Source organism: Copidosoma floridanum, unplaced genomic scaffold (genome assembly GCF_036245765.1).
Source record: "Copidosoma floridanum isolate Cflo_tuat_1 unplaced genomic scaffold, Cflo_Japanese_pri ptg000024l, whole genome shotgun sequence".
Taxonomy (NCBI): Eukaryota; Metazoa; Arthropoda; class Insecta; order Hymenoptera; family Encyrtidae; genus Copidosoma; species Copidosoma floridanum.
Window position 1 is genome coordinate 11,518,278 of NW_028321901.1, and position 1,028,316 is coordinate 12,546,593.

The following is a 1,028,316-nucleotide window of genomic DNA, read 5'->3' on the forward strand; positions in this document are numbered from 1 at the left end:
CTCTGTGTCATGGCAGCTTTAGTTGGGATCATGTATGCATTTGTTAGATAGAGTTCGTGGAGTTGACGTGGCTTCTAGTGGGCATTTGGTGGTTGATTCTGGATTGCAGGAAAATACAGTGAATATGAGTACTCGCGGAGATGAGGGTTAATTGGTTGGATCCATTGCTTCTGGTGCCGATGTGCTGAGTCTACCGAGCATTGAATCTTAGGTTAATACAAGTTTAGATGAATTAAGTCGGCTGCGCAGTTCTGCGGTTGCTGTAATTGCAGAGACTCCTTTTAGATATGCTAAATAGGTGCCTGTTCCCTAACAGAAGGAAGGTAACTGCATCGGGGGTTAATGTGGGTGGGGCACGTGATAACAGCGGCGCAATAAGCTCATAGTATGGTACACCTTAATTAAATACAAGCCGTGAATACGTTTTGGAGGTATTTAAAAATTTTGGCAAGTTAAGATTCTCACAACTATAATATAACTACACTTGTACCAACGTTCTTAAATTATAAGAGCTTTTTCCATGTTTAATATACTCCCTCCCAGCAAAGGCTAAGTCTAGAGCAAAAAGTTTGAATTACAAACTTGTTTGGGCAACGAGGCTGCGAGGTGTACGTTCAGCAAAATAAAAAATCTGTGTGACAAATTATCTGCCCTAATGCCGACATGAAATTGTTGCGGTGATTATCGCGTGCTCTGGTACGTACAAGTGTTCGTTATCATCAATTTCTTCACGAGGATCCGTCAATTATGAATTATTTACATAAGCATTTACATGACACTTAGTACCTCATTAATTGCTTCGATATCGACGTGTTGGCTGTGTCTGAGATGTGGCTTATTCCAGGTCAGTATTCCTCTTCGTTGACCATACCACACTATAAATTTGTGCGCAACGATAGGAGCCTTCAAGACAGTGGGGGGGGGGGGGCGAGAGTACATGCCAGGTAGTGGAGTTTAGCGCTTTGTGCAAAAGGACATTGCTTGTCATGTAGTTGGAGCCCCAAAAATTTCAATGATAAATGATTCTGAATATTTTATATTACATCTTATGGGTCAAAGGGGTCGCTGTCTCCTTTTCGCCTCAATCTACCGTCGACCAAAGGGTGATACGCTTACAAACTTCTTCACACGACTATATACACTCCTTCAACCTGTCACTTACTACATTCGCTTATCCAGCACTTTGTAAAAGATTTGTCATTGTGCCTCTCTCTAAGGTGCCTCTTCCTTACGGTCCATCTGACACTCACTCACCTGTTACACATTTTGCTAATGTACTGGATGTCCTGGCTGCGCGAAGAGTGTTTAACTACTTGAAGAAGAACTCTTTCCTTCCATCATTGCAGTCGAGCTTTTGGGTGGGCTTTAGCACCTGGACAGTGTTGTTGAAGATTACTGAAGATATTTGTTAAGGTATAGAACATGGCATGGTGACAATTTTTGTATTCTTTGACTTTCGTAAAGCTTTTGATTCCATTAATGACGAGATTCTATCACAAATAATATGGGACATAGGATTCTTGCCGGCTACACTTGAATGATTTCATTCATACTTTACGGATCGCTCATATCAATATCAAACCCAGATGGGAGGCACACTGCTCTTTTGCCAGCTACTTTAGGAGTAACTCAAGGCATATCTATGGGACCTATCATTTTTCTAATCTTTGAAGATTCGATACTCTCCATTCTATACTACAGCACAGGCATGCTCTTTGCTAATGGCCTGCAGATCCACGGTCAATGCAAACCTTCCGACCTCCATCGGACAATTGGTTTATTTAATCATGATATTGCGCAAATTGTACCTTGGTCAATGCTTCACGATTTGGCTTTGCACTATGGTAAGATTGTTACGACTCCACTTGGTACACGCCAGCAGCTTATGCGTGCGGATAAGAGTTTTTTGCCCTCTACTATTCAATAAAACGTTTATGGGTTCCGTAGTAAAATCAAAAACCTTAGTGTGATGATCTCTAATGACCTCTTTTGGAATTCCCACGTGTCTACCATCTGTTCTCGAGTCCTCGGTATTTTGTATAGGTTGTGGTACAATGGTCGTTTTCTGTTCAGTTAGCTTATGCTAAGTAAGCTATGCTTGGTTTATATGGACCTCTCTGGTTACCTCGCCATTAAACTAGATCGCCTGTGCAATACGATAGTTAGGTATATATTTAATCTTCGTTGTGATGCTGCTATGTCGCGTTACTACTCAAGGCTGGGATGGTAATGCCCCAGTAAATAGCGGGACTACTTCCTGGGGGGTAGCAACTTACAAAATCTTAACCACATGGAGGCTCTAATATCTATTCAACCTGTTTTCAACACCTTCTCAGGAGCTCCATCAGTCAGCACCTCGAGCCCGAACTGATCTAGTGATTCCATGCGATACCTTTTCGTCCCATACCTAATCCTTCTTCCGATTGGCAAAGAAGTCTTAGGAAACTATTGCAGCGACTATTCGCTTACAGGAAACGATCACGACATTTGAGACGGCCTTAGATATGAATTTGATCTCATTACGTCCACACTGAAAATCGACCAGGAACGTACTGACAGTTATTGGAGACCCATGTAATTATAATTTGTCAATCAATCCTAATTTGACCTAATACATTTTTTTTTTATTTTAATACTATAGTATTCCGTGGTTTCTTTGTATGGGTTGGTTATGCTTACAGATAGCTTGGGGACTTATATGTAACATAACTTTCTGCCACCGTACATTGTAATAGTATCACACAACTTGTAGAGGAAATTAGGTTATTAATACTACAATTCATATATTATTAACCTAAGTATAATTGTTTAAGGAAATATGTAATATATAACCTTTTTGTAAATTTTACATGCTTTGTCATTCGGATATTTTATCCTTGGCACTGATAAACTGTGTTTTCCTTCAGGTCTCTCTCACTCTCTCTCTCTCTCTCTTTCTCTCTCTTTCTCTAAGCTTTAAACCCTTTTCTTATGGCTCTGTTATAGCTCATCATTCTCGTATTAATCGCTTTGGTCTTACTTTCCCTCGATATTACCTGCAGGGGTTTCATTGGCGGTGGTGATGCAGATCCCTAGTCAACTTGGGAGGGGGAGCGTCTCACGCTTAACTACTACTACTGCTCTCTTGTTGCTTTGGTAGAATGCCTTTCTGGTTCCGCACATCCCAACTCCTTGGATCTCTAAGCTTATTCTATCTGAATCAGCTGATGCTATTACGGCTGCGACTTCTACTGCTCAAGTCGTATACCTATGTGAAACGTACACATGCATTTACGTACCTTATTATTTTCTACATTTACATCTCTGTATTTGTCCTTTTCGATCTTACCATCTTCTTCCAAATTATTTTTTACCTCTAAGTGCTGGAATGCGTATTCTCGTAAATTGTCATAACTTCGGCGGCCCTCTCATAATTCTGCATTGAATAGCATTTTGTAAACTGACTGCTTGTCGTGGCATGTAACCTTGTTAAAATCTCCTATTAGTATGAGAAACATTTAATTATAATTCTAGGAAACAGTTTAAGAGCTATACGAGTAATTTAGTTCTATACATAAGAAAAATTACAAAACTACATGGAGTCTGTAATAAAAATAGTAGGTTGGCCAGCGTACAGTGCAAACCACAAAACAAGATAAAAAAATACACTAATCAAATATCTTTAAACAGAAGGGGTGAAGAAATCATCTCACAGGGTCCAATTAACAATAAAATAGCTTACATACGCAAGGATAAGGATATGAAAAAAGAAGTAGGAATGACAAGCACACCATATACAAAGTAATATGAGTAATAAGAAATAAGATGTAAGATCTGTGGGGCAACAAGGTATGTTACATAGACACTTATCGTCGTTGTATAGATACTTGCTGGCTCTTTTAGTAATGCCTCTAGCAGAAATTATGTTGAAAAAAGTAATCTTAGTGAATTATGATGTATCATAAGCAAAAAAGAATAATTTAAAAGGAGAATGAGTAACAAAAGACTACTCAGGCTGGCATCTAATACACGCAAGTCTGGTAATAAAATATACAAATCAAAATAAAGACCAGTTATCTGACTCAAGAATTAATACTTACAGTAATAAAATTGTGACAGAAAAAAATTTATTAAAGAATGGAATCAAAATTCATTATGATGGGATGGTTACGATAAGAAAAGGGAAATGCCAAGTTACAGCGTTCTTAGAGAAATAAAACCTTGACATACATCCCCTACCAAACGTTATGACGGCAGTTACTTAAATCAAGAACAAATAAATTCACTTCTATCGTCACCTCAAAATTTTATCTCTCCTACTATAGTAAATGAATGGATCAATGTAACAATGAACGAATTTATTGCAAATGGAAATCCCGTAAGAGCAAAATATTCAATTAAATCACGCAAAAATGGTCCCACCAAAAATAAATTACACAACTCTAATGATAAACTATACAGAAGAACTATATCATCTATTGAACAAAATAGTAGTAAAGAAAGAGACGACAACCTTAAAAATCAGGGAACATAGAAAATAAAACTAATTACGATACCAAGGATACTCCCAATCAAAATATTTTACTGCAAGCAAGGCATACAGCAGTGTTAGAACCCATACAGCAAAATTGCAACTCGGCATGTAGCAAAAAGGTAACAAGAAATATGAGCCCTGCTAAAAATCTATCTAATATAACTTATAAAGCAAATGAATTAACATTTTTAAGTACTTGCGAAAACTTAACTCACACCAAAGACAATTACATCCATATTATTTCTGAAACGGTAGATATAAAATCAATAAATAATAAACTACCATCAGATATAGGTGTTATATCGAAAAAAGAATCATCGAATGTTCAACAAAAATTAGGAGACGTAATAACTTAAAAAAACCCAAACTGTTATATATTTTCACTAGTCGTGAATAAAAACTTGACTGACGAAATAAAATCTAGCATTTTACGAACCTGCTTAAAAAATCTTACATATACTACATTAGTAAAATAAGTTAACACTGCTCGTATTTATAGAAAAGGTAAACTGACTAATAATGTTCCTAGAGAAGATATGCCATGAATTTTATAAAAAGAATTACGTCACCTTCCTCTTACAGTAAGAATTTGTTTCAGTGCATGTTCTTATCTAACCCTAGAAGACAAAAAGCAAAATGTAGTTTAAAGTTATACTAGCTTATTTGGAGGTCATAGAGAAGTAGTAAAAACTTATAAACGAATAAGAGAGAAACATTGTTGGAAGGGAATGCGAAACGACATTGCTGAATACATACAAAAATGTAAAATTTGCCAGGTACAAAAATGAGTCCACACAAAAAAAAGAAAACCTATGGTTTTTACAGACACACCATCAGAAGTATTTTACAAAGTCGCAATAGATACAGTTGGCCCTTTTTATAAAGTATATCTAGAAATAAGCACATTTTAACAATGCAATGCTTACTTACGAAATTTTGTATTACAGTTTCTGTTCCTAATATACAGGCAATAATTATTTTCGATGTTTTGTCAAGATATTTTATTTCAATTTCCGGTATTTCTAGAATTCTTCTCAGTGACAAATTTAAAAGTTTCATTAATTAAGTATTGACAGAATTATCAAAATCTTAACGATTCTGTTTAGCTCTTACTAGTGCATATCACCTACAATCAAATGGTTCGTTGGAGGGAAGCCACGCTATGTTAAACGATTTTTTGAGAACCAACGCTAAATACGAAAATGACTGGGATACAATGGTTCCCTTTGCAATGCATAAGTATAACACTTCAGTTCATTCAGCAACAGGCTTTACACTTTTTGAACTTGTCTTTGGTAGACAGTTGCGTTTCCCAAATCTACTTCCAGACAAATTCCAACTAGAAACATACAGCTCATATGCTAGTGACCTTGTCCACTGTTTACGTACAATCCAAGAAATAGCTCGTGATAGACTTAAAATATCAAAGCAAAATACAAAATCACGTTATGACAATAAGTCAAAGCCACAAAACTTGGAAGTTAGAATGACAGTATATGTGCTCAAAGAACCCTGGAAAGGAAAATCAGACAGATTTTATGACAGAAGTTTTTAAATTAAAGGAGAACACAGAAATAATAACGTCATATTATGATCAGTAAATAGAAGAATATTAAACAAACATACTGACAAAGTAAAACGCTGCTACCTTAAAAAAAAAAAAAATAAAGTTTCACTCACGTACTCAGTAATTATAATTTATATATATATTATATTTGATTTTTAGAACTTCTTTAAATGTTTGATTCTGAGATGAAAAGTCTACAAGGAAATCAGCAATAAAAAATTTAGTCACATCGCTCCTCGTCTCTTCCTTTACCTTCTCTCATGTTGTGCATGAACCACAATGCTACAGTATTAGAAAAAGTTATCACCGCTACATTCACTGCATGTCACAAAAAAAGATTCTTACTACACCATTGATTTAATATTAAACTATTTAACTATTATAATTCATATGAGTAATTCTGTCGTAACTTGCCCAAATCAACTTAAAAAACTGATCAAAAAGAAGTTGATTAAAAAAAAATTTTTCATGGTATTTCCACTGTACACAACATCAGTAACAAATATTTAAAAGGATGCAAATACAAGATTAACTAGTCAAAAGTTATACGAAAATTTATAAAAGTCAGTTTTCATCGATTTTTAAATAATTATTTCTCTTTCTAACACGTGTAGCTAAGCTCCTTTAACAGTTCAAGTGTTCTTACTAGACTTAAATAAAAACTGAGGGCAAGCCACATCGATTAAAAAAAAATTTTTTTCGATTTTTAGCCTCCATTCAAAAGTTACAGCTGTTTCAATTAGAGCTTAAATATCGCTAATAATGTGATTTTGGCTGAAATTCAGTATTTCTTATAAAATCACTATAACTTTTTATTCGGAGCATAAAATTCAAAGATTTATAATTAATCGTTATGACTATGTTTTCGCTTTTATTTAAACCCAGATAAAGCCACCTAATGGAGTGTACCACTTAGCTACCAACGTTGAAAGTAGCACCACCATTTTTGCATTTATGTAGCGAAAAGAAGCCAGTTGGACGAAACCCCGAGACATGTGTCTCGTCTTTTAGCCCAACAGTATAATAAAAAAAAAGTTTGGCTGGAATTGATTGCTCTCAAACGAAAGAAAACGGCACTTTGAGGTTAGGTACGGTTGGAATAGAAAAGTTTGGAATGGAATTTTCAAAGTTTACAGTGCTTGTATGACTCATAGGCGAATTACAATGACTTGTCCACCAATACTTAACTTACAAGCCTCAAATGCAATAAAAAAACTAGAGTTTGTGTACCTACACACGTACACCGAGTGGTTGTTCTATGGGGGGTTGTAATGGAATAAAATGTTTGTACGCACGAAACACGCAAATAGAAGAGCTTGGCTATTCGAGGCGTAAGAACTTCTGATACTACTATCGTGAGAATTTGTTAATTTCAGTCCTATACTTTAAAAAGTGACTATTGATAAGCATTTCTTATCCAAAAAGTTACTAGCTTGAACTGATTTGTGTTAAAACTATTATTATGGTGTAAATATGCGGACAAAATGTATGCAGTAAAAATCCACTTGTCTTTGTCAATTATTGGTGGGACTAAGGTACAAATCCTATCCCCAACAGCTAAAGTATATAATGCTTGAATATCCAAGCTGCAGATTAGCCTTATATTTTACCGGTAAAAGTTTTTAATAAAATTAAGTTGTGGACATGGGTCGAAATGAAAAATTCGACTCTAAATGATCAATTATCTCAATGAAGAAATTGATATATCGGTATTAAACAACATGTCAAGTGAAGTTGATGACATTTAACACGTTTTGACGTTTTTAAAGTTTTGGATTTCATTACGGCATGCGAGTGCGAGTACCGGACACAATCTGAGCTAGTTACGGAATAATCACCTATACATATATGTGTGTGTGTATATATGTGTAAAGTGACTTATGAGGACTCCACGTGCTTTCAGAATATGTACTAATAACATTGAAGAGTTATGTGGAATGTCCACATAAGTACTATTTTGTCCTCATAATAAGCTTATTTTACTTAATAAAGAATTATGCGGACATTATTGGATAAAAAAAGGTTATTGTGAGGACAAAATCGTACTTAGGCGGACGGTCCACATAACTTCTTACTGTTACTGGGATATATTTTACAGGCACATGATGTCCACATAAGTCACCTTACATTATATGTGTATATATATATATATATCTTTCTATATTATATAGTTAAATCAGTGGCGCATTCCACACAAACCCCCCATTTGCCTCCCACCGCCCCCCCCCCCACCAACCCCCCACAAAATAAGGTAAAAATCCGTTATTTTTTTGCTTATTTTGACATATCGTAGTTTTTCTCAAAACCCCCCACATCCCCCGACCGACCCCCCACAGCCCCCCACTGACCCCCACACATTTTTTCATGGCCCCCCACCGCCCACCCACAAAATATTATATGAATAGAATAGAAGTATGGTATAAGTCTTTATTCAAGCCAGGGGGTTCAACCACGTATGGCTTCATGGAATAATAACAATGTATGTTTTTATATTTAATTAAATAGTTACAGATTACTGCACAATACTACAATCAGCTAAACTTAAAAACAATCAATTGTATTTTGATTTACTGGATCCCTTGGTTTATTTGTAAGCATAAAGTTGTCGGGGAACTGACTTTTTTTGTTAGCATTTTGTAACGTTGCATTTTGCCAGCCATGTCAATGTGTTAAAGTCTATTACCACATTCCTACCAAATCACATGGAAATATTGTATAGTATTTTTTCTAAAAACATCCCACATTCCCCCACCTACCCCCTATGGCCCTCCCACTGACCCCCATGAATTTTTTCATGGCCCCCACCGCCTCCCCACACCACTTTTTTGAAACCTGACCGTGATCATACCGTTTTTACCTATCTTTGGACAAAACTGTCTTATTGCCATGGTTTATTTTATCGTGAAGAAGAAATTTAAAGTCGTAAATTGATTCATAGGGGGTTGTTGCCCAAAACATCATTATTTATACAACTAAGTACGTTGAAAAACCAATTTACATAGAGTTAACAATATTTTGAAACCAAATAATATATACACATATAAATGTGCGCATAATTACTATATTACCATCACTCACATAGTCCTTTGTTACACAATTCTTCTTTTTACGTACATAAACTTGAGTTAAATTAAGAGTATCATTAATATAAACAATGAAAGTTTCGCACCACTTTATGAGTCATCTTATAAAGCCTGATGAAACCACGAACACTTACGTCCATTTCTATTTTGTTTTAAATTGATGCTGAAATTGGTACAATAGATGAACACAATATATACATTTATGATATGTATTATTAAATAATAAATTTTACCTATACATAAAAAAAAATAATAATTAAATCATGTTATGAATATTAGATACATTATTATATTCGAAAATTTCTTTCCAAACTACATTTTCAATCTCTAAACTGTTTTCTCTATCGACTTGAACAAAAATTCTATTTTTATTTTTGCATCTTGATAAAGCCACGTATAATTGACCATAAGAAAATAAAGGTTTTTTTAACTAAAATCCCACATTATCAGAACTTTGACTTTAAGACTTATTTATAGTCATAGCAAACGCTACAACTAATGGGAATTGTTTTCTATATAAAATAAAAAGTAAATATGAAGTATTTCCAGTATTTAATGTAATTCTTGGAATGAAAACTTTATTACCAATTTTTTCTCCCGTTACTATTTCGCCTTCCACGTTATACTTCAGTAATTTGGTAATTCGCAATCGTGTACCGTTACATAATCCGTCTGATATACTCAAATTTCGAATTAACATTACTATTGTACCTATATTTAATTTAAGTTCATGGGGTGGCAAGCCTTCACGAATGTTGTTTAACATTTCTACGGGAAAATTTATATAAATATTATCATCTGATTTATCAACACCTTTATATGTTGCAGTATCGATGCTGTAATAAGTTGTCGTTTTCCCATGTAATTTACTTAAAATCTTATTGTTTAAAAAAAAAGTATATTTATTATGTGAAGTTAGTATCATGTTATTGTCAAAACAGTTGCTGTAATTACCAAATATTTTGGTACAGATATCATCTGTTATCCAGAATTTAGGAATGTTAAATGTTTTTATGTCCCCTTCTCCAATTCTTAACAATAATTTTGGAAATTCGTTATTACTAGAACGGATAATATTTTGTAATCTCAAAATTTTGAAGGAGATCCATAAAAATGATAATTTAATAGTTTCTTCTATTATTATAGTTCTATTACCGTTTTTTATAACTGGAAGCATTTGTCGGAAATCTCCTCCTAATACTATTAATTTATCACCAAAGCAAAGTTTTGTATTACACAAGTCTCTCAACGTTCTATCAACGATTTCTAAAGCTTTTTTCGGAATCATAGAAGCCTCGTCCGATATTATTAAATCAACTTCCCTTAATTTTTTTTCAGTTTCAAATTCTAAAAATACACTTTCAATATTATCTAAGTCTAGAGGTAAACGAAAAGTTCTATGACTGGTCATACCTTTTGGTAGTAATACAGATGCAATTCCTGTCCAAGCCATTGACAAAATATTTTTACCTCTAGAAATAAAGTAATAAATGAGTGTCTTATATAAGTAGGTTTTTCCGGATCCACCAGGACCCTCTATGAAACATACTTTTTCATCTTGTTCACAAATAGTTTTAAAAATTTTTCTTTGATCTTCATTTAAATTTATGTAAATTATATCTAACATTTTTTTACTGAAAGATATTTCCTCAATATTGCAATTATTTATATAGTTCCTAATGGTTGGTGTCGGTAAACTAAAAGACTCATATGATTTACCTTCCGATACCAAAATTTGATTAATATGTAGAAGAGCACAATTATTATTATTATTATCGAAGTCTTCCGTAAAATTTTTTTTATATTTGTTTCATATTTTATCTCCTTGAATGTTTTCTGAAATCAAAAACCAAGCAAAAAATTGTCCTTACTGGTATGTAAACATAATTGTTATGGCTTCTTTAAAAATATTGTCGATTTCAAAATCATGTTTTATTAAACCCATTGCAATTGTAGTATCCCTGAAATTTTTATATGTTATTTCATTATGTTTTTTAACGTCTTCAAACGTTTGTTTAAAATAAGTCTTAAAAAAAGCGTTCATGATCTTTTGGAGATGCTATGTTTAATCTACCTTAAATCTTACATATCTAGCATCCACGTAACTACTAATTTCATCTACTATTTCTTCATTTAGTTCGTTTGATTTTCTTATTTTAATGTATGTTTAATATCATTAATTAACATGAATAGAATATTGGATTTTATTAAAAAGTTTACATGTTTTTTTAATTCAGATAATAACTTGAATGTTTCAAGATAACTTAATGTATCAGGAATCACAAATTCCCACCAAAAATTTGACGTGGTGATGTCAAATTTATCATATTCCAACATATATTATTTTTCAACAATTACTTTACTGTGTTACTGAAAAAGTTAAGAATAAATAAGAATAAATACACAAAAATTGTAAAAATGTATTTCTTGTAAAATATTCGGAAGTTGGGGGGTTGGCGTGCAGTGCGCGCAGGGGGGCGTTAGCCCCACTAGTATATGTATATATATATATATACAAGTTCTACTGCATGTATCTATATAGAGAGAATAAGTCCCAGTAGTTGAGTGAACAGCAACTCAGGAGTGAACCAGACTTTTCGTTGCATATTTCCTGTTATGCGGCTGTTCACTGCCCACCATAAGATGTTCTACATCAAAAATTTGTCTAAATTTTCATTTTATTTGTACCAAGTTTATTAGTTTTAGCCTTTTTCAGCCACTGCCCGCTACTCCTAAGCTCAACGATATGATTTATTTAAAAGTGAATTATTTTACTGATTTAAAAGTTGGGGGGGTTGGAAAGTGCACAGAGGGGCAAAGCCCCACTATTATATATATATATATATATATATATATAAGTAGATTTTAAAGAATATATCACTAAATAATGAAAAAATTCTGTGAACCTTTTAAGTCAGTGGTTATAAATAAATTCTTCATCACACAGTAATTCATTTCTGAGAATACGCTAAGTAAGTACCGCTCACAGAGCCATTCATGGCATTCGCTATGTGCAGAAGCTGAAAAAGCGATCGCAGCAATACCTGTGCTAATATGTGAAACTAAACGATATGTTTGTCTTCTGCTAGCAGACTACTAAGCATTACTATCATCAGAAAGTTGTGTGTTTGTACATCGACAACCATTCTAAGGGTTAAATTTTTAATAAAATTATGAGTAGTATGTACATATTTTACTCATGCATGTTTATTTTAAAAATTCAATGATATACATCGTATACTGTGTATTTCTTAGAGTTTTAAGTTGGGGCCTGATCCTCTAAGCGTATCGTATGAACGTGTGTACATACTGTGTGAACACGCTGGTACAGGGCTAATGGAGCTCTCTGATTGGTCAGAGGAGGTCTGTGTTGACTACATTGCAAACTAATTAAACGTATCACGTATCACACAGTTTACGGACATTATTAAGTCACACAGTATTTATTCGTGGTATAATAAACACAGAACCTTTCGTGTATCTATCGAGGTGCTGTGTTCCTATAGGTATCAAGCACATATCGCGAATATTGCCTTCTGCTGTGCCCAACCAATAGTTCTTGTTTTTCCCTCGGTGGCGCTGCTTCAAAATTGTGCACGTAGCGAATACCATCACAGAGTACACGGTAAAAACTAGTAAAGTACAGCATAATCATGTGAAAAGTGTTATTTTGTTAAAGTATCTTGAGGCTTATAAACGTTTTTAACGATGAAATTAAGTATTCATTAAGTAGAAACAAGAGTATTTTGAAATAAATGTTATTTTATACAGCAGAAATCACTGTCTCACCTACTTTTACGGGCTTACACAGGCTATGCTTGGCCCTAGATTTCAGATTTATAAAGCAACATTACTTCTAAAATAGTGTTGGTTACACTTATTGAATACTCAATTTCGTTGTGACGAATACTTATGTGTCGTCAACTACCTGAAAACCATGAAAATCTTAAAAATAAAACTACACTTTTTTTATGGCTATGCCGTACCTTATAAACTTGTACCACCTAACTATTGAAATTTTTACTCGTGAGATGACATGACCACTCTGTGCCAGCGATACTTACGAAGCGTATGAAGCTAGATTTTTGTATAAAAGGTTGACGAAGCAAAAAGAACTTTTGTTAAACCTTTGTAGACACTGTTATCCAATTTGTTAGGTTACAGTATATTGTAACATTTGAGACTATCGAGCTAGATTTTAAAATTAATACAAAGCTAGGTAGATGACGATGAAATTGTGTAACTCTTTGTTGACCATAGTTTAAAGTTTCTTAAAATTTTGTAGGTACTGGATTGAAAATGTTGACCATACACTGTATCATTTTTAAGAATGGAGTAGGATTTCAATAGATTTAAACTTTTGTAGACACTTATTTCAGACTTGTTACTATGCAGTGCCCCAATCATAAAAATAAAGCTGAATCTCTACGTAAAAGGATTTAAAAATCACCAACAATTTCTGAAATTTTTATGGGCATTTTTTCAAAGGCTATCGTTTTAAACAATTTTTGTTAAAGCTTATGGATACTGGCTTGAACTTTGGTTCTATACGATGTAGTGTTTATGAAAGTATAGCTATACTTTAATATAAATGATTCATAAAATAAAAAATCTCTTTTTCTATCCTCCTAAAAAATTCGATCTAAATATGTAACTGGATAACGTGCCATTTATGAAAATTAAGATGGATATAAGTATCACAAGTATATAATAAATATGCCTTGTGAACCACTAAAAACACTGGTATCAAATATGTTAATAGACAGTTTACCATTCATAAAAATATACGCAAAATTTGAAACTATACAGTGTTCTATTTATAAAAAAGACACTTTTTAAAAGGAAAGGCCTATACAAACCTAAAGTTATTTTGCGAAATTTAATTCTACTTCAGTTGACGTAGTGTAATGCATTCTAAGTTACAAACACAATTTCAGTGGTAAATCGATGTTTACAAGGAAAAAGTGAGACTTTGATTTATTTTCTTATACCTAATTTCAAACGAAAAACTGTATGCCATGTTTTTGGAGTTGGATACTGTATGAGCCGATGTATGATAACATATGCTCAGTAAAATTTACGATGTACAACCATTACAACCAATAACAGTGGCTCATTGATTTTAACACAGGAAAAACTTTTAATATTAGTAATTTTGTTATTTTTGTCTTTTTCTGTGAAATTTTTGTAGTTTTAAAACAATACTTGAGTCACCTTTTATCTTTTATTTTATTAGTATCAATTAGGAATCTTACAAGTAAACTATTTTTTATATTAAAATAATTTTTTACTTAATTTTTATTGGGATCTAAAATTAAAAACTCTAGGTACATAATTTTGTTAATATGTAATTTTAACAGGATATTTATTTTAATAGCATTATTACTACTTATTTAGTGCCATCTTTGAGTGTTCAAAATTTTAAAAGAAAAAAAAATATATAAATATCTTTTTTTTTAATTAGTAAAAACAGTAAAAATTTTTTGTATGAGTCAATAAAAAATTTTTAAAACTGTGTGTATACAATTAGTAATCAATAAATAAAAATCTTTCCAGATCATGCACATTAGAAGTTAAGGTTTGAGAGGCTACGATCTAAATGCAAAATGCTAGTTAGTCCCCTAAGTAAGGTGGATGGCAAGTCTTAAATGTCTAAATAAAAATAAAAATACATTGAAAAACCTTTAGCCAACAGCTTTTTTAGCTTTAAAAAAAACCATCATGTATTACTTTTAAAACGAAAAAAGCGTGCATACAGCACGTATATACTTTTAATAGAAGAAGGATTGTTATGTTACCTGCCATATCTTCCATTATTGACTATTGATATTTTTTGATAAATTTAGAGACAGAGTAATACTTGATTTATGTCCATTCCTGTAGACTGCTTGTACTATGGCAAATATATCATCACATGTTAGAATAATTTCCTTACTATCAAATACTATAATTTAAGAGTCGATGAGAAATCTGATGAGTTTTGAATACAGTTAATTGTCAAAAGCTAAGCTTTTATTACATTGATTATTTGCTTTCCTTTGAGTACTTGAATTAATAAGCTTATCTTTATCAAGTAGACTATCAGAATACTTCTTATATTCATAGGCATTATTTACTACTTCAACTGAATATGATGATTTTGGTAATGCATGAGTTGTGCATTGGAGCTGAATCTAAAGAAATTTTTAGACAAGTTTGAAAATGTTTTTCTTTGTGTTATAGAAATAGCTTATACTGTACGATATTCCTAATACATGCATCATCTTGTAAGATAGATAAGCTAAAAATAGATGAGCTACTTACTTGAGATACATGATTTTGTACAACATGAGTTTCATTGACACTATAATATGATCCCTGACCATTTATTTCACAAGTTAGGCATTCACACTATGCATTATTCGTCTCAGAGTAATTTGAACTATAACTGTAGGTGATTTCATCTCCTATTTATATTTTTTTCATACATTTGACTATTACAGTATTATTTTGTGTACTATAATATGCTTCATTAAGATTACAATCATGATTAATCATGGCGATGGGACCTATAAGACATACGGAGCATTTGTGCTTTGGACTTTACATTACAAAAAAATCTTTTTTCTGTTTCTCGAGCAGCTGCTCATTTTCTTTGCTTAATCTTATACAGTCTCCTTTTAACAAGTCAAGAACTTGTAAATAAGTCTTGATTTGAGCCATTAAAACTTTTACGTCATTGATTGTGACATTAGTAATATGTGATAAATTCAAACAACTAATAAGCATCTTCAAGGCGTTTTCATAATCACTATACTTAAAAAAGTCATTAATTAAAGACAAAAATTTTTTGGAATTAACAATAAACTCCTTGGGGTCACAAAATAAATTTAACCTCGATATCTCAGATTTTAAATATGGTTCCTATAACTAAACACTTGCTCAAATTATCAATGATAGAAAATTGGAAAAAATCCATATTTTTAGACATCTTTTGGTTAATACTAAATCTAAATAATACCAAGGATTCAAAAACAACCTATTATATCTAAAGGCCTCTCAATAAATAAGTCAAATAGTGCAGTGCCTTATCATCCAGTAGCGGTGTGTTAAAAAGGTTACATAGCCAGTTTTCTTGTATTGCACTTATGCCTTCATTGTTGAACAATGCAGGGCACCAAACCGGGCCAGGGTCACTGACACTTGTAGCTGAAAGTGTATCGTATACACCTTCGCGCTCAGATTCTTCATGTGAGAAAAGGGCATTAAACTTTTTATCTAACTTATAACGATATTCGTGAAACATGCTATTCAATTTTAAGTCGTAATAATCAATAAATAAATTTATCATATAAGATTCACAGCCATGACTTGTAATTTAGACATAGCTAATTTATGTTTTATGTTCGATCGGAAACTAAAAAAGGTAACATAATTAAGTTTGTTAGTACATTGTGTGATATGTCTTGAAAAAGTGTCATAAATTTTACATTTAATTAAAAATTTGGTTTTCAATTCACCGCTCTTCAAATTCCTTCTCAACACAATTAAGCTTATAAAAACTAAAACTTACATTTCTACCGAAGCGTACACGTATGGAGTCAATCACCCTTGAAAGCGATTCAAACTTCCTACTGATAAGGATGGTTAGCAGTTGTTGCAATCTGGTGTTCTCCATAGCAGCACAGTGTAGATGCAGATGTAAATATGAAGGACATACAGCTATCACCAGCGTCCACAAATAATAAAATGAGACGTCCGATGACAGTTGGTTAATAATTAAAATAATGTTCAATGGTGGTACTGTCAAATTTTTTATTTATTAAAAAACAAATTGTTGCTATGTAACCTTTCTTACACAGCGCTACTAGATTGTGTCTCAAGCATATTAGAATTGGGCGATGAATTTAATTTAATTACTAATGTTAATAAATATGATTATTTTCATCTTTTTAAAAATATTGAACATTCATTAAAATATTCTGGAGAATTTGAGAATGTTAGAAAAGAACTAATTAACATTATTGGTAACAATAGACATAATGTATCTACTTGTCTTTTTTTAAGTGATGGAATTCTCCAAGACAATTTAAAGCGAACACGAGTCTCTTAAAAATAATGAATACATTTTAATTACTAAAGCAGTCACAGGTAATATCCCTGTTGCCATTGACAAAGAAACTTACATAATAAACTAGAAGACTTATTAAGTAATGATAAATATTATTTACAGCTAGAAAATAATCCTTTAAAGCAATAAATTAAAGATACAAAAAATTGTAAGAAAGTGGGATCAATACAGTATTTTTAATGAATTAAATAAGTTTGATAAGGATATTTAAAAAAAAACTTATCTAAATACTACGGACTAATAAAATACACAAAAAAGACTTACCTATCCGTATCATTGTCTCGACACTCAATTCACCTACTTATAGTTTTTCTAAATTTCTTTCTCATTTTTTGATTAGGAATATCCTGCTGGTGAAATCACACGTAAGAAATAGTTATAAATTAAAAAACAAGTTAAAATATATTATCATTTCACCTGGTTACACTCTTATTAGTCTAGATATAGTTAGTCTATTTACTAATACTAGTGGAGCCTTAATTATAAATGCAGTAAGACATTTTTTGAAAATTTTTGAATGGTAAAATCAATGTTTCTCTCAATGAATTTTGCACGGGCGTATCTTTGATTTTGAATTCAACTTTTTTCCATTTAAACAACAAATTTTATAAACAAGTTTATGGCTCTCAAAGGGGCAGTCCCTGCAGCCCAGTGCTGTGTGATCTTGTAATGCGTTTGCTTGAAATTTCATGCTTAGAGAAGTTATGTTTTGGTGTTCCACTGTATGTGCGGTATGTGAATGATATTCTTATATGTGTGCTTACTAAATATATTAACTATACTAAAAACATTTTTAATAGCTATTGTCCGCAATCACAATTCATTGTTGAGACATGCAATAACAACAGCATTAATTTGTTAGATTTAAAAATTATCATTCAACAAAATAACACAGTACAAACTAATTGGTACCAAAAACTCACACATTAAGGCTGATACTTGAATTTTCTCTCCCACCATTCAATACAACATAAAATAGGTATCAATTACACATTAGCCAACTTTCCCATTAAATTAGCAGACACTCAATTTTATAACGATAATTTACAATTAATGATCAATTAACTATCCTCAACAATTTTTTAATAAATTTTTAAACAAAAGAATAAATACCTTAAAAAACATGAACATAATTGACAGTTGCAATAGAAACAATAATAATTATGAACCAATCTTATCATTATCGTGTATTCCCTACTTCACGGTCCTATTAAATATTTTTGTAAGAAGCTGCAAATTAGTCTTGTATACAGTTTAAACAATAAATTGAATTCGATCTTTTCACTTGGAAAAGATGTAACCGAGCCACTCGATAAAAATAATGTTGTTTACCACATATCATGTGGGAACTGCAACTGCTGTTATGTTGGTCAAACATTGAGAACTGCAAAATTAAAAATGGCAGAACATAAAAGAGACATAGCGAAAAAAAAGATACATCTGTATTATCACGACATAGCATTGAATTTACACACAACTTTAATTTTAATAAAATAAAAGTTTTGGACACGGAACAAAATTACAAAAAGCGCCTTTTTTCCAAAATGTTAAATATACATTATCTCAATAATAATATTAATAGATAACAAGATACATAAAAATTGAAAAATTGTTATAAGTCTCTCGTTAAATCAATTAAAAATGGAGACTAACTTGATGTACATCATTTTAGGGCCCCTTTCATGTATAGCATTAGAAAAACATTATCTGTTTACATGTGTCTCACAAGGAACTACTTGCGATTCTTATTTGATCGTATATGAGTGTATACTGTGTCATTTGTGTATGTGCAGGGTATAAAAGCAACTAAACTTGAAACCTTATTACGATTTCATATGTGTGTATGTATATATATAATTATGCGGACGTCCGCATAATTCTACTTTCATCCTCATAATTTATCTTACATACATGTGATTGTCCGCATAAGTACTCTCTGCATGAACGTGTATATATATATTGTAATGGGGAGCCACCGATGCGAATTTAGCGAGGCAGAATTTGCAACCTCGACTGGGCTTGTGTTGCCCGCAAAACATAAAAGAGACATAAAGAAAAAAAAGGATACATTTATACTATCACGACGTCGCATTAAATTTACACACAACTTAAATTTTGATAGAATAAAAATTTTAGACACAGAACAAAATTATAAAAAGCGCCTGTTTTCCGAAACATTAAATATACATCATTTCAATAATAATATTAACAGACAACAAGATACAGAAAAATTGAGAAATCGTTATAAGTTTAATTTTCTTGCTGTTCTGTCTATTTAATAACATCCTTCTCCATACCCCTCCACCCCCATATATCCCCCATGCATGCCCCGCGCATGCCCTTCCAATCCCGTATCCCCACCTTACTTCTAAACAACTTAACAGTTCAGAAAATGATTGCGTTTTGTTGGGTAGTTGCGCAAATCAATTTAAGTACTGTACAAAAGACTCAGATATATTTTTAAGAAGTCTTAAACTTGTAGGGCAGTAAAAATTTTTTATAATAATATCCTGTAATAATGAAGAAAAATAAAATATTCGTGTACCAAAATAATAATTTATTTCGAAAACATGGTACATTATGAATTTATAAATTGTGAATCTTCATATGTCTTATTAAGTTTTCTTATCTTGAAAATCCTTTTTCACATTCTGTACAAATTTGTTTAATTTCACATTTACTGTAAATTTTCATGTGTCAATCTCTTGAATTTTTTACTACAATAAATGCATGTAAATATTTTTTCTAAACTGTGTTTCTTTTGATGTCTAACATAATTTTGTTTTAAAGTAAATACAATTTTACAAGTATCACAAACGTATAACAATTTTCGGTGTGTCTTCTAATGTTCTATTAACTTTTCAGGGTTCCAAAACTTCGTTTCGAATATATTGCAAATGAATAAATCTTTCAAACTGAAACATAAATTTCTTATTATAAGTTGTACTTAATTTTGTGCAAGTTCAATCATATATTTTTACCTTTATTTCATTGTGTAACCTAAAATAAGTAAAAAATTAAACTTTTCAATTGATGATGTGAATTCACTGTAATTTTTCTTGCATTAATTTTCATTACGTTATTGTTTATTAAATCAAGACCCTATGTTGGTGCGTTATTTTATTAAATTTAAAACATTTCTTGTTAAAAAGTTGCATTTAAAAGTTAAAGTTAAGTTGGCTTATGGCATCCCTAGTGGTAGAATAGCCTCCATTACCCCTGGACTATGTGTTTGTGCGACATCAGACTATTACATCTGAAAACATTGATTAGCAAGTTCAATGATTATACCGATAGATATAAATCTACTTTCTATCGTATCGAGATTAACCCTTATTTTGGACTTATAATATGTAATATCTTTTTTTTTCACTACGCAATTTTGGACTTTCTCCATTTTATTAAAAGAGAATTTAAACTGTGGATACTTTGAGTTTTATTTTACCATGGATTTCAATATGAATGCATTAGCTCAATATTAAAAAGGTGATGATCCACTTAAAAGTATTCATATCTAAAATTAAATCTGTTTTATAAGCCAGAAATTTTTTTTTATCTCTTCATTTTTTTTCAAGTGCAAATATTGCTACTTATTATTTTTAGAAGACGCACTAAAAATTCATGAAAAAAATCCAGTGAAAAGTTTTTGAGTTACTTCATACAAATCTCTGTGAATGGTAAGAAGACGAATAGGGCGCTAAGGCCAGCTTACAAAAAGTAGTTAATTTGTCATAAGTATTGATAATTTTTTCGTGTTTTCGATTATTTGACTAATTTTTAAATTATAAAAATTATCATATTTTAATATTTTATCTTGGCATTTAATGTGCAGATGTTTTTGATAAGGTTTTTTTTCGATGAAATATTGTAAAAAAAAAACGATAAATGAGAACCTTTTTCATTTCACTAGTTAATTTTAAGCTGGAATACGAGGGTTGGCTGGCGGAGCCCCGCTAGTATAGATGTGTGCATATGTGTGTGTGTGTGTGTGTGCGTGTGTGCGTGCGGAGGTGACTTATGCGGACAATCACACTGATGTTAGGGTAATCATGAGGACAAAAGTGGGATAATGCGGATGTTCACATAATTCCACTTTTGTCTTCATAACTCCCCTTACGAACATGTGATTGTCTGCATAAGTAACCTCTGGATAAACATATACATATGTGGGCTTCACCCTTCCTTGCACACTTCACGCTCCAACCCCACTAATTTTTAAGTCAGTTAAATATTTCATTTTTTTAGTTCGCTTTTTGAAGTTAAAAAAAAAGAAATTTCGTTAAGTAGTTAAAGAATCAAAACAGAAGTAGTGCGAATTTTATAAATTCCTTTTTATATGTGACTGAGGGGTGACGGAGGAGAGCGGAGCGTGAGTTGTGAGGAATGACGCTTTAAAATCACTATATAATATAGAAAGATATATGTATATACATTTATCTAACGCCTTTCTGCGCGCCTCACGCGCCAACCCCTCACCAACAGATTGGGTCGTAAGTAAAATATTTTTGGAACATGTTCTGATTTTCTATTTCACGAAGCTTTAAAAAGAAACATAATTAACTGTTCATTAATGATACTAAGTTAGTAAGAAGAAATCATTTATTTTCCAAGTCTGACTTGTAATTTCAAATTTTACATTTAAAATAAAAGATCTGCTGTTGCCACTCTCTGATTCTAGCTGGGTTTTACTGATATACGCAAGCAGACAAAAGTCATTGTGGTAATCAAATTCAATGAAACATTAGCATGAGCGTCAGCGCTACACGCGCCAATCCCTCACCCAATGAGGATGAAACGTAACTACATTTCCGTGTTACTCTGCGTATACATTCTTTCGGTTATACAGCATATACATTAACTATATAAAATTATAAATGGTCTCAATTTTTAAAACTCAATTGTTTTCCAAATATACCTACTGACAATTTTTTAAATGATATTTTTATTAACCTCCTTAAAAAAATTAGAAAATACTTTAACTTATGTAAACCTTTATTACAGATGGAATTAAGGTAAGAAAAATAATTACAATAAAGTTAATAATATGTACAATTTGTTATAATAAGTAAACATATCTTTTTCAGCAATGATGATTTATACCTTTACAACTTATGCAAAATAAAACTCTTAACTCATAAAAAATTAAGAACTTATAAACTGAAACATAGAAAGTTACAGTATTTTTATGAAGTTTGTAGAATCGTTTTTACGAGAGCAAAAAATTTAGTAAGGCATAAAAAAGAACATAGTGACGAAAGATTATTTCATTGTACAAAATGTGAATAAACGTTTAAAAGATCGTCACATTTAAACAGACACATATTTATTCATAAAAACAATGAAAATACGTGAAAATTATGAGAAGAGTTTTAAAAGAATGGATGGATTGAAGCGGCACATGAAATATCCCAACATTATTAACAGAATAAATTATTTTTTTAAAAGCTTGATTATGTTTATCCATTTAATTATTTCTTTTTTTAAATTCTGTTTTTTTGTAAATACAGTCCTTAGTAAATCAAGGATTTTATCATTGAAAAAAGTGGACATGGATCAGAAAAAGATTACGCAAACGTTATAGTTAAATCACGTTAAATAAATTACGTAATTTGAGAGACGTATAGTGAGTAAGCGTGAGAGAATAGAAGGGGGGGATCTACGATCAACGACTCGAAAAACTATAGAAACGAGGTGCATCTTGGTTAGTTACATACATTTTTTAATTTGAGGTATGACTCGGGTACTTAATTACATATTTTATTTAACATTTTAAGAGGGTAAAATACTCTATAAATATATATATATTTTTTTTTGGGGGGGGGGAGGTGAAAGGGAATAAATGTATTTTTACAAAAAAAATTACTTTTTTGAGTAAAAATTTCTTACTCATAATTTAACAGTTTGTTTCAGTACATTAACTGCGAAGTAAAAAACAAAGTTAACTTTGCTGAATTATTCATGTTGCCTTTTCGTAAAAAGTAGGACTAACGGCGAGAACCACGATTTAGATATGTAACTGGTTCATTGGTTGTATTACTGCATTATTATAATTTTATGATGTAGTAAAACTATACTTCTGAATAAAATTATTAATAAACTTATTAAAAACCAAATAAAAAAAATCAACGTGCCATTAGCAAATACTTCATAGGTGGTGTGGAAATTTGCTTTTCATGTGGAGGGGGCTGTGGGGGTCTGTGGGGGGTATTTCTAAAAGTTGGACGGTGGGGGTACGAGTGGAAATTTAAATGCAATTAAAATAATGAAGGAATATAACGAATTTTACATTATTGTGTGGGGAAACAGCGGGGGCTGTGAGGGTTGGTGGGCAAATATCGTGAGGGGGCTAATTCAAGGTGAAATTATTGGAGAAAATGGTCCAATCTCACCTTAAGTTGTGGGGGATCGATTGGGAAGTGTAGGGGGCATTGGGGTGGTGGTAGGGGGTCTTATCGCTTTATCCACTAAAATTACTATATATATATGTATATTACACAAAAGTATTAACCATGCCCCTAGGCACCAGTGAGAGAATTGGAAGGAAAAATTGAAAAGCTTTAAATGTTCAAAATTTTTGGCGTAAATAAACTAACGCGAAACATGCATCGAGATTGAAACAGTAGCTTAAAAATTAATAAATAAAGTATCTATTACATGAGGGATCAGATTTGTATTAAAATCCTGACAGTTATCACTTAAATCTTTTAAATTTTTGAATAGGTAAATAATGTGTATTCAGTGTAGCAATACAAAATGGAGAGATTAAGCTTAGTTGCTCTGGCAAAAAAATTGCAAAATTAAAATGAACAATTTTTAAATTGTGTATTCTCTTGTCAATTTTAAATATTTATAGTGTCAACTAATAGTTCTTTTCATCTATTACAACATAAAAAAGTGAAAATCAACGGCCCTTTAGGGCCAGCAATTATTTAATGTCATAAGGAACATACGGTACTTCTCAGCATGATTATATTTTTTTCACTTTTTACCGCTAATTATTTGACCAAATAAACTGCGTGGAATCCGAACAAATATGTTTTTGATGAGAAGATTTTTGTTTTGAGTAGTGTCAGGATTAGGTGTAAAATTTTTAACTGAAAGCGATTACGTTACGTGTTAACACGCTGCGGTGTTCTATTCAGTGAGTAATGTTTAAGCGAATTTCTAAAAAAAATTTTTTTACGTATAAAAAATAACCAACTATGTGTGTCTTTTCTAAATTTGTTGTTTTTTAGTACAAAATTTTTAAATGGCAAGTTTTATATTAAATTACACATCCCATATAAAGTATGAAATATTGGTAGATTTTTTTTTGAAAATTCTGAAGATGAAAAGACAACTATTTATGGTCTTTAAATTATTAAAGAATCTCAGACTAATCAATATTTTGTAATTTCTTATTTATTCTTAGATTTAATTTGAAGAAAAATATCACATGTACTTTTAAATTTTAAAAGGGCAACATACAATTATTCAATTAATTATATTTTAACTGCAAGTTAATTAATTGGGCTTTTAATTAATGATATATTTATCCATGAGAAAATAAAGGTTTCCTAAAATTTAATCATACAGACTTAAAACTTTTACTATGAGATTTGTTAAAAGTCATCGAAAAAGCCAATATAGAGGTCAATTATTTTCCATATAAAAAAAAAGGAAGCAATGATGAACTCCTTGTACATAATGTTATTTTTTGTTAAAAAACCTTACGTTTTTATTTGTTATCTGTAGTTATTTTTGTTTTTATGTCATATTAAAATAATTTTATTGTTTTCAACCTTATACTATTACGAAAAATATCGGAAAAACTTAAGTTTTTTATAAATATTACTATAATATTAATTTTTCAATTCTATTTATGTGGTGGAAGTCCTTTTCGTATATGGTTAAAAGTTTTATTGAAAAAGAACCCACCACCAATCACGTGGGATTTTAGGTCCTGGTTAAATGGCCTGAAGTTATTATATGTTGTAGATTATGCTCTTTTGAAAAAAAATTTTCAGAAGCATAAAACCTAAAAATGAACAGTTTTTAAGTGAATAGTTATTTAAATCGTGAATTCTATAAAGAATAGATTGACAGGCGACGCAGTACAGACAATAAATGTAGCTTGTTCGATGTACATAGAAATAATTGGAAATGTTTATGTCAAGTGCATCTACCATTATTGACTGTCGTGAAGCGCAATATAAAATTATTCTTGCTCAATCAATAGTAGCGTAGATTATTTGCACTATTGTCTTGTACGAGAAATTGATAGCCTTTAGTATGAGAAAGCACTTATCGTAGTTAACCATAAATAAATAGTTTTATAAATTTTTAACTACAAATAGCCAAAAAATACTCACTCAGGTTCATTAATACAAGCTGTCATACTTATTCTTGTACAAATAGTCATGCTGACCCTATTTCTTTCTATATCAATTCTTTAACGACTGTTAACAGCATTATTATAACCGAAATGTATTTTGTAGTTAATTATAACTAAATTAATCATTCACTAAAAATAAATAGTTTTCTCACTTTTTGTCCTAATTATTTTGTTTGCGCTATTGCTTACAGATATTGTGAGCTTGGATCTCAACTCTACCACCACTTCCTCGTCCAGTTTCCAAAACCTACTACTTGTAGATCCTGCAATATCCTAAATCTCTTTTTGTGGCAATGATTACTGATTCCCAGAACAAGTTTTCCCAAGACGAATAACAATCTCTTGCGATACATATAAGTACTTATGTCCATACAATTTATTTAAAAAAAAAAAAAAAAAAAAAACATATTTTTTCAAGGAATTATAGGGACTTTGTTGAAATGCAATATTGTTTAAATAAAACTGATGAATAAGGAAATAATTTGAACTTTATAATAATTCTAAAGACCAATAAAACTATCTTAATTTAGTTTCGTTGTTCATGACTCAATTTTATTTTATAACTGTTTTTCTATTGTAAGCATGTCAAATGATGCATAAAGCGTTATAAGTATGTGACTTAAAGTGTTAGCCCAAAGTGTATGCACGCATATATGGGAACTTTGTTGCGATGTGCCTGACCAAAGATCGAAAGCATTTTCACGTTTTTACGTGTACCTGCAGCTAGGATATACAAACTACGTATTTACAGAGCAAGGGCCAAAGGATGTAAAAATTAAATGGCGATACTGAATGTAAAGGACTTTTAACTCTGGCTTCATTATTAGAAATTTTTACATACATACGGACCATTCTATTACTCATTTCGACTGTGTTCGAGTATCTATCTGTACTCGAGACTTTGTCTAAGTCAATAAAGACGAAAACACCCATACTTCTACGTGCATCCTTATGAAACCAACTTTCATTATTCGCCTACAAAAATAAAGCTTCGCCTTTCATTTACAATACACAACTTTCAGTGCCTAATTACTTTTGTTAATTAGCAGGGAAAAATTGTCTTGGCTATTGAAAATATAATAATTGTATAATAATATATAATAATCGTATCGATATAACATACAGGTTAGCTGTGTTCGTAATCAGTACAAAAAAAAAATGACAGAGTTTGAAGTCCGAAGTCCAACATTGAGTTAAATGATCAACTTGCTACTATTAAAAAAATACAATTATTTTTCAAAAGCACTGTGTTCATTAAGTTTAACGAAAAGATAATACAGTTCTGTATATAAACTGTATGAGTCCAGAAATTTAGCCAGACAATAACCCAGTCATGTAGTCAGACATTTAGCCAAACTTTTAGCCATACTTTTAGCTATACATCTAGCTGTAAATTCAGACGCACTTTGATCAATACATTGAGTCATACTTTGGAGCCATACTTCAAGCTATATATTAAGCTATACTTTTCACCTTATTGTAAGCTATACTTGGAGCCATATATTCAGCCAGACATTGAGCCATACTTTAAGCTAAACATTTAGCCATATTTTAGCCGTATTGTAAGCTATAAATTTAGCCGTACTTTTAGCCATATTGTAAGCTATACTTAAAGCCATACTTTGAGCCATATCCTTAGCCATACATTTATCAATACTTTTAGCCATACTTTGACCTATACTTGGAGCCGTGCATTTAGCCAGACATTGTGCCATACTTAGAGCTGTACTTTTAGCCATTCTTTTAGCCTTGCTTTTACAGCCATATTTTGAGCCAATTTTTTAGCCATACTTTTAGCTATACATCTAGCTGTAAATTCAGACACACTTTGATCCATACATTGAGTCATACATTGAGCCATACTTCAAACTATACTTTTAGCCTTATTGTAAGCTATACTTGGAGCCATATATTCAGCCATACTTTGAGCCAAACTTTAAGCTAAACATTTAGCCATATTTTAGCCGTATTGTAAGCTATAAATTTAGCCATACTTTTAGCCATATTTTAAGCTATACTTGAAGCCATACTTTGAGCCATATCCTTAGCCATACATTTATCAATACTTTTAGCCATACTTTGACCTATACTTGGAGCCGTGCATTTAGCCAGACATTGTGCCATACTTAGAGCTGTACTTTTAGCCATTCTTTTAGCCTTACTTTTACAGCCATATTTTGAGCCAATTTTTTAGCCATACCTCTAGCCATACATTAGGCCACACTTCGAGGCTTTCTTTTACCCATGTATTCAGCTAGACTTTGAACCATACTTTCAACCAGATATTGAGCCATATATTCAGCCAGAATTGAGCAATACTGTGAGCCGTACTTTTAGCCATACTTTAAGCCATACCCTTAGCCATACATTTAGCCATACATTGTGTCATACTTCAAGACATACGTTTAGAGATACTTTGAGCTCTACTTGAATCTATACTTTAAGACATACCTTAAGCCATACTCTAAGCTATACTCTTATCCATACTTTTAATGATACTTCAAGCCATACTTCAAGCCATACGTACAGCCATACATCGTGCTGTACTTGGAGCTTTAATATTTGCCATTCATTTAGCCAAATATTCGGCAAAACTTTGAGCCAAATATTGAACCACAAAGGTGCCGCTAACTGAAATCTTTTATATAATAGTTGTACAATCTAATGTTATATGTTGCCAATAACCAACTTCATTAATGAAGGAGAAAAAGCGTGATTAGTTACGTGAATACAAACCATTTCATTACTGCATTTTAACTTTGTACGAGTATTTATGCGTACTTAGTCACGGTGGCACAACGGTAGAGTTGAAGTTCCGTCGATACCCGAGATTAAGCAGCATTTAGCGCGGTTGGTACTTGAGTGGATTACTGTTCAAGTCTCGCTGTTTTGCCTGTACTGTTGATACTCGGGAGTCGATTAACTGTCTCTCTGACGCTTTGATAACATGATTGTAGGTGTGACTGCGTTAGCCCTGGTGTTTACACGTTTTTATACGTATAAACATCAGGTAATAACTCAGGTGCACAGATGGCTGATAAACACCATTCTTGTGTAAAAGAAAGCCATGTCTGAGCCTACGGTTGATAATGAGTTATAAGAAAAAAAAAAAAAAAAATTCATACGTACTCAAATTCGCGTACCAGATTAGAAAATCGTTTTACATTTTTAATACATAGTTTAATGTGCCTTAAAACTTTTCTTAATTGGCAGAGCAAAATTACAAAAAACAATTGTATCGACACATTATACGGTTTCACTGTGATCGTAACCTGTACAAAAAAAACAAATGACAAAGTTTAAAGTCCAAGGTCCAAGGTAGCACAACGAGCACGACAAATTAATTTTTTAAATACTACAGTTTAACAACCGAAATATATGTAGTGCCATGAACCTTTTGTTTTGAGATGTAATTACTAAAACACTACTTTTTAATTAGATCCAAAGATTGACAAATCCCCAAGTTTTAACGTGTACTTGCAGTTGAAATATCCAGTCGCAGTTTTCGCTACATGAGGGCCAAATAATAAGACAATTAACAGGCAACACAAGTTGAAAACGGCTTTGAATTCTGGCTTCAATCATTCAAGGAGAAAGAGCGTCATCATTAACACAAATACGGACCATTTTATTGCTGCATAATAATTTTTTGTGAGTACCTATACGATCTCAAGGCATCGTCTAAGTCAGTTACGTTGGAATCACCCATATGCATATGGGCATACTTATGTGACCAACTCTGATCATTCACATACCAAATAAGAAAATCGTTTCACATTTCCAATACACATTTTTAAGTGCCTGAAAACTTATGTGAATCAGCACGGAAAGTTTTACTTGGCTGCGAATAATAATTATATTATTATTAGGTCTAATGTCACTGTATTCGTAACCTGTACAAAAAACCAAATGACAAAGTTTGAAGTCCGAGGTCCAGCAAACTGTTCGATGATACATTTCTTACCATTTAATAAACAAAATTATTTTTCAAACTCACCATGTGGATTAAAATAAGAGGAAAAATCATACAATTATGTGTATTAACTGTATAAGTCTAGACATTTAGCTTGATAATATGCCAGTCATGTAGCTAGACGTTTAGCCATATATTCAGCTGTAAATTCAGCCACACATTGAGCCGATATAAGCCACACTTTGTGCTATTCGCTGTGTGCAAGTTTATTGGCGCTATCTGATGGTGAAACGGTGAGTGATTTCATGGCTTTAGAGGATCCAATACATTATAAGTAGCAAATATCACAAGTTTAAAGATTTATCACGACAGAAAACATGAATGCAACAATAGTTTCAATAATTCTGAATATCCTAGTTTATGTACAATATTAAAGCAAAAAGATACTCTGACATCTGAATTATTAGAACAAAAATGTCACTAAAGCCAGTAACATAACCTCAAATTGTAATACCGAAGCAGAACAGACTCATCTCGATCGTAAAGTTAAGTGGGTATGACGTAAGTGACAGTAAGTGACATTTCCACTTGCTTTATTTTATTATTTACCATTCGTATGATTCAAGATTATATTTAATATCTTTTCAATAAAAAAGCTGTGAACCATGAGTTTATCATGATAATAATAATATTTACCTTCAGTGGTTCAAAATATTGAAAAACTCAATAACACGCAATCAATAATATTATGAGTCCTTAAGAGTCCTAAAATTTTGCACATTTCTCTCACCATGGGCTCTTAAATAGTTTTTTTTACCCCCTCTAAAAACTTGCACACAGCAAATACTTTAAGCCATACATACGTTTAGCCACACATCGTGCCGTAGATGGAGCTATACTTTTAGACATACTTTTAGTCATATATTTAGCCGTATATTAAGCCGGACATTGGGTCAGACTTTAAGGCATACTTTGAGCCATACTTTAAGTCATACATTTAGCCAGAAATCGTGACATACTTGGAGCTATTCTTTTAGCCATACTTCTATAGCCATATTTTGAGCCATACTTTTAGCCATACTTTGAGCTATACATTAAGCTATACATCGAGCTATACATCATGCCATATTTTTACCCATATAAAGTAAATTAAAGTAAATTAAGTAGAGCGGGATGTGAAGAGTTGAAAAAAAATATAACGATTTAAAAACATAAATAAATATATGTATAAATACTATGTGAATGGGACAATACATTTAACAACCTTACATTTAGATTAAAGTTTAGTTTAAGTTTCAACTCGGTCTACTGCTCGCAACACAGGCAGGTGGACCGATTGCACCTCACTAATTAATACTGTACTGCCACGCAAGAAAAGACATGTATACATATACAAAATGACCATTTGACTTTGCACTCTCCCCCACTCCCCAAATACTCTGTAAAAGTTTTCAGGCCAATTATCAGCGATTAAAATTATTAACCTTTAAAATAAGATGATTTTTTCAAACTGTTGTTCGGCAGCTACAAGGTATAAACATTAAAAAAAACAAATGACAAAGTATGAAGTCCGAGGTCCACTCTAACTCAACATATATTTATTTATAGAATCATACAAAAAATTCTATCAACAGAGCATTATTTCCTTGAGGAAAAAATGCCTACACTTTCTGCAATAAAGTTATAAACAACTAATTAGTTGTAATAATCGTTGAAAAAAGGGCATTACTTTATTTTTTATTCATCGTGATCTAAGTACGGCACCATATATGGCTAAACGCATGTCCTTAAGTATGGCTTAAAGTATAGCACAAAGTACGGCTCAAAGTATGGCTCAATGTGTGGCTGAATTTATGGCTCAATGTATGGCTTAATGTCTGGACTTATACAAAACTGTATGATCTTTTCTCTAAAGTTAATCGACACAGTGTACTCAAAAAAAATTGTATCTATTTAATACTGCAAAACATTTTATCGAAAATGATGTTGGACCTTGGACTTCAAACTTTGTCATTTGTTTTTTCTGTACAGGTTACGAACACAGTTAAATTGGACGTAATGGTGATACAATTGTTCTATGTAGTGAAGAAAATTTAGTCCTGCTAATCGACAAAAGTTTTAAGGTACTTAAAAGTGTGTATTGAAAATGTAAAACAATTTTCTAACCGAGTACGTGAATGATCAGAGTTAATCAATTAAGTATGCCCATATACATATTTGTAACTCCAACATAACTGTCTTAGACAATGCCTTCAAAACGTATCGGTACTCGTACATAGTCAAAATACAGTAACAGGATGATTTGTATTTACGTAAATAATAACGCTCTTTCTCCTTTAATGATGGAGTGGAATATTGTACCAAAATAAGGTTCGTTTGTTAAACTATAATGAACACGTAATCAGTAAGCGGCTCCCTTCTGGCTGGATATCTGGCTAAAAGTTTGGCCGAATGTTCGGCTAATATTATAGCTAAAAGTGAAGCTCCAAGTATAAAACGATGTGTGGCTAAGCGTATGGCTTAAAGTATGGTATAAAGTCTGGCTCAAAGTCTGGCTGAATGTATTGCTGTAAGTATAGCTGAATGTTTAATTAAAAGTATGGCTAAAGGTTTGGTTTCAAGTACTGCTCCAAGTATAGCTCAAAGTATGACTAAAAGTATATCTAAATGTATGGCTAAAAGATTGGCTTAAAGTATAGCTCAGAGTGTGGCTAATTGTTTGGCTTAAAGTATGGCCGTCCTCGTCGTCGTCGTCGTCATCGTCGTTGATCACCATCATCATTGTTATCATATGTATTATTATGAATATTATTATTATTACTATTATTATTATTATTATTATTATAATTATTATTATTATTGTAGTTATGACTATTATTATTATCTTTTTTTTTCTTTTTTCTGCTTGTGTATCTGAGTTAATCTAGAATGCTTTGATGCACGATAAAAGGGAGTACGATACCCGTCCCTGTGTTAGACTCGCAGTAAGCCTATAAATTTCCATTTCTCGCTACGGTGTTCTTCACGATAATGACTAAACACCCACTTAAGTGGCAAGACTTTTCTCCGGGGACACCTGACTCAAAATCTGCTTTCACATTAATACTTCGAGCCAGGGTCACACAGTGTTGACCATTGATGTGACCTTTAGTCGCAGTGTCGTTACCGTCATGATGTTGCCTTCTCTTTACTTCATCTAGTCGTCTGCTGTTTTGCGGAAACATTGATTTTTTCTGCTTTCCCTTGCTGATGGCTCGGGTAAGTCAGCGCAGCTTTGGTCTGCAATGGTCATCTAGCTTTTATCCTCTTCAACTCTATCTGCGTCTAGTAAGCACCTTACTTTTGGCCACTTCTAGTGCTTTTCTAAATCCTGGGCAGCTGTTGCTATCTTCTCCGTGTTCGGCATCTTCTGTTCCGCAAGCGAAACATTGGGCCTCCTTCTTGGAATCTTTCTTACGGTGATTGCAGCTGCCACATCGAAAAAATAGCTTCAACCGATCCTCCTTGTTGCAGTTCCTGGCTATTTGTCTATACCCCAGACACCGGTAGCGTCTGAAGACTTCAATCAGTCTCCTCACTTGGCAGCTTGTAAAGCCTATTAACGGCCTCTTAGTTTCTTCGATATATCTAGCATAAGTCTCTCCAGTATTTACCAAAGCTACCTTTTGCCCTTTATTATTCGCTTCTAGCAGCGTCAATATTTTTATTTGCGGCGAGCAACCAGGGATTCTACTTAATGCACGTTTGACATCAGCTTTCTCGGTAATCGGATCCAGATCCCGAATTTAGAGTGTTACCCTTTTTTTTGTCTATTTTAACGGATTCTAGCCCGTTAACAACCTTAGCTTTAGTGTAAGCTAAAGCCTCTCTGCCCTTTAACCTTAAGAAGAGGGTCTCCCTTTTTAGTTGTAGTGAATCGTTTGACTGTGATCTCGTCATCTTTCAGCTTAAAATCAGTCCTCATCCTCTTTAGGACCTTGGCAAAGCTCTGCCCTTCCACAACCTTAACGAAAATTTTCTTCTTTTTTCTAGTATAATCACGTTTGCCAGTGTCACTTTTTTCTGGAATAATCACGTTTGCCACTGGCTCTTTTTTTCTCGGCCTTTTTTTCTTTTTTTAAAAGGGAGGTTAAGGGTCTTCTTCGGAGCTTCTGGGCTCTTGTTCCACTTGCCTGTCAGCACGTTTTTCATGAATCTAGATTGGATAGAGTGTATGATTCTCTCCCTTTTATTTGATCCGTCTGTCTTTCGCATCAGGTTATCATTGGCGTGTTATAGGAGGTTTTTTATCTTCTTTCTAGTCTCTTCACGGCTAGGCTAGTGTTTTTGTAAGAAAAGCAGCATGAAATTTACGAAAGTGTATTAAAATGTAGTTTTAAGAATTCTTAATATGCTATTACTGTATCGTCATTTAACAAATTGCTCATAAACTGTGGTGAGTTTTTTTTTCTTTATTACCACTGTTAGGCGAATTTTTATGGCATTGAAACAAGAAATAAGACTTAAGAGGAACTTTTAATGAAACTTTTTCATCCAACATTACAATAAGGTTTTTTTTATTCTACAGTGGTTGAGGATGTTGTTTAAATTTTTTTTTATTTTTCCATTTCAATAAGCTAGTACTACAAGCTGGCGAATTTGAAGATTCTATTTTTTCAAAGCTACTAAAAACTAACAGCCCGAAACGCTAAGGAATGTCATATAACTGTTCTAAGCGCTCGGTTATTGACTCCAGAGGCCAATTTGTTATTGACTCTAGAGGAAAATTACTTTAATTAATAATTTTTCTGCTACAAAGACCGTCTTCTACAACTTGTTTTAAAAGCTACATCGATAGCTAGAATTAAACATTTCTAATAGTCTACTCATAAAACTTATTTTATGAGCTTAGCGTCACCCTATGCATAGGAGTACAATATAAATTTATATTGCACTACAAATCTGTGTCAAGTTATAAGATTACTTTTCATATCTTTTATACACACTAGTATGCTATAAATTTTCAAGCCTAAAGTATTTCAATATTCATGATCGAATCACCTGGTGTCATAAAAGCTTATACTAAAATACACCTCATGGTAATTTCAATTTTAAAAGCTCAAGTGAGAGCCTAGATGTCAAAGTATAAAGTACTTCTATGGCAGATAATGTATTAATAATGATATGTTTCCTATGAAAGAGTATTTTATGTAACACACTGCGATGTATTGAAGGTGGTGCAATCTCCGTTAAAATAAGGATTTTCAGTAGTTCAGTGTGTAGTTTAAGTAAATGTTTTAATATTCAATACATGAACAATTATAAATAATTTATTATATAAATAAGAAGAGTACTATAGTACCGCTTTGTCTTGAGTAGAGTAGTATTACATACTAATGAATGTAGCTTAACTGAAAAAATCACTTCACTCACGCATAGAAAGATTTAGAAAGACTAGGACAAAATAAAAATGTAATTATTCATAGATTTTAAAATGAAAATTAAATATGAAAACTAAGTAAACTTGTCTTAATGTGCGGAATAGCTGCTACTAAAGGAATATTTTTAAAGTTAAAAAAAATTATGTAATTTAATACATAGTTAAATAATGGATATAGTAATAAAACTAAATTAATAAACGAACAATAAACAAATATCCAAACTATAAAATGAGTTACGAGCTGTACTATAAAAATTGTATAAACGAGAAGAAAGAGCTTCCCCCATCGGAGTAGCTCATAGCAGAGTAGAAACGATGCCTATTTGATTTGATTCTCGTAAGAAATTTCTTTTTTGTTTTTAGGAGAATTAGTTTACGAATTGAAATTTAAAATTTACTTTCTTTATATATGTGGTTTGGCATCAAGGTAGGATGCAAAGGGAGGAAACAAAACTTACTTCCATTATACAATATTCTCAAGGTCACAATTGTAAAATCGTTGGTTGACTCTTACGCAGAACAAGCCTTTAGAAATTTTACTTTAAAAAGTTTTTAAAAATATAATAATTTATTTTTACTAAACACACAGTTCATTGAAAGATAAAGAGAATACATAAATTGACAACACCTTATACGACTTCAACTAGATAATTTAGCCTACCTGATGAAATCTTTTTTTCTATTTTTTCTATTTTCTTATTATTAATGAAAACATAAATTATAGTATTGCGATAGTGTACCACTAAAAATGTTTCTTCTTCCAACATAGGTTAAAACTTGGTATATCTGCTGTAACAGTTATAGAGGAGTGAAAAAATATGTAAGAACTGTGTAAAATTATTTATGATTACATAGTTACTGTTAAACATGTAAAAGAATACAATAATTTTGATTTTAGGCTTTGCCTATATTTAAAGTATTAACTTTTATATTTTTCAGTATCGGTAAATGATTTACAAATATTTCTTATTTTCAGTTTCAAGCATTAAAATCTTCTTAAAAATTTAATCCATGTTGTTTTGATGACGTAAGGAATTTATTCATCAAACAATTTGCTTCTTAGAACTTCTTTTCATAAGAAATTTGTTTATCTAACCTTCTGTCTTAGTAATTACATCTACTAAGTTAGCAGTTGTTACGTATATTTAATAGAAGTAGTTACTTTTTTAACTTTATTCGTTGGAAAAATTCGAACAAATGATTTCTGACAATAATGTTTCTTGAATATGTGACGATTCAGAATTTTTCTTGTTAGAGTCCTGTTCTATTAACATAATTTTTATAAGTACATTAATTATAACATGAAGTCAAAGAAAAATTATTCAAAACAATTGTAAACTTACCACTTGGCCTTAAAACTAAATAGTGCAGAAGATCTGATAATGAAATTATTCCAATGACTTTACCATCTTCATCTACAACCACTAATCTATGAACCTAAAAACAAAAGTATTTTTTAATTTTACCAGCAACCTACAGTTGTAGTTTTGAAACGATTATTTCTCATAAATTTTAAGAAATTTATTCGCATAACTGAATGACTGAAAGTCTAATAAATTTGAAATAGAATTTACCAGCAATCTTAATATTTACTAAATTTTATTTAGATGCTAATCTCTTATAATGGCCGGGACCTTAGTTTAAAATAAGTATTAGAACTAATGACAAATAAGTTCAGGCCATCTAATAAAAGATACTATAAGTGTAAAAAAAAATTTGCTTATTAACTGTACTTGTGTTCTGTTCATACAACGTTGATAATAAGAATTAAATAAAAAAAAGATCCCTCCACTTTCTCTTTCTCATCCAATTTAATTTTAAAAAGTTTTGTTTCCAAAGTGTTTCACGTAGAGCGGAAAAAAATGCTGCAAATTCAGTGGCATAAGATTTTCTTATTTGTGGTTTCAATTCCTCATTATGTTCGTTCTACTTTTGTACCAAATACAATAAAATTTCTGGATGACATCTATCATTTTTGTTTAAGACTATTAAATTGAAATTGGTCGAGCAAATTATTTGATATCCTTCGTTGTACAAGCATGTATGTATTTATGCATACCAGCATATAATACTCTTTTACATTTATATGTTAATGACAATTTTCGTATGACTGTGAGCCAAAACTTAAATTTTTTTCAGAAAATTAGTTTTTCTATACAAATAAAATCAAAAAAGAAAACGACTATTGGAGAAGATTTAAAATTTTTTTAGCGGCATCAAGCAATAAGGTAAGACTACACTAAAACTTTTAGTAATGAATAGAGTAAATCTTAAAATATAATTAACTATTGCAGTAAAAATGCTCGATTGGTTCTGGCTTCATTGGGGATGAGGAGACCATGTGGAGCAAAGAACGGATATGTTATTATTATTTTAATCTTTTTACCAGAAAAAACTTCTTCTCTCTCTCTATGCGCGTGATATAGGTACATGTTACTAGATGCATATAGAAGTTCAGATAAATGATGTAGATAAATTGAAAATTAGTCATGCTGCACACAAATAATAACGAGTTTTTCAACGTATCAGTAAATATTTAATTTACTTGCTACAACTAAAGTATGGATAGATGGAATAACAGATAACCTTCAGCGATTCAGATAAATACTAAAAGTTGTTACAACAGTTGCGTGTTAAAACACTCATGAAAATATTCTTGTATACTTTTAGTTAAAAACTTATTTTCCTTACCCTTTCTGTTCTTACGACTTCTTCTACTCGCATTGATTGTGACTATAGAAAAATATACACACTGAATTACATGTGTAGAAATCTAGCTGGATAACATACCTAGTGTTATGCTAATTCATACTTTAAGAAAAATTTTGTATGTAAATTTTTTTTTTTTAATGTAAACTTACTTTTCTTTTTATTTTTTTGTTCCCACTACTTTTACTATTATACAGTACAATGACCAAATAACAAACAGTGTAAGTTATTTGCATCCCAAAACAATTAAGTTGCATACCTAGTGTTATCCTAGCTTTCATACTTCCAAAATACCCCCACCCATTTCACCTTCTCTTAACGAAATAAGATACTTGGACGGTACATATAAATTTTCTAGTCCTACTTGCATATCTTTCTATCAGTATTCCTTCGCCTTCAAAACGGTTAAGAAGTCTTCCGTGAACAATGCAGAGTGGGTTTGTAAGCCTTAAGAGCAAGACGGCACATCCTAAATCAGGGCCACTGACTTCGGAGACATCGTGATCTTTTGCAGAAATAATTTCATTACCATTCTATAACAAGATTCTTTATCGTTTTTTAGTTCAATTTTTAGTTCATGGCAAAAATAAAAAACACAATATTTTATAGGTGTAAACGGTGCAGTAATTAATCTCTTGAGGTCTCGCGTCAAATAAAATAACAGAAAAAATTAAATAAAAATCACAACAATAAATCTTAAGCTTTTAAACTAGTACTGAAAGCATATACATACAAAACGCTCACGATTTTTTTATTTTTGTTTGAATAAATATTAAAAATAATGATAAATACTGGAAAATATAATCATTGATATACCTAGAACAATCACTTATTTCATTGTGACAGTAATTAACATATACTAAAATCAGTATTGAAATAACACAAAAAATAAAAGAAAATTTTCTTTATCAAACGCTTCGTTTATTTTCTAAACTGTTACATTTCAAATAACAAGAAAATTTAATAAATAAGTACAATTTCTTACATATTACTTCCATATCACAGTTACAAAAATACTATGATTAATACACATTTTTTGGTATGATTTTTAACTCTACTTAACTGTAATTTATTTAACACTTAAAATTTTCTCTTCATCCCATAAAATTGTAGACTGCTTCACTTTGACAGTTTAACTTTTGAATGGACTTAATTTTTTCATTTTTATTTATATATAAATATAAATATTTATATTATTCATATATAGAATAATCTTGTGTTGTTATTCTCTGAGTTCTTAATTTTTTTTCTTTGTTCTTGTTGAGACTTATATGGGGGCTTCTGTTTCATTTGTTTTTTCAAAGCAAATTGTTTTTTAAAGAATTCTTTTTTCATTGAATTTTTCTTCTTTAACTGTTCCATTTTCTTATTTTCTTTTATGTCTATTTTAGTCTTACTTTTTTAATTTATTTGATTTCATTTAATTCCTATGGAAAAGATGTTACAGCATATGTTTTTTCATCACTTATCTTCTTTCATTTACGTTAAGGACTTGGTGGAGATATTAAAAAATCACTTAATATTCTCGGACGACTGGCTGACAGATTACAAGATAAGTCTTAAATATCAGTGTCACCGACTTCTATTCTATTATCACAAGTCTGGGTATCTTTCAAATCACCTAAATTATTCAAAGTATCACAATTCACATCACCGCCAGATGCATAACTATATGACATATCGTCTGATAAAATAATCCGTTGCAAGGGGGCACTTCTATCATCTAGAATTTATAATACGCGCTTTACATTTATATTTATATTCTTCTATTTATTATATTTTCTTATAATAAAAAATCCGTTTAATAGACGATTCAATAATACACATTTTTTTTTGTACATACATATATTTCATTTTATAAAAAATTCCTATTTTTAAATTCAAATTTGAACGCCGCGCGCGAGGAATGTGCGTCTAGTACGTTAAGAAAACGCTAGAGCGCGGAAAAACCTACTACTCAAAAAGAAATAACGTTAGCATAAAAGGCACCAGTGCGCAATGCAAAAGGAGTTCCTCTTCCAGTGAGCCTGGGACGCGGTATATCCGTTGCTCACCCAGACCTGGAACTTTCCCGTGCACCGGTACAATACCGCGACGAGCACGAAGGGAGAGAAAGAGACGAAGTACGAAGGCCGATAGCTGAAAAGTAAGTGTGTACACCACCAACAAGGTAACACTTCCACTAACTGGTACCTACTTGGACTTTCGGTGCTCTACCGCTTTAAGCGTGGAGACGACGCATCCCCAAGTATTCGAGGCACTAGGGTTAGCGATCACGTTCTTAGGCGAAGTTCCTGGGTTGACGACTTGAGCAGTGCTCAAGACACCCAAGGGCCCTGAGAACGATCTAACCTTACGTGACTTGGTCGGATAGGTAGTTACCTAACACTAACTTTTCGTGGTTGTAATAAAAATTCGCATTAGTCTAACCTAACGTGTTCAAGCAGAGATATTAAGGAGGGAAAATTCAAATTGTCATTTATGTAAAATTCTCTATTAAAAGGGCGGATAAATTTTAAGTAAATTATCGAGTATATTATATATTTTTTTTATTATTAACGTAAATAGCGATTACTCAAATACAATTAATACATGTAAAAATTGAAGATATAAATTCCTTAGAATCATATGATTGAATAAATATAAGATAATTAAAAATAAATTGATTGCACTTATTTAAGCAAACCTTCCCCTCCACGTAAAATTGCGAGTTCCTTTTTATAGTTTAAGATAAAAACTAGAAAAATAGCCGTTAAGATTTGAAATCGTTTATATAAACTGAGAATATTATCTGGACTCCAAAAAGGGACAGGAATAAAAAAAAAAAAAGATATTAGATTAGAAAAATATTGAATAAGTTAAAAAAGATATTAAATTATTAAATTAATTAAATTAAGAGAATATTTAGGAGAATTCAATAAAGTAGTAATCAATAAACAATTGCTGTATATGGTGCAGGAATTAATTGATTATTCAACAGATAAATTTTGAAACTTAATAATAATTATTTTTTTTAGTATTGTATATAATCGGCAATCTGAGCAATTTCGCTCTTTTACACAGGGCAACGAACCCGCCCTCTGACATATAAACACAATCATTGTTTGTGTGTTGGTTCCTAATCTTAGAGTTTCCTCGGTACAGATAATATTCTTAGACGATTGTTACCACCACCAATTAACTGGGGTTATACTCAAAGAAAGGGAAGTCGTACGGTAAAGTATTTATAACAATATTTGAGAAAATCACAGATTGTTAAACCTCATTAGAGCATTCAAGTAACAGATTCAAATCATTTTCTCCATCCTGCAAATCATATTGTACAACAGTTTCAATTGCATCTATACCTATGCCTATCAAACAATCAATCTGAGTATGTGTATCTTCAGTGATTGGAGTATTATCTGCTTCTTGTAAAATAATATAGGCTCTTTGGGCAAATTCGCTAGCTTCTTGTGCATTTAAATTAACTTCCTGGACATTTATACCAGGTTCCGCACAAGTTTCTGATTTTTTTAGAAGGATTAGAATTTTTTTAAAACTGTAAATTCTTTGGATTTTTCTAACTGAGTTGCATCTGTCAAAGTGATCGATGACAGTTCTTTACACAACTCAGGTCCTACAGTTTCCATGAAAGTATCTAAAGTAAAAACATCTGATGCTACTGGATAGCTAACTTGTATTTAATCGACGTTTGAGGTGAAAGTCGTGGAAGAGCTAGTGGGTAGACATTTTTTGTAGTCTATAGCATCAGGATCCCATGGAAAAAGACCAGATGCCTTAAATACATTTTTCATTGCAGCATAATTGAAAGAAAACTTATCTACAGCATTTTTTAAAATACGTGACATATTTTCCAAATTTAAGATCGCAGTAGAATCTTGTGTCTCCACTCAAGCACACTTTTTTCCACATGTTTTTTAGTGGTTTAAATGCTGCAACATCAACTGTTTGGAGTATTCGTGTTGTATGAGGATAGAGAATAATGTTCAATTAAGAGCAAAGTTCACTAACGTTGAATGTTAAATCACTACCATGCCCATCCACAAAGAATATAATGGTTAGTTCAATATTATTTTTCAATCACTAGGGATGGAATATTTTTTCAAGATATTCGCAAAACAGCTCATCACTCATCCATCCACTTGGTGTAACACCAATTATACATTTATCTGGCACTGATCGTACAGCAGCTCTAGGTAAACGAGTATAGGAAAAATTCTAAATTGGGGAAGTAGTGCTACCGTCTACACCAAACGTAAGCAAAGCAGTAATATTCAGTTTTACATTACCTGGTCATTTTTGGACACACAGAGAAATAGGTTTGATCTGAGTTAAAAATATAATTAGGCTCCTTTAAAATAAATCCTCAATAAATTTTCTCTGGCTAAATACTTTATGAAACCAATTTCTCAAGTTTGTTTGAGAAATACAAGAACTCGGAGACGTCACTCTTTTAGGGGAACGCTCAGTTGTACATGGGTGTATTTTATGAAAGCTTTTATATCAACTGTCTCCTTGTACATTATTCTTAAAAGGATTTTCTGTAGGCTTTTCATCTAAAAACTGCTCAACACAAGCAAAAATATCTTCCTTTTTTCGAGAAAATTCTCTTTCCTGACATTTGATGATCCAATCTACCAAATCTTTCTCTGCTTAATTACTAAGTGCAGGTGCTGGACCAGGAGTTGTCTTGACATTTAATGAACATAAATAAATTAATACAAACCTTAGCACTTGCAGTCGTAAGCATCATGACAAAGACTAACTGCTGGTACATATAGTCCATAATCTAATGATTGACCTAGTCGTCAGTCATTGAGTTTTGAAGTGCTTGAGATGCAATTGTTGGCCACCTAATTATTTATTTATAAACTTAATTTTTTTTACCTATATGGACGTGAAAATATAGAATTTAAATGTTATAAATTATATTAGTACTAATACAAGTACTTTTAATCGATCGTATATTTCTATACAGTTTATATGAAATTGTGTATGCTTAACGTATTTTTTAAGAAGATGACAAAAATCTTGAAAATGACTTAGTTGGAGTAATCTCTTTTTTTCAAGCTACATATACTTCTATTCTAGAAAAAATGCGTTTTTTGAAAGAAGAAAGTACAAGGAAAATTTATAAATTTTGATTGAAGTCAAAAACCAAAATCCTTCGTTATTTTTATCAAATAATAGGAAAAACGTCAACCACTGTCAGGGGATCAAAAGCTATACCATTTACGCAGGGTTTGGTTTGTATACAATATATTTTTAAATGCAGTTTTAATTTCAGTGAAAATAAATTTCAATAGAAGGAAAATAAGAAAAGAGTTTTGAACTGTGTCCAATCATCATTAAATAATTTTCTTTACATTATTATTATAATAAATTTTCAGTGTTAAGTACAATCCATGTATATAACGATATAGAGAGTCCATATTTACATTCATAAGGTTAATTCTTTATTTAAATTTTATCAGTGCCCTCCGAAGAAATTGGAAATTCATGGTGATCAGTAATCCGTTGGGGGCAAGATGTGAGAAATAAATAAACACAACTAGAGTGTATTAAAATTTTTTCTCTTACTTTGTTTTATTAATGCGCAACGTTTCGCTGACATATGTATCAGCCTCATCAGGCGCATGCACGCGAGAATTCGTAAGTGTATTGACTTACTCGTCACCTGTCGAACTATTGACTGACATTGTCTGACTATTGACTGATATTGACTGACATGCGCCTGATGAGACTGACATATATGTCAGCGAAACATGGCGCATTAATAAAACAAAGTAAAAGAAAAAACTTAAATACACTCTAGTTGTGTTTATTTATTTCTCACATCTCACCCCCAACGGATCACTGATCACCTTGAATTTTCATAAGGTTAATGTACTTGAATGTGTATACATCTGTATACTGTTGTACTGACTACACTTTTTAAATGGAAAAAAATGTTTATACAGTTAATATTAAAAATATGTGGACATGCACAGCTGTGGTGGACATACATTTGCCATATGGAAGCCTTATAACACTATTACTACCATCACCCACATTATCTGTGTTAATATTATCACCATCACTGTCAAAATTCCCACACCTGTTTTAAAACCTACTCCAGAACTCACACAATTAATTATATAAATGAAATATGAATATGTCAAAAACAATATTTTTTTGCAAATAACAAATTTATTAAATGTGTAAATATTATAATAACAAATCACATGTCATGTGTTGGAAAAATGTATGAATAATTGAGATCTATTTTTGTGTTGGTGTTATAAAAGCTATAGGATTGTCGTAATTGAATTCAGATACATAAATTTGTGATTCAATATTTTATAAATATCTTGAAAAAACTTCATCATTGGTGATTCCATATCTAGTTGTAGATAATACTAGGTCATTGTTTAATATTAAATCAAATTTATCACATAAAAACATTTTTAAGCAATCTGATCTTGGTATTGTAAAATTGACATTGAAACCGCTAGCGAAAATGAGTGGTAGTAGATATAAATTTTTACAAAGTATTAGAGAGCCTTCTTTAGTATATTCTAGAAGTTCACAATAAATAATAAGTTCTATGTCTTCCAGTTGAATTCAGTGAAGTATAAATTGCTACCATGACTATTTTAACGTTATTTTCCATTTTACACTCGCATGCACATATATCTTCAATAAGTATGTCCAAGATTTATATCATTAATATTTGACATAGACATTTTCATAATGAGAGTAATAATATTTGTTGTATCACTTGGAACTTTTATAAATTGCTACTTCACTTGCTCAAACATCATTTCATTAAGATTGAACTATGCAGTTAAAATTAGGTATATCATTATTTTTATCATTAGTCATCCACGTCTCAGTAAGTAGTACACTAGTATTCAATAACTGTATCTGTTAAATCATATTTGTAGCAATTAATATTCTGGTAGTTAAAACTTAAAAACGAGAACCTTTTTTTATTATTAATTAAATTGGTAATAAGAGAGTATTTTCCTACTACATAAGTAATTTAATATGGTTAACCACCAGTATCAATGACAGATTTTTCATGTAACTTTATGTGACAATTAGCTTGTTGTTTATAACTGTTGTATCAAATGATCGTGTTATTTGCTGTAGAAATAACCTAATCCTTACATTGTCATAAAACAAAATTATTGTAGGTATCTACATCAGATTTTGTAAAAAAAAGCGAACTCCGTTCGAGCGCATTCTATCAACTGCTTGTCAAAGAATCGTGACTCCGTAAGTTGTAATTCATGCTGCTCCAGTGAAGCATCATTGCCTATCTTCATTAGAACTTGAGAAAAAACAAAATTACTTTGTCTCATAACTGTAGTAGGTTTATAAAATTTCATTTTCTTCATAAATGTGGCCCAACTAAACGGGTTTACTGTCTTGAAAATCGGTGTCGCTCTTACTGGTGGTAATTGTCGCAAATTACCTATCAAAATAACATCTATGTTTCTGAAATCTGCAGAGTGATTTCCCGTCATTTATTGTGATTGCAAATTAATATTACTTAAAAATTCACACTGCATTAATCATACTTATTTCATCAATGATGAGTACTTTGACAAACCTAAAAAGCGATGTATACAATTTTAATTTTTCGGATGGTAAAGGCAAAAATTTCGAAATATATATTCTAAGAGATGTAAAAATAGTTGTATTGTCAATAGCTTATGTAGTTCAACCAGTTAATGCACAGGTAATATAAGCATTGCAGCAGTCATCATTATCAGTGAATTTATTGTGAATGTCCGTTATAAGTTTAATAATGAAAGTCTTTCCAGTACCCGCTGCATTAGTAAAAAAAAATTTGAAAGGGTAGTTCATTTAGTGTTTGTAAATGACCAATTATAGTCATTAGCAAGACTTTTTATGTACCATTTGCCATTCACATTAATTTATGAAATTGTTGCCTATCCATTTAATTTTCTCTTGTTTGAGTTATAAAGCCAAGTTTGTTAAGTGATGCATTTTGTAAATCAGCATTGAAGTTCAGTTAAGGATCGCGCATTACCATTTTAAAAGGATTATTTTCAAACATAATATTGACTTGCCTTGGCATATCTTCATCTTCCTTTTCTTTCTCTACATTTTCTCTACATAACTGATTACAAATTTCCAATGTTTTGTCAATAACTAAATTATATTTAAATATTTTCCAACGTTTAAAACGAAATCTTTATTATCTTTGCATATTTGAATGAACTTATTTTCAGCAACAATTTCGTTTTCTTCATTTTTAAAAGGAATGAGCAGTAGCATCACCTCTTGTCTGTAATTATCGTAGTTTTCAGTCATGTTGTAGTTTCTGTATCTTACAACTAACGAATGTTTCCTTTTGACGTAATTTCCGCGTAAATTAATATAATATTAAGCAACGAATGGTGCTATATATAAAATATAACATCTTTGAGTTTATTAGGCTGCTTTTCATACTTATCAAAACAGTTATCTTTCCAAATATTCGTACAATCATTATTTAATGCATTTAATTCTTTTATACTTTTTCTTATCTTCTGATGTTCATTAGGAAATGTTGTAGGAATGTAAACTGTATTGACTAAAGACTTTGCCATAGGCTTTCGTACAGATACCAAGCAACTACTTGTGCTGGCATCTCAATAGAATGAAGAATATCAATACTCATTTTTTCGTTATATTTACAATGTCAAATTCTGGATTTTTATCTATAACATCGCTAAATTGTCTCAACAAATTACTGATGCGTCTGTTGTGTCTATTTACATACTCAACAACGTACACTGAACGTGCATATTCATGATCTAATATGAAAATCCATGTTAGACTGTAAATAATGGAATACAAATGGATTAAAAGGTTTGTTCCACTTTTTTTATGGTGCTCTTTTATAGAATAATCGTGGTCGGTGGATACTAACGCGTACAGTATTATAGTAATGTTCATCGAAAATAATTTTATTATTAGAATACAATTCATCAAAGTCTTCATAATCGACATTTTGTAGATTTACTTTAAGTAATTTAATATGTTTTTTGTATTAATTGAAAATTTTTCTGAGAAATTACGATCAATATCTTTCATAAACATTAAGGTAATTGTTTTTCTAGATGATATAAACGGTGCACTAAATCTGCAGTTGTAATTTTTATTCAGGTGCATTTTTTTGAAATAAGTGAATACGTGCTTGTGGGTTTGTAATTTAATGTTTCCAGATAGTTGTGACTTTGATTTAAAAACTAATTTATCACTTAAATAAATTATTTTGTCATCATTGTTTTGTAAACTTTTGGGTACATCATCCGACTATAAAAGAATATGAGCATGTAGGCTACCCCAATGCTACCCCGATGCTGGAATTTCATGCGTTTGCAATAGTAAATAACTATGTTGTCCAAACAAGTTCCTCTTTGTAGATTATAAGATTTTGAACAAACAATTTACTTATTTGTTGAAATAAATAGCACAAGTTACAGCATCTTCATTGACAAGTTCAGCTTTTTGTACGTAACTAATTTTTGCTAAAAATTCATCTATAATATGTGCTCTATTTTTCGTTTATTCATCAAATAGTTGTAATAGGACAGTCCATACAGTTTTGTTCGCACTTAGAGTCACATAAGCAGTTGGTGCTCGTTATTGCCGGATCGTTGCGTAAAGATCTTTTTTGCCGTCAGATCAGTACCAAACAGAGTTAAGTATACAGAACAGAAACGCAAGATTACTTTCTAAACAGGTATACACACATTTTTAGATTGAACTGCTTCTTTAGAAATTTTGTGTCGTAGCCAACATGCTTGAAAGAAACACTTCAGCATCGACTTACACAAAGCCTCATGATTTTAGTTGAAGCATATAAAAGATGTGTTTCGGTAGCTTGTCGATCTGTACATTGGATCTCACTTGTAGCTTGCATAAATGGTGTGGACATTGATACATTCTCGGTATGACCGGATGTAAACACCATCGCCTTAAATAAGTAATAAAGATAGCTCTTCGGCATATTCATCAAATAGTAAGCTTAGTGGCGTTATATTTTCTCCAAGTTCTATGTTGAAAAGTTGGTTCTCATTCCACAACAATACTTGTTGTTATTAGAATATAAGTAAATTTATATTAAATGAGTAATTAGTGACATCTATTATGCGACATAAACACTATGTGTGCAAGATGATATATATATTTACTTTTTACAGTGATACAGGGCAGAGAGAACATGGCTGTCGCCGTACATGCACGCTCTCGTCGGGTCTCGTGGTACAATGAAAGAGGAGATTTTGTAATCTTGATTAATCTTTATTTCTGTTATTCAATATATTAATTTCAATGTTAATGAGTGTAATATTATTGATCCACTACCTCTTAGTGTATTTATTTAACATGGTAGCAGAGCGTAGTTAGTATTGCTCTTTTTTTAACTTCACGTGTTCCTTCGGTGGCCCATGATAATATCAACTATTACGGGTCCAAGTAAAAGTGTCGACCCAACACTTATCAAAATGAAAAATAGTGTTAATCCAACAGCAATTAAGAATTAAAAAAAGAGTTTCGTGAAAATAACAAGAAAAGTATTGATAGTAAAGAAAATTCTAGAAAATTCAAACAAAAAAAAAGAAACCGAGATGGCGGATGAAGTAAAAATTCCGGTGTTTCATGGAATAGATTTTGAGTGTTGGAAAAGAAGAATCACGATGATTTTAAAGCTAAAAAAATGCGATGTAGAAGCAACGAGAGCCATGAAAAGGGTGGATGAAGAAAAATAGTGGATCAAAAAGGACTAAAAGGCGATCAATGTAATATACAGTAAGATTTCAAATGGTCAGTTACAGTTCATGAAGGACAAAAAAGCAATGTACAAAGTATTTGAAAAATTCAATGAAATGTATATAAAGGAGTCTACTACACTGTTAATTTGTATCTGAAACAAGTTGAAAATATTAGAATTAAAAGACTTAAACTTCAAGTGCATTTTTCATTAAGTCTGGAGTATTAACTAATGAATTTAAAAGTGCTGGTGCAAATGTGACTGAAAAAGAAGAATTAAGCTACATGATAAAAATGACTTAATCGATGTGATAAAAAAAAATCAAACAGTTGAATACGTAAAAAGTAAAATATAAATGTTTGAATTAAAAGAAAAAAAAAGGTGGAAGCAAAAACAGTTCAAATGCGTTTGAAGCTGAAAAAAAGATACAGAATGTTTCAAGTGCGGAATATATGGATACATCAAGGCATGTTGTACGAAAATGAGACAATGCGATAATTTATGGGAGCTAGGTAGTGTACAGCAGCACCAAAGCGGAGGCCAACAACAACAGCAGTGGCATAATCGTGGTGGCCGAAGCTAAGGTCGTGGAGCTGGTAGAGGCTCTTGTCAACATCGTTGAGGAGGCGATTGGCAGAAAAATAATTAAGGACATCAAAACAAAGGCAGTAATGTGAGTAGTTTTAATGTGAAATTCAAGGATAAACCTAATGAGTCGCATGTTGAAGTAAACAGCTGTGCTAGTAAGGTTGAATGGTTACTCGATAACGGTTGGTCTAATCATGTTACAAATAATGATGGATATTTTAATAAATCAGTTGAATTAAAACAGCTAATAAATGTAAAAATAGGAGAATAAAGGTTCTTGAAAGCATCAAAAGTTGGTAATATTAGGTACAAGTTTAATGTTTATGGTCGAAATAAAATAAATATAATGAAAAATGTCTTTTTTATTGAAGATATGAATAGAAATTACCGTATTACGGTAAAGTAAAAAAAGAAAATAGGATTGCATCAGTAGGAAATATGTCAAAGACTTTTTATCTAAATAGAAATTTAATTTTGTTGGCAATTTAAAATAATGATTTTTATTACATGTCAAATGAAATTATGTACAGTGAGACAAATTCAATGACAAAGAATTAGTAAACAGAAAAGAAAAAAATTACATAGAATACTAGGTCATGTAAATTTTAATCATTTGAAAACAATCAAGGGTTAAACATATTTTAGAAATTATTTATACCCATTTAAATGGATCTTATAATACTACTATTTGAATGGTGAAAAATATTGTTTGAGTTTTATCGATGATTATAGTAGAGTAGCTAAAGTTTATTATATTAAATCAAAAGATCAAGTATATAACTGTTTAGTTGATTATATTAATTTTATTGAAAGTAAGACAGAAAAAAAGATAAAAAGATAAGGATGTGACAATGGATAGGAATGTATAAAAAAGGATATAGGTAATTTTGCAAGTGAGAGAGGTATTTCGATTGGACCGTGTCCACCTTATGTACATGAATTGAATGGAACATCAAAAAAGTATAACAAGAATGTCATGGATATGTCTAGATTTTCATTAAAAGAAGCAAGGGTTCATAATATATTTTGGCCAGAAATAGTTCAAACAGCAGCGTATTTAGAAAATAAAATTATTACTAATACTGTTAAATAAAAGCCCTTTTAAAATTATTGTTGGTGAAAGGCCTAGTATAAAAAATTCAAAAATTCATGGAAGTTGAGTTTTTGTTAAAATTCTCAAACAAAAAAAATTCAAAATGGGACAAAAAACAAATTCAGAAATTTTGTTAAGTTATAAAAATGTTTGTTATAGAGTCTGATAAATAATAAAATAGTAGTAGCTTGACACGTTGATATAATCGAAGATGGCACAAATTTCGTTGGTTTAAAATCGGAAAATGACATAGTAAAAGCAAGTATAAGTGAAAACAAAGTTAAAAACAAAAATGACGTGACTTAAATCCAAACAGAAATAATGAAACTGAAAGTTTTAACTTAAGACGGTCAACTAAGAAATAAAGAGCCTGATAGAAACAGAGACGAGAGTCTCGTATATAGCCATATTATTTATGTCACTTATACAAATGCTGAGACACCTGTTTCTTATAATGATGCAATTTATACTCATAAGTCTGAAAAGCGGAAGACAGCAATGGATAAGGAAATGTATTGATTAAACGAAAATAAGACTTGGATTTCTGTAAATAAAGTAAATGATAAAAAAGCTTCGGATTTTAAATAGGTTTAAAATATTAAAAAGGCTAACGATATTTTTAAAGATAGATTAATTGTTAGAGGTTATCAACAAATTGATTTAATTAATAATATTCATTTACAAGTTGCAAGAATAAAAACTTTAAAAATTTTACTTTCTTATTATTGTCAAAACGGTTCAGTTATTGAATCGATGAATCTCAAAACAGCGTTCTGGAATGGAAAGGTAAGATCTGAAGTATATGTAAAACAGCCACAAGACTATGACGATGGCTCTAATAAGGTATTCAAATTAGATAAGGCGTTGTATGGGTTAAAAAAAAGCCCAATAGATTGGTATAAGTGTTTTGATACTTATAAAAAAAGTTTAAATTTCAAAGGAAGCGAAAATAATTATTGCTTATATATAAAAATGTTAAAAATAATGATGTATGTATTTTTTTTGTAAATGACTTATCTATTTGCTGTGAAAATTAAGAAAAGTTGAATTTTTTGAAAAATTTATTACTAAAAAGATTGAATATGAAAAATTTAAGAAAAATGAAAACTTATTTAGGTACTTGCATCGACTATGACTATGAAAGTGAAAAAGTTATTCTTGATCAGAAAAACTATATTGAAATACTAGCAAAGACATATGATACTATAAATTTTAAATTGTTTGTAACTTCTATGGAACAAAATTTAAAACTGGAAACTGCACAATCAGCATCTGATGAAGTTAAGCACAAAAATTCAATTAGAGCTCTTTTATACATCAGTTTAGGAATTAGACCTGATATTAGGTTTACTGTTAATAATTTAAGTAGATTTGAAATTTGTTATAAAAGTGTTTATAATAAATATACTTTGAGAATTTAAAAACATTTGTACTTAACAAAAAATTTTAAATTAATTTTTGGAAAGGAATTTTCTGATAATATTATAAATTGCTATGTTGATGCTGATTAGGCAGAAGATATTAATAATTAAAAGTCAACGAGAGGTAATGTTATACGAATGTATAAAAACATGATTTATTTGAAATCAAAGAAGCAAAATAGTCTTGCAAAATCCTCAACATCAGCTGAGTTAGTGGTGTTGTCTGAGTGTTTAAGTAAATTGAAAGTTGTCAGAAATTTGTAACTTGATTTTAATATTAATGTTTAGTATCCAATTAACGTATATGAAGATAGTTCTGGTGCGTTAAGTACAGATAAGTTTGGAAACTTTACTAAAAAGTTGAAGTACATTGAAACTCATTATCACTTTGTAAGCGAGAGTTGTGCAAAATACGAAATTGCTATTGTAAAAAATGATTCAGAAGAAAATATAGCAGATATTTATATTAAAGCTTTAGGCAAAAATAATTTTAAAGGATTTAGAAATATCTTGAATGCAAAGTAGTTTAAGATACGAAATTGAAATATGAATTTAAAGAGGCATGTTACAATATGAGTAAATTTATATTAAATATGTAACTAGTGACACCTATTATGCGTTATGAACACTATGAGTGCAAGATAATATGTATATGTACTTTGTACAATGATACAGGGCAGACAGCACATGGCCGTTGCCGCACACGCACTCTCTCGTCGGGTCTCTTGGTACAATGAGAGAGGAGATTTTGTAATCTTAATTAATATTTATTTCTGTTATTTAATGTACTAATTTAAGTGTAAAAAGGTATAATATGGTTGACAAACTACCTCCTAGTATATTAATTTAACAGTTGTTGTGCCGTTATATTATCTTCTGGGGATATATGTTTACTTATATCATCCAATGGAATTCTTCACCTTCTTGATGATTATTTATAAAAGAAGCGTTGATTTTAATACCATGATAAATGTAAAGAGACGCAGCTACTTAATATGAGACCCATTCATTAATATGGTGTTCGTTGATGCGCCCATGAGCATAACTGATTTTATGTATTAATTTTTTTTATGTATACACAGAAACAATAGTTATCTATAATATTCCGAAATAATAACTGTACCATTGTATTAACTTCAATTGATATAGTAATTAATTAATTGACTAAAGATTCCGTACTGACCATTCACATGTCTAAGTCTGTGAATCTACATAAAAGTGATTCTGGGTGATATTAATTGCTACTTGATCAGATGTTGTATCAGCTATATGAGCAAATAAAATAGGCAATTACCATCTTCTGAAATATTTATCTCATGACGTAAAGTAGCATCGAGCATTGGACATGCATATATCTGTTAAGAACCACAGTAGAGAGAGTGAGAGGCAAGAAAAGAGAGCGGTTGGCCGTATGACTATGCATCGTCTTTGTGTACATTCCATCTATATTTATCTTTATCTATATCTACGCTCATGCACATGTACGTACCTAGAAGGTGATTTACGCGACCCAATACATTATACCATTCAAGAACCGTGTACTTATTTTCAGCTGTGAGTGTGGCACTCTCTTTACAGATGTCCATTTCCTATCTTACATTGCGGCATACGCTATGCACTATACATATATCTATTTCTCGCTATCCTACTGTGGTTATGCTTACTCGTTGCCACATACTTAATTTTTTCCTTTCTTTGTCGTTACTTTTTTCTTAAATTTATTATTTTTTGTCTTATTTATTTATTTATTTTTTTTTTTTACATTTTCTCATTCTCTGTGGTGATTAAATAAGTATACCTTATCAATATATTTATTTATTATTACACTCTCAATGAGGGAAGTCTAGAAAGATTGTTAATTTCGTGGAAGAGGCTTAATTGGCTGATATTGGTTTAGTCCAAGTTCCTGTTCGTAAAATTCGTCTGCTCCCTTCCTTCCGTTCTTGTGTGTCATGCATGGAAAAGGAATTATGATGGAGCCTTATTGATTTTGATAATCTGAGGGTGCTGGAGCCCCTTCACTGCAATTGTTGTTTTCCACTTTCTTATCTTCCTGTTTGTTAGCTTGGGTTGCGACTCTTCATTGATTTGTATGCTTTATTTTGCTCGCCCCAAAGTCCACTCAATTTCAGTACTACAATTATTCGCTTCGCAATTTGCAAGATTTTGATTCTTATTATTAGTTACATTGTTATCTTAAATTGTACAAAATATGTCTTTGTTATTAATTTGATTTTCGCTATCGCTCCTACCGAAATTGGTACTGTTATCTTAATAATGTTGTTATTGCCAATGTTGATTCTGCCACTGTCGATATCCACCACGACCACGCTTTGCTCTACCATGGCCTCTGTTATTGTTGTAAAAATTTTGCTGCTGTTGGTTGCTAATCTGACGTCGTGAGCCTCCTTGCTGTTGATTACTTCTTCCTCCGTTTACATATGAAACACTAGTCCACGATCCTCTTGATGTGTTTTGTCCTTGATTATAGTTGTTATTATAACGTTGATTTTGAAAATGTCTCCGTTTACCTCACTTTTAACATTTTTTACTTCTTTTCTTTTTCCCTTTAAACACACTTGAATTCCTTCTCTTATATTTATTTTTGTATGTTTTATCTTTTGTCTCGTACATTTTAATTTTGTTTTCAACATGTTCAACTGTTTGTTCCTCTTCTTTCAAAACGTCTATTAAATAACCAGTATGTTCCAATGTGGGAGGTAATGTTCTTAGTAAATAATTAACCTTTTCCTTTTCATTAAACGTTGCTCCAGCACTTTTTCATTCAATTATTATCTCTTAAAATGCACTAAAAAATCACTAGATTTTTTAAAATCACTCTACTCGATTTTATCTAATTTGTTTCTCACACATATCTGCAGTGCTGTTGATTCTCTTAAGTATAAGTTATCTAATTTTTCAATAATCTTATACGAGTTCGTTTCCTTATGTATCAATTCAAATTAATCCACAGTTCATGCACTGCATATATAATTCATCGCTTTCAAATCTTTTTTTCCTCAAGCTTATTCTGTTTTGTTTTGATTTCTTGTTTCTTAATAAATTACATTTTCACATTTTCTCAACCTCAAATACATCGATATTCTCTTTCTCCACAAACTATAATTACTACCATCAAAAATTCGTAAAATAAATTTATCATCACCCACCATCTTGTTTTCTTTTTTTTCGCTTACGACTACTTTTAATGTACACAGCAAGTTTTTTTAAAATTTTCAAAACACTTCTTCTCACGTTCTTTTCTCGTTGGCGATCTGTTGAGTTTTTTCTTTTCCTTGTATATTTTTTATTTTTCTATACTCGAACATCGCATTTACACTTCTTTTCACTTAACACGTGCCGAACTTCCTTTCTCATAAGACTTTTTAATATTTTTGCATCTCAATAAGTTTTTTACTGAAACACATGTGGAACATGTCACTGCACACGTTTTACACTAATTTTTTAAATACTTAACTTATTTTTTTATTTATTTTTGATTATACACTCTCACTTACAAGTGATTGTCACTCGCCGCCGAAGAGACACGTGAAAAATCAAAAAAAGAACGAAACAGGCAACTCAAACCACGGACTGCTACCATGTTCAAAATAAATGAGCCTGGAAAAATAAATACTTTACAACACCTTCTATAATAGACTTGAATTTATTAATATTAATACTCCATGTATTACATGAGCCATCTTTTCTCAGCAACGGTTATCTATACACGGAACATACGTATCGTCATCAAACATGTATCAATCACGCGACTCGAGAGCTTTTACGCATGATTAATGCCTAGCGCCCCAGCGCCGTGCGCGTAATTTTAAATTTACTTATATTCTAACAACAATAAATATTGATTTAATAGCGAAAGCCTTAGATATTACTATGCTAATTAACATTAAGTGTATCTCCTTACTACCTACCTTAGCTTTTATCTTATCTGCAATTTATTTACCTCAAGCCTCACATATTGTTTACAATAGCACTGTTTTTTTATCTTCTTTTTTTTCTAAATGAACTCTGTCAAATATGCTAGTTATTTAACAGTACGTACTAACCAAGTTCTTACAGCGTTTAAACCAGTATGTTTTGTAAGCGTATACTTTCCTTTTTTGGATATTTAGATGTGTATTTTTTAATATCATTACTAGAATGATCTACCCTGAGACCACTTTCAAAGGTATTCATTTAAACACCATTCTGCTCATTCTTTAGCCAGTGTCCTTGCACTTAATGACACTGCTCTTGACGTTATTTCTTAACACAGATAACTCTCTAGAAATCTAGTATCCTTAGTTTGATTTTTCTGTTACGCAATATAGTCGTAGTTGGTTCTTTTTTATTTTTACTATATTAGGTTTAGGGTTTAACTTATGACTAGAAATGACACCATTTATTAAGGTTTATACAACTTTTGTTTTAATTTTATGAACACATTTGGTTGCTTTCCTCCCCAAACCAACAATATATTATTCCTAATTAATTGTCTGAGACTGCTTCTAAGTTGCGCTGCATTGGGTATGAATTTCAAATGCATAAAATAGAAATATTTAATGCGTAATAACGTGCCTCATTCGATTTAATCTACATAACCATATTTAGGCTAGTTAAATTTTTTGTTTTTTCAAATTTTTTAATTAGAAAACAAATAAATAATTTATCATTAATTGAATGTATTATCACTGAATGCATAGGAAAATGAAAAATAAGTTACGAACCACACGATAAGTACAAGAAACCAGAATTCTATAGATGGCAGCGCTCGTAGCAGAGTGGGTAAAGTACTTGACTCGTATGCAAGAGGTCGAGGGTTCAAATCTCTTAACTGGAAAGTGTTTTTTTTTTTTTTTTTTTTAATTGTAGAAGAAAAAATTTATAAGTTAAATAAAAATTATTGTGGAAAAATAAAATTAAAATTCATTTAAAAATTAATTGCTTGGGAGTGTAATGGGGAATGGTGGGCAAAGGTGTGAAGGAGAGTAGCACGGCTTGGTTTCGTGGACTAGTGTTTCAAATGTAAACGGAGGAAGAAGTAATCAACAGCAAGGAGGCGGACGACGTCAGATTAGCAACCAACAGCAGCAAAATTTTTACAACAATAACAGAGGCCATGGTAGAGCATAGCGTGGTCGTGGTGGATATCGACAGTGGCAGAATCAATATTGGCAATAACAACATTATTAAGATAACAGTACCAATTTCGGTAGGAGCGATAGCGAAAATCAAATTAATAACAAAGACATATTTTGTACAATTTAAGATAACAATGTAACTAATAATAAGAATCAAAATCTTGCAAATTGTGAGGCGAATAATTGTAGTACTGAAATTAAATGGACTTTGGATAGTAGTTGTACTGATCATATCATTAATAACTTGAATTATTTTTCTAAATATACAAATTCACAAAATCTAAGGATAGTAGGAAAAGAAAATTAATAAAAATCTAATGAGTGTTGGTAAAATAACGTATTATAGTAAAATTATTATGGAAAATAATAATGCAAAAGTATTTAATAGAAAGAATGAATTGCTTACAACAGCATATAAAATAAATGATGTTTGCAAGATTTTGAGCACAGTAAAAAAAAAACTGGCATATGATGTAACATGTAGTATGAGTAAAAAAAAAAAATCATAGAATGCTAGGCCATGTTAATTCTAATTATTTAAATATTTTGTGGAACGAAAAGTTAATTAAAGGTCTGCCTAATAATTAAGAGAATGATCATTTGAAATATGGCCCTTGTATTTAAAATAGAATGCACAATATTAAATTTCATAACGATAGACGTCGAGCAAATATTAACTTAGAAATCTTACATATGGATTTCATTGGGCCTTATGGAGATAGTTATAATAAAGATAAATATTTTTCAATGATTGTTGACGATTACAGTAAAATTGCTAGAGCATACACAATAAAGTTAGAGAATGAAACTTATGATTGTTTAGTAGATAATATAAATAAATTAGAAAACTTTAAAGGGAAAAGAGTAAAAAGGTTGGCATGTGATAATGGAAAAAAATTCTGAAACAAAAGTGTTAATGAATTTGCAAAGCATGAAGGTATTATAATAGATACATGTCTTTTATATGTGCATGAGTTAAATGGAATTACAGAAAGATACAATTGATCAGTAATGGATACATCGAGGTGTCTATTATCTGACGCAAAATAAGATAAAAAATTTTGGCCAGAAGTAGTGAAAACATCAGTTTACTTAAAAAAGAGAACGTTAGCTAATACTTTTGGAAGAAAAACTCCATATAAAATTATGATGGAAGTTAAACCAAACTTAAGTTTTATAAAATTGTAAGGAAGTAAAATATTTTTAAGAGTACCAGAGGTTAAACGAAATAAAAAATGGGATAAAAAGGCAGAAGTAGAAATATTAGTAGGGTATAAAAGTGTTGGTTATAGAGTACTTATTAACAATAAGATTATAATTGCTAGACATGTTGATATTGTAGAGGAGGATGTTAAATTAGTAGGTTTTAATAGTAAAGAAAACAAAAATTCTTAGAGTAAAGAAAATGATAATAATAATTGTAGCGATAATGATTTAGTTTTTGATGACAATATTAAAACTTAAAGGGTAATGAAACTACAAATAAAAATAATAGTCTAATAAGAAGGTCTAGTAGAATACGTAAAGAACTAGGAAGGTTTAAGCCAGAAAATTATGCTACATGTATTTACTTAAGTTATATTAGTGCAAACACTCTACAAAATTATAATGAAGCAATAAGCGATGAAGAGTGTGTCAATTGGAAAGAAGCTATGGGCAAGGAAATAAATTGCATTATCAAAAATAAGACTTATGAATTAGGATATGGACCAGAAAGTAAGAAAATTATCGATTTGAAATGGGCGTATACCAAGAAATCAAACAATAGATAAAAAGCTAGATTAGTTGTAAGAGGTTTTCAACAAAAAGAAAAAATTGATGACATATATTCACCTGTAGCAAAAATACAAACTCTTAGAATTTTGTTGGCTTATTGTTTACTAAATAATCTAATTATTAATCGAATAACTGAAGAATCAGCTTTTTTGAATGAGAATGTAAGATCTGGAGTGTATGTTAAACAATCAGAAGGTTATAATTATGGACTAGGCAGAGTATGCAGGTTAAAAAACGCATTATATGGTTAGACAGAGAGCCCTAGAGCGTGGTATGAGTATTCGGATACATATTTAAAAAATTAGAATTTTAGAAGAAGCAGGAATGATTATTGTTTGTATTATATACATGATGGATATAATTTAATTTGTAATGGAATTATTTTTGTGAATAATTTTTTCATATGTAGTAAGAGTTTAAATAAAATTAACGAAACTAAAAGGGTATTAACAAATAAATTTAAGATGAAAGACATAAGTAATGTTTATACATTTTTTGGTATAAATATTATTACGATCGTAAAAGTGGTATAATGACATTAGATCAGGAAAAATATTTAAAATCCTTAGCAGAAAAGTATGATGTTATGAACAAAAAATGATTTAAAACTCTAATGGAGCAAAACTTAAAATGTGAGCCCGCACGATCAGCATCTGAATTTAAAAACGACGGAAATTTGATAGGAGCACTTTTATATATAAGCTCAGGGACAAGATCAGATATTAGTTATAGCGTAAACTATTTCAGTAGATTTCAAAACTGTTCAAATCAAACTCATTACAAATATGCAGTAAGAATTTTAAAGTAATTGTAGTTAACCAAAGATATTAGGTTAACGTATGAAAGAAATTTTAAAGTAGATATCTTGAATTGTTCTGTGGATGCAGACTGCGCAGGTGATGCAGGTGATAGAAAATCAACTACTGGTTACGTTATAACGCTACTTTATAATGTAATATATTGGAAATCTAAGACACAACGAAGTGTAACAAAATATTTGACAGCAGCGGAGTATGTGGCGTTGTCTGAAAGCGTAAGCGAAATCTTATGGAAAAGAGAAATATTAAAAGATTTTTTAATTACTCATAATAAACCAATAAATGTTTTTGAAGATAACTCTGGTGCGATTAGTATTGCTTAATTTGGTAGTCATATGAAAAACTTGAAATATATCAAAACACATTTTCACATTGTAAACGAGAATTGTTCAAACGGTATAATTAATATAGTTAAAGGAAACTCAAAAAACAACGAAGCAGACATTTTTACTAAGGCACTAGGGAGAATTAAATTCGTTAAGTTTAAAAAGGATTTAAGATTGATTTAAAATGAAAACATAATTAATTAAAATTTGTAACATGATAAAATTTTAAATGTAAGGAGGCGTGTTAGAATTTAAGTAAATATGGAATTACACGCACGGTGCTGCGACGCTAGGCATTGAGCATGCGTAGAAGCTCTTGAGTCGTGTGATTGATACATGTTTGATGACGATACGTATATTCAGTGTATAGATAACCGTTGCTAAGTAAAGATGCCTTATGTAATACATGAAATATTAATATTAATAAATTTAAGCATATTATAGAAGATGTTGTTAAGTATTTATTTTCCCAGGCTCATTTATTTTCAACAATTGTACGCATAAGTAGATTTGTTTTTTACAAATAAATTCCTCTATTGATCTTAGCAGAACGGAACGACGCCTTCTAATTTAGTTGAGGATATCTTTAGTTTCTGATAACCTAATAATTATATTATTTGGCTGAGATTTACAGATACTTGTAGTTCTACTTTTATAATTTGTTTTCTACCTGTACGTTATGACAATAACTTCACTTCAATATTATTATTGTTTTGCAGTTAATGCCGAAAAGAAACAAATCTTAAAGTAACAATGTAATATAAGATGTTGTACGTTTAGTTAAGATTTTCAGCAAAGAAATGAGCGACAACATGCTTAAAGAGCTGTATACAAAATAGTTAAAGCTATAAAAGTGCTCTTATTTACTTCAAGATGATGCAGAGACTCTACCTTCTACAGTAAATATTGAAGGAAAATCGTTTCATGTAGGCAAATAGTTTAAAGCACACATACATGCATATATTTATGATAAGAGGACCGTATAAAACAAGTGGAAGTTCAGGTAGTTAAAAGTAATAATATTTAGTTTTCAAGATCATAGATTAATAGCTGCATATAACCCTCTGACCTTATTATTAAGTACACTTAAGGTTTCTCAGAGTTCCTTAGCACTTTCGTGGGCAGGCCCTTTATTTACCATCTCTTTCGTAACGAACTCTGGGAGATCTTGAAAACATTGAGTAACGTTAAAAAATATAATATACAATTGAGGCTTCAAGTACACATATACATGTATACATATGTATATCTATTTACATATCTTTCTAAATTATACAGTTATTTTGGTGGGTTTTTCCATACATCCCTTCATGGTCCCTTACAGCCACCCCTCAGCTCCCACCACAATAAAAGGGAAAATTCTTGATATTTCTCTGTAGATTTAACTCATCAAAAAATGTGTGAACCCCCCCCCCCTGGGCCCCACCCCAATGCAAATTCAGTGCCCCTTCCACATTCTTCGTACTACCCTCATAGAGACTTAAAATATTTTCAGAAAATGTTATAATCATCCGCATTACGCACCTCAACCAAATAAGAAAACATTATCTACATTTCGTCAAGATTTTTACTCAACATCAAATAAGTAAAACAACCTTTCCCTATGCATGCTCTCAAATTTAGGTATCTCTTTAGCAGCCCCCACACCGCTTACATCAATTAAAAATTTTTGTGAGATTACTTTATGAAAGGGTCAAGAAAGGCTGAAGTGAAAAGTTTCGATACTTTTTCCATGAGGCAAATAGACAGGCGTTGTTGTTGTAATTATTCGTATATCAGTATATAAATTTTTCTTTTTATACGTATAAGTATGCGACACGATGTACATATCTGTTTGATGATTCAAAATTCATAAACTGCTGTAATAATATCGACTGTGGGAATCATTACTACTCAGTCTTGAGCACAACTTTTAACGAGGCTATTTCAAGGAAAATACTAAAACATATGGCATTGACGTTCTTATATGTATTTCAGCTATACATAAAGGATGTATGTATGTATGTGGATGAAATTAATAAAAGTAAATAATGTTATTGTTCTAGTAAAAGATCTTATTTCTCTTATTATTATTAGTGAAACTGTCAATAAGGTCAATTTTTGTTGAAAAATTGTTAAAACAAATAAAAAAAAAAACTTTTCTACTTTTTTATCCATTTTCTATACTAAAAATAGGGGTTTGGCACGCAAAGGATGCAGAGGGGCGCGGCACATATATGCATGTGCATATATATATGCACATGTATATATATTATATAGTTATTTTGGTAGATCCGTCTACACATCCCCCCATACCATCGTGGTCAACCAACTGCCCCGACAGTCCTTCTACAAAATAAAAAACAATTCTTATTATTTCTCCGTGAATTAAACCCAGCAAAAATGTGTAAGCCCCTCACGGTCCTTCCTCACTACCCACCCATTGCCCCCTCATGAATCTAGAGATCCGCTTACTTCCATCTACGAAACGTAGAATGTTTCTAAAAAACGTTATGATAATCCTCTTTTCTGACGCTTTTCACACCCTCTATGGTCCCCACACTCCTCCCTTACCCATCTTTCCAAATGCTGCGTGTCTCTTTAAGAGCACATCCACAGAACTTTTTAAGAGATTACTTCATGATAGGGTCAAGAGGGGCTTATTCCTCACCCCCCTTCATCAAAGACTTAACATTTTTTTTAGATACCTAAAATTTTTCTATCTTCACCTCACCTCCACTGTTCAATAACTCTAATAAATGTTTTTTCTCTTTAATCAATTTCTGTCAAAATGACAATAAATTTAATTATAAATAAATGCTTTTTTAACAAATGTAGTTGATGAGGTGGAAAGTCTCGATTGTATATTCAGTTACATTACGTTTAATTTTTTTTATATTACATACTCATTTAAGTAGGTATGTCTACACCTCCCACGACAGCTTTTTCTATAAAAATAACTATACATTTATTTTTTTGTCACCTGCCATCGTTAATAATTAGATGGTCTCATGTACATTGCTACTTTGAACATCATAATTCATAGTTACCTTTATAAGATTAAAAAAAACTAATTCACTTCCTTATCTATTTTTTCTACGCCACCCATTAAGCAAATAAACAGGCAAGCTAACTTTTTTTGTTGTGACTATAAATGTATCAGTGTATAAGCTTTTTTTATTTAATACATATAAGTATTCGACATAGTATTCGCATATGTTGAATGATCAAAAATTTATACACTGATGTAATAATAATAACTGTTAAAGTCGTCGATCAATGGTCTTGTGCACAATCTTTACAAAGGGCGTTTAAAAAAAATACTAAAACGTATGGCATTTAGGTTCTTCTGTTTATTGTACTAATATATTTACTATTTATGTATATATGTGTACAAAATCAATAAGTACACATTTGCCTATTGTTATCGTTATTTAAAATAAATGTTCCCATTTCTCTCATAATTTTTAGTTGTATTTTCAATGATTTTTCGTTCAAGCATAATAAAAAAATAAAAAAAATAAATCAAAAAAACTTTTTTATTTTTCTAATAAATTGGGAATACTGAAAATAGAGGTATGCACGAAACGCACAGGTGCAGAGCCCCACTATTACGTACATATGTCATGCAATCTCTGGTATGAGACGTATTTTATTTCTGTATGGATATAAATTTAATTTTTATAATGATTAATGTAAATATTTAGGGTTTTAAGACAAAAAAATTTCAAATACACCAATAATTATTATACTTGTGGGCTTAGGCTGATTGTGATAAATATTGTGGGGGGATATTAGGAGGGAAGGCATTTTTGATTACGCTAAGAACAAAACATTTTTATCTCATTTATAGGGAGCATAGACAGGCTATAGGAGACTATAGAAGGCCAAACGCCTTATCCCTATCCTGAAACAACTTTGCAAATAGCCATTCAATGTATTTTTTAGTCAGCTTTCTGGTAGTGTGGTTAGTTTTTCGAATAAATTTTATTTTCACCGGAAAAAAAAATACAAAACATGCTATATCATGAAAAAGGCATTTTCAATATTTTTTCTTAGCCTAAATGGAAGGCTTAGATTTTTTCTTAGATTGAAAATACCTTTATGCACAATCTGCTCTAACTAAAATATTCGAGTAAACCGGTACCAAAGAGTAGACGCTCGGCCGTCTGAACTTGTGCCAGGGGCTGTTGGCTCCAATACCGTCACACACTCCCTTTCTATGAGCAGTAGCAAAAAAATGACATTCACAATAAATTTTAGAATCTTTTTTGTAGAAAAGTATGCTTCTAAAATTGCTCTTATTTTTAAAATGTCAACTGGCCCCATCAATTATGTAAACAATTTTTTTACTACAAACTTAGATTTCAAATAATTGATTAAAAATTTTTGATACTCATATACAGCGATTGTATCATGATTTAGGTTATCGGAAATAACAGCAATAGGGGTAAACGGTACAGTTGTTGACCCCCCGATAGTGATTGACTGCCACATGCATTTTTAAATGGAGCCTTTATATATAGATATACAAATTATACAGGGGTCAATCACTACCTTAAGGTGTCAATAACTGTACCGTTTACCCCTACTTATGTGTTCGAGCTTATCTTTTTCTTTATAATAAATTACAGCTGTAAAAATGAAAGCTTAATTGTTGTTTTATTAAAAAGGTTGGGTTAAATTATGGACAACAAATGCATAATAGTCCAAAAAATCACAAGATACGATAAACCCCCCACCTTGAAGTTTTTTTTTCAGTTGATCATTAAAAAGTGATTATTTCATAGTAAAATAATCATGAGTTTTGAGTTATAATAATTTTTCTCCAAGTCAACGAAATCATGAGAATTAAAAGTCTGTGTACCAATGCTACATTGGTCAGAAATATTATGTTTTACAAAACATTCAAGACGATGTGGAAGTAACGTAGACATATTCAGACAATATTAATATTCTGCACCTAAGAAACATTTTTCAATAGAGTTACTGCACACTACTGCTTTAATATAGCCGTGGTGATTTTTAAGAGGCAGTTTAATATCCTGCGTTAAATACCACTACTACTGTTGCTGTGGGTCTGCATGTATCCTATCTCCTTTCCTTGTGGTGACAACACTCTTAACTGCAGCATTGGCTTTGTCAAGGTCAAAGATTTCCTTCATTGACTTGAGCACATTAGCAAAGGTCTGCCCTTCAGCCATCCTTACTAGTACAATTGTCGTTGTGTCTACTCTCTTCTTATGGCCACTGTTGTCGTTCAGGAAAACTTTTTTTGTTTGCGTCTGCCTGTTTTTTTTTTCTTAGAAGACATGGCTTCTTGGCGTTTTTCAGGGCTGCGTGATAGGCGTCTGTTTTATTTAACTTGCTCTATTCTTTCAAGGAAAGTATTCAGGGTTTATTTATGAACATGGCGTTAGAAATTATCTCGCCTTTATTCCCTCCACTTCAGGGATTCAAATGACGCAAGCAGTTGTAAACACCTCTTCTTTGTGACGGAAGCTTCGTCTTATTGCCTCTGCTTTTTCAAGGTGTTTAAGCACCGCTTTAAAAACATTTTTAACAGCGTTCGCCGTGTTTCCGTACTTATCATTAATTGCTTTAAGCGTCTTTTAAACCTCTCTTGCTGCCGATTGAGCTTGCTTAATTACTTGCTGCCGCTTACTATAGGCTGAGCTCTATTGTCTTTTAAAAAAGTAAGCTCCTCCTGGGTCTGGTTGGTTAAAACTGTCGCGCTGCTGTCCTCGCTGACGTTCCTGCCTATGCTCGAAAGGCTCCCTGTTCGTCCTGTATCTATGAGAACAGGCCATAAACCATTTAACAGACCCTTTTGGCCATGAGACACGTCTTTATGCCCCCCCCCCCCCTCAGAATCCGTGGGGCCAGCGGCAGTCACCTGGGCTTGCACCGGATCGGAAGCGCCAGCGGATTCCTTCAAAAAGGTTACCGCCTGAGAAACTAGTTTTATATTGGCGTTCTTTATTTTAAGTTCTTCTTAAAATCATGTTGACCGGTGAAAGCCAACCCTTCCCTTTTAATCGAACATAAGTATCTGGAAAGGGTGAAAACCAGCGCAGCAGCGTACTTCGTTGCGGAAGAAAAAAGTCGTCGTACTAGTAGAAGCAGTAGTAGTAGTAAAAGTAGTAGTAGTAGTAGTTTTTTTTTTTTTTGTTTTTTTTTATAGAGGGAGGGGAAATGCATTGAGGCACACCACAGGGACAGCGGTAGTGTGGGACTCGGTGGATTTTTTTTATTAGACCACCCATACCCACTTTAACCCCCCCCCATGCCGCGTGGCTTTTGATCCACCCTGGAACCGCGTAAGCATTACTTCAGGGTGTATCTTACAGCATAAGCGAGCAAGCTCGCCACCATTTGCTAGAGATGCCAATCCTTCCAAGTCTTGAAGAGGACTCGGGGTCACTGAAGACTGGCACCTTTCTAGCGCTCTTTTGTAGGCTGCTGTCTATGCAAGCGCCACTAAATGCTTGGTGCTTTTCTTTTGCTGATAAGCATAACTACTCAGAGCAGCGTAAGTTCGCACAATTTCATCAGGGGATTACTTTCTGCTTCTTTTTTTCTCTCTGAGAACCGTCCAGGCGCACCCGTCAATAGCTTTCCAAGCATCGGCGCCACTTAACATAGCGCCGATGATATTTTCAAGCGTGATGGCCCCACCCTAACGGCTTTCTAGCTGCTACCGCTGCTTGCGCCACCACACACACTGGAAAAAAGTGTGCTGCATTGTATCATCCACCCCAAGGCAGTAATCACAACTAGGTATTGGTCTTAGCGCCATGCGGTGAAGATATGCATTAAACTGTTGATATCCTGAGAGGGGCTGGGCGAGATAATAATTAACTTCACCATGGCTACGCCTAAGCCATGGACGAAGGACCAGTGTGAGTCGATGTGTCCACCTACCCACAGTAGCCTCGTCCTACTCCTGTTTCCAGCGTCGCACGCTTTCCTCCCATCTGGCGTCGTCCAACTCTGTCCTACCTGCCATAAACCCAGCTCTGCGCTCCTGTGCCTAAAGAACGATGAGTACAGTTCTCGCGATCACCATCACTGCGGCCGAAGACACTGTGCGATACGCACAGGTGATCCGCAAGGCCCCGACCCACTGCACAGATGTGAGGAGGTCCCGAAGTCATGCCATCGATAGCGCATCCGCCCAGACCTCCGAACCGTAGAGCATAATGGAGTTCGCCACCGATGTGAGAAGCCTTCTTTTAGATTCTTGCGGCCCACCGATGTTTGGCATCAACCGCGGCAAAGCCCCTGTTACCTTAAGGACGTTCGGTAGAGATAGAATCCTGTGATGAATCTTTTTAAAATTTTAACCAGACGTTTTCATTGTTGTAACAATGGAGCTCTTAAAATTTCAAGAGGTTCGTCTGTTTCGTTTCTGAGATATTGAATTTCAAAGTTCAGTCATTTTAACACGGTCACTTATGGGGAAACTTATAAAAACTCAGTTTTAAAAAATTGGCATGATGAATGTCTCCAATTTTTTCATGTGTCACAGATAATGTTATTAACTATATGTACACAAAGTTTCGTGACGGTCATCCGATTAGTTTATAAATAAAAAAAATTAAATAATAGTTCGACAAAAACGCAACGGCAACGTCGCAAGAAGCGGGAAATTCAAAATGTTCCAAGACGTAATCAGTAAATATTTAAATATTCTGGTAGATATTTATGTATTTCTGTATAAAACATAAGCTTATATATGCGTGTGAATGTATGTGCATAGGTTTCACTCGTACCCATAACAAAACAATGTATTATAATAACACATATTTATTTTTCTTCATGAAATTTTTAATTTGTAATTTTTATAAAATACAATTTTTTTATACAAGATTACAAAATAACATGCTTGTAGTAACTTTTCAAGTCACATGAAAATTAAAGAATTTTATTTACATTAGCTACGAATACAATTGTATGTACAAGTATCTGTTACAAGTCTTTTTAATTATTTACTCTTTTTTATTACATTGTTGTAACGAATGAAAATCAAATACTTACATCTTTAGCACAAATACATTACAAATATACACATACGCTGCCGTAACCGACGCAGCGGACAGTGCAGACACTGCAGAGTGCACACCACCTGATGTGTGTACATAAACACTCACACATTGGAGACCCGCACAACGATGTCAAGTCTTCACTCATCGCTACTTCCCCCTTGACCCGCAAGTGGTTCCCCCCGCTATCTCTATCGAACGTCCTTAAGGACCTTTTCCTTGGTTCTCCTAATGTGTTCCCCGAACGTGAGTCGAGAATCAACCCACACTCTTATCCGTGGGGCTCTTGCAGAACCATATGGTAAAACCAGATGCAAAATCCATATGGTAAAACTATATTTAAAACTACACAGTTTTTGTTCCAAATATCCATTTGGTTTGTCACCGAAAACCATATGGTTTTGGATTAAAAACCATAATATAAAACCATATGGTTTTTGCACAAAATATGCACGTAGATTTAAGATACAAATACTATGGTTTTTCATTCTGTTTGAGATTTAAGACTATACATTCCCTTAGATGGAATGTTAAACAAACCAAATTTTTTCAAGTCCATACTAAAAAACGATTTGATTTACATATTTATTACATGATTGATGCTTTTATTCAAATAAAATACATTTGGTTCTTTCCAAGTTCCTTTTGTATTCATAAGCTTACAAACTACTTTTGTAGATTTCTGGACAACCATTTATCATCACTTGTACAGGTGACATCATTATTTCTTTTGAATAATCTGCTTTCACAAGTAACAAGCTTTTATTTAACATGTTTTTCTGTCTTTCTGTCTCAGACGAATCTTGTAATTAATTTTCTAACAGCTTCCCGTCATCCAATTGGGCTAAGGTTTTATACACACTTTTGATTATGAACATAATGACAATATGGTAAACACGATATTCTGGTAAATCCAATAGGGTAGTCGTAACAAAATGGTGAACTAACTTTCTTTTACAGTCTTCTTGACATGGATATTAAATAATAGGGCATAACAAGTAGAATATAATACGCTGTATTACGTCATTTAAAATTTAACAAGGCGGCCAACGCAAAGTGGCTAATTACATTTTTTACAACCCTATTGACATGCCTATCAACTTAAACGGCATGACGAGTAGATTGCAACAAGCTAAGTTACGTCATCTAAAATTTAAAATGGCGGTCAACACAAAACGGTGGGCTTCTTTTTCTTTTACAACCGTCTCCAAACGGGTATCATTTGTAAGATCACAATGAGTATAATACTAAATGCTGTTGACATTGCAAAAGTTAAAAATATGGCCTACAATACAAAAAATTATGATCTAGGAAAAAAAAAGAAATCTAATTTTTTTACACATTATCCTCTCACGATGGGTTTCAAATGACAAGGAATCCCAGGTTGAGTATGATAAGCTATCTACGAAGTGTCCCCACCAGTAAATATTTTTTAAGTACGTACGTAAGTTTTTACATTGGTGCAAACTCAAGTAATAACGTTGTCCTTACATCAGTTCTTACGTATTTTCAAGTATAAGTACTTTTACATGTACATACGTAAGTACTTGTGTATCGTGATCAGTTTATTTCAAACGTAAGTACTTACGTAAGTATGTAAATTAGATCTTGCGTATCATTTAATGATAAATGCACAGCTTGTAATTTGATTTCCATCGTAAATGTATATTATATACATTTAATTACAATGAACGTTACTACGAGCAGCAGTTCTATCGTCTTTTTCTTACATTCTTATTACTATGGTTAATATTTTTTGTTATAATGAACATGACTATGAGAATTAAAATTGGCTTTGCTTAAGTAGTAAGAAAAATTTTTTCTAAGTAAAATACTTGTAAGTAGTAAGAAAAAATTTATATAATCCGAGTATAGTTTTATGTATAGGTAAAGAACAATATTTATCAAACTTGTTACAAATGATGACTGTGTGCAAACATTTGGTAGGTGTATACACATAAATGGCTGCATAAATTTCTCGAAAATTATTTAATAAATTTTTTAATAAATCACGTTTTTTTTTGTAAAGTACATCAGCCGAAGGAGATGTTACCATCCGTATGATAACACCAAAACTAGGCGGTTAAAGTATTTTTAAAAAAGTATAAAAAAATACTTTAATCCACCAATGTGGGTGTAATCATACGGATAACATCTATTTAGGCTCATATAGCGTACAAAAAAAATTGACGAAATATATTAGAAAATCATAAAAATTGAATGAGCAAATGAAAAGCACGCAGTTCTACATTCTTTTAACCTCCAGAATTTTCTGCAGTTTTTACATAGAACACTGCAAAATCTTCTGCAAATTTTTTTGCATGTTTTCTGCATACATTCCTGCACAATTTTTTTATACGTGTGATTAAAAAGAAACATTCAAATAGTTAACTAGTAATATTTACTGTGTAATTTAAGTGCAAAATAAATACTTCAAACGTTATACTTAATCATCAATATAAAATTATTTTAAAGGAAAGCCTATAATCATAACAATATTTAATGAATATTAGTATGAGCACATCAATTTACACTTTCAAGAACATACAGCTCTTACAAGAAATTTTTGATCTAGTCTTGATAAGTAAGAACGATTATTAAATTGAATTTTATTTAGCTCTTAACAGCAAAAAAAAGTTTACCTCATGTCTGAGGTAAAATTCATCCAATCTCACTAGTAACTTAAACAAACTTTAAAACAATGAAGTAAAAGGATAGTGGATGCAGTTTGTAGTTAAAATAGTGAGCTGAAAAGATGAGAACTGTTAACGCACATATGGCCCCTCAGTTGTGTTGTACCGAAGCACAAAGTCCTGACGATAGTTGTACAGAACCCTCTTCAAGTACGCCAGTACGTCCAGTTCACACAGTGCCCTTCTTATGTCAGGCCATCTTGCCAAGTTAAAGACATTCTTATCGTCGCGGGTGATCAAGATACAAGTATTCCTTGTCTTGTGAGGAGCTTGCCATGTCCATTTCACACACTCCAGAACCTCGGCCAACGCGTTGAATGTTGATCTGCCAACCTTGAAACCGTGCTGGTTGTCGGCTAGTAGAAGTGTTAGTTTGTTTTTTTTTTCTTTTTTTGTAGAGAGAAGAAAAATGCGTTAAGGCACACTGCAGAGACAGTGGTAGTGTAGGACTCGGTGGATTTTTATTATTAGACCACCTATACCCACTAACCCCCCCCCCAATATCGCATGGCTTTAGTTCCACCCCAGAACTCCGTTAGCATTACTTCAGGGTGGAGCCACTAGGAAGACCACCGCGTCTTACAGCATTAACGAGCAAGCTCGCCACCATTTGCTAGAGGTGCCAATCCTCTCGAGTCCTGAAAGGACTTGGGGTCCCTGAAGACCAGCTCCCTGTCTAGTGCTCCATAGTAGGCTGCTAACTTAGCAAGCACCACTATAAGCTTGATGATTTCCCTTGCTGATAGGTACAAGTACTTAGCGCAGCCTGGGTTCACATTAGCCCACCTTTCTACTCAAGACCTTCCCGCTTTATTTGCATCCTGTTTGAGCCTTTTTTCTGGCCTCTTCTAGCACTTTCCTAAACAGTGGGCAGCTGCCACTACCGACTTAGATCTTGTTGTCCGACGGTAGACAGAGAAAACACCGTGCTGGGCCTGAACATTCTTTTTTCCGGTGGTTTGAGCTTCCACTCTGGAAGCGAAACATAGACCTATCTTCTTTTTTGCAGTCACCTAAGACATATCCTACGCATTTGAAGCACCTAAATACTTCAATTCTTCGTCAAATTTGGCAGCTTACGAAGCCGACTCTTAAGCTGCCTTCATTATCTGCTTGTTTAGCAGTTGCTTCATCTAGTGTTATCAACACCAGCTTCTGCCCTCTGATGTTTGTTTTTAAGAGAGCTACGTTAAGCTCCTGGTTATTCAGCCCAAAAATGTTAATATAACATTGCATTTTCTCTATCGATTTGAACAAACAGTCTATTTTTATTTTTTCATCACGATAAAGCCACGTACAATTCACCATGAAGAAATAAAGGTTTTTTTAAGTATAATCCTACATTATGAAAACTTCGACCTTGAGACTTGTTTACAGTCATAGAAAATGCTACAACTAATGAAAATTATTGTCTACATACAATAAAAGGTAATGATGAAGTATTTACAGTATTCAATGTAATTCTTGGAATAAAAACTTTATTACCAATTTTTTCTTCCGTAACGATTTCACCTTTTACGTTATACTTTAACAATTTAGTAATTCACAATCGTAAACCGTTACATAATCCGTCTGATATACTCGGAATTTGAATTAACATTACTATTGTACCTTTTTTTAATTTAAGTTCATTCCAAAAAAGGATATTTTATAGATGGCCCGGAAGAATCCGGAAAACCGTACTTAAATAAGACACTCATTTATTATTTTTAATAATAATATTTATTACTTTTAGTATTTTGTCAATGGCTTGGTCGGGAATTGCATTTGTGTTACCACTAAAAGGTACGACGAGTGATAAAACTTTCCGTTTAGCTCTAGACTCAAATAATATTGAGAGTGTTTTTTTAGAATTTGAAACTGAACAAAAAAAAATTAAGGGAAATTAATTTGATTATGTGAGACGAAGCTTCTTTGATTTCGAAAAAAGCTCTAGAAATCGTTAATAGTACGTTGTTTTATGCAAAACCTTGCTTTGGAAATAAGTTAACAGTATTAGGAGGAGATTTTCGACAAATCCTTCCAGTTGTAAAAAACGGTAATAGAACTATGATAATAGAAAAAACTATTAAATCATTATTTTTAAGAAACTACTTCCAAATTTTAAGTTTAAAAAGTAATATTCGTTCTAGTGATAAAAAGTTTTTAAAATTATTATTAAAAATTGGAGAAGGGGACATATAAACATTTAACATTCCTAAATCCTGGATAACAGATGATGCCTGTACCAAAATATTTGGTAGTTACAGCAACTGTCTTGGTAATAACGTAATACTAACTTCACATAATAAATATACTTTTTTTTTTTTTAAATAAGATTGTAAGTAAATTAAATGGAGAAACTAAAACTTATAACAGCATCGATACTGCAACCTATAAAGGTGTTGATAAATCAAATGATAATATTTATGTAAATTTTTTCATAGAAATGTCAAATATATTTACATTAAAATAATGTTTATAAGAGCACCCTGTAAACTGCAAATGTCAGGTAACAGTTACACATAGTGAAAGTAGCCAGAGTCAAAGCAGAAAAAACGGTCCCCTCACCTACATTTTAATTAAAATACATGTTCACGCTCTGACTTCCGTTACCGAGTTAAAAAGTAGCGTTGAGTAGTGTTGTGGTGTAATCCACAATGAGAGAAAATCAAAAAAATTGATCACCAGAGGGCAGTATGTGTTTTTGAAGTACTATATCATACCGCTGGCATATGTATATTTCATACAATGCCAAAAAACAACTTAAAATAAAATTAAAATTTTGCTTACTGAATGAAAGATTACACATCTGTTAGTTGTGTAAGTGATTTTTGTCTTAATTAAATCTGACGAGGTTGTTTACTATGCTAATGCCAATAGCATAAACGTGCATAGCAACTCAGCAATGCAGAGCAGTTATACGTACCCTTCGTCAAAAGGGTTGTAAGATATAAGAAAATATATCTTAACTTTTATTTTATTTCTACTCAGTCAATTAGCTTTAGCCTTCCTAAGCTACTGTCCGCTACTCCTAAGCTTCACAATATGATTTATTCAATAGAGAAGTATTTAACCAATTTAAAAGTTAGGTGGTTGGCGCGCAAAGCGGTAGCGGTTAGAGGGGCGAAGTCTTACACACCTATATATATATCCCTATATTATATAATTATTTGTGTGGGGCATTCCAAATATCCCCCACATCCCCCCACAGATCCCTCCACAGACCCCCCACAGCTCCCCACAAATAAGCTGAAATTCAACCATTTTCATCGCTAATTTGACATTTTCTAACTTTTTCCTTAGACCCCCCCAGCCTCCACAGACCCTTCACACACGGAAGATTGTTGTTACCAGAATAAGCTGTACCAAAAGTGATGAGCATAGAAAAATAACGTTCAGGTTTTGAGACTTCTGCAACCAGTCTCACATTTTTATATACTTATCTGGATCACCTAAAAACCTGTGACTAGTCAGTTTTATAACTATACTAGTACAAGTTTTTCAATAGCTTTGGTACAGGATTTTTCTGTACCACGGATAGTCTATTGAATTTGTATACCGCACATGGCTTTCTACTGTACCGCGCATAGTACGTGCACTTATATGTAGTGGAGATATGTTTGTATATATATATATATATGCATACATGTATGGGATTGTCATTGTTATTTCGGCTCAATATGTAAATTGTTCTTTGAGAGTGAAAACCAATTATTATACGCAACAGGAAAGTGACTACAAGTGCCTACTGCACTTATCATTATATCTTGTTACATTCGTATCAATGTATTGAACTTTATATTGTGTTGTGGTGGCTTTACTGAAATCCTAACCCCTTGAACTCTTACAGCTCCCAGACACATGATGGCTCTGTCCGTAGCGTGTCTGTCTACAGATCTTGATGGCCGGAAATCAAATCCCACTCTGGACAAAAATTATTTATTATCAAATGAGGTTTCTTTCTGGGTGGAATTTGAGCTTCATTAAACCTTCCCATTACCCTACCGTTTTACATACCGTAAATCAACCAACGTATGGCTAAATACACTATACAGTATCAAAATAGCCATGTCTGAGCCCCTTATATATAAGGGGCCATGACGAAAAAAAAAAAAAGTATACAGCTACGTATGTGAGTATATATATATATATATATATATATATATATATACACTGACATTCTGAATGGTCCCACTGGCCGAATAACTTTCTGTACTGGTACAGGAAAAACCCGTACCACGTATCGGATTTTGACGTACTAAGCACAAGGTTTAGCTATACTCAATAAGGTACTTTAAAGTATACTACCGTACCAAATATACCTGTACCAGTACACATTTTTTTTGTACAGAGTATCAAAAATACTTATACTAACACATAGAACCTGTTATTCTGGTAACAACAATCTTCCGTGCAAGCCCCCCACACTATTTTTCTTGCATTATGTAATGTATACTTGTTGAATGATGAAGCATTAATAAGTAACTTTCAATTTATTACCATAAATATTGCCGATAAATCAATAAAAATCATCAAGTGAATTCAATAAATTATGTAAAAATCTCTTTCCCAACAATATTTTTTATTTCTGTATTATTTTGCTTTTCTACTTGAATAAATAAATTATTTTTATTTTTGCATCTTGATAAAGCCACATAAAATTGACCATAAGAAAATAAGGGTTTTCTTAAATACAAACCAACATTATCAAAACTTTGACCTTGAGATTAGTTTATTGTCATAGCAAACGCCACAACGATTAGAAGTTGTTTACGATACAAAAGAAACGGTAATGTTGAGTTTCCTGGGTCTAAGGTTATTCTTGGAATAAGAACTCTATTTTCGATTTTCTCTTTAGTTATAACTTCTCCTTCTATATTATACTGTAAAAATTTTTGTTTCGTTTCGATTTGTAAACGTGTTCCGTTACAAAGTCCATCTGATATACTTAAATTTCTCAGTAACATCTTTATTGTATTAATTTTAAAATTTAATTTATGAGGTGTTAATCCTTCACGCATATTGTTCAACATTTCCACCAGAAAATTAAAATAAATATCATCGTCTGATTTATCATTATCTATACTATAGTAAGTTTAAATTTCTCCAGTTAATTTCTTAAGAATTTTATTATTTAAACAAGAGGTGTTATTGTTATTCTTTGTGAATATAACACTATTCATCGAACAATTGTCGATATTAGAAAATAATTTAGAACATACATCATTTAAGATGCAATTTTTAGGAATGTCAAGAGTTTTTATTTCCCCTTTCCCAATTTTAAATAATAATTTTAAAAATTCTTTATCGTCAGAACGAATATTGATTTCTAATTTTAAATTTTGGAATGGGTTCCATAAAAATGAAGATTTAATAGTTTGTTCAAGTATAATTTTTCTATTACTGTTTTTTATCACTGGGAGAATCAGACAAAAATAACCTCCTTAAATAATTAATTTATTTCCAAAACATTTTTCAGCATTACATAAATCTCTTAACGTTCTGTCTACAATTTTTATTGCTTTTTTTGGAATCATTAAAGCGACATCCTAAATAATTAAATCTACTTCTCTTAATTCTTTTTTATCTGCCTTGAACACTAAAAATGGACTCTGTATATTATTAAGATCTTAAGAAAGTCTTAAAGTTCTATGACTGGTCATCCTCTTTGGAAGAAAAATTGATGCTATGCCAGTCCATGCCATTGAAATGATTTTTCTACTTTGAGAAATAAGAAAATAAATCAACGTTTTATAACAATAAGTTTTTCCTGACCCTTCAGGACCACCGATAAAGAGAATGTTATTTTTTTGTTCGCAAATAATATAAAATATATTTTTCTGGTCATTATTCAAACTTTTATACATCGAGTTAAACATTTCCTTACTGAAACGTATTTCATCAAATATGTCTTCTTTTTTACTCGCCATTTTTTTTAGTGTAGGTAAATTAAAGCATCCACATGATGTATCTTCTGATTATAAAATTTGGTTAATATGTGAAAGAGCTGAATTATCTTTATCATTGGGCAAACTCTTCGTAAAGAATTCTTTGTATTTTTTCCATATTTTATCACCTTTAACGTTTTCTGAAATTGAAAACCAATCAAAAAATTGTCTTGATTGATATGAAAACATAACAGCAATTGCTTTTTTAAAAATATCATCGATTTTTTTATCATTGTCTATTAAACCCATTGCAATTGCAGTATCTTTAAAAGTTTCATAAGTTACTCCTTTATATGTTCTAATGTCTTGGGACGATGTCGAACCAGTGACTTTATTTAATACAAGTTAAAAGAAAATCTTTCATGATTTTTTGGAGATATAATGTTCAATCGACCAATTGCTATATATTTTATTATATTTTTTCTTCAAGATTAATTTTTAGTTTAAGATTACTATTGTAATTTCCATATGTTTAAATATCGTTGTTCGAGAAATTAACTATAACGTGAACATTAAATAGATCTGAGAAGCTTATTATTTCAATACTTGTACCGTAAATCACATTTTTGACATTGTGTTAATGTATTTATCACTATTTTTTACATTTTGGTACTATTAGTTTCCTACTATAAATTCATATTAATTTTGCCATTCATTTACAACATTATTGAGTACTAAAGAACGAGCTTTCATGTGAAAATTTTCGTCACTGTACAGAAAATAACAAAAAGTTCTGAATAAACAATTTCCATCTTCCTTTACGCTAAGTTTTATATTGTTTGTTTTAAAAAAATTTAAAAATATTTAGCTTGATTTTAAATGAAATTTTAATTGTATAAAGTACAAACGATTTTTTTAATTTACAGTGTGGAATACTATAAAAAAATTATTTCCATATTCGTCATTGAATCTAAAAATGAAAAATTTTTTCTAACCACTTATATTAATTGATAAAATATAGAATGCATAATAGTTACAAAAATAATATAAAGTATGTGTTGTATGAAATTTAAATAATTTGTATGTGATTAAAGTAATTCTAACTTTTCGTTGTTTGAAATGTAATCAATAAAAAAATAATGTATACCTTTTTTCTCTAAACATAACGGAGAGTTCTAAAAAAAACTCTCAACGTACCACAATAGTACCTTCTGGGTGGTGTGGAAATTTACTGATTAATATATAACTAATTTTTAACGATGTAAATTAAAAACTTTTCTTTCTCACGAAATTTAGGGAACCAACCTCTTCCCACTAACAGATGAAATTTAAAGAATCTCCTTTTCAGTTAGAACAGTAGGGGGTTGGCGTGCGGAGCGCGCAGGGGGGCGAGGCCCCACTAGTATATATATATATATATATATATATATATATATATATATATATATATGTTTATGAATGGTGACTTATGTAGACATTACTAAGTAAAAAAAAGGTATAATGAAGACAAAATCGTACTTATGCGGACGGTCCACATAACTTTTCAATGTTATTGGTATATATTTTTAAAGCACGTGATGTCCTCATAAATCACCTTACATATATAAATACATATATATATCAATGGGGATTTGCCCCCCTGCGCACTTCGCACCTCAACTCCCAGCGTAAAAAGTAATAAGTTTATTTTCGTAAATTTTAAATTACTTGAAATTTATTTATATTACTTTTATTTTATTTTGCTAGAGTATTGAAGAGCCGCAAATGTAAAAATTAATGTGTTCCTGTATTCCTTTTCGGTACCAAATAAAAATTTGAAATTTTTACGTACATACTATATTTTAATTCACATATTTACTAAAATACTATTAAATCTACTCATGGTATTATTTTTCTTTAAGATACAATTAAATTAACATTCTAAAATAAATTAAATGAACATAATTTAAAAAAATGGGATTAATAAAAGAACTATTAAAATATTCATAAATTTTGCAAAGGCTATGAGTTGATAGAGTACAACATTAACGGGATTTTGGGCAAGGGTTGCTCATGCATTTATACGAGAAGTCAATGGAAGTCAAGTATTGTCTGCGATATATTGTGCACGATAATAATCAAGGCGTACATAATACAAATAGCCACGCATGTGCAAAAAAAGCTGCGGTGTGCAACCTACTCGTGTTACATTATTTGTTTAAGACGGATGATACATATAAGATGTTTTGGCGTTCGAAATAATTAATGCTGACGAAACCTGCTTGGTACTTATCATTAGTCCGTTTATGGATTCGATGGGCCGTGCTCGGGAAACACTGTAGAAAAATGGATCTCGCAGTAGACAAAACTCTACCACCAACGCACAGTGGGGGATAAAGCACTTTTTTTCCATAAATAAAATTACTCTATTTTTACCCGACCGATTTAAGGAAATTTTCTTTTTAAACAACAGTAAGAGCATACGAATCACTGAAAAATTAGTCTAAACTGTAGATGACGCTGCTAGAATTCATTAAAAATGGCTGAATCGACCAAAATTAAGAAAACTTTAATAACAATTGTAGTGTAAACACGTTGGACACAGTTATTTTCACCAAAATGAATAAGAAACTATCAACTTTTTTTTTTAAATGAAGTTAACAGCATACAGATTACTAGAAAATTAGTCCGAACTGTACATGGCGCTGCAAGCAGTCTTAAAAAATGGCTGAATTGACGGAAATAAAAAAAACTTACGTGATGATTAAAGTGTAAACACTTTTGACGGACTTATTCTTACCCAATCTTACCCAAATGGATGAAAAATTATTCACTAAATTGCTAGTAATCATTACAAGTATTGTCAGTCCGTGTGATATTTGTAAATTCAATATGGCAGCCAAGAAGACTTAAAAAGTTTATAAAAAGGAACTTTTTTTCCACAAATAAAATAACTCTATTCCTACACAACCAATTTGAACAAATTTTTTTTTTAAATAAAGGTAAAAGCATGCGGATCACTAAAAAATTAGTCTGAACTGTAGATGGTGCTGCTAGAATTCATCAAAAATGGCTGAATCGACCAAATTTAAGAAAACTTTAATAACAATTGTAGTGTAAACACTTTAGACACAGTTATTCTCATAAAAATGAATAAGAAAATATCAACTTAATTGCCACGTAGAAATAAAATGCTTTGTGAGTCTACGTTATATTAGTAAATTCAATATGGCCGCCAATAAATGGCAAAAAAGGTAATTAAAAGGTACTTTTTTTCGATAAATAAAACAACTCCAGTTCTACCTAACCGATATCGACAATTTTTAAAAATACTTTGCTTGCCAATGTCCTGTGTGGCTGATTTGGAACAAGTCCATACCTGGGTTCCTTCATGACGCTGATATTCGTATTCCGAGATGCCAGCGCTTAGCACCGAAGTGCGGCACGAATAGATAACGCTGCTGGCGTCGCACAGTGGTAGAAAAAGCACTTTTATTCCATAAATAAAATAACTCTATTTCTACAGAATTTTTTATTCTCTAGAATTCGTAAAAATGGCTAATTTGACAATTATTTATAAATGTTGTACAAAATTTAAGATTATCCTTTAAATAATGTTATTATCTGTATGTATTATGAATTCGAATAAGTGTCAAAATGTAGCTGCATGCGATCTTTAAATGCTTTTGATATTACTTAACTTATAAGATAGTACAGTAACCTATGCTCTTATGGGCAACTAATTAAAGCTTTTATTTAATCTGATACAACGATATCATTAAACAATTGTGTTAATAAAAATAAGATTTGTATCAAACTACAATTGTTCATTAAATAATACTTCTGAGTGACATGATAAATAATTGACAACTCCGACGTGTATACAAAGCTAACTTATGATAAAGTTGATATTAATTTTTTAATTTTTTAGTTTATTATTATTATCAGAGGTTACTTTTATGGTATTACGAAAATAGTTAAATCGTTTTTTTTTCATATTCAATAGAGCAAGCAGGTTTCTTAGGGTAAAAAAACATAACTGCCCTACATTTTCTTTAAGGATTCGTGGTTCAAATTAAAAACATTTATTGACTGTATAACATTACTTTTTTATGGAGAAGTAAATAGTAGCTTAACAAATCCTGAGTAAAACATATAGTATTGTGAAATAAAATGTAGTCATTATAAAACAAAATTAACAATGTTTAATCATAGATTTTTATTATACATTACTTTATATTACATACTTCACAAGATAAACTAACAACAATATTAACCATCATCATTATCATTGTTTTCATAACTATCATTGCCTGATAAATTAAATCTCTCTTCTGTTTCAAAATCATCTGTATCAGTAATATTATCAATTTTGTCATCTGTTGTATCTTGTTTATCTTCATAGAGTTTTTCAGTTTCTCTAAAAGAATATAATTATGCTTTGATAAGTTTTATTGATTATTGTAGGTTATGTTTTTTTTTTTTTTTTTTTTTTTTTAATTTTAATTATCAAAAACAGTGATAAAAAAAAGTGGATCAAGTTCATTCTGCACAAACATGAAGCAAACCATCTTCTCTCTCTTTTTATTCAACTGCTCTGTGATTTGAATGTGAAACCGATCAACATAAGTAACACAAGGTATCTGTTATGCTTTTATCAGTCTCGCTAGAGCGCTCGTACCGAACGCACGCTTTCTGCGCACGCCCGTTACGCATCGCTCTTACTCAGACTTGAGTTCTTTCTAAACGGCCCTTTTCAGGGCTACCTATTTCTCTTTCCGTAAACGCGACTTAGTCGCGCCGCGCGACTGTGTTTCCACTAAATTCTACACCCGCGTACACGCCGCCCTCAGGGGTGGCCCAATTGGCTAGCCCTTCACTAGGGCACAGCCAAAAAATGAGCACTGTGGATAATCCACAATTTCAAGTCAGTGTGACTAACTCTTTTGACGCGCTGTTAGAAGAATCAGACTCATCTTCCGAGATGTTAGCACTTAACAGTGCAAGTGATCGTGCAAGTGCCAGTGCAAGTGCCAGTGCAAGTGACACAAGTGCACAGCTCCCCTCAATGTCAGCCCTGACACATAGCCGGCCAGTGGACCAGCAATCCCTCGAGCTTGGTAGCCAAGATCCCCGCGTCAACCGACGCAGCCTCCAGCGGGAGCGCAGCCCGCTCTCTCGGGCCACAACAATACCGCCCGAAATCGCCAAGGAACTCGCGAGCCAAAAAGAACGGGTCGAGTACTTGGAGAAAATAGTGAGTGAGTACTCAGTTCAGCTGGAAAATTCCATCCAGCTGATTAATTCTTTAAAACTCTCCAACGAGGAGAAAGACGCGACTATTGTAGCCCTCTCTGCAAAGTCACCCTGCACAGAGAAAACCCCACTACCAAAAGGCCTGGGTATTGTTGTATCGTCACCTCTAAATCGTGACCCCTTAAATCTCCTTAACTCTTCCTCTCTGGAAGCCCAGAAGTTCCCCGCGATACCAAATAAGGTAAAGAACAATTCGACCAATTCCCCGAATGTAAAGCCACCCCCAAAAAAACGGGGCACGCTCGACCTCAACGAGGACGATTCCGCAGCCAATTTCTCCGACATGGAGATAGAAACATCCCCAACCCACGTTTCACTACTCAGCTCTTCCCAGGCAGAGAAAAACGCCGTCGACGGTCATCTTGAGGACAAAGCTCAACATGACTCGGAGGAAACCAACAGCGCCCCCTAAAAGGCACCTCCACCGATCACAATCCTGGACCAAAAATTATGGCCGAGGATTAACAAAGCGCTCTTAGCGAAGAACATTCCTGTCCGCCGCGCCATTACGATCTCTGAAGGCACTCGCGTGTATCTGGAGAACGTCGACAGCTTTCGACGAATCGTCCACGACTTTGACGAGAAAAAGGTCGAGTTTACCACCCATCAACTTCACGAGGATCGTGAAATGATAGTTGTCATCCGTGGAGTCAACATCGGCTATACGGAAGCAGAAATCCTGGAGATGATCCAGGAAAAAGTACCATCCGCCCGTCGGGTCTATCGCATGACCTAGGGTGAACGGACCTGGTCCCTGGTTACCGTGTACCTGGATGCGTTGGATGCCAAATCCAACTACATCTATAACCTCAGGTCACTCGGGGGCACTTCTGTCAGAGTGGAACAGAAGCGCAAATCGAGTGATGTACCTCAATGCCATCGCTGCCAAAAGTTCGGCAGCCTACTGCCACGCCGCCTTCGTCTGTGGTCTCTGCAGTTTAAACCACGCTACCGGAACCTGTCCAAAAAAGGACAAGGACCAAGTCACTCCTCGCTGTGCTAACTGCCATGGTGAGCACCGTGCCTTCTACCATGGTTGTCCGAAAATCCCCCAAAAAGGAGTTCACGCTCCAAAGAAAAGCACTACCCCACCTCCTCCCCCTTTTGGGAAAGCCACCCCTCGGACAACAGCCCAAGGCTCGAACATCATTCGCCCGGGGATATCATACGCGAATGTGACATCCTCTCAACAACACCTAACAGGAGCTCCTCCCCCGACTCCTCTGCTCAACACACACCCGACCACCGAGACAATCCTCCACTCAATCATGACTCTGCTGACTCGCCTCAACCAAAGAGTGTCTGGTCTCGAGAGCAACAGATCAGCAGCACGCTAGACAGAGACTTTACGCTACTCAACTAGAACGCGAACAGCATCACACACAAAACGACTGAACTCACACACATACTCCAAACAAAAGATATCGACATTGCATGCATCACTGAAACACACTTAGACAACACAAAAACACTCTACATTCCAAACTACACGGTACACAGACGTGACAGACGCGAAAAATCCCATGGCGGAGTAGCTATCCTTGTACGCAAGGGCATCCGCCATCGAGTCATAAGTACGGATGCTGCCAACTGCGAAGCAGTCGGCATTGAAGTACACACCACCTCATCTGCCTCCATCAGGGTTATCTCCCTCTATTCTCCTCCAACGGATGATCCAAACCTCCAATGCATAATCCCACTGTTTGACTCCAACATTCCAACAATAGTTGCTGGTGATCTAAACGCCAAGCACAAATCGTGGGGATGCAAACACGAAAATCCTAAGGGTCGTTCCCTCCTCAAAAACTTGCGCCGAGTGAACCAACTCACTATCCCAGCTCACCAGACCTAGACCTAGACATCTTAGACATATTCCTGACGAAAAACTTGACCATCCCTACGGAACCACGAACATCCCCAGACCTCCCTTGCAACCACAACTCAGTCTACCTAGAAATCCCAAGATCCCTTCTCACCATACCCGTCACCACCAGCCGCATAGACTGGGTTCTACCTTGCGTATAACCTCGAATCCTCCCCATTTAAATGTCGTCCCATAAGGTCTCAAACGGAACTCGACATAGCAGTAGACGAATTCACTGATGAACTCAACAGATGCACATAAGAAGCCACCACAACAACCACAGCTCCTCAACATTTACTTAAACTCCCCCGCGACCTCCTGCGTTTCATCAAGGAGAAAAAAAAAGTCCAGAAACTCTGGAAAAAAATGAAAACCCCCGAACTTAAAGTCCACCTTAACTCCCTTGAAAGGGAAGTCAAATCCCAAGTCTTCAAATTCCGAAACAAGGAATTTAACATATTCATAGCCAAGGCAGAGTCCCTCCCAAGAAATGCTTGGAAGGTCGTTAAAAAACTCCACAACAAACGGCCTTCCCTCCCCCCCCCCTTCAACAAGGGAACAAACTCTACTCGCTAGATTCGGACAAAGCAGAGATCTTTGCAGAGTCGCTGCAAAATCAATGCTCCCTCAACCTTAGCGCTAAAGAACTAGCGCAGGAACACGCGAGGATCACCCACACGGTACAGCAACAGGTCCTTGACAATCCAGATTTCGAACACTGCACACCCTTCAAAACTAGAGGCATCATCCGCTCCCTAGAATTTCGAAAAGCCCCTGGCAGTGACGGCATCTCCAATAGCGTCCTGAAAATCCTCCCTCAAAAATTTATTACGGCGATTTGCAACATCACTAACGCCGTGATGCGCCTTCGTTATTTCCCAATTGCGTGGAAGGTGGCTATGGTCATCTGCCTCCCGAAGCTCGAAAAACCCCTCAGCAACCCCGCGAGCCACAGACCCATTAGCCTACTCTCATTACCCAGTAAAATCACTGAAAGCGTCATTCTTACCCGCCTAAACAAGCACGCTACGGAAAATAACATCCTTCCAGATGTGCAGTACGGTTTTAGAGCCAGACATTCGGTAGTTCACCAGCTTCTGAGAGTCACCAAAGACCTCTCCGATAGCCTCATCCACAAAAACTTTACCGCGATAGCTTTTCTAGATGTACAGCAGGCCTTAGACAGAGTTTGGCACGAAAGCCTCCTGTATAAGCTTATTCAGTTAGGTTTTCCGCACTACCTCATCGGCACCGTCAAATCTTACCTCTCGGACAGATTTATCCACGTAAAAGTAGGCGACTCCCTCTTCGACTCATGTCCAATAACCTCCGGAGTCCCCCAAGGCTCCAAACTTTCACCCACCCTTTTCAACATTTTTTGCCACGACCTACTCCAACGCGAAAACATCAACACGTACGTCTATGCAGACGACGTCGCGGTCAGCTGCACGTTAAAACAACACTCTCGGTGCACCACCTTTCTAAACGAACACATCATCACTCTCCATAACTGGTATAGTCTTTGGAAACTGGTCGTAAACGAGGCAAAGACTATAGCCATGCTCGTCTCCTGGAAAAATCCAAGGAAGAAACTGCAGAAGATAAAGGTCAACGGAGTAGAAATCGACTGGAGCTACTCCGCCAAGTACCTTGGCGTAACGCTAGACCGCCGACTCATCTACGTTCGGCACATCAACAACACCCGCGGTAAGGCATATTCTTCAACAACAAAGCAGTCTCCCAGAAGACCAAGCTGCGCACCTTCAACGCCATCATCAAGAGCATTAGCACCTTCGCGATACCAACGTGGGGCGCTGCAAAGAGAAACCGACTACAGGGCATCCAAGGCCTTTTCATGAAGATACTCAGGTCGGTCCTGGGTATTCCGTGGTACATCAGGAATATCCAGATTATCAAGGAGTTTAACATCGTCCCTCCAATACAAGCGGCCCCCGTCCTTGCGTCTAAAGTCCGCACCTCCATAACGGACCACCCAAACCCCACCATCGCCGCACTCGCGAACCTCCAACCCGGTCGCTTCGACCTTATAAGACGTCCCTGCGCTCTAGCACAGAACCCCGAGGACCCTCAATATACTCTAGGTCTTCAATCCCCCCTGCTTTCATCGGATGCATCATCTCCATCTCCATAATCTTGCCGAATAACCGCGACTTCAATTCGTACGCTCTCCTCAGGAGCACCCTTCTATCCGCCGTATCCTCTACGGCCTCAACCCTATACAACACTTACACTTATCACAAGTACGCTTCCAATTACACAATACCCAGCGGACTCACACATCTACACACACACATACAATAACACAAGATCCAAGCTTCTCTAACTCTATTCCGGCGCAAGCCAAGATTCGAGCTTCGCCCAGATGCGTAAGTGCCCCCTCCTCTCATCTCTTCGAGAGCGAGTCGGCCTCCAAAATTCTCCGTTATTTTCCTTCTTCTATCTTCTCCTATGCCCTTTTGTCTTCTAGGGGAGTGGTCCTCACGGACCTGTTCCATGCAAGGAGGTTAGTTTTTAGTCGGTAGGCACACCGGGTGAATTCGACACTACCACCGGATTAGCTAGGGTGTCTATGAAGATTTTCCCCACCCCGCACCATTAAAAAAAAAAAAAAAAAAAAAAAAAAAATGCATTTATCAAATAACTAAGATACTTAAAGGAGAAAAATGTTAATTGAGTGGTGCAAGCTTTCACAGATATCTTTTGCAATAAGCTGAATACAGGAGCGTAGGATAACTTTTGAAAGTTTCTCGAGAAATTTCATTAACGATAATTGTACTATTTACGAAGTAGTTTAAGATTAATTTAAGCATTACAAAATAAAATGTAAAACTGCCCCCCTATTATTTGTTTTTTCTATATAATTAATTTAATGTGTGGCAAAATACATTTGGTTGATATAAAGTTATAACTTTGTGTACATTGTTACTCTGTCATCTTAATCTGACATTAAAAAACCATTTTAATAATAAATAAAGAATCTAATTAAAAATGAAATAAAACCGCTTCTCACGAGCAAATTAATATTCATAATGGTAATTGACTTACCCCAGTTAAAGATATTTTTTTGCCTCTTCCAAGAGATCCATATACTTGTGCTGCTGTAGCCGCTTTTCTAGGAATACCATCAAAAACTTTGGATCACTCATGTATATAGCTCGCTTAAACGTATCTTCTAGCCTGGCTTTTTTCAGACTTTTTGGCGGACATATTAAATTTACTATTGTCACATGGGCTTACGATGCTTTTTATGATTACGAAGCAATTAAATGAATAATTTTTAATTTATTAATGTAAGAATAAGTCCGTCAAAAGTGTTTACACTTTAATTATTACGCAAGTATTTCAAATTTCGGTCAATTTAGCCATTTTTTGTAAATTCTAGCAGAGCCATCTACAGTTCGAACTAATTTTTCAGTGATCCGCATGCTCTTACCTTTATTTAAAAAAAAAATTTGTTCAAATTGGTTGGGTAGGAAGAAAGTTATTTCATTGATGTAAAAAAGTACCTTTTTAAAAACTTTTTTAGTCTTTTTGGCTGCCACATTAAATTTACAAATACCACACGGACTGACAATACTTGTAATTATGACTAGCAATTTAGTGAATAATTTTTTATCCATTTGGGTAAGAATAAGTCCGTCAAAAGTGCTTACACTTCAATCATCACGCAAGGTTTTTTTATTTCTGTCGATTCAGCCATTTTTACGAATGCTTGCAGCACCATCTACAGTTCGGACTAATTTTTTAGTAATCTGTATGCTCTTCCCTTCATTAAAAAAAAAATTGTCAAAATCGGTTGGGTAGAACTGGAGTTGTTTTATTTATGGAAGAAAAGGACCTTTCAATTACCATCTTAACCGTTTATTGGCGGCCATATTGAATTTACCAATATCATGTAGACTTACAATGGATTGTATTCTTACGTAGCAATATAGTTGATAGTTTCTTATTCATTTTGGTGAGAATAACTGTGTCCAAAGTGTTTACACTACAATTGTTATTAAAGTTTTCTTAATTTTGGTCGATTCAGCCATTTTTAATAAATTCTAGCAGCGCCATCTACAGTTCGGACTAATTTTTCAGTAATCCGTATGCTTTTACCCTTATGCAAAAAAAATTTGTTCAAATCGGTTGGGTAGAAATAGAGTTATTTTGTTTATGGAAAAAAAAGTGCTTTATCTCCCGCTGTGCGACGCCAGCGGCCTTATCTATTCGTGCCGCACTTTGGTGCTAAACGCTGGTATCTCGGAATACGAATATCAGCGTCATGAAGGGACCCAGGTATGGACTTTTGCCAAAACGACGTTTCGGCCGTTTGGACAATGTCCCGGCCCTCATAAGGTACAAAAATCTATGAGTAATAAAAAATCCTTTGCAATACAAATTTTGATAAGTACAATAAACGCAAATTAGGTAAAGTGTATAATATACCTCTGACTCTTACGAAGGGGATGTAAAATTGTAATGTAGTCAGAGTTTCAAGTCTTGTTGCTTCTATACTCTGCACGTATACAAATGACACAATATACGCACACAATACAATCAAATAAGAATCGCAAGCAGTTTCTTGTGAGACATACGTAAACATATCATGTTTTCCTAATACCATGAATAAGAAGGGCCCTTAAATCATGTACATCAAGTTAGCCTCCTTTTTTCATTGACTTAACGAGAGACTTGTAACAATCTTTTAATCATTCTGTATCTTGTTGTCTATTAATATTATTATTGAAATAATGTATATTTAACATTTCGGAAAACAGGCGCTTTTTATAATTTTGTTCCGTGTCTAAAATTTTTATTGTATCAAAATGAAAGTTGTGTGTAAATTCAATGCTATGTTGTAATAGTACAGATGTATCTTCATTTTTTTCTATGTCTCTTTTATGTTCTGCCATTCTCAATTTTTAAGCTCTCGATGTTTGACCGACATAACAGCAGTTGCAATTTGCACATGGTATGTGGTAAACGACATTATTTTTATTGAGTGGCTCTGTTACATCTTTTCTAAGTGGAAAGATCAAATCCAATATATTGTTTAAACTGTATACAAGACCAATGTGAAACTTCTTACAAAAATATTTAATAGGACTGTGCAAGTGGGGAATGTACAGTAATGATAAGATTACTTTATAATTATTATTGTTTCTATTGCAAATGTCAATCATGTTCATGTTTTTTAAGGTATTTATTCTTTTGTTTAAAAATTTATTAATAAATCTTTGAGGATGGTTGTTAGCTAGTAAAAATTTATTCAATAATGTTAAATTATCGTTATGAAATTGAGTGTCTGCTAACTCAATGGAAAAGTCTACTAATGTGTAAATGATACCTATTTTATGTTGTATTGGATGGTGGGAGAAAAAATTCAAGTATCAGCCTGAATGTGTGGGTTTTTGGTACCAATTAGTTAGCACTATGTTATTTTGTTGAGTAATAATTTTTAAATCTAAGAAACTAATGCTGTTGTTGCTGCATGTCTCAACCAAGTATTTTTAATTAATAGACAGTACGAGTTTCGTCCACCACGTCTCCCAAGCAACAGCCACGATCAAATTTGTCACTTCTGGCAAGAAGCCTTTAATAGTGACAGTTTTAGGGGGGGGGGAAACACAAGAGGCCACGCCTTCACATCGAGACCCATCGCTTCTGTATTTCTTCAATACCTTACAACTACTCCCTCTTTTTGTCAGTCCTTTCAATAAGCTGACAAAATGAATTAAAAGAAAAAAGGGAAACAAATGCAACCCATCCCCAAAGAGAATAAACGCTGGATACAAGAGGATCGCTTAACGCTTTACCACCAGCCTTACATACAATTACTTCGCAATACTAGGTTCAACAAAAACTTTTAAATGATAGCCCTCTGGGCACGCCTGTTTTACTTCTCAACAACTTAAACCTGAACAAATAAACTCTAATATTTTACTTATTGAAGCATTTAATACTAATATACTTTTACTTCGAATATCATCGCATTTATACTAACTTCTAGAAAAAATATATCGCTAACGATCGTAAGCTACTTACATAATTGGTTGAGATTTGCACGTTTGCAAAAATATACACTATAGTCCTAAACTACTGACATAATTCGTCGAGATTCGCATGTCCACAACATTGTACACTTTAGAGATTACTTATGCTTTGATCTATCATAAACTAAAACAAAGCTTCCCTAATCTATTCTAATTCGTTCACTGATCAAATTTTTTATCATTTATTGACTTTTTACAATATATACACACATTCAATTACACTGCATCTATATCTTGCTATTTATGTACAGTTAAGTAAAATTATATTTTACATTGTCATCAGTCACTACATAATACTTTCGAAGGTTCGCTCGGTTATAAATTCCAATTTCTTTATCTACCTCGTCCTTGTCTGTCAATAAATGTGTTTTTTCCAAGGACTTGGGAGAATTTACAGGGTCCTTCGAAGAGGTGGAAAAACTTTTGTGTCACCTTATCCAATGCATTTGATATAGCGATGCCTCCTACGGCGAGATCTATCGTTTCTCTATTCCTTCAATACGTTACAGTATTGAAATCAAAAACTTATCAGATTTATTTCATGTTCAGATTATAGTTAATTTCTTGAATAACGATATTTGAACAATTTAAAATTGAAATAGTAATCTTGAACTAAATTTATTTTTTTATAAAAATATTGATTCTTGTCATTATAATATATAACATTTTGAATATCTAACAGAAAATTTAATTAATGATAGCTTACGAAAAACATTCGGAAAACAAAAAGAAATCTGTTGTCATAATAATAAAAGTATCAATAAAAAAAGACACATCCAAGACACAAATTTAATTTAAAAAACGTCTGATCAATCATGTAATATAATAAATGATTATTTTTTTTTAAAAAATCTTTCTAAAAATAAAAAAATTCAAATCCTCAAGAAATAAAAATAATACTCGAACGGAAGTTGACAATTCGATAAGTAATACGTTAAACATAGAACAAAGAACAAAATCTTATGATAACTCAATAGTTAATCATACTAAACCTAATCAATTAATAAATTCATTAGACAAAAGTTTATATTAAAAAGATAGGAATGGATTATTTAAAATTTTTCTCTTTTATTGTACCATAAACAATGAAACTTTTATGCCGATTTCATTGTTAGGAATGAATATTTAAAAAACGTCAGAATTCTAAAAATTATTTTGAAATAAAGATTAACTCAGAAATTTATGGTACGTTAATTGAAGTACAAAGTTTTGTGGATATAATAAATCTACACAGTTTAATTGTTGTTCAAAATTCTATGCACGTGTTGTATTTTGGTAATTGTTCAAATGATTTTAAATTGAATATTTAATTCTGAGGAACTGTGGATTCAGGTACATTTAAGTTATTGTGTTATGAAAATAGATATAATAAAAGAAAACTACGAAATCTTAAATATATTATATCTAAAATAAGAAAAAAATCTAAGTAGAAAAAAAATGAATAATATATTCAATAATGAAAATATAAATCAAATTTTAAAAAGTACTCTAAATAAAAGTAATGATGTATTAGTAAATTCTGCGTCTTATAGTGAAATGAGTTATAAGTGTATGTATTATTCAGCAGTAGTTCTACCAGAAGAAAAAAAAAGTCAACGTGTTGTTATACAGGAAAAGTTCGTCTTAGTCTATTAGTAAATATAATTTAGAATTAAAAGAACTTTCACTTGATGATAAAAATTTTAGAATACTTATCAAGTACTACAATAATGTGTTAAGTTTCGCATCTTTGATAAGTAGAGAAGTAGAACGAAAAGGAAAAGGTATACAAAATAATAAAATTCAATGACAAGTTTTTCATCTTGTGCAAAACACATTTAATTCTGATCCTAATAAAAAACCAAGAAAAGTCAACTATATATGTACATATATATGATAATTGTAAAATTTGCTATTGATCTAAGGTTAAAATCTATGAATAATAGTCAATTTCTTAAAAAACATATCGAAACTTCGACAAAAATTATGAAGGAAAACCAAATAACAAAAAAAAAACAAATATTTACATTAAATCGCAAATGTAGAAAAACTACCAAATTATAAAATGATTTTTTTAAGAAAAACCGACCAGCAAAAACATACATACAATAAAACATTAACCACAGAATGCAGTGCTATTATCGCTGCAAATTCTGGACTTTCAGAAAGCTTCGACCTTTGTGTATACCCAAAAGAATTACCCAATAATTATCCTACAGAAATATTTTTAAATAAATTATCTCATTATATTGATTCCATGGTGTTTCTGTTATTTTTTCTTTTAGAACAATTAGAATGGAGTACTAGTTATTTTAAAAATTACTTAAATAAAAGTGAAGAACTAACTATTATATTATTCCTACAGACTTTCTTACAGACCAAACAAAATACATTTAAATCCATTTTTATACAGGGGACGGCTGACACAACGATTTCGTATTCATTCTTACATCGTGATTGATAACAACCGTATAAATTATTTGAGATATGATAAAAAATGTAAGAATTGAATGTTATTTAGGTTTATTTGACGCAATCATTAATAGTGCATCCAACATTTCTAAGAATTTAAAGATAAAAAAAAAATTTGAAATCTTTTTATACTTCCATCTACATACATTGGAAATCCAAGATATATACAGAAACATTATTAAGATGCAATGTCTATAATGAGAAAATGTAGTAGACCAGATTGGTTTGTAACAGTTACATGTAATCCTAAATGTAATAAAAAAAGTTATTTTACAAAAATTTTCTAAAAATACTATACCAAATGATATTCTAAACATAACTGTTAGACTATTTCACTTGAAATTAGTGTCAGTTTTCGATGACATCATTAAAAACAATATATTCGGAAAAAAATTAGCATACGTTTATGCGTCGAATTTCAAAAACATGGTCCATCTCATTGACACATTTTAATAACATTGCATCCTGATTCCCGATACAAAAATTATTACACCTGAAGAAATTGATGCAATTATTTCAGATGAAATTCCTTCTGGTAATACAAAACTTACAAAATTAGTGATTTAACACATGCTTTGTGGACCTCATACAGAACAAAGTCCTTGTATGATTGATAAAAAATGTACAAAAAATTTTTCAAAATCTTTTACAAACATTACTTCATTCCAAACGAAAGGTTATCCTGAATATATAATTAAAAAAATACTTTCGAACAACATGTTTATGAACTTTGGAGAAAAGATGAAATTTTAGTAGATAATTTAATGGTTGTACCATATAATAAATTTTTGTTGATGAAATGTATATGTCATATCAACTTCCAATTCTGTGCATCTATTTAAAACAAAAAATATGTTTATTATTTTATTATACGTTTATTATAAAAGTAGTGATAGAGCATACATCGAAATTCAAAAATTGAAAGACTAAGACGAAAAAATATTTTATGAAATTAATAGTTACGTTAACGAAAGATATGTAGGTCTAATGAAAGCAGCTTGAAGATTGCAAAAATTTTCAATTTGTGATAGAAGTCATACAGTTATTAATTGAGCTGTTCATCTTGAAAACAAACAAAAACTTGCACTCGAAGAAAATAATATTGAAACTGTTATATAAAACTATAAAACACAGTTAAAAGATGGGTTCAAATTAAATAAACATGATAAATTTGCAAAATCCATAAAGTGTGTGAACATTCCAGAATACCACATTTTTAATAGTAAATTAAAAATTTGGCAAAGAAGTGAAAATGTAATAAAAAATACTGCAGTAGGTAGATTAAACATTGTATCTTCAAAAGATTTTAAGAGATTTTTTTTAACTTGTATTAAATAACGTAACTGATTTAACATCGTTCAAAGGTATTAGAACATATAAAGAAATAACATATAAAACTTCTAAAGATACTGCAGTTGTATTGGGTTTAACAGGCAATAATGGAAAAAAGACATTTTCAAAGAAGCCTTTGCTGTTATGTTTTCATATCAATTAGGATAATTTTTTGCTTGGTTTTTAATTTCAGAAAACGTTCAAGCTGATAAAATATAAAATAATAACAAAGAATTTCTTACGGACAATTTGCCTGACAAAAAAGACAATTTAGCTCTTTCATATATTCAACAAATATTGTAAATTAGAAGATACATCATGTGAATTCTTTAATTTACCGACACCAAAAAAATTGAAAAAAAAGAAGATATGGGTAAAAAAAAAACGTTTCAGTAAAGATATGTTTAACTCGATGTATAAAAGTTTAAATAATGACCAGAAAAAAATATTTTATATTATTCATGAAAAAAAAAATACACTTTTTTTATAGATGATATAGGTGGGTTCAGGAAACCCTTTATAAAACGTTAATTTACTTTTTTATTTCTCAAAATCAAAAAAAATGTCCATGGCATCAACTGGCATAGCATAAATTTTGCTTTCAGGGGATAGCAAGTCATAGAACTTTTAGACTTCCTACAAATCTTAATAATATAGAGAGTGCCTTTTTAGAATTTAAATTAGATAAAAAAAATTAAGAGAAGTTAATTTTATTATTTGGGATAAAGTTTTAATGATTTCAAAAAAAGCATTTAAAATAGTTGACAGAATATTAAGAGATTTATGTAATACTGAAAAATGTTTTGGAAATAAATTAATTATCTTATACGGAGATTTTTGTCAGATGCTTCAAGTAATAAAAAACGGTAATAGAAAAATTATAATTGAACAAACTATTAAATCTTCATTTTTATAGAACTCATTCAAAATTTATAACTTAAAATCAATATTCATTCTAACGAATAAGGATTTTTAAAATGATTATTGGAACGGAAGAGGAAATAAAAACTCTTGACATTCGAAAAATAGGATATCAAATGATATATGTTTTTAAATATCTTTTAATATCGATAATTGTTCGATGAACAATGTTATACTAACATCACGTAAGTATACCCGTAAGTTAAATAATAAAATTCTCAAAAAATTAACTGGAGAAACTAAAACTTACTATAGTATATATAACGTCACTTATAAAGGAGTTGATAAATTGGACGATGATATTTATTTTAATTTTCTGGTGGAAATATTGAGCAATATTTGTGAAGGATTATCACCTCATGAACGAAATCTAAAAATTAGTACCATAGTGATGCTACTAAAAAAATTAAGTATATCAGATGGACTGTGTAATAGAACAGTGTATTTACAAATCACGAAATGTAAATAGGGGTGATTTATACTCAATAGAAAACGTTTTGAGAGGACAAGAAAAATGGTGTGAAAAGGCTGTAGGGGGACAAGAAAAATGGTGGGAGGGTCTGTGGGGAGACAAAGAAAGTGGTGTGGAGGGGCTGTGGAGGGTCTTAGGAAAAAGTGAGAAATGTCAATTCAACGGTTTAAACGGTCGAATTTAAACTTATTTATGGGGGGACTGTAGAGGCTCTGTAGGGGGGCTGTGGGGGGATGTGTGGAATGCCCCACACAAATAACTATATAATATAGGAATATATATATATATATATATATATATATATATATATATATATATGTATACATGTATATGTGTCTGTGTGTATTGTATATACCTATATAGATACAATTTACAGAATATATTTTCACAGAATTTTCTGAACTTTTCGGAATTTAAAGAAAACAGATAACACATATTGATTTAAGAAATTAAATAATTTGTTATGTAAAATATCTATATAAAATATATATATTAAAAAAACTTTAATAATCCTCATTTCCTCTAGTAATTGTCAAAGCACGATGTACTTACGCATTATTTTGAGCTGGTCCACTCATATTTTTGTAGCATGTGTTCTAATATCAAGTATTAAGAAATAACATGATGAAGAATCGCGTTTAACATGGGCTCTTATCAGATGGCTGCTAAATCAGCATTAAAAAATATTATGAAAATAATACATGTCAGCAAAACTTACGGAACTGATACAAAACTATTTAGGGAGTAATCAAGCAAAGTTTCAACCCATGTTATATTACTATTTACAGATTTAAACATTAAAATCATTCAAATCTCTTTTAAAACCACTCATTAGGTTAGTATTCTTCTACGCTTATTCATTTAATTTAAGTATCGGTAATGTAGTTCCCTATAAAAAAAAACATTAACTAAGTAGAGTCCTTAAGAACGTTGCCCTGTCTATGCAAACAATAAAAAAACTACTTTAAACTTGAAGGTATGGTAGATTTGATTTTGCAGTTATTTCTAGATAACGAATTTTGTTTTTTTTTAATTTGTAATTCCATGCGTTTTTCCATATGGCATCACCAATCCTAAACCCTTTTTGTTAAGCCATATGTTAAACCACATAGAATGCCGTATGATTTTTCCGAAGTAATTACATATGGAATTCTGTCACCCGTTTTTCAGATGGGTAGCCTTGTTGAAATTTCTGATCGGTAATATGTGTAAACGTGACGTTCCCAAATGCCACAAAAATCTGAAAGTATACAAAACAAGACGGGAAAAGTATGCACTATAAATTTGTATTAATATAAGATAATGATGAGCATTAATAAATTTTGCGTTTTTTTAATAAAATGATGTTAAATTGCCAAAAGTTACATATTTAAAAAAAATGAATTCTTTATAAGAACCTTATCCAAGCTTCGCATCTTCGATGTGTCCCACGACCCATTATTTTTTGATTGTTACATAAACTACTTAGCCACATTTTAACTGATTCTAGATTTTTTACTGTAACAAGTGTATTGTGATTAAGGGTTAGTAAAACCATACTTCACATAAAATCCGATGCATACAATTAGTGCTTTAGCTCAATGGAATGATCGCTGACTATTAAGTACAAGTTTTAATAGACACTTAAAGTTTGCACACACTATAAATAGTACACAGTTCATAGCTGTGTGTTTTCATACTTCGGTAAGTTTATTTAACATTTATCCACTTTAACGTACTTTACTGTGCTAATTTATAAATTTTTACTTGTTGTAAGGTGATGAAGACAGCAGACACTTAACTTATATATATTTTATGTTCATGTTTTGTTGAAAAACTTTTAATAATTTTATATAAATCTCTTATCTATACGTAGTTATAATGTTATCATTGTCATTACTGGCACTACTATTGTCACTATAGTTTTTTTCTAAATCTTATTTTTTTTCTACCACATTTTTATCAGTTGACTTAAAATTCAGAAAAAATACCATGTCTTGCGTTAATACTATTTATTTATTTATTAATTTTTTTGTTATTGTTTCTAACTATACCTGTAAATATTGTTATTGTCTACAAGCAGAAAATTCAAATACTTATTCTCTTTTTTTTACCTCAAAACGTATACATCATTCTGTTTTCTAAATTTTAGAATTTACTTAAGCTGGACTAGGAAGATGCTATCCTTAAAACAGTAACCGTTTGTATATTTGGTTTGTTAGTATATATCAGTGCCCTCCGGTGAATTTGGAAATTCAAAGTGATCAGTGATCCGTTGGGGGCGAAATGTGAGAAAATAAATAAATACTAGTATAGTGTATTTAAATTTTCTGTGTTGATTTATTAATGCGCAACGTTTCGCTGACAGTCGATAGCACGACAGGTGATGAGTAAGTCAACCAAACTTACGAATTCTCGCGTACCTGCGCCTGATAAGGCTGACACATATTGTCAGCGAAACGTTGCGCATTAATAAATAAACGCAAGAAAATTTAAATACACTTTACTAGTATTTATTTATTTTCTCACATTTCGCTCCCAACGGATCACTGATCACTTTGAATTTCCAAATTCACCGGAGGGCACTGATATATACTAACAAACCAAATACACAAACGGTTACTGTTTTAAGGATATCATCTTCCTAGTCCAGCTTAAGTAAATTCTAAAATTTAGAAAACAGAATGAAGTATACGTTTTGAGGTAAAAAAAAGAGAATAAGTATTTGAATTTACTGCTTGTAGACAAAAACAATATTGACAGGTATAGTTAGAAACAATAACAAAAAAATTAATAAATAAATAAATAGTATTAACGCAAGACATGGTATTTTTTCTGAATTTTAAGTCAACTGATAAAAATGTGGTAGAAAAAAAATGAGATTTAGAAAAAAACTATAGTGACAATAGTAGTGCTAGTAATGACAATGATAACATTATAACTACGTATAGATAAGAGATTTATATAAAATTATTAAAAGTTTTTCAACAAAACATGAACATAAAATATATATTAGTTAAGTGTCTGCTGTCTTCATCACCTTACAACAAGTAAAAATTTATAAATTAGCACAGTAAAGTACGTTAAAGTGGATTAATGTTAAATAAACTTACCGTAGTATGGTAGTTAGGTTTTAAAATCTAAAAACACACAGCTATGAACTGTGTACTATTTATAGTGTGTGCAAACTTTAAGTGTCTATTAAAACTTGTACTTAATAGTCAGCGATCATTCCATTGAGCTAAAGCACTAATTGAATGCATCGGATTTTATGTGAAGTATGGTTTTACTAACCCTTAATCACAATACACTTGTTACAGTAAAAAATCTAGAATCAGTTATAATGTGGCTAAGTAGTTTATGTAACAATCAAAAAATAATGGGTCGTGGGACACATCGAAGATGCGAAGCTTGGATAAGGTTCTTATAAAGAATCCATTTTTTTTAAATATGTAACTTTTGGCAATTTAACATCATTTTATTAAAAAAATGCAAAATTTATTAATGCTCATCATTATCTTATATTAATACAAATTTATAGTGCATACTTTTCCCGTCTTGTTTTGTATACTTTCAGATTTTTGTGGCATTTGGGAACGTCACGTTTACACATATTACTGATCAGAAATTCCAACAAGGCTACCCATCTGAAAAATGGATGACAGAATTCCATATGTAATTACTTCGGAAAAATCATACGGCATTCTATGTGGTTTAACATATGGCTTAACAAAAAGGGTTTAGGATTGGTGATGCCATATGGAAAAACGCATGGAATTACAAATTAAAAAAAAACAAAATTCGTTATCTAGAAATAACTGCAAAATCAAATCTACCATACCTTCAAGTTTAAAGTAGTTTTTTTATTGTTTGCATAGACAGGGCAACGTTCTTAAGGACTCTACTTAGTTAATGTTTTTTTTTTTTATAGGGAACTACATTACCGATACTTAAATTAAATGAATAAGCGTAGAAGAATACTAATCTAATGAGTGGTTTTAAAAGAGATTTGAATGATTTTAATGTTTAAATCTGTAAATAGTAATATAACATGGGTTGAACTATTACTTGTATTTATTGGATGAAGAGCTTATAAAATGGCCCATAAGAAGCATTGCCAATTTGCATACTGTTCACTCATACAAGACTTTCTGTTCTTGAAGACAGCAGAAAATTCTGTGTAGGTATAACCATTCATCGCATGGCACTTATTTACTTTTACTACTGAATTTAAAATTAATTGCAGTGTCCATTCCAAATCATGCTCCTAAAGTTCTTCTGTGGTTGTAAAAACAGGCTACTTGACATTTGTTTTAAATCATTTATGTAGTTCTGTCTTACGAAAAATGGATTCAGACTTGGTGTTAAAATGATTGACTTTAACAATTTCTGTATCGTTTTTTACGATTAAAACTCTTTTGCTAGAACTATGTTTACTCTTAAAACATTCTGTTTATAGAGATTTTTTCACGCACTTTCAAAATAAGTTTATTTTTCGCCGACTTCAGAAATTTCACTTCATTTGAATGTCCACTATAACAGCTGCTCTATCTTCGTTCAAAATTGTTTTACGTCAGACATATGATTTTCATTGTATCGTAACTGTTTGATATTAAGTAGACTGTATGCAAAATAAAGGTGGTGCCAGATAAGCAAAGACACTCATGTTAAGCCACAGATCAGGATGTATGGTAAATAGTGAGAATCGATTAGCTTTTTTAATAAGTACTAAGCAAAACTTAAATTAATATAAGCAATAAAACAAGTGCTTAGCAATGCGTCTTAACTCAATCATAGCAATAACATATGCAAGTACTGTAAGCAAAACTACAATATTTATGTATTAACAGGATAAGTAATACGTGTTCATCGCAAAATGATAATAAGAGTCAGATTAACTTGTGGGTATAGTATAAAGTAAAAAGTAAGATAGAAAGATAGAAATAAAGAAAACAGTAAATCTTTGCTCAGAAACGTTATCTTAAAGTAAATAAGAACTAAATATTTCTTGAACTCAACAACAAGAACTTCCATATTACTAAGCTCAGTACAGGAATTTAGACATGAAATAGAAATTAAACTATAAGAATTAAAAACACTGATTTACTAGCTAGATCGTTGTTTATTACTATATGCAAATTAAAACTAGATAAAATAAAACACTATGTACAATTAAAATTAGTTCAACCCTAAACAATAACAGGCACTTAATATGTCACAACTTTTTTTCCCACTTCTGATGTCATTTTTTCTGCCAGCCTATAATCTTACAAATATTTTTACTGTTTTCAATAAAATCTTGTGTATCAGTAATATTTTCACTTTTCAACAAGCGTTAATATTCTATTCAAAATATTTAACAAAAATTTTATAACGCTCCATAGCATGAACGTTAGCCAAATTCTAGTAGAGTTTCTCTGTAATGCTTGAAGCTTGCGTTAGCGTACTCAGATGAATCACACGCTGCTTTAAATTTTTTTTAAATATTGCTTTGTATTCACAAAAATGATATGAGTCATAACTAACAGTGACTGGCAGTGTTCGTCTTTCACCCTCTGTATTCTTGGGTATAGCTTTTGCCTAAGAACAAATTTAAAAATCGATGGTTAGGGTTTACTTACCATGGTCTCCGTAAGAGCTCACAGAATGATTCTTTCAAGGATTTACTAAAAAGTATGAATCAAATTAAAAAATTGCCAATTTAATTCATAATTCTGTGCTGTGAAGAATATCACAGCTTAAGACAAAAGTTGATTTTATCTTCAATCGTATAATAAATTAATTTATTATAAATCTATTATGACTTTCCTCTCTTGATCTTTTTATTATGGCATGGATTAAAATGACTTTATCGAATAAGCTATTTTTTTCCTGAGCTAGAAACGGCGTCGAACAAGAGTAAGCCTGTACTCGTTTGTCTAAGTAGATTTGCTCTCTGTAATCAAATAGCATACATTTTTTTCTAGCAACTCACATAGTGACACCTCTTTTATTAAGAGGAATTTAATAAAATGCTGGGGTACAGTTTACCAAAATAATAGGAGAAAAAATGTATCGACAGATGAGAAATACTTGTACATGCTTGATCATTTTTCCTTTGGTTCCACTATACGTTAAAGCGAGCTTAAAAGTATGCACAACCTACACCATAGACCTAGGGCCATCCTGACTCCAGAGTTGAATTTGCAGATGGAAAGAAAGGGAGCTATTTGAACATTGGAGAACGATATCATCTAATGTTACAGTTACCAACATCCAGAGCTAGGTTACAGCACGATACCATCTGGCTTCATAGCTATCATCATGAAAGCGTTAGAACATAAGATCCTCTGATTTCATAGCTCGATCATGCAATAGTACAAGCTTGAGTAACCCTATGGGATATGATGTGTATGTAGCCTATGAATCGGCTTGAGTTGGCAGTCCCATGGCTGCCGTGTCCAGGAGTTGAGGAGGAAGGTGAAGTAATTAAACGCTTGTTAACATTAACAAGAAAAGGTTTAATATTCACTGGTAAGAAAGGGCTTCTCAAGGAAGCTACAAAATGTGTGCTCGCAATGACGGTCGAGACTTCTCTGCTCGCGCAGCGGCCTGCACGGCGAGCAGAGACGCTGGAGAAAGAGAAGCGGAGGAAGGCTAAAGAGCCTACTCTTTTACCGACGGTTGCGCAGCAGGGTCGGGTCCCCACACTACTCCCCCCTGAGACAGAACAAGTAAAAAGAAAGTGGAAGGCTGTGGTCATCGCAAACTTATATGAGTTACAAGAATAATAAAAAAAAAATGTTTGAACGCAGCTTGACAAAAACATTACTGTTTAAATCGCAGTACAACACAAATTGGATTATTTTTACTTAGTTACAATTAACGTTGGAAACAATTTGTTTTAACGGAACAGAGTCTTGATACATAAGAGAAAAAAAAGGAAAAAAAAAAATAATTTACAGAGTGTGTGTAATTACGCTGTGGCCGAGCAGGTGTAGGCCATTATAAAGTTGTAAGACTCAAATGATAAATATAATTACAAAATGTGTTTAGACACTACTTAAAGTCTATGTAGATCTGACTAATGATAAATTAGACGTAAAACATAAACGTTGTTAGCGCAAGTTAAGAAGTTATTTAAAAGAAGTTTTACAGACTGTTTTCACAATCAACATTGACTTGGCAGTAACAGAGATATTAAAAACTATAAATTCGCAGCCTCTGAGTTACAATTGGCCAACGCAAGGCACTTTGGTGTGACTAAACATTAAATGTAACGCATTTTACAGTAATGGTATAACTGAGTAAATATAAAATCACAGTTGGCGTTAAGTAAGCTGAGACTATATTAATTAATTTTCCTTAATATTAGCAACCAGGTAACGAAGAGACCAGAAAACAAATTTACTTAGAACTATTAATGGATGTGCTGAAATGAACTTTTTTGTTGCATTGTTTATTGCACGGATAGGTTTTAAGTACAGGAATGGGCCTTGGAGGCAGAATGCAGGGTGTGGTGAGATCCACAGTGGGTGCCTCAAGGTCCTCCGGAACAAAGTGAGCTGGTTTGAGTTGTTCTGTTGAGAGAACTTTGAGTGTACCGTTTGTATCTATTTTATAATCGAGGTCGGAGATTCGCTCGATGATTTTGTAAGGGCCCGAGTAAGGACGTTCGAGTGATTTGGCAGCTAGGTTACGACGAAATACATGTGAGCAAGTGCGAAGATCCTTAAAAAAGAATGGGCAAGCCTTGTGACGGTGTTCAACGGGCACTGGTTTGAGTGTTCTCATGTGTTCCCTGTAGTCCTCAATAAAAATTTGAGGATTTGCAAAAAAATTGTCAGGGATGAAGAATTCACCGGGCAGGCGTAAGGTTGTACCGTATAAGAATTCGGCAGGGCAGGCTCCCGTGTCAGTCCGTACTGCGGTGCGGAGGCCAAGCAGAACTGTGGGAAGAAGTTTAACCCAATTAGGATCATTGTGACACATGAGTGCGGCCTTGAAACTGCGATGCCAGCGTTCTATGAGCCCGTTGACAGCCGGATGGTAGGCAACGGTTCTTTTGCGCTGGCAGCCAATGAAGGAAAGGTAGGCGTTAAATATGGTGGATTCAAATTGAAAACCCTGATCTGTGGTCAGAAATCGTGGGGCACCGAAGCGAGCGACCCAAGTCTCTTGGAAGGCACGAAGGACCGTGGAGGCTTGAATGTCCTTGAGAGGGACAGCCTCCACCCAACGAGAGAAACGGTCTATGATGGTTAAAAGATACGAGAAACCCTCACAGGTCTTGAGAGGACCAACGATGTCCATGTGAACATGACGAAATCTGTCGTCCGGAGCTATAAATTGACTGGGTTCGTTTTTAACATGACGAGAGACCTTAGATTGTTGGCAATTGAGACAGCCATGACACCAAGATTTTATATCTCGGTGCATGTTGGGCCAAACGTATCTTTGACGAATCAGTTGATCTGTAACTTTAGCGCCAGGGTGAGAAGAACTATGAAAAAGATCAAAAATTCGTTTACGTAAAGCTTTTGGAACGTAGGGACGAAGAATTTTGCCCGTGAGGTCGCCAAAGAGACGAAGATGCTCGTGACCTAGTTCGATGCTTTTAAGTTTTAATGAGCAGTCTGAAGACTCGAGGAGTGGCTTTAACTCGACGTCGTGCTGCTGATGCTGAACAAGTTCGGGCATCTCGATATCAGTAGGTAGGCGAATCATGTCGACGCGAGAGAGAGCGTCTGCTGCGACATTATCTGTGCCGGGTAAATGTTCGATCTCTGTGGAATATTGAGAGATGAAGCACAGCTGTCGACACTGACGAGGAGAGGCTTTGTCAGCCTTTTGCGCGAAAGCATAAATCAGGGGTTTATGGTCAGTGACGATTTTAAAGCACCTACCCTCAAGAAAATATTTAAAGTACTTTATGGACGTGTAAATGGCAGTGAGTTCTTTATCATAAGCGCTATATTTGCACTGAGCCGGAGAGAATTTTTGCGAGAAAAACGCTAAAGGGTGCCAAGTTCCATCAGTCAACTGCTCGAGGCCAACCAGGCCAATGGGTCGGGTCGTGGCTTGGGCATGAGTTTTGACAGCGGAGATATTTGTGTGTTCGGAGGCGAAGGAGTCACAGTACCTGTCTGCTGCCTCTGCTAAAGCTGTCAGGGATGTGATATTATGGATCGAAAGGGCTGCGCGACAACCAGGAGAAAGTTGCTCCAGGAACACGATCCTGAGGACCTCCTCCCCACATCCTGTCTCCAAGGCACGCATTCTGCTCAAAATCATGGACCGTTTGCTTTCTAGCGAAACCTGGTTGCGCAAAAGCTGACGGAGACGCTGTTCCGACGAGCCCTCAAAAGTAGAAATTATGCGTTTTTTAATTTGCTCGTAAAGATCTGGAGGCCTCGGATGCAAATTTAATAAATCAAGAATGGACATCATAGAATCCGCATCTAATTTTTCGGCAATGTAATCCGCTTTGGTCGCGGAGACCGTGATACCGCAATTTCTAAGCGTAATTTTGGCTTGAGCAAACCACGCCTGAGGGTGAGAACGCATAAAGTTCGCTATTTTGGGTTCTCTCGCAGCAGCCACTACCTGAGGTGTCGGATTTTCGCTGTCGTCACCTCTTGCGTTTAAATTGTTAGATCTACCCTGCACCTGTAGTTCGAGCTCTGCGATTTTGTCTATTGCTTGCTTGAGCGACGCTTGTAGTTCTTCGGCGGACATGATTAAAAATTTCAATATAACAAGCCAAGTGAACAAACAAAACAAAAAAATTTTAACGCAAAATGCACGACGAGAGTGTAGGACTGCAAGGGTTTAAAAAAAAAAAAAAATAGAGTATTTCAATTAAAAAGAAAAATAATAACGTTAAAAGTCTGAAAATACGCAGAGCCTCATGTTAAAATCGTGTTGAACGAGATAAAAATAAACAATAGCAAGCACGGCTTTAAGCGAAACACGAGGTGATTCCAAGAAAACGCTGAGAGTTGTGCGCGCGTGCGCGCGTCGAGACACGACATATAATACGCAAGTTCACGTGGGCCCGCGCAAAGGCTGTAATTGTAAACAACGCGAGAAAAAGTATATATGTATGTACAAGTAATCAAGCCGGTACGCAAAAAAAAAACAAAGGATGCAAACACTATTGAATCACCTAAATTTTAATTGCAAATGTTCGGCGAAATCGCACTTCGCAAGGTCACGCATAAGTACCTGCAGGAGCTGCGGCAAGACGATGAGCTGAGGGCCACTGCAAGCTGGAACTGGTATGATGAGCAGCATCGATGATGGGCTGCTGCTGGGCAATGCCGTTGGCCGGCGTAAACACGCAAGAATGCTCGACGGTCAAGATCACTGTACTGGAAGCGTCCGGAAGGGCTCGGATGGCTCGGTGATTTTGGCGTCGAGAGGCCGAGATGATATATTTCGGGAGAATCATCGATGAGATGTTAGCGTGCGCCCCAGGAAGCTGGCTTTCGATAGGCAACAATAATGGCTGCCTAAACACAAACTTGCTGCTTACATCTTCCGGGAAGTATGATAATACCTTTCTTCTTCCTCGAGACAGTCGGGGTCACCAATATGGGATATGATGTGTATGTAGCCTATGAATCGGCTTGAGTTGGCAGTCCCATGGCTGCCGTGTCCAGGAGTTGAGGAGGAAGGTGAAGTAATTAAACGCTTGTTAACATTAACAAGAAAAGGTTTAATATTCACTGGTAAGAAAGGGCTTCTCAAGGAAGCTACAAAATGTGTGCTCGCAATGACGGTCGAGACTTCTCTGCTCGCGCAGCGGCCTGCACGGCGAGCAGAGACGCTGGAGAAAGAGAATCGGAGGAAGGCTAAAGAGCCTACTCTTTTACCGACGGTTGCGCAGCAGGGTCGGGTCCCCACAACCCTCTCTCTTCACCACCACCTACCGCCTGATCATGTAGTAGTTTGAGCTCGAGTTAGCCTTACCCCCACCACCACTCTAGGGATTGGGGGTGAGCTAAAACCACCATAGCTTACTTACTCACTTTGAGTATGAGCCTGCTTGTTAACTTTACCGTTAGTTATATGAATATACTCATACAGGTTTATTAGGTAGATTAAAATTTACCGTTAAGGACTTGAAAGCTTGCACATCTAATTATTTTTCATACAACTATAAAGTATTGGCCCACAACCATATGCACATGTTATTTGTATGCACATGTACAAGTAATTATGTATTTCAATTAATTATACAATAGTAAGAAAAGTGAAACATAATCATTTAAGTACTTTTGATTTAAATATTTGCCAATAGATCACCATCTATATAAAATTAAGAAACATATACGTACTTATACAGCAATAATAACTTCATTGCTGAAGTTGTTGCCAGCTTCTTATCTAGATATTTGTATAATAGCACTAATATTTATTAAGTGACCCAAACGACTTTATGCAGTAAAACTCACTTTTATAGTTGGTTATTCATCAATGTCTTTATTTATTTACAATTATATAACTACAGCATAAACTAACTTTTTTTCACTTAACAAATCTGATAGAAAACAACTAGTTTATCAGGATAAGTCTCATAATGTCGCTCTCCCACCCCTCCAATACAAGCATTTAGATTCACCCCTGTATTATATGACAAGTATTTTCTGCTTAGTATCGATAAAAGACATTACAGTTTTCGTACAGCTGTCATTGACTTACGTTTGGATTTTAATTTTAATGATATTTATAAATTATAAACTCAATATTATAAAAAATGGCAAGCTTACCTCTGCCTTGACAATTTTCTCCATTACTGCAAAGAGAGTTTCGCTCAACTTGCAGCTTTGTACTCCTTCAAACCATTCATTTCTATGATCATTGGCTTCTTTTAGAGACACGTCCAAGTTATTATACGTTTTTTCAGCAGCTAAATTCTATAAATTTCATTATTTATATTTGAGTGCTAGCTGTAGTAAATATTACTCAAAGATTAACTACTTACAATGACATCAAACTTGGAGTATATATTGACTAGTTTGCCCTCCCTATCAATAACTGGTAATGCTGATACTCTTCTTTGTACAAATTTTTTCAAAGCTAAGATTATACTTGTGTCTTCAGTGGCAGTTTCAATATTTTCAAAAGTGCCGATATGAAGCTCATTAAGAGTCTTATTTGAAAAAGAAGGTTTAGGTAACTCATGTATCTGTAAAGATCCAAAATTTGTGAAAATGAGTAATTAGTAAGCGTAATAATAAAAGTTTCAATAGTTGTTAAGCCATATGCTTACTACAAAGTATAATAGTTTCCATAAGACAATTTTGTTATAATATAATTAAGTTTAGATTAAAGCAAAGATTCTTTGATAAAAAATTTGTCCATAAATAAATTCTACATGACTTTTATTTGCACAAAATCCAGCTGTCTCGCTATTAAAGCTTCACCAAGCTTATTAAAATGAGTCTTCAAAACTTGTAAGAACTTAAACTATCTTTAAAACTATTAGAAAAGACTTCCAGCATACACATACAGCCAAAGAATCATTAAACATGTGTTTATTATCAAAAATAATTGAATGGCCCATTAACTGTGCATGAACTTTCTGCCACTTTAGTGTAACTGCCAACCTGCCACTTACCCTGTTCTATATTGCTTCCTAGTGAAATCTTATGTTTTACTGAAAGCCTCTACAGTAAGGATTACTTTTAGTCCCACGTCTTCATCGTTAAGTCAATACACAATAAATAGAAATTACTAAGACAAAAAAAACATGCCAATCAATAGGCATACAGCTTGTTCTTCATCTTTTTTTTATAATCTTTTTTAAGCACCCTAAATCTCTTTTAAATATTATTTTTTATCACTTTAAAATAGTACTTAGCTTTTAACAACTTATTAATGAAATAACTTACTTACATAACTGAATTTTTTAATTTAATAACAATTTTTTTTTTTTTTTAAGATTATAAGATCTTGAATAGTTTCTTGCATAACAAATCGTAAATTAAAGAATCGATTCTGTAAGACTAATACAATTTGATTGAAAAAAGAAAAGCCCACTGAATAAATACGCGAACTTTTCCACAGTAGATGTGATGGCAGCACTGCAAGGCTCACGAATTACAAACGTGACTAACTTTCAATGTTTTCTAGTTGCGCGCTCTTTTCTAACACGCTGGCATATGCGATTGGCCTGCTTTTGTTGTTCGTGCGTTTTTCCATCACCTACCGTTATATATAATCATAAATTTCAGTTGACAACTAGATCTCAAACTCACTTCAGTTAGTATTTGAAGCAAGTTAATCATCATACCATATCAGTATCAATAACATACTGTTTGAGAGTGATATGCTCATAGAGTAAGTTTCATACAAAAAATCTGCTCATATAACACTAGTGTTATGAGATTAATATAACATATCAATCACAGAAGGACTTATAATACAGTCGATAAGGCTCACTGCAACTATTTATATTTTATTTGTGCTTTCACTGCAAAAGTGTTATAATCAAGTGTTGTATGGTTAATGCAGTTTTAAATTCAATGAAAACTCGTTTCATAACAATGCTTGGTTCAAACTCTATCACAAAGATACATTATCTACAGTTACATACACACACACGCACAGAGAGAGAGAGAGAGAGAGATATAGAGAGAGAGAGGGGAGAGAGAGACAATCAAGTGCACACAGACACTTTCACTATTATATTTGCCCAAGGGTATGAGGATATAAGGTAAAGGACGCAATACTCAACCACTCTACACAACTTTAATTGATTGACCAAGAAAATAAAACAATTAACTGAACTTAAAACTACTTAACTTTATAGTAATGCAAATAAAAAAGGATTACCTTCTAAAATTTAATCACCTTTAAGAATTTACAAACGTACCTTTCTTACCCCAATAGTCGATTACCTAATTTTTGATTTCTGCGCATGTGTAGATGACAAAATTATACTTTAGCACATGTGCAGATGACGTAAATACTGTGGTCAAGTATTGGGTTCTTTACCTTACTCAGTGCTTATAAACACAATAGTGATACTCAGTGATAATTGACTTTTCGTTACTCTATTGTTATTTTTTACTTCAAGTTCATTAAATATTATTGTTTTACACAAGTTAAGAAACTATTTATACTTCTTACCATTGTGCTAAAAAACTCAGTATAAATATATTGTTTAGAAAATTAAGACCTTTTTTGGTATTGTTAATGTACCTGTTGTAATTAAAGTTGATGATTATTATATTTATTTTCTTATTTATTGGTGTTCCATGTTTATACCCACCTAATCTGGCACCCCAAAAGTGCACTAACATCAGCACTTAATAATCAAACATAGTAGTTTTATCAAAATTAATCAACACAGCTCTAAAAAATGATGAATAGTATTCATATACCTACTTACCCATGCAAACTTAGGAAATTAACATTTTTTAAGTGATTTTCTTGATTTTTTGTTCTGCAAAGAGTTCAGAGATAAGAATTGAATTTTTTTCACTTGCTTATTTTAAACTAAAAAGAATTAATTGTTGAAGTCCAAGTCATATAAAATCAAATGGTATTATTTAAAAATACAAAAAATTCTAGAAGCTTTCAAAAAAATTAAAGATAGTTTTTAAAAAGGAGATGATAAAAAAGTTAAATTAAGTGAATAGGGGACACCCTGTTAAATAAATGTACTAGGAGGCAGTAGATCAATAAGATTACAGTTGTTAACACTTAAATGAATATGTATAACAACAAAAATAAGGATTTATTAAGATTAAAAGATCTCCTGTCTCATTGTTCTAGAGACTCTACGAGAGCATGGGTGCGCAGCAACAGCCATGTTCTGTGAGCTCTAACAATATCACTATACAAAGTACCTATACGTATCATCTTGCACTTACAGTGTTAGTGCCGCATAATGAATGTCACTAGTTAAATGTATCTAATATGAATTTACTCATATTCTAACACACCTCCTTAAATTTATATTACAATCTTAATTTTAGTATCTTAAATTACTTTACATTCAACATATTTTTAAATCTTTTGGAGTTTTTTCTATCTAAGGCTTGAGTAAAAATATCTGCTATATTTTGAATGTAGTTTTTCTGATCAAGTGTCATTTTTTCATTTTTATAGTCATAATTGATGCTAATATCTACATAACTTATTCTACCTAAATCTTCAATGTAAAACCTTTTACCCAATAATCTTTAACCAAAATTTAATTTTTTTTTATTTTTACAGCAAATTAATAAGTTATCCACAAAAAAAATCAAATGTATATTATTATATCTATCATTTGAGATATAGAAGCAACAATTATTTTCACTTCTTTTGAAATGTAAACTTTTTAAATAAGTATCAAAACATTCATACCAAACTCCTCGGCTTTGTCTAAATACATACAATGTTTTATCTAATGTTAATACCTCATAAGAGCCATCTTCATAGCCTTGAAGCTGTTTAACATATACTTAAGATTTGACTTTACCGTTAGAAAACGCTGTTTCGACATCCATTTGTTCGATGATTAAATTATTTTTAACAATAAGAAAGTAAAATTTTTAAACTTTGCATTCTTGTAACTGGTTAATAAATATCATAATTAAATCATTTTGCTAGTATCTTCTTACTACTAGTCTAGCTTTTAATGAATTGTTAGCCTTTTTAGTACAAACTCATTTTAAATCTAAAGTTTTTTTATCATTTGGTTTATTTACAGAAATTCAAGTCTTATTTTTAGTGTAACATTCTATTTTTTATTACAAGAAACAGATGTCTCAAGATTTATACAATTTACGTTAATAATACTATTATATACAAAATTTTCAGGTCGATATGTTGAAAAGGAAAACAGCAATCTGTTAGAGGTGAATGTGAAAAACAAATAAAACACAGTATTATACTTTACTTATTGATGTGTATTTGGTGACGTTTCGCTGGCCGGTGTGCCAACCTCATCAGGCTAAAGCTAAAAATACAAAAAACGCACTGTTGTGAGAAACACACAAACGATGTCACACGTACGAACGTTGACAACAAGGATTACCTATTTTAGACGAATATTAACATTTAAATTGACTAAATTCGCAAGTACAATACATTTAAAATTTATTTAGTTGTTTTGAGAACCACATGTTTTCTCGTCGGCGAATAAGTATAAACTGTCGATAGAGCTGTATGAACTCGCACGGAGAAAGATAAGCGCGATAAACAGTAACCGAGTAGGAAAAGAAGGTGATGAACTCGAGCTACAGGTGTTTAAGTTTCTTGAATAGTGGAAAGTATGTACGATTGAGCAAACATGTGTCTTCCTGTTTATTAGTACTATGTTTATCATGCTTTATGTATATCATCTCAGAGATCAGCCTTTTATGGTAGTTAGATTCTCTGTCTAAAATTTTTATATTGTCCCTATCAAACGTGTGATTATATTGAAGTTGGTGAGAATAAACTACTGATTCTATGTTTTTATTATTTTTGTGTTCGTTAGTCCGAAATTTTAAGGCTCGTTTTGTTTCGCCCGTATAAGAAGCTGCACATCCTGGATATTTACAATTAAATCTGTAGATGACGTTGGTTTCGTCCCATTTCTCGGTCTAATCTTTCCCTAATTTTACAATTTGGTTTAGTTTTTTTTTAATAATAGGATAAGTAAAAATATTGTAGTCTTTCAATGGTGTCGATATCTTGTTGTAGCTGTTTTTTGCATATGGTATGCCTATTTTACCAGAAGGTATTATATGTATTAAAACATTTTTATTCTTTATTTTTTTGCTGTATTTTTGTTTCTCTAATCTACATTTTATGTTTTTATTACTCAACTCTACGGGATAATGATTCTGTAATAGTAACTTTTTAACTTTTGTGATATTTGCTTTGTAACAGTCTCTACTAGATAGTCATACAGCTCGATTTAATAAATTAAAAACTATGTTTCTTTTTAAGTTTATTGGATGATCTGAAAAGTAATTTAGCATTTGTCTGGAAGAGGTAGATTTTTGGAACTAATCAAATTTAAGATGGTTGTTTTTTGTAATAACGGTTAAATCTAAAAAGTTGATTTTTCCGTCTATTTCTATTTCATGTGTAAATTTTAACGACTGATGATGTGAATTGAAAATATTTAGTACAGAATCTATGTAATCTTCTTTTCTACAGAGTATTATATCGTCAACATAGCGGAGGTAGAAAGTAGGACTGTGATTAAGTTATTCTTTTAATGAATTCAAACAATCAGTTTCCAAATCATCTATTACAAGATCGGCAAAAACGGGAGAAATTGGAGAGCCCATGGGCGTACCGAAGATTTGTTTATAAAAATAGTTATTAAATGAGAAGAAAGTATTGTCGCATAAAAACTGTGTGCAGTCTCTAATTTTTTCTATGGTTATTTTTTAGTTCTGTAAGATGAATTCTGTAAGTTCTTCTGTCTATACTTTTAAGTACAAGGTCAACAGAGATATTAGTGAATAAAGAGCTGACGTCCAATGAAACTAATCGATGTTTATGGCCAACTAAAGTATTTTTTAATTTTTTTTTTAGTTTAAGGCTGTTGTTAACGTGAGATTTTGGTATTGTAGTACAGTTTTTTAATTCTTTATAAATTATTTTTGCGAGGAAATATGTAGGACTAATAATGAGAGAAACTATTGGACGTAATGGAACGTTTTCTTTATAAATCTTCGGAAGCCCATAACATTTAGCTATTATTATGTCTGTGAGAGTCAAAGCATTGTTATGATATGTCTTGGAAAGAAAGCCATTGGTGTTCAAATCTTTTAAAATAGCACTCGTTCTCTTTTGCAGAGAAATTAGCGGATTCTTGGAAATCAATTTGTATGTATTGGTATGAGAGAGGAGATTTAACATTTTTGTAGAATAACCGGTTCAACAGAATTTCAAAATGCGACTCAATTATTCCGTTAGGTTGGACAGCCACAGAAGTATTTAACTAGCTTCATTAAAAAATAGTTGCAACAACATTAATAAACTAAATATTGCTCTAAAATAGTATGTACATACATCTGAGTTGGTATAACAAATTTTATATTACTGTACTTTGCTTTTAATTTAGTAAATTAATTTTTAAATGAAATGTATTCATTTATAAGAAAACTTTCAGTCCAGTACACAAAAATAAAAGCCTATTCAAATTACTTAATCCAAGAGAATCTTCAAGGAAGCATCATTCTTGATAAATATGCTAAAGATAGTAACATCAAGTTATACCGTAAAATTTTGACTCTAAATATACTACAGCATAAATTGAGTCTAACTTTGAGGTCTGATAGTCCATTTACGTAAGATTCTTACTGCTTTGATTACTATAGACAGCAACACATAAATATATAACATACAAAAATCAGAATACACTTACTATTTTTACAGACCTAATCGTGAGACATTTGTTGAGTTAGCAGATAGTATTGTGAATAATTTTCAAAAAGTAAATGCTTTAAGAGTATTATGTACTCAATATGGGATTATTCATGACCATGCTCAAAACATTGGTTTAAGTATTGGAAGGAAAGCAGACAAACGTTTTTGACCAGGTATTACTAATAAAATCGATTTTATGCATTATTTTTCAGTTATTGAAATATTTTCACGAAATTCTAAATTCTATATTTCGTGCAGAAAATTGTTTTCAACTATTATTATTTTGTATTTGAGTTGTTATTGATTTGCGTTTTATTTTTCATTCAACAGATAAAAATTCTACTAGTTTCGATTAACAATTTTAAGCGATGAAACTAACATAACTAATAAATCTGATGTGAATGATGCTTTGCTGACGTGGAAACAATCATTCAATCACCTCTGAAGTGCAGACTTTCATAAAAGCTAAATATATTGAACAAATAAAAAAAATTGAAAACTGATCCCGCGCCACAGTTGGTACATACAATTTCTCAAAAAACAAGAATACGTTTTTGAATAACTGTAGAAGCTCACTAAATATTTTAAAATAGTGGAATTTTATTTCAAAAAAAAATTTGGTGGGAAGGATAAAATAAATTTTAATTTAGTTTTTAATAAAAATAAGACTGCTACAAAACTATTAGACATTGCTAAAAAGACTGCAAAATCCAGCATAAAGCTGTGATTTTAAGTAATGATTGTGATGTTACTGGAGTTGAAATAAATACCAATTAACACAATAAAAACGAAGAAAATGTACTCGAGACATTTTAACCTATCAACTACTTAGATACTGGCAATATTTTCAGGAGTAGTACAAATATTAAAAGAGATGGTAAGTAATCTTATCAATTTTTTTAAGATAAACATTTTTTGAAGCTTATTAAATATTTACTTAATGTTTTAAAACACATCGAAGCTCTTGTATTTTTACTGGTACTATTAAAAAAGTATGTCTTTGAATAAAAAAATTTATTCATTTAGCAAAGTAAAGTAAACATTACTGCATTACTACAATAACGCTCTACTATAAATATACTAGGCTTATATTGCGTATGTTATTTAATTTCTTTAGAGTCATGCTTTACTTAATAGGATCGTTGAAGAAATTGAAGAACACAATTTCAATTAACAATTAGGAACTCAACCCTGTATAGTAATTTATGGTCCCTTAAGCTGTTATATTTTTTGTTATATGGTAGTGCAGGTAGCTGTACATAATTTTAAAAAAGTTAGGCCTGTAGAATTAGCAAAACCGCTAAATGAAATTCCTCACAGCATCTCACATGGTTTTTCTGAAGTCTTTATTGATGAGGAATATACTTGTGAATTTCCTCCACTTTTGAAGACCAGGAACAATTTTTTAATCAACATTTTTATGCATAAAAGTGAAAAACGACGCCTGTTTTGATTCTAGCTTCGAGCAGTTTTGTAATATTCTTATTCAATGTTTCACCTTTTGTAGGCGTTAAAAAAACGAAGAAGTTGCCACCCCAAAAATTAAAATCGGTTCATAATTGTTTAAATTAGTTGAAAAAAAACCACCGAAAAAATTGAAAATTTCATTATTTTTTTATTTGTATAGAAATCGTTCTACGGCCTTGAAACTTTAGTCGAATATGTCTTTTATATGCATAAAACTACCATAATTTTTTTATATGAAAATATTGCAAAGTTTTCGAGAAATTGCATTTGTTAATCAAAAAAGTCTCAAAAGTTTAATTCAATCTGACCCAGTTCCCGGTATCCTAGAGGGCCCTGCAGGAGCTCATTTTTGTTGTTGTAACGTCTAGTTGATGAAACTGTTAAGGACGTAATGATTTACATAAATTTTGATGGACAAAATGGCGTTTGAAAAAGTGCGACTTTTTCGGACATGGTTTTTTGCACTTATCTAATAAACAAATGCACCTAGCGGCATCAAACTTGTATATTATTGTAGCTGGCATTTTTTTACAAATTAAGAAGAAAAAAAGATTGTTATAAGATGTTTAAAAGCCGAGATAATTTTTTTAGTTGTTTATTACGCCACTCGTTTATTTATGAATATAAACACTTCAAAATTGCACAATACGTAGTTCAAGACTTGAACTACATTATTATAAGGACAAATGTGCGCAATTTATGTGACAAAAGTACATTATAATAGTTTTTCCGCAGTACCGTTTTAATCGATTTTTCGGTCAGGCCCTGAGCTGCTCAAGTTCCAGTTTTTGATTTTTTTTGAAAAATTTTTTTTTCCAATTTGTTTATAACAATGTTATTAACAATTAATCAACAACGTTGATACGGTCCTTGTTAATATTTCGTCACGCTACCCCAAGTTAAAAAAAAAATTGTTAAAATCGTGCCACAAATGACGGAGATACGACGTTTTTTTTCGGGCGCATGAATTTGAAGCCACCGCGTCAAAAACTGAAACTTGAGCAGCTCAGGGCCTGACCGAAAAATCGATTAAAACGGTACTGCGGAAAAACTATTATAATGTACTTTTGTCACATAAATTGCGCGCATTTGTCCTTATAATAATGTAGTTTAAGTCTTGAACTACGTATTATGCAATTTTGAAGTGCTTATATTCATAAATAAACGAGTGGCGTAATAAACAACAACAAAAATTATTTCGGCTTTTAAACATCTTGTAACAATCTTTTTTTCTTCTTAATTTGTAAAAAAATGCCAGCTACAATAATATACAAGTTTGATGCCGCTAGGTACATTTTTTTTATTAGATAAGTGCAAAAAACCATGTCCGAAAAAGTCGCACTTTTTCAAACGCCATTTTGTCCATGAAAATTTATGTAAATCGTTACGCCCTTAACGGTTTCATCAACTAGACGTTACAACAAAAAAAATGAGCTCCTGCTGGGCCCTCTAGGATACCGGGAACTGGGTCAGATTGAATTAAATTTTTGAGACCTTTTTGATAAACAAATGCAATTTCTCGAAAATTTTGCAATATTTTTATATGAAAAAATTATGGTAGTTTTATGCATATAAAAGACATATTCGACTAAAGTTTCAAGGCCGTAGAACGAATCCTAAACAAATAAAAAAATAATGAAATTTTCAATTTTTTCGGCGGTTTTTTTCAACTAATTTAAACAATTATGAACCGATTTTAATTTTCGGGGTGGCAACTTCTTCGTTTTTTTAACGCTTACAAAGGGTGCAACATTGAATAAGAGTATTATAAAACGGCTTGAAGCTAGATTCAAAAAAGGCGTCGTTTTTCACTTTTTTGTATAAAAATGTTGTTAAAAAAATTGTTCCCGGTCTCCAAAAGTGGAGGAAATTTACAGGTATATTCCTCATCAACAAATACTTCAGAAAAACCATGTGAGATACTGTAAGGAATTTCATCCCAGATCAGCTGTCTGATCAGCTAATTCTACAGGCCTAAGTGGAGAAAGCTGTGGATTTCTTTTTATTCTAAATATTAATTACTCTTTAGCTACAGCGTAAATTTAGTCATTGTTTCAAAAGTACTTTTCTAATATGGATAAGATTCGTAGACTTGTAGCAAATGAGATTATTGTAGATTTGATGAGCGATTGTGGCTTCTTACACTAAATAAAATTTATCGTATTATGAGTCTACGTTGTGTTAGTGCTCACTACATTTATAGTTTATATCTGTTGTTAAGTCAGCACGACGAATTATTCGACTCTAAGCTTGCACTTTATAACTCGGGACTCAGACTGGGCGCGTAGGTAGGACGCGGGGCTAGAGGATAGTTGAATTACGCGATAGAGTATTCGAAAATGGGGTACGACTGTTTTCAAGGGAAGGGAATCAAGTTGCAATAACTTGTAGCAGTTGTTGTGCAGATCCCGATACACTCGCTCGCGGCGCGCTTACGAGTTATTAATATTACGTGGAGCAGCGTACTGAAGGTGTTCCGTTTTCGGTCTAGAAACAACCAGCATCCTTACGAGTAAAGGTATTGTTCTAGAGTTTACGTAAAAGGGCAAATTAAGGTTTAATTCGCGATCGGTCTAGACTCCACCAATACCGTCACGAATAATGATGTTCGTTTTAGACTTTACGTGCAGATCAATCAATTCATTGTTTTTTTCCGGGGGTTTCCAAGGGTATCAATACCGTGACAAATAATGGTTTGAAAGTTTGACTTTATGCCCACGCCAGAAAGACAACAAGAAATTAGAAAAATTCAATAAACTTTCAACACTTACGTCTATTTCAAAAGAAAACACTTATACACGCGGCAAAACTAACTTTGTCCTCACCTCGTGGTAGACTGGGAGCTAGCAAAGGTAGACTCTAACTACTCAGTCTACGGTTCGAGGGGTGAAAATTATGTGAGAGAGTTTTCGGAGCCTCCGAGTCTTTTTCTAGGAAGTAGCGGACCTTGGTAATGCGCTGGTTCGAAAACAACTTGTCAGGGGAAAATCTTGGAAAAATGACAACAGCCGAAGATCTAATTTGTCTACAGCTGCTCTAGTTTAGCCACTCAGAAATTGACACTTTCCACATCTGGCTTAATCTCCCACATGCGTCAAGAGAAGTAAAGGTAATTCACTAACTCTTGCCCTACCTTTCTCTTTTACATCCAAATTTTACAGAATTTCATTATAAGTCAATATTAACATAAAGATATAATATTATTGATATTCACTAATGCTAAGCACTGTTTGCTTATTCCACCGAACTTGTTCCAAAAAAAACGATGAAGATAGCTTAATATTTCGTTTAAGTTTTGATTGAATAATCGTTCTGTGCGGTGTGGTATTAACAATAGTTTTAAAAGTAGGAACTTGTAGACAGTAATACCTATAGTAGTTCCTAGATTTGCAGTATTCATTAATAAGACAAATTAATAATTATAAAAGATCAATTATCAACAGCGGTGTCCCCGGTCAAAACACATGTATCTACAGTAACAGTAGTAGTGTGCTTGTCACGAGCTATAAATTATTACCTTAATTAGATTTACAGGTAGTTTTAATTCATTATTAGTTGCAAATGTACTTCGAAATGTTAGATGCGTTTGGCCAACTTATTTTTCGCTGCTAGTCGTTCGAGAGGAAGTCAGCTCGTGGTGCCCTGGGAAATCGGAGATTCCGTTACCCGTGTTGGAGGCAAGAGTGCAGACTCTCTCTCAATATCTCTTGAGTCAGAAAAAGGGGAAAGGGCTACGACTTTCCCATTATCCTTTACATTGGAAAAAGTGACGAATAACTAGACTAAAAATTTGGCTATTGCAGATAACTTATGAAATTGTTAATGCGATAACAAAGGGTTACTCCGTAAATCATATACTTGCGAACATGAACGGTAAAAATCGGATTATTCTTTAGAAGTTAATAAGGTTGCTCCGCTAGGTTTACCGTAGTTAATACTTCTATCGGTTATGTAATGTTGTTGCTTGCTAACGGTGCAGCATGTATGAGTTGTTTCTAACTATAAATAACAATTCTAGCTTTTAATGTTATTTTCATTTGATCTTAATCTATATGTATTAACTGTAAGTTATGCTAATACTTAGTATCATGTCATTTAACCTTAATCTGTATATATTAAAGTTATTCTAGCAATTAATATTACATCTCAGTGCAGCTGTTCCTAGTTAAACTTTTGCATCTATTGGTTTTAAATCAACATGGGAAATTCCGAAGTAATGAGCGGAAAAAAATATTAGTAATTGTAGTATTAGTAATAACCGACATGACACTGTATAAATAATTTTTTTGGTACAATGGATCTGCAAAATGGTGTGTTAAATTTAACAAGTGAATCATATGCTAATTTAAATTTACCTAGATCAAGTACTCAACATATTATTGAAAGTTTTACTAAATTTATTACTAACTTGATGCATTCTATGACTTTCAACAGAGGATAAGCGTATTTGGTTAAATAAAAAGGTTAGGTATGTACAGCGAACCTACAATCTAGAGCATTGGTAGGATCGAAAAGGTGAAAACTGCTTGGAAATAAAGTAATTGTCAGGCAAAAAGAAGTTCCGATACTACAAATCGATCTTAAGAATTTCCTTAAAACCTTACTAGAAACGCCCAAATTGTTAAACACAATGATGTCATGTGTTGATTTTTTACAAAACAAAAAAATGTTAAGATCAACTCTATTCAGGGTGAATTATGGGCAAAATAAATTGAACATTTGAAAGACGATGATATATCTATTTTGTTTAAATTATACTATGATGACATAGAAATTAGCAACCATTTGGATACTCACAGCAGCAAAAATACATTAGGTGCTATTTACAGCAAAATACTCGTTATGTCACTAACTTTAAAAGTCTTTAAAAATATTGTTGAAAGTTTAAACGAATAAAGAGAAAACGGTCTAATAATATCTGTTAATAAAAAAAATTACAAAACTTATATAATCACGTCACTTGTAGTTTAGGATAATTTAGGCTTAAATTCTATATTAGGTTTCACAGAATCTTTTATATTAACATATTATTGCAGAGTGTGTTATACAAATAATAATAAGGCAAAGACATTCACAGAAGAAAATTTATCGTGTCTTAGAACCGTTGATTACTATGAAATGTACTTCAGAAAAATTGAGAAGAAAACTGAAATAAAAGAAATATGTTATTTTAATTCCTTGCATGATTTTCACGTCATAGAAAATTAGGGTGCCAACATGATGCACGATGTACATAAGGGTATATGTAGCTATGTTTTATGTAATGTCATTCTAGCGTATGTAAAGAAAAATCGTTTTTTAATTAATTATTTTAACTGCTAGTTACAATTGTTCAATTATAAATTTGAATCTAAAAATTTACTACCTGAGATAAAAATGGATTATTTAAAAAAATTAAAAAAAGTTTAAAGTGTCTGTATCTGAGGGTATATTTTTAACAAGATACTTTGTAGTTATAGTTAGTGATAAAGTTCCAATGGAAAGTGAAGTCTGGGATTTGTACATTAAATTACGTAGAATCGTCAATATTTGATCAGCTCCTTCAATCACAGAATCTCATTTGTTGGAGCTAGAAATTGTAATCATCGAACATGATACGCTTTATACAAAGTTATTTGGTAGTTTGAAACCAAAGTTCTATTTCCTCCTTTATTACGTTCTTTTAATGGGTTTGATAGGCCCTCTTATCATTCAATCATGTTTAAGTGAAGAGTCCAAACACAGGATTATAAAGAAAATTGCCTTAATCTGCTCTTCACATAAAAATATACTTAAAAGTATTGGGGTAAGACACGAATTAAGTATGATAAGAAATTGATTAAACAAATACAAAGGTATATCCATTTCATTTGGAGACACAATCGTTTGATAATTCTTTTAAAAATTATTTTCTAACAAAAACTGAGCGTGTAAGCTACAATACAATTACAATTAACAAGATTACGTATAAAAAAAAGAGCCATCGTGCCTAAAATCTTAGAGGACGGCCCTAAATTTGGAAAAATAATAATATTTATAGAATTGATGTTAAAATATTTTTCATGTACACGCCTACTACTTTTATTGGCTTTAATGGTCACAATTTTGTGTATAGTGCCCATATTGAAGGACAACAGTTGGAAACTGTAAGTATTAATTTTTAAGTGATAAATATTCCATGCTTGTTATTTATAAAAGACGATACTAATTTTATCGCAACAAGACATACTTTATAAAAATAAGTTGTGATGGCTGAACTTGTTTGTAAATTAAGATGCAATTTTTCATCCCTTGCAATTTATTTATAAATCTAATATATACTTTAGTTATAAATTTAAATTATAAGCCATTCATCTATACTTCTAATGGAACATGTTAAATTAAATTACTTATGTTTTCAGAAAAAGTTACATGCATACATGAGGAAATCAAAGACAACTTGCTTATAATATTTTTTTTAATAAAAAATGATGCTTTATTGAGACCTGAAGGGCTTTTTATAGCTGAATTGTTTATAATACACGCCATCAAATAGATGTGCAACTATGATTCTCTCTCTCTCTCTCTCTCTCTCTCTCTTACACACAATTTGGGACGGTGCGGCTCGTTTACACTTCATATAGACGTGTACACGTACACGGCCAGGTCCAGTGTTTCTATACATGCTACAAGGCAGTGGAGAGGTACACCACTGGTGACTGTGTAGTGTAACATCCTCTACATTGCCAAGTACTTTTTACCGTGTTGGCAAGGAGTCAAAGCCGAAGATTCAAGTATGGAAGAAAATGCATGTTGCTCTAACTATTGCGTATACGATGAAGTTCAAAAGTGAATTGGGTATGGGTGTAAAAAGTAAAATAAGACCATGTACTGCCTTAAATACTGTTATTAAAGCTGCATCACGTAAAGTAAATAGCAAAAGCAAAGACTCACACGAGGCTGTTACTTCGGCTTTAAAAAAAGCACGTAGAGCAGTGAAAAAAGCAGGTGGTAATAAAAGTGTAAGAATACCAATTATCTTGCCTCTCACCGCTCAAACTGGTGGCGCTCTTCCACTAATATCCATATTTGTTGGCTTGAGTGCAATCGGTGCAATTATCGTTACTTAAATGCAAAGATGAAAATACAGCAATTACGAATACTGAGCTCGTAAACAATGTCACGTGCCACCTATTTTACTAAATTAGGTGTGAGATCAACGCTATTGAGATAGGTAAATATAAGAATGTGGTCAATGTGAAACACGAACTCATACTTAAAAGACCGAAAATTCAGTTTTTCAAGGTGCTTTTCGTGATGCTGCTGCAAACGCTAATAAACCACTGACTGGGAAAGAGTTCAAAATAGTCATATTAAACCTCGAATGGCTTACGCCCCATGTAGTGTTTTTGGATTTACATTAAATACGTCTGCTTTTTTATTTGCAAAAAGAAAAATTTATATCTATGAGTTCCCGTACTTAGGAGATTTATTAACATCTACTCTAACCCACAACATCAAAGCATATCTGGATAGCTAAGACATCCAATCAGTTCAAAAAGCCACGGTATATTATACTGGCTTTTCAAATAAACGGAAAAAATCAGAGAGCTGCTAATACTAGAAAGTTCGATCACTGTAACATAAAAAATGTGAGACTCTATTTAAATCCACAATATTATTCTTCTGATGATTTTATTCTCGATATTACGAACAATCAGTAAGTACTGTTGCATGACACGTATGCTAATTTTCAGAATCATATAATGGTAAAGACCTCGCACCTTTGGTAAATAGATATGATTTTCTAGGCATCATGCCTTTGATTTTGATGGATTGCTCCAAGTAAAATGAGTCATTAAAAAATGATCAAGTAAATGGGCATTTAGAATTAGAATCTGATACTAACTTTTCTACGAATACGTCAGCCTATAACTTGATTCTAAATTATCGTATTGTTCACCACAGTCCAAGGAGCGACGACGTTAAGAAACTCATGTAAAGTGGTAGAGATAAAGTTATTGAGGATGATGCGTAGCTTTCGCAAGACCATTTGTCTTTCGACCGTCATAAAGAAAGATCAGCAGAGCAAAGAAGAAGGTAATAAACAACAACAACAAGAGTGGGCGAAATTTGAGAAGAGATACGTAGAGAAATAGACACAAAAAAATCTTAGGAGAATCTATAAGATAAAAAGTAAGGATAACTTGAAAATTGATTTTTTAGATAAAATTTATTAACATGTTGCATTAGCCAACTATTAGCAAATTTACAAATGACGTGAAGTATAAAAAACTTTCTACTAAGGATGATGAGAAGAAATATTGGTTGAAGAATTTAACAGAAAAGTTTTCGACTAATAAATCATCATTCTCTACACTTACTACGCTACCATACATTTCAAAGTGCCGTTTCCATGTCAACGACTCCCAGGCACACAGAAGAGAAAATTTATAATTGGAAAGCTGATTCCATGAAATACTTTGGGAATCAGAAAATTTTCCGTACAATACTGAAGGAACAATTTTTCGTAAATACGTACACAATGCAAGAAAAGTGCATGTGTTCGGCTCATTAAAGAAACAGTAGTTGGGCAGAACTAAACTGAAAGTTCATGATATTACAAATTCAGGCTATACCCATACTGATAAAATAAAACTGACTACTATTTGCCCACACCGGAATGTGGCATAAAAAGCCAACCGTGCTCTTCATAACGTCAAACTTCACAACAAGTTCCTCCTAGATTTGTCTGAGTCCATGAATTGGGTGTAAACAATTTTCATGTGATTTTTTTACGTTTAATACGCTATTTGGTCAACAGCCCAACTAAAGTTATTTTGTTTAGCTACGCTTGTTTTGGAGACATAAAGATAAATGGTTGTACCTCACAGATACGAATGTTTGGTTGAGGCTCTTATCAAGCATGTCCCTAAATTAATATGATAAAGAACGTCAAAAAATTTTGTTCAACCACTTTACGAGTACAAATATAATAATGTCATGTTGGAGTTATTTTCAAGTTGTCTTTAAATTTACTTTGAGAAATCTCCAGTTTATTTATAAGATATTTTTAAGCCATTTTCAATAAATTTTCAAGTTATCTAAAGGAAATTTTGTGCAATACTCACTGTCAATAAGATTTCTAAATAAATTAGTAAAGGTACACGCTAACTCTCCGATAGCACAGTTAGTAGCGTACATGACTACCACCCTCGAGACAAAGGTTCAAATCCAAGTGAGAGAAAGGAAATTTATATTATTCTAAAATTTATTTCAATAGACTAAAAAAAAGTTTGAAATATGCACTTAATTAGATCTAATAAGAAATTAATTTGAAAAATACATTTCAAAGCATGGGCTTATTTAAGCAACCACTTTCCAAACATATTTGTGTTAGTACAGTTATGGAATTATTGAAGTTAGGTCAAAGAAGCACTAACAGGTGAGATGGTATCAGGTCCGTGAATAATAAGGCGTTGACTTATGAAAAACAGTAAGGGGTTTATAAGTGAGCAATAGTGTCAAGATATGTGGGGTGCACGAGAGCTAGAGTCATTCTGGAAAGCAGGCACGGCATCGTCAGTTCAGGTGGCGCACGATTGGCATAGCTTGCTTAGATGGAGGAGATATCTGGTATTCCTCTTGGTCTACTCGAGAGACGAGCTACTGCTTGCTGCGACGGCTGATCCACAAAGGTTCGGGTGTGGCTGGAGGTGCTACAGCTACCCTTCTTCTAGATCTACTTACGCGAGAAGAATGGAACGAAACGTGACGGAGCTTAGAGGACTGTAAGGTCATTGTCCTCAATTGATGTTGTTGAAGTGGAATCTGGGGCTGTTGTTGAGTTGGTAGTCCAGGTTTGCCGGCTTAGGAGCGAATGTGGAGATGGTCATGTGCCTTTTTGAAATATCAATGACAGAATTCTTATCATCAATGAGTCTGATCACCTGGTGCGGACCAGAGTAAGGTGGATCCAGAGATCGTCTAATTGTGTAGAACCTTCTGAAAACATGGAAGCAAGTCCTTGGGTCTTGATGGAAGAAAGGTTTCAGATCTCCTGAATGCCTTAATGTCAGTACCGGTTTTAAGGCTTTTATTAGGTTGCGCTTTCCAAAAAGGAAGTCCCCTAAGATCCAGAACAATGTTCTGTATATCATCTCAGCTGGAGACGCCTGGAGATCGTCGTTGAATGATGAGCAGAGGCCTGAGAGGTCAAGCGGTAGGACGATGGGCCACGGAGTATCTGGTATGCTTGTAACTGCAGCCATAAGCGTAGGGTGAAAGTATTGGATGGTGCCATGGGACTGCGAGTGGTACAGCACTGTCCTGACAGGTTGAGCTTCCAAGAACTTAAAGAGAGCGGAGAAAAGAGCTGATTTAACTTCAGCCCTCTGGTACATGGAAATGACAAGAGGAGTGCCGTAGTAGGCCACCCAACCATCCAGAAATGCCTTGGCTACCGTCTGCACATGTTGGTCTGGTATTGGGATGGCTGTGGGTCACCTTGTGTACAGGTTGATGATGGTGTGTAAATAGACGTTTCAGCGTTGATCTGCAGATTGGCTCACTGGAACATCTTGAAAAGCGTCTGTAGATTCCAGAAATTGAGGATACATCAAGTTGCCCGGTAAAAACACCAGGAAGTCATCGAGGTAAGTTTGAAAGAACGGAAGTTGGCGCAAAAGGCTTGTCCACTGTTCAGATTGAGCCACATTTCGTTGGTTAAAGGCCTTTCTCAGGTCAATGACCGAGAAGACCTTGCCAGCCACTTCTTGCAGGAGATGCTTTGTGATAGGCAAGGAATAGCAGAGCATGGTGATGGTGTTAACGTGGCGGTAGTTCTCTGTGATGTGCCAACCTCAGTTGGAATTCGGCACGAGTTGTAGTGGGATGGCCCACTGACTAAACGATGGCTTGATAGTTTTATTGTTCCAGCAGGGACTAGATCTCCTTCTTCGCTGTAACCCGCTTGTGTCCAAGAAGCCTACGGACTTTCTTGTGGACCAGTGCGCATTGGCCCAGTGGGCACAATATCGTATCACACTGAGAGGTCTGATGTAACAGCCAGGCCGCTATCAACGGAGGTAAGGCCCTTGAATGAGCAGAGGAGCTATTAGTACTCCTGCTGGAATGAGAACTGCGTGGAGTTCTACTTTATGTAGCACGCAAAGGGTGGAAAATTCAGTGAGTGGGTAAATATGTCTAATGTTCAGCAGCAGTTAAAACTAACTTAAAGAGAAAATCTACACGAATGATAGCCGATAAAACGTGAGCGACGATGAATGAACAGCTGAAGTTCCTGCTCCAAGTCAACTGATGCATGATACGTGCCGTAGGTGGCAATGAGTGAGAGGTTAGCAGCATGTAGCGTGAGTTTCTGCTGAGTTCTGGGATTATTATAGGTTGACTTGGACATAATAAAAACTTTCGAACCTGAGTTAACAAGGAGCAGGAGCTCCATTCGTTTGTCCCTGATGTACAGCCTCGTAGATGACGGGTTTGGTTGCTGACCCACCTCTGCTGTTATCAACAGAGGGGGTTTCACTAGTTTCCCTGGCTAAAAGAGAAAGGCTGGGTGCAGTGGATAGTATCGGAGCCAAACTTGCGATGGTATTAACAAAAGTCCTTGTTCTGTCCATATAAAGTACTGCTACGCTGCTTGGATTTGTTCCTAAATAAGGAATGTTTCCTGCTCCTCTTCTGCTGCTGGTTTTATAAAATTGCCGTCAGCTGACTGTCCTGAAGGGAGAGAGCAGCAGCTTGCTGAGTCGGAGAAGTGTCAACTGCGGAGATGGGAGAGAAAAAATAGTCCGATGAAGCTGGTGAGATGGATGGAGATGGGCTAGAAAAACTAGTATCCATCAGTTTGACGGCACTAAGATCTTCCAAAGAGAGTGTTTTCAACACCGTAAGCATGCGGGAGATGTGCGTAAGCCAAAGATAAAGACGTTTAACTTTAAGCACATCCTCTAAGACCTTTGTGCCAGCCAGGGTTTTCATTAAGCACAGTAGCTGGGATAGTTTAAAAGTGAAACTTCTTTAGGTATGCCTTATATGGGGAGTTAACTCGTGAAACGAGCGAGCGATCAAGCGAACGCTGCCGTACACATATGCCCAGACAAAAATATGTAGCTGTGAATATAGCTACTACTATCTATATTATAGCTTTAATCGGGTGTATGAATAAGGTGTACGTAAACATTTAATTATAGGTATAAGATAGATGTATGATACTCAGTCAAAAATGTATAACTATATATAATTATAACCAACTTTTATGTAAAATCTGAGCAAAATTGATAGCTATATAATTCATACCTATAGTAAATATACCTGTAAATAAACGTTTATGTACACCTTATTCATACACTCGATTATAGCTATGATGTAGGTAGTTATAGCTGTATGTACAGCTGTCAAAACAGCTGTTTGTAATAACTATATTAACAGCTATATATTTTTGTACGGGTGTATCTATATATATTATCTGTACGTACACCAGCTGCGCTACAGACAGAGGATCTTTTTTTGTATGTCTTCCTTCCTCTCTCTCCCTCCCGCTTGCATGCGCACAATAGTACGCCGTGATTACTCTATCTATATCTATACATATAATATAGCTTCTCTCTATCTCTATATATAAAGTAGACAGTCAATCGATCCGAAAAATCACCAGCACAAACGAACTGAATAATAGTCAAGCGGTCACCCATTCGACTACCAACTGTGGCCAACACTGCTTAACTTTCCGTATCGACGAGACTGCAACTCTAACGCTGCTCCACCGAGTCTATAGTAAGTATATTAACTGCTGCATGATAAAAGTCGTAATGTGGCTATAATACGGGCTAAGCTAGGCCTTTATTACAGCTAAGGTACTGTCAGGTAGATAATGTCTGACACAAAACATTGCTTGATCTCTTTGAAGTCTTCAAAAAACATAGTAAGAATCGCTTTTTTCTCCTGTTAATCTTTTTGTATGCATATATGTATGTAAAAAAACGTAAAATATTAAATATGTATAATACGACAACTTAATTTTTGAAAACAAGAAAAAACGGTGTATCCCAAAAGGGAAGCAGAATTGGCTAAAAATAAAAATTTCTACCGGTTTCCTAGAGGGAATCTACATGATCGAGGTGCACAAATAGAGAGCAGTTAGACTATGAACAAACATAACCTTAATTTTCTTATTTTTCGACGGTATCTTGAAAAGAACAAGTCAAAAAAATTTTTTCATTTAGTATGGTATGTTTGGAAAATTAATACGGACCTTGACAAAATCTTCGAATAATTTTTGTTACAAAATAACCTCTCAAAATCAGAAAAACATTCGTATCTTAAAAAGAAAGCCAGATAGGCCACACAAAATTCCGCGTATAGGAAATAATTATTGGAGTGCAAAAATATGTTACACAGATTTATACAAATAATCGTAATAATTCTGAAAATAATCGGTCGTATCTCATAGGCAAAGCGAAGACCTTCATATCCTACGTATGAATTGATTAATTTTTTATTCTCTGTAATGTATTATAAGAAAAATTATCATGTGACCAAAACCTATATTCTTTTTATTAATTTTGAAATCAGTAGAAATTAGTTAAGCACGGGTGAATTTTAACATTAAATTATAAGTTCTTATATAAACCAAAAAAAATTAAAAATTACAATTTTACAATGGAAAATAGGGTTATCTTTATTGTTTTCCTGAAGCTCAATACGATATAGTGGATTATTTTACTATTATGGTAGCCAAAATTAAAAAAAAAATGTTTATTTGACGGATACAAAGATTCCAACAATAATTTATTGTATACATACGATGTCATGTTAAATGCACGAATATTAATTTTAATTAAAAGGAATTTTTGTCTCACATAATGGGTGAAAAGTACCTTTTTTTGGCGCAGTATAGTAAAAATATTTGTTTCTTTCTGCATTATATCACCAACAATTCATACATGTATTACATATTTTATAGCAAACATGGAAGTACGTAGAATGCGTGAATCATAACATAAGTAGTATATTAAGGTGTATGTTTTCTATGCAAGCGCATGCTTGAATACTTAACAATATTGTAATTTTCACTATTTTAATACGGGATTCTTAAAGATCAATTGAAATTATGATTACTCTAATTTTTACAAACATATATGTGTTAGTGCAACTACCTTCGGACTCCCCAATAGTACAGTCAGTAGTGTATCTGACTATTACCCTGGAGACTAAGGTGTAAATCCGAAGAAGATTTGATACCGAAGAGTGGATATCGTAGCCACGGGCGCTACGGGCACAAAAGTTAGATGAGCACATAGGTGGATACAGCAGTTATGGGTATTACGAGCACAGACGTGGAAGGGGAGAGTCGTGGGCTAGTCTTCTAGCACAGATATGGGAGGGGAAATCTTCGGCTAGTTTACTAGCACAGCGCTATGCCAGCTCTCGTTCGGTGACTGGCACATAGGTGTGCTAGCTCCTACACAGAGACTGGCACAATTCCAGAATCCGCTCTGTTTACCTTCTAGTTGGTTGCTGACGTACAATAAATAAAATCATCCGTTAGTATAAAAATCTATTAGCTTCCTCTTGCAGTTTGCAGTTTAGGCGTAACTTTTACTAGTACTAGCATGGCAAAATATGTAGTAAAGTTAAGTTATTAATGGAATCTATTATCTGACTATTCCAGACAAAAGATCTCAATAATAAATATTGTAAGAATCGATACGAGAAATATTTATTTTAACACCAAGTGCATACAGTAATGACTTAACGAAGTGAAAATTAAAATGTACGGCTCTTGCAGATGATACAAAGACAAAAAAGAAATAATAGCCCAAGCTCCGAATAGTGCAAAAGCATTTTCTTTGATTTAAAAGGAATTCAAAACATTTCCTTATCTAAATATTTACTTCATTTTTATCTAGCACAACAAATTTTAAACTCAAATATCAATAAAAATTTAGTTCAGTGAAAAATGACGATGGATACAAAATAATTATCAAGTGTTATTTGAGATAAAACAAGGGGTATTTAGGACTTCAGTATTTAAATTAATAAGATTCTGGTTACCATGGATGCTGACAATTTAAACGTTGAGTCAGTGGATTTGCTATGTTACTTGAATGGTAAGTCTGGTTTGATTAGAAAAAGAAGTAACTCTGTAACATAGTTTGTTTTTACATTCTTTATCATCATGCTGTACTATAAGAAGAAACTTTTCTTCCACTGAGAAAAAGAAAATATCGTTCCTTGGATCAAAACTGATGAAAAACTGTGTATAATTCACAGAAAAAAGTAACAAAAGCTTAAGACAACAGACTCGGTACCCTTTGCTTCAACTTGGATGGTAAGTGCCTATGATCTAAAACTGTCATCATCATCAAAGCGGTCTGTTTGTACTGAATATTACTTTTTGAAGTACTCTAACACCGCTCGTGGAATATAACACGATCGATGTGAAAGGTAAGCCAAATCTACTAATCTATGGAAAAAGTGCCAGTTGGGTGTAAATTTAGCGACACACAATTACTTACCATGTATTTTGTCTTCAATTTTTAAAGTAAATTTGAGGTCTATAGTTGACAGATAATACAAAATTTGTCTTTCCTACAAGTATTTTGTCAGTTGTAAGAGCGTTCTCATTCACTTAACCAAGTTATCACTATGTGTTTAGTATATTCATTTACAATTTCTCCTTCTAACCATGTATTTTGTTCGATATAAGTTACCTATATACTTATAGATAATCTCTGTATAAAGTAGATGCACGGTGCTGATTTGGCTAACTAAATAACTCATAACTTGCAGAGTACTCTTACAAAATACTAACTTTTACTTCTACTTACCGATATTAAAGACGAGATATTAAAGTAAATGGGACCACACAACGCAGGTTATAAAAGGATTTATATCTTGTTTATATAGAATAATGTATTCCTACGCGTACGTGTCTACTAAATATCCATGTTTTATTCTAGTTCTTAAATAATCATAGACACATATTTTGTTTATTAACCATAATAATTACGAGGATCACAACCTAAAAATAAATCCTAAATGGCAGACTTAGCAAATCTTAAATCGCAGCTACAACCCATACATTTGCTTGGCAATCAAGCTGTTGATTAGACGATATTCCTAAAAAAAACTGACCTGCTTTTTCTGTAATCCAAAATTTTTAATACATTTGTCAAAAACATTTATACTGCTGTGTTAATTATAAGCAACATAACTTGCTAATGACACACTTTACTGTCTAGGTACAAATGAAAAAGAAATTTATTTTCTCTTCCTCGTAAAAAAAAATTTGTATTAACAAAAAAAAGTTTTCTCAAGAACTCGTAGTATATACTTTTTATGGTGCTTAAAAAAGTCTTTGATTTTAAAATCTCTCTCTCTTTCTCTCTCTCTCACTCTCTGTGTCTCTCTGTTACTATTCCTCGCTCTCTCTTACTCTTACTCTCTGTCTCTCTTACTCTTTGTCTCTCTCTCTCTCTCTCTCTCTCTCTCTTAGTATGTATGTATATGTACGAAATGGATCATATCTCTTCCTCCTTGCGTGCTCTGCGCGCCAACCCCCTATTTCAAGTATTTAAAATTAATTAGAAAAAAAAAATTTTCTTATTTTCTTTTTTTACAATCTTTTAACGAAAAGTAACTTCATCGAAAATTTTACTGTAAGACCGTTTACTAGAAACAACAATAACAGTTGTCAAACATGTACTACTGTTGATTTTATCTACGTATGTAGATTTTTACTAAATATACATATGCATATATAGATATATATATACTAGTGGCGCTTCGTGCGCCAACCCCCAAGAAATATTTAACACTTAAAAATTTAATGACTTCATATGATTTAAATTTAATATCTGCAAAGTAATAGACTTGCTAGATAAATAATCAATTGTTACTTAGTTTATTTACTTTTCTTAATGCTGTTTCTAATATTCAAATATACTTAAAATATACATACATTTTTGTAGAAGAAAAATGTATACATTTGTATAATCGTTTGAATTAAATTATAAGGTAATTGCTATTTAACATTATTATTACATAGCAGCAGTATAATATTTGGCACAAAAAATGAAAGTGTGAGACTTTTATGATTATGAAATCAGCGTTTGAAAATATACGACGATTTTTGTAATTATAAAATTTCTAGTATGAAATAAAAGGCTGTCCTGTTCTTCAAAGCTATAATATTAATTTTTTACCGAAATTTAAGATTTCCAAGATGAATGTCAAAGTTATAATATGCATGAAAAACTTTTTAATGCGAGCATTTCTCCCTAGTTCTATTTTTTTTAATGCAAGAATTTGGAAATACACTGCCTTAATATATGAGTTTCTTTTATGTTTTCACTTGTTAGAAGTCTAATTTTTAAGATGCACTCTATATTTATAAATAAATAAATTTCTTAGATAAAAATAAAAAAATTGTAAGGAATGAACTTTGAAAAACAAATAATAGAATTATTAACGATCAAAAATTTCTTGCCATACGATGTTTCTTATGTTTGCTTGGTTCTCCGAATCATTTTGTATAAATATATTCTCAGGATTTTCACATCATTATACCAATACACAACTATAGTTGTCCATGAAAACAAAGATCTTTTGAAGTAAAATCTTAATTTATCAAAACTTAAAGCTTGTGATTTATTGATTTTCATGGAGGAAGCTAGAGCTATTAGGAACTACTTTCTGTGTATAATAAACGGTAAAAATGAATTGTTATCCGTATTTACCGTTATTCTTGGAATGAAAACTTTTTTACCAAATTTTTCACCGGTTATTATTTCTGCTTTTTAATCATATTTGAATAATTTTTTCATACGTTTTTTTTTTCGTTATATGTTCCCATTGCACAACCCACTGAATTTACTCAAGTTTGTTATTAACATAACAATGGCATCTTCTTTTAAATTTATAACATGTAGCGGTAATCCTTCATGTATATTTTTTAGAGTTTCTATAGAAAAATTTATGTTTATATTATTAACAGTGTGATCACTACCTTCATATTTTCCTATCTATGGTGTAATAAGTATGTTTCTTTCCTTTAATATAATTCAAAATTCCTTTCTTTAAATATAATTCTTGTCCTTTAATATAAAACAAAATTTCATTATTTAAATTGTACGAAAGCTCGTTATGAGTTGTTAGAAATAATTTGTTTAGACAGCTATTTATACCATCTCCATCAATTTGTTTACAAATATCATCGGATTTCCATCCCTGTGGAATTTTGAAAGAGTTTATTGTTCCATCTCCAATATTCATTAACAATAATAAAAATTTTTAATCTGTACACCGCATATAATTTTTCAATTTCATAATTTTAAAGTGTTTCCATTGAAATGAATACTTTACAGTTTCACTAATTATAGAACTTTTACACGCATGCCTTATCACTGAAAGTATTTGTCTAAAACTGCTTCCTAAAATAAATAATTTTCCACCAAATGGAATATTATTATCACATACATCTTTAAAACTTTTATCCACTATTTTCAAAGTTTTTTTAAAGATCATTCAACCTTTGTCCCAAATAATTATATTTACTTGTCATACTTTTTTTTTAATCAGCTTCGTATTCTAAAAAAGAACTTTCAATATTATTTAAATCTAATAATCATCAAAATGTACTATTTTTCATTCTTTAAGGTAAAAAAGTTGAAGCAATTCTTGTCTGAGCCATGGATATAACCTTCTTCTTTTTAAACAAAAAATAAAAAATAAACGTTTTGTGTAAAAATATTTTACAGAACCTTCTGGACCATCAGTAAAATATAATTTTGTATCACTGTTAATTATTTCGTTGACAATTATTTTTTGATCACTGTTGATGTTAACACATAAATTCTTAAAGTTTGTTTCTAAATTAATTGCAGTTTGATTGTCCTCAATATTTTTGGATTTTACTGTTTCATTCGGTTCTGGTAGTCCATAATCTTTACATGATTTCTTTCCACATTTAAAGATTTAATTTCAACGTAGAAAACCATTGTTTTATTTATTGTCTTTTAAATCTTCAATAAAAAAATTTATTAGAGTGATTCCCAAATAGACTTACCACAAACCTCGTCAGATATTAAAAACCATGCAAAAAATTTTCTCAGTTGATATGGCAGCATAACGTTACAAGCTTCTTTAAATATTTTATATATTTGAGAGTCATGTTCAACTTAACCTACAACAATAGCAGTATCTTTAAAAGTACTGAAATGTATGTTATCAACTGTTTTTGAACTTTCGAATGATTCAGCTACACTCGTCCGAATTGAAATTAATAAAAAAAAAAAAAAAACACGCAGAGTCCGTAGGTGACACTATTTTCGGTCACCCTTTTGTTGAATTACGTTTAACTCTTTTTATTCTAACCCCAGTTGTTGAACCGTCGAATTGAAACTAATGTTCTGGAATATTCAAGTATCTAGTTTTTTTTCGAAATGATCTATTTTATTTAATTTAAACCAAGCTGTTAATGCTGTTTCGGAGTTTCCTATAGCTTCTTTTTGAAAAACGAAATTTTGCTTATTTTCAATATAACGGATAAATTAAATACAGAATGACTACGTCTACACAAAGGGAACTCTTGCGATTGCCATGCTGCTTCCACGGAGCTTAAATAGCGGCCATCTACATAATCTAATATTTCATCAAAAATTTATATATTGTCTTTCTTATCACTCGTATTTGTTTTCATTATTTAACGTGATAATTTACTTTCTCCTTTATAAATTTCATCAAAAATATACTTTTACTTTAAATAGATGCAAAATACTCAACATTAATGTGGCAATTATATTTGGTTAACAAAAATAAATTGTATTGTACTACCATGGAATTATCAACTTGAATTTTTTCATTACTATTTTTTATTCTATATAAGTAATTATCACATCTGCTGTCACTTTTTTTGTAATTTGAGTGTCCATTTTTGTAAAAACAGTATCATTAGTAAGTTTTTTTGGAAACTTTTTTTGTACAAATTTTTTGACCACTGGTAAGACATGGACTATCTTTACCATGAGGTCCATAAAGCATGTGTTTTGTAATTAATTTTTGTAATTGTGAATCAAGTGGAATTTCCGCTGAAACAATTTGATCCATGGCCATAGTAGTAAATAATTTATTGTTTATATGCAATGGTACAATAATATGAGAATGAGATAATTCACTTTTTTTAAATTTAATGGTATAAACGTAAGCGACATTCTTCCGAAAATATTGTGTTTAGTTATATCGTTTAAAATTAATTTTAATTTTGTATGAAATAATCTTACAGTTTTATTTTCGGTATATCATTTGAAGAGCTACCTATAAAAAAGTTTTCAAAAATTTGCTTCATTTCTAACCATTTAGGGATACGTGTTACGGCAATAAAAAATCAGGTCGTCCAAACTTTCGCATTATTACCATTGCATCTTGATAATGTTATTCTATTGTTTTCTATCAAAATATATGCACATGTACTCCATCCTACATCGTCTACTGGAAATAATAAATGAAATATCATAGGATCAACATGCTGTATCCAGTAAACAGCATCGATAATGTAACCTATAAAGGTATTGATAAATCAGTTGATAATTTTCATATAAATTTTTCCGTAAAAATGTTAAACAATATTCGCGAAGACTTGCCACCTCTTGAACTTAAATTAAAAATAGGTACAATACTAATGTTAATTAAAAATTTAAGTATATCAGACGGCTTATGTAACGGTACACGATTGCGAATTACTAAATTGTTGAAGTATAACGTAGAAGGCGAAAAAGGTACGGGAGAAGAAATTGGCAATAAAGTTTTTATTTCAAAAATTACATTAATTACCGGAACTACTTTATTACCTTTCATTTTATACACAAAACAATTTCCATTAGTTGTTGTATTTGTTATGACCATGAACAAGTCTCATAGTCAAAGTTTTGATAGTATGGGATTTAACTTTTATTGTCTCATGGTCAGTAGTACGTGGTTTTATCGAGATGCAAAAATAAAAATGGAATTTTGTTCAAATCAATAGAAAAAACATTTTAAATACTAAAAAATATAGTTTGGAAGAAAATACTTCATTATAAGAAATTTTAGTATTGTATACATTCAAAGTAAAAAAACCTTTTAAAAGGATTGAAAATATAAAATAGTGTTATTCCTATACTCAATAAATCAAAATAATTTTGAAAGATAAAACAAATGTTTTAAAAAACCGTGTCAACAATCGAAAACGTACAGCATCAGCCTTGATATGGTGCGAAACTATAATTTATTTATCGAGCCGGTAGAAAAATGCAAAAACAACAAGTTTAAGCCCGAAATTATTAAAATTGGACCAGAGGGCTCTGAGACACGACCGATCACATACATACACACATACATACATAAGCACACATGTACATACATTTTTTAATTATGAACTATCTTCATTTTTAATACTCTAAAAAACGTTGGTAACTGATTTCCAGTAAAATTTTTTTTGCCGATACAATAGAATTTCTTTAATGAGTTAGCAAAACTGGTGATTCATAGTACTTTCCTAATTTTTTCTTATATAAAGGTAATTTATGATCATTTGGTGCCAATTGTACTTAGAACAATGTTAATGCTCGAAAATAAATGTCTCCCACAACCCTGTTAAAAAATCTCAAGAAATTTCTAATGTTAAAATCTCATTTGAGAAATGTTTTCACAATTTCTATACCAGCAAAAACGTAAGAAATATGTTATTACAAGCAAAATAAGTCAAAACCATAGTTAAAACAGCTTGTGTCAATTATTGTCTCCCAAGAATTCTGCAAAATTCTGTAACAAGGAGGAGTGCATCGAATAAAAATAATTACGCACTCGATTGACCGTCAGATTTGTCCACTTCTTACACAAGAGTCTTGCGCACTTTCCCGCATGCAAATCTTGCGCAAATCTACCGCAAAGCGTTTTATGCACTCGACATGCATCAGAATTACACAAGATTCCGAAAGCAAAGCAGGTGCAGACTCACGCACTGCCAGTTTGTAAGATTGTGCTACTAGGGTATAGTTGTTGTAAATTATAGTAGGCTGTTTTTCACTACACAAAAGAATCAGCCCGACGGAGAATTAAATTTTTTTCCTTTTTTTACGGTGGGCATCAAAAAACAGTAGGATGTGACGTTTAAGAAAAAGGTGGAGGGGCTTAAGTTATAATTAATTTGATAAGTACATAATATAGAAAGATTTAAAAGTAATGTAATTCAATATACCACTGATACTTTCCATCTAATAAGCTACCTTTGTTCTAAAAGTTCTTACACATAATTAAATTTATTGTTATTTAGACAAAAAACGATGAAACAGATGAAACACAAATCAAAGGTATTAAATCAGTGGATGTGAGGTGTGGAAAAATATTAAAATAACAAATATTAAAGAAAAAATCTAAATTTTTTTTAAAGGAGGTGGAGAATTAGCCTTTCTTGACGCTCTGGTAAAGGAATTTTACAAAAACATTTTAGTTAATGTGGGAGAGCTGTGCAGGTAAGAAACTCATGTCTACCCTATAATAAAGTATCCTTACAATAAATTCTAACTTATTTTAGAAAGGTTGTAGGGGGCTGTGGGATGGGCAAATGACTTTATATATATATATATATATGCACCTCCGCTTGCGGCAGATTTGCGCAAGATTTGCGTGCAGGCAAGTGCGCAAGACTCTTGCATAGTGGACAAATCTGACGGTCAATCGAGTGCGTTATTATTTTTATTTGATACACTCCTCCTTGTTGCAGAATTTTGCAGAATTCTTGGGAGACAATAATTGACACAAGCTGTTTTAACTATGGTTTTGACTTATTTTGCTTGTAATAACATATTTCTTACGTTTTTGCTGGTGTAGAAATTGTGAAAACATTTTTTAAATGAGATTTTAACATTAGAAATTTCTTGAGATTTTTTAACAGAGTTGTGGGAGACATTTATTTTCGAGCATTAACATTGTTTTATGTACAATCGGCACGAAATGATCATAAATTACCTTTATACAAGAAAAAATTAGGAAAATACTATGAATCACCAGTTTTGCTAACTCATTAAAGAAATTCTATTGTATCGGCAAAAAAAATTTTACTGGAAATCAGTTACCAATGTTTTTTAGAGTATTAAAAATGAAGATAGTTCATAATTAAAAAATGTATATACATGTGTGCGTATGTATGTATCTGTGTATGTATGTGATTGTTCATGTCTCAGAGCCCTGTGGTCCAATTTTAATAATTTCGGGCTTAAACTTGTTGTTTTTGCATTTTTCTACCAACTCGATAAATGAATTTTAGTTTCGCACCATATCAAGGCTGATGCTGTTCGTTTTCGATTGTTGACACGGTTTTTAAAACATTTGTTTTTGCTTTTAAAATTATTTTTATTTATTGCGTATAGAATCAACACTATTTTATATTTTAAATCCTTTTAAAAGGTTTTTTTTTTTGCTTCGAATGCATACAATACTTAAACTTCAAGATTTGTTAATGTGTCAGAAAAACAACTACAGATAACAAAACAAACGTATTCGCACTTTCCTCTGTTAAAATTTGAATCAAAAGGATTGAAATAATAAAGAGGCACGGAAAAATAGATACATAAGATTTTAAACATAAATAAAATATATACTATAATAAAATCACTATTTAACAAATTGATCCAAATATAGTGCAAAATAAAATATTCAGCGGGTATCATGGCAGAAATGTGAGGTGCAAATATAAATATCTGGGATGGGAGTATATAACTGCTTTTCTCATAACGAATACACTACTACAAATTTATTGGAAAAAACAAGCAAATTATTCCTCCTTGGCAGTGTGGTTAGAAAGGCCAAGATATCATGAAAGGAGGGGGTTGAAATAACCAGCCAAGAAAACTGTATCATTGTATAGAGAAACAGATATACGTGTAAACAACGACAGTTACGAGGCTTAGGATTTTTAATAATTTACCAATACAAACAGTATATTTTTAATTAAGCACTAACATTATGTTTTATGCTAACAATTTCTTTTGATTTGTATAGGAAAAATTGATGTCAATAAAAATTATACCTGTGGATTATATTTTTTATAATGATATTGCTAATAAGTGTTAAGCTACAAAGTACAGAAAAGAATAGGAAGTCGAAAAATACTGTTATGTATTTTATAGAAAACAAGTACAAATCAACAATTTGTGCACTTCTTACGCAAGGATCTAGGGTTAAAAAGCCTTGGGTTATAGTTCCAAGCAGTCATTATTGAACATGCTACTTATTCTTGATAAAAATGACTGGAGTTTTAAATGCAGGTTATCCCCCAGGCTGTAACTGTTTTTACGTTCTTCTTTTTTTTTGATTAACTAATCACACTTTATATCTATAAACTCTACACTGGATTCACATAAATTTAAACTAATTTATATAAATTTAAACTTATTCATTACTTTATTTAATTTTGTTCTGTTTTTTCTGTTTTTTTTTGTTTTTGTATAACTTGTATTTAATTTTGTACCTTTATTTTTAATTCAACGTCTATTTTTCATACATTGTTACTATTCGTTAATGAATTTTTCTCTTAATTTCAAATGTAAATCTATTTTTGTCAACTAATTTGTAATTTTTGCGTATTTTATATTATACTCTGTAAAATTACAATTTGAGACCATACGTGGTTGTACCACATGGTCTTATAAACGTTACTTACTTACTTAATTATTTACTTGCACACTCACCTGCACGAAAATCTTGCGCAAATCTACCGCAATCAGGAGTGCGTCGAGTTGAGACAAAAAACGCACTCGACTGATCGTCAGATTTGTGCACTTCTTGCGCAAGGATTTTGTGCACTCGCCTGCACGCTAATCTTGGGAAAATCTGCTGCAAGCGGAACTGCGTCAAGTCGGAATGATAACGCACTTAACTGACCATCAGATTTGCGCACTTCTTACGCAAGAGTCTTTTGCACTCGCCTGCACCCAAATCATGCGTAAATCTGCGACAATCAGGAGTGCGTCAAATCAAGATAAATAACGCACTCGACTGATCGTCAAATTTGTGCACTTCTTACGCAAGAGTCTTGCTCACCTGTCGTGCATCAGAATTACATTAGATCTTGGAAGCAGACTAGATGCAGACTTACACAATTTCGCTGTCAATGTAAATCTTGTGCAAGAAGTGCGTTAGAATTGCCAAGACTGTGCTACCAGGGTATCTTTATTTTTGTTGTCGCCTGACTTCTTTCGATATTGTTTGGTCTCATATATATTATTCATGTATTAGTGTATCACTTTTTCCCATTAATGCACATAAGTACACGACATTATATACACATATGTACAATAATTCGAAACTTAAATGATGATATAATAGTAACAATCATGAAAGTCATTGCTCATTAGTCTTGTGAACACTCATCAAAAAAGCCGTTTAAAGAAAATTACAAAAATGTATGACAATTACATTTCTACATGTATTGTGTATGTATATATATATATCCCTATATTATATAGTTGTATTGACGAAAGTGAGTCTCAGCCCTCCCCCACTCCCCCCGCTCCCCCTTAATTCACGTAGTTATTTGCTTCTTTTTCCATCATTTTTGATCAAAGTATATTTGAGTGAGCTCCCCCCCACTCCCTCCCGCTCCCCCTCAGCTTCCACTCGCTCCCCCTCCACATTTCCGCCAAAAAATACTTATTTATAGAATGTTGTACCATCATGAATGTTAAAAAATATATGTAATTTAGTACCCAAGTCATAGCTCGATTTTAGGGTTTTTAAGTCACTGATCATAGGTCTTCCTCTGTCTTTTCACTCCCCCTTACTTACTATATATCTCTGAAGTACCATTATTTGTTTAACTTGTTTGAACTTTTACATTTCAAATCTCTTTCTGGTCCATGTTTACTTTACCCAAATATAAAATTCTTGATTACCTGAGGACTTTATTAACAAAAAAACAGAATTCAGGAAAAGGTATAATTGAATAGACAAACACAATTAAGCTTTTAAAACAACAATTCATTCTCTTGGCTTAATGTTGTGACATTTTATCTGTCGTTTTAACCCATCTGTTCTTTTAAAACCCTTCCCACATTTTTTACATGTTCGTTTTTCATGGTTTTTATAAATTAACATACGTCTGTTTAAGTGTGACGATCTTCAAAGTTACATTTTTTTGAATTACTGAGAAAATTCTGGATAAACAATATTTTTAATTTCTGATTTATTCTCGGATGTAATCTGAATAAAAAATTTTTTTGGATTCTTACATCTTAATAAAGCAACGTATAATTGTCCGTAAGAAAATAAAGGCTTTTTAATATACATTCCTAAGGAATCAAAACTCTATTTTTCTGATTTTTTGGTAAACATAGAACATGCTAATACAAAGGGAAACTGTTTCCTATAGAAGACAAAAGGTAATGATGATGAGGTGCCAGTATTTTATGTTATTCTAGGAATATAAACTTTGTTTTTTTTTCTCCCATTAATTATTCTGCTTCTATATAATACTTTAATAATTTTGTTATTTTTAATCTTGTGCCTCTACAGAGACCGTCTAATTTACTTAAAGTTCTTATTAACACTACTATAGCATTTATTTTTCATTTTAATTCATGTGATGGAAGACCTTCTCTGATATTATTTAAAAATTCTATTGAAAAATTAATACTTATGTTATCATATGTTTTATCAACTCCTTTGTGAGTCACGTATTCTGCTGTTGTGAACTAATTATCAGCCTGCATTGATAAATACACGAGTAATGTCGTTGTTTCGTCTACTCACTCTGCTAGTGGGGGTTGGCACGTGGAGCGCGCAGGGGGGCGTTAGCCCCACTAGTATCTACATGTATATAAATATACATGCAGGCTCATATGTAACGGTGGCATTTCTGAAGAACAGCGTCCAGAGCAATTTTTTGTGAAGTGAACCTCGTTAGAATTATATTTTTAGGGCTAATAGCTTTTAAATGGGAGGCGATTGAAAATACGTTCGAAACAACCCCAGAAGGGGTTGAAATGCTACGGCGCGGCTGTATGAACGCGCATCGTTGCCACATTGTTATTGTGCTGAGTTTGTAAGCAGTTAGGTACCGTCAGTATAGCTGTATACATGGGTATATCCACGCGTACGCAAGAGGGTCTGCTATTGTACTGCTGTGTGTAACGTAAAGGTTGGATGTAAATGCTGTTAAGTTGATATTCTCTGCTCCTTATGCAGTCATTTTTTCAAGCCGTCCGATTATCTCATGGACATTATAATAATTAGCTACAAAATTATGCAACAGCAAGAGTGTTATGAGAAAAACTTATCACCTATGAAAACGTTTATTATAATAATAATAGTTCTTTTTTAAATGTGGTCATTACTTGAATCGCAACTTTTTTATACATTTAAAAAAAAATTATTAATTTGTATTAAACTCTAGCTTATTTCTCCTTTATTGAGTTACGTCAGGGTAAAACGTAAAGTTTGACCTAAGCTTTCGCTTATTTTTACTAATTGCTCGGGATCTTTACTTCTTTTCCTGGTGTAGCGATCGGATTAATAAAAGTAGGCCACAATGCGAGGTGGTTAGGTAATTGAAGGAGGTTCAATCCCAGGCTAGCCACTCTCGCGAGACGGTGCAAAAGTACACGCGAGCAGACTAACTCACTTACTCCTTGACACAAAGACAAGTAGCCCAAGGCTTCTCTTGAGGATAGGTACGGCAGCAGAAAATTGAAAAGATTTTTATTTAGATTTCACTTACTTTTATTCGTTACTGAGTGCAACATCCACCCAAATTAACTTGTTATTATTAGTTGAGTGACGTATGGAAGGCAAATAAAGCCAGAGGACCTTGACTGAGGGTGTCGAGGACGGCGTTGGATAAGAGCCGCGAATTAAAAGCAACAGCGTATGGAAATTGACCAAAACGAGTCAAGCAAAGGACCTCAACCAAAAGAGAGAGTTGAGAATGGTGAGATTAATTAATTGATTGAGACTGACTAGTGTAGAATGCTTTGGGCCTTACACACGGTTTGCACAGTTCAATTCAGGGGCACCGTTGTTATTTACACGTAGAGTTGGGGTGTTGGGAAGAGGTCCCAAGTGCCAACCCGGAAAAGCGATCATTAAATGGGAAAGCGTGTTTTCTAGGTCACGCTCTCATACAATTTGGGGCCACCACTCGGGTTTCAGCACGTGATAGTTTGCAAAGTTTTAAAAATTCTCTTCTCAGTCGATGGCTCTCGAGAGAGGAGAGATAATTTAATATTTGTTCGTTATTGCTAAGATATTGCTAATTTACGAATAAATGATCGAAATAATAGTAAAAATAATAGTAATTATAATAATAATACTAATAGTAATAATAATAATAATCAAAATACTAAGAATAATAATGACAATGATAATAACAGTAGTTGCACTAGTAGTAGTACTAGTATTTATTTCAACGGCAGTAATAACAACAATAATAATAATAAAAATAACAATAATGATAATAATAATAGTTGCATTAGTAGCAGTTGTGGTAGTTATAATAACAAAAATATTAATAATAGTAATAATAATGATAAAAATAATAATAGTTGTAGTAGTAGCACCAGTGGTAGTTATAATATTTAAAATAATCATGATAGTAAAAATAGTAATCATACAAGTAATAATAATTAATAGTTGTTATGATAATAGTGAGGTTAAAGACATTAATATTCATGCAGAACTTATGATAATAATAAAACAAAATTTGTTTCAATATTAGTTGCAGTAATGTACATGTACAGTTGTTATAAGTATTACGTGAGCTTCGTCAATAATATTAAGAAAATTTTTATTGGAGCAAAAAATAAACGTTATGACAATTATATTTCTTCTTACCTTTTTACTTATTGTTACTCCTTTTTAAGTAGTAACTGACTTTTCAACGTATATATGAATAAATGTTACCAATAACAAATTTTGAGTTGGATATTTGCTCAATAATATTTATGAATAATTATGTCATCGACGTACCATTATAATTGTTGAGAACGGGAAGAATGGAGGAAGAGAGGCTGTTTTCAGAATTTTAGTTGTACATGGTGGTACTAGCGTGAGGCTGCTTGTTCAATTATGGAAATATATTTGACTAAAAATAATAGCTAGTGTTGTCGAACTTTAAAATTTTTTCATAAGTTGGAGTGTTTACAGCGTCTGGTTTCCTACTTGGAGATAATAAAGAAACGCCAAATGCCATTGGACGTGTTAGGCAGTAAAAAAAGTTGGAAACTCTCGGCTGCTGACATTACAATAGCTTGACTAATAGGTTCACTCACCACAGACCTTAGAGAGGATTAGTGATTCCTGGTTGAATGCTTGGATTCGAAAAGGTAATGCAGGGAAGTCAGTATCCAGAATTCCCAGCCTCGTGACAAACAACTCCGCTCGTGACGGCTGCATAAATGACTGATTTGGTTTAAAAGCGGCAGGATTGACGTAGTCTATTTGTGGACTAATAAGTGTCGGAAATACTTGTAAAAATATATTTTTTGGCAAGGTATTTGAACGTTAGATGGCCATAATAAGAACATATAAAATAGATCGTTAATTAGGGAACGTAATGACTTATAATAGCTTGGCTTTTGCCCTCAGAGTCTCTGTATACAGAGATCGTGCTACATGAAAGTATGCCACTGACCGAAGGATATTCTGTCTTTGGGCCATTCCTCGGATAACCAACTGGTCACCGCTACTCAGGAAAGTGAGCCTGGAGAATACCATCTCTGTAAGTATGCCGTTGGGACGAATCACTGGGCAGAGGACTGATGAAATTTTTGGCTGATGTAGTTGTATAAACTCCGCAGGATTGTTTTTCCTGGCTTACTAGTGTATTATAAGGTGTTCTAGTAACACCAAATTAGTTGAAAGAACGGCCACGAAACTACGAAATGTTAGAGCAGATTGGGCTCTGGCTTAACGTCTCCTGATATCACGCCGGAGATGTTGGAGTTAAGAAGGCCTATTTTTTCGTAGTACTCGGTAATCTTTGTGATTTATCGTGCAATTTGACGTCAGTAGCTTGTCCATTAGAAAATAATGTCGTCAGTAGCCAGGATATTCAGATGACAACTAACAACTCTATTCTTGATGTACTGCCAGTGAACTACTCTGGTAACCACGAATTTACTTAGGGATATTATAAAAAGACCTATTTAACTTGATTGCAGGTGGATTTGAATTTTTTTGAACGCCGCGCAGCAGGTCCTACTGAACTCAAATAAAAAGGTAGCGTATTTTTTTCAGATTTTTGCTAGTTATTGCTACTGTTATTAATTTTTTCAAGATAAAAACTGTACAAAAACCACCTATAGAAAGTGTGAAAAATCAGTATGCAATATATTATCAAAAATCAGTTGAGTAGCTTTCACGGTTAGCAATTACAACGGTTTTTGTGACTTTAAGTCAGGACGTCAGAGCAAAAACAATCAGCAAAAAAGGTAAAAGTCTTTCGTAACAATTAATATTAAGCTTAAAAGTTATAAAAATAAAAATACTTTTTTTTAGTTTTTATTAAATATCTCAGAAAGTTTTGGTTTTGGAGCAAAATGTTACAAAAAAAACTTGTTAACCTGATAATTTGAGATAAAGATTACGTGTCAAAAAATCAGAAAATTTGTTCTATTGTTTAAACATGCAAGAAAGTGGAAAAACGAAAAAAAAGTTTAAATGCTCGAAAATACATATTACAGTATTAAAAATAAAATAAAAATCGAGTATTTTATGGACATTAGTATGTTTTTCATTGTACACCTCGTCCGATCGCAGAGTTTCAAACTGGCGGCCTATTGGTGGTGAAAACTTTTAACTAAAAATTCCAATTGAGTCAAAAATAAGTCACGAGGATGACATTGTTATCTAATTTTTTTGAATTAGTATGGGTATATCATTATCCTTACTACCTCGAAAATTGAATATTTTAAATTACCAAAAAAAAACTTATAAACAGAAAACCGCAAACACAAGGCCATATTTTCTCTTACTTTAAACTTAAACAAAAACAACTAAGTGCAAGTCATTACGTCTACTTTTATACAAATTATTAAAAAAATTTGCTTTAGAACCACTAGAAGCCGAGATACAATAATTCCAGTTTTTTATGGATTCCAGCAGTTACATTGTATTTCTCAACTTCACACTGGCACGATCTTTTTGTTAAAGGTTTATTGTACTATAAAAAATGTTGTCCCTATTAATTTAGTTAATCTTTTTGCATATAATGACTAATAAAAAATAGTGAACAATAGCGCATGAACCACGGCACTTGTGTAGTGCAGCCAGCGGTGTGCCACGCATGCGCAGTTGCTGAAAAAGTGCTTTAGCAGAGCCTATCGGTATTGTGTCTAGAAATTTAAGTGCACAATTGATAACTCCAAGAACAACTGTCGTTGAACAGTGCAGCAAAATTCATTGCTATTAAATTATTTCGTCAGCTTTACGATTTTGCTATTTATTTTAAGGTACGTTCAGTATAACTTAGTATAAATAGCTTTTTTTTCAACAAATTTTCTGTGCCACCAAAAAATTGTGTATATTTCCATATATTTAAGTTGTTCATAGTTGAAAATGTCATTATCATGTTTCTACGATGTTTCACTTAACTACAACACTCGGTGAAATAATATTCAATTACATTTCGGAACTACCACACTAGATTTATCGACTGGTTAGTGTCTCTATCATAACGTACTGAATGTAAATTTATTTGCAAACGTTATTTTCTAGATTCCCTGTATAATTGTATGTAGGGTGCTGCTTTCGCATTTATTAATTTAAGCATAAAATTTTGTGTCGAAGTATCGTGGCTTTTACTACTTACATCATATTTTAAAATACCTTTACTTCACGTGCTGTAAGCATTCGAATACAACATGCATTGTCGGAAAATAGAACGTAAATAAGTTTTATAGGAAAAATAGTATTAAACACCCAATAATTTAAAACCCTATTGCTTCTCTTTAATGCTTTAGTAATTGCGATATGACATCAAGCTTTTATAACATCGCTTAAACTAGGTTTATTACGCCTTTGCTAGACAATGTTAAGCTTCCGAAAGAGCTGAAATGATACAATTATAAGGCCACATGTCATTCAGCATTATTAAAAGCAGAACCAAAGTATGTATGTACAGTTTATGATGGTAAAAATACAGTAAGCGCCCTGAATAGCATACAATACAAACTTTTTACAAATCTGTCAGTCCGTAATTCCTGTAACTTAATTGCTCTACCACCAACCAAACTAGCAATATCTCAGCATTGTCTTCATGTTTATTTACAAGTGAGATAGTGGACTATAAAAATCTTTATAAAAGCTACAGACATTGGTTGGAGAACTACTGCAAACAGTTTATTTTTAATATTAACAATAATTAGTGCTCTGCCCAAAAAATTTTTGAATACGATTTTTTGTAGTTGTGCTAAACGATGTCGCAGCAAGACATCTTCGTGTGAAAAAAATTAGAGTTCCGTACTCATTATTGTGTTAAAAATTCGAGGGAAGAACTGCACCAATATTGGAGAGACAGCCTTGAAAGGAAGAAAGGTAATAAAGATGACAATAGTTTAAAAGAGATACTTGAAACAGCAACATAAATAATCATCGAGACTTTTGCGTACAAAGATTCTGACTCTAATGACCAAAGTAAAGATAAAAGTAGCCATAGTGATGCGAAAAATAGAGTTAAAGTTTGCGTGAAGAATCTACATATAATTAAATAATCGCCATTGCACTAAAAAACGACTTTGTATTTTTCATGATAAAAAAAAACTCGTTTGTACTATTTTGCTTTGAAATAAAACAATTACAATCCTTAGTTATTACTATTTTCGGTGTATGATCCATATAATATATTATATCGAAATATACACGTTGTTTGGACGGAACAGAAAATTTGTTGAAAAAAGCGCTATTTACGGTAAGTTAAACTGCACGTACCTAAAAATAAATAGCACCATCGTAAGGATGATGAAAAATATCATAAAAATGCATTTAGCTGCACTGTTTAACGATACTTGTTCATGGAGTAATTAATTGTGCAACTAAGAATGCAGGCACAACAACAGAAGGCTCTGCTAGAGAATTTTTGAGGTACAGCACATGCATGATGCACCGCAGGCTACAGCTTTTCTAATACGGCGGTTTATGCGCTATTGTTCACTACTTTAATTAGTCGTTATATGCAAAAGAATTGACCAAATCGATAGAGACAAAATGTTGTATGAGACAATAAACCATTAACAAAAAGATCGTGTGAGTCCAAAGTTGATGAATCAAATATAACTGCCAGAATGCGAAAAAACTAAGAGTATTGCATCTTTACTTCTATTGGTCCTATAACAAACTTTCATATTTATAATTCATATAAGAATAAGCGTAATAAAGTTAAAAATTAAAGAAAATACGGCTTTGTATTTGCAGTGTTTCGTTAATAACCTTTTCATTTGTTTATTTAGAAAATCCAATTTTTAAGGTAGTATATATAATGTTACTTCTCACTTATTTCAAAAAATTATACATCGACACCATGCTCATGACACATTTCATACACAATCAAAAATTTTAATTAACAGTGTTACTATAGGCCACCATTTTGAAATTTTGGAATTGTATTTGGCGTACAATAAAAAACATACTAATTCATGTAGAATATTAGACTTTTATTCAACTCTGAATATTGCAACATGTACTTTCAAGCATTTTAATTTTTTTGCATTTATCAGCTTTCTTGCTTTTTTAAACAATAGAAAAAATTCTCTAACTTTTTTAAATTCCTAGTACTTATGTAAAATTATCTGGTTAAAAGCTTCGTTCGCAACATTTTGCTCCAAAACCAAAACTTCCTGAGATATTTAATAGAAACTAAAAAAAGCTTTTTTGCAATGAAAAACAATAAAAAGTATCTCCGTCGAAGTCAACGATTCAAGGTGTTATTCTTCGTTTTTTTAAAACATTTAAGCTCAATATCGTATTATTGATATAAATGACCTCTACCTTTTACTGCTCTGGCGCCCTGACTACTTGCTTTATATATTAGTCAGATATCTGTTACTAATCTTCGAGAAATTTCTCATCTTGCCGATAAAAAGTTTTTTTAACGGGAAAGAGAAAATAAATTGTCCTATTATTTGTATTTTGACATTAAAGTATACTGTTAGCCAAAGAAGTTACTTATAATCAACGCAGCAGTAAAAATGATTCTGACGAATTTATTAAAAAATGTGGATTACAGAAGAAGCAATGCATTTTTAGTTAGGAATATCGTCTATGAAAAAAGATTTCTTAAGAACCAGAATAAAACATTAATATTTAGCAGACACATGCTCATTAAAGTAGATGTTCCTTTATAAGGAACTATCTGTTTGGAATTATATACTGGTACCTTTGTATTTTTTTTACCTGTGTACGTGGTTATATTTAATGCTGTTTAATGTCAGCAAGTAGTTGTGGACATAGGATACAAAAAATTAAAATAAAGTAACGATAATGTCAAATAAAGTCACAATACTCTACCTTGAGTTATGACGTCATAAATGACATGACATTGACGTCAATATGACGTCATTGACGACGTCGCAAAAAACGTACTTTACGACGACTCAAAAGACGTCATTTACATTACATGGTAGCATTTGATGGCCCCATAGATGCTACCATCAGGATGATAAAACAAGGAGATTCGAAAAGTTTTTGCATTTAAAAATTTTTTTTCCCCAAAATTTTTTCTCATTATTATACAAAATATTTGAATCCCCCAGTTTTAGTGTTACCATCATAATAGTAGCACCTACAGAGCCAACAAATGCTTTTTTTGAAACCGCCCTTTGTTAAACAACAACCTATGTAAAAGACGTCTTTTGAGACGTTGTAAAGTACGTCTTTTTCGACGTCGTAAATGACGTCATACATGCCGTATTTTGCGATGTCACAAATGACGTCATAATTGACGTCATAACTTGAAATAGAGTAATGTTTTATTAGAGAAAACCAAGTTAAGAATTTTAAATTACAGCATATGATTGTGGATAAAAGTAAACACTAACATTATGTTAAGAGAGGCTCACTTTTTCTACATTTGATTAAAAATTTATAATAAGTATGTTCACGGCATGGCTCAATCACATAGCTTAAGAATCCTTACTTGTTATTTATTAGTAGTAGCTGCTGCTTGAGCTTGACTAGAATGATCAGGATCACGTTTGACGTAATATGTAGGTGCTGCAAAAAACCAAAGTAAACAACTAGTAGCAGATAGTCCTTACATTACCCACAACTGCAGCAAGAAAAAAGGATATTGTTTTTTTTTACAAATGCAGTTCTTAAATCTGCTCCATTTTTTCAATATTTCATTTATCCTCTTTCTGGGCCAGGAAGACAGCCACTGACATTGTGTATTTCAAAGAGTTCACCATGATTGACATGTAACTGTTTGATTTTTTTACTTCATAGGAGCCCCTCCACAGCTCTAATTTAGTTTGTAGTTTCTCAAATTCAGCCAATAATGCCTTAATTTCATAATACATGTACGTTATAATTCTTATAAATTTCCTAATTTGTCTAAAAATCTTTTAATATTTTACTTAAAAAGTAGACCGTACAACCAGATAATACAGAAACACATCCCTTCATGTATAGAAGGTCGGGCTAGTCCTAGACTTGTTTTCACTTTCAATGCCAGTACTGTACCCATGAGGGAGATGGCGTTAAGGTCGTACGTTTGCAGGGGCTTACCCCCACTCTATACTAGTCGTGCGGTGTAACCGCTTACTGACGACTTCAGTCCTTGCTGAGCTCGAGTCCGAGCCACACATGTAATAACAGTAAATAAAGCACACACTCATATACAAGGTCTCTCTGATCATTCCAGCACCTTCTCCCACGACGACATATATATATACCAGGGACTAAAACCCTAAATTGGTGACCCCGACGTGATTTTGTAGATCGTCTTCGTCGTCGTCGACTTGGCACTGGCATTGGTCGCCCGACATGCTCATCCTAGTTAACCTGGAGATTTCTTTGCTGAGGCATTTATTCTGGAAGTGTCAACCTCGGTGAGCCTTTTCTTTTGTTGCTACCGCTTTATCAGCTAAGCCCGAGCTTATTTCGCCCCCACGTGGGTCATATTGGCGCTTGATACGACGTCGTCGCCTGAGGCGATACCTCGTTGCCTGACCTGGCAGGTGCTCGTGGTGCTGTTTCTCCTTCCTTCATCGCCAAGATCTGCATTGTTGACCATATGTGTGTTGCTGTTGTGTGCGCGCCCATTTTCGAGCCTGTACATCGGCCACATGCTCCACCCTCATCATCCTACAGGTGTGACTTCACCAGGTGCAATTCCGCTGCGCTCGTCTTCGAGGTTTTTGTCTTCGCCCTTCTGCACATGTTAGGCAGATTCGTTGACACCTCGGCAGCCGTTTGGCCTCATTTTGTGCTTGGCCTCGTGCTGCGTGCCAAAGGAATGGCCATTTTTTTTTGGAGCCACGTGCTAGTCGCCGCAACATTGGCCATTTTGAAAGCCACGTGCTGTGTGAAGTAACATTGACCATGTTGCCGTCATGCCTCCTTGCCGCCCTCGCATGTTCAAGACCAGCGCGTGTATATTGCGTTACGTATGTGCAATTAATTGAGTGGCGTCACAAGGACCATAGTTTAATTATCAGTATTATTTTGAACTTAAATTGTGTCTTGTCTTGAATTTTATTTATATGGTTCGGAGCGCTGTGTCATTTTTAAGATAATTTTTTGACATCTGATAAGTTAGTTTTTAATTTTTGTGCATAATTTTTAGCCAAATTAATGTGATAGCTTTATTTCTAGTCCAATTTTTGTATTGTATAAAAGACTGATGTCCGTATAACCCAATTATAACAGCTCTCATTGTTATGGCTAAGCGTTGTAATTCCCTTTTATGGCTTTGGTTATACGATAAAATATTGACACGCGCGTAAACCGATGGCAAGCTTATAATTCGGGCCAAATTACTTTAAGCATTGTTACAAAAGCTCGTTATATTACCTCTATAAGGGAGGCGCTATTGCTCATGATTTTGTTTTTTTCCTAATGTTTGTATGTATTTTTGTAAAAAATAGTAGCAGCGCTTAATAATTTTTGTTTTATTGAATTAACATTGTTTTGTTACTGAAGTGTGTGCCGCAGCGTAAGCTGACTTTAAAAGTGTTCTGTTAATGTATTAATACAAAACTGTTTGTTTTAAAAATGATCTGAAGAGTTGTAAGACCGATCAGATATATTATGAAAATCCATTTGTCTGCGACATACAATGTATTTTCCCTCGTAAAATTTTTTTTGTACACGTTTTAAAATTGTAAATATTTTGGTACAAGACCGTTTGTAAGTTTTAACTACGTTCAAACTTGAGGGGAGTACTGTAGGGGCTTACCCCCACTCTATACTAGTCGTGCGGTGTAACCGCTTACTGACGACTTCAGTCCTTGCTGAGCTCGAGTCCGAGCCACACATGTAATAACAGTAAATAAAGCACACACTCATATACAAGGTCTCTCTGATCATTCCAGCACCTTCTCCCACGACGACATATACATATATATATATATATATGCCAGGGACTAAAACCCTACACGTTTACTTAAGACAGTCGACCCTAACGCCATCTCTCTCATGGGTACGGTACTAACGTTGAAAGTGAAAACAAGTCTAGACCTAGCCCGATCTTCTATACATGAAGGAATGTGTCTGTTTCTATATTCTCTGGTACAACTATTTACAATCTCAATTATTTGTTCTCAATTATAGATTGTAAATATGTAAAGTTTGTACAGTAAACTTTGTACGTTGATAGCTTGCACATCTGAATTGACTTCAATAACATTGTAAGCTGTACTAGTTCAGGTACTTTGCTAAACCAGTTGGGCTACTACGGTGAGGTTATAATCATACCTTGATGGATGTATCAATACTATCTATAGATATAATTTAACTTCTTTTGGATGAATGCAATATGTTTGATCAAGAACACACAAGTTTTCTCGATTAAAATAGTGCAAACTAATTTGAAAGATCATTCATTATCTATCTGTAAAGATTTCTATTTCAGTTCAAACTTTTTACAATAAACAAAACTTGTTGGGTTTAATTAAGCAGACAGGCTATTTTATTTTTCAAAATCAACAAATTTTTCAAATATCAATAATATATCTTGTTTGCATTTTGTTCACCACGATAGCCAGTATACTATTGTACTAGCTATTGAATCAGTACTTATCAATAATACAGATACTGTATGGATATATGAGAGCCACTGGATTCGTCCCGTCCAGACTTATCGAAAAACTTTTTAAACAGATAGTTGTAGCCCCATGTCACTTAGACATTATATGCAAGATAACTTCTCGATTACGGGAAAAATAGTAAAAACAGTGTACGTTTGTGAATATACGGCTCTTCGGTAGCTCAAGTGGTAGAGCAACTGTCTAGTAAACAGGAGGTTTTGTGTTCGATTCGCACCCAGGGAAGATATTTTTCTCATTCCTATTTATTTCTTACAAAAATTTCTTAAAAAAGAAATTATGTGGCTTAGTATTATGAATCTTTAGCACACTGGATATTGAGAAAGGGCATGTATGGAGGATACAAAGTGCTTGTATAAAAAGTGCCGCCATCTATACATGTACACCTCTTTACACAATAATGAATATGTATCAATGTTCGCTTGTACACCTATTGGTCGTATTAAATTTATAGGATACATTATTTACACTTTGATAAATTATCCATCAGAGGTTTTGCTGCAAATATCTCGTAAACCATAAATCATTGAGAAGAAACAAACATAACAGTGTGTCGTGCAAAAAATTTATTATTAATTCATCAGCCAATCAATGATTTCTATTGATAATTTGTGATTTTGCACGTATACAATAAACTTTAAACTACTTTAAATTTATCTTATTCACTTTTTATTCCGTTTTGAAAATATTATTGTTTAACAACTGCACATGACATAAGAATTATATTATTAGGAGTAACAAGTTAGACAATTGGATTGATAACTATGTCACTACAGATAGCTTTCTTTTCCAATTGTTTCCTTTTTGCTTAAAAATAGGCGGGTAAATGAAGCCTAAAAAAATGTTCAAGAAGGAATTTCCGGCGACTACAATAAAAATTGTTGGAATCGCTTCACATTGTGATCAAAATATAAAAAAAAATAGTTTTGGGTATAATCATGCCAGCTTTTCAAGTTATTAAGCAAATAATGAAAATTAACCTGATTTTTTAATGAAACTTCCTTAATAACTTTTTTTGGGCCATCGTATTGAAACAATATCCAAAAATTATTTGATCGTTACTTAATTACTTATTGATTGATGCCACGGCTGGATTATCTAAGACTATATTTCACGAAATTACTTAGCAAAAAGTACAAAATTAACTAAGATTCAAATTTTGTAACGTTATTGACTTTTACATTTTTAGTAAAAATTCTTAAAATTTTGAATTCGATATCTTTTAGGGGTTCCGTTATCACGCGCAAAGGTTTTAATCTTACATTAAAAATGACTTCACAAAACAATTATTAATTAAAAAATTAAATTAGCTACCATAAACTACACGGCTAGATAAAATTTTTAAAATGGATTTCGTTATGAATACTAAAAACTTCGATATGAAAGAAAAAAACAATTTTTTTTAAATTTTGATCCAGATTTTTTTATTTCGCAACATATACAAATCGATATAACTCTTACATTTTATAATTTATCGTGCTGCAACCATTTTTATTTTATAGAGTACATTTTCCACGAATAGATAGAAAAAGTTATCGCAATTTTTTTTTTTAAAAAGTTGCAACCGAATAAGAAATAAAAGACTGGATGAATAGAAAATTTTTTCTCCAACACGCTATTATTTTTATTTTTGCTCTATCTTCTAAACTTTACAAGGCATTTGCAACAAAATCTTTAAAGGCTATTTTATAAAAGTTTAAGCAAACTTACACTGTTTTTACTATTTTTCCGAGGAGTTATCTTGCATATAATATCTAAAAAGTAACATTGAGCTGCAACTATCTGTTCAAAAAGATTTTCGATCAGTTTATATCCTTTTGCAGCGACCTTTCTGCTTGACGGTACTTTATTACTATTCTATATAGCTATGTCACTGCTTATACAACGCTGCTCAAAACCAAACTGATTATACATCACAACTTATATTTGAAAATAACAAGGTTTTAATTATGATGCTAAAGTAAATAAAAGATAAAACACAAAAATTGGATACCAATTAGTTTTAGTTTGTACTTGTGTCAGAAATCCTTCAAGTCTGCATATTTTTTAATTTCTTTTTTTTAAAAAGCTGCTCATTGCACTTATAATAGAAGTAGCCACTTGCAATACTAAAAAAAATAGCTTTGCTAGCTTGGTATGAAATTGCGGATATTACACATATGTATGTACGGGTATACTATGTGACGTGTAAGATATTTGCTCTGTAAATTTAAACAATTAACTAAAGATCTAGTGTAAATTTAAGACAAAAAAATTGACACTGTAATTTTTAAGATGAGAACGACGTTAAAAATATAGAGGAAAAATACAAGGATACATCTAGAGCTTCATAGGCTTAGTGGTAAACGTGCTAGCCTTTTAGCCGAAGATACTTAAGGGGTCGTGGGTTCGAATCCCGTCGACAATTATCAAGATTTTTTCTCGGTCTTTTCCGATAGGATAAGTATGCGGGATACCGAAAACTTATACAAATTTTAAAACGAATAGTGGATTTTTTTCTGGTGATGTCTGTACCTCCAGTGGCCTCCTTCGCGAAGGATAGCCAACACCTGGTCAGCTCATCGGGTAAAGTCACTGTTGGTTATAAAAAGGTCGGTACAGCGAGTCAAAAGGTTTATTGGAAAATAACTTTCCATTAAACTTGATAATAGCTGAGGGTTGCTTGAGACAATCGTTGCACCCTGTAAATAGTACCCAGTAGGATAGATGACCGAGTCGTCTGAGGGGAACTTGGCAAGGGTTTCACACGAAAGACTTCCCTACTTGGGTAAGTTAATGGTATTTACGAAAAAAAGCATATAGCAGGTAAAGGATGGGGGACATAAAAACCCTAGAATGGGTATACGTTAAAATCATAATACTACTGCTGCTGCTGCTGCTGCTGCTGCTGCTGCTGCTACTGCTAGTCGAACTGAGGAACACTGCGCCTGAGTGCCACGATTCGTTTGCCCAGGCACTAAAGAGTGCCGTGGCGGACGCGAGCAGTGTAAAAACCCTGGCCCCGCGCCTGATCTAGGAGATGACGGACGTCGACCAAACGGTGAATTAGGAGGACGTTGAGGTGGCAGTAAGGGGCTGCTTTGACGAAGGCGCAGCCCCTAGTATGGCTGTGCGGCTATCCTCTGGAATTAACAGACGGAACCGCATAGCTTATGTCGAAGTACCTGCGGCGGCTACCCCAATTTTCGAAAAGAGGGACCACATGAGATTAGGCTGGGTGAACTGCAGCATGCGCCCAAGGCCTGATGATTGAGCGCTGATTCAGGTGCCTGGGCTTCAGACATACTGCGAGGCAGTGTCGCGGACCTGATAGGATCTTCAAGATCATAGCTGTGGAGAAACCGAACGTTTTGCTGGACATATTTAATGCGTGCCTGCGCGCTGGATTGTTTAGCGAGCGTTGGAAGATCCAAAGGCTTGTTCTTTTGGACGAGGGCAAACCTTCCCCCCCCCCTGATACCGTCGTCATTCCGACTCTTAGGAATGTTGAACAATTGTGGAATAATGCTCGAGAGGCTGATAAGAACTCGCTTAAGAGGAGAAGTCAGCCTCTCATAGAATCAGTATGGATTCCGAAAGGGGCGTTTGACGGTTATGGCTGTGGCTGAGGTTCTTAAGTCGGTTAAGGAGGCATGGAAACCCTCTGATAAGACGAGGAGCGTCTGTGTCCTGGCGACTCTCGAAATCAAGAGAGTCTTCAATTCGGCAAAATACTCTGACATAATGAGGGCCTTAAGGCACCAGAATATACTGGACTACCTGAGAAAGATCCTGGACAGTTATCTCCAGGACCAAGTATTCCGGTACGACACAAAATTCAGATCAAGAGAGAGGCGTCTGACGTCACGTCGGGGGTCGTGCAGGGATCTGCCCTTGGATCCGACCTCTGGAATCTGGTCTATGACGAACTTTTACGCCTTAAAATGGCTCCGGGGGTCAAGCTAAAGGGCTTTGCTGATGATATAGCACTGCACGTCACAGCAAGATCTCGAGAGGAGACCAAGCGCAAAATACGGTGGTGGGTCGCGATAGTGTTGGAGTGGCATCGGGGTCACGTTTTCGAGCTGGCAATTGAAAAGACGAAGATAGTCCTTCTCATCAGGCAGAGATGGTTGGCGGGGGGGGGGGCACTTCCACTTGAACATTAAGTGTAAGGTAATCTGCCCTAGTCCTGTGGTGCGTTATCTAGGAGTGTGGATCGATTCAGGGCTCACCTTCTGGGAGCACATCAGGAGAGCAGCTGACAAAGTCGCTAGGATTTTCGGGGCGCTTTCACGGTTAATGCCGAAAGTTGGGGGTCCACAGGAAGCCAAAAGACGGCTTCTTGCTTCGGTGTCCAACTCGATTCTGCTGTACGGCACGGAGGTGTGGATGGACGCGCTCACGAGAAGGAATATCAGGGAGCGCCTCACTTCAGTGTAGCACATCGGGTTGCTAAGGATCGCATGCGCCTATCGTACAGTATCCTTTGCTGTTGCTATGGTGATAGCACGAACGATTCTCGTTGTGTTGCTTGCGCTGGAGCGGCGAAAGCGATAGTGACATGAGGAAAAAAACGCTGACGACGCACAGTTTTTGACCTATTTGGATGATTTTTTTTTATCAAGGTTAGATAATTTACAAGACACCTGTCAAGGCTAATTTTTATTTTCTGACTTTACAATTGATTGACCTGACCTCAAATGTTCAAAATGAGTAAAAGCCCCTAAGAAACATAATTATTTCAATGGATAAGTCTCATTTTACGGAGTGAAATTGGGCAATGATGATTTTGTATTATACGCTAACATATTTTATGACAATTGGATTATCATAATAATTGAATTCAAGGTGGCGAACTAAATATGGTGAGCCGAAATCTGATCAAGTGCCCAAATCTAGACCAAAATCCCTACTCAGGGGTGTTCGAGGTCGCTGATTATGAATCTGGGATCACGACTTGCGAATTTAAGATGGCGGATCCAAAACGGTGGATAAAAATCTGATCAAGTGCTTAAATCTAGATCAAAATCTCTACTCAAGGGTATTCGACGTTGCTGATTATGAATCTGGGATCACGATTTGCGAATTCAAGATGGCGAATCCTATATGGAGAATTGACATATTACTAAGTATCCGAATCACGACAAACATTTATGCTCAGGGGTTATTGGGGTCTCTAATTGAGATGATGGATGCAATATTGCAGGCTACTATACTAAGTCTTTGTAAAATGAACACTTAGCATTATTATAAGTGTAGTAGTGATGAATTATGCATCAAATGTGTAAAAAAACAAATATAAAAATAAAAATATATTTTGAATAACAATGGGGCGATTTTGCAAAAATAGTTTGGTCTACAATGCAACAGTAATCTATACTTTACATAATTAATACGATTGTCGTTGGAACATTATTAGTAAAAAACACACATGAATAACTATATATTGTCTTTTTCATGTTAATTTTAGTAATTTCTTTGCAGTTGCATCGATATTAAATTTTTCTAGTCATTATTGCGTTGATATCGGATTATGTATGTTTGATATGTAAATAAAAGTAAGGTATCAATCATGTAAAAATTGAATTAATATTATGTGAATATCATTCAAATGGTAATTATCTAATTATCGTCAGCTAATAAGTATACGACGGCTAATAAGCATACACTAAATTTTTACCACAATTATTGAACTATTATAAATTAAAAGAAATAAAATCTTTCCATAGAAATACTATTAATATATATAATATAATATTAATACTACACCTGCGTCCATGACTGGGGAGAGGACACGAGGAGGTTAACAACTATCTCACTCAATTCCTCTCCGTGCATGGCCAGTTTAATGCATATCTCCATCGCATGGCGTTGATAGCATCACCCAGATGCACTTACTGTCCTGCGTTACATAATACCGTCGAATATACATTTTTCATGTGTAAGAGATGATATCATGAGCGCTAGCAGCTGATGGACGAACTTGGCGTGGCATCCTCTCCTGAAACCATCATCCCTGAGATGCTACGCACCGAAGAGAGATGGAGGGCGGTGGATGGCTTCGTCGGGTCGTCTGGCGTGGGGAAGAAGAAGGGCGAGCTGCAACGCAGGAAGCAGGGGTCCCTGAGTAGGCTGTCAGAGGTAATCAAGGCTAAAAGGCAAGGAAACAGCCTACAAAAAAGCGCTAGACAGAGGTGCCAGTTCTAGGGATCCCGAGTCCTTTTCAGGACTTGAGAGGATGTGCACCTCTATCAAATGGTGGCGAGTTTGCTCGTTAATGCTGTGAGATTCGATGGTCTCCCTGGTGGCCCCACCCTGAAGTAATGCTAACGCGATTTTAGGGTTGAACTAAAGCCACGAGGCATAGGAGGGGGTTAGTGGGTAAGGGTGCTCTTAAAAAAATCCACCGAGTCCCACACTACCGCAGTCCCTGCAACATACCTCAATGCATTTCCCCACCCTCCACAAAAAAAAACTACTACTACTACTACTACTACTACTACTACTACTACTACTACTACTACTACTACTACTACTACTACTTCATGCATACTAGATACATGCATCACACACTCTTACTAAACAAACATAGGGACACTTACGGATTGTTCTGGGTTGCGTGTGGCGGGTCCTTTTCCGGGCTTGCGTTGGGGGCCCGGCCACGGGTGAAGCCGGATGATGAGGCCCGGGTAAGTCTGGGTAACCACATCTGATATGGCTGTACGCCTCATGAACAAAAAAGACGTGGTGGGCCGACTAATCTAGGCTTACTACCACTGAGGAGGCTATATGGCGGCACCTTAGTGCCTTACGCCAGCCCGTTTTGTTGGGTTGTCTGCGTGGTCTCGGGACTGTACGCCTGCCGCTCGTCTCCCTGGGATGACCGTTGTGTACCAACAAATACATACATTACACACGAACACCCTTCTTACACTTGTTACTCAACGCCAGGGCAGTCTCCGCGGGTGGGACTGAGGGAGAGTGGCGACTCCCGGCCGGCCCGAGCAAGTAGCATCTCTCTCTGATAACAGAGAGGGCTGCTGCCCTGGTTTTAACCCTTTCCAAATGCTTATTTCTAGGAAAAAAAGGGTAGTGCTGGCCTTCGCGGGTCAGTACGAAACTAAAAAGATGCCAAAATGAAGAACGTCAATGTAAAACAGGTACCCCAGGCGGTAACCTCTCTGAGGGAATCCGCCGTCAGTTCCGATCCGGTGAAAGCCCGGGTGACTGACGCAGGCCCCACGGATTCTGGGGGGGGCCACAAAGACGTGTCTCATGGCCAACAGGGACTGCTAAATGTTCCATGGCCTTTTCTAACGGACAAAGGACGAAGAGGAAGCCTGTCGAGTATAGGCACTAACGACACCGAGGACAGCAACGTGTCAGTATTCAGCAACCAGACAAGGGAGGAGCTTGCCTCTTTTGAAGAAGATGGTGCTAAGCTAAGTGTTAAGCGACAGCAAGTGGCTGATAAAGTTCAATCAGCAACGAAAGATATAACAGAGACGCTACAATTAATTAACGATAAGTACGGCAACACAGCGAACGCTGTTAAGAACGGGCTAAAAGCCGCGCTAGAACACCTCCAAGAGGCAGAGGTGCTAAGAAAAGGCTTTCTTTACGAAGAAGAAACGTACGTTAACGCTTGGAAGTCGTCATTTGAATCGCTGCAGTGGAGGGAAAAAAGGCGAGATAATTTTCGACAGCATGTTCAGAAAAAGACCTTGAACACTGCCCTAAAACAAATAGAACGTAGTAAAAGAAACAGGAGCCCATCGGACAGCCCTGAGAAACGCCAGCATATTATGTCTTTAAAAAAAAAGAAAACAGTTAGTGGCAAACAAGAAGAAATTCCCCTGAATGACAAAACAAACCAGAAGAAAAAAGTAGACGCCACAACAACAGTAGTAGTGAAGATGGCTGGAGGACAAACCTTTGCAACGGTGCTGAAGACGATGAAGGCGAATTTTGACCCCGATAAGACTGACGTGTCAATCCAAAGTGTTGTCACTACAAAAAAAGGAGACATACTTATTAAGGCCAAAGGTGTAGAGAATGCTACTGCATTCTCACAGCAAATTGAAAAGTCGGTAGCCGGACAAGGTACTGTCAAAATAAGCAGCAGAAAAGTGACTTTAGAGGTCCGAGACCTGGATGCCATTGTTGAGGAAGACGAGGTCAACAAGGCTTTCGCTAAGACTTTTGGACTTAAGAGCCAGGAGCCAGAAGTTACTCTCTTAAAGCCAAATGCCAGAGGACAGAGGCTGGCTTTAATCAAGGTGGACGAAACAACTGCCAGACAAGTAGAAGAGGAAGGCAGGTTACGAGTTGGCTTCGTAAGCTGCCGAATACGAAGAAGAATTGAAGTAATAAGATGTTACAAATGCCTGGGATATGGACACGTCTCGGGCAACTGTGAGAACGAAAACAGATCCAAGCTGTGCTTTCGGTGTGGAAGCTCAAACCACCGGAAGAAAGAGTGTACAGGCCCAGCACGGTGCTTCCTTTGCCCAACAACGGACAACAAGCACGAAGCAGGCAGCGGAAGCTGCCCTTTATTCAGAAGAGCCCTGAAAGAGGCCAGGGATAAGGCCCAAGCAGGATCAAAATAAGGCAGAAAGGCCTTAAGTTGAAAGACAGGCTTATGTGGACCCACGCTGCACTGGGTACTTCTTACCTATCAGCAAGGGAAAGCATTAAGCTAATAGTGGTGCTGGCTGAGTAGGCGGCCTACTATGAAGCGCTAGACAAGGTGCTGGTCCTCAGGGACCCCGAGTCCTTTTCAGGACTCGAGAGCATCAGCACCTCTAGCAAATGGTGGCGAGTTAGCTCGTTAATGCTGTGAGACGCGATGGTCTCCCTGGTGGCTCCACCCCGAAGTAATGCTAACGCGGTTCCGGGGTGGATCAAAAGCCACGCGGCATGGGGGGGGTTTTAGTGGGTATGGGTGGTCTAATAAAAAAAATCCACCGAGTCCCACACTACCGCTGTCCCTGCGGTGTGCCTCAATGCATTTCCCCTCCCTCCACAAAAAAAAAAAAAAAAAAAAAAAAAAAAAAACTACTACTACTACTACTACTACTACTACTACTACTACTACTACTACTACTACTACTACTACTACTACTACTACTACTACTACTACTACTACTACTACTACTACTACTACTACTACAACTACTACTACTACTACTACTACTACTACTACTACTACTACTACTACTACTACTACTACTACTACTACTACTACTACTACTACTACTACTACTACTACTACTACTACTCCCAGGTGGGGTTTTCGCAAGTTTCTCCATACCGGGCGCTTCCCCGGGTGGCGGATAGGGGCATCCTCTTGAAATAAGAGGTGACGATGGGCAGCTGAGGTGGCTCTCTATGGTGGTGGTCGGGAGCGTGGATCGGGGGGCGTGTGTGGCGCTGGCGTGTGTATCTGCGGCGGTGTGGACGGGGGACTAGTGCCCCATGCCTCCATCGGTGTGGATGTATGGGCCGGCTCTGCTTGTGCTCCTTGTTCTTCGCTTTTTGCTGCTTCCGTAAGTGGCACTCCATTGCTTGATGCGGGCCAACAAAAACTAGCACCCGTCGTGTATAGAAGTAAGCGGCGGTTAAAACATTCTTCTCAGATACATGCATCACACACTCTTACTAAACAAACACAGGGACACTTACGGATTGTTCTGGGTTGCGTGTGGCGGGTCCTTTTCCGGGCTTGCGTTGGGGGCCCGGCCACGGGTGAAGCCGGATGATGAGGCCCGGGTAAGTCTGGGTAACCACATCTGATATGGCTGTACGCCTCATGAACAAAAAAGACGTGGTGGGCCGACTAATCTAGGCTTACTACCACTGAGGAGGCTATATGGCGGCACCTTAGTGCCTTACGCCAGCCCGTTTTGTTGGGTTGTCTGCGTGGTCTCGGGACTGTACGCCTGCCGCTCGTCTCGCTGGGATGATCGTTGTGTACCAACAAATACATACATTACACACGAACACCCTTCTTACACTGGTTACTCAACGCCAGGGCAGTCTCCGCGGGTGAGACTGAGGGAGAGTGGCGACTCCCGGCCGGCCCGAGCAAGTAGCATCTCTCTCTGGTAACAGAGAGGGCTGCTGCCCTGGTTTTAACCCTTTCCAAATGCTTATTTTTAGGAAAAAAAGGGTAGTGCTGGCCTTCGCGGGTCAGTACGAAACTAAAAAGATGCCAAAATGAAAAACGTCGATGTAAAACAGGTACCCCAGGCAGTAACCTCTCTGAGGGAATCCACCGTCAGTTCCGATCCGGTGAAAGCCCGGGTGACTGACGCAGGCCCCACGGATTCTGGGGGGGGCCACAAAGACGTGTCTCATGGCCAACAGGGACTGCTAAATGTTCCATGGCCTTTCTTTTCAGACAAAGGACGACGTGGAAGCCTGTCGAGTATAGGCACTAACGACACCGAGGTTAGCAAGGTGTCGGTATTTAGCAACCAGACCCAGGAAGAGCTTGCCTCTTTAGAAGAAAGTGCCACTAGGCTCGGAAAAAAGCGACAGCAAGTTGCTGATAAAGTCCAATCAGCAACGAATGACATTACAGAGACGCTAAAACTGATTAATGATAAGTACGGCAACACAGCGAACGCTGTTAAAAATGGGCTCAAAGCGGCGCTTAAGCATCTTCAAGAGGCAGAGGTGCTAAGAGAACGCTGTCTTACTGAAGAAGATTTGTACATGAACGCTTGGAAGTCGTCATTTAAATCCCTGCAGTAGAGGGAAAAAAGGCGAGATAATTTCCGTCGGCATGTACAGAAACGAACCCTGAACACTGCCTTAAAGGAAATAGAACGAAGTGAGAGAAACAGGAGCCCATCGGACAGCCCTGAAAAACGCCAGCATACTATGTCTTTAAAGAAAAAGAAGACAGGTAGTGGCAAACAAGAGGAAATTCCCCTGAATGACAAAACAAGCCAGAAGAAAAAAGTGGACCCCAGAACAACAGTAGTAGTAAAGATGGCTGAAGGGCAGACCTTTGCAACGGTGCTGAAGACTATGAAGGCGAACTTTGACCCCGATAAGGCTTAAGTGGCAGTCCAAAGTGTTGTCACTACAAAAAAAGGAGACATACTTATTAAAGCCAAAGGTGTAGAGAATGCTACTGCATTCTCACAGCAAATTGAAAAGTCGGTAGCCGGACAGGGTACCGTGAAAATGAGCGACAGAAAAGTGACATTAAAGGTTCGAGACCTGGATGCCATAGTAGAGGAAGATAAGGTCAAAGAGGCTTTCGCTAGGACTTTTGGACATCAGAGCCAGGAGCTAGAAGTTGCTCTCTTAAAGCCAAATGCCAAAGGACAGAGGCTGGCTTTAATCAAGGTGGACGAAACAACTGCCAGACAAGTAGAAAAGGAAGGCAGGTTACGAGTTGGCTTTGTAAGCTGCCGAATTCGAAGAAGAATCAAAGTAACAAGATGTTTTGAATGCCTGGGATATGGACACGTCTCGGGCAACTGTAGGGAAGAAAACAGATCCAAGCTTTGCTTCCGGTGTGGAAGCTCAAACCACCGGAAGAAAGAGTGCCTAGGTCCAGCACGGTGCTTCCTTTGCCCAACAACGGACAACAAGCACGAAGCAGGCAGCGGAAGCTGCCCTTTATTTAGAAGAGCCCTGAAAGAGGCCAGGGATAAGGCCCAAGCAGGGTCAAAATAAGGAAGAAAGGCCTTCAGTGGAAAGACAGGCTTATGTGGACCCACGCTGCGCTGGGTACTTTTTACCTATCAGCAAGGGAAAGCATTAAGCTAATAATGGTGCTGGCTGAGTAGGCGGCCTACTATGAAGCGCTAGACAGGGTGCTGGTCCTCAGGGACCCCGAGTCCTTTTCAGGACTCAAGAGCATCAGCACCTCTAGCAAATGGTGGCGAGTTAGCTCGTTAATGCTGTGAGACGCGATTGTCTCCCTGGTGGCTCCACCCCGAAGTAATGCTAACGCGGTTCCGGGGTGGATCAAAAGCCACGCGACATGGGGGGGGGGTTTTGGTGGGTATGGGTGGTCTAATAAAAAAAATCCACCGAGTCCCACACTACCGCTGTCCCTGCGGTGTGCCTCAATGCATTTCCCCTCCCTCCACAAAAAAAAAAAAAAAAAAAAAAAAAAAAAACTACTACTACTACTACTACTACTACTACTACTACTACTACTACTACTACTACTACTACTACTACTACTACTACTACTACTACTACTACTACTACTACTACTACTACTCCCGGGTGGGGTTTTCGCTAGTTTCTCCATACCGGGCGCTTCCCCGGGTGGCGGATAGGGGCATCCTCTTGAAATAAGAGGTGACGATGGGCAGCTGAGGTGGCTCTCTATGGTGGTGGTCGGGGGCGTGGATCGGGGGGCGTGTGTGGCGCTAGCGTGTGTATCTGCGGCGGTGTGGACGGGGGACTAGTGCGCCATGCCTCCATCGGTGTGGATGTATGGGCCGGCTCTGCTTGTGCTCCTTGTTCTTCGCTTTTTGCTGCTTCCGTGAGTGGCACTCCATTGCTTGATGCGGGCCAACAAAAACTAGCACCCGTCGTGTATAGAAGTAAGCGGCGGTTAAAACATTCTTCTCAGATACATGCATCACACACTCTTACTAAACAAACACAGGGACACTTACGAATTGTTCTGGGTTGCGTGTGGCGGGTCCTTTTCCGAGCTTGCGTTGGGGGCCCGGCCACGGGTGAAGCCGGATGATGAGGCCCCGGTAAGTCTGGGTAACCACATCTGATATGGCTGTACGCCTCATGAACAAAAAAGACGTGGTGGGCCGACTAATCTAGGCTTACTACCACTGAGGAGGCTATATGGCGGCACCTTAGTGCCTTACGCCAGCCCGTTTTGTTGGGTTGTCTGCGTGGTCATGGGACTGTACGCCTGCCGCTCGTCTCCCTGGGATGACCGTTGTGTACCAACAAATACATACATTACACACGAACACCCTTCTTACACTTGTTACTCAACGCCAGGGCAGTCTCCGCGGGTGGGACTGAGGGAGATTGGCGACTCCCGGCCGGCCCGAGCAAGTAGCATCTCTCTCTGGTAACAGAGAGGGCTGCCGCCCTGGTTTTAACCCTTTCCAAATGCTTATTTCTAGGAAAAAAAGGGTAGTGCTGGCCTTTGCGGGTCAGTACGAAACTAAAAAGATGCCAAAATGAAGAACGTCAATGTAAAACAGGTACCCCAGGCGGTAACCTCTCTGAGGAAATCCGCCGTCAGTTCCGATCCGGTGAAAGCCCGGGTGACTGACGCAGGCCCCACGGATTCTGGGGGGGGCCACAAAGACGTGTCTCATGGCCAACAGGGACTGCTAAATGTTCCATGGCCTTTTCTAACGGACAAAGGACGAAGAAGGAAGCCTGTCGAGTATAGGCACTAACGACACCGAGGACAGCAACGTGTCAGTATTCAGCAACCAGACAAGGGAGGAGCTTGCCTCTTTTGAAGAAGATGGTGCTAAGCTTAGAGTTAAGCGACAGCAATTTGCTGATAAAGTCCAATCAGCAACGAAAGATATAACAGAGACGCTACAATTAATTAACGATAAGTACGGCAACACAGCGAACGCTGTTAAGAACGGGCTAAAAGCCGCGCTAGAACACCTCCAAGAGGCAGAGGTGCTAAGAAAAGGCTTTCTTTACGAAGAAGAAACGTACGTAAACGCTTGGAAGTCGTCATTTGAATCGCTGCAGTGGAGGGAAAAAAGGCGAGATAATTTTCGACGGCATGTTCAGAAGAAGACCTTGAACACTGCCCTAAAACAAATAGAACGTAGTAAAAGAAACAGGAGCCCATCGGACAGCCCTGAGAAACGCCAGCATATTATGTCTTTAAAAAAAAAGAAAACAGTTAGTGGCAAACAAGAAGAAATTCCCCTGAATGACAAAACAAGCCAGAAGAAAAAAGTAGACGCCACAACAACAGTAGTAGTGAAGATGGCTGGAGGACAAACGTTTGCAACGGTGCTGAAGACGATGAAGGCGAATTTTGACCCCGATAAGACTGACGTGTCAATCCAAAGTGTTGTCACTACAAAAAAAGGAGACATACTTATTAAGGCCAAAGGTGTAGAGAATGCTACTGCATTCTCACAGCAAATTGAAAAGTCGGTAGCCGGACAAGGTACTGTCAAAATAAGCAGCAGAAAAGTGACTTCAGAGGTCCGAGACCTGGATGCCATTGTTGAGGAAGACGAGGTCAAAAAGGCTTTCGCTAAGACCTTTGGACTTAAAAGCCAGGAGCCAGAAGTTACTCTCTTAAAGCCAAATGCCAGAGGACAGAGGCTGGCTTTAATCAAGGTGGACGAAACAACTGCCAGACAAGTAGAAGAGGAAGGCAGATTACAAGTTGGCTTCGTAAGCTGCCGAATACGAAGAAGAATCGAAGTTACAAGATGTTTTAAATGCCTGGGATATGGACACGTCTCGGGCAACTGTGAGAACGAAAACAGATCCAAGCTGTGCTTTCGGTGTGAAAGCTCAAACCACTGGAAGAAAGAGTGTACAGGCCCAGCACGGTGCTTCCTTTGCCCAACAACGGACAACAAGCACGAAGCAGGCAGCGGAAGCTGCCCTTTATTCAGAAGAGCCCTGAAAGAGGCCAGGGATAAGGCCCAAGCAGGAATTAAATAAGGCAAAAAGACCTTGAGTTGAAAGACAGGCTTTGTGGACCCACGCTGCGCTCGGTACTTTTTACCTATCAGCAAGGGAAAGCATTAAGCTTGTAGTGGTGCTGGCTGAGTGGGCGGCCTGCTATGAAGCGCTAGACAAGGTGCTGGTCCTCAGGGACCCCGAGTCCTTTTTAGGACTCGAGAGCATCAGCACCTCTAGCAAATGGTGGCGAGTTAGCTCGTTAATGCTGTGAGACGCGATGGTCTCCCTGGTGGCTCCACCCTGAAGTAATGCTAACGCGGTTCCGGGGTGGATCAAAAGCCACGCGGCATGGGGGGGGTTTTAGTGGGTATGGGTGGTCTAATAAAAAAAATCCACCGAGTCCCACACTACCGCTGTCCCTGCGGTGTGCCTCAATGCATTTCCCCTCCCTCCACAAAAAAAAAAAAAAAAAAGAAAAAAAAAAAAAAAAAAACTACTACTACTACTACTACTACTACTATTACTACTACTACTACTCTTGGGTCCCGGGTGGGGTTTTCGCTAGTTTCTCCATACCGGGCGCTTCCCCGGGTGGCGGATAGGGGCATCCTCTTAAAATAAGAGGTGACGATGGGCAGCTGGGGTGACTCTCTGTGGTGGTGGTCCGGGGCGTGGATCGGGGGGCGTGTGTGGCGTTGGCGTGTGTATCTGCGGCGATGTGGACGGGGGACTAGTGCCCCATGCCTCCGTCGGTGTGGATGCATGGGCCGGCTCTGCTTGTGCTCCTTGGTCTTCGCTTTTTGCTGCTTCCGTGGGTGGCACTCTATTGCTTGATGCGGGCCAACAAAAACTAGCACCCGTCGTGTATAGAAGTAAGCGGCGGTTAGAACATTCTTCTCAGATACATGCATCACACACTCTTACTAAATAAACACAGGGACACTTACGGATTGTTCTGGGTTGCGTGTGGTGGGTCCTTTACCGGGCTTGCGTTCGGAGCCTGGCGACGGGTGAAGCCGGATGATGAGGCCCGGGTAAGTCTGGGTAACCACATCTGATATGGCTGTACGCCTCATGAACAAAAAAGACGTGGTGGGCCGACTAATCTAGGCTTACTACCACTGAGGAGGCTATATGGCGGCATATTAGTGCCTTACGCCAGCCCGTTTTGTTGAGTCGTCGGCGCGGTCTCGGGACTGTATTCCTGCCGCTCGTCTCGCTGGGATGACCGTTGTGTACCAACAAATACATACATTACACACGAACACCATTTTTACACTTGTTACTTAACGCCAGGGCAGTCTCCGTGGGTGGGACTGAGGGAGAGTGGCGACTCCCGGCCGGCCCGAGCAAGTAGCGGTCTTCTCTGGTGACAGAGAGGGCTGCTGCCCTGGTTTTAACCCTTTCCAAATACTTATTTCTAGAAAAAAGGGTAGTGCTGGCCTTCGCGGATCAGTAAGACACTAAAAAGATGCCACAATGAAAAACGTCGATGCAAAACAAGTACCCCAGGCGGTAACCTCTCTGAGGGAATCCGCCGGCAGTTCCGATCCGGTGAAAGCCCGGATGACTGACGCAGACCCACAGATTCTGGGGGGGGCCACAAAGACGTGTCTCATGGCCAACAGGGACTGCTAAATGTTCCATGGCCTTTCTTTACAGACAAAGGACGACGAGGAAGCCTGTCGAGTATAGGCACTAACGACACCGAGGTTAGCAAGGTGTCGGTATTCAGCAACCAGACCCAGGAAAAGATTGCCTCTTTAGAAGAAAGTGTAACTAGGCTCGGAGTAAAGCGACAGCAAGTTGCTGATAAAGTCCAATCAGCAACGAATGACATCACAGAGACGCTACAACTGATTAATGATAAGTACGGCAACACAGCGAACGCTGTTAAAAATGGGCTCAAAGCGGCGCTTAAGCATCTTTAAGAGGCAGAGGTGCTAAGAAAAGGCTTTCTTATTGAAGAAGATTTGTATACCAACGCTTGGAAGTCGTCATTTAAATCCCTGCAGTAGAGGGAAAAAAGGCGAGATAATTTCCGTCGGCATGTACAGAAACGAACCCTGAACACTGCCTTAAAGGAAATAGAACGAAGTGAGAGAAACAGGAGCCCATCGGACAGCCCTGAAAAACGCCAGCATACTATGTCTTTAAAGAAAAAGAAGACAGGTAGTGGCAAACAAGAGGAAATTCCCCTGAATGACAAAACAAGCCAGAAGAAAAAAGTGGACCCCAGAACAACAGTAGTAGTAAAGATGGCTGAAGGGCAGACCTTTGCAACGGTGATAAAGACTATGAAGGCGAACTTTGACCCCGATAAGGCTAAAGTGGCAGTCCAAAGTGTTGTCACTACAAAAAAAGGAGACATACTTATTAAAGCCAAAGGTGTAGAGAATGCTACTGCATTCTCACAGCAAATTGAAAAGTCGATAGCCGGACAGGGTACTGTTAGAATGAGCGACAGAAAAGTGACATTAGAGGTCCGAGACCTGGATGCCATTGTAGAGGAAGATGAGGTCAAAGAGGCTTTAGGTAGGACTTGTGGACATCAGAGCCAGGAGCCAGAAGTTGCTCTTTTAAAGCCAAATGCCAGAGGACAGAGGCTGGCTGTTATGCTAGGTAGCTAGGTAGCTCCCTGTCACCGCCTGTTAGCTACGTGAGCTGCTACCTCACCTTCTACCAAATTCGGAAGCCGAAACGTGTGGACGTGCCACCCGCTAGCGTGGCCCTTACTTTCTAACATCAGAGTACCGACAGAAAAAGTTTGTCTTGTGAGTAAGTTGAGACATCAGAAATAACGATAGCTACCAGTGACTTGTATAATTCTCATGCGTCCCTTTATTTCACTGTCTCACATGCCTGAACCCAGCGTGTTTAGCCCTAGCTAGCACCCCCTTGATCACCCTCAGCATAAAAAAGTGTAAAAGGAGAGCTCATAAATTATAATTAATCAGATTTACGTAAAAATTCAACAAAAATTAAGCTTATGACATCAAAAAATCACTTACATACAAGAACAGGAATCTGAGTATTCTTTTATGGGTTAGAATGTACAAAACATTTCCTGTATTAGGATCTATTACAGGTAAGCGATGAATTCTATTGTCAATTAATATTTTTATGGCATCAAACAGAGATGCATCAGGTCCAATGCTAACTAGTGGATTAACTTGTTCTTTCAGCACTTCTGAAATCAGAAATTTATTTGTTCAAGATTAGGGAAATATACTTAAAATAAATATGAGATTTGATCATTGTTAGTACATAAATTTTTATTTATTACACTTATTAACAAACCTATGTTTCTCAAAGGAAATATAAAAAGTTTAAAAAAGTCCAGTGTGTGTTAGTAGCAAGATTTTTCGTGAAACAAACACAAAAAGACTCCATTGCATATTGCACATAGTAAGTATTTATATGCAATGAAAGTACGACTCACTTTGATACATAAATAAATACACACATGAAGATAAACGTATGAAAAATAATAGATATACATACCTACTTACTTACACATACACGCGCACACACACATTTATGCACACATACGCGCGCGCGCGCGCGCACACACACACACACACACACACACACACACACACACACACACAAATACACTCACATTTTTTTATACAGTAGTTGAAGTAGGTTGTGCAACTCTCTCTTACTACTCTTCTCTCTCATAAATTTACAAATAAACTATAAAAAATATACGTAAAATACCCCCGTTAACTTAGCGCTTGAAATTTTCCAATGTACCCATAATCTGTTAACCTAACATAACCTCCACACTACCCCGCAACCTTTTTTCGCTGCTCTGTAGACCACACATAATATAAAAACATACAAAAATTAGTTTTTTTTTTCCATTTTCTTTATTAGACCGAAATTTTTGATTTTTTCTAAACCTTCTTACATTCTTAGAGATCCCTTATCTTCACAATGGTATCCTTGTGACTTTATGCAGTGTGTATCCATGTATCTATGCGTAAAAATTTACACACTAACTTTATTGTAAATACTTACACTGACAGGTAAAGCTTGATAAAAAAGTATAAAAATTTATATTTTATACTGTATATATTGAGACAGACGTGTAGGGAAGAACAAACGATCAATTGAGTGAATTGTAACTATTTATTTAGATGTTGTGAAATTGTATCTGAAACCTGTCCACTTTTTATTAATGCCAGTGCACAGCTGACTAGGCTGAGCTAGACACTCGAGGTTCAGGGCACACCCGACACCACGCTTGCTCACACTTAGTTTCGTACATGACGAAGTATAAAATAATAAGAATAAACGACGCTTAACAACTACTAAACATACACGAATATGCGATGTATGTGCATGCATTTCATTTCTTTTAGATTTAATTTAAGGTTTATATATTGTATGTATATATATAATTTTGTCAAATCAATTTGTAAACTTTTATTTACTTCACTTTACTCAGTCCTATTAATCTGGTCAAGTCAATCTAATCACTCAATCCTATTAAATATAATTTAGTCCTATTAATCTGCAAAACTCCTAGCAGTGAGTGGCACTTGTAGCTTTTGTTACAAAATCAGGGGCCATTTCAGACCCTGGTAGGTGTTCGACAACCAACTCCTTATTCTCGATCCTCTCTTTGATGGAATGATCCTTGACTGCGATATGCTTGGTTCTTAGGCTGTATGATGCATTTGTGGCTAGTTGGATGGCTCCTTTATTATCACAGTAGACCTTTACTGGTCCCGATTTTTTAATTTCCAATTCCTTAGCTAAACTCTGCAGCCATAGGGCCTCCTGAGTTTCGGCTGTAAGAGCCTGGTATTCTGTTTCGGCACTGGATATTGTAGTAGTTTGTTGTTTTTTCGAATTCTAGCTGATTGGTTCTTCTTGCAGAGTGAAAACATATCGAGTAACTCAGCGAGTATCTCCTAGATGAGGTGCCCAGCTCGTATCCCTGTAGCCTAGTAATTTTCCTTGCGCGGACTCGTAAAAAGTCAGACCGAGTGCAGATGTGCTTTTAAGATACCTCAGTGTGTGTTTGGTCGCTGTCCAGTACTCCTGCATGTAGCAGTGATTGTATCTGCTAAGCTGACTCACAGCGTATGCCAGATCAGGATGAGCGCACTGAGACAAATACAGAAGACTGCCATCAAGGCCTGGTATGGCATGTTATGCAATTTCTCAAGTTCTTCTTTCGGCACACTGAAGCATCTGGTGGCCCCAGATTAAAATTTGTAGGCAATGGTGCTGATGCCGGTGTGCAGTCTTTCATGTTAAAACTTTTAAGAAGACTCGCAACGTATTGGTCCTTATATATTTTGATTACTCCTGCCTCGTAATTTAAAGTAAACCTCATGCCCAAGAACTTCGTTACGAGTCCTAATAACTTGTGAAGTTCTTGGTTCCACACACGGTCTCCTTGTTTCAGACTGTAAAGAGCCTTATTCAGTTTACAGGAGGCGTTGGGGATATAGGGGTCAACTTAGCCTTGTGTTTGCTGGAGATATACCTCCTCGCTTAAATTTCCATGAAGAAGAGCCGATTCACTATCCAAATGTTGTACAGCAAGATCATGGTGTATAGCAAAAGCTATAACCAATTTAATAATAGATGGCCTGACTACTGGGGCATAAGTGTTTTCGTTGTCCTGGCCCTGAATCTGATTAAAACCTTTCGCCACGAGTTTCGCCTTGTACGTCAGATTACCTGCACTATCCTGTTTTCTTTTGTATACCCATTTGGTGCCAACAGCATTCCTGTTAGGTGGCAGATCGCAAAGGGCCTAGGTCTTGTTCAGATGGATTGACGCAATTTCTCTGTTCATAGCATCGATCTATTGTTTACTTTCCAGTCCACTGACAGCCTCTTCAAGGGTTGTGGATTCATTGAATTCTACCACAGCAGAGAAAGAAAAGACGCACTCGTAGTCCTTAGGTATTCCAAAGGTCTGGATTTTCGCTTGAGTCGCTCGTTTGGTACCGATTAAGATTGTTTTTCTGAAGCAGTGATTTCATCCATGTTCACTGCCTCGACTCGACTTTTACTTTCGGGATTAACCTTTTCGTGTTCCAGGAAAGGTTCGGTGCTTAAATACAAATGCATGAGGCTACTTGCTGGCTTATCCAGAACCTCAAAAAACTTGACATCTCTGGACACTTTAATGGTCTTGGTAGCGGGACACCAAAGCCTATAGCCAGTCTTATCTAATGGATAACCTACAAAAATCATCTTTTTGGTTTTGGGATCCAATTCATTTCCCTTTTGACTTGATATGAGTACATGGGATTTGCAGCCAAAGACTCGCAGATGCGCCAGGTTCGCCTTTCGGTTGGTCCAAATCTTATGCGGCGTTTTACCTGATAGCGCTCGTTTCGAAGAGTGATTGTGAAGATAAGCTGCGGTAGCCTTAGCCTCTACCCAAAAATATTCACTGAGTCCTGCTTCTGACAGCATACAGCGCGTCTTCTTGAGCAAGATCCTGTTTACACGCTCCGCTCTACCGTTCTGCTGAGGGTTGTATGGAATGGTGATCTCATGTTTAATTCCTGCGTTGGAAAAAAATCCTTTATTTCATCATTTACATACTTGCGACTATTGTCCGTGCGCAAAAACTTAAGTGTTTGACCAAATTGCTTCTCTGCAAATTTTACAAAAGTTTTAATAGGTTTTGGCACTTCAACCTTCGACTTCAGAAGGAATACGAAAGGCTAGCACTTGACAGAAATCACTGTGAAGCAAGGCTTATTTTTCTTTGGCCAAACTTAATTTAATTAGCAAAGGCCTGTTCACCAATTTATCCTCACAGCAACCAATACAATCTGCCAGATTGTCTGTTTTATTAAAATTCACTTGAGTGTTTGGGTCACTCCAAAAAATATTGTGATACTCCAGGTTTAGGTGTCCCAAACGATTGTGGCACAGGTTCACGTCGAGCATAGCCATACTATATTGTTTATTTCGTGTTGGTCTTTCTTCTTCACTCGTGCTAATAAAAGCGTTTAACTAGTAAACATTATTGATACAAGATTTTCGGCTATTATCGGAACATAAAGCACGTTTGTAAAACATACAGTTTGCTGGCGATCTTGGAGAGAAGACCGCATGTTTATATTTCCAATGCCTAGTGCTTGTATGGTGTGATTGTCCGCAGCTAGAATATCGCTTGATGTTGTTTTTTTCATATGATGCAAAAAAATTTCTGTCTTGGCACATGTGTGCTGGTGTAGTCGAGTCTATCAGCCACTCATTAACACCGAACATACCCACAGTATACGAGCACTTTACCATCTCGTTGCTGTCCGGGTCTGAGTTAGCCTTTCCTTCTACTTGAGTATGTAGAGCTCTTCTTGGATTTCTTTTAGCAGGCATAGCGCAGTCCCCCACGTAATGCCCGTATTAATTATAATTATAGCACTTAATGTCTGGGTGAAAGTTTGAACCTTGTTTTTGGCCGTGAGTGCAAAAAAAAATCTTTCTGTCCAGTTTTGTGCAAATATAGGGCTTTGTCAGAGAAATACTGTTCACCGGACGGCGTAACTTCTTGGAGCAATTTGGTTTTCACTAGGTTGCATGTAATAGCTTGGCCACAACTTTCTAGCACCATTGTCATTGGCCTACAGAGTTCAGGTAATCGTGCCAGCAGCATTATACTGATCCACTCCTCGATACTTTCATTCCTGCACCGTGAAGCTTATTTGCACACAAATAATTTTGTTTGTATAACTTTCGGTGGACTCGCAGTTCTCTAATTTTGTGGACGTAAATTCAATCAGTAGACTTATACGACGTAACAGGCCGCTTTCTACAAAGCCCTTTTCCAGCTTTATCTAAACCTCTGCCGTAGTAACCACACCACTTATTGCGTGTACAAGACATGATCTAGCACTAATATGAGGACTGAGTGTCCCTTTGTAATTTTTTCAACTTCTTGACTCAGCTGCCCTCCTTGGGGTGCTACCTTTACCATATCCCAAAGCTTCTCATGTTCGAGGTAGGCTTGCATGGCCACTGCCCACGTGAGATAATTTTCACGACCTTTTAATTTCTCGAGGGAATAAAACAATCCGTCAGCCATCTTACCCTTTTATCTTGTTTATACCACGTTCATCCAACTTCCTTAAATTTCCTTAACTGCGTTTCAACTGACTTAGACGCATGCACGCACACGCAATTCTTGCTTCTTCTTGAACTTTCTAAATTCAAAGACTTTACACATTAAATAGTATTTTTAAGAGGCGCCCTGGGCCCATAACCTGATATTGTATATTCTATATATTGAGATAGACGTGTAGAAAACAACAAAAGGTCAACTCTATGAATTGTAACTATTTATTTAGGTGTTGTGTAATTGTATCTGGAACATGCCCACTTTCTATTACTGCCAGGGTGCAACTGACTAAGCTCAGCTATACACTCGAGGGCCAGGGTAAACCCAACACCACGCTTGCACACACTCACACAAAGTATACATTGACTTACATCATAAACGAAAAATCATCTCATACTTCTCCATATACATCCTTTTTCATTCAATGGCGCCACCTAAAATAGGCGCATAGTGAACACGTTTAAGAAACGCTAAATGTAAAGTATCGGAAATGAAGATGATCAATACAACTAATAACTAAATTTATCTTCTTTTTTAAAACAATTATAGAAAAGCAGAAAGTTAAAGTTCATGACTTTTCATGATAAAAGTTGTAATAAATAAAGAGAAATAAGTTGTAAGGTTTATGAATACTAGCAAAATATCAACAATTTAAAGTATCATACAGTCAAAACCAAAAATCAAAACAAAATACGTTTGAGTCCTAAAGATACTAAGTACCATCTGCTGCCAAAGTCTACAAATACTATGCCATTGGGTATTCGTCCCTTATGCATTAAGATGATAACGTATAGTATTAAAAAGTTCTGGGGGGAGATAACAGTAGGAGAAGGATACAGAGAGCAACTTTCAGTGGAGGTGAAAGATCTTGCACAGATGGAAGCCTCTAGAAAGGCCTTTTTGCTCTTACACCTTATAGATTAATCGTGCCTTACATGAAAGACATAGTGTTTGACATAAATTTTAACTGCTTGTTTTTTGTGTTATTTAATTAATCTTGGTACATTGTACTACATAGCTAATAATACCTACCATTCAATTCGGAGATTATCAGAGTTACAGAAAAAGCAGAAATACACGGTAATTAGGCTCCAGAGGTTCACAAGCCATTTCAGATGTGAAATCTTCATCCCCATAAACGATTAATTCCAAGTCTTTCTTCCAAATCACGTTTTAAAAGTCTTGGAAAAAGGTCATGAAAAGTATGTGCATGTGGGTCTGTGTATTGTATAGCGTAGAAGTACCAAGGGTACCGGTCAAAAGTCACGAGAATGTAAAACGAGCAAACAGTAGTCAGTCTGTGTGTAACTGTCAACTAGTGACATATCTTACTTTAAGTATGGAATAAAAGAAAAATAAGATTACACACAAACAGTGGTTTCTCCTTTATTTCATTCCCAAGCAAATAACAGTAGAAATAAAAAGATTAAATTTATTGATTGATAAATATGTAGAGATCTTCTCGTTCTCTTTCACTTAACATTTTTCCTTCTTCTTTTTCTTTTTATTAAAATTTTATAAAACATCGAATTACTATATCTAAGCATCACAAAAGTTATTAAATCCTTATTGATGAACTTTAATTTAATAATCACATTTTTTATGGACTTTTTCAAAAAAATAAACATGGCTATATTGAGCTTTTAAAAACTCTTGTTTGTAAAAGTTGATAAATCTAAGTTGACTTTTCTTATACTTAGAATTGTAAAGATAATTAACTAATTTTTAATATTCTAGTAATTGTTAACAATCTTCATTGACCAACTAGATGTACAACGTCTCTTAAAAACAGTTTTTACTTTGCTTTTACGTACTTCTTCATGAAACCTAAAATTAAGATTACTCATTACAGATCTATTACCATGACCTTAGGTTTGATGGTGTTTTTAAACTTCAGCTCCCTTAGTCACTAAAATATCTTTTAGTATCACACCTAATATACAATGTGTTCTAAACATATTGGCCGGTATTAAATTCGTCAACAAATCAAGCCAATAAAAATACTGCTTGGACTACAACAAACACACGTTCTATTTTTTGATGGGCAATTGAATTGTTCACATATTTATGAGTTTACTGTATGCTAAGTAAAGTTAAATTTTACACCTCTTAATCAGATCTCGAAAACTTTTACAGTAAAACTTTAGTCCTCTATCAATATTTGATTTTTTTAATTATCATGCGTTAAACCTTGAGTATCATACCTTTTACATAGATAGTTATGACGAGTAAGTTAGCACAGTTCTTTCACAACTGTATTCTTCGTTTTATACGTTCTCTTTGAAAGCCAGTACGTAAATAAGATCCTGAGAACTTTTACAGCAAAACTTTAGTTCTCTATCAATATTTAATTTTTTTAATCCTCATGTGTTAAAACTTGAATATCATATTTTACACATAGATAGTTATGATGAGTAAGTTTTCACAGCTTTTCGGCAACTGTATTCTTTGTTTTATACGTTCTCTTTCAAAGCCAACATGTGAATAAGAGACTTAAAAATGGTGATTCTTGTTGGTATTTGAATTTACAACCTAAATACTTAGTTTGCTTAGCATTTTGTTATAGTTTGTTGCTCATTGATAAGAATTGATGTACTTTTTGAAAATAGAGATACTTATAGCATCTTAAGACTATAAGATGATGCCACATGGAATAATCTCCTATTATTTAGATCATACTATCTGCTATGGATTTCTCATTAGATATTTTAACTTGATTAATGAAATTGAATTTTCCTCAAAATGAATTGGTGCACACTAACAAACTTCTACATTTCATTTCGTTTTCGCACTCCATCAATCAAGTCTACAAATTATTTGGATTATGCATAATGATTCAAAAATCGGAATTTTTATAAATGTAACTATTATAAAATCTATTTTGTACAGTAATATCATAACTAAATTTCTTATATTTCTGTTGTATGACGGGCTTTTAGTCAATCGTATATGATTTATCAAAATAATGTGTTCCAGCAACAATTTTTTCTAAAAGATTTGCCATAAGATTGAAAGTTTTATGGAATTCTTTCATAATCTTATCTTTTTTAAAATTCAAATAGTACAAGTTAATTATCATCATAACAGTCAGATTACCTATCCCTCAAATTTTTGTAGGACATGTTAGAGGTTACATAACTGTCATGCTCATTCCTCGAATTAAAGTGATACAGTCACTAGCTGCTCCTGGGAAAATGAACCAACTTGCGAAATAACTTTGAAATGCAAAGAAGTAATTCCAATCGAAGTTCTTATTTATTATTTTACGAACTCTCTTTTAACAATACCTTGCGGTTACTGGCACCATCCAACATAACGCAACTCTTTGTCCCCAACCCACATACACTTAACCTCCAATTCAGTCCTCCCAGAAGACTCTCGCATACTACGCGACTCTCTCTCTCTTTCTGTCGCACCAAACCCTTACACAGACACACGACACTCTCTCTCTCTCTCTCTTTCTTGGTGACTTCCTCGCTACGGCGCGTTACAAACTCCCAGACACCTTCCCTAAGAATCACTCGGGTATGCTCTCTCTGGACCTTGGTCTCACAGTTCACTTTCTCTCTCTCTCGCTCTCTCACACAACCTGGGGCACTACTTACTACGCACTAAACGCTTCACGTCTTCACCTTGATACAGGCCATTTTCCTGTTACACTGGATCCTTCCTCGACTGCCTTCCTCACTACGTCCTTTCCTTCTCTCGGGTCAAACGGCGTCGTCGGATGATCTCGGACCCTGGAGTGGCTTTCTGAGAGGTAGATAGTAGGCTCGCGTAGATTTTCGCTAATTGCAACGGTCTTACTTACTCTCATTGACACGATCTAGCCTGCCGCTGATTCGTCCTTAATCCTAGTGTATTAACCATATTCGTCCACACCTTTGTACATTTCCCTGATACTTTCCAACGCTATACTTCAACGCTGGTTATATCGGCGCCTTTCTTTAACACCAAATACAATACAAGCCTGATATTATAACTTAACGTTAGTGGTAACAATCTCTTGGTTGTAACTTCTACGTTCCATATATCATATTTATATAAATTTGTTTAAATTCTATAATTCTTCCCACCTCTTTAAACTATATATTTTTTAGAACGCAGTTCTTTATGTGCCGTGCTTGGAGGGGGGGGGGGGCTGGAATTTTAAAAACGACAGATTTCCATGAAACGAAAGTCGCTTACTACAAGTTCCTTCCTCCTAAAAAAAAAAAAAAAAAAAAAAAAACAGCGACCGGGATTTCAACACATGACCTTTTTATTGACAGCCAAGCGTTTTAACCGCAGGGCTACAGAGGTGTTACGACTACTACTACTGAAACACAGTTACTACAAGAAACACTTCTTACTACTAGAAACAAAGTTTTAAATTATTAAATTGTTTAATTGACCTTACAAATGATAAATACATATTTTCTTAATAATAAGTAAAAAAAAACAAGGTTTAATTAGCATAAATATGCTATGCAGATAAAATCGGATAAGGCGCGTTATTGCGCGTTATTACGCATTAAATATTAGTATTTTATGCATTTGATGCATAAAATACCGACCAACTTTTTTTTTAATCTAAGCTTTTTTTGCAATAAAATAATGCTAATAATTACTGTTATGAATAAACTATTTGATAAATAAATAAATTATTAAAATAAACATATACAATAGAGCTGCAGAACGTATCAATATTTTTTAAGGGCGCTAATTTCGAATTGGTTGAACAAATTATCTTAAAATGTTACATGATTATATAAATATGATAATTTATTAAATTAATCATAAATAAATTATTTAAGATCATTATACATCTATACATCGCGTTACATATCATTTAAATGGTTTTTGAGGGCGCTTATTTCAAATTTGATGAACAAATTATTTGAAAATAATAAATGATTATACAATTAATTTCAAAAATTAATCAAATTACGTAGGATCATTTTGTATGTATACATCAAGTTACATATGATTTTAATGGTTTTTTAAGAGTGCTTATTTCGAATTGGGTAAGCCAATGATATCAAAATAATAAATAGTTAAACTATTAACAATCAATTAATTAATTTATAAATAAATTGTAAAGGACCATTATATATATATATATATATATATATATATATATATATATTTCGAGTTACATCTCGTTTTAATGGTTTTTGAGGCCAATTATCTTGAATTTGATAAAAAAATTATATCAAAATGTTGAATACTTATATAATTTAATTATTAAATTAATCAGTACCTGATAAAGGACCAATATATATATATATATATATATACATATGATTTTAATAGTTTTTGAGGGTGCTTATTTCAAATTTGATAAGCAATTTAGGGCAAAATGTCAATAAATAGTTATTTAAGTTAAGGAATACGGTAAGAACGAAGTTCTTTAAACATTAGATGAGTGCCGAAAAATAATAAAAAATGAGATGTGTGTTGAAAAACATCATAAAATAAAGAAATACAATTTTTCAGGTAACAAGGGGGTTGCGAGACCCATAGAAAGAATGAAGCTTAATAAAAATAAGTACTACATTCATGTAGTTCAGTGAAAGAAAAACTTGAAAAACGAGTAAATAAAAGAGAAAAAAAAAAGAAAAAAATCAGTCTAGTACTCACGATGGCTGGACATCTTGAGAACGTCGTGCATAAATAATGTACTCACAAAGTTTAACCATCGTAAGTACTCAACTAATTTTTTTATTTTTTATTTTTTATTCGTTCTTTAAGTTTTTCTTTTACTGAACTACATGAATGCAGTACTTATTTTAATAGAGCTTCGTTTTTCCTATGGGTCTTGCGACCCCCTTGTTATCTGAAAAATCGTGTTTCTTATTTTATGATGTTTTTCGACACACATCTCATTTTTTATTATTTTTCGGCTCTCATCTCATATTTAAAAAACTTCGTTCTTACTGTGGGTCCCATGACCTATTTATACCCCCTGGTTCGTTTTTGTATTTCTATTATCTTCTCTTCTGTCTTCTTGGTAACCAGCGTTATCTGATACCGAGCCGCTATCTTCTTCCCACTTGTGTGAACCCAAAAATCAGACCAAACACACAATGGCATTAGCAAAAAAAAAATGTCATCACATCTTGCGATGGACCCGAATTCTGGTGCTCTAAGCGCTGAGGAAAATAAGTGACTCCATCACAGAGTATTGGTATTGGTATTTAGTACTTTAATTTCTAAGGCTCTTTTTAGTTTTTGCCATATCCGAGACCTTTTTTTCTTTCAATTTTTTTTCTCCTCAACCAGGGTGTGCGACTCTTTCGTGCGGGCCCCTAGCAAAGTTCCCCTCAGACGACTCGGTCATTTATCTTACTGGATACTATTTATATGGCGCAGCGATTATCTTAAGCATACCTCAGCTATCATCAAGTTAAATGGAAAGATTTTTTCTAGTAAACCATCTTAACTCGCTGTACCGACCTTTTTACAACCGACAGTGACTTTTACCCGATGAGCTGGCCAGGTGTTGGCTTTCCTTCAAAAAAGAAACCGTATAAATGGCAGTGGCTAGGGCCTATTTTCAGCATTAAACAATACTAAACATTGACACTAAAATCAAGCTATGATATCTCTTACACTTACTCACTGTCCCCCACTATATGTCCATACACTCTGGCTCTAGTATTTATAAACCGAAAGTGTCAGACACCAAACACCCTGGATACCAGCTCATCTTACCTGCTGCATATGATCGCCCAGCCACCCTCCAGCAGCACTAGCTCCAGTAGAAGCTTGGAACTTAACGAAAGCACTGTCTCATTACGCCCAGAGCTTTCAGCACGGAATGTTTATCGTTGTTCAACCTCGACAGCCGATTCGACACCCCTAAAGGCAACTCACGCGACATCCACTCCCCCTCGCTGATCAAAGCCGCCTATCTCAACGGGCTGGTTTTATTAATTTAATACTTGAAGTGGGGCCTTCTGTAAAGGACTTCTTGATAGTAAAGGAAGGTAGTCACAAGCCACCAAGTTCATTGCCACTGCTGACTGACAGATGTCTAACCTGCAACGAACAAAATTTCTTCTAGGTGCGGAGAAACACCTAGTGGCGCTTGACACACCCAACCTACAGAACTCAAGAAAAAACACAAAAAGGGGAGTAAGGAAGAAAAATAGATTTTTAAGTGCCTTTTTTTTGGCTTTGAATCCATCTCCATAGGGATTGCCCGATTTGAATTGCTTGATCTTCAACTGTGCAGGAAAATTAAAACCAGAGTGTCGGAGTAACCGGTAACAGATACTCCAGAAGGACGCTGGCAATAAATGTCACCAGAATACCCCAAAAATCACTTCAGTAGATCGTGGTCGGGCTCGATAATCGCGAGAAGGGATCTCCAATTACTATCACTACTGGCTTGGAATAAACTCTGAGATAAAATGACACGTCAGAGACAAGTAGCCTGTGTACATATTATAAGCAGGCACTCACCCTTCACGGTACTATAAGGCCATACCGCCCTAGTCGTCTATAGAAGATCATGGCTTACAAAAATTATTAAGAATGAGGTTATCTCACGATAGAGATATCCTCATGAAATCCGTAAAGATAAGGGTCGCCAATTTATCAGCCAGAACTTGTAGGACACTTGCACCCGTTGGCAGGACTACTTCCGTTTACCATCCTAGAGAAAACCCAACAGAGTAACGGAACCAAGAAATCAAGAAGATCCTACCTATATCGATGGACAATCGCACCGCTAATGAAATTTGCCCAAGGTGTTGTATCAACTACATAATCACTGAAACACCACTACTAGAGTATCTCCAGCTAAACTGCTATTGGGTCATGCAACGTCTCGCCTAGGAGAATGAAGAACCCGTCAACTGGAAGATTAGCTTCCATCAAAGGGGCATTCCAGGACCATTATTAATCAGGCTCGGTACCAACAACACACTATATAGCTGGTCAACTCAGTTCAATCTACTTCTAGGCACTTTTGTCTACAAACGTAACTATTTACTCTCAAAAGCTTCAGAGTAATTTTGTGCCAGCTTTGCGCAAAAGTGGGACGGCCCTCAGTGAACTATTTTGATTCTTTTTTTTTAAACCTAATATCTCAAAAAAAAGGTAGGTTGATGAATTTTTGTTCAACTTAAAAGTTATTTGATTGAAAATTATGGAAAATAATTGAGAACACCAATACAGCCAATCGTTAATACTCTAGGTTATGCTACCATTTTTTTCTAGTCTTTATATTATATTTCGATGCACAAGCTTTTAAACTTATAAAATCTCCATGGATTTAGAACTAAAATAAAAGATAGAAATACAAGATGTTCTAATAATAATTTTTAAAAATAGTAGATCTAATACAATGCCAAGTGCCCTTTCAGAAATCCATTTTTTAAACCTCACATCTTGAAAAATAAATAAGATAGAAAAATGGACTTTTTTAAAATTTAGGTCTATTTGATTAGAAAAGAACAAAAACATTATAGAAAATCCTTAAAATCGAGGTTATGTTACTTTTGTTTTTTTAAACTTTTGATTCAAAATGAAATGAACTAAAAAATTATTATTTTGAATTCAATGTTACTTGAATGCGAATTTAAAGCAATGTATATATCACTAAATTCAGGTTCTCGTATACTAAATCCTATATTATCTTACTAGTTAGTATTATTTTACATTTGTAAAAGATTATCTTTGCTATAGACGAAAATTAATATACGAAGATGTGTTATTAATCTGTTTTCTGAGATTAAGTAACCAAGTAGAATACTCTGGTGAAAATTAGTGAAAAAACATTTTTCTTTGTGTGCCGTTTTTTCTGCCAGGACTAGAGATCACAGCTATCATCGTTATCGCCTCTCATAATTACTTTTGAACACAGTACAGGGGAAAGAAGGGTACGCTCGCGATATATATTTAAAATAAAATAAATATATATTCAAAAAATAGTAGAATGCAATGATTCCACTCACAGGAGCAGGTGCGTGTATCTGTATGTACACGTAGAGCATGGGAGCTCGACGAGATTGCGGCGTGAATCGTGATACGGGCAGACCTACATGGGCTAATCAAGGGCCACTACCATTTACAAATAAACTCACTTAATTACAGGTACTTCTAACATCCCTGCTGAAAAAGTCTGAAGGCCGCCTAAAGCAGCTCGTCGTCAGCACTGATCTTGAGTCGCTCGTGGTACTCGCATTCCTCAATCCTTACACTACGGTAGTGGACAGCCTAGTTTTTGGGAACTTACTATCACAACATCAAGAAAAAAATGGCGAACACGCCGATTTTTCGTACAAAACACTGTTTAGAATAAACCGGATAACCTAAATCAAACACAGGAAATAAGCAAAAAAAAATCGTTTCATGCGTGCTCGTAGCCCAAGCTATTATCCGCTCGGCTTTTTGGACTCTTCTCCACATTTCCCTTTTATCCCTTTCTGTCCTATGCCCTATATCCGTTTCCTTTCTTTCCCCTGGTTTTATCATAACAAGCTAAATCAACATTAAATTATAGGATAAATAAAAATACTAACAAGTTTTGCACATGTGTATGGGTGTATGTGTATAGCTAGTCGTATTTGAAATGTTTTGACAAAGTGAGACTTACTTAACTTATAAAAATATTTTAATAAAACAAGAAATTTTCAAATATTGATAAAAAGAACGGTACTAAAATGATGGTATGGTTTTAAGTCCAAATAAAAAAGCTGTTCTATAGTACATAACCTTTGTAATAGTCAAAATGTATTATGCTATTTTTTTTTATTGCAACTTTATAAAAACAGCACAACTATTAAAATGAATGTTATTTTGATAGAATCCGATGAAAAAATTATGAGTATTATTTGAAAAATGTTATTAAATAATAATATACATATATATTACTTTCTGAATCATACATTTTCATAGAACATATTTGATATGCACACAATCACCCCCTAATCTTACTGGAAATAAGGGATGTTAATTCAGAGAATCTAGAGAAAATCTTTTACAATACATCTTTAAGACTTCATTCCAAAATTCCTTAACCGGTAATTCAAACTGGTACTTACGAGCGGTTGAAGCTCAGTTAACTAAGGCGCAAGTTTCGGTTAGCAGATATACGGCTGCTCAAGTGGGGTAGAGGTTTAAATTCCAGTCAGTTGAATTTTTGGAAAAGTTTTTTCAAGTGTTATTTTCATGCAATATTCGTTCCCAAGCATCGTGGCTGATCCTACGCCACAGGACGACGCGGAGTTACACTTCACGGACGCCCTTGGAAGGTATGGAACCAGTTAGGTAAGTGAGAGGTCATAGGGATGGAAAGAGGAGAGGACCCTACTACACGACAACCCAGAGATAGGCTTTGTAGGCGTCTTGAATAAGTGTGGACCTGGCAAAAACTGTGGGGACTAGAAGTGGAAAAAGACGAATAAAATGGGTTAAATGATAAAAAAGGGGGTAAAGGTTACAGCATAGTTGGGTACAGTGGACTGAGGGCTCAAGACTTATGATTTACACCCTCTAAACTACGGTGATAGAGGGTGCCCGTTAAATTCAACTTTAGCAGTGTACAGATGAAAAAAAACAACAACTGGTACTTGAGAATCTGGACAAAATCTTACACATATCTTTTAGAAATACTGGAAAAAATAGTACTTTCTGAAAGATTTTTTAAAGATACTATTAAGATTTTTTTGTGCCCACTTGAAACTGAACACAATGAGCAATTACATATAAGTAACTGTTAAGAATTTTTTTCTCAATGTCGATAACTATCAGAGTCTACCGTTTCTGAGAGTTAGACCAAAATGCATTGTCCGTAAAAATTGTGCATGTCCTTTCCCGTGGATGCCAAAGTAGATTTTACATAAACTATAGTATATTATAAAGGAAAAAAGCTTCTTTGGTTACAGGCAACTTGGTTTATATCATTTATTTTATTCAATTTTTAATTCATACTCCACCTCTTTAGGGTTAGGAGGGCTTCCGTTACAATTCTTACAACTTTGCATCTTGTATATTATTACTACTATTTAATGTTCATCTTTTCTATTTTATCTTTCTACAAACAAAATAAAATGTAATCAATTCATAATTATATACAAACTTAAAATAAATTAAACAATTTAAATTCGTAGAGTATCATGAACAAAATTAAAAACACATTCTTTTTCTTTTTAAAAACAAGACTATGTTCAACTCTACTATTTATATTGTCTGTTTCAGTTATGTTTCTATCACCTTTTCCCACTTTTCACTTTCTTCTTCCTTCTTTTCTTGCTTTTTCTTCTCAATGTTCCAATAATTTTCTGGCGTCTTCTTTTAATTTACTTTATAACTTATCTCGGTCCTCTTTGGTATTCACATTTACAGCTTTAATCACCCAACCTTAGAATTACTTTTCTTACCCTAACCACACTTCTTAAAACTTCTATTTCTTTTGTATCTTGGCTTAGAACTTCTTCTATAACTTTTCCACTTTTTGTTTTTCCACATATCCTCAGTGTGTGTCTATGATCCTCTTCTTCCACTTGACATAGTCTACAGATCTTTTCTTTCTCTTCTTTCCAGTACTCTTTTCCTTTACATTGATTTCCGCATCTAAATCTTACCATCAGCCTCCTATCTTTGCTTGTCACATCCTTTTTTAGGTACTCTGGTTCTTCCTCTGTTTTGATGTATCTATATACCTTTTTGTATCTTGAATTTTTCTTCTCCATTTTTTTTTCTTTCAGTTTTTGCTGGCAACTATTTTTTCTCTTATTTTCTCTTTAAATTCTACTCCTTTCATGTATCTTGTTTCTTGTACCTTTTCTTCTTTTAGTATTTTTATTCTCCTCTTCCTATATTTATTCTTACCTTGTCTTTGTCTTTTTCTCTTATACCTTTTTTCACTATCTTAATATTCAAGTCCCTGATTTTTCCTTTAAACTTAAGCGGTTTTCTTAATGCTTTTATTTTTAGCTTTTCTATTTTACACTCCTCTTCCCCTATGGAATTTGGGGTATTACTGTCTAATCCTAGTATCCACTTTAGGTATCTTCTCTGCACACTTTCTAGCCTCTCATCTTCTTCCCACCCCCCCATCTCTGCTCCAAATAGTGCTACGCTCTTCACAAGTGCTGTAAAAAGTTTCTTCCTCCTGTTATAACCGTTCTTAAATATTCTCTTCCCTATACTCCATTCACTCTTCATAGCAATTATTGCTTTCCTCTTCCTCTTTTCCATGTGTCCTTCACTGGTGACATTCTTCTGTAGAATATATCCAAGATATCTTATCTTATCCACTTCTTCTAAATATTTTTCTCCCCATTTCTGTACTCTGTTTTTCTTCTTTCTTTTTTCAAATACTATGATTTTTGTTTTTGTATCACTCAAGATTATTTTCTTCTTTCCGATATACTTTTTAAATCTTTTTAACATATCCTTTGATTTCTCTTCCCTGTCCGCCATTAGCACAATGTCATCTGCATACGAAAGACACCACACTTGTTCATTTCCTTTACTAAATTCTCCTACTTGCCCTTTTCTCAGCTCTTTCTCCAGGTCTGCAAAGTATGCATTTAACAAGGTTGGGCTCAAGGGACATCCCTGCCTCACTCCTTTTTCAATCCAAAATTCCTCTGATACTCCTTTATCTAATTTAATAACGTTTCTTATTTCTTTATGAATAGTCATAATTCTATTTTTTAATCTTTTACTCACCTCTATTTCTACTAGACTTTCTTCTAGTACATCCCTATCCACACGATCAAAAGTTTCTTTAAGATCTATAAAGCAAGCAAAAACCTTTCCTTTTGGTTTGCTTAATCTTTCTTCTGCTGTATAATTTAACGTGTAAATTGCTTCTACAACTCCTCTCCCTTCTCCTTATTCAAACTGACTTTCTGGTAACTTTTTTTTGAATTTCTTTCTTCACTAACCCATTTAGTGTACTCGCGTATATCTTATATGCCGTGCAAGTAAGCGTTACTCCTCTATAATTATCCAGCTTACTCGTATCCCCTTTCTTACATATTGAATAAATTATTCCAGTTTCCCATTGATCTGGCATTTCTCCTTCTTCCCATACTTTTTTCATCAACTCCCATACTGCTGTCTCTAGCTCTTGTGGTATATATTTTCAAACCTCATTTTTCAGCTTATCTTCTCCTAGCGCGCTCCTCAAATTCAACTAGTTGATCTGTGTTCTAAATTATTCTTGGATAAAATCTTCTTGCTCTTTTGTACTTTGACTTGAAATCCCCTCTTTTTTTCTTGATTCTTCAAGAATCATTACTCCTTTATTCTTACTATACAACTTTTCTATAAAATGTTATCTCCCATCCTGCATTTTTTTGTTCTTATTTATTCCTTATTTTCTTTTCCTGAATCTGTTATATACTTCCACACTTCTCCTTTTGATGTTGCTTTTGTCCATTTTTTCTTTTCATTTTTTTGCAGGCTTATCCTTTTTGCTTCGCACCAATTTCTGTATTCTCTTTTTTTGCTCATGAAGTATGGTCTTTCCATTTTCTGTTTCCTCTATAGTTTCATCGACTTTCTTAACTCTTTTTTCTTAGCGTTCCATTCTTTATCATATCTACATCGATTTGTTAAAGAATTTCATAAACTTTTTCAACGATTGGCCGGCTTGGGTAAGGTTTATCTCCAACATCAAAATTTGCAGAGCGAAAACACAATTTTTTATGAGTCTGAGCTGAATCTTTTTCTTTTCAATAGTAAAAAAGCATAATATGACGAAAATGACTATCTGGAATCTCCATTCTTAAAGCATATTAACTTTTGCCTAAGTACAACAATGGTGCTTGTTTTATATATTTAATTTTCTATAGACTGTTACCTTTCAATTACAACAAAAACAGATCACTTTTGACTAACTTTTTTTAGTATGCGAATCATGGTAACGGTTATGTCGGCAATGTTGATGATAAATATCTACATTGTTTACTGCTTGTGTGTACTAACTCTTGATTAAATTTTTATATTGTAACTAAAAAAAAAGTTTTGACCAACTTTTTTCAGTAAGCACATCATGCTATTAATTATCTTAGAAATAATAATAATAAATATGTATATAGCACAATGTTTTCACGTATACTAATTTTTTTGTGACGTTATTAAATTGTAAGATAAACTTTTTTTGTCTTCTTTTGACTTACATTCATAGTAACAATTAATTATAACATTTTCATTTACTTGCGAACTAAGTGCAACGATATAATTTCCATAAGTACGATTTTGCATGAAAAATGCGCTACTAATTACGTAGCACGATTCTTTTGCAAAAATTGCTAACTGCACTGGAAAAAAGTTGGGCGCCCTGCGCCACCGAATACAGTCACGCCGTGCACTCATTTTTTTGGTCGCGCCGCATGCCTGTTTTGGGCGCGCGGCGCACCCAAAGTACCTGGCGCGCGGGACAACTAAAATTTAGATCTAGCAGCAGCGCATCTAAATTTTAGTTGTCCCGCGCGCCAGGTACTTTGGGTGCGCCGCGCGCCCAAAACAGGCATGCGGCGCTACCAAGAAAGTGAGTGCACGGCGTGACTGTATTCGGTGGCGCAGGGCGCCCAACTTTTTTCCAAAGTGTATATATTTTGTAGAGTGGATGCAATTTTGAAATTTGAAGTGGTTATTGTTTAAAAAGTAAAAAAGAAAAAATTAACTTATGTTTTTTCGCGAGTCAATTTTTAAGCTCATTTGAAGTTACTTTATATTTGTAATAAAAAATATATGATTACATGTAACAGTTGCATTACTTTTCTCAACACACAGCAATTTAATCTAGTAATTAAAACACGAAAAAATGATGAATAAGGAAATTTCTGCTACATGGAAAGACGTTGGTTTAACTGCCTAGAAATTTAGTCTTTATATTAAGAAAAATAGTTTTACCCAAACCAAGGCATCAGCTTCAACTGTTATAAGACAAGTTTTGAAAACTAATTAAATTTTCTTTACATTTTGGCTCATAACTTCTTTTCTGTTAGCTTGATTAAAAAAAATACAGAAGCCAAGTTGTTCGTAAAAAAATTTTCTATTGATTGAAGTCCTCCCAAATTAAAAAAAATTAGTTTCTTGTCAGTGTTATGTAGCGAAAAACCGCAAGATTTCTTGTTTTTAAAATCAATTTTCTTGTAGTGGTTTATTTTTATTAATAAAATTGTTTGTAAATTTGGGACAATGTGCCTATTATGAGAATCTTCGTTCGTGCACATACTTTTTTGTTCAGTGCGAAAAACGACAACACAATTCAATTGGTGATTTAAAAAGTAAGTTACTCCCACAAAATGTAAGAAAAAGTTAATTTTATTTATGGAATTTTGTAAAGAATACAAAGTACTTTAATAATATGGATAAAACTATTTTTTTTTAAATACAAGCAACTTTTTTACAATAGTTTACTTTTGCGATAAAATAAACGCCTATAACTCTGTAAATTTGTAGGTACGAGAAAAAAAACAGTTTTGTCATAAAAGTTACAGGAACAGACTACTACAGACTTGTTAAATAAATTACTAATTTATTTGGGTCCTTCCATTTGTAGCATAAGAAACAAAGCGAGTAATAATAAGCGTGAAGTGGACGACAAAGCTGCAGAACTATTAAAAATACTGCTTTGAAACTATCTACGATAGAATCGCAAAAAAATTTAAGTTCAATAATTTAAATACAACTAGTTGAGTTTTAAATACTACTTCAATTTAATTACGTTTTATTTATCATAAATTGCAACTTCTCTGTTTCTATGTAATACAAGCAGTAATAAACAAATACATTGGAAATAAGTCTGTAATATATCTTTTGTACATAAATAATAACTTATGAAAATTATAGTTTCTATAAATTTTTTAGCACCACACACAAATATTATTACTTATAACTGCTGCAAGCCTATCCACATCATCCTTTTTGTCTACCGTATAAGGTTTGCTATTTTGAATTTGCAAATGTGGATGATGAATTCATTATCAGCGACCCCAAAAACTCCCAAGTAGAGGTTTTTCTAGAGATTTAGGTATTTTTAAAATTTCGGGTGGCCATATTGAATCCGCGATTTCAAATTTGCGAATTCGGACGATGAATTCGTAATCAGAGACCCCAAAAACTTTCGAGTAGAGTTTTTTCTAGAGATTTGGGCATTTTTGAAATTTTGGGGAGCCATATTGAGGTTTGCTATTTTGAATTTGCAAATGTGGATTATGAATTCGTAATCGGCGACTCCAAAAACCCCCGAGTAGAGGTTTTTCTAGAGATTTAGGCATTTTTAAAATTTTGGGTGGCCATATTGAATCGGCTATTTTGAATTTGAGAATTTGGACGATGAATTCGTAATCAGCGACCCCAAAAATCCCCGAGTAGAGGTTTTTCTAGAGACTTAGGCATTTTTAAAATTTCGGGTGGCCATATTGAATCCGCGATTTCAAATTTGCGAGTTTGGACGATCAATTCATAATCAGAGACCCCGAGAACTTCCGAGTGGAGTTTTTTCTAGAGATTTAGGCATTTTTTAAGTTTTGGGGGGGCCATATTAAATCCGCCATTTTGAATTTTCAAATATGGACGATGAATTCGTAATCAGTGACCCCGAATACCCTTGAGTTGAGGTTTTTCTAGAGATTTGGGCATTTTAAAAATTTCGGGGGGCCATTATTGAATCCACTATTTGGAATTTTCAAATATGGACGATGAATTCGTAATCAGCAACCCCGAAAACCTCCGAGTAGAGTTTTTTCTAGAGATTTGGAAATTTTTTAAATTTTGGGTGGCCATATTGAATCCGCCATTTTGAATTTATTAATTATAATGTTGTATCCAGCAGAAGTAACCTTGAAATACATTTGGCTGTCATTTCTGCCTCATTTAAGCGCATAGATAAAAGCTTATTGTTGATAGTAAAGTGTTTTCTAGCACACATTAATTATTTTTGACATTTGAGGTTAAGTGCAACATATTTGGAAGGGAAAATTAAAATTTGGCTTTTACAGATATCTTACAAATCATTTTACCTTCAAAATAAAAAAAATTATCGAAATTGGTTTCAAATTGTGGTCACTAAAAACTTTTTAACCAAAAAAGTGCTTTCTGCCCCAGTGTGCGCCGCGTTTGCAGACTCTCGCCGCTCCCGTAGCTGACAAGAGCCACAAAAATACGCTGACATGCAGCCGACTTTCCGGGAGCTTCCTAGTGGTGACCCTGAGTATGTTAGCCCGCACCTTCCTCGTACCTGAACGAAGAGTATCGAGTGAAATGCAGTCTGGTAGGTGCTGCGTGCTTACGGTAATGAATGGAGCGATCAACGAGCAGTAGAGCATACCCTTTTCCGTAACGTTCTGTGAGAGCCACGCTAGTGCACAGTGAATAATACTTTAAGATTCTTCATCATGTTGTGTGCCGTATCGAAGAGAAAAGCCTAATTCGCGTGGTGTGCACGAAAAAGCGAAGCTGTACAGTGCAATAAAATTGATTAAAGACATTTTCATAATATTTTAGTGTTTGTTAAATAAAAATAGTTACACGTAAAAACAGTATGCAATGTATTTATTCATTATCAACATTGCTAATGTGCGTATGATTGACTGAGATAGAAGTAGTAAAAGATGTAGGTTGATGAATGAACCAAGTCAGTGAACATCGTAGATCCTTTTAAACTAGTAATTTAGTTATTTCTTTGCGTATGAATGTGTGTGCGTGTAAATTTTTTGTACCCAAACATCGGTACGATAATTTTCTATGTCAAGCAAGTTCAAACGCCTGTCAAAATTTACACTTGGCACCTCCATTATAGTCACAGACAAGCATGAACAACACTTGCACTGATACGTATTATTATAACGCTAGCAAATTTGACATAGCAGATTGAAAAATTCCACTGCCACGCTGGTAACTATATTCAGAATATTATCTATAATCCAATGCCAAATTTAATATAGGAATATTGCTCTTCCGAGCTGCTTAATAATGATGGAATAATTGTAACAAGATGTTTTCTTGACAGGGAAAGCCCTCAGGGGTGGCCTGTCAGAAAGTAAGCTACTTTCTTAAGGAGAAACAATCAACAGAACCTGTAAATGACAATTTTAGAAAGGCTACTTGAATATAAAGAGTAAAAGGCGAAATTACGTTGTCCAAAAATACACTTTATTTTACACAAAGGGAACACGTCACGATACGTGGTGACCACGCACTCTCTCTTTCTCTCTCTCTCTCTTTATATGACTCAGCTCTGCCTTGCAAACCATCTAGTGACTGATGATTAACTGGTGGCATTAAAATTGTAATTTATGCAAAAATTCATATTAAGTTTAGCTGCTATTTTAACGATGTTTTTGTTTGCGTTTTTTAACGACGTTTTGTATTGGTACTCTTAAGTTTGGTCTATGAAATGTAATACTGATTGTACTTTTTATGTATACCCTTGCCATTCGGACCCCTGAGTTTTTGGCATAATAAAATTCTGTTATCAATCAATCTCTTCCTCGATTCCAGGGGCCGTCGGTCTTAAATGGCTTTTCTTAGGCAAATGTGCGCTTTTCACTCACATACACATACTTGTCAATTTGTGTGTCAATATTTTCGTATGCGACTTCGAGACTATCTTGATCGTGACGCCTTCAGTTTTTCAGAACAAGAAAACCTCTCGTTACAATCATTCAATCATTAACAAGTAGCTTGGAAGAGCTATATTCCTATGTTAAATTTGGCGTTGGATCATAGTCTATATGCTGAACGTGGTTACTAGCGTGGCAGTGGAATTTTCCAACCTGCTATGTCAACTGTGCTAGCGTTATAATAATACGTATCAGTGTAAGTGTTGTTCATGTTCGTCTGTGACTATATCGCCAGTACGCCACACTGTTAAATTCCAGCTAGCGATCGAGGATAAAACGGTTCTTTTCCTTTTTTTTATTCCTAAGCATTTGTTTAAATGCACTTCATGCTCTATAATGGAGGTGCCAAGTATACATTTTTACAGAAGTTTGAACTTGCTTGGCATAGAGAAATAGGGTATGGACATGTTGGTGCAATACAATTTATTATTAGAGATAGAAGTTATCCACATTTTTGGATAACTTCATAGAAAAGACCTATTCTATAATTCTTTTTTTTCGCTTTATATGTCATTGATCATCCAATTCGAACATTTTTTAAATTTTACAACACAATAAAAGTTTAGGATTAGCAATATCATGTTTTGCTCTTTAAATTTTATGTCTGCACTATGGCTTTATTACAATTGATGAAGACTTTATAAGTACAATAACTTTTTACTCTAACCTCTAGCGTTCATTGCGCATGTTAACTGTCAAATGCATTTAGCTTGTAGGTTATGAATATAATTTGCTTACATACTACGTATCTTATCCTACCTATATACAATTAAGAGTACCTCACCTCTTATACCGTTATTTTTCGAATTGAGTGAAACTGGTACATTAGCAAAAAGAATCGTGGAAATATTAAAAAAGAAAAATTAATGCAACTACAGCAGCAGAACAGTAACTACAGAACAGTCAGAGACATAACACTATTGTTCTTGTAAAAGTCCTTAATTTTAGTCATTTGAAATCGGATTAGACATCCACATGATGCAATTAGATAAAAAAAACATTAGGAACTTTTTTTTTTCAAATATTTAAGTAAAGTTATCTTATGAAGTTCTGACGAATCTTTATTGGCATAGGAATACTATAGTAAAAAAAATTCTAAGCTGCTGCGAGGTGTTAATGAAAAATGACTTACGTGCGAACACGCCACTATATAGTGGAACTTCCAAAGTAAATATAACCAACAGGGATGTACCAGAAATTGACTGGGTACCATATAAAAAACAGAATTGGGACGTTACTAGTTTTTATGCATCCATCAATATAATGCTGTAATTAGAAGTTAAGATGGTCAATGTATCAAAAATTCAAAACTACAATTCCTACATCAGTGGTCTCTTATGCTTACACTTCCTGTCACATATACATGGAAAATCTGATACGCTGACTAACTTTGCCTGGCGAATCATGGAATTAATTTTGACGATGTAACGAAGAGAGTGTAGTAATCACTCCAAAATGATTCAAATTTAACTCAGTATACCAATATCGTGTAAGTACTAACTCCATGAATCGCCATATGAAAATAGAATTGTAGTTAGTAAAAATAGAACCGTTCTTATAAAATCTAATGCCCTCATGCTGGGAAATTTGGTACTGAACTTTGACATTCCACCTAAAATGAGCACGTAGTCAATACATAGAAGTTGAGCGAAAAAACTCTGTATACTACGTAGGAAAACGTACCTCAGACTGCTGTTTTTTTGCGCGCTCACATTGTTTTGCATTGCAAATAGCACCGCTATTTTGTGCAGTGCTACACTGACTATACTTGTCAATACATCTTTCTACATACCCCCTTCATATATTTTTACTCTTATCTTATTTCCATTATATCCTTTTAATTCATTTAAAAAATGTCAACCTTGGTCCTGATAATCTGTCTTAATCATTTTTGAGCAGTTGTTGGAATTGCATCCAAATTTATTGTCACAATTTTTGAAAAAATTATTCTATTAACCTGAAAAAAGCATACATTTCTATTCTTAACATAAAAAAGGTTGCAGGCAAATTGATCATTAGCACAGAACATGTATCAGACACCTTTATAAATAGTCGCTTATCAACATTAGTTTATTAAGAGCCTCTCTACGGCTACCCATCTTATGTTATTTTTGAATTTTGATTCTTCAGATCTTCAGTACAAATTTTAAGTGAACACATCAACTCTTCTCATGCTTTTGATTCTCTTAACAACGATCTAATAGTAGTCAAGCTGCGTGCTTTTGGTATTCAAGGAAGATTACTGAGTTAGCTGACACTTCTCATTTATTTGATCGCTGGTAGACGGTGCGGATTAATGGATTAATTTTAAAGTTTTAACTGCCATCTTCTAGAACTTTCCAATGTTTCCTTCTGAGCCCCTGGCTTTTCATTATAGTTATAAATAATATTGTAACTTTGTCTACGTTTGCAAAATTTTTTATTTATACTGATGACATCAATCTTTATGCCATGGTAAATATTAAGTCCAACGTAGTACAAATACAACATGATTTCAAGCAATTGTTTGGATGGTCAATTAATTACAAGTAACATGTAAATACCAATGAATGCCATCCCTTTTAAGTTTACCAAGGTTCTGCGATAACTCATCCACTCACCCAGTCCTTAGGTAACTCAGTTATTTTCTTGCTGGATGAGTCCGAGAGTTTAGGTATTTAATTTTCTAATCCCGTTTTTTTGCTTACCATACATCAATAATTATTAACAATACAACCAGCTGCTAGGCTTTATGAACATGTCTACCGTGATATTTGCAGGGCTGCTACTGATCGTCATATGTTGTTTATATTCGTGCTTCCTTATTTATCGAATAGCTTGGAGATACAGTTTCCATCTACTAATATTCATTGGTACATTGATAACGTCTTAAAAGTATGTAGCACAGACTTATAAAAATAATTTACCTAACGCAGAAAGCCCCAATAAGTTAATTAGATTATCATTGTGATGTCACATAACGTGATTTTAAAATACATGATTTACGTAAAATATTTTTCTAACATGACAGCTTGTTGATATGCAAAATTTATCACAAATACTTTTGTGGTCTGAAGCCTCATTTATATTTACACATGGAAGATTTTTCCTGTTCTGTTAGAAACCCTAGAGTAATTTCGGAACACTTAGGCCCTCGTTCTCTTTATTTCAATTCAGTGGTCACTAGGCTCTTACGCACGTTTAATTTTCTTCCCATATGTTGTTACTTTTAAGTCAGGTGTGAAACATCATACAAGCAATAATTAATAGAAACACATTGTCGGCGTGTATTTTTGTAACTCTGTGAAGCAGTAAGGTTTTGATTAAATTATTTCTATTTTAATAAGTTTTATTCAGAGTAAATTTCAAATTGTAAACACGAGAAAAGTCCATATTTATAAACTCACTCCATCGTACTATCGTATTATTTCATCTGAGTTTTGTACTTTTATTTTTTAAGATTTTTTGTTCGTTTAAGTAACAAAAAAAATACAAAACAGGTAGATAACATTAGAATAGATTTTCACATGTAAGACACTACTGTTTAATTTATCGTTCGAGCAAAATGTGTGAGTTTTAAGCTTTGCTCTTATGAAAGGTTCAATAATGACATTTTACCGACAGAGCTACAGGGTCTGTTTAACAGTGCTGACGGGTTGGTTTTGATTAAGACGTCTGCTTCTTTTATCTGCTTGTCTCCTTTAAATGAAAACTTGTGACTGATTTCTTGATACGCATGCCAATTTCCAAAATGCATTGTACGGTAAAAGTAATGCAATTTTTTAAAAACAAATATCAATATCTACATCATGTACATGTTAAACTTGTTTGATGTTCAATGCAAAATAAGTTGAAAGAAAAATGCTCTAGATACTGGACCTTCAAAATTCAAATATCATGAAAATTCTACCACCAATACATCAGACTATTGTTCTATTCAGCATGATTGCATCGTTAAGAAAAAAACCAATGAGTAGAGACATTATGATTCTCGTGTATAGGGGTGGTGGAGGTAAAACTGTAGAGGCTCAAACATAACTCCATTACAGAAAAAAATTAGTGGACAGTGGGTGCTTGGGTACCCAAGTATAAAGTTATACTTCTATAAAATTATATGGCAAACAATATAATTTTGAGTCGAAAAATACCTTCTATAAAACAATATTGTGTACAAAAATAGTGCAATTATCATCGGTATGAGAATATCTACGTTAGTTGGGTACAACCCAACTTACATTTAATAAGTCAGCAATTATAAACAATAAATGACGGCATAATGCAATAGAAATAATATGTAGGCTAGCCAGTACAAGACCACGCTTTTATCAAATCTTCCGATGGTTTCGAAACAAATTATTACTGCCTATACGCTAATGACATCTGTAATATCACGCTCATATCTATTACATATAGTTTCACACTTATTCCTAGTCAATATTTAATACACAAAATATAATTATACATAGAAAGTGAAAAAAAACCATCCTGTAGTATCACTTTCATCAAAAGAATAGTACTACATGCCGTTAACATCTACAGTTAATACAAATTATATAATAACTAAAACCTATCCGTCCAACAAATTCAGATAAGACGTAATGTAAATATAAAGCAGACTCTTTTGACAAAAGGAGCACATACGTCATTTATATGCGTGTGTGTAAAAGCTTTAACGTAGATGTTCAATAATATCCTGATATATGGTACAGCCAACCTCTTTTTAAAAATGCACTTATGTATTGAAATCGTATTATATGTATGAACGAATAAATCGTATTGTAGATATAAATGAATAAATAACTTGCGCATTGATCGTCCATTTTTAATAACACTGATTATAAATTTTGTAATCAACACACTATTTTATTATATTCAAAATTAAATGTAAAGTCCCCAGAAGAACTAATTTCGGAACTTGTAAGCTTACTGTCACAGTTAAACTTGTACTTGGCGTTTTTGTGTTGCTGATGCGAGCTTTCATCATCACTGACCCAAAAAACTCAATCGCACTGATCAGAACAATGCAATAAGAACTGTTGTATTGTAACTTCCTAATAAATAAAATCATAACATGTAACATCATCGTGCAAACTTACTGTTTTGCTGTCAACGCAGTCTGCAAGAACATCGATCATTGGTTGGTCTAATTCAACCAAAGGCCTCTTTTACTCGCTCTGATGCTATAAAAACGCACCATCTCAAGGAAAAAGCGCTCTCTTTACTTTTGTCACCTGTCCTCTAAAGTTTTAGTCAACTCTTGACTCTCGCGTCTCGTGAATACCTTACACACGTACGGCATAACATGTTAGCTGAGGCAACTTGAGTGCGTGTCGAGAACATCAATTGTATCAGACTACGCTAAGGAGCGAGGTACAGCAAAGGAGGCCCACCGAAAGTGGTTCTGGCGATAGCAGAAAAAGCAGAAATCGCAAAATCCTACTGGCCACAAACTCGTTCGTGTAGTTTAAGGAAATACTGACGGTTACAGCACGAAGCATTGAGGAACTTCGAAGCAGCAGTAAAAATAATCAGTGATAGATGTAAGTAAAATATCAGTAATTAAATTCACGCTGAACCTGGTTAAAGTGACCCAAGTAAATTGTATTTAAATGAACAAATGATTATTCAAGTGCTTTAATAAAAAAATACATCCATTGAAATTACCCATATTATTTAAATAAAGATTATTCTTTAATCAAAAAGAACAAATAAAGCTCACATGCTAAATCCTAAGAGACCCACAAGAGACACTTAAATAAAACAGTTTAAGACTATGCTCTAAACAAGTCCGGTCATAACAAATTAGCATCTCCTGTGTGTTCCTCAAATCTTAGCTTTGTTAGAAAAAATTTTAAAAAATTACTAATATTATTTAAATAAATCATATATAAATAAATAAGAAGAAAAAAAAAATTATTCAAATGCCCAAAAATAGTGGAAAAAACTCGTCAGTGGACGACTCTCTTATACAACAGTTTTTAAATGTTTCATAAGTATTAAGTACGACTAATTCATTAATGTACATAAATCAAGCATCTTAACACATACCTTTTTATGACGTGTACTCGACTCTCTTAAAAGACTTTCTACAAGATGTAGAAAATAGACGAACTCTAATAACAGCCACTTAAGAACCTATGTACCTTTGTACAGCTACTTTTATACTCAAAATCAAAGCTCGAGAGAATTTAGCAGGTTCCACTTTTGCATCAATTTATCAGTTAAAAAAACATCTAAAACAAGAATGTTCACCAACCAAATCTTATCATGAATACATGGCAGGACTTTTAAATACTACAGTAAAACAAAACAAAATAGTTTAAAATTTTTATCATAGAATAATTTCTCTTACAGAAACTACCTAAACAGCTATTTTGATTGAATTAAATGATGGCAAACTCATGACCACATAAAAACCACTACTTGAAAAGTAAGCGCTAAAAACGACTATTAACGGTTTACCTAAATCGTGGAAATTAACTATAGCTCTTTCGAAACCCAAAGATTTCCACGAAGCTTTGAAAGCTGCTTTACTTACTGAGCGCACTTGCCTATCATAAACAATCAGGCCAAGTACGTTTACAAGGCCATACCCATGACCCCTACTTTTACGACTCCTGAATCTTCAGTACCGAAAGTTACCGACATTCCTTTTCCTGTCTCTACTCAGTTCGACCACCAAAAAAAAGACGACAGTTTTAATGACCTATTGACCCACAATATAAATTCTTTCACAAATACCTACAACAAAAATAATGTCAAGATGACTCAACCAAAATTCGACAAGTATGGTTAAAAAACTGTACATCCTACATTTAGCTTTACACCTTAACAACGATCAAGTACTCCGCTGGCAAGCCGTACACCACCACAACCCAGGAATAATCAACCTAATCACTATTATTACCCTCAAAATTCCCGAAAATCTCCATATTTTCAACCCCCACCCTTTTATCCACCTTACTATCTACAAATATATTATCCTTATTCTCATACTCAAGGCTATACTTACCATCAACAAGCTCCATTTCAATACTACAACCAAGAACAATACCAAAATTATAATTAAGAACGATATCAAGACTCTCGCCCTAACTCTCCAAAAAACGAGAACAAGACTCGACGGTTAGATGCGACTGCGAGTTTGAATTCGATAACGCGTCCAAAATCTATCACAGCAATGAAATAGACAGAGCCTTCCAAGCAAGAACAATAGGAAATTCACCAGTAGTTAAGTTATTCTGCAAAACGTTTCGGAAAGATTCGGAAATTTTTATATTAGATTCCGGCGCACAAACAAATGTCATCAGTTGTAACGCATTAAGGAACGGCACAGAAATCAAATGTGATAATACAATTGCATAAGAAGAAATAGCTCCTCAATCACCAATTAATAAATAATGTATCAATTTTAGGAGATCCATTCTTTACACAAAAAAACGCTAGAATTGACTATGGATTAAATGCATTGATAGTAGAAAGGAGACTAATTAAACATATACCTTTCCTATAACCGAAATAATAAAACAAACTCTATAAAATTAATTAAAAAAACAAGAAAAACCCTCAAAATTAAGAACCAAACAAAATTTCGAATTAACTTTTAAAAAATGTATTTTTCCATTTCACGATAAAAATAAAATACCCACACCCCTAAGCGATACTATTTATTGTAATTTTCAAGTATTTAAAATAAATAAATACGGCAGTTATAATTCACTATCCAGAACAAAAGTAGCTATAAAATTACCGACTAGAAATAAGACCACCAGCCATGCTTATCTTCGTAAAATTACTACCGTACCCGGAGTGTCATAGGCAAGGTGGTAGTAAATTTTAAAGAAGGTCACTGTTATACAATAGCTATAAATAGAAAAGATGAGCCAACAAAAATAGAAATACCCGCGCAAAAACTTAAACCTTCCGATGTCATGAAATCTGAAGACTTTTTTGACACTAACTTTGAAGAAAACGATTTAAACGATATAAAAAATAGCATTAAATTTATAATGGATAAGGTAAAAAGACCTCATCACTCACATGCTAGTCTATCAGAAATGAGAAAAATTGTAGATTAATACGCTCACTTATTTCACATTCCAGCCGATTCGGCTACTCGTACTTCTATTATAACACATAAAATACCTACGTCAGACGACCGTCTGGGATATGTCAAACAATACCGCTACCTCTTATCGTTACACCAAGAAATTAAACACAAATAGAAAAATTGTTTAGCAGATGGTACAATCATTAAATCAAACAGCCCTTACAGTAGTTCTCTCTGGATAGTACCCAAAAAAAACGACTTGATGGAAAAAAAAAAGAAATTAGTAATAGATGACTGTAAACTAAACGAAAAAACAATTCCAGATGCTTATCCACTACCAAACATTACTAAAATATAAGCACATTGGAGGTTCAATTTATTTCTCTGTTTTTATTCTAGCCAGATGATTTCATCTAATAGTAGTTGACCCTGCCAATAGACATAACACTGCTCTTAGCACATCTAACGGTCATTATGGATAAGTAGAAATGCCATTTGGACTACGCAATAAACCTGCAACATTTCAACGACTAATGGACGTAATTTCATCGGGACTGCAAAAAATTAAGCTATTTCCATTAATTGATGAAATAATTATAAGTGCAAAAACTTTGGAAGATCACGTGACAAAAATTACTTATTTATTTAAGAAACTTTTGAAATTAAAAATAAAATTACAACTTGACAAATGTGAATTGTTAAGGCCCGGAGTAATTTATTAAGGACATAAAATAGAAAACCACAATGTTAAACTAGATTCAAAAAAACCAGAAGCTGTTGAAAAATTACCGAAACTAAAAAATCAAACGAATGTTTGACAATTTTTAGGATTAGCGAACTATTACCATCGTTTTGTCAAAAATTTTGCAGAAATTGCAGAGCCTTTAACGTCCTTGTTAAGAAAAAAAATTTGAGTGGACAGATACTCAGCAAAAAAGCTTGAAAGAGTTAAGGAGAATATTAAGCAAAGCGCCTGTGTTAGCTTGCAATGATCCGAATAAGCCTATTATATTAACAACGGACGCATCTAATATAGCTATTGGGAAAAAATCTAAATAAGGCTAAAAGAAATTATTCTACTGCTATGGCCTGACTTGTTCTGAGTTTTGTGTTAACTGTTTTATTTAAGTGCCATTTGTGGGGTTCTTAGATTTCAGCTCGTGAGCTTTATTCGTTTTATTTTTGTATTAAAAAATAATCTCTATTCAAATAATATAGGAAATAATTGTATTTCTTTATTAAAGCAATCTAATGATAATTTGTTCTTTTAAATACAACTTAATCGGGTTACTTTAACCAGGTTCAGCGTGAATTTAATTACTGATATTTTACTTACATCTATCACTGATTATTTTTACTGCTGCTTCGAAGTTCCTCAATGCTTCGTGCTGTAACCGTCAGTATTTCCTTAAACTACACGAACGAGTTTGTGGCCAGTAGGATTTTGCGATTTCTGCTTTCTCTGCTATCGCCAGAACCACTTTCGGTGGGCCTCCTTTGCTGTACCTCGCTCCTTAGCGTAGTCTGATACAATTGATGTTCTCGACACGCACTCAAGTTGCCTCAGCTAACATGTTATGCCGTACGTGTGTAAGGTATTCACGAGACGCGAGAGTCAAGAGTTGACTAAAACTTTAGAGGACAGGTGACAAAAGTAAAGAGAGCGCTTTTTCCTTGAGATGGTGCGTTTTTATAGCATCAGAGCGAGTAAAAGAGGCCTTTGGTTGAATTAGGTCTACCAATAAGCGATGTTCTTACTGAGTGCGTTGACAGTTACACGATGATGTTACATGTTATGATTTTACATATTAGGAAATAACAATACAACAGTACCATCGCATTTTCTGACAAGTGCGATTGAGTTGTTGGGTCAGTGATGATGAAAGCTCGTATCAGCAATATAAGAACACTAAATACAAGTTCAATTGTGACAGTAAGTTTACAATTTCGAAATTAATTCTTCTGAGGAATTTACAATCAATTTCGAATATAATGAAGTAAGGTGTGAATTACAAATTTTTAATTAGTGTACATTATCAGAATTGAGCAATTAATGAGCAAGTAACTATTCATTCATACATACATGCATTTTTACAATGAGGCTGGCCGTATTCTATGTCAGCATATTACGAACCATTAACCTTAAAGCTAATACATACACTTGCACACATAAACGACGTACAAGCTCCTCTTGTTATATAAGCTAGCTTTATATTCACAATACGCCTTATCTGAATTTTGATGGACAGATAGTTTTTAGTTATAATATAATTCGTATCAACTCGGGATGTAACACTACAACGAAAAAAAAATGCTTAGAAGTGGTTATAGCAGTCTTATATTTTTGACATAACTTATACAGCAGAAAATTTACGGTTCACGGAGATCATAAGCCACTATCCTGGATTGAGTCCACCAAAGATCTTATGGGTAGGCTAAATAGATGGAGAGCAAGACTTCAAGGTTATAGCTATACTTATGAGTACAAACCTGGTAGACTTAATAAAAACGCAGACGCCTTGTCAAAAAATCCAATAAAATAGAATGGAGACGGAAGTAAAAAAGATAATTCTTCGGACAAACAAATATCATTAAAAGCTCGATTCCTACCTATACAATCCAAACAAACTAAAACTTTAATAGCTCACCAAAATATGTCAAAAACCAGTCAATTTCAATCCGATACCATTGAAAGCATAAAATCATCACCTAAAGTAAGAAAAAATAAACCTAAAGATACACTATTAAAAGTACCTCGGGGTATGGAAGGCGGACAGTGTAAATTAAATGCACCTACAATAGCGGAAAGATTAAAAGCGAGACGAAGAAAAGAAACACCACGAGTTTAAATACAAGACTCGTCATCCAAACCCGACACCGCATCTACTTTACAGTTTAGTGACCCACCATCAGACGCGCAAATACCATTACAAAAACGATCCTTTATGACAAGCTTAATAAATGCACTTGTAGAAGAGACCCCTCAGAATATTATGGAAAACTGAAATGACGAAAATTCGGAAATCAGTGAAATTGAAAAAATATTCGAAAAAAAGTAGGTTTTTCACCAAGACAAACTAATATTCCAATCACACCCAGTACATCCCAAGCTCATGACGTAAATAAAAAATCAGTAATGTTTCAACAAGATGAAGACTCTACATTTCTGATGAAGACATTTGAAATTTAACTACAAGAAAACCAAAATTTCAATTTACTTTCCAACGCTCTGTTTGTAAAAATAAAAATAATTAACAAATTAAAAAAATAATACTCTCAGTAATAAAGATTGCAACAAAGACAGAATTATTAAGGAATTGAATCAAACCTTATCATGGTAGGATAGTTACGATAAAAAAAATGAAATACCAAGAAACAACTTTCTTGAAGGAATACAGTCTTTACCTACATCCTCTAACGAATGTCATGACGGCAGTTACTTGAATCAAGAACAAATAAGTTCACTTCTATCGTCATCTCAAAATTCAATTTCTCCTACTATGGTAAATAAAAAGATCGATGAAACAATGAACGAATTTATTACAAACGAAAGTCCCATAAGAGCAAAATTAAATCACACAGAAATGGTCTTACCAAATATAAATTACAAAACTCTAATGATGAACTATACGAAAGAAGTTTATCACCTTTAGAAAAAATAGTAATATAGGAAGAGACGACAACCCGTCTCAATCGGAAAACAGAGAAAATAAAACTGATCACGATACCAAAAAAACTTTTAATCAAAATATTTTACTGCAAGCAAGCCATACAGCCGCGTTAGAACCCATACAGCAAAATTGGAACCTGGCTCGTAGCAAAAAAGTAACAAGAAATATAAGTACCATTAAAAAGCCCTCTAATATAACTTAAAAAACAAATAAATTAACATTTTTAAGTACTTAAGATAATTTAACTTACACAAAGGACAACTATATCCATTTTGTTTCTGATACTGCAGATTTAAAATTAATAAACAATAAGCTACTATTACAAATAGTAGCTATATCAAAAGAAGAATTATTAGATGTCCAAGCAAAATAGAAAGACGTTATTACTACGGAAAACCAAAATCGCTAAATATTTTCATTAGTCCTGAACAAAAACTTTACTGATAAAATAAAACTTAGCACTTCACATACCTGCTTTAAGAATCTAGCATATGCAATATCAGTAAAGGAAGTTAGCACCGCTCGTTTTTTTAGGTAAGTGATTTCACCGCTAATCTTCCTAGAGGAGAAATGTCAACAATTTAATACGAAGAATTACGTCACTTTTCCCTTACAATAAGAATTTGTTTTGGTGCACATTCTTATCTAACTCTAGAAGATAGAAAGAAAAAATTAGTTGAATATCATACTAGCTTATGTGGAGGTCATAAAGAAATAGTAAGAATTTATAGACGAATAAAAGAAACATATTATTGTTAAGAAATGCGCAACGACATTGCTAAATACATAGAAAAATGTTAAATTTGCCAGGAACAAAAATGAGCTTACACAAAAAATAGAGAACCTGTGGTAATGACAGACACACCATCAAAAGTATTTAACTAGGTCGCAATAGATACAGTAGGCCCTTGCCCACAAAGTACATCTGGAAATAAGCACATTTTAACCACGCAATGCTTACTTACAAAATTTTTTATTGCAGTACTTGTTTCTTATACACAAGCAATTACGATTGCCTATATGTTATCAAGATATCTTATTTCAACTTCTGATTTTCCTAGAATTATCCTTCGTGACAGATCAAAAAGTTTCATTAATCAAGTATTGACAGAAGTATCAAAAATCTATGGATTTCGTTTAGCTCTAACGAGTGCATATCACCCACAATTAAATAGTTCATTAAAGAGAAGCCCCACTATGTTAAACGATTTCTTGAAAACTAACGCTAAAAACAAAAATGATTAGGATAAAATAGTTTCTTTTATAATGCATTAGTATAATACTTCAGTTGATTCAGCAATAGGCTTTACACCTTTCGAGCTTGTCTTCAAGTGACAGGCACGTACCTCCAATTTATTTCCGGACGAATTACAATTAGAAACAAACATTTCATATGCTAGTGACCTTGATCGCTGTTTACGTACAATACACAAAATAACAAGTGGCGGACTTAAAATATCAAAACAAAATACAAAACACGTTTTGACGATAAGTCAAAGCCACAGAACTTGGAAGTTGAAATGACAGTGAATGTGCTTGAAAAACCCCGAAAAAAAAAATTAGATAGATCTTATAACGGAATTTTTAAAATTTTACAAATACATTGTAATAACAATGTCTTATAGGATGAAGAAAATGAAAAAATAATTAACAAACACATTGACAAAGTATAACGTTACTACCTACGAAAAAAAAAATTTCATTTTATTGTTGCAGATTAATCCGATTAATATGTTGGCTAAAAACATTGCCTTTCTGCTTCTGCTAACACTAAGGTCTAGTATAATAAAAAGCAAAGAAGAAATATCTGTAGAACCTTATGATAACATGCTTTTGGTAAATAATTCAGGTATATATTATGAGTACTTTAACGAAGTCAGAATTATTCGTACCGAATGGCACGTTACTATTACGTTAGATTTTCGTAGCATTGAAGACCAAACTGAACTATACCATAAACAGCTAAATACCGTATTTGAACAGTGTACTAAAGTACTTGAAAATCAAGAATGCAAAAGTTTTATACCAAGATACACGTTAAATAGTATGATTCGTTTAACAAAATCAACATACGAAAATTTAAAACTATTTTTTGCACCTAAAATACAAATACGTAGTAAATAAACAAACTCCAACAATATAGTTAAAGTTATCCCTAGCCACATGATAATGATACGAGCACCACTAGAAATCATGGGGTGGATTTCGAAAAAATTATTTGGATCAATGGATGTGGATGATCAAGATAAAATAAATACAAGTATAAATAATCTTTAAAACTCTACACAAACTATACCTTATAAAGAAGCAAAACAAACTCATATTGTACGTTCAAATTTTTAAAAAATATACATAGAATCATACAAACGCAGTAATAGAAGAAGGTAGATTAGCAGTTAAACTTAGTTTCGTGTTAATAGGTAAAGAAAAATTCAGTAATTATGCCATGCACTCGATTCTAGTTCCAAGAAATTTACACTCAGATTGAAAAGAATATGTAAGCATTGAGCCCCGACATAGTAACCTTATCGTAAGTAATAATCTTCTAAATTATTTCCTTACCGACAAAAATTTTTAAATAACTGCATTAAAGATAAGGAAATTTCATATTGCCGACCAATTATGCCTATTCACAAATATAATATAAATAATCCTTGCAAATTATCTTGATTTATGAACCTAACAAAAGAAGCATTGAGAACTTGTTAAATAGCATTACAAAAAGTGACGTGTTTAAGTTGGACAGCCCATTGTAAGTTGAGTAAGCAATAATATCATAACAATAATGACACTTTCAAGTAATTTGAGGATGCACTTATTAATAGAATTCATAAAAATAATGTTAGGATCCTAGTTACAAAAATAGAAAAATTATTATCACGAATATTATCTAAATATTAAATTGGTTATGATTTTCGTGTTTTAACGCGGAATACACTTTATCGTAACTATTTAATTCAATAGGCTTTTGCAAGGAACTAATTTAGAAAATTTATTATCCCCCAACATCAAGTCATAATGACAGACCAGCTGCAGCCGTTCCATAACCAAATTATCGATCAATAGAGTATGCCGTACCTACACCTTACTTCATCATGCTTTGTAATGTGGCAGTACCGTCTTATAGGGTGCAGTAATTAATTTTTATTAGTTCAAAAGTCCATCTTAATGCAAAATGCAATTACAATACCAATCGATGAAAAATGAAGCAAATGAGGCGATTGCCGTTGCTCGAAATTTTATAAGGTCGCTAATCACGAATACCACGTTAGTGAGTGTCTCTGGATCACCTGGAGGCCAGGGTAGACAGTATCTACGCCATTACCTGAAGTTGCAGGACAATACCCAGCATGAGTACTTTTGAGGGGGTTCTTAAAGTAGCTGATCACAAATACCGCCACAAAGTGTCTCCGAGGTACCTGGAGCTTAGGTCGGACAGTATTTACGTAATGTATTGGAGTTGTAGAACAATGCCAGATATAGGTAATTTCTGGGAGGTTTTTGCAAACGCTGATCACCTGTAGCTTACACCCGGGTAGACAGTATCCACGTTATCTCCTGGAGTTGTAAAATAATGCTAGATATAGATAATTTCTTGCAGGGTTTGTACGGTAGCTCATCACGAATACCACGGCACAGAGTGCCTTCGGGGTACTTGGAGCCCAGGAAAGACAGTATCCATGCCATCTCCTGGAAATGCAGAATAATGGCCGATATAGGTACTTTTGTTTGGGGTTTTGAGTTTGCTGATCACGAATACCACACCAGTGAGTGCCCTTAATGTCAAATTTTAAGTATCTCTGTTGTTTCACTTTTTTCCGTCGTGCCATCGTTCGGAGGAGTTACTGTAATAACAGAAAGCAATTTACAGATATAGTTTATTGCACACATTACACCGGTGTTTATTTACGCCTGATATTTTGTTTAAGTAAGTTTTTACGTGGTATTTAGTCTTTTTTGCTGCTTAATCATTATGTGTGATTATTTTGTGATAGGATATTCTTATTAAAGTAAAGCTTTTTGTACATTGCTGCACTTATAATTCAATTTTGTGATTACTGTCTAGCCGAATGCATTTATTGCTAGAGACATATGTTATAATGGTAGAAGATAGTAAAACTTAACATTTCTAATTCTGCTCGTTTTTAAGAGTAGTAGTTTCGCTTACCTGCTCTTAACATTTCCCTGCATAACGTTATTTTTTTTACTTCTTTTACAGGATGGTTCTTCGTTGAGTGGCGTAGTTGTAACCTTTGATTACCTAATTTCAAGTTCTTCTTTCCTATCCCTATTTAAAAGTATATCATACTGCAATTTTTTGATAAACTTTGTTTTGTCGTATAATTACGTTAATTTATTTCTTACTCATTTTCAGATATAACTGTTGTCCATCATTGACAGCCACGTTTGTGTTAGCACAATAAAACGTCAAGACTTCTAAAAATGTATACATGTATAATTATCGATGTCTGATCCACCTATTTTTCCGAGTAATTACAAACGCCTCAAGTAATCAAAGGTTACTATTTACGGATTCCTTAGAAGGAAAACGTACCCAAATTTACACAAAAAATTAAATTTAGAATTGTTTTAACTTTCAGAGCTTTATAGTGTTTAAGTTTCATTTCATTTCAATTGTTAATTATCTGTTTCTGTAATAACAATACTATATTGAAAATTGTTCATAAGCTTCTCATGTTTTTAATCATTATCGTTAGTATCAAAAAATAAAAGCACAAAGCCACACGCTAAAAGTCCGTTTTAGTGCTGCTCAGAAGCAACTTGGGACTTGTCTAACATCTAATTGCGACTTAACAGAAACTAAGTTGGAATTTGAGTAGGACTTATGTAGGATTTACCTCGCACTTAAGGTAATTACAAGTACTTTAGGAGCGGGAACCAGCGTGTGAAGCTTATTCTGAGTCGAAGTCCGTTTAAAGAAGAATATTTTTACGATTATTGATTAAGTAAGTGGATTTCCAATACTGCTTAATGTCGGCATGTACTTGAGTGGCACTCAAAAAGCGGTACTATAGCGGTATTTGAAAAGTGGAACTTTAGCGGAACTTAGAAGGCACTTAAGCAAAGGTACTTACTTGGGACTTGGTCGTCACTAAGGAAACGGTACGTTAGTTTCACCTAAGTTGTACTTGTATCGCGTGACATTGGCAGTACTCGGGTATCACAGACGCAGTACTTGGGTAGTTATTTGACAGAATTAGGATGACACTCGTGTCACGTGACTTTGATGAAAGTTCGGTGGCACTTGGGCAGCATTTGAGCGGTACTTCGACGAGACTTGGGCAGCACTTGTGTCGTGGTACTACAGCTGTACTCAGGCAGTACTTGGGCAGTACTTTAGCGGTACTATAATAATGGCACTTCAGTAGCAATTGGATGGCACAGAAGCGGTGGTATCTCAGTGGTATTTAATCGGCACTGGATCTGCAGTACTATGGTGGTACTTAGGAAGTGGAACATCGGCGATACTTGGGCGTTACTTGGATGCCACTTGAGCGGTACTTTGACGGGACTTAAGAGGCACTTTGGTAGCAGGATTTTGGTGGCAAATTAGTTACACTTGGGCGGAACTTGTGTCAAGCGTAATTTTTCTGGTAGTTTGTCGGCACTTTGGCTGCACTTGAGAGGTACTTCGACGGGACTTGGGCAGTACTTGTGTGGTAGCACTTTGGCGATACTTAGAAGGTGGGACTTCAGTCGTACTAGGGTGGTGGTTGGGGGCACTTAGGCATACTCCGACAAGACTTGGGCGGCACTTGTGTGGAGGTACTTTAGTGGTACTTAAGCAGTCCTTGAGTTGTACTTAACCGGAAATTGAAAAACAGCACTTCAGGGTACTTTGGTGGCACAAAAGTGGCGGGACCTCAGTAGTACTTGATTGGCACTTAAGCAGCAGTACAAGGGTGGTACTTAGGACGTGGAAGTTCAATAATACTTAGGCGATAGTTAGGCAGCACTTGAGCGGTACTCCGACAGAATTTAGGCGGTACTTGCGTGGCAGGACTTTGGTGGTGAGAAATCCGTGGCACTTGGACGGTACTCGGCCGGCACTTGTGTTGCATGTAACTTTGTTGGTTGTTCGTTGGTACTTTGGCTGCACTTAAGCGGAACTTCGGCGGGACTTGGATGGCACTTGTAAGGCGGTACTTGGGTGATACTTAAATAACAATACTTCAGTGGCACAGAAGTGGCTGTACCTTGGTTGTACTTTATCAGTACTAGAGCAGCAGTACTATAGTGGTACTTAGGATGTGAATCTTTGGTTATACATGGGTGGTACTTGGGTGGCACTTAAGCAGTACTTCAACGAAACTTGGATGGCACTTGAGCGGCACTTCAACGAAACTTCAGCGCCACTGGTGCGGGGTATTTTAGCGGGACTTGAGTGGTATTTAAGCGGTACTGCAAGAACGGCACTTTAGTGGCACTTGGGTGGCACAAAAGCGTCGGTACCTCAGCGATACTTGATCGGCACTGGAGCAGCATAACTATGGTGGTACTACGGACGTAAATCTGTGGTGATACTTGAGCAGTACTTCGACGGTACCTAAGTGGCACTTGATTGGTACTTTGACGGGACTCAAGCGTCACTTGTGTGGCGATACTTTAGCGGTACTTGGGTGGTACTTAAGCGGTACCTGGAAGCTACAGGAGTGTTGGTATCTCGGCGGTACTTGATAAGCACTTGAGCTGTATTTCTACGGTACTTTGGTGGCACTTGCGCGGCGGTACTTGTGCGGTACTTAAGCGGTACTTTGGTGGTACCTGATTAGCACTGCATCCGCAGTACTATGGTGGTATTTGGGACGTGGAACTTAGGTGATACTTGGGTGCTACTTAGACGGCACTTGAGTGGTACTTCGACGTGACATCTGCGGCACTTTTATGTCGAGACTTTTGTGGCAGAAAATCAGTGGCACTTGGACGGAACTTGGGTGGTACTTACGTAGTGTAACTTTTCCGGTAGTTCGTCAGCACTTTGGCGGAACTTGAGTGCTTAAACTAATGGCACTTGGATGGCACAGAAGCAGAAGTACGTGGGCGATACTTTATCGGTACTTGAGCGGAACCTCGACGGGACTTGGGCGGCACTGCAGCAGTACTATGGTGATACTTAGGACGTGGAACTTTGGCGATACTTGGGTACTACTTGACTGGCTCTTGAGTTGTACTTTGACGAGAAATGGGCAGCACTTTTCTAGCGAAACTTTTGTGGCGGAAAGTCAGTGGCACTTGGACGGATCTTGGGCGGCACTCGTGTCGCATGTAACTTTGCTGGTAGTTCGTTGACTTTTTGGCAGCACTTGAGCGGTACTTTGACCGGATTTGGACGGTATTTGGGCGGCACATAGGTTGTTCTATAGTAACCTCACTTAAGCAGCAGTACTGTGGGGTAACTTAAGCGGTACTTTGGTGGGACTTTGTTGCCACTTATGTAATGGCACTTAGGTAGTATCTAAATGGCACTAGGGTTGTCTTTGAGCGGAACTGAATTTTGAAACAGGCAGTTTTTAGTTGAATTGAAGCAGTTTTTGGATGGTGTCCAGACGGGTCTTCGAATTGACATTTACACTGCATCACTGTAATTATTTCTCATGATTTTGCTGTTCAGGTACCGCAACTTAGTCTTGCCAAAGGTTTGCTACCCAGTTATTGCTCAAGTACCGGATACGTGTTTCCCATGTCTTCCCAAGTACCATCTAAGTACCGCCAAAGTTTCAGACTGGTAACACTGATGCACTACCCAAATTTTGCTATCAAGTGTTACCTAAGTGTCGCCAAAGTTAATTTGAAGTACCACTATGGAAGTGCCGACTAAGTACAGTCGAAGTATCACCAAAGTACTACCCAAGTACTGCTCAAGTACCTAAATATTCACGTTGCTTCGGCGTCACATAAAATATGTTGAAAAAAAACACTGTTTATGGTAAGTTATACTAAACGTACGTAAAAATAATCAGCAACGTCGTAAAGCTAAAAAAAAATTACATAGAAACGGATTTCACTGCGCTGTTAAACGACACTTGTTAATGGAGTAACTAATTGTAAGAATCCCGGCACAACGCCGAAAGGCTCTGCTGAAGCGCTTTTCAAGCTACTGCGCATGCACGGTGTACTGCCGGATGCAGCTGCTCAAGTGCCGCAGTTCATGCACTATTTATTATTTAAATTAGTCGCAAAAGGATTGACCAAATCAATAAGGGAAAATTTTTTTACCTTTTGTAAAAAGATCGTGCAGGTCCGAAGTCAAGAAATTAAATATAACGGCCGAAATGGATACAAAACTGAAATTATTGTAGTTTACCTCCTATTGGTCCTACAACAACTTTTTTTTTTTTAAACTCATATAAATATAAGCGTAATCACTTGCACTAAGTTGATTTCGGCTAAGTTTAAGATTTGAGAAAATACGACTTTGTATTTGCCGTTTTCTGTTTGTAACTTAATTGTTTATTTAATAAATCCAAATATTAAGGTAGTAACGATAACGTTATTTGTCCCTCATTTGAAAAAGTTAAATATCGATTCCATACCCGTGAAAAATTTTATACACAATTGAAATATTTAGTTAACAATCTTACAATAGGCCGCCAATTTCAAATTTTATGATCAGACTGGGCGTACGATAAAAACCATACTAATGTCTATAGAATATTCGATTTTCATTTAATTTTGAATACTACAACATATATTTTCATTCATTTTTACTTGTTTGCGTTTTTCTGATTTCTCGCTTGTTTAAACAATTGGAAATTTTTTTTTTTTTTTTAACACCATAGTCTTAAGTAAAATCATCAGATAAATAACTTCTGTATTGAACATTTAGATCGTAAATAAAAAATTTCCGAGATATTTAATAAAATCTTCAAAAAGTTGATTTTCAAGTGATTTTGCATTAAAAAAGAATGACGCGGATCTCCGTTAAAGTAGACAATTAAGGATGTTACTATACAAATTTTTCTTTAAATTTTAAGCTTAATATCGTAATGTTATAGAGGACCGCCGCTTTTCCCAGTTTTTTGCTCTGGCACCCTGACTAAATGTAATAAACTACGTCACCTTAAGTACGACTCAAATAATTTATACGATGGATAAGAAACAGTCGCATGAGTTCTATCAGGTTAAATATAGCCGTTTTTGAGCACGGCTTATGGGCTTTTACAATGGCGATTTAATATTCTGTACAGAGTCTGTTTTTACGTTGACATGTATTGTTTCAGCATCAGCTTTAGAGTTTGCGCATAAACCTTATAAAAAAGAACGATGGGGGTATAGGTACTCGTAGAGGGAATGGGAGAGCTCGTGAAGCAATACTTCCGCACGTATCTCGTGTCTATTTATCTGCATATCGAGAGCTAGCTCATCCCCAATACGAGGAGCAAGCCCGCACTGGCGGCTGTCAACACTTAAAAAAGAGCCATTCCAGGAATTTATAAACACGCTCCTGCACTAGCGTCGGGGATTAGAATCTATTGTAGACTTCCCTAAATTAAGCTGTTTACCTGCTCGGACGAAGTAGACATAAATACCAGCTTCTCACTTAACCATACGTGGTATACTCCGGTTCTTTGTTGATGGGTGGAAAAAGAGGCTTTCACGCGCTACACTCGTCAATTTCTATCAGACCATATCTTGCGTTTGCTTAATGAAGGGAAAACAATCTCATATTTTCATAGTATTCTATGGTGCAAGGTTATATTTATGTCGACTAAAGAGGAACTTGGGAAAAATTGCAAGATGCGTCTTATTTCGGTAATTTTACGACAGTATGGCATTTAGGCCAGAGTAAGGTGAAGTCAAGTGACAAGGTGAAAAAGCGCGGCCCACCCAGGGGAATATTCGCATAAATATGCAGATTCAATCCATTTCTCGGAGATAAGAAAATATGATTTCATCTTATGTTTTCCGGTTTGCGGCCATGGTAGACAATGATTTTGGCTGCAGTTCTTATGGCTCGAAAGCTTGGTAACACATGCTGACGAGTTGAATACTGGGCCTTTACTCACTTGGCTCGCACCCCTGGGAAGCTAGTTACTTAAATGCGTACTTCCAACTTAACTATGGTCCGATGGTTCGCAATGTAACATAAGATATCACCATTGCTTTGTTAGTGATTGATATCAGAACAAAATCTTAGGTGATTTTTAAAGTACCAATGATGAAAGTAGATACATGCAGAGTAACACAACAATGCAGAGCCTTTATACGCTCATCAGAATGGCTGTAAAATATTAAAAAAAAATTTTTTCCAGTGCAGAAAACATTGGTTATTTCTCTTCAGAATTTACCCAGAAATGTGGAAAATATAGTTTTGTCTAATTCAAAAGTCAGCTTCATTCATTGATTTAACAGTTTGTAAATAAATAACTCTATTTTTTTTGTTTCTTACTAATTTCTCTGCTTGTATTACTCGTGGAGCAATTTTACAACCGTCAATTCCTTTAACATAAAATTTCTTACAAAATAGACATTTATGCGAATCCATTATTTATTGTTCATAATACTCTAACTGTAAAAAAGGACAAAATAATTTTTTTTTACAGAACTTTTGAACAATGTATAAAAAAAATACGATGTCTTTTTCAAAGTTACCGTGAGAAAACATGGACATTACGTTGCATGTAAAAAAGCTGTTAGTAAAATTAAAAAACAAGTATTAGTTTTTTGTTATTTTTTTTTTTTTAATTAGATCTTTGAAGTGTTATTACAATCTTGATTGCCGGTTTATCGACATTTAGCTTTGGTAAAAACATTGTATTTGACGTTTATAATGATAATCAACAAAAAAATATTGATTTTCGCAATTTTACATGTTTTGCCACGAAATATTTAATTTTGCAACTTAAACAATTGCAAATATTTTATTCAATTAAACTTTTTTTTTTCTCATAAAATGGCATTGTATTCGTCATAAAAAAACACAAATTTAATAATAAAAGTATGCCCTCGCTTACTCTGAAGCCGAGATACAAGACATTGACGTTTTTTTTGTAATAACGGACTAATAACAACAAAATAATAATAACCTGACCGTTAATATAAAATTGTAATATCTAGATATATTAAATCATTCGTCGAATGTGTTATTTACCGCCTATAGAACCTTAAGGATATTAGAATAACACGGTCGTGTTGATCCACCACGACAGCCAAGACAAAGAAGGAACCGTGATGGACCTTTGAGAGAGCAAGTGGAAGCTGTCGTAAACGACCAGCCACGCTTAAGTATGCATGGCCTTGCGAGACACCTTCGTAAGTAATTCATAACACTAATTTATACTTATTTATTCAATAGAGCGGCACTGAGTCATGGCTTAAGTGGCATTTAAATGGATCTTAAATAGTTTGATATTCGTAATAACAAATACTTTTAGAAGCAAACACGGAAACAGTCATCTGATTGCCAAAGAAACGCGGCATCTGTATAAAATACGAAAGGTCCAGGCATTGCATGAAGGTGATCCTCAAATGCGAGTAGCTTTTGCATGGTGAATGACTCGCAAACTTGATCAAAATCCCGATTTTACCCAGCGAGTGTGCTTCACTGATGAAAGTATTTTTACTCAATGTGACACACTCAACCGGAAAAATACAAGAAATTGGTCAAGGAGAGGAGAGAATCCACATGATGTGCACGAAGTTGAAAATCAACGCAGGTGGAGACTAGTTGTTTGGGCAGGAATAGTTGGAGATAACATTGTTGGTCCACACTTATTCTCTAGAAAATTTAAATGGCCTGATGTACAGCAATTTCCTGCAAAATGATCTGCCTCAACTATTGGCAAATAATCCAGTTTCAATGCAAGAGATGTGGCGGCAGCAGGATGAAGCTCCAGCTCACAATCATCAGAGTAGGTTCTATAATCTATATTACACTCATTGTTTTGAGTGTAAAATATAAAGTGATTTAAGGAGAGCTTCAATGAGTTAGTGATTAGTGTGCTAGCCTCCTAGCCAAAGGTATTTTTAAGGGGTCGTGGGTTCGAATCCCATGGAAAGTTATCGAGATTTTTTTTTTCTGTGGCTTTTTAAATGGGAAGAGTACCCAGAATGCCGAAAAACCACTTATCCGATTTTTAAAACAAATAGTTGATTTTTCTGATGATGTCTGGTCTTCAAGGGGCTTCCTTTTCGAAGGAAAGCCAACACTTGGTCAGCTTATCGGGTAAAGTCACTGCCAATTTTAAAAAGTTCAGTACAGCAAGTTAAATGGTTTATTGGAAAAGATTCTTCTATTAATCTTGATAATAGCTAGGATGCGCTGAAGGCTATTGCTGTACTCTGTCAATAGTACCCAGTACGATAGATGATCAAGTCGTTTGAGGGGAACTTTGCAAGGGGCCTACGTGAAAAACTCGCATACTTAGAGAAATAGGGGGGTAATCACGGAAAAAAATTACAAAGATAGTGAAGATCAAAAACATTAGGATACCTAAAAATGGGGTATACTATTACTATGAAACAAAATACTTTTATAAAACCATTATAGGAGCTATTAAATGTTTGGACCAGTTTTTTCCTCGGAAATGGATTGGAACTCAAGGTCCAAGACGCTGGCCAGCAAGGTCACCAGACCTTACGCCAACCTTTGGAGTTATCTTAAGGATCATTACTACCGTGAGCCACCAACTACACCTGAAAACATTATGCAGAGGATACGGCAAGAATGTGTTGCAATAACGCCGCAGCATTTACGCAATGTTAGGTATTCTATTACTACAAAAATGTTGTGCGTTTTTCAACATAATGGTGGCACGATTAAACAGTTTTTGTAAAAACTTGTTTTTCTATCAAATTTAGTTTTTATAAACTAACTAATTCTGTAGTTGACCCAGTGTGTAAGTACCCTGCTTACTAAAAAAAGTGTATAATTAAAATATCGTTAATGAGTCATATAAGTCATTTATTTAAGTGTATCAACAATTTAAAAATAACCTGTATTAAGTTAATCCACTTTAATCCTGAATAAGTTTTGGTCTAGCCCCACTCAAATGAGTTGCAGTCAAGTTACACTTAAATCTCAAATAAGTTTTACTCTAGCCCTACTTATAATTGAACTTACTCCTACTCATATCACAATTAAGTGGCGGTAATTAAGTAGCAGTACTTCGGTGACCCTTGGACGGTACTTTTGTGGCATGTAAGCAGCGGTACTTAGGTAGAACTAGGATGTCACTTAAGCAGTGGTACTTCAGCGACACTTGGGCGGTACTTGGGTGGCACTTCAACAGCGGTTCTTCGGCAGTACTTGGGCGGTAACTGATCGGCATGTAAGCAGCGGTTCTTGGGCAGTACTTGGGTGGCACTTATGCTGAGGTACTTTGGTGTTACTTTGGCGTTACTTTACCGGTACTTCAGCGGCACTTGGGCAGTGGCACTTAAGCGGCAAATAAGGAAGGTACCTCAGTGGTACTTGGGCAGCACTTGGCAGCGGTTCTCCAGTGGCACTTGGAATGTGGTACCAAAACGGCACTTAAGCAGCAGTACTTTGTCGGTACTTGGGCAGCACTAGGACAATAATTGGGCAATGGTAGTTCGTTGGCACTTGGGTAGCACATGTGCAGTGGTACTTCAGCAGCACTTAGGTAGTGGTACTTTGACGATGCCTGGTCGGTATTTGGGTAGCATTTACGCAGCAGTACTTCGGCGGTACTAAGGCGGTATTTGGGCTGCAGTTGTGTAGCAGTAAATTAGTAGCACTTAAGCAGTGGTACTTAAACGGCACATTAAGAGGGTTATCGGTGGTATTTGAGCAGAACTTAGCAGTGGTACTTCGGTTTTTAGTCGTAAAACAACTATGATCAACGAAAAAAATTTAACAAACTGTGTATTCTGGGTTACGTTTTCGTAAACTTTTTCATTTGTAGCTCCCAATTGGCGGTCAGTAACTGTCAGGAAGTTATACTATTGGCGTTCATGTAGTTGGTACACAAAGATGTAATAGTATATGTACAATGGATGGATAAATAAACAACCCTAAAATCATTCGCTTATCGAACTTATAAGTGTTTCACGCTCTCATAGCCAGTGTACAGTGATGTGTTTCTTTTTATTAACCTAATGTATTGCCTAAGATTGGACCAGATGTATATGGGTGATTCTTCCGAAAATAACAAAGATCAATTTTGAAAATTAATTATAAAAAAATTGTTTAAACATGTTTTTCCTATAATGAAATATGATTTTGAAAAGATTACGTGTATTTCATCTAAATTAATCTAAATTTTTTTTTTACACCTCCATAAGTTTTGATTGGTATAGTACGAATTACAACTAAATTTTTTCAAATCAGTAGGTCTCCTAATCAGCTGTTATATGAGCCAAAACGGAATTTTTTTTTAAATTTCGTATAAGGATAGGCAAATGAAGGTAGAGAGCAAGTCTGTACAGCAGTTAGCTCCTTTGATCTAACGGTAGATATTTAAAGAGAAATTCGTAAATAAAGCTTTTATTTTTTGAAGAGTTAAAATTAAAGTAAGAAATTCAATGTAAGGGTAAGGCACAAATGACTTGAGAACACTTTTATTATACAAATAAAAAATAAATATATATGACAAAAGAAAAAATTCACATATTGCACCAATTAAAAAAAAAATCTGAAACAAGAGAAAAAATACATGAATATACCGGTAAAATTCTTATGAAAAAAGATGTAGCACTGTGGAGTATGTCATTTACCTGCGTGATGAGCGTATGATAAGACATTTTTGACAATGTTCTAATATATATATTTACGATGTAACTTGATGTTACACCGCATGAAAGGCGACGTAGTGTTACGGTTCAACTTACGTAGCATCACACGATAATGAAAGGCTGTTGTCTTGTGAAATGTTAAGCATTTAGTATCACCGCTGAACAACTGTGGAAATCTTTCAGTTTTTTCAATATTATTCATTGCTAATACCAATTCGTAACAGTTTTCTTAAGTAAAATTGGTAAAAATTCCAAGAAATATTTATTGCAATGAGAAAAAAGATATGACTAGTAAACAAACAGTAAAATTAAATACCATAGCAAATTATCATAGCTGTCTTTTTTAAATGATACCTACTTATGTTTGTATTTGAAGCTTTTGTGACGCTGATTTTTGCTATCTCTGCACACCTTAGAATGGTTGTTGTAGCTGCGGGATACCAAGAAATGTGGCTGCTTGATGAAGATTTCCTGCCAAGATATCTAGTAGAAGTGGCCTAGGAAAAAAAAGAGATCTCCTAATCCCTTGCGCTGCTTTTTAATTTCCTTGTACGCGCTATCTTCTTTTTTTTTGGCTCGCGTTAAGGTGTGCAGCACAAGTGTAAGTCGCGCACTTATTGATCGTACCTTTGTATGTGCACACATCGATACATATATGTGATGTATATTTATGCATGGTTATATGTGCAGACTGTTATATCATTTTCGACGGAATAAAGTAATTTTAAAAAAATTTTCATGATAATCCTACTTTAAATAAAGTCAATAACAAATATCCAAATGGCTCGCTCGGTGGTGTACATCTGCCCTGTCCAGAATCACCTTTTCCTACCTCTCTTCTTCCCTCCACCCCTTATTACAACTGGTTTCTCGGGTAAAAATTTTCTGTGTATGGGTCCTTGATTGTTTTTCTTCCTCACCGTGAAAAAAAAAAAATAAAAAGTGCCAAGTAGCTTCATCGCTATTTTCAAGAGTGTTAGATTTGTATAATGAAAAGCTGCGTGCACTATTTAGCTGCCACCGCGAGGCTGATGGATGCACGCCTGGTTTGATGCTGATTTAGGAGCCAAGAGAGAGAGTGGCTGTGCCAACTATCTGAACCACAGATGCTAGTACCAAAAGATGTAATTTTTAACGTACGATATGCGTGAGTACACCATGACGTGTATTAGGTAGAGTAAAGAGAGGCAAGGATAAACAGTGCAGTATATTGTGCAACATTAAGTCGCAACTCTCTCTCTCTGATCTAAGTCTCATGTTTTTGTAAACTTTTCAGTTAAAAGCACCCTCCAATTTTAATAATAATAGTTGATGGGATGAATGATCCGTAGGCGGTAGAGACAGAAAATAAAAGTACGGTAGTATTTTACATTTTCTATTATAAAACTCTTTTACTGCGTTTGTATTGGCTTCTCAAACGCAGCAGAGTGAAGAAAAAATAAAAAGAATTGTTGCAGCAGCTATCTTAATGTTACACAACAGTTTCTAACCATATCTAAGACTTGATTTTATGTTATGTATAGTTTGATTTAATGTTAAACAAGTAACACGTATTTAAATAGGATGTAACATCATATTCCATTTATGCAAGAAGTAAAAAGAGATAATTTATAAAAAATACGAAAGGATCGAATATTGTTGTTGTCATGGTTATATATATATATATATATATATGTTGATTTACATTCTTATAAAAATATAAGTCTGTTGACAGCACAAAAAGTGTGTTATCAGAAAAAATTAATATATAAATAAGAAATAAAAAGTACACAGTCAAAGATATTTTGGTTGTTGAATAAGAGTTTTGATTAGTAATTTTTTTTTAATAGACATAAGTAAATAAGGCAAGAAAAGAAAGGTAGTAACAAGATGTTTTCATTAGTAATGTGAGATGGCAAAAAAATTACGTGGAATGTGCTCAAGACCACGGATGTAAAAGTCGACCCAGCAGAGACAACTGAAAAATGGGGAAAACGATGGTATCCTGCAAAAGTGTTGACGACTAGTGGTAAATAATTATTGATTACAGTTAATATATCTTTACCGTTTTCTAACTTTAAGGTCTCACCTTCTGCACTTAATTTGTTCTGAGATAAAAAAATTTTATACATAACTTGTTATTTAACACTGCTTTTATACCTGAAAATAAAAAGGGGACTGCTGATGCAGCGTCGACAGTTGTCTCTGTCATACGTCTCTTTTGTGTTCCTCGTTCGTCTGGACGTCTGCTCCTAAAAAGGGGAAGTTGCGTAGAAGGTCTCTTATTCTACGGGAAAAACTAATAACTCACTAACAGGAGATCTCTTTGACTATGTTTTTTTTTATTTCAAACGCTTATCCCTAATATATAGTATCTTTCTTTAGTCTATACTATATACACTGCACTACGCTTCACGTCACTTCGACATCGCTACAATGTCTCCACCTTGCACCAAGCTCGCCACGAGCATGCGTCCACTACGTCCCACTCATCCTGGACCAGGAGAGGCTTCTGTTCCAACACGTACCGGTCCTCGTCGTACACCAATATGTGCACACTGTCATACATACTCTAACCATAATCCCACGCTACTCTGTTCACTTGTCCTGTCTCTCTCTCTCTCTCTTTCTCTCATCCGGGTCTTTGGTCCTTGACTTGATAAGTCTACGTTTTAAAACAATTAATCTCTCACACACTCTATTCTCTCTCTCTCTCTCTCTCATACACCCTACCTCAATCTGCTCATCAAGTCCCTATACAACTCTCTTGTTCTCGTTCTCTCTCTCTCTCTTCCTCTCTCTCTCTCTCTCTCTCTTTCTGACCGTGAAAAGGCCAAAGTACCTGTTTGATCTGTTTCCGCCGGTCTTTGATGAGTAGCGTAGACCAACGCGCCAAGCGTGGACTAGCTTGCGAATCTCGCATGCTAAGCTAACATCTCATGCCTCCTCGTTTTCACTAATGGCAATGAGATTGTGGGAGTCTATACCAGCTTCTATTAGACTGAAAGACACGGTCACTGCATTTAAAACCTCATTGTACAAGTATGTAACCCTGCAGCCACCCGAGTAGTACATAATTATCATAATTCTATTATTATTATTATTATTATTATTATTATTATTATTATTATTATTATTATTATAATTGTTTAAATTTATTGGCGGGATATTAAAATTGATGGATTATTAAAATTGTTCAAATGTAAGAGAGAGAATTTACAATTGTACCTGTGATATAGTGTTGCTTTGTTATTGTACAGCTATTAGTCTGATTTTAGTTACACTGCGTTTTATTGTTAATATTCATCACACTGGTACTCGAGTTATATTTTATATATTTTACACTAAAGTTTACTGTTTATGTTACCTTGTATTTTTATTGAATTTACATATGCATATTTTTACTTTTATTTTTATAGGTTAAAAATGTACAAAAATTGCTTTTGCCATACGGATCATATATGTCCTTGGCATAATAAACGTGTTTCAATCAATCAATCAATCTCTCTCGTGTAAGTCTCCTGGACCTGGAAATAAAGTGCTTAATCCATCCCGGTCAACCCTAACCTACAAGTGCTCGTGATCTGTCTGCCACCACTAGTTCCACCACCTGACTCGACCCATGGTTGGTGCCCGGCATTCTGGTGCCTCTGCCTTGACCAGGTGAGTGGATGAGGGTTGGGAGACGTGATGCTGGTGTTGTCGTGTCCTGGTGAACTTGCCTTCTGGTACAAATTTTTTCATACGTTGAGACGGAACGCCATCTAGTATTGTCGGACAGGACATTGAAGGAGTCCTCATTGCGCTCATTACCATACGTTGCACGACCTGACATACTGGCCTTAGCATTACTTACTTTGCTGTTCTCTCTCTCTCTCTGCGGCTTTTTCACCTGAGTCAACAGGTTTTGGCGCATTGATGACACCACTGCCCTAGGCTACTACACCAATTCAAATTATTGTCACTCGCTATCTCCTCCAACTCAAAAATTGTTCAACTCAACTCGCGTGTATGCGAGTATATGTAAAAGCTGCGGCCACTGCAGTAGAGTTGACTGATGAGGCATCCTACCAAAATTAAAGTGCTCAATTCGTTGCAAAAGCTTTCACGAGCTCTGTGCAAAGTCATCGTCACCTGCTTCAAATTTTTGGACTTATGCCTCGTGTGATCCACGCATTGGTGAGCTGTGCGCAGTTGACAGGCAAACATCTACCATGCTTTTAATGAACTCACCTGGTGGTGTTGATAACAAATTCAACTCTAACTTTTTGCCGCCAGCCAATCTCCATCCCGTTTCATTCACAGAAGCGCCCTTCTAAATCCTCCAGGTTCAACAAGTCGTTTGGCCATAGCCCGGAATGTGCTGTGCATCTGACTTGTGTGATACCATGCTGAATTCAACTTACAGCGATCTAACGCCCAGAGGCTCATCCCCAACAAACATACCGACAGCTGCGCCCTCGTGGTTCTCCGACTTCGTCAACCAATATAAGACTGACGTCACCTTCCTAAAGGATGGTATTAATGGCATCACACAATCCACGGACAATCTCAGTAGCCCTGTGGATAACCGGGATATCAAGCTTGCTGGTGTTTCTGATCGTTTTGAGGCAGTAGAGGCCACACCGTTAGCCCTAACCGACAAGTGCGAGGTACTGCTCTCGGGTATTTCACGATTGCTCACGACGACAGAGGGGAAGGTAGTCCAGCGGTTGCTTAACGCCCTTGGCCTAGACACCCTGCGGCCTCCCGTTTTGTTCACGTGCCTAAAAAGCAGCCTAGTGACCCGCGGTGAGGTGGATGAGCGATGCCTGCAGAGCTTGCGACTCGTTCAATCATGCTCAAGCTATTGTCAACCCAGGTGAGAGACGAAATCATGTCCTCTGCCTACAAGCTGGCTGACACCAGGCATAGAACCATCTTTGGAGACGTTCTGCGGTCTGTTACCCAGAGACATTCTTTCTTGAGCTCTCCAAGCATCTGCCACCCTATGCTCTTGCTGTCATCACTGTGAATTTTAATATAAATATGCTGAAGGACATTGCTGCATTAATTTACATAAAGAATATACTCGACTCACACGATTTAAGATTGATAAAATCATCAGCTACTCACCACGCTCGTACTAGAGAGGGCCAGAGTCTCACTTGGATCGACCTATTCATAACACAGGCCTGCAAGGAACGGGTTATTTTTTTTTCTTTTCAATTTAATAGTCGTATCCTAAGTATTTTTTCGCACTGAATCCGAATCCGTTGGCCAAATTGCTCTTTCACGTCAGGATTTTGAGCAATCTTAACCTAAAAGTGCCAAAAAGCGTGTTTTTTGCCCTTTTGCGCGTTGAATATCTCAAACTATAAAATGATAGGGCAAATCGGACAACGGGATCGTTTTCAGCATGCCAAAATCTACAGAAAACCATATCGAAAGCGTGAAATTTGAAATTTTTTTTTTGTCATACTGAAAAGAAAAAAATTCAGACATGACTGGACTGAGATTGCGCTCGCAATTCTAGCACCCAAATCACTCAAAAAATCTGTTCTTGCGCATTCTCTCTCCCATGTGAATAAAGCTGAACTACTTTCAGTATTTCAGCTGCGAATTTCTTGGCCATCCAGCCCAGCTCCCTCTGGCTGCGTGAATATGACTGCTGAGTCTTTCACTGATGTAATTCTCTGTGCTTACAGCAAACTAGCTCCACGTCATCGTATCAAGATCTCTTCTCAGTACAGAGACTAGGTTGATAAGAGCATACGAGTGCCATTTGGAAGAGAGACCGAGCCTACAAGACTTTCCGTCAGTCAGGCCTTGTCACACATTTTCATCGCTTTCGATTCCTTTAGTCATCTGTGCGAAACGCCATTGACAGAGCCAGAAACAAATTCTTTGCCACCAGTCTGAGCTCTTCACGAGATCCGCGTACACTGTAACAGACGTTGCATGGTATGGGTGCAGCAAGGAGAGACCCAGACTCTACTCTCGCGATCCTTGATTAGGAGATTCTCACCTGATACTACGCTGCTGTAACCGTGGGTTGATTGTCACTCTCCCCGGATGACCTGGAGAGAGCCTGTAGTATACCATTACCAGCAGACAAGCACGTATTCTCTTTTAGAATGCTGTGTCTGACCGGGAAGTTCGAGCGGCCCTATTGTGGACGACTTCAAGGTTAAGTAGAGTTGATGCCGTTTCTGACAGAATGATGAAGATGCTAGAGCCTAACATCATTCCCCTGCTCATCAAGATATCGTTTGAGAGGGGAGTGTTTCCACAAACATGGAAGCCATCTATAATCCGACCTTTTGCTCAAACGCCGAATGTAGTGGTCCATGCTGACACAAAACCGATCACTGGACTCCCTCAACTCTCTAAAGTTCTGGAGAGGATCGTGTATGATCAAATCACTGCTCATATGGACGTTGTTAAACGACACGACATACATTAGTATTGTTTTCGTGGGGGCCACAGCACGCAGACGGCTTTTATACAACTGCTTGATGATATACGTGGTGGCATAGATAGAAGACATGGCACAGTGATGGTATTTTCCGATCTTACCAAGGCGTTTGACTTGATCGATTATGCCACCCTGTTGACCAAGCTCAGACTCGTTGGATGTAACGAGCAAGCCCTACAATGGTTCAACTCGTACTTGTCTGATAGAAGACAACCCACGATTGACGATGAGCGAACTCGCTAGAGTTGATCGGCTGTGCCATGCGGAGTCCCACAGAACAGTGTCCTCACACCAAGATATAAAACAATATAAGACTGTTTTCAATCTTCGTTCGGGATCTGCCCCAAATCTTGAAATACTGCAGATATACGGTCTTCACGAATTATATTCAAATCTACTGCACAGCACCGTGTGGACATATCGCCGAGGCTATAGCGAGGATCAATTGTGATATTGTAATACGACTTTTATATTTATTTATAGATGATAAACGATACTTGCAACATCTGGTTGTCTTACCTGATGATGATGAAAATAATAATTACAATAATAATAACAACATCTATTAAGTAATAATAACTATTAAATTATAAATATTTGAAAATTTGATTACCACGATTTACGTTACAAATGCTCAAACGTCTGATAAGGATGTTTCTGTTGATACCTGTAGTGACGAAGTTATACAAAACAAGTAAGAATTTTTTATGATTAATAGATATAGTAGTGGTCACATGAGCCTCATCGCCACTGCGGCTGTTATGCGGCCCGAGTTACCTGAAAATCAGGGCTCGAGGGTACCTAACGTGACATGGTTGGATGGCATTTATATGGCGAGTCTTTCTTATTCTATCTAGGGCGTGGTCAACGTCCAAAGCTCTTGGAGAACGCCTTGGGGTAAAAAAGTCATTTTTCTAACTACTTCACCTGAAAAATCGATTTTTGACGGCTGCGTACAAAGACGATAGCCAAAATTCTTTTCCTATTGACATGACATCTAAATCATGTAGATGGCTTGGGGTAAGAAATTCATTGCTACCTCCTGCATTGGTTTAGTCGATTTGGATCGACATAGTATTATTAGTACCTTTAACCTAAGGTAATTTCCATCAAATAGCGAATTTTAAAATCAGCGAGAAAATACTCATGACTATAAGCACCATCAGTTTTACTTTAAACTGTCGTAAAACATAGAAAAAGCTTTATGTTACCAATCCCAATCTCAAGTAACAGGGTAAAAGACAGAGATTTATTAATTAAAAACGAATATATTTATGACAAGGATAAAACGCTTTAAAGAAACTTTTATAACACAAAAGAAAGAGAGAGAGAGAGAGAGAGAGAGAGAGAGAGAGAAAGAGAGAGAGAGAGAGAGAGAAAGAGAGAGAGAGAGAAAGAGAGAGAGAGAGAGATAGTAGAAACTATAGTGTTACCCAAAATGCATAATACTTTTGCTGCGTTTATAATTTTTTTTTTTTTTTAATAAGTACAGCTGTGAAGAAACATCTACATGGAAGAAGTGTCAGAGCTTATTTATTTTGCTTCTCGGTCCTGTTGTGATCCACTAACCAACAACCCTTGCTTCGCAAGGGTCATAAATGTTAGAAAATGTTACCATCCCTCTAGTTTAATCCTAAACATAACCTACCGTCAGCAACGATCGAATTGTTTTATGTTAATTCTGATAGCTAATCCGCCTGGAATTTTTGGCCGAAGCAATAAGAAATATAGTATACATTAAGTAATTATTGATCTACTCGTGGCCGTCTTTAACGACGGAAGTGGATCAGTGAGTTTTTTTTCTCCTAATGTAATGTACTATTGCATAATAGGTTAAACTGCTTCAAAATTGCTCAGTGGAAGTTGACAAGACAAATTTATTGAAAATTTCTTGAAAAATTCTTGAGGAATCAACAACAAAAGTCGAAGTCGCAAGAAAATTGATAATGTTAATAATTGGACCGAATGACCTAAGGAATATGACTCCCACTGGCAAGGGTGGATTTTAAAAGATATCCGAAAACATATACAATATAATAAACGTTTCTTTAAATATAAGATAAGTCTAAAAAAGTTTATAATAAACATATATTGCTCCTAAATATTTTATAAGAAATTAATTAAAAAAAATTAAAAATGTATTTATTGCTTTTACAAAAAATCTTTAAAAATATTCTAGTGACGCAATGTTAATGTCAAACCAAAAAACCTGCTGCCAAAGTAGCGCCAAACTTTCACCAAAGTCACGTGACACGAGTGCCATCCAAGTCCTGTCAAAGTACTGCCCAAGTACTGCGTCTGTGACACCCAAGTACTGCCAATGTCAAGCGATACAAGTACAACTTAAGTGCAACTAACGTACCGTTTTCTTAGTGACGCCCAAGTCCCAAATGAGTATCTTTGCTTAAGTGCCTTCTAAATTCCGCTAAAGTTCCAATTTCCAAATACCGCTATAGTACCGCTCTTTAAGTGCCACTCAAGTACATGTCAACATTAAGCAGTGTTAGACATCGACTTACTTAATCAATAATCATAAAAATTTTCTTCTTTAAACGGACTTCAACTCAGAATAAGCTTTACACGCTGATTCCCGCTCCTAAAGTACTTGTGAATGCCTTAAGTCCTAGGTAAATCCTAGATGAGTCCGACTCAAATTCTAACTAAGTTTCTGTTAAGTCGCAATCAGATATTAAACAAGTCCCAAGTTGCTTCTGAGCAGCACTGAAGCGTTGGTTTAGCGTGTGGTTCTGTACTTTTATGATTCGATACTTACGATAATAGTTACAACATAGGAAGTTTATAAATAATTTTCAATATAGTATTGTAATCATACAAACAGATGATTAACAAATAAAATATAACAAAATTTGAACACTATAAAGCTCTGAAAGTCAATATAATTAAAAATTCAATTTTTTGTGTATATTTGGGTACGTTTTCCTTCTTTGGAATCCGTAGATAGTAACCTTTGATTACTTGAGGCGTTTGATGATTATTCGGAAAAATAGGTGGTTTAGGTATCGATAATTATACATGTATACATTTTGAAATATCTTGACGTTTTATTGTGCTATCATATCGCAGGCGTGGCTGTCAACAATGGACAACGATTATATCTAAAGATAAACGAGAAATAAATTAACTTAATTATATGACAAAATAAAGTTTATCAAAAAATTGCAGTATGACATACTTTTAAATGGCACAAGACTTGAATTGGATCCAACATTTTGGATAGAAAGGAAAGACTTTAAAGTAGAGAATTGAAGTTTATAACAACGCCACTTAAAGAAACACCATCCTGTAAAAGAAGTAAAAAAATAATGTTATGCAGGAAAATGTTTAGAACAAGTATGCGAAATTACAACTCAAACTCAACTCATCAGAGGTGATTAAACACCGGTGTAATGTGTGCAATGAACTGTATCTGCAAATTGCTTTTCTGTTTTTATAGTAACTCTTCCGAACGATAGCACGACGGAAAAAAGTGAAACAACAGAGATACTTAAAATTTGACATTGAAGGCACTCACTGGTGTGGTATTCGTGATCAGCAAACTCAAAACCCCATACAAAAGTATCTATATCGGCCATTATTCTGCATTTGCAGGAGATGGCATGGATACTGTCTTTCCTGGGCTCCAGGTACCCCAAAGACACTCGGTGCCGTGGTATTCGTGATCAGCTACCGTACAAACCCCACGAGAAATAATCTATATCTGGCATTGTTCTGCAACTCCAGGAGATGACGTTGATACTGTCTACCCTGGTGTAAGCTACATGTGATCGGCGTTCCAAAAAACTCCCCAGAAATTACCTATATCTGGCATTGTTCTACAACTCCAGTACATTACGTAGATACTGTTTGATCTGAGCTCCAGGTGACCCAGAGACACTCGTTTACGTGATATTCGTGACTAGCGACCTTATAAAGTTTCGGGCAACAGCAATCGCCTCATTTGCTTCAGTATTCATCGATTGGTATTGTAATTGCATTTTGCTTTAAGATGAACTTTAAAACTTATGAAAATAAATTATTTTAAGACGGTACTGCCATCTTACAAAGCATGACGGAGAACGGCGCGGGCGTAGGTACGGCATACTCTATTGATCTATAATTTGTTTATGGGACGGCTGCAGCTGGTCTGTCATTATGACCTAATGTTTGTGTCATCATAAGTTTTTTCAATTAATTCCTTGCAAAAGCTTACTAATTTTAATAGTTACGATGAAGTGTATTCCGCGTTAAAACTCAACGTAAAACACAAAAATCATAACCAATTTAAAATTTAGACAATATTCATGAAAATTATTTTTAAAATTTTTTTAACTAGAATCCTCACATTATTTTAATTAATTCCAATAAAAAGAGCATCCTTAAATTACACTAAAGCAACATTTTTACTATGGTTTTATTGCTTACTCAACTTACAATAGGCTGTCCAGCTTAAACATGTCACTTTGTATAAGTTAACCGAAATTTATTGGATAAGACTAAAAACCACTCAACAATCGTTGAATTCTGCACATAATACTACTACAACACAAGAATTGTGTTGAAGTAATCTTTTAATCACACAACCAACTCAAATTAAAATAGAAGGTACGGAAAAACTAACGATTAACAGTAACTGTATTGCTCATGCTCCCGGCTATACACTATATGGAGTCACAACACTAGATTTGATGGAGACTTACTACTATAGATCAGAGCTCAACTAGAATGTGGGAAATCTTAAAGGATATAGCAATAAAAAACAAGTAAACTATCGAAATACAGCAATAATTTTTGGAAGCCTCATAGAAAATTTGATTGTTACATTAGTCGTTGCCTTAATAGCATTAAAATGCATTTTAAAATTAAAAAAGAAATTCACAAATTTACCACAATTTGTGTAAAGAGCTCAACCTAGTAGGTCAAATGAGCCTCAAATTTTTGTAACGCAATATAATACTTCGAAAATAGTACAAAAAATTGAGAAAAATCCAGCCCCACCAATTCCCGACAAAACGGCAGATGATTATAATCATACAATTATTCGCCGATACAAGGTCACTACTAGTTTATTAAGTACCTGATTAATAGAACAGTGTAAAAACACAAAAAAAAAAAAATAAATAAATAAATATAATAAATGAAAGCTAACCAATAAAGGCTTGATACTAGCCCCACATATATAAAAGTACAGGCTGATAATAACAAACTTGACCAATTCTTCTTACTTTTTTCTACAAATTTGATTACAAACCAATATAACATTCCAATTTATAAAGTAAAAATTCATTATCATACGCACGTATATAAAATAATCAATTTGTATTTTCAAATGAAAATTCTAATTCACCCGATTAAAACTGAAAACGGTGACATCCATTCATATAAAATGATCGCCACCCATATATATACTGTCCATGAAAATGAAAAACAGGACGGGTTGGAAAATAAATTATAAAATCGTCGAATAATAACCTTAAACTATACATATCAACTTTACTAGATAAAATTTTTCACATTAACCGTCGATATTCCTCTCGAAACAATATCGTACGTTCTTCAAAATTAAAAAAGTTTTTTTCTATAGAGTCATTAAAAACTCCTAAGCCCAACCATCGGAAGAAACTAGTAGTAACAATATCAGAGATCTGAAAAAAAAAATAAAAAGGAGGAAGAATAGAAATCATTAAACGAATAAATACATACATTTGTTTCAAATAATCACAACGCTACTTACACTGGCTCTAATAAATCTTCTAGAATTATATCAAACAGAAGTAACTAAGAAACTGATCCGTACCCTGTCTCTACAAAAAGGTCGTTTGCCAAGCAATTAAGTCGCTTTTTTTCTCTATTATATTCCACCACACTAATCCAAGCAAAAAAAAAAAAAAAAAAAACAGATAAATTAACAGGCACTGAAAAAAAAAAAAAAAAACTTACGTTCAATGACACCCATCTTCTTACCGTTTTAGTACTTTAACTTTTATTAACGTTTGAAACACCTCAACGAGCAAGAATCAACTGAGGTACAAAAATAATTATTCCTACTTAATAAAGAAAAAAATTAATAAATAACTAAATAAAATATTTTACTCACGAATTCAGTAATTATATATTATTGATATTATGTTTAATTTGCAGAAAAACTTTAACTGTTTGATCTCAAGCCAAGAAAGTCTACAAGGAAATTAGCAATAAAAATTTAATAACATCGCTCCTCTTCTCTTCCTTTACCTTGTCTTTGGTAATGCTAAACCACTATCCTACAGTATGAGCAAACTTTATTACCGTTATATTCACTGCATGTCATTAGAAAAGCTTCTAACTACACCATAAATAGAATACTTCAATCATTAAACTAACAAGACAAAAGTATATGGGAAAAATACACAGCATAATTGATACCTAACGCACGCATATTTATTTAACAACTTGATACCTAGACTGCTTGACAATGAAAGCGAGAGATTAATCAATCATTTCAAGAAAAAAAAATAAAGCAAAAGGAAAATTTACATCTATTGTAATAAGTCATCTTATCAGATTGTGTTAATTCTCTATTGATCTGTAGTTGCCGGGGGCGGCCACAATATAATGGGGGGGGGGTGTTACATCCCGAGTTGATACTAATTACATTATCACCAAAAGCTATCCATCCCTTGAATTCAGATAAGACGTATTGTGAATATAAAGCTAGCTCATATAAGAGGAAGAGCTTATACGTCATTTATAGGCGTATGTGTAATAGCTTTAAGGTGAATGTTCAATAATATGCTGACATGACGGTACAGCCAGCCACTTTGTAAGAATGCACGTATGTTTTGAAATCGTATTGTATGTATGAATGAATAAATTACTTGCGCATTGTTTGTCTGCTTTTAATAACACCGATTGTAAAATTTGTGATTAACACACTATTTCATTATATTCAAAATTGATTGTAAAATCCCCGGAAGGATTAATTTCGAAATTTGTAAACTTAATGTCACAATTGAACTTGTATTTGGCGTTTTTATGTTGCTGATGCGAGCTTTCTTTATCACTTACTTAAAAAACTCAATCGCACTTGTCAGAAAAATGCGATTGCTGCTGTTGTATTATTATTTTTTAACATATAAAATCATAACATGTAACATCATCGTACAAGCATACTTTTGTGCTCTCAACGCAGTCTGCAAGAACATCGCTCATTGGTAGACCTAATTCAACCAAAGGACTCTTTTACTCGTTCTGATGCTATAAAAACTCACCACCAAGAGGAAAAATTGCTCTCTTTACGTCTGTCACCTGACCTCTAATGTTTAAGTCAACTCTTGACTATCGCAACTCGTGAGTACCTTATATACATGTAAGGCGGACTCGATAGGAGGCAGCCACGGCGTACGGACGACAAGGCATTAAGTGTCCGTGCCGTTGTGCTTTTCTTGTTTCTGTTGACGGTTCATTGTTGTAAGTGCGTGCAGCAAGTGTGGCTGGGGAGCTAAGGAATGCGAACAGTATCAAAGTAAGGAGGTGAAGTAACTCTGCGGCTGGAAAAATGAGTGGAAAGCAGGTCGCAGAAAGTGAGGTTAGATTGGCGCACGCGTGGTGGTCTTCAGGCTGAGGAAATATTGTTGCCAAAAGGCAGAGTATTTCGTAAGTAGCATGTTTAACACAGCCAGCACAGCAAGCGGCCGTCGCTTGCTGAGAAACAGAGCATCGAACCTGACGACTGAGAAAAGGGATAAGCTGACAGAGAGAGAAAAAGAGATGGAGGGAGGTCTGTCGAAGTCTGGTAACAAGGAGGCGCTCAAGCAGTCAACTTTAGATGGCAAAATCAAACGTACAGCATTCGCGATAACTGTCAAGGAAAAAGAAAAAGAAAAAGTAAAGGATAGTAAGGGAAACGAGATGCTTTTGGCAGAAATGAAGGAAGAGATAAAAAAATGTAAAGCAGAAAGGTTGGAGTGTAAAAAGGTCAAGGAGTGCTGCAAGGAGGAAATTAACAAGATAAAGCAAGAATGGCTCAAAATAGAAAGGAAGGCATTGGATTTGGATGAAAAAGAGTTGCAGCTAAATACTCGCCTTGAGGAAATGGAAAGAAGGTTAGCAGCATGGAACCAGGAAGAGAAGGATGGCTACAGCTCGAGAGCAGAATCAGAGGCAACCAGCATCAGAGCAAAAAACAGAGGCTCTGCGTGGAGTCTGAACACTGGATGCAGCAACGTGAGCCTAACCGACAGAGAGGTGTTTAGGATGAAAAAGATGCTGATGGACAACGAGAGGGCAGCGAGACAGTACAACGTAGTCATCAAGGGAGCACGACAAAGTGAGGTTAACGCAACAAGCTTGAAAGAATGGGTAGAGCAATTTTTTATTGATAGGATGGATGTGAGCGTGAATGTTGCAAGCGTGCATATGAGTGGAGCAGTGATTGTTGCGAGACTGGGCTGCTGGGATGATAAAATGAAAATTCTAAAAAATAAGTATAAACTGAGAGGTACAGACATATATGTAGAAAACGATCTGTTTTTCGAAGAAAGAAAAAAGCAAGAGGCGATAGGTAAGTGGGTAAAAGAAAAGAAAGGGACTGGTTTTAACGTGAAAACAGGCCAGGGTAAAGTCAAGGTGGGTAAATTTTGGAGAAGACTGGAATAGGTGGAAAGCATGAGTGATAGTGAGTTAAATAAATTGTTTAGTGTGGGCACAAGTGAGGCAAGGGAGGCAGGCACAGTTGGAATTTTGAAAAATAAAGTTAGTCTGGTAACGAAAAACAGTGTAAATGAAGAAAATAATAAAGGGGGGGATATTAACGATGAAGGGGAGGAAGATATCCGTTAGATTTTTCAATGAGCCAGAGACGGAGGGAAGAACCGGGGAAACGAAAACCTGTGAATTGGCGAAGTAAAAGAAGAAAAATGTTGTTTTGGAATGTAGCGGGATTGTGGAATAAGGATTGTAATTTTTGGAGGTACCTGGAAGGCATGGACTTCGTGAGTCTGTCTGAAACATGGCTGGAGACGAAAGGCTGGGATTTAATCAAAAATAAATTATCAGGCAGTTTTGTATGGGAGGCTCTAGCCACTGTCAGAAAACATAAAAAGGGTAGGGCTAAAGGCGGGTTTTTAATTGCTGTTAAAAAAGACTGGATAGGAGTAGGAAGTAGATTGGTAGAAGTCTTAAAGGAAGGACTTATAAAAACTAAATTAGTAAATGGTGGCAACGAAATAATTATATTATCGATTTATAATTCAGGAGACTTAGGTCATATGATCAACGAGCTGGAAAGTATAGACTTTTTAGAAGAGGGAAAAATGATAATAGGTGGGGATTTTAATATAAGGATAGGAAGTTTGAGTTGTGGAGCAAGGTTGGAGTGGGAAAACTTAAATAATAAAAGGAATAGTAAAGATTCGGTGATAAGTAATGAGGGGCACAAGTTAGCTGAGCTCCTGGATAATAAAGGATGGTATGTACTCAATGGCAATTGGAGAGGGGATGAGCAAGGTGAATATACGTATATAGGGGCAAGGGGCAGTTCGGTTATAGATTATGTGATAGTAAATGAGTCAAGTGTGGAAATAAAAAACAACTTCTGGGTAGAATCTAGATGTGACTCAGATCACTTACCACTTAAGATAGAGGTGGATTATTATTCGGGAGTTGAAGAATCAGCTAAAAAAATAGTGAAGAAAAAAAACAGTTTATTCATGAATGGAGGAAAGTATCATAGGATATAAAAGTAATTTAGAGAAAATAGAAGCAAGGGTAGTGAATAAGGAAAGTGCTGAGGTACTATGGAAAAAGTTAAAAAAAGAGATTCTAGAAGCGATGGTAAAAAAAGAAATTAAAATAAAAGATCGGAAGTTAGGCTACAGGGCGTAGTGGGATGATTCTTGTACCAAAAAGAAGAGAGCAGTGAAGCTAGCTTTGAAAAAGTGGAGAGTAGGTAAAGGTCGAAAGAGCCAATATATAAGTCAGAGAAAGGAGTGGAGAAACTATTGTGCAGATAAAGAAAAAATATATAAGGATTATGAGGTAGAGACTCTAAAAAATATAAAAAATGAGAGCGAGGTTTGGAGGTTTCTAAATAAATTTAGGGAAAAAAGGGACATGATAGAAAATAACATAAGCTTGGATACATGGAGGGAACATTTCAGAGCGTTGCTAGGTGGTGAAGTGGCAAGAAAGGTTGGGAGCAGGGGAAAAATAGTAGACAGAGCGCCGGGCATAGAATTGCTGAGTAAAAAGGAGATTAGAATAGCAATAAACAAGTTAAAGAAAAAGAAGGCAGCGGGGTACGATGGAATACCAAGCGAAGCATGGATTTATGCAGGGGAGGAAATTACTGATAGACTGATAGAAATTATATTAAAGGTATGGGAGGGTGAAGAAATACCGGAGGATTGGAAGATCGCGGTTTTGGTTTCTCTTTTCAAAAAGAGGGACAGAAACGATCCTCATAATAACAGAGGTATTTCACTGCTACTAACGGCTTACAAAGTGTACACCGAGATACTTAGGGGGAGGCTAGAACGAGAAATAGATGAAAAAAAGATACTTCCGGAAGGACAAGCAGGTTTTAGGAAAGGGAGGGCCACGATGGATAATATATATATACTAAACCATGTAGTACAGAGAGCAAAAGTAAATAAGGAAAAGATATACGCGCTATTTGTTGATTTTACTGCGGCTTTTGATACCGTAGACAGGGACATAATGTGGGACGTGTTAGAAAAAGTAGGGATAAGTAAATATCTAATTGAAAGAATTCAAAGAATATATGAGGAAACTTAAGTCAGAGTGAGGGGTAGCGAAGGTACAGCCGATGAGTTTTGGGTAACTGAAGGGTTATTGGGTTATTGGTTAAAACTAAAATAGTAGTCCTTAATAGCAGGGTGGGAAACAAAAAAGCAGACTGGCATTGGTATAATGATAAAATAGAGGAAGTGGATAAGTTTGAATATTTAGGCTTTATTTTTAACAGTAAGGGAAATTTCAAGGACCATATGGATAAATTAAAGAAAAAGGGGGTAATAGCAGCAAAAGTAGCTTGGAGTCTGGGAGAAAGAAAATGTAAAGAGGACTTTAGTAGAAGAATGATGCTGTACAACTACCTGGTAAAAAGTGCTATGAGCTATGGGGTGGAACTTTTTGGGTGGATGGAGATTCAAGCACTGGAAAAAATTTAATATGATTACTTTGGATGGGTGTTGAAGTTAGAATTTTGTACGCCGCGATATTTGATTTTGAAAGAGACGGGGATTAATAAATTGAAAATTGATTTTGGATTGAGAGCTGTTAAGTTTGGAAATAAGGTATCGAGCCTTGAAGAGGACAGGTTCATGAAGTTGTGCTTCCAGGAAATATTTAAGGGAGAGTCTAGATTACAGTCGAGTGTGGACAGAAAAAGGTTTTTTCATAGTTTGGGATATAGCGAAGTTGAAATTGAAAATATGAAAAACAGAGATGAAAGTGTATGCGTTAAGTTACCTAAAAGGCTGAATGATATCGAAAAGCAAGAATGTGAGGCAAAAATAAATGTATCGAAGTACAATACGCGGTATCGTGATATAACGTTTTTTGATGTACCTGAATATTTAAGATTGTGTAAAAAAGGGGTAGATATAAGTTGTATTGCGAGGGCGAGGTGTAGTAATTTTGAAATGTTGGGTAAATATTGGTTGAAAGAGGAGGATAGGGTATGTATTTTGTGCGAAAAAGATTTTGGAACGCTAGAGCATACGTTAAGTAGTTGTGATGGATGGGAGAATGACTGTATGTTAAGCCCCAAATTCGCTGGGATAGAAACCGTAAATCTAATGTGTAATATAGGATATATAAGTTATACTGAATTTGTAACCAAGACGCTTAAACGTTTGGAATCTAAATTAAAGGAAAAGAAAAATGAAACGATGAGGAAAGATAGTCAAACTTAGTATTATTGTAATGCTCTAACGACAGCTAAATGCTAGTCCGTAGTTATTGTAAAAGGTAAATAGTACAGGGTGGTTAGAAAGCGTGAATTGATATATACTAACTCTTGTACGTGGTAATGATTATATGTAAGCTACTGTATATAAATGTGAAAAATGTATTTATAACATAATCGTTAAGTTTGGCGTAAATTAGCTTTTTTGTAAACAGAGTCCGTTTTCTGGGCCAACAGGCTGAAAACTAATAAATAATAAATAAATAAAAATAAAATATACACATAAGGCATAACGTGTAGGCTGAGGCAACTTGAGTGCGTATCGAGAACATAAATAGTATCGGACTACACTAAGAAGCAAGTTACAGCAAAGGAGGCCTGCCAAAAGTGGTTCCAGCGATAGAAGAGAAAGCAGAAATCGCAACATCTTACTGGCCACGAACTCATTCCTGTAGTTTAAGGAAACACTAAAGGTTACCGCACGAATCATTAGGGAACTCCGAAGCAGTAGTAACAACAATCAGTGATATATGTGAGTTATTTATAAGTAATATAATTAACGCTGAACCTTATTAAAGTTACCCGAGTAAGTTTTATTCAAAAGAACAAATTACTTTTAAATTGCTTCAATAAAAAAATGCATTAATTAAAATCACCCATATTATTCAAATAAAGTTTATTATTTTATTAAAAAGAACAAATAAAGCTCACGAGCTGAATCCTAATAGACCCACAAATGACACTTAAATAAAACAGTTAAGACCATACTCTTATCAAGTCCGGTCATAACATGCTTGTGAATGTCTCTTCAGGACTTTCATCACACATAGGTTTTTTAACAGATATTATTTAAATATCAAACGTATACTCAAATAACATAAAAGATACCTACAAAAATTTCAGCTCGTTGGACTGTACCATTATTTTATACAATTTTAATTTTTAAAAAATCCATATTTAACATGTAACCTTATAAAAAAATCATTTATATGATTTGTAGGAATTTCCAAATTTTTTGAGCACAAAAGATTACTTTTAGATGAACCTATCAAATTTTTCAATAGACCTACAAATTGGTTTTTAAATGAATTCAGAAAGAGGGAATTTATCGTTCATAAAAGCATGTATGTGAATAAATCCACATAAAAACACTTGCTAGCTTTACTGCACACATTAGCATTCCTCTCACTCCTCTGAACTTTTCCCCTGCTAACTATGTGAAGAACGTCTTTAAGTTAAAAAAAACACTTTAATCACAAATGAAAAAGTAATAAAAGAATAAAACACCATAATGACTAATAATTGTATTTGTGCAGTGCAAAAAGATTTTTTTTCAATGATTAAAAATTTTGAAAAAATATAAGAAATTGTATAAACAATTATTAATTAACTGTAAAAATATTTAGTTTATTATATAGAAATAAACATTCATTAATACGTTAGAAAGGTGCTTAGCTAAAATAAACTAATTTCCAAGTTCTCTAAAAAAACATTTAAAAAAAAAATAAATAAATTCTATCGAATAAATTCTTTATTAATTCAATTTATAATTCAACGAAATAAATTAATATTCATTAAATAAAAATTTACAAAAAAAACAAGTTACAAACCACACCATAGGATGCAGTAATTGAATTCTTAATATTGTTTTGTTTAGAATCACTTGAAAAAAAATAAAATAAAATTCGTGAAATTGAAAGTGTGTAGCGTAGAGTTGTGATGTGGCGTCATGTGATGTAGAGGGGACCGGAAGTACGGCACGCAGGACGAGGAGAAAGGGGGCGAACGAAGCAAAATTTACTTTCGTCACTTTTTTTCTCGGTCAAAATCTCAAATTGTTGATTATATTACGTCAAAAAAATTATATTACCTTTCAATAAAATTCTACAACTGACTCTCTACTTACACACTTTTATTGAGATGTCTCATTTTAACTTTAAGGGTCTTCTAAGCTTTATTGTGTATCCATGAGCTCTCAGCCCCTGCACTTCTAAATAATATTCCATCGATAGAACATATCGTACTGCATGAGTCTCACACTTTTTCACATCAAAAATATACAGAAACATTACGGTGATTGAGAAAAACTTGCAATTTTAAGCATAATTTAATAGAAAATCTTTTAAATCTTACATTGTTTAAGCAAGCTGATTATAAAAAATTAATTGATTTTCCTATTAAACAGTTCAAGGTATCTCAGACACACACAAAACTTAAAAAACACATTAACGGTGTTTTAAATCTATAAATATTCATTGAAAAAAGTTATAGTTTAATGTTTTGTCAGTTATTGTTTTCAACATTATAAAACGAGGTACTTAATGTTATGGTTTAAAATAATACATCAGGTAGTTTCAGATCTTATCTTTAAATTTTTCAATTACGTAGCTTTAAAATTTTTGAGAAACATTTCTAAAGGATGAACATTTTAGGAAGGAATAGAATCCATGCTTACTAATGGATTTTTAAAGTAATAAATAATCAATAACTTTTCTACTTGTTTATTCTATGGGGAGTAATCAAAAATAAGACAGCTCATTAAAAGACTAATTTTTAATATTTATATAAGAATACTTAACACTTACTCCGCCATGTCTCAAGTTCGTGTTCTTCTAATTCATCCATTGTAACTGATGGACTTGTGTAATACATTTGGAGAATTTTTATAAAGTCAGTGATAGTTAACATTCCAACGAACTGTTGCTGAGAATTATCCCAAAGTGGAGCAGCTCTAACACCTATGAATTAAAAATCCTTTAAAAGTTAAACATGAATGCTTGTTATTTATATTTTTAACATGTAATCATTTCGACTTATTTAATGCAGATCATAAAGTTGATACATCCTAAGTCAGTTTAATCTTGACTCAAGTAGTAGGAAGTAGTTTTTAACTTAAAAAAAATAGTTTTTTGTGATTTTCACAGTTTAAAAACCATACAAACATTACCTTACAACAAAATAAATGATTAGGTAAGTTAGATATATTGTATTAAAAATTTTCTTAGGAACTAGTAAAGCTGTTATGCGGTAGACATAAATGATATTCTTTTATTAATTATCACCCTTGCAGAAATGTAAAATAAAAGTCTAGAAAAAGTCAAGCTCTATTTTCCTAATAGCACAGCATACTTTTGGTATGACAAGTGTGGCAGTATATTGTCTAATATAAGTATCCCTAATATATAAAGTAAGGCCCCAAAAAACGTTGTAATCGCTATCCAAGAAAACTACTCTCCCGATTTTGGTACAATTTTGTACACTATTTCTTAATACTTCCTGGATGGTTTTGGAATAGTTTTTTCCTTGAAAAAGTAAATAACAATAGCAAAAAATGAGTTCAAAGTTTAAAAAAAAAAAATTCTAGCTTTATACTGTATTTCAGTAGGAACCAACTAGATGGCGTCGTCTACCTGTAATAGGAGTTGTTAAGTCTGGCGATAATAGTCCCAAAAAATTATGAATTACCACAGCCGTTAACTGCCAGACATCAAGAACGGAGCTATTTGTCACGAAACAAAGTTCTCTGGATACAAACGACTTTTAATATCTTTTCGACTCTGACTATCTCCAATGGGCAAGCAGTATACTTCAACCTTCACTTTGAATCACCAAAATAACTAAGTGAGACGAAAAAAAGGCATTCTAAACGACGTCCCCAGCGTAACACCAAGAGACGTTGGTCAAGAGCACAACCATTTCCAACGCTTCAGAGCGTCGCATCCATTCTTTCGACGAACCTAGTGCTGCCAAATAACCTCTTTCTGAAACAGCAGGCCAGGTAAAACTGCCCTAAGGAGTTTAGTCAGCTACATCTGCTAGAAATAACATCAGCTTCCTTCTCAGTAGCTCGTACCCACGAAAAAAGTATTCTCTAGGCCCACTTCTCCAACCAAAGGTGAGTGATGGATCTTCCAAAAAATCGCTGGAAGATAAATCATTTTATGACCAGTGGCGTACCTCTCTCCAGCCCGCTCTCCATACGCAGATAAGACTCAAGCTGTCTCAGATCTAAATACCCAAACTCCGCGATTCCAGTCAACTGAGCCCAGTCGAGCAGTATATCTGTGCCATTGACAGAATTCCAGCTACAGTTTATCACTTCAACGGCTCGTAGCCAGCTTTCCACTGTTGAAAATAATATATGGAGAACAACCCTTAGTATATCGGGCAGCCACATCTAGGAAAATATATTATCAGATTCTAACTGAAAGTATTACCACTGGCTTTTCCAAGGCCATCATAAGCCTTCACATTTTTTAAAACCAATTCCAACAGCAATTCGTTTACTAATAGACTACGTAAATCTGGACGAAAGATAAAACTTTTAAAATTAGATGAGTCGTTCACTGGCAATTGTCACGAGCCCAGTTGTTCATGTTGAAGGTGGGAATCCTTAACACCAGCTACTTTGTATTACCCTCTTGCCTCTAAGCATTCAACCTGGAATCATCTACCCTCTCCGAGGTCTGCACTTAGCGAATCTAATAGTGGAGCTATAAAGGGGAAATAAACTTGAGTAAACGGGACAGCCTCCAACAGGTAAGCGTCAAAAACCAATCTCTCGACCTTGAATCACCAAAACAATTGAGCTTTACGTAAATAGAAGGTGCTTTGGACGCCAACGGCTCTGGCATAACACCAGATGACGTTAAAAAAGAGCACTACAATTTGCTCCAACGCTTCAGCGCGTTGTGGTTTTCCTTTCGATCAGTCTGGTGCTATAATAACAGGCCAACGAGAAGAACACCCTGAGGTGTCCAAGCAGTTACGTTTGCTGGAAACTTCAGTCATGAAAGAGTGTAGCTCATCGGTTGTTATTAGGGGCATCTAACGTCAAACTACCTCGCTAACAAATATATGACAACTTTAAAACGTTTGTAGAAAACAACCCTCGAGACTTACAAAAGTTTAGACTGACATTGATTACTCAAATTTTCCAGCTATTTAAATAGGTGGAATAATTTGTATTTGTGTTTATTGTGGCACTGAAATTAAAAGATGAGACTCCATGACTCTGTTGCTTTGGTGGTAAAGTTTTGTAATTGAAAAAAAAAAAAATTTCAATTATATATTCTTCATCAATTTGGCAGCTTTGACAAACACACCTTTCCATAATTCATTAGGTGAGATAGTTATTAACGACTTTTTTTGTTAACAACTATTTTGTAGCTAAAGGAAGGTCCAGTACTTTTCATCATTAACTTTTATACTTTCTTCAAGCTTGTTGTTCAACCACAAGTGCATTTATTTCCAACAAAAAATTATTGTAAAAGCATTTTTCTTATTTTAAAAGGTGTAAAGAATGGATGCCGAATTTCGAAATACCAATAAACTGAAAATATTTTAAACACACTGTGTTGCCCAACCCAGTAAATTTTGGGTAAAGCTGAGACAGGGCCGCTAATGTATACATAAAATCTGATTAAATACTTATTACTTTAGACTATAAGAGTATACCTCACATAAAATACATTATCATATTGACCTAATAATTTTACATACTTATGACCCAACGTGTAATTATTACATTTAAAGAGGTTTGCAACTGGTACCAGTTAAACGGGTTAATAAATTATCACGTTGTTTAAAACTATGTGCAAATTTTTTAACAGAAAATTAATTATAAATGCTCGCTGTGAGAGAAGCGTTCTTAACAGCGTCCGTGAGCTGACTGACTGTTGCGCAGAACAGTTGAATTTGAATGGCATAAGCATTTTGGGCTTATACTTTGAAATAATAGAGTGAAAATAGCTAGTGGTTAAGAAAATATAAACATAAGCTTAATACAGGCAAAAGTTTTTGTTTTAATTTTGCACGTAAAGAGATAGTAGAGATAAGAAAAGCGTTACTACTGTAAGAAAAAGAATGTGGATGTAAATGTAGCACAATAAATATAACGTTCAAACTGAATACAAGTGTCATGCAGAAATTGCGCTGCTCGAAAGAAATTGACATTATATTAGCTTATATTTTATAACTTTGCAAGACTGATTACTTATTTAAATAAATTTGATTTATCGACAACATAGATAAACTTAAGAAATTGTTTAAAAAAAATTTAAGTAACCCTTGAATTTGCATAACCTTTCACTTTTGTTTTTATTTTTGTTATAAGGTACGTTTCACAGAGATCGCAACTTTTCAGCTTAGTAAAATTTCATTCGAAAGTATCATTAATCAAATAATGTCTTTTGCATGAGATAGTTACGTGACTAAAAAACCACTTATTTAATTTTGTAGACGAATAGCAGATACAAGGTCATGGATGTACTTTCAAGGAACCTCTTTACACCTCGCCACCTCATCGTTAAAGTCACTATCGGTTTCAAGAAGGTCAGTATAATGAGTAATGAGATGGTTTACTAGAATAAATATTTTTATTACACTTAGTAAATAATTGTTGTGTTATGTGAATAGTACCCAGTGAAATGGATGACCAGTTGTCTAAAGGAAACTTTATAAGGAGTATGAACAAAAAGCTCGCATGCTTGGGGAAAGAGGAGAGTAATTAGAGAAAAAGTAGCAAGGGCGGTAGTAAAGGATGAAGCATACGCAAAAACTTTGCAAATGAGTATTTGTAAAATGAAAGTATTATACTATAAACTATTTTAACCAGTACGGTATGATAAGTTTTAAAAAAGTATGATTTTCTTTTATCAATCACTTTCATAATTTTCTACAAATTCTAATTTTCTTTAAATAAATGCCTTGTAAAAATTCCAAATTTCTAAGATGCAGTGGCATAGTATTTAGGTACACGGTCTTTTTAAAAGCTATACAAAATTGCACATCGTGATTTTGATCTCAGCATGAAAATATGAGATCCTACTAAAAACTATAAAAAATTTCAGATCACTAATCTAAAGAAAACTGACTCTGAAACATATTTTGTACTAAATCGTGCAACGTTGAAAAGACGAGCCAAACATCAGATAAAGCTTACTTCACAAATATGTATATAGCATAAGAACATAAAATTATATTGCACAAACTTTACCTAGATGTAGTGGACCTACATTTAGTTGAAGGCATCTAGAATAGGATCTCCAGACAGTAACTACTAAGCTCCGAGGCATCTTCTTTTACTGGATCCTATGCAATCCTCTCTTTATTTTTTTAATATGCTAATTAGTATAACGAGTAACGTAACTCTGCTACTCTTTACTTATCTCTTGAAAGAACAACTACGTACACAAGGAAAAACTAGACTGCATTTATCAGTTAGATACGAACTTTAAGTATCTATAAACATCTTTCTATCATCTGTTACCACCAAATATATTGAATCCATGTTTTGAATATTTTTAAAATCAAAAACTAGTGAGTTAAAATTTTACTTAAGTAAGTTTTATACTTTCAGTTTTTTATTTTAAAATCTAGTAAGTTATGAGTTTCAAGAAATTATAACTACAAAACTCAGTAAGATGAATGATCGATGTATTTACAACATAAAAACTTAGTAATATAAAGGTTTTAATTAAGTATTTATAACTATAAAATCTTGTATGTAAGATACTTTAACCATTCATCAGTATAAAACTAAGGAAAATAGGCTTTAAGATCTTTAATTTGCAGCGTAGTGTGTGCTTTAAGCGATCAAATTCAAAACCCAGTCAGTTACGAGATTTATTTGTATATATTATAAAACTCTGTTTCTTGCATTCCTTGAACCATATCGGTAACAAAGTAAATTGAGAATAAAATAATCTTTAAATATTTAAAACATTCGGTTTTCAGGTTATATAAGCTTACAACATATATACTACTAGAAAATAAACTTAGACCATATAATTAAGTTACTCTTTACGGCATCTTACAAAATCTACTGCAATTTAAAATTGTCATTGACAGTAAAATGAACTTTTTAAGAATTTAAGATTTCAAGGTGATTATTTTACAAAAAAAACTTCCAAGGAGACCGCCGCCAATTTTTCTAAAATTTTAACATATTATAGAAGATAAAAAAATAAGAAATACTTATTTTGTATCAGTTTAATTCCCTGTTAAGATAGTCTTTGCAGCCTATAATAACAACTTCTAAAAACTTTTTTTCCTAAATAGCTTTGCTTTAACTTCATACTTTTTTTAAAAAACAAAATTATTATTATTTCTCGTGCATAGTGCAAGTTATCTATAGTGATTTCAGCATTAAAGGGTTGTGTTTCATGTTTCCTAAGAATGAGCACCACATTTTTTTTAATAATTATCAAATAGTTAATTGTAAATTGGTAAAAAAAACTACGCACATAAATAAATAATGAAGTTGATGTAACTCAGCGTTTTACTGTATTTTACGGTTTAAAAGAGAAAGTACCCTTCAATTAGTATCTTTATTTGCAGTTTTACTAACTACAACACCTTTACACAGTGAATGGACAGAAAGAGATTTTTATCCGCACGAGATCATCAAGATATCGTATTACTTGTACTAACATGTAGCAACGTCACATTAACATGTAGAATTGAGTGGACTTTTATATCCATTAGTCCTACGCTCGCAGAATCCAATACGCAACTAACTGTAATACGCAACTAACTGTAAGCCATGCAGGTATAAATTCTAAAACCTGCCACATTCTGCCAGCAGTTCGTTTGCAGGATCGCCTGATAGGCTTTACTCGATCATGCACATACATCACTCATACAAACATATTACCATATTTATGAGTGTAGGACCGCAGACAATGCTAGAATAGTATTAATAGTAATCCATTTCCATAAAATGTTTGTATACAAAAATTTTGGAAGAAAGTGATTACGAATCTATCATCAGATTTTGAAAATCAATTATGGTGGATACAATGTGGCGGACGAAAAAGTCTAATAAGTTTTAACTTTTATAAAAAAACCGTATTTTCAAAAGTTTTTAAGCTGCTAATTACGAATCTGACATAATCCTTACAAGGAAAAAAAAAAAAAATGATGAATCCAATATTTAAACCACGCTTTATAAATTGATCATTTTACAAAGATTCTCTTCATTAGGGTTTATCAAACCTCAGTATTAACCTTTTCTAAGCATATACCACTACCAAGCTTCCCAGTAGCTTTCTCTACCAGTTGTAGTCAGACTTTCTCGGCAGTATACATGAATTAACATCGAACACAGAGTCCCGGCTTCTGTGCTGGAAGTCACGAGTGCAAAAGATCTTGTGAACGAATCCTAAGATCACTGATGCACTCCTAAGCCTTTCTAAATGGATGAGGTAAATAGAAATAAATAGAAAAGATGTTACAGTTAAGTATACGGTTTTATTAGGATATTCGTGTACAGAATGGGAAGAAGCTGTAACGTCTGCGCGATTTCTTCGATGCACATTTTATGGTAACGAGATGAACTTTTAGCAAGCGTCCAGGGGTTTGTCTTCTATAGGTGTATGCTCAAAGTTCTTGGTGACTGTTAATGGGCAAACGTCCAAGGGCTTATCTTCTTAGATGAGCGTCCAGTCAAGAGTGTAGTCCCAAGTTTATTTCCAGTTAAAAACTGAGGATGTCGTTGAACAACGTCACTTCTTATATTTAAAAGAATGATTGACTGTCCATGATAACGTAATGTAGTTCAATAAAAAGTTTATGAATATATGAGCAATGGTCAAATTACGAACTCAAGTTGCCAAGCTTTATATCTTGGGCTATATCTTAGCCAATTCGGTAAAGCATTAAATGCTAATCTCTTTCATTTTGAGCTTCCCTGTATCACAGGGAAGGAAGCAAGAGTTAACACGCTCATCTCTTCCACCTTTCTTTACAACAATTTTTCATTGTATACATTTATCGGAGTAGGCGAGTGGGGTCCCAAAAAAATTCATGACATCATTCTAAAGCCTAGTTGGATCCCTGGCATTCTATCAGACTGCCAAGTTGAGTCCCTGTCATTAAATTGATCTCTGACCCATTAGTTTCTAATTGAGCTAGTTTATTAACACTACAGTTTTTTCGTTACACTTTATCCATACCTCGGATGATAGTAATTGTGTTGAACACACCTTATCTAGGCGTCAGATTTTTATATTTGTTTTGATTGAACACCTATGCACATATATGATAAAAGTAGGAGTAGAGAAAATTTCGTGGAATTTTGGGTACGAATGTTTGCTGTTTATATTGTTAGTTTTATGACTTTTTTGTCAGTCTTGGTCCTTACACTTTGCTTGTGACAGAATAATATAATATAATGCTGAAGTTTTGTGTCAGTGAAAAAAATAAAACGTTACTAAAATTGGAAAATTGTACATTTATATGCCATAAACCATAGAACAAGGAGAAATAAGAGGTTCCTTAAAATCAGTACCGCTCATGGCTAAGTACTGCGGGTTGCAGCTGGTAAAGCGCTCGGCTCGTGTGCGGTAGATTGCTCGTTAAATTCTTACGAAAATTGTTTGGATACAGAATGATAAAATGAAATAAAATTAAAATTTGCTTTCTTGAGATGTATGCACTTTGGTGGTGAGACTGGAGGTTGTTTAGCGTAGTGATTTTTTAAGTGTAGTGCGGCAGGATAGGGTGGTCAAAGCAGAGCACAGCACGACAGGGAAAGGGAGAAGTAGCATGCAAAATTCACTCCTATTATACGTTTTCTTAAGGTCACGAATCTCAAATCGTTGATTTACTCTACAGCACAAAACGCGCCAATACAAGTATAACTTCAAAAATTAAGTTTTTTTTTTCATAGTTTATCACTAATAATACCAAAAAGTCTTAGCACATCAAGAAGTTCATGCTTATACATAAATTAAAGTAGACTTGATTTAAACTTATTTGTAATCTTACCCTTAGTTACATACAATTAATTTTTAATTATTCGTGTGTAGACAGTCCATTTATTTGCGTCCTAGCCAGTATGAAAAAATTTATGAAAATATATATTTGAAAGTAAATGGGAAAGTAAAACACATAGTATTCATTATGAGTTAAGTTTGCACCTCGGCTTCTCAAATTTTTAAAGTTATACTTCTATAGGTGTAGTATGCGCAGGAGTAAAACAACGATTCTAGAATTCTGACCTTGAGAAATGACCTTGGCATGTTAATATTTATTTACTGCTAATTCATGAATTTGGTTTGATTTATACATGAATTGTTTATTTAATAAATTTATTTCCTTAGTTAAATAATTTTGTATTTAACCGTAGAAACTAGTACATTTTAGCAGAGCAGCTTTCCAACGTGTTAAGGAGTATTAATTTATTTATCATGAGTTTGTTACTTTAAATATGAATAAATAATTGTTTATATATTTTTCTTATCTTTTTTCAAAACTTTCAAAAACTTTTCGAATGTTTTTTTTGCATTATACTAAACGATAAATGATTTTTATTGCGTTTCATACTTTCACAATTGTTTTATTCGTGATTAAGGTTTTTTTTTTACCTAAAGATGTTGATGACAGTCAGTGGGGAAAAAGTTCAGCATGGTGAGAGGAGCGCAAAGATATGCAGTAACGGTGGCAATTATTTTTCTCATATGGATGTACTTACATATACGCTTTTACTCATACTCAAACCTTTTTTTTTTGTAATATAAAAAAAAAACAACTTGTAGATGTATTGAAAAATTGAATTGGTTTATTTAAAAGTAATCTTTTATATACTCTGATCTTTTATATATTCTATAACGTTACATATTAAATAGCTATTTTTTTAAATAATATATATAAAAAAGAGTACAGTTAAACGATCCACAATTTCTTTTTGATTTTTTTTAATGCTATTTCAAATAATATCTGTCAAAAAAACCAGTCTGTGATGAATATACCAAAAGGACATTTACTAGCATGTAATACTAGCCTATTGAAGAAAGTGGTACTATAGGATGGTTTTTCTTAACCTTTTAGATACAATTATACTTTGGATGTGAAATATGTACTAAGAATAAGTATTTGAGTGTATGTTAGAGATGTGAGCGTGACGTAAGAGAGATAATCAGCGTAGGCAGCAAGAAGTTGTTTTAAAATCATTGCAAAATTCGATGGAAGGGCACAGCCTAGAACTGGCCAACTTACGTATTGTTTGTATTGTATTGTGTTCCAATACGCAATTAATGTAGGCATACTCATTCCAATAATAATTGCACCACATTCGCAAGCAATATCGTTTCATAGAAATTATATTTATATGTATAATTATATTGTTTGTCATAGAATTTCATAGAAATATGCGACTTCATATTTGAGTACCTAAGCACCCACTCTCCACTGCTTTCTTGTTTGAGACTCGATTCTCGAAACTCAAAAGAAGAAGAAAAATGTTAAATGAATTTTTTAGACCCTCTGTAAGAGCCTAGATGTTAGGTTGAAAATTAAAAAAAGTTTACTATTGATTTTTTTTTTTTTTTTTTAAACTCAAAAGAGTTGTGACAAAATTATTAAAAGTACTTATTTCGACGTAAACTTTTCTCAATTTCTTAATAAAAATATTTCTAAACACTAAAAGCTCATTAAAATGTCAGAACTCAGTTTTCCAGCGAACAGCCGATTTTTAACAGCGTATCCCAAATTTTTATTAAAAATAGATGTCACCAATTGATTCCTTGTCAAACTTTACGTCAAAATATGTATTAAAATTTTAAAGAAAAATGGTCAGCTTTGTAATAAATTTAATAAAAACTTGAATATTCTTATTATCAAGTGAAAATCATCCTTCATTACTTCCTAATGTAAATATTTCGAACACGTTACTTTAATTGTCGTTTAAAATAAACATATGTAACAATTTATGTATGCACGTGTATTACGAGCAAAGTAATGATCATCATTTAAGAGCTACTCAGCGTTGGCTACGATGGTTAAAAATTTGATGCTAACCTGTGAACTCTACAAATTTAATTACAAAGCTTGGATTACAACAGATTGTTGTACTATGGTGGATTTGAAAAGTGACATCGATGATCTTGTAGATCTTTTTTTTTCAATATGGACAAGCTTATCTCGTATGATTTGCATCACAATAAAATTAATTTAATTTAGAACTAAAGAAAAACTTTAACCAAAGTGAATTTTTATTTCTCTTAGACTTCGCGAAAATTCACGCTTTTGTTGCACAAGATTCCGTTCAGGTTTTTCACTGAAACAACAAGCAAGCAACAGTATTTCTAGTAGTAGTATATTTCAACAAAAACAATGAAATGAAATAGCCTTGCTTTATTTTTATATCTGATTGTTTAAAATGTAATACGATTGTAGTTTATATGTATCAAAAGCATCTGATTGAGTATGTTAAAACGGAACACAACGAATTGTAAAAGATTCACTGCATGTCTGATGGAGCTCCTCAGCAATTCAAAAATAAAAAAATTTTCTCAATAGTCTTAAGTATTCAACAGATTTTGGAATAAAATGCCAATGGCATTTTTTTTCTACGTCACATGGCACAGGTCCTCGTAACGGAATCGTCAGCAATTAAAGTACAAAGTGTCTAGTTCATCGAGCCAGTCTTCAAGGTGGTTTTGTAAGTACAATTCTCATTCCTCACGAATTGTTTGAATGGGCTAATACGGCAATAAACAATGTTTTTTTCTTTTATATTGATAATAGTGTGTAAGATAAAACAAACAAGTTTTTAGAAGAAAGATTTTCAAAGGCTGTTAGGTGACGACTTGCGTAAATTAATAAATTTTTATTTTTATTCTATTTTATCCTGTTTTATTTCATTCCCAATGATAAAATTTTAAGACTCTTTACAGAGTCATACTCAACGAGAGTCGCCGCCTAACAAAGCTGACTGTGTACTTCGTGGCTCTTGGAAGCGTCAAGTGACAACCGAAGCGAGCCATGAAGCCTAAACACATGAAGTCAGCAAGTACCGGCCCCATAGCAAGTAAGACGAAGAGGTTTTAACTAAAACTTCGTGCAAGGTGCATTTCTTTGCGCGGCATTTTAGTTAGTAGCCCACTGCCGCTCATCAAGTGCAGACGTAATAACTAATTTTATAAGATTAACCAGACGTTCCGTCTATTTTTTTTCTTTTCTGTTTTATTTTATATGTATACTAGTAATATAAAATAAAGTGATATAAAACTAATTGGAAAAGGAATTGAAATTATTATAAAATAATGAATAAAAAATAACTAAATATAAAAATAAGTTATCATAAATCGACGGAAAGAGGAAGTGCAGGTCATCCGAATAATTAATTAGCGGAAAGAAAGGTAAGTTAATCTGGATATTATATTCAACACTGTACTTCTTCCTTCCTTTTTATTTTTCTTAAACAAACAAATAGTTGGACTATCTGCTGTCCCGCAGCCTGTGAAGGAGCGTGAGACTGTAGTCCACAGTTTTTAGTTTTTAAATTGAAGCTGAAAACAAACTTAAATGACATTAAACGTTATTTAACAAAATTGGTAGCAGAGCGTGGTTAATGGTCCCTAGCTATTTGTTTGTTTATTATATATTCTCTTATTACTATCTTTTTCTTAAGAAACACCAAACACCATTCAATGAAGCATGTTAATGAATGACGCGTAATACCCCTTATAGTACACTGTGCGCGGACGCGTATATGCTGTGCTTTTGCGGATAGCATGGTATATGCGATATTTCGTTATAACTAAAAACAAAAAATAAAAATAAATAAATAAAGTAATTAAAGAAAATAATTAATATAATACTACATTAATAAATAAACGGAAAAATAAATAAGAGTTAACTGTCGTTAAAATAACAAAAAAATAAATAAGTAATGATATAATAATGTATTTTAAATGATAATAAAAAAATAATAAAATAGTGACCTCTTATAATACACGCTTACAAGACAGAACAAATACACTGTTCCTACCCTAAATCTGCTAATCACAGCGGTTCATCCCTCTTGTCCTGCTGAAATGGCGGACATTCTACACCCAAGATCTGCTAACCAGAGCGGTCTTTCTCTTCCTACCCTGAATCTGCTAAACAGAGCGGTTCATCCCCATTAGTCCTGCTGAAAAAGCGGACACTCTTTACCCTAGATCTGCTACTTAAAGCAGTCTATAAAAATAACAAATACATATACACAGACATATTCGCACGTAATAGTGTTAGTAGAAGAAGAATTCTTAAAAAACGGAGTAAAGATTTAATATAATTAATGATTTCTCTTATATACCCACGATTGTTTATAAAATAATATTTCATGAAACCGCCAACGAATAATTTTGCGAGTAATAAAAAAGGTAAGAGAAGTGGTAGAAAATTGTTTATGCACGAGCCTATAAGAGAGAAAAACGTTCTAGAAAAAAAATTAGATTTTATTAATAATCAGTTACAGAATTACTATAACTGTGATACATTAAACAGTAATTTATCAAAAAACAATAAAATCGAAAAACAAGTAGTAAGTACGTTTTAGGAAAATAATTTTTATAATTCAGAAATTAACGTTCAGTGGAAACGCGATAATTTTAAAATTCGATCAAATACACAATTTGATGAATTAATTGCTTTCGCGAAAAAAGAGTTTCTTAAAGGCACTCAAGAACATATAAACGCATAGGCAGAAGATTATTCATATACATACGAATATATAAAAAAAATTATTAATACGGTATTTAAACCGTGACCGTCGAGCCCATTCTTGCTTAAAGAGGAAAAAGTGTTAAGTTAAGTCGGATACTCTCGTACAGAAAGAGCCCTTCAATATTACACCGCGCACTAGCTGATGCTCGCGTAGCAATTTGTGCATATAGCTACACATGCCACATTAGAAATCCCTGCACCATATACTCCTTGCTTAAAGCAGATGATATCATACAAGTCCGCTCGATTACACTCTCTCACTTTAGTTTTTGGGCATACACATTGTACACTTATCGTATACCTATAAAAATTAAAGCAAACTTATTGCACTAGCATGCGTTAAGCAAACGCTCACATTAAAGACATACACATCCACACACGAATAAATACACAGATAAATATATGTATATATATACATACAATTATTTCTTTATTACTTATGTCTTCTGCGATAACTGTCAAGGATTTAATAGAATATTTTTCCAAAACAAAAAAACAAAACAAAATAGTAGCATAATTTTTTTTTGTTAGTATTACACACATAAAGAATAAAGAAAAAAAAAATTAAAATAAAAAAGGTTTCAAAAAAAAAAAAAAAAAAAGGAGAAAAAAAAACCGCACGTAAGGTATTATACAACTTAAAAAATGGTTAATGAAAACGATGATGCCGATATCACAGTAGCCGAAGCGCTGATGGAGTCTCTCAATGCCAACTTCTCATTTCAGCATGCAATTAAATCCATCCCTATATTCGATGGGAAAAATATTCCACTGAAGGATTATATACAAAATGTTAGAAATAGAGGCAGCTGGGTCAGAGATGATCAAAAAGATTTATATAAAAGAGCAGTATTGCAAAATCTACGAGGTGCCGCTCGCATAAGCGTAAGTGGCCAAGATTTCAAAAACCTCGAAGCATTTATAACCCATTTAAAAAAAAGATATGCAACAGGAAAAACCGTTGCTTACTATGAAACTCAGCTACAGAAAGGGCGCCAACGACAAGGCCAATCGGTTGGTGAATATTATGATTATGTAAACCTACTGCTTAGCGGTGCTGAAAAAGCCTTGATGGAAGATAAAGGCAATACATGCAACGCACATATAATGATCCCTATAAAAGACATGGCGTTAGACATGTTCATAAAAGGACTAGCACCTATGATAAGCCAGCGGGTAGATGCAAAAGAATCTGCTTTTTTGGCCGACGCCTTCGATTACGCGTTGAGATTGGAGAGCCGAATGAGAGCAGGTATAATTCCGGATACTCGATATCAAGGACTACCTCGTAGTGACTTTAGAAATAATTTAAACAACTCATATCAACAGCAGAATAGGTATCCCGATCAGCCATTCTCATCACATCAAGTGGCACAAGTTAATGAACAACAGATCGACAATGAGTATAATCACGCTGATAGGCAGTATAATAATTATCAAAATTATAATAGACAATATCAACAACAAAATAATGGACAGAATTACTGTAAAAATTATCAGAATCAGGGAAGAAATTGGAATTTTCAACACCAATCGAGAAACTCTAATTATTATCAGAATAATTTTGGACGATATAATAACGAAAATCCTAATGATTATTACACTCAAAGGAATGCTAATTTTAATCCTAGTAATAATCAAGGATACCGAGGCAGAGGTCAGAATTACAATAAGTGTTCCCAAAATAATAATTATAATAGTTATAATCAACAAAGTTTTGATCCTAACTATCAGAATCAGAACTTTCAAAATCAATACCAACCAGGAGGCGACCGTTTGCCGCATCATTTAAACTCTCAGGTGGCTCACCCCAATCGTCGTTCGGAGGTGAGCCCCCAAAGACAGAATTCAACCCCTACACCGAATGTTTCAGCGCAGGTAATGAAAATAGCAACAGAATTGAAACCGTCCACATTGGTACCTGCCAGGGACTTGGCGTAGACGACGAGCCTACAAGCATAAGGTTATCAATCCCAGAAGGGAAAAATCACTTTATAACACTCATGCTTGATAATGGCGCCGCCACAAATCTGATGAAATTAGATCAGTTGCACCCATATTCACAAGTAGAGACTAGTGAAATTATTAACCTTACTGGAATCACACCTCACCCAGTTTTAACTAAAGGAACAACGTATATGACTATACAAGAAAAACCTACAATTTTTCATGTGATCCCTAACGATTTTCCAATCAAAGATGGCGGTTTATCTAGTCGAAACTTTTGTAAGGAACGACGAGCCATATTATCATATTATCATGATGCTGTAGTACTAAATCATGACGTAATGAACCCCATCCCTTTTTTAAAAACTCTTGAGGAAATAGAGCAATTAGAAAGAGATGGAAAAGAACAAAAAACCATAAAACTCAAAAAACAAGCACGGGAAAATCAAATTTTAGCTACAACCCTTGATACTAACAAAGAGATAGAATACCTTAAGGATAAAATTAACCAACAGAAATTTTATGATGAAAACATCGTAGGCCCACCCGAAAGGTCAAATATACCTGAATACGAAAAATTTGGAGACATAAAAGCTGATTTTCATTTTCAAGATGAGTTTGATACATTGATCTTATCAGAAAGAGGTGAAAATCTTATGAAGGCCACTGATAATAAAACTGATAAAAGTGGGATATACAGTGAAAATAATGAATTAGTCGACCAACCCCATGCCATCGAACAGAATAAAAATACTCTTAGTGTAGAACATTGCCCTAATGAGGAACAAAAAAATACCAGTAAAGCAACTAAATATACGATTAAGGCTCGAACACGACAAATAGTAAAAATTAATTTAATTAATACTAATTTAACTGAAAGATACTTACTGCGAATAGATGTAGGGTGTGATAACATATATTTAGGAGAAGGAATAGTAAAAATTGAGAACGGTCAATGTAATATTATGGCAATAAATACTATTAAGGATGATATTACGATTGAAATAGACCCAAGAGAAATCCTACCTTTCGAATATATTGCACCTGAATTTGATCCCGATACTAGCAGCGAGCATAAAAGACCAATTGTTAAAAATAATCAAATTAGAATAAACGACCTAAAAAGACTCGTGCGCACCAGTCATTTAAATTTGGAAGAACGAGACCAAATATATCAATTGATTTCTGAATTCTCAGAAATCTTCTTGTTACCAGGGGACACTTTACCTTGGACTAACCTCGTCGCACACGAAATCCCAACGGAAAATAACATCAATATCAACACTAAACAATATCGTCACCCACCAGTACATAGAAAAGTTTTAAAGGAACACGTAGCAAAAAAACTTAACGATGGAATAATTGAACCTTCGTCATCACCGTATAATTCACCTCTTTATATTTTCCCTAAGAAACCTGATAGCCAGGAAAACCTAAGATGGAGGGTAGTAATTGATTTCCGAGAACTTAATAAAAAGACCATTGGTGATGCATATCCATTGCCTAATATCGCAGATATTATGGACCATTTGGGAGTAGCCGTATATTTTTCAGTTTTCGATTTAGCAAGTGGATTCCAACAAATTCCTATGGATGAACATGATAAGTGTAAAACAGCATTTACGACACCCCATGGACATTACCAATATAGACGAATGCCCGAAGGCCTGAAAAACGCACCTGCCACGTTCCAACGACTAATGGATCTCATATTGAGAGGCTTATTGAATTTTGAAATGCTAGTGTATTTAGATGATATTATTATTTACGCAAAAGATCTAGTAGATCACGAGCGTGAAGTTAGGTTACTTTTCGATCGGTTAAGATCAGCGAACATGGTACTCCAACCAGATAAAGTTGAATTTTTGCGAAAAGAAGTATTATTTCTTGGGCATATAGTGAGTCAACGAGAGATTGAACCAGACCCTAAAAAGATACAAGCCGTTAGAGAATTTCCCCAACCAAAAACTATAAAAAATATTAGACAATTTTAAGGACTAGCAGGATACTATAGACGCTTTATTAAAGATTTTTCAAAAATAGCTAAACCATTATCAGATTTATTCAAAAAAGGGAGAAAAATTTGAATGGACTGAAGTGCAGGAAAAGAGTTTTCAAATACTAAAGGATCACCTATGCCAAGAGCCTATTTTACAATTCCCCGACTTTAGTAAATCATTCAAGTTAACAACAGATGCATCTGACTATGCAATTGGAGCGGTATTGAGTCAAAAAAAAGATGAGTTTGACCATCCTGTCGCTTACCTTTCAAGAACTTTAAATAAAGCCGAAATAAATTGATCCACGACTGAAAAGGAATGTCTAGCCGCACTATATGCAATGCATCACTTTCGTTCGTATTTATTAGGAAATAAATTCGTTCTCGTAGCCGATCATGAGCCATTAAATTGAATGCATACAAGAAAAGACCCAGGTTAGCGTTTGATGCGCTGGATAATTAAATTCACCGACTATGAATACACTTTTAAATACAAACCAGGAAGACTCAATACCAACGCTGATGCATTATCTAGAAACCCAGTAGGACCATTTCTTTATGCAGAAAATAATATAAACAATGGATTAATATTACTAAGAGTTATGATGATGGGTCGAAAGAAAATAGAGGAAAAGAAGAAAACAGAATAACAAAGTCAGAAGAAAGGAATAGTAAGAGCACCCAAATTAACGACGATCAAACCTAAAGCATTGCCAACAACCTCGAAGGAAATAATAGGAGTAACAAAACCAAGAAGCATGACCAAATCAGAACCAGATGTACCTAAGTTAATCAAGGGCCCTGGACGACTCCTTGGTTCAAAAACAAACAAAGAACGGCCGAAATTAAATCATAGTGTGATTGCTTAAAGAACCCGAACAAAAACATTTCCACAGCCACAGAAATCATCTACATCTCAACCGAATATATTAAGAAATGTCACTAAAAATACATAAAAAGATTCTAGCTCATTAAAAGTGAATTTTTCAGAATCAGTAGCCTTAACATCACACGCTAGCGATACGAATTTAGAAACTACAGAAATAAAACATAATAATTCCAGAAAAGAGAAAATGCCACAATTACCAGTTAGAGATATAATTAACCTTGGTGCATTGTCGAGGATAAGTATGTTCTCCGAAAATGACCCAAGCGATACTGAAGAATCGTCAAGAGAAGATACTCAAATACCAACATATGACCCTAGACGAAGTGGATTACGGCAAGAACTGACTGAAACAGAAATAGACTCAAATACGGATACTGATTCAGACTCAGACATGACAAATACTAAAATTTTCGTTACACCAATTTCACTTAGCAAAAGTTCAAATGATGACGTTTTTGAAGACCAACCTAAAACTACGACAAATAATACTGATGAAGTTATTTACCAAGAAATAGAAGAGTTAACAAAGAGATTTTAACAAAGCCTTCAAGAATATTTGGACAAGTCTAACAACGATGATGAGCCCGAACAAGCCGATTTTTTATCAGTAACTAGATTTTCTGATGGAGATAAACCGGACCCCGAAATTCGAGACATATTAACTGAAATGGACACCTACAATCCTGATAATTTTGATGATTCTGTATTAGATAAAAGGATTGCGGATATATCAAGACGTACAACAGGTCTTGAGCCCCTATTTGATGAAGAAGAAATTTTAAAAAAATTTAGGACAGGTGGAAAATTATCAATTACCCCACGTATTCAGGAAAATACACCCTTCAGTTCTAGCACACTGACGCAAACGAGTACTTTTGCTACTGCAAAAAACAGACGATCTAAAGCACCGGACTTGCAACAAATAACAGAAGAAACCCCGGATAACTTAAATAAAAACAACAAACAAATAAACTGCAATGAAAATAAATCAATGAATTGAACTATTGTACCTGATTTCATGTTACTATCGGACTTATACTCTTTTCAACCTATCAATTGATACAAACAACAGCACGGAAAAGTGTATGTAAGTCTTAGTAATAGTAGCAGTAGTACTGATAATTATAAGAACGAAAATGGAGCTAAGCTAGTAAATAATGTCATTACCACCAGATATTGCCTTATGTACAAAAGAGATAATATAGTATATTTTATTAGCAAAGATTGTCAACCAGTCACATCTGTCTCAAGGCTGTTGAGATCGATAGGTGCACTGGACTTTAGCTATTTGAAATCAAAGAAACCAAGAGTTGGCCAAATTTTAATAACACCTTATGGAAGACATAATATACTGTCAATCGTTATTAATGAAACGTCGACCGATTTAGTATCTTCAGAAAGTCTTACAAAAGCTTTTAAATTGCTTAAAAAAATTTTGTTGAGACGAAATCTTAAAACCTTCTGATTTTCAAGAAGGGGAGATCTTACAGACCGATTAGAACCTGGATTGATAACAGAAATGTTATTAACAGTTTTTGATAAAACACCCATACAAATTACTGTCTGTTACGGTAAGGTTGATTTTTCGAAAATCCAAGAACGTAATGAAATAATACAAACATTACATGACAGCCCTGTTAAAGGACATAAGGGAATAAACCAAACTTACCGGAAAATAAGAGAACGTTTTTATTGGCCCGGAATGAGAAATGATATTCTCAATTATGTACGTAAATGCAGCAAGTGTCAAGAGAAAAAAATTTAACGACTAAAAACAAGAGAACCCTTGGTACTTACAGATACACCTATTGAAGCTTTCGATAAGGTTTCCATCGATACCGTTGGTAAATTAAGAATAACACCAAATGGTAATTGCCATTTGCTGACCATACAGTGTAATTTGACTAAATATATCATATTAGTCCCTGTACCAGACCTAAGATCAAGCACTCTTGCCGATGCACTCGTACAAAATCTAATATTAGTTTATGGTGCGCCTAGAGCAATTCTATCAGATAGACATGCTACATTCATGTCTAATTTATTGGAACAACTCATGAGAACCCTCAAAACCAATCATCTAACTACATCAGCATACCACCCTCAAACAAACGGATCACTAGAGCGAAGTCATGCTGCCCTAGCTGACTTTATACAAACTTACTCTGAAACATATGATGACTGGGATAACTTAGCAAAATTTTCAGCTTTCACGTATGACACGAGTGTACATGCAGCTACAAATTTTACGCCTTATGAACTAGTATTTGGGAGAGTAGTGAGGTTGCCCTTAAAGATACCTGAGATTAAAAGTACAAGAAAAAACAAGATATGATAAAAAATTAAAGCCTCTAAATGTTAAACCAGGAGATTACGTTTGGGTAATAGAAGAAGTGCGTTCCTATAAATTTGATCGCTTTTATAATTAACCCCTAAAGGTTAGAACAGTTTTAGAAGGAAATAATTTGTTACTTGAAAAAACCAATGGTGAAATCATACGCAAACATACAGATAAATTAAAACTAGTTCCCCAATAATAATATCTTATAAGAAACATATTCTACATGTCTTCTAGAGAAAAAAAAACACAACGATGCAGATTATATTGGCCATCTTAATAACAATAGCGTTCGAAGGCCGCGCAGATTTAAACTATGCTAATCATGGCAACTATAGCATAGAACCACTTGAAACAAACCCTGGAATATACTACGAACGAATCGGTATGACAAAAATTAAGAGAGCCGATTGGAAGATTGTGATACGGCTGGATGTTAATAAATTCATATTGGAACAAACACCTACTCAAGAATTAAACGAAACTTTTCGATATTGTATTGTACAGTTTGGTTATTCTAATTGCACTCGCTATATGGAAATGGACCTCTTGAATTTAAAAATGAAGCGATTGACAAACCTCAAAGCAACACTATTGAACATAATAAATACTGTGGGAATCCATGCAGGAGATAACAGTATTCCGCCTCCCAGCATACGAGAAAAAGACTGACACCTTTTGGAATTATTGGGAGCATTGCTAAAGGACTTTACGGCTTAGTCACAGAAGATAATATTAACGTTATAAACACTAACATCAACAATTTGGATACCAATCAAAAAAAATATGTTAAATTGTACGAACAAAATAGCCAAATTTTTGCAGCCGCATTTAAAGAACTATACAATACCACGAGACGCCATGAGCATACTTTAAAACAAGTTGCTGATATATTGACTTCAGGACAGGTGTTTACTCTTGACAGATATCTGAGTTATTTGTCAGCATACCTTAGAAGAACTGAGGCTACCCTAGATCACATTATTCGTTCCCATAAAGATCTGATTGACATCTTGCATGATTTACAAAGAGGTCAAGCACATCCAAAGCTATTTTCTCCAAATATATTTAGAACAGTAGCCTGGGATGTATGCTGGCGAAATAAGTACCCTAAGCAAATTAGATGTTATACATCAAGAAAATAGAATCATGGTAATATTACATTTGCCACTCGTAGATTGAACCCCTTACAATCTTTATAGACTACATCCAGTCATGATACCCCAATCTGTACAAAATGGATCTGCCTACATAAAACCGTCGTACCCTTACCTAGCAGTAGCAGCAGACCATAATTAGTATTTACGACTAAACGAAGTTACATTTAACCAATGCGATAAGACGGTATATGGTTATATATGCTCGGCTATGGAACCACTAAAGGAACCCTATTCTATGAACAAATGTGAAATACTTATGTTATTACGACCTGGACCAGAAGTATTTGAATACTGTGAAATTATGTTTACGCTGAAAACCGAAAGCCAATGGATTTATTTACCAGCTGATAGTTCATGGTTATTCTCAACACCCAATGAAGAACAATTGAACATTATCTGTTCTAATAAAATGGATCAACAAAAAAGAGTAAAAGGTATAGGTCTTTTACGAATGAATGATGGATGTACAAGAAAAACTCACAGATTAACCTTAACCAGTGAACATAAGATTATCACTCAAATACAATATATCTATCATGTTGAGGTGAACTTAAACTTAACAGTACTACATGAACCCTTAAAAAACACTGATGACTTCCATGACGCTATTAAATCGATTCGAGAATTAAACTTTAATGAACAAGCATGGACAGATGAAGGATTAAATGTACAAAATATAATGAATCAAATGAAGAAAATACGGACCCGAAAGTTGGAGGAAAAACAAACTTCTCTTTTTTCTTTAATACGAAATGTCATTGAAGCTATTATTATTATGATTATAATAGCAATACTCATCAGCAAAGCAAGAGGCTGTTTCAAGAAGATTATGAAACGTAGTGTCTCGGAAAAATTTATAAAACGTACCATCAACCCACTGAACGCAGAACCCCGAGTAACCATAAAACAAGAACCAAATGAACACGAACCAACTGAACTGTATGTTGAAATTGAAGAAAAACGAAAAATACCTAAATCATCTAAAGCTAGACCTATAATGAAGATACGGAGTTTGATACTCCCACGCCATACACCCCAAAAACTGGAAATGGACTCATAAATCAATAGTAATTTGATACTATTTTCCTTCCAGGTAGAACAATAAACCCAGATTATAAAATAACAATAAAGACTAGAGTCAACATAAACCAACCTTTACATGAAGTTATCGAACAATTAGAAAATAAAAGAAATATTAAGGAAATTCACATACTTACGGATTTACATAGTTATGAACATCGAACTATAACCGCCAAGTAAAATAGTGATTCATTTACTAAAGTAACTGATGAAACACTAAATACAGGAGAAGAAGTTCAAACGCTTTCTCCTTTTAAGATAAAATCCACTAGTTGTCAAGCAGAAAAGATCTCTTCACCAACACCATCAAGAAACGACAATGATACACCAAACATTGATCCAAAAAGACTTATGTGTCTTCTACCATGAAATATAGAAGAAAAGAAAAGGGAAAGAGATTTCTTTAATCATTTCTCTCAATTTGGCACCCTAGAATTGTTATGCCGTTAGAGATCGGCGGGGAAGATTATCCCAAGGATATGTAAAATACATGGATCCTAAAAGCGCTATTTTAGCATTGCAGACCGATGAACCCGAATACCGCACGAAATACGCTGAATCAATTAAAAGGAGTACAAAATACAAAATAAACCGAAAATTGACTCACCAATTATGTCAACAACAAGTTGAGTTAATGACCTACCACAGACATGTGATTACATGCAGAAGACAACGCTGTACACAAACTACAAAAACGAAGTCAACCCTTACCAAAACCGTTGATCTACGAGAAAAGATCAAAAGTAGCAGAAAATAAACCCAATACTTGAACCCTACAATTCAACTAGCCGCCTTCTACGTCGAATACACATCACTTAGTTCTAAGATTTTAACTTTAAGCTTTGTAAAATCAATTTTTTTCTTTCACGTATTCCTTCTTCTTAACTTCATTTTATTTTTTAATTTTATCTATAGGATTTATATGAAGTACGTTTATTATTAGTAAAAAAAAAATATATACATATATATATGTATATATATATATAAACATAAGTAAATAAATATAATAATTATGAAAATAATAACAATTAGGCTTTAAATTTAAAAGCGCATGTTGTATTCTATTTTAGCTGCATGTTACTCTATTGTCAAAATTTTTTTTTTTTCCTCCTCTTTTGTAATATTAAGCTTTAGCATGTATTAAAACTGCTTATTCAATTGTATTACAAATACGCAAATATTTTGGCATAGTATGATAAGTAATAATTGTATCTATCCATGTATTTCCTACCCATTATCCAATAGTTTCATAAACCTAATTTTATTCTCATATCTGCATTTCATACATCACTTACGAACAATAACAACACGAAGTGCACTACAAGAACACTCACACATGTACAGTATTAAGTGATGATCCTCACAACATTCATCATATTTACGCTAGCAGAATTACACCCAAAATGGACAAACAAAACGCTAATATCATAGAAGCAATGGCTGATGGATCCCAGCTTAGCATACTGCTGCAGGGGGATTATAGTAGGCTAATGCTAAAAAAAATTCTGGAAATCTTCGGGATAGTGAGGTCCATCAAACGGGAACCCTGTGCTATGGGGTACTCAAGTTACAAAGTGGCATTCCTTTCACCACGGAAGGCAGCGTTAGCAGCTGATGATCTAAATGCAGCGCCAACGCTACAGGAGCTATTCGACTCATTGTCGAATGTATCAGACAAGAGGAATTGGGCAAAGTCAACGGCACCTGTCCCCTTGCCAAATAAAAGACAAGTCAAGGTCCACAATATATCGGAAAATTGACGTTGGTTAAACATAATGACCGAAGAACCAATTGATAAGCGCCAATTGGAAACATCGCTTAACAAATTTGGTCCGATGTTATCATTAGAAGAACAGCCATGTTCGGCCCCATACACCAGCTACGAGGCCGAATATTACCAACTATGTGATGCAGCAGTTGCTGCAACAACCTTAAATGATACAACAACCATTGAAATAGAAGACAAATCATCTTCACGAAACATCAAAGCACCAACTTAGAATGCAGAGTCAACGACGGAAGTCAAAACCCTTAAAAAAGTTAATGAAGAAGCGCTTAGTCCAATATTACGATTTGTAAGAATAAATCGTACCGGAACTAAAATAAGCGTCATTTTAAAAAACCTATTAACACAAACTATATTGTTGAATTTTTCGAAAACAAATATCCAATAGAAGATATTCATTTTTCAACCAAAAAACAAACTCGGGAAGATATTATTCCCGTTCATATAACGTATGGATCCGCTGAGTGGGCAGAAAACATGCGCCAGATAGTAGTGTATTGCATAACTCAGCAGCCAAAAAATGTAATTCAAAAAACTCAAAAACAGAAAACACGATCAAAATAAATAACGATCCAAAAGACAATGACTCACTTCCGCGAAAAGTAGTATCTAAGGTACCGGCTATTATGAATCCGGATGAATACACCCGGTTGTTAATGACCTTTGTCCCTTTGAGCCATTTGAACTACTACTCATTAGATGTCAAACGCGACGATGGCAGATAGTTATACCTAAGCTTCGCTACATACTGTAACGAAGAATCGACGGAAAGGGCCCTCAAAGGACTCAAAATGTATGGGGCGAATTACTGCCAAAAAGACTCGCAAAAAAGCCGTGAAATAATAACACATTCATCGTGTGGAAATTTAATATCCAAATGCCACCTTGAAGTGCACAGTCTTCTGTGAAAAACACAAATGAAATTTAAAAAGATCTGCCCATCATGCCAGGAAAATATCAACTTGGTAAAATACGACTGGCACTATAAGTTATGCCTTGAGATGGGAGTGTCAGCAAATCTTGATGCACTTAATAGACTAGTAATTAACAACACAAGATCAGGGGCCAAGGAGAAGAAGAAGACGTAATATTCACAAGTCCATTCCTTCCCTTACTCTTAGTCCCGAATAAACAAATGTAATAATTCTGTAAATTAATACCTTATTACATTACTATAAGGATTATTGTAAAGTGTTTATGTTATGTAACTCATAAATGTTTACTTATAAGCTAAAAATATAGCAAAAAAAAAAACAACAAAAAAAAACCCAATAAAATAATATAATATAATATATTCACCGAGGACGGTGATAGTTTTAAGAAGGGGAGGCTGTTAGGTGACGACTTGCATAAATTAATAAATTTTTATTTTTATTATATTTTATCCTGTTATATTTCATTCCCAATGATAAAATTTTAAGACTCTTTACAGAGTCATACTCAACGAGAGTCGTCGCTTAACAAAGCTGACTGTGTACTTCGTGGCTCTTGGAAGCGTCAAGTGACAACCAAAGCGAGCCATTAAGCTTAAACATATGAAGTCAGCAAGTACCGGCCCCATAGCAAGTAAGACGAAGAGGTTTTAACTAAAACTTCGTGCAAGGTGCACTTCTTTGCGCGGCGTTTTAGTTAGTAGCCCGCTGCCGCTCATCAAGTGCAGACGTAATAACTAATTTTATAAGATTAACCAGACGTTCCGTCTATTTTTTTTCTTTTCTGTTTTATTTTATATGTATACTAGTAATATAAAATAAAGTGATATAAAACTAATTGGAAAAGAAATTTAAATTATTATAAAATAATAAATAACAAGTAAATAAATATAAAAATAAATAATTATAAATCGACGGAAAGAGAAAGTGCAGGTCATCTGAATTAATAATTAGCGGAAAGAAAGGTAAGTTAATCTGGATATTATATTCAACACTGTACTTCTTCTTTCCTTTTAATTTTTCTTAAACAAACAAATAGTTGGACTATCTGCTGTCCCACAGCCTGTGAAGGAGCGTGAGACTGTAGTCCACAGTTTTTAGTTTTTGATTTGAAGCTGAAAACAAACTTAAATGACATTAAACGTTATTTAACAAAGGCTATTGTTATAAAAGGCAAACTCGATTTACATACATTTGTACCATTAAACGATAGGATTTGTTAAGCCAACATAACCAACTACTCCAGTTCTAATCAATATAACACTGTTAACATAATAAAATGATATCTATTCTGGTAAATCGCTGACACTGTTTGACTTTATCTGGTTAGTAGCGTGTATTACTTGTATTTTTTATCAAATACTGATGAAGGAGACAAAAGGAGAGGAAAATCGCTAACATTTGTCAAAAATTATCACATTGATACATTAGATCCTATTATTTACGAAGCCATATACCCACCCCCGGGTAGATGTAACTGAAAAGCATACGCAACACAAACAGAAACAGACAGAATGAATTTCGAATGGATTGGCCAAAGTATCACGCCTGCTAAATACAGCCTTTCAATTCCAACAAACATGTGGATTCAAAACTTTGAGCTCTACATTGCTGTATGTACTATTTATGCCTCTTCACCATACAAATATTTGTATAAATATTAACATCGGGAACTCATAAAAGTCGATTTTTACAGAAAAGCAAGAACATTTAAATTTTCATTAAATTTATCTTAAAGGTAACCATTTCTCCCACTAAATTTGGATACGTTTTTTCAAGTAAAATTAGACGATGAATCGATTGGTGACATTTATTTTCAATAAAAAGTTGAGATACAAAGTTAACCTCTTAATTAGTTTTTAGAGTTTTGAAAATATTTTTATCAAAAAGTTGAGAAAACTTCACGTTGAAATATGTACATTCAATTATTTTGTCACGTTTCGTACCTTTGAAAAGTAAATAAAAAATCAGTATTGATCTTTTAAAAATTTTCAACCTGACATCCAGGCTCTTATTCACTGTGTGCAAGTGTATTGGCACCATATGATGGTGAAACGGTGCGTAATTTCAGGACTTTAGAGGATCCAATACATTATTAATTGCAATTATCACAAGTTTACAGATTTATCTCGACAGCAAACGTGAAAGCAACAATAATTTCAACAATTCTGAATATCCTAGTTGTCTGTTATGTACAATGTTCAAGCAAAAAGTTACACTGACATCTGAATTATTAAAACTAATACGCCACTGGAGCCTGTAACATAACCTTAAATAATAGTATTGAAGCAGAACAGACTTATCTAGACCGTAAAGTTATGCGGGTATGACACAAGTGACAGTAAGTGACATCTCCACTAGCTTTATTTTATTAATCACCATTTGTATGATTAAAGATTATATTAGATATCTTTTCAATAAAAAAGCTGTGAACCATGTGTTTATCATGATAATAATTATATTTACCTTCGATGATTCAAAATATTGAGTTTCAAAATGATTAGATGAATTTATAACCAAAAGGGCTGTGTTACAAAACTTAATATAAATAATTAGAATCTATAAGCAAATCTTACAGAGACCACTTTTTTTGATAGCTTGAAAACAGATCAAAATAAATTTATTTTTTGAGAGATATATTGCATTGGCCTGGTGATAGGCTCCCGCTTTATAAAAATATAACATTCGATTTTGGCTCCAGGAACACTTTGCATAGTATTAAAAGATTTTCATGACTATTTCGTCGATGCTTTTCTCTTGAATAGTTATGTATTAAGTTATAAATATTTATAAGTTTGACATAAATAATCAAAGATAAATGTACACTTTCGAGACCAGATTTATATTTTTGTGTATCGACTGAAGGCTAAAAGTTTTAAAAATATTTGAAAAGTGGTACATCTGACCCACTTGTTTCTAGTAAATTATTTTTAAAACTGTCAAGAAGTAAAATCTTTGAAATATGATACTTACAAGCAAGAAAATTTTTCAGTAATTGCTTGAGAAAATTTTTAACTCCGTTCACATGACCCAAATTTGAAGCAGTAGTATTGCAACACAGAGCTACAACTTTGTTAGTCACGTTATACTCGTACAATGCCTTGAAGATTACATTTGCTTGAATAATTCCTCTACTATCTTCTATAGTGAGTACACTCATTATTTGACGGTTCTATTGCTGTAAATAATATTGGGTAGCTTATCAATGCGTTTAGAAGTTTGTTCAATCTAGTATCAATTTTTCGTCCCAACGCACAACAAAAACATTTGTTTTATGATCATTAAAAGTTTCACTTATTTTCCTGCAAACTGTACAAGTGTTTTTTCTGTACATTGAACAATGATGCATTTAAAAAAAAATTCCGAACTTTTATATGAAACTTTATAACTATCCAAGGCAGCTACAACCTTTTCGATCATAACATTTATTGTACCTACATATAATATTTCTCGTAATTGCAATCACTAATCTCCGTACATTCCACACCACTGGAATTACTGAAGGACTCGCTACTGAATAATAGTTCTGAAAAACGCTGTTGTAATGGTAAATCGCCTGGAATTTTTTTTCTATCATTGTTAAATTAATGGCATAAAAACAAAGTCTTAATAAAAAAATTTATTTAACATTAAGAAAATAGACAAAATAAATTATATAATTATTAGTTATGATTCCTTGTTGTATTAAAATTATTTTTAACCTATGAAAACTGTAATCAACCAGGTAATGTAACATCAAAAACAATGCAGCATGACAAGATGATGATACACATGCTCAAAAATTATTAGGAAACGACTTTTAAGGAAAGAAATACTAGTGCCTAAACGCTGAAATACTGTGGTACATAAAGAATCGTATAAGTTTATTATATCTTGTTACCACAGAGAGAGCCACCTGTAATTTTAAATTTTATTTTTCTTCAAGCTCACAAGTTCTGTTTATTAAGGCGTCAATCTGACGTCATAATATAATCTTTTGGATCACACATATGTATATAACGTAAATTTTCAAAAACTAGTAAAAAAAAAAAATTTGCTTGATTAAATTTTGTTAGATTTGATATAAAATTACTTGAAATTTCACACTTTGCATAATACTTTTTATAGGTAGAAAAGAAACGTATTTAACAGAGAATGAATACTAATAATAATATGGTTTATATTACCCTTTTTCCGTACTTTTCTTTTTATTAGTGAACAATTACTAATAAACTTTAAAAAATTTTAATCCTTACACCACTTGTGATGGCGATCCTCTCCTTGCGGTGGAATAAACCCTAATGCGATTAGAGTAACGAATGAAGAAGTAATGAGAACAAGAGAAATCTTAGTAAGCATAAGCAAAATAAGCAGAATAACAAAGTATAAATGTACTACACTTTTTTGAAAATAGCAGGCCAACAGCTCGATTAATGTTTTAAAAAAAGTATAGTAGATTAATACATTGATCTCCATCTGTTACTCATTGCTGCTGATATTCTTTTTATTCTCGTGACTTTCTTATTCCTTGCTCTTATCACATTTGCGTGTAAAAGCCTAATGTTTCTTAGTATGGGCTAGTCTGGGGCTCAATCGTGGTTAGCAACATATCGAGAAACCAAAATAATGACGTGGTAATGTGACGTTAACCTAACCCCTTTTTGATGTCAAAGGCAAACAATGTCTTGAGGACTACTATATTTTTTTAATACCACAATGTATTGCTTAGCTCAATTAAACCCCTGCTGTGTATCACAATATAGATATACAAACCAATGTTACAACCAAAATAAAATTAAATATAGTTAAAATGTAACATAGACATTAATTGATTAAAAAGTTGAGCTTTCTGAAATTACGTTTTAAAAAGTACAATGTTCAGAATTCTTTTTTTTTGTCTAAGTTTACATTTTGAAATAACAATTTACTACATTATGTCGTAAGTAAGTAGAAGAAATATCAAATATAATAAAATATAAGAAATACAATTTTCGGCTTGACTTTGATCACAAAATTACTTTTTATAAACCTTTGAAAAACTTCAAAAAATTTAAGAAATTATGTTGTTTTGTTTTTATAATACAAAACATATTGCACATTAAAATTTTAACATACTTAAATCATGTAAAATCAAATTAATTTTTACGAAAACTTTTATTTCAAAGATTCGTAATAGCTTTATGGACTTATTTGTTGAACAGTAACTATAATTTACAATAAAATTGATATGAATTCAAAAAATTAAAAATTACTCAATTTCTGTCACTTTTGAGAAGTTTAATCAAATAATAACTGAAAGTAGGTTGATAATTCTTTAAACTTAATCAATAAAAGCCATAGCTTTTAACTCATGCAATTTAAAAGCATACAAGCTTTGTAATTAATTAAGAAGCTGCGCACTGTTAAAAATCTGCCTACAGAATCTATAAGTTTAAAATCATAAAAAATCATCAGAAAATTATTGTCAGATTTTTAAAAATCCAAAGTGATTTTAGAATTAGTCTGAAATAGGTTTAATTTATTAAAACATAACAAGTCAGCACAAGTCATCGGGAGTCATAAGAAATTTCCGAAAGACTGAAACTTTTTATCAAGCTTTTGGAGTACAGTAATGTTAATAATAATGCACACTACGCCTACCTTGGAAGAAAGTTTATTAAAATTTTAACTGACATGTTACAATATAAATAAATGAAAATGTTGAGTCTAATGTATTAAATAAATTCGACAAACCAACTAGCAGAAAAAGTAGAAAAATTAGATTAGAAAAAATAGAGAAATCAGTTGACTTTTTTAATTTCAGGAAATTTATTCCATTAAAGCAGAAAGCAGTCACTTGAAGTGATTTACTAAATAAATAAATTTAAAAGTAATGAGACATGCTGTACAAGGTAAAGCAACCAAAAGTTTAGAAAAATCATTTTTTTGGGGTATCAGAATTTTTTTTGAGATTCTTAGTAGTACGTGACAGAAGAAAAGCTAGTAATAAAAAGTTTCCCAAACTGTAGAATGCTAAAAATAATTTTCATACCTACATTAGTATTTCATTACATTTCATCAACGTAAAATAGTGAGAACATAAAAAATCATTGAAATTCTTGGCTAAAACTAGAAAAAACGGTAAAAAGCCGAAAACTCCATTTCAAATGAATTTAAAGATTTCTGATCTCCAGTACCACACAAATTTAGAAGTGATCAACCATAGATATATTTATTAGCAACTTACTTTGTTGGTGTACGCTTGAAGCAAACATGGTAGCAAGATAAAAAAAAAGTAAGAAAATAACGGTTGCTCTAATATAAATGTTAGTGGGGCTCCACCTTCTGTGTGCTCCATGCGTTAGCCACCTCTTAAACATGATGCCTTATATTTTTAATTCTAATGATACCCTAGGTATTTTGAAGTTTCTCAATTAATTTGCTTAGTATTTACCTTCTGAGTAGATAAACTATTAAGATTCTAATACAGTAAGAATTCTAATCACATACGTGGAAGTCTCCTCATTACAGAATTAGAATCCTTACTGGATTAAAATCCTTTCAGGGGTTTCTGGGCCTGGTGGCCGAAAGAGCTACTGCATTAAAAGTTCTATTACCCTACTACCTCCACGTTTTACTGCGCACATTACTACACAGTAGCAGCAAACGGCACATAGGTGCTGTTGGGGCACAGTAGTTTCGCTACTGAACCTCTCGGGTGTCGAGATTGAAAGAAAAAGCTTACTAACTACTAAAAAAAAAGAAACCATGAATAACATTCTCTATTTAACATGATATTTTAAACAATGGAAGTAAATTATCTCAGTTATATAAATATCATTTACATCTATTCCATGGATTAGGAAAATCTAGGAAAAGCTTTTTGTACATTCTAATGTTATGATGTGTACAGTTAGCCTTGTACACCCCATTGTGATGCGGGCAAACACTGGAAAATTTTATTTAATTAGTTGAAGGATAGCCCAAATCAGTAATATTATGAACAATAAATTTGAATCTTTCCAACCGTTGTTTCCTCAATGAGCCAAATACATGCACTTTTCTAACATTATGTAAATGTTCTCAAAGAATTTTTCTTACAGTATTGTACAAGAAATTCCTCGACTCCCACAGTATACCATGGGTACAGCGTTCCAACCATAAGTTTTCTCTTCTGTCTTAGTCTGAGAGTCATTGCCATATAAACGGCTCTTTGAAGAGGAATACTACAAGCTTACTATAAACTACGTAATCCATTGGTCACAAGTGCGTAAAACCTTCAGATGACTATTTCTCACTATCATATATATATATATATATATATATATATAGTGTATTTGATGTTATTTTTTCTAGTGAATCACTATTTTTCATTAGTTTTTTCTGATTCTTTTTTCTTCTTCTGTTTAGTCCCCTTTACTTACCTCTCAATGAAGTTTTCACACTCTTCGTATTTTCTATCGTACATTTTTTCTGCACTCTGATTTTGTCTCATGACTGTTAATTGATGAATGATGTTAGTAGTTATGTATCAGTCTTAGTTGAAAGTTCTTAATACTACACGTAGGTGTAGTACATTTCTGTCCTGATTCTTTCTTCTCATGTCACTTTTCAAATTTTTTCTACTCTTCTTTCTTATGTTCGCTTATTCTCTTCTTCTTCTCTGCTCCATCTGCAGCTGTTGAGAACTTTCTCTCTGACGGTTGAAAAACAAATGATGTTAAGAGAACTAGGCGCAAGTCTTTATAGTTTTACCCCTATTACCATCATCTATCCCCGACACCAATTTATATAAGTTTCTTGACATCGCCACTCATCGGATTGTATTTTACAACTAATCGTGCAGAATTAAGCAATAGGCTGATGTGTTGTTGGGAAAATTACCGTGAAATTCACATTCTAAACGTACGTCAACTGGAGCATTTTTCAGTAACTCATTTTGCTTAGAGAGAACAATGCCAATGAGAGGTAGTTACATGGGACAGGAATTGGACTTTGCTGAACAGCAAGACATGATCTTTACCATAATATAAATTAAATACTAAATTAATTAAAATTAAAAATTAATTAAATATTAAATAATAAAAATTAGCATACATATTATACAACAATTTAAACTAATTTTTTTCTACATCGTGATTGAGATCATCATAGGGATAATATTGCAAATAAAAATAGAGTTTAGCATTCCTTGTGTTGCAATGAGCAAACACGTCAGCATCAACTCCTTTTTGATTCTTACGGTTTGCCTGAAAAGCTAAAATTGTATTGCGTGGTTTTTCTTACTGATTGATTGTTGTAACTATCCAAATATATTTGATGTTGTAGGCAAAGGTGGATACTTATAAAGCTCCCAAGTTCAGAAAGTCATAGATATCAGCATATTTTTCTGTAAATAATTGAGCAGTCGACTTCTATGAGAATCCGACATCACTTCATAGGGCATATGCCATTCAAGTTTTAATATTTCTATCTTGAACTCTTCCCAAATTCGTACTGCATTAGCATCGCCATTAGCCACTATCTGTAATTGCATGACTGCGTCCATGTTTTACGTTAGCAAAAATCTTGCAATAGTCTTCAGCAAAACTTAATAATATTATATTTAGAGGAATGAAGGTATCAAAGTAGCCGTTAATATTAGTTAGAGTTGTTTCATCCGAAATTCCAAACTAACCTGCATTTTCCGTCATTAGATCCTGACTAGGACTGAGTGTGAGCCAACTTTCCATGAGCGTCCACATTCTTAAATTTATCTATCTCTATAGCATTTATCTCATATCTGATTTCTTAAAACAGATGGCAGATAGCGTTGTTCAACAATCGAGTACTTGCTGTTGTCGTATTACTGTCTGATTTCACTAACCTCTCATGAACGAAAAGGGAACTGCGTGACGGTAGCACACACATAACTGAATGCATAGAATCTCTTCCATGCTTACTGAAACCAATCAAGAGTATACAAGTTAGGTTCCACCAGGGCCTTATTTTTAATCCTAGACTTTTTAGAAATTGAATGTTTTGATGCGTTAGCTTTTCACGTTACAGCTGTAATCTCCGTTGACGTATTGACAGTTTAGATGCTCATTGTCAACTGAGCGTTGAAGTGCATGTCAAGCTGCTTATATACCTTTTAGGGTTGTGTACGATTTGTATTACTGTGAGGTTCTTATGTGCAATTGTATCGTTACGACTTCTTTAGGAAAATTAACCAATTTTTCGTCCTGGTCAACTATACATAATTGTATGTGATCAGTAGTGCACACAACAATCAATAAATAACTTATCTCTGAAGGAACTTCAATAATTTAATATCCTAGTGTAACTGCTGTAAAAAATTCGGGAATTGTATGAACCCCTTTCCGTTCATAAAGCTTCAATAGTGATATTGCACTCAACTCGTAATGCGTTTACTTTGAAAATAGCCTCAGGTAAGCCTGAGTTATGGGTGACGTTATCATCTAAAACTCGTTTAGTAAAACCTAAAAATCTTCCTGTAGAATCTTTTGGTCTCAAATCGATAGTATGATTACACGTTTTGACACTACGAAGTATATTATTGTTGGGTTTAATATCAATAGTTATATCCTTAGGCCGTAATACGTCCACTAAAAATGACTCGATATTTCGAATTTCGTACCTACCTGTTGAAAAAACGACCACTTGATTACCTATGTGAAATTTATTATTACCTTCGTCAATATTTTGAATCAAATTAAATGTAAGGAGATCTACTTAGGCAAACACGTAGTTCCATTTTGGGAAGAATGTACTGCGCTTCTGATACAGAAGAAGTACCAGATAGACTAAGTGTTAATGTGTCTTCTATGATTGCTGAAGAGCAAATGAATGATTTCTAATTATGACACTACCTTATGTACTTTTTGACAATCTCTTCAATAAGAATTGTAAGCACAAATGATCAAAATAAAAAAATTAAGGTCTTGATATTTTTAATGGTTATACTTAACCTTGTCAACTCCCAAGTAGAGCACCAAATCTAAAGGTGGTTACACATCGCCAAAGCTGTCAAAGTAAGTAACATTATTTCCACATTTTAGATAAGTTACTCAATGAGTTCCAGGTCCACTCTTATCGTCAAAATTAACGCTGGCAGTTTCACGATATTGTGGCCCATTCAAAGGTAAGTTGTTTTGTATTAATACCTCACGAAAATTGGAAATTATTAGTTTTTTAGCATATTTAAGTAAATCAATATTGGTTAAAACTGAATCAGTAATTTTTGTTTCATTGATTTATTTTACTTTAACCTCTTCCAACATATGACTTCAAGTAGACACCCAATACAGTTTAATATGGTTCAAGTTTGAGACCTTTCCCAAGTACAATGGTCTCTATAGTTTTATTTTGGCTTTTTTTGCAGCTGCTGTTTAAAAGCCTTACTAGTACTTAAACTTTTTTAATATTGCAGCTGTACCATTAGCTAAAGTGCATCGGTTGCATTTAAGCCAACAAATATGGGTATTAGTGGACGAGCACTAACAGTCTGAGCAGGAAGAGGTGAGATACATGGTATATTTACGTTTTTTTACCACTTATTTTCTTAACTGAACTATGTCACCCTGTACAATCTTGTGTGCATCTTTGCTTTTGGTATTTATTTTCCATGATGCAGTCTAAATGACTGTACGCAAAATACTGCTCGGTTTCTTCTTACTTTCCACTCCCCTATCTAATTTGCTTTTAAGCCTCGTAGTACTCACAATAGCTAGAGTGGCTGCTTTTTCTCCAATACTTGAATCTCTGGCTTTGACTCTTTACTAAGCTTTCTCGGCTAAGACACAATCTGTTGAGTTTCAAGCTTCGATGTTTTTACGATTCAGAGAAAAAACTATATCATTCTCCTTGCAAGCTTCATCTAGCGGATTTATACCTGGATCACCTCTGGCAAGTCATTTTACAACTTTAGTACCTGGACTGCAGTACTGATAGCTTGGCATTTAAAGTTCACCGGGTAAAGTGATTACAACCTTATTTAGAAAACCCCATTTTCTCTTATGTATGACTATCACTTTTCGAAAGTTGGATCACAACTAAGCTCTGGAAAAGGAAATTATCGTATTTATACTGTGCGAGTCTGAAAATGTGCAACCATGAGAGTATATAAGCAGTGTTTTCATGGATTAAATGTCAGCCATAGTCGTACAGTGCAGAGATAAAATTTAAAGAGTAATCCGTAAAATTGTAGGTTCCTAACTTCGATGCTGTTTTAAAATAGGAAAAGCTCTTCAATCGACGTGGTGACTTACTATATGATAGTATTTGAGCTATTTTCTGCGGTCTATCTAATTGTAGAGGGGAAGAAGATATTTCTAAAAAAGACGGTAGTAGAGGGGCCCTGACTAATGCCCTTTTCTAAAAAATAACCTATCTTTAATTTCTTTTATTAATATATACATACATACATACACTAATGGAGCTTCGATCCCCTGTGTACGACAATTGCCAACCCCCCAAAACTTTATCTCAAAATATGAGTTGTGTGATTTTATATAACTGCTTCATTCTTAGTCTTAAATTATGAGTGATGTGGTCTTATACTTAAAAAAGTGACGTGTATTAAATCCTAATATTTTAATAAAAAGAAATGGTATTTTCTGAACAGACGTTAAATTAAAAAGTTTTGTTGAAATTTAATATGAAAGTTTAAACGTAGTATTGGAAATAATTAAAGTAATTCAAATTTTACACTTTTTTCTGGTTATAATGACAGCGGAAATTCTGATTTATTGTAACATAATAATGTAAAGATTAAGAAAAAACTAAAGGAAATTATAAGCCAAAATTATTATAATTTTATAAACAGAAAATTACAAGATAACATAAACATCACAAATTCTAAAAAACAACAAAAAATTTTTAGTGAAATAAGACCATAAATTATGGTTTGTAAAAAAAAATAAGTCAAGAAATAGCACGGATACAAATGAAAATGTTACCCACAAAAAATAAAAATTTATAAAAATACGCTTGTATGCGGAAAGTTTTTCTGTAGAAGTGAAGTCGTAACACATGTATACATATAAAAATCTGCAAAAAAGATTATTAGGACTGATTATAAGAGATTTAGGTTTCATGTGACAAGTTTAACATTGAATTTTTTAATTCTGAAAATTTTTTTTTATTACTTAAAACATTGCCACTATATCATGCAATAGAGAAAAAATTATTGTCATATCGAATAAAATATCTAGAATCATCATCGTTTCAAGAGTTGCTTTAATTTATTATTATTATATAGACTTGAAACAAGTAGGAATATTCTTTCACGTTTACAACAATAAAACTTTTGACATTCACTTTGCCAGAATATTGCACAATGAAATCCGCTGTGTTGATATTATAGAATACTACTGTTTTAATTCAGTGGCAAAAACTTGGATGAAACGAGAAAGAGCTCAAAAAAACTTAACAATAGATCGACTTAACATAGTGTCTTCTAAAAACGCAAAGCGTTTTTTATTTAAACTAATTTGAAACCGCATCAATATGGCAGAGATTTTTAAAATGTTACGAAGAGTTGATGGAATACTTTATAATACACTTAAAGATGATGCTATTTCTTTAGGTTTAGTGGAATACGATTTTCAAATTCAAAATATTGTTTAAGGAGCTGGGAACGTTGTGCTGCCATGTCAATTAAAAAAATTTTTTGCGTGGCTCTTAATGTCTTAAGATATTTGACGCAAAAATTTATGGAAAAAATCAATAATATTATGTAATATTAAATATTATATAATATTATATAATATAAAAAAAAATAATATTATATTAATGGTTTTAAGAAAGAAAAAGAAAATAATGCTTTATTGCAGCTAAATTGAATTTTCGAATTTAAAAAAACTCCAAATAATTCCCAAGAAAGGTTTTGATTGACGAACCATTTTCAAAATTATTATTAGACATTGGGGAGAGAAGAATTGAATTATTGCAAATCCTCAATAAATGGTAAGCAACTGACGTTTGTTCCGATATTTTTCGTAAAAATATCAACTTTTTAATAAGTAATCTTATACTCACTTCTCATAAAGAACATGCTTACTTTTTGAGCAATAAAAATCTTAATCGTGTACAAGAAAAAATGAAAACATGTCACAGACTAAATCATGCTACTTTCGGAGGTTTTAACAAATCTGATAGTGATATTGATAATACTTTTCCAATTACACATCCAAACAATACTAATTTTTTTATATAGATTAAAACTGTTTTATTCTTTAAGTGTCACATCTCATAAGAATTGTTTTAGGAACCAATTTAATTTAACTCCAGCAGGTTTTAAAAATAATAAAGAGAAAATTTTATGCATGGGGCGGGAAATCAAGAGAAATTAAACGAAAAACTTAAGATAACTGCTACTTCCAATTCTGATGTTGGCATGCGGACACGTCAAGCTGCACCTCTTCGTTTGAAAGAGAACGAGCAAGACTTGGTTGAGGCCACAAAAATGGTGGCTATCTAAGAAAGTGCAGCTCACAAATGCCGTCAAGTTTATAAAATTAAGTGTTCCAAAACATTCAGTGAGCTACAGTCTAAGGTTAAGAAGCTGGGCTTCATTATTTTATCGCTCTTTATACTAGACTCATTCCTAAAAATATTCGGACCAGGCAGGATTTACGCCATGTTCGTATAGTGCCCGTTCTTCTGGCCAAGCTGAGCAATGATTTGCACAAACAGCATTCTCACTGAAGATTCTACCAAGTAACTTAGATAAATTGGGAATCATATGCTTCAATGCTAGGACCAAAGCGATGTGCCTCTTTATTTAAAGATGACAAGGCTTGGGTGCCAATTGGGATTACCATTGCCAAAAATTAGCAGTCTTTTGCTATGCACATAAAATATAGAGCCCAGCTTCCAGGCCACGGCTTTATTTTCAGAGAAAGACATGAGATTTTACCGGTGAAATTTGTGTCAAGCTAAGCGGTATAGAAGATCCCAATGATGTTACGTGTAGTGGTCCAACATTAATCACGATTCAAAGTGAAAAGCACGCTTAGTCTACTGTGGCAACTCATTCTCGTGATTGTAACAGACTATTAGAGCAGCCTCTGGATTCTTACAAATACTGAAAACTGTCCAAAGCAAAGTTAAGTCAATAATAATTTTGACTGTTGATGGAGGTTATAATCAGAATCCAAGGATAGTTCCTGGAGAAATTTGACACGTATAAAAGAGAAACCAATTTATTATTTAATTTTGTAGATTTTCAAAAACTGTCGTAGTTGCTGTTCAAAATTTTTATATACAATTTAGATGCTATATTCATGGCGACAAACGCTTCAGGACGCAGTACTTTCAATAGTGTAGAGCACTGGCTAGCACTCAAGTGAGCAGCTAACAGGAGTTATTCTGTCACATGTTACTTACGAAAATCATTTAGATGTATGAGGAAAAAATCTAACCCAGAGCTTTAGGTGAAAAATTTTTAAGCTGCTGATGAGACTTGAGCAAATATTTGGATCGATACTTTACCTGTAACCACATGATACGAGGGTCCAGATACCGAAGCAGTAATACCTGAGCCTGTTGATGCATCCTTGTATTATATACATGTCACTGAGTCGCAATACTGCTTGAAAGTTAAGTGTTACGTCAGCGCAACGTACTATTCGAGCCTAAGCTTTCGCTTAATAGCTCGGGACTCACACTAGGCGCGTAGGTGGGACGCGGGGTTAAAGGGGTAGTTCAACTTAACGACGTGATACTCGAAAAGGGGCTACGACTGCTTTCACGCGACTAAGACCGACTGCTGTGCAATATTCCGATGCACTTGCTCGCGGCTCGCTTTTACCAGGAGCGGTGTATATCTTCACGATCTGAAACTGTTAGCACCGTCACGAGTAAGGGTATCGTACGTGGAAGAGGCGTGTTAACTCGCGATCTGACTTTGACACACTAATATCGTGGTGAGTATTTGCTTTAATCCGATCGGTCCTTGTTATTCTGATGGTATTACTACCGCGGAGAGCAATGGTATACGCGCGGCTAATTTAATATTCCTGGTGACCGACGGGTACCAATACTATGGCGAGTAATGGCGTTCACGAAAAATACTTTATATTTCCCGGTAATCCACTGATACCAATACTAGACGAGTAATGGCGTTCGCGCAAAAAAAACACTTTATATTTCCCGGTGATCCACGGGTACTAATACTAGACGAGTAATGGCGTTCGCACAAAAAATAAGCACTTGATAGGAAGAAAGAAACTTTAGAAATTAAGTAATTTGCCACTTACTTTTATTTAAAAGGGAAAACTTGGTACAGGCGTTGAACCAGCGTAGACAGAAACCGCGCTCAAAGAAGATCAAGTGGCAGTAGAGGCAGACTCTGGTTACCAGTTGATCGTTCGAGGGTGACAAACGAAATTCGACTGTGTCCTCGCTTCGTAGTAGACTAGGTTGTAGCAGAGGCGGACTCTCACTACTTAGTCTACTTTGAAGGGTATCGTCGAATGTCGCGTGCTGAACTGAACTGTGACTATACCTCGCTTCGCAGTAGACTGGGTTGTAGCAGAGGCGGACTCTTACTACTCAGTCCACTTTGAAGGGCTATCGTCGAGCCGAGTCGAGTAGAGTCGAACTCCGAACTACGAAATGCGAACTGATTTTCCTCTGGGCCTCCGGGCCTTTTTATTGCGAGAAGCGGACCTCTGTCACGCGCTGGCTCGAAAAACGTAGGAAAACTTGCCGGGGGAAAATTTTGAAGAAAAGACAACAGCCGAAAATCTAATTGGCTGAAACTGCTCTAGTTTAGCCACTCAGAAATCGGCACATCCCACATCCGGCTTGTTCTCCTCTATGCGTTAAGAGAAGGGAAGGTGATTCATTTACTCATGCCCTTCCTTTCTCTTTTACATCAAAAGTTACAAGATTTTATCATATTTTAATATTAACATTAAGATGAGGTATTATCATTATTAACAAATAGTAACCATTGTTCACCCACTCAATCGAGCCCAATGCAAAAAGAGCGGTGAAAATTGCTTAATATTTAGGTTTGATTGAATAGATGTTCAGCATCTCATGATATTAATAATAGTCTTAGTAGTAGTTAATTTTCGATATTAATAAATATAATAATTGCTAGATTTTCTGCTAGTTACGTCTGTACTCGTGAGCATTGATCGGACTAATAAATAATCAGGAATGATTAATTAGCAACAGCGGTTTCTATGGTTAAAATACGTATATCTATAGAAACAGTAGTGGGGTACTCGTTACAAACTATTATATTGTTAACTTACTTAGATTTACCGATAGTTTCCATTGATTGTTAGTTGTAAGTGGTTAATAGCATTTGGTCAACTATGATTTTTTCTGCTTGTCGTAGGAGAGGAAGTCAGCTCAGGGTGCCCTGGGGAATCGGGAATTCCGTTACCCGTGTTGGGGGCAAGAGTGCGGACTCTCTCTAGACATCTCTGCGTCAGGAAAAGGGGGAAGTGGCATGACTACCCCGTTATCCTTTACATTTGAAACAGTGACAGTTATTAACAAGATTACAATTTGGGCTATTGCAGTATGTTTATGAAATTGTTAACGTGACACAAAAGGATTGTACAGTAAACCATGAGCCTGCGAACATGAATGGTAAAAATCGGATAATTCTTTGAAAGTCAATAAGATTGCTTTCGTAGGTTTATGTAATATTGTTGCTGGCTAATGGTGTAGCGTGTACAGGTTGTATTAGCCATATGTAATAATTCTAATATTTGCTAATATTTTTGCGTAGTCTATGGGTCTTAACTCTAAATTATTCTAGTTTTTAACATCGCGTCTTTTAAACTCGATCTATATATATTAAACCTCAGCGCAGCTGCTCCCCGTTAACCTTTTGTATGCGATAGTAACTTTAAAATTATTTTAGTATTTTACGCTTTGAAAAGTATTTCATTTAATTTCTTTTTTGGTCAGCATGGGCCATTGTGCATGTATGTGAGTCATGCATGGGCGTAGTACCTTAGCTACGAGCAATCTTGTAGGTGATTCACCTCTTTTCAGATGCACATTGGCCCCTGCGTTTAGTATTCTAAAATCGGCACGGAAAGTTTTGAAGCAAGGAAAAAAAATTAATGTGGATACACCGATGTTACATAAGAAATGGATATTCCTAAGTAAATTTGTATTTTTCACACAGTTATTAAATAAATTTTAAGATATACATTCAAATTTCTTAAAGGTTGTAAAATGCTATGGTCTTGATTGTTGTAAAAAACAGCCCTGTAATTTCAAACTGATCCTTAAAAATAGTGTCTTTTCACCACCCGTACAATGATTTTACTTGTCCTACAGTAGAACGTGTAATGCAAAGCTTGGGTCTAGAGTATGCAATACACGCTTTATGTACTACAAAATTTGTTTTCAAGTTGAATTCCAATATGAGCATAAATTTTCTATTTCACATTTTATTATGTAATATACATGTAGCTTGATACAATTTATCATATTAGAAGTAGAACAATTTTATTTCATTACAGTGTAGAGCTTAAGATTATGTCATCGTATTTTAATTTTCTCACGTGCGATATTTATCATCTAATTGCTTGAGTTGTCGTATAATCATTAAGATAAATATGTATGTATGTAAGACTGAACTTAAGCCTTGAGGTATAACCACGTATGGCTTCGAAAATTATTACATAGGTTAATAGTACATAGTGTGTACAACATATATAAAGTACAGAAAACATAAAGTGTAATATAAGTACAGGAATATAAAACAAGCAAGAAGATATTCGATATAAAACTACGTATGATTACATAAGTTATCAATACAAAAGTTCATTTACAACATTTTAGTACTTAACAAGAAAATTTTAAGAATTGTATCTTAACATAGTTTGGCACATTATTGTATTCTATGCAAAAGTAAACATTATTATAAGGATGATTAATCGTAATTTTACAGTGTTCACTTAATACTTAAACTAAGTATTAAAGTAATACTTAAGATAAATGTATGAGGAATAAACGCGCGAGGAAAGATCGAAAAGACACTATAACTTAGGTGACAATTTGTCAAGAATGTTCTTGAATCATAAGGGATGTTAATAACAAGGTCTTAAAAGTATTTGCTTAAGATTGCTAAAAACTGGTTTGGCACAGTTTATTTATAAGGAGCGAGGATTAAATATCAAAAAAGCATCTCCTCGTCTCAGTTTTAAACAGAGAAATCAAAAGATAATAAGAGGGTTGTTTTTGGGAGCGTCATAATTTCAAGTGATCTGAAGCTAGGGTGTAAAGAGACATAAGGTAATCGGGGATGCCGTATAGTGTAAGCTGCAGACATATAATCAAATGATGAAAAAATTAGACTTTTAACCAATTGTTTTTTTAGTGGGTAAGAGAGAGCATGTTTGCAGTGTTTCAGGTTGTAAAGTGACTGAAAGACGCGGTTTGAGATGTATTGGGCGTGGTGTTCCTAATTTGTCGTAGAGGTAAGCCAAAGTCCAAGATTTTGTACAGCTGATGAAATTTGTATTTCAACTACAGTGACAACAACAGCAGGAATACCAGACAAAGCTATTAGGGCCAGCATTTGTATACTCCCAAGGATAATTACTTTAGTTTTAAGGAGCGGCGTTGGCTCAGTGGTAAGCGTGCTTGTTACTGATGCAACGCTGTTCTAGATATCATGGGTTCGATTCCCGGTGAATGCAGATTTTTTCAAAAAACTGTTTTTATCGGAAAGAGTTCCTATGTATCCCCGGCTGTTCTGGAGCGTGTTTTTCCATGGAATTTTCCTTCAGAGTAATTCCAGGGTTTTTTTCTTGCCCCACAAGTATTCGGACCCGGGTGAATGCGAAACAGTGTTAGGGCTATAGGTAGGGATTAGCGAATCCGACGCCAGGCAGAGATCGCCGGCTTTACCGGCGAGGAGTGGTCCCTGAATCATGGGGCTTCTCCGGGGATGCTAATTAACCTGGATCCAATGCTTCGGCAGAGAGCGTTGGCTTAACCAGCGTGGAGTGGACGTCCTGAAATATGGAGTCCTCTCCAGGGAAAGGGTACACTGTGGCAAAGTGGACCCGATGCACCATTGGTGCAGAGAGTCTCAGCTTAACTGGCAAGGCGTTTTACCGGCGATACTCACACTGTACCCATGGATTAGGTATGATATCAGTAAAAGGGTTGGAAATAGGTGCGGCAATGCACCCCCACACATAGGTAAGGAGTGGGTGGCCCCGGCGGCTAGGGCTAAGACCTGTCGCGGTAACCAGAAAAAAAAAACTTTAGTTTTCGGAATATTCAGTGTTAATCCGTTATCTACAGCCCAGTCTTTTAATGCACGAGAGTCCGAATTAACGTGTTTGATTTCCAATTTCATGTTTTGCGGATTACATGTGTAATACATTAGCGTGCCATCGGCGTAAATCATATATTTGCAGTGTTCAATAACTGATGGAAGATCATTCATGCAAATAAGAAATAGAAGAGGGCCAAAAACACTTTCTTGTGGAGTAAGGTGAATGTCCCTACTACAGAACGAATTTTGGTATCGATTTACCTTTATTACAGATAACAAATTTTTTTTAACGTTTAGTCATAAAATTTCGATCAATAATGGTGGGTTATCTATTTTTGAAAGTAGGTTGCTGTTTTATATCAAAATTTAAGCAGAATTAAAAAATTTATGTGATAAATTAGAAGGTGATCAAAATGTACATTAAGCGGAACGTCTGCAGTAGTTAGGCAGCACTGTTCCGCAGTCATTGTCCTTATCGCAAAACATGACTTGAAATCAATATACATAGAACTTTCAAATTATTTATATGTAACTTAAGGGTAATAATAAGTAAGAGGGGGTAAGCTAAGGTAAAATATGTATGATTTACTTTTTATTTTGTAAATTTCGTATTTATTTCTTTTTATTACTTAAAATTATTGTTTATTCTTATTACCTTTTTACATTAGTACAATTTTTTTTATTATAGTTTTTGATAAATATAAAACATTTTCAGTTCAAGTACATTTTAATTAAAAATCTTAGATTTAAGTAAATTATAATAAACTATCTACGGCTTTTCTCGTTTGATATTTAATAAAATAGCTTTAATTTGCAAGTCCAAATCTTCCTTTTTGTCATTCTAAGACTTTTTTTCTTCTTGCAATTTTTTTTTTTCTCATCACCTGTTTCTTGTAATATTTTGATTCCGATCTCCTTGATTTCTATATCAAACTTTTTTTTTCAGCTTCCTTATCTTCCTTTTGTTTATGGATAGATGCACCACAGATCAGATTTGCATGCAGCGACGAATTTTACTTTTCCTTTAATTTTTTCCTTTTTTTTGGCAAACACTCTTCAGGCAGTGTAAAAATTTTGTTAAACATTTCCAAAGGTTTATTGCTTTCGTGTATGTTGGATTGATTTGAAGTGTTTGAAACAAAGAGAAAGATATTTTTTGAAATTCTTGTGCGATTATTCAAAATAATTTGTAGGGGTATATAATACCAAGTTAAGGTGCCTTTTTATATGCAACTGTATATCAAGAGAGTTAAAATTTAAAGGCTCTACTTGTTTTTTATTTTTGTTTTTTTGGCACCCATTTTTGCCATTTTTGTATACTTAAATCTAACAGAAATAAGTGATACTTTTTGTTGAATAGAATTTTGAGGTTAAGTTTTATGTTTTCAAGTTATTGTGATTTCACTTTACTTACCAATCAATTTAAGATGAACAATGACAAATCTGATCTTATTAAACAAACAAATAGTACTTTAATCACTGCGAAATTGTTTAACACGTTATAATAACGACCAGTAAAGTGTGCTTCACGATGGGGACAAGATGTCTTTTTTACGCAGGTAATGAGGAACACGTTATTTTGGCTGTTCCTTCTAATGTACATTTTGACCAACAGTGAACATAAAACGGAACGCGCGTAAATTAATAAAAATATTCAGTTTTTCACTAAACTATACGTATAAATCTGAAGTATAGCTTCAACACATGCAAAAAAATTTGACTCTGGGTTCATATAATGCTATATAATTATTACAGCATGTGTAAAGAAATCCTCTCTCTTTATAGTAAGTGTCACTTATTCTCATAAATTTTAGATACAAAAAGTGCACGTTCTTAAATTATTTTTTATTTACTTCTCATATCAGTGTATTCAGATAAGACTTTTAAAAAAGTTTTAAAGATATTTTAAGCTATTTATTGCAATTTTTGTAAGCTTATAAATAAGCAATAAAAATTTTAGTACAAAAAATAAAAAATCGTTCCACCATAACGACAATATTCCTTGATAGGGAAATTTACCTTACCAGTTTTTAAATAAAGCCAGTCAGACTGTGCGTAACCATGACCTATCACTGCATGCTAACGTCCAGATGAAAAGGAAAAAAAATATTTTAAGGAAGAATCATCGCAATTTACATGACGTAATTTCTCGAGCAAGCGTGCATGAAAAATTGTATCAAATGCTTTTTGATAGTCAAAAAGCACCAGAATAGTTACCATGCCCTAATCAATTGCCACTCTAGTGTCATGAAGAATCAGAATAAGTGCAGTTTGAGTGCTGTGACCCACTGTGAAACCTGACTGATACTGATGTAGATAATTTTTACTGTTAAGATGGGTATAGAGTTTTATATGTATTAGACATTCACAAACTTCAGAGAGCTCTGGAATTCTTGAAATCGGGCGTATATCAGACTTTAATTGAATTTTTTTTTTTCAAAAGGGGTACTAAAAGAGCGCTTTTTCAGAACGATGGGAATTCACTTCAAAAAATGGACTAATTTATTATAGTCATTGTAAGTTGTTCAATGAAGGGACTAGATAATTTCATCATTTTTAAGAATATTTCGCCTGGCCCTGCCAAAGATGAAGAATATTGCAACAGGACACGCCTTATTTCAACTATTAAGACTGGCAAGATATAAAATATCGGTTTATTATCGTCTAGAGGCAGTGATTGCGCTCTGCGAAGATCTGTATCTGTAAGCTCCAAGCCACGGCATGTGACCTCTTAGTAAAAGCTGTTGAGTTTGTTTGGAAAAAAGTGAAGTAAGAAATAGTAACATTTACAGTCCTCTTAGTAATAAAAACCTGCTTGGCAATATATACTGTCACCCTAAAGCGTCCATCGTAATAAAAGAGAAGTTTGACATCAATGCGCTTTCTCTTATTTTCCATCGTTTTTCGAAGAAAGTAATATTAAATAGTTTGAAAACATTTTTCAAAATCATTCTTAGCCTTTTTCTCTCTTTGCTACTGAGAATTACCTATTCTCTAAGCCATGCACTTGTTTCACTCCGACTTAATACGAATTATATTATAACTAAAACCTATCCGTCCATTAAATTCGAATACGACGTATTGTGAGTATAAATCAAGCTCATACGTCATTTATATGCGTGTATGGCTTTAAGGTGAATGTTTAATAATATGCTGACATGAAGTACAGCCAGCCTCTTTGTAAGAATGCCCGTATGTATTAATATCGTATTTTATGTATGAATAAATAAATTACTTGCGCATTCATTGTCCACTTCTAATAACAACGATTATAAAATTTTTAATTTACACACTATTTTATTATATTCAAAATTGATTGTAAAATTCCCAGAAAAATTAATTTCGGAATTTGTAAGCTTACTGTCAAAATTAAACCTGTATTTGGCATTCTTATGTTGCTGATGCGAGCTTTCATCATCACTCACCCAAAAAACTGAATCGCACTTGTCAGAAAAATGCGACTAGTACTGTTGTATTATTACTTCCTAATATATAAAATCATAACATGTAACATCATCATGCAAGCCTACTGTTTTGCTGTCAACGCAGTATGCAAGAACATCGCTCATTGGTTGAACTAATTCAACCAAAGGCCTCTTTTACTCGCTCTGATGCTGTAAAAACGCACCATCAAGAGGAAAAATTGCTCTCTTTACGTCTGTCACTTGTCCTCTAAAGTTTTAGTCAACTCTTTACTCTCGCGACTCGTGAGTACCTTATAAACGTAAAGCATAACGTAATGGCTGAGGCAACTCGAGTGCGTATCGAAAACATCAATAGTATCGGACTACGCTTAGGAGCGAGGTACAGCAAAGGAGGCCCACCGAAAGTGGTTCCGGCGATAGCAGAGAAAGCAGAAATCGCAACATCCTGGCCACGAACTCATTCGTGTTGTTTGAGGAAACACTGAAGGTTACCGCACGAAGCATTAGGAAACTCCGAAGCAGCAGTAACAACAATCAGTGATATATGTAAGTTATTTATCAGTAATGTAATTAACACCAAACCTTGTTAAAGTGACCCAAGTAAATTGTATTTAAAAGACTAAATGATTGTTAAATTGCTTTAATAAAGAAATACATCAATTGGAATTACCCATATCATTTGAATTAAGATTATTATTTAAACAAAAGGAACAAATAAAGCTAACGAGCTGGATCCCAAAAGACCTACAAATAAAACTTAAATAAAACAGTCAAGACTATACTCCAAACAAGTCCGATCATAACAAATTAGCATCCCTTGTGTATTCCTTAAATTTTAGTTTTGTTAAAAAAAAAAAAATTACCATTATTAATTAAATAAATTGTGTATGAATAAATAAGATTAAAAAAAAAAAAAAAAAAAATGCCTGGAAATAGTGGAGAAAACTCGTCAGTGGACGACTTTCTCATACAATAGTTTTTAAATGTTTCACAAGGATTAAGCACGACTAGTTGATTAATGTGCATGAATCAAGCATCTCAACACATACCTTTTCATGACGGATACTCGACTCTCTAATAAGACTTTTTACAAGATGTAGAAAATGGACGAACTCCAGTAACAGCCGCTCAAGAACCTATGTACCTTCGCATAGTTATATCTAGACTCAAAAGCCAAGCTCGAGAGAGTTTAGTAGGTTCTACTTTTGCATCAATTAATTAGTTAAGAAAACATCTTAAACAAGAACTTTCGCCAACCAAATCGTATTATGAATACATGGCAGAACTTTTAAAAACTACAATAAAACAAAACAAAATAGTTTAAAATTATTATCATAGAATAATTTCTCTTACAGAAACTACCTAAACAGCCCTTTTGACTGAATTGAATAATGACGAACTCATAATAACACAAAAACCACAACTTAGAAAAGTAGCACTACAAATGTTTATTAATGGTTTACCTGACTCGTAAAAATTAATTACAGCACTTTCAAAACTCAAAGATATCCACGAACCTTTAGAAGCTGCTTTATTTACTAAACGCACTTGCCAACCAGTGTACAATCAGGCCAAGTACGTTTGCAAAGCCGTATCCACGACCTCTACTTCTACGACTGCTGAATCTTTGGTACCGAAAGTTACCGACATTCCTCTTTCTGTCTCTACTCAGTTTGACCACCAAAAAAAGATGTCAGTTTTAATGACCCATTGACCCACAATAGAAAGTCTTTCCCACATACCTGCGATAAAAATGATGTCAAGATGACTCAACCGAAATTCGACAAGTATGGTTATAAAAATTGTACATACCGCACTTAGCTACGCACCTCGACGACGATCAAGTACTCCGCCGGCAAGCCGTACACCACCACCACCCAGGAATAATCAACCTTATCACTATTATTACCCTCTAAATTCCCACGAATCTTCATATTTTCAACCACCACACTTTAATCCACCTTACTATTTACAAATATATTATCCTTATTCTCATACTCAAGGCTATACTTACCATCAACAAGCTCCATTTCAATACTACAACCAAGAACAATACCAAAATTATAATTAAGAACGATACCGAGACTCTCGCCCTAACTCTCCAAAAAACGAGAACAAGACTCGACGGTTAGATGCGACTGCGAGTTTCAATCCGATGACGCATCCGAAATCTATCATAGCAATGAAATCGACAGGGCCTTCCGAGTAAGAACAATAGGAAATACACCAGTAGTTAAGTTATTCTGCGAAACATTTCGGAAAGATTCGAGAATTTTTATATTAGATTCAAGCGCAGAAGTAAATGTCATCAGTTTTAACGCATTAAGGAACGGCACAGAAATTAAATGTGATAATACAATTGAATTAGAAAAAATAGCTTCAGAATTACCAATAAATAAATAATGTATGTATTTAAGAAGATCCGTTCTTTACACAAGAAAACGGTAGAATCGACTATGGATTAAATGCATTGATAGTAGGAAGGAGACTAATTGAACATATACCTTTTTTATAACCAAGATAATGAAACCAACTCTATAAAATTAATTAAAAAACAAGAAAAACCCTCAAAATTGAAAACTAAACAAAATTTCAAATCAACTTTCGAAAAATTTATTTTTCCATTTCACGATGAAGATAAAACACCCACACCCCTAAGCGATACTATTTATTGTAATTTTCAAGGATTTAAAATAAATACATACGAAAGTTATAATTTACCAGCTAGAACAAGAGTAGCTATAAAATTACTGACGAAAAACAAGATCACAAGCTATGCTTATCTTGGTAAAATTACGACCGTACCCGGAGTGTATATAGGCAAGGCGGTAGTAGATTTCAAAGAAGGTCACTGTTATACAATAGCTATAAACAGAAAAGATGAGCCGACAAAAATAGAAATACCCGCGCAAAAACTTAAGCCTTTTGATGTCATGGAATCTGAAGACTTTTTCGACACTGACTTAAAAGAAAACGATTTAAATGATATAAAAAATAGCATTGAATTTATAATGGATAAGGTAAAAAGACCTCATCACTCAAAAGCTAGTCTATCAGAAATAAGAAAAATTGTAATAAAATACGCTCACTTATTAAAATAAGTAAAATAATGTAAACATTCCAGGCGATCTGACTATTCGTATTTCTATTATAGCACGTAAAATACCTACGACAGACGACCATCCTGTATATGTCAAACAATACCGCTTCCCCCTATCGTTACACCGAAAAATTAAAACACAAACAGAAAAATTATTAGCAGATGGTACAATCATTAAATCAAACAGCCCTTACAGTAGTCCTCTCTGGATAGTACCTAAAAAACAAGGACTTGATGGAATAAAAAGATACAAATTAGTAAAAGATTACCATAAACTAAACGAAAAAACCGTTCCCAATGCTTATTCACTACCAAACATTACTAAAATATTAGAGCAAATCGGAGGTTCAAATTATTTCTCCGATTTTGTTTTAGCCAGTGGATTCCATCTAATAGAAGTTGATCCTGCAGATGGACATAAGACTGCTCTTAGCACACCTAACGGTCATTATGAATAAGTAGGAATGCCATTTGGACTATGCAATGCACCTGCAACAATTTAGCGACTCATGGACGTAATTTCATCAGGACTGCAAGGAATTAAGCTATTTATATTTATTAATGACATAATTATATGTGCAAAAACTTTCAAAGATCACGTGACAAAAACTACTCATGTATTTGAGAAACTTTCGAAATCAAAAATAAAATTACAACTTGACAAATGTGAATTGTTAACGCCCGGAGTAATTTATTAAGTACATAAAATAGTAAACTATGATGTCGAACTAGATTCAAAAAAACTAAAAGCTGATGAAAAATTTCCGAAACCAAAAAATCAAACGAATGTTAGACAATTTTTAGAATTTGCGAACTATTACCGTCGTTTTGTCAAAAATTTGGCAGAAATTGCGGAACCTTTAACGTTTTTGTTAAGAAAAGAAAAGAAATTTAAGTGGACAGATACTCAACAAAAAATCTTTAAAGAGTTAAGGAAAATGTTGAGCAAAGCACCTGTGTTAGCTTGTGTCGATTCAAATAAGCCATTTATAGTAACAACGGACGTATCTTATACAGATATTAGGGCAGTATTAAGCCAAGAAGAACCAGGAAAAGACCGCCTAATTGCGTAAATGTCAAAAACTCTAAATAAGGCTGTAAATAATTATTTTACAACGGAAAAATAATGCTCAGCAGTAGTTGTAGCAGAACATTTTCGACATTACTTATACGGCAGGAAATTTACGGTTTACGAAGATCATAAACTACTATCCTGGATTGAGTCTACCAAAGATCGTATGAGTCGGCTAAATAGATGGAGAGCAAGACTTCGAGGTTATAGCTATACTTATAAGTACAAACCTGGTAGACTTAATACAAACGCAGACGCCTTGTCAAGAAATCCAATAAAATGGAATGGAGACGAAAGTAAAAAAGATAGTTCTTCGGACGAACAAATATCATTAAAAGCTCGATTCCTACCTATACAATCAAAACAAACTAAAACTTTGATAGCTCACCAAAATATGTCAAAAACCAGTCAATCTCAATCCGAAACCATTGAAAGCATAAAATCATCACCTAAAGTAAGAAAAAATAAACCTAGATGTACACTATTAAAAGTACCTCAGAGTATGAAAGGCGGACAGTGTGAATTAAATGCACCTACAATAGCGGAAAGATTAAAACCGAGACGAAGAAAAGAAACACCACGAGTTTAAATACAAGACTCGTCATCCAAACCCAAAACCGCGTCTACTTTACAGTTTAGTGACCCACCATCCAACGCGCAAATACCATTACCAGAAAGATTACTCATGTCAACCTTAATGAGTGCACTAACAGAAGAGTGCACTCAGAATACGATGGAAAACTCAAGTGACAAAAATTTAGAAAAATTGAAGAAATAATCGAAAAAAATGTAGGTTTTTCACCAAGACAAATTAATATGCCATTTAAACCCAGTACATCTCGAGTCAATGACGTTAATCAAAAATCTGTAATGTATTAACAAGATAAAGACTCCACTTATTCTGATAAAGACAATTTAAGTTTAACTACAATAAAACCAAAATTTTAGTCTACTTTTCGACGCTCTGTACAAAATCAGGTGAACTTAAAAAATAAAAATATTTATCAAATTTAAAAAGTAATACTCTCAGTAATTAAGATTGCAACAAAGAAAGATTTAATAAACAATGGAATCAAACCTTATCATGGTGGGATAGTTACGATAAAAAAAATGAAATAATAAGAAACAGCTTTCTTGGAGGAATACAGTCTTTACCTACATCCTCTAACGAATGTCATGACGGCAGTTACTTGAATCAAGAACAAATAAGTTCACTTCTATCGTCATCTCAAAATTCAATTCCTCCTACTATGGTAAATAAAAAGATCGATGAAACAATGAACGAATTTATTACAAACGAAAGTCCCATAAGAGCAAAATTAAATCACACAGAAATGGTCCTACCAAATATAAATTACAAAACTCTAATGATGAACTATACAAAAGAAGTTTATCACCTTTAGAAAAAATAGTAATAAAGGAAGAGACGACAACCCGTCTCAATCGGAAAACAGAGAAAATAAAACTGATCACGATACCAAAAAAACTTTTAATCAAAATATTTTACTGCAAGCAAGCCATACAGCCGCGTTAAAACCTATACAGCAAAATTGGAACTTGGCTCGTTGCAAAAAAGTAACAAGAAATATAAGTACCATTGAAAATCCCTCTTATATAACTTAAAAAACAAATAAATTAACATTTTTAAGTACTTGTAATAATTTAACTTACACAAAGGATAACTACATCCATTTTGTTTATGACACTGCAGATTTAAAATTAATAAACAATAACACTTACGTTATTCGTTCGAGGCGCCCAACAGTCTGTAACGATCGTCTTAACGATATAGACGTGAGTAATTGTTTAATTTTAAAATTATTTATATTACGATTTTATTCGTAACTACTTACTTATAATTAATTGAGCATTAATGTAGATATTTGTAAACATTGGCCCTGCAATGTAATTTATGAAATTTGTTGTGTTTTTTCTGTTAATAAAGTGAGCCTAATAAGGTTGGCGTTAAGACCAACGAAACGTTGCTCAAACTAACACCTGACTTTGGAGTTTTTATTCTCACTCCTAAATTAGTTCTTACTAATCGTGTGCTTATGCACTAAACCTCGAGAAATCATGATAAACAATAAGCTACTGTTAGATATAGTAGCCATAACAAAAGAAGAATTATAAGATGTCCAAGCTAAATTGAGAGACGTATTTTACAAGGTCGCAGTAGATACAGTAGGCCCTTGCCCACAAAGTACATCTGGAAATAAGCACATTTTAACCATGCAATGCTTACTTACAACATTTTTTACTGCAATTCCTGTTTCTTATATACAAGCAATTACTATTGCCTATGTGTTATCAAGATATCTTATTTTAACTTTTGATATTCCTAGAATTATCCTTCGTGACAGATCAAAAAGTTTCATTAATCAAGTATTGATAGAAGAATCAAAAATCTATGGATTTCGTTTAGCTTTAACAAGTGCATATCATCCACAATCAAATAGTTCATTAAAGAGAAGCCATGCTATGTTAAACAATTTCTTGAAACCTAACGCTAAAAACAAAATTGATTGGGATAGAACGGTTCCTTTTACAATGCATTAGTATAATACTTCAGTTGATTCAGCAACAGGCCTTACACCTTTTGAGCTTGTCTTTAAGAGACAAGCACGTCCCTCCAATTTATTTTCAGACGAATATAAATTTTAAAAAAACAGCTCATATGCTAGTGATCTTGTTCGTTATTTACGTACAATACACAAAATAGCTCGTGACGGACTTAAAATATCAAAACAAAATACAAAACACGTTATGACAATAAGTCAAAGCCACAGAACTTGGAAGTAGGAATGACAGTCTATGTGCTCAAAGAGCCCCGAAAAAAAAAATTAGATAGATCTTACAACGGAATTTTCAAAATTAAACAAATACATTGTAATAATGATGTCTTATTAGATTAAGGAAATGAAAAAATAATTAACAAACACATTGACAAAGTGAAACGTTGCTACCTACGAAAAAAAAAAAAAAAAATTTATTTTATTGTTGCAGATTAATCCGACCAATATGTCGACTAAAAACATTGCCTTTCTGCTTCTGCTAACACTAAGGTCTGGTATAATAAAAAGCAAAATAGAAATACCTGCAGAACCTTACGACAACATGCTTTTGGTAAATGATTTAGGTATATATTATCAGTACACTAACGAAGTCAGACTTATTCCTACCGAATGGCACGTTACTATTACGTTAGATTTTCGTAGCATTGAAGACCAAACTAAACTATACCATACACAGCTAGATACTGTATTTGAACAGTGTACTATAGTACTTGAAAATCAAGAATGCAAAAGTTTCATACCAAGATACACATTAAATAGTATGATTTGTTTAACAAAATCAACATACGAAGATTTAAAACTATTTTTTGCACCTGAAATCCAAATACATAGTAAATAAACAAACTCCAACAATATAGTAAAAGTTGTTTTTAGCCACATTATAATGAGACGAACACCACTAGAAATCGTGGGGTGGATTTTGAAAAAATTATTTGGATCAATAGATGTGGATGATCAAGATGAAATAAATACAAATATAAATAATCTTTAAAACTCTACACAAACAATACCACATAAAGAAGCAAAACAAACTTATATTTTACGCTCAAATTTTGAAAAAATATACATAGAATCATACAAACGCAGTCATCAAAAAGGTTGATTAGCAGTTAAACTTAGTTTCGTGTTGATAGGTAAGGAAAAATTCAGTAATTATGCCATGCACTCGATTCCAGTTCCGAGAAATTTACACTCAGATTTAAAGAAATATGTAAGCATTGAGCCCCGACATAGTAACCTAATCGTGAGCAATGATCTTCAAAATTATTTTCTAACTGACGAAAAATTTTTATATAATTGCATTAAAGATAAGAAAATTTCATATTGCCGACCAGATATGCCTATTTACGAAGACAATATAAATAATCCTTGCAAATTCTCTTGATTTATAAACCTAACAAAAGAAGCATTAAGAACTTGTTAAAAAAAATTACAAAAAGTAACATGTTTAAGTTGGACAGCCCGTTGTAAGTTGAGTAAGCAATAATAACATAATAAAAACGTTGCTTTCGAGTAATTTAAGGATGCTTTTTTTAATAGAATTCATAAAGATAATGTTAGGATCCTAGTTACAAAAATAAAAAAATTATTATAACGAATATTATCTAAATATTTAATTTGTTATGATTTTCGTGTTTTAACGCGGAATATACTTTATCGTAACTATTTAAATGAATAGGCTTTTGCAAGGAAATAATTTAGAAAACCCATTATCCCCCAACATCGAATCATAATGACAGACCAGCTGCAGCCGTTCCATAACCAAATTATCGATCAATAGAGTATGCCGTACCTACGCCGTACTTCGTCATGCTTTGTAATATGGCAGTACCGTCTTATAGGATGCAGTAATTTATTTTTATTAGTTCTAAGGTCCATCTTAAAGAAAAATGCAATTACAGTACCAATCGATAAGAAATAAAGCAAATGAGGCGATTGCCGTTGCCCAAAATTTTTTAAGGTCACTTATCACGAATACAACGTTAGCGAGTGTCTCTGGGTCACCTGGAGGCCAGGTTAGACAGTATCTATGCCATTACCTGAAGTTGCAGGACTATACCCGGCATAAGTACTTTCGAGGGGGTTTTCGAGGTAGCTGATCACGAATACCACGCCACAAAGTGTCTCCGAGGTACCTGGAGCTCAGATCGGACAGTATCTACGTAATGTACTGGAGTTGTAGAACAATGCCAGATATAGGTAATTTCTGGGAGGTTTTTGGAAACGCCGATCACCTGTAGCTCACACCAGGGTAGACAGTGTCTACGTCATCTTCTGGAGTTGCCGAATAATGCCAGATATAGATAATTTCTTGCAGAGTTTGTACGGTAGCTGATCACGAATACCACGGCACAGAGTGTCTTCGGGGTACTTGGAGCCCAGGAAAGACAGTATCCATGCCATCTCTTAGAGATGCAAAACAATGGCCGATATAGGTATTTTGTATGGGGTTTTGAGTTTGCTGATCACGAATACCACACCAGTGAGTGCCTTCGATGTCAATTTTAAGTATCTTTGTTGTTTCACTATTTTCCATCGTGCCATCGTTCAAAGGAGTTATTATAAAAACAGAAAAGCAATTTACAGAGATATAGTTTATTGCACACATTACACTGGTGTTTATTCACCCCTGATATTTTGTTTAAGTAAGTTTTTACGTGATATTTAGTATTTTTTGCTGCTCAATCCTTATGTGTGATTATTTTGTGATAGGATATTTTTCTTATTAAAGTAAAGCTTTTTGTACATTACTGCACTTATAATTCAATCTCGTTATTACTGTCTAGTCGAACGCATTTACTGCAGGAGACATATGCTATAATGGTAGAAGATAGTAAAACTTAACATTTTAAATCCTGCTCGTTTTTAAGAGTAGTAGTTTCGCACACCTGTTCTAAACATTTCCCTGCATACCATTATTTTTTGTTACTTCTTTTACAGGATGGTGTTTATTTGAGTAGCGTTGTTGTAACCTTTGATTACCTATTTCGAAGTTCTTCCTTCCTATCCCTATTTAAAAGTATATCATACTGCAATTTTTTTGACAAACTTTGTTTTGTCGAATAATAAAGTTAATTTATTTCTCACTCATTTTTAGATTTAACTGTTGTCCATTATTGACAGCCACGCTTGTGTTAGCACAATAAAACGTGAAGATATTTAAAAATGCTTACGTGCATTATCAGTGATACCTGAACCACCTACTTCTCCAAATAATTATCAAATGCCTGAAATAATCAAAGTTTAATATTAATGGATTCCTTACAAGGAAAACGTACCCAAATTTAAACAAAAAATTAAATTCAGAATTGTATTAACTTTTAGAGCTTTAGAGTGTTCAAGTTTTATTTTATTTTAATTGTTAATCATCTGTTTTCGTAATTACAATACTATATTGAAAATTGTGTATAAGCTCTTCATGTTTCAACTATTATCGTTAGTATCATAAAATAAAAGCACAAAACCACACGCTAAAAGTTCGTTTTAGTGCTGCTCAGAAGCAACTTGGGACTTGTCTAACATCTAATTACGACTCAACAGAAACTTAGTTTGAATTCGAGTAGGACTTATCTAGGATTTACCTAGGACTTAACGTATTTACAAGTACTTCAGGAGCGGGAAACAGAGGGTAAAGCTTATTTTGAGTCGAAGTCCGTTTAAAGAAGAATATTTTTACGATTATTGATTAAGTAAGTGGATTTTCAATACTGCTTAATGTCGGCTTGTACTTAAGTGGCACTTTAAGAGCGGTACTATAGCGGTACTTGAAAAGTGGAACTTTAGCAGAACTCAGAAGGCACTTAAGCAAAGGTACTTACTTGGGACTTGGGCGTCACTTAGGAAACGGTACGTTAGTTGCACTTAAGTTGTACTTGTATCGCGTGACATTGGCAGTACTTGGGTGTCACAGACGTGGTACTTGGGTAGTACTTTGACAGGACTTGGATGGCACTCGTGTCACGTGACTTTGGTGAAAGTTCAGCGGCACTTGGGCAGCATTTGAGCGGTACTTCGACGGGACTTGGGCAGCACTTGTATCGTGGTACTACAGCTGTACTCAGGCACTACTTGGGCAGTACTTAAGCGGTACTAAAATAATGGCACTTCAGTAGCAATTGGGTGGCACAGAAGCAGTGGTATCTCGGTGGTTCTTAATCAGCACTGGATCTGCAGTACTATGGTGGTACTTAGGAAGTGGAGCATCGGCGATACTTGGGCGTTACTTGGATGCTACTTGAGCGGTACTTTGACGGGACTTAAGAGGCACTTTTGTAGCAGGACTTTGGTGGCAAATTAGTTATACTTGCGCGGAACTTGTTTCAAGCGTAATTTTGCTGGTAGTTTGTCGGCACTTTGGCTACACTTGAGAGGTACTTCGACGGGACTTGGGCAGTACTTGTGTGGTAGCACTTTGGCGATACTTAGAAGGTGGGACTTCAGTCGTACTAGGGTGGTGGTTGGGGGCACTTAGGCATACTCCGACAAGACTTGGGCGGCACTTGTGTGGAGGTACTTTAGTGGTACTTAAGCAGTACTTGAGTTGTACTTAACCGGGAATTGAAAAACAGCACTTCAGGGTACTTTGGTGGCACAAAAGTGGCGGGACCTCAGTAGTACTTGATTGGCACTTAAGCAGCAGTACAAGGGTTGTACTTAGGACGTGGAAGTTCAATAATACTTAGGCGATAGTTAGGCAGCACTTGAGCGGTACTTTGACAGGATTTAGGCGGTACTTGCGTGGTAGGACTTTGGTGGTGAGAAATCCGTGGCACTTGGACGGTACTCGGCCGGCACTTGTGTTGCATGTAACTTTGTCGGTTGTTCGTTGGTAATTTGGCTGCACTTGAGCGGAACTTCAGCGGGACTTGGATGGTACTTGTAAAGCGGTACTTGGGTGATACTTAAATAACAACACTTCAGTGGCACAGAATTGGCTGTACCTTGGTTGTACTTGATCAGCACTAGAGCAGCAGTACTATAGTGGTACTTAGGATGTGAATCTTTGGTTATACATGGGCGGTACTTGGGCGGCACTTAAGCAGTACTTCAACGAGACTTGGATGGCACTTGAGCGGTACTTCAACGGAACTTCAGCGGCACTGGTGTGGGGTACTTTAGCGGGACTTGAGCAATATTTAAGCGGTACTGCAAGAACGGCACTTTAGTGGCACAAAAGCGTCGGTACCTCAGCGATCATTTATAAGCTCATCAACAGAAGCATGAAAAACTTGACGAATAGCATTATATATAAGTCAACCGAAATTTATTAGATAAGACTGAAAACTACTTAATAATGGTTATATTTTGCACAAAATACTACTACGAGACAAGTATTGTGTGGAAATAATTCTTCAATCACACAACTAACCGAAATTAAAATACAAGGTACGGGAATACTAACGATCAATGGTAATTGTATTGCTCATGCTCCTGGCTACATCCTATATGGAGTCACAACACTAGAAATGACAGAGACTTACTACTATCGATCAAAACTTTCCTACAGTTTAGCAAGTTTATTTAACCTCCTTAATATCATAACAATCAAAATTGGCAATAATAACTTCTTTCTTGATCTACAAGAGGAAGAAAAAATCAAAATTAATAAATAGGCAGAACCAAATGACGCAATACCGTTAACTAAAATGGAGAAAACCTTAGAGGATATAGCATCAAAAAAACAAGTAAACTATCGAAATACAGCATCAATTTTTGGAAACCTCATAGTAAATTTGATTGCTAAATTAGTCATTGCCTCAATTTCATTAAGATGCATTTTAAAATTTAAAAAAAAAAAAATGCGCTAACTTATCACAATTTGTACATAAAGCTTAACCGAGTAGATCAAATGAGCCTCAAATTTTTATAATGGAACATGATACTCCAAAAATAGTACAAAAAATTGTAAAAAATCCAGCACTACCTATTCCCGATAGAGCAACAGATGATTACTTGCCGATACGAGGTCACTATTAATTTATCAAATATCTGACTAATAAGACGGTGTTAGAATACATAAACAAAACAAAAAAATTTTAATGAAAATAAAAAAATGAAAAAAAGAATATTACGAACGAAAGCTAAACAAAAAAAGGCTTGGTACGAGGCCTAGATATAGAAAAGTGAAGGCTAATAATAATAAACTTGACCAAGTCTTCTTACGTGTTTTTTACAAACTTTATTACAAACCACTACTATATTCTTATTTACAAAGTATAAATTTATCATTACATGCACATATATAAAGTAATATAATTTTTTTTTCGTATGAAAATTCTCATTCACCCGATTAAAACTGAAAACGGTGATATCCACCAATATAAAATGATCACCACCCATACTGTTCATCAATATGAAAAACGGGACAGGTTGGAAAATAAATAATAAAATCGTCGAATAACAACCTTAAACTATACATATCAACTTCACGAGATGAAATTTCTTGTATTAACCGTCGATATTTCTCTTGAAACAATATCTCGCGTTCTTCAAAATTGAAAAACGTTATCTCTATGAAGTCATTAAAAACTCTTAAGCCTGACCTTTGGAAAAACCTAGTAGTAACAGTATCCGAGATGTGAAAAAAAAAAAAAAAAAAAGAAAGAATAGAAATTATGAAACAAATAAATACATAATTATTCTTTTAAATAATCACAACATTACTTACACTGACTCTAATAAATCTCCTAGGATTGTATCAAACACGAGTAACTTGGAAATTAATCCGTATCCCAGTCTCTACAAAGAGATCGTTTGCCCGGCGATTAAGTTACCTTTCTTCTCTATAATACTCCACCACACGAATCTAAGAAAAACAAATTAACAAGCACTAGCAAAAAAAAAAAAAAAACTCACGTTCAACGATACGGATCCACAGTTCATTTTATTATTTTAATTTATATTAACGTTTTAGAACACCTCAACAAGCAAGAATTAACTGAGGTACAAAAAAATTATTTCTACCGGATCAAGAAAAAAAAAAAAAATCAATAAATAACTAAATAAAATATTTTACTCACGAATTCAGTAATTATATATTTTTAATATTATGTTTAATTTGCAGAAAAACTTTAACTGTTTGATCTCAAGCTAAGAAAGTCTACAAGGAAATTAGCAATAAAAATTTAATAACATCGCTCCTCTTCTCTTCCTTTACCTTGTCTTCGGTAGTGCTAAACCACTATCCTACAGTATGAGCAAACGTTATTACCACTGTATTCACTGCATGTCACTAGAAAATATTCTAACTACACCATAAATATAATACTTCAATCATTAAACTAACAAGACAAAAGTATATGGGAAAAATACACAGCATAATTGATACCTAACGCACGCATGTTTATTTAACAACTTGATACCTAGACTGCTTGATAATGAAAGCGACAGTGTTAAATGATAAATCAATCATTTCAAAAAATGAAAAATGAAGCAAAAGGGAAATTAACATGTATTGTAATAATTCGTCTTATCGGCTTGTGTTAATTCTCTATCGATCTGTAGTTTCCGGGGACGGTAACAATATAAGGGGGGGGGGGTGTTACATCCCGAGTTGATACTAATTACATTATCACTAAAAGCTATCCGTCCCTTAAATTCAGATAAGACGTATTGTGAATATAAAGCTAGCTCATATGAGAGGAAGAGCTTATACGTCATTTATAGGCGTATGTGTAATAGCTTTAAGGTGAATGTTCAATAATATGCTGACATATGGTACAGCCAGCTTCTTTGTAAGAATGCACGTATGTTTTCAAATCGTATTGTATGTATGAATGAATAAATTACTTGTGCATTGTTTGTCTGATTTTGATAACACCGATTGTAAAATTTGTAATTAACACACTATTTCATTATATTCAAAATTGATTGTAAAATCCCCAGAAGACTTAATTTCGAAATTTGTAAACTTAATGTTACAATTGAACTTGTATTTGGCGTTTTTATATTGCTGATGCGAGCTTTCTTTATCACTAACTTAGAAAACTCAATCGCACTTGTTAGAAAAAAGCAACTGGTACTGTTGTATTGTTATTTTCTAATACATGAAATTATAGCATGTAGCATCGTCGTGCAAGCCTACTGTTTTACTGTCAACGCAGTCTGCAAGAACACCGCTTATTGGTAGACCTAATTCAACCTACGACCTCTTTCACTCGCTCTGATGCTATAAAAACGCACCATTAAGAGGAAAAAGCGCTCTCTTTACGTCCATCACCTGTCCTCTAAAGTTTTAGTCAACTGTTGACTCTCGCGACTCGTGAGTACCTTATACACGTAAGGCATTACGTGTTGGCTGAGGCAACTTAAGTGCGTATCGAAAATATCAATAGTATCGGACTACGCTTAGGAGCGAGGTACAGCAAAGGAGGCCAGCCAAAAGTGGCTTCAGCGATAGCAGAGAAAGCAGAAATTGCAACATCCTACCTACCACAAACTCATTTGTGTAGTTGAAGGAAACACTAAAGGTTATCGCACGAAGCATTAGGAAACTCCGAAGCAACAGTAACAACAATCAGTGATAGATGTAAGTTATTTATCAGTAATATAATTAACGCCAAACCTTGTTTAAGTGACCGAGTAAATTGTATTTAAAAGTACAAATTATTATTAAATACTTTAATAAAGAAATACATTAATTAAATTTACCCACATTATTTAAATAAAGATTATTATTTAATTAAAAAGAACAAATAAAGCTCTCGAGCTGAATCCTAAGAGACACACGAATGACACTTGAATAAAACAGTTAAGACCATACTCTAAACAAGTCGGGTCATAAAACACTTGAACAAAATTTTGAGGCACGATTAATTTCTGTCAGACGTAATTCATGATTTATGGTTTGCTGAAAACCCAACTTTTTTAATGAAAAGCTTAAATGAGTTTTATCAAACGTTTTTGTTTCAACCAAAGTAGTATTTAGTTTTTATGCACCCATAATTTGTCTATGGTTACTGATTAAACTTTTTTTGTGATATTTACTTAGAGAGAGAGTCATGAAATACGGGCTGCTTTTAAAACGAAAAAACCCTGACACTATTTCTTTGCATCAGAATATTCAGAGTTTTATGTTAAAACAAGTGCTTAATTAAAGTCCATTCGTATCTTATGGTTTTAATGATTAAATAACTACTTTTTTTTAGTGATTAGAAAATAACATAGCTTTTTTAAATATGCTTACCATTGTACACCAATGCAAAAAAAGCTTTCTTTACGAGAAGGTGGGTGTCAAAAACGACCAACTTAGCACTTGTTGGTATTAGATCGTAACACTTATGAAATTTGAAGAATTTGACAAAAATTTGTGAATCATCCTCTTCTGAAAAAAAAATATATCAATTTTTTTATACTGTACTATACCGTAAATTAAAAACATACGTTATATATTATGCAAAATAAAAATATCACGCTTAATAATAACAGAGATATTTTCCGAATGTTACATACACTGAGTTACTTTTCACCTAGTTACTTATACTAGAAATTTTGTTTTTATATTATTCTGGAACCATTTGAAAAAATGAATAGGTGTACTATATAATAGCATTACTGGGAACTTTATTTTTGAGGAAGCTGCTTTAAACTAACGCTTATATTGTCACAGTATCCAGAGGTTAAAAATACTTATGTTAAAAATAAAACACCAAGTTTTTCTAGTTTGAAAATATATTCACTATTTTTCATGATCGTTTTATTAAAATTAAATATAAGAATAATAACAAATCTTCTTTTTCTTATCATTAATATTTAATAGTTCTTTTTTTTCAAGTCCATTTGAGCCTGTATAATTAGTATGTGAGTAGAACGCCAAATTGTGATGACGATGAGTAGCAAATCAATTGAATTATACAAATCTGACCTATGATCCTGCCACTTGTCACGACATTAAACGACGAAGCCACCTTCAGATGGTTTAGTACATTAGAAAAAACTTACACTAATTACAATACTATATTCGACTCACTAGTATGAAAAATCTAAAATAGTAACAAATTAGCTGTTCTTTCATCTCAAAAATAAATTAAGGTCGTTCATTAACAATCTTTTATTTAAAATAAACTTTTACTACTACTAAATATATTTATAACCTTAGTGTTATGAAAGTTCAGCCTGTTTTATGTAATATCACTATCCCTAAAACGAACTCTTTTTTTATGGAACAACAACGGTATGAAATTAACGATATATTTCTAGATCCATTTAAAAAAGTACTTAATTTGAACTTCAACAACCGAATTTTTATGATCATCTATCAGTTTGTCAAGCATAACTTAAAATCATCAATCGATGATTTATGTAGAAAATTTTGTTCATGGGAAGTAGTGTTAACATAATTCTACCTCTGCACTGTAGAAAAAAGTAAATGTGAAAAAAGGAGTGTATATAAAAACAAATATGTTGACGTAAGAGTGACAATGGTAAGCACAATAGCAAAGAGGCTTAGAAAATAGTGTCATTAGATTAGAATGGGAAGGATAAAATACAAAAGGGATAAAAGATGAAATATTCTTATTCAAGGAGCAAATATAATAAAAAAAAACTCGTTTGCATTTGTATTTATATAAGCCTTAACCTAATTCTGATACTCAAAACGAGCTTTACGTTAAAGAATAAAATTTCGAAATTTAATGCAACTGATGTTAGACTAAAAGCAAAAAAAATTTATTATTAGTGCAAAAAAAAATTCAGGATTAGAATTTTACCTTATATTATTATTGTAACAGAGAAAGATTTTGTTTATGTAACTCATGCCTTTCGACAAAATCTAAGATAATACGTTTTCAAGAGGGGGATGTTTTATGTTAAATTCTCTAGGAGATCATAAAAATACACAGGAATACTATCATCATTATGCTCAGCATGATCAAAGAAATTTATAAAAACATCTACTAAAAATGTTGAATTAATTAATTTTTTTATCATTTTATTGTAACATGCTACTTTTACTGATTCAGGTCAGTATTCATTACGACCTCACTTGTACGCTTTTGATTTCAGAAATGCTGAATTCTCTTGAAGAGAAATATCAAGTAGTAGAATTGTTACAAGTGGCATAAAAAAAGCATAAAAAGCAATAAGTTAGATTACATTTATTTTAATTCAAATTTTTAACTAAATTTTTTTTCAATTCTATAAAAAAAAAGTATCAGAAGTTAGTGTTAAAAAAAGAGTACACGCTAAAGGGAAAATAAAGTTCTTAAATGGTGATGAATTCAGGAGCTTCCATGGCTTAATAATGATTAGCGTGCTAGATACCTATCTGAAGATCCTCCAGAGGACAAGGGTTTAAATCTGATAAAAAAACATCAAGATATTTCTAATGATATTTTGATGGAATAAAAACCAGTACCAAAAGGCCACTTACTCGACTTCTTAATCTTAAATTTCTTAAATATTCAATATTCTCCCAATATAGCAGTTATTGATCTTTAAATCGGCAGAAATTACCATTTTTTCAGTGAATACATTCTTACTCTAACAAGAGATAATCAAAGCATTTTTTATTTTTAACACTCTTTAGTCATGAATAATTTTTGTCAAGTATTGATAAGTTTTACGGTTTTTGAGAAAACAGAATTAAAAATAGAAAACTAAATTTTTATTTAATAAAGGTAGCGTATTAGTATTTAGAAATCTAACATAAATAATACTTACGTACATTTTTATCATTAAAAAAAGGGTCAAAGAACTTTTAATTAATATATTAGAAGAAACAACTAAAACATATAATGCCACATTACGCTGCAGCAAGTAAATTTGCCTGTTTTTTTACATAATTATTTCTAATTCAAAACAAACGGCTAAATTTAGCAAAAACGCAGTTTTCATATTTAAGGTACAACCGATATAAGGGAGTATATTACTGTTACTATTTCACTGAGTTAGTATTTTTCAGTGCAGGGTCGGTGGAGAAATTTATACGCCCTACGAAGCGAAAAGAAGCAAGCCTTAGAATACAATGATTATCGCCCTCATCTCTGCCTCAAGTATCAATCGTATGTGTTCTGAACAAGCTATTATATTATCATTTTTTGCGATTTATAGCATTCATTTTTTTTTACATAAAAAAAGTCAAATACAAAAGAATTATATTTTTTAAAGATATATAATTTTAACATCAACTTTTTTATCTAAATGTAAAACGAGTGAGTTTAATGGAAAAAAACAACAATCTTGTTATTTTTGAAATTTTTTGTGATATAGAGCACGAATTTGATGTTGTAATTACGTATCTTAAACACAAAAAATTGTAGTTTAATGAGATTTACAACTCTTACCTTTAATTTCTTATCTCAAATGTAAGACAAAATAGTTGGGTAAGGAAAAACGACTTTTCATTCATTTTACGAGCATTTTTTGATTCATAGAACGTTTGAGTTACATTCTGGACAAAAACGGTAAATACAAAAATGTTATATTTCAATCATATCACGAAAAATCTAAAATATCATATTCGAAAAAAAACTTCGAAAATATCACGAAACAAACTTATAGCCAAAAAATAGTTTTTTTTCACTAAAATTAGTATCTTTAAATAACTGTCATTTTTTTTTTCTAAAACAGGACCTTGACAATTTCAAACCATTACGTTGGAAAAAAAACGAAGCTCTCTGTCAAATTTTGCCCTCATCTAACAAAACAGCATGAGTTAGTCAAAAAACTTACGCATGAACTCACGGTAACTCCTTTTATTTTAAAATTTTACCATTAAAGGATATGGTTAAGTTTTGACTAGTATCATATCACCAATAAAAACAAAAGACGAATGAATTATACGCATTAAGTACATGTACTTAGCCTAAATTTTTTATTTTTCAATATGATTATCTATCAATAGGATTGTAAATTTTTTGAATTCTTATAATTTAATGAAAAAAAAAAAAAATATTAGAAAAGGCGAAAAGATAACGCATGTCGAAGGCATCCCTGTAGTACAGCTATGGTACATTTTAAATTTTACTATAAAAGAATAAATATTTCAATTATTTCAACATAAATATCATACTAGAAATGACAACAAAAGACAGAAGATAATGTCTCATGTCGAGCGATTTCTTTAAGTGCAAATGTTTTATTTTTAAATTTAACGATGAAAGGGTAGGGCTCGAATTTTTAAAACTCAAATATTATATGAGAAGTGAAAAAAAGGTGAGAAGATTAAGCGCTTTCTGTGACTTTATTTAGGGCAACTCTTTTACTTTAAAAAACTTACTTTTAAACGATAGGATTTGCATGTGCAAGAATTTTATTTATATATCAGAAGCTGAAATAAAGTCATCTAAATTACATGGTTTTAGCACATTTATTCACCTCATCTTTTTTCATTACTCAGTTTTCCTGTAAATCTGATTTCTATATCACATGTTGTAAGAAAAGAAGAAAAAAAAAAAAAAAAAAAGATTACGCACGTCAAGAATATTTGTTCATTTATTTATTTTAGAAACAAACAAGAAAGTAGGCAAAAATTTTACGCACGTTTAGTGCGTTTATTCAGAGCAAATACTTTTTATGATACAAAATAACTCTTTTAATACTTCTATTAATAAAAATTGATTTTAAACATATTTTTTATGAATAAAAATGACATAAAAATTATATTGAGAGATATTCTTACATCTATTGTTTTAAGTAATTATAGTAAAATTTTATTACGTCAGAAAAGTTTATGTAAATAATTGTGGTTTAAAATTACCAATACTTTAACATTAATTCTAACTTATTGAAATATAACTATTCTTTCAATTATTCGTATGATTCTAATTTTTTAACAAAATTGTGTTATTGTTAGATAATAATACATCATTTTATATACTATTATTAGATGGTAAATGATCTGCTGATATAATGACTTAAATTGTATTGTTGTGTCAGTGCATTACTTAACAATCATTTGTTATCTAACAATAATAAATTTTAATTAAACTGTAGGGTGACGTCTTTTCTGCATAAATTTATTTGTCTTTTCCAAATGCTAAAATTTTTAGTCTCTTAAAAGAGTCATCTTTTACGAAACTCGTCAACTAACAAAGCCAACTGTGTACTTCGTCATTCTTCGAAGAGTCAAGTGACAATTAAAGCGAGCTGCTAAGTCTTAACATATAAAGTCAGCAAATGCTGACCTCATAATATGCAAAATAAGAAAAGTTTGACTAAAAGTTCGCGTAAGGTGCCTTCTTTCACGCGGCGTTTTAGTCAGTAGTTCGCCACCGCTCATCAAGTGTGGTTACTATTATTTTAGTTATTTTCTCTCTTGACTTTGTTGTTGATAAACCATCAATCAATGTAAAAATGAATGGAATCTAAAAGTAAGAGAACATAAGATCCATATTCAAAAGATAGAATTTCGAATAGTTATAGTAAGTAATACTACCTTATGAGAAAATAAAAAGAATATATTTTGTGTACATTCACAGAAATCTACATGTGTGTATAAACACACAGAAATTGATAAAAAAATTATAATAAGGAACAATAACACAAAAAAGAACTAAAGGTAATTAAGAATAAGAACTTATCCAAACTTACGGTGCGATTGAATGTACAGCTCCTCGGTAGCTAAAATGGTAGAGCAACTGTCTAGTGAACAGGAGGTTGTGTATTCGATCTGCACCCGGGGAGGATATTTTACTCATTCTTATTTATTTCTTGAAAAAAATTTTTTGGAAAAAAAAATTATGTGGTTTAGTATTAAGAATCTTTAGTATATTGGAAATTGAGAAAAGGGCATGTATGGAGGATATAGAGTGCTTGTTTAAAAAGTGCCGCCATCTATACATATGCACCTTATGATACAATGGTTAAGATGTATCAACATTCGCTTGTATACCTGTTGGTCATATCAAATTTCTAATTAAAGGTAATTATTGTAGTGTAAAATTAATTTACTCTTTCTCTCTCTCTCTCTAGCTTTCTTTCTCTCTCTCACTAGCTTTCTCTCTCTCTCTCTCTCTAGCTTTCTGTCTCTCTCACTAGCTTTCTCTCTCTCTCTCTCTCTCTCTCTCGTACTTAGTTTTCTATCTTTCTTTGAACAAATAATTATATAAGGTAGTTGACCCAACTGTCAATAACCTAAGGATTTGTTTATAGTGAGTTGCAACTAATAAAGTTTCTAATAATAAATAAGTACAAAGTCATGTTTAAATAGACTCATCATATAATATCTTTTTGAAAATGAAACAAATTTCAATTACAAATTTTGTTATTTTTTAAATAAAGGTAACTATTAAAAATGAGTGAATGATACCTAATTCCCAATGATGAATTTGCGATCTGATCTCACTACCGGTAACTGTGAGATACTGTAGGTGTACCGGTAGATCTGATATAATTACCCAATCGCCGATAACTTTAGAAATAAGGTTATGTGAACTCATTTAAACCCAACCCAACCCAACCCTCAAAAATACCCAAGGTAGGAAAAAGTAGTTTCTTATTAATAAAATAAGAAAAAATGGATGAAACAGTTTTTATTATTTTTAATCTAAGTACTTAAATACAAGTTAAGGTAACATTTTTTAATTTTTATCATGCTATTAAAGTAACACTTAAGAGCTAAGAGACGTCATATTCGCAAGCACACAATCTTACTGGCTTGACAGTTTCTTTAATTTGGTGTTTGATAATATTGTTGAGTAGAAATTATTAGTATCTTTAAAATAAATAACTTAACACTACTTATACGATTTCTTTTTTCTTATGTGTCACTTTCACAATCTTTTACCTTGCACACAGATGTCTTTAGCCCTTCTTAGAAATTTTTGAAGTGAAAACTTCTTATGGCGCGTTGGACACTTTTGTGGGTGAGCATTTTCAGCCATTCTCGCGACAGACGAGATTTTACACAGATATACTCCGCGTGTATTCTTATAATATATGTATACTATACGCGCTCTTTGCATGGGCATTCGTTCGTGCTCTCGCGACAGACGAGATTATATATCTATATGTATACTCAGAGTGTATAGGTATGTGAAAGCGCTGCATGCTATACGCAGCAGCGTTGGTCTGAGCATTATTCCATGCTCACAGTTCATGCTTGATCGCACATAGCGCCGCTGCCTGGATCTCACCGCGAACTACTTGGCGCGAGAATTCAAATTCAAAATCGTATGATTTTTTCAGCAGACAGTAGGCGCAGAAATTCAAATTCGAAAGAAATCTTTGTATGTATTGGCTAATTAATGCCTAAAAATATTGGATAATGTTGTACGATTACATCCATAAATAGTATAGCAAGAATTCTTTCGAATTTGAACTTCCGCGCCTACTGTCTGTTGAAAAAATCATACGATTTTGAATTCAAATTCTCGTGCGCAGTAGTTCTCGGTGGGATCCAGTCAGCAGCGCTATGTGCGATCAAGCATGAACTGTGATCGTGAAATAACGCTCAGACCAACACTGATACGTAGTCTTTGCAGGGGCATTCGTTCGTGCCCTCGCGACAGACGAGATTGAGAGTTTTTTATATTTATTTTATAAATGAATATTAAACGGAAAATTTGTTTATTTAAATATTTCATTTGACTTGTGTTGCTGCTATGGTATTGTGTTAAAAAAATTGATAAATTTTGTATTTACTATTTACTAATATTTACTCATTTAAATAAAACCACTTCCTTCGAATATAGTTTCTATATTATTATACTTCATGTCCATTCAAAAAGTGCCCACATTGCTTTGATAAACTTGATTTTTTATGTACAATTTCTCATGTCGCGAGCGCACCTAAAAATGTTCACCCAAAAAAATGCCCAACGCGCCATAAGTTCAAGTTTTCACTTCTGCCTGCACTCCCGGTTTTTCTTTAATATCTTTAATAATATTACAATGAATATTTTCAATACTCTTCTTCAACTCAACATTTCCAGAATGAGTGGTTTTTAAGTATAGTCTTACTTAAGTCTTTTATTTTGTAATCTCAAATTGATTTCTAATAATTTTTTAAGTAATAACTAATTTTTTTGTTTTATCTTATTGAAGCCATCCCCTTCTTCTTATTTGATCCTTAATTTCTCCTGTTGGCCTTTGCTAACGCTTTTATTTCTTTTAACTCTGTCCTTTCTTTAATTTTATTTTCGTGGTAAGTCCTCTATTCGGGGAATGTTGCTGTATACGGCAGCGATTTCTTCATGCATTGAGTCCTAATTTTTATTTTTTATTTCCCTACACTGAAATAAACTAGATAATCATTAAGGCTTGCGTTGTATGGAATGTCTGAAAAAATAATTAATTAGGAGATTGAATTAATTTTCTTACTACTACATGTCTTTTCAAAAAATTGTACACCGATTGTCAGATTTATTTTCTTTGCTTTGGTTTAGTCTAAAACTGGTTAAGGCCTAAGTCTTATCTTTGATTACTTCAGCCACTGCAGTAGGCATCGTTTCACTGACACTCTGATCTGATAAATTTGTGCTACTGACTTGTAGATTAAAAATAATCACATTTCTGTCAACATTTAAATCCATTGGAATTCAATGAATCAGAATAAAATATGATTATAAAATATTTATCCACAAATAACATGAAATATGGTAGTTTTCGTACCTGATGGCGCATGTCACCATAGCAAGCACCAAACCCAAGGAATCTGTAAAGCGGGATCCGAAGAGCTCCTTGTGCTTGCCCTGGTTAGATGCGCACCAGGTGCGAACCCTATTTTTCCTACCAAGGACACACCCACCCTTAAAAATGCCTAAGGTAGGAAAAAAAACGTTTTAACCAGAGGAAAAAAGTGCTGAAGAATTTTTTTGCTCTCCGTTCCAAAAAAAAATTTTCAACTCGGGCAGAAATATACAACAACGTTGTGTTTTCTGCCTTAGTGACGAAAAGATGCTGTACTATCGACTACAGCATTAACATGAAGATTAAATAATTTCAATTAAAAGTAATAAAAATTTAAAACACAGATTTTTAATCGTAGTATATTTTTAACAAAATTAATTAATTGATTACCTGTGTGGATAATTTAGATGTAGAATTTGTCTCTGGGACTTTAACGACTGCAGTTGGAACATAATGATAAATATTGATAAAATCAAGTGGAACTAGATTCATTTTACTAATATTGTAAGATAAATCATGATCAGTTACGTCAACAAAACCACATTCATCACAAATGAGCTTTTCAATGGCTACATATTCTTCATTTGGCATATTCACATGGGCATCATTAGATGTAGTAAAATAACTAGAAGCATCTTTCAAAAACATTAATCCGCCATCAATTTCTTAGACTGTATGTTTGCTTTATTATTTGTACTTAGATGAGTCGAGTTACTTGCAGGCTCTTCTGAATTTGTATTAGATGGATTTTTATCTGCAATTAAATAGATCAATAAAGAAAAATTTTGTACATTTGTGCCTTATTGTAGTTACACTAATTTAACTTAGATCTACGAAGTATGAAAGTAAATCGCTGGAATACTGATGTAGATTATAGTTACCTTTACAATGTAGCCAACATTTAAATAACTTTCAGAAGTATCAGTATTAGAGTATCAGTACTCTACGTCACCTTACCATTCCACTCTTAGTACAATCTTGAACATTTGTGATACGTTCACATGAATCATACACTCTATAAATTGCACATGATTACAGTTTTCTTGATTCAGAGTCAAAACTTGACAGATTTTCTCTTTTTCTGTAGGGCTGCTTGCATTGCTGATGTACTACAACAATTTGCTATAATCAATATCATCTGTAGAGAAGGGTGAAAGACGCATCTTACAAACCCATTTTTGAAAGTTTTTTTTAGATCTAATGAGTACAAAGATGTTCTTGTGACAGCAGCAAAATGTTCTTTCGTTAAATTTTTCCTGTCATTAATCATACACCAAGTTCGCACAACATCTCGGTTGGTAGACTTTAAGGTATGGAACAGTGCAACGTCCATAGGCTGCATTGGGTAATAATGCGATAATCTCGATACCGTTATTGGAGCAGAAGTCACTAAGGTCCTTAGTAAAGTGTGAGCTGTGTCCATCAACAAATAATAATACTAGAAAACTTACATTATTATTGACACACCTAGAATAAAATTGATCCTGTTTCACTTTTGCCAGTAATAAAATCATCAGGAAAATTTGCAGCTACGACAGATAAAATTCTTTGATTATTGAACACACAGTTTCTCAAAGTACTGGTCTTAAAAACAGTTGTTATTGCTTGAAAAAATTGTGATAAAAACTATTAAGAAATCTTACTTAGATTATAAAATTTATAAGCAAAAGTTTGTATACTATTATTCAGCTGTCTGCTATCAAGTCGAGTTTATCTGTCATTCAATAAAGTCAATATGTTTTTGTATAAAAAAAGTGAACTGCAATCTTAGCAGTTCATTTGTATTTATTACTTCAATATTATTTAAAAGTACTTTAGAGTTAACTTACACAAATCATCACATATTGATAATTTGCAATCAACAGCGTGTCACATTTTTGAGGATACATTTACATCTTCTTCCATACAAAAACTGATTTCTGAAGAAATTCAAAATAATTTGTTCAAAATGAAGCATGACTTTTGTTTGATTTTCATACAATGTATTTTCTTATATGTATGTATACACAAACTGTAAGGTGGTTGAGTTTCGTTAATTGAGGCCTACTAATCTCTGATTGAGGCAGCCTGCTTAGAGCCTACCAAACGTCCCCAGACGCTGCCAATGTAGGATCTCAATAGGCTAGAGAGGCAGCCCAAGTAGGCTCTACTAATGGCTTACTTACAATTTCTGCTACGGCAGAGTGTATCTGCTCACTTTACTGGAAGCATTGATGTCGGATAATGTTTCGATGCCGCACAAACGAAGCAGTTTCCCTTTTGTCGAGACCCCTCACGTGGTTTTTTAGTTTTGTTAATGTTTATCCACTTGTCATGTTTTTCCTATTGTTTCACTTAAAATGTTGAATAAAAAAGAAGAATTATATTGTACTTGAGAAAAACTACGTAAGATAAAATAAATGTATTATTATCAATAGTTTTCATATAAATATTAGGATACTGACGGTTGGGAATGGTTAAAATAACACCTAAAATTTTAGAAAAAAAATGTTTCTACAAAAGAATAAATAAGGCAAAAAAATTTCTTGCGTACACAGATTAAAAAAAAAGTATTTGTTATAATGTAAGTAAATTGGGACAGTTGAATCCGAGCGCACATACACATGTAAATGACAACCACGAATTGTACGCGTAAATTGAGTGAAAGTAAACAGATGTATGGTGTGTCAGAAAAATTAGAAAATATTGAAGTAAAATTCGCGAATTGTGTGAAAAGTAAAATAACAAACAAACCATTTAAAAACTATAAGAAAAAGGCCACAGACATTTGACATGACATTCATACTGACCAACTGGGCCACATAACACGATTGGTAATAATGGAGACAAATTTTATAACATTTACAGATAAATACAGCAAATGTGCAAAAATCTATTGTAGAAATAATAAATTCGGGATAGCGGGTTACTTTATTAATTATATAAATATAGTAGAGAATGAAAATAACAAAAGGATTAAAAGAGTTCAATGTGACAATGGAAAAGAGTACTTGAAACCAAGAAATTTTTAACTTTACTAAATTTGAAGGTATCCAACTATTGCCATACCCCCCTTATGTATATAAACTAGATGGTATTCCGCAAAGGTGCAACAGATCGGCATCAGATTGGGGTAGGTTTTTAATGAAAGACACAAATATAAATTTTTAATTTCAGCCTAAAGTTCTAAAAACAGTAGTTTATTTAAAAATAGAACAATAGCAAACACGATTTAAAATAAAACAGCATATGAAATATTTTTTGGTATTAAACCTAACGTAAAACGTTTAAAAATTAATGAAAGTAGGGTGTTTGTTTAAAATCAGAGGTCGAAAAAAGTAAATAGGACGATAAAGCCGAGTTAGAGATAATAGTTGGTTGTGCTGATTATGGTTATAAAATACTAGTTAATAATAAAGTAATAGTAGCTAGACCCATTAGAGTAATACAGGATAAAATAAAAGTAATTTGCTTGCGAGATAAATTAGAAACAAAGTCTAATCAATAATCGAAAGTGAATTTGATTGTAAAAAGAACGAAAGTATTAAAAACGAAAATTATGAGACTAATGATGAGAAAAATAAGATAATAAATGAAAATTAAAAAAAAATTATGATTAAAAATGAATCGCAAGCACTAATTTTAAACATATCAGAAAGAACAAAGAATCCTATTGAAAGATATGGCAATCCTGTTATGCATGTAATATAAGTTGATTTTGATTATATTAATGCAAATATACCAAATTAATTCGACAAAGCGTTAAATTTAAAGGAAAGCAAAAAACAGCAAGAAGCTAAGAATATTAAAATGAAAAATTTTGCCAAAAATAAAACGTGAAATATAGTGGAAAAGCCAAAAGATAAAGAAATTTTGGATATGAAATGGATATTTAAACGGAATGATAAAAATATATTTAAAGCGAGACAAGTAGTAAGAGGTTTTTAACAAACTTAGCACATAGAAAATATATAATCACCTAATACGAAAATGGAAAACATTAAAAACGTTGTTATCTTATTGTTGTCAAAATAAGTTGAGGCAACAAAAGTATGTATAGTCACAAGTGATAAAATGTAATATAGAAAATTTTGTATTCCATGATACCTTTATGGAAATGAGTTTAAAAATTAAAAAATCTGATAGTTGTGAGGAACAAATGAAGTATAGAAATTTAATTGGGGAACTGCTATATGGAAGAGGTAGATTTGGACTGGGCTGGTCTATACTATTAACAAAAAATTATAACAGGATATGTAATAACAATATACAACGGTTTAACTTTTCGGAAAACTCATAAACAAAAAATGTAACAAATTGTTCAACATTTGTGGAGTATACAACGTTGTCAGAAGCTGTTACTGAAATATTGTTTATAAAGACTTTGTTAAATGACAGTTTTCAAGTAGAATTTGCAAATCCAATCATTATCTATGAAGATAATTTAAAGACAGTTGCGATTGCTAAGTATGGAAACTTTACAAAAATTCTTCATTCATAGAAGTACTGTATCACGATGTAAATGCAAGTTATTAAAATGAAAATATGAATACAGTAAAAATTGATTAAAAAGAAAATATGGCTGATATATCAACTAAGAGTTCAAGTAAAGAAAAGTTCCAAATTAATAAGAGAGTGTTAAAATTAAAAAAATGTTGAGAAAAGTTAAAGGAAAAATTAAGTAAAATTTCAAAAGGATAAGGCTGTGAATGAAAAGAGGCATGTTGCTATGTAATTATATAGGTACAGTCTATCCAGAGTGCACATACACATGTAAATGACAACCACGAATCGTACGCACAAAGCCAAATCTCAGCTATTGCCGTAAGCAGTCGCTCTCTGGTCGTTAAGGTGACAACGTATAATAGGATTTTTTCTGGACAAAAAAATTTATTTGGTTTCAAAAACAATTATGGGAATATTGCATAATACTTAGATTTGTAAAAGTTATACTTTTTCATGTTTTGTTATTCATCATTATCTGATCTAATAAAAATCTAAAAATTTAACGAATTCACTGTTGAGATTACAAAGGCATGTTGCTTACAAAGATAAGAAATTTCAGTAACAATTTAACATTGTTACATAGGTCTTATAGGTCTGGAGAATTTCAAATTCGGTACTAAAAGTTGTGGCTTTTTTCAGCTTATTTCAGGCCACAGAAGATAAAAACAGAATATATAAAGTTAAAATATTTCACTTCCTAACGAAATCTTAAAAGTCTAAGGTTGCTTAGCAAAAAAATAAGATAAAAAACATATTGTGACTCTATGACTTACACAAGTAATATTGATACACTTATTATCATATAAATTGGCACCTTTATAGATGGTGGCACTTTTATGTAAGCATTTTTAAAACTACCTATGTCGTTTTTGATTATATATACATATACGCATACTCAAGATTAAAAATTGTAAATAACTTTGGTTTTTTTATTTCAAGAAATTTTGAAGAAATAAGTTAGGAAAAAATATCCTCCTCAGGTGTATATTAAATACATGACCTCCTGTTTACCAAACAGTTGATCGATACATTCACTTGCACCGCACTGTAGGTTTGGATAAGTTCTCACTCTTAATTAATTGCGCTGTTTTTACCTCAAGCTCGATTCAAATAGACATGTTGGAAAATGATATTAATGCTGCTTAATAAACTAAAAATCTAATCTGACTCTATGAGGTACAAAAGCAATATTGATATACTTATCATCGTATCGATTGGCACATATATAGATGGCGGCAATTATATGTAAGTACTCTGCTGAAAACTAGCAATATGACTTTACGAGGTACACATGCTTGAGGTAAAACAACTCAAACCATTGAGAGTGAGAACTTCCTTTAACTTACAGTGCGAGTAAATGCACGGCTCCTCAGTAGCTCAAGTGGTAGAGCAACTGCCTAGTAAATAAGAGGTTGTATGTTTATACGCACCCAAGAAGGACATTTTTCTCATTCTTACTTATTTCTTGAAAATTTCTTGATGCAGAAAATAAAAGTGAATTTTGATTTTCAATCTTGAGTATATATAATATCGAAAAGGACATGGGTGGTTTTAAGAGTGCTTACATATAAGTGCCATCATCTATATAATTGTGTGTTAATTGATACAATATCAAGTGTATCAATATTGCTAGTATTCTTCGTACAGTCACATTAGATTTTTATTCGTCAGCAAGCATAAGAATAATTTTTCATCATATCTATTAAGGACTTTAATTACAGTTAGAGAGGCAATGTAGAGAGTGCAGTGAGGGGGGAGCGAGCATGCGGCAGCGCCGGCAACTGTTTTGCATGCATTTGTATACATGTATATAGGCGTCTGACACTCTTTTTTTTATTTAATTGCAAAAATAATTTGTCGATCTCTCTAAAAATTGATTATAATACCAGTTTTATGGTATTGCGTCATGCAAAAAAAAGTTGGAATAACTCTACATACCGTTTTCTAATAAACTCGATTTGTATGTGATTCCTTCATAAGGTTACGTGTTAAATTAAAGTTTTTTTAACATTCAAAATTTTATTCATGAAAAGCAAGACATAATTCTAAGTTTGTAATGCACTTTTATTCTTAAATATCTCATAAATCTTAAATTCATGAAAATGTTCCATGGTTCAAGTTAACTAAGAGATAGTCTGTCTTAAGAAATAAGATATAAATATTAATAAGGTGTGTGTTAATTTATTGCTAAATTTGTATGATTACTAATCTAATTTGACGGAAGGACAAGGAAGATCTGACTTTTCATGGTTTGATAGAGCTCTGTAAGGTAGCTTACGAAAGTAAACTGCCTTAATGGAGGGATATTTACACGGCGTCTATTGTAACACAAGTAAGAATAAGATCAACTCATATTCGTATTACTATCATGTTATAAGTAGATTGCGGGGTCTTAGGGTACCTTTATCGTCCGTACGATGGTGTATGTGCCAAGTGAGCTACAGTGGGGTCCGTGGCTAGGTGCACGATGCCAAGAAGAACCAAGAAAACTATCAAGGACTAATAGTCAAGTAAGTGGGTAGCCAGTAGAGAGCAGAATTTAAATTATAAATAGACAGTATAGAATTGTCCCCAGTAAAATGAGGAACGAGATGGTTGAGATATTGTTCAGTGTCGTAGAGATAGCATGAGCAATGACCACGACGTGCACGGATTTTTTTTTAGCTCACCATCTTGTGAATTTACCTTTTTCTTCATCGTCTAAGTTCCTTGATTGAGCTCCTTAACCGTAGGAGGATGGTAAGAGGCCAAGAAAGTTTGTGTGAAGGATCTATGGGGATCAGTGGGGGGAGCTGGAGGCCAAGACAAAAAATGTATTGAGTCAAAATAACGTAGAAGAAAACTGAATTATTCATTATTTTATAGGGGGGGGGGGGCTGTAGAGCAGTTGTGTGTAATGCCCCACACAAATACATACTATAGGAATACATACATACTGTATGAAGATGTATTAATAGAAAACAAGTTAACAACATATACGAAAGTAAGATGAGTTATTAGTGTACTCCATATTCATTAAAGAAAAAGGGATGATGTGTGAGCACTCAAGGATCAAATAAAATTGTACCAGGTACTTAAGTATGATGTTTCGCTAAACAGTTTGTTAACCTTGTTAAATAGAACTTGTTGTATACACACAAAAGTTTACAAATAAGAGTCAGAGTAGAAAATTACCCTTAAATATCTTTTTTATAAATAATTCGAGTAAATAATTCGTTACCATAGACCCTTACATACAGAATGTATAGAAGTGTGTATAACACTTTTTTCAATTAGTCAGTGTGCCAAGTACGGTGGCAAAACAGTGTCTAAGCTCAGCTGACTTAAGACAAGTATTTAAAATCATGGGTCAAGCACCTCTTGATTTCATATGTGCAACTGTGTATGACATACAGTTATTATTAATATTATTTATTTGCAAAAGGTGCTATAGAGTTGAGTATGTTGTGCTGAGCGTATATACATCTTCCTTTTTATCAAGCATGTAGTTGTTGAGATTTATATGTATGATCTCTGATATTATGCACTTGTTATACACTATAATAACCACCTCTCTGTCAAAAATCTTGACGCTATTCCAATTAATGTTATAATTGTGGTTAATGATGTGTTTGGAAACTCCAGAGTCAATTTTACGTATTCTAGATAGTTTGCTTATGCAATGTTTCAAAGCCTCTTTTCATCTCACCAACATAAAAAGCAGGACAGTCATTGCAAGAAAATTTTCACACGACCTCGGTGTAATCAAGTTTTTTTTTGTTCAATCCTTGTCTGATTTTATAATACTTTTGAAAGTTTTGTAAACAAAAGATGAAACTTTTATGTGGAAGGACTCAAATATATTATCAAGTTAATTTGAATATTGATTAGTATATTAATTAATAAAAGGGATGGAGACGAAGAATTTTTCGTAGTAGAGACTATGTGCTGGGTAGTTGATGGGGAACTCTTAGATTTAGAAGAAATATACAAAATTTAAGCTGTTATTTTTTAATGACAGAGGTCAAGTAATCATTCTCCTGCAGCAACCATCGAAAAATCTTATAGTTATTATAGTAAAAACTGTGGTGTGATAGCAAAAACGCACGATCAATGAGATGGAACACAACATTGTCCAAGGTATGATTAGAACAAAAATTTGGTGTACGAGACGTGAATGTAGCTTTTCTATGCCAAATAGTGATGGTATCAGAGTTTTTACTGTTAAGGTAATGTCAAGGAAAATGATGCTATTTCTGTTTTGTAATCTACGAGTGAAAAGGAAATACTATGGTAACTATAAAAAGTTATTAAAACTACGTTAAAGTCATTTTTAGAAACGCAGATGAAGGTGCCATCAACGTATTTATAATAAAATAACAGGATAAAGTTGTATTTATTTCTGTATTACAATAGACAAGACTCTTTGCAATAGGTCATCATAAGGTCAGCGTGCACAGAGAAATAGGAGAGCCCATGAGCGTGTCAAAGATTTGTTAGTTAAAGGTCTCATTAAAAGTAAAAAAAAATATTTTGAAAAAAAAAATAATGTACACTCTGTAAGTGTATTAAAAGGGATTTGACATTTATTATAAATGTATGTACACCACTTATCTAGACTTTCTAAAACTAATTAGCACGGACTGTTTGTAAAATTTTGCTTGTGAGTTGAAAGCTATTATTCATGAGGGAGGCAGCTGTAGAGTAAATGCTCTTTAAAGCTATTATAATTGATTACAGACAAAAAGTGAGTGGGGCTGTAAACTGTAAAAATTATAGGCCTGAATAGAATGTTTTCTTTGGGGATCCTTGGCAGCCAATAAGTCTTTACCATAAATGTATTTGCTTGAGTTACTTCAATATTTTTTAACTTTTTGTAAAGCAGGTCATTACCACTAAGCTATTTTCATAATTCGCATGTGTTGCGTTGCAAAGAAGTAAGAGAACTATGCTTAACAATTTCGTAAGTTTTTGTATCACTAGAAAAATCTAACATTTTTTCGGTATGTGTTTCTTTGTTCATACAGATCGTGATGTCTATATATCTAGAAAAAACGTCAGTATGGTTTTTGAAAAAGTTAATTTTTTTTTAATTTTGATTTGAAAAGTATTTGTTGGCATGAAACAAAAGTATTAAATCTAAATGAATTAACTTTGCTATGGACCAATATTTTTCGTATCTTACTTTTGAGATTATTACCAGCACCGTATTTAATAAGGCAAAATTTCACGTTCTTGACGATATCAACAAAGTGCTCACGGATTTGTTTTCTGAAAAGTCAGAGAAATATATTAGTTGCCATTAACTTTGGAAAAAAAAAAGAAAAAAAATTCCTACATCTACGGCGGTAATCAGGAAAACTATAAATCAAGTTCAGTCGAACTGCTGAGCCGTTTGTACCTAACATAGTTTAATTTGTTAAGAGAAAGATTTGAATATTTAATTCTCCTTGACTGGTTCAACAACAACAACCTTAGGAGAATGCACTATCAAAACTAAATGTGCCAATTAAAAATTAAAACACGCATGAATTTTAGCTTACATACATACACAGAAGTGAACTTGACAAGGATCCTACGGTGTTACATTTTTGTCGATCAGCTATTGTTTGAAAAATTTTTTTTTGTAAGTAAGTACAGTGAGTCAACCATTTGCACGAACAAAAGAATAACAATGATGCAACAATATTTATGTTTTACTTCATGTACAAATATCGTTTAGTGTTGTGCTTCAATGTGTATTGACTCCATGCATACATTGTGTTGCCCTCATTTCATACCTCCAACCCATGTTAAATCTTATGGAAGCAAATAGTACCAATGGCAGCCACCAGCGACAACATACGCTCGTTTCTATAAAACTCTATGTTAAAGTGACAGCCAGCACCAGCCCTCCCCTCCAACTTCATGCACGCAGCCAATAGATAGTTGATTCACCACTTTCGCTAAAATAACAGTAATAGTGGCTCAGTGATTTATATTCTTATAAAATTTATGAAGTATAAAGTAAGACTAGAAATTTATTTACTCATTTATCAGGTGTTAATTTTTTCAAATGTATACATATACATTTTACAGATACATAATATTCTTTGTCATATTTGGCCAAAAACGTTGGTTAACCAATCCTATATTTATCGTGGATTTAGCGTTATAAAAACGATGACACTGCAAGCACCAACGCATTTTGCGGTGTATGCAAAAAAAAAAAAATTCGTACTTAGTAACATAGGTAAACGTGCACTCCTCTCTTATCAAAAAAGTGAAGATCATTCCATACATCATTATACAGCTCTTGAAGACGAAGCGACAAATCTGACGATAAACATTTTTGTTTCTAACAAATCTTTTTTTCTCCTGGAATTAATATCAGTAAAGCCGACAACCATAATTAAAGCAACTCAAGTAGTTTAGTTAACAATTTGAAGTAAAATCAATATTCATTACTAATAGTCATATTTTTAAGTCTGCAATAATTTTTTTTTTTTTACCGGACAACCATGAAAGCCTATTGGACTAGACATTACGGCCACCCACTCACCACCTATGTGTGGGGATGTACTGCCGCACCCATTGACCACTCCCTCAATTTATTTCAAATCTATGTTATACCATGGGCTCAGTGGGAATATCTCCAATGATACACCGTACCAGTTAAGCTGGCACTCTCTGCAGCAACGGTGCATCAGGTCCACTCACCATTGTGTTGCTTGTCCCTGGAGGGGACTCCGTATTTCAGGATGTTCACTCCTCGTTAGTTAAGATTGCACTCTCTGCCGAAGCATCAGATCCAGGTTAATTAGAATTTCCAGAAAAGCCCCATCTTTCAGGGATCAGTTCTCACCGGTTAGGCCGACGATCCTCTAATCCCTACCTATAGCTCCAACACTCTAACACTATTTCGCATTCACCAAGGCCCGAAAGGTCTGTGAGGCACGGAAAAAACCCTGGAATTACTCTGAAGGAAGATTCTACGGAAAAACGCGCCCCAAAACCGCCGGGGTTACATGGAAACTTTTTCCGGTGATAATGGTTTTTGAAAAATCTGCACTCACGGAGAATTGAACCCATAACCCCTAAAACAGCGTTGTATCAGTAACAAGCACGCTCACCACTGAGGCAGCGACACTCTTCTAAGTCTGAAAAATTACAAACAATTTATTATTTATACGTAAAAAGTCAATTTGTTTGCCATAAAGAAGGTGTAAGAAACTAAATGGAAAAAGTATGTATTTTAATGTCTCTAGGTGGAGACAGCGGGCCATTGTAAACTTAATCAGGGGTTTAGGAGAATCGTATAAAATTTATAGGAGGTTATGAAGGGGTGTCATAGGGGTTTTTTTGACAGAAAATAGTGTAGATTAAAATAACAAAAGAATAGATAAATTTCATCTTATTTGGGGGGGGGGTAATCGTAGTCCTGACTCTGGTAACTGTTTTGTTGGAAACGTAAGATCAGTCAACAAAAACTATTAACTTTTATGTAGTTTTCCCGCTGAATATGAATTTGTTCAGAAATCGAAAAAAATGGTACATTCCATTAAAAACATAATTTTTTTAAACAAATAGGAAAAAGTGCAAAATTCGATCTTGAAATTTTTTTCGTCTAATATAGTTTCACATAAGAAAAAAAGTATGTATATGTTTTGTACAAAAAATCAAGGCATCAGCCGTTATTAATTATTAAGATTTTAGAATGTGAGCCCATTTTTTAATGTTAATAACTGTGAAGTGAAGAACTTCGATGGCTTAGTGGTTAGTATGCTAGCCTTCTAGCCAGGGATACTTAAGGAGTCATGGGTTCGAATCCTGTCAAAAATTATTGAGACATTTTTCTCAGACTTTTTCGATGGAATGAGTACCCAGGATGCCGAAAAACCACTCATCTAGTTTTTATAACTAATGGCTGATTTTCCTAATGATGTCTAAAGCTACAGGGGCTTCCCTTTCGAAAGAAAGCCCACACCTGGCCAGCTCATCGGGTAAAAGTCACTGTTGGTTGTAAAAAAGTCGGTACAGTGAGTTTAGATGGTTTATTGGAAAATAATCTTTTCATTAAACTTGATAATAGCTGGGAAGAACTTGAGACAATCGCTGCGCCCTGTAAATAGTACTCAGTAAGATGGATGACCGAGTCGTCAGAGGGAAACTGTGCAAGGGGCCCGTACGAAAGACTCACACACCGTGTGGTACCAACAAAAAATTGAAACCATAAAAGGTCTCTGGTATGGCAAAAGCTGAAGAGAATCCTAGAAATTAAAATACCAATACCTATACCAATTACTAAGTGAATTAGTGTTTTTTTATTTTACAAAATGAAATATTCTCTTCGTACCTTTCATTATCAAATAGTACCACGACAAAATGTAAATTTATCTTTTAAAATTGTCTAATACGCTCATAAACAAATTGCGTTTTTGATCATTTTTCTAGTTATGTATAAGATAAGGTTGAAACACTTTCAAGGTAACCCCGGATTGCTTATACACGTATACCGAACACTGGTTTTCCTACTGACGGGCATACCCAACCCTAAAAAATGCTCAAGGTATGAAATGGTAATTTTCGTTCCTGGTGGCACGTGTTGCCAGGACAAGCACCAGTCCCGGAAAACTCCTAATGCTTACCCTGGTAAGATGCTCACCAGGTAAATAATCCCATTTTTCCTACTGAGATCACACCCAACCCACAAAAATACCTGAGGTAGGAAATGATAGTTGTCGTCACGAAAATGCCATCACCTCCAGAGCTATTTAGTGGCCCGACGGATCAGAAAGCAGCCTCGGATGGATAGCACTTGTATACCAAAATTGTTTTTTGTACCAAGGGTACACCTGACCCTCAAAATCTTCTGAGGTAGGAAAAATCAATTTGTTTTATTCAATATATTATCAGGTAGATACAAAACCAAAAAAATGTTTTAGAAATAATATGTGAAAATGTTAATAAATTTTTTTTGAATGGTTCTGGAGGAGCAGAAAAAACTTTTTTGTAAAAACATTCATTTATTACTTGGCATCACAAACAAAAAATATTCTGTCAATGGCCTAGACTAGCATTGTATCAGTAATAATACCAAAAGAAATGACTCGTCCTAGAACTTTCTATTTACCTTTGGATTTAAATAATTTGAAAGAGAATTTTTTGAATTTGAGCACAAAAAAAATTAATGTGGAGTGAATTTAATAACTTGAGGTGAGACTTCTGACTGAAAAAAAAGTTTAGAGGGAGTACACAGGACTTTGCGTGATTCATGCAATACACACATAAATTTTGGACATAAATTAATAATCTTTAAAAGAGATGTATGTCAAAGATTTTCTGTTAAAGTAAAAGAGTTTTTAAAGTATGGTTTTATCAGAAACTATGAAGTAATTAGTTCTTTGGATATGTTTTTTATCTTTTAAATTGAGTGCAAACATTCGTTTGGTTGATACAAATTTTTTAAAATTATTGTTAGAAATTAAAGAGGGAAAAAAAAATTACTAATATCCTTCAAAGATGGAAAGTCGATGATAAATGTTAAAAAATATTCAGTAAAAATAACATATTTTTATCAAATTTTGACTACTCATAATAAATACACTTTTTTTTAAAAAACAAAATTTTTAATGAAATAAAATAGAAATAAGACAGTTTATTGTAGTATGGACTATGTAATATGCTACACGCAAAGGTGCCGATAAATCATATAATAAAATTTGTATAAATTTTTTGTTTGACCCAGTAAACAATATTTGTGAAGAATTTAACTTTTCTTCACCTTCCATGTTTTTAATGTACATAATTATAAATTTGTTGATTTTCTAAGGCAAAAAATAAACACTCGGTTTTTTAACGACAGTTCATTCACTGGTGCTTCAACCTCTTCAGGCTTTTTTGAAAACTTTATAGGAACACTTTAACGTATCAAACAAATAACTCGCATGGAAGCCTTTGCCAGTTTGACTTGCATGCTTGTTACTTGGTCGATACGTTGAATTATTTCTTCACCTTTCCAAAAAAAGTCAACGCATGAATTGACGAAACGTCGCTAAATCACCTAGTATTTATTATTTGTCCTAGAAGATTAATAAATATTTGTCAAGGGTTGCTACCACATAAACAAAATTTAAAAGTCAAAGGAATAGTTGTAGAGTTAGAGAAAAAGGAAGGGGGGGTATTATGCGGATAAACCCATACCCAATTATCCTGCGGCATTACTTGCAGACTTTTCTGCAGAATCCCCTGCAGACATCCTGCAGGCTTTACTGCAAGTTCATTGCACCCAAATCCTGCAGACTGCTGCAGAATTTACTGCATGCTGATTGCACCCATATCTTGCAGACTGCTGCAGCCATTTTTGCGAAATCCACATCGGACTGTTCTCATTCAAATTTTCAAGAAAAAAGTTGTGTCCAGATCTAAAGCATCAATGTTATCTTAGAAATTATTAATGTTCTCAGCTGGATGATAACATGGAAAATGGGAAGTTGAAGTATTTTTGGATAATCTTTTTAAAAGTCCAAATTAGAAAAAAAATTTTTATTTCCAAAAAATTGTTTAAAAATTCTTCAAATCCTCAGTTTTGGGATTATTATCCGTATGATAGTACCATTGCTATTACACCACCAGTTAAATAGATTTTGACACAACTTTTTTTCTTGAAAATTTGAGACAATCCAGTCTGAAGGAAGTTCTGCAGAAAAGTCTGCAGCTCAGAATGTACGATAATTTGGTACGAGAAGAATTAGGAGTAATGGGAACGTTCTCATAACTTTACTATGTTATTAATATATGTCTTAAAAGCACGGGTCTATAGAATAGTAAGGATCCGCCTTCTGCGCGTTTCACACACCAACCCCTACAATTATGTGTCAATTCATGCTTTTTCAGATGATAGAATGTATGTTTCCATAAAAATGTATTTGTGCAATATGAGACACTTGCTTGGAATAAATGCAACAATAAAAAACTGTTTGCATGTATCTCCTTTTCTTATAACGTTTTAAAATTCTGATATATACCTTCCATGATATTACAAGGAGCATTCTTTGATTACATTCTTCTACCACAGATAATGATGTACTTGGTGTAAAGAATTCTCTCCCTCTTGATGAAATTATGATTTAAATTTTATCATACTCTATTAGGATGAAAAATAATTAAATTAATATCCTCATAAACATGTATACGTCTAACAACACAATAAATATTAATCAAATTACTTGAATGGTTCTGTAAGTTGACTAATAATGACGAGCCTCCTTAATGAAGCAATACTTTCGAGATTTGTACTATTGTTTAACTAAGTGTTATTTCAATTTATGTATATATGAGTATTATGCCATGTAAAGACAAATAAAAAATTAAAAGTTTTTACATAGTTCATCACCAATATTACCATAAAAAAGCTTAGCACACCAAGAACTAAATACTTACGTATAAACTAAAATATAATTAATATAAATTTATGCATGATCTCACTCTTAGTAATATAAATAAATTAATTATTCTGTATTTATATGTAGGACGTCTATTTGTTTGCGTCCAGGGTTTTGTGGAAAAATATATAAAAATAAATACTTAAAAGTAAATATTCAAGCATGTATAAGGTTGGTAGAGGGCGGTAGGGTGGCTTGATAAGAAATAATTTAAAAGAACAAAAACTTCACATGCATGCATCTACCATGTTATTATTATACATGTTACCAGTAAATAACTTCCACTAAGGAGTAAACATGTATGTATCAGTTTATTTTCACAGATTTTTGTCTCACCAAAGTTTGCTAATATGATAAATTGTAAAATAAAATATTATGTATACATGGTTGTATGAAAAGTGTAGAGATTTGTGAAGGTTAGTAGGAAGTCAGTAAGATTCAACAAAAATGGTGTGGAGGCAGTGGTAGTCCAGAAAAATTTTGCAAGTGATGGTGAAGAGCTGTGGTGGAGTTGTAGTGGTTGTGGAGGATTAGTGAGGAATGCCCCACACAAACAACTATACATTACAGGTGTATATATACATTCTCATAAATATATACAGCATGATATGTAACGGTGGAGTTTCCCGAAAACCGCCTGTAGAGCAATTTTTTCTGACGCGAACTCCGTTGGAATTAATTTTTTAGGGCGAATAGCTTTTAAATGAAAGCCGATTAAAAATACGTTCCAAACTACCCCTATATGGGGTTGAAAGGCTATAGCGCGCCCGCATAAACTTGCGACGTTGCCACATTGTTTTTGGAGCTTAGTCGGTAAGCAGTGAGAGCTATATCCATGTGCGCACGCAAGAGCGTCAGCTACTGCTGGTAACTTGAAGGTTGGATGTAAGAAGGTAAATATTGTCTGCTCCTTATGTTGTCAGTTGTTTATCCACGCGCTTACTGTCTTTCTCACTCTCATGTTGGACAAAAATGTCTTCAAATGTTTATACTTAAGTAATGTTACCTCAAATTAAAGTAAAATACCATATCAGTAGGGATTTTTCCACTGTACACGATAGTATCTTTGCAAAAATAGTCAACCTCTCGGTCAAAAATATTATTGTTAGGTATGTCTTGCTTGCTTTCCCAGGTATGACGTCTGAACACGATTAAGAATGAGTCCATTCATAAATTGCAATAATCAAAGTATAATACAATTGATATTGCTCATAAAAATCATTTATTTATCATCCAAATTTACATACTTTAAAATAATACGTTTAAAAATGCTCTAAACACTATCAAATTATAACTATAGAACATCTATTCAAAAAAATCATAAACTTTACAGTGTATTAAATATTAATTTAAAAATGTCACGGTAATGAAATGAATGGTTGATGTATATCTTTACTCAGTTAAAACTTAACCATCAATATGAACTGACACAGTGAGAATAAAAATGGTTTACAGAATACAGAAAATAATTTTGATCGAACTGAGTCCCCGCCAAGTGCCCGGGAAGTACCTACCAAGTACCTGGGAAGTGCCCGGGAAGTCCCCGCAAAATGCCTGGGAAGTGCCCGGCAAGTATCCAGAAAGTACCCGACAGTATTGTACTTGGCGGGTACTTCCCGGGCACTTGCCGAGTACTTGGCGGGTACTTCCCGGGTACTTTGCGGGTACTTGGCGGGTACTTGGTGGGCATTTGGCAGGGACTTCCGGGGCACTTGGCAGGTACTTCCCAGGCACTTAGTGGGTACTTCCCGGGCACTTGGTGGGTACTCCCCGGACACATGCCGGGCACTTCCCGGGTACTTGGCGGGTACTTCCCGGGCACTTAACAGGTACTTGGTGGATACTTTCCGGGCTTTTGCCAGGTACTTGGCGGGTACTTTCCGGTCACTTCCGGTCACTTCCCGTGTACTTGGCGGGTACTTTCCGGGTACTAGGCGGGTACTTGGTGGGTACTTTCCAGGCACTTGGCGGGGACTTCCCGGGTACTTGGCAGGCACTTCCCTGGCACTTTGCGGGGACTCAGTTCGATCAAATTTATTTTCTGTATTCTGTAAACCATTTTTATTCTCACTGTGTCAGTTCATATTGATGGTTAAGTTTTAACTGAGTAAAGATGTACATCAATCATTCATTTCATTACCGTGACATTTTTAAATTAATATTTAATACACTGTAAAGTTTACGATTTTTTTGAATAGATGTTTTATAGTTATAATTTGATAGTATTTAGAGCATTTTTAAACGTATTATTTCAAAGTATGTAAATTTGGATGATAAATAAATGATTTTTATGAGCAATATCAATTGTAATATACTTTGATTATTGCAATTTATGAATGGACTCATTCTTAATCGTGTTCAGACGTCATACCTGGGAAAGCAAGCAAGACATACCTAACAATAATATTTTTGACCGAGAGGTTGACTATTTTTGCAAAGATACCATCGTGTACAGTGGAAAATCTCTACTGATATGGTCTTTTACTTTAATTTGAGGTAACATTACTTAAGTATAAACATTTAAAGACATTTTTGTCCAACATGAGAGTGAGAAAGACAGTAAGCGCGTGGATAAACAACTGACAACATAAGGAGCAGACAATATTTACCTTCTTACATCCAACCTTCAAGTTACCAGCAGTAGCTGACGCTCTTGCGTGCGCACATGGATATAGTTCTCACTGCTTACCAACTAAGCTCCAAAAACAATGTGGCAACGTCGCGAGTTCATGCGGGCGCGCTATAGCCTTTTAACCCCATTTAGGGGTCGTTTGGAACGTATTTTCAATCGGCTCCCATTTAAAAGCTATTCGCCCTAATAAATTAATTCCAACGGGGTTCGCGTCAGAAAAAATCCCTTTAAGTCTCTCTTCACCTTCTCTTCTTGTCACTGCTCATACAATTTTATTGAAATACTGAATACTTTGTGTATATTTTTATTTATTTCAAGAGTTTTTTTGACTTTTACTTTGCCCTACCTGCCTTTACTCTCGTCACCCCTTACCATTTTATGTAGCCTTCCTTGCCTTTCCTCGCAGTTTGCTTCATAAAATTTTATTTGGTAACAACATGAGTGAATTGAAATTGAAAAGTAGGTAATTAAACGTGTATTGTGATTGTATAGTAGACAATTTATTGCTTATTAACAAATCTCCTGCTTCTTTAATTTTTTTTTTTTTTTTCTTAGACGATAATTCAAAAGTTGCGTTGTATAATGAGTTTTCAGTGACTTATTGTATAAGTACCATGTAAATGCTAAATGCTGTGCAATAATACAAAGTATAATTTACATTCATGATTACATTTATTAAGTATGTGATACAACATTTTTTAAATTTCGTAAAGAAAATCTAAATCAGAATATTCATCATAAAATTTCTAAGCACGTGGATGGTAAATGTCTATAGATATTTTAGTTCTATGGAAGCCGCATAAATATAACATAAGTTTTCAATATGCAATAGAACTCATAGATTTACTAACCTACTGGTCAATCTTGAAAACAAACAAAAAATTATTTTCAAAATAAAATCAATAGAAGTATTCATAAATAACTTGGAAGTTTTTTGGCTTGAATTAAATAGAGTCAAGGATATGGCAAAAAGTATTAACAAAATAAAAATAAAATAAATAAAAAGATGACAATGAGTAAGAAGAAATATAACCGTACGTAGATAAATTGTTGTGTCTCCAAAAGACCGGGAAGATTTTTTTAAAATTAATATTGAATAAAAAAAGTGCTTTAAGCGTCAGAGATTTGAAAATACATTAAAAAATTTTGCATAAAAACTTTAGAGAAGCTGCTAACAGTATAGGTTGAATAGAGTATGATTCTAAAATAAAAAAAAACTTTTAAGGAAGCAGTTACAATTACATTTTTGATCAAATATGTGAGAATGACCAAAAAATTATTTTTATTGACCGTCCAGGTGGTACAAGAAAGAAATTTTTGTATTAAAAATAGAATTTGTTGTTTTATTTCAAGAGAAAAATAACTGTTGTCTATTGCATGGGCTGGTATTTTGCCTTGATACTATCCCTTTAAGAATAATTACGTTTTTTTAATACGAGACACAGTTATGTCATAAAATTACATGAATCACGTAGTAGATTAGCACAAAACTAACATAATTTAGTTACGTGATAAAATCGCATCATGAAATAAAATGTATGTCTAACTTAGTAATGAAAATATTTGTATATTATGTGATAGAATTGGATTAACTATTATTTGCATTTTTATTTCAAAATGTAAACATTTTATTTTATAATGTAATTCCATCACGTTAGGAAATTATGTGAGTTTGGTCCAAATCTATCACTTAATTATTTTTTGGCAGGTACTTGCTAAGGTAAAGGCAAGTCATTAAACTTTTAAATTAGCATTAAAGTGAGACAATGTCGAAAGTTAATTCTTGAAGCCACAATCTGAAAAAAATCGCAGGAAATTAATTTAATAATTAGAAATTTTATAGCAAACAAAATTTTAGAAATCGTTGATCAAACTTCTAGGGACTTATGCCATCATAACAAATGTACATATTGTTGAAGGAGGTGATTGTCAACAGATTCTTTCTGTCGTTAAAAAAAGTTATAAAAGAAGAATAATATTAGAAACAATAAAACTTTTTATTTATAATGAAAAATATTTGAACCAAGCGATAATCTTCGTTCAAATGACGTCTTACTTTTGAAATTTTTTATATAAATAACAAATAAGAATGTAAAGTCATTTATCGTTATTAGAAAGTGTTTAAGAAATAATGTACGTTTTAAAGTATTCGGCATAGAGGCAGATCAAAATTCAAATAGTGTTATGCTAACTAGTTATAATAAATATACATATTTCTCAAAATGAAGAAAAAAAGGACTTCTCTTTGTAATGTAGTTTAAGCAACATTTAAAGATAATAATAAATCAGATAATAACATTTATGTAAATTTTCTAACAGAAATTTAAAACAATTTTTATGAAGGTCTTCCATCTCATGAATTGAATTTTACACTTAAAGTGGTAGTTATCTTAATCAGAAAATTATGTATTGTAGATAGATTGTGTAATGAAACAGGATTAAAAATTACAGAATTATTTAATTATTTAAATATAATGCTTAAACAGAAAATACAACTGGTAAAAAATCAAAAAAAGTATTAAACACGCGTTTAACCTTATGCACGAAAAATTAAACATTTTTACCATTTTCATCATATCAAAAATAACTCCCGCTTGTTTTAGCGATTTCTATGGCGTTGAATCGAAATGAAAAAACTTTCACAAAATCGCTTTGTACTATAAAAAGCCTTCATTTTCACATGGACATTGAATGTTGCTTTTTCTAGGTGTAAGAATCCAAATGATTTTTTTGTACAGCTAGAGTTAGAGTATGATTTGTGAATAGATAATGTAGTTCGGAAAGACATTTTTTGTAAATGACTTTTTTAATAAAAAATATAAGTAGAAGTCAATCTACGAAAACTGCACGTTTCATGGGCTGGAATAGCCAAACACTTAAAATAAGGTGGAAATTGTTGAAATATTTTTTTTGTATTGCTTATAACCAAAACAAGTTAATACTTTTTGGGCCCTACTGGATCTGGGCAAGAAAATTTTTACGACAACATTATTGTTTTTTTTTCTAATTAGAGTTATTCGGGCTCTCATAAAATGTTATTACAACCTAGATAACCGCACTGTCAATGATAATATGACTTTGTTGTTGTATTTATGTCATGTACTTATTATTACCATTTATACAATCCACTGTTACGTCGGCGTAACGTATAGGGTTTTGAGCTAAGCTTTCGCTTGTTGCTCAGGATTCTTTTTGCTTATGTCACCTGTTCAGGCAGTCAGATTGACGAAGATAGGCCGCGATGCGAAGAGGTAAAGTACGTGAGGAAGGTGCAACCCCACGCCAGCCACTCTCGCAAGACGGTACAAAGGTACCCGTGAGCAGATCAACTCGCTTGCTCCTTTGCACAAAGACAAGTAGCCCGAGAGGTTCGGGAAGGCTGCTCATGAGGATGGGTGCGTAGGTGGAAATTAAAAAAGATCTGTTTTGTTTTCTTTTTGACTTACTCTTTTTTTTTGTCTGCCAATACCAGAGACAACCCGAATTGACCGATATTTTGACTGAAGGAATCAAGGATGATTTGGAAGAGTGCCGCCAATTAAAAGCAGCAGTATATGGAACTTGACTAAGACGAGTCAAGCAAAAGACCTCGACCAAAAGAGAGTCGAGGATGGTAGGATCGATTGATGGAGACTGGGTAGTGTAAAATGCTTCGAGCCTTAGATACGGGTTCACATGGATCAATTCAGGGGCGCCGTTCTTGCGTACACGAAAAGTTGGGATGTTGGGAAGAAGTCCCGAGTGCGAACCGGGAAAGCAATCATCGAATGGGAAAGCTTGATTTCTAAGTTACGCCTTTGCATAATTCCGGGCCACCACTCAGGTTCAAGCACGTAATGGTTTGCAAATTTTAGAAAATCCTCTTCCCAGTTCAACACACTAGAGAGAGAGAGGGGAGACAATATCCCTTTTTTCTCCCGTCTCTCTTTACAGCTGGCATTTCTTATAACTAATGTTATTGCTAAAGTAGTACTAGTTATTAATAAAAGAGCGAGCACACTTAATTAATAAAGAAAATAATTAGAAGTGAATTTACTGGTAACGATGATAATAACGGTAGTAGTTAAAGTAATACAAATAGTGATAATAATAATGGTGATAATAAAAATGAAAAAAAAAAAAATAATAGCAAGTATAATAACAATAGTTCCAGTAGTGGTAGTAGTTGTAATAGTAATCGTACAAGTGACAATGATAATAATAATAATAATAATAATAATAATAATAATAATTGTCATTGTTATCATTATTCTTATTATTTTTATTATAAACGTAATAGTAATAATAACAACATTAGTATTGATGATAGTAATTTCGTGAGCCATGTTCGTTAACCTAAGTATAAATGTTAACAGTGATTATTCTTATGTTGTTTATTTATGTTTATGAATAATCATGTTTTTAACGTAATGTTAATATTATTGAGAGTGGGAAGGAAAGGAAAAAAAGAGGCTGTTTAGTTGGTGTAGTTGTAGACGGTGGTCGTGTCATGGGGTTGCTTGTTTCAGTAAGGGTGTAAGGAGAGCACCAATAGCCGATGAGGTGTGTAGCTACATTTTTATTTGACTAAAAACAACATTTGTTGTTAGTTACATCTTGGAATTTTTCTATAAGTTGGCGTGTTTGCAGTGTTCGGATTCTCACGGAAATTTTTATCTAGAGCAATAAAGGTGCACTGCATGAGGGTGTGACTTCTTCGAAACAGTTTTTTCTCGAAGGCGATAAGAAACGTCAAATGCCTTTCCCTTTTGGTGCTGTTTGTGCAGATAAATAGGAGTAGTAGAAAGCGAGGATGGAGCAAAAGAGTGGGTGTATTAGGCAATTTAAAAATTGTGAGCATTCAGCTGCTAACGTTACATCACTATCTGAGTTGATAATCCAACATTTAACTAAGATACGTTTTTTATCGTTACGGGATAGCGTTAGGGGCTCTTAGCAAAATATGGAGCTTCACGGGATCTTATTAAACGTTGAAAAATCGAGATTGTAGCACACCAAACGAGAATTAAACTTTGCCTTTGCACTTATTTCATCCTTTAGCGTTACAGGCTTTTAATGAAGGAGAGTTACAGATTCTAATAAATACGTTGATAAATCGAGTTTGCCATGCATCGAACGAAGATTGAACTTCGCCATTGCACTAATACAGTATAAAAAACAGATATATTGTAACCCACTACCTTGCAAGTTGATAATCTAACCCCTTGCAAACTTACATGACATTCTTAAGCGTTACAGGCTGTTAGTTTTTATTTTAAAAAGACAAAATTTACAAATCGGAAAAAGTTCCAAGCATCCTCGACCTTTATGAAATACAAAACGTTTACATTGGAGCGGCAAAGTTAAATTACGTATATTTGTCAGAACATTTTTGTTCGGCTATTAAATTTATTAGATTCCGGTCTCGTAACTGCAACACCATCCAAATCTTGGATAAAATTTTTTTTGGTACTCTAAAATGCGTGAAAACGTTTTTCGAATTAACAACTTTAAGATACCATGCCGTCAAAAAAATACTAAACTCCGTATTTTTGTTCCATGCATCGTCAAAACTGCAAGTTTTTGAGTAAGACACGAGCTTGTAACGGTAGTTCAGCTTCTTTCTTACATTTTAAACCAAAGGAACACTTTTTGTTCTGAATTCTGTTGTACCTTTAGCAATAAGCATTCCTTAAATATTCAAAAAAGTTTCCACATCGATATCTCTTAACGTTATAATCAACTGAGTGACAGAATATACCATTTTTGGTAGAATGACCTAATTGTTCTTATCATCAGCAATTAAAAGTGCAGTGGATTCGTTTCTATGGATCCTTGATGAGCAAGAAAAATTATTTACAAGAAACTATGAATGTGATTGTTTGTTTTCATTAAGGTTTGATTATGGTTAAATCTAAGGTGAGTTGGCTTGGGCTTTGCTCAGGACAGTAAGCTGGAAATTGAGAGGCATTTAATCAAGCAAAGCCGATCGATTGATGTCTGGACTAGTAATTCTGGAAAGGAAAGACAACTCTTAGGGCCACCGTACGATAAGTTTATTTCCCGGGTTTAAAGCCTTTGGGGCGTTAACCTTGAATAGTTTTCAAATTTGAATCACCTAGCATTTCGACGACATCGCAGATGTTGCGTTAGACAAGTGGAACTCAAATATTTTGGCTTTAGCTTGGTGTTTTGCGTAAGTACAATGCGAATGTAACATCATCATCAGTTCACATACTTTAGTAATTAATTAATTACAAGATCAAAATTGTTTTTACAAATCATGTAGTTGATTTATTATTTGATTACTTTTTTTATGTACTTTTATCTTGCATACATTTTTATCAATTTGTTTTTTAAATATTGCATTTTCTGAAATTACAGTGTTGTTTCACCAACAATACCACTTTAATGGTGCATGAACCCTAACCAGCATAGTCAGCCAAGATTTTTAATATTTTACGTAACGTTAGAGAGCAATAGATAGCCACCAATGAATTAAAATGCATACAAAATCTGAGCACTGACAGTAATACAAAAGTTAATGCCGTGAGATAGCTGTTGACGACGGCCAGAAAAGATAAACACATTGTGATACAACACGACAAAAAATATTACATGGGTGCCTCCAATCCGTGGAAAAATAATGCAGCATTCTATTTGAGGACATATACGCGTGGTGTCAGTATCGCAGAAACCGTGCGTTAAAAGTGCACTCTGCAATAATCGTAAAGTTTCTCGCATTCGTTCATACATTTTCGTAACTTCTTAAAATTTATTCTCGCTATTTACGGACACTTTTGTGTATTTTTATGTTTTTATTGTCATATTTCAGTAAATATTACAATAAGCAAGATGTACTCACAGAAATGATGCCAGCTCAATGTATGACAGAAAGTCCCCTCGAGACTATGAATTACAGTACAGAAATATGGTGTCTAATGCTGATAAGAATAAAGAAGAGTTGTGTGAAGAAAAAAATGTTGCAAATCTAGTAAAGGAACGCTTGTAGCACTCAGTGCGTGCATGCGGTATATAAATAAGTCCAATTCAGTGCGTCTCTTGGGATGCCAGGGGGTCGAAGAAATAACTTTTCAGGAAGAAAACCTAGCACGCCCTGGCAAAGCACTCTGGCCAGCAGACAAAGGCACAAATAAATGCGATGGTCCTCGTAGCTGAAAAAATTAAGCATCCTGTAGGCTGGGGTGATATGTTCGTATATCTTGATGCCCGAGACAAAACGCAGCGCAGTGTTTTTACAACGTCATAGCTTGGTTTTAAGTTCAAGGGACAGATCCAGAAACAAACCAGGATAGTAGACAAGGTACGGCAGTAATAAGGCTTTGACAAGCAGAAATCTTATCAATTAAGACAAAAAAATCACTGCACTTTCTTAGACGCATCAAGGCTGTGTAGTATCTCCTGATAGAAGCGCAAGTCTGCTAAGCATCTGAAAATGTGTTATCAATGGATACACCTAATATCTTTAGGCAGTCTTGGCTCTTGACAGCGAATTTCCCAGTGCGGACTGCTAGCAAAAGATCTGTCTGCATCCGACCAATAAAATTTCTGGTGGCAAACCAACACGCTTTGACTTAGTAACTTTTGTACAAACAATATGCTGAGACTAACGAACACGTTCTCTGCTATACATTAGTGCTCAGCTTGCATTCACTCTATCGTGAATGGATGTTAAAATATTGACATGACTCTTGAGATTGATAACTATTCAAAACGAAGAAACAAAATCTTTGACGCTCTGATCAAATTTTTTTATGATGCTGTAGTAACAGTAACTATGACATCACTTAAATATCAAACTGTTTTTGCCTCCAATATTCTATTCTATTCGCGACGTGAACCCGCCTGTAGCGCCGCTCTCGTGACAATCAATGAAACTGATATTGTAAAGTATAATATATATATGTATATATATATATACATATATATATATTGTTACGGGGTGCAGCCGATGTGGAATAGCGAGGCAGAACTGGCAACCTCGACCGGGCCTGTGTTGCCCGGGTACCCCCGGCGACACACTATGGGTCAAATGGGTTTTTTTTTTGTTTAAAACCTAATAACTTTAGAAGGAAAAAAGATTAATCAAATCTTTTTTTGGAGCTTCAAGCTGAGATAATAGAAAATAGTGGAAAACTATAGAGAATGTCTCGTCGTTGAAACCTAACCTCAAAATTAATGAGAAAACTCGAAAAAACAGTATTTTTAGCCGAAAAATCACTCAAATTACTCTATAACAACACTGTCACTTTTATTCTTCAAACAATTTTAACTTTTATCACTAGAGTTTGAGTTTTATACTTTCAACATAACCTTAAAATTCGAGATTGCAGGTAACAGTGTCAGAAACCTGATATTATGTTAAGAATAAGGAATACTTCGAAAATTCTATTTAGAGCTTTTAAATAAAGTAATAGAGAATAGAGAAGTAGTATGAAAAAATATCATATTGTTAAACCCTATCCTCTTATTTGATTAAAATACAAGAAAAAAATATTCTGAGCCAAAAAATCGTAAAAATGACTTCATTTTTACTTCATAACATTATTACTTTCATGGATAGTAAATACCATTACTAGAATTATATTTTTGTACTCCTAACATAACCTCAAAAGTCGAGATTACAGTTTACAGTGTAAGAAACTTAATATTATAATAAGAATGAGGAATAATTCGAGAACCCCATTTAGAGCTTCAAACTAAAGTAATAGAGAATAGAGGGATAGTATAAAAAATATCATATTGTTAAACCCTAACCACTAAATTGATTAGAAAACATAAAAAAAATTTCCTGAGCCGAAAAAACATTGAAATGACTTCATTTCCACTCTTTAACATTTCTATTTCACGTGATCCTAACTACTATCACTAGAATTCAATTTTTGTACTTCTAACGTAACTTAAAAATTGGAGATTATTGGCGTGTAGTGTCAGAAATTTGATGTAATGGATTTGATGGTGCCTCTGGTTACGCTAACCCTCAACAAAAATTTGACAACGATGATAATGATGATCGAAGCCCACAACAATCACTCTTTGTATCTGGTGCCCTAATTATACAACTTTTGAGTCAGTCTAATCCTAGATATTTTTGGAATAATCCATTGCCTCAGAGTTATAGATATTTTAGACCTCTGAGGATTTCACATGAAAAAGAGGATGAAGAAGTTTCTCTTAGAGAATACAACCGCTTGAGTGCCGAGATAAATCATCTCAAGTCGTTTAACTTCACCATGCACAATGGAAATGAGGTCAGCGTCAAATTTTCAGGTGCAAAAACTCTTTTTGACGGAAAAAGTGTTAATGCTATTTTAGGCAACAGAGCAACCCAAAGGTGCCCTGTATGTTTAGTAACAGCCCACAATTTCAACAACGAAAACTTAAGCTTCACTTCTATCGAAGGCTCGTTATCTCATGGATTGGGTCTCTTACGCTGCGAGATTAAAACGTTTGATCATTTACTACATATAGGTTACAAAATTGATAAAAGAAGATGGGATGTAACTAAAGATATAAAAGGTATCTTTCTATATTCATTACTTTTTTTCTCTTATTTCGTATATTTATTATAAAATGAACATATTTGGCTACTATTAATTTGGACTGTTTGGCTACTATTTGAAGTGTTAACTTATTCAGCCAGAAGGTTATTTAGTCCTTTGTTTACTGAGGTTTCAGGTTATGGAGGTATAAAACTATGTACCTTAAGTACTAATATCCGTATTACAAATTTCAGAATCAGTTGATTTACACACCAAGCACGTACAAAATCGAATATATGAAACGTTTAAAGTAAGACCAGATCAAATTATTCAGGAAAAAGGAACATCTAATACTGGTAATCTTGCTCGGAAATGTCTTCAGGAACCTGAGAAGTTTGCGAGGGCCTTAGGAATTGATGAAAATTTAGTTATCAATCTCGCAACTATTTTGAAAGTTTACAGATCCGGATTACAGCTTCAATTAGACGAACTTGAGCAGTTAAGTGAAAAAACGTACAAGCTCCATTATCAAAAGTACCCATGGGTACGTATGAATCCTTCAATGCACAAGCTTTTGAAGCACGGTCCTGCTATTGTACAACAATTCCCCCTTCCTATCGCTTACTATGCTGAAGACGCTCTAGAAAGCATGCACAAAATTCACAGAGAGACTGTTAGAGAGCATTCAAGGAGGAACAGTCGTGTAACACTATTCTAGATACTTTCAATAGAGCGGTCTATCTGTCAAATCCAGTACTGTCAACTGTTTATTTAGATAGAAGAATGGCGATGCACAAAAAATGAGAAATTGCTCCAGAAATTAAACGCTTTTTAAAGTCCGGGTTAGAAAAGAGCATTAGTTTTTTCAATTTATGTGTGATTCAACAATTAAAATTATTGTATATACTTTCAGAGAGTTAACAAAAACTGAAATTGGTGGTACACTGAGAAAGATTTGGCGCCGTCAGAGTACCACCGGTAGTACAGTGATAGTTCGGAAGTTTAGTGCATCAGCAATACCAGTTGAGACGAGAGCTGCACAAGACCTGTATATGCGATGCACCTAACCTATGATACATACGTCGAACCACACTATAGGTAACGCTACTATACTTGGGCTTGTACGTACGCTGTTCCAACTGGGATACCTGCTATCCCAGTAGTCAGAGACAGCAGACTAATAGTGATTTGGTATAGCTGCTGTAGGGGGAGGGACAACTGCAGCACCAAATCTTTCTCAGTGTAGTGATAAAGAATAGTGGCAAAATGAATGTTCAGAAAAATTCAACCATTTTTCATTAATTTATCGAACAAGAGTCATTTGTGATTACGTTGGTGAACCTATAAAATGTTTATCCTGCTTTTCAAACATTTTCATTAAGTTTTAGTACTAAACACACTCACTATAAGTTATTTCAATAACGTAAATTCAGATACATCAGTTACTTGTAATGAACATTATGTAAATGTAAATATATCTACATAAGCCCATAATTTATTGCACAACAAAGCCATAGGCAATCATAACGTGGTTTGCTAAGTATTTTTTTGTTGTTTAACAGAAGTAAAACAAACGAAATTGAACCATAGACTATTAAAAAAGCTTATTTGATTCATTCTTAGTTTTCAGTGAAATTTTATAGGATTTATTTTTTTAAATATTATTTGTGTTCCTTATTTTATCCCCCCCAGGTCAATACCTTGTTTAAATAATAATAACAATGTTTATTTATTAATTTTTGTTTTCTTTCGACCTTCTTCATCCAGTCTGAGAGTAAGATTTCCAACTTGAATTTTCGACACAGTTTTCCTCTATTTTCCATCATCTTAGCTTAATACGTATTTTACGTATTTTGGAATTATTTCTTTTCCTTCTTAAAATATTAGGTTTCTGAAATATCAAACCCAAAATCTTATAATATAAGATAATGTTAGGGGAATTCAATTGAACATTCCGTGGAAATAGCTATTAATGTTTGAAAAACAAAAAAAAGAGTTAATAAAGTCATTCTGAAAATTTTTTAGTACACGGAGAGAACTCTGACACTACGTTGGAATAGGACTCTGCGTACCGCGTTTGTATACAGCAGCGCATACTGTAGTAGGCTCATACTGTACTCATGTTGCATCTTGCCATGCTATGTTTGCTCGGGAGTCATACCAAATTGGTATGACTCCCAAGCAAACGCAGCACGGCAAGATGCTATAGTAGTACAGTACAAGTCTACTACAGTGCGCGCTGCTGCATACTCACGTAGTACACAGAGTTCTATACTATCGTAGTAGAGTTCTCTCCGTGTAAGAACGTTATTTAGATTTTTTTTTAAGGTTAGTACTTAACGATCTGAGATTCTCAATATTCTTCTCTATTCTTTATCGTCTCATCTCGGAGCTCGAAAAATAATTCTCCAATTATTCTTTTTCCTCCTCATAACGTCAGATTTCTGACACTACAAGCCTGTAATTTCCAATATTAAAGTTATATTAAAAGTACAAAAATTAAAATCTCATGATAGTAGTTACGATCATTCAAAGTAATAATGTAATGAAGTAAAAATTAAGTCATTTTTACGATTTTTTGGCTCAGAATATTTTTTTCTTATATTTTTATCAAATAAGAGGTTAGGGTTTAACAATATGATATTTTTTCATACTACTTCTCTATTCTCTATTACTTTATTTAAAAGCTCTAAATAGAATTTTCGAAGTATTCCTTATTCTTAACATAATATTAGGTTTCTGACACTGTTACCTGCAATCTCGAATTTTAAGGTTATGGTGGAAGTATAAAACTCAAACTCTAGTGATAAAAGTTAGAATTGTTTGAAGAATAAAAGTGACAGTGTTGTTATCAAGTAATTTGAGTGATTTTTCAGCTAAAAATACTGTTTTTTTGAGTTTTCTCATTAATTTTGAGGTTAGGTTTCAACGACGAGACAGTCTCTATAGTTTTCCTCTATTCTCTATTATCTCAGCTTGAAGCTCCAAAAAAAATTTTTGATTAATTTTTTTTCCTTCTAAAGTTATTAGGTTTTAAACAAAAAAAAAACCATATGACCCATAGTGCGACACCTCCAATAAACTTTATACGCGTATCTCGCTCTCCGAGACACCGCAGGGGCGAAATATCGCGACGACTTCAACACGACACAAAGAGGGATCGGGCACATACAGAAAGGAAGCACTCACGAGTAAATTTAAAATAAGGAATGTATTCAAGATAAATATAACGTTTATAAAATTAATCGTGGGTGTTTGGGTGTGTGTGTGTGTGTGTGTATGTGTGTACGCTCGTCGAGTGCGAATACTCAACGAGCACGCGGCGCAAACTCGCGAACCGGGCAGACAACGCGGGCTAATCTAGGGCCGCTGCCCTTTACAATAAACTGCCTGTTGGCAAGTACTTACGGCGATGCGGGGCCGCTCCCCGACGACGCCTCTCGCAGGCCAAGTCTACACGGGAGCAGTGGAGCGGCTACGCTGAGGTCAGTAGGCGTCCCTACTGGCAGCGTTCGAAGGCCGAGATCGACGGTATCGGCCTTGGTGACCCTGAGTCCGGCGTGGCCTGCTATCCTAGCAGGATCCGGACACTCAGCACCAAGCACTGTACCGGGGACAGCTAAAGCACAGCCGCCACGACAACAATCGCAGAAACGGAAACACCCCAGAGGACGCGTCTCACGTCCTCCAAAACAGAATTTGCTTCTCGCGGGGAAAATCGCCCTGAGGAAATTGCTTCTCGCAACCCCCAACAAAAACTCGCTTCACGCGCGTTCACTGGCCCAAGCTAATCTAAACCCTTTTCGGCTTTTTCTTCCTTTTCCCTCTTTTCCTAACTGTCTTCTCCGTTTTTCCCTTTTCCTTCTTTTCCTATCGGTCCTAACCTACCGATGATGGCTTGACGGTATCTCATTATCACAATATATATATATATATATATATATATATATATATATATACATTTGTACATAAAACAGTTTTAAATTTATTATTTGTTATAGCTGAACAATTTCATTCTCGAGCAACCCACTCAGTGTGAATACCAAGTATCGATGTATTTGCATCTTGAGCTTATTTCTCGAGTCTTCTATGACGTCTTGCATTAACATCTTCTTGGCTGTTACTGACTAAATCATCAATCACATAAAATATCATAATTTAAAGATGTTATTTGAAAATTTAAGCTTTCCGGACTGTCAGACTTTAGCAGTAATAGAACATTTATACATGGATGTGTTAGTTTATTTTTAAAGCTTATGTCTCATCGTAGTTTTTTAATAAAATAATATGTATATATGCATGTGTAAGTATAATATGTATATAAGTAGGTGTCGAGGTCCACAGAAGTTAGTAGGGTGTCAGTAAGATTCTACAAAAATGGTGTGGTAGGATGTGGGGTTGGGCGATGGGGGTTAGGAAAATTCGGTGTGGGGCGGTGGGGGGTACGTGGAGTAGAATAACAGAACAGGGATCCGAAGTAATCCAATAGCTCTGGAGAGGGAGGCAGTCTAATCCTCCAAACGTACCCCAAAATGACAAAAAAACTAAATTTTTCACAGACATCGTTATAATTTGTACAAAACACAAAAAATAAGCATGCTATGTACAATCAAAGTCACATTTCTCAATAAAAAGAACCATTCATAAAGATCCAAGATAGTGGTGGCAATGTGGCGGCCAAGATAAATAGAGTTATAAATAATTTTTATTGTTTTTGTTGGAATTTAATCTTATTCACATCAACTCATTCGTAATAATGACCAAACAAGCAGTCAACATGCATTTAATGTAATAAGGTGTAAGGTGCCATTTTTAATTTCAAATGGCGACTTACACAAAATGGTGAATCATCAGTTTTACTACAACTCCTGTAATATGGATATTAAATAAAAATGTTCGATAAGTAGAATACTTTTAAATGTATTGCATCAACTTACATTTAAAATTTTGATTTCTACAATTTAATACAAAATAAAAAAAGTGTGGTACGTACAATGGAGTGAAATGTATTAGACCATTTTACATTAAAAATAGCGGCTAAAGAAAAATTGTAGATCGTCTATTGTACTCTAAAACTCATAACATTAATAATAAAATTATAGCAATTACTACAGTACAGACCTAAGAAAATAGTTGAAAATCCGTTTGCTCGCAACTTCTTGAATATGAATATAATGTAAGAGCACAATTAGTAGAATACAAAAAGTTGCACACTGTTAATTCTAGTTCAGTGTAGTCGTGGCCAGAAAATTAATACTCCATAAAAAAAATCTTTCAAAAAAATTGCACTAATCCCTTGTCGGCTCAAATTCAAGGGCCATACGTAAATGTAAGAGCTAAATATATCTTCTTATTTATCCAAATTAAATAATTATACGACCATACAGGTAAACAGTGTTCAATGGCACATACATTAATTAATAAATTGTGAGATAATTGTATTGTGGTGAACGATGAAGGTATGTAGGTAATAAAAAAATTAAATCTTGACAATAGCACTTGAACACATCTTAACAATGATAATTTACTTTAAGTGATTGAGTTGTTATTATCAATCTGCTTAAAAAACTGTCATTTTTTTTATATTATAGAACTTTACGTTCAGCTCCTATAAAGGGCTCTACTCTGGGTAGTTAGCACTTGCGAGAAAGAAGGGAAAGAGGGACGGGAGGCCTCCCACTACTGGGAGGGGAGTAGGAGGAAATTAGGCCATTTTGCTGCGAAGAGGTCACCTATCCTTCCTCGAGGAGCACTGCATGGTGAAGAAGCACATGAGAAATTCACAGAGGCACTTGCCCAAAAAAGTCGCACTAGCTGGGAATCAAACCACGGTCTCCCACAAGCCATCCCACGACCTAGCCAATGGAGCCACCATGCGCTCCCCAAAAAAAAAAATTTCATTTATTTATCATGACATTTTAATACAAAAAACTATTTTTTTATTTCAACGTTTTTTTTTAAATATCTTTATCAATATACAAAACGAAAGAAGGGTTATTTATGCAAATTGAACGTGAAAATAATTCAAAAGTAGAAAACTTTTGTTTTGAAAAAAAATTTATAATCGATAGTAGATATATGTCCTTAAGAGAAAAAAAGTAAATAATCGAAAGAGACTATGTTAACTATTGCAGAATTATTGAATATTAGCACATCACATATGTTAATATTCTATTATGTTAGAATTTTGTTGAAAATTTTGTTGTTTTTTAATGATCCTGAAATTATTTAATAGTAGTCAAGTAAAAAGCAGAAAATTCTCACCAAGATCACACAGCGAAACCTTTTCCAAAAACGGATCCACGACAGGAAGCTGAAATCAATATGATCCTTATTGTATTTGACAAAAAAAATATGTAACTGTTGGATTGAATTTTTAGAAAAGCATGTACATTGTTACAAAATGTCAAATAACTTGTGAACTTATTAAAGTCTTTTTTTTCTTTAATTATAACTTGGTTCATTACCTTCCACACAAATTGTAACAAATTTTGGGTTCAACATAAAATAATGCTTAATATCAGATTTGAAAATTCGAATACTCCATAAGAACTAATTTTATCTCTATTTTTATATAAAAAAGTATTTGAATATTTTCTAAAATAATAGTGAACAATTTAATTGCTGCACTCTTATAAATACGGAAATAGACTATGGAAACATACTATGGTTCAAAATAAATGTAACTGAACAAAATTTGCTTTCATCTTAACTAAGAAATTTTTATTTACAATATTTATAGTAAGAAACAGAGTATTTTATGCTTCTGAAAATGCTACATTTTTCGTTTATAATAAAGAAATTTGCACTAAACTCGTGCTAACAAGTCAAACTTAAAAATTACTAAGCCACAATTTTTTGTTCCCAAAATACTTAGCTGTTTTAAAAAAAGTATCCTAGTAATTTTCAGTACTGTGATATTTTTCTTCCAATTCTTGACTTCAGAGCTATTAACTAGCATAATGTAAAAAAAATCATTTAATACTCAGTCTATACATCCAAAAGGAAAATATGGTTCACCAATGTAATTTACAATACTTAACTACTTATGCGATCCCACACTTCTCAACCTTATCTTATAAAATCACTTTACAAAATCCAACTTTTTCATACCAACATAAATTATATGCTGGACGTTGTGACTAAAAATATTTACTCCCACTACCAAATTAATACCAGTACTGTCAATTTTTAACAATCGTTATCATACTTTTTAAACAGTATCATTACTTTAATTATTTTTAACTCACTAGTTTAAAATATTGACAATAGTTAGTTTTATTCGTTTTCAGTTTTCATACAACTTTCACATTTTTTGCACCAATTTATAACATGTTGTAATGTTCTTAATGATTTTTTTTTATAACACGCAATGCGTATTTTCCACATTAAGCCAATATATATATCACACGCTTCAAATTTACCATATCTTATTTTTGCAATAGTACTAATATTACTATCTTTACTAAATATATATACTTAGTGAGGCACTTCGATTATTTTTTGGTCATGGTGCTTCCGTACTGAGCCGTATATTCGGAGTCCTTAATTTTACTGTCCATAGTCTGACTTTCTATGTACTTTATTTTTTAAATAATTTCTAGAATAATACTACTTTGAATCTAAATAACCATTTTATAACTACTTGACTAATACAAAACTCTTTTTTTTTCTAAGGTCTTTTAGGTTATCCTTAATACTAATATTCCTGTTAGTAAGAAAGAAATGTTTAAAAGATTTGACTTATTGATCTCCCTTTTTTTATACAGCCATTATTTATTTCCACAGTCTCCACTTTTATTAAACATTTTTTTTGTTTTGAATACTTTAGGGCTTAACCTTCTAACCTTAAGAAATCTTATTCATACTCCAAATACATTTCCAAACAACATTCAACATAACTACCCTATCTACAATTCATCATTTTATTCTAAGTCTGCTAAATAAATACAAAACAGAATCAGACTTAAAACATACCCTTACCTCACACCCTTCAATCTTTTTAGATTTCCTGAGCACTTTTTTTTCTTCTGTAATGATCTTTTTTAATAAAACTTCTTCAATTTTCGAAGTTATACGTTTACTTCTATAGGCGTGTACGCACGGGAGTAAATCAACGATTTCAGAATTTTCTATTTTTAAAAATATCTTACGAAAGTAAATTTTGACTCTCACGTCCAGTCCCGGGACTAAGAGATAAGTGACATAAGTAGATTTTTAATTTTCATCCATTAATTTTATAAGGTAAAGGTACCTATTATGAGCCACCGGCCATATTATGGGCCACCTATACGTTAATTGTTAAAAATAAAGGATTTAAGTCACTTTTGTTGACTTGAAAATCAGTGGACCTTAAAATTCAAGTCTCACTGTGTAAAATTACTTATTTACTTATATATTTTTGAAAAGTATTTTATTATAAAAAAAAGATAAAGCTAGTGACTATAAATTTGGGGCATCTGACAGGCGTTGCAAGACAGTAAGTGCATCATAGGCTCTCAACCACGTTTATTTTACTGCAATTTATTAAATAACAAGAAATTTGAAGGTAATGTTATGGTAACGTCGCAAGTAGCTTCACTTGATAATCTTAGTTTTTACTACAATCTTACGGTACTAGCAAGGTGGCCCACACATTTTCACAGTCCATCAGAGCATGTCTATATTATAGGCTATGGATAATATGCAACTTTATCATTGTTTTAAGCAATTCACTGATATAATTTTTATTTTTTACTCTTTTGTACACATTTATGAAGCTGAAGAAGACATTTATATACCTCAGAACACGAGTAACTTGTTAAAATCAAGAGTTGAAATAAGTTAACCTAAAACGACGATAAAACTGAATCTTTCTTTACTTTCAGTATACTTATATACCAATGCTGATGGGCCAATGTGGTGGTCCATAATAAGGACTCATGTAAAATCATACAAAGTACATATTATGGGATACAAGAATACATAAAAACTTTAAGCCAAGTAAAGTAATTCCGTTGTTCAAAATGAATTGAAATACATCTTACTTAAAAGCATTTATTCATTTAAACATCACAAGAAATAAAAAATAAGTGTGATTTATTTGTGTCTAATAACTTTTAAAGGTAGCCCATAATGTGGACAAAGATTATGGGCCAGAGTGACATAAATAAATTAGAGGCCCTTAATACATACAAAAAAGGATGTATACATTTCCTGAATTTTAATCTTTTGAACACTCTTTTTCACAGCTATTACTATTGGTACACATTTAATAAGTCTAGCGCTTCAAGAAGGTATCGAAAGTATTTAAAGAAAACGTATTATTGTTTTACAATGACCATGATTCCAAAAAGGTAGTGAGTAAGTGGCTCATAATAGGTACTTTTACTTTATTTAAAAAATAAAAAATAAATAAAACAATGTCCACCGGGCTCATGGCCATACATATATATATGAGTTCATACTCACAACCTCTCGTATACCAGCTGAGCATGATATCAACTCAAGCATAAGCTATTCCTGAAAGGAAGGTACCTTTTACTTCTTTTATAGTGTGCTGATGTTTAGTGCACTTGATAGTGGACTTCCATGTCTCCAACTGATTAGCCTAACCATAATTCCTCAAGACTGCTCGAGTGGCAGTGCTTGAGATTGTTGACGCAATAGTATCTGATGGCTTTCACTTATCGGCTGATGTTGGCCGCCAGCGAGATTCGAGATATCACGCAGCTGATTATTGGTGAATGACTAGTGACCACTTTGCCACCTGAAGTTATAGCACTTTCTTGGAGCACATTCTTCGACAGCATCGTCAACGCTATCAGTCAGCTTTTTCTAGCCAATACAGTGATCAGTATGCGTCTAAGAGAGCCGAGTCAGACCCACAAAATTCCACTTTTTGGACCCTCTTTTGTGGCCTGCCGTACAAGTTGATTGATTGTGATACATTTTAGTGATACATTATCTCGTAAGCACTTTATGAGATTCAGTGCTCGTCTGCGTAGCTTTAGAATTCGGAAAATTTTTGGTGTCAGTGGAACACAAGGTCTTTCTTTTTGTCCACTCTACAGTCTATAATTTGTCGTATAGACTTGTAGAGCACTTATGTCCACTGGTCTACCTAGCCCTATGACACAAAATGGTCTTGCAGATACAAGACTATCACGTGGGGCGTGACTTCAAATGATCTACACTAGGGATAGTATAAATCGATGCATAAGCGCGGAAGTGGAAGTAGATAAAGTACCTTACAATTGTAAGGCCATAACGGACACATTTTTAAAAGACTGCACCTTCGATAATATGTTATCATTCCCTGGATTCTCTCTTTAAAAAACGGCAGGTAGAGGAAAAATGACGGTAGAGTGGTCATTTATATATTCGTTTAGCATCAAATTTGGATCACTGCCAGATTTCATAAATGAGTCCAAATATTATGCTGTCAAGATCAGCCTGCTGATACATTAGCTCTTGCTAGTGTGACATCCCATATGATATACTTAATATATATTTCTCCAGAACACCCAGCTATAACAAGGCAAATTCAGTCCAGTCGACGCTTAGAGTGCTAAATACTGGGTTGTCCGGAATGCTTCACACTAAAGAAATTTTCACGTAAACACTGCTCGACGTTTGCCCTGCATTCTTTGCTGCCTGGCTTCTGAAACTCAATATAAGAAAGAATTTTGTCACAGGTTGCTGTCAGAAGGCAAGTGACTACTGGTGGAAACGGCCGAACGCTAATAATACCTCTCTAACCAGAAAAAGAAAACAACAAACAAACAACTGAAAACTTTAACTAAGTAACCCTGTGATTGTAAGTACCTCATTCTTACTGCCCCGAAAGCCTAAGTTTAATTTGTTGATAAATTTACTGTTTATTCATAAAAAATAAATAAGGTGTTTTATAAGAATGCCAGGAATTCCTATGATGTTCCTGTAGTTTTTGATAAGACATTTGGAAGCATCATAAGAGTTCTCAATTAAATCGTCATTGCTGAAGGTTTCTTAGGCAGTTTATTTCCACGACAAGGCTTTCTGTATATCGTATCTACAAACAAATACGTTTACACTGGGTGAATATACATGTACAGCACATGACTTAGCTCTCTGGTGTCTCCTATCACCCTTCACCCTACTTTCTTACTACTATCTGTACAGTTGTAAAACCGAGTGCCACGTATAAGTATATTGCTAAGCACTGCCAGGGATCCGTAAGAAAGCTTAAATCTGTCTGGGTCGTACCTGAAAACATAGAGACAAAATAGAGACAGTATGAGAAATCGTTTATCGGTGTGCTAAAATGGCAGTGTGCTAGCAGACCCACCGACGCGAATCCCTGAGCCAAATCTCGATTACCATAATCGTTCACTGACAGTACGTCATAACCTTAAGGCACATACTACTGGAGGAAGATAGTAATGCTTTACAGCGTGACGAAGCAAATGAAATTTTAGTAGTAGCTATTTCTTTTTAGCTGGAACGCAGTTGGTCGAGACATTTTATTTCATCAGCACCCATCAATCGATTTTCTACTAGAAAGAGAAGCCTCATCACGTTATGAAACATTGCTATGCTTCCTTCAGTAGTATAAACTCCAAGGTTATATAGAGCTGTGGGTCGTCCGATATCTTATTTTTCACTTTTTGCCTTGAATTCTCAATCAATTTTGCCAAGTGTAAGCTTGATTTATTCTTTGAAGTGTCAAAAGTGTGCTTCTTTTATTCTTTTTTTCAACAAAATAGCTACCTGTTAAATAAGTAATGTTATAAAGCTATACAATTAAAGTTACCATATCGATAAGGTAGGAAAATTTTTTTGTCTCTGGACTGCCCTGAACTAACACTGTCAATTCAATTTTATAGCTACATAACATTGTTAAGAGAACAATTAGCTATTTTATCGAAAAATGAAGAGTTGACAACAACTTTTTCATATTTTAAGAAACTAAAAAGCCCATAACTAAGTTCTTAATCAATCGACTCAAATTTTAGCTTGATGTTTACCTCGAATTACAGAAAGTCATCGGAAACTATTACTTATGTGTGTAAATAGCCATGTATACAATAATTAACGTTACAAATAAAGTATATATAAAATACATTCTTTTGTGAAATCAGCTGTTGACAAAAATTGTTTTGCATTGTAAAAGATAAGTCAAGCCCAAGTTTGAGTTGATCGACTGAAAACTTGCAGTGAAAAATAGAAAACACAATTATTTATCACTCATCTAAAACCATATATTTCATTTTTCTCTACAAGTATTAGTTTAATCAACTCGAATTAGATTTAATTTATTTTATATGATATAAAGAATCGTAATCAACTCCTCACTTTTTGATAAAATTCATTTTATAAACATTGTTACATAGCTGTAAATTTAAATCAACTGCGTCAATGAGGCAGAAAAGTTTAATTTTCTCTGGACTGCTTTAAAGTCATTCGATTCAAAATTGCTACATCTCCTAGAGATATTATGACTAGTTAGAAACTTACAAAACATGAGATGTAATATTTTAAATTGACTCAAATTAATTTCGTTAATTTTTTTTATTTTTAAGTGTAAAAGATAATATTTTATCTTTAAAAAAAAAAAAAATTACGTTTTGTCTTCATAAAGTATGAATTCTGAGATTAAGTTTTTAACAATGTATATCAAAGATATTCAATCATATCTTATAAACCTTAACTGGTATATAATCAGAGTTTCTTGAATATACAGTGAAAGTCTTTGCAGTGGACGATTCACACAGCTGAATTGCGCTAGAAACTCCTGCTTAATAAATATGCAAAAATATTTACACGAGAATATCGGTGTAATTATACATGAATTACCTTTGAAGCTTTTGGAGAGTTTATTTTTAAGACCTACAATACATAAAACATGTTTTCTATGTGCAAGGCCCATTTCTAATTAATGATATCAAATCATTGCTCGTTAGACGATTCTTAAGTGAAAATATATTCTCGCAATTTATGTGGTTATCAAACTTACAAAAAAAATTGAATTCTTTTTCGGAACAACGTAATACAGTAGATATAAGCGAAAAATAAGCTTCAAACTTAGTAGATTCTGTGTCCTTTGATTTGGCTAAAATTATAATTTAATCTTTAAAACTAAATACAGTTAATAGATAATTCCAAAAAATCGCACAGCAAAATCTTTGTTCTTGTAGGTTTGATTAGTGCTTGGATTTAACTTTGGGAAATATTATTCCAACTTTCTGTACTAAAATCATACATGGTAGTAACCTACTTATTTTTGATACTTGAATTTTCCATAGTAAGTTGCTGATTTATTCTCAGCTAGTGTATTACAAACAATTCAAATTTTTGATCTAAATGTAAAAACACGCCTCCAGTTGGAGAAAGATATTTTAAATCAAAATCATATATCCAAACTTAAAAAAAAGATAGAGTAAACTTATGGAAGCTTGCAGGTAAGTTAATATATAATGTAAAAAAACTAAGACAACTTAATCACATTATTTTCTAACCTTTAAAAAAAAACATTATTGATTTTTTCCCCCTACAGTTTAATATTTCTTGAAGTAGCTGTTTTGATTTGACTAACTGAACAAAGTCCCAAGTTTAGACTTTATCTAGTATTTTTTACTTTTTGAACACTTGTATTTCAGAAATCCGACCTAAAAGCTTGGAAATCGTGTTAACCACCAAAACTTACACTTTATTATGTTGAAAATAGTCAACTGCGATACCGAAATGAGATCGATGGATACATTTTTTGAGAACTTGTACATAATGTTATAAGGGATTAAAGATAATTATAGAAAACTCTATTTAATAACTCCCTAACCTTTAATGAAGAATAAAGCTATACTTATTTTATCTGTTACTTCTTACAATTGGTTCTTAGCAGACAAAATTAACTTTCATAGAAACTTGTGATGTACTTTTTTAAAACACTTGCCTTTTGAAAAAATAACCTTAAAATTTGAAAAATCGTGTTTAACCAAGAATACTGAGGTTACTGATTAGTATTGGTATGTTGTTTAATTAATAAAGATTAGCCTAATAAGGCTGGTAATGATGGCCAACGAAACGTCAATATTTAAATAAATTCTTATCTAGATATTTAGTTAGTCCTTAATTGATCGTTTATCAATCCTTACATATAACCAAGAATACTAAGAGTTGTACGCACTAGAAATCCTAAATGCCATGATCAATAAGATAAAGCAATACAACTTTCAGAAGATCGTAAGTAATTCAATGAAAGATGCAAATAACAACAAAGGAGTTGTAAGAAAAACATAGATTTTCGAAAAAGAACTGTAATGGTACCCTTTTCAAGAACAAAGCAGTAATCTTAAATAATCTTCCTAAGTTTAAATACATCTTTTTCTAGTTCACCTCCTTTCTTTATTGGATAATCTTACCTTAAATAAAAAATTTTTCCTGAAGATTTATACTTTTCTGAAAATAGTTTTCTCCAACTAAGAAGTCAGTTTCAGTTGTTGTAAAGCAAGTTGTAAAAATTGATTAATTTTTTTTACACCTCTTGCTTGTATCAATTTCTTTATTAGTATGATTTAAAAAAGGTATGGATGCAAAATTAATTAAAATAGAATTCTTCTTCATTTAGGCCTATCCAATAATAAAAAATTTTTGTTAAGCGGTGTTATGTTTAAAAAAACGCAAAATTGAAAGAACTATAATTATTTATTTAATAGCAACAGTCACCTACTGTTGAAAAAACTGAAGGAAGAGTTACAAAGAAAAGTTTTTTTTCACAACATTAAAGTTCTACGTACTCTTGACGAAATGCCAATGGAATTCCAGGTATAACTTTATTTTTACGCTTTGTACAGGCAAATGATTTTTAATTGAGAAATTTAACTGTGACGTCATTTTTTACAATAAACAAAAAGCTTCAGTATGTTTGAACTTACTTATTATAGGTACTTAATTTTTAATTTTTAATCAGTTAAAAAAAAAAAAAAAACAAAGGTTACGCCTTGGTTAGGCGAAACTATTTTTTTCAATAATTAGACTACATCCCTTAGAAAAATTCCCTTACTATATGCTTTAACTGGCGAGTATACATTGTATACACTTTAGTAAAACAGTGCTAATCATTATTTAAAGTTTGTATGTAATCCGAACTTTTAGTCTTATCCGCTCAGTAAGTGAGGAAAAGCTAACACACGCAAATGGCAAGTACCACCAGCACTAGCCCTTCCATTCACACAAACAAAAATCTATGTACATAACAATAAATATGTTATGTTACGCTATCCACCACCGAACAACACATTCACTTGAATATGCTTGATTTACTTCATTAGATGTCTTTTTTTAACAATTTTTCTACATCCTTAACTGAATGACCTATGACCCCCTAAGGCATGTGCTTATGAAACTTATTTCTATTTTGCAATTATAGTCTGAAACATGTTAAAGTTTAAGTTTTACAGGTTAAGCTCCATTAAAAAAATTTAGAGGTTATTTTATCAAAAGACTAGTATTTAACTGAGTAAGAGTTACCAGAAGTAGTGTAATACTTTAATTTGGACAAGTGATCTACAAAATATTAAAAGTTATACAGGTCTATCGTATTTAATATCGAGATTTACAATTTTTATGGAAAGAAGCCATTTTTCCCCACTCTACAACGAACATTTCCAAGACGATCTGAAACGGTCATCTGTTAAAGCTGTCATTGCGAGACTAGTTTAACCCTGTCAACGATCATCAGGTGAGATCCAATTGATAAAGATTTTGTTAATTTATATTTATTTTACTTTTCTTTTCTTCTCATTTAGCAAAAAATTTGGTTGAATTTGTGATTTTCTGTTAGATTTTAACCCAAAAATTTAGCTGACAATACCAGTTTAGTTATTTATTCGTTATAAATCAACACTATAAAAATTTTTTTTATAGTTTTAAGACGGTGAAAGAAACTTCTGTCCTGAAAAAGCTTGTTGTTTTATTTGTATTAAGTTAATATCAAATTACAATGTGTGTGTATATATATATATATATATATATATATATATATATATATATATATATAGATGCAAATACTTACACTAGATTCACATTAAAATACATATTAAATTAATATAAAGAAGTAAGTACTCGTCAAAACAACACTCTACTAAAGTATTAGCCCTTATCAATCACAGAAACGACTGTAACAAGTTATTAACGTAATGTGAAAAAAACATTGTTTTTTCAACTTGCGAGAAAATGGATGGACTGATTCGGGTCAACCACAACTTATTAATTTCTTACAATTTCACAGCTCTTATACACCTGATTTGAAAAGTAAAAACTTCTACAGGTGTGATGGGAAATTTGAGATAAGGTTAAACGATAGAGTTTTGTCACGTCAAGCTGTAAATTTAAATGTACAATAATGCCTAACTGTCTTCCTTTTTTTTGTACGGATCTTAATTATGGGGCCTTAACTAGACCCCTCTTACAGCTGAAGTACGCTTTTTAAGGGGTGTTTACTGTCTCGTTCACTTTCTCTCTCTCTCTCTCTCTCTCTCTATTGGTTAATGGTATTTATATGGCGGCATTGGCATTAAGATCCAATGTCAGGGTATCTCTTCTTACAAGTTATTAAGGTCTATACTTTTTTTGACTGAAAAGAACGCATATGAAAAAAAAAATGTTATTTCAATAAACGTACGTATTGCAATCAAAGAATAACTCGGAGTTAATATATAGTCATATCTACGAATCCAAAACGCATTAAGTTCAAACATTGGCCACAAGCCCTATGAAAAGGTCACAAGAAATCGTTGGATTTTGATTGTATCTTGTTATAAGCATATCCTTATAAAAGTGGTGTGAAAAATTTCAACAATATTGCACGTTTAAAACATTACTATAAACGTGCATGAAGTATTAAAAAGCTATATGATGAATTCAACTTTGGAATCCAGACATACCGCTTTATCACAAAAGTAAAGCAAAACAGACAAAAATAAACAATTTTACAGGTTTCGTCAAGGAGAATAGAAAAATCAAGGTACAAAATGGAAAATTGATCCTTATAGAAATAAGATATTCAAATTTTTTTTTCATCTAGGCTGCATTTTTCCAAAAGAGAGAGATAAAAATTAAAGAAAAAATTATAGCACGCTGGTGATAGTAATGCAATGGGGCAGGTTCATTTGAAAAAATGATATGGTAACATGAACTGAAAAAACATGAAATAAAAAGTTTATACATCAAAGGAAAACCAATATAAGTCGAAACAACAACTTTTGCAGGACTTATTAGGAAACATGATACCTCTGAGATTCAGGAACAAGTGGGGGATTGTAAGGAGTTTAAAAACGTGATCTTAATTTATTCTACTTTGACATATTTCGTATAAAATCGAGATCCAAAAATCTTTTTTAAATTATAGCGGGCTTAGAAAATGAGTAAACGTTTGAAAATTATTTGATGTTGATGACATGTTTGAGTAATTAGGTTTCTGGAATGAAACATGTACGAAACATTTTGGAAAACTTATGGTTCGAAAATTGTGATAAGTCAGTTATTTTTTTTTAATACAGAATGTTTGAGTATTTAATGAAAAAATCTTGCTACTTGCAATTTTTTTTTAATTATTGTTTTACTTAGATAAATCACTGTCAGTTATTTTTGAGATTTTTTCAGGACTCCAACTGGTACTTTTAGCCGTTTCAAATAACTACGATTAATTAACAATGATAAGAAAATGATTATTTAGAAACTTTTATGCTCATAGAATTTAAACATGTCGCTTAATATATTCACAAAAACAAGCAACACGCATAGCACAATAATGTGTTTCAACCACAGACATTAACTGCAACATAGATTAGACGAGGTTAGTTCGGCAACCAACAACAGCAAAACTCTCACAAATACAACAGAGGCCATGACAGAGCACAGCGTGGTAGTGGTGGATATCAATAGTGACAGAATCAACATTGGCAACAACAAAATTATCAAGATAACAGTGCCAATTATGGTAGAAGCGATAGTGAAAATCAAAGTAGTAACAAAGACTTATTTTGTACAATTTTAGATAACAATATAAGTATTAATAAGACCCAAAATCTTTCCAAGTGCGAAGTGAATAATTGTAGTAATGAAATTAAATGGATTTTGGATAGGGACTGATGATATCATTAATAACTTGAATTATTTTTCCAAATATATAAATTTACAAAATCCAATCAATGTTAAAAAAGGCGATGGAAAAACTTTGACTGTTACTCAGATAGGAAATATAAATCTATTATTTAAACTAAATGATAAGATTAAAGAAGTCTAAATGAAAAACGTTAACTATGTTAAAAAATGGATAAAAATCTAATGAGTGTTGGTATAATAACAAATGATAAAAAAATTACCATGGAAAATAATACTGCAAAAATATTTAATAAATAGAATAAATTGCTTACAACAGCATATAAAACGAATGATGTATACAAGATTTTCAGCATAGTAGATAAAAAATTGGTATACAATGTAACACGTAATTTTGATCATTTAAATATTTTCTGTAAAGAAAAAGTAGTTGAAGGGCTACCTAATAATTTAGAGAATGATTGTTTGAAATGTCGCGCTTGTATTCAAAATAAAATGTATAATATTAAATTTTATAACGATAGACGTAAAGAAAATTATATCTTAGAAATCTTATATATGGATTTGAATCAGCCTCATAGAGATAGTTACAATGGAGATAAATATTTTTTAATTATTGTTGATGATTACAGTAAAATTGCTAAAGTATACATAATTAAGTTTAAGAATGAAACTTGTAATTGTTTAGTAGATTATGTAAATAAATTAGAAAACTTGACAGGGAAAAGAGTAAAAAAGTTGAGATGTGATAATGGGAAAGAATTCCTAAACAAAAGTATTTATAAATTTACAAAACAGATAGGTATTATAATAGATCCATGCCCTCCATATGTGCATGAGTTAAATGGAACTGCAGAAAGATACAATCGATCAGTAATAGATATAGCAAGATGACTATTATCTGACGCAAAATTAGATGTAAAATTTTGGCCAGAAGTAGTAAAAACGGCAGTTTGCTTAAAAAACAGAACCTAAACAAATACTTTTGAAAGGAAAACTCCACATGAAATTATGATAGGAGTTAAGCCAAACTTGGATAATATTAAATTGTATGACAGTAAAATATTTGTAAGAGTGCCAGAGGTTAAACGAAATAATAAATGGGATAAAAAGGCAGAAGTAGGAATGTAAATAGGATACGAAAGTGTTGGTTATAGAGTACTCATTAATATTAAAATTATAATTGCTAGTTATGTTGTCATTGTAGAGGAGCATGTTCAATTAGTAGGTTTTAATGGTGAAAAAATGAAAATTTTGACAGTAAAGAAAATGATAGTAATGAGAGTAGCAATAATGATTCGGTTTTTGATAAATATATCAAAACTGTAAAGAGTAATGGAACTACAAATAAAAATAATAGTCCAATAAGAAGGTCTTGTAGAATAGATAAAGAATCAGAAAGGTATAAACCAGAAAATAATGCGTTACGTTATAAAACTGTTTAATAATGTAATTTATTGGAAACAAGAAAGTGTAACAAAATCTTTGACAGTAGCTGAGTATGTGGCGTTGTCTGAAAGCGTAAGCGAAATCTTATGGATAAGAAAAATATTGAAAGATTTTCTAATCACTTTGAATACACTATTAAATATTTTTTAAGATAACTCTGGTGCTATTAGTATTGCTAAATTTAGTAACTATATGAAAAACTTGAAATACATCGAAATACATTTTCACTTTGTAAACGAGAATTGCTCAAACGGTATAATTAATATAGTTTAAGTAAATTTAGAAGGTACTGAAGCAGACAATTTTACTAAAGCATTAGAAATAATTTAATTTCTTAGGTTTAGAAAGTATTTAAGATTAATTGAAAATGGAAACATGATTAATTAAAATTTGTTACATGATAAAATTTTTAAATTTAAAGGGGCATGTTAGATTATAAGTAAATTTGAAATTAGACGCGCAATACTGGGATGCGGGGCATTGAGCATGCGTACGAGCTCTTGATTCACGTTATTGATAAATGTTTGATGACGATACGTATATTCAGTGAATAGATAACTGTTGCTGAGGCAAGATGCCTTATGTTGGATATGAAATGTTAATTACAATAAATTCAAGTATTTTATAGAAGATATGTTTGAAGTATCTATTTTTTCAGGCTCATGTATTTTTAACAGTACTTTTTCTAGACATAATATCTGATGATCTATTCGCAAGAAACACTTATTTTTTGATGTAGTAGTTGATTTACATGCATTTTTATTTAGACTTTACACTAAAAAGTAAGAGTTTTCAAAAAAAAATTTTAATTAGAACAATCAGTATTACTCTGTCAAAATGTTACAGATTTTGGCACCAATAAGAACTAACGTCTACAAATTTGAAACTAAAGTTTTATCACTAAATAATAAAAACTGAAAATTTTATGACCACAATAACGTTACAAAAGTCATTACTTCTTCTGTACACTTTGACGGCTCCGTAAAAGACAAAGTCAACTCAAAAATGAGTGAAAAACAAGTCAGCTCAAATTTTGGTTGAAAAAACAATCAACTCAAATTCGGGTTGAAGAAGCAGCCAACTCAGGCGTAATTTTTCTTCATTAAGTTTTGTCTTGACAGCACTGACAATAACCATGTAGGTATACCTATCTCAACAGAGAATTTGTAATCATCCAATATTTTAGAAAAGTAACGCATTTTGTTGAATACAGAGCAAATTATTCTTATTTAATTTATCCTCTTCAACAAAGCCATTGACTCATTATATGATTGAAATAAATAAAAAATCACTTTTTTGTATGATTCTTTCACATGAATTTGGCGCATGATATTAAACATGTGTTTGAAAAATTAAGTTCTTATTCCTAATCAACGAAAATTTATACTTATTTCTTCTTTGGAAAGCTAAAGAACTTATCATGTGTAAATTTACCACAAATATGCTCAAAATACACTTGTCAATTGAAAGTCAGCCATTCTCGTACTATTTCATGAAACACAAAAACTGTAAACATAGTCTAGCAAAACTTAGTACTACGATTAGTACTTAAAAAAAACCATATTATAATATTTATTTTCTGATGTAAAAGCATTTACAGCCAGACAAAACAGTTAACAATTCAGAAAAAATTTTTTATTGAAGTAAACTTTTTATCAAACATATAAAAAAAAACTATTTAATTAACTATTTATATCATTCATGCTAAAATAACAAAATGTTTACCCCTCTTGCATCTCGAAAAAGTATTGCTGCATGTACTGGATCCAAACAAGCATCAGAAGCTCTATGTGGTGTTATTGTCGTTCCCAAGGATAATCGCCTAGTTAATGGGTCTAAAGAACCTCGTCGTAAAGTACCTAAAACATAAATTTTGTTTAAAAACAATTTCTGTATAGTTTGTAACACATACAAAGGCATTCACACCTATACAAACATTCTAAAAATGTAGTCTATAGTTCGGTAACTACTATTTGGTTTTTAACATTATTTAAGTGTAAAAATTTTTTTTAAACTTAGGCACTAACAAGTATATGCTTAATTATTTGAGAACACATGTATGTTAAATCATGGCCGAAGTTAACTTTTGTCAGTTTTTTTAACACAGCAAATACATTATGCGCAAAACGATGAAAAATAAGAATTTCAGACTTATACTTTAGAGAATCACAAATAAGTAAGTTACTATGGTATATTTAATTGTAATTCAAGTTCATAAGACGATCAACGTCATTATTATTTTCACTATGACGGTAATTACTTCCGTATTAACTTGAACTTCCTTTTTAATTATCATTTTAAAAAAGTAATCAGATAAATGAAGAAACACAGAACTAACCTAATAATATCATTTAACACATTTAATTCAGTGACTTAGGATATACACTCACTTATAACACTAATCCGTTTAGTCCAGTACCCAAGGATGGAATAATTTTTTTCTGAACTCTAGTAGAAAAATCTAAAAAAATTTAATCTTGCTTATAGTTTACTCGAAATATTGAGAAAAATAGTTTTTAACTGCATGTACATCAGCTTAATTTATTTCTTTGACAATTAACGAAAAAAAGCCATTTTCTCTTTAGTTTTTTGCGTTTAGCACTGTTCCTAGAAGCCTCAAAAAAATGATAATGCTTACTATGACACTAACTACACGATACGATATTTTTTATACACCACATTAATTGTTTATAACAATAAAATTACAAAAATGAGAAAAAAAAAATTTTTGCTATTTAAAAATTTCAACATCTGTAAAAACAAAAGATATAAATTTTGCCGTAGAAATGTTAAACAATATTCGTAAAGTTGATAATAAAACTACTGTCTTCTTGCTCCTTTGCCATAATTAAGGAAATTTAAATGAAAAAACGTTTTTTCATTTAAATTTCCTTAATATTCGTGAAGGCTTGCCACCTCATAAACTTAAATTAAAAATAGGTACAATGGTAATGGTAATTCGAAATATGAGTATATCAGTCGGATTATGTAACGGTACACGATTGCGAATTACTAAATTGTTAAAGTATGACATAGAAGGCTAAATAGTTACGGGAGAAATAATTGGTAATAAAGTTTTTATTCCTAAAATTACATTATATACTGGAAATACTTCATCATTACCCTTTATTTTATAAAGAAAACAATTCCCATCAGTTGTAGCATTTGCTATGACTATAAACAAGTCTCAAGGTCAAAGTTTTGATAAAGTAGGATTATACTTGAAAAAACCTGTATTTTCTCATGGTCAATTATACGTGGCTTTATCGAGATGCAAAAATAAAAATAGAATTTTTATTCAAATCGATAGAGAAAACATTTTAGATATTAAAAATATAGTTTGGAAAGACGTTTTTGATTATGAGTAATAATGTATCTAATAATAACAACATGATTTTGATATTCCTATATGTATGGACAAAATTTATTACTTAATATTACATCCCATAAATCGATATTATATTGTACCAATTGCACCAATTGTACCAATTTCAACATTGATTTAAAACTAAATGTAATTTAAATTTTTGTATGTATTGGTATTATTCATTCGTATACAAAGAAATGTAAAACATACACATAAAAATTTTATACATAGTTTATCATAAATGCTAACAAAAAAAAGCTTAAAGCACCAAGAACTTTATACTTACAAATAAATGGAAATACAATTGATATAGATTGATTTTTGGTCGAATTGAGTTTTATAAATGAAATGGTTATGAATTATTCGTTTGTATAAAGTCCATCTATTTATCTTCTGGGTGGTTTGGAAAAATAGATGAAAACAAAATATATTGAAAGAACCAAAACATGTTCTTATTAGTTAACATTCTTTACAAATAAACATTTTTACGATAAAAAAATATATATAAAATATTTTTTTTATGATGTATTAAATAATTCTTTTTTTAAAAAGACTCTGAGTAAAACATAAATGACAAAATAATCTTAAAACTCCCAATATAAATGGTTTTATATGGTGGAACTTAGCTTGGAATGCCCCAAACAGTTAACTATATAATATAAAAGTTAACTTTATAGTAATGATGCTTTGCGCAATGACCCCCTATAACTTAATTATGACTTTAAATTTATCTTGACGATAAGATAAATCGTGGCGCGAGATTAAAAATAACAAAATTATTTAAGTATCATATAGAAGCAGAAATAATAACAGGAAAACAAAAGAAAGCAAATTTTATATTCCTAGAATAATATTGAATACCGGCAACTCATCATCATTACCTTTTGTCTTTTTTAAAAAACAGTTTCCCTTTGTATTAGCATGTTCTATGTTTATCAACAAATCAGAAAAACAGAGTTTTAATTCCTTAGAATTGTATATTAAAAAACCTTTATTCTCTTACGGACAATTAAACGTTGCTTTATAAGGATGTAAGAATCCAAAATAAATTATTTTTCCGATTGAATCCAAGATTAAATCAGAAATTAAAAATATTGTTTAGCAAGAAATTTTTCAGTAATTCAAAAATATGTAACATTGAAAGTCGTCACATTTAAACAGACGTATGTTAATTCATAAAAACCATAAAAAATAAATACGTAAAAAATGTGAAAAGGGTTTTAAAAGAACAGATGGGTTAAAACGACACATGAAATGTCACAACATTGAGCTAACAGAATAAATGATTGTTTTAAAAGCTTAATTGTGTTTGCTTATTTAATTATTCCTCTTCCTGAATTCCGTCCTTTTGTAAATAAAGTCCTCAGATAATTAAGAATTTTATATTTGGGTAAAGTAAACATTGACCAGAAAGGGATTTAAAATGTAAAAGTTCAATCAAGTTAAACAAATAATAGTACTTCAGAGACATATAGTGAGTAAGAGGAAGCAAATAGACATAGGGAGATCGGTGATCAGTGACTTAAAAACCCTTAAAACGAGCTATGACTCGAGTACTAAATTACGTATATTTTTTAACATTTATGTCGGTAAAACATTCTATAAATAAGTATTTTTGGGGCAGGAGGTGAAAGAGGAGCAGGGGGAGCTAAGGGGAAGCGGGGGGAGCTCACTCAAATATAATTTGATCAAAAATAATGTAAAAACAAGCAAATAACTACGTAAATTAAAGGGGTGCTGAGAGGGAGCAGGGGGGGCTGAGACTCACTTTCGTCAATACAACTATATAATATAGGAATATATATATATATATGTATATGTATACACACACTAGAGGGGCTGACGACCCCCTGCGCGCTCCGCGCGCCAACCCCCAACTGGCAGATAGAGTAGATAAAGAACAACACTACTTGTGTAATTATCAATGCAGGCTGAGAATAAGTTCACATCAGCAGAATACGCAACTCACAAAGGGGTTGATAAAACCCATGATAATATAAATATTAAATTTCCAATATAATTTTTAATAATATCAGAAAAATTCTTCCACCATACGAATTGAAATTAAAAATAAATGCTGAAATAATGTTAATAATAAATTTAAGTATATCAGACGGTCTTTGTAATAGCACAAGATTAAAAATAACAAAATTAATTAAGTATAATGTAGAAGCGGAAATTATAACGGGAGAAAAAAAGGAAGAAAAGTTTATATTCCTGGAATAACATTTAATACTGGCACCTTATCATCATTACTTATTGTCTTGTATAGAAAACAGTTTCCCGTTGTATTAGCGTTTTCGATGACTATCAGAAAATCACAAGGCCGAGTTTTGATTCCTATGCATTGTATATTAAAGAACGTTTAATTTTTCACGGATAATTATACGTTGCTCAAACAAGGTGTAAAAATCTAAAAAGAGATTTTATTTAAATTGAATCCGAGGATAAATCAGAAATGAAAAATATTGTTTGAAAAGAAATATTTCAGTAAATCAAAAGTATGTAACTTCAAAGATCGTCACATTTAAACAGACGTATGTTAATTCATAAAAATCATGAAAAAAAAAAATATGTAAATAATGTGAAAAGGGTTTTAAAAGAACAGATGGGTTGAAACGACACACAAAATGTCACAATATTAGGCCAACAGAATAAATTATTGTTTTAAAAGCTTAATTATGTTTGTCTATTTAATTATACCTGCTCCTGAATTCTGTCTTTTTGTCAATAAAGTTCTCAGTTAATCAAGAATTTTTTATTTGGGTAAAGTACACATGGACCAGATAAAGATTTTTAATGTAAAATTTCAATCAAGTAAAACAAATAATAGTCCTCCAGAGACATATAGTGAGTAAGGGGAAAAAAATAGACAGAAGGGGACCTATGATCGGTGACTTGAAAAACCCTAACAACAAGGTATGACTTGGGTACTAAAGTACATATATTTTTAACATTTCAGATGGTAAAATTTTCTGTAAATAAGTATTTGGGGGGGTGGAGGGAGAGCGAGGGAGAGCTAAAAGCGAGCGGGTTACGCAAATATAGTTCGATCAAAAATGACATTAAACCAAGCAAATAACTATGTGAATCGAAGGGAGCCGAGGGGGAGCGGGGAGGAGCGGGGGGACTGAGACTCACTTTCGTCAGTACAACTATATAATATAGGAAGATATATACCTCCTTATATTATATAGTTATTTGAGTGGAGCATTCCACATATTCCCCCCACATCCCCCACAGCCTCCTTACAGACCCTTTCCATGTACCCCCCACAGCCCCCCATAAATAAGCTTAAATTCGACCGTTTTCATCGCTAATTTCACATTTTCTAACTTTTTCTTTGGACCCCCCTCAGCCCTCCACAGCCCCTTCACACAATTTTGCCTGTCCCTTCACAGACCCCCCATTGCCCCCCCCCCACACCATTTTTCATACATCATGTCATGTATGCTTGTTAAATGATGAAGCATTAATAAGTGACTTTCAATTTCTTACCATGAATATTGCCGATTTATCTATGAAAACTATTAAGTAAGGTCAATGAATAATGTAAAAATCTCTTTCTAAACAATATTTTCTATTTCTGTATTTTTTTGCCTTTCTACTTGAATGAATAAGTTATTTTTGTCTTTGCATCTTGATAAAGCCACATATAATTGACAATGAAAAAATAAATGTTTTTTTAAATAAAAACCTACATTATCGAAACTTTGACCTTAGGATTTGTTTATTGTCATAGCAAATGTCACAATGATTGGAAATTGTTTACGATACAAAATAAACGGTGATAATGAGGAGTTTTCTGTGTCTAAAGTTATTCTTGGAATGAAGACTCTATTTCCAATTTTTTCTCCAGTTATTATTTCTCCTTCTATATTATGCTGAAATAATTTTGTGATTCGTAAACGTGTTCCATTACAGAGTCCATCTAATATACTTAAATTTCTCAGTAACATCATTGTTGTACCAATTTTGAGATTTAGTTCATGAGGTGTTAATCCTTCACAAGCATTGTTTAACATTTCCACCGGAAAATTTAAATAAATATTATTGTCTGATTTATCAACCTTTCATTTTATACAAAAAACAATTCCCATAATTTGTAGCATTTGCTATGACTATAAACAAGTCTCACGGTCAAAGTTTTGTAACGTGGGATTACTTTTAAAAAAACATTTATTTTCTCATGGTCAACTGTACGTGACTTTATCGAGATGCAAAAATAAAAATGGAATTTTTATTTAAACAATAGAGAAAACATTTTAGATATTAAAAATATAATTCGGAAAAAAATTTTTGATTATAAGTTATAATGTATCTAATAATAACAACATGATTTAAATATTCTTATATGTATAGACGAAATTTATTATCTAATAATACATCCCATGAATGTATGTTGTGTTCTTCTATTGTACCGATTTTAACATTAATTTAAAACAAAGTAGGATTAGACCTAAGTGTTCGCGATTTAATAGGACTGAATAAGTTGACTCATAAATTAAGTTATCCTAATGCGAAACATCCACGGTTTGTTTTAATGATAAATTAAGTGTAATTTAAATTTATGTATGTATTGGTTTTATTAATACATATAAAAAATAATATAATACATACACATAAAAATTAACATTTTACACATAGTTTTTCATCAAAGCTAACAAAAAAAAACTTAGTGCATCAAGAACTTTACACTCACAAATTGAAATACAATTGATATGAATTCGTTTCTAATCGTACTCTTAGTTGTATAAATGGAAAGATTAGTAGTTATTTGTATAAATAAAGTCCATCTGTTTGCCATCTGAGCAGAGTGGAAAAATAGATAAGAAAAAAGTGTTTTGTAAAAAAAAAATATGTTCTTGTTAGTTAATATTCATCACAAATGAACATTTTTACAGTACAAAAATATATATGACATATTATTTTTATGATGTATTAAATTAAATTTTTTAAAAGACTGTGAGTAAAACATGAATGAATAAACAATCTTTTAACTACCAATATAAATGGTTCTATATGGTTGCTTTGAAAGCCCCACACAGTTAACTATATGATATAACACATAACTTTATAATTTAATATATAATTATAATGACGCTTTGCGCAACGACCCCCTATAAATCAATTATGACTTTCAATTTCTTTTTGACGATGAGATAAATCATAGTAATAAAAAAGTTTTGTCTTAAAGTAGTGTGATAACAAATCAGATGAAAAGTAATAGATTAATACTTATACGACAAGTACACATCTGTATACACATCAATGTTCGAGAAAGACAGTATGATCTCTGTTAGGTTCCCCAAAAGTAGTGTAGGGGGTGGTGGTAAGGCGGGGGCGGAGGCACAAAAAAATATGTGGGGGGCTGTGGGAGGTTTTGGGAAAAACTGGGATGCTTCTAAACAAGGGAAATATGGCAGGTTTTTACCTTATTTTGTGGAAGGGGGGGCAGTTGGGGGGTGGATGGTGGTCTGTGGAGGGCTGTAGGGGGTATGTGTGGAATGCCCTACTGAGATAACTATATAATACAGGAAGATACACACACACACACACACACACACACACACACACACACACATATATATATATATATATATATATATATATATATATATATATATATATCTAAGTTAGACCCATTCCATTCACCTAAACTGAGGGTAATACAAAAAGTAGTTGGCTCATATTCATCGATCATGCAATCTAAATTATTACGAGGTGTTTGCCAAAAAGTTTTAGTTCCTCGTAAAGAAGAAAAAATTAGATTTAAATTATATTTCGATTAAATTTTTCTGAGTGTTATATCAATTGACCAGCGGTGCATATAAATGTGCGTATAAATCGTGGATCATTAAAATCAAACTTATGAAATATTCCAGCATTAATCTGTCGAATATTATAATTGTGTAATAAATATAAAATATTTAGTACAACTAGTCCAAACTGCAAATGTTTTAAAGTTGAACTGCTTTTAATATAATTTTTTAGTTTTATAGTTCTATCAATATATTGACCATGCATTCCGAAAGAAAACAAATCTGGAAAACATTTTACATCTTATTCTTTAGCACGAACATCCCTAAGATTATCTTTACTTGTAACATTTAATATAAAGTTAAGTCAGACGCATTAATTTTTTATCATGTAAAGGATATATTAATATTGCTTATTAAAAGTATCAGACTGTGATTTTTGCTTTAAAAAACTAATTTTTTGATTATTTTCACAAAGCAGATTATTATTATTAATTATTAAAATATATATCATTATTACCTTTCTCGCAACTTTTATCATCTATTTTATTTTCAGATTCATCTTCATAGTGTAGAGGAATGTGATATAAGGTTTCCATAAGTGTTTCAGAATGATATAGTATAACGATTTCTGAATAAAGTGGATTTAAACACTTAAGTCAATGCTTAGCACACTTTTTTAATGCCAACTAAATCTTCCCAAAAGACTTTTTTTTGTAGGACGACCTCTAACCAAAATAAATAATTCTAGATCAGATTTTGGGCAAAATTTTCTTCAAAGTTTCTTCCAAAGGTAAAGGTAGATGGATAGTTCTGCGTTTCACTCGATCTTATTAAACTCGATGAGGTATATTTTTATTCATGACCGTGACCTTTTTCACAATACTTTAAAGTGCTTTTGCTTGTTGCAATTATATTTTTCAATAAGAGTTTAATGAACATTTTAGCAGGTAGATCTTTAATCGTGAGATTATTTAATTTACACATAGATGGAAGACATTATTTTTAAAATACGTTCACACAGTGATAAAAAATCAATGTACGGATATCCAATTAAATTCTTCAGGTGTATACAAATTCTTCGACTGTTATCAATAATTTACTTTTGTAGTTCAATACCTTATACTTCTGTAAGTAAATCTATGCTATCAAATTTACTGACGGGTATCATTACCGACGTCTTTAAAGCAGTCGTTCACAGAAGACTTACGATTATTTGGGGGGGGGGGCAGTGATATTATTTTTGAGTATACTGTAATTCCAATAGAAAATTTACCTTTAACTAATTCTCATTGAAATATATACAATTATTTATTGATATAAAAGAAATAGCTGATTATTTTGTATGTAAGGCAACAATTTGTAAAGAATTTATATAAATTGTTCTCAAACCTTTATCTATTTCATAATTTCTTTCATGTCCATTTTCTTATTTCATTTCAATATCGCATGATTGTTTTCAATCTCGGTCAATGGACAGACAAACTTTTCATTCTAAAAATTTTGCGTGATTTGCTTTCTTTGGGGGATGGGTTAGGGTGTTTGACCCTCCCACACGACACACCTTTATTTTTTACAAGGGAGTGAGTATGTAATTGAGGCCGGGAATATCAGATGCTTGAAAGAAATATTAATTGATTGCAAAATAATCTCGTATACAACGATATAAAGAATGTATCTTAATACAGTGGCAACGCTCTTAGCTTAGAGAAGATAAAACGCCATAATTCAATTTTGTTAGAACCCAATTAAATTGCAACTTAATCAGAAATTAAATAAACTTTGATATTATAACTCAGATCTCATTAAGGCCAGCTTACTCCAAACAATTTTGAAAAATCGAAATTTTTTTTTTCATACATTACTACTGTATACTCGTAGAAATAGTATAGAATTAGTCCCGAAGGTAAGCAAGACCGAGAAGCAGGTATAAAATAGTGGAGAGCGCTGCGGTAAATCCGGCCGCTCGAACGCCTTCGGTAGCGGCAGCTGCTGCGTGCCTTCGGATCGTCTTATTGTTTTGTTCCCTCCTATTTCTCGAAAATATTCTGTTCTTTACAGTTAGAGAGCGTCCTTTGTATATAATATACGGCAGTACAAGTGAAATTTCCGATGGTGATGGTTGTTCACTTCAGTCCTTGTACGCGTCGGTAAATTTTTCGTTTGCGTGCTCTCAAAATTTATCATGGACAAAAAAAGAAAAAGTGGTATCCCACATAGATCAGGAAGAAGGAATTTTTTGGGTAATCAACATACTTCAAATGATGATACAGAACAAACCAGTGTTGCTGCAAAAAAACTGAATCGAAGCAAGGCACTTTGCTGATAGGGCCAACAACAGACGTGTTGATCGAGCTGAGCTAGAAGCTACTGAAGCGTCTAAGGAATACAGAACTGCTTTAAGGAATGCAAGAATTCTTCAGAATGATGCTTACGAATACCAGGAAGGAGTTGAGTATGAAGCTGGTATTTTTCTCCGAACCACGTTTTTTCGCGTGGATGACACTCTCATTTCAAAACTATTGCACTTATCGATATGAACCAAACAGCATTTTACTTTTTAGATGTCTGGCTATGGCCTCAAGCAGAACTAGAAATATTCATAATTATTTAAAAAAGTTATAAACAATTAAAAGTGAAAAAAAGGGTCAAAATAATTTAAAAATCTGCCATTTTCTTTTTTTTTCATTGAAAATGTTTTATTCTGCTTGAGGCCATAGCCAATTCGATACAGAACATGAAACCGTTTTGTTTTTTGCTTTCAGATAATTCTTTTCCAAGAAATGATGTCATCCATCTACGAATCAGATGAGTTTCAGCAGCCATTTTCAGGACCGACATTAAAAAAAAAAAAAAAAAATTTTAAAGTAATTTCATACACGTGCTTTTGTTTTTGTACTATAAATAAAATGTATTGAAAAAAATTACGTTTTTTGGAGTAAGCTGGCCACAAATAATAGATAAGCGTCACTGCTTTACATATAACTTATTGAATTGGCGGTTTCAATGATAAGGAAATTCATATTCAAAACTTAGATAATAATCTCTTATTCTGTATCGATCAATATAGAAATCAGAATAAATGCCCATTCTCATTTAGGTTATTGGGATGGATACAGAAAGTCAACATGGTTTCGCATACAAATAAATCAAAATTTCAGTCAATTTAAAAAAATGTATTACAAGTTTTAGCACTATTTCCGTTTTAACCAGACTGAGTGCACAAAATAACAACCATAAATAATATATTTAAATGCATGATCTTTTCGTTCAATTGCCCCTGTCCGCTGACTAATAACGATTTGACATTTAAATTAAACCCGTTACCACCTATACTCTATTGGACTCATTAATCTCTTAAAAATAATATTTATAATACATTAAAAAAAAAGAAATACAAATATTAGCACTTCACAATATTAACGGGGTGTGTCAGCTAGATGGCACGGTACGGCGATCAAAAAAAAAACAAAAGTAAGGAAACTCATTAAAAAATAGGCAGATCAGTTAGCAAAGAAAGACTAGTACGTCTACGAAGCCACCATGATGGATTTACTGCTTCAGTGACGACAAATTATTACGGAGACAACTTACGAACTCGTTTCATTTGCTAATCAGACGGCCCCTTCTACATACGAATACCGGAGAAAAGAGACCAAGCAGAGGCGAGAGGCTTAAAAACAGGAGAGCCTTGTTTACTGCGGGAATCCAAAAGAGAGCCAACAGTTCGTGGAAGACACTCAGCCTTCCAAATTTCTGGGATCCGGTTCAAGAGAAACTTTTCGTCCGAATGCCTCTGCCATGATCGCTCTCTAGCCCCTGCCTGGTTTTCCCTTTCCCTTCGCCATGCCACCAAGACCGCTGCTTGCTTTCAGGCATTTTTGTGCTGCCTCACCCAAGGTCGTGGTCCTATGCGTCTAGTCCCTGCAATTTAAATTAACACAATAGTGATTGGGCATAACAAATCAAAGTGTGACCAACTTTGTGAATATTAGCAATCATAACAGGACAGTAATGAATAATTTTCAAGCAACCGTACGCAATTTATATCCTCAAGGTACTCAAAATCTCCAACAAAATTTTTTAATAGTACTAATACAGTAAGATCATTATTACATGCGTACATACGAATATATATATATATATATATATATATATATATATATATATATATATATATATATATATATATATATTTATAAATACATATATATCTCCCTATATCATTTAGTTATATTGACGAAAGTGAGTCTCAGCCCCCCCCCTGCTCCCCCTCACCCATCATCCCCCCTCGATTCACATAGTTATTTGCTTATTTTTATGTCATTTTTGATCAAATTACATTTAAGTAATCTTCCCCCCCACTCCCCCACTTGCTCACAGCTCCCCCTGGCTCCCCCACACAAAATACTTATTTATAGAAAATTTTACTATCCAAAATGTTCAAAAATATATGTAATTTAGTACCCAAGTCATACCTCACTTTTACGGTTTTTCAAATCACTGATCATAGGTCCCCCTCTGTCTATTCTCTCCCACTTGCTCACTATATGTCTCTGAAGGACCATTATTTGCTCAACTTGATTGAACTTTTACATCTGAATCTCTTTCTGGTCCATGTGTACTTTATCCAAGTATGAAATTCTTGATTAACTGAGGACTTTATTTACAAAAAGACAGAATTCAGGAGCAGGTATAATTAAATGGACAAACATAATCAAGCTTTTGAAACAATAATTCATTCTGTTAATTTAATGTTGTGACATTTCATATGTCGTTTTAACCCATCTGTCCTTTTAAAACCCTTTCCACACATTTTGCATATTTTTTTTCATGGTTTTTATGAATTAACATATGTCTGTTTAAATGTGACGATCTTTGAAGTAACATATTTTTGAATTACTGAAAAATTTCTTTCTAAACAATATTTTCAATTTCTGATTTATTCTCGGATTCAATTGGAATAAAAATTCTTTTTGGATTCTTACATCTTGTTCAAGCAACGTAGAATTATCCATGAGAGAATGAAGGTTTTTTAATATACAATGAATAGGAATCAAATCTCTGTCCTTGTGATTTGTTGATGGTCATAAAAAAAGCTAATACGACGGGCAACTGTTTTCTATGTAAGACAACAGGTTATGAGACAAATTTTCGCCTCTATTCCAATTGCAGACAATATCCAAGGAGATAAAGTTTAAAAAACATTTTGAATAATTTTATTGATTACATAGTGTTTCTGGAAAAAAGGTCTGATAGGTTTTTTTTTTTTACTTCACTTTAATATCCTCATATAGGATTCTAAATTCGCCTAATATTAAGTACAGATAAGAATATTTAAAGAAGTAATAAAAATAAAAAAATAATGTTTATACTCTCTGGCCGTAATGAATCTCGCTGATCGTAAATCACGATTTTCAAAATTATATGTGAACAATTAGGTAAAATTTTTTATATTAGCGGCCGAGTAGGTTCAGGAAAAACATTTCTGCATGAAATTTTAATTTATCACTTTATTTCTCGTGGAAAAAAAATTTTATCCATAGCATAGACTGGTATAGCTTTAATTTTATTTCTAAAAGAAATGACCAGTCTTAGAACATTTCGTTTACCATTAGACTTAAACATGTAGAAAGTTCGTTCTTGGAATTTGAATCTGGAAAAAAAAATTGTAAGTTGTAGATTTAATTATATGGGATGAGGCTTCTATGATTCCTAAAAAGCCTTAGTAATAATTGAAAAGAGCGCGCGGTGGCTCGGTCAGCTAGGTCGTGGATTGGTACGCGGGAGACTGTGGTTCGATTCCTGGCTAGTGCGACTTTCGGACAAGTACCTCTGTGAGTCTCACATGTGCTTTTTCACCACGCAATGCTCCTCGAGGAGGGTCTAGGCAACCTTTTGGCAGCAAAAATTGATTATTTTCCTCCTACCCCCCTCCCAGTAATGGGAGGCCTCCCATTCCTTTCCTTGTCCCTTTCCCAAGTGCTAAGTGCCCATAGTAGTGCCCTTATTAAAGGAGCCGGACGTAGAGCACTATAATATATAAAAAAAAAAAATAAAGTAATAATTGAAAGAACATTACGTGATTTATGTAATACAAATATTTATTTTAGTAATAAATTAATGGTTTTAGGAGGGAATTTTGGACAGATTTTGCTAGTATTAAAAAATAGTAATAGAAGCATGATTATACAAGAAAGTATTAAATCATCGTATTCTTGGTCGTTTCGTATTCTAAAACTAAATATTATTTATATGCATTCGATTTACAAAGCATTTTCAAAATTATTATTAGATATTGGAGAAGGAAAAGTTAACTCGTTTTAAGTACCGAATTAATGAAAACAACTGATGTGTGTCCCGATGTTTTTGGTAAAGATATTAACTTTACAATAAATAGCGTTATACTTACTTCTCAAGACCAATGTACTAACTTTTCGAATAATAAAATTCTAAATTATGTACAAAAAGAAATGAAAACATATAACAGCATAGATCATGCTACTTACAAGTATTGAAAAATCTGATAATAATTATTATATAAATTTTACAATGGAATTTCTAAACAATATTCGTGAAGGCTGACCACTGCATGAGCTTAATTTAAAAATTGGAGCAATTGTTATTAATGGCTTATGTAACGATCCAAGATTATAAATTACAAAATGACTTAAATAGAATATTAAAGCAGAAATTGTAACTGAAGAAAAAATTGGAAAGAAGGTTTTTATACCAAAAATAATTTTTAGTACAGGAAATTCATCATCATTACCTTTTATTTTACACAGAAAAAAATTTCCTTTATTTTTAGCGTTTTCCGTGACAATCAATAAATCTCAAGGTCAAAATTTCAGTAGTATTGGATTATATTTGGAAAAACCACTGTTTTTACGTGGTGAATTAGACGTCGCATTAAACAGAACGTATAATAATTTAGAAATAGAAAATATTGTTTGGAAAGAAATTTTTGACGTTAACTAATCTTAAGTAGATAAAAAAACTAAATCTTTTTACATTAGCAAAAGTATGGAATTGTGCAAAATATTCTTGCACAGTTTATTTAAATAATAAATTAATGTATTGAATCAATAAAATTATTATTTAAATATTGTTCCATGACGATGTGCATTATTTGACATACTTCAATATGTATGATTTCTATTTTTTTTTGGTGAATAGGGCTACGAACTTGGTCCATGGTTTAAATATTCTGTAAGTTTATTCGTTGTTATTGATTGAGTATCAAAATATGATGACTTGTTCTTATACTTATTCAATAATACAATTAATAAGCTTTTAGAAAATTAAAAAAAAAAACGAGCGCTCCATAGCACTACCTTAACGGTTGTGTGGAAATGTGCTTAGGTACTGGAGATTCGGAGCTTTCTTAAAACTGTAAGGAGAGCTGAGACAGAAGGTGCAAATAGTTATGTAACTAGAAATGACATAAAAACTGATGTAATTTTACCTTGTTAAGAGATGCGGCTGAAGGGTGACTGGAGGGAGTTAGTCAAAATTAGGTTGGATTATCTGGTTATTGGTTTACAAAGTTATAAGAGGGGGTGGAAAGAAATTCAAAATTAATTCAACCCAATGAAAATAGGTGAAAACTGACAGTATGGAAATGTGCTCACGAATAACACACAGCTTAAATAATTATTTCATTCAAATAAGAAATAGTAACGTAGAGCTAAGGAGTGTAGAAAAGTGTCTATTTCGAAATTGTAGAAAGGCGGAGCGATTTTTTTGAAAAGTGTCAGGAATTGCTGAGAGTGGAGGTGCAAATAAAAGTAATTAAACTAAAAATGAGATGATTACTGATAAAGGGGCTTAACAAAAATTAAAACCCTTTAAGAATATAGTTGAAACTGATTTATATTTACCTTATTTAGAGGGGGTGGAGGAGTGGCTAAGGGGGGCTCATAAAAATCGAGCGGGGCGAAGGGGGTTGAAGAGGGGTGGAAGGGGTTGTGTGGAATGACCCTCTAAAATTACTATATAATATATCAATTATAATAATCAGGTATGATTTGCAAGCTTGAATAAAGAATATAATGTTAAAATGTCATTACCGTAACCTATCTCGGATAAGAATTTGACATTGTCTACCTTTATTAAAAAAAAAATTTTGAAAATTTTAATTTTTCGTATCGAAGTATGAAATTCAGTAATACGTACTTAACGGCATGGGAAAAAAAATTCTTAAAAAATTTTATGCCGTACAGATTGTCTCTTGATTTGTGTCTCTCTGTTTTGTTAATTTCAAAATTTTCGCTCAAATTCTTGCACTACAATCGCTTTTTCTACTTCAGTAAAGTCGCCGATGACGTTATCTACCTTTATTTGTATGTACTATGTTTATAAACCAGGAAGGTGGTTAAAAAATTGAGAAACTCTTTTTTGCGATCGTCTTTTTTTTCGTGCGGTTGAAAAAATGATGAAATCTGTCATTACCGTTACCGGTGCTATCTTGTCGTCAAGGTATATGTACATATTTTAAGTGGTGAGAAATCGAATTAGATAGTAAGTACAAGTTACAAATGTGAGGAAAACATTTTTAAAATAATTTCTTAATGTAGAAATCCATTTTTTAAGACGATTCGTCACTATCGTAACTGTCATTACCGAAACCCTAAGAAATTAATTCTACTAATAACTACTATTTGAACAGATACATTTTTTAGTGTAGTACAGATTCAGGGATTAAGAATGGCTAAAGTTTTGAGAAAGATTATACGAAATTCCGTAAAATTTGAAAAATTTCAAAGTTAATGAAGAAATAAAAGCAAAAATAAAAAAAGTGAAACATTCAACTAATAGAGTAAATAAATAAAAAAAGTTCCACAGAAAAAATGTTAAATTAGCCAAAAATAAAGACGAAGTAAAAAAATAACGTTATGAGCTTGAAAAAAATTCTGAAAAACATTAAAATTATCTCAATTCTGAAAGATTGTGTTATTACCGTAACCACCAAAAATCTAAATCCATACGTATTTAGAGATGCTTACGTATGTAGGAGGTGCCACTACTTTTTTCTCTTAGTTCTTACCTTACTAATCATGATAGAGCGAAAAAAAATGATGATAAGACTAATTTCGTGTGGGATAAAAATGAGTCTGTTTTTACAGTGGCCCATATTTTAATTACAGATGGAATTAAGGTAAAGAAAATAATTACAATCAAGTTAATAATATGTATAATTTGTAATAATACGTAAACATATATTATATAGCAATGATGATTTACACCCTTGCAACTTCTGCAACATGAAAGTCTTAACACCTGAAAAGTTAAAAATTCATAAACTGAAACATAGAAAGTTAAAGTATTTTTATGAAGTTTGTGAAATTGTTTTTACAAAAGAAAAAAATTTAGTAAGGCATAAAAAAGAACATAGAGACGAAAGATTATTTCATTGTACAGAATGGGAACAAACGTTCAAAGATCGTCACATTTAAACAGACATATATTTATTCATAAAAACCGTGAAAAAAATCATGGAAAGGGTTTTAAAAGAATAGATGAGTTAAAACGATACATGAAATGTCAGAACATTAAATTAACAGAATAAATTATTGTTCCAAAAGCTTGATTGTGTTTGTCCGTTACAGTATCCCTTTTTTTAAATTTTGTTCTTTTGTAAGTAAAGTCCTCAGTAAACCAAAAATTTTATCTTTGGAAAAAGTAGACATGGATCAGAAAGAAATATAGTTAAATCACGTAATTTGCGATATTTAGTGAGTGAGCGGGGGAGGATAGACAGAGGGGGACCTATGATCAGCTACTCGAAAAACCATAGAAACGAGGTGCAACGTAAGTACTAAATTACATATGTTTTTCAATACGAGGTGCAACTTAGGACAGTTGCGAAGGTCTGACACTGACGATGAAAAATCGAAGCAGCATCAGATCCTTTGCAATTGCGAATGATCGTATTTCGTTGAAACGTAACCGTTTTTGATTAGATATTTTCATTCAAAACTGTGGGTCTCAACTAAGTTGTGTACACAAAACCAAGTGCTAATTCGAGCAATTGAATAAATGAAGCAATATTGAAAATTTGAATAGTCCAAATCAGCGTATAACAGTGCCACGGCTCCTCACTGGTTCGTATTGGGAATGTACCAGTACCATGTGACTCAGCTGATTATATATGACTACTAGAGGAAAAGCAGTACAGGCCTTATGAAAGGAATTAAGTTTCTATTTTTTTTTGTGGTGAAAAAGGTGTTGAACACAAAAAGTTATTAGAGTACATATTTTTAATACCATCAGAGCCAGGTTGTAATTTTTTTCATTCAATGAACTTATTTATTAAGGCCAATATCATATTTCCAAAGGTACGAAGTTTGACCTAACATTGAGCTTGTTGTTTACCTCTGAATAGGTGCAACAGCAGCAGCAGCAGCAGCAGCAGAAAAAAGTAGTTAAATGTAGGAATAACTGTACTTAGTACCTTCAAAACGCTGTTTTTGGCCTGAGTAAGCGATTTTATCACATAAATAAAACTAGAACTTGACTCTCATGATAATGAAAATACCTACTGAGCGCGCGGTGGCTCAGTCGGCTAGGTCGTGGATTGGCACGCGGGAGACCGTGGTTCGATTCCTGGCCAGTGCGACTGTTTCGGGCAAGTACCTCTGTGATTGTTCACATGTGCTTTTTCACCACGCAATGCTTCTTGAAGAGGGTTTAGGCGACCTCCTCGCAGAATAATTGCCTAATTTCCCCCTACCCCCTCCCAGTAATGAGAGGCCTCCCATCCCTCTTCCCTTCCTTCTCCCAAGTGCTAAGTGCCCTCAGTAACACCCTTTATAGGAGCCGGACGTAAAGCACTATGATATAAAAAAAAAAAAAAAAAAAAAAAAAAAAGAAAAAAGAAAATACGTACTCTACCAACTTGTGTTTAACAACTTTCCTACCACGAAAAAAAATGAAAACTCAGTTTCTCCCATGAGGCCTGTAGTATTTTTTCTCTAGTATATACATCACCGTGTCACGTGGTACAGGTACATTTCCAATAGTTATCCCATTCGTATGTTATTCTACTTGCTAGCGTGGCACTATCGCGCCACTTGATACTAAAGTTACATGCTACAAAACGTTTCAGCCATTTTAAACCGTCTTCTATTAATAACTGTATTAAAACAACACTGCCGATGAAATCGACCTATGTGAAAAAGTGTATTTATAAAATATAATTACAATTTTTGTGTAAAACATTCTATTCACAAATCTGACATACTAAAACTAGGTGGTGTAAGACAGTTTTTCATAATTTTAAATCATTTATTGCCGATTGAATAGTGAAGAAGGTACCTTAACGGAAAAAATCAGTTACATAGGTTATGAAAAAAAAAATTTGAAAAATCTTATTAAAAATTTATTGTGTTATAATTTGAGTAACAATACGGGTCCTGTCAAAAAATGAGAGGATTCTTGTGTCTTATACTAAAAATATTTTAATCCAATGTCCGTGTTTTCCTTCTTTGTCGTACATGGCGTCTTATGAAAAGGTAGGTTGTGTTCGTCACAGAACCCAGGGAAAAAAAACGAACTCTCGGTGGGGGTATGGCGAAAATTTAACTTTCTTGTACATTAGTTTGTTTATATCCATAAGGATAACTTATGTTATTAGTTATGAATATTCTTATTTCTTTAATACCTTTACAACTTTAATTTTGCTTGGTGTTACTAAATCGTAAAAATATTTCGTACAGTTGCAGTTTTTGAGAGCCTTATTTTGGTGGCCTGCATTGTTATAAGTTCATTGACAGTGTTAAAAGTATCCTTTCGACTATAACTATATAGTTTCACTTGTTAAATTTCGCCATTTTATGTATGAATGCAGTCTTCTTGATAAAAGTTCCTTTTACCGATGGAGATAATACTTTCGTCATGTATAATCTTTACAGTTAGTTAACTGCATGAGCTCTCGCAAAACTATCATCAACGACGGGTTTTCATCAGCATCAACTTAGCATTTAGCTGAAAAATATGAACCGCAACGTCGTCATGCATCAAGCTTAAAATTTCTTCTGATAGCAGTAAAGGTAAAAGTTGTAAATGACATGAATGTTGCAGCTATAGTACAGCAATCATCAGTAAAAGTTCAATGCATTCGCTGTCGCTATAGATTCAAGTTACATGCATAACTGTGATGGCAGTACTAACGATGAAAAGTGATTACAGTCGAACCAACAACAGTCGTATTGATGACAGCAATGATAGCGGTAATGGTAGAGTTTTATGCTCAAAGTTTGTACGAAAATTTGAGTTGAGTCGACATAACAGCATGCGGTAAGAGTAATAGTTATGCTAGCAATAATGGTTAACTACAGGTGCGGTGGTTATTTAAGTGTCTGGTGTAAAATGTTGTTATGTGCAAAGTAATTAAAATCCTTTTTTTAATCTCATACAATTATAAAAATAAGAAGTACAATTTAATTACAACGAAGTTAAAAACTTTTTGACGTACAGCTATATTAGAAAATTGTATACTTATATCAGTCATAACTATTTAGTTTCTATAGTTAATTTATATTAAGCTTTACTGCACCTGCTTTTTTAAATAACTTATAGGCGTACTAATGATTTTTAAATTTTTGACGTGAAACTTCTTTAGGCACGCCTTAATAAAGAGTTAACCCGTGAAACGAGCAAGAGTACGAACGCTGCTGTGCACATATCTATATATATTGTCTATATGCACTAGCCAGCGCTAACTGAAACGCAGAGGATCTGTTTTTCTGTCTCTCTTTCTCCCACTCACTCCCTTTCGCATGCGCACAATAATAAGCCGCAGTTAATACTCTATCTATGTATATAATACAGCCTCTCTCTGTAGTAGTCAATTTTCTGGGTGCATAGCAAACAGCGCTTCCAATACATCGTTGAAAAAGTGAAGCTTGGGTGCCAAAATGTGCAGATGACAGACTACAGCTGAGAGGAAGAGCTTGCCGGTGAGAACAGTTTCGATGTTACTTGACAAATATATGTATACTCACGTTAATGGCATCGTCTGCATACTTCAGCTCCCAAGTTGCTCTCAATTCTCACCATAGGCGCTTAGATCGTTTCGTCAATCTCCTCCAATCACCTGCACCGAGCGAATACTTACTGCTGCATGGTAAAAATCGTAACGTGACTTTAATACGGGCTAAGCTAGGCCTTTGTTATAGCTAAGGTACTATCAGGCAAATGATGTCTGACATAAAACGTCGTTTAATCTCTTCGAAGTCTTAAAAAAAACATAGTAAAAATCGTTGTCCTTTCCTATTTATCCTTTTATGTGTATACATTTACGTAAAAAAACGTGCATAAAGTATTGAATATGTATAATACGAGAACCTAACCTTTGAAAACAAGAAAAAACGCTGTATCTCAAAAGGGGAAAATAATTGGCTAAAAATAATATTTACGGGTTTCCTACAGGAAAACTACATGATCGTGGCGTACAAATGTAGAAGGATTGGACTATGCACGAACATAATCTTAATTATTTCTTTTTTTGAATGTATCTTGCAAAAAACAAGTAAACAAATTTTTTTTTGTATGCCATGTTAGAAAAATTAATATGGACATTTACAAAATCTTCGAAAAATGTTTGTCACAACATAACATCTGAAAATTCAAAAAACAGTCATATCTCGAAAGGAAGCTAGATAGACCCAAAATAACTATTTTTACGGATTTTCTAAAGAGAAACTACATGATCAACTTGCACAAATAGAGAGGATGTGTAGCATGCACAAACATAACCTTAATTTTTTTTTTCGATATTATCTTGAAAAGAACGAGTAAAAAAATTTTTTATTAAGTAGGGCATGTTTGAAAAATGAATACGGACGTTAATAAAATCTTCAACTAACACGTAACGGAACAAAAATACCTTCTTTCAGCGAAGTACGTCTGGTGAAAATTTTTTTTCGTTCTGCATTACATAACCAACAGTTCGTACTTGTATTAATACCTTTGTCATGGCAAACATTGAAGTAGGTACTTAGAATGTGCAAATCATTTGTAAAATAAGTTGTATTTATAAGTATATGTATTTAATGCACGCGCGTGCTTGAATACGTAATAATAATAAATTTTTTACTATTTTAATACCGGATTCTTTAAGACCTTTTGAAAGTAGGTGTACTCTAATTTTCTGAGTTTCTGTTATACCAAGTTTATTAATATTTGAGTTAGAAGTTTAACTTATGCCGGGGGTCCTGAGACCCACACCTGATTTCTTGTTTAAATTATTCTCTACTTTTTTAAGAAAAGTGTTAACTCGTCTTTTTGGTACGTTCTTGTACAAAAGAAAGTCACAAAATTTATTGTTATTTGAACTTCCAAACCTTATGCGGACCCAATGTTTATAAACAATTTTAATATGCTAAGGTCTAGTAGTTTATGATACTATAAGTTACAAAATTTGGGATTTCTATGTATCAAGAAATAAAAAATAAAAAATGGTGAGCGATGATTGTCACCAGGGTGATTAAAATTCTTATTCAAGCAAATTTCAAAAGCTAATTTTTATCGAATAGAACACCACTAACTGTAAGTGTATTACCGACAACGACTTAAAGATGGCTAGAACGACCAATTAGCTCATACCGTCAGCTTAAATCCCTACCAGGATGATTAAGTGGATAGCAGGAACAATAACTATAGTCATATTTATGATGGTGCTAAATTTAAAACATTTGTTGTAACGCTTTTAAGAATAGGCTGACATAAGTAAATCTGTGATTAAAAGTAAACGTTGGTAGTGAAGTCTGCGTGCTTTTGGCGAGCTAGTACGGAGAGGTGGTGTTATGACCGGACTTGTTTAGAGTATGGTCTTAACTGTTTCATTTTAGTGTCATTTGCGGGTCTTGTAGGATTCAGCTCGTGAGCTTTATTTGTTTTCTTTAATTGTGTAGAAATCTTTATTTAAATAATATAAATACTTTTATTTAGTACACCCGTTTATTAAAATACTTAAAAATAATTTGTTCTTTTAAATACAATTTACTCGGGTCACTTTAACAAAGTTGGATGTTAATTATATTACTGATAAATAACTAACATCTATCACTGATTGTTATAACTGCTGCTTCAGAGTTCCCTATTGCTTTGTGTACTAATTTCCAGTGGTTCCTTAAACTACACAAGTGAATTCGTGGCCAGTAAGATGTTGCGGTTTCTGCTTTCTCTGCTATCATCGGAACCACTTTCAGCGGGCCTCCTTCATTTGATTTCGCTCCTTAGCGTGGTTCGATACTATTGATGTTCTCGAAATGCACCCGAGTTGCCTCAGCCAACACGTTATGCCTTACGTGTATAAGGTACTCACGAGTCACTGGAGTCAAGAGAAGACTAAAACTTTACAGGACAGGTGATAAACGTAAAAAGAGCAATTTTTACTCTTGATGGTGAGTTTTTATAGCGTCAGAGCGAGTAAAAGAGGCCTTTGGTCAAATTAGGTCAACAAATGAGTGATGTTCTTGCAGACTGCGTTGACAGCAAAACAGTAGGCTTGCACGATGATGTTACATGTTATGATTTCATATATTAGGAAGTAACAATATAACAGTGCTAATCGCATTTTTCTGATAAGTGCGATTGAGTTTTTTGGATCAGTGATGATGAAAGCTCGCATCAGCAATAAAAAAACGTAAAATACAAGTTCATGTGTGACAGTAAGTTTACAAATTTTAAAATTAATCCTTTTGGGGATTTTACAATCAATTTTGATGATGAAATAATGTGTAATTACAATTTTTAAATTGGTATACATTATTAAAAATGGACAATCAATGCACAAGTAAGCTATTTATTTATACACACAATACGATTTATGCATAACGTACAATTTCAATACATACATGTATTCTTACAACGAGGCTGGCCGTATTATATGTCAGCATATTATGAAACATTTACCTCAAAGCTAATACACACACACACACGCATATAAGTGACGTATAAGCTCTACTTGTCATATGAGCTTACTGTATGTGCACAATACGTCTTGTATGAATTTTACGGATGAATTGCGTTTTTACTTATAATATGATTCGTCTGTATCAACTCGGGATGTAACAGTGGGTCACCTGACTGATCGGTCTATTTCGGCAACAAGCGAACCACTTCCGTGACCACAAGCATTTATGGAGAGCTAGCGAAATGGCATGGCAGCGGTTCGAACGACCAACCAGTTTCTTTTGAATTTTCATATACTGCTTACAAAACTGTGAGTGACTCCAGAGAGCTAACGCAAAGGAAATCCACGCGAAAAATAAAATTATTTATCACTGCAGTAAAAAAACTATGATCCATAGCAGTAGCCATGATTTTGTTGTTTGACGCGGGGCATATCGTACACTTTACTAGTGGAGCCACATCGTCACCGTACACTATCTTTATCCTATTGTTAGTATCTAATAAAAACTTTTTGAAAATTTTTTGTCGTTTTCTCGTCGGTTTTTGCACTTGGAAAACAACATAAAACATCGTAACGTTTCAAAGTTTTTTTTTTCATGTATGAATTTTTACCATCAGAAGACTAAACATAAGTAAATCTGATATATTAAGTCCTACCATTTGAGTGGGAACACTAAAACTGAATAGGTATAAAAACAGATAACAGAAAAATTACCTTTTTAACACTATTGTATTTTATGTGGTTTTCCCAATGCAAAAACTAACTAGAAACCAAAAAAAATGTACATAAGTTCTTATTGGACACTATCAATTAAGCTACTCTTACATAATTTGAACATGTGCCACGCATGTCTAAGTATGTGCAATTAACGAATGATAGTGAAGTTGATATGTTTTTACACGTGTAGTAGTTACCCCATGGTAACTTCTATCGAGCTATAGTTCTTTTTTGTTTTTTACTGCAGAAGATATTTCTAGTTTTTCATAGTATTAGCGCCTTACATTCATATGCAGTTGAAAACCTATTTAATTAATATTAAAACATTCTTTAATGTGTACTTTGAAAATTAAATTATGGCGGGGTATTCTACTGACTCCCATTGAGTAACCACGCACTTATTTTTCGTTCATTTCTTTTGACTATGATACATGTGATTATAATTCTTCACCTCCCAATCTAATCAGAGCGCATGTTCGAAATCCTACTGAGTTCTGGCAGAATAAAAAAGGCTTTTTTACCATATTCCAAAACTTATACGTGCGAAGTTCTACCTAAATATACCGAAAAGAAATTCATTCTTGAAAATCTATTCAAATCTATCAGCTGCAGCGGAGAAACTAGTTGCGACAGTACGAGATATGGTTGTCGAAACTATGGAATAAAATGCTCTATTTTATGTAGTAATTATTGCAACTCTGAAATTCAACTAATACAAGACCACATTGATCCGGAGGATATGAAAAAGATAAGATAAGGATAAGAATCAATGAAAAATATAGAAACTAATAATGAAAATGAAGATTGTGATGAGCTCTATGTTACTGTAATACGGACATTTTTTTATCCTTTCAAAACATTTTATTCTAATCTCGATTTATAAGTATAAATACATATTTGAACAAATATTTTTCCACACTGCAAACATAAAATTTTAACTTAAAGTTACGTATATTATATTACATTTAATGCATTGTTTTTACGACTTATAGACAATTTACACAAAGAACGAAAAAATACGTCAGGTTCACTGAAAAATCATTTATGCCTCGGCCGAGGCACAAAGCTGATAATTTCTTCCATTATTTATTAAGATACCGTTATTTCGGTAATTAAAAAAGTGAAATTACTTAATGTCATAGATAATAATATTCATTTGAAAAAAAAAATTTATATATACATACACTTAAATGACTATTCTATTTATTTTATTTATTTACGGAAAATAAGTGCCTTTGCACAAATATATAAAATGATACAAAGTGTAACAGTATACTAAAAAATGTATACAAACTTAATATTTAAATAAATTTTTGCATACATTTGATAATTCTAAGTAATTACGCGATAATTAGAAATATTGATTGCATAAGATACTAAATGAAATTATCAAAATAACTTAAGGTAATTCAGCATAATGAATAAAAATTTTTTTTATAAAAAAGTTCATATCATCTATAAACATTTTTTGGATAATTTTCTGGAAGAAACAAAATTTAGATTTAGATTTTGCGAGAAAAAATACACCATTAAAGTTGACATTTAGTTATATTGTATATAACTACTATTCATCAATTTTTTTATTACTAAAAAAATAGCAAATAAGTGCACAAGATTACCTTGTTCAGGCACTTTTGTTCATATTTACTCTTTAATTAATATATCACAAGACAAGTAAAATATTTAACGATGTTCATTTTTGTATTATTTTACTATCAATAAATTTGAAAGTAAGTTCACTGGATACTTTAGTAAAACATGCGTCTATTATTAATTAACAGTTTGATAATTATTATCAGAGATACGTGTAAAATTACCAAATTGCGTCACCAAAAGATATTATTTTAAACATAATAATGGTGTGTGAGGAAGAGAGCATGGTTTTTAATTACTTGTACTAGGTAGTTCATGTTCAGAAAAAAAATAATAATTGTCTGAAAGTGGTCAGTTCAGATAATGTTCGTAAAAATCTGGCAAGTTAGGCTTGTTTTCGTTTTCGGTACAGTCGAATTTTATCGTACAACATGCTACGCATGTACATGATTTTCTTATACCTAAAAATCGGAATGGTGGCAACAAGGACTTATAACTTCTGTCAGTACTGAGACTGTACAGAATCAAAGCTTTCTATTGCTCAGCTCTTCCAATTTCCGTATGGAAAAAAAGGTGTGGATCTCGGTACCCCCGGCAGATGTGAAACATAAAAGAATATGTTATTGAACTTAGTAGTGTTCAATGGTCTATGGTAAAAATAGTAGTTTTCGTCAGACAAGAGCCATCGTCTTCAGGACCATTTTGCGGCCCGAGGGACCTGCGAAACAGAATCTGAGGGACATAAAACAGCCACGGAGCAATGGTGCATATGTGGCGAATCCTATTTTTTCTACCAAGCGCACACTAGTCTCTTAAAAACGCGTGAGGTAGAAAAAGTATTTTTTTTTTTTTTTTACCCTAAATAATTTTGATTTTATATTTATTTATTAAAAAGACAGTTTATTTATGAATATTAGATTTTATTTTTATCAGTGAATATTAGAGATTAGGAAAAAGCAAATCATGTTTATATTTTTTGTTCATTAACATATACACAACGAGAACGAGAAAGAACAATAATACACGGCGAAAAGTAAATATACTCGTATATAAGAGTATATATACTACTACCTACCTACACATAGGCTTATACATTAGTTTAACAAACGTTCGTGGTGTATTACATTCTCTCTCTCATTTCAGATACCAGGTAACCGAGGACAGTTTTGCACGTTCGCGAATTTCGTTGGCTATTTAATAAAGACAGGTTAAGATGAAGTTTAAATTAACACAATTAAAGGACGCCAGGAAAACTTTGAATTATAGTCAAATATTTATATTGTAAAATAATCCTGTGAACAAAGAAATAGTTTTTTTCAAATAAAGAAAAACGTTACTAATTCTGTTATTAATTAATCAAATTCTGCAATCAATAAAATATAGAAAGAAGTAATAAAAAAAGCCTACCTGTAAGAGTTCAATACAGAGAGAGAGAGGGAGAAAAAGAGAGCGGCAAGTGCGGCAGCAGACGATCATTGGCTCTCTCTATTTCACTTACTCTTACAGGGGGACTGCCAAAATGCCTTCGTCATTTTTTTCCTCATTATTTTGCGCTTGTCGAAACAAAATAAAAAAGTGCTTATTATTTGAAAGTTTCTTTCCCTACAAGCTGGTATTTTTAATTTTTCTGTATATCAAACCGTTAAAAGATATAAGAAAAACGAACTTCAAAACACAATCTTGAACAATTTTGTCATTAATAGGCCACTTAAAAATAATTACAAATATTTCTTTTAAAATTGGTAGAATATACAACATAAAAAACACCCAATTATCGATCAATTTTCTAATTCAGAAGTTTCTCGGTTGGTATCTATATGTAATAAGAACAATAATCTGATTGGCGTGCTGCGTAGCACAATGAGTAAGGTTCCTGACTACCAATTCGAAGGATGTGGGTTCGATTCTCAGAGTTAGTAAAATTTAAAAATTTTATTTACACACATTATTTACGATATATACGTAGACACATGTGTATGCTACATATGTATATTGCACACACATACGTTACGTATAAATGTAAAAGAATACCATATATATACATCATATATATATATATATTATATTTCATACTCTTCTATATAGCTATTATACATACGGTTATTGTACTTTACAAACAAGAGAGGGGCAGCAGTAAGCGCACGTGGAGAAAGAGACAGAGAGCCGAGCCGAGCCGAGCCAACTCGAGTTATACCAGAGATCGAGCCATCGACACGGTCGCTTCATCGGGTCGGTCGAACCCCCAACCGCCCCGATAGATGTTTCACATCAAAAAATAAATAGGGCGTCAGGATGTATTAATTACACACTTAGGTACGGTGTAAGCATTTAATTATAAGGTTATAGGATGTGTAGAGGAATGCCTACACAAAAACAATTGACTCCTCGCACTGAGAGTTGCGTGTACATGCCTCCATTGAACGAATTGCAGGGTCCAATGCACTTGGCAAACTCCTGGCTTTTTCTTGGTAACTGTTATTTTTGTTTTGTATTTCATAGTCACTTTTTTAGTTACATTAAATTCTGTAGGAATTTTAACAAAATAACTGAAATTAAGTGAAACAAAAAGTCATGAATGTAGGCTATGTCAAGTCTTCGTACTAGCACTCTTATGTAAGCTAGTAATATGGACCGACAAAATAAAATGTTAAATAAAAATAACAGTTAATTAGACAGTAATATATCAAATGGTTTTTCATACATCAATTATAAATAAATTTTAATTCTTTGTTTATAATGTAAAGAAGTTTAAGATTTTTAAGATGTACTTATTCTCTGAAAAAAACGTTTGTCCATTTACCAATTAAATTTTTTAGTAGTTACACATAACTTAACTTTTAGTAATGCAGCGGGTAGATGTTTTCAGGCATTAGAGTCTGCAAATACCTGCCAATATTCTTCTGGAAGAGAATTTTTTTTTCATATTCATGAAGTTGAAACTAATGAAGTTGATTTAGATTATCAAATGGATTAGAATCAAAATAATAACATGAGAGAGATAATGACCCATCAAGTTAAGCAAACGGAAATGTATGCATACAATCCTAGTAAAAATGTACAAGTATAAAAAAAAAAGTTTCGAACAGAAAATTTCGTTTAGTTCCATGTGAACAGTGTACGAGATCTCTGGAGCGCTGGCTAAAATAACTTTAAAAGAATTAGCATCTTTCAAAAAAACTAGAAAAAATTTGAGACAGAAAAGTTTTGGATTAGAATAAAGTATTTATTCCAAAGAGCCCAAGTGAATAGAGACTGTTACAAATTTGATAAAAGACACGAGTTTCAGTGAGCTGTGGAAAACTTTGATATTAATGCAATGAAAACCAAAGAATAGACAAAAGTTCACACTTGACGAGTAAAATTTGTATACAATTATGTACTACCATTCTGCTGCTGAATAAAATCAATCAAATTAAAGATTAGATTTGCTGAGAAATCTACGATTAGAAGTTGGGTATTCCAATTAGATATCAAGCAAGAATTAAATAATGATGTTTTTTTAAAAATTGAACGAAATCTAAGTAAACTACCTATGAACAAGCGTATGTGGATACTAAAATTTGATGAGATAAATATCAAATGTGTGGAAGAATATTTTATAAAATATGATGGAATCAAAGGTCTTGAAGATATGCGTGGTAATTCCAAAAATTCAAGTATTGAAAAATATGCCTTTTTATTCTATTTAGATAATATTTATGCCTAAAATCCCGGGCGTCAACTTTTTATTTTGGATTTAACGAAAATGTAGCTGGTGCAGAACAATGGCATTAACTTATACGTAAAATATTTACAGGGTTGTTTAAAGTAAGGGCTATTATTAAAATTATTGTTTGTGACCAAAGACCTAATAATCAAACACTCTTTAATAAACTTTTTAAAGTAAGTATCAACAATTCGTTTTTTAAGCGTGAAAGAAAAAAGAATTTCAGCTGCTTTTGATTGGCCTCATCTCATCAAACGCTTTCTTTATCAGTTAAGGATTCACAGATATATTTCTGTACATAACAAAGTTATAATGTCTTACGGTGACTTTTTAAAAACTTATCAAGTGGATAATACTCATCATACGTCAAATTTATTAACATTTTTAAGCAATACTTACTTTAGTAACAGAAGCAGTATCAAATGTAACGTATTTATAAAGGCAAATAGAATTTTCATCAAAAAAATTTTTTGTCAGTTACAAGCATTTCAACATCATCACACGAGTATTTGGCATTGAAGAGAACAAATTGTTTGTTTCACTGATGTAGTAGAAAAAACTATGAGTAAATATTTTTATGAATGGTTTGATGGAAACAATGGATATTATAAACATCGGGTCGAAGCTTTAAAAATTCTCTTGAGATGGAAAGTATTGAAAACTCATAGAGATATAATGAAAAATGAAAAGCAAAAGGTATAAAAAAATCAAAACTTATAACCGTAAGATGCTGATCGTGAAAAACGTTCAAATTTTGTATTGCTATAAAAGATTTTGTACTTACGTTGTTTCCATAACATTAATTAAAATATTAATTTCCATAGTCTATCGTGTTGTGACATCCCATGTCATATACTTGATATATATTACTTCGAAACACACGAAATTCGTTTTTAAATTATAAAAAGCAAAAGCTCAGCGATCTCGAACAATCGAGCAGCATACCTGCTTCTACAATCGCGTGACATATAACTTACTTCTTTTGAAACAAGCTACCATCGAAAAACTCGAACTAAGCGTGCAACCTCTAACAAAAGCGCTCATCTTATAACATCATATCGCAGTGGTACATCCAAGAATGGGAATAATAAACAAATTCAACATTCTTTACTGCGCATATCCATAAGATTAAGATAAAATCTGAGAAATAAGCAGTTTAACTATCAATTACTGAGAAATTATTGCACCACGACTGTGCTCGTGTCAGTCAAAGGTAATTAGGTTGGGCTCTGATGGGTCGTTCGGATCCCCAACTTCATGCGTCCTCTTTCGATGAAAGAGTATAAAAACTCCTCGCACATAACAATATTCGCCTTTTTTTTTTCATCAAGTGCTCCAAAGTAAATATAGAGGTTGGAGAGTGAGTTCTGTTGCATCTTTTAAGAGGATGTAAGGCTTAGTTCGGTGATTAAGCTACGTGTTAGAAGCGTGCATTTCAAGCAAATGTTAGACTTAGTTTGGTGACTAAACTGTATAATTTTAGCTCGACCAAACCAGACCACTGTAGACTCGCCTAAAAAGTGAATCAAGGAGGAACAAGAAAGTAAGGACCGTCGACTTGTGTTCCGACGTTAAAAGCAGCAGCCTAATTATTGTCATCGCCACGAGTACTCTCGTGGAGGATTAGAATCATCATTGAGGTCAACCTTGTAAGATCTTGCGACTTCGTGCGCGCAAACAGCGGATAACCAACGATCATAGAAGTAAGTTAAATAAAGAAAAACTATAAATTGTATAATCATTGTAAATGCGAATCTGAAACCTTATTATTTATAATATTTGTAAAATCAACTATTTCCGGCTTTTGTAAATTTATTAAATTATCAGATAAGACATAGCTTGGTTGTTGATTGAATTACTTTTTTAATTCAAAAATATTGCAATATCTAAATTATATGAAACATTTCAAGATTTTATAATCTAATTGATTGACACATAATTTTTACCTTGATTAATTAATTGAATATCGAGGAAAAATTAAATAGACAACGTATGACAAAGACCTTTACAAAGACGTGAGATAAAAAGACGAATAAGATACACTACTACCGTATGACATAAGACATAAACTTAATTATTAGATCCACACCAGCTCAGCATACACCAATCCATACATATCTCTCGGTGAAACCTAACACCACAACGCCGGTCGACGATTTAAAAGAAAAGTATACGGTAAGTAAAAGCAAATAAGACCTTTGGGCCTTAAAATGTTGCACATTGCATGTTCCTCAAAACGAAAGAGAAACTATTAAGTCAAGTGCTTAATACCCTTTTGTTAAAATACATCGGCATACACTAGTTTTGAATGCAGTTCACAATATTTTGTAGGAACAATAATCTGATTTTAATTACAAATATATTAAGTACCATTTTGACCTGTTATATAACAAATTCAAACTAGTCTCAACATTTCAAGTAAGTTAAGTTTTAAATTAATAGGTGGTAGTACATTGAACTGATAGAAGCGCATTCTTTGTCTAAGTATGTGCATATGTAACGCAAAAAACGCCCTCGTAGCTGTTACTTATTGTGCAGAAGCTAGCCATTACGATATTTTAAGTTTTTTCATGCAGTGTCATTCAAACTTTTTTTCAGTTTTCATTACAAACTGATTTAAAAGCAATATTCCAAATCTGTTATCGCATATTTTCTTACAAGCATCTCTAAACCATAACATAATACTGGTCTTAAATTTTAGTTTTTTTTAAATCATTGCTCTGTATGTCTTGCAAACTATTATAACAATGAAATTTAGGTTTATACTGGGAGTGATGATAGCAGCTATAGACAGTATTGATGTAATATTTTACAGACAAGTTGACTCAGGGTTTAAAATTGTTTCACCAACTTGTGGTATCTAGGAAACAATGCACAGTGAACTTTATATGTTGCCAAGAAATTTTTTCAAGACCATTCACAACCTTAAAAATCACCAATTTAGTCAGTTTTTAGTATTTGCATTGCATAATTATCTACTGAATCCTCGTATAGCATTAAACTGGTTGCACCAGCAGCTTATTTAGCTTCTTTGATTAAATGGCAATTCTGCTATCCTTTAAGTATGCACTAACACAGGATTCTAAAAGATAATGCTAGAAAACATTAGTGCTATATAAGAATTCAGTAGATGATAATGCAATGCATGTACCCAAAACTGACTTACTCGGTGGTTTGTTAGGTAATGGATGGTCTTGATAAAATATATTGGCAGCATACAAAACCCACTGTATATAGCTGTCTAGATACCCCAAGTTAATTAAGTAATTTTAAATCCTCAGTCAACTTGTCTGTAAAATATTGCATCAACATTTTCTTTCCAGTAGCACATCGTAAGTTGTAAGAAGCAGACCCGTGCACTTATTACACAAAATGCACCTGTGTAAGAAGTGCAAAAGTCTGCTTCTTAAAACTTACCATGTGCTACTAGGTTATAGCTACTGTCATCACTTCCAGCGTAAATCTGAATTTGATCATTTTGACGGTTTATAAGACTCGCAGGCCAATGATTAAAAAAAAAAAAAACAAATTTAAGATCAGTTTTCATTTTACAGTAGAAGAGTTACAAAGAGCACAAGTGAGTGTGAACCTAAGAGCGAGTACAATGAAAACATACAGTAAAACAAGAAGCAAAATTCAAGTAGGTGAAAGGAAGTCACAGCCCTTTTGAACAACCAAAGGGCTGAGACAAGGATGCCCACTTAGTCCCACAATATTCTATATATACGTAAGAGGTCTAGAAAAACACTTAAGAAAAAACGTGACAGAAGAAGTAAAAGTCGGGAAAGACAAAATTTGGTCACTAGTATATGCAGACAATATAATTATAATCGCGGAGCACGGGAAAGACCTGAAAGAGTTGCTTAAAAGACTGAAAAGTTTCCTACAGAAGAAAAAAATTAAATTGATTGTAGATAAGACAAAAACATAAGTATTTAAAAGATGCAAGAAAGGCTCAAATAGAAGAAAATGGTACTGGGATAGGGAAAAGACAGAAAAGGTCAAGGAGATTAAATATTTAGGATACATCTTATAAAAAAATAGAAGAGCCAAAGCCCGCATAAGGGAGGGAAAAAGAAAGAAAACCATTGCAATAAAGAGCACGTGGAGCAGTGGGAAGAGGTTATGTAGATTTTACTATAGAAGAAGAAAGTTAATGTTAAGTCCCTTGGTGAGTATAGTGCTAAACGGAGCAGAAGTATGAGGATGAAAACTTGAAGAGGGCTGGAACAGTATAAAGAGAAGGTATGTGAAGTGGATCCTAAAACTGGTCAAGAATACTCCAAACTGTATACTACTGGAGGAAAAAAATAGCAGAAATACAAAGAAAGGCCCTAGAGAAGGCAGTCATCTATAAAGGGAAAGTAATGTAGTCTATGAAGGTGTTAGTAAAGGACTGTCTGGGAGAGAGAATTAGAGCATTAGTAGAAAGATAAGGAGAATTTTAAAAGAGCAACAGAAATGAAGCAATAGGAGTTAAAGTAGATAGAGATCTGGTATTAAGTTAAAAAAGTGACAAACAAATGTTGACGAAGATGCTAGAAAAGTGCAATTTAAGGAAATTGAGAAGACCAAGAAAAAGATAGTGGAATCTAAATACAATCTAATTAACAAAGAGATATGGATCAGAAAAAGCCAAGTTATCTGAAAGATCTGACATTGGAAGTTGAAAGGTCAACACTTGCAAAATCGAGATGTGGCAACATGACAACAGGCAAATAATACTGGAAGAAGAAAGAAGAGAAAGCATGCAAACTGTGCTACATGGAGTAAAAAACGCTAGAATATGTATTAAAATACTGCAAACTTGCGGGTAAAAGCTGCCAGATACTGGAAAAGATGGATGAGAATTGCAAAAAAGTAAAGAATCTCACGAGCATAAAGAAGAAACAAAAACAGCAGAGTTAGACTCATACAATGAAAAGAAATTCCAAAGCTACGGAATGAGTTACGTTAGTGTGGAAGGAACAGGAAGAACATCGATAAGCAGACAGACGACAAGATGAGAGAGTCAAGGGTAGCTCAATGATCGAAAGAGTACATCGGTTCCAAAGGAAAGAAGAACACCACTGGGAGGTTAGAAAAATAGCTATCGTACAGCACTTGCAGGTGAAGCAAAGAGGGTGTAAGCGAACCAGGAAGAGCCAGAAGAAAAGCGAGATTGAATAGTGAGTAAGCAAGGTCAGAGGTAAAGTAAAAACAATGGGGAGTAAAAGTTTAAACGAGAGGTGGCTGAAAGAGGTGTCGGAGAGGATGTTAGATAAGCATAAGAAGATTTTCTATATAAAAGACTCGCAGGGTGAAGTACTTGTCACTTGCACTGTAAATAAAAAAAGTGGTAGAAATGCAAACATGCTTGGATGAATTAAAGGCTAAAGACATGAGAAGAGAAGAGAAAAGGATAGAAATGAAAGATACAGTAGATAAAACAGGTGCTAGTATGAAAATTGACAATGAAAAAGAAAAAGAATAAAGAAGTGAAAAAAAAAATGAAAAAAATAGAAGTATTAGAGAAAAGCATAGAAGTGCTGAAAATTGAGATCAAGGAGTTGTACGAAGAAAAATCTATCTAGACTTTTGTACCTTAGTAGAAAAGAGAGAAAAAATAAGAGAGTTAGCAAGAAAAAAGAAGAAAGGTAGAAAAAGGATCAGGCACAGTAGATACAAAAATGGCAAAAACAGATCAAGAAAGAAAGAAAAAGTTAAAAGTGCCCGAAAAGTAAACCAATAATCTCAAAAGCATAGTAATTCTAATATTAAGTACAAGTTTAATATTTTTTAACTCAAAATGCCATGTTAATGCCTTAGTGTGTTCAGTAATTGAAGCAAAAAAAATTGGATTCTGTCGGTAATTAATGTAATCTCTTAGTGATTAAGGAATAACTTAATAAAATAATAATAAAAAATAACTAAGCGTATCACCATTGGCTTTTTTCAGGATCATCATAAGTCTTTACGTTCACTCAATCTCCATCAATCTCATCAGTTCTTTACAGGGCTATTTAACAATAAACTATTTTGCAAACAAATATATTTTTACAACTATTTCTAAAACGATTCATCCACTAAAAGACTATATGAATCCAGCCTTTATTAAATCAAGTCAGTCATTCACTGGCACACATCCAGAGCGGAGTTGTTCATTGCAAGGCTGGGAACCTCAGCCACTAACAACCCTGCATTACTCTCTCGGATCTAAGCAATTAATCAGGAATTACCGTTCCTCTCCGAGATCTGCGTTGGGAAAACCTAACAGTGAAACTATGAAAGAGAAATTAACTTGAGCAAACAGGATAGTTGCCAACAGACAAGCGCCATAAATCAATCTCCTCACCGAGGATCACTAAAACGACTGAATTCTGAAGAAAAAGGTGTTTTGGACACCATCATCTTCAGCGTCACACCAAGAGACGTTAGAAAAGTGTACTACAACTATCTCCAACGCTTTAAAGTATTATAATTTTCCTTCCAATCACTGTTGTGCTACAAAACCAGGCAAAAGAGAACCATCCTGAGGTATCCCGGCTGTAACGTTTGCAGAAAACTTCAGTCAAATGAGGAGTTTAGCTCACCAGTGCTTTTTAGAGCCGTCGAAACTCGATTTTTCTTGATAACAAATATATTACAACTAAACAAGAAAACAAAGCCCGTAGGGATAACAAAAAGTTTTAACAATGCCTACCATCGCGAAAGGGTAAATTCGAAAAAAAAAAAACTTCAAATACCCAAAAAGTATACAACTTCAGGCGCAGAACATATATGACGATTGAAACAGCAGCGTCAAAATTGACGAATACAAAATCTTTTAAGTGAGAATTCATCTTTTTATTACATCCATAACAGTAAACATTTAAATCTTAAAGCTTTTTTAATGGGTTGAAAAATATATATTTGTATTCATTGTGGCGCTGAAAATAGAGAGATAATAGAGGACTTTGTTTCTGTGGTAATAAAGTTTTAAGATCGAAAAAAAAATTTTTAATTATACATTTCTGTTAGTTTTAAACATTTTAAGTGTAAGCAAAAAGCCCTGTTAATTAATCATTGAAAAAAATGTGCAAATCAAAGGTCCTTAAGGGCTGACAACTATTTCATGAGGCAAGAAACAAATGGTACTTTTTAGCATTGTCTTATTTTTTTTAACTTTCTCACAGCTTATTATTTGACCACAACTGCCTGGATTCTAAACAGAATTTTTCGAATTTGAAATTACGTGACAACATACTATGGTGCTTTACTGAGTAGATCTCAAGCAAAACCAAGACAGCAGGCCACTAATTACTTAATTAAACGTTGATAGCCAATAACGGAGAACTCATGGAAATTGTCACGGCATTTTACGTATACTATTTCCCAGTTGCTAACTTAGTTCTAGAGAATAATAGTAATAAAAACAATAATAGTAGAAATAATAATAATAAAAATAATAATAATAATGATAATAAATGTATAATATTATTTAAAAACTTGCAAACAAAAATAATAATAATAATAATTATAATAATAATGCTGACGATAAAAATGATCATAGTAATAATAGTTATAATAATAATAATAAAGGTACAAGAAAAAGTAATGACGAAGAGTAACGTAAAATACCTAGGGGTGACGCTGGACAGAAAGTTCACGTTTTAGAGTCACCTTAGGCAAGCAGCAGACGAGGCAGCGGTAAGAGTAGCGGCATTAAGCCGAATCATGCCAAACGTTAGGGGTCCAAAACCTGCAAAGCGCAGGCTCCTCATGTCTACGGCCCAGTCCATTATTTTGTACGGGGCTAAGATATGGGGAGATAAAATGAACGTCAAAAAAAGAGAGTAAAAATCACCCAAGTTCAAAGAATAGAAGCATTGAGGATAGCCTGCACAATCTCACAGTCTCAGAGTCTGCAATAATGGTGCAAGCACCTCACACAGCAGGACTTAGAAAGAATGGAGGCCAAGAAAAACGCCCGGAAATAAACCTGGAAACGCTGGCAGCATAGATGGCAAAAAAAAATTAGAAGTAGATGGACGATTTTGTTGATGGTGACTTTGGATCTACAGAACCCTTTCAACTCAGCAAGGTGGAAAAACATGTTTCACGCTCTAAAACAAACGTTCAGAACAACAGACTATCTTTTGAGAGAATTGAGAGATTATCTTAAGGACCGATTCTTGACCTATACGACAACAGAAGGCGAAACAAAGAAGAAAATAACTGCAGGGGCATTTAAGGGATCCATACTTGGACTCCTGACTTACCTTTGTTTAGAGTCAGTGTGCTACCTACCGGCTTCTTTCTAGCAGCCACTTGCTGCTTGCGGTTCGCAAGTGCCTGCATTATTTTGTTTACGACTTCCCTCCACAGTTTGTCGTCGTCGTCGTCGTCGTTCTTGCTTTTTTTTAATACGCTCCAATCCTTGGTAGCGCCATCGTCTCTACCTCTCTTTTTCAAAGGCTGTATAATCACACGAGCTAGCAGAGATGTCCTCAACACTAATATCTCCCCCACAGTCTTCTGGCGGCGGCCTTTAAGGTCCTTTAAGATCCCACAGATTTCCTCCAGGTGAACTCTGGCTTCCTTGAGTATGCTGCTGACGTTTGGCTGCCTGTCAATTGCTTTTTTAATACTTTGTAAGACGTCTGTCATCCTACCTAGTACTTTTTCCTCCTCCTTTTTAATGACGTTCAAGGTTTTCTGTAGATAAGTGACTACCGTTGATTCAGCCAGTGTCAGCTGATGTTCATTCTGGCCTATATCCTGTGGTTCGTTGGTCCGATTGTTTAACCAACCACCAGTTGTCATTTGCTTTTAGATGCTAGAAAGCATAGCACTTTTGTGCTGGACGCCTTAGTGGCCTCTCCCAGAATTCGTGAGGCCAACACCAGTCACCCGGACTTTCACCAGGTCTGAACTGATGGCGGATTTCCTCTGAGAGGTTACTGCCTGGGGTACGTTGTTTTCATTAGCGTCACTCATGTTTGGTTTCATTCGGGAACCAACCCTAGATTTTTTTACGAGGTATTCTCTACAGCGTTTTGGTCCATGAGAACTATTTTATTTCGTTCTAATTACCCGCGGGTACAAGCTCCAACCGCCATAGCGCCTCGAAGCTATACGCCCGCGGAAAGCTTGTCCCCATCCGCCACCTGGAAAGCACGTAACCCATAGGCTGACTGCCTCAGCCCGGGGACTATTATTATTATTATTATTATTATTATTATTATCATTATTATTATTATAATTATTACTATTTTTATTATTATTACTATTAATATTATTATAATTATCAATATAATTATTATTATCATAATCATTCTTATTATCATTATTACTTTAGTATTATTTTTTCTATTATTATTATCATTATCGTCATCTTTAGTATGATTATAATAATAATAATAATAATTATAATAGTAAAAATAATAATCACAATAACAATAAATAATAATAATAATAATAATAATATCAATTACAGAAAACTCGAGACATATGCCATGGAGCGAGACCCCTCGTTCTTCTGGTGACTGTGGATGTAAAGAACGCTTTTAACTCAGCAAGATAGAAAATTGTGCTTCACGCTCTAAAATACACATTCAGAACACCAGACTATCTCTTAAAAGTATTGAGAGATTATCTCAAGGACCGCTTCTTGACCTATATGACAACAGAAGGCGAAACAAAGAAGAAAATAACTGCAGAGGCATTCCAGGGTTCCATACTTGGATCCAATCTCTGGAACATGTCATATGACGGACTGCTCCGCCAGGAAATGTCAGGTCAAACCAGCGGCCCCACCCTTAAGACTCCACTACCAGCCACTCCCTGAACCCCCCGGGTGCCGCAGAAAAAACGCAACCCCACGCAACCCCGATGGCACTGGATCCACACTCACACAACCTCCGCTTAGTCGTCCAGAAAACCATCCTTCTTTTTGGATCGGAGAACTGTATGTATGTAATGGGCTACTGCAGTCTACCTCTCTTCGTTGAGAAGCATTTTATCTATGATGTTGACGGGATTAAAAGTCCCGATCCTTTCCTGCAGCACGTTTCGTTCATATTGCCATTTGATGCAGTCAAAGAACGAATGTTCTGCGTCATCTTTGTCGCAGCCGCAGTACTTGGAAGCAGCCGTATGTGTTTTTTGCATCTTGTTGCAGTACGAGCGGAAATACCCATGATTTAAGAGGAATTGGGTAAAGTAGTAATGTACTTCCTCGTGTTTCCACTCTGTCCATTCCTTGACACCTTTTATCAGGCGTGCCGTCCATCTACCTCTAGATTCCTCTTGCCATCTTTGTTGCCAGCGTTCCCAGGTGATTTCCCAGGCATTTTTCTTGGCCTCTATTCTTCCTAGGTCCTGCTCCGTAAGGTGCTTTAATCATCTTTCCCTCGCAATGAGGTCGATGGAGATTACATCCGCTATCACCATTATCGCAGACTCTGAGACTGTGCAATAGGCGCAGGCTCTCCTCAACGCTCATATTCTTTGAACTTGACCAATATTCACTCACTTCTTTTCGACGTTCATCTCATCTCCCCATATCTCAGCTCGGTACAGAATAATAGACTGGGCCGTACACATCAGGAGCCTGCGTTTTATGCTTTAGTCGTCCAACGTTTAGCATGATTCGTATTAATACCACTACTCTTGCCGCCGCCTTGTCTGCTGCTTGCCTAAGGTGGCTCCAAAACGTAAGCATTCTATCCAGCGTCACCCCTAGGAATTTAACGGCGTCGTTTGTCATTACTTCTTCTTCTTGTACCTTAAGAGGGATGATGGTATCTATATCTTTTCTCGTCAATAGTACTATCTCCGTCTTCCCTGCTGCAACTTAGAGTCTGTGGTTCTCCATCCATGGAGCCACTCTCCACATAACCTGGTCAAATTGTATCTAGACATGTTCCATCGTGCATTCAACGATCACTACAGCAGCATTGTCCACGTATCCTACCAAGAACGTCCCCTCTAGCATTTCCTGGTGGAGTAGCCGTCGTATGACATGTTCCAGAGATCGGATCCAAGTATGGAACCCTGAAATGCCCCTGCAGTTATTTTCTTCTTTGTTTCGCCTTCTGTTGTCATATAGGTCAAGAAGCGGTCCTTGAGATAATCTCTCAATACTTTTAAGAGATAGTCTGGTGTTCTGAATGTGTATTTTAGAGCGTGAAGCACGTTTTTCTATCTTGCTGAGTTAAAAGCGTTCTTTACATCCACGGTCACCAGAAGAACGAGGGGTCTCGCTTCATGGCATATGTCTCGAGTTTTCTGTGATTAATATTATTGTTATTTTTATTATTATTATTATTATTATTATTATTATTATCATGCTCAAGATGACGATAATGATAATAATAATAGAGAAAATAATACTAATAGTAATAATGATAATAAAAATGATTATGATAATAATAATAATGTTGGTAATCACAATAATTTTAATAGTTATAATAATAATAATAATAATAATAATAATAAAAATAATAATAATAATATTCCCCGGGCTGAGGCAGTCAGCCTATGGGGCACGTGCTTTCTGGGTGGCGGATGAAGGCAAGCTTTCCGCGGGCGTATGGCTTCGAGGCGCTACGGCGGTTGGAGCTTGTACCCGCGGGTAATTAGAACGAAATAAAATAGTTCTCATGGACCAAAACGCTGTGGAGAATACCTCGTAAAAAAATCTAGGGTTGGTTCCCGAATAAAACCAAACATGGGTGACGCTAATGAAAACAACGTACCCCAGGCAGTAACCTCTCAGAGGAAATCCGCCATCAGTTCAGACCTGGTGAAAGTCCGGGTGACTGGTGTTGGTCTCACGAATTCTGGGAGAGGCCACAAAGGCGTCCAGCACGAAAGTGCTATGCTTTCTAGCATCTAAAAGCAAATGACAACTGGTGGTTGGTTAAACAATCGGACCAACGAACCACAGGATATAGGCCAGAATGAACATCAGCTGACACTGGCTGAATCAACGGTAGTCACTTATCTACAGAAAACCTTGAACGTCATTAAAAAGGAGGAGGAAAAAGTACTAGGTAGGATGACAGACGTCTTACAAAGTATTAAAAAAGCAATTGACAGGCAGCCAAACGTCAGCAGCATACTCAAGGAAGCCAGAGTTCACCTGGAGGAAATCTGTGGGATCTTAAAGGACCTTAAAGGCCGCCGCCAGAAGACTGTGGGGGAGATATTAGTGTTGAGGACATCTCTGCTAGCTCGTGTGATTATACAGCCTTCGAAAAAGAGAGGTAGAGACGATGGCGCTACTGAGGATTGGAGCATATGAAAAAAAAGCAAGAACGACGACTACGACGACGACGAACTGTGGAGGGAAGTCGTAAACAAAATAATGCAGACACTTGCGAACCGCAAGCAGCAAGTGGCTGCTAGAAAGAAGCCGGTAGGTAGCACACCGACTCTAAAAAAAGGTAAGCCAGGAAAGGAAATAAAGAAGCGGAGAAGGCAAAGAAAAGAAACGTGGCCATCCTCGTGAAACTAGCAGAAGGAAAGTCACACGTGGAAGTATTGGGAGCATTCCGTAACGCAGTCAACCCGAGAGACTGCGGCGCGGAAGTTACCAGAATACGCAGCACAAAGGCTGGTTGTTTTCTGGTGGAGCTTGCCAAAAGCACCAAAAATAAAGAGAAGTTGATGCAGGCCATCTCACTGGCTATCGGTACCGCAGGAAAGGTACAATCAAGGAAACCTAGAGTAACACTGGAGGTACTAGACTACAAGGCAGTCACCGATTAAAAAGAAGTTTAAGCTGCTATCCAATAGGTTGAAAAGTGGAGGCATTACGTATGTCAGCTGCTACTTTTTACTAAACACTAGTATCGAGGAATACCGGAGAAGAATAAATTACCTCGAAGATAGCATTAGGGATGGCATGGAAGGCAACCTATTGGTGGCTAGAGACTTCAATGCAAAAGCAGTAGAATGGGGAATGCTCACAACGATATTTAAGGGCCAGGCATTCCTAGATATGGCGGCAAGGCTAGGACTGGTCGTTGTAAATGAAGGAAGGACCACCACTTTCTGAAGGCCGGGATTTGGCGAATCAATACCAGACATTACACTGGCTTTGGAGAGCCTTGCGCCGAGAGTGAAGGAATGGCAGGTAATCGAGAACAAAAATGGTAGCAATCACTAATATATTGTCTTCCAAATCACCGATATAATCGACAGAAAAGGCATAGCACGCAAAACAGGATGGAATGTTAAAAAATTGGACACAGAACGACTAATGAAAAAAGTTGAGAATAGCATCTCTGCTATCCAAAGCAATGAACGAAATCTGAACACAGCAGAAGGAGTACAAAAGCTCACCAAGGCCACCATGCAACTCCTAAAAATCGCATGCGAGGCCTCCATGCCCAGGAAAAAAAGATGGAACGGCAAACACTCAACTTACTGGTGAAACAAGGAAATTGCGGAATTGAGCCGTCATTGTCTTAAACACAGACGCCTCTATCAAAGGGCCAGACACAGATCAGAGGCCGGACAAAGGTAGTCTGAGTATTAGCCTACAAGAAAGACGATGCGAGCTGCTATTAAGAACATCAAAAAGCAGTGCTGGCAGATTCTGTCCCAGGAAGTAAATAACGATCCTTGGGGCAGAGCATACCAAATAGTGATGGGAAAACTGAAAGACTTGCAACAACTGCAAACAAAGACGCGGATACCATGAGACATATCGTGGATACGCTGTTCCCGACGCATCCAGAATTCGAGGGTCAAGCAGACTTGGAGCTCACAGAAAATGTACCTTTATTTACCTAGAAGGAACTGGAGCTAGCAGCCGGATCGCTTAGGAACGGGAAAGCTCCTGGACCAGATGGTATACCGGCAGAAGTCATTAAGACAGTGGTGGAAAAACACCCACAGCTGCTCTTAAACCTATACGATGCATGTTTGTGGAAGGGGTTGTTCCCAAACCCCTGGGAAAACGCACAGCTAGTACTGATCGATAAAGGCAAGGGGGAGCCTAAATCTCCATCACCTTTCAGGCCGTTGTGCATGCTGGATACGCCTGGAAAGTTATACAAAAAGCTGCTTTAGGCCCATCTTCTACAGGCCATACAAAACGCGGGAGACTTATCCGACAGGCAGTACGGATTCAGAGAAGGAAGGTCTACCATAGGAGCAGTAGAAGAAGTAGTAAAAGCAGTTCAGAACACTCGAGACGTATGCCATGGAGCAAGGCCCCTCGTTCTTTTGGTGACCTTGGATGTGAAGAACGCTTTTAACTCAGCAAGATAAAAGGACATGCTTCACGCTCTGAAATACACTTTCAGAACACCAGACTATCTCTTAAAAGTATTGAGAGATAATCTCAAGGACCGCTTCTTGACCTTTATGACAACAGAAGGTGAAACAAAGAAGAAAATAACTGCAGGGGCATTCCAGGGTTCCATACTTGGACCCGATCTCTGGAACGTGTCATACGACGGCTACTCCACCAGGAAATGCTAGAGGGGACGTTCTTGGTAGGATACGCGGACAATGCTGCTGTAGTGATCGTCAAACGCACGATGGAACTTGTCCAGATACGACTTAACCAGTTTATGCAGAGAGTGGCTCCATGGATGGAGAATCACGGACTTCAAGTTGCAGCAGGGAAGACGGAGATGGTACTATTGACGAGAAAAGAGATGGATACCATCACCCCCCTCAAGGTACAAGAAGAAGAAGTAATGACGAAGGATGTCGTTAAATACCTAGGGGTGACGCTGGATAGAAAGCTCACGTTTTGGAGCCACCTTAGGCAAGCAGCAGACAAGGCAGCGGCAAGAGTAGCGGTACTAAGCTATATCATACCGAACGTTAGAGGTCCAAAACCTGCAAAGCGCAGGCTCCTTATGTCTACGTCCCAGTCTATTATTTTGTACGGGGCCGAGATACGGGAAAATGAAATTAGTATTATTTTTTCTATTATTATGATCATTGTCGTCATTATTAGTATGATGATAATAATAATAATAATAATAATAATAATAACAATAATAATAATAATTATAATAATGATAATTATAATAATAATTATAATAATAATAACAATTATAATAATAATTATAATAATGATAATTATAATAATAATTATAATAATAATAATAATAATAATAATAATAATAAAAAAGATAACGATACCCCGGTTGTAGGCAGTCAGCCTGTGGTGCGCATGCTGTCCGGGTGGCAGATGGAGGCCGGCTTTTTGCGGATGATTTTAAAACGCTTCGGCGGTCAGAGCTTATTTTTGCAGGTGGCTGAGACGAAATAAAATAGTTAACAATAGACCAAAACGCCAAGGAAGACACCTAGGAAAAAATTCTATGGTAAGTTACCGAATAAACCTACAATGGGCGACGCTAATGAAAACTAAGAACCCAGGTGGTAACCTCTCCGAGGGAGACAGCCGCCAGTTCTGGCCTAGCAAAAGCCTGGGTGACTGGTGTTGACTTTACGGATTCTAGGAAAGGCCAGAAAGACGTCACGAACGAAAGTGAGGAGACAACCTCTGATAAATAACACTAACAGAAGGGCTTCATATTCCTTCTTAGCCATGGACGAGACAGACTATTAGCACTGAAAGCGAAGCGAGTGACGTCAGTGCTGCCAGCTTCTTTAGCAATAACGCCGAGATGGATCTGAATATTCTAGGAACTTAAGGTCAGAATTTACTATGAAGCAGACAAAGAAGGACACTACATTTACACAACTCGAGCAAATAATCATCAATATGATGGAAGCAGAATCAACGACATACACAAAAACAGCAATCCCGATAAAAGGAGGTACTACAGTGGCGTTAATACTTTTGCATAAGTTTAATGATAGCGGTGAAGAGACTAGGAAGAAGATGGAAAACTTTCTAGAACAAGCCGATTATAATCTGATGCTTAAGATGAACAGATCAAAAAAAAAAAAGAAATCGCACGCTTTATAAAATCTAGATTCGATAAAACCGTGTTGACAGGCAAGCAGAACAGAAGTCTGAAAGCCTAAAAGGAGACCTTAAATTCCCTTCTTAAGAAATGAAATGAAACACAGGAAAATTAAAAGCTTATTCCCAAAATAAGAATAAATGGTAGTGATAGCTGCAAACGTGATAGTGCCTGATAAAAGGAGGCGAAAATTCTCGTGAAAATCGCCTAAGTGTAGAGTTCCACCGAGGTCCTAAAAGACATAAGGATTGATTTTAAGCTGAAAAAGGAGGAGATTACAATTGAAGGAGTCATGACGACTAAAAAAAAAGATCTTCTTCTTCAAGATATGGGAGTTAAAGACAGAGTGGCCCTAGTTAATAGTATAGCTAAGACCGACAAAGGGCTAGGATTCGTTAAAACAGACGACAAAAGAGTAACGCTCGAAATCTGGGATCTGGATCCGATTACAGAAAAGGCCGACGTTAAATGTGCAATGAGTAGAATTCCTGGTTGCTCGCTACAGATAAAATCAGTGATACTGATAGGAGCGAATAAAAGAGGGCAGAAGGTGGCTTTGGTTAGTGCTGGAGAGATTCGTGGTAGATATATAGAAGAAACGAAGACTTTGTTAATAGGCTTTACAAGCTGCCAAGTAAGATAGGTTGAAGTCCTTAGATGCTACCGGAGTCTGGGGTATGGACACAGCGCGGAACTGCAACAAAGAGGACCGGTCAAAGCTATACTTTCGATGTGGCAGCTGCTATCATCGTAAGAAAGATTTCAAGAAGGAGGCCTAATGTTTCACTTGCAGAAAAGAAGGTACCAAACACGAAGCAGGTTGCAGCAGCTGCCCAGCATTTATAGAAGATGCCAAAAGCAAGGTGCCTACTAGACGCAGATAGAGTTTAATAGGACGAAAGCTAGATGACCATTACAGACTCAAGCTACGCTGACTTACCCGAGCCATCAGCAAGGGAAAGCAATGAAAATCGATTTTTTCACAAAACAGCCGACGACTAGCGGGAATAAAAAGAAAGCAACATTACGACGGTTACGAAACTCCGATGGAAGGCCACGTCAATGGTCAATACTTTGTGACTCTGGCTCGGACGTATTAATGCGAAAGCGAATTCCAAGCCAGGTGTCGCAGGAGATAGGTCTTGCAAGTTTAGTGGGTATTTAGTCATCATTGCGAAGGACACCGTAGCAAGAAAAAAGTATTCATAGGCTTACTGCAAGTCCCACAAAGAGATGGGGTTTGTGCCCCTTTTTATCGTGCTTTAAAGCATTCTGGACAACCTCAGAAAAAAAAAAAAAAAATAAGTTGTAATAAAAATAAAAAGAACATTAATAATAACAATAATAAAGAAAAATAAAATAAAAAATGGTCATAATAGAAATTATAGTTACTACAGTTTTTCACTTGTCAATAAAAAAAATTTGATGAACCTATTAATTGCATTAAAAAAAAAAAAATTATTTAAGTGCTGATTTGGATCTAGAACGGCAAAAAAGCAAGAGTAGCCAACTCGACTATTGTGAGCGTACCCTACATCCTATGAAGGTAACATATGTTTGATGGAAACCTTCGGAGCTTAACCTATAACTGAAAATTTGTACTACGAGTACAAGTACACAAACTTAAGTAAGACTGAAGCGAGTTAACTAAATAAGGTATCCATGTACAATACAAAACGTTGAGCGGAAAAGACTCGTCAGTCGTCACTTTCTTTCGCTTTACCACATGCTGAGCTATAGTTATAGTCGATACATTTACATATTTCTCCTCTCCTTATAGGCGTAAATTTAGTGTACTCCTTCCACGTGTTTTCAAATTGTACGCCTATATGGACATTTCCACGTGTATCCACTACTCTTCTCGTATCAGCAATTCAGCAGTCTCTTCACTAATCTTTATTAGATGTTATAGTTTGAGCTCAGAGTGCCTCAGAAGACTTCATTAAGGACATATTTTAATACATATTTACTTTAGATAGGGTAAGATGTAACTTAAACAATCACGTGCTGCAATTTTTCAGCTTCAGTTCCCATTGAATTCTGATAAATGTAAGCTTGAATAACATTCCTTACAGTACTCACATTCTTCCTTTCCTTATCTTTTTGCATAAAATTAGCTAAAGAGTTATTGAGTAATAAAAGTTCATAGAGGTAAATCTGTCGGCAAGGTAGAAACCTTTTATCATTTATAAAGCGCCCTTGTTGACAGGAATTTTGTAAAAAGTCTGCTCTTGCGTTTTATTTCTTACCATTATGAAAATTGATTAAAAACTATTTTCTTTTAAATCCAAAATGATAGTCAGTTTTTTGAAGTATAATGCGATTCTATTGAGAAATGCAATCGCTAATGTTTGATCATCAGTTAGAATTTCATAGTTTAATATATATAGTTTAATCATTACTACGTAGTTCTAAAAGTAATAACGTGTTTCTATCACATAAGTCTTCACTAACGTGATTTTGAATAGTAAACTATACAATTATCCATCGATTTAAATATATAGGCTACAAAAAACTAATAATGGTGATGACGTGTTGAAATACTTACACAGTAACAGATCGGCTACTGTTGCTACTGGCTAATAATTTATTAATGCTAATTGTTATACTATAACCCACCAACCGTTTATTTACCTAAGTACTCAATCGAAATGTTAAGTGAGTTTCGCCAACTTTTTGTAATCAGTTTGATTGAATAAACGAAGAGTGTCTTGCATTAATAAATATTAGTAATATTTTATCTTCATGTTTGTAAAATTCAGTTGTTAAAGAGAAAAGAAGAGCATGAGTAACTAAATCACCTTCCCTTTCCTTGACGCATGTAGGAGATCAAGCTGAACATGGTAAGTGCCAATTTCTAAGTGGCTAGACAACAGCAGCTCAAGCCAATTATATGTTCGGTTATTGTCTGTTCTCCAAGATTTTTCCTCCGCAAGCTTTCCTGCATCATTTTCAAGCCAGCGCGTAACCAAGGTCTACTACTCCTAATAAAAGGGCCCAGAGGCCCTGAAAACAAACAGTTACCAATCACTCTTCGAACGGTCGACTAGGTAGTTAGAGTCCGCCTCTGCTACCTCACAGTCCACCTCGAGATAAGTTTACAGTTTTTACTTTTATCCTTGAATGGTCAACTGGGTAGTTGGAGTCCGCTTCTGCTACCATTCGGTGCTCCACAAGTGCAATCCAACTTTTGCTTCGGATACCTCGAGCAGGTTCTTCGCGTGTACGACTTTAATATTCAAAATAAAAGTAAGTTTATTTAAGAATTATTAGGTTTCTAACTTTTTTCCTTTCCAACGCGGATATATGTTCTAGGGCTTGAACCACTACTCATGACGGTATTGGTAGCTTCTAGACATCTTGGAAATTAATAACAAGTGGGTTTCTGCGAATACTCTAGGGCATGCACCACTACTCGAGACGATAGTGGTAGCCTCTAGATCAGTCGCAAGTTAAAATACACTTTGTTGTCTGCGTAAACTCCAGGGCATGCACCACTACTGGGGATGGTAGAGGTAGCCTCTAGATCGTAAAACGACGCACCCTCTGCTTTCTAGTAGAGATACACTGAAGGTAGTAGTAAATACTTCTAGCCAAATCGCGAATAGTTAAACACAATTATTAAGTGTGCAGTGCTGGTCACTATAGCAGCCACTCCCAACGGTTGAAAGTTGATCCCCCGCTCAGAAGTATTTGTGCCCCTTTGCTTGAATCGAGTCTAGATTCAAGTACTAGCTTTTAGTTCAGATATTTTGCCACGTACTCTTGACCATTCCTATAAAGCTAACAAGTTGGCAATTTAGGCAACTTAGCGAGCTCAAGTCAAAGGGTGCTAAAGATAGGAGCCTTCAACTAATGGGATTATAGCATGAGAACAAAAAGTATATCTGTGTATGCAGCGCAATACTTAGGAGAATTATATATATGTATATATATCCCTATATTATATAGTTCTATTGACGAAAGTGAATCCCTGCCCCACGCTCCCCCTCAGCTTCCCCTCGATTCACATAGTTTTCTGCTTATTTTTATGTCATTTTTGATCAAACTAAATTTGAGTAACCTCCCCCCCCCGCTGCCCACACTCCTCCTTAGCGCCCCCCAAAAAATACTTATTTATAGAATATTTTATCATCTAAAATATTTAAAAATATATGTAATTTAGTACCCAAGTCATACCTCGTTTTTAGGGTTTTTCAAGTCACTGATCATAGGTCCCCCTCTGTCTATTCTCTCCCCTTACTCACTTTACGTCTCTGAAAGACCATTATTTGTTTAACTTAATTAAACTTTTACATTTCAAATCGCTTTCTGGTCCATGTCTACTTTATCTAAATATAAAATTCTTAATTACCTGAGGAATTTATTAACAAAAAAACAGAATTCAGGAGGAGGTATAATTACATAGACAAACACAATTAAGCTTTTGAAACAATAATTTATTCTGTTAGCTTAATCTTGTGACATTTTATATGTCGTTTTAACCCATCTGTTCTTTTAAAACCCTGTTAACATTTTTTACATATTTCTTTTTCATGGTTCTTATGAATTAACATACGTCTGTTTAAATGTGAAGATCTTCAAAGTTACGTATTTTTGAATTACTGAAAAATTTCTAGCTAAACAATATTTTTAATTTCTGAATTATTCTCGGATGCAATTTGAACAAAAATTCTTTTTGGATTCTTACATCTTAAGGAAGCAACGTATAATTGTCCGTAAGAGAATAAAGGTTTTTTAATCCTGAAGAATCAAAACTCTGTTATTCTGATTTGTTAATAAATATAGAACATGCTAATACAAAGGGAAACTGTTTTCTATCGAAGACAAAAGGTAATGATAATAAGGTGCCAGAATTGAATGTTATTCTAGGAATATAAACTTTGCTTTTTTTTCTCTCCCAGAATTATTCCTGCTTCTGTACTATACTTAAATAATTTTGTTATTTTTAATCTTGTGCCTCTACAGAGACCGTCTGTTATTCTTAAAGTTCTTATTTACATTACTATAGCATTTATTTTTAATTTTAATTCGTGTGGTGGAAGACCCTTTCTAATATTATTTCAAAATACTATTGGAAAATTAATATTCATGGTAATTTAATTATGTTAAGTTAATCATATATTTTATCAACTCCTTTGTAAGTTAAGTGTTCTGCTGTTGTGAAATAATTTTCAGCCTGCATTGATAAATACACGAGTAATGTCGTTATTTTGTCTACTCAATCTGTTAGTGGGGGATTGGCGCGCGGAGTACGCAGGGAGGCGTTAGCCCCACTAATATATATATTCTATTGCAAACGGGAGGCTCTTCTCTAGCCCCCTCTGAGTGGAGCTTGTCAACTCTCTAGCTCTAAAACAACGTTCGTTTTCATCCTTGCATGATTTTTTGATGTATTTACACAACCAAACACCGTATGTATTCATTATTGCATTACTAGAAAATTTATGTTATTTTTTTATTCCTACATTATTTAAAAGTAACTCAAAAGTACCACACAAATCTTAGCATCCTTGCATTACTGGCTCTTCATTTTATAATTCAGCGTTCTATTGCAGCTTTTGCGTTGAAATTGCGCTTTAAATAGCTAGTCAGATGTATTTCATAAAGTTTTTGTGTCAAAAAAGTTTTAATTGTCTTTTTGCAAATCACATACTATTTAAAAACATACTTTGACTTTAAAGTACGATTATACTACAGTAAAAATAATAAATTATTTATTAGTATCATAAATCTAAAATATTATAGTATAAGGTATGTAGAATAAGTACTTCAAATATCGTTACAATCGGTATGGTAGTTTTTGCATGTAGTAACGAGCAAGTAAGGACATTTAAAAAATTTAGTTTAATGCCAGCGCTATAAATTTAATCCAATATTAGCTCTTTTTTTTATTTAGTCCAAGACTCTTATTATAATATGAAATAAAAAAAAATTTTTTTTTAATTTTCTTATCACCTTTTTTCGTCTTTTTTTCCAAATGGGAATAGCAAAATAAGAGATATCTAACAACGACGATAAAAATAATTTTAAAAAATTTTATTGAAAATTGTTTAAACGAATTTTTAACAACTTTATAAACTGCAGAGGAAAACTTTTTTTTTGTCATTTAGTGTGCTTTGATACGAAAATAAAACATTACTTATACAAATTTTGTTCTTAGTACCGAAAAATCTTAATTTACGCTGTTTTAAATAAATGTCTGACAGTTTTTTCAAAAGTACTTGCTCGAAAAAAATATATTGTAGGGAATTGAACAAAGCCAACCGATTGTTATAAAATCGAACAAAAAACATTTTCTGCTACGGCTTCCAAAAAAATGGCAAAAATGGTAAAACACGGTTTTTAGCGTCGGAAATGAACAACAAGCCCGAAAATAAGAAATAAAAAATATAGGAGTATACGTGGCAAAAAGACGAACAAAATGAGCTTCAATTGGTCCAGTGATTATTTCGCTAATTGCAAAAAACTCGATTTTTGAGCCAGTTATAAAAAATTAATAACTCTCTTTCGCATAAAATTAAGAACTGAAATTTTACAAAATTGTAGCTTTAGTAGTCTTTAACAATCACACCAAATTGTAGCACAATCGGATCGATAGTTTTTGCAAACCATAGCTAAATGAAAAAAAGGTACTTTGGCAAAAGGGCCTAAAAAAGGTTGTTTACAACGTTAGATGCAATTTTTTTGCGGTATGGTATTCTTGAATACTTACTCTACAATTTACAAAAGTATCAAATTTTTTTTCTATGTGGAAGTTGCTTAAAAAATGATAAACCTAATGGGTATTTTTTGCGCACGGCGGTACGGCGAGTGAGGGGTAATGAGCCGCCGTAGCCACCGATGCATAAATCATGTCTACTTTCTCAAGCTCGACTCCAGTGTTATCGACCAAGTATGGTTAAACTGTAAGTGCTCTTAAAAATGATATCTGGGGAACGATATAACCAACTTTCACACTGTAAAAAAACTTGATATTTTTGTAAATTTTTGATTAAGTATTAAACAATACAATCCCGCAAAAAATTGCATCTAACGTTGTACACAACTTTTTTTTAGGCCCTTTTGCAAAAGTACCTTTTTTGCATTGAGCTGCGGTTTGCAAAAACTATCAATCCGATTTTGCTAAAATTTGGTTTTGTTGTTGAAGATTGCTAAAGCTACAACTTTGCCAAATTTTAGCTTTCAATGTTCATGCAAAAGAGTTATGAATTTTTGATATTGGCTCAAAAATGAGATTTTTTGCATTTGGCAGGAAAACCGCTGGACCAATTGGGATCGACCAGAGCTCATTTTGTTCGTTTTTTTGCCACGCATCCTCGTATATTTTTTATTTTGCATTTAAAGGCTTGTTGTTCATTTCCGACGCTAAAAACCGTGTTTTACCATTTTTTTTGGAGCCTTAGCGGAAAATATTTTTTATTCAATTTTATTACAATCGATTTGCATTATTTAATTCTCTACAACATGTTTTTTTCGAGCTAGTCCGAACTTAATGAAAAATTATCTACCTTTCAGCTAATTCGATCCCACTAATAAATTATTTCTAATTTGTATGTGTATATATAGAAACTAGTGGGCTTCACCTCCTGAGCGCTTTGCGTGCCTCCAGAAGACTTTGATTTATTTTGGAAATGACATCAAACTAATTAAATTTATTAAAAACCGCTATTAGAGGGTAAAATATTGTTTCTCCAAAGATAATAAACGTTTTTGTTCAAAACTAATATCATAAAGTAAAAGAACTGACATCAGTTAAAGATTTAAGAACACGTAATGAAATTATTCATAAAAAGTTGAAACATATTACTATATCAACAGGATTGATGAAATATGGCACTTAAAATGATGATATATTTAAAGGAGCTACTACTATCATATTGCCTTATTGGTTGAGACAATTTTTTGCATGATTTTTACTTTCAGAAAATGATTTTGGTGAAAATATTTTGAATGGATATAAAACCCATTTTACAGAAGATTTAATTTTTAATCAAGAAACTCTAGCTATTTTGCACATGAATAAAATTTTTGTCATGAAAGACAAGTCTTCTGAATCGCTTAGTTTACGTACACATAAAAAAAATTGATTGTGTACAAAAAAATACATAACATAGAGAAAACTGGTTTTCGTAGAAAAATGTTTAAATAGCTCGAGGAAGGCGTAGAAAAAGAATAAGGAGGAGAGCAGGCGTATAAACAAATTGAGAGGCAGCGAAGAGAGGGTGATAGGGGGCCAAGAAAAGCGTGGCAAGAGAATGAGGGGGGGGGGGCAAACATTTATTATTATTTTTTAAACAATTTAGTTTTAAATAAGATGGAAGGTAAAAAGAAGATATTTTACAATATTGATAAAACAACATTTAAAGGAGTTAACAAATCCAACGATAATATCCATATCAATTTTCCGATGAAAATACTAATTAATCTTGGTGAAGATCAACCACCGCATAAACTTAATTAAAAAAGTTGAAGCAGTCGTTATGTTAGTAAAAAATTTCAGTGTATCGGACAGGAAGGCATTAAGACAGAAATAATAACGGGTAATAAATTCTATACAATAGTTCATCGTGTTCACGATGTTGTCAACTTTAATTGTAGTATAGACATGAGTACAAGAATTCACTTGTCGATCTATTTAGACAAATGAACAACGCTTCCTATGTGGGAGAAACAAAAAAATCAGTGTATACACGCATGAACGAACACAAAAACAAAATTAAAGAATCTGTAATAAATCAACACACGACTGAATGTAATCATAAATTTGAATTTGACAATTCAAAAATTTTACATAAAGAAAGTAACTGGTAAAAAAGACTGATCGTAGAAATGTTGTATATTTATATATTATGTATATTAATAAGTTTAAGAATACTGAAAATAAAAGGGAGGGCACTGTAGGCTTTAATTGTATGTATAAAGGTTTACTATCTAATTCTAAGCTGTAACTCCAGTCCTGTTGTTTTGATCGTATGTAAATATTTTATAAGTTGTTATCACCCAGCTCTCTTCTACCGCACATTTAAGTATTGTGTAATTCGCTTAGTCAAACTTTAAATCGTTTCTAGTTATATTTATTTGACTGTGCGTAGTTATGTATGTATATTGTGTATGTACCTTTTACTCATGAATCAAAATATATACGTTCAACGTGAACTGTATTCGACGATTCGCTCTCGCTCAGAAAACAGGTAAATAATTTTATGCTTCTCTTGTGTTATCGTGAGGTGTGATATTTGATGTAATACATATAGTTTTTACTCAAATTGTTAACTCCTTTTCAGCCTGATGAGGTCAGGAAACATACCTGAAAAAACGTTGCAATAACGATAATAAAAAACATATTCAACAACTTTTACTCATATTGATACAACGGGTAATAAAGTTAAACAAAGAGTTTTTATAATAAAAATCACTTTAAATACTAGATAAACAACTTTATTACGATTCATTTTAATAACAAGGTCAAACTTTCGGTATGGTGTGACCATATTTTTAAAAAACCATTGTTTTCACATGTGAACTAAATGAAACCTAATTAAAATAAACAACTGAAGATGATATTTTCGTGCAAAATTAAAATTAAAATGATGCTGAGGTTAAAAATATTGTAGGGAACGGAATTTTTTAATTATAAATACAGTGACTTAATTGTTAATTGTTTTAATTTTCTGCAGCTCTGACCCTCCGATATTCATAGGGCTGATTAGCTTTTTACGGAACCATAGAAAAGTTTCCGTTGTTATGACCGAACTTGTTTAGAGTATGGTCTTAGCTGTTTTATTTTAGCGTCATTCGTGGGTCTCTTAGGGCCCACCTAGTGATCTCTATTTGTTCCTTTCGGTTGGGTAAAAATCTTTTATTTAAAAGATATGAATAATTTTAGTTATTGTATTCTTTTATTTAAACAATGTAAAATAGTAATTATTTCAAATACAGTTTACTCGGATCACTTTAACAAGGTTTGTTATTTATTATATTACTGATAAATAACTTATATCTATCACTGGTTGTTGTTACTGCTGCTTCAGAGTTCCTTAATTCTTTGTGCAATAATTTTCAGTGATTCCTGAAACTACACGAATAAATTCGTGGACGGTAGAATATTGCAGTTTCTACTTTCTTTGCTATTGCCAGAGCCACTTTCAGTAGACCTCCTTCGTTGTAGGGGTGAACTTACCCATTACCGTACAGTTCTGCACTTACTTTTTTTTGTTTATTTTACTACATCATTGTTTACTGTCAAATATTCATTCAAAATGTTTTAAATTGGTGTTTTGGGTTCTTTGCACGTAAGAAAATTTTTATTTACCATACTACCGTACCAAAATAATTGTATAACTAATCAATCATTTAAAAATCGTGCTCCTAATTACCGTACAGCTGATCCTATTACAGCATCCCATCTACCGTACGTGTTCCTATTACTGTACACTAATTACCGCTTGATGACAAATACGAGTATAACCTCAATTCTAGTTTTTTTTACGTGTATATTTGATCTTATTTATTCTTATTTAACAGATTTATTTATTATTACTAAAGTAAAAAGCTATTTCACTTAACTGTTGTTTCTGTATTAATGATAAAAAATATTTAACATTCATACATTATTAAAGGCCTTTAATGAAACCTATGAAAGCACAAAACTTGGAAATAACTAACCCGAAGAAGTTATTTAACGCAACATGCAAAGAAGGTTTAAACTTCAGACTATACAAAAAATAATGTAAACAATAAAATTTCGTAATACTTTGAAATATCACTCGACAAAAATGATTAATACAATTAATTTAGAATCACAATTTTTTTATGAAGAATTTTTATTTTGTTTTAGTTTCAATTATTTTTGTTTCTACCAGGTGTATCATTAGGAAATGAATTTTTTTACCAAGATTTACACAAATGTTTTTGACAGTTTCAATCAACTCAAACTTATTAACAGAAAAACTTTTCTTGACTGCATCAAAAATCCAGTCTTTCAAATCATTTTCTTGTTATTGAGTGAGAACAGTAAAAACTCCGGGCTTATTGTCTAAATACGTATTCTTTATTTTGTCTCAAAGAGTCGTTGATGGAATGCCAAATTTTGCTGAAACTGTGTTAATAGTCCCTGCTCCTCACTTGATCTCATCTAAAGCTTTTGAGACAGATTCTTTACTGTAATTCATTCTGGTTTTTTTCTTCGTCACTTGAGAATCACACACTTGCGTCTACGATTTTTGTTTAGCCTTGGATTTTTTATTCTCCACTTTCTTTGATTCTTTCATAGTGATAGATACAACAACAGAAACGGTCAAGTATAAATGCCGTTATACGCTGGAATTGAGGTTATGCTCGTATTTATCATCAAGCGGTAATTGGTGTACGGTAATAGGAACACGTACGATAGATGGAATACAGTAATAGGATCAGCTGTACGGTAATTAGGAGCACTATTTTTAAATCATTGATTAGTTATAAAATTATTTTGGTACTGTAGTATGGTAAAAAAAAAATTTCTTACGTGCAAGGAACCCATATATATATAAAGTCCCGCGCACACAGTATAAACGTTAACATCACTTGTCGTCCTTTAATTACACATTTCTTCTTATTATTCTCACTTTTTCCGCTAGCACTCCTCTTTGCTCGTCTCATCGGTTATATATCTCCGTCGTCCTCTCCTCTTACCTCGCATGAAACATAACGAAAAACAAACATACGTACACATAGCATTAAAACGAGCCTAAAACATAAAATTTTACATCGGGTCGAGTTTTGGTGTTTTTCGGCTCAAAATGAAAAATGACCCCATCATAGAGTTTGTATATATACACAATACGTCTTGCATTAATTTCACGGAAGAATTGCATTTTCATTTATAATATGATTCGTCTGTATCAACTCAGGATGTAACACCCCCTGATTTTTGTCACCCTCGGCAATTATAGATCGACCGAGAATTCGCGCGAGTTGATAAGACGAATTATCACAATATCGTTTTAGATATGAATTCCCCCCCCCTTTTTTTGTGAAAAAATGATTGATCAACCATTTTACACTCCTGCTGCCATCGTAAAACAGTGTAGGTATCAAGTTGTTAAATAAAAATGCGTGCATTAGGTATTAATTACGTTGTATGTTTCTATATATACATTTTTGTTAGTTTAATGATTAAAGTTTCAAATTTATGGTGCAGTTAAAATCTTTTACAGTGACATGCAATGAGTTCAAAGGTGATAACTTTTGCTAATACTGCAGGATTGTGGTTTATGCACTACTAAAGAGAAGGTAAAGGAAGAGAAGAGGAGTGATATAATTAAGTTTTTTATCACCAATTTCCTTGTAGATTTTCTTGGCTTGGGATCAAACTTTTGAAATAGTTCTGGAAATTTAATGAAGTATTATTAGTATATGTAAGTACAGAATGTGTGAGTAAAATTTTTTTTTTTTTTTTTACGAATTTTTTTTTTTTTTTGTTATACTCTTGACGAGGGTATTGTTTTTTGTCAGATATTTGATGAATGAATAGTGACCTTGTACCGGAAAGTAGTCATCTGTTGATCCATCGGGAATTGATGGGGCTATATTTTTCACAATTTTTTGTACTCTTTTCAGAGTGTTATGTTCCGTTAAAAGAATTTGAGGCTCATTTGATCTACTCGCTTGAGCTCTATATACAAATTGTGGTAAGTTAGTGGATTTCTTTTTTAATTTTAAAATGCATCTTAATGAAATTGAGGCAATGACTAATGCAACAATTGAATTAAATATTGTGCTTCCAAAAATTATTGCTGTATTTCGATAGTTTACTTGTTTTTTTATTGCTATATCCTCTAAGGTTACCTCCATTCTAGTTAACGGTTATGCGTCATTTGATTCTGCCCATTAATCGATTTCGGTTTTTTTTTTCCTCTTGTAGATCAAGAGTAAAGTTATTATTGACGATTTTGATTGTTTTGATATCAAGGAGGTTCAACAAATTTGCTAAACTGCAGGGAAGTTCTGATCTATAGTAGTAAGTCTCTGTCAATTCCAGTGTTCTTCTCCAGGAGCATGAGCAATACCATTACTGTTGATCGTTAGTATTGCCATATCTTGTAATTTAATTTTAGTTGATTGTGTGGTTGAAGGGTCATTTTCGCACAATACTTGTATTGTGATAATATTTTGTGCGGAGTATAACCAATTTTCAGTGGTTTTTAATCTTATCCAATCAATTTCTGTTGACTTGTATAATACTATTTGACAAATTTTCAATGCTTCTGTTGATGGGCTTATAAATAAAGAGAATCTGCAAGAATTATTTAAATTACCTTAAAAAATAGACATTTCTGGTCGGCAATATGAAATCTTCTTGTCTTTAATGCAATCATTTCAAAATTTTCGTCAGTAAGGAAATAATTTCGAAGATTGTTGCTTACGATTAGGTTACTATATCGGGACTCAATACTGACATATCCTTTTAAATCTGAATGTAAATTTCTCGGAACTGGAATCGAGTACATGGCATGATTACTGAATTGATCTCTACCTATTAGCGGGAAACTAAGTTTAACTGCTAGTTTACCTTCTATTACCACTGCGTCCCAAGGTAGCGTATGCTATTTTTTGTATAAATTAATTTCATTACAAATTTTTGATAGTTGTTTGTTTTGTATCATTAGCGAATGTAGGTGTCCTTGTGATGTGCTTTCCAGTACACTGATAAGCATTTTATTCGAAAGAGTTAGTCCATTTTAATACTTATACGTTATATTCAATTTTTTTATTATCATTATCCAATCAGCATGCTATTTTAATTACACTTTCCAATTTTTTAATTACTTTTTCATTATGTATTTCTTTTTTTTCTAATTCTATATGTATTTTTTCGAGATTGAAGCATACAATATAAGTTGTAGAGATTATTCATATCCGTATTAATTTTGTCTCGATCATCCCCATTCATAGATTTGAATAATTTTTTCGAAATCCACCCCACGAATTCTAGTGGTGCTTGTCTCATTATTATGTGGCTAAGACTAACTCTTATTATATTGTTGGAATCTGTTTGTGCAACATCAGTAACATTATACTGATGTAAATAGAAAATTTAGTTTATGAGATTTGAAATCTCGCGCTTTAGGATATTCTCTTACCTATAACGGCCAATCATAAGCGTGCGCGCGTCTATTAATACGCCAATAGACTCTGTTTATACTTACCTTTGTCGAGCAGCTTGCTGCTGCTGCAGTTATCGTCAGTCAGCCTCGTACGCCCGTTTCGGTAAGTCGCTTTGCGCTCGTGTTTATATTTTTCACGTGTATCGTTTTTGTATAAGATTTCTGTAACGAAAAACGATTCACATTTTCGATTGACACGTAATTTCTCCGTCTGACTCATAAATTAGTTCTTCCTTTTTTTTATCTTGCAAGTAAGCAAGCATTACGACATGTTAAAGTAAAATTAAACAGAGAGATTGTTTTTTTTATAATAAACGGCTAAAGTGTTTAAAAGTGTGTTGTGTATTTATTATTGTGTCCTTTTTTTTACATCCTTTTCATGCTCTCCTAAACCCGGCGTGCGACATACATTATACAGTCCACTATCTTACTGAGTTCAATTTCGAACATGGTCCTTCGAGCCGGATGTGGGGAGGTGAAGTATAGGTGTAGGATATTTTCCTTTTGTGTAAGACACGTGGTCGTTTTATCGGCCATCTTGGCTTCTATTTGCGTTCTTCTCGGGCGACGAGGCTGATGCGGTCAGCGTGCCGGCGCGTAGTCCGTACGCACACACACACACACATGTAGCCATATTTCTTTCTCTCTTTTCTTTATTCGTTTGTCGTCGGGTGCGAGTGAGTCCATTGTTTATATAGGGGACTCACTGCTGCTCGTACTTTGGTCGTCGTCAGCGTGTGCTGATGCCTGCCTTTAGAGGCTATTGAGACAACACCGCTGCTGCTGCTGGCTCTACGGGTCCTTTCATCTTCAGCGTGTGCTGCTGCCTGCCTCTGAAGGTATTATGATAATAAACGTCGTCTCATTAATACGTATACAACAACTATTCTCAGTTGTCTAGCTATGAGAGGCAGTTCTTGCTCTGAAATGAAGCGCATATCTAAGGAGATGATAAGTTCTGTTGATTCCTTGATATCTTTAGAGAGAGCAGTAGGAGATGCTGACATATTTATCGCTCTTGTAGTTAGTAGATTTGATTTTCAAACGAACAAGGATTGGCAAAAGATGTTAGGTAGTAGCATTGATCCTCCTACTTTAGGTCAACTACGAGACTTCATTTAGGCACAAATCATTACAATGGAATCGTTTCCTTGTAAACCTGTAAATAAGATTGTAAATATTCGCGCAACTAATCCTTTTAAAAATATGGGATCTTCTAGTGGTAAGCCTATATCTGGTGTTACTGCACATCAGACAGTTGATTCAGATTCCATTGTTTGCCAATTCTGTAATCAAAAACATCATCTTGTTTCTTGTGATTTATTTAAATCACAGGATTGGAGCGATAAATGGAAATTTCTGAAGTCCCATCGTCTCTGTGTTAATTGTTTTGGTCCTCACCCTAGCCAGGAGTGCTCTGTTAATAACAAGTGTTCACACTGCAACCAAAAGCATCACACCATTATGCACAGAGGGGATAAGTCCAGCTCTACATCTGTCTCTGCTAAAAATAAGCAAACAAAATCTGTAAATTACTTGACAAACTCTTTTACTGTACAAAACCAAGCTCAGATTTCTTCAGAATCTAGTGTGAATGTACAGTCTTGTAGTAGTAATAAAATCGTCTCACCCAAGGTGCTTCTAGCTACTGCTCGTGTTTTCGTGTATGCCACTGATGGATCTCGCATGTTAGACCAGTTGGCGGAGATTTTTGCCTGTATTTTCCGGGCGGTAGCAATGTTTCGATTGATTCTCATGTATTTTTTACCGTAGAATATAATTATCGTTACCCGTACTTTGTAAAAGTTGTGCTTCATTTTTTAATTTAACAATTTGTGAAAAAAAATGATTTTTTTTTACATTTTCCTTTATATCTCCTTTCCTGTGCATTTTTAGCATCATGCATGTGTATAGTTTCTTGTTCCTTACTTAATTATCTACAAAATGAGATCTAGTGTGATATCCCAAGTGCCATTGTTGACCTGCAAATTGCGTTGTAAGTTGAAAAAGTGCGTTTTTTTAAACATTCAATATCTCAACAATTAAAATACCTAGGAGCTTGAAATTCTCAGAAAATGTTGCTATTACTAATATAAACAACTGCACCAAATTCCAAAACGATCCTTTTTTAACTTTTAGAGTTATTAACGATCAAAATTTTTTTCGAAGCTTAATTGCATAATGCGCCAAAGTTGCTGCGATCGTCTAATTTTTATCCAACTGGTCTCAAAAATTCAAAAAACTATTCAAATTTAATATCCCGTTTGAATTTTTAAAAAAAGTTAATTAAAACCTATTTTATAGCGATTTGTTTAACACTAGTAGTTTTAAACACACGTATAAAACTATATAACTTTTGCAAAAATCAATATTGATGATTCTCGTTTGCACAACTTTAAAGCTGGTATTTTTTTATAAATTAAAAAAAAAAAAAAGTTGTCCTAGCATGCATGGGGGCCGAGATAATTTTTTTTTTTCGAAAAATTCGTGTAGACGTATTATACGTCGTACAGCGGTCAGGTTTGGAAGGATTTAAGTTTAATACTTGTAATTTCAATAGAAAAATATATTGTACCTGCATATATCGTCAAGCTACCCCAAATCGATTCCAAAAGAATTTTTGTACGTGCAGAGGAAGCTGTGAAAATGATATTTTAACGAGAATGAATGATTTGAAACCACTTGCTCTCTTGTCGCCAAGCTGCGCTCGGAGAGCCGCCACCGCCGCAGTCGCTCCCCCCATATCTGCAGCACACGTCGGCCGGCACGCTCGGCTCTCGCACGGTCAACTTCAACAATTGTTATTTTATACTATTTGATGCGCTGCAGGTACAATATATTTTTTTATTGAAAGTACAAGTATTGAATTTAAATCCCTCCAAACCTGACCGCTGTACGACGTATAATACGTCCACACGAATTTTTCAAAAAAAAAAATTATCTCGGCTCCCGTGCATGCTAGGATAACTTTTCTTTTTTTTTAATTTATAAAAAAATACCAGCTTCAAAGTTGTGCAAACGAGAATCATCAATATTGATTTTTGCAAAAGTTATATAGTTTTATACGTGTGTTTAAAACTACTAGTGTTAAACAAATCGCTATAAAATAGGTTCTAATTAACTTTTTGTAAAAATTCAAACGGGATTTTAAATTTGAATAGTTTTTTGAATTTTTGAGACCAGTTAGATCAAAATTAGACGATCACAGCAACTTTGGCGCATTATGCAATTAAGCTTCGAAAAAAATTTTGATCGTTAATAACTCTAAAAGTTAAACAGGGATCGTTTTGGAATTTGTTGCAGTTGTTTATATTAGTGATAGCAACATTTTCTGAGAATTTCAAGCTCCTAGGTATTTTAATTGTTGAGATATTGAATGTTTAAAAAAACGCACTTTTTCAACTTACAACGCAATTTGCAGGTTAACAATGGCATTTGGGATATCACACTGGATCTCATTTTGTAGATAATTAAGTAAGGAACAAGAAACTATACACATGCATGATGCTAAAAATGCACAGGAAAGGAGATATAAAGGAAAATGTAAAAAAAATCATTTTTTTTCACAAATTGTTAAATTAAAAAATGAAGCACAACTTTTACAAAGTACGGGTAACGATAATCGTATTCTACGGCAAAAAATACATAAGAATCAATCGAAACATTGCTACCGCCCGGAAAATACACGTTTTCATATTATGTCGTCCCTGTCGTCTGGTCTACAAAGAACACCGGGACGAATCAAGCCTGAGGGGCCCTAGGGCTTAAAATTTTTGTTTTTGCTTGTATAAGCCAAAAATGACACATGCCATTTTCCCACGTACAACTTCTATGTGATTTGCAAGCCGTAAAAGGCTGTCAGACTTAAAAAATACTTAGTTTTCCGTCACTATGTATCACATGTAAACAATAGAATTAAAACCAAAATTTGTAATTTTCTTTAATTCTATTGAGCCACTTTGAAAACTAAATAGAAAACATTTCTTTCAGTCCAACACATGATTCCTGAGTTTTCTAATCCTGGAAAGCCAGCCAGGCATGCAAAATACTGAGTTTTCCATCGATACGTATACACGTGTATACAAAAAAACGGAAAAAAATTAATAACTTTTTTTAGAGCTCTTGTGACACAAAAAGGTTGCAAATGTATCCACAATCTTGCAAATGTGGAAAACTTGATAAATTTCACGATAATTGACAAAAGATTATAATAAACTTAACATTAATTGCAAAATAGAAAAGGTAAACCTCGCAAAAATAATTGGATAACATAAAGTATATTTATTTATAATTTTATAAATTTTTGTTTCCAACCTTAAAAACGTAAAAAACTTGATAAATTGTAAGATAATCGACGATAGATGCTGATAAACTGAATATTTAGTGCAAAATGGAGGGTTATACCCCCGCAAAAGCTGTTTAACAACATCAGATAAATCTAATTATAATTGTATATATTTATTACTTTTTGTTGCATAATAGAGACACTTATCATTGTAAAAGTTATTGGACATTATAGCGAACATCTTATTACAATTCTGTACATTTTTTTCGGCAATTATGTGGTTTCCAATCAAATTTTACGAAAATCTACGACAGATGCTGATAAACTAATTATTTATTGCAAAGAGAAGAGGTGAACCCTAGAAAAAATTGTTGAATAATATAAAGTACATGTAATTATAACTGTATAAACCTTTTTTTGTTAGGTATGTTACGTCGGCGCAACGTATTATTTGAGCCTAAGCTTTCGCTCAATAACTCGGGATTCACACTGGGCGCGTACACTGAGAAATGTTTGGGGAAGCCTCTCTACTGTCTGGAGATGCCATGCCACTGTTACAGGTGGCGCTACTGTCTGTATAGCAGGACTGCTTCTCTGCCGGACTGGAAGCTATTTTCCTCCAGTCAGGAGCGCTGAGCTACTGCTTCCAAAGAAAGGAATCTCCAGAGGACTGGGAGGGCCACTCTGCCACTTTTAGTTGCTATTTCATCGTGCATGTAGTTTATTGTTTGAAGAAAGATTATTGGATCAGTTTTTCTACTTAACTGCGTACTGATTACTTATCAAAGTTATTGTTTACAGCTAAAAGGTAATAATTTATGGTTTTGAGTATGCATGTGTATGAAAAAAGGGTATCGTTTGAAAAAGAAAAAAACGTTTGTGTGTAAATGTTGATTACATTATTGGCTGATGCATTTGTCATCTGACTAAGCCACTCATTAATGACATCGCCTTGGTATAAAAAGTTAAAAAGTAACATGCTTTTGAACATTCCACTTGTGTATGCATGCGCGTGATATCCTTTTCCCATTCACACTTAGTACAGGTTAGGTATGTTTGTTGACATTATTGGAGAACTTAGTATTTCATGTTTTTATCAATTAATATTTTTTAATTAGGATCTGAAGTTGATAAAAACTCTTTCATTTAATAGTAACCATCTGTTTGAGTTTCTCTCAAAATTTGAGTTCATGAAAAAAATCGATTTTTTATGAAAAGTTTTCTAACAATACAAGAGTATGAATGAGAATCCAGAAAATCCCTTTTATGCCCACCTTCAATCAATTCCACATGATGCAATTCCATTGCAAATAACAGTCAATAATTCCACTCCATTGTTAGAATCCAGCATGGAAATAAGTGAAATAAGTGATATTAATGAAGTCATTGGAGAAGAAAGTGCAGGTTTATTTACTATTCTGATGAAAAAACATGCAGTTGTGCATCTATAGAGATCATATTTTTTTTCATTATTGTTATAAGTTTCAAGCAAAACTCAAAATATTTTGATTAATTTTCGTTAGTTTCATTGTTATAAAAAATTGCAGATTTCATGTTTGTTGAAAATGAGTTGTATTTTATACTAAAGAACGATAAGAATAGTGGATCACTTGTATTAGACAAATATAAAAATACTAAAATATTAGATAGATCACGATTGAAAGATGTAGTACTTATGCACTACATGAATGAAGATGCTATTAACTATAATTAAGTTACGTGGTGATATAATAATGCATTTCATTTAACCGTTTTATTGATGCATTGTTTTGAACGCGTTTTATCTCATAAAATCTAAATTTGAAAATTAAATTTTTTTTTGTAGGATAAGTAGTGATACGTTTAAGAAAATTACGAAACAAATCCTCGAGTTATTTCCAAGTGAAAATAAAGCAGAACTCTACTACATTCCATATAAAGAAGCTGTCAATCATGAAAGTACGAACGCTAAAGGATTGCTTTACAATTATTATAAGGAATTAAGATTAGAGTACGTAGAGGCTGCAAGAATTAGTCATAATAAGAACGATAAACACAGCAGTCAATCTTCGGAAGGTAAGGAACAATTTTTTAATTCAGACAAGTTGATTGTTTTATTTCTAAGATTATGCAGTCAACTGTTATAGTGTGCCTATAATCCCGTTATACGTACACCAATTTAAACAAGTGAATTCGACTACAATTTAATTTAATATTCTAACATGTTTCCCGTGTTACTTACAGTAAGTTTGTTTGAGCACATAGACTGTTTATGTGATCAAAAACGTGATTACAATGCTATACTAGTCGGAAACACATGGAATGAATATTTCCCGAAAAGATTTAATTTATTAACTGTAAGTAATAAAAAAAAAGGAGAAAATACATCTGTTTCTTATTAAGCATACTTACAAACGTTTCCATGCTTGACCGACTCTGTAGTGACATCTTTGGTAAATACTTATTAATATGCAATTCAAGTGTATTTGTCATTTTTATATAATGAAACTAACTTTGTTTTTTAGCTAACGGAAGATTATGACAGGATCATAAAAAACTTGATAGATAATAAAGTTCTACCGTGTGCGTCAGATAGTCGTGAAAAAAATTTCTTAGAAAATACTTGGCCAGCTATAGCTGCAAAAATTGTAAAACTTTGTAAACAAAGCAAAATCAAAGAGTTACTGCACTTTAAAATCAAGCACAAAGATTTACTTTCTACTGGTACGTTTTTATTATACTTATTTGATGCCATTTAACTTTTTTATAGTTTTTATATTCTAAATTTATATTTTAAGAATCTTGAGAAAAGAAAAGTGAGAAATATTATTGCTTTTTTTTTACTCCCACTCTGCATGACTGTGCCAAAAAAAATCTCTATCAACGGAAAAGAAACTGCTATAAGCAAAAGTGACATCAACGAAGCATTTTGTTCCCATATTGAGGTTGGTCGTTAAATTTTGTTATATTTTTATTTGAATGAGCTTTTATCCAATGGGTATTTTTTAATTGTAGAATGAAAATGAACTTAGCGAGCTTGTTCAACGTCTTAAAGATCGTATGAAATCTTATAACCAAGTTGTTTACCCTTTTATATGCCTGTGTGGAAAATTGGACGAAGTTGAAAAAGTTTTTTTTATTATTCATGGAAATATAATTGTGTATACTGATCCCCTCAGAGCATTTGATATTTATTTTAAATGCTTGACAGCAATGCGAGCCTGGTATCCATATAGTGATTACGTATGGAGTTTCATACAACAATATACGTTTATAAAATACCAAACGATATTTCTCCCCTGCTTGTTAATAAATCCTATCAAGTAGTCACTAAATTTATGGACACATTGGATAGCACAAAATAAATCTACTTTTTTATTTAAGCTACTTTCTGTTTATAAAGTTTCCAATTATTCCTTTGTAAGGCGAAGCCTAGATACTAGAACTGTAAAATTTATTGTTCATATTTTGTTTCTTTATTTAGATATTTGATTATATGCTTTCATTAATTAGTAAGATTTAATATTAAATATGGATTTGCTCTTGATGTGTAATCAACTTCTAATTTTTATTTTGCATTTGTATGGGAAAGCTGGCTTAACAAGAAATATAGTTGACGAAATTTTTCAGTATTTTCAAAGTTTTATTTGTAAAATTTTTCTACCCTCATCAAAAAATGATATTTTAAATATTCTAAAGAAAGAAAAACATACTTCAAATGAGACTTTTGTAATGCTTGACAAAACTTTTCAGCAACACAGTATAGTATTTAACAACGTGATTATTGAGAATAAATGATTTGGACTCATAGAAATAATGTATGATTTTAATGTAAGAAATACCAAATTAGTCGAAATTGGAAGTTATTTTAAAAAAGTTCCATTAGAGTCAAAATTTATTTTAGATCGTCTGTACGCTTCTTGGGTGCCTTTACGTACAACATTAAAAATTTTTTTACAAATCCCTCAAATGTTAGACAATATTATTACTTATTTAAATCAGCTAAAAGAAGAGAAAACAATCATAACGAACATAGTACAGGCTAATCTTTGGAAAAAAAAATATGAACCAATATTTGCGGGAGTATTAGTTATACCATTATATTTATACTTTGATGATCTAGAGATTGGTAATGCACTCGGTAGCCATGCTGGAAATAATAAATTTGGAGTCGTATATGCTTCCATTGCATGTCTTCCACCTCAAATAGCATCGCGTCGAGATACAATTTTGTTTTGTTCTCTCTTTCACACAGCTGATAAAAAAGAATCCAATAATCAGTCGGTCTTTAAGAAGCTTATAAATAAACTAAATTTTTTATCAAGTGAAGGAATTTCAGTGTGTATTGGTCAAATCAAACGTGTTATAAAATTTCAATTAATCATGATCATAGGGGACAATCTTGGTTTAAATTCAATTTGTGGCGTCGAGAGTTTTAACACAAATTATTTTTGTAGGATGTGTAAGTGTTCAGCTGAAGATTCGAAAAAATTATGTGTGGCATTTAACAAAACAAAATTACAACAACGATGTAAAAAAAAAAAATGATTTTAAAAGCACAGGTATCAAGGAAGATTGTGTCTTTAATAAAGTGTCTAACTTTCACATTATTGATAATTTTTCGTTTGATATGATGCACGACATTTTAGAGGGAGTATGTTCTTATACGTTACGTGATGTATTAAATGTCTATGTTTATGAAAAAAAAAATTTCAACATTAGAAACGCTTAACTCTAGGATTCAAAATTTTGATTTTGGGAGCATTTATAATTCAAATAAGCCTCCACCAATAACAGCAAAACGTTTAAGAACATACTCCACTCTAAAAATGTCTGCATCAGAAAGTCTTTATTTAGCTCGATTTATTTAATTGATGATCGGAGATTTAATAAGTAAAGATGATGAGCATTGGGCTTTGTTAAAGCTTTTGCGAAAGATAATCGATATTGTTACGAGCAACCGAATCACTAAAGAAGAGGCAACGTTATTAGAATACTGTGTCACGGAATTTAACCAATCTTATCTAAAATTCTTTGATTATCTGAAACCCAAATTTCACCATCTTCTTCACTATGCCAAACTTTTAATAGAGTATGGACCTTGTACGTGCTACTCGACATCACGATTTGAATGACGACATCGTTCTATTAAAGCAACGGCTGTGTCATCCAGCAGCACTGTTAATCTTCTGCATACCATTACAGTCTAAGAAAAATTAAGATTTATCGAAGTGGCACATAGCATTGGATTTGAAAAATTGTGTTCTTTTGGTCCTCTTGATAATAATACGAATGATCATATAAATTATAAGTACGTTGAACTGAATGGTATGAAATACACAGTGGGTGCGTTTGTTATCACTGATATGTCTTAAGGAGAAATTTTAATTGGAAAAATAAATCGAATTATTTCAATTAAAAAAAAATTTTTTTTCTCTCTTTGTATGTATGAGGAAATAACGTTTGATTCACATTATCATGCGTACATTGTCAAGCAAATCAGTGAAGATGTTACTGTGAACAATGTTCTTCTCCCGAAAATTGAATTAGGTATATGTATAAGTAGAAAAAATTATATGTACGTCGCGTTTAAGTATGGATTATGATTCTGTAAAGTTCAATGAGTTTCCTATAAATGTAAATAATTATATTCAATAAATGCAAATACCAATGTATATTTTCAAAAAAATTTGATGTTTTATTGAGCCTGCCGTTTTATTATAGTTTCGTAATTTTTTTTTTCGTCCGAATAATGTTTTTAGTAGAAGGTAGTATTTTTTTGAGACACTTCAACCAAAGAAGAAATTTTATACCTACAAAAACAATTTTTTTTACGAAAAAAGCAGCTGTAAGCGAAAAAATTTCAATTATATTATTTAGCTAAATACTCACGTAAATATGCATACCTACATTTTGGTAAAAAATAGTCTGGGTAGTGTTTGCATAGCAAGTTACAATATTTGGAATAGAGAAACTTTTTTTTCTCATACCTAATGTCATATTTATAGTATTTACATATATATAAGATATAGTGTAAAGGAGCATACCAAGTAGAGTTAAATGTTTTTTTAAGAAGGCCAGCGTACGTATTAAAAGAAAATTTAATGCACCAAAAATAAACCAAAAACCATATCTCAAATAAAATTGTATAGCCACATACATCAATGGTACATTCAAATTCGTTCTAGTTAGCACTTACTGCAATTGTTCAGGCTTTTCATCAGAAAATTTGGACATTGTGTTTGTGTGTGTGTGTGTGTGTGTGTGTGCGTACGCGAAATTGCACAAATATATAGTCCGTTCAAATATGGACAAACCATACTATAGTAATACGTACACTTTTACGTACAGTTCAGTTGGTTTGTTTACCTATCATTTGGACTACAGAATCGAGGCACGAGGCTTCCACTACTGAGGGCTATTTCCCTCCAGTCAACTAGGAGAGATCTTCTTTGGTTTTCTTGAGCAGCCGCTGCGCTAAAGTAGCAAGTTTGCTGTACTAGGGCTATGGTGGGGCGACTCTCTTACTCCCAAAGGCGAGTCCCCTCCAAACATTTCTCAGTGTAGGTGGGACGCAGGGTTAAAAGGGTAATTCAGCTTTAAGACGCGTTACTCAAAAAGGGGTACAATTGCTTTCACGCGACTAAGACTGACTGCTGTGCAATATTCCGATGCACTTGCTCGCGGCTTTCTTTTGTCAAGAGCGGTGTATACCTCGTTCACGATCTAAAAACTGTTAACACCGTCACGAGTAAGGATATCGTATGTAATTTGACCTTGACACACTAATTTCACGGTAGGCATTTGCCTTAACCCGATCGTTCGTTGTTATTCTGATAGTATTATTACCATGGAGGGCAACGGATTGTCCGTGGCTAATTTGCTATTACCGGTGACCAAAGGGTGCCAATACTGTGGCGAGTAATAGCATTCACGAAAAACATTCTATACTGGAGATTAATTTGCTATTACCGGTGACCGAAGGGTGCCAATACTGTGGCGAGTAGTGGCGTTCGCGAAAAACACTTTATACTTCCCAGTGATCCGCGGGTATTAATATGGCATTCGCGCAAACAAAACACTTTATACTTCCCGGTGATCCGCGGGTATTAATATGGCATTCGCGCAAACAAAACACTTTATACTTCTCGGTGATCCGCGGGTATTAATATGGAATTCGCGCAAACAAAACACTTTATACTTCCCGGTGATCCACGGGTGCCAATACTATAGCGAGTAATGGCGTTCGCGCAAACAAAAACACTTTATACTTCCCGGTGATCCGCGGGTATTAATATGGCGTTCGCGCAAACAAAAACACTTTACACTTTCCGGTGATCCACGGGTACCAATACTATGGCAAGTAATGATATTCGCGCAAAAGGAAACACTTGATCAAAAGAAAGAATATGATATTTGGTCATTTACTTTTATTTAAACGTGAAAGTTGCTACAGACGTTGAACCAGCGTGGATGTAAGTCGCTCTCGAGGAAGATCAAGTGGCAGTAGAGACGGACTCTGGCAACCAGTTGATCGTTCGAGGGTGGTAGCAAAATTCGACTGTGTCCTCGCTTCGCAGAAGACTGGGTTGTAGCAGAGTCAGGCTCTCACTACTCAGTCTACTTCGAAGGGTATCGTCGAATTTCGCGTGCCGAACTGAATTGCTTTACCTCGCTTCGCAGTAGACTGGATTGTAGCAGAGGCGGGCTCTTACTACTCAGTCCACTTTGAAGGGCTATCGTCGAGCCGAGTCGAGTCGAGTCAAACTCTGAACTACGAACTGAAAAACTGATTTTCCTCTGGGCCTACGGGCCTCTTTATTGCGAGAAGCGGACCTCGGTCACGCACTGGCTCGAAAAACGCAGGAAAACTTGCCGGGGGAAAATTTTGAAGAAAAGACAATAGCCGAAAATCTAATTGGCTAGAACTGCTCTGGTTTAGCCACTCAGAAATCGGCACATCCCACATCCGGCTTGTTCTCCTCTGTGCGTCAAGAGGAGGGAAGGTGATTCACTTACTCATGCCCTTCCTTTCTCTTTTACATCAAAAGTTGACAGAATTTCAATATATTTTAATCCAAACATTACGACCAGGTATTGTTAATATTTACTAATGCTACACATTGGTTGTTCGTTCAGCTAAGTTCATTGCAAAAAGAGCGGTGAAAATCGCTTAACAATTCGGTTGATGCTAGGGTGAACAAACGATCGGTGAGTTGTTAGTAAATACTACTACTTAAGCGCCAAAACGGTGGCTGCAGCCGTACTAACTTATAATTAGCGGTGGTATTTATAATAATAGTAATAACAATAATAATAATAATAATAATAATAATAATAATAATAATAATTATAATCATAATAATGATAATAAGAATAGCAGTTGTTAGAATACTAGTGCTTTGCTTGTTGTAAGTTAACATAATTTGTTTTACCGGTAGTTTGAATGTTTATAATGTTACGAAAATAATGCGGAATTTTGGTATAATTTTGGTAAACATGTTTTTCTGCTGCTAGTAGTTGGAGAGAGAGTCGTCTTGTGGTACCCTGGGGAATCAGAACTCTGTTACCCCTATTGGAGGCAGGCATACGGACTCTCTTCCCGAGTCAAAAAAAAGGGAAGGGTTATTTTCCGTTTTTCCTTTACATTCGGGAAAAAGTGTTAGCAATCAACTAGATTACAAATTAGACTATTGCAGTATGTTTATGAAATTATTAATTCGATGAAAAAATGGTTACTCTGTAAATTATGAGTTTGCTAACTTGAATGGTAAAAATCGGATAGTTTTTTGAAGGTTACTAAAATTGTGTACCAAATTTGTTATAATTAATATGTAATGTAGTTGTTTGCTAGTGGTGTAGTACGTACTGGTTGTTTGTGACGATTCTGGCTTGTAATAATATTTTCGCTTATTTCTATGCATTAATTCTAAGCTATCCTAATGTTTAACCTTATGTTTATCTAACACTATATCAGCATTTAATATTTCAGTTTAACTGTTCCCAGTTAAACTTTTGTATCTATGGTTGTAGAAAAATATTTTATTTTGCATTTCCGGTCAGCGTGGGCCAGCGTGCATGTAAGTGAGTCATGCATGGTCGTAGTACCTTAGCTACGAGCATTCTTGTAGGTGATTCACCTCTTTGCAGATGCACATTGGCCCCTGCATTTTGTATTTTAAAATCGGCACGGAAAGATTCGAAGCAAGAGGAAAAAAAAATTAATGTGGATACACCGATGTTACAGGTATATGGTTTTCAATCTCGGAAACGTTAAAAACTTGATGAATTTCACGACAATCGTCAATAGATGCTGATAAACTAATTACTTAATACAAAATGGAGGAGTGTCTACTCGCAAAACTTGTTAAACAACATGAGGTACATCTAATTATAATCGTATCAATTTTGTTTTGGTACAAGTATCTGGTTGTCAATCTTAAAAACGTAAGAAACTTGATGAATTTTACGAAAACCTGCAATGGATAGTGATAAACTAATTATTTAATAAAAAATAGAGGGATCTACTCTCGCAAAAGTTGTTGGAGAACTCTATGTTCATCTCATTATAATTATATCAATTTTTTTTGGTACAGGTATCTAGTTTCTAATCTTGGAAACGTAAGAAACTTAATAAATTTTACGATATTCGACGATGGATGCTGATAAACTAATTATGCATTTCATAATAGAGGAATGTACCGTTGCAACAGTTGTTGGACAACATGAGATACATTTAATTATAATTCTGTGTATTTTTTTGGCAGTTATATGGTTTCCAATCTAGGAAATGTTAAGAACTTGATAAATTTTACGAAAATCTACTATGGATGCTGATAAGCTAACTATTTACTGCTAAATGGAGGGGTGTCTCAGTGCAAAAATTGTTGGACAACATTAGGTACATCTAATTATGATAGTATATGTTTTTTTGTCGCAGTAATATGATTTTGGTATCTTTGAATGCTAATTATGATAAATTCTACGAAACTAGCCTTTTTTGCAGAATAAGTAACGTTTATTGCAAAATAGCAATTTTGCGTTATTTTTACGTTGATTATATGACTCAGTACTGTATTGATAAATTGAACAGCTTTCAGTTGGCTTCAAACTACTTTGATAAATGTGCGGTATTGAGACTGTCACGTGTCTGGGAGAAGTAGCTAGATTTAGCTTCATACACCGGCGCCCAACGTAGGCAACTAGAGCGCCAAACCTAGGCAAAATCACTTCCTCTGTCCTCCCCCCTGGACCATGTCCTCAACTGCTCCCGCCAAGCCTCGACGAATTCCACGAACTTAACACGTGTCATCACGAAAGATAGAGAGACAAGTAAAACAATCGAGACTTACCCTTGGCCTCTTCACCAAACGCCTCCTCCAGTGTCAGCTTCCTAGATGACATCTAATGGCGCCCTGTCTGCCTCAACGTCCTCGCCACTCTGCGTATCTCCAGCCTGAGTGCTCATGACGTCCATCTCCAGGTCGCTTAGACTTTCTTCGTCATCAGCCATCTCGCTCATGACTTTAATTTCTTGCACCACGTGCAGTCGCGGTCTCATCAGTCACACTGGCATGGTCTCACGCGTAAAAAAACTTGTTCGTACTTAAATAACTACAGTTTGCGCAGTAGAAACTTGCCTGCGCCCATAACCTGATAAAAGATTTATTTATAGGCAGGAAGGTGATAGATCCTAGTACGAAGGATTTACAAAAAGAAAATTCATTAGAAAGACGTATGCTCAATACAAATCGTTAAACACTAGTTGTCGTAGCCATAGAGCTGATGAAGCAGCTGGCGACGTAAGGCAACGCCACCTACAATAAGTAGAAACAGGGCGAGTGCACAATTCAAATAATTTTAACTCCAACATCGTGCTATGAATTAAATTTTCGAGAGTACTTAAGAATATTAATTTGTTTTCTTTGTAAGTTTAATTGGATAAATTTCCAAAAGTCTCATATTTCTTGTTACCTTTTCGCTACGAGCCGAGTTCGAATTTTGCTGTATGGGTTCGAACGCTGCTGTATGGCTTGGCTGCAGTAAAATGTTTTGATTGGAAGTTTTCTTGGTCTCGTAATCAGTTTCATTTTCTATATTTTCTGATTAAGAAGGATTGTCGTCTCTTTCTACATTACTATTTTGTTCTATAGGTGATAAAGTTCTTCTGCACAGTTCATCATTAGAGTTTAGTAATCTTTTTTTATTAGGATCATTTCTGTGTGATTTAATTGGAGATTTTGCTCTTATGGGATTTCCGTTTGCAATAAATTCGTTCATTGTTTCATCAAACCATTCATTAACTATAGTAGGAGAGATTGAATTTTAAGGCGACGATGGAAGTGAATTCATTTGTTCTTGATTTAAGTAAATGCCGTCATGACGTTCGGTAGGGGATGTAGGTAAAGATTATATTTCTTCAAGAAAGCTGTTACTTGGTATTTCATTTTTCTTATCGTAACAATCCCACCATAATAAGTTTTGATTCCATTCTTCAATACATCTTTCTTTGTCACAATTTTTATTACTTTAAGTATTATTTTTCGAATCCGATAACTGCTCTTTATTTTTATTTTTAAAGTTTACCTGATCTTGTACAGAGCGTCGAAAAGTAGATTGAAATTTTGGTTTTATAGTAGTTAAATTTCAAGTTTCATCATCGGAAGAAGTAGAGTCTTCATCTGGTTGAAATATTACAGATTTTTAATTAACGTCATTGGATCGGGACGTACTGGGTTTGACTGAAATATTAGTTAGTCTTGGTGAAATTTCTACATTGTGGTCGATTATTTCTTTAATTTCACTGATTTTTTAATTTCCATCACTTGAGTTTTCCATTACAATCTGAGGGGTCTCTTCTGCAATTAAAGTTATTAAACTTGACATAAATAATCGTTCTTGTGATGATATTGTGCGTCGAATTGAGGACCACTAAACTATGAAGTAGACGCGGAGTCGGGTTTTGATGACTTTTATTTGAGTTCTTGGTGTTACTTTTTTTTGTCTCGCTTTTGATCTTTCCGATATTATAGGTGCATTGAATTCACCTTGGTCGCCTCCTATACCTTGAAGTAGTTCTTGGGTAGTTTATCTTTAAGTTTATTTTTTCTCACTCTAGGTGCTGACTGTATGCTTTCAATTATATTGGAATGAAATCGATTGATTTTCTATATATTTCAGTCAGCTATTGAAGTTTTAGTTTGATTAGGTTTTATAGGTAACAAGCGAGCTTTTATTGATGTTTCTCTGTCCAAAGAATTATCTTTACCACTTTCGTCTTCATTTAATTTTATTATATTTCTTGATGAGGCGTCTGCATTGGTATTTAGTCTACCAGGTTAGTATTTATAAGTATCGCTATAACCTCGAAATCTTGCTTTCCATCTATTTAGCCTACTCATAAGATCTTTGATAAATTCAATCCAAAATAGTGGCTCATGATCTCCGTTTCTGGTGATCTTCCTGGTTTTCGTTGGCTTAATACGGCTTCAACAGCTACATTAGATGCGTCTATTATTTATATGAATGGCTTATTTAAATCAACGCAAGCTAACACAGGTGCTTCGCATAATATTCTCCTCAACTCTTTAAAGCTTTTTTGCTGAGTATCTGTCCACTCAAACTTCTTTCGTTTTTTTAACAAAGACATTAAAGGTTCTGAAATTTCTGCAAAAATGTTGACAAAACAACGGTAATAGTTTGCTAGTCCTTAAAATTGTCTAACACTCATTTCACTCTATGGTTTCGAGATTCTTCCAACAGCCTCTAACTTTTTTTAATCTGATTTGACTCCATAATTACCTATTTTATGTCCTAAATAAATTACTTCGGCTATCAACAATTCAGATTTGTCGAGTTGAAATTTTAAATTTGATTTCGATTGCACATATGAGTGATTTTTGTCACATAATCATTTAAAGTTCTTTAACATAAAATGATGTCATCAAGAAATATAAATAACTTAATGCCTTGCAGTCCTGACAAAATTAAGCCCATCAATATGTGAAATGATGCAGGTGCATTGCATAGTCAAAATGGCATTCCTAAATATCCATAATGACCATTAGGTGTGCTAAAAGCAGTTTTATGTCAGGGTCAACGTTTATTTGATGGAATCCACTGGCTAGATCAAAAACGGAAAAGTAATTTGAGCCTTTGATTTGCTCTAATCTTTCAGTAATTTTTGGTAATGGATAAGCATCAGGGATGGTTTTCTCGTGAAGTTTACGGTAATCTATTACTAATCTGTATCTTTTTGTTCCATCATGTCTTTTTTTTGGGTACTATACTGAGAGGACTACTGTAAGGGCTGTTTGATTTTATAATTTTACCGTTAGCTAATAATTTTTCAATCTGAATTTTAATTTCTTGGTGTAGCGATAAGGGGTGGCGGTATTGTTTGACACAAACAGGATGTTCGTCTGTCGTGGGTATTTTTGTATCATAAAAGATGTACGAGGAGTCAGATCGCCTGGAATGGAAAATAAATGAGGCTTATTTCCTACAATTTTTCTAATTCCTGATGGACTAGCTTTTGAGTAATGAGGTATTTTCATCCTATCCATTATAAATTTAATGATGTTTTATGCCATTTAAATCGTTTTCTTCAAAGTAAGTGTCAAAAAAGTTTTTAGATTCCATGACATCAAAAGGCTTAAGTTCTTGTACAGGCATTTCTATTTTTGTCAGCTTGTCTCTTGTGTTTTATGATGGGTTGTGCCTTGCTCGCCTAGCCGTCAGCAGCAAGACACGGTACATCTAATATTTATTAACAATTATTCTTAAGGGCCATTAGGAGAGGTGGATAGCTGGCATTCAAACACATACAATTAAGGAAAACACATCTATTTATATATAAAGATAATGTGTTTATTCTGACAATGACTATGCATGACGTACAAAAGAATGTCAACGTCTAGCCATCCGACAAGACCTATCAACTAACAACTCGGCCCTGTGGGTCCGGCAGTTGCTGTTCGGCACAGTGCTTTCGCGGTAGGGACAGGATTAAGGGACACAGGCCTACCGTTAACACTCCCATGGCGAGGTACACCGCAACTTGACCACGGGCACTGGGAGATCCGTCTGGCAGGCGTCAGCACTTGGATGGCACGAGTCCCAGCAGAAGCCGCGTGTATACGCCAGCAACCGGTCGGGTCAGCAACAGGTAGCCGTGGCTGCGTCTCCTGTTGTCGCCTGATACGGAGCTCGCCTCACTCGCTTATTCAAAACGCAACCGACGTATATAAAAGTACGACTCTACGGCAAGCAGACAAGAGTGAGAGTGTCTCTCCTCCCGGCCCGCTGATCCGTGCTGCCTTGGCACCTCAGCCACTTACACAGGTGTGTGTTGCGTTGTTACACACACACACACACCAGGTGTTACCCACAGTCGGGAATCGGTTGTGTTGCCCATAGTAGGGATGGATACCTATGTATGGGTTTGGGATAGTGCGCACTGTACCGCCTCTCCTCCTGTCTGCTATCACAAAACCGGTATTTTGACTGTGACGGTGACTCGTCACGTCACAGTTTACAGCTACTGCATAACAAAGACCTTCTTTGCAATCTTCTACCACCTCACCTAAATAGACTCCGGGTTTGGTAATAATTCTACAAAGTTAAGCATGGCCGGTGATCTTGTTTTTACTCAGTAATTTAATAGCTTCTCTTGTTCTGGGTGGTCGTAACTTTTGTTTTTATTGACTAGAATTCCTTGAAAATTTTAATGAATAGTATGACAGGGGGGTGTGATTATTTGATCTCCGTCATAAATTGGAAAAATAAATTTTTCAAAAGTTGTTTCGAAATTTCGTTTGGTTTTCAATCTTAGAGTTTTTCGTGTTTTCTAATTATTTTTATAGAGTTGATTTAATTGTTTAGGTGCAGACACGGTATGGGTTCAATTGGTCTGCTTCCTACTATTAATGCAGTTAATCCGTAGTCGATTCTAGCATTTTCTTGCGTACAAAACGTATCTCCTAAAACATATACTTTGTTTATTGGCGATTCTGGACTCACAACGTGAAATTCGTGATCAGTATCAAATAAATTTACTGTAACAGTACCTAGAATGTATATTCGCTGTGAAGCTATTTCTTTTAATTAAGTTATATTATCACAATTAATTTCTGTGCCATTCTTTAATGTGTTATAAATAATGACGTTTACTTCTGCACCTGAATCTAATATAAAAATTTCCGAACCTTTCCGAAATGTTTCGCAACGTAACTTAACTGCTGGCAAAGTTCCTATTGTTCTTGCTTAGAAGGCTCTGTAGATTTTATTGTCATTATTAATTTTGGACACGTGATTGGGTTCAAACTCGCAGTCGCGTCTAAACGGCAAGTCTCGTCCCGTTTTTCGGAGAGTTAGGGCGAGAGTCTCGGTATCGTTCTTGATAATAACTTTGATATTATTTTTGGTTGTGGTATTGAAATGGGGCTTGTAGATGGTAAGAATAGCCTTCAGTATGAGGATACGGATACTACACTTGTAGGTAGTAAGGTGGATAAAAAGGTGGTGGTTGAAAATATGGAGATTTTTGGAAGTTTGGAGCGTAGTTATAGTGATTAGGTTGATTACTCCAGAGTAGTGGTGGTGTAAGGCTTGGTGGCAGAGTGCTTGATCGACGTTGAGATACGTAACTAAGTGCGGGGTGTAAAATTTTTTGACCATACTTGTCGAATTTTGGTTAAGTCATCTTGACATCATTTTTAACGTAGGTATGTCGGAAAGAATTTTTGTTATGAATCAATGGGTCTTTAAAACTGACATATTTTTTTTTGAGTCAAACTGAGTAGAGACTGGAACAGAAATTTCAGTATTGTTCAGTACCGAACATTTCTGAGTCATGGAAGTGGAGGTCGTGGGTACGGCCTTGTAAACGTACTTGAACTGATTGCATACTGGTGAGCAAGTAGTTCAGTAAGTAAAGCAGCTTTGAAGTTTTGTGAATATCTTTGGGTTTCGAAAGTGCTATGATTTACTTCCACGAGTCCCCGTTTATCTACAACCGTTTATAAACTTTTGTAGTGCTAATTTTTCCAGTTGTGGTTTATGTATTGTCTTGAGTTTGTTATCACTTAATACAGTCAATAGGGCTGTTAAAATAGTTTCTGTAAGAGAAATTATTCTATGATGAAAATTTCGAACAGTTTCGTTTTGTTTTATTGTAGTTCTGCCATGTATTCATAATACGATTTGGTTGGTAAAAATTTTTGTTTTAGATGTTTTTTTAACTGATCAATTGATGCAGAAGTAGAACCTATTAAACTCTCTCGAGCTTATCTCGTCTTGTAACAAGTCTTATAAGGAGGCTCCCTTGCCCTTGTGTCACCAAATGAGATATATGTCCTTAAATAGTTTCGATTACGCCAAATCTAACGGTTTCCTTATTTATACCCTTTATCGAATAAAATTCGGAGAAAAAAAAGCTTAAAGTTCGCTCTTTTAACAAGAGCGGTTATGGCAAACATAGCAAAAATAACGATTTGTAACATTAATCGAAAGTGTCAGGTATTACGAGTATATACATAGTGTGGATTTTAACTTCATCTTTCAAATGCCGTGGTGAGAAATATGGCTAAACGGACTAGAAATTGAAATAATTGCAAAAAAAGACATGGGTCAGCGTATGTTTTCTGCTATGAGAACATCAGTCAAGCCACCATATTGCTTAGCAGGAGCGGGCGCGTTCAAATTCAAATGGTGAAGAAAGTTGAATGACGGCCTACATTTTCAATTTTATTAACACCATTATAAAAACTTATTTCTGAAAATAAGAACGTGTAAGCTCTTATTCTGTTTTCGATACTTTATTATCAAAAGTGAACGGAAAAACGAAGGAACAGAAAACGTATGTGAGGTTCGAGTCTTCAGAAAGAAGTGAAGAGAGAGCTGCTTCTCCTTGACAATATAGTCACTTTGTTAATTTGCCTGGTAACCATGTGATTTGCTGTATAAAAACAATTGCCGCTATAGCCTTCTATCCGCAAGAAAGCCACCCCCCCCCCCTTCAACCCGGTGCTCCTTTCATTTTTAAAGAGGAAAATGCGGCTCCGGACATTCTAAATGAAAGCCTTGCACGCGGCTTTTCGAAACATCAACTTTACGATTAGCGGGCGCGGTTTATATAAACAATCGATAACACATAGTACTGTAAAATCGAGCTACTCTCTCTTTCTCTTCCATTCTTACATTCCTTACAACTATCGTATTGATATATTGTGAAAACATTTAGGAGATTCAATTCCTACGAAAATGAAATATAATTCTTAAGTTATTATTGTCAGCTTTATTCAATTGCACAAATTTTCACATTTTAAAATAGATATAACATATATATTTATGTTAGTATTCTTACCAACTACTCCAGTTTTTTGTCTATCTCAATTTAGGTTGGCACCTCTACACGAGGGAACCTCTTTAAGGGAGTCGAATATCCGTCATAAAAGGGTATGTGTTAAGATACTTAATTTATGCACTTGATTTATTGATTAATGCATTCGTCGCATTTAAGCCTTGTCAAACATTTAAAAACTGTTGTGTAATAGAGCCGTCCACTGACGAGTTTTTCCACTATTTACGGGCATTTTTATTAATTTTTTTTCTTATTTTTTCCTGTATAATTTATTTAAATAGTGTTTTTATTTTTTTTTAACAAAACTGAGACTTGAAGACCACACAAACAATGCTAAATTTTCATGACTGGGCTTATTTAAAGTAAGGTCTTAACAATTTTATTTCAGTATTATTCGTGGGTCTCTTAGGGTTTAGCTTGTGGGCTTTATTTGTTCCTTTTAGTTGGGTAAAAAATCTTGAATAATATCAAAAGATATGAATAATTTTAATTAATGTATTCTTTTATCAAAACAATTAAAAATAGTTATTCTTTCAAATACAGTTCACTCAGATCACTTTAACAAGGTTTGATATTAATTATGTTACTGATAAATAACTTACATTTATTACTAAATGTTGTTACTACTGCTTTGGACTTTCCTAATGCTTCGTGAAGTAATTTTCAGTGATTATTTGAACTCCCACCCAACGGAAAAAAAGGTATAAGTGACATAAGAGACAAACTGAGAAAATCAAGGAAAACTAGGTGTCTTCAAAAATCAATGATAATTTGAGTATTGGACCGTGGAAAAACTGTTTTTTGTATAAATATAATATAATTATTCTGTTTTCCACAAAAGAAAAACTATTTTTCGATGGGAACTACAAAAATCTGTACTTACCCTTCTCACTCGGCACAATATCCTCGTAAAAAAAAGGTAAGTGCAAAAATACAGCTTATTTCATGGGGCTTATCCTTTTTCTACTTTGGAATCCAAAACGGTACTCATCGACTTTACAACGTAAAAAAAAGGTAAGTGCACTTACGATGTCTGCCCAGCACGATTTCCACGTTTTGTGTCACTTACCCTTTTTTTTTTTTCGCTGACGAAAATTATTAGCAATTTTTTCAATTTTTGTTCAATTATTACTAAATTAATCATTAATTAATCACGTTATAAGATAACTAATTTGTTGATATACTATTAGACGCAGAATTTTCTGACGAATCAATTGGTATAAATAGCTCATTTTCGACAAAAATGTCACTTATACCTTTTTTTTTGTTGGACGGCAGTAAACTACACGAATAAATTCGTGGCCGGTAAAATGTTGCAGTTTCTACTTTCTCTGCTATCGCCAGAACCACTTTCGGCGGGCCTCCTTCGATGTACCTTGCTTCTTAGCGTAGGAGTAAAAGTAAAACTATTGTATACAGTTTGTATATAAAGGTCATAATTCATACAAAACGTGTTGTATATACACAAGCTCAAATGACAAGTGGATATGTGACATACGTCAATTGTGGGCGTTTTTGTGTATTAGCTTTTAGGTGAATGTTTCATAATATGCTGACATATAACACGGCCAGCCTCGTTGTAAAAATGCATGTATGTATTGAAATTGTACGTTACATGTATGAATGCATAAATTGTATTGTATGTATAAATGAATAGTTAACTTGCGCATTAATTGTCCTTTTTTAATAATATTTACCAATTTAAAAACTGTAATTAACACATTATTTCTTTACATTCAAAATTGATTGTAAATCATTGCGAAATTTTGAACTTATTCGTGACACTTTTACTTGTATTTAATGTTTCTTTTTATTGCTGATACGAGCTTTCATTATCACTGATCCAAAAAACTCAATCGCACTTGTCAGAAAAATGCGATTGGTACTGTTGTACTGTTATTTCCTGTTACATTAAATCATAACATGAAAACTTCATCGTGCAAGCCTACTGTTTTGCTGTTAACGCAGTCTGCAAGAACATCGCTCATTGGTTGACCTAATTCAACCAATAGCCTGTTTTACCCACTCTGACGCTATAAAAATGCACCATCAAGAGGAATAATTGCTTACTTTACATCTGTCACCTGTCCTTTAACGTTTTAGTTTACGCTTGACTCCTGCGACTCGTGAGTACCTTATTCACATAAGGCATAACGTGTTGGCTGAGGCTACTCGGGTGCATTTCGAGAATATCAATAGTATTGACCCAAGTAAAAGTATTGTATACAGTTTGTATATAAATGTTTATAAATAAACTTGATCAAGTTTTTCCCTAGAAATGATTCTATATAAATTGTATATAAATTGTATATAGTATTTTTAAAATACCAAAAAAATCAACAGATAAATTTATGAATTATTTATTTTTTTATAGTATTATATTAAATAAATAACTTACCATGCGTAATACTTTATAGCTTTTTATAAATAATTTTAAGAAATTGATTAATTCCATGCGAATACTGCTGTGATTTAGGATAATGAAATAATGTAAAAAAATTTAAAATTTTTTATCTATTAAATTTTTATTTTGCTTACATTTAACATTTTTTTTTTTTCGTTGTCGTTTGTTGGAAAACATACGTAGTCCTTAACATAGATTATTTTTTTCATATTTTCTAATGGAATAATATGAATACAGTGAGTCACTCTTACAGGTACAATGTAATTAGATAAATCGATTCCTAATTGTTAATTTACAAATCTGTTTGCATAATAATTACAACTAACACATTGACGGGTAAGTACATACATTTCATTATTTATAAATAAAAAGCATAATGTTTTACCGAAAAACGTTACATTTCTTTGAATAAAAAAGTTGCTTCTTTTTTTTTGACGATGATAAATTTCTGACGTAAAAACTTCTTTCCTAATTGTTATTTTATCATAAATTAAAACATTTCCCATTGAAACATTTTGAGTAGCACAGAAGCGTTCTATTGTTTCGGTTTCATTTTCATTATAAATTTTAATTACTGGTTTTCCAAACATTAAACCTTAGCTGTGATTAGTATGCATAAGGTCAAGGCATGATCTTAAAATTCTTTGTACATTAATTATATACATTGTATTGACTATTTCAATATCGATTATATTTTACTATCCTGCAATCTTTGTAGTCTTTGCCACCGTCGAATAGTAACTGCTGGAATCGCTATATGCTATTTTCGTTTAGAAATAATTTTTAAAATCAAAGCATGATATTAAACGCACAGTATAAAAAGGGTACCTCATCAGTCTATAAATTTTTGTAATTAGGCATTATTACGCTAAAATTACGTCTTCGAGTTAATCTGGATATGGCACTATTTTTGTTGTGAAGATAAGCGGTTAAGTAATGATAATAACAAACAAATTGAAATATTTGAAGATAACTTCATTGCGGTTCATTTGGTTTAAGAAAAAAAGTGTTACTTTTGTCAAACATTAACCTACTAATCATCGCTTGAATTTCCTCCTTGGTCGTGTGAAAAAAATGGGTGAAATGCAATATCTAGTTGAGTGTAAGGACTCATCATATTGCATAATATACAAGCGCTCGATCTTGTTTGACAATTTAAATAAAAGTGTGTCAGTCGGTGCAAACATTAGTTTTTTATGGCCGGAAGACGATGCCAAAGCCAAGATCTACGAAGGCCACGTTCTTAAAAAATCTCGTGAGTACTCATCTAAATCAATTAAAAAACTAAATTTCGAGAAATATATAGTGTCAAGCTTATAATACTCAAGAGAAAAATTACGTGAAAAGAAAGAGAAAAGCGTGTTGCTTGTCTTTTCATAGCTTGTCGCCTTTGCATAATCGGTACGGTATACGCCGCGCGACGCCACCACGTCGGCTTTTGGCAGTGCACCTGTATTTTTAGTTGGTCGGTGACGATGTTGAGAGCTCATCAACCCTTATACAGAAAAACCGGTTATTCGAGGGAATTTTACCATGATTGCCGAAATTTTCAACGTTAATATTGTAAGCTAGTCTGACAAGGTAAGGAGCAGCTCGCCCATATCGTTTTGCGCCCTGGCTTGTCTGTTGCGCTGCAAACTCCTTTGCAAAGCACTGGATGACCTTTGTCTTCTGCTGAATCTGTTGCAAATGCTACGAAGCCCTACCTCACAGTCTACACACACAGTGACACTGTCCTTTCGCTGGGTTTATATCTAAGTTTCGCGCTGCGGGCTGTTTATATCTGTAACTGTGAGAGGACTTTTTCCTAACAGTTGAAATGTTTTTAGATGAAAAATATAAATTTTCTGTCTGCATAGTTTTTCTCTTGATTATGAAATAACATATAACTATAATTTTTTTGTTTTTAAGAAATTAATATTTTTGGCAGTATGTCAGTAAACACACCAAAATTTTACATATGCATTTTTCAATAGCTGATGAGGCGCAATTGTTAAAAGAAATGATGTAAATGAAAAAAAAAAAATAGGAAGGGATAGAAAAATAAAAATCAAAAAGATGCAGTCGGCGAAAATGATGCTGTCAACGAGAATGGTTCTGCTTCCAGTGAAAGTTTATCTCACGCGGTAATAAAAAATTGCAAACTACACCTACTTAGCAAAAATTTTATACTTAAACATATTTTTTTGTTATATATGCAAACTTATAATCTTTTTCAAAATTAGGCTCCAAAAAGAAAAAATAAACGGTTGGATGAAATACATAAGCAAATTTTTCAAGAAATTGAAGATCGCAATGCTAGTAACCTTGAATTGACAAGCTGGTTAGTCGAAAAAATAAAAAAACTTCGTTTTGACATCGATTCGTTTCTTGCACAATTAACTATGATGATGGATAACCTCAATTCAATGTCATCGGTAATGATTTTTAATGGAAATTACAATTTTTTTTTATTAATTACCAGCATTAAATGATAATTTTAGACTCTTGAGAAAATTGATAGTGCAGTGACACCGATAGACTTGGAATCAAACAACCAAGAGAAAGATGCGTTGGCAGCGTTTGTGAAACAACTAATGAGAAACGTTGATCGCTTAACATGCCAATAACTGAGCTATTTAACGAAATACATTTGATGTAACATATGCATATCCATATTTATTTTTTCCAACTAACGAGGGTGTGTGCCTCTCTCTCTCGCTTTCGGGTGTAATGCCCTTGGCATAAATAAATTAGCTTTCAAATCAAAAAAATCAAAATCTCTCTTGCACCTAATATATTCTCTTGATACGCAAGAGAGACAAATCATCATTCAGTCGTCGCACTCGAGCTTTAACGTTATATATTATAGCATAGTATAAGCAGTACACTCTTATTATATGTGTACGATATATTCATTATTTAAGAGTATTAAAATTATTACATGAGTATTTTAGACTCAAGAAGAAATTGAAAACCCAGTGTCACCAATCAACTTGGGATCAGATAGACAAGACAAAGATGTGTATTTGGTAATGTCAACTAATGCGCATCGTCGTTCACTTAACATGCCAATAACTGAGGTATTTTGAGGTTTTTTTATAAATATATTTAATAAAGCTTGTTACTTATTAAAAAAAAATTTTTAGAGAAAAAATGAAAGTGTTGCGTCAGTGCCATCAACTTCAAGAGGTATAGACCAAAACCATACTGAGTATAAAAGATATAATTTAAGCAAAAAAATCGTGACAGAAAGACGCTCCATAAATATGCCCTCAGTTAATGACAAACCAAATGTAACTAGTGAACATGACCAAGTTGATGAACTAGACTTTGAAAACGGACTCGATATAGTAATTATATGAATTTTTATGCATATGCGTACATATATAAAGCAAACATCTTTTTTTAAGTTGTTAGTTTTTCACTTGCTTCAAGTCAAAATGTACTAAAAAAAAATTTAGAGAAATAACATTTATTTTATTGGCTACTTTTTATTTCAGTCTGGTTCTCTTGATAAATCCGAATCAAAAAAAAGGAGCATCTACATTACAGACTCAGAAAATGACGATGAACTCGAAGAAGTATGTAAAAAGTTATTTCATAGAATTTCAAAAAACGCTTTTGTTGACGCCATCTGTACAAAACTCAAATTTTTTTTCTTAATACACTATTATTTCATTGTTTTTTTAAGGTGGCTGAATCTAAGGGTACAAAAAAAAATGTTACGGTCTCGTTCAGTATTCAGATGACGAATCGTTTGATGAAGTAAGAATTTTTGAAGTTGAATTTCTGCTAGCTCTATTATTTATATAATTATTTTGTTACTATATAATTTTAAACGATTATCTAATGTTTTACTTCATTAATAGATGAACTCATCAAAGAATTCATCAGGTGTCATCGAGTTTGATCATACAAATAAAGTTCTCGAATCAAAAACTCCACAAAATATTGACCTTGAATCAGTCATGGACGAGCAGGGCTTATGGACTTTAAACTATACCGGACCAGATGAAAGAAAAGGAGTATTTTTTTTTTTTTCTTCTCGTTGTTAAATGAAATCTATATAAATATTTTAATCTAAGGTTGTAGAGCTTGTAGAAAAATCAGGAATCTACGTTAGAAGTTTCGCATTAAAGAACGTCACGAGCACGCAAACGAAACAAACTAATATGGCAAGGTGCTAAATGAAGTTAGTTTTTAAAGCTAAAGCCTTGTCAAGATGCTCATTGAAAGGAAAAAAAACGGGTGGAGGAGATTTTAGACCGGAACTATACGAAGATGGAATTTATGCTATATTAGGTAATATTATATTGATATACATAAACTAAGTAATATTAATTTAAAACACTAAGTTAAAACTATTTTATTTTTTTGGTTATAGTTTTTGTAAGAGCATGGGCAACACAACAGAAGTGGAGAAGCATGGATGACCAAACAGTAAAAAAGAGCTTGGCTCAATTTATGATTGAAAATAAAAATAAAATTAATCTTAATAAAGGAGATTGATAAAAAAGCTCAGTTAAATAAGTTTCTTAGAGGTTGTAATGATTACACATATACGAGTTATGAAAATTGTTGATATTTTATTTTATTAAAAGTTACAAAGATTACGCATATAAATGTATTTAAAATTGTGTACTTACCAAAGTATTGTAAAAGAATAAAAAATCCATATACTTTATCCATTGGAAATTATTTGAGTGTTATTTATGAACTATATAAAATATATGTATGATCATTTTCATCTATAAAATGATAAAATCTGTATTCCAAATTTTATATACTAATTGTATACAATACAAGTATTTTAAAAATACTATACACAATTTGTATACAGTTTATATACAATTTATATAGAATCATTTTTAGGGAAAAACTTGATCAAGTTTATTTATAAACAGTTATATACAAACTGTATACAATACTTTTACTTGGGTCAATACTATTGATATTCTCGAAATGCACCCGAGTAGCCTCAGCCAACACGTTATGCCTTACGTGAATAAGGTACTCACGAGTCGCAGGAGTCAAGCGTAAACTAAAACGTTAAAGGACAGGTGACAGATGTAAAGTAAGCGATTATTCCTCTTGATGGTGCATTTTTATAGCGTCAGAGTGGGTAAAACAGGCTATTGGTTGAATTAGGTCAACCAATGAGCGATGTTCTTGCAGACTGCGTTAACAGCAAAACAGTAGGCTTGCACGATGAAGTTTTCATGTTATGATTTAATGTAACAGGAAATAACAGTACAACAGTACCAATCGCATTTTTCTGACAAGTGCGATTGAGTTTTTTGGATCAGTGATAATGAAAGCTCGTATCAGCAATAAAAAGAAACATTAAATACAAGTAAAAGTGTCACGAATAAGTTCAAAATTTCGCAATGATTTACAATCAATTTTGAATGTAAAGAAATAATGTGTTAATTACAGTTTTTAAATTGGTAAATATTATTAAAAAAGGACAATGAATGCGCAAGTTAACTATTCATTTATACATACAATACAATTTATGCATTCATACATGTAACGTACAATTTCAATACATACATGCATTTTTACAACGAGGCTGGCCGTGTTATATGTCAGCATATTATGAAACATTCACCTAAAAGCTAATACACAAAAACACCCACAATTGACGTATGTCACATATCCACTTGTCATTTGAGCTTGTGTATATACAACACGTTTTGTATGAATTAGACGGATTAATTGAGTATTTACTTAGAATATGATTCGTCTGCATCAACTTGGGATATAACAGCCTATCCAATTATACTTTCACTTTCTGCATTCAGCATTCTACTTTCTGACAAATTTTTTCAATAGTTTCATCATATTATACCGGCAAAATGCTAACAAATTGCTATTTTTTTTTATGTAGCAATATTTTTTATGAATTACTTTTGATTTATATATTATATAATGAATGTCATTTTCTTTATGGCGATGGTTTCCACTGTTGTTAAGATATTACTATAGTATAAAATTTTATAAATACACGTACGTATATCATGTCATACACACATCTACATAATAACAAAAAAAAAGATCAACTCGCCTGTCTATTTGCCTTATGAAAAGTGTAGAAAAAATAGATAAAAATATAACAAATTGAATTAACATTACGAGGAACCATTTACCAAAATTGTATTTAGTAAATCTTACATGAAAATAAAAAATATTTTGACTCCTTATGAGAGGAGGCTAAGGGATGAGTCCAAGAAAAGCGTGGAGAGAAAATAAGAGGGTGCAAGCAGGCGCTAGAAAAAATTAAGGGGTGGTGAGGGGTCTAAGAAAAGCGTAGTTAAATAACAAAAAAGGCGAGCAGGCGTAAGAACAAATTGAGTGGTGGCGAGGGCGAAGGGGGTGATTAAAAACTTTATTAGAACTTCATGGCTTTGACATAGTTCTCAAACATGTTAAAATAAACTTGAGTATTTTTAATTGTAAGATTATTAAAGATAGTAAAGCATGCTCTAGTACACTATAATTTATTCAGCCTTGCTTACCTTACAACTCCAGTAAAGCCTGCGTGGATCGATTTTTATAGAAACAACCTCAAAAATTTGTGTTGCTTATTTGACGAATTATCTTTTAGAATAACTGTGCATACACACATCATCAGTGGAGTAACAACGTTAATTGTTGACACTGATGGTATAGTGCTACTGATAACACTGCAGGATACAAGTTTAACACCCAAAATGGTAAAATTATTCACGCAAATTTATTTAATAGTTAGGTACATGCTATAGCAAGTTCTTCGAGGGACGCATGTGTGTCAGTCGGATTTTAGGAATTTCCCCTTGCACCTATGGTGTATACAATTATTTAACACATCGTGTGCGGGGAGCACGATTAAAAGCTATAACAATGGAATTAACTTCCCGGAGTCGCTATAAAATTTGTGAATGTTTTACTCTTCACCCTTGTTACAAATATTTTTACTGATACTCATTCAGTCAAAGACACCACAAAGTGTGCTTGTACATTAGAATGTGCCCTGATTAAACAGTTTTTTTAGTGTAATCAATACAAGAAAAAAATGTGATTCATTTTTAAATGAACATCAAAATTTAAATTTCAATCGATGTCCTAAAGTTTTGTTGCATCAAATAAAAAATTATTTTAACAAGAATGAAAAAATCAAATTCAGCTTCTTTAAACATTTCATTCAAGGCAGGAGCAAGCACGTGAAAACAAAAAATTAGATACAAGCCTGTCGAGTGACGATTCAGTGATTTATTCAACACAACAATGTCTTTTAACATGAAGAAACGTACACGTTCCTTCAATGAGTATTCTCGGAGTAAAAAGTAACGGTTCTTAAAAAGATAGAAAGAAGAACTGGAGAGAGATGCAGAAAATACTTCGTCGACGAGTAGCTCAGGAAATGCACTCGACTGGTACGTCATAATTCCAAAACAAATTATTTTATTATTCAAATTTCTCTTAACCTGTCGATTTTGTTTACATTGTTTTCAGATAGCTCTGAAGTATTTCACAGTAATGAAGAGCGAATTGCTTGTCACCAAACATTTTAAAATCCAACATCAACAAGAAATAATTACTTAATGAATTTTTTCAGCGTTTAAAATCAAAGTAAATATTAATCATACTCAGTAGAATATCATCTCAAATTTTGCCTCAGTAAAAAGCATCAAAGTTACATAATATTAGTCAGATCTACTTTAATTATTTTGATTGACAGCATACTGCCTTTTTGTTTAAAAATTATAATTCTAACTTTGGTAGTGGATAAGTGCCATCATCTCCGGGGCTATCTTATGGCCCAAGGGAACTGCGAAGCAGAGTCCGAGAGACGTAACGTAGCCACGGAGCGATGGCGCTTATGTGGCGATCATATTTTTCTTACCGAGGGCACCCCTACCCTCAAAAACACCAGGTCGGAAAATTTATTTTTCCTACCTCGGGAATTTTGGACAGGCTGGTGTGCCCTCGATAGGAAAGGTAAGATTCGCCACATAAGCACCATCGCTTCGTGGTTACCTCACGTTCCTCGGGACCTGCCAAGCAACCGCAAAATAGTCCCATAGATAATGGCACTTATCCGACGAAAACTACCACTAAATATTTACGTTATTGTTGGCATACATAACAATGCATATACCGTGTCATGAGTGAAATATGACGATATTTTTTTAAAATGATGATTTTCACAATGTGAATATTGATGTAATAAAACACAGCAGATTAAGGCAACCTATTATTATTATTATTATTATTATTTTTTATTTTTTTATTTTTTTTTTTTTTTCAAGAAAAAGCTGAACATTTTCGGCCAGATATAACTTATACATTTTTCAACATATTTTAAGCCATGCTCACTCTAGATGTCACTGATAAATGCGCATCTGGCCAATAAATTTTTCGAAAAAAATATATGTTTACTGTAATAAAATTTTTTTAAATTCTCATCTGAAGAAATGTTAGAAATGAATTTCCCACCACAACAAGAATTAAATGAATCGATTAATGATCCTGGAACAGATTCATCGGAAGAATGATGGGATAGTAGTTCTTCTGAATATTCAACGGATAGTTAAAATGATCTAGAAAGTAACGATGACGAATTCAAAATTTACAATGAGCCAGCTTATGTTGGAGCTCTTTTTACCGTTGCCGAAAGTCTGATATCTACTTTTACTTTAGCCATTAGTTTTGACATTACGGGCTCACTTTTAGCTAGTATATTTTCCCTTGCTGGAATGCACTGTATTCAACCGAATAAGTGTATCAAAAGTGTTTATAAATTGAAACAATTTTTTTCAAGCATAGACTATCCTCTCATTCGTCATTATTACTGTGCAAATTTTTTCTTTAAACTTGAACAGAATTTAGAAACTTGTCCTGAATTTAATGCAAAAGAAAACAAGAATTATTTTTTAAAAATTCCAATCATAAGCCAGCTAGAGTTTATGTGTAAGCAGGAAAATTTTCGTCAAAATTTAAATTACAGGTTTACTAGAAGTAAAATCAATGAATTTAATTATAAAGACGTACATGACGGATCTGTCTATGAATCACTATCATCAGAATTCAAACAAAATCCAAATAATTTAACTTTTTCTTGGAACACAGACGGAGTACCTTTGTTTAAATCTTCTAAAATAAGCATTTCGCCATTTTATTTAATAGTAAATGAATTATCCTACAAATGAAGAATCAAAAAAGAAAATATGATCGTGGCTGGATCGGTAAAACAAAACCTTCTCCAAAATTATTTCTCTCAGTCTTTCAAAAAGACTTAAAAATTATACAAAGGTGTTAGTATTGAAATACCATCGTTGGAAAGTCGTGTACTTTTAAAAGGTATTACTTTAAGCGGTACGTGTGATTTGCCAGCTAAAGCTTTATTTCTGAATATTTCACAATACAATGGAAAAAACGGATGTCAAAATTGCAAAATTAAAAGCGTAAAAGTAAAAAACGTCTAAACTTACATTTTTAAAGAAAATTTAGAAATGCCAACTACAGAAGAGACAAATTATGCAAAACAGGCTATTGAAGCAAAGACAATGGTATGTGGGGTAAAAAGTCCTTCTCCTTTGGCTTTACTTGTGAAAGACTATACACAATTAACTCCAATAAATGAAATACACTGTGTATTTCAAGATGACATGAAAAAGCTGATGTGGTTTTAGTTCGACGAGGGTAATCGCATCCGACCATCTTCTCTACTTACCTTCACAAGTACGATCAATGAGAGAATAAAAAATTTAAGAATGCCATCATACATTCAAAAAGTTCCAAAAAACGTATCCGAATATTCATATTGGAAAGCTTCTGAGCAAAAAACATTTCTACTGGCTTACAGTTTACAGATTTTAAAAGACATAATAACGTCAGGATACTTTAAGTACTATATTTTACTATTTTATGGAGTATGTCTTTTAAATCATTCAAGTGTGAGTGAAGAAATGATTAAACAAGCAAGGAAATAATTGACAGAGTTTGTCAAGAATTTTGAAACTCTCTATGGAAAAAAATTCATGACTTGTAATATTTACCTTTTGTTGCACTAAGCTAATGAGGTTAAAAAATTTGGGCCACTGTGGAAGATGACTTGTTTTGCTTTTGAAAACTTGAATGGTGTATTTAAAAAAGACGTGAAAGGATCAAAAAGTCCAGAGCTACAGATATGTTCCTCAATAATAAGTTTCATAAATTTGACTGAATTAAAACATAAATTATTAAGACCACAAAGTAATGCATTTTATTTCTGTAAAATAGTAGGAGAACGAGGAACTCACAGACGCCAATTGAAGATTATTAATCAAAATGTATTTATTGTTGGAATGGTTACAAAAATAAAAGCAGAAAATCAAACTATATTTAATTTTATAACTAGAAAAAATATTCAGTACGATCAATATAAGTGTTTTTATCACACTTTTAACAGACTATTTAGTAACGAAATCAATTATAAAACTGATTTATACGCAGGAAAGAAGAAAACATTTTCGTCTTGTATTTAATTTAGTTTTGAAAATAACGTTTTTTATGGTTAATTAAACCATTTTCTACTCATTTACCAATGTCCATGTGATTATGCATGCTTAGAATGCACAAACGAATGTAAGAGCTATGCAGTTATAAGAAAAATGTAGTGTAATGAAAATTTTTCACTGTAGAAAAATAAATTCATGCATTCCACTTATTTTAAGTTGTTAAATAACAGGGAACATTATCGTGATTGACAACAACAAAATAATCAATGCATTAAATTACAGCGAAGTGGACGAAAAATTATACATTGCAGTTAGATTAAACAGCCAAAAATCCGAATAAAATAAACAATTTGATCAAAGCAAATGTAAATATATTATTTTGTTATAAGTGGAACAGTAAAAACTCAGTTTTAACTTTGAATTTAAAAAAACCTATGTTATTAAGCATTAATTCGTTTTTTTATGACCATCACATGAATTTGTTCAAAAATGATTGTACTTGACAAACAATGTTTACAAGCTCAAAAAAAATGATTTAAGTTAAATTGAAGTTTACTTTAAGTGTGGCAAAAGTTTTTTTTTAATTTTTAAATTGCAAAAGCTTAGTTTCCTAGAAGTTTGGGAATGTTGCATTGAAAAAGTTTGGGATAACTTTTTCCAAACTAAAAATAATAAAAAATCCTGTGTGAAACATTATAGAATATGTTATTGAACTCGGTAGTATTTAATTGTCTATGATAAAAATAGTAGTTTCCATCAGATAAGAAGCCATCGTCTCTGGGGCTATTTTACGGCCCAAGGGACGTGAGGCAGCCACGAAGCAATGGCGCTTATGTGGCGTATCCTATTTTTTCTACCAAGCGCACACCAGCCTCTCAAAAACGCGCGAGGTAGGAAAAGTAGTTATTTTTTTGACTCTAAATAATTTTCATTTCATATTTTTATATTAAAAAGACAGTTTGTTTATGAACATGTATTTTTATCAGTGAATGTTATAGATGAGGAAAAAGTAAATTATGTTTATATTTTTTTATGTTAATTAACATATCAACAACAAGAACTAAAAAGAACAACAATACACGACGAAGAGTATATATCCTACCTACCTACACAAAGGTTCATACACTACTTTAACAAACGTTCGTGTGTATTACTTTCTCTGTCTCTTTTTGTATACCTGTTTACTGTTCGTAGTTGCACACGTGCGCAAATTTCGTTGGTTTTCTTGTTTTCGAAGGTTAGATCGTCATATTATACTTATGTAATACATAATGCCCATTTATTTACGTACATATATATTATACTTATGTAATACATAATGCACATTTATTTACGTACATATACTCACATTAAAGGATAAATAGGAAAGGCAAACGATTTTTACAATGCATTTTTTAAGACTTCAAGGGGATTAAGCAACGTTTTGTGTTAAGCATTATTTACCTAATAGTACCTTAGCTGTAACACTGGCCCAGCTTAGCCCTTATTACAGCCACGTTACGACTTGCACCATGCAGCAGTAGGTATAGATAGAAGTTATATCATATACATAGATACAGTAACTGCGGCACACCATTTTGCGCATGCGAAAGAGAGAGAGAGAGATGGACTAATAGATCCTTTGCGCTGCAGTCAGCGCTGGCTGGTACGGAGATAATAGCTACAGATATTTACACGCTATACATACGTTGACTCGCTTGCTAGCTTGGTCGTTTCCGGGGTTCATTCCCCATGTAAGGCGCGTATTACTTCAAAAATACGTGCATGTTGTTTCATTGATGTCGGTCTTGCACCGAAGAAACGCACGTCGTTTCTTCTGACGTCCATGTTAAGTTAGCTTCTTTTGGAAGGCCTTTGAGCCAGTCATTAAGTGGAACTTAGGCTTCTGCTGTATATGTGGAACACAACACGTGTTGTAATTTATCATGCCAAGCGGGCAACGCAAGTCCGTTGTAGTGCTAGGCATAGGGTAAGTCTTTATAATCACATAAATTTTGGCTGCTGGTGACTGAAATCCATGTTTAAAAACTTGGTAATCTAAAGTTACCTTAGATTGTAGACTGTTAGAAAAACAGCATTTTTCCTTTTTCTCGGAATGTTTTAAACAGCTTCCCTAGATGGCAAAGGTGCTTGTTGTGCTTGTTGCCTGGCAAAGGGCATCTTCCCAAGGTAAGTACCCAGATAAAGAGTTGACAACAGAAGTCATAAAATATTTACATGAATACTTTACATATGCCATGGCGCAACATAAAGGCGATACCATTGAGATGGCAACTGCCATTAAAAATATCCCATATCATGTATCCAACATTCATGACAACTGTGGCGAATGGTGTGGCTGTCACAAATAAAAAGAATTATGAATGTAAAAGTATACCGGGTGAACTAAAAAATATTACTCTAATCAATTAATTACGCTCGATTTTTACACAGTTAGCTGATAAATCAGAATTATTTGTAGCTGTATGTTCGACTCAAAAAAATGAGAGCTTGAACAATTTTATTTCAAGAAAAGCCCCAAAAACATTATCTTATGCTGGCTCTGAATCCTATGATTTTCGAGTTGCATGTGCTGTTGCACAAAAAAACACTGGGGAGCAGTATGTAAAGAACGTGCTAACAACATTAAATCTTAGTCCTGGATCACATTTATCATGGCACGTTGAGCAAGTAGGAAAGTCTTTTTAAATACGTACTAAAAAAGCGAAAATGCCAACTTTTAAATTGCGTCTTATTCAACTGCAAAAAAAATTTTAACAGTTAAAAGATGAACATGAAGCAATAGAAGGCACTACTTATGAAACTAACATGGGATTGATAGCAATAGGTACCTCAAAATCCTGTGATGGATATCAAGATTGATACACACATGCTTTCTCAAGATGATACAAATTGTAATGCAATGATTTTTTTTGACATTCATACTGACGGCTTTAGTATGACTGATGATATTCTTCAATTGATGCAAAATATAAAAAATCAATTTTTAACAAACACATCAACCCTCCTTTCGGAAATCAGGTTATAAATCAGGTGATTTTTTTTTCTCTTTAAAACATTTTTTTTTTTACCATCCTTAGTCATTTTTTTTAATACAGGATTTTTTTTACCATTTTCCCTAAAAAATTTTTCCAAAAAAAAGTCCAATTGAAAAAAAAAAATTTAAGTTCAAAACTTTTGAAAAAACGCATAAAATAAATACTAACAAACCTGAAAAATTTTTAGTCTGGACTGATGAGATTTTGGCATGAAAATCACCTGATTAATCACCTGGTATCCGAAAGGAGGGAAACTTTCAAAACCCATTAATCCTAGGGCATCACATGTAAACGGATTGACAAATGAGGGTGGTAATTTTTTTTGTCAAGGAGTACAAGTGACAGCATTACCCATAAAAAATGTTTTGAGTTAATTCTTACAGTTCCTCAAAAATATAGGTAAAACTTGCATTCTAGTCGCTCAGAACTGCAACAGTTTTGATGCAACAAGGCTATTACTAAAATTATAACGAAACCGTTTAGTGGAATAGTTTAGGAAACTTGTTGTAGGATTAAGCGACACTCTGACACTGTTCAAAAAGCGATTTCCTGATCAGAAAACGAAGAGCTATTAGTTGACAACCCTTGCTGAAGATTTACTTTAAGTATATACGAAAAAAGCTCATCATGCTATTATGCATGTTGTACTGATACAAAAATTAGCTTGTTCTTACCTAACATATGAAGAGTTAATGGGTTGTTGTATCAGTTTTTATGAATTTTTTTAATCCATGGAAAAGGATAAACAATGTAAAATACATCTAAAAAGTTTGGATCCATTTAATAGAATAGTTTCTAATGTTATATTAAAAAGGATGGCATATGCTGGTATCACCTATGAACTGCTAATGAATGAGTACCTCAAAGGAGAACAAAATGTTATAGATTTGCTTCAGCAAAGAGTAATTGGCGCAGCTACTGTGATCAAAACTAAAGCAATGCTAGATGTAATTTTAGAATACTTGAAAGTCATCATTGGAATACTGTAATTAATTATATTTAAGAATTTATACTAAAAGTAAAAATGTATGTGACTTAAAATATTTAAAAATAACTTAGTTACAATTTTACAAGACTGCTTTGTATTATTATACAAACAATAAAATTGAAAATTGTTGCAATTGAGTAAAAATATATTCTTATATTAATATCAGTTTGAAATTACGATTTATACAAACACGTAGTAGTACATCATAAAAACAAATGCACTATTCTCTAGTATTTCACTCAAAAATCATACTAAGTACCTTTATTATAAGCTATTAAGTTAATTTAGAGCATTATCATTATTCACACATATGTGAGCTTTCCCAAAAGTTGTTGCGCTTCGTATATAATTAAAGTGTGTATATACACTGAGAAAAATAGTGTTAAAAAAAGTATTATAACTGTACTAAAAATTACTATATTTTTAGCAAAGCTGAGCTATACTCACCTGATGACGCAAAACTATTACATTTAATATAATTTTCATTGTATTTTTAATAATTTTTATTATGCAGTAACCCTACAAAAATTATTTTACGGCAAAATAAAAATTACTATGTCTCAAATAGTAAAAATTGTGACAGTACAATTTTTGCTACACAACATGGTAAATTTTGTTGTAATTGTTTTAAAAAGTACCACATTCTAAAGTAGAATTTGCTATGTGACATAGTAAAATTTCTCATTCCACTGCATTGCTTTTCAGTATAGTAAAAATTACTATGTTCGAAAATAATTTCTTACAATGTCTCTAGGTATGTACGCCTATTGAGATTCAAATTTGAGATTATATGAATGTAAATATTAAGAGAAACATGTTGTTTGATTTATCAGGGTTAAAAATTGATACGAGCCGATAATTAAGATTGAATCGACTATCATTTGTTAATACCGTGGTCCACAGAAAATCCTTTGATTTTTTAACTTTATTGTGTGTATGATAAATAGTCCACGATACCACATGTACTTTATCCATACTCGCGCGGACATCATGTTGCTTGGTCTAGTGGTTGCGGAGCCTGACTCGGAAGCTCAAGGATAAAGGTTTGAATCCCAGTCTCTGCAGATCTTTTTTTAAATGAAAATATGTTACAAATTCATCAGTATCTATGGACTATAAGAAAAAATAATCTATATTTATCTATATATATATATATATATATATATATATATATATATATGTATATATCTTCTGTTCAATATATATGTTCTCTGGGCAATATGTATGTATACATATTTTTTTTTCTCTTCCTTAATAATATAAAAATTCTTCCTGAGCAAAGTGACAATTACTATGTCGAGTAGAAAATTTTACTATAATCTGGTTTTACTATGTAGCATAGCAATTTTTATAATATGGCGAGTATGTCTCAGCTTTCCTATAAAATATAGTAATTTTTATTATAGTGGTGACACTTTTTCTAACACCACTTTTCTCAGTATACATCATGTGTGTATATATACACCATGTATCGAAAATGAGTGAGGAAAACTATACTACGCGATAAAGCTCGTCAAGACTGATAAAAAAGCTCTTTACAAAATTTTAATTTGATGCGCATTCTCCGAGATATTGACAAATTAAAATTAATAATTTCGGTCAATCACAGAGCGCTTAGCGTCGGGGGGCGGACTCGCAGTGGCGGTAGTGTAATCGACTCTTGATGGAGGGTGCGGTGGTGGGGAGGTTCCTAGGGGGAAAGAAGGTTAATACGCAGAGTGTAGCTTTATCAACTGCAGAGAATCAATGAATCGTCGAACTGGGGGGTAATGCAAACACTGCCAAAATGAATGAGGATGTAACAATAATAAAAGGGATGATAAAAGAATGCTCTTGGTAGTAATAATCTGAATAACCAATTCGCTTTTCTCCAAATTTTTAGCACATATCTAAAAATAAACTCTACAGAAAGAAAAAGGAGTCATAAAAGGACGCTGGCAAAGCGGTATAAACACTTTACTCAAATTGCCAGTCCTTGAGTAATGGAGAGCCAAAAGAATAATTTCTCACCTTTAAGCACACTCACTGGTGACAGCTCAGTAAACTCCAAAAATTAAGACTAACTGATCAGTTGGCTTATTGCAAATCTGAAAACCAATCAATGTATGGATTGGAACAAGCGCATAATTTTCAAGTGTCAGATGATGGTTCCACTAAGTAAGAGGAGCAGTCCATTTTATGACTTTCTTGACTCTCTGCATATAATTATGTTTTACGTTCTGTACAGATTACTTTTAGAAATGTTCTGTAAATTTAGAGAAAGTAGATTCGTCGACTAAGAGCACCAGTACCAAGAAGATCCTGTGGACTTGGAATTTATGTATGGATTGACTGGTCAGTTGGTCTCAGTTGAGTAATCTTACTTATTTTTCACCAGTGAGTATGCGAGGAAGTGGAAAGTAATAAAATGGACTGCTCCTCTAAGTGGAACCATCATCTGACACTTGAAAATTATGCGCTTGTTCCAATCCATACATTGATTGGTTTTCAGATTTGCAATAAGCCAACTGATCAGTTAGTCTTAATTTTTGGAGTTTACTGAGCTGTCACCAGTGAGTGTGCTCAAAGGTGAGAAATTATTCTTTTGGCTCTCCATACTCAAGGACTGGCAATTTAAGTAAAGTGTTTATACCACTTTGCCAGCGTCCTTTTATGACTCCTTTTTCTTTCTGTAGAGTTTATTTTCAGAGATGTGCTAAAAATTTGGAGAAAAGCGAATTGGTTATTCAGATTATTACTACCAAGAGCATTCTTTTATCATCCCTTTTATTATTGCTACATCCTCATTCATTTCGGCAGTGTTTGCATTACCCCCCAGTTCGACGACTCATTGATTCTCTGCAGTCGATAAAGCTACACTCTGCGTATTAACCTTCTTTCCCCCTAGGCACCTCCCCACCACCGCACCCTCCATCAAGAGTCGATTACACTACCGGCACTGAGAGTCCGCCCCCCGACGCTAAGCGCTCTGTGATTGGCCGAAATTATTAATGTTAATTTGTTAATACTTCGGAGAATGCGCATCAAATCAAAGTTTTGTAAAGACCTTTTTCATCAGTCTTGACGAACTTTATCGCGTAGTATAGTTTTCCTCACTAATTTTTGATACACGGTGTATATATATATATATATATATATATATATACATATCGAGTAAATCAGTTGTGCAGCGCTGCCACATTTCACATAATATACAGAGGCAGCTACAAAGGAACGTTAATTTGCTAACTGTATATTCAGTTATTGATAAAACTAAATTGTCAGTCTAAGACTATAGCTACCCCAATTGAAAGTGTCTAATAAGAAATGATAAAAGTTTTTTTGTCTGTTTCTAGTCAGTTGTTACACTTGGAAAACCACATAAAACACAAAAACGTTCAAAATTTGACGCTTCTTATATTTATTTTTTTACCAATACAAGATTAAACATAAGAAAATTGACTAATTAATACCAACCATCGGGATGGCAACACCAAAACAGGGGGTTCAAGTATTTTACGTGGATTTGTAATAATAAGTTTATTTTTCATTTTTTTTTATTCCATGTAAAGTACTTGAACCCCCCTGTTTTGGTTCTGACATCCAGATGGTAGTACTTATTAATACATTTTACTCATGTTTAATCTTGGGCTGGTATAGAAATAAATATAAGAAGCGTCAAATTTTGAACGTTGTAGTGTTTTATATTGTTTTCCAAGTGCAAAAACCGACTAGAAACAGACAAAAAAAATTTTCATCAGTTTTTATTAGACACCTTCAATTGGGACAAAATTACTAATTTTTTAGCTATTCTCAAAAAAATTTCTAATCAAATCTTGACATCGGTTATGCAGATATTGCAGGTTATGTATCAGAACAGTACTGATTCTCATAAGACTGCACGTTAAAAGTTTAATAATCAAAGTATCAATATCTCACTTTATAAGCCATAAAGGGACTTGAAATTCGAATCGAAGGTTTCTTATACACTAATTAAACTGTTCAAAGTATTATCAATATATTGACATATTGACGTTAATTCTCTTAGCGAGTGAACTCCCTCGATCCTAACTTAAAAGATTGATTGTTAGGCTACGCTTACATGCAATCTTATTTATTTAAGATTGGAAGACTCCAGCAAAGTTTGAATTTCCGTTGGTTTTAAAAGTTTCTAAATAATATTTTTAACTGAGAAAAAAAATATTACATTGACATTTTAGTATGAAACCATTTTAACAATGTATTGAGTTCGTAACATAATTTGTAAAATAACAATTTACAACTTTTAAACATCAAAGACAATGGTCAGTAAGTTGGATTACTCACATATTCTTACAAATGTCACAAGATTTAATACCGACAAAAAATTTTATCTCACCTTTTTTTTTTTTTTTTTTTTTTAATAAAAAATGCAAAAAATTATAACAATAAAATGATTTTTCTACAGATTAAATAACTATTTTCAGAAGCGAGTACTCAAACATAGTTCAAACTTTGCCAGAGTATTCTAATCTTAAGTAAATAAGGCTGCGGGCACATGGAACCGCGTAAAGCGTAAAGCGTATCGCGTAAAACTAAGGAAGGTTAGGTATATGTATATGCCACCCGATCAGAAATTCTAGTTCGGCGGATTGAAGGTCCGAATTCGCTTGCTAATGTTACGTCGGCGCAACGTATTATTCGAGTCTAAGCTTTCTCTTAATAACTCGTGACTCGCACTGGGCGCGTAGGTGGGACGTGGGGCTAAAAGGTAGTTATATTTCTTGTTTGAGTAATTAAAAGGGGGCGAGGACGGCCGTTTTGATTAAATCGACGCGGTTGTCGAGCAATAATGCGATGCACTCGTTCGCGGCGCGCCTCGGGTTTATTGAGAAAACCTGGTACAGTGTGTTGAATAATATTCCGTTCGCGATCTAGAGGTTACCAGTACCGTGACGAGCAAAGGTAGCTACACTCTAGAGGTTGCGAAAGGGGGTAAAAGGGTTTAAGTTCGCGACCGGTCTAGGATCCACCAGTACCATCCGGAGTAAATGTGATTGCCCTAGACTTTACGTGAGGAGTAATTTGTCTATTTAATTTCGTAACGTGGTATTTACCGATAGCGAATTTCGAACTCTAACAAAAACACGTCCACGTTCGAAACCGAGAGGAAAAAAAAAGGCTTGCCACTTTAGTATTTAAATTCGACTTACTTTTATTTTTGATGTACAACGTACAGCGGAGTGAACCAGCGCGAGGTGTCCGAGATCGAAGATGTAAAACCGCACTCGTGGAGGACCGTGAGATAGCAGAGGCGGACTCTAGCTACCTAGTCAACCGTTCGAGGGTGAAATTAAACTGTAACTGTGCCTCGCTTCGTAGTAGACTGGGTTGTAGCAGAGGCGGACTCTTACTACTCAGTCTACTTTGAAGGGCTATCGTGGAGCCGAGTCGAGTGCTTTTCTCGGGGCCTCTGGGCCTTTTTATAAGGAGTAGCGGACCTTGACCACGCGCTGGCTGGAAAACGACGCAGGAAAGCTTGCCGCCGACAATTTTGGGGGAAAAGACAATAGCCGAAGATCTAATAGGCTGGAGTTGCTCTAGTTTAGTCACTCAAAATTGGCACTTCCCACCTCTGGCTAGCTTTCCTACATGCGTCAAGAGAGGGGAAGGTGATTCACTCACTTGCACCCTTTCTTTCTCTTTTACATCAAGATTTTACAGATTTTCCATGTAATTTAATATTAACCTAAGGATAACATATTACTAGAATTTACGTAGACTAAGCATTGTTCGCTTATTCAATCAAATTTATTGCAACAAGAGCGGTGAAAATCGCCCAATATTTCATGTAGGTGTTGACTGAATAATTGTTCACTGCGTTGCTATATGAATAATAGGATTAGTAATAATAATTTTTACAGATTAATAACTATAATAGTTGTTAGAGTTGCCAGATGCATTAATCGAACAAGTTGATAGTCGGAAAGAGTAATTGTTAACAGCGGTCCAACCATTCATCTCTGAAGCAGCTGTAGTTGTGGTCAAAACACTAATCAGGTGTTTGTCGTGATCTATTGTTTGTTAACTTAACTAAGCTTGTCGGTCATTTTAATTTATTGTTAGCTACGAATATATTTTGAAATGTTAGTAGTGGGATCAATTCTCATTACCCTTTATGCTTACTCTTTGGAGAGGATGTCGGCACGTGGTGCCCTGGGGATTTGAAAATTCTCCGTTACTTATATTGGCTCGGTCGTGCAACCTCTCTCTCGACATATCTGAGTCAGGAAAAGCGGAAGGAACTATTGTTGACTGTTGACTCAACTTTCCCGCTTTCCTTTACATATTGAAAAGTAGCAACATTTGTCCGGATTACAAAAATTAGGTTTTTGCGACTGGTATAAAAATTCTATCGTACAAGAGGGTGGCTTGGCAACTCATGTATCGAAAACGAGTGAAACTAATAATGTCGCTTTGTTACGTTTACAGTAGTTAACATTATTATTTATACTGTGGTTGCTTATCAACTATACATTAACTCTATCTTAGTCTACTTGTCTTAGTTTTTATCTACCGGCGCAACTAGTCCTAGCTAGACTTTTGCATCTGTTAGTTCTTTAAAGTTATTTTATTATTTTACGCTTTAAAAAGTATTTCATTCGATTTCTTTTCCGGTCAGCATGGGCCAGCGTGCATGTATGTGAGTCATACATGGTCGTAGTACCTTAGCTACGAGCAGTCTTGTAGGTGATTCACCTCTTTGCAGATGCACATTGGCCCCTGCGTTTAGTGTTCTAAAATCGGCACGGAAAGTTTTGAAGAAAGGGGAAAAAAATGTATGTGGGTACACCGATATTACACCAAAGTATCGAAGGTGGGCTGACGGTGGCAACGTGAGGGGGCAAACGGTAGGTCCGAGGTTGGCTGCCGAAATAGTGAAGACTGGATTAGGTTTTTATACATACGTAAGAGTGAAAGAGCATATAGATATTGCAAATAGAATGTAATTTGAGTCTAAGCGGGAAATATTATTGACCAATCATCTATGTGTAATATTTTTAATAATCAGTTAATATTTCCTTTTGTATACAAATTTATACATACACCGTGACTTAGTTTGTCATTATAATGTAAGGGATAAAAACTGAATGCTGTATTACAGATATTTTTTTTTACTTTATCACGAACACTAACAAATACATAAAAAATTCATGTATTTGATATGCAAGCTACGAGAGCAGAGATAGCCATAAAAATTTTGTGCATTGTTTCCCAAAAAAGGAAAGCAAAAAGCACTTCTCTTCATGAGAGCTTGTGCTGCGACACACGACTTTATCAATTTGTTGATTAAAATATCATCCAGAAAATATTTTTATTTAATGTCTCCGATACTTAATAGTCTTATTAATTATTTAGTAATATTTTATGAGATCGTTATTTATGTTATGAAAAGTGTGATCCTTTTTGAAAGTGTTAATCATATTTAAACCGGCGTCAAATAACTTAGAGTTATTTTATTACCTTTGGGTAATTTTTAAATATACCAATAATAGTTGTATATCCGTCGTAACAAGGATGATATATTAATAAACATGTACCCTGTTATTAGCATTGTATTGTTACAAAAATTAATTTAAATCTAAAGAAATCCCCCAACTAATGAATTAACTAAGAGTATTTTTTACGCAATGTAAACATGAAAATAAAATAAAATTATTGAAAAAATTTTATTCTTAGTGTTGGATATTGACTGTAGTGGACTGTATTGCGGTTGGCGTGGCTGAGCTTGAAAAAGCTCATTACAGTGATCTGGGTAAGGTTTGTGAATAGATGCTCTTCGTGCACTCGGAAGCACACGAAGAAGCAGCAAAAATATGGAGGAAGACTGAGATGTAATAAAACTGTTGGAACTATTTATTTACAGACTATTTTACAGATTGGAAAACGCGGTCTTTATGTATATGCAAGGCGTCGAGTCTCGAGCCTCCTTACATATAGCAAGCGAGTACTGTGAGTTGCTTTAGCTGTACGCGCCGAAAGCAGACTGACTCATTAGGCTGCTTCGCAGAGCAGTGCGCGAACAGATATGTATTTGTTAGCATATATGTGTACTGCTACGCAGAGCAGTGGCTCGTGTGAAACTAAAATATTGGAAAATAATAGAAAGAGAAAGAGAACTTAAGAAAAATTAAAATTGTCTGTAACATGGGTGAAAGTCTTTGTTTACATTTGCAGTGTGACTGCTTGCAGAGAAATAAAGATGTACAAGTCAAGGTGAATTTCTAAGAATAGGTTTAATGTATAAACGCGGACTAAATTCACTTCAATCCTGAACACTTAGTAATATCAAACTAAAAAAACCGAATGTAAAAAAAAAAAATATGCCGTAACGGAGATTGGAACCCTGGAGTGATCAGTGCAAAAGTAAATGTAGCAACACTTAGCTGCCTCAACTACCGGCACACTTACCCTTCATGCAATCAAAGTGACATATGTTCATAATAAAGCTCCAAGGTTTAAGTTTAAGTTTTGGTTTTTTCTCTATTGTTAATTGATTTGAAGTTCAAGTATTTATATATTTCTGAATATTTTAATAATTATTTATTGGAAAGGTTACATGAAGGGACTCACGTTATCATTACTCGATTTGTCATTTTAAACGAGGAAAAATTCAGTATTTAGCGGTATTTAGCTGTACAAGTATCTAATACTTCCCTATTTAACAAGTAATATTTGACCGGACATAATAACATTCTTAACTGTCCAACATTCAAATCAAAATATTTTATGAGAGAATACAGCGCGTTGGGAACATATATAGGTATACATGCATGCGAGAGCTGCGAGCTACAGCGAGAGCCGAGAAGCGAGAGACCCGAGAGCTCAGTCAGGAGGCAGCCAAAACATATATAGCTATACCCATGTATACGCACATATTCCTTCCCCCACTATGAGGTACCTATCGTACGCACATTTTGGTCTTCCCCTCCGCTGCTGAAAACGTGCGTATAATTAGACTGGTCTGCCGCGACGGTGCGCTCGAATCAGTGAAAAAAAAGTGACACACTCTCTATCATAGGCACTGGCAATCTCCCTACTAATCTCTGGGACTTAGCGTTTGCCCCCTTACGCTGCCACTGGTGGCCCACCTTTGGTTGCCTACAGAAGGCCTTTCGAACTCGTTCGGTTGCCACCTTAAATTTCTGATCAGGCATATATAGGGTGCGCCAGTTTGTGGTCACGTAGAAAAGGCGTAAAAGCCTTGCGTATCGCGTAAGTTCGAAGTAGGGAAGAGTTAAGGAGATTTGGGAGTATCATTCAGAGAATTAAGGAACGGGGAGTTTCCCCTGTCCGCACAGATGTTCCCTCTTTGCCGCGCACCTCCTTTTGCCCTCTACAAACTTCAAACTGTACGACTGTAATTGATTTTTTTTCTTAAATGCCTGGCGAGTCGTAATTTTTTTTGTTCAGCATCTTCCTTTTTTACTAAAGTATCTATAAAAGTGTTTTTATTTAATTTATTACATTTATAATGTGCCTTAATTTTTAATTAAAAGGCAACTTAACCTTGTTCTCTCGTAAGAGACAGTGTTAAAATGTCAATATTCAATAACTTTTTTTTCGAAAATCTCCCCAGGTGAAAAATCTGAAAAAATTCATGAGCAGTCCTAATATGCTCAAATATAGCATACATTTTTTTGCACGATTCTACATTTTTAACTTCTCTCCCAAACCTCCTTAAGAGAGATCTGCTGTCTTGTCAACAAAATAAGCTTCCAAAGTTCTCAATGCAAGTGAATTCTAACCTGCACATGTCAGAAGAAAAAGTTTTTAAGTATTTGTAATTGCCCACACAATCCTTTTTTTCTTTTTATTTGAGAGCCGTAAATATAGTTTATAAGGTAAAGTACCCTGTATTCGGACAAAAGTGTTGTTCAGACCTATATCCGGACAGCAGCGATAATTACATGATTTTTTTACAATTTCTGAATAAAAAAAATTTATTTGTAATCTACAGTATCGAATTGATTTAGAATAGTTACAACATACGTCGAATTAATTTGATAATTCATTAAAAGAAATGTTTTTTATTGCAAATCGAGGTTTTTTGTGTTTGACTGCTGTCCGGAAATTAGATACTACGGTTCAAACTGTACCCCATATTCGGACACACATAATCCAGCAATTCACTTGCTTACAAGTGCAAAGAAATGGTTATACTATGTAGTAAAATACAATAATAATTTGTTTTTTGCATTTGCTTAACAAATTAAAGCCATTAAAGTAAAACATAACTGTATATAAAGATCTGCCATAACCTCATTTTCTCAATGTTCACGACTGTCCGGATTATGGTCCCTACGTCGTAACGGGACCTATATTCGGACTATTTAGAAATGCATTGTCCGAATACACGGGGTTTTGAGACTGAATCTTTATAATTATTTTAAACAATGATCACACGGTCACGAAGAACTTTTTTTTTTTTAAGTGACAGAAAAATTACTTTATTATCTATATGTCAACCGTCTTTTTCGCAAAAACAGCTAATTTCTTTGTGAATTTAGAAATAGTGGATTACCTAAAATTATGTGTCCGAATAGAGGGTACTTTACCTTACAAATTAATCAAAACACTTCTTACTTTTTTTTCGCGATATTGGGTCATTGTATAGGTTGTATAGACTTTCCACAATTGGCCCAAAGTTCTTAGGAGTTGTTCTTTATCTATGTCAAAAATCCAACTAATTTTATAATTGACACTTAAATTGTTATTGTTGACATTAAGTGCTGACTGCATTCACAGGTTGCGTGATTTATTTAGCGCTTTACGGGAAAAAATTCGTCATCGTGCACATGAGAGTAAAAAATACGCGCGTAATTTTATTTTGCCATTAGTGCGAGCGAGATAGCATGTGTTACACCAACGTAATACTAACTGTGATTGGTTTAAAAACACTTACGCGTATATTTTTTACTCCGATGTGCACGATGACGGATTTTTTCGCGTAAAGCGTACCTTACCCTACTTTTCCTGATCCTATAATTTAACACGATACTCGATACGCTTAACGCTTTACGCGGTTCCATGTGCCTGACAAGATTCACGAAGAGCGGGTGAATTCAAAAATAAATTTTAAAAAATGTAGTTTAAAAAGCTAATATTAAAAAAAATTAAAATTTCACAATGTGCGATACATAAATGATTGATATTTTTGGATTTAAATTGATCAAATAGTTTATTGGTAAAAATAATTTTTAGCATGAATTTCGTTAAATTTGAAGTAGTATTTAAAATAAAAAATGAGTCTGCGTTGTGGCAATTATCTGAAGTCAGATACTATTTGATTTTTTTGTACTCTTAAATTCAATTGCCATTTTGAGAGTTAGGATATAACTTGACGGAGCAAAGATCTTGAAGTATTTGTTATAGTATCTTAAATTAAAAAATTGTACATACAATAAGAAGTTTAAAGAAAGGTATTTTACTCGGTTTTATATTAAAATTGAATAACGAAATAAATAACTATTCATAAATGTGATACAAATTGAATAATTAAATAATCTAAGCGCACTAAGCGCATCTAACATAACTAGTAATATAAAAAGACGGTATGTATGAACATGCAAGGAGACATCTCTTGACATTTTTTACGTGATTAAGGTAATCATCATCTCATTTGGCTTAACACTAAAAGTACACTATCTCAAAAATAAGTAAAGATTTTATTTTTATCTGAATTATAAGACACGATTGAGACAAATTAGACTTTTTATATTGAACATATGTTTTATTTAGTAGGAATTTTAACTTTACCGTTCTAATATTAATAAATATTAATAACTAATTATATAAAAATGATTTTGCTTTTACCCCTGCGATAAGATTTGGATTTGTTTACCTACATCAAGTAATTTCCACAGGTAGCCACGAGGGTGGCAGCACAGGCGGTTACACTTTAGGGACACCACCTTTCGTGCAAGTGAAGTGGGGAGAGCGAAGAAGAGAGGCTATTCCAGACAGCCGTCGAGCAATCAGTCGTCCCACTTGAACTAAGCTATCAGCATAGAGATATAAGAATAGAAAGCGCTAAACCCACATAACCCTGTCCATCGATGTTTTCATTGGTGCGAGAGAGACTGGTGCAAAGATTCTCTGTCTGTCTCTTTTCAATCACAGAAGTTAGATACAGACACGAAAGGAATTTTTGCAGCGTTCTCTCTCACACCGTGGGATACAGCTTAGTACAGGGTTTTGGGAGTTTAGCGCACTCTATTCTTATATCTCTATAGCTATCAGTGACTCGATTAAGAATTGTCAAGTTTGTTGAATAAGAGCACTATTATTATTTTACTGAAATAGTTATTTGCCTATTCTCTACCCCAGCTGTTCCTACAACGGCTACAACACATAGCGATATATCTAACCATCAGGATGGTGCTAGTCCCTAAACATGAAATCCACCTCAAATCATAAAAGTTAAGAAACTGCAAGGCTTATAACCCTAATTTCTGACAAAAAAAAACAAAAAAATTCCTCACTATCTAAATCTGAATATTTCAATATGCAGAGGTTTCATTCGCTTAAGTGAGATTTGCGTCTGGTATTATATTTCACTACTTATTGACCTCCACTCTTAGTCGGGTTATTCCCTGGGACTACCTGATTTATATTGCACTGTCGGTACAGCTTGGCTTGCCTGTTTATTGGTATGGTAGAATTAGTTTTTCGGCCCAGAAAATTCTGACTAGCTCGAAAAAATAGGGTAGTAGTTTCAATGTATCATAAGTAATTGAAACAGAACTTAACAAGTAGAAATGTCGGCAGGATCCCAAAAAAATAGCCAAAATAGTCCAAACATGTTTTTCGTCTCTAGAAGAAAACCGAAGGATCGTACATAAAAAAGTGTTGCGTGAAAAAGATGTGCAATACTAAAACGAATAAAATGAGCCACATGGGTTCAGATCGATTCAGTCGTTTTTTCGCAAATCGCAAAAAAACTGCCATTCTAAACCATTTTTTCGAATTTCAATAACTCGCATTTTATACAATATTTAGAGCTAAAATTTTAACATAAGACATATATCATAGCTCTTATCATACACACAAAGTTTCAGCTTAAGGACGTTCGGTAGAGATATCGGGGGGAAACATTTGCGGAGCAAGGGAAAACGAGCGATGACCGAAGATTTGACAACGCCGTACGGGTCTTTAATGTGTGAGCGTTCATGTACACGCATTAGGTGTCTGCTCGTCTGCTCCGTCGGTTACGACAGTGTTATACGTGTATGTTCAATGTTTTTGAGATAAAACAGTAATTATTTGACTTTGATTCGTTATGAAAATGTAATGAAAATGAATAAATAGGTAATTGAAAAGACTTGTGACGATTGTATTTATTTCCGTGGATTTCATTCGTAAAAATGCCTAAAGCCAAACAGTATAACCTCGAAAGTACGACAAATAAGAAAGGAACAGAAATAATCATAAATTTGAAATTTTATAAGAAAAATAAATAACGTGTTATTAAAATATATTGTTATTTTTTTATGGGGAGGGGGGGCGTAATGTATATACGCTCATACACGTGTATAAGATTGTATTTTATACGAAAATGCGTAAAATCTACGGTAATTTTAAAACATTTACTGATTGACGTCCCAGAGCATTTTGAATTTCCCGCCACTTAAGACGTTGCCATTGCGTTTCTATCGAACTTTTATTAATTTTTTTATACATTACCGAATCAGACGATCGTCGCGAAACGCGGTATGCATTAAACTCATAACATATTATCTGTGACATATAAAAAAATTGGCGAAATTCACTGGGCCAATTTGCTTAAACCTGAGTTTTAATCAGTTTTCCCATAAGCGACCGTGTTAAAATGACTGAGCTTCGAAATTGAATATCTCAAAAACAAAACAGACGAATTTTTCAAAATTTTGACTGGTTTATTGCAACAACAACAAAAACGGCTGGTCAAAATTTCAGAAAAATTCACTGGAAAATTCTATCTCTACCGAGCGTCCTTCATTGGTTTTAAATTTTTTGCGGCAAAAACCAAATAAAGGTCCTCCTGAAAAATGGCCATGAAAAAGTTGTTAGCCAACATAGATACATGTTTCAAACGTATTTCGTTTCGTCTATATTTAATTTACAACAACCTAAAATGACATGCATTTTTACCATTTAGAAGTGTCTTAAAAATTGATTGGAAAAAAAACACATTTCGTTTTGAGGAAAATATGCAGAAAATGGGCGAGGCCTCCAGCGGCGGCTAGTCGAGCCGCCGATTTCACTGACCAAAGAGCAAAAAGCCGTTTTTTGTAATCAATTTTTAAGATACTTCTAACGGGTAAAAGTGAATGGTGCTTTAGGTTGTTGTAAAGTAAATATAGACGAAGCGAAATACGTTTGAAACATGTACCTATGTTGGCTTACAACTTTCTCATGGCCATTTATCGAGAGGACCTTTTTTCGGTTTTTGCTGCAAAAAGTTTAAAACCGATTAAGCTGAAATTTTGTGTGTATAATAGGGGCTATGATATCTGTCTTGTATTTAAGTTTCAGCTCTAAATATTGTATAGAATGGGAGTTATTGAATTTCTAAAAAATGGCTCGAAATAGCAGTTTTTGCGATTTGCAAAAAAACGGCGTAACCGATCTGAACCCAACGCGGTTTATTTTGTTTGTCTTAGAATTGCACATCTTTTTCACACGACTTTTTCTTATGTGTGATCCTTCGGTTTTCTACTAGACACGAAAAAAAATGTTTGGGCCATTTTTGCTATTTTTTTGGGCTCCTGCTGACATTTCTACTTCTTAAGTTCTATTTCAATTACTAATGATACATTAAAACTACTACTCTATTTTTTTCGAGCTAGTTAGAATTTTCGAAATATCGTTATGCTTTTTAGCTAATTCTTTCATACTGTACTGTGGAATGATCTGTCCATAACTCTCTGACATGATTACAATATCCTAAGTGGTGGATGGACAAAAATAGGGTTTAATAACCAAAATACCATATCCCCTTGAATCTATATAAGTAACACAAAGCTAGAATGTTGAGCAAGAAAACTGTATTTAGATTAATTGTCTAAGACATAAATCATTTTTGAACTACATTTTTGGGTAGTAAATTGCACATGAATTTATATAGTCAGCCTTGATTGTTCATGCTATTTTTTTTTTTTTTACAACAGGTATGTCCACATATGCACTCTATTTTTTTATTCATTCTAACTATACAGTCAATGCATGTACCTGTTTTAAATATTATAGTCACAAAATCGGAGAAAATGAAAGAAACAAAACAAGGATAGAAGGAATAACTAAGTTTAAGTAAAAAAACGCGTTATAAATTTTAATGAAGAAGTCTATATCAAATTAAATGTATTTAGAAATACTTAATATTACAGAAGTTTCATGTAAATGTGCTTCTACATAAAGTCAATACCTTGCCGTAAGATGCTTTCATAGATACGGTAGGTTGTTTCACAGTCAAAATCTAAGGAAATCGGTAATTGTTTTGCTACAGTTTGACTGTCTAGGCTCTGACTGCGACTACGGAAATCTTCATTAAAATTGTTTGAACTTTCCGGACATTCACTTTGACGTCTCATGTAGTTCAGCTTTTTACCTAATTGGCGAATCATGACGCTGTAGATGTCTACACTGCTAAGATCAATGATGTTGAGTATATTGAAGTCAATATGCATGAAAAACTTGATACCAACTTATATAATTAACTACAGTAATTTCTGAGTATGAAGAAAACTGTTTTCACTTATTTTTATATGAAATAGTGTTAAAAAAAAATAGGAAGCCTCATTTAAGGTTGGGCCATTAATGATCTGACAAATTAATAATCATGACAGTAACCACTTAAAGTACACATTAGGAGAATATACGAAAGATGCAAATTGAATAGACTAATTTGAATTTATTTGATAGTTGTCTGCTCTTTTATGACAAAATTACTCTTTGAAATTTTCTTGAACAGTAACTAACTGTCTAAATCATGTTGAAAAGTAATTTTTTACAAACGAATTCATGTTTCTAAAGCGTGGTTTAAGCAAACTATCTTGAAATTACACATAATAAATTGACTCAATAACTTTAAAATTAACGTTCAATATATTGTGGCATACTGGTTTTTAAATACTTGTTGGCAAATGGACACATCAAGTTAGTTGATTAATTTTCAATGTTATTGTTTCGCAATAAAAAGTTGTAATATATTTTATGTATCGTAAATTTCTGTAAATAAATAAGTAAAGGCTACAGAACACGGATATGTTTTCCGTGTTATCAGGCAACATCGTCCAATCATCGCCCATGACCCTACAGGTCTGCGCACTTAGTAAAGTAATGTACAAAATATTCGGGTGCGTTTACATGGTATCTTATATTTTTCAGAACCATGTCTTAAATCTTTCAGATTCGTGTCTTACGTGTATAAGTTTAATCATCTCATAACTGTCCGACATCCCGCGCGATTTTTAATTATAAACACAATGAGAGTTAGAGAGTATTTTAAAAGTCCAAAAGGCAGGGCGTACGTGCGCCTGGATCGATACTTTTAGAGCGTTTCAAAAGCTAGAAATCGCAGGCGCGCGTCTAAAGTGCAGATTTGTTATCGGCTGAGTAGATTTTAGGTGACTTGTGTGATGAGTCTGATATTATTAATGTGGAGAATCCTTTATAAAAAAAAACTTTAATTTAATTTAAATAACCTATGTATGTACAACACCTAATACAAATACAATATATACAATACATATGCATATTGGTTTTATAAATCTCCCTTCACAATGTGTATCCTCTTATAAGTTAGAGCAGTTCAGGCGCACGCAATTTTAGCTTTTGGAACGCTCCAAAAGTGTACGCCCGCGTGCGCGCGTGCACCCTGTCTTTTGGAATACCCTTAATACCGTGAAATAGGGAAAAACAATAAGTAATACTTTTAAATTAAAAGTCCAGCTTAAGCAAAGATCTTTGCTCCGTCACAGGCTGTGTTCGCATAAGGCTCCGTTAGTTAAGTCAGTTAAGGTCACGTGATCATTTATGATAAGTGCGAGTGAGACGGTGACATCATGTTATCTCCCTCGCACTTATGATAAATGTGACCTTAACTGACTTAACTAACGCAACCTTATGCGAACACAGCCACAATCATGATGAATTATCACATTATCAGTCAAATCAAATCGCGCGGGATGTCAGACAGTTTTAAGCATAGACATATAAGAAATAGACTGCTCGTTCTTATGTATAGCTTACCAGCTGATAAAACCTCCCCATAGTTGGCAACATGCAAGAGAGACAAATATGAACGTTCGATGTTCTGTCTCTTTCTATTTGTGCTTTAGCGCCGTATATAAGAACGAGCAGTCCATTTTTCATGTCTATGGCTCTATGGTTTTAAGATGATACAACTTATACACGTAAGACACAAATCAAGATTTACGACATGCTTCTGAAAAACATAAGGGCTTGGGCACATTAAACCGTGTAAAGCGTAAAGCGTATCGCGTAAAAGTAAGGAAGATTAGGTATACGCCAGTTTGTGGTAACGAAAAGGCGTAAAACTTAAAGTTCCTAACACTACATAAGTCACATAAAAAGTTTTTAAGTATTTGTAATTGCCCACATACTCGTTTTTTTATTTTTATTCGAAAACCGTAAATGCATTTCATACAGCCTAATAACACGTCTCACTTTTTCGTTGCAATATTGAGTCATTGCATAGGCATAGGTTGTATAGACCTTTCACAATTTGCCTAAAGTTCTTACGATTTGGTTTTTTATCCAAGTTGAAAACCCAATTAATTATACAATTGACACTTTAATTTATGTTATTGATATTCAGCTGCTGACTGTATTCACAGGTTGCGTACTTCATTTACGCTTTACGCGAAAAAATTTGTTATCGTGCACATGGGTACAAAAATACGGGCGTAACTTTATTTTGGCCAAGAGTGCGAGCGAGACAGCATGTGCAAAGCCAACGAAATACTCACTGTGATTGGTTTAAAAACACTTACGCGTGTATTTTTTACTCCCATGTGCGCGATAACAAATTTTTCGCGTAAAGCGTACTTTACCTAACTTTCCCTGATCCTATAATTTTACGCGATACGCGATACGCGATACGCTTTACGCTTTACGCGGTTTCATGTTCACACCCATAGAGATATTATAGATAGAGTGGGCAAGCCTGTGAGTGCAAGCGTTAACACGTTAAAAAGAGATGCAACATCGAGCCACTTTTTTATCTCTCTCTGTGGTCGCTACTGATTGCCTATGCCTACATATACGTAAAACATCTGTAGCCAATCAGCAGCGAGCACAGAGAGAGATAGAAAAGTGGCTCGATGTTGCATCTCTTTTTAACGTGTTAACGCTTCCACTTACAAAAAAATCGGTGGCTTGCCTACTCTACCTATAATATCTCTATGGTCACACCAATTGGATTGTTCAAATCAATATAGACCATCAGCTGAGGCGAGAGGGCCCGAGGGTAGTCGAATATCTAAACCAGCCTTCGGTGCCTGCCAGCATACGGAAACCTAATCATTCGTAGAAATTCAAAATATTTTTGTAATAATTCATTTTGATGAATAGTTACGTGGGCTGTGTTCACGAAAGGCTCTGTTCGTATGTCGGTTAAGGTCTTCAAGGTCAAGGTCACGATCATTACGAATAGACTGTTCGTTCTTATGTACTGCACTATAGACATGTAAGAAATATAGAATTCTCGTTCTTATGTACGGAGTTAAAAAACAAGTAGAAAGAAACACAGCTTTGAGTGTGGGTATCTGTCTCTCTCGCTCATTGCCAACGGGAGGGAGTCTGTAAACTAAGGCTGTATTCCGCAAATGTTGCCAGCAGTTACGTTACGTTGGTCATGGTAACGCTTCATGGTCGGGCAGCGCTACTGTCAACCTGTACTAACTGTCGGTGGGTTCCGCAGCGGATGTCCGCATATCAACAAACTCCGAAATATCGGTGTAGCGTGGGAGTCGAAACAGCAAAAAATATCGAAGTTTGTTGACATGCGGAACCAATCGACAGTTAGTACAGGTTGACAGTAGCGCCGCCCGACCATGCAGCGTTACCACGACCTTTGTAACTTAACTGCTGGCAGCATTTGCGGAATACAGCTCAAGTCTATTGGCATTGTGCGAGAGAGACCGATACCCACGCTGCCGATGGTCAGGGCACAGTGTGGCAAATGAGCCGCCATGTTCAGGACTTTGTTTAGAAACTGTATATCTATGTATATTACCTACACTACTTGTACCTATTGATGTACGTCACTCAAACATATAAAACACACAGATGTGAGGTTCCAAGCCAGTGATTGGTTAATTAGAATTGTGTGCGTTTTGGTCCTAAATATAGCAAAGTCAATCAGGAGAAGATCCCGCATCTGTTACACTGCATCCCGAGTAAAAATTGAAAGTGGGTGAAAACCGGGCCCAAGCTTGGCTACCACGCCACCCACCTTGGCTGCAGCTTGGCACCTGACTTGGCCTCCAGTGGGTTGTAATACGACGTTGACTTGGGCGCAGCTTGGCCTGACTTAGCATTACCTTCGCCCAGTAATCGCGCACTTTCGTCTACAGATCAGTATAATATAGAGACGTCTATTTATAAGTATACAAATATAGTACGATATGCGCGTGCGGCGCACGTAGCACACACATTAATACATGTACAAACTTATATGCTTGTATGTATCCAATATCAGTGCAGACGAAAGTAAGCGATTACTGAGCGAAAGTCATGCCAAGTCAGGCCGAGGTACGCCCAAGTAAAGGCCGTAGTACAAACCCAACCGCGGCCAGGCTTGGTTGCTTAATTTGGATCAAGCGTTTAAGCTGGGCTGCCCACTTTCATTTCAACGCGGGACTTGACCCTCTGTAACCCACGCTAAATGCAGCTTCTTTTTACACTTGTGCTTCAGCGCTATACATAAGAACGAGCAGTTAGTAAGTACATAAGTTTCTTATGTGGCTGTGTAGGGAGCTGAAGCACAAGTAGAAAGAGACATAACATTGAACGTGGGTATCTGCCTCACTCGCACATTGCCAACAAGGGTCAGTAAACTAAGTCTAGCTGATGCGACCTCCCCATCGTTGGCAATGTGCGGGACTGATAAAGACCCACGTTAAATGTTATGTCTCTTTCTACTTGTGCTTCAGCGCCGTACATGAAAACGAAGAGTAAATATTTCTTATGTCTATGATCACCGTCATTTATCACAAGTGCGAGAGAGACAACATGGTACCTTCTCACTTGCACACACGCAAAATGATCGAGTACTGAATATAGAGACATAAGAATAAACAGCGCTTAACCCACATAACCTTGTCCAGTAATGTTTTCATTGGTGCGAGAGAAAACGCTGCATAGTTACCAGTGTTACCACAGCCTGACAAGAATGTAATCCAAAGGTTAAGACCAGGACCTGGCCAGGCAAGCCTTACAACAATACCAGGGCTTGGACAGGCTTAAATGTAAAGTTTATCACACGGTGGGTGCGTTCCGTAAGCTCCAGCACTTAATCTTCAAGTATCTCTGTATCCTAGATGACATTTAAGTGCAAGGGGAAAATATTACATGTTATCTCTCTTACACTAACAAGTTATTTACACATTATCTAAACACTTCCATTTAACGGCCAGTGCTTACGGAACGCATCCAGTGTAATGAGTTTGATCACAGGCTATAAACAGGGCCTGGCCAAGGTAAATGTATGTGTGTGTGTAATAACATATATCTACTGTATAGTCAGAGATGAGTAGAGAGATTGCTAACGCCAATGCTACGGCGTGAGACAACTTTTTGCCACTGATCGGGGCGACCCGCCGCGGCCAGCCGTCGAACCAAGGCGCACATTTTTCGAGAGTGCAAGACTCGTATCGAAGAGCGTGCGCCTACAAGAAGAGAAGTGGATTCTGAGCGCACAGCCAAAGCAAGCGACGACATAAGTTTTTCTCTTTTGACTGCAACCGAGTATATGCTATGTATATTTAACTGACTCTTGCTCTCTCGCTCTTGCTTGAATGTTATCTATCAATCTTACATTCGATTAAATCGTGAAACTAAATGCTCATAAATATATGCACAGAATTTGATATCAAAACATTTTTTTTTTTCCGTACGTTAATACTTAATTTGAAATTGAGTATTATTTAGAAAAAATGTCCGCTAATTTTTTTAAGGATGGCAGTTCAGCTATAACCACTGGTTAATTATTTTTCCTCATCATAATTGTTATGACCTGTAGGACAAGCCCCGGAGGTGATCGATGAACATATGTGACTTTAAGATCTTCTTCCCTCGAAGTTTCGATAGCTAAGGTAGTAAGGGCTTATGCTACTACTGTTCTTGTTTTGCTATCGGAGGATCGATTCCAACTGTTGGCAAATTTTTTTTTTTAACGTGATTCATCATTCTAGTTTATTTACTTTTTATTTATGTTTTATTGAAATTGATAAATAATATTAACAAACCCTTTTTTCCCTATACATCGAAATACATTTTTTTAATACCAATTATATTAATAATTTCATAAGCTGATACTTATCGTTAGCATGGCCATTTCGGAATTTCATAATAATAAAATAATTTCTTAGGATATGAGTATGATTCTTACATTTAAAACTCCCAAGAAATTATTAACATCCAAAGTAAGAGAGAAAAAATCCTTATACATAATTTTCATTAATTTTTAGTTTTTTTTTCCAAGAAATGATTAAGCTGTTCTGATCGATATTTTTATCTATCTATACAATAATCATAATCTTCGAAGGCACAAGAAAACTTACATAAAACTCCCTAAACATTCATTTTCCGTCTATTGTTGTAAAAAAATTTTAGGTATAGCAGCTATATTTATTGTGTTGATTAAACATGTAATTTCAACATACTCATGCAATAATAGAGCTTATTGCGCATCTAATCAAAAAATATAATAATTACATTTTTGAAGAAATTTATTAATAATAATATAATGAATAATAATTTTTGATGATTTTACTTTTCTAAGCGAGTCTGAAAATTAGCGATGACAATATTAAGGTGGTTCTTTTATGAAATAATTATAAACAGAATTGCTGGAAATCTTAAAGAATCATTTATTGAGTTACAATACACTACCCCTCAAAATTTAAGAGTAGTCTGATAAATATTCATCATTCCTACGAATTTTTATATCGTATATTATCATCTAAAATTATAAGTCAGTACTAAGTTTGCCTAAATAAACAATATTAACAAATAATCGTTTAAAATTTAAGCAGCTTTAATAAATATCAACTTGGCAGTCGCACCTTTGACTCGAGAGCAGCGTTGTTTTACCAAGTGTATCATGCACTTAGTCTATGACTGAAGAACTGAAGCGCCGCGCAACGACGCGTCAGATTTAGCATAAAAACTTTATAAGTTACTACTGTAATGATAACGTAATAAGAAATTTATGATAAAAATTGCTTAAAAATTATGTTAATGTGATAAAAAAGTAATACATTTTTTTTTTAACCAATTATTTACATGAGTATTATGTATACACTGACGCTGCCGTTGCGCGGCGCTTCAGTTCTTCAGTCTTACTATGTGCGTAATACACTTGGTAAAACAATGCTGCTTGGGAGTCATAAAAGAACCACTTTAAGAGAGAAAATAAAAATGAAAGGAAAAATTCTGACTCTGCTTCATTTAATGTGAATAAAAAACAAAAAAAAATTACAGTATTATTTTCTGCAATTAAATGAAATATTACTTTATTTTTATTTATCTTTATGTACACGATAGTTGAATAAAAAAGTTACACATCCTGAATTTAATTTCTTTAATTGCAATATAATATCTGACATTAACAGTTTTACCTTTACTGATTACTATTATATTTTAGCATTTAACATGTAATGTTTTTTTTACTTTCGCAACATATATTAATCATAGGAATTTTTGAATAGAGTACGCCAGGAGTCCTGCAAGCCTGTAAGTGGATCTGATATGAGGAGCGAGAGAGAACTCTCTGAGAGAAGGCTGCCAGTGAGGTGAGCAGCGATGGGATATAGTTCCGGCCAGATTTGGGAATTCTCTAGGACCCAACCTCTCTGACGTGGGAAATCACTAGATCAAAAAAAAATTAGTACCAAAGGTGACGCGCGAGATTCAAATAAGGTCCAATAACACAAGCATCCATCACCTGATGACCCGGGGCGCTTACTGGCCACTCTTTTAAATAAATAATTATTAATAAATAACACAAGCGCCTATCACCTGATGACCCAGGGCGCTTACTGGCCACTTTTTTCAATAAACAATTATTAATAAATAACACAAGCGCCTATCAACTGATGACCCGGGGCGCTCACTGGCCACTCTTTTAAATAAATAATTATTAATAACACAAGCGCCTATCACCTAATGACCCGGGGCGCTTACTGGCAACTCTGTAACATAAATAATTATTAGTAAATAACACAAGCGCCTATCACCTATTGACCCGGGGCGCTTACTGGCAACTCTGTTAAATAAATAATTATTAGTAAATAACACAAGCGCCTATCACCTGATGACCCACGGCGCTTACTGGCCACTCTTTTAAATAAATAATTATTAATAACACAAGCGCCTATCACCTGATGACCCACGGCGCTTACTGGCCACTCTTTTAAATAAATAATTATTAATAACACAAGCGCCTATCACCTATTGACCCGGGGCGCTTACTGGCAACTCTGTTAAATAAATAATTATTAGTAAATAACACAAGCGCCTATCACCTGATGACCCACGGCGCTTACTGGCCACTCTTTTAAATAAATAATTATTAATAAATAACACAAGCGCCTATCACCTGATGACCCCGGGCGCTTACTGGCCACTCTTTTAAATAAATAATTATTAATAAATAACACAAGCGCCTATCACCGTATTACCTGGGGCGCTAATTGCAAATCTAGTGAATAAATAATTATTCATAAGTATGTCAAGCACCTTCTTCCTGATGATCCAGGACACTTGTTTGCAACACTATTAAATGATAAAAAGTTGATCGATAACATATTAAACATATCACAATTTATTTTGATTGCCTATCTAGTACAACAAAGATCTTTTTAATTGGCGCTCTTGTAATTACTTGATAACTTATTATTCAATAGTAGCCAGTAAGCGCCCCGGGTCATCAGGTGATAGGCGCTTGTGTTATTAATAATTATTTATTTAAAAGAGTGGCCAGTAAGCGCCGTGGGTCATCAGGTGATAGGCGCTTGTGTAATTTACTAATAATTATTTATTTAACAGAGTTGCCAGTAAGCGCCCCGGGTCAATAGGTGATAGGCGCTTGTGTTATTGATAATTATTAATTTAACAGAGTGGCCAGTAGGCGCCCCGGGTCAATAGATGATAGGCGCTTGTGTTATTAATAATTATTTATTTAACAGAGTGGCCAGTAGGCACCCCGGGTCAATAGGTGATAGGCGCTTGTGTTATTTGTTAATAATTATTTATTTAACAGAGTGGCCAGTAAGCGCCCCAGGTTATTGGGTGATAGGCGCTTGTGTTATAATTAATTATTTATTTAACAGAGTGGCCAGTAGGCGCCCCGGGTCAATAGGTGATAGGCGCTTGTGTTATTAATAATTATTTATTTAACAGAGTGGCCAGTAGGCGCCCCGGGTTATTGGGTGATAGGCGCTTGTGTTATTAATAATTATTTATTTAACAGAGTGGCCAGTAAGCGCCCCGGGTCATTAGGTGATAGGCGCTTGTGTTATTTATTAATAATTATTTATTTAACAGAGTGGCCAGTAAGCGCCCCGGGTTATTGGGTGATAGGCGCTTGTGTTATTAATAATTATTTATTTAACAGAGTTGCCAGTAAGCGCCCCGGGTCATTAGGTGATAGGCGCTTGTGTTATTTATTAATAATTATTTATTTAACAGAGTTGCCAGTAAGCGCCCCGGGTCATCAGGTGATGGATGCTTGTGTTATTGGACCTTATTTGAATCTCGCGCGTCACCTTCGGTACTATTTTTTTTTTGATCTAGTGATTTCCCACGTCAGAGAGGTTGGGTCCTAGAGAATTCCCAAATCTGGCCGGAACTATATCCCATCGCTGGAGGTGAGTGAGTTGACCTGTCTAATAAACGCATGCGCATTATTTCTTTTTATTCTGTACACTTGTTAGACAAGGACACAGGGGGACTCATTGCCTAAGTAGAAATGAAAATGAGCAGCCCAGCTCAAACGCATGGTCCAAATTAAGCAACCAAGCCTGGCCGCAGGTGGGTTTGCAATACGGCGCTGACTTGGGTCTAGTAATCACCCAATTTCGTCTGCTGATCAGTGTATAATACTTAGAGCATATTCAGCATATACATTTGGAGGAAGCTCGTAATGGGATAACGTGTAGGCAACTGAAGAGAGAGAGAAGAAAGCAATAGGTTTGGGTTACCCCACTTTTCAACCCTTTTGCCCTTTTCTCCTTGTTCGTTCGCGATTGGCTATCCGTTGACTATATGTATAGGTATAGTAGTATTTCACTTTTAGTAAGTGCCGTATACTCATAATATTTACATCAGTCGAGTCAAAAGTTTAATTATTGTGAGTATCACAGTGAATAGCTAATGTAAGCGTGATTTTTAATGATACTAGTCTAACATTTTTGCGAATCCCACAAGTATAAAAGTATTTTGGTTCAAAATGATGACTGCAAATAAAAGAGTTGTTCGTCATTTTTGTTTGACAACGAATAGCTAGACTATTTGCCCACTGCTCTCTTCTCTTTTCATCTTTGCCAGCACTTGAATATTATACATATAATATCACATATTTCATATGCAACTCTATTTTTCTATAAAGTATAATACTAATAAAACTTCTGAAGAAAGTGTACATAAGTATTTATCGGTGAAAGGTTATATTTTTAGCTGCTAAGTCGTAACTTTTGAGTTTACGCGTTGGCACGAAACACGTTTTCATGTTGTTTTTTTTTTTAACCAAAACTTTTGCAAAATCACGCTTACATTAGCTATTCACTGTGATACTTACAATAATTAAACTTTTGACTCGACTGATGTAAATATTATGAGCAGACGGCACTTACTCAAAGTGAAATACTACTATACCTATACATATAGTCAACGGATAGCTAATCACGAACGAATAAGGAGAAAAGAATTAAAAAGTGAGGTACCCCAAACCTATTGCTTTCTCTCTCTTCAGTTGCCTACACGTTATCCCATTACGTGCTTCCTCCATATGTATATGCTCTAAGGTATAATACAGTGACGTCTATATATAAGTAGACAAATAGTTTGACATGCGCGCAGGCGTGCTCGCGCTCGGACATACACACACACATGTATATCCAGTATCAGTGGAGACGAAAGTGGGCAGTTACTGGGCGAAAGTAATGCCAAGTCAGGCCAAGCTGCGCCCAAGTCAGCACCGTCACAGTTTACACAGTTGCGACACTCCATAGCTCATTACTTCCGCCAATGTGGCGTTGGTCGCCATATTCTCCGGAGCGCCACCCGCCGAAATTTGAATGAAATAATGTCTGGGATCGTATAAATGAGTTTTAATTTATGAATGTAGTAAAATGTTTATTGATTGCATTCTAATATACACGTGTATATATTTTATAATAATTTCATCGATCATGAAAAAATGAGGAATGTAAGTGTGTAAGAATCATGTAAAAATTTTACAAAAATATCATAAAAATTGTACTTACGTAGATAGTAAATAGCCTACGTGCTTAAAAAATAACTTTCAAAAAACTTTATAAAACTTAAATAATCATATAAAAATATTTCTAAAAAAAGTAAAATGTAAAAAATAATAAAGAGAATGATCGATACTCGATAAAAAAGATTCTTGTAAAAATTAGCAACGTGTTGTTAATTAAAAAAAAATATCATTCCATTAGATTTTGTTCCTGTATTCAAGTCCAATAGTTTGATAAGAAAAAGCTGCTTCTGGTGCTTTTCAAAACGTATCTGTCAAATATATTCAAAAGATCAAACGTAAACAAACATAGCAGACAACTGTTTGTGTGTTAGAGCGGCGGCCGCCATGTTCTGTAGAACGCCGAGAGACTGGAAATTCCGGACGCTCTTTTTTTATGGAGTGTCGCAACTGTATAAACTGTGGCACCGTATTACAAACCCACTGGAAGCCAAGTCAGGTGTCGAGCTGCGGTTAAGGTGAGCGGCAAGGCGGCCAAGCTTGGGCCCAGTTTTTTCTCACTTTTAATTTTTACTTGTGTTGTTAGTAAAGGCACATGGTATGGTACGCAGGTAAAGGCACGTAAAAATATGCGTTCTTAACATTTGTCTGCTAGCAGTAACACAAAAAACGAGTAGGCCCATACCAGATGTGTTGGACTAGACCACAGTGTAAGATATACAGGTGATACAGGTGGTCCCATGTAGCCATAATTTGTGTGAAATATTTGTGCTGTTTTATGTAAGTTCCAGCAGATGGTGAACGAGGGTCACATACCACAAACAGTATTACTACTAGTGCTGTTCGCTATCAGTGTTGGGTAAAGATGATTCCCACAGTGAAAAGTACGGTCAGTAAATAAAAGTTACTGTTACCAACATACCAATCTATATTGTGTTAAAGAAGCGAATAGGCCTAGGGAGGGGGCATTCCAGAGGTTCTCAATGAGGACTCCCAAACGTGACTGGTAAACTTAAGGGAAATTCAAATTGTCTATATAGGGCAAAACGAAAATCCCCAGATAACTCGACTAAATTTCATACACAATAACTTAATAAATTAATCCCAAGCTATTTAACCCAATAATCCAACGAGCCAATCAGCAGCCTCATGAGATTTAATAATTAGTAAAATACATTTAATAATAACGCAAGCGCCAATCCCCACACAACCCGAGACGCTTACTGGTCGCTTCAACTATTGTAATGAATAAATAATAACATGAGCGCCAATCACCACACAACCCGGGACCCTTACTGGTCGCTTACAAAATTTACATTAAATATAATAATAACGCAAGCGCCAATAACTGGGCGACCCGGGGTACTTACTGGTCGCTTACTTAATTTATAATAAATAAAATGATAAGGCAAGCGCCAATTTCCTGTTACCAAGCACCTTTTTGGTCGCATTATTTATCATTCAAAAGCATCAAATAATAATTCTTGTCTAGTCATTATATTTATTTTAGTTAAATAAAGGGAAGAGTAAGCGCTCCGGGTTGCGTAATGATTGGCGCTTGTGTTATTTAATTTATTTTGAATAAATAAAGGGACAAGTAAGCGCTCCGGGTTGTGTGGGAATTGGCGCTTGTCTAGTCATTATATTTATTTTAAATAAATGAATGGACCAGTAAGTGCTCCGGGTTGTGTGGGGATTGGCGCTTGTCTTATCATTATATTTATTTTAAATAAATGAATGGACCAGTAAGCGCTGAAGGTTATGTCGGGATTGGCGCTTGTCTTATCATTATATTTATTTTAAATAAATAAAGGGACCAGTAAGCGCTCCGGGTTGTGTGGGGATTGGCGCTTGTCTTATCATTATATTTATTTTAAATAAATGAATGGACCAGTAAGCGCTCCGGGTTGTGTGCGGATTGGCGCTTGTCTAATTATTACATTTATTTTAAATAAATAAAGGGACCAGTAAGCGCTCTGGGTTGTGTGATGATTGGCGCTTGTACTATTTTATTTATTTAATTAATAAACAAAGCGGCCAGTAAACGCTCTGTGTTGTGTGGGGATTGGCACTTGTGTTATTTCTCACATGTTTGCCAGTCACATGTGGGAGCACCGGTAAGAACCTCTGAAATTCCCCCTCCTTCTCTGCCTATTCGCTTCTCCAACACTCTATAGATTGGTATGTTAGTGACAGTAACTTTTATGTTACTGACCGTAATTTTCACTGCGGGAATCTTCTTAACCCAACGCTGGTTGTGTGGTGATTGGCGCTCATGTTATTATTTATTTATTACAAATAGTTAAAGCGACGAGGAAGCATCTTGGGTCGTGTGGGGATTGGCGCTTGTCGTATTATTGTGTTTATTATAAATAATTTAAACGACCAGTCATCGTCCTGGGTTGTGTGGTGATTGGCGCTTGCTTTATTTCTCGCATGTTTTCCAGTCACTTTTGGAAGCACTCATTATGATTTTCTGGAATTCCCCCTCCTTCTCTGTCCATTCGCTTTTCCAACACTATATAGATTGGTATGTTAGTGACAGTAACTTTCATGTTACTGGCCGTAATTTTTACTGCGGGAATTTTCTTCACCCAACACTGTTCGCTACGCGACTATGTCAGGTAGCGCCGTCGAATGAGAGAAATTTTTCCTGGATGAGATCGCCGGAATACACGGTGCTTTATAAGAAGCATTTTTAATAAATTTAAGAAAAACGTTGTTGAGAGCAAATTGACCTAATAAATCAGTGATTTAAGCGTGTGTTAGGTTAATGTACGGTAATGAATTTTGTTTGGTGTTTTCATGTGTATACTACTAGATTAGACAATCAAAAACATGGATTGGGATTGTTATAACACAACATATATGAGTACATATACATGCTTGCACTTGTGTGGGGATTGAAAAACTTAAGTACTGCATATATTTATCTATTTCTCACAACACAGCATTCAATAAACGTTAATTCCAACGACAGGTTAGGTTAACTTTTACACATTTAAATTACAATTCCGTGAATTACTTGTATTCTTTAAGCTTTACACAAGTGCAAGCATATATAAATGCACTTATACATGTTGTGTTAGCTCAGTCGTAATCCACGTTTTTATTTTTTTCAATCTTGTAGTACATATGACAACACCAAAGAAAATTTATTACTGTACACTAACACAATATTCAATTAAATTGCTGATTCATTTGGCCAATTCACTCTTAATAATCTTTTTTTTAATTTATTAAAAAAATTTTCTATAAGGCTCCATGCATTTTGGCGATCTTAGAGAGAAACAATTTTTCTCACTTGACAGCGCCACCTGATATGGGCGCATAGCGAATAGCGAACACCATAATATACATTTATTTTCTTATACATTGAAGCGTTCTGACTTTGAGGTATTTACACTTAACCATGTACAGTTTTTTCTTATTTAAAAAAAATTTTATTATAGAGTACTGATTCCATCTTAAGTATATACACAACCATATATAGTTGTGCTACTAGTGTTGACCAACGCTACCATCTATATTAATATTACTAGTGCTGGCAAACATTACTATATATCGTTATACTACCACGTCTCTTCGGTGTTCGTTTCCTATTTAACACTTGGCGCGAGAAAGCGAAAGTGACATAAAATGTTCACATGAATTTACTTTAGGCAACGGAGGCATTGGGACAATGGGACCACCTACATAACTATGATATAAAAATACAAGGTGTGGCGTTGCTCATCCATTTTGATTGACAAATCAGGAACGCTTCCATCGGACCACTATGTCTGTCTGCGAATTTCAAAAGCTTTCAGAATATAAAGCATATCAACATCAAGAAACTCATGAAACAATAAATGTTTTTCATGTCAATATGTTCATTCTAGTTGTTTCAGTGACCAAACATACAATTCGTGAATATTTACACAGAAAAAACTGACTAAATAGGTAATCACTACTAGGTTAACTAGACGAAGGACCAAGAACCACACTGATGTAACGAATCAATAGAACTATGGAACTTAACTGTATAGACGGCGCATGCGCAGCAATGCGTATTAATTATCATTGTGACGCAGCGACAGCGATGGGATATAGTTCCGGCCAGATTTGGGAATTCTCTAGGACCCAACCTCTCTGACGTGGGAAATCACTAGATCAAAAAAAAATTAGTACCGAAGGTGACGCGCGAGATTCAAATAAGGTCCAATAACACAAGCATCCATCATCTGATGACCCGGGGCGCTTACTGGCCACTCTTTTAAATAAATAATTATTAATAAATAATACTAGCGCCTATCACCTGATGACCCGGGGCGCTTACTGGCCACTCTTTTAAATAAACAATTATTAATAAATAACACAAGCGCCTATAACCCAATGACCCGGGGCGCTTACTGGACACTCTGTTAAATAATCAATTAATAATAACACAAGCGCCTATCACCTAATGACCCGGGACGCTTACTAGCTACTATTGAATAATAAATTATCAAGTAATTACAAGAGCGCTAATTAAAAAGATCTTTGTCGTACTAGATAGGCAATCAAAATTGTGATATAATTAATGTTATCGATCAACTTTTTATCATTTAATAGTGTTGCAAACAAGTTTCCTGGATCCTCAGGAAGAAGGTGCTTGACATACTTATGAATAATTATTTATTTACTAGATTTGCAATTAGCGCCCCAGGTAATACGGTGATAGGCGCTTGTGTTATTTATTAATAATTATTTATTTAACAGAGTGGCCAGTAAGCGCCCCGGGTATTTAGGTGATAAGCGCTTGTGTTATTAATAATTATTTATTTAAAAGAGTGGCCGGTAAGCGCCCCAGGTCATCAGGTGATAGGCGCTTATGTTATTTATTAATGATTGTTTATTTAAAAGAGTGGCCAGTAAGCGCCCCGGGTCATTAGGTGATAGGCGCTTGTGTTATTAATAATTATTTATTTAACAGTTTTGCCAGGAAGCGCCCTGGGTCATCAGGTGATAGGCGCTTGTGTTATTTATTAATGATTGTTTATTTAAAAGAGTGGCCAGTAAGCACCCCGGGTCATTAGGTGATAAGCGCTTGTGTTATTAATAATTATTTATTTAAAAGAGTGGCCAGTAAGCGCCCCGGGTCATCAGGTGATAGGCGCTTGTGTTATTTATTAATAATTGTTTATTTAAAAGAGTGGCCAGTAAGCGCCCCGGGTCATTAGGTGATAGGCGCTTGTGTTATTAATAATTATTTATTTAACGGTTTTGCCAGGAAGCGCCCTGGGTCATCAGGTGATAGGCGCTTGTGTTATTTATTAATAATTATTTATTTAACAGAGTGGCCAGTAAGCGCCCCGGGTATTTAGGTGATAAGCGCTTGTGTTATTAATAATTATTTATTTAAAAGAGTGGCCAGTAAGCGCCCCGGGTCATCAGGTGATAGAAGCTTATGTTATTTATTAATGATTGTTTATTTAAAAGAGTGGCCAGTAAGCGCCCCGGGTCATTAGGTGATAGGCACTTGTGTTATTAATAATTATTTATTTAAAAGAGTGGCCAGTAAGCGCCCCGGGTCATCAGGTGATAGGCGCTTGTGTTATTTATTAATAATTGTTTATTTAAAAGAGTGGCCAGTAAGCGCCCCGGGTCATTAGGTGATAGGCGCTTGTGTTATTAATAATTATTTATTTAACAGTTTTGCCAGGAAGCGCCCTGGGTCATCAGGTGATAGGCGCTTGTGTTATTTATTAATAATTATTTATTTAACAGAGTGGCCAGTAAGCACCCCGGGTATTTAGGTGATAAGCGCTTGTGTTATTAATAATTATTTATTTAAAAGAGTGGCCAGTAAGCGCCCCGGGTCATCAGGTGATAGGCGCTTATGTTATTTATTAATGATTGTTTATTTAAAAGAGTGGCCAGTAAGCGCCCCGGGTCATTAGGTGATAGGCGCTTGTGTTATTAATAATTATTTATTTAAAAGAGTGGCCAGTAAGCACCCCGGGTCATCAGGTGATAGGCGCTTGTGTTATTTATTAATAATTGTTTATTAAAAAGAGTGGCCAGTAAGCGCCCCGGGTCATCAGGTGATAGGCGCTTGTGTTATTTATTAATAATTGTTTATTTAAAAGAGTGGCCAGTAAGCGCCCTGGGTCATTAGGTGATAGGCGCTTGTGTTATTTACTAATAATTATTTATGTAACAGAGTTGCCAGTAAGCGCCCCGGGTATTTAGGTGATAAGCGCTTGTGTTATTAATAATTATTTATTTAACAGAGTGGACAGTAAGCGCCCCGGGTCATTAGGTGATAGGCGCTTGTGTTATTTATTAATAATTATTTATTTAAAAGAGTGGCCAGTAGGCGCCCCGGGTCAATAGGTGATAGGCGCTTGTGTTATTTATTAATAATTATTTATTTAAAAGAGTGGCCAGTAAGCGCCCCGGGTCATCAGGTGATGGATGCTTGTGTTATTGGACCTTATTTGAATCTCGCGCGTCACCTTTGGTACTAATTTTTTTTTGATCTAGTGATTTTCCACGTCAGAGAGTTTGGGTCCTAGAGAATTCCCAAATCTGGCCGGAACTATATCCCATCGCTGGACGAGACACAAAATCACACATTCTACAAAAATATTTATTTATTTTACCTGCTATACATAAAAATTTGACAATTTACAATTGTTTAACATAATTGACAATTAAATTGCAAACGATTAATACCAATATTGATAGCAGGCACACTACAAAGGGTGGAGGAGGATACTTTTCATGTCTCTCGCACGATAGCATCAATTTTTTTTTTTTGTAATAGTGATTGATACGACAGTTTTTTACAAAGCAGTTGCAAACGTTGCTAACGATTCCACATTTATGGGTCATTTTTTCAAGTCGAAATTAGCAAGTTGCTTATGGAGTTTGCAGAGCTCTTATCATGTCACGATCTCCTTTTATCCTGTCTGAGAGGATTTACGCGTACCCTCACCACTTCGGAACTTTCCGTTAGAAAAGTTCCAAAGCCAATCGGAGACGAGCTACAGTAGGAGCGCAGAGAAATACTTATTCGTCCTGCAGGCTGCGGACACGGTATAAAATATATACCTAGTTTGTCATGTTGCCTATATTGCCTATTGTTCATTTTGGTGAACATTTTGTGTCACTTCCGCTTTTTCGCACCAAATGTCACATAGAAAACGAACATCAAGCAGACTGAGCAGTCCAACTATAGATTGTGAGAGCGCGCAGTGGCTCAGTCGGCTAGATCGTAGATCGGCACGCGGGAGACCGTGGTTCGATTCCCGGCCAGTGCGACTTTTAGGGCAAGTACTTCTGTGAGATTTCACATGTGCTTTTCACCACGCTATGCTCTTCGAGGAGAGTTTCAGCGACCTTCTCGCAGCAATAATTGCCTTATTTCTCCCTACCCCTCTCACAGTAATGGAAGGCCTCCCATCCCTTTCCTTGTCCCTTTCTCAAGTGCTAAGAGCCCATAGTAGTGTCCTTATCAAAGGAGCCGGACGTAGAACACTATGATATAAAAAAAAAAGAAATTATAGATGATGGTGGTGTTCATTAACACTAGCAGTGTAACTATGTATGGTGGTTTGGCTAACACTAGAAGTATAACTATACACAATGATGTTTGCTAACGCGAACACTAGTAGTATAGCTATATATGGTATTAAACTATCATTCGCTATCTATTGGAACTTAAAAGAAGCAGCAGAAACATTTCACAAATAATATTCCTGCGTAGGACTACCTGTATTTTTTACACCGTGCCTACAGATAATCAAGTGCTAAGCATAGAGCACGGTGTAAGTTATACAGCCTATCCAGGTAGTCACATGTCTGCTGTGAGCACATTTTTTTTTTAAATATTTGTGCTGTTTTATTAAAGATTCAGCATATGGCGAAATGTAAAACGAGGACCGTATATATAGATGTGCTACTAGTGTTAAAAAACACCACTAAATACAGTTTTCCTATACATAGTTATGCTACTAGTATTGGGTACGTTCTGTACACGGTGTAAGATAAGACAGGTGGTACGAAGTACTACCTCTATGCTTTGTGCGGTTTGTTGCAATTTTGTAGCAGTACCAAAGTTGACCACTAGGAGGATCGGTGTCGAAAAGGCAAGAGCAGACGAGAAAACAGTTGTTACGTAAAAGGTGCACCAAAGTGTAAATACAAACTCTAACATTTCTCACACTATTGTTCACGATAAGTTGTATTACTTATTACGTCACTGGCTTTGCTTGTCGAAAACTACGAAAAAAATTTGAAAAATGCACCCCATGTCAAATTACTTTAAATAGTAATTCTGGAAACTCTGTTGAACCAGAAGCATTATTAAGTAACTTAAAAAATAGGGGAGGACTCATCCGTGCAAATACTCTTTTTTACAAACTCTTTGATAAAATAGAAAAATGTTTCAGGGAAGCCATAAATAATCAGTTTGTCAATGTTTACGAATGTGTTGTTCAAAATCTTTTGCACAATAAGTTTCAGTTTCCCTGTAAACTATATAAAGAGGATGCAATATCCAAATCTATCTATTATAACACTAGCATGAGAATAAGACAGTACTTTAACATACAAAATAAGGATGTTTTAAAAGAAAGTAGAGAGAAAAAAAAAATTATCGAAATTGGTTTCAACCTAATTTTTAATTCATGAATTTACTGCCTTTATTGTATCTTATTTTACGTATTAGTAGTAAATTGTAAAATTTGTAAATAAATAGAGTTACGATTATATGATATGGTTTTTATATCTATATATTGTGCCTTTCTTACTCACACGCTATCTGACAAGTGTGATCGATACTGCTACAAAACTGCAAACCGTTGGAGGTGGTACCATAGAGATATAAAGAATAGACTGCTTAATAGCAGCCGGGGCAGTGAAGCTCGCGTAGAAAGAGAGAGAAGACGAGGGCAGTCAGTCTTTCTCTCTCGCACACTCGGGGAGAGGGGGCCCGAGGCAGACGGACGGAGAAGGGGCACAGTTGCATATATATGTAAACATATATATGTATGCATGATGTTTGTTTACTTAGTAGCAGACGATGCAGTGCAGGTCATATAGGTTGATGCATGACAGCTGAGCAATTCTCAGGATAGTTTTAATTATAAATATTTTGGAAGCAAGTTAATTATTTATTACAATGGTAAAATTATGTGTAGTATGTGCAGCAGAGCAAAGTTCAGCTAATAGCAACCGATCTTTTCATAAGTAAGTTATTTGAAGTCTTCCGATGACTTAAAGAATTAGGTATTTTATAAGATGCAACTGAAAATAAAAATTTAATTTTCGAGGATTCCAAAAGATGAACAAAGGAAAAAAGAATGGTTACAAAGTATTGGTCGAGAATCTTGCTACAGTGGTGCTGTAATATGCAGCGACCATTTCTCTTCAGATGATTTTTTTAACACTGATGGAATTACAACTTTGAGGCGTTAACGACCTTCTGCTACTCCCAGTTTGAAAATCAAGTAATTTTGTACTAGTGCACTTATGTTGTGATCCATCTGTAATGTATTTAATGAAAATTATGAATGATTTCAGTTTAAACTTTGTAAGTGTCACCAGCCAAGTAGATTCTAGAACTGTCAGTCATGAAGAAGTTATCATCCCTGTGGCGTCTACGCTTGACAACTTCTCAAGTATTGCCAGCCAGACTGATGGAAAAACGAAAAACCCATATGAAGGAGTCAGCATGCCTGCTGAGTCAACGCTCGACGACATTTCTCATCATAGTCTTGATGGTGAAACGTATGTGGTAGTTTGAAAATTACTCTTGTGAAATATGCATTTTTTATGAGTGTATTACACTATATTTCAGAGAAGCTTCTAAAAAAGAAGTGACTTTAAATGTAAATAAAAGAAAGAGCGATTCTTCAGATCAAAATATTAATCAGAATAAAAGGTTTGTTTACAAAACAATGCAGAGTGCAAATAAAAAACAATTTTTACATGTGTTTCTGTTTTAGGATGAAATCAGATCATAGTGAGCTAAAGGTTGGTAACAGAATAGCAGTAAAAACATCTCGTTTTACAACTGAGTACTTAAAGAGAGAGGATTTCACTTCAGATGAGGCATGGATTAAATTTGTGAGACATACAATTTACAAAAGACAGGAATCGAGGCGCGTGAGGCAAAAAAGTCGTCGAAAAATCGTGACAATGAAAACTTTTAAAGATATGCTTAATAATTTGAAGTCCAAGTACTTCATATCTGATTCTGATTTGACAAATCTTCAAGTTAGTTAATTAGAAAGTTTTCTTTTAATGGAGCTCTAAAAAAATTGAACAAATTTTTTTATTTAACAGTATGATTTTTTTATATGTATTTCATAATTAATTACGCAGGATTACAAAAAAATTGTAGCACACAAATAAGCAGATATATATCTACATTTATATATTCTCTGTGTAATGTAAGGCGTTGAATTAGATTTCGTTGTTCACATTGCTTCATCAGGTCAAGATTTTTTTTTTAAATCAGGATGAAATAACATTAGATATCATAGTGTCACCGTGTAAGGTACGATATGCGTGGCACATCGATACGCTTTGACACCCCATGACTTTTAGATGAAAAAAATCTTGATGTGATGGAGCAATTTGGACAACATTCGGATTCTTTGCCTCAAATTATATTGGGAATATATCTTCGCTCATTTGTATGCTGAAATTTTTTTTGTGGTCCTGTGTTATCAGTTGCTGCAACAATATAAAAAATGCGATTTTGTACCATGTGTAGGAAAGCCAAAAATATTTACTTTATTTTTAATGATTTTCTTAACCTTATTTTATTGGGTAGTTTTTGAAGACCATCGATTTTAAAGTTATTTTATGATTTATACTTTTTTTCAAACATGCTTTGTTTTACTAATTGATTTATTTTTTAAAATAATTTATACTATTGTTTTGATTTTTCAAATAATTTGTATATTATACAAAAAATTATACCTACTCAATTTATACCTTCTTTGCAAAGTATTTAATGTGTTAGTTATCTGATCAGTTCAAGGTCCCATTGACTGTCCTTGTGGAGACTGTTTATTCTGGTTTAGTAATAGTTGTCGTGCTTTATCCTTATATCATACACGTTTATCCGAAAATATCTGATTCCACCGTAACATTATTTTTTATACGTTTACATGTATAATAAAAAAGATAATAAATACATACAATTGTTATAAAGAAAATGTTACATCGAATTTTTATTATTATTATTGCAGGATACCACCCCTGAGAATGTTCAACAGTTATTAAGAGCAATGTTCTTCAAAAAAAAAAGTCATCCTTTCCCTACACAGATCAAAACATTCGCAATGTCACTTCATTTTCATTCCCCGGCCGCCTATAATTATTTGAGAAGTTCACACTTAAAAGCCCATTCCCCACCCTTCGACCTTGAGGCGCTGGACGCACTCTTGTAATTTTAAACCCGGAATTTCTACAGAAATTTTGGAACAAATTTCTCAAAAAGTAAAAAAAGCTGCTGAGAATAACAAAAGATTGGTTTTTAATTTAACTCTAGATGAAATGTCAATTCGTAAGTATATTGAGTGGGACCGAAGTTGTCAGGAGTATCATGGACTTGTTGATATGGGAACTCAGGAAAAAAATGATAGTGATGAAAACGTTCAGCCCGCAACAATGGTGTTGGTTTTCATGCTAGTGTGCCTTAACGAAAATTTCAAGGAACCGGTGGCTTATTACTTGATAGACTCATTATCAGCTCAAGAAAAAGCTTATATTACCAAAAACATTTTGATCTCGACTCATGAAAAAGGTATAGACGTCGTTTCTATTGCCTTTGATGGAGCTAGTACAAACATTTCTATGGCTGAAAAATTAGGGTCAAAGTTAAAATCGTCAGAATTTGACGGGTTGAGACCTTTTTTTCAGCATCCATGTACGAAAAAACCGGTATATGTTTTGTTTGACGCTTGTCATATGATCAAACTAATAAGAAATGCTCTAGGTAGTTATGGACAATTTGAAGATAAAGATGGGAATACTATCAAATGGGATCATATTGTAAATCTAGTTAAATTGCAAGAGTCCGAGGGATTACATTTGGCAACAAAAGTCCGCAGAAGACACATAAACTATCAAGATGAAAAAATGAAAGTTAATTTGGCTGCCCAAACTTTCAGTAATTGCGTTGCAAGTGCTTTAACTTATTTGCAAGATCACTTAAAGTTGCAAGATTTTCAAAATTCTCGTGGAACTGCTAAACTATGTAAATTTGTTAATGACATATTTGATGTACTTAATTCTAAAAATATTTATGCAAAATCAGAGTCAAAACTTCCAATCAGTAAGACAAATTTAAATGAATTGAAGTATAAGGTTACACTTTACATAGACTACATAAGTACTTTGAAAATTGCTGGTGTGCCTGTTTTACAATCAAAGCGTCGCACAGGATTCATTGGATTAATAATTGATTTGAAGAATGTTTGTAAATTTGCAGAGCAGTTGATAGCAGAAGAAAAAATAAATTTTCTTCTCACTTATAAATTGTCACAAGACCACTTGGAAACTTTTTTTGAATATATACGTCGAATGAACGGATGGAACAACAATCCAACAGCCAAACAATTCAAGTCTGCGTATAAAAAGCTTCTCTTACATGTAAACATGTCTACATCTTTTAACTCAAACTGCATACCACAAGATGACACACTTTTATTAAAGATAGATCCCAGTGAAGTCAAAGGTCAAAATAAATCTGAAAGTGCTGACAGAAGTAAAGAACATCAAATTTTTGAAATATTCACTGACCATGATTATACGAAGTCTGCACCATGGTACATTTCTGATTATGTCAATGATGTTGTGGAATACATCTCGGGATTTGTTGTAAAAAATGTTCGGTCAAAAATTGATTGCACTACTTGTAAACTTAAATTACAAACAACTGAATTTTATTCTCCTTTAATTCAGTGTACAGATAGGGGTGGCCTGATTTTTCCGTCAAAAAGTGTTGTAACTATCTGTAAGACAGCAGAAAGGGTTCTAAGAATGTATAAGAATAATCTGTTTACAGAAAAAAAGATCATAGATTTTCTGATTAGTAAATGTTTCAGACAACTGCCAAGAACACTTTTTAATGATGATCACATATATGATCAGCTAGCAATGTTTGATCATAGAACACAACTTATTAAGATTATATTAAATGAATTCTTCAATTTACGTATCCACCACGAGTGCTCACGATACAAGGATGAAATGAAAAGAATCAGAATGAAAAATAATAAAATTACATTGTTTTCTGGTCAGTAGTGTACATTAATAAATTATACAAAACTTTAATTTTTAATTATTCTTTTAAATTATTTAGAAATCATTTATCATCTAGGCATTGGGGTAATTTGAGAAATATGATATGTTTATTTTGTTGACATAAATGAATTAAAGCACGTATAATACAGCTGTCGCCTGTGCACTGCATCGTCTGCTACTGAGTAAACAAACATCATGCATACATATATATGTTTACATATATATGCAACTGTGCCCCTTCTCCGTCCGTCTGCCTCGGGCCCCCTCTCCTCGAGTGTGCGAGAGAGAAAGACTGACTGCCCTCGTCTTCTCTCTCTTTCTACGCGAGCTTCACTGCCCCGGCTGCTAATAAGCAGTCTATTCTTTATATGTCTATGGGCTGCACACTTTCAATCAGTGGGTGTAATCCGCAATCGCCGCCAGCAGTTACATATGTATACGACGTGACAACGTTGCGTGGTTGGGGGCGCTACTGTCGATTTACTGGTGATGTGATCCGCAATCTCACCAGCAGTAAAGCAGACGACGTCGGTCTACTAGCTCTTTTTCGTGACATTTTCTGATTGTAAACAAAGCAAAGCAGACGAAAGAATGTCGGAAAATGTCACGAAAAAGAGCAAGTAGACGGACGTCGTCTGCTTTACTGCTGGTGAGATTGCGGATCACATCACCAGTAAATCGACAGTAGCGCCCCCAACCTTGAAACGTTGTCACGTCGTACATATGTAACTGCTGGCGGCGATTGCGGATTACACCCAGTGTTGGGATTTAGTTCCGGCCAGACTTGGGAATTTTGAAAAAATTAAATATACAAATTTATCCTATTATTCAAAATAAATTGGACAGTGTTATCATTCTTGGGAAAGACAAGATTGATAAGCTCGATCAAACCAACGTTGTGTATCATTTTGCATGTGATTCTTGCTCTGCATCATATGACCCATTATTCTTTAAATTTTGTTCAAAAATTTTGAAAAAATTAAATATACAAATTTACCCTATTATTCAAAATAAATTGGACAGTGTTATCATTCTTGGGAAAGACAAGATTGATAAGCTCGATCAAACCAATGTTGTGTATCATTTTGCATGTGATTCTTGCTCTGCATCATATGTAGGTGAAACAAAGAGAGCATTGAAAAAAACGCCTGTATGAACATAAAAGTACCAAGAAAGATGAACTTGTTGTCGCTTCACACATGAAAAAATTCAACCATAATTTTAATTTTTCTCAAACAAAGATTCTAGACCGTGAACCTAATAAACAAAAAAGATTAATATCTGAAATGCTATACATACACTTTACTAAGCACACTATTAATAAGAAAGAAGATACCTTATTTCTCAATAACATATATAAAGATTTTATAAGTAATCTTTCTAAATAATACAATGTAGTGATGTACTGCTGTTATCTACATTCGTAAGAAACGTACATTTACTGTTTATATGTATATGCGTAAATAAATACATGTTTGACATTTACGTTATTCGTTCGAGGCGCCCAACAGTCTGTAACGATCGTCTTAACGATATAGACGTGAGTAATTGTTCAATTTTAAAATTATTTATATTACTATTTTATTCGTGACTACTTACTTATAATTAATTTTGCATTAATGTAGATATTTGTAAACATTGGCCCTGCAATGTAATTTATGAAATTTGTTGTGTTTTTTCTGTTAATAAAGTGAGCCTGATGAGGTTGGCGTTAAGACCAACGAAACGTTGCTCAAACTAACACCTGACTTTGGAGTTTTTATTCTCACTCCTAAATTAGCTCTTACTGATCGTGTGCTTATGCACAAAACCTCAAGAAATCATGGAAACAATTGGGAGCAGAACGGCACGTTCAACAAACACCGTAATGAAATCCGCCCCCAGATCAGAAAGGGGTCAACTCCAGGAAGGATTCTTTACACGAGTGGAACACCTTCATGGATCATCGTTAGCTAAAAAGCTGAAGACCTTGCAAAAACTACACAGCAACTTGACTCATTGTATGGGCCAATTGTCCTTTCTAAGAAAATGTAGGACACACAACTATTTGCCTCAACACATAGAAAATCTGAAAAGGTACTTTAATAATTTCTTCTTTCACAACAAATCGTCGAAGACTTTCTTTCAAAAACGAATTTACTCTTTTACCTGCAGTTTGCTCAATATTGAGATTGACGATTGTTATGCACATGTGTCCGTTCTTAAGAGAAATATTTTTACTATTAGACAAATAATAAATAATCTACATCCTAACAATTCATTAGTTCAAAGTTTCATAAGTAGTATATATTTTAACAATAGACAAAAAAGGCAGAAACTCAATCGTACATATAATAAAAAATTTTTATCAATACAAAAGTCATGTAACCAGAACCCCTACAATAATAACAACAAAAAAGAAAAAATGTTCCGAAATCTAACAGATCTTGATGTACCGAAAAACGTAAAAAATTGCGTAGTTTTAGGACCGCAATTTGCGTTAAAAACACAATCTTTGTCAAATAGTGAAATTATTTAAACAATTAAGAATGTAGAATATAGCTTGCGGAAAATCAACGATCTTAATAGTGAATTAAAAAGTAAAATAAGAACAAAAATCACACAAGCCATGAAAATTTATAATAACAAAAAATTAAAACTTGACAAAGTTAAACATTCAAATACTTTCAATTTAAAATGTACAAAAGCGTTCCTTAGAGAGAACAAAAATATTATGTTTACTCGTTCTGATAAGGGAAATGTGACTGTTTGCCTTGACAGAAACGTATATGTGCAGAACATGAAGTTGATGTTGAGTGACAACACTACTTACATAATGATAAATAAGAATCCATTACACTATTTACAATCAGATGTCCACAAAATTTTAATGAAACTGAACGACAACGAATTTTTAAATTTTAAATATCATAACAATCAATTAACGCAAACCAATACAAATTTACCTAGATGTTATGGGTTGCCAAAAATACATAAACCTTCCCTTTCATTTAGACCAATTATTTTATCCATTAATTCTCCTACACACACACTCGCCTCAATTCTCTATAATTCTCTTTCTAAAGTATTTGAAAAACCTTCTTCACATTTGAATAATAGCGTTGAACTTATAAAACAAATTAAAAATCTTAAAATACCGGAAAATCATATTTTTATTTCTTTGGAAATTATTTCTCTATTTACCAATATTTCGTTAGAATCAGTCATAAATAGTTTGGAAAAAAAAGATACATGCAAATCCACAGATTATCAAAAATTCCTTTTCATGAAATTGTAGAATGCACAAAATTTTTGTTCAATACTGTTTACTTCACCTTTCATAAAAAATTTTATAAACAGATTTTTGGTAGCCCTATGGGCTCTCCTGTCTCTCCACTATTCGCTGACTTAGTTTTAGAAGATCTTGAGACGGAAGCCCTACGCGTGTTAAAAGAAAATCATAATTGCGTTCCCTTCATATATAAAAGATACGTCGACGACACTCTCATATGTGTACATAAAGATCAGGCACAATTATTTTTACAGATTTTTAACAAACAGGACAATCACTTAAAATTCACCTGCGAAGTAGAGAAAAACAATTGTATAAATTTCTTAGACATAACAATTACACATAAAAACTTAAAAATAATCACGAATTGGTACGTCAAGCCAATTTCATCGAATAGATTAATTAATTTCAATTCTAACCACCCCCGATCTTTAAAAGTCAATGCAGTGTACAGTTTGGTTGATCGAGCTATTCTTTTGTCTGATAAATTATGCCACAGGAAGAATATTCTCATGGCAAAAAGAATTTTACGTGATAATGATTATACTGAACTTTTCATACAAAAATATATCAAGAAAAGACTTCACCAAATAAAAAATACTAATAATGATAATAACAACCTACTAAATGACCATCTACGTGATAAAATAAAAATTTCTATTCCATATAACCCATTATTCTTTAAATTTTGTTCAAAAATTTTGAAAAAATTAAATATACAAATTTACCCTATTATTCAAAATAAATTGGACAGTGTTATCATTCTTGGAAAAGACAAGATTGATAAGCTCGATCAAACCAATGTTGTGTATCATTTTGCATGTGATTCTTGCTCTGCATCATATGTAGGTGAAACAAAGAGAGCATTGAAAAAAACGCCTGTATGAACATAAAAGTACCAAGAAAGATGAACTTGTTGTCGCTTCACACATGAAAAAATTCAACCATAATTTTAATTTTTCTCAAACAAAGATTCTAGACCGTGAACCTAATAAACAAAAAAGATTAATATCTGAAATGCTATACATACACTTTACTAAGCACACTATTAATAAGAAAGAAGATACCTTATTTCTCAATAACATATATAAAGATTTTATAAGTAATCTTTCTAAATAATACAATGTAGTGATGTACTGCTGTTATCTACATTCGTAAGAAACGTACATTTACTGTTTATATGTATATGCGTAAATAAATACATGTTTGACATTTACGTTATTCGTTCGAGGCGCCCAACAGTCTGTAACGATCGTCTTAACGATATAGACGTGAGTAATTGTTCAATTTTAAAATTATTTATATTCCTATTTTATTCGTGACTACTTACTTATAATTAATTTTGCATTAATGTAGATATTTGTAAACATCGGCCCTGCAATGTAATTTATGAAATTTGTTGTGTTTTTTCTGTTAATAAAGTGAGCCTGACGAGGTTGGCGTTAAGACCAACGAAACGTTGCTCAAACTAACACCTGACTTTGGAGTTTTTATTCTCACTCCTAAATTAGCTCTTACTGATCGTGTGCTTATGCACAAAACCTCAAGAAATCATGGAAACAATTGGGAGCAGAACGGCACGTTCAACAAACACCGTAATTTTATTAATCTATAGTGGCCAGTAAGCGCCCAGGGTCATTGGGTGATAGGAGCTTGTGTTATTAATGAACATTCTATTAATTTACAGAGTGGTTGATAAGCTCCTCCGGTGATAGCCGCTTGTGTTATCATTTAGGATTTTACTATTTATTAAAGTTGTCAGCAAGCGCCCCGAGTCATCAGATCATAGGCACTTGCATAATTTAAGATTTTATTAGTTATTTTAGTGGCCAGTAAGTGCCCTGGATTATTAGGTGATAGGCGCTTGTGTTGAGTTTTTTTTTTTTTAATGTGTCCAGTAAGCGCCTCAGGTCAGTTGCTGATAGGCCCTTAGGTTATTAATTAACATTTTATTAATTCATAGAGTGGCCAGTAAGCGCCTTGGGTCACTGTGTGATAGGCATTAGTGTTATGAGTTAACATATTATTTTATAATTTGGCCAGTAAGCGCCCCGGGTGATAGGCACTTGTGTTATGAGAGTTAATATATTATCATTTTGTAATGTGGCCAGTAAGTGCCCTGGGTTATTGGATGATATAAGCGTGTGTTTTAAGTTAACATTTTATTATTTTTTAATGTGTCCAGTAAGCACCCTGGGTCACTTGGTGATAGGCCTTTGGGTTATTAATTAACATTTTATTAATTCATAGAGTGGCCAGTAAGCGCCCCGGGTCACTGTGTGATAGACATTAGTGTTACGAGTTAACACATTATTTTATAATGTGTCCAGTAAGCGCCCTGGGTGATAGGCACTTGTGTTATGAGTTAACATTTTATTATTTTTTAATTTGTCCAGTAAGCGCCCTGGGTTACCAGGTGGTAGGCACTTATGTTATTAATTGACATCTTATTATTTCATAGAGTGGCCAGTAAGCGCCCCGGGTCCCGAGTCATCGGGTGATAGGCGATGGTATATATATACATCAAATGCATACATCAGCGATAGTTCACAGCTTGGCCGGCGGTGGTGCTGATAAAGAAGCGCTCTGAAGTTTGCGGTTGGCAGCAAACTTTTGACCATCGCGGCCAACGCTGAGGCGATCCTGGATAACACGATTACATAGCTTTGTAAATCGTTTTTTTGTATTTTTATTGCATCTTAGATACTTCAAGAATCGATTTCTAGTGTCAACAATTTATTCTAAACAGATAAAAACTATCACTTTGTAGTTAAACAAAATAAATAAATAAATAATCTATCGAAAAATTTTTTCCTGCTCCATACAAATTCTCAGCATTAAGAATCCAGACCTTAAGTATCAAAAATACATTAAAACTACAAAAAACAATCAACAAAGTTTGCAGCCCATAACAGGCTATGTAATCGTGTTATCCAGCATAGCTCCCTTCCTTACGTGCGTGCTGTTTAATATTACTGCACACAGCGAATACCTTAACAGTATGAAAGAAGTCATGCGTAAAACGCCTTGATTCACATAACAACATTTTGGGAATCACGTATAGAGACGGTATAAGATGTACTGCAACAAATACAGAATGGTCTGCTAGCTTATACACTGTGACACACTACCTACACTCCTGCCTGCAAAGTGTTGTGTATACGAAAATAAAAAATAAAGGGTCAAATATTTTCAATTGCTTCGACCACCTATGGATAAAGTTTTAATTGCTTCTGTTTCAAAATAGCAAAAAAGAAATATTTTTGAGAAGAAAAATTGGCTTATCTTTGACAGGTGATAACACAATAAAAACGGAACACTTCGAATTGCTTCTACCGCCAATGAACTGCTTTTGACCTCTTCTTAATTGCTTCGGTGAGTTTAATAACAGCTTCGTTGTTATAAATAATTTATTGATAGACATTGGATTTCCAGCAATAATCTAGGAAATAGTTGTGACGCGCACATGCGTGAATGTCAAGTACTTTATACATAATAACACAAAGTTTCAGCTTAAGGACGTTCGGTAGAGATAGCGGGGGGAAACATTTGCGGAGCAAGGGAAAACGAGCGATGACCGAAGATTTGACAACGCCGTACGGGTCTTTAATGTGTGAGCGTTCATGTACACGCATTAGGTGTCTGCTCGTCTGCTCCGTCGGTTACGACAGTGTTATACGTGTATGTTCAATGTTTTTGAGATAAAACAGTAAGTATTTGACTTTGATTCGTTATGAAAATGTAATGAAAATGAATAAATAAGTAATTAAAAAGACTTGTGACCATTGTATTTATTTCCGTGGTTTTCATTCGTAAAAATGCCTAAAGCCAAACAGTATAACCTCGAAAGTACGACAAATGAGAAAGGAACAGAAATAATCATAAATTTGAAATTTTATACGAAAAAATGAATAACGTGTTATTACAGTATATTGTTATTTTTTTTATGGGGAGGGGGGGACGTAATGTATATACGCTCATACACGTGTATAAGATTGTATTTTATACCAAAATGCGTAAAATCTACGGTAATTTTAAAACATTTACTGATTGACGTCCCAGAGCATTTTGAATTTCCCGCCACTTGCGACGTTGCCATTGCGTTTCTATCGAACTTTTATTAATTTTTTTATACATTACCGAATTCGTCGCGAAACGCGGTATGCATTAAACTCATAACATACTATCTGTGACATATAAAAAAAATTGGCGAAATTCACTGGGCAAATTTGCTCAAAACTGAGTTTTAATCAGTTTTCCCATAAGCGACCGTGTTAAAATGACTGAGCTTCGAAATTGAATATCTCAAAAACAAAACAGACGAATTTTTCAAAATTTTGACTGGTTTATTGCAACAACAACAAAAACAGCTGGTCAAAATTTCAGAAAAATTCCCTGGAAAATTCTATCTCTACCGAACGTCCTTAATTGGTTTTAAACTTTTTGCGGCAAAAATCAAATAAAGGTCCTCCTGAAAAATGGCCATGAAAAAGTTGTTAGCCAACGTAGGTACATGTTTCAAACGTATTTTGTTTCGTCTATATTTAATTTACAACAACCTAAAATGACACGCGTTTTTACCATTCAGAATTGTCTTAAAAATTGATTGAAAAAAAAGCACATTTCGATTTGAGGAAAACATGCGGAAAATGGGCGAGGCCTCCAGCGGCGGCTAGTCGTGCCGCCGATTTCACTGACCAAAGAGCAAAAAGCCGTTTTTTGTAATCAATTTTTAAGATTTTGCATTAATCCAATGGTTCAGAAAAACAATTTATGTTATTGTAATAGAGTGTACTACACTTATTAAATTATGTACTTTACAAGTCTGCTGCGATTAGACGTAATTCTATGATGAGACTATGGACGTAAATCATTTTAAATGTTCTTCAAAAAATTTTAAAATACTTTTTTATTTTCAAACATCGTGTTAAATAAAAAAAACTTGTGTTAACTATACAAATGTTTTTTTTTGTGAACTGTAGCATGAACAGTTATTGTAATCTTTAATTTTTCTCTACTATTAATACACTAAATGTATGTCAATGCGGTGCGCTACTTTATAATATTTTCATAAAAACTGTGATATTCTTGTGGAATGACACCACTCTGGCACATATCTCTAAGATTTTTTTTTTTCATTATTTAATTGAATTTTTGTATTGTATGCTTTGTTAAAATGAAATAAAGGATGACCATGGTATTATTAAATCAGATTTGAGAGGCAAACATAAGAACTGATAAAAAGCACATATTTTAATAAGTATAGTACACTCTATTACAATAACATAAATTATTTTTCTGAACCATTGGATTAATGGAAAATCTTTGTTCGTTTATATAGGTATACCTATTGTGAATTTCAGTGCTACCACAACAAAACTTGATAAAAAAAAATTACTCCCGAGTTGGCTTCTTCTTCAACCCGAACCTGAGTTGGCTCCTTTTTCAACCCAAATTTCGAGTTGGCTCCTTTTTCACCAAGTATCTGAGTTGGCTCTGTCTTTTACCCAACCGTCGAGGTGGATAGAGATGAAAAACGGGGAAAGAATCATACAACCTTTGAATACAGTAAAAGTTTATTTTAAGTCTGAAATACCTAAAAGTATAAACATCTACTTTGTATACTGCCCAGTTAGACTTTTCGTTCCAGCAGTGATTAGATGTTACAGATGCCAGAGGTTTGTACACGGTCATTTGGCCTGTAGAGGAGGGGTGAGATGTGAGAGATGTGCTGGGGATCACGAGACATCGTCGTGTAGGGCTGAGGGATTGAAACGCGCTAATTGTAGTGAAGCACATGAAGCATTAGTTATAAGGTGCATCTTGTTTAAATTTGCTGCCGGGCTAAATGCAGTTAAGGCAGAGCTCCACCTGGGGGGTGACGAAGCTACGGACATAGCGGTGAAATTTTTTGAGGAGCGATTTGGGGCGGAGGGAGCAAAGGAGCTTAGGCGTTTACTGGGAGGTGCACGGCGTGGAGGGGAGAGGAGCGAGGCGTGTGTGATGCGTAGTCAGACCGGAGACGGCGACCTCCTGGAGGAGTAGGTGTTAAAGAACGAGAGAGACACGCGAGGGAACAAAACGGGTAAAAAGACCATGATATACAAAAATCAGTTGGAAACGAATCACCGCGAGGGAGAGGGGAATGCTATGGGTCTGAAGAATGCCAGGGTTGTTGATACAGCGCTTTTAGAGGCATGGGGAGGGGAAACACAAGACGACAACAGAAAAAATCGGACGATATTTATTAGTGACGATCTTGTGTTGACAACGGAACAAATTGACAATATTGCTCAACGTAGGGCAATTGAAATGCTAAATAGAGGGGAGGGGACAGTTTGGAAAAGCCAAATAACTCAAAGCGAGGTCGAGGGATTAGACAGTGTAAATAAACACAACTAACGTTGCCTATCGGGGCCGTGGGTTGAGAGGTCGGTGTGCGGAGTGGGATGGAATGACGTGGTGGCTGGTGCGGTGCGAGGGGCAGGCCGGGCGGATGAGGAGGGTGGCGGAATAGAGGAGTGAGGCGGGTGGACGATGGAGATGGAAATCGGGAGGAGAGCGAATGTTGTAAGGAAAAGAGGGCGAAATGAATGAGAGGGTGAGATACTAACTACGAAAAAGAAATAGACTAGGTTAGAAAAGCAACAGTAGAAAAGGGGGATTAGGGAGAGGCAACAAGATTATGGAAATGGAGGGTGGGGAGGGGCGGAAAAAGCTTAATGCGAGCAATGAAAGTATAAACCCGGCAACCGGCTTTATAAGTAAACATACAACAGACGACTTGAGGGAAAAAAAACGTATGTAAGTAAATCCAAAGTAGAAAACGGTGTAAATAAAATAAAAGATTGTATATAACATTGAATTTAATACTACGATTAGATAGAGTTTTGTTTTTCTTTTATCTAATTATTTATTTATTTAGAGGAAAAAGGGGAAAAAGAGGAAAAAAAAAAAATTATTACAAGTACAAAGAGTAAAGTACCGTAAAGACTACGACGTGATTTGTTTATCAGAAACGCGGCTAAAGGAAAGTAGTAAATTTACAAGTATTACAAACTTCAACCACATCAGAAAGGAAAGAGAAAACAATGCTAAGGGAGGGGGTCTTATAATACTGATAAGAGATAATATACAATACGAGGAAATTGAAAGCCCAATCGAAACAAATCCTGCAGAGATGGTGTGTACAAAACTGGCAAAGGGCAATGAAAACATTACAGTCATAAATATTTATGTACCACCAAATGTAAACATATCCAAAGAGAAATTTAATAAAATATTTAACCACTCTATAAGCTTTCAAAGGGTAATAATTACTGGGGACTTAAATACTTAACATGAAAACTGGGAAAGCAAGAAAACTAACAGGAGAGGCCCCTTCTACTAGAGATTTTAAATGAACAAGTAGAATTTACATTGATCAATACCAGGAAGCCAACTAGAATACATAGTAAAAAAAGTGCCCCTGATGTCACGATTTGCTCGAATAACTTACTGGGACAAATTGAATAGGACACTCATTTAGATACAATTGGGGAGTAACCATAGACCTCAAATAATAAAAGTAACTACGCACGGGTTTTATTTAATGCCAAGTAGAAATTTCATGGGATTAAATAGAGTAGACTGAAAAATGTTTACAGTGACTATGCGAGAAAATATGGAAGGTATGCCTTAATAAAATAACGATGATTGGGCTCTTACGTACACTGCATTCATAGAAAAAATATACAATTGCCTAAAACGGTCAAACGCGAGACTTGACGCAAGTAATAAAAGGAAAGCGCCCCCGGCAGCTTTATGGTGGGATAAAGGCTGTCAAGAGGCTATAGAAGAGAGGATAAAAGCGATGAAAGATTATTTAAAAAATGCAAGTACCGAAAAATACAAAAAATATAGACAGGCGTGCATAAACGCTAAAAACTATACTAGCAAAATCAAAAGAAAAAAATTTAAAGAATTCTGCGGTAATCTAAATCCTCATCAGTCTATCAATAATAATTTTAAATTTTTTTAAAGATACAACAACCGCTTTACTAAAGAGGACCAAAAAAGTGCAAATAAATTTTTACTTGAGAATAATGAAAATATTGAAAATATCATTCAAAAGATATGTTATAAAAATAATTACAATTTTGAGGAAAGTGATGAAATTTCAGTACCCTCTAAAATGTCTATTCTGACACAAAATATATCAGAGCTAAAAGTCATGAATGCAATTAAAAGATCAAAAACAATTTCAGCACCAGGAAGTGATAGAATAAGTAACAAAATTCTAAGAGAACTACCAAAAGAAGCCAAGTTATGGCTGACAGAATTTCTAGACTTTGCTTATAGAAACAATGATATTCCTAAATCGTGGAAAAATTATATCGTAAGTTTATTACCGAAAAGGGAGGGGTCCTTCAGACCAACATAGCAACGAGCAACATAATTTTCAAAATCTTAGAGCGCGTAATTAGCGATAGACTGACGTGGGCTAGTAAAAATCTAAATTTAATACCGAATAACTTTTATGGATTTAGAAGAGAAAAGTCGTGCGAGGGGTGCTTTGCTATACTATATACAGATATAATGATTGCTAAACAAAAAAAGGAAAACGTAGGTGCAATATTTTTAGAAATTAAAGAAGCATACAACAGTGTAAATATAGAAATACTAGACAATATTTCGAGAAAGGCAGGATTTCCCCCACAAACCATAGAGTTTGTAAAAAATATTACGTTAAATAGAAAAATCCAATTTTTTTACCAAGGAGTAGAGGTGGGTAAGGGTACTGCCAACAAGGGCCTCCCTCAAGGATCCATCCTAAGTCTGATCCTATTTAATATATACTTAGCCGAAATAAATAGGGTACTGGACTATCGTATACAAATTTTGACACTTGTTAATGATGTGGTAATATACTATTCCAACAAAACTTTCCGGAAAGTCGTTGCAATGTAGTAAATAGCGCTAAATAAACTGAGCGATTGGTTGAGAAAAAAAGGTTCAACATTATCGGTGGATAAGACAAAGTTTATGTACTTTTCATTAAACAAGTCCAACTTAACCGAGGAATCCCAGCTAAAAATTTGTCATAAGTTCTTACACAAGTTCTTATGAAATTTCATACGTAATTTCTTACAAATGTTCTTATGTAAGTTCTCATATAAGTTCTTTAAATAGGACTTATGTCAGAACTTGTACACGATCTTATATTTGCTTATCAACCAAGAATTTACATAAGATCTTATGTAAGTTTTTATTTAAGTTCTTATAAGAGTTCGTGTAACAGTCGTTAAACGTATTTAATTACTATCTACATACATACACGGTGAATTTCAAAATTTTTCCTCCATAAAAGCTGTTAGAATAGTTAATATAAATTAGTAAACACAAAAAAAGCATCTTTTACCTCCACTAAGGGGATCTGAACCTGGTCCGCAGAATCTCCAGTCAAGTGTCTTACCCACATGGCCAGAGTGGATTTGAAACACAGGAAATAATTGACGTCTTCATAAGGTACTTCTTAAGCTAATGTTTATTTTTTTATATTGTGGAGAACATTTACCACCTTGGTTACCTCATTGGTTAATAAACATTTTATAAATGTACATACATATAACATTGTTTTGAGTCTGATAATGCGTTTCTCGACAATAAATCTAGCAGTTGATTTTACAACTTCTTTTTGTTCACGAATTTTATTTGAACTTTATTTATACTTTTTATTTTAAGGAAAAAATAATCAATTTTTAAAAGTGTAATAAATTTATTGTAATTGCTACAACAAAGTTGAAGATTAACTTTTTCTTTTCAAACATTAATGCCGGTATTGAAAACCAGCAGCAAAAATAATTTCTCTTTTACTCATACATTACTCAAAAAATTATATAAATTCTTTAAATATAAGTTTATACATAAAATAAAGTTTTTTAAAAAGTATTTGATATAAATAAGAAGTGGAATAATGTTTCTTAACTAGAAAAAAGCAATAACTTGAGGACTTAATAACATCGATGTTAGTATCAAATGTACCTGTTGGCATGTACGACTTTTCGATAGACAGTATATATAGTGTGTAAGACAGCGCCACAGGCAAGGGATACTTGCGGGCCCTAGAGTCAGTACAGTGTAAGCTACCGTGCCTTCTAAATCTCTCGTCAGCTCTCTTTATTGCTTTGTCCGTTTTGTCAGTAGTAAGTCTGTAAACTGTATCAAGTCGGTTGTGTTTTACGTCGGTCGGCAGTCTAATTAAATAAACTTTTTGTCTTACTTTAAAATACTCGTTTTTATTTCGCGCACCCCCTTTACTCACACCTCTTCAAGTTACGGGCCCCAGACTCGCATCACCGCGCGTGATCTCTTCTTTTTTTTTGTGTGGGTGAGTGTGACAAAAGGGAGGATGGCGGAAAGGGCTAAGACAGCAAAGGATGGACAAGAGAGTCCAATTGAGGAAGCGGCTGAGAGCGTGACCCCTGGTGACCAGGCCGAGTCCGTTGTCGACCAGGCGTTGTTGACGCCGGTCGAGGATAGGGGAGCAACTCTGGACGCCGGAACCGAGATCAGCGATAGGTCAACACTTTGTCCTTTCGAGTGATGCCTAGGTTGGACGCTACGACGTCAGGTAACAAAGGGGATTTCTTGTGCATTTCGAGAAATGCGCGGGATTCTAAGAAACACGTGGCGTCGGTAGCGCGACACGCACACGCAAGGATCGAGAGGGGGACAACAGATTGTGGCTGAGGAGAGAGTTCAGTCTGTCTCTCTCCCTCTCGTGATGACGCGAGGCTTGTTGACTGAAAATATATAACGAGGCCGTTTATGTTTTGTTTTCGTGTTCTTGTCGCCTCGACTGTTGCGTGCGCGTTACAATATAAATGTCTGAACTGGGAAAGTTTGAACGTGTGTCGGCAGAAAATTATATATGTCCTTTCCCGGTGCTTTTAATTAATTGAACTCTAGGCAATAACTATTCAAGGCGGTTTTCAGATTTAGTCAGAAAAGGCTGATATTTTCAAAGCTTACATTTTCTTTTAGACGAGCAAACTATCGATGCTCTGTCGAGAATATGTCGGGGAATTTCATCGCAAGTCAAGTCAGAGGGGCGACAACAAGATGCCATCTTGTTGGTGGATAAAAGGGGAATAATGGCATGTGTCGGGCAAAGGGATATTCCCGCCAAAGGTGTGTAGACAAAATTATTTTCCGTGTGACTCGCACAGTCACGTTAGACTTGTGATCGGTCGCGCGCGGCTGTGTGAGTGCCCAGCGTGCAATCGTGCTTTGTGTTCGAGCACGAGAACACGCTTCGGGCCACGTTGACTAGATTTGGCTTGCGTTTGGTCGATTTCTAGTTGACTCCCTAAAAACAATGTCCATCTTTTGTTTTGGATTACCTGATCGGTGACGATTACAAATACATCATTGAATTTATTTGTAAAAAGGGAGGCAAAGTGACGTTGCCAGAAAATCTATTCAGGGAAGACGGGGGAAGCGAGAAACCTGCTCGTGATAAACCCGGGTTATTTGAAAAGTCGGTCGATGTGTTTAAAATGTCAGATGAAAAAAAGTCCGAAATGTCAGAAGTCCGAAACTTTGATGAGATAAATGTAGACAGTGAAAATCTTTGGCAGAAATTAGGCGGAAATAAGTCTGTACACGAAGCAGCCCCCTCTTCCCCGTCACGCACACCGGAAAATACCCAACTTAAAGTAAAGAAAGTGCAAACCATTGAAAACAAATATAAATGGATAAACGTCAGCAAAACGAAGTTGCATATAGCAGATAAACAGAAAAATGAAAATTTTTCAGAAAACATCATGCTGGCTAGGTTCGACTCGATGATGGCCGCGATTAGTCAGATGATCGAAAGGCAGGAGAAAGCAAACGAGGAGGCAAAGAAGGCAGAGGAAGAATGGGCAAGGAAGGCAGAGGAAGAAAGGCAGGAGGTTCAAAGAACTTAAGAAGGGGGAGATGCCACTTACAACGGCCGCGATTCGTATAAAATTGCATGAAATTAAATTTTACAAAGGGAAAGAATCGGTTGCCAAATTCATAGAAAAATTTGAGGAACTGGTCAGAAATTATGAGACTATAAGTACGTCTGGTCCCTTTACTGAAGAAGAAAAGTGAGATGCCTTTTATACTGCCGTAATCGGAGCGGTACCTAGCGTGCAGGTGACAGACTTCACGCTTAAAATGTAAAGCAGAGATGGAAAGGGTATGACATATGAAAACCTTATGTCGTACATGTTAAAGGTCGAGTCAGAAGGCCTAGCAGAAGCCACTGGAGGTCGCCCCACGAGGGCAGCTTTGACTGCCTCTTGGCCCCAGGACCGCCTCCGCTGCTTCAACTGTGATGACTGGGACCATATGGCTGACAAGTGTCCGAAGACAGGTACCGGACTCAGGAAGTGCTACACGTGTGGCACGTTCGTGCATGATATCCCAGCTCACAAGAGATGCAGCCCGAGATGTGGTGAGCAAAATAAGTCTGATTCATGGGATTTCAAAAGGCAGGGGCGTGGAAGTCGAGGGAATCGTGGTGGCCATGGCAGTGGTCGAGGCTGCTCCAATTCCCGAAACTTTGGGCAGAAAAGGGACTCTAGCAACGTCAGGGACGAAAAAGATCCCAAAAGGCAGAAAGTTTCTGACCAGGGCCGGAAGAAAAAGGGAAAACGAGAAGCTTCAGGGTCAAATAAAGGTGAGTCTCTGACGTTGGTCGAGCCCCCCAATACTCTGTTTTCAAACTCTGTAGGTTGGATAAATAATTCAGAATCAGATGGAGAAAATAAGATTAAATTTGTCGCTGATTCGGGAGCGACTGATTACTTTGAAAAGTCAGAAAAATTCTTTACAAATATTGACAGAAACAAAATTGGTAAAATAAAATGTGCAAACTCAGACTCATCCGCAGACTTGAAAACGGAGGGAGTGGGAAATTTGCTGCTTAAAAATTGCAATAACGACGTTGAGTTGAAGGGAGTGGTGTGTGCTCGCGACTTGATCGGGAATTTATTGTCGCTACGGAAATTTGCTGATATGGGCTTGTCGATCTATTTAGATGACAAGGAGATTAGTATTTTCGATCCTAATACTGAAAATGTATGGATATCGGGAATATATGAAAAACCCTATTGGATGGTTGAATTTGTTAAGCCGGACAACAAAAGAATGAAAGTCTTGACGGCTGAGTCGAAAGCACACACTATTCCTGAAAATTCAACTGCAGATTTAAAATTAAATAATAAGTCGGAAAATTTAGAAAGCTCGGTCGGTAAGTTAAATAATGACAGTTTTGAAGATGTATTATTAATAAATGACAGAAAATTTCACGAAGTCGGAAAAGTCCTGACCGAAGAAATAAAAGACATTTAAAGTCCGTTTAGCGAAAATCATAAAAAATTTAAAGACAACAACGGGGCCATGCTGTGACATGTCAGACTGGGCCATGCTTCGTTCGGGTATCTAAGGGAACTGCAGAAAAACTATCCGGAATTAAAAAGTCTGAAAGAAGCCGTATTTAATGATGTGATTAAGACTTGTGATGTGTGTTTAAGAACAAAATCCCAAAAACTGCCTTTCCCTTCGGTACGCGAACGAGCATCCCAACCCCTGCAAATAATTCATTCAGATACAATGGGAATTATTAGTCCGCCCTCTTACCCAAAAAGATACAAATTTATTTCGGTATTTATTGATGATTATTCCAAGTTTGCAATTGCTTACCCGATGAAAAACAAAAGTGATACGGGTGAATGTTTAGATAATTTTGTTAAAGGCTGTAGAAATCTTCTCGGGTTTGAAGCTAAAGTGTGTTATCTAAGGTCTGGTCAGGGTACCGAGTACACGGGAGGCTCCATGCGAAAAATATTAAATGACCTTGGAGCTGAACTCCAAGTGAGTTGTCCGGATACCCCTGAACATAATGGTACGTCAGAAAGGCTGAACAAAACAATTCAAATGAAAGTCCGAGCTCTGATATGTGATTCGGGACTCCCGGAAAACATGTGGGACTTGGCACTAAACGCAGCTGTATTTGCGTACAATCGTACTCCGTATCGCTCAAATAACATGGAAATCCCTTTAATGAAGCTGGCTTCGAATAAAAAGATAGACCTAAGTCAGATGAAAAGATTCGGCTGCATCGCGTATTTGAGAGTTCAGAGAAACACCGAAACTAAATTCCGAGCAAAAGGGAAACTAGCGGTTATGGTAGGATACACGCTGACAGGGTATCGTCTGCTTTGTCCGGACGAAGGAAAGTTATATGAAAGTCGGGACGTCAGATTTAACGAGCGTTTTGTGAATGGGGACGTTTTTTGTAAAAACTCAATTAAAAACTGGGAAAATGTGACTGTAGATATTAAATTAGACGAGTGGTTTTTAAAATTCGAAAAGGAAAGAGAAGAGACAGTGTCATCGGAGAAAGCGCCCCCGGTGGTACAACGGAAAAGAGGAAGGCCGAAAAGACTGATAGAAACAATGGAGGCCAACTTGGTCCAAGAAAGTCGTGTAAAGGACGTCAGCTTTGCGGGCTCAGCTCTCGGGAAAGAAGTAACAAAAGACCTAATTTTTAAGAACAGTGATACTGAAACGTCAGGAAATAATACCATTTATGCGGAAGATCTAGTTTACCACTCTTTGCTGGCAGAAATAAATAAAGATCCAGCTTCATATAAAGAAGCAATGAAGGCTGTGAATAAAGAAGGCTGGAATCAAGCCATCCAAGAAGAACTTGACTCAATGGCAAAGAATCAAGTCTGGAAGTTGGTAAACAGACCTGCAGGACTGGTAAATGGTAAACGTCCGAATATCATCGATTCCCGATGGGTTCTTAAAAAAAAGGTTGATGCTCAAGGATGTGAGAAACACAAAGCACGGCCGGTAATACGGGGTTTTAAAGATAAAAATGAGTATGGTCTTACGGAGACTTACGCCCCGGTGTCAAGACTGACTTTAATAAGAACTGCTTTGGCTGTAATCAATAAATTAAATTTGCGGATACATGTCAGCTTGATGTTAAAACGGCATTTTTAAATGGTACTCTTGACGACGAGATATATATGGAGTTACCAGAAGGTTTGGTCTGTTCCGATCTGGAAAAACAGAGCAAGGTATGCAAGCTTCAGAGAGCCCTCTATGGCCTTAAAGTCAGTCCAAAAAAATGGCATGAAAGATTCTCGGAGGCAGCAACAAAAATAGATCTAAGATCTCACATCTTGGCACCTTGCCTGTTTACTTGGCATGAGGCAGATAAAATTCTGATGTTGGTTCTCTATGTTGATGACATGCTTATAGCAAGTAATGATACTGGCAAATGGAAGTCTGTGAAGAAAAGACTGCAAAGTGAGTTTGAAATGACTGACCTAGGAGAAGTTAAATCGTTTTTAGGCATTGAAGTCAGAAGAGACAGAGAAAACCAAGTTCTAACTTTAACTCAGACCAATAACATAAATAAGATACTTAAAAAGTTTGGATTTGATGATTCTAAGCCAGTGAAAACTTCTATGGTCACAGGTCACGTGTTAAATCAACAAAGAAAACAAAGAGAGCAATCAGAAAGGCAGATTGACGTCAGATGGCTGAATACTAAAGAACAGATGGCCGATACATTCACAAAACCTCTACCGATCGAGCTCCATGAAAAATTTGCTAGCAGAATCGCTAACAGCTTCTACGACTCTGACTGGTAACTAATAAGTTGTCTCTGTTTCAGATAAGCGATAAAGGAGCCATAGACCGCATGGACTGCTTGGGTGCATTCCCAGAGCCGTGGAGCCGAGTCAAGAACACACATTTATTTATCTATTTTACAAAAAAAAAAAAAAAAAAAAAAAAAACAATTGTTCTTTGTACCTATTTTAAATTATAATTTTTGTTTAATATACTTAGCTATCTTAAGTCGGGAGGAAGTGTTGGCATGTACGACTTTTCGATAGGCAGTATATATAGTGTGTAAGACAGCACCACAGGCAAGGTGATACTTGCGGGCTCTAGAGTCAGTACAGTGTAAGATACCGTGCCTTCTACATCTCTGGTCAGCTCTCTTTATTGTCTTTGTCCGTTTTGTCAGTGGTAAGTCTGTAAACTGTATCAAGTCGGTTGTGTTTTACGTCGGTCGGCAGTCTAATTAAATAAACTTTTTGTCTTACTTTAAAATACTCGTTTTTATTTCGCGCACCCCCTTTACTCACACTTCTTCAGTACCTTATAAGGACCTTAATTCTTTCCAATGTATCGAATCCACTCTGGCCAAGTGGGTAAGACACTTGACTAGAGATTCTCCGGACCAGGTTCAAATCCCCTCAGTGGAGGTAAGAGATGCTTTTTTTGTATTTACTAATTTATATTAGCTATTCTAACAGCGTTTAAGCAGAAAAAATTTTAAAATTCACCATGTATGTATCTAGATAGTAATTAAATACGTTTAAGGAGGCTTGGGCGTTTGGTGTCGTATCTATTGAGGGGCCTCTGTGGGGTACTTGTCATACAAATGATTCTTTGTAATATTTTTTTTATAATTATTTTGATTTTACACATGTGTGAACAAAATAGCAATAATACGCGGAAAAATCATTGGGAAAATCGATATTAAAAAATTTATTAGTTTTCCCGAGGTACCTTGTGTAAAGATGATGGCCCTGCCACGATAAAGCTGACAACACTGTACTCTCTTGCTCTCATCTGCTATTATATACCTATACTTGTGTTAGACTTAAATTTTCATGCTTGTATGTTTATGAATGTACAGCGCAGGCGCACTTACAGTACCTGAACAAAACAATTCTCATGTTCGATGTTTTCCTCGCTATTCTCTTAAAATTTAACGTGTTGATCCTATTTTTTTTTTTAAATAATAGATTCTTTATACTTTCAATTCCATGTACCAATTTAATGTGTGGGCCCACAGCTTTTTATTGCGGTACGGTAGTTTATTGAATTTCGGGTTCCGTAAGGTTGCGTGTTAAAATGACGAATTTTCACAAGCGATTTTCTCGAAAATAAGTGTGTTGACCTACCTTTTTTGTTTTCCTGAAAAAATCTAGCAAACTTTATCTATATAATTTCTGAATTTCAGGCCTAGCCAGCATTTAATTCAAAATCGCCCAAGCCTCCTTAAACGACTGATACACGAACTCTTATAAGAACTTACATAAGAAATAACATAAGATCTTATGTATGTTCTTGGTTGATAAGCAAATGTAAGATTGTGTACAAGTTCTGACATAAATTCTATTTAATGAACTTATATGAGAACTTACATAAGAACATATATAAGAAGTTACATAAGAAATTTTATAAAAACATGTGTAAGAACTTGTGACAAATTTTTAGCTGAGAAGGACTTGTAATAAAACTAGACTCTAACACTCTAAATAATAGTGAAGAAGTAAAGTACTTGGGGATGTATTGGAACTTATGGTTAAAATGAAAAACACACACAACTTAACCATTACTAAAGTTTTTGTGCATGATTTAATGCAAAAAAGATTGCAAAAATTATTGCAGAATTTTTTGCGAAAAATTCTGCATTACTTTATGCATTTAATACTGCATAATTATATGCACAATTTTCTGCATGTAGTCTTGCAAAAGTTTTGCGTTGCAAGAAAATTTGCAAGAATTTTTGCAAAAATATGACTAAAAAACCTATTTCAATCGACGCGTTATTCTGGGTATCTTTAGCAAATATTCGCACTGTTTTCTCTGATAGGTTTAAAGAGCTTATTTGGAATGACAGATCGCACGCAGGTATTTATCCATACATTGATTACCTAGATCAACTCTTATGATCGCCAGCTTCAGACCAATTAATTTTGTGTTTAATTTGTTAAATGCTCGCTACTACCATACAGTAAAGGGTTCCCTGTTAATTACTTTGGTCTTTTATTTAAGAATTTTTTTTTTATTATGGCATGAATATCTCGCAGGGATAACAACTTAGGATTAAAAATTTCTATTTTGACGTTATTTAATACAAACAAGTCAGCATACAGTTATAAACGGCTCTCACCACAAATAAAAAATGTATGCTTACAAATATTTGACGAACAGATAGTGGTTGCAAAACACAAAATACGCTGAATTCGTGAAGGTTATATTACAATAAAAAAAGCTAAACTGCGAATATGGCAGTTCCTATGCATTTTTTCACACAAAAAAATGCATGAATTCTTGCAAGAATCTCTGCACGGTTTTATGCGTTTTAATCGCATTATTTTATGCAATTAACCTCGAAAGTATTTTACTTTTCAAACAACACGTTATTTTGCGTCTCTTAAATGTATTCGTACTTTTTTTGTATAATAGTTTTACAAGTTCATTTCATTATTTTAACTTTCGCTACGATGTAGATTGAAACACACGACACAGTAGTTGCAAAACACAAAATATTCAAAATTTGTAAGAGTTCTAAAAGTATAAGAGCTTAGTTTCAAATATGGCAGTTCCTATAAATAATTTCATCCCAAAAAATGCATGAATTCTTGCACTTCTTAACAAATACATAAATTTTCATATTCCATAATTAAGGACATATTTTCCTATTAACATTTTACTTACGTTTCCTTCAGTCCAAATAAATACTGTGAATCGGACTGCTGGATGATGTTGGATAAATAGCTGTTTTCCACATACTATTACTGTAATCTTTCTTGTTTCAAACACTTTTAAACAATATTTTATGATGAGTAAATGAAACTAGAGCAATGTTGTAAGCAAAGGACCGACACCCTCACACTTTTGCAATGGTTTATGAAAAATTCAGTCAATAATAAATATATAGAAAATAATACGAGAAAATATGCTACTTTCTAGACAAAAAAAGGCGAAAATGAAAAAAAGCGTATACTTAGGTGTGCATTCCCACAGTAATTAATGTTTTATAATGACTAAGATACTTGACTTGACAGTTCGCATTTTTTACGCATTATTTTTAAAAAGCTTTTTTCGGAATAATTTTGGAATTCAAGACGTTTTGTGTTTTGCAGCAACTAAGTGTAAGTGATCGTTCTTTTTCCCTTGTTTTCCTTCCACAGCTAGTTTTAATCCCCAACTATTTGCGGTATTTGATATTGTTTTAAAAATTAGATAAGATACACAGCACTCCTAGCTTTTCGCAAGAGCTGTATAAATTATACACATACACACACACACACACACACACACACACATATATATATATATATATATATATATATTTATTTTTTTAACACACATTTACATTTTTTATTATAAGGTCTGTCAATGGTATCATGCTAGCTATCTCATATAGAATAACTTGATATCATCTCAATTTTCAATTTACATCATAGCAAATGTAAAAGTCATCGGATAAACTCGTAGAATTATTATACAAAATCAGTACGAAAGTACGAATACCTGTTAAGGACCCAAAAGAGCACGTTGTGGAAAAAGTGAAACTCTTGCAAGGTTAAATGCATAAAATATTGCATAAAATTATGCGACGAGAATGCATATATTATGCAATAAAAGCGCATAAAACCGTGCAGATATTGTGGCAAGAATTTATGCATTTTTTGGCATGAAATTATTCATAAGAACTGCCATATTTGAAACTAAGCTCTTCTACTATTAGAACTCTTACAAATTTTGAATATTTTGTGTTTTGCAACTACTGTGTCGTGTGTTTCAATCTACATCGTAGCGAAAGTTAAAATAATGAAATGAACTTGTAAAACTATTATACAAAAAAAGTACGAATACATTTAAGAGACGCAAAATAACGTGTTGTTTGAAAAGTAAAATACTTTCGAGGTTAATTGCATAAAATAATGCGCTTAAAACGCATAAAACCGTGCAGAGATTCTTGCAAGAATTCATGCATTTTTTTGTGTGAAAAAATGCATAGGAACTGCCATATTCGCAGTTTAGCTTTTTTTATTGTAATATATCCTTCACGAATTCAGCGTATTTTGTGTTTTGCAGCCACTATCTGTTCGTCAAATATTTGTAAGCATACATTTTTTATTTGTGGTGAGAGCCGTTTATAACTGTATGCTGACTTGTTTGTATTAAATTGCGTCAAAATAGAAATTTTTAATCCTAAGTTGTTATCCCTGCGAGATATTCATGCCATAATGAAAAAAAAATTCTTAAATAAAAGACTAAAGTAATTAACAGGGAACCCTTTACTGTATGGTAGTAGCGAGCATTTAACAAATTAAACACAAAATTAATTGGTCTGAAGCTGGCGATCATAAGAGTTGATCTAGGTAATCAATGTATGGATAAATACCTGCGTGCGATCTGTCATTCCAAATAAGCTCTTTAAACCTATCAGAGAAAACAGTGCGAATATTTGCTAAAGATACCCAGAATATCGCGTCGATTGAAATAGGTTTTTTAGATATATTTTTGCAAAAATTCTTGCAGATTTTCTTGCAACGCGAAACTTTTGCAAGACTACATGCAGAAAATTGTGCACATAATTATACAGTATTAAATGCATAAAGTAATGCAGAATTTTTCGCAAAAAATTCTGCAATAATTTTTGCAATTTTTTTTGCATAAAATCATGCACAAAAACTTCGGTAAGGGAATTCATAGCGTCATCTAAAAAATTGATGAATATGATGAAAAGCGTTGCAGGAGGGGTGTGGGAGTCCTATCCTAGTACCCTGCTTACCATATATAGATCTCTAATAAGACCTGTACTGGACTGGGGGGAGGGGTTTGTTTGCGGGGGCAAGCATTTCCAATTTAAGTAAAATTGACGTGGTGCAAAATGCGGCTCTGAAGGTTGCCCTGGGCCGCTTATGCTCGACACCAACAAACACACTACATCATTTAGCTTCAACCGAAACTTGGGTATTTAGAAGACAGGAACTGGCAGCTAGATATGTGTCAAAGGTGGCTAGCAATAAACGTAATATGCTCTTACCAAAATTCAAACTCATTCAATTAAAATATCATTACTCGATTAAAAGAAATCATTTAATACGTACAGAATAGAGTAAACTCCTATAATCTACTAATAATTTTATGAAAAGCAAGCAGCCTATCACCTTTTTGATACCATATCATGTTCAATTTTTGGGGGATGTGGTCGAGGAGGGTGGTGGGCGAGGAAGGGAGGGGAGGAAGGGAGTTTCCGACGAGGACAAAGAATACATAAGCATATACACTGCCCTATTTTGAGTTATGACGTCATTTGCGACATCGAAAAATGCGTCATTCATGACGTCATGAATGACATCACATTGACGTCAAGATAACATCATTTACGACGTCGCAAAAGACGTACTTCACGACATCTCGCAAGACGTGATTTACATTGGTTGTTATTTAACAAAGGGCTACTTGAAAGCATTTTATGGTCTCATAGAGACTACCATCAGGATGATAATACCAAAACAGAGTGATTCGAAAAAATTTCGATTTCAGAAAGTTTTTCCCTATTTGAAAAACAAAAAATTATTTTCTTTTTTATAAAAAATACTTGAACCCCCCGATTTTAGTGTTACCATTCTGATAGTAGCACCTACATAGCCGAAAAATGCTTTCAAACAGCCCTTTGTTAAATTATAACCTATGTAAATGACGTCTTTTGAGACGCCGTAAAATACATCTTTAGTGACGTCGTAAATGTTAAGATGATGTTAAGATTTAAAGCTCCCAAACAATATATATTAACTAAAAAATTTTTTTTCTCTTATCTCACAACTTTATTACCAGAGAAACGAAGTCCTGGAGCTTGATCTCTACATTTTTTAAAGCCACAAAAATACAAATACATTTTCTACTTATTTAAAAATCTGAAAGATTTAAGAGATTACTGTGAGGGTACGATGAAAAGCTGATCTCTCACGTAATGGATTCTTTATTTGTCGATTTTGATGCTGCTGTTCTAATCTCGGTAAATTTTTGGGTGAGTTTCTTGATGCCTAAAATTGTATTCATTAGATACATTTAAAGTTTTCCTTCCGATTTACCCTCTTGAGACTTTTGGCATGTTTAAAACTTTTGTGACCCCTAAAGGCTGTTTTCTGTCAACTTTGTTAAGTCTATTGGGGAAGAGTGTCGTCGGTAACCGGGATACCCAGCTGCACGACCATCACCTTCATTCTCGATGCAGTTCTATGTATTGCCAGTAGACGACTGCAGAAATTTTCAAGACGCTCCTGCCTGTTATAACCACACCTATTTAATTATGTTGCAGGTAGCTTCGATTTTACGTCGACGCCACCTAGCGGATCCTATATAAGCTGGCGTATTTTTACAAAACTTTGAGCTTATTTGTTGCTATTGTTGTCAAATTTTTCAAGATAAAAACTTTACTAAAACCATCTAGGAAGTGTCAAGAATCGGTATGCAAAATTTCAGCAAAATCGGTTCAGCAGTTTTCGCGGTTAGCGATTACAACGGTTTTAGCGATTTTGCTTAATATATTAGTAGGATATCTCTTATAAGTATAGAAGGCCAGGGCAGGCCTTTTCTTGTTTCCAACTTTTGAGACACATAAATTTAGTTAGATATCCCATGAGGCAGGTGGCGTTAGCGTTGAGGGAAGTGTACCGAAGCAAAAACTGTCGTTACTACGTGGGTCGGTGCTGTAGGAAACAGTTACAATGTGTTACAGACCAGCTGAATCTAGTTACCATATACTTCGTCGTAGTAAGTAAACCAACTAAAATGTCAAAAAAAAGCTCCTTTTGAACATTCTTAATTTTTTATTACCACACTTGATTTGCCTAAATAATAATTATGACTACCGATACTTCTACGTATGGATGCAGATTTTATGTATTATATTTATGTGCATATACATCATAATATGATGTATAATGTATAATGTGTTGCAGATCAAGACTGATGTAAATTCGATTTAATAAAAACTTATTTTTGTGATGTAACAAATTTACTTTTTTTCTTTTTTAATCCTTAATTAAGATTACACAACATTTTTATACCAAACTATTTTCAATAAAGCCTGCGCATCTGTATGCGTTTATAGATAGCAGACCGCTTGTTATATGATACATAAACATAATTGCATTTGTTTTTAAAGTCATAACCTGGATGTTAATCAAGATTAATGAGATTAAGGACTTTTAACTCACAGTATCAGATGCATTAATCATTTTCTTGATTATTTTTAGTGTCAAAAAAAAATCACCAATAGTTATTTTTTAATTTTTTAAATTTATTATTTGATGTTGAAAATCATTAATTACTGATCGGATGAAAAAAAACATCGTCAAAATGCCGAGGGTTAGTTCTTCGTACAGGGGGTGTGGCAACAGCACCATGAAAACGCCAGACTGGACATTTCATCGCTTTCCAATCAAAAATGAGATTCTGTAAGTAACAAATAGTTGTGTAAGGTACAACTAGCTTTTCTCTCGTTTTTCAGCATATACTAATATAATTTTTGACGCTACATGTCACCGCGATGTTAGCTAGTTGTCTTGCAAATTTATGCCATTTGTAAGGTTCTTATAGGATGACATGACAACAGCAATTTTTTTGTTTTTATCACTGTGCATGGTTACATACATTAGATGTTTATTGACTACATTATTTACCCATATACGTTTGACAGCTATATTTGGGTTTACATGGGTCATTCTACAAAAACCGATATATTTCACGAGTCGGAATAAACGAATCAGTACATAATTGTTAAACATTTTTTATATGGTCGTAACTAAAATAAATCAAATTTTCTTGAGCCCTGCTGGATCGGCACTGAAACAATAATTTTAGCGACTTTCTTATTTTATTTAAGAATAATAGTTGTGTTATTGGCTCATGTAAAATGTTATTATTATTGAGATAACGGCGCTCTCAACTCTCAATAAGTTACTATCTAAGTCAATTATTCGTGAAAGAAGATACAAAGCATCACCGGACGACGTTCGAGACTTAAAAAAAAAAGCTTACGTGCTCTTTCACAATGGTTAAAAAATCACACTGTTTTTGTAAAAATTCATGCAAAAAAAGGCAAGGACAGTGATTAGTGATATAGTATTAAGTTTTCGAAAAAAGATTTGCTATATATTTTCGAAGGATTCTTTTCTCTGTACGCATAGGAGAGACCGGGGAATGACGGACACCTTTTCTTCAACAGCTAATTACAGCTTTAATTTTAAAGTAAGATTAACCAAAAAAATCTCGATTTGTAAAGAAAAGAGAATGTAGTAATCACAACACAAGCAAATTATATAAAAATAATAAACTTTTTGTTTAAGAACAGCACAAACCAAAGCTCTGAAAACTGCTAATGGTGCCCCATAGTGAGGTACTTCTAGCAGGGGGTGGGGTACCACTAGCCTGATAAATGATAATCACTGGCACGATGATTTGTTGGAGTAACTCGGAAATAAAATTTTGAAAAAGAAGTTTTTTTTTATTGAGTACACATAAAATTGAAATAAAAAAATGACGAGAGCATGTATTGTATACATGTATACATATTACAAATATTTTAAATTACATTGAAGTTGTAACTTTGGAATTATAGTTTTGATTTTTGATTGATATTAAGTTCTCATCCCAGTTCCCTAGGTTACTTTTTTTTTGTGACGCACCATTAGTAAAATTTGCATTAACAATAAACATCTTAAAAACTAAATCACCTTGTGTATCATGGTGTATCACTGTACATCACAATGTTTACATGTTTGGATAAGGTTAGGAAATCTGTTTACGGTTGGAGATCACCGATAATATAGAGAACTCCCGTGCAAGTAGCGCCCCGCCCTAAGGTACCGGTCATTCCCCATATAGAACACGTTATTATTTTTTAAATAACTTTTTTTTCATGCCTCCTAGAGAAAATTTAAAAAAAGCATGTTGAAGCTCAAGGTTTAATCTACAAAAAAGACATCATTAGATAGTTTAAAACAGATTCGATTGTATCGAGTGTGTGCGATTAAAAATGTGAGAGCAGGAACTTAATGAGAAAAAATTTTACATGTTTTTCATTAAACTTAGGCTGCATTGTTTAGTGTTTTACTTGGAGAGGGAAAAAGTAATCGCATTAGGAATTGTTATTTACAAGGTTTGAATTGAAAATATTTTACTATTCGGGAAAAACTGAGGTGCTAGAGTTACCTAGTAAGCTTGTCATTTCCCGGTCTCCCCTATATTGTAATTTCTATCTTTCTTTCTCACTAGTACTGTCCCATTGTTTGGGAGTAAAATGCCTATAGCCGAATGAAAACAGTCAGAGTTATTTCTAAACCACTCCCCATATTATCTTCGAAGGTGGTTGGTTCTCCGCTCATGGACGATTAAATTACAATAACCGGGGGTTTCCTCATCACTCTTATTTAGTCCTTCTTTGAAAAGAATAGAGAGAATTTAGAAGATTGATAACTTATGAGAGGACGGAGAATGCAGCACCTCTAGATGACTAACACCTTCATTAACACATACAATTTAAGATAAGCCCCACCTACATTTTAGAAGATAAATACTAAAAATGCTCTTGTAGTGAATATGAGTATGGCGTAATAGTTTATAAATAATTGTATTCCTATGAAATAAAGTATTTGAAACTCTTAAGAATGCAGAAACTCCCCTCATTTTTATTGGAATATATAGAGAAGGAAATATAATAAACCAAAATTTTTTTAATTAAAAAATAACTAAATAAATTAAAAATGGTTTCTTCAATGATCCTTGTACACTTAATTCTCAAACTTTTCATGCAAACATTGTTCTGGGATGTTCGTATTTATTTGTGTAAGCTAAAGAAAATATTTCAAAATGTTGTAGAGTGACTTCTTATTTATACAGAAAGCCTATTGAAATGTAGGGTGACCCACTAAAATCTCATATGTAATCTACAAAATCTGTTTATTACAGAAAAAAAAGTCTTTAATATTATTCTAAAGTGCGATGATTATTAGAAGTTTGCAGCCGGAATATATAAGGCAATAGATTTTTTAGTTCAACTTATATAATCTCCAATGTTATTTAAAAAAAACAAAATTTGAGTTTTGTTTCACATTTTCAATCCGAAAATTGAAAATATGAACTGTATGGTTTTTTTGGAAGGTGATCTATGTGCTGGAGGATTTTGTCTATAATATGGGTGTGTACAGATACAGTGTCATAGTTGGAAAAATATTTTGATAAGAAAACATCTCCATTTGTACTTCTTTACAACTCTAAAAACTTTTAATTTAATATAAAAAAAATGAATTATGTGTCTGTGTGTGTACAGTAACACTCCGACATTTTTTATTTACGAAACGCATGGACCTTCTTAAGGGGGCTCCAGCGGGAGGAGTTAGGAGGTCACAGGTAGCTTAATTGATAGATAAAAACACGCTGATTCCAACGGTGTCCTGATTTACCCCTCTAACCCTGGAAAATTTTGAGATATTTGCTCTCAAAGTTCGTACATTATACATAGCCTCTCATGGAGCAACGTGAAAACATCGGTATTTTCTAACAATAATTGAGGAGTTACATGTCAGGACTGTAACTGTTTTATAGAAAAACATCTCAGCTTTCAGATGGTACCTTCAAAAATATAGGTAACCCTGGAAATATTTGAGATATTTTGTAAAGTATTGATCAAGTCATTGAATTAGCAGGGTCATGACGGGATGCCATCTTGTTGTTTGTAAGGCGCGCGCTTTTGAATATTTCAGAATTACACTGCAAGTACTTACATAAGTTTCATGTCATTTGTAACTCTTTTTTAATCGTGTTCTCCTATGGATTACTTACACATATTTTTTTTTTTAAATAAAATAGAACATTGAAAAATTTTAACTGCAATTATTTTTTATTTTATCAAAAATTGCGTCAATAATTTTTTTATTTGAAATAACTCTTACTTTATTATTTACACTCATAGATAATAATGAGGTGATACCATTTGTAGGATCTTTTTTATATGCATCTACTAATACTTCTATTGATATCGATTCTTTGGCCATTTTATAAATTATCTTATCATTAATAATACATTTTAATACAATTAATTTTTGTTTGTTATCATCAATTACTTTTTTATTTCTTTTTTGCTGTTGCAAAATCATTTCAGCATCCTGCAAGTCTTGATGACTCTTACAGTGATGTGTGATTTCTTTCATTTTTTATAACACAAAAAAACTAATTCTAAATAAAACGCTCTGTACGTGACAGAAGCTGCTGTTTGTTTACCATAGGTACGGACACATCATATATATAGATGATGGTGCTCGCTTATATATACACGCATATATAGATATATACTCACAGAAGTGATACCAACTAACCGAATAGTTTTCGGGTTGGTACCAGTGCTCGCTGGAGCCCCCTTAATTGTAATGTGGAGCCGATTTACGATTTTGTGTTTAGTATTTGAGATCGTTTTAACTTGATATTTGTAGTGATTTTTTGTATTGACTAGCGAAACAGAAAACTAATTTTTTTTCTCTTACGTTGTTTGCGTTTAAAAAGTTTGAATTTAAAAATATCTCCTGTTTTTAAAAATTAACTGGCACAAAAGAATGGTTTCGACTATCTGAAAATGAAAGCTTCATCGAAATGGATGAGATGACTTTGGAAAACAAACGCCTCTGCTCTGACCACTTTAAGCCGGTTGATTTTTGTATCCATGAAGTTGGTAAAAAGGTTTTACAAAATAATTCCGTACCGATTGGCATCAATTCTATTGTTGAAAGAGTGTTTACCGATGTTGGTGCACTTGAACTTCAACAAAATACAGTAAGAAACAATGATTTGGGTGTAACTCTTTCACAATGTAATGTTGATGTCAATTTTGGAGGTGTTGGTAGCTCTAGTGGAGCATTTGATAATTTGGGAGGTGTTGGTAGCTGTAGTGAAGCGCTTGATAATTTCGGAAATGGGGATGTTACTAATGACAATATGGCTGTACAGAACGACACAAATGATAACGAGAAGGAATGTCAGAAAAATGTAACCCGTAAAAAAAAATCTCGTGCTATTGTTTGAGTAAGTATGTATTACTTACAAAAACAAATAAATAAATTATTAACAAATTTGCAGCAAATGCGACTGAAAATGAAAGGTCTTTAAGTAAAATTGAACTGATTAACGTCAAAACCAATGAAACTGTTAACTAAAGACGAAAACGTTACGCAGGCGTCTAATTACTTGAACGGGAACTCTTTGACTTTATTAAAAATGCAATTGTATCATAGAAATCAGGTTCGCAAATACGACGAGAATGAGAAAAAGTTTGCTCTGGGATTGTAAAGTCGCCAAAAGCTTACAAATATCTTCGCTAAGAAAAAGAGATCGCGTTGCCTTGTATATCGCTAATGAAAGAGTGAGCGAATGAAGTAAGTTTGAGTCCGGGTATAAACAGCGATGTATTTCGATTATTAAATATAAAAGCCAAGACAATGTCAGAACTTGAACGGGAGTGTGTCTTTATGTGAGATGAGGTAGCTATTAGACCGTGTTTAGAGTACAATCGAAAAGAAAATTATATCGAAGGTTTCGCTGACTTAGGAAATTATGGGCGTAGCGATAAAATGGCTAATATTGCGTTAGTTGATATGGTATCGGGTTTATCGTATTCTTGGAAGCAAGCAATTTATTTTCCGTATTCTGCGGGTCCGGTATCTGGGGAATTTTTGAAGTTAATCATTCTGGATTTAACTGGTGTAGTTGAAAAAACGGGTTTAAGAATTCGAGCGATGGTTTGTGATCAGGGATCTTTGAATCAAAAAACAATCGGTCTTTTAAGAACTACAGATGAGAAGCCGTACAAAGAGTATAGTGGGTGAAAAATATTTTTTGTATACGATCCTCCACATGTGATGAAATGCCTTAGAAATAATTTGATCGGTCATAATTATATAATAAATTGCCAAAATATTTCATGGAGGTCTATTCGCGAATTGCGTAATCTCGAGCGTAATAAAAAATGCAGAGCAGCTCCTAAATTAACTGACAGGCATTTAAACCCAACGAAATTCAAAAGAATGAATGTTAGATTAACTGTTCACGTTCTTAGCGCCTCAGTAAGTAAAGCAATGTTAACAGGATGGAGTACGGGAGAGTTAAAAGATTCCTCATGTGTTGCGACTGCCAATTTTTTACTGATTATGAATAATATATTTGATTGTTTGAATTCCCGGCATCCACAAGATAATAATCTTTCGAGACGTGGCTTGAGTAAACATGATCCCAAAACCGAGGAAACTTTGCGTGATGCTCTTCCTTATATTGCTGAAATTGTAATGTTTACGGGCAAATCTTTTAAAGTCTTGGATTGTTTTGTAAATTTAATACTAACTATTAGAAATTTTTTTTGCCATAATAAGATCTTTACTTGGAAAGAATACCCATCCTACAGAATTGCAATTTAGAAAAATTTTCCAATATGCGATTGTCACGACTTTTCTGTTTCCTCCTAAAGGAACTAATTGTGAACATGATAGGACGGTAAATTTACTGAATGATTGCTCTGAAATTATTCATAAGAATAGGAAACAAGAAGTAACACTTAATGAAGTTGAATCGAATATCGAGACCTAGGCTAGTCAACAGTATTTTGATGTTGAAGAGAATAATTATGATGACCAAAAAGAAAATTTTGATTCACAGATAACTCCTCAACAAAACGTTACTTTGGAAAAATGTGCTATGAAGTATGTTGCTGGTTATCTTGTTTATAAGTGCACAAATAAATTTGATTGCGAATCTTATTTGAACGTGTTTGCCAGAGATAACAAAAGTTTTTGTGATGAAAGTGATTTTTTAATTTTTTTTAAAGCATACTTTATACCAGAGAATGAGCTTGGAAACTTAATTGTGCCATCTGATGAATTTTTTTCCTTTATTCAACTTGCTTATGAAATTTTTGATACTGAATTTTGAAATCACATTATAGAAAAGTTTATTGCTAAAAATTTAAAGTGCTGTATTGAAAAGATAGTTAAGCAAAGGTTCAGCTCTATTTGGTCGGAAGAAACGTGTAAAGAGCATTGGAATTACTTTATCGAACTCTTTGTAAGAATGCATATTTATTATTATTTGAAATGGACGTCCAGAGATGCATGAGATAACGAAAAAAATGAGCGACAACTTCATCAGCGTATCAACCTTGCGCCAAATCGCAAAAATTGCAGCGGTAACTTTAAACATTTTTGAATTAGTATTTAATCCAAAGAAATTAATTCTTACGTAGTAAAAATATTTTGAAGATGTCCTTTATGACGTAAACTAAGCAAGTAATTACTATTAATAAATAACAGTTATGATATCTTATTCTGAATTTCTTACAAACTAATCGCTTATTTAAGCGTAGAGAATGTTTATCTAAGTTTTTCACCAGAACACTATTTAAGTGGTATTTATTGTTCATTATACTTATTAATAATTAATGGACCAAACCTTCAACGGATTGGCTCATTGCTGTAATTTTAGTCAAGATTCATTAGATCATATTTATAGCTTTCTCCTCGTCATTTAATTATTGTAATTTTACTTGATTTTATTATTATTTTTTTGCATGCATTATTGTTCACACGGATTTAATATTTATATGCAATTGATATTAAACAGTTTCATAATAGTTGGCATGTTTAGCAAATAATAATTTTTGTTTCTAGAGAATATGTATTTGTGTTAAGTATGTATATAGTAATTGTTATAGTTTATAGTACATACATTGGAGTTGATTGTATTGGAGAAAAAACTCATTCCATTTTTTGATTGTGTATGATGTTAACTGCTTTTTGTTCTTAATTAATTGTTATTTTATTGCCACATAAAGTATCTTAATATCTTTAATTTGTAGGATAGTCATCTTACTAATATATAAAGCAAAGTCACTAAAACCGTTGTAATCGCTAACCGCGAAAACTAGTGAACCGATTTTGCTGAAATTTTGCACACTGATTCATGACACTTCCTAGATGGTTTTGGTATGGTTTTTATCTTGAGAAATTTAATAACAATAGCAATTAATAAGCTCAAAGTTTTTCAAAAATACGCCAGCTTTTCACTTTAGTAGGATCCGCTAGGTGGCGTCGACATAAAATCGATGCTACCTGCAACAGAATTAAATAAGTGTGGTTATAACAGGCCGGAGGGTCGTGGAAATTTATGCAATCGTCCACTAGCAGTTCATCGAGCTGCATCGTAAATGTAGATTATAGTCGTGCAGCTGGGTATCCCGGTTACCGATGGCGCTCTTCACCAATGAGTAAGTAATGAACGTCTACTATCACCCTGAACCTCCAAGATTGACGAGTGCCACCCATGAAAAATGTGTTGTAACCGATGACGTCTCCGGCGGAATACCCGGAGATGTCGAGACGTGTCTAGCCAGAGCATATCCTGCTCTTACCCTTCAGAGTTATATGGCTGTACCACAATCTGGCCTGGTGCCGTCAGAAAATTTTATACTACAAATGTAAGCCAGGGAAAACAGCCCTGAGGGGCATTGGCAGCCATAACGGCCTCCGTCTCAGTGGTCGTGTCCCCAACGGCATCCCCACTTTTTCCCGACTAACGATGAAGGGTTGGTGATCTGGGGAACAACCCGAAGACGAGATATTTTTTTATCAGCGGCGTACGTCCCTCATGTACGGTCTCCGTCCACAGAGACTCCGGGGGTAAGAGTTAAGCTACCCGCAGCTGGCCCTCCATCATCAAGAATAATAATAAGGAATGACTGGAAATTTTACCACTGGCCCTTTTCAGGGCCAATGTAAGCAATTACGTTCTCTACTTAACCATTAATCTCATCGGTGTCCTTTTAAGGGCCACCTAAGTTTAAATTACCTTGCCAACAAATACATCTTTACAACGATTCCTGGAGACTATTCGTCAACTCAAAGGCTATGTAAAGCCGGCTACTATTGAACAAAGTCAGTCATTCACTGGCAGACGTCACGAGCGGAGTTGTTCGTAGCAAGGCTGGGAACCCCGGTGATCAACGACCCCCTATATTACCCTCTCGACTCTAAGCATTCAACCAGTAATCACCGATCCTCTCCAAGGTCTGCGCTGGGCGAACCTAACAGCTATGAAGAAAAAAAAAACTTGAACCAACGAGAGTCTCCAACGGGCAAGCATTACGAACCAATCTGTACTAATCTCTCCACCTTAGATCATCATAACAACTGAGTCTGCAAAAAAACGGTGCTTTAGACATCAACGTCTTCGACATTATACCAGGAGACGTTAGGAAAGAGCACTGCAACTAGCCCCAAAGCTTCGGACTTTGTAATTTTTCTCCCAATCAGTCTAGGTCTTCAACAGCAGGCCAGAGAAGATCACCCTGAGGTATCCAGGCAGTCACAATTGCTGTAAACTTTAGTCAAGAAAGAGGTTCCTTATAAGAAGCTCACTGGTCTTTTTTAGGGCAATCGGACGTCGAACTACCTTGCCAACGAATATATTAGAAGGTAACAAAGTAATAGAAAATAGCCTTTAGGGGTCACAAAAGTCGCAAAAGGGTGAATTAAAAGGAAAACTTCAAATATATCTAATGAATACAATTTTAGGCGTCAAGAAACTGACGCAGAAAATTTATAGAGATTGGAACAGCAGCCTCAAAATCGACAAATAAAGAATCCATTACGTGAGAGATCAGCTTTTTATTTTACCCTCACAGTAATCTCTTAAATTTAAAAAAATCTAAATTCAGGTTTTTAAATAAGAAGAAAATATATTTGTAGCAATAAAAAATGTAAAGATTAAGCTCTAGGACTTTGTTGCTCTGGTAATAAAGTTGTGAGATAAGAGAAAAAAGTTTTTTTTAATATGTATTTTTGGGAGTTTAAAATCCTAATATTTTTAAAAAATGGCCTTTTTCGTAAATTACACGGGAGAAACTGCAAATCAACCGCTCCTTATTGCCAACGATTATTTTATGGCATATGAAACGCATGGTACTTTTCAGCATAATTATATGTTTTTTAATTTTTACAGCTTATTATTCAACCAAAAAAACTGTATGGATTGCGAACAAATGTGTTTTTAGTAAGAAGATTGTTGTTCTAAGAAGTGACAGGAATAAACGTAAAATTTCTGACTGAAAACGTTTCTCATTACATGTCAACACACTACGGTGTTCCATTTAGTAAGTCTCGGGCGAAGCCGAGACGGGGGGCTGCTAGTGTAATATATATATACATATTTATAAAACCATATAAAAATATAGATTTCAAGTTATCAAATTACGTATGAACTTGTGGGAATAAGACAGCTAATGTACCTCTTCTTATCATATCCTAATGGAGGAAACTGACACCTTCACATTGGCTTCCATTAGGTAATTCCAGTAATTCAGTCAAACAATTAGTGTAGATCTACATTTTTATAATTAAAATTGTCAAACACTTTTTTTACTACATTTATTACTGGAATTAGCTAAGAGCAGACAAACATTGCCGTCATATACAAATACAACACATAACATCTGTATCCATACGTAGCAGTATCGGTAGTCACAATTATTATTTAGGCAAATCAAGTGTGGTAATATACAATTGAGGACGTTCAAAAGGAGCTTTTTTTTGACATTTTAGTTGGTTTACCTACTACGACGAAGTATATGGTAACTAGATTCAGCTGGTCTGTAACACATGGTAACTGTTTCCTACAGCACCAACCCACATGGTAACGACAGTTTCTGCTTCAGTACACTTCCCTCAACGTTAACGCCACCAAAATCAAGTGCAAGATTTCATCTGAGATGCTTATGCTTTTAACCTTTACAACCTAAGTATAGACAAAGCAGTTCTCCAATGATAATTAATATTTTCATCCAGTGTTTCTTTCCCCTAAAATCAATGTTAAAATATTATTTATATCAATTTCATTACTCACGCTTAGCATTTTTGTTAACCAAAATTAAAAACATTTTGACATAATATGTAATAATTTCAGCAGTGCTCTTTGTCCAAGATGGCTAGAATTGATGAATCTATTTCAGAAGTGACTTTTGTTGAGTTGACCAGGGTAAAAGTTCTGCAACCAATGTACAGTGAATTAATAATTATTGGTTGTAAAACATTTCCTACATGAGTGTTAGTCAAGTGTTATGAATATACTCAGGTACATTTCTTATAGATTATAAAAGTTGTTTAATAACATTTACATACTCATTGTCAAGAAGATAAATTAGCTATGGTCTGATTTTTATTGTATTTAGTATGCATTTATGTTTTTACTGTAAAAACATGACATCCCCTGGTAGCACAGTTAATGCAATTCTTATGTAATTCCTACACAAAGTTTCGTTTAGTAAATAAATTGCATAAGACGATGCTCAGACTGCTTCCGCAGAATTACATGAATCTGCTGCTAGGTACAGGTGCAAGACACTTGCCCAAGAAGTGCACAAGATTTGCATTAAATTACTTACATTAATTTACGTTATTTGAATACACCCGCAAGTGCATCAGACGTGCACAAGAAGTGCACACAGACGCATGTGCACGACACTTGCGCAAGAAGTGCGTCAGACTTGCATAAAGTTGCTTGCATTAATTTTTTCATTTTAGTGCACTCGCAAGTGCATCAGACGTAGACAAGAAGTGCACAGAGGCACGTTGGCACAACGCATGCGCAAGAAGTGCTTCAAACGTGTGTTGAGTTACTTTCATTAATGTATTGTACTTTAACGTACTTGCAAGTGCATCAAACGTGCACAAAAAGTGCACAGAGGTGCATATGCATGATGCTTGCACAAAAAGTGCACAAGATGTGCATAAAGTTACTTGCAAATAATTTTTTTACTTTAACGCACTCACAAGTGCATCAAACGTGCACAAGAAGTGCAAAGGGGTGGGTACGCACGACTCTTATGCAAGAAGTGCGTCAGATTTGCAAAAAGTTACTTGCATTAATTTTTCCAGTTTGGTGCACTTACAAGTCAAATCTGCTGTTCAAATGAAAGATTTTTACTTTCTTTTGAACGAACAGAACTTTTTGTATACAGGAAAATAATATTCTACTTATATCTGTGATAATTGTGGCTTTGCGTGCCAAATGCAAGAGCTATTTTGTAGGCTGAAGATAACCTTTTCAAAGAACAAATATTCAAAACTTTATGAAACCCAAAAAAAATAAAAATAAAAATTTGGAAGTCCTGTAAATGATTATTTTTATAACCGAATAATTCACTTAACATAGTCAAAATACAAAAAAACCTTTAATTTGTTACAATTGACGAATACAATAACAAGATTTAATTCATTACATGCGTACTCGGTTAAGGTTATTTGCCAAAAAATACTAACCATTTGTTTTAAAAAATTTTAAAGCCCAGTTTAAGTTACTGGCAAATGAAATTTTTTACTTGATAAAAATTGGAAAATGAATTTTCAAAATACTCGACACATCCATAAAATATTATCAATATTTTTTGCAATGAATTATCTTTCGCACGTAACGAATGGCAACTTACAGAGTGCAACTTACTCAATATGCGTCTTACACAACTCTTGCACACGTGCCCCTTAGCACTTCTTGTGGACGTTTGATCCACTTGTGAGTGCGTTAAAGTGAAAAAATTAATGCAAGTAACTTTATGCAAGTCTTGTACACGTTTGATGCACTTGCGAGTGCATTAAAGTACTATACATTAGTGCAAATAACTGAACATACGTCTGACGAACTTCTTGCGCAAGCGTCATAAGCACGCGCCTCTGTGCATTTATTTTGCACATCTGATGCCCTTGCGAGTGCGCTAGAATGAAAAAATTAATGCAAGTTACTTTATGCAAGTCTTGTGCACTTCTTCTACAAGCATCTGACGCCCAAACCTTGCAGCAGATTGATGTAAATCTGCGGAAGCAGACCGAGCATCGTCTTATGCAATTTACTTATGCGTGTTTGTGCTACCAGGGATCTTTTTTTGTAGATGCTTTTGGATGATGTTGCATTGATTCTTGGTGTACGTACGCTTGTTAAGTTTCCATATGAAGAGATATAATTTGAACTTTAATTTGTTAAAAGAAATATTTGTAAAAAATCTCTGTATTATAAGAAAAGCTCTCTCATTTTCCTGTTTCTTTTTCTCTCTCTCTCCTTCTCTTTGACATTCAAAAATATGGTGACCTGATTGAAAATGAACATCCATTGATTATTTAAGCTTCACTTTCAAACTAATCAAAATGACTAGTTTAAATAGATATTTCATGTATATTAAATTTCGTTTATACATTCAAAAATAAAATATTAATATTGAATACTTAATTCATTTTAAAAAATGTCGAAATTATATACTTCCATTAAAAAAAAAAAAGACTACAAAATGTTTATTTATATAAGTTTATAGTATCCCAAGCGGAAATAGTATTGTTTGATAAGTTGGTAATAATTATTTTTTAAATTAGTAGGAAATATAAGAAAATAATAACAGTTTTTAATGTCTAAATTTAAGACAAGTAATGAGACTTATTATTTACAATTGTCTGTCACAAGTTATTCTTAAAACTTTTAAATACTTACTATGAGTTATTATTTCTTTTTGTTCCCCAGATCGAACGGTACAACCGTGCCCATAAAGATTATTATTTTTTATTATTTTTTTCTACCTGATATAAAATATAAAGCAATAAATATAATCTATTATTAACAATTATTAATAGCTATTAGTTTTTTTTTAATGTTAAAAGTCAAGTATTAAATAGTGATCATTAATCATAAAAGCTGTTTCTAGTTGCTACTTTTTTTGATGTTTCTATAATGAAATTCATAACGAAAAAAAAAAAACAATAATAAAAAATGATAAAAAATGATAACTCATAATACTACTTATTAAACTTTATTATAGTCTCAAATCTGGACTTTATAAAATATTACTATTAGTTATTTTTTTTTTTTCAGTACTTAATTACAAAAAAAATTTCCCCTTGGGGTTTACGCACCTAGTGAGCGAGGTTAAGAATGTCGCAGATATCACGTAAATAAACCATAGAGAAATTTAGGACATTTCTTAACCTCCAAACGTGGGCGTGGTGGGTATACTATTTTTCTGCATACCCTTGCCTAAAGAACTGTTTATCTGTTTTGGAGCAGGTCTGATATGAAGCACTTTTAGTGGGGATGTGCAGAAAAATAATTTTCTTATTATTTTCGAAATTCATGTTTAAGAATTTTTGTGACTAAATACCTTTAAAAAATCCAATATAAATTTCTTGCTATTTTTTTCATACTGAGTAATCAATTTGATACGGCTGTCGAGTAAAAGCACGAATATAAGTATACATAGAAGTACTGAGCATCGATAACTGTAATTGGATTCAGTTGCATAGTATGGGCAAAACATTTAAAAAATATTTTAGTGTTACAAAAAGAAAATATTGAAATACTATGTAAGTATTGGGAAAAACTATTTTTTGAAGTTAAATAGAAATAGCATTACACCATGGTTTAAGAAGCCTGAATCAGCGATAAACCCAATATTTTCGAGTGTAAAACAACAAAAAAATAACCCATGTTCAAGCAAGCATCAGTCGTCAATAAATAAACTAGAAAAACAACTGATACTCATTATTAACTAGCGGCCCCCCGTCTCGGCTTCACCTGAGACTCACTAAATGGAACACCGTAGTGTGTTGACATGTAATGTGAAACGTTTTTAGTTAAAATTTTACATTTATTCCTGACACTTTTTACAACAAAAATCTTCTTATAACAAAAATATTTGTTCTGAATCCATACAGTTTATTTGGTAAAGTAAAAAGCTGTAAAAAGCGAAAAAAATATAATTATGCTGAAAAATACCGTGCATTCCTTATGCCATAAAATAATCGTTGGCCCAAAGAGGCTGTTGATTTGCAGTTTTGCCCGTACATTCTATGAACAGGGCTATTCCTTGAAGCTGTATGATTTAAAACGCACAAATAATGTATAATTAAATAAAAATTTTTTTCTCTTATCTCACAACTTTATTACCACTGCAACTAAGTCCTGAAGCTTAATTTCTACATTTTTGTCGCCACAAAAATATAAATACATATTCTACCTATTTAAAAATCTGGAAGATTTAAGAGATTACTGTAAGGATATAATGAAAAGCTGATCTTTCACGCAATGGATATTTTATTTGTCAATTTTAAGCTGATGTTTCAATCTTGATAAATATTTTACGTCAGTTTTTTGAAGCCTAAAAATTTTATTCTTTAGATGCATTTGAAGTTTTCTTTCCAATTTTCCCTCTTACGACTTTTGGCATGGTTAACACTTTTGTGAACCCTAAAGGCTGTTTTTTATCAACTTTATTAAGTGCTAATATATTTGTTGGCAAGGTAGTTCGACATCCGATTATCCTAAAAGAGAACGGTGAGCTTCTTAAGTAAACGCTTCCTTGACTAAAGTTAACAGCAATTGTGACTACCTGGATACCGCAGGGTGATCTTCTCTGGCCTGTTATTGTAGCACCACACTGATCGGGAAGAAAACTACAACGTTTGAAGTTTTAGAGCTAGCTGTAGAGCTCTTTACCAATATCTCCTGGTATGACGCTGAAGACGTTAGTGTCTAAGGCACCTTCTTTTTTTGCAGATTTAGTTTTGGTGATCAAAGGTGGGGAGATTGGTTCGTGATACTTGATCGTTGGAAACTGTCCTGTTTGCTCAAGTTTATTTTTCCTTCATAGCTGTTCTGTTCGCCCTGTGCAGACCACGAAGAGTCTTGGTGATTCCTCGTTGAATGCTTAGAGTCAAAAGGGTAATGCAGGGTCGTCGGGTGCCGGGGTTTCCAGCCTTGCAACGAATAACTCCGATCGTGACGTCTGTCACTAAACACGTCTCCTATTATTTCGCTAGAGACGTTATCGCTTAGAACATTTTTTTATTGGCGGCACCCGTCAATCCTGGTGGTTCAAGATAGTATTAGACGTAGGACGTCCGTCACTTGTCCATCGCAAAAGAGTGTCGTCGGTAGCTAGGATACCCAGGTGCACGACCAACAACTCTATTCTTGATGTACTGCCAGTGGACGACCATGGAAATCGCTGAGACACTCGGGCCTACTATAATCACACTAATTTAATTCTATTGCGGGTAGCTTCAATTTTATCTTAACGCTACCCAACGGATCCTACTGAACTAACGTGAAAAGCTAGCGTATTTTTGCAAAACTTTGAGCTTATTTATTGGTACTGTTATTAATTTTTACAAGATAAGAACTATACTAAAACTATCTAAGAAGTGTCAAGAATTGGTATGCAAAATTTCAGCCAGATCGGTTAAGTAGTTTGCGTAGTTAGCGATTACAACAGTTTTAGCGACTTTGCTATATATATTTGTAAAATAATAGATGAAAAGGTGACCTGAAGTGAGCAGCGAGTATCAAGTCTTAGGAACCCAACTAATTTTTACAACACTGAGAAAAATGGTGTTCTAAAAAGTTGTTGAACTATAGTAAAAATTACTCTATTTTATAGGAAAGTTGAGACATACTTGTCATATTATAAAAATTACTATGTCATATATAGTAAAACCAGATTGTAACAAAACTTGCTATTCAACATAATATCATTTACATTGTTCAGAAATAATTTTTTCCACCCTCGGATGGTTTTAGGAGGCTGGTACTTCCTCGGGTACTTTCTCGCCTTCGACTCGGGCCGCAAACCTCTCGGTTCGCAAACAGAGACTTTTCAAACTCGTAGGAAAACTACTATTTCGCAAAAGTGTGCAGAAAATAGGTGTTTTCTGCACTGATATTAGTGTGGAAAATCGATTTTCCTACATAGTGTGCGGAAAAGGTGTGTGGCAAAGGTTTTCCCGCACAGTATGCGGAAAAGGTGTGCGACAAAAACCTTTTACACACACTTTTTCCGCACACTATGTGTGAAAATCGACTTTCCACACTAGTAACAGTGCGGAAAATACCTATTTTCCCCACACTATTTCGAAAAAACTTGTACGCAACTCGTGCGAAACGATTTCACGCACTCGTGTGATAGACTCGCACTCGTGGCCGGTGACGGTAACTCGTACCGTGCGATCACACTCGTGCTACGCACTCGTGTGCTCAACTGGCACTCGTGCAGGAAATCGTCTTTTCTGCGTTTGTTACGTAAATAACTATTACATGAACGTAGGAAAAAAAAATATCTATATGTAAAAATATAGATTACGCTGAAAATGTATGTACCAGGGGTGTTGGAGAGGTGGAGGATAAAAGTAATACTCCCCACGCAGTTTTGTTTTGGGTAGGAAAATCCTATGCAAAATTTATTTTTACACCTAATAACCTTATAGCCCAAAACGGCCGAAACAGTGCATAAAATCCAGGAGTTCCATACAAATACCTCTCAATTCCATGAAAGTTTAGTTTTGAAAAACCTTTAATGGTACACTATGCATTTGACCTCTTTAAACTAATAATTTTAAATTATAGGAATAAACAAGCAGTTGATAGATAATTAAACTAATTCATTTTTAGTATCTGTATGTAGATTTTTCTCTGCTCTACTTTTCCATCTGATTTCAAGGGTCTCCAATAAGATACATGCATTGTGTGTGATCGTATGCTGTGCAAAGCCCCCAAAAGTAGCATCCAAAGTGGCGTGAAATTCCAATTATCTATACAACGCAAGATGCAAAAACCCAAATAACTTGACGAAATTTCTTACATAATAAATTAATAAATAAATTCCAAATTATAGAACCCAATAATCCAATGCTATTTAACCTAACAACACAATACTAATTAGCCTAGTAACCCAGAGCATCTACTGGCTATTTTAAAATTTAATAATGCTTTAAATAACAACAAAAGCGCCACTCACTACAAAACCCTGGGTGCTTACTGGTCGCTTTGTTAATTATTAAAATAAGTAAATTAAAACAAGCACCAATCACCAGGCAACCCAGGGCACTTACTGATTGTTTTGTTAATTAATAAAATAAATAGAATAACACAGGCGCCAGTCACCATATAACCCAAGGCTCTTACTGGTCGCTTTGTTAATTAATAAAATAAATGAAATAACACAAGTGCTAATCACCACACAATCCGGGGCGCTTGCTGATCGCTTGATAATTTAATAAGGTTTCAATAATAATAATAAAAGCATCAATCATCAAAAGCACGGAGCGCGTTCTGGTCGCTTTAATTATTAACAAAGCAATAAAAAATAATACAAGCGCCAATCACCACATAACCCGGGGCGCTTGCTGGTTGCCTTATAATTTAATAAAGTTTTAAATCATAGCAAAAGCGCCAATCACCAAGCAACCCGGGGCTGTTACAGGTCGCTTTCAAAATCCATTGAGCTATAAATAACAGCTAAAACAATCGCGGTTACATGGGAAATTGCGCTCGCGTTACTAAGTGTTAATAACGTGGCAAATTTAATTAGTTAATATAGTGGTAAATCGGCGCCTCAGGTTGTCTGGTAATAAGCACTTATGTTATTTTTCAATGTTTTACTAATTAACAAAGCCACCAGTAAGCGCTTCGTATTGTGTGATGATTGGCGCTTGTGTTATTTTATTTATTTTATTAATTCACAAAACAACCAGTAAGCGCTCCAGGTTGCCTGGTGATTGGCGCTTGTGCTGTTTCACTTATTTTATTAATTAACAAAGCGATCAGTAAGTGCCCTGGGTGTGTAGTGATTGGCGCTTGTGTTACTTAATTTGTTTTATTAATCAACAAAGCGACCAGTAAGCACCCTGGGTTATGAGGTGATTGTCATTTTTGTTATTATATAAAGCATTATTCACTTTTAAAGTGGCCAGTAGGCGCTCCAGATTACTGGGTTGAATAGCATTGGGTCATTAGGTTAAATAGCTTGAGGTTTATTTATTAATTTATTAGGTATGGAAGTCTGTCGAGGTATCTGGGTTTTTGCATCTTGCTCCATATAGCGAATTTTAATTTCGCGGTACTTTGGATGCCCATTCCAAAAGTACTGGTGCTGTGTGACTTATTCTATTTTTTTATAGCTCAATCAACTTTATATATTCGTCTGTTTCTCACCTCGCACGACACACATATTGTCGAGGCCCTGTTGAGGTGACTCGAATGCTCTACGTATTAACATTCCATAAACACAATTAAGCTAAATTTATTACATTTTTTAAATCTTCATACATCCATTGGCAACAAAAATTTGAAGTCAACGTTGAAAATTTCAGTTAATCATCTTTACTAAATTATATTTTTTAATGCGCTAAATGAGAATACGTACCTAGCAGACCACATAATTTATTACTTAATGTCAATAAAAAATTCATAGTATATAAAAAAAATTTCAGCTAATTTATTTTCTACGTAGTTTACGATGAGATATAAGGCCCTGTGTTTACTCACGGTATTTACAAATATTAAATATTAACGTGTGTCAAATTGATAACTGTAAGTATAGAAAAAGCATATAAACGTCGTGAAGATGCTTGCTCATAAACAAATAAATATACGAAATTCGTGCTATGTATTTATCCCATACATATATATTGCACTAGAGCTACCTTGGCAGTCTTAACTCCAGTGACGTCATCTTTGCTGCTTACGATTGCCCTTTAAAATACATTTTGATACGAAATGCGTCTGCTCACTATCACAGCACTTGAATGAGTCAGTTACTGCAAAGAATATAGGCTGCGAGTCGCTTTTTTCTCGACGAGTTGCTTTTAGTAGATTTGCGTGGAAATGCGCATATAGGCGCATATCTTAAAGACGCGTGGAATGGGTGTACTGACTGTGTGCCTACGAGGAGAGGAGTGGAAATTTCGGCTATATAGCTGTATATATTAGCTATATGAGCACATAACAAGCAAGTTGCATTGACTGTGACGAGTCTTTCTCGCTACTTACACTTTAACTATATATAATAAGTATAATATGTTATTCGAAGGATTTGCTTTACGGAGGTCTGGGAGAAAAAGTCAAAATGTGGAATCGTACCAAAAAAATGTATGATATATTTGAGTATATCAGGACTGCACATGAATTTTTCAGATTTTTCACCACGGGAAATTTTCGAGAAAATAATTATTAAACATTGACAGTTTAACACGGTCTGTTATGAGAGAACAAAGTTAACTTGCATTTTAATTAAAAATTAGGGTACATTTATGTAAATGTGTTAGATTAAAAAAAACGTTTTTATAGATACTTTAGTAAAAACGGAAGATGCTCAACAAAAAAACACAACTTACCAGGCATTTAAAAAAAATATAATCATTTACAGTCGTGCAGTTTGAAATTTGTAGAGTGACAGAGAAGGTGCGCAGTAAAGGAGGTACATCTGCGCGGGCAGAGGGGAGTTTCCGTTTTTCACATCTCTGAATGACACTCCTAAACCTCCTTAATCTTATAATTCAACATTTTAGACATTAAGGGGGCATAAATAGTAAATAAAAAGTTTCGGCAGATGTTTATAAAAAAAAACATGTTCTTTCCTTTGAAGTTCGTAAAACACACGAAAATTTAAGAGAAGCTAACCACATGATTTCCCGAAAATTACATCGTGAAATTAAATACTTATAATTAAATGCAAAAGGTTTTGATTTCAAGACATTTATTTTTTAATTTTTTCTTACTTTTTAATATTCCGAAATCTAGTAATATTTTTTAAAAAATATTCAGCTTCAACTGTTTTTTAAGGTGGTCAAAACGGTTATAACCATAAGTTTATTACTTTTACTCATCTAAACTGTTGTAAACTGTATGACAAGCCCCGGAGGATATCTACGAACATATGTGACTTCGAAAGTAAGATGTTATGTCTTTCGGATAGCTAAAATAGTTAAAGCTTATGTTGCTTAGTGGATAATTTTGCATTCTTGAGGTTCGATTCCCCGTCTTAGCAGATTTTTTTTTTTTTAATAATACAATCTATTGTTTTGTTTTTATTTCTTTTACATATTTTATACATTTCCAATCTTCTAAAAAATTCTGAACATTCTATTTACGAATGGAAAAAGCTGGAGGCAGAAGAAAACTTATACTTTTATCACAATAATGTCAAATGTGATTATTTCTAGCAAAGTACAACCTAGATCCAATTATACGCAAATATTTGTTTACATGCATACATTATATTTTTTGGCTTCTATTTACATTCCCTATTAATACCTTGTAGTTATTACATTGACAACATACGTACTGCATACATGTACAAAAATGAACGTAGAGTCTGTAGTGTTTATAAATTATTTTTTATTTTTTTAATTAATCATTTCTTTCTTTATTCAATAATACTAGTTTCAACCTCTTGCCACTCAGAGTATAGGTTTTAAAAAAAAGTGTATTATGTATAAAAACTATAAACCTTTCTACCCACAATACTTTTTTACTGTAATTTTACAAAAATGATTATCAAAATCTTTTTACAGCATGTAAATTATATACAGTAGAAAATATTTTAAACAAATTATTGACGAATTCAAACATAATATTTATTAATGTACAGTTTTTTTTTTTTTTTTTTTCTAGACATGACTAAGCTGTTCCGAATAAGAATATTATTATTTTATCATACAGTTCTTAAAATTTTCTGATTCAAAAATACACTCTCGACTTATACACCAAAATCGTTTGAAATACTTATTAACAAAAAGACTACTCTCAATGATTCAGCACAGACCTTCCTGAACATTTATTTTTAGCCTTTTAATGTTAAACAATTTTGATGAGACAGCTATATATTTATATTATTACTTATTATATTATTACGACAACGACGATAGTAATAATAATAATCGTTTGGGCCTTTAATCGCTGATACTAATTTGGCTGACGGCACGATTTATTTATTATTAATACTAAAAATCTGATGAGTTTCTAATCACCAATGCTAGCTCACTTTGAGGCCTATTTATTCATAATATCAAAAAAGAGTAAAGTTGCTTATCACTGATGCTTGCACGCCTAAAGGCATATTTTATTAATAGCGGCCCCACTGTCTCGGCTTCGCCCAAAATTCACTAAATGGAACACCGCAGTGTATTGACGCATAATGAAAAAAGTTTTCATTTATAAATTTTGTATCTTATCCTGATACTTCTCAAATAAAAAATTTTTAATAAAAAACATTTTTGCTCAGAATTCATGCGCTAATAAGTTGTACGAAATGGAAAAAATATAATTTTGCTGAAAAGTACCGTGTATTCCTAAAAATAACTGTTGGCCCTACAGAGCAGTTGATTTGCACTTTTTAAAATTATGATAAATGAAAAAGGCCATTTGTTAAAACTATAAGGGCTTAAAACTGACAGAAATCAGATTGTTAAAAAAATTTTTTTCCGATCTTACAACTTTCTAGCCAGATTATGAAAGTCCTGGAGCTTAGTCTCTTCATTTTTCATCGCCACAATAAATACAAATACATATTATTCTACCTACTTGAAAATCTGAAAGATATAAGTAATTACTGTAAGGGTTATAATAAAAGCTGATCTCTTACTTAATGATTACTCCTTATATCTCAATTTTCATGCTGCTGTTTTAATCTCGATTAATTGAAGTTTTTCTTCTTAATCACCATCGTGCGACTAGAGGCATGATTAAAACTTTTGTGAGCCCTAGAGGCTGTTTTTTTGAAAACTTTGTCCAGTTGTAATATAATTATTGGCAAGGCAGTTCGACGTTCGATGGACCTAAAGACAACTGGTGAGCTAAACTCTTTCTTGACTAAAGTTTTCAGCAACTTGACTGCGTGGATACCTTAGGGTGATCTCTTCTGGCCTGCTGGTGTAGCACCGGACTGATCGAGAGAAAAACTACAACGTCTGAAGCGTGAGAGCTACTTGTAGAGCTCCTTCACCCAGAAACAGAGCTTCTCAGGTTCGCCCAGAGAGTAATGTAATGTAGGGTCGTCGATCCCCGGGGTTCCCAACCTTGCGACGAACAACTCCGCTTGTGACGTCTGCCAGTGAATGACTGACTTGGTTTAATAGTAGCTGGCTTTATATAGCCTTTTAGTCGACGAATCATTACCAAAAATGGTAGTAAACATCTATTTGTTGGCAAGGTAGTTAAAACTCAGGTGGCCCTTAAAAGAACCGATGAGATTGATGGTTAAGTAGGGAACGTGGATACTTACATTGGACCTGAAAAGGGCTAGTGGTAACACTTTCAGATATTCTTTATTATTATTCTTGATGTCTCTAAGTCTCTGTGTACGGAGACCGTGCTGGAGGGAGGTACAGCGCTGACCAAAAAGTATCTCGTCTTCGGGTCGTTCCCCGGACAAACCAACCGCTCATTGTTAGTCGGGAAAGTAGGCCTGGAGAATACTTTCTCTGTGGGCATACCGTTGGGAGGACCATTAATAAGAGGTTGTTGTGGCTGACCGTACTCCTTAAGGCTGTCTTCCATGGCTTGCATATGTAATAAGAAATTTTCTGACGGTATCAGGCCGGATGGTTGAACGGCCACAAAACTCTGAAGTGTTAGAGCAGGTTGTGCTCTGGCCAGACACGTCTCCTGGTATTCCACCAAAAGCGTTATCGTATAGAACACCTTTTTATTGGTGGCACTTGTCAATACCAGGAACCACCAGGTTAAGGGTGGAATTAGACGTAGGTCGCTTGCCTATTGGAGGAGTGCCGTTGGCAGCTGGGATACGAAGCTGCACGACTAACAACTCTATTCTTGATATAATTTCGTAATAATATATTCTCGAAGGACTATGGAAGTCAGTGAGATTCTTGGGCCTATTATAACACTTATTCAATCCTGTTGTAGGTAGATTCAATTTTACGTCCACGCCACCTAGCAGACCCTACTGAACTAACGTAAAAAGCTAGCGTATTTTTGTAAAACTTTGAGCTTATTTAATGCTATTCTCGATTATATTTTTAAGATAAAAATTATGCTAAAACCATCTAGGAAGTGTCAATTATCACCATGCAAAATTTCTGCCAGATTGGTTGAGTAGTTTTTGTGGTTAGCGACTACAACGGTTTAAGCGACTTTGCTTTATATATTAGTATGATTTAACTATACTTGATAAAGTTAGATTTCTTATCGCCAAGGCTTGTTCGCCAGAAAGCGAGGCTAATACATTGACAATAAGAATAATAATAATCAGCTGGGATTTTAATCACTGATGATTGCACGCTTAAGGGTACGATTTATTGATTATTTATTAATAGTAAAAATCAGTTGGGTTCCTATAATACTTGATACTCGTGCGCTTAAGGGCACGTTTTTGATTGCTTATTGATTGACAACTGATGCTTTCTTGACCATCGGTTATTTTTTTGTTGCTTTATACACGAAAATATTTAGTTCAGGCTTCTAAGGGGTCGTGCATATAAAACGTCACACGTTTTCAGCCTTCTTTTAACCCCCCTCCCCCTGTGTCACACGTTGTCACAAGGACTTGACCCCCCCCCTCTTGGAGATCACATCACACTCTTAGTTACTTGAAATTATAGGTGAATTTTTAAATATTTCTAATTATTTGGAAAAAATGTTAGTTTATGAATATATATTTATACTATGACAAATACATATATAAATACATCATGTGTATCTTATAAATTTTAAATCACAGGAAACGTTGAACATTACTTTTTGACATAGAAATCTGATTCGATTTTTCTCTCAAATCGGAGTCCATGGTGATTGATACAATTTTTTAAAGTTTTCAATCAAAGGAAATTCCTCAACGTCAGAACTGTCGAAGTTAGGAATGCAGTCGGAATAAATATCTTCTTTTTCCAACCATAATGCGTCCTCAGACTCTAATTCATTATTCATAATGCACAAGAACTGTTGCGCGTTGCGCAGCGATTCTTTTTGGTCGAAGTTTTACTTTATTGGTTGGCTTCTCTTTTTTGTGCAATGTCATGTGAGTTTTGGCTGACTTTATCAAAGTTCGGTATAATCCACATACCTTGCACACTCTAAAAAAATACACCGTATATTAATAATTTTTAGTGGAATTTATAGAATAGTTTTGCATTGACTAAATTAAATCTATTCAAAACAATAGTTTGATTAAATTGTGGAAGTAAAAAACATAATAAATTTTTTAACGTATGAAATTTTGTTATCATCAGTAAAATCCAATCTGATCGTATTTCCGTAATGTGTTATTGTATATTTTTTGTTAAAATAATGATACCACGGGACTTACCTTTTCGCAAGAGAAGATACCAAACTCGGGCAAAAATAGTCGTATGGTGAAAGCTGAAATTCGTCATTATGAAGGTGCAACTTCAAGGCTAGTTGAAGTAATAGAGGACTGAATTTTCCTTCATTTTTTGTACGGTCAACGACTGTATACCCCAAGTCTGTTTATTTTCGACTACAGCTTAAACTCTACTGTCTTGGCGCACGGCCGCGAGCAGCACAGGGAGCAGGGAAAAGGAGCGAGAGAGACGGAGCCAGCTCTACTAGCTCAAGTCCCTACATGAATACTTATCATCAACGCAGTACTGCTATCTTCTGACGAAACGATAGTGTTTGAACCACCAAAATTTGATTTACAACTGTCACAAGATGTAACTCTTTCCAAAAACCAGAAAAAACTATTAAATAAAATTTAAAAAAATTCGTGACGTAACACACGACTGACACCTCCCTCCCCTATGTCACATTTCATCAGAAATGTACGATCCCCCTCCCCCCTAAACGTGTGACGACCCCTAAGACCATGAATCAATAGATTTTTATTTAACTTAAAAAAATGCTTTTACCGATACTAACATAGTATTTAAATATTTTCTTTTAGTAACACTAAAATTTTTTCAAAACGTTTTGCCTATACACTATACAAATTAATCTAATAACAGTTATCGATGCTCAGTACTTATATGTACTTATATTAATAATACTTTTACATGACAGACGCATCAAATCGAGTAGTCAGTGTGAAGAAAAGCGAAGGCAAGGAATATGTATATTGGATACTTTAAGAGAAATTCAGTCATATTATCTCTCAAAAATTCTTAAACCTGAATTTTGAAAATAAAAAGTAAATTATTAAAGCTCATACCCAACTATTTTTTTTATTTTTTTTTATAGGTTCCACTGGAACGATAAATACTTTTGAATTTTGTATCTGAATTATTTATGCACTACTATGTGGACAATAACTGTGAATTAAACTATAAGTATATAAGTAGTTATTGAGACACAGTATATTGTTACAACTAACCCCCACCACCTGGTAAGAGTTTCCGAATGGAGCTACTGTGCTACCGCTTACTTACTAGGAAGTGGGAGGAATATCCTTCTCCCTCCACTGCCTATGATTACTTGAATCCAGAATAAAGGAGGTGGTACGGTGGGTAGGGAGAACATGTGAAGTCTTGGCGTAGTAGAGAGAGCAACGTGGTATAATATTATAGGTATCCTATTACATACGAAGTATGTTGCTTTGTCGGGGCCAAAGTGTTGCATGTTAGTGTATGTGAGATGGTATGACGGGTGAGAAAAGTATAGGGAGTAACTATACTAGATATACTAAGAAATGGAGAGAGAGATGTACATAAATTATGATGAACAACCCACTACTTAGGAGAGAAAAAGACAGAGATGCGAGCAGCGCTACTATAAGATGATTGTAGAGCGTATACAAGGAAAGTGTGACCGAAGACGCTATTTTTGGGGACTGTACGGGTGATACAAGTGGTATAGAGGAAACAGATTCACACATTTTTACTTGGCCTGTAATTTTCCTAGTTAGTCCCTGGAAATGGTGGAGCTACTCAGTAACTTTCGGATACTTCAGCCACACTTTTCTTATAACCACTTCATCAATTAAAAGAAACAGAGCGCTACCTAGCTCTCGACAGACACAGATGGCAGAGTTATGGCTGCTATGGCCCACAGTTTTTCGCTGCAGTAGCTAATCAACTTTATTTTTACGCGGATTGTCTTTGCGCTGACTCTCCAAAGCCATTCATGAATTTTTGAGCTTTTTGAGCAATGCACGGAGTGCTAAAGTATACTGATTAGTAGTAATACTCGCGACCACGCCGTTGTGCTAGCTGTTTTCGACGTATTTTTCGATGTCACGAATGATGTCATGATTTACGTCGTAACTTGAGATAGAGCGGTAGTTCGACCACGGACGTTCAGTTAAATGATTGAATTACCTCTAGTCAGCACATTCTTGAAAGTGTTACGATCGACTTATAGCAGCGATGATCATAACAAGGAGAAAGAGAGTTTCTATACTTCACACTTCTTGCAGATTTTTTTTACAGTATAATATTACATTTGCTTTCTAAGAAATGGATATCGAAAAATCTTCTCACACATTCCGCCTTTATTTATGCTGACCGTATTTTCGCTCAGTGTTCTGGAAAATTGAGAGTTAAAAATTATGGTCATAAATTTTGTCTACGAACTTAGGCTAATCGACTTCATTTTTTGCACGGATCGTCTTAGCGCTGACTCTCCAAAGCCACTAACGAATTTTTTAGCAATGCACGGAGTGCCAAAGTATACTGATTAGTTTTTTAAAGTGTAATGTAGGTAGAAAATCGATTCCTAAAAATTATAATCAACATATGTAAAAAAAATCAAATGCATTACAAGATATTTATAAAGTTGGCTTTTATAATTTTGACTGTAAAAACTTTTCAAACAAACAACAACGGCCTGTTATCTATGCTAATGCTGAATATTTATTTGAATTAGTTATAGAAGAAAGAGAACTAGAAAGAAATTGTACTGTCAGGGTTATGGCTGATTAAAGTCAAGATTTAAAAAAAATTAGTTTGACAATTCTTCCTGAAAATTACTCTCCACAGTTGAATCCTGAGAATACTGAAAACAGTGAGCTCAACTCAAATAATTTTTATGAATGTGAAAACAGATTGTGTTATATTGGAGAGGTGGAACTATTTCGTTCTGATTTGTAGCAGATTTTAAACTCTTACTAATTGTTAATGGACAACAAACTGCGCTACCGCCACTTATCCTTGTCATTTAAGAGGCAAATCTATTACTAAAGATAGTTCTGATTCTATTGCATCCAGGAGTTCAATAGATACAAAAACAGTGGAAAATTGTAGGCGATTAAAAACTTATGGAGATTTGCGAGCTCATTTTGAAAAATACTGTCTTACAGGTAAAGATAAAAAATATAGTAAAAAATGTCATAGTACAATTAATCTTCCTATTTTCTCGGAAGATGATAATGTTGATGTGTTGCAAAAATGTGTTATACCCGAGCTTCATGTTTTACAGGGATTTGTAAGCCACTTGTTCTGGCGAGGAATAGTTACTCTTGTAGGTAGAGAAAAAGCTTTACTGTGGCCGAAAAAGCTCAACCTTATTTCAAAAAACTATCACGGAAATGCGTTTGAGGGTAATGCATGTAGAAAGCTATTAAAAGAAGCTGATAAACTTTAAGATCCAGAAATATATGAAGAGGTAGGTATTTTCAAAATGATACCGTTGGTAATTGCTTATAACGCAATGAATGAAGTAGTTGATTGTTGTTTTACCTTTGGAAAAGTTGGACTCTCATTCGATGCTTACATAAACGAATGAGATAAGGCTTTAAAAAGTATTGACGAGCTTCCTGATACACTTAAGATTCACACAATTCTTGATCATGTAAAAGAAAGTTTGAATTACATAGAAAACAATAATGGATAAGAGTACTGGTCAGAGCAAAGCGGAGAATCGACACATCATGATTTTTTGAAATTCTGAGCACGTCACAAAGTATCAAGTATACATTACGTATTATATTCATCACAACTGTCGAAAGTAGTCATAGAATTTTCTTCCCTACATTTATAATTATGATTTATCTTTACTTACACTATATTTTTAAGTATGATTAAAAATCATAAATTGCTAAAATCTATTGTTTAATATATAGCTTATTGAGATAATTATATAAAAAATCAAAAAAACTATAGAAAACAATTAAAAAATACAAAAAAATGAAAAAAAATCATAGAATAAAGAATCATAAAAAAATAAAAAAAATGGGACCATTCAACCACTACGTCCTCGTCGTTGGTCTTGGGCTTGGTTAAAAGTGGTAACAAAGAGTATCAAATCCCAAAATGACGTGAGAAAATCTTTCACTCAGGCTCAATAACACATAGTTAATATGCCAAAATCCAAATGTGCTTAACCCATCGAAGGGACCAGCTAGAATTTTTAAATTAGCTGATTTTTCATGTACAAACAATATAGAAACTTTCTGCGTTTGCAGATTTTGGATCCATTTTATTCAAACTTTTGGAACCTTCAAGCACACCGTGGATATTCATACTTTATTGTTTCACAAAATGTATTCCAAAAAATTTCACATCAGCACTTTTTTTTACTTTGAAATAAATCATAATTTAAATGTGACTACAGGTATAGTTAAGGACTCCCTTCTTCCTAGGTTTACTGCTGGCGTTTCACTTGGTGCCGGATAAAAATTTTAAGGGGAGAGAGTGTATAGCATATGCGGTGACTTAATTTTTATTATTATTAGTCTTTTAAAAAAAACACCACGCTATCATATCCATTACAGCGCGCCACAAATATTTTTGTTGTCTTTACTTTATTTACGGCACGCTATTTGTCACTAAGGATGTACGTAAACGGGCGTTAACAAGCTGCAACCTTTTCGACCTTGCTGTCATAAGCATTACTTCGACCCTTTCGGTCGGTACCTTATAGCGTAGTTTATTTTGTTCATTTCTCGCGCTCTAGAACTTTCTAGCGTATGAGTAATTCGGGAGCGCCAACTAAACCTTTATGTTTACATTGTATCACCTTGTCCTTGTGTGTACATACTTGTTGAAATTTTGGCTTGCGTTTCTATACTTTAAGCTTAGTCTATTGGTTGTTGTAAGGGAAACACGCGCAACACATAATCCACATACATTTTTCGTTCTATTTTATCTGTAGCCATATTTTAATACTTACGAAAACATTTATTTTTATTTTCGACTTTAAAGGTTTTAAACTTATACTTCAAAGCTGCACATTTAACAATTTACATTTTCACACTGAATAATCGAATCTTCTTTCAATAATTATTTTAAGTACCTTTTAAGTCATTTTCCACCTAACAATATTTAATAGAATTGTTGTATGCTTTGTGTCCATGAATTTTCAATTGTTGCGTGTTTTCTAACTAGATTTTTAGCATTGTGGGGATTATTTTCAGAGTGATTTTTCCTGAGTTTTTCTTGAGCGTCAACTTGCCAGGAGCACTAACCACAAACAAAAAACTCCATATGACTGACCGCAACCCTGGCTTAGTATTTTTAGTAGATACCAGAGCTGAGGTCTTTTTATTACCAAAACGATCCCATGGTACGACCGATACTTAAAACCTACTCAGGGAGATGTTCTGTGAAGTTAAAAAAAAAAAAAAAAAAAAAAAAATGCGATTTTTACCAAGCAGCTGCCCAATAAGAGCTAAGTTGCAAATGTTTTATTTTTATTATTTTCAAAGTACTGTTTAGTGCCACAACCACTATGTAAATATTTTTGTAAACAAGCGATATCAATGTCCTGCGTCGATTATTCGATCTTACATGTTAACATTTGTGCAATTAAGCGATATTAACGCCTGGCATCGACCACTCAACTTTTATGTAAATCTTTTCGCATTTAAGCGGTATCATTATGCCGTATCGACTGCTCTTAAAAGTCATATTTATCAGATTATTTCCTTTCCCCTCTCTTCTTACTTAGCTTAAACAGCGCTAATATAAAAGTTAAACAACGTCACCACACATTTAATTGTTTCAAGTCTTAATGTCATTAAAACTTGAGGGGAGTAGTGTAGGGACCCCACTGTCCATGCGATCGGAGTGGGGAGAGCGAAGAGGAGAGAGCAGTCGAACGCCAGTCGTCCCGCTCGAGCTGAGCTATCAACCTCACTATCAGGCACTGTACATAGACATCTAATAAAGGCACTATTATCTTTAAACTTAAATAATTCTCTTCTGTCCAACTTACTCTCCACCCCTCATCGTACATACAATATCCTTACACTTATTGCTTGGACACGTCAATCGTCTTTTGGTTTAGTTCTTGTTGGTACGCTTAACCAGACATAAAACGCAATAGGCCTCGTAGTAGACATTTCGAGTGGAAAACTTTTTAAATTTGAAAAACTGATATTTTGACGGTTTTCAAAACTCGAAAAGTGTATCAATCCATGCAATTTTTATTGTAAAAAATGTTGTTACGCTTTTATTAACCTTGTACCGTCTGTCTGTCTGTCAGAATATTGAATAAAAGCGGGAGTAACATAAGTATGCAATCGTACGTAATAACATATTGCTGTCGACTTCCACTTTTATCCATTGTTCATAAAAAAAAATTTCTGATTTTCTCACCTCACTATTTTGATTACAAACTACAACCACTATCCTTTTACTTCATTGTCTTGAGGTTTGTTTAAGTTACTAGTGAGATTGGAAGGATTTTCCCACAGACATCAGGTAAATTTTGTTGTTGTTTTTTTTTTCTACCGGGTTACCACGACAGCCTACTGGCCTAGTCACGGAGATCACCCACTTACCACCTATGTGTGGAGATGTATTGCTAACACCCATTTCCAAACCTTTTTTCCTCATATCCTACCTGAATATATAAGCACAGTGTGAGTATCTCCGTTGGAACACCTTGCCAGTTAAGCTGACACTCTCTGTACCAATGGTGCATCGGGTCCACTCGCTACTGTGTAGCCCTTCCCCAAAGAAGACTCCATATTCCAGGACGTACATTCCTCGCCGGTTAAGCCGGCGCTCTCTGCCGAAGCATCGGATCCAGGCTAATTAGCATCCCTGGAGAAGCCCCGTGTTTCAGGGACCACTCCTCGCCGGTAAGGCCGGCGATCCCTGCCCGACACCTGGCATCGGGTCCACTAATCCCTACCTATAGCCCTAACACTGTTTCGCATTCACCCAGGCCCGAAAACCTGTGGGGCAAGGAAAAAGCCCTGGAATGACTCTGAAGGAAAATTCCACGGAAAAATCCGCCCCGAAACAGCCAGGGTTACATAGGAACTTTTCCCGATGAAAACAGTTTTTGAAAAAATCTGCATTCAGCGGGAATCGAACCCACGGCCCCTAAAACTGCGTTGTAGTAGTTACAAGCACGCTTACCACTGAGCCAACGCCGCTCTAATTTTGTTGTTGTCATGAAGTACTAAATGAAATTCAATTTAGTAATAGTTCTTACTTATTAAAAGAGTAGATCAAATGATACCTTCTAAAAGCTGTACGTTTCTAAAAGTGTAAATTTATGCGCTCATGTTATTATTCATTATATGTTAATGTTAAGATTATAGGCTTTCCTTACCCATTAAAATAATTTTTACATTGGACGATTAATTAAAACATTTCAAGTATTTATTTTTGTACTTACATTATACAGAAGAAATTGTTAGTTAGATATTTAATTGTTTGTTTTCAATTACACGTATCAACACATTATGCAGGAACCCAAGCGGAAATAATTTTGTTTGATAAGTTGGTAAGAATTATTTTTAAAAATGAGTAGGAAATATAAAAAAATAATAACAATTTTTAATGTCTAGATTTGAGATGAGTAATAAGACTTAGTATTTACAATTGTCTGTCACAAGTTTTTATTAAAACTTTTAAATACTTATTTATTGTAAGTTATAATTTTTTTTTATTCTCCAGATCGAACGGTACAACCGTGCGCACAAGGATTATTATTTTTTACAATTTTTTTCTACCTGATATAAAATATAAAACAATAAATATAATTTAATATTAACAATTATTAATAGCTATATTATTAATAGTTTTTTCAAAATGTTAAAAGTCAAGTTTTAAATAGTGATCATTAATCATAAAAGTTGTTTCTAGTTGCTACTTTTTTCGATGTTTCTATAATGACATTCATAACGAAAAAAAAAAACAATAATAAAAAATGATAAAAAATGATAACTCATAATAATACTTATAACACTTTATTATTATCTTAAATCTGGAATTTGTAAAATGTAACTATTAGTTATTTTTTTTTTTTCGTTACTTAATCACAAAAAAATTCCGCCTAGGAATGTATGCAGAAAACATGCAAGAAAATCTGCAGAAGATTTAGCTTTAATATTAAAACTGCAGAAAATTCTGCAGGTTAAAAGAAGGAAGAACTGCAGTCTTTTCGTTCGCACATTCAATTTTTATGATTTTTTAATAAATGTCGTCAAATCATGTTTTTTTTTCTATGGTATATTAACCCAAATAGGTGTTATCCGTATGATAATACCCACATTGAAGGGTTAAAGTATATTTTTATACTTGTTTAAAAATACTTTAACAGCCCAATTTTGGTGTTATCATATGGATGGTAATACCTACTATGGCTGATGTACCTTACAAAAAAAACGTAATTCGACGGTAATCATTCAAAAATTTTTGACAAATTTACGCAGCTGTTTATGTTTATACCCCCACCAAATGCTTGCATACAGTCATCGTTTCTAACGAGTTTGGTAAATATTACTTCATACCTATACATCAAACTATACTTAAATTATAAATAATTTTTTTTCACTACTTATAAGTATTTCATTTAGAAAATATTTTTTTTGTACCATTCTAGCAAAGCCAATTTTAATTCTCATAGGCATATTCATTATTCGCTACGTGCACAATTTTGAAGCAGCGCCATCCTAGGGAAAAACGAGAACTATTGGTCTGGCACAGCAGAAGGCAACATTCGCGATATGTTCTTGATACCTATAGGAACACAGTACCTCGATAGATACACGAAAGGTTCTGTGTTTATTATATCACGAACTAATACAATGTCTCAAGTGGTACAATCCTATGTGAATAACTAAGGACAAAATTTGTACTACAAGCACTATAAGCGCTTGAGTATTACTTCAACACAAGTCCGTGTAATGTGTGATACGTGACACGTTTTATTAGTTTGCAATGTAGTCAACACAGACCTCCTCTGACCAATCAGAGAGCTCCGTTAGCCCTATACCGGCGTGTTTACACAGTATGTACACTCGTTCATACGATACGCTTGGAGGATCAGATCCAGCTAAAAACTCTAAGAAATACACAGTATCCAATGTATTTCATTGCGTTTTTTAATGAACATGCCTGAGTAAAATATGTACATACTACTCATAATTTTATTAAAAATTTAATCCTTGGAATGGTTGTCGATGTATAAACACATAACTTTCTGATGATAGTAATGCTTAGCAGTCTGCTAGCAGAAGACAAACCTATCGATTAGTTTCACATATAATAGCACAGGTATTGCTGCGATCGCTTTTTCAGCTTGTGCACGTAGCGAATACCAAAAAATATTAAACATAGTAATAAGAATGTAAAAAAGAGACGATAGAACTGCTGCTCGTAGTAACGTTCATAATAATTAAGTAAATATAATATACAATTACGATGGAAATAAAATTACAAGCTATTCATTCATCATTAAATAATATGTAAGAACTGACGTAGGTACTAACTTATGTACTTAAGTTTGAAATAACCTGATTATCATACACAAGTACTTATGTTTGTACGTGTAAAAGTACTTATAATTGTAAATTCGTAAGAACTGACGTAAGGAGAACGTAAGTACTTGAGTTTGTAAGTACTTACGAAATATTCACTGGTGAGGACACTACATAGCTTGTTATACCTGGGATTCCTTGTCATTTGAAACCCATCGTGAGAGGATGATGTGTAAAAAAATTAGAATTCTTTTTTTTTCGTAGGTCATAATTTTTTATACTATAGGCCATATTTTTAATTTTTAGTAATGTCAACAGCATGTAGTGATATACTCGTCACGACCTTTCAAATGATACCCGTTTTGAGGGGGTTGTAAAAGAAAAAGAAATTGACCGTTTTGTGTTGACAGCATTTTAAATTTTAAACGAAGTAACTTAGCTTGTTGCAATCTATTCGTCATGCCTATTAAGTTGATACCCATGTCAATAGAGTTGTAAAAAAATGTAAGTAGCCATTTTGTATTGGCCGCCATTTTGAATTTTGAATGACGTAATACAGCTTATTGTATTCTACTCGTCATGCCTTATCATTTAATACCCATGTCAAGAAGATTGTAAAAAAATGTTAGTCCGCCATTTTGTTATGGCCACCCTATTTGAGTTACAAGAATATTGCGTCTACCATATTGCCATTGTCTTTATAATCAAGAGTGTGTGTAAAATTTTAGCCCAATTGGATGTCGAGAAGTGGTTGAAAAGTTAATTACAAGATTTGGCCCAGACAGACAGACAAGAAAAACATGTTAAATAAAAGCTTATAACTTGTCAAAGGCAGACTGTTCAGAAAAAATGATAACATCAACTGTACAAGTGATGATAAATGGTTATCTAGAAATTAATAAATGTAGTTTGTAAACTTATGAATACAAAGGAAACTTGAAAAGAACCAAATGTGTTTTATTTTAATAAAAGCATTAATCATCTAATAACTATGTTAATCAAATTGTTTTTTAGTATGGACTAGAAAATATTTGTGTTGTTCTACATTCCATCTGAGGAAATATAAAGTCTTCAATCACAAACAGAATGAAAAACCATAATTTTAATATTGAAAACCTACGTGCACATTTAGAGAAAAAACCATATGGTTTTCGGTGAAAAACCTTACGAATATTTAAAACAACAACCGTATATGGTTTTACCATATAGATTTTCCATATGGTTTTTCTATATGGTTATTTTCAAGAGAGAAGAAAAGAGACAGTCAGCATTTTTGTACTTTGGCGATCTTACTTGTTTTTTAAGTAATACCGTCCAAAATGCTTGATGGTGCAGTTTTGACAAGCTCAAAAGTGATTTACCACTTCAAAACGTCTTCCATACCTCCGCTCTGAGCATACATTCGTGCTTCAAAAAAAGCAGCTGTCAGTCTCTGGTAAATCATCTGACAGTTAATACATTATAACAAAGAGCAAATGGAGCCTGTGAAAAAGAGAGTCTTGAAGAAAGAAGCTTTGGATCTATCAGCCTCAAGGCAGCATTAACAATCATCGCTCCCTTAGATTATTTGAACAAATCGTTTGGTAAAAAAGTAATCGTTAGGCTTAAATACGCAAAATTGTTGGACAACAATTGCGAACCTATCGTTTGTCTGTTGGGCGTAGATTTCGAAGGAATTCCTTTCACAGTTTCTAGTTGTAACAAAGATAAATTAGCCTTCTCTGACATTGAAAAATACTCTACAACGGATGACAGTAACTTATCAAGATTTACGGGTCCAACTGGTCCTTGAAGTATACAATGAGGTATAAGAAAAAAACCATCGAAATTGAAGAAATGAGGCTACAAAATGAAGACGAGAGAGCTGCAAAAAAGTATCATCCAAGTTTAGCGTTGAAAAAAGTAACGTTCGATCATTTACACAAATTTATTGTACATTGCGTCGATTGTAATTTCACACATTTAGCGAAATATCAGATTATATGCCTATCATAGCGCAGGAATTCATAGACTTTATTTTAGAAGAAGATAGTAGTGTGCATGAAGCACAAATTGGTTATTACACATCAAACGACGTAAAAAGTATTGTGAGTGATTTGAATGATAACGCTGTACAGAGAATGTACGAAAAAATTGTAGCACGTGACATTGTAAAACAGGAGACTTTAACAACAGATCTTATGTGTGATATTGTGTACAATATTACGTCTTTTTATGTAAATGCCCTTGTTAATGGTATGAATTATAGAAATAAACGAAATAAACTTATTCATCTTGTTGTCATTTAACCGTAAACTTACTCCCTTTCTTTATAACGATGCAAACTGAAATATAAAATAAAAGTAAAAAGGCCGAATACCCTTCCGGTAAATTCGCTTATTAATAATTGATACCAGAAAACACATACACAAAGAGGGTTCAGGCAATCAGAGTAAACGAATTAGTACGAAAACATGAGGAGGGGGAATGTACGATGGCCGGCCCGGAAAGTCTCTCTCCAGTTCAGGTGTAGGAGGGGATATCCCCTCCTATAGTAAGTATACGGCGGCACAGTGGCTCCGTTCAGAAACTCTAACCAGGTGGTAGGAGTTTGTTGCGACGGGCTACTGAGTCGCAATAACTACTTATATTAATATTAAACTTACATAAACATTTTGTAGTTTTTTTTTTTTTTTTTTTTGAGGAGTATATAATTTCAACATTTTTTAAAATAAATTTAGTATTCAATATTAATATTTTATTTTTGAATTCATAAACGAAATTTAATATACATGAATTACCTATTTAAACTAGTCATTTTGATTAGTTTTAAAGTAAAGCTTAAATAATCAATGGATGTACATTTTCAACCAGATCACCATATTTTTGAATGTCAGAGAGAAAGGAACATGAAAATGAGAGAGATTTTCTTATAATACAGAGATTTCTTATAAAAATTTTTTTTAACAAATTAAGGTTCAAATTATTTCTCTTCATATGGAAACTTAACAGGTGTACGTACACCAAAAATCAATGCAACATCATCGAAAGGCATCTACAAAAAAAGATTTCATGTTTTTAGAGTAAAAACATAAATGCATACTAAATATAATAAAAACCAGACCATAGCTAATTTATCTTCTTGTCAAGAATTTATCGCCATGACAATGAGCATGTAAATGTTATTAAACAACTTTTATAATCTATAAGAAATGTACCTGAGTACATTCATAACACTCGACTAACACTCATGTAGGATATGTTTTGCAACAAATAATTCACTGTACATTGGTTGCAGAATTTTTACCCTGGTCAAAACAACAAAAATCACTCCTGAAATAGATTCATCAATTTTTGCCATCTTGGACAAAGAGCACTGCTGACATTATTATATATTATGTAAAAATGTTCTTAATCTTGGTTAACAAAAATGCTAAGTGTGAGTAAAGAAATTCATGTAAAGAATATTTTAACATTGATTTTAGTGGAAAGAAACACTGGATAAAAATAATTATTATTATTGGAGAACTGCTTTGTCTATACTTAGGTTGTAAAGGTTAAAAGCATAAGCATCTTAGATGAAATCTTGCACTTGATATTGTTCTATTTTTGTTTGGAGAAAGTATTAATCCTAGCCACTCTGTATACCGGAAATTGTAGTTAAACACAGAGTACCATGCTCAATTGTTGGAAAATACAAATACAAAGTTTGAACTGATCCATAAATGTAACTGGCAAAATTAAAGTCCGTAACTAATTAATAAATAATATCATTCCAAGTAAGTGATGTTTGAACCTAGAGTCTCAATAAATTAATTGTACTTGTCTGATCCACTGTTATGTTTGATGAGTTTGTCTGCTCAAAAGATGCTGCCAACTTTCAAGTAATAAACTTATAGTTATGCATATGAGTATACAGATATATTACTATGTATTTATTTTGATAAGACTAAAAAAAATCCGTTAATAAACTCATTATTTCAGGACTTATAATCATTTTAGGTACCTTTTATAGTTTTAAGTATAATAATTGACTGTGGAACAACCAAGTAGAATGCAATATTTAAGAATCTTTATGTGACTCACCTATTATAAAGTTAAAAAAAATGCGTATAAACGACTAAAAAATTATTATGTTCTAAGAAATGTCTATCTGAATCAAATATTTAAGAACCTTGAATCATTTATATTTGAATTTGGATTTTGACTCATTTTCAAAATTTTTCAAAGTTGCACCAGATCACCTGCCAATTTCTTGACACTTTAATATCCATAGGAGAAATAAGTCTTTTCTTGCTCTCCTACTGTAGCTCGTCTCTGATTGGCTTCGGAACTTTTCGTTAGGAAGTTGTGGGGATGTACGCAAATTCTGTTTGCCAACTCTGTCACCGTAGCATTTGCGTTAGCGATCTTTCTAGTTATCTCTATTAACTTACTGTGCAGTAGGGGGATGTTAAGTATATGTAAATCTTGATGAAAATAACGCTTTCAGATCTAAAGTAACGAAATTTAAGCAGATGTTTAGAAAAATCGTATACACAATTTGTTGCGGCTTTATCAAACTCTCTTTAGTATTACACAATGTTAAATTTTTAGGAACACGCAAGAAAATTATGACTAAATTTTTTAACACTAAGTTTTTCATTATTGCATTATTATAACTAGGTACAAACTGAGCAATACATACTTTTTTAACCATCGAACTATTCGTGATCCACTTAAAAATTTGTTTAATGTTGGTTAATTTGCTTTACTTGTATCCCTAAATAGTATTTACGGATCAAACGAACTTACCTGAAGGTGATGTTTGGTCCCAATTATACCAGAATGCCTCGCCCGAAAAGTTTACTAATTGTATTCCTCCCTTGTTCCCTTCTTCTCATTGCCGCGCACGACTGCCGCTGTTTACTGCTGCCTCGTCATTTAATTTAGCGTGTTTGAAATTGCTGATTTAAGAAGGAAGGGTGAGAAGATGTGAATCTGGGAGGGGATGTTATCTCTTTGGACAAGGTATCCTTGTATAATTGGGATCGAACATTACTTATAGTTAAGTTCGTTTGATTTGTAAATTGTACGACGAATAATTTAGTGGGAATAATAGTATAATGATCGTTTGGCATAAATATAATGCTCACTACTGGTTAGTATAATAACAACATAATTATAGTTGGGTTATTGGGTTATTGGGCCTAAGATTTGCATTCGGTGAGGCGTTGCCAGAGCCAGCAGTGTCACGGTTTCAAGTCACAAGGATTTAAGATCTTAATTTTCTAAACGGATCAAGCTTTTGATGTAACGCAAAACCAGATCAACGTTCCGGGTAGAGTCATTTGAACGTTTTACCCGCACACCATAGCAGAGAAAATTATTTTGATATACGAGGGATAGAAAACCACGTGCTTTCAGATGTTTATCTACATTTTTCATAACTTTGGTGAAGGTATAAGGCACTGTGCTGAGTCCAAAAGGTACGCAGTTAAACTCGAAGAGCTGGCCCTTTAATTAGAAGTGCAGAAATTTTTCATTCGACTCGCAAACCAGGATCATAAAAAAGGTGTCCTTGAGGTCAATATTATACATCCACAAAGTCTTGAGCAGCAGATTTTCAGCTAATCTCAGATCTTTGAGTTTAAAATGAGTTAAAAAGAAATTTAGTTACTTTAAATATAGAGACATTAGTTGATCATTACAAGGTGAGCATGCTCTGATAGTGTTTATGACCGGACTTGTTTAGAGTATGGTCTTAACTGTTTTATTTAAGTGTTATTCGTGAGTCTCTTAGGATTCAGCTAGTCAGCTTTATTTGTTCTTTTTAATTGAATAATAATTTCAGTATTTCTTTATTAGAGCAATTTAATAATAATTTGTTTTTTTTAATACAATTTAATCGGGTCACTTTAACAAGGTTCAGCGTTAATTATATTACTGTTAAATAACTTACATCTATCTTTGATTGTTACTGCTGCTTTGGAGTTCCCTAATGCTTCGTGAGGTAACCTTCAGTGTTTCCTTAAACTACATGAATGAGTTCGTGGCCAGTAGGATATTGCGATTTCTGCTTTGTCTGCTATCGCCAGAACCACTTTCGGCGGGCTTCCTTTGCTGTACCTCACTCCTTAGCGTAGTCCGATACAATTGATGTTCTCAATACGCACTCAAGTTGCCTCAGCCAACAGGTTATGCCTCACGTGTATAAGGTATTCACGAGTCGCGAGAGTCAAGAGTTGACTAAAACTTTAGAGGACAGGTAACATACGTAAAGGGAGCGATTTTTCCTCTTGATGATGCATTTTTATAGCATCAGAGCGAGTAAAAGAGGCCTTTGGTTGAATTAGGTCTACCAATGAGCGATGTTCTTACTGAGTGCGTTGACAGCAAAACAGTATGCTTGCACAATGATGTTACATGTTATGATTTCACATGTTAGGAAATAACAATACAACAATACCAATCGCATTTTTCTGACAAGTGCGATTGAGTTTTTGGGTCAGTGATGATCAAATCTCGCACCAGCAATATAAGAACGCCAAATACAAGTTCAATTGTGACAGTAAGCTTACAAATTCGAAATTAATCCTTCTGGGGATTTTATGATCAATTTTGAATGTAATAAAGTAATGTCTGAATTAAAAATTTTAAGTTAATATACATTATTAGAACTGAACAATTAATGAGCAAGTAACTATTCATTCATAAATACAATACGATTTATGCATTCATACATACATGAATTCTTACAACGAGGTTGGCTGTACCATATGTCACTCCATTATTGAACATTCACCTTAAAGCTATTACACACACACATATAAATTACGCATGAGCTCCTCTTGTGATATGAGCTTGCTTTATATTCACAATACGTCTTATCTGAATTCGACGGACGGATAGCTTTTAATTATAATGTAATTCGTATCAACTCGAATTGTAACAATAGCATCTTTCTCTAGTAACTCTATGATGCTTAGGTTAAGGGATTAAGGGATTCTAGCTCCCTGTGACTGATAACACAGATCTTGGGTTCAGAGGATTGTATGGACTTAGAACTAAAAGGTGTCTCATAGTCCGAGACGCAATCGATAGCAAACTTTGAAGATGTACGATGCTTCCATTTATTAATTATTAAAGAAAGCCGACCTGCAGTAGTACCTACTTTTATTGTCATCTGAACATTTGGCCCCTGTTCTTCTTGTAGGCACTTTATTTGACACTCCTGTTACGATTGTTTCTGTGGTCTCGTTGTTACGGTGGCTTTAATGATAGCTGTTGAGCTCCAAGGGATGCCGGCAGTTGGAGAGAGCTCTGCCCTTGCAGGTCATAGTAGTTTAAATGATTGTTAGTTGTTCCCGTCTGCTTGCATGGCTCTTTTTTTTTGGAAGGAAACGAGATTGTTGCAAGCCTTTTCGTTCTTGATTCTGTCAATCAGATCGACTCCAAACAAGAGCTTTGATGGTTTTGAGTCAGCCAGAGTCCTCCTGACATCCTTCAGCAGAGCGTATGTGATGGCTGCAGCGCGGCTCTTTGACTGGTTATGAAGAAGATTGGACAGTAGTATTATGGCATCCAGCAGGGACTTGAATAGTGCCTTGTCGAGTTCACCTTCGGCTAGCAGCGTTAAAGCAGCTGCTGCCACAGCACGTATAGCACCCCTGGTTATCTGCAGTCTGAAATTTTGATGTGCGTCTCTGGTTTTGACGTTTTTGGGAAGGTACTCTATAACAATACTGTTGATGCTGGGTGGCTTTAAGTTTGGCAGTCTGACGTAAGTCTCTAGTCGAGTTTTTCTGTCTGGCTTCTTGAGACTTTCCTTAAAATAATAAAGCTATCTCTTATGAATGTAAGCAGTTTTATTTCTTTCGTCTTGGCAGTTTAGAGGTCAATACCCAACACCTCCAAGAAAAGTGGGTTCAGAGGTGGCTCTTGAGTCGAAGGCTCTTCAACCTCAGAGGTTACACCTGCAAGTGTTGACCGTATATGTATCGATAACGCATATGTATGATAGGCTAGGTTAGCTAGCATGCGTGGCCGACTTTGGCGCCAAATAGTGAAATGCACTAAGTCTTCGATACACACGGTGGCAAGGCAACGCCATGTGGGTCAAGTTGACCATAAATGTGGTACACGCGAGGCAACTTTACTGAAATAACAAAGAGACAAGGAACTAATGATATAGTATACCTGGCTGCTCATCATCCTCCGTTTCGCTGTGTTCTGAATTCGACACCTCGCTTCACTCCGATTCTGAGAGTTATTGACTATTTGAAGACGAAGACTCCTGATCTGAGTCCAGCTGTTCTCCAGGTCTTAGTGTTTTGATGCCAAGTCTACCGCACAAATCTGCTTCTAGACCTACAGTGATCACGTTTTGTTTGGGTATGTTCTCTCCATGGTCTAACTTGTTCAGCACGAAAGGGAAGGATGACGAGGCAACAGGTAACAGCAGCAGTCATGCGTGGCGATGAGAACCTGCATGCGCGCGTGACTTTCTTTTTTCTCTCAACTATTGTAGTACTGTACAGGGGAAAAGAGGGGTATACAATTCGTAATATCTCTGGACGAGGCATTCGTAGCATAATTCATATTATTTCAAGCTTAATTTTATTCTTCTTAAAATTTTCGTAAGGTAAAATGGGGTATAGTGGGACAACGGAGAAATTGCAGGGTATAGTGGGACAGGAGGAGAAAATCATAACTAGTAAATTCATTTGTCAAAAAATATCCTTAAAAAAATTTCCTAATATTCCTTTACATTTTAGCTAGATAAGACTCCTAAAATTGATTGTGATAAACGTTCAAGGGAGAATGAAAAAAATATTTTATCAAGCTTCCCAAGCACTCATTTAATGAATACGTCTTAAACGAGGCATTTCGCCCATTTTAGATGTGACAATAAAGTTGGCTATCAAGATGATATACCGAAAATAAAATTTTTTTCGTACGTTCAAACTATTTATACGTAATAATATGACACTCTAGAACAAGTTTTATTATTTAGATCTTAAAAATAATAACTTCGTCATTATATATAGCCTGTCTTAGTCTACCCTTATTTTCAGCAAATACCATGTAGAAGTGAGACGAGGCTTATCATTGCTGTCCCACTACTGCATCCTTTTTTTTTTAAAACTAAGTAGTAGTGTGACAAGTACTTGACAAGACCAAATTCTATTTTTAACGACTGTGATTTCATGCTTTTTACCATAGTAATCGTGCGAGTGTCATCAGTCTAATCTTTAATAGTAAAATGAAACTCAAATATGGGGAGAATCACGTCAACTGTCCCAGCGCCGCGGTGGCCGGCCCGCGCGGTCGTCAAACACGACGTTTTCAACTCGTCGTTTCGGTGTCAAAACTTTGATAAAAAAATAATCTAAAAACATATTCTTACGTATTTTTTCCTCAGCTTTCCAGTGGTGGCATCAGTTTTTCAAAAATTTGTTCCCATAACCTCGAAAAATGCACTTGTTTGAAAAACACGTTTTATCTCCATGATCTTTAACTTTTGGAATTTTTTTGATAGTCTAGATCGAAAGATGAGACATTTTTACGTAGATATCGACACTAAAAAAGAGGGGTTTTTCGTTTTTATAACGTATTTAAACGACGAACGAGACGATGTGAGCCGCGGCGGCTGGGCCACGCTTGGCAGCAGCGCGTCCGCCGTGTGTCGTCTACTACGGTGAGTCTGTTTGGCTACATAATATATAATGTAGTAGTGGCGATGTAAACAACAATTAGTTAATCAGGGCTTACAAAGGATAAATAATAAATGTTTTGATAAAATTTATTCATATATACAACAATTTTATAATAAAGAAATAAATAATAATTAACATTGATTAAATATTAGATATTTACATAAATAAAGCAAAAAATAAAAACAAATTTGTTTTACTTCGTTGCCTTTTTCTTTTTAGGCATGGTAATCGAAGTGACACTTGTTTTACGTTCTTTCAGTTTCGGAAAAATTTTATACTGGTTACTCAAAGAAGTTTTCTTCAACATTAATTTATTATACTTAATGGGGATAAACGCATGATAATTCAGTGTGCCTGGAATCAGTTTCGCACTGGAAATTTCGTCTTTTAATCTCAAGGAAGTTTCTTCGTAGTCAGATTTGCTACTAAAAAAACCTTCGTTTCTTTGCAGTAAAACCTACGAAAACTTCGACTTACGATAGCACAACCTCAAGTCATAAAAATAACAAATACTAATATTTAATTAATCAATCGAAACTTGTTGCGAAGTGCAAATCGTCACGGTTAGGTGTATTTGTTTACATCCAGTCAGAGAGACGGTAGCAGACGGCGCGCTCCTGCCGCGCATGGCCCGGCCGCCGCGGCTCCCATCGTCTCGTTCGTCGTTTAAATACGTTATAAAAACGAAAAACCCCTCTTTTTTTATTGTTAATATCTACGTAAAAATGTCTCATCTTTCGATCTAGACTATCAAAAAAATTCCAAAAGTTGAAGATCATGGAGATAAAACGTGTTTTTCAAACAAGTGCATTTTTCGAGGTTATGGGAGCAAATTTTCGAAAAACTGATGCTACCACTGGAAAGCTGAGAAAAAAATACGTAAGAATATGTTTTTAGATTATTTTTTTATCAAAGTTTTGACACCATAACGACGAGTTAAAAACGTTGTGTTTGACGACCGCGCGGGCCGTCCACCGCGGCTCTGGGACAGTTGACGTGATTCTCCCCATATATTTGTAGGATTAGTAGTGAATGAGAGCATTGTTACCTGGTAAAGAGATATAATCTGAAACCTAACCTCAATGCAATCTGTATTAATCCATCCTACCCAATGTAAAGAAATCAACTTTGCAGAAAATGATATATATTTTCAATAATTAATTTTCATCATACTAATATTTAAAAAAAACTGAACAAAATCAATACCTCTAAAAATTGTCAACAGAAAAATACAGGTTTTAATTTACTCACATTATATTTTCGTTTGGTATTTCAGCCTTTAAAACTTGCTTCTTATTACGACAGAAGAATCAAATAATTCTCCTTTAAAAAATATATTTTCTGTAACCAATCTTAATTTTAAGATCAAGAAGGAAAAAAAAAAAATATTGAAAAAGCAGTAGGTTTTAGTTAATAACCAAGAAAAAGAAGAAATAAAAACGCTAAAGAGTACGAAAAAAAATTAAACGAAAAGTTTCAAGAGAGTAAAAAAACTTTCAGGAACAAAAATAGGAATTAACTTGAAAATTAAAAACTAAAAAAAAATTTTCAAATAAGAAAACTGGAATGCGAATAATGACTTAATAGTACAGGAAATAAAAAAAATTTATATCTAAACTAGAAGACAGTGGAAAAGCATAAAGTGTGTGTGAAGTTTATTTATTGCAGAGCTAAATAAAAAGAAAAAAAGGAAAATTTTAAGACCTTAGACACTAATATTTATTTTAAACTCGTGTTCATTATTATTTTCGTAGTTTGTATTATTATTAGTTATATTATTTAGTTTATGTTGTGTTAGACTTAATTTTTTCCTTTAATATTAACGGACATAGTAAGTAGGGATTTTGTGATATCGTTGAAAAAAATATAAATAAAAAAGAAATCCCTATTAATATATTATTTTTAATATTTATATACTCTCAAAAGTGATAATTCATCTCTTATAAATAAAAAATTGTGTACTTACATATGCAAATAATATTGTCATATATTGTCCCACTACTACCTCATACAGTGTCCTACTACTGCCGTGATCCTCAAAGACTATGTCTCACTACTGCAGATTTCACGACTTTTTTGAAAAATTATTTAATTAAACGGATAATGATGAGCACAGTCAATAAATATTGTTTCCTTAAGTAAAGACCTATATTTTCAATTTAAAAAAAAATTTGGGTGAATTAGCATTAGTGAAGCTTCAAAACTAAGAAATAAATATTTTTTGCTTAAAAAAGTGTCCCACTTTACCCCATTTTACCTTAGTCTCACAATTTTTTTTGTCATTCAACTTTACCTTGTCACCTTTCATAGTTCTTTCAATGGATACATAAAGAAACAATATTTATAACAATAAATAAAAAAAAGAGTAACGATAGCGTGTAAGTATATATACATATACAAGTGTGTGTATACATCGCACCTTTAAGGTGCATACCCAAGGTGTATTATACTATATACCCAAATAAGGGCCTGGTCATGCCCTTTCCATAAAGTCATTATAATACTGGTCACTCAGGCCACCTGGCCAGGCCTTGGTATCAAGCTACAGTCGTCTAGCAGTCACTTCTCGTCGGAAATATGCTTGTTTACTACTTTTTCCTTCCACTTTGAAAAGTCCTTTATTGATCTGCGTCAAAGCCACTAAAGAAAGCTACAGCAAGCAGTGGTAGCAACCCGGAAATAATTGGTATCCGTACTGTAAGTATTTCACACACACTTACACGCCTGCTCGCGACAATATCACCTCTAGAAAACATGTCTTGACGGTAAGCAGACAAGAGAGAGAGAGTGCTCCTCCTGCCGGCTCGCCAATTCGTGCTGCCTCGTTGCCCTAGCTACATGTGTGCGTTGGTACACACAAATACCAACTTCTGCGCATGGTCGAGTGTTGCCCATGCTGACCATAGTAAAGATAGATAAAGGGATATGGGCCTTGGATAAGGGAGAGTTAGTAAGCATCGCACAGCTTTTCTTATCATCTGCTAAGCATATACTTTTTCTGTGACATCAGTTTGCCACGTCACAACACGTGTATCACTGTATGTCAACACGACTTTACTGAATATCTCAAATTTTTCCAGGGTTACCTGTATTTTTCAAGGTACCATCTAAAAGCTAAGATTTTTGAATTTATACTTCTATAAGCGCGTTATGCGCTAGAATAAATCAACGATTTCAGAAATTCGGCCTTAAGCAAATAGTGGAGAAAGTTCATTTCTTTATTTTTCTCCCCTCCCTCTATGCCCCGTTTCACCACACCATCTCTGTCGGTCCCATCTACACCATACAACACCACACACCACACCACACCACTCCACCAGAGCACACATTTTGAATTTTATTTCATATTCTTTAACCAATTTTCCAAAAAAATACTTTCCTTGTGATTTGCACCGATAATCTCCTGCACACAAACCAAGTACCTTACCCACTATACTATGAACGATCCCGATTTGAGAAATTGGATTATTTCTTGTTATGGCGTGCTTCATCAATTATTTTTAATTTAAATATCCATTTACTGTTTATTGATTAATTTGGTTGATTAAAAATGATATTAATCAAAATGTTTATTAATTTATTTGTTTTCAATGTATAGAATTCAGATGTTCTTCTTACATATTTGAGTTACCTTACACGGTAATCTCATGTATTCTCGCTCGCATTAATCTAATTTTTTTATATAATTCTTTTAAGTTTCTTGGTCTCCTTCTATTTGTAGTCCCTTTTCTAGATTCTCTGCAAATGCACTTGTCCCTTCATTATTAAATAGGCTTTTGATCCCCATTCTAGTTCCAAGCTCTTCGGTGGTCTCTCCACTGATCTGAGCCACTCAGACTGCTTTAATTCCTGTTTCTGTGATTTTTCAAATTAAAATTTCCATATATACCCTGTCAAACGCTGTTATAAGGTCTATGAAGCAAAGTACATTCTTACCCCTGAATTATTTAGCTAATCGTTTATTATTGTATTAAGTATGAATATGTGGTCCCTAGTGCTCCTATTCTTTCTAAATCCTGACTGACTTTCTTTGAATTTTCTATTTGCTTCTTACTAATTTTTCAGTCTGAAAGCTAATATATTTGTGAGAATTTTGTGTCCTTTGTTTAATAAAACTATCCCTCCTCATTTTCTGAGATCTTTTTCTTCGTATGGGGAACACTCGTACCACTTCCCACCCCTTCACTAGTTCTGCTCTACTATATCTTCGTCTAAGACTCCCGCTAGTTCCCCAATTCAAGATGAACTTCACCCCTTTAAAAGTTCTACCGGTATCCCGTCCTCTCCTGCTGCCATGTTATGTTTCATTTTCTTGAGTATACTCAGCACTTTGTCTCCTGTAATATTTACATTCTGCGTCTCCTGCAACTCGTCTTCTTCTTCTTCTTCAAACGGCCTTTCAGTCTCATCTGTATTTTTTGTTTTCGTGTATGTTTTTTCTGAATTTAGCATGCCTTGAGCTTCTAAAAGATTTTTAAGGTGCCCTAGCCAATCTCCTTTGTTGATGCCTGTTTACTTTTTTTTTGACCTAATTAACCTATTGCCCTCTGAAATTCTGCCATTCCTTTGCTATTTTCTTCTACTACTCTTCTTCACCTTTTGTTTCATTCTTCTTCATGCCGTCTCCTCCTGCTAGCCCCAAGTTTTTTTCTCTCTGTTTATAGAACTTCCTTATCTTCATCCATCCTTGCTTTTGCCCAGTTTTTTAGTGCCACCTATACTTGCTTTTTTGTATTTTGATCTCTTCGTCGCATTTAACTGACTATTCTTTTCCTGCTTTTTAAACAATTTTGAGGTTTTTTGCCTACCTCCCAAATTTGTTATCTAAAAATCCATCTTTCTTATAAGTTCATGCCCACTAAGGCTGCTCCTATTTCTATATTCGTTATTTCATTATTCAGCTTAATATTCTTGCTTTCATCCTATTTTAAAGTCACCCTTCTATCTGATTCGTCCTTCATCTCAGTCCCATCTTTCTCTACATCATTTACACCTGCTATACTTATTTTTACTGAGAGGGAATCCGATTTAGTTCTCATAGTTACTTTTAATTCATTTACTATACTCTCTTAATCACTCTCTAGTTCGAGTGCTAGATCAAGAACCAAGCTACCGTTTTCCCCTATGAACGTATGCATTTTTTTTCAGCCCCCCTTTGTTGCTTTATTTTTAATAGTTAGACCTGTTTCTTCGAAAAAATTCAGAAGTCTTTCTCCCTCTCTATTTAATGTTTTGTCTGCAAAATTTTCGATCACTTCTCTTTCACATTTGCTATTAACTATAGAGATATAAGAATAGAGTGCGCTATTTTCACATAACCCTATACCCTGATGCTTCCATAAGTGCAAAAAAGAATGTTGACAAAAGGCCCCACTCATCACATGTTAACTGGTGAGCAGCATCTTCACCCAAGGTTTATATGGGGATAGCTGACTTGATTATTAAACCTCTGTGCTCTCAACCTGCTGCCCCCCCCTATTTTCGCGTGAAAATCTCTAATTATGAAGACTAAACTTCCTTCATTAATACACTCATCTACTACATCCTGTAATTTCTCAAGTATGAGTTTTATTTTTGTGTTATTGTACACCCCAATTATTCTAGCTTTTCTATTTTTTATTTTCGATCTTATGGTTAGCTCGTAATCCCATTTATCTACCTTAAATTCGATAAGATGCTCTTTAATGGCTTCTTTTTCTCTTTCTTTTCTCTTATTTGTATCGATCTTATTATTTATTTTTTCTTTCTGTAAGGTCGTTGTCTGATCGTAAGTCAAGACCTTTAAACTTTCCTTTGTTCCTTATAACATTTATTTTGGTTTCTAGTGTTCTTAGTTCGACTACTAGTCTACCCCCGATTGCCCTTACTTTAACTATTTGCGCCTCTATGCCTATCCTATGTAACAATTCTTTCAATTCTCTTATTATGCTTCTCCCAACCGTGCGTTTCTCCTAACAAAAATGCTATTCTTTCTTTCTTTCTTTTTCATATTTTAGTTCAGATGGCTTCAGATTCTTTTGTATTGTAACAATCTTTTATTAGGTTTTGGTCTTTTTCGCTCGCTATTATATTGATTATTTCAGGTTGCGATGCGCTGTCGATAAATTTACTCTCTGGCCTTAGCCCTGCCTCTGCTATGGTATCTACATTATTCCTTTGAATAAATGTTTTCCCGCCCTGTAAAATCCTGTAAAATATCTCAAGTTTGTTACTTTTTTTAAAAAGTCTTTTTTATGATTATCTCTAAGGGTTCCTGTCTTAGCTTTGTATTTTTTTGGACTGATCTTTCTGTAGTTTTTACTGCATATCTGTTATTTATTTCTAGCTTTTCTCTTTTTACTTTTTCTCTCTCTAGTTCAAGCTTCAATTCCTGTATCATTTCACATCTATCCTACTTTCGCTATAGAATGCATTGCTTATGTCACATTCAGATTTAGTGCACCTATCCGTACTTATTCTTACCCTTTGAGTCTCTTCATAATTTTTTTCGCGTTGACTGACTCAGCTATCTTTACCGGTGTCCGTGTCGTTTTGGCTCGCAGCACCGTTGAGTTTGTCACTACCATCCTTGTCTCCTGCTTCTTGCTATTTTCTTTACAACTCCTCTCCTTCTTCCCTCGGTCCATTCTTTTCTAAGTATGTATCAGTCTGCAACACCATCTGCTGAGCTGCAGCTGCTGATGCTTATGCCATTTCGCGCTCGTCGTCTATATTACTCGCATCAACTTTCATCCTTTTCGTACTTATCAACGGCTGCTCAATCCCTTAATCTCTCAAGCACCTTTTTTTTGACACGCTGCATATTTCTGGCTCTCAGATCCTGCCCTTGCCTCTCTCTTTCTTTTTTTTTTCTGAGTCCTCTACCTTACTTTGGTACCCTTTGTCTTCGATTTCTTGACGCGCCAGCTCTATTAGACTCCTGTTGTCCTGACTGACTTTAGTCAGTGCTTCTGCCATTGTGTCTACTGTACACAAAGCAATTATTAAACATTCTGCACTTGCTGGTGATAATAACTCTCTTCTGACAGAAGAGCTCCACTTGAGGTATCGCTCTAGGCTCCCTGCCTCTTTCTATCTTTCCTCTGACTTTTTGTTTCTTGTACTTTTAAGCCACCCTTTCTTTTTATTCTTGGTAACCTCTGCACCTTCTTCTTGGTTCACTTTGTCTTCGACGGCCGCTTTCCTATCCTCGTCTCGTTTGATGTCCACCATTCCTTCGTGAGTCAATCTAACCTCACTTGTGCCATTCTTATCACTCTTTCTTATTTCTTGTGAATTAATGTTGATTATATGTCAGTATCACTTTACTCTCTTCCTCATTTCACAGACGTTCTTTCTTGCTTCTTCTTTCAATTCCGAACTTCCAGTAAGTGCAAAATTTCCAACTTAAGCGTGGACCCATATGGCTTCATGTCCAACCGCTAAAGCGTCCCAAGCGGGAATCGATGTCAATTAATTTATTATTCATTTAATAAACTGAATTTTTTTGTAAGGTAATTTTTATTTCAAAGCTATTAAGATAATATATTTTGTTAGCAACTCTTTTATGTATTAATAAATATTTCTTTATTTATTAATAATTTAGTTTTATTATGAATGGATTATTGTATACACAATTTTCTCAATTTTTTTAAAATTAAAAAAATTTTCTAGCATTTTTACATTCAATTATCTTTTGTATTAATAGTTCATTTATCTAACGTTCTCTGAATACATTAATTGATTATTATTGCGATTTTATTCTTTCACAATTTTTCCATTCGTGATTACGGTGATTTTTTGACTTAAGGACGTTTATCACAGTTAGCAGGGTGAAAGTTAAGAAAGGTAAGAGGAGCGCAAATATGCAGCAACGCTGGAAATTATTTTCTTCATATGGATGTACTAACACACACGCTTTCATACGTGCTGGACCCCTTCTTTTTTGTTGACCTATTTGAAAATTAGATTGGTTCATGTAAAAATAACATATTATACAAGAAAATCAGATTATTACAGATCATTTTCTCGTAAATGCAATTTTCCGTGATTCTTCAATAAGTATACATCTTAAATTAAATTTTTTTCACGTAAACAAATAGAAAAACGGTACAGTTAAACGATCTGCAATTTTTTTGGTTATTTCTTATGTTTTTTCGAATATACGTTTGACGTTTGCATATGCCTGTCAATGAAGCCTGTGTGATAAACGTCCTGAAACGACATTCTCTGGCATGTAATCTTACCCAATTGAAGGTAAAGCGATACTACAGGATGGTTTTTCTTAGTCTTTTGACGATACAAATATACTGTGGATGTTAAACATGGATTAGGAATGAGTGTGTGGACAGATAATATAGAATATACTTTTCTCACATAGAAGGCCAGATCAGCTGTTTCTACGTCCACAGCTTCTTCTCTCGATATTTTAGTTATAACTCATATAGGCAGGCAGCGTTAGTATCAGAAGGCAACCGGGTAACTTACCCATCCATGCCGACAACTGTTACCTTCAGAATAGCATGGCAAAATACCTTTCCATCACTTGCCTATATATTACTAATTTTTGATGCAAAACTATTGTAATACACATTCTAATTATAATTAATTAATTAAATATCGATAATGAAACTATGAACAAATAATTTTACCTAAATTTTTCTCAAGATGCATATGCAGGAGCTTATGCAGGAGCACCTTAGTAAATTGCAAAATATCCCCCAATGAAGTTGTACAGTCGTTGGCTCTGACGCAAAATTCTTGCTTTTAAACCCAAAGCTCTTTGGTTCAATTTTTTTTATCAACTGATTTTTTTTTTTTTTATCAAGCGGTAAAAAATTCTTTGCTTCTTATGAATGTCAATACATGTTTGAAAATCACACACCAGTAAGACCATTAAAAGTATGAGACAAAAATTTGTTTAATAAACTGTTTTCTCCCTACATTCATATTATAAACGATATTGATTAGATTCAAATTATAAATTTCATTATAAACGAGTGAATTGAAACAGAATTTATATAGTACAATCAAAAAAACAACTTATGCATAGGACGTTTTTACATAAATACATAAAATATACTTCAAAAACTAGTCTGATGCAGGTCTATGTAAGGTCAAATTCAATAATTAATAGGTGACGTAATTAAACGATAAATGAGAAAAAAAATATATTCACGATATTTTTAGCACGTAAAAAAATATTCAATGGAGAAATTTAATTTAATTTTATTGTTACGTATTGTAACGTCCATCCACTGTTAGTAATAAATACAATGTGGCGTTCCTTGCCTAAAGGTTGCACACATGGATCAATACCAACGCTCGATCGATCGATTACTACTCACCAACAATTCACGCTCCCTAACTTCAACCCCACCAAATTCAACATCTGGCCTAAGCCTACAAGCTCCTATTGGCTCATTGACTCATATTAGCTGAATTGAACCTTATATTCCAGAAAAAAACAACCGACTTTATTAGAATCTTTGACTTACTTACAAATGAGACAAGAAACTTACGTAACATTACAAATCTCATAAAAATTTCGAAAATCAAGAAACTCGCTGCATCTTTATCTGAATTAATAGACACAGAAACCATCACAAGTATTTGCCAAAATGAATTAATACTTGAAATCTTAAAAGATTTATAAACTCATAACATAAATCCTTTCGAAATAATAATTACCATTCAGCAAAATAAAGCTATTGCCCACTTCAACCAAGAAATACATGAACTTTTGCAAATGACGTAGAAATAACCGAAGATTCTTTAAAATTAGATCTCATCATCCCATTTAACCAATACATAAGAGCATCACATTTTACCAATGCTAATAAAACAACTCACGAATCACAGTTTTAACAAGACAATAATATAACTAAATTAACTTAAAAAAAAAATCGCTAATACTTCAAGCATTGGTACAATACCAAGTACGAAAGACAGTATCAAAACACCTGAATATTACAACTTCAACAATGTTACACACTCTAACGCCCATTTTTATAGACAACCCAACCCCAGCACCCATTTTCAAACTATAAATAGCTTGTAAACAGTAAATAATTTAACTTTTGAACCCATTCGAAATCTTTGCTATAAAAGATGCAATTTAAATCTCACTCTCAACTTTTTAAGACAGCTGCAGAAAAGCATACCACGTAATTACAAAAGTCAACGAACCTGATTTAGCAAAATTAATTAAAATGAGACTTTCAGGAGAAGCATTACTCTATACCAAAAATAAAATCTTTGACAGCATCGATAAAATAGCAATATTATTCATAAACATTTTCGGATCCACAAATATATAGCATCAAATAATGAACGAAAACAAGAAGAAAGCATTGTCTTCTTTTCTAATAAAGTTAAGGGCACTGTCCAAGAATTAATTGAAGCAACTTTCCACGCCGGTCAAATACATCAGAAATTCTATACACAACTAGAACAGGACACAGTTGGATATTTCATCATAGGGCTACACTGAGTAATGAAAGCACAAATGGGCCTCGCAAACAACCTTGAAACAGCCACAACTTAAGCCATAGATATCGAAAAAGACTTTGCGTGCTACGCACCTGAATATTCACAAGAAACAGTAAAAATTATAACTAATACACAAAATCAAGATGCAGGAATAAACCTAATCCAAACACCAGAAAATGCCAAATTTGTGAAAGACGGAGGCACATCGCAGGCAATTCCTGGTATCACTACAATACTACTAAGCCGACACACGCCAAACCACGCCCAAACAACGCTACACCTTCCACAAACGAACGTCGTCTAAGCCACTCCCCTATACTATTATACATACAGTCATTAAAAAAGGGCGTGTTATGAAGTCAACCATCACATAATTATCTTGCCCCTACATATCAACCTAACAATTATGTACCGAACCAGCACACCCAGCAACAAACTTTCAACTTAATTATTGATGATCGAAAAAACCAAGAAGCATGCAGTTATTCAAAAAATTAGGTAACTGGAAAAGTGGAAACTTGAGAAAAACCAGCAATCTAATACTAGTATTTTTCTAAAACAGAAAATAGTTAACAAAACTATCATATTAAATATCAAAACACAAACACCTTCTGTCACAATGAAATTCAGTAAAATCAAACAACCTTAATCGTTCATTTCCGACACAGGTGCAGAGACTTTACTCGTTAAAGAATATGTTATTCCACCTAACATCGTAATTTTCTAAGATTCCATTCTGCATCTCAAAGGCATAACAAATAAGGAAATTACAACTCAAGGGTACTTCATCCTAAGCTTTCATGAATGCTTCTTCGAGTTTTACATCATAACAAATGATTTCCTTATAGAAACTAAAGAATTTAAAAGAAAATACAGCATTTTCAAAAACAGTATGAAAATTCCGTTGCATACACAAATATTTCATACAACTTTTTACGTTTTAAAGAAACAGAGCACTCTGACTCAAAACCGATCTTAAAAATATTTTAAACCTTAGGACCACGAATGGCTTCAAGTCTTTTACAAACAGATAAAAACATATACAAAAGAAAAAAATTCTCTAAAAATCGTACAAGCAAAATAAGGTGCTAAAAATTACAGTAAGAACCTTAAATTGCAAAGAATAGGAGAAAATACGATAAACATCAACAATACAAAAAATCTTAAACGCATGGATACACTCAAACGTAACACCATATGAACAATAGGTTTTAAATTCATTACTACTCGAAGACCTTCAGCATGAGAAACTAAGAACCATAAAATAAATAACAGTAGACTATGCTGACAGATTTTACCTTAAAGGTTAAAGCTTATGGTACCTGCTACGGATTTTATGGAGCTAAGCATCCCAACAATAACTAGTACCCAATTAAAATCAAGCCTCTCCAGCAACATCTTAAAGGAAAAAATAAACAAACAAGTCAAAGAAACGCTTAATAACAAAGTTATTGTGCTTTCCATTAGCGCTTACGCAGCACCTGTTTTCTGCGTACCTAAAAAGCCGGGTCTAACGAAGAAAAGAGATATAGAGTCGTAATAGACTTCAGAATACTCAATGATGTGATACCTGACTATAATCACCAGTACCCAACATAGCAGATATTCTAGACGAAACCGTCACATCTAAATATTTCACATGTTTCGATTTCAAAGCTGGTTGTCACCAAATCAAAATAAGAAAAGAAGACAGACATAAAGCCACCTTAATGTGCGATCTAGGGTTTTTTCATTCTAAAAGATGACTCTTCAGATTAAAAACAAGTACACCAATATTTTCAGCAGTTATAGCCACCTTAATTTTAAACATTAACGGAGTATTTTTTTTTCGACGATGTATACATTTACTTCCGAAAATTCGATAGACACTGAAATATATAATCATTTAATTTTTAGAGCAATTAAAAGAAGCCAATTTAAAATAACAACCAGAATAATGCGAATTTGTAAAACAAGAAATACATTATCGTGGCCACATAGTTAGGAAAGAATAACTGAAATTCAACCCAAAAAAGATAAAGGCAGTAAAAGAATTTCCTTGACCACAATATAAAAAAAATGTTAAGCAATTTCTAGTAGACTAGATTAGTAGGCTTCTACTACAGATTTATAGAAAACTTTGTGAAAAAAGCAAAACCCTTAAGTATGTTACGAGAAAAAGGGGTTTTTACGGAACAAAGAAACTCAAACAGCATTTAAAATCTTGAGAGATAAAAATGCTCACTACCCATTATAATCAACTCTGACTTCGAGAAAATATTTATACTTACAAGAGATACACTAGGCTACGCTATAGGAGGGGTACTCACAAGGAGAAGATGGAAAAGATATACCCATCGCTTTTATATCCCACACCTTGACCAAAAGTAAACTATTGTACGTTCTACAAGGAAGTTTTAGCTTTAAGACATTGTATAGAGAAATTGAGAGTAAACCTGTATGGAAGAAAATTTATATTAGTCACCGATCATCGGTCCTTCGTTTGGCTCAACTCGATGAAAGACTCATGCTCTCAAATTACACGCTGGCGATTTCAACTCGCCGATTTTTAAATGAATATAGTTATGGTATCAACTAGGTCTCTGAAACGTTAACGCAGATACGTTATCTAGAAATCCAATCGACATCCAGATACTGTCGCTCACCTACACAGACGAAAAGCTGCAGCAGCTGCCAAATGCAATATCTAAAGAAACTCAGTAATAAGGCATAACAACACGATAAAGGTCAGGAAAAAATATCAGCTACAAAGAAGCCTTATAAGCCTTAACTCTCAAAAAAAAGAAAACTTTATAGCAATAAAAACAAAGACCATGCACCCAACTCACCTATTTTCAGAACTAATAAAAGCCAATAGCAAGACCCTCTTAACGGCGATAAGAAATGTTTTTATAGTCTACCCTTACATGAACCATCGATTCTAGAAGACCACAAAAATATTGTACATCAAATAGCCCACCCACTCACATTATTCAAAAAAATTAAATAACTTTCTCAAGAAAAAAATGTACATAAGAAAATACAATTACGTTTACTTCACGGACAACCTTGCCCAACTACTATGTAATGGAGCACAAAACCTTCGTACAATAAACAAATTATCCCACTTGGAAAATTACTAATCGGCACACCTTAAATAATCAAACATAACACAAATTTTCACACAATTTTACCCATAAGAGGTCAAGATAGAGAAAGCACAACGAACATAACAACAGCACTAAACAAGTCAGTTATTAACTTGAGCTAAATACTAATAAAAACACACACACACATATATACATATATATAAATCCCTATATAATATAGTTATTTCTGTGGGGCATTCCACATATCCCCCCCCAGCGCCCCCTCCCCACATGGACCCCCAACAAATAAGCTGAAATTCGACCGTTTTCATCGCTAATTTGACATTTTCTAACTTTTTCCTTAGACCTTCCACAGCCCCCCCACAGACGCTCCACAGCCCTCCCCCCCGCAGCTCCCTCACACAATTTTTCCTGTCCCTCCATAGACCCCCCACAGCCCCCCCATAGGCCCCCATACCATTTTTCATACATCATGTCATGTATAATTGTTAAATGATAAAACATTAATAAGTGACTTTCAACATATTACACTAAATATTAAAGATTTGTCTATTAATATCATCAAGTAAAGTTAATAAATTATGTAAAAACTTCTTTCCAAACAATATTTTCTATTTCTGTATTTTTTTTCCTTTCTACTTAAATAAATAAATTAGTTTTATCTTTGCATCTTGATAAAGCCACGTATAATTGACCATAAAAAAATAAGGGTTTTTTAAAATACAAACCTACATTATCAAAACTTTGACCTTGGAATTTGTTTCTTGTCATAGCAATCCCACCACGATTGGAAATTGTTTACGACACAAAATAAAAGGCAATGTTCAGGAGTTTCCTGTGTCTAAAGTTATTCTTGGAATGAAGGCTCTATTATCAATTTTTTCTCCAGTTATTATTAATCCTTCTATATTATACTGTAATAATTTTGTGATTCGTAAGCGTGTTCTATTACAGAGTCCATCTGATATACTTAAATTTCTCAGTAACATCACTATAGTACCAATTTTTAGTTTTAGTTCATGAGGTGGTAATCCTTCACGAATATTTTTCAACATTTCCACCGCAAAATTTAAATAAATATTATCGTCTGATTTATCAACCCCTTTGAAAGATGCTTTATCTATACAAAAGTAAGTTTTAATTTCTCCAGTTAATTTTTTAAGAATTTTGTTATTCAAATAAGAGGTGTTCTCGTTATGCGATGTAAATATAACACTATTCATCGAACAATTGTAGATATTAGAAAATATTTGAGAGCATTCATCATTTAAGATCAAATTTTTAGGAATGTAAAAAGTTTTTATTTCCCCTTCCCCAATTTTTATTAATAATTTTGAAAATCCTTTATCGTTGAAACAAATATTGTATTCTAATTTTAAAATTTAGAATGAGTTCCATAGAAATGAAGATTTAATGGTTTGTTTAAATATAATTTTCCTATTACCGTTTCTTTTTACTGGGAGAATCTGACAAAAATCACCTCCTAAGATAATTAATTTACTTCCAAAATATTTTTCAGTATTACATGAATCTCTTAACGTTCTGTCTACTATTTCCAATGCTCTTTTTGGAATCATTAAAGCCTCATCCCAAATAATTAAATCAACTTCTCTTAATTTTTTTTTTATTTAACTCGAATTCTAAAAATGCACTCTCTATATTACTAAGATCTAAAGGAAGTCTAAAAGTTTTATGACTCGTCATCCCCTCTGGAAAAAAAATTGATGCTATGCCAGTCCATGCCATTGACATGATTTTTTTATTTTGAGAAATAAAGAAATAAATTAACGTTTAATAAAAATAAGTTTTTCCTGACCCTCCAGGACCATCTATAAAGAAAATATTATTTTTTGCTCGCAAAGAATATGAAATATATTTTTCTGGTCAGTATTAAAACTTTTATACATCGAGTTAAACATTTCCTTACTAAAACTTATTTCATCATCTATATCTTCTTTTTTACTCTCCATTTTTTTGGTGTAGGTAAATTAAAGCATTCACATGATTTATCTTCTGATTATAAAATTTAATTAATATATGAAAGAGCTAAATTATCTTTATTATTAGGGAAACCCTTCGTAAAGAATTTTTTGTATTTATTCCATATTTTATCACCTTAAACATTTTCTGAAAATAAAAACAAAGCAAAAAATTGTCCTAATTGATATGGAAACATGACAGCGATTGCTTCTTTAAAAATATCATCGATTTTTCGATCATTTTCTATTAAACCCATTGCGATTTCAGTTTCTTTAAAAGTTTTATAAGTTATTCCTGTATTTGTTCTTATGTCTTTAAACGATGTCGAACCAGTTACTTTATTTAATACAAGTTAAAAAAAAATTTTTTTTTTGATCTTTTGGAGATACAATGTTTAATTAACCAACTGCAATATTTTTTATTATATTTTTTCTTAAAGATTAATTTGAAGTTTTAGATTACTATTTAAATTTCCATATGTTTAAGTATCGTTGTTCGAGAAATTAACTATAACGTGAACATTAAATAAATCTGAGAAACTTTTAATTTTAATACTTGTACCATAAGTCCCATTTTTTGACATTATTTTAATATATTTATCACTACTTTTTACATTTTGATAGTGATTGTTTTCTACTATAAATTCATAATAATTTTGCTATTTATTTACAACATTATTGATTACTAAAGAACGAGCTCTCATGAGGAAATTTTCGTCCCTTCACAGAAAATAAAAAAAAGTTCTTAATAAATAATTTCCGTCCCCTTTTACGCTAACTTTTATATTGTTCATTTTTTTAAAATTCTAAAAATATTCAGTTTGATTTTAAATTAAATTTTAATACTACAAAGTACAAATGATTTTTCCAATTTACAGTGTGGAACACTGTGAAGAAATTATTTCCATACTTGTCATTGAATCTGGAAATGAAAAATTCTTTCTAACCACTTATATCAATTGATGAAATATAGAATGCATAATAGACAAAAATAATATAAAGTATGTGTTATATAAGATTTAAATAATTTATATGTGATTAAAATGATTAAAACATCTCGTTGTACAGAATTTACTTAATAAAAAAATAATGTATACCTTTTTTCTCTAAACATAACGGAGAGTTTAAAAAAAAACTTTTAACGTACAACAATAGTACCTTCTGGGTGGTGTGGAAATTTACTGATAAATATACAACTAATGCTTAACGATGTAGATCAAAAACTCTTCTTCCTCACGAAATTCTGGGCACCATCCTCTCCCCCCTAACAGTAGGGGTAGTATATATATTGGTGGGGCTTCGCCCATCTGCGCGCTCTGCGTGCTAACCCCCCGTTAACAGATTGAGTAGACAAAATAACGACATTACTCGTGTATTTATCAATGCAGGCTGATAATTAGTTCACAATAGCAGAATACGTGACTCAAAAAGGAGTTGATAAAACATATGATAACATAAATATTAATTTTTCTAGAGAATTTTGAAATAATATCAGAGAAGGTCTTTCATCACACGAATAAAAAAAAAAAAAATTAATGCTATAGTAATGTTAATAAGAACTCTAAGTATATCAGACGGTCTCTACACAAAACTAAAAATAACAAAATTATTTTAGTATAATATAAAAGCAGAAATAATAACGGGAAAAAAAAATAGAATGCAAAGTTTATATTCCTAGAATAACATTTAATACTGGCACCTCATCATCATTACCTTTAGTCTTCTATAGAAAACAGTTTTCCTTTGTATTAGCATGTTCTATGTTTATCAACAAATCACAAGGACAGAGTTTTGATTCCTTAGGATTGTATATTAAAAAACCTTTATTCTCTTACAGATAATTATACGTTGCTTTATCAAGACGTAAGAATCCAAAAAGAATTTTTATTCAAATTGAATCCGAGAATAAATCAGAAATTAAAAATATTGTTTAGCAAGAAAATTTTCAGTAATTCAAAAATATGTAACTTTGAAGATCGTCACATTTAAACAGACGTATGTTAATTCATAAAAACCATGAAAAAGAAATATGTGAAAAATGTGGAAAGAGTTTTAAAAGAACAGATGGGTTAAAACGACATATGAAATGTCACAACATTAAGCCAACAGAATGAATTATTGTTTTAAAAGCTTAATTGTGTTTTTCTATTTAATTATACCTTCTCCTGAATTCTGTCTTTTTGTAAATGAAGTCCTCGGGTAATCAAGAATTTTATATTTGGGTAGAGTACACATGGACCAGAAAGAGATTTGAAATGTAAAAGTTCAATTAAGTTAAACAAATATTGGTTCTTTAAAGACATATAGTAAGTAAGGGGGAGCAAATAGACAGAGGGAGACCTATGATCAGTTACTTGGAAAACCCTAAAAACGAGGTATGACTTGGGTACTAAATTACATATGTTTTTTAACATTTATGATGGTAAAACATTCAATAAACAAGTTTTTTTTAGGGCGGAGGTAAAGGGGGAGGTGGAGGGGGAGCGAGAGGAAGCTGAGGGGGAGTGGGGGGAGCTGAGACTTACTTTCGTTAATACAACTGTATAATATAGGAATATATATATATATATATATATATATATATATATATATATATATATATATATATATATATATATATATATATATCAACAGTCAGCATCGCTCAAACCACCAAAGTAGAAAATATTGAATTCTAAAAGATATTGCAGATGTTACAAAAACACATTACACAAAGAAAAGTAATAATAATTTTGGGAATAATGCAACACCCACCTTCGCATGAAAGATATAATATTATTGAAAAAATACATAACTTCGCTGCAGGAGAGCACAAAGAAATAAATAAAACTTACATCAAACTATAGCACAAATACTTTTGGAAATATCAAGAAGAAGGAATCGAATCATAAAAATAAAAATTTCTTTAGTGCTAATTAGAAGAACTAGTTCGTGCAAAAACCAAAAATTAAGTATCATTGACACACCCACCAAACCTTTTGCCAAACTCGCTCTAGATATGGTGGACTCGTTACCAGCAAAGCAACAAAATAATGAATATATTTTTAAAATGCAAAGATTATTCTTAAAATACGCTACTCCCGTACTACTAAAGAATCAAACCACCATATCGATAGCAGACGAATTTGTCAAGAAACTCATGTGTAAATGGGAAGAATCACGTCAACTGTCCCAGCGCCGCGGTGGACGGCCCGCGCGGTCGTCAAACACGACGTTTTCAACTCGTCGTTATGGTGACAAAACTTTGATAAAAAAATAATCCAAAAACATGTTCTTACGTATTTTTTCCTCAGCTTTCCAGTGGTGGCATCAGTTTTTCGAAAATTTGCTCTCATAACCTCGAAAAATGCACTTGTTTGAAAAACACGTTTTATCTCCATGATCTTCAACTTTTGGAATTTTTTTGATAGTCTAGATCGAAAGATGAGACATTTTTACGTAGATATCAATAATAAAAAAAGAGGGGTTTGTCGTTTTTATAACGTATTTAAACGACGAACGAGACGATGGGAGCCGTGGCGGCCGGGCCATGCGCGGCAGGAGCACGCCGTCTGCTACCGTCTCTTTGACTGGATGTAAACAAATACACCTAACCGTGACGGTTTGCACTTCGCAACAAGTTTCGATTAATTAATTAAACATTAGTATTTATTATTTTTATGACTTGAGGTTGTGCTATCGTAAGTCGAAGTTTTCGTAGGTTTTACTGCAAAGAAACGAAGGTTTTTTTAGTAGCAAATCTGACTACGAAGAAACTTCCTTGAGATTAAAAGACGAAATTTCTAGTGCGAAACTGATTCCAGGGACACTGAATTATCATGCGTTTATCCCCATTAAGGATAATAAATTAATGTTGAAGAAAACTTCTTTGAGTAACCAGTATGAAATTTTTCCGAAACTGTAAGAACGTAAAACAAGTGTCACTTCGATTACCATGCCTAAAAAGAAAAAGAGAACGAAGTAAAACAAATTTGTTTTCATTTTTTACTTTATTTATGTAAATATCTAATATTTAATCAGTATTAATTATTATTTATTTCTTTATTATAAAATTGTTGTGTATATGAATAAATTTTATCAAAACATTTATTATTTATCCATTGTAAGCCCTAGTTAACTAATTGTTGTTTACATCTCCACTACTACATTATATATTATATAGCCAAACAGACTCACCGTAGCAGACGACACACGGCGGACGCGCTGCTGCCGCGCGTGGCCCGGCCGCCGCGGCTCGCATCGTCTCGTTCGTCGTTTAAATACGTTATAAAAACGAGAAACCCCTTTTTTTTTATTGTCGATATCTACGTAAAAATGTCTCATCTTTCGATCTAGACTATCAAAAAAATTCCAAAAGTTGAAGATCATGGAGATAAAACGTGTTTTTCAAACAAGTGCATTTTTCGAGGTTATGAGAGCAAATTTTTGAAAAACTGATGCCACCACTAGAAAGCTAAGAAAAAAATACGTAAGAATATGTTTTTGGATTATTTTTTTATTAAAGTTTTGACACCGAAACGACGAGTTGAAAACGTCGTGTTTGACGACCGCGCAGGCCGTCCACCGCGGCGCTGGGACAGTTGACGTGATTCTCCCCATATGTGGAACTCCAGTAGCTATACTGATAGACCAAGGCTTTAACTTTCTTAGCAAACTTATTAAAAGAGTAGCTAGTCGATTCAAAATCAAACAATTTAAAACAATAGCCTTTTACCCCAAATCGAACGGCTCCCTTGAAAAATCACATCATGCACTTGTCGAATGACTTGAAATATTTATTACAAGAGAACAATAGTGGGACAAATAGGAAGAATTAGCAATATTTAATTTCAATACTTATAAACGCGGAAGCAAACAACACACAAACCTTTCGAATTAGTTTTTGTAAAATGGCACGGTTACCTAGTAGCTAACCCCTCGAAGTAGACGATTTATTACCCACATACGCACCGTACATGACAGATCTGGTTACTTAACTAAATGTCCTGCATGAGATCACTCAAGAAAAATTGATAACAGATCAAAACAAAGCAAAAAAATTTACGATAAGAAGTCAAATTTTGAATAAATCAAAATAGGAAACAACGTATGGCTTCTACAGCGCCCCAAAAGTTACAAAGTTAACGATCAATATTCAGGACCTTACTTAGTTTCGATACATGTGAAAACGGAAACGTAAAAATTAAGATCAATAAAACATACTGCAAAATAGTACACAGCGTACATATGCATGCACCACCCACAGAAAGTATAACCTTTTTGCTTGCTCTGCTCATTCAACGCTTGTGTGTATGCTCGTTATCGTTTTTGTTCTACGTTCTGCAAAATGATTACGCTAAAGCATGAAACCATAAAACAAACTACAGTAAACAAATTAATTTTTTTTTCTTTTAAAAAAATTTTTATAGAGGAAAACAATTGTATCGTTGATAATCTCCACCAAAATCTTCACTAAAGCTACAGCAATCATTGGACCTGATTAAGGATAATCCTTTGCTAATTCTAGATTGTTCTTTCTAGTCAATATAGAAGTATGCAATATTCTGGAACCAGTCATAAACTCCACCAGAGTACACGTGTCGATCATTGAGTTAAATGACTTCGCGTCCACACGTGTTGTATACTGCAAAATTAAGCTTAAAAAATAATACAACATTGCAGCATGTGGTCACATAATTCAGTAATAAAAAATGGAAAAATAGAATACCTAAGAGAAATAATGCGAGTCAAATGCAATAGAATGCATTTACACAAAAGCGTAAAAAAACTTTTTTCGTAAAATTAGCCAGCTCCGTAGGTGCCAACGGCGCCTGTCAAAACGCAGGAACATATTCAGACGCATACGGTAAATATTAAAGTATATTTGTACAAGGTTACGCTACTATCACTTTAGAAGGGCGTTACAACACTATAGATTATAGATTTATATAATAAAAAGATAAGATTTAAATCAGAAACATCATGTACCCTCAAAGACTATCACTGTTTTAACAGCGTTTCTGGATACGCATTTTGTAATGTAATCCCAATTTACTCATGCGATCGTAATCCCTACGCAAATCTTTTAATAGGATACCTTAATAGGATACTCGAAAGAGAAAAACAGTTTAAATATAAACGTAAACCAGACCATGTATCATACGTGTTCAAACACATGGGTACGGTAAAAACATGCTCACACTTGTTAAAACAGAACACCTAAAAGCATTCTTCTCACAAGACCCCGAAAAGCAGAATTTTCCAGCTGAGAAAAATATCGATTAACAATATGAATATTTTTACATACATAAATTCTAAAATTATCTTAACTGAAAAATACTTTACAAGACAAATAAAAGAATTATACAGAGATGTGTTGTTGTAACAATGTAAATTAGAAAAAAAAATAATCGGAAGCGAACTTAATATCGACACTATTTCACCCGATAATTTTGCTTATCAACTTATGACCAGCCTAGGTTAGATCAGCTTTTTAGCTAAGGAAGTTTCGCACATAATTAACTGGTACAAGTAGAAGTACGCATAAAAGAAGCCGATACATGCTATCAATAACTGCTAGTTTTTAAAACGAATAACCTTACTTTCTAGCACCACGCTCTCTCATACGATACAGTACTTCCCGTATAGTTAAACTTTGGTTCACGATAGTACAAAATGTTACCACAAATTACAACGCAAGATGACCAACAACTACTCAAGCCTGACACAAAATAATCTTAGAAATGCTTGAGCCCCTTGACTTAGCAAATAGCGGTATTCATTTATTTAATCATATACACAAATTTAAAAAAATCAGGTGCGGGTCTCGGGACCCCCGACAGATGTGAAACATTGGAGAATATGTTATTCAACTCAGTGGTATTTGATTGCCTATGATAGAAAAGTATTTATTTTTTTTTACCCTAAATAATTATTATTCCATATTTTTACATTAAAAAGATAGTTTATTTAGGAAAATGTACTTTTATCACTGAATATTATAGGTTAGGAAAAAGAAAATATGAAATTTTGTTCATATTCTTTTGTATAAATTAACATATAAACAATAAAAACGAGAAAGAACAACAATACATAGCGGAGAGTATCTATACTTACCTACTTACACATAGATACATACATATATGTTTAACAGTACGTCCGTGTGTTTGGCTTTCTCTATTTCTCTGTCCTTTTTCGGACATATAGGTGTTAGGTGACGACTTGCATAAATTAATAAATTTTTATTTTTATTCTATTTTATCCTGTTATATTTCATTCCCAATGATAAAATTTTAAGACTCTTTACAGAGTCATACTCAACGAGAGTCGTCACCTAACAAAGCTGACTGTGAACTTCGTAGCTCTTGGAAGTGTCAAGTGACAACCGAAGCGAGCCATGAAGCCTAAACACATGAAGTCAGCAAGTACCGGCCCCATAGAAAGTAAGACAAAGAAGTTTAACTAAAACTTCGTGCAAGGTGCATTTCTTTGCGCGGCGTTTTAGTCAGTAGCCCGCTGCCGCTCATCAAATGCAGACGTAATAATTAATTTTACAAGATTAACCAGACGTTCCGTCTATTTTTTCCTTTTCTGTTTTATTTTATATGTATACTAGTAATATCAAATAAAGTGATATAAAACTAATTGGAAAAGGAATTTAAATTATTATAAAATAATAAATAACAAATAAATAAATATAAAAATAAATAATCATAAATCGACGGAAAGAGAAAGTGCAGGTCGTCAGAACTGATAATTAGCGGATAGAAAGGTAAGTTAATCTGGATATTATATTCAACACTCTACTTCTTTCATCCTTTTAATTTTTCTTAAACAAAAAAATAGTTGGACTATCTGCTGTCCCGCAGCCTGTGAAGGAGCGTGAGACTGTAGCCCACAGTTTTTAATTTTTGATTTTAAGCTGAAAACAAACTTAAATGACATTAAACGTTATTTAACAAAATTGGTAGCAGAGCGTGGTTAATGGTCTCTAGCTATTTGTTTGTTTATTATATATATTCTTATCACTATCTTTCTCTTAAGAAACACCAAACACCATTCAATGAAGCATGTTAATGAATGACGCGTAATACCCCATATAGTACACTGTGCGCGGACGCGTATATGCTGTGCTTTTGCGGATAGCATGGTATATGCGATATTTTGTTATAACTAGAAAAAAAAAAAAAAAAAAAAAAAAAATAAATAAATAAATAAATAAAGTAAAAAAAAAAGAAAATAATAATTATAATACTACATTAATAAATAACCGGAAAAATAAATAAGAGTCAACTGTCGTTAACATAACAAAAAATAAATAAGTAATAATATAATAATGTGTTTTAAATGATAATAGAAAAATAAGAAAATAGTGACCTCTTATACTACACGCTTACAAGACAAAACAAATACACTGTTCCTACCCTGAATCTGCTAACCAGAGCGGTTCATCCCTCTTGTCCTGCTGAAATAGCGGACATTCTATACCCAAGATCTGCTAACCAGAGCGGTCTTTCTCTTCCTACCCTGAATCTGCTAACCAGAGCGGTTCATCCCTCTTGTCCTGCTGAAATAGCGGACATTCTGTACCCAAGATCTGCTAACCAGAGCGGTCTATCAAAATAACAAATACATACACACAGAGATATTTGCACGTAATAGTGTTAGTAGAAGAAGAATTCTACATAAACGGAGTAAAGATTTAATATAATTAATGATTTCACTTATATACCCACGATTGTTTATAGAATAATATTTCATGAAACCGCCAACGAATAATTTTGCGAGTAATAAAAAAGGTAAGAGAAGTGGTAGAAAATTGTTTATGCAGGAGCTTATAAGAGAGAAAAACGTTCTAGAAAAAAAATTAGATTTTATTAATAATCAGTTACAAAATTACTATAACTGAGATACATTAAACAGTAATTTATCAAAAAACAAAAAAATCGAAAAACAAGTAGTAAGTACGTTTCAGAAAAATAATTTTTATAATTCAGAAATTAATGTTCAGCGGAAATGCGGTAATTTTAAAATTCGATTAAATACACAATTTGATGAATTAATTGCTTTCGCGAAAAAAGAGTTTCTTAAAGGCACTCAAGATCATATAAACGCATAGGCAGAAGATTACTCATATACATACAAATATATAAAAAAAATTATTAATACGGTATTTAAACCGTGACCGTCGAGCCCATTTTTGCTTAAAGAGAAAAAAGTGTTTAGTTAAGTCGGATACTCTTGTACAGAAAGAGCCTTTCAATATTACACCGCGCACTAGCTGATGCTCGCGTAGCAATTTGTATGTATAGCTACACATGCCACATTAGAAATCCCTGCGCCGTATACTCCCTTGCTTAAAGCAGATGATATCATATAAGCGTGCTCGATTACACTCTCTCACTTTAGTTTTTGGGCATACACATAGTACACTTATCGTAAACCTATAAAAATTAAAGCAAACTTATTGCACTTGCATGCGTTAAGCAAACGCTCACACTAAAGACATACACATCAACACACGAATAAATACACAGATATATATATATATATATATATATATATATATATATATATATATATATATATATATATATATATATATGTAGATATACATACAATTATTTCTTTATTACTTATGTCTTCTGCGATAAATGTCAAGGATTTAATGGAATATTTTTCCAAAACAAAGAAACAAAACAAAATAGTAGTATAATTTTTTTTTGTTAGTATTACACACATAAAGAATAAAAAAAAAAATTAAAATAAAAAAGGTTAAAAAAAAAAAAATAAATAAAAAAAAAAAAAAGGAGAAGGAAAAAAACCGCACGTAAGGTATTATACAACTAAAAAAATGGTCAATGGAAACGATGATGCCGATATCACAGTAGCCGAAGCGCTGATGGAGTCTCTCAATGCCAACTTCTCATTTCACGCCGCACGCATAAGCGTAAGTGGCCAAGATTTCGAAAACCTTGAAGCATTTATAACCCATTTAAAAAAAAAATATGCAACAGGAAAAACCGTTGCTTACTATCAAACTCAGCTACAGAAAGGGCGCCAACGACAAGGCCAATCGGTTGGTGAATATTATGATTATGTAAACCTACTGCTTAGCGGTGCTGAAAAAGCCTTGATGGAAGATAAAGGCAATACATGCAACGCACATATAATGATCCCTATAAAAGACATGGCGTTGGACATGTTTATAAAAGGACTAGCACCTATGATAAGCCAGCAGGTAGATGCAAAAGAATCTGCTTCTCTGGCCGACGCCTTCGATTACGCGTTGAGATTGGAGAGCCGAATGAGAGCGGGTATAATTCCGGATACGCGATTTCAAGAACTACCTCGTAGTGACTTTAGAAATAATTTAAACAACTCATATCAACAGCAAAATAGGTATCCCGATCAGCCATTCTCATCACATCAAGTGGCACAAGTTAATGAACAACAGATCACTGTCTGTTGACAGAATTACTGTAGAAATTATCAGAATCAGGGAAGAAATTGGAATTTTTAAAATCAATCGAGAAACTATAATTATTATCAGAATAATTTCGGACGATATAATAACGAAAATCCTAATGATTATTACACTCAAAGGAATGCTAATTTTAATCCTGGTAATAATCATGGATACCGAGGCAGAGGTCAGAATTACAATAGGTATTCCCGAAATAATAATTATAATAGTTATAATCAACAAAGTTTTAATCCTAACTATCAGAATCAGAACTTTTAAAATCAATACCAACCAGGAGGCGATCGTTTGCCGCATCATTTAAACTCTCAGGCGGCTCACCCCAATCGTCGTTCGGAGGTGAGCCCCCAAAGACAGAATTCAACTCCTACACCGAATGTTTTAGCACAGGTAATGAAAATAGCAACAGAATTGAAACCGTCCACATTGGTACCTGCCAGGGACTTAACGTAGACGACGATCCTACAAGTATAAGGTTATCAATCCCAGAAGGGAAAAATCACTTTATAACACTCATGCTCGATAATGGCGCTGCCACAAATCTGATTAAATTAGATCAGATGCACCCATATTCACGAGTAGAGACTAGTGAAATTATTAACCTTACTGAAATCACACCTCACCCAGTTTTAACTAAAGGAACAACGTATATGACCATACAAGGAAAACCTACAATTTTTTATGTGATCCCTAACGATTTTCCGATCAAAGATGGCGGTTTATTGGGTCGAAACTTTTGTAAGGAACGACGAGCCACATTATCATATTATCATGATACTATAGTACTAGATGATGACGTAATGAACCCCATCCCTTTTTTAAAAACTCTTGAGGAAATAGAGCAATTGGAAAGAGATGAAAAAGAACAAAAAAACCATAAAACTCAAAAAACAAGCACAGGAAAATCAAATTTTAGCTACAACCCTTGATACTAACAAAGAGACGGAATGCTTTAAGGATAAAATTAACCAACAGAAATTTTATGACGAATACATCGTAGGCCCACCCAAAAGGTCAAATATACCTAAGTACGAAAAATTTGGAGACATAAAAGCTGATTTTAATTTTCGAGATGAGTTTGATAAATTAATCTTATCAGAAAGAGGTGAAAATCTTATGAAGGCCACTGATAATAAAACTGATAAAAGTGGGATATACAGTGAAAATAATGAATTAGTCAACCAACCCCATGCCATTGAACAGAATAAAAATACTCCTAGTGTAGAACATTGCCCTAATGAGGAACAAAAAAACACCAGTAAAGCAACTAAATATACGAATAAGGCTCGAACACGTCAAATAGTAAGAATTAATTTAATTAATACCAATTTAACTGAAGGATACTTACCGCGAATAGATGTAGGGTGTGATAACATATATTTAGGAGAAGGAATAGTAAAAAATGAGAACGGTCAATGTAATATTATGGCAATAAATACTAATAAGGATGATATTACGATTGAAATAGACCCAAGAGAGATCCTACCTTTCGAATGCATTACACCTGAATTTGATCCCGATACTAGCAGCGAACATGAAAGACCAATTGTTAAAAATAAACGAGATAGAATAAACGACCTAAAAGGACTCGTGCGCACCGGTCATTTAAACTTGGAAGAACGAGACCAAATATATCAATTGATTTCTGAATTCTCAGAAATCTTTTTGTTACCAGGAGACATTTTACCGTGTACTAACCTCGTCGCACACGAAATCCCGACGAAAAATAACATTCCTATCAACACTAAACAATATCGTCACCCACCAGTACATAGAAAAGTTTTAGAGGAACACGTAGCAAAGAAACTTAACGATGGAATAATTGAACCTTCGTCATCACCGTATACTTCACCTCTTTGGATTGTCCCTAAAAAACCTGATAGCCAGGGAAACCCAAGATGGAGGGTAGTAATTGATTTCCGAGAACTTAATAAAAAGACCATTGGTGATGCATATCCATTGCCTAATATCGCAGATATTATGGACCAGTTGGAAGGAGCCGTATATTTTTCAGTTTTCGATTTGGCAAGTGGATTCTAACAAATTCCCATGGATAAACATGATAAGTATAAAACAGCATTTACGACACCCCATGGACATTACCAATATAGACGAATGCCCGAAGGCCTGAAAAACGCACCTGCCACGTTCCAACGACTAATGGATCTCATATTGAGAGGCTTATTGAATGTTGAAATGCTAGTGTATTAAGATGATATTATTATTTACGCAAAAGATCTAGTAGATCACGAGCGTAAAGTTAGGTTACTTTTCGATCGGTTAAGATCAGCGAACATGGTACTCCAACCAGATAAAGTTGAATTTTTGCGAAAAGAAGTAATATTTCTTGGGCATATAGTGAGTCAACGAGGGATTGAACCAGACCCTAAAAAGATACAAGCCGTTAGAGAATTTCCCCAACCAAAAACTATGAAAAATATTAGACAATTTTTAGGACTAGCAGGATACTATAGACGCTTTATTAAAGATTTTTCAAAAATAGCTAAACCATTATCAGATTTATTAAAAAAGGGAGAAAAATTTGAATGGACTGAAGTGCAGGAAAAGAGTTTTCAAATACTAAAGGATCACCTATGCCAAGAGCCTATTTTACAATTCCCCGACTTTAGTAAATCATTCAAGTTAACAACAGATGCATCTGACTATGCAATTGGAGCGGTATTGAGTCAGGAAAAAGATGGGTTTGACCATCCTGTCGCTTACCTTTCAAGAACTTTAAATAAAGCCGAAATAAATTATTCCACGACTGAAAAGGAATGTCTAGCCACACTATACGCAATGCATCACTTTCGTTCGTATTTATTAGGAAATAAATTCGTTCTCGTAGCCGATCATGAGCCATTGAATTGGATGCATACAAGAAAAGACTCAGGTCAGCGTTTAATGCGCTGGATGTTTAAATTCACCGACTATGAATACACTTTTAAATACAAACCAGGAAGACTCAATACCAACGCTGATGCCTTATCTAGAAACCCAGTAGGACCATTTCTTTATGCAGAAAATAATATAAACAATAGATTACCATTACTAAGAGTTATGATGATGGGTCGAAAGAAAAAAGAGGAAAAGAAGAAAACAGAATTACAAAGTCAGAGGAAAGGAATACAAAGAGCACCCAAATTAACGACGATCAAACCTAAAGCATTGCCAACAACCTCGAAGGAAATAACAGGAGTAACAAAACTAAGAAGCATGACCAAATTAGAACCAGATGAACCTAAGTTGATCAAGGGTCCTGAACGACCCCTTAGTTCAAAAACAAACAAAGAACGGCCGAAATTAGATCATAGTGTGATTGCTCAAAGAACCCAAACAAAAACATTTCCACAGCCACAGAAATCATCTACATCTCAACCGAATATATTAGGAAATGTCACTAAAAATACATCAAAAGATTCTAGCTCATTAAAAGTGAATTTTTCAGAATCAGTAGCCTCAACATCACACGCTAGCGATACGAATTTAGAAACTACAGAAATAAAACATAATAGTTCCAAAAATGAGGAAATGACACAATTACCAGTTAGAGATATAATTGACCTTGGTGCATCGTCAAGAACAAGTATGTTCTCCGAAAATGACCCAAGCGATACTGAAGAATCGTCAAGAGAAGATACTCAAATACCAATATATGACCCTAGACGAAGTGGATTACGGCAAGAACTGACTGAAACAGAAATAGACTCAAATACGGATACTGATTCAGACTCAGACATGACAAATACTGAAATTTCCGTTACACCAATTTCACTTAGCGAAAGTTCAAATGATGACGTTTTTGAAGACCAACCTAAAACTACGACAAATAATACTAATAAAGTTACATATAAAGAAATAGAAGAGTTAACAAAGAGATTTAACCAAAGCCTTCAAGAATATTTGGACAAGTCTAACTACGATGATGAGCCCGAACAGGCCGATTTTTTATCAGTAACTAGATTTTTGATGAATATAAACCTAACGCCAAAATTCAAGACATATTAACCGAAATGGACACCTACGATCCTGATAATTTTGATGATTCTGTATTAGATGAAAGAATTGCGGATGTATCAAGACGTACAATGGGTCTTGAACCCCTATTCGATGAAGAAGAAATTTTAAGAAAATATAGGACAAGTGGAAAATTATCAGTTACCCCACGTATTCAGGAAAATACACCCTTAAGTTCTAGCACATCGACGCAAACGAGTACTTTTGCTACTACAAAAAACAGACGATCTAAAGCGCCGGACTTGCAACAAATAACAGAAGAAACCCCGGATAACTTAAACGAAAACAACAAACAAATAAACTGCAATGAAAATAAATCAATGAATTGAACTATTGCACCTGATTTCATGTTACTATCGGACTTATACTTTTTTCAACCCATCAATCGATACAAACAACAGCACGGAAAAGTGTATGTAAGTCTTAGTGATAGTGGCAGTAGTACTGATAATTATAAGAACGAAAATGGAGCTAAGCTAGTAAACAATGTCATTACCACCAGATATTGCCTTACATACAAAAGAGACAACATAGTTCATTTTATTATCAAGGATTGTCAACCAGTCACATCTGTCTTAAGGCTGTTGAGATCGATAGGTGCACTGGACTTTAGCTATTTGAAATCAAAGAAACCAAGAGTTGGCCAAATTTTAATAACACCTTATGGAGGACATAATGTACTGTCAATCGTTATTAATGAAACGTCGACTGATTTAGTATCTTCAGAAAGTCTTACAAAAGCTTTTAAATCGCTTAAAAAAATATTATTGAGACGAAATCTTAAAACCTTTCGAATTTCAAGTAGGGGAGATCTTACAGACAAATTAGAACCTGGATTGATAACAGAAATGTTATTAACAATTTTTGATAAAACACCCATACAAATTACTGTCTGTTACGGTAAGGTTGATTTTCCGAAAATCCAAGAACGTAATGAAATAATACAAACATTACATGACAGCCCTGTTGGAGGACATAAGGGAATATACCAAACTTACCGGAAAATAAAAGAACGGTTTTATTGGCCCGGAATAAGAAATGATATTCTCAATTATGTACGTAAATGCAGCAAGTGTCAAGAGAAAAAAATTTAACGACTGAAAACAAGAGAACCCTTGGTACTTACAGATACACCTATTGAAGCTTTCGATAAGGTTTCCATCGATACCGTTGGTAAATTAAGAATAACACCAAATGGTAATTGCCATTTGCTGACCATACAGTGTAATTTGACTAAATATATCATATTAGTCCCTGTACCAGACCTAAGATCAAGCACTCTTGCCGATGCACTCGTACAAAATCTAATATTAGTTTATGGTGCGCCTAGAGCAATTCTATCAGATAGACATGCTACATTTATGTCTAATTTATTGGAACAACTCATGAGAACCCTCAAAACCAATCATCTAACTACATCAGCATACCACCCTCAAACAAACGGATCACTAGAGCGAAGTCATGCTGCCCTAGCTGACTTTATACGAACTTACTCTGAAACATATGATGAGTGGGACAACTTAGCAAAATTTGCAGCTTTCACGTATAACACGAGTGTACATGCAGCTACAAATTTTACGCTTTATGAACTAGTATTTGGGAGAGTAGCGAGGTTGCTCTTGAAGATACCTAAAGATGAAAGATTACGAACATACCCACTATATTTACAAGATCTTATAAGGCGACTTCAAGAAATGCAAATTGCGGCAGGAAATCAACAAATAAAGATGAAAGTACAAGCAAAAACAAGATATGATAAAAAATTAAAGCCTCTAAATGTTAAACCAGGAGATTACGTTTGGGTAAAGAAAGAAGTGCGTTCCCATAAATTTGATCGCTTTTATAATGAACCCCTAAAGGTTAGAACAGTTTTAGAGGGAAATAATGTGTTACTTGGAAAAACCAATGGTGAAACCATACGCAAACATACAGATAAATTAAAACTAGTTCCTCGATAATAATATCTTGTAAGAAACATATTCTACATGTCTTCCAGAGAAAAAAACACAACGATGCAGATTATATTGGCCATCTTAATGACAATAGCGTTCGAAGGCCGCGCAGATTTAAACTATGCTAATCATGGCAACTATAGCATAGAACCACTTGAAACAAACCCTGGAATATACTACGAACGAATCGGTATATCAAAAATTAAGAGAGCCGATTGGAAGATTGTGATATGGCTGGATGTTAATAAATTCATATTGGAACAAACACCTACTCAAGGATTAAACGAAACTTTTCGATATTGTATTGTACAGTTTGGTTATTCTAATTGCACTCGCTATATGAAAATGGACCTCTTGAATTTAAAAATAAAGCGATTGACAAACCTCAAAGCAACACTATTGAACATAATAAATACTGTGGGAATCCATGGAGGAGATAACATTATTCCACCACCCAGCATACGAGCAAAAAGACTGACACCTTTTGGAATTATTGGGAGCATTGCTAAAGGACTTTACGGCTTAGTCACAGAAGATGATATTAACGTTATAAACACTAACATCAACAATTTGGATACCAATCAAAAAGAATATATTAAATTGTACGAACAAAATAGCCACATTTTTGCAGCCGCATTCAAAGAACTATACAATACCACGAAACGCCATGAGCATATTTTAAAAAAAGTTGCTGATATATTGATTTCAGGACAGGATTTTACTCTTGACAGATATCTGATTCATTTGTCAGCATACCTTAGAAGAACTGAGGCTACCCTAGATCACATTATTCGTTCCCATGAAGATCTGATTGACATCTTGCATGATTTACTGAGGTCAAGCACATCCAAAGCTATTTTCTCCAAATATATTTAGAACAGTAGCCCGGAATGTTAAGAACCTTGCGGGAAATCTAGAATTTGTAGCACCAATAGAAAACCTTTATGCTGGCGAAATAAGTACCCTAAGCAAATTAGATGTTGTACATCAAGAAAATAGAACCATGGTAATATTACATTTGCCACTCGTAGATCGAACCCCTTACAATCTTTATAGACTACATCCAGTCATGATACCCCAATCTGGACAAAATGGATCTGCCTACATAAAACCGTCGTACCCGTACCTAGCAGTAGCAGCAGACCATAATTCGTATTTACGACTAAACGAAGTTACATTTAACCACTGCGATAAGACGGTATATGGTTATATATGCTCGGCTATGGAACCGCTGAAGGAACCCTATTCTATGAACGAATGTGAAATTCTTATGTTATTACGACCTGGACCAGAAGTATTTAAATACTGTGAAATTATGTTTACGCCGAAAACCGAAAGCCAATGGATTTATTTACCAGCTGATAGTTCATGGTTATTCTCAACACCCAATGAAGAACAATTGAACATTATCTGTCCTAATAAAATGGATCAACAAGAAAGAGTAAAAGGTATAGGTCTTCTACGAATGAATGATGGATGTACGGGAAAAACTCACAGATTAACCTTAACCAGTGAACATAAGATTATCACTCAAATACAATATATCTATCAGGTAGAAGTGAACTTAAACTTAACAGTACTACATGAACCCTTAAAAGACACTGATGACTTCCATGACGCTATAAAATCGATTCGAGAATTAAACTTTAATGAACAAGCATGGACAGATGAAGAATTAAATGTACAAAATATAATAAATCAAATGGAAAAAATACGGACCCGAAAGTTGGAGGAAAAACAAACTTCTCTTTTTTCTTTAATACGAAATGTCATTGAAACTATTATTATTATGATTATAATAGCAATACTCATCAGCAAAGCAAGAAGCTGTTTCAAGAAGCTTATGAAACGTAGTGTCTCGGAATAATTTATTGAACGTACCATCAACCCACTGAACGCAGAACCCGAGTAACCATAAAACAAGAACCAAATGAACACGAACCAACTGAACTGTATGTTGAAATTGAAGAAAAACAAAAAATACCTAAATCATCTAAAGCTAGACCTATAATGAAGACACGGAGTTTGATACTCCCACGCCATACACCCCAAAAACTGGAAATGGACTCATAAATCAATAGTAATTTGATACTATTTTCCTTCCAGGTAGAACAATGAACCCCGAAGATGAAATAACAATAAAGACTAGAGTCAACATAAACCAACCTTTACATGAAGTTATCGAACAATTAGAAAATAAAGGAAACATTAAGGAAATGCACATATTTACGGATTTACATAGTTATGAACATCGAACTATAACCGCCAAATACAATAGTGATTCATTTACTAAAGTAACTGATGAAACACTAAATACAGGAGAAGAAGTTCAAACACTTTCTCCTTTTAAGATTATATCCACTATTTGTCAAGCAGAAAAGATCTCTTCACCAACACCATCAAGAAACGACAATGATACACCAAACATTGATCCAAAAAGACTTATGTGTCTTCTGCCATGGGATATAGAAGAAAAGAAAAGAGCAAGAGATTTCTTCAATCATTTCTCTCAATTTGGCACCCTAGAATATTGTTATGCCGTTAGAGATCGGCGGGGAAGATTATCCCAAGGATATGTAAAATACATGGATCCTAAAAGCGCTATTTTAGCATTGCAGAACGATGAACCTTAATATCGCGCAAAATACGCTGAACCAATTAAAAGGAGTACAAAATACAAAATAAACCGAAAATTGACTCACCAATTATGTCAACAACAAGTTGAGTTAATGACCTACCACAGACATGTGATTACATGCAGAAAACAACGCTGTACACAAACTACAGAAACGAAGTCAATCCTTACCGAAACCGTTGATCTACGAGAGAAGATCAAAAGTAGCAGAAAATGAACCCAATAATTGAACCCTACCATTTAACTAGCCACCTTCTACGTCGAATACACATCACTTAGTTCTAAGATTTTAACTTTAAGCTTTGTAAAATCAATTTTTTTCTTTCACGTATTCCTTCTTCTTAACTTCACTTTATTTTTTTATTTTATCCTTAGGATTTATATGAAGTACGTTTATTATTAGTTAAAAAAAAAAAAAAAAAAAAAAAAAATAAAAAAAAATAAATAAAATAAAAAAAAATAAAAAAAAATAAAAAAAAATAAAAAAATAAATAAAATAAAAAAATATGTATATATAAATATTCATATAAATAAATAAATATAATAATTATGAAAATAATAATAACTAGGCTTTAAATTTAAAAGCGCATGTTGTATTCTATTTTAGCTGCATGTTACTCTATTTTCAAAATTTTTTTTCTCCTCTTTTGTGATATTAAGCTTTAGCATGTATTAAAACTACTTATTCAATTGTATTAAAAATACGCAAATATTTCGGCATAGCATGATAAGTAATAATTGTATCTATCCATGTATTCCCTACCCATTATCCAATAGTTTCATAAACCTAATTTTATTCTCATATCTGCATTCCATACATCACTTACGAACAATAACAACACGAAGTACACTACAAGAACACTCATACATGTACAGTATCAAGTGAGGATCCTCACAGCATCCATCATATTTACGCTTGCAGAATTACACACACAATGGACAAACAAAACGCTAATATCATAGAAGCAATGGCTGATGGATCTCAGCTTAGCATACTGCTGCAGGGGGATTATAGTAGGCTAATGCTAAAAAAAAATTCTGGAAAACTTCGGGATAGTGAGGTCCATTGAACGGAAACCCTGTGCTATGGGGTACTCAAGTTACGAAGTCGCATTCCTTTCATCACGGGAGGCAGCGTTAGCGGCTGATAACCTAAGTGCAGCGCCAACGCTACAGGAGCTATTCGACTCATTGTCGAATGTATCGGACGAGAGGGATTGGGCAAAGTCAACGGCACCTGTCCCCTTGCCAAATAAAAGACAAGTCAAGGTCCACAATATATCGGAAAATGGATGTTGGTTAAACATAATGACCGAAGAACCAATTGACAAGCGCCAATTGGAAACATCGCTTAACAAATTTGGTCCGATGTTATCATTAGAAGAACAGCCATGTTCGGCCCCATACACCAGCTACGAGGTCGAATATTACCAACTATGTGATGCAGCAGTTGCTGCAGCAACCTTAAATGATACAACGACCATAGAAATAGAAGACAAATCATCTTCACGAAACATCGAAGCACCAGCTAAGAATGTAGAATCAACGACGGAAGTCAAAACCTTTAATAAAATTAATGAAGAAGAGCTTAGTCCAATATTACGATTTGTAAGAGTAAATCGTACCGGGACTAAAATAAGCGTCATTTTAAAAAAACCTATTAACACAAATTATATCATTGAATTTTTCAAAAACAAATATCCAATGAAAGATATTCATTTTTTAACCAAAAAACAAACACGGGAAGATATTGTTCCCGTTCATATAACGTATGGATCCGCTGAGTGGGCAGAAAACATGCGCCAGATAGTAGTGTATTGCATAACTCAGCAGCCAAAAGATGTATTCACAAAAAACCCAAAAACAGAAAACACGATCAAAATAAATAACGATCCAAAAGACAATGACTCACTTCCACGAAAAGTAGTATCTAAGGTACCGGCCATTATGAATCCGGATGAATACACCCGGTTGTTAATGACCTTTGGCCCTTTGAGCCATTTAAACTACTACCCATTAGATGTCAAACGCGACGATGGAAGACAGTTATACCTAAGCTTCGCTACATACTGTAACGAAGAATCGACGGAAAGGGCCCTCAAAGGACTCAAAATGTATGGGGCGAATTACTCCCAAAAAGACTCGCCAAAAAACCGTGAAATAATAACACATTCATCGTGTGGAAATTTAATATCCAAATGCCATCTTGAGGTGCACAGTCTTCTGTGCAAAACACAAATGAAATTAAAAAAGATCTGCCCATCATGCCAGGAAAATATCAACTTGGTAAAATACGACTGGCACTATAAACTATGCCTTGAGATGGGAGTGTCAGCCAATCTTGATGCACTTAATAGACTAGTAATTAATAACACAAAATCAGGGGCCAAGAAGAAAAAAAAGACGTAATATTCACGAATCCATTCCTTCCCTTTCTCTCAGTCCCGAATAAACAAATGTAATAATTCTGTAAATTAATACTTTATTACATTACTATAAGGATTACTGTAAATTGTTTATGTTATGTAACTCATAAATGTTTACTTATAAGATGAAAAAAAAAAAACAAAAAAAAAAAAAAAAAAAAAAACAACAAAATAATATAATAGAATATATTCACCGAGGACGGTGATAGTTTTAAAAAAGGGAGGCTGTTAGGTGACGACTTGCATAAATTAATAAATTTTTATTTTTATTCTATTTTATCCTGTTATATTTCATTCCCAATGATAAAATTTTAAGACTCTTTACAGAGTCATACTCAACGAGAGTCGTCACCTAACAAAGCTGACTGTGAACTTCGTAGCTCTTGGAAGTGTCAAGTGACAACCGAAGCGAGCCATGAAGCCTAAACACATGAAGTCAGCAAGTACCGGCCCCATAGAAAGTAAGACAAAGAAGTTTAACTAAAACTTCGTGCAAGGTGCATTTCTTTGCGCGGCGTTTTAGTCAGTAGCCCGCTGCCGCTCATCAAATGCAGACGTAATAATTAATTTTATAAGATTAACCAGACGTTCCGTCTATTTTTTCCTTTTCTGTTTTATTTTGTATGTATACTAGTAATATCAAATAAAGTGATATAAAACTAATTGGAAAAGGAATTTAAATTATTATAAAATAATAAATAACAAATAAATAAATATAAAAATAAATAATCATAAATCGATGGAAAGAGAAAGTGCAGGTCGTCAGAACTGATAATTAGCGGATAGAAAGGTAAGTTAATCTGGATATTATATTCAACACTCTACTTCTTTCATCCTTTTAATTTTTCTTAAACAAAAAAATAGTTAAACTATCTGCTGTCCCGCAGCCTGTGAAGGAGCGTGAGACTGTAGCCCACAGTTTTTAATTTTTGATTTGAAGCTGAAAACAAACTTAAATGACATTAAACGTTATTTAACAATGTGCATAGTTGCGCATGTGCCTGAACTTCTTGGGCTCTTTACTCAAGGTTGGCTTAAGGGTGTCTTAAAGTCTTAAGACTGTTAGCCAAACCTATGGCAGCTGATTCAATTCAAACTAACGTCAACTGAGTACTGATATAATTTGTTTTACACAAGATAATAGGCATCCTGTGCATAATAAAACTATGTTACGTGATTAAATTATAATATTAGAAAGATATGTAGCTACCAGAACTCAAAAAAATTCATTAACACTTAATCGTTAAAAGAGAGGTTATGTTGACAATAAAACTGTATAGACATGAATTAAATCATCCTCTATAGAAATAGCTCAAGGGCTTAAGACTTTAAAACGCTCATATACAGGCACCCTCAACAAAGAGTTTGACTAAACACAATTGGAAGATCCCGGGAAAATTTTGAATTATAATTAAATTATAATATTTTAAAATAGTCCTGTTAACAAAGACGAAATTTTTAAAATGATAAACAAATAATACTCATTATAATAATAGTTCATCATTTTGTACAAGCGCAAAATATTGAGCAAAGCAATAAAAAAGGCCTACCTGAATGAGTACAATAGAGAGAGTGAGCGCGACAGCAGACGATCAATGACTCTTTCTATCTTGCTTATTCTTACAGGTGCTGTCAAAATACCTTTTTCATTTTTTTCTCAATATTTTGAACTAGTCGAATCAAAAGTAAAAGTGCTTATTGATGGAAATCGTTTCACCCTAGACGCTTGTATTTTTATTTTTTTTCGTATTTCAAAACGTTAAAAGATGTAAGCAAAACGAACTTCAGAACACAATATTTTAATGTTATTCGACCACTTATAAATAATTGTAACTATTGTATTCGCAATTAGCGGGCTAAATTACATATCATTTAAAAAACGCCTAATTATCGATCAGTTTTCTAATTCAGAAGATTCTTGGTTGGTATCTGTAAGTAATAAGAACAGAGATCAGATCGGCGTTCTGCGTAGCACAATAGATAAGGTTTACACTTGAATTATTTTTACAATCCATTTACATGAATACCCTTTCTTCAGTTTTGCATCTTTTGGAAATACGTGTAATTTTTCATAAGAAAATAAAGGCTTGTATAAGAATAAATCTACTTTATAGAAATATCACCTTTGGAATTCAATATTTGTCATAGCAAATAGTAAAACTAAAAATAATTGCTTCGTTTATAATCCTGTGCCGTAGCGCAAACCGATAGCTATAATTGTATTCCATATTAATTTAACGAATGCTCCAACTCTAAAATTTAACTCATAGGATAGCAAACCCTTATAAACATTGTCCAAAACTTTAATCGAAACATATATATGAAGGTTATCACTTATTCTACTGTCACCCTTGTATAAAGCATGACATATGCTTCAATTATTTATCATGTTTTCTTTCATTTGAATTAAAATTTTCGCTTATTAACGGAGTACACAGCAAGATTTACAATATTGTTACTACTACAACAGCTTATTATTTAATTATAAGATTCAACCGTTGAAATAATAACATTTTTCAAATTTGTCGTTAAATTTATATGCAAGTAAACTAAATTTACTTAGGAATTCGCATAATACCTTTTTTTAATAAAAGTAGATGTATACGGTTCTGTAAAATTACATATTGCGCTTATTATTTGACATTTCATCAACCTTACTAGAGCGTTTTTAGTGTAAAAACAATGATTTACATTAACAAAATTGTCAAGTAGAAATAAATAGTGTTAGAAAAAAGACGACCTGCTTTGATCGGAAAGTTATTTTATTATCTTTAACGTCAGATGGAGAGACATTGGCGAGTAGAGTGCATAGGGTAGCGAAGCCACGCTTGCATACACATCTTATATCATATAGTTTTTCCGGTAGGACTGGCGATATGTCCTACCGAACAGCTCTCCACCGATCTTTCCTCTATAAAATTAGGTAAAATTCGTTTGATTTATTTATCAATTGATTAATAACTTAAACAAATATAAATGTTTCATTAGTCAAACGAATACTATTTGAGTTTTAACCTTTGAAGCTTTTACAACCAGCTACGGCCTACACATTTATTAAAGCCACACAGTTTATTTGTACCTCTGACTATCCCTTCTTTTGGTTATGAAATTGATAATTATTTTTCAACACCGCTCATAAGCAAATAAGAGATAAAAATTTTTTGTCTGAAAGATTATTTTATTCATTTATTTGTTTATTTTTTTTTTTTATAGTACTACGTATAATTTTATTAGTATAAACATATGTTGCGTTGAATTTCTTTTCTAATATTAATGACTTATTATTATAAATTTTTTGTTGAGTGTAAGTAATTATATGATACAATCTTTTTTATACATAAAGTCAAGTTTCAAAAACCGTTGTTATCGCTAACTGCGAAAACCACTCAACTGATTTTGATGAAATTTTGCATACTGATTCTTGATACTTCTTAGATGGTTTTTACATGGTTTTTTTCTTGAAAAAAATTCGTAACAATAGCAATAAGCAAACTTAAGACTCTGCAATGAAAACTACAGCTGTGCACTTTGGTTCAGTAGGATCCATAGACGGCGTCAAAGTAAAATTAAAGCCACCTACAATCAAAGTCAGTGAGTCTGGTTGTAATACTGCCGAACAAGATATAGAATATCAAGTACCTTGCAGTATGTTAAGAACAAAGCTCTTAGTTGTGCAGCTGGGTATCCCAGCTACCATCGATTCTCTGACAGTTTGAAATATAGGCTCGATTTCTGACCTGGATCGCGAAGATGACCGAGTGTCATGAAAACAAAGGCGTTGTAAGAGCTAACTACCGAAGCATAGTGCCAGGAGACGTCTGACTAGATAACAACTAGCTCGTAGTAGTTTTTCCAACCAATCTGAGGACGCCGAAGCACTTCTTGCATCAACAGTAAATTAATAACAACAGTCTTAAGTGGTTCAGGTAGTTACATCTGCTGAAAATTTTACTAGCCTCTGACTAAAGGTATCACCATCGGTCCTTATAACTATTTGTCAACAAATGTTTTAAAGCAAATTCTGATAACGATTCGTCCATTAATAGAATAGGTAAAAGTAGCCACTTTTAAACCAAGTCAGTCATTCACTGGCAGACGTCACGAGTAGAGTTTTTCGCCACACGGCTGGGTACCCCTGCCATCAAAGACCCTAAATTACCCTCTTGACTCTAAGAATTCAACCGGGTATTACCGATTCTTTCCGAAATATACTTCCGACTAATCTAATAGTGAAGCTATGAAAGACAAATAAACTTGAGCAAACGGGACAGCCATCAACAGTCAAGTGACACGAACAAATCTCTTCCTTGGATCACCAAAACTACTGAGCTTCACGATAAAAAGAAGATGCTTTGGATCCCAATGTCAACACCATAACATCAGGAGACATTAAAAAAGAGCACTGCAACTAGTTCCAATGCTTCAGAACTTTGTAGTTTTTTTCACAATCAATCTGGTGCTATAACAGCAGGCCAGAGAAGATCACCCCAGGGTATCCAGGCAGCCACATTAGCTGGAGACTTTAGTCAAAAAATTTTAGGTATGAAGAAACTGACTCAGAAATTCATCAAGATGAAAACAGCAGCGTCAAAATCGACAAATTAATAAGTCAGTAAGTAATAGACCAGCTGTCAATCATAACCCTGACATTGAATACTCAAATTTTGCCGCTATTCAAATAGGTGGAATAATGTATATTAGTATTCATTTTGGTGCTAAAAAATGCAGAGATCAGGCTCTAGAAAATTTTCGCTAAAGTAGTAAAATTTTTTAATAGCAAAAAAAGAAACTTTAATTAAAAATTTTTTTTTATCAATTTCAAATCCATATATTTTAACGTAAGAAAGTGTAAATCAATGGCCCTTTTTCAGGGTCAACAATTACGTTAGCGCGTAAGGAACGCACAATATTTTTTAACAGGTTGTTGTTTATAGGTTCCTGCCTACTAGCCACTTCGTACCACTATGAGCCACCTTGCAGAGATGTATGCCGATAAAGAAAAATGTATGCCCTATAGTAGGCAGGCATATTAAAAACGCCTGTGATACTTGGGTTCGATAAGCCCGGTAAGCCCGTTAGAAATACTAGATGTCTGATTATACCTGTGTTTAATTACTTTTGCAAGTCTATTAAAAAGCCCTAAGTAATAGCCATCAGACGTAGATCTAATATTTCTGCCAAGATATAATTGATTATCGAATTGGCTGTAAATGGCATTGAAAGCTTTAAATTGAATATTTTAAGTGTAAAAAAAACTGTTTTTTTTTTTTTAATTTAGCACACTGCATGTTCAGATACCGTTTATAAAAAAAATGACTCAATCAAATTTTTAAACTTCTTTCATAAAATTGCCGACGGTACCAGTGAAAATATTTAATATTAATAGTTTAGTAGTATTTCTATACATTTCAGACAATTTTGAATTCACAAAAGCATTCAACTTTTCCACTTTCTACAAAACTTACTTAGAAAAGATAATACTCTTAGCATAATCTGTTTATGCTATTTCGTTTCTCTAAAATTCGATTAAACATCAGCGAATAAGATTTTTTAAACTGGGCAACTATATTTCTGTGAAGATACAAAAAAGTTATAGTACACGAAACTCTTATTTAATCTACATCGTTTAATTTATCAGTAAATTTCCACACCACCCAGGAGTAACTACTGTGGCGCGTTCAGATCTTTTTTTTATTATGGAACTCTTCGCTACGTTTAGAGAAAAAAGGTATGTGAAACTTTCCTCATTTCGATGACTTCTAATTAATCTGAATATGATAAGAAAAACAGTTCTTTAAATTATAGATTGAATGTTAATACTGCCATATAATACCAAATAATTTTATCAATAAAAATTATCATATGTTACAATATTTTTTGATCGTATGAAAAACACTTATAACGCAATAAAGTTTTTAATGTATAACAGTTCTTTAAAAATAACTTTCTGTTTTTATGAAAAAACGGCCAGCGAATATATTTGTTTCTGTAATATGATCTTTCCATTTTTTAAATTTAACTAAAAAATTAGTATATAAATAAATATAATGATTTAATGCGATTCAGATTTAAAATAAAGGCTAAATTTATGATAATTTCTTTATAAATTAATTACAATATTTCTATTCAAACTACATATTGAATTTCAAATTTTTTATTTGATTCATATTGAATGAAAATATTTTTCGGATTTTAAACTCTTCTAAAAGCTACATATGCTTGACCGGGTCAAAAACATGATGTCAAATACATCCCAACATTATCAAAACTTTGACTCTGAGCCATGTTTATTGTCATTGAAAATGCAGGTATCAAAGGAAATTTTTTTCGGTAAAGTATAAACGGTAGTCAAGAAGAATTTCCTGTGTTTAAATAGTTGATTGATACGTAGTCTTGTACCATTACATAAACCATACATCTGATATACTTAAATTTCAGATTACCGTAACGATTGCTCCAATTTTCAACTTTAGTTCATGAGATAGAAGCTCTTCATTTATAATATCCAAAGTTTTCGCTGGAAAAATTAAATTTATATTATCGTATGTTTGATCTATACCTTTAAGAGCGCGCGGTGGCTCAGTCAGCTAGGTCGTGGATTGGCACGCGGGAGACCGTGGTTCAATTCCCGGCCAGTGCGACTTTACGGGCAAGTACCTCTATGATTTTTCACATGTGCTTTTTCACCACGCAATGTTCTTCGAGGAGGGTTTAGGCGACCTTCTCGCAGCAAAAATTACCTAATTTTCCCCTACCCCCCTCCCAGTAATGGGAGGCCTCCCATCCCTCATCCCTTCCTTCTCCCAAATGCTAAGTGCCCATAGTAGTGCCCTTAGTGCCCTTATTAAAGGAGCCGGACGTAGAGCACTATAATATAAAAAAAAAAAAAAATCTATATCTTTAAGAATAACATAATGTATACCATAATCCGTTACTGAAATACCAGGAATTTTAATTAAAATATTATTATTATGTAAATATAAAGTGTAGTCATTATCAGTTGTTAAAATAACACTACAAATAAAACTACTAATAACATCATACATTTTTGAATAAACATCGTTCTTTAACCAACTCTCAGGTATTTTAATTGTTTTAATTTTCCCTTCTCGAAATGCCAAATGTCGCCAAATGAGACAAATGTCATTAAGCAGATTACATTACGCCGAATTTAATGGTGCCTACATGTATATTTTTGAACGGATAAAAAGTTAAAAAATTCATGCTTAAAGTTTGCTTCTTCAACTAGAACGTTCATGGCAAATATATTCTGATTAAAGCTTTTCTCATATAGGTAAGCGGACTTAAAATTGAGAAAATTGTCGAAAAACGAAAAACAAATTCATGTAGTCAATAGTGTTACGTTATTTACACGTTAACTTGATTTATATGTATGTTGGTATGCCTGTCAAATTCTTCAGCTTTTTAACCTTAAAATTTAAGTTGTCACCACTACACGAGGAAGACTTTAAAGATTTTTAGATTCTAATTAATTATTAAGTTATTGGAATTCAAAATAACTAAGCAAGTTAGATAAATATTACTAGTAGAAGCTGAAGATGTAGTACAACACAAAAACTCTTGTCTACCCATGATATTTATTTTGACAATTCGGAGTCCAACCAACACACTAAAAGGATAAAATTTTAATATTTTTAACATATATTTATTAAAAATTTTTTAGATTCAAAGTATTTCCAACATGCATTTTTACATAGTTTTGTTAATAATTGTATTTATTAAAAACTTGATTAAGAAATAGTTTTTTTAAAGATAGTAAAAATCAACTCAAAGGTTCTCGTTCTTTATATTTTTAATATTTTTTTTAATTTATTTCATACTCCACCCCTTTCGGGTTTGGAGGGGTTCCGTTGCACTTTTACATTTTTTTTACATAATAATTTAATAATTTGATAATTTAATGATTTTTATTTTATCTTATATTATTTCTATTTGCACATATTTTAAATTCTACTTTAACTTTACATTATATAATGACTCATAAAAACAAACAATATCAATTTATACCTTTAAAAATTCAAAAATCGAAAAAACATAGATTAAAAAAAAAATTCAAAAAAGAAAAATTCAAAAATTCAAAAATTTTAATATTAATCTCCTTTCTTTAATTTGTCCTTTTAAATTCTTTCATTCTTCTTTCTTCACTGCAATCTTTTTTCTTCTCTTCTTCCTTGTCCTGCTATTCATCCATTTCTCTTTTCTACTAAAAAGTTTCTTCATTCTTGTTGTCTTTTATTTATTTTCTGCTTCCTTTCTTTTTCGGATAACGCGTCTTAGTGACTCTATCTCCTTTGCATCATGACTTAGTAATTTCTCTATTTCTTCCTCATTTCCCGTATCTCTACAATTCTTTAATACGTGTCTATAATCTTCTTCTTCTTCTTTGCATAATCTGCACTTCTTATCCTCCTCTCCTTTCCAATACTCTCTACCCTTGCATTCATTTCCGCACTTTAATCTTGTTACTAGTTTCCTATCTTTTAATGGCATATCTTTTTTCAAATATCCTGGTTCTTCCTCTGTTCTTATATCTTTATATACTTTGTTGCACCGAGAATTCTTTAACTTTTCGGTTCTCTTCTCTTTTTCTTTTCTTTCCTTGTTCTTTATTATTTTTTCTCTTACTTCTTCTTTAAATTCCACCCCTTTCATAAATCTTGTTTCTTTTATATTTTCTTCACGTAGCGATTCCGCTCTTTTTTTTCCTATTTTTCATCTTTCTTTGTCCTCATCCTTTTCTTTTATACATTCCTTAACTAATTTTATGTCTGAATCCCTAATTTTCTCTTCAAATTATTTTCTATTTACAGGTGTACCTCTTAAATCTTTTTAGCATCTCTTTTAATTCTTCTTCTCTATCTGCCATTAATACTATATCATCCGCGTAAGACACACTCCATATTTTTTCATTACCAACTCTGCATCCTCCCACTTGCCCTCTCTTTAATTCCTCCTCCAAGTCCATTAGATATATATTAAACAGCATTGGGCTTAGTGGACATCCTTGCCTTACACCTTTCTCTGTCCAGAATTCCTTTGATTCCTCCTCACCTACTTTAACTACATTCCTAGTTTCTTTATAGACATCCATAATCCTATTTCTTAGCTTTTCGCTCACCTTCATCTCTATTAATCTTTCCTTTAAACCCTGTCTATCTACTCTATCAAATGCTTCCTTTAAGTCTATGTAACAGGCAAATATTTTTCCTCTTGTTTTGCTTAATTTTTCATCTACAATGTGTTTCAGTGTGTATATCGCTTCTATTACTCCTCTCTTTTCTCTAAATTCAAACTGAATTTCTGCTAATTTACCTTTAATTTCCTTCTTTAACATCTCATTCAGCAAACTTACATAAATTTTGTATGCTGTGCACGTTAATGTAACTCCTCTATAATTTTCTAACTTATCTTTACCACCTTTTTTGTGAATCAGGCATATCACTCCTCGTTTCCATTTCTCTGTTAATTCTCCTTCTTACCATATTTTCTTAACCAGTTCCTAAAGGGCTGCATTTACTTTGCTAGGTATGTACTTCCATACTTCGTTTTCTAGCTTATCTTCTCCCGGTGCTTTTCCCATTTTTAACCTTGCAATCTGAATTCAAAGTCTTCCTTGCTCAACTCTTCCTGATCCTCTGTATTTTTCTTTTCTTCTTCTTTTCTTGTATCTTCTCTCCCGATTTCTTCTTTGTCCTTCACATCTAACTTTTCCATAAAATACCTTCTCTACTCTTCCACTGTAATCTTATCATCTATTTCATTCCTTCGTTTTTTTCTGAACCTATTTATGTACTTTCACACTTCATCTTCCGATGTTGTGTTTTTTAACTTTCCTTCTTCTAATCTTTCAAACCTTTTCCTTTTTGCTTCGCACCAGTTTCTGTACTCTCATTTTTAACTGTATAATAACTCCTTTCTATTTTCTTCTTTCTCCACATCTTTATTATTCTTCTTAAATCTCTCTTTTCCTCTTTCCATTCTTCATCGTACCATTTTTATCTCCCAATTTCCACACTTTAAACTGTTTTTCTACCTTAGGTACCGCACTCTCTATTCTTTCTTTCAGTTCCTTCCATCTTCCTTCCACCTCTTCTTCTTTCCACTTTCAGTCCTTACATTTTTCTCCATACTGATCGATCAGTTCTTGAGTCCAATCCCTCCTTGCTGTTATCCTCTCTTCTTTTTCTATATTTCCTACTTCTACTTCCTTTTCTAAATACACCTCCAACGGCACATGATCCGATTCCGTTCTTTGTCCTATCTTCATTTCTATTACCTGATCTAAGGCTTCTTGATTCCCAATTGCATAATCTATTACCGATTCCCCTCTGCTGCCAACGTATGTGAATTCTCCTTCTTCTCCTTTTTGCCCATTTATTATACACCATCCTTCTTCTGTTGTTTCTTTTATTAGTCTTCTCCCTTCCTCATTTATCTTCTCGTCTTTTAACTTTCTTACCTTTATTTCCTTGTCGTCATCCGTTTTATTAATCCATCCTCCTTCTCTCCCGGTTCTGGCGGTCCAATCTCCCAGTATTAGTACACTTTCTCTTTCCTTTGTTTTTACTTTCTCTTTTATAATTTTCATCGTCCCTTCTACGTTTTGACTGTATACTCCTATGATTTTTCACTCTTGATTTCCGTATTTTATCTTCTGCATTATTATGTTATCGCTCCATATTTCGTATTTTCTGCTTCCTATCTTTTTACTTATTCCTAATATTATTCCTCCTTTCGCTCTACCTTTTTAATGCTCTCTTGTCACTGCTATACACTTCCACTTAAAACTTTTTGACAACTCACTTTCTACACTAGTCCACTTGTCCTGCTCTAACCACGTTTCTACTAACAATATTATATCAAAACCACTTAAGTTCTTCTACACTTCACTGTCCTTATTTAATACTCCCGCAACATTCCACGCACAAGTACTGACATTTCTTCTTCTCACTCCCTTTTCCTCTCTATCTTCTTGTTCTCTTTATTCTTGCCTCCTGCTTCATTCTTCAGTGAACTCTTCTTTCCGTTCATCATATTCAAATCACTTACCGTCCACCATCATCTTCATATACCCAATTTTTGTATTATTTTCTTTACTCCTCTGCTCTTTTGACTTGTTTAAAATAGTTCTTTGAATCTCTCTTTCTTTCTCTGTTAAATCGCTATCTATGTAAACTCCTCTCTCCATATATTGCTTATTCCTCATTACTTTTTCTTTCATTTCTTTGTTTAGCAACCTTACTAAAACTATTTACCTCACATTTTGCCCAGTGTTCACACTTATTTCTGTAGCTTTCTCTACTGTTAATTTCACTTTGATCTTTTGTTCAATGAATTCTTCCACATTCTTTTCCAGATTCTCTCTTTCAATGTATGCTCCTTTGATCACAATGTTCGGTCTCCTTTTTTCTCTCTCATCTTTTTCTTTTTCCCATTCCAACTTCCTTATTCTTTCTCCTAGTGCCTTCTTTTCTTCTGTCTACTGATGTCTCTCTTTTATCTACATCTGTTTTTCCTCTTTCCAATCTTCATCTCTTCTTTCTAGAATACTAATCATACTGTTAAACTTATTTTCCAATCTACTTAACTTATCGTTTAAGTCCTTATTCTCTTGACTTTCTTTTGTGAAGTTTAGTAGACTGCGCCTTGGGTTTCACATTTGCATTACTTCTTGTGTTAACATTTACACCCGTCACTTTCCCGGCCATTTTCAGGTTCTTGTCAATATCACAGGTGTCTTCTGTACCGAATTTTCCACGTCGATCCATCAGGAATCCTATTTAACGACCTTAATTGGTACTGTAGGAATCTTTCTTATTGATCTCTTTATTAATCTATCCTTTTATCTAATTTAGGTCTTCCAGAAATCTTCCTTATCGCCCCCTAATTTTGTTAACCTTTTAATCTCTTTTTCTTTATTTACCGCTATTTTATTTGGCCATGGACCTTCCTTATATACCTTTCAGCTTGCCCCATTTTTATCGACCTCTTTTTCAAGTCGCCGCTTCCTCTTTCCTATATTTTAATAACCTCACTTTTCTCTTGCACTTCACTGTACTTTTTTACTTTTTCTCAACTCACCACCACTACTTTAACACTGTTTTCCTGTCTTTTTGTCACTCGTTTTTCCGTTCACTATCACCTTCTTTTATGATCTGCCTTCTTCTTTACTCGCTACTCTTTATCTTTCACGTGTACCATTTCCTTTTCACTGGCACGACCTCACTAATCTCACTTTATCCTTTTAATTTCTTATATTTGTTTACTTTACACTCTCTCTTCTGCTATTTTTCCACTTTCTACACTTATTTGTACTTTTATTTTCTTTTATGTTTGTTTTAATACCTTCTTCATGTTCTATTCTCCGGAGCACTCACTCGACACGTCCGCTCTCTCTCGCATCCACAACGGAACTCTTCTCGTTCTTTATATTTCATAATCATAAATCGTACAATGGGAAGGAGGCACGAAATAAAGCAAGCTAAGGATAGAGCCCTACTATTGTGCGCGCGCGTGTGTGTGTGTGTGTGTGTGTGCACCATATGTCTCGCAAGAAAACCCGCTACTGCTTTAAAATGTGTCAAAATTTTGTATAAAAATGATAGCAAACAAATTTAGATAACTATACGTACATTGCCTTATTTTTAAAAAACGTAATGAAAACTGTTAAGTTGATTACAATTACTAAAAAATAGACAAACAGATCTTAATACAGAAAATTTATTAAAACTATGTTATTCTAGAGTGCATCATTAGTGTATACAAATTAAATTATGTGATGGAAAATGATTTTCTGCTCACTATCGGTAGTGTTTTTAATAATTTCAAAGATTGGTAAAAATATGAGTAGCAAAGTTCTGATAAGGAACAATTCTCAAAAATAAAAAGTATTTACGGAGTACATAAGTATTAAAATTGTAATTTTGTACTAAGAAACATTAGATGTTTTACAAATCATTACATCAAGCGAGTCTTTTTGTTTCTACTAGCCTATGTACAATATTTCAGTGCACTGCATCAAGCTAAGAAAGTTTCAAAGCTGGGTATAGTAACAGCAAGTAAGTGAGATTAGCATTATTAATACTTGAAATTCTTTAAAATTTCATTCCCAAGAGCGTTTACTATATCGTTGCCTTTGTAAAAGTAAAAATATAAATAAATTATGTTATTTCGCACCTTATGCATCTTGAATGGTTGAAAAACTTAAAGGTTCTAAATGGCACGTCTATGATTTTTATAAATACCAACTAAACTTGATTTTGTAAAACATCCCAGTTTAAATTCTTACCCATACTTAAAAATATAAGTCAAAATACTATTAATCACTCAAATTTAAAAAAATCGTTGTATTTGTTTATTAAGTGTATTGTCATGGAAAAACTTTGAAATTCATGCAAATGTAAATTTGTTACGAGAATTCGTTTTACATATTTTTATATATTACTTTCTTTTGATTTTATTTAAAAACTTTACATCCTTGACGTACTTACTTTGTGCAGCATGTTGTGACTGATGTTGTATTATCGCTTTCTGAAAATAAAATTGAATATTATCTATTAAGAAAACTGGAAATTTACGTGATGCATATAAAAATAGCTTTTTTATTCATAAAAAAGGTCTTTTTATAATCTACGATACCGTAAAATTGGAAAAACAGCTCCAAATATGCTAGTACTAATGTGCATAACAGTAGGTTATCATTGCTTTGCTCTTGTAACTAACACATGTTTTACTCAAATGGGACTGCACGAGATAAAAAAACTCATGGTCTATAACTGTAGATAAAACGTAGTCATCAAAGTTATACCTATATACATAAACAGCACAAAGGAAACCATATATATATTGGTATATTTATAGGTATAGATTCTGGCGTGCCACGAATTTTCTATTCGAAACATTTGAATAAAAATTGCTTGCGTACCCGGGTACGCTCACCAGTTAATCATCCAAAAGAAGTCCTATATCTTTTTTTGTACATTGTTATTATTTAGTTGGTTATCCGTTCGCTTTATCTTTCTAATCATTCTGTGGCTCCCTTTTCAAATACATTTAATAAACTCTGGGTCAGTTCTAAAATTATGGCATTAATTTGAAGCAATCAGCCACATAATCGTTCCAAAAATTTTAAGCCAGTTCTATTGTTAGTTATTTTCTAAAATTAACAAGATGTCTTTTTGGAAAAGAACTTTCGAAATAAATCAACCCAATGAAAACGATGGATCCCCATATACATTATATGCACAAAGTGAATAAGGGGTATACTGCCTGGGAGTGAAAGCGATAAACGAAACAAAAGATATTTATTCCTGATAGTTTCTTCTGCCTCTCTCTAGCTCAGCACTGTGATTGGCTTGGTAATATGTCAGGTCCACAAGAGCCTATTAGTGTGCCACAGTGCCAAGTCTAGCTGATTCCAAGATAAGAAAAATGCTGAACTCGGTCCCCTATTGGTAACTGTTTTTGTATACCTGAAGGAATTGTTAATTCGAAATCTGCAAAGATGTGCGTCGGATTAAATACCAAATTAAGTTCGTCACATTCAGATTTTACAAATGAAAATGATTTTTCATAAGAGTTTGTTTTTTTATCGGAAAGAACAAAAAAGCCAGTGGTATGTAAATATTATTGTGCAAACCGTGAACCGTGAAAGCTTGACAAAAATGTTTAGGGTAACTGTAGAAAGTACTATCGACAAACAAGGATTATAGTTAAAACAGAAGCGTTAAGTTACTGGTTGTTGAAAATAAAACAATATGTAATTTGTCATTATTCACTAGTAAAAATATTTCTTATTTATTAGTAAGTATCTCTAAGTTGTCTAAAGTCTCATGGAACTCTAAAATAGATTGTGGTAATTTAAAAAATGTACCACGCCTGCAACTTCGATATTCTTTCTAATCATGGCAGTATCTTGAACCGTTAATGTAGGTACGTCACTATGTTTTAAAATATTATACAACAATTTCGATGGGCGAGTAGAAATATCGTCGAACGCTTTTTGTTTCAGAAAATTACTTACAAGCCACCTATTTATCATAGCTTCGTCAATATATGCATGATTATGTACCGTAGGATTTTGTACAATCTTTTGAGAGGTAATTTTTAAGTAACTATTACAGGATGACACTGAACACTTCCACCGTTCTATATCATCTTTTTAAATTTTTATGAAATCTAAATGTAAAATTTTCTAATTTTAATAACGTTTTTTTTTTTTCACTGACACAAAACTTAAGCAATATAATATTTAATTCTGTCGCAAGCATAGTGTAAAGACCAAAACTTGGGGTGTAACGGAAAAACTGTCGTGCTTATAAACTCTCAATTAGAAACTAATAAGTCAGAAGTCCACTTAAGAAGGCTCCATCACGGAATGTATAAGAACTTTGACAGATACATTATATAAGTTGAGATCGCGCTGAATCCAATGGTATCTTCATTTTTATGGGTTGGCGATCAAAATCCAGAGATAATTTAATACAAAGTCAGCACTTTTTGAGCTCGCTTAACACAGTCTCTTATGGCCGAAGGCCTGAAGCAAACTTTTGACTATCAATTAAACCACTAAAATGGAATGTACAAGCAAATAAAATATACTTACTGTAACCCTGACATTCTCATCTTTAAGAAACCGGGTGACTTTATAGGCGTTGGCGATGAAAAAATTGATAAAATAGCTAAAATACTATTTTGGCCTGCAGTTACGTTCGGTGAGTGCAGTGACAAACACTGCCAGCCATATTAGTTTAGGGAGCGCGCGCAATAAAAAAATTTGAATTTGTATAATAACATGAAACTTTTATGATTTTTCAATTTTCATTTGTTGGGTAATAACGCAGTAAATTATGGCAATCATTAATATTAAATTATTCGACAGCTGACTGTATAAATATGTAGTAAACTATATATAATAGCAGGTGGATTCAGTTGAAAATAAAACAAACTTCATTACAAACATACTACTAGTATAAAAGGAAGCTTTCGTCTAGTGACATCGCATCGATCGTCACTGAATTGACTACTGCAGTAGGCGATGGAGCATCTTTAAGAACCGAGACCCAACTCGGCTGTTTGATAAAACTCGGCTATAAAATGACGTCATAAATTATCCGGGACCCAACTCGGCTACTGCCCAAGTCTTCTGTCTGTACTCCCAAAGGTGGTATCCCACAACTTCACTCATCACATTAGCGTGTTGGATCTAAAAGTTGACGTCACGTAACAACGGATAAGAAAAAAGTTATTTTATTGCATTAAATCGATAGTTAATATAATTATTCCAGCACTTTATTGTGTAACGTCCATCTCAGACGCGATTTCATGACTTTTCAAATTTCATTAATTTTTTGCTCAAAAACAATGCACAGTAACAGAAAATTATGGGAGACATTTTTTTCTTATAATTCAACGTTGCATACAAAAAATGTTTTCGTAGCGAAATTCGTTGAATTTTGAATTGTGGCCCACCATATTGGATTCACTGCTAAAAAAAAATTTGATGTGTTAGAAAAAAGTGCTTAAATACGGTTATTTTCACCTTAACCGCCACTAGCACCGAAACTTGCATTATTTAGCAGAAAAATATACAAAATCATGTTCATATTGTATGTAGTGAAAATCTATCATGCTAAAAAATTTCACAAGCTTAGCCCTTAAATGAAAATTTAAATTTTTAAACCACCACTGATCCTAGTTGTATGACTCTAGGAGGCTTAAATTTAAGATGAGTTCTAGTACAATCGATTACCATTCTTTTTCACCAAACATTTTTGATACTGAATAGTTTGATATAAAATGCTTCATATATATCTTTATGTTAGGCGGCTTATGCAGACTCTACGTGCTTGTAGGATATGTAAAAATTATATAAAAAAGTTATGCAGATCGTCCGCATAAGTACAATTTCGTTTCTACGATGATTTTTGTTACCCAATAATGTCCGCATAAGTCACCTTTTATCAATACATATATATGCGCCGTGTGTTCTTCTTTACTCAACAGGTTATTGGCCCAGGTTCCAGGTCATGCTACCACAGCCCAAAGTTTTACGAAAAAAAAAAAAAAAAAAACTATTAAAATCTTAATTCGTGATTCGTGTTGTAATTTAATTTGTGTCGTGTGAGAAAGTCTAGATAACTAAGGACAAAGGTCTAGCAAAAAAGTTTGAGACAGCCAGGAACGAGGAGGATCAAATGGGTGAGTACTTAATTTGACAGAGTGCCTAGGAGAAGGTCAATGTAGCTAACAAAAACGTCATTCGAGGTTGGTGATATGAAGAAGTGAAGTGCGCAAGTCGTAAGCTGAAAAAAATCGCAATGATATTTACGCACCCTTGTCGAGTGAAAATTCATATGACCGATCAATTCGATGCTATGTACTTAAAATGCATGCACGTGCTTATTCGTACACTTGGATATTTGATTTTACAAAATTTGTGCATTTTTCTTTACTCTAAGTGGTAAATAAATAAGTTATATTCGTAATTGTAAGACTTTGATAGAATATGTTATACTATGAATTTGGATTCGGCAAATTGAATTTCATCCTTGCATTTGTTATATTTATTTTGATTCGTAAAAATCTATTGCGCATACATAAAAAAAAGAAGGAAGCAGTTGTAAATGTACTAATAACCAAATAACCAAACGCATTAAAAAATCCACCAAGCTCGACAATGTATTTTTTTATATTTATCATTATATTTATGTAGTATTAAGGGATAGAATTATTTCTCATTATGTACTAAATTTAACACAAGTGTTGACAAATATTACACAAATAAAAAATTTAGGTAATAAAAATACCTAATACTGATAATAAAGTTTGAATTTCGCAGTTTTTTTTTTAGTTAGTTGAGTGGTACCACTTTGCCGCGTAATGACTCAGTTAACATAGTTTAAAACCCGTACAAGACAGCCCATGACTGACATGACTGTCTCTTTGCAATGAAAGCCCGTTCTATTTAAAAATACTTGTCATCAGCTGACTATAATGGCTTTCGTTAAAAATTACACTTAGCTAGACAAAGAAGAAATGATAACTTTATAACATATGACTATTTTTTGATTCGATCCTCAGCGTCAGTCATTTTTTATTAAATCATTTAAAAAAGCAACTATTCATAAGTTTTACAACTCTTGTTTCATATTCAGAGAAAATGGATAAGTATGTTGTGAAGATAAAAAAAATACGTGAAAGTACTGGAATAATTCTCAAAGAAAAAAGAACAAAGCAGTCAGATGAATCTTTAACCTTAAGAACTCAGAGAGCTGTACTCTCAGAAAAGCTAAATGTCGATAATACTTCACAAAACATTCTTACAGCTCTAACAAAGAAAGTCACAAGTATTACTAGTAATTATTTATTTCGAAAATTGTATTTACTCTTTAATTGTTTATTTTAATTTACTATGTAAACATTTTTTTTCAGGATCGAAAACCTTCGAATTCGTTTTCTAAATGGAAAAGAGAAAGCTCTTGGCTTGATTCCAATGCAAAGAATAAGGCTATCTGCATTACATGCATCGAAGCGTGTGCTAAAAACTTGGTTTGTTTCACAGATATTAAAAGTGAAATATCCATATAATAAATATCCAGAAATATCCAGTAATAAAGTTAGTGTTGACCAAATTTTGTCCAATGCTACAAAAAATCATATGATGGACAATCGTACTGTATTAAGGAAAATATTCAGCACATTTAAGGTATTTGGTCAGAAAAGGTAAGCTTTACTTGGCCACAGAAACAATAAAAATTTAAGTTTCCTTTGTTTTCTAAGAGCACGAGCAGAAGATGTCTTAGAATTAGAAAAATGGCTGAAACGAGATGGTTACAAGAAACTACACCACGATTCGTAGAACAAAATCTTAGATCTTATGTCTTCCACAACAATCGCAACAATCATAAAAAATAAAAAATGCTAAGATTTTTTTTTCTATTTTACTAGATAAGACATCCAATTTGATAAGAATGGAGCACGTTTCTGTGTGAGTTGGAGTTGTATTTGAAAATATGTCCTCTTCAAAATTTTTTTTGGTTTTTACAAAACAATGAGCACAATAGCCAAAGCTTTACTTATTATCGACAGTAGTTATTGCATCACAGTAGCCTGTCACAAAAAATCCTTACTACCTGGAATAGTAAGAGTTTCCGAATTGTCCACTGTGCCGCCTCTCACTTACTGAAGACTACCCTAACCCCTCCACCGCTTATTCTGACCTGAATCCTGAATAAAGAAGATGGTACGATGGGTGTGGAGGATATGCGAAATTTTGGAGTCAAAGAGAAAGAATAACGTGGTGTAATTATGTATCCTGTTAAATACGAAGTATATTGCTTTGATGGGGCCAAAACGTTGCGTATTAGTGAACGTGAGATGGTACGACGCGTCGCGACGGGTGGGGAGAGTATAGGAAGTAACTATATCCGACATACTAAGAGAGAGAGGGGGGGAAGGAGAGAGACGGAGATTATGATAAACAACCTGCTAGGGAAAAGAGGGATAGCGGAAGAAAGAGATGCAAACGGCGCTACCGTTAGTTGATTGTAGAGTTAACATAAGAGGAAGTGTGACCGAAGACACTATTTCCGGGGACAACTCGGGTGATAAAAGCGGTAGAGAGGAAAACACAAACTCACATGCAAACATATAATACATATCACTGTTTGGCTTATAATTTTTCTATTTAGTCCCCAAAAATGGTGGAACAAATCAGTGACTTCCAAGCACTTCAGCCACACTCTCCTTGTAATTAGTTTATTGATTGAACGAACCAGAAGTTACCATTAATGATAATGAGAGGGAGAGTTTGAAGTTTTAGAGTTCATTTAATAATATGGTTAAGGATTCGGAGAGCAAAGTTCAGTGTTCCTACGTAACCTTAGCAGTATACAAGCCATATTACAACTTATGGTCAGCATAGCTATGACAGGGCTAAATATTGCGCACTCTTAAGCGATAAAAAACTTATTAGAATTTATATAATTGAGAAAAACAGAAAGAAAAAAATTAAAATAGTCATGATTTAGAACTAAATCGTTTGCAGTCAAACAACAACTACTTGCAGCTTTGCTACTTATTAGTGTATCGGACATATAGTGCCTGTTTAAAACACAGCAGCCTGTAAGTCTTCCGCACATTCAAAGGCAAGCCATTCCACGGCTTTACACTACCATAGTAAAGAGCACCTTGCAGATAATCAAGTCTGCCAGTAGGTAGCAAAAGATCGAGATCTAAGACGCGTTCGGTACCAGGTTTATCGCAAGGTCTAAATTGAAATCTGGTGCCAAGATAACCAGGTTCTCCAGACCTGAAAATAGACGCGAGAAAAGAAAGAGTTAGATACTCGATCCTGAATGGGCCCTTTAACACAAAATTAAAATTAACTTATTAAATAATCAAATAATCCCTGCAATATCCACAGCGATTTTTTTCAACATTACTTTCTGAATTTTTCTCTTTTTTTGCAAGATAACTTGTATTCTTTCTTTCATATTCTTTTTTTAATGACTTTCTATAGTTATTTTTTTTTCGTTCGAAAAAAATTAATTTATGTTTCTTTGGGCAAAGGTGAAAATCTTAAACATTCAAACTGAAACTTGTACATAAATCTATTTCTTAGATACTTGTAAACTAAAGATTAGATGAAGTAAAATGAATAAGTGGGTAAAGTAACATGTTACACCTCACGTAGTCACGAGTTATATGGTTGCGCTAATATGTGCCAGTTATAAAACGAACTGCAGCGTCCATGCTTCTACTAAGCTCCGTTTTGAGCTCATCAGGGAAAAAGAAGAATAAGCCAGGACAAAAATCAAAGTATCGAAGTGCCCAGGAAGAAAGAGAGTAGGAGAAAATGGGTTGCGATGAGCCAAAAGTAAGCACATAATTCACATTAACTAAATTTTGCGGGTTTTCTTTTCACCATACCTATGACGACAGCATACATACATATATATATATATAGTAACACTGAAAAAACATGATTTGGTAGAAGCTATTATATGTGTAAAAAAACATTCACTCCCCTACGATTAGTCAGTTGCACATACTTAGCCTTGAGTGGAACATGTTCACGTTTTGTAAGAGTGATTCTTGCCCACGGCAATTATACGGCGACACCAGTTAGAAAGCAAAATATGACATGCGCGGCACTACCTCTCGACCAGACACAGATGACAGAGTCATGGCTGTTGCTATGGGCCACAGTTTTCCGCTAAAGTGGCTAATCAACTTTATTTTTCGCGTGGATTGTCTTTGCACTGACTTTCCGGAGCCACTCACGAATTTAAGAGCAATGCACCAAGTGCCAAAGTATACTGATTAATCGTATAAATCACCACCACGTTGTTGCGCTAGCTTTTTTTGAAGATACTCACGGTCACGAGAGGAACGCGTGGATCGCCAAAACGAACCGATCAATCGTATGAGCTGCTTCTCTGTATACTACTTAGTTTGCTTAAAACAATCGTGATCTCACGAGCGATATGCGGGGACCCGACCACGGACGTTCAGTTGTAATATTGGATTACCTTGTTGCGATTGACTTGTAGCTGCGATAATGTAGTAGCGCACTGATAAAACTATGGCCTCGTAGCAGCTACCACATATAAAAACTCTGCTTCTCCACTCAATATAAATGACAGATTCATCGCTATTGCTGTGGCCTACAGTTTTCACTGCAGTGGCAAATCAACTTTATTTTTAGCGTGGATCGTCTTTGCGCTAGCTCTCCAAAGGCTCTCACAAATTAGGGAGCAATACACGAATTGCCAAAATATATTGATTGGTCTTACGATCTGCTGACATGCTCTTGCGTTAGTTCTTTTTGAAAGTGCTTGCGATTACGTGGGTGGCGCGCGTATCATTAAAACGAATCGTCCAATCGCACGATCCGCTTTTTTGTATACTAGCACACCCAAAATGATCATACGCTCGCTATGCGCGGGGACCTAACCGTGGCCGTTTAACTTCAATATTCAACCTTTGAATTACCTTGAAAAAATTTTGTTTCAACAGTAATTGCATCTGTGACTCGAAATGAAAAACTAAAAACAAATTCTTACCACTTCCTTACTTTCACAAATTCATAGTGGCGTATTGTGTGCATGCATTATAGTATCCCTGGTGGACCAAAGTTTTAGGCATTTTACGCGAAAATAAAAGAAAAAAATTTTATTGCAAAAAACAGTACGTGTGCAAGGTAAAGTAGATTTAATTACCAACAGTCATAAGATAAACTTTAACACAGTTCATGAATCGATTATATTAGATGTATCAGAAATTACTTTGTAAAATATACGGCAAATAGCCTTTCATGATGTGATAAGGCAACCTGAAACAAAAACTTGCAAACTTACAACTATTATCTTTGGTTCGATCATTTCTCTTTCAACGGTAAATGCTTGAACAACTAACCGATAGGATGGGTCCAAAACTAAGTAAATCAAACTTTATTGCAACTAGCTCAAAGAGTGATGATGGTGATTGTCGAATTCTACTTTTAGAAAAATAATATAAAAAAAATGAAAAATATGTTTCCAAAAACTTTTTCCCTGACCCCCAAAAAATAGATGTAAACTAATAAAAAATAAAAAATAGAAAAATGACGGCCCTTTTCAGGGCCAACATATTGCTCATTAAAAGTAGGGATTTAAAGCGAGAATATTCTACCATTTTAAGAATATAAATGTATCTCATTTCCACATGTCAACACATTCTTACAACAAAGCGTTACGCTGTATATTTTATAATCAGCGTCAGCATAAACATTGAAACAAGTGTTTATACTTTAATATTTAAAAAAACATAAAACATATTCCAAGAAATTTCACATTAGCACATTCTTTATCTATAAAAAACAAAATTGTTGTTGCTCATATAACTGTAGTTACGAAATTTTTTGGAAAGTTTATTCCACCAATACGGTGTGTTTGAAACTGTTTGTTCGTGGAAACCAACTTCAAGCAAGTCCTAACTGTACGTTTGTAGACCTTCTGATTGCGGCAATATCGTGTTTGTTGATACATTGACCGTACGAGTGATACTCTTTTTGAGCGGGTCATTTTTTGTTACGGTGAGTGGCAGTCTAGTTACCGAGATCTTGGAAGTAATATCGAATTCCACGAAGAATTGCCACAAAATAGCGAATGGGTGGGTGACCACAGACCAAAACTGGTCATTATTGATGATTTGATGCGCGAATCATCCAGTAGTGGCGGTATCGTCGACTTATTTACTAAAGGTAGTTATCATAACAATTTGAGCGCAATCTTTATCGCGCACAATTTATTTTATCAAAGTAAAGGCCAGCGCGATATATAGCTAAACTTGCAATACACCGTCATCTTAAAAAATTTACGAGATCGCACACAAACACAACATCTTCCGAGACAAGTGTGTCCAAGAAATCCTTGGTTCTTGCAAGAAGCGTATAGGAATGCTACTTCGTGACCATTTGGTTACTTTTTCTTGGACCTCAAGCAAAACACACTGGACAGCTGTCGATTATGAACTTGCAGTTTCCCTGATGATGAGTATCTGTACGTATACGTTGCTAAAAAACAGATTAAAGGAAGCAATACAGTGAACTAAGTTCTAATCGTATCGTTGTAATGGCGTCAAAGTCACGTTCTCCATTTGACTGAACACATACTGCCATTTTAAGAGCTCTTTATCATCTCGACACCGAACAACAGATGGCCCTGTTGCACAAAGCCGAAGCAGTGCTAATTAAGTATATTTGCGAGTGTGCGTTGAACATTCTCGAAGGAAACATTCCGCTAACTGTATTTCACAGAAAACGCATGCGTAGAAACGCCAACGATCTTAGAAAGCTTGGGAACGCGAAAATTCATTTGTCGTCGACGAAAAAAATCATCGTACAACAAGGAGGAAGTATCTTATCTGATTTGTTGGGTTCGCTCCTCAAAACGGCATTGTCGATGGTGTAACAAACATGGAGCTTGCAAAAAAAATCATTCTTTTGCCTTAAGAAAGCGTGAACCAATTGCAAAGCACATTCCGCAAGGATAGTCAAAAATTTGGGCCAATGCCGGGTATAACGATGAGTCTGCTCGATGCAGAAATAAATAACATCTTGAATATATTGTACACCAACGACCGAGAAAGTGTAATAAAGATCAAGAAATTTTACAACGGTATCAACACCTTAGAGAATTCGACAGCATAAAAAAGACATGCTGACACGATCACGGAGAACACCAAAGCATTACATGGTAACGATTTCTCTGACGACGACGTCAACGAGGACGAGGAGAAGCGTAAAGAGGAAAAAAGATACGATGCTGAGGTTATTGAGAGCGCACCAAAAAAGTTTCGTTAAAAAACCGACAGTTATCGTATGACAATCGCGCGCTACTGGGAACTTCAAGTGGACCAATGAACATATCTACATCATAGATGGCTTTACATACCACAGTCGAACATTGTCGATCTGGTAAACGATGCCTTAAGGGATAGGAAGAAACGCACACCGGTGGAGCGTGATCAGTTTGTAGTGTCACTTTATATGGCAAATATCCTACAAGAGTAGGTCGGAAGCGCCCAAATATTAAAATTACTAATTGACGACGACGACGATAACGACGGTGATGATAATAACAAACTAAATGAGAGTCCAAGGTCTACGTTGAATAGTGGAAGTTTTTTTAATAAAAATGTAACCAAACTAACGACATCACTGATGAATAAAAAAAATTTTCTTAAAGTTGTGCTTCCGTCAAAACAAGTACAAAAATGGGATCAGTTGAGCGGAAAAGTTACCAAAGCGAAGAAACATAAGTAAAACTCAAAAAAACGGTGTTCTCAATGCTTTAATCAACTTGCTGCCGTTAGAAATGCATGTACCTAAAAAAAATAAACACACATTTTATTGTCCTGAAACAAGTCTATCAAAGCGCATCAAGCATGGGCATGTGGGCTTAAACCCTTGGACGAATAATGTCGTGAGTACGATCTTGCCTACGCTACAGAGAAAAAGGGCGAACGACAATAAGCCTATCGGGCATTGGTTGAATTAGCTTCTTTGGGTATGCTTGCTAAAGAAATAATGCTGATTAAGCGAACAGTCGTTTTATAAATAGCATGCTGTATGTGTAGCAAGATTACATTTCAAAAGTTTATTTTTCGCATCAAGAGATCTATTGAATCTTAGTCTAAAAAAAAATTTTTTTTTAAAGAAACATGCATAATTTTCATGGTTCTTCTTTCTTTCTTCTCTCACTCTATGTATGTATCTTCAGTAAATGAAACAATTGAAAAGCCATGTGTGGAGTAAATGTTTTCATTTCAATAAAAGATAGTCGACGTTTCTTTCCTTAAGGAGGCCTCTTCACGATATATTAACAGCCCTGCCTACACAGATGCCTCAAACGTTCACTCTACACATGGCTTTTTAATTTTTTCATTTATTAAATAATGCATAATAACTTGGAAAAACTTTAGTATAAAGCGTCGCGAATAACTGCATAGAAGGGTAGTAATAAACTTACAAGTGTTGAAAGAAATAAATTTTTGAGATCGAACAAAATTGGTTAACTAAAGAGTAAAAAAGCCTATCAATTACATAGATCCATAAATAATCGTTTTTTCAGAAGAAGCTATAACATGCGTAACTTGGACGATGTGTAGGAAGCTGATTTAACGGACTTAAGAGCTTTAAAAAATTTTAATGACAGTTGCACTTACGTTCTCGTTGTCATTAATGTCATCAGCAAACATGCTTGAGTGGAACCAATCAACGATAAAACATCAAAATACGTCACCAAAACCAACATATTTCATCAAAAAGTAACGATCATACACCAATGTGTCTTCAAGTGGATGTAGGTAAAGAATTTTTAGGTTTCAAAATGCAGTCCGTTTTACGAGAAAATGAAATTGAATACAGGGTAGCACGTGTTACATAAAAACTTTTCTTTCTTTAAGTATATTTCCAGCAAGTTTGCGATACTCAAAAATGGATAAGAATTTTATCTGTATCGAAGAAACTCAAAGATCAGGAACCAACACACAATCAATGTCTGTGACCGTATGTTGTAGGGTGGGTTAAATGCCCAGTGTAAAGAAGCAAAGTCACTCGGGTTGCTAATTCTATAAATAAAAAATATCTTAAAGTAGCTTTTATCAAAATTTAAATAAACTTGTTGAGTAATCTATCAATCTATCTTTGTTAATTTTTCTTGTTTTTGATGGGTCACTTACATGGGAAAATTATATTATCTGTTTCACATCTTTTTCAACATAATTTTCCATAGTAATTCTTTCTTATTCTAAACAAATTTATTAATGTTTTTTTGGGCCAAGATAAAATTCTGTATATTAAAAATTATTTATATATTAAAACTTACATTTTGATATAAATCTATTTATTATGTACTTCTAAACTAAAGACTAGATACAGTTACATAAAAAATTTCCATTGATTAAATTGTAAACAAATTAATAAAATCAACTTATAAATAAATTCTCGAATAAACTTTAAATAATATTAGGGCTCACAATCAGCAAATAGACGTAGGTTTAAATAAAAAAGTACACTTAATTCTTTTATTTCTTAAATCTGTTCAATTTTATTTTAATAAGGAAATCGTGTCCCCAGTAAGATGGATGACCGAGTCATCTGAGAGGAACTTTGCGAGGGGCCCGCACGAAAGACTCGCAAATTGTGCGAGTAGGGCAAAAAGTTAAGAGAAAAAAAGTCTCTGATATGACACAAGCTGAAAAGAGTCCTAGAAATAAAAATACCAATGTTACATCCCGAGTTGATACGAATTATATTATAACTAAAAGCTATCCGTACGTCAAATTCAGATAAGACGTATTGTGAATATAAAGCAAGCTCATATGACAAGAGGAGCTTATACGTCATTTATATGCGTGTGTAGAATAGCTTTGGAGTGAATGTTCAAAAAAATGCTGACATGTGGTACAGCCAGCCCCTTTGTAAGAATGCACGTATAAATTGAAATCGTGTTATATGCATGAACGAATAAATCGTATTGTATGTATGAATAAATAAATTACTTGCGCATTGATTGTCCACTTTTAATAACACCGATTATAAAATTTGTTATTAACACACTATTTCATTCCATTCAAAATTGATTGTAAAATCCTCAGAAGAATTAATTTCAAAATTTGTCAACTTACTATCACAATTGAACTTGTATTTGGCGTTTTTACATTGCTAATGCGAGCTTTCTTTATCACTAACTTAAGAAACTCAATCGCACTTAATAGAAAAAAGCGATTGGTACTGTTGTATTGTTCTTTTCTAGTAAATGAAAATATAGCATGTGACATCATCGTGCAAGCCTACTGTTTTACTCTCAACGCAGTCTGCAAGAACATCGCTCATTGGTAGACTTAATTCAACCAAAGGCCTCTTTTACTCGCTCTGATGCTAAAAAAACGCACCATCAAGAGGAAAAATCTCTCTCTTTACGTCTGTCACCTGTCCTCTAAATTTGTAGTCAACTCTTGACTCTCGCGACTCGTAAATACCTTATACACGTAAGAAATAACGTGTTGGCTGAGGCAACTCGAGTGCGTATCGAGAACATCAATAGTATCGGACTATGTTAAGGAGCGAGGTACAGAAAAGAAGGCCCTCCGAAAGTGGTTCTGGCGATAGCAGAAAAAGCGGGAATCGCAACATCCTACTAGCCACGAACTCATTGGTGTAGTTTAAGAAAACAGTGAAGGTTACCGCACAAAGCATTGGGGAACTCTAAAACAGCAGTAATAACAATCAGTGATAGATGTTAATTATTTATCAGTAATATAGTTAACGCCAAACCTTGTTAAAATGACCCTAGTAAATTGTATTTAAAAGAACAAAATATTATTAAATTGCTTAAATAAAGAAACACTTTAATTGAAATTACCCATATTATTTAAATAAAAATTATTACTCAATTAAAAAGAATGAATAAAGCTCACGAGCTGAATCCTAAGAGACCCACGAATGACACTTGAATAAAACAGTTAAGACCATACTCTAAACAAGTCCGGTCATAACAAATTGGCATCCCCCGTGTGTTTTTCAAATCTTAGTTTTGTTCACAAAAAAAAAAAAAGAAAAAAAGAAAAAAAATTACTATTATTAATTAATTCAATAATATATGAATACATAAGAAAAAAAAAGTTAATAAAAATTCCCGGAAATAGTGTAGATAACTCGTCAGTGAACGACTCTCTTATACAACAGTTTTTAAATGTTTCACAAGGATTAAGTGCAACTAATTCATCAATGTGCATAAATCAAGCATCTCAACACATACCTTTTTATGATGGATACTCGACTTCCTTAAAGGACTTTTTACAAGATGTAGAAAATGGACAAACTCTAATAACAGCCGCTCAAGAACCTATGTACCTTCGCACAGTTATTTCTAGACTCAAAGGCAAAGTTCGCGAGAGTTTGGTAGGTTCTACTTTTGCATCAATTGATTAGTTAAAAAAAACATCTAAAAGAAGAATTTTCACCAACCAAATCGTATCATGAATACATGGCAGAACTTTTAAATCCTACAATGAAACAAAAAAAAACAGTTCGAAATTTTTGTCATAGAATAATTTCTCTTACAGAAACTACCTTAATAGCCCTTTTGACTGAAATAAATGATGACAAACTCAAGACAACACAAAAACCACAACTTGAAAAATTAGCACTACAAACGTTTAACAATAGTTTACCTGACTCGTAAAAATTATCCATAGCACTTTCAAAACCCAAAGATATCCACGAAAATTTAGAAGCTGCTTTACTTACTGAACGCACCTGACCACCAGTATACAATCAGGCCAAGTACGTTTACAAGGCCGTACCTAAAAATTTTAGAAAAATACGCTCACTTATTTTACATTCTAGGTTACTCGGCTCCTCATACTTCTATTATGACATATAAAATACCTACGACAGACAAGCGTCCTGTATATGTCAAATACCGCTACCCCTTATCGTTACACCAAGAAATTAAAACTCAGACAGAAAAATTATTAGCTAACGGTACAATTATAAAATCAAACAGCCCTTACAGTAGTCCTCTCAGTCTAGTACCCAAAAAAAAGACATGATGGAACAAAAAGATACAGATTAGTAATAGATTACCGTAAACTTCAGGAAAAAACCATCCCTGATGCTTATCTATTACCAAAAATTACCGAAAGATTAGAGCAAATCAAAGGCTCAAATTACTTTTCCGTTTTTGATGTAGCCAGTGGATTTCATCAAATAAAAGTTGAACCTGCAGATAGACATAAAACTGCTTTTAGCACACCTAATGTCATTATGAATATTTAGGAGTGCCATTTTGACTATGCAATGCACCTGCATCATTTCATATATTAATGGACTTAATTTTGTCAGGACTGCAAGGCATTAAGTTATTTATATTTCTTGATGACATCATTGTATGATAAAGAACTTTACAAGATCATGTGACAAAAATCACTTATATGTGTAATCGAAATCAAATTTAAAATTACAACTTGACAAATCTGAATTTTTGATAGCCGAAGTAATTTATTTAGGACATAAAATAGATAATTATGGAGTCAAACCAGAATTAAAGAAGTTAGAGGCTGTTGGAAGAATCTCGACACCATAGAGTGAAACGAATGTTAGACAACTTTAAGAATTAGCAAACTATTACCGTCGTTTTGTCAACATTTTTGCATAAATTTTAGAACCTTTAATGTATTTCTTAAAAAAACAAAAGAAGTTTGAGTGGACAGATACTCAGCAAAAAAGCTTTAAAGAGTTGAAGAGAATAGTATGCGAAGCACCTGTGTAAGCTTGCGCTGATTTAAATAAGCCATTTATATAAATAACAGACGCATTTAATGTAGCCGTTGAAGCCGTATTGAGCCAACGAAAACCAGGAAAGACCGTCCAATGTCATATATATCAGAAACGCTGAATAAAGCTGAAAAAAATTATTCTACAATGGAAAAAAAAAGCTTAGCTGCAGTTGCAGCAGTTCAGTATTTTCGACATTACTTATACGGCAGGAAATTTACGGTTTACGGAAATCATGAGCCACTATCTTGGATTGAATTTATCAAAGATCTTATGAGTAGGCCAAATAGATGGAAAGCAAGATTTCGAGGTTATAGCAATACTCATAAATACAAACCTGGTGAACTAAATACCAATGCAGATGCCTCTTTAAGAAATATAATAAAATTAAATGAAGACGAAAGTGATAAAGATAATTCTTTGGAAAAAGAAACATCAATGAAAGCTAGCTTGTTACCTATAAAAACCTAAACAAACTAAAACTTTAATAGCTGACCAAAATATATGGAAAATCAATCGATTTCATTTTAATACAATTGAAAGTATACAATCAGCACCTAGAGTGATGAAAAATACACTTAAAGATAAACTATTAAAAGTACTTTAGGGTATAGGAGGCGAACGGGTTGAATTAAATGCACCTATAATATCGGAAAGATCAAAAGCGAGACGAAAAAAAGTAACACCAAGAACTCAAATAAAAGAGTCGTCATCCAAACCCGACACCACGTCTACTTTATAGTTTAGTGGCCCTCAATCTGATGCACCAATATGATCATAAGAACGATTATTTATGCCAAGTTTATTAAATTTAATTGCAGAAGAGACACCTCAGAATTTAATGGAAAACTCAAGTGATGGAAATTAAAAAATGAGTGAAATTAAAGAAATAATGGACAACAATGTAGAAATTTTACCAATACTAACTAATATTTTAGTCAAACCAAGTACGTCCCGATCCAATGACGTTAATTAAAAATCTGTAATATTTCAACCAGATAAAGACTCTACTTCTTCTGTTTAAAAAAACTTGAAATTTAACTACAATAAAACCAAAATTTCAATCTACTTTTCGACACTCTGTACAAGATCAGGTAAACTTTAAAAAATCAAAATAAAGAGCAGTTATCGGATTCAAAAAATAATACTTAAAATAATAAGAATTGCGACAAAGAAAGATGTATTGAAGAATAGAATTAAAACTCATTATGGTGGGATTGTTACGATAAAAAAAATGAAATACCAAGAAACAGCGTTCTTGGAGAAATACAATTTTTACCTACATCCTATACCGAACGTCATGACGGCAGTTACTTAAATCAAGAACAAATAAGTTTACTTCTATCGTTATCTCAAAATTCAATCTCTCCTACTATAGTAAATGAAAGGATCGATGAAACAAAGAACGAATTTATTACAAACGAAAATCCCGTACGAGAAAAATCTTCAATTAAATCACACAGAAATGGTCCTACCAAAAATAGATTACAAAACTTTAATGATGAACTGTACAGAAAAACTTTATCACCTATAGAACAAAATAGTAATGAAGAAAGAGACGACAACTCTTCTTAATCGGAATACATAGAAAATAAAACTGATTACGATACCAAGAAAACTTCTAACCAAATATTTTACTGCAACCAAGCCATACAGCAGCGTTAAAACCCATACAGCAAAGTTGGAACTTGGCTTGTAGCGAAAAAGTAACAAGGAATATAAGTCCCGTTGAAAATCTCTCTAACATAACTCATGAAATAAATAAATAAACATTTTGAAGTACTTGGGAAAATTTAACTTACGCAAAGGATAACTACATCCGTTTTATCTCTGAGACTGTAGATTTAAAATCAATAAACAATAAACTACTATTAAATATAAGAGCTATATCAAAAGAAGAATTATCAGATGTTTAACAAAAATTGGAAGACGTTATTACTACGAAAAATTGAATTCGCTACATATTTTCACTAGTTGTGAACAAAAACTTTAATGATGAAATAAAATGCCATCAATTTTATACGAAAAATTACTTCACCTTTCCCTTACAGTAAAAAATTGTTTTGGCGCATGTTCTTATCTAATCCTAGAAGATAGAAAGAAAAAACTAGTTAAATGGCATACTAGCTTATTTGGAGGTCATAGAGGAGTAGTACAAACATATAAACGGATTAGAGAAAAATATAATTGGAAAGGAATGAGCAACGACATCGTTGAATGCATACAAAAATGTAAAATTTGCCAGGAACAAAAATGAAACCACACAAAACTAGAGAACGTATGGTAATTACAGACACACTATCAGAAGTATTTCACAAAGTCGCAATAGATACAGTAGGCCCTTTGCCACAAAGTATATCTGGAAATAAGCACGTTCGAACAATGCAATGCTTACTTACAAAATTTTTTATTACGGTTCCTGTTTCTAATATACAAGAAATAACTATTGCCAATAAGTTATCAAGATATTTTATTTCAACTTTCGATATTCCTAGAAATACTCTCAGTGACAGATCAAAAAGTTTTATTAACTAAGTGTTAACAAAAGTATCAAAAATTAACTGATTCTGTTTATCTCTCACTACTGCATATCACCCACAATCAAATGGTTCATTAGAGAAAAGCCACGCCATGTTAAACGATTTCTTGAGAACTAATGCTAAAAACAATAATGATCGGGATACAATGGTTTCTTTTGCAATCCATGAGTATAATACTTCAGTTTATTCAGAAACAGGCTTCATTGCTTCGAACTTGTCTTTGGTAAACAGGCACGCTCCCCAAATCCACTTCCAGACGAATTCAAACTAGAAACATACAGCTCATATGCTAGTGACCTTGCCTACTGTTTACCTACAATACAAGAAATAGCTAGTGACAGACTTAAAATATCAAAACAAAATACAAAAATACGTTATGACAATAAGTCAAAGCCACAGAACTTGGAAGATAGAATGACTATCTATGTGCTCAAAGAGCCCTGAAAAGGAAAACTAGATAGATTCTATAACGAAATTTTCAAAATTAAATAAACACATAGTAATAATAACATCATATTAAGATCAGGAAATAGAAGAATGATTAACAAACATATTGACAAAGTAAAACGTTGCTACCTACGAAAAAAAAAGAAAAAAAAAAGAATATAACAAATGAAAGCTAAATAAAAAAAAGGCCTGATACCAGGCCCAGATACATAAAAGTATAGGCTAATAATAATAAACGTGTTCAAGTCTTTTTACATTATTTTTACAAACTTTATTACAAACTAATATTACATTCCAATTTACAAAGTAAAAATTCATTATCATGTGCACATATATAAATTAATAAAAAAATTTTTTTTCGAATTAAAATTCTATCTCAACCGATTGAATCTGAAAACAATGATATTTACCAATATAAAGTAATCGCCACCCACACTCTCCATCAATATAATAAACAGGACAGGTTGAAAAATAAATAATAAAATCGTCGAATAATAACCTCAAACTATACATATTAACTTCACTAGGTGAAATTTCTCGCATTAACCGTCGATATTCCTCTCGAAACAACATCTCGCGTTCTTCAAATTTGAAAAAGGTTCTCTCTATGAAGTCATTAAAAACTCCTAAGCCCGACCTTCGAAAAAATGTAGTAGTAACAATATCAGAGATGTGAAAAAAAGGAGAAAGAAAAGACATTATTAAACAAATAAATACATACAATTTTTTTTAATCAATCATAACATTACTTATACTGACTCCAATAAATCTCTTAGGTTTGTATCTAACAGGAGTAACTTGGAAATTGATCCGTACCCTGAAAAGTTCGTTTGCCAGGCGATTAAGTCACCTTTCTTCTCTATAATACTCTACCACATTAATCTAAGAAAAAAAAAAAAAAAAAAAAAAAAAAAAAAAAAAAAAAAAAAAACAAATAAACAAGCACTGACAAAAAAAACTCACGTTCAACGATACGGATCCTCACACCGTTTTATTACTTTAATTTATATTAACGTTTGGAACATCTCAACGAGCAAGAATCAACTGAGGTACAAAAAATTGTTCCTACCGGATAAAGAAAAAAAAAAGAAAAGAAAAAAAAAACATAAAATCAATTATTAACGAAACATAACACTTCAGTAACTAGCCTACAAAAGTACTGACATAATGAAAACTTACCTTCGTTCCACCCAGATAAAAAGAACTTACGTGGCAGAAAAATTCGTGAAAAACAGAAAAATAATAAAATATTTTACTCACGAATTCAGTAATTATATATTATTAATATTATATTTGATTTTCAGAAAAACTTTAAATGTTTGATCTCAAGCCAAGATAGTTAACAAGGAAATTAGCAATGAAAATTTAGTAACATTACTTCTCTTCTCTTCCTTTACCTTCTTTTCGGTAATACTTAGCCACTATCCTACAGTATGAGCAAAGGTTATTACCACTATATTCATTGCATGTCACTAGAAAAGATTATAACTACACTATAAATATAATACTTCAATCATTAGACTAACAAGAAAAAAATATAGCTGCAAGGGCGATTGGACTATTAACTATATTGCTGTGTATAATATAAAGGATTTATTTAGATTTGGGTGATTTAAAAATCGTTGTGAAGGAATTCCTTTACACGATTAAAAGCCTGCGCATGTCTGTCTTCTAACTTTGATCTTTTCGGATTAATACCAGCAGTGGTTCCCTTTGTCTCTAAACACTATGTGAGAATTTCACTCAAAAAGAGACGATCCCATTGAAATCCTTTTACTTCTTTAGTATTTCTGGGGATTCGAAAGTTTTTTTTTTAAGTACTATTTTAAAACAGTATGTCCCTCTCTCATGTGAAAATGCCGTATACTTCCACAAATCTTTATGCAAAGGTATTTGCTAAAATTTGTCATCAGATCTATGCTCGTCATGACCCTAATGTTACTATATTTCTGGAATACTTCATTCGTTTTCTCAGCTCCGCCATGATTGCTCAATAATTGCTGGTTTAACTTTCATGCATCAAACCATATCCGTACCAAACCATTGGATTTTTAAACTACAGTCAATGGGTTGACATATACACTGTCTGACTGTTCGTGTATATTAAGCGTTCTTTCGATTTCGTTAAATTCCGTGGATATGGAGTATAGATATAAGAAGTAAAGTTTGTCGTTAGTTACTTTTAATTTATAGATATATGATCTACATTGTCTCGGTTTTTTACGAAAAATGTGTCTACAATTGATTATTAAATATGTAAGTTAGTCTTTTGGCACATTATTAACGTTTTTGAGCTTTTGCAATTTCTCAGATACCTCGTTATCAGATATTTGTGAATCTGCGATTAGAACCTCGTCATTGGCATTGCTAAGCTTTAATTTTTTTCCATACTTTGAATGAATTTCATTTTGTCTGATTCGTTTGTGCATGTGTTGGATTATGTTACTTTATACTCGTGTTGTTTGTAAAAAAAATAATTTAAAATAATATAAAAATAATAAAAAGGTGAATGTGTAAGTTAGTTAAAAAAAAAAAAAAATTAATTCCGAGTATACAATCACGGATAAGTTTTGGTATAACGAGAAAATCAATTTCAAAATTAGTACTACCTATTTTTACTTTAGCTCTGAATTTTTTCTTGACTTTCAGAAGATATATCAGGTAAAATTTTGGGTAAAATTACAACCAGTTAAATAGAATCTACTAAGTTCGTAATTTATTTTTGTGAGATTTATTTTCTAGACAGAATTTATTTATTAATTTCTCTGTTGATGTCATTAATGATCTGTTGTAAGAAGTGTATGTCTGGAATTTGTACGTCAAGTTCTTGCAATTTTTGTTTTTAGGTAGAGTTTTCTCTCTCGAGAGCCTCAATACGGTATGCGGCTGACTGATAATGGGGCCAGGGGTGTGCAGTTGATTTTTTATTCTTTTTTGGTTTTGGCACCTACAACCTACCGTAGAGTTGAGCTATAGAATTTTGTGTAAATTTATCTTGTGTACTCATTTAAATCTGCCCTCTTACTATTGCGAGTCATTTACGGCGTCAAAGTTCCTTTTAAACTATACAACCGGACTTTAAAACGGATAATTTATACGTAAATGCTTATCATACCTTGTTTTCGGGTACTAGTGTTGAGACGACGCTCTAACTTCAACTATTAAATGTATAGTGTATGCCGAGTGTGAGAATATTCTTGAAACAAAGTCGTGGGTTTTATTTCAGTAGCTATAATGTACAACTGCATGTACTGGATCACTTTAATCGCTTACGAAAAAATTGTAAGAAACTGCGCTGGAATGTTAAATAGCTACAAAGCCTATCTTCATATGTAAAGAAGCGGATCGTTTTGTCAATTTTATAAGGATGATTTTGAGTCAGATTCTCTAGTTAGAGATCAATATATATTTTTTTCATATACCTATAAATCAAGAAAAAATTATGGGTTCTCTAAAGGTTGCAGTCAATATTTCGCGAGAGAATAAGTGATGTATACGGCTTACACACGAGTTGATAAGATTTTGGCGTTTGTTACAAACTGTTTCCAGTACATGATACATAAATGAACAAAATTTTTTTGTACTAAAGCGACTAAAAAATTATGTACGATTTATAACTTTTTAAAAAAGGTTAAACAATTTTAAAATATAACACATATACCACGATGCAGTAAAACAGTTAATTATTGAATGATTTTATGAGACGCAATTCTAAAAGAACAACTGTGTTTGCATTGTCTTTCGATTAATAGTTATAATGACTGAAAATGCAATATTTACCAAAGAATTGTAATCAAACTGAGACTATAAACTTAATACAAATCCGTTATGCATTCCTTCTATTATTCATTATTTATCTCAAAAAATAAATTAGAACATGCAGGATTGTGTGGTTATAGCAGCTTGCTTGTAGTTATGATCCTCTGAAGTTGAGGTTTACAGCTTTTGGTCTGTTCATATGGTGAATTCCCTATATGACATGATTTTATGAAGGAAATATTTTCTATAGATCCCAGGTCAACCGCCACCCCTGAATTTACTATAATTCTCGTTCTCTCTGACCACTTTCACTTACGCGTACATACGCATATATAAATGTATATTTGGATATGCCACCTTACACCATATATACCTCGCGATGCAGACTATACTTATTTAAATATGACAATATAATAATAATAACAGTACTATAAGATATGAATATTGCACTTCTACAATCTGATTATAAAAAACAATTTTGATAATAAAAATAGTGGCTAAAATCTCATAAAAGTTATTGACGTATTAATTAAAGTTTATAATTTTCCAGACCAACATACTCTGTATTTCTAAAATTTGTCAATGAAACCATCCACATAGTAAAATTTCGTAATGAGGAGTATATGGGTATTCAAATTGGCGATAGAAAAAATTAAGATTTTGACAAAAAAGGTAGCCAGTACTCAGTCATGTAAGAATACATTGCTTTTCAGATTCCGATGATATGAAACATTTCAGATTTTTCTGGTATCCGATACAAAGTGCTCTAATATATACCATTATTAGGGCAGTGTTGTTGTGCTTTCAAAATCAATACCCAGCCCAGTGAAAAAATCAGAACTCTTTAATAAATAACACATCTATCACCAGATATTCTGAGGCGCCACTTTATTAGTCAATAAAATGAAGAAAACACAATCTTTCAGATAAGTCATAACTTCAAAGTTATTTCTTGAAGTAGTTAAATAAGCGATTTTCTCTACCAAATAAAGAATATTTATGTATATTTGTGTATATATGTGTGTATATATTATAACTGATATTTTACTGAAAGATTTCTACGAAACATAAATTTTTTTTTCAAATTTAATCTATTTTCCATTTTTTCGAGACACGATTATAATTTTCCTTCAAATCTTCTAAAATTTACAAACAAAATAAAAGTTAGAATAGAAATTTTTAAACTTTATATGAATATAATTACAATAAATACATTTTTATTTATTTTTATTTTATACAAAAATAGTTATTTACGTAACAAGGGCGGAAAAGACGATTTCCCGCACGAGTCGTGATTGACTCGCACGAGTGGCCGGAGATGACGGGAACAAGTGCCAGTTCAGCCAGCTGTACGAGTTACCGTCACCGGCCACGAGTGCTAGTCCATCACACGAGTGCGGGAAATCGTCCCGCACGAGTTGCGTACAAGTTTTTTCGCAATAAGTGTGAGGAAAATAGGTGTTTTCCGCACACTATTGCGAAAATAATTTTTTTAGAATTAGCCGTTCTTACAACTGTAACAAATCTTGAGTTACTGATATATTTTACAAAGAAGGTGAAAGGATTTCTGCCTTTACGTCGTAAATCGGGTTACTAGCGGGGTCCACTGTAAAATCATTCGTTCAGCTAATCTATTACTTTTTGACTAAGTATGATATTCTTTTTAACGTTCAATAACACAATTGATAAACTTATTAGGAACTTTAAAAAATTAGCGTTGTATAGCAATACTCAAATGTTAATTTGAAAATACGCTAACAAATTATACACACAATAATACATAAATTTTTACACTAAAATTAAATGAAATTGCACAAAAAAAATATTGTACTAATTATTATAATGTGAGGGAGAGAAACATGTTGTTTTAATACTTTGAAAATATTAGAAAGTATTAGTAACTAGCTGAACAAAACAATATAACGAAAGAACTTCTTCTTATGTTTATTAAAGTAGAATTCATAAAGGAGTTGCGGGTCTAAGAAGATTCATCAGAAAATTTAACCAAATAAAATAACAAGTCAATTGTAATACTTTCACCTTGTAATAAACGTAGCTAAAGCGGGGCTAAATAGGTGTCAGAAAGCCTTAGGAGGTATAAGTTGAAAAAAAAAAATCATCTGAATAAATGACCGACAAAATCAAATAGTTTTTACTAATATTAAAGGGCAGCTACGGGGCCTAAGTGAGTATTTAAAGAATGAGGGAGGGCTCAGGCCACGGATGGGTATAATAAAAATGAGGGGTGGGGGAAAACTAAGCGAATTTTACCTTTTACTAAGAAAGGGCCGAGAAGGGATCTAAAAATGATAAAGAAGGTTAAAGAAGGGTGGAAGGAGTTGAGGGAAAGACAATCAAATATTTAATCCAATTGAAATAACAGAGAAACTAAAAGAATTTTACCTTATTTACAGGGATTAAGGGAGGAGGCAACAGGGAAGTTAAGGAGTAAGTGTGGAAGAACCCTTCAAAATCATATTATACAGGAAGACATTTATATACTAGAAGTGCTTTGCTTCTGTGGGCTTTGAACGCCAACCCCCCACAATTCTTTTTTATTCAATGCTTTTCCGGATGATACAAAATATATTTACATAGAAAATTTAGATGTGCAATACAAGGAAGTTTTGGCTTATAAAACGTGCAATAATGAGGAACTTGCTTGTGTCTTCCACATTCATAAGTTTTCCAGATTCTGATATTTCCATTGTGAAATTATAAGGAGCGATTTTTCGATGTCACTCGTTTGTAAATATAGTGATATATTGTTGAACAAAGCATTACCATTTGACATTGTTCCACATTTAGTGATACGCCTAGAATAACGGATTCTCTTTCCCTTGATAAAGTTTCTATTCGACGGGAATCGGTAAACAGATTTTCAACAAACCTACTTCTTCAAGCTTTAAATTCATTTTTTTAATTTTTTAACCTACAAAAGACAATACTTTTTAATTTCTTTATACTCTGCTTAGAATACGAATCATTACAAAGCTTTCTTATGAATATTTATACACCTAACAACGCAATAAATATTTATCAAATTACTTGATTGGCTCTATAATTCAATTTATAATTATAAACCCCCTAGAAGGGCGATACTTTCACGGTTTCTATTATTGCATAACTAGGTGCAGTTTGAATTCATGTATGTATTAGAATCATATCATACGAAAACGTAAGAATTTTAAATTTTTTAAATAGTTTATTCCTACTAATAACTAAAAAAGTCTTACCGTGAAAAGAACTTTACATTTACATAGAAATTGAATTAAAATTGATAGAAATTAATTGATGAAGTCACTTGTAGCAATATAAATGCAATAACTATTAATTGTTCGTGAGTGTTAAGTACATGTACAATATAAATCGAAATGATGGACATGAAAACTGAATTTTGTCTAATTTTTTTTTATATTCCTTACTGTGTCAACTCTCTGCATACTTATTATTATACATACCATATTTTTTTATCTTACAAACAAGTAATGTCTACTAACATACATTCATTGATGTATCAATGTATGTCTAAAACACGAGTCTAACATTGTGAGCCTAAATTGAAGTACTGACAGTGGAGTAATGTCTTATCGTAGTTTGATAATAAAATGAATTTAAAAATGAAATAAAGTATATGCATTTGTGACTGTGTCTGTGTCTGTTGAGGTTCGTAAATGTTGGTAGGGTGTCAGTAAGGATTCAAAAAAATAGAGTAGGGGGCTATTACAGGGGTGGTGTTGAGTTAAGAAAATATTTGTAGAGGAAAGGAGGGATTGCGGATTTGGAAAAAAATAGGCTACTTTAAAATAACAGAGAAAAAGACAAAATTTTAACTTGTTTTGTGGAGGGAGGAGTGAAAGGTGAGTATGGAGATATTGGGGGGGGGGTTGTATGGAATGTCCTATACAAAGAAGTATATAATAAGGGAAGATATATATCCTTATGTAGTAGGGATCCGCCCACTGCTTACTCATCTCGCCAACTTCTGGACTCTGGTATATAGCTATTTTCTTTGCTACATTTTTATTGAGAAATGTATTTGTAGGATGAGTTTTAAACTTAATTTGAAATAACGTAGAATCCATGTTTCAATTATTTAAGATTATTTAATATTGCAAAAAAAATGTTTATCAATGAGCGCTCAGTGTTGAAATATTTTAAGAAGCTACTTAAATTAAAAAATTGTATTGTGAAAAAAAATTAAATCATTTTTTTAATAACTAACTGAATTTATATCCTTAGCCCTTTGGTATGATTTCTAAAAAAAGCTTTAGAAATAATAAACAACACTTTTAAAGATTAATGTAATCATTTAAAATTTTTTAAAAATTCGATAATATTAGGTAGTGATTTTCATCAAATCTTATCAATAGTAAAAAACTGTTGTATAAACATCAAGAATAGAAAAAGCAAGAAAATATTTATGGCAAGTTTTTACTATATTTAATTTGAAGAAACTTTACGTTGTGTTGATACAGATTTTTCATCAATGGTATTATATATAGGTGAAGAGAAAATTGACATATTTCTAATTCCCGTTGATTGGTTAATATATGATTTTTGTTGAATTGTAAATTTCGAAAACTTGTAACAATACAAATCATACTTTTTAAACAATGTAATTTTTACATTACATAAGGAATACACAACTTAATTAAATGATAAAAGTATTGAATAATATTAAAGGTTACATAATAATTTATTTACAGTATTGAACTTGCAACTCATAAAAATGTAGGTCGAACTGATAATGATATACATTTAAAACTTTCCTCCAAAATTTTACAATAAAATCAATAAAGGCCTTTAACCACATGAAATACGTTTGAAAATCAATTTGTTAGTAGTGTTAATAAGAAATAAAAGTTTATCTGATTGGTTACGTAATGGAACAAGATTCAAAATTTTTAAACCGTTTCAATACAACATCAAGGCAGAAATTATTTTAAATGAAAATGTAGGAACTGACGTATTTATTCTAGGAATCATTCTTAATACTGAATATTCTTCATGATAACTTTTTATTCTCTACAGAAAACAATTGCCATTCGTACCAACCTTTGAAATGATAATAAATAAATCACAAGGAAAATGTTTCGAAAAGGTTGGAGTATCATTAAGGAAGGAATTCTTTTCTCATGGACAATTGTAAGTTTTCTTTTCAAGAAGTAGAAATACAAAAAAAAAAATACATACAAATTGAGTCAAACTGTGAATTCGAGCTACAAAATATTGTTGGGACAGAAATACTTGACCACTAATTTTTTCAATAAAATTATATTGATTGAGAGGCCAGATGCGGACAAGGGTGGCTATGGGTAAATGTAGGATCTTACTTACTATTAAAATTCTTACAACTGTGTAATATAGAAATAAATTACAACTATATAATATAAGAAGAAATTATTAGTTAATAAAAGAAAAAATTTTTGTTCTGATAGTTGTTGGAGCGACATTATTATAAAAATCTCCGTTATGTCAATTGATGTTGTTTACATCATATTATACGTGATTGTTTAGTTTTTATATTATAATACTACACCATGATAATATTGCGATGGCTTTTACAATTTTATTCTAACTTTTCTAAAAAGCTAATGCGCCATGTTAATGCTTCAAAAATAAAGTGAATGGAGAAAATAGAATTGTAGTGTAACACAATTATACCATTATTGTTCCTATTTCATTGAAAGTGGTGAGGAAATCTACGAGTTTAATAAAGGGGGTGGTAAAAAGGCTGCAAAGAGGTGGTCAAAAGTGGATAGAGATGGCAAATGGTGCCTAAAAAATATGAATTTCATAACGTAAAAATGAGGTAAATAAGACAAATATGCCTGGAGCGGCAATGAGGCAGCAATGGATGGAAAGCAGCCAGAGACAGACAGGGGAAAACGGAGGTGGCCAGGAGTGGATAGGGGCGCTTGGCTACCATTGAAATCCTTACAACTGTATAATAAAGAAAGTAGATGTTGAGTAAAAGTGACTAATAAAAACATTCCGTGCTTCCAGCATATATATTAATAACATGGTGGAATCATGCGGACATCCACATAACTCTTTTTTGTCCTTGTAATATCCCCCCCTCCATCGCGGTCCTGAATGGCAGCGAGAAAGGGGTACAAGAAAAAATACCAGAAAGTTGCATTGCGTTAAAATAATGGACAAATCATTGAAATTTTTTCTCATTTAGCGGGAGGAGGGAGGGTATTAGGATATCGCGGAGGGGCTCACCGGGCTCTTTGTCGTATAACTTTAAAAGTATAACTTTATCGAGTTAAAATAATAGATGAATCGATTCAATTTTCTCTATCTTCCGAGAGGAGGGAAGGGTAAAGTTTGAGAGGGCAGGAGTCTCTTAGGGCAAATATAAAAAATCTTGCTTCAACAGTTAACTATATGATGTACGGATTTATAATATGCGGCCGTCTATCAGCTAGCTTATGGCCAAGTGACGTATACGATTTTTCGTCATCTCGTATAGGAAAGTTTGTTCAATTTCAATAGGTTGATATAGGTTGACGTAGGAAAAAATGAATCGTTCGGTGAACCGTTCATTCCTTAAGATTTCAACTTTCGATCTATAATTGGGACGGCCAGAGTACTCTGCAAAAACTTTGATACATGTATGATTCACTTCTATGTAACAAAAAATAAGGTATTTAATTTCTCTAGACATACCTCTATGTCACCTGTTTAAAAATAAGGATTTTGGCTATTCCTCTTTTGAAAATAAAATTTGGCGTTTTACTCTTTTAAGAAGAGGAAATTCAGGTTCCTTCTTTTTTCTATTTTTAAAAGAGGAAGTCTAAGTTTCCTCTTTTCAAAGTAGGGATTTCGGTTTTTTCTTATTTAAAAAAAAGTAGTCTTACGTTTTTATCATTTTTAAAATAGAAAATCCAAGCTTCCTTATTTAAAAATAAATATTTCAGGTTTTTACTCTTTTCAAAAGAAGAAACTCTCAAAACTACTATTCTTAAATAGTAATTTCGAGATTTCCCTATTTTCAGAATAGTAGTTTCGAGATATGCCTATTCCTAGCCTCAATTTTCACTTTTCAGGCTTAAGAGTGTACGCTCTAAAATAGTGTTTGACCCTAAAAAGTGGGCTCTTACTTTACACTCTTACATCTTATACTTTTGTACACACCCAACCTCATAATATAAAAAAACTAAGCGTGATGTACACATGAAATTACATAAACACACACACACACACACACCCACACAGACACATTTTTTCGTAATAAGCGTCCCCAAAACTTCGAAAGTCATATGTGGCTCGATTCTTTTTAAAAATGTGCGATATTTTATGACAGGGGTGGCTAATAAAGGGTGTAGGAGGTAAATTTTCGTAAATTTGACAATGTATTCATAATTAGAGACCCCAAAAACCCTCTAGTTGATGATTTAAAATACATTACTTGAATTTTCGACTTTTACTTATTTATTTATTTGAAAAATTAACGGGCAATAGCTTTATGCAATATATCACAAAATTTAGTGGTAACACAAGGTTACAATCTACTATCCACGCTTATAAATAACGATCACGTCTACCACCGCCCCTCACACTGCATCAGCCGCCTCCTAAAGGCAATAATATTACTCAAATATCCAATCTCAGCAGGAAGAGAGTTCCATACTCTCGTTAGGCGAGGCAATTCAGAGCTGCGCATATAATTGCTGTATTGGTTTTGAGCTAAGGTCTTACATTTCTTAAAGTGTAATTACAATCTCGAAGTACAAATAACAAAGTGACTGACTCACAATCAACATTTCCTGCAAGTAATCCAAACATAAAACAACTAACGTTATGGATATGAAGCTGATGAACATCTAATAGGCCAGTCTCTGACTGAATACTCGAATAATCGTAATCGATTGGCGACACGGTAAGCCCACTTTTGAACGACACAAATCTCAAAAATGTATGCTGTTTTTTTATCTCATATATCACTTGCTGCAAATAAGGTCTCCAGATCTGGAAGCAATACAATAGGTGAAGTAATACAAGGGTTTTATACAGATAAACTAGTGTGCACACATTAGTAAAATCCCTGCAGCTTCTCATCAAAAATCCCAAGGCCTTGTAGGCCGCTGATAAGGCAGAGCTAATTTGTTTGTCAAAAGTAAAAGAGTCCTCGAAGAGAACACCTAAATCAGTAATTTTAGTTAGTCTCGTCAGCGATGAGGGACCCAGAGCATAGTCATAAAGTACGACCTCCCTAGACCTAGAGAACAAAATCACAACACATTTCTTTACATTGGCTCTAAGACCGTTAGCCTCGCTTCAATCAACAATCGCATCAAGATCACGCTGCAATATCTGATTATCAGAAACTTTATATATACATTTATACAATTTGATGTCATCAGCAAACAAAAGAATTCAAGATCCAGATACAGCCCTATCCAAAACAACAACCTGCTTACGCTCAGTAAGGTATGAGATAAACCACTTAAGCAGAGATCCCTCAGACCAACTCTACGTAATTTTTGGACTAGTATCTTATAGTTTATGGAATCAAACGCGTTTTCACAATCGATATAAATCGAAGCAACCTGGGCATTCACATCCAAAGCCTCTCCATTACTATAACAATACATTAGCAGATTAGTAACAGTAGAACGCCTATGCCTGAACCCATGCTACTCATCAACCAATACATGTATTAATTTATTACTTACCCTTAGAAAAACAAGCTTATGAAACAACTTAACCACGTTGCCAAGGATATAAATAGAAATAGAAAATAAACAAAATTGAAACTTTTGACCAGTTTTTCCAGAATCAGCCTTACTGTGCGACGCCCTTAAGTATTGGAGCTTGTTATACTCTAGCCAAACGTCATCTAGTATTATGCCATAGGTGTTAGCGGTAACAACGCTTTTATTTTTGTGGTGCTTGGTGATCTTCGCGATTCAGGTTTCCAATCAGCACAGGTCGCCAGTTCATTGGAAACTGTCAGATTGTCGTCAGTAGACGGGCTGCACGACTAAAACTACTATTCTTAACGTAATTCCAGCAATCAGCAATGATATTCAATATTCTGTTTGAGATCATTATAACTAGACACACTGACTTTGATTGCAGATGGTCTTAATTTTACTCCGACGCTACCTAACAGACCCTATGAACTAAGGCGCAAAGCTATCGTTTTTATTGCAAAACTTAGAGCTTATTTATTGCTATTATTAATAATTTTTTTTGAAAAAAAAATCATGCAAACACCATCTAGGAATAATCAAGAATCAGTATACAAAATTTTATAAAAAACTGTTAATTAACTTTCGCGGTTAGCGATTGCAACGGTTTTTGAGACTTTGCTTCGTATATCAGTGAGGTAAGCTTTGACAAAGATATAAGGCACTCTCTTATATTGGTTGTGCTTATTTAATATTTAAATTATGCACATGCGTTTGGAGAAAATGTATCTTAATATGCACAATACAATCGCATAATTATAATCGATAGTTCATTTGTTTATTTGTTCCAGAACATAAATTAAAATTTTCATCAAAAAATACAACTTAAATGTATCTTTAATGTATTTTTGTATAGTATAAATTAAAACGAATCATACCAATAAGAAAGTCTTAACTAATAGAAACATGTTTATTTTTTTAAGTTACTTGGTACTAAAATTCCATGTAAAGCGGGGGCACTATAGAAAACTTTCATAAATTTGAAATTTTTGATATATTTAAAAATAAATATGCAGTAAGTGCTTAATATTACGTCTTGTTCTTTATGCATGAGTAAAAAGCCTTTAAGAACTAGGTCATAAATAAAATTTTCTCTTTACCTTCGTATCACTTAAATGCGATAAACATACAGCTTAGATATTGAACAACACAAGTCTACGAAAAAAAGTTTACGTATGTCCGTGATGCCAGACAGGACAGCATTCCTTTTAAAGCAGAATTTATTACTCTAGAGATTTGTAAGCTATAGGTTGGGGCAACTAGAGTACAGCCCGAAAGAGTCTCTATTCCAGTTACTCTACTCCAACTTTCCCTCTCCATGTGATATATGTATGATTAACCCAGCCCACTTCAGAACTTACATATTACGTCTACAACTGAGCAGCTAAAACCATTCCTATTTTTTCTGGTCATACATTTAAATCTTATACAGTGTTTTTTTCTTTTTCTCTATTTCTACTATTTTTAAATCTTCTTTTAAGTAAATTCTTATTTAAGCTTTATAAATCGTGACGAATAGCAATTTTTCTTTTTCTTTTAAGTCATAATATCAGTTGATAAACAAGCTTTTTTAATCAATGGACCAAGTGACTTTAACTGTTTTCGTTATAAATAAACAATAATAACAATTAATGCATTTTTAATGAAATAATCTAGTCTACTCTAATATTTTCATCTAGAACATATTAAACGTTAACTAATAAACACGCTCCTTTGACGGAATAATCCAATATCCTCTAGACTTTTCATCTTAAATTAATCAAGTTGTCAATATATAAAACAAGCACCTTTGACAAAATAATATGATACGTTCCAGTCTTCTCGATTTTAATTTTTTACTATGTTGATTAATAAACAAGTAAAAATAATAAATGACCCAGTACGATCTTGTTATTTCATTTCTTTAATCAAAGAAAATGTCAAATGATCAAGTACCTTAAACGGAATAATTCAATGCGCTTAAGTCTTTTCATCTTATATTAAACAAATTGTTAAATAATCAACAAGCACCTTTGACAGAGTAATCTAGTACGCCCAAGTCTTCTTAATTATAATTTATTATCATCCTAATAAATAAACAAGCACTTATTACTAAATGACCTAGTATGCTCCAGTCTACTTTTTGTAAAAGATTAAATGTTAATTAATATTTTAGCCCATTAATAGAATATACCAGTGTGCTGAAATCTTTTTACTTCGATTTAACTATGCATAACTGGTATGTTTTTTCATTTATATATAATGTTTTTATGTTGTATCGATACATTCTAACATAAATACTGTAGTTCATTTACAACTTAATAATTCAAAGAATATGATTACTTGACTATTTTCGTTGGTAATAAGTGCAATAAATAATTAATAAAGAAACAAAATCAGAGATTGGTAGGAAGATTGCCAGTGCCTGCGGTAGAGAGCGTGTCACTTTTTTCAACTGTATTGTTTTGATCACCCTAAACTTGAACCCTAGAGCTTCACTATTGGGTTAAGCTTCACTAGAGTTTGGGTGATATTTTTAAATTAAAATTTTTTTAATTGTTATTAGTAAGGAACTATACTAATAATGCTAACATTCCGTCCTTTTTTGGATGAATGTACAACTAATATTGATAAAGTTAAAAGTTAATAAAAAATAATTTAATAGTACTAAGTTATTTCACACCGTTTTTGCAAAGTGGTTGTGATCATTTTAGAACCTAATTAATAAATGTATAAGACTTAGTTTTATAAGAAATTTAGGCTATAAGAGACCACACAAATTTTTGAAAACATTTCTTTCTAAATGACTTTTTTTCAACAAAAAATTGATAAAGTTGGATGTTACAAAACAATCTCTCATGAAGAGCAGTGGTGTTTTCTGTGTTTCTTTTCGAAAAACAATACGTAAATAATACTGCAACATAGACAAAAAAAAATACTTGCGAAATTTTTTTTATTTTCAGTAGGTTTGCATGGTAAAAAATGTTAATTGCAGTGGAGAATTATAAGTCTTATGAAGTCCTATCATAAATTTTGAGTTTTATAAATGTATTTAAAGATTTATTCACGCACTCTTAGGTTGTAAACAAGTAATACATGTTGGAAAATTATAATTCATTTTCTTAAAAAGTTTAAGTGTTTATAGTATTACATTTAAACCTTAAGTACTTTCTTGAAGTACAAAATTGTGAATACGTACGCAAAGCAGCAATTTACGCACTTGGCATAAAAAACGTTGCATGCAACGCGGGCTCAAACGTATAATAAACATGCACTTTGGATATCTATAGTGTAAAAACTACTATTTTAATTCCTGGGAGAAATAATAATAAAAAAAATTTTTTAAATCTCTGCATCTCTGGTAAATAAGAACAAGGGAAAGGGGTACACAGACGTTTTACATGGTCAACAGGAAAGCTTAAATGTTTCTTGACCGTTTCTTGAAAAAGAACGAAGAAGAAGCCTTTCAGATGTAAGCAGTCACGTTAGTGAGGAAAGTAATGCAAGCATTTTCAGCAACCAGATATAAGAACAACTCACTTCTACCAAAAGTAATGGTGTAAAGCTAAGATCAAGGTGAAGTCGAGATATCAAGCAAGTTCAATCTGCTACAAAGGAGACTGAAACGGTGCTTGAAGCTATGAATCGAAAGTATGGAAACGCAGCAAACATAACCAAGGATGGCCTTAAAATTGCTCTTAAACATCTGAAATTAGCCGAAATTATAAAAGATGTACTTATTAAAGAAGAACACTACAGTAGATTCAGGAAGGAGTGTTCAAAATCCCTGCAAATCAGAGAACAGAGAATTTCTTTCAAAATGTTCAGCAAAAAACTTTTAACTGAGCCCTCAAGGAAACAGAACGAGTTAAAAGAAACAAGAGTCCCTCAGATAGCCTTAAGAAAAGCAAAAAGGCTGCATCCTCTAAGAAAAAGAGAACCAGAGTAGTAAGCAGGAAAAGGGCCTTCCTAGCGGTAAAAGAGATAATAAGAAAATTCCCAACACGATGAAAAAAGTTCGGGTGAAAATAGGTATAGAAGAAACCGTTACCAGGGCACTTAAGTCTATGATGGCTGACTTTAACCCTAGCGAGACAGGAGCTATTGTAGAGAGTGTTGTTGCAAGTAAAAAAGGAGACCTGCTCTTAGACGCTAGTAAAATCAAGAATGTTACATAGTTCTCCGAATATGTTGATTTCAGTATGAAAAGATGGTTACTACTGCAAGGAAATGATGCTCGAGGTCCAGGACGTTGCCAGTATTGTTGAACAAGAAGAAATTGAATAATCTTCTGAGAAATTCATCGGAAACTTTGATAAAAACTTAAAGATTCAACTAATGAAAGCGAACGCTCAAGGGCATTAGTAGCTCTCGACGAAACAGCTGCAAAGCATGTAGAGCATGTAGCTATAATCAAAGTTGGACTTGTTTTCTGTCTAATTAAAAAAAGGCTAATCGTAACCATTTGCTTCTGATACCTAGGGTATGGACATATTTTGTCAGAATGTAAAGAAGTAGATGTATCGAAGTTTTGCTTCCAGTACGGCAGCTGTAAGCATCAAAAGAAATATTGCTTGACCCCAGCGAGTTTTTTCTTCTGCAAGACAGAGAACATAAATTACGAAGCTGGTAGTGGAAGCTGCCCTACATTTAGAAGAGCGCTGGAAAAGACCCAAGCAAGGCACAAGTTAAGTGGCAAGTTTTCTAAGAAGAGTGTAGGCTAATGCGGACCCATGCTGCGCTAAGTACAATTACTTATTAGCTAGGAAAAGCATCAAGTATATAGTGGCACTTGCAAAGAATGCAGCGTACGAAGGAGTACTAGACACGGATGCCAGTTCTGAGGGACCCCAAGTCCTTTTCAGGAACTCGAAAGAATTGGCACCTCCAGCAAATGGTGGAAAGCTTATTCGTAAATGCTGCAAGATGCAATGGTTCTGGTAGCTCCACCCAGAAATAATACTAACGCGGTTTTGGGGTGGATCTAAAGTCACACGACAAAAGGGGATTTTTGTGGGTATTGGGTCTAATAAAAAAAAACTTCCGGAGTCCCATACTGCCACTGGGCTTGAACGCATTTTCCCTCACTCCACAAAAAAAAATGTAATCTGGCCTGACCATCTAATAAACTGCAAAGGAAACTATAAGCTTATGAAGGCAAAAATTTTGCCGTGTTTTAAGAAGAGATAATGAGATGTATGAGTTTTTGAATGAACCTGCATTATCATTATCTTGTGTCGGGGTTATTACACGTATGACCTCTGCTAGTTTTTTTATGGTGAAGTTTGGTAATTTGAGGCGTATGCGTGTAGTTTGGTGTTTATCATAAACTGCGCAACAACACAGAAATCTAACATTGAAACATTGGAAATTCAGTGTGTTCATGGTAGCATCTGTTTTATGATGCCAGCATTATAAACTTGTGTTATCGGTTTAAAACTTCAATAAGTAAATAAAACCAATACCTCTACTATATTGCGAATAACTAAAACTGGTTTTAAATTTTGAATAAAGATTAACGCTTACTACAACTTTCACTATTTCGTTATATTATTACAAAAAAATCTTATCTATTGTTACTTTTACCTATCACAATACAAAAAAATATGATAGTTCTATCAGTAGCGTGTGGTTTGCAGATAATGGCACAAATATTCTTATTGTAAGCTTACAATTAGATAATATTAGAACTAATACAAAATGTATTAATAAAAAATGAAACCTTGGGCGTCCAAATTATTTTAAAAAATAAAAGAATTATACGTTTGATAAAAAGCATCCACATAACCAATGAGATTTCAATGATAAATAAGCACGGTATACCAAACGCCACTGCCGCATCAAAATACGGAACGAGGGATTTATTATCTTTACGTCAAGGAGTCGTGAAAATGACACACTCACCTTCTCCGTTGTCTAAAATGTTACTTTCTCAGTATTCATGACTGACAACAAAAAATCTCGGCAACGATTAGCGTTCAACTCATCAAAACCTTATTAAACAGCCTTGTTCTACGAGATTAGAAGTCAGTCAATGATAAGGGCTAGATAGCGGAAATCGAAATGCTACTACTGCCTTTTGAGTTTCCGGGAAAATTGATTGATCCTTCCGATCACGACCTTTTCTGTGCTTACAGTCCCCTCTTTACAGCGAAAACCATCGATACAGTGACCTTTTTTTGTTAAGCCTCGCATTTTTTCTTTCCTGGTCACGGCTCTATACATCGGCAGCCATCTACCGATTTATACACCGACATCTGGCAAGTAAAAATATTTTTGTGCACTGTCCACTGGTTCCCTTCACTCTTTTAACTAATCTGCCCCTATATATTACTGTAAGTTATTTTTTAGTCTATTGTTCTTTTCTCATGGTATCGTTTTTCAAGATACTTGTCATTCAGAATGTTTTAACTATTTTACTATGACTAACACTACATTCTATTTTCACTTACCAGGAAACACGAACAAATCTAACTGTTCAACTTGTACTGAAATAAATGATTTGACTGATGCTTCTAACATACAAATATTTTAAATATTTATGTTAACACGTGAAACAAAAACTTACTGATTTTTTTTTGTCTTCGCTAGATATAGCACTACAACTTCTATATCTGATAAGGTCTATAACCTTACTCACAGGGTTTCTGGTACTGTCTGAGCCAGCCCGAGGTCGCATAGAATCTTTGACATCTTTGTAGTCTTTTTCTATACCAACATCAAGCGAAGAGCCACTGTACAAATGTAGTGAGTGCTGTAAAATTAAATAAAGAATATTATACCAGAAAATTGATATAACTCACTAAGTTATTAGGCACGATGTATTAAATGTATCAAAGTACCCCTATAGTATTGTGGAAAAAAAAATTGTAAATACTCATACATCATCTTTTTTTGATTTGAAACAAATTTCAAATCAAGTATAGTGGTCATTTGAGTTAAGGTAGTTGTTTCTTAAATCAAAGGTATCTAAAAAGGTACGAAATTTTTAGCAAAACTAATATAAGCGTCGAGAAATATGTGTAATAAATTTGAGACCGATTTACCTCGTCGTTATTAAAATTTCTTCATAAAAAAAATTACTTTTTTAACATTGGAGCAATGGTGCAAACACTGCATAGCCCCATTATTTTAAAAAGTGTAACTTACCGCATATCTATAAATAATTAAAAAACTACTGAAAAATACCTTAGACACTAAAGAAACACACACATTTTTTTGAGAATTCTTTAACACATAGTTTTAAAGTAATAGTAATCAAAAAAGTGCTTTTCTATTTATTTTGGAAGATAATCAAGTAAGTTTCGCGGCTGGGGTAACGTCACATTGTCACATGAGTACAAGTAGATACATGTATATGTTTATGTACGTATAAGTGTACGCAAAGGCATTCACATTTCTCTCTGATATTTTGAATACGGGATGATATTTGAACGTAACCTTAGTATTGTACATCTATAAATACGATTAACCTATATATTGGAAAACAACTACCTGAAGCATATGGTGCGTGTATGTATGTACGTCTGTACGTTTTTTGACAAACTCAAGTAATTATCTAAATAGGTTCAAATTGTGAGGGTAACTTTGTGTTTAATATCACAGCTCATATTGCATTTAGAGAGCTTTCATTGGAGAAAAAATTTTTAGCAACATTTTTACTACAGCACTGTAGGAAGAAAAAACCATTTTTTTCGCTCCAAGTTTCAACACATACATTTTACACTTTCACGCTAAGAAATATAGTTGTAGACCACTAAAAAATACAACTTTTTTTGTTTCATACATTTTGTTCTGTCATGCATTATTGGTGCTCTGTGATGCAAAATATTTGTAAATACAGTGAAAAAATCATTTTTTGCACACAAATAACGAAAATTCAAATTCAAAAACAAAGTTTCAATATAAACATTGTAGAACTCATTAAAATAGAACTTTTTTACTTAGAAAGTGTACTCCATGATGACGTTTGAATAAATGTTACAACTCGTTTTAAAAAAAAATCAAAAACTCGTTTGACAGCATCTTACTTTGTATATTACATATTTGGATGGATTGTCGATATGAATAGAACAAAAGTTGTAAGACTTATTAAATATACGCTTTTTTTATCAATCATGTTTGTTAATTTTATCGTCCAAATACTTCGGACAAAGAAACCGTTATAAAATACCTGAAAAATCGTTTTATATCATATCATTCTTTTTGTCATTTTCTGATCAAATATTTAATAAAAAACTTATAGATTTTATCATAATGGACTTATTAGTATGTAGAATTTATGTCTTTAGTGTCATCCTAACATGAAATGTATGATATTACTAGCGGACCCCCGTCTCGGCTTCGCCCAAGACTTACTAAATGGAACACCGTAGTGTGTTGACATGTAATGTGAAATGTTTTCAGTTAGAAATTTTACATCTATTCCTGACACTTCTCAGAACAAAAATCATCTTAATAAAAACATATTTTTTTGAAATCCATACAGTTTATTTGGACGAATATTAAGCTGTAAAAAGTAAAAAAAAAAAAAATTATGCTAAAACGTACCGTGCGTTCCTTATGCCATAAAATAATCGTTGGCCCTAAAGGACCGTTGGTTGGCAGTTTCTCTCGTATAATCTACGAAAAGGGCTATTTCTTAAAGCTAGTAAGATTTAAAACTCCCAAAAAATATACAAATATTAAAAAAAAAAATTTTCTCTCATATCACAACTTTATTATCAGAGCAACAAGTTCTTGGAGGTTCATCTCTACATTATTTATCACCAAAAAAATACAAATACATATTCTATCTGTTTCAAACTTTGAAAGATTTAAGAGATTACTGTAAGGGTACTGATTAAAAAGCTGATTTCTTATGCAATGGATTCTTTAGTTGTAAATTTTGAAGCTGCTGTTTTAATCTCGAGAAATGCTTTGTGTCAGTTTCTTGACGCCTAAAATTGTATTCATGGGATGCACAGAACGTTTTTCTTTTAATTCACCCTCTTGCAACTTTTGCCATGGTTAAGACTTTTGTGAGCCCTAAAGGCTGTTTTTTGTCAACTTTATTAAGTGCTAATATATTTGTTGGCAAGGTAGTTCGACGTCCGATTGCTCTAAAAAGGACCAGTGAGCTTCTTAAGTAAACTCTTTCTTGAATGAAGTTTTCATCAAACGTGACTGCCTGGATATCTTAGGGTGATCTTTTCTGGTCTGCTGCTGAAGCTCTACACTAATCGGAAGAAAAATTACAAAGTCTGAAGATTTGGAGCTAGTTGTAGAGATCTTTCCAAACGTCTCCTGGTATAACGTCAAAAACGTTAGTGTCTCAAGCACTATCTATTTTTTGCAGACTCAGTTATTTTGGTGATCTAAGGTGGGGATATTGGTTTGTGATGCTTGCCCGTTAGAGACTGTTCTTTCGTCTCAAGTTTTTTTTCCTTCATAACTGTTAGGTTCGCCCAGCACAGACGTTGGGAAGGATCGGTGATTCTTGGTTGAATGCTTAGAGTCGAGAGGGTAATATAGGGTCGTCGGTCATCAGAGTTCCCAGCTTTGCGACGAACAACTCCGCTCGTGACGACTGCCAGTGAATGACTGACTTGGTTTAATAGTGGCCATCTTTAGTTAACATAGTCTTTTAGTCGACCAATCGTTTCCGGAAATAGTAGTAAAAATGAATTTATTGGCAAGGTATTTTAAACTTAGGTGGCCCTAAAAAACCGAAGAGATTGATGGTTAAGTAGGGAACGTAAATACTTATGATGGCCCTGAAAAAGACCAGTAGTGATACTTCCAGCTATCCTTATTATTATTCTTGATGATGAAGAGCTGGCTGCAGGTAGCTTGACTCTTACCCTTGGAGTCTCTGCGTACGGAGACCATGCTTGAGGACGGTACGCCACTGACCAAAGAATCTCTCGTCTTCAGATCATTCCCCGGATAACCAACCGCTCATCGTTAGTCGGGAAAGTGGGCCAAGAGAATATCTTCTCTGTAGGTATGCCGTTAGGACGACCACTAAGAAAGAGGCCGTTGTGGCTGCCCGTACTCTTCAGGGCTGTCTTTCCTGGCTTGCATTTGTAGTAAAACATTCTCTGACGGCAACAGGCCGGATGGTGGAATGGCCACATTACTCTGAGTGACTGGAGCAGGTTGAGCTCTGGCTAGACACGTCTCCTGCTATTCTACTGAAGACGTTATCGATTACAAATTATTCTTATTAGTGGCACTCGTCAGTCTTGGAGATTCAGGGTGAAAGTATACCCAGGTCACTCACCCATTGGAGAAGAGCTTCATCGATAACCGGGATGTACCCAGCTGCACGACTAACATCTATATTCTCGATGGGGTCTTATGTACTGCTAGTAGACGACTACAGAATTATTCGAGACGCTCTGGCCTATTATAACCACAGTTATTTAATTTTGTTGCAGGTAGCTTCGATTTTATGTCGATGCCACCTAGCGGATTCTACTGAACTAACATGAAAAGCTAGCGTATTTTTGAAAAACTTTGAGCTTATTTTTTGCTATTGTTATCAACTTTTTCAAGATAAAAACTATACTAAAACCATCTAAGAAGCGTCAAGAATCGGTATGCAAAATTTCAGCTAGATCGGTTGAGTAGTATTCACGGTTAGCGATTACGACGGTTTTAGCGACTTTGCTTTATACATTAGTAAGATTTAATTATTTGATCTTTGTTCGACACTCTGTATAACATGAGGCTATAGTGTTACTTTAATTATAATAACTATTATCACATATTTTATTTATAAATGTTAAAATGTATTGATTTATTTAACTTTTGTAACACAATGTAATGTACGTTAGGTGTGGTTAACTTACATGCGTGTTAGTATTATACATCCAGCACACTACTCTGTGCTTAGTTTGATGAAGACAAGCGCTGCCACTTTAAAAAAAATAAGTAGTGCAGATAATTTCTTATTTTTCAGTCATTTTAATAATATTTCAAAATTTAATTGAAGTTCAATACAATAAATAAGTCAAACAAAGATATTTTCAATAATGTTTCACGCTTTAATTTTATATTTAGTTTTCTCTGGGCCACGTATTCTTCAGCCATTGTTAGCCCATGCATAGGCAATGTGGATTCAGTTTGTTACAAATTTTAATAAATCTAAAATTTATAGTTTACATTGCATGTAAAAATTTTTATTGTGTGCCAATCTAATATTTCTCACTATCTTCATTTTCCTCCAGTATCTTTATCTAAATATACAGTCCACTTTATTGAATGCTAAATCCAACCTTAAAAATAAACGTTAATGAAATGCAGCTCTTTTATTATTAACTCATCTGGAATCTAATTATTTAAATATTTTATTAATTTTTGTATTATTATTTTAATTTTTGTAGAGAAGTTTTTAAAAATCATTTATAATATTTTTCGGAATTTCCACTTTCTTAACAATATTCTAAAAAAGAAAAAACCAGAAATTTTTCCCCTACGTTAAGTATAATTTTTGAAAAAATGTATACATGAAATTTTCTAAAATATCTTTTCAACCTTCGAATAAAAATACGAGCGCGTATAATCATCATGTTTCTTATGAAAATTTCAGAAAACTTTATTAAAACCTTCCTCGGAATCTGTATTTTCTGAGAAATAACATGTTACGCAAAAAAAATAAAAAAATTATGTAAGTTTTGAATTTGGCAGAATATTAAGTACAGTTTCATAAAAAAAACTTTTTAATGTATACCAATAGTTACAAGTAAGCATAATGTAAATACAAAACTGTCTGTTACACACGTGTAATGCTAATCTAGTATCAGATAAAGTTAGTTTTATTCATACTTTTAAGTTTTTAATATTCTGTGACATACGATCATGCATACCTACAAAAATCACATTAAGTAATAAATGTAGTTAATTATTTACAAAAGTTTATTATCTTAACGACATATTGCTTTAGTGCATAAAAAATCAAAAAAATGTCACATAATATGCATTAACTTCTGTCACTAAAGCTGAATAAAATAACATCAATTAAGTTTTTTACATAATAATAATGTTTGTTACTTAATCGGTTTAGAATAAGTCTGAAAATAATAAATGAATTGAAAGTAGAAATATTCAAGAATGTGCTACAAATAACAATAAACTTAAACATAATAAAGACCATTAACATTAGTTTTTTACATTTGACGACACGTGAGACATAAAGGTCATTTGTTAACGTATTAGAGTAAAATGTTCAATATCTGGGCAGATTATGTGTAAAGTATTTCATCAACAAAAATTATAACATTGTATGCGTGATGAAAATTTGAGAAAGTGTATTATGAATAAGCTTCATATAAATAATTCATAATTTTTAGTAGCAATACTATTTTACCGTAACTCCTCTATCACAATATTTATCTAAACATTATTACATGAAGTGCAATATCTTACTATTATATAAAGGGACAGAGTTTGTTTGTATGTTCGCAAAAATCTCAAAAACTACTGAACCAATCAATCCCAAATGATGACAGAAGATCAATTACAACTTCTTATGTGACATAGGCTATTAAAATTAACGATAACTTTAATGGAGTCGTTTTTATGCTTCTTATAAAAACTAACTGTAAAACAGCTCTGTAAGAGAGTTTTAACTTTTTACCGCTACTTTACATTGACTAAGCCACTCCCGCAATCAATTTTACGGAATTACTTTAATAACTAAAAGTTCGTAGTAGGCTTCAATAATGTGTGACACGCACATCAGCACATAGTTGATGTTAAGTGATAACACATCTCATAAAATTTTTCATCTCATAAAAATTTAATCACTCCAGAGCGTATATGGTGTGAAAAAATCTTTAATTTTACTAGTATACGAAACAAAGACGCAAAAGCTGTTGTCATCGTAGAAGTAAAATCGAAGCTACTTGCAATAAAATTAAGTGAGTCTGGTTATAATATCCCCAAGCAAATTGTTAGATATCATAGTCGTTCACCGGCAGTGCATGAAGCATAAAGCTAGAAGTCGTGCAGCTGGGTATCCCAGCTATCGACGACACTGTTCTCTAACAGACAAATGACTGACATCGAACTCCATCCCAAACCACCAAGATTGATGGATGCCACCAATAAATAGGCTTACCGATGGCTAACATCTCCAGCTTAATACCAGGAGACGTCTAACCAGAGTAAAATCTGCTCTAGGGATTTGGGGTTTCATGGCCGTACAACAAAAAGCCAAGAAAAATAACCCTTGAGGAGTTTGAGCAACCTCCTCCTCAGTGATTAGTCCCAACAGCATACCTATAGAAAAGGTATTCCCCAGGCCTACTTTCCTGACTAACGCTGAGCCGTTGGTTAACCAAGGAACGACCCGAAGACAAAATATTCTTTGGCCAGCGGCGTACCTCCCTCCAGCACGGCCTCCGTACCCAGAGACTCCGAGGGTAAGAGACAAGCTACCCACAGCCAGCTCTCCATCATCAAGCATAATTATAAGAAATAGCTGAAAGTATTACCATTGGCTCTTTTTAGAGCCATTACAAGTATTTACGTTCCCTACTTAACCATTAATCTTATCGTTTGTTTTAAGGGCCACCTAACGTTAAACTGTCTTGCCAACAAATACATTTCAAGTATCATTTCCGGCAACTATTCGTAGACTAAAAGACTATATAAAGCTGGCCACTATTTAATCAAGTCAGTCATTCACTGGCAGATGTACGTAACAAGCAGAGTTGTTCGTCAAAAGGCTGGGAACCCTGGCCACTGACGACCCGGCATTACCCTTTTGACTAAAAGCATTCAACGAGGAATCACCAAGTTTCTCTGTGGTCTGCACTGGGCAAACCGAACAGCTATGAAAGAAAAATAAACTTGAGCTAACGGGACAGTTTCCAACGAGCAAGTATCGAGAACCAATCTCCCCACCTAAGATCAGCAAAACAACTGAGCTCTGCAAAAAAAGGTGCTCTAAACACCAACGTCCTTGGCGTAACATCAGGAGATGTTGGGAAAGAGCTATACAATTACTTCTGCCGCTTCAGACGTTGTAGGTTTCCTACCGACCAGTGTAATACTGCAACAGCAGGCCAGATAAGATCACCCCAAGGAATTCAGGCAGTCAGGTTTGCTGGAGACCTTAGCCAAGAAAAAGTTTAGCTCACCGGTCCTTTTTAGGGTCAGCAGACGTCGAACTCCCTTGCCAACAAATATATTACAACTCAACAAAATTGACAAAAAACAGCCTTTAGGGGTCACAAAAGTTTTAACGATGCCTATAGTCGCAAAAGGGCAAATGGGAAGAAAAACTTCAAATGCTGCAGATGTATACAATTTTAGGCGTCAAGAAACTGACGGAGAACATTTATGGAGATTTAAACAGCAGCGTCAAAATTGACAAATAAAAAATACATCACGTGAGGAATCAGATTTCCGTTATAACCCTTACAGTAATCATTTAAACTTTACAGATTTTTAAATAGCTAGAATAATATGTATGTGTATTCATTGTGGTAATAAAAAAAAGAGAGATTACGCTCCAGGACTTTGTTGCTCTGGTAACAAAGATGTAAGACTAAAAAATCAATTTTTTAATGATATTTTTTTGTTTGTTTTGTTTGCTGGGTTCTCTAAATCATTTTGTACAAATACATGTTTAGGATTTTTACATCTTGACACAATACGTTCAGTTCACCATGAAAAAATAGAGAACTTTTGTATTAAAGTCCTAATTTTTCATAACTTTGACCTTGCGATAAATTGATTGTCATGCAAAAAGCTAGAACTTATCGAAATTAGTTTCTGTATATAATAAACGGTAAAGATAAATTATGATCTGTATTCAACGTGATTCTTGGAATGGAAACTCTATTATCAGATTTTTTACCAGTTATTATTTTTGCTACTAAATTATATTTAAATAATTTTTTTATACGTAGTCTAGTGCCATTGCACAATTCATCAAATATACTCAAGTTTCTTATCAGCATAACAATAGCATCTACTTTTAAAGTTAAAACATATGGCGGTAATCCTTCATGTATATTATTTCGAGTTTCTATAAAAAAATTTATGTATATATTTTTATCAGTGCGATCACTATCTTTATATTTTGCATAATCTATGCTGTAATTTTATTATTTAAAATAAATGAAAGCTCGAATGAGTTGTTAGAATTACTTTGTTTAGGCAGCTATTTATACCATTTCCATAAATTTGTTTACTAACGTCATTAGTCTTCCATGCCTGTAGAATTTCAAAATATTTTATAGTTTCATTTTCAATGTCCATTAAGAATAATGAAAATTTTTAATCTATACACCGCATACTATTTTTTAATTTCATAATTTTTAAGCGTTTCCCTAGAAATAAATATTAATTTTTTAAGTGTATTTTAAAACTAAATAAATGCTAAATAAGATTTGTTAGACACAATTTATTGATTAAATTATAGTGTGGGGCCAGAATGTTTTCATAAAAATAAATACTTAATAGTTTTATTTATTATAAGATTTTTCGAAGGAAACACCTGGTGAGCTCATCGGGTAAAGTCACTTTCGGTAATAAAAAGATCAGTACAGCAAGTTAAATAGTTTATTGGAAAATTTTTTTAATAAACTTGATAATAGCTTGGATGTGCCTTAGACAATCACTGCGCCCTGTAAATAGTATCCAGCAGGATGGACTATATGGTAAAATCATTCATTTACGAACCAAAATTTTTTTATTACTATTTTTACTATATACTTGTAAGTATCACATATATTGTAACTAATTGAATATATAAATTAAATATTAGTTAAACTAAATGAATATAACTTAATATAAATGTAAGTTTGTTAGAAAAAAAGTTTTGGAAAAAAAAACTATTTTCATTGTGTTAAAGTGAGGGACAAATATTAGGATTTTTACCTTATTTTAAAGGAGGGTTTGAACGATATTTCAAAATTTTGAGAAGTGCAAGGGAGAGTAAAGAGAGGGGGGGGGGTAATGATATCTTTTTGTCAGTTAAAAATCTTTATAGTTGTAACAAATAGCCCTTTTCATTTATTGTAAAGTGACAAAGTGTAAATCAACGACTCTTTAGGGTCAACAACCATTTTATGGCGTACGGAATGCATGGTAATTTTCTACACAACTAAATTTTTTTTATTTTTGCAGCTTATTATTTGACCAAATAAACTTCATGGATTCCGAACAGAAATACTTTTAATATCTAGTTTTTTTGTTCTGAGAAGTGTCAGGAATAGATGTCAAATTTTTAACTGAAAACGTTTTATGTTACGTGTCAATGTTACTATCAAAATATGAAATTCAGGCATTCTATAGAATGCCTAGGCATTTTATAGAATACCGAGTTAATTTAGGCACCGCATTGAATACTTGAGGCTTTTAATTACTTACCTAGGCAATTCATAGAATGCCTAGGTATTCTATAGAATGTCTGATGCAAGTTAGGCAAAGTATAAAATATAATTTAACATATGAAATATTTTATGAAACTCGTAGGACACTGATGAAATTAATAACTTAGTTTTCCTTGTTGATAGAATACGAGATGAATTAAAACAAAAAATTAAAACAATATTATTTATTTTTGCACGAAGAACTCTGATGACACCGAAAATAACACAAACGATTATTTCTAAGACAAACAAATTTTCTTGTTGTACAGCGTGATTTACATGAGCATTTTTGCATACCTTAACCTGTTTCAATACTGAATTGTTGCTATCGCTCGCACCGAGATTCTACACGTGCGATTTCATCAAGTCTTATCAAATTTTCTTCGCAGATATAAATTGCGACCGAGCATACAATTGTTTAATTTTACCATCACGCGGACCTAATTTATAAAATTCATCGTCTGTTTTCTTTAAAATAACCGCTTATAAATTTCGAGCATCTACTTTTCCTTTGTCTACAACAGGTACTGAATTTCATACCGTCCGCGTCGTACTATCAGTATAGTATACTACAACTGCAACATTATAGTATACCACAGCTAGTATATATATGTGTGTGTGTATCTTTCAATCAATACGACGTGTTAGATAACAAATGAATATCTATTATATACTTTGCCCAATACCTCTTCGATATTATACAGAATACTTAGGCATGGTGTGAAATACAGTGCTATTCTATACTTTTACCTGGTCTCATCATACATTCTATGGAATGCCTCGGCACTCTATAGAATACCTTGTTTCATACTTTGCCGGTAACATAAACACACAGCGTCAAATGAATTCACCTTTTTTGGTACACTAATCGATTGATTACAAGTTCAATTAACTGAAGCGACTGGAATTTTCGTTCAATTTATATGTACACCAACCAACATTGAAAGTTCAGCATGCTTGAAGTAGCGTATGTTTTACGATGCTAGCATTATAAACTCGTGTCATCGATTTCAAAACTTCAATAAGCAAATAAAAACAATACCTTTACAATATTTCGAATGACTGAAGCTGATTTAAAATTTTTTATTAAGATTAATGCTTGCCAGAACTTTCACTATTTTGTTATACTTGTATTTATTGTGGTGATAAAAGATAGAGAGATTACACTCCAGGACCTTGTTGCTCTGGTAACAAAGTTGTAAGACTGGAAAAAAAAATTTTTTAATTGTATATTTTTGTCAGTTTTGAATCTTTACAGTTTTAACAAATTGCCCTTTTCATTTATTATAACGTGAAAAAGTGCAAATCAACGACCCATTAGGGCCAACAACCATTTTAATGCATTAGGAATGCATGGTACTATTCAGCATAGTTACTTTTTTTCATTTTTTACAGCTTATTATTTGACCAAACAGACTTCGTTCATTCCAAACAGAAATATTTTTAATAATTGAGTTAATTAAGTTTTGTATTTCTAAGAAGTGTCAGGAGTAGATGAAAAATTTTTAACTGAAAACATTTTATATTCCATGTCAACACACTGTAGTGTACCATTCAGTAAGTCTCGGGCGAAGCCGAGATGGGGGGGGGGCGCACTAGTAATGTATAAGTCACAACAGTATTAATAATAGTAGCAATAATAAACGAAAACAATCAAGCACACATCATCGAAGTAAATGATTCACTGGCTGAATCAAGTATAATATATTAATAATAACCGTCGTAATCTTTTCGAAAATAATTTTTGAAATAATGTATTTTATTTTATGAAGCTTAACTTTTTAGCAGTTTGAAACTGTTCCTAAAATTTTTTAGGAATATTTTCAAAATATTTTTTTGTTAAATATACATCACTTAGTCATTCTTACGCTAGGCATCGGTCCAATTGGTTTGATAAATCAGTATCTTTCGATTTGAATTATCCTATATTATGAAAAATCAAAATTGTTTATAACAAAGTAAAACAAAAATTTTCATCATCGAACAAAAAATTTCTTAGAAAAACAATTTCACTCAAAAAAATTGATAATTACCTTAAAATATTTTATCATAATAACTATACTAAATTGTTTATTAACAAGTACATTAAAATCAGACTTTCTCATATAAAAATAAAAATCATTCAACGTTAATACATTACTCATTTTTTAAGATTGAACAAGGATAATTTAATACCTAAGGCTTACATAGTAATATCGTACATAGAAGGTTGTGATTTGTGATTCAGAATTTAAGATATCTTACTAATATATAAAGCAAAGTCACTAAAGCCATTGTAATCGCTAACCACGAAAACTACTCAACCGATTTTGCTTAAATTTTGCGTACCGATTCTTGACACTTCCTTGATTCCTTGATGGTTTGAGTACAGTTGTTATCTTGAAAAAATTAATAGCAACAGTAATAAATAAGCTCAAAGTTTTGCAAAACTACGCTAGCTTTTACTTCAGTTCAGTAGGATCCGCTAGGTAGTGTCGAAGTAAAATCGAAACAACCTGCAATTGAATTAAATAAATGTGGTTATAATAGGCCCAATCAACGTACTATGAACACAATCGTTCACCAACAGTGCACAAAGCCTAGAGATGGGAGTCGTGCAGCTGGGTATCCCGGCTACCGACGACACTGTTCTCTAATGGACAAGCGACTTACGACGAACTCCATCCTGATTTACCATCATTGACGAGTGCCACCAATACAAAGACTTTCTAAACGCTAATGTCTCCAGTGAAATACCAGGAGACGTCTAGCCAGAGCACAATCTGCTCTAGCAATTTGGGATTTTATTGCCACCCTTCCGACGGACATGGAGCTGCTACCAGAGCAGATTATATTATAACAGCAAGCCAGGGAGAACAAACCTGAGTTCAGACAGCCACAACAGCCTCCTCAATGGATCGTAGCAACGGCATATCTACAGAAAAGGTATTCTCCAGGCCCACTGTCCCGATTACCGATGAGCGATTGGTTATCCGGGGAACGATCCGAAGACGAGAGATTCGCAGCCAGCTCTTCATCATCAAGAATAATAATAAGGATAGCTGGAAGTATCACTACTGGTCTTTTTCAGGGCCATCATAAGTATTTACGTTCCCTACTTAACCATCAATCTCATCGGTTTTTTAGGGCCACCTAAGTTTAAACTACCTTGCTGACAAATAATGCTTACTACCATTTCCGGCAACAATTTGTCGACTAAAAGACTATGTAAAGCCGGCTACTATTAAACCAAGTCAGTCATTCACTGGTTGACGTCACGAGCGAAGTTGTTCGTCATAAGGCTGGGAACTCCGGCGACCAATGACCTTATTTTACCCTCTCGACTCCAAGCATTCAACCAGGAATTACCGATGCTCTCCGAAGTTTGCGCTGGGCAAACCTAACAGCTATAAAGAAAAATCAAGCTTTAGCAAAGGGGACAGTCTCCAACGGGCAAGCATCATGAACCAATCTCCTCACCTTAGATTATTAAAACAGCTAAGTCTGCAAAAAAAGAAGGTGCTTTAGACACTAACGTCTCCAACGTAACACCAGGAGATGTTGGTAAAGAGCTCTACAACTAGCTCTAGCGCTTAAGACGTTGTAGTTTTCCTCGCGATCAGTCTAGTGCTACAACTGCAGGCCAGAGAAGATCACTATAAGGTATTTAGGCAGTCACGTTTGCTGGAAACTTAAGTTAAGAAAGAGTTTAGTTTGTCGGTCCTTTTTAGGGTCATTGGGAATGATTTTGTGGGTTAAACTAAAAGAACACTTTCTATTTGAATTAAAGAACATGATAAAGTTAAATCGGTAACTCTATGGTTTATTACAAATTGGTATTGCGTTTGTTACATATGTATATGTTTATTTTTTTCCATTTTTTGGCGTCACAGTTTTAGGATGATGGTTATTTTTACAACTTATAGTGCAAAATGTACGAGCGTAATGCTTTGTTTAATTACATAGGACCTCGATGTTGTTGAAGTCGTGTGGAATGTTTCTTATTAATTATTGAGTGCTCGGCCATTATCAGTTTTTCAGTTATGTTGTTGTTGTTGATTCTAAAATTTAAATATTCGTTTTCGACGTTGCACATCTCTACCAACATCCCAAAAAAAAAATTTTTTTAATTTAATGAGACGTTTACTTGAGATAAAAGTCCTATTTTTTAATACGCACAAATAACTGTAATCAAGGCCTGAAGATGATGTCATAAAAATACAAGTACTCTGACAACTGACTCTTGCTAATAATATTTATTCTTCTTATTCGATTATAAGATTGAAATTTTAATTGTACGGCAATTCTCTTATTCCATAAAATGTATATTAACTAATGAAACCTCGATTAGTTTCAAGTCACCATGATAATTTTAACAAAGAGTGGTGAAAAAACAGTCGTTGTTATATTTCAATTGTGGCCACCATATTAGACTAAGCGTAGAGCCACTTATTTATGTAACCTTGAAAGTTTTAAGCCCTATTATATGATATCCATATCATGGAAGTCACAAAAATATACGTAATCTGTCATTCTGTATAGACCACCATATTTAATGGGAAATGGAGTTTTGCTTATCAATACAATACATTATATTTGCTACGTGTAGTAATCTAAAACAGCGCCACCTACACGGGAAGACGGAGGCGATGCTGGATAACACAATTGCATAGTCTGTTGTGGGCTGCAAACTTTGTTAATTGTTTTTTGTATTTTTAATGTATTTTCTGTACTTGAAGTATCGAATTTCAGTGTCAACAATTTGTTTTAAATAGATAACAACTATCACTTTATAGTTAAAAAAAAAAAATAAATACATAAGATATCAAAAAACTTTTTACTGCTCAATGCGAATTCTTCATACTAGAAATTCAGACTGTAAGTATCAAAAATATATTAAAACTACAAAAAACATTAAACAAAGTTTGCAGCATACAACAGGCTATGTAATCGCGTTATTCAGCACGCCTCCTTCTTTCCGTGCTGGTGGCGCTGTTTCAGATTACTGCACATAGCGAATATAAAACTCTTCTATTTAACACATATTTTGAGGGTGTGTAAAAAAGAAGTTCATTTGCCACGTTCTGCCAACCGCCATACTGTATTTCCAAAGATATTAAATGCTTCATTTTAGGAATCAAGTAGCTCTAAGTAATATATATATATATATATATATATATATATATAAAGGGGTAGTTGTGATAAATTACATTCCTGTATATACAGCAAAACTAATTTATAGGTGACGATCATTTTTTCGAAAACTTTTCAAGTCTCAACGCATATTTAAACAGTTTTAAAAAAATTTTCTTCAGTCACATAGTTGTAACGACTAGAAATTGTTTAAAATAATGAAACAACAAGCTTCTAGAAAAACTTTTTCTAAAAATCTCAGCTGATTTTTTGGCTGAGTTTTGGGCATGAAATTTCACCTGAGAAATCAGCTGAGATCTCAAGTGAAATCCTATTAAATAATTGAAGGCAGATGATGGAACTACATATATGAATAATTTAAGTACAGTTTTCAAATATTTTATTAAAATTGTTTAAAAGTTTAAAAATAAAATGTGATCTATGAAACCTGTTAAATTAAAAAATTTATTTTTATTTGTTTGATTATCGAATACGAACTTACACTTAGTGTAATTTTTTAAGTATATGTGATTGCGTATTTACATGTTACTTTGCGCTTCTTGAAATCCAAACATACCTACGTGTAATTCATCACTACGAGCAAGAAAAGATGTTGACCAATATAACTGAACTTTTCTTCGTATAGCACAGTTTGTTCGTAAGTTATAAGATATATTTTTATTTGTTATTAGTGAATCCGTATAATAGCTGTTGTATAAGTATCTTTTTATTATTTTTATTACATTAATGACTGGAGTAAGTAATCTGGAGGTACAAAATCTTTTGTGCAAAACACAAATGAAGTTAAAAAAAAATTGTCCGTCATGCCAGAAAGATATTAATCTAGTGAAATACGACTGGCACTACAAGCTATGCCATGAAACGGGCGTTTTGGCAGATCTAGATGCCCTCAATAGATTGGTAATAAATGACAAAAGAACAAGGACAAAGGAGAATGGATAATATATATATATATATATATATATATATATATATATATATATATATATATATATATATATATATATATATATATATATATATATATATATATATTAGTTATGAATCATGGATGGTGTTTTAATTTAAATATATAAATTAAAATAATTCACAACTAATAAGCAAATAATGTCTAATAGTATTAAATCCTAGTATCCTTCCAAATTTCACGCTTTCCAGGAACTGTAATAATTCCGTAGAGTAATAGAGTAAATGACCATTTTAGTGTAATATGAAATAAAGTTAGAAAAAAAATCAACTTCTTTTTATACAATGATGTTAAGATTATTGCTCATAAATTTTTATTTCAAGGTTAGAATAATTTTAAGGAAAAAGGTGAAAAGGAGAAAATTTTTCTTTTATGTATTCAGTTTACCATAATCCACTTCTTAGCTTAAATCAGATTATTTTAATATATGTATATTCAACAAGGACGGTGATAGTTTTAAGTAGGGGAGGCTGTAAAGTGACGACTTGCGTAAATAAATAAATTTTAAATTTTTATTCCGTTTCATATTATATTTATTCCCATGATAAAATTTTAAACCTCTTAAAAGAGTCGTACTTAACGAAAGTCGTCGTCTAACAAAGCTGACTGTGTACTTCATGGCTCTCGGAAGTGTCAAGTGACAACCAAAGCGAGCCGCTAAGCCTAAATATTAGTTCAATATTTCAATCTAACTTGTTATATTGCTCAATAAACTCATAGTTATATTGCTTGAAAAATTCATAGTTATTATTGTAATTTATTGTGAAGGTAAATAAAATTGAAAGAAAAAACTTACCTGACTGTGCAGAACATTTTATTTGTTGAAATTGAATAAAGGTAATGATCTCAAAAGAAACAGAACTGAGGAATCATAAAATTAAATAAAACAAACAAGAAGAGGTATGTGGACATTTCTATTTTACAAAACATAACGCTCTCCATCTTTATTTATATTTTCTGCTTTCCCTTTCCCCAACATACAAACGAACAAATAGTTGGACTATCTGCTGTCCCACAGCCTGTGAAGGAGCGTGAGACAGTAGTTCACAATCTTTGGTTTCAAACCACAGGCAAAATCAAATGATATTAATTATCATTTAAAAAAAAATGGTAGCAGAGCGTGGTTTATGGTCTCTAGTTATTTTTTTGTTCACTACAAGTTCTCTTGGTGCTATTTTTAAAGAAACAATCAACACCATTCACAGAAGCATGTTTATGAATGATGCGTAACACCCCATATAGTGAAGTGTGTGTTAACGCGTATATGCTGTGCCTGTGCGAAGAGCTCGGTGTTTGCAATACTTGATTGTTATTTAAAAAACAGAAGTAAATAAAAAAAAAGAAAAATTATTAATAGTACATTAATAAATTAATGGTAAAATAAACAATAGAAGGTTACTGTTATAAAATAAAATAACATTGTGTTTTAAATAACAGTAGAAAAATAAAAGAAAAAAGGTGATCTCTTACACTACACACTTACGAGACAGAACAAATACACTATCTCTATCCTGAACCTGCTAACCAGAGTGGTTCATACCTTTAGTCCTGCTTGAGTAGGGGACATTCTATATACAAGATCTAACCAGAACGGTTCTTTATATTTATATCCTGAATCTGATAATCAGAGCGGTTCATCCCCATTAGTCCTGCTGAAATAGCGGACACTCTTTACCCTAGATCTGCTACTTAAAACGATCCATCAAAATAACAAATACATATACACAAACATATTCACACTTAGTATTGTTAGTTGTAGGAGAAAAATTCTCAAAAGTGGAGTAAGGATTTAATATAAGCTAATAATTTCACTTATATACATACAATTGTTCATAAAATAATATTTAATGAAACCTCTGCCACCTTATTTTGCGAGTAATAAGAAAAGTAAAAGAAGTGGTAAGAAATTGTTTGTGTAGGAGCTTAAGAGAGAGAAAGATGTTTTAGAAAAAATATTGGAATTAATTAATGATCAAATACATTTCCATAATTTACACAAAATAAATACTGAACGATCGGAAAGTAAAATTAATAATTTTGAAGCAGAAATCAATAAACGATTCGACAATTTGATTATCTTCACGGAAAGGGAACTCTTAAAACTATAAGAAGGAAAATAGTAAAAAGTCTAGAAATTTACTAATAATTTACTAAGAACTGGAGACTTTTTATAATTTCCCCTTGCTTTATTTATGATTCATAGGCACATAAATTGCGCGTTGCATATACAGAACACCTAATATTATCCTGTATTGGGTCGCAGTGCATTTATTTTAGTAATGTATAACCATAGTAAATAAAAAAAAACAGGACCCAACATCTCATATAAGCAAACATATCAGTACTGTATTAATACATACAGTACAATTGGCATTAAGGCGTTAGCGCCTGCATTGTCACATGCTCGCATAAATGTGTAGAAATATAAACACAGATCCATACACTATTAACAATACGTATACTAGTCAGTGGTCGAGAGTAGATATATTGATAGCATATTTAAGCGCGCTAGAAGACGAATACTTTCATTCAAAGCAAAGAGTTTTCAAATCACGCCCTACGTTACGGTGGCGTAGCAATTAGGATATATGGCTGCACAGGCCATATGAGAAATCCCTGCGCCGTATATTCCCTTACTTAAAGCAGATGATATCATACAAGCGCGCTTGATTACACTCTCTCACTTTAGTTTCCGGGCACACACATAGTACACTTATCGTTCCGTCAGCAGACGTATACCTATAAAAATTAAAGCAAACTCATTGCACATGCATGAGCCAAACAAACGCTCATATTAGAGACATATACACACACACACACACACCCCAACACATATATATATTTAATTATCTCTTTATTACTTATGTCTTCTGCGATAAATATCAAGGATATAATAGAATAATTTTCGGAAATAAATAAACAAAATGAAATAATAGTATAATTTTTTTTTATTATGCATCATTACACACACTTACAGAATATAGGATGAAAATAAGTAAATAAACGAAAAAAAAACGCATGTAAAGCAAATTATACAACAAAAAAAATGGCTAATGAAAACGATGACGCCGATATGACAGTAGCCAAGCGCCGATGGAGTCCCTCAATTCCAACTTCTCATTTCAGCAAGCGATTAAATCTATCCCTGTATTCGATGGGGAAAAAATTCCGCTAAAGGATTATAAACAAGATCTTAGAAACGGAGAAAGCTGGATCAGAGATGATCAAAAAGATTTGTATAAAATAGCAGTATTACAGAATCTACGAGGTGCCGCACGCATAAGCGTAAGTGGTCAAGATTTCGAAAACCTCGAAGCATTTATAACCTATTTAAAAAAAAGATATGCGACAGGAAAACCCGTTGCTTATTTCTAAACTCAGCTGCAGAAAGTGTGCCAACGACAAGGCCAATCAGTTGGTGAATATTATGATTGCGTAAGCCTACTGCTGAGCGGTGTTGAAAAGGCTTTGATGGAAGATAAAGGCAATACATACAACGTGCATATAATGATCCCTATAAAAGACATGGCATTAGATATGTTCATAAAAGGACTAGCACCTATGATAAGCTAGCAGGTAGATGCGAAAGAACCTGCTTCTCTAGCCAATGCCTTCGAGTATGCATTGAGATTGGAGAGCCGAATGAGAGCGGGTATAGTCCCGGACACACGATACCAAGTACTACCTCGCAGTGATTTTAGAAATGATCTTAGTAACCCATATTCACGACGGAATAGGACCCCTGACCAGCCATTTTCATCACATCAAATAACACAAGTTAATATACAACAGATCGACAATCAGAATCATCACGCTAATAGGCAGTATAATAATTATCAAAATAATAATAGACAATGTTAAAAATATAGTAATGGACAAAATTACTATGGAAATTATCAGAATCAAGGGAGAGATCGGAATTTGTAAAATTAGCCGAAAAACTCTAATTATTATCAAAATAATTTTAGACAATATAGTAACGAAAATTCTAACGATTATTACACTCAAAGAAATGCTAATTTTGACCCTAGGAATACTCAAGAATACCGAGGAAGAGGTCAGAATTATAATAGATACCCCCAAAATAATAATTTTAATGGTTATAACCAACGAAGTTTCAATCCTAATTATCAGAATCAGAATTTTCGTAATTAGTACTAATCAGGAGATGACCGTTTGCCGCATCATTTAATCTCCTAGGTGGCTCATCCCAATCGTCGTTTGGAGGTGAGCCCCCAAAGACAGAATTTAACCCCTACACCGAATGTTTCAGCACAAGTAATGAACATAGCAACATAATCGAAACCGTCCACATCGGTACGTGCCAGGGACTTGGCGTAGACGACGAGCCTACAAGTATGAGGTTGTCAATCCCAGAAGGGAAAAATCGCTTTATCACACTCATGCTCGATAATGGTGCCGCCACAAATCTGATTAAATTAGATCAGATGCACTCATATTCACGTCTAGAGACTAGTGAAATTGTTAATCTTACCGGAATTACACCCCACCCAGTTTTAACTAAAGAAACAATGTATATGACTATACCAGAAAAACCTACAATTTTCCATGTGGTCCCTAACGATTTTCCGATCAAAGATGGGAAATCGTTTATTGGGTCGAAACTTTTGTGAAGAAAGACGAGCCACACTATTGTATTATTACGATGCTATAGTATTAAATGATGATGTAATGAACCCCATTCCTTTTTTAAAAACTCTTAAAGAAATAGAGCGATTGGAAAGGGATGGAAAATAACAAAAAGCATTAAAACTTAAAAAACAAGCACAGGAAAATCGAATTTTAGCTAGCACTTTTACTACTAACAAAGAGACAGAGAGCCTTAGAGATAAAATTGACCAACCAAAATTCTATGATAAATACATCGCAGGTCCGCCCGAAAGGTTAAATATACCTAAATACGGAAAATTTAGTGACATAAAAGCTGATTTTTATTTTTGGGATGAATTTGATAGATTGATTTTATCGGAAATGAGTGATAATTTTATGAAGCCCACTAATAATAAAAGTGATGAGAAAAGGGTTACACAGTGAAAAAAATGAAGTAAACGACCAAGATACACTTTAATCCTATGCCATTAAGCAGAGTAAAAATGCACCTAGTGTAGAACAACTTTGCTTTAATAAGGAACAAAAATCACTAATAAACCGACTAAATATACGATTAAGGCTCGAGCACGTCAAGTAGTAAGAATAAATTTAATTATCACTAATTTAACTGAAGGATACTTACTACGAGACGACATAGGGCATGATGACGTATATTTAGGAGAAGAAATAGTAAAAAATGAAAATGGTCAATGTAATATTATGGCGATAAACACTAATGAAGATGATACTACGATTAAAACAGATCCAAGACAAATTCTACCCTTGGAACACATTGCACCTGAATTCTATCCCTAAACTAGTGGCGAACATGAGAGACCACTTATCGATAACAAACAAGATAGAATAAAAAACTCAAAAGAACTTGTGCGTACCGATTATTCAAACTTGTAAGAACAAGACCAAATTTATCGACTAATTTCCGAATTTTCAGAAATCTTTTTGTTAACAAGAGACCCTTTACCCTGTACTTATCTTGTTGCACATGAAATCCTGACGTGAAATAATATTCCTATTAACACTAAATAATATCGTCACCCACCGGTACATAGAAGAGTTTTAGAAGAGCACGTAGCAAAAAAACTTAATGATGGAATAATTGAGCCTTCGTCATCACCGTATAATTCACCCCTCTGGATTGTTCCAAAAAAATCAGATAGCCATGGAAATCCAAGATGGAAGGTAGTGATTGATTTCTGAGAACTTAATAAAAAGACCATTGGTGATGCATATCCATTTCCAAATATCGCAGATATTATGGACCAGTTCAGAGGATCCGTATTTTTTTCAGTTTTTAATTTAGCAAGTGGATTTCAACAAATTCCTATGGCTGAACATGATAAGTATAAAACAGCATTTACGACACCCCATGGACATTACCAATACGGACAGATGCACGAAGTTTTGAAAAATGCACCTGTCACGTTCCAACGACTAATGGATTTCATATTGATAGGTTTATTAAACGTTAAAATGTTAGTGTATTTAGATGATATTATTATTTGCGCAAAAGATCTAGTAAATTATGATCGTTAAGTTAGGTTACTTTTCAACTGGTTAAGATCAGCGAATATGGTACTCCAGTCAGATAAAGTTAAATTTTTACGGAAAAAAGTAATATTCTTGGGCATATAGTAAGTCAACGAGGAATTAAACCAGACCCTAAAAAAATACGGGCCGTTAGAGAACTTCCCCAACCAAAAACTATGAAAAATATTAGACAATTCTTAGAATTAGCAGGATACTATAGACGTTTTGTTGAAGATTTTTTAAAAATAGCTAAGCCATTATCAGATTCATTAAAAAAGGGAGAATAATTTGAATAGACTGAAGTACAAGAAAAGAGTTTTCAAGTACTAAAAGACCATCTATGCGAAGAGCCTATTTTACAATTTCCCGACTTTAGTAAATCATTTAAGTTAACAACAGATGCATCTGATTACGCTATGGGAGCGGTCTTAAGTCAAGAAAAAGATGGGTTTGACCATCCTGTCGCCTATCTTTCAAGAACTCTGAATAAAGCTGAAATAAATTATTCTACGACTCAAAAGGAATGCTTAGCTGTACCATACGCAATGCATCATTTTCGTTCGAATTTATTGGGAAATAGATTCGTTTTTGTAGCTGATCATGAGCCCTTAAATTCGAAGCATACAAGAAAAGATCCGGGTCAGCGTTTAATGCGCTAGACGTTTAAATTTACCGATTATGAATATACTTTCAAATACAAGCCAGGAAAACTCAATACCAATGCTGATGCACTATCTAGAAATCCAGCAGGACTGTCTCTTTATGCGGAAAACAATATAAACAATAGATTACTATTACTTAGAGTTATGATGATGTGTCGAAAGAAAATAGAGAAAAATAAGAAAACAAAATTACAAAATCAGAGGAAAGAAATAGTAAGAACATTAAATTTAACGATTATCAAATCTAAAATAATACCAACAACCTTGAAAGAGACAGTGAAAATGACAAAACTTGGGAGAGTGTCCAAATCAGAAACAGATGTACCTAAATTGGCCAGAGATGCTGCAAAACTCCTTGGTTAACAAATAAGCAAGGAACGGCCAAAGTTAGATCATAGTGTGATTGCTCAAAGGACCCGAACGAAAACATTTCCACAACGACAGAAATCATCTGCATCTCGACCGAGTATATTAAAAAATGCCACTAAAAATACATCAAAAGATTCTAGCTCATTAAAAGTGAATTTTTCGAAATCCATAGCCTCAACATCACACGCAAGCGATACGAATACAGAAACCACCAGAATGTATTTTAGTAGTTCCACAAATGAGGAAATGCCACAGTTACCAGTTAGAGATGTAATTAACCTTGGTGCATCGTCAAGGACAAGTAGGTTTTCCGAGAACGATCCAAGTGACACTAAAGAATCATCAGAGGAAGATACACAACCACTCGTATATGACCCTAGACAAAGTGAATTACGGCAAGAATTAATTGAAATGGAAGCAGACTCAAATACAGATACTGACTCAGACTCAGACGCGACAAATACTGAAATCTCCGTTACACCCATTTCACTCAGTGAAGGTTCAAATGACGACGTCTTTGAAGACCAACCTAAAACTACGACCACTAATATTGATAAGGTTACCTATCAAGAAATACAAAAGTTAACAAAAAAATTTAACCAAAGTCTTCAAGAATACTTAGACAAGTCTAATAACGATGATGAATTCGAGCGAGCTGATACGAATTTTTTATCATTAGCTATATTTTTGATGGAGATAAGCGGAATCCTAAAATTCAGGACGTATTAATTAAAATAGACACCTATAATGCCGATAATTTTGATGATTATGTATTAAATGAAAAAATTACAGATCTATCCAGACGTACAGCAGATTTTGAACCACTATTTGATGAAGATGAAATTTTAAGAAAATACATGACGAGTGGAAAATTATCAATCACCCCTCATATTCAAGAAAATATGCCCTTAAGTTTTAGCACACTAACGCACACAAGTACTTCTATTATTGCACAAAACAGACGGTCTAAAGAACCGGACTTAAAACGAATAACAGAAGAAACCCTAGATAACTTGAATGAAAACAACAAAAATAAACTGTAGTACAAACAAATCAATAAATCGAAGTATTGCGCCTGATTTCATGCTACTATCGGATTAATATCCTTTCTCGTCAATTAATCGATACAAACAACAGTACGGAAAGGTGTATATAAGTCTGAGTGATAGTAGCAGTAGTACTGACAACTATAAGAACGTCAATAGAGCCAAGCTGATAAACAACGTTATTACCACCAGGTATTGTCTTACGTACAAAAGGGACAATATAGTTCATTTTATTAGCAAAGATTGTCAACCAGTCACATCTGTCTCAAGACTGTTGAGATCGATAGGTGCACTGGACTTTAGATATTTGAAATCGAAGAAACCAAAAGTTGGCCAAATATTAATAACACCTTATAAAGGACATAATATATTGTCGATCGTTATCAATGAAACATCTACTGATTTAGTAACTTCAGAAAGTCTTACAAAAGCTTTTAAATCACTTAAAAAAATATTGTTGAGACGAAATCTTAAAAATTTCCGAATTTCAAGAAGGGGAGATTTTACAGACAAATTAGGACCTGGATTGGTAACAGAAATGTTATTAACAACTTTTGATAAAACACTTATACAAATTACTGTCTGTTACAGTAAAGTTGATTCTCCCAAAAATTCAAGAACGTAATGAAATAATACAAACCCTACATGACAGCCTTGTTGGAGGTCATAAGGGAATAAACCAAACTTATCGGAAAATAAGATAACGATTTTATTGGCCTGGAATGAGAAATGATATTCTCAATTATGTTGTTAAATGCAGCAAATAACAAGAGAAAAAAATTGAACGAATAAAAACAAGAGAACCCTTGGTGCTTACAGATACACCTATTGAAGCTTTTGATAAAGTTTCCATTGATACCGTCGGTAAATTAAGAATAACACCGAATGGTAATTACCATTTGCTAACCATACAGTGTAATTTGACTAAGTACATCATATTAGTCCCTGTACCAGATCTAAGATCTAGCACGCTTGCCGATGCACCCGTAAAAAATCTAATGATAGTTTACGGTGCGCCTAGAGCAATTCTGTCAGACAGACATGCTACATTTATGTCTAATTTATTGAAACAACTTATGAGAACTCTTAAGACCAATCATCTAAGTACATAAGCATATCATCCTCAAACAAACGGATCACTAGAGCGAAGTCATGCTGCTCTAGCTGACTTTATAAGGACTTACTCTGAAACTTCTGATGACTGAGACGGTTTAGCCAAATTTGCAGCCTTCACGTACAACATGAGTGTACATGCAGCAACAAATTTTACTCCCTATGAATTAGTATTTGGGAGACTAGCCAGGTTACCCTTGAAGATACCTAAAGACGAAAAGTTACGAACCTATCCATTGTATTTACAAGATCTTATTAAGCGACTTTAAGAAATGCAAATTGCGGCAGAAAATCAACAAATAAAAATGAAAATGCAAGCAAAGACAAGATACGATAAAAAATTAAAGCCTCTAAATGTTAAACCAGGTGATTACATTTGGACAAAGAAAGAAGTTCGTTCCCATAAATTTCATCGCTATTATAATGAACCCCTAAAAGTTAAAACAGTTTTAGAGGGAGATAATGTGTTACTTGAAAAAACCAATGGTGAAGTCATACGAAAACATACAGATAAATTGAAACTAGTTCTCCAATAACAGTATTCTAGTAAGAAGTATATTCTACATGTCTTCTAAAAAGAAAAGAACCCAACGATGCGGATTCTATTGGCCATCTTAATGGCAATAGTGCTTGATGGTTGCGCAGATCTAAACTATGCTAGCCATGGTAACTACAGCATAGAATCACTTGAAGTGAACCCTGGAATATACTATGAACGAATTGGTATTACAAAAATTAAAAGAGCTGGTTGGAAGATAGTGATATGGCTTGATATTAATAAATTTATGTGTGAACATACACCTACTCAAGGATTAAATGAAATCTTTCGATATTGTATTGCACAGTTTGGTTATCCTAATTGTACCCATTATATAGTAATGGACCTGTTGAATATAAAGATAAAGCGACTGACAAATCTTAAAGCAACATTATTGAACATAATAAATACTGTAGGAACTCATGCGGGAGATAGTATTATTCCACCACCCAGCATACGAACAAAAAGACTGACACCTTTTGGAATTATTGGAAGCATTGCTAAAGAACTTTTTGGCTTAGTCACAGAAGACGATATTGACGTTATGAACACTAACATCAACAATTTGCATACCGATCAAAAGGAATATATTAAATTGTACGAACAAAATAGCCATATTTTCGCAGCTGCATTCAAAGAACTATATAATACTACGGAACGCCATGAGCATATTCTAAAACAAGTTGCTGATATATTGACTTCAGGACAAGATTTTACTGTATAAATGCAAAATGCAAAATACAAAATCATCAAAAAATTGACTCACCCAATACGTCAACAATAAGTTGAGTGAATGACTTATTAAAGACATGTGATTACATGTAGAAGGCAACGCTGTACACAAACTTCAAAAACAAAGTCAACCCATGCCAAAATCAGCGATCTACGAGAAAGGATCAAAAGTAGCAGAAAATGAACCCAATAATTTAACCCTACCTTTCAACTAGCCACATTCTACGTTAAAAAAAACACGTCACTTAGTTTTAAGATTTTAATTTTAAGCTTTGTAAAATCAATGAGCGAATTACATTCAGTTAATTATTACCGTCTCATATGCAAACTATATTAGTAAGCGTAGATATCACGTAATCCTTTTTCTTAATTGCACTTTATTGTTTAGTTTTATCTTTAAGGTTTAAATGAAGTACGTTTGTTCTTAGTTTTTGCATAAAATTAAAAGAAAAAGCAAAAAAAAATTTATAAAAAAAAGGGGGGAATAAAAATAAATAAGTATGATAATAATAAAAATAATTGTTATTTGGCTTTAAATTTAAAAAAAGCGCATGGTATATTTTATTACAGTTGCATGTTACTCTATTGTAAACATTTTTTTCTCTCTAATATTAAGCTTTAGCATGTATTAAAACTACTTATTCCATTGCATTGTGAATACGCGAATATTTCGGTATAGCATGATAAGTAATGATTGTATATATCCATGTATTTCCTACCCATTATCCAATAGTTTTATAAACCTAATTTTGTTTTCATATTTACATTCCACATATAACCTACGAGTCCTTACAACTGATAACAGCACGAAATACACTACAGCAGTACTCATACATATAGTATCAATCAATAATCCTCATAACACCCATGATATTTACGCTTGCAGAATGACATACACGATGGACAGACAAAATACTAAAATCGTAGAAGCAACGGCCGATGGAACCCAACTTAACATACTGCTGCAGGGGGATGATAGCCGGCTTGTGCTAAAAAATATCCTGAAGAACTTCGGGATAGTGCTGTCCATAGAACGAGAACCCTGTGCTAAGGGTTATTCAAGCTATGTGGTGGTGTTTCGTTCACCACCGGAAGCAGAAATGGCGGCTGAACGATTAAATACAGCGCCAACGCTACAGGAGCTAGTTGATTTACCATCTAGTTCATCGGATAATGTAAAGAATCAGATAACGTCAAAGGCACCTGAGTCCCAGATAAGTAGAAAACAAATCAAAGTCCACAATATATCAATAAATGGACGTTGGTTAGATATAATGACGAAAGAACTGGTCAATAAATACCAAATGGAATTTCATTTAAATAAATTTGGTCCTGTGTTATCCTTTAAGAAACATCCATGTACCGCTCCATATATTAGATATGAGGTCAAATATTACCAGCTATGTGATGCAGCAGTTGCTGCAGCGACCCTAGATGAAACAACCCTCATCGAAACAGAAGGAACAAGCCAATCACCAATACAAAACGTCCAAGCGCTGGAAAAAAATATAAAATTAATCACAAAAGTGGAATCCCCTTCAAGAGATGATAAAAAGGAATCTGGTCCAATACTACAAGTTGTAAGAGTAAATTGTACTGGGACAAAAATACGCGTTCTTATTAAAAAACCGTTTCACACAAACTATATCATCGAATTTTTTGAAAGCAAATATCCAATAGAGGATATTTATTTTTCGACCAAGAGACAGACACGGGCAGATATTATTCGCGTGCAAATAACATATGGATCAGCTGAGTGGGCAGAAAAAATGCGCCAAACAGTATATTGTATAACGCAGCAGCTAAAAAGTGTAAGCACTAAAAAGGCAGAAACAGAAAAAACGGAAAGTAAAAATCATTCTCCTAAAGATTATGATCCACTATGGTGAAAAGTGGTATCTAAAGTGCCGGCCATCATGAAAACAGATGAGTACACCCAGTTGCTAATGACTTTTGGCCCCCTAAGACATTTGAAATATTATCCACTAGATATCATGCGCGATTACGGGATACAGCTCTACTTAAGCTTCGCTACGTACTGTAACGAAGAATCAACCAAAAGAGCCTTTGAAAGACTCAAGATGTATGGAGTGAGATATTCCCATAGAGATTGTCAAAAAAATCGCGAAAAAATCGTACATTCACCGGGTGGGAATTTAATATATAAAAATAATCTGGAGGTACAAAATCTTTTGTGCAAATCACAAATGAAGTTAAAAAAAAATTGTCCGTCATGCCAGAAAGATATTAATCCAGTGAAATACGACTGGCACTACAAGCTATGCCATGAAACGGGCGTTTTGGCAGATCTAGATGCCCTCAATAGATTGGTAATAAACGACAAAAGAACAAGGACAAAGGAGAATGGATAATATATATATATTAGTTATGAATCATGGATGGTGTTTTAATTTAAATATATAAATTAAAATAATTCACAACTAATAAGCAAATAATGTCTAATAGTATTAAATCCTAGTATCCTTCCAAATTTCACGCTTCCCAGGAACTGTAATAATTCCGTAGAGTAATAGAGTGAATGACCATTTTAGTGTAATATGAAATAAAGTTACAAAAAAAATCAACTTCTTTTTATACAATGATGTTAAGATTACTGCTCATAAATTTTTATTTCAAGGTTAGAATAATTTTAAGGAAAAAGGTGAAAAGGAGAAAATTTTTCTTTTATGTATTTAGTTTACCATAATCCACTTCTTAGCTTAAATCAGATTATTTTAATATATGTATATTCAACAAGGACGATGATAGTTTTAAGTAGGGGAGGCTGTAAAGTGACGACTTGCGTAAATAAATAAATTTTAAATTTTTATTCCGTTTCATATTATATTTATTCCCATGATAAAATTTTAAACCTCTTAAAAGAGTCGTACTTAACGAAAGTCGTCGTCTAACAAAGCTGACTGTGTACTTCATGGCTCTCGGAAGTGTCAAGTGACAACCGAAGCGAGCCGCTAAGCCTAAACAGATGAAGTCAGCAAGTACCGGCCCCATAGCAAGTAAGACAAAAATGTTTAAACTAAAACTTCGTGCAAGGTGCATTTCTTTGCGCGGCGTTTTAGTCAGTAGCTTTACACCGCTCATCGAGTGTGGTTCCTAAATATTAGTTCAATGTTTCAATCTAACTTGTTACATTGCTCAATAAACTCATAGTTATATTGCTTGACAAATTCATAGTTATTATTGTAATTTACTGTGAAGGTAAATAAAGTTAAAAGAAAAAGCATACCTGATGTGCAGAATATTTTATTTGTTAAAATTCAATAAAGTTAATAATCTCAAAAGAAACAGAACTGAGGAATCATAAAATTAAATAAAACAAACAAGAAAAGGTATGTGGATATTTCTATTTTACAAAACATAACGCTCTCTATCTTTATTTATATTTTCTGCTTTCCCTTTCCCCAACATACAAACGAACAAATAGTTGGAATATCTGTTGTCCTGCAGCCTGCGAAGGAGCGTGAGACAGTAGTCCACAATCTTTGGTTTTAAACCAAAAGTAAAATTAAATGATATTAATTATTATTTAACAAAGACTGTAAATGTGCAGTTGAATTGTCATCTAAGAAAAGAAAGGAACATAACTGTATTGCCCTTATAACTACTTATTTATTTATCATGTCCATCGCTGTTTTTGAAATCACCCATCAATTAATCTTCTAATTATCAATAGAGAATGTTGCTACTATAAATTTATTTACAATTATATATCTATATATATTGCGCGGAGTGTACGCATATTTTCAGTTTGCTACCGTCCAAGATACAGTACAGTCGTACTGCGTAGCCATCCTGCTCACACTTGTAATAATATATTAGTTTATACATTTAGTGCGTATATTATTTAACCCTACCTAATTATTACTATTCCTGTCACCTCCATTTAACGCATATTCCATTATTATACAACAGAGAAGAATATAACTCGTCAAAGGGATACAGTAACTGAATTAGCAGTCTTATTCTGATCCAGTTATTTGTAGGTTGTTGGAGTGTGTTCTCTTTCACATGTATGAAAGTCAATAAGTGCACGAACATAAATTTTAACTCATTTCAAACTCTTGTGGAATTCAAGGAAACTAAAAATTGATGCTTATACTAAATATGTTTAAACGGATACTTCTTGATAAACAGTGTCAAAAAGTATCGAAAATTAGACATGCTTGTAACGTTTATCGAACCGTAAGTATTTTAGTTTTTAAGGAGACGACTAGATTTGTTCAAAATGAGTCAAAGAAAAAACAAATCCGTCAGCTAATGATTCGTGCAAGTTCAAATCAAGCCAGTAAACGAAAGTATAGTACGTAACTAGTTAATATGGTTAAACAAAATATAACAACATAAACTGGATAAATTCAGAGAATTTAAGCGTTTCTGTAACAAAGTTTATTCTTATCATCTGTTGTGCCAATCCCTGTATAAACATGTTCTGTATTTTTGTTTAAAAGATCAATTACTTAATTTATTAATGTAACCAACGTTTACATTTAACACTAACAAAATCGTACATAAACTTATATCTCAGAATTTTTGTTATTAATTAATTATTTTGGGAATCTTTCATTATACCATCACCAACTGACAGCAAAAATTTGGCAAATTCCACTTCATTTGACAAAACTCTTATGTTAGTGATGAATCATATTGAGGAAGAAGTTTTTATAATCCACTATATGTAATAGGAAGACTTATGGTTTGTGGCTAACTTTCTTTCACTTTAATGAAAAGAATCTGTCCAAAGTTGCCACCTAAAACAACAATTTGGCCACTAAAAGGTCAATCATCATTTATAATACGTTGTAAGGTTATGTTTATAACTTCTAAAACATATTTAGAAGCCAATAGAACCTCATTCCGAATAAATACTTTGGTTTTTTTGTTGAAATAAAGACCCTCTTAAGATTGTACTTAAATATTTGATGCTGAACCGTAAAACATTTGAACTAGTAGCCAAACATTTTGTGCACTGTTTTACCACTTGGTATCAAATTAGTTGCGAATTGTTTTACAACAAATATTTTTGGTTTACAAATTATGTCTTTTCACTTGAATAAATGTATCATTCATATTTTTGCAACTTGGTTCAGCTACGTATAACTGGCCCTAAAAGGATACTGGTTTTCTTAAGTAGAAACCAACATTACTAAATTTGACCTTAAAATTTATTGATAGCCATAGCAAATGCCACAACTATTGAGAATTGCTTAAGACATAAAACAAAAGGTAGTAAAGAGGTGTTTCAAGTGTTCAAAGTTATTCTTGAGATAAAAAGTTATTCTTCCACGTTGTATTTCAATTATTTAGTAATTCCTAATCAAGTACCGTTACATAAACCGTTTGATATACTCAAATTTTTAATTAGCATTACTATAGTAGTTATTTATTAACTTAGTTCATGAAATAGTCAACACTTACAGATACTATTTAACATATTTGTTGGCGAATTAATGTAAATATTGTTGTCCCACTCATCAACCTCTTTTTATGTTGCATTATCTTTGCTGTACCAAGCTTCAGTTTCTCCTGTTAACTTTTAGAGAATTATTTTTTTTAAGAAACTTGTACACTCTTTACGTGATATTAGTATAACACTATCAACCAAACAACGATTCAAATCAAGAAATATTTTAGAAGATGCATTATTTGATATCTATTCTTCATTATAAGAACTAATACTAATTTTAAAACAAAAAATTTAAAGTATTCATAAATAAAAATAGTTTCTCAAATAATAATACTTTTATCACTGTTTCTTGTAAATAGAAGAATTTGACAAAAAGTTCCTCCAAAAATAATTAATTTATTTACGAAACATATTTCCGTGCAATATATATCTTTTAAATTTCTGTCAGTTATTTTTGAGGCTTTTTTTAAAAATCATGGAAGCTCCATTCCAAGTAATTAAATGATCTTCTCGTAATTTTTTGTTACATGACTCAAACATTTCTTTACTTAAAGACATTTCTTAATCCATAAGATTTTGTGTATCTTTAATTTGTTTCAGTAAAGGTGGATTAAAAAAATTAACGCGATTTATCTTCTAGTTCTAAAATTTAGTATAAGTATAAAAAAGCGCGATCCTTATAACTACGAACCAAAAAATCTTTTGTAGTGTTTTTTTATGTTGATTTTGTATTTTATTACTTAAAATGTTTTCCAGAATTAAAAACTACCTACAAAATTGTCTCAATTGATTAGAAAACTTCAAAGTATTTGTTTCATCGAAAGTATTATTAATTTGAGAATAATGATCGTTTGAACCCATTGTAGTTGCAGTATCTTTAAACGTCTGGTATTTAATTTCTTTCTATGTTTTTATGTCTTTGAAGGATGTTGCACCATTTATTCTATTTAAAATAAGTTTTAAGAACACCGTTAATTATTCGGAGATATTTTATTTAATCTACCTGTGGCAATGATTTTTATTACATTTTCTCTTTTTCCCGAAATTGTTAGTAAGTTATTGAAAATGTAATATTCTGAAATATTTACATACACCATTGATTTTGCATAATAATTATATTTATTTAATTACATCCAAGCTGTTAGTTGCGTTTAGTAATTTTATACTGTTTTTAAAATTATTTTTGTCGAATATAAGTTTTTGTTTGTTTTATAACAGGACAGCTAAATTTATAACTTTTTGACTTTTAGCACAAGTTGAAAATTCTTGTAGTCCAGAAGCTGCTTTCATTAGACTGACGTATCTATTATCAATATAACTACTTATTAAATAAAATTTTTCTGTTCCTTTATCTTACAATTTTTTAATTTTAATTTATACTCTGTCACTACTGCTATGAATGTAGTCATACATATACTTTATGCTTTGGATTGATGCACAATATTGAATGTTAATGAAAACATTTTCATTTTATCAATAAAAATTAATTATAAGGTACAACCATTCAGTTATCTACAAAAATTGTATCGTTTGTCCAAGTTTTGTAAATATGTTCATCAGATGTGTTATCTGATTTTTTATATTGCAGATAACCGTTTGTTTGCAATGTATTTTGAAATGTAGTAGGTTTAAAAAATTTTTTTTGTCTAATTAATTAGAATGAAACATACGAGGATTGTGTATTATACGAGGACAAGAAATATACGCGAGGATAACAAAAAATCATTTTACATTTTATTTAAAATCGAGAGTGATTTAATATGAAGTATTCTGACTACAATATTTAGAATATCATATAATGTCTCCTTTTGGAAATTTGGATAAAACTTACTTTAATTTTATTCCATTCATGATAACGTGTTACTATAATAAATAACTCTGGTCTACATTTTTTTATAACAGCGTTTGCATTCTGACAGTGCATCTGCATACATTTAGGCCTTTCAATAAATTTAGATAGCAGTATGAAGAAATATCCGATTTTTTTCCTTTGTTTTAAAATTTTTTAAATAAAAAAGTAGTTATTGCGTTTAAATTTTTTTCTATTGTACGTTGAGTATTATCTAGAATGAAGGCAAGAGCGTAAATTTTACTAATATATTTGACATATTTTAATAAAGAGAGAAAAACAATTTCTATCTTTTCGTGATAAATAGGGCTACGAGTGATGCCCACGGTTTCTATAAAATTATTTATTGTTTTTAATTAAGTATGGAAATATCGTGTTATGTTCTTATACATGTTTAATAATGCAATGAATAACTTATTGAGAATTTAAAAAAAAAAACAGCATGCCATAGCACTACTTTAAGGGTGGTGTGGAAATGTGCTAAAAAATTAAATAAATAAAATAACTATCAAGAGATTGGAGGAAAGTGGGTTGAAAAAGTTCAACCCAATAAAAATAAGCAAAAAACAAACAGAATCTTACCTTAGTTACAGGAGGGGCTGAGGGGTGGCTCTTTAAAATCAAGCTGGGTGCTGAAGGGGATTGGAGGGGGTTAAACAAAAATTGAATACAATAAAAATAACATAAAAACTGATAGAATTTTACCTTACTTAGAGGGGGGCTGAGGGGGGCTTAAAAGGTGGAGGGCACATGTGTAAAATGACCATCCAAAATTACTATATAATATAAAAAGATTTATACACTTATGCGAGTACAGCTCTATCCCCAGCGGGCTATCCCCGACAACTCCAACTGTACGGGGAGTTAGCACTTTTCATTGAGTTTTTAAATGAAAATATCTTGTTACTAAATAGACAATGAATTCATCATGTAAATATTTGTCCACTTTCTTTCATCCATTTTTTATAGATCTTATAACTATATCAGACGGAATAAAACAGTTTGTTTATATTCTGACAACAATAAGTTCTTGAAATATTAATAAAAAGCCAATAATTAAGCAACAATTACATAATTGTTATGAAAATAACATCTTAATTACTTGCATCTGTATTATGAAATAAATATAGAAAGCTCATATTTAAGTTCATTTAGTAGTGTTTACGCATTACAAAACTTTTGTGCTCATATTTCGAGTTTTGACGTATGATTCAGGGATTTTGCCATCACCTGTTGTAGAAAAAATGGCAGCTACTTCATTCATATGTTGAAATTATACTTTCGTCCATCAGTTCCCGGTTTTAATGGAAAAGTCAAATGTAAATCTGGTTTATTTTAAATGTTTTTACTGGGCAAGTAAATTTTGACTATGAATTTCTTCTTTTATCGTGTGACAAAAGTGAACAAACACATTATTATCTCTAATAATCCCATCCGATATAAGCATTTTGTTGTAATCCACTATAAGCATAATTTTGATAAATTCTATTATCAATGGATTCTTGTGCATCATAAAAAAATATCTGTTCGTATGTGAGTTGCCTATTTTCAGTTGCATACGTAACTGTATTTAATTTGATAGTATATTTTTCCATCAATTTTAAAACAATACGCTTCATTACGACTTGATTCAGATCTTCTTCCTAATATAAAAAGCAAAGTCGCTAAAACCCTTGTAATCGCTAACTGCGAAAACGACTGAGAGACAATGTGACTAAATTTCTGTTAAAGTATCAAAAAAATACATTTTTTGCCTTCGTTTTTTTCACACTGACTACTTGATTTGATACGTCTGTCATGTAAAAACCTTAATATAAGTACAAGTAAGTACTGAACATCGATAACTGTTACTAGATTCACTTGTATAGTACAGACAAAACATTTTTTTTTAATTTTAGTGTAACTAAAAGAAAATATTTAAATACTAAGTTAGTATCGGTAAAAACGTTTTTTTTAATTCAAATAAAAATACTATTAATTCATGGTCTGAAAAACCTGAAAGATTTTTGTGTGCAAAGCAACAAAAAAATAACCGATGGTCAAGAAAACATCAGTTGTCAATTAATAAGCTAGATAAGCACCCGATTATTATTATAAATAATCAATAAAGCGTGCCCTCAAGCGCACGAGTATCAAGTTTTAGGAACCCAACTGATTTTTACTATTAATAAGTAATAAATAAATCGTACCCTGAAGCGTAAAATCATCGGTGATTAAAATCCCAGCTGATTTTTATAATTATTATTATTATTGCCACTGTATGAGCCTCAATTTCCGGCAAACAAGCCTTGGTGATAAGAAATCTAACTTTATTAGGTACAGTTAAATCTTACTATTATGTAAAGCAAAGTCACTTAAACCGTTTTAATCGCTATCCACGAAAACTACTCAAACAATCTGGCAGAAATTTCGCATAGTGATTATTTATACTTCCTAGATAGTTTAAATACAATTTTTATATTGAAAAAGTCAGTAAAAATAGCAATAAATAAGCGCAAAGTTTTGGAAAAATACGCTAGCGTTTCACGTTAGTTCAGTAGGATCCGTTAGGTGGCGTGGATGTAAAATCAAAGCTACCTCCGATAAAATTAAATAAGTGTGGTTATAATGGGCCCGAGCAACGTACCAAATACGCAGTCGTTCACCGACACTGCATAAAGTCTAGAGAGAGGAGCTGTGCAGCTGGGTATCCCAGCTACTGACGACACTGTTTTCCAATGGGCAAGCAACCTACGCTTAATTCCACTCTGACCTTCCAGGATTAACGAGTGCCACAAATAAAAAAAATTTCTAAACGATAACGTCTCGTACGAAATATCAGAAGACGTGTCTAGCCAGAACGCAACCTCCTCCAACACTTCAGTTTCGTGGCCGTTCAATCATCCGGCCTGGTGCCGTTAGAGAATTTTTTTTTACAAATGCAAGCCAGGAAATACAGCCCTGAGGAGTACGGGCAGCCACAACGGCCTCCTTCTCAATGGTCGATGGTCGTCCCAATGGCATACCCACAGAGAAAGTATTCTCCAGGCTCACTTTCCCGACTAACGATGTGCGGTTGGTTATCCAGGGAACGATCGGAAGACGAGAGATTCTTTGATCAGTGGCGTACCGTCCTCAAGCATGATCTTCGTACGCAGAGACTCGAAGGGTAAACGTCAAGCTACCTGCAGCCAGCTCTATATTATCAAGCATAATAATAAGGAATAGCCGGAAGTTTTACAACTAGCCCTTTTCAGGGCCATTATAAGTATTTACATTCCCTACTTAACCATCAATCTTATCAGTTCTTTTAAGGGCCACCTAAGTTAAAACTACCATGCCAAAAAATACATAGTAACTTGTATTTCCGGAAACGATTCGTTGACTGAAAGACTATATAAAGCCAGCCACTATTAAACCAAGTCAGTCATTCACTGGCAGACGCCACGAGCAGAGTTGTTTGACACAAGGCTGGGAGCCCCAGCGACCGACGACCCTACATTTCATTAGTCTCTCGACTCTCCAAGCATTTAACGAGGAGTCCTCGATGCTTTTTGAGGTCTGCGCTCGGCGAACCTAAGAGCTATGAAGGAAAAACTCCATATTTTAAGTTCCAGGAGTAAGTTGCTCTGGTAATAAAGTTGTCAGATAAGAGAAAAAATTTTCTTTTAATTATATATTTTTTGTGAGTTTTAAATTTTTACAGCTGTAAAAAATATCCTACTTCTGTAGATTATACGGGAGAAACTGCAAATCAAGGGCCCTTAAGGGCCTACGATCATTTCACGACAAAAGAAATGCGCGGTACTTTTCAGCATAATATTATTTTTTTTACTTTTTACAGCTTGTTATTTGACCAAATAAACTGTATGGATTACGAATAAATATGTTTTCAAAAAGAAGATTGTTTTAAGAAGTGTCAGGAATAGATGTATAATTTTAAACTAAAAACGTTTTACAATACATGTGAACACACTACGGTGTTCCATGTAGTGAGTCTTGGGCAAAGCCGAGACGAGAAAGCGGCTAGTATTGAATATGGATTAAAAAATACAAATAAAATAGAATTGTTTTATTAACGAATATTTAAAAAAAAAAATAGTTCAAAACAAGTTTTATCAGGAAACTTAGGTGTAGCATTTAATGCAAGGGTACCGTGACTACAGAAATCATTAAAAGACTAACTTTTAGTAGAAACTTTTCTTAAAATAAAATGCTTAGCATTGCAGTGTATGCATAATATATACATGTTTCCTGAATAATTTTATAGGATTGCACTGGCTCTTTGACCATCAAAAACCCGATAACGAGCAACTTGCTGACAAAACCATGCGGCGTCTGGATTTCTCAACCGTCTTTTAACTCAATGGTTTACTTCTTTTTCTGAGATACGTTATATCTTCGTCGACATGTTTGTTGCACAATTAATAAAAACTAATACAACTTGAAAAAGAAAGTAGTTCAATTGTGAGAATTAATAATCAAATAAAAAGTGTCAGTTAGTATTTTAATTGAAGTATAAAAACTATCAGTCTTAATAATAAAGGCCATTGACGATTTAACATTTATCAGTTGAATAAAAATTAAGTTAATCTAGTTACAATTATCTGCTTTTCATAATTTATGAGGTTAAGATCTTAAATCTGGTCAGTAAATATGTATAGCTCAAGGTTGTTATGGATTATGAGTTTCATAAAGGTTATTGAATCGCTGAGAGTTATTTCTATCTTTTGGTGATTAGTTTCGTTAATGCTATTGGTTGTGGTTGCCTGATAACTACCCTTCTAGCACATCGTAAGTTTTGGAGAGTAGATCCATGAACTTCTTACGCAATTTTTACGCACTTGCGTAAGAAGTTGGTAAAAAGTGCATGGTTCCGCGTCTTACACGATGTGTTCCGAGGGAATATTGTACAAGGTTGAAGTTTGGTTAATGTAACAATTTTTATCTGCAAATAAAAATCACATTGATAAATCTAAGGTGCTTAAAAGACATTTCCTAATTATTTGCAAGTTTTATTGTTATATGCATTGTAATAGATAAATAATACATAAAAAATGTTTTATTTTCAACGGTTGCTCATAAAAATAATCCTGAAACAAAAATTTGGTATTAATTATCATAAAACATAATGAATACATAATTTTTGATTTTATTATAAGAAAGTAAAAGAGAATCTAACGTAATAAGTAATTAAATTCCTCCCTATGGTCAATCATAGAATTTTTTTAGTTAAAACTACGGAACGTTAGTAGATAGAAACTGAAACCTATAAAATATTTTCAGGAAGTTTTTTCAATTGGCCTTCTTAGGGTAGGGTTATCGTTCCTTTAGGTAATAAAATTGAAGCAATTCCTGTCAAGCCATAGATATAATCTTTTTCTTTTTAAGCAAAAAATTAAAAATAAATGTTTTGTATAAAAATGTTTTTACAGACCCTCCTGTACTATAAATAAAATATAATGTTATATTACACTTAATCATTTCATTCAAAACTACTTTTTGATCACTATTTAGGTTAACACATACATTATTAGGGTTTGTTTCTAAATTAATTACAGTTTTATTGTCCTCAATATTTTCAGATTTTCCTGTTTTATTTCGTTCTGGTAGTCCATAATCTTGACGTTGCCTCCTCCGCAAGGCTTGCCTTTCTTCAAATTTAAAGATTTCATTTAAATGTGGCAAACCATTGTTTTGTTTGTCGTCTTTCAAATCTTCAATAAAAAATTTGTTGGAGTGATTCCCAAATAGACTTACCCCAAACGTCTTCAGATATTAAAAAACCATGCGAAAAATTTTCTTAGTTAATATGGCCGCATAACGTTACAAGCTTCTTTAAATATTTTATACACTTGAGAGTCGTGCTCAACTTAACCTAAAGCAATAGCAGTATCTCTAAACGTACTGTAATGTATGTTATCAATTGTTTTTAAACTTTCGAAAAATTCAGCTCCACTCACGCGATTTAAAATTACTTTAAAATAAAAACGCTTAGAGTCCTTAGGTAACACTATTTTTAGTCACACTATTTTTAATTTACGTCTTACTCTTTCTCTTCTAACCCAAGTTTTTACCATTTAATTAAAACAGTAATATTCTGGAATATTCACGTATCTAACTTTTTTGTCAAACTATCTATTTTATTTTATTCAAACAAAACCGTTAACGCTCTTTCGGAGTTTTCTATAGCTTTAAACGGATTATTTTCTGGAATAACTATTTTTTGTTTATTTTCAATATAACTAGTGAATTAAATACAGAATGACTACGTCTACATAGAGGGAGCTCTTGCAATGGCCATGCTACTTACATGGGGCTTAAAGAGCGGCCATTTACATACTCTGATATTTCATAAAAAATTTCAAGGTGTTGATAAATCAGATGACAATATTTATATAAATTTTCCCGTAGGAATGTTAAACAATATTTGTAAGGGCTTGACACCTCATGAACTTCAATTAAAAATAGGTACAATAGTAATGTTAATTCAAAATTTGAGTATATCAGACGGCTTATGTAACGGTACACGATTGCGAGTTACTAAACTGTTGAAGTATAACGTACAAGGCGAAATAAGTGCGGACAAGGGAGAAAAGATTGGTAATAAAGGTGTTATTTCAAGAATTACATTCAATACCAGAAATACTGTATCATTATCTTTCATTTTATATAGAAAACAAATCTCATCAGTTGTAGCATTTGCTATGGATATGAACAAGTCTCAAGGTCAAAGTTTTAATAATGTAGGATTATACTTGAAAAAACCTTTATTTTCTCATGGTCAACTGTACGTGGCTTTATCGAGATGCAAAAATAAAAATGGAATTTGGAAAGAAATTTTTGATTATAAGTAATAATGTTTCTAATATTAACAACATGGTTTGAATATTCTCATATGTGTAGAAAAAATTTATTACCTACTGATACATCCCATAAATGTATATTGTGTTCATCTATTGTACCAATTTTAATATTAACTTAAAACAGAATATCAATAGACCTAAGTCTTCGTGGTTTGATAGGGCTTATAAGTTGACTGATAAAATGAGTCATCTCAATGCGAAACTTCCACGGTTAGTATTAATAATAAACTAAATGTAATATACACTTTGCACAACGACCCCCTATAAATCAATTATGACTCAAAATTTTTCTTGATGATAAGAGAAATAATAGCGATAAGAAAGTTTTGTCTAGTAATTTAATAATTTAGTAATGAAGCAAATTAAAAATAAAGATTAACATATATACGACACAAACACGTCTATAAACACATTAAGGTCCGAGAAAGACGGTATGATCCCTGCCAGATTCCCCAAAAGTAGTGGGGGGTGGTGGAGGTCACAAAAAATTCCGGGGAGGGGCTGCGGGGGGTCTGTGAAGGGTTTCGGAAAAACTTCGATGTGTCAATAGAAAGGAGAAAATGACGGGGTTTTATCTTATTTTGTGGGGGATGAATGGGGGTCTGTCGGGGGCGGGTCGTGTGGAATGCTTCACCGAGATAACTATATAATCTAGTAAGATATATATACACAAAAACAAGTGAGAATGAATAGTGTTATTTAATACATACACGTTCTGTCATAGATTACGTTTAAGCTCACGGAGACGTAGTATCAAAAATATGTCAGGTTACTTATTCATTACACAAACTAACGTGCTTTAACAAAATAAGTAAAAAAGATATTCTAAATATTATCTTATTATACAACTGTTATTCAAAATATTCATCCATTCAACAATGTACAAAGTAAATTTTCAAAAATATTATACTATATATAAGTGCTATATTTTTTAAGGCATAACTAATATTTAGAAGTAAATAGAATACATGGCTCAGACTTTGTAGTCAGATAACAGGCACTTTGTAAGCAGTTGGGTGATACATAGCACTTCCCGGTCGCTTAGCGAGCACTTCCTAGGACTTTGGCAAGAACGTAGCAGCCACTTGGATGATACTTCCTGAGTATTTGCCGAGTGTTTGGCAGACACTTGGTGGCGCGCACTGAGACAGCATTTGGGAACTTTTAGGTCACTTGGCAGGCTATTTTTGGGCTCTTAGAGGGTACTTGGTGATAACTTTTCAGATACTTGGTGGACACTGGCCAGGTACTTGGCAGGCACTTGTCGGGCACTGGTCAAGCACTTGGCGATTACTTGGCGGGCACTTACCAAGCACTTGGTGGGCACTTGGCGGGTACTTTGCGGAAACTAAGTGGATCTAAAGCGGGTACTAGGAAAATTTTATAAAAATTGCGAATACACTCGTCTACATTATTCCCATAAAATAAGAGATGCAAATCGATCCTGGAGAGTAATTTATTTGTACTGGTATAGTCACAGTTCTAGAAATTTCTGTAGTGTATCCGTAGGTGCGTTAAAAGCGCAGTGTTACCATTATGGATATAAAAACAACCAGGCGGGTGATGTACATCCGATGACAGAATGTTTTCATAAGCCTGAAACTTCCGTTATTTGGTTAATAGTGACAAGCTGTTCCAGCGCAAATAAAAGGTTCAGTAGGTACTAGCGGCCAGGGGTGAGCCAAAAGAGTTGCTGTAGATCTAGCGCACTGCAAGTGTAAAGTAGACGAGTAGCGGCATAGTGGTTATCTGGTAAAATGTAGCCTTCTGGGTCTAGTTGCACATGATGATTAGACCAAGAGAGGTAAGCCAGGTTGAGGTCACCACATACTACAAAGTAATTGGTAGGATAGTTATTAAATGTTACCTCAAAATGATCATACAACTCTATAGATGGCGACGAGTCTAAAGTCCAATTAGTTTAAGCCCAACTGAATGCAAACGGTAGCATTAAATATTCAGATTAAAGCGCTTATCCACAGCCACAATAACACCACTCATACGTCTTAGGGAAGCCTCAATAACCTGCCTATCTTGTTTTTAAATGCTGTAGTTGGAAAGAGGTTACTGAATTTGAAATATGAGGTTTAAGTGCAGTTTCTGCGAGAGTAATAATATCCGGTGAAGCTGTGAGTATTGGCAATATCGATTTCTGGATTGAAAGTTTACTGTATAAGGATCGCACGTTCTAGTAGAATATAAATACTCTACCTTGATGGTCGGAGTTATGCACTTGAGTTTGAGAGAAAAAATGTGGGTTGTTGAAAATCGACGATGGTTGGTTTTCCGCGGATGTTCTTGATTTTATCCATTCTGTTGCTGTCAAAACTAGAGCCAAGGTCTTTTGAGACAATATACGGAACAGCATTCGAGGACCTGCCAATTTTGTTCTTAATCTCTGCAATGAACCATCATCACCCTACATCCTATTCTGCACCACAGCAGCCTTAACAGTAAATAATCTATTTTTTAAGGCATTACATGTAGAGGATTAAGTTAGAGATTATTCAAGAGAGCCCATCCTACTGTTTAGGTCATGTATCAATGCAGACAATACTTCTAAATTCTTCATACCGTCACTGACCAGTTGTATCTTGGCAAAAAATAAGCTATTTGTGATGTCTATTGTTTTGATAAGTTGGGTAATTTGCCGAAGTGTAAAACCCGCAGTCTCACAAATCAAGAGCTTCATTTTTTTTGAAGTAATGTGATTGTCTGTGGTAGTATTTAACATAACTACTTAAGTAGCGGTCGATTGTGCTGAAGCAATGCCCCGGCGATGCTTTCTTGTTAGTTGGGTAACCGGTGGTGACACGTCAGGACTCTTAGGTGATGTTGCCGAAAGTGAAGGCAAATATTTGCAGCTCTTAAAGACCCCTGGGATAGCAGTGTCACAGTGGATTAAGCAAAAGTTGTGATAGAGCTGCAAATAGTTGGTGCAATGGATACCAAATCCAATGGATTTCTTGCAATGTATACAATTGTACGAACTTATGTGATAACAATAATTTTCTATTTAAGGTTAGAAGTATAGGCACTTGATAAGACTCACAAATGGTGGGAGATCAGTTACACCCGCAAGCAAGATAATTCAATTCACAGCAGCAAGCAACAACAACAGAGTATGCAAACAACTTTAACAGCTAGTTACGGAGATAATAATTAAATAAACAAGCGCTGAGCAAAATAACATGTGTTACATACCAAACTTAATCTTTTTTAAATAGTAATAATAAAGATAATAATAATAGTAATAATAATAATAATACTAATAGTAATAATAATAATAGTAATAATAATAATAATAATGATAATAATAATAATAATAATAAGGTATGCAAGACCTTAATGAACATTACACTGCTTTGCCGCTTGGTACGAGTGAGAGGACTTTGAACCAGGAAGCATACAACCCTGTTGTGTATAAGAGTAAGCAACGGTCACAACATTCCCTTCAGAGCATTCACTTCACATACACTACACTGACATAGGTCTTTTCACGAGCTGTTCTCTGGGGGCGATCTCGTGTATCGTCGCTTTACGGTGTGGTTTTGTAGAACCAGGCTACATCTGGTAGTACTGCACCCGAAATGCTAGAGGAGAAAACCTTGGATAAAAAATCCTCACAGAAGGGCTCCACATTCTTGTCTAGCCATGGACGCAATAGGCCACTTAGCATTGAAAGTGAAGTGAACCACATAAGTGCTGTCAGCTTTTCAGCAACAACACCAAAATAGATTTAGAATATACCAGCAACTTAAGATCAGAGCTAACTGCTGAGCAACTAAGGAGGATCTTGTAGTCACGGAACTCGAAACTAAGCACTCCGGGAGTGCAGGCAGAAGTGAAAATTTGAACTTATGGCGCGTTGGGCACTTTTTTGGGTGAGCATTTTTAGGTGCGCTCGCGACTTGAGAAATCGTGCTTAAAAAATCAAGTTTATCAAAGCAATGTGGGTACTTTTTGAATGGACATGAAGTATAATAATATAGAAACTATATTCGAAGGAGGTGGTTTTGTTTAAATGAGTAAATATAAGTAAATAGTAAATGCAAAATTTATCAATTTTTCAACACAATACCATAGCAGCAACACAAGTCAAATGAAATATTTAAATAAACAAATTTTCCGTTTAATATTCATTTATAAAATAAATATAAAAAACTCTCAATCTCGTCTGTCGCGGGGGCACGAACGAATGCCCATGCAAAGACTGCGTACCAGCGTTGGTCTGAGCATTATTCCACGCTCACAGTTCATGCTTGATCGCACGTAGCGCCGCTGACTGGATCCCACCGAGAACTACTTCACGCGAGAATCCAAATTCAAAATCGTATGATTTTTTTAACAGACATTCGGCGCGGAAATTCAAATTCGAAAGAATTCTTGGTATACTATTTATGTATGTAATCATACAACATTATCCAATATTTTTAGGCATTAATTAGCCAATACATACAAAGATTTCTTTCGAATTTGAATTTCTGCACCTACTGTCTGCTGAAAAAATCATACGATTTTGAATTTGAATTCTCGCGCCAAGTAGTTCGCGGTGAGATCCAGGCAGCGGCGCTATGTGCGATCAAGCATGAACTGTGAGCGTGGAATAATGCTCAGACCAACCCTGCTGCGTGTAGCATGCAGCGCTCTCTTATACCTATACACTCTGAGTATACATATAGGTATGTAATCTCATCTGTCGCGAGAGCACGAACGAATGCCCATGCAAAGAGCGCGTAAAGTATACATATATTATAAGAATGCACGCGGAGTATATCTGTGTAAAATCTCGTCTGTCGCGAGAACGGCTGAAAATGCTCACCCACAAAAGTGCCCAACGCGCCATAAGAAGTTTTCACTTCAAAAATGATTAAAAATATGGTGGAAAGAGCAACAACGACGTACACAAAAACAGCGATGCCAATAAACAAGGAGATATGAAAAAGGCGTTGAATCTACTGTACAAATTTAAGGATAGCTGTGAAGGGGTGAGGAATAAGATAAAAAAAAATAAAACAAAAAATAAAAAAAAAAAATAAAACAAGAAACAAAGAAAAAAATAAAACAAGAAATTAAAAAAAAAAAAAAAAAAAAAATAAGGAAAAAATTTTAAAGAAAATTAAAACAACAAAGCAGGGGGTATTAATCGGTCATGGAACCCATGGTAAGAACGAAGTTCTTTAAACATGAGATGAGTATAGACACAATTTCTCAGGTAACAAGGGGGTCGCCAGACCCACAGGAAGAACGAAGCTCTGTAAACGTTAGTACTGCATTCATGTTGTTAACTAAAACAAATACTTGAAAAACGAATAAAAAAAAAAAATAGTTTAGTACTCACGATGGTTGAACTTCGTGAGTACTGTATTTATGCACGACGTTCTCACGAAGTTCAACCATCGTGAGTAGTAAACTATTTTTTTTTTTTTTTCATTCGTTTTTCAAGTTTTTGTTTTAGTAAACAACATGAATGCAGTACTAACGTTTACAGAGCTTCGTTCTTCCTGTGGGTCTGGCGACCCCCTTGTTACCTGAGAAATTGTGTCTATACTCATCTCATGTTTAAAGAACTTCGTTCTTACCGTGGGTCCCATGACCCATTAATACCCCCTGGTTTTTTGTTTTAATTTCCTTTATAGTTTTTTCCTTTTTTTTTTTTTTAATTTCTTGTTTTATTTTTTTCTTTGTTTCTTGTTTCATTTTTTTCTTTGTTTCTTGTTTTATTTTTTTTTTTTATTTCTTGTTTTATTTTTTTTCATATTTAATTTTATTACATTTTTTTGTATTTCCTTTATTTAATTTTTTTTTTATTTTCATATTTAATCTTTTTTTTTTTCATTTCCTTTTTTATTTCATTTTTTTTCATTCCATTGTATTTATTTATGTCTTGTAATTTTATTTCATTTCATTTTCATATTTCATTTCATTAATTTTTTTTGAAATTTTTTTTTTTCACTTATTTTTTTGCGATTTTATAACTCATTAATGCAATTTTTGTTTTATTTTTGTATAATTACTTAATGATATTGTGCCATTATTTGTTTATCAAATTCAAAATAAGTGCCCTTAAAAACCATTAAAATGATATGAAACTCAAAATATATTTATATAATGATCTTACATAATTCATTTATAATTGATTTAATGAATCACTTTATTTATATAATTATGTGATAATGTACCATAATTTGTTTGTCGAATTCGAAATAAGTGCCTTTAAAAACCATTGATACGTTCTTCAGTTGATACGTTCTTCACCTCTATATAGAAAACAAATTTACATGTATTATTTAGAAAACAAATACATAATTGAATGTATTATCAGAGAATACATTTAAAAATGGAATGTTATAGTTACGAACCAAACCATCAGTACAAGAAACCGAGTTTCCATAGTCGGCAGCGCTCGTAGCAGAGTGGGTAAGGTACTGGACCTCATATGCAGGAGGTTGAGGATTTAAATCTCTTTATTGAAAATTTTTTTTTTTTTTTTTTTTTTTTTTTTTTAAGAATTGTAAAAGAAAAAAATTCAAAGTGAAATAAAAATTATTGTGGGAAAATAAAATTAATTTGGTAAAAAATTAATTGCTTGGGAGTGTGAGGGGGAATGGTGGGTAAAGGTGTGCAGAAGAGTAACACGGCACGGTTGGCAGATATACATATACAGTGGGGAGAGGGGAAGTGTATAGAAAACAGTAGGTGAGGGGGACGGGGTAAGGGGGGAAACTTGAGAGTAAGAGACTTTGGGTGAAACCACTTTCGTTTCAAAAAAAAAAAAATCTGTCGGTTTTAAAATTCCACCCCCCCGAGTAACGCGACATAAAGAACTTCGTTCTAAAAATCTCCTTAAACTAGCTGACGACAATCTGACAAGACAGACGTACATATCGGAAAAAAGGGAGAGAATCACACGTTGTTTTCAATCCAGATTCATAAAAAGTGTGCTGGCAAGCAAGCGGAACAGGAGTTTCAAAGGAGACCGCCTAACACCCCTCCTACAAAAGAGAAAACGTTCAGGAAGAACCTGGAGCTCATCCCTAAGTCAACAATCGATAGTAGTAACAGCAGCAAACGGGGTAATGTCAGAAAAAAGGAGGAGAAAATTTTTGTTGAGGTTCCGGGAGAGCAGAACTTTGCCAATATTCTCAAAAAGATGAGGACTGATTTTAAGCCGGAAGAGTTCAAGATCACAGTCAAAGGAGCCACTGCGACCGAAAAGGAAGATATTTTCCTTAAAGTTAGAGAGAAACATAGACTTCAGTAGCCAAATACATACACACAGTCCTTCAGGCCAGAAAGGGGGATGGTTTCTTAGATGAATAAGGAAAACCAATAGGTTCTGCAACGAGCGAGCGGGGCTGTTACTGTTGCGAGGACAGCGGGACGGCGGTCCTTCTGCAGTGATTGTGGATGCTCCACTGCTCTTGGCGATCACAGGCTCTACCGTTTGGGAGTGGCACTTTTCTTTATCGCACATAAATACGTTTCTGAGGCAGACGGGCCCAGAGCGTCAGGCATGAGAACTGCTGGGGCGTAGTAACGAGGTAAGAGGATAAGTGGGATGAAGTCCTACACTGGTACTTAAGCGTGGATAGGCTCCCGAGAACCGATTCACTCTTTCATCCTCCTGCCGACGGGCAGCGATGTCTGGCTGGAAGGACTCTGCTTTTAGCACCTTTTTGGCGCTGATCTTTAAACGTGGGCGTCACTTGAGTGTGGTCAAAGGGTGGACAAACGAAAGCCTACACTGAAACTTGTGCATGTGGGGGCTCCTAAAGGTCGTGTCACTTTCTCATCTTTGTTAAGGAACTGGCTCGCACAGTGTATATATATTATTGTTTTTTGTATCGCAAAATTATGAAAGTAACTTTTAATGTATGCCTCTTTTGCCCAAGTACTAGTTTTCTTATTACTTAACCCTCAAAAATAATTCAGCTCCTCACTGCTGATTCTTGCTTACCTAATTGTGAATTTGTTTACTGTGCAATACAGAAAGAAAGTTTGGTTTCTGAAATATTCGAATTAAAACTTACAAGTTTATTCATTTTGTATAGTTAAGTTTAGTACACGCAAGCTTGCGTATGGTAGGGAATGCAGAAGAAATCACAGATACATTCATTAGTATCACCGATTTTAAAATATTTTATCATTAACTTATCAACATCTGAAAACTTACTTACGATTCACTTTATTAAGTTGTATTGATTACTTGAACCTTTAGTTGAAGAGAAAAATAAGTACAAGAGCTCAATAACGTATACATTGAAAAATACAATCTTTAATGGGTGTTTTTAGTAAGCGTATTATTGAATGCCTTACCATAAAATAAATTTTTATTTAATTAAAGTCGTATTGCAAACGAAATTCATTTACATAAATTTTAATTTCTTATAATATGTATATAAATACAGAGTGAAAGATTAAGTGTATAAAAGCAGCAGCCAAATTTTTTAAATTTTTAGTTGACTGCAAATGTTTGACTTTTTTATTTTGATAATTATAACTTTACTTTATGAGTACAAAAATAATTATATGAAATACATTAAATAAATTTTAAGGTATGATCATAACAAAAAGCAATATAAACAGTATGAATGTTTTAATAGCAAAAAGTTAATAAATAAAAAACCAAGTATTTTATTGTGCTGCGCAGGGTTGACAGATTAAGAGATTTCTCGCAAAATGAGCCATTTTTTACTTTGTCTCGCGACGAAATTTTGTTAGTATCGACTGTCAATTTTTGTGCACTTATTTTAATTTTTAAAATCGCTATGGCGACTTGATGATTCTACTGTTTTGCTCCACGGTGACTTAAAACTACCGCATGATAATGTAAATTAACTGTAATGGTAGCAGACTCTTTACTGTGGCGACTTCTGTGTAACATGGTACCAGCGTATATAATTTTGTATATTATACAGTTAAATATGTGGAAAATTTCACATAATTCCCACTGCCCCCTAAGCAATCCCCCACTGTCTTCCTACTGCCTCCTACAAATTAAAGGAAAAAGTAATTTTATTTCTACGTTATTTTAATCTAAACAATATTGGATCGAGCCCCTCACTGACCCCCACCAAATTTTTCTAGTCCCCCACCACCACCACACAATTACTCTCGTATTTCAATGCACTTACTTTGTCTGCATAGAATCTTTTTTATAAACTATATAATACGACCTCAAGACCTACTTCTTTATTTAGAAAACATTTGTACGTACTTTTTAAAAAAAATTTGCTTTTTAAACTAAACTTTTTATTATAGGACGAAAAGTTCCTTTAGAGTTCAAAATTTGTTCATCTACTCTTTCACGATTTTCAGGGGATGTTTTGAATTTTTTTCCTAGTCATTTTAAAATTTAAAAAATTTTTGGGCTACATTTTTTTTTTTTTCTCAACAGTTAAGTATGTTTAATGTCAAAGCATAATTAAAACTTTTAAAATTCATCAGTTTCTAAAATTTTAGTATCATTATCTAAAATGGAGAAAGAGTAAGTATAATACCGTAATAGTAAGTTTATAAATTTATGTGAGAGTAATAAACTCATTTGTTTCTACAATAATAATTTACTTTTTTTTCAAAGTATTTTTAATGTGCTGTTAAATTTTTCTTAGATATAGTATGTAATACGTGCAAAAAACATAGTTTAAAAATGTTTGTGGAAAAAAATTCGAGAATCAAAAAAAGTATTAGAAATTTTTCAAGTGATTAATAAATTAAACAGAAAGCGCCTACTTTAGTTATTAAAAAGTAATTCAAATAGCTTTAGTTAGTCATCGTACCAACACCAATAAATTATTACTACAAGTTTCAATCGTAGGAGAGAATTCTTAATGTTTCAGATCCAGTTATAAGGTACAAGAAGATAAAAATGTCATGTGTTCATTATAAATCAACGTTTTATAATGGAAATCTACTAGATTTAGCTTCACTGTAAATTTATATTTACTTTTATGCTACTTCAGATAATTAAACTTTACAAATATATGAGTTTCAATTGGCTGAATGGGATCGTATCAAACTTTTTAGAATCAATTTAAATTGTAAAAAAGTAACAACAGAAATAAAATAATCAAACAAGAAAGTAATGTGGGGTATTGAAATAGTTCGTCATTAAATTTAGATAAGAAGCAAAAAATTAGTAGGATATTTTCTGACTTTAGTGCTACAAGGTGTGTTCAACTCATTTGATTGATTTAAGCATCCTGGTACGGCAAAGTGGCCAAAATAATGGCACATTTTTTTAGAAAAGTTTCATAATAGGAACTTAGTTGTAGAACAATAGATAGTATGTTTCATAATTATGCACATTTTTATCCTAAAATTATTTCGTTGTATAAAGTAACTATAGAATTAACGACTATATTTAAAAATTAAAATGATAATGGTATAGACACTAAAAAAAATCCAAAAATACTAGTTCACTAGAAAAAATCAACGTTTCCATTATTAAAACTCACAACTAAAGTAGAAAAATTCAAAGAATCTCTACTGTTTAATAAAATTCTAAATGATTTTAATTATTTATTGATCGAAAGGTTTTTTTTAATTATTTTTGTAGTCTAAAATAAAAACGTAGTTGTATACCTAATAGAGGATTTAAAACTACTAATCTTTGTCAGAGGCAATCATGTATACATATACTGTAGTACTTTATGGCACCAACATCTAAGATAAAAAGTAAAAACTGCTGTAGCAGTATGCGGACCTGGCTTATAAAACACTAACGCCATTTAATAATTAAAAAATGGTTAGTCCGTTAAAATCACCTACTACTTCGCTAATTTTTACCAACGTCAAGTTTTACATTATATTAGTCGTAGTACTAACATCTTTTTTTTTCTTCACACTAGATTCCTATACAGATAACTTCTGCGGTAAACTATTACTGGCTCTAGTGTCACCTACGAAATGGTCTCTAATTATTTTCTGTATCGATTCAAAGTAGTATAAAAAAGCACTAATAAATATTACATGTCGATTCACACAACAAAGTAAATTGGAGTGTAAAAATGGATAGTTATCAAGCATGTACTGAATATACATACTAAAGATATTTTTGGCAACAATACAGAGGCACTTTCTGTGATGAGATTGATTACTCAAAACATTTTCTTATACACTAAAATATTCAGCGAAAAAATTCAAAATTTCAGTTATTTGTTTAAAAATTTCAAGTAAATGAGTTTATTTAAGAGTGGATATTGCTCGTACGTTTTTGGAACTACAGAAAAATTAAAAAAAATTTTAAAAACAACAATTTTTAAAATGTAATTATACATTACAGTTATAATAAAAAAGATTATTACGTACGCCATGTAAGAGAGAATACGTGCAGTAAAATTATATGTTGTTTTATCGACGACCGTAAATTTACAAGAGCAACACATTTAAGTAGACATTTAGACGTATATAATCTGGTGTACAATGAAATTTGTAACCATAGGTAAAAAAAAAGCATTACAATACAATCTCTCTCAGAGTAAATAAGAAATTTGAATAGCATGTGAATAATTATCAACCATTATAGTAATGTTTCATGTATAATTTTTTCACTTCTTTCACAGTACATATTAAATTATTTCATACGAAAGATCAAATGTCTATGTGTACTTATCAATGTATTGGAATATTGATGTACATCGAAAAAAAAATTAAAACTGCTACGGAAAAAAGTCGAGTGGACCGTCTGCTTAATTTATGGTGAACAGAGCCCCCAACGGCTTAGTGCTGCTGCTCGCCCGCGTTGGGTGAACAATTCACCCAACTTGGGTGGACAGGAGCACCAAGAGCTTGATGGAGCAGTTCTCTCAACTTTTGGTTGGACTGCGTTACCATAATTTGTGCAGTTACTGAATTCAGAATTAATCTTACAATTAGGTAATTAACAGAATTAATAATATAAATATTGTATATTCTATATAGAAATAAGTATTCAAAAAGTTATATAAATAAGAAAAGTTATTTATCTACATTTTGCCAATTTTGAAAATAAATGTGAATAACGTGAGTTTTAAATTGCAAGGCGTACGAAGTAACAACATTGTGCGTGATACTTGATCGAATCGAAAATCAAGTGGCAACGTTTGGTACGTTTACGTAGTTAATGAATTGTTTTCAGTTACTTTTCCATTCTACAATATACGAATGAATGTGATCATCAAGTGTTATTTCTCTGAACAAATTGAGTTCAAAATAAATATTTTCATCAACTTTCATTATTTTTTCAATCCATCCAAAATCTTTTTCAATACCGATTATATCTGCTACGATAAATGTACAAATTTTATATAAAATACTATTAACTTCGATGCTATTATAATATTGAATTGATGTTGATATTTTAAAATTACTTATACCATTAACAAATGAGATTTCGTGATCACCTTTATATGGAAAACAGCATTTAATATTTTTTGTAATCTTAAGATTGTAAAATGTGTAACACATTAGCAGAACCTGTTTTTTAGCGATTGTTAACATTAAATTTTTATTCCCGCTAATTGACTGCGCAAAATCTTTCAGTTTTCGATGATACGTTTTATAACCGTGATTTAAGTTTGAAATACATTTAATAATCTTGAAATTACAAACAATATAAAGTACGGTTTTCCAGTTGAAAGTGATCACGAAGTAGCATGTATTCATTATTTAAATCTTTCAAAATCAATACCAATGAAATATTATATTAGTATCAAAATGAATGGTGTTTTATATAAAGTTGGTCTTGGTGTTTTATATGGTTGTCGTAGTGGATGTAGTTGGAATCGAAAAAGATTTCGGAGGGATTGAAAAAATAATGAAAGTTGATATTCATTTTGAATTCAACAGGTACAAGGAATCAACATTTGATGACCACTTTTATTCCTATATTGTAGAATGGAAAAGTAACCGAAAACTATCCATGAACTACGAAAATTTACTAAATGTAGCTACTTGTTCTATCTGATCGAATAATACTCATGATATTATTACTTCATACGCCTTGTAATTTATAGACTATACATACGAAAGTATTTACAAAATTATAGTATTCCTTAAATTTATGTATTTACATTTTTCCAATTTTAAAAACAATACGAATAACATAAATTTTAAATTATATGTATAAACATAAAATATTCAATTCCGGGTCTATTTTTAATGTGTTTAGTAATTGCACCAACTATGATGGTGCAGTCCACTCAAACATTGAGGGAACTGATCCACCAAGCTCTTGGTGCTATTGCTCGCCAGCGTTGGGTGAACTGTTCACCCAACTTGGGTGAGCGGGAGCACAAAGCAGTTAGGGGCGCTGTTCACCGTAAATCAAGCAGACGGTCCACCCAACTTTTTTCCAGTGTGATAAATAACAATATTTATTGTAGAAACATCTTAAATACTATGCTGAAATTTTTTTTCTGTTAAGTTGAATAATCATTTTTTATTTGCATTTGTTAAAAGCCTTTCTCTATTGTTTACCACAGACTAACTGAGGCTGTTTATTTATAACAACACTACTTATCTTACTTTAAAAGTATTTATTCTATCTTTTAATGTAACGATTACTATCAATTATACAAATTTTTTATTCTTAATTTGAAACTTTTTGCCTCTTACCTCAAAGCCTGTGTGAAAAATTATAACTCACTAATAAGAGGTAAGAGCACAAAGAGCACTAAGGGGCGAAGATTCAATAATATATATATACATCTTTATTTTTATAAGGCTGTCCACACATCTCCCCACATTTCCATGGTCCTTCTACAGCCCTCACAGCTCCCTTCAACTGTCTCCCTTTATTTCTCTGTAAATTTAACCCAACAAAATTTTTGTGACCACCCTTTCTGAAATTTTCCTTGTATTGCGGGAGGCATGAGGGGAGAGGGACTATGAGGGTGTAGGGGGGATGTGTAGACAGCCCCACCAAAATAATTGTATAATATAGGAAGAATGAAAGCTAATAAAAATAATGTAGAAATATTTGACGAAATATTCGAAAATGTAGCTAGTCGTTATTTCAGTCCTATGAAAGCAGCATGGCAGGAATTTCCTCTTGTAAATGGGATCATACAGTATTTAACTTATAAGTTTAAATTGCAAAAAAACAAAAAATATTATTTAAAGAAAATGATATATTCAAAGCTATAATAAACATAGACTGCTTTGACGGCTTGGTTCGAATAAAATAAAAAAAATAGTTTTGCAAGAAAAATTCGCCATGTTAATGTTCTAGAATACTAATGTCTTGATTCAGTAACAAAAACTTGGATATAACGGAAAAGAGTTCAAAATAATTTAATAATAGGTCTACTTAACGTAGTGTTATCTAAGGACTTAAAGCTTTTTTTTTAAACTAATTTTAAATTGCATTTATGAAGCTTAATCTTTCAAAATATTAAAAACAGTTGATGGAATACTTTATACTACATTTAAATATGCTGCTATTGCCTTAGGTTTAGTGGAACACGATTTTCAAATTTATAATATTTTTAAAGGAGCATGTAACGTTATACTGTCACGGCAATTGAGAAAACATTTCCCGTGGTTTTCAATACCTAAAGAAATATGTGGCCAAAAGTCATAGGCAATGTTTAAACAATTTTTTATTGAATTAAAAAAAAAAATAAAAAAAATAATAATGTTTTATTACAGCTTAATTTAATTTTTTTATTTGAAAAAAAATCATGCAGGGATTATGGATTACAAGAACCAACTTTGTCAATGATTTCTAAGGGTCTTAAAGGAAACAAAATAGTTATAATTTGAGAGAACCCAGTATTAAAATCCTTTCTTTAAGCTTAGTAGTAATTAAGAGAAAAATTTTTTTATGAAATGATTGAAAGTGCAACAAAATTGTATTTAACTGATGGTCAAGGAGGTTCTGGAATAACATTTTTGTATAAAGAGCCTTTGAAGTGCGTTCCTTATCACGATGTTGACCAAAAAAGTTGGCAAAAAGGTGGTTTGATGAACAGTCAAACTTGACTAACTGACCTTACTTGGGGCATTACTTTAATTACCAATCAACCTATTAGGAAGCGACTCTAGCGTGATGATTTGCGAAAAAATAAAATCCCTTAACTGTGTTATGGTGAGGGGTTTACTTGTATTACCTCATACCCTGTGCCATTTTCTGCTTGTTTGAAAGTCAAATTTGCTGACGAGCAGGGAAATAAACAGATCAGCGTCGCCTACATTTCTATCTAAGGCTACAATCGAGTCTAAAGGACGAAGCATCTCTTTTGAGACTCGTTTAAATTCAACGCCTAAATTTCCTGTCATAACCTGACAACCAAGAGTAGAGGAAATGTAAATATTAATGAGACGACGTTTGTTTTCATAATATTTAGATATTGTTTCTCAAGCATGATTATGCTGATTCTCGGATAAGGGTATATTTTTAATGAGATCAGAATTCAAGTGTACCCTCAGATGTTGGTACTGAATGATAGATGAAATTTCTGATTTTTTATGAACTATTGTTTGACATACGTCTTGAAAGTTTTCGTATGAGGCAAAATCACCCGAAAAACACGGTAAATCAATTGAAGGTAGTGATGAGAAATCTCTCTGTATAGAACCTAAACTTGGCTGAGGTAAAATGTGGGAATTAGAATTCATGTCCTTAAATCTCATCAGAAAATCCTCAAAGTCACTCTGGGCAAAGTGAAAATTATTTTCTTCAACATTGTAAGCCTCATCTTTAAAATAATCATGTCTAATGAGGCCATCGGAAAAAGTATCTTGTTGTGACTGCCCTTAAAGAACTTGTAAGTCTCCCTTAATTGTTGAAGTTTCGTAATCACCTAACGCTTGGTCATTTTTACCTCGCCTAACTTTTTATAATTACTAAAAGCATTTTCCATCTTTTGGCTAGCCTAAGTTGTTCTTCATAAAGTGTATCCATTTTGACAAACACTTACAAAACTCAAGTTCAAAATAAACAATACAACTGAACAAACCAAGCTTTATTAAGATATAATCTTAGTACCTAACCTTGAATCAAACAGTTGATCAAACCTTTCTTACCCCACAACTATTCTGAGTTTGCAGCGGGCATTTGAAAATCCTAACTAATAATTAAATTATTAATAAAAATAGAAAACCTATTTCCTAGCTTTAATAAATTAACTTCATTTCTAAAGTTTTACTATTCTAGAAAAAATGACTGTTTTTAACTGATTGGAAATAAACCAATAATTACAAATAAACAGATAACTAATTATATAAATCTTAAAATACTAGTCACACATTGTACAAACTAAATCTGACATAAGCAGCTACGTCAAGCATAAGGGCCAGCAGGACTGACGGTAATGACGGCGAGGACCTGCAGCACAGGCAACACCAGAGACGTCGAGCACGAAGAAGCCCGCAGAACAGCGGGCACAATCATGAGGTGGCCCAGTGTGTAACAGAAGCGAGCACAAAGTGGCCAGTAGCAGTAACAGCAGCAACGGGACAAGCACGAGGTAGCCTGCTACAGCAAGGCCCGTAGCAGAAAGTTAAAGTGTTAAGTAGATGCACAGACAAACGGGCGTAATAGCATCGTGACAACAGCAGCACTGCAAAACACCAACTGGAACAGGAGGAAAAAGAGCCAAGCAACAATGGCTGGCAGGTGAGCTTATGAGCAAAACATGCGCATTGAATGTATTTAATCAAACCACACTGGCTAAGAAGGCCTAGCTGAAAGCAAGACGAGCGCTATATATATCTTTAAGTAAGGTTACTTAAGAGGACTTTACGTGCTTTTAGAATATACAAAGTGAAAATTTACAATTTTTCACCCATTTTTTTCTCGTCCTTAGCTGTGTAACGGTTCGAGAGTTGCATCTAGTAGGTAAAATTTGACAAGGTTTTTATTGGTGCTGTTAAATTTATTGTAGGATAAACCGTACTCAAGATAAATTTTTGTTTTGACCGAAATCAAATTTTTTGGTTAGATTTGACGTAACGTAGCTGTTTTGCGTTGCTTTTTATAGCCACTGACACTATATCAAATGGATTTCATCAATAGATTTAGTCTCAAATATCGATTGAAAATTGAGTTTATTTGTATTTCCACCCTGTGTAGTAATCGTCGTTCTTGGATCACTAACAAGATAACTAATGACAACTTCACTCGATTACACACGTGTTATCAATATGATATAGCGTTGCCGACTTTATCTTCTGCTACTCTATATTTTTTATCAAGTCACTTAACCTAAACATTATTTTTTATTTCCGGTGCATTGGCTGTGCCCACGAGTTCGTTGAGAGATTTTCCGAGCTGGTAATTTATAACGTAGCCAGCTCTTTTTGTGAAATCTCTACTTGCGTGTTGAAGACTCGTTATACTCGTCAATTTTGCGCAACACTTTAAGCAGTAATGCTCACATAGATATTTTATCAGTGATTACCGCATGGTAAACGTTGATAATGGTCTGCCAAATCTTGTTTGTGAATAAATTTATTGGCGTGTACATGATTTATTATCCTTGTCACTTTTTCCCAAGACATACAGCGGTGTAGATTACAAAAATCGTTTTATCAAAGTTTACCGCGTGATAAACTTAGATAATAGGCTGCCGATTCGAGCTTGTAAGGAAATTCCCTTGCGTTTTTATAATTTTTTGTACTAAACATTCTTTTGCCAAATACATTGATGGGTGTTGTTTATAATAAAAAAAAAAAATTTTTTCCGCCCTCGGGTGATTGGGAGGCTGGTTCTTCCTCGGGCAAAAAAGCAGTTTTCCGATACTCGTTCGAAAAGTCTTCTTTACGAACCTCGTTACGGACCTCGCCTTCGGCTCGGGCCGCAAACCTCTCGGTTCGCAAACAAAGACTTTTCAAACTCGTAGGAAAACTACTATTATCATAGTTTACCGTGTGGTAAACTTAGATAATAGGCTGCCGATTCGAGCTTGTGAGGAAATTCCCTTGCGTTTTTATAATTTTTTGTCCTTGACATACTTTCGCCAAATACATTGATGGGTGTTGTTTATGATAAAAAAAAAATATTTTATCATAGTTTACCGCGTTGTGATTTATAACGTAGCCAGCTCCCTTTGTGAAATCTCAACTGAACCCCTCCACCGTCTTCAGGTACTCATGATTTACAAGCTCGATTCGGCAAACCATTATCTAAGTTTACTTTGTGGTTAACTTTGATAAAACAATTTTTATAATCAACACCGCTGTATGTCTTGGGAAAAAGTGACAAGGATAATAAATCATGTACACGCCAATAGATTTATTCACAAGCATAATTTGGCAGACCATTATCAACGTTTACCATGCGGTAATCATTGATAAAATATCTATGTGAGCATTACTGCTTAAAGTGTTGCGCAAAATTGACGAGTATAACAAGTCTTCAACACGTAAATAGAGATTTCACAAAGGGAGCTGGCTACATTATAAATCACCAGCTCGGAAAATCTCTTAACGAACTCGTGGGCACAGCCGATGCACCGGAAATATAAAATAATGTTTAGGTTAAGTGACTTGATAAAAAATATAGAGTAGCAGAAGATAAAGTCGGCAACGCTATACCATATTGATAACACGTGTGTAATCGAGTGAAGTTGTCATTAGTTATCTTGTTAGTGATCCAAGAACGATGATTACTACACAGGGTGGAAATACAAATAAACTCAATTTTCAATCGATATTTGAGACTAAATCTATTGATGAAATCCATTTGATATAGTGTCAGTGGCTATAAAAAGCAACGCAAAACAGCTACGTTACGTCAAATCTAACCAAAAAATTTGATTTCGGTAAAAACAAAAATTTATCTTGAATATGGTTTATCCTACAATAAATTTAACAGCACCAATAAAAACCTTGTCAAATTTTACCTACTAGATGCAACTCTCGAACCGTTACACAGCTTAGGACGAGAAAAAAATGGGTGAAAAATTGTAAATTGTCACTTTGTATACTAATAACATTGAAATGTTATGAGGACAGTCCGAATACATATATATACATATATCTTCCTATATCATATAGTTGTTTTTAGGGGATTCAACCTCTAACCCCCCTTTGTCGCCCACCCATCCCCCTCAAATTTCCTTGTTAATCGTTTATTTTCTTGCTGTTTTAATAATTCATTACATCCCCCTCTATCCCCCATGCATCTCCACCCATGCCCCACCCTTCTCCGCAGTAAAAACACCTCTTGGGAGTTTAAGGGTATAATTGCATTTTGTTGGGTTGTGGATTTAATTGCGTCATTTAATTCAAACGTAGTACACGATACATTTCTAAGAAGACTCCACATTGTATGACAGTATATAAGATATATTTTTAAGAAGTCTTAAAATTGTATGACAGTAAAATTTTTTAGAAAAATATACTGTACTAATAAAGGAAAATCAATAAATTTATTTAAAAAAATTAATACACTATGAATTTACAAATTGTGATTTTTCATATGTTTTTTTTAATTTTCCAATCTTGAAAATCCTTTTCCACATTTTGTACAAATTAGTTTAATTTCACATTTACTGTAAATTTTCATATGTCTATTGAAATGTGTTGATCTTTTGAATTTTTTATTACAATGTCTGCATGTGAATGTTTTTTCTAAATTATGTTCCTTTTGCTGAACGAAATTCTATTTTAAAGTAAATACAATTTTACAAAAATTACAAACGTGTAACAATTCTCGATGTGTCTTTTTATGATCTGTTAATTTTTCAGGACTCGAAAATTTTGTTTTGCATACATTGCAGATGAATAAATCTTTTAAACTGAAACATAATTTTTTACTATAAGTATTTGAATAATTGTTGGAGATCAATGATACATTTTTACTTCAACTGCATTGTGTGGCCTAATGTATGTATCAAATATAAATATTGATTTTTTAATTGATAATATCTATAAATTTTACTTTTTTTCCCAATTTTTATTCCATTTGCTAGGAAATACCTTAAAAAAATTTTTAGTACATATAAAAAACAGATACACATATAAAAAACAGACGATTACGTATTTATTTTTTGAATTTTTTATTTTTTAAAATCAATTTGCTAATTTACAAATTACGGATAACAACGTTAAATATAAAACGTTTGTAGATAGATAAAAAATTTTTTAAATTATTGAAATATTTCGCACCAAACAATATTGAATTCCTTTAATTATATTACTAAAAGGAATAACAAGTCATAGAACGTTTTAATTACCGATAGATTTAAATAACATTAAAAGTTTTTTTTTTTTATACGAAACTGATCAAAAAAATTACGAGAAGTAAATATAATTATTAAAGAAGAAGATTTAATGATCCCTAGAAAAGTTTTGGAAATAGTCGATAAATCTGTGAAAGATTTATGTAATAATAATTTTTCATTCGGTGGAAAATGATTTATTTTAGGAGGCGATTTTAGACAGATATTTCCAGTAATAAAGCGTGGGTGTAAAAGTTCTATAATTTTATTATACAGTTAAGATATAATTAGTGAAACTATTAAGTAATAATTTCTATGGAAACACTTGAAAATTTAAAAATTGGAAAATAATATGTGGTGTAAAGATAAACAATTTTTTATCATTGTTAAGGGACATTAGAAACAGAACCATAAAGTCTTTTAAAATTCCTCAGGGATGGAGAACTGATAACATTTGTAACCAAATGTATAGAGATAGTAGAAGTAGCTGATTAAAAAGAGTTATTTTGACACCTCATAACGAACGCTCGTATATTTTAAATAATCAAATTTGGAGTTTTATGAAAGGGACAGTACATACTTATTACAAAATAAATTTTGCACAATATAAAGGTAGTGGTCGCACTGAAGATAATATAAACAAATTTTTTAAAATAAACTCTGAATTGCATACATGGAGGATAACCCCTTCATGATTTAACTAAAAAAATATACGCTACTGTTATGTTGATAAGAAACTTGAGTATGTTTGGTATGGTTTGTTCAATGGCAATAGACTACGTATAGCAAAAATATTAAAATATGATTAAAAGGCAGAAATAATAACTTATCAAAAATATAGTAAGAGAGATTTTAAAACCCAGAATCACTTTAAATACCAGTAAAAATATTTTTACCGTTAATTATACACAGAAAACAGTTTCTGTTAGTTCTAGATTTTTCCATGAAAATCAATAAATAACAAGGTCAAAGTTTCGACAAATTTGGATTTTGCTACAAAAGATCTTTGTTTTCTCTTTGACAACTGTACGAATTGATATCAAGATGTAAAAATCCTAAAAATATATTTATACAAAATGATTTGGAGAATCAATCAAACACTGAAAATATTGTACGGCAAGAGATTTTTGATCATTCACGAAATAATTTTTTTTTTGTCAAAGTTTATTCTTTATGATTTTTTTTTTTTTTTTTGTAAAAAAATTAGTTTTGAAATAAATTTAAATTCATTTTAAGAATTAGACTTAGAACAAGTAAAAACAAAATAAAATTAGTTACGTATCACAACACTGTATTTTTAAGTTCTTACTTAAAAAAATAGAAATATTCACACTACAAAACTTTTTATGTATACTTTAACTTTGACCTTTATCTTGAGAATCTTAAAGTTTATTTTAAAATTAATCTTACAAAATTAAAGAATAGGACATCCTTTAATTTTGGATTCGAAATTTTGCTATTACAAAAATCGTCGTAAATTTTAAACGCAAAATTTATAATAATAAAAATTTCATAATTTTGTTTTCTGAGACATACACAACATTGCTGCTATGAAATTGTTTCTATCTTTGTATAAATAACTTAAGACTTAGTCAATTGAGTACACCGTGTGATTTCCAATATGTATAAATATTGTGAATCTTATTTTGAATTAATTTTTGTAATCTCATTTACAAAAAAATTATTGTGAATATAGTTTGTAATATTAATTGAAGAATATTTTGACTTTTATTCTCATACACACATGTACATTCTGCTATCACAAAAAAGGTCTTTGTAATAAAATTTCCATTTTCAAGGACTTTTACTCTAAGTCTATGTTGTATTGACCGTATAATAAAATATAGTCATACGAATCTATATGTTGTATGTATATTTTAAAATAATTAAAAGATTGGCAACCTCATCAAGAGAAGTAGAACAAACTAAGTAAAAGAATTTTACAGAGATAAAGAGATAACTTGTTAGTTGTACTCGATTATATACCAAGCCCATCATTTTGAAGATTAAGTTAATTTAATGCTTGGGGGTTGGCACGCAGAGCGCGCAGGAGGCAGAGCCCTACTAGTATATATACATGGAGAATTAAGCTTGAGGGAGGCTCTGGATAGTAACGAAGTGCCTCGATATCTGGGAACGGGAGGAGGAGCAATTGATCGAGGAAAAAGACTCTTGACAAACGGTTCAACAAACTTCATTTTAGTACAAAAGATTAAATGTACAAAAACGGTCTCAGGCGACGGCGCAGGCTACAAGAAAGATCTGACTCAAGTGCGTGAACTAGGTGTCGCTGCTGCTTGCTCTCTCTCTCTCTCTCTCTTGCAGCTGAGGCGATGACTGGTAGAATTGGCTCGGTTTATGCTGCTTTGCAGTTAGAAGAGGATACAAGAAGTCAGCTGCTGTTTGCGCCTCGAGTGTGCAGCTTGCGATCATTGCTGAGTTGCCACATCCACTCCCCTTTCAGTGAGAAGCTTCGGGGCATCTGCGAACGATACGGACCGCTCAGGACTTGTGTTGCCTGAAGGCGCGGGAAGTGGGTCCGAGGGCTCGAATGAGACCGAGGGAGGTGAAGTGTCTTTGGCAGTACAGGGCGGTTCTTCAAGTTTTAAGTGCACTGGTTTTAATTGGTCTGTAGAAACGACTTTGACTTCACCGTCGACTTCGATTGTGAGAGTTCTTGAGTCGTTGCAATTGATGACTCGGTGGGGCCTGTATACGGCTGCCCCAGCGGTTTCTTGATTTTATCGTCTCGTTTAAAGACGTGCGAGCATTTGCTAAGATCCTTGAAGACAAAAGGCCGTGCAGGCGAGTGGTGTGCTGCTGGAACTGCTTTGAGGGACTTGAAAAGTTGCCGCAAACCTTTCACGAACGTTGAGCTGTCCGGGATGGAGGTTGTAGTAATAAAAAATTCCCCTGGGAACCGAAGCAAAGGTGGTCCTTAGACCGAGAAGTATTAACGGTAAGGCGTCGATCCAAGGCAGGGTGGAACACTTGAGAGCGGTCTTGAGGGTTTGGTGGAGGCGCTCGACCATTCCGTTTGATTGAGGGTGGTACAAGGTGATTTTGGCGTGTGTGGCACTGATCATCCTGGCCAATTCTTGGAAGAGTGCACACTCGAATTGTGCTCCCCTGTGATAAAGATCGGAGTGCCTTGGGCGTTGATCCAGAGGTTTAAGGCCCTCGCTACTGTGTTTGCTTGAGCGTTGGGCAGTTGGATCGCCATAGGCCAATGCGAGAACCGATCGATGATCGTAAGAGAATATTGCATGTCCTGAACCAGCGGGAGCTTGATGAGGTCGATGTGTATGTCCTCGAACCTGTTGTCCGGCTCTGTGAAGCGACCGAGGGCAGACCCGTTGTGGCGGCTTACTTTGGAGGTTTGTCAGGGTACGCAGGTCCTCGTTTAAGCGGAAACGTCCTTGCACACTCCTGGCTAAACGTATTTTTGTGCGACAGTACCATCGGTATTCTTGACTTCCGGGTGTGACAAATTGTGTATTATCTCAAAGGCCGTGCGACGCAGTTCAGCAGGCAGGTAAGGCCTGACTATGTTGTGAGCTACATCGCACCAGAGAGGGTGTCCATCTATGATGAGCTGTTGCAGCTGTAGACTGGAGTCTTCTTGCAGACCTGGTAGTTCAGTGTCGATGGTTTGTGCTGCTGCGATGATCTCTGAACTGTGGCGGCAGGACATCAAGATTGATGCGGTGACAGCAACTGGCTGAGAGCCTGTGTTGTTACTGGCTTTGACCTCGGAGTCAGAGCTGGATACGGCAGTGGGTTGCAGGGGGTCGTTTTTGGGCAGATATGCATGAGACAGTACATCTGCGACGATGTTGTCCTTGCTTCGAGCGTGTATTAACATGGTGTTAAACCGAGAGAAGACGAGGCAGTGAACGTGTCTTGGTGTGGCTTTGTCGGAGCGTGGTTGGTGAGCGAAAATCAGTGGGCAATGATCCGTGAACGTAGTGAACGGGCGGTCTTCTAGGATTTCTTCTAATGCTATGCTGATGGCCAAATTTAAGGCGTCGGTCCTTAGGGCTAGGGGCGCAGCTAGACGCAAAAAGATGGTGCAAGTTGCTTTAAAGATGGAGTCCTTGCAAGATTGAAAGGCTTATTTCATTGTAGCGTTCCAAGGAAGCTTTTTCTTTTTAGTACGGCCTTTGAGCAATTCATGAAGCGGTACCTGTAAGTCGGCAGCATGTGGAATGCATGGCCTATAATAATTCAGCATTTCTAGAAACCGGCGGAACTCTGCGGCATCGGTTGGCTAAGAAAAGCTTCTTATTGCAGTGACCTTGGTATCTGGAGTCTGTAAACCATCTTCAGAGACCTGAAAACTCAGGTGGAGTACCTGCGGATTTCCGAAGATGACCTTTTTTCGGTTGACCTTGAATTGGGCTTCTCTAAGAGCTGTGAAAAGTTGCCAAAGATGGCCAAGATGTTCTTCGTGTGAAGAGGAAACGATGAAAATGTCGTCAAATAGGCCTTGGCGAATGGCGGCTTGCGCAAAATATAGTAGATTGTTCTTTGCATTGACTGGGCTGAGTTTCGCAGACCCAGTCAAGTGCTCAGAAACTTCAATAGGCCAAAAAGCGTTGTTACTGCCGTTTTCTCAATGTGGGCCTCAGCTACTGGTATTTGATAAAAAGCTTTTTGGGGACGTTCGGCTACTGGCAGGCCAGTAGTAAGGATGGTGTGTTTCACTGGCAGGCTAGGAATCTGCACTTGGCTGCTTGAAGCGTCAAAGAGATCGGCAAACTCGTTGAGCAGAGCTGAGTAGCGCAGGGCCAGAGAGTTGTCCGTTGGAGTTTCGAGAATGGAAACTAAGTGTAGATCTGCTTTTTTGACGGAGCAATTAGAGGTCAGGCTGGTATAAGAGTTGACGAGTTTTCGTTGCTTGCAGTCTAGCAGGAGGCCGTGCCGGACCAGAAAGTCAGCACATGTAGTCGCCGTAGAGACGTCGGCCAGTATGAAGTCGCCTTGTAGGTCTCGTCGTAGGCCAAGATTGAGAGTGAGGTGCACTTTGCCGTACGTCGAGATGGGCAAGTGGTTGGCAGCATACAGCACCAGTGGTTGTTAAACTATTGGTCATCTAGACAGGGCCTTAGGCAGCAGAGATACCGAGGAGCCAAAGTCAACTAAAAATTGTATGCGTAAACACGAATCAAAAATATGCAGGCGTGCTACGAAACCCATTTGAACCTCTGTCACCTGGATCAGAGGCGGGCTTATTGGTTTCCTTGCGTTGGCGGAACAAAGTTGCACGGGTCGTGCAGCGCTCAGCTTTGGCACCGAACCTCCGGTGATAACAGCAAACACCTGAGATGGCTGAGGTGGCTGAGCGGCCTCGACGGTTGCCAGATGTTGAGCAATCACGGTTGCGGCTTCGCTGTTGGCCTTGGGCAGGTGGTGCATGGGCTTGTTGAATCGTCAGCTGGGCAACAGCTGCTCTAAGCGACACAATCTCTTGAAGCAAGTCTGAGGTGCTGGTACTGGGTGGGGTGTAAGATAACTTGGAGATAGCCATGACCGTGCCTTCAGTTTCCACGAGTTTGTCGGCTGCCTCAGCAAGTTCGTCCATTGACGCTGTTTTGAGGATGCTTAAAAACATGGCGGCGGCTTGTGGAAGCAAGTCTAGCATTTTGACTTTGAAGACCTCGTCAGTTACTTTATTTCCCGCGAGGTTTTTCATTTTTTTCCAGAGTGCTGAAGAGATATAGTCGCCAAGAGGCATACCTGAGAGTAGTTGACGGAGTGTTTTTTCTGCCGAGTCCGTAGTGCGCGATAAAATGGTGCCCTTGAGCGTCTTGTACTTCTCTTCAGCCGGCGAGGATCAATAATGTCCATAACTACTGTGGCTGTCGTCTGGTCGAGTGCGCCAACGAGGAGATTGAATTTTGCGTTGTCATCGGCGACGTTGCTTGATGCCATCACACACTCTGCTTAGGTCAACAATGGTCTTTGGGCATTGCGCCAAAAACGTGGCAGGTCACATTTTATTGACATGACTTCTTCTGAAGTTATATTGTCGTTGCCTGGGCACGTTTTTGACTCGTCGTTTGCGTCGTCGTATTCGGAGGACGAGTTACTGTCGTGCGAGATGTTAGATGCGGGCGCCGGCGGTTAGTTATTTTCGGGGGTCGGGAGCCCTGTTGCCTCGAGCAGTGAGAGCGAAGGCAAAAATGTCGATAGCTTGCCGAATGTGTTGAGCGAACGCGCGGTGTTGAGAATCGCAGCACTATCTTCAAAGGAAGTGCCGGGCATACCTCGAAGTCGGAGCGAGGTTCTCGTTTGCGTGTCTTCACTGGTGCCTATGCGGCCACGTCCTTTTGGGAGAGGTACGTTGCTCATGCCAGGCCTAAGATAGCCGCCTTTTTCAACGACATGTGCTTGCCTCGTGTTGAATCTTCTTGTACACTGCACGCACTCACTTTTTTTTCTTCAGTCCGCTAATTCTCACTTGTTCGGGGTTACCACTATGGGGAATAAAGCATGGGTGAGGCTATGGATAGTAACGAGGTGCCTCCGTGTCCGGGACCGGGAGAAAAAGTGCTGGTTTGAGAAAGGAGACTCTCGACTAACGGTTTAACAATTTTATTTTAGTACAAGAGATTAATGGCGTAACGCCGTCACAGGCAATGGTGCAGGCTAGAAAAAAGATCTGACTCAAATGCGTAAACTAGGCGTCGCTGATGCTCGCTCTGTCTGTCTGTCTGTCTGTCTCTCTCTCTCTCTCTCTCTCTCTCCTGAAGCTGAGGCGACGACTGGTAGGGTTGGCTCGGTTTATGCTGCTTTGCAGTTAGAAGAGGACACAAGAAGTCAGCTGCTGTTTGCGCCTCGAGTGTGCAGCTTGCGAGCATTGCTGATATATATATATATATATATATATTTATATCTTTCATTACTTGAAATTCATGTGTATTAATTTTATTTTATTTTTTTCACAATACTGAAAAACCGCAAATGTAAAAATTAATTTATTTTAGTATTTCTTACCATGTACAGTAATGGATATTAAAAATTTTAACGCACATATTACATTATTATTAATAAATTTCAAAAAATATTTTATAATCTGCTCGTGGTTTCATTTTTATTAAAAAACGGTTTTCGTCAAAATTCTGAAATAAAAACAGTTCCAGAGGAGGTTTATCTCTCCTACATTATTCGTTTATTGATTGGAAATAACGAAAAGTTTTAATTACTTTAATCACATAAATTATTTAAATTTTACATAACATACTTTATATTGTTTTTGCTACTGTTATGCATTCTATATTTTATCGATTGATGTAAGTGGTTAGAAAAAATTTTTCATTTTCAGATTCAATGACAAAAATGGAAATAATTTCTTCAGAGTATTCCACACTGTTAAATGGAAGAACCGTTTGTACCATGGACTATTAAAATTTAATTTAAAAAAAACTAATTGTAAGTATTTTTGAAATTTATAAAAATGAGCAATATAAAAGTTAGCGTAAAAAGGGACGGAAATTTTTTCCTTAGAACGTTTTCTTATTTTCTGTATAATGACGAAGATTTCCATATGAGAGCTCGTTCTTTAGTAATTAATAATGTTGTAAATAAATAGCAAATTTTTTTTTATTAATTTATAGTAGGAAACGATTATTATAGAAGTGTAAAAAGTAGTGATAAATATATTAACATAATATAAAAAAATGGGACTTATGGTACAAGTATTGAAATTAAAAGCATCTCAGATTTATTTAATGTTAACGCTGTAGTTAATTACTCGAACAACGATATTTAAACATATGGAAATTCATATAGTAATCTTAAATTAAATTTTTTTTTGTTTGGAAATATTGATTCTGGTCATTATGTTATATTAGATTTTCAGAATCCTACAAAACATTTAATTAATGTTAGCTTACGAAAGTCATTCGGAAAACAAAAAGAAATCTGTCGTGATAATGATAAAAGTATTGATAAAAAAAGAAATTTAAACCAATTTCTGGACAATAATACATCTCCAAAAAACGAATTTAATGAAAAAACTACTGGTAATTCATGTAATACAATAAATAATTATTATTATTCAGAAAAAAATTTTTCTACAAATAAGAAATTCAAATCTTCAAAGGATAAGAATAAAATTCAAACAGAAGTTGATAATTCAATAAGTAATACGTTAAACATAAAACAAATAAAAAGTTTTATGATAACTTAATAGTTAATCATACTGAGCCTAAACAATTCCAAAATTCACTAGATAATAGTTATATCAAACAGATGAGAATGGATTGTTCAAAATTTTTTCTCTTTTTTTCTGTATTAAAGACTATTTGCATTCTAGAACAACATTAATGGTAATTGAAATGTGTCATTAAAAAATGAAATTTTTATGTTGATTTTATTGTCGGAAATGAATATTTCAAAAATGTAAAAAATTCTGACAATTATTTTAAAATAATGAACAACTCAGGAACTTATGGTACGTCAATTGAAGTACAAAGTTTTGTGGATATAATAAATCTACACATAACAATTGTTATTTAGAACTCTATGAACGTGTTATATTTTGGTGATTGTTCAAATGATTTGAAATTGAACATTCATTTCTCAGGAAGTGTGGATTTAGGTACATTTAAGTTATTCTATTATTGTAATACTGGTATCAAAAGAAAGCTACAAAATCTTACATTTACCGATTCAAAAAAAAAAAGGAAACTGAATATAAAAAGAGTAATAATACGTTTAATAATAAAAATTTTAATCAATTTTTGAGTAGTACTCTTAATAAAAATAATGACTTATTATTAAATCCCGCATTTTATGGTGAAATCAGTTATAAGTGCATGTATAGTTCAGCAGTATTTCGGTCAGGTGAAAAAAAAACCAACGTGATGTCATAAGGGAAGAATTCGTCTTAGAGCGTTGAGTAAATATAATTTAGATTTAAAAAAACTTTTACTTCATGATGATAATTTGAGAATACTTATCAGGTACTACAACAATGTGTTTAGTTTTGCATCTTTGATAACTAGAGAAATAGAACAAAAAGGAAAAGGTATGTATAATATTGAAATTCAAGGACAAATTTTACATGTTGCGCAAAACACATTGAATTCTGATCTTAATGAAAAACCAAAAAAAGTCAGCTATACATATATGATGACGATGAAATTGTTATTAATCGAAGGTTGAAATCTATAAGTAATAATAAAATTCTTAAAAAACATATCAAAATTTTGACAAAAATTATGAAAGACAATCCAATAGCAAAAAAGTACAATCATTTACATCAAATCACGAATATAGAAAAACTACCAAACTATAAAATAATTTTTTTAACAAAAATCGTCCAGCAAAAATATACATACAATAAACCATGACAGTAGAATGCGGTGCTATTATAGTTTCAGACTTTGGACTACCAGAAAGTTGCGATCTTTCTGTATACCCGAAAGAATTACCTGATGATTATCCTAAAAAAACATTTTAAAATAAACTGTTTCATTTTATCTATCTCATGGTATTTCCATTATTTTTTTCCTTAGAAGATTTAAGATAGAGTACCGGTTATTTTAAAAATTACTTAAATAAAAGCAAAAAAATAACTATATTACAACATTATTCTCACAGACTATCTTACAGACCAAATAAAATAAATTTTAATCCGTTATTATGCGGGGGACGGCTGACACAACAATTTTTTATTCATTCTTAAACTATGATAGAATATAAGCGTTTAAATTATTTAAGATATGATCAAAAAAATGAAAGAATAGAATGTTATTAAGGTTTATTAGACGCAATTGTTAATAGTGCATCCAAAATTTCTAAAAATTTCGAAACAAAAGAAAAAATTGGAAATCTTTTTATACTCCTATCTACATACATCAAAAGTCCAAGATATATGCAGAAACATTATCAAGATACAATGTCTATAATAAGGAAATGCGATAGACCAGATTTATTTATAACAGTAACGTGCAATCCTAAATGGAAAGAATTAAAGTTAATTATATCAAAATTTCCTAAGAATACAACACCAAATGATATTCTAAACTTAACTGTTAGACTAATCTACTTAGAATTAATGTTAGTTTTGGATGACATCATTAAAAACGATATATTCGGTAAAGTATTAGCATACGTCTAAACCATCGAATTTTAAAAATAAGGTAGAACCTGCTGAAAGGTAGTGACAGAGCATGAATCAAAATTCAAAAACTTAAAGACCAAGATGAAGAAATATTTGATAAAATTAATAGTTACGTTGATGCTAGATATGTAGGTCCAATGAAAGCAGCTTGGAGATTACAAGAATTCCCAATTTGCGGTAGAAGTCATCCAGTTGTAAATTTAGCTGTTAACTTTAAAAACAAACAAAAACTGGAATTTGAAGAAAATAATATTTAAACTGTTATAAAAAACTACGAGACACAGTTAACAGCTTGGTTCAAATTAAATAAACATGATGACTTTGCAAAATCCATAAATTATGTGAACATTTCAGAATACTACATTTTTAATAATAAATTGAAAATTTAGCGAAGAACAAAAATGTAATAAAAAATATTGCAATAGGTAGATTAAACATTGCATCTCCAAATGATCATGAAAGATTTTTTTTTGAACTTGTATTAAATAAAATAACTGGTTCGACATCATTTTAAGATATAAGAACATATAAAGGAGTAACTTATAAAACTTTTAAAGACAGTGCAATTGCAATGAGTTTAATAGACAATGATGAAAAAATCAATGATATTTTGAAAGATGCAATTGCTGTTACGTTTCCATATCAATAAGGACAATTTTTTCTTGATTTTTAATTTCAGAAAACGTTCAAGGTGATAAAATATGGAATATTTACAAAGAATTTATTACGGAGGGTTTGCCTAACAATAAAGATAATTTAGCTTTTTTACATATTAACCAAATTTTAAAACCAGAAGATAAATCATGATAATGCCTAAATTTACCTACACAAAAATAATGAAGTGTCAAAAAAAGATATAGATGATGAAAAACGTTTCAGTAAAAAAATGTTTAACTCGATGTTTAATAGTTTGAATAATAACCAGAAAAATATATTTTATATTATTTGCGAACAAAAAAGTAAAATTTTCTTTATAGAGAGTGCATTTTAAGAATTCGAGTCAGATAAAAAAAAATTAAGAGAAGTTGATTTAATTATTTGGGATGAGGCTTCAATCATTTAAAAAAAAGCAATGAAATAGTAGACAGAACGTTAAAAGATTATGTAATATTGAAAAATATTTTTGAAATAAATTAATTATGTTAGGAGGTGGTTTTCGTCAGATTTTCCTAGTGATAAGAAACGGTAATAGAAAAATTATAATTGAACAAACTATTAAATTGTCATTTTTATAGAACACATTCCAAATTTTAAAATTAGAAATCAATATTCGTTCTAACGATAAAGATCTTTTGAAATTATTATTAGAAATTAGGGAGGGGGAAATTAAAATTTTTAACATTCCGAAAAATTAGATCTCAAATGATGTATGTTCTCAAATATTTTCTAATATCTACAATTGTTTGATGAATAGTGTTATACTTACATCGCATAAGAGTACACCTCTTATTAAAATAATAAAATTTTAAAAAAAATTAACTGGAGAAATTAAAACTTACTATAGTATAGATCATGCAACTTTTAAAGGGGTTGATAAATTGGACGATAATATTTATTTAAATTTTCCGGTGGAAATGTTGAACAATATTCGTGAACGATTGCAACCTCATGAACTAAATCTAAGAATTGATACAATAGTAATGTTACTGAGAAATGTAAGTATATCAGATGGACTCTGTAATCGAACACGTTTACGAATCACAAAATTATTACTGTATAATATAGAAGGAGAAATAATACTGAAGAAAAAATTGAAAATAGAGCCTTCATTACAAGAATAACTTTAGACACAGGAAACTCCTTAACATTACCTTTTATTTCGTATCGTAAGCAATTTTTAATCGTTGTGGCATTTGCTGACAATAAACAAATTCCAAGGTCAAAGTTTTGATAATGTAGGTTTGTATTTTAAAAAACCCTTATTTTCTCATGGTCAATTATACGTGGCTTTATCAAGATGTAAAGATGAAAATAACTTATTTATTTAAGTAGAAAGGCAAGTAAATACAGAAATAGACAATATTGTTTGGAAAGAGATTTTTACATAATTTATTGACTCTACTTGATAAATTTTATAGATAAATCAGCAACATTTATGGCGATAAATTGAAACTTATTTATGAATATTTTATTATTTAACAAGTGTACATGACATGATGTATTTTTTTATGATAATTTTTGTTTAAAAAATTTTATTTTGAATTTTTTGGCATAAAAAATCTCTAAATTTTTTAAAAAAATTTATTCAAATATGATAGCTTAGTGTACGTGTTTTAAGAAAATTATTATAGCTGTTTTCAAAACATTCAGTTAATTTTATCATCATTAACATTTTAAATGGCAGTTATAAAGTTTCATCTTGATTTATTGATTTACAAAATTAATATACAACAATGATTAGCTTATAATACGTATGTGTTGAAGCAAAAGGTAAGAGACAGTCGGGTTCTTTAAATCGAGATAACATAAATAAATAAACATAAAATATTGATTCATTCCAAACATACATAAATTGATAACATACATAAAACAAGTATATATGCGTATCATTATAAATATTATCCGAATTTACGAATTTGCGATTGGGTGTGGGGAGTTCTGTCTCTTCGTCGTTATGATACAGCTCGGTTTAATGGGTTATTTACTTAACCTTTGTAAGTTAGGCAATACTTTCACGGTTATTATTATTTAAAAATCATGTAACGTTTTCATTTGTATATGTAGTTGTATCGTGTCATATATATATATGTACATATGAGAATAATAAATGTAACATTGTTTTAAAATAATAGTAACACAAAAAAAGTCGAATGCACCAAGAACTTTATACTTATTAATAAATTTAAACAATTTGATAATTTTTATACTATGATTTTTAATAAATTATTTATTAACATTATTACATAATTGAACATAGATTTTATGTTTCATCTACACGTATCAAGTCCATATATTTGCCTCTGTGGTGGTGTGAAAAAATAGATGAAAATAATTATTTTTAAAACTAAGTAAAATTAATGTTTATTGTTAATAGGGGTGATTTATACTTAATAGAAAAGTTGAGAGAAGACAAAAAAATGGTGTGGAAAGGCTTTAAGAGACAAGAAAAATAGTGTCGGGGGCCTATGGAGGGACAAGAAAAATGGTGTGGGGGGTCTGTGGGGGGACAAGAAAAAATGTGTAGGGGGGCTGTGAGGGTCGTGTAAGAAAAAATAAGAAATCTCGATTTAAAGGTGAAAACTGTCAAATTTGTAGCTTATGTGTGAGGTGTCTGTGGGGGGTCTGTGGGGGGGATATGGAGGGATTCTGGGGGGATTATGTGTAATGCCCCACACAAATAACTATATAATATACGGATATATATATACATATATATTCCATAATAGGATATGTATGTTCATCCAGAGGGTATCTATGCGGACAATCACATGTATGTAAGGAGAATTATGCAGACATCCACATAATTCTACCATGTTATTGATATATATTCTAGAAGCACGTGAAGTTCACATAAGTCACTTTCTATGAATATATATATATATATATCTTCCTATATTATATAGCCGTAAGAGTTAGATCAAGGTTTTGCTCCCCCCGCTCCCCCCCCCCACCTACCTCCCCCCGCTCCCCCCCAGCTCCCCCACAAATAAGGTAGTTATTCTTTCATTTTTTTTGCATTTTTCGAGTAATCCTACTTTTTTGATAGCTCCCCCCGCTCCCCCTCAGCTCCCCCCAGCTCCCCCTCATTTACCCCATATATAATATAAATATATTAGTAAAGCCTTGTATATCAACCGTTACAAGTGGTCTAATTTTCACATATAATTTTATTTGACCATAACAACAAATTTTGTTACAATTATCTTACTTACGATGTTTATTTTGATTACATACTCTAAAATGTCTTTTTAGGTGCTCTGCTTTTAGGGGTAAACGCACCATCTACCGTACACCCGTGAATTCACTTTATTTTGTTACCATAATTGTAAGACAGTTTGATACTAAATATTGACTCAGTAAATTTTAAATTGTTGTTTAGGATCTCAAGAGAGCACCGAAAATTTTTTGAGGTGTTAGAGCTTGTTAAAACAATTTTATAATAAAAATAAAAAATTAGGTTAACCCTACATAACCTTTTCCACAATTTTGACAAATATTTTTTTGAACGTTTTTTTCATGACTTTTCAAATGTCTCTGTAAGTGATGATTTCTTTTTAAACTTTTTTCGCATTTAATACTCTTAAAAATTTTTTCAATGTTTTGGCATTCCTTTGTGTGACGCAAATAGTTTTTCTTGTTTAATATTGTAATGCTACACAGATCACATACAAAAAATTTTTTTTTGTGAATTTTTTCGTGCGATGATAGACACTCTTGATTTGAAAATTTTGAGTTACATTTATCACACTGATTAAATTTTGCATCCATGATGGTGTATCTGAAAACATGTAACAAAAAACGGATTGTTTATAATTACATAAATCTGGGTACTAGACGGTACTGAAAATTGCTTTTTTAATGAAAGATAAAAATTGCAAGAGAGTATAAAAATAGTAATGAACTATAGAATAGTTTTTTTGTTACTCTAAAATTTCATTCCAAACAATATTTTTAATTTCAAATTTGTTTTCTGATTCAATTGGAATAAAAATTTTTTTTTGGTTTCAACATCTAGACAGTGCAACATATAATTGCCCATTGAAAAATACTGGTTTTCTAAAGTACAACCCTTAGGCATCAAAACTTTGACCTTAAGAATTATTGATAGCCATAGGAAGAGTTAAGATAAATGGAAATCGTTTTCTGTACAATATAAATGGTAGTGAAGAAGAATTGTTTGTATTGAATGTTATCCTTAGACTAAAGACTTTCTTTCCTGTTTTTTTACCTGAGATTATTCCAGCTTCGATGTTGTATGTAAATAATTTTGTAATTCATAATCTTGTACCATTGCAAAGTCCTTCAGATATGTTTAAGTTTCGTATTAACATAACAAAAGCGTTGATTTTTAAATCTTCTTCGTGTGAAAAAAGACTTTCTTTACTACTATTTAAATATTCTGTAGAGAAATTAATATAAATATTATTGTCTAATTTATCTACTCCTTTGTGATTTTCTTTATCAATACTATAGTACGTTACAAATATTTCTACCATATTATTTTAAATTTTTTTGTTCAAAAAGTGAGTGTATTTATTGTGAGATGTTAATATAGCTTTACTTATAAAAGAATCATCATTATTAAAAATTTAAGAACACACATCATTTGTTTTCAATGTCTAAGGAATTATAAAAGTTTTAATTTTGCCTTCTCCTATATCCAGTAGCAATAAAGATACTTTTTTATCAATTGAACGTATATTATTTTTTAAATAGAAAATATTAAGGAAAGGCCAAAAATTGGAAAATTTTGTGGTTTCTTGAACAATAGTAATTTTGCTTTCGTTTTTTACTACTGGGAGAATTTGACGAAAGTCTCCACCTAAAATTATTATTTTATTTCCAAAAGGTTTATTACCAGTAGATAAATCTTTTTAAATCCTATCAGCAATTTCTAACGCTTTTTTTGGTACCATAGAAGCTTTATCCAAAATAATTACTTTTACATTACGTAATTTTTGTTTATCTGGCTCAAACTGAAAGAATGCACTTTCTATAGTGCTTAATTCCAAAGGAAGTCTGAAAGTTCTGTAAGTGGTCATTCCCTTTGCAAGCAGAATAGAAGCAATACCTGTCCAAGCCATTGTAAGAATTTTCATTCAATTGATATGAAATAATAAATTAATCTTTTGTATAGAAAAGTTTTTCCAGATCCACCAGGACCATCGATGAAAAAATTTTTTTTTTTAATTTTATTATTTCTTGAAAAATTCGACATTCATCATGATTGGGTTGTAAAAACATTTCATGGAATTTATGTTTACGAAATATTCTTCCATCATTGTCAGTATCAATATTTTTTTTCATCGTTTCTGTTGGTTCTGGTAAACTGAAATCTTTACAAGACATATTTTCAGAATTAAAAATTTCGTTTAAATGTAAAAGAGCTTTATTTTGATCATCTTTACAATTTTCAATGAAAAATTTTTTGTATTTGTTCCAAATAATATTACCAAAAAAATTTTCAGACATAATAAACCATGAGAAAAATTTTCGTAGTTGAAAAGGCAGCATAACGTTACATGCTTCTTTAAAAATTATATTGTTTTGAAAATCGTGTTCTACTAATCCCATAGTAATAGCTGATATTAGTGAGGGAATATAAAAAGTGATGGTTAAAAATTCATGTAATTAGATATGATCAATATACATTTATTACATATATAAATTTTAAGTAACAATTAATATAATTCGGGTATTTTTCCATACTTCGTAAATCTAATTTGCAATTACATGGGTTGGTGCGCAGAGCGCGCAGGGGGCATATATAGTTATAAGAGCTTAGAAATATCTATTGACACATACGGGATAGACAGCTCATTTAAAAAAGGGAGCCACTAGAAGAAATAATAAAGCTCACCAACAAAAATTCAAGGGCACATCTCTCTGTGTATATGAACTTTACCACTTTTATTTGAAATTAACAGCTAGTTCTTTATATTTCTTTAAAAACAGACCAGTAATCATACCCCAGCGTAGAAAATTTATTCCCGAGTATTTTCGAAAAATATCATAGTCTTCCGAATTCTGTAAAATATACTTTAACATATTATTTTTATACTTACAATTAATTTTATTATTTTTTATGGCCTTAAAAAATATTAATACGAACCTTATTTTGAAAAAATTACACTTATAACACAATAAAACGGGGGGTTGGCGCGCGGAGCGCGCAGGGGGGCGGAGCCCCACTAGTATATATATAAAATAATTTTACAAGGGCTCGAACAAATTACTTGCATAGTTACGCAAAAGACAGGTCATTACAGAAAAAAAAGAAGGTAGAAAGAAACATGAGATACGTAAAAACTTTGCACGAGGTATACTTAAAATTTCAATATTTTGCTATTTTGCTATATTATACTATAATATAATGATATTACGATATTATATACATTTATATATATATATATATATATATATATATATGCTATTAGGGATTCACCACATTGAGCTTCGCGCGCAAACCCCCCAAGAATTACATAAAACTTGGAAATTCAATGACTACGTATCTACAAAATAATGGACTTGTTAGTTCTATAATCGAGTTCTAACAAATGTTACTCACTGTGTTCTACTTTTCTAAATGATGTTTCTGATGTATCAATATACTTAAAATATACATCCAACATATAGTTTTGTATAACAATATTTTATTATACAAACATATATACAACATATACTTAAAATTTAAGTATTCAGAGATGGACGTTTCAATGTAAAGGCTTATTTTTGTAAAAAAAAATGTACATACTTATGGGGAGAATCACGTCAACTGTCCCAGCGCTGTGGTGGACGGCCCGCACGGTCGTCAAACACGACGTTTTTAACTCGTCGTTTCGGTGTCAAAACTTTGATAAAAAAATAATCTAAAAACATATTCTTACGTATTTTTTCCTCAGCTTTCCAGTGGTGGCATCAGTTTTTCAAAAATTTGCTCCCATAACCTCGAAAAATGCACTTGTTTGAAAAACACGTTTTATCTCCATGATCTTTAACTTTTGGAATTTTTTTGATAGTCTAGATCGAAAGATGAGACATTTTTACGTAGATATCGACAATAAAAAAAGAGGAGTTTTTCGTTTTTATAACTTATTTAAACGACGAACGAGACGATGGGAGCCGCGGCGGCCGGGCCATGCGCAGCAGGAGCGCGCCGACTGCTACCGTCTCTCTGACTGGATGTAAACAAATACACCTAACCGTGACGGTTTGCACTTCGCAACAAGTTTCGATTGATAAATTAAATGTTAGTATTTATTATTTTTATGACTTGAGGTTGTGCTATCGTAAGTCGAAGTTTTGGTAGGTTTTACTGCAAAGAAACGAAGGTTTTTTAGTAGCAAATCTGACTACGAAGAAACTTCCTTGAGATTAAAAGACGAAATTTCCAGTGCGAAACTGATTTCAGGGACACTGAATTATCATGCGTTTATCCCCATTAAGGATAATAAATTAATGTTGAAGAAAACTTCTTTGAGTAACCAGTATGAAATTTTTCCGAAACTGAAAGAACGTAAAACAAGTGTCACTTCGATTACTATAGCTAAAAAGAAAAAAAGAACGAAGTAGAACAAATTTGTTTTTATTTTTTGCTTTATTTATGTAAATATCTAATATTTAATCAATATTAATTATTATTTATTTCTTTATTATAAAGTTGTTGTATATATGAATAAATTTTATCAAAACATTTATTATTTATCCATTGTAAGCCCCGGTTAACTAATTGTTGTTTACATCGCCACTACTATATTGTATATTATATAGCCAAACAGACTCACCGTAGCAGACAACACACGGCGGACGCGCTGCTGCCGCGCGTGGCCCGGCCGCCGCGGCTCGCATCGTCTCGTTCGTCGTTTAAATAAGTTATAAAAACGAAAAACTCCCCTTTTTTTTTGTCGATATCTACGTAAAAATGTCTCATCTTTCGATCTAGACTATCAAAAAAATTCCAAAAGTTGAAGATCATGGAGATAAAACGTGTTTTTCAAACAAGTGCATTTTTCGAGGTTATGGGAGCAAATTTTCGAAAAACTGATGCCACCACTGGAAAGCTGGGGAAAAAATACGCAAGAATATGTTTTTCGATTATTTTTTTATCAAAGTTTTGACACCGAAACGACGAGTTAAAAACGTCGTGTTTGACGACCGGCGCGGGCCGTCCACCGCGGCGCTGGGACAGTTGACGTGATTCTCCCCTTATATAAGAGTATGAATTCAAATATTCATTAATGAAAATTTGATATTACTATTACATGAAAGCGACGCGGTATGAGGCACAAAAAATAAAATTATCAAATATTTTTGATTGTAAAATTGGCATTTGAAAATATTCGACGATTTTTGTAATCATAAAATTTCTAGTACGAAATTAAAAACTGCCCTGTTCTTCGAATTTGTAAAATTAATTTTTGATCTAAATTCAAGATCTTCAAGATAAAGGTCAAAGCTGTCAAATGCATGAAAAATTTTGTAATGTGCGTGTTTCTATTTTTCTTAATGTAAGTATTTGGAAGTACAGTGTCCTAATAAAAAAGTTAATTTTTTAAAATGATTTTATTTGTGAACAGTCTAATTTTTTAATGCACTTTACATATTTCAAGACCTAAATTTTTTAGAGAAAGTAAATAATTATAAGGAGTAATCTTTGATTAAAAAAAAGTAATAAAAGTGTTAAAAACACAAAATTGTTCACCATACAATGTTTTCAATGTTTACTTGGTTCTCTGAATCATTTTTTGTAAATATATTTTTAGGATATTATATCTTAAAACCAATACATACAGTCGACCATGAAAAAACATAGAACTTTTGTGTTAAAATCCTAGTTTATCAAAACTTTGACCTTGCGATATATTTATTGTCATGCAAAAAGCTACAACTAATCGAAATTAGTTTCTGTATATAATAAACGGTAAAGATAAATTATTATCGGTATTCAACGTGATTTTTGGAATGAAAACTCTATTACCAGATTTTTTACCAGTTATTATTTCTGCTACTAAATTATATTTAAATAATTTTGCTATACGTAGTCTAGTGCCATTGCACAATTCGTCAAATATACTCAATTTTCTTATCAGCATAACAATAGCATCTACTTTTAAATTTAAAACATATGGCAGTAATCCTCCATGTATATTATTTCGAGTTTCTATAAAAATTTAGTTTATATTTTTATCAGTGCGATCAATATCTTCATATTTTGTATAATCTATGCTGTAATTTTATTATTTAAAATAAATGAAAGTTCGTTATGAGTTGTTAGAATTACTTTGTTTAGGCAGCTATTTATACCATCACCGTAAATTTGTTTACTAACGTCATTAGTCTTCCATGCGTGTGGAATTTCAAAATATTTTATAGATTTATTTTCAATGTCCATTAAGAATAATGAAAATTTTTAATCTATACACCGCATATTATTTTTTAATTTTATAATTTTTAAGCGTTTCCCTAGAAATAAATATTAATTTTGTAAGTATATTATAAAACTAAATAAATGCTAAATAAGATTTGTTAAATATAATTTATTGATTAAATTAAAGTGTGAGGCCAGAATGTTTCTATAGCTAGGGTGTGCCTTAGACAATCACTGTGCCTTGTAAATAGTATCTAGCAGGATGAACTATATGGTACTATCATTGATTTACGAACTAAAATTTTTTTATTCCTATTTTTATTGTATACTTGTGAGTATTATATATACTGTAACTTATTAAATATGTTTAAAACTGAATAAATATAACGTAATATAAATATAAGTTTGTAAGATTAATTGAATCATAGTGGGTATTCTGAGAAGAAACTGAAGGGGGGGGGCGAAAAATTATGAGGGGGGACGGAGGGAGGTTTGGAAAAAAAATATTTTCAGTGGGTTAAAATGGGGGACAAATATTAAGATTTTCACCTTATTTTAAAGGGGGGCTCGAACGATATAGCAAAATTTCGATGGGGGCAAGGGAGAGTGAAGGGAGCGTGGGTGGTTGGAGACCTAATTTGGTTTTACAACTATGTAATATAAGAGAGATATATATATATATCCTAGTGGAATTTCGCTTCGGCTCCACAGGCCAACCCCATGTTTCTATTTTACAAATTGATTAATAAAATAGGAAAGTTAATTATTTTTTTTTTTTACAATTTTTCAACAAAAAGCAACTTTTTTGGAAATTTGAACACGTTAAATTTTAAGATAAAATGTTAAAACATTATCATTTTTATAATTTCAGCAATACTTTTAACAAATAAATTATTTATTGAATGCGGGTCTTTGCACACTCTGGGTACTATCATTGTTAACAAAGAATTGTAGGAAGTAAATTAAAAATAATTTATACTCATAAATTAAAAAATATTATATTATATTACAAAAAAATATTACTAAAAATTATTTTATAATATATCGAAAAACATATTTATTATTAAATTACAAAAATGTATTGTTTACTTCATACAAAACAATAATTTGAAAGAAGACATTTATTGTGAAGGTTCTGAAACGAAAGACGTATTTGAATAGTATACATACATACCAAGATAAGTTTATAATATAGAAAGATCTAAATGTTACGTTATTCGATATATCATTGAGACTATCTACTTCATAAACAACCTTTAAAAAATCCTTTTTTTTACTTTTTTTTCGGGTTACTGCGACAGCGTATTGGCCTGGTAACAGGGCAACCCACTTACCCACCATGTGGGAGGTGTATTGCTGCACCTATTTCTAAACTTCCAATTAATAGAATACCGATATCATACCATTGACATAGCGTAAGTAACTCTGGTCACTTGCAAACACCTTGCCAGTTAAACTGATACTCTCCGCATGAATGGTGCATTGGGTTCACTTGCCACTGTGTAGCATTTCCCTGGAGAAGACTGTATTTCAAGACGTCCACTCCTCACCAGTTAAGCCGGCGCTCTCTGCCAGAGCATTGGATCTAGGCTAATTAGCATCCCTGGAGAAGCCCTATGTTTCAGGAACCACTTCTCGCCAATAAGGCCGGTGATCCTTGCCTGGACTTGGATTCACTAATTTCTACTTATAGCCCTAACACTGTTTCGCGTTCACCCTGATCTGAAGACTGGTTCAGCAAGGTAAAAACCCTGGAATTACTCTAAAGGAAAATTTAACGGAAAAACCCGCCCCAAAACGGCTGGGGTGGCATAGGAACTTTTTCCGGTGATAACAGTTTTCGAAAAAATCTGTACTCACCGGAAATCAAACACACGACCCCTGGAACGACGCTATGTCAGTAACAAGCACGTTTCCCACTGAGACAATGCCACTTCTGTCTAAAACTTTCAAATTTATAATCAAATTTACTGTGATTTAGATAAAAATAATGAAACAGAAGAAACATAAACTGAAGGTATTGTACAGTGGAGGTCAGGTCTTGACTAGTACAGAAATAGCAGGTATCTAAGAAAAATTTTAATTTTCAGATGTGAGGGGTTGGGAAATAAGCCTCTCTTATCCCTATCATTATGTAATCTCACGAAAAATCAAAAGTTAAATTAGAAGGACTTAAAGAGGTTGTTAGGGTAAGTAATTTATGTTGACCCTATGATGAAGTATGTTTAGAATAACATTTTTTTTTTTTAATTATAGTGATATACGTCCGGTTTCCTCTGAGATTACTATTTGTGGGTACTGCAAGGCTCCGTCTTAAGGAGTATTATGAGGTAAAAAAACCTACGTAAAAATTCACAAAGGTACTTGCCCAAAAATGTCGCACTGGCCGGGAATCGAAACGCAGTCTCCCGCAAGCCGACCCACAACCTAGCCAACCAAACCACCAATCATTAACTTACAATACATTCTAAGTTTATGTGGGGGAGGGCTATGAGGTGGGAAAATTACCCCATTTGTATCCTTTTAGAACATATTTTCATTAAAATACAATAAGAACAATGTTTTCAGAAGTACAACAAGTCAGTAAGTACTGTAAATTTCTGCTGGGGGATGTAGATAGCCACTAAACTTACGAAGGGGGCTGAGAAGAGGTAGTGGGGGAAGTTACACTTTTTTGTGGTTAAATTCACAGATAAATATAGAAAATTATCCCTTGTTTTGTATAGTGGCTGTGGGTAGATGTGAAGTAATGGCTGGACTGACTTACCGAAAAAACTATAAATACATATTCCTATATTATATGGTCGATTTGGCGAGTCGTTCCACACAACTCTCCCTCCGCTGTCCTCGGCTTCCATCAGCCTTTCTCTAAATAAGGTAAGCATCTAACAGTTTTTAAAAAATTTTCATAGGGTTAAATTTTGAGTTAGATCCCTTCTACCCCCCCTTAGCCATCCCGCTCGATTTTTATAAGCCCCCCATTAACCTATTCTCCACCCCCTTCAACTCCATCCTAGATAAGGTAAAATTCTATTAGTTTTAACTAAATTTATATTAGGTTAAATCTTTGTTTAGCCCCCTCCACCATTCCTCCACCCCCCTCATAACTTTATGACTCAATAACCGAATAACTCAATAATCCCTCTTTATAACTCAAACAAACTTCTTTTAGCCTTCCATCAGCAGCATCTCTAAATGAAGTAAAATTATGTCAGTATTCATATCATTTTTATTTCAATTAATTTTTGCACCCCCACTCTCAGCTGTCCTTGCTTTTTTTTTTAAAACCTCTTAGACCTCTCACAATTTCTAAACAGCCACTTTTCACCACTGTTTTGCTCTACGTTTTTATTTCTTATTCAAATGTAATAATTATTTTAACTGTATAATTTATTAGCACATTTTCATACAGTCAGTTTTACCTAATTTTTATTGGGTTAAATATTTGTTAAGTCCCTTTCCGTCCCCCTCCTAACTTCATAACCAGATGATCCAACACAATTTTAAAGAACTCCCTCCATTCACGCTTCAGCCACATCTTTAAATGAGGTTAAATGATATGACTCATTGCACCTTCTGTCTCAGCTCTTCTTACATTTTTTAAAAAGCCCTTAATTTCTAGCACATAAGCACGATTCCACACCACCATTGAGGTAGTGCTATGGCGTACTGTTTTTTTTTCTTAAATTTTCTAGAAGCTTATTAATTACATTATTGAATATGTATAGAACATGACGTTATATTTTTATACTTAATCAATAACAACGAATGAATTTATAGAATACTTAAATTATGGGATTATGGGACCGGGATTTGAACCTGCACCCCACTTGAGCAGCCGTATCTCCGCCAACCAAGACTTGCGCCTTAGTCAACTGGCTACAGGGTCAGACATTGTAACTGAACGTATGCGAATTAATATTGTTTGGAGAAGATTTATATTATACATACTGATTATATATTTCTAAGATACATAGTGTGAGTTTTCACTCATATTGTTCGACTAATCTTCAACAAACCCGGTAAAACTACGGGTACCAGCTAGTATTGAATAATATCCGTGAAGGCTTATTGCCTTACGAACTTAATTTTAGAATTGGTACAATACTAAAATTAATAAGTACATCAGACAGTTGATATGACAGTACGCGATTCAAAATTTTAGATGTATTGGAGTGCAACGTAGAAGGAGAAATAATAACTGAGGAATAATTGAACTTGAAGTTTTCATTGAAGAATAACATTTAACACTAAAAAAGACTTCTTACTATTTATGATATTATATTGCAAGCAATTCCTAATAGTTGTGGCATTTTCTATGACTATTAATAAATGACAAGGTCAAAGTATAGATAATGTAGATTAGTACTTGAGAAAACCTTTGTTTTCCTACGGTCGATTATACGTAGCTTTGTGAAGATGCAATCTATAAAAATAGTATTTATATATTCAAGTCTACTATAAAGGGGAGGTTAGGGTCAATGAGGGTTTTATTAAAAAATGAAGTAATTTAAAATGATTCGAAAAAACATCAAATTTTTTCTTATTTTATGAAGGGATGATAGGGAGTTGCTTTGCGGTTTGCGGGTAAAATAAATGATAAGGTATATATATATATGTAAAAAATAGTACGGATCCACCCCCCTTGCGCATTCCACGCGATAACCCCTCACTGACAGGTTATTCTATCAATAGAATCTTTTTAGACTAAGGTTTGCATTTTTATTTTAATAAGCTTTGAAAAATTATTTGATTGATTGTTTATTAGGCAAAAAAATGAGTAGAATTAGATTTTACCAGATTCAAAAGACTACGACAATTCTTGGAAATACTGGGAAAAAATGTTCTGTAAGGGGAAATGAGAAAGGATTAAGGGGATGTTTATTGGGAGGTATGAAGAATAGACTGCTTATTCTTAGTAAAGGTGGTAAAACTTACGTAGAAAAAGTGATTTGCTCTCTAACTATTTTTTTTGAGTACGCTTCAGTACCAGTAGTCTGCTGCTTAAAACTAGCAGTATACTCTTCGTATGTTAATGGACATTCCTGAAATTAATTTGTGAAGTGAGTACACATTGAATATTTGAACCATGGTTTACGTGCTCTTCGTAGATCAAGTTATTTTATGATATATTGACGTAAATGCTATCCTAATATACGTTGTACATGGGAATGACATTAGTAAAATGTATTTGTTTACACATCGTAACTTATTTTTAGACAACATTTAATATATCCCATGTTTTAAGATAAGGATGTATTTATAAAGTTTTAGTTATGCTTTGATTTTTTTAAAGTCTAATTTCAATTAAATTTTTGTATTTAAAATTCGGTCCCAGCAGTGAGTTCCTTAGTTAAGGGTACTGCTGCCAATACGACAACTGTAGCTGGGTTCAACTAGGGTTTAATAGGATGCGATACCTATTAATAAATTAAATTTGGAAATATGATTCCAATTCGTATCCGAGCACGAAATTCCAATTGTCTTCAAGTTCTTCAAATCCTTTGAAATACAATAAAGAAAATTATTCGCTAATTTAGAATTGCGCTGATTATCTAAATCAATATAAGTGAACGATTCTTATCAAAATAAAATTAAATGAATTTAAGAAATAAAAAAATCAAGTGTACTAATTTATATAAACCACCCCTCTATATATTATGTGATTGCGAGTCCTAATATTGTTTCTAGGTTATTCAAGATTTTAATTATAAGTTAATTTTACTTTATCTAGCATTTAGTTAATAACCAGCAATTATAAAACTAAAAAGTGTAAAATAATTAATATAATTTACCTTTCAAAAAAAAAAGAAGAATCGATTAAGCAATAACCAAAAATCGCTGTAGAAATTGCAGGGATTGATAGATTATTACACAAGGTAATTTAAATTTTGATAAAAGCTACTTAGAGATATTTTTTATTCTTATAATGAGCAACCCGAGCGACTTCGCTCTCCATGAACCCGCTCTCCAACATATAGTTACAGACATTGACTGTGTACTGGTTCTTGATCTTATAATTTCCTCGGTACACATGAAATTCTTACTCTTTTTTTGACTTCTACTAACTCACGGGAATTATACCTAAAGAAAACAAAGTCATAAATGATACCCCTGGTGAGACTCACAATCTTAAGAGGGAAGATTTAAATGAATACACAACATCAATTTACATAATATTTGCGGTGTTTCGTGGATGTCAAAACCAAAAAGGAACAACAAGTCAACTACACACTTTTGACTAATATCATGTTATTAGGCAATTGTACAACGGATTGTGAATCCTGACAGAGAAAACTATCTACCAAGACAAATTTTACTAGAACTCGAAGCACAAATTACATACATACATTCCTTAGAACAATCTATCAACTGTTTCAACAAAGAAATTAATAGACTCATCTCGGTCCGAAAAATTAATCTAAAAAAGTAAACCATAAATTTAATAAATTCTGTGTACTTAACAGTAATTTCAACCACTATTTTACTTTTTTCAATTCAGAAATAACATAAATTTATAAAAAGCTCGCAAATTATCGAGCATAGAGAGATTTTCAAACGACTTTAAAGTTCTAGAAAACTTGAAGAAAGAGCATCAAGTAATTACAAAATTGAGTGCCACTTTAGCTTGTATAATATTGTGAATGAATACATTATTATATTTTGATAAAGTTGTCTTTTTCTTTAATTATTCTCTTCTTTCAAAATAGTTGAAACACAACGAGAGGGCTGTAATGGTGAACAAGTGACGGTACAAATCCACGCTGAAAATAGTGATGACATTTATTAAAAATATTTGTTATTACTATTAGAAATATATAACTATGATTTATATAATATGGTTGACCATACATTATTAGTTAATATAAAAAGATTTTTTCTGATCCTCCAGGACCGTTTGTAAAATAAAATTTACGTTTCTGTTTCCAAATACTTTTCAAAATATCTTTCTTGTCATCGCTCAACTAAATAAACAAAGATTTAAACACACGCTCACGAAATGCTACTTTTTTTTTTTTTTTTTTTTTGTGTACAAATTTTTCGGTGTGGGTAAACTGAAAGAATCACATTTGTCTTCAAATTATATAATTTAAATTATAATGTAACAGTGCATGGTGATTTATCAACAAAATTTCCTGAAAAAAATTCTTTATTCGTACTCCATATTTTGTCACTTTAAATATTTTAAGGACTTAAAAACCAAGTCAAAAATTTTCCTTATAAAATTGGTGACATAACAGTAACAGCTTTTTTGAAAATATCATAAACTTTTCAGTCATGTTCAATTTTATCCATAGATATTGCAGTTTCTTTGAATGTTTTGTATTTTGTGATGTTGAATTTTTTAAATTGTGAAATAATGTTGTACCCCTTATGTTTCTTAATATTAATTTAAAAAAAAATCTAATAGATCAACTACGATTCAACGAACAGCAGCAGATCCCTAACTGTTAAGCAGCATTCAAGTTAGTCTGAAAATGTGTTAATTATTCAAATTATTATGAACAAAATTTGATCACAACACAATAAAATACACACCAATGGAATTACAGTTAGGACAGAGCCCAACTTAATTTTGAGAAAAATATTCATCCCATCAACAAATAATCCCTTATAATTAAAAACAATGACTTGTTATTGCAACCAAAACTCGCAAAAAGGGGTGTCACTCGCGTGGATGAATCTTATCACGGTCACAATGTTCAATACTTTAAGGTTGGAGATCACGTTTTGGTTGAAGCATATAATTACTCTTTTGTGGAAGCTGGTATTACAACAAAATTCCTGTACCTCTATGAAGATCTAAGTATCATTACGTGCAGTATCCATATCATTGCATATAAATTTTCAGAACTTATTCTTACAATATTTCATGGAACTTCCTTTTGACCCCCCAGGGCAACCGTCGAAGAAAACAGTGCATGAACCGAAAAATTAAATGTATGATAAGGCAATTTAAGGCGGTTTGAAGACGACTTGATGAGATTCAACATCAACTTGAGGTGCATAAAAGCATCTTAATTCAGATCTTGATCTTTATCATTTTTAACTTTGGTAGAAAATTTAGTTAGACAAATAATAAAAATTAATGATTGCATTGTGTCAATAAATTTATTTTAATTATGATTGAATTATAGTGGATACCAAATTTAATATTACTATTATAATTAGGTGTTCCTCTGATTCTCCAATTAGTTCAAAAACAAAAAGACTGCTTTCGTTCCTAAGTTTCGTTTTAAATAAAAATCACGTTGGTTTTCGATAAGACTACCTTAAACGATAATATAACATAAAATGCATGGCCAGCCTTTCTCCTCCAAGTTGTGCATTCTACAGTTTAACTGTAAGAAATAACAACATTTTAGACGGTCCCCTAATTCTGTTCAAAATAAGGTTTTAATTCAAAAACGTACCATTAGGATTTTTGTATAATAATTGTGCTTGATAAGGGCTGAAAGATATAGCTGCCAAAACGTCATTGCAAAAAGAAAAAAGTAAAATATTGAACAGCTAAAACCAGTTAATCTTTCATTTTAGTAATTAAAAAAATATTGCTGTTCGTCGAATCATAGTTAAGCCATTGGATTGTTTTTACATTAATATTAAACAAAATAAGGGGTGCAACTTTATTTGGTTTTCAGGTTAGATTCAGATTGAAATAAAAACAATTATGCCTTGTTTTAAGGGGGGCTGAGGGTTGGCTAAAGGGGGGAGGTTGGTCTATTCAAAAGTAAAGTATGGAAAGATACAGTCAGAAATAAAAACTTGAAAATAACAGAAGAGGCCTAAAAAACAAGACTTATCACATGTTTTACAATTAGCATTAGATTCTTGGAAAAATGAAAAAGATGTGACCAAAAGTGGATTTGATGCAAGTGGTTTGTATCCATTCAATCCTGATAGGATAGAATATAATGTTTTACAAAAGAAAAAAAAAGTATGAACTAGAATAATAAACAGTGATCAAGTTAACAAAGTATTTGTTGGAGAAGTTGTGTCTTACATACCAGATGACCTTTTAACACAATTCTAATTAAATTATGAATCAAGAATATGGATAGGCGATCCACAACTACCTGGTTTGTTCAAATTTTGGCTGAGAGTTAAGGGTGTTCAAGGAATAGACATTATTATTATTATGAAAAGTAGTATTACACGAACAATTTACGATGACGGTTCTTAAATACCTTTATCGTTTCTCTTTCCGTTAGTTAGTCTTTATATTATAAATTATTTACAGTGGTCTAATGTTTTTACTTCGATGAATTGTTTGTATGTTAAAGTAATTTTTCCTTTTCTTTGTAATATATAGATAAAGATATAACAGGTATGTATAGATAAAGATATAAAGATATAACAGGTAGCCAGCCTAGAATTATAAGTCAATAAAAAGTCAGAAGTAAGATTCAAATAATTCAGCTAGCTCAAGACAAATTATCAGAAAAAGGTGCTGAGGTGGAATCAAACTATGTACGTAGTGAGATGAAACATGTTATTTTAAATCCTGTTGCTGACATAGGGTAAAATGCCCAATACTTGGACAAAACTAAAGTTCAGACCGATTCTTGGACAGTGAAAAATCAGTCATTGTAGCAAATAAAAATGAGATATTTTAAAAAACGAAATAGATTAGTAGTGCTATGATTATTATCGATGATATACTTGAATTTTTCAATAAATTTTATCAAAATTTAATACAAGCGAATGATTCTAAATTTCACCTTAGGCGCCATAAGAGTGCGATAATTTTTCCGAATTTTTCTCCGTTTTCTAAGATTTTGATAATAGATGATGCCCGGTAAAATTAATCCAATGCATTTGTATGCATGCTGTATGGTATTATTTTACAACTTTTACATTAATTAACAATATTTCTAATGTAATCGTGGACAAAAAAAATTTTTATAATTTAAAATTAGCTGTCCAAGTACACCTCACAATTTCGTAGTAGTTGGACAAACGTGGATCTCTTGTCCAACTTTACGTCATAGGCACAAAAATGTCATAGCCAGTACATGGACATACAATCAAAGTTGTTTACCTTGTAACGTAGTTAATCTTTTACGCGAATTTTTTAAATTCAAGTGTATAAAAAGTGTAGTACTTTGTAGAAAAAAAAAACTGTACTAATCAGTTTTGTTGTTAAATACAGCACCGTTTTAAGAAAATTGTTTTTTCAACATTTTTAAAATTTAACCTCCAACTCACTGTAAATACAGATAAAGTATGGGTTTTGAAAAGAGGAAAAATGTTAAAAAAAAGAGTAAAAAAATAAAAAAGAACAAAAGTGGAGGTCGTACAACAAAAACAAAAAAGAGAAATAAGAAAAATTACAATCTTATTCAAAATAAATCTTAAATAAATAAACTAAAAAAATTAGTAAAATTGGTTTTACACTATCTCACTGATAGAACAATTCAAAAAACTGAGTGAGAACCGAGGTGAGAACTTAATTGAGTTGGATAATTCGTTTGCAATTGAAGAGATGCAGTTCCTGCAAAAAAAAATTCAAATCAAGAAGGAGAAGTGTGATTCCACACAGTAAAAAATGTTGAAAATCAAAATACACCCTGAAGGATTTATCTTGTATTCAATAAATTTTTCGTAACAAGGTATTTCTCTAAATGTATACTTTAGTTTTAATAAGTACTTGCACCTTATCATGATTTATAAAACTGTAAAATCATTTAAGTTAGTATTGTCTAAGTACTGCTTTTCAACTTGTCCAAGTATTGCAGCATTGTCTAACTTTTGGTTTTCAAAGTTGTCCAACTACTACGACAGTCGAGAATGATTGTCCAACTACTCCGATAAGTCGACATGTTTTAAAGTGTACGATAACTATTATTTAAGAGCTGTTTTAAAAAATTTTATGTGTGTTATACAACCCTAAGGCATCCTAATTACAAGTTAATATTTAAAAATTATGGAAGTATTGCACATTAACTTCGAAATATGAGCGTTAAAATTAGTTTCGAAAAATCTATCCAAGTATTGGGCATTTTACCTTAGCGTTAGAAAATGTAGAGACAGTAAAAAAATCTTCAGCATCACACAGTCATGAAAATTTGGAAGAAACAGAAGAAGGTCCGTAGTGCAAATATAAAATATTATTTCAATGCATATTTTACTATCAAAATCAATAAAAACAAAATTTTTAGTAATTTTAGAAATTTGTGATGCTTATGTAGAAGAAGTAGAAGCTTACTCGTTTGTTGTAGAAAATAATCATACAAATTATTCACATGAAAATCAAGGTTTAGATTTTTTGCCTGAATCTACTAAGGGTACGGAGAATGAAATTCCTACTCATACACTGACTTCAATTATGGAGAAAAAAATACCGATCAGCAAGCAGCTGGTAGCATAAAAAAATGAGTACTTTTCAGACATCACAAAATTGGATTTAAAAAAATTTGTTCACTCTTTATGTTTTTCCAGAAGTGTGACAAACAAATTTTGAAAGAAACTAGTGTCTGAATATTAATATTAACTACTGTATTTTATACACATACGCGCAGGCAAACATGTACACATTTGCACAGTAAAAGTAGAAAATACACACACACACTCATCATACATGCACACTTTTATGGGTGCATGCATAACTATGTGAACATGTTACACTCACATACATACGTGCATGTATACATTGTATACGAGGACACTGCATACAGTAACACACTACGATACGGCAATAGGAATATTCATGAACACTGCACTTGTCATTGCGCGTACACGATTGCTTTCTTTGTTTATTTTATGAATTTTAATATTAAAATTTGCCACCAATTTCCTACTGGTTATGTGATTGTCGCACCTGAGCAGAGATTAGTAAAGAGATTGCTGACTGCAATGCTACGGCGCGAGTTCACTTTTGGCCACTGTTTCGAGCACCCCGTCACGGCCAAGCGGTCGAACCAGGCACACATTTTTTTTTTTTATTTGAGAAGCATGGGGAGGTATACCCAGTGTGTGCCTACGGATTCGTGTGGAAATGGGCGTGTAGGCACATACTTTGGAGATTCACGCTGAGTGTGCGCTTGCCGAGTTGCGTGGAAATGGGCATGTAGGCACACATTATGAAGACGCATGGAAGGGGGAAGTGGTGTGACGTATGACAATATATAGTGAGCCTGTAAAGAGGAGAGAAGTGTGCTTCTCCGCTTCTGACTGTTACTACATATAAGTATACATGTATAATGCAGCTGAGCGGAGCGAATGTGTGCGATGAGCGAGGCGATCAGTGTATTTTTATGCTAGTATCGTATTCTAGTTCACCGATACGCTTCAACCTGATATTATAAATATGGATGCTTTTTTCCTTTTCAGATTTTTATGTTAACACGTCGTAATAATAACTATTAACTGTAGCCTAAGCTTTGGAGGTTCTCCATGAACATATGCCACTTCTAAACTTCGGTGGGCATGTTGCATCGATAGCCGAGGTAGCTAATGCTCCCGTTTCGACGATCGTTATATTTTGGTCCTCGATTCAATTCCTGGCTTTTTTTTTTTCCTGCAATTCAACAGATTTTTGTTGCATTATTATTAAATTTTTTTTTCATACTCTTTCAATAATTATTAATATAACATGCCTCATGCTACTTTATAAAAGGTAAGTACAAAGACAAATTTACCTAGGTATTTTCATTAAACAGTCATAAAATATTCAGCCATACCTTTAGTTTCCATGTAAATTATTTAAAGATCGTCCCGTACCTTCTAGACTGATTCCCGCGTTAAGCCGGGCGACTGTCATATGTCTTATAGCTCAACGGCCTACCGCCCACGCCGCGCCGTGAGCTGCAATCAAGCGTTGATGTGACAGTCTGCAGCTAACGTACTTTTTTATTGTTTATGTTGTGCATACACACATCAACCGTTAGTACGACAAATACCGAGGTTAAACATTGTTCTGATTAAATATTTGTTTGATCTGGATTCCTCGTGTGTACACGTGTTGCATATGACACTTAGTGTGCGAACAAGTGCGTGACTGAATAAAGTGCAACAATATAAACAGAGGTTTTTTTGGTCGGAGGTTACATTGACGAGCTTAGATTTGCTGTTGTGGCAGCTGCTTGTTGCAGGTTTTTTATACACGTGATTAAAGTGATTGTGCATAATGTTGTAAGTACAATGACTATGTAAACAAAGTGATTTTGGTAAGAATTTTCGCTTTCTCGTCATTGATAAGTTTGCTTTTTGCTATATAACGGTTGTGTGATACCCGGGCTACGATGTTTTTTCAGCGATTAAATAAAAATGGCAACAAGACCATACGACTTTTGTCAATACAGGGGCTGCACAAAATCGAAGCTTTCCGGTGAAAAGCTCTACAGATTCCCAGATGCCATAAATCAAAAGGATCGTCACATCGCCTGGATTCAAAACACAGGTAAGCGTTAATCCACTTACCGGGGTAAAGTACCCAATTACTGCCGGCTCAAATCTACTCATGACTTTAGGTTATCAAATAAAATTGTGTAACAAAAAAAAACGACTGCTATAAATTTTGTCCAATACTAATTGACATATTCAACAGGAATATAATTTTTTTTCAACTAAATCTACAGCTATTTGTTGTAAATGTACGTGTTTAAAAAAAATGTATGACTCCTATTACTGTGGACTGTTTCCTACTATAGCGAACCAATTATTGCGGCACATCAAATTACTGTGACCCAATTACTGTGGATGCAGCAAGATACATTAATAGGTTATGTTATCCGCGACAACGTTTGACATTACCATTGATGTATACATATATTATTTAAATGCGAATGCGTTTGAGAAAACATTTTTAAAAAAAATTCTGATCAACACTATACGACTAATTTTTTCCACTCCGGAAAATAAAAACAAGCCACAATTTTTTTTGGACCTTCTAAATTTTGCACAAGAGTACTTATTTCAATTACTTTATTGTTTAATTTTAATAAGCAGGGGTAAGTACTAGGGACTTTTTATAGCTAAAAATATATAACTAAGACTCAACTGAAAATTATATATATTATTTTTTACTGTATGAACAATAAATAAAATTCAAAATATCCTACGAAATACGAAGGGACGGGTTTTTTAGAACGATTTTACGCCAATCGCTTGAGGCGGAAACGCCCATGTTCAGAGTTTTAGATTGTACAGCTGAAAATCTAGAACGAATATGCAACTAAAAATTATGCATATATTCCAGTAAATAAGCCGGAAAGGGTTGAAAAATGGGATAACACAACCGATTTGAATGGGACCTTTTGCATTGTGTTAATTCCCAAAACCTTTAGTAATATTCCTTATCCTTAACCTATTCTGGCAAATAAAAATTTTAAAAACTAGAGTAGTTTCAACCCTCTGTAGGCACCCCAAAAAAGCGACGTGGTGAAAAATTTCGTAAACTTGAAATTCAGCCGCAAAAATGGTCCCTCGGGGTTTTTTTTTTGGGTTGCTGAACACAGTTAAGACGACAGCGATAATCTCTGAGGTACCTGGTGCCCAGGGTGGAGAGTATCAACGTCATCTCTTGGACTTTTATGGAAATTTGTTACGTAGACAGTTGAGACTTGTTACTTGAGGGTTTTTCGGGTTGCTGAATACGAATATGAGGTCGAAGTGAAAAATTTTCTTGTCCCTGTAACTATTATAGAACAATTGTTTGTTGAAAACTCTCATATTTCAAGTTGAAATTAGATAATTAATGTTTTGCCGCGAAAATGGTATCAAAAGTTTTTTTTGATCCTATGGAGAAATTTTTGATTAAAAAAAAATTTTTAATTAAAAATTTAGATTTACATGTTAATAATAGTTCAATTTATTTATTTTGTAAAATCACAATCACAAAATTAAAAAATTGAAAAATATTTCAACAATATTAAAGGACATTTAGTGCTTTGTCAATTTTTTCGAGCCAATTCATTGCTTATATAACTATCTGTAAAATGACTCATTGAAATGAAAAGAAATCTTTGTTTCGAATTTATTATCTTGGATGCAAAACTAGAAAAGTACATTTTGAGAACACTTTTTGATAATAAATTGACAGCAGTTAAACACATTCTATTTTTTTTCTGTACGAAAATAACGCAAAATATTGTTTGCATGCTTAGGTAACAACAATCTTTTAAGTTGGGCGGCATCTTCATTACGATCTGCAGGGTTGTGTGCAAATCACTTCCCAACGGATGATTTCGTACAAAATATCCAAGGAAAAATTCGCTTGCGTGCCACCGCTGTTCCAATTAATTGGCAATCGGCAGAACCTCAAATTATTCCACGAATATCGGGTTCCACAGCAAACAAAGAAGTACAAGAAAGTCAACATCAAGAACAACCAATCGAAGCCAATGGACCAGATCAACCAATGGAAGTTGATGTTGGAGGACAACAAGAAATCACAGGTAACGATAGCGTATCGGTTAAAACTATTACCGAAAAAAGTAATGAAGCGCATTACAATGTTCTTGAAAACAATGAATTGTTTAGTGTAACGAAACATTTGAATGATTAATTGTACCCTTCTGGAAAAGATATATTCTTGAATATTGATGAAAGTGAATCAAACGAGGTTTATTTGAATTATGAAATGGTGGATGTCAGTAAAAGTATGAATAATGGCATGCCCAATTTAGTTGTACCTCAAAAAAACCCTGCGTCTGAGCGAAATAAAAATGAGTTACAAAAAAAAGATGTTTTGAACCGAAAATTTTGTTCAGTCAAGTGTGAGCAGTATACGCGATCTCTAGAGCGTCGGATAAAATTATTAGAAGAAAAAGTCAAGTCTTTAAAAAAAATTCAAAAAAATGTTAAAGATCAAAACTTTCGACTAAAACGGCGCGTATGTGTAGAAAAAGTAAAACAAGCTACAGATGTAAACGATTTGATTAAAGACACAGATTTCAGTGAATCACGGAAAACTTTGATAGTAATGCAATTTAAGCCGAAGAATAGACAAAAGTTCACACTTGAAGAACAAAATTTATGCAAAATCATGTACTATCATTCAGCTGCTGGTTACAACCAGTTGGTAAAATTAGGCATTAGGTTAGCTGGAGAATTCACCGTAAGAAGTTGGATAGCCCAATTAGATGTTAAGCCCGGTTTAAATGCAAATGTTTTGAGTAAAATTGAGCAAAAGTTAAGTAAGTAACCAGTAAATGAACGGATGTGTGCATTAAAATTTGATGAGATGAGCATCAAAAGTATGGAAGAATATTCTGCAAAATACGACGAAATTGAGGGTCTTGAAGATTTAGGTGGTAGTTTTAGAAATTCAAACGTTGCTAAACATGCCCTATTGTTTTGTTTAGATAGCATAAATGCCAACAATCCCTGGCGCCAACTTTTATGTTTCGGATTCAATGAAAATGGTGCTAGTGCTGAACAATTGCTAGTACTTTTGCGTGAAATATTGACAGCCTCATTTAAAATAGGAGCAGTTTGTTGTATCAGTTGAGAGCACATAAATATATTTTTATACAAGACAAAGTTGTGATGTCTTATAGTGACTTAGTTACAACTTATGAAATAGACAATTCAAACGATACCTCGAATTTATTAGCATTTTTAAGTGACACTCATTTCAACCCAAATAACTTTGACTGTATGAAAGTAAGTTTAGCTTTTCAACTGTTAAGTAGGCGAATGGCTGCAGCGATAAGAACTGCTGGCGAAGCTGCCAGAAAAGGCGATGTGAATAGATTGGTGTCTGATACGTGGGAGCAATCAGCTGACTTCGTAAAAAAAATGGATGTAGTGATTGATGCCTGTAATTCCTATAGATTGCGCAATGTTGAACAGCAAAAGCGACTGCTGTCACGTCGTAACCCAGAGATTGAAGAATGTTTGATTAATTTTGTTGAATGGTCTAGACAATGGAGGACACACACAATTCGTGCGAGTTCACGCAGAAAATCAGAGCGAGTGAGTAGGCTACCTTGTTTTATTGGTTTGTCCTTGACTGCCAACTATTTGTTGCAGCTGTTTGATGATATAAAAAAAGAATTAAACGATCTGGACTTCGAATTAGCGACTGGTCTTTGTAACCAAGATAGCGTAGAACATACTAATTCGAGATGCCGAGGAAGGGGTGGTTTTAATCCAAATCCAACTTGCCGTATGTATCGCCTGACTTTTAGGCATATTCTTTCTACTGATTTTATAGATACTCGTCAACAAGGTAACGTCAAAATATTAGAAACTCATTCCTTGGTAAATTCGAATCAGAATGACTTAGGTAATGAAACTGTAGATTCATTGGCAGCTGTTGCAAATAATTTACCTGATGAATTAGAAGTAGCAGAAATGCGAGAAATGGAAGAACTTTTGCAAGCAGCTGAAATGATGGAAACGTTTTCGCCTATAGTTTCAGAAGGAATAGTAGACTTTGATACCAAAGGCTTGTATGAAAAAAACGCCATTACTTACTTAAGCGGATATACAGCCAAAAGTGCTTTAAAAAAAAGTAAATGTTCTAATTGTAAGGATATATTTATAAAAAGTTCTGAGCAACAAGTTACTGATGACGAGTTTTATACAAAATGTAGAGAATATAAGCATACTGATAAAACACTTTCAGAAATAGCGTATTTGTCGAGACCCACTGAATTTTTTTCTAAAATCATTTCTTGTCAATTGCAAGGTTTTCAAAAACATTATAAAAGTCTTTGGCATCAAAAAAAACTAATTACTTCTTTGACAGATGTAGTGGAAAAAATAACTAACGAGCACTTTCCTCAGTGGTTTGATAAGAATAATGCGTGTTATGAACATCGAGTAGAAGCCTTAAAAATTTTGTTTAAAGTGTAAGTTTTTAAAACTACTCGGGAGAACAATCAAAAACGGAAAGCAGAGGCGAAAAAACACATAAAAACTAATAGCCGTAAAATGCTTATTGTAAAAAACGTTTAAGTTATTATTTTTTCGGAAGTTATTTAAATGTTCAGCGTTAAATATATCCCTGGTGATGTTACTTCGGCATGAGGCTATTTTTAGATGTATTAAATGTATATTAATAGGGGTAGATAGTCCTATTATCGAGTCTGTCTCTATTACGACCGTTTGAGTTACAATAATATTAGTATTCAAGATGTTGTAGTTTGTGAGCGCACATTTTTTTAAATCATTAATATATCAAAACCCTTAGTAACCCGTTTAATGAACCATAAAAATTTCTTATACTTTAATCGTTGTATTCGGTAACTTATGTAGTATTCAAAGAAACATTAATTAGAGCTTTTATTCCTTGATTAATTAGAGCTTTTATTCCTTGTTTTATCAAGAAACAAATTACGTCTTCAATTATTTTGTGATTTACTTAAATACATGAATTTATGTAAGATTTAGTTTATAAACGTATTACTTGTATACTTTAAAGTTGTAATGATTAATTAGAAGAACATTAGTCTCGATACTGGGCTTGTTTCTGGAATCAGGTGGTGTTAGTGTGCCCAAGTAAGATTTCCATAGGAGTATACCTATATATTGAATGGATTTCCATTGGATTTCCTGCAATATATAGATATACTCCTATAAAAATCTTACAAAAGCACAGGAGCGCCACCTGATGCTAGAAACAAGCCCATTACGGTTGAATATACAGACATGTCTTGATAATATGGACTGATCAAAGATTCAGGCCCTTAGAAAAAAGTCAAAAAAAATTGTTTTTCTATTTTTAGATAACGATTTATAATTCTTAGATCTTTAATGTGTCAAAATTACTACAGAAATTTTCATCACTATGCGCTCTTTTCGTTCACCATGTAATTACTTGTATATGTAGTAAATTATATAAAATTTTTTAATATAACTTTCATTATGTAAAAAATGTTAAAAGTAATTAAGAGTTAATGTGTATGTATGTATATGTATGTATGTATATTATTGTATATATAATGTAAATATTTTAAATGAGTTTAAATTTAAGTTACTGTATTAGTATTTTAATAAAGTGAGTTTTTTTATGCCCTTGGCTTTTTTCTCACGTACATCTTGTTGTTATTTTTTTTCATAAACCATGTTTTGACCCACAAATCTCTTAAAAAGGCTAATTGTCATAGTTTTAAAAAAATTAAAAAAACATAAATGAAAAACAAAAATTGTTGATTAAATAGCATCATTTACACATATTTTCAAAATAATCTCCGACAAATCTTACTATCCAATCAATAGCTCGTTTCGTCCTACATCACTCTCCGGCCTCCTGAATTATTTATTCGCTGGTACTGAGTTTACAATATTTCATTTTATTAATTATCTTCTTCATTAATATTCTTGTAAACTAGAAAGCTCATTCTACGGAGGTAACATTGTTTACTATTAAATTTTTAATATTTGATATTATTAACAGTCGCTTCATTTCAATACTGTATGAAACTTTCAATTACTAAGCATGTACACACACTATTCATTTATGTAAGTTACTTCATTACATAAAATTCTTTATAACTTACAACTTAGTCATTTTTATGACATAACTATTATACTACGCTGCTGTACATTTGTTTATGTGCTGCACTCAGCAACACACTGTTATTTGATTGGTATTGGGCCCACAAATTCTATAAATAAGTAAATAAATAAATTATATAACTTTTGTACAAAGAGTGCTCCGTATGACTATCATGACTTGGCCTCACATTATTACTTTTAATTTATTGATCACAATATTAGGAGATAAAGAAAGAAAGAGCTAGTGTACCAACAAGAGTCACAAAATATTGCTTAATTATTCTCATCAAGTTTTTTAATGCACTACTGTACCAAATTTCTGAAAAACGACAACGACTGCCACTTTGTTATAAGGTCATAGTTACATAGTCAAAAAAATTTTGCGGAAGAGAACGGCTAATGCAGCACGCATTTTGCAATCACTTAATATTTTATCTATTAATGTTTTGAGAGCCATTATTTTCATACAACTTAATTTTGCTTTGTCTTGAATTCTCATTTCGACCGTTTCGAGATCTTGCAATGAACTATAATAAATGTAATGTTTCATAAGCCTTATGAATCATTAACCGATATCAAAAGGAATGTAAATTTACAGAAAATTTAAATTGTTTGATCTCTCTAAAGTAATTAAAATAGTGAAAAGCTTACGCACTGGATCATTACATTTGGCAGACGGAAACTAAAGGTATGGCTGAATATTTTATGACTGTTTAATGGAAATACCTAGGTAAAATTGTCTTTGTACTTACCTTTTATAAAGTAGCATGAAGCATGTTATATTAATAATTATTGAAAGAGTATTAAAAAAAATTTAATAATAATGCAACAAAAATCTGTTGAATTGCAGGAAAAAAAAAAGCTAGGAATTGAATCGAGGACCAAAATATAACGATCGTCGAAACGGGAGCATTAGCTACCTCAGCTATCGATGCAACATGTCCACCGAAGTTTAGAAGTGGCATATGTTCATGGAGAACCTCCGAAGCTTAGGCTACAGTTAATAGTTATTATTACGACGTGTTAACATAAAAATCTGAAAAGGAAAAAAGCATCCATATTTATAATATCAGGTTGAAGCGTATCAGTGAACTAGAATACGATACTAGCATAAAAATATACTGATCGCCTCGCTCATCGCACACATTCGCTCCGCTCAGCTGCATTATACATATATACTTATATGTAGTAACAGTCAGAAGCGGAGAAGCACACTTCTCTCCTCTTTACAGGCTCACTATATATTGTCATACGTCACACCACTTCCCCCTTCCATGCGTCTCCATAATGTGTGCCTACATGCCCATTTCCACGCAACTCGGCAAGCGCACACTCAGCGTGAATCTCCAAAGTATGTGCCTACACGCCCATTTCCACACGAATCCGTAGGCACACACTGGGTATACCCCACCCCCCATGCTTCTTAAATAAAAAAAAAAATATGTGTGCCTGGTTCGACCGCTTGGCCACGACGGGGCGCTCGTAACAGTGGCCAAAAGTGAACTCGCGCCGTAGCATTGCAGTCAGCAATCTCTCTACTAATCTCTGACCTGAGCTTAGGTGGGTGTGAGAGTCGTATGTATGCATGTCGGTAAAAAAAGTGCTCCCATTTATTTAAATAACATCCGTTTGCAAAAATCCTTTCTTCCATTCAATTTGTAATCAATTTATCTTTAATTTGTTGCTTTTTTTTTCAAAAACAGCAAAAATGGAAGGGTCTGCTTTTTCCTTACGCTTTCTGGCTACTGGGTCCTAGCACTGGCTAACTGGCTTTCTTTCCCTCTTTCTCTGTGTCACCACTGCTGTTCTGTATCCCCCCGCCCCCCTAAAAGTGCACGCTTTTTTCTTACACTGTCTGGCTGATGGGTCCCCGTTCCCGACCGTTCGTATACACGGAAATACACGGAGAGTATATATCCTATCGTAACCCACGATAAAGAACTTCGTTCTAAAAAAACCATCTAAGAACCTTTGGCGGTAGAGGGCACGCATACTTCCACTCTCTTTGTGCGGCTTCGAGTCACTTTGTGTGCCGTCAGCGCGCTTGGTTCATAGCAGGCTGTCGCACACAAAAGTGCAGTAAATTTATCATTAATTTGGAACGAAACGGTTGCTTCGAAAAAAATTTCGAGTGTTCATTAAACATTGGAGAAGAGGCTAGGCACGGTCTGACGTCGAAAAAGTAAATGGAAAAGTCGTTACAAGAAAAAAAGGTGGAAATAAAGTATCCTGGCTTTCAGTGGTCGTAGAACAATTTTTTTTTTTTGTCAATTTTGGAAAAAATCAGCGCACCCGAATGCAATTGCTTCAGATCTCTAAAAAAAAAATTTACAAAAATACGGTCCTTCATTACTGATTTTTTTCAAATAAATATTTCATTTATTTATCTAACAATCTGAATTTGAGAAAGATTTAAGATTTTGTTAATATCTGTCGATTCCAGAAAGTTTGATTTTAATATTATAGGTAGGACCAAAATTATAAATAATCAAAATTTCAACTTAAGAATTTTGCAGGAGGTTGCCATTTGCAAATTGTTTGATCTGAATTGCAGCTTGTTGTTAAGCACAAATAAGACTACAATATACTTGACTTACGTTAATTTTTATCAATTTTTACTAATACTTTGCTTATAAAAAGCCTTCATTACTTGGTTAAACAATCAAAAAGAAAATTTCAATCTTTTTAGAGTCCTTGTCTTTTTAAAATTATCGCTTGAACAACTTTTACTTAAAACATTATTTCACAAGATTTATAAATTTTCATATATTTAATGAAAACTGAAAAAAGAAAACGAACAAGTTTTTATTTTGTATTAAAAAGTAATGTGCTCGACCTTGCTTAATCTCGAGACTTTAGGATGAGATTCTGCGTATTTTTTTTTACAAATTTTAAGACCAAAGTCGGTAATGTAGAAAAGACTTCCATTTCTGGCGATCTTTTGGCATCTTGTGCCCTGACTACATAGAGATATTAGTATGAAAAAAACCGTAAAAGTATATGTAGACAAGAGAGAAAATGCTGCCAAAGTACCACAATATTCCCTGTCTCTTAGCAACCCTCATTGGCTAATAACTGGCGTTCGAGAGGGTAGTGGGCGAAGGTATCCTTTAACGTTTGCTAGTTAGCCAATAAACGTTGCTGATAGAGAGGGAATAATACGGTACTTTGGCAGAATTATCTCTCTTACGTGTGGACACTCTCACTAGAAGCAAGTATGGGCATTCACGTACTCTATTCTTATATCTCTATGTTCACGACATAGTTGCCATCGAAGTTTATCGGACCAAGGTATTGCCACAGCATCGATAGCACTTTTATTTATTCTCTAGAGATTTACAGGGATCCATGGGCTTTTCAAACTTGTTTTTTAAGCTTTGGCATGTTTAAAAACGAAAATTGACGATTAGCACAACATTTTTCCGGATGAACTTAAGTATTTCTGTAATAACATACGAGCTTGTGCTTATTTAGAATCACTTTATTCTTTTTTTTGCGTGCCCAATGATTGTCTTACCTTTTAAGTAGCTTTAAAATTCTACAACCAAATCTCAAGGAGTTCTGTGAATAAAAAACTATTCACCTCCTTAGAATGTTATTCGATTGAAGGGAAAGCTGTACAGCAAAGCCCTTTGCAAGCCAAATCATGTAAAAGTGTTAGAAATAGTTAAAGTTCGACATAGAGTTATCATAGCAATGAAAAAAAAAAAAAAAGATTATATCAACTAAGTCCATAAGTGTAAACCTTTTTTAGTATGAAACAAATGTATGTTAGCTTACCTGCACGACATTTTTCATGTTTGTGATTATACTAGGTTTCTTTGTTTTACTTGCATCTGATTTACTTCTAGGTCGAAATGCATCCCGTACATTCTTTTGAGATGGACTACTACTAGCAAAAGAAGATGATTCTATACTTTTTTTACTCTCATGATTATTATTTCGTCTACCGTGTTTATTGATTAAATCACGCTGGGACGAAATGAACTTTTTTGTTGATTCAATTTGCTGGTGCGACCGAGACATGGATTTTGTGGGAGTAGTAATATAATCTGACAATCCTTTTTGAATTGAAGTCATAGTATCCCAAGTACCTGGAAAGGAATCATGAGATTTTCTGCAATAATAAACATTAATTGCTTAATACCTGCTCTTGGACGATTATGCGTTTCATTAAAAAAAAGTGCTGAATCACTGCCCTCTGCACCAGCCACTGGTAATGTTTCTGAGCCCAAGTTCTATAAATACATTATATCATAAAAAGGTTATATTACGGTATTTTAATTTTTTAATTTGTAAAATTTTTAAAGTATGGATCATAACATTTTGGCTCTATTAAAAAAAATAGTCTGCAACATTTTTTATCTCAAAAACGAGTTGCAATTCTGAAATATATCTTAAACATACAATTTATATGTTAACAGTTTACATACAACCATCGTGGTAAGATTGCAAAGTGTGTCAGAACAGAAAAAAAGTTTTCGTACATTACGTCATCCTATAGAAAACACACAAATCAAGCTCTTGATTCTGCTTGACTCCTGCACACGGACACACTTGATTACTCTTCCACTTTGGCTGCACACTGAAACTGAGAGTTTTTTTTTAAATATTGTATGCTCAAAAATAATTAAATCAACTTATTTAACAGAGCACGTTAGATTTATGCATAAGAAATTGATTACTGTGCAATCATAAATGTCATCACAGAACCTTAATTTTTTCGAGTTCGTATCAATCTGCGAAAGAAATAATTTATAGTAATAGGTTACAATTCATAAATTATTTTTAACCCTAACTGAAGGATGAACAGCTAGCTCAATTCAAATTTTTTAGCTGTAGATATCTTGCTTCAAATTATTTACGTATAATATTCATAGATACAAATATAGGGCTCCAGCAAAAGGGATTAGAAAAGCATCAGTTATAACTTCATTGTGGTCGCTAATAAAATGCACCAAATTTAAAAAAAAATACTACAATTTTTATTTTGTGAGAACTAAGATATAAAAAATTTAGTTTAAGATGTTAAATACGTTGCAAAATAATTAGTAGAAACTAAAATTCAAGTCACATCGCAGAAGTACTTAAAAGTTCTTAATATTTTGTGAAATTACTTATACTTTTCTTTTTCTCTTCCACTAATATAAAGTAGGTCTAGAAGATAGAACGAACAAACGCACGACTACGCTGTTATACATAATCATAAACAAAGCGTAGACATAGTGGGTTAGTAAACAAAATGTTGAAGGGCAGTTTATGCTAAAATATTATTTTCTCACAAAAATGTTGAAACTTGGGATAAAAGCTGTTAACCCACATAACGTGGCAAAGTTTATTGAGCTTGACGTGTTGTTTTAAAAACATTGGGTTTCTAAGACGTCGGTTCCCATATTTTAATAGAAAATGTACATAAATAACTATGAATTTTTTATTCAATTCTCTTAAAAAACGAGCATGATATGGAACATATACATACGATTCATTTACTAAAATATTACAAATATGTTGCGAGCCATCTTTAATATTTTCAATTTAAAAAAAAAACTGGCTACGTCTTATAGTAAAATATATTTAAATCGTGATAAAGTTGCTCTTAACTTTTGACGTTTTGTTAAATCTATCCTTTTTTGTTGGTTTTGCGATGTTAAATTTGTACTATTTATTAAAACGTAAATGGCTGGTACTTACAAGAAGTTATTTAAAAAATTAACGATAACCTCCTTTACTATATAGGTTGAGAGCAAATAGGGGTACTAAACTATTGTTCAGTTTGAAATACATTCTCGATAATATTGTTACGTATGACAAGCAGAGCCTTTGAATACTTTAAAATGATTAGTTAAATGTATCCCGAACATTTGTAATAAATTTGTAATTGATGAATTGTTATCTATTCCATTTCATTGATATCTTAGAAACTGATTTATATTTATGCCTTTAAAGCTTAATACTAATGATGAAACCAAAAGATTGCTGTGAGTAAAGCTACAAATTTATTAATTTTCTACAAGTGCTCTGCGTAGCAAAATCTGAGTGAACCCCTCTGCTGAGCAAAAAGCTTTACACAGTCAGCTAATGTACGTATTAAAACCCAATGCATTGTTTATATATTATCACTAAAGTTCAGACTTTATTTTTTGCTTTTGACGTGGACTCAGCTTAGCTCGTGACAGGAACGGCCCTTCCGAGAAAATTCTACACTACCTTTTTTAAACTAACTTAATTAAAATGTATAAGCTATTTGAGGCAAATAAAATAAATATTTAATTAAATAAGAACTAACATGTACACTTTTCCAAGTTTCTCAACTATTTATGAAAATCTGAATGAATCTGCATGAAGTAAACATCAATATTAATAAATATTATTCCCTTCTACTAGATACTAGAAGTTATGTAAAGAATATTCAAAATTTTGAATTTAACATCTTATTTAATAAATTACAATAGTACAGCAGTAAATATTTATTGATTATTCAATATTTGCTGGAATTTCATAATTTTTTAGTTGTCAGTAAGCATACGTACGTTAAATAGTTGTATGAATATGAGTGAGTCTTTATACTAAAACTTACTTGATATTTGTAGTCCTGTCGAACATCTATTCTACGAATCCATATTTCGTCAGTAGAATCATAATCAAGTGTACTAGAACTACTTGCTTGACTTTTCATTTCAATGAGACTAGAGTCGAAAAATCTTTTATCTAAATGTGGACTTTGAAGAGGACTAATTTTTGAAAACGTCGTACTAGCACTATCGCTAAGATTATCTATTGCAGGAAGAACCATTCCTGGACCCGTAGTGTTTCGTCGACGTAAAGATGATTTTCTTGATGGTGGTGATATGAAACTGCAATTCGTGACTTTTATTGATGCCAAACATGAAGTAGACTGAGATTCTACATTTTTCAAATTTTGTATGATGTTTATCTCCGTTTTCTTTGGACTCAGTTTTTCAAAAGAAGAAGATGGATGACAAACTGTTGATTCACTAGTTTTTTTCTCATCTTTGGATTCCTGACCAAATAAAATTTCTGCACTTTGAGTGGAGCAGATTTCTTTTGAGTCGCTAGCTTTCCCTATAATGACATTAGACATGAATTTGTAAAATGAGTATTTTCGTTTAAAACACCTAAGTTAAAAATTTAAAAACACTATTTAGCAAGGAGTTCAAGACAAATTACCTTCTTCAGTTTCATATTCATCTTCCTCGCGGCATTCAGATAATCGTCTTCCCCAGGGGTAAGGGCTATGAGTTTGATTTCTTGAAGGCAATCGATTTACATGAGATAAAAAATAATGATTAAAAAAGCTATCAACTCCTTCTGAATCCTCTCCAGAAGATTGCAACATATCTTTTAAAGCAGCCAAAGAAGTGATTGTGTTATAATTAATTGCAGACACAAGATCATCTTCAATGTCACTTTCATCTGTTACCTCGTCGCCCTTATCACTAAAGGGTATTGTAGATGTAGTCTGAATGTTTTTTTTTTTTACATTTTGATTATAGGATTCTGGTTTTTCTTCCGAACTTGTTTCCGATTCATCGTCAGAGGTAGAACTTGAGGACGGAGATGATGAATTTTGACTTCGTCTATCTTCTTTGTCTGTCCCATTTTTATTCGTCTTAGAATCATGAAAGTATTTTTTGTTCTCATCAATTTTTTTCAGAGCAAATATTGCATTTTCATTTTGTGTTGGTGAGGATGACATGGATAACAGTGAAACAGATTCTTTTCACCAATTTCTATGATGCTTAAGACATTCTAATACTAAAATATCGACATTAAATAAACATTTTTCACTAAGCATGTCTTTATTTCTTAATTATTATTTTAGTTATTTTATTTATTTGTTATTGTTTCATTTGTTAAACGATTAAGTTCCCAAAATTTTGTTACTAAAATTAAAATCATTTCATGATACTGACAAGTTAAAAGTAAATGTATGCAAGTATTGTTATAACATACATCACAGCTAATATTTGGTACTTTTAATATCAGCTGCACACCATGTACTAATAAAAAGTTGTTTTCTATTAAAAAGAGTTTCTTTGTAATTAAATTTAGCTCAAGGTTGTAATATATTGTGTGATTATTTCATTGCGTTCTCAAAAACACCTTCAACGCTAGATATGGACACTATCGTGTGTATTTATATGAAATGGGAAAGTACTCTTAGTGCAAACTATCAAACTATTATCCTTTTCTGAGACTGACAAAGATCTATAAAATTGTTGTTTGTACCTTGTATTTAAAATGAAATAACATTGTATAAGTATCCCCTAATAATTAAGGTATTTTACTGTCAAACGTGAGACTATGCAAATATTTATGTGGGTAGGTGCGAATGAGGACGTAACATCTGAAGATTAATGTGAGCCATACTTTAATGTAAGCTTTAATAAAAATATCACACAATCAAGTATAACTGCTTCGAACTGTAACTCTTTGATTAGTCATGGTGTCAGTTCAGTATTCAAAAATTATTTAGATAAGACTCAATCTACTAGACTTTCATAACAGATTAATACTTCTAGAATAATTCGTTAGCCTACAATGTCATTGGTCTTCTTGTTGATAAGTTCCTCATTAAACGAGAAATCTTGTCAAAATTTTTTGAATTGTGGTGTCCTGTTGGTGTTTAATCATTATTTTTAATCAAAGTTAAGTATATAATTTAGAATTCATCGCTTTCGTATATCAATTACAATCAACTATGTGGTTACACTTAGAAGTGCCAGTTAGGATGTTTCAAACTTAACCCACGTAAAGTCAGTCAATATTTTTATTTAAAAAAAAGTTAAATAGAACTGAATTTAACAGTTGTATAGTTTTTTTAGTGCTCCTAAAAAGTTTTATGCCAACAATTATACAAGCAATTATTCATAAAAATTCATTATCTTGACTGCAAAATTTGAAGTATCAAATCATGTTTATGAATCTGCTTTTGCTTACATACTGTGAATTTCATTTCTGCTGAATTAAACTACATAGTTGATAGCAGGTTGTAATAAAGAGAGGAAAAAATTTATGTTACAAAGAATGCATTACAGATAAAATCATTTTATTTTTCACATTTTTAACGAAGATACGACAATGAGGGACTAGTTAAGGTCAAAACAGAATGATTTGTTCCAACTATCAATTTCATACGTAAGACGCTGAGTGTATTAGTATGTGTTGGTTAATTTTTGCAAATATAGTTAGTAATTGACTACAGTAGGTGATTTAACTAGGGCATTGGAATATTCTAATTAATTAAGCAATCCACTACTAGCATCACATTTGATTACTAGATAATGTAACTTTATCTGAGCGTGTGCGAGTTCAAATAAAAAAATTATTACTTCTATGCTGAATATATTAACATGGATATAACACTATAGTGTTGTATTCATGATTATCCTTTATTTATATAGTTTTGCTGGTACATTTTCAAAACAAATAAAATAAACAACGATCAATCATTAGGTATCATTACTATAAAAAAATCAGTAAAACGTTGTTTTAATTCCCCGTTACTTTAACTTGATGAAATCTAAGTAAACTCCTTTCCCAACCCTACATAACTACCATAGCAGCTCCTCCACAAATAACCCGTTTCCTCCTCACAGAAATCAACATCCTCCACAACTTACATAAAAACGGGAAAGTTCACATCATTTTTATGTGATTGAAACATAACAAAATTAAAGCAGAACACAAACCATTTATAACATTACACTATAGTCTTCCTCCCCCATCCAAATTTAATTTTAATTTTTGTTTCTAACATTACTTATAAGGTAAACATACCAGCACAAATCAGGGAAAAACTAAATCTTTTTCTACGGTATTTCGACTTGTAACACTTCAAGCCCATACCTCTATATCCCCTACCAACCCCCCCACAGGATTTTACTGGACTCCCTACCGATTCCGCATACCAACGCCTTACAGACCGTCGCATACTCAAATATATACTTGTTTACATCAATTGAAGACACCACCCAGAAGGCATGTATGTGTGCTTTATAAGTACGAATAATAAACAGTTATTTTATTCAATTCAAAACAATTTTCTTTTAAATTAGTTTTCATGTATTTAAAAAAATTTACTAATGAGTATACATTTCCTGGTGTGCTGACCTTTTTTTCGTGAATATTATTGTTATACTATGTACGTAATTTTCATTCTTTACATGCATTTATATAACATGATACTAATACATATATGAACTTAAATTATTCTTAGTTATGAAATAATACAACCCGTGAAAGTATCACGCTTTTGGGTGGCTCATTTTCATAAGTCACTTTACAGAGCCCTGTCAAACTACGAAGCGACAAAACTCCTCCATCCCTTCTTTAAACTAGATTTATTATAAGTAGTTTGTATAAAAAATTTGTGCAATAAACAAACAAATACATGCATAATATTGTACATCTAATTTGAAGGTGCACCTGTTCGTTATTTAACCCTTAGACTTATTAGTGTCATAAAGTTACTCTATAAAACTTCTTTGTACAACGAATAAGTCTAGAATTAGCGATGACTTATAGGTGTTATTATTTAACTATAATGTAATAACAAAATATTATTACACATATGTGTACCATGTCATACATATAAGTATATTTAAATTATTTTCTAGAATGATCGACGTAATAATAACAAAAAAATCAATACTCGCATCTATTTGCCTCACGGGTGGCGTAGAAAAAATAGATGAAAATGCACACAAGATATATTGAGTTGATTTCACATGGAAATAAAGGAAATTTAGCCTTATTTTCGGGAGCAAAGGAGGGTGATAAGTTGTTTCACCCAAATAAAAAGTGTAAGGAAGCAAATGGAAGGGTGAGGAGGAAGCTAAGTCAAAATATTATTGGTTTGTTAACCAAAACTTAATAGGGTTACTTTTACAGGGATGTAATGGGAATCTTTCTTTATTTGGAAAAGGAGCTGAGGGGGATAAGTAGGGGAAGAGTTCAAAATAAATAAAGAGAATTTTGTCTTTTTTAAGGGGAGTGAGGAGGGACACGAAAAATGGAAGGAGGTTTGAGAGATTGACCAAAGTTAAATTGGGTTCATTTTACAGAGTTATTATAGTATATTACTCACCTAGGATAAATAACTAAGGAATGTATCAGCTCATAGGTAACTGATAAGTGAAAGATCTAAGGTATTCTTTGTTTCCTCTCGTGGGTTGCATATAATTATTTAACAACAGTCCTGCGTGTTGGAATTTTTAGGAAAATGATATTTACCCTTATTTTGAGGGGGGCTGTGGAGAGCCGAGAGAAAAGTGTAAGGGAGGTCAAGGAGTTCGAGGGGTGATGAGGGGGGCTAAACAAATTTTATTAGGTTTATTTTACGGAGAAATTAAAGGAATTTCGCCTTCTTTTAAAGGGGGACTGAGAAAAGCACGAGAGGGGTAGAGATTAGAGCTGTGGACAATCTCTTGTAAATAACTGTATAATATAGCAAGATGTATAAACATCCATCCACTTATATTACTTAATTATCTGTGTGGGACATTCCACCCCCACAACTTCCCATAGCCCTTTACAAATCTTTATTGACACCTTACTATCCCTTACAAAATAAGGTGGAATTCCGTTTTTTTCTCTTATTTAGTTTAGCTTACATTTAGTCTAGAATCCCTCCTCCCTCTAACTAATACTAAACGCCTCTGTATAAATATGATTTTATTTCAAAATTTATTTTATTAGCAAATTGTAATGATACATAAACCTTAAAACTAAACTAATACAAACATGTTTAGATGCTATTAATCAATATTTTCTGGTAACAGGTATTATTAACATGGTAAATGTATACGGATGTTGTTTCTGTTATTCTAAATTATGTTATTTTTATCAAGACACCCCCCAGCCCTTCAGCGACCTCATACCGACTCTTCAGAGGAAAACTAGGTCTTTTTGACTTTTTGGAAGAAGAATATGCCCTTTTTTGTAGCCTGGACGAAAACTATGCTTTTTTGATCCCAGACAAAGACTATGCCTTTTTTTTGCGTCCAGGCGAAGACTATGTCCTTTTTTCTAGTCCGGACGAAAACCACGTTTTTTTCTCTCCTCTAGGCGAAAACTGAATGTAAAAGCACTCAATTATTATTTATTGACCACTTTTATGTTGCACTTTCCTAAAACAAAAAAACCCTCCAGATTTGACGATTCATGCTCTTGGTCTAGCAGCTTTAGTATTTGAAGTTTTGGTAAGCGTTTGAAAAAAAAAAAAAAAAGAGAGAATGAGCTTTATAAAAGATTTTGTAAATTGCATATTACAAGAATTGTAATCAATTTGAGCTTGCTAATACGTCTTACAGTCAAGATATGTTAGTAAACCTATTACATTCAAGATATGTTAAACAATCTATATTGAAAAATTTTGTAATTCAAATATGTATTTCTCAAAAATTTCTCATAAACATAAATAAAAAAAAAGTTGACCTTTTATTAAATTTTTTACAAGTCTGACCCTAAATTTAGGAAAATCAATTTTTTTTATTTTAATATTTGAAAAGAGTTAGTGCATCCATTACACTGCGATGAACAATAAAATCAGAGTAGGCAGTTCAGCAGTAAAACTGCGGGGAAAAAAAAGTAATAGCCAATAACAACAAAACTAGGCTGCACTTCCGAAAAGGTGTTACTGAATTGTTGGCTAAAAATAGATTCATGCGGGTTTTTTCTTTTTTTTTAGAATTGATTACAAATCTGTCCATAAAAATAGGTGCAAAAGAACGCAGATCATCTTTTTGAATGATTGCTACATTATTAACAAATCCAACCACTTCCTGATTAGTGAGTAAAAAATTGTATAAACGTATGCAAAAAAGAATTACGTAATGTACTGCTCAACCTTTACTTTGATTGATTTGCCAAACTACGTTTACTACGTGCGCATGTGTCAGGCTTGAGTCAGGGGCCGAGCCACGTGTTTCTCCCTTCTTCCTTTCTTACTCCTCCCGCTCTCCCTCGCACTAGCCCATTCTAAGCATTGGTCCTTGTCGGAACCCAGGCACAAGCGCATAGTCAATAAAAATTTAGTGTTGGAGCACAACAAACAGTCAAAATTTATTACTTATTAGGTATACTATTTGGTAGAAATTTTTACTTAGAAATTAGAAGAAGTTTTTGAAGTTATACTTCTATAGGCGCGTCCTACCCTACAGAGTAAATCAACGATTTCAGATTGGTGACCTTGGGAGAAAATGTAACGGAAGTGGATTTTGATTGATTTTCCCCCCTTTGCCCTAACCCCCATGACGTACTTCCGGTCCCCAGTACACCATACGACGCCACCACACCACACCACACAACCTTATGACACTATACTACAGCACGCTTTTTTAATTTTATTTCTTTTTGTTTTAACCAATTAAAAAAAAAAAAAAAAAAAAAAGAAACAGTTTCTAAATGAATTTCAACCCCCGACCTCTTGCACACAAGCTAAGGCCCTTACCCACTCTGCTATGAGCGGTCCTAATTTAGAAAATTCGATTACTTCATGTCATCTTACAGTTCGTAGCTTATTTTCACTGTTAATGTTTATTTACAGTGTATTAATTCATTTTGTTTGATTATACATTAAATAAATAAATAATTTATTTAATGGAATATATTTCTTCGGTAAATGTTTCTTTTGAGAGTTTGGAACTTAGTATATATTAGGAGAGCAGCTTTCATATGCATTAAACATTTATTTACTCATTATTAATTCGTTACTTATAAAATAAATAATTGTTTATACAATTTTTTCACATTTTTCAAAATTTTTATAATTAAAAAAAAAACAATTTTTGTAGTGTATAAACACAATAATTAATTTTCATTGCGTTTTCTTTTTTCACAAATTTTCCTTTGTGATTGAGGTGATTTTATGACTTAAGGGCGTTTTTCGCATAGTTAGTGGGAAAAAAGTTCAGCTCAAAATTCAGAAAGGTGGGTGGAGCGCAAACTTATGCACCAGCGGTAAAAATTATTTTTCCTTTGTGGATATACTTACATACACGCTTTTACACATACTTAACCTCTTCTTTTTTTGTGTTATATAAAAAAAAATTACAGCTCTATTTGAAAATGAAACAGGTTTATTTAAAAGTAATCTTTCATGCAATCAAAAAATAGGAAGATTATACAGATCTTATAAATGCAATTTTAAGTGATTTTTTTATAAGGTTACATGTTAAATTACAAATTTTTAAAATTAAACATGTGAAAGAGGGTACAGTTAAACGATCTCCTATTTTTCTGGGTTATTTCTTATGGTATTTTTAGTATACTTTTGATGCTTGAATAATATCTGTCAAAAAAACCTATGGATGATGAACGTACTGAAGGGACATTGACTGGAATACATACTATGTTTTTGAAGAAGGCGGTTCTACAGGATGGTTTGTCTTAATTTTTTATAAGTGTGTGAGCGTGACGTTAGAAATGTAATCAGCGTAGGTGGTAGAAAAGTGTTTTTAAATCACCGGAAGATTCGATTAAACTGCATAGTGTTATATTGGCCAGCCTACATATTTTGTTTGTATTGTGTTATGCCGTACTATATTGTTCATAATTGTTCAGTTATTAAATTTTTAAATATTTATTGAAACCACACCCAACTAACGTACATATACTGATTCCAACGATAATTGCAACATTTTTGTACACAATATCGTTTCATAGAGGGTATATTTATATTAATATATTGTCTGCCATATAAATTTATAGAAGTATAACTTCTTACTTGGGTACCCAAGCACCCACTATACACTGGTTTTTAAATATAAAGATGTATTAAGAGAGTGGCTCATATTTATTTTGTCTGACATGATATCAAAATAATATTGAATATACAGTAAAGTTTACAAAACAAACTCCTCTAAGTGAAATCTTTCGTATGTGTTGTGACTATCGTGTTTGTTGTGATAGTATTAACATTTTTAACTTCTTTTTAGTGTATTATGAAAATATAATTTATGAATTTCGCTATCATAATGATGTTAAATTAATAATGCTATTAAAAGTTTAAAGTCATAGTTTAAACAGTACAAAGTTGATAAATTAATACACGTGAGTTCGCTTGTCGTTTGTGTTGCGAGTAAAGATTATCCGCGATAGTGAATTTGTTTGCTGATGTTTATGCCAGGCCGTATCTTGAGAACAATAGTCAAAGTTTCAGCCAAAGGCTACAGTAATTTTTTTTTTAAATAGCATGCATAAACGACTACAAATTAGAGGTGCTGGTGTATAACGTGGACTTGCCAGTACCAAGTTATTATCCAATTTTTTTTTTCTATGTCGGTATCAATACTTACTATTTCATTGTACTGAAAGACTGTAACTCACATTTTCGCTAGAAGCAGGAAACAGCTTGCCATCGTACATTTTCACCTGCATTAGTGCAGAAGATACAGTTCTTGTTTCAATTTTCAATACTTCCACCATGGTATGCGTAAGCTTGTCGAAGACTGTACTGCTTGCAGCCTAGGTCGGGTGAGGAGGCTTTAAACTGACGACATACCCCTTTTCTTACACTTCTTTTAACTCCTCCATCCTTTAATATAATCCTATGAACACTAACATACGTAAATAGTGACATACTTCAGTGGTATGGGCGCTTTGGACGGCTTGCGGGGGCTGGCTGCGGCTCGTAAGCCCGTACTTGAGCGAGGGTAGAAGGGGAGACTCGATGTGGTGTCCGTTAATGAAAAAAAGTGGAGATCCATATAATTGAAGAATCTGGCCATTGAAGGACTGTATGGAGGGCATTTCTAGTACATACCAGCTGGTACTCTTTCGCCCAGCCAGGATATGTGAGGTGACGATTGTCTTGCCCTGGCTTGTGGATATGACACGGGAGAACCGCAACGCTTACACTATAACAATACCCTATCACCTAGTTTACTACACTTGGGAACTTCTAAAAAATGGTCTCTAGCGGAGGGCAGAAGGCCCACCGTGTTTGCCGGGCGATAACATAGGTAAAAAAAAAAAGGATGGAAATGAAAAACTTTCTGTGGTATTCAACCTGCAAAAGTCGCCAAGAACAGATGCTGAAAGGCCAGACCCAAGGCAATCCTGGTCCAACCAGCAGTGGTGTTCTTAGGAATGCCACGTCTGAGCGCCACGATGCGTTTGCCAAGGCACGCAAGAATTCTGTGGCGGATGCTGACGGTGTCAAAACTCTCGCCCCACTGGGAGATCAAGGACGTTAACTCTACGGTAACGAAGCAGGATGCCGAGGCTGTACTAAAGGGTTGCTTCGGCTAAGGGGGGCCCCTGACGTGGTTGTACGGCTTTTCTCTGGTACTGTCAGGAGAAACCGTATAGCCTACGTTGAGGCACCTGCAAGTCTTGAGTTAGGTATGAAGAAGGTTGGAGTGGAGAGAGCAGGGCAAGAAAATTACTGGGAGAAAGAGTATAATGAACAAAAAAAGATAGTATGGAAGGCGTTCAAAAAATGGTTCAAGACTAGGGTAGAAAGTCATAAAGAAGTATACAACAGGGAAAGAAAAAGGCTTAGGAAACTCAAAAAGAACAAGATAAAAGAATGGGAGGCGGAAAAGTATTTGAAGTTAGAAAAAAGTAAGGGGACGCAGGAATTTTGGAATGCAATAAAAACATTTAGACCGAGAAACGCTGCGAAAGGGAAAAATATCAAAAAAGAAGAGTGGGAAAAACATTTCAAGCAACTGCTAGGACCTGGAATAGATAATGATAAATACAAAGAAACCGAACCAATGAATAAAAAGGGACTAGCAGCGAAAGAAAGAAATGAGGAGGAAGAAAGCCTGAATAGAGATATAACGGTAGTAAACGTACTTAGCGCGTTAAAACGAAAGAAAAATAAAAAGGCAGCAGGGGAGGATGAAATAACAGCTGGATTTCTGAAGAATCCATCACTAGATTGGAAGGTAGAACTAACAAATATCATCAACTAAATGTTAAACAAGGCGGAGCTAGCAAAGGGATGGGAAATAGCAAAGATATACCCTATATTTAAAGTAGAAGACGAGGCGGATGTTAGAAATTTCAGGGGGGGGGGGAACGCTATTAGATGTAGGCTACAAATTATTGGCAAATGTTATAATATAATAGCAGATAGGATACAAAACTGGGTAGACGAGGAGGGAAGAATCAAAGAAAGTCAGGCAGAATTTAAGGGGAAAAGAGGAACGAGGATCAAATATTCATCCTAAATAGTTTAATAGGTAATAAACTGAAGGAAAAAAAGGTAAAATATATGCAATATTTATTGACTTTAAAACAGCGTTGGATGCAGTAGATAGAAGAATTTCAATAGAAAAATTAGACAATAAAGGGGTAAAAGGTGAAATACTCAAAATAATCAAGAAAATATGCAAGAAAACGAGAAACGAAGTCATGACAGGGGAGGGGGTCACAAAAAGTTTTGCGACGGACAAGAGTGTAAGGCAAGGTTGGTCATTGAGTCCAACACTATTCAACATATACATAGACGATCTTGAGGATGAGTGGGAAAGGAAAAATGAAGGGGAAACAGTGGTAGGGACTGAAAAGAGGTGTTAAAGGGGATGATTAAAGATCTGGAAAGGTTCAGTGAAAAAAAGAAAATAGAGGTAAATACAAAAAAAAAACAAAGGTACTGGTCTTTAGAAACGGAGAAAATTTGAAGAAAAAAAAGAGAAGTGGATATATATGGGAGAGAAATTAATAACTATAATCTTACGAATTCATTATTCGTAATAGAAGTACGTAATAGAACATAATTAGAATTCATAATCTTACGTATTCAACACACACATGTCTACTTACTTAATCAAGCACATAATATGGTCACCAATTAAGCTTACAGAAATACGTTTATCAAAGATAACCAAGACACGAAAATCGTTGAAGCAATGGCTGATGTATGCCGACTTAGCATAAAATTGCAGGGAAATTACAGCCAACTTATGCTTGAAGAAATTCTCAAAAGCTTTGGAGTAGTCCAGTCCATAGAACACGAACTTTGTGCTATGGGTTATTCTAATTATAAGATGGTGTTCAGTTCACCACAGAAGGCAAAAATTGTATCAAACAGCTGAAAGTTAGCACCAAAACTACAAAAGCTGTTTGACTCACTAATTCAACCACCAGATAACGTGAGTAATCAAGCAGCATCAACTAATAAAAAGAAAATTATCAGGATTCATAATATACCGGAGAATAGACGTTGTATGGATATAATGTTCGAAGGGCCAATCAATAAACATCAAACAGAGATGCTCCTAAATAAGTTTGGTCCTATGTTATCTTCGAAAGAACAGCCATGCATTGTACCATACACCAGGTATGAGGCTGCATATCACCAACTATGTGATGCTGCAGTTGCAGCAGCAACCCTAACATCAACCTAATCATTGAAGTAAAAGGGGCAAATCAATCATTAGTGCCAAAGTTACAAGCGCAAATTAATGTCAAAACCCAAGCACCGTATAAGAGTACTTAATTGAGCGCAACAGTAGAAGCCCCTGCAGATGATCATGAAGAAGAAACTGCTCTAATACTACGATTTTTCCAATAGTACTGCTCCTAAAGATCGCAACCCAATTCGGTGATAAGAAGTATCTAAGGTGCCAGATAAAATGAATCCGGATGAGTACATTTAGTTGCTAATGATGTTCGGACTTTTAAGCCATCTAAACCACTATCCGCTAGATACCATGCGCGACGATGGGCGAAAATTGTCTCTAAATTTCGCTACTTACTGTAACGAAGGATCAGCAGCAAGAACCCTCGACAGACTTAAAATGTATGGGGCAAAATATTTATACAAGGATAGTCAAAATATTTTAACACCATGACACATCTACCACGTGGGAACTTAATATACAATAGCCACCGTGAAGTACATAATCTTTAGTGCAAAATACAAATTAATCTGAAAAACATTTGCCTACTTTGCAAAAAGTATGTCAGCCTAGTAAAATATGACTGGCACTATGAGCTATGCCTTGAGACAGGATTCACAACCAACCTTGATGCCTTTATAGTCAAGGAAATAAAGCACCGAGCAAACTCAAATTGGCGCAGTAAGATGGATCATGATGGGATATTTTGCATTTGATTCATAATACCGTCCCAAAACTTTGCGAAGGTAGTTATTTAATGAGCTTTAAATAAATAAATTATTGCAATAAAAATACCGGTTTTCGAAAAGCATTACATTACGGAGGTTTTCTCGGGGGTTACGGGGGTCGCTGAGCACGATTATGCAGTTGGCGACGGCGTCCGTTGCACCTGACGCCCAAGGCTTCAAACACGTGGTCTTCAGGACTTTTGCATCTAATTTATCTAATTCGTAAACAACGAGCCAAAATGCTTACTGGGAAGTTGTGAGGGTTGCTAATAACGATTATGCAGTCAGCGATGGCTTCCGAGGCATCTGGGACCAAGGGTAGGCATCAAACTCGTCGTCTTCTGAACTTTTGTATCTCATTCATAAAACTCAGAGCCAAAATACTTACTTGGGTTTTCTAGGGGGTCACTGAGCACGATTATACAGTCAGCGATGGCTTCCGATGCACCTGAGGCCCAAGGTGGGTGCCAAACACGTAGTCTTCAGAACTTTTGCATCTACTTCGTAAAACATTGAGCCAAAATACTTCCTTGGGGGGTTGTGAGGGTTGTGGGAATGATTATGCAGTCGGCGATGGCTATCGAGGCACCTGAGGCTTAGGGTCCTACGTAGAAATATTTTTATAAAATTTACATGAAATTTTTTTTTGGTTTTGGCTGTAGAGGGATTGTATAAAAATTTTATAACGATTTCATACAGAAATTAATAAATCTTTATATTTTCATACAATAAATTACTTTTTTATAACACTCTTACGTAATCATTATAAAATTTTTATGTAGTTTTTATACAGCGAAAACTACATAAAAAGTTTATAAAAGTTACATACAACACTTCCAGCTGGTGTGGCCATCCATATGTAGCTTCGAACCCGGTCCACTTTTAAATTTGGGGCCTTACATATTTCCTTTAAATATTGATTACACACTCGTATTTAGCGACCCCCAAAATCTCCGGAAAGTATTTTGGTTTTCACTGTTAAAAAAATTCTTAAATTTAAGAGATATTTAAGAGACATTTGTATCTTAAGTTTCATAATTAAGTCACTGAAAATAATTTAATATACAATATTGTAAATTTTTTAGAGAAGCTTATGAAAGTTAATAAAAGCATGTATTAAAATCAATGAAACTTAACTGAAAATAAAATTTGGTTACCGATTATTAACATTTATAAAAAATTGTATTTATTGTTAAAAAAGTTCTTAAATTTAAGAGATATTTAAAAGACACTTGTAACTGAAGTTTCATAATTAAGTAAATGAAAATAATTTAAAAATAGGATAGTATAAATTTTTTAGAGAAGCTTATGAAAGTTGATAAAAGCATGTATTTAAATCAATCAAACTTAACTGAAAATAAAATTTGTCTACCGATTATCAACATTCATAAAAAAAATTTATTTACTATTAAAAAAGTTCTTAAATTTAAAAGATATTTAAGAGACACTTCTAACACAAGTTTCATAATTTAGTTACTTAAAATAATTTAATACAGGATATTATACATTTTTTAGAGGAACTTATTGAAACTTGATGAAAGTATGTATTAAAATCGATGAAACTTAACTGAAAATGAAATTTGGCTACCGATTATTGACATTTATAAAAATATCTATACTTCGAACGTAAAATTTAATAAATTTTAATTTTTTACAAACTTAAAAATATCAAGACACAGAAAAATTAATAAAAAAAAACATTTAAACATTAAGCGGATTTTAATATTTTTATGGATAAACATATTAAATTTTGGCAACATTAGTGTTTAAGTAGTAATTTATTAAAACATAATTGTCAATATCTCTTTGGAATGATTGCAATACAGTTATTAATTTTAAAAGTAATGAAACTAGATTATATATGTACAAGTTTTTGTCTTCCTCGCTCATGTTCAAGTTCAGGTGAGCTGTTAAGGTACTGGACTACGGCGCGAGAGATCAGGGGTTCAAGACCCCGCTACGACAAATATTAATCCACTCTTTTTTCTGTTTCAGTCATGAAACTGGTATTTTCATATTATTATAAATAATCAAATGCGAATTTTATAACTAATTGTTGCGTATACATACATATATAGTACAATGCATAATGAATACTTGAAAAATTAAGAAATTCTCGATAATCATGACTTGTTTAAATGCATAATACATAAATACATAAGAAATACTTAAGTGTCCATACGTTTACAGCTATCAACAAAATTGCATTAATAATAAACGTAAGGAAATTTTTTTCATAAATATTAATAATATTTTAATAATTTTTTTTAAACACCTACATCTTTATTTTAAAAGATATGTTTTTTAACTAATAAACAAATGATTATTACTTTTACATATTGATACCTAAATAATTAATACTCTTTTTTATTAATTTTTTAGATATAGTTCTTAAAATTACGATATTCTATTGGTATTAAACTCATAAACTATTTATTAAATTTCAATATTGTGTTTTTAAACCTCAAAACTGGTTTATGAAACTTGCTTCCAATACATAAATATTAAATTTAATACATATTTTTCTAACAGTGTTGCATTTCACGAATTAGATGCAAAAGTCCTGAAGACGAAGTGTTTGACACCTACCCTCGGCCCCAAGTGCTTCAGAAGCCATCGCTGATTGCATAATCGTTCTCAGCAACCCTCAAAACCCCAGAATAAAAAAACTGGATCCATTTCTATTATAATTGATCAAGTTGTCAAATTGTTATTTAATGCTTCTTGGTGATGCTTTTCTAAAACTGGTATTTTCATAGCAATAACTTAGTCATTAAAAGTTCATTAAATAACTATCTTCACAAAGTTTCAGGACGGCATTACGAATCGAATTCAAGAAAATTTCACCGTGATCCATCTTACTGCGCCAACTTGAGCTTGTTTGGCCTAAATTTGTGCTTTGTTTTCCTCAACTATTACTAAATTGACCATTAACGAAAGAAAGAAAAAAAAAACCAAGAAATAAGGAAAAGAGAGGGGACATCAACCTATAATTAATCATAGTAATTCCTATAATCCTTTTCTCTTGCACAGCTCCAAATAAATATAATAATTCTGTAGATTTGTCATGTTGGATGTAAAGTTTACGCAGATGCCATCTGTGTTAACTTATGTAGTACTTAAATGCATAACCGATGCTGCGCATCAGTCTACACTACAGTTGAATACGAGCTACTAGCCTGTGCATGCAACAGTTGAATAAGACGGTAAGATTATATGTATCAAGACAGCAAGGCTGTTTCAACAAAGTTAATTTGTATTCTATTAAAATTAACAGTGAAGTTTGTGTGATTCTTTGTACCCTTGCACAAATTTATGTATAAGCAGTCTCGCGCAGTGGAAGTAATTATGCTAACAAATCACTACTTACTTTAATGTATTACAATAAGCTATCCTTTTTTCTCTCAGTTATATTTAAATATAAGAAAAAAAAAAAATAATCAGCGGACAGTGGGAGCTTCGAAATATCAAGTTATACTTCTATAAATGTATATGGCAAATAGTAAGAGTATAAATATAAATATACCTTCTCTGAAATGATATTTTGTACGAAGGTGGTGCACTTATCGTTGGAATGAGTATACCTACGTTACATAAGTGCAGTTTAAATTAATATTTTATTATTTCATAACTGAACAATTACAAACAATATATTATGGTACAATACAATATAAACAATATGTAGGCTGGGCAGTACAAGACTGTGCGCTCTTATCGAATCTTCTAATGATTTAAAACATCCTCCTACCGCCTATGCTAATTACATCTCTAACGTCACGCACACACTTATTTCTAGTCCATATTCAATACCTAAAACATAATTTTATCGAAAAGAAAAACTATTGTGTAGTACCGCTTTCTTTAACAGCGTAGTATTACATGCCAGTGAATGTCCCTTCAGGATGTTGATCACACATAGATTTTTTGACCGATATTATTCAAACATCAAACATATATTTAAAATAGCATAAGAAATACCCCAAAAAAATTGCAAATCGTTTAACTGTACCTTTTTTCACAAGTTAAGCTTTACAAAATTGCAATTTTACATGTAACCTTACAGAGAAATCACTTAAAATTTATTTATATGATCTGTATGAATCTCCTACTTTTTGTTTGTATAAAAAATTACTTTTAAATGAACCCGTTTTATTTTTAAGTAGATCTATTTTATTTTTTATTTTTATTTTTTTTTTTTTATAACACAAGAAAAAAAAGATTACGTATGCGTGAAAGCGTGTATGTAAGTACATCCATATGAGAAAAATAATTTCCAGCGTTGTTGCATATATTAGCGCTCCTCCCACCTCTTTGAACTTTGAGTTAAACTTTTTCCCTACTAACTATGTGATAAACGTGCTTAAGTCAAAAAATATGTTTATTTTTACAATGCTAATATATGTATGGAGGATTATTGCCAATGGTGTGTTTTGCGAGTCAAAAGGTATGTTAAAAACCCTATTGACACATAATTTTCCACTCTGTACGCCGGTATTTACATTTTTTTTGGGCTTCTGTCACCATTTACGAGTAATTAGTAAAATAAATTTTTTAATACAATTTTAACATTGACTCACCGATTCAGAGAATTTTTACTTATTTTAACTGTAATCAGTACACTTGAATACATATAATGTCAAAAACGCCTTCTTGAGCTTCAAATTTTTAATTCTGACGTATAGCAAGTGATCTATACAGGTAGTAGGTATACTAACCTCAGGCTGGTAGTGTATAGGTACAATAAAGTTAAAAGTATGTTATTGGATGATTGAGCAAGAAAAAATAATCTTGTGTCATTGAATCGTCTTCAGATTTTTTTTTTCGATTGCTTGAGAGTATAACATCTGTTTCAGAAAAAAAGTGATAAGGTTAGTGTATTTCACTAGCATTGTTATTAAATACTGTTATATATGGTGGACGGGCAAGCGGCACTTTCTCTCTGTAATCTTGAAAATTGCCTTACGAGTGTGATTGTTATTATCATTCTTGTTATTTTTGCTGCTGCTACTGCTATTGCGTTTCTTGCTGTTTCTGTTTTTTTTCTTTATCCAAGGTCATCCAAAATGCCTTGATGCACGATAGAAGGGGGTACGAACTCCTTCCTTGTGTGGGACTCTCAGTCAGCCTAAAAATGCTTATTTCTCGCTATGATATTCTTAGCGATATTGACTGAATACCCACTAAACTGGCAAGACCTGTTTCCTGGGACATCCGACTTGGAATCTGCTTTTGCAGTAGTAGTTCGAGCCGGGGCCATGGAGTGTTGACCATTGACGTGGCCTTCCATCGGAGTGTCGTCACCGTCGTGATGTTGCCTTCTCTCTATTGTCTGATCATCTGCTGTTTTGCGGGAACATCGATTCCCGTTGATTCCCCTTACTGATGGCTCGGGTAAGTCAGCGCAGCTTGGATCTGCAATAGTCATCTAGCTTCCGTCTCTTAAACTCTATCTACGCCTAGTAGGCACCTTACTCTTGACCTCTTCTAGTGCCTTTCTAAAAGCTCGGCAGCTGCCGCTACCTGCTTCGTGTTTGGCACCTTCTAACCCGCAAGCGAAACATCTGGCTTTCTCCTCGCAATCTTTCTTGCGGTGATTGCAGCTGCTACATCCGAAGCATAGCTTCGACCGGTTCTCCTTGTGGCAACTTCAGGCTATGTGTTTATACCCCAGACACCGGTAGCACCTGAGGACCTTAACCTGTCTCCTTACTTAGCAGCTTGTGAAGCCTATTGACAACCTCTTCAATTCTTCTACAAATCTGGCATCAGTCTCTCCAGTATTCACCAAAACTACCTTCTGCCGTCCCTTATTCGCTCCTAGCAGCGTCATACACAACTTGAGCTGCATTCTTCTGAGTATACGAACAAGATTATGTTCGCATGTTCGTAAGAACATTACTTTATTCAGAAGTGCCACAATATTATACATAGAATGCATCTGCTAAAAAGTTTCAACGTCAAAAGTAAGGCAAACCAGTTGAAAGAGAACGGAATTTATATTCAGCTGATGCTTTGCATTAGAAAGACTATATGAACAAAGATATTTTACGACGTTTGCGAATAACGAATCATAATCCAAAGATGGAACTCATACAAAACGTGTATAACTAAGCATTGGTATTGATCAAAGACATATTTTAGGCAATTTTTGACAGGAGAACAATTAAATTGGGTATGTGTGCACCAAATCGGCCTATAAATGACGCTTTCGATCGGGATTTGCAACGCGACATTGAATTTGATGTCCATGATTTGGATACAGTCGTTAAAACAAATCTTCTAAAATTTCTTCTGGAACAGCGCATCATGTATGACACAATAATGCAAACAATTGCAAATCAACACGGTGGATTGTACTTTTTAGACGCGCCAAACGGCATAGGAAAAACATTTTTAATTTCACTAATTCTAGCAACTATTGGGTTACTCTTTGGTGGTGCACTCATTTTACTGTCTGGCGATTTTCGGCAAACTCTAACAATTATCCCACGTTCAACACCTGCTGATGAACTCAATGCATGTAAAAACATCTTCAATTCTATGGCGACATATTAAGAAGTTCACATTACGAACGAATATGCGTGTTCAATAAATAATATAACCGGATGATACTTGGTAACATTGCAGTAAAAGCGATTTCTAACCTTTTGTCCATTTATACTAATGCTCCACATTCATCGAGAACCGAGATTTAGGGCGATGAAAAAAAATTTTTTTGCTTGTTAACCGAACTTAACTACGGTCAACAGAATGGTTAAACCTAACGTATATCACACAATTTTTCCAGCCGAAACGTACCGACTGATTTGAAACACGGAATTATTAAAAAAAAAAAATTTTTTTAATTTTTTTAAATTTCGCCCCATATCTCGGTTCTCGATGAATGGGGAGCATTAGTATAAATGGACGAAAGCTTGGAAATCGCTTCTTCTGCAATGTTACCAAGTGTCATCCGGTTATTTTGCTGATGCTACAATTACGCATCATTGCTTTAACTATAAGCATTTTTTGGGCGCATCAGGCTCGCCTATAAGGCTAGTTTCTACAATGTTAATAGTATATGACGCACTTAGTGAGCGAGGTTAAGGATGTCTTGGATTTCACGTAACGAAACGCCTCTAATGTTTAATTTTTTGCAGATAAGTAGGCCGATTCTAGCAAAAATCAGGAAAAAAGATGTGATCAAGATATCAAAAATATAAAGAAAAAAAAAAATCATTAAGCAGACGGAATAAATATTACGGCAAATTACTGCTGAAATTTACAATAGTACCTTAAAATAGACAGTAAACATCCTTGGAAACGTTTGCTACGCCACCCCTTCGATAGTTAGCAGGTCAGATACCACAACAGATGCGTGAAAATTATTTACTTATCCTTCAATGGCAAATTTTTTTACAGGTCAGAGAACACAGCACATTGACTTATAACTCAGAGTTAGGAACCCAAGCTTAAGTTGGTAATTGGGTTAAGAGGATTAAAGTTATTAAGTTATGGAGTCTTAGGGCTAATGAAATTCAGAGATGATTAGCTTATGAGGTTATAAGATTACGTGAACTAAGGTTCTCAAAGATTAAATAGTTGACGTATTAGAAGGTATTTAAATTGAATTATTTAGACGGGTCAAAATTGGCGGCGTCGTGCTAGATCAATGGCAAAGGAATTTTTTTGCATAAATATGTTCATTAGATCCCACAGATTAAGAAACTTTATGTTGCCACCACGCAACCTGGTCACAATTTGTTTAAACTAACTTTTTTTAAACAAATTAGTAAAAGAGATTTTTTCGATCTAAAAAAAATATATTTAGTTTTTTTGAGTCATTCTGAACAGAAAACCCATTGGGATGTATATACCTAAACCCCACAGTTTTCGAGCAAAAAATTTTCAAAGATCTGAAAAACGCGAATTTTTCAATTTTCAGGGCGTTGGTTCCCTGACTTACATTTAAATTTATATTTTTATTGGTAGCACTCGTTAATCCTAGAGGATCAGGGGAGAAGTAGACTTAGGTCACTTGCCCATTGGAGAAGAGTGTCGTCGGTAACCAGGATGCCCAGCTGCACGACTATTATCTATTATAACCACACTTATTTAATTCTTTTGCAGGTAGCTTCAATTTTATGTTGACGCCACCTAGCAGATCCTACTTAACTAAAGTAAAAATCTGGCGTATTTTTACGAAACTTTGACCTTTTTTATTGGTATTGTTATTAAATTTTTCATAATAAATGTTATGCTAAAACCATCTAGGAAGTGTCAAGAATCGGTTTGCGAAATTTCAGAAAAATTGGTTCCGTAGTTTTCGCTGTTAGCGATTACAACGGTTTCAGCGACTTTTCTTTATATATTAGTAAGACTATGAGGTTCACCGAGACCTTGGAGAGGATCGATGATTTCTGATTAAGGAGGTTGACTACCTTTTGAGGGGGGTACGATAGAGAGAGGTCTGATTGTGCCTTTTTTAGGTTAGAAATGCGTACACATGTCTTGTAGTTTAATATTGAGTTGTACTTACAATTCAGATTATTCATTAAGGTGGCTTATCATCCTTGAACTATGCGTTTGTGTGACATTGGACTATCACAACTGAAAACATTCAGTAGCATACTCAATGTGTATACCTATAGATACGAATCCACTTGTTTACGTGTTGAGGTTAGCATCCAGTTTCGGACTTTGAACACGTCATATATCTTTTTCACTCGGTAACCTTGGACTTTAAGGATTTCATTAAAAAAAAAGATTATTTCAACAACCTGCTCTTAGTTTTTGTAGCATGTGGCTTGACTTTTAGCCAAAAAATGCTAAAAAAACTTTTGATGAAAAAATTCAAATGCCGCATAAGACCAATCCTGAAATTTTGAATTTTCAATGTACTTTTTTTTCGACTTTCGTCGGTAACACACTCTGAAATTTGAACTATTCTTTCGTTGAGTGATACTTCACCATAGATTTTAATTTGGGTGCAACGGCTCGACATTTAAAATGGTGATAAGCCACCTTTTTTTTATGCGCATTTTATCACCATGATTGTTTTACATAACTATAAGGTAGATATTAATTTACTGTTGACTACAGTTTTGACCAAATCTGACTGTTAACTGTATTAAAATTTTTCATTACAAGATTCGCTTTTGATGATCTCCTATAAGAACGAATGTAAAACTCACAAAATTTGTTACATCAGTTTCTCATTCCATAAACACCCAGAGTCTTTGAAACTTGGCAGAAATTTTTTTTACACATTTTTTCAACTCCGCACAAATTTAAGTTAAAAACTGACTGTCAATTACTTAAAGTAGTCAACCTCCTTAAATGTTTGAATCTAGAGACTACACTGAGAAAAGTGGTGTTAGAAAAAGTGTTACAACTATATTAAAAATTACTACATTTTATGGGAAAGCTGAGACATACTCGCCATATTATGGAAATTACTATGCTACATAGTAAAACCAGATTATATTAAAATTTGCTATTTTGACACAGTAATTTTTACTTTATTCAGAAAGAATTTTTATGTTCAAGTAAGAGAAGAAAAATATATTATATATTTATCATATTTTTCTTTCGATTATATATATTGCCCAGTGAATATATATGTTTATCAGAAGATTTATATATATATATATATTTATATATATATATATGTGTGTGTATATATATATATGTAGATTTAAATATATATATATATATATATATATATATATATATGTTTTTCTTGTTGTACATAGATGTTGATGTATTTTAAAAATATTCTTATTTCAAAAAAGATCTGCTGTGACTGGGATTTGAACCTTTATCCTTGAGCTTCTGAGTCAGGCTCCATAACCACTACACCATGGGACATGATGTCTGCGCGAGTGTGAATAAAGTACATATGGGGACGTGTACTGGTTATCATACACACAATAAAGTTACAAAATTACAGGGTTTCCTGTATAGACCAAGGTGTTAACAACGGATAATTAGTCGATTCAAAATTAAGTGTCGGCACGTATCAGTTTTTAACCCTGATAAATCAAATAATATGTTCCTTTTAATATTTACATTTGCATAACCTCAAATTTGAAACTCAATAGGCGTGTATACCTATAGACATCGTACGAAATTATTTTCGAACACTGTAATTTTTACTATACTGAATAGCAATGCAGTGGAATGAGAAATTTCACTATGTCACATAGCAAATTCTACTTTAGAATGTGGTACGTTTTAAAACGATTACAATAAAATTTACTATATTGTACTATCACAATTTTTACTATATTAGACATTGTAATTTTTTTTATGCCGTGAAATAATTTTTGTACGTCTACTGCATAGTAAAAATTACCTAAAATGTAATAAAAATTATTTTAAACGTAATAATTTTGCGTCATCAGGTAAGTATAGCTCAGTTTTCCTAAAAATATAGTAATTTTTAGTACAGTTATAATAATTTTTTTAACACCACTTTTCTCAGTGTAATGCAGGATCGTCGGTGGCTGAGGTTCCCGGCCTCGTGACGAACAATTCCGCTCGTGACATCTGCCAGTGAATGCCTGACTTGTTTTAAAAGTGGCCGGCTGTATATAGTCTATTAGTGGACAATTCATTGCCGGAATTTGATTTATAATATTCTTTGGAAATAGTTGTGCAAAAGTATTTGTTGTCGAGATAATTTAACGTTAGATGGCCCATAAAATGACCTATAAGATTGATAGTAATTAAGTGAAAGTGAATATTTTTCTTCGTGGCACCAATATTTTTTTAGCAATCCAGAGTGAAAATCAACGAAGGTTGCTTCCTCATTGCAGACTTTGAGTGTTGTCGGTAGCTGGGATACTCAGCTGCACAACTAACAGCTTTGCTCTTGACGTACTGTCAGTGAATGACTATGGTAATCGACATTTTGCTTGAAAATATCATTACCAGACTCACTAACTTCGCTTGAAGGTGGCTTCGATTTTACTTCGACGCCACTTAGCGGATCCTACTGAACTAAAGCACAACATTAGCATTTTTTTGCAAAACCTTAAGCTTATTTATAGTTATTATTATTAATATGCAAATGTCACAAATTCTCAATACTGAAAATCTATACGTTAGGCATCAAGAACGCATTAAAACTACAAAAAACAATTAACAAAGTTTGCAGCACATAAGAGGCTTTGTCTTCGTGTTATCAAGCACCACCTTTTCTTGCTGTTCAGGTCAGGAGTGGCTAAAGACATTCTGGTAACCTGGGTAACTGACCAGTTTGGCGCCCTATATAGCCCTACAAACTTTGGAAATATGTAGTACTCCGTAAGAAAAATAATTAGTAATTATTTCAGATTTTTTGACAATCTTTTTCGCCTTCAGTGACGGTCACAAATGTTAAATTTCTTAATTTGACTGCACTGACAAAAGTGATGTTAAAAAAAGGATAAGAACTCTCCTAAAAATTTCTATATTTTTCAGAAAAGCTACGACATAATACCCTTATGACGCCAATTGTGACGTTTAAAATAATGTTTATTATATTTAAAATAATTATTATTGTACAGCAGCCGTACAAAAATAATTACACAGCATGATAAAAATTACTGTGACTAATATAGAAAAAATTGTGATAGTACAATTTTTGCTATACAACATGGTAAATTTTATTGTGATCATTTTAAAATGCCCCACATTCTAAAGTGGAACTTGCTCTGTGATATAGTGAAATTTCTCATTCCACTGCGTTGCTATTCAACATAGTAAAAATTACTGTGCTCGAAAGTGATTTTGTACAACATCTATAGGTATACATGACTATTGATTTCCAAATGAGAGGTTATATTAAAGTAATCATGACGAGAAACATATTTTTTGAGTTTTAATGGTTAAAAATATATACGTGCAGATAATTAATTTTAAATCAACTGATTATCCGTTGTTAACAGTATGGTCTACAGAAAATCTACAAAAGACGGAGGTTTAATTCCCAGTCACTGTAGATCTTTTTTAGATTGAAATGTTTTTATAACACTTTAGTAGGTATCTACATTCTTAAGGAAAAAAAATATGTATACACAAAAAAACTATTTATCTTCATCCTCTGTTTGTTACATTATTGCTGAACAAAGTAAAAATTACTATGTCAAATAACAAATTTTAATATAACCTGGTTTTACTGTGCAGCATAGTTATTTTTATAATATAGCGAGTATGTCTCAGCTTTCCGATACTATATAGTAATTTTTATTATAATTGTTATACTTTTTGGAACACAACTTTTCTCAGTATGCACTCGGTAGAATACAATAAAATTATTTTAAAATTTAAAAGTTGAGTTTTCAGTATATTACAGCGATTTTAGATATAGAAATTGACTTTTCGGGAATCATGACATTTTAACCATTATCTTTTTTGCTTTATTTTGAAGCCATCTTTTTTAAAATCTTTTTTCTTCTCAAATGGGCTGCTGATCAGTGTTGTCATTGGAGGGTTCTAAATATGCCCACTTCTTATTATTATATTTTTTCTTTTTATAATCATAAACATTCTATAAAAAAGCTATTTAATCGTATGTTCTAGAGTTCGCTGATCAATAACATGATGTAAAAAATAATGTTTCGGAATAGTGAAGTCAATATGGCAGATTCAATACTCGAAATTTCACAAATTTTGCTTTTCAAATGATCATACTCGTATTTTTCATAAAATTAACAGTAGAAAGCATGTCGTCCTGTTTTTTGATAAGGTGCTTGCTTTTTAAGAAATAGTATATTTCTTACCTAGGGCACAAAGTATAACTTGCGCGCTGGAAGGGCACGGTTGTTGTATATTTATGCCTAAAGTGAGAATGATATTTTTTGTATCGAGGGCGGAAAGTGCAACTTATTATTAAATAACCAATTACTTTCCACCCTAGGGTGGGAATAAACTTTTGGTCCAGCAGGGACAGAAAGTTTCTTGCCCAGAAGCTTCCAACCCATGGGCGGAAAGTAAGTAGTAGGCGGAAAGTATGCCCTAAGGCGCAAAGCATTTTGTGCGAGAAACGAAAAGTACGTTTCAAAATTTTTTTGTTTTTAATTTCATATTAGTATTATGGTTATGCTAATGCATGTCGTAATCCTACTGCAAAACTATTTTAACATAGAAATACACTTCATGACTACAAAAGACGTGATACAATTAGGAGACGTTTCAATGAAAGGTTTTAATTAGATACTACATATTGATATGACGTATTTTTGATACATACTCAAATAGGTAACAAAACTATGTAATTATTTTCGATTGGGTTTGTACTTTTCCAAAAAACAACCGGATGTCTACTACAAATCGTATAAAAATCACAGCATATTTTTGGAAAATGCAAAATTAGTAAGATTCTGAGTATCGGTCTGCCATATGGAATTTGCCTTTTTTTAAATTAAATTTTTAAGACCACGATATTTATCAGCGACCTCAAAATCATGTTATAATATAGCTTTTTTACAAAATGCTTATGATGATTCTAACAAATACAAAAAGTAGAAGAAAAGTGCATCTGTAAAGCCCTCTGGTGGTCACACTGATTCGAATTCGCTTCCCATTTTGGGACAAAAAGGGCTTAAAAGAAAAGTTGATGGCATACGCTTGAAAAAAAAAAAATAAATAAAAGTTATAAAGCTGTCATACTTGCCCAAACTTTGATTTCAATATGAAAAACTACCGTGATATACTGAAAACCCAACCTACAAAATTGTAAAATAATTTTATCGTATTTTATGGAAAAAAAATGCTAACAAAAACGTATTTCTGTTTTTTTTGACTCGCATAATTTTCCCCCTAAAATTCACAAGGTTGCGGTCAAAGTGAAAAATTTAACATTTGTTACTGTGACTGACGATAAAAATGGTGGTCAAAAACCTAAGAATATTACATAATAGCGTTCTCATGGAGTACTACAAATCCCTAAAATTTAAAGTAAAATACATTTTTTTTTCTCGGTGCACGTGAAACGTCCCATGTACTAATTTGTATGTGAGTATGTGTGTGTGTGTGTGTGTGTGTGTGTGTGTGGGTGTGTGTGGGTGTGTGTGTAATTACGGAGAAATAAAGTTTTACAAAAAGTAGTAATCTAATTAAATATTGTTGTAAAAAAGTTCTTGTCTTTATCGACTATCGCGCAACACATTTTTATTAGGAAAGATACTAATGGACAAATTGAGTTATACCATGTGACACTTCAGTAGAATATTAATAATATTTAATTATTAATCGTTTATTGTTGATACTCAATTATCACTGATTCCGAAGAACATGTGATAAACTAAAATTTAGAATATAAGTGGTGAATTATTTTATTGTGATAGTTGAAGTTTTATACTAAAATTTTTTATTTTGAACTAGAAATAATTGTTTTTGCAATACCACAGTGTTTTGCATTGTTGTTTACTTGGCACCCTTGCCTTTCTGGCGCCCTGGGCAAGTACCCAGTTTTCCCCACCCAGAAGTCGCCCCTGATTCAGGTAGCGCTGTTTTAGATTACTGCACACAACGAATCAAGGAATTAACATGAGGTTAAAAGAGCTCAGTTTTTTCCTTCCCTTCTGGGGCTTCGTTTCACAAAATTTTTGTTTCAGTTATCAAAAAAATATTTTTGAATATAAAATTCCAAAAAAATGAGGTCTACCGTCTTTTATGTGTTTCCTTCCAGTAAATTTTGAATGTCATTGATTTATTCGTTTTGTAATTAAGTAGTGGAGACCAGTTTTGGGAGCGTAAAATTAAAAATGAATTTTTAAAAAATCAGTAGTTTCAATTTTTGCATTAAATAAAAGTCAAAACTAAATATTTTACATTAGCAAACTATTTATTGACTTAACAATATTAGGAAATTAAATATTTCTTATTACCTGTAAAGGGGTTGGCAAGTGGAGCGCGCAGAGGCGCAGCCCGGAGTTTTTACAAAAATTCGGTGAAAATTTGTATATTAAAAATAAACTCCACTAATTGCACTACTTCTTTTTTAGTTATCACGTTAAAAAAAGTAAGCAGGTATGTTTTTTAATCTTTCTCACCTACATTAATAGTCTTAAACCTGTTTTAATCATTTTTTCCCGCCTAAAAATCGATAATGTCACGTTAATTATTACGTGATAAATAGCGTGATTTTGTCACATCACGCGATTATTTGCGTGATTTGTTACAATTCGATAACGTCACGTAATAAATAACGTGATTTTTTTAACAAGGTTGTCCTCTGAGCCCTCAATTAAGGTAGCTCCCTTGTCTACTGCTCTAATCAAGTAGGAGAGTTTCACTTGTATATGTATAGGTATATACGTATATCAGCGTTGGTATTCCGCTACCGTCTGTCATTTATAACCATAATGTTGATTTTTACATTAGCTTCGCCCAGATGCGTAAGTGCCCCCTTCTCTCATCTCTTCGAGAGCGAGTCGGCCTCCGAAATTCTCCGTTATTTTCCTTCTTCTTTCTCCTCTCATGCCCTTTTGTCTTCTAGGGGAGTGGTCCTCACGGACCTGTCCCATGCGGGGAGGTTAGGGGTAAGTGTACCTATCTCCGTGCTCTGCCCTATTACCGTGGATTTTGAAAAACTGATGATTACTTGCTCAAAATAAGAAATGTTTTATATAAAATAATTTTTCAATTTTAATAATCTAAAATGACGTTAATGTAGATGCAATTCAAACAGAAATATTTGTGTATATTTTGAGTAAATAATTATTTTCCACGGTATTCGGTACAACGCGCTCATTAACTGATTGTGTACGTATTTCCGCGGTGAGCGTACGTAAACATAACCCTATACTTACAGAACGCACGACAGTTAACACGTATAAACAATTAGTAGGTAAGCACGTCGATCGAACGTAACCAAGGTGAAGAAAACTAAAAAAGGCAAGAAAGGCAAGAAATCGATCGAAATAAAGAAAAACAAAAAGTGTTACTCTCCAGAGACATTAAAATTAGCTTTGAAAAGTATCTATTCTGGAAAATCTATGGCTGAGTGCTCAAAAATGTATAAGATTCCTACTAAATGAATAAGCAAGTACAAAAAAAGTAATATTTTTTTAAAACAATAAATAAGTCATGTAGAAAATGCAGGTGAAATTTGCATTTTTTTTTATATTCCGCAAATACAACTTTCTTCACCCACGGTAATACGGACACGGTGATTAGGACATCCGCGGTAGTACGTACACGGTAAAAGGTACACAACCACGGTAATACCAGCATACCGTTTTTATTCGTTTTAAAAATATTCTACTGCAGTTTTAGCTTCATAAAATTTTTTTAAATATTCCGTAAGAGATTATGTAAGATTTAAAAAAAAAAATATTCCAAAAAATTTTAGTATACCGATCGATTAGCTGGGGTGTGTACACGGAGAGATCTCTGGTACTACGGTAGTATGTATAGCCGCGTGCAACAGTAGTATAGTGCGTCGTATACGACTGTAGCGCCCGCGCGCCACAACGAAAGTATATGGCTTCTGCTACCGTAGTATACAGGCCTCCGTGCAACTGTAGTGCGTGAACTATACTACCGTTGCTTCTGCCTTATACTACAGTTGCAACGCTGATATACTGAATTGGTATATTACCCCGCTTACCAACTTTGCTCGGGAGCCATACCAAATCGGTATTGACCCCAAGCAAATGTGCATACACACACACACACACATAAGTGTATATATATGTATATGTACGTCGTTTGATGCGGCGTTGATATATATACACTCATGTGTGTGTGTGTGTGTGTGCACATTTGCTTGGGGTCAATACCGATCTGGTATGGCTCCCGAGCAAAGTTGGTAAGCGGGGTAATATACCAATTCAGTATATCAGCGTTGCAACTGTAGTATAAGGCAGAAGCAACGGTAGTATAGTTCACGCACTACAGTTGCACGGAGGCCTGTATACTACGGTAGCAGAAGCCATATACTTTCGTTGTGGCACGCGGGCGCTACAGTCGTATACGACGCACTATACTACTGTTGCACGCGGCTATACATACTACCGTAGTACCAGAGATCTCTCCGTGTATGAAGACTTTTTCCTCCCCGCTCCATCAAAAAAAAAAAAAAAAAAAAAAATGATTTTTACATCTTTCTTGTCAAATATCTTTGCAAAATGCCCCATTACCAGCAGTTTACATAACAGTCTTGAGAAGAACAGAAATTTTTTTACAAGTACATCATAATTTGTCTGCTCAGGTTTTTTATTGTGAGATGGGAAATGCCTGTAAAGCTGATATTTTGATGCTCTGCTATGTCAGCTCATGTTAAACAGTTCAACTTTAATCTGAAATATCTCGAAATTTTGCTTGGGGTATAAACAAGGACATTGTTGGATTCAGTAGATCAAAATCTATAGAGTGAAACATATTTCATTTCGTAGGTTTTCGCAAGGGAGCTACCTTAATCTTGCCAAGTTTTAGCTTGATGAATATTATGTACATATTATCTTAAAAGATTGATTGTCAAGTGATTCAAGCTTAATTTTTATTTGTTTTGGATGATTAGTTGAAACAGATCGAGAGTATTGTTTGGAGGAATTTTTCAAAGATCAACTGCATTGAATTGCTAAAAAAATTTTAATGAAATTAGGTTATCGTACAAACATAATCAACAACAGTAATGCTACTTGATTAGTCTATCCTGAAAAAAAATATTTGTACTAAACATTTTGTTTGATTTAATTGAAGAAATAATGAAACTTCACGAAATTTTCGAATATCTCTTAAATTAATTATACTGTCACACCAAATTTTTTTTTGTAGAAAAGTTTTTTTAATTATGCAATAACTATCGATTCACATGACAATATGACATTTATACTGAAAATTGTCTTGAAAAAAAAATTTTTGTCATCAGTGGTAACGTTAATTTTGCAATATTGAGACTTGTATATATATATATATCGGTTTAGAAAGACAAAAAAAAAGAGAGAAATAGGTGCTCCTTTTATGGTGGTATGCTTATTAAATAAAATTAGAGTTAGTATAAAAATAGTGAAAATACGGCAGATTGCGCCAAACGTATTCAACATAACAGGTTATTTAAAATTAGAAAAATTGAACTATAACTTTTTTTTCCATAAAACTGCTACATAATTGATGAATAATGTTGTGGAGCTATAAAATTTGGTTTACATTGTCCATGCGGTAGGATATATATTATTTCTCAACAAATCGTAACGAAATCTTTATTTTCATGACAAATAGAAGGGAAAGAAAATAGTCTTAGAAAAAAATCAAGGAAGTTAATGGGTACGTTAAATTAATTTGAATAGCAATTTTGTATTGGAATGCTTCCTTTATTTGCAATGGTAACAGAGTTTTTTTTTAATACTTACACATATATCTTAGCATCCATATTAAAATCCAAAAATTTCCGAAAAACCTGTAATATAAATGCTTTAATGAAGATGAACACTAAAGCTTTATCTATACTTCAACATAATCTATAAACGATATAATTTTAATTAAAACTACTAAAGCTTGCACAAGTGATTTTTTAAGTTTTTTGATCAATTTTATTGAATATATTTGAATTGCTAATTATGCCTAATATCATACTTATTTTTTTTGTAATTTCTAAATGTGTGAGAAATTAAACAGGAATAAATCAAGTAAGACATACATGGACTAAACATTTTTGTTATCTTCCTGATTAAACATTGATATTTATATGAGTGTATACATCTAAATGTAATTATAATTCTAAATTATATCTATGTGCAGTCAAGTATCAATGAATACAATTACAAACCCATGCATATGAACACTATCTAACAGAATTGCAGTTTGGCTATAATTCACTCTGTTTTAAAACAGTGAGACACAACTTGAGTATGAATACATTATTTGGTCTAAAAATAAATAATTTTTGACAAACTTTCTATTAACTAGTGAGAACATGTAAAAATCTTACTATTTCTATGCCGCATAATTACTTGATGGTGGAGTATTTCTTTCTTACAATGAAGGAAAAAATGGTGGTATAAAAATTGTATTAAATAGTTTAGTTTCAACAGTTCTTTAGGAATAACTAGAGTAACAGAAAAAAACACAATAATAAAAAAATTTTTTACCCAATTTATTGCACGAGTAGAGAATCTGATGAATCCTTAATATTTAATTACTTTCAAAGTACGTTGAAAAATAAAAATAATTAGAGGGCATGTTATTACAAAAGTCTTGTCTTAAACTTGAGATTTCTAAAAATTTTGAAATTTACATTCAAAGTATGAGAAAATTTCAAAAATCCAACGGCAGGAACAAAAATATACTTTTTTTTTGACAACAGTTATTTATACATTACAATCAATGTTAGACTTTGACTTATTAATACTGTTTTTCACGCTTAAAACATCTCAAACATCTGTTGATCCAGCGTAAACGAGCAGAAGACCAATTTTCAATAGGTCAGTATCGGTTGGGTTAAGTAAAGATTTACAAATTTGAAAAATTATTCTTTTTAGTATATGCATTAAGTAAAACTTTTTATTTTAGGAAACACAAATTACACTCAAAAGTAAAGAAGTACAAAATGACATGCAACTAATTCTGAAAATAAATAAATGTTAATTTATAATAACCCAACTAAGTTTAATCTCTTATGAGATATTGGAGTTATTCACATAGATATCCTTCACACTAACTTTAAGATGAACGTTCACAATGAAAAGGCGGAGCGTGTCTCAAACCTGAAAAGAGTGGGTTTTCGCGGCTCCGTGCAACACTACAGTGGGTCGAGGGACAGTGCGGCGGATAGCCGCCATTCATAGCACATGTCAGTGGCGGTCAATTTGAAATGATAAATAAACATTTCACATCACACCACTCCACAATGCCATTCTACAATCGCGCTTTCGCTGCACCGTGCAAGTGCGTAGGAGCAACGCAATTATAGAAGAGGCCTTGCAATGACTTAGGCACAGAACTGTATATCTATATTCACTGGAAAATGGTGGGAGGTGCTGAAAATGGCGGAGCTAATCAGCACCGCGTGACCCTATTCGCCACGCTGTCCCTCGACCCTCGGCCCACTATATGCAACACTAGTAAGCTTCGAGAGAGTGAGATGACACCGTTGGAACCGCTGCTGATTGGTCAGCCGCCATTTGAGGCTCATGGGGACTTACGTCATGTACTTGTATGTATTTATATATCCATACATATATGTATATCACGACGCATATATACATATGCTAAATGCTGCGTTTTCAAGCTCATGCCTTTTCCCATGAACCTCAAATGGCGGACATTGTCTCCTCACTCCCTCGAAGCTCACTGCATGGTGTTGCATATAGTGGGTCGAGGGACAGTGTGGCGAATAGGGTCACGCAGTGCTGATTAGCTCCGCCATTTTCAGTATCTCCCACTATTTTCCAGTGTATATAGATATACAGCTGTGTGCCTAAGTCATTGTAGGGCCTCTTCTATAATTGCGCTGCCCCTACGCACTTGATCAGTGCAGCAAAAGCGCAATCGTAAAATGGCATTGTGGAGTGGTGTGATGTGAACTGTTATTTACTATTTAAAATTGACCGCCCCTGACATGTGCTATAAATGGCGGCTATCCACCGCACTATCCCTCAACCCACTGTAAGCAACACTTTGAAACAGCGCCACCAACAGGCAAAATGGTTCATACTATACAGTCATACTTGGAAATTTTTTTGTAATTAAGTAACGAAAAAAAATAAAAACTGATAGTAATATTTGTAAAGTCCAAATGTAAGACTATAATAAAGTTTAATAAGTATTATTATTAGTTATTACTTTTTTTTTTTTTATTTGTTTATTTTTTTTTTTCGTCATGAACTTTTGTGATTAATTATCACTATTTAATACTTGACTTTTGAGATTTTTAAAAAACTTACAGCTATTAATAATTGTCAATAATAGATTATACTTGTTGTTCTATATTTTATATCAAATAAAAAGAAATAATAAAATAAATAAAAAAAACAAAAAAACAATAATGAAATGAAAAAAAAAAAAAAAAAAACGAAATGAAATACGAGTACGTTGTGCATAAATACAGTACTCACAAACTTCAACCATCGTGAGTACTGAACTAATTTTTTTTTTTTTTTTTCTTATTCGTTTTACAAGTTTTTGTTTTACTAAACTACATGAATGCCGTACTTATTCTTATAGAGCTTCGTTCTTCCTATGAGTCTCGCGACCCCCTTGTTACCTGAGAAATTGTATATATATTTTTCGACACACATCTCATTTTTAATTATTTTTCGGCAATCATTTCACGTTTAAAGAACTTCGTTCTTACCGTGAGTCCCATGACCCATTTATACCCCCTGGTTTTTTGATTTTCATTTTTTCATTATTTTCTAATTTCCTTTATTTCGTTTCTTTTTTATTTTTATTCAATCTTCTTTTCTTCGTTTCTTTTTTTATTTCGTTGTTTTTATTCTATTGTATATTTTCATGTCTGTTTTGGTTTCATATTGTTGACGTTTAAGTCCACTGCGCGAGGCTCTCAGGATTCGGGAAAAAGCCAGGATGGGTAACAAGAAGGGAGAAGCACTAAACACTTTGTAGAGAAATCAGAATTATTATTATTATTTCTATGAAACTGTCGTTATACCGTCTTTACAAGCTGTTGTTGTTACAAGTAAGTCTTACTGGCTAGAGGCAGAGATAAGTAGACAGATTGCTAACGCCAATGCTACGGCGTGAGACAACTTTTTTCCGCTGATCGGGGTGACCCGCCGCGGCCAGCCGTCGAACCAAGGCGCACATTTTTCGAGAGTGCGAGACTCGTATCGAAGAGCGTGCGCCTACAAAAAGGGAAGTGGATTCGCGTGGAAATGAGCATATAAGCGCACATTTTGGCGACACGTAGAAGGGGTATACCGAATGTGTGCCTACGAGGAGAGGAGTGAAAATGTTGACTATAGCTATATATCTGAGCGCACAGCCAAAGCAAGCGACGACATAAGTTTTTCTCTTTTGACTGCAACCGAGTATGTGCTATATATATTAAACTTACTCTTGCTATCTCGCTCTTGCTTGAATGTTATCTATCAATCTTACATTCGATTAAATCGTGAAACTAAATGCTCATAATTATATGCACAGAATTTAATATCAAAACACTTTTTTTATTTTTTCCGTACGTTAATACTTAATTTGAAATCTAGTATTACTTTGAAAAAATGTTCAGCTAATTTTTTTAAGGATGGCAGTTCAGCTATAACCACTGGTTAATTATTTTTCCTCATCATAATTGTTATGAACTGAAAATAATTTCTTAGGAAATGAGTATAATTCTTACATTTAAAACTCGATCCCAAGAAATTATTAACACAACTTATAATGTAAATTATTAACACTTACAAATTTTAACAATTTAAAAACAGATCTTATAAATTATCGAAAATTATGTTCAAGCTTTAAACTTTTACTTTTTTGAAATTCATAATGTAAGTGACAAGTGGTTGTAACTACCAGGTAAAAATTTTAAGTAACGTAACAGTTAACTTGATATATAAGATCTGTTTTTCATTACTGTTCAGATTTTTGTTGCATATTTTTCAAAGGTATTAGGTTTTGATATTTACATACGCTAATTAAAAGTTTGGTCTGGAACCAACATTATGTAATTGACAATGAAATTACATATTTGATCAACACAATAAGTATAGCTGCTATACCTACAATTTTTTTACAACAAAAGACGGAAAATAAATGCTTAGGGAGTTTTATGTAAGTTTTTTTGTGCCTTCGAAGATTGTGATTATTGTATAGATAGATAAAAATATCGATTAGAACAGCTTAATCATTTCTTACAAAAAAAAAAAAAAAATTAAAAATTAATGAAAATTATGTATAAGTGTTAATAATTTCTTGGGAGTTTTAGATGTAAGAATTATACAAGTATCCTAAGAAATTATTTTATTATTATGAAATTCCGAAATGGCCATGCTAGTGATAAGTCTCAGCTTATGAAATTATTTAATATAATTAGTATTAAAAAAATGTATTTCGATGTATAGGGAGAAAAGGATTTTTTAATATTATTTATAAATTTTAATAAAACATAAATGAAAAGAAAATAAGCTAGAATGATGAATAACGTTAAAAAAAAAAAATTTGCCGACAGTTGGAATCGATCCTCAGATAGCAAAACAAGACTAGTAGTGGCATAAGCCCTTACTACCTTAGCCATCGAAACTTCGAGGAAAGGAGATCTTAAAGTCACATAAGTTCATCGATAACCTCCGGGGATTGTCCTACAGTTCGTAAAAATTATGATGAGGAAAAATAATTAACCAGTGGTTATAGCTGAACTGCCATCCTTAAAAAAATTAGCTGAACATTTTTTTAAAATAATACTAGATTTCAAATTAAGTATTAACGTACGGAAAAAAAAAATGTTTTGATATCAAATTCTGTGTATGTAATTATGAGCTTTTAGTTTCACGATTTAATCGAATGTAAGATTGATAGATAACATCCATGCCAGAGTGAGAGAGCAAGAGTAAGTTAAATATATATATATATATAGCATATACTTGGTTGCAATCAAAAGAGAAAAACTCATGTCGTCGCTTGCTTTGGCTGTGCGCTCAGATATATAGCTATAGTCAACATTTCCACTCCTCTCCTCGTAGGCACACATTCGGTATACCCCTTCTACGTGTCGCTAAAATGTGCGCTTATATGCTTATTTCCACGCGAATCCACTTCTCTTCTTGTAGGCGCCTGGCGCACGCTCTTCGATACGAGTCTCGCACTCTCGAAAAATGTGCGCCTTGGTTCGCCGGCTGGCCACGGTGGGTCGCCCCGATCAGCGGAAAAAAGTTGTCTCACGCCGTAGGATTGGCGTTAGCAATCTCTCTACTCATCTCTGCTAGAGGCTAGCGATCAACTGAACTGGCCTGATGCCTGATGCGCAGCATCGGGGCTCGCGTATGCACAGTACATATATACGTGTACAGATGGTGCTATATATAAACTCTTATTCTAACACTCCCTTCAGTTTAATGGAGCGCCTATCTCTGGACGGTCATAAAATAAGTAATATAAAAAAAGAACAAATAAAAGGTATCAATGAGTCAGCCTTAATCTCGTAGTTCTTCGGATCTTTGGAGTCTGCTCACTGATGGTTGTTACCTAAAACAGAATTCAAACCATAAGGATTAGATTCTAATGATTAAACGAAATTCACTGTCGTGTAGTTCTAACAGTCATTTAGTAATTTTGCAGTCATTCTCTCATGCAATTCAATCGGTAAAGCTTTAGTAAAAATGTCGGCAATCTGTTCTTTAGAGGCAATCCACTTGATTTCTATATGAACCCATATTTAGAACATTCTTCCACATAATGTTCTCGCACTGATGACATGTGTCTAAGTTTAGTTCCTCCATATATGACTTGGCGCTGGCTTTGGCTGCTTTATTGTCACACCACACAGTCATAGGATAAAGTGTGATATTTAGCACAGCTGTCAAAGTGTTTCTTAGAGCCATGAGTTCTTGACATGCCTCACTCATAGCTATATATTCAGCTTGGCAGGTTCATAACGAAACGTAAGTTTGTTTATGCGTTAAATTCTCCAAGATACAGAGTCGCCAAATAATTTTATGACGTATCCACTCGTCGTATGCGAATCTTTGTAATCTGTGAAACTTGCGTCCGAATAAGCTGTCATGATTTCTATGCATCCTTTAAAAGTCAGTCATTTCTTTCTAGTACCATTGAGGTAACGGAAAACTCTCTTGACCATTTGTCTGTCTTCTTCTGTGGGATTGATCTGATGTCTACTTAATACGTTCACTGCATAAGATATATCAGGTCGAACAGTGTTTGCCAAGGACAGCAAACTGCCGACTGCTTTCCGATTTGGGAAATCGTCTGGCTTATCCACACTTTGCTCTTCTTCGTTTCCAGATTCTTCTCTGTCTCTTCGTTGCAGATTTATAACTTGTCTCGTCACCATAGGTGTTTGGCACTGTCGTGCATTGTCGATTTGTATTCCCAGGAAATTATTTGCTTCCCCCAGATCTGTCATTTTGAATTCGGCTTTAAGCTTATCACTCACTTCTGTAAGTTTATTGACATCGTTGCTTCTCTCTTGAAAAAAACCATAACGGTTAACCACATAAGAAAACCATATATAAAAAACATTAAGATTTATATGGTTTTTCTACTCCGTTTTCATGTGGTTTCTTGTCTCAAATCACCATGTGATTTAACAATGAAAACCATATGGTTTTCACATGCTTTTCTTTTAATAAAAAAATATTTCTACTTAAGTTTAAGTATTTTGGAATCTTAAAGACGCCAATGGATAAGATTCTTGGCTAAGAATTTGTTAATCAAGGTTCAAGCCACCTTATAGGAGTTCTTTTTTCTTTTGTTTTATTTTTATAATCATTGTTGATGCGTCTTTAAAATTCTAAAATACTTAAACTTAAGTAGAAATATTTTTTTATTAAAAGAAAAGCATGTGAAAACCATATGGTTTTCATTATTAAATCACATGGTGATTTGAGACAAAAAACCACATTAAAACGGAGTAGAAAAACCATATGAATCTTTATGGTTTTTATATATGGTTTTCTTATGTGGTTAACCGTTACGGTTTTTTTCAAGAGAGTTGCCATCAGCATGTCATCCACATACAGAATCAAAAATAAAAATTTGTCCTCACATCTCCATATGAAAAGACAGGGCTCACTTGGGTGTTCCTGGAGTCCTATTTTTGTAGCAGTCTCTGAAAAGCTCTCATACCAACGTTTGGGACTAATTTTAAGACCGTACAGGGATCTTTCCAACTTGTAAACTTTGGTTTTTCTTAACTCTTGGGCACACGGAACACCATCTGGTATTTCCATGTATATATCGTCATTCAATGTACCATTCAAGAAGGCAGTCTTTACATCAAGCTGTCGTGTTTCCAAGTTATATTTGTTTATGACTGCCAGTAAGACTCAAATTACAGCTAGTCTTGAGACTGGAACATAAGTTTCCAACAGATCATATTGGTTTCTGTCTTTACATCCACGGATCACTAACCTGGCTCTATATTTTATGTTTCCAGAGTTGTCTTCTTTCCTTTTCAGAACCCACCGGGAGTCAATTATATTTGCTTTTCTGCCTTTGCTATCACTCATTGGTTTATTTACAATTTTCCAAACAAAGTTGTCGTTCATCGACTTCAGTTCTTTTTCTATAGCTTTCCGCCATTCTGTGCTGTTTTTGCTCTTCAGAGCATCTTGGTAGTTGGTTGGATCTTTGTAAATTTTTGCTAACAATTAATGCATGATATACTTCATCCTAATTTTGATCTACAGAGCAGTCTTCTTCATTAAAATTTTCCTGTCCAAAGCTGATTTGATTATTTGAATCATGGGGCACCTGCAGTCCTGTGAAACTAGTGTCATGTATTAGCTTATGTCGTTTCGCCGGTAAGAGCTCTTCCATCTTTCCTGAACCAGATGTTTTCGGCGGTCGTCCTCTCTTTCGTTTGACGATTTCTCCCTTCGTTTTTGTGCTCTCTTCCGTCTCTTCGTCGAACTTCAGGAGCCAGCTGTCGTTATCAACTGTCTTTGTAACTAATTCCCAATTCAATATATCGTTTTTCAGGTATCTGTCTTTGTATACCAGTCTTTCATTGAATCTCACATCTTTGCTTTCATAAAATTTTCCGTCTTCTGGTTTCATCAGGATAAATCCTGTGACAGTGTATCCCACTAAAACAATTCGTTGAGCTAACGGACTGAACTTCGGACCGGAATTTCTTTGAATCTTCATGTATCCCAAGCACCCAAACCGTTTCAGTTGTTCGATATTGAGATCCTTATGCGGTGCAAATTTTACCAACGGGATTTTCATTCCATTCGACCTGTGAGGTGTTCGGTTGTAAGCATAAACTGGTGTATCCGGGCTGGCTATCTGCAGTTTGGCCCCCAGTTCCTTTAAGACCTCTCGGGTATGGCCACCAGTGAATTCCGTACCTTGGTCAGACCTAAGATAGCAGAACTTGGCGTCATACCCCAAGATGTTTCTGGAGCTCCGGACAAAATTTTCTAGGCAAATCCCTGTATCACTTTTAGCTTTCATTGGATATGCCATGGCTATTCTTAAATAATCATCCACAAACACTGACACAAACTTGTAGCGTTTGGGGTATGAAGTTGAACTTATTGGACCCATGGTATCCGAATGAATAATTTGGAGGGGAGCGGTGGATCTCACTCTAACTGTTATAGCCGGAAGTTTGTTGAATTTTGCCTTGGGACATACATCACAATTAGCTATACTGTCTTTAAATGTAACTTTTTTCAGATCTTTGCAATTCGGAAATTTCTTCTGAAATGCCTTTAGGTAAGCGAGGATAGCATGCCCTAATCTCACGTGCCATAGGATGACCTCGTCGATGGGGTTTGTCTTCTCAAGAGTTTTATAGCTGTCATTAATGGGTGTATTGTCCACGCTTATTTCATCTGGATTCAGAAGCTTACGGTCATTGACTGAGTTATCAAAGCAAGATCCTATGTGATGTAGCGCCAACGGATTTCCAATAGCTTTCTCTTGCTCGACATTTTTACTTAAGTCTCTGTCTTGTTCACTGTCTTTTGTTATAGCTTTGATTCGTGTATTATACCGAGGTTCACCCGAGCCATTCGTCACTAGGTATGCAAATTTCCTGTCAAATTTGTTTTTATCTTTATTGTGAACATTTAACTCAACAAGCCAGTATGGCTGTCAATAGACTCCTGTGATAAATGACTCGTTCGAAGTCGGGTCAAATATATCAATTTTGTTATTATCGAGGTATATGGCCAGGCCTGAATCCACAAATTTTCTCAAAGAAAGTAAGTTTTCTGACAAGGATTCAGAGCAGATCACATTATTTAGTGTCAGATCATGATTATTATTTTTACCAACGATGGTGCCTTCTCCCTCCGTTTTGAAGTCTGCCAGAGGATTACTATTCGCACACTTAATTTTGCCTGTCTTATTATAATTTAAGCTCTTAAATACTAAACGAGAGTTGACCAAATGGTTGGTCGCTCCTGAGTCGGCGATGAATTTAACTAGATTGTAGTTGTCGGTCTTCAACTTATTTGCAGAACTTGAAAACAGCGAAGAGGCAATGTCACTTTGCTTAAAAACAGTCTTACCTTTCTTGTCATTTGTGTTTCCACCTTGTCCTTATGTTTTACTTTCATTTTTACTAGTTTTGTCACTATCCCTTTTCTGTCTTTTATTTTGGTTGTTATTTTCACTGTCATGCTCCCTTTTTTCCCTTTTATTGATCGAGTTTTTTTATCCTTGTCCGTCTTCGTTTTTCTGTCTTTTGAAATCCCAATTAAAATTTTTCTTCTCACCTAATTTGGCACTCCTGCAATTTTTCTTATGATCCATGAGGTTGCGTCAAAGCCTTCCGCAGGAGTAGCATTTTCTCATTCCTGCGTCAAACGGGCAGTTATAGGAGTGGTGCCCGTAATTATCGCACCGATAACACCGGGCATTATCGTGGGTTGAGTTGGGCTGGTGTACCCGTAGCGCTGTTGCAGAAGCAGTTCTCCCAGCAGATTCGGTCCTCTGTCGTCTCGACTCTGTTTTTAAAAAGAAAGATTTTAACCAGTCATAAGCAGGGATGGGAAATTGCTATGAAAAGGTATTTATGACATGTCACGTGTCAAATATGTCATAAATGTCATTTATGTCAAAAATGTAATGAATGACACAGACGTTTGGAACGTGTTTTGGAACGCGTTCGAATATTATCGTTCGTTACTTGAATCGTTGGTTTCACAATCATGCAGTTTGAACTTAATACTAAATAAAACAGCATTGTAGTAAGATAAATGTATAGTAAGAGACCCAAATTGATTATGAAAATATTAGGCTAATTTATTTTACTTAATTCTGCTTTGTTTTGTATTAAGTTCAAACTACATGAATGTGGAACGAACGATCCAAGTAACGAACGATAATATATTCGAACGTGCCTTCGTTAAAAAATTATATCCCAACTTTGTATAGTGTTCGTGTGGAGGTCTTCCTTTGTCACTCATTTTACGACAAACTTTTTAATTCCGCTTGCCTTAAACCTGTGTCCCGCGTACTTATTAACTTATATGTTTGTTCTTGAAATTTCCACAAGTTTGGTAGTATCACGCGAGTCGCGAGTCGTAATACTCGCAATTCGGCCAAAAAAATACTAACCTACCCTAACAAATACAAAAAAAAATTCATCGTGTCATAGAGACATGAAATGTCATTAATTGAATATTTATGACCCGTCATAAATATAATTTTTGACACGTCATAAACTCAATTTATGACATGACATAAATGACACGGCCATCCCTGGTCATAAGTCATCCTTTTTCCTTGCGCATCTTCAATCATAGCGTCGAGGGTTTCAATCTGCGATACGTTATTCACGACGGCATTATAGAATGCGTCACGTATTTCTTCTTCGGACAAGGGTTGTTTTCCTTGTAAATTTTCGTAGCTTCTCTGCTTCTGAGGAGCTCTTCAAATTTATCAACGAAATCAGACCCTGTCATTTTATTGGGGAAATACCGAAAAGTATACAGTTTTCGTCTGATTTCATTTGACGATAGGTTTGACTCGTTTCTTTTGATTTCTTTCAACTTATCTAGCAGTTCTTTGGGATCGGAATAATGAGGAGTCTTTAGATGGTAAAAGTCATCAATGTGATTGATTATAACATGTCGTACCCTTTCTTTGTGATCATCTAATTCTTTGGCAGACAAAAATGCGGGAAACTGAACTGTATCATCCAAGACGTACAATAGTTTTTTAATCTTTAATTCTGAAAATAATTTATCGAGAAACAGTTCTATCTTTGCTTTAGGAGTTTATTTATAATCGTAACGGGAAGGTGAGTCCTTGTTTAACAGTTCGAGTTGAAACCTTTCACTCCGATCAAGATCAGTCGTTCTGACATGCAGTGTTCGATTTAGGGTTCTTTCCGAGAATGGATCAATTTTGTGTTTACGATTTTAATTTGGTGAAGGTATTGCAGTAGAGTTTAACGCGTCTACTCCAGAATTTGATTGACCTACCTCTTGAGCTGTCATAAGGGTTTCCAGTCGTTCGGACAACCTGGACATTGTCGCCACTGCCTCTTCTAAGGCCCTTATACGGGCGGCGGCCTCGGTCGTGGTCTGTACAGCACTCTGGTACTCCGCATTTTTATCAATTGCCTGTCTTGAGTGGTTATTGATAACTTGTCTTTGAGTAACCAGTTTATCATTTTCTCTGTCGTATTTAAAATTAACGTTTTCATTCTTTATTATTTTCGGCTTTCCCGAGATAGTTAAACTCGCTGATTTCTCTTTTGGAACTCTGTCACGATAATTACCAAAATGCATTTCGTTAACACTCTCATCGTCCGTCCTTTTATCAGTCAGAAGTTCAGTCTTTTGCAGTTCAGTCGTTTTAAACAGTGCTTTCTTTGAATGCCCGGGCAAGAAATCAAGCGCGTCCAAAAATTTTGGGACTTGCGAATTTTCAGTCCTTTTTGCAGACAGGGATACAACGCCGCCAGAGTTTCTAATTGTTCGTGATATTTTTTTAAACTCTGAGGGATCAAAGTTTCCCTTTGAGATAGCTGCGATTGATTCTTTCTTATTCGCAAATATAATTAATCCGTCTTCTAATCTCACAGATAAATCTCTTACGAGATCTTCTCCGCAAATATTTGCACCGAGTTGAGAAAGTCGCATATACGCGTCGATCACTCATCTAAAATAAAGCCGTCATTACGTAAGTATACCTGTTTAGTTCCAAGAAGAGATACAAATGGAAATGTACAAGCGTGCGTAAACAACGAGACACAGTTGTTCACGCACACGGCACACGTGACCACTTTGCACGCAAACAGCAGGCAGGTTGGGCCGCCCCTTCCCCGCGCACACGGAAACCGTAGAACACATACAGTCCGGCACGTCGGGATATAAATGAAGGAGAAAAAGATGGCACATGAGCTGCTCGTACATGCACACACATGTGAACACAACACATGCGCGCGCTATACGGGACTACAAAGAGAAAAGAAATGAGCCGACCGCCATGATTGCGCCGCGGTGACGGCGTTCTGGCCCACAGGTGTGGCTAGGCGTCCCCGGTCCCAACCCGGCGCCTCGGCCGCCTGCGACAGCAACCACGGACAGCGCCGCCAATCCATCCGTGCGCTCGCTCACCTCCTCTCCCGGGGCTAGGCCCAGCCAAAAGGCAACAAATTTCAAGCACGAAAAATGACTGCCCCTTAACACAATTACAACACAGGACTCACTATTACCTTGGCATGCTGCGTCCTACATAGGCCTGCCTCTTTCCTCCTGTCCTTGCATCCTCGTCTCCTCTTCGAGCGGTGACACAGCTCGTGCCTCCTCCACGCCTTCCGCCGCACCTTCTAACCCAGGTGGGGCCACCTCGCTGTCGTTGGCCGACGTCTCGCCGTCATTCGCTGGCACCTCTACCTCGACCCCGATCTCGGGAGGCACGCCGCTTTCTTCACTCTAACTCATTTTAGTAGTTGCTAGATGGAAAAGAAAAACGCGTCAATCCCGGCGCAAGTCCCTTATCACAAAGAAAGCCCTGCGCAGTGGAAGCGTGCTGGGCCCATAACCTGTTGACGTTTAAGTCCACTGCGCGAGGCTCTCAGGATTCGGGAAAAAGCCAGGATGGATAACAAGAAGGGAGAAGCACTAAACACTTTGTAGAGAAATCAGAATTATTGTTATTATTTCTATGAAACTGTCATTATACCGTCTTTACAAGCTGTTGTTGTTACAAGTAAGTTTTACTGGCTAGAGGCTAGCGATCAACTGAACTGGCTTGATGCGCAGCATCGGGGCATCGGGGCTCGCGTATGCATAGTACATATATACGTGTACAGATGGCGCTATATATAAACTCTTATTCTATATAAGACATATCAATTCGAAGTATGTTACTCCACGTATGTTATGTATTTTACTCGCTCTGTATTCTGGCTGTGTAACATATGTTTTATGCCAATAAAAATCACTTTCACTAACACATATCATTTTTTTTTTTTTTATCATTTTTAATTTCTTTATTTGTTTTTCCTTTTTTTCATTTGTTCTTCTTTTTTTCGTTTCTTTTTTTATTTCATTTGTTTTTATTCTATTGTATATTTCCATGTCTGTTTTGATTTCATGTCATTTTTTTTTTTTTTTTTTTCATTTTTCGTTTCCTTACTTGTTTTTCCTTTTTTTAATTTATTCTTTTTTATTACATTTTTTTTTCAATCCATTGTATTTTTTCATGTCTTTTTTGATTTCAGTACATTTTTTTTTTTCATTTTTCATTTCATTACTTTGATTTCTTTAAATTTTTTTACAATTTATTTCCTTTTTCTCATTTCATTTCATTTTTTTATGTCTTTTTTGATTTCATTCCCGTTTTTTGATCTCATTTTTTAATTATTTGTCATATTATTCTCCATTTTATTTTTCTCATCATTTTATCAATGCATTTTGTTTAATTTGTCAATTCCTTTGACTTTTTCGATTTTGATTTTGAAGGACTTGAACCCATTTCAACTGAATTTATTTACAACTAAAATTACTGTCTAGTTAGTCCACTGTATCACTACCAACAACTTCAAAGCCATAGCATTAATTTTATTTTGAAATATTTAGCTAAAAAAAAAGCCAAAACTTAAAACCGAAAGTTGCAACTGAAGGTTGTAACTCTTCTTTCTACCAGTGGCAACTTCCAGTTGCAACTCTTCTTTCAGTTGCAATTTCCAGTTTTAAGTTATAGCTTTTTTTTTTTGTCGAAATATTTCGAAATGAAATTAATCCTATAGCTTTGAAGTCGTTGGTAGTGATACAGTGGACTGCCGAGAAAGTAATTTTAGTTGTAAAAAAAATTATTAAGCTTAGTAAGGGCCTAGTATACGAAAATAAAAAAAAATACTTGTAGAAAATAGTTTGAACGACTGAAACAAACATTCAGACCGTCCATTTTTGTATATATTTCTACAGACCACTACAAAGCCATGGCATTACCAAAAATTCGAAATTATTGGGATGAAAAACAGCCGAAACTTCAAATGCCCGTATCACCGTAAGTAATAGATAAATTGAACCAGTAGACAGTGAGTGCTTGGGCACCCGTGAATGAAGTTATACTTCTATGACATTCTGTGGCAAACAATATATGAATGAAAATACCGAGAGAAATAACTTGTATGAAACGATATTTTAAATAACCCTATGCGATGTATTGCAGGTGGTGCAGTTATTATTTGAACTATGATATTCGGTAATTGGGTGTAGCTTTAATAAATATTGTAGTATCAAATAAATGAACAATTATTAACAATATATTATGTAGATAAGAATAGTTTGGATTAAAATCATGGCACGACGTGCTGACAGGCTGGCCAGTACAAGACTGTGTGCTTTTATCTTCAATAGGGAAGTATTATATCATTACAATTACATGCATGGCAGTGAACATCGCGGCAGGACGTTCATCACACATAGGTTTTTTGATAGATATCATTGAAATGTGCATTCATTATAGCATGAAAAATACCCACAAAAAATTGCAGATCGTTTAACTTTACCGTTTGTTAAGTATATATTTAATTTGAAAAAAATTTTAATTTATCATTTAACCCTATGGAAGAATCACGTAAAATTGCATTTATAAGGAAATGATCTGTTGAAAGTTCCCAATGTTTTGTATGATAGATTACTATTATATAACTCTATAAAATTTTGAAATTGATCTGCAAGTTGTTTTTTTAATAAAATAAAAAAAGGGTCAAGTATTCGTAAAAGCACATGTATAGGTATATCCATATGAAAAAAATAATTTCCAGCGTTTGCTACATATTTGCACTCCTCCTACCTCTCTAAACTTTCCCCCCGCTAACTGTGATGAACGTTTTTAACTCAAAAAAATCACCTTAATCTCGAATAAAAAAATTATGAAAGAATAAAACGCAATGAAAATTAATTACTGTATTCATAGAACCTCGTATGAATAAACCATTGGTGTAAAAACGATGGAAAAAATGTAAGACTGCTGGAAAAAAGTTGAAAAACTTTTAAAAAAATTAAAACATTGTAAAAATAATTATTCATTGATTTATTTGAAAATTAAAAAATAATTAAATATTCATTAACGTATGCAAAAGCTGCTGCTGAATAAATTTTGTATTTAAGTTTGAAAAATAATTATTTAATTAAAAAAAAAAAAAATAGTCAACCGAATGAATAATTCAATAATTAATATAACATACTAGTTCGAAGAGACAGGGTGAGGGAAAGTGTGTACGGGACTGGTGGTGGGGGCGATGGGGTAAGGGGGAAATAAAATGAATAAGGAGGAAGAGACTTCTAGTAAGCGACTTCCATGTTATGGAAATCTGTCGTTTTTTAAATTCCAGCCTTCCAAGCACGCAACATAAAAAACTTTATTTTAAAAATAGTGAAATATAATAATCTTTACGGGCACGGTTATACCGTTCGATTTCGCGAACAAAAAAAAAATAATAACTAATAATAAGTATGTAAAAGATTCAATAACAACTTGTGACAGACAATTATGAAGAATAAGTCTTATTACTTGTCTCAAATCTAGACATTAAAAACTGTTATTATTATTTTATATTTCCTACTAATTTTTAAAAATAATTATTACCAACTTATCAAACAAAATTATTTCCACTTTGGTACTCATTAAAAAAAGCACATGTACTTCTTATGAAAAAAATCTTTTTCAGCATAAAGTAGCGAAAAAATTACTGTTGGCTCAAAACTTGTTAACAACACTAGAAATACTCTAATTAGTTATAAGAGATTCCCCGATCAGAAATAATAGTCAGGGAAAAATCCGTCCCTATTCAAGCTGCTGAATAGCTTTATCCGGGCTTGATCAAGCTCTGGATTAAGCCTTGATCAGGCGTGTAATGGCACGCAAGTTAAGGCTTGTCTAAGCGCCTGACCAGCGCTCCAAAATCGAAGGTTAGGTTACGATTATATGTATAAGTATACTATGCTTGTTTTAGTAATATATTTCGGTGTTTGTATTGATTTTGTATTTACATGAAATAACAGTAGAGAAAAACTAAAAGAAAAAACAGGATTAAACGAATAAAGATTCATTTATGTATTTTTTTTAAACTGGTTACAAATGTTACAGTAATATAATTATGGAATGAAATAAATTTAAAAAAATTAATTAATTTTTACTATTAGTTGTCTGTGCTCTTCACAATCTTTAGACAAATTAAAACTGCTCATCATCAAATTAAGAAAGTCTTGTAGAGAAAAAAATGGGAAATCATGTTTTTGCAAGGCTTTAAATTCCTTGAGAGTAAGTATAATCGTCCAGTTGAGTCGTTGTAAGCCTGTTTTGCTTGACGACATTTTTCAACTCAGCGATTACTCTTTCCAAGTAACGTGTGTATATATATATATATATATATATATGCAGTTACATTAGTAAAAATATATTTCTTTAAAGATGATTCCAACTCTATGAATATATTTATCTCCATCCAATAGCTTAGATCCAGCTATGTCAAATGAAATAATTAACAATTCGTTTTGATCCAATAACTCCGAATTTTTACGTTTGTCTATATCGTCGTCATAAGAAGACGTGGACTTATTATTTTCACTGTGTTCAACTTCTAAACGTTTCACAGAGTAACGTCTTGCTACTCTTTTTTTATTTAAGGATAACAAATGCTGAACTTTATCATCCATGATTGTATATTTTACACTGTTCCTAAATGCCACGTTTAACGCTTACAAAGGTTAGGAAAGAGTATAAAAGCAGACGAAATCAAGCGCCTGGATAGAGCCCCGATTTGTGCGCCATCACATTCTGAGTCAAGGCTTGAGCAGGCCGCCAAGTGGAGCCCTCATTTTTTGGTAAGACAGCTTGATTTGATTTCTGATTGGGTCATTAATGCCTCAAAAAAATGTATGAAGCGTGAGTATTTTTTCTTACCATGGGCCCAATGTGCAAACGTGCGAGATAGAAAAAGTATTTATTTTTTTGACTCTAAGTAATCTTCATTTCATATTTTTATATTACAAAGACAGTTTGTTTCTAAACACGTATTTTTATCAGTGAATATTACAGATTAGGAAAAAGCAAATAATGTTTATGTATTTTTTTTTTTTTTTTTATTAACGTGCACGTGTATACAACGAAAACGAGAAAGAACAATAATACACGGCAAAGAGTATATATACTACTACCTACCTACGCATAGGTTTATACATTAGTTAAACTAACATTCGTGGTGTATTCATCTCTATTAGACCGGGCTCAAATAGTAATAAACCGGGAATAATTATTCGCACCCAATTTTTTTGTGCTTTCTTGTTCAAAATATAGTAATGTACGTAAAAGTACATCTTGCCACCAAAGAATGTGGTCAGGTATTGTTTAAACAATTTTTTTGTAAATAATTTCGTCATAGTTGTTTTTTCGATCTGAAAAAAATATTCTCAGATTCTTTGGCACATTTAAAACAAAAAACCAATTGCAACGTATGTACCTAGGCCCTACAGTTTTCGAGTAAAAAATTCTCAAAGTTTCGAAAAATGCCTTTTTCCGATTTTCAGGGCTCCACGAAAAAGATAAATAAAAATATTTTGATAATTTACAACTCATAATCATAAACTGTAAGCCTTCCTCTACAATCTCCTAAAAAGAAAATGTTAAAAAGTTGAGTGGCAACATTGTTTTTTGCAATAAACGTTCAGGGCGTTTCAGAGCGCGCTCATATGTGAGTGTATACCTATATATGCTTCCTACACGGGCTCTGTTCGGAAATGATACGTTGGTTAAGTTTTTGGTTGGCACCTACCCCTACCCCGACTTAACTAACCGACCGTGTGTTCGCACATGTAAACAATAGTTAATCAGCTGATCACGTTTTGACGCACTTTGAGCGCTTTCACGTCCTCTCTTTAACCACAAAACAATAGTTAATCAGCTGATCAAGTTTTGGCACATTTTGAGCGCTTTTGTGGTTAAAGAGAGGCCGGACGTGAAAGCGCTCAAAGTGCGCCAAAACGTGATCAGCTGATTAACTATTGTTTACATGTGCGAACACACGGTCGGTTAGTTAAGTCGGGGTAGGGGTAGGTGCCAACCAAAAACTTAACCAACGTATCATTTCCGAACAGAGCCACGATGGGCCACGAAACGTGTACATATAGTTATACACTCAAACATGAGCGCGCGCTGAAACGCCTTGAACGTTTATTGCAAAAAAAAATGTTGTCAATCAACTTTTCGCCAATTTTTTTTTGGGAGATTGTAAAGGAAGGCTTACAGTTTATGATCATGTCTTGTAGCATATGAAAATGAGTTTATTTAGCACTTTCGTGGAGCTCTGAAAATCGGAAAAAATGCGTTTTTCAAAACTTTTGAAATTTTTTACTGTTAAACTGTGGAGTTAAGGTACATACATTTCAATTGATTTTTTGTTCTAAATGTGCCAAAGAATCTGAGAGTCTTTTTTTCAGGTCGAAAAAAAAACTTTGACGAAATTGTTTACTAAAAAATTGTTTAAACAATACCTGACCACATTCTTGAGTGGCAAGATGAACTTTTAGGTACATAACTATATTTTGAACAAGAAAGCACAAAAAAATTGGGTGCGAATAATTTTTTCCGGTTCATCACTGTTTCAGCCCGGTCTATATAGGTGTTTTACATTTTCTGTCTTTCCATCTCTTTTAAGATAAGTACTTGTTTACTGCGCGTACTTGCGCTTACCTCTCAACTTTATTACCACAGCCACAAAGTCCTAGAGCTTAATCTCTACATTTTTTATCGCCACAAAAATACAAATACATGTTGTACCTATTAGAAAATCTGGAAGATTCAAGAGATAACTATGAGGGTTATATAGTAAAAAGCTGATTTCTCACTTAATAAATTCTGGATTTATCGATGTTAATGCTGCTTTAATCTCGATAAATGTTCAGCGTCATTTTCTTGACGCCTTGAATTGTATTTATTAGATGCCTTTGAAGTTTTCCTTCCAATTTGACTTCTTGCGACTTTTGTCGTAGTTAAGACTTTTGTGAGACCTACAGGCTATTTTTGTCAACTTCCTTAGGTTGTAATGTATTTGTTGGCAAGGTAGTTCGACGTCCGATGACCCTGAAAAGGACCACTGAGCTTCTTAAGGGGGCTCCAGCGGGAGGAGTTAGGAGGTCACAGGTAGCTTAATTGATAGATAAAAACACGCTGATTCCAACGGTGTCCTGATTTACCCCTCTAACCCTGGAAAATTTTGAGATATTTGCTCTCAAAGTTCGTACATTATACATAGCCTCTCATAGAGCAACGTGAAAACATCGGTATTTTCTAACAATAATTGAGGAGTTACATGTCAGGACTGTAACTGTTTTATAGAAAAACATCTCAGCTTTCAGATGGTACCTTCAAAAATATAGGTAACCCTGGAAATATTTGAGATATTTTGTAAAGTATTGATCAAGTCATTGAATTAGCAGGGTCATGACGGGATGCCATCTTGTTGTTTGTAAGGCGCGCGCTTTTGAATATTTCAGAATTACACTGCAAGTACTTACATAAGTTTCATGTCATTTGTAACTCTTTTTTAATCGTGTTCTCCTATGGATTACTTACACATATTTTTTTTTTAAAATAAAATAGAACATTGAAAAATTTTAACTGCAATTATTTTTTATTTTATCAAAAATTGCGTCAATAGTTTTTTTATTTGAAATAACTCTTACTTTATTATTTACACTCATAGATAATAATGAGGTGATGCCATTTGTAGGATCTTTTTTATATGCATCTACTAATACTTCTATTGATATCGATTCTTTGGCCATTTTATAAATTATCTTATCATTAATAATACATTTTAATACAATTAATTTTTGTTTGTTATCATCAATTACTTTTTTATTTCTTTTTTGCTGTTGCAAAATCATTTCAGCATCCTGAAAGTCTTGATGACTCTTACAGTGATGTGTGATTTCTTTCATTTTTTATAACACAAAAAAACGAATTCTAAATAAAACGCTCTGTACGTGACAGAAGCTGCTGTTTGTTTACCATAGGTACGGACACATCATATATATAGATGATGGTGCTCGCTTATATATACATGTATATATAGATATATACTCACAGAAGTGATACCAACTAACCGAATAGTTTTCGGGTTGGTACTAGTGCTCGCTGGAGCCCCCTTAAGTAAACTCTGTTTTGACTGAAATTTCCAGCAAACTTAATTGCCTCTATACCTCAGGGTGATCTTTTCCAGCCTGCTATTGTAGCACAATGAACACGGACAGGGAGGAAAACTACAACGTTTGAAGCTTTGGAGCTAGTTGTAAGCTATTTCCCAACGTCTTCTGATATAACGTCGGAGACATTGGTGTCTAAAGTACCTTCTTTTTTTGCACACTCAGTTGTTTTGGTGATATATGGTGGAAACATTGGTTCGTGATGCTTGCGCGTTTAAGACTGTCTTGTTGGCTCAGGTTTATTTTTCCCTCATATATAGCTGTTAGGTTCTCCCAGCGCAGACTTTAGAGAGGATCGGTGATTTCTGGTTGAATGCTTAGACTGCTTAGAGTCGATATGGTAATATAGGGTCATCGGTCACCAGGGTTCCCAGCCTTGCGACGAACAACTCCGCCCGTGACGTCTGCAAGTGAGTGACTGACTTGGTTTAATAGTGGTAGGCTTTTCATAGTCTTCTAACCGACGAATCGTTTCCGGAAACGGTAGTAAAAATGTATTTGTTGGCAAAGTGGTTTAAATTTAGGTGTCCCTTAAAAGAATCGATGAGATTGATGGTTAAGTAGGGAACATGAATAGTTATAATGGCCCTAAAAAGGACCAGTGGTGGAATTTCCAGTTATTCCTTTTAATTATTCTTGATGATGGAGAGCTAGCTGCGGGTAGCTTGACTCTTAATTATCCTTGGAGTCTCTGGGTACGGAGACAGCTAGTACAGGAAAGAGGTACACTGCTAACGAAAAAATATCTCGTCTTCAGGTCGTTTCCCGGTTAACCAACTGCTCATTGTTAGTCGGGAAAGTGGGCCTGTAGAATACCTTCTCTGTGGTCATGCCGTTGGGACGACCACTAAGAAGTAGGCCGTTGTGGCTGCCCGTACGATTTAGGGCACGGTCTTTCCTAGCATGCATATGATGTAGAAAATACTCTGACGGCTCTAGGCCGGATGGTTGAACAGCTACAAAACTCCAAAGTGTTGGAGCAGAATGTGATCTGGCTAGAGACATCTCCTGGTATTCCCCCCGGAGACGTTGACGTTCCGAACGCCTATTTTTCCGTAGCACTATCGGTTATCTTGGTAATCCGGGGTAAATATCGATTTATTTCGCTTGCCCATATGAGTGTTATCGGTAGCCGCGATTACCAGCTGCACGACTAGCTACTCTGGTTTTGGTGTACAGCCAATGTGCGACAACGATATATAATCGTCACCTCGATGGGGCATCTTATAACCACTCTTCACTATATTTGATCGCGGGTGGCTTGAATGTTACCTCGACGCTACCTAGCAGATCCTACTAAACTAAAAACTGTAATTTATTAATAGTTATGACCTTATTATGGGAAATAAAAAGGGTGAGAGAACTCAGGAGAAAATTGTCAATAATTAAACGACCTCAATTTATTGATACAAGTTAATAATCCATAAATGTATTCGCAAAATTTCGTAAAAATATAATTTAAAAAAAATTTTTTACCACAAGCGTTTTAACATTTAGATGTTTGTTGTACCCTCTATAAATAAAAAATATCGTTCGCTATTAGTACGCATCCGAAAGGTATAAGCACCAGTGACAAAAACTATATTATTTTATTTAATCTCGTAAATATACGAGCTTTTTATTCTTGAACAAACTGACAGGTTTTTTTTTATAAGCCAATAAATTGTCTGTTCATATTTCCATTAATATCTTTGAAAATTAGTAGTTAACCAATATTTTGTAAGATAATAATTGGTTTTGAATTTTAGAAAATTTCTTGCAATAGTTGCATTGTCGATTCTATTGACAATGGATTCAAAAATCTCTTAATAAAGTTCGGCAATATGTACGAAAAAAGCACAACTAAAATGTTTCAATTTTATTTTAAACAAGAAAATTGGACTTGTGCCTTTTTCATATAAACTTTCGGTAACAATAATTGAAAAATTCATGTTGATTTCTTACAATGCAGCTAATCACATCTATAATTTGTTTATTAGCACTTAACTTGGAACACATACCTAAATAAACATCCTCACATATGATAATTTTTATAAATGCACGGTTCCTCCTCTCTCTCGTTGTTTTTCGTCTGGAGACCCGTATACCGAAAATGAACTCATTATGCATGCGTTTTTTATTTAAACTAAAAAAAAAAAACATTAAATAATAATTCAAAGCAATGATGTGAAACAAATTATCCTATTTACCAAACAACCCAGAAGCTAGTGCGATTGCCACTTGTTGGACACACCCAAAATAATAACCTACAAAAAACTCAACAATGGGAACACCCCTATAAATGCTTATTGTTTAATAAAAAGTTATAGCAGTGTCACAGTTCTTAATTATGTCAATTTTGAAGCTTCTAAACAACATTTTAAGTCATTTAAGGCATCAAATGTTTGTGTAAGTAAAAATAAGAACAGCTTGTTGTAAAAACAAGACTGGCCTGCTGTTGAAGCCCCAGACTGATCGGGAGAAAAACCACTAAGTCCGAAGCTTTAGAGCCAGTTGCAGAGATTGTTCCCAACGTCTCCTGGTATAACGTCAAAGACTTTGGTGTCTAAAGCACCTCTTTTTTTCGCAGACTTAGTTGTTTTAGTGATCTCTAAGATGGGGAGATTGGATCGTGATGCTTGTCAGTTGGAGACTGTCCCGTTGGCTCAAGTTTTTTTCCCTTCATAGCTGATAGGTTCGCCCAGCGCAGACCTTTGAGAGAATTGGTGATTCCTAGTAGAATGCTTAGAGTCGAGAGGGTAATATACGGTTGTCGGTCACCGGGGTTCCCAGCCTTCCGACGAACAACTCTGTTTCTGCTCGTGACGTCTGCAAGTGAATGACTGACTTGGTTTAATAGTGGCCGGCTTTACATAGTCTTTTAGTCAACGAATAACGTTTCCGGAAATGGTAGTAAAAATGTATTTGTTGGCAAGGTAGTTTAAACTAAGGTGGCCCTTAAAAGAACTTCAAACCCGATGAGATTGAAGGTTAAGTAATGAACGTAAATACTTATATTGGCCCTGAAAAAGGCCAGTGGTGAAATTTCTAGTTATTCCTTATTGTGATTCTTGATGATGGAGAGCCAGCTGTTGGTAGCCTAACTCTTACCCTCGAAGTATCTGTACGGAGACCGTACTAGAGGGAGATATGCCGCTGACCAAACTATATCTCGTCTTCAGGTCGTTCCCCAAATAACCAACCACTCATCGTTAGTCGGAGAAGTGGCCGGGCCTGGAGAATACCTTCTCTGTAGGTATGCCGTTGGAACGACCACTAAGAAGTTGGCCGTTGTGGCTGCTCATACTCCTCAGGGCTGTCTTCCCTGGCTTACATTTGTAGTAAAAAATTCTCTGACGGCACCAGGCCAGATTATGGTACGGCCACATAATTCTGAAGTGTTGGTGGCAGGATGTGCTCTGGCTAGACACGTCTCCTGGTATTCCGCTATTATATACATTTTCGATGCAGCTGGATGAACTGCCAGAAAAGATTGCAGAAGTTTCCGCGACGCTCCGGCGTATGATAACCACACTTATCTAATTCTGTTGCAGGTAGCTTCGATTTTATGTCAACGTCACCTAGCGGATCCTACTGAACTAAAGTGAAAAGTTTGCAAAACTTTAAGCTTATTTATTGCTATTGTTATTAAATTTTTTAAGATAAAAACGATACTAAAACCATCTAGGAAGTGTCAAGAATCAGTATGTAAAATTTCAGCAGAATCGGCTCAGTAGTTTTTGAGGTTAGCGATTACAACGGTTTTAGTGACTTTGCTTTATATAGTAGTAAGATAAGATAAACAATCAAAGCGACCAGTAAGCGCTCCGGGTTATGTGGGGATAGGCGCTCGCGTTATTATTTTACTAATCATAAATAATTAAAGCAACCAGTAAGCGCCCCGGGTTATGTAGGGATACGCACTTGCGCTATTATATTTGTTTTAATAATAATTTAACCAGCCAGTGAGTGCTCTGGGTTGTGTGGGGATTGACGCTTGCGTTATTATTCACAGGAGAAACAAGTCTCCCCCTACACTCCTGCTGTAGCTCTGTTTTGATTGGCTTTGGAACTTTTTCAACGGAATGTTCTGATAGCGGTGGGGGTATGCGAAGATCCTCTTTGCCAACTGCGGACAGTGCGGACACCTATCCGCAATGTGAACCCGCCTATTGCGCCGCCCTCGTGACAATCAATGAAACTGACGAGAGGCAGGTAAACAAACTGAAATAACATGTTTGAGATAGGAGCCGTTGAAGAAAAAATTGAATCTCTAATGATGAAACAACCTACGCATTGATGCAGTGTTTCCCAGTGTAAATTTGAAAAACGATCTTACGTACATTGATTTCCAAAGGATAAAAAACAATATTAGAAGTGGAAAGTTGCTTGTCAAATGACTCAGCCACACACTATCATATTTGAGGTTATGCTATTGCCCATTTTACAAGTAACTATCTACTTCTGGCACTGTTTTTTATTCTTTGGAAATTGATGTACGTAGAAGGCTTTTTCAAATTTACACTGGGGAACACTGCCCCAATGCGTAGGCTGTCTTTTTATTAAAAATTCTACTTTCTCTTTAACAGCTCCTATCTCAGACATGTTATTACAGTTTCTTTACCTGCCTCTCTTAAGTGTCATGAATTGCCATGAAGTCGGCGCTACGGGCAGGTTCACATAAGTGAGCGGTGTTGGCAAATGAGGATCTTGATATCTTCGCATACCCCCAGTGCTATCGGAACTTTTCGTTGAAAAAGTTCCGAAGCCAATCAGAGCAGAGCTGTAGCAGGAGTGTAGGGAAAGACTTATTTCTCCAGTGATTCCCGAATAATAACGCCGCGGTCACATGGAGAGCGTATCCGTACCGCGTAACCGTTTGAGCCCATGAGAGGGAGAGAGAGGTTCACGTATTTCACCTCTCTCTCACTCTTATGGGCTCAAACGGTAATGCTGTACGCGTCACGCTTTTCATGTGACCGCGGCCTAAGGCAGTGCTCCTAAGGCTCTGTTCGGAAATGATACGTTGGTTAAGTATTAAGTTGGTACCTACCCCCACCCTGGCTTAACTAACTGACCGTGCGTTCGCACATGTAAACAATAGTTAATCAGCTGATCAAATTTTGGCGCACTTTAAGCGCTTTCAAGTCCTCTCTTTAACCTTAAAAGCCCAACCAAAAACTTAACCAACGTTTCATTTTCGAACAGAGCCTAAATGTGACTGTCAAACTTGCGGGAAATTCAAATTGGCTATATAGAGCAAGACGTGAAACCTCAGACAACTTAATAAAATTTTATACACAATAAGTTAATAAATTAATCCCAAGCTATTTAACCCAATTACCCAACGGACCAATAAGCAGCCTTATGAGTTTGAATGAATGATAAAATTTATTCATTAACAACGCAAGCGCTTATTGGTCACGACAATTATTTATGATGAATAAAATAATAACGCAAGCGCTTATCCCCACACAACCCGGGACACTAACTGGCTGCTTTAATTATTAATAAAACAAATATAATAACGCAAGCGCCTATCCCCACACAACCTGGGGCGCTTACTGAACGCTTTAATTATTTGATTAATAATATAATCACGCAAGCGCCAATCCCCACATTAGATCGGGCGCTCACTGGTCACTTTACATATTTATAATTAATAAAATAATATAACAGGCGCCAATCCCCATACAACCCGAGGTGCTTACTGGCTGCTTTAATTATTAATAAAATAAATATAATAAAGCAAGCACCAATCCTCACATAACTCGGGGTGCTTACTGGTCACTTTGACTATTTATAATTAATAAACTAATAACACAAGCGCTTATACCCACACAACTCGGGGCGCTTACTGGTCGCTTTAATTGTTTATAATAAAAAGAACAATCTAAGCGCCCCATAACGTGTAAGGATTTGCGCTTGCGTTATTATTTTACCTATTATAAATAATCAAGGCGACCAGTAATCGCCCCAGGTTGTATCGGGATTGGCGCTTGCGTTATTATTTTACCTATTATAAATAATCAAGGCGACCAGTAAGTGCTCCAGGTTGTGTGGTGATTAGCGCTTGCGTTATTATATTTGTTTTATTAATAATTAAAGCAGTCAGATAGTGCTCCGGGTTGTGGGGGGTTCCCTGCTTACAACAATCATGCGATCATCGCGCGATTGCCACACGATTATCTTGCGATCATTACGCGATTGACTCGCGACACTCGCGTGAGAAATTGTACGGATTTCTCACGTAACAATTGCGTGATAATCGCACGATTTTCGCAAAATAATTGGAGCCAAAAGTATGCAATGTTTTCACCACTCATCTGTGCACATGCAGTTGAATAATAAAAAGTTAAATAATAACGCAAGCGCTGATCGCCTGATAACCCAGGATGGTGCTTGTGTTTAATTAACATTTTATTACTTAATAGAGTGGCCAGTATGTACCCTGTGTCATCGTGTGATAGGTGCTTGTATTATTATGCAACATTTAGTTATGTTATAGAGAGGCCAGTAAGCGCCCCGAGTCATCGGATAACAGGCGCTTGTGTTATTGCTTAACATTTTGTTATTTAATAGAGAAGTAAGTGAGCGCTCCGGGTCATCGGATGATAGGCGCTTGTGCTGTTAATTAATAATATATGTCGTTTACCAAAGCGACCAGTAAGCGCTGATATATGTCATTAAATAAAGCGACCAGTAAGCGCCCCAGGTCATTGGGTGATGAGCACTTGTGTTATTAATATTACAATTTTTTATTTCCGCGCGTTGTGGGTACCATCTTCGGCAATGCCCCTTCACTTCTGTTTGTTCGGCGGAACGTTCTTCCTTGATCGTATAGCTATACATACGATGTAGTGAAAAAGTTACGATATTTGAATCCGCCTAACTAGTTAGAGCAATGATGCGTAATTACAGCATCAGCAAAATAACCGGATGACACTTGGTAACATTGCAGTGAAAGCGATTTCCAAACCTTTCGTCCATTCAAACTAATGCTCCCCATTCATCGAGAACCGAGATATGGGGCGATAAAAAAAAATTTTTTTTTGCCTGTTAACCGAATCAAACTACGGTTAACAGTAAGATCACATCTAACGTATATTAAACAATATTTTCCAGCCGAAACGTACTGGCTGATTTGAAACACGGAGTTATTTTTTAATAAAATTTTAAAAAATTAAAAAAAATTTTTTTTTTAAATAATTTTCGATGTTGTGTCTCGTTCTACTTGTGCTTTAGCACCGTACAAAAGAACGAGCAGTCTATATTTTTTGTATGTCTATGGTTCTGCTTGGTTTCCTATACATAGTTTATTTGGATAAGAGAGCCAAAAACCGAACAAAAAGTGGCTTGAACAAATCTACAGTAACCGAGTTATTATATTGTATTCTGTAAATTTTTCATTTAATTTCTCGTGATGTCTAGTAATATGTCACATCGATCAGTTACTCCAATTATTAACTTTTTAAGAACACTTCTAAGGGGTGTATGAACTTGTTTTGATAGTATTTATCGAGATTACTATTAACACTAAAATCAAATTACATAATTCAAATTCTTTCAGAAACCTCTTAGGTTGAATTCTTTAAGATACGCTGATGAAATTGCCGCTCGTACTCAGCCTCAACCCATGATTCCCGCTGGACCATATGGGAGAGTAACGAAAATTTATTATTTTCCCAGAGATTCCAGACGAAAAGTCGAGCCCCCTATTTCTGTTGTCAAAAGTCAAGCTTTGTTTGAGTAAGTCTACTTATTATGGGTATATTTATTACTGATGACATTAGTTCTATGACTAGTTATATGGCAATGGGTAAAAAAAATGTTGAACTCACCACTTGTTTTTTATTTACAAAAATGCCTGAATCAGTGTAGTGATACATTCTGAAATTTTGAAACTGTTAGCTGTGATTTATAGCCGTTGTGGAATACCTCGAATTCATTCAAAAAACCTGTAAAGTTTTTGTCAACGGAAAATGTAAAAAAGTTATGAAATCATACAAAATCAGAGTTATTAACTAAGAAATACATTTTACATCTGTCATTGCTGAAAAAAGTGCCAATTAATCTATACATCAAGTAATTTAAGTTGGGTTTGGCTTTTTTATTCTTAAAATACACTTTGCTTGTAGAACATACTTTAGAAGAAAGCAATTCGTTTTGTCACTCAAAAGTTATATAAGATTTTAATTAAAAAATCTTACAAAAAAAGTTATAATATTCATGCAATGTAGCATTGTGACCTAAAACCTTTTAAGAGCATTCTCAAGATCATGTAAAATCACTTTGTTGCTGTAAGTTTTCCGATTTTAAACGTATATTGCTATTATTCAATCAGAAAGATGCACACTAATAACCAAATTAGTACCATTCTTTGAGTTCGACTGGGTGGATATCTTCCTTATCGCTTTTTCGGATTCCTGTCTATGACCATAAGATGGGATTTTAGCTAAGATTTCTTCAAGTGGCCTTACTAAAAAAAAAAAAAAAAAAAAATTAATTTTGCAGTATTTAAAGTTGTCATGTTAGTGATAGCATGTTTTCTAATTTTCAGATGAGATCTCATCCGAAGAAGCACCTGAGAATTAGCGAAATTTATTTTATTTTTACAAATTGACGTTTTTAAAGATGTGTATTTCGATGAACCATCCAAATGGTATCATCAACAAGGCAGCTTTAAATACTGTAAAATATTTATTGGAACGAAGTTTTTTACCGCAGAATAGAATGAGATGTATACCCCCGTGTATTTCCTGTGTATAGACTCCGTGCACCAGAGATGAGTAAAGTGAGATACAAAATATCTCGGTCATATTTTATTGTGGTAAAGAGTTATGTGGAAATTATAGTTGTGCCATATGATCTTTTTTATTACCCAGCCGCAGCTTACACCAATGGTTAGAAAATAAAAAGTTGTCTCGTGCAAGTGCCATTTGCGGCAAGATTAGAATGCATCTTGTACCCGAAAATCGACCTTCAAAAAAATAGACCCCCTACCCCCTACCCGATCTTATCGATGATACTCATCTAAGATAATAGATGATTCATTGTGGATAACATTATAGATAAGAATACAATATCTATATTTTTGGAGGTCGATTTTCGGGTACAAGATGCATTCTAATCTTGCTGCAAATGGCACTTCCACGAGACAACTTTTTATTGGTATAATACACCATTGTAAAATAATAATACAAACTCAGGAATATTTTGAAAAGCATGGTAATTTGCAATTAATGAATATGAAAGACTTATGTTTTATTTCCAAATTTATTATTTTTTCTACATTTTTGTTGATTATAATAAGTAATTAATATAATTATTGTAACTTGAAGTTAAAAAATTGATAAAATTTGTACAATTTGTGATATAATAAAGTATAATATTCGTAAGAAAATTGAGAAAAAAGTAACCTTTTTTTTATTAATTATTGTTTGTAAGACATGCATATTTGGATTACAAAATATTTTTTAACACACGAATAACCTAGCAAGTTTAAATTAATTACAGTTATTGTTATATATAATTTACGAAATCTTTTTAAAAAAGCTCAAAAACCCCTTTTTTTCAAACACTTACCAAAACTGTAAATGCTCAGGCCGTTAGACCTGCTAAGAATAATGATTACATATTGTTTTTACACAAAGGCGTCTATAGATTCACGTACATGCGAATCTCGATGTAAAGATAAAACTTATATCGATATAAACATATACACAAGTATCGAGAAATCTGAAAATGTTTAATCGATTTCAGAAGCTTCGTATTCGTGAGCTTCTTTCAGCGTTCTAGTAGCTAGTAGAGAGGTTAGTAAATTATATTGGGGTGTTTTATAATTTAGTTTTCGTCTGGACGCGACAAAAAGACATATTTTTAGCCCAGACTTAAAAAAAATGGCATAGTTTTCGTCCAGACTAGAAAAAAGGGCACAGTCTTCGTCCTGGCACAAGAAAAGGGCGTAGTCTTCATCCGGACTCAAAAAAAAGGGTATAGTCTTCGCCCAGGACCAAAAACAGGGCATAGTTTTTGTCTGGACTAGAAAAAAGGGCATAGTTTTCGTCTGGGCTTAAAAATAGGGCATAGTCTTTGCCCGGACTCAAAAATAACGGGCATAGTCTTCGTCGGGGACCACAAAAGGGCATAGTTTTCGTCCAGGGCCAATTAGGGCATAGTCTTCGTCCGGGGCGTCAATATAGGCGCACATTTTGGAGACACGTGGAAGGGGTGTACCGAATGTGTGCTTACGAGGAGAGGAGCGGAAACTTCGACTATTGACCAGGTGCAAGTGATGGGAGGGGATAGATGAGTCGACGCCAGCGTGCGTAGTGGCGAAAACAGGAAACCTGGGGTTCCAAATTACTGTCATTTTTGTTTAATTCAGGAAATAACAGTATTTCATCAAATTTACAGATGTTATTATCACGTATGCATAAATAGTTCAGTATTATGAAATTGCAGTTACACATATGTAAAAAAATGAACTAAATGGTGCCAAAAGCGGTTGTAAAATGTTTGAATGCAACAATACGTTAGTTTTGTTCGATTAAGAGGTTCCGAGCCCTCGGAGCGCTCGGAGTACTTCGAACGCTAGCCCGAACACGCGTTCTTGCTCCGAGCGCTCCAACTGCTCCACACGTGCTCTCGGCAAAGGTGACCCAAAAAATCCTTAGTAGTGCCCGATTTACTTGTCATCTAGTGTAAGTAAATTATCTACAGATAAGAGGTTAAAATAATTTATACCTGGTCCTCTTACGGCTTTTTTAAGTTGCCTGATTATGAACACGTGGGGAGCAGTTGGAGCGCTCGGAGCGCTCAGAGCAAGAACGCTTGTTCGGGCTGGAGTTTGGAGCACTCCAAGCGCTCCGAGGGCTCGGAACCTCTTAATCGAACAAATCTATTAATAAAGCCTCGTTAGTTTTCGATCCAGAGCACACTCCCAGAAGCAGATAGCAAAAAGACAGATAAATACGTGAAATAAAACATGATCATTGTGATTTCTATTATTTAAACGTTTATGTAATATGGGTATAAGAAAGTGCTGTGTTGTTCATTGTTACAGTAGCGCAAAGACAAATGGAGTAAAATTACACGAATTTCGATGATTATCCAACTGTAAATAAAGGTAATTTTCATGTGCGTTGCAACGTAGACAATTTTGAAAATAATCTAAATAAAATGTACATGCAGGTTAACTTTGTAGGGAGCTGAAGTTACCAAGGTCTGCCTTATTACGACGGCATTTTTTAAATTGATAACTCCATTACTTTGAAATTCTGTAACATCGCACACATGACTACTTTCAACCAACTGTTTACCTTTTTTAAGGCTTCAGAGTTAAAACAAATCGAGTGTGTGATATCCTTAATGCCTGTTTTTATGATGAAATCCATTATCAAATGAATAAACATACTAATTTTTTGCTAATTAATTGATTATTACTAAAAGTGTGCACGGTGCATGCTGTTGACGTATAATGTGGGTACCAGCGGTTGTATAATTTTGACACCAAGAGTGGCGCTGCATGACATGCACCTGGCCAATAGCTATATACCTGAGCCCACAGCCAAAGCAAGCGACGACACGAGTTTCTCCCTTTTGACTGCAACTGAGTATATGCTATATATATTTAACTGACTATTGCTCTTCCACTCTTGCATCAATGGTGTCCTATTAGTGTGATTCAATTAACTCGTGGAACTAAATGCTCATAATTTTTTGCACAGAATTTGATTTCCAAATTTTTAATTTTTTAATTTTTCCCGTACGTTAATATTTATTTTTAAATCCAGTAATATTTTGAAAAAATATTCAGCAATTTTTTAAGGATGTTAGTTCAGCTATAACCACTAATTGATTATTTTTCCTCATCATAATTGTTACAAACCGTCGGACTAGCTTCGGAGGTTGTCAATGAACATATGCGACTTCAAGAACTGTCTCACCCAAGCTACCGATAGCTATAATAGTTAGGGCTTATGCCGCTGCTCTTTTTGTTTTGCTATCTAAGGATCGATTCCAACTGTCGGCAGTTTTTTTTTTCTTAATGCGATTCATCATTCTGGTTTATTCTTTTTTTATATAAATGTTTTATTTCAATTTATAAATAATGTTACAAACACTTTTTTCCCTATGCGTAGAAATAAATATATTTTGAATACTAAGTCTATGAAGTAATTTGGTAAGCTGATGCTTATTGTTAGCAAAGCCATTTCACAATTCCATACTAATAAAATACTTTCATAGGATATGAGTGTAATTCTTATATTTAAAACTTCCAAGAAATTATGAACATTGCATCCAACGTAAGAGAAAAAATCCGAAGGCACTATAAAACTTACAGAAAACTTACTTATTGTATTGATTAAATACATAATTTTAAGTTTAATTATATAATGTTGATTCTAAACTAAAGTTTTAATTAACGTATGTAGATATCAATACTTAATACCTTTAAAAATTAATCAACAAAAATCTAAACAGTAATGAAGAATAGATTTTGTAGATAGAGATTGATTTTTTGATCAGTAGTTAAAGCTATTTAATTGCGTACTACTATAAATAAGAGCAACTCAGCTGAACTTTATTATTGGTCTAAATTATTGTGACAAACCATCAGCGTCCGTCTACTGTAAATAACTGCATGTTGAAATTTTTATCAGTAAAAATATTTAATAAATACAATAAGAACCATTTTTTCTGATATGAAAAAATTATTTTTAAATCCTCAATCAGGTATATATAACTTAGTTGTAATTTCAGACTGAAAAAAGAATAACATAACAGCATTATGATCAATAATTGAATAAAATTATTTGGCAGGTTTCTAAGGCATAAGAATTTTTCCAATATATGTTATTAATTTGTTAATAATAAAAAATTTATAGTAGTACGCTAAAAAACAGCTTCAACTACTAATCCAAAAATCAATCTCAATCTATAAGATCTGTTTTTCATTACTGGGGCCTTACCGAGCGCTTCGATAGCTCAATGGGAATCGAGTTTGACCACCATAAATCCCGCGGGAAATTCAAAAGTAATTGTATGTGTATGTACTGATGTCAAGACGTAGATCGTGATTTTATCAAAAATAACTTTTGCGGTAAGGCAGTCGATAATGCCGGAAACGCAATCGTACAATTGAAATATAATGGCGTATACACATTATACATGCAAAATTTCGCAAAAAATACGTAAAAAATCATTTATTCAGTAAGTCTATAGAAAGTTTTAGTCAATACAAGTATTTCAGGCAGAATGGATTATAAAACAGGGACTTGTTGTTACCAGGAAATGATTAAAAATTCGCCTCCAGTAATAATGCGACAATGATTAGGCAATACTTCTAATGGACAAAAATAAATACTGGTGTAAGCAGAAAAATTTGTTCATTGTTAGTGTCGTCTTTCATGAATAATTTATTATTTTTAAAAAATGTCAGTCAGAGTTAAAAGTTACCAGAAAAATAAGGAAAAACCAGGAAATCTGTTTAACAGTTGTGATCTCCTGGAGTAATGTTTATGAAAGAATAAAAAAACAAAGATTTAGTAATTTTTGATACTTTTGCTAAAAGTTGAATAATTATTTTTATACTAACCGTTATCGTTGAATTAATAGTAAGTAACTATTATCTCCTGCAATTTTTTAAATTAGTTGGACAAAAAGTGATACTTCGCATTGTTACTGTTACAAAATGGAAAAAAAGACATAGTGTTTAAAAATAATTTGCGTAAAACGATTATGTAAACATGTAATTATAAATATTTTTCAACCGACACCAGTATTTATTTTTGTCCATTAGAAGTATTGCCTAATCATTGTCGATATTATTACTGCAGGCCAATTTTTAATTATTTCCCGGTAACAACAAGCCCCTATTTTATAATCCATTCTGCCTGAAATACTTGTATTGACTGAGACTTTCTATAGACTTACTGAATAAATGTTTTTTTATGCATTTTTTACGAAATTTTGCATTTATAATGTATATACGCCATCATATTTCAATGGTACGATTGCGTTTCCGGCACTATCGACTGCCTTATACCGCAAAAGTTATTTTTGATAAAATCACGATCTACGTCTCAACAGTTGGTACAAACACACACAACTACTTTTGAATTTCCTGCGGGATTTATGACGGTCGATTTATCAAACTCGATTCCTATTGAGCTATCGAAGCGCTCGATTAGACTGATGTTCAGATTTTTGTTGATTAATTTTCAAAGGTATTAAGTTTTGATATCTACATGTGCTATTTAAAACTTTGATATAGAATCAACGTTATATGATCATAGACATGTAAAAAATAAAGACTGCTCGTTCTTATGTACGGTGCCGAAGCACAAGTAAAAGGAGACATAACATCGAACGTGGGTATCCGTCTCACTCGCACATTTCCACCTTTAGCAATGTACGAGAAAGACAGATATCCACGTTCGATGTTGTGTCTCCTTCTACTTGTGCTTCAGCGCCGTATATAAGAACGAGCAGTCTATATTTTTTATATGTCTATGTATATAATTAAACTTAACATTATATATTTAATCAATACAATAAGTATAGCTGCTGTACCTAAAATTTTTTATAACAAAAGACAGAAAATAAATGTTTAGGGAGTTTTGTGTAAGTTTTATAGTGCCTTCGGATTTTTTCTCTTACGTTGGATGCAATGTTCATAATTTCTTGGGAGTTTTAAATATAAGAATTACACTCATATCCTATGAAAGTATTTTATTATTATGGAATTGTGAAATGGCTTTGCTAACAATAAGCATCAGCTTACCAGATTACTTATTAGAATTAGTACTAAAAATATATTTATTTCGACGCATAAGAAAAAAAGTGTTTGTAACATTATTTGTAAATTGAAATAAAACATTTACATAAAAAGAGAATAAACCAGAATGATGAATCGCATTAAGAAAAAAAAACTGTCGACAGTTGGAATCGATCCTTAGATAGCAAAACAAAAAGAGCAGCGGCATAAGCCTTAATTATTTTAGCTATCGGTAGCTTGGGTGAGACAGTTCTTGAAGTTTCATTTGTTCATTGACAACCTCCGAAGCTTGTCGGACGATTTGTAACAATTATGATGAGAAAAAATAAAAAATTATTAGTGGTTATAGCTGAACTAACATCCTTAAAAAATTGCTGAATATTTTTTCAAAATATTACTGGATTTAAAAATAAATATTAACGTACGGGAAAAATTAAAAAATTAAAAATTTGGAAATCAAATTCTGTGCAAAAAATTATGAGCATTTAGTTCCACGAGTTAATTGAATCACACTAATAGGACAACATTGATGCAAGAGCGGGAGAGCAATAGTCAGTTAAATATATATAGCATATACTCAGTTGCAGTCAAAAGGGAGAAACTCGTGTCGTCGCTTGCTTTGGCTGTGGGCTCAGCTATATAGGTATGGTCGACGTTTCTGCTCTTCTCCTCGTAGGCACGCATTTGGTACACCCCTTCCACGAGCCCCCAAAATGTGTGTCTATATGCTCATTTCGACACAAATCCACTCCTCTTCTTGTAGGCGCTCGCTGTTCGATACGAGTCTCGCACTTTCGTAAATGTGCGCCCGGTTCGACGGGCATTTTATTAAGAACTTTTCTTAAAGTCTGATCATCTTAATTAGAATCTTTACCTTCTCAACTTAACGATGATATTTTTTTCAGCATGAGATTGTGCTCTAATTTGTTGTAAAAAAGATGTATATTTCTTTGTTGCTGGTACGTGAAAGCTACATTGCGTGTGTTAGTAGTACTAAGTATGCTCTGTCTCTGTCACTTACTTTACTGACACAGGCAATGTAGCTCACACGTACGAGCAACGTACGAACGTATTTCTCTTTTACAACTTATTAAAGCAAAATATCTTGCTGAAAAAAATATCATCGTAAAGTGAAGGGGTTAAAAATTCTAAGTGAGATAATGTGACTATAAGAAAGGTTCTTGATAAAAATGAAAAAAATTATTGACTTTAGGCAACCATATAACTCCGTGTATTCCATAGACTTATACAAGTAGACTGCTCGACCCAACGAGCTGGCTGACGCCAGTGACGCCACGACTCGAGAGAGAGCGCAATACATACCGTGTCACTTTCTCTTTTTAACCATGAGAGTAGTAGGGAGAGTGCGGAAGGAGGAGAACACCTGATGCCCCGTGCGGAGAGAGAGGCATCTGGTGTTCTCCTCTTCTCGCAGTCTCTCCACTACTCTCATGATTAGAAAGAGAAAGAGATACGGTATGTATTACGCTCTCTCTCTCTAGTCTTGGCTTTAGCCAGCTCGTTGGGCCGCGCAGTCTATTTGTATAGGTCTATGGTGTATTCTCGTAACCACGCGAACTCACCATTCAGTCACAAGTTGGCGCTGGTGTCTTTGTGCACGGAGCCTATTCGCTTCGAGCCAACGCAGATGTTGTGCCCTCTCCAGCCAAAATCAGGTGTTACATCGAGGCTGCGCTCGACGTACCTTTTTTTTTTCTCTCCTCCTCCTCTCCTTATCCTCCTCGTAAAGCCGCGTTTTCGTAGCAAGCTAAATGACATACACGCACACATACACCAAGTACCGAAACTAAGGCTTCGTGACACACAAATAAGGAGAAACCGAGCAAGACAAAGAAGAACTAGTCTACATCTCCCTCCCTCCTTATACGTCGACATCGCCTGATGAAATTTAATAATTTTCTATCCTTTCCCTCTTCTGTGTCCTAACCATTCGTAAATAACCCGACGCGCGAGCCGGGATGTTGATCTACACATCGGCCAGCGTTCATGCAACGCGACTTGACAACAGCATGCTATACTCCTACCACCTTCTTTCTCTAACACTCACATATCCAGAGACGCCAAGCCGAAAAATAACGCGAACTATAATACGACCTAATCCCGATAAGCAAGCACTGGGACCAGTATCGTTACTATATTATATTCTCTAGCGAGTAAGCGTCACCCCAAAACCAAAACAACATATGTAAAGGAAGACGGAAAGCATATAGGAAATCTTTCCCTCTCCCTGCCATGAGATGATGCAGACTAATTCTGAGAACCTATGTGCGTCTCGTCGTCTCTGGCCGTAGTGGCAGTGATAAGGAGGCAAGATCTTCGGCTATATAAGCCCATGGCCTCCTGCACGAGCAGCTCAGTCTCAAAAAAATTCGTTCAATGGTCAGGCCAGCCTGGGTGTATACCTAGAGCAGTAGCCAGACTAAGGGCATACGACCTGGAGAACCCGGTCGATGCATTCAACGGTCAGGCCAGCTTGGTAAACCACCGAGAGTAGTAGCCAGACAGGAATACACGACCTGGAGAATCCGGTCGAAGCCTATTCGTGACCTGGAGAATCTGGTCCACAATTTCAATTTAAATTATATCGGGCCACCCGGATCTTGCCTCGAGAGCCACTTATATTCCCCCTTTGTTTCTTTTTAATAAAAGTAAGTAACAATACTTTTTAAACTTAATTCTCATATATCCCCTAATAGTTTTTTTTTCTTCTCTTCGTAAAACCCACTTTGCGTGCCGTTCAATCCGGATATTAATGGCCAAGCAGGTGGTGGAAAAATTTTTAATTCAAAAAAAATTTTAATTTAAAAAATCAAGCAACGCTAAGTTGTGTGCCGGTTGGTGCAAATGCCGATGGCCAAACAACTAGCCTCCATTTTAAAAAAAAATCAATCAAGCAACGCTAAGTTGTGTGCCGGTTGGTGCAAATGCCGATGGCCAAACAACTAGCCTCCATTTAAAAAAAAATCAATCAAGCAACGCTAAGTTGTGTGCCGGTTGGTGCAGATGCCGATGGCCAAACAACTAGCCTCCAATTAAAAATCAAGCAACGCTAAGTTGTGTGCCGGTTGGTGCAAATGCCGATGGCCAAACAACTAGTCTCCAATTAAAAATCAAGCAACGCTAAGTTGTGTGCCGGTTGGTGCAAATGCCGATGGCCAAACAACTAGCCTCCATTTAAAAAAAAAAATCAATCAAGCAACGCTAAGTTGTGTGCCGGTTGGTGCAAATGCCGATGGCCAAACAACTAGTCTCCAATTAAAAATCAAGCAACGCTAAGTTACGTGCCGTGGGTACAAATACCGATGGCCAAGTAGCTAGCTAACCCTTCTCTAATCATCTACCCTGTTCCTACCCTAGTGCCTCGTCTTCAACCCTTGCTGTCGTGTCCCCAGGCTATTGAGCGAAAGCTTAGGCCTAAATACAGAATTTACTATTACGCCGTCTTCGACGTAACAGAGAATAATTTTTGGAGGCTCCGGAGGGATAGATAGTGTTAGGGTCGCCGTAGCGACGACGTAGAGCACTTGTGCAACAGAGGAAGTTAAAATTTCCAAAAGGAATTTTTTTTTTTTTTATCTATAAAAGGATTAGGACGAAAAGAATCAATTAGTTGACCCCCTTTTTATTTTTATTTGTATGTGTGTGAATTCAAGTTTTTTTTTCTTTTCTTAATTAAGTGAGCCTTCAACTCACCGAAGCTGCTAAAAGACGGATCGAACAGGCGCCGTCAGAAGCAGATAAGAGAAAAATTATACGATATATAAAGAAACAACAGAGGTGGACCCTGAACAAACGAAACAGAAAATTACTTGGGGCCTATCAAAAGAGAGGAGAGTCCCGGGAACCATCCAAGAGAAATCCGGACTTACCAGTACCGCTGTGGCCAAAAGAAGAGAGTGTCGCGGTGAAATCAAGTCATCGCAGAAAGCGATCTTCCCGGCCCAAAATTATCAGCGACGTTATTTTACCTACGACATCGCACATAAAGGCAATATATCCACCAGCACTAAGAAGGACGTCACACGATCCAAACGCTTATGATCCTGACTATCCGGAGATAGTCACAGCTGCTGATCGCGAAATAGAAGCGATCTCACAACAGCAAACGCCCTTACCCGACCGTCTGCAGCAGCTAATATACGATCCGGAACCTGCTCGTAAACAACCGGAACGCCCAGTGACGCCGGGCAAATGGTATGTGAGCGGGAATACAAGTGCAGGTGCGAGTGCGAGTGAGAGTGTGCAACAATAAAAAAAAAAAAAAAAAAAAAGGGGAACTCACACACAGAAAAACTAAAGTGATTTGAGTGTAGTTTTAAAATAATAATAAGTGAAATGTCCTTAAAAAAGGGAAACATTTAGAAATAAATACAGTAAATAAGCGCATTTCTTGTGTTAAAAAAAAAAAAAAAAAAAAAAAAAAAAAAACCATAGATTAATTTGCTTTAAATAATAACAAGTTTTACAAAAATACAAAAATACAGCTTTGGTTATTCTTTTTATTTGTGGTGCAGGCGGGCTACTAGATTTGACTCTGAAGTGACGCGACTCTAGTGCATTCATTTGCGCAGAGGCGTATCGAGTAAGCTAAGTCCCTGTGCATTCAATTGCACGGGCTGGCCGTCTCTACGCAACGCCTCCCTTAGGAGTTCAAATTGGAAGCTTGTACGCTCCAAGTAACACCTCATCTCTATAATACACTGAATACTATATTTTTTTTTTTTTTTTTTTTTTTATCAGTAATTTCTCTTTTCCTTTTTCTTCTTTTTTTTTTTTTCAATTCTGTCTAATGAAGAGTCGAAGGGCAGGAAAACACAGGAGGCGATTTTTAGAAAATGCACGGCTAATAAACGGGTCAGTTTCAAATCAGAGGACGGTCCAGAGCACCGCCTCAACTCAAACTGATAAAAACATATCAATTAATAAAGGCGACTACAAAATATTGCAGCCTCGCCACCAAGGGCCCATACCCGTAGCCGTAGTAGCACCATTGCCTAACCCGAATCTACCAGCGCTCGACCAAGTTGCTCAATTACGCGCGATACAACGCATGCCCATACATGTTCTAGATATTATCGAACTCGAATAAAAGATTTCAACTAGGAATTATTAAAATAGTATAAATATTACTAATAAATTAGAAGCATAAAACATTCGGTATTTTAAGCATACTAACTCTTGTAAGGATAAAGGGCCACTAAGCCCGCACCTGTATAACTAAAGTAGTAAAGAGATAAAGGCAAGCCTTGTATAAGAGCTAGAGAGAAGAAAAAGAGAAATAACTGTCAGCAACGACCGAACAGAGATTCTAAAATATTATCTCAAGGTCAGGGACCGTTACGGCCAGACAAGAAGTCAAGGGCTTTTAAAGGAAATAAGAGCGAGGAAACATACGAGAGCTCTCGTCTTGACAATAGGCCTCTATACGTACAAATACGTTGACCGCGGAAAATTCTCACATAGTTATGCTCGAAATTGACGATATCATCGAATTAGAGATCGAAATTGAAAGGGTAGAGCGAAAAACTCGCAAAAATTCATCGTTAATTTTTATGCACGCTGACAAACTTGTCGAATTCGAGGAAAAATTAGATATTTTAGACACTTTTGACAAAGACCGCTGGGCTACTGTCGCCTCCCTGTGCAATCAAGTAAAAGCCCTGCAAACGTACATCAAAACCTTACACCGAGTCTTGGAAAAAAATCGAAGTGATAAAAGGGATACGGATTTCGACGAACTGAGTGATTTATTCGCACAAATGCATATAGAGTAAATAACACTCAGCGTTTGGATTATGTCACGTGTAAACACGAGCCTTACGGCATTTGAGAAGGCCGCTTTCAATTTGGACTATTCAGCAGCTATCAATTTAACGGAAGCGTTCTACATCTCAAGGCACGAAGTAAGAGTATATTTTTATCACAAGAACGGATGTAGATCAGGAATTTTGAAAACCATTCTATACAAGGGACGCATTATAAAGTATTACGAAATTGACGCGACCGGTATTATTCCGGTCACTTTCTGCGATTTGCCCATAAATATCGAATATAACTTGAAAACTGCTGCATCACTATTATGCGATAATGATTATCTTTGGCTCGATGCATGTTCTGGCTATTTCATTTCCACTTGGGTCATTTTAGATTTTGTAGCAAGTAGACCGGAAACGCTATATAGGAATCCCTTTTACTTTTTGAACAACAATTCGTTGCAAGAATACGCCAGACTACTTTGGGATTGCCATACGTTCGCTATCGATGAAGCTCCTACATTTAAGGAAGTCGACATTCGTATGGAAAGACTTATAACATCTTGGGAAGAAAAATTAAGGCTAGAAATACGTCACATTTAACGCACTCTAACTATCATGTATAGTAATGAGCGGTAAACGCATTACACGGCAACAAGCTTTGCAAAGTAAAACACTTCAAGGCGAAGTCGATAAATTCGCACAATTTCAGCCTCGTTACCCGAATTTAAATACCAATGAAAGCGAATCGTTAGATGATTCGAACTTACTCTTTGATCGAAGTTCAAGCATCCAATCATTGGATATTGATAACAGTGAGTTAGACGAAACAATACGAGAAGTGAATATTTTCCACTCTACCGCAAGAGAAGACAGTGAAGACACTTTCAATAATACTGCTATCGAAGTAAAGGAAGAAAGTGTCTCACCCCCACCGGTCGAGCCCCCTGTACCTAGACCTGTAAACCCATTAGTAAAAAATATGGCAGCTCAAACTGTCACATTGAAGGACGCCTTAAAGGTGGTACCCGAATTCGACGGAGAAAATATACCATTGAGTGTATTTCTCGAAGGCTGCGACGAAGCAAAGGAGATAGTAAGCGCCGCAGATGAAGCCAATTTGACCAAGCTATTGAGAAGTAAGCTAGTTGGAGAAGCACGTTCAGCTATACATGGAGTAGTCTTCGAAAATATCGACGCCCTCAAAAATCACGTAAAAACTATTTATGCGTCAGCAAAAACCATACACCAATTACAAGGAGAAATGGGCAATGAATTCCAAAGGGATGATGAGTCTGTGATAACCTACGCTAATAGAATCAGAGATATACAAAAACGAATTTTAGAGGCTAAAAGGTTAAAGGACGGAGCTGCCCCACCTGCAGCATTTACTGCAGCTCTTCAGCAAAATACTGTAGAGTGCTTTAGAAATGGACTTAAACCCGAAATTGAAACTAAGCTAAGCACTATTGCCAACGAGGAAATAAATGACGTACTAACAAGAGCCATCCGAGCTGAGAAAATACTTGAAGTACAACGAGCTTTACGCAATCAAGGAGTAAAACAGGAGCCACGTATAGAAAAAAAACGGTATACTCTCCATTGCAACCTATGTCAATCAAGCGAACATACCGTAGATGACTGTGTACTAAAAACAATTTGCCAACTGTGTAAAAAGAGAGGCCATACTGCAGACAAATGTAAATCGATAAACCAAGAGACCGCTGAAAAATGCAGAATTTGTCGACGAAATAATCACACTGAAGAACAGTGTAAATTCAAACAATTAAGTTGTTAAATATGCAGAAAGGTAGGCCATACGGCAAGAGATTGTTTCAGAGCCAACAATCAGAATACTCAAATTGTATGCCAATTATGTAATGCCATAAATCATACTGCCACAAATTGCACCAATGTAGCTAGAACGCCATTATTTTGCAATATTTGCAATAAACAAGGGCATAACAGAGACAACTGCTATCTTGCTAAAATGGTTTGTCAAATATGTGACACGTCAGGCCACATTGCTAGAAATTGCACACAACTTCAAACGCAAACCAAGAATTCGCTGCATTGTCAACTGTGCAATAAAAATGGTCATACTGCCGCTACCTGTAAGGTATGCGCGTATTGCAAAAACACCGGTCACACGATACAAGAATGTAGGAAAAAACAATATAATGAGCATAAAAGACAAGAAAACCAGGGAAACGATTCGGCCCCTCAGGTTATGAGCGCAACTTTAGGGACGCCGAACAACCCGACACGCTCAGCAGATCTGAATCGCTTACTCGACGAGTTAATACCCTTGGTATAATATATAAAAATGAATGCATACCTTACATAAATTTTCACTTAGGCGGAAATCCGATAAGCCTCATGATAGATTCTGGATCTCATGAAAATATAATCAAAGTCGGAAGTTATCCCAATGGAATTGACATAAACTATCACGACGCAGTAGAATTTCATGGAATAATAAACGAAACTATTCCTTCAATTGGAAAAATTATCTTGAAATTATTTGGGATGGAGGTATCATTTTATGTAGTTGAACAGTCATTTGCCATACCGCATGATGGAATTTTGGGGATAAAATTTTTACAAGATACTAAGTGTGAACTGAATTTTGAGCACAAGCTCTTGAAACTCCCAGGACGAGTTATAGGGTTTAAACAAATTTTTGGGTGTAATCCAACACCTGCATGTCACTTGAATATTAATGAGACTCGTGGAGAATTTTTATACTTTAACATATATAGACCGAAAAAACAACTACTAGTAGACACTGGATCGGAAATCAGCATAATAAAAAAACGACTAGTTTCAAAAAATTGGAAAATAGACAAAAGTAACACTAGACTTATAATGGGAATCGGGCAAATTCAAAAGGAAACTCTCGGTTTAACTACTATTAATCTAGGAGGTATTAATGTAGACTTTCAAGTAATCAATGACGACTCTAACCTACCATTTGAAGGGATTCTCGGCTCAGATTTCCTCACTAAATTTAAGACTAGACTCAATTTTTCAAATAAAATCATGGTAATAAATAAAGAAAAAATTCCCCTTTCAGTAAGAGACGCACATGTAGAATTAGAAAACCAAAAAGAATCCGAACTTAGATATAGCGATTCGAATGAGTCAACGAGTGATGAGATTGATGCGTGCGAATCACAAGCAGAATCGCTCTCAGAATTAGAAGACGATGATATTGAAGACTTTTTCAGTAACGGAGCTATAATCAACGAATTTTATAGCCTTGGTGAAAGGGAAACGTACATAAACTCAATAGACGAAACTTTTAATGAACTCGATATACCAATCAAACCAGTGGATGTGTATTTCATACAAGAAGATAGCAGCAAACCTGCAAACACTATCCCTGGGCCAAGAACAGCTCAACTAAAAAAAATAGTGGATTTAAATAACTTAAGTAAACTCGAAAGGGAACAAGCTTATAAATTGCTTGAGCGACACGACGAAAGATTTTACTTAGAAGGAGACGAGCTTATGGCCACTAACATAGCCACACATCGCATACCAACAATAGACGACCTTCCTGTAACTACTAAGCAATACCGGCTTCCCCATGCCTTAAGGGACGAAGTTGAGCGCCAAGTACAGGAACTACTTGAAAACGGTATTATACGGCGGTCGCGATCCGGCTATAACACAGCTCTTTGGATCGTTCCAAAGAAAAGTCCCGATGGGAAGCCTAAATGGCGTGTAGTTTTCGACTTCAGGCCCTTAAATAAAAAAACCATACCAATGAGTTTTCCTCTCCCCAACATAACTGACATATTAGATCAAGTAGGAAACTCTAAATATTACACAGTCATAGATTGCAAGTCAGGATTCCATCAAATTTTAGTACACCCCGATGACGTACATAAAACAGCGTTTTCTACCCCAAACGGACATTATGAATTCGTCAGAATGCCTTTTGTCTTAAGGAATGCCGCTGTCGAATATCAGTCAGCTATGTCACGAACTCTTGACGGATTAATAGGCAAGGGAACTTTTGTGTATATGGATGACATTGTCATTTACGCAAAAACACTCGACGAACACGAGCGACTTTTCGACCTTGTAATGGAAAGATTGAAAAAGGCAAATTGGAAATTAGAGCCTAGTAAATGCAAACTAATGCAACGAGAAGTAAATTACTTGGGGCATATAATAACCGAAAAAGGGTTAAATCCTGATCCTAAAAAAATTGAAGCAGTAAAGTTATACCCTCGTCCTAAAAACATAAAAAATGTTAGGCAATTTTTAGGATTCGCAGGATATTACCGGCGTTTCATTAAAGACTTTGCTAAAAAGGCCAAGCCCTTAAGTAAATTGCTCCAGAACAATGAAAATTTTCATTGGACAAACGATCAAGAAACGGCCTTTCAGGAGCTAAAGGAAGCATTGTATACGGCACCGCTCTTACAATTTCCCAACATGAGTCAGCCGTTTATTATAACAACAGATGCCTCAGGCTACGCTATAGGGGGTATTCTGTCACAAGGAAAAATCGGAAATGATTTACCCATCGCATATACTTCTCGCGTATTGAGAGGACCCGAGCTGAGATATGACACATATGAGAAGGAAGCTCTAGCGATTTTACACTCTGTGCAAACTTTTCGCCCGTACATATACTGCCGAAGGTTTACCATAGTCACGGATCATCAACCACTTATATGGTTTCAAACTGCAGACCTCAATACACGAATACAGAAATGGCGATTCAAATTATCCGAATATGATTATGAAATAATCTACCGCCCAGGTAGACTGAATTTGCCTGCAGATGCACTATCCCGTAATCCGATAGTAACAGAACAGGTAAATGTGTTAACCAGAAGACAAAAAGCTCTACAAAATCTCGAAGAAAAACCCTTAGAGGAAAGCGAAGGTACTAAGGACGTGCTAGAACCTAAGCCACGCGCTATGAGGCAGCAAAAACACCTCAAAAAGGGCTTGACGAGTGTCACACCAAATTTACCAGATAATACTAAACAAAAAATTTCACAAGTAAGAATCAAAAGGAAAAAACAAGACCGAACAAGAAAAATGAAAACCAGTGATAAAAATAAGGAAGAAATCATTGATCAACAACGCTTAGAGCAAGGAAAGGTCAAGAAAAAATTAAACAATCCCACAGACCCGGAATCATCAGACGATAACATCGATCAAGAAAGCGAAGCTGAAGATCTTAACCTTAACAATGATGAACCACTACCTAGGAAGGACTCTATTACCATTGGTGATGAAATCAGCAACACTCAACATGGTGTTAGCAATATCATCGAAACAAAGGACTTATTGGAGCATAGATTAGATAACGTAATATATTTTGTCGACACGACGGGCGCTCCGCTAGACGAGGGTGCGCGTAGATTATTTAAGGCTAATAAAATACCAGCTAACCAAAAATTAGAGTTAGGAAGCATTAAAATTAAGAAGTTAACGAATAAAAGATATCAATTAGCTCTCTGCATCACTGATAAAGAGCAAGTATCGCAAATTATAATAAAAACCCAGATGCAAGATTCTTTCAAAAAATTGCGACTTGTTTTGACAGATAAAAATTTAACTACCATAAGCATATCTAAAAATATAACCATATGTAACTTAGATTGGGCAGAAATATATAGTATGCTCAAAGGTACATTTAATGACAGTAATATCAAGGTCATAATATGTAAAAATTCCCTTAAATATGTAGAAGATAAGGATAGAGATAAAATTTTTTACGAACTCCATAAATCACCCGTTGGAGGACACAGAGGTGTCTCCAAAACTTTCGGTCGCATACGCCAAGAGTACTACTGGGAAGGACTAAAGGATGATATACAACGACGTATTCAGCAATGTCTAGAATGTCAATTAAAAAAATTAGTAAGATTAAAAACTAAGCAGCCAATGCTAATAACAGACACGCCTGGCACCGTATTTGATAAGGTTGCACTAGATATTGTCGGACGCCTACCTAAAACTAGAGAAGGAAATGAGTATATTTTAACGATGCAAGATCAGCTGTCGAAATTTTGCATTGCAGTACCATTAAAGGATGCAACATCTTCCACGATAGCCGACGCATTTATACGACGTTTTATCTGCATTTTTGGAGCACCTAAGGTGATTTTGACAGATCAAGGAAGAAATTTTCTAAGCAACCTAATGAAAAATGTTGCGAAACACTTCAAGATTAAGAAAGTAAAAACAACAGCTTTCCACCCCCAATCAAACGAATCACTAGAGAGATCGCACCATGCATTGGGCGAATATCTCAAGCAATACGCTGATAGTGAAAACGACTGGGACGAATGGGTAGAGCTGGCTATCCTCAACTATAATACTTGCATACAAGAAAGCACCAAACATACGCCCTACGAAGTTGTGTTTGGAAAACTTGCAAGGTTACCATCATCTGCACCACCAACGAACGAGGATCATCTGCCTACGTATCAAGATTATATTATTAATTTAGTATCTAAGCTTAACAATATTAGAAAATTAGCGTATGATAACTTAGTTAAAACAAAAATTAAGTCTAAAGAATATTATGATAAAAATATAAACGAGAAATTCTTCAGAGTAGGCGAATACGTTTACTTATTAAAAGGGGTTAAAAAGGGTAAATTCGGAGATCATTTCACTGGGCCTCATAAAATTCTAGAAGTGTTAAATAAATATAATGTTAAAATACAGATAGGAAATGAACACAAAATAGTTCATGCAAATAGGTTAAGAGTATCTAAGATGCTTCCTCCCAACAGAAAGAAAATTAATACGGACTCTAGCGAGTCAAGCAGTGAATAAATCACCGAGTAAGGGCTAATTTTGTACATACAAATACTACCCATCCTTCCCACCGATACCTTTCTTTTCTCTTTCCTTCTTTCTTCTCATTTCTCACTTATCCAATATGTATGATTTCAGACCTTCAAAATGATGATTCTTGGCTTATCACTCCTGATAACAGCCCATATAGCTTACGCTATAGTAGGATTCGATTGCGGAGCTCAAAGCGTGAACGTAACAACCCTACAGCTACTAGAAGTCGAGCCTTGCGATATTCCTTTCGATACCATTAATATAACCAAACGCTACATACAATTGTTACAACTAAATAATTTCGCTATAACACACGTTGTGCAATGCAAAATAACGATCCAAAGAACCATCAATTATTGCGGCATGCACTCACACAGTTCTATAGTGCATAACGGTGTAGCCAATTTCATAGATAATATTAATCGTGATGAATGTATGAAAATATACAATACTGGCATGTATCAGCGTGACCTACTGACCATAAATAGTGTTGCGGTAAACAGATCAACTAGTGCCGCTGTGACCTTCGCAGGTTCGGTAAACTCTGAAGGAAAATGCAGCGGGGCATACTACGCAGATCGCTATGGGTCATGGAGTGACGTCACCGTAGTTGGTACCCTCCAAGTAAAATTACAAGAGTTTTACGCTCGTATAAATTTGCTTGAAGATAAAATAATACTACCTTCTGGAGTTAGGTGCCCTTTTAACGCTGGCCACTGTATAGACCTAGACAGTAGCAACACCTATTGGGATGTACTACCCAGATCTTCTTGCAACTTCGAATTATATGACGTTTTATTTGAAGGTATTGCTGACCGACTGGTGGACATAGAAAAACCTACAGGGGAAATAATATATTCGTTCAAGTCGGACGACGTAACATTCGCTTTGACAGTAAAAGAAAGAGATAATATTTGCGGATACAACATAATCAGAACAGAACATCCCAAACTTTTAATCTTCGAAACAGAAAGAGGTCAATCTTTTGCCACCAATAATGTAAAAAACTCCGATAATATGGATTTATTCGCATACATAAACTCCAAGTTTATCTACGTAGAAAAACACCTTCGATCACAAGTCAAATCTTTATACAAGGACATCTTGACTCAGCGTTGCAGAGTAGAGCGCATTGCGCTGCAGAACGCTTTGGCAATAGCTGATAAATCTCCAGATCAATTTGCTTACAATGTTATGAAGGGACCCGGATATATGGCCACAATTACCGGCGAAGCCATACGTATAATCGAGTGTATTCCAATAGAAGTAGCGTTAACAAGGATCGAAGAATGCTACGCCGAACTTCCAGTAAATAACAACGGAACTACAATGTTCCTAACACCTAAAACACGCATACTAAAAAGATATGGTACGAAAATTACCTGTGACCATATTTTTCCACAACTATATAAGATAAACGATAAATGGTATCAAGTATCAGGTACTCCAGTAGAAGTAAAACCGCCCAAGGCCTTAAAACCCATGACACAGGCCACATGGCACTATATCAAGCCATCTAATTTAGCAACCAGCGGCATTTATACAGCCAGTGACTTGGAAAAATTAAGAGATCGCATAATGTTCCCGATTGAGCAAAATTCACTCCTCAACGATCTAGCCCGTGATATGCATGGCCAATCATCCGGCCACGAAAAAAACTCTATATTTAAACTACTAAACGAAGAATCTCTTAAAAAGCTAGCCAACTCAACGTGGAAGAGAATCTGGGACGGACTAACCAATTTCGGAACTGCAAGTGCCGGTTTCATAGCGTTATATATCCTATTTCAATTCATAAAAACGCTAGCAGAAGCAATGATAAACAGTTACCTACTACATCAAACTTATGGATGGTCTGTACGAATGCTTGGAGCTTTATGGAACAGTCTAGCAAATTTGCTACTTTTTCTTGGCGAAAGAAATAATAATAATTATCACAGGCCTAGAAATGAAACTCAATTTCATCAAGAAGATGTAGAACCCCAATCTCCGCAAATTCCTCATCAGAATCCAACATCAATTCAACAAGAAAGGTCAACAATGCAAGAAAAGATTCCATACTACCCACAAATTATATACACTCCCATGTTAGCAAACCAAGGAAATACCCCACCTTCTTCAACCATTACACAAGCTACAATTCCAAGTGCCCCAGCCGTCCAAGCCATTCCAATTATTAACAAACAAAACGAAAACCAATTCTTCGCTGTTCAGTAATTAACATACCTCACCAATTTACATGTGCACTGTTAGACTTTACTCCTTAAAGTTTTTGTAACTATTCTTGTTCGAGGAAGCTTCTAAAATTTAATAAATGATTAAGTAAACGATAAGTTGTACCTACGAAATTATAAGCACATGTCTGCGCAATATCATAGGTTATACATGTTTTAACAAATATATTTTAAACCTATAATCTAACTAACACTTAGTTTGTAAGGGAAATTATAATCTTTACCAATACTACATTATGAATTATATACTATTATGTACCGTCCTTCTCCTAAGGCAATGTACTCAGCGGACTGTTCCCACGTCATCATTGGAAGCCCTAGTACCAGTTTTAGGAGGGAGGTGATAGGAGAGAATTCGACTAAAAATTATAAAAAAATACCATTTTTTTTTTTTTTTTTTTTTTTTTTAGGTGTAAGTTCTTGCTAGTAACCATTAGAATATCACAATCATATAACCAATAAAATTAACATTAGAATTAAACAACTAACATTACAGTATAAATGTAGTAATAAGTTTTTGCAAAAACCATTATGTAATAGTTAGTAAGACCTAGTGCGATAAGATTTAATGAATATATATTTTCACACAGCGAACTGTTCCCAGTTCATCGTCCAAAGTCCTAGCAACAGTCTTAGGAGGGGGGTGTTACATCGAGGCTGCGCTCGACGTACCTTTTTTTTTTCTCTCCTCCTCCTCCTCTCCTTATCCTCCTCGTAAAGCCGCGTTTTCGTAGCAAGCTAAATGACATACACGCACACATACACCAAGTACCGAAACTAAGGCTTCGTGACACACAAATAAGGAGAAACCGAGCAAGACAAAGAAGAACTAGTCTACATCTCCCTCCCTCCTTATACGTCGACATCGCCTGATGAAATTTAATAATTTTCTATCTTTTCCCTCTTCTGTGTCCTAACCATTCGTAAATAACCCGACGCGCGAGCCGGGATGTTGATCTACACATCGGCCAGCGTTCATGCAACGCGACTTGACAACAGCATGCTATACTCCTACCACCTTCTTTCTCTAACACTCACATATCCAGAGACGCCAAGCCGAAAAATAACGCGAACTATAATACGACCTAATCCCGATAAGCAAGCACTGGGACCAGTATCGTTACTATATTATATTCTTTAGCGAGTAAGCGTCACCCCAAAACCAAAACAACATATGTAAAGGAAGACGGAAAGCATATAGGAAATCTTTCCCTCTCCCTGCCATGAGATGATGCAGACTAATTCTGAGAACCTATGTGCGTCTCGTCGTCTCTGGCCGTAGTGGCAGTGATAAGGAGGCAAGATCTTCGGCTATATAAGCCCATGGCCTCCTGCACGAGCAGCTCAGTCTCAAAAAAATTCGTTCAATGGTCAGGCCAGCCTGGGTGTATACCTAGAGCAGTAGCCAGACTAAGGGCATACGACCTGGAAAACCCGGTCGATGCATTCAACGGTCAGGCCAGCTTGGTAAACCACCGAGAGTAGTAGCCAGACAGGAATACACGACCTGGAGAATCCGGTCGAAGCCTATTCGTGACCTGGAGAATCCGGTCCACAATTTCAATTTAAATTATATCCGGCCACCCGGATCTTGCCTCGAGAGCCACTTATATTCCCCCTTTGTTTCTTTTTAATAAAAGTAAGTAACAATACTTTTTAAACTTAATTCTCATATATCCCCTAATAGTTTTTTTTTCTTCTCTTCGTAAAACCCACTTTGCGTGCCGTTCAATCCGGATATTAATGGCCAAGCAGGTGGTGGAAAAATTTTTAATTCAAAAAAAATTTTAATTTAAAAAATCAAGCAACGCTAAGTTGTGTGCCGGTTGGTGCAAATGCCGATGGCCAAACAACTAGCCTCCATTTTAAAAAAAAATCAATCAAGCAACGCTAAGTTGTGTGCCGGTTGGTGCAAATGCCGATGGCCAAACAACTAGCCTCCATTTAAAAAAAAATCAATCAAGCAACGCTAAGTTGTGTGCCGGTTGGTGCAGATGCCGATGGCCAAACAACTAGCCTCCAATTAAAAATCAAGCAACGCTAAGTTGTGTGCCGGTTGGTGCAAATGCCGATGGCCAAACAACTAGTCTCCAATTAAAAATCAAGCAACGCTAAGTTGTGTGCCGGTTGGTGCAAATGCCGATGGCCAAACAACTAGCCTCCATTTAAAAAAAAAAATCAATCAAGCAACGCTAAGTTGTGTGCCGGTTGGTGCAAATGCCGATGGCCAAACAACTAGTCTCCAATTAAAAATCAAGCAACGCTAAGTTACGTGCCGTGGGTACAAATACCGATGGCCAAGTAGCTAGCTAACCCTTCTCTAATCATCTACCCTGTTCCTACCCTAGTGCCTCGTCTTCAACCCTTGCTGTCGTGTCCCAAGGCTATTGAGCGAAAGCTTAGGCCTAAATACAGAATTTACTATTACGCCGTCTTCGACGTAACACAGGCAAGCATTTTTGCATGTAAACAAACAGCTAATAGCATATATATACATGCGCATAGCTGCTTGTTATTGGCATACTTGGCACATTGGCAATCTAGAAAGAGAACGACGATCCCCTCCTGCTGTTTTGATTAGCCAATCACAAGCAGCTATGCGCACGTATATGTGCTCTAAGCCGTTTTTTTACGTGCAAGAATTTTTGCCTGATTTTGGCTGGAGAGGTCGCAATCTCTGCATCAGCTCGGAGCGAGTAAGGACGGTTGGGGACAGAGACCTATCAGCCAGAGAGTGTTAGAAAAAAGCGTTGGGTTAGGTGGCTTCAATATCCGAAGTTATATAGCTATATATACCATCTAGGGAGAATAATTCGCCGAGCAGATGGCAGTGGAGGGGCTTGCCCAAAAACGTTACCCACAACGCGCAAAATTTAACAATTTTAAAATTAATAACACAAGCACCTATCACCCCATGATCCAAGGTGCTTACTGCACGCTCCATTAAATAATAAAATATTAATTAATAACACAAGCACTTATCACCCAGTTACCCAGGGCGCTTACAAGCCACTCTATTAATTAATATAATGTTAAATAATAACACAAGCGCTTAACACCTAGTGACTCGGAGCGCTTACTGGCCACTCTATTAAATAATATAATGTTAATTAAACACATGCAGCGCCCTTGAGTATCAGGTGTTACAGGCGCTTGTGTTATTATTTAACATTATATTATTTAATAGAGCGGCCAGCAAGTGCCCTGGCTCATTAGGCGATAGGCGCTTGTGTTTAATTAACATTTTATTATCTTGGAGAGTGTCCAGTAAGCGCCCTGGGTCACTGAGTGATAGGCGCTTGTGTTATTAATTAATATTTTATTATTGAATAGAGCGGCTAGTAAGCACCTTGGTTCATTGGGTGATAGGTGCTTGTGTTATTAATTTTAAAATTGTGAAATTTCCCACGTAGAGGGTAATGTCTTTGGGCAAGCCCCTTTACTGCCATCTGCTCGGCGGATTATTTTCCCTGGATCGTATAGCTGTATATACGATCTAGGGAAAAAGTTCCGATATTGAATCCGCCTAACCCAACGCTGGATAACGCCAGTGCTACGATGCGAGACGAATTTTTGGCACTGATCGGGGCGACCCGCCGCGGTCAGCCGTCGAACCAGGTGCACATTTTTCGAGAGTGTGAGACTCGTATAGAACAGCGTGCGCCTACGAGAAGAGGAGTTGATTCTCGTGGAAATGAGCATATAGGCGCACATTTTGGAGACACGTAGAAGTAGAAGGGGTATAAGTATACCGAATGTGTGCCTACGACTAGAGGAGCGGAAATGTTGACTATAGCTATATAACTTAGCGCCCAAGCCAAAGCAAGCAATTAAAAGTGTGGAACTAAATGCTCATATTTATAAGCACAGACTCTTGATTTCAAAACATTTTTTTTCCCCATACGTTAATACTTATGTTGAAATCCAGTTTTATTTTGAAAAAATATTTAGCTGTTTTTTGTACGTATGAACATATGTGACTTCAAGGTCCCACTCATCCGAAGTTCCGATAGCTAAGATGGTCAAGGTTTATACCGCTGCTCATATTTTTTTTCCATTTAAGGATTGATTCGGCAGATTTTTTTTCTTTTTTTTTAATGCAATTTACCGATCTGGTATAAATTTTTTTATATTTATGTTTTATTCAAAATTATAAATAATATGACAAACACCTTTTCTCTATAAAAGAGAAATTTTGGATTCTTTCCTCTCTTACGTTGGATGTTAATAATTTCTAGGGAGTTTCAAAATGTAAGAATTATACTTATATCCTAAGAAATTATTTTATCATAATGAAATCACTCAATGGCTTTGCCAACGAAAAGTATCAACTTACCAAATTATTTAATAAAATTAGTATTAAAAATAAATTTATTTTGACGTATATGAAATAAAGTTTGTAACATAACTTATCAATTTAAATGAAACACAAACAAACAAAAATTTATACCAGATCGATAAATCACAAAAAAAAAAAAAAAAAATCTGCCGACAATTGAAATCGATCTTTGGATAGCAAAACAATACACGTAGTGGCATAAACCTTTACCATCTTAACTATTGGAACTTTGGATGAGTGAGATCTTGAAATCGTATATGTTCATTGACAACCTCTGGAACTTGTCCTACAGTTCATAACAATTATGATAAGGAAAAACAATAAATTAGTGATTATAGCTGAAATGCGATCTTTAAAAAAATAGCTGAATATTTTTGAAAAATAATAGTGGATTTAAAAATAAGTTATAACAAGTTTTAACGTACGGGAGAAAAAAAAAACGTTTTGAAAACAGATGTCTGTGAATATGATTATGAGCATTTAGTTCCACACTTTTAATTAAATAAGATTGATAGATAACATTGAAGCAAGAGCGAGTGAGCAAGAGTCAGTTAAATATATATTGCATATACTTGGTTGCAGTCAAAAGAGAAGAACTCGTAGGGTCGCTTGCTTTGGCTTGTGCGCTAAGTTATATAGCTATAGTCAACATTTCCGCATCCTCGTCGTAGGCACACATTCGGTATGTACCCCTTCTACGTGTCTCCAAAATGGGCGCCTATATGCTCATTTTCATGTGAATGCACTCCTTGTCTCATAGGCGCATGCTGTTCGATACGAGTCTCGAAAAATGTGCGCCCGGTTCGATGGCTGGCTGCGGTGGGTCGCCCCGATCAGTGCCAAAAAGTCGTCTCGCATCGTAGCATTGGCATTAGCTATTTCCGTACTCATATCTGATAGAGAGAGAGGGAGAAAGAACCAGCCAGCCAGCGCAGGGACTCAACGGCCAGAAAGCGTAAGGAAAAAGCGTGCACTCCCATTTTCGCTGTCTAAAAAAAAAAAAAAAAATAATGAAAAATAAAACCAGAGTGTGGGACTCAGAGTCCTGGGTAAGAACGAAGTTTTCGCATGTATGTAGAAATCTCATGTATAACGTAAAATACAACGTTCATAAATACATATGAGTTCAATATATATTTTTTTCGAAGGTTACGGTGGTATATTTATGTCTTCCCAGTGCATTTGTCATGTATGAAAGGCTCGGAAACTTTTTAAAATAATTTTTAAGGTTATGGTTGGATTAGATTGGATTGCCTTTCGAGTATTTTTAGTCATATTAAGTTATTAATTATTATTAAAAAAAATATGTAAGTGTTTTGAGATACAGTAATACAATAATGTATTAATTATAAATAACTACATAAGTTAAGGAGGTTTGGGAGTATCATTCAGAGAGGTGAGGAACGGGGAGTCTCCCCTGCCTACGCAGATGTACCCCCTTTACCGCGCACCTCCTCTTGCACTCTACAAACTTTAAACTGTACAACTGTAATTGATTATATTTTTTTTAAATGCCTGGTGAGTCGTGATTTTTCCTATTGAGCATCTTTTTTTTGTCCGAAAGTATGTATAAAAACGTTTTTTTTTTTTTAATTTAACACATTTATGATGTGCCCTAATTTTTAATCAAAAAGCAACCTAACCTTGTTATCTCATAAGAGACCATGTTAAACTGTAAATACTTAATAATTTTTTTCTTGAAAATCTCTCCTGGTAAAAAATCTGAAAAAATTCATGAGCAGTCCTGACAGGGGTAAACGGGGGTATTATTGCGATTTTTTTTAGTGGTTAGCTTTAAACGATTGTCTAAGAAATTGTGTCAAATCGTTGTGATTTTTTTTTATTATTAATGTTGGACTCAAAAACTATTGAATTCCCCTTTTTATAAATGTATAAACTCATGAATATCGATTTAAAAAGAGGTTTTAAAGTTCAGTTGCCAATGCTGGTATTATTGCGGGCCTGTATGTATTATTGTGCACGTATTATTGTGGTCAATTTCAATGCTAAATCAACCGGGTATCCGCAATAATACCATCATAGTGAAAGAGGTTATGTGTGCACCAGTTATTGCGGACGTGATGTTTTGTTATACAAATGTAAAGTTTTTAAGGCTATTTTTGATTTGAAGTTCAATGAACTAGGTACTCGATGACTTGATTTAATAATTTCAAGTATTTACTATCCACAACTCATCAGTTCAATTAAAATATACGCATTATTCGAGAGTGCCGCAATAATTGGAGCAACCGCAATAATACCCTCGTTTACCCCTATGCGAAAATTTTGCAAACATTTATTTTGCACGATTCTACATTTTGAACTTTTCTCCCAAACCACCTTAAAGCAGGTAAGAAGGGGGGGGGGCATCGGGCATAGTTAAAGTAAATGCTCTTTTAAAACATGTAGGTATTGGATGTATCGAGATTTAAAAAGCACTAGTATTCAGAATTATATAAGTATATACAAAGTAGAAAATTGGCCCGGTATACCTGCCTAGGAGGAAACCAAGCCGTGATGTAGGGTGCACCGAAATCTAGGATACGATGTAAATTTTTAACGTCTGTACACAATGAATGAAATCGAAATAAATAGTGAAGATTTTACTTGATACACAATGTGAATGAAATTATTTATACTGTAATCATTGTATGGGTCATTCTACTTAAATCGCCATATTTTATGTCCCAGTCGATTACAAAGTCGTTTAAGGAGATATCGATCTGGAAACTTTTTTAATTATTCAAGGAATATTTACTGCTGAAGGTACAATAAAATTCAGACCATAAAAGAGTATTCCTTTAGTTTGAGATGCAAAGAAGGGGTTAAATTAGCATTACAAGCTCATGTCTTACTAAAAAAATATCAGTTGTGACGACGCCTGGAATCAAAATACGTAGTTATTAATTTTTCTACGGTATGGGATCTTAAAGTTATTAACGCAAACAACATTCTCACGTATTTTATCCAAGAGTCGGATGCTGTTAAAGTTGCGGTACCAAAATCTTATTTTAACATTTCAGTGGAAAATACTCTCACAAACGCACGCCATTAAATTTGGGTATTCCAATTAGGGCGTTTTGTATTCTACAAAGGTCGAGGATGTATCAAAGAAACTTTTTCCATTTCAATAAGCCAGTTCTATATGCTCCCAAATTAAAAAATTCTGTCCCCTCAAAATAAAAACTATGAGCCCGTAATGCTATGGAACGTTATGTATCTTTTTCAAACATTCGGTTATTGACTTGGAAGGTGGAGGGTTCAAAATTAGCTGTTTTATATGTAATATAAGTGCAACGGCAAAGTTAAATTTGTATTTGGTGCGTTACAATCTCGATTCTTAGACGGTTTTATAAGAGCCCGTAACGCTATCCAGTAACAATATAAAACGCATTGTATCTTCGTTTAATGTTAGATTACCGACTCAGATAGTGACTTATACTACCATTAAAAGTAAGTACATGATATTACACGTTCCAATTAGTGACTTGGCATTCCATGATCACGTAAGCACTTCTGTCATATGAATAGATCACGATTTATCAACACACTTTAAAATGTCGTAAAAATTGATTCAGGTTAATATGTCACCGAAACGATTACTAAACTGACTGTATAGAGAGATGCTACAAAATACTTTTGAGATATGTGATGAAGTAACAGAAAAAAGTAACCTTATTTTAAACAATGCTTTATCAGCTGCAGCCCAATAACATGCCCGGGCAGCTTAACTTGATTCAAGTCTCCCTCGCAAAGATCTTTAATAAAGTGATGCTGTGTAAAAAGCACAGTAAGATAACTCTAGTTTATGCAGAATGTTAACAGATGTGCAGCTAACATCAATAGATAATGTTTTGATAAACTTAGTTAGAGACCTTGTCAAATAAAATTCCCAGTATAGCCCAGCTGTTGTTTATGATGAGCTTGACTCAAGGTCCAAAGTGAACGTTTCCCGAGCGGTAATTTTTTATAACGTTATTCATTGCGAGAAACATGCTTAGGCAACTCTACTCGGTGCAGAATTTCTGCCCAGCAGCAGCCAATAATTTTTTTAAACTCAACTCGAGGCTCCACGCCAAAGTCGCCAGACAGGAATCGTTCAATGGACTTTTCCTATACGTTCACCGCTGAAGAATAAGTTTTCCATCAGAGCTCTGCGGACGACCCTAGAAAGCTAGACTCGTAGGCTAAAGTCGCAGTTTCCCGTGTCGCTGAATTTTTGGGAGCAGGTGCCAACAGATTTTAAATGCTATAGAGTCGAGTTTCAACGTCAAAGTTTGCTAATTGTTAATATTTTAATAGAGTTTTTTTTTGTGATAACACTGGCACCATTTGGCACGAGAAACTTTGACTTTAGCTCTTAAGTCTAGCTTTCTAGGGTCGTTATCAGAGTTCTGCTGGAAACATTTTTTCTTAGTGTTAATCGCATATAAAAATCCATCGGACGATTTCTATCTGGCGACTTTGGCGTTGAGCCTCGAGCTTTGCATTTCTCGACGATTCACACACGGGAAACTTTAACTTTAGCCCAGGAGTCTAGATTTTAAGGATTCGTTGGCAGGGCTCTGCTGAAAAACTTACTTTTCAGTGTTAATCGAATAGGAAAAGTCCATCGAACGGTTTCTATCCAGCGTCTTTGGCGTTGAGTCCCGACTCTTGCAATAATCGAAGATTCTCGCACGGGAAACTGCGACTTTAGCCTACGAGTCTAGCTTTCTAGGGTCGTCCGCAGAGCTCTGCTGGAAAACTTATTCTTCAGTGGTGAACGTATAGGAAAAGTCCATCGAACGATTCCTGTCTGGCGACTTTGGCGTGGAGCCTCGAGTTGAGTTTAAAAAAATTATTGGCTGCTGCTGCGCAGAAATTCTGCACCGAGTAGAGTTGCCTTAGCATGTTTCTCGCAATGAATAACGTTATAAAAAATTACCGCTCGGGAAACGTTCACTTTGGACCTTGAGTCAAGCTCATCATAAACAACAGCTGGGCTATACTGGGAATTTTGTTTGACAAGGTCTCTAGCTAAGTTTATCAAAACATTATCTATTGATGTTAGCTGCACATCTGTTAACATTCTGCATAAACTAGAGTTATCTTACTGTGCTTTTTACACAGCATCACTTTATTAAAGATCTTTGCGAGGGAGACTTGAATCAAGTTAAGCTGCCCGGGCATGTTATTGGGCTGCAGCTGATAAAGCATTGTTTAAAATAAGGTTACTTTTTTCTGTTACTTCATCACATATCTCAAAAGTATTTTGTAGCATCTCTCTATACAGTCAGTTCAGTAATCGTTTCGTTGACATATTAACCTGAATCAATTTTTACGACATTTTAAGGTGTGTTGATAAATCGTGATCTATTCACATGACAGAAGTGCTTGCGTGATCATGGAATGCCAAGTCACTAATTGGAACGTGTAAACCGGTAGATCACGTAATTTACTATTTTAGACATTTATTTACTTGAAAGAATCTGCTAATGACTTACCTTAGATAGTGTATTAACACGTTTTAAGCACTGGAGAATCAAAATTCGCAATCTATCCTAACTAACAATTTACCTTTCATTGATTTTCGGTATGTATCTTTTTAATCGTTAATATGACACAATTTTGTATAGTACCAAAAGATTCCCTGCTCATTTCTACTTACTTGGTACCAGTTTTAATTTGCTTTATGTGTTAATTTGAAGTGGGTATAAAATATTAAATGATCACTTTGTATACACAATTCCAACTTGTGTGCCTATTTGCTTTGTGCATGTGTATTAGTGCCATCTAATGGTGAAATGGTGCGTAATTTCAGGACTTTAGAGGATCAAATACAATGTAAATACCAAATATTACAAGTATACAGATTTATCACGACAGCAAACGTGAAAGCATCAATAGTTTCAACAATTCTGAATCCTTGTTGTCTGTTATGTACAATGTTAAAGAAAAAAGTTACACTGACGTATGAATTATTAAACAAAAAAACGCCACTAAAGCCAGTAACATAACTACTAATTGTAGTATTAAAGCAAAACAGACTCATCTCGACCGTAAAGTTACGCGGGTATGACGTAAGTGACAGTAAGTGACATCTTCACTATCTTTATTATATTAATTACCGTATGATTAAAGATTATACTCAATATCTTTTCAATAAAAAAGCTGTTCAGGAGTTTATCATGATAATAACGATATTTACCTTCGGTGATTCGAAATATTGAAAAACTCAATAACACGCAATCAATGATGTTATTATTCCTCAAGAATCCTGAAATTTTGCACATTTCTCTCACCATGGGCTCGTAAGTCGCGTTTTTTAATCCCCTCCAAGGACTTGCACACAACAAGTACATGTTCTATTGGGATCCCAACACGTCACGTGATTTTCGCGATATATATAGTCGGGGTAAATTAACAAACTTTTTGAGAACAAATCTGTTTTTATTTTTTTTACGCCTACAACAATTGTAACACTACTAAAGCTGGCAAATAACATGTTTTCCAGGAAATAATGGCATTGCAACTAATTTTTTTCCGACCTCAATCGTTACATGAAGCTTAAAACCTTACTTTGAAGGTGAGGAACACATATTCAACCTGTACAAATCCTTCCTGCCACTGCTTATATACAGGTGTAAAAATGTGACTTTTGTACAGGTTGATCGTGCGTTCTCACTTTCAAAGTAAGGTTTTAAGCCTTGTGTAACGATTAAGTTGGAAAAAAATTAGTTGCAACACCAGTTTTCCCTGGAAAACATGTTATTTGCCAGCTTTTGTAATATGTTGTAGGCGTAAAAAAAATAAAAACAGATTCGTTCCTATACGGCTAATGTTAATTTACCCTGACTCGGCTATTTATTTCGCGAAAGTTGCGTGACGTGTTGGGATTCCAATATATCGGTGACTTGCATATACAAGCAGGGCTCACAAATGTGACTGGCATACTTGCTGGAAATTAAAATGTACCAAAAACCTCCAAAAAAAATATATTTGACATACACGTTTTAATGCATTAATAATTCATTTTTAAACAAATAAAACTCATTTACAGTGCCAGAAAAACTTTTTCACTCTTTGTTAATAAATGATGTCCAGCAAAAGTACTGGCCACTGGAATTCATTACAATGAATATAAACCTTATTTTGGTATCGAAAAATGCCTACTAGATGAATGTTATGACTCAACATTGTTATATTAGAGCTTATAGGGAACTCTTATTCGAATTAATTAATAAAATCAACATACGAATGATATAGCTGTTACGTCCGAACTTCTATAAGTTAAGAGCGGAACTCGTAGATTCATTCTACAAACAATGGTACATTACGTCACTAGGGCACAAAGTACAAATATGAGCGCCCGAAGGGCGCGATTGTTGTATGTTGGTGCCCGAGTCGCGTATAATGTTTTTCTCATCAAGGGCACAAAGTGAAATTTTGCGCCCGTGGGCAAATTTTGCGCCCAGTAAATCGCCTTGGGCCCTAGAGCCCGTGAGCTCAAAGTGATTGCAAGGGCGCAGAATTTGCCCACGGGCGCAAAATTGCACTTTGGGCCCATGGTAAGGAAATAAATTTAATTTTTGTTCGTCAGGAACCAGCCGTCGGCCCAAAGACCTTATTTGCTTTTACTTACAGTATACTTTTCTTTTAAATCGTTGACTCGGCGTTGTGGTGTTCGGTTGCACCGAGCGATATGTATGGAGTAGTGTACGCCGAGCTGGCGTTGACCTACTGTTTGAGTTTATGTCTTATATCATACGGTAGTAGCGTATCTTATTCGATTTTTTATCTCACGTCCTTGTAAAAGTCTTTGTTATACGTTGTCTATTTAATTTTTCCTCGATACTCAACTTATTTATCAATGTAAGAATTATGTGTCAATCAAATAGAATATTAAATCTTGAAATGTTTCATGTAATTTAGGTATTAGAATATTTTTGAATTAAGAAAGTAATTTAATCAACAACCAAGTTATGTCTTATCTGATGATTTAATAAATTTAGAAAAGCCGGAAATAATTGATTTTAGAAATAGTATAGTTAATAAAGTTTCAGATTTGCATTGACAATGATTATACAATTTATAGTTTTTCTTAACACAACTTACTTCTATGATCGTTGGTTAGCCGCTGCTTGTGCGCACGCAGTCGCAAAATCTTACAAGGTTAACCGCAACGATGATCCTAATCCTACACGAGAGTACTTGTGGCGATGACAATAATTAGGCTGCTGCTTTTTACGTTGGAACCTAAGTCGACGGTCCTTTCTTTCTTGTTCCTCCTTGATTCACTTTTCTTGCGAGTTTCCAGTGGCCGGGTTTGCTTGAGCGTTTCTCATATAGCTTAGTTACCGGACTAAGTCTTACGTTCGCTTGAAATGGACGCTTTTAACACGTAGCTTAATCACGAAACTAAGTCTTACATCCGCTTAAAAAGACGCAACAGAACTCACTCTCTAACCTCTATAGCTACTTTGGAGCACTTGATAGAAAAAAAGGCGAATATTGTTGTGTGCGAGGAGTTTTTATACTCTAACGTTTAAGGAGAACGCGTCAAGTTGGGGATCCGAACGACCAGTCAGAGCTTAACTTAATTATCCTTGACTGACACGAGCACAGCCATGGTGCAATAATTTCACAGTAATTGATGGTTAAAACTGCTGATCTCTCGGATTTTACATTAAGTACAAGTTGCTGTTGAAATTGTGTATGAAACGTAATTACGTGGATATACTTGCAAATAGACTCTGCGATGTATAAATACTAGCGGCCCTTTCCCTGTCTCGGCTTCGCCCGAGACTCACTGAATGAAACACCGTAGTGTTTTGACATGTAATGTAGAACGTTTATAGTTAGAAATTTCACATTTATTCTTTACACTTCTCAGAACAAAAAACGTCTTATTAAAAATATTTATGTTTTGATTCCATGCAGTTTATTTTCCATTATCATTGCCAATCACCAGAGCAACAAAGTCCTGGAGCTTAACCTCTCCATTCTTGATCCCACAAAATTAGAATACGTATTATCATACCTATTTAAAAATCTGGAAAATGTAAGTGATAACTGTCGTCAGGGTTGTCATGAAAAGCTAATCTCTCACGTAATCTCTTACTTCTATTGCAGAAAACTTATTTTTTTTAAACTTTGAGCTTAGTTATTGCTTTTGTTCTTAATTTTTTCAAGATAAAAACTATTGTTACGTGGGAAATGTGGAGTTTCGGGGTGTAAGGGGATTAAATACGCGTGAAAGAAAGTATAGGTTCGTTTATTAAAGTCTCAAAGCGAAAGCAGTCGCGTGCGTGGCGTTAGGTTCGGAGGCTGATCGGAGAGAGAGAGAGCGGGAGAGCTGATAACGCTCGGGCCCGCCGCCGAAAGGTGATCATCATACTCTGTATCCGCTGCTCATGCGCCGTGAGAGGTGAGTCTTGGGCGCGAACTTACAAAGGTTCTAGATACTGTACGTCACACTATATTGAAATCATCTAAGAAGCGTCAAGAATCAGTATGTGAAATTTCAGCTAGATCAGTTAAGTAGTTTTCGTGGTTAGCGATTACAACGGGTTTACCGACTTTTTTCTTCATATATAGGTAAGATTGAAAGTTTTTTTCTACACCATTTACGCTCAGGAGTGATCAAAATATTTTCAGATGTGTTATCATTCAACATCGACTATGTGTTGAAGTGCGTGTCACACGTTAATGAAATTCAATACAAACTTTTACTTATTAAAGTAACTCGATAAAATTGATGACAGGAGCGGCTCAGTCAATGTGAAGTAACGTTGAAAGCAATAACCGCTCGCCCTCTAGCGGTCAAAGTTAAAACTCCCTTTCAGAGCTGTTGTGCAGTTAGTTTTGACAAGTAGCATAAAAACATTTCTATTAAAAATATCGTTAATTTTAATAGCCTATGACACATTAAAAGTTGTAATGAAACTTCTGTCAAAATTTGGGATCGATGGTTCAGTAGTTTTTGAGATTTTTGCGAGCACACAAACAAACTCTGTCTCTTTATATAACAGTAAAATTATCTAGCTAGGCACTAGCTAGCGCTAACCTTACGTCCCGCTTCACGCCTACGTAGGCCCTACCTTGTCAACTACGCAGCCTAGTTTGAATTTCCGATCGGGATCTAGTGCTTTTCAATTATGCACAAAGAGGGCTGGTGTATACGCTTGTACTAAGTATAGTAAATACAAGTTGCGCTAAAAGACATTGCTTCAATCATTTGTTTAATAGATACTTTATTAGAAGTTATGTACCATTAAGTTATTTGTCACAAAAGTGACTGTTACCTTACATTTCAGGTTGCCTCAGACCACCACTGCTATTATTAATCGTACCAATATTTATACATAAAGCACCTCCAATATAATTTATCATTGTGCTTGTCCTTTTTTTTTTTTTTTTTTTTTTTTTTTTTATAAAACCAGCTAATAACCCCACATCCTTCCCATTCCTTCGGACCTTGCCAACGATACTAGTAATAATAGTAAAATAAGCTGCAAAAATAAAATCACATATTGCAATTTGGATCTCCACTGTTTCATAAATAATGCTAAGAATTATAAGTATCATTATTTTACTACCTTCGCTTTTTCTTGTTTTTCAAAAATCTAAACAATATTTTCAAACAAAATCTGGGACAGTGACGACAGATTAAGTAGTTTAAATTTATTTAATACGTCGTTACACTGTTACATCCCGAGTTGATATAGACGAATCATATTATAAGTAAAAATACAATTCATTCGTCAAATTAATACAAAACGCATTGTGTATATACATAAGCTCATATGACAAGTGGAGCTCATACCTCGCTTATATGCATGCGTATGTATTAGATTTAAGGTAAATGTTTCATAATATGCTGACATGTAATACGGCCAGCCTCGTTGTAAAAATGCATGTATGTATTGAAATTGGACGTTACATGTATGAATTCATAAATTGTATTGTATGTATAAATAAATAGTTTACTCGCGCATGGATTGTCTATTTCTGATAATGTATACCAATTTAAAAGTTGTAATTACCACATTATTTTATTATATTATAAATTGATTGATAAACCTCAAAAAGATTGATTACAAAATTTTTAAACTTATTCGTCACACTTCAACTTGTATTTGGCGTTCCTTTTATTGCTGATACAAGTTTTCATCATCACTGATCCAAAGAACTCAATCGCACTTGTCAGAAAAATGCGATTGGTACTATTCGCTCCGAGCAACAATTTGAAACATCGCCACCAACGGAAAAAATTGTTCATACTTACTCATGAAAGTGCATGTACTTCCTATAAAAAAAATTTTTTTTAGCATGATGCAGTAAAAAAATTACATGGGGCACAAAACTTATTAACAACACTAGAAATTCCCGTACGGGCAATACGTCGCTTCCTGGAATCGTTATTTTTCGGCAGAGTACCAGCGATGCGTTTATTCGCCACAACGTCTTAAATCGAGAGAGCTCCGCTTCCTACTCAACTAGCCTAAATTCTCATTTCCTACTCCCACGACATCAGAATTCTCATCGTATCAGAAGGGGAGAATCCTTGGCAGCAAAACCGCGATCGTCACACAAGTTTACTGCTGTGGAAAACATTTTTTTAATTTTTTTTATTAATTTTAACAGACCTTTGGGAACAACATTTCATTATTGCAATTAAATAAATGTTTGTAACTGTATCAATTTTAAGTATCAAGAAATGCGACCAATTTCTTCCGTAACTTTATAATCCTCTACGTAACTCAGTAAGAAATTAATTTGGATATGATGCTCCTAACAAACGTTACAAACAGATCAATGTTTATTACGACTGTTTAATAATTATTGGATTTTTCTCACACGGAGCAAAAGTATTGGATGAGGACGACGACAATGTTAGATAAGCTGATACGGAAATTCTATCGGGCAGACTCTGCCATGCATTTAGGATTCTGATGGCATCCATGCAAGACTGCAGCCTGACCAGTATCAATGATATTAAAAGGGTAATCAGCAGATGCCCATGTGGCTGTTGATTGGTCGATGTCCTGTTTATTTGAAAATTATTTATTTTATCTTAGAGATATATATATCTTAGCCGAAAGATAAACTGTGTTAAGTCATTTGAGAGTGAAGCAGAGTGTGGTGTCTGCTCAAAGTAAAATTTTTTAGTTGTATCGAATTTTTTTCACTTTGAGAAAGGTTCATATTAAATTTTGATAAATCAAAAGTGGGTATTGTGCCGTGAATTACATGAGATATATTTTGATGTTCTGTGGCGTCATAATATAAAAAAAATCAGTCGTGAGGGGTCTAGGGACCCCTGGTCAGAACGAAATCAACAAAAAACTAAATTATCCTCTAATTTTAAAAAAGCTTCTTATTGTGCAACGTATATCTATGTTACTTAAAAATTGGCATGGTAGTTATTTTTTCTGCACCGATCACAAGTTTTTTGGATTACAAAATTTTTTTCCGCTCTTCCTTGCCGTTAACGTGTTATTAACAATAAATAATGGTTTTTCAAAGATGTCTATTTTGTAAGAAACTTAATGAAAAAAATATTTTTCCCATATTCCTGGGGAAATTCTGTAGGGAAATGACTAATTCATTATCTACTGAAAAACATAAGATGGTACGTATCGTATTTTTTGTTTTCGGGCAATGAACTAAACAGTAACTTTTACAGACAGTGCAATATGTGCAATAGCGCAGGGTGTGAGAAGCGGAAAGAGACTAATAATATATGTCATATGTCGAGTCAAGCTATACGTATATACTTACAGTAACCACTGTAAATTTGTAGATAGTGCTGACGGTACGCGGCGCGGGGAGAACGAGCTACTGGCCGAGTATAGCCGAAGGAGGCCGAACAAGAGGTCCTTCGGTGCGCGCGCATGCAGAGAGAAAGTGCTGCGTACGGCAATGTATGTAGCTTTTTACACGGCTGTATTACTATAGCGGGGTCGGAAAAGTCTTGTTACACTTTTTTCGGTCTAGCCCCCATTGGCCCAAAACTCATAATGCAAGAAAAAGAACTTCATTCCAAAAAAATTGTTAAGCGCTTTTATACGTTCAGGCTAGGAGTATGTTAAAAAAGAATTGACATTGCTTCCAAACACACACACACACACACAGATGTATATGTTTATCAAGAGGTGACTTATGCGGACAATCACATGTGTGTAAGGGTTATTATAAGGACAAAAGTGGAATTATGTGGACGTCCGCATAATCCTACCATGTTATTAATATATATGTTAGAAGCACGTGAAGTCCGCATAAGTCACTATTTATAAACACACACACACACCTATATATATATATATATATATATATATATATATATATATATGTGGAAGCAATTTCAATTCTTTTTTAAGCAAGTAAAAGTGTTTCTATTTATGAAAATATGAAGTAGAGTTGTTTCTTAAATTTAATGCTTATACATTCATACATATTTTAAAGTGTTGCTGTGCATGAACACGTGAAATAGAGTTTTTAAGTAGTTTGTATATCTTACGTAAAAAGAATATTTCTGTAAAAAAATTGACTATATCCGTAACAAAAAAGATATGCTATGGTATCAAACAAGATTTTGGGCAACTAAAAAATAAATATATACAGCTTTTGACCTTTTGAATTTTTTAATTTTTTCTGCATAAAAGGTATTAGAATAGTTGATATAAATAGTAATAACAAAAAAAAGCAACCCTAACATCCACTAATAATAGGATCGAATGAGCTGAAATGTCGATAATTTTTCATGAAATACAGACTAGCGTGAAAAAAATATGTTGTAGTGAATCAAACAATGCCAATCGATTGTAATAAAATTGAACGAATAGTATTTTCAGCAGTCCAGCGGCTTCCCCGCAAAATGCAAAAAAAACCTCGTTTTTTGAGCCAATATTGAAAAATTAATAACTCTTTTTTGTATTAACAGTAAGAGCTGAAATTTGGCAAAATTGTAGCTTTCGTAATCTTCAATAATCACATCAAATTTCAGCAAAATCGGATGGATAGTATTTGCAAACCGCAGATAGATGCAAAAAAAGGTACTTTGGCAAAACGGCCTGAAGAAAATTGTTTACAACGCAAGATGCAATTTTTTTGCAGGATCATATTATTTAATACTTACTCTACAACTTACCAAAGTATCGAACTTTTTTTGCATTTTTGCCATTTTTTTGAAGCCTTAGCGGAAAATATTTTTTGTTCGATTTAATTACAATCGATTGGCATTTTTTATTTCCCTACAAAAATTTTTTCGCGCTAATCTGAATTTTCATCGCCGAAAAATTAATTAACTCCTACTATAAGGAGATGTCAACTTTGTCAGGAAGATACCTTTTTAAGTGTCTTCCCCCCACTTAGTCAAAGCGGGTTTAATTCTCGGGAAAGAATTTACGTCCTTATGAGGTAAATCTGGAACTAACGCTTATATTTCTTATTTTGTGTATAATATTTACTGCCTCGGTAACCTAATTGGTTAATTAAAATTTTATTAAAATACATATAACATTGTTTCGTGTCTGTTAATATGGTTGTCAACAATAAATTAAGTAACTTATTTTACATCAAACGTTCTATTACGAATTTCAATTAAACTTGACGTATACTTTTAGATCCAAGGAAAAAAAATTCCATTTTTAAAAGTGTAATCTATTAACTGTAACTGCTACAACAAAGTTAAGGATAAACTTTTTCTCTTCAACACTTTAATGTAAGTTTTAAGTTCCATCATTAAATGAAATCTCTCCCTTATTTACATAGTACCTAGAAAAATTAAATAACTTCTTAAAACATGAGTTTATGCATATACTGAAGTTTTAGTTTTTTTAAAACTATTTGATTTCAATAAAAATTGGTAAAAACTCTTTTTAGCTAGTATCGGAGACTGTAAAAACCGTTAACTTGAAGACATAATAACATAATAAAATGTTTTTTTACGTAGTTTTACATAACTCATTGTTTTTCTTGTAATTTAAATAATGATTTTTTTTTCATTGCTTAATTGAAAAAATAAATCTGACTAATATATAAAGCAAAGTCGCTAAAACTGTTGTATTCGCTAACCGCGAAAACTACTCAACCGATCTTGCTGAAATTTTGCATACCGATTCTTGACACTTCTTAGATGGTTTTAGTATAGTTTTTATCTTGAAAAAATTAATAACAATAGCGATAAATTAGCTCAAAGTTTTGTAAAAATATGCTAGCTTTTTACTTTAGTTCAATTGGATCCGCTAGGTGGCGTAGAAGTTAAATCGAAGCTACCTGCAATAAAATTAAGTAAGTCTTGTCATTACATCCCTTAGCAAAGTACCGAATACCACAGTCGATCATCGGCAGTACATGAAGCATCAAGCTGGGAGTCGTGCAGCTTGGTATCTCAGGTACCAACAACACTGGTCTCTAATGTACAAACGACTCACGTCGAACTCCATCTCGTACCACCAAGATTGAATAGTGCCACCAACAAAAAGGTGTTCTAAATGCTACCGTCTCCGGCGAAATACCAAGAGACGTGTCTAGCCAGAGCACAATCTGCTCTAGCATTTTGGGTTTTAGCATATACATATATTTCGTACGATCATGATTGTACATTGGGCACTTTATATTTGTCGGAGCGATGAAAAATTTAACCTGTTAGGTGACAGTAAATCTTTGCTATATTATAGGTTACAGGACGTCATTGACCGTGTGTAGACAATTGTTCTGACAGATACAATGTGCCTTGAGTGTATGTATGTATACATGTACGTATGAGAGAAAGTGGGAGACCAAATATACATAACTTAGCTCCCTAGCTGGGACAACCTCACGCCACGTTTCATATTCCAAAAATTTAATGTTGTTCCGACCGTGGCAGCCCACTATGGCCAAATCTTGCGAGCTCGCTAGCCAAGCTTACATTTCCGATTGGAAGTCTGTGGACCCCAGAGAAGGAATTCTCCAGGCCCACTTTCCCGACTAACGATAAGCGATTGGTTATCCGGGAAACGACCCGAAGACGAGATATTCTTTGGTCAGCGGAGTACCTTCCTCCAGCACGGTCTCCGTACACAGAGATTCCGAAGGTGAGAGTCGAGTTACTCTCAGACAGCTCCCCATTATCAAGAATAATAATAAGGAATAGCTGAAAGTTTCACCACTGGCCTTTTTCAGGGCTATTATAACTATTTACGTTCCCTTCTTAACCACCAATTCCATCAGTTCTTTTAAGGACCATCTAAGGTTGAACTACCTTGCCAACAAGTACATTTTTACTACCATTTCCGGCAACGATTCGTCGACTAAAAGACTATAAAGCCGGTCACTACTAAACCAAGTCAGTCATTTACTGGCAGACGTTACGAGCGGAGTTTTTCGTCGCAAGATTGGGAACCCCTGTGACCGACGACCCTATATTGCCAATATTCTCACTTTAGATCACCAAAACAACTAAGTTTGCAAAAAGAGAAGGTGCTTTAGACACCGACGTCTACAGCGTAATACCAGGAGACGTTACGAAAGAGCTCCACAACCAGCTCCAACGCTTTAGGTTATATTTTTTCTCCCGATCACAATAGCAGGCCAGAGAAAATCACCCTGAGGTATCAAGGCAGTCACATATGCTGGAAACTTTAGTCAGGAAAGAGTTCAGCTCGCCGGTCCTTTTTAGGGCCATCTGGCGTCGAACTATCTTGCCAACAAATATATTAGAACTTAACAAAGTTGACAAAAAACAATCTTTAGGGCTCACAAAAGTCTCAACAATGCATTTAGTCGTAAGAGGGTAAATTAGAAGGGAAACTTCAAATGCGTTTAATGTATACAATTTGAGGCCTCAAGAAACTGACGCACAGCATGTGTCGAGATTGATGCAGCAATATCAAAATCGACGAATAAAAAATTTATCAAGTAAGAGATCAGCTTTTCATTGTAACTCTCACAGTGATCTCTTAAATCTTGCAGATTTTTAAATTGGTAAAATATGTATTTATATTTTTGTGGCGAAAAAAAATATAAAGATTAAGTTCTAGGACCGTTGCTCTGGTAAAAAAGTTGTGAGAGAAAAAAAAATTTTAATTATACATTTTTTGTGAATCTTAATTCTTTACAGCTTTAAAAAATAAGCCTTCTCGTTGATTATGCGAGAGAAATTGCAAATCAACGGCCCTTAAAGGCCAATGATTATTTTATGGCGTTGGGAACGCACAGTACTTTTAGCATAATTACATTTTTTAAATCTTTTTACAGCTTATTCATGGACAAAACAAAATGCATAGCTTCCAAACTTAAATTTTTTTGATTAGTAGTTTTTTATTCTGAGAAGTATCAAGAATAGACGCAAAATTTTTAACTGAAATTATTTTAAATTATATGTCAACACACTACGGTGTTCCATTTAGTGAGTCTCAGGCGAAGCCGAGATGGGGGGTCCGCTAGTTGTTGAATATAGTAGAGAAGCATCGTATTTGGTTTACTTAACTTTTATAATAAAAAATAGCGTCAACAAGTAATGCTTGTTAATTATTTGTATTCTTCAAATTATGTGAGACGTCTGACGTGAGTATGTAAAATGTAATAGTGTTAAGGTTGTAATACTACTATACAAAGCAAATGCATCTCTACGATTATTTAACAATTTTAAAGTACTGTTTATGCAGATACAAGAATAATAACAGGGACAATAATTTTAAGAAGCATCAGAAACTTTTGAATTTATTGAAAAAATTTTTAACATCACTAGTTTGCCCTAAAAATGTTGTTAAGATTGCTTGTAATAATAAAATGAAAAAAACAAAATTTCGCTATGTATATATGTTTTTATATTCTTATATAATTTTTATATTTACTTTTATAATCGAATTCTTGAGTGACTTTAAAAAATTTCATATTTCCGAGTTTTTCTTGAAAAAGCAGTTAAATAATATTTTAATCTTAAGCATACCTTTTTAAGCCATCACACATCAAACAAAAAATGTGCAATCTATTATGTATGCGTAAAAAGTTGCAAGAAATAAAATCAACAATTGAATAAGTCAATTGATTAGAAAGAGAATAGTTGTGAAAATATCTGCGTCTTAATCCTGACAAATCTGGGTCTAAAACCAATGGTCTAACTGACGGTCCTAGTGCTAGACTTTTAATCTTAGCGTTAGCGTTAAAAATTTCGTGTACTTCTCATATTTGTTAACTATATTATGCTAATTGTTAAACTTTTTTTATCAAAAGTACCATGTAGTAGATAAAATTGACGCTTTTGTTTGGCAAACATTATTTTAACGTATTGAAATTCTACCTTTAGTACATAAGTTGTGAATTGTTTGCTCTTTGTATTACAGCAAAAGTGTCGCACTCAATACACTCTACATAGTTATTTTAAAAAATTGTTGTGTTATGCTAAACTTGCAGAATTTAATTTTCTTACGTACTAAGTATAATTTAATTTTTTTACGTATACATAAGGGTGGAATTTTATTTCCTGTGGGTACTTGATACTAACATTAAAGTATTATTTAGAAAAAGGTAATCCTAAACTGTGTTGTAGCAATTAAAATTAATTTAAAATAACTTATTTTCCCTTAAATCTAAAGGAATACGAATAGTTTAGGTAAAATTAATAAACCATAACTAGTTGTAAAATCAAATATTAGATTTATTGTTGACAAACGTATTAACAGATACGTGTAATATCGGTAGACTAGAGTTACTAACAAATTTTTCTTCCCCGTTTATTCCTTAGGAATTTTTCATGTTGTTTTGAAAGTATTTTGAGCAAGGAGCAACGTATTCACCTGAAAGTTACTCGTACCTGCAGCACAATGATGATTTATGTTCATGCACGCTGGCCTATACTGACCGGAAATGAAAAACAAACAAAATATTTTTCGATGCATAAAAATGAAACAACCGTAAATGAAAAATTTTAACTGTGAACAGTTGAACTGAGGGGTAATTTTAAATACGAATATGGTTTTAAATTAGGATTAAACAACACAAAGCTACATATTAGGATAACTTAAAATGAATATATATAAATAAGCGAAAATAAAAGAAAATGCCAAAATTGTCACGTACAGTTAGAAACAATCCACACACACTACACTGTTAGCAAGCAACAACATAACATATTAACTATGGTAAACTTAGTGAAACAAGTTTATTAATTTTCGAAGAATTATCCGATTTTTACCATTTATGTTCACAAGCTCATGATTTAGCAAGTAACCAATTTAAATCGTATCAACAACTTCATAAACATACTGCAATAGTCTAATTTGTAGTTTAGTTAAATTCTAACACTTTTTCAAATGTAAAGGAAAACGGGAAAGTCCACCATTCCCCTTTTCCCGTACTTAGAGATGTCGAAAGAGAGTCTGTACTCTTGCCTCCAACAGGGGTAATGGAATTTCCGATTTCCCAGAGTTCCACGAGCCGACTCCCTCTCAAACGACTAGCAGCAAAAAATATGTTGACTAAAATTTTACCAAAATTCTGTATCATTTTTGCAACATTATAAACAGTCAAAACTACTTGTAAATCTAATTATGTTAACCCCTGACAGGCAAAGTACTATTATTTTTATCAGTACCCTTGCTACTACAATTATCATTATTACTATTATTATTATTATTATTATTATTATTATTATTATTATTATTATTATTATTATTATTATTATTACAATTATAACTACTACCACTAATATTATAATTATAAGTTATTATGGCAACGGCCACCGTTACTGCTGTTTAAGTGTTAGTGTTAGTTGACATATCATAACATACTGATCGTTTATTCATCCGAGCATTAATTGAAATGTTAAACGATTTGCACCCTTTTTTTGCAACGAGTTTAGTTAAACAAACAAACGGTGTGTAGCATTAGTAAATATTAATAATATTCTATCTTAATGTTAATATTAAGTTACGTTGAAATCCTGTAAAATTTGGATCTAAAAGGGAAAATAAGTGAATCACCTTCCCTTCTATTGACGCAAGGAGGAGAGTGAGCCGGATTTGGCAAGTGCCAATTTCTGAGTAGCTAAACTATAGCAATTCTAGCCGATTGGATTTTGGGCTATTGTCATTTCTACAAGATTTTTCTCCGGCAAGTTTTCCTACGTCCTTATCGAACCAGCGCGTGACCGCGGTCTGCTACTCTTTATAAAAAGGCCTGGAGGCCCCGGAAAAATTAGTTAATTTTAGTTTTCACCCTCGAACGGTCGACTGGATAGTTGAAGCCCGCCTCTGCTATCACTCAGTCTTCCACGATCGTGGTTTATATTTTAATTCGGACGTCACTCGCACTGGTTCGCCGTGTTCATAAGTTTTGGTTCTAAATAAAAGTGAGTGTCTAAGGTTGATAAAATTTTTAACTTCTTTTTCCCTTTTTTTCTCTGTTTTTCGGCGTGGGTATCAAATCTAACGCACACACCATTACTTGCTACAGTAGTGGTACCTGTGGAATACCGGAAAATAATTAAACAAACGCGTACACCATTACTTGCAACAGTATTGGTACCCCATGACCCACGGAAATTAAATAATCTATTGAGTTCTGCGTAAAAACTAGAACAAATACGATTACTCTTCGTGTTATTATTTTACGTAACCTCTAGAAACGATACCTTTACTCGTAATGGTACTGGTAGCTTCTAGATCGGGAATAGGACGCCATTCAGTTGTTGTCATAATTGATTCCACTGAATTTTCAGTTCAGCAACCCTGACTGAGATTCGCGAACAGGACACCACTGAATTTGCAGTTCAGCAACCGTCAACTTTGGAACATAGAGTGCATTTTATTCACACTATAAAAAAGGTTACCAAGTTAAAAAGTTTTGTGAGTAAATTTTATGGTGGTCGTGCAATTACTGACTCACAAATAACAGTCACATCAGGATTTATAGATTTATTGGCATCTGGAGACCTTGCGCTAGCAGATAAAGGATTTCCTCAAATCAAAACTTTACTAGATTTATCTGGTAGGTAAAAATATATTACTTGTAATGCCACTATTTTTAGAGAATGGATCTTTTTCTGCTGACGAAGTGGAACTGACTAACAACATAGCCAAACGTAGGATTCACATTGAACGAATCATGCAGAGGATTTGCATCCATAAAACAGTCGACAAGGTTACAATAGACATGTTAGCTCATTATGACAACATAATATTTATGTGTTGTGTGTTGGTCAACTTGCAGGTACCAATCATTGATGATAAAAATTGAAACTATTATTTATTACTTATATTTAAATTGTGTTGTAGTTATTAATACGATGTCTTTGAAATTTATACTTAATTTAATTATGAAATCATATCTGTGTTTGTATTAGGATGAAATTTTTATTTTTACATTATTTATAATTAATAACAAATACTGTTTCCAAAACCTTACTAATTAATGCAGTTGGCTAGTGTTTAACCTCTTTGAGTACTATTCTGATTAAATTTAATAGTAAAACAACTTAATATATTACTCGTCATTGTTATAAATTCTTTGATCTATTTCTTTTTGTTTACTGTTTACTCACACAAAGCAAGCAATAAGTGTGTTAAATAAAACTTCTCTAACTTAGGTATCACAGTTAAAAGAAAGGACTCATCTCTATGAATATTGACAAGGGCAGTACCTTTAGGAGACCAAATATTCGCTATGCACTTACGTCAGGTGGCGTCGTCGAGTGAGAGAAATTGTCCCTCGCTGAGATCGCCAGAATGTATAGAGCCTTATAGAAAAATAGGTATAGAAATTATCTTAATTCGCTCACGTAAAATTATGTAGGGATTTTCGTTGAAGGATCTTGGGTGAGCATATTCAAATATACAAACTGTTGTAGTGTGTATATATTATTTTATTTTTGCTACGTTTCGTCCGAGTTTCTCGGACCTCATCAGGCAACTAAAAATTAACACATATGCACATATAGAATCATAAATCAAAAAAAGGGGGGTTTTACAGAGAACGGACGCACAACTTAAAATTACCTGATGAAAATTAAACTTTAAACATTAAATAGTAGCCGAATGTAACTCGTGTGAAACACACGGCAGTCAGCACCCTACTGATCTAGTATACGCACTATGTAGAATGAACGAACGCAAAAATAATACGAATACGAAGCAGTAAGGAAGAGAGAGTTATGTGTACAATACATTATTGAGAAGACGCTATGAATATTTGTATACCGAATATATATATATATGATGAAAAGGTAGTATCACTAAAATTGTCTGTACTGATCAAAATTATTTTTCTGAGTTTCTTATTTTCGAGAAAATCGGATTGTATATTTTACTGAGATATTGGATATCTTCGCGTGTGTTGATAGTATTTTTTGTTAAATTAATGTGAATCATTTCTGAATAAAAACGTTTTTTGTAAATAGATTCTTTGTCAAGAATTTTAACATTTTTTCAATCAAACTTGTGTTTATGACACTGCATGTGCTTATTTATTACGGATTCTGGATCAGATCCACGTTTATGTTCATTTATTCTCTCTCCTGCTTGCCTTTTGGTCTCTCCAACGTATTTTGCAGGACAATTTTCGCAACTTATTTGATACACAACGCCCGTATTTTTGAGGGTCGGCGTGGAATCCTTACCCAACTTTATAAATTTATTGAAACTTCTCGACACTTTTGGTATTGTTATTAAATTGTAATTTTTATACAAATGACTAAATTTTGAAAATATTTTTTGGTTGATGAAAGGAATGGTTATTATATTATAGTTTATTTGTGGTGTGTGATTTGTCTGTGAGTTATTATTGTTATTGCTGGTGTTGTTACTGTTGGTATTGTTGTTGTGGATGTTGTTGTTCTTAAGTTTAAAGTATCGAAATTTTATCAACTTTTCGAAAAAAACTTGGAGGATAAGAATTCTTACGCAATACTCCTCTTACAACATCAAGGTTAGATGTGTAAAATCTACGATGAGACAAGAGAACGGCTCTGTCTACTAAGTTATTAACCATGTTTCTCCTTAAAGATATTGGGTGATTAGATTTAAAATTTAAGAAACGACCCGAGGCCGAAGGCTTGGAAAACCAATTTGTAATGATTTTTTTGTCTTCTATTGTTAATGTAATGTCTAAAAAATTGATGCTACTGTTTATAGAAAGTTAATGTGTGAAATTCAAAACTTGATTGTAGTTATTAAAAACCTGTAATACTTTATCCATTTGGTTGGACTTTAAACACATTATAGTGTCATCCACATATCTGTAATAGAAAAGAGGTTCAATGTTGAAATCTTTTTTTAATAAATCCAAGCAGTCGACCTCCAGGTCGTTCATAACCATATCAGCAAACATTGGTGACACAAAAGAGCCCATCGGTGTTCCAAACGTTTGCTGATAGAACTTGTAGTTGAAAGAAAAGAATGTATTGTTAAAGAGGAATTTCACACAGTCTCTTATCTCATTAAAGGGCACAACACACCGCTGTCGCAAACCAACTATCCGTTTGTCCAAGCTTTTTAAAACCAGATCGCATGGCACGCACGTAAACAGGGATGTAACGTCAAGTGAGATTAAGGTGTAATCATCTGGTACTATTACATTTTTCATCAAGGTAATAAATTGAAAACTATTGTTAATGTGTGATTTTGGAACTGAAATATTGTTTTTTAACACCTTGTAAATAATTTTGGATAGAAAATGCGTCGGGCTATTGATAGTAGAAATAATAGGGCGTAAGGGGGCACCTTGTTTGTGTGTTTTTGGGAGACCATAACATTTAGGCAAAGTCGTGTTGGTTTGTGTGAGCTCGTTATTATGAAATTTCCTGTATAAAAAATTGTTATTGTTGAGGTTGGAAAGAATTAAGTTTACATCGGTGCGTAATTTTTTAATAGGATTTTTTGTTAACAGTTTATATGTTTTTTTGTCTTCAAAAATTTGTTGCATTTTTTCCAAATAAATATTTTTATCAAAAATTACAGTCTTGTTGCTCTTGTCTGAATTAGTTATCAAAATATCGGGATTGTTATTAATAAAGTCACGGGTTTTTTAATCTTCTTAGCAAAAAGCCTGTCTTCATGCATAACATGCGTCTGTTTACAAGTGCTACATGATGAAATATTGGTCGTTTTTGAACGTATTTAATTTTTTAGGTTGTCAGTTATATTTAGTGAATTTAGACTATGTTCCAAATTTTTAATGACATCTATTATTGAATTTTTATCGACAGAATTCTGTTGTAAGCTAAACTTTGGTCAGAAGCCAAAAACTTCTAATACTTCATGGGGTATTGATTTGTTAGTTAAATTTTCCACGAATTTAGCGCTATTACAATGTGCACTTGTGTTATTAATTTTCGTATAGAGTTTTTGAAATTTAGCTTTATATATATTGTTTATTTTGTTAGTAAGTTTTTTTGTATTCTCAAAAACTATTTGAAAAAATGTGTTTAAGAATAGTTGGTCGAAGACCATTTTATATGATAAAGATTTTAATTGATTCAGATTTTTTACAAAAAATGCTATGTGTATGTTGATGTCCTTGATTTCAAATTTTAAAATTTTGAAGTATGTTCTGTTAAATTCATATGATTTATTTCTGATAGATAGACTATGGAACGTATGAGTTCGTCGTGGCGACATGAAATGTGGTTGGGGACGATGTTATGAGACTTACATCTAATCAAAAATCTTCTCCGAGCCGACGAAATGCTCAGCGACTTGTTGTAGTTCATCCATTGTTTCAAAACTTGATGCGCACGGACTCTAAATCTCTCCTTGATGATAGTAAATGTGCTGTGTTGACGTGCTCTTCGCTGGTCGACCATATTTCAATCCAAGTCAAAAATTTATAGGTATAGAAATTATCTTAATTCGCTCACGTAAAATTATGTAGGGATTTTCGTTGAAGGATCTTGGGTGAGCATATTCAAATATACAAACTGCTGTAGTGTGTATATATTATTTTATTTTTTCTACGTTTCGTCCAAGTTTCTCAGACCTCATCAGGCAACTAAAAATTGAACAGACTGCTTGGATTTATTAAAAAAAGATTTCAACATTGAACTACTTTTCTATTACAGATATGTGGATGACACTATAATGTGTTTAAAGTCCAACCAAATGGATAAAGTATTACAGGTTTTTAATAACTACAATCAAGTTTTGAATTTCACACATTAACTTTCTATAAACAGTAGCATCAATTTTTTAGACATTACATTAACAATAGAAGACAAAAAAATCATTACAAATTGGTTTTCCAAGCCTTCGGCCTCGGGTCGTTTCTTAAATTTTAAATCTAATCACCCAATATCTTTAAGGAGAAACATGGTTTATAACTTAGTAGACAGAGCCGTTCTCTTGTCTCATCGTAGATTTTACACATCTAACCTTGATGTTGTAAGAGGACTATTGCGTAAGAATTCTCATCCTCCAAGTTTTTTCGAAAAGTTGATAAAATCTCGATACTTTAAACTTAAGAACAACAACATCCACAACAACAATACCAACAGTAACAACACCAGCAATAACAATAATAACTCACAGACAAATCACACACCACAAATAAACTATAATATAATAACCATTCCTTTCATCAACCAAAAAATATTTTCAAAATTTAGTCATTTGTATAAAAATTACAATTTAATAACAATACCAAAAGTGTCGAGAAGTTTCAATAAATTTATAAAGTTGGGTAAGGATTCCACGCCGACCCTCAAAAATACGGGCGTTGTGTATCAAATAAGTTGCGAAAATTGTCCTGCAAAATACGTTGGAGAGACCAAAAGGCAAGCAGAAGAGAGAATAAATGAACATAAACGTGGATCTGATCCAGAATCCGTAATAAATAAGCACATGCAGTGTCATAAACACAAGTTTGATTGAAAAAATGTTAAAATTCTTGACAAAGAATCTATTTACAAAAAACGTTTTTATTCAGAAATGATTCACATTAATTTAACAAAAAATACTATCAACACACGCGAAGATATCCAATATCTCAGTAAAATATACAATCCGATTTTCTCGAAAATAAAAAACTCAGAAAAATAATTTTGATCAGTACAGACAATTTTAGTTATACTACCTTTTCATTATATATATATATTCGGTATACAAATATTCATAGCGTCTTCTCAATAATGTATTGTACACATAACTCTCTCTTCCTTACTGCTTCGTATTCGTATTATTTTTGCGTTCGTTCATTCTACATAGTGCGTATACTAGATCAGTAGGGTGCTGACTGCCGTCTGTTTCACACGAGTTACATTCGGCTACTATTTAATGTTTAAAGTTTAATCTTCATCAGGTAATTTTAAGTTGTGCGTCCGTTCTCTGTAAAACCCCCCCTTTTTTTGATTTATGATTCTATATGTGCATATGTGTTAATTTTTAGTTGCCTGATGAGGTCCGAGAAACTCGGACGAAAGGTAGCAAAAATAAAATAATATATACACACTACAACAGTTTGTATATTTGAATATGCTCACCCAAGATCCTTCAATGCAAATCCCTACTTAGAGGAAAATTTTTTAATAAATTAAACAAATCAGTGATTTAAGTGTGTATTATGTTAGTGTTCAGTAATAAATTTTGTTTGGTGTTGTCATATGTTCTACAAGATTAGAAAAAACAAGAACATGGATTGCGACTGTAATAACACAGCATATATAAGTGCATATACATGCTAACACTTGTGTAAAGCTCGAAGGACTCGAAACGCTTTACACATTTGTGTAAAGCTTAAAGAGCATTTTACGACTACAAAAATGACCTTTGGCAGATCAGCGATACCGCAGTTGTTAAGCAACTAAAGTTAAAACATCTTTTTTTACTTAAAAGTACATGCTTTAAGGTAAAGCTTAAGCTCACGGAAGTGAAAAATAATGCACCCACAGCTGAGGAACACGTGGACGAATATCGCAAAAAACTTGTTTTTTCAAACTTGAAATATTTTTTACTAAAAATCTGTGGGGTTTAGGTATGTACATCCCAATTAATTTTTTGTTTAGTGAAACTGTAAAATTTTTTAATTTATTTATAAAATTTTTTAATTACAAAAAATTGACCTTTCGGATAGTGACCCACCATTAAAAATCGTGTTCAGTGGGCAAAAATATATAAAAAAAAATTTGGTGGGTCCGGCCTAACTCAGAAGGTAATGGGACCGTACCTCCGTACCTGGTCCCTTAACTAATAAGCCGAGACGCGAAATTGTAGATATCCACGATTATATTTTGGAACCGGAAAATAAGCAAACTCTAGGACATAGAATGAGACGGAAAATAAGCAAACTCTAGGACATAGAATGAGACTCTTTTTTAATAGAGAAAGAAGAGTTGCACGAAATTGAGAACGAAAACGATTCCGTAACATATTCTGCAGACAATCTCGATATTAATAAAAATAAAGTATCCCCGGAATCAATCCTTGAAGGGTTTGAAGGTATCGGCAAATCTAGGATACGTTCGTTCCCCTGTTGAATCTTTAGGACATATGCCCTTGCTACAATCAGAAATAAATTTAATTACTGTAAAAGGGAGGCAGGAGAGCAAAGTTTATAGCAGTAAGGTTATCACAGATAAAAACGCGCACTCAGTAAGAAACTTCGTAACAAGCACTCCGATTACAAAGTATGTAGTTAGAAACGACATTTCACTACAACTACTTTGTTAGCATTTTAAAAGATATCCACGGCTATCCGATACATAGTTTATAATTCTTTTGTTACATCTTGAAGAAATAAAATGTATCACGATTTCATCAATTTTTTTCAAATCATCGGAAATGTTTTCAAGAAATTTTCTGAAACCCAATTCATGACTCATGGAAGACAGAAACATCAAACAAAATTGACCGCACACATTTGAGGATAGGCTTTGTAGCTGTTTAACATTCTAACGAAGTTTCTCACAATTTTTTCGTAAGCGATTAATGTGATCCGGTATATACGGTTGTACACCATAGCTATCGAAATAAAAACCATTACCTTGTTTATCAGCACACATAGCAACCCAATGAGTACCTGGCTTTGTATGATTGTCAGTGTTTACGACAAGCTTTGTCGGTTTCATCCACACCCACGGGATCTGATCTGCTACGAATACACCCACAGTATACAAAGAGATTTGCGAGAGGTATTGCAGTATTTGCAGACTGTCAATGGTTAATTTCTGTTGTTTTTAATGATTTTTTGTCAAAATTGTGTTCACAGAGCCAATACTTTAATGTGTAAACATTATTAAAAGCACATCGATATTTTCGATAATCTGGCTTCAATGCGTGATGTATGCAATACTCCTCCGCTAATAAGGCTTTCAAAGGCGGACACTCGATCTTGTATTCCAAATTTATTACCTCACAATTTGTAATTTTGTGCAAATCATACCACTTTTCACAACCTCTGACGTAAATTTTGCGTATGTTTCTTCCAATATCATACAAAATTTTGAAAATCGCTTTTAAAGGTACTTCACCCTCAAAGAAATCAAGTCTATGATGATTTTGGGACAACCAAATATTTTATCAATAATATAAGACGTCTAATGACAATTAGTTAATAATTAAAATAACATCTAATGGTGGTACTGTCAAATTTTGTATTTATTAAAAAACAAAACGACGTTTCGGCCGTTTGGACAATGTCCCGGCCCTCATCAGGTACAAACATCTATGAGTAATAAAAAATTCTTTACAATACAAATTTTGATAAGTACAATAAACGCAAATTAGGTAAAGTGTATAATATACCTCTGACTCTTACGAAGGGGATGTAAAATCGTAATGTAGTCAGAGTTTCAAGTTTTGTTGCTTTTATACTCTGCACATATACAATTGACACAATATACGTACACAATACAATTAAATAAGAATTGCAAGCTGTTCCTTGTGAGACATACGTTAACAGATCATGTTTTCCTAATACCATAAATGAAAGGGGCCCTCAAATCATGTACATAGAGTTAGCCTCCTTTCTTAATTGATTTAACGAGAGACTTGTAAAAATTTTTCAATTTTTCTGTATCTTGTTGTCTATTAATATTATTATTGAAACAATGTATATTTAACATTTCGGAAAACAGGCGCTTTTTATAATTTTGTTCCGTGTCTAAAATTTTTATTTTATCAAAATTAAAGTTGTGTGTAAATTCAATGTTATGTTGTAATAGTACAGATGTATCCTTTTTTTCTCTATGTCTCTTTTATGTTCTGCCATTCTTAATTTTAAAGCTCTTGATGTTTGACAGACATAACAGCAGTTGCAATTGACATCATAGCTATTGTCCGGAATTACAATTCACTGTTGAGACATGCAACAACAACAGCATTAGTTTCTTAGACATAAAAACTATTATTCAACAAAATAATACAATGCTAACTAATTGGTACCAAAAACCCACACATTAAGGCCGATACTTCAATGTTCTCTCCCACCATCCAATACAACATAAAATAGGTATCATTTACACATTAGTAGACTTTTCCATTAAGTTAGCAGACACTCAATTTCATAACGATAATTTAACATTAATCAATAAATTTTTACTAGCTAACAACTATCCTCAAAGATTTATTAATAAATTTTTAAACAAAAGAATTAATACCTTAAAAAACATGAACATGATTGACATTTGCAATAGCAACAATAATAATTATACAGTAATCTTATCATTACCGTATATTCCCCACTTGTACGGTCCTATAAAATATTTTTGTAAGAAGCTTTATATTGGTCTTGTATACAGTTTAAACAACAAATTGAATTCAATCTTTTTACTTGGAAGAGATAGAACAGAGCCACTCGATAAAAATAATGTCATTTACCACATGCCATCTACGAATTGCAACTGCTGTTATGTCGGTCAAACATCGAGAGCTTTAAAATTAAGAATGGCAGAACATAAAAGAGAGATAGAGAAAAAAAGGATACATCTGTACTATTACAACATAACATTGAATTTACACACAACTTTAATTTTGATAAAATAAAAATTTTAGACACGTAACAAAATTACAAAAAGCGCCTGTTTTCCTAAATGTTAAATATACATTATTTCAATAATAACATTAATAAACAACAAGATACAGAAAAATTCAAAGATTGCTACAAGTCTCTCGTTAAATCAATTAAGAAAGAAGGCTAACTCTATGTACATGATTTGAGGGCCCTTTTTATTTATGGTAATAGGAAAACATGATCTGTTTACGTATGTGTCACAAGGAACTGCTTGCGATTCTTATTTGATTGTATTGTGTGCGTGTATAGTGTCATTTGTATATGTGCAGAGTATAAAAGCAACAAAACTTGAAACTCTGACTACATTACAATTTTACATCTCCTTCGTAAGAGTAAGAGGTATATTATACACTTTACTTAATTTGCGTTTATTGTACTTATCAAAATTTGTATTGTAAAGAATTTTTTATTACTCATAGATTTTTGTACCTGATGAGGGCCGGGACATTGTCCAAACGGCCGAAACATCGTTTTGTTTTTTAATAAATACAAAATTTGGCAGTACCACCATTGGACGTTATTTTAATAAATAAGAAATATTTTATCGTTGTGCCTTCTTACTCAATTTTCGCAATCGACAAGCAGATGTTACTACCCAACGTGGGGAAAAGTCATTGTTCAAAGCAACGATAGCAATTTCTTTCGGTACCATTACGTCTTTCCTCACCTTAAAATACTGAATGTTGACTACGAGCTCCATTGCGATTTATGGATGATTGAGCATACCAGCAGCAACTATCCCGAGAGACAATTGGCGTGGCCGAGTAGTGGGTGTAAATGTAATATATGTAGTTAGTGGTGCCATCTAACCGCTCAAGTTGACCATGATTTGACGTGACACATCAATTTCGAGAATATTCTCGTACTCGGCATATACTATACAGTTAACAGTCGTAGTTAGAGCATCGGCAAATAGAACGTCCAATCTAACGCTACCGTGTTTAATCAGGTTCCAATTAGAACATTCATTGGCCGATAAATCTGGTATAAATCGAAAGCAAAGGGGCAGTAACCGTTGGGATAAGATTCGCGATCACTGTGATTTCTTTCATTGAGAAAGGGAATACTATTACCCGAAAACACAGTATGATAAGCATCTATGTATAAATTATTCGTTTTAAAATCTGATTGTAATGGTTTGGAAGAAACTTGAATGCCGTCAATGTATGAATAAACAAAATTAATATTGAAATAATAAAAATTAAACGAACTCATAGTGCGATCGCTAATATAAGCTTGATTTTTAACGAAACCGACGATTATTCGCTTAGGTAAGTGGCCCAAAATAATATTATCCAAAGTTTCGCTATGAATACCGATGTGCATCGTCACAGCTTTTACTTCGACACGCGTAAGCGGATATTTTGCCATGCTTTTTGACAAAACTTTGGTATGGGCTAGCAAAACAGATAGGTTTATTTTAACGCGTCGCACTAAAAAATTTGCTTCTTCGATACGAACCGAAACCAAGTTCGAAATGTCTATGAGACAAAATGCATCGCGAGATCTTACTAATCGCATTCACACCTCGACTCCATTGATGAGTAATTTTTCCTGATTGCATACATCGCAATGAAGATGACCAATCAGATCAATTGATTTCTTTGCTAGTAGGAATGTTCGTCGCTTGACGAGCTCCTCGTTGGCATCCAACTCATCGTCCATCTTTGTCGCCGTATCGTTGCAATATAAGGCACTCGTTAAGTGTGATGATTTTGCCCTAAGTCCGTAATTTAATAAAGTTTCTAAATACGCTCTGTAAGTGTACGCATTGTTAGGACATGATATAGGTTTCTGATTTAAAAACACATCGACTTGATTGAACAACAAATGCATAAAATTATTTATCGGCCCTGCCTTTGTGATTTCAGATAATACGTCAGCATTTAATTCTTCATCTTCATTGACGTCCAACTTTACACGAAGATTATGCATCGTGTGAGCAAGATCAATGTCTTCGTCACTATTACCTGGTACGACAAATTCGAACGGTGAATCATCCGTGAGTGATGATATCGGCTTGTATTGAATCCAGTGCGATCCCTCGATAGTTGTTTGAGTCGGTGAGTATCAAACAAAAAAAGCTCAGACGTTAAGCACTCGCACGAGTGACTGTGTAAAAAAGCCATTTAAAAAAAATTTAACTTTCAAAATTATCTCTTGCAGTTCTTTTTTTCCTTCTTTTTTCTTCTTATGGTTCTCTTCTTCTTTTTATTTTGTTTGTGTATTTTCTTGTTTTTTTTCTTTTTACTCTTACGATGCCCACGCCTTGACTGCACAGTTCTACAAAGCAATTGCAACTGAAATGGCTCTTCGAGTCAGCCAACTTTATATGCTGAACCTTCCATAAGTTTGTCCATTTTTTCTGCGGCTTATCTCTTTAGCGTGTTGCTAGATTCTGTCATGCGCGTACGAAATGTTTCTCTGAAAGGTATATTTCTAGTGATGACGTCAGACATAATGTTCATACCTGCCCGAACAGCTTTGGCACCTCGTTTAATCAGTGGCAAAACTCGTCGAAATACTCCAGCGAGGGACGATCTGATACCTCTGTGTCCTCGTTGATAGGAGGCCCCAACGTAAATACGTCCAACACCTCTCCCACTGCTTCCATAAATTGTAGTCAAACTTCCACCACCACTTTGTGTGATAAAGTAGTCCTCGTAGAGATCCATAATTGTCAATCGACTCGTTTAAAGTGAAGTGTTACCATCAGCGTCCCAAAGTCGAATGGTATGGGTCTACCAATCGGGTCCCTTATATCGATTTCAATGTTGTGAAATGAGTTAAATAACAATGGTACATACATAGGAGGAGAGAACATTTTATTTTTAACACAGCCGTATGCGTAACCTTGAAGGTCCAACGACACAGCCCGCAACAATCGCGATTGAACGTCTCCTATGATGTATGGTTCACATATGTCACTGTAAATCATTACCATAGATGGTAAAGCGTTGGCAAGATTTGCTGGATTAAATGATCAAATTTCGTTATTTTCCAAGAAAAGACACGTTGCACTTTCAAAGCCCATTTTACGTAATTTTTCGGATAATAGTAAGCGATATGTGTATTCACTGTGCGCTGTTTCGGAACATACTAACTTAGCCACTACGTAGCCACCTTTTTCTAAACTGAAAACCACATGATCGCGTGTGGTATCAAAACTATTGATTTCTTGTATTGTTTCTTCTATATTTGCGTATAGACCAGGGCGTATGCAATAATGCACATTAATCACAGGACGTTCTTTATGTACATTATTGTATACCCGTGGTATGCATTTTACGGTAATTTTTCTTTCGCTATCTTTGATCGCACTCGCACGTTAAAACGTCAATGGTCATTGAATCTCTGTTATACCAACACTCCATCGACCTTGCAAAGTAGTTTGCTGAGGTAATCTTGTCACGTAATGCGTTGAGTATTATCAGGGTAATACTGCATGTTACTCTTGCTAGGTAACATGACGTAAAATTTGTCCTTCATTTTATATCTTATAAATAATGACCTTTTACCCAGGAATTAAATTTTTTAGGATACCCTTTCCAGTTGATAAAATATTCTTCGGAACATCCTTTACCTCGACTTTTCAATATCTTGTCAACCTCGAAAAAGCTCATGCTTTGGCAACGTTTGTCGATGTTTTATCCTTAAACGGTTCCACCCAAGTGTATTTGCTGACGACATCGATGACACCGAAAACATAGGCGTAGCTATTATTGTAAGGTTTTAAAGCTCTCAAATCCATCGAATCAGCTTCCCACACGTCATCAAAGTTACGCACGTTATAGCTTGTTCTGGGAAAACGGTTCCTCATAGTTATATGTAAATTATAGGTATCTTGACTCTCTAGCCAACTAATTACGTTCAATTGCTAATATTTATTTTTCACAGCACTCGCAATTTTTTACCGCCCGCGTATGCAGTTAATCGTGCCGCTTCGTAGTAAAGTTTTTGCAAAGTATTATGCATTATTATTTTTCTTCTTTTTCTTTTTAGACTTAGATCCAATGGTTCTCTTGATGCGAAAAAAGAACTTCTCAAATGTAATCTTGCTAGACATGCAGCATGCTGTCAATCAAGCGACTGTTTGCTCATCTGGCGGTGTTTTTCCAGCAAGCATACGCGAAAAAGCAAATTCAGCCAACGCTCGATCGGCTTTTAGACGTTCACCCTTCTTCTCCGTAGCGTAGGCAAGATCGTGCTGACTACATGCTTCATCCAAAGGATTTATATCCACATCATCGTGCTCAATGCGTTTTGATAGCTCCATTCCAAATTTGTATCCAGGTGCATGCATCTCAAACGGTAGCAAGTCGATTAAAGCGTCAAGAGTGCTGTTTTTTTCCTTCTCCTCGAGTTTTACTTCTGTTTCCCCGTCTTGGTCATTTTTCCGCTCAGTCGACGCTATGTTCGTACTTGTTTTGACGGAGGCGCAACTTTTAGAAAATTTTTTTAAATTTTCGGTGACGCCGTTGATTCAGTACTACTTTTATCAAGAAAACCCCCACTATTCGACGTTGATCTTGGACTCTTATTTGTCATTTGTCGATTTTGATTTATCGTTGTAGTCGTCGTCGTCGTCGTCGATCAGTAATTTTAATACTCGCGCATTTCTGACACACTCTTTTGGAATGTTTGCCATACGGACATCTTGTGGAAAGTGCCACTGCAAACTGATCATGCCCCACCGGTGTGCGTTTTTTCCAGTCCCTCAAGGTATCGTTCACCAGATCGACAATGTTTGACTGTGGTATGCGAACGCCACCCATGATGACGGTATGATTATTGCTTCAGTCAAAGTTACCAGTAGCGAACAATCGTCTTACGATAACTGCAGCTTTTTGACGATACTTTTTCGGTACGCTTTCAATAACCTTGGCATGCGTCAGCATGTCGTTATCTTTTACTGTCCAATTCCTTAAGGTGTAAATACCGTTGCGAAATTTGTTGATATTTTTTCCACTTTTGTCGCTTGACGGTATACGGTTAATTCAAGATGTCATTCATTTCTGCGTCGAGTCGACTCATCGTTGTACCCGGCGTTTGCACAGAGTTTAAACCATTGTTGAGAAATGTGCTATTCAATCGGTCTACGCTTTCTTGAAGCAGAAGAATCATTGTTTTTGCATGCTCTATTTTTGTTACAGCATCGACAACACCGTTCCAAGGAGTGGACCTCACAAAGCTGGTAAGGAATTTCCTCCTTGTTGCACGACGATATTTTCCTTCGACGACGAATAAATTTTTGCGTTAACGAGTTTTCTGAGAACGTTGGCGTGTCTACGCAAGCGTTTTTTGTGCGCCGCAGTTAGCGGAACGTTTTCTTCGAGAATGTTCAACGCGCACTCGCAAATATACTTGATTAGCGTCGTGTCGGCATTGCACAACAGGGCCCTCTGTTGTTCGGTGTCGAGATGATACAGAGCTCTCAAAATGGCGACGTGTTTTCGACCAAACGGGAAACGTGACTTCGTCATCAATACAACGATACAATTGGAACTTGATTCGTCGTGTCGCTTCCTTTTATCTGTTTTTTAGCCACGTATACGTACAGATACTCGTCATCTATGGAAAATACAAGTTTGAAATCGACAATTGTCCGGTGTATTTTGCTTGAAATCCAAGAAAAAGTAACCAAATGGTCGGGAAGTAGCGTCCCAACATGGTTCTTGCAAGAACCGAGGATTTTGTGGACACACTTGTCTCGAGATGTTGTATTTGTGCGCGACCTCGTAAATTTCTAAAGATGACAATGTATTGCGAGTTTAGCGATATATCGCGCTGACCCTTATTTTGATGAAATATATTTTGCAAGATAAAGATAACGCTCAAATTATTATGATGACTGCCCTTAGTAAATAAGCCGACGATACCGCCACTACCAGATGATTCGCGCATGAAATCATCCATAATGACCAGTTTTGGTCTGTAGTCGCCCGCCCATTCGTTATTTCGTGGCAATCGATATTACTCCCAAGATCTTGGCAACCAGTAGGTCCACTAAGAGTGCACGTCCATGGGTGTTGCCATCGAGTATCCATACTGTCAAACTAAACTCCGTCGTAAAAGCTGATTGACCGCGGCAGGGGCCTCCGCGAACTGCCTGCAGGACCGCGAGCCCCATTGAAAAGCTAGCACAAAGGCGGGTCATGCGGTCAATCAGCTCGTTTCGTGGATTCAACCGCCAATCGAGCTCTTGTTACCGCCGCCGCCGCTGTTGCTCAAACATACAACTGGGATTTACTGAAAAGCGGTTTGCATGGCCAATCAGTTTGAATACATGTTGTGATGGTGGGGATAACTTTTTAGAAAGTTTTGGTTTTCAAGATTAAAGAATGTGCTAATGTAAAATTTCTTGTAATATGTTTTATGTTTCACTAAACAATGAAGTATAAACATTCGTTGCAACGTTTGTGCTGACGTTGATTATAAATCACTCACCGCAACACTTTCAAGAATGTGTTGACATATGGTAATAAGATACATTTATATAACTAAAAACACGTAGAACATTCTCGTTTGAAATTTTCTACTTTTGAATCGGTAATGTGTTGCCCCTGAAAAGGGCCGTTTTTTTCTATTATTTATTTTTTTATAAGTTTGTACCCATTTTTGTGGGGTTGTGGAAAACATTTTGAGAAACACATTTTTTATTTTCTTTATCATTATTTTTCTAAAATTGGAATTTGACAATCGTCATTATTATCGCTCTTTGAACGAGATGCGATAAAATTTGATTTTCTTAGTTTTGGACCCATCTTATCGGTTAGTTGTTGAAGCGTACACCGTTAGAACAGAAATGATCGAACCAAAGACCACGGTCGTACTTTAGGCTACTAAGCATTTCCCCTTCTTCTACTCCATCATTATACTCTACCAAATCCCTTTTTCCGTAAAATGATTGAGTCATCACAATGCAAAAAGCATCCATAGACTGACTGCTCAGTTGTGTGTTCTGTATCCATATGGGTAACTTGCATCTGCAGTTACAAATCTGCTTTTTCCGTAAACTGGTTTGCAAGTTTTTTTTTCAGGTTGTGTTATCACATCATGAAAAGCTGTTCGCCGTTATTAGACAAAGTGATTTCTGATACATCCAATGTAATCAATTTGTTAACTGTGTCAAAATTTATCTTTTTACTGTTGGCATAATTTAATCTAATACCCTTTACCTTGCAAACATACTCTTTATCATCGCTATTAGGTTTTTTATATTTATACGCATAAAACTTTGGTCCACCAGATCAAAACGATGTTATGTATGTACCGATACCTTTATCGGACAATTTATCCGTAAGACAGCCAAGTATTGTACCGAGAAGTGAATCGGGTTCTCCTTCTCGACTCACGTAAAAACCAGAATCCGTATCATAATATAGTGCACGTGGTCCCAATACATGTAAATAACTAAACAATTTTGACCGAGCTTGGGCCGTAACAAAAGCAGCTACAACTATGTTTTTTTTTTTTTTTTTTTTTTTTAATTGTGACGGAGTTACTTTTTCTCCTCCGAGCCTAGAGCGCCAGAATTCAATTCGATCGCAAAATCTGCCAACGTTCTTTTTTTTCGCTAATGCCATTGTGTGTCTGATTTAATTTTGGGTGAGACGAGAGGAAGGAGACAGCGACGAGAAATCATACGGCGCCGGTTACCAGGACATCGGAAAGAAGATCGTGGGAATATGAAAATATAATAAGGAACGCGAAACGTACGAATTAGCTTGTAACGACCGACGTCTAATTAAATGTAGAGTTGTATTGTTCTAAGGGTAAAGGAATGTACAAGAGTGGCTAGTGTGGAGTATAGCGTCGGGGAAAATCAGGGGAATGCGCGAGGTGTGGACGAATGGGGCCAATAGGCCAAGAGGCATGGCGAATCAGCGGCGGGCTAGGCAGTAAGAATGAGAGTGAGAGAGACCGGTAATTAGAGAAATTTGTGCAAGCCAGTGGGCCCGCAAGGAGGACCACTTCTGAACTAGCTCCCGAGCAGTAAAGAACAAATACGCGCGCGCTTCTATACTACGCTAGATACAGCAGCACAACCGCCATCCTGTCAACGACTTCACCAGCCTCAGACCAGCTACAGCCCTTGGACATCCTCCCCGAGGCCCGAGACCTAGACGCCTGAACTGCCTGAGGTAGAGAGAGTGGAGCCGAGAGACGAGGAAGGTCAAGAGAGAGAGAGGATCCAGGAATCGCCTCAATGGCCCGTATCGAGGTAAAGCGACACCGTGCGTAGGGAGCGGTACGAAGGGTTTGGGTAACGCGAGAGAACGAGCGAGGGTGTGCGTGAGTGCCTGTAGGGATTTCTGGGGTTTACGAAGTGATAGAGAGAGAGAGAGAGAGAGAGAGAGAGAGAGAGAGAGAGAGTGCCGCGCCGTCCGCGAGGACTTCCCCGGAGAGGGAACCATCAGGGTGGGAATTTTCGCCGAAATGCATGAGGGTTTGGGATCGGCGATGCGTTGCGCCGGATGGCGCCAGTGACCCGGTGAAGTGTAAGCTTGGTGCCGATAAAAATAAACGTGTGTCTGGGTATATCACCTGTTGTTTCTTTCTTTTTGAGCGGCTAGTGCCTGACTAGCCGCCCGCGACGGGACCCCCTTTCTTTTCTTTGCATAAATTTCAGGTTGGGACAGCTGGGTAGAGCTTTGCAGTGTAGCCCAGGAGGTGTGGAGAACGGGACGGCATACGTACGAGAATTTTCTTCGTGCGAGGTGATCGGGACGGCCCGGTCTAGATATTTACGTCTAGGGGCCCGGTAAACGCCTCGTCACAAAGTGGCATCCCTTGTGGGGAGTGTTTGTCGCGGAACAGCCGGGGAATACATACGTGTGTGAGTGCGAAGCCGGATTAAAGTCACGTTTGGTAACTGTAGTGGGTACGCGAGGTTCTTGCCGGAGACGAGTACCGGCAGACTCGAATCGTCGAAAACGGTTTTTTTTTGAAACCTCTAGAAATTTACTGAAAATTAGGAGTATATGCTCGCGCAGGTCAGGTGGCGTCGGGTGTGAGTGTGAGCGAAAGAGTCGACCAGTATAGTCTGAGAGACAGACTCTATTCCAGGAGCCGAGTTTTTCGAAGCGTAGCTGCTATAATCGGCCCCGAGGGCAGCCTCCGCTGCCGATCAACCGTAGTGGCTAAATTGATGCATGATTTTCTTTCAGAGTGGAGAACAACTGCCTAACGTGCGTTGTCTAATAAAAAAAAAGTTTGTTGTATGATTTTAAATTATATTGCCTTACTCTATTCTCTAAACTTTCTCTCTCGTGCCCATATTTACTTTTCTTTCCTTTCCAAGTGTCAAGTTTCTTTCTGGAATTTTTGCATCAGGATAGGAAGTGCGCGCCGAGAACGGAAAAACAAATATATAGTGCCGTGTGACGTATAGCCGCGAGAAATAAGTGCGTTAGGAATACTCCGAAGCTATCTCTCTCCCGAGGTAGATCCTGCGCGAGTGCTAGTGATAATTCCAAAGGGAAAGTGTACACAATAAATAGAGAATCACACAAAAAAAAAATATCGTTAAAGTGCTGTTGCTACAGGGTTGTTTTTTTTGTGTAGTATTAGGAACGCCGCGAGGGCATAATTGTTATCGTGCACGAGTTACCTGTCGGGAGGAGATCCTTTTTTTTGTTGGCTACGTAATTTAGGGAGTGCGGGAATGGGGCGCCCGCGGAACGTTGCGCCGGCGGAGGTGAGACCTCAGGACGATTGGATGGAACGGGTCGCGTGGACTTGAGAACAGAGACTGTTCCGTAGGGAATTGTTCGCAATACCCTTGGAGGTAGTGATGAAACAGCTTCGCGAGCGGGGGTTGAGTTTGAGGGGGGCCGTGTTGGTCTTGCGTGATCGTCTGTTGCGCTATCGGATGTTAGAAATCAAGCCGGGTAATCCCCTGATACCGCGATTTGAGGCCGATGAAGCTAGGGACGTAAAGGAAGGAGCGGATGATCCAGACGCGGAGGCTCGCCTTGAGTGCGGGACGTCGGGCGGGCAACGGGCAGCGTCGGGGGGGGGGCAGCGGGAGCGTAGTGCCAATGCAGAGGCGAGTGAAGATGAAATAAGAGCAGCGTCCTTTCGGGACAGGGACAGTGAAGGGGAGTTGGCACGTCGGGAATCGCGATACTCCACCGAGAGTTCAGAAATATGCTTTTCAGCCGGGGCTAGCGAGGCCAGAGCTGCCCCAAGCACGGCGGATCCCCCGCCCATAAATGCGCCCAGTTTCATACCTTGGACGTGCCCTATTTCTGTGCCAGCGACAGTGGCAATGACAACCGTGTATACGTCTCCCAGCATGTCCGCGTCACTTCCGCCTCGAAGGCCAGGATTCTTATCGTTGGGCCAAGTGAACTCGCGCTTCGCGGAGCCAACGCCTGTTACTAGCTCAGGACACATCAGCTTAGGTGCGGTTAGTTTGTTCAACCACGAACGAATTTTTCGAGCCGGAGCGGCCGGATCTAACCCAACGATCGCCGTAGGGAACGAGAAGACCGGGGATCAAAGCGTGTGTGTAACCGACGGATTTAGGAAACCGCGTTTTGGGATCAGTCATTCTCCGGAAAGAAAACAGGCCGAGAATTGGGCGCCAAGTCGGGAGGGGTCGCCTGCGTTGAGGTCCAACGAATCGACCTTATTTATCCCACTGATGCTGGAGGATCTACCAAGAAGATTAGAGCGCCCTCAGAGCTGGGAGCCAAAGGCCGTCGATGCCCAACGGGGGATTCCGGAGAATAGTCGACAACTATACCAGACAGCCGCAGAGTGGATAAACCAACCCCTGAGCCCGTCAGTCGATGTGATTAAGAGAAGCGACCTGAGCGACCAGCGCCTGAACGCGACGTATGCTCAAGCAGCTGCCAATTTGCGCGACGCGGCATCGCGGGTGTGCGGGTCGGAAGGTAACAAGGAGTACCACCGGATCCCCGCGCAAGCCAGTCGAGTAGAACATCCCCTTTGGGAAACGGGCCGAATGAAGTTGGACGTGCGTTTAAAAAATAGAGAAGACAGGGATTGCGTGAGCCATGGGATCGAAGGAAGTAGGTACTCTTCGGGGGAATTGCATGACCTAGCGCTGCGCCGCGAGGGAGAGTGGCTTAATGCCCCCCCCCTCGACGAAGTAGGGGTCCCAGCACGAAGGCAACGCGAGTGAGAATAGGAGATGCCAGTGCCCAGCACCACCCCGGCGTGGCGGATCAACACGAGGGTTATGAAGACCCAGCCCGATTTCCCCTTTCTGGAGGTCAGCGTTGGGAGTCTACTCACCAAACATCTGTACCTTACTTGACGAGGCCGGAAGGGGATAGGGGTAGGCCAGATAGTGATAATGATCGGAGGAAGAGAGGAAACCAGCGTAAGGCTATGCAAGTCGTAAGACAAGGCCACTGCCACCGGGTGGCCCGACACCCTCGAGCGGAGACACGCATCCCGAGCGAATTCTCGAGTACCGGTAGCGACAGTGAAGTCGAGTTTACGGGCCGTCGCGTTAGTGAGCGTAGCGCGCGTCATGACGCCAGAGCGGGGCGAAATGAGGCAGATAGGGCCGATCAACGAGAGAATCGCGCCTCTAAGGCCCTCGAGAGTTGGAAGCTCCAGTTTTCAGCGGAAGATAAGAACGAGGATCTCGAAGACTTTCTCGAGCGCCTAGAGGATTGTCGCATAAGTGTGGGGGCCAGTGAGGAGGAGTTCTACCGAGCCGGGCTCATTGTATTGCTGAAGTGGGCAAGTCGATGGTATAGGGCAGTGAGGGGAGAAATAGCGACGTGGAGGGAGTTCAAGCGAGCGTTTCGATGACAGTTCATTGGGGAGTACGATCGCGAGGACCTGCTAGATGACTTGCGCCGGCGTACCCAGGGAAAGGGAGAAAAGGTTAACGACTATATAACAAGCGTGAGGTATATAGTGTCGCGATTTACCAAGCCGCCGTCAGCCAAGACCGTCACCGAAACCGCGTATCGGAACTTACTATCCGATTATTGGAAGGCGATGAGCAGTCAACTCATACTATCGTTAGATGATATTCAGGAGTACGGTCGACGGTGGGAGTGACAAAAGGACTTGGACAGCAAGTATGTGCCACCCCCGCTACCAGAAAAGATGCACGTACCTGGCGCCGCGTTCATTAGCTCTGCCCCGAAGGCTAAAGTAGCCGGAGTTACAGAAGAGAGTTCTGGACAAGTCGCGGCGACGACAGAGCAGTCCCAGGAGAGAAACGCCGGTAAAAAGAAAAATCCGGGCAAGGGAGCCGAGAAGCCAAATTCTGGTACCCCGGCACCTTCCGTGCCGCCTCTGATACCGAATTCTCAGGCGCTGAGCCCTGTGAGTCCCCAGGCAACACATCCGTCTTATGCCGCTGCCGTACAGGTGACCCAATCGAGTGGAGTGACCCGGCCCGTAGCGCCTGTGTGGAATGGGACGCAGTGGCTATTTCCACCGGGAGGAAGAGCATATCGTACCACGATGCCGCCCCCGATAGCCGACCTTAACGGATCCCCGTCGCAACTCCCCAATCCTACACTTGGAGACCAAGCAAGTGGTAACACCCAACCGGGGAACTTCATGGGGGCATGTTTCTCGTGCAGTGGGATTGGACATCGAGCGGCCCAATGTTCCGAGAGTGTGTGTTACGCCTGTAGACAGAAGGGTCATAGGTCACGCTGGTGTCCGAATAGGACGACGTTAGGAGCCGAAGGCGCTGTTGGAGGCGCCAGGCCCCGCCCAAATGTCTTCTGCCAGGTCTGCGGCTCGAGAGGCGTGACGTTTAAAACTTGCAGCGTGTGTGAGAAGTTTCGCGAGAATCTGGGAAACTGGCAGTCGGGGGGCCAGTGAAGGGTTTACCCCCTGGACCCCCCGCGTCGGATAGAAAGAGTAACGTGCCGAAGAGACTCAGCACCGAGGTAGGATTGGGATGGTATGATGGAAAGGGGAAGATGGGAAGCAAATGGAGGAACGGTGAATCGGGGTCGGACAGTGTAGATTTAGTCGATATCAGCGTGTTATTCGATAAGGACTGGGAGAGTAGTGGGCAAGCGAGTACTGTGAAATGCGAAGAAAAGTTGCAGTGCGTGGCATCAGACAATGCGACACGCGGGGAGAAACCAGGGAAGTGGCGCGACATGCTTAACGTAGGAGAAAACAAGTGGCTTACGCCGGTTATTCGAGAAGCGGTACCACATAGAGCGGGCGGTTTCCCAGGCGCGAGTCAAACTGCACCCCTTCCTCGACAATTGTCGCCCCCGCCGGTCAAGCCGGTAGAATGTACTAGCGTCGAGACAGATAGTGATTCTAGACTGAGGGGTATCGTGGGCTTGCATGTAGGGCTTTGCGAGGAGAATGTAGCAGGGGTAAGCGATGACAACCGGAATTATGTACGCGTCTCACTAGGAGGTCAAGAGTACAAGGCCTTGTTCGACCCGGGGGCGACGTCGTCTCTGATCGGACCGAAGTTGGCCGAGCGATTTAGGAAGCGCCTGATACCGAGTAAATCAGCGATGCGGAACGTGAACGGAGGGGTAACGAACGTACTGGGAATACTTAGGGTGCAGGTAGACACGGGTCCACCGGGAGAGGTTTTATTTTTCAAGGCAGTGCCGAATATAGATCAAGACGTTCTATTAGGTATGGACTTTTGTCAGGCTTGTAACATCGAGACCAAGTTTGGAGAGAGGTTATGGCGAGCGAACGAAGGGCCCTGGGCCTCTTTTGTAGGGGGGAGCGATGAGCCGGAGCGAATCATTTATGCGGAGTGTGCGGGAATAACGGAGATAGATGTGGATCAGAGAGCGAGCGTTGATGAAGTGATCGATAGAGTTTTAGCGACAAGTTGCGTGGTGCCTTGTGTAACTAATCTTACGGAACATGTGATAAAAGTTACCGATCCTACCCCGATCCGACATCGGCTAAGGCGTATGTCCCCTAAGATGCAAGAGGTAGCCACGGAAGAAGTAGAGCGTTTATTCAGGGAAGGTATCATCGAGAAATCGGCCAGCGATTATAGCAGCGCGCCCGTGATGATTAGGAAATCGGATGGAACGTACCGATTTTGCATCGACTTTCGCGACTCAAATAAAGTGACGAAGCGAGACGCGTACCCGCTGCCGAGCATGGACGCGATTTTAGACAGGCTGAGGAATGCAAGATACTTATCGAAGATTGACTTGAAGCAGGCCTATTTCCAAGTACCGATGGAGGCCGCGAGCAGGAAATATACGGCTTTCTTGATGCCGGGATCAGGACTGTGGCATTTCCTTCGGATGCCGTTCGGGTTGACGAACGCGCCGATGACCTTTCAACGGCTTATCGACTCACTTTTTGGTCCCGACCTGCAGCCGATGGTCTTCGGCTACCTGGACGATATAATAATAGCCACCGATGGCTTCGCCGAACACTTACACTACTTAGAGCTCGTATTGCGACGGGTCACAGACGCTGGCTTAGCGATTAAAAGAGAGAATTGCGAGTTTTGCATGTCGAGCCTGACGTATTTAGGCTTTATATTAGATAACGAAGGTTTGAGACCGGACCCCGAGAAGATTGCGCCAGTTTTGCACTATCCAGTGCCCAAAGATGTTAAACAGTTGCGCCGTTTCCTGGGGATTAAAGATTAAAGATTAAATTTATTTAAGGCTAAGGACTCAGGGTCCTTAATAGCCTAAGCATTATACAAGGCTCAAAATATGAGCAGTCTACTTGTGCTTGCAAGCACTAAACATATATAACTAAGTACAGTCAGCTTAGTGTAATTATAGCTTCTTCAAAACAAAAAATAAAATGTAATATAATAGAAAAATGTATAAGCTAATTAAAAATTAAATTGGGGATGGTGAGATGGTACAGTCGTGTTATTGATAAAGACTCGAAATTAAAAATTCCCTTAGTTAAGCTATTGCGTAAAAGACAAACGTGGGAATGGGGGGAGGAACAGCAAGAATCATTTGAGAAGCTGAAGCAAGCGTTAACAAAGGCGCCAGTGTTAGCCAGACCGGATTTTCAGATACCTTTCACGGTGCAAACTGACGCGAGCAATTACGCCATTGGGGCCGTACTAACCCAAGAGGCCGAGGATGGTGAGCACCCGATCGTATATGTCAGCCGCGTCCTCACGCCAGCGGAGAAAAATTATAGTGTAACCGAGAAGGAGTGTTGCGCCGTGATTTGGGCTCTCAAAAAGTTGAGACCTTATTTAGAGGGGTATCATTTCACAGTGATCACCGATCACAGTTCGCTCAAATGGATAAAGGATTTGCGCGAGCCGGCGGGCCGGTTAGCCAGATGGGCCCTAGGAATGTCGCAGTGGGATTTTAAAATCATACACTGAAAGGGAGCGATTAACCATGTACCGGATGCGCTTTCCCGGATACCGGGCGAAGAAGTCGAGGTAGCGGCGTTTGACGAAATTGGCGACGCGTGGTATATTAAAATGTTGCGAGAAGTGTCGGAAAACCCAGTTAAGTACAAAGACTGGCGCGTAGAGGATCGGAAATTGTATAGGCACCGAGCCGACCCTCTGCTGGACCCTATTGTACATTGAGAAGAGACGTGGCGACTAGTAGTGCCGGACGAATATAAAGAGCGGGTGATGACAGACGCGCATTGCACGCCGTCGAGTGGGCACTTAGGTATAGAGAAGACGTATGACCGAGTCGCGCGCGAGTATTATTGGCGAGGTATGTACTATGACGTTAAGGGATTTGTAAAAGCGTGCGAGATATGCCAAAGGTTCAAGGTACCCCAGACGGCCCCTCAAGGGCTAATGGGCAAGCGGGTTGTGGAAAGACCATGGGCAGTCGTGGCGGCTGATCTCATGGAGTTTCCACCAAGTAAGAGCGGACATAAGTACTTAATAGTCTTTCAAGACTTGTTCACGCGATGGATTGAGGTTAAGCCTTTGCGTAAGGCGGACGGGAAGAGCGTAGTGAGGGCGTTGGAGGAGTTAATCTTATTCCGGTGGGAAACGCCAGATTACTTCTTGACAGATAACGGTCGGGAGTTTAATAATAAACTAATCGCGCAGACCCTTAATGAGTACGGAATCCGTCATGCGTTTACGCCCCCGTATCATGCACAGGCAGACCCCGTCGAACGTACTAATCGGACGCTGAAGAAAATGATAGCCATGTTCGTAGGCGCTGATCATCGGAACTGGGATGTGCATGTACATGAGTTTCGTCACGCCGTCAACACCGCAACCCAGGCGTCTCTAAAGGTTTCGCCGGCGTTTCTGAATTATGGTAGGCACCTTAAGCCCGTAAAAAGCTTGCGCCGAGAAATCGAATCGGGAGAACCGCTAGAACGAATTGCGCCGGAAGCGTGGGGAAACCGTATGAAGAGATTGGATGCCTTGCGTGATTTAGTAGCCAAACATGTAGAGGAAGCCAGGTCAAAACAGGAGAGGTATTATAATCGAGGGTGGAGGGATGCGCGTTTTGAAGTAGGCGCTCAGGTGATTAGGCGTACACATTTTCAATCGGATAGCACCAAAGTTCGAGGGTCCGTATGAAATCGTAGCAGCGAAATCGCCAGTTGTTTATATATTGCGGGAAAGGAATAAGGAGCGTATAGCGCATGTGTCGGAAATAAAGCGTTACATCCCTCCAAGACGCAAGGTAGGTAAAGAAGCTAGGTGAATAGCGGGTTTCTCTTTCCTCTGGGTGACTGAGTTTCCTTACTGTGCTTTTCTGTATTTTCCCTGCGTGCCGCTTTTTATTGCCGCTTTACTTTAATTTTTTTTATTATTTATTTGTTCTTTGTTTTTGTGTGTATACGGATAACGCCGAGGACAGGTGCCCGTAGTGGAGTCACCAGAGCCAGAGGGGAACTACGAGGTGGAGACCAGTGACACGGCGGGTGACAATCCAAGTCCTCCCCCCGCCTCCCAGCCAGAGCCACCCACCCCCGCAGTCCCCAGGACACCATCCCCTAGCAGGGAAACCGCGGCTAACCCCGTCGAGCTGCCCTCCGAAACCCAGAGCTCTCGGGCACCCGAAGGCCTCCTCGAGTCCCTCCGCGTGTGGGATGAGCCGGGAAGAAACCGCGAGAACGATTCGGGAGCGAGTCGGGCGAGTACCGAAACGACGCTTGATTCTAGACTCCCACCAGGTCTCCGAGCGGCCAGCCGGTAACTTGCAAGGGACGGATCCGGTACCCCTGAATCCTGCCGCACCCGTTCTTGATTTGATGGAGCAGGAAGAACAGGACGCGATCGAGAATCTGGTCGAAATCCGCGACGGAGAAGCCGAAGTCGTGTCGCCCACACAGGGAAAGACCCGGGTTCACCCCCAGGTCGATGACCTAGATTCTTTGGCGGACAGCGAGCTCGACGAGTTTATTCGTAGCGGCGAGTTGCGTCCGACTCGAAACTCTGTGAAACGCTCCGAGGCGTCGCGGGAGCCCTCCCTTCCGCTTATAGGAGAGAGTGAGGAAGAGGGCATCGATGAATTGCGGACGAGGGCGCTGGAAACCCTTCCTAAAGGAGGGAAAGGAGTCACCCCCTCCTCGAACTCTAGGCGCGATGGGATTTCGACGCTGGATAAGCTCTCGCTCAGATACCTGCAGAATGAGCCTAATGCGGAACGAGATCTGGAGCGCGAAATTAAGGAGATCGTGGAGCGTTGGAAGAAACCGCGGGAGAGCGAATCAAAGCGGAGTGGAGATCCAACCGGAACCGGGGCGAAAGGTAAGGTGAAGGCCAAAGGGCCCCGGAAGCTCCAGAAAGATGATTATGAGTCGCCCAACCTCGTGCTCAGGCCGTCTTCTCCGGGCGAAGCCGGGTCACCCATGTACGCGAACCGCGCTACCTCCCCCCCTCTCGTAGGAGCACCCGACCCTCATTTCGAGCCAACGCGAGACCCAGCTTACGTTAACATCGCGGCACCGGGTCCCCTTGTGACCCCTCCGTGATGACTATCCCATGGGCCACGCGAATTCAAGAGATAGAGGGGCGCCGGAAGTTGTCGTACGCAGCCCCACGCCCAGGCAAGGGGCGAGAATGCCCTGGGACCAGACTCCGCGAGAAGGGTTCCTGCCCGTCAAGGTAGGAGGGGTGATGTTCCGCAAGGTAAGGCCCATACCTACCGACCCACGAGTAGACCCCCCGCCACACGCCTGTTTCGCGTGCTGGAGACGCGGGCATAACTCGGGGGATTGCGACGCACCGCTGGTTCCTAGGTTCTGCAGGAACTGTGGCCACCGGGAGACCGATCTCAACACCTGTCCCAGATGCAGCGAGGGACACCGCGAGTACGTCAGGCGAGAATTTGGCGAGCCTCGTAGGGAGCACCCGGGACGCACTAATAGAACACCAAGGGAAAGGGATCGCCCCTCCCCTCAATCGTGACGCGACGTTGGCCGACGTCAGGAGGAAGGGTATGCGTTCCCGCCGCCAGGGTACTACGCGAATGAGACATCACGCGAATATAGGGCTTGGGAGCGCGCGAGAAGAGAGGAGTACGACCAGCATTACTCGGTCTCGTTCGAAGACCCACGCGCATCACGCCGTAAATCCAGGGTTCGATCTGGGCTCGAGGAACGCGTATGCCAGCCCCCCGCCGAATGTGTACCAAATCCGTGGAAATTTTAGGGCTTACGGAGGCCCACCCCCAGAGATGCGGTATCGCGAACGCGAAGTAGAGCGAGAGGGGATGGAACGGCAAGATTTCGTGCGTACCATCGGTGATATGCGCACTCTCCCCAGCTCCGCGCGAATCCGGGCTCTTCGGCTAATGCTCTTGGAGGAGGAGAAGGAGTAGGAGAGAAGACGACGGGGGTAGACGCCAGGCAATCCAAGGGGGGATTAAAAAAAAAAAAAATAAAATAAATAAATAAAAGAATAAAAAAATAAATAAATAAACAAAAAGGGGGTGAATATATGACAAAAAAAGTAAAGGTAACAAAAGTTCTGGAGTTAGGGTATCGATTAAATTCGGAGTTAAGCGAGATTTAGCGCCAGGGGTGGACTCCTAGCGTCAGAAAAAAAACAGAGGCTACGGAAGGGTTAGCGCCAGATACATGATAGCGACGGGAATACGTTAGTAGGTTAAGTCTAAGTTGCGTAGAGAAACAGTAGGAAAGTTTTAGAGATATGAATGAAAGAAAAGGAGAAATCGTTTCACCGTAGCGCCAGAGCAATACTACCCCCCCCCCCCCCACCGATTACCCCGTTTACCAGGTATACGCCGTCACGACGAGCCCGGATCAACGCCGCCAACCGAGGCTAGACGAGGAGGACACCCGCGTACAGCACCAGCAATTAGTACGACGAGGAGCGTGCGAGAGGGTCTTTAGACCCCGGTAAGTTATTCATTCCTGATAATTTTCTAATATAGGTTGAATCGAATTTTGGAGTAGACCGGAGCATTTGAGGAAATGTCCGTTCTAGTGAGGGGGAATATGTGACGGAGTCACTTTTTCTCCTCCGAGCCTAGAGCGCCAGAATTCGATTCGATCGCAAAATGTGCCAACGTTCTTTTTTTTCGCTAATGCCATTGTGTGTCTGATTTAATTTTGGGTGAAACGAGAGGAAGGAGACAGCGACGAGAAATCATACGGCGCCGGTTACCAGGACATTGGAAAGAAGATCGTGGGAATATAAAAATATAATAAGGAACGCGAAACGTACGAATTAGCTTGTAACGACCGACGTCTAATTAAATGTAGAGTTGTATTGTTCTAAGGGTAAAGGAATGTACAAGAGTGGCTAGTGTGGAGTATAGCGTCGGGGAAAATCAGGGGAATGCGCGAGGTGTGGACGAATGGGGCCAATAGGCCAAGAGGCATGGCGAATCAGCGGCGGGCTAGGCAGTAAGAATGAGAGTGAGAGAGACCGGTAATTAGAGAAATTTGTGCAAGCCAGTGGGCCCGCAAGGAGGACCACTTCTGAACTAGCTCCCGAGCAGTAAAGAACAAATACGCGCGCGCTTCTATACTACGCTAGATACAGCAGCTCAACCGCCATCCTGTCAACGACTTCACCAGCCTCAGACCAGCTACAGCCCTTGGACATCCTCCCCGAGGCCCGAGACCTAGACCCCGGAACTGCCCGAGGTAGAGAGAGTGGAGCCGAGAGACGAGGAAGGTCAAGAGAGAGAGAGGATCCAGGAATCGCCTCAATGGCCCGTATCGAGGTAAAGCGACACCGTGCGTAGGGAGCGGTACGAAGGGTTTGGGTAACGCGAGAGAACGAGCGAGGGTGTGCGTGAGTGCCTGTAGGGATTTCTGGGGTTTACGAAGTGATAGAGAGAGAGAGAGAGAGAGAGAGAGTGCCGTGCCGTCCGCGAGGACTTCCCCGGAGAGGGAACCACCAGGGTGGGAATTTTTGCCGGAGTGCATGAGGGTTTGGGATCGGCGATGCGTTGCGCCGGATGGCGCCAGTGACCCGGTGAAGTGTAAGCTTGGTGCCGATAAAAATAAACGTGTGTCTGGGTATATCACCTGTTATTTATTTCTTTTTGAGCGGCTAGTGCCTGACTAGCAGCCCGCGACGGGACCCCCCTTTTTTTTCTTTGCATGAATTTCAGGTTGGGACAGCTGGGTAGAGCTTTGCAGTGTAGCCCAGGAGGTGTGGAGAATGGGACGGCATACGTACGAGAATTTTCTTCGTGCGAGGTGATCGGGACGGCCCGGTCTAGATATTTACGTCTAGGGGCCCGGTAACCGCCTCGTCACATAATTATAGTGCTCTACGTCCGGCTCCTTTAATAAGGGCATTACTATGGGCACTTAGCACTTTAGAGAAGGAAGGGGAGAGGGATGGGAGACCTCCCATTACTGGGAGGGGGGTAGGGAGAAATTAGGCAATTATGCTGCGAGGAGGTCGCCTACACTCTCCTTGAGGAGCATTGCGTGGTGAAAAAGCACATGTGAAAGACACAGAGGTACTTGCCCGAAAAGTCGCACTGGCCGGGAATCGAACCACGGTCGCCCGCGTGTCAATCCACGACCTAGCCGACTGAGCCACCGCGCGCTCTTATAACTATGTTAGTTGACGCAGTTGGTGTTGAAGCCTTCATTATATAGCTCCAGTTTACGTACAACGTATAATCGTTTTCAGCCAAAATACTGTTAACATCTATTTATGTACTGGTAAGTAATTCCATCAATCTTTCAGCGGTCATTACGACTTCTGTTTTTTTTTTAATTTTCGCGTTGGCCAAATTTACCCCTTAAATAATTCAGATACAATTGAGCAACAGATCTTAATCCAGAATTTAAATTTATTTCACTTTTATCGAGTTCTAATCCTTTAGCCTCTCGTATTTCATCAATATACGTATCCTTGTCTTCATTTGTGAGACACTCGGGGGAAAACCAGAGGTCTGTATTTTTTGCTTAAAAAACTCGTCGATGTAATTCGCGAATAAACCTTCTTCTTTAGTTTCCTGATTAAATTGTGTTATTCTATACTGCCATATTTCATAAACATTTTTTACTACATAACCTACTTGAACAGCCATCTTGACTTCGTCAGATATCAATATACTCTTCAAAATACGGTCATTCACATCTTCGTGCGGACAATCTTCTTAAATCATATTTTCGCAACATGTACGACACAGTGAAAAAATTAACTTGTTATGCATTTTCACTGGTAACAAGAGATGGTATAAATTTCGCGTTGGTAGCACGTCACACATAAGTAAACTGTTTACAAGGGATAAGTCATTGTTGTCTCTAATAATTCTTTGACACTCTACTTATCCTACGTATATTAATGGATGAGCGACGGGAAAGTTACCACGTTTGCATATATATAAGGGTACAATGAACAAACATCGACGTACTTAATTTTTTCTGTCCCTTGGCATTCGCACTTTTTAACTGTATTTCCAGCACGTCCTCCGAAAAACACATCACGTGGGTTGAGACGTTTTGGTCTGCAATAACCTTCATTTTCTTGAAGAAAATCTCAAAGGTTTTCGTTGTTACGAATTTCTTCATTAAAAAGACATTCCCACTTTTCGATCAGCTGGTAACTGCACGCAGTTATTTTTTCACTGATGGCACAGGTTCTTTCGTATCTTTCGTCCATTTTATCGCCAGTTGTTAAAGAAAAATCTCTGTTTATTCTAAAACATTGTGGATAACCATGCCAGAAACAACCATGAAACTGTAATACGATGTCTTAATGGTGAACCACATCAATTTGTGGAGTGCAATAGCTATCAACAACGAAACCTTCTGGTAAGCGTTTCTCTTTGCATCGTCCAGTATGTTCAATGAGTCGATCGAGAACACGCTTCTCCATCCAATACAGCCACTTCAGCGCTACTTCAGACTGATTATTTGCTAATCTGTAACCTCTTGGTGGTATAATACCGATTTGATTTTTTCTTAAAAATTTTTTCTTGTAGACACTAACATATGTCGAGGCTATTGTCGTACATTCGATGAAAAGATCCACTTCTAATTTTGCGAAATTTTTTCGATAAGTTACGCAAGCTAATCTTAAAATTTTTACATCTTGTTTATAGTATTTAACGAATTCCCGTTGGAAATCGAATATATAATTATTTGCTATTTGTTCGTTGTACCATTTCAAAAAAATTTCTCTTTCTTGTGCAGACATACTATCGGGCGAATATACATCCAATGGTGGTAGAGGACCTATGTATGATTGATTTTCAGGTGTGTTAAAAAAATGTGGGAAAACGCCCTTTGCAATACCAGTCAAACCATACGCCTTGGGTAGACTACTTAAAGGCATGTGAAAATAATTAAGACTATCGATAAATTTTAATCTTCACAAATTCCATCAAAATAATTTAAGACCTATTCATAATGACGAATGGTATCGCTCGCTCGCTGTGTGTTTCAATGATATACTTAAAAATAAATTGTGCGTCAAATCCGTGAACACTGTGGGCAATGCAGACAACTCGCTAAAAATGTTTTTGATGATCAAGCGTTAGATCTATCAATTGTTTTATCGGAATAATTCGAAAAATATATTCGCGTACTCCACAGTAATCGTATCTCTTTGAAACTGACTCTTATTCCAAATCGATACAAAAATTACAAACTTGTTCCACAATGCGTAAATTTACTACATGAATTTTTTTTTCATCGTCACCCATTACAGATACTGACTGTTACGTCTCAAAGTCGAAGTACAATACTACAAACGGCGCTTTCTTATCAGACGTCTTAATAGGCTGTATATAACAGAGATGACTAATAGGTAAGCTTTCTTTACATGTATTGCAAAAAGAAATTTCACAAGCGTGTATTTGATTTTTGTTTGTTCGCATGATTTTACAACATATTCGACAAACTTTTATTTTTTCACAAACATTGGATGATTTATTAAACGACCCTTTATCCAAGTGATTTTTGAAACAGTTGTTATTAATAAAAGATCGATTACATGAGTCACATTTTTTAGAGTCGCCAATTATTTCACACTGTGGTGATTGAAAACATTTGTAACATTTATTAGAGCATCTATGATCTTCTACGCGCCAAAAACTTTTATTACAAGGCATGCCCCGTACTTCCACTTGCGTCAATCAAATTTAGAATTGGTTGGAAATGTTGTTGATTTTCGCAGTACATCAATCGTAATATGTTACTTACGCTTCCGTATGTATCTACGATAATACGTGTACCATGGTACAGGGGTGGATGATCGCAACCAAAATTTCGTAAAAAATATACGACAGTGGCTGTTCCACGAGTGGCAAAAAATAATTGAAAATTATGAATTTCATTAAGACCGCATCCCGTTTTCGGTACTCTGACCCTCGCCTCTCTAACTAAATCATTAGCTGCTTTTTTTGCATCAGCCCGTAATCGCGTCTAAAAAGGTTCTAATATTGATGCAACCTACCTGTATGTATTTGCCCCCTGATAACGTAGGCATAGGCTGCCGGCTCTCTGAAGACAGAGGTTGTCATGGTTTCTAATAGTTAATATAGATTGTTTCTTCACTGTATCTTTGCTCAATCATACGCGGCCACGCCTTCTAGTACCATTTACGATTGCACATGTAATCGACAGTGTATCATCAATTTCAAAGTCGTTCGAACTTTGCACAGCACCAAACAACACTTCCCACAAATCTTCGATACGAAAATCGTGCATTGGTCTAAATGACAACCATAAAGGTCCGTGATTGAATTTCTCTGAATTTATTGTTACACCAATGAAGTCGTTGGATTCACTTTGAACAATAAGCTGTCTATGCAAATCATTCATGCACCCTTCTAACCAGGTATATACATTGACGTTTGGTGGTGGTCTTTACAAGCGTCCACGCACCTCTCTTCCTTCATAGTTAAAGCTACGATAACATTTAACAATCTCAGACTCGAGAATAAAGAGTGAACGCTCTCTTCCTCCATACTGTAATTGAAAATCTGTAATGACGCTTATAAGAAATCAATACAAGTGATTCTTGATGAATCACTTCGCAATGAATCGCAATGAATGAATCACAATGATTTTGTGAAGTGAAAGTTAATATTGAGTCAAAGTGTGAGATGAAGTATTGATAACCTTGAGTGATTAATTCAGTATAAAATTTTTCAAATTTTTCGACTTTTTTTCGGAGAAAAAGCGTTTTTAAAAATTATCTTGTTGGAGGAAAATTATTGTATAACGGCTTTTTGAAGGTTACTTTTTTGTCTGAGCTTCTTCTATTAAACAATGTTTGTCACAAGTAAAATTTTTAATTTTCATTGTTGAAATCAAACCCTGAAAAAAGTGCTATTTTTATGGTTTTTTTTGCAATTTTTTTACACAGTTCGATAATAACGCGTATTAAACTAATTGCCATCTGTAGTCCCTATTTTTTGACGTATCACTTTTAAATACTTAATATTAAAAATAAAAAAGATTGCTATCATTAACTTTCGTACTTTGACGGCTATGATCCCGTTAATATAGATCCAGAGTCTAGTGCTGTTTTAGTAGGGGTATAAGTAAGCCGTGCGTATCTAACGTTTGTATCCAACTATCTATAATTCACGTGATTGCGTGTTGATTACCACCAAAAAATTTGAAGGTGTTTCATGAGTGAGGTAGTTTCTTGAAGATTTGTAAAAATCTGAAATGCATTTTTCTTTAGGTAGAAAAAAATTGTAACCTCTGAATACATGGAAGGTCACGGCTTCAGTCGTGAAAAGTCTGTGGAAATTTTAAAAATTAAAAAAATTGTTGTAACAGTATTATTTCGTTACCTCTGAAACATACCTGTACAAAATTTTAGGTTGAAATAATGAGTAGAAGAAGTTCTAGAAGCAATTTCGTTGAGTGATATTGCGCTGTCACGTGCTCGTTTGTTAACATTTTCATTATTAAGGAGTTTTGGGAGTATCATTCAGAGAGGCAAGGAATGGGAAGTCTTCCTGGCCCGCACAGATGTACCCCCTTCAGCGCGCACCCCCTCTTACACTTTACAAACTTCAAACTTTACGACTGTAATTGTTTTATTATTGAAAAATAAAACAATGCCTGCCAGAACTTAATTTTTTTTGTCGAGCATTTCTCTTTTACACTAAGGTATTTGCAATAATCTTGTTTTATTATTCTAACACATTTTTAAAATACCCGAATTTCCATTAAAAGACAACCTAACTTTGTTCTCTCATAAGAGACCATAACAAACTATGACTGTTTAATAATTTTTTTTCTCAATAATTCTCCTAGTAAAATATCTGAAAAAATTAATGTGCACACCTAATAAGCTCGAATACCACATACATTCTTTTAGCACGAGTCTCCATTTTGATATTTTCTGCCAAACCTCCTTAAGTTTAAAAATAATTGGTGGACTTGCGCCCTACAATTAATAGAATCGATTGTATACGTGGTAAAATTTTATGTGACACTTGATTTGCTAGGATTTTTTTATTTATTATAAGTAATAGAAGAAACAAGGTAAAAACATAGTGTTACTACTCTCATTTGTTGGTATTTCTCATGAACTGGAACTTGTACCTGGAAGTATCTTAGCTTCCTTCGCCGATTATTTTAAAAGAAAGAAATTATTGAATGAAAGTTTGTAAGACGTAAAATCAATTAGCATTTTACAGCCCCGAAGTCAACCATCGATTTTGAAAGTTGTAATAAAAAATGTAAACAAATAAACATGTGGCAGTACTAGATCCTTCAACAAAATCTCGAAATTTAAAAAAACTAAAGAATACTGTTGAAATAATTTTTAAGATTTTTAACATTTTAACATACTTTTTACATTTCTAGCTGTGACCTTCCGTGAATTTTATGATTATGATTTTTTTTCTGCCTGCAAAAGTTACATTTTAGATTCTTACAACATTATAAGAAACTATATTATACATGAAATATCTCTAATTTTTTTTATGGTAATTAACAAACGATAACGAGAACTATATAAAGTTAAACTTGAACGTTATCTACGCACGACTTAGGCCGTATATCTACGGTATCTGATACGGTACCTGATGCTAGAGTAACTATAAAGGCATTACAGTCGTAGATTTACATTTAGAATAAGTTACAAACTGTAATATTTCAAATTATTTGTGGTTTCTGTTGTGCTCTCATGCAAAAATGGCAGTGCTGACCCCACACAGCGCCTATCTAGCTGAAACTGCGTTACTTCCATAAAGTTTTTGTATGCATGACGTCATAGTCATCACAGGCATAATAGCATTATGTTATACTTACATGTAGCAGCAGTACACACGTATAGCCTAGACGTCAGACGCGAAAGAGTAGGTAAATTGTATTTCTTTTCCTTGATCCAATTTCTCTACAGAAATCGGTTTATGCTCGTGCATATAACAATTTCCCATGTTTGCTAAAAAATAAATTATCTGCTTCATTTTTTTAATCAAAAATATCGTGAAAGAACTTTTTTTTCTAGTTTTTCGTAGCACCTCCTCTTTGATGTATGAATTCGTACATACCATCGATAGAAAATTGGGAAAGAATTAGATAATCTATAAAATATGTGTAGAAATATTTTATGTCATTTTTTACTTGCGAATAGCGTTTAAAGTTTAAAAATTGTATTTTTTTAACATTTAATAACTCAAAAACAAATTTATCTATGAGCTTTCAATTTTCAAAAAATGTTGCTATTACTGATATAAACAAGTGTTTAAAATTTTAAGTCGATCACTTCTTAACTTACTTAGTTTTTAGTGCTAAAATTTTTATCGAAGCTTAATTGCATGATGCATAACAGTTTCTGTGATCGTCCAAAGTAGTTGTAACTGGTCTAAAAAATTCAAAAACCCATTTAACTACAATTCCCAGCTGGAGATTTTCAAAAAAAATTCACTGCGACGGATTTTGTAATAATTTGTTTAACAATCATAGTTTTTAACATATGTATAAAATTGTAAGACTTTGTTATTTCTTAAAATATAGTTTTCGCTTATTTAAAACTGTAAAGTTGCTATTTTTACAAATTAAAAAAAATTGTAGCATGCTTGGAAGCCTAAGTATATATCATCCTATATTACATAGTTGTCTCGGTAGGGAATTCCACACAACCCCCCACAGACCCCCATTTAGCCCCCACCGCCCCCCCCCAGAATAAGGTAAAAATCCGTCATTTTCTCCCTTATTTAGACACATTGAAGTTTTTCCACAAATTCCCCACAGCCACCCACAAATTTTTTTCGTACCCTCTACCACCCTCCAGCAATCCCACACTACTTTTGGGGAACCTGACTGCGACCATACCGTCTTTCTTGGACCTTGATGTGTTTACAGATGTATACGTGATGTATATAGATTGATCTATTATTTTTAATCTGCTTTATTATTAAATTACTTTGAGACAAAACTGTCTTATCGCCATAATTTATCTCGTCGTCAAAAAAAATTTAAAGTCATAATTGATTTATGGAGGGTCATTACGCAAAGTGTCATTATTACTATATATATGAAATTTTAAAGTTAACTGTTATATTATATACATACCTAACTGTGTGGGGCATTCCAAGCAACGTTCTACCGTATAAACCATTTATATTGGTAGTTAGAAGATTATTCGTTCATTAATGTTTTACTCAGAGTCTTTCAATAAAAATATAATTTAATATATCATAAAAAAAATGTGTCATATATTTTTGTAGTGTAAAAATGTTCATTTGTGAAAAATAAAATGATAAGAACATGTTCTTTTTCTTACGATGAATTTTTTTTTCCTCTATTTTTTCTCACTGCCTAGGAGGCAAATAGATGGACTTTATACATGCGAATAATTAATAACCATTCTATTTATACAACTAAGTACGACCAGAAACCAGTTTATATCAATTGAATTTCAATTTATTTGTTAGTATGAAGTTCTTGGTGCGCTAAGCTTTTTTTTGTTAGTATTTAATACAAACCGTGAAAGTTTTGGAATTAGATGACTCATTTTATGAGTCAACTTGTAAAGTTCTTTTAAGAAGCAAACTACGAAGACTTCGGTCTATTCCTATTCTATTTTTGATTAATGTTGAAATTGATACAATAGATTAACACAATATACATTGATAGGATGTACTATAAAGTAAAAAATTTTGTCTATACACATAAAAATGTAACGTAACAATGTCGCATTCTACGTTATACTTCAACAATTTAGTAATTTGCAATGGTGTACCGTTACATAATCCGTTTGATATACTCAAATTTCGAATTAACATTACTATTGTACCTATTTTTAATTTAAGTTCATTTCAAAAAAGAATATTTCATAGATGGTTCTGGAGGATTCGGAAATACCTACTTATATAAGACACTCATTTATTACTTTCTTTCTAGAGGTAAAAATATTTTTTCAATGGCTTGGACAGGAATTGCATCTGTATTACTACCAAAAGGTATGACTAGTCATAAAACTTTCCGTTTACCTCTAGACTTAGATAATATTGAGAGTGTATTTTTAAAATTTGAAACTAAAAAAAAAAAATTAGGAGAAGTTGATTTAATTTTATGGGACGAGCCTTCTATGATCCAAAAAAAAGATCTGGAAATCGTTAATAGTACGTTGACAGACTGGTGTAATAAAAAACTTTGCTTTGGTAAGAAATTAATAGTACTAGGAGGAGATTTTCGACAAATCCTCCCAGTTATAAAAAACAGTAATAGAGCTATGATAATAGAAGAAACTATTAAATCATCATGTTTATGGAACTGCTTCAAAATTTTAAGATGACAAAATAATATTCATTCTAGTAATAAAAAACTTTCGAAATTATTGTAAATAATTGGAAAGGGGACGTAGAAACATTTAACATTCCTAAATCCTGGATAAAAGATAATGTCTGTACCAAAATATTGGGTAATTACAACTGTTTTGGTAATAACGTAATACTAACTTCACGTAATGAATATACTTTTTTTAAAAAACAATAAGATTTTAAGTGAATTAAATAAAGAAGTTAAAAGTTATTACAGCATCGATACTGCAACCTATAGAGGTGTTGATAAATCAAATGAGAATATGTATATCAATTTTCCCATAGAAATGTCAAACATATTTACATTATAATAATGTTTATGAGAGAACCCTGTAAACTGCTAATTTTAGGCTACCGTTACATACAGCGGAAGTAGCCAGAGTCACAGCAGAAAAAGAAAAAAGTCCCCTCCGTTTTAATAAAAATACATGTTCACGCTCTGACTTCCGTTACCGAGCGGAAAAGTAGTGTTGAGTAGTGTTGAGGTGTAATCCGCAATGAGGGAGAATAAGAAAATTAGTCACTAGAGGGCAGCATGTGTTTATAAAGTACTGTATCACACCGCTGGCATATGTATATTTCATACGACGCCAAGAAACGATTTGAAATTAAATTAAATTATAGCATACGGAATGAAAGATTACACATCCGTTGGTTGTGTAAGTGATTAATGTCACAATTAAATATGACGAGGTTTTTTACCATGCCAATGACGATAGTATATACGTGCTTAGTAACAGCAATGCAGAGCCGTTATACGTACCATTTGTCAGAATGGTTGTAAAATATAAAAAAATCGTCTCAATTTTTATTTTATTTCTACCAAGTTAACTCGCTTTAGTCATCCTCAGTCACTGTCTGCTACTCCTGAGCTCCACAGTATGATTTATTCAATAATGAAGTATTTAATCGATTCAAAAGGGGGGGATTGGCGCGTGATGCGCGCAGAGGGTGAAAATCCACTAGTGAACATACACACACAATCACATAATCACACATACATACATATGTATATGTATTATTGTGCGTGCTTGTTTAGCGAACTATTAAGCTGTAATTTACACATGTTGCAGCTAAGATTAGTAAGTTTCGATAAAAAGTTATTTGGTATCCTTTGTTGACCTTAAACTGTTGTTAAAATATAGTTAATTGAAAGACTTGGATAGACTGATGGTTTGGATACCGTGGTTCTGTATCAACCGAATAGGTGACCTCAAACACAATCAGACTAAAAGAATAATGAATATCTTGGCTTCTGCCTTACCTAAAATAATTCTTATGTACACAATTCAGGGTATCTCGACGAGATAGAACGAATTATTGTAATTTTTTTTCATGAACAAAAAAAACAATCATTCTAATACGAGATTAAAAATATTGTCTATTCATTGGCTGCTTCTAAACACGAAAAAATCATATTTATTATTTATATCATAACGAACCTATTTTAAAGTCATCATATGGTTGACATATTATGAAGGCAAAAATCGTCAAAGGATTGAATTTACTAGATGAAAGTAAATATACTTAAATATGAATTATTCAATTTTTGGAGAGCTAATTACAAACTTTAAAGCAATGGGCTTAACGTTTGATGCATGAAAAAATTTTAATCAAGTTATGTGTGCTCTAAACGTATACTGTTGCCAAACTGAATGTAATATTTTTGCCACCCAACACTGTTATAGAGTGTATAATCAGGCACAGCTGTGACTTGGAGATCAATTAAATCATTTGTCTTAGTGTTACGTAATCAAAAATGGGTCTGGACCTGATAAACTGTTTATATATACATATATATGAATGTAGCACCAGTAGAGGTAAAACAAATTGTTGTTGCGTCAAGTAGGGCTTAAGATGTTCAAAATTTTGTTGAAACTGCTGGGAAGTCGACTGCTTGAACTGCGAGACAGATTTTGCGCAATGAGATTAGCGAGAATAAAATTAAGGATGATGCTGATCAAGAAGAAATTGTAGATGATTTAATGATCCTCCCACTGGAAATTTCAGATGAAGAATCTAAGTCTGATGTTGAAATTCCATAGAAAACAATTAAATTTATGAAGATACATTTTTAGGGAGCACGTTAGGCATGATCAGGAGCAGGTGCAAGACGAAATAAACAGACTGAATTGGTTGCAACCTTTATATTAATCATATCACCGTCTTAAACTCTAGTTACTACATAAGATTTCCTTGATAAAAAAGGATTAACTTGGAAGTTGTTATAATAATGTGAAAGTGCTTGGCACTCATGCTGGGCTCTGCGCGCTGGCCAACTTGGCTCCACGAGCTCCCAAGCACAAGACAACGGCCGCTGCCTTCTTCTCCAACGTCACATCTGAAGCAGTCCGTTGTCCTGAGGTTGAAGAGAGATGGGGACAGCTTGCGCTGCGTGCGCATTAGTGAGTGAGCTTGCTCTAGAAGGGCTCTCGAGGTAAGAGCTTCTGCTTGCGTCTGGAAGATGACGCTAGGTGTTTCGGCTGGGCTGCCACATCCACTCCCCCCCCCCAGTGACCAGCTTGGTCTCAGCTGGGAACGAGACATGACGAGAGCCCTTGCGAGCAACCGAGGGTGGGCCAGGTCGTGCGGCCTGGGACTCAGTTTGTTGAGCGGCCTGTGAAGATGAGACAGCTGGTTGAGCCTGTTGCACTGTGGTGATGGGCTCAAGGATGTTTGTTGTAGTGCCGCTGTGTCCCTCCGTCTCCAGGTAGGCTGGCTTGAGCTGATCAACCAAGACCTCCTTAGGTGATCCCGCATGCTCAATGATGTAGGTGCGGTGGTCAGTGCGGCTGAGGACCTTGTGAGGGCCCGAGTATAGTGGTTCCAGAGGCTTGCGGATGCTGTCGATGCGCAAGAAAACGTGCGAGCATGACTTTATGTCTCTGAAACTGAAAGGATGGTTTGTCGAATGTCTCGAAGCAGGCACCGGTCGGAGCGATGCAAACAGCTGCTTGAGACTGTAGATGAAGTTAATGTGGTCCGCCTGTTGAGAGGATGTGACGAAGAATTGGCCCGGGAGACGGAGCGTGGTACCGTACACCATCTCCGCGGGCGATGCCTCTATATCCTCCTTCACAGCAGAGCGCAGCCCCAGCAGCACCATGGGCAGGGCATCGATCCAAGCCTGTGGGCAGCATGTGAGCGCCACCTTGAGGGTGCGATGAAGCCTCTCCACCATGCCATTTGCCTGGGGGTGGTATGATGTTGTGTGGCAGTGTTTGGCTCCAAGGGTGCGTGCCAGCTCGACGAACAGGGCCGACTCAAACTGGGCACCTCTGTCTGAAGTGATCAGCAGCGGCGTGCCGAAGAGGCTGACCCAGTTGTCGTATAGCGCCCTGGCAACCGTCAAAGCCTGGATGTTTGGAAGTGGGACTGCCATGGGCCAGCGGGAGAAACGATCAATGATCGTCAAGCAGTATTGCATCCCCCGAACCAATGGCATCTTGATCAGGTCCACGTGAATGTGCTCGAAACGGTTGTCCAGCTCCTTGAAACGCCCCAGAGCCTCCCTGTTGTGGCGCGACACCTTGGAGCGCTGGCAGGCCTCACAGTGCTTGGCCCAGAGCGTTGCATCCCTGCGAGCTCCTGGCCATGTGTACTGCCTGGCGAGCGCCCTGGCTGTGGCCTTGGCGCCGGGATGAGCAAGACCGTGGACGACATCGAAAGCCTGTCGACGGAGAGAGGCCGGCAGGTAAGGCCGGACCTCTCCCGTAGAGACGTCACAGTAGATGGAGTGTCCGGATACCTCCAACTGGACAAGCTGTAGTAAACCCTGGTTCTCAAGGAGTTGCTGTAACTGCTCGTCAGCAGCTTGAGCCTCCGCGATTGCCTGAGTGTCCAAGATGGAAGGCATCGTGATGGTGGCAGTGTCGACCTTGGGTGCGTCAACTGCTGCACTGCTCTCCATGCCCGTGGTGTGCGCCTTCATCGTCCCGGTGGTGTGCTGGTCTGTTGAGCCAGTGGAAGAGTCCACGCTGGCTGGCATAGGCTCCATGGATGTTTCGCCGCAGGGCGCCCTGGAAAGGGCATCAGCGACTAAGTTGTCCTGGCCCCGCGTGTGCTGAAATTTTGCATTGAAACGCAGGATGAATTCCAGCTGCCGCGCCTGCCGAGGCGACGCCCTGTCCGATTGCTGCTGAGCCGCGTGAATGAGCGGCTTGTGGTCGGTGAAGATGGTGAATGTCCGTCCTTCAAGCATGCGCTCAAAGTGCTTGATGGCTTCATGGATGGCTAGCAGCTCTCTGTCATAAGTGCTGTACTTACGTTGGGTGTCTGTTAGCTTCTGGGAGAAGAAACCCAGCGGTTCTCAAAATCCGTCCTGGCGCTGTTGCTCCAGCGCCGCTCCGATGGCATAGTCCGAGGCATCGGCTCTGAGGGCCAACGGTGCACCCGAACGCAGGAAGACTGTGCATGCCGCCTCCGCAATGCTGTTTCGACAGCGTTGGAAGGCCTGTTCCGCCTCCAGGGTCCAGACGAGCTGTGCTCTCTTGGGAAGACCCTTTAGAAGCTCGTGCAGTGGGGCCTGGGCTTCAGCTGCATGCGGCATGCATCGCCGATAGTAGTTCGCCATCCCCAAGAAACGGCGCAACTCCGTGGCTGTGTTGGGCCTGGCGAAATTTTTGATCGCCTCGACCTTCGCTGGTAGAGGTTGGAAGCCGTTCCCAGAGACCAGGTAGCCCAGGAAGAACACCTGGCGTTGTCCGATGGCATTCTTGGTTGCGTTGATCCTGAGCTTGACAGCCCGCAGTGTCCAGCAGCTTCCGCAGGTGCCTCAGATGTTCCTCGTGGCTCTGAGAGACGATCAGCAGATCATCCACATAGGCCTTGACGAACGGCAGGTCACGCAAGATGTGGTTGATGGTGCGCTGCGCCGACTGCGTTGCGTTACAGAGACCCAGTGAGGTGCCTAAAAATTCATACAGACTAAAGGGTGCCGTAATGGCTGTCTTCTCGACGTCCTCAGGAGCAATCGGGATCTAGTAGAAGGCTTTCTGCAGGTCAATCGCCGAGAAGACGTTGCCCCGACTCTCCTGCAGCAGATCCTCGATCATGGGCAGTGGGTAGCGGTCGGGGATGGTGCAGGCATTGAGTCGCCTATAATCCCCCGTGACGCCCCAAGAGCCGTCCTTCTTGGGTACCATGTGCAGCGGGCTCGCCCACTGACTGCTGGAGGGTCGTATGATGCCCCTCTCCAGGAGCTCCGCAAAGGCCTGCTTCGCAGCAGCCAGCTTGTCACCTGCCAGTCTGCGCGGGCGCTCCCAGACGGGTGGTCCCTTGGTGTTGATGGTGTGACCGACAGGTAGGTCAGGCACGTAGATGGACGTGGAGCCAGGCTCAAACACGTTCTGGTATTCCTTGAGCAGCTCTGCATACTGCTGGGAAAATGGGCTGTCCTTCCCTCGGGCCGGCAGGATGGTGGAGACCGAAAACACCTCCGCCTTGGCCAGGTGGCCGCGTGCCGACAGGCCCGTGACTTGGTCGATGAGGCAGCCGTTCTTGAGGTACGGCAGGAGTCCGTGTCTGGCCAAAAAGTTGGCTCCGAGGATGGCGTGGGGCACGTCCGCGATGATGACGACGCAGGGAAGGTCCCGACGCAGGCCAAGGTTCAGCACCATTTGCCGTAAGCCGTAGGTGTTGATGTCTGTCTGGTTGGCAGCAGACAGAGTGAGTATTTGCTGCACTAGCTTACCTTTGGCGTGAGCCTTGGGCACTAGTGAGACGACTGAGCCCGGGTCAATGAGAAAACGAGTCCTTGAGCGAAAGTCCATCATGTGCAGGCGGCGTTCTGGCAGGCTGTCACCGATCTCGGACGCCTGCATCGAGGTCGGCACCGCTAGTTTTTCTGCGAGAAAGTGCAGGGTGGCTGACAGCTGCGCGCCTTGTTTCCAAACCTGTTGTGATACCAGCAGAGGTTCTGGTTGGGTGCCGAAGAATTGCTTCGCTGGCGGCTCTTGCTGCGAGATCGGCTGCGCCGCTGGGCACCTCCGCTGCTGCCCCTGTCCTGCCGAGCCCCCATGCAAGCCTTGAAGGTCGACAGCATCTGGGCCATCAGGGTGTTATTTTCCACCAGCTGGCGAACGATGGCATCGTTGGGCGCGACGGCATTGACGTACATGGTGGTGTTGAGCAGACTGTCCGCAGCTTCCGTCAGCTCCTCCATGGGATTGGTCGACGATTTGAAAGCCTGCAGCAGTGTCTGCGCGTGGCATGGCAGCTTGGAAAGCCACAGCGCCTTCACCAGCACCTCATCAGCCCCCTTGGCCAGGTTCTTCATCTTCCTCCAGAGCTGCAAGGGTGTGCTGTCCCCGAGCTCGAAGTTGGTTAGGAGACGCTTGAGCGCAACCTCCTTTGACTCGGCCAATCGCTTCAACAAAGCTGCTTTAAGAAATTTGTACCTGCCCTCGTCCGGCTAGTCCTTGAGAACGTCCATCAGGTCCCTGAGGGTCTCCCTGTCCAAGGCGCTGTGAACTGCACTATACTTGAGTGCGTCGTCCGTCACCTTGTTCGCGGCGAAGATCTCCTCAGCCTGTAAAAACCACAGCTCCGGCTCATCGCGCCAGAAGCGCTGCAGCATGTTGGCTATGTTTGCAGCCATGACGTCCGCTGGAGGGTCCCCCTCTGCCGGAGGGTCTTTGTGCGGCTCGGGGTCCTTGGGTACTGGCGGCGGGACGATGCTCGTCTGCTTAGGCGGCGGCGACTCGCTGCTGTCGGCACCGGGAACCTCAGCCTGTTGCCCGGAAACGGCGGGCTCCTTTGGGCTCCCTCGCTCCGCTTCCTCGAAAGCTGCTGCCGATTGCTGCAGGGTCGGGGCAGGTCGGCCGGCCTGCCGCTCCGAGACTCTTCGCTCGCTCTCGCCTTCACCAAAAAGTTTAAAACCTAGACCCCTGGCCGTCATGCAGGGTATGGAACTGGCGCATTAATAGTGCGTGCCACTTGGCTGTGCACGACACTCGCACTGAACACGCGGATAACAAAAGAAAAAAAAGGTTTAAGTCACTTGTGCACATTAAAAAAAAGTCAAAAGTCACTGTCTCTCACTGCACTGCACTCTCAAAATCACAGCCGTGCCCCTTTAGAGAAAGAAAAACATCACGTCGGGGTCACCACTTTAGGGAGCACGTTAGGCATGATCAGGAGCAGGTGCGAGACGAAATAAACAGACTGAATTGGTTGCAACCTTTATATTAATCATATCACCGTCTTAAACTCTAGTTACTACATAAGATTTCCTTGATAAAAAAGGATTAAATTGGAAGTTGTTATAAGAATGTGAAAGTGCTTGGCACTCATGGTGGGCTCGGCGGAGAGGCCTTGCGTGCTGGCCAACTTGGCTCCACGAGCTCCCAAGCACAAGACAACGGCCGCTGCCTTCTTCTCCAACGCCACAGCTGAAGCAGTCCGTTGTCCTGAGGTTAAAGAGAGATGGGGACAGCTTGCGCTGCGTGCGCATCAGTGAGTAAGCTTGCTCTAGAAGGGTTCTCGAGGTAAGAGCTTCTGCTTGCGTCTGGAAGATGACGCTGGGTGTTTCGGCTGGGCCGCCACACATTATATGCTACCGCACACTTTGTTTTTTGATCAATAATGTTTTGTATTCAAATAAATTTTATTAGTCTTATATGTATTAACTTGATATAACCAAATAGTGTTTTCAAAAAAGTCTAGAATCAATTTTAACAGTCAATATGATTTTTTAGTTTTGAAAAGCTCCAAAAAAAATTAACTATAGCTTTAACCTCGTATCCCAATGCAAAATCTTGTGCATTATGCAATTGAACTTCAAAATAAAAATTTAATAGCAACATTTTCCGAGAAATTGTATCACTCATCCGTATGATTTTTTTAAAGAAGGTTTTTATGAACGTTAATAATAAATATGAACTGTAACTGTTTAAAAGCAGCTAAAAAATAAACAACACATATATATATATGGGTGAATCTGCTACAAGTAGCTCAAAATGCCTCAAAAAATCGTTAAAAAAAAGTTAGTTGAAAAAATTGTTTTTCATGGTAGTTCTACCTCAAATACCACCGATAAAAAATATCCAAAGCGATTCTACTACAAAATTTTCGGGTCAAAAGATATACTGTATATCTTATTAGTCAATTTCAGTCAAGTTTAAAAAAAAACGTCTGCTTCTGATGCATGTAGCTAAGCTGTTGTCATAATTCAAGTATTCTGTCCCAAATTAAATTAAAGCTAGGATTAAACCCTATATATTAAAGAAAACTTTAGTTCCATTTAGTGCCTCCGTTCAAAAGTAATAGCTGTTTAAAGAGGAGTGACAAAAATCACAAAAAATAAGATTTTGGAGATTTTTGTTTGAAATCCGTAATTTAAAAAAAATCCCTATAACTTTTGATTAGTGGCACAAAATTTACCAAATTTTTTTTTTTAATCAATAGAGCTTCGTTTTAGCAGTCATTTGAGCCTATTTTGGACCACCTAAAATAGTGTACTCCTTCGCTACTAGCGTTGAAAATGGAATCGATATTCATCGATGTATCTCGCGAAAAAAGGCCAATGAGACCAAACGCCGAGATACGCATCTTATGTTTCAGTCCAAAAATACTGGAAAAAAATTTTCGTTAAGTTCCCATGCATGAAAGCAAGAAGAAGAGACGGATAGATGAGGGGTATGAAAGGGACGGGTCCGGAAGTGACATTTTGAGCTTTGTAGTACTATTTCGACTCGTAGAGTTAACATAAACGATTTTTTGCCCACAAAACATCTTTCCCCAATAAATAGTACAACAAAATTTTTTTTTTTATCTGTATGAGTTGCAGGGTACTGGAGCCAGGGGGGACGGAAGTGACCAAAGTTTTTGTACACACGAAAATTGAAAATTGAAATGTATGTCAATTATAGAGATTAGAATTTTTAATAGCTTTGGCTTGCGCATTTATCTTGTCATAACGTGAGACTAAAAAAGTGACCACTAAAAGGTGTTACGAAGTACAGGAGTGTGGTTTTCAAAGCAATTTCCACTGTAACCGACATTTTTGTTCGAATCGTGGAACGTTTGATATTTGGTTAACAGTCTTGCTTATAGGTTAAAAATTTAGGTGCGAAATTAAGATTGAGACAGGGTACGGAAGTGACATTTTATATACATTTTCTTATTTATCTCTTCGAGGAGTCAATGTATCAGCTTGAAAGTTTTTTCCAAGAAAGTTTAACACAACTTAACGCACTTTAAACATTTAATTTTAGTTTCTGGTAGTAGCATGAGCTCTGGACACAAATTTGACCACTTACGGCAGAATCACCCGTATATATATAGCTATTTCTGAGAACAATTCCCAATAGGCTCTGCACTGTTCTGTTACTCTACACACATGTGCTATCGTCATTGGTGTATTAAATAGTATATTACGACCCAAAGCCAGAAAACTGAAGATCCCGGCCTGCGTTATTATGATGGCCGAGGCGAAGCCGAGGCCCTCATACACGCAGGCCTAGACAGATAGAATTAGCCAAAAAATCTTGAAAAGTACAGAAAATTTCTATTGGACGGGAAAAAATTTTTTTTGTATAGATTGAAGTGACAGGAATTAATAGCAATAAAATTTATAAGTGAATATTGGGCGTTAAGGTATAAAAAAAAATGGTGAAAATGGTAAAAACCAGTTTTTCGCTTCTAAAATAAAAACTAAAGCTTGGACAAAAAAAATCAAATATAACAAATGTGCGCAATAAAAAAACAAAGAGAACGAGCCCCGGTTGAGCAAAATCGGTTCAGTGGATTGCTCGCAAATCGCAAAAAAACACGTTTTTTTTGCAAATATTGAAAATTCAATAACTGGCCTTCTGGTAGTGATGGAGAGCTAAGATTTAAATATGATGTCAGTTTTATGGTCCTCTAACTACAGTTAAATTTTCAGATAAAAACATTGCAAACTTTTTTTAAACCGTCGACTTTTGCAAAAAGTGACCTTTTTTTAAATCGACTAAGAGGGTATTAAAATTTTCGAAAAACGTTATAATTTCGGTTCCTATGCATGAAGGAGGAGTTGAACTACAAATTTACAAATTTACAGATCGTTTGATAAAGAATAAAGTTGTTTAAATAATGTATAAAGTTCAGGTACTTTTTGCGTGCGCGAGTGGAGAGGGCAGCGGCTGTAGCCCAGTCAACCAAGCTCTGAAATCGAAAGTTTTTTGGAAAAATTATATTTGATGTCATACTAGATGTTTTTAAGGCCGCTGATTACGGGAAAAATAGTGAAAAAATTGAAAATCGTACTTTTTATTTTCAAAACGGTATTTAAAAATGTTTTTCAGCTCGTATCTCGCAAATGGTAAACTATACGAAAAAAAAAAATTAAAACCTTGTGGAACGAAGCATCTACCGATTTCGTATGTTGATTGTCTTTTTTCGCGTGCAAGATTTACAGGTGGTGTGCATGCTATGGAATCGGAGATATATAACGTTAACAACAGACATCATCCTCCTTGCGTCTAGTTGCTCCGCACGGAGAGGACTGGCGACTGCACGACCAGATTTCTCTCGGCTGCTACTCGAGTGACATCGCTGCTTTTATATTGTACTATATTCTGTTCTGCAGTTAGTGCTTCATCAGTTGTTTAATTTTTATTTTGCTTCTGTTGGTGCGATATCAGACATTTGATAGTGCTTCGAAGTTGTGTCAGCAATTGGTACTCGACTGTAATCGATGATACACATGCTTTCGACAGCTTTTACACTGTAGTGCAACTAGATGAAAGTTTCGTGAGAGGAGTTGAGAATGAGCAAGAGAACGAAGAAGACATGAATGAAGAAGAAGTGGAAGAAGAAATAGAAGAGGAAGAAGTGTCACAGGACGTAGATGACAGTATCTCAACTGAATATGTTGTAACATCTAAGAGACACAAGTCGTGTCATGATATGCCATAATACAAAATTTATAATAATTCATCACGATAATGTTGTTGTATTCGTTGCTTTTATTTATTGATTCCACACTGCATATATCCTACAGATCCTACAATTTTCACGTGTATTATTGCTGATATTGTCAATAAAAAGTTATGTACTACCTCATATTTTAAAACAAAGAAAAATGATTTTTTTATGTTTCGTTCCGAGGATGTTAACTAAATTAAATTTTTTTCTCAAAATCTTGCACGCGGGAAGGGACAACCAACATACGAAATCGGTAGATGCTTCGTCCCACAAGGTTTTAATTTTTTTTTCCGTATAGTTTACCATTTGCGAGATACGAGCTGAAAAACTTGATACATTAATAATAACTAATAAATAGCATGTCTAGTTGATAGTTAACGCTCTGACGCTCCAGTATATACGTATACGTTACTTTTTTGCTGTCTGCATCAGCGCCATCCACCGGGGATCTCTTGTAGCACATGTTACTCATGTGTAGTCGATGCCCGCCCCGACTTTTGCAGGCCGAGGCGAAGCCGAGGCTGTGCTGGTCGGGGGGGCGGGCATCGACGACTTTTTTTACTAACATTTTGTAAGAAATCAGAAATTAAATACGATTCATTGAATAAGTGCAGTAGGAAAGCTTTATGAGTATGAAGTAATTATTATTTTTATCCGAATGATCTTTATTAGATAATTAAATTTTTTCTATAAAAAACCAAATTATACATAGTATTTTATAGTAGATATTTATAGATATTTTATAACTAATAGTAAGTTGAAATTTTATTTTTTTTTGTAAAAATAACGTTTTCAAGTACAAAATTTTGCAGTGAAAATTCTTATTTGTAGCAATATTTTTACAGGCAAACAAAATTTTTGAAGCTATTTCTTTTCATTTACATTAAAAGTACAATCACGAAAATTACAATCTTGGTTCGATACATATGAACTTTTTTGGGAGTCAAATTTTTAAATGTCGTTTTCTTGATCTTCTACACGCCTTTTCTTGAGATTTGATGGATCATCTGCTTTATTAAAGCACACTTTGATTGGTGGTTTTGATAGGAAACGTTTATTTGTTGAAGATGTCTCTTTGTTTGGTAAAATATCGTTTAGATTTGAAGTCTTAAAAGCTGGTAATGGATGAAGTGGTTTCAACACATTCACATTTTCATTTGAAGCTGAAGACAAATTATCTGTGTTGAAATCCTCAGAAAAGTCATTCCAATTCAATTCGAAATTAGACTTCTTTCCTTTAGAAGTTGACTTCTCGTGATTTTGAATCTCTTTACTCGAAGATGATCTCATTTTGGAATGAGACTCGAGTGTAGCTTCATGAGTAAGACCTTTGAAAAACAAATCCTTACTATGCATAGATGCCTCTATGTACCCTTGGGCAATAGCATCTGACCTCCACCTACCGAGCTGTTTAATCAACTGCATGTTTGCACCAGAGTTTGATAAAAGTGTGGCTGCTGTTCGCCTAAAAGAGTGCCCTGTGTACCTACTTGAATTTTTCAAATTCAAGTAAGATGCTATAACTCCTGGTGTTTCACCAATTTTGTGTCTTCCAATGACTTGGTGCAAGCATTTTCCTTTTTGAAACTGAATAAAAAAACGATCCGTGAAGCATTCATTAGGTCTCAGCCTTATGTAATCCTTGACTGTGTTATAGAACATTTCACCAATGACAAACTGACCATTGTAATCGTTTTTGTTTTCATGTATTGATATTAAATACTTATTATTCAGGTCTTCAACGTCCTGAAATTTCAGATTGGTCAGCTCGTCACATCTCATAGCCCCACAGACTCCAAATATTAAAATGATCTACAATTATTTATGAAAAAAAATTTGAATAGAAAAAATTAGTATGAATATTTGTTAAAGAGGGCATATAAATTCTAACCTTTGCTGCTAAAAATGTGTAATTTGGAGCTTCTGTCATGAATTTTATGATTTGTTCCCACGTAAAAGGGAACGCTTTTTTAGGTTTGTAACCTTTGGCATTATTTTTTATCAAACTTTTCAAAGTATAAAATTTGCTAATATCAATTTTGTCTTTGGTATTTAATGTATTTCGAAGCATACTCCAAATGCTCCACAGCTTTGATGGCTTCAGCTTACTTTTTAAATCATTAAAATAAATGATTAAATTATTTTCCTCGCTGTTCGACAGATCATTTTAATACACTGCTTGCCAGGCCTTGTAAGTATTGTACACTAATACATATCGATCAGCAGACTTTTTTGGCAATGTTTCTGCCTGTATCACACGTTGAGCTTCAACATCGAAATTGCTGAAAATTTCATCTTCATCCATCGATTCATCAGACGATGACATTGTAGTTTTTCTTTGTTGATAGATTTAGTCTAAAAATATAGGGTACAGAAATTATACGCTGGTCTGCGAATAAGTAAAAAATTGTATGTATAGGTTAAAATATTTATCAGAAGAGCTCGCATTAAGTAAAAAGACAAAGCATGGTTTGAACATAAAGACCTTGTAACGTACTAGTTATCATAGCCGTGTCGTACGCGCCATTAAGCAGTATTATGACAGAGTTCAAAGACTACCGGGAACGTAAACTTCGAGATAGCTTGGAACTGCGTGAGGAGAGATAGCACTTGAACAAACAAATAGCTCTGGATGGCACTGCACAAAGACCAGATGATGAAACCAATGTCCAGGACACAACGAGACGCAGCGATTCAGCTTTACCCGTAGTTTCAGGTCACTGTTGATGATGACAGCATCGAGGCAAGAGCAGTCTATACACTATATATATTGCGTGCACGAGTCGGGCTCGTCGGCTCGGTTCTTGCTGTTCTTGCTTCCACTGCGCGTGCGCTGCTGATAGCAGTAGCAAAAGGCACGCAGCCAATCAGAGGCGCCCTCTTTTCTGGCTGGCCACAAAAGCTACTCTTCCTTGAGTGAAATCGAGCAGGGATGCACGTACTTTCGGCCGGGGTATGAAAAAAAACCATCTTTAATTTCACATGATCAATCACTTACACAGCAATAGGAATCATATTTTACGGGGCTTCCGAACCAATGGACCACGGTTTGAAATACGCACATAAGCAATTGGTTTCTTAGAGGTGCGAGCTAAGTCTGTATTCTCAAGCTTCCGAGGCATAAGAACCAACCTAAACAACTGACAATATTTTTAATGCCATATTTGAATGATAAATTGTTTTTTTTTCTTAATTTTCATAGAAAAATTATAATTGATTTTATCTCGTTGAGCTACCCTGAATTGTATACAAAAAAATTATTTTAGGTAAAGCAGAAGCCGATATATTCATTATCTTTTAAATCCGATTGATTTTGTGGTCGCTCGTTCGGTTGATGTGGAGCCACACTCTCCAAACCACCGCATTAGCCCACCGCTCTCCCACTCTGGCGCCTTCGCCAGTTCCAGTGCATTGGGCAAGAATACTTCAAATTAACTATATTTTGACAACAGTTAAATGCCAACGAAGAATGACAAATAATTTTTTATCTTAACTTACTGATCTGAGCTGCAACATGTGTAAATTACCGATCAATCGGTCACTAAACAAGTGAACACGAATTTAAAAAAAATATATATCTGGACTCCTAAACATCCTACTTTCAAAAATTTGGCTAAAATAGCAGATTTTTAGTTTTAAATAAGCGGAAGCTTTATGTTGAAAAGTAAAAAAGTCATATATTTTCATATGTACGTAAAAAACTATGATTGTTAAATGAATCATTATAAAATCGGTCGTAATTATTTTTTTTGGAAAATTCTAACAAAATTTTGTAGTTAAATAATTTTTTTTTAATTTTTGATAGCTAAAACTCAAAAAAATATTCAGTGATCGTCTTAAAAAAAGTACACTAGTTTATATTTGTAATAGCAACATTTTCTGAAAATTTCAGGCTTGCACATGGTTTTATTTTAGAGATATGAATGTTGAAAAAAAAAACGGGCTTTTACAACATTGAACGCTATTTGCTAGTAATCAATGACATAAATTATCGCTACACATCTCATTTTATACATTATTCCATTTTCTATAAATTTGTTCTTGATGGTATGTACCCATTTATGCATTGAGAAGGGATTTAAAAAAAAACTGGAAAAAATAAACTTTTTCAGTTAATTGTCAATAAAAAAATTAAGCCTATGGTAAATTTTTTTAGAAAATTTGTGAGATTGTTATAAGCACGAAAATAAGCTAATTTTTCATACTACATTGAAGAAAGCCAACGTTTTCGTTTGTTGACGGTGTTAGCTTTATAATTTCAAATAGTTCGATGTTGAAAACAGCGGATATTTTTGTGAAGCAAATATTAGTGTCATAGAATCTTGGAAAATTTATCAGTTGCTTTAAAGGTAAGTTTAATAGTTAAAGTACTTTAATTCTAATCATGTAATAAAATAGAAAAATGTGTGAAAAAAAATATTTTGCAGAAACTGGGATCGACAAATATGTTTTTGATATATTGTTACTTAAATGTTAGTTTGCTTGTTTCAGAAATCTAAACGTAGATTAAAAAAAATTTACCGTTCAGCACAATTCGTTTGGAGATGCGTCTAACCTTAAATTTATAAGTATATTTTTATTTATAAAATTTATTTTCACTCACTATACATGTAAAATCCGTAACTTGATTTTTGCGTTATATCGAATAAAGATATCCTGCAAGATATCTCAAAAAATGTTGTACACAAAATATTATAGTATATGGTGCAACATTTCTTGCACAATTATCTACATAATATCCTACACGATATTCAGCAAGATTTTCGGCAACTAAAAAATAAAAGTGTATCACGTGTAGCCCTTTAATTCAAACTCTTTTTCTGTACAAAAAATGTTTGAAATACCAATGAAATAGAAAAAAAGCACCTGTATCTCTAGTAGTATGTCCTAATGAGATACATTTTTATCCAAAACAAAGATTTATTTCCTTATTTTTTAAAAACATTTACTGCCTTTGATATAGTTTCAATGAAATTCTTTATTTTTCATAGTTAGTGGTTATTGGTTCATGAACATTTTATTAACTTAATTCAAAATTATTTCGTGTCTGTTAAATTGTTTATCAACAATGTGTCTAATAATTAATTTTACAAATACTTTCTATCCACAGTTTTTACTAAAACTTAACATGTATTTTTTATTCTTTATTAAATCATACTTATTTTAATTTATAGAAAAAAGAATGCATTGTTAAAAGTGTAATTAAGTTGTTATACTTGCTAGAATAATTTTGCAGATTACCTTTTTGTTTTTAATACTTTATTTTGAGTATCGAATACCAACTGAAAAAAAATGACACTATGCACACTTTGCCCGAAACTAATCTATAACCGCCCGCTACGTGGGCATTCACATAACAGTTCCAGTTTACACAGAGAGAAAAATCATGGAGCAATCGCATAGCGGCGATGGAAATGCTCCCATTTTTTACCCTTTGCGATTGGTTCACGACGTCTATGCTTTCAATGCATGTGAGTCTATAGCTCTTAAGCATAAGCGTTAGCCATGGAGCAAACGCAAGAAGGCCGCTGGCTTTTTTCCATCGTACCTATGCGTTTTCAGAAGAGAGGGGATACTAATTTTTTTTTTTTGATTGTTAAAGAAAAATTCAAGCTAAAGTTTACAAATGCTTTAGATCTATTATAACTCGGTTCTTCGTTGTAATCGAAGACCAAACTTCGTCCCATGATGCTTCTGTCCAGCTATTGGATGTTTTACCTTAAACTACTTTACAAAGATTTTGGTATTTTTTTAACTTTCGAGGGCAAACTGAAAAAATGAAGTATTTAACTGATTTTTAAAAATTGGGGGGTTGGTACACAAAGCGCACCGAAGGTGGAGCCCCACTAGTATGTGTAAAAGATTTGTTAAGTATATTGAGTTTTCTTTTGTTGAGTGAAAAAATAAAGTGTTACTTTTTATCTTCCATGCTTGCCAATTAAGTCTTCCCATTTTTCAATAGCCTTTCCCAAATTCGAGCCTGCTCAAAAAGTAATACATCCTTCTTGGTAATAAACTGAACTATCATTTATTTTTAATTGTAACTTTAGCTTAAGTGAACTAAATTTAGATAAACCTATACCCTAAGATAACCATTACGTGCTTGCCCGAGCATGCGCACAGTGGTTTGAGCGTAAGTTTCATCTTACCTAAAGTTATGAATTGTAAATTCAAAAACTCGGTCAGGATTAATACTTCTGTTAAAGTACTGAAACAGAAGCTCTACAAAAATAGGGAAGCAGAGTTATTACAAAAAAGAGTTTATAGCTATAAACTTGACAATGGTGCTGAATAAACCAAAATAGGAGAATTTCTTAAACCAATGTGATTGTCATTCATATTTTTAGGGGAAATGTAACTTGCTGTAGTGATTTTTTTACCCCAAGATGATAGAGCACTCTCAAATGAGCGCATAAGTTGTAAAAATTGTATTAACCTTATTGCTTCTGTACACTGTGTCTTAGTGTGTAGGCTTATAGTACCCTGCAATAAAATTTGAGTAATGTAAAGAGAAGGAGACTGTTTAGAGAGTGTAATGACATTACCACACGAAGTGTCAAGACAAGAAAATTTGTTATTTCTGAAGAGATGATGAACAACTGAATGAATATTGGACGCTATCCTGTATAGATACCCTTAATTCACCATCATACCATGCAATGCATGAGAGGTCGTTGGAGCTTTTATGGTATTGATTACTTGACAATTTAATTGCTTAACATTTGTAACTTATTCACATACAATATAATAGTTTCTTTTAAGTGACTGTAACAGTAGTACGTATGCGACAAAAAATTTGGAAAGAAAATAAAAAATTCATTTCATTAATCTTTTTAATTAAAAAAATTTTGTATATAATTCTTATTAACACTTCTATATAATACAAATTACAGGACACTCATTTTAAGTTACAACAGTGAGAGGTTGAAATACGTTAATGTTCTTGAAAAATGTATTTATTATAGTGTAAAAAAAAATCAAAATCGTTTACCTCATTTATCAGACATGTTTTTTCTTATTTAACTTATCATAAATTCAATACAAGGAGCAAAATCATTTTTAAATGGAAGACGAATAGTAATATTACTTGAAAAACTTTCAACTTAAACCAGAAAATAAATCTTGTCTTCTGCTTAATGCCAAAAATATATGCTTCACAACATCAGAATACTAAAAAAATGATATTCTATAAATAAATTTTTAATATGATGTTTATTTAATCCAACAGAGATAACAACAATTATTTCTTAATTATATTCAAACAAAATGACAATACTTAAACCATGAACGGTCCTGGATGATTAGGCAAAACATTATTATACCAAACATGAATTTATAATTTTATTTTTTAAGGAACTAAATGGTTCCATGGCCTTGAATAGGAAGTGCATACGTTTAACTTCCAAAAAGTATGACCTACCATAAAACTTTTGGTTTATCTTCTATTTTTAATAATGGGAAACCGTTTCATAAAAATCGGATTCGGAAAACTAATAATAAAAGTAAACTTAATTATATAAGACCGGTCGTAGCTCAGTTGGCTAAGGCGCAAGTCTTGATCAATAGAGATACGGCTACTCAAGCGAGGCGCAGGTTTGAATCCTGGTCAGTGCAATTCTTGGGAAAGTTTTTTCAAGAGTGGTTTCTGTCCGATATTCATTCCCAAGCCTTGTGGCTGATCCTGCACCACAGGGCGATGTGGGGGTCACACTTCACGGACGCCCTTGGTAGGTGCGGGATCAGTAGGAAAAGTTAGGGGTCACAGGGGTGGAAAGAAGGGAGGACGTTACCACAAGGCGATCCAGAGATAGGCTCTGTAGGATCAACATCCTCCACACTACGGTGGTAGAAGGTGCCCATAAAAATCAACTGGAGTGGTGTGCGGGTGAAAAAAAAATCAATTGTATAAGATAAATTCTTCATAATTCAACAAAAAGCTTTAGAAATAAGAGATAAGATTTTACGTAATCTGTGTAATGCGAAAATTTTCTTTTAAAACAAACTGCTCGTTTAAGGGGGGGGGGATATTTATCGAATTCTCTCTGTTTAGAAAAAATGTTATAGGATTATGATCATGAAAGAAACTATTAATTCTCGATTCCGCTGGTTTTAATTTTTCATTTCATGTTGAAATGTGCTTTATAAACAACCAGCTCCTGAAATCATTATCACAAATTGAAGGAGCAAAAATGGACACATTCAATGTCTCAGGAATTTAGAAAACAAAGGATATTTGGCAAAAATGTTGATACACCATTCTTTATCTAACAACGTTATACTTACGACTTATATTAAATACACTCATTGCTGATATCATCTCAAGTTCTTCTCATCTTGTAAGACGTTGGTAATTTAATGAGAGAAAAAAAAAGTTATCAAAATACAATTATTAAAAAAAAGTAAAATTGAAAAAAAAAACTTTTTTCAAATTGATTTTGTCAACGAAAAACAATATATACGGGTAGTTCTACCGTAAGTGGCTCAAAATACCTTGAAGAATCGTGAAAAAAAATTTGGTTAAAAAATTATTTTTCATGGTATTTGTACCCGAAATACCATCCACAACAAATATCTAAAGCGATTTTACTACTAATTTTTTGGGCCAAAAGATACACGGTATTTCGTATAAGTCAATTTTAGTTACTTTTCTAAAAAAAATACGTCTGCTTGTGATGCGTGTAGATCAGCTGTTTATATAGGTAAAGTGTTATATCTTAGATTAAATCAAAGCTGAGATGAAACCCTATCAGTTAAATAAAATTTTGTTCCATTTAGTGCGTTTGTTCAAAAGTTATAGCTGTTTATAAAGGATGAAAACCGCTAAAAATAAGATTTCGTAGATTTTTTCCGAAAATTCGTAATTAAAAAAAAATCCCTATAACTTTTGAGTAGTGGCACAAAATTTACCAAATTTTTTTTTAATCAACAGAGCTTCGTTTTAGCAGTCATTTGAGCCTATTTTGGATCACCGAAAATAGTGTACCCCTTCGCTACTAGTGTTGGAAGTGGAATACTGGAAAAAAAGTTTCGTAGAGTTCCAATGCACGAAAGCTAGAAAAAGAGACACTTTTACCATTGATGGGTATGGAAGTAATAGGTACGAAACTAACGTTTCAAGCTTTAGAATACTATTGCAGCTCGTAGACTTAACATAAACGGTTTTCCGCTTACAAAACGTTTGTCGTTAGTAAATAGTAAAAAAAAAATTTTTCTTACCTGTATAAGTAATGGAGTGTCGCATCTAGAGGGGGACGGAAGTGACCAAAATTTGTGTACACACGAAAATTAAAAATTAAAATATGTCTCAATTAAAGAGATTGGAATTACTGAAAGCTTTGGCTTGTGCATTTGTCTTGTCATGATGTGAGACTAAAAAAGTGACCATTAATGGGTGTTACGAAATGCAGCAAGGTGGTTTTCAAAAAGATTTCCACGGTAACTGGCATTGTTGCTCAAATCGTGGAAAATTTAATGCCAAATGTGGTAAGGTTCTAGTCACAGTGATAGCACCATTTCTCGGAAACTACTGTTTATTTAAACATAATACTTTGCTACGTTTCTAAAATTTTTATTGATTCCAAGTCATTATAAAACTGACCTTGCTAAAAATGTTATTGTAACAATGCCAAAGTGACACTTATGACATTTTTGAATAATGCACGCTTACAATCTTTAAGGTAAAATGATTTACTGATGTCAAACAATGTGCAACTAAGTAATCCCGTCTGTGTTATGTTTTTTTATTTCTTGAAACACTTAGTTACCGTGCTAAATCATTAGTTACACTGTTTTATTCAATGTAAAAATATTATTACATTCAAATGCAGATGAAAACTTTGGCTAGTTTTGCAATCAACTACATGGATGTCATTCACAGTATGAATTGAACACTTGAAGCCACATTCATCTCACTAAAGCTGTTCCACTAAAATTTTTTATGTAGACATACATTAGCCACAGTAACCATCTAACGAAAGTTAGACTCAACTTTTAGGACAGCCCGGAAAAAATTAAAGTTTCCTACTTTATCGATGAGGTTAATGTAATTTTTCAGTCTTATAATATTAATTATTAAATAACTAGCTGTTTTATGAGAAAAAGAGGAGTTGACGCACATTCTTGACGACTCTAAGAATAATTCAAACATAGACTCCGCGAGATTTATTTAAAATTGGAAAAGAAATACGTAAAATCAGATGTCAAAAAAACGACGCATGATCCGATTTTTCATTTTTTGTTTCCAAATCACTATTAATCATAGTAAAATTAGGCTTTTTACACCTTATCAGAGCATTAAAAACTTGTGATATCTTTTATTTTTTAAATAAATTTGCATCAAATTAAAGTTATTATAGAAATAACATAACTTCCTGTTGATTTCTCCCATTAGTTAACATTAGATGTATCAGCTTCCTACCCTACCGATCTTTAAATAATTACTTTTAATTACTGTAATTAATTTTTTCTCATTTTTACGTAAACAAAAGCGGTGACGCACATACTTTTTCATCATAGAATATTTCAAAATTAATCTTAGTACAATCAATTGTAGTTTGAGGAAGAAAAGAAAAAAATATGATCATGCATAGTTGTTTTGACATCTGATTTTACGTCTTCTCATCCAATTTTCAATTAATTTTGCCGAGTCTAGGCTTGAATTATTCTTAGAAATGTCAAGAATGTTCGCCAACTCGTCTTTTCCTTGGAAAATAGCTACGTATTTTATAAATAACCTTCGAATGTTAAATAATTATATTAACCCCATCGATAAGGTAGGAAACTTCAACTTTTTACGAGCTGCCCTTAAGTTTGAGTAATATGCCTGTTGGCTTATGCAAAGTGCTTTCTCTGAACAGCCCCAACGTTTATCTAATACCATTTTTAATACTTGATTCTTAATTTGACGATTCTTCATCATTTTCCAACTATAATAAAAATAATATTTACCAAACAGATTTAATAAAGTTGAAGGAGTTTACTAGCCATAGTTATTGGTACATTTATTACGTATGCAGGATTTTTATTTACTTCTCAAAATTGTAGTGGTCTTCTTTTCGGATAACCAATTACATTAAAGGGATTAAAATTTGGTTATTATAACTTTTGTCTTTTTTATGTATAACTTTACTATCCGAATTCAAATAAATAAAAGAGCTCATTAAATCTTAGTTATCAAATGTTATTGTACCTTCCTTCTAAATAATTTTTCTTGTGATTTTTTTTTTATTTGGGCTTTTATAAGTCATTGTTTGGGATTGAACGAATAAGCCACACTTAAGTCGATTGGCTTCGACATAATAAACGCTGTTGTACTGAGTACATAGTGACAGCATCGTGGAACCACTAAAATGATTCACAATGACCAATTCTTACTTCTACTCACCGAATACAATAGCCAGATGTTAGCCGTAGAAATGTTATTTGATTAAAACCGATTAATATTTTGGATGTTATTTTTGTGCGTCATTAAAAATATCCCTGCTTATATATGTACTGGCATAAGTAATTACAGAGTTCAAGACTGGTAGAATAATGATATAATATAAGACTGGTAGGTATAATATTTTCGAGATGCATTTTTTTAACGCTGCTATGAAATATTCGATAGTTTTTTGCAGTTATAATATAGCATTATTAGCTTTGAAATCTAAAAACACAAACCCTTACCTAAAAACTTTAATTTTGTGATTAGAGGTGTAGATAGCCATATAAATGTTTATATTGCAATGCTGAATCTTAACATTTTTTCATACAAATTATGTAAAAGTCATCAAGATGGAAAAAAACCTGCAGCAGCAACAGCCGCGTACGATTTACGGGCGCCACTTAGATGCGCTAAACTTTTGAGAACCCATTTTGCTTAATTCATCATCTGACAAAATTCAAATTCACAATACGGTAAAGTGTTACTCGTGGTTACCTGATGAACATAAACGTTACAAACGTACAAGTTTACAGAGCACAGCTAACACACAGAGTAATAAATACAAGTCTCAATGGCCAATAACAAGGGAAGCACGAGAGCAGCCCGCAAGGCGCGCAAAAATCACATATCTACAGCACAACATCAACGACCACAGAGTAGCAGAAAAAGACAGTTATATGTTGCTTGTTCCTGCACTGAAAATAATTTGGTACTATGATAACACCAAAGCTTAAACTCTAAGAGTTCAAAAATACCCAGGGTTATTACAGTACAATTATCTGACTCATCAGACACGAAAATTAGTACTCTAAGAGTAGAAAACAGTTGGAATTCTTACAAACCAAATTACACACTCCAATGTTCGAACGCATAGGGTTTGGCACTGCGGTAGGCTGTGAGAGCCCGAGGAGTGGGGCACCGCCGCTTGATTGTTTTTACTGTCAGGCACCGATTGCTGGAGCTCAGCCCACCATAACTTGCAACGTATTTTACATGTATGTACGTATACCCACACGTGCGCGCACGCACGCACACACATACAACAAATCGCCAGTAGTATGCTGTTACTAAAATAATTCGATAACAGTTGCAAAAAATATGCACTTAACAAATTGTAAAAACACTTTTTATTTAATATTATGTAAAAAGAAATACAACAATATGGTTGCGTACCTAATGCTAACAATATAAAAAAAAATTGTTTACTGTTAAAAGCTTAGAACATAAACTTGAATATTACATCTTGTTGCAACGCTAACATTTTCGTGGATTTCGATCATCAGACATGAATCGAATTTGGGTAAAATTGTTAAAGTGTACGTTGCTATTGATTTTTTACTAACTAAAATCTCCAATGCAATAAAGTGGTACTAAAATCTTGTAGTATTTATTGTTTATACAAGTAAATACGCATCTTTGTTTATTTTCATGCAGAAAGGTACTCCTTGATGATCAACGTTACAAAATACGACGGTTCTTGGCGTATTGTATTTGTGGTGTATTCGTAAAAGATGCTGCAAGTTGTGGTGAGCTGAGCTCTAGCTATCGGTGTCTATCAGTAAAAATGATTAAACTGTGGCGCCCCACTCCTCAAGCTCCCACAACCCGACGCAGTGCTGAACCGTTTAAATACAAATATAAATGCTATGATAAGCAATACTTGGTTTGTAACAGTTCAAGCTGTCTCGTAAGCTTAGAGTTTAACTTTTCAAATGCTAACAGTTTAATACACTTGAACTGTCTGAGTCCAGTTCTCATTGAGGCTGTGAAATTTCAAAGTTTTTTTTCGTGGGCGTTCATAAAGCGGAGGTGTGAGATCTCAGGAGCAGTCCTGCTGTATTGTCAAAGGCTAACGATGTTCTTCATTGTTGAGGTCACGAATCAAGATATCTTGTTGTCTATTAGAAAAAGAAAGAAAATATTGTTGATCAGTTGTGCATTTCATTCTGAGAAAATGTCTGGACTTATCAGTAAGGCTGATGATGTGCTCTTTACCTTAGACACTTGAACTGTGGCATTGATCGGAAATTAATGGCACTATTATAGTAATCGAAGTAATTTCCGTGCGCTCGTTAAAAACCATCTTTAAAGTTCTATACATATAATTAGGTCTTTGTGAGGTTAGATATTTCTCCTTTAAAAATCTATGGATCCTAAGCTTTTACTTATCGTGTAATATGGGTAGCTTAGAAAAAAATTATCTTATACTTTTATTTTTCGTAATTGAAACTTGTTTTTAGTACTTAGTCTTATTTTTACTATTATTTCATTTCTTATCAATAACGAAAAGTAAAATTGATGCTTATGTTGAAGTACTTTTTGGCCCGAATGCACTAAAATTATATATAGACTGAAGCAGTCATTACAATAATTTATGTTGAGCACACACACTTTTTGAACTAAAAATCAATAAAAAAAGGAATTCATACATTAATTTATAAAAAGTTAATACGTTATTAATACGTAACGGGTTCATAATAAATATCGCTATATGTATGATTTTTCTTTAAATACATGCTATAATTTTTTTTCAGGAGGCAGTCTCAACCTGAATACCTCACACCAGGAAAAGTGTACCAACCACGTTGAAAATTACAATGCATTGTAATCAGTGGAAGACATCCTCTTAATTTCATGTGTGTCAATAATCAACTGACATAGATATTAACGTACTTTAGTTTGCTTGAACATAAAATTGATTAAATGATTCTTACAAATAAAAATTGTTATCCTTATTTCACATATCAATTGGTTTACTACTATTTTTTTTTCACTATATTGCACTCTATATTTCATATACACACATTCCTTATCAAATACAAACCGCTAGTACAACAGAATACAATAATGAGTTCTCGCAACAGATACCACAGCAATAAGAACAGCATATAATCGGAGCGGCGCACTATATTCTAAAACGATGAAAATGGAGGTAACTATGTTCGAAATCTAATATCTCCAGTTAGAAAACACGTAGGACAATAATTTTTTTTTTTTAATTTGTAAGTAATCGCATAGCGAACAAAGGAAAACTGTAGCTGGAAGGTAAGATGTTAATCTAACCTCACAAATAAAGAAGTTCTTGAAATTTTTTAATAAACCGATGGTACTAGTCTTATTAAATGGACGATTTGTTTATGTTAGCATTTTTAAAAAGAGTAACAGTTAATATGGAGTCGAAAAATACATAAACAAATTATTGTAAGAAGTCAAAGTGATTTATCATAACCTCAAACATTAAAGTATAAATAAATTTCTAACCAACTGTGCTCTTAATGCTGTAAATTACTCAAAATCAATTGTCTGATTAAGTTGAAGAACAACAATAATGCACGTCTAACGACATAACCATCATAGGTTATATTACCGGATTTAATATGGCGCACAGTGGAAGATTTCGGGTAATAAGATTTAAAAGCTAAATATTTTGAAAAGAAAGAGATGAGTTTGGAAAATTCTGCATAAAGCTTGGAGCTGAGATATGGAGAATATAGAATAACTGTCGTAAATTATGAAATGTGAAATTCTAACCTTTAAATTATGACTTAAGGAAGAAATTTTGAAAAAAAATTTCCAAAAATATCGTAAAAATGGCTAAATGTCCTTTCTATAAATAGTTCCTTGCATATATAGTAGTATTTCAATAAAAGATTCAGTTACATGCATCCTAACATAACCTAAAAGCTAAAATATTTCTATTTTCCATGTTAAAACCTAATATTTTAAAAGAGAAAAACCATATAGTTATGTTGCGTTAGTCACTAAATACAGTTATTAAGAAAAATGAGCCATTTTTATACATTTTTAGGCCCCGGTATTTTGTAAGTTTGATAATTTTTTTAAAGACTTTTATGATTATAACTTTCCTTCTCAAAATATCAGGTTGATTCATATTTAAAATTCGAAATTAAAACTTGAAATTTCTTATAAAGTAGTATTTTATTGAATCTTTCATTATACAGGTATCGAATAATAGAATGGTAATTCAGAAAGTTTTTGAGTTGGGGAAACATTTTTTTTAACAAGATTATTTTCCAATTTTGATGTTACGATTTCTTATTTAAAAATTTTTCGCAGTTTTTCCCTATTCTTTATCATCTTAGCTTGGAGCACTGCAAAAGGATTTTCTAGATTCATCCTTTTCTTCTACAGATAAAAGATTTTTGACCTAGAAGATTTGCAATTTATATCTTTAAGATTATCTTTGGTGGTATTTAATTAAATTTTAAATTATAATAATCACACATATTCAAGGAACAAATGATAAAAAGGTTCTCTGATAGAAATCTAGCCATTTTTGTGATATTTTTTAAAAACAATTTCTTTTTTTGAGATTTTTTCGAAACCTAAAGATTAGGATTTAAAATTAATGAATTCTTTATTATCATTCTCTATTTTTCATCATTTTAGCTGTCAGCAGAAAAAAGAGCTTTTCAAGATAATTTTTTTCTTTTCGTGATATTAGATTTTTAACATTAGAAACTCGAAACTTTTAACTTGAAGTTTATGATAATTGGTATTAAACTGAATTATTTTTGGTATAATATAAACACAAGTTAAATAAAAAAATATTTCAAAGGTTCTCTGGTTATTTTGATCTTATTACGAAAGAAAAAATTTTTTTTTTTTTTTTTTCAAGCTTTCCGTCAATTTTAAGGTTAGGATTCGACATTTCATCACTCTTTATAGTTCTTCTACTATCTTTTTAATCTTAGCTCTAAACTTATAAAGAAATTTTATAAATTAACTTTGTCTTTCTTAAGATATTTAACGTTTGACACTTAATACTTTAAACCTCTCACTGTGTTGCGATCGAATTGCCTAAAATATTGCTCTGTTTTAAATTAAATAAGTAAATAAATTTTTGAAAGTGCTGATATGAAAAAAAATAATGTTGAATTTTACAAATCAAGAAAGTTGATATAAAATCGTAACATCCGAATTGGAAAAAAATCTTGTTAAAAAAAAATTTTTCCCGAAATCAAAACTGACTGAATTACCATTCTATTATTCGATACCTGTATAAATATTCTACTTATAATGAAAGATTCAATAAAATACTATTTGTTCCTTGAATATGTGTGATTATTATAATTTAAAATTTAATTAAATACCACCAAAGATAATCTTAAAGACATAAATTGCAAATCTTCTATGTCAAACATCTTTTATCTGTAGAAGAAAAGGATGAATCTAGAAAATCCTTTTGCAGTGCTCCAAGCTAAGATGATAAAGAATAGGGAAAAACTGCGAAAAATTTTTAAATAAGAAATCGTAACATCAAAATTGGAAAATAATCTTGTTAAAAAAAATGTTTCCCCAACTCAAAAACTTACTGAATTACCATTCTGTTATTCGATACCTGTATAATGAAAGATAAAGATAAAATACTACTTTACAAGAAATTTCAAGTTTTAATTTCGAATTTTAAACATGAATCAACCTGATATTTTGAGAAGGAAAGTTATAATCATAAAAGTCTTTAAAAAAATTATCAAACTTACAAAATACCGGGGCCTAAAAATGTATAAAAATGGCTCATTTTTCTTAATAACTGTATTTAGTGACTAACGCAACATAACTATATGGTTTTTCTCTTTTAAAATATTAGGTTTTAACATGGAAAATAGAAATATTTTAGCTTTTAGGTTGTGTTAGGATGCATGTAACTGAATCTTTTATTGTAATACTACCATATATGCAAGGAACTATTTATAGAAAGGACATTTAGCCATTTTTACGATATTTTTGGAAATTTTTTTTAAAAATTTCTTCCTTAAGTCATAATTTAAAGGTTAGAATTTCACATTTCATAATTTACGATAGTTATTCTATTTCTCCATAATCTCAGCATTAAGCTTTACGCAGAATTTTCCAAGCTCATCTCTTCCTTTTCAAAGTATTTAGCTTTTAAATCTTACTACCCGAAATCTTCCACTGTGCGCCATATTAAATCCGGTAATATAACCAATGACGGTTATATCGTTAGACGTGCATTGTTATTGTTCTTCAACTTAATCAGACAATTGATTTTGAGTAATTTACAGCATTAAGAGCACAGTTGGTTAGAAATTTATTTAAACTTTAATGTTTGAGGTTATTGTTAATGTAGCAGGAATATTAAAAATAAACAAAATGTAGTTTTTTGAAAAAATAAGCTGTAGAAGATTGTGAAACATCATTAACGGCTTGGTTTGAATAAAATAAAATATGGAGTTCTGCAAAAAAATGAGATACATAAATATTCTAGAACATTACTATTTTAATTTGACAGTAAAAACTTGGGTTGAAAAAAAAGAGTTAGACGTAGTTTAACAACCGGGTGACTAAATATAGTGTCACCTAAGGACTCTAATTTTAAATCAGGCAAGTAAAGATGAATCTTTCGAAAGTTCGAAAACAGTTCATAACATACATTACCGTACGTTTAGAGATACTATCATTGCTTTAGGTTCAGTTGAACACGGCTCTTCAATATAGAGAGAATTTTAAGAAGCTTGTAACGTTATGCTGCCATATAAACTGAGAAAATTTTTCACATGATTTTTAATATCTGAAGACGTTTGTGGTAAGTCTATTTGGGAATCACTCTAACAAATTTTTTACTGAAGATTTAAAATACGATAAAAAAAAAATGCTGTTTAACATTCAAATGAAATTTTTAAACTTGAAGAAAAATTATGTTAAGATTATAGAAAACCAGAACCAAATGAAACAGTAAAATCTGAAAATATTGAGTACAATAAAACTGTAATTAATTAACAAACAAATTTTAAGGATTTATTAGTTAACCTTATCAGTTATCAAAAAATAATTTTTAATGAAATTATTAACAGTGATACAAAACAATATTTTATTAATGGTCCAGGAAGACCTGTAAAAACATTTTTATACAAAACAATAATTTTTTAATGTTTGTTTTAAGAGAAGAAGGTTATATTTATGGCTTAGACAGGAGTTGCTTCAATTTATTACCTTAAGAAATGATAATTAAAGGATATTTTAATTATTATTAGATTTAAATAACATTGAAAGTTCTTTTTTAGAATACGAAGCTGGTAAAAAAAAATTACGAGAAGTAAATGTAATTATTTAATATGAACCTTCAATGATCTCTAAAAAAGCTTTGAAAATAATTGATTAAACTTCAAAAGATATATGTGATAGTAATATTCCATTTCGTGAAAAATTATTTATTTTAGGAGACGATTTGAGACAAATACTTCCAGTGATAAAGCATGAGTGTAAAAGTTATTTAATTAGTGAAACTATAAAGTACTGGTTTCTATGGAAACACTTTAAGACTATGAAATTTAAAAGTAAAATGCCGTATGCAGTTTTAAAATTCTTATTATTTCTAATGGACATTGGAAATGGAACAGTAAAATCTTTTTGAATTCCACAGGGATGAAAAACTGATGATGTTTGTAAACAAATTTATGGATATTGTATAAATAGCTGCCTAAAAAAAGTAATTCTAACAACTTATAACGAATTTCGAACATTTTAAATAATAAAATTTTGAGTTATATTAAATTAAAAAAAACATACTAATTACAGCATAGGTTAAGCAAAATATAAAGGTAGTGATTGCACTGATAAAAATACAAACATAAATTTTTCTACAGAAACTCTCAAAAATATACATGGAGGTTTACCACCACATGTTATAAATTTAAAAGTAGATGATATTGTTATGTTAATAAAAAATTTGAGTATATTTGATAGGTTGTACAATGGCACTAGACAACGTATATTAAAATTATTTAAATATAATTTAGAAGCAGAAATAACAACTGGTGAAAAATCTGCTAATAAAGTTTTTATTCCCAGAATCATGTTAAATACTAGTAATAATTTATCTGTACCGTTTATTATACACAGAAAACAGTTTCCAATAGTTCTAGCTTTTTGCATGACAATCAATAAGTCACCAGGTTAAAGTTTTGATAAATTAAGATTTAACTACAAAGAACCTTTGTTTTCTCATGGTCAACTATACTTATTGGTATGAAGATGTGAAAATCCTAAGAATATATTTATATAAAATAATTCGGAGAACCAAGCAAACATTAAAAACGTTGTATGGTAAGAAATTTTTGATCGTTAACAATTTTATTATTTGTTTCTCAAAGTTTATTCCTCATAATTTTTTACTTTTTTCTAACAAATTAGGTTCTTTAAATATACGGAATGCATTTTGAAAATTAGACTTTTAACAAGTGAAAACATAAAAAAAACTTATATATTAAGGCACTGTATTTTTAAATTTTTGCCTTAAAATAAATAGAAATGCTCGCATTACAAAATTTTTCATGTAAATTATAACTTTGACATTTATTTTGAAAATCTTGAATTTTGGTACAAGATCAATTTTACAAAATTTAAGAACAGGACAGCCTTTATTTTCGTACTAGAAATTTTATAATTACAAAAATCGTCGTATATTTTCAAACACTTATTTCATGATCATAAAAGTTTCATATTTTAATTTTTTGTGCCAAATACCATACCGCTGCTATGTAATAAGAATATTAGATAATTATTACTAAATATTTTACTTCATACGATTGCATAGATATGTACACTTATCTTTTACAACAAAAGCCTTTATAATACAATTTCCATATCTGAATACGTTAATTCCAAATATAAGTTGTATTTACCGTATAATAAAATATTATGATACGAAACTGTATGTTGTATGTATATTTTAAGAATATTGTACTATAAGAAACAGCATTTAGAAAAGTTAACAAACTGAGTATCAATTGATTATTTATCTAACAAGTCCAGTATTTTGTCGAAATTAAATTTAAATCATATGAAGTTATTGAATTTTAAAGTTTTAAATATTTCTTGGGGGTTCGCGTGCAAAGAAATTTTTAATCTCTCGATATGTTAAGTTTATTGAGAAAATGGTAGACATAAGTATGGGAAATATAAGTAAAAACTTGACTAACTCAACAGAAAATAATTTAACCAAAGATTAAAGGTTTCAATCGGACTTTAAGTATGACAATTCTTATAACTTAGAACACACTTCACAATCTGATCATTCGATCACTGTCACCAAGGCAAAGAGAAGGTGACCGAAGAAAAGAGGAGCTGATCAGACAACTAAAGAATTAGACACTAAAGTTAGAAAGCTACCAAATAGAATAACCAGGATCAACAGACCTTTTTGGTCTCATCTTAGACTGGCAGAAAAAGTTCCTGCTCTTAAGGATATTAGTTGGATATCTACCACGAATATTAAAGAACATAAAAATTTAAGATTCGAGGATGAAGCGAAAGGATGAAAGAGTGTTTCGGTATCTTAAGGGCACTCATGAGTTAGGTCTGATTTTCAGAGCTAAAAATGAGAATACGGATGCTATGACTGGCGCTAGTTTCAGAGACTTAGAAGACTCAACCACTACCAGTGGTTCTATTATAAAGTTGTTCAAAGACACTATACATTGGAGAAGCCATAAGCAGTCATATGTGACCCTATCCATCTGTGAAGCAGAGTATTTAGCCATGAGCGATGCTTGTCAAGAACTTATGTCTCTAGATAAAGCCATTCGAACTATTATAGAAAAAACTATATGCCCTGTAACAATCTAATGTGGTAAACAGTCAGCAGTTAAATGTACTCAGATGCATGAAAGTCACAAGTTGAAAAACTTTGATGACAACTTAGTAATTATTCAGAAACAACTGTCAGACAGAGAAACGGTTGGCACAAAAAGTCATATGGCTAATAGCAGGAGACATTATTAAATCTTGAGTACAATAAGACAAAGTAAATGTACAATGGATAGCTTTCTCAGAGAATGAAGCTAATGTAATGACCAAGCCCTTATCTATAGAAAGTCACCACTACCTCATAGATGAAATATTAAATAAATAAATTTTATTCAGAGCATCTAATAAGTCAGAACTAAGTTGGTGTATGTATGTATATGTATAAATATTTTACAGATATGTCAAACATGGAGGACAGTGAGTCCACAGGGGCCACCAAACCAACTTTAGAGTAACAATATCAAATGTGAACTTCGATGTACACAAAAGGAGGGAGTATCAAGAATGTCAACTTTAAGTCATCTTTAGTCTAACAACCTCCATATTGTGCCATCTATCGGTGAATCTAGATACTGCGTATGCGGTCTGTCTGCGAGCAAGGACCGCACGCTCTCGTTCACTTCGACGCCAGTAGTAGTACCAGAAGCATCGGTATCAACGTGTACTCTCTACTAATTCAGTGCCTCGAAGAAAGTATCTAGTGTGATCAGAGTTACATTGCTTTGTTTCTTAACATCAGAGTCTTATATACTGCAAATAAACCTATTTATTTGATAATTTTTTATTCATAAATATCGATGAGTCTTACCAAAATTAAGATTTGCGTCTTTCTTTCCGGAACTTGTAACCCCAGGCGCATCTATTCTACCGATACTGACAGTTAATTTTATTATTTTGAAGATGTTCTATAACTACAATTTAATTAAAACATTTGTGTTTTTTTTGCATACAGATTTTGTTTAATTATTTGTGTTAGTACTATAATATGTTATTTAAACAACATTAGGTTTAATTTTTGACGTTTGTCTACTAAAGTGAAGTCATCATCATATATATAACTAGCGGCCCCCCCGTCTCGGCTTCGCCCGAGACTTACTAAATAGAACACCGTAGTGTGTTGACTTGTAATGTGAAACATTTTCAGTCAGAAATTTAACATCTATTCCTGACACTTCTCAGAACAAAAATCTTATTAAAAACATATTTTGTCGAAATCCATATGGTTTATTTGGTCTAATATTAGGCCGTAAAAAGTAAAAAAATATATTTATGCTGAAAAGTACTGTGCGTTCCTTATGCCATAAAATAATCGTTGGCCTTGAAGGGCCGTTGATTGGCAGTTTCTCCCGTATAATCTACGAAAAGGGCTATTTTTTAAAGCTGTTAAGATTTAAAACTCTCAAAAAATATATATATATTTAAAAAAAAAATTTTTTTCTCTTATCTCACAACTTTATTATCAGAGCAACTAAGTCCTGGAGGTTCGTCTCTACATTTTTTATTGCCAAAAAAACAAACACATATTCTACCTATTCAAAAATCTAGAAGATTTAAGAGAGTACTATGAGGGTACTGATTAAAAAGCTGATCTCTCACGCAATGGATTCTTTGTTTATCAATTTCGACGGTACTGTTTCAATCTCGATAAATGTTCTGCATTAGTTTCTTGACGCCTAAAATTGTATTCATTAAATGCACGTAACTTTTTTATTTAATTCGCCCTCTTGCGACTTTTGGTACAGTTAAATCTTTTGTGAGCCTGAAACGCTGATTTTTGTCAACTTTATTAGGTTCTAATGTATTTGTTGGCAAGGTAGTTCAACGTCCGATGGCCCTAAAAAGGACCGATGAGCTTCTTAAGTAAACTCTTTCTTGACTGAAGTTCCCAGCAAACGTGACTGCCTGCATACCTCAGGGTGATCTTCTTTGGCCTGCTGTTGAAGCCCCAGACTGATCGGAAGAAAAATTACAAAGTCCGAAGCTTTGGAGCTAGTTGTACAGATCTTCCACAACGTCTCCAGGTATAACGTCAAAAATGTTGGTGTCTAAACTTGCCCGTTGGCTCAAGTTTTTTTTTCCTTATAGCTGTTAGGTTTGTCCAGCACAGACGTTGGAGAGGATCGATGATTCCTGGTTGAGTACTTAGAGCCGAGAGGGTAATATAGGGTCATCGGTCACCAGGGTTCCCAGCCTTGCGATGAACAACTCCGCTCGTGACGACTGCCAGTGAATAACTGACTTGGTTTAATAGTGGCCGTCTTTAATTAACAGAGTCTTTTAGTCGACGAATCGTTTCCGGAAATGGTAGTAAAAATGTATTTGTAAGCGAGGTAGTTTAAACTTAAGTGGCCCTTGACAGAACCAATGAGATTGATGGTTAAGTAGGAAATGTAAATACTTATAATGGCCCTAAAAAGGGCCAATGGTGAAACTTCCAGCTGTCATTATTATTCTTGATGATGAAGAGCTGGCTGCAAGTAGCTTGACTCTCACCCTCGAAATCTTTATGTACGGAGACCGTGATGGAGGGAGGTACGCCACTGACCAAAGAATATCTTATTTTCGGGTCGTGACCCAGATAACCAACTGCTCATCGTTAGTTGGGAAAGTAGGCCTAGAGAATACCTTCTCTGTGAGTATGCCGTTGGGATGACCACTGAGAAGAAAACTGTTGTGGCTGCCCGTGCTCCTCAAGGCTGTTCCTGGCTTGCATTGGTAGTAAAAAATTCTCTGACGGCACCAGGCCGGAAGGTGGAGTGGCTACATTACTCTGAATAGTTGGAGCAGGTTGTGCTCTGGCTAGACACGTCTCCTGGTATTCCGCTGGAGACGTTATCGGTTACAAAATTCTTTTATTGGTGGCACTCGTCAATCCTGAAGGTTTAGGCTAGAAGTAGACCTAGGTGACTTCCCTGTTGTTGCGGTCCAATAAAAACCAATGAAAAATTCATTGATTTTACAATGGAATTTTTCTATTAGTTTCTTATCGGTATTTGCACCCGTAAATCCAAATAAAATCCGAAATGGTCAAAAATAGATTTTCTAAATCATTTATTATAACTAGGACATGATTGAACAAAAATAAATTGACAAATTTATGTCCTACCACCCGGATGGCATAACCAAAACGGGGGGACTAAAGTATTTTTTACAAAATTCTAATAAAAATTAATAACTAACTTTTCTTTCAATTTACATATAAAATACTCTAATCCCCCCGTTTTGATGTTACCGTCTGGATGGTATGACATAAATTTGTCAATTTATTTTTGTTCAATCATGTCCTAGTTATAATAAATGATATAGAAAATCTATTTTTGACCATTTCGGATTTTATTTGGATTTACGGGTGCAAATACCGATAAGAAACTAATAGAAAAATCCCATTGTAAAATTTTATTGGTTTTTATTGGACCGCAACAACAGGGTTGCCCATTGGAAAAGAGCGTCAGCGGTAACCGGGATATACCCAGCTGCACGGCTAACATTTATATATTTGATAGAGGCTAATGTGCTGCTGGTAGGCTACTGCAGAAATTTTTTGAGACGCTTGTTATTACCACGCTTATTTTATTATGTTGCAGGTGGCTTCGATTTTATGTCGACGCCACCTAGCGGATTGTACTGAACTAACGTGAAAAGCTGTCGTATATTTGCAAAACTTTGAGCTTATTTATTGCTATTGTTATTAACTTTTTCAAGATAAAAAATATACTAAAACTATCTAGGAAGTGTTCAGAATCGGTATGCAAAATTTCAGCTAGATCGGTTGAGTAGTTTTTGCGGTTAGCGATTACAACGGTTTTAGCGACTTTGCTTTATATATTAGTAAGATTAACTGTAAGAATGATTATCAGAACTTTTTACAATATCATAAACTATTTACAATATTTGGATATCATGTGACAAACTTGACCTCGGCTTTTTTAATCATTGTCTGTAAATCTAGTCTAGCAATAACTGCATTAAATTGTTTTCATACCAACTTAAAGCAAATAGAAATATTCTTTCACGTTTACCTTTCACGTTTACAACAAATCAATTTTGGTTCGTGAGTTAGCCAAAATTTTGCTGAATAAAATTAACATTCGATATTTACTTTACCAGAATAGCTTTTTATTGTAAGTTTTTTTTTGTGTTTAGCATTTTTTTGTACCTGTTTTGTTTGTTAACAAATTTTTTACCCGAACGACTATTTTTTAAATTTTATTTTACTGTTTGTAACTCAAAAAATTATGTGTTTTTATTAAAGATTGCAATGATTATTTTATCTTTCAATTGTTTATTATTATTATAATTTTTTTCATAATTTTTTTAAAAACTTTTTCTTAATTCTGACATTATTATATTGCTATCAGTCATAATTCCCGCTATCACTATTGCCACAATAAAAGTTTTAAATTTTAATTACTTAAATTATTTTTGATACTATAAGTAAAATTAAAATTTTCATACTTGATTGTTAGTAAAAAATAAACTTCAACAAAAAATTTTCATCTAAGTTTGGTTCTGAAAACGACATTTTTAACGGATATTTAATGGATGGTATCCATGGTGTATTAGATCTGAGATGGGTCCAGTATATAGATTAGCACATAGATATTCAAGCAATATCATCTCACCTGTCACAATAAATATATTGTTTCGTATATTATATTTTTATAGAAAATAAACATGAGCAATACACGTTAATTTTTAAAGTATAAACTCATATGACTCATAATTTAAGACTTAAAATAAAGTATTTACTTTTTTTTTTCGGGTTACCGTGACAGCTCTTAGGCCCTGTTACCGGGGCCACCCACTCACCATCTATGCGTGGGGGTGTATTGCCGCACCCATTTTTAACCCTTTTTGCTGATATCGTACCTGAATTCATGGGCACACTGTGAGTATCTCTGGTGAAACACCTTGCCAGTTAAGCTGACACTCTCTGCACCGATGGTGCATTAGGTCCACTCGCCACTGTGTAGCCTTTCCCCGGAGAGAATTCCATGTTTCAGGACATCCACTCCTCGCCGGTTAAGCTGGCGCTCTCTGCCAAAGCATCGTATCCAGGCTAATTAGCTTCCTCGGAGAAGCCCCATGTTTTGGGGACCACTCCTCGCCGATAAGGTTGGCGATCTCTGCCTGGTGCATCGGATCCACTAACCTCTACGTGTAGCCCTAACACTATTTTGAAATCACCCAGGCCTGCAGACGTGTGGGGCAAGGGAATAACTCTGGAATTATTCTGAAGGGCAATTCCTTGGAAAAATCGGCCTCGAAACAGCCGGGGTTACATAGGAACTTTTTCCCATAAAAACAGTTTTTCAAAAAATCTGCATTCACTGGGAATCGAACCCACGACCCCTAGAACAGCACTGTATCAGTAACAAGCACGCATACCGTCCGGGAGCCCACCGCAAAATCACTTATCCTACTTCGGGCACGCTAAAACTTTGTCAGAATGCAGTACTTAGTGAGTCAATAACAATGCACCATGGCAACCCTATGAGACCCGCGCCATATGAGAGGGGGAGGGGGTTTTGCAATGCAAATTTGAGTCACTTGCTTGTCTTACTTCGGGCAGCTTGAAACTTTGCCAACTTATAGTATTGACCATGCTGATTATGGAAAAAAATAGGTTGCCTAGGTAACCGGCGCCAGGGGGTTGACAACCCTTATTTAATAGCCCAAATTTAAGTCACTTACTTGTCTTACTTCGGGCAGCTTGAAACTTTGCCAACTTATAATATTGACCATGCTGATTATGGAAAAAAATAGGTTGCCTGGCAAATTGGCGCCAGGGGGTAGACAACCCTCCTTCTTTAAGTGAGTGTCCAGAGCGCTCGGGGTTACGTATTCGTTGAAGGTAGGGTCAGTGAAATGTATATAAATACAATTTATAAAGACTTTTATTTTTTATATATTTATTAATAGAACAAGCAGTAATGACACAGTGCAATTAGATAAATTGATAAAAAATTCTCCTGTATACAAGCATAAAACAATTGTGGACAAAATTAATCTAGAAAACTTATATCGACATCCTCATTTTCAACAATTTCTTCAAGAAGATCATCTTGATTTTCTCTCTCGTATAAATCAAGCACATCATTCACACTTGATGGTACTGGATCGCCTTCAAACAATAATAGTTCAATCCTTCCGTCTTCCACAATCCAACCATAATCCTCGTAATTAATGTTTACACAGGATGCTTCAGTGAAATTTTGCCACATACGAGTGATGTAAATTGTACGTCGAATTTTTTGTTGCAAAGTTTTAAAACAAGAAGGGATTGTACATGAATTAAAATTATTTATGTTTTTAAAAAAATTTTCATTTATCGAATCTGTCATAAAGAAATTCTGAAAGAGTATTAAACGTGCAAGATACATACTCTTACAATCAGCAACCTTGTATATATTACACGTGAACTCTTGTATCGTTTCCATGGCGTCAGCATCGTCAAAAATATCATTATTATTCAAGTTCGCAAATACAGTCTGAAATTTGTCTTCATTTTACAAAATTTGAAACGGTTTAGCCTTGCCTTTTTTAAAAAATGCGGCAGTATAGTCTGAACCGGTTTATGCGTGAAAACCTGGTAACGATTTACATAAGAGATCACCGAGAGTTTCTGCTAATTGCGAACAATTAATACAATTAATAAAATTTTTTTTCGAGCCAATAGTACTCAGATAAATCGTAATATTTTTAAACTTATGCATATTGCCGAGCAAAATTATTAAAACATCCGTATCTGAACTTTTGACCATAATCGAGGTGCGAGATTCGGAACTGTTAATTTGTGCAAGATGAAACATCATCCTAGTGTCGGCCTCTTCGTGTACGCAAGCGTAAAGAATTTCTTCAACTTTCACAACTGTATCCGCGACACAACAATAAGAAAAACATTTATCCTCCACTGTTAAGAATATTTTTTTACCTCCAATAACAGAAACCATCGAAGGATCAGCAAAATAAATTGAAAAAAATTCTGTTAACGCTTCTTTAAATTTATAATTTTTCAAGCTTTTAGAAAAATCGGTGGGTCTTGTTTGCGCAGGGCCAGTAATAGTATACGGGATATTAAACTCAGCTCTGCTATTCCGTTCATAATCTTTTATTGACGGGATGAAGTATCGATCGAATACAAGGTGTATATTTTTAGCACTTGAATTGCATACTTTGCGCAGAACCATTTCTGCGATTTTTCCAAAAGTCTGCCGTACAATAGGTCCAAAATTATGTATCAAGTAAAAACCGTCTATAACATTAGTATCGACATGCGTTGAAACTGAAGGTTCGATGCGACCACGCAAAAGTTTACTTAAAATGGATTTTTCTGTCTTATACATTTCACCCGTGGCATGACATAAACTAGGGGGAACTGAAGCTAAAGGAAATGACAGACAGTAGGCCAAGTCAACTTTTTCTTTCAGAGAAATACCTAACAGTCGCCCGAAAATATTCCTCTCCATTTTCAAAACTATTTGCCGGTCTTTTGCTCTGCATTTTTTTTGGCAGCCTCCGAAGCCAAATTTAAGATTTTATTTTTTTTTATCGGTTTTGAGAATCTTATCTCATCAACATTACATTCGCTTACAAACTGTATTTTTTGTTCTGCTCCCGCTCGATTCACACTTAAAAGAAAGTTCGCTATCTGCTCAGAGGCCGCTCGACCGGTAACCAAATTAAATAAAAAATCTTTATTCACATTCTCGCTAAACGGATTCATATTTTGCTGCATGGTGTCAGTAACATACACTTTTTTAAGGTTCAAAAAAATTTTTTTTTTTTTAATTGTAAAATTTTCTCAGTTTTTCAGTAGACAGAGTGCAGAAAAACACATCAAGGTGTTCTTCTGTACCCTGTTCGCCATATGTTACTAATAATAATGAAAAAAATATTTAAAAAATTTTTTTTATGGTACAAAATGTCTTATTCCAATGTAGAATCATTAGTTATGATTATATAAAATGGCTCAAAGTTATACAAAAATTGTAAGACGCTTTTTTTGGTGAAGACCCAATTCTGTATACTTACCTTTTTGTGGTTGTTGTGGTTTTAATAGTAAAAAATGATAAAATTGGTTGACAAATGTCTTTCCCCACCTTGCAATTGTTAGATTTATTGATAAAAATGTGACCAAAGCTATGAAAAATTTTTTGGACTCATTTTTAGGTGGAGCCCCACTTCTGGAGATTTACCAAATAAATATTATTATTATTATTATTAGATACATTTTCTATTTGAAATTGCACTGTATCATTACTGCTTGTTCTATTATTAAATATATAAAAAATAAAAGTCTTCATAAATTGTATTTATATGCATTTCACTGACCCTACCTTCAACGAATACGTAACCCCGAGCGCTCTGGACACTCACTCAAAGAAGGAGGGTTGTCTACCCCCTGGCGCCAGTTTGCCAGGCAACCTATTTTTTTCCACAATCAGCATGGTCAATACTATAAGTTGGCAAAGTTTCAAGCTGCCCGAAGTAAGACAAGTAAGTGACTTAAATTTGGGCTATTAAATAAGGGTTGTTAACCCCCTGGCGCCGGTTACCTAGGCAACCTATTTTTTTCCATTATCAGTATGGTCAATACTATAAGTTGGCAAAGTTTTAAGCTGCCCGAAGTAAGACAAGCAAGTGACTCAAATTTGCATTGCAAAACCCCCTCCCCCTCTCATATGGCGCCGGTCTCATAGGGTTGCCGTGGTGCATTGTTATTGACTCACTTAGTACTTCATTCTAACAAAGTTTTAGCGGGTCCGAAGTAGGATAAGTGATTTGCGGTGGGCTCCCAGACGCCGCACTAATAAAGTATTTACTTTATTACATACCTTGGTATATACCCTTTATTATATACCCTTTACCACATTAACTACGTAAAGATAGGAATCCTGCTCGCAATATTTAAAAATAGATTTATGATTTAAAAAATCGTTTCTTTAATATAAAGATATAAAATGATTGAAAATTTAGTTAATTTATAACATAAATTTGTCAAACTTAAATAATTAATTAATTAAATAATTTTTAATACCTAAAATGAGACCAATAATATGACTATCATTAAATTTATATTTTTCAATTTCATTTACTACAATAATGATTACTATCTTTTTTTTAAATAAATTTAATTTTATTGAAAAAAAAAATAAAAATTTTTCCGAAATTATTTTCTTAAGAAAATAATAAACAATTTATTTTCAATTTTTGATCCTTCTTCATCTATAAATTATTTAATAAATTGATTTAAAAGAATTTATATTTATTTATTTGTTCTAATAATTTACTGACTTATTCCTTCACGAAAAAATTGAATTTCTATGAATATTATTTATATTTTAAATTATAAGTTTAAAATATAATTAAATAAAAAATTAAATTTTATAAATTTATCTTTTTTAATTAGATTATTTTTAATAGATTTATTAAATAATTTTATAGGAACACTTGTTTATATTTTTACTAGATCTAGGCATTTAGTCATAAGATTATCATTATCATTAAGATTATGGCTGTCATTTATATTATTTGGGTGAATTGAAAATACTAACTATACATTTATTCATTTAGTTCCTTAAGGAACACCAAATATTTTAATACCTTTTATAGTTATTGTTGAACTTTTAAGAAATATTATTCGATTTGGAAAATTAAAAGTTCGATCATCAGCAAATATAATTGCGGGTCATTTATTAATAACTCTAATTTCTTCAACTGGTTCTTCACTATGTTGAATATTATTAATTATTATACTAATGAGACAAAGATTACTAATTATTTTAGCATAAAGTGTTGCAATAATTTAAGCTTACGTTTTCTCAGTTTTGAGAGTCTTATATAGAAGAGAATCAAATTATAAAAAAAATATTATTTTAACCTTTTTAGTTAGTAACTTTAAGGCCATGGCCTATTTTAATATAATTTAGAGTTCTTAACTTATTAATTAGATACATTTATTGATTTAATTTTATGAGTTTTAAAGTAACTTTTGTAGGATTAATTTTATTAATTATTATTTCTTATCAATGATGATGAGACGTGGTGCGAGAAAGTTTATATCAAGGTTATTACACACTTAAAGTTTTAGAAGGATCAAAATTTGGAATAATTTTATTTATTACTTCTAAGATTTTTTTTTTTTATTTGAATTTTTTATTGTTATTTTAAAATATTTTTATCTCCTAGAATTGAAATTGGAGAAAATCAACCTCCTAAAAATATTATAATGTTTAATCCTTACAGAATTCCTTGATTAAATACTGTAATTTTTTTATCTTTAGGGTATTCAATTACATGATGTCAAAATTCATTCAATTAATATAAATTATAAACAAAGAAAATTGAGATTTATAGATACTATTTTTTTAGGACTTATTTTTTCTTTATTCCAATGAAAAGGATATATATTTGCTTATTTTACTTTTAGAGACTCAGTTTATGGTTCTATTTTTTTACATTGACTGGATTTTAGGGATTTCATGTTTTAGTGGGAACAGTTTTTTTATTAATTCATTTTTTTCGAATAAATGTAAAAATTTTTTCGAAAATCCATCATTCTGGATTTGAAGCTGTTGCATGACATTGTATTTTGTTGATGTTGTTTGACTATTTTTATATATTTTAGATTATTTCTGATCCTAATGAATTAATTTACATAATATAATGAAGTATATTTAATTTCCAATTGAAAAGTTTAAATTTTAATGTTAATAATTATGGAAATAATCAGATTTTTAATTTAAATTATATCAATTATTAGAATAATATTAAGATTCAATTTTATTTTATAAAAAAAAATATTAAAGTAACGTAAAAAAATATCTAGATTTGAATGTAGATTTAATTTAATTTCTAACAGTTGATTACCATTTTCTTTACAATTTTATTTAGTAACAGTTATTCTTTTAATTTTTGACATTGAAATTGCAATTGTTTTATTGTTTTTATTTATTAACTTTTAAAGTTATTATTGTTTAATTTTATTAGTTCACTTTATTTTTTTGTATATTAATTAAAGGATGATGTACAAAATGAATTAAAGGGGCTTTATATTGATTTAAATAAAATAAATTAATCTGATGATTTAGAATTTAATTTCGACGTAAAGTTTTTATAAATTTTATTCATTTTTTAAATTATCTTATAATTTATAAAAAAATATTCAATTGTAAATTTAAATAAATTACTCTTTAAATAATTTAAATTTCAGGATATAAATAATTTAATATTTATGTAATAGATTAGAAATTCAAATACTTCAATATCTTAAATATATTATTATATAAAATAAAATAAATTATTTTATTAAATTTCAAAATTTAAATGTAATAAACAATTTCATATACATACTAATGAAATAAAATTTATTAATAAATTATAATTTATTAGCTTAAATAAGCTACATTATCAACTGGAAATTGAATTTTAATAAAATTATTAACAGTAATTTTCCTCTTTTTTGGTTTCAATTAATAATAAGATTAATTATTTAGTAATTAAATATGTTATTCTATCAAAAAAATCCTTTTTGCAGGCTTTCTATTACGTTATTAGATATTATTATTATTTTCCCATTCCTATAATTTTTTTTTCTAATTTTTTTTTTTCCGAATCATCGTTTTTATATGAATAGTAGTAGAATTTAATTTATTAAGTTTTTTTATATCAATTTATAGATTTAATCAAATAAATATATATATCCTTATAAATTATATTTCAATTCCATAATTTAATTCATATTTATCTTTCTTTTCATCATTATTCATAATTTATTATTAAAAATTTTTTAATAAAGAAATATTATTATTATTATTGATATTGAGAATAATAATTAAAATAGGTCTCTCTCCTTTTCATACATAATATATTAAAATAAGAAAATATTTAAATCGATTTTTTTCAAATCAAAATTCTTCATTACAAAAGCTTATTACCCTAATAATTTTATTCATTTATATTAAAAATTTTTATTTTTTAATAATTCTAGTTAATTGAATTTGGATTTCTTCAATAAGAAATTATAGATATTCACTTGAAATTGTTATATCTTTTTCTTCAATAATTCAGGTATTTTGAATTTTAACATTAATATTATTAAACGAGAAAATTTGAATGACTTTTTTTTCATTTTGCAATTTTACGTTCTATCCCTAATAAACTAGGAGGAGTAATTGCATTATTATTATCAATTTCAATTTTGTTAGCTATACCTTTTAATTTTAAGTATAAAATAAAATGATTTTCTTAAATCAAATTTTATTTCGAGATCTTATTGGATTATTTGTTATTTCAACTTGAATTGGGGCTCGTCCTGTTAAAGATCCTTTTATTTGTATTGGGCAAGTATCATCAATTTTTTTTTTTTTTTATTTTTTATTATATTTCTAAAAAATTTGATGTATACTTAAATAAATAATTATTAAGTTTTTTAAAGTATATCTTTTGAATACATATATGAGAAATTAATTTGTCTTATATCTTAATATTTTAATTAATGAAATAAATATTAAAAAATTTTAACTAACAGGTAAAAACTTTATTCAAGTTAAATGTATAAAATTATTATATCAAAATCTAGTGAAAGTATCTTGACTTCAAATAACTGAAAATAAAATTATTTAACATATTAAATAAAATTTTATTTTAAATAAATTTTCTCCTATAAATAAAAATATAAATAACAGTATTATAAATATAATTATTCCATATTCTGCAATAAAAATTAATGCAAATATCCCTCTTCAATATTATACCCTGATACCAACTCCGATTCACCTTCAAAAAAATCAAAAGGAGTTTGATTCATTTCTGCTAATAAACCAACCAAAAAAAAGTAATATTAACGGAAAATAAAAGAAAAATTATGTATATTATCGTAAATTTGATAAATTATATTATTGAACTATTACTCTTAAAATTAAAATTGATAAAATTATTAAAGTTATACTTACTTCATAAGAAATAGTTTACGAAATTCTTCGAAGCTCTCCTAATAGAGAGTAAACTATATTTAATAATCATCCTCCAATTATTAGAGAGTACACATAAAGCATAAAATTAATATTAAATTTATTTCTCTTAAAATTATTATACTTGAATAAGGAATTAAATTTTATAAAATTAATATTAAAAATATTCTTAAAAGAGAAATAATTAAATAAAGTAAATAATAAGACTTAAAATTTAAAGAAATTTCTTTATTAAATAATTAAATCGCATCTCTAAAAGGTTCGAATAAACCCATTACCCCCATTTTATTTGCTCCTTTACAAATTTGAATACATCCTAAAACCTTTCGTCCTAACAAAATAATAAAAGCTATACTAATTAAAATTGTTGAAATTATATTTAATCTTCTAATAAAAAAATTTTAATATATATGTATACATGTAAGTTTGTTGTATTTAACACTTACAAACTTAGCCGCTGGTGCGACTCATGATTCTCATGAGTCATTATAAAAGCACACAGCTCAACCGTCATCACCACCCTCGCCTCTCGTTGTCCACGTACTCTAGTCGGTTAGCTACAAGCGCTCAATGTGTTCGCACCAAATATAAAACTGTATTGTATAATTGTTGTGTAATGTAAAGTTGTTAATGTAAGCTTGTAACACCTAAAGCGACATAATTGTTGATTCAGGTAATCAACATTGTAACATTGTTTTAATTGTAATATTGTGTATTGTTATTTACAATTATTATTGTTATTAAAATTCCAGTTATATTTCTTTTAGCATCAACTTGTGTCTGATTTTGTGCCATTCAACACCACTCCTAACCGTCCGAAGTTTCACGTTTAAAGCAACTTGAAACTTACAAATCAACAATTATGGAAGGCAAAATCAAGGCAACATTTCTCCTATCTGCGGAAGCTCAGGATAGTAAAACCGCGATTGTAAAAGTAAAGACTATCCAAATCCTGGGACAAGAAGAGAAATTTTTTTTCCCGCCCGAATTTGAGCCCATCTCTCAACATACAGAATTGATAAAATTGTCAACGATCCAGGGAGCTGTAAAGAGTCTGAATGCGAGAGGAAAATTCAGGAAAATTGGCATCACGTTAACAGAAAAATTAAAAGAAGCTTACACGGATGAGGATGGTAGTGTGGTGTTTGGCGGTTACTATTTAGAGGTAGTTGATAATTTCCCCCCACCCACGGACAGCACATTGCCCACTTCTGTTAATGATAATCCGATGAAATTTGTCGCAAGCAACATGATTCTGCAAAAATTTTCGAGTAAGGATCAAAACGCAAAGTCGTTGTTAGATTTATTTATTCTTGAGTGCAAAAGATTGAATATCGCCGAATCCCAGTTTCCAGAGTTTTTAAAAACTTGTTTGGAGGGACCTGCTTTGGATTGGTTTTCGGTTCTATTTAAGTCTGGTGCTTTGATAAAGCCTTGGAATTATTGGGCACAGTCTTTTCTGGATACATTCGGGGAGATTTCTTGGTGTGAGATTGAAAAAGCTTATTCTTTCCGTTGGTTGGGTGGACCTTTCTTGGATTTTGCATTAAAAAAGAGAAATCTTTTAATAAACGTTGATCCTGATCTTAGTATAAATTCTCAAATCAATTTTATTGTGCTGGCTTTACCAAAATCCGTTAGAACACATTTAAATAAGAAAAACATAATAACAATTGAAAACTTAATGTCGGTACTGCGCACACTTGAGCAAACTGTAAACACACACACAAATACGAGGAGATCCGAGGTGGATACTTATAAACAGAAACAAAAGTACTTACCTTGTCGTATTTGCGAGAAAATTGGATACCCGAACGGATTCCACCCAGAAAATTTATGTAGAAACAAAACAAATTCGATTATAAAATCAGCAGAAACAAAAAACTAAATTCGATCCCGCTTATAAAATTAAGGATATTTGTTAATGATACTGAGGCCAGTGGGCTATATGATACTGGAGCCAATGTGTCACTGATGAACTACAATTTTTATAAGACACTACCATTAACAAGCGGAATAAGCGGGATCACATCAATAAAAACATTAAATGGTTCAATACAAGCTTATGGAACAGTAACGGTAGATTTAAAGATTTTTAATTTAACAAGAAAATGTTCTTTTACAATTGTTAAAAATGATTTATTCGAGGATCACTTATTGATAGGTTTGGATTGTATCAAGGAGTTTTCTCTGTGTCAGAATGAAAATTTCAAAATTTTTCAAAGTTCGAATTCTATTTCTAAAAATATAAATGCCAAAGAATGCCAAAATTTGATGCTTGAAGATGAAAATGATAATAATGATTTAAATGATCTCTTGAAAAAACATAAGGCAATATTTGCTAAGGGTTAATTCGATATTGGTACAGTAAAAAATTTCGAGGCAACGGTCAAGTTAACTGAATGTAAATATATTTCAAAAAAACCATATAAATGCTCAATTCCGGATAAAACAGAAATAGAAACGCAAATAAACAATTTGTTAAAAGTGGGACTCGTGGAAGAGTCGTACAGTCCATATGCCGCGCCAGTCACTTTGACTTATAAAAAAGATGAAGGGAAAAAATCGCGATTGTGTATTGACTATCGTGAATTAAATAAATAAATTATTCCTGAAGGCCAGCCGTTTCCTAGAATTGATGATCTAGTGGTACGTGTAGAAAAGTGTATTTACTTTTCAAAACTAGATATCAATTCGGCCTTCTGGTCTATTCCCTTGCGAGCTAAGGATAAATACAAAACGGCCTTCGTGACTCATCATGGTCATTGGCAATGGAGATGCTTACCTTTGGGTTGAAGTCAGCTCCGGCTATATTTCAGCGGATTCTTTCTAGTATACTAAGAAATAACGATTTGGATTCCTTTGCTATAAATTATATAGATGACATTCTGATTTTTTCTAAAAACTATTCCGATCATCTTAAACATATTCAAAGAACGTTGCAAGTTTTAGAAGAACACGGTTTTAAATTACATGAAATTAAATGCAGTTTTGCACAGAAAGAAGTAACATACTTAGGAAACATAATATCAAACAATAACATAAGGCCAATTAACGATAATGTAATAGCGATAAAAAATTTTCCCACTCCGAAAACCAGAAAACATATCAGACAATTTCTGGGCAAAGTAAATTTTTATTTAAAATATATCCCCAAATCAGCAATTGTACTGGAGCCTTTACACAATCTTCTAAAGAAAAATGTAAATTTTGTGTGGTCAAACAAATGTGAGGAAAATTTTATAAAAATAAAAAATTATCTGTGTACTTCACCGATATTAGCAATATTTGATCCTAATAAACCTGTATACATTTACACAGATGCTAGTTTAGAAGGAGTTGGTGCAATTTTGAAACAACCCCAGGAAGACGGATCTATTAAACCAGTATTTTATTTTTCACGAAAGCTCAACTCATCTCAAAAGACAAAAAGGGCAATTTATATCGAATGTTTAGCGATAAAAGAAGCCATTTTATATTGGCAGTATTATTTAATAGGCCTACATTTTAAAGTACTCACTGATCACAAGCCTTTACAAAATTTTAATATAAAAAATTGTAAAGATACAGAACTCTTACATATTTTAAATTATATATCGCAATTCGAATTTGATATTCAGTACAATCCAGGAAAAGACAATTCGGAGGCTGATTGTCTTTCAAGAAATCCCGTTTTGTCTGATGACAACAATGTTGAGGAATCAAAAATAAAGATAGTAAATTTTTTAACATTGGAAAATATCTTGAATGATCAAAAAGAGTTAGTTCGTGATAAATATTGTAAAATAAAAGATAATATTATATATAAAAACCTAAATAGGACAGAAAAAATATATTTAAGTGAAAAATTTGGTTTAACGGTTCTTAAGAAACTGCACGATTCACAAGGGCATATTGGTGTCAAACAAATGTTATTAACAATTACACCAGTCATATATTTTAAGAATATGCATGAACACATTAAACTTGTTTGCAGAAGTTGTGAAATATGTATAAAAAATAAAACGAGATTTGGCAATTTTAAAGCTCCGTTGTCGCAATTAGGTCCAGCGTCAAAACCGTTAGAAATACTATCATTAGATACAATTGGAGGTTTCAGTGGAAACAGATCCCCAAAAAAATACTCACACTTGATGGTGGACCAATTAACTCGATACGCATTTATTTTGACATCAAAAACACAAATAGCACGGGATTTCATTCATTTAGTAAAAACGGTTGAAAACAAAGGAAATATTGGGATGATTTTAACAGATCAATATCCGGGGATAAATTCCACAGAATTTAAAAATTACTTAAATCAGAAAAATATTCAATTAATTTTCACAGCAGTAGATTGTGCATTTTCAAACGGACAGAATGAGAGGACTAATCAAACTTTGATAAACAGAATCCGTTGTAGAATATACGAAAATAAACATAAACCATGGTCTGTTATTGCAGAACAATGTATTCGCGAATATAATAATACGATACATAGCTCGACGGGGTTTTCACCCAATTATTTATTAACAGGAGAGGATAACTCAATAAGTCCAAGAGAACTAAACACAAATATAAATAATAATTTAGACTTTAACAGATCTCTAGCACAAAAAAATGCCAACAGATCACATATTGTAAACAAACAGTATTATGATAAACATACTAAAAATATAGAATATCAAAAAAATGATTTAGTTTATATTCAGAGTGGTAATAAGATGAATAAGAAGAAGTTAGATCCAGTCCGGATAGGTCCATTTAGAATAACAAAAAAATTATCCGAATCCATTTACGAAATAGATACTGGTGAGAGAAAAAAAAAAGCTTAAATATTTTTCATAAGAGTAAAATGATCCCTTACGATCCTGTTCCTGCCGAATCCTCTCGGGGACGGGGGATGTAAGTTTGTTGTATTTAACACTTACAAACTTAGCCGCTGGTGCGACTCATGATTCTCATGAGTCATTATAAAAGCACACAGCTCAACCGTCATCACCACCCTCGCCTCTCGTTGTCCACGTACTCTAGTCAGTTAGCTACAAGCGCTCAATGTGTTCGCACCAAATATAAAACTGTATTGTATAATTGTTGTGTAATGTAAAGTTGTTAATGTAAGCTTGTAACACCTAAAGCGACATAATTGTTGATTCAGGTAATCAACATTGTAACATTGTTTTAATTGTAATATTGTGTATTGTTATTTACAATTATTATTGTTATTAAAATTCCAGTTATATTTCTTTTAGCATCAACTTGTGTCTGATTTTGTGCCATTCAACACCACTCCTAACCGTCCGAAGTTTCACGTTTAAAGCAACTTGAAACTTACATATATTATTATTATTTTAAAAAAATTTTTATAAATAAATTCTTAATTTATCACAATAATCTGTCGAAATAACTATATTTCAATTTTTTTAATAAATTAATTATTAAAAAAAAAGTCCTTTTGTACAAACATTATTTGAACCTATAAAGATAGAATCCAATCTGGCTTACATTGATTTAAACTCAAATCATTTAAGATTTTAAAAGTCAAACAGACTTAATTTATTAATTTCTTCATTAATAATTTATCTTAATTTAACATCAAGGTCGCAATCTTTTTTACCAATATAAACTCATATAAAAATAACGCTGTTAATCCCAAGGTAATTTATTTAAATTATTATAATTAAATTTTGTAAATATAATTCATACATACTCCATTGATAAAAAATTTATTTAAATTTTTTTATATCCCCATTATAATATATTTAATTTGTAAAAATTTTAATACAATTCTTCATAAATTAATAACACAAAATTCTATGGGGTCTTCTGGTCTTTTACAAATATTTGAGATTTTTTACTCAAGCATAGAATTTAGTTATTTAATTTTATAAAGTTTTTGTTTTATTTATTCTTTCATTTTAGACCTTATAAGAAGGCCAAATGATTATGCTACCTTAATACAAAAATTCAGCTATTTCGAAATATTTTCATCAAGCAGAAATAATTTATTATTATTAATTTTATAAACTATGTTTTCATTAAACAGATGAATGATTATTATTGCTGAATTCATTAAATTGATTAAAAAATTTTAAAATTTTACAATTTAATTTTCACTAATTTAATTATTATTATTTAAATATTATTAGTAAAATAAATGATTTTATAAATTTTAAAAGCTTATTTAAGTAATTTTAATTTAAAAAATTTATTATTATAAATTATACAAAAATAAAAACTTTTAATTTTATTTTTAAAATTAATTTATTAACATAATTATTAAAATACGTTCTAAGCTTATCCCTTACAATTAAAAAAAATATATATTTTTAAGTTTTTCTAGTTAATTTAAATATCAATTTTAAACTAAATTAAATTGAATCATAAAATAGTTAGATATCAATAGTTATGAATAACATGTAATTTTAACAACAATATTTAAAATAATAATTTTCAATTATTTTTATAATTATTTAATTCAAATTTTTTCGAAAAAATAAAATTAATTACTTAATTTTAATCAACTCTGATACAAAAGTTGAAAATTAATAAAGTTATAATTTATCTAATTAAAGATTTTTTTTCTTAATACTAAAGCTATTAAATTATTTAATTTTTATTAAATAAAGTATTTATAATACTGTTATTTAAAAAAAAAAATTAATTTATAAGATCTTATAAATTTATTAAATTTTTTATTTGTAAATAATGCATTAAAATAATTTTTATTAGCAAAATAAACGTTATGAATTCAAATATATTTCTCATTTCTCAGTACACTTTCCAGTATATTTACTTTGTTTCGACTTGTTCTAAATAATTTTTAAAAGTAATGGGTAATTTGTACATATTTTAAAATAAATTAAAAAAAATAATTTTTGCTTTTTTTTCTAATTAATTTTAAAATAATAATTTCATTATTTTAAATAAATTAAATTCATTGTATTTTAATTAAATTCTTACATGTAATTACACATTGATTTGTAATTTTATTTTTCTAAATATTTTAAGTATTGAATTAAAAAAAAAAATTTTTATCATAAACATACATAAATTTAATAATATAAGTTTATTTTATCGTGAAATATCAAACTTAGTAAAAAAATCCCCTAATAAATTAATATACCGTCATAATTTTTAATTTTTATTTTTACAGCAGCAATGAGGAATCCAGTCGTTACAAATATCTGCATACTAAGATTACAGAGTAGCACTGTAGAAAGGTCGTGCTGTCTTGTATCAAATAAATAGAATTTAAGAGTGAATACTCTCTTCTGTAAGTATTTATTTAACCTTGTGCCCTCTTCACTTATTCTATACCTCTGATGATTATTCATAAAAAATTTAATAATTGGCTGAGAGAAACTCTAGTATGTCTTTGCTTTAGTTACAAAAAGCAAAGTGTACTCTGCGTACAGTCGTCGCCATCGTTGTCGCCTTCGTTTGCATAGCGACTGTACTCGACAACCACACATGGAGAGACACAAGTATATACACATGTATATACCTGTAACCTTTTTGTGTCATCCGCATCAACTCCGGATTTCTTTTTGTGTATTTACGTTTACGTGTGTTGCGCCGCAGTGAAATAAAATTAAGGTAGGTAAGCTAACTAACCAATAGTTCAACAATTAAAAACTATTGAAGATGTCTGTCTGTCTGCTTCTATTTTTGCTCAGGCATCCGTATATGTATACATACAGCTTCCCTATTTCTTGGCTCTGCTCGTCATATTTGTTGATGACCCATAGCATTGAGATAGGTTAAAAAAATTTTCATGGATAAGTCATTACACAAACTTTCATATACTAAAAGTGCAGAGAACCACGAGCTCTCAGTTAATTGCAATAAATATTTGTGTTGCTGAGTCCGTATGTATCACGGCACAACAATTGGCTCACGACACGTTCAGGTCTTGAAAAAATACCACTGGAGCGCTGCTGGTCATCATCCTTACAGCAAATAGCACCAGGGGTGCGCGAGGCGTCATGTCCAATACCTCCTGTACGTGCACATTGTTTTTTTGTAATAGAAGACCGATTTATTGGGTAAAGCAGCAAAATATCTCTAAACTCTGTGTTGTTCTCCAACATATTCTATTACAATTTTTTGCTGTCAAGAAAGTGAGAGTTATATTTTATTGATGTTGTGTTTCGAATATATCCAAAAGTAAGTCAACTACATCTTGTAAGTATGCACACATATGTTTTAGTACAAAATCTTCAAGCAAATTGCTTATTAAAAAGTGTATCAAAAAAGTCAGTCTAATAGTTATGTAATTAATAATACTCTACTGTACTGTGAAAGTGGGCAATATGGTGACTGTAGAGGGGGTGAGGCAGCTCAAAGGCGAGCTTCACCTGCAAATAAGAAAAATGTGGTGAAAAGAGGGAAAAATCCCTTGACTTGTAAGTATCCCATGAAACAAAAAACTCAAGGTTTTATAACGACATATTTTATTTTGCACTTGTGTGACTTGTATTTAATTTAACATGCTGTACTATATGAAATTCAAGAGTAAAATTTCTATTGAGTGCTATTATTCAGTTAATGTACTAAACTACAAATTTACTCTAGCGTATATATATACATATACTGAGCGAATGGTGGCTCAGTCAGCTAGGTCATGGGTCGGCACGCGGGAGATCGCGTTTCGATTCCCGGCCAATGCAACTTTTTCGGACAAGTACCTCTTTTAATTTTCACATGAGCTTTTTCTCTACCTTCTCGCAACAAAATTACCTAATTTTTCCCCTACCCCCCACCCAGTGGGTTATAGAGCAACATTGTTTTTTTTTTTTTTTTTTTTTCGTAGTAGCTCAAAAAAAAAAGACATTTACCACAATTTTAAGTTTTTAAAAATTTGTGAAAAATATTTATTTAACAATTCATGTTTTTCAATGAACGCAGAGATCGGCTTTCTCGCTTTAAACTTATCTAACTATTAAAATTATTTAAAAATTACTTTTTTTTATCATGGTGTATTTATTACTATGCTACTTTGTAAAAATTTAGTCAATAAAATAGAAAACACACTCTTCTTTTTATAGAAGTCATCGATCATACACTTATTTTCCAGCAAATTGCATTAAACATAGAAACGAGCACTAATTTACAAAACTTGATAAAATTTACTTATAAAATTCTTTGTTTCATATTATACTATATATTATCATTATAATATAGAGCATAATAAATTTAGTGTAAAGTGAAAATAATTTTTATGAAATGTTACGTACGGCGTATAAAATGTGTAGATCCATATACTTACAACTTTAGCAATTTCCAATCGGCAAAATAATTTATCTCATATGTAGAATTTGTAGGACGTAACTTTGCCTTAGAGATATGACTTTTATTATTTTTTGAATCATTTCGATTATTTGTATAAATCCGTGTAACATATATTTTTGCACCTCCGAATCACCAAAATTCCTGCGTGGACTGAGACATGAAACTAGTAAGCTTTAAGGGAGTGAAAAGCAGAACGCCGGACAGTAGTTGATTGACTGTCACGACCTATAAGATTAACACAGGATTCCACTCGTTGTTTGTGGCAAAGTATATGTAAAGATACATACGCCTTGTAGGTTTTGCACCAAATAGTGGCGGTTCTGCCACTCGCTACCTTGAAGATTACTGCATATGGAGTCTTTTTTGTGTCGTGCAAACTGGCGAAGGGCATCACGCTCCTTTTTTAAAAAAATAAGTGTTTTGAAATGGTTGATACTAGCGTAGCAGCTTAATCCGTTACTGAAGAAGGGTGCTTCTTGCCCTGGAGTTGTATATAAAGTGTGAAAGTGGTGATTGTGTGGTGATTTTTATAAAATTTTGTAAATTAGTGCTCGTTTCTTGCGATGCGATCACTGGAAAATTAGTGTATACGATATGCTGGACAATTAGTGTATGATCGATGACTTCTATAAAAAAAAAAACGTGTTTTCTATTTTATAGACTCAATGTTAACAAAGTAGCACAGTAATTAATACACCATGATACAAAAAAAACGTAATTTTTTAAATAATTTTAATAGTTAGATTAGTTTAAAGCAAGAAAACGATGTCTGCGTTCATTGAAAAACATGAGTTGTTAAATAAATATTTTGCACAAATTCTTAGAAAGTTGGAATTGTAGTACATGTGATTATTTTTTCGAGCTACCAAAAAAAAAACAATGTTGCTCTACGACCTACGGTTACCGAGATAATGCTATTTTTTACGGTTGATTCGTTTTTAAAGCGGACAGAAAGATATCTGCGCATCTTTCTAGAGCGGTAGTGACGTCATCACTTGCAAATCTTCCGATATTGATGAAAAGATTATTACTCTTCCTAGTGCCGTTATGCAAAAACGGCCAGCAACTTTTGTATGAAATTTAATTATTGTAAAGATAAGCAATCGATGTGTACATTGTAAAAATTTCAAAGAAAAATATTTATTTTTCGAGGGGATATAATCAAACTGAAAAGAAAAACCATCTCAGCTCCCGAGTTAGTTGAAGAAAAAAAATTTTTTTTAATTTATAGAAAAATAGCACCTACAATATGCACCTACTCTCAACGTTGTACGACTAAAAACATTAAAGTTATTTCCTTTATTTACAACGTTGGAACGTACCCATTTTTCGAATACGTTTTTAAATAGTATAATTTGCGAAAATTAATAAAATAAGAATAGTACTCGATGAAATAACTCTTTAAGAAAAGAATACAATGAAAATCGTTAGTGTAACATGTAAAAATAAAAAATGACAGCATTTTTCCGAAAGCATCTTTGTTATGAACAAATGACTTTTCACAATAACTATTAATCATATTGATTCGTAATTTGAAGCATTTATAATGCCATTAAGACACACAACTTTTTGTGCTATTTCAAAAAAATCATTTTTTTTTACTTTACGAATTTTTTAAACGATGTTCCAAAAAAATTTAGCTGTTCCTAAAGACGGATATTTAAAAGTCCAGGTTAACTCTATATGTATATATTTTTTTTCTGCAGTATCTGTGAGTTTTCACCAAAACCGTAGATCTCTTACACTATACCTTAAAATATTTATTACAAGAAAAAAACAGTAGAAACACAATACATGACAGATGTAGTCACTCAACTAAATACCCTGCATGAGATCGCTCAAGAAAAATTAATAACCGCTAAAAACAGAAAAAAAAGATATACTACAATAAAATAATCAAATTCTGAATTATTTAAAATCGAAGACTATGCATGGCTTCTACAGTTCCCCAAAAGTCATAACGATCAGTATTGAGGACCATACTTATGGCTCGGTACATGGGAAAACGGAAACGTAAGAATTAAGATCAACGAAGCACACAGCACAATAGTATACAGCAACCACATATGCAGCTTATACAATTCTCATTACCACTTAATAAATAAATAATTTTAAAAAAAAATTTATGCACACACACGGTTGCATTACCTACAAATAAGTAAAACCTTTTAGCTTGCTTTGCTCACTCAACGCTTGTGTGTATTGTCGTTGTTGAACCAGTCATGAACTCAAGAAGAGTACACGTGTCAGTCATTCAATTAAACGACTACGTATCCACACGTGTTATATATTGCAAAATCAAGCTTAAGATTACAATATAACATAACTGTATGTGGCCGCAGCATTCAGTAATAAAAAATAGGGAAACAGAATCCCTCAGAAAAATAAAGAGAGATAAATGCAAGGAAATACATTTACACAGAAGTGTAACACTATACAACATAATACATGACATTTCTATCAAGAATACAAAGGCCTTTTACATAAAATTGGTTGGCTCCATAGACTCTGACGGCGCGCGGCGCCTGTCAAAACGCAGGATCATATTCAGACGCATACGGCGAATACGAAAAAGTATTCGCAGAGAGTTACGCCACTATTACTTTAGAAGAGCGTTAGAACTCCATAGATTCAAACATAATAAAATAAGACTCGAATCTGGAACATCATGTACTTTCGCAGAAGATCACTGCATTGGCAGCGTTTATGGATACGCATTTTGAAATGTGATCTCGATTGACTCATGCGACCGTAATCGCTACAAAAATCTCTTTACAGGATACGTAAACAGGGTACTCGAAAGAGGAAATGAGCTCAAGAGCGTAAACCAGAATATGTGTCATACGTGTTCATACATTTGAGTACTGTAAATACATGCTCTGTAAATACAAAATATTTTCGTTAAAAGACCCCGAAAAGCAGAATTTTTCGGCAGAGAAGAATGTCGATATTAACAATATAAATGTATTCATATGCATAATTTCAAAAATTACCATAACTGAAAAACACTTCAGAAGACAAATTAAAGAATTATACAGAAACGTGCTGTTGAAGCAATGTAAATTAGAAAGAAAAGTAATCGGAAACGCAATTAACATTGCCACCATTTTACCAGATTATTTTGCCTATCAACTTATGGCTGGCCCAGGTTACGTCAGCTTTTTAGCCAGGGAGGTAGTGCACATTATTAAGTATATATAAGTAGAAGTACACATAAGAGAAGCTAACGCATGTTGTCAGGAACTACCAGTTTTCTGGAATGGAAAACCGTACTTATTAGCGCCACGCACTCATGGGATTAAGGAGTACTCCATACAGAAATACTCCAGTCCCCTCGATTTAGCAAGTAGCGGTGTTGATTTATGTAATGACATAGAAAAATTAGAAACCTTTATTATGTTTTGACAAGCGCTTAGCAGTATTAAGTACAGTAGCAGCAAGTATAAGAGGAGAAACAAAATTCACTCAGCAATTATTACTCCTACACATCTTCGACGAAAACACTTTACAAACACTCGCTGAAAACACTTGGAACAACATGTGGCAAAAATTTATTTTTTTCGGCTCAGTAAACGTCGCTTTTATCACAGTAATAATAATTTTCAAAAGCATTAAATTTGTTCTAGACACAACTATTCACTTATACGCTCTACACAGCATTTACGAATGGTCAATTCACATTTTAGGAGCAATCTGTAACTCATTCATGAATCTGCTACTCTCAGTCAAAAATTGTTAGCTATTATTTTAACTTTAAATTATAGCTGTATTTATATCTGTAATCAGCTCAAATAATAGTTATTACTGACTACAAAGTAGCTATAATCATGAACAATTATCAACTATAAAAAATAACTGTTTGCAGCCATAAATTTCGCACAAATTCTTAATGAAAAACTTTATTTAATAATTTTTTTTTTGTGAGGTACATTAGCCGTTATAGGTGCTATTTTCCGTATAATAACAGTGAAACTGGGGGGGTTTAAGTATTTTTTAACGAGAAACAAAAATAATTTAAACAGTAAAACTTTTTCTGTTTTTTTTGTTTATTGTTTAAAAATACTTGCACGCTCTAGTCTTGGTATTATTATACAGACAATAGCACCTACTTTGACTGATGTATCTTACAAAAAATATTATTAAATGAATTTTGTTGTTTAGAATTTGCGCGAAATGTATAGCTATAAACAGCTACTTTTAATAGTTATCATTTGTACATAATTATAGCTACTTTTTAGATAATTATAGCTATTATTGTAGCTGATTAAGATCATAAATATAGCTGTATTATATAGAAAAAATAATAGCTAATAATTTTTAACTGAGCTACATCTGTCCTGATCGTCAACCGACGGCGAAAACTTAGGCAAGGGGGGAGTGCCACTGCAACAAATCCACCAAGTTTCCAGAAAATGCCAGTGAAACAGCTTACAGTAATATAATATATACATATAGACTCTCCTACAGCCACCGCACTTTCAAAGCCGACACCCAAAACACAGTTATCTTTTAGAGCTGGTAGAATAGTACAACGGAACTATCCAGAAATAACACAAACTCTCAAGGAGCGTGAAAAACTATCAATAGCTTGTTTCATAAAAGGGCTTAACACCTCAGTAGGTAGATACATGGGCCCATCCCCATGCTGTGCAACTCTTAAAAAGTTCCGTCAACACACCGAACGCATCGATAAGCACTTACGAGATCTTAAAAACCTAAAACTGCAGCAATACTCAGGTATAATACACAAACAAGGAGAAATAATTACCCTCTTCTCTGTCAGAATATCTTTATTTTATTTTCAGGTATCAGAAATGTTCTTCAGTTATATTATATTTACAATCGTAGTTTTGACGAACGCCAAGTTATTCTGAATTTCATCAATCAAATTTTAACCCAGGAATCGCTTTTGAGCAAATACAAGATATAAAAATAATAAGAGAATATTGGTCTATAGTATCTTACATCAACACTAAGCATCTTAAAAAAGCTCACCATGAATTTACCGAGATGTTAACCGATCTTAACACAACCCTTCTAGAAGGAAACATCCATAAACAACCATAAACATACATAAACAACCCCTTGTTTTACACAATAGAAGAATCAGCAATCAAAATTCAAGAACTTGGCAACCTCAACCCTATATTCTACAGATTGTTAACATCGTACAAAATTAATAATGCAACAACACATTCTGAAATAATTAGAATTTTCAAACATATGTATAGCGTCAAACAACAATCTCACACAATTAAAAAGGAGCGCAAACAGACCAGCTAAGTAGCTAGTGGAAGCAGACGCCTCATTACTAGAAACCTACCACATCTTTATTATCTTTAAAAATCTTATAAAAAAAATTATCAACTCAATGCAACAAAATAAATTTATATTTCCAGTAAGACTAGTCCAGTACATTAGTTATTTTATCAATACCATTTCTCGATAAGAAATGCCGATCCCAGTTGACGTAATAAATACTCACTTTTTACATAAATACAGTCAACTTCAGTTTCATGTAATTGACAACGAAATCATAATATAGTTAATATTCCCGCTTTTACAAATAATAGTTTTCAAACTATTTAAGTGCATATTGTGGCCAGTATTTCAAAAAACAAATTTCCGTAATATCACTATCGCATCCTGCATAATAACTACAGCAGATAACTTAGCGCTAAAAGATGGCAACCTCGAATACTATTTTATTAATTAATCAGAACTAAATAAATGTCTCTTTATCGACGTGTATTTGTGCCAATCACTACTGCGTGACATAAAACCAAACTCTTGCCAAGTAGAAATATTTGAAAACCCTAAAAATATCGATCTCTACACATTTTATACACAAGTATTTGACGCTAAGCCGTCTTATATGACTAGACTGATCAGCCATTCTCATTGGCTTTTTTTTGACAGAAAATAAATCCAATATTACAGTCCTTTGTAGAGAAAGTAAATATCACCCACCATCCGTTTGATATAAAATCATAAAAGCAGATTTCGGATGCACTATAAAAGACGCAGAAAAATGCTTTGACTCTGGAACCAATAGATACGTCAACAGCAGTACAATCATCCCACCTCTTACTTTTATGATGTACGAACCTGAAAAAATTTTAAGCTATTCTTGTACGTATTTGCTACAATAACAAATGTATCTTACAGTTAATTCAAAAATCCCAACAAAAATCACTGTAGCCGCGACAATACTTACAATAGGCATAACGTTATCTCTATCTATTCTGATGAGATGTTATGTAGTGTTCGCTAAAAGAGTTTTCGAGAAGTTTATAACAAAGCTACATCAAACCAGCGTCAGCTATGCACCTATCAGTAGTATCGACCCTGATTTTCATTGCCATTTCAATGGCCTGACGCTCACTATCAAATTTTATTGTAATTACAATAGTATTAATCTCATGTAAAATTGAAATAATTTATCAATTCTTTATGAAAAAATTCATCTTTTCATTTTCTAGTAAATTTACAGGTTCAACCATATAAATTTTATCTGTATTATTTATATAAGTGTAAAAACAAACAATCAACTTCTACACTTTTAAATACATTTTGAAATTTGTATCTGTAAGTATATTGTAACGTACGATATGCAAGGCAAATCATACTGACTCTCCCTAGTAACAGCGAGGCTTATTTATCAAGAAGGTATCGACAGGTAGGGAAAAGCTAATATAAGGCCCAGCGAGCCTCAAATTGCGGCACTCAGGCGGCGTTCGGGGACTTAGGCGGCACTCGGGCAGTCAACCAGTCAAGAGTCAAGAGTCAAGGAATCGAGCAGTCGGGCATTCGCGCATTTGGAAATTAAGGGTACACGACGAGCCTTTGAGGGAAATACACGCTCTATTTTGCGTTTAATTTCGGTGATTTAAATAAAGCTCTTGATATAATCAATTGTTGGTCGTTCTCGCGACGCACCTCCTACCTATCTCTTTCCCACGTAACAGTTTTGGTGCTAAGTGTGGGGTCTGGTAAGAGTCGGAATTTTTTTTCTCTTTCATAACGCGTTTAAAAAAAATTCCGCCGAGAAGCTCACATAGTGCAGTGCCGCGAGAATACGCCGATTGAAAATCGGGAAGCCAAGGAGCCGATCAAAGACGATAGTTCCGGTCACAGTCGACAAACAGCGGTGACAGCAGCCTGGAAGCCACCAGAACCAGGATACCAATTACAGATAATCCCAGGATAAAGGAAATAAGCGGCGAGCGCTGAAGGGAAATGGTTGCCAAAATTTTATTCTTATTGGCGTGCATATCTACGAGCACGTAAGTACTTTTATAATAAAATTAATTTTACCCCTTACCCCCGAGGCAAGATAGGGAAGGCACTCACTAGGTGAAGATTAGGTTGTGGGAAATTTTGATTATTGATATACATATATATATATATTTATATATATATATTTATTTATTTATTACCTCGTTCGCTCTTTTTTTTAGTGTTTTCTTTAAAAAAAAAAAAAAAAAAAAAAAATCCGAAACAAAAATCACGCGAAATAACAGATTTAAATAAGCAGTAGATTAGGAACATTTTTGCACAACAAACGTAAATCAGAGAGATTTTATTAGTAGGCTTGGTAAGACACAGGAAGCATCCGGAAATTAATACTTAAATGCATATCAGCTGAAAAATTTATCATCATTTTTTTTTAACGACAATAGACGACAGATTTTCCAAAATTTTTTTTTTTTTCTTATTTACCACTAAACGGGAATACAGGGTAAAATCAAAGAAGCTAAGTGAGAGACGAATACCGCTCTTGTACTCTCTTACCTCGCCTTCTACAATTTTTTTTTTTTTCCTCTCGTCTGATTATTATTAAGCTGCGTTATAAGTGATTGAACGCAGCCCCGCAATTGTAGGAGAATACGTAAGATCTAGTATAATAAAAAAAAAGATACGACTCACGATATACATACATAAAAAAAAAGTAGGAAAGAAAAATGATTTATTTTAGTGATATGACCCATGAGTTGGAAAGCGATAACGAGGGCCTGGGTGATAATATGATAACCGAAATGAGCAGGCCAGGACCTAGTAAAGAGCAACAAAGAGAAAGTATGACAGAGCAAACGTTAGAATTAGAGCTTGAACTAGAGGGGTGTGAAAAACTAGATGCCCTAGACGAAAAGACTAAAGCAATAGTGATGGGCTTATTTTCAAAAATCAGAGCGAAGCTAAAAAAAGCAGAGGAGGTGAATGTCCCTCATAAGGTGAACACAGAGACCATTCGAAATTCGCCACCGACAGGTAGGGATCACAAGGATGTATCTGGTGACACAGACATAAACATAGGACGCATGAACAAAGACGCGGGTCTTATTTCTGGCGAAGGAGTCAGCGAGCGAAATGCGAGGAGGGCTGAAAAGATATGCGGAGCTAGAACAGACAAAACAAACTTACTACTAACGCAATGGGGCATGCCAGGGAAACCGGAGTGGCCAACTTTCGTGGCATCCTGTTACGAATATAAAGGTTCAAGAAACCCTGGGGTAGGAGACGTACATAATCTACAGCTATGGGACAGAATAAGAGATATGAGAGGGAAACTTGAAAAAATACAAGAAGCCGCGTTAAGGGTAACGGTATCACCACTAACTGATAACTACACAAATTGGGCCGACTCGGATACGAATAGGGATAGACTACGGAGTGATATAGCACCTACCGCGCCTCAATGTACAGACGATACACACGCTACACACAATCATAACCATCCACGCAGACCGCAGAACGCGCAACTAAACATTCTGCCCACGCTCAGTCATGTCGCAAGCAACATTCCGTTCTTTGATGGAGACCCAATCAACCTGCCACTATTCGAAAGGATGGTAAGGATGACTGCGGAAAGGTTGGGCCCAGAAAATGAATTATTTATTCTCGGCACACTTGTGAGCAGACTAAAGGGAAAAGCGGCTGAATATTTCGCGCCCAGACTGGCTCAATTTGCGACAGTTCAGGAATTTCTTCGGGAACTTGCGAGGAGATATGGGAGCATGAATAATTTGGACACACTGGTGGTACAGCTGAAGATAATTAGACGGAAAAACCGGGAATCCATAGAGGATTACGGCGGTAGAGTACAAGGACTGTGTAACATGTTGACAATGCTGCATGATTCGAATCTAAGCCTACTCCCTATTCAGAAGCAGGTTCTAAAAGAAAGCGCAGAGGCAGAGGCGGTTAAGCAATTTACATATGGCTTGCACCCAACATACAGATATAAAATTACATGCTTAAACCCGAGGACCCTCTGCGAAGCAATTATAGAAGCGCTGAAAATAGAGAGCGATCTTAGCTTACGGCCTGCAATACCAGTACGTACACTGCCCGCACACAATAAAGCAACAACCAAGTGGGGGCCAATAGTAAATCTGGCAAATGTAGGAGAAAGAACAACAGAAACCCCTAATGGGGCACAAGGAGCAGCAGCAGCAGCAAACGTAAAACGCTGTATATACTGCGACGGCCCAACCAGGCATTCAGTCGAGGAATGACGAAAACTGCTAGCGGTGATAAACGACAGAAGAACGCCGAAAGATAACGGGGGGAACCAGAGGGAAACTGCAATTATTGTCAGAAACCGGGATCCTATGCGAGAGACTGCCGCTCACGTAAGCCAGACAGGGAGAAGGAGGAGAGACAACGAAACGAGGGGCATAACCAACCCGTAGACAATACCAATACCAACACAAACGCCTATAATTACGGGAATGGAAATGATAATGCTCACAATTATAATAATAATAATTATAACAGGGGCTATAAGAATTGCCTAACAGAGCCTTATAACAGGAATAATAACTACTACAACAGGAAGAACAACTACAATAACAGAAACAACAATTACAATACTGGAAATAACGGAAACAGCAATTACAACAATAAAAATACCAATTATAATGATAGGAATGATTACAATAACAGGTACAATAACTACAATCCCACGGGCAGTAATTATTACTCCAACCGCGGCTACGGTGATTCGACCCTTATAATAACAACAACGGGGAAACATTCAACCGTTATGGAAACAATAATAAGAATCAAGACAGCAGGAACGGCTATAACAGGGACCCAGTTAGGAACGGGCCACCACAGGATGGGGGCCCACAGCAACGAGAAAACGGCGCATACGGTCCTGACAATAGGAGAGACGCACCCGCAGCTTTAAACTCGCAAGATGTTCGGCGTGCTTCTTAAACGTCGAACATGAATTAGAGAAAGAAACGGAGAGAAGCGTGCTCGGCGAGAGAGAAGGTGCGAGAGAGAGGCCGCAAGAGGCGGAGCAAAAAATAGTGGAGGCAGAATCGCACATGAACAGCCTCAATACTTACGCAGTGCAGGGAAGTATAAAATGCAATACTGTAGAGTGCGAAGACACTCCTACACAACAGGGGGGCAGACGCACAAGGAAAGGCAGGAGGGCCCGTAGAAAGAGTAATCGGGTAAAGGCGCCGGACACATATATAGAGAATGACGAACCCAAGCTTTCAGAGTGTGACGAAGAAACAGAGCAACTTCCCAAAATAACTATAAAACTTTCGGGAACAGGGCATATGCCACTATCGGTCCAGTTACGGGGATCACAGTTAAAGAATGGAAAGGCGACTTTTTATGCAGATACAGGCGCAGAGATTTCGATTATAAAGGAAAATTTTTTTAGCACAGACATGCTAATAGACAGAAGGTATCGAGTGGCTATTATTGGCGTGACTCACGGAGCACGCAAAACATTGGTCACAGTACAGGCTCAGTTACAAGGGCTGGAGTGCACATTACATGTTGTCCCCCATGACTTCCCTATTGACGCGGAAGGAATCATAGGGTGGGATACTTTTAAGCAATATCGGGGCTAGATAAGCGCCACCGAAAATATGATTAGATTAGATGATGTAGAGATACCACTGTTAAAGCCGAAGTGTTTTAAAATACCTGCGAAATCGAGACAAATAATTTATGCGCGAATAATAAAAAGCCAGAATGAAGCAGAATATGGCTGGATACTCCTCCAAGAGATGGAGAAAGGAATATTATTTGGGAACTTTATAGCGAGAAATATTAACGGGAAAATAGTTGCAGAATGTATTAATATGAGTGAAGAGATAAAATACGTGCCTGTTCCAGAAGTAGAGCTGCTAGATTACGAAGAAATTTACCGGGATCACAAAAAAGACGTTGAAGGAAACTATGTCGAAAGCTTGGGGGAAGCAGTGATAAGGTTATTTAATGAGGGAAAAAATTATGATAAAGAAAAAACGAAAAATTTTTCGAAAAACGAAAAGGAGTCAGAGAAACAAAATCGGGTGAACAAGATAATGCAACTTGTAGACACAGCCGGTTGCAACGATAAAGAAATAGAGCATGTGAGAAGACTGATCGAGTCAAACCCATACGTATTTGGCCTTGATGGAGAACCTCTCAAGGCAACACACCTATTAAAACATCGAATTATAACGACGTCAGACAAACCCATTGTGGCGAAAAGATTTATATATCCACCGGCGATAAGGGATCAGATGAAAATCGAAATAAAGAAAATGCTTGAACAAGGGATAATTGAACCATCCACCTCGCCACATAGCTCGAACACCTGGATAGTGGCAAAACAACCGGGGCCAAACAATGAAAAAAGGGTGAGAGTAGTCATGGATTTTCGACTACTAAACGAAGTTACGGTAGGCTCATGTTACCCGCTACCGTTTCAGAGTGATATCTTAGAGAACCTAGCGTCGGCACGTTACATCGCGGTAGTAGATCTCAAATTGGGATTTTTCCAGGTGGAAATTTATGAAGACGATGCACATAAGACAGCATTCTCAGGCCCAGACGTGCACTACTAATATAAGAGAATGCCAATGGGGTGCAAAGACTCGCCAAACACATTTCTAAGGGCTATTGCACTAGCACTCGCAGGATTACAAGGCCATGAAATAGAAGTGTATCTTGATGACATAATGGTCTTTGCCCCTGACCTTGAGGAATATGAGAGACGATTCACGAAACTATTAAAACGGCTGGCAGCTGCAAACCTTACGATTGAACCTAAAAAGTGTCAATTCTTGAAAAAAGAATTCTTGAAGAAGCAAAAGTGCTCGGTCACATCGTAGGCAATGGACAAATAATGACTGACCCCAAGAAACTTGAAGCGGCTAGAAATTATCCTCGACCGACAAATGTCAAGAAAGTAGAACAATTTTTAGAATTCGTAGGGTACTACAGGTGATTTGTCAAAAATTATGCACTAATTTCCCAGCCTATTTCGAGTCTCCTAAAAGCAGGCACTGCATTTAAATGGGGTGACCAAGAGGAGAAGGCATTTAAAACTCTCGTAGATACACTGTGCAGTGGACCTGTACTCATCGCTCCAGATTTGGAAAAACCCTTTATCGTTACGACGGACGCATCAGATTATGCAATCGGAGCGATTCTTAGTCAGGGAGAAATCGGAAAAGATAGACCGTGCGAATACGCGTCTCGCTGTCTTAAAGGGAGTGAACTCCGCTACCCGACCTACGACAAGGAACTATTGGCAATTGTATTTGCAAAAGAGCAATTTAGACCATATTTATACGGACGCAAGTTTACGGTGGTTACAGACCATGAGCCACTTAAGCATTTTCATTCGTCTAAAAAACCTGATATGCGTTTTAACAGACTTAAAGTGGAACTAAGAGGGTATGAGTTCGAAGTTGTATACCGCCCGGGCGTAAACAACAGACCACCTGACGCATTATCACGAAACCCAGTACTACAAGAGGGGGAAGTGAATGCCGAACGGCCTCGCCAAGAGTTATATCAGCTGGCGGACGAACAAGAGAACGAAAAACCGGCTGATAGCGACGGACCACCGGCGCGCATATTTAATGTACGGGCAACTCGTAAGAAAAGAATTCAAGGTAATTCGAAGAAAATAAGAATCCATGGCACCGACTCAGATAACTCGAACGTTATAACACGAAAAAAGACACGATATCACAGTAAAAATAGTGAAAAAGGTTCAGATATGAGAACAGAAGGTCAAGAAAATGGCGATGCGGACTATGAATCAGAGGAGCCTAACGAAATGAATTCACCGCCGCTGCAAGCAATAAAGGATCGAAACGAGTGGGAAGTGCGAGAAGTTGCAGATGAAGGAGGACTTATTTCACAGGGGTTAGCAGACGAAAAATTAGGCTACATTAAGAAAGAGCCAGGCTTTCGAAAGGGGATAACTACTACAAGCAAGCCAGCAATATTAAAACAAAAAGAAAAATTACGGAAAGCACGTAAACGACAACTTGACACTTTACACAGACACAAACCACGTTTTTCAGCCACACAACCGACGACGAACCCGTCAAAAGAAATAATAATAGCGAATTGTGACACACCATTACCTAGCGTTGCAACTAAAAATCAAGAGTTAATTTCAGAAGAGCAAAGAACTGATATAGGAGAAAAAGAAGGAAGCACGAAACAAGCGAAGGAATTTTCAACAGACAAACAAGAAAAGCCGAATATACATGACTTATTGGAGGGAAGGTCTGATGAATTGCGGGCTCTAGTTATGATTGACATTAAAAAGCAAGATGTAGAAGGCAGACCAGGAATGAGGATAGATATGTGGGAGCCTAGCGAGATAGTAACGACAGACAAAGCAGCGCTACGCACAAGAGACGAAGTAAACGAAAACACATATAACGGGGGGAGTACGGCTCAGTCAGAGAAAAATGAGAACATGGTACAAAACGAACGCGATGAGCAGCTAGAAAAAGTTGCACCCCCAGATAAATGGCTAGAATATTTAAAAGACGAAGCGCGAAGGGAAACTTATGAATGCTCACAACCTGATAGTACTCTGACAAAAATATCGGAAATACCATCCGACCCACCCGGAGACTGTTTGTTTCACAGCCTTACATGATTGTACGAACTTGACATCTCAACTACTGAGTTACGAATGATTCTGCGCGATTCTAATTTACATCTAGAAGGCGCAGGTGAAAATGCACATTATACGCCTCTAACACAAGTTTCTAGCGCGATAAATACAGAACTTGAGTCAGGGGTAGAGACCTCACAAAGAGACCATAGTAGTACCGAAAAAAGTGAGAAAAGTAAGCATAAGTCCGAACTAGACAAGAGAGTGGACAGAGGCAAGCGAGGGAAGGAGGACAAAAGTCATTCAGAAAAGGAGCAAGACATTTCCGAAAGTGCAGCGGATACGAGTAAGCATACGGAAAAAGGGGAGAGAACAGACAGCAAACAAGCAGTGACGATGACAGCAATGAAAGTACAGCAGAGGAAGAAGGAGAGCAAGCCAACGAGTTGAATGATGCGCTATGCGAAACAGAGAGCGAGAACGAAGCCAACACAGTAATACACTCACCATCGATGGAAAAATATAGAGTATGCAGAACACGCCTACCAACGGTAAGGCGACCATATGCACCAAAAGAGGGGGAAAATCCACCCATACTACAAAAACTAAACAGGATCGAGGGCCACCCATTTAAGTACTTAGACAATTTAGCGTTTATGACGATAACAGAAGCAGTACCCAACACAGAGGTCATAGATGCGCTACACAAGAGAGGATATATTTATCCGACACGTATGAATAACAAAGAAAGAGGCGTAGGAGAAACCAAAATGACAAATGAAAGAAGAATAAAAATTATGCACATGTATGTAAAGGAGCACTTTGAAGAAACGGCGCTTAAATCAAACATTAAAAAGTGTATCAAGGCCTTTAAAGAGGTAGTAGTAGCAAACGAAATAAAAACGATTGGAATTGTTAGGGATCTAGCGATTTTTAATCTAACCCAGTGGAGATACTTTGTCAATACCTTTGAGGAAATATTCAAAGATATTAGACTAGCAGCAGTACTCTACACAAACACTCTAGTGATCCCACCAGCAGATCAAAGATTTAAAATCATTAGAGAATACCACGAAGCGGCAATAGGTGGACATAGGGGAATGAATAAGACATATAACAGGATCACCAAAGACTACTATTAGAGAAACATGCGCCCGGATGTGAGACAAGTCATCTTGGGATGCACATCATGCCAAACGAAAAAACTCGTCCAAATTAAAACGAAACAAGCCATGCTCATCACCGACACACCGAGTAGACCGTTCGAAAAAACTTCTATAGACTTCTACGGGCCCATCAGTAAACCCTCAGCAAATCAGTATACACATATTTTATCTATACAAGACTGGCTAACGAAATTTATAGTTCTCGCACCTGTGAAGAGAGCAACAGCCGAAGAAACGGTAAGAGCGATAACAGTTAAGTTTATAGCGTACTTCGGGCCGCCGGAACATTTATTTTCGGACCGAGGCACTCATTTTATGAACAAAAGTATGGATGAACTTGCAAGGCTGTTTAAAATAGACAAAATGGGCAGCACAGCATTCCACCCACAAACGAATGGCGCCATCTAACGTATGCATCATACTCTCACGGAGTACATCAAGGCCTATGTAGAACAAAATGATCACTGGGACGAACATTTACCTATGTGCATGCACTCATACAATACCACGGACCATCAGAGTACGGGATACTCATAGCACGAACTAGTTTTTGGACAAAGAACTAGAACACCATCTAGTATCAAACTGCCACCTTAGGGTCAAACGTCGGATGAATTTTTTAAAGAGTTAGTTGAGACCCTGACAGAAATGAGAACTATCGCAGCAATGAACCAAGTTCAGGCTAAATACCGATCAAAGTATTACTATGACTGCCAACTGAATACAAGATATTTCTTAGAGGGGGAAATGGTTTATGTGCTGAAAGAGCCATCAAAGGGCAAATATGATTCGCAATACGAGGGCCCATATGAAATAACAGGAATTGATTATTTCAAAAAAAATGTAAAACTACAGAGAGGTGACGAAATAAGAGTATCTCACGTAGACAAAATCAAAATGGTATATATGTACCAGAGAATGCGAACAGGGTAAGGGACGCGAAGAGACAGACTTGAACATTCGACTTCGCTTACAATTTTTGCGGCCCCCGGATGCACCGCGAAAATATAATAGGATGTAGGAATCAATTAGGGTTACAACAAAAATTTTCGTGGCTTCCGGACGCGCGCGAAAATACAAGTAAAAAATAGAAAGAACCATAGGAAAGGGGTTTGATCAGCAAATAGTACAGGCAATGATAAGAGCAATATTATCGAGAAAATGGTAAACGAATAAAATAGGACTTCAATATATCAAATTACTTAAGCTACACAAGAGTGGGGCGTATACAGCGCTACCTCATTCAAGTAATTTGTTAATAAAAAAGGGGAAAGCAGTCCCTAGGATAATAAATACAGTAACTAGTAAAAAAAAAAAAAAATAATAATAATAATAACAATAATAATAATAATAAAAAAAAAAGAAAAATAAACAAAATAAAAAAAGCGTATCCCCTGATATACTTAAAGAGTCATCTACATAGTACATCATGTTGCATCCACGTACAGGGAAAAAGAGAATCTTTTTTAACAGCTCTTTTTTTCTGGACACGCACTATAGCGCGGTATTATATACATTGTTCACGAAGGAAGGGGTTTTATGCTGCTCCCAATCCAGTTCAGTCGTGTAGAGGTGGAAGTGGTTTACGGCGGAAAATAAATGTAACGCAAACGTGCAATAAAAATATATACAATATATTTACAGTGCTTAAATTATGAAAATGTGCTCAAGTGAAGGCAAGCGGAGAGAAGCTTTCTCTGCCGCCGCGGCGCGCTAACTAACTTACTATGCTTGCAGAGCAATATTTATAGAGACAAAAGTTAAAGTAGAAATTCTAGTACATTGATAAATAAAGGTACAAGAGTAAAGGTAAAACGATCTCTTGGGCATTGCAAATGTACGCGATGATAAAGGCGTATGATCGGAAAATTACTTCAACTTTAATATAAGAATAACGAACGTGATGCAATTTAAATTTAGAAAAGGTTTGTCGGCAAATATTCAGGGACAAAACTGAACATACCGCCCGCCATACTACGGTTCGGGGTAAACGGAGTATTAACAATTAGCACTGCACTTATGTAAAACAAACTTAGAGTCTGTATTTTGAAAATGTCAATAATGTAATGGACCGGAAAGCGTCCAGCCGAATATGGTGCGCTGGGCCATGGGTGTCCCAGGTAGTCCAATGCGTAAGCCCTCTTGAAGAACTCGTGGAAGCACATCAGCTCCTAGCAGCAACTCGATTTCCGTCAGATCGGCTCGAAAGTCGTCTGCAAGCTCCAAACCCTGTAGATACTTCCAGTCGCCTGGAAGCTTGAAGTTTCCTGACCTGTAGCTGGATATGAGCGAGAGCACTAGAGCTTCGCACGTGAGCTTTCCCTCGCTAACCATGGAGGCGAGAGTAAGGTAAGTTTTTCCATGAACTCGCGGAGTCTTGATGCCACCGATGCCAATGACCTCCATGCTGGCCTCTTCATATTCCTGGCGAAGTTTACTTAGCAGGCTCTTTGCAACAAAGGATCGCTGAGAGCAGTTGTCGAGCATGGCACGAGCGATGAGTGTGCGTCCGTCCGGGCCTTGAATTCGGACGAGCGCAGTAGGCAACAGCGTAGTGTTTGGAGAGTCTGGCGATGCCATCCAATGACAGGATACGCGACTCCCTTTCATGAGTGTAGCAGGCCATGCAGAAGATGCAAGATGCACTGTAGTGGCAGAATTCTCGTGCAGCAGCGTATGGTGATGCCCGTTGCAAGTTAGGCATCGTTTGCTTGATTTGCAGCTTGCGAGTTTGTGAGCACCAAGGCAATTATGGCACATGTTCTTGGCCTCAACAAACTGTTTGCGTTCGTGTGGCGATTTTGCTTTGAAATCGGCACAGCGTAGTATGAAATGCTCACGTTGGCAAAAGCGGCATTTCTCCGTGAAGGTGGCATATGCGTGCGAAGTAGAAGACGCCGTCTTGTCCTTTTTCCGTGTTGCCTTCTCTGTAGAAGACGCGACGATCTCGAGCATCGAGATGCGTTGTTCAATGAAACGCACGAGCGTTTCAAGTGCAGGAGGCTCGTGGGTACTGCTGAGCGATGACTCCCATTCTCGGAAAGTTCGAGCGTCGAGTTTCCGAGCTGTAACAGCGACCACCAAGTCATCCCACTGGTCCGTCGGACGCTTAAGCTGTTTAAGTGCAGCCAAGGCATTTACAGTGCCACTGAGCAATGCCTTGAGTTCGAGCGGCGATTCGTTGCTTACAGCCGGCGCGGCTAGCAAATCGCGAGTTAGCGCGGCAACCAAGCGCCGCTTGTTTGCATAATGATCCTCCAACCTTTTCCATGCAGCCTCAAAGTTGGCGTCGATTACCTGGATCGTCCTCAACAATTCAGCCGCCTCGCCTTGCACATGCGTCTTGAGGTGCTGAAGCTTCTCGACGTTGGAAAGTCGAGAATCGTTGACTATGATCGCAGAGAACAGATCCTTAAACTTGAGCCAGTCGTTGAAATGTCCGGAAAATGTGGGCACAGCAATGGACGGCAGGTTGCGAGAGTTAGCTGGTGGAACAGGAGCTGGGTCTGATGCGGGCGATGCAGGAAGTTTTCCGAGCTGTTCAGCCAAATTAGCTGCCGAATCGAGGTAAGCTTCTTCGGCGATTTCGTAGCTGTTTTCATTGAAATAGCCGATGTCCTTAGTATCATCTGGAGCAATGTTGAGAATCCTGAGATGAGTGTCCTTGAAGTCATCCCAGTTTATTCGTAGTTGCTGTATACGGCTCTCGATGATTGCACGAGTGAATTCATCCTTGCCGCGCTTCTTGAGGTTTTCGTAAGCATTGCTGATGCTTGTGTACAACTCCTGTTGACGTTTAAATAAAATTTTTAGTTCCTTGACGTCTGCCATGAAGCAGTCGATGTCGCGATGAAGCGCTTGATAATAGGGCTGAGTGTTGGCAGCTTACAACCACCCGCCTTGGCAAATTCAAGCACGGAGAGCATGCACACACTCTGATTCCTTAAATGACTCACTACTGCAGCTTCGCGAGAGCGCGTTCACCTACACGGCATCAAATGGTCAAGGCAAAATTCAAGGCTTCACTGAGCACTAGCACATATCCACTCCTGCACTGACCGTCGGTCCCTGGAACCACGCTCTGCTACCAAAAATGTTCACGAAGATGAATGTGCGAATGTGCTCAAGTGAAGGCAAGCGGAGAGAAGCTTTCTCTGCCGCCGCGGCGCGCTAACTAACTTACTATGCTCGCAGAGCAATATTTATAGAGACAAAAGTTAAAGTAGAAATTCTAGTACATTGATAAATAAAGGTACAAGAGTAAAGGTAAAACGGTCTCTTGGGCATTGCAAATGTACGCGATGATGAAGGCGTATGATCGGAAAATTACTTCAACTTTAATATAAGAATAACGAACGTGACGCAATTTGAATTTAGAAAAGGTTTGTCGGCAAATATTTAGGTATAAAACTGAACATACATATTAAGACAAGTGCAGCGCGGAAGTAAAAAGATACTAACAAACTGATGCGAGCGTCTTATTAAAATTAGTGTATAAGTTATCATATTTTATATAGAACTAAGTGTTCTTTTCTCGAAACCGAAAAGAAAAGTTATATAACAGAACGGCGCACAAAGAAAAAGCGGAGGGGCGGTACAATAAGACTTGAGAGTCGTTGGTTTCGGTTAATTTAAAAAAAATTTTTTTATTTATTTAAAAAAAAGGGGGTGTATTTGTTTTTTTGTTTTTATATATACGCGCGAGTTCTATCGTTAAAACTTTTTTTTTCACTTTATTTTTTTTTTGTTTTTTTTTCTTCTCTCTTTTTTGTATTTGCCCATTCAAGCATCCTCCCGTCTTTGTCCCCGCCCCCGGGATTGACGCGTGATGGCTGCCCCCGATGTTCCCGCCACAGGCTGGGCGTAGCCCAGTTCGGGCAAAGTCGGCCGGGCACCGAGGACACCGCGGCAGCTCGCGCAAGAAGGGGGCGCCGCAGCCTCTTGACTCACAACGAATAGCCCACCGTCAGTGGGCTGCACCTACACAAAAATTGGGGAAATCCAAGAATAAACAGTAAAATCAACGTGAGCCAAAAAAAAAAAAAAATAAAATAAAGAAGAAAATCAGTACTCACACGGATGCAGGGCCGCCCTTCCAAGGGGAATCCGCCGGGATCTTCTGCCACCACATCGACCTGCAGGGCTAGAAAGGTGTCATGGCACACACAGCCCAACGTGACGGTATAGGACGTCCCGGACTCCAGAACGTCACACCGGATTCGGACGACCCGGCCCGAAGAAGGCAGAGGAGGACCCCGGAGGCAGTCCTGGAATACCACCACAAACGACTGCCCAGACGGGCAGTAGACGTTGCAGCACGCGACGCCTCCATGGTACTTATACCTCTGCACCAGCAGAGGCAGGGCATCGGACGGCCATCCAGGCTGACGAAGGAGACGAAGGAGGCCGAAAAACTCATAAGGGTCGACGACCAACCGCGTCCCCAACTGTAATACGAAAACCAGGAAGATCACGAGATGCACACATAAGGGAAGAAAGGGATAAATAAATAAGTAGACGTATTTAGCAGGACACCTACCGCTCCGTGAGTCGGGCAGATAATTGGTGCCATCGCCGTCTGTCCCTCGAGGACCACAAGTTAGGCACCTCGGGGACGACCGACGGATGGCTCCCGCTGGCAGATATACAGCACAATAGACTAAAGAAGAAAGGCAAAGAATTTACAGACGGTTACATGTAAAAACTAATTAATACAAAGAAAGTTCAGCAGTACTTACATGGGAGCATTCGCGGCACAGCAACGCCTCCTCTATCGCTGCGCTGTCCAAGACAGCACACACGCTGCCATCTCCAACCACGAACCCGAGATTGCGTGTACTATCGTGAGGCAAGCTCACGAAGTCTTGGAGGCGGCTCACAAAACCGGACGCGTTTGAAAAAAGGGATGACATGATATTATACGAAAGAGAGAAATAATAAAAGGGAAGTAACGTTTAAGGAAAAAAGTGTGTCGAATGGAATAAGCAAGGGCCGAAACCAACGGACACCGAATACTTGACAAGTAAAAGAACCAAAGAGCACTGGAGAGAAATCCAGAGAACGCAACTCGACAGGTCCAGGGCGAGAAAAGATAAAGAAACTTAGAAGGGAAGGGGGGTAAATAAAAAAATTCCGCAGCACAACATGCGCCTTTCTGTTATGAATGACACACAGCGTGATAGGATACGACAGAGCGAAGTAGATTTAACAATCTGCTCGTCTTACCCATAAATGTCAACACACGCGTACACTTCCTCCGAACACGTTTGTATGGATGTTGAACAGCGCGCATAAGGGAATTACAACTAGGCTAGTATTTTATGTAAGTACTACGAGCTGTAGCTATTTAAGAGAGACGAAAGTAGTATTCAAGACGTTTTCTCGGAAGAACGGGAAAAAAGAAATTTTTCTTTCTCTTCTCTTTTTTCTTCCTTCTTCGCAAAAATTTTATAAAAATGTCGAATGCGGGCAGCTCTGTATGATCGTTATCAACTAGCACTTATTTGTTCTTTGTTCTCAGCACTACAATGATGTAATAAATATTTCATCATATAGCATACAGCTTTTAAGCAGCGCATAAGCACTACGATATGTAAAGGTAGAGCTATACTCCTGACTTGACATGCGATATACAACCTTCTCGTGTAGTAAAAATAGTGCTTCTGCTATTGCCATTGCCTGTACGAAATATTAGGCTTCAAAAAGGTAATTAGAAGCAGCGCATAGGGCATGCTCACGGGTGAATTTTTTTTCTCTCCTTTCTGTCTCTTTAAATGGTTTATGAAATAGTTTGCAAAGAGGCGGAACGTAAGAATCATAATGGGAAGTATCCTTTTTTTGTTGTTGCAAGTTTTAGGGCGAAAGCCGCACGGGAAAAATTATATGAATACTTACATGAACAAAAATAGTAAATAGGTAATAATATTAGTACAAAAGGAAAGCAAATAAAAAAAAAAAATATGTTTGCTATCGTATACCTTCTATGTAAGGAGAGAGCCACACTCGCAGCTCAACGCTGATCGAATAAAGGGGAAATATGAGAGAAAGGATAAGGGACATACGAAAATACACTTTAATAAACAAATATCGATGGGGTATAAATAGTGTTAGGACAAGTATTTACCACAGAAACTAAAGCACGGGCCGGTAGTGCGCAATGTATAGCTAACAGCTTTATGTATTGCAGGGCACAATTGGAGGTACCAGTACAGCTACAGTGGTCAATTACACAAATACAAAATAATTCAGGATTAATCGCGGAAAAGATTTCCCCGTTGGCTACAACCAGCACGAATTGGAAAATCGTACAAAAATAGACTTATCATTTCACCTCTCGCTAGGACCCAAATTAAAATTAAACTAACAGAGTAAGCGATGTAGAGGACAGAGTGCAAGAAATAGAAGCAGATATAAAGAAGTTGGAAAACATAAACGACTTGCAGAAAATAGATAGTTCAACAATTGCAGCTATAAATACACTGGATGGAAGCGTGAAGCAATACATGACAGACTGCGACTCTATAATAAATGCAGTCCTCTTTGCGGCAAAAGGACTAGTACATCCGAGGCTCATATCACCTGCGATTTTTGATAACTCCAGAATACATGCAAAACTAGCCAGACCTGAGCTAATTTTTCCGGGAGCAGGATCTCAGATAAGTCCGCTTGAAATAATAGATATATCTAGGTTAACCATTTTGATGCAAAACAATCAGTTAATATACCACATAAGCATCCCGCTGTTAGATAAAGACTACGCCGATTTATACAGAATTTTTCCCCTACCGATAAAGCAGGAAGGCCTGGTCAGTTCAAATACTTATGCCTATATATGGCTGGAGCACGAATACATGGCCATTAATAAAAGAATCAACACATACACGGCAATAACGGCTCTCGAAGTCTTCAGCTGTAAGAAATTTCGCGAGTTATTTATCTGCGACCGTACGGAACCAATTTAGATTTAGATTTAGATTTAGATTTTTATTGAATAGCTAAGGACTCAGGGTCCATAATAGCCAGAGCTAGGTACAAGCTGACATAGGTTAGAGCAGGTAGCGCTCTAATACATAAAATTGCTTATAAGTTAAATATGTATAATATAAAGAATAAATACTTAAATTGAATTAAGTAATAGTAATAAATAATAGTAGTTATAACAGATTTGTTAGATATAACAAATTTGTTAGAGAAAAGTAAATTAAAAAGAAAACATTACAAAATATTACAAAAAATAAAAACTAATAGGTCATACGTAGACAATTGTGGTAGTAAAATACTAATAGCTGAGATCACTGGTCCTCGAAATCACAGGCACGCATAAAAAATACAGATGCACATCTAATCTAAATAGTTAGGTCGATCAAGAAGAAGCTCGTAGAGCTTGCTGCCAAAACAAGGTCTCGCAAAACACGCCTGGATGCCTGTCTGTAGCTTGTTCCAGAGCTTTAACGCACTCACTCTAAAAGCAGCTATGTAGAAGTCAATCCTTGCTGAGGGCACATTCAGATCCAGAGGAGACGTTCTTACACCTGTTCTTTCTGGGATCTTGAACTTTAGGTAATTCGCAAGATATGCCGGCTGTCCTGATTTCAGTATAGTAGATAGAAAGCGCAGAGTAAGATATTTGATTCGTACATCGTATGTCAATAACTTAAAGCGTCGATAGGTAGGTGATATGTGGTCGGATTTCTTGATGCCTATCACGAATCGCAAAGCTGCATTCATTCACCTACTTAGCTCAGTTTTTAATTCACTAGACAAACCAAGCTGCAAAGCAGGGCAGTACTCGAGAATAGAGAAGACTAACGACTTGACTAGCATAAGCTTAGTTTTTACTGGTAAGAAGTAGGCATTCCTTCGTAGTCTTGCAAGAGCAGAAAAACATCGTTTAGCCACCTCAATGGTATGAGGCCTAAACGTAAGGTTGGAGTCCAGAGTTACACCCAGGAGTTTCATAGTATCACTGGGCACTATGACAGAGTTTTTAAGTTTGATGTCAGGAATAGTTAAATTGGAGAGCTTGGCTTGTGTTCCTCGTGTACCTAACCAGACTGCACGCGACTTCTCAGGATTTGTGTACAACCCATTGGTGTCAGACCAGACCCATATATTGTCCAGTATACGATTAGCCTTATCAACAACTTCGTGGGCTTGAGACAATGAGCCATGCACATAGAAGCAGAAGTCATCAGCATATAAATGATACGAGCAGTCGCAGACATCTGGGAGATCATTTATAAATAATGAAAAGAGCAACGGCCCCAATATTAAGCCTTGCTGGACTCCACTTACTTTTACAGACGGTTTTGAAGCACGTCCTTCAGAGTCAATTACGATCTGGGACCTACCAGTTAGGTAGGATCTTATCCAGTTGCAAGCCGAGTCAGACAGTCCGAAAGATACAAGCTTTTCGCAGAGTAAGTTGATGTTTACAGTGTCAAAGGCGCGTGACATATCAATAGAGACCAGTAACGTAATTTCATGATTGTCAGAGAATTCCCGAATATCGTCAACTATTTTAGTGAGAGCAGACTGTGTGCTATGGCCAGCACGAAACCCAGATTGATTAGTACATAGTAAGTCGCGAGAATTAATATATTCCATGAGTTGTTTATAGGCTATAAATTCAAAGATTTTACTTAAAGCTGGCTGGATACTTATAGGTCGGAAATCTTTTAAGTCCTTGGCACCAGATTTCTTAGGTATAGGCCAAACAAGAGCAATTTTCCAGGCCTCCGGAAACGTATTGGATTGGAAAGAAGCATCAAATATACACATTAGTGTTGTTGCCAGGAGATCAACGTGACTATTAAAATAGCAGAGAGGTATCCCATCAAAACCCATGGCATTGGAACGTGCTGACAAGATAGCCATACGTACATCGTCAAAAGTCACATGGCGAAAGTAAAACCTTTGATCCGGATCAATTCTTGGAAAAATACCACGACGTACGTCGAACAGAGGAGTGACGCTGGTTTTACCAACAAAGTGACGATTTGCAACATCCAAGTCAAACGGGATGTTCACCTTAGGAGTATCAGATTTTTTTGTGAGGCCTAGGTCGTTGATCACTTTCCACTGTTGGGAGGTACACTTGCACCTGCAGATGCAGTCATAGTAATATGCATGTCGAGCGTTTCTCATCTCAATTTGGGCTCTATTTCGGATCTGTTTATATGCTACCTGGGTGACGTTCGAGGGTGAGCGTTTATAGTCTCTCCAAGCTCTGTTACGATCCCTGATGACAGATTTGAGATGTGGAGTTATCCAGGGTAATGGTCTGCGTTTCCTTGTAACTGTTTCATAGGGTGCATGCTTATCATAGAGGCTAGTAAGTGCTGAAGTCAGAGCAGCCACTTTGTGCTCTGGGCATGCATCAGGGTTAATATTTTTTAAAGCAGCAACTAAGTCTTCTCAAAACTCATCACGATTAAAAGACTTGAAATTACGGCGAGTGATAACTAAAGCACCAGCAGAAGGTACAACATGTTTCAGTTTGACGAAGATGGCATCATGCTTAGAGATAGAAAATACTTCAAACTGAAAGAAGCTTTCGATGTCTACTTGCTCAGATAAGCACATATAATCAATGGTTGAGCTGGAATTTTCAATATGGTGAGTGGGACCATAAGGAACAGGGTGGAGTCCTAGTACTTGAAGAGACTCCTTGAAAATAGTCACGTTTGTAGACTTGGCATGCCAGTCAAGATTTAAATCACCCATCAAAATAAGATGGTCAAAAGATGAGTTGCAATTCATGATTGCTTCTTCAACCTCAGACCAAAAGCCAGCCTTGGAGGGATTGTAAACAGTGGCGCAGAGAAATTTTGCCGAAGCAGTCTGGATCTCAACTAGTAAAAATTCAGGTTTCTTTGAATAAGCTTCACCCTGAACTGAACAGCTCACAAGCTTACTTCTTAGGGAATTATGCACATCCAGAACATACACACATATGAACCAATAAGAGAGATAAGGCAACATCATTCGTGCGAAGCGCGGCTTATAGTACAGCACAACATAAGCGATTGGAAAGAATGTTAGGTTAAAATCGGCAAACTACAAGATACATACTAGGCCCGATGCCATGCACCAAACCTTTGGGCTTTTACAACAGTACAAGAGGAGCCACTGTTTATAGAGTGCTATGGCTCAAACCATAGGACAATTTCACTCAAAGGCACGGGCATTTTACGACTTAATAAAGACTGTGCTTCTTACAACACGAATGTGCGCATATCAGCTCCGTCAAATATAGAGGGAAAGCTAAATACCACCTACTTTGGGATGCAAATATGAACATCAATGGAATACTAGAAGAACTAGACGGAACATTGAAAAATAAGGGGATTTCGGATGGTGTCAACACACTATTAGCACAAGGGGAACTTAAGTTAATTAATAAACAGGGGCACTCTAGGACCAACCCTCTAGCCGATGGGACACCCTTAGGGGAGATTATTAAAAAGGCTCGCGGGCTCGCGGAAATTCAACAAACACGAAGAGAAGTTACAAATTTCAGATGGCTCGTTTACCTAATCGCAGGAATGAGGTTTCTTTTTCTTATGTATAAGTGCCTTCTCTATCGGAGGGCCCTACTACTAATATGTGATAGAATGTTCACAGGTAATCAGCGTGAAAACAACTCTGAAAGGGATGGAACCACGGCAGTAAACTCGTCAGCACCGCAGCCAACATCCATCGAAATGCAGAAGACTCCAAGACGCCTAATTAACATCCCAGTAATCAGCACGGAAACATCCTTTAAGGGTCGCGAGTCCACATAAAACACGCGACGTAGTACAGCGATTTTCATTACAGACGGAAAAATAAATAAAATTTAGGAATATAGAATAGTAAGTAATGCATAAGTAAAATAACGAGTTTATTATAATGGCAATAATAACTATGTTTTAACAACAATTCTGTAATGATAATATAAAAGAAAAAAAAGGTAATAATATCATAAGATTAATCATGACAATAATATTATTGAGAAAAAACGGGAATGAGCGCCGGGAGTCACTCGACTGTATCGAGGGGCTCAGTCCCTAGGACGACAGTAAGAAAGAATTTTCCTTTTTTCAAAATAATAATCATCGGGAAATTTGTTTTAAGTAAAAAAAAAAAAAAAAACCACATACATGATGATTGTAGCTATAACAATAATAACTATAAGGAGGATATGAACAATTATAATAGTAATAAGGAAAAGAGGATGAGCACCGGGAGTCGCTCGACTGTATCAAGGGGCGCTGTTCATAGGACAAACACAAGAAAGAATTTTCTTTTCTCGTTTAAATTAATGGTAAGAAATTTATAGGGGAATTTTTTTTTTTGCAAAATAAACAAAAGATAAATAGGTGCATGGGAAATGATAAAATAGAAACTCCATGTAAAATAATGTACTACATTATTCCAAATTTATTATTTTGTATGTGAAACAACTATTAATGTAAAGTAGTCTTAAGCAGATGCCCAATTCACGGCAATTTCAACTATAATTGTAATATAAGAGAAAGTGCATACAAAATCAATATTGTTATACACTTAACACACAATGAGAGAAGACTAAATGATTAGAAGAGCGAAAGTATTAATGTAAAGGAACAGCGGTTCTCTACAATTGAATGAAAGGATGAGTGTGAAATACCAAATTACATAAACAAGACAGACAACAGAATACAACACAGCACACACACAAACAATCGTAAGCAAGTCTACAGGCTTAACTCTGGATAAATTGAAAGGTCAGCGTCGTCAAGGGCGACGACGTCGCGGCCTCGGACGTGTAACGTACGATATGCAAGGCATATCATACTGACTGTCCCTAGTAACAGCGAGGCTTCTTTATCAAGAAGGCATCGACGATGGGGAACAAGCTAATATAAGCCCCAGCGAGCCTCAAATCGCGGCACTCAGGCGGCGTTCAGGGACTCAGGCGGCACTCGGGCAGTCAACCGGTCAGGGAGTCAAGAGTCAAGAGTCAAGGAATCGAGCAGTCGGGCATTCACGCAATTGGGAATTAAGGGTACACGACGAGCCTTTGAGGGAAATACACGCGCTACTTTGCCTTTAATTTCGGTGATTTGAATAAAGCTCTTGATATAATCAATTGTTGGTCATTCTCGCAACGCACCTCCTACCTATCTCTTTCCCACGTAACAATATGAACTATGAACTGAATATCTATTATTTAATGAATTTTCTTGATCTTGATTGTTTTCATGAATGCAAAATAAGTATTTGCACATACGCACTTCACTATACAGTCACATTTTGTAACTTTCATAAAACATTTAGTCATTTCCAATTTATAAACATTATTATCCATATATTCTATATATTTAGAGGTAGTTACAGTCTGTCTTCAATAAGAATAAGATGTGTATGAAATATTTTTTTTCATGCAAACGAAAAAATTTTAATGTTTTTATTTTCAATCAGTTCTGCAGGTGATATGATATCCTCAAATCACTAACTGTAGCTTTTTTCATGGATCTAACAAAACTTAACAAATCGTCAATCTTAAATTGTTGCTAATATTAATAATTTGAAGTGATCTAAATACTTTTTTCCATCACATCTTCTAAAAGTGGACACAAAAAAAAAAAAAAAAATATTTTAACTGTGAAGTCTTCCAATCACTTAAATTATTATCAATATATTAATGCCTTCTCCGAACGAATGACGGTGGTAAAGTAGTTAAGCGTTTATCAACAAATTTAACGAAATTTCTCAGTGAAAATGGCCCATTTGCAAATTTTACATCAAGCATCAAATTTTACGATCGATTGGTCACTCCACTCAATATACAGTGCATAGGATCAACAGCAGTAGATCTAATCGGCTAGTGAACAAAAAATCATAGAGCTGACGGCCCTTTTACGAAGAAAACTGCTTTCCATGTTTAACTGTTAAGAACTACATCAGCATATAATTTTGTTTTTTCGTCTGTTCTTAGCTTTAATTTTTGTTTATAGCCATAAACCCAGTGATTATCAAATCTTTCACCATGTAATTAATATCTTTGACACCCGAATGCTCTGTTATACTGAGTCATGTTTAAAAACATTGCTTTAGTTGGAGAATCGCAAGTACCAGCTGTTATCAGTCCACGTATCTTGCCTACATTTTCTATCTGTAAACTATAATAAAGTAGCTGTAAATCATTTTTTAAAGGCAAAAGAAACAAATTTGGAATTGGATTTTTATCACCGTACCCTATTCCAGCTAAAATTAAATATTCAGATGTACATCTGTCAACGAATGGAAAATTATTAAAAGTTAAACATACATGCCAAAAACTGTACTTTGAAGATACATAAACTAAAATAGCATCAGAATACTACGTTAAAAAAAGATTTTTTCTATTGGCTAAAATTTGATTTGGTTGTGAAAGTTCCTGGTATATTTTCCAATCAAATATGTCTTCTGTGTTAACCTGATTGCATTTTTGATGACTGTTACTGTAATCTATTTTTTATCTGAAATCTTCGTGCAAATAAAGTTTTATTATTTGATTTATAGTAAGTATATGAATAAAATAGTTTATGATCAAATGAACTTACCTGTGAGCAAAGTTTGATCTTAATTATACGAAGAAGCCTCGTTCTCGATATTACAGTTGTATACCCTTTTCCCATCAGTATTGTCACAATATTTCAAAGCATAATTAAGGATTTCACCGCTGATGGCATGAGCGCGTGGGCTGTCCCACCACCAGACTCCTACGCGCCTCGGCTTGCGTCATATTTTTTAGAGGAAAGAAATTTCCCCGGGGAGGGAGTTTTGAGGTGGGAAAGTAATATTTAATAGTTTTTTTTTTCCAGAAGAAAGAAAAATTTTCCTAGCTTGAATAATTTATTTGAACTTTAGATTCTTTATTTGGCTTATTACCTTACAAAGATTGTAGCCTACCTGTTTAATATTAGCAATAGTACAGCATAGTCAGTCTTGATGTAATTAATCTATGTATACATATATATAGATATATTAGAGTGGTCCTTCAGAAAAAAATAATTTTTTTTCTACTTCTTACCCCCTGGATCTATTTTTTGGTCAAAAAAAAGGACGCGTGCCACTCTGGGTGTTTTTTTAAGTTCTAGTGACCGCTCTAACCTAAAAATGCCATTTTTTGCGATTTTTCGTGCAAAACAGGCGGCACACCCATTCTTGTTTTCCATGAATTCACTTGAAAATTTTTATTCGGGGGTTTTTGGGGTTACTGAGTTCGGATATGAAGTCAGAATATTAAAATTTTCAAATTGAAGATGGCGGATTCAAAATGACGGATTCAGATTTTCAAGAAAACGAGGCAAATGGCTCTAAAACTGTATACTTGACGGTTTTCGGGGTCACTAAATATGAATCTGAAGTCAGAATATTGAAATTTTCGAATCCAAGATGGTGGATTCAAAATGGTACATTAAGATTTTTTTCATTTATTCACGGATTTTTAATCCTTCAAAATAATTATATTATTATTACAGAATTTTTTAAATGTGCAAGTTTTCAACAAAAAAAAGAGGCGAAGGGCTCTAAAAATGTATACTCGGGGGGGTTTTGAAGTTGCTGGTAACGAATCTGCGATCAGTTTTTCAAAATTTTCAAAGTTAAATTGGCGGATCCAATATAGCGATAAATTTTAAAATTTTTAAATTTTCCAAAACTAACCTCAGATTCGTCAACAGCAACTCCGTAAACCCCCCAGTAATAATTTGAAGTGGGATGAGCTGTTTTTTTTTCCAAATAATATTACAGCCATATTGGTTCAGTCACCTTGAATTCAAAAATTTTGGAAAATTAACCTAAGATTTTTCACCAGCAATCCCAAAGAAATCTAAGTGATAATTTGGAGTTGGATATGCTTTTTTAAATAAAATTTTGTTATCGCCATATTGGATCTGCCATTTTAAATTTGAACATTTTTGAAAGCTAACCTTAGATTTATCATCAGCTACCCCAAAAACTCGTAAGTAAGAATTTCCATCCCAAATAATTCAATAGAAAAATGCATATGGGGCATTGTCTGTCAAGCGGACCCCCCCTCTATCCATCTCAAAAATTGACTTTTTTTTAAATATTATAGTGCTATACGTCCGGCTCCATCTAAGGGCACTATATATGGGCTCGGAGCAGTTGGGATAAGGAAGGGAAGAGGAATGGGAGGCCTCCCTATTACAGGGAGGGGGGTAGGGGGTGACTAACCATTTATAAACCACTCAGCATTCGCCCAGGAACAATCTCCTGTGGGCCAGGGAAATCCAGGAAAACTCCCCGTGAGGAGAAATTCTGGGAAACCTGACCTGGAACAGCCCGGTGTAATGCCTAAGTTCATACCAGGCACCCCGCCGACCGTGAAGACGACGTAGATACCCAGGACTGAACTTCAGCAGTACACCTCCCGCTCACGTTGACCACAACAGTCCAAAAACAGTTAATTGACCCACGAAATAAACAGCCAAGGCGAACGGCGAGACTCGAATGGATGCGGTTACCCATCCGAGTACTTACCGCGTCCCAAGCTGCTTAACTTCGGAGATCGACGAAACTGCGACTCTACTGCTGCGCCACCGAGTCGGTTCAAAAATTGACTTGAAGACTTGAAACAAAATAGAAAATGTAGCTAAAGACTTTAACTTTCAGATGCTTTGTGACCTTTTTTGAGATCTAATATGATGGCTTCAAGATGGCGGCCATAATGCAGTAGGTCGGCAAAAAATTTTGGTATTTAGTTGACAAAAACAGTTTTAAAAGTTAATTTAATCTCTTTAACCGCTATACTACTGTTTTTGAGGCCACTGAACACGAATTTTATGGTATTTTTTCAAAATTCAAAATGGCGGATCTAATATGGCGGACATAAACAAAAAATTACGCGATTTCGTAGCTTAAAAATAATTAATTCAGCATACAATTGGAAAATAAATTTGTTTGTGATATTTTTTTGCTGAAGCACACGATCGAATAAAAAAAAAATTTCTAGTTCTTAGAATTTATCTACTTTACCAGATTTACCTGGATTTCCATTTTTAATACAAAGGGAGAACTAATAACGTACGTTATACATGAGTGTCCTAGTAGCCACTGATTCAAAATTTTCAGTGTTATATAAAAAATTTCTAGATGAGATATATTTGGATATTATGTATTGAAAAATGTTTTGTGTAGGCATTTTTATCATTGGAGAATATAATAAATGTGAGGTTGCTGTCATAAACTTTTTCTTTACTAAGATTTAAATAACATATCGAGACATATGATTAGCCTATATCTTGAAAAGCTTGTGCTTTACTTTTAAGTGAATAAATAATCTTCTAGTTTCCTTTCACGATACATTAACATTATTTTCGATGATTAATAAACTACTAGACACAATAATAAACTCAGCTTATAAATAATATTTCGTACTTGTTTCAGTCACGAGATTTATGGTCTTGATACTGTATGTCATGTGTGGACCAAGAAATAAATGCGTGATTTAATTCGATGTTACTAGCGTGGTATCAGTTTCGGTATATGGTTGTAGGTAAGAACAAATTATTTTGTCAATTATTATAAGTTTATTAATGCTTGCATGCTTGTTCAATTTTTTTCCAGTACATAATATTGTATTAAAGTGTGAAGAACTTATATTAGTTGACAGAGTAGTTTCTTTTTACTAACAACCATATACCTAAACTAACACCACGCTAGTAACATCGAATTAGATCACGCATTTATTTATTGGTCCATACATGACATACAGTTGTTTCCAAAATGTGCTACTAAATTTCCTGTAAAGCTCTTAGTTGAAGTAACTAGCTTATTATCCTTCCGATTGTATAATGACTGCACAAGATATTTATTTAATTGGAGAACCTCAAAGAATATTTACTGGCGATAATTTTCCATCGAAAAGACAAGTCTTAAAGTGCTTGTTTTATCAACTAAGAATCGACCAAAAGTCATCGAAATTTAGTTTAAACCATACGATGAATCAATTATACAATTTTTGGGCCACCAAGGATAATAATATTGAAACGAAAAGATTTATAATGCAACTACATCTTTAAAAAAACTGTATGATAAGTGGGACTCTCTGAACAGAAATAAAGGTAGAAATTTTGAAAAAAAGAAAGAATTTAAAGCTGACATTGAAAATATTTTTGATATTAAGAGCAACGTTGTAGCAACAGAAACAGAGGATCAAAGCAGAGCCTTGGACTCGTTGAGTGAAACTGAAAACATTCATGAACAAGAAATTGTTGAAATGGAATTGGATGAAAGTGAGATCATATATTTTTTGAAAATAAATAGTTAGTTAGAGGAGTTTGACAGTACTAGTGGGGTTTTTTCAAGAACATTTCGATAGAAAATATCGTTCTAAAGTACTTAAATTTCTAATTAACAAGTACAACACACCGTCATAAAACTTTTAAAACTATTACACTATAATGCTAATATATTTAATCAACAAAATTCAAAAACTTAAACCCATTATTTCCGATATAAAAAAATCTTTAGATACTGATAAATTATTGTTCAACATTCTTTATTTTGTTGTATAATTATTACAATTTTCTTACCCAATCTGCTTTTCAGAGGAAACATTAAAAATGATTTTATTGAAACATGAAAAGATATTCATTTTTTTATTAGTTACATCGAGTTAAACACAATATTTTGAAATACTCGTACGAAGTTAAAAATTGTATTATTGTTAATTCACTAAATTAAACTGTCAGCTTCTTAAAACATGTGTAATCAAATTAAAACAGATTTATCATCTTACTTTTTGCGTATCATTTTGGTGGTTAAAATGGGGGTTAGCAGCAGACCCAATATAATTTATATGAGTCTGAAAACATTCGGCAACTTATTTGGTTGGGATCTGAATGACAAAATTAAAGCATTCTGTTGTGATACCACACCAGCAAATATGGGACGTGTGAATGGTGCAGCTGTTTTTCTGGAACAATTGCTGGGAAAAAGTATTTTATTTTTACCATGCCGTCGCCATATCAGAGAATTGATGCTCAGAGCTGCATTCGAAGTAAAGATCCCTGGTACTACTGGACCTGATGTTCCTGTATTAAAAAAATTTAAAGAGGTATGGAAAAGCTTGGATAAGACCAATTATAAATCTGACGTTGACGATCTTGTTCTAAAGCCTATTTTGTTGGAAAAAGAGATGAGATTAACAATTTAACTTGTCAAATGATGAAAAATACTGATCTTAAAGGAGATTATAAGGAACTCTTGGAGCTCACCCAAGTTTTTCTAGGACTTGCTTCCCAAAACTAAAAGTTTCATTACCCAGGAGCAATGTCCCACGCAAGATGGATGTCTAAGGCCAACTATTCACTAAAAATTTATTTATTTAGAGATGAGTTTCCATTAAGTGTTAATGGTAGAAAAGGGTTAGCAGATGTATATCATTTTATTGTTCTGGTATACGTTAAAGACTGGTTTACTTCAACACTGGCAACTTCAGCACCCTCTAATGACTTGGGGCTGATGAAGAAACTCTATAAGTATAGGAACACTGACAAGGCTATATCCGATGTGACGCTGAAGGAATTGCTGGGACATTTGTGGTACTTAACTCCAAAGAGTGCTGCATTAGCCTTTTTTGATCAGGACTTAGCAGTAGACATTAAAATAAAAATGATAGCAAAATTGAACGAAACTGATGATACTGATTATGGAAAGAAAATTTGCATAAATATGAACGAAGTTAAAGATTTTCTTAAAGTTGATTTGGATTATTTTATAAATGCGCAATCAATGAATTTTTTTACAAGATTTGCACTCAATGTTGGTTTTTTAAATACTAATCCTCTGTATTGGGCAAAAAATAAGTCCTATATAAAGTCACGAGCTGCTGTTCAAAGTATTATAGTCGTCAATGATACTGCAGAGAGAAATATTAAGCTTATTCAAGATTATAACAATTGCTTTACACAAAAGAACGAGCAAAAAGAATATATCTTGCAAGTGTTAGAAGACTACAGAAAAAAGTATCGAGACTGAAAAAAAAAACTATTATCAAATAATATTAAAATGCATTCTCATTTGAGATTCACCAGGCATTTATTTTGTATTTTCATTTTTTATTGATAACTTTATATGTAAATAAATTACTTCTTCCAATTTAAGAAATATGATTCCCCCCAGCACCTGTTTGTAAAATAAATTATTTACTGCTTCATTTATTATTACATATTATTTGTTCCTCTCAATCATATACATACCGATAACTTATATAATCTTAATTAATTTTATCAGGTGTAGGTTTAACATTAAACAAGATTTTTCGCCCTTTTTAAGGAAATTATTCTGACATATACGCTTTAATTTAGTTGGCTCTTTGACGCTCGATGAGTATTATGATAATATAGAAATTGAAATCCTGGTCTGCACTTTACAATAAAGAAACTGATATACGGAAACCCGGTTTTAACTTAAGATTCACCAGAATGCAAGAACCTGGAAATGCTTCAGCAATCTTTGTTTAAGCCATACTTTTTTTCTAATCTCTCAGTAATAACTTTCGAGATAATATTTCATTTTTTAAAATACCTTAAAGCAGCCATATTAGTTTTACCATCATGAATTAAAAAATTTTGAAAAACTGACCGCAGATTCGTTACCAGCAACTTCAAAATCCCCCCGAGTATACATTTTTAGAGCCCTTCGCCTCTTTTTTTTGTTAAAAACTTGCACATTTAAAAAATTCTGTACTAATAATATAATCATTTTGAAGGATTAAAAATCCGTGAATAAATGAAAAAAAATCTTAATGTACCATTTTGAATCCACCAGCTTGGATTCGAAAATTTCAATATTCTGACTTCAGATTCATATTCAGCGACCCCGAAAACCCTGAAGTATACAGTTTCAGAGCCATTTGCCTCGTTTTATTGAAAATCTGAATCCGTCATTTTGAATCCGCCATCTTCAATTTGAAAATTTTAATATTCTGACTTCATATCCGAACTTAGTAACCCCAAAAACTCCCGAATAAAAATTTTCAAGTGAATTCATGGAAAACAAGAATGGGTGCCGCCTGTTTTGCACGAAAAATCGCAAAAATGGCATTTTTAGGTTAGAGTGGTCACTAGAACTTAAAAAAAAACACCCAGAGTGGCACGCGTCCTTTTTTTTGACCAAACGATAGATCTAGGGGGTAAGAAGTAGAAAAAAAATTTTTTTTTTTCTGAAGGACCACTAATATAATTTATTTCTTCTTATTAGTCCCAGTAATTGAAAAAAATGACTTTCGAAACTTGACAGAGAGCTCAGTATCATCGTGTATGTTCCTGCTCTAATAGACTGTTGCCAATCAAATACCTGACCTCTAGAATGGACCGATTATAAAATCTGGCGAAGACCTGTGAATTTTTTTACCATCCTGCTGTTCTCTTGATTAGGTCAATGCTAACACCCCTAGCCGCGGCGGCCAAGGCTGCCAAGGCTGACGCGTATTTAACAGAGTGAGCGGAGAAGATTGACGTGTTCATACCACAATCTTCGAGTGATTTTTCAACCCATTTGCTGAGCGTCTAGGAACCCACTGGTCCGTGAGGTTTCTTGAGGCTGAGGAACAACTTTTCTCCCCCGTTTCTGACTTTTGCCATTAAATCTATGTAGCTTTGTAAGCAAGATGCTACGCAGACGTACGGCCTCGCTGTCAGCCTTGGGAGGATTAAGTAGGGCTGGAATTCGTCTGGGCTCGAGGTTTTTGCATTTTCTGAAATTTTGATATCGATTCCCCGGCCAGTTGTTCTTATGTTACTCAGCCCGATTGCCGCTAGGGTCTACATTCGATGCGCAGTACATATGGCTAGTAAAGTAACAGTTTTCAAAGTCAGTTCTTACATATCTGACTTGTTTGGTGGGCCCAAGCTGTCAAGCTTGGAAAGGACTGTCTCAACGTCTCATGTGTAGTCATATTTGGGCTTTGGTGGGTTCAGTTTGAAGACTCCCTTCATGAGCCTGCTTATCATTGTATCCTGACCCATCTTGCTGTCTCCTGAAAGCAAGGAGATAGCTGACCGCGCCGAATTAATAACACTGTATAATGCCCCCGAGCTTACCAGTTTGGATAAAAATGACAGTACTTGGGATCTAGATGGTTTGAAGATGTCTGTTTGAGACTCTAAGCAAAACAGTAGACATTTTTTTATTTCAACGCTGTATTGCTTTTTTGTGGCTTGGGCTAGCCATGTTATTTGTGGCCAATATTATTTCTAAAGCTTCTGCTGGTACATCTAATCTTGAGAACGTCTCCCTAATTCAACTGCTGCTAACAGAGCTAGGTGCTTTACGTTGTGTTGAGGCCTGTCTCTGAAAGAAGATGTTAAGAGGTTAACATCAGGGCCTAAGATCAGAGGTTCCGACGCCAGAAGTTCTGAGAACAACGGAAACCAAATTTGGCCCTGCCAATTAGGAACCACCACGATTCCCTTTGCCTTTGCTCGTTTGATTTTTGTTAAGGTCTTTAATATTATGCTGAAAGGTGGAAATGCGTAAAATTTCAGTTTTAACCAATCAGCGGTGACTGAGTCAATAAAGCCCGCCCTTGTGTCCGGGTACCAAGAAACGAAGATTTCGCACTTTGCATTTTTTGTGCTTGCAAAAAGATCTATTTCTGGAACTCTTAGGTGCTGCTTGATCTGGTTAAAAAAAGGATCCCTCAGTTCCCATTCTATGTCTTGAGAGTTTATCCTGGACAATCTATCTGCGTTTGTATTTTCTCCGAAAGGGATATAAGAGGCAACTAAGAATAAATCTCTACATTGGGCCCATTCTCTGATTCCCTTCGATAGTGCGTTGTATCGAGGGAATCTTACTCCCCCATTCAGTTAATATATGAAATAGCGGTTGTGTTATCGACTGGCAGGAGTATTTCCCCACTCCAGAGTTTCCCTGCCAGTGTCTCGAGACCTGCTTGAACAGCCAGTAGTTCGCGGTAGTTAATCGAGGCCTCCTGTTGCTCTAAATTCCAAAACTCGAAAACCTTGCTTGAGCCGTCGATCGCGCACCAGCCTGAGTCCGAAGCATCCGTGTGGATCGATATCTTGAACCTGCTTGTTTTGATTTTCTTAGGGTTATCTAGGTTCAATAACCATCAGTCGATTTCTGGTCTCAAATCGTCGGAAATCTCTATGTTCGCGTGAAAATTCCCGCCTAACTGATCGAACCCCGTCGTCTTTACTGCTTCAAAGAACCTGGTGTGCAGAAGGTCATATTCTATTTCCTGACAGGCAAAGATGAGCTTTCCTATGACGCTGGCTAACTCAAAAATCTTACACCGAAAGCACTTTCGTGCGTGCTACAGAAATTTTTTCAATTCCACTTTCCTTTTATCAGAAAGGTTTAACCAATAATGCTGAAAATTAATGAGGAGGCCTAAATACTTGCACCGTTTAGAGGGCGTTAAGTACTTTTGGTAAAATTTACTATCAGCCCAAGAGATTGATCGTCCTTTCTGACTAGTTTGGCAATTTTTTCCCTCATTTTGTCTGACTCGGATATGTTGTTAAAGCTAATGACTAGTGGCCTTGATTGTATTGGCCGTTCTGAAAATTCTAGCCTATATCCCGAGACGCATTCCAAGGCAAAAGAATCTGCGGTAAATTTTTTCCACTCATCCTAAAAATGAAGCAGCATGACCCCCAGTTTACTTACGTTTAAGTTCTCTTGTTGGGGTTCTGTTTGTTTCCCCTTTCTCTTTGAGATCCCCCCTGGTGTCTCGGAAACTGTGGTTGGAAGCTGGGGCCCATCATTTGCGGGTAGGGAAGGGCTCCTTGTGCGCCTGCTTGGTAGGGGAAGAAGCTGTTCCTCGGCAGACTCTGGGAGTTTAAAGCCTTTAATTAGTTGGAAGTTTTCTTGAACTTTTTTGTCGGCGGCGGTCCATAGAGTCTATTCGCCACTAGATTTTCTTTGACTTTGTCTGTCAGCCCATCTCCAAACAACAGCTTCGTTAGCTTTGTTCCTTGTAAGGTCTGTCGTAGGTCTACCTTAACCACGCTTGAGATGGATAGTCTTCTTGACTTTGCCTGGCATCTAGACGAGTCTGCCAAAAGGGAGCCTGCATTCAGGAGGCATTGAAAAACATCCGTAGGATCTGGCTGTTCCTCCTCGGTAAGAATTTCTATGGCTTTGCCTACTGCGCCTAACGCTCCGCAAGCCAATCTCTGTCGGAAGTTAGCGTAATTATCCTTCCTTTTGATGTCTGACATGCTTGGCGAGAGAACGCCAGGGTTCACCTCCGGGCCATCGAATTCTGACAGGGCAGAGTATGTTTTGAGAAATTTGTCCTGCACCTTAGCATCTATGCCGATCTCCAGCGCATGTTTCCATCGATTGGTTATGTCCTGATTTAAAACTGCCGTCTCGAAGGGAGGCCCCTCGGGATCCTCGCCAAGGGCCGCAGCGAAAATTGGATCTAGCGGTTTGGCTTGCCTTTTATTGTCCTGCTGTGCATTTCCTCTCCCTGTAAGAGGAAAAATTATTTCCAACGTTATACAGAGCCTGTAGCTAGGACCAGTAGCTTCAAACAATAGTGAATCGCTACGAGGGCACATACGCACATATCTCTCATGTTCGTGAGCTGTGGCGTGTACACATGTGTACATGTGTGTGCCCCTATCTGCCCCTGCACGGATACAGAACCGTAAATGGGGTTATGTGCGGAAAAAGAAAAGTTAGCACTTACCTGCGCCGTTTTTCATCTGGTCGACATTTATGTACTCGGGCTCGGAGAACTCTGATCCCTGCGGTGGCGGCGACACTCTGGTGGATTCATCTCCGGAAACTTCGTCGTCTGACATGGCTCGCCGTCTCCAAAAAACCCCAAAACTTTGGGAAAAGAACTAAACCGAGACCGGAACCCGAAAGAAAAAGCTCTGCTTGTGAACGCTAGTGCACAAAAAAAGAGAATGACGCAAGACGAGGCACGTGAAAGGCTGGTGGTTGGCTAGTCGGTTCGTGCGCGCCATCGGCGGTGAAAATTTTAATTATGCTCTGAAATGTTGTGACAGTTGTGATGGGAAAGGAGTATACAACTGTTATATCAAGAACGAGGCTTCTGATGTATAATTATTTTTGAAACTACTATCATTGCAACTCAAGCAAGTAGTATTTATGTCAGCCAACACTTTTAAGCAATTTTTACAGTAATAATTTCGTACTACAGGTTTCTCTTGGCTCGTAAAATATTTTTTACACTTATACAACGTCGTTATGCAGTTATTTGATTGAAGGCAGTGAGCTTCTATGCACTGTAAAATATTTCCCAAACAAGTTTTACTTATTTTGTGTCGTACCCTAATCGCTAATACAGAGACAAGGCTTTCTTGTAGTGTTATCAGAGCTCCATTGTAGAAAAGTCTATTATTATCGCCATCTTCATCACTTCCCATAGAACTCGTTTCAAATTCGTCGAATGTTGAAAATTAAAATGAATCTTTACTTGTATTACTTCTATGTTCAAAATAATCGGAGTGAAAGCCTAGTGAAATTAAATTTATCGACTATTGTACAATGCATCAAAATTTTTTTTTTTATAATTTTTTTTGTATAGTTCTACAGTTATGGTTAATCGTTTGTGTGAAAAACCAATAAGCCAAGTAATATTTTAACTATGCATTTTAAAAATTGTAAATTAGTTACATTACTATCTTCATTTACGTTTGTATCATCATTCATATTACTGTTGTCATCGCAAATTCGTTCAAAACTGTCGTCATTAAATTTATGTTCTTTTTCTGAACGTTCGTTGCCACTCGATGTATATGACTCAATCGAAAAATAAGTTATCCTGTCACTTTGATTATCTGGCAAGATTTCAAGGCTACTTACCTGATACTAAGTTATTTTTTGTGTATAATAGTTGCTTAAGCTAGTGATATCACCTACCACATTTGTTTTTGAGATAATAAAGCGAGTTGAAAATTTTTAAACAGGTTAAATGGGACTTTTCGAATACAGGCAAAAAGAGCTACTTAAGTAACTAAAAAAATTCTGAGAAATAGACCGTTAAAAAATTTACAACTCTTACTATTTTATACAATTTTAAAACTGTTAGGTCAACCAGTATATATACATAGTAGTGAATCATTTAACAATTGTCATGTAACTTGTCACTGCTTGATACACAATAATTTTTTTGATACATTCTTAAAATACGATTTTGCACAGAATGTGAGTAACTGCGAAATCTTGTCTTTTCTCTTTTGCTCATTGTTGAGGAAAATTACAAAATTGTATTTATACTTTTCAAAAAACTTTATTTTATTCAAGATATTGACGGAAAAAATTTTCAGGTTTGTTTTTATGATTGTTTTTATAATATGTGAACGCATTCATTTAGTTTAATCAAGTAACTACATTCATGTTATTTACACCACGTTAGTTACATCGCGTTCTTCTTGATAACTCTCGAAAACTGTACGTTTTCGTTAGTTTATTTTGTAAAAATAAAAAACGTTGCAAATGTAAATAAAGAAAGTTTATCTGCAGAAAAAAATAACACCGGACGAATGTGTTTGTATCTTACAGAAAATTAAAATACAAGGCCAAATATTTGAAAAATGTGGTATATGGGTCATTCTTTTACAAACCGAACGGATTTTGCTAAAAATTAATCGTCACCTCTCCGATTCAGCTAAAAAGTTTTTTCCAGTTTTAATATTGAAAAATAAGAGATGCGAGTCCGAGGAATTTTTTTTCTATCGCAAATTTTCGATTTTATGAGTTATAACAAATTTCATAATAGTGGTTGGAGACTCATTTTAAACAATGTATTGCTCCGAATCCTTAAGAGCTACAAAATTTTCACTCATGGCACTTATGTAGCTAAAGAGTTAAACTTAAAAAAAAAAAAATGAAAAATAAAAATTATCTACAAATTCATATTGTTATTAACAATTTAATTGTTTTAATCGATTTTTAACAATTTTCCCCAAAATAAATTGAGTTTTTATTATTACCATCGTATTCTGCGTCAAATTTTAAGTAAAAGTCATGTTTTTTTAATATGGAGACTTTTCAATTGTTATTGGTAAAATATTAATTTATGTAGCGCGTAATGGTAAAAAAACTGTTTTTTGAGTATAAAATGATATCTGTACCACGTATGAAAAAAAGTTAAACGTAACAGTTGTAGATAATTAAAAGAACTACAACTTTTGTATTTGCCATTTGTCAGTATAACCTGAAAATTTTGTACTATAATGCAAAAAAGCGAGAAATCACCATTGTATCATTTATTAAGTATTGATTTTCATTAAAATTAAATCATGAGTGATTTGTTTTCTAATCCAATCTCCTGAATGATGGAAAATGAATTTTCAGTAAAGAAAAAAAAACATTATCAACTACTAGACAAAAAAGTAATAATAAAAATGCTCGACGTGACATCAACACGTTAACTGTTTTTTGTTCTTTAAATTTTTTTATTGCTACTTTGTTTTTTTTTTTTTATTATTAATTGTCTGCTTTTATATAAAATATAGATTTTTCATCAATTTTTGGAATTTTAAAATTTCGTAGGGAAGCCTGCTTATAGTACGATCTATGATTCAAAGTGTTACCCACGCTACTCGCGTACATTTTCCGTCTTACAAGTTCGTTGGCTTTTGGATCAGCTGTGCGTTTATTTTGGTCCGCTACCAAGACATATTCTTACTCGTTGTAATTTAAAGTTAAAAAATTTTTTTATTTGAGCCGAGATGATCCAGATGATCTCTAAGCAGATGACAACGAGTCCTTAATAATAAGTGCTTTGCAAGAAAGTTTCAATACTTTGGCCGACCGCGTTCATAAAATTTAAATTATGACTATTTTTCGATCGTGGTCTTATAAAAAAATTGAGGACACATTTCCTTCCGGAACTCGTCACATGATAGGCATAGCAAAAAATGTTGCTCGACGTAAGGAATTAATTGGGGATCCAAACCCAAAACAACATCCATCTCTAGATGATAATGTTATTGATACAATTGTTAGCTTGTACCAGTCTGACGACTACACTCAATATACACCCGGAAAAAAGATTACGTTTCAATAAAAGTAGACGGAAAATCAGTACCTACTCAAAAAAGACTTGTATTAAATAATTTAAAAGATGTATGAAATTTTTACCAGTACTTATCCAACTATGAAATGTAGTTTCTCAAAGTTTGCTAGCTTAATGCCGAAATATTGTGTTTTGGCAGGTGCTTTTGATACTCACTCTGTTTGTGTATGTCCTATCCATGAAAATTTTAGTTTATTAGTGAGTTTAATGGTGCCAATTTTAAATCACTTACTTCAGGGTTCTGAGCTGCCTTTGATCAATTATAAAAATTGTTTGGATCGTATGATATGCAAAAATAAAACGACTGATTGTTATTGAAATTCTTGTAAAAAGTGCCCAGGCGTGACAAATGTTATTGAGCAACTGGAGGAGATTTTTTAAGAAAATTGTATTAAAATTGTTATCTACCAGCAATGGGTTACGGTTGAAAGAACCTCATTGCAGACCCTAATACCTCTAGTTGATGAATGTTTAAAGAAGTTAAGTGAAGGTTTGCAAAAACTGTTGATTCATTCATTTTTGGTTGACAATCAAAGGGATTCTTTAAATAAGATGAAAAATAAACTGAGAAAAAAGGAGTGTATTATAAATTCTGAATCCACAAAAAATTATGCTTTCATAATTCAAAATTTGGTTCAGGGTATACATTGGAACAATAATCAGGCAACTCTCTCACTTCCATTTTCAATTTTTTATAGGAATGACTTGGATGAATTAAAAATTTTAAGTTTTGTTTGCATTTCTGAATGCCTATATCACGACACTATTGCCGTACATCTATATCAAAAGCAGTTGATTAAATTTATTAAAATAAATTTACCGTGTGTTAATTAAATTATATACATGTCTGACGGTGCGAGTGGACGGTATAAAAATAAAAAGAACTTTATAAATCTCACTTATCACTTTGAAGACTTTAAGATAGCAGCAGAGTGGCATTTTTTCCCCACTTCACATGGAAAGGGGTCATGCGACGGAATAGGTGGGACTGTAAAACGACTAGTTACCAGAGAAAGTCTTCAGAGAATTAACAATCCCATTCGAACGCCGCGAGAACTTTTTGATTAGGCCACAGAATCACTGTCAAATATTACTTGTCGTTATTCTACAAATGATGATTACGAAGAAGAAAAAAAAATAGTGTCAGACAGATTTCTAAGAGCAATAACGATTAAGGGAACGCTAATATATTGTAGCATGGTTGCACTATCTTGTCGAGAATTAGAAGTGAGGCTATTTTCTTTGCACGAAAAAACAAATATTGTGAAAATTTTCAAGTGACATAATTTTGTTATGAAACTGTAAAAAAAGTTTTACTTGTACATGAAAATTTTGGTACATCTATAAATAAATATTAAACAATCATAATATTTACTTAGTTTTTCATTACACATTTTTATTAGTTCAATAAAATATAACTTTTTCAGTTATTATTGTTCATATCCGTTTTAGAAGTAAAAAATTACTCCTAATTACTCTTAATTACTCTAAAAAAATGGTGATTTCTCGCTTTTTTGCATGATAATACAAAATTTTAAGGTTATACTGACAAATGGTAAATACAAAAGTTGTAGATCTTTCAATTATCTACATTTGTTACATTTAATTCTTTTTTCATACGAGGTACATATATCATTTTATACTCAAAAAACAGTTTTTTTACCATTACGCGCTACATAAATTAACATTTTAACAACAATAATTGACAAGTCTCCATATTTAAAAAACATGATTTTTACTTAAAATTTGACGCAGAATACCATGGTAATAATAAAAACTCGACTCATTTTGGGGTCAATTGTTAAAAATTGATTAAAAAATTAAATTGTTATTAACAGTATTAATTTGTTGATATTTTTTTTTTCAATTTTTTTTCTTTTTTCCTTAAAGTTCAACTCTTTAGCTATAAAAGTGCTACTGGTAAAAATTTTGTAGCTCTTAAGGATTCGGAGCTATACATTGTTTAAAATGAGTCTCCAACCACTATTATGAATTTTGTTATAAGTTATAAAATCGAAAATAGGCGATAAAAAAAAATTCCTCGTACACGTATCTATTATTTTTTAGTATAAATACTGGAAAAAAATTTACAGCCAAATCAGAGAGGTAAAGGTCAAAATTAGTTTGATTTGAAAGAAGAATTATCCGTATGAGTATTAGTGTAATTTAAAAAACCTTTTACTATAAACTGTGATTGAGTAATTGTATTTTGAGTATCACGCTTAATTATTATAACCATGTTATATTTTTTGAAACAGACCCTGAACAAATGTTGCGCTCGATTTTCGTGGATAAGAATGGTAAAATCATTTTACATTTAGAAAAGGATAAAGTTAAAATTGCTAAATAAAACCAACTTAATGCCAAAAACATCGAAAAGGAAGACGTTACCATCTGAAACAGCTACGCCTTATACTAGTTGGCAAGCGTCACATCATGAGTTTAAAAATGAATTTTAAAAAATCGATGATATCTACGAGAAAACGAAAATTATGCATGTAGGTTTATTTTGAAGAATTAAATGAATTATACATCGTTGGTGAAAAAGATTTATGGGAAGAAAAGGAATGGAACGAAAAAGTTTTTGTAACATATGGAAGTACACAACTTGATGCAAAAATAGTTTAAAAAATTTGTAAGTATTTTATCTTACTGAAATAATTTTTGTATTTAAAAAAAAACTAAGCATTGATTCAAATGAATTTTTTTTATACATGAATAGTTGACATGGATTTACTGCATTTGCTAAAAAAAAGAGAAAGAACGGATAATTTCGGCTGAAAGATTAAAACGGAAAGATACAAGTACAAAAATACAAAAATCAAATTGAAATGTTTTGTAATTAAGGAGAATAAAACTTAAATTTTTTATTAAGATGGAGAACATTAGAGCTTGCCTATCATATGAAAAAAGGATACAGAGATTGGAGAAGCTACTGGAACGTTTATGGATGCAGTAAAACTTGCCGATGCCAACAGATTCCACGATAGACCGTTCGAAATGATAGGAAGATTAATGTTAGCATAGGTAGGCGAGTCTAATTTACGTGAGATAGTTGCTGTTGAGAATAAAAATCGCCAAGGAGTTCCAGATGATATCAATGCGACCATTTACAGTAAATACTCTTTACTTGCTTTTTTTTTAAGACATTGAAAAATAAAAAAATTAATAGAAAATGTATATTTTAGAATACTTTTAAAAAATCATCAAAAGTAGTTGAATATGATTTTTTTCAAGATTGCACAAAAAGTTAATGTTCTACTGTGAGAAATCCCAAGAAAAAAACACTCACGACTGTAAAAAATTTGAATGTTTCTGAAAGAAGTACCAATGATAATGAGATTATATAAAATAAACACCGGCGAGTACGACAACAAAAATACAAGTTAAGTTTGCCAAAGCGATCACGCAATTGTAGCCATGACTCCATGGATTTGCAGTCGATTAGTTGCACCAAAAATATGCACAAAAATAGAGCGCAAAATGATTATTCAAGCCGGTCGAGGAGTAACAGTCACGAATGAAAAACTAAAAAAAGTAGCCGACATCCCTGTTCTAATTCGTCATCACGTAGTAGCAGCATTAAAAGTACTCGTTATGAACATAGCCACATTTATTTTAGTTCACAATTATATTTTTTAGTTTAAAGAATTAATAATTAATTTTGCATGAGATCGGTACTATTTTGATTATAATAAAATTTAATAAAAGGCACTTGCCTCTAATTTTTTTGATGAACTAAAGATTTAATTAAGGAATATACACAGGTTAAACTTTTTTTTTAATTTAATAGCAGAATGCAGTATTTTCCGTAAAATTATTCATGTTTGTTTTTTTATGTAAACAAGCCATTTTTTGTATTGAAATCTTTTTCCTGGAAAATCTCGGAAAATTGTTACTCCACATCTTTGGCCACAGTTTTTCTACACGTTTGCCATAGGTCCAGCCACAATTTTCCAACAAACTTTTTGTCACAGTTTTGCCAACATTTTATTTCCACGCGGGCTGTACTATGACTCTTGTATCCAAATCAAAGCAGGGTTTCATGCCCACTTCGTTGTAAAAACTGTGTACGGTAGAAATTAAGAGAAAAAGTAATTCAAAATAGAAGAAAATTTACCAATACCAATAAAAAAAAATTAATATAATAAATGCAGATTGCAAATAGGTCATTGTAATAAAGGTTTTCTTAGTAATCTCAATTTGTGACTAGTTAATACATAAACAAAAATTGAATTATGCGTTAAGTTTTTTTTTAAGTAAAGACCCTTGGATTTCTAGAATTCCTGAGCCCTTTCATACTCCCAGTCCGCCCCTGCTACGAACTCCTCGTAAAGCACTACTAATGCGTTCTCGAGCTCTTTTGCTCTTAGTATTCATGTCTTGCAAGGCAGCTGTAAGTACTGTACTTGAAGAACTACATTGTTTTTTCTTCAACCTACGCTTTTTTTCTTTTATTAAAATCCTGTGTCTTCTCCTGCTTCAACCCCATACCTAGTTTTCTTTTGACCTTCATAGCACCGGTCTCTAGGGCAGCTGCTACTTTTTCACCAAATTTGAATCTTTAATTTTAACTCTTTGCCCAGCCTTCTCCGTAAAAATTGTATTTGTTTTATGTCTAGCTTTTAGATTTTTTTGATTTTTTGAATACGCTGCATGATGCTCCTCGCACGCTGCATCCAGCAGATTAACTTCTGGATCTACACTAACGAGACGTACAACAAGCTTAGTACCGGGACTGCAATAGTGTTAGCATAGCAAATGAAGCTCTACGCTTAAAAAAATTTATGATTTTATGGACAAGGCCGTGTTCTCTCTTATTCTGTACAGTTAAATAAAACAATCTTACTAATATATAAAGCAAAGTCGCTAAAACCGTTGTAATCGCTAATCGCGAAAACTACTGAACCGATTTTGCTGAAATTTTGCATACTGATTCTTCATGATTCCGAGATGGTTTTCGCATAGTTTTTTTCTTGAAAAAGTTAATAACAATAGCGATAAATAAGCTCAAAGTTTTGCTAAAATAAGCTAACTTTGCGCAATAGTTCAGTAGGATCCGCTAGGTGGCGTTGAGGTAAAATTGAAGCCACCCGCAACCAAAGATAGTGAAGAGTAGTTATAAGAAGCCCCATCGAGAAGACAATCATCGTAGTCGATCATGAGCAATACACCAAGAACAGAGGAATCCGTCGTGCAGCTGGCCATCCCGGCTACTGATGACACTCTTCTTTCATGGGCAAGCGAAATAAATCGGTTTTTAATCTGGATCCCCCCAAAATAAACGAGTCCCACGGAAAAACAGGCGTTCGGAACGTCAACATCTCCAGTGGAATACCAGGAAACAATTCTAGCCAGAGCACAACCTGCTCTAGCACTTCAGAGCTTGGTGGCCGTTCAACCATCCGACCTGGTGCCGTCAGAGGCTTTTCTACTTCAAATGCGAGCCATGCAGGAAAGACAGCCCTAAAGAGTACGGGCAGCCCGTCGCCCTTAGCGGTCGTCCCAACAGCATATCTACAGAAAACGTATACTTCAGGCCTACTTTCCTGACTACCGATGAATGGTTAGTTATCCGGGGAACGACCTGAAGACGTGATATTCTTTGGTCAGCGGCGTACTTCTTTTCCTGTACGGTCTCCGTACACAGAAACTCAAGAGATAAGCGCCAAGCTATCTGCAGCTGGCTCTTCATCATCAAGAATAATAATAAGGAATAGCTACAAGTTTCACCACCAGACCTTTTCGGGGCCATTATGAGTATTTACGTTCCCTACTTAACTATCAATCTTATCGGTTCTTTTAAGGGCCACCTAAGTTTAAATTATCTTGTCAGCTAATACATTTTTACTACGATTTCCGGAGACGATTCGTCAACTCAAAGACTATGTAAAGCCGGCCACTATTAAACCAAGTCAGTCATTCACTGGCAGACGTCCACGAGCAGAGTTGTTCGTAGCAAGGCTGGGAACCCCGGTGACCAACGATCCTATATGACCCTCTCAACTTTAAGCATTCAACCAGGAATCACGTTTCATCTCCAAGGTCTGTGCTGGAAAAACCTAACAGCTATGAAGAAAAAATAATAAACGTGAGCCAACGGGACAGTTACCAACGGGCAAGCATCCCGAACCAACCTTTTCACCTTAGATCACCAAAACAACTGAGTCTGAAAAAAAGGTGCTTTAGACACCGTCTTCGACGTTATATCAGGAGACGTTGGGAAAAAGCTCTACAACTAGCTCCAAAGCTTCAAACCCTGAGGTATTTAGGCAGTCACGTTTGCTGGAAACTTCAGTCAAGAAAGACTTCACTTAAGAAGCTCACCGGTCCTTTTCAGGTTCATTGGACGTTGATATTCTTTGCCAACAAATATGTTACAACCTAATAAAGTTGAATAAAATAGCCTTTAGGGCTCACAAGAGTCTCAACTATGCCAAAAGTCACAAAAAGTCGAATTAGAAGGAAAACTTCAAATGCATCTTATGAATACAATTTTAGGCGTCAAGAAAATAACGAAAGAATTTACTAACTGAGAGATCAGCTTTTCACTATAACCCTAAAAGTAATCTCTTGAATCTTTCAGATTTTTAAATAGGTAGAATATGTATTTGTATTTTTGTTGCGATAGATAACGTACAGATTATGCTCCAGGACTTTGTGGCTCTGGTAATAAAGTTGTGAGATAAGAGAAACAAATTTGTTAATGATAAATTTTTGTGAGCTTTGAATCTTTACAGCTTTAAAAAATAGCCCTTTTCGTAAATTGTATGAGAGAAACTGCAAATCAACGGCCCCTTATGGCCAATAATTATTTTATGGTTTAAGGAACGCAAGGTACTTTTCAGCATAATTATATTTTTTTTAATTTTTATAGCTTATTATTTGGCTAAATAAACTGTATGGATTCCAAACCAAAATATTTATAATTAGAAGATTTTTGTTGTGAGAAGTGTTTCAACTAGATGTATAATTTTTCACTGAAAATGTTTTACATTACATGTCAACACACTGCGGTGTTTCATTTAGTGAGTCTCAGGCGAAGCCGAGACGGGGGACCGCTAGTTATTTGTAATTGACTCTTTATTTAACGAAGACATATAGTTCTAAGAGCAGACTATAAAATTACGAGATCATAATTTTGATGCTATTAAGAATAATAAAGCATCATATTGGGCACAATGAACTACTTTCCAAAAGTATTCGATTTTTATTGTAGGGTCCATCTTATTGTGGTAAAATTAATAGCTTATTAGCTTTAATCGTGCATTCCAATGACGTTAAGTTGGAAAATGTGTACGTATATTCAAAGTCACTACATCAGCCGAAGTACAAGGTTTTAAAAAAGCTACTGCAGCCGATAGAGGTTATGAGATTTTTATGTTTTAGCAAAGACATAATACCTGTTGTATCGCCAGATACTGCTTTATAAAATTCTATAGTTATTTTTGATGATATAGCTTGTGGAAGACAAGAAAATGTTAAGACCTCGTTGTGCATAGGTAGGCGCAAAATATAGACTGCTTCTATCTTTATCAGTCATACACCCAAGCACCAAAGCATTTTGTAAGAGATAACGTTGATTTTTTACTTTTATTTCATCAAAATGAAGTTATTTAAGGGTATGTATACAATGATAATTCAAACTAAGACATGCCATACATTAAATTTAAAAATTAATGCTCTAAATGTAGGAATGACGATCGAAATGTATTTGCTGTTACAAACAAGAATAGGTAAATACATAATAGCCACTACAAGACATGTTGTGATAAGGTTGCTCTACATTTAGGGCATATCTAGTGCGCTTATTACAGCCTGTTGTAAGATATTGGAGCATCAACATCATGTATTAATAAGAAAAAGATGCTCTATATCTGTTAGTTAGAGCAAGAGAGACTGTCAAGGAAAAAATGTACAGACTGTTGAAGTTTAAAAAAATATGAACCGGAAACGGGTAGCGAGAGTTAGTGGGCAGCCAAAGGTGAAATTATGACGTCAATTATGGGGCCCCATAGGTCAACAAAGTAACAAATATTAAGGCCAGCCAAAGCTCATACCAATTAACAACGATACACAAAATGCATTTCAACTTAAATAAACGCCAGTGTATGGCACATAACAAAGTTATAAATAAATTAAACGGAAAAAAAAATTATATTCCTATGTAAAATAGTTCATCACTTGGCCCAGCATAATCCTAGATACTTGCAATTAAACAAAGATAAATAAAAATTTTTGGCACATTTTATTGTAAACACGGGTAAAAAGTTACAGACATATAAAACGAACAAAAATATCGATTTTCGGTGAAAAATCAGCTGTACGTCACCCCGGCATAATCCTTCCCTTGGGTTAGTTATTTTAGATAGAGTATAATAAAATAAGTTTTTAAATGAATCTTTGATAATTTGTGATAAAAGTCGATAATCTTGATTAATTTTTGTGAGAATTTAGAAGTTTTAAAAAAAAATTTTTAAGATTCATTGAAAAATATCGAAAAATTCTGTAAGATTATTAAATATTATTTGTCGTTATTGAAGTATGTTAGGAATTACTATAGCACAGACTTTAATTGATGAAACCATATGAATCACTGTTTAATGTTACAAAAATTTCGTACCTCCACTACAGAGCATTGCACTACGTGATGTATATGTAACACAATTTTTTGAATTAGATGCTCAAACATGAACATTGATAACATGTTGCTAGCTCAAATTCAAATTTTAGCAAGATATATTTTTCCTGCTTATTTATTTTTTCATGACGCAAATCCAGATGGGATTCTACTACTTGAATTCCGAGCCGATTTTTACCTTGGTTTGAGTAAATTTGTTTCAAAAATCAACGTGAATGCTTTAAATAGAATTTAATTTTTTGTTATATATTACAGAAGTGTTAATTAAAGTAGAGAAAATTTGAATTGCTCATTTGAATATACATATACAGTATGTCGTCGTAGCTGCTGAACGTCAGATGGTAATCGGCTGAAAATCACCTGACCTTTTGGCATGATATTCACCTAATATTCATCCGGATTTTAAATAGTGGAAAACTTGCATGTTCTCCAATTTAATTTTTTTCAATAACTGAAAATGCCACAAGTAAACTTGCCAGACAGTTTTTTTTTAAGCCTTTGAAATATATACAATAATTTATTGAAATTCCTTACCTAATTTATATCGATGTCACGTAATCATGACGTAGGAACTTCTGAATTATGTGGGTTCGTTTGTTATATAATGATGATCTTTGAAATCGAATAAAGTACTATAAAAAGCAGACGGTAGCTGTGTCGTCTGCTTGTTTATCTGGATGATTTGATACAAGGTATAAATAAGGTTACATGTACAACTGTCAACTAACAAATGATTGGAAAATGAACGAAAAATAAGTTAATTCTAATTCTAACTGGTACAAGTACTGTTTTGCGTCAGGGTGTACAAATACTACAGCGAAGAATTAATCAAAGATTTTTTTAGTCGTCCCAACCAACCCGTTAAAAAGAAAACTTTGGTGCGATTCTGTAAATTATCCAGAAAAAAAATTGAGAAAAATTAGTCACTGTTGTGAGGATCATTTTAATGTATGTATACAAGCACAAGTATTTTGAAAGAATTTTTTGGTTTTCTGATCATCCATAGTTACAGTAAAATTTAACCTTTTTTAAAAACTTAGTTGCAAAATGATTTATATTATTTTATGTTATAGTAAATTTGTATAAACTTGAGTTAATCCAAAATACTAAAATACGACGAATCTTTGAGTTTTTACGCAACGCATTTCCATGCTTCCATGGCACTCTTTGAAACAAATAAAATTTAACATTATATCTAAATCTACTTTTGGTAGATTTTCGGATGTTCCTTTAATAAATCCTGGATTCATGATAACTTTGGTACTGATACGCCAAGTATCAACAACTGTCTCAGTAAACAAAAACAGTCTGCAGTCTGCTTCGAATGAAGCGTATTCTAATGGATAACAATAACGTCTCAAAGCAAAACCTGACGTCATCAATCGCAAGTCGAATAAACCTTAAAAATTCAGAAATTCTAACGTCACTGTTACGTGATATCGATTTGAATGAGAGCTTGAATAACGTGCTCGGAAAAAAATTAATTTTTTGATCCATGTACTATTTATTGGTGATATTATAACTTATAAATGTTCAATTGACATTACGCTAGCAATATAAAGTATTAGTTGACTGAATCCTGCTGCATGCAAGTTCTCTATTATCACCTGATATGCAGTTGGTGATAATCAGCTGATAATAAGGTGAAAATTGAGTAAATATCATCCGAAATCAGGTGAATATCAGGTGAGCTTTGCTTTAAATTTTTTTAAAAACAGCTCATCTAATATTTACCTGATCTTTACGTAATATTTACCTGATGTTCACCTGATAATCAGCTGATTATTAGCATCTGCACGTCAGGTGACAGTCAGCTGAATATTAGGTAATAGTCATGTGCATTTCAGGTTAATATTGGGTGAATATCATGCCAAAATGTCAGGTAATTATTATCTCATTATCATCTAACGTTCAGCAACCGGGTCGCCCAAAGTTAAACCTAGGACCTCCAAAAGACGATAAAATAAAACTTCCGCCTCAAAGAAACAGCGCTTTCCAGTAACTTGTAGATTGGAATGTGTAAAACTTTTAATCAACATGAATTGACGAGACATAAAAACTGTAAAGCAGTAAACGGGCACAGAATCCAGTAAGGATTTCTAAAAGGACTTTCAGCCTCAAATTTAAAGTTGCCTTTAGAATCATAGTAGATAAATTCGGCCGATGCGAGCACACGCCGAATCCAGCACACGTCCCCCTCTCTGCCCTCGTGCGCGACCGTGCGCAGACAGCCACGACTCTACACGAAGCGCTAGGGGTTGTGCACAGCTTCCCTCTCTCTGGTTAGTCTGTAGGAGAGAGTGTTGTTTTGTATGTATGGATGGGAGTCCCAACCACATGCTAATATCTGTGAGGTATGACAAATAAGTGTTACCTCTCCAAATTTTATCTAACTTTTTTACCGTTTATTTTTCAAGTAATAAAAATATTTGTCTTACAACATTTTAATAAAATTAAATTTGTATATAATACTTCGATAAACTTTTTTTTTTATATAATACTTCGACATACTTTTCTTTTCTTCTTCCCTCCATTGATGCTACTCTTTCTCTTTCTTTTTTTATTGACGGTTGTCGAGTTTTTAAGTTTAACTGGTGGTGGTGGTGGCATATTATCTTGCTGACTGAGGTTTTTAGTTGATAAATCCAGAGGCTGCAATACTTCACTATTCGGGCCAATTATTGGCGACGCTGCCTTGGACATCACCAATTGTTTGACCAGTGACCATGTAAGATCAATTATTGGTGGTGATATAGGTGGCGGTGACGGTGATGTTGCCCGATGACTAGTATGCTGCTTTTCGAACTCCTCCGTAAATGAAGGGGTTGGGCTTGATGGTGATATCAATGGCAAAAGTGTATTTAGTAATACTGGTGGTATAGGGTCAACATTCGGCAACGTTGTCTTTGATAACGCTGATTTTTTTACCGGTGACCACGTGAGGTCAATTATGGGCAGCAGTTAAGGAGGTGGCGGTGATGTCTGACGTCTAGCGATTTCATGCTGCTCATCGAACTCCACCGTAAATGAAGGAGTAGGACTTACAGGTGTTATCGGTGAAAAGGGTCCACCGAGTAATAACGGTGATATTGGGTGAGCGGCCAATCTCTGCTAAAACAAATCATCGTCATTGCGGTCATCACTTTGCAAATATTCAACTAATTCACCCAGCTCTTCTTCAACTGGCAGCGATGGAAAAAGGCGATCAGCGATGAGCGGCCCTGCATCCTGAGAGTTATGAGGTTGCAGCAGCAATAGATGGTCAGCGACGACTTGTCCTCCATCCTGAGAGTTGGTGATTGGTGAAGACTCAAACAACTGCTTGCAGACTTATATTTCCAAACGCTCCGTCGATGTAAAAGATACTTGGCGAGAATCCATATCGATGAATGAATGAATTTCTGAGGGACTGACACCTCGTTTAAATAGGCAGTCCAACAGCTACGCCGAAAAATTGTAGTATTAGAAAAAGATACAATTATGACTGTATCTATCACTCTTCTTCAAATGTAAACAGCATTATACATGGAAAAATTCATGAGTAGGGGAAAACTGCGTTTTGCAGCCATTGGACCATCATTGTACGAAAATTCATGAGTAGGGGAAATTGCACATCCAAAACAAACCCCCCCCCACCTAATACATACATGTGTATGTACGCAAGTTAGTCATGCACTTGATTTTCTTAGAGTGGCAAAATAAATTTGCCCACTTCTACAACAGCATTCAAGAAAGCAACAAGTTTGAAAGAGAAAAACAGCAAACAAGGAGCTCAATTCCAGAAGAAAAACAGAAGAAAAAGGAATATCAACGGTAGCCAAAACAGAAGCAGCAGTAAAGGAAACAGCTTTCAAGTGGTCCATAAATTTGATGCAGAAAAAGTAAGAGTGCCTCAATTTTAAAACCATAAAATCTTTTTCTTTTCTTCCCTTACACAGTTGACTAAATCTGTATTTTAAATTTGTTTCTACTTTTTCCCAAACTCGCTTGACTAAAACTATCTTCCTGAAAAACTTTTCGTAGAGAAAATATTTTTCATAATTTTTTTCTGACAAATTTTACTTAAGCTACTAAAATTATCTTTTTTCAAACTAAAAATATTTTTTTCTCGCAGTTTATTATATCCATCTACATACGTGTAATACAAACTGCCTTTCATAAATTATTTTTACTTTTCTTATACACGATTCAACGCAACAAAGGTGAGAGTACTTCGATTTTAAGATCCTAAAATATTTTTCTCTTACAAAGTTAACCAAATCTGTACTTCTAAAATTATTTCTACTTTTTTTTCATACTCGCTTGGCTAAAACTTTTCGTAGTGGAAATATTTTTTCCTGACACATCTTACTGTAGCTACTAAAATTATCTTTTTTCTAACTAAAAATACTTTTTCCTCACAGTTAATTATTTCCATCTACAAATGTTTAATACAAACTGCCTTTTATAAACTATTTTTACTTTTCTTATACGCGATAAGACGCAGCAAAGGTGAGAAAACTTCGATTTTAAAATCCTAAAATATTTTTCTCTTACAAATTTAACCAAATCTGTACTTTTAAAATTATTTATACTTTTTTTCATACTCGCTTGACTAAAACTTTTCGTAGTGAACATTTTTTTTGTTCCGGCACATTTTACTGTAGCTACTAAAATTTTTTTTTAAACTAAAAATATTTTTTCTCATAATTTATTATATCAATCTACATACGTTTGATACCAACTGCTTTTCATAAAATATTTTCTACTTTTTCTTATACGCTCTCAACTAAAACTATATTTCTAAAAAAAATTTTTCGAGTGAAAATATTTTTCCTGGCACATTCACCGTTTATTTATTTTTATTCTCAAAGTGAAAATCACTTTTCCTTTTACATTATTCATTACATCTTCTACATATGTTTCATTCACACTGCCTTTAAATTTTTTTGTTTATTTTGCAAACTTAAATTATTTTTTTTCGTTTTAGCTCGACACAACTCTTATACCTGCATCAGCATTAGGAAGAAAATAGCTACGACAATAAGCAGTAGCAAGCAGTGTGCCATAAAGTTACAAGGACTAAAGTATCCCACGAGACCTATCCAGCAGCAGCAACGGTAAGTTATCTATATTACAAAGATTTCTTTTGTTTTCTCTTTCTACGACGTATCGTGAAAGAATGTTTTCACTTTCTACTGCGGTCGTGATCTTCTTACTATAAAATTAAATCATTTCTCAGATAGAAAAAAAGTATTTTTGTTTTTCAAATAATACACAATGCAGTGTTCATTAACGTATCTCTATTTTTTTTTTTTTTTTTTTACAGCATTACGATGGTCAAAACATCATCGACCTATCATTCAGGACAAAATTCAACATCAAGGTCTAAAGATCTATCAGCAGAAGAAAAAAGAACAATAAAGATAGAAAAAGGTATCTTTTGATATTTTTTAGTTTTTCCAATTTTACTTGCTCATAATGTAACATCATTTTTAAACTCAAAAATTTTTTTACAGAGCAGATGTCAGTATTATTTGAAGATGTCTTGGACCAAGTGTGCAAAAATTTTATCCCGCTGCCACCACCAGTTTCACCAATTTAATCAGATGGTCCTTTATGGTGGCTCTTTGATGAAGAGGAAGACGATAAATTACCTCATCAAAATCTAACACAATCAGAAGAAAAATTTGAAGTGCTAGCAATAAAAGAAAAAGATGTACCTCTAATGCAACCTACAATAGAAGAAATAAAAGTAAGGGATATACCATCTCCTATATCATGGAGCAAGTGGATGGAGCTGTACAAGCAACCACCGCCACCTCCTCCATCATCAACACCATCATTACCACCAGCTCTGACACTACCATCACTATTTAAAGAATCACCGCTACTATCTTTATCACCAACACTACCACTAACATTATCATATCGGCACCAGCAGCAGCAGTCACCATTGTCAATTCGACCGCTGCCAGAGAATATTGAGGAATGGACAGAAGATTATAAACAAGAACTGGATATGAGAGTCCAAATCTTGCTAAAGCAGCAGAAGTTAAAAATAAGGGCAGGTGAAATCATAAAAATAATGAAGGCACAGTTGTAAATAATCGAAAATAATCGAAAAAAATTAGAAGAAAAAGAGAAGAGTCAAGCTTCCCAGCTAAAAAAAAAGCGATGGAATCAAAAGAGAAGAAAAGAAAAAGAGAAACTCTTGAAAACGAAGAAAAAAATATAAATGTAAAAAAAAAGATATAGTTGAATAATGAACATTATATTTGTAATTTTGTAAGTACAATGTAAACATGTGTAAGAATATAACTGTATTATTAAATGTAATAAATGTTATTTAATTTTTTTAATATCAAGTCTTTTATTTTAACATAATGTTAAACTTCTTTTTAGATAAGAAAAAAAACTTTTACAAACATTGCTTCTCTTCTTTTGAAGTTTTACCGCAATCATTAATTAACTTTTTGTTTGATGTTAATACCTTTTTAATATCTATAATATTATTATACCTGTAGTACTGACTTCTTATAAGGTATTTACCACCACCTTAAGTCATCTCTTTCTCTCATTCATACACATGCATACGCATATAAATACACGCATGCTTCCCACCCCTATTTAAATATGCTTTTTGCTAAACTCTGAAGGTATTTAAAGGAGTTTACGTTGACAGAGCAGTTCATTTTAACCCAGTGACTCGATAACTAAGCTTCCGACTGCAAGAAGTTATGGCTACTGTACAGAATTTCAAGGATTCGGCTACCAGCCTGTGGTAATCATACCAACAAGTTGTTGAAAGTAAAGTCAATGCTGCTAGAATTCAAAGATTGTTAGATTGTAGTGTTGTAACATTGAAGGATGCTGATACTTTGAGTAAGAGTTGCAAGTTAACAATCTCTGAAAAACAAAAATTTCAGGCAGCTGTGGCTTTACTCAAAACTACCGTACAATTTCTTTGTGATCATTTGGAAACAGTAGAGGTGGAGAGAATATTTATCGATGAACTTTAAGTTTTTGTGGCTGACAGGGAGCAAAAAGTGACAGCAGCAGTCAAGGCATTCGAAAATGAACCTGCAATTTTTATACCAGAAAGTACGCAAGAAGCAGGCCTTGTAATAAGCGTCCAAGGTAAAGGTGTAACAGAAACGGGCCCTACAACAAGCATTCAAGATGAAGGTATGAAAATATCATAGAATTCGACACGTGGAACTTTCCTATCAATAATGATTTTAACATGCCTCGTAGGAATGAAAAAATAATTAGTAGTTATTAATAGTAGCAATAATTGATGTATTGTGGTAATAATGATCATCCGATTTTACTTGGGACGCCATCGAACATAGGAGCAATAATTTTATTAAATTTATGACTATTATGTTGCTTAATAGGTTCATTTTTATCGAATCCTCTTCTATGAACACTCGAAATTATAAAAAGCATGTAATATTTTGCAAATCCTCTTTCGTTGTAAAATTTGTATTCGGGTGTTTTTTTGTTAGTAGCTCGATTAATCTGTCAGTCATTGGAAATTCGAGTTTGTCCATTGTAATTTTATTATTATTAAAATATATTGGTAAATTCCCAAGTTTATATGTTCTATTTTCTTTTCGTACCCCATACATCAAATCCAATAACTTTTTTTGATCATTATCAAGTATTTGCAAGTATGAGTTTCTCGTTAAGTCATATATTGAATAGTTTTATTCATTTCATCAGTATCTTCTTTCATATTATTATCACTTTCACTGACAGCAGACTCGAACACTGTGCTATTATCATCGTTGGGTGGTTCTTTAGTTTTTGCTTTCGTAACATCTTTATTTTTATTGTTATTTAGGTAGCTATAGAATACAGATGAATTTCTTTTATTTTTCTTGGTTGTAGTAACAATTTCCTTCAAAGGATCTGTTGTTGGTTTAAAAGTTTCGCTTAGGACTTTTTCAATTTCATCTTTTCCAAACTTTAACTGTCTGTGCTTTTTTTCACGGCTTCTCTTGCCTTTACTAATTGATTAAGTACGTCTTTTTCTCCTTCATGCATGGTGATGCTTTAATGCCTTTTCTGTATCAATCATTTTTTATTTGTACATTCTTGTTAATAACAATAAATCCATACCGATCATCATTCCAATAGCTAGAGGATAACTCTTTAAATTTAGTATATGGCATATCTGAATTTACATGATCATTATACACATGTCTCAAATTAACGTCATCCTGACGAAATAAAGTTAAAAAATTTACGTTGTCTCTCACAAGATGTTTTGGTACTTGAGCATATGACTGACAAATATAGAAACAGTCTACATTTTTATGTCTTCCCATGCAGAAAACTAGATTGGGAGTATATTTAAAGCCATTTGGTAAAGGTCTGAAAAAAAAGTAAATTTACCTTTAAGAGCTTTAACAAATGTAGATTTAACAAAACTCTCTAAGAGTTTAAAAATTTCTTTTTTTCGTGGAGTATTTATGCGAAACGACTTACCAAGTGATGGACCATGGTATCGTGAAACTGCTACAGTAAATTTTGACGACAAGAATGGACCTGGAACTTTATAGGTGGCGTATCGAAAATATGGGCAGAATGTTGTTTATTATAACAGTTTTGGAGATTTGCAGCTACCTATTGATTTAATTTTGTATTTGGGTGTTGATACAGTTCAGTATAATCACAAACGATATAAAAAATTTAACTCTTACAACTGCGGTCATTTGTGCTTAAAGTTTTTATCAAAACATATATAAGCACTTAAAATAGTAAAAAAAATCTTAGTTTTACATTGACGGTCATAGAACAAACATTAACGCTTAGTTTGTCTGGTACTTCTTCTACCCTAGAGGCGCAATATTTTCCACCTATTGAATTATCACCAAAACACAAATATGTTTTTGGTTTAGTAGAACTCCTAACGTTCAATTCAATTACTAATATTGATATGAATAACAATAAATTTTACGTGGGTGATCAAGTGGTAGTTATTCCAAATGGCAGTTATGAAATTGAAGATATTGGGTCATTTTTAGTCAATGTGTTACAACCCAAAGATATAAGTATCAGTATCAAGCTAAATAATAATAGGCTTCATAATGTTGTTAGGTGTAGTCATACTATTGATTTCAGACCAAAAGATTCTATAAGGCAACTACTAGGTTTTACTAAACGATTACTACAAGATAACTTAACTCATGACTCTGACTTACCTGTATCCATTCTCAAGATTAACGCATTACGAGTTGAGTGCAGCATCACTAGTGAAGCTTATATAAATGGAAAAAAAGTTCATACAATTCATTTATTTTTTCCTGCGGTACCACCAGGATATAAAATTATTGAAGTTTCATCACAAATAATCTACTTACCTGTCATTGGATGAGTCATAGATCACTTACAACTACGCATAGTTGATCAAGATGGTAATTTAATCAATTTTCGTGGAGAAGTCATCACGATAACATTACACATTAAACCTTCATCGTAATGAGTACCATTTATAATCACAAAAAGTATGTAAACAGCTTGACATGTACTTTTGCGTTCAGTCAACGGCAAGCCTTCAAATCGTCGAGACGTCAGAAAGGACAACAGAAGGATCAAAAATTGATAAATCAAAATATACAGTTTTTTAAAAGTCTTGGCTTAAAATTAAAAAATGTGAACTAACGTTCAAATTTTTTACCTTAAAGACGGATGACATTTTAAGCATTCAGTCCTCCGTTGCGTTTGATGAGTCTATCGCGCACTATAAAATTCATGCTCATCAACCATATGCATCATCAACATATAATAATAGTGATGAAATTCGTATATCAATTCAACATCAAGACCTATGCCGGCTACCATCCCACAGTTTTTTAAATATTGATGGAAGGGTAGTCAAAGCAGATGGTACTTCGACGGCTGAAAATACTAAATTAGTAAACAATTCTATCCTTCATCTATTTGAAGAAATAAGGTATGAGATTAACGCTATAGAGATAGATAAGTGTAAAAATTTAGGTTCGACAACTCTCATTAAAAACTGGCTAACGCTCAATCCTGATCAAGACGTATTAACAGAAAATGATGGTTGGCTTGGTACTTCAAATGAACTTAATCTAACAAATAATAATGGCTACTTTGATCTTTTGATTCCTCTCAGTATGATTTTTGGTTTTGCTGAAGACTATCGTAAAATAGTTAATGTAAAGCATGAACTTATACTCACAAGATCTAGAAATGATTTGAATGCAGTTTCACAAAGTGGAATTCCTGCTGCAGAACCTAATGGAGTGGCAACTTGGGAAGACTTCAAGATATTAATATTAAAACTAGAATGGCTCATGGCTTACGTTGTAATGTCCAATGCACATAAAGTTCGTCTACTTAATTATTTGCAAAAAGATAAATTTGTATCTATGAGCTATCGAACTTGGGAACTTTATGAATATCCACTTTTACCTACTACATCGAAACATATATGGATGGTCAAGACGTCCAATCAGTTGGAAAAGTCGCGCTATGTTATACTAGCCTTTCAGACAAATCGTAAAAATCAAAGAGGTATTAATGCTAGCCAGTTTCATCATTGTAATGTAAGAAATGTAAAACTGTATTTAAATTCACAATATTATCCTTATGGGGATTTTAATATCAATATAACAATCATTTTGTATTGTTATATGACGTGTATGCAAACTTCATAATTCAGAATTCATATTATGGTAAAGATCGTGCACTTTTGTTAAGCAAATATCAATTTCAACATGCTGTACCTTTGATTGTCCTTGACTGTTCTAAACAAAATGAGTCGTTAAAGAATGCTCCCATAGATGTGCGATTAGAATTTGAATCTCACGACAATTTTCCTAATAATACATCAGCTTACTGCTTAATTTTACATGATAGTATCGTTCAGTACAGTCCTATGAGTGGGGATGTCA

The 1,028,316-nt window shown here is 34.2% G+C and overlaps 5 protein-coding genes across 8 annotated transcripts; 3 read left to right on the forward strand and 2 right to left on the reverse strand.

The window, feature by feature from the left end:
- Positions 1 to 35,698: 35,698 nt before the first annotated feature.
- On the reverse strand, positions 35,699 to 798,819 carry SNF4Agamma (SNF4/AMP-activated protein kinase gamma subunit). Of its 3 annotated transcripts, XM_089595038.1 has the most exons (16): positions 798,199 to 798,818; positions 767,221 to 767,808; positions 766,610 to 767,115; positions 764,180 to 764,270; positions 763,813 to 764,126; positions 659,635 to 659,820; positions 621,300 to 621,339; positions 362,582 to 362,715; positions 347,591 to 347,639; positions 304,942 to 305,079; positions 241,316 to 241,468; positions 170,298 to 170,476; positions 106,554 to 106,757; positions 106,339 to 106,485; positions 36,323 to 36,416; positions 35,699 to 36,243 (listed from the first exon to the last, which is right to left on the reverse strand). In XM_089595038.1, the coding sequence occupies exons 2-16, from the start codon at positions 767,747 to 767,749 to the stop codon at positions 36,152 to 36,154; spliced, it is 2,856 nt and encodes a 951-aa protein (XP_089451164.1). In that variant the 5' UTR covers positions 767,750 to 767,808; positions 798,199 to 798,818; the 3' UTR covers positions 35,699 to 36,151. The 3 variants fall into 3 exon arrangements, with proteins under 3 accessions (XP_089451164.1, XP_089451165.1, XP_089451167.1); XM_089595039.1 differs by lacking the exon at positions 304,942 to 305,079 and having other exon boundaries at positions 798,199 to 798,819; XM_089595041.1 differs by lacking the exon at positions 659,635 to 659,820.
- LOC106636409 (uncharacterized) lies at positions 496,457 to 497,584 on the forward strand. Its single transcript, XM_089595080.1, has 5 exons — positions 496,457 to 496,677; positions 496,751 to 496,957; positions 497,028 to 497,111; positions 497,176 to 497,446; positions 497,555 to 497,584. Exons 2-5 carry the CDS (start codon positions 496,902 to 496,904, stop codon positions 497,582 to 497,584), a joined length of 441 nt encoding a protein of 146 aa, XP_089451206.1. The 5' UTR covers positions 496,457 to 496,677; positions 496,751 to 496,901.
- A 26,907-nt stretch (positions 798,820 to 825,726) lies between the features above and the next one.
- Positions 825,727 to 936,514, forward strand: LOC106636388 (NADH dehydrogenase [ubiquinone] 1 alpha subcomplex subunit 7). 2 transcript variants are annotated; one of them, XR_016293219.1, is made up of 4 exons: positions 825,727 to 825,898; positions 825,977 to 826,155; positions 884,205 to 884,396; positions 936,363 to 936,424. XR_016293219.1 is itself a non-coding variant. In XM_014348777.3 (3 exons), the coding sequence occupies exons 1-3, from the start codon at positions 825,830 to 825,832 to the stop codon at positions 936,415 to 936,417; spliced, it is 303 nt and encodes a 100-aa protein (XP_014204263.2). In that variant the 5' UTR covers positions 825,727 to 825,829; the 3' UTR covers positions 936,418 to 936,514. The 2 variants fall into 2 exon arrangements, 1 of the variants encoding a protein (XP_014204263.2); XM_014348777.3 differs by lacking the exon at positions 884,205 to 884,396 and having other exon boundaries at positions 936,363 to 936,514.
- On the forward strand, positions 845,902 to 848,010 carry LOC149374016 (uncharacterized). The gene has a single exon (XM_089595081.1). The coding sequence runs from the start codon at positions 845,908 to 845,910 to the stop codon at positions 848,008 to 848,010; it is 2,103 nt and encodes a 700-aa protein (XP_089451207.1). The 5' UTR covers positions 845,902 to 845,907.
- Positions 936,515 to 989,036: 52,522 nt separating the features above from the next.
- On the reverse strand, positions 989,037 to 995,868 carry LOC149374017 (uncharacterized). The gene is made up of 4 exons (XM_089595050.1): positions 995,817 to 995,868; positions 991,148 to 991,591; positions 989,432 to 991,063; positions 989,037 to 989,281 (listed from the first exon to the last, which is right to left on the reverse strand). The coding sequence occupies exons 1-4, from the start codon at positions 995,866 to 995,868 to the stop codon at positions 989,037 to 989,039; spliced, it is 2,373 nt and encodes a 790-aa protein (XP_089451176.1).
- Positions 995,869 to 1,028,316: the final 32,448 nt, after the last annotated feature.

Coding starts and splice junctions, on each gene's coding strand:
- SNF4Agamma (XM_089595038.1), bottom strand. CDS start 767,749: ATGTCATCCTCACCAACACAAAATGAAAATGCAATATTTGCTCTGAAA. Junction 764,271..766,609: donor GACAGGACTACAAATATCAA/GTAAGTTTTAGT, acceptor ATGTATTTATAG/AACTTGGGCTCAGAAACATT. Junction 241,469..304,941: donor TTTTGCATTGGTGTACAATG/GTAAGCATATTT, acceptor TTTAATTCATAG/GTGTTAGAGCTGCTCCACTT.
- LOC149374017 (XM_089595050.1), bottom strand. CDS start 995,868: ATGGGTGTGCCGCCTGTTTTGCACGAAAAATCGCAAAAAATGGCATTT. Junction 991,592..995,816: donor GCAAAAAATGGCATTTTTAG/GTTAGAGCGGTC, acceptor TGAGCTGTTCAG/TTCAGGGTGAAGCTTATTCA. Junction 991,064..991,147: donor TGCTTTAGTTATCACTCGCC/GTAATTTCAAGT, acceptor ATGCATGCCCAG/AGCACAAAGTGGCTGCTCTG.
- LOC106636409 (XM_089595080.1), top strand. CDS start 496,902: ATGCCTGCTGAGTCAACGCTCGACGACATTTCTCATCATAGTCTTGAT. Junction 496,958..497,027: donor CATAGTCTTGATGGTGAAAC/GTATGTGGTAGT, acceptor ACTATATTTCAG/AGAAGCTTCTAAAAAAGAAG. Junction 497,112..497,175: donor AATATTAATCAGAATAAAAG/GTTTGTTTACAA, acceptor TTTCTGTTTTAG/GATGAAATCAGATCATAGTG.
- LOC106636388 (XM_014348777.3), top strand. CDS start 825,830: ATGTCTAGTAATATGTCACATCGATCAGTTACTCCAATTATTAACTTT. Junction 825,899..825,976: donor TAAGAACACTTCTAAGGGGT/GTATGAACTTGT, acceptor AAATTCTTTCAG/AAACCTCTTAGGTTGAATTC. Junction 826,156..936,362: donor AAAAGTCAAGCTTTGTTTGA/GTAAGTCTACTT, acceptor ATTTTTTTTCAG/GAGGCAGTCTCAACCTGAAT.
- LOC149374016 (XM_089595081.1), top strand. CDS start 845,908: ATGATGATTCTTGGCTTATCACTCCTGATAACAGCCCATATAGCTTAC.